The following is a 1,153,433-nucleotide window of genomic DNA, read 5'->3' on the forward strand; positions in this document are numbered from 1 at the left end:
ATCTCAGAATGGGACTCTATTTGGAGAGAGGGTCTTTAAAGAGATGATGAAGTTAAAGTGAGGTCATTAAGTGAATCCAGTAGGACTGGTGTCCTTCTAAAAGGGGAGATGAAGACACAGACATGCATAGAGATAAACCATGTGAGGACACAGGGAGAGGATGGCATCTCCAAGCCAAGGAGAGAGGTCTCAGAAGAACCAGCCCTGCCGACACCTTGACCTTGGACTTCGAGCCTCCAACATCATTGCAAGAAAATGCATTTGTGTTGTTGAAGCTGCCCATCTGTGGTATTTTGTTACTGCAGCCCAAGCAAACTAAGATGTAGGCTTTTTACATTTCACCTAGTCCAGGAGGCCTTCTTTCTCTCCATACACTTGACTTCCCTTTTTCAGCTCTTCTTTTTTTAAAAGTTTTAATTATTTGTGGGTAGATAGTAGGTGTATATATATTTATGGGGTACATGAGATGTTTTGACACAGGCTTGCAATTTGTAATGATCACATCATGGAAGATGGGGTATCCAGCTCCCCTCAAGCTTTTATCCTTCATGTTTCAAACAAGCCAATGACACTCCTTTATTTTCTTATTTTATTTTATTTTTGAGACAGAGTCTCACTCTGTCACCTAGGCTGAAGTGCAGTGGTGTGATCTTGGCTCACTGCAACCTCCGCCTCTCAGGTTCAAGCTATTCTCGTGCCTCAGCCTCCTGAGTAGCTGGGATTACAGGCATGTGCCACCAAGGCCAGCTAATTTTTGTATTTTTAGTAGACAAGGGTTTCACCATATTGTCCAGGCTGGTCTTGAACTCCTGACCTCAAGTGATCTGCCTGCCTCAGCCTCCCAAAATGCTGGGATTACAGGCATGAGCCACTGTGCCCAGCTGCTTTTAGTTATTTTTAAACATAGAATTAAATCGTTTTTGACTCTAGTTACCCTGTTGTGCTATCAAATACTAGGTCTTATTCTTTCTATTTTTCGTATCTATTAACCATCCCTACTTCCCATCCCCCACGGACTGTCCTCACTTCCTGCCCCACCTCCCACCCTTCCCAGCCTCTGAGAACCATTCTTCTACTCTGTCTCCATTGTTTTTATTTTTAGCTCCCACTGCAACACTTCGTATGTATGGAATCACTTCTTCAGTGTCTGGGTTCCTTGCAAGTCTTTGAGGTTCTGTGAAAGTAGAAACTGGTGCTAGTGCTGATGGCTGTATCTCAGTGCCTCACACATTCCTGCTGTCTGGAATCTTCCAGGCACCATATATGCGTGACTGACTGAGGAAACCAGTGGGCAGCATTGGAAACATCCAGGAAGATCCTTGAAGCCTGAAGACCGCCCACTTCGTGCAGGCTGCATTGACCACAGAACTGGAGCCCAACTGTTGAGTTCCCATGAGGGAGACGTAGGGACCAAGGAATAACTTCCCCTTCACCCTCTGAAGGTTCATTGAAAATTACTAGCAAGAGGTAGATTAATAGGAGAAAAGACATACAAATGTATGATCAGTGTGTTCACACACGAGTCTTCAGCATGAAGAGCCCAAGATACAGGGGGAAGTATCTGTTTTTATGCTTATGTTCAACAAAATATGGAGAGCCACGTGAAAGTATGATTGGATGAAAAGGGTCTGATTTAATGCTGGTAGACAGAGTGAGGACACCTAGCAAAGCCTGTCTCCCTAGATTCTTCATGGCCTCTCTGAGCTGCGTTCCTTCCTTCTGGGTGTGAGCAGGACCCTCTCTGGAATGGGGATCTTATGACCTACAGTCAGACACAGTCGCTCAGAGAATTTCTTTATGGCCTGCTTTTACAAAGAAATGCAGAGGGATAGTTAGAGTAGATTGTGAGGATTTATGGCTGGCTTTGGGGACAAGGGGTTCTGGAGTCTATGACCCACTTGTGGAAGAGAGATTCCAGGTTCTATGACTAGCTTTGGAGGAGAATGGGTCTGAGAGACAGGAGGGCAAGAGAAGGTAAAAAGAGAAAACTTTTGTGTCTGACGCTGCTTCTGAGACCTTCATTTTGGGGTGTCATTTTCTGAACCCCAACAAAGGTAATGGGAACCTTGATTCCTAGATCTTGTCTATTTCCTTTTCACTGCTGATTGTTCAGGAATAAAAGGAAGTGAAAGGAAGATTTGAAAATATCATTAAGGGGAATGGTGTGTGGATTCAGTGATCAGATCCTATGTGGCCTCTTTAATGAGGCCTATTTGGAGAAGGACAGGTAAGAGGAAGGTGTTCACGGTGGGAGGTGGAGTTTGGGGAGGTAGTAGAGGCTGTCAGGAAGGAAGGTTGTGGTGTGGAGACTGTCCTCACTCAGGGTTCATTTTCCTCCAGGGTCTCCCTAGATAAGGAGGGTCCAACAGCCTGCTCCTGTCAGTAGCTCCTGAGTGAGGCAGGGATGTGAAGGGGAGGATTCCAGAGGCTTCCACGACGCACACCTCAGTGTATGTGTGTTTAGACCATTTCTTCCTGCACTGCTTTTTCGTCTTTTCAAACTGAGGGTGCAGGAGACCCCAAGCTTCCTGATAACAGGAAGATAAAAGGCTTCTCTTCTTGCCCTTTGCTCCTTTCCACATTTTCCCTTCCCCTCTTCCTGAATCTTCTCTTACCTCATCTTCTGCGCCATCTGTAGCCCAGGCATGCTCCTCCAGGGGCGGGCTCTGGCCAGGCTGGCATCATGCGACCACTTCCTGCCGGCGTTGGATGGAGGAGGGCGTGTGGACCGACCACATTCTCGCTCTGGGACTCAGGAATGGCCAGGAGGCCCCTGCAGGCAGCTTGATGATGGGAAATGTGTGTCCAGTTCCAAGAACCCCAAGAACTGCAGGGTCTTCGTGCATAGCCACGTGGACGGAGAAGTGGAGCACTGGGCTGTCGGACAGGGAATGAGGCAGAGGTGGGGGAAGAGGGGAGGAAGAGACTGACAATGGCCTGGGTTTCTGAAGATTTTCTAGTTCCTTCTTCCAGGACTTTCTGGAGGCCTACCTGTGTGAATTTCCTGAGTTACCCCCTCTGTCTTTATCGTATGTACCTCTTTTCTCCTAAGCTAGCTTGAGTTGGTTTCTTTTAATTTTTATTTATTTATTAATTTTTTTGAGATGGAGTTTTGCTCTTGTCACCCAGACTGGAGTGCAGTGGCACGATCTTGGCTCACTGCAACCTCCGCCTCCTGGGTTCAAGTGATTCTCCTGCCTCAGCCTCCTGAGTAGCTGGGATTACAGATGCCCTCCATCATGCCCGGTTAATTTTCTGTATTTTTAGTAGAGACGTCTTTTCACCATGTTGGTCAGGCTGGTCTCGAACTCCTGACCTCAGGTAATCCACCCGCTGTGGCCTCCCAAAGTGCTGGGATTACAGGCGTGAGCCACTGCGCCCGGCCTAGTTGGTTTCTTTCAATATGACCAAAGGTCCCTGGCCGCCTCCCTTCTGTCCCTCCACCTTCTTTTTGTCTCTCTCCTGCCTTCCCTCTCTTCTCTCCTGCCTCCATTTCCTTCCCTTTCTTTCCAGTCATGAGTCTAAAGGGTCAGTGCCAGGAACAGACAGGCCCAGGCAGCAGAGATGGGCTGTCCCCTCCCGGGCTGCTTGTAGGTGCTGAGTTCCACTGCTTTCCTCTTCCGAGGTGTGGAGAGAGGCCTCCCCTGTAGGCTTGGCCAGGCCTGGTAGGTTTTTTGTTTGGTTTCCCATAAATCACCTTCCCAAACCGAGATCTACTTCTTTGAGCTGATAAATATCTTTGTCTTGTGTGCCCAAGTTCAAAACCACCACCCTAGCAACGAAAACACACACTTGTTTTTACCTGTTTCTATATGGGGTCACTTCTATGCATATTTTAGAGGCACAGCGTTTCCCCCCGTAGATCCTAACAGAGAGACTGATTCCTGCAGAAGGTCTCGCTGTCCTCCACGGGTAGAAGTGACACAGCACGCGTGTGTGTCTACATTAGATATGGAATTGAATCACGGTAGTGCAAGTTTAATGACAGAGGGAGAGAAGAAAACCCTTTAAAATACTTTGCTTGATCAAAATTTCTAGGTCCCATACTTCATATTTGTTAATCCTCCTGGGAGAAAAGTGCTACAGTAATGACTAAAGCATGCTGAGTTTAGCCTCTCTTTATTGAAAAGGAACTTTTTTTAAAGGAGTTTAATTTGAACAGCGGCTTCCGCCAGTCTTGCTGTAATTACAGCCTTCCATTTCGATTGCAAGTTGTATCGAGCTCGGCAGAGCCATAGGGTGATGTGAGGGCTGGAGAGACAGGCAGGGAAGCCTTCTTTCTGGGAGGATTTCTATTGCTTTTATATATAGATATATTCTTTTTTTCTGAGCCTTCACTTAAAATACAGGGTGAACAGTCAGACTGTCAGAGCAGGGCTTGGCGTGAAAGCCTATTATTATTAATTTTTTTTTTTCCATGACAAACTTCCTCTGGGTTTTTGTTGTGTTGGTTTCCTGCCCTCCCTGCGTCCCTGCTGGGGTATGAGAATCAAAGCTCATCCCACAAATGGAGAGAAGAGGCAGGTCACAGATCAGCGTGCTGGTGGATTCCTCCCACTGTCCCTGGGACACGCCAGTCAGTTTGTCCACCCTGCCTCTCCCAGCCCCTCCCAGCCCCTCCCAGCCCCATCCCCTCCTAAGGGGTGTCTCAGGGCCCGGCAGGCTACACTTAGCGCTGGATGATTCATGATCCATTCGCTGGAGCCACATGTCTGCCAACCCTCATCCTCTGGCCCCAGCGCCGTGGGAATATCCTCTGTCTTTATCCTGCACCTACACGGGCACAGAACTCAAAAAGCATCCCCTCCCGTGATAGCAGGAGTGAGCAATTGGTGAGAATTTACAGATCTCATAGGGGAGACAGTTACAGGGGATCACGCCACAGCAAGCTACTTCAGGATGCGTTTTAGATGTTTTGTTTCTCGGCCGGCTGCGGTGGCCTCATGCCTGTAATCTCAGCACTTTGGGAAGCTGATGGGGGGTAGATCACCTGAGGTCAGGAATTCGAGACCAGCCTGGCCGACATGGCAAAACCCCGTCTCCACTAAAAATACAAAAATTAGCCAGGTGTGGTGGTACGTGCCTGTAATCCCAGCTACTCGGGAGGCTAAGGCATTAGAATCGCTTGAACTGGGGAGGCAGAGGTTGCAGTGAGCTGAGATCACACCACTGCACTCCAGCCTGGGCGACAGGGTGAGACTCTGTCTTAAAAAAAAAAAAAGATGTTTTGTTTCTCTAAAATCTTTTCTCTGCGTGTGTTTCTACTCCCTGTCCCCGGGAAGTACCTAACCTAGGTGGCTGTCCTCTCTTCTTTCTTGCAGAGCGAAACCCTTTGTCCCAGCTCCTGGACTTGCACAAAAACCCAGTATGGACCACAGCACAACACAGAGCTGCCGGGTGAACCAGATCCACTTTCCATAAAAGGCAGTTTTATGATTATCTTTGATATAGAAATAGGTCACTCAGCATCAGGGATGGATCAAAATATTTCTCTCTTTTGCCTAAGAGCAATAATCGAATGAACAGCTCTTCTTCGTTACTGAGGTTTTGATCGGTAAAACCTGTCATTGACAAAGCATTGAGGTTTTGTCAATGTTACGTCGCATTTAACACTCATTAGATGCCCTCCCTCTGAATCCGCATCTCCCACTGTCTTTAATTAGTTCAGGAAATTCCTTGCAGTCCCCTCAATGCCAGCACTGGTCTGGTGGAGACAGAACTGGAAGGGAGACCACTCCGGGGAAGTAAGAGGAGCTGCAAAGACACAAATGGGCTTTGCCCTCCTGCCTGGCTCCACAGTCTTCCTGTTGCTTCAAGAAAAGTCCACACCTCTCAGCATGGTGTGCAAGGGCCCCCGCAGTCTGACATCCTTGAAGCTTCTGAACTTCCCCTCCTGCCCCTTTTCTCCTTTTTAGCCAGCTGGGTATGTGCTCACCCCAAACAGGGATTCCCACGTAATACTGGTCATGGGTGTTCTTCAACAGAGTTCCTTCAACTGTTATCTCTAGGGCGCTCCAGGGTCTTGTAACTGGAGACCACTCCCCTTCTCACAGCAAAAGTGAACCCACCTTTGCTGTTACCCTACTGTACATGGGAGGGTGTAACTGACATGGGTGGGTGGAATCCTGAGTTGGACCTCAGACTCCCAGTCCTGAGACGAGGGTGGAGTCCCCCTGTCCCCACCCTGTTTGGGGGAGATACTAACCCCTCTCACGTACCATTCTTGGAGGGCAAAGTGTGGGACACTGTCAGAGTCTTGTCCGCTGGGCTCTGTTCTCTGAGTTCTTCCCCACCTGCTGTGCAGAACTAGAAACTGTAGCCCTACTTGCCAGGCTCTGCGAAGGTGTGCACCAGTAGCCATAGGGACTGGCTGTTGATTCAAGCAGGTTGCTGGAAATAATGGGCTGACACCTGGAATGGGGTAGGATTTGTCCCACTAACCTGGACCACTTTGCCAGGCCCTAAGGGTGGGGCACAACTTCTTCCACCCTCATGCCACCTCAGGAATTCATGGCTCATGACAAGCACCTGAGAGAGGCTCTGTCGTCACCTTGTGTCCAAAGCCTGGCGCTGTCCGGTCCTGCAGTAGGATGTGTGTGAGACGTGGCTTGGATAGCACCAGGAAGGAGCATGAACTTACTACCTGACTGATAGGGTTTGCCTGTGTCCCCACCCAAATCTCATCTTGAATTGCAGCTCCCATTATTCCCATGTGTTGTGGGAGGGACCTGGTTGGAGATCACTGAATCATGGGGGCGGTTTCCCCCATACTGTTCTTGGGGAAGTGAATAAGTCTCACGAGATCTGATGGTTTTATAAGGGGAAATCCCTTTTGCTTGGTTTTCATTCTCTCTTCTCTGCCGCCACTTAAATGTGCCTTTTGCCTTCTACCATGATTGTGAGGTCTCCCCAGCCACGTGGAACTGTGAGTCCATGAAACCTCTTTTTCTTTACAAATTACCTGGTCTTGGGTTTATCAGCAGCATGAGAACAGACTAATGCACTGATCCCTGGCACAGCTGGGAGGGATGCCTGCCTGTCTTGAAATTGCACTTGTCTCACCTCTGACCCCACCAGTCATAGGGTGGGGGCCAAGAGCCGAGGGGCAGTTTTGGTGCTCAGTGGGGGCTGGCCCGGCGGCTCTAATCTATGACCCTAACCTATTTTCTGAATGATCCACATCTTCACCACCGAGGAATGAATATTCCACAGGACATATGCAGCCCATCTTTTCTACCATCCTGCTGGACAGTAGTAACGAACATGTGAGGGTGAAGCCTTGAGTTGGACCTCAGGCTCCCTGTCCTAGGAGGAGGTGGACCCCCCATTCCCACTCTGTTTGCGGCAGCTGCTAACCTCTCTCTCTGTAACGATTTCTTTTTTCCTCCCTAAGACTTGAGCTTGCAGTAGTATTCTCTTTCTTTAAAATTTCTATGGCCTCCCCTTTTTCCTCTTCCACTGGGGCTAATCATGAAGCTTCTGGAAGGCCCTCAGGCTGTTCACGGAGCCTGAGGTTGTTTGTGAACTGTCAGTTTTTCCAGGCAGACTTCTGGCTGTGTCGTGCTAGGTTTCCTGCCGTGTTTGCCTCCTTCTCCACTGCCTTGCCACAGCTCCCTTCAATCTCACTCCTAATCATGAATCTCTTCACCTTCTTTCCTCCAGGCACTGAGAAACTTAACTTTTCCCAAATTCTCCCAGAACTCTTTATTCCAGCAGATCTGCCTCCTCTTTCGGGAAGCTATATGATATGGACAATGTTCGTGTTCCCTCAAAGTTCATTTGTTGAAGCCTTAACCCCCAAGGTGATGGTATTTGGAGGTGGGGCCTTTGGGAGGTGATTGGGTCCTGACAGTGGAACCCTGATCAATGGGATTAGTGCCCTTACCAGAGACACAAGAGAGATGATCTCTGTCTCCATCATGTGAGGCTATAGCAAGCAGGTGGCATCTGTAAACCAGGAAGAGAGCCCTCACCAGGAACCGAATCAGCTGGTACCTTATCTTGGACTTCCCAGCCTTCAGAACCATCATATATAAATGTTGCATAAGCCACTTGTTTATGGTGTTCTGTTATAGCTCCCCAAGCTAAGACATTATCTATGTTTGAACATTTTATGCCAGAGCTGGGCACTGTGGTGCATGCCTGGAATCTCAGCACTTTGGGAGGCTGAGACAGGAGGATTGCACGAGGCCAGGAATTTGAGATCAGCCTGGACCCCTGCCTTTACAAAGAAAAAAAGAAACTATTAGCCTGGCATGATGGTATACTTGCAGTTCCAGCTATTTGAGAAACTGACGTGGGAGGATCTCTTGAGCCCAGGAATTTGAATCCAGCACGGGCAACATAGCAAGATCTCCTCTTTAAAAAAAAAGAGAAGGAAGAAAAGAAAATTCTGTGGCAGAAGAGGAGTGTTCACACCACCTCCTAAGAAGATTTCAGAGCCAAGTTCCCAGCTGCCCATTCCAAGTCCTTCTTGCTTTGAGAGGTGATTCTAATCTCCATAACCATGGCTCTGGGTGCCAAACAGCTCTGCAGTGTGGACGAACGGCTCTGACTCCGTGGGACCCTAGATGTGATTCCGGCACAGCTTTGCTTCAAGGTTTGGAGATCCAAGATGGTAGCCTTTCCTCCTTTTCTTCTATAACCCATGCAACAGGCTCCGTATCTTTTTGCCCAGGATGTGAGCTCAGAGTGGGAGAAGACAACCTAATTTTTTCAGCCATTGAAGGGGGCTCATAGCCCATGCTAAAGATGATTTTCTTGCCTGGGTTGGCTGGAGCTGGGGTTGGGGCTTAGTCTATGCCTGTAGCTGGTGACCAGCTTGGCCACTCTCCCCTTAAAGTAAACACACACATGAGCACAGGAGAGACCAGGGTGCTCACATAGATCTTAAGGTCTTTGGTGAGAAGTCTAAGCTTCCGAGGTAGGGGTGGGAAGAGGAGAAAAGTCAGGCAATAGACACTCCTCCCATGCCTTGTCGCGGTCTAGTGACCTTGTGTCCCTTTCACTATCTGAGAGCATGGCCCTCTGGGCTCAGCCTTTGGGATGGCCCCGGGGAGGACACTCCTGGTCCGGTGTGTGGTGCCCTCTCTGCCTTACTATTTCCCTCCCACCCAGTTTTTCTGCCCTTTGAACTTCTTTTTCCCCGACTCCCCTTCTCCTCTGCTCCACCTCCACCCTCAGACTACCCTGGAATTTGAGAAGTTTCTAGTTTCTTCTGCTGTTTTGTAAGCTTTCCTCACCTCTGGAGATAGTCACGAGCCAGGTACACCATCCATTCTGCTAGCTGGTGGATGACAGGGGTGGCGGTGGGGATTTTCTGCTCTCAGTTGCAATTGCCCATTTTTTTCCCTTAGTTTACTTTAAGTTCCTAACATCAGTCAGACACATCTTACATTGCAAGGGGTCATTTGTGCCAAAAGTCCTCATTGGTTTTACATTTGAGATTCAGAGCCTCCCTGCTAGCCTAACACCAACCTTATTATGCAATAGGAAGTCCTCCACAGCCCCCGCCCCCAGCACTGCCTTCTGACTGGGTTACCTCGAAGCACCTTCATCCTTCCAGTCAGCTCTCAGGGGTCCCAGGCCTAGCGTCTCTCTGGCCACAGGAGAGGGGAGAGAATGGGGGCTTGGTTGTGCTGCCACACTTGAGATTGGAGGCCAGGTATGGTGGCGCACACCTGCAATCCTAGCACTTTGGGAGGCTGAGGTGGGAGGGTCACCTGGGGCCAGGAGTTTAAGACCAGCCTGGGCAACATAGCAAGACTCTGTCTCTGTAAAGTACAAAACTTCTCTGGGCATGGCGGTGCATGCCTGTAGTCTCTCCTACTCAGGAGGCTGGGGCAGGAGGATCACTTGATCCTGGGAGGTCGAGGCTGCCGTGAGCTATGATCTCACCACTGCACTCCAGCCTGAGTGACAGAGTAAGACCCTCCCTGTCTTAAAAAAAAATTGGAGGTAACTGAGAGGTGGCCTTCTCTGAGACCTGTCACTTTACAGACAAGAAGCCTGAGGCTTCGAGAGGTTAGGTGACTTGCTGAATCCCACTGTCAACAAAGGCGTGGAAGAATTGGGGGTGGAGTTGATCTCCTCTTGGAGGTTGCAGATTGATGCACACTTCCTGGGCTGCCTTGGAGGCATGGGTTGAGGTGGAGTCCAGCCTTCAGTGGCTCTCACCGTTGGCTCCTGGCCTCCACTCCAATACTTTGCTGGGACAGATGTCATCTCCAGAGGCGGCCCACACACCTTTGCTGAACACGTCTTTCCTTCACGGAAATGCAATTAGTCTGTCTGTGGTTTCCACCCCGAGGTCCTGGTTCTTCCTGTCAGAGTCAGTACCCTCCTGCCCTGATAGCAGTGGTCCCAGGAAGTGGCCGTCTGTCTCTCTGCCTTCTCTCCTTCCTGTCCCCCTCCCGAGTGGGAAGCCTCAGGGCTCTGCACGTGTGCTCCGGGGGTGCCCCCTTCTAAATAGAAGCACACTGCTTTCTCTGTGCCTCCCACCAGATGTGTGGGAGCTTTTCCCACACCCACCCATTCTCCGACTCTCTGGACACCACCTGGGTGTCTCCAATGCAGCTATGACACTGACCCACTGGATTAGTGCGGGCCCCACAGGCAAAGGGCTCAGTGCCACGAGACTGCCCCCCACCCTGTGTCAGACGCCTGTCACAGCAGTGGGCCCCCAGGTCAGCCGCACTTCTATTTGACTTGGCTACAAATCAGGGGTTCCCACAACCCCATCCTCAGGTTGGATCATTTGCTATGATGACTGACAGAAGGCAGAAAACTTTGACTGGTTTCTTATGAAAGATATGATAGAGGATGCCAATGGGCGGCCAGATGAAGAGCGCACAGGGTGAGGTCCAGAAGGGTCCTGGACACAGGAACTTCTTCCCTGTGGAGCCGGAGTCTCCCACCTTGCTGGCTGGTAGGAATGCCCATCAACCCAGAGGCTCTCCAGACCTCATCTTCTAGGGATTTTGTGAGGCTTAGGCATGATGGATTATTCTTTTCTTGGAGGGGGACAGGATCTCTCTCTGTTGTACAGGCTGGAGTACAGTGATGCAGGCTTGACCTCTGGGGCTCAAACAATCCTCCTTCTTCAGCCTCCCCAGTATCTGGGTCTACAGGCATGTGCCATCATGCCTGGCTAAGTTTTACATTTTTTGTAGAGATGAGGTTTTACTAGGTTGCCCAGGCTGATCTCAAACTCCTGGGCTCAAGTGGGCTTCCCACGTTAGCCTCCCAAAGTGCTGGCATTACAGGCGTGAGCTGTAATGCCCCTGGCTGGCATTCTCTATTATTAACTCAATCTCCAGCCCTTCTCCCCTCCCCGAGGATGGGTGTGGAAGTTTGAAAGTTCTAATCTTCTAATCCTGGCTTTGTCTTTCTGGCGACCAGCCCCCACCCAGGAGCCCACCAAGAATTGCTCATTACAACAAAAGATGCTCCTATCCTTTCAAAGAGTTTAGGAGCTCTGTGTCAGAGACTGGGGTCAAAGACCAAATATGAGAACCAGGGATGTGCTTAGTACTTCTGTCATTCAGGAAATTTTAAGGGTTTTAGGAGCTCTGTGCCAGGAACCAGGGACAGAGACCAAAGATGGATTTTTTTGGTGACACATCTTCCCTGTCCATTTGTGGGGCTGAGATCCAGGTGTTGTCTGGCGGGCTCAGAGCACACCGGATTGCATGAGTCCCTTCGGTGGGCACATTGCCCTGCCCTCTGCTTTCAGGTGGCCACGTGTGGCTGAGCAGGAAAGAGGCCACAGCGCTGGGAGCCTGATGCAGGGAGCTGTCACCACCTGCCACCGCAGCCCTCCAAGCTGCTCCTGCCAGGCCAGGAGTGCAGCCAGCCAGGGAGTGAGGCCGGAGCCGAACAAAGATGCAGATGCTGCTGCCGGAAGCAGGAGAGGAGGCCGCGGCCAGTGCTTGGCATCCCAATTGGCATCTCGGCCAGCGGGGCTCCGGGGAGGAGTGCTGGGCAAGGGATGGCTCATGAAGCAGACAGATAAAGAGGTCGTGAGTGGATGGCTCTCCACACGGCCATTAACAAGCAAAGATGGCACCGAGCGGCTATCTCAATTGCGTGGCCAGGGCACTTTGCCATCTGGGGCTCGGGCTCCAGAGGCGGCCAGCAGCCCTGTTCCCACAAAAGGTGGAGTCGTTGGAATTTCTGGTTGGAAAGCCAGTTTTTGAAGGATGATTTCTCAGCTCCTCTCATTAATGAGAAGCAGAGATTTCAGGTTGGCAAATGGAGCTCCCTCTGGCCGGATGCACGTTTTCGTGCTCTCTTGCTGCCTGCAAGTCCTTAGAAAATGTTTGGGGGAAAAAAGCCTTTAAATGGGCTCCAATTTTCTAATTTAATGGGAATGTATTGGGCTGGATGGAGGGCCTCCAAAGAGGCCCCCACCCCCACCTTTGGGCAGCACCCAGGCTAGACTCTCTCCTCTGGTTTTCCAGCCTGCAATCATTTCAAACCCTGGGTGGATTATTTCCCTGCTCTCAAAAATCCCATAGAGCCCCCCAAATCCCAGTAGAGTAGAATCTAAATGCCCTACGCTGGTATCCAAGGTCCCGGTGGCATTCTTCTCTTCCAGGTCAAAATAATTCCAGTTTCTAAAGAGACATTTCCCAAGGGGACACAGCATGCTCTTCCTCAAACCTCTAGGGGCTGCGTGGAGGCTGTGGGGACCCCCTCCCATGCTGCCATTGTGCTGGCGTCCATCTGGGCACAGCCCCGCCCTGAACAGCTGACTCCCCTACTTGGCTTCCCTGGCTACCAGCCCTGCCTGGTTCGTTTCCCATGGGCCCAAGCGTCATGGAACATCAGAGCTTCATGTGACCTGGTCACTCTATAAAGGAGTTGCTGAGGCCCAGAGAGGGCAAGGAGCGTGGTCCAGGTCACACAGCCAGTTGCTACTGAGCACAGACTTCCCTGAATTGGGAGAGTGGGGGTCACACCCTGCCTCTCTGCGGTGGGTGACTCTTGAATCTCTGTCACTGCTGGGCACAGAGTGGCCTGTGTCACAAGTGCCACTTGGTTGATCCATTTCCTCCTGACTTTTTGTGGTTGTCTCTTTTAAGCCATTTATGTCTGAGGTTGCAATTTTTTGGATGTCTGCAATCAGACCTTGGCAATGACCTTGAGCAGTAGGATATAAATAACTCCCACATGCTCAGCGTTCCAATAATGGAACACTGGGCGTAAATGAGAAATGATTCTGGCATGAGTGAATCTTGTTGAAAGAAAAGACCCTTGGAGAATAGGGAGAGGGTTTCTCACCATCTCCCCAGTGGCCTTTCCCTCTCTTCTAGCTGATTCCAGAGACAATCCCAATACGGCCTGTCCAGAGGCCTGGCTGGTGGTGGGACCTGCTTTCTGAAGTGTCCCTGGCTGCTGCTCTGGGGATGGTGGGCGGTCGTCTCCCCCATAAGCGGGATGCCTGGCCCCTCATCAGCCAGTGAATCCAAAGCTCAGCAATCTGCGCTCATTTGCAAAAAATCCAGCTCTTCTGTGTCCTGTGGCCCCGTGGAGAGGGCTGTGCAGGGCCATGCTGGCAGTGCCGCTCTGAAAGCAGGAGGTGGCCCAGGATTCATGGCCCTCATTACTCCTCTTCCAGGGTTGATTGTGGAGGTGGCAGGGACAGTGGGTTCCCTCTTCCCTTTTATGTGCTCCCCCAGTAGGAATTCTCACAAGGAGTTGATTTTGCACTCTCATTAAAAGCAGCACGGGCTGGGCACAGTGGCTCACGCCTGTAATCCCAGCACTTTGGGAGGCTGAGGCAGGTGGATCACGATGTCAGGAGTTCAAGGCCAGCCTGGCCAACATGATGAAACCCCGTGTCTACTAAAAATACAAAAATTCGCCAGGTGTGGTGGTGCGCACCTGTAATCCCAGCGACTGGGGAGGCTGAGGCAGGAGAATTGTTTGAACCCGGGAGGCAGAGGTTGCAGTGAGCTGAGATCCCACCACTGTACTCCAACCTGGGCCATAGAAAAAGACTCCATCTCCAAAAAAAAAAAAAAAAAAAAAAAAAAAAGCAGCACATTAGAGCCAACAAGGTCTGGGGGAAGAATCTGCTGACCTGGGGTCCCCAGGGAAACTGGGCATTTGTGTGTGGGAAGCCCACAGGCCGAGTGAGAGCCCTGGGGTCTGTGTTTTAGGCCCAGGCATGTCTCTGACTTGCTGTGGGATCCTGGACAAGTGGTTTGACCTCTTTGATTCTCAGCTTATTCATTTGTGGTCATCTGTGTTTCTATCCTGGCTGTACAGGAACTGCCGGAGCGATGTGGGAGCACTTGTTCATTATAATAGATTCTACTTTGTGCTCAATTTGGGCCAGGCCCTTTAATACAGCCCTGCGAAGAGTCACCACTCTTGTCAACCCCACTTAATAAACGAGGAACCTGAAGCTCAGAGAGGTTCAGTAATTTGCCCACGGATGCACAGCTAGTGCATGCAGAGCTGGATCTGAGTCCACAGCAAGGGCTCCTAATACTGGGTTACACTGCCTTCAAGAACTTCAGCTTGCAGCTCTGCCGTTTTCCAAATCAGTACCATGGGGCAATAGTGCCGGTTTCCATCCTCCCCCACACAGATGCTCTGAGGCCTCAGTGGACTTAAAGACTCTGGCAAAAATTCAAAATATCTTCAGTTTTCCCAGCCTCGATGATGATTCCTCTGCCATTGGGTTGCCTGGTGGGGATGTAGCATGGTCCAGAGTGGAAGACAGTGACCTGGGACCTGCCACCATCTCTGAGTTGGTCCCTGCACAGCTCTCGGTGAATGGAGGAAAACCCTTTAAAAGTCCCAGGGCTGGATTTCTCATCTGTAAAATCAGGGGGTTGAACTAGATCAGGGGTTCTCAAGTCCAGCTGCACCTGACAAACATTTGGGGAAGTTTTTAAAAGACATCAATGCCCAGGCCCACCCGAGACCGATCGACTCAGCCCGAGGGGCTGCTGCCACCTTCTCACAGCTCGTGGGAGTGAGGAATGTGATGTGCACCCCAGCCTGGAACCCCCAGCCCAGGCAATCCCCAGGGACCCCTTCACCTCTGAACGTCTGTGTCATTAGAATACATTGGAGTGTCTACTCTCATTCCAGACTCCAACTAATTTGTACGATCCAACCTCACATTGAATTAAAATCAACTTTGAGGCCAGGTACAGTGGCTCACACCTGTAATTCCAGCACTTTGGGAGGCCGAGGCAGGCAGATCACTTGAGGCCGGGAGTTTGAGACCAGCCTGGCCAACATGGTGAAACTCTGTCTGTACTAAAAATACAAAAATTAGCCAGGTGTGGTGGTGGACGCCTGTAATCCCAGCTACTCGGGAGGCTGAGGTGGGAGGATTGCTTGAACCCAGCAGGTGGAGGTTGCAGTCGGTCGAGATCACACCACTGCACTCCAGCCTGGGCAACAGAGTGAGTGAGACTCCATCTCAAAAAAAAAGAAAAAAAATCAACTTTGAGAGTGGAATGGTGGAGGTGGAGTGACTATTACACGAAGGCCAGGGCTTGGGGTTGGGAGATTTTTATTCTATTCTTGGTCCTGGAGATTTTTGTTTTGTTCTTGCGCTTGGCAAATGGAGACACCAGTTTCCCTCTCACGCCTTCTCATCTGTTAGAGAGCAGGCCGCCTCCTCCACAGAGATTCGCAGCTGCACGTGCTGCGTGGGCCGGCGCTGATTTCCCCAGCCAGCCGGCGTGGAGCTGCCTCCCTTCCCCGACCCCCTACCCTCCATCTCTTTAGCAACTCATGCTACCGTTATGGCTGCAATGAATTGAAAATCTGCAAGAGATTTTTTTTTTTTTTTTTTTGGAAAAGCAATTCATGACACCTCATGAAGAAATGAGTCCTGTGGAATATTCTGTCCCGTTATTTCCAACCCTTGGGCACGTGCACCCTAGTGGGGAGGAGTATTTCACAGATTGGCAGAAATGCACACATAAGAACTCTGGAGTCCAAAGGCTTGGGTTCACATCCCACATCTGCCATTGACTAACCACAGGACCTTTGGGATGAGACTTAAACTTCTGAAGCCTCTGTCTGCTCTCCGTAGAATGGGGATGAAATGATCTACCTTGCAAGGACTTTGCGAGAAGACAGTGATGGACATGCAATGTCTCCAGCTTTGATGACTCAGGAGGAGGAGGAGATGGAACAGCTCCCCTCAAAAGCTCTCAGGGGAAGTCACAGCTGTGTCCTCATCTGGTCCCAGCATGTCCTCAGTGGGAGAATCAAGCAGGTGTAATGTCTCCAGGTGTAACGTGATGAACAATGTCTTGTTCTTGAGGCAGGTGGTAGGAATACTGGGTACAGCATTGCTGTGTGTGAACGTGTCCCCCTGAAATTCATCCACTAAAATCCTTGCCCTCAAGGTGATGGAGGTAGGAGGAGGGTTTTTTGAGAGGTAACTAGGTAATGAGAGGGCAGAGCCTTCATGATGGGACTAGTGAGTTTATAAAAGAGGACCCAGGAAGCTCCTCACCCCTGCCACCATGTGAGGACACAGTGGGATCGCTATCCATGTGAGCCCTCATCAGACCCCAGATTTGCTGGTGCCTTAATCTTGGATTTCCCAGCCACCAGAACTGGAAGAAGTAAATTTCTGCTGTTTATAAGCCACAAACCACCCAGTCTATAGCATTCTTTTTTTTTTTTTTTTTGAAGACAAGGTCTTGCATACTGCTCTGTCATCCAGGCTGGAGCTCAGTGGCAATTCACAGGTGTGATCATAGCTCACTGCAACCTCGAACTCCTGGGCTCAAGTGATCCTCCTGTCTCAGCCTCCTAAGTAGCTGGGACCAAAGGTGCATGCCACCACACCTGACTGGTATTCTGTGATAGCAGCTTGAACACACTAGGACAAGCATAATTTGAGGAGAAAAGTCTCCACATTGGTTTTCTGTGTGACTTTCAGCCATTTATACAACAAATATTTATGGAGAGCCTACTTTGTACCTGGCACTCCTCCAAGTCAGGGGTTAGCATGCTTTTTCTGTAAGGGGCCAGGTGGTGAGTATTTAGAGTGTTGGCCATATGGTACCCATCACAAAACCCTGCTGCCGTTGTAATCCACAGCAACACGACACCACGTAAACAAGTGAGTGTGGCTTCCTTCAACAAGACTTTGCTTATGAAAACAGGCTGCAAGTCTGCGCAGTGATGCATGCCTGTAGTCCCAGCTACCTGGGAGGCTCATCTGAGGAGGATCCTACCCTAGAAACTTCCCAAAGAACCACTGTGCTCCTCTTCCCGCAAGGACTGAGTTCTCATTTTGGGCCGTTTTGGCACATTTGCTCGTCACTGTCTCTGCGTCTCTCCCAGTATCTCTTCGCCAAGTCTTAGAGGGCGGGATCCGTGTCTCCTTAAACTAAAACTCTGGTCTCTTTAAACCAAAACTCTGTCTCTTTAAACCAAAACCCCCCTGAACAGGCTACAGGCCAGATTTGACCTCCAGCTGGAGTTTGCTAACTCTCGCTCTAGGTGCCTGGGACCTATCAGGGAATAAAAACCAAAAGCAAGCTCAATTAGCCAGTCTCTGTGGAGTTTATATTCAAGTGGGGGAAGGCAGACAATAAGCAATAATATAATCAATATGTAAATTCTGCATTTGTGAGAAGGTGAGATCGTGGTATAGAGAAACACAGCAGGTTCAGCAGCTGGTGCCGGCTGTGCACATCTCTTTGTGGTGAGCTCACGTTGGTCACTGGAAATCTGCCGTGATGGGTGATGGGAGTGCTTAACCCAGAGAGATCAGCTGTGGCTACCCCTCAGGGTTCCCCACTGGGAGCTGGTTGTTAAATATTCACCAGCACACCACTGCCATCAGGGGATGCAGAGTGCTGTGTTTTAATTTTTGGAAGAAGGGTCTGGTAGGTCTTCTTGAGAACATGACATCTGAACAAAGAATTGAAGGAGGGTGGGGTGAGCCCATGGCTTCCAGGGGAAAGGGTGCTCCCCGTGGAGGGAGCAGTGGTGGTGGGAGGTGTTGGACTGCTAGAGGAGCAGCAAGGACGGGGGCAGGAGACCAGGACTGTGGATGGTGCTGACCAGGTGAAGCCCTGGCAGGAGGGGAGGTGGGGATGCTGCTCAGAGGCTAGTCCAGGCGTGAAATGATGGCTACTCTGTGCACAGTGGTAACACTGGTGGCACCAGTGTGACATGGTGACGCATCAGATGGCAGCTGGGAGAAAAGGAGTCATGTGCTCAGGTGTTTGGGCTTAGTAACTAGAGGGAGGAGGTTGGCTTTTTTATTTTGAGACAGAGTCTTGCTCTGTCGCCCAGGCTGGAGTGCAGTGGCGCGAACTCGGCTCACTGCAACCTCCGCCTCCCGGGTTCAAGCAATTCTTGTGCCTCAGCCTCCTCAGTAGCTGGGATTATAGATGTGCACCACCTCACCTGGCTAATTTTTATAGTTTTAGTAGATAGGGGGTTTTGCCATGTTGGCCAGGTTGGTCTCAGACTCTTGGCTTCAAGTGATATGCCCGCCTTGGCCTCCCAAAGTGCTGGGATTACGGGTGTGAACCACCATGCCCAGCCTGTTGTTATTAACTAAAAGGAAGGATCAGATATCGAGTTTTGACAGCAGTTTGAAAGGTGGCCGAAATCCTAGTGAAGATGTTGATGAGGAGTTGGACATTCAAGTCTGGACTTCCGAAGGGAGATCTGGCTGGACATGGGGGCAGATGCCTATAATCCCAGCACTTTGGGATTATCCCACCAAGGTGGGAGAATTGCTTGAGGTCCGGAGTTCAAAACCATCCTGGCCAACTTAACAAGACCTTGTCTCTACAAAAAAATTAAAAAGTTAACAGCGTAGTGGCACATGTCTGTAGTCCCAGCTACTTGGGAGGCTGGGGTGGGAGGATCGCTTGAGGTGAAGGTTGCAATGAACTGTGATGGCACCACCATACTCCAGCTGGGCAACAGAGCAAGACCCTGTCTCAAAAAAGAAAAAAAAAAAAAAAGATAGAAAAAGGTATCAGCCAGGAGTTGTCTATTTGTGGGTGATTTTTAACTCTTCAGAGGAATGGGTACCAGTGGAGTGTGGAGGACCATTGAGGACTGAGCCCTGGGGCTGCCAGTGTTTGGAAATGGAGAAGATCAAAGGTGCCCACAAAGGGGACAGGAAATGAATGACCAGGTAAGGAAGAAAGAAATGATTTTAAAGTCTAAGTAGAAACCATTGGAAATCATAATTCAAAATCTAGGTCAGGCCAGGTGCAGTGGCTCACACCTGTAATCCCAGCACTTTGGGAGGCTGAGGCAGGTGGACCACCTGAGGTCAGGAGTTCTAGACCAGCCTGGCCAACATGGTGAAACCCCGTCTCTACTAAAAATACAAAAATTAGCTGGGCATGGTGCCAGGTACAGGTAATCCCAGCTACTGAGGAGGCTGAGGCAGGAGAATTGCTTGAACTTGGGAGGCGGAGGTTGCAGAGAGCCGAGATCGCACCACTGCACTCCAGTCCGGGCAACAAGAGTGAAATCCTGTCTAAAAAAAATAATAATAAAATAAAATAAAAAATAAAGAAGAATGTCTTTGGCTTTCTGAGGAAAGTATCAGGGAAGACCTGTAGGTTCCCCAACCCTCATCTCACCCAATACCTGAGTCACCTTATGGACAGTACCCATGGGCTCCTGGCTATGGCTCCCTGGTTGGGCAAACCATGTCCTCCCTTTGTTCCTTGGGAAATGTAGGAGGTGGTGTGTGGCTTCTTCAAGAGAACAGTAGGGACTCCAGCACTGAACCCAAGGAATGAGGCTGCGTGGTAGTCTCACCTGCTTCCCTGGGGACCCTTCCTGCAGGCTGTTCTCTCTAGCAGCCCAGGTCACCCTCACACCTTCGCAGGTAGATCCTGAGCCCCTGACCTCATTGCACACATCTGAGATCAGCCATGCACAGCGGCATTCTCCAGACTGCAGTCATGGAGAACCGCTTTTAATTCTCCCATCAAAGACCATGGCATTCACCCTCGAAGTGAACCCCAAGATGGCAGATGAGGAGTGGGGATGCTTAACAAGTTGCCTGACGCCTTCTGTCACTGAATTTTCTCTGGGCCAAGTATGCTGTTAGCTTTTGTCTTTGAGGTTCATTCACATGGCGAGAGAGCTCTAGTCTAGGCACATTTACCTTCTGTGTGGTCCCTATGGCCAGGATGTTCCCCGAGAACCACTGTTGTTTCTCTTTCCATGAGGACGTAGCCCTAATTTTTTTTTATTATTGTTGTTTTTTTGAGACAGGGTCTTGTTGTGTGGCTCAGGCTGGACTCAGGTGATCCCCGACCTCAGCCTCCCAAGTAGCTGGCACTACAAGTATAACACCACTCCTGGCTACTTTTCTGCAGTTTTTTTGTAGAGACAGGGGTTTCATCATATTGCCCAGGCTGGTCTTGAACTCCTGAACTCAAGTGATCTGCCTGCCTCCGCCTCCCAAAGTGTTGGGATTACAGGCATGAGCCACCGTGCCTGGCCTGTATTTCTGCACTAAGTCTTTGAGGGCAGGATCGATGTCCTCTATTGTTCTGCAAATCTGCTGTCCATATTGCAGCCAGAGGACTGACCCCTCTTTAAAGCTCCAAGGCCATGTGCTTTTTCTTAAAACCAGGACTCAAAACAGTGCCCTGCACACGGTTGAGCTCAATGGTGGTTTGAATGAAGGGAACCCTTTGAAAACGCTCTCTCTTTGCCTCCAGCCTCTACAAAGAGAAGACCTTTGTGGCCACGACTTTGCCATGGACTTTCTTCTACCTAGCTAGCAGAGGAGGTCTGACTCTTGCAGCCGGCTTCCCTGTGGTTTCTGCTTTCTGTTGTAAGGGCAAAAGGAAGTCCTCTCCTTCACTCTCAGAAGGTTTGCTGAAAAATCAGCTCACAAAAAGCAAGTTAATGGGAGAAAAGGCATATACATTTATTGTTAACATGTACACAGGAGCCTTCAGAATGAAGACCACCTCCAATGCAGAAGCTTGTATAGCATCTTGAAGACCATCCCCAATGCAGAAGCTTGTATACCATCTTGGAGACCACCCTCAATGCAGAAGCTTGTATACCATCTTGGAGACCACCCCCAATGCAGAAGCTTGTATACCATCTTGGAGACCATCCCCAATGCAGAGGCTTGTATACCATCTGGAAGACCACCCCCAATGCAGAAGCTCATATACCATCTTGAAGTTACAGAAGGAACGTGGGCTCAGAGCATGGTCAAAAATAGGTCATGGTGGTAAATCAGGTTATAGTGGCCAGATGGTTATGGAAGGGAGAGAAGAAAAGGCCTGGCTAGCAAAGGCGGTCTTGTTATGTAGATGAAAGCTCGCAGGTAGCAGCCGTCAGAGAGAATAGATGGGAAATGTTTCTTTTCAACGTTTAAAGATCTCAGTCTCTCAGTTCATCTTTCCTAGTTCTGGACAAGGGAAGGTCTGGCTGCGTCACTGTAGACTTTTCTACAGATGCACATTTTCCCCAAAAAAGACAGCTTTGCGGGCTGCTTCATTGAGCTGGCCCTCTGACAGCTATCTCAAAATATGTCAAAGAAATATATTTTGGAGTAGAAAATGTTTTGATTTCTTTCACTGTCATCCAGGTTTATATAATATTCAGTCATTTAGGCTGTTCCCTCCCCTTCCCCCAATTCAGACACAGACTCTGGAGAAGGCCCACAGTGAGAGAGTTGGGCAGAGCTTGGGCCATTTCCGCTGCTGTGGACACCATCCTGGGAAGGACTACATTTTAGTGACAGCACAGCGGAGTAAGGTGAGCAAGATGCTGGTGACAGACCCAGCACTTGTGTGGTCTTGGGGATTACTCAGTCTCTTCAAGCCTCAGTTTCCCTGTCGAATATTGAAGATAAGAACCATGACTCCAAGTTGATTAGGTGACATAGATAAACATCCAGTATGATGTTGCACATAGTAGGTGTAATGGGTTTGTTACCGGAAAGAGGCCCTGATCCAGACCCCAAGAGTGGATTCTTGGATTTCATGCAAGAAAGACTTGGGGGCAAGCCTATAAAGTGAAAGCTAGTTTATAAGGAAAATAAAGAAGCAAAAGGCACAGCTACTCTGTAGGCAGGGCAGTGTCATGGGCTCCTCAGTGGAGAATGCTTATGGTTGTTTCTTGATCATTTGTTGAAAAAGGGGTGAAGGAGTGAGGAAGTGAGGAAGCAGGCAGGGCTGAGAAGTCTTGAGCCCCACCTAAGATACCTGAGGCAGCTCCCGCACCTCCTGCCAGGGTAAGAGGCCCGGGCCCTGGGTACACGGTGTGGTGATGGCAGCCTGGGCTTGGGCCAGCTCCAGCATCTGCCTCCCCTCCCCAGCCTTCCTCCCTGGGGAGTCCCAACTTCACTGCAGCCTTCTATCCTTCCTGCCCTCCTGATGAAGTCAGGAGGAGCACGATGGGCAGCAAATCCCCTCTGCAGGGATTCTGAATTTTCTCCTGAAGGCAATGGTATGCTGGTGAAGAACACTAAGCAGGAGGTGGTATTAGCAGATTCGCCTCTATAAAAATCATCAGAGGCTTGCGAGGAGGACAGATGACCATGGCAGGCCAGGGGAGGGCTGGGTCAGGGGTCCAGGGGAGGCCTGGGGAGACAGCAAGCTCGATGGAGATGAGGAGAAGCTGGAGGGATTTGAGCCATTTGCAGAGGTGAGCATGAATGGGAGGCTGAGACTGGAGGTGTGGGCAGGGGAGTGGGGTTCCACACACCGAGCCCCCTGTGTGCTCTTGAATAAACCTGGCACCCTGTGGGCACTGAGTGCACGCTTGTCCCCAGCGCCTCCTACTGGCCCTCCCTGGAGGCACCGGCACTCCCGTCCATGCCTGGGGTCTGGAAAAGCTGCAGTCATCAAGGCCCCATCAGCCCATCCACCAGGATGCGCCTGGACTTTCCCTTCCATTTGGAAATCCTGCAGATGTGTCGCTGATTGGCCACACAAGAGCTGTGACTCCCTAACTCCATGTAATGTGTAATGATAGCAGCACAAGCCTGAAATTACCGAGGACAAGGAGCTGTGGAGTAATTATAGGATGCTTTGTTACTTGGAGGATTTTTTTCTTTTTAAAGCTGATTCCATTAAAAGCACCAGTTGGGTGGCTGGGTGGGGAGAGCAGGTGGCCAAGGGACGAGAGAGACTGATGGGTGAGTTCAGCTTCCTCGGGGCTCCAAGACAGGAGAAGTGGCCTAGGATGAGGGAGGGAGATCTGTGTGGCCCCCTCAGTCCCATGTTTGAATGGCCCTCTAACCCCTCTTAGCAAATAGCATCACTACAGCCTCCCAGGGTTGGGGAGGGGGTTGAAGGTGGGGCAGGAGTTGGTAGGAGAAGGGGGAGGGGAACGGCATTCCTAGGCAGCTCTGGGATCACCATGATATAGTGTATTGCAACAGCAACCATACTCCACCCAACACCACACCACGACTCAGCTCCTAATCCGTGCATGACCCTACACCACAACTCAGCTCCTAATCCATGCATGACTTTACACCACAACTCAGCTCCTAATCCATGCATGACTTTACACCACAACTCAGCTCTTAATCCATGCATGACCCTGCACCGCAACTCAGCTCCTAATCCATGCATGATCCTACACGACTCAGCTTCTAATCCATGCATGACCCTGCACCACAACTCAGCTCTTAATCCATGCATAACCCTACACCACAACTCAGCTCCTAATCCATGCATAACCCTACACCACGACTCAGCTCCTAATCCATGCATGTGACTTTACACCACAACTCAGCTCCTAATCCATGCATGATCTTACACCACACCTTCAGCTCCTAATCTATGCATGATCTTATATCACAATCCCAGCCTTAATCCATGCATGACTTTACACTACAACTCAGCTCTAATCCATGCATACCTTACATCACAACTCAGCTCCTAATCCATGCATGACTCTTACATCACAACTCAGCTCCTAATCCATGCATGACTTTACACCACAACTCAGCTCCTAATCCATGCATGATCTTACACCACAACTCAGCTCCTAATCCATGCATGACTTTACACCACAACTCAGCTCCTAATCTATGCATGATCTTACACCACAACTCAGCTCCTAATCTATGCATGATCTTACATCACAACTCAGCTCCTAATCCATGCATGACTTTACATCAACTCAGCTCCTAATTCATGCATGACTTTATACCACAACTCAGCTCCTAATCCATGCATTACCCTACACCATGACTAAGCTCCTACAAGACACACAACACTACACCACAATACAGCTCCTACCCCATACACAACACTGCACTCCTGTTATACCTTGCCCCAGTGCAATAAAACCAGATATCTACACCGAGGTTTGCAGCAGGAGAAAGGAAGCCTTTTTTTTCTGGGTGCTAAGCAAGGAGGACCAGGCAGCTCACACTTAAGTCCCAGCCTCCCAGAGGGCTTATAGGTAAGACTTTTTAAAGGCAGGGAGGCAGAGGTTATAGGCAAAGTTATAAATCAGTACAAGGAAGCTATCCATTGCACTGAACTAAAAAGTGGGGACATCTCCAGGCAGGGGAGCCTACAGCCCACGGGTGGATTTAAGGATTTTCTGATTTGGAGACAAAGTTTTGCCTAAAAATTTCAGACCAGCCAGGCGCGATGGCTCACACCTGTAATCCCAGCACTGTGTGAAGCCGAGGCGGGAGGATTACCTGAGGTCAGGAGTTAGAGACCAGCCTGGCCAACATGGTGAAATCCCCCTCTCTACTAAAAATACAAAAAATTAGCTGGGTGTGGTGGGGCACGCCTGTAATCCCAGCTACTTGGGAGGCTGAGGCAGGAGAATCGCTGGAACCTGAGAGGCAGAGGTTGCAGTGAGCCAAGATTGTGCCGCTGCACTCCAGCCTGGGAGACAGCCTGAGACTCCATTTCAAAAATAAAAATAAAATAAAAATTTCAGATCAACAGAAAAGAATGTTAGCTCCAGCTCATGGCCCCTCGGGAAGGAATTTAGAACAAAGAACAGGGATCAGAGCTGAGTCCTCTGCTCCCCTTATCTGAGGTCTGTGTGCTAGTGAGTCTGCTTGGTGGGGGTCTGGGTTTCTGTAAAACAACCCAGGGATATATGTTAAGATGTTATCTTTAGTCTCTATAGGGAACCACAAACAGTTTTTGACTCTAACTTTTTTGGCCATTGTTTTAAGCCACTATTACCTTCTTGTTTATTAAATTGTTTATTTTTTAAGGTTAGCTAGGTACCTGGAATTTTAAGTTGTTTGTTTATTTTTCAGGGCCAGCTAGATACCTGAATTTTTTCTTGAAGGAATGTAAGGTTTTTTTTTTTTTTTTTTTTTTTAGATGGAGTCTTGCGCTGTCTCCCAGGCTGGAGTGCAATGGTGCAATCTCCGCTCAATGCAACCTCTGCCTCCTGGGTTCAAGCAATTCTCCTGCCTCAGCCTCCTGAGTAGCTGGGATTACAGGCGCCCACCACCACACCCGGTGAATTTTTTGTATTTAGTAGAGACGAGGTTTCACCATGTTGGTCAGGCTGGTCTTGAACTCCTGACCTCAGGTGATCCACTTGCCTTGGCCTCCCAAAGTGCTGGGATTACAGGTGTGAGCCACCACGCCAGGCCTAAGATTTTTAAAAATGTCCATGCTTGGGTGTGGGGAGGGTGTATCCAGCAGGCCCTTAATGGGGGGTTCCTGCTCCATCTGACTACAACACAGCTCCTACACCACACTCCGCAGTCTGCCACAACTCGGCTGCTACACCATGCACAACGCTATGCATGACACATAACACACATGAGGCCACACATAACAACGCCCCAACTGTGACTCGCCTCCTGTGTTGAACTCCACCCACGCCCCAACCCTCTTCCCCACCCCATCACATGCTTCCCACGAACCCCTTGGTTCTGGCCTTGCAAAGGCCCCCAGGCCGGACATCAGAAGGGGCCCTTAGGAGCAGAGTGGAGGATGGAGGGTGCTTGCTGTGACCACCAGCCCCGGGTGGATCCGTAATCCTGAGGACGTCAAGCTGGAGAGGGCTGTCCTGAGTGCAGCCTTCCTGTGCCAGCATCCGCACTCTCCCTGGTCACGTTCTACCTGTGCTCAGCTATTGTTTGTGGCATTGTCGTTCTTCTATGCAGAGCTCCCTGGTCCTTGCAGTTGCTCTGCTGGTGACAGCTCCCCCAGGGCTGCTGCAGGGCTCAGCAGTGCCCCTTGCCTGTTTGCACAGGCACCAAGGGGCCCTCTGCATCTCCCACCTCAAGGTTTTGCACAGTAGGTAGCCAGTATAGGCTTCCTGGATGGAGTATTGGGCCGAAGTGGGACTTGGCTGTAAGATGCAGGAAATCCACTGAGACGGGACTGTGTGGTGTCCCCTCATTCTCTGGTGAGTTCCAGGCTGAGAGCGATTACCCAGAGGCTGTCCCCATGCCTCAGATTGCTGTGCAGGGGCCACCTCAGTTCTATCCTCCTTTCACAGGTCCTTGTGCTGACTTTGAAATGAAAACTTGTCTGCTCCCTCGCCTTTCTTCAACTTCTGTGCACCATTATTAATTTGCACTTCCTATGGCTGGGCATGGTGGCTCACACCTGTAATCCCAGCACTTTGGGAGCTGAGGTGGGTGGATCACCTGTTGTCAGGAGTTCGAGACCGGCCTGGCCAACATGACGAAACCCCATCTCTACTAAAAATACAAAAAATTAGCCAGGCTTCATGGCGGGTGCCTGTAATCCCAGCTACTCGGGAGGTTGAGGCAGGAGAATCGCTTGAACCCGGGAGGCAGAGGTTGCAGTGAGGTGAGATCATACCACTGCACTCCAGCCTGGGCGACAAGAGGGAAACTCTGTCTCAATAATAATAATGATAATAATAATAATAATAATGTGCACTTCCTTAACATACTGCTGCTGAAGCATTTCATTTAGCTGCAGCCATGAGTGTCTGTGTGGATCCTTTCCCCTCAATGGGACTCTGCGGTGGTCTCACCACCGTGGGACCTCACCATGCCAGCCAGGGCTCTGTGCTCAGGACCTGTGCCTTGTGAATGTCCCTGGACAGTCATTAATTGGAGCCACTTTTGAAAATGCTCTCCCTTGTGCCCACTGTGGTAAGAATTACACAGCAGTGATCCCTTCAAGCAGCTGTGTAATGCTTAGGCCATGTCCATTCGGCCCACTCATGGCATCAGGCAGACCCACACTTAGCAGGGCCCAAAAAGCCAGGCACATTCCTCCCCCCGGTCCCTTCCTGGTGCTGCGGAGAAGTGATAGGGAATATTCTTGACTTAGACTGCCCTTTCAGGAGAGGAAGAGAGAGCTGGGGTCCAAGAAAAGTTTCTCCCAACGTTATTGGTAGCAGGTTGTGTGGGCCAGGTTTGCTAGGGCGATGGAGAGTCACACACCAGAATGGGGTGAGAATGTTGGGCTGGATTTGGGGTATCATAAAAGCAGTTATTTGAATGGCTCAATTGGTTATTTGATTGAAGTGTAAGATCTCCATTTCTAGGTTTCCAGAAGGAAGGGCAGAAGCCCGGCGTTAATGGCATCAATGTGGCAGTTCAAATGGGTTCCCTGTCCACACAGGCATGGGTCTTTCTTTCTATGGTGGAAGGTGGGTGTTTGGAAGTCTGGAGTCAAAGGCACCTAGAGGATGATCTCCCAAGATGTTGTCTGCTGTTCAGGATCAGACGAAATCACTTATCAAAGGGGAGGGGAGGAAACCAACACTATGCTTTTTAATTGCTTTTCCCTCAGAACGATAGAGTTTTTCACTCTGTAGTTTTCATGAAAGCCTTCTTCACCCCAGCCCATCCCTGCTCTTCCACAATCCCAGAAATAACCATTGTTAACAGTTGGTATATATACTTCTCCTTTTATCTAGATGCATAGTTAGATGCATAGGGATATATATGTACACACATAATTTAAAAAATCACATAAGCAGGTCCCTACTATACACAGACATTCCCCAGCTTACAGTGTTTTTATTTTATGATGGTATAAAAGTGATACCCATTTCATAGAAACCATACTTCGAACATCCATTCTGCTTTCACTTTCATTACGCTGTTCAACAAATTCCATGAGATATTCAACATTTTAGTATAAAATAGGCTTTGTACGAGATGATTTTGCCCCACCATAGGCTAATGTGAATGTTCTGAGCATGTTTAAGGTAGACCAGGCTGAGATGTTCAGTAGGTTAGGCAGACTAAATGTATTTTCAACTTACAATATTTTCAACTTTCAGCATGTTTATTGGGACACAACCCCCTGTTAGTCAAGGAGCACCTGGATTGTTCTATTGACTGGTTTGTTTCACTTGACAATGTGACCCAGGGATCTTTCCATGTCACTATATATGTGTGTGTACTTCACCACTACATAGTATTTTATATTGTGGATGGCTCATAATTTATGTTACCACTTCCGTATCAATTATTTCCAAATTTTTTTTTGAGATGGAGTCCCGCTCTGTTGCCCAGGCTGGAGCACGGTGGCATGATCTCAGCTCACTGCAACCTCCGCCTCCTGGGTTCAAGCGATTCTCCTGCCTCAGCCTCCCGAGTAGCTTGGATTACAGGCACCTGACACCACATCTGGCTAATTTTTTGTATTTTTAGTAGAGATGGAGTTTTGCCACATTGGCCAGGCTGGACTCGAACTCCTGATCTCAAGTGATCTGCCTACCTTAGCCTCCCAAAGTGTTGGATTACAGGCATGAGCCACGGCACCAGTCCTCCGATTTTTTTGATATTACAAATGATCCTACAGTGTCTGGCAATGCATTTTCCTGCAAGTAATAAACAATCCAATTATAATCTTTCGACATAATTCTTCCCTCCATCCTTGGATCTTCCTTCCTTCCCGCCTCCCTTCCATCTTTCCTTCTCGTCAGGGTAACAGGACATCTGCAGGTAGACAGTCCAGGGCTGGGGCTGCCGCCACCAGACGTTAGGAAGGAAGCAGCCTCTTTCTGTTCTGCCCTCCTAGGGTATGGCTTGGTCCGCCTGGCCACAAGACAGCTGCCACATCTTGGCTGTGCCTGCATTCCAGTCAGGAAGGAAGATGCCCAAAGGTAAGAGTCAAGCCAAAAACATTCTTCTTTTGTGACATTGCATTTGTATGGGTGGGGGTGGGGGGGGGGTGGGGAGGATGGAGGAAAAGCCCCCTTTGCAGGTACTGTTTCTACTGAAATGGCCAGACCATGCACATGGCCACCCGAGACTTAAAGGAAGCTGGGTGTAGATAGGTATCATTTTATAGGCTCAGCTGTAGAGGAAGACAAGGAAGATCATGGCTGCAATGGTAGATGAACCAGCCCTGAAGTACAACTGTCACAGGACATGTGTGAATAGGGGTGTTGGAGAGATTCCTAGAACTGAATTTGTTGTCAACTCCACGCTGCTTGTCACGGTACTCAAGGCCTGAGACCTGGAGTCTTACATTCGTCTCTTTCCTACAAGTCCCTCTGACTCAGCCCAGTGTCTTCACTTCTGACCTCTCAGTTGCAGCCATGCCTGGACCACACTCTCCTAGCAGGTCCATCCTGCTTCTGTGCAGCTCTACCCTCTGAGGTTCATTCTGTCTTCCATTTTCCCTGGAGCATGTGCTGGCCAGTGTGGCTGGGCAAGTTTTTTCCAAACTTAGAGGCTGCCTGCTTTCACTCTCCTTCTCCCTACTCTCCCCTTCCCATCTTTCGTAGAATGATTCCCAAGGGTCTGTTTGGCTGAGGAACTAAGGAGGAAAAAAAGTCAACAAAGAAGAGAGAACCAAGGCCACAGGCTAGATTCAGAGCTAGTGCCTCCCACTTGGAGATGCAGGGATCTGTTCTCAATCAAGTCCTCCTGGATTTGTGCCCCCATTCTGGAGAACAGGGGCTTCAAGTAGAAAATGAAAAGGCAATTTCACTGGGAGACCCTGTGGCCCCTCAGCAGTCACTTTTCCAACGAGGGTTACTGTTGGAGCTCCTGGGAGCAGTAGGCAGAGTGGGAAGTGGGAAAGGAAGCCACTACAGAGCCCTGTGGGGTGACAAATGGGGGCTATAAGCAGCAGAGGCCTTGGCACAAACATCAGACCCTTGGTGGCAGTTGGCAGGGAGCCGAAGCAGGGGAGGCAGAGAATGGCCTGTCATGGTGTCTCAGAAGACATGCCCACACGCCCAGGTGAGCTATCCTCAGGGGCAGGGTAAGCCGCTAGTTGATGCTGAGGCCCTGGAATAGCAGATGAGAGGGAGCTAGAAAAATCCCGTTTTATGGCTGTTATGTTTGTCTTCAGCTATTTGAGCTGCTATAGCAAAATGCCACAGACTGGGTAGCTTATAAGCCACAGACCTTGATTGCCCACAGTTCTGGGGGCTGGGAAGTCCAAGATCAAGGCACCGGCAGCCTGGGCATCTGGTGAGGGCCCATTTTCTGGTTTGTACATGGTTATCTTCTCACCGTATCCTCACATGGCAGAAGGGGTGAGCCAGCTCTCTGGGGCCCCTTTTCTGAGGACACTAATCTTACTCTTGAGGGCTCTACCTTCATGACCTAATCTTCTCCAAAAGGCCCCATCTCCTAATGCTATCATCTTGGGGGTTAGAATTTCAATATATGAGTTTTGGAGGACACAGCCATTGAGACTATAGAGATGTTGGTTCTGTCTTTTTTTTTTTTTTTTTTTTTTTTTTGAGACGGAGTCTCGCTCTGTCGCCCAGGCTGGAGTGCAGTGGCCGGATCTCAGCTCACTGCAAGCTCTGCCTCCCGGGTTCACGCCATTCTCCGGCCTCAGCCTCCCGAGTAGCTGGGACTACAGGCGCCCGCCACCTCGCCCGGCTAGTTTTTTGTATTTCTTAATAGAGACGGGGTTTCACCGTGTTAGCCTGGATGGTCTCAATCTCCTGACCTCGTGATCCGCCCGTCTCGGCCTCCCAAAGTGCTGGGATTACAGGCTTGAGCCACCGCGCCCGGCCTCTGTCTTTTTTTTTAATGGGACAACTTGGATCATGTATGTAGATGTCATCTGCAGCTCTAGACGGTAGGTCCCTGGAGGTCCAGCTCTCACTGTCCTAGCTGCTTCCTTGTCATGGAAGTTACTTTCTTTGTGGCTTCAGCTACGTTTTGCAGCAAGATAATTTTGGAGAGTATACCAGGAAGCAGCAGTTCTCAAAGCTGGATATTCTCTGGGTGATTTGTTTCAACAGTCTGAGAGTATCTTTTGATTAGATATGCCTTCAACTTTTTCCAGGCTAAAATGACCGTATCCCTGCTCTCTGGAGTGGAATTTTGGAGCTTCTGTCTTACATGAGTTTCCAAATTATTTTCTATGGAGAGTTGGCTTTTCTTTTTTTTCTTTTTTGTATTCCTGTTAAATTTTCTTGAGATAACTATAGGCTTACATGCAGTTTCAGGAAATAATATGAAGAGTATACCCTTTAACCAGTTCCCCCAGTGGTAACATCTTGCAAAACAATGGTACAGGATCATACCCAGGATATTGACATTGACATAGTCAAGGAAGATACAGAACGGTTCTGTTACTACAGGGATTCCTATGTTGGCTTTTCATAACCACCGTCCAGGTGCTTCTACCCCTCTTTAACTACCAGCAACCACTAATCCGTTCTTCATTTCTGTGATGTCATTTCACCAGTGTTGTATAAATGGAATCATGCCGTATATTACCTTTTGGGATTGGCTTTTTTCAGTCTGCATAATTCCCTCTAGATCCATTAAGTGGCTGAGCATGTCAGTAGTTCACTCAGTTGCATTGGTGAGTAAGAGTGATCTCTTTCAAGTTAACATCGGATCCCATTGCTCCACGGCTTCTGTCTCTCCAGTAGCCCATGGAATGATAGCCAAGCTCCTTGCAAGGAGACTTTGACTCCTGTCTGGTTCTCCAGCCTCAATGCCATCCGTTCGCTGCTGGCTTGCTTTGTTCCAGTCACCTGGGTTTCTTGCCAGTATATAAATTCTCAGTGTTTTTCTGCTTATCCTTCCTCCCCCTAACCTAGTCTTTGACTTTACAGTTTCCTCTCCCTGGAATATAAATAAGAGCAAACATTGACAGGGTCCTCATTGCATGCCAGGCATTGCTATCACTTATTCGGGCCACCTATTTCATCCTCCAGCGCCCTATGAGGCAGATGCCATTATTATGCTGCTGTAGACATGGCAGAGAGGTTCTGTCACTTGCCCAGGGTCACACATAGGTTACACGGCAGAGCAGGATTTGGTTCCAAGTAGTCTAGCCCTGTAGCTGTGCTCTGCAGTCCCAGGGTGTACAGGGGCCTCAGCTCCTGCCCCCATCCCTGCACCCCTGGCCCTTTCCTGTCATTCAAGCATCTCCACAGAAAGCTTTCTCTAACCATCAGCCCTAGGCAAGTATGATCTCTCTTGCTGTCATATTTTATTTACTTTCCTCCGTTTTTATATATTTACTACATATTTGTGGGTCCATATGTATATTATGTGGTATTGGTTTTTTGTTTAAACAGACTTTTTAAACTTTAAGCGAAGGACAACATACTGTATGTATCACTGTGCCACTTGGTTCTTGGCTCAACACTGTTCTTGGAATTTGTGATGTTGAATAGGTGGCTCTTATTTGTTTGTTTTATTTAGAGACTTAGGGTCTTGCTCTGTCCCCCAGGCTAGAGTGCAGCGGTGCTATCATAGCTCACTGCAGCTTTGATTTCTTGGACTCAAGCGATCCTCTTGTTTTAGCTACAGGCATGCACCACCATTCTCGGCTTTTTTTTTTTTTTTTTTTGGAGACGGAGTCTCGCTCTGTCGCTCAGGCTGGAGTGCAGTGGCCAGATCTCAGCTCACTGCAAGCTTCGCCTCCCGGGTTCACGCCATTCTCCTGCCTCAGCCTCCCGAGTAGCTGGGACTACAGGGGCCCGCCACCTCGCCCGGCTAGTTTTTTTTCTATTTTTTAGTAGAGACGGGGTTTCGCCGTGTTAGCCAGGATGGTCTCGATCTCCTGACCTCGTGATCCGCCCGTCTCGGCCTCCCAAAGTGCTGGGATTACAGGCTTGAGCCACCGCGCCCGGCCTCGGCTTTTATTTTTATTTTCTTTTGTAGGGACAGGGTCTCGCTATGTTGCCCAGGTTGATCTTGAACTCCCAGCCTCAAGCGATCCTCCCACCTCAGCCTTCCAAAGCACGTACAGGCATTAGCCACCACAACTGGCCTACAATGAACAATCTTGTTTCCAGTTTTTTACTATTATAAACAGCAGTGCAGTGAACAATCTTAGACATGTTTGTTTGTTTGTTTGTTTGTTTTTAAGAAATTGGCATTAAAAAGTACCTACCTTTCTTTCTTTATTTTTTTTGAGACAGAGTCTCTCTCTGTCACCCAGGCTGGAGTGCAGTGGCACGATCTCTGCTCACTGCAACCTCTGCCTCCTGGGTTCAGGCGATTCCTTTGCTTCAGACTCCTGAGTAACTGGGACTATAGGCACCTGCCACCACAACTGGCTAATTTTGGTATTTTTAGTAGAAATGGAGTTTCTCTATGTTGGCCAGGCTGGTCTCAAACTCCTGGCCTCAAGTGACCCGCCTGCTTTGGCCTCCCAAGGTGCTGGGATTACAGGCATGAGCCACTGTACCTGGCCTAAAAGGTATCTTTAAATTATGGAAATTATATAAAAGATATAAGTAAGAGAATATCCAACTTTACTAAGTAGTGCCAAGTTTCTAACCGAGGAATATCTTACCAGTTTATTCTTCCATCCGAAGTTTAAGACTTTCTTTTTCTCCACATTAAATAATCAGATTTTTGTTTTGAAAAGGTTAGTTGCAAAGTATGCCTACCTCTCAATTTCAGCCCAGCGAGCCCTATTTTACACTTCTGACCTCCAATATTGTATCATCATAAATCTGTGTTGTCGTTAAGCTGCTAAATTGAGGGTAGTTTGTTATAGCAGCAATAAGAAGCTAATACAAGCCTGTATTCATCCGTTCTCATGTGGAGGAATGAGGGGGAATGCAGGAAGGGCCCAGGCAAATGGAGAGTTGAGAGCCGGGCCATGCAAGTTTCTTCCGCTGAAAACTTGCAGTGGAGAACTGTCCCTGCAGCACGATACCGCCTTTTGATGTTTTCCATTATATCGGCATTGTGCGGACAAGAATAGAATTATCTGCTTGTCAAGTGTTATCAATCAAATATCAAATTGTGTGGGAAGCCGAACAGCTATTCTTTGTAGAAAATTATTATTTATTTTTTATTTAACAGAACTCGAGGCTCAGAGGGTGCCCCACGCTGGCCTTCTGTGGCGCTGGTGTTTTCCGTGCTTTGGCTCAGCCCAGGCTGTTTGTTATGCAAGTGCTGTATTGCAAATGTGGAACAAATGAAGCCGAGATATCAAATTAATACTGTGATCTGTTTTTCTGTTTTGTTGCCATAACAATCTGTGGCTCTTGAAGCAAAGAGAAAATTAGAATTGTATTAAAGGTGTTTACACCATGTACGCCCCATCCTGCATGATTATTTATTGCTATAGGAAGTGTATTTCACATTTGCTTAAGGAGAGTGAACTGCTTTTTCCCTCATGACTTTTCTAATAATCCTTCCAACCTGGCCTTGCTTTTGACCTTGGCTTTATCTCATTGTTCTGAGCAGGACAGAAGAAGGAGGTTCAATCAGATGCCTTTTGACTTCATGACTCCTATTAATATATACCCCTTCCCTTCTCCCCAATCCTTGGAGCTCTTTAAAGTCAAGAGTCTTGGCTAGAAACAAAACAGGACTTGGCATACGTTTTCCTTTTTCCTTTGTCCCCTTCCTGACCTCTAAACCTGATTTGGAGGCCTGTCATCCTTTGGGAGAGATGAAAAAAGCTGAGGGGTAAAAGAAAGGATAGTTAGAATATGAGAAAGGATCATTGGAGTAATTGGAGCCCCAGAAGAAGTGCAGTGGAAATTCATATGGCCAAAGGAGAAACAGGGTGCCGGTCCCCTAAAATCTCCCTCACCTAACTCTGCTGCCAATGTCAAGTACTTAACTGCTCAGAGGCTTCTCTGACTGAGGCCTTTTCTGCCCCAAGCATCCCAGTCCGAGTCACAAGGTGGCTGCAGTGATGGGACTGATGTGGTGTGAGCCCCATGACTAAGTAGATCCATTTCCTCAGGTGGGACAGTCCGCTCAGGATTGTCCAGTGCTCTAAGGTCTTTGAAAGCAGGTGTCACTCCTGCTCCTTTTGTCAGCCTGCGGTTCCTAGAACAATTCTAGGCACATATGAGAAGCTGAAGAAGTACTTCAACCACTGATTGTTTGGGCCGTTTTGATGACATACCTAAAGAACATCCTCTTAGTGAGGGAAGATAGGCTTAAAAAGGCACAACCTTGGGTGAATATGGCCAATTTTTGAGTGTCTATGGCTCCAGAGAGAATAGAACGAAGGCTGGGCATGGTGGCTCACACCTGTTATCCCAGCACTCTGGGAGGCCAAGGTGGGCAGATCACTTGAGTCCAGGAGTTTGAGACCAGCTGGGCCAACATGGCGAAATCCCATCTCTACTAAAAGTACAAAAAGTTAGTCAGGTGTGTTGGTATGCACCTGTAGTCCCAGCTACTCGGGAGGCTGAGGCAGGAGTCTTGCTTGAACCTGGGAGGTGGAGGTTGCAGTGAGCCAAGATTATGCCACTGCACTCCAGCCTGGGCAACAGAGCAAGACTGTTGCCAAAAAAAAAAAAAAAAAAAAAAAAAGGAGTATTTTGAATCCTTCTTAGAAGAGCCTTCAGGGGATTTGTTTCTATTTTCTTTTTCTTCATCAGGAAAGAACATGGGCAGAGGGGGAGGTGTGGGGACCTGTGACCCTCTATGCAAAGAGATCAGAGCCACAGAGGCCCTAGGTGAGAACAGATTCCACAATGTCTTGCTGTTGTACTTTACTGTCCAGGGGACCTGGGCCCAGGTCTAAAGCCCAGAGCCAGATTAAGGCCCTTTTGTATATGAGCCTCTTTGTCAGCAGGAGAAACTCAAACCTGGGATTGTCCCTGGTCATTCAGTGCTACTGGAAGAAAGAGCCCACGAGGACTAAGAAAAATTCAACCTTTCTCTCAACACCAAATTAATTTACTTTCTCAAATTCTTGTACACAGGCGCACATGCACGTGCGCACACACACACTCTCTTAAGAAAGGATAAAGAGTACAAAAATGAGTTTGCAGGTCCAGGTTAGTGGGTGAGCGGTCACAGTGTTACCAAAGGGGGTAGCTGCATGTGAGTATGGCAACTTCCATCCAGAGAGAGAAGCATGAAATGGAAGGAATATTAATCAGGACGCTGGAGGGAGGATGCTGGGGAAAGGATGGGCGGGGCCGGAGGATATAAGACAGTTGGGCAAGGTTGGCTCTGAGCATATCAGGAAAAAGACAAATGATGTCTTTCAGGTCTCCCACTTCTCATTGCAGAGAATATCCTCATCGTGAGGGAAGATAGGCTTTAAAAGTCATTTTCTAGAAAGTTCTGAGCATATCAGGGGAAAGGCAAATCATATACCTTTGCTGCCACATGTGCTCTGCACACTTTCTTTCTAGAAAATGCCCTTCCGAACCTTCTAGAAAATGGGCAGTAACTTCCTGGTCACTGGCACAGAAAGGGGCGGTAACTTCCAGGTCATTGCCATGGCATTTGTAAACTGTCATGGTGCTGGTTGGAGTGTCTTATGCTAATGAGCAATGAGGGCAGCTAGGGATGCTTTCCTGCGATCTGCTGGTTCCTGCCAAAGTGCAGAACCCCACTTTTCTGTGCAGAGGCACAGTCCTAGGGCAGTGGTGCCTCTGGAACTAAGGACATGGTAGCAAAAGACAAACACGAGGCAAGCTTCGGTCTTCGCCAAACACTGATGTTTTGCTTTTATGAATAACCTGATGACATGTTCCATCTTAATTACTTTCACTGGTGGACATTTTGAGAAGGGTGAGTAACTTTAGTTAATTTCTTTTTCTCAATGGATCTAAATTGGTTATAAAGTGGCGCGTGTCCTACATCAGTGCAGTCATCCGTTCTGACTCCAAAGTTTACATTATAGTGTGTTTATTTCCACGCCAGTCCTTTCCTGAGGCATAGAGATGTGAAGTAACCCGTCTAAGTTCACACCGAGAGTAAGTTCACACCAACCAGAGTGTCGGCAGAGCATTTTGCCATTCTGCTGCTTTCAGCAAGCATCAGTGTGTGTGTGAGGAGGGACCTTGGGGGCTTCACTGCACCTCAGTTGAATCCCCTTGTATCCATATGGTCTGACTCTCTGTGACTGAAACACAGTCACGAGAGCAGGCTGAGGTTGCTGTCACTCTGAGGAAGGAGACCTGCAGGACTTATCTCCTGATCCTCAAAGGATGAAGTGAAAAAACTGGGAGGAACAGGCAGATGGAACGAAAGGGATCCCTCGCTGCCCTGACTGCTCATTAGCATAAGGCAGTCCCAACAGCACCATGACAGTTTACAAACACCATGGCAACAATCCAAAAGTGACTGCCCCTTTCCATGGCAAGGACCTGGAAGATACTGCCCATTTCCTGGAAAGTTCTGAATAACCTGTCCCTCAGTTTGCATTAACCTGGCCTTTAATTTGCACATAATTGAAAGTGGGTATAAGTGGATATAAATGCAGTTGCCAGCAGCCCACAGGTGTGGCTCTGGGGGCAGGGCACTGCCTTGGAGTTAGCTCTCCTCTACAAGCAGCAGTGCCCTTCAATAAAAGCTTGTTATCTAACAGTGCTGGCTGGCCCTTGAATTCTTTCCTGCATAAAGCCAAAAACCCTCCTGGGTTAAGCCCCAATTTGGGGGCTCACCTTCCTGCCTCATCCTGGAAACCACAGAGGGAAGAAACCAGACAGTGAGACACAGCAATGGTGACAGACAGCAAGATAGCAAAACTGTGACCTGTGGGACGGTGTGAGGTAACAGTCCATGATTGTTGAGATGGCGAGATGGCAAAAGGCAGCAGTTGGTGGTTGGTGATGTGGCAATCAAAGCTGTGGAGAGCTGCTGGCACTGCAGAGAGCTGGAACACTAGCCACATGCCTTTTGAAAGCCATGGTCTTTCCTGCAGGTGGTGGAGGCAGAACTGAGTGGATGGGTGAGTGGCCACAGCACTGCCTTGTGTGAGACCCACTACCCTGGCTGACTGGACACTGGACCGCATGCTGGTCACATCACAGCAGCCAAGTCTGCCCAAGCTGGGGAAACCTGGGGAGGAGACCTTCATGTGAGCGCCATGTTAGAGAGTGGTTGGCACCACTGTGGCTTCTGCAGACAGGTAAGTGTCCCCTTTGCATCCCCCACCCCCAACAGTATCAGGTGAGCCAGGAAATGAGGCCTTTGGCTAGGGAGTCAATTCAAAACCCCCTGCTATTTGGTTGCCCTGGACAGAGGCACATCTGACCTGCCATATCCTTGTCACCCCTTCTCTCCACTGTTTCTCCTGTAATGCCATCCACATAATTTTTCCATTGGCTGTTTCATTTTATTTTCCACCTTGAAATACTTTTTTTTTTTTTTGAGATGGAGTCTCTCTCTGCGGCCTAGGCTGGAGTGCAGTGGCGTGATCTTGGCTCACTGCATCCACCGCCTCCTGGGTTTAAGCAATTCTCATGCCTCAGCCTCCCAAGTAGCTGGGACTGCAGTAGTGTACCACTCCGCCTGGCTAATTTTTGTACTTTTGGTAGAGAGGGGGTTTCGTCATGTTGTCCAGCCTGGTCTTGAAACCCTGACCTCAAGTGTTCCGCCTGGCTCGGCCTCCCAAAGTGTTGGGATTATAGGTGTGAGCCACCATGCCCAGCCTGAAATGTGTATTTCATTTGTAGTTTTTGCTTTGGTTCCCTTCTGACTGTGTTTGGGTATTGTTTAAGGCAGGACACTTGGTTGGAGAGGTCTCCTGTTGTGTTGATTCTGGGACACTAGAATCACGTTGTTCTGTGGTCCTACCTGGCCTTTGGGGTTCACTGTTTTCTGGCTTCTTGGGTGCTCTAGGGCTTTTGGCATTTGGTGGGGGGATCCTCACTGGCTGACACTTGGGTACTCCGGGTTTTTTGACATTTGGTATTGTTGGCTGCCCCCAAGATGCTCTGGGGTTTTCCGCATTGACATTCCCTCTAGCACTGTGGGTTGGAGGCCCACCCTAGGGGAGTCTTGGTCTTGCCTTTTCTTTTTTTCTGCCCTAAAGTTATCATTTTCCATAGAAGCATTTTCTTTTCTTATTGTTACTTTATTTACACTTTCCCTTCTGTACTTTGCATAATAAAAATACTTTCGCAGTGTTTAATTCACTGGCAAACACTTATAATCTACTTTTGTAACACCTTGCTATCTATACGTACACCTTCTCTACAGGAGGTCGGAATCTGAAAGGAAGAACTGCGAGGGCCCAGTTGCTTTCCCTCTCACTAGCCTTAGAAAAACTTCTTTGTCTGGTGAAGATCCTTCTTAGACAAGGGGACAACGGCGAGCATCCTCAAAGACTTGCCAGCAGGGTGTCTTTAAGGCTTTTGGTGAAAATTGAAATTCGACTTAAAAAGAAACTCATTTTCTATTGCAGCGTCATCTGGGCCCAATAAAAATTAGAAAACCAAGAGATTTGGCTTAAACGTGGTTCATTATACCATAATGCTATTCTATAACTGGACTTACTTGGTTTTTTTAAAAAAAGGAAGGGCCAGGTGCAGTGGCTCATGCCTTTAATCCCAGCACTTTGGGAGGTCGAGGAGGGAGGATAGCTTGAGGCTAGGAGTTCAAGACCAGTCTGGGCAACATAGCAATACCCCATCTCTACAAAAAAATTAAAAAAAAATAGCTGGGCATGGTGGTATGCACCTGTAGTCCTAGCTACTCTGGGAGGTTGAGGCAGGAGGATCATTTGAGCCCAAGGGTTGGAGGCTGCAGTGAGCTGTGATTATGCCACTGCACTCCAGCCTGCGTGACAGAGCAGAGTCTCATTAAAAAAGGAACATGGGAAGAGGTCCCTTATGTACAGGCTTTTATGGCCCTTTACTGGTCTGTGCTACTTCCAGGCACCAGGAAGTCATGCCTAAGGCATTCCCTCCTAGCTGCTCCCCATAGAAGGCCTACACCCTCCCCCAGAGTCTCCTCAGCACCCCCAATTCAGGGGGAGGGTTCCCACTAGGTCTGTAACACAGGATTCCACCCTAAGGTCATCAGGTACCCCTCCCCCTTATCCATCTATCCCCAGCCTATCCCCCCGACTGCCTGAGGAAGTAAACCCAACCAGTACCACCAAAAGTGGAGTCCTGTATCAGCCCCTGAAATCAAACCTGTGTCCATTGTGGGAGGTAGCCAACAGGAATAAAGGAATAATCAGAGTACATGCACCTTTTTCTATGCCTGGCTTGGCTTTATGCAAGGAAAAATCTGGCCAGTTCTTAGAGAATCCAGGAGAGTTTATAGAAGAGTTTATTAAATTGACCATGTTCTTTGATTTAACTTGGCATGACTTGTAAGTATTGTCATCCACTTTCTGTGCTGCAGAGAAGAAGCAGAGAAAAAGGTGTGTGGTTAAGCCAGTTAATCCTAACAATGTTAACGAAGTAACTTAGAGAAAAAATGAAAATCCCATTCTGTTTCAGGGCTGTTTGGTTGAGGCACTCAGGAAATATACTAAGGTAAATCCAGACACCCCAGAAGGGGAAGCTGTCTTGGGTATGCATTTTATGACTCAGTCTGCCTCTGACATTAGAAGGAAGCTATAAAAAGCAGCAGTGGGACCCCAAACCCCGATAAGCCATCTCTTGAACTTGGTCCTTAGAGTTTACAATAGGGACAGGGCAAAGTGGGCAGAGAGACCCAAAAGAAATAGTCAAAAAGCACAATTGCTAGTGAATGCTTTAAACCATCTCAGGGTTAAAGCATTAAGATAGCCCCCTCAGGGTTACCTATCCCAAGAAAGTATCACAAGATCAGCATCTGGGATACCCAGATGAAAGCCCCTGACTGGCTGGTCCCTGGGCTGGAATCAGCATGCCTACTATAAGCAAGAGGGCCATTGTCAATGAGAATGTTCTAACCATCCTGGTGAAAGAGGGTAGGGAGAAAGCGACCCGTCAATACTAGAGCTAACCTTCCTCCATTCGTTCCCAACCAGCTGCCTTGCTCAAGTAAAATTACTGGGGGTCCTGGGCCCTTGACCTGACTGGCAGACATTTTCCCTCTGTGGTAGACAAGTGGTCAACTGAATGTTTCTCTTTGGTGTCTGCTGCTGAGTGGACTGTCTGCTGGCTCAGATCTCCCCTTGAGCAATGGGGTTTGCTCCCTCCCTTCTAGGGGATCCCCCTCCTTGACTCTCCCTGTTTTCCATACCTATCAGGGCAAACAAAATTTGGCCAGGTAGACAGGACCCAATGTTGCAAATAACTTGGATCCAGCGGTCTTGGATAGGTCACTTTGTGTGATGTGTGTTGTGTCTAGTGTGCTATCAAATTGGCTTATAAGTAAAAGATTGCTCATAAATTAAACACATAAGACTAATCTAAACTTATTAGTTTAAAGGGAATATTGCATCTTCTAAAATTTAACTTTAAAATTTTTATCTAGGTAAACCACTGATATTTGTAGGCTTTAGAATGATTAAAATGGCTTTAAATGATGAGCTTTTTGTGTGGTTTAAAGTCTTAAAATTATGGAATGGTTCCTTATCTATAAAGTCTCAATATCTGATAGACAGTTTAGGATTTCTTGCTTCCTAGGTTTATATAAAATATGCCAAAGAAGATGTATCCTTTATTGGGAAAAAGAATAGTTTTCGTCTAAGTCAGAAGTTATTAAAAAGGAAGTTCAAAATATAAAGACACCAGTAAGTAGAAAAGAGAGATGTAAAAAAAAGTTATTGGTAAGGAAGGATATTAAAGAGTAATTTTCTATAAAAAAGATCTTATATGATAAATTCTTGTCCTAGGGCAGAATGACTGATTATTTAAATAAGCAGTAGTATTAGACAAGCCAGAAAGTCCAAGCGTGTCAGCGGTGGTCTAAGTTGTGATAAGGTTCGTAAAGGGGAATTTATAAAGGAATTTTGTGTGTAATTAATTTGGCTGTCATTAAAAGAGAATTGTTTCTAATAGTCTTTCTAGAGAACGGTCCCATGTTAAAACAAGGTTTTCCTAAGGTATAGATTTGCTGTTAATAAAATTACAAAAATGTTTGCTTTTCAATTCTATAACTTGTTTCTTTGAAAAACTTCACAGATTCTGATATGTTTAGGCCATGTCCCCCATCAAATCTTGAATTGTAGCTCCCACAGTTCCCACATGTTACGGGAGGAGCCCAGTGGGAGGTAATTGAATCATGGGGGTGGGTCTTTCCTGTGCTGTTCCCGTGATAGTGAATAAGTCTCATGAGATCTGGCAGTTTTAAAAACGGGAGTTTCCCTGCACAAGCTGTCTTTTTACCTGCTGCCATCCATGTAAGGTGTGACTTGCTCCTCCTTGCCTTCCACCATGATTGTGAGGCCTCCCCAGCCACGTGGAACTGTAAGTCCATTAAACCTCTTTCTTTGGTAAATTGCCCAGTCTTGGGTATGTCTTTATTGGTAGCATGAAAACGGACTAATACAGATTCCTAACTCAAAAGTTCAACTGTTATGTCAGGCTGCTTTTGGTGCTGTCCCTGTTTGAGAAGGCCTGCAATGATAACTGTCTCCTTTAGCTTTTTCATCAGTGCCTTTAATATCGTTTCCTCTGGTTCCCACTGTTGTTATGGCCTGATGCTAAAATATTTTATCTCACTGGCCTTTAAAAGCAATGTTTTCCCCTGGTATAACTTGAATCTGTAGTCTTCGTTTTTCCTTGATGTATAAGCTTATTTTTGGCTTTTAGGTTTTGACTCTTATATTGCTTAAAAGGGTTTTAAGGGCTAATGAATGCCTACCTACCTCCATTCCTGTTTGGCCTAGAATGTTTAGTTGGCTGTAAATCCCTTGGCCAAAGAGAATCCCAAAGAAACCTGAACAACTCAGGCAATGACAGGAAATAGGGGGTTGAACATGCCTCACTGTGCCTCCCCTTGAAATTTAGGCAAGCTGCAAATGGTCTTTCAACATAATGAAAATAAAAGATAGCCCTTTCCCACCGAGGAAAAGAACAGCTTCCCCTATTCAACCAGCAGCTTTGCCTTACTGAAAATTTTTAAAAAAGGACTCCCCCACCACTGGATCAATGACCACTTATCAGGTATTGTAAAGTGTCCTCACTGCTATTAAACTTCAGGGAATCACTAGCTGGGTATACCTGTCCAGGATGAAACCTGTTTCTCTTAAGTCCCCACAGGTATAAGAGGAGGACACCATGACTCACACTTGTGAACCCCTAGAAAACTTAAAGCTGCTGTTTCACAAATGCACAAATAACATGACAAGGAAGAGTGTGTGCAATAATAAACCACATCTATTATTCTCACTTTTTTTTTTTTTTTACCTTTCCTAAGACCTCTGACAGCTATTTTATTATTACTAATTTTTGACCCTTGCTTAACTTCTTTTTTTTTTTTTTTTTCCTGAGACAGAGTTTCACTCTTGTTGCCCAGGCTGGAGTTCAATGGTGCGATCTCGGCTCATCGCAACTTGTGCCTCCTGGGTTCAAGCGATTCTCCTGCCTCAGCCTCTTGAGTAGCTGGGATTATAGGCATGCACCACCACGCCCGGCTAATTTTGTATTTTTAGTAGAGATGGGGTTTCTCCATGTTGGTCAGGCTGGTCTCGAACTGCTGACCTCAGGTGATCCATCTGTCTTGGCCTCCCAAAGTGCTGGGATTATAGGCATGAGCCACCGCTCCTGACCGCTGTTTAACTTCTTAGTAAAGTCTGTGTCTTCTAGACTACAACAATTCCACGTGAAGATGATGCTGCGCAAGGCTTCCCACCCATCCAGTCGTCTGACTCAGAGAATACAAACATCCTGCCATGGTGCCCCTTAGATCAGGTCCAGAGATTTTACTCCTCCAACACTAAGCAGGGCCTATGCCCATAAAATCAGGAAGAAGCAGTTACAGAAGAAAGACCTCTGTTCTTCTGCTGTCCCCTTAAGAGTAAGGAGCAATATCTAATCTTTGAGAGGGAAATGAGGGAGGAGACCAACAGGACCAGGACTTACCTCCCTATCCCCACAGGATGAAGTGAAAAAACCAGCAGGAACCAGCAGATGGTGACAAAACCAGGTGCCTGGCTGCCCTCATTGCTCATTCACGTAAGATACTCCCATCAGTGCCATTTCAGTTTACCAACGCCATGGCAACAACAGGAAGCTACCTACAAGGCAGTGACTCGGAAGTTATTTCCTCTTTCCTAGAAAGTTCTGAATAACCCAACCCTCAATTTGCATGTGATTGAAAATGGGCACAAGTGGATATAAATGCAGTTGCCAAGAGCCCACAAGTGCGGCTCTGGGCACACTGCCTATGAGTTAGCCTGGCAAGGAAGGAGCAGTGCGGTTCAATAATAGATTGCTAACACCAGGGGCTCACTCTTGAATTCTTTCCTGGACAAAGTCAAGCAGTTCTGGGACTTGCCTGCGCTGCATCAATGCTATTTACAGAAACATGTGCATTCTATCTTATGTAATATATGACAGCTTTATTTGTTCCAAATAAATACTTGAGAGGATAAAACTCCATGGGTTTGGCAGATAAAATGACCCTATTATGCTCCCTTTAAAAACGTTCATGGGAGGGGTGCCTTTTTTGGCATGTGAGGAGATGATCGTGAACTATCAAGGTAATTACTTACCTCCCAGGGACAAACACATGCCTTCTACTCGGTGACACTACCCTGATTGAGGATACCAGAAGTAGCCTCTGTTTCCCCAAAGTAGGGTTGCCAGATTTAGCAAGTAAAACCAGAGGATGCCTAGATAAATTTAAAAATAACAGATAAACAACCGTTTCAGTATGTCCCAAATATTGCATGGACAATATTTACGTTTATTGTTTTCCTGCGACTGAGCGTCCGGTATTTTCTCTGGCACCTCTACCCCAAAGGAGGGTGAAACCAAAAAGACCAAAAAATCCGAAGGACTAAATGCTTGGCTTCCAAGTTTAAGAATTGTGGTCTAGTGTAAAACAGGAAATAGTGGAAAGAATTCTTGCTGGGTTTTATTTTTCTGCCTGGGATGGGAAAAGTTCTGGAGTGCGTTAGAAAGTGGCTATGGTGACCGTAGCTGCTCTCTGCCCCTCTCTTTGCTCAGCTGCAGCAAGAGGGATAGAGGGCAATAGACTCCGCAGGTGCCGGCAGCCAGGGCGTGGGCGCAGGACGTGAGCGCGGCTTTGAGCGGTTCCGCCCACTCCACCTCACCTGCCTCTGGTCCCAGAGAGCTGTGCGCCAGCAACCGGATGTCCCAGAGTTCCTCGCGGCCTAGCAGGTGCTCCAGGCCGGAAGCAGGCGTGTGCTGTCCTCGAGGGGCGCCCGTAGGTGCGGTGGGACCAACTCCACCTCTGCCGGGGTCGAGGGTCAAGAGTAGGGGCTAGGGCCGACCCACCGAGAAGCAGCACGAGGACGCTGCCGTGAAGGGGAAGAGGGAGCCGGCCGCGCGGGATCCCAATCTAACGCCAGGTAAGCCACGCACCACCTGCGCCCCACTCCCCCACCTCCCGCCGACGCTTAGGGCCAGGCCTGCGGAACCTAATGTCCCAGCCCGGGGACACCGAAACCGACGGGATGTGAGTACAGAGGAGCGGTTGTGAGTGGAGAAACCATTTCTGTCCTCGCTCGTCTGAGTTCGCGGTGTGGGACGCTGGCGCCGGCCCCATTAGACAGTCACGCGCGCCCGGCTAGCGCGGGGAGGCCACAACGTGTGCATGCACTCCGCCAGGGTATCCCCGGCTCACGGGGGTTGCAGCTAGCATTTGAGGCCAAGGTCAACGAACTAATGGCTGTGACCAGCCCTGCCCCGTGTCCTGCGCCCATGGGGGAGCCTCCTTGCCAAGTGGACTGTGCCCCGGTCGCTACCAGGGCGCATCCAGTGGGAGTGGGATGACCCAGGCTGTCACCACCTGTGCGCCCAAATGGCCGTCAGGGAACTTGTGGAACGTAACGCTTATGCTATGCCGATTAGTGGCTGTTTGGCCTTAGACCGATACTTCACATCTGAACTCGTTTGCTCTCCTACGAAATGGAAATAATGCCCACTTCACTGGGTCACTCTGCTGCGTAAATGAGATAATGCACAAAGAGCCCATCCAGCGCCGTGCCTGGCACATAGCAAAGGCGCCGTATGCCAGCGGTGGTAGAAGTGATTTGTCTCTGGGCAGTCCCCGACCACATCCTCCCACTTGCCTCTTCCAGGCTCTCTGTGTCTCCTAATTCTGTTTGATTAAAATCACCTTGCCAAGAAGGGCCGTTCAAGTTTCCAGGTGGAACGGTTATTTAACTTTTTTTGGGATCATTCATTGCGTTTTAGCCTTTTATCTGATGGGGGAATGAAGCCTTTAATTTATCAGTGGAGCTTGTTAGGAAGGAAGTTTTTGGAGCAGAGAGCCCTTCCCGGTTTTGAGGATCATAGCGGATGGCAGGTGCAGCCTGAGAGAGCGAGGTGGCACAACACTGGTCTGGGCCCTGCAGCTGGCACAGGGTGGTGCTCAGGTGTCTCCAGCAGTTGACCAGGAAACGCCTGGATGCCCGGAACTGGCGGGCAAAACACTAGGTAGTAGTGTACTTCAGCGTCACACTGGCAGGTGTGTGTTCTTGGCCAGGGCAATTAGCTTCAAAGTGGAACGTCAGCAGGAAGAGAACGGGGCTTTCACACAGGGCCGGACATGACTGATGTGCTCTGGGTGTGGTTTTCAGCTGCAAGAGAGGAAAGGCAGCTAATTAGATGAGCTAATACTACCTGGAGATTTGGCTGACCCAGGTGGAGATGGAAAGAATCACAGTTTGGGGTAGGAAATTTTGTTTTGGTTTTGTTGCAGCCATCCTGACATAGGACAACAAGAAAAAAGAATTTTTTTTTTTTTTAATTTTCGTGTAATGTGTACAGTGGACTTTGCTGGCCCAAAATGCATCCCTGAACTTTATCCTTATCCCTGAGTGAAGCCCAAGGATGCGATTAGGCTGAGGATGTGATTAAGAGCGTGAGGGGCATTAGAGATAGGGTGAGAGTATTTGAGCATCATTGCTGGTAAGAAAATAAATGTTGAAAACACACTAGCCTATACATTTGGCTATGTCACTATATTCTCATGTCAAGTGGCCATGTCACAATGTAGTTTCATGGGTGCAGATGGAGCTTGGCAATTTTGTGGCCCGTGTGGAAGAGAGAGAAAGGACTAAACCGTCTCCTTTGGATGGACATCCCAGGCTTCTGTCAGCAAGTGGGGAAGAGGAGGAAGGTCTCCGGGGGGCAAAATGGGCTCCTGAAAGGGATCTGGACTCCCAAAGTTAATGGCTCAGCTCATCCAGAGTACCCCTGTGGAGTCCTTTCTGGGAGGGGAGAAATAAAACGCCATCAGCCTGGATCTTACTGGAAGTGATGCTCGGTCCAAGCCCTTTCCCACTCTGACAGTCTTGCAGGGCGAGCCCAGCATTCCTATAACTGCTTCCCGCCCAGTTACTCAAATTGCCCACATCTTAGCTGGCCCCACCTGGGAAGAAGACCAGGATGAATTTGAACCTGACATGAGCCCAAGTTATCACCCACCGCTTCCCAGGACATGCTGCTGCTACTGCTGTGTCCATCTCGAGGACCTTTGCTACAGCCGTGGTTTTCTCCATTACCCACTCCGAATGCTGCCCCATCCCCCATTTTTTTGGGGGGGGTCATATCTAAGCTTTCTCTAAATGTCACACCCAATATTTTGCTGTGTTTGAAATACCTCTCAGCCCTTTTTCCCCTTCTCTGGTCTAATTGCCTCTTTCATCTCTGCTTACCTGTACTGGTTTAATTTCCTTGAAACATGTCTCCTTGCGCCTAGTCTGTTCCTCTTCTACTCAGTTCACTTGCGACTCTGATCCTTCCTTGGTTGGCTGGTTGTTTTTGATGTTGGTGCTCCTTATTTCCTGTAGACTGAGGTCCCAAGCTCCCTAATTTGGAAGGCGGGGCCTTTAACAACCTAGCGTCAGCGTGTTTCCAGTGAATTGCGTCGTCCCGTCTTCCGGCTCCTGTCCACTCTAGTCAAATTGGGTTTCTCGCTGTCCCCAGCCATACTGTGCACCTACTTTTTATTTGCCACAGTCATCCTCTACTTTTCTGCTTGGTGAAATCCTGCTCATGTTTTGGGATTTCTGTCAATTCTGTCAATTTGGCTGTAGATTCTTTCCTGTAACCTTCCTCACCATTAGAAATGCAGTTCCTTCCCTTCTTTGGGTTCCAAAGTCCGCACATACTCCTTGGTCGTGACTTAACATGTTGAGTCATAATTACATACCCTTTCCCCTACCAGTCTGTAATCTTATGGAGAGACGACATCTCTAGAATTCTATAGGGCTTCCAATTCTCTATTAGTGTTTCCCAACGTGTGTCTTAGAACACTAGTTCTGCTGGCTGTTCATAAACACCTCTCTAGAGCTTGTTGTGTTATAAATGCTGTTAGGAATAGTTCGCACAAAGGTAGGTGTGGCTGTTGGTGTCCTGTGTTTCAAGATAAAATTGAGGAACTTGCTCAAGGTTCAAGCTAGTAAGTGGCAGAGCCACAGTCAACCCAGGCAGCCTTGTTCCAAAGTCCGCGTGCTTCCCTACCGCACCGCATCACCTCTCTGGTTAATAGGTATCATAGGATGAGAGTTTCAAGAAATGAAAGCACACCTTGCACTGGGCTGAACAAGGTGAACTAGGTAGGTCTTTGCTGCAGGGTGCAGAGCTGTCCCAGAGCTTTCCTAAGTGACTGCACATGGGCAGCTTCCAGGAGGATTGGGTTAACAGCACTCCTCACACCTTCTTGGCTGCCGAACTTATTTTTCCCATAGATTATCTTGCAGGGTAATGTCTGTAGAATAGAATTTGGAAAACATTACTTCAGATCAATGTTTCCAAATTCATACCACACTGTAAGTTTGTGAATTATTCAAATTTTAACCTGGATGGTTTTAATTGTAGAGGGGTATGACATATATTTATAATCACGTTCATGAATGACAGGTCACCAATATTTCCTTGTCTGGCCAACCTGAGGGGCTGCTTGCCTGGCCCTCTCCTCTCAGGGCCAGGGGAGTTGAGTTGGGAACCTCCCCTTCTCTGACACCTGCTCTGCAGAGCGTTGTGTGCCAGGGAAGGCAGGCAAGTGGGTACCAACATTTTATTGCTACTGGGCAGAAGTTGAGGCTGCGAATGGCGATGTGCTGACACTGTGGGAGAGGCTGAAGGGGCACCTCCGGGGGGATGCAGTCAGTAGGGGATAGAAAGCGGGCAGAGCTGGGCTGGCGGGGCATGGGGTCGTGGAGCTCCAGGTGGGTGATGACTGCAGCGTCAGCTCAGCAGAGCATTCTTCTCTTGCCAGAGCCCTGCCCCTCAGGCCCACAGAGGCCCTGTCCTCCCTTACATCTCCCCTACCCACCTACCCAGCCTCATTGTGTTCCTTGAGGGGAAGGCGCCCAGCATTTGTTTCAGTTCATAGTTTTTAAAGGTGTGAAGCTGTTGGTTGGATCCCATTTTGTAGACGGGGAAGAATGTGTCATAGTTGGGTGGTTGGGAAGCGTGACTCTGGAGCACTTGGGCCGCTTTGGTCAGCTCTGGCCTCAGTGGAGACATTGTTGTGTAGAAGCTTTAGGGAGCTTCTTGCCCTGTCTCCCACTGTCTTTCATCCTCCCCCAGGACAGCCGTTTAAGCTCCAGCAGGGCGATGGTGAGTCTGAGCAACGGTGAGCTCAGCTAAGGCAGAGAGTCCCACAGAACTGTCTCTCTGAGCACGTAATCTGTGTGGGTGCCCTGGGATGCAGTGTCTGCTGTGCAGGGAGAGAGGTTTGCCTGGACCATCCACTTGCTTACCTATTTTCCCTTATTTGGCAGAGAAGCTAATTATGGCCAAACTCTTAGAGGGAGGGGTATGACGTGTTAACTGTCTGTACCCACGGCCCTACCGGAATGCCTGCCATAGGGTAGCTCTTTAATGCGTGTTTTGGACAAATGAATGATTAGTGGCGTACACCCTCGCTCCGTGGTAGCTATTGATGTGTTGGGACACAGAACTAGGATCCAAGCCCGTGTCCTGCATGCCTGCCGCCAAATGGCATCCCTGCAGCAGCAGGGACCTTGCGCCTGTCCAAGTCTGTTTGAATGGCTCGGTTGTGCTGTGTAGGGCGGGAGCTGGTGTCCGCCCCGTCCTGCCCCAGGCATTCACTTGCCAGGCCCAACAGGAGCTGCTGCGGGAGCTGGGGGAAAGGGAGCGGATCCGCTTCTCAGGAATGCCTGAGTCAGGCCCCTGTCTCCACGGTTTCTGTTCATGTGGACTTAGTTCTAGGGCCCTTCTGATCTCTGAGATGTTAAAATTCTGTTGAGGGGCAGTCCCTAGATAGAAAATGTTCCCGAGTGGGTGCAGAAAGAGATGACGGGACATCTGAGGTTTCTTGACCTCACAGCAGGCAAGTCTTCCATTTGGGGCCTCTTAGCTGAGGAGCTTTGGGGCCACCAGGTAGAGCCTGCATAGGGGGCTCGCCGCAGTGGTTCTCCCTCGTTCCCACTCGCGCCCTCGGCCCCCTGCCACTGTGGCTCCTGACTTTCGCTAGGAGGTCTCTAGTTTCCACCCTCCTGAGCCCATCCACAATTGAATAAGGAAGGCTTGTCCCCAGCTCCGGCATGCTCACTGCTCCTTCCTGGAGTCTCCTCAACCAGCCAGCATGTTTGAACCCTGACTAGATGGCAGGTACTGTGCAAGGGACGGGGGATCCAGTGATGGATGAGACACAGTCACTTCCTTCAGAGAGCTCATGGTCTAGCTGAGGAGACAGACACATGTGACATGGAAACAGCACACCATATATAGCGAATGTTCTGCTGCATCGCAAAGAATGCGGGAAGCTAGAAAGGGGTGGAGAGAGGAGAGAAGGGGAGAATGACTCTGGAGACCGTAACAGTTTGCCACAGGGCTTAGGTAATGGCGAGTCTCTCTTAAGAGTCACCCTCTGCTAAAGCAATTACTTTTCATTTTTGTGCTTTTAGTAGCAAAATAATTTTTCTAAACTTCTGCATGGATCACCAAAGAATGAGAACAAAAGCATAGTGCCTGTGGTGAATTGGGAGCAGAGTGAGGATGGGGGGTGGGGGTCGGGTGCTCTCTGCCTGGCCGCATCTGTGTGCCTGCCCTTGTTTCAGAAGTGCGGCTTCTGCTGTCCCTGAGGTGGTCATACACCCATTCAGGTTGCTGTTGAGCACCACTTTGCCTCGGAAGGGCCTGGAACCTACAGGCTTGTTATAGACAAATCTACAGGTGACCTTGTCATTCCTGCCTTGGACTCAAACTGGACAGCTAGGCTTTTCTTTTGGGGAAGTGATGCCTAAATATAATACAGGTAGGAAGGGGTGGATTCGAGTGCGGAATCATTTCCTTTTCCTAGCGTGGGATGAGTTGGTGACTTCCTGGAGCTGTGTGGTGTGTGAGCCTGTAAGGGAAGGTGCCACTAGAGTGGCCAGTGTCTCTGAAGGGGAAAGGCCTGTTCTGGGACTTGTCAGTGCAGAGAGCTCTGCTGGAAGAACTGTACTTTCTGGTCAGACCATGCCTGTAGTTCCCCAGGGAACCCAGGGAGCTCTGTGGGGCTCTCTGCAGGTGGCTAAGCGGACACCTGCTGGGAGAAGGTGAGAGGCCAGGCCAGTAGAGGTGAGTTCAGCTGCTCTGTCTGTAGGTGTGGCTGTTCCGATTCACCTGCGGCCCGGCCTTGTGCTCACAGCGCCGTGGACCCTAAGCACATCATTTTCCGTGTATTGGCTTAGTTGATCCTCATGACAACCCCATGCGTTAGGTATTATTTTTACCCTCCTTGTGCTAATGAGGAAATTCAGGCACAGAGGTTCCCTGGGTAATTAGTGGTAGAGCTGGCATTCACATTGAGGCAGTCTGGCCTCCCAGAGAATGCACCTGAGAACTTTCTATACAGGGCACAGCAGCTTCATGAGAGAAGGATCCTCCAGTGTCTCACAACTGGGGATTCTTATGTGCGGCTTCTGCTGTAAGTGACCAGTTGGAGAACACTGTGTGTGTGTAGTTTGTATTAAACACCCTCCTGATGCAGGCACGTGGAAGCTGGTGCCAGGGTGCTTTGCTGACCAGTAGAGACAGGTTACAAGACATGGAGTGTTCCTCAGAAAGCAGCTCCTGCCCGGCAGATGACTTCCAGCTGCCTTGACCTGTCACTCTGTGCTGGTCTCCCAGGGGGCAGCCCCTGCTTAGGGAGACATGGGGGACTCTGCAATCAGGGCTGCACACCAACAGGGGAACGTGTTGGTCTTATTCCTCCTTCCCTGACTCAGTGCCCTCCTACCCATGATGCCCTCGGCTGTGTGCCCTTTACAGAAGGGGTGTGTTCTAGCTGGGTGCCTGACTGGCAAGGGAGGACTGTGAAGGGCTCCTCACAGGCAGGCAGCACCCGCGCCCAGGTCTCACGGACCGTGGGTCTCCCAATGTTAAGCGCTTCCCAGGTGGCTGTGCAGCACCAGCAGGTGTCCCCTCTCCAAGGCCCTTGGCTTTGGCTGCCTTTTCCTGCTTCTTGGCTCTTTCTCTGCTCCCTCACTTTCATTAGAAGCTTCTTTTTTTGTGAGAAATTTATGAATAGGAGGAGGTTTGTGGTGGGAGAAGGCAGAGAATGGAAGAATTATTCTGGATTATCTGTGGGTTTTCATTAGCTGCTCTTTCTGTGCCTCATTACCAGGGATGAATAAGATTTGCTTCATAAAGGATCAGGATGCTTGTGCCATTTTGCAAGTAGAAGTTCAGGAGTTTTTCTCAGAATCAAACATTAAGCTAGAAAAACAAATCCAACATAAAACCCTGAAGCAAAAAAGGAATCCAACAGAAAATGCCATTCTGTTCAAACTTATGGCCTGCAGGAAAAATTTCAAAAATATTCCTTCAAAGGGCCAAGCAGCAGGCCTCCCGTTTAAGCGCTGCAACTGTTATAGGATGTCTCTCTCTCTCACATAGCGCTTTGAAACATTACCCTTCTCATCCTGCATGATCAAATGCCTTCTCTTGCTGCCTCTCATTCTGCGGTCCTGAATAGGGTGGCTATTGTTCTCCAGCAGAGCATGCTTTCACTGCCACATCATTCTGGCAAAGTATTGACACAAACCAGCATTATTCCTGGATCTGCCTTTCTCTTTGGTCCCCTTTCTTCTGGGCCTAAAGAGATCACATCCAGGAAGGCAGTCGGGTTTTGTAGGTTGGGGCGGACTCTGGGTGCCTCCTAGTGGGCTTTTTGGCCATGAAGGGACTGCTCTGTTCTGCCCCCCCACGGTGCGTGGGTAGAGACTCGCCGTGGTCATGAGGCAGGGGGTGGACTTCCAGAGGTCTCTTGGCTCAAATGCACTCCGGAGAACTTTTGTTTCCAAAGTCAATTTATTGAATATTAAGTCATAAAGCCAGTGATATAATTTTAATGAAAAATATCCTGTATCACTCAAGACTTAAAAGAACAAAAATACCCCTTAGAAACACTGCTTTGAAAAATAATCACATTAACTTTACACACAACAAGTCCTTTCTTAAGCTTTATTTAAGAAATCGAGTACTATATAGTTCAATATATATAAGACACATCCAGTATTGTGTTCCTGATAGCAAGTGCATAGATTTTGTTAAGATATCATTTTCACTCAATAGAAACGTTTCATGGTCACATGAAGATAATATTCCCAGTGATTTGCCCAAGCATGAGAGAACAGAACACAGCAAAAATAGTGAACTACAACAGAGATGAAAAACAACAACAGCAAATTAGCAGAACAGTCGATTCCTGATAAGTGAATAAGCTGATTGTTTGGTCACAATGTTTTATTCACTTATCAGGAACGATTCACAGTACATTTATGTTCACTGTGTGTCCTAGCCTGCCAGCTAAGAGTCCGAGCCCATTGGGTGCGTGCAACTGCTGTGGGCTGGGCAGCGTGTGTGGCTTCCATCAGCAAGGCGGATGTTGATGGTGCTGCAGTATCCCAAGGTGGTCCTTGCATAGCACATGGATTCACCTTGCTCACACTGCAGCGGGGTCATACCGACTCAAAACTATGGGTATGAATTTAAGCAGGGACCAACTTGATAGTCATAAGTGCTTAAAGGAACTAGCATTTTCATCCCCTTCTTTGGAGAATTATTTGTTGCTTTAGAAAAGCAACAAAAACTGGCTTTGTCTTTCTCTTCCTTTGCTTAGCATGAGTATTTTGTCTTGTGCCAAAATGGTGGATCTATGTACTTATAGATTTGAAAAATAAACACTTGCACCTTGGAAATAATTTAATCACCCCCCCATACCTCCCAACATCCCCTCCCACCTCCCTAATAAAAAGAATTCACACCCTTAGCCATCCTTTCCCACTACATAGGCAGTGTGTTTTCAGAGGAGACTGCCGAAGGCTATGAGGAGACTGAAAGCAGAAGTGGTGGCAGGAAGTGAGCTCCATCCATGCAGGCTGGAGCTGGTGGCATCACCATCACTGAGGCGGCCAGCCCCGGGGAGGGAGCCTCCCTTCCTCCACCTCGCCAGGCCCCTCTGTTGTTGAGCAGACTAGAAAATACAATCTCGGGCCAGAGGGGCTGCTGCAACGAGAGGGTGAAGAGCCTGAGCACCTACTGGGAGAGATTTCACTGGCATCCAGAGGAAGGCTGCCAGGTGCTGGGTGGCCTGAGTCAGAGCTTGTGCGTCTGAAAATACTGGAAGGAGAGATAAGACAGAGGGAGCAAACATCGACGGAATCTTGTAAGAGCACTTTAAGAGCAATCAGATTCCTGAGCAGAGGCAGAACAGGGCCTGCGGCTTCAGTCTTTGAGGGCAGAGAAGGAACAGTTTTTGATAACTGGCCTTGGGGTGACAGTGGGGACGAGACTTAGGTTCATCCAGGAGGGAGTGTGTGGATGTGTATGGCATTATTAGCTTTTGTTTGGAAAAGGACAGTAAACTATGAAGACGACTTGAGTGTGAGAAACTTTACCTCCCCCTGGCTCCACCGGACTGAGGACAGCTTCCATTTGAGCCCTTGGAAATACTTCTTTTCTCTTCCGTTAGTGTTAATAATTAAAGCTGCTCCTGGATTCAATTAGCTTGTAGAAATAAATAATTTAAATGACTTTTCTATACATATCTTTTGACTGATGGCAACAAATAGACTTAAGTTTAACCCTTTTCACCGGCTAAGTTTATTTTTCTTCCCTGGAGAACTCACCTCTTTTAGAAAGGTGATTAGTGTCTAAGAAGAGTAGGACTGTAATGATGTGGGTTTGGCCTCGTGGGTGTAGAGAGGAAACCCCAGCAGCAGTTTGGAATGTATGTTAAGAACTGTGTGGATAGACTCATGAGGGCGGGGAGAGAAGGGGAAATTAACCTGTGTGGTCAAAAGACCGTAAAACACCTTGGCAAATCCAACCCCGAAGGCAGTTACTGAGGTGAACTGTAGGAAAAAAGTGTATAAATCTTGGAAGCAGGAGTTCACGTGGGCGGTTGTACATAAATCAAAGGTGGCTGGTGTGCAGTTTCCTCTTTACCAAATCAGATATTCACTTAAGTGGAATCGACTGTATCTTTTTACACAACATAGAGAAAAAAACAGATACGTGAAACAGTGAGGTGTGCAGATGTATCACCAACACATAATGACTACCAACAATACAACACGCAGAGAGAGAAACAAGTATTAGGAAAATGGTTTAATATTGGAGACAGAAGCAAAAAACTGCATCACACAATAACATACATTACAAAAATAAGTTTGACTGTTTCAACTACACGGTTATGTTCACAATGAGGACAGAAGAATCAGAAAAAACTTTGATCTAAACAGCAAAAAAGCAAACCCTAAAGTTTTAACTAATACATTTATCCACTTAAAGTGACTGAGTACTTCTAAATCTAATTACCTTATTGTGTAACTGCACAATACAGAATAAAAAGTGAAACTTACCGCTGTTATTTTAAGACAAAATTCTAATGCTAGGTATAAGCAAAGGGAAAAAAGAAATCAAGCCAAAGTTTTTAATTCTCAAAAGAAAAGCAACTTTCTTTCTATCAACCCGAAATCAAACTTGAAATCAGTCATTGTCAGGGGCCCACCAGAGCAAGCCACAAAAATTTCCATTTTTTTTTTAATCTCCAGTATAAAAAGTTCCACTGGTACAAAATGCATAAGTACAATCAGTTGTAGAAATAGGAAAGCCTGCGTATGTTTTTTTTGGCTCAAATTCCATCAAACAACAAAATCCAAATGCATCAATAAAACAAACAATACTCAAATGGTCTTACAGTTTCCACTAGGTTGCATTAACTTTGGCTTTTCTCAGACGATATTTAAAAACTATTTTGTAATTCTAAACAAAATGATTATTAATCTACAAACATCAATTCTCACAGCACAAAAAAACATACATTTTTTGTATGACATTATTCAAAAAGGTAATGAAACTACAGGTTTTTTTAAAATTTTATTTTTTTTTAATTAGCACTTAAGATAATAAAAACAAACAGTAAAATGATTCCAGAGTAGCACAAGCCAACTATAACCCCTATGGTGAAAGAAAGATGAACTCGTTACGCCTTTGAGGACTGCCATTGTATCACAATTCTCTAATTTAGATTAAAAATGACTATTCTCTACACTTGATTAAAAAAAGCGGTTTCCCTGTGTGTGTTTTCTTCTGGCACAGGCCCTTTGCACCCTTGCAGCTTTTTTCCTTTTGATAGTAAAAGATAAAGTGGATAGAAGGACAGTTTGTCTCTGTGAAAGGTTTGTTTTTTGGAGAAGGGCAAAAAAGGACTTTCCCACTTATGTCCTCTCTTTTGGTGACTTGTGAAGAAGGAACACTCGACTCAGAGGGCCCGTCCTGAGCCTCCTGTCCCCTGCTCAGTGTTTCCTCTGGGGGAGATGCATGCAGGTGGGTTGAGAGGGAAATGGGGAGGGGAGTCTGCTTCAGGAAAGAAATCAGAATTGTTTTTCATTGAGATTTAGGTAATTGATAAAGAGTTTCAGGATGAAATGGTCTTAGAAATTCAAGTGGCGGGCTCTTGTGTTTCCATGTATGTGTCGAGACACACCGTGTTCTCGGAGAGAGACAGGTGCAATAACGGTTGTTATTAAGCTGATTGCTGCAGGAAGTACAAAATAGCCCTCAGAGGATGAAGGAAGGCCCCAGCAGTAGTAAACACATGTGAGGATAATACAAATCATGTCACTGTAAGTGCATGTGCTATAAGAAGGAAACGTTTGTGTTGCTTTTTGTTTTTTGCATCAGTAGAGGCTAGTCCTTTCCATCCCAGGGCTATCCCATCCACACACACTGATCCTAACAGGGTGCTGAGCGGGGAAGGGGAGCTGAGGCCAAGAAGCTTCCAGGGCATGCCGAAGAGGAAGGCTGGAGCTTGTATTGGGGCTGTAGGTGTGACATTAGGATTTGTCAAGACAGCAAGGTACCTGTTCATAAAAAGTCGTATGGCACTTTAAAAAGTGGCAGCAGGAACTGGTGCTAGGTATTGGAACTGGTGCTAGGTATTTGGTCAGTACATTGTGATAAAGAACTGAGCTTTACTTAGATGGTCAGTCCCCTTTAAATGTGTTCAATTAAAAAAAACCAAAAAGGCTGGGAAAGGGCTATGGGCTTCTAACTCCAGACACCTGGTATATTCAGAGGTACCTACTGGGGTTGGAGATGCCCTAGCCTAATGGCTGATTAGAAATATTATTTAGGAGTATTTAAGAAACAGAAACAAAACCCCTCAAAAGACTGTCCTGCCACAAAGTCGTTTTACTGCAAGGTATATGAAAATGTTCTAGACTAGGACATAGCACTAAAAAGCATACAGGATTGTTAGGTGCTGAATCTACCTCTGTTTTCCCTCAGGCTTTATCCAATTACTCGTTAAAACGGAAGAAGGAATTCTAGTAGCACATTAGGAATTCTGTTCCCCAAAATGAGAAATAATCAAAAGTAGTGTAGGATTTTTTCCCTTTAGATTGGCCTCGTGGAATTGTTTTCTTTTGGATCTTAACCAAAGAACAAAGTAGTCAAACCGAAACAACTTAGAGGATAGATGCAGGGGAAAAAAATCCAAATTGGAAACACCCCAAAACAAACTCAAATCATGACGGTATAAAAAGTTATCAACATTCCAGATAGCTCTGGGTAGAAAGGGTTAAAAGTTCAAAACTTTCTCACCTTAGAGGTTTCCATAGATTATGAAGAAAATACATGGTGAGGTTGCCTTCACAGCACTGATGTGCAGAGTGGTTAAAAAAGTGGGACATGGGCACTTATACAATGTCTTACAAAAAACATCAGAGAGAAATAACAAACAATAACAATTTCAGGCAACAAGACCACAGGATAGCAAGTTAACAAACTTTTTAACCTTTTTTTGTTTTTTGTTTTTTTAAATATTAGGGATTTATACAAAACACATAATAAAATACCCATGTTATCAAATTACTTCTCACAAGAAACACACTGAAGCTCTAGGAAGGAAGTACCTTTGGAATTTGGCACTATATATTTTCACTTTTTTTCTTTAAAAGAAAAAAACAGATCACATTTTGCTGAACACAAACACATCTAAATAGTCCACAATTAAAAAAAATGACATCAATGCTTCACAAGCCAACACAAAAACTTATTCTGGAATAGGTTTTTTTTTTTTTCCCTCACATGAAATTTTTTTTAAGCAAACAACTTTTTTTTGAAATTCTTTTTTTTTTTTTTTTGTATTAAGTAAACCAATTCTAAACTTGTCTTATCAACAAAGAACATTAAGACTCATGATGAAACCACAACTTAATTCACAGAAGCACCAACATAACACAGTTTACAGTAACCTTTCTCCTGTACATTGAAACAGTATAAAATATAGGTAATTTCATGTGCATTAAACCATGGATTGTCTAACTGTGAGTTCAGCAAAAGGTGACACAAATAGGTAGCATTTGCCCCAAAACAGGGTAAATATTTTTCTTATACTAATCTACAAAAAGTGGTTCTATATATATATCTTAATGAGAAAGTGAGCCACCTAAAATGGCCTTATCAAAAAACTTTACACTGCCTGAAAAATGTAAAAACTATTACAGACCTCTAGAGACTTAAAATCAGACAGTTTTTTTCTCAAACTGTTTTTGGAAGTAGTCTGTTAGAAACCAACATTCTGTGTCCCTGGACACATATTGCTATTGTTACCAGTGACCGGGAAGAATGCCAATCCCTGTATAATACTTTCAAGTCTGTTTTAGGAAAAGAAAAAAAAAAGAAAGAAACGTTTTTGCCACAGGTTTTTTTTCTATAATGAATTTGTCTAATAATAAATTTCAGTCTTGCATGAATGCAGCAATGTTTTTCACATTGACTTCCCAGAATTCATAGCTAGATGAGGTCACATGCAAATTTCAAAGGTCAAACTAGATCAAAGGTCAGTAGGAGAACCAAATATGATGTGAGGTCAGAAAGACATCAGAAACAATGACGGGACGATGAAACTTTTTTTTGAGACGCCACAGGGACATGCTAGGCAAACGATGAACTAACGGGCATGAAGATGTCTAGGGAAAAAACAAGGAAGAGTAAAAAGTTACACAGAATCTATGCAGCAGCAACAAAATCACTTTTAAGGGTGCAGGAGAAAAACTAATGCAAATCTTAGGTCATTAGGGAGTCTCCGAGCCATTCACATAATTTGCATTTCTTACACTCTTTATCCACAGCACAATGAAACCCCAAGAGAATCCATCTGGAGAGAGTGAAAGGGGATGGATTCCGGGTGTTTTGGGGTGAGGGACAGGGGGAGAGGGTCCAGTTTCAACAAATGTGACATACGGGGAAAGTCAGACGACTGAACTGTAAACTAGATAATGGAAGTTACAAACAAAATCATCAGACAGATACAAACAACGAGAGGATAAAGCATGAACTTTAGGTCTAGGGTTCAACGGTGAAAAAAAGCCCATTCCTAGAACAATTCCTCTAGAGACTACTTCAGAAGGTTCTAGCTAGACAGAGAACTGCTCTTTAGGTACCCAATAAGTTAACAATAGGCAATAAATAACTTCCATTATTTCTGAGGCAGTAAAAATTTTGTATAAAAATAGAAATGCTTTTTTACAAATAAAATTTACAGGCCTGTGGCTTTCTTTTTTATTTATGTATTTATGTATTTATTTATTATTATTAAATTTATCTTTCAAGAAACATCAAGTATTTTCACTCATTTTTATTTTTAAACCCTGTAGCTTTAAGAAACAGATCTCTAAATCTTTTTGTACATTAATCCTTTCTAAAAACTAAAATAAAACAATAACAAAATAGACAACCAGTGTAATCATTTGACCAATAAATGTCATGTTTCTTTGAACCCTAAAATAAAATCCTACTTAGTAAAACAAGCCGATGTAGTGGAAAGACGTGTGGTTGGAGTAAGTGCTTCTCCTGGCTTCTCCCTCTCCTAGGCCACCACGTTAACCTCTAAGCACCGGGCCCTCCCTCCGGGGGCGGGCGCCGGGCAAGGAGGGGTGAATTCTCCAGGCAGTGCTCTCGGGGCACCAGTGGTTTCAGAGTTAGAATTGCACATTAGCGTTTGTTTGCCTTTTAAATTCTCAAGATGCCATTTATTTGTGTATATGCTTCTCTTTAAAAAAGCAAAAATGAAAAAAATTAAAAAGTAAAAGGAGATTCAAATTGCAAAACAAAGGAGAATACAGTGGCACAACTGGAGAAGGAATTTACTCAATAGAAACAAGGTAGCCCAAGTTTTAATTATGGCAAACTGGGTAGGGGAAGTGGGTGGGGACATGGAGGCCTTATTGTAAAAATAACCGTCTCTCTTGGTAAAAGTTGGCAATGTGGTCCTCCTCTGCCTTCCCTGTTGAGACAGGCTGGCTCGTGGGACTTACCCTAAGAAAGCTAAAATGAGAGCAGGGAGCCTCTGGGGTTAGGATCAGTAAGGTTTGCTGTCGTTTTTGGAACGCTTCAGCTGCACCTTCAAGCGTTTCATGCCGATCTGAAAGCCATTCATAGCCTGGATAGCAGCTTGTGCAGAGACTGGATTGTCGTAGCTAACAAAACCTGGAAAATACCGAGACAGGGAGTCAGGCTGGAGAGGCAGCCCAGCAGAAACCAGAAAAGGGGGCCGGGGCTCTGGGGAGGGCTGGAGAGCCAGCATGAGGCGCCAGCCCCACGGGCCCAGCACAGCTCCGCCGAACTGATGGTGAGTCCACCGTGAGTGGCTGATGGAACATGCCCACTGAGCAGCTGTGGAGCAGCTGGCTGGACTGGAACTGTGGCATCATGGAGCACACACCCCTCCCCAGAACACTGAAACCTCAGTTGTTTGGCTGAATTCAGTTCCACTTATTGAACTCGCTCAAATCATTGTGTTTCAAGTCCTTTAGTATCTCTCCAAAAGAACCCCAGGTCCATATATGCTACTCATACAAGCAGTGGTGTAAATATTTAAGGGCTGTGGGGGCCCCTAGGGGCTCACGTGTCCCAGCCAGGTGAGGCCAACAGGCAGGCTCGGGAAGGGAAGGGCTGGAGAACAGCAGATACTGCCAAGCCCCGGCCTCTCACTCCAGCTCTCCATCGTCCGTCACACAGAGCCTACACCTGTTTGGCTGGAGGATGGGTCAATTAGCAAATAAACCCTAGAATAACTCATACTTGATTTTTACCCACTTGGAGTTATTACCAAGGAGACTAGGGAAGTGCTGGGCCTTTCTCCTTATCTCACTTTCCATTTCCAAAGCTCCAGTAAATTCAGCAGAAAGGAAATTGCTCCCTGGCATCTCCCAGAGTCTCGGGGATACCCAGTCAACGGCTTAGAGCTTAATCATCTGAAGAGAGGTCCCCATTTCTTACTCTGTAGCAACAACCGCCACCAAAAACAGCAGGGAGGGCAAGCTTTTGAAAAAGAACTGCAAAGACCCAGTGACAAGAGGATCTCGGTCCCAGAGTCTGTTCCAGCACTGGGGGAGGCGGCAGCAGAGGTACGGCAAGGCTGTAAAGGGTGCTGATGCAAGTGGTGACAGGAAGCTATTGTTCTGATTTACATTACATTTAGGTCTAAACGTCAGCTGTTCAGAAGGTTCTATGCTGAGCACCTCTATCCATCTGCTATTAAAGTTAAAGAGAAAATTCCTTTACAAACTAGAGGAGGAAGAAGAGGACATGACTTTTCTGCACAGTTCTCAGCTGATAAAAATGGGCATGTGGCATAACACTGAGCAGCTTTTCAGAGGCAGGCTGGATTGCAAAGTGGCTGTTTAAATTTTTATTAAGTCTCATTCCCAATAAATGTGATCTGGGATCCAAGAGTTTTGCTCTGACTTTCCTTTCCCTCTGGGTACTTTACCAAAGAACAGCAAGATAGTTACAGAATGGAAGTGGACAAAGGTGAGATGGATAACAAACCCTGGCCAAGAACTAGGAAGGAACAGGGCACCACCTTATGACTGGCAGCCCTAAGAAATGCGGCTGGCTCACCGAGCAACCTGGGTGCTGTAGCATTTCACAAAAATGGAAACCAGTCCATCATGCTCAAGAATCATCTGCTGACACTAACAGCTATGGTTTACGTCAGTATGAGCACATGGTTAAGGAGGTTGTAGGCTGATAAACAATCTGTTTTCAAGGAAGTAAATATTTTCTCAAATCAAATCATGAAGCAGAATTCCCTTCCAAATAAACCTAGAATATTGTTTAGCTGTGAAAAACACAAAAGTCTGCCTCGAAGCCTTGTAAACCGTGTAGGGAAGCCTCCCTAAAGTAGGCTCCTGCTCAAACACCCCCCCCCATAATGATTTGATTTGCATATCCCTCTCTACTGAACTGTCACAGAGGGGTTTATACAGTTGCCACAGCAGCAGCCTAATGGGTTCCGGCTGACAGCCTTGCCGCTAGGGTAGCGTGGTGACTGTAAGTGGCTGACATGCGGAGTCCTTTAACGGTGCCTTCAGACCTTCCTGGGTGATAGCACAAATTAGACCTTATGATAATAGAGTTTTAGAAGCCAAAACATTCTCTTTGAACTGGTTCCTCATTGCCAGCCAGTGTTAAGTTTGAGAACCACCCTCCCTTTGCTATTTTCCTTTATAGCACACAATTCTGTGTGTTTCCTCCAGCCCTACCTAACTAACTGGGTTTTATGCTGTTACTATTTCCCATTGGCATGAATTATTAAATTGCAGGAGTGATTAAAGTGAATATTCTAACTCAAACTGGGCCCTGAGCTTGCCAAGTAATATATACTCTGAACATCCTGGCCTGTAAACTGCTTTGGGGGCCAATAGGGTTTGAAAAATGAAGGAAGGAATATATTTAATGAATGCTGTTGTCCTGGTGTAAAACATCCGTCCACTCTGCGAGCATCCCTTACTCCCTAAGGGAGCGAAAAACACCACAGGAGGCAGAGTCCAGACTGCTCGAGGAAAGGGGCATGGCAGCTCAGGCTTCTGATAACAGCTGCACACCTCTGGACTTCACATTCATTCCCACAGCCCCCGCCCCAGCCCCTGGACTCCACATCCATTCCACTCCCCGACTGTGGCCCTTCAGATCCCGTCATGCAGCGCGCTGCGTAACCGTGAGATCTGTCAACCGCTTATCCCGGGCACGTGGAGCTGCGATCACGCAGCAGCCTGAACACATGGGTGTGTTGGTGCTGATGAATGGCTGGCTGGCTGTGAAAATGTCTTTGTGTGTGTGTTACATCAAGGCCAATAAGCCCCCCAATATGGTGTTGCCCACCACCATGGTGTCTGAATTGCACTAAACCCAGAGGGGTAAGGAATTAGTGGGAAAGATTAGCTAAATGTGGTTTGATTCCTTAACAGTATAGTATAGAAGATTACTTAATGTATGGGCATCGACTTTAATTTCCCAGAGCCTTCCTTTCTTTGCCCAAATCTGCTTACAAGGATCCAGAAAATCAGAGCCCACCACCACGTGGGGAACGCCCTATCCTGACTGAAATTGTCTCACATTTTCCTTCCCATGACTCTTCACTTGGGAACCTACTGCAATATTCTAGCTTAGTTTCTTTTGCATACCAAAGCACTTGCTCAGATTGGTCTGTTTGTCAATGAAGACTTTAGCAGAGATAACATTTCCAAAAGGCATGAACATCTGCAGAATGTCCTGGTCTCCAAATTCCTGTGGAAGGTGGTAAATAAAGAGGTTTGCCCCCTCTGGACCTAAGGAGGAAAAAAAAAGTCAGAGTAAGGTATCCCTTGAGTCTTAGTTTCCAAAGTCCCTTCTTAGGAATACTTTAACAACAGGTAGGCTAAGCATTTAGCTTTCTTTCCTACAAAGAACAAACAGATGGATAAATGTCAAGTGCTGGAGCGCTTTTCAGGAAAGCAATCATCCTTCAGATTTTCCTGATTTCCAGAGATGCTGGCTACGAATGGCTTCCTTTTCACTGACAGTCTTCTGTGAGTCACAGCTACTACTGCCCCTTGGCATGCATTTCAGTCACCTCTTCATGGGGATGAAGGTGACAGTGGACAGAATGGGGGCAGGTAATCTTGGCATGGGTTTTTCCTGGGTGGCCAGATTTTCTCAGGTACAGACAGACTCTGAGAAGAAAAAAGGGTGGTGCTCTGTGCATTCTAAGCAAATTGTAACAATTTAGAATGGATGTAGCAGTAATGCTGCTCAGATTTCTCTATCATTTGCCTAGTTATCCAGCCAGTTTTGATTTGCCAAATCTCTTAACACACAGTCTAATAATCATCTTTATTAGAAATGACTGGCAATGAGTCAAGACAAGGAAAGAAGGTAGCCTGAGTCTCACGACTTTGAGAGGAATGACTCCCCTGGGCGTTAGCCTTGGAGATGAGTGCAGTCGATGTAAAAGCTAGGCAAAGACCAAGGAAGCCAAGCTCTGCCTGTCCACCTGTCCTTTCCCAGTAAACACAGGCAGCAAGGGCAGCATGGAGATCTTGGCCCCGCTGGCTGGAGAGGTGCGTGCTCCTAAGTTCCCCTCGCTTTTCCTCTCCTGACTCTCCCCCACCCATATGAGCACCATTTGAAAGTTAAAAGCAGCACAAAATGGGATAAATATGAGCTGAGGGACATGAGGGCTGACTGTTTCTTGGGCATTCCAGGCATGGAGTCCTCCAAGGAGGGGCGCTCACAGAACTGGTGGGGCGATTTCTGCAGTGGGTCGGGAATCCTCAACTGGCCTTCGCAGGAGAGGAATGGGCCTGCCTGCCTGCCCAACTAGGCAACCCCAGGGGATAGCTGCACTGGGGTACCTAAATGTGGGAAGGGTGTCTGTGTGTGGCATGAAGAAAACTAAAATGGGGATAAAAAGAATTTTGTAAAAATGTCAGACCAAGCTTCTTCCCCTGCCTCCACAAGATACATCACAAGAAAGTATCCTAATGATTGGGACTTTTCACAAAGAAAACTTCTTGAGGCAAACTATGGAAGCCACAGAAATGAAGTATTCCTTTCTCATTTAAAAGTGTGTCTTCATGACTACTCTAACTTTCCATACTGCTTCCATTTCCTTGGACATATCCATATTCTAGAGCATGGGAAGGAGTCTATTTTAAAGGGACACGATTGTAGGGGGGGCCTTAGGTCCCCAGATGTTTTCTGGTTTTAAGAGAATCAAAATTTAACATGAAAAGATGCAAAACCCAAATACTGGAAAGGGATGGTCTGAGTGCTGCTGTGTGTGCACATCCTCGGTGATATGTTTGCTGGTCAGATGTGGTGCTACCAGCTTTCACGTTCCTACTGCACAAAAGATCCAAATGCATGAATGAGGGTTATTGGGCCCCAGTTGGAACTGTGAAGTACGCCTCACCTCCTGAAGCCGGGGAGAAAATAAGAGTTTCAGTGCACATGACAGATGACTGGGTATGCCTGAGTAATCCTGGCTTTTAGAACGTTGCTCGTGCTGAATGTGTCTGTGGCCAACAAAGAGACCAGTAAACACACACAAGTAGGTTTTGTCCTTTTGCTTCTGATCTTCCCAAGAAAAAATGTCAGCAGCATCTCTTGAAATAGATCCCCCAATTTTTCCATCACCAAGAAACAGTTTGGTTTTGTATATGCCCTGAGTTTTTAATCTTAAAATGGGAAAAAAAATTTCATATGGAAAACCTCCCTTGTATGCAACTAAGGTGGCTGAGATGAAGAGGAAAACATAAAACACCTTTTTTAAAAATGGGATTCTACCTGTGTGTCATCGCTATTCCTTTAGAAGTGGGAAACACCTGTTCACAAGTCACCCCTTCATCAGATTTCTCCCGGTGCACGTTACTGTCACTTGTTAGATTCTCTGTTACACTCACTACTGGTCCTGGTTGTTGGGGTGTTCATGTTTTATCTTTCTCACAGGGCACTTGGTCTGGCATAAAGCACTGGGGACGTTTGTAGGAACAAAGCTGTACGAGTACACCAGCGTCCCCATTCCTCACGGGACTCGCCTCCTGCAGGTAATGGACAGAGGTGGGCCGTCAGAGGCTCACTTCCTGTCTGGGGAAAAACACACCAGGTCTTGCAACCTCGGACAGAACTGTGGAGTAGAAAATCTGGAATTCATCTTTGTTATTATTTTTTTGCTCTGCCTGACATCATTTGCTTTTAAATTTATGTTTTACTTAAAGTAATATGAAGATGGTTTAAATTTCTTGAGCACGTATTAACTGGGAGAGAAGGGGATCAGAAGAGAGGTATGAGAAGGTGGGAGATGATTCCAAAGAAACACTGAACAAATCAAAAACCCGAAAGCATGCTACTGAAAACGCACACACTTAAATCAGAGGTGGACAGTGGTTATTTTGGGCAATTTTACCTTAATCTCAGAAGGGGAATTACTGCACTAAGCAGTAACCCCTAAAACTCAAGGCGAGAAAGTTGAGGGCAGTGAGCTCAGGTGAAACCTCGGAAACATGTTGTTTCAGGGCCCAGACTTTATCCCTAAACCGCTCCATAGTTTACTGGAAGGTCCTGCTCTGTAATGGAGAGGTGGCCACCATGTGGGGAACTGGCCTTCTGGCCTCTGTGTGAGGATATCATCGTCCTACAGGGTCCTGCTCTCTGCCTTCATTTGTCACCATGGTACTCAGACCACAGACAAAGGAACACACACAGGCCTTTCCTGGGGAAGACAAGTGATGTTTTTGATGTAGGGGCTCTTTCACAAGCCTGGGGAACCACAGCTGTCTGAACACCTGTGCATGTTTCAAAAGCCTATAATAATAGTCACAGCTAAGAGTAAAGACAAAGTTGACATAATGAAAAGTAACTTGGACTTTCATATATTTTTCATTTTAAAAGTGATCTCCATGTTATTCATACAAATAAAAAACCTTTTCTTTCCTTTTTCAAAAAAAAAAAAATGTAAGTATCTTTTAAGCTGTGTTCTCTTAAAACCCACTTCAGACAAAGCAGTTTGGAACTATGGGGTGAGGGTAAAAGAGAAGGGAAAGAAACTTAAAAAAATCTCCCTTAGTGCTTCTCTATTCTGGCTTTTTATTCCATATCTAACCAAGTCAGAAAAAAAAATCATTTAGCAGATTTTGCTCTAAAGGAGCTTCAATTAAGGAAGAAGGAATCAAAAGGAAGAATGACCAATGATCCTATTTGGTCTTACTCATGAACCATTTCATAATTAGCTTTAATTTATTCTTAGCATTAACTTCCTGGAGTTTATTTTGCTTTACTGGCAGAGAAGCAAGGCAATCGATCACTTACTTGCTTTCCCTGAAGACCCCCAATTAAACAAAGACCAAGGCAATCCTAACCGTGCACTTTATCATTCACCTGAAAACCATCACCTACTGAGAGGCAGCCACACACTCACAGGATGTGTGGACTCGAAAACCCTGGCACACACAGGACAGAGAGTGCTTCAGCCTACAGAAGCCAGTGGCCATCCATCCCCTTCCACCAACAAGTAGTTTCTGTGTCGGGAAAAGGTGATGGTCTGTGCTGACTTGGGAAAGGGAAGTCGCTGGGAATTTTTTATAGGCAGCAAATATTAAGTAGTTGATGGGAAATTAATAGTTTATAGAACTTAATTATGGGAGGGGGGTGAGCAGTGAGAGGATATTTGGGGATTGCAAAAAAGGTGGTCAACTTTCCTGGACTTAGATCTGCAGAAATGCCATAACCCTTCAGAAGATGTAGCTGGGGGAAAAAATTAAAACCATTTATCTACAAAGCCAGACTGGTATATAAATATACAATGGACAAGAACTTCATCTAAAGAGATGGATGAGAAATTAAATTAGAAGGTAACTATAAGACCAAGTGAGAAAGACTGAAATAAATAGGATTTTGCTGCTGTTTGAGAGAGAGGGGTCTGTGTTCCCTGACTGGAGTGCAGTGGCTAGTCACAGGCATGACCATGGCTCACTGCAGCCTCAGCTCCTGGGCTCAAGCGATCTTCCCATCTCAACCTCCCAAGTAGCTAGGACTACAGGTGTATGCCACCATGCCCAGCTTTCAGGTTTTTTTGTTAAACACGAATAACACATACAACAGCTGCTTTCTGTTATGGCATGGGTTCAGTTTGATACCTTTTAACCGTGCTCTAGAGGCCAGTGCTGCCAGTTGGGCTGGGCCCTGCCTGGGGCCAAGGCGGCACCTACCTTCCTTCTGGCTGCCCGCAGCGCTCTGCTGCTGCAGCAGGCTCTGGCTGTACAGAGTGGGCAGCGCGGCGGCTGCGTACTGCTGAATTCCTGAGTAGGCCTGGGTGAGGGCGTCCATGGTGCCAGCCGTGCCATTCGTCAAGCCTGTGGCGCCAAGTCCTCCATTCAGAGCCGCCATACCTGAGAGCATTTGAGCAACTTTACAAAAAACCCAACAATAGAGAAGAGAAACAGCACTTATTCATTAGTGCTTTCCAAAGGAAGTTAGAGAATCATTTGACACAATACAACAGCAAGTACATGCAGCTAGCACACAATTACACCGACAGGAAACTAAAAATAAAACCATGAAGAAATAAATCATGACAATGGGGGAAAATGACCTAAGCCATGAGAACCCTCACTCCCTAGGCCAGTGATCCAAATGCACTGTGGCACGAGTGAGACGAGACAGCTCAATGCCATGCAGCGTGCTACTGGCAAGTACCGTTGTTATCTTTTGGAAGTAAAAGCCTTTTGCTTCTGGGAGCTTAGGAGCATGTTAAAAAAAAACCTTAGTAGCAGAGGCCTGTAAAATATATACACTGAAATCCATTTATTGGGCTTTTTAAGGAACTACGGGATGGCTTGCAGGGCTGAGGAGGAAAGGATGAAATAAAACTTTTTTCCTTTAGGCCGTGTGATGAGGAGATGGAGAGGACAAGTTCTGTACTCGCGGAACCAGTGGACCTGCAGTTCCAGGAGTTACAGTGTGGGAAAACGGGCTTTCTAAACAGCTGAATGATGATGCCAGGGACTACGACCTTAGGAGTCAGTAGCCTGGCTGATGAAGAATTGAGGCACAGAAGAAATGTGGACCTTTCCCACAGTCGCAGAGAGCTGAAGCTACTCATTCAGTATCAAAGTGGTTCAGTTTTCAGCAGCAAATAGTTATTCTGTGCGTGCTCCCATGCCCAAGTGGCGACGGGGGTTTCGGCCACTGAAAGAGCTCCAGGTCATGTTTTTCAGTCAGCCGGAGACAGAGGCGTGTCTACAGGCTGGACCTTGGCTATCACCTGATGGGAACGGGATGGTGGCCAGTAGACTCGATTTCTCCCCTTGTATCCTGGCTGCTCTTTGGCTCTACTGGGGTTGCTGACTGTCACATTTTCCCTGAATACTGAGTCAAAGCCAGCAACACTTTATAGAGTGCTAACTTTCATATCAACTCAGGAAATGGAGGAGGGGACATCACAATTGCCTCTGGGTCCCTTTATGATCACAATTCTTTAAGAAAAGATCTGTTTCTGAGAAGAACTTACTGAAAACATTCATGAAAATCGCAGTGAAAGTAGGGCTATAGATTGGATATACGAAAACAGCAAGAATGGCTAACTGAAAAAACAGGTAAGGAGTCTAATGACGATGGAGGACAACTAAGGTAAGGCTGCCTGGAAACACCAGGGAGTCCGGCAGCAGAGTGACCTCCACACGCCCAGCATGCTGCTGCCCTAACGGAGCAGGTGGGGAATGTTCTCTTTACGCCACTTGTGCTTCTATTTGGCCAACTTTGCCTCTTCAATTAAAAGGACACGTGTAAGATATGAATTAGGCCATGGCTTAACAGTGGAGGACTGTCGTTGTGCCTCACCTCGGGTATTCCTGTGCTTCTCAGAACAGACACCGAGCAGGGGTGGCGAGGTGAGCGTGAATGGCGTGAGAATGGAGGAGCAGCCTCCCGAGTGCAGGCTCAGCTCAGAGGTGTTGCCAGCTGAGGCCCTGCTGTGTCTACTTTTGTTTCATATTATGAAGGGGTCTATCTATTAAGAAAATCATTGAGATTTTCATTAATGTTTTCATTGGGTCATGCAAGTAAAAGCTGTCCAAAGAGCTTGGATGCAGACTGTCCTAATTACTCTAAATGATCCCTCGGACACCAGCAAATCACAGCCACCTCCTTGCCACTGTGCTTGCCCTCTGTCCCTGTTACTGTGGCCACCAGAGGACTGGAGAGTCATTTCTGTCTTCCTCCAGTGGTCTTATTTCATCCTCATCTCCCACTATTTATTTGTGTGATGCAAAGGAACTTCCGTGTTTTTGAGGTAGGTGAGAGGGGTATGTACAGTAACTCGGGAAGGGCCGGACGCCGCTGATAAATTCTGTTGGTCTCACTTTGGCCAGGCTGTTAACAGGTGCTGTGGATTATAGATGATCGAGCTCTGGGCACAGTCCTTTAGAAACGCAGATGCCTGTGTGGAGGAAATTCTGGCAGGAGAAGAGTGGCGACTCGCCGCACTGCTTGGATCTCAAGGCATGAGGTTCTGGGAGTGACTTGCAGCCTGCGAAGCCACGCGGGCGTTGCTGCCAGACGAGGACGGGCTGAAGACAGCAGCTCCTCTCTGATGGACACCTCCAGGTTCCCATGGAGGGGTGGGGAGCATTGCACCGCCATGATGCCTTGTCTGCTGAGGGTGGGAGTTTTCAGGCCCTGTCATGTGAGACCCACAGGGGCTCCTTCCTGCGATTTGCAGCCTCCATGACTTGGCTTCTCCAGAGCACCAGATACACATGAGGCATTTTATGGCAGTGGTCACTGGGACCCAACTCCCTTCTCTGTACACAGCTGGTTTTGAATTTCCAGGTCAGAAAAATTATCCAACTCTCTCTTTTGCCAAAAATGTTTTTCTCTTACAGGGCAGAAGCAGAATGCAGCTCCTGCTCTTGAAATACTGGATGGATGTTTCAGAGGGTATTGTGAGGCTTGGAGCTCCAGCCAGTGACGTTCCAGCCATATCCTTCTTTCCTGGCTCCACTTCACAAAGGCTGGCTGTGCCTCTGGACTACACCTCAGAGCTAATCTGCTTTCTGGAAGGGTCATTTTTACTTCTGCTGGTGCTGTGCATGCAGGAGACAGCTGTGGCCGGCCCTGTTTTCCTGGGGAAGGTGGGGGGTGGCAGAGGCGGTACCATGAGCAAGGGATGCAGATGCTCAAGGGGGACGAGTCAGGGGACACGGGGAGGGTTTGGCCTATTCAGCCAGGGGCTCGCCTCCTCCATGGTATAAACATCCATGTGAACAAAAAAGTTCTAATAAGTACCAGCACACTGAGAATATTTTAAACTACAACTATCATGGAAAATCTGGGAGGGTGGTTTCTAGGTCCCGGGTGGAAAAGTAGCTGAAAACATGGTAGGATTTGAAGAACAATCAGAGGCAGCATTCCACCTCTGAGAACAGTTCCTGTGAGTCACCTGATGTTATTCTAGGTTAATTCTATCACAGACAGTGTTTGTCAACCCAGCTGTGGGTACTTGATTTCCTCTAAAAGCTCTGGATAACAGAAGCAGAGCTGTGAAGAAAGTTACGTTGAATAAAATGCTTCCACTTAAAAGAATAGGGCTTTTCCTTGAAATGGCCCAATGGATCAGCCGTTTCCTCTCATTTATTATTATCATCTCCATTCCCATGCATGCTATTTAGACGAGGAAGGCTGGAAGCAAGTGACAGGTGTGGCAGTGCTCGGCAGGGAGGCCTCTGCACCTGGCCCTTCGGGAGGGCCGGCATGCAGCCTGACAACTGAGTGCCTTCTGCCTCATTCCTCTCCAGAGGCCCTCAGTCTACGGTAGAGACCCAGGAGCTGGGAGATGCTGAATTTGTTAACATGGCACAGAAGGACTAACCCATAAACATGAGCATGAATGTTTTTTGTTGGGGGGACTAAGGAGATGACACTGAAAAGGGGAATCACAAGCCAAGTGCCACAGCAGACCACACTGACTGCAAGCTGCCCTGCTAGGCTTTATTCCAAATCAAAGAAAAAGGGAGAAGGTCTTAATATTCTCACAGATTTGTAACCACTTCACTGGGGTAAGTTTTTCCTCTGTATAGATGATGGATTATCCTTCTAAGCTACAAGCTGATAAATGAGAAGCTAAATATAAAATCTCTAGAACTAGGGTAGATGAAGATGTCTCTATGTACACTGGGTGTCACTTATATACCTGCCTGTGTTATTAAGGGCACACACATTGTGTGGGGCTGTGGAAACTATAAATACTAGGAATACAGATTAAAACAGTAATTTCACAATGCAAGTAGTGCCAAGCCACAAAAATATGCCCGGAGCATCTTCTCACGGAAAATATTTTCATAGACGCTTTTCACCAGGCATCTGCAGCTGATTTTCTTAAAACAATCATAATTTTAAGCACTATATGGTAAGCCATTTGGAAACCATTCGAATTATGCAATAAAACAAGGAAAAATAAAGATGCCACTTGACATACACTGAAACACATAAAATCAGATACAGACTCTTGGGTGGAAAAAGTGTGTTCTTCACCTTAGTTCAGATGTTAATATATAAAACATGCTCAGGGAACCCTGAAAAAATCCAGAGGTGAACACTCTGATGGTGAATCACTTGTGTTCCTTCTTCTGATCTTGATGATTCTTACATTTTTAGGGTATTGTACTGTTTTTTAGCCCTTCGATTCATTAATGTATAAGGGAATAAAAAGGACATCCAACTCAAAACAGTATAATTTAGCTACTTGTCTACTGACCAAAAACTTCATTTTTTGGGAGAGGTGTTGGGCTCTTGAGCAGGAAAGAGGGTAAAACGTAGGCTCTGGTGAGTCATCTACCTGCTTTCTGGCTGGCTGCTGTGTCAGTGGGAAAGAGTTGGCTCTATTCAGAAAACCTGAATACTCTCCATATGGAAACAGATAACGGCTGCTGCAGTGGGGTGGGATTGACAGCGGTGCTAGGGAAGCTGCCGTCAACTATTTGAGAAGCTGACTCTGTCCAGGTAACCACTGCTTGACGACTTTGTTTAGGAATTATCCAGTGGAACTGGTAGCATAATCATCTCTGTTGAGAAGGAATGGTCTGAAAGAGGATACTCTGTCTTGGAAGGTTTTCTGTTGATATTTTGCGACAAGCAGCAAATATTAGCTCTAGGTCAGTGCTGGAGATTGTAAAACAGCTCTGCATTAGTAACACTTTCCAGGCACAAGGAATGTATTTTCATTTGTGCCTGGTTTTGGTTTAATTAAATATTTTCTTGGTTCATACTCTCTAGTAGGGGTTATGTGAAATGACATTCTTTCTTCATTTTCTATGAACTGTACAGACTGATATTAACCCAATAGCAAAGAATTTTAAAAAGCAAAACAATTTAAACTTGTTGTCCTTGCCAGAAGCAAAATGTGTATCACACAAGACCCCACACAAGAACGACTCATGGTTTCTCTGCCATTCAACACAGCCCTCTGCAGTCCCTGACGAGAATGATGGCACAATCTCAGCAATGCAGAGCAGAGCAGCGTGGACAGGGCGGGACACGGACGAGAGGACACACACACCAGTCATGAGCACGTGCTGAGGAGGACAACCATTCCCACTGGCCTGTTACTCTGCAGACCAAGGACAGGCAGGCGGTCAAATCAAAGTCCTTGTTTTAGGGGAACTAGGTCCTGGGGCAAGAGAAGCAGCATGAGGGGATGTGTGCGAGCACACGCGTCCTCGACCTAGGTGAAGGACAAGGTCAGAGCGAGGAGCTGTACCGGAAACAGGGGTCAAGGCAGTGAGGCTCCTACTTGGCTGCTGGAAAAGTCAAAGCTGGAGGTGGTTCTAACTGGAATAAAACATTGCGGCCGCCGCGCGGCTACCAGTTCACGGGCTCCACGCTAATCACGAGCCATCCCATTTGGGAGGTATGGTCAGCTAAAGCTCGGTCCACGCTTTTGCTTCTCCTAGAGCTTCTGCATACAAGGATGTACTAAAACCTGGAAAATGTCCTAATTCTAAAAATGATCTATTTTATCAGGATTACAAAAGTTAATTTTTATTTGGATAAATTTTAGGTTCATTTTCTACCAAGTCCAGTGCAAGGTATTCTGAGCTTTTACAGTATGAAATTACTGGGATTATATTGCTTTAAAAAATTATACTGCCTGGTCACCCTTTCAAAACAGTCCACTTACTGAACCATGGCTTAAAATAGGGCAACAACTGTCAAGGACTCCTTTATTAAAAATGAGAACGGGCAGGTGCGGGGGTGTCCGGGCTGCATGGTAGCTAACTGGGCTCCAGTATCAGCAGCTCTGTTGGCTGTCGTGGATCTGCTGGGCTTGGCTACTCTCAGGCAACCAGGGAGTCCGAAACGGAGGGACAGGGAAATTACGTGTCCCCTCTGTGGGCTGAGGATCAGTTTCCCCAGTGCAGGAACCCATACCGAGCAGGAGTCTAAAACATGACTTATCCTCTGGCCGGCACACCGTTCCCCCATCAACCGAGAATGACAGGAACGGGTGGGCTGTGGAGGACAGAACCAGGAATTCTCTGGTGAGTCCATCCGTATGTTTTGGAACCAAGTACAATTTTCTAGGTGATATGCTTCCAGCCTACTTCAACCTGCCACAGCTAAACAATGTCCCTCTGGATGGTCCCTAATGTAGAGTGACCCATACCTGTGGGTGCTTAATAAAGATTCTGATCATGTCAGTTCCGGCAGTGACTCCTCTCCCCTGTTTCATTTGCTTCTTTCCAAGGCCTAATTTTCTCCCGTATTTAATTGTCATGAATCTTTGGACTTTGGAGCTGGAGGCTACCTTTAAGAATCATCTGATCCAGAACTTTCCATTCTCAAATGGAGACTCCCGAGCCCAGAGAGGGAGCAGCATCTGCCTGACTTCCCACAGCTGCCTGGCAGCAGAGCTGGGCTCGGGCTTCCAGCCTTCCAGTCCATTAACTTTTCCCACTGTAACACCCTGCCTCGCAGGACAGAACCGACCGAAACCAAAGCAAACCAAACCAAACTTCTGGAAACCTGAAAATAGCTGCCAGCCACAGAAGCCCATGGATGAGCACACGCGCGGTGCTACACACTGAAGAGAATCTGGGGGTGGAGAGTGGTCGGGGGTTTTCTGAGGCAAAATGAGTGTAGGCAGCTTTTGCCTATCAAAGCATGTGCTCCTCCATCCCAAGTTTTAGTTCTCCCCGTGGCATATCCTTTTTCGGCTCATTTCTGGCTGACCACTTTCTGTGGAGAATTTGGGGGAAGGCTGTCCACCAGAGCAGCAAATACTCACTGTTGATGGTACCTGCTAGTGCATTAATATTATTCAGTCCAACAGTGGCTCCAGCCAGTCCTTGCAGAGTCCCAAGAGAGGTCAAGGAGTTCATGGCTGCACCAGCAGTGGAGTTTGGGGTTGAAGCAGCCACTGAAAAACAAAAGGAAGACAGAGAAGAGGGGAGAAAAGACACGAGGTGAGTGAGAGCCAAGAAGACTGGAAATCCTTCTGTCATCATCTCATTGGACGGAGCTGAGGAGCCGTGCTTGTGGCTTTGGGTGAAGGACATATGGAATTGTACTTGTGGCAATTTTGACAGATTTGGTGGTTAAAAAAAAATCATCATAGCACTGTTTTGCCAATATAGCAAATACACTCACTGCTGGATGGTGGGGAAATCTGTGAATGGGAGGCCTGCCCAGCCAGCTTTATACATAACGAAGTTGGCAATCATTCTTTGGCTTCATTATTGGACAATATCTTGCTTAGTTTTTTTTTTTTAAACCTATGTGCATGAGTAAGATGGGCCTTTATTTTTCCTTCTTGTACTGTCTTTAGTTTTGCTAACCTCATACAATGACTGGGAGAGGGTTCCTATTTCTCTGTTCTCTGGAATAGACTCTGTAATATTAAAATTAATTGTCATTTAAGTGTGCGGTAGCACTTGCCAGTTAAATATTCTGGACTTTCTATTTCTTCATGGGAGTATTTTGAAATAACGATTAAATTTCCCTAATAAATAGGATGACTGAACTTTTCGTTTCTGAATCCGTTTTATTAAGTTGCTGCTTTCTAGAAATTGCTGTATTTTGTTTTCAACTATATACTGGTATAAAGTTATTCATAGTATCTTCAATAAACTTTCAAAATGGAAAACATTTAAATGTAAGACATTTCTTGGTCTGCCTGATCTGTCAGTTACTGGAAGAAGCATGTGAACGTCTGTCACTCCAACTCCATGTAAACATGCTTATTTCTGGAAATGTATCTTGAAGGTATATTTCTATGCAAGAGGTTACTACTTGCATAGATTTGGAAATGATCCTATCTTCTGGTGAAACAAACCTTTTTGGGGCAAGCTTTTGTTTCTAATTTTTCCCTGAAGTCTGTTTTGTATGATGTTTGGTGTAAGAAAGCACCAGCTTTTTTGGGTTTTTGCACTGGATATCTTTTGCCATCTTTTTACTTACCTGTTTATATTTTGGCTACATCTCTAATATATAGACAGGTTTAAAAACAACACAGCCTTATAATTTAAGTCTTTTAGTAAGGGCATTTAGATTTTGTCCTATTTGTTCTGCTAATATTACATTTTTTTTCTCTCCTTTCTTGCTGTCCTTTGAGACAGAGGCTTGCTCTGTCTCCCAGGCTGGAGTGCAGTGGCATGATCTCGGCTCACTGCAACCTCCGCCTCCCAGGTTCAAGTGATTCTTCTGCCTCAGCCTCCCGAGTAAGTGGGACTACAGGTGCCTGCAATCATGCCTGGCTAATTTTTGTATTTTTATTAGAGATGGGGTTTCACCATGTTGGCCAGGATGGCCTTGATCTCTTGACCTCATGATCTCATGATCCACCCGCCTTGGCCTCCCAAAGTGCTGGGATTACAGGTGTGAGCCACCAAGCCAGCTAGGTTTGTCTTTCAATATCATTTCCCCTCTCTACTACTTTGGAAGTCATGCATAGTATTTCTACTCTCTTGTATATGGTCATAAAAACTAAGTGATCTTTAACTTACGAAAAGCAAAGTTACTTATCTTTGCCCTTTGCCAGAACAATTCAAGGATCTGAGCATACTTTAAGGCAGAAGAGCCCCCTCTGAACCCAGGTGCGGGATATTCATGCATTTTACTTGTAGCTTGGTTTCAGTTTTTTATTCAGCACTTATTATTCTTTACAGCACACATTTAGATTTGCCCACATATTTACCACTTCCTTTGCTTATTATTCATCTTTCATCTGGGTTATTTATCCTTTAGTTTGAAGTTATATCCAATACAGCTTTATTTTGTGAGGGTCTATTGGTGAAAAAGTCTTTTAGCTTTAGTTTGTGTGAAAATTACGTCTTTATCCTAGTTCATGAAATATTTCTTTCCTGGATATTCGAGATTGACAGGTTTTTCTAAGCACATTTTACGGCCTTCTGACTTCCATTATTACTGTTGAGATGTTAGGCACTGAGATGTTCGTGTTCCTTGGAGGTGGTTTTTCTCTCTGTTTTAAAGATCTTCTCCTTGTCTTTGGTGTTCTGCATTTATCACTGTGGTGCTTCCAAGTTTAGATTGATTTTTATTTTCCCTGCTTGGAATTCATCTGGATCCCTGAATATGTGGATTTTTGTTTCTACCTTTTATCAGTTCTGGAAAGTTCTTGGTTATTAGCTGCTCTTATATTGACTTTCCCCCATCCTCTTTCTCCTTTCCACTAGGAATTTAGCTAGACCTCAGTTAGATTTAGTCCATGTCACTTAACCTCTCATGTTCTGTTTCTCAGTTGGGCATCATCTCCAAAATCTGTGTTCCAGCTCACCACATTGTCTTTCAATTGTATGTAATGTTCTGTTGAACTTACATCTCCAAATTTTACATTTTGGTTATATTTTTTCATTTCTAGAATGTTATCAACATGCTGGATCATTTTTCATAATCAGTCACTTTTTCACTTTTCAAATTCTTTTAATATGTAAACGTATTAGCTATACTTCCTTTCTGTTGTATGCTAATAATGCTAATATCTGAGGTCTAATAATGGTGGTATCTAATAATGTCCCTGCTATTTCTCACTCTTGGTGCTTGGTTTGCTTGTATATTTTGTGGGGTTTTTTTTTGGTTGTGAACTTAACTATCTTGGAACTTTATTTCTAGGAATAATTTGAGGTCTGGGTTGAAGATGGGTTCTTTCAAGAACGACTTAACATTTGATTCTACAAGGTGCTGGAGGAAACTACAAGCTGGGGATACTTTAACTTCATGGCTTAGGATTTTTGGCCACTCAGACACAATCAGATTGGGTTGTAAACTCACGTGAGGGATGGTTTACTGCTATGAATTGTCAGAGGGAAATTCCCCCGGCCCTACCTAGCACTATGTTTTGAGATAGGCAGTTTTCCTTGTAGTTTTCTAAGGGGGGAACATTTTTTGTTCATCTTTACACTGAGAGTTTAGCCTTTTGGGGTTTCAACCTTGTATGGGGAGGGTCTCCTATTAGATACTGCACAGAAGCCTTGGACTTTCTTGTATTCTTTATGGTTGGGAAAGCTGTGCGAACAGATACTCGAATTTATTCAGTTCACCAAATATCCTTAAGGGGAAAGCCACATTCAATATGCTGCCGCTTCTCTGAGTTTCCTCTTTCACTTAGTCATTGATTTATGAGTATTTTTTGCTAATTGACTACTGATGTCATTAAATATATTTTTAAAAACCTTACTATACATTTCAGGGTTTTTCCCAGTGGGAGGGTCCTTCCAGCAATCTAGTCTGCCTAACTGCCAGAAATAGAAATCTCTCCTATTTGGGGTATTTCCTAGGGACTGCATCTGATGTCAGTCTACATGTGATGGTCCTTGCCAGATTGCTGTGCTAGTAAGTAGCGTGTTAAAGACCATCCCTAGTACATGTTTGAATTCTAAACCAGCAAAAGAGGCCTGAACATTTTCATACAATTTTAGGGGACACGAGGGAAGTACTTTTAAAATAAGGATATCCGTGGGCCCTCTTTCTAGTGAAACAACCACAACAGATAAAATGATAAAAACCAACCACTTAAGGTCTCTGGAAATTGTCCTAAGTACATACATGAATAAATAGTTTTTCTCCAGAAGATTTATCAAACATCAGCAAGAACAGCAAGAATCCGTGGCATGTGAGCTACAACCCACAACCTACTCCCTTTCCTGGTACAAATCCCCTCCTCTGAAGCTCAGCATAAAGGAAGCTCTACCCTGGGCGGTTATGGCCAAGAAGATGGGGCTCCCTCTTCCCACAGCTCCAAACACACAGGGTTATGGTTTCTCCCAGGGAGGGGGAGACTACCAACATTGACAATTCACAGCTCCCACCCCTGCCAGCTCTGTGGCAGAATTTCTATTCTAGGCCAAGAAGCAGAGGGGTCCCTTCCTCAGCCCAGCCTTTACTCATGGAGTGGAAGGTCTACACCAGGCATAGCATTCTGAGAGTACTAGGTCCCACTCAGCCCATCTCACTCACTGGGTGGAGGTTTTATGCTGGAAAAGGCAAGGAGAGAAGACCAGTTGCTCCTATGCTCACACAGCACCCTTCTTGTAGACCAGAGGTGTCATTCACAGAAAAGCAGGCCACTGTCCCTGCACCACCTCCAGAGCAGGGAGAGATAGGTCACAAGAACAAAGGGCTCTGTAACTTTCCCTAAGGATAACTAATTATTTGGAACAGAGTATGGGAAAGTTCAAGCCTAAGGCACTGTCAGAAACAAGAGAAATTTTGTTGATGAGCAATTAAGAGTAGGCAGTAGCTCCATGATGGCAAAGTAGACTAGCTGAAAGCTTAGCAGAGAGGGCAGGGAAAGGGACAGCCAGAAGGAGTCCTGCTGGGGTCAGAGCAGGCCTCAGGGACTGCCTGAAAGAGCACTCCTATGAAAGGGCCCAACCGCAATCAGAGCAGACTGTGGGGACAATTTATTCTCCAGGGCAAAAAATAATAGCGCAAACAATTGAAGATTGGTGGAGGCAGCTGGAAGTGAAAACAACAGAGACACAGCAGCCAGAAACTTAACAGAGATTAGGCAAAGAGGCAGTGAAAGGGAGCTGTCTGGAAGAATTTTGTAGTTTAACAAAGGAAAAATAGGAATGTCACTCATAGCTCAAGGCTGTGGCCTCTGAGGAGTGACAGCAGAGGTGTACCGCAGGGGAATAGACTTCACTGAATTATTCTTGCTAAATCAATAAGGAAATAAACACAAATGAGAAGCCAGGGGGGAAGGGGTGATGTGCAGTGGGTAAGGAGGATCAGCACCCAGAAGTGCTGTAACATCTACAGTGTCCTGTTGTTAAGAGAAAGCTATGATATGTGCAAGAGAACAAGAACATGGAATCCGTACACGGGAAAAAGCAGACAGCACACAACAGAAACTGTGCGTAAGAGGGCCCAGATGTTAGACTTAGTGGACAAAGACATGAAAGCAGCTATTATAAACAGGATAACAATCTAAAAAATCATGCCTAAAGGATTAAAAGTATAATTACAATGTTTCATCAAATAAAGAATGTCAACAAAAGGCTGAAAGTATTTAAAAAATTGGAAATTATTTTACAAAGTAAATTTATTTCCTTCAACATTCATAAATCAACACAGTAAGTGCCAGTAAACAGGACAGAGGCCACTGGCAATTTTAAGAAAATCATACTGCCTAGCATGTGATAGACATCTACCAGGCAAATGGCAAATGGCAGCATTTTAAAATTTAACTTTCAGTAGGAAAGTGATGGAAATAAAAATTAGCCTAGACAGTTCACCATACAAAAACAATTTTAAATGAGGGTAATTGCAGTGAAATAATCTGCAAAATACCTATAAAACTTTAATAAATAAATGTGACCTGAATTGAACTGACAAGTTTTAATGGGCTATATGTAATTTACTTGTGTCCTGATTTTAAAAATGGAAATTCTGGGGCTGAAAAGTAAAGAACCAAAATGAAAAATTCACCATAGGGCTCCACGGTTGGTTTGAGTTGGCAGAAGAATAAGTGAACTTGAAGATATATTGATAGAGATTTTACAGTCTAAAGGAGAGAAAGAAAAAAGAATGGAGAAATGAACAGAGCCTCATAGAAATATGGCACACCATTAAGCACACTAACACACATGTAAACTGTGTAATGCATGTACCAAAGATAAAGACTGGAAAAAAAAATTTCAAGACATAATGGCTGACAGTTTCCCAAATCTGATGAAAGACATTAATCTACACATGCAAGAAAATGAACAAACTCCAAGTAGGATAAAGGTAAGGAAATCTATACCCAGGCACATGACAGAAATATGTTGAAAGTTTAAGAGAAAATCTTGAATGGAGCAAGAGAAAAATGATTCATCATGGATCCCAGTAAGATTAACAGCTGACTTCTCAGCAGAAACAGTGGACCAGAAGTTAGTAAGATGGACATATTAAAAGTGCTAAAAAGAAAAAACCTATTAACTCAGAATCTTATATCCAGCAAAACACAAGACACAAAACACAAGACAGGCTGTTGCTCTTGGTCTCTGCAGCTTGCACCATGCAGAATGTCATCTTACAGCACAGACTTCACCAGTCTCCACCTTTTTGCACTGTAACTGGGGATGGTCACCTGCCTCTGTGGTGAGCAGGGGAAGGATCATGGAAGTTGGCTGGCATGGGGCATCACTGAGAAAAGCAGGAAAAAGGGTCCTAGCTCACCCCCATTGCTACTGAAAAATGAAACTATAAATTTTAATAAAGAACACAACTCTATAGTTTCATCAGCTCTTTTCACTGGAATCTTAAAAACAAAACACAAAAAAACTAGAGGCAAAATGGGGTTTCATTAAACCTGCCTTGGACTCAATCTGTTCCCTCATCTCCCCAAGCTTCTGTTTCATTGTATTTAAATGGAGGAAGAAGAAGGGTACCTAATTCACCGGGTTGCTGTAAAGATCAAATAATCTATATAATGAATTTGGCACTGTATTTGGCACCATTTTTAGATCATCATCAGTTATTAGGTAGAGGTTGAACCGAACAGACAAAATGATATAGGATCTATTTTATGAAACAACGAAAGCAGGTAACACTTTTCTCCACTTTCATCTAAACATCTCCAACTGTTGATGACTGCACAGCCACTGGTCTGGCTTCTGTTGGAGGACCTTCTTCCACCTTGCAGGAAATCACAGGGAGGACCCTGTATGCCAGGCTGTAACCTTTCTCTTCCTATGACATCCACACTGTGAATTGCTGGCCCAGAGATGCTGCCTGCTGTGCCCCCATCCAGGGGCATCCAGAGTAGGGCCCGTCAGAGCCTGCTTCTAGAGAGTGCTTCGCCTCGGGGCAAGGGAGAAGAGGTGCTGGAGGACGCCAGGCCTGGCTGATCTTGTGCTCAGGGATGACTTCTCAAATCCTCCAAGTCTCCAAGGTAGGTCTGCAAACAGGTGTGTTGATGCCATACACTGCTCTTGTGTGGATGACTCCCAGTGGTGATGGCAAACAGTGAGTTGGACAGAGAGCTCCATAGGCACAGACATGCACATAGCCTACGGGCACGGGGGAAGCCTAGCTCAGGGGGCCACAGGAGAGGTGGAGGCAGCCTAGAAACTCCCTGGGCCACTTTTGTTACCGATGACAATGAATTGATATGCAAATTAGATCTCTTTACACCCTGGCTTCCTATTTAAAAACTGGGAGGTCGGCTACAGTGAACTGGACATAATTTCTTACTTCTAACTATGCTGTTCTTAGACAGTCCCAGTAGAAAGATGGAGAGAAGGTAAAGAAAAGGAGGGAGAAGAATCAAACATGAGACTAAGAAAAATTAACTAGATGACTTGCCTTAAAGTGGAAAGATGCTCTGTGCACTCTACATCATTGGACAATACTTTGAAAATTCACCCCAACTGGCATCTCAGTTGTAAGAGGATAGTTTTATTGCACATCTAGCCACCTTTACAAACCTTTTGAATGTTAACAAATAATCTATTTAAAGCATAAGAAAAACTCCAATTTGTCACACAGCCAACCTTGATCAAGTACTTAAAGACTGACCATTCAGCAGATGCACAATCGAGGGAGGTCCTAGACAGAGACACACGTGGTGCCACCAACACCCAGACTCTCCATTTCTGTGCTGGCAGACTGGCAAGATGCTGCCTCGGACCACCATCTGCATTCTTCCCACCTCAAATTCCTTCAGTCTGTGCTGAGAACTGTACCCTACGCTTTCACACTTAAAAGTTTTACAAAATGCCAAAGGAGCAGCACCTCAGGAGAGGTGCAGTCTATAAATGTTGGCTCATAATCTCCCAGAGCACCTCTTCAAGCAGAGGCTGCACCATCCAAGCAGGAGGAGGCAGAACAAAGCCAAGAGGATCCCAAACGGAGGCTGCAAAGTGCACCTCACCTTGCTTGCACAGTGGCTGCAATAACTTGTATACGTCACATTTTAAGCCTGTTGTACCACTGGTTAAAACCTATCAATCAGGCAATGGACGTTCAGGCCAGCTGGCTTGCCAGGAAAGAAAATGGTCGAGCAGTCAAGGACGCCTTGGTTTTATCAGCTCATGTGGCAAAGTCTATGGCGTTTTGTGAAAACTGTTTGTGGGGTAGGGTGGGGTGTGGAGAAGAGGAAAAGCGAGGTGGTCCAGAGACCCTGATGGTGAGGATATGCCCACCTTGGCCCTGGCCACAGAAGTTCTTTGCTTGTTTGACCAGATAAGCTCACTTTTGGAAAACTACAAATTGAGTAATCCCAAACACTAATCCCAACTGAGCAGACAGGATGGGTTCCTTCTCCTCAGGGCTGTGCTAGGTCTCGGATGAACACTATACCCAGAAGAGATTCTTGTCTTAGGTTAACACTGTAGGTCCAAGACCGAGCGCCTAGGTCATTAGGTGCTAGAAGATCACCTGGAGTAACTCCCGTATAGTATCTCCAACAGAGCTGAGAGCCGGACCCCCCAACCAGTGCAGGGCCTTCCTTCTCTTCCTAATCCCACTGACAATAACAGGTAATAGTACATCTTTCAAACGGATCTTTTACTGCAGTGGGATGCTCCCAGGCAAACTGTGAACTAGAGTCTTTCCTGCACGTGAAAGATGAAGAAGCAGAGGCCCAGAGTGCTCAAGGGACTGGCCCCGGTGTACCCGTGAGGGATGCAGGGTGGGCGCCAGCACCCAGGTGTGGCCATGAGGACTCCACAAGGAGGCCAGTGGCCTTTGCCACTTAGGGATACAGCAGTTGTGGAGGAAGGGCTGTTTGGAAGCTCTCTCAAACCAACCCAAATACATTTCCAGAGAGGCAAGGACCTGAGTCCACTTGCCAGGAAAAAGTTCTTTTCTCTGCCATGTGGATAACCTGGACCACCTCCCCCTAGCTCCTTACCATCCTTGGATTTCCTATGGGAGGAGGGGTGACTAATCAGACTGGTAGAATCGGGAAGGACCTGCATCCACCGGGGCAGGGCTAGGGGAGGGGCACCGAGTTGAACCAGAAGATGCCAACGTGTATTTGACAAAGGTGTTCCTGTTCTCTCTTCTCTCTCTGTTCCAACAGCGCCATTCCTGGATAGGCAGATTAAGCTTATCTGGGGCCTAAGGGCTATGTTTGGAGAGGGAGCTAATAATTATTATTATGTTCTCTGTTCATCCCCCAGCCAACCCAAGACATCCATGTCCTAATTTCTGGAACCTGTGAATATGTTAGGTCACACAGCCAAGAGAAATTAAAATTGTAGATGGAATGTGCTGTGGTTTCAATGTGCATTCCCCAAATTCCATGTGTTGGAAACTTTATCCCCAATGTAGCAGGGCCTTTCAAAGGTGATTGGATTGCGAGGGCTCTGCCTTTATGAATGGATTAATCCATTCATGAATTAATGGGTTGAGGAATTCATGGGTTATGTAACAGGAGTGGAAGTGGGGCTTTCTAAGAAGAGGAAGAGCGTCCTAAGCAAACATGTTAGCACACTCAGCCCCCGGCCATGTGATGCCCCGCACTGCCTCGGGACTGCAGAGTCCCTCACCAGATGCACTGCCTTGACCTTGGACTTCTCAGTCTCCAGAGCTGTAAGAAATAATTCCTCTTTAAAATAAGTTATCTACTTTCAGGTCCTCTGTTATAAGCCACAGAAAATGGACTAGGAAGGTTGCTGATCAGCAGACCTTGAGATGGGGGAGATTACTGTGGATGGTCTGGGTGGGTTCTTGTAAATCGAAGAAGGAATGAAAAGAGAAAAAAATCAGAGATGACAGCATGAGGACTTGCTGGCTCTGAAGATGGAGGAAGGGACCATGAGCCAAGTGAAGTTGGTGGCCTGCAGAAGCTGGGGAAGGAATAGATTTACCCCGAGAGCCTCCAGAAGGAACACACCCTGCTGACACCCTGACCCCAGCCCAGTGAGTCTGCTGGGTTCCTCATCTACAGAACTGCAGCATAATAAATATGTGTTGTTTTAAGCCATGAGGTTGGTGGTAACTTGTCATCTCAGCAACAGGAAACTAACATTCTCCAGCTCCACCGTACTGGGAAGAACGCTGACAGTAAGCGCAGCGAAGGTGTGAGCGCCTGCCACCTGCTGCTCATTGCCGAATGCACGTCACGCGCCTTAGCCCATTAAGTCCTTTACAGTTACCCTGTGAAGTGAAGTGGCGTGCAGAAGGTCACACAACTCTCAGTGGCAGAGCCAGAATTTAAACCCAGGGGTCTGGCTGCAGAGTCAGCATGATGTTGATGTGGAAGTCAAGATTCTATTTTGCCTCTTACGTCTATCTAGTGGCTACTGCAGAGATTTACTTACGGAAGCAGTGAACTTGCACTCACTCAGATTTGCCTTTAATTTTTTGGCTCTGTCCCTTCCAGTCTGTGAGACCTTGGGCCATCTGCTCCATTCAGCTGAGGCTTAGCATTTATGCATGAAATGGGAGTCACGTGCGCTGCCTCTGCGGATGGGCGCGACGGTCCGAGAAGGCGGCACTGATGTGTGATACACAGCGGGTGATCAATAAACGTGTGTTCAGTCTACATCTGAGGGAGGAGAATCCGGGTATTCTGTCCTCAAAAGAGGAACTGCATCTTTTCACTTCATTTTACAGCACTTGCAATGAAGATTCAACATCTTCCTCCCCAGAGAGGCGACTGGATGGATGGTGACTAATTTTGCTGCCTTTCTCATTAGTCTGGCCATCGGGAAGGTCTGTCTGTGTGTACAGTTTTGAGAGCGTCCCGAGGAGGGTGACAAGACACGAAAACTGAGTTGAAAGAGAGTGAGCTGATAAGAGTAAAACTGAGCCTAGAGAGGTGAAGACTAAGGCAAGAAACAGTCTTAGGTCTTGACGTGAGAAAGATATTCTTCGCAGCTCAAGAGATCAAAATTAGGATCAGTGGGTGGAAGCTGTTCAAAAGCAGATTTTAGTTGGATACAGAGGGGAGCCGGCTAGTGAAGAGAAGTCTTCCGCAGCGAGCTGCGCCGCCTCTGAGGCACTCGAGTCCCTGTTTATGGGGTGAGAAAGCAGATGCCTCCGACGTGTATCAAGCGGTTCCTGCAGACCCTAAGGCTAGGCTTGATGGCCACAAGGTCCAAAAAGCCAACTTTTGAAAAGCTCTTATTGTTGTGCCAAACACACTCTGGCCTCATCTCCTGGCAGAGAAAGAGAGGACTCCGTGAAGGCAGGATTCTAATGCTTCCAGGCAGAACTCTGGTGAAGGCTCCAACTTTCAATGCCCGCAGCATAACGGAACAATGTGAAAATCCCATGTCAATTGAGAGACCCGAGAACAAAGGATCTACGTAAATACAAGCCCCATTAAGCTTCAAATGGAAACAGCTTTTACTTCCTCTCGCAGGGAAACCGATACAGCAGCTGCCACACTAAGCACACCTGACTCGATCCTAAATGACCAGATCACAGAGAAAGTCACCAAGAAAAAGCGCACAGTTGTGTGGTGTCAACTCCCTCTGGCCCAGGGCCCTGGGCTGCGGATGCTCTGCAGGCCATTTGGTCAGAGTTGTCGTCCCTTCTGCTTATGTGCCAGAGAGAATGGGAAGAGCTTCAGAAACAGAGTGGGTAAAGTCAGTTGCTGCCATGGTACGACTGGGCCAGGGCCAGAGAACCCCTCCGTTCCTCTGAGGCAGCTCAGAAGCAGGGCCGCCGAGGGCCACGCTCAGCTCCCAGGCCGCCACTCTGCGCAGGCAGGAGCAGAGGCCCAGCCCAAGCCCGTCCTGGAGAAGCCCACCTCCCTCCCCGGAGCAGGAGCGGGGTGGGCAGCGGGAGCAGGGCCTGCATAGGGGCTCCAGTGGGCGTCTTATTCTTTGTAGAAGGTGGGATGGTGAACAAGACTCTTGATTTGGGGTGAGGCTGCCTGCTGAGGAACTTGGCTATTCCTCCATCCTTCTAAAGATTCCAGATCCACCACGAAAGGAAGAAAAACGGCAATGAGGGGCTTATCCATCTCTCACACTTGCCAGTTCTTTATTTAAAAGATACTTCCCACATGAATGTTCCCCTTCCCCCTCACCTGGTATCAGCGTATCTGCAGGGCATGTCTAGCTAAGTCTGTCGCAGACACCAGCTTGCTTTCCAGGAACACATGCGTTAATGTTCCCATATTAACCCTACTTCCCACTTTTCCTGGATAGCAAAATACTTTTTTCTTTTTTAAGCTACAACAAAACATTAACAGAAGACAGCAAGAATTTGCCTTCGGTGCACTCATTAAACACTTTCCATAGAACAATTAGACAGTGAAAGCACAGTGGCTTTGTGGTTTAGAAAATAAAATCATTGTAAACACAGAGAAAATTGCCTGCATTGACCAAACATACTCAGGACACTGGAGCCCGCGGTTGCCGTTTTGCCTCAAAAGAGCGTGGATGCTGAATTCCAACTGTGCAGGAAAAGATTGTGAGGAAGTAGGATAATTAAGCCATGACACAGGCACTAGCATTATTAGCTAATCACAACCCTGGGGCATTAATACAATACGCCTCTCCTCCCATGGGGCCTAATTATTCCACAATAACCACCTTTCATTTTAATTTTAGTCCCTCAAAGATTGTTTGGACAGAGAAAATAGGGAAAGATAACAAAATAAAATCCGAAATCAACAAAATAAAATAACAAAATCGAAATAAAATAAAATCAAAAATAAAATAAAAATCAATCTTCATAAATCATCAATCAAATCATCCATCTTTCATCACATCCATCGTCATCACAAAATCGTCGCTCCGTCGTCATTCCATCTTTCAATAAAGAACAAAGATAAAGATAAATCCGGAAATCTTTCATAAAATTTCAAATAAAAAATCAAAATCACAAAATCAGATCAAATCATTTCAAAGTCGTCAAATCAGATAAATCCGGAAACAGAAATAAGAATGAAGAAATGAGGGTAAAGAATTTCGGAAACAAAGGAGTCAGAATAAAGGAAAGGAAATAAGTAAACAAAAGGTAACAAAAACAAAATGAATCGATAAAAATCAGGAAAATCAAAATAGTCAAAGTAACAAAAGTCGATGCAAAAATCAAAATAAAATCAGGTCGATAGCTGCAGTGGTGAGGTGTGACCTCACACTCCCAGCCTGGAAGAGGGCACCTTCCCCAGAGACGTTGGAGCCCCTCTCTTCTGCTGCCAGTTCTGCTTCCCAAGGAAGCTGACGCCACCTGACTTGGTGCAGTGCTGGGCAAGAGTCATCACTACTGTTCTCAGGAAGACTGGGAAGAGGAAAACTCAGCCTAGAGGGCCGGGTCTGGACTCAGAATGACTGTGGAGGTTTTACTCCCTGGTGGCGCACATGTGGAAGGCGAGGAAGTGAGGGGCCAGCACCTGCTCCTCACGTGCAGAGCAGCTGTCCTGTTTTCATTGCTTTAATGTTCATTCCCAAAGGCTTGTGGAAGCTCTCTCTAGTGGATCTAAGAAGTCTACTTCATGGGTTGTCAATAAACCAGGGTGCCTTCCTACCCGGCCTAATTTTTAGCATCTTCCCCAGTCCCGTGAAGACGGGCACTCGTAAAGGCAGTGTGGGGCCATGAGTTTGGAAGAGTCCATTCACACGCGCGGTACACAGGGATCTCCTAAGAACGGAGCAGATGCGAGGGAAAATCAAACCTCTTTTCCCTGCCAATGATATTTTGCCTATGATTTACTGAAACAAAAGCATATACTTCCCCTTTAGCTGGCCCCAGATGTTTGTTTTTACAGATGGCCACGAAGAAGGACTGAAAAAAAATGTTGGCGATCTCCTTACAAGGGTGACAATGTATAAGTGGAGAAACCCAGAAATATGGTTCTGGGATCCCAGCAGTTCCTGCTTAGAATATGGACTCTCTCGTGGTGCGGTGGAGCTGTCATTTCACCTGTCACGAACATCCCGGGCAAACCACTCACACTTGCAGGCCTCTGTTTTCCTCACGTGGATCACAAAGAGGCAGCTGGATACAGCAGCTGTACCATTTAATGATGGGACTGGGCTCGGGCCTCTGGAGAGAAAGGGCGAGGACAGGGGGCTTCTCAGGAAAGCAGGCCCGTGTCACCGTGTCACTGACAGCTCGTCTGAATCTGGCCTTCCTGTGGGGGGTTGGGGGCAGCTTGTCGATGGAGAGAACATTTCTGGGAGGCAGATTTTCCTCTGGGCAACAAGGGTGGCAGGGGGCAAGAGGTCACCCGTACAGCCCGGGGTCATCACAGCAGGGCTGCAGGCTCGCTGGGGTGCCACGTGCACTCCGTGGGACTGCTGTCCCTGCAAGGGCCTGGCGCAGAGCACACGCCGCCTGCTGTGTGGCCCGAGATACAAACCAACAAATCCCCAAGGGCCTCAGGCCTGACCCTCAGTGCGGAAATCCTGTCGGGACACAGCAGTCTTGCTCTGTTTAACCCAGTCATACCATTTTGTATTCGGTAAGGAGGGGATGTCGGTTCTAGGAACTCAAGTGGCATTTGTGGTAGGTAGAAAGTTCACTGTTCCATTTAACTGCAGAGCACAAAAGCAGAAAGGAGTGAGGAAACTGTCTTCTCCCTGTATTTACGTCCTAACTTTTAAAGGAAAGGTGGGGAAGACACTTGTTTTCCAAAGGCAAGAGATTCAGAGAAAAGTATCATCGGACCTTATTCTAGTTTTAACCCAGTTAAACATCATCGGACCCTATTCTAGTTTTAACCTAAACATCATCAGCCCTCATTCTAGTTTTAACCTAGTCTTCTGTTCTCTAGAGCTGTGGTATTTCACATCACTCCAAAATAATGAAACAATCTTTCCTATACGATACTTAAAGATCACCTTTTTAAAAAAGCACCAGTATACAGTTACAGAAATATAAGTATGTGTGTATATATAAACCTAAATGTTTCCATAAGAAAAGTGAATACTAGCAATTAATTCTATTTCACAACTGAGAAAAATAAAGAAAGATTACATAACTTGCTCCAATGACTCTTGATCAAGATGTCTACATACTCCAGAAAGACAAGTAAAATTAGAAATCCTCTATTACATCCTGTAGGTTGACCTTTTCTTAAACCTCTAGTCTGGTATGAGTTTTTGTTTCCAGCCCCAGATATATCAGTTCTTGGCCCATATGTGATATAACTACCCTTCTGTCCTGAATTGTTGGCATCCTCCCCAATCCTGACAGAGGCCAGTGTTCCCTCCCCTCAGGCTGCACCACCTGCTGACTCAGCCCTGATTTGGGTTCGTGCCTGTGGGCTTGTGTGCTAGTACCAGGTTGAGATGGCACCACAAGGCAGGGTGCTGCTGCGGGGGCTTCTCCCAGGGGGAGATGACACGTGACCCCTCAGCAGGCAGCATCCCCCTCACCACAGGAGAGGGACGCGCTGGGGGCTGAGCTCATCCCTCCAGCCAGCCCTTCGACTCCAGTCCAGCTTTCAGCTCTCATTGGCTTATTCCTGTTTCCCTTTGTTCTGGCTCTTCTCTTTGGTCTACAAATATGTTTATGTTTTCTCCATCTTAAAACAAAAACATAAAAACTTCCTCCTCCTAGTGACCCCAGTACTTTTACGGATTTTTTGTTTTCTTTTGTTTTTTGGGATGGAGCCTCGTCACCTGGGCTGGAGTGCAGTGATGTGATCTCGGTTCACTGCAACCTCCACCTCCTGGGTTCAAGTGGTTCCCCTGCCTCAGCCTCCCGAGTAGCTGGGAACTACAGGTGTGCACCGCCATGCTCAGCTAATTTTTGTAGTTTTAGTACAGACGGGGTTTCACCATGTTGGTCAGGATGGTCTCGAACTCCTGGCCTCAAGGAGTTCCTCAAGGAACTCCTGCCTCAGCCTCCCAAAGTGCTGGGATTACAGATGTGAACTGCCATGACCAGCCCCATTATGGATTTTTAAAAATATTCACATTTCATGAATGTGTCATACAGAATTGTGTCCTCTCTCACTGCCTGCAAAACTGTCAACCACTGCGGTGAAGCAGCCACTCTGGGGAGAACCCACTCCCCAAGTCGAACTTCAGTCAGCTCTTTCTGCCTTTTCTTCCTCCAGCCCCGTTGTGTTCGGCCTCTCTGACACTGCTACCCAGAAAGCTCCCTTTCCATCCCCTGGTCCCTGTGTTCCACAAGCACATCCCCCAAGGCTTTCTGCATCTGGTCCCCGCCTTGCCTTGCTGGTGATTTTGGCCTGATGACCTCATCCCTCCCTGGGCTTAGGGCAGCCCGCCTGGCCTCAGCAGGTCAGTCTCAATCCACTCTGCAGCTCAGGGCTCTGGTCAGCCTGATGGTCACACATTCGACTGCTGCTGGACACATTTCACGGAATGTCCGTTCATGTGCCCTTGAGCTCTGCATGTGTCACGTCCTATCATTTTGTATGACAGCTTCCTCCTCAACTCCCAGAACTGAGAACAGTGCTCCACTGGCCACCCAGGCCCAACACACCAACACCATCTTTCCTCCTTCCCTTTTGTTCTCCCTCACATCAAATGGGGGCCTCAGTCCAGTCTCACAAGAAGTCCATCATTCTTGGGCCTAAAGTCCTGAAATGGCTCTTCACTGCTGACAAGAAAAGTCCCAGCTCCTTCGCCCTGGCTTTCAGGGTCCTCTGTGGGCCTCCTTTTCCATGCTTGTGAAAAATGAGATGAACTTCCATTTGCTGATTAAATGCTATTTCCGCATTTTCACACATTTGATGTATCTTCCATTCTGTTTCTACTTTAAAAATCCTACCTACCCTGAACATTTTGGCTCAAATGTCAACTCTTCTACTAAAATTTCCCTTCCTCCCTTGGGGCAGAACCTCTCCTGTCACTGACCCCTGTACCTTACCGGCCTTCCTGCTCTCCACCTGTGCTTTACAGGTTGGCGCATTTTGCTTATGTCTGTAGGTGGCCACTGCATCTAGTTGATGGGGACTGGTTCTCAGGATTAAACCACATCTGAACTAAAATTTCCATTTTATTGCTTTCGAGTCTGAAGAAATGGAACTTAGTGTATACACTTCTAGGAAGTTGTGACTAGAATAAAGCTTTGCTGATTTTCCCACCTAATATAACACAATTAAGCAACACATGCTTTTCACCAGTGCTAGTAGTGATAACATGTTTATATCATACAAGATCACAGATAATTTAGTGGGAATAAAAAATCTCATTAAGTGGTTGTGTTGGACAGAAAACACAGCCTGAGCTCACACAAACAGCACAAGGGGATCTGATGTGGATTTGCCACAATACAGACGACGGTGCAAAGCAATATTTAAAAACAAATCACTAACACTTAGCACAGAGTCCAGCGCCACCAACAGCAAAAAGCAACTACCTGAAGAATTAGAGTTGATGTCTGCACATATTAAAAAGCCCACTCAAAACAAGGAACAACACGCTTGGTGAGTGGCAGCCCTACGATGCACGTGAGGATCTGTCCACCCCGGGGACGAAGGCACCTGCCAAGGACAGCTCAGGGCACAGGTGGAATCTACTTGCATAAATCCCAGCGTGGGCTCTGTGGTGAACCGTAAATATTTCTACCCCCACAGCTATGCGGCTTTAAGCTTTAAATTGGTTACAGACTATGAAGAGACCCCAGCCTGCTCCAGGTTGGGGCATCACACAAACCGCCTGGAATGTCCATCCCCTCACTGGGCAGAAGTTCACTCCAGACCCAAACTCCCCGCACACACAGGGCCCTCGAAACCCCTCTGGGTGGGAGGGGTCTCCATGCTGTCTCCTTTAGAAGCAAGATGATCAATGCCAAATAAAGGACATTTACTAGGAAGACATACTATTCCCAACTACTCTCTTCCCCAACAATATGAGTCTTACATGCCTAAGAACTTTCAAACCACTTGGTTTTCACGTCGTGCTTCTGTCGAGAAGCCACAGAGCAGCCCGAGCGGCAGGGCTGAGTGCTAAACCCTCTCGATTTCTGGTTTGGTCACTTGCAGTTCTACCCTAAGGGGGGCCCTACTCCCAGCTCTCCGTCGCACTAAACACACAGAAAGATGGTACAGCTCGAAGGAGAGGAAGAAAGGAGAGAAAAAACTTCCCTCTCCCACTCTTGGTCTCATTCACAAAATTTAATATAAGATATGCAAACTACTGGTTATGATGTTTTAAGAGTGTGGAAGTTACAATTTATACTTAAAGGCTATTCAAATTGTTTTTACCATGGTGTGAATTCAGTAAAATGACGCTTTTTTTGAAAGCTGATGCTAGAAGAGAAAGGACATGCAGGTAGGAATCTTCATCAGCTTTGTCTACTGATGTGTCTCCAGTGCTGGAACAGTCCCAGGCACACAGATGCTTGACACATATTTGTTGAATGAATGAAAAAAAAAAAAAACCTATCAAGAGGTGACAGTCACTACAGAGTCATTTTATTTACAGAACATGTTATGTAATGTGTGACTCCATTAACATTAATGAAAATAAAGTGAGCCCCATAATGTCAAGAGCAAACAAGACAATTTTCAGAAGAGCAGCGTAAAATGTTGAAACTGGCAGGAAACGAGCAAAGAACGGGAGGTCAATGCTCTTTCCACTGTAGCAATAAGAGTGTAAAGAAGTTTGACTGTCAGCACCATAGGAAAGCTAAAATAAAAAATAAAAAGACGTTTGACAGAGTTTTTGTTGTTACTGTTGTTGAGAAAGTCTCACTCTGTCGCCCAGGCTGGAGTGCAGTGGTGCAATCTTGGTCACTGCAGCCTATGCTGCCCGGGTTCAAGTGATTCTCCTGCCTCAGCCTCTCAGGTTCAAGTGATTCTCCTGCCTCAGCCTCTCAGGTTCAAGTGATTCTCCTGCCTCAGCCTCCAGAGTAGCTGGGATTACAGGCACCTGCCACTGCACCTGACTAATTTCTGTAGTTTTAGTCCAGACTGGGTTTCACCATCTTGGCCAGGCTGGTCTTGAACTCCTGACCTCTCGTGATCCACCTGCCTCGGCCTCCCAAAGTGTTGGGATTACAGGCATGAGCCACCGTGCCTGGCCGTTTGACAGATTGAAACCCACAAATGAAACAGCCCATTTTACCAACTGGCTTGACTCTGCCTGACTGAGACAGCTGCTAGTGGAGGGAAGAATGGTCTGCCTTGAGATTTCCTTCATTCTCCTAAGAATAAACAACGACAAAAGATGGGGGTAAGGAGAAAAAGAGGATGGTAAAGGCTCAGGCCATCTTCACAGGAGTAACTGGTCCCTGCACTTATAAAACGCCCTGTATTTTGAAAGTGTGGTATAAGTAAAAAATACTCTGCAAAGCTAGATGGGACCTTGCTTTATGTAAGCAGTGTGGGCAGGCACTGGAAGACGACGTGGGGTTAGCAGTGCACACAGAGTTAACGGGCCCTTTCTGAGGATGATCTGCCGTGATGTTATCTTTCAAAAGCACACATTAGAGTAGGTGGTTCTTCCGAAGATGAAATGCCCTTCTCGGATACTAGACTCATACTTATCCTATATCATGACATCAGAACATTTTGAAAGCCACTATTTGTAAAATAAGCTGCTCCTGTAATGAAAAGACTGCTTCATATGATTGTTTTGGTATAAGTTAGTATTAGATTTATTCTTCAGAAACCTGTTGGACCTGAGTATTCACCTGTAAGGTGAAACCAAATTGTAGGTTTGGTTTTTGAGGGATCCAGGCAGAGGTACGCCTTACAGGTGAACTGGGTGGGTGTGCTGACCCTGCCAACGTGCACCGTGAGGGACTCAGCTGCCTTAGAGATATGTGAGCTGTACTAGACTGAACAGATGGCCCTTAAACATTTGTCTTTGACAATTTTTGTTTCACTATTTCACTGAATTAAAAAAAACAAAAACAAAAACAAAACACTTGAGGGCCTGTGTCTGATGTGTTGTTCCAGATGCAAGGGAAATTACAAGTAAATAACACACTGTCCCTACTTTAAAAGAACTCACTGGCTGGAGGGCGAGACACAAAGCGAGTGCCCACATCACTGTCCTGCAGACAACAGGGTCAGCGTTAGTGGAGGGAGGCCGAGCATGCCCTGGGAGCACAGGCGAGGGGCGGTGTCTGCAGAACACCTGGCCAGCACCGACACTCCAGCCCTCTCTGTCCCTGGCCTCAAGGAGCCCAAGAGCTCCTCAGGAACCATCTGCACTGCCCCAGGTCTAGAATGAGCTAAGTCCTTACTCAGCAATACAGTGTGGAAGTGATCAATCCTAACTAGAAGGCTTCATGGTAGAGGTGGCATTTGCATTGATTCATAAAAGTAGTAGGTTACTGAAAACAGTTTTTACCAATTACACCAAAAATGTTACTACAGTGTAAATTACAGAAGCAGCATAAACTATACTTTTTATAATGTGCATTAGAAACGCTTTTATACCCACCCACACTATCCTTCTCAAGAACGAGCACTACAACACATTAGTGACGTATTAGATTTTTGTGGGAGGAAATGGGAGAGATGTTCTAGGTAGAGAAGCCTGCAAGAATAATGGTGTAAAGGCTGACGGCGGGGCTGGGGTACGGGGGATGGCCTGATCTGGGCAAGTGTGTGCTGCCCAGATTCTGGAGGGAAGCAGGCAGACCCCGAACACCACACTCAGGAGTTTGTTTCACTCGAGTCTACACCACGGTTGCCAATAGCATGCAAGACAGACAGAGGAAAGGGGCCGAGTTGGAGGCTGTTCTAATAGGACAAGGGGAGAGAAGATGAGGGTCTCTTCCAGGCTCCTATTGCCTGGGAGGGAAAAGATGCTTCACAGGGAGAACTGAGGGGCTGAGGAGGCGCGCAGCTGAGCCAGGGGCTGGCTGCAGCGATCAGTGACCAAGTCACATCAACCACTGGGACAATCCATTTAGCAGGGCGGGGCAGGCAGCGGGAAGGTCTGTGGGGCAAGTTGAGTTCTCCATTCTGAGGTTGTGGGACCATTGCAGCAGTCTTGGGCAGACGGCCTCTTTGTCCACCTGTCTGTCCCTTCCTCCTGCCCCCACTCTTTCCTGTCTTGTGATACTGCCTTGTGCATGTCACCACTTGGAGGGAGCAGTGCAGGCCCCAACTCATTTTTATGTATTTGCCCTGCATGAACTAGAAGGCTTACAAATGTGGGTTAAAGCGGCTTAGGCATCACATTTCTTAGCATAATGCAAGTTCTCTGATGCAAATGCAGACATATACTGAAGGTGGCGACAAAGCCTCCTGTCAATGGAAAGGCCACAGGATAACTTCAAGGGTGGTTTCTCGTTTGCCACTGCTCATTCAGCTGCTCTGGTGACACAGGGGTGCAAGAACAACAGTCACCGTCCATCAGTCATGACTATGTGAGGCAGCAGGGAATGCCTGAACAACGTCCAAACACCTCCAATCTCTGTTACCCTCAGAGAGTCAAAGAGCAGGTGTCCCCACTTCCTTGAAGCTTTGTGTTTGTCAACAGCCTTCAAGAAAGCTGGGGACGCCTTCAAGATGGGAAAATGCCACCCAGAATTCAAAGTGATAACTCTTTGAAGAGCCAACGGTGGGAATGAAAAAATGCCTCCTAGCACTTTTGAATGGCTGGTACTGCGGGAAGAACCAGTCCATGATCCTGGAATGGGTACTTGGTCAAGTCTGCACTTACAGAAGCATTTGGAGAATTTTATAGCATCCTTTTCTTTAAAAGAAGAAGACAGAAGAAGTTCAGTGGAATAACATGGTATGTGAATGCAATATACTTTAGACCAAAAAAATACCAACAAAATTCATGTGTGGTAACAGTAACAGTCTCTTCAAGCTCTCAAAATTACCAGACAAAATCAACAAATCTGCAAGCTGAACGGAAGACAAACATCTTCTTTAATACCTAGCTACACCCCTTCTAGACAATTTGCCTCTTACCTAAACAGAGTCACAGTCCTCAAAAACAGGTTAAAAACTGGGTAACAATAAATGATCCAAGAATTAATTAACTAAAAAGGAGACTGAGGTAAACAAAGGAAAAATTATCATATCAAAATAAAAGACAAGAAACATGATTAAATTAGGCTTCAAAAGACCCGTGAGAAACTCATAAAAGGTGTAATATGCACTTACCTGGTTTTTATTCTTTCATGATTTAATTTCTAATTTTATTCACTACCATCTGATAATTGCATGAAACACTTATTCTAACCATGGGCAATTTAAACTATTTTAATTTTTATCTCAAGGCCATGAGACAAAGGAACCTATTTATTGCCTAAGGGGATTTTTTTTTAAACAAAAATTAAAGCTTAATCTTTCATGTTTTAAAGCCAAGACTGTTTAAAATCATTTATAATAAAGCTGTAGGGAGACTTTTCCTGGGTATGCAAAATTGAAATGATAAATTTACAATTATTAAAAAAATTAATAGTTTGGGGGATTGAATTGTCCCTTTGCTTTCTAGATGAATTTGTCTGAAGCTTAAGAGACACGCTTAAAAACAGGGTAAACCCCAGGCCTGTGGAGGAGAAATGGGATGAGGCGTCCCTTCATCTCACGGTGCGAGTGAACTGGCTCATGGTCCAAACAGTATGCCCAGTTTATTATTACTTAAAAAGTAAATAATGGCAATGGCCTTGGGAATGGCTTTCAACCCCTTTTACTTTCTAGGAAATTGCCTTGATGAAGCGGAGATTCATGAATTCTACTAACCACATTTTCTGTGACTTTGAAAAAGTCCCTGATGGAAATTAGACAAATAATTTACTTTCACTTAAACACCAGATTTTTTAGTTACACTTAAGAAAAATAATTGAAATGTAGATTTCAATCACTGCCGCTGCTGCACTTCAGGATTCTAATAAAATACTTTCAGTTATTATGCAAAGCAGTCCTCAGTAGAGAAGAGAAAAATCGCTCTCAGTGACACCTAAGTGAGCGGCGCGTTCTGAAGGGCAGGAAGCCTCCTCCAGAGCAGTTAAGGCAAGGACGTGGCGCTCGTGTGGCTTTGACTCCAGCAGGGAGGAAGGCTCATCTCACAACACATGTTCCTTCACTGCAGTCTCAGGAAAAAACTGAGAATAGTCACCTATGTTTAAAATTCCTTTCCGACCAACACCTAGGCCGTCTGAGTAGCCCACATTTTAAGAAGGTTGCAACAAGCTCACACTCCTCCCAACGTCGGCTGGAACGGACGCGGTCTGCCCTGGAGCCCGCACTCCGCTCTCCCCCGCCCACTGGCTCTGTCCTCTGCCTCAACACACGCCATGGCTTCCATTACGGAACTCAGGTCTCTGCTCAAAGGTCGCCTTTTGAGAGAGGGGTCGCCTCCTCCAGTCCCCTGCCCCCTTTTTCAGTGGGATTCTGTCACGGATCTTTCACTCATTGCTTTGCTTCTTGTCCAAGTCTCTGATGGACTGAAGGGCTCAGGGAGGTCGGCAGCGGGTCCATCCTGCTCACACCACACAGCACTTTCGGGATATGATTTTTGAGTTACATTATCTACACTGATCAGCTGACAGCTGCTTCTGCATTTGACTTCTTAAACTGACAAGCCTCCTTCGGACTGAAGATGCACCACAATGCATTCACAGCATTCTGTGCTATTTTGGGGTAATCATAGTGCTCACAAGGGAGAAAAAAAATCCCACTTAAGAAAATACATTTTCATCTGATTTATGAAATCTAAGTTGAGAGGGTCGAATTTTCATTTTTTTAAAGGACTTATTTTTATAAAGGGGAAATCCATCATGTTAAAAATGTTTATTTCTCAAAAGGTATCATTACAGGATTTACTAAGTTGATGTGTTGCACTGAAGCTATCACTTAATTTCCTGAAATTAAGGGTGATAAAGTTGATTTTTCAGGAATAGTGTTTATTATATAAGATGAGGCCCTCATATAGTAACGGTATGTTTTTGAAGACACTGTACGCAGTGAACTCAATACACCTGCCACGAGATTTCAGCACATTATGGGGAAATCCACCAGCTTCTCCTAAACATTTCTCAGACTGCTCTCTCAAAACCGTCCTCTGGGTGAAATGTCTTAGATACATAATGTTTTACGCAGAGACGAAGGGCGACTGCTCTGTCGAGAACTGCCGGTTCTAGGAATGTGCCTCATTCCTCCCTCAAGTCAAAAGCCCTAAAACAGGCAGCGTGGAGCGGCCTGTAGCTTTCGATGTGTGTTTTTTCATTAAAGTTTTTTCAACACTTAGCTAATCTTTGGGGCACAGCTGTTAGAGGGTCACGGGATTTTGAAAGTTAGAAGGAAGCTTGGAGACTGTCCAGGCCGCCTCCTTCATGTAACAGAAAAGGAGGCGGGATCATCTATCAAGGCCTGGAAAACTCAGAGAAGGAAAGTCTGTGAAATATTCGACTTTTTTAAGTTTAAAAAGAAAAAAAAACTCAACTCATGGTATCTAAGCAATCACATTCTATCTGGCTTGTATGAAAAGACAACTGGCATCTGCTTTTGAATAAGGCAACAAAATTTGTGAAGAAAAAAAGACTTTAAATGACACAGCCCAGAGCCTGACCAGGAATGAGCCAAGATGTTCCTTGCTGGACTGTGGATTTTAAAATCAAGTGTGATGGATGGAGTTGGTGTGAAATGTAACATGAGAATGATTAGGAATTTTGAAAGAGAATTCTTACATTTTTTTTTTTTTAAAAAAGGACAGGACAAAGAAAGATTAAGAGATGGAGGCTCTTCATAGTGGTCACAACTAGTGTTGAATGGACTAGTGTTTAAAACAGAGTGAATGTGAGAGAAAGGCTTGCATGGTGGATTCTCTCACTGAAAACTTTTTTTCATATTATCCATGAAAAATGAAAGACAAATTCGAACTTTGATCATTTTAAAAAATAAAATAACCCAATGACATAATGCGGCCCAGTATAGTTTCCCGGCTCCATCCTGGACACGTCTAGCCTCGCCCTTTGCACGTGGAGGCACGCAGACCTACCTGCCACTCCTGCTGCATCACCTGCAAGAGAAGAGCACCCTTCTCACTCACCGGGACTCGTGAGGGCTCCCAGGGCGCTGCTCGTGGTAGAGAGAGGGTTTGCATTGGTGCTGGTGGCTGAGGTCTGGGCCGCAGCTGCAGCAGCAGCCAGCGTCGCCAGGTTCTGCAACTGTAAAGCATTCATGCCTGTGGAGAGAAGAGAAAGCTACTTTTAGCAACAGGCCTCACACTTCCAGTTTCCAAACAAGAGACGGCTCATCAAATCGTCAGGACACATGCTGAGAGCAGACGACCCTGTGCATGGTCACGTGCATGGTCACCTGCCTGGGTAGGAGCTGGGCTCTCCAGCCCTCTCCTCCAAGGCTACCTCTTCTTCAGTTCTCTCTGATGCAATTGCTCTTCCTAGAGACCACATACCCAGAAAGGGCTCCTGAATCCCACCCCGCAGTTCTCCCTGGCAGAGCCTGTACTTCTCCCTCGCTAACCAGTATTCTCAGCCCACGGCCCTCCTGCCATGCTGTGGAGATAAGTGGAAAAGAGGAGAGATTTTGGTGCTGACTGGCCAGAGTAGGGCCTTGTGGACTGGCAACTTCTATGACATAGCTGCCAAGACATGGTGAGATGTGGCAACAGCTGGAGGAAGGGCTTCAAGGTAAACTCAATCCCTTAAAACGAGGTATTCCAGAAGAAACTACATTTTATTGGAAGCTGAACTGGTATGGGTTCTAAGCCTGTTAATCTATTTCTTGACAGTGAGTGGCAGCATTAACTGAACCCCACCTCAAAGGGTTGTTGTGCAGATTAAGAAAGATGATCTTAAGAGCACTTTGGCACTATATAAGTGCTCAACAAATGTCACCTTTTACTTTTGTTATTGCTATTGCCACTGAACTTCTCTCTCCGGATTTAAGCATGAACCCTAAAATGTGTCCATAGGGAGCTCAAATTTCATATCTGATGAATAGAATGACTGAATAGAAATGGCTGTACCTTAATAGTTTTATTTGTAAAATATTTGTATTTACCTTTTAAAGGCATTTATTTTAAAGAGGGACTTTAAGTAGAATAAATGTGTGACTCATGAAAATAATGAAAACATAGAAATGAAAATTAGCATGAACATAAGAGTGGGATTAGCCGAGAGATTTGGGGCAACAATCTAGGGGTAGGCTCAGCCCTGGTTCCTGCACTGGATAGTTAGTTTAACTGTCTTTTCTTCCTGTAGGCCGCTTCCATCTCTCAGTCCAAAGGTTCTCTGAATGGTCAAATTATTTTTCCGTGATTCACTTCACTGGAAGACTGCACATGTGAGAAGCATGAAACAATGGTTCTGTCCCTGCATAGAGGAACTGCAGATAGAAAGATGGTGGACTTCAGCTTAATTTTACCTTCTTCTCCGGTCTTAAGTCCAGATACTTAATCAATATCCACGGAGCAAATTTAGTCTTCTTTAGGGAGAGTGCCCTGACAGCTGCTTCCGTAATGTGTGTGTAGGGGCGTTGGTGGAGGGAAAGAGAATGTTCTAGCAACATATATCTGTAAGCCCCCAGCCATGGGGGCAGCTCAGTACCTGGCTGCTGAGTGTTTTAGATAGCACCCTCTGACCCTCTGCCCTGGCCTCCTCAACCAGGGTGCATTTCCACTTAGAAAAAAGTTCCTGCTGTCTTGGTTGCTAAATGGATTTGCATTTTGTCCAAAGTGATACTCTATCTTTTTCCAGGAGACATCCAGGCCTTTTGGCTTAGGTTGAAAGCCAAGCACCTGCTTTTCAAAACTTACTTATTTCACAGGGATGCTTGAAAGCAGGACAGAAGTATCTGTGTAATCCTGTGAATTTCTGCAAGACAAGGGCAGACTTCCGGCAATCCTGCTTTATCAAGTGAACACAATCGGAAGAAAGCATTCCCTGGTTTTCTCTCATCAAGGGTCACACGGTGCCATATTCATGAGAACGTGGGTGTTGAGAGGCCCTGGTCTCATTTTTCAGTTTTACTTTGGGAAAACGGAGGAAATACGCAAGCTGCCTGGCCCTACTGCAGACCAACATGGTCCCAGCAAGGGGCTCTGTTTCCTACGAACACACGAATGCATGTTTGACTTGAATGTGAGGGAGCACCAAGGCTGTGCGAGGTCTTGCAAGGAGTGAGGTACGTTCACGCACGTCTGTCCGTGCCCTCTGGCTCTCTCACGATGCGTGCTTCCTCTAACGTGAACCACGACCAGACCACACCACCAACATATGGCTGAGCACACAAGAACAGAGCTTAGCACCAAAATCAAAGCCTACAATATGCATCTGGCACCGATTAACGACAGGCAGAGCTCCCACTGTAGGCTGAGGCCAGCGGGTCCCGTTCCAGGACATATATGTCCCTCCCAGGTGGGAGCCTCAATGATGGAGCTGTGTTGATGGCCTGGCTCAGCTGGCCCACTTGGGTCAGAGACATCAGGTCCCTGGCCAAGGCCTCACAGCCAAGGAGGGGACCCTCCTGGGCCTGGGCAGAGCCTTCTGCCCCCATCCTGTAGCCTCCTCCTAAGGAGATATGGTTTACATTTAATGCACATACTTTTTGTTAGCTGCAAGTTTCTTTATATGTTTGTTTATAACTCTTTTGTGGCTCACATCATACCCTACGTTGACATTATTTATATGTATTTCTTGCCCTCCCAACCAGATATCAAGTTCTTAGGACAAAAATTTTGTCTTACTCATTTTCAAGTCCATGTAAACACACACACGCGCGCGCACAGTTGAATATATATAGTATGTACGCGTGCACAGTTGAATATATATAGTATGTGATGAACAAATCTATATAAGACAAACAGGGTAACAGACACTTTGACATTTACATAAATTGCTCTAAAGAGTATTGTCTATGTAGAGCTAGCCAAGGTTTTAGTTTTCCCCATTCTTTATTAGTTCGTTGGTATTTACAACAGCATCAAATATTGGCTGTTTCCTCTCAATCATTAACTAATCCACTGTGCAAATACTTAATAGGGCCCATGTTTAGTCCTTCTCTCACCCACTGACATTCACTAAAGGTCCTGGAACTGAGCCGACAGCACTCAGGTTCTCTCCACTGCCCGCTCCTTTAGGATCCAGGGCTGAGGGCCTGTGTGTCCTCCTCTACATTTCTCCTCCACACACTTTACCACCCAACAGAGTTTCTGACACTCTGCTAAGCTTTTCCCTGCTGCTGCCTGGGAAGTCCAGGGCGGGTGGCTGAGTCTCTGAGGCACCACACTGAGGCATGGCTAACGCTGCTCAACAGCCAGACTGCAAGGAAAGGAAAAACTATGGGTCAAGGAATCTTAAGATGAAGAGTGGAAAGGAGGGGACACTGTGATCCCTAGCATCTGAGGGATCTGAGGACCAAAGGAGAGAAGAGTTAGTCAGAACCAATCAAGGAGGAGGATCCATATTTGCTTGTCCATCCATCCAGTCATCCATCCATCCATCCATATATCCATCATTCACCCATCCACCCACCCACCCATCCATCCAACTATCCATCCATCCACAGATCCATTATTCTCCCACCCATCCATCATCCATCTACCCCATCCATCATCCACACACCCATCCATCTCTCATCCACACACCCGTCCATCCCTCATTGTGGGATAGATGCTCCCACCCATCTATCCATCATCTACCCACCATCAATCCATCCATCCATCCACCCACATATCTACCCAACTATCCATCCATCCACCCACCTATCATCCACCCATCCATCCATCATCCATCCATCATCCATCCATCATCCATCCACATATCTACCCAACTATCCATCCATCCACCCATCATCCACCCATCCATCCATTATTCCACCATCCATCCATCCATCCATCCACCACCATATCACCTTTATCCATCCATCCTCCCCCATCCATCCATTATCCTCCCAACCATCTATCCATCATCCTCCCACCCATCCATCCATCATTCACCCATCATCCATCCACCATCCATCCATCCACCACATATCTACCCAACTATCCATCCATCCATCCATCCATCCATCCATCCATTATCCTCCCAACCATCCATCCATTATCCTCCCAACCATCCATCCATCATCCACTGCCACTCATCCTTCATCTTCCTTCATCCATCCCTCATTTATTGGTATGAATCCCTCCACCATCCATCTATCCATCATTCCTTCCATCATCCACTTCATCCACCCCATCCATCATCCACCCCCCCCTCCATCCATCATCCACCACCCATCCATCCATCATCCACCCACCACACACTCATCCATCATCCACCCACCCCTCATCCATCATCGACACACCACATCATCCCTCATCCACTCCATCCATCATCCACCCACCATCCACCCATCCACTCATCATCTACTCCACATCCATCTATAATCTGGCACTGCTTAATGACTTAATGGCCAAAGCAGAGCCACCGTTCTAGACTCAGGCCAGGGGGTCCCCCTCTAGGACATATCTGACCTACCCATCCACCCATAGTCATCAATCAGGCATCCACCCACCCACTCATCCATTATTCACCCCCATCCATCATCTACTCACCCATCCATCTACCCACCCACCCATCATCCACCCATCTATCCGTTCACCATCCATCCATCATCACCCATCCATCCATTATCCACCCACTCACCCATCATCTACTCATCCGTCCATCCATCCATCCATCCATCCATCCATCCATCCATCCAGTAGTTACTGAGTGGTCATGATGGGGCTAGACCCTGTGCAAGACACTGAGGATAAAGTAAAAAACATGATAGTCCATGTACCTGAGCAGACTGCTGGATATCAGAGCAGGAAGATGTCAGGGAGTGGGGAAGAAATCCTGCCAGTTCATCAGTTTCTTGAAATAGGCCCAGATTCAGAATGAAATCCTCCCTTAAGTCTTTGATTCGACGGGGATGGTAGAGGAGCATAGGAAAGCACAGCCCAGCTGAGGAGCTGCAGGAGATGTCATCCCTCCCAGCCTATCCCTCTCCTAGTCCTTGTGTGCTGACCCATGAGGCTTTCATGGTCCTCCCTACTCTTATTTTCAGAACGAAGTGCTTATGAGCCAGGTGTGCTAGCATGTGCCTATAGTTCCAGCTACTCAGGAGGCTGAGGCTAAAGGATCACTTGGGCCCAGTCCAGCCTGGGCAACAGTGAGACCTCATCTCCTAAAGAAAAAAGAAGTGCTTGTATACCAGAGGTGAGGCGGGCAGCTTACCTGCTCACGTTTCTTGGAACACAAGCTCTACTGGTGACACCAGGGACAACAGCAGCAATCACCACCACCTCCCGAAGGCAGTGCAGGCTGGTCAAGAAGAGCTCAGGCCCTGCTCTCACACAACCTGGGCTGAAAGCTGGCTCTGCCTCACCGACCGCCAGCCTGTTACCTGGAGCAAGCTAGTTACCTGTTTGCACCTTGGGCTTTTCAACTATAAAGTGCGACTGAAGTAGAACCCACCTCTTGAGGATTAAGAGATTAAATGGGTCAACACACAGAAAGCTCAAACAACAATGCCTAGTGTAGAGTTAAGCTCAAAAAAGAAGCTCAGACTAATAACTGCAATAATTCTGTCCTAAACGATGATGACAACAGAAGCAAGAACAAAGTGCATGCCAGGCAAGCTCCTCCGTTCTTTACCTGTGCCCTGCTACTAGGGTTCCTAACATGTCTACGTGGTGTGGGCACTGTGACTCTTGTACATGTTACAGAGGAAACGGGCATGGAGAAGTGAACACACCATGAGCCATTCTCCAAGGGTCGCTCCCTGAAAGGAGAGCCCCGCCCTTTCCCTGGGTGCCTGCCCTCTCCCTGCCAGCCTGGTCTGCCCACGAGCTACCCTTTGCCCTCTCGGTCCCCATCTGGAGCTCTTCTGAGCTCCTCTTCCTTCTCCTCCTGTGCTTTGGCATCCGTTTTATTCCTTAAACTTTGCCTCTGAGAGAAGTTTGGGAGGGATCGGGAGGGAGGGATAGGGAGGAAGGAAAGGGCTGGTCCAGCACAGGGTTTTGAAAGGCAATGTGGCAGGGGCCCAGAAGTTCACTCCACTCCCAGGTCCCCATATCTGCTGGGAGTGGCCTTGCTCGCCCCACCACAGTCTGAACAGATGCGAGAGCTGGGGCGGATTCCAGTCTAGTGCTGCTTCACCAGGCAATGCCGCGCCCTGCCCCGGGGTCCAAGAACACTGGGGCCAATACGAATTTCGTGCCTGCCGCCTGAATGCCAGAGGGCTGGGAATGAACTTGTGATCTTGTCTTCATTTGTAGCTAAGAACTAGGTTAACCACTTAACCACTAACGACTTACCTATGCACTACATTCTGCTCTCTCAATTTGGCAATTAACACACACATATATTTTTTGAGACAAGGTCTTGCTATGTCACCAGGGCAGGAGTGAAATTATGGCTCACTGCAGCCATCATCTCCCAGGTTCAAACGATTCTCCCACCTCAGCTTCCTGAGTAGCCGGGACTACAGGTGCTTGCCACCACACCCAGCTAATTTTTGTAGAGAAGGGTTTTGCTATGTTGTCCAGGCTGGTCTGGAACTCCTGGGCTCAAGAAATCCTTGCCTGCTTCTGCCTCCCAAAGTGCTGGGACTACAGGTGTGAGCCGCCACACCTGGCCTAATTTCTTAACGTGATTTTCTTCTGCATTCATCCCCAGAATCCCAGATATTACAGACCACTGGCTCTAGCTGCCTCAGTGACCAGACGGACCATCGTCCGCTGCTGCCTCAGTGCTCTTCGTGGTGTTCTTCATCTACCCCACATCAGGCCCCTGAACTTGGTGCTTCTGAGGCAGAGGTCCCTGACAGGGTTTAGGGTCTCTGCAAACTCTCTGAAATTTTATGAAAACGTATGTGTGTGATGTGCATGCAAAACGTTTTTGGTGACAGACCCTCAACAGTTGAAGAGCGTCACGTCGGACCTCTTTAGACAATCTGAAAGAGATACAAGTGGTAGTGGAAAATCACTGCATGAGAGCCCGGGGGTGCAGCAGTGACTTGGACCGCCAGGAAGAAATGAGAGCTGAGGAGTGAGGACACAGAGAAGAGGGAGGATGAAGGAGATAGTGCCTCCTCCCAGTCTGAACACACACACACACACTTGCACGCACACGCACACCAGCATAAACAGCAGCCAGGTGAGCCCGAGATCCTCTAGTCTTAGCTACCTTCCTGGGCACAGGTGACAATAGGGGAGGACCCAGTGGAGGCTGGAGCCAGGAAGCCCCAGAGAATAGCCCTTGAGACCCCTAGGACTTCCCCTGCCTCCTGGGCATCTCACTCCAACCAGGACTGAGGCTGGAGGGCAGTGAGGGCACTGTTTCCCCCGCCCAGAGCAGACTCTGTCCCCTCAGCTGGGCAGAGGCCGTGGCCCATGTGTTCTCTGTCTATCCTGTCCCATGGACATCCCCGCACCTACCGATCTTATAGGCGCTACTGACTGTCTCACACTCTGTCACACCACAGTAATAACCCGAGGTTGGAATAGCGTGGGGACTGTCTTGGCCCTGGTATTCCTGGGCCCTTCCCTGGCAACGATGCACATCCCCAGAGGCTGATGTCTTGGCTTCTCCTGCCACAGATGGATCCACAGCCACAGCGCCATCACCTGGAACGTGGTCATCTCTTCTGCCTGCCTTCCCCTCCTACGTTGGGGAGAAGCGGTTTTGGGGAAAGGCATTGGCTCCATGTGCAGACACCAGCCAGGGCAGCTGGGTGAGGACAGAGGTTCCCTCTCCCTCCGTAGCCTGACCAGGCTTCTCGGGCACAGGCGTCAGGCACAGGCCTGCTCCTGGATGGGGCGCGGGGCCTCTCCTGAAACTCCCCTTATTCCTCCCCAGAGCTAACAGGGGGCTTCACTTCTGCTCATCTGGAAGTCGTCTTTCTGGTTCCTCTCTGTTGCTCTCTCTTTTCTGAGGTATGTGGGTGCCCCGTCCTTTCCCTGTCTCAGCCCCTCTCCCAGGTGCCTCCTCAGTCTGCACCCCAAGTCACACTTTCTCCCACACGCTCATCCTGAAAGGGTACCAGACGGAGAGGCACGGGCACACACTTGACAAATAGTTCCTCTTGGAGAAGAAAAACCGCATTTGACTTTATGAAGCATGCTGCTCAGATGGGCACCTCTCGAATCAGGGGCAATAATCCAGTGACTGAACATGCAAAACATTTAAGTAAGTTTTAGAAACTCTAACAACGGGCTATGAAGATGGCAAAGAAAGTTGAGAATACAGGGATTCAACTTTTCATTCAATACTTGGGGAAAAAAATCCTCCTCGAAACGAAGAAATTATGTACCAAACAGATGCGCAATATGCCTACTTGAAATTTAAGATTAAAAAAAAAATATTTATAAGGAGAAGGGCATGAAAATTTAATTTAATGTTCACCTTAGGTAATTTTGTGTCTTATTGTTCATAGCAATTACCATAAATCTGCATATCAATAAGCATGAACAGATGTCAGTTGTTACAAGTGCTTGCCAATCAGGTCTGTTAAAAAGTGACAGATGGGTGGTTATAGAATGTTCTCATAAGGCCTATTAGCACATTCGCAGGAAGCGTCTGCAGTGCGGACTGCTGGAGACTCAGCTTGGGGAGGAACCAAGTTCTGCGTGGGTCTTTGTGGATGTACCAAGCACGCGTCACAACTCCAGGAGCGCCTCCAATTTGACATTCTCAGACCTCTGATACACTGTTTCTGCAAATGTCTTCCCTCCCCTCCACTTGTGCCAGACGCCAAGACAGTCTTCTAAGAGAACAGATCTCAAGTTGATGAAAGAAGAGCTGCTTCACGGTTTTAAGCAAATATTTGCACTCTACAATTCTATTTTTACCTTCCAAACTTAGACCAGATATTCTGGAAGGGAATTACTACTTGCTTTACTCAGAATCAGAATGGAAACAAAGGCGTTTCCTCCTGTTCATCAGAAGATACTTCCACCACACCTTCACAGCCTCTGTAATTGGTTTAGTAACAATTGTTTATCCTAGAAAAAAAAATTCCCCCTAACAAAGAAAAACTCACTCGTGATAAACTTGAGATGTTTTCCAGGATGGAGGGAGGCAGCTTTCCTGTAACCGTCTCTGAAGTGCTTCCTAACAGTGTGCGGGCCGTGAAACACACCTGAAGGGGCTGAGGCACAGAGCACGGTTTGCCAGCCTGGGTTTGCATCGGTGAACTGGACCTGAAGCTTGGTCCTGCCACCTACTAGCTTAGTGCCTTTGGACAAGTCTGCTAACCTCTTTAAGCCTCAGTTGCCCAACCGTGCAGTGGGCTAGAGTCCCTACTTCATCAGGTTGTTGTGTATTAGGGAATTCTATATCCTAATCCTTGTTAGGTCACTGACTACTGCTGTGGTCTCACATTACTCATTTAACCTTTTCATCTTCCCTTTTTCCAATTGTAATGTAGTAACAAAGTGGTAGTCATGGCCTCAGCTTGCTATGAGGATAGCTGCATGATTTGTAAAAGGAGCTTTGTTAAAAGCAAAATGGTAAAACACTACCCCTCGTTTTTCTACTATGATGCTCTTTGGAGTTGATAGTTGTTACAAACAAATTAAAGGCACAGAAGACACTTTCTCTTATTCCTTTTCTCTTTCAAGAAAAATTCAAGCTCTCAGCCCAAACTCAGACCCCAAGCTTCTGAGATTTCAGAAATTTACGGAACAAGTATCACTGCTGAGTGAGAAATGGACAAGTTTTTATTATAAATTTTAAGAGGGAAAAGAAAAACCAACCAACTCCAAGGAGGCACAAAAAGTAGATATAAAAGCCGTCAGTTTATCAAGGTATGTTCCTAATCCATTTTCTGCTTCTAAATTCCGTATTTCGTAAAGGTTGTCTTTGCTAAAAACCATAAAGCACACCTGAAGTTATTTTTAGTTTGAGGGGAAAATGGTAAGATTTTTTGGGAAAGAACGTATAGCTGACGTCTCATTCAATTTTATTGATGCAACTACTTAGGAACCAGTCGTCTCAAATTTCTCTTTTTTTTTTGGTTTTATTTTCTCCTGAAACTGCAAATGTTTTACCCATATAAATGTGGCATTTTACACTCTAGCTATAAACTTTATCTCCTTAAGGACACACCGGGATGCTCTGAGGGTTGTTCATAACAAAATATTATTCGTTTCTGAAATCGGTTTTCGCTTTTTGGTGACAGTATTCCAGGCTGGACTGCTTGAATTTTAGATGCAGAGATCATTATATATACGTCCATGTAATACAGAAAAATTACATGTGAATTGTTGATGCGCCCACTCTAAGTAGGACACAGTATCAGTCACTCAGTAAGCACTGTAACATCAGGTGGTGTCTGGGATAAATAACCTCTCGGGTTTCTTCAATCCCACTACCATATGCTTTCTATTGTATTTGTTTTGTTTTATGTTATACAAACTATCCCCAAATCCTCAACAATTCATTTGTAAAGATACTATCATTAGTTTAACATTCCTTTGGTCTATACATATTGCTGAAGTCGTATTTCTTAATTTAAAAACCGGGCATTTAACTTAGGCTCCACTGGGGATTTATGTCTGTTGAGTTAGAAATCTATTCACTCATCCACTCGAGGACACTCATGAGCAGCTCTTAGAGGGGTGAGAGCCGAGTCTGCCGGCCACTGGGTCATGCTCTCCTGGAGCACTGAAGAGTATCCACAGAGTATCCTGAAGCATTCAGGGAGGTGAGGGCAGAGGGAAGGAAACAAAGGGCTCTGGGGAATTCGGGAGAGAGGCGCCCCTCTCACATTTGGGGGAGCTGGGAAAGCTTCTCCCAGGAAGGAACCTCTATCGCCCATTCACCATGATCACTCCATAACAGGGGCACAGACTCCTGGCAAGGGCAGAGGTAAGCCCCACTTCTGGGGCAAGACAAGAGAGTAGGAGAGGCCATATAAACTTTTCTTCACTGGTGGAAAAAGTACTCCAAACCATAATACTTCAAATACGCAGGAAGAGGAGACCTGACGATCCCTATAAATGCAAGGTATTCTTCACAGAGCCAACAGCTACACCTTGAAGACTGTGAATATTCCGAAGACTCTGAATACTCCACATGACGGTAGGGAATGGCCTGTCCAGCGTTTGATTTCCTAGCCTATGTGGACTTAGTGTGCTGAATTTCACACATTGAGGATTCAAGAAATTGATAATTCGGGAGGCTCAGAGCACATACGGATTGCCTTTAAATTAGCCATCTGCTCCTCGGCACCTTGTAAGGTGACTCCCAGATACCCTCAGTTTTCAAATGAGCACGCAGAGCGTGCAGGGGCTGGCATCCTGACCTGCGGCTGGTGCGGCACAGGCACACACATCCTAATGAAAGATGACAGGGCACGCTGTGCACCCGGGACACCACACTCGGCAGCAGCCTCAGGACCCAGTGACCTTCTCTGCATAATTCTACTGTGGGAGTAGAAAAGCCTGAGGCCACCTCTAAGGAAAGCCCCTAATTTCAGATCCCGGGGAGTCCATACCATGCGAGAAAAGCAAATCTCCCATGGGCTGAAAGTGTGACAAATCTTAGCATTTATTTTCGAGCTTGCAATCAGGAGGTTTTCTCTTTTAAAACACAGAAAATCCCCTGAATATTTTACTTATCTCTCTCCAGCTCCTTTCATAGAATTAAAAATAAATTAACCATTCAATGTGATTCTTAGCTCCAAGGCCAGCTTCCCGAACCATATTCATAAAGACGCTGCTGAATGATTTAACTATCATTTCAAGTTATGTGTTATTTCTAATAATCCAAAAGCTATGTTACAACGGAACCAGGTGGCGGTGCCGATGGATTTAAAGCCCAACGATGAATTCAGTAGTGTTTTTACTGCGGGTCAAGGAAGACCGTCAGCTGATGAGTTTCCAGGAGCCGTGGGCCACAACGGCTGGGCTGCCAATCACACACCACACCCAGGGAGAGGCCCCCTTGGAAGTTTTTCCAGATTCATTCAAAGTGAAACAAGAAAAAACAAACAAACAAACAAAACCCAAGGATACATATTTAAAAAAAGAAACAGCAGTATGGAAAAAAGGAGTTTTCATGGTGACAAAGAAAAAATGCTTCGTTCTGCACATGCAGGTTTCATTGCACTGATTCAGGGCGTCCTTGGTTAAAACAAACCATGCTTGGTTCTAATATGCCAAAAACCTGTTCTTCTCCTTGCCCTCTCCCCCCACCTTTTTGGAATGAAACAAGGAAAAGGCTCTCTGACCATTCCTCACGGCAGGTTAATGGGCACCTGTGTTCTGATTTATTGCACTTGCTGCCTTCCCTGGCCTCATGTTAGGTAGGGAAATCGGCACGGAAGGTGGCACGGCAGGAGTGACCTTTCGCTAATCACCGCACCTCAGTTACTACTGGCGCAGCTCATTAGAAGAAGGAATCCTTCAACGAGCTGGCTTTCAAATGCAGTCACACTTTGATTTTCTCGAGAACAAAGATTCTACTTTCACATAAAAGCTTCTGATGCACGATTCTGTCAACTGGGGCACTACAGTAAAAAAGCCACCCTGTTAATTGTCTGTAGTTATCAAGGGGCTGCAAACCGCATCAAAGATAGGCCTGCAATCCTGGGTTTCATTACGGAGGTCAGAACATTTTTATTGACTGTCTGTTATTAAAATTTTAGAGGGGTGTCAATCATTTGGCTGCCCTAGATATAGGAATCTGGATGGAAAGCCCCCAGTAATCAATCTTATTTATAAAAACAACAAATGACTAGTCATTTGTTGATATAGATGCCAAGCAGGATTTCTCAGCCCCTTCATTCTATAGCTGTCATGCACAGTGAAGGTGGGTGGGTAATCTAAGAGGTAGCAGAGACACTTCAGAGCAGGCGGTTCTAACGTTAACACCAGACAGAAAGCTAACAAGTCTGATCACCATTCTTGGTTCTCTTCCCCTGCTTCTTCTTTGTCCTCGGAACCAACCCCAAATTCTGACAATGGCATAGTCAAAAAGAGAGGCGTGCTTCCTGACTTACCTGCCATCTGTTGAATGCCGCTGAACGCACCCAGGTTGCTGGAGGAGGTGGCTTGCTGCAGGAGCTGCGGATGAATGCACAAGGACAAAGTCAGGGCTAGGTGGAGAAGGTGAGAGCAAAGTAACTCCTTCATTAAACTGGGGACAAATTCAGTTTACTTTGCATTTACAGGGTTGGCTGCTATTGCCTATTGATGGACTGAAGGTCCCCAGAGCTGGGGCTGTAAATCCATATTCATGTCTAATCTCTATTAAGAAACACAGACACTGGGGAAACTCACTAACACTGCTGCCTTAAAACAATTAATCAATTTACTCTTTTTAACAACCAGGTGTTAAATCTATTGAAACCAACATAGCGTGACTAATTATTTCTCTCTGTAGTCTAGCAGTTACCATAACTCATCTCTGTCAATCAGGGTCCATTTCCTCCCTCTCTTCTACTTTCCAGCACCGTTCAGCTTTCTTCATCCTTCATCAGAAGCACATGGGTTCACTGACTTTATGTTGGCACATGGTGCCAACATAAAGATCATCATGGTAACTACGAACACGAATGCATCTATTCACAGCTGTACAGCTGCAGCCACCACTACATGACCAAGCAAATGGGCAGCCGTTTTAAAAGGCCTCGCTGCAGAGTGAAACATACAGCTCGTCAAAACTTAGAACTATCTGGTGCTATGTGCGTCGAAGTCACGCACTGTAAATGTCAATCTTCAAAAACATTAATATACCTGCGAGGAAGTCTGCATTTTCCACTAGTGCTTTCAGGGCTGCATTTTTCCTGCCATGTGGAATGAGTGGGTTCCATGAGATAAAGGCATGGAGCCCCTGGGGTGCTGCTGGACTTGTCCAACTCAGCTGAACCGCAGGTTAACTTAGGTGAAAGACTGAGTGTTGGGCTGAACTTACGGATCTGCTTTTTGGTAAGGTAGACCAGTACAGATACAGTTAGCAGTGGCGCCAAGCATACAGTTATCTCCTATATTCAAATGTACATGGATACCAGAAACACAGATTTACCACATTTATTACTGAAATATTGTTGTCACACTATGTACTTAGGAAGAACAAGATTAATTCACTATTTTAAAAACAGCTTTCAGAGCCAGGTGTGGTGGCACACATCTGTAATCCCAGGACTTTGGGAGGCCAAGATGGGGGGGATCACTTGAGGTTAGGAGTTCGAGACTAGCCTGGCCAACATGGCGAAACCCCCATCTCCAGTTAAATTACAAAAATTAGCCAGGTGTGGTTGCATATGCCTGTAATCTCAGCTTCTTAGGAGGCTGAGGCATGAGAATTGCTTGAGCCTGGGACACGGAGGCTGCAGTGAGCAGAGATGGTGCCACAGCACTCCAACCTGGGCAACAGAGCGAGACTCTGTCTCAAAAAAAAAAAAAAAAAAAAAAAAAAAAAAAAAGGCTTTCAGAATTGATTTGAGGCTCTGTGAAACAAGCTAGAACACTGTTCCTCTGGGGAAGTCCAGGTCTTTCCAGTTTGATATGAAAAACCCTACACATGGATATGGCTCGAAAATGGATCCTAATTGAGGTAACAGCACCAAGCAGTGTGGAATTATCAGTGGCTGATTCCAGCAGTCCCTAACCTTTTTGGCACCGGAGACAAGTTTCGTGGAAGACAATTTTCCCACAGACCAGGGGTTGAGGGGAAGGTTTTGAGATGAAACTGCTCCACCTCAGCTCATCGGGCATTAGATTCTCATAAGGAGCACGCAACCTAGACCCCTTGGCATGTGTACTTTAGAACAGGTTCGTGCTCCTAGGAGATTCTGAGGCTGCTGCTGACCTGATGGGAGGTAGGACTCAGGCAGTAATGCTCACTGGCCTGCCGCTCCCCTCCTGCTGGGCAGTCCGGTTCCTAACAGGCTGTGGACTGGTACCGGTACTCAGCCCAGGGGTTGGGGACCCTTGGCTGATTCAACTCAAGCCTCAGGTACAATGATATTACGGGACTTCATACTATCAGGTACTAAAACCAAGAAAAGTCTGTGTTGAGTCATTCCTCTCCATTCCTTGCCCACACACATACTCTCACACACACAGAAAGAGGAAGAGAGCGGGGAAGAGGGGGTGGGAAAAGCTAGGGACTGTCCACTGTAATAGTAAGGCCTTATTTTGGTTTCATCTGTTGGGTTTCTCATTCTCTTGCACTTATCAGCTCCAATGTCCTCCTCATATTCAATGTTTTGAAATTTTAAAAATTAAGCTAGCCTTGAAGATGTTTAGAGGAGTTAAAAACACTTATTGAGGTAAGTGGAAATACCTGGAGTGTCATTAAACCACCACCCAGGATTACTGCCATGGATAACCAACCTCTGGTGAGCCAGGGTCAGCATCTACCACTCAAGGTAGCTAAGGGCTCTTTGAGAGAAAGGGCTTTTCAGCTGAAAGGGAGTAGAACAAACATGGCCAAGAAAGAATCACCCGTGGCAGAGGGAAACGTAGTGAGAGCTTCTAACAACATGTTTCTATAAATGAAGCTGAGATTTACTCTCCTTCACGTACACAAACAATTTGCAGATGCGGTCCCAGAAACATGTGCCAGAGATTTCTGTGAGCTGTGGGGGCACAGGGGATGTGCTAGAAGACAGAGTGGACATGTGTCTCAGTAATGGTGGATGGGGGAAGCCGGACTCTTAGAAAGTACAGGAAGGTGAATGAGCATAATGTCAGCCTCGGACAAAAATTCTAGTACACAGAATCGTCTGTGAGCATCTGAGCAACACACATTTGTGGAAAACAAATGTCAAGCTAGACTCATTTCTTTTTTAAAAGCAATTTTTAGACTGATAAGTCAAGAAAAAAATGGCAGAGCAAATATAGATTCTGGCAAGACAGCTGACAAAATCTCTCATGGTATCTTCATGGACAAGGTAGAGAAATGGACAGAAAGTGATGGGAACTTGAGCCAATGCTTTTGCTAACAGCACAGAGGAAGACAGGAAAAGGATGCTTCTCATTCATTCATCAAATATGTACTGAAGAGTTATTATATACCAGACCCCACTGGGCACTGGGGGTGGGGCAGCTAAAAAGATGAAGGTGACCCACGGCAGCACCCAGAGTCCTCAAAGAGGCGGTATGGCCAGCCAGCGGGACACGCAGGGCTGAAGCCCCATCGGCCACTAGCAGCTGGTTGATTCTGGGTGGTGTTATGTAACGTCTTTGAGTCTCCCTTTCCTCATCTGTCCTACAAGCTGGATAATCTCACCTTCCAAGGTGGAATAGGGAGGATAATTTGACGCAATAGCACAACTTCTGCTACAAAGTAAAGCTAATGGGTGACAGAATCCCAAGAGGGATAGTTAAAATGTAAAATGACAGAATGAGGACCCAATACATGTAGGGTACACACACACACACACACACACACACAGACCCTCTGAGGCTGGAATAAAAGGCCCAAACCCATAATATGAAATTATATTAATAAATGTGAAGTCCAACACTTATGTTCCAAAGCAGAAAAATGGGGTAGAAGAGCACAATTTAGCAGTAATTCAAATAAAAATAAAATCTTTATCTACCATGGTTACTACAAATGCTGCTCTCAAGCTCCAGTCAGACGCCCTCAAGTCCACACTAGGGGTTACTACTATGTCCTGGTCAGATCTCGCTGTGGGGACTGTCTTAAATTCTGGTCACTGTGTTTCAATAAAGACACCGACAAAGTGAAACGGAGAGCATGAGTAAACAACCAGAAAGCTCAAGTTCAGACACCATGAGATGTTAGGAATGGCTGAAAGAACTGGGTCTGTTGGGACTTGAAATAATAGAATTTTGTTGGTTTCAAATAGATGAAGTAAGAAACACTTGATTTCATCAACCCAGTTCCATTGCAAAAAGCCAGGATCGTGGAACACAAGTTCTGGGAGATTTCTCCTGACGTCCTGCTGCGGCAGACCCTGACCTGACAAGGATGAGCCCGCCAGCCCAGTGGCCTCCCTCTCGTGACATCATCAGCTGCATATCTTCTAACTCAGGGCATTGGGGTACCTTTCAAACATGGGTTAGAAGTTTAACCTGTGGGACTTTGCCCAGCCTACATCAGGCAGGAATTCAAGTAGTCCTGTTCTTAACAGAATCATTCTAACTTGGAAAAATATCCTGCATAAATGCTGATTTCAGTAATTCCCCGAGATTGAAAATGTACTGAAAACGAATGCCTCAGCACAGGGAGGGGAAAAGTCAGTTTGCAGAGTTTCCGCGGGTGAGGACCACACTGGCATTGCCCAGCACTTACCGCCAGATACTGCGGGGTCAGTCCGCCCAGCCCTGTCAGGTTCCCCCAGGTGGCAGTGTTGAGCTGCTGCATCTGCTGAGCGAGCTGCTGCTGGAGGCGCCTTTGCTCTTTGTCCTTCTGAGTGTCAGCAAACTTCACCACGATAGGTGAAGAGCAGCCCTGTGGTCAGACACATTGGAAAGTGGAGAGGGGGTTACAGGCTGGCGGAATCCGCTCACGACACTCAGCACCGGAGCTACCTTTCTGCACTAGGCTGGAGCACATGGAATGGGCTGAAATGGTTTAAAATGGTTTGATATTCCTCCTTCTTCTCTGAACAGTACCATCAACAGAAAATTCCAGCTACTGCCAGTAGTTTCTTTGGGGGATCTGGTGGTCGGTGAAGTCACTTGCTTTCTTGCTCTGATTAGAAACTGCCTCTCCTTCTCTCTTCCTGTGTCTTCCTTCAACCTTGCAGGACCTCCTTACCGACAACAGACCCTTCCAAGGTTCTTTAATTGAGCTTCACGGTTTGCTCGTCTTAAAGACAGACTTGGCTTTGTGTGTCTGCCCGTGTCCACAGATGGATAGAGGACAAAGGGGACAATCTGTAATGGGAATGGCCACGTCTCTCATTCATTTATCTTTTACTCTTTCCCATTTTCAGTTATGTACCTGTGAACTTTGGGATTGTGAAAATCCTAGCGACCCAGCAATCATAGGGAGAAGGGCTTCCTTTTAGTTATGTGGATGAGGGCAGGAGATATTCAGAGAACACAGGCATTCTCCAAAGTAACCGTTCACGTTTTCAGAGAGGCCTCTTCCCTCAGCACAACTGCTCTACCCTCTACCCACCATCCCTGGAGCTGGTGCAAACCCAAAAAACAGAAGCACATTCTAGCCAAAGGAGATAGACCGTGAACAGCAGACGGAGGAGTCCACTTGGCTTCTTTCTCTAATGAACCTCACCATTCTAGCAGCTTCTTTCAGTTTTATTTTCCTTTAAAAGGCAAGGAATAGGGGTAGTGAGAAAGAAATGGCCAAAGGTCACAGAATTCACTTCTGAGCTAGATAAAATCATCAGGGATAATAAGGGCCTAACACTCCAAGCACGAAGACCTCCTTTCCAAAGCACCTTTGCAACATTTGCCACTTGGTAAGTAACTCAGCAGAAGTCTCCACCTCCTTCCCCAGCCTCTTCTTCTCCTTTGTGTGGCTTGCCTACACATTTCATCACAATTAAAGCTGTTCAATTTTGCTGAGGTATAAAGAAGTAATTCTACCCAAGTGATTAAAATAAAAACTTTTATTGAAACTCAGCATGATAATAGACCTCTCTCTCTCTCCTCTCAGAAATGCTATATTCCTATTTAAATGAGATTCTCTGTTCCATTCCCTTTGGGTCATGTTGCTCTTTTCTGGAAAACAAACGCATTTATTTTTTTCCTTATCACCTTGAGTAGTTATTGGGGTGCAGTTCTGAATACATGAGGATATCATGTCTGTTAATAAAAAAAGTGAGAAAAATGAGATGAATATGTCAGTGTTAAACTTCCAGCCTATTGGTCTTCAGCTCTGGTAGGCCGAGTCATGGTACAGAATGTTAAATGTCAGCAAATTGCACAAAAATAGTATTTCCATCATTTAAAAAAAAATTTGTAATTCATTTTTCTGTATCTGTTCCATGTTTCCGTACTTCACTTAAAAGAGAGCAACATACTTTGTAGATTACGTAGACAGGGGGTTTTGCATGGAAAAGGGTTGTCATTGGTCCATCAAATTTGTTCCATAACAAATTATAGCATCTCTCCTAACAGAACATCTATTTTTTTCTTCCTTAAATAGTAAAAAATGATATAAAAGCAGAAAATTAGGCCAATGATTATAGCTTAAAAACTAATTTTTTTAAACCATGAAACACAGGGCAGGGATAGAGTGAAGGCAAGTGGAGAAATAAAAGGCACGATATAAAATTAATTGTTTTTAAGACCTTGTTCTTTCAACATTCACGTCATTGTGAATTAGGTAATACATCTTGGTTAAAGATACATGCCAGAGTCCTGGAAATAATGTAATTAGCTAAAAAATAAACAACGTTAGTCAAACAATTATAATGTGACTGCATAATGTATAACCTCCTATTTAAATGCCAATTAAAAAAAAACTAAACAAGAAATTTAAGTGTCAGAGGGCTCCTCTGTGTAAGCATGAATGTCTGGTTTTAAAAACAAGTACACCAAATTTGGTTTTTAAATAATAGAGATATTAATAATAAAGGATCAAGGGCTTAGGAATAAATATGCCCCAGTGGTGAAACCAACGCTTTCCATGATGGGAACCTACTGTTTCTCAGCCTGGTTCATGCCCAGTTCTGCTTTATGGTCCTGAGTCCTCCTCCTACAGGAACACAGGGTTACATGGTCTCCCGTGGGTTCTCCGTGGCTCTCTGAGCATTACTGGGGGGCTCCAAGGGAAGGGATGGGGATCACAATGGTTCTAACAGAAACACTGAAGAATTGAGGTTCCAAATTATCTCAGGTAAGACCAATTTGGGTACAAATCACTAAATTACAAGAAATAAAAATAAGAATGAAACGCGTATATGGAAGATAAATACAAGACTTTTTTTTTTTTTTTTTTTTTTTGCTTCTAACAGCACTTTCATTTTAATCTTCAAACTGAATTGAAGATTAAAATGTGGCTGGAAATCAGGCTAATCCACAGGAATGGAGCAGCCTCGGTAACAGAAAGAGGGAAGCAAAACATCATCACATGTGTAACTGCGTGTCAGACAAGATTAGCCTCCTAGACATTCCAAATCCTGCTCATTATCTCCTATCATGCCCGATTTTCACCTGAGCTTGCCGTCAGGTAGGGGGTTGTGAGTGTCTTAAAAATGCATTGCACTGAAAGGAAAACACAGTGATTATATAAGATATGTTAGGAATATCAAAGTCAAGATCAATGTTCGAAAAAGACAATAGGCTTTGCAATGCTGGTATCACAAGTCAGAAAAGTACAGTAAACACTGAATGACAATGCCATGCACACTCCTTCCCCCCTCTGCACCCACCTTTCGATTCACTATAAAAGAGTTGCCACAAAACATGACGTATAATGATCACTTAGCTCCCAGCATGCTTTGGGAGAGGCAGCATTGCAAAAAAACAAACAAAAACAAACAAAAAATAAAACCCCAAGAAAATGGGGGGGGGGAAACAGAAGCTCAATCAAGAAAAAAGTTTTTTGCATATTAAATAAAATTGAAAATATTCTTTTTTCAAAATGTGAAAACATGGCTTCAGATAACACCACAAGGCCACCTCCAGAAAAGATCACCCATACACAAAGATACAGTATACATAATACAGCAGAACATGCACTCCCAAATGATTCTATCAGACAATACAGAAGAAGTAACGGCATATCACTCTTGGAATGCTTTTGTGCAAAATTCTGAAAGGCCATGACCCAAATCACAGACTAAAAGTACAGAGCCATCTATCTAGGTTCGTAGGTGTACATCCACACCAGGGTATTTACCTTCTCCTAAAGCCATGATCTCTCATTAGGAGACCACATTTGAGCCTTTATTACGTTTCTTTGTTATTGCTCTCTCTTTTTTTTTTTTTTTTTTTTTTTTTTTAGGAAGGAGACAAATCCTATTTTCCAAATTTGCATTTTCAGTGTTAAATGCAGTGGGATAAATATTAACTTTCTCCAACAATCTTGATGTAAAACCACATGGCAGTTTGACTAGATGGAAGATAACTTGACCCTGTATAAAAGAACGAACCCTGGGACTTAGCACAGGGCAAGCAGTAATTTGGGGTGGGAGGCTGTTACTGTTTCATCCACACCGACCCTGGGGTGGGGAATGTATTTGATCCTTTAGGTCCGGAATGACACTTGGCTTCAAGTGCTCACAATTTTACATCGCAGGACCCGTGCCACTGCAATAAAAGGCTCAAAAGAGATAACTGGAGAGCAAGTGGAAGGTTTTACTAAATGCATTTCAAGTCATTAGGGGAAAAATGCAGAGAGAAAGAGAGAGAGAGGAGGAGAGAATGAGAATGAATGAATGAAAACTGAGATGGTAAAAGTTTACATCTGTGATTGTCATGTGAACAATCCACACAGGAGAGAATTGCTTTACCATTCCCCATCATTTGCACAAAGAAAACAAAGAAAGGGCAGATGATACAGTACCTCCATGGTCTGAGACTGATGCATGGCTTTGATTGCATTCTGTGCCATTGCCCTTGTAGAAAATGTGACAAACGCACAGCCTGTGGGAAACAAGGGGACAGGGAGCAGGAAAGACAAAAAACAACAAGACAAAAGGGTTGGACGCTTGTTAAACCAACACAGTCTACGAGAACTGCCACAAGACGACACTGTTCTCAGTAGTACATAAAAATAAAACAACTTCTCTCTTTGGTTTTATCTTATTTTGCTTTTTATTCACAGTGCTGACTTGCTAATCTGACCAAAGCAGAAAGATTTATTTATTTATTAGTTTATTTTTTAAATGGAAACTAGGGGAGGAAGTTGGGTACTGTTTTTAGCCACAGGGTTTGAAATCAGCAAGATCTAGTTTGCATTTTCTAAAATAAAAAGTTGCTATTTTCCATTTTCTCCTTGACTGGTGATCTTTACTGAGGGCATCCACACATGAAGGCTTTGTATTTCAAATTTTATCATTGATTTTTGAAGGGGCAAATAAGAAAATCCTCACACCAAGGGCAAATTAGCAAATAAATTTCAAGAGCTCAAAATGTCAGCAAACAAATGTATCTAAATCCCTTCCAGGTAGTTAAAAAAAAAAAAAAAAAAATATATATATATATATGTATGTATAAATATAAATTGTTGCTATGCAAATACAAACATACCAAATCTGTTACAAACTATTTAGTAATTTTTAATTTTAATAAAAACAAATGCTCCATTACTCTGAAAATATTCAATACTGCTATAAAATGTAAAAAATGTGCACTGTCATTTATTTGCATAAAATCTTCAAGACTTTTGAGACTTGTCAATTTCTGAAACGTATCAAAGATTTGACCTTAAGTCTAACATACACTAGACAATGTACATTTCTCTGAATATCTGCCGGAAGACAGTGAAACTTTCTGTGCCTATTTTTTCTTGTGCTGTAAAAGAACTAGACTCTGTAGTGCCTGTTCCTGCTTCTTGTACCAGCCTTGGCCACCATGCAGGTCACTGCTTCAACTACATGGCTCATTGCCCTTTTCACTAATATAAACAGTGCCTTCTCAAATTTACATTTTATTCATCATGCACCCTTGGGCTTCTGAGAGAAAAAGACTGTGAAATTAATGCAGATTCAGGCTGATTTTATAATAAAACCACAGCACACTAAAAGGTTAGCTAAAGCAACAGACTTATTTCACTTATGATCTCTAATGACTTTAAAAGTGCATTGATTTTCAGCTTCTTCAGCCTTGCACAGTTTGAACTTAGGTATCAGAGAATAATTCAGTGTTCCACTCAATTTCCTCAAAACATTATTATTACTACTTAAAAGATTTCCAAATGAAGCAGATCTAAACACTGAGAGGCTGAAGTCTATTGTCATTTCAGAGTGAATGCATGAAAAGCAGAATTCTGGCATCAACAATGCGAGATTGTTGCCCCTGTGGCCAATAAGCAAAATAGAACATTCTGCATTCAAACAACCAGCAGATTGTTTGGTTTATGTAAATCAATTTGTGAGCCATAAAATATAGTTTCTTCTTTTGCTCTGCATGAGTACCTGGTGAGATTATCAAGTCAATACTGTAGTGGCACCTTTTAATCAAACAGCAATAAGAGAAAAAGCAATGCCTGCCTGTTATCCCCAAAGCACAACGACATCCAGTCATGAAAATAAGTCAATGCATTTTTTTTTTTGCATCATGCTATAATTTTTAATACACAAAAACTCGGAGTACATGAGAAACTCATCTCACATTCGCCTCCTGGCTAAGCTGGCTTGAAGCAGCCGGAATGAAGTCCAGCTCACGGTGAATGCCGTGCCGTCTCGTGGTTCTCTGACAGCACGGCAGCAGATGAAGCTCACTATCTGAACACTCTAGCTGTACTAAGACTGACTGTAGCTTTTGTCATCAATAAAAGCAATTTGGTGACCTTCTCTAAGGCAGCTAGATGATGTAAGTGTGGGACAGAGGACAGGACCTCCACTGGCTTCCATACTGATGCTGAGCTCTGAGATGATCCAAATTTACCATCTGTTTCCAAGTAACATCTCTTCAGAAGCATTTTCATCATCCCTGGCGTTATTAACAGAGGAAATAACACTAAGAGATTTTTATTTTTCCACTTCTTGTCTTGAAACTACAATGGAGGAAAAGGCAAATCATCTACTGGAGATAGATTTGAAACCAAGCGGAGGCTGGGCTAATTCTGCTTTTAATAGTCAGGAAGATTGCTGCATTCACTTCATTTGCTCTTATTATCCAGTACCATGTGCCAAGCTGACAGTTTCCAAATGGAGGGTAAAAATGCGTAAGAAACATGTAAAATGTCAACAAAAATCAATAAGGCACAGTTTATGCATTTGCCACAATTTCATATATGCAGAACTTTTTAAAGTGACTTAGTGAGAAAGATACAACAATAATCAGGCCTCAGAAGTATTACCAATAGAACAATACAATTCTGTTTCTATAAACTCAAATCATTGCCCTTTCCTCTAACAACCATGCAATTAAAAGCCTGACTGATGCTTCCAATGATACAATCCTTACCCCACCCAAAAAAATGGTCTGACACATCTGAGGACTTCTTTAACCTTTTAATTCTATTGGCAGTGGTGCAGTAAGAGAGAAGCTGTCTCCTTAAGGGTTTCTGTCAAGTTCTGCATTGTGTGCTGTGTTCAATTACTTGAGAAAAAAATCACGGTGTCATTTATAAAGTGGGAGTGCCTGTTGAAAAATGTCACTCTGTGTCACTCTAGATGAAGTCAAGCAACTTCAGAGTCAACTATTTCTTGCAATGGTAGCTTGTTAACCATTGCCATTTCTCTAAAACAGGAGGTCTCGGTAAGTCCTATGGATAGATTTTAGTTTTCATTTCAACATCACTAAAAACACACAGGTGGCTTTAGGATTAGGCCTCCAATGTATGGGTTTATACTAACACAGCATCACATAAGTCCCTACCATTAAGACTTTCCTCTCAAGCCAACCAGAAGGCTTTCCGTTGGACAGAACTAACTTGGGTTGTAACTATCCCCTTTCTACTAAAAATGAGCTTCTGGGTGCAGTGGTGTTCACTGGGTCTTTACAGGACAAATGCTCCGATCCTGTAGGATCAGCCCTTAACTCTTCTAGACTGGTCAATGTCAGGTCTCAGCAATCAGCTCTCTGGCTACTGACCAAAATGCCGGAAAAACAAGGCTGGGGGAAAAATACACATGTATCAAAATAATGAAGCCATACTTCTTTCTTTTTTTGGTGGGGAGGGAGTTTTGGTAAGACAACATGTATATTACTGTCTGAAAACCTCCACGTATATAGTAGCAAAAAAATCCAACTGTAAATGTGGCCAACCTGCAATTTTACCTTTGCAATTATTTATTATCTCTACTTTCAGAATGTTAGGGGTTGCTAACAGAAATGAAAGGAGCTGCATTCCTCTCATTTCAGTGAGGTTACTTTCTTGCTGCTAAAACAGATAAATGATTGACTGGGGAAAGGTTTCTCAAAGTAATTTCCTCCTACAGACAAGATCTAAGGAAAGCACGTAGCCCTGTCACAGAGAAGATTTTGGAACACATCTATTACACTTGTCATTTCAATTGAAAGGATATCTTAACTCAGGTGTTCCACCTTTTTTTCCCTCAGCTGCAAGAGAATTCAGAACTAGATGAATTCTTGCTCTGCACCAAAAAAAAAAAAAAAAAAAAAAGTACAGGCACTTTTAAAAGCATGAACAATGCCAGTGCCTTTTGCTTTTGTTACTTCTTTGAAAGAGTACGTGTAGCGCCCACTATACTTCAAGTGCAAGAAGTATAACTTAACTTGTGTAGGACGAAGGAGATTTTAACCGATGGAAAACTTCTTTAGAAGTCCCTAGTCAACCCAAGAAAGATCTTAATGCAGCCAATCTTCCTTGTATCTTTTTAGCAGTGGCAACATTAAACATACGCTATCAATATAATATTGGGGCCTAAGAATTAATACTCTGATGCGCCATCCCTGATGGTGGGTTACTTTATTTAAAACTGGCACAGAGACATCACTCATTTATGGCATGCGAGGCTGGGTACAGACTAGGACCTACTTCATAGCCGGCAAAACCTCCTCCCTGAGATAAGATAGGAAGTCTGTATTTGGAACAAGATGGCAAATGCAGTCAGGAGTCAAGGGGGCCGTGTCGCCAAAGTTCCTACACATCTGAATGTTTAGGTACTGTGTGGGCAGAGCTAAAATGTGTGAAAACGGACTCATTTCTGTGTACATGGTTGTTGTTGTTGTGAGACACCATCTCGCTGTGTTTGCCCAGGCGGGTCTTGAACTCCCAGGCTCAAGTGGTCCTCCTGCGTCAGCCTCCCAAGCACTGTGTACATGTTGTAATAGTCAAAAGCCCATCCCTGTATTCTGATCAGATATGACAAAAACAAATGAGGATTTAATAGCTAAATCCAGTCTGTACTTGCCAACATCCCTGAAAATATTGCCAATTCATTTGTCAAGGGTTTTGGCAGGGGAATGTTGGAACACCATAAACACAGCTGGAATATTCTTAAACAAGCAGAAAGTTACCTTAAATGGCAGTGAAGATTTGCCTACAGTTTGTGGGGGCTGGGGGGGGGAATGAAATAAACTCCTTTACTGTCTCTGGGTTACAGATATTCAACTGCCACAGTGCAGAAAGCCCTGTACCTAAATAGCCCAGGCTGACTGTGGGATTGTGGGTAAGTGAGAGCGTGTGTATTTTAGGAAATCAACATGCTAGGGTGATGCTGTCGCTTAAGTACATTTGGCTTAGAAACTTCAGGCTCTGCTTCTGAGAGCAAACACCTCATTTGAATTGCCACACGTGGGCCCATGGCATCCTGCTCCTTTCCTCCATGAAGGCTCTACAGCAGGCCTGGAGAGGCTGAGCAGCCGCTGCAGAAGGTGCTGAGCATCCTAACGTTGCTTGAAAGCATCTCAGTGTTTTCCAAGTTAGAGAGGATGGCGGAATGGGTTACTTCCCCAAAGGGAGAAACGCATACTGAGATACGGCCACGCTGCCTCGAGCCAGGAAGAGTCCTCGGATCTTCGAGAGGCTCCAGGTGCTTGGCAGGTGTTAGGTGCTTTCCACGTGGACAGTTGTGACAACTTCTTGAGGGTATCTGCCCTGGAACACGGGCTGGGGCCGGTGAGTAAGATGGGATTTTAAAAATATATTTTTTTCTTGCCAAAAGGTAGATCACGACTTAAAAAAAAAAAGGCAGTGATTCTAACCGGAAGTATAGCACGGCTTGATGGGCACAGCTGTGGGTCAGGGCAGTGTGCCCCTCTGACACGGCGGGGGTACTGGGTCAGCCAGCCTGGTGAAACCTCAGTGTAACGCCTTTTAGAGAGGACCTGAAACTACTGATGGGGCAGGAAGAAAAGATATCAGAAATCTGCAAGAGCCAGCTAGACTCGCTGCCTCCTTTGTCTTCATCCTCCTAGGTGAACTGGGCAAAAGCAGCGAAAGAAAAGTGAACCGCTCAGCTGCACCTCTCCTTCACCATGATCCAAGAGTTTGATTTTAAAGCTTTCTCACAGAAGAGGGTATACCCTGGTTTTGTGTTGGAAGGTACTGGGCAGAGCAGCCAAGCTTTGGTTTCACTTAATTTTTATTTATTTTTGAACAGCTGAGCCAGCAATAGACACTGAGAACAGAAATGCTGAATGCCCTTTATCTGCAGTGCCACTAATGGGAGACACTTATTCATATTTGATTGAAAACTGCAATTCTTTAATGAAAGCAAAATGGTAGCATGAAAGTGAATTGTGCTTTTAACAAATACACTGATTCAGGAGCAGGCCCCTGTAGCCAGGAGTCCCTGGGTCCTGCTAATTGAAAAACGTACTCCTGTCTGTAATTCTCAGAATAAATGGTTATAAATGAGTTTTTTTTTTTTTTTTTTTCAATAGGGAATTCTCATCAGTTCACCAGAAATTACTTTTCTGCTGTTTAAAAAAAAAAAAAATGATGGGGAGGGAAAAGTTTTCTCCTTTTTCCACTGAGCCAGCATTTGCATAAAATATTGATGAGAGCGCTCCCCGTCACCTGTTGCAGGAACAGGCTGCTTCTGGTGTCAAGTGCTGGTTAATCAACCGAATGGCAGATCAAATTAGCTAAGTTCTCTTGTTAAGTACTGTGTGTCCTGCTCTTTCCCATGGAGGTTCTGGCTGCTTTAAAACCTGATCTGCAGAAATAACTGATGTATGCTCAAGGAGCTCTGAACGCTGCAGGCGGCAATGCTGTTCATTACCGTCCCCAGTGGACAGACAGAGAAAGTGCGCCAGAGTCACTGCCTAGATCGGCCAGGCCAGCAGAGGGGGAGCAGAAATCAAGCACACATACTGCTCACCCGGGGTCTCTCCACTAACCCATGCAGATGGTATGCTCAGGCGAAAAGCCACCACACCAGTAATGAACGACCCCCTGCAAGAGAAGCAGGGCAGGTGTATTTACCGCTGTCATTTACAAATGGGGAAACCTCAGGACAGAGGTAAGAAAATAAAATGACTAAAGTTCTATTTCATTTCAGTAGAAGTTGTGGGATTGGAACTTGGGGTCATTGGCCCCTAAGCCATTATATATTTCATTATGATTAATTTAATTTGTGCCGTGTCTCCCTATCCTGGAGAATGAAAATTCCAATGGTAACACTGAAGTGTGACTGAGAATAACAACAGGAGATAATAGGGATTCTAATGACTAAATTGGCACCAGAAAAGGAATTACAAAAATATGATCACATCTTTCTACATATTTTATTCTTAATTTAGCCACACTGTCTTTTCCCACGGTATTCTATCTCCTGGTTTGTCTGCTTAAGTGGAGATACATATGATGAAGAATTGGACCACCAGGTGTGATCAGAAGGTTGGCTGGTTTGAGCCCCTAGGAGGACATGCTAGTATCCCTTCGCTGGTGAGGCTGTTTAGGAGCCAGAGGTGATGCGGTGTATCACAGCGATGGATGGCTTTGCTTGCCCCTGACGATGGCACAGGTGAAAAGCTGCAGAGGCGCCCCGGATACTGGATCTGCTATTCCAGGATCACACTCAATACAAGGACTAGTTCAGCTTTTAGAGAATCACATCTTCTAAGTGAGTGTTACATAACAAAATTTCAGAATTGTTAGAGAATGCATAAACTGTGATTTCCATGCCACCTTTTTTTTTTTTTTTAAAACCACCTTCAGAAGAAAACACATGAATCAAAAGCTTGGCGTGGTTCCACCTCCTCCTAGTTTTCCTGTAGACTACCTCCATACTGGCGCTCTGGAGGCGGCTGTAGGTGGGAACTTTTGTTCTGTCGGTCTTCCATTCTACCAGCTGACATCATTAAGCTTTATGTCTAAAAATCAAAAGAGCAAATGTTCTTCCTCACATGGTGCTGAAGTCAGGTTAAACTAGTGAGAAGGGTGAAGGCTAGTGCTTTCGTCCTCATGAGCCAATCTTTTCTTTCAACATGGGGTTTGGGGTGCCAGTGCTGGCCCAGAGCCAGAGATTGAGAATGAAATCAAGTTCCTCATTTGCCCCACAGAAACTGCACTGGTAACTTCAGTAATGAGAGAATGAAAACCTCTCCATGTTGCTAAAAATATGGATTTCTTGTAAGAAGTGAAAAACAGGCTGGGCGCGGTGGCTCATGCCTGTAATCCCAGCACTTTGGGAGGCCGAGGCGGGTGGATCACGAGGTCAGGAGATGGAGACCATCCTGGCCAACGTGGTGAAACCCCGTCTCTACTAAAATACAAAAATTAGCCTGGCGTGGTGGCGTGTGCCTGTCGTCCCAGCTCCTTGGGAGGCTGAGGCAGGGAAATAGCTCGAACCCGGAAGGCGGAGGCTGCAGTGCGCTGAGATTGCGCCGCTGCACTCTGGCCTGGCGACAGAGCAAAAAGAAGTGAAAAAACATATTGTATATATATACATTTCCACCTCGGACTGATTCAGGGAACTGCAGTCAGACGAATCTCAACCTCCAGCATCGGCCTTTATGAGTGTTTTCAGGAAGGAGATGTGCAGCATTGTCAAGGGAGAGGCAAACAGGAAAGACAACAGTGATTTCTAACTATTTGGTAAATACCGGCTTATTGTCAAGGCTCTGAGCTACAGCTTTTGTTTCTATCACAGTGGCAAAGAAGAGCCTACAATCTTCTTCAGGGTCAAGTCACTTTTCTGTCACTTAAAGAGTTCCCCTGGCTCAGGACTCCAGGAGTTTTATTCTTTGAAATAAAACTCCAATACCCCAAGACAGGCCCAGTTACCCTACGTCCCTATCTGCTCTGCACTACATGTGAACACTGACGCGCTTTTTTCCTGGTTTGTGTCACTGTACTCTTAACATACTCTTAACATTTCTTTCAGGCACAGGCAGGAAGCCCGAGGACTAAGAGGAACACAACAAATATCTTTTCTCATTTTCTACCTCTCCTTCTTGCACCTCCCCCCACCAAATCCACTTCGGTTTGAGATTGAAAAGGATGCCTAGCAGTAGGGCGGCCTGTTGGCTGCACACCTGACAGTGATAACTTGAGCTAATATGGTGGCACCAAGGCCTTCTGAATGGGAGAAATCAAAGGTGATCATTTCAGCTATGGTGAAAAGTTCAGGTTGGATAACTTTATCACACGGGATGTATTACAGGGTGACCTCTTGCCGTGTGCGGTGCCTACATCTGTCTCGACTGTGACACAGAGCTCCAATTAGCACTGAAGGGGAGAGGCTTTCCAGACAGCACACTCACCTCGACTCAGCCCATCGGGTCCCCGGAGGATCCGGCATTCTTCTATCTGGCCAAATGGAGAGAACATCACCCTGATGTCGTTTTCATTACATTTCTTCGAAACCATTCCTATGAACAATTTTCTGTCTTCCACAGCTAGGAGATAAAAGTAAGGAATGAGCAAAGGCCATTTCATCTTTTTTTCTTGTAATCAATGCTTCATTACCCCATCAAACCGGGCCCCAGCCATGTGAGACCAGGCACGTGTCCCAAGGCCAACTCTGCAGATGTCCAGCCGTCCTCCTCCCTCCATGTGCCCACCCTGCCACTCCCTCCCACCTGGCGCTTCCTGAACCCATTCCCCCGTGCGCTTGTGCTTACTAACAAAATGTTTTAATATGACATGGAATACTGTTAAGTTATTTTCTCCGATTCAGAAATTAACGGTGATGTGCTAAAATTCCAAAGTCCTTGTATAACTATTCAAAACTACCATTCCCTGGGGATACTTTTGGATACAGATTTCATTCTGGGTTTTTTGTAGATGTTCTTTTAACCTGAATGACAGGGACAGAGAAAGGCCAGGAGAGGAAAGACAACAGGGGCAGCTGGAGCGAAACAGCGCCTGAAACTTTGCACAAAGCATTCGAGGGAAGAAAACATTTTTCTGTTTCAAAAAGCTTCATTCCTGCTGATCTAGACAAGAATAAGAGATCAGAGATTCTCCCGGCTCTGGGGAGCTAGGAAAGTACCTCCTTCCCGCGACATTGGTGATGCAGTGCCAACCAGGCCCCGCACCTAGTTCTAAGCAGCCAGCTTAGTTACGGCTCAACAGGAAGCCGATTCTAGAGAGGAGAACGGCGCTGCTGCTGCTGGAGAAACACCTTGGACGGTCCTGAGCTTCCAGCCCTTCACAAATGATCAAGAAGGAAACAATACTGCGCTAACCACCGGAAGGCAAGATTCTCAGGGAATGAAAGTGCATTTGGGGATCATGAGGATGACACGCAGATTCTAACCCGGGCACCTGACGGTGGGGAAGACAAGACACGTTGTACCTCACGGGACCCGGGAGATTTTCCTCGAAATCTCCATGCTTGTGCTCAGGACGTGAACTACTTTCAGCCTGAAAGGCGAGGTTAAAACTGATTTCAAAACAGCATTTGGAGTCCTTTTTAGGAGAGGGGACTTTTTTTTTTTTTTTTTTTTAGGACATCACAGACACCCATGGGGAAAAGTCCTGCTTCTTTTCCATCGTTTCATTTCAATCTATTTCTTAGGAAAAAAAAAAAAAAATCCAGCCAGCTGCAACCAGACTGAAGGATGTCCTGGCCTAGAGGAGGGCTCTGCCTTAAGTCACTTGTGCATAAACGTTTCTTTTGAATCTGCGTTATCATTTTGTCATTCCTATTTAATTGGCTTTTATTTCTCTTTTATGCCTCCCCCGGACAGGAAGTGTCTCATTTTCATTTAACCAATGAGCAGTTATCCCAGACTGACTGGAGCCAGTTCCTTCGGGATGCTAAAGCACGCATCTATGCTGCAAAGGGGCTGGGGCAGGTGTACTGGTAACAGGTGGGTTCCTCTACTGCAGTGCTGCTGACACAGTGTGGCTGCTGAGCACTTAAAGGGACTGGTGTGATCGAGGAAGTGCTTTTCTAAAACGTACTTTTAATTAAAGAGCCACACATGATTGCTCCATGGGCCAGCACAGCCCTCAAGGGCCTAGAGGAGACAGCTAAAGGCTCCTCTTCATAGAATCCCAGAGCGGAAGGAAGAGACCTAAGGGAGCTTCTGTCTATCTCTAAAAGATCTCCCAAGGTCCAGTGTGGGAGCGACCAGCCTGGCCCACAGCCTGGAGTCCCCCTCCCAGCCCAGGATTCCTTCCCCTGCTGTGTCTCCTCCAAGTTCAGAGGAGGAGAGGAGGCTTGAAGGGGTGAACAATGGCCGTGATTAGGCGATCAAGGTTCTAAGTCCAGTGCTGCCATTAGTTTGATATGTGTCCTTGGAAAACAGGCTGACCTCTGAGGACCTCCTGTTTTGTCATATGTGGAATGAAGGCTTAAACGCTCCTCTCTCCCAGAAATGGAGAGAAGGCGGCCCGTGTCATACTTGGGCTGACCGGGGTTCCTGAGGCGGGGTCGGTGAGCGGGGGGTCAGAATCCCTTCCACCCAGCTCTCTCCCCACTGACAGCTCCTGCAACACCTCAGAAACTCTAGTGCATCAAAGAATACAAGTTGAAAAGCACAATTCCACGATACTTGTAAACTGTGAATTGTGCACCCAAGTGTTTGAGAAAGGCTCGCTGGGGGATGTGGAACTCAAGCTGGACGAAGGGTCTGGAGAGACCGGAGGTGGGAGAGAACGAGGTCCTAACCAGGCAAGGTGCGGAGTGTGGAGTAGTAGAGACCTGGTTTGGGTGGATGGAGGACAGCAGCCTGACCTCAGGATGGCATGTCCCATCTTCTCATGTGCAGAGAAGGAGCTCAGCAAGGAAAGCATTCGCTGGCCTGAGCCACTGCTTGTGTTCAGACTCAGAGGAGACACGGGCATCAGGCACCCCAGGATCTAATTCCTGGGAGGGAGACCGCTGAGGACCTGACCTCCTGTACGCCAATGGAAAACTTCCAATTCAAGTTCTTTTTCCTCCCTTCAGAGAAGGCGAAGTAGCATGGATCCGCTGTGAACTGGTGAAGCATGGTCAGTCATGGGCAGCACAGGCCCAACAACGAAGCCAGAGAGACACCAGATACCCTGGGCAAGGAGCTCACCTGCAGGCCATCCACACCACCTGCTGCAGGCTGTCTACACTGCCTGTGCTCACTAACATGTGAGGATTCTGGTGGCGGAGGCCCCGTGGAAATGTGGCATTCCCGTGAATGCGAAGGGGAGAGATCGGACAGGAAGGGGAGAGATGAGATGGAAAGGGGGTAGAATAGGGAGAAATATCACCAGGACTCCTTCCCTCTCATCTCCGAGACTCCTACCCCCAGCAAACTATGGCTGGCATTTTTGTGAGTAAAAATAAAATTCCTGTTACGTTTCTTTTTACCCTGAACAATCTGGTTTTAGTTCTTCTAAACAAAAGCAAATGAAAAATTCCCACCAAGCCCTTGGTTTCGCGGGTAAACCAATAATTATGGTATTTAGCTACAACAATTTGTAGGTTTTGAGCTTCAGGGGGATGCCACAGTAAATTAAACATGCAGCTCCTGGGTAAGCTTAAAAATGATTTTTTTCCTAAGACGAATATGAAGAAAATGGAAACTACTCATGAAGAAATGCTGACTTCCTAGCCATCACTCAGGGTCAACTCGGCCAGGCAGCAAGAAGGAAGATAACTCCCACTTCTAAAAATAGCAAGTATTAGCCAAGAAAAAAAATGGAAACCTCCGTCACTATGTTATCAAAACGTTAACTTCCATCTGTGTGTGTGGTGTGTGGGCGCGCTTGTGCATGTACACAGAAGTGCTGGGCTTTGGGAATCTCTTACCAGCCAATGTTGCTCTGTGGTTTCAACAGTTGGGCTGTGTTTGCTTTAAAGGCAAAATGGGGAATAGTGAGCATGCCCAGCTTTCTTCTGAGTTGTTATTTTTTTTTTGGTTTTCCAGGGACAAGTTAGTCATACAATTCACCCCCCAAATTCCCATTCTGAGGGTCCCTAACGGCTCTGTAAACATTCTACAAGAACACAGTTATTTTGAGTTCACTTAACTTTTTATCAACTTTTGATGACCATCTTGGTGAGTTTTTCCTGAGTATCCATGGGCACTAAGTATCTCACTTATTTTTTCAACCTACAGGAAAGTCAGTTGTTTAAATGAAATGTACTGTGTTCACAGTATTCTGCTAGGTGCTTTAAGGAATTAAAAAAACAAAAACAAAACAAAACAAAAACACTTAAAAAGGTCCCTGCCCTCTAGGGGCAAAGTCACTTTCCATGACAGACACTGAATAAACGCAGGGAAATGCTTTTACACATGAAGTGCTGGACAGGTGGGGTCCCCCCCGCCCCGATTAGTAACGATGACCACAGAATCAAAAGGGGTTCCACACCAGCAGCCATTTGAAGTCTACCTTCCATGATACGATGAGAATGGGTTAATACTTTAAATACATGGGGTGACTTTTTTAAGTTAGGGGAATAGAAACTTCATTAAAAAAAAAAAAATCCCTAATTGTAAGTCTGTGCTAACACCCGGGTGTACAATCTGTCAAAGTCGCACCTGGATTTGGGGCTGCCTGAATTAATTAACAACTTTTCAATGTGTTAGTGCTAACATATGGCATTTAATTACTGCCTCCAAATCTGTGAGTCTCTCCACTTTGAATTTCAAAATTATTTCTTCATCTTCCAGTGAATTAGAAAGTGACTGGATGGAGCCACTCCATGATCCCTATTTTTAATGGAGGCTTTGCAGGTCTGCACCCTCTGCTGACAATATTTAGTTATCTCGACTCCTGCTAGCTCTGAACTTGACACATGGACACTGGAGGTTTTGGAGGCCTTGAGAGAGAGACACACACAGCAGGCTTAAGTGACACTTCTGGGTTCGAGGCGTTAAGGACCCCCAGCAAATTGTGAGGTTGGAGGGTAAAAGCGGGATGGATGGATTTACGCTCTGTATATAGAGTAAAGACAACAAACAACTCCCCTTGTGGCAAGAGGCAAAGACATCAGAGTGAGCACAGCTCCAGCCTCTGAGACCCACAACCAGAACGAAAGCCGCTTCTGTCTGTATCACTCACTGCCAGCCTAACTTCAGCAACTGCTTGTGACTTTCAGTACTGCACAGCTGGTACCTCGTTGGGCACAGCAACAGAGGAGCAAAAGCTGGATGGCACAGAGAATGAAAGAGAGTAAGTACGTTTCTGCTTGTTTATGACGGTGCGTGCAATCCACACCTCCTCAAATGCCCTGCCTGTCCCACCATTCGACTTTCTGCAACGGAAAAACAAGAAAAAAGGCGGATTCTGTTGAAAGGTGGGTGGTTTCCTCAGTGTGCTCCTCTTAGCAGCCCCAGGAGTTTTTCCTTCTCCAGAGTGGGATTATTTTCCTTCTGGACAACCTGGCCCTGTGGGAGCACGTGGACAGGAAACACAATGCCGCGAGCTTCCATCAGTGTGCCAGAGGCTGCAGCTTAAAACAGAGCCAACTAAAGGGCAGGTTATAAGAAGCCATGGAGACTCGGGAAGTCTGCTCAGTGAAATCCCAAAGTGCGGGGCTGATCTGAGCGCAACCTAACGTTTCGGGGCTCACCCTAGAGGTTTCCTCTCTCAGAATCGCTCGATGGACAAAAGCTGCCAAGGGTGACTGCTTTTCTGGAGTTCACCTGTCCATCACGAATTAATCCATGATTAGCAGCTCCTTCTTGCTCAGCAAATACAAAGTTTTAGAAATCTGAACACAGTGATAATGAAGATAGTAAGTGTCTAACTGTGATGAGCCCTTTGTGCTATCCATAAATGTCAGCAAACTCAATAAAAGTGCAATTAGAGCTCGTTATACTTCTTTCAAAACTATAGGAGCTATTTAGAGCAACTGAGCCAAAGCAATCTTTGTGCTCTTTGAGCTTTAGAAGCTATGCTTACCTGTCAAAAATGCCATGTGGAATGAGAAAAGGCTTGCAGCTTTTATCACTCGCTTTAGAAAACTACATATTCCTCCTGATTCCTCAATCAGGTCCAAAGAGAACCTTGAAACTGTTCATGTCTGTGCAAGGTGAGGTTCCATTTGGGCCTCTAGAAAGAAAAGCCCTTTAAAAGCAGCCTTCAGCGCATTTATATTTTTGGACTTTTCTTACCGAAAATTCAGAAAATGAAGGTCAATCCACAAAGCAAAGGGAGAACTGGCTCAACTAGAAGGCTTGGGGGTTTTCATTTGTACATACAGAGCTATGCTTCGGTATGAACAGCCCAGGCCTTGACAGGCCAGCCTCTGCCGCTCAGAATGTACTGAAAAGGCTGCCTCGGTGAGTGGAATCACAGTGTTAACTTAGCAGAACTTAGCACACTGGATACTTACTATGTGCTGGGTGCTATGCTGAGCTCTTTACAGATGTTAACTTATGTAAACCTCAAATAACCTTGTAAGATGGGCCTTACAAGTGTTCAGATGACACCACTGTAGCCCCCTCTCACAACTGAAGAGACACGGATGCTGACTAAGGTTAAATAACTTGCCCGAGGACAAAACCAACAAGCGTGGAGTCAGGGGTCAAATCCAGCCTTCTCCAAACAGTTTGTAACCGCTACCCTAGGCTGATGCTTGAAAAACAGCATTTTCACATAACCGTCTCATCCTAAAATAACGGTGCCCGGTCCTCCTTGGCTTCCGTGATCATGCAACACTGGGTGTGCCCATGACAGTTTTATTATGTGCTGTGATTCTAGACCCAAAGCAAACATGATTCTCAGGGACCAGGGTGGACGCTGGACAGAAAGAGCAACAAAACACTGTGCAAACTCCTGGCAGCTGCCTGTAGAAAGGGTTCTCTGAGGCAGATGAATACCTGCACAGCAGAAAACGCAAAAGAAAAATACCCCTTTGTGTTTCAGTACTGGGATTTTTCAAGTCCAATGTTTTCAGTTCAGCTCTCTAATTTGTCAAGTTTCTATAACTACAACCAAAGGTTCAGAAGTGAGACAAAACCTTTTCCACAGCCTTTTACTCCATGGTCCTTGTCCTGACACTGTTTAGAGTATTACGGAGCCAAAGGCAGGGGACATTTCTCGGTGGCCACACTCTCTGAGATGACCGGCACCAACAGGATTCACCCCAAAATACAAGGGTCATCCCTCCTGTCTCCCACCAAGGAAGTCAGACTCCAAGCACACGCCTCTGGAGCACAAGCGCTGAAAGGAGCCCGCCCGGGGGAAGTGGTCGTCTTCCCAGGCCGGCACGCTCCGTGGAGAGCCCGCAGAGGCCAGGAGACCACCTCCGGGTGTAAACAGGAATCAGCATTTCATAGGAGCATTCAATCATTACAGAGACTGTTACAAACATCTTATTGGAGTCTTGGGCTAGGGGGAAGCCAACTTAGGTGAGACAGTTACCATTAATTCCATTTTCACAAATGTGGAGATTCGGGTTCAGTGTTTCAGTGACTTCTGGATACTAAAATCAGTAGACTGAATGTCAGTTCCACAAGGTCTGAGGCACAGTCTCTTGGGGTCTTTTATTCTTCCTTTTCCTATTCAGTGCTGCAGCCCCAGCCCCTAGCAACGTGCCTGGCACATGGTAACTGATGAATGAACGACTGGTGGCTGCAGGAGCGGCACAGCTCGCTCAAGGGGCCACAGAGCAGCAGCGGATTTGACAACTTCTGGTGCTAAGTGTCATGTTTGTAATAAAGCAGTAGAGAAAAAAAAGAATTAACCCTAAGTAAAGTGCAGGGCTGAGGAGACGACAGTAGTTAAAGCACCAAAGCCCCCTCCTAGAGAGAGAAAAGCTATTTTTAAATTTTCTTTATTTATATATCTATGTTGCCTAGGCTGGCCTTGACCTCCTGGGCTCAAGGGATCCTCCTGCCTCGGCCTCCTGAGCAGCTTCGACTACAGGTATGGGCCACTGCGTTCTGCTGAGAGCTGAGAGAAGAAAGCTCCGACAAGCCGGGTGCTGGCAGCACCATGCCATGACTTGGAATTTTCTTCAAAACTTTCTAGTCTGTGGAGAAGCCAGAAAACGGAATGCACTACAATTAGCAAAAAATACCTTGTGGAGAGATTTAGAACCCAATCATAATTTCCATTTGCAGATATGCAGATCTCTAAGTGCATGGCTTCTGCCCTGATTACTAATTAATGAGGTGCAAAACTGCCTGTTGGAAGGAAACAGTGCTGATTATGTCAGTCTTATGGGACAGAGCCGCTCTCCAGTCTAGGATGGTAGACGATTCTTTTAACATACATTTCAGTAAATTAAAAGAACAAAACAGGGACAGAAGGTTCGTAGAAATGAAACAAAAACTTAAAGAGGGAAATGTGGCTATCAACTCTCTCGTGTCTCGAAGAGGCAAAACCCAATTATTTATGGACCTCATCAAATGCAGATTTTTGCACCAAGTGTACGTTGATTTAATCAGCAGATGGAACTCTGAATTCGGATGCAAACGCATCAGTGCAATTTAGAGAAGAGTACAATAAGGCACTCTCCAAGTCCAAAAAACACATGCAAAAGGTAAAAAAAAAAAAAACCGACCCCACTCCCCACCCACAGAAAGATGGCCTAATTCTTCATGGGCAACTCCCTTCCTGCGGATGTCCTCTGGATCTCCAGGAGATGCCCCTGTATTGCTTTGTTGGATGAGACAGGAGCCAAATGCTACAGGGTCCCTATACAGGACAGGTCCCAAACAGAAGGACACAGAAAGCCACTGCTTGTAACATACATCCTTACGCCAGAGATCAACGGGACAGGAGAGAGGAGAGTGGAGAGTGCATTCCTTCAGACATCCAGGTCACAGGGAGGGTTCCTGGCGCAGCGCTCTCTGCCTTCTAGAGAGAAAAGCAGCCGGGCCAGCTTCTCCCGCCCCCAACTGACTTTGTAATTTAAAGCAGCAGATATTATTAAACAAGACAGTTGGTTACCACCTACCGTTTGACTTTTCACTATCTGCAGGTTTCATCTGAATGGGATGATGCATCTAAAAACACAAAAGTGAGAAAGTAAAGGCAGATTGAACAACTGTAAAAATACAGAAATCTGAAGCAATTCGATTACTGATACTGTTTTAAGGGCACATAAGTAATAACAAGACTTCTCCCAGGTAATATTAACTATGTTAAAAAGCAAGCCTGTGTTTTCTGTTCAGGAATCAAACCCTTTTTAGTCACGGGACCCTGTAACACAGAACGTATTTAAAAGCTTGGGCTCTGCTGTCAGACCTCAGTTTGAAACCTGGTTCTGCCACTCAATATGGTTTCTGCCTCTATGTTATAGGCAATTCTGCTTCTGCCGTTTGTTACAGCTATGCAGTCTCAAGCAAGTGTCTTAACTTCTCTGAGCTTCGGTCTCCTCATCTGTGAGATGGAGATAACACCTGAATTGTAAGGCTGTCAGAATTAAATGAGAAAATACATGTAAAGTGCTTCATAAGTAGAGGCTAAGACGTGTTGAAAATAACTTAGCTATTGTTATTGTATCATTATAAAGATTATTATAAAATTAAATCATGCAGGATTTTCTGGCCAGCCTATGTTTGTCACATAGGTTTTTCTTAGGTCTCATGAGTAATTTGAAGAGCTAGCAGTTGACTGACTTCGGTGCCAGTATATAATTTTTATTAAATGCTAATACAAATACAGAATAGGAACACAGAGCCACTGAAGAATGGAATGATGGAAGGAAGGATGGAGAGGAGGAGGGCGGAAGGGAGGGCGACGCGCACATTCCCATCATGTCCAGTACATGACCGGAGTGGAAAGGACTTGAGACAGCAGGGCCGAGGTCCTGAGCTACAGCAGACCCGGGGGTCCCATGGCTCTTCATAAAGTGCCCATCACACCCGCTGCCCCGTCTGCAGAGCGTGCTCCAAGCACAGAATGCCGCCACCATTTCCAATTAGAATCCATTCCCCAAACCACCTCCAAAGGTCCTCCTGCTTTACATTTCATTGCACTCCAAGGAACACAGAAGCCACAGGGGTGGATGGAATCACTGGCTGTGCAAATGCTTTTATTATAACGGGTCCCATTCTCTCCGAACCTTTCATTTCCCCAGTGGACTTCCATCGCTTGCAAGCCACAGCTCTGGGTTTTATCTAATTTAAATGAAAGGGAAATGGCACTTGGCTCTGCTACTTTCATCATGGGAAATTATTATCAGGCAGTCAGGATCATGTGCACCTAATGCCGGCCCGGGTCTTCAGAACAGAGGAGGAGGGAGAAGAAAGAGGCTAAGGGAGCTGCCTCTTCAAAAGCAGGACAAGTCACCTGTGGAAAGCCATGAGTTGGGCTGAGGAATGTGACCTCTATCCTACAGTAATGGAGAGAAGGACTAGTAACATGCCAGGGGGAGATGGGCAGAGTCTTTGAGCAAGTGATCCTCCCAGCATGCATCTGTCTGGTTGTCCAACAAGTATGGAGCAAACAGCTACTGTTTGTCAGGCTCTAGGCCAAACACCGGGAACAAAGGCCAGTGAAGAAGGTCCTCCCTTCAGGTGCTCAGTGTGGCGGGAGTGGGACGGTGGGCGGAGAATGGCAGGGGTGGGATGGCGGGAGAGATGCTGAGCCCTCAGCCAGTAAGCACCCTGGCAGGCGCGTGGGGAGAGGCAGGACAGAGCCCACAGGATTCCAGAGATGTGGGACTTAATCCTGCCTGGTGAGGAAAGCCAAGGCGGCATCTGGGCTGAGTCCTTGGACGTGCCAGCAGCAAAAGGGGACTGCCATGTGAAACCCATGGGGCAGCCCTGCAGTGACCCAGTAAGCGGGAGGGTGACAGTTCCCTCTCACAGGGAGCTCCCAGTGTGAGCATGGAGGACCATGGAGGACCATGGGAAGGGCTGTGAAGGTGGGCAACGCCCAGCTCTCAGAGGGTCTTGCAAGCTAAGGAACTGAAATTTTGTCTGAAAGTATGTGGTCAGGTACAGAAGAAGAAACAAAGGCAACAAGATCGAAATTCTTGAAAAGCCATTTTGGCTGCAGTGTGGAGGATGGACTATAGAAGAGAGACACAGGCAGGGAGGACAGTTAAGAGGCTGCTGCCGCAGGCCAGGGAAAACTGGTAGAGGCTGAACTCCATGGCGACTGGCTGGTCGTGGGCATGATGGAGAAGGGGAACTCCAGGTCTGTACAACCAGGTGACGGTGGGATGATTGCCTGAATGGGGAAAACACGAGCAAAGAGTTTCAGAGGCGGCTGAAGAGCGCAGGTCTGGACATGCTAAGGTTGATGTGACTGTGGGGTGCAGACAGAAGTTGTAATCATGGGGCTCAGGCTCGAGAGACGGGCCAGGGCCACACAGAATGTTCCTCAGCGTGGCAGTGAAACCACAGGTATGTGCAAAGCTGTCAGCGAGGGAAAGAAGGGTGCAAAGAGCTGAGAGCTGAGGACAGAACTGCAGAGAATACCAGGAAAGAGGAGTCCAAGGAGGGCAGAGCAAGGGGCAGGAGGAGCTGCTGGAGCAACTGGTCCCATGGCAGCCACGAGAAGAGGAGTTTCCAGAATGAGGGAGTGGCCGGCCACAGCAAACACTGTGAGAGGCCAAAGAATTTGGATTTGGCAATAAAAAATTCTTCAGGGGATTTATCAGAGTAGGTTCTGTGGAATGGCAGAGAACACCTGGTCATGGGAAGTGGAGGGGAAAGGAGGAGGATAACAGCGGATATGGTGAATGAGGTCTTCTTCTATTTTGAGATCACCTGCAAAGGGGGTTCAACAGGAAGCTCAGTGGAGGATGCGGGCCACCCATCTGTCCTTTCAAGACAGGAAAGACTTGTACAGGTTTATCTGCTGAGAAGAGTCCGATGAGATTCACAGGTTCAAGATACGGGACAGATGAGGTGAGTGCACCTACATTATGCATGGGACACAAAAATGAAATGAACATGGCTCCTGCCCGCAGGGAGCGTGCAGTCCATCATGGGCGTTGATACGCGTCCACATAAAAAACAGGGACAAACAGAAGAGGAGCGCAAATAGAGCACTGTGAGCATTCAGATGCATCTGTGAAATGTGTGGACGATGGGAGGTGGAAATTCGGGAGCAGCAAAAACAGAACCCCTGTACTCTAAAGCTGTAAAGGACCCTGGAAGTCATGCAGTCAGTGCTCTCGGCTGACAGGTATGAAGGGAATAAGTGACTGCATAGACACAGGTGGTTAACGACAGAGCTGGGATCACACAAATCTAATATCTCCACTCTTAATCTAGTGATGCCTCCCCTAAACCACACTGCTTCTCCATAAACTGTCCCATGTGGGACTTGGCCATAGGAGCCTTCGATTAAGAATGGGATGCTGCACTCACTGAAGGGGGCAGACACACACTCGTTGGAAGGCACCTGCGATATCCCCTTAGGGGGAAGTAATCTTCCCTTCCCCCTAACTCCTGTAGGACCTGATCTCTGTAGCTGCATGACTCGTATGACACCAAGATTGCACGCTTAGCATTCGTGCAGCTGCTCAGAGAATTGGCTTGTGCTGTCCTAAGACTCTGCAGAAGGCTCAGCAAAGCAGCAGCAGTAATAACTCAGCTACTGCCACTGCACACCTGAACTTTGTTTTGTTCTTTCCTGGGCTCAGCAGGGGAAAAATCAACTTTGCAGAGCTGTGGATGGTCAGACCATGGTGAATTCTGAATAGATGGTCACCCCACTTCAGGTATGTTTCTGAAGATAAACTAGATAATGTATGCAAAGCATTGTGACCTTCTTAGAGAAAGGTGTTCAATCAGGACTGTATTAATAATGGCTCATTACCATGAACAGTTCATTTGAGTTACAGATTTCTGATCACATACAAGATGTAAATGTCAAGGAAGACAAAAAAAAAAAAAAATGGGTGGGAGGAGTCATTCTCATAATACTGTTTCACTTTCTCAAAATCTTCTGACTCCTAGAACTTCGGGAGATTTCTTGAGTAGTGAAGTTATTATAAAAGAGCAGACATTCTAGTTGAAAGTTTTAAAGTATAAGGATGGAAAAAGAATTCTTCCCCTGTAACAGAAATGGTTTCAATGATTTGACCCAGTATGACTGCTCGTCTATTCACGTGTTCGTTTGCACCAGACACTCCATGTTAGATGCTGGGAAGAGGAGGATGAGAAGGGGTTCTCATGGTGATGGAGCTTGCAGTGTGGTAGAAGGGACAGATACAGCAACTACTTCCTGCAGCGTGATAAGAGGCGTGCTAAGAGCTGTAGGGTGTGAACTCGAAGAGACACCAGGCACAGATGGAGGAAGGACACGCTGGGGAAGGCGTCTCACATGAAGCTATGTCTGCATTGATTCTCAAAGGATCCTCATGTTAACCAGAAGATGTGGAGAGGACATTTCAGGGAAAAGAACAATTTATTTGGAGGCACAGAATAAGAGAAAATAGGCCCTACTGTTGATCAAGAACAATGATATGATATCCTAACCAATACAGGAAGCAACGGAAGCTGTCTTTTTTTGTTTGTTGGGACGGAGTCTCACTCTGTCGCCCAGGCTGGAGTGCAGTGGTGCAATCTCAGCTCACTGCAAGCTCCGCTTCCCGAGTTCATGCCATTCTCCTGTCTCAGCCTCCGAAGTAGCTGGGACTACAGGTGCCCGCCACCACGCCCGGCTATTTTTTTTTGTAGTTTTAGTAGAGATGGGGGTTCACCGTGTTAGCCAGGATGGTCTCAATCTCCTGACCTCGTGATCCTCCCGCCTTGGCTTCCCAAAGTACTGGGATTACAGGCGTGAGCCACGGCGCCCGGCCAATGGAAGTTGCTAAAAAGAACATTCACCGAAAACAAGACACCTAAAGCACAAGACTAACAGTGAGGAATATGTTCATGGGCTGGACAATTTCAAGTAAAAAGAAAACAATGCCCATCTACTCACTCCTTAATTAAAACCATCCTAGGTGCCGGGACAGGCAGCTGGCAGTCACACCCTCAGCACCCTTCTCAAGAGCTAATGATGAAATCGGTGGGGTCAGAACCACTGCTTCTCAACTGCTTCCCCATGACTAGGGACCCTGGCCCTCCCCGCTGCCAGAGTTAGATGGGGCTGGAGGCAGGATCTCATGTTGTGCCCTGCACATGCCTGCAGGTCCCAGCAGACAGCAGGAGACCAGGGGAAGGCCCAGGTGAGGTGCTGGTCACTAATTCAATCTACCTACTGTGTGGCTAGGGTCAGGGCTGAGGCTAGTTCCCAGGGGCTACCTCCTTCCTCCGTCTATGACAAGGGAGCACACGATCTTCCAGAATTTTCGCAAGGAGTCTCTGAAGAGATGTGTGCTAATTAAACTGAGGCTACATCTCCAGCCGCACAGAATGGGAAGTTTTAATTCAGGAGTATTTTTTAGACACAGTATGGGCTGTGTCTAAAAAAATCTTCAGTGGTCTGTGCTGTCATGAGCTGTCTATACTGTCCGATGAGTCTAACAATTTTACAGACACCAGCCTCTGACTTTACAGAGTGCTTGTCCTGAGTCATGATGAAAGAATTAATAGGTCTATTACGTCTGTTCATCTCAGTTGCACTTGCAGCAAGCTTGGAAGATAGGAGATCTCCGGTCCTCTCACGCAAGGCTGCAGCATGCTTGCAGGGAAACGGCAGGAGCATGAGTTTTGGAAATAGATCCTGTTGACGGGAGTAAATGGGACTTCACGCGTTTCTTCAAGTTCACATTGCTCTCAAGAAAGGCTTCTAAATCCACTCATTTGAAGATTTCCTTGACGGCACATGAATTTTTAGAAGTTTTTTTTTTTTTCCCCCCCAGAATAACACGTTGCCTAAAGCCGCACGTTAAGGTACTGGTTAATGTCGTGGTCTCTATTTAACCCTATTTGTTTAAAAACCAGTGAAACATAGCAAAAGGGGAAATTTCAAGGGCTCCTTCCCTTCCTTCCTCCCAGGGAGAAGGAACTAGAGTTAAGTGTGGTCCTCAGAAGGCATCTGCTGAAGCTCTGTTGCTCCTGTGTACTAAGAGTTGGCGTCCTGTGCACAGTGAAGGTGGAGCCCGCGGAGAGAAGCATCTCGGTACACGGAGGTATGGTCCTTCAGGGGTCTGCTTGGGCTTTCAGTGAGCTGGAGGTTCTTGAGGACAGGCCCCTGTCTCATTGTCCCTTCTACCCCAAAGCTAAGCTTCTGCACCCATGACTGCACACGGTGGCTCAGTTCTTACCCAGCACCAGTTGCCACCGACGCCTCCATCCCTGTCGCCCTGGTACGAGCCATCTGTTGGTGGCAGACCACACACACCCAGCATCAGGAGTCCCCCTTCGTCCCACCTCCTGGGGATAAGCGGCTCGTGGTCCTCCCACCTCTTCTCCCTCCCTACACACACAGGGTCCCGGCGTTGAGTGGTCCACGCTGGTCTTCACCCTGGCTGGCCCGTGACTGGGCCTGATGCCCCTCACTCCTGAGTAAGCTGACCTTCGATTCTCCACACAAGGGCCCAGCTGTGACTCACGAAAATGAAAACGAGAGTACGACTTTGGAGCAAAGCCATTTCTCAAGTCTGAGGGGTAAGTGCACACAGCTCTGCCAACAGCTGTCACCACCTGGTGCCGCTGCGAAGCTGGCCACGGAGCAGCCGCACTCAGCAGCCACGCTCTCCGGAGTCGCTGCTATGGACACAGTCTCATGGGGCTCTCTGAAGCCCTCTGCCTTGGTGGGTCTCTGCTGCAGAAAGGGAGGGTTCTGAGCCAGCACAGGCCTAGTCTGGAGACAGAGTCCTGGGGGAAGGAAGCGTCTGTGGGCAGGGGGCACAGCTGGTCCCTCACACATGGGAGAACTCATGTTGGAACTTGTTTAACCCCAGCCATCACCAATTGATGAGTTAACCACCTTTAACATGAGATTCAATAAAACATGCCATTTTTAACCTGAAATGGGTTTTTACAGAGTCACTGTTACGCATCTCATTATTAAACCCATCCTAACCCCTCAAGAGAGCAGCCGTGCTAGCACATATTATAAGCCTATTGCCCATAAAATATTTAAAAGTAGAGAAAGGGATGGAAAGAAGTGGATTCGCGAAAGAGCTATGTACCAAGTGAGAAAATGAAAATATTCTGGCCAGTAAAGACCCACTGGTATTTTTCTTTCATTCCATGACAACACAAAAATCATTCATGGAGAATACTCGTGTCTCGCTTGTATATTAACTATGAAATGCCAAAGGCACCTGTACTTTCTGAATTTTTCTCTAAAAAAAATTGGGAATGCTAAAAACAAGTTTTAAAAGATTTGCCACCAATGGAAGGCCCATCATCCCCTCAAATGAAAGAGAGCATGCCCCGCCACGAGACCTTCTATTACATAGGAAGGCGCCCCCAAGCCACACAGGTTTGCCTGTCTCCCTCATGAGTGACTCTAATTCCAGTCACTGTTCTATTATGCTCCTGATAGCAGAGATGGGGAATAATCAAAAATAGCTTTAGGGATGGTGACTTAGTTAACATCAATGACCACTAAACAAGAACCTTCACATTAAAAAAAGAAAAAAAAAAGTAACACTATGGTAAACTTGCTAAGATATCTTTAATAGAAGGACATCTCTGAAAGAATACAGATGACAAAAATAATCTGTCAGATCAATAACAAGCAGCTGGCCCAGCAGGGTGACTCACGCCTGTAATCCCAGCACTTTGGGAGGCCGAGGTGGGTGGATCACTTCAGGTCAGGAGGTTGAGACCAACCTGGCTAATATGGCAAAACTCCATCTCTACTAAAAATACAAAAATTAGCTGGGCATGGTGGCGCGCACCTGTAATCCCAGCTACTTGGGAGGCTGAGGCAGGAGAATCTCTTGAACCTGGGAGGAAGAGGTTGCAGTGAGCTGAAATCGGGCCACTGCACTCCAGCCTGGGTAAAAGAGCAAGACCCTGTTTCAAAAAAGAAATAACAAGCAGTTTTTATCACTGGGACAAAAACTGCATCTGGAGGTCATAACTATTACTGATAAGTGGAATGGAACCTTTAGATAATTGCTGTTAACACAGAGGATGCCTTCCCCCCTTCACCTTCATTCTTGAAGCACCTTCACTCTACAGACTCTTTATGCATGGTAATTAACTGAATTCTGACAACAGCCCCAGAAATCGGTACCTATGAGGAACCAAGGCAGAGAGAGGCTAAATAACCTGGCCGAGTCAGACAGCAAGCAGGCGGCAGAGCAGGGATTTGAACCCAGGTCTGTCTGGTGGGAGCGCAAGCCCGAGGCCTCTACCCCATGCTGCCTCTCATGTGCATCCACACGGTTGTGGTGCAAGCAAGTTTGGGGTTTCTAAGAATCTGCAACATTACCGTAATTTCCCTTTTCCACACTACACATGAAGATTGCCTCAATTTACACGCTTCTTTCCAACGAGAAACTCATACTTTATATGTGCATGTCATTAACCTGTGTGTTTTCATATACACATACAATGTTTTAACAATTGGCTCAAGAACAAAAATTATTGTTTGGGTTTTATGAAAAGGGCAGGAAAAAAAGCTTAAAAACATGCAATGAAAATAAAAAAATACATAGCTTTAGAGTCAGGCCAGGAAACTATAGCCCCGGCCACTTTGCCATTCGACTAACAAGGACGGAGTTAAATCTCTGTTCGAATCCAGAGGTTCAAAACTCAACACAGTGGATTAGACTCTGAGGTGTCTTTCACAGGGCCAGCTGTCTGAAATGTTCTACACAGATGCTGAGAAGCAAACTGAAGAGAAACAAGATTAGGATCAGTCCTTCTGTGAGAGGAAATAATAGTTGTGAATCACTGACATTAATGATCTTACATTTTGTGGTGTATTCACTAACTGACACTGCAAAAAATACACTGGAATCTATAAAACCAATCAAAGCGAAGACCACTCATTGTTGAGTGAGCCAACATTCATGTCCAAAGGCCCTACTATGTGGCTTTGTGTTAACTGCCTGGATTATGCAAGGTCTATTTATCTGATTTGGAAATTTGGGAAAACACTGTTACCCTCTGAAGATACCAATTCCATGATGGAGGCAGAATACATGGCATTTACCTAACCTCTGAGTATCAGCGCTATTTCAAGTTGTTCTTTTATGTATCACGATGAACACATTAGGCATACAGCAAACTTCTTTTTTTTTTTTTTTTTTGAGATGGAGTTTCTCTCTCAAAAACTCCATGTTGCCCAGGCTGGAGTGCAATGGCGCGATCTTGGCTCACTGCAACCTCTGCCTCTCGAGTTCTAGTGATTCTCCTGCCTCAGCCTCCTGAGTAGCTGGGATTACAGGCACCCACCGCCACACCTGGCTAAGTTTTTGTCTTTTTAGTAGAGACGGGGTTTCACCATGTTGGCCAGGTTGGTCTCGAACTCCTCACCTAAGATGATCCACCTGCCTCGGCCTCCCAAAGTGCTGGGATTACAGGCACGAGCCACTGTGCCTGGTCAGAAAACTTCCAATCACTATTTGCTGACGTGGTTTTATAAAAGTGATCTAAGCCAGAAAAAAAAAAAAAGCAGATTTGAGTTTGATAACAATAAAGAAACATAAGCGATCCTTCTCTCATATCCCCTTCTCCCAACCAGGGGAAAAAAACTACAGTGGAAATAAATTACAACTTTTTCCTGAGAGCCATGATATGTGTGACACGCTTAAAACACTGAAGGCACAGTAAATGCCCACTGCAGTTGTCATCGTCCTCGTCTTCATTATTAGTTTGCATCGCATATGAGTTTCCCTGAGGGGAAGGAGAAAAGGTCCTAACTGAAAGCTAAGAGAACACACTGGAAAGAATGGCCTTTCTTGGTCACCTGGGATATATACAGCTAGCAGTGCTCAACTCCATATGCTACTAATCCAGCGATGGAGAAAAACTACAGACCCCAGTATCTGATTTGGGCTTATCAGGCTCCAAATGAGCCTTTGTGCTGTAAAGTTACCACCTACTTACATTTCCATTGAAATCGTACACCAAACGGGGAAAACCCAGCAATATCGCCATTCAGTTCTGGCAAAAAATAAAATAAAATAAAATATTGCAGGAAAACTAGATGACTCTGGGTGGAATTCTGTGAAGGAATGTGGAGTCTGTTATGGTGATGAAGTCATCATTTCTGACAGATGACTCTAATCGGCTGTCAGACAGCATTCCACATCCCCATCAGTAACTTGGCATCCTACTCAGCCTGTGTTACCTTCTGTATATAAAAGACATACCAAACCAGAGAAGGTACAGCCTAGCATTTATTACATTCATTAGCTATGATTAGGTTCTGTGTTTTCATCCTAAATAATAACACAAGCTTTCATTTTCCTTTATTTAATCTTAAAATTAGAAGAAAAATGGATGGCTTAAAATAGGAGGCATGGACCATGAATGAAAAATAACGGCTATGATCAAAGCGTGAGTGTGCCGCCTTCAGAAGCACTGCTACTCAAAAATATGGCAATCTTTTCTTAGCTTAATTTTTCTTAGAAACATTTTCACTATATTAGTGATAAAGATGAATAAACTGATGCCGTTTTTTAACCTTCCCATTAAATGTGGCACCCAACCAGCTATTATCTCAGTAGAAGGTATTGTTGTCACTGTGTTTAGCAATGTCATTGTGAACAGGAAATTTCTTTGATAATACTGTAGTTCTTCCCTCTATGCCACTGCACCTTTGTGATATAAGAAACAATGAAGCCAGTCAGTTGAGCTCCCAAATAAATGCAAAGCAAAGCTAGCTTTATTTAAAAGTTTATACCTAGGTTTGTCTAGAGTCCTCTGCTTACATCTATATGTTTTAATAACAAAAAACTAGAGGGCATAAAACAGTTTTTGAAAATGGAGATAAATGGAAAGATTCAATGTAAGAAAAGCCTTGTAGGATTATAGTGCTGCTAAGGCTGCACGATGACAACTACAATTACAATGAAAGACCACGAGAATTGTGTGCGACACTCAGAAGATCACAATCACTACTGATTAATGAGCTCAAATTAAGAGAAAGGTAGGTAATAATTTTCCCTTATCACTAAGTGGGAAGTATACTGACATCTTCTCAGCCATGATTCCTTTCTGACATTTGTCTCTGCCCGTGATGCTGCCTGTGGCCTCAGTGCTCACTCAGCCTTCGGTGTCCTCCCCAGTGCCAGCTGTTGTCAGGTGGGGCTCACTGTGACTCAGTTCTCAACATCCTGGGAATCGGGATGAACAAAGCCCCCAAAAGCCAGTGAGTGGCTGACCCCCAGCCTCCCTTGTAATCCTCACCCAGCATGGAGATGCTTGTGGGGCTGAAGCAGCCCTTGCACCTGGGTCCCTAGTGTCCATTTTCTCCTTGAGGACCTGGTACCCGTGCTGGCCTCAAATCAGAAACAAGTCTCCTCACCTGGATCTTCTGAGCCTCTGCAGGGCTCGACTCTGTCCGGGCTGATCTCTCACACTGATTCCCAGGATGACCTACTACTCAGACTCTTCCAGCCATACCCCTGCCTCACCCCATAGGAAATGACCTGCATCTGGGTACCCCACAGAGAACCTGAGAAGCTGGACAGAGACCATGGCTTACGGGGCATCAGTCCCGGGATGGAGGCTGCTCTTCCAGCTTCTCAGACCTCTCACCTAACACTCTGGTGTGGCTCTAAATTTGCTTAATTTTCTACCCCTTGAAATCATCAGTTTAGCTCTCTCTACTAATTTCTTTCCTTCTCATAGACTTTTCTATTTCCGCGGCTACAGCCCTAGTGAGGTTTTCATTCCTGCTCACCTGGATCCCTGAAACAGCCTCCTCACCAGTTCTGGTCATTAAATGGCCTTCCATCTTCTACACCATTGACTTCTTAATCTGTCTAAAGCTGAGTCTAGAAATTTTTCTCCCCCACTCAAAAACTTTTACTTATCTGCCAAGTTAATATCCAGCTCCTTGGCATGTATGTCAGGGAATTCTATGCTTTGACCCCCAGCTCCCTTTTCAGGCTTATTTTGCATTATTCCATCACACTCTCTTCTAGTGGAATCAGGCAAACCCCCTATTCTGTGTTAACTTCTGCTGTGTGTTTATCCACACAATGGCACAATGACCCTCTTCATGCATGTACACACATATTTCCTTTGCCAATATAACTGTTCTATGTTTATTACACAGAAACATCTATACTTCTAGTTAGGCTGAGTAATTGTGAAATTGCTGTTTTTGTAGTTTTAAAACATGGGTTAATAGTGACCGTTTCATATGGTTCAACCTTATATGCTGCATACCAATGAAACCACATTCTCTTCTTTTTCAGACAACTCATTAAAAGGTCCAAAAAGTTCCATTTTTGTAGACTCTTTCTTTTTTAAGGTTTGGAGAGCTATCCAGTAATTCATCTGCAGTATTTACTAGTTTCAAGTTAATTCAGTATTTACTAGTTTCAAGTTAAACAGTGACTTGATGACTTAAAACAACACTACCCTCTAAACCAACCATGGAATTGATGAGTGTTTCGTGTACAATGCAAGGCATCCTTCATCCACTCCAGGCAGCTTCAATGCTCTGTTAATGTTATTGATGCTTATCCAGTAATCTCTAATTTTCTTTGAACTTTAAGACAATCTAAAGCCACCACAAAAATACCCCTCTAACAAGCAAATCCTTAAAATCTCTGGTTCAAAACTAACTTGGAAAATTTAAGCCGACTGTATTTTCTCTTGAACCTTCTGACAGGATACAGGCATTTCATGAAATCAATGGAAAAGCACTATTGAATTTCGTATTCTAATGATCCTCCCATAGCTTAGTTTGTGAGTCCTGAGTTGTCTGAGTTGCTTTGCCAGCCACGTTTATTAATTAGTGTCTAACATTTCCACCTCTCTGCAAGTTGCAACCTCTCATAAAAAACGTATGATTTGATTGGTTTAGGAATGACAACTTCATTTACAACAGACACATAAATACCATACCTCACTTGGCATTCTTTTCCATTCATTTACCTCCATGGCCTTTGGGAGTTGTACTGAGTGAATGAAAACAGATAACTAGCGTAATTTCCCATTCTTACTCACATTTAAGCAAAAATGATTAAATATCTGTGTTTTTTTCCTTTTAAACAAATGAGGCTGCCTCCCCAACCCCCCAAAAAAATTCTCTCCTAAAAATAAATGGCAAGTTTTACAAAATGCCTTAAGGGCTATTTCTTATTAGCCATGTTTAAAATGCGAATCCATTAAACATCTGAGCAAGACATCAGATATTGTTTTCAGCAGCTACATTTATTCATCTCATCTTCTACAGCAGTACTAACTTTGCTTGGTATTTTGCTAAAGAAAGAGCTCTCCTCCAGTGTTGCTCAGTCTTCATGAGTTTGAGTTTAATTTCACTCATTTTGATTTCTACCTTCTACTCTAATGTATGAGATCGTTCACCAACTTTGGAAATTACTGGTTGGGAGAGCTGAGGGAAATTATGACTGAGTGCAATTGTTCTATAAATATGCTTTATCCTCAAGTGCAATCTTTTAAAGAGTCAATTCAAGGCTCAGGCCTTCAGATACTACTGCATGTAACCGAAAGTGAAATGGCAAAGGTCACGCAGATGAGGAATATGTGAGACAAGCATGTGGGAGAGATTTTATGTTAAGGAGTAAAGCGAGAACCCTTTATTGCCAGCACTTGACCTGTGGTGACACAGCTTCTCCTTTCATAATTTCTAACAACTGTGGACATGTAGCATTTAATGGGGACTTGCGAAGCTTGGCTCTTTGTGTTTGCTTTGTAGTGGAAAGAACATCACAGAATCGTAAGGTCTGAGTTCGAATTCTGACTCTGCCCATTGTAAGTATGTCAGTCAAGTCACTTGACCTCGTTAAAACCTGGCAAACTCATGTCAGAAGCAGGGATTGTATCAGAAAACTCACTGCATCATTGTGAGAACTGAATCAAAATATATATGAAAATACACAGTAAACTGTAAAGTGCTCTAAGATTGTCAACTCTCTTCTTCATTCACTTAAGGATTATAATTCGAGTAAAAAGTGCCTTTTTAACTCTGCATGGCTTCCAATCTCTACTGTGTTTGTTGTGTGTGGAGGGTGGATCTACCTAATGGAAAGGATTGCGATGGGGATGAGGGGATCCAGACCTCCCTCCCTCCTCTCACCCCCCCCCACCAGTTTGTAAAAAACTTGAATTTTTTTTATGTTGAAAGAGTGTCTATGAATAAAAGCTGTTCTTGAGAGTTCATCTATTCAACAAACATATGTCCAGCACCATCTATGGTATGAGGCATTAAGCCGGGCTCTGACAATGTTCCCTCTCAAGGAGTTTGGACCTCAGAACAGGAGTGGCTGAGATGTCAGCAATGGAGGGGAATGAAGAACAGCAGGTGACAGGATAAACTGAAGCGGGTGACACAGTAGATTACAATGAAGCAATGCTCACCTCTACCTTCCCAGGATAAGACACCAAATGCGTGTGTGGTATCATACAGCTGGGACATAGCGTATGAGCAAAAATGTCCCAGAGGCTGAAGAAAAAGGTAGCGGCACAGTATAGTGTGTGAGTGTGGGGGGTGATGTAGAATTCTGGTACACCCACCTCCCCCATTCTAGAGATCTATAATACCAGCAAGCATGGTGATTACAGGGATAACCTCTCAAATCCTCTCACCCCTGCTGTGCCTCTATTATTCCTAATGACAACTGGTGAGTCCCAACTTGATAAAGAGGGAGGAATTCTAGAGGTGCCATTAAGGTAGCATCCTGGATATCTTTGCTGTTGGAAGTGGCAGGGTGGAAAGTTGAGGTGTATGTAGGAAGAAGGGATAAGGAAGACCATTTCTTGCTTTTGGCCTTGGCTGACCCACCAATTCACTCAAGATGGGCAATACAGGAGGAAGACCCGGTTAATAGTCATTTTAGTACTGGAATTTCCTGTAGACCAATTGAATGGATCTGTTCAACAGCAGACACTGGATATCTAAGTCTGGGGCTTAACAGAGAAGTCCGATTTCAGATAAACATTTGGCAGGCAGCAGCCTGTAGAGGTAGCGGAAGCCTGGAGAAGGGATCACTGGGATCTAAAGAAACCATGCGGCGTGAGAAGAAAGCAGTGAAAACAGAATCCGGGGCACGTCAGCGTTTAAAGGGCAGTATTTGATCACACCCTTTGCTTGCAATCTCTAAAAAAGTACACCCAAGTTCCTGTAGCTGAGGAGAAAGTGTTCATTTCTCCTGCGTGTGAAGGCACACGGCTTAAGGTGTCTGTTTCTCTTTTTCCCTCAGTTCTGCTCCAATCCAGGCTCTTCAACATTCTGAGCTGTAGCCCAGGCCCACTCTGCCCTTTCAAAAATCATTGTTGGGCCTGGATAGCTGGTGAATTTACTCTTTCATTACTTAGAATTTTACTGAATTCTAGGAAGGTTTTCTTTCCCGGTAAAGCTTAATGTACACTGGACATGTTTAATAGCCATATTACAATGAAACTTAAAGAGCATGCCATGTTTAGAGAACAGAGTCAAGATAAAATGCCTATGAACACATCCAAGGAGTCCAAGCTACAGCATCTATTAACCAAATGCTGTCAAGAGGCTGAAGATCAGTATTAAACAAGATGCCGGGATGCTGCTGTGGGAATTGGGAACCTGGCATAATTGACTCTGATAGCCTCACGACAGTCCCACCACATATGCAGCATGCTCTGCCATCTTTATTCTCCCATCCATGAATGTGGGCCATCTCCTATCCATGAATGTGGGCTATCTCCTATGAAGCAGATTATGTAAAAATACACAGCCCAGTGTGTCCTTGAAATCCGTACCATGCATTTCATCAACAACGTCAAGGCACATCTCAGGAGGAACTACAAAGATCACCCCAAGAACTGAAGTATCTTCAGCACTGCTCTTTTCCTTCTTTCTAAGCCATAGGAGATTTTACCATTTGTCAACTGGACTGAGTCCAGAGCTCATTTCCACTAATGAGTGGATGTTGTGATTGTGACCACTCGGTCCTGTGGCTGTGTGAGTTACTCACTTCTGATTCTATTATTTTTCCCCCAAGACCAAGGGTGAAGGAGACTCAAGTCACCTGACTCAGAGACACAGTTGTCACTGATGAAAAAACAATGAGGTTTATGAGTCTCCAAAAATGTGTCACTGAGAGACAGAAGCTATTTTTTAGCCTCAACTATATTAACTCAGCTCTAATCTGATACTGAAACAAGAGAAACGAGTACAGGAATGTGAGAATGAAAGACAGCAACCGTATACAAACTAAGTAGACAGGATTTTCTTTTTTTTTTTTTTTTCCTGAAGAGTTAAATCATTTGGTTGCAATGATTTGGAAAAATAGACACAATGTGTGTCTTCTGTAAGTCCTGCAGGAACCCTGGTCCTTTTTATCTTCCAGCTCCACATACTCCTTCCGGATCCCCTTCTCTGCTCAGGGCTGACACTCCATCAAGCTGATATGATACCCTAGCTTGTCTCCTCCTCCGGGTGTATGCTCTCTCTTGTCTTGCCCCACTCTGCTTCCGGTTCCACAAGGATCTTCTCATCACTTTGTTGCTTCTTTGGTCGACCAACTGCAGCTCACTCTCTGATGCTGGTCTAATAAGTAGCAGCTGCTGATTTAGGCAAACGCTTACCATGGCAAGTTCAGGATTTATGCAGCAACAAATGATTTTTGTCCTTACAGACTACAACCCAGGATGTTTGTTGTACCTACAATAATTAGGAATAACCCACAATGTGAAAAACTTCTCCAGATTCACAAGAAGGAAGAATGAAAAAACAGGAACTCAGAACTCATTCAAGGGGAAATCTTACACTGCTCAGGGGCAGATGACATTCTTTTTAAGCCTCCCAAATTGCAAAAACATACATAGACCCAGCATCCCTCATTATGCAATAGTATATTCCACTCTAGCATTCATGTGGTAGTTAAATTTTCTTTGTCAGCAAAAGTCTCTCAAGCTGTGGATAGCAAGAGACACAGGGTAATAAATGCTTTGTTTTCCTGGTAAGGAATTTCAGGTCTGTGAATGACGAAACAGTAGGACTCTACACTCCGATGGTTTCTGCAAGGTGGAAATGAGCTGCTGAGTATTACAGATTAACTCTTTGTGGCAGAAAATTGTTCCTCATGCTTTAGAATTAGCTTATTCTGGCCAGAAAAACTGTGCTTAAAATAGCAGCATTTCCATTCATCCCCTTACAGTCTGACACATATTAATTCTACGTAAGTCCCATTCAGAGATTTCCCACAATTTAGAGGGTGGCTGGGAGGGAAAAATCCAGTTGCTCAATTGAAGATGCTGGAAAACCCAGCACATCCTCACATCTCCGTTAACTTTCCCACTTCCTGTCCTGCAGTCAGGCTGCCCCACTCCACCCCACCTTCAGAATGTCCGGAAGGAAACAGGGAGGGCGGCAGCCTCTCCAGAGGATCTCTCTTGACCTAGGTACTCAGAGGAGGGAACACAGCAACCCATACTTGTGGGAAGTGTGCGTGCACACACCAACGGGGCCGCCCTACAGCGTACCCTGTGAGGGACTCCCGGGAAAAGAGCACGGAGAGGCCTTGTTCTCCAGAACGGCACTTCTCAAACTTTCTTGTGTACCCATGTCACTCAGGATTTAGTGTTTTCAATTTAAAAAGAAATTTTAGGCCGGGCGCGGTGGCTCAAGCCTGTAATCCCAGCACTTTGGGAGGCCGAGACGGGCGGATCACGAGGTCAGGAGATCGAGACCATCCTGGCTAACACGGTGAAACCCCGTCTCTACTAAAAAATACAAAAAAACTAGCCGGGCGAGGTGGCGGGCGCCTGTAGTCCCAGCTACTCGGGAGGCTGAGGCAGGAGAATGGCGTAAACCCGGGAGGCGGAGCTTGCAGTGAGCTGAGATCCGGCCACTGCACTCCAGCCTGGGCTACAGAGCGAGACTCCGTCTCCAAAAAAAAAAAAAAAAGAAATTTTAAATTTTAGTTTTTCAGAGTGAGGTCCTGACACACAGATGCACTGTGAAATGATGATCACAATCAAGCTAGTTAACGCATCTGTCACCTCACGTGCTTATCTCTGTGTGAACGTGTAGGACCCAGGGATCTAGTTCAAATGCAGGTCTTGGGGGAGGGCCTGCAAGGTTGCATTTCTAACACTTTCTCAGATGATGTGACTGCTGCTTGAGTACTAAGACTCTGGTGTACCTGTGTGAAGATGATCACCAGGTCAGAGTGAGTGCCTGTACATCCAGATGAACAGTGGAAGATGAAAACAAGTTATGTCACCACCACCTAGCCCTTGGGGTCAATGATGATTCATTCTCTTAACACACGTTCTAAAACTTGCCTGCACAAGGGAATCATTTGGGGAGCTGTAAAAATACTAGGCCGGCCATGGTGGCTCATGCCTGTAATCCCAGCTGTTTGGGAGGCTGAGGTGGGTGGATCACTTGAGGTTAGGAGTTCAAGACTAGCCTGGCCAACATGGCAAAACCCCATCTCTGTTAAAAATATAAAAATTAGCTGGATGTGGTGGCACGTGCCTATAATCCCAGATACCTGGGAGGCTGAGGCAGGAGAATCGTGTGAACTGGGGAGGTGGAGGTTGCAGTGAGTAGAGATTGCGCTGCTGCACTCCAGCCAACAGAACAAGACTCTGTCTCAAAAAAAAAAAAAAAAGAAAAAAGAAAAAAAAAATACTGATGCCGGACTCTCATCCCAAGCGAGTCTTATTTGGCTGTGGTGTGGCCCAGGCATACGTAGTTTTAAAAGCTCCCAAGGGATTCTATTCCTGCGCAGCTGAGGCTGCGAGTCACGGCCCCGGTTTTACATGCAAATAGACTGAAGTACTAAGGACCGCTTTCCTTGGTCTTCATCGGTTCTTTATAAATTCATCCACTTCACATATCAATTTGGGTAAATGGCCAAGAAGAATGTTATTATTAGGTTTCTGGGTCTTTCCCAGAGAATGGAAATTAGAAAAGGAAAACACCAACTTCAACAGCCTCGGGTCACGGAGTGAAATGCTATGGACAGGCTGGAAATTTGATTCCGGATTTCTGATTCTTGAAGGCGACATGCTTCGCATAATCTTGCAGAGAAATCATGGGGGCCTGGTTTGCTGAAAAGAGCAGCAGGCTTGGGGTTAGGAGATGTGATCTGCGCTCACCCCAGCACTGACTGGAGCGACCTTCAGCATCTCACCTGTCCTCCCACCTTTCTGGGCTCCAGTTTCCTCATCTACCGAGTGAGGAGCTTGGACAGGACACGCTTCTACAGTCTGTGATCTACAATTCCATCTGGCCTCCTTTCCTGCACACGTCCTTTCTTCCTCTGTTGACCCACATAACATTCAAAGAAACAGGAGCCGACTGAAATCAGCGACAGGATTTCCTGGGCTTTTGAGTCTCTCTTAAGTATTTTCCTTACTGATGACATTTAGTTTTTGTTAGAGACCTACAGAGTTTTTAAAATCTGGGTAACGCTGCCTTAGGAGTGATTTAGGTTAACTCAGTGATTGAGATTCTCAAATGATAAAATGATGGTTCCAAGTTTTTTTTTTTTTTTTGCGGGGGGTGTGGGTGGGGGTTGTGATTATAGTGCCTCTATGAGCTGCAGAAGACACCAAAGAACTAGTCAAAACCTAGGCTAATGCTCCCACACCTACTTAAATGATACCTTACAAATATTAGTAAACCCTAAGTCAGGTATTAGCAATGTCAGGAAGACCAGATGAGCTTAGCTTCCATTAACTGACAGGTCTCTTTCTTACCATACCTGTAACTAGTTAAAGTAGGTAAATTATTACTCAGAAAAGATGCTCACTGATTTATCAATAGAGACATGTTCTCTTACAGGTGTAGCCACTTTAACTCTCTTAAAAGTAGAACAGACTTCTAGTTGAAAAGGCAACCAGGTTAGGAAAACTAATTACTACCTTATTATTATTTTTTTTACATGATATCAATTATATATAAAGTTCTTGGCGTAGTTCTGAGGACACAGTAAACACTCAAGAGCTATTAACTGTTACTACTACTTTTAATACTTGAACATTTAGTGTTATTAAAATTATTTGAATTCTGAAAGCCACTGACAGATATCCATTATGTAGACAAAATATTTATAAGCCAAAATATGCTAGAAACATCCTGAGGTTCTGTGACTACTGTTCTGATATTTACTTAGCATATAACATATACGCAATGACAGCAATTCATTTTCTCTTTCCGAATCCCTGTGACTTCTTGACTACACTGAGCCCCATATGCTACTTCACGTGAACTACCTGCACAGTTTCCTGGCATGTATTTAAATACACACTCTTCTGAGGAAACGATGATACCGTCTATGTGCTGGCAAGTACACAAAGTGTGGAATGTCACTGATTAAAATACAACCGGTGGCCCACAGTCACTCAGTTAAGCCTCCAGGAGAGATGAGTTTGCAGGAGCCTATCCCTTTGTTCTCACTCAGTACCCCCATCCCTGATGCGTGACAGTGTTGCAGAAAGTGCCAGCCTAGAGATGGCAGAGAACTACCTGGTCTAACCCAAGCTGCCAGCAGCCACCGTGACATCATGAGCTCTGACTGTTGTAACTAAGATAGAGGTAGCCTGAGCTTCCGCCTCATGATACATCTATCATTTAGATTCCAGCAGAATCTAACAGCAGATAACAGCAAAAAGCACAATGTGATGGTTAGACAGGGCCAACCCAGAACTGGCCCTAATATCCCGGGTCAGTGCTCAGCCTTTGATCCTAACTGGCCTAGGAATGTCCAAGCTTCCAGCACTTCATGCAGAGGCACCCCTGGCACCTGTCCTCCTTTGCCTTGACTTTGCCATGATGGAGAGAGCAGCAGCACTGTCTCATGGGGCCATATTCATCCTGCTGTGCCATCTGTGGTGTGGGCTGCCTGGTTCTACCTCTCAGTGCCCTAGTTTGTGGTGGCGAGTCTGGCCCCTTGTCGGCAGCAGTTATGCAGACTTGACTGCTTGGACCATCACGTCCTCATTAATAAAACAATAGGGTAGAAGAGTTACTTTCTAAAGGCATCCAGGTGTTCTCAGGGCAGCAGGGTGTGACGATGGCAGGCAGGCTGAGGTTTCCGTTTGTTTCACAACCTCGGTCCCTTGTCCTGCTGCCTAATGCTTGGGATTGCAGGTAACAGAGTCCTGCTCACTCTTCCAGGGTGAGCCTCCATACTCTGCCCTTCCCCTGTCTGTGGAACATGGAAGCAAAAGCAATGGTGAGGACAGCTGGATGGAGACGGGCATTAAAATGCAGATTGTGGATTGGGACTGAAGGTCTGTGGATGCAGATAAAGAAATGCACCCTAATAACATGAATGTCAATGAGATGATGCTGGTAAAGCTACACTCCTCTGAAGAAAGATGGTACATTTATAATCACTTTCACAAAGCAGTACCTCTTACAGTAATGACTGTCTTTGATGTACTGCTTTCTCTTAGAAAGCTTCATGTTAGTAACCTCACACCCAAAAGTCTCTAGCAAACACCTTGCCTCGCTTGCTGAACGTTGTTTAGGACCTGTGCCTGTGCAAGGGAACATGGCTTCCCGTTTCGGGCAGAGCTGCAGCCAAGGGCCCTGATGCTCCTGCTGTGGCAGGGCCAGCTCGTGTGTGTGTGGGTGTGTGTGTGCGCGCGCATATGTGTGGCCACTGCCTGCCTGCTGACTTCTAGGTTCATGCTGCTGTACCCTGTCTGCAGGTCCGTGCCATCTGACACAGCCAGAACCGTCAAGGTCCTGCCTTTCCACATCCATGATGAGCTGCAGCAGTGGGGCAGGACTGAGGATTTAGATTCATCTTGTGACAGTGCCCAAGGGGCAAATGTGGTCCTTCTGAGGCTCTCCACCTGCCAGGACCACCTGCCGGGACCGGCAAGCCTGCACCCAACACACAGCAGAATGGAAAGTTCCTTGGCTTAGAGTCTAGACATATTGGTTCTCCCCAACTGCCTGTAAAGTCAGGTGCCAGGTGTATAGCCCCAAACAAGTTACTCATCTTTGAGTTTCAGCTTCCTTGTCAGTAAAACAGGGTATACAGCAAGTGTCCTGTGGAGTTGTGAAAATTAAACCACAGCCATGGAGCCTCCCCATGGCAACCCATAAAGAGGAGCTACTTCCTTGATGGTGACCATTCCTGTTGTGCTGTGCTGGCCTCTTAAGCCACGCCCATCCCGCCCTACAATGCAGCGAGCAAGACACCTAAATCCACCACCACAAGGCCAACCCAACCGGGGAGTCCTAGAAACTATGACTTCTAATTCCAGTTCCAGCACTGCTTTGCTAAGGGAGCTCAGAGAAGTTAATTTAATCTCTGGCACTTCAGAGATGTCCTCAGTATAACAAGGTGAACGCTATCGATACATCACCTGAAATATTTTTAGAAGGGATAACAAATAAACAACCCCATAAAGCCATTTACAAACACAGAGGAGTCACCTACCCATGTTAGCCGAGGACAGGAATCAAACAGACAGAAAAAATCCACCAGTAATCCTGAAACCTCATTAGGTTAAACACCCTTTCTTGTCAAACCAGGACTACAAACAAGGAAATAAACGGACTCGTCCGAGTCCATCCCCTTGCCCTCTCTTTTCTGTTTCCCGGTGGAAAAATTATGGGTACTAAGCTCCCTGTCGGTTCTCAACCACAGAATAATCCAGATTTGTTTACATAAAGTACTCTAAAATGACTAACCCATCACAGAATCAAGTCAAATCACAGTATAGAGATTTTTGTTAAACAGGACATGGAGAGCAGAGTTTTGCAAGATTGGAAAGAGCCACTCGGTTCAACCATTGTGTTTTGCAGATCAAGTACAGAAGGCATTTCAAGCACTTTTAAGGCTAGAGGAGGAGGTGATGGCAGCACAAATGTGTGTTTTGAGTGTTAACAGGAAGTAATGACAGGCAGGGACAATGAGGAGCATGAAAGAGAGCCTTTGTCACAGTGCCCCTTTCTGCGATCTCCACACGCGCTGTTTACCGTCTATCCTTTCATATCTGTGGCCAGCGGGCAGTGAGCTGTGAGGGTATGGCCCTGAAATATTCCTTCATTATCAAACCAACTTCAACAGCTTATGTCATAATACTAATGAGACTTCCCAGGCACCTGTGTGCCATGACCATTTACGGCTGAAACGAGGGACAGATGAAGCTTCTTTCCCTCCCCACACCGCCCTCCTGTAAGTGTCCAGCGCACTTCCCTGCACAAACCAGACCACATCTGGCAAAGCCCTGACTCCCTCTGATCCTGGCCTTGGCTCTCCCCAGCTCAGCCATTCTCTATTTCCTAGCGTATGGGGGGACGAACCTTGGTGTTCCTGGGAGAACTCTCTCCACACCTATCCATGCCGTACACTTTTTGTGTGGCCTAAAGTTCTATGCTCCAAACTCAGGAGCGCATTTCACCTGGATATCGTCTCCTAAGCTGCGCTCAGCTGATGTCAAAAATTAAAGATCTGTCCAGACCGATATGATATTCTCAGAGATGAGTTCTCATGGAAAACCTACATGCTAGCGACAGAATTTGGATAATTTTCTAGGTGTATTTCAAACTTTTCCTTCCATCATTTGATTATCGTAGCTCACACCTTCCTCTGTAATTCCATACAGACTTTTAATCAAATTCGTGGATCCCCCGCTTCCCTCACAATCTTCTTTTGAAATCCTATCAACCTTTGGGGAACTAAGGTCGACGTAAGTGAACTGCATATTCCCAGTTTAATCTTGTGCTGTCGTAGAGAAATGATTATCTCTGAAATCTAACTATGGCTTCATTTTGCCATTGTACCATCCTACCATCCCCTCGCGAGATAATAACGAGATACCAGTATCCCTCAAGCAATGACACGAGGCACTTTTACAAATCCGATCAGGCACCAGTGCCAGCGCGTTAACATACTCTCTCACACAAGCCCTGGCAACAGTCCTATTAATTAGGGATATAGCTGAGACTATGTTGTTTGCAGAACTAAACGTTGCCTTCCAATGGGTTCTGAGGCCAAAAATGGTGTGGCGATTCCCCGCTGTAATCCTGTGCTGGCATTTTCAACTGTGCACCACTGAAGAATCCTCAGACATTTTCTCTCATATAATTCCTTATACTGAGTAGGCCATGCTTGAAAAGTAACTCGTTTTTTTATTTTAGTCAAAGCCGTACGTAAATAACTGCCCATCAACATTACTGAATCAACAGACTGCCAGCCAAAAGCAAAACAACCCGCTATTCAGGTAGGGTGTAAAACTTTATGGCGGGTGAAATAGACAATTTGTAATGGCCTTTTATTAAGTATTAAAATATACTTTTCCATTCCCTGGGGCCTGGGCTTGCAGACTCGAACTCACTGGGCCCAGGATTTCCTTCCATCCTCCAACTTCCTCTCCTGGGTCTACACTGCTGAGCTGGGAGCCATCCTGTTGCACCTGGCCGAGCCTGACTTGGGGCTGGGCATACTGCTGTGGCTCCTGCAGGGGGAAGGGGCGTCTGTACCCCCAAGGACTCCTCCGGAGCTCCCCCTGCTACTCTCTGTCACAGTCCTTAAAACGTCATGTCCAAGAGAAACAAAATCCTTATTTCGTTTGTTTGGCTTCTATTTGTATGAGATTTGAGTATTATCTGAAAACACAGATGGCAGGGAAATGGCTCCTCCTAGGCAGTCCCATGAGGCCAAATTTCTCAGCTCAGGCCAAATTCTGCAAATGGAAATCTGAAGCATCTGCACCTAATGGATGTCCTGACTGACACATTCCACAGAATACATGTGTGGAATACATGTATGTTCCACACGTTTATATGTTGGGGCGCTCCACAAGGAGAGTTCACACCTACACAAATGATGAGGCAGACACAGTGCCTTTTGAGGCATGTTTCCTCAGGGCTCAGGAGGCTCCTCAGGCAGTGCCCCGCTCAGCCCTGACGGTGAGGATGCTGGGAAGCAGGGCTCACCATCACTGCATGGCCGTTTCTCAAGCACCCTCTCTAACACGCACCATGAATCTGCCATGATCCAGACTCAAAGCACCCATAAACAAAGAATTATAATTATACCAAGGAACTGAGATCGTTGGTGAAGCCTCAAATAAGAAAGTTCACTACAAAGTCACTGAGACTAGGCTGGGAGGCTGCACAGAGAATGGGGAGGACTTTAAGTTCCATCTTCCTGCATTTATTTGGACTGACATCCACAGGTGTACGTGTGGAAGGTATGTTTATAGGCATATAGACATATACATACATAGATCCGTGTTAACAATTTGTATCACTAAATGCACATACATGTGATCACATGTCTACATTCACTTATATTTTGGAACATTTGAAATATTTTTAGGCATAATTATCTTTTTTAAGAAAATAAAACTGTAGGCCTTTGGAAATATTTCATTATAAAAACTAACTTATTCAGGCATTCAATATGTAAGAGCTACTTACTAAACACGTACCACGTGTAAACATGGTGGCAGGCTTCGTATTTTGGTGATTTGGTTATAAAGGGCATGGCTGCTACAACAGTATTCCCTGGTATCTAGAACAGTTATCTGGCAAACAATAAACGTTCAAAACATGGTTGCTGAATAAAGAAATGCATCAATGCTCTGTGTGCCCTGCATGGCACAAGACTTCAAGGACTCAAATCTGTTCATACAGATGTTTCAGTTGCTTTCCATGATAAATTTAAACCAAAGTCATCTGAGAAAAAATACTCTAACTTGGTCCACTTAGGCTTTGATTCCAATGGGATGGTTTCAGGAGAAATTTCTCTGACACAATGAGATGAGGTTTGAGAGATTTTATGGCAAAAGTAATAATGATGATAATGATAAAATGATGATAATCATGGCTCTGACAACAAAGGCATTAATACCTCTCAGTAAGTAGGAGAGGTGGTTCAAAGAAAAAGAACACCTCAAAATGCATTAAAATGGGCGACATTTGGCCCCAGAGTCAAGCTTTTTTGCTGAAGAGAGTAACAAATGGCAGCACCCCACTAGCAAAGAACACAGGGGCCGATTCCACGGAGAGCGGAGTGAAGCCTGCCTGGGAGGAAGGTGCCTACCCACAGGGGTCCATTATCTCTTCCAGGGCAGGCCAGGAAGGGGCCCATTCACTCCACCTGGGTGAACACACTTGTCCCAGGAGGCCATTTCCCTTCCTGCCTCCTCCGATTGGATCAGGCTCATTTGTTTTTCTACCCCAGTTCTCCGGCAGTCCTCGCTCACCTTGCATGGGTTATCATAAAACATCTTTCGGCACGCTGCTGCTAAAATGGAGCACTCTAAACAAATGTTCTCTTAGGGCAGTAACTCCTTAATATAAACTGCATTTAATAAAACTGGTGGTGATTCTAAAAAGAAATGGGTAAGGCATATTCAGAGAAGATGTCTGGAAGAAATTTGCAATTAATATTTTACAAGACATTTAGATTCCACAGTTTCCTCCTTGCTGTTAAAATTTAAGAGGTTTTTCAAAACTGTATTCCTCTCCCTTATTACATCCTTAATTAAATTAATTTATACAGTGAATGCTCTAATGATACTGCTGTGGATTTCAATCCAAAAGTCTTATTACTAGAGACAATATGTGTTAAGACCTTGAAGAGAGAATGGCACCCAGCACAGTGCTGACATCATCAGCACAAGGATATTTGGCCCTGACATCTGATTATTGAAAAGATCTTGGTAGCTTTTCTGGGCCTCAGTTAAGTCTCTATTTTACTTTATTTTTTAATTGAGCTAAATTAGGTCAACAAAAACAAAATGAAAATCTTGCAAGTTGCCTTGATAAGGATGTCCCTCTGGGAAACACAATAGCAGATAATGACATTTTTACTGAAGAAACTACCAGTTAGGTTGTGTCTAGATAAAACCCTCAAGAATGGATGCTATCTTTAACCACAAGTTGACATATCTTCAAAGCAGGGGCAACCAAAATTAGTCCAAAAACTTAAATGGTCCAGCAGTGGAAAAAGTCAGCCTAACAAGGCACCAAATCCAATGGCTTCTCAGGTAGCCCAGCCTGTGCAGATACACTCACAATATTCTCTTCAGGCTATAAAGGCTCTACTTACTAGGGATTTCAAGGATGTGTGTGTGTGGTGAATGGGCATTCCGTCTGCAGCAGAAAAGCATGAAAATACGAACCATGTAAGTATTAATTACCTGTCTACTGTCCACCCTTCCAGCTAGATTAGCTAGAGGCCCCCTTGGGCTCGATCCCTGCTACTTCCTGCCAATATCTAGCTTAGAGCTAAGCACACTGTAGGTACTCCATGATCATCTGGGATTAATCTCAGGAGATGTCAGTAATTAATAAGGCACTGTACCTAAAATTTCACCTGCTGCTGAAGCATCCAGCAACCGCTCCTAGAGGAGATGCATGATCAAACCAAGGGAATGACTCCCAGACTCATCCCTTGCTCTGTGTTGAGCTGTTGAATTTGCTTCCTTTATGACTGCCATTGTATTTCTAGGGTTTATGTTGGAATTTCAGGGGACGTAAAACAGAGTGTCTTCTTTGGTTACTCAGTAAGAGGCAAGTTTGAGAAACGTGTCCTGAACGATTCTGCACTGCTCAGTAAGAGCCCTGATCTTTCACCTCAATCTGGGAGTCGTTCCCCCAGTCCCATGTAAATGGTTTCCAAAATTCATTCATGGCACGTAAAGGAGGGTGCCTTCAAATCAAAATCTTACGGCCAACACATTCGATTGCACAACAGACCGTCCTATCAACTTGTTTCTGCTTCCTGACTGACCAAGTTCTTTGTTTCCCTCAAGAAAGAAAGATGGTGCATACAGAGGAAAGCAAACTCCCAACATCAATCAAGCTTGGCTGCATAATAAAAGTTCCCTATGAAACAAAACATCAACTGCAAAAGAAAATTACATAGGAAAAAACCCTAGCATTATTTGATCTTATTTTAAATAGAAAGTTTTGGACACTTTAGAAAAAAGGCAGCAAGTGACTTTTTAATGGATTTTATCCACAGGAAAATGATTACAACCAGAAAAGCTTTAAAGTGTCAGCTGGTGATGCATTTTTTCTTTATCCCTTTTATTTTTATTCAGAAAGAAATTGAAGGCATATGGCAAAGTGCATCATTAATTTCTTATTAATTTCATAATATGAAGGCAACCAGTTAAAATAGTAGTGTACAACTTTAAATTACCGAACTCACTTGGTATTTAATGAGAGATTTAGCGCAGCAGGGTCTCTGTTAAATTAAGTTGTGCCTTCACAGCACAGTGGGAAAACAGGTGTATATTGGTTTAGAATTATGGAAATGTTGACTAATTCCAAGGCTTGTAATCAAACAGCAAGGCACCCTGTAATATTTTTTTCTTCCAAGAATATGCATTAATCTTTTATGTCTGGTCCCATTTCTTTCTGTCCACCAAAGACTCACACAGCTAAAAAGGAAACACTTTCATGTTTTTCCTATAGCTGTTAAGGGTAATGTGTACTGGACAAAGCTGTGCATAAACGCAAGATGTGAAACTCTATCCTCATTTACCATATTCGAAATGGCAAATGTAGCAAGTGTATGCACTGGAAAGGCTATCAGCCTTACAAATCAGATCTGACTTTTCAAATTTTCCTTCAACTTGCCTCAAGTAATTTGGCACATGAAACTAGATAAGGAGAAAACCAAAAATAATCCACGACCGACTTTTCTAACTCCCAAATTATTGTCCTTGACAGTGGGTCTCTAACGTCACCTCCCCTGAATTCTACATGCAGAATTTTTAGGAAGAAAAGAAGTAACATAGGTACAACATTTAAAAAATATAAAACATGTTGTTTTCTAAGAGTCAGTGTAAGAATCCCAAACAGAAGCATACTCATAAATCACTTTTACGCATTTCAACATGCCCCATTCATTATATTCACTCTGGGTTTCTTGAGCGCATCCTCGACTATGAAGTTCACACGCTGGGAGCAGTGTTTCTAGTAGAGGGATAAATACCTATCCACCAAGCTCTGCATTCATTTAAAATATGATGTGACTTGGCATCAAACTACACTATACCTTAAATGCTAAATAAACAACAGTAATTTTAAAAAACACACCTAGAAGGGATTCTGCATGCTAATTACTGGAAAGCATTTCTTTTTAAAAGAAGAAATACAAAGTGGTCTTTGGGTCTGATTAAGAGCCTGGGAAATAAAAATTATTTTCATCTATTATTGGCTGAGTCAGTAAATATTTGCCTTGGCTCTTTCATTCCATAATGTGACCCAACACTGCAATCTACTAGAATCTGTGTTAAAAAAATCCATTTACATGAAGAATGCAGATAAAATAATACTATTTTTTAAAGTCACTGAGCAAAGCACTCAATAAAAGCAGCTTTACTAAGAACCACCTTAGTGGTTTCAGAGAGAAGCAGTGAAACTGGGCGGGACCATTGTGGGCCCACACACCTGCTTTTTCGAACCTTCTATTCTTTGATTTCCTCGCATACGAAGGGGAATACCAAAGTAGTAGGATTCGAGATCAAGGTTCATAATTTATGACTTTTGGGTGATGAAGAAGCTCATGTTGTGAGAATCTTTTGCTGAGCTTTTTGCCACTACAATCTTGTATCGTGGATGAGTCTAGGATGAATCAAACAAATGCAATCTTTTCTGGGGGCCTGCGGGGGTTCAATGGTTATGTTTGCATGTGTGGATGTGTACAGACACACACGTGTTTGTGTATGCATTCAGAGACAAGTAAATGACACAAAGGTAGAATTATACCCTGAAAACATTAGGGACATTATCTTATCTTTCTCTTATTCTTATCAAACCAGGTTTCAATAAAATCATTATCCTCGCACTGGTTACCACAGGTGCTTCATTATAACAAATGCATGTCATTATGATCTTGAATGAACTCATCACTGATATGTGGGTCAATGGGGAAAACATTCAAACAGCATCAGGAAATTGCTAATAGCATGAAATACATAAAAGTGCCAGAAAATCCTTTAGAAAAACGGTATTTTGGTGTTCCTACATGCAACATCGGTTCATTTCTGGTGAACTGTGCCAACTATCAAATATTACTGGGAAGGAAATGGAGAAAAAATTGTCAGCTTTGTATTTTCTGTCCTGCATCAACATGAAGCCACAAATTGGGCATTAAAACATTGACTTTGTTAACCACCATTGACTGTTTAGAAACCATTAGGAGGCTTAATATTATGGCTGTACAGGGTACATTTTGTCCTTTCAAAAGAAAATCTAAAGACAAAATTTGAAAAGGAGCTCCTGGTGAATAAAAGCTTTTTCTTTTCCATTTGCTTCTCTTGTGTGTGTTGGGTTTTTTTTTTTTTTTTTTTTTTCCTTTTAAAATCTTAGCCCACCCAATACTCTTTGGCAGCCGCGGCTGCCCAGTGGGGTCACTCTGATTTTCTAACCAGGGGATGCACTATTGGACAATGCCTCCCGTCAGTGTTAATGCCAGCGCTCCTTTCTGGGCTGGCCAGCTGGTGTGGCTGCTGCAGGGAACCGGTGGGTCAGCACACACTCCTCAAAAGACCAAAGTCATTTTTGGCACTAAGAGCCCATGACTAGAACCTTCAGTTGAAAGGACCATTTTCAAGCAATAAAGTGATTCTGGTACAAAAGTAAACCGACTCACCCCAGGTAAAGTTTTAATATTGTGCAGTGCATTCTGGGCCTCAAGTGCAGCTTTTCTTGTATAAAATGTTACGAAACAACAACCTACAGAGAGAAATGAAAAGGTTTTAGAAATTTCTGTGAATGCTTTGCTTAGATATAATGGAGACTGTGGCGAACAAATAATCTACTTAAAAGGATGCACAATTTAAAAATAATAAAGCGTATGAGAACAGCAATAACAACATCTCAAGCATTTACACAGTACCTTTTCATCCTAAATCATATTTATTAGCTTTACCCACGTTGGAGATCAATTCCTGACTCCGTGCCTCACATCACTGGAATACAGCTATTCAGGAATGAGGGTGGGAGGTGGTGGAGGAATGGGTGAGGTGTGAAAGGGGCCTGTGTTATAGCGCCTACGTGAAAAGAAGTATTTATTCACAATAACAACAGCACAAGCTTACATTAATTATAATTTTCTTAAAGTGTATCTCCAGAACATCAGGCTTTTGAAAGACTTTCTAAACTCAAAGGTTCAGATAACTGGATTATAAGCTTCTTAAAAGCTGGGATAGTGCATTCTTCTTTATCTCTACCACATTACATGATGCAAAGTTCTGTACATATGACCCTCAATACTCGTTTGCCAACATGGAAGACTGTATTTTAACTGGTTTAGAAATTAAGCTACAATACAGATGGGTACATGCCTAAGCAGATGTTAGTGGACTCTGGCCCATGCATTACATATGGCTGTGGCATACAAACTGGCAACATCTAGATTCCTCCTTTCCAAGAGCCTGTGGGAGTCCCCGGCCCTGCCGGGCAGGCCAGCATATATCCTTTTCCAACCAACCTCCTCCACCAAAGAAAATGGTATGGAAATCCTAGACCATTCCCTCTATGTCCTGGAGGAGGGCTTGCACCTTCTTCAACTTGTAGATAAAGATACTGGCTATTTGTTCATCAATATACAGTTTCTCAACACCATCAGTTTGGGAAAAGAGGGTAGGACAAAAACTTCTGAAATTTAAGAAACAAAGATGCTAATCTTTGATCTGGGATGTCTTTGGTGAGTGGTTGAGGAAAAAAGTAAAGGGATGCACTCACCGAGACTGTAGGTATTTTATCTTGGTTTTACTAAAGGAACGTAATGCACAGAGCCAGACAGGGGTCAGAAGAGCTTTGAGAAGTGCTCCCATTCCAGGGGGAAAATAAAGTATAATCTCATTCATACAGGATTCTGAAAGACATCCAAGATTCTTCCTCATTTGGAAGAGAAATTTGGAACCTCGTCATTTTACACTTGATTTAGTTAGAGTCTACTGACGGTCAATATATACAAAACCTTTGCCTTTTGGACAGGGTAGACTATGACCATAGCATCTTGGCATTTGAAAAACTCCATGCATCCAAGGATCAAAAACCCTTCAAATGTATCACTTGAATGAAGGGAACTGAACATTATGACATTTCTTTAAAGAATCAAGCTGAAGAGACTGACCATTTTCACGAGCATCTTATTTCAGCTCCTTTGAGGTCTTTGACCAGAATCCACTTGGCTCTGCTTCTTGATGGTAGATTTTTTAGTGAACCCATCAACTTCACTAGTGAGTTCAGCTTCACTGGTGCGATGTAAGCCTCAGAAAAGCCATAGGAATTGCTTCAGGCCAAGGAGTAATTTCCAATAAGAAACTAACATCCTAGCTTCCAGTAACCATGTTTAGAAGAAAAATACCAACCATGTCTCATCAGGCTTGGTATACAAAGAAAAACAGGACAAGCCTTCCTAAACGCTTCTAGCAAACACGGTCTCAGTGAGTTTTCCTTTCCCCGTCCTGGGCTTATGGCATTAGTTTCTGGATAAGGAAGCAATGGGGAAGTTCTGAAATACCACCTCATTTAATAATCACAGTTTCAAAAAAAAAAAAAAAAAAGCAGAATCTGAGACTTTTAGGCAGGTAACTTTTGGGGCTGAGATGTTTAAAAAGAGAAGATTTAGGGATGCAGCAGTTTACTGGCTGAAATAAAGGAAATTATGAAAGAGTAAGTTCAGGAGATGAAGAACCGATGCCAGTTTGGCCACGCCAGAGCCAAGAATGAAGAGTTTAGGTTGGCCTGGAAGAACAGTGGTATGACAGGGAACATGAAAATAAAGTACTAAACAACACCAAGATAAAAGCAACAAGGAACAATGATGATGTAAACGGAGTGAATTGTGTGTACTTCTGTGTGAGCAGCTGTGGAGAGCTTTGACCAACGTACAGCGGTCTCAGGGATAAAGGGAGTGCTCCTGCCTCAGACACCCAAGCAAAATCCCTGCCATGGCCCGCTGCCTGAGAGTCCACCAGGAAAGTATAGTCCATTTGCTATTTACATATTAAAACATGACCCTTGAGGAAGGAGACATTTCATTGTTCCCAGTTATTACAGCTTAGTGTGATTTTAGCTACTTTAAAGGGTCTTCCTCTTGAACAAAGTTCTTAGTGAAAAGAAGGTGGGTGGCTTTGTTTTTCAGAAAGGGAGAGATTGAAGCTGGTATCTGAGCAGGGTGGGATGGCAGGTGAATAGGAGAAAGGAAGGATGAAAGCACTCGAACATACAGAAGAGCAGATGGGAAGATCCCCAAGATCTCAAATGCTTTCCAGTTTCGTCCAAGGTTCACTCTGCCTTTACAACTAGTACTGTGAAGTCAGCGACTTATCACTACAGATCTTCTTCCAACTACGCATAGCTCTTAAATGTTTCAGTTAAAAGTGTATACTCATCTAAACAAGTATTCTTTAAGATCATGCCAAGAGCAGCTCTAGTTCCAGTGTGACACACAGGAGGATATCCTAGGCAACACCGCTAACGTGTCTTACCGCTCATCTGTCTGACCCGAGAGGCGAGCCCCAGCACAGCTCCACAGGTGCCGTGTTTGGTAGGGAAGCCTGGAGCCTTTGTGCCGATTCCAAAAGGGGATCCCATCTCCATGATCTCCAGGTGGGCAGAGCTCCTTGCTCCAAGTCCATGGCTTGATAAGCCCATCCCAACCTGGATTTCTAACTCCATTCACAGCCTCAGCAGGGTACCCTTGCGTAATGAGCAACTTACACAAACGTGGGGTCCTGGGCAGACAAGGAGACTGGGAATATTAACCCCAGAGGCTTCTTTTGGTTTTTCACATTTAGTTCCTGAATGACTTACTGTGGGGAATATCTTACTTCCTCAGTACCTTAGTTAGTTTCCTCATTAAAACATTTATTTATTTTTGAGTCAGGATGTCACTCTGTTGTCCTGGCTGGAATGCAGTGGTGTGATCATAGCTCACTGCAGCCCTGAACTCCTTGGCTCAAGCAGTTCTCTGGCCCCTTCCCTGAGTACCTGGGACTACAGGTGTGTGCTACCATGCCTCACTACTTTTTAAATTTTTGTAGAGATGGGGGTCTCACTATGTTGCCCAGGCTGGTCTTGGACTCCTGGCCTCAAGTGGTCCTCCCACCTTGGCCTCCCAAAACCCTTAGACTATAGGCATGAGCTACTGTGCCCAGCCTAGTATGATCAGTAAGTAAACACCAGGTCTGCCTAATATCCCCCCACAAAACTATGTGGATATGAAGCCAAAGTGTTTCATTCAGGACCAAAAAAGAAAAAGGGTCAAAAGCATTCTTTACTTCTATTAGACTAAAGGAGGTCTTACGCTTCGTTCAGCATGCCATTGTAATGGTTCACTTAACAAGTACAGTGTTTGGTTTTTATTAAAATTTGCAGGATGAATACAGAGCTCCAAATTGAAACAGTCAGCTTAGATGCAGCAATTAGTGTTTTTCCCCAGCAGGACTTTAGTGTGTACCTTTCCAGATACTGGAACGTGTTTGAAAGACTTTCTATGAGTTTCTCCTAGTTAACAACCATAGTCTTTTTATCCACCTATCACTTAATATGCTCCTCTAAAATCTTAGATTACCGACCTGCGGACAATATTTCAACAAAGAGAGAAATACTATTATTTTCCCTGAAATGGCAATTATTATGGCAAAAGGTCAAAGAGCTACTACAGATCCCTGAAAACTCATGAAGGCTCAACAAGGATGAAATTTTCTTTCTTGTCAGCCCTAACCAAACATACAGCTGTTAAGGGAACCACCTGTCTCCTAGATTTCCCCACGCCAGCTGTGACTCAGGTCTGAAATGTACTGGATTCCTTTCCAGGTCAGCTGCAGCACCAGATGGCTCAGCAGTCTGAGTCAGGGGCAAGCCTCCTCCCCTGCAGGCTCTGTTTCCAATATCACATCAGTGTAAGGTGGGTACTCACACATCTACAACACCCAGGGACTCTTTGATGGTCAGTGGTTGCACCATACATCACAGGGGACAGTCCCTTGGGCTTCAGAATTCATTCCCGGAACCCCCCTTTCCCTACTGTCCATGGAGTGAAGAGAAAGGCCTCTCTCCATGTTAGGGTGACCAGCCAGGGGGCTCGGCTCTGGGGATCAGTACAGGCTGACGCAGTCTGATGAACCAGGTGCTTCTGCAGGTCTCAACCCTCCCATTGCTGCTTAATGCTGGTAAATTTCTGCTGCTTCACCTTTTTCCACTTTGCTCATTTGACACTATCTAATAAGCACCAGCACGGGACGATTCATGCCACTGCTTATCTACTCATTCAGGAGCTTCTGCCAGTGGCAGTGGCCCAGTTAGAAAAGACAAACATGGTGTTCCACGCCCAGGTGACTTCAGGATATCCCTCGTTTCAATGACCTCAACAATTCATTGTAATCATAAAAGCTCTGGTCCTTGAAGCGAAAAAGAAAAACCCCAAAACACAAAAAAATGCCATCCTCCCTCACGTGCCAGTTTATCAAGCCCCTGCCACGACTCCTCACCAGGACTTTTAAAATTCACAGGTCCATCAGGTCCAATGGAAAACCTGGGAGAGGTGATCCCAGAACCAAATATCGCAGTCTCAGGTCCATACAGAGCCTAGCAGTCCCACTAGGGATGACTTCTTCTGTTGACTACAAAAAGACTGTGCCGATTCTCTGTAACTCAGAGAGGAAATACACTAGATCTTACTGGCCACTAACACGTCACTGTGATTCTGCTGTTCACTGTCAACATCTAGCAGGGCCCCTAGGAAGGGAACGTAAGACAGAACCAGCACAGAAGAAAGGTCCAGGGGCACAGAGCCTGTGAAGGCAGGCCCAGGGGGGCCTCACAGGGAGCATCTCGGGTGACCATGAAGCAGCAAGAAGACCCTGGACACCGAGGGAAGGAGACAGGTACGGAAAGCCCTGGTTTCCCATTTCCCACCTGTCACCCTGCCTACCGCCCCAGAGGCCTGCTGCGGGAATGTGGATGCTTTTGACGCCCAGATCCCAGAAACTGGTAAGTTTAGCAATATAGTTGCCTATGTTCAGCTTGGAAAGCAATCTGTAATCAGTATTATAATTGCGAGCTATGATTATGCCATCATGGATCAGAAGTGGAGAGTGGCAATTCCCAGAGCGGCTGAGTGCGACATACTCCACACAGGGTAGCTGGTGTCTCGCTATATTTTTTCACTAATAGTTTCTGCTGTCATGAAGAGTTCCCTCAGGTATTTTGCCTGCTTAGCTGCTAGATAATTTGAGACACTGGTATGAGATTTTTGCGGTTTCCAAAGATAAAGCCCCAAACAAAGGCCAGTGGTAGCCACACACTCTCTCACACACACACTCTCTCTCACACACACACACACTCTCTCTCTCACACACACACACTCTCACTCACACACAGTAGTGCATCTAAAATCATAAACACTCAACTGTACTGAAAGACTTTAATTTTAAATGATCAAGTAGATTTATCCTCAAAGAAACCATCTGGATTATCACAGACCTTTTCAAACCACAGCTGTTTCCCTTGAAAATCTTTACTTGGAAACTCTGGGTAATAATACTCACAAGAAAAAAAAATGTACTGATATATAAAGATAACCAGTTTATATCATGGTTTGCTGTGAATCAAAGAGCAATAATGTATCAACATTTTTCAGTGTGGAGGTAACGTAGACACCACCCTAGACAATGATATCATGAGGTCAGACTTTAAAACTCATTCTGCCCTTAGGAAATTTGACACCATATTCATTAAAGAAAATTCCTCCGAGCTTTCTAAACCGAGATTTGATGCTCTGAGACACTGTTTTAAAAAAGGCAGTTTTCTTTAAATCCCTTGACTCTAATATATGGACAGGGCAATTTTTGTTTTAAGAGACAGGATCTCGCTCTGTTTCCCAGATTAGAGTGCAGTGGTGCAATCGTAGTTCACTATAACTTCGAACTCCTGAACTAAAGTCATCTTCTCCACTGTAGGCTGCTGAGTATCCAGGACTGCAGGCATGTGCCACGACGCCAGGCTCATTTTTAAGTTATTTAGTAGAGACTGGATCATGCTATGTTGCCCAGGCTGTTCTCAAACTCCTGGCCTCAAGTGGTCCTCCTGCCTTGGCCTCCCAAAGTGCTACGATTACAGGCATGAGCCACTGAGCATGGCTGATGCAGTTTTAAAAATTACATTCATGTTTTCTTTTAAAAATTGGGATTTTGTTTTTTTATTGACACATAATCTTTGTACATATTTATGGGGTACATGTGGTATTTTGATACATACATGCAAAGTACAATGATCAAATCCAAGGCAGGAGGACAGTGACTTGAGTTGTTTTTAATTATTGAAACAGTGGCTCGTCAGCTGCAGGGCAGGAACTCCAGATCACATGCCAACGAGTCACACTGCCAAAGGCAGGGGCTGACCCCGCGTAGCAAGGCTGGTTTTAGTGAGGTATTCCCCATGACTCTTCTGCAGCTACCAACCTGAAGCGAGGAGAAACTCCCCTGTGAAAGGTGTTCTCCACCATGGCAGGAGGGACCTTTCCGGAAAGTTCTAGTTCTAACTGCTAATTCTTTTTCTGATACTACCCTTCAGTAATATCTTATTACAGGGAATTGTGGAGCATTTTCTGGAATACAAAATAACTATACAACTTGAGGGCTGAAGAGAGAAAGTGAAAAATGGTTTCCTGCAATTCTGCGGCAAAAGTAGTCAAATAAAAAGTATTTCCATTTCGGAGCTTATGGGGTTGGGCATGAGAACAGCTGTCTCCCTCCCCTAAGTGGACTCTGCCCCAGGGTCAAGATGGGCCTGTCCACATCTTCAAGGCCATTCAACATCTTACATATATGAAAACCTACTGTTTTCTAAATCTAAGCACATAAACACTTGAAAACAGCCCTAGACTGATCATCTGATGACTGAACCCCGTATTTTTTTTTTATTAAACAACAAAGTAATAGCCCTAGCAGACAACTTCAACTCGAGTTATATTCGAATTCAGGACATCAAAAAAGTCATCATGTTTTAAGTAGGAAATTCCTTTACAGGCTGCCTTTGAATTCTAAGGGGCTGACAGATCAAGGGACGAAGGCCCTGGAAGGCTAAATTAGTGAATGCGCTATTTTTTTTTTCCTTTCTGTGAATGAAGCGCTCTTTTGTATGTGCATTTGCAAGCAAAGCAGGTGCCTGCTTCACACAAGTCGAATTGCAATTGGGATCTTGGCTTCTTGTCAAGTCAGTAGCATGCAAGCCAGTTTAAGTCAAAAGAGGACACACTCCTCATACTTGATTCCCATTGCCATCTATTTTCTCCCTCAACCTTAGCCACTTGGAGGAGAATTTAATACTTTTTTCTTTTTTTCATAGTCCAAAGGTTATGGATCTAAGAGGGACATTTTCTGCTCAAGCGAATCTGCCATGCGTTATGGTTTCAACTCTCAGTCACTGGCTTTGCCCCTGCCAGGACACCCTACTTTCACTTTCTACAAGGCAGTTAAAGGTTTAAAAAAAAAAAAAAAAACCATCAAAAATCCCCTGAATTAAAAATTTCAAGACAACTTAGCATTAACTTTAAAAAAAAAAAAAAAAAAAGAGGAGTCCTTTCTCCGTGGTAGAAGGTGATTTATAACCCTAGCATCTTGAGGCAAAAGGCAATGACAAAATGCCATTCTTAGAAAGTACAAGGAGGCCTCAGGACATGATATGAGACCCTAGATGGTCACCTATGTAGCCCCCCCCCTTTTTTTCTTTTAGCCCAAAATCCAACTACCAAGAAGAACTGGCACTGCTAGGAAACAGTCACATCAGGACACTATGACTGACCCTGGGCCCCATGGTGCTGGGCCCTTGGCGTGAATTCCTGTGGCTGGACCTCCACGCAGTGCCCGCTTTCTAGGAGTGCTAGATACAAGTGAACAAATGATGCCACCGATTTCACGAGCTCCATCTGAAACCCAGTCCCCTTGCCTCTCAGCTTTCTTACGTAGTCCTGCCTGTAATTTCATGATCGTGGCTCCGCTGTACTTGATGCTGAAGGCGGATGGCTGTAATGACATCACCTGAGAGATACAGGAACCAGAGGCCTGAAAAGAGTACCCATCACAGCAAAAGTTAGCTAAAGGGAGAACCTCCAGGAAGATCAGACATATCTGTGTTGTACTGCTCCTCCAGCCTTTTACGGCTTTAAACTCAACACTATAAAAAATAAAATGAGAAGAAGTCAAGGGAGCGTTGCCTTCTCATGGCTTCCATGCCTTTCCTGTAGAATCACAGAATTTTACAAGCAGCCAATGTTGGGAGTCGGGAAGCAGTACTCCAACATAAAGGCCTCACACGAAAAAGTCTCTCTCTGACCTCCTCCTGCCCTCCTGTCTCTCAGTCCCAGCCTCCCCTAAGCCCAGCCACAGAAACTGGAATCCCTCTCTTTCCCATAGCAGGCCACAGAAGCCAGAACCCCCTTTCCCCAAAGCCAGCCATAAAACTTAAAAATACTGCTCTGACTTTCCTTCTGTCGTTCTGTATAAAACTGGCCAGAAACAAATTCTCCGACCTACCTTGTTTGACTGTAGGTCATAAGACCCCCATTCCAGAAAAGGTCCTTCCCACACCCAGAAGGCAGAATCCTGCTCCGAGAGGCCAGGGAGAATGTGGACCGGCAGGCCTTGCCGAGTGTCCCTGCTCAGTCTATTAGTGTTACATCACGTCATTTTTGTCCAATCACATTACTACATGGCTGACCCTACTTTGTGGAACCTAAGCATGCAAATGAGCCTAGGCACACTTTGTTGGACCTAAGCATACTGTTTCCCCTGTATCTTTGGGTCTGCATCCTGAAGGCGCCTGTGTCACAAAAATTGTGATCTCATAAACCCACGTGCCTTTTCTCCTTCGGATCTGCCTCTTGTCAGGGATTCTTAGTGAACCTTCATAGGGCCAAGGGGAGGTTTTTCTCTTGGCCCCTACACTAGTTCTACCAGCCTAACCCCTCACACCCTCCCACTTTACAGATGGGAAAACACCAGTCCACAGGTTAGCAGGCTGCCCCCAAGTCACAGCAGGAGCCAAGAGCAAAGCCAAAACCATCCCAGCAACCACGGGTCAATGAGCACCCCTCAAAGTCTATGCCTCTCACAGGGAGAATGTCCCGGAACCGCCTCTGACGGGGTCCACCTCACTCTGAGAGATCTGCTTCACACTCTGTTCATGTCACCTAAAACGTCTCTTTATAACTGAAACCTCTCATCTGAAATGTCTCTCCAACAGTCACCTAAGATGACCCTTTTGTGCCACCTAAAAGTGGGAATTCCATAGCTAGAGTAGCAGTTACGCAAACACGAACACCTCATCCTGTACAAATCAACTTTTAAGGAAACTGTATCCAATTAGCTTAGTTTTACAGAGTTTGATATAATTGGCACCCTGATGTCAGCAGTATCACCATCTGGCCACTGCCTAGGAAGCTGACAGGCGACGCTGCCATCGGGCCTTCTGTATGTGAGTTATGTGGACTCCACGGTTTGGATTACCAAGCGCCATCCCAGGAATTCCCCTGGGAAACTTCCACTGGCAGCGTGGGACCCGCACTGCCCTCTGGCCGCCTGAGGCAGTCGTGCCATGCTCCGTCAACATCCTTCCTCACTTTCCCAGCAAGATTCCTTGCAGACAGCAAATCTGAGCCACCTTTTCAGCCCGGGAGGGAATGATGATCTCACTGGGCTCCCTGGCAACCCCACACCTTTCCTCCAACTCTCCACTTAACACACTATGACCACCTTTCTGTCAACTGGCCATGAGATCCAGGCCTCTGGCAGTCTCCTGTTGCCCTGGGGACTTCCCCTGGAGGAACCATCTTCTGTTATTTCCATGACCCTGTGAAGACTGGCAAGTTCCCTGTGTTTTCTGCGAGGAAAATGGAGTCTCTTTCTTTCCTTTTGACCTAGATTAAATCGACTGCATTTTCAAGCCTCTTGGGAAAGCAAGTGCAGCCTAATGTGCACAGCTATGTGTGTACTGTAACACTTCCTCATCCACGATTATGTAAATTCCACCAAAGCACAACACAGATAGGAAAGGCATCAAGGGCAAAATTGCTGGAATCTGCTTTTCCCCTTCTCTGGTTCTTTGAAATAAGCCACTTATGTTAAACCATTTCAATTGTCTAATAGCTATGAAAGTATTGGAAGAATTTCAGCATCATCGTTTTTTCCCTGATGGGACAATCATCGTGTTCAGCTGTTTTGCGAACTCTCCCACTCTGCTCTGAGCAGAGGTAGGGTGATGTGTGCATTTGTCGAGGCCCCCAGGGGGTGACGTGAAGAAAGCAAGCAGTCTCCTTTGTTAGAGAAAAGGTCACTTGACTATTGGAATGAAAGATAATAAGCTAGCCATAGAATTGATAATGCTTTGTATTTTTCCAATACTAATTCCAAAGTAGTGAGGAGAACTGTATTTTTCTCTGAAGGTAAGGAAGCATGAAAAATTTCAGGTTGAACATAACAAGCCAACTAGAGGGTCTGGCTTCCCTAAAGTGGGCGTAATTGGCCCAACTCCCTGGTCGGCTGGTCTCCCTGGGGTCTTCCCGGTAAGGTGGAGACCAGTGGCTCAGTGGCAGGTAGGCCTTCAGACTCACCAAACCAAGATCACATCCCATACACCAAGGAGGCATCACGGGGTTAAACATGGTCGGTATAAGGTCTTGAATCCAGCTAAAGAGGATTTAGTTTCTAAAGTACTGAGGGGCCTCATTAGAAGAAAGTTTCTAATATAAGGTTATTTCCTAGAATAGTTTCTCTAGAGGATAGGATAGCATTATAATTAGGAGGCTAGTGGCAATGAGAGGTAGGTTAGAATCACGGGTATTTTCCTACGATTCTCAATTCACAGCACACTGGGCTATTAGATGCTTCCAGGCCAGGCGGATCTCTCAAGTCTCCACTTCGCTGCCTTGCTTCGACAGTGCATCAGCTTGAATTCCCTGGACTAAGAACACAGGCCCCTTCTTGTTAGCCTGAATAAAATACAGCTCAGCTCTGTTCCTGAGCACCTATCAGTGGTATTCTAACTTATTACTCAAGTGTTCTAGGTGCCTCTGAACTCTCAAAAGGGTTATTTGCAATCCAAAGCAGAACAAAGGTATTTTTTTCTGGAAACGGAATGAGGAAGTCGTTATCTACTTCCTCACTCTGGTCTTTACGGTCAAAGTGAAATGGACAGGCAAATCCTTTGGCTCTAGAAATCCAAGGCTAGGCTGAAATAAACATTTGTACTTATGGCAGATTTTTTTTATTGTTGGATATGATGCTGGAGAACTACCATTTATGGCCATTATAACCGTCTCCACCCCACTCCGGCAATAACTGAGCCGCATTTCATGTGTACGCAGATCAGAGAGAGACATGTTTCTCCCATACTGCCTGGAACAGCGGAAATCATTTAAAAAATTCACTTCTGGGGCCAAGGTGGTGCCTGAGTTCTCATGGCAGACACCATGACAGTTTTCAAAGTGATACTGGATAGTCTTCTCATGCTCATTCATCATCTTTGTGGTGAGGCTGGTACGGTCATTCCTGATTAGCATCACAGGCTGATGACCTCACCTCCCTAAGCCTCTGGTTCTTCATAACATGGGGTTAGTGACAGCTATATTATAGATGCATCACATGAAGCCAAACAACGTATGAAAATGTTTAACACAGTTCCTGGCATGTAAATAAGAGTGCTTAGTAAATCTTAGCAGCTACTGTCCACTTTAAATTTAACATGTTTCTCCACAGAGCCCTGAGCCCTAACAGACACTATGCAGGCTCCCTTTGAGGCAAGTAAGGGATAGGGAGCTTTACCCCACTTTTATAACAAATGCAATAGGGAAATGCAGCCGTGACAGGCCTGCCGCAGGCTGCGATGCCGCTGTGCATCCCTGGGAGGAAGGGAGGGTAGTGAAGCCGCTTTTCTAAGTGATGACCACGAGCCCTTTAATAGGGCTTAGAATTGATTGTGTTGTCTTGCTTTCTGAAGTAATTACTTGGAACTAGCAGAATCCACCCATTCGCATGGCCTTTGAATACTCTGAACATCCATTTACGTGGCCTCTAAATAGTCAATCAATTTTAATGTAATCATTTTAATGAATTTCTTATTCAGGGTACAACAAAATTTTCCCCAACCGTATGCTCTATGATATGCCCCCAAGAGACAAAAAATCCCTCAGTTTGTTATTTAAAATAAAACCTATGGCTAAGGAGCACACCCAGGTTTCACTACTATACGAGTTTAACCACAGATTTGTCACTTCCCTTTATTTCAGCAACAATAGCGGAAGAAAAAACAAAAGCAGTAACACTGGGCTTCGCAAGAGGATGTGATGTCCTAAACGTCTGTGACAAGGACGGGGAGGAGGAGATGTCCGGCAGAAGCCTGGGGGCACAGACCACCACGGGTGTCGGGCACCTCTTGGCCATGGGGTTTCCAGCCGCTGGATTTCATTTTGAGAGCTCCCATCACACGGGGATCAGGTGCAGGAGATCACTCCCATCTGACTGTGGTTCTGCTGCCACGCTCCCCTTCTCCTAAGGAAGGCAGCTCTCTGCGGGCAGCTGCTACCTCTTAGGCTTCCTGGGTCCTCCCACTGGGCCCTACAAGGCACGGCGTGGTGCTAGGCACTGGAGGTTCCTACTGTATACTCAGGGGTTGACTCTCCCCGGGGCATTTTCACACTCCCTTCCCCTATAGCAACACGGTTTTCTTTTCGATTTGGAGTTCCATGAGCCTTTCTGATTCAGGTTCCTATGGGTAAAAATAGTCCATGCAACACTCTCTAGCCCATTTCCTGTGAAATGACTCTAGACTTCTAGCCTAAGAGAGATGTGGTTTAATGGCTAGGTAAAATAGATTCTGTTTGATCCATTTAGTAAAATAATGTATACACAGTGCCAAGCCCAGAATTTGGCACAAAGAAAATACCGAAGAGAGGTTAGCTTTTTGTCTTCCTTCTACTGTACAATTTTAGGGGCAGTATGAAGGGTTTCTTGATAACCAGGGTGATCAAATAATCCATTCTCCAAGTGAGGACCCTTTTGAAAGCAGAGGGGATAATGTTAATGATGATTCTGGGACAACAGAAGAACATGGGGCTGATGTGGGCAAAGCCTCCACACCCCTCCTCTACTGTCCTCTCCCCCGTCTTTTCACTCAGCCTCTGAGCTTCATCCTTTCAGTTGGGGGCTCAGATTCATATTAAAATAAAAATGCCTCAGAAGACACAACACTGCAATCCGTTTCCCAACCATTTATGCTGCAGTATCAGTGAATCTTATGGCTCCTGGGATTGATAAGAGTTTCCATAGTGAGAACGTGGGTCACGGGGCAAGAGGGAATGTCCTAAAAGAAGGATGACCCCCAAAATGGGGATGGCTGGGGAGAAAGTGACAAACTTCAGTCACATTGTAATTCTGAAAAGGGTCCATTCTGGATTTGACAGTGATCAACTTTAAATGCCAGACTGAAGAGAGAAAAAATATCTTAACAACCATCTGGTTTAAGTTCTTGCTTCCGGTTAAAGAAGCGGAGGCCTGGAGAGGGGGTGTCTTGGCAGAGTCGCCCCTCTGGTTCCTGACAAAGCCTGGCCTGATTCCAGTTAGGTGGACTCATCTTGCCAAACACTGCCCTGCTTTTTCACTGCTCCACGTCTCTAACCAAAGAGAACGTGTGGCTTTCCATTTTTCAGAAAATTAAATAACTGTACCGGATTATGGACACTCAAAAAAACATAACACATGGTCCTTGTACTTGATGTGCTTGAAATTTAGCTGCTCACTCATTAGCAGGTAGGAAGAGGATTTATCTTCTTTGCTCAAGAATCTTTCTCTGGAACACCTCAGAGGGAAAAGTAAAATATTTCCTTGATTTCAGGATAACAAAAAACTCTCCACACCATCCACTGATGAGCGGCCACTGGGTTTTGTCTGAGGAAGAGCACACCGCCCGTCAATCGTTCCCACGCTGCACGCACGATGGAGCGGTATTTGATCTAAAAACTTTCATTTTTCTCAATCATTGCCAATGACACTGATTCTTCTATTAAACCTTCAGAAAAAAGCAAAGAAACATCCTGCAGGCTCCTATTTCTTCCCTGGATGACTGGATGAGGATGGATTTCTGAGTCTTTTTAGCCCTTTCGACTGTAGGGCCACTGCCTGTTTGGATTAGACACACACACACACACAGAGACACACACACAGAGGATGGGGGTGGTGGGAAGGCAGGCATGTGGTAGACCACTCTGCAAGGAGCTAAAACGCTCTAGGCAATGAGATCGTTTACACGATAATGCCTCTGCTGCACTCTCCTACTTCCTAATTGTGCAGATAACAAATGATAATAATATTCTCCCACCACTGAGGGTCTCACCGCTAGTTCTAAATTATATTCGATAACAAGAAGATCAATAGCTCAGGCAAGTCTAAACAGCGACTCCCCCAAACACCTTTCCAACATGTGCTGGAACGCTTTCCATGTTAGTGAGAGGAAGTCTTAGCTCCCTGAATAGAACTGTCACAGGCTCATATTAAAGTCGGTTTGATTCGCTGAGCACATTCCAAACTGTGGAAAAGGACTTGGCCCAAGTGACTGACTACTGGGTAGATCAGAGACGGCAGTCTAGGAAGTCTAGGATCCAAATTTGCTGTGAAAAGCTCACCCGACAGATATTCCACATACTGTGTCCATCTCCTTGCAGCTTCAGACACCATCGGGGACAAGTTTTCCATCCTTTCTTTTTGGGATGATAAAGAATTTTTTGTCACATAGATAATTCAACTGCTGTTCATCCAATATATTTATAAGCTTTTAATTTCCAAGGTGGTAGGTTTCCCAAAGATTCAACATTATGACAGGAGGTGAAAAAAACGCCCCGAAGATTTCATTACTAGTCAACCTTATACACTGACCTATGTGTTAAACAGCTGTCATTAGATGATAAATTCCAAGTAGTTGATACAAACCATGAAATCACCATCTGTCAAAATGAGTGGTAAACTTGGTCAACTCAATGAAACAATCTGCTAATCCAAGAAAAATTCAGGTAGGAACAGATGTCTTAGTGTTACATGGTACAGTCATAATCTTTTCTATGCAGTGAGGCCAAATTAAGACTGAAGAGAGTTAAGCACGGGTGCCAGGAGTTACGTTTCACCACCGAGTCCACCACCATTCCTTACAACACAGGATTCTCAGCAGAAAACTGCACCAAAGCTACCAAATACCTTTCTACAATCTAATTACCTCTTACAGTAGCGTTTCCCAAATGTTCCTGAAGATGATAATCACCTGGGGCATTGGCAAAAACATGGATTCCTGGAACTAAGCCATGCCCTTTGGCTCAGGCTTTCCAGAGGAAAGGCCCTGGTCATCTATAGGGCAGTGTTCCCTGGGATTCTCATCCTCCAGGAAGCCTGGGAAACAACATAGCAAAGGACACTTGTTGCAGAGACTACCAGTGTCCACCGAAGTCCATCCTCTCCTTCCTCAGGGCCAACACCAGAGCATTTGCCCCTTGCCGTGTGACTAAAGGCTTCCTAAAGAAACACAAGTGGAAGTGACGTGTGCTGCTCAAGGGCCAGAGCTTTTAACAGAGCAGGTATGAGTCCTCCATACTTTCTTTCCTCTCCTTTTGAATGGACAAAAAAAGTAACAAAACAAACACACACAAAAAAACCAAAGAGATGGTAGAGCCACAAGATGGAGAAGCCTGGATCCCTGTATCATCACATAGAGGAAAGCCACACACCAATATCCATAAGGGTTCTATGTTTAAAAGTCCTAATATATTTTTGGGTCTACAAAAATACTGACAGTTAAATCTATCCTAATATAACACCTAGAGAGTAAAAAACACACACGAGGAAAATACAGATGAAACAGTAACAATTCTGCCCACATCAGTGCTGTCTCTGCCTCACACTTCAGGGGACGACCCAAAACAGCTACAAGAAAAATGTACCAGGAGGATCCAAGTGAGTATGTTTTAGAATTTCATTTCAGAAAATTAGAAGTTGGTGAAATACCATAAAGAAGTCAGGTAGATAAAGCCAACGAAGCATTGAAATCTACATTTACACTTTCTTGATGAGAACACCTTTTTGAGCAAACCGCTTGGTAAAACTGACCAGTGTGAGAAGGGAATATACTTCCCGACAAGAATATCTGACATATCATCCTCATTGATGAACAATTCTCAAATTTAATTTGCCCACAGGGAAAACAACTTGTATGGTTTGATTCAGTCCACTACAACACAGAAGTTGATTTCTGTCTTTTCTCAACCTTTTCTCCCTTCCTTTTGTTAGTAAGTTTCAAAACGCTGACCCAGTAGCTGAGGCTTATCTCCATCCCCTTAGACTGCTTCTCCAACCTACCAGCAGCATCAAATGACAGGCAGGCCTGTGCAGAGGGGCAAAGAAGTCCCTCTGGGACAAGAAGAAGGGCAAAGAAGACCTGGAAATGTCTTGCAGAGGTCTGTGCCCACTGGGCAAGGAAAAGAGGGAGACCTGCACCATGTTCCTGGGTAAGTCATGAGCCACCAAGTGGTGTTTAAATCCTCTTGGTACCCAGGCAGAACTGCCATCATTTAAAATGCATTCAAAGCATTCATGAAAATAAGCACATGTCCACATTCAGCAGAATTTAAGAAATATCAAAGGGATGTGCCATGAAAAGACAGAGAACTGGTATTCAATACATTTAACCAATTCACTTCTTCATCTCCCTTGGTTGGGATTTCATATCTTTGCTGTAAGAAGATGCTCTTAGCCTTTTAGCATTTTGGTATGGGAACAAAGAAAAATTAATAGTCAGAATGGAGGCAAAGGTGAGGCTGAATGTGAGATACCTACCTATAAATGTGAATGCAACCCCTAACAATTTCGTAGGCAGACTGAAAATTATGTGGGCAAACTGGTTCTTGAAAACTATTTGTAAAACTCTTCTAGTGGCCAAAAGAGTTAATATACTCCCCCAAACCTCTTCTCTTCTCATTAAGTTGATCTCTGGAAAGTTTGGGTGAATTTTCACATCATTCATTCTCAACCACGACTAGAAATCCAGACGGTGTGTCAAAAATATCTGTCCCTGGAAGACTAAAATCTATTCTCTGGGGCACCCTCCCATGACCCAGTTTTGTGACATCAATGCCGGGGCAAATCTGGGTGTTAACTGCTCTGGAAAACTCCCGGGTGAGAAATTCAGGCCATCCAATTAGGACACTTCCAGGTTACCTCCAGCTGAAACACTCTGATTGGTTTTATCTTATTAGTCTTATTAGTCTTCATCACATCCCTGTTCTAGGCTAAGCTTTTCCTCAGCCCTGCTGCTTTGGAGAAACAATGGATAGATTCTGCATAGAATAGAAAAAAAAATTCTGAATTTCCAGCCATCAAGGCTAACTTCTTGCCTGTCAGCAGCTTTTAAAATATTGATGGCTTTTTCCCCCTAACAGACAAGCCGAGTGGAGCCCAGTGGAGTCTGGAGAGACCGCTTTTAACTGTGACTAGAAATGAATTCCCTGGAGTTTACCACATTTTTCAAGAAAAGGCACACTCGGGGGAAGGGGTGGTGATAGAGGGAGGGCAACATCTGACCAGCCCAGACCCTTCTGACTCAGACTCTACACAGACTGTACCCAACCTGCGGGCCTTCTCTACTCACAGGCGTGACATCTACTCCCGGCACTTGTGGTCAGGTAGTGATAGCAAGGATGGCCCGGGCTCAAGGAACAACAGAGTGTCTGCCTAGAGCACTCAAGATTTGTTTGAAAGTTATTAGCTCCACGTTCAAGAGGCGGGAAAAGCAGGCCGAAGAGAGAACCGGCAACCGAATCGGGGAGTAGAACATCGCAGAAACAAGGTGATGCATCTCACACTGTCTTCTTAACCGAATGGCTTCTAACAAGTCTCCAGTTACAGATGTTGGTCCCAGGGATCATGGTCTTGGGTTACAATAAAACTGTTCATTTCTTCCTTGACAATCTCTCACCACTAGAGAATAGTCATACAATTGTATGCCATCCTCCTCTCAGGTCCTACCAACCCCTCCTCTTAAAGTATCTACGGTTACCTGGTAAGTCAACTACTGTTGGTCCATATAAGACCAGGACTGCCCTGCAATAAAATCCATTGTTTTATGTTTTCCCTATTAACTGGAAAGCTCATGTTCTACTTACAGTTTGAAGACAGACTGTGATTTAATGGGCAATCCTTTCTATACAAGATTTTGAGCCTTGGGTCTTCCTCAAAACATCACTAACAGTCTATAGATTGACAAGAACATCTTTGTAAACAAGAATAATTATCCCTAGAGACAACCTAGTCTATGAAAAAAAATCTACAATGCTTTTCTTTTGGATGAGCTTTGTATAGAATGCAGGTCTGAAGCAAACCACTTGGCCATGCCCTTCTGGGTCTCCTTCAACAGTTGGCTGTCAAAGTAGGACGCTAAGAAATGGACACTGGTCTAGACTGCTTTTTAAAACCCACATTCTGTAACTGTGGCTAGGTTCTGATTGCTTTCAAAACAAAAGAAAACTATAAGCATCAACATCCTTATTTTCAAGGGGTCTACCTATGTTCAGATGAGTACGTGAAAGTGTAGTCTAAACAAGTTTACCTACAAATGAAAAATTCAAAATATTAAACAGAAAAAGATGTTGGCAACAGATTAAGTGTTCTGCCTCCCAGGGCTTGCTCTAAGCTTCCAGGCTCCTAAGAGGTCTGACCATCACAACCCATGTTTTCCCTTCAGAAGATAACAAAACAGAACTACCCAATTTGGGAAAGGGCTTGCTGAATGCAGTTTTTATCAGTCACTGCATTCGGCTCCCATGTTAACGACAGCAGAATAATTATTTTTGAGATTGTACACTGCCACATGGTACAGAATAAGCTGGAACACCAGGAGATAATGGACTGATTACACAGCTATCCTTTTAAACATTTCATCAGTCTTAGAACAGCAGATAAAACAACTATTTCATGTGTACCAGTGGGTTCCAGATTAACCCTGCAGCGTTAAAAATCCGTGGAACCACAAATCAGCTGATTCCAATGTAAAGCAATAAATCACTGGTGAATGTTGACAGTTATATGGGGTCTGGTTACCAGGTGACAGTTACTGTAAGTTTTAATCCAACTTCTCTATTGAAAAATACACTACCTTGCAACTGCCTTGAAGTTGCCACAAAAAATACATTTTTAGAGGAGTAATAAACAAATATCAAGAAATAGCCTTCATAAAATTGTCAGTATCAAAATGCTACAGAAGAGCCTCCTAAAGAAATGATGTCAGCAGTAAATATATAGCAGCACACTAAGCATGAGGAAATGGAACAGATTTTGTGTACATGCACCCAAAATGAGATCCCCATCTGGGAATAAAGATGGAAGAGTTTCTCCCTCTTTCCTCTGCCACTGACCGTGCGAGTCAAACAGAAGTGAGATTCTGTTCAGCGGATCAGGCCGGGGAGCCCAAAGGACAGTCTGTGTTACTTCGGTGGTGGACTGTTCAACAGAAAAGTGACTCATTGAGATAGCCCATAAATGCTGCTGCTGCTCTCACTGGAGGTCTGAGGCAATCTGGACACTCAACCGCATTCTGGAGAGTACAGAAAATGATTTTTGTTCTCTTTTTCCCCTGTGACATTTAATAAGGGACCATTTGCTACCCTGGTATCTGTTTATTTTATGGGAATTGAAACTTGAGATGAAACTGGATGCTACTTAAGCCACAAAACCTTTTTTTACCCCTATGAATGGACAGGAGAGGAAGGAGTGAGCATCACAATGGGAGGTTCCTGGATTCACCAGTTCCCTGGTATCACAGACAGAGTGCACAGTCACAGAGGGCCGCTTTAGTCCCAGCTGAAGCAAGTCACTGACCACCTTCAACCAGAGATTTCTTTTCTGTGTAAAATGAAGATGCTCATCCCTACCCTGCCTACTGACTCAGCCAGCGCAGACAATGAATGCAAGAAAACAATGGGAACTTGCCTTTCTTTTTTTTGAGACGGAGTCTCACTGTCGCCCAGGTTGGAGTGCAGTGACTCGATCTTGGCTAACTGCAACCTCTGCCTCCTGGGTCCAAGTGATTCTCCTGCCTCAGCCCCACGAGTAGCTGGGACTACAGGCGCCTGCCACCACGCCCGGCTAATTTTTGTATTTTTAGTAGAGACGGGGTTTCACCCTGTCTTGAATTCCTGACCTCATGATCCACCCGCCTCAGCCTCCCAAAGTGCTGGGATTACAGGTGTGAGCCACTGTGCCCGGCTCTGTGTGGTTTTTTTGTTTTTGTTTTTTTTTAAGAGAGAGGGTCTTGCTCTATTGCCCAGGCTGGAGTGCAATATAACCACAAACTCCTGGGCTCATGCCATCCTCCCTCCTCAGTCTCCTGAGTAGCTGGGACCACAGGCAAGAACAACTATGCCTGGCTAATTCTGTTATTTTTTTGTAGAGATGGGGGTCTTGCTATAATATTGCCCAGGCTGGTCTTGAACTCCTAGGCTTAAGTGATCTTCCAGCCTTGGTCTCCCAAAGTGCTGGGATGACAGGTGTGAGCCGCCACATCTGGCCTCAAAACGCCCTGTCAGCAGATGAATTACATGCAAACGTAGGTTATTCTTGAACAGGTATCTATGTTCTTTAGTGTCAAAACCCAATCCACCACAGCAGGAGCCTAGGGCCTGCAGCAAGTTACTCCCAATCCTCATTTTCTTCCTCGAGAAAGACACTGACACTGCTCACGTGCTTCCCAGGGTTACTGTAGGACGACTGGTCTAAATGACTCCAAATTACATATTCAGGGATTTATATGATAATACAGCTGCTAGCCAATAAAAATAGCCTAATTATGAATTCAAACTATATGCAAATGCAAAGGATAAAGTAATTCTCAAGGGACCAGTTTTTTTTTTCCTCCCCCTACGAGGTGCTCTTTCACCATGGACATGGACAAAGGAGGTTTAAATGAAGACTTTGTTTTGCAATGTTCAAAAAAGAGTATTAATATTTTGTGACTGCATCTGTGAATGAAGACACTCAAAAAGCCATGTTTCCAACTTAGGTTAATAATAAGGCTATTTGTCCACCCACTCTTTGGCACTGCTGCAATATTCCTGGCCTCAAGTGGGAGGCCATGTGGAACAAGGCCTCAGAAAACAAAGGACACGCAGCTTCCCTGTGCCAGTTCCTGTGAAACACCATCAGGCGGGCCACAGCCTCAACTCAGTGGCTGCGACTCTCCTTTTCCCTTCTCCAGAAAGCATATCGTTTGTGACATCAAGGTCTGCCAAAACAGCTTGGGTCACGGTACCTAGGTTATGATAAAATAATCTTCCTTCTAATTCCAACCAGATGCCAGTCAAAACTCTGAACACAATTGTGGCCCTGTCCTGTTTTCCTCAGTGACACTGCCTTGGTGACATTGCTTTCCATAAGCATTGCTATCCACCGGGACAGATGTGGAAGGTTTGTGCCCATGATTACGAACTAGCAAGGGATAAAAGAAACGGTACCTAAACCTGGCTTCGAGGACCTCATGACCTCATGTAGCAAAAGCAGAAGTCAGGGAATACCTCATTCTACTCACTGCCTTTCAGAACAACCCACTGCACACTAAACCTCCTCTTGGTGCCTGCTGTGTTTCTGTTCTCCTTGGCGCAGAAAAATGAGCCAAATAGCAGTTAACACTCTCAGACAGCATTTGGAGGATATTCTCGGAAGAGGACAGTAAAAGTGCCAAGTGTGACATTACTCAGTTGTAACAGAAGGAGAAATATTATCACACCTAGAGGTGTGATAGGAGTTTAAGTTCATGGTCGAACACTGACGATGAATATCATAGATTTCTACAGCTTCCAAAAGGGCATTCAAAAGCCCCTTCTCCACCACAGAGGGAAAAGGCATTACTGTCTCCGCTACACTGAGATGGGACTAGTGCCACAGGATGCTTAAAAGCTGCCTGTTAAAAATTCGAATTCAGAGCAGAAGCCCCTGAGATGAAGCTCCCCTCCCCTCCCTCCTGAGATTCTGGCTTGTCCAACAAAGACTCATCGGGATTTTTGTAACCCACATGGCACTATAAAATATGACGGATTATTGCTTTCTGTGAAACAGCAAATAAAAATTGAGTTGAACTTCACACTGTTAAGTGCTACTGTGAGCATTCGCAAACAATGTCACTTTTCTTCAGATTCAGAAACTGCTATCTGACTCAATTTCTATTACAATTTACCATTAGATTCACAGTAAAACAGCCTAATATATTAACATGTCACTGATCTTTGCTGATAATAACCAAAGCGGGGAGGGCTAGCGAGAGTGCATTTGAAGGCTACAGGCCATTTTCCCTTTGCGTAGCTTGCTTTGCCTTTCCTCCTACCCTTCAGTGGTCAATGTTTGGACTCTGAATGTTCAGGACACCTTTGCAGGGAAAGGACTTACTGGTTCTACGGGACTGTATGAATGCAAAGGTGCACACATTTTCATTACTGGGCAAAGACCAATTTTTGCATTTCAAAATTTTGAGTTTTCTCATTTTTCATTTCAAAATGAAAACTCAATTTAAAAAATAACAATAGATCAGGCGTCGTGGCTCACGCCTGTAATCCCAGCACTCTGGGAGGCCGAGGCAGGTGGATCACAAGGTCAAGAGATCAAGACCATCCTGGCCAAGATGGTGAAACCCCGTCTTTACTAAAAATACAAAAATTAGCTGGGCGTGGTGGCGTGTGTCTGTGGTCCTAGCTACTCAGGAGGCTGAGGCAGGAGAATCGCTTGAACCTGGGAGGCGGAGGGTGCAGTGAGCTGAGATCATGCCACTATAGTCCAGCCTGGTGACAGAGCGAGACTCTGTCACAAAAATATATATAAAAAAACTTTTTAAACGTAAAAATAATGTGAAATATTCTAAAACATGAAATGCATCAACATGAGAGTTTTAAGATTGTAAGTCTTGTCCTTGAACTAGCAAATTCCCAGCAATGTGACCACTCTTTGAACTAAATCTCAGTCATCTCATCGGAAAATGATGACTAGACCTCCCTCAGCCTCTCTCCCAGATTATACTGAGAAACAATACTTCATAAATCCATAAGCATGAAGCATCATATGGGCACATTTTAGAGTTTCTTGGAAAAGCTATTCCATTTATAAAATACCATAACCATGCATAAGATCAAACAGTGTCTTCAAAGATCATATTCTTTTGGTCAAACCTGCGTTATTAATGTTCTTACTACCAAACCTATATTGGCCTCTCAAAGGGTACTATCCTTCTGCTATACACCTGCCCCTAGGTGGGTTTACGTCTCTCCCTCCTTCCCACACACGGGAGTCCTCAGGTGGAACGAACAGGAATTCTGGGCTTAAGATAGCCCCAGCCCCAGATGGAACAGGGAAGGCATCAGCAGGAACACAGAACTTACCCTTAATTCATGTACATCCCATTGTACAGAACCTTCTTTGTCTAACACAGTTTGTGGCGAAATTTTCTTCTGTACTCATTTAAATGTAATTTCTGCACTTGTCACGGTGGAACTTTTGAGTTATTCTCTACACATTCACAGAAACGTGTGATTTCTTACAGACTCCCAGTTCCATGGTTTTCGAGACTGCTTTTGATGGGCAAGGTGGTTAATTTCACTCTTTCTCCTCTTGCATTTGGCACCTAGGGGTTTTCCAACCAGGAAGCAATGACAGCCCTGGAGAAGCTTGGCCCAGATCCTCATGGCGCCTGAGAAAACCCCGCTCTCCAAAGGAAGGACTATGATGACATTCCATGAAGTCACCGGAAGCCCCGCGCCAGGCTGAAGGTCTGGGGGTGTTTGGGTTCAGGGCTGTGAACTACCATGACTAATTCTTGCTAAATGACCTGGGGTAGTTGTTGGAAACAATGTTAAGAAAAAAAGTCATAAATATCTTTACATGAAAAACGTTGAAATTCACAGACACTGCCAAAGTGAGTGGAGAATGTAATGACAGTAACACCAAACGAAATTTACCAGAGCACTCTCGCGATGTCCAGCTCGGTCCTTCTCAACCCCCACTGCACGTTAGAATCACCTCAATACCTTCAGGTGCCACCTGGGCCCCAGCAGGGGAATTAAATCCAAATTCCTGAGGGTGGGGTTGGGATACTGGTATTTCTGTGTTTCAGTTCCTCTAGGTGATTCTAATGCACGCAAGGGGTTAAAACCACAGCATTCCATTTGAGTCCCACGTGAACTCAGTGAAAAGAGCTCTGCGAGGGTGGGCAACTCACCCAGGTCACACAGGAGATGAATACTGTCCAGATCAGATCTCCACATCCCTGACTGCTTTCCAAAATAGCAAGGCTGGCTTGTTACTGTCATGAGGCTGCCATGGGGACAGCTGTTATGGAGAGGTGAAGGAGCAGGGTGTCCGACTTCCAAGAAAACCCAGCTCTTGCACAACCAAGTCCTTCTGTGTGAGCAGCGGACGCTGTGGTCTCCCCTTCATTGGCCAGTCCAGGGTGGGAGGGCTGGGCAGCACTGTGGTGGCACATGGTGCCTTAAGACTACTCAGCATGGGAAAAACGGCTTCCTGGAAGTCGAAACAGCTGGTGCCCTTGAATGACACTAGAATAAAGCAGGCCACGCCTTTGGTCCCTCCAACTAACCACAGTGCTGCCTCCCTCCAGCCTTGCTGGGATCAAGGGGATGCTCCCTTGGGAGGTCGAGCTTCCTCTGCGCCTCTTGAAGTATTTTGGGGCTGTGCTGGAAGATCCCCATCTTAACCATGACCAAACGCAAGCACCCTCCTCGGTAGGCATGAATCTGACAAGATCCCAGCCTGCGGGGCGGCACAGCCGAGCAGGTGGGACAGCTGGCTCCTTAAACCTGATGAGCATGCTCAGGAAGGGGCTGAATATGGAGAAGAGCAGGTGACACTCCCTCAATACTAACTGGCTATTCTGGGAAAACAGTAATAACCCATAAAATGACACTGACTTGTCAGGAAAATTCCCTGGGTTGTCAGGTTCCTAAGAAGTAGACTCGACACAGGGCAGGGGCCTCTGCATGGGAGGGCAGGGAGGGTGGAGAACAGGCTTGGGATAAACAGCATGAGCGTGCACACGGCCCCTCCCTCCTCCTTCACTGGGGATCCGTTTCTCCACAGACTTTGGATCATCGCTTTGTTCAGAAATCTAAACACCACTGAGATAACCATTACATAACTATTTTTCACTTATGAAGAAGTCCAGTCTGCCAACTGGGAACAAGCCTCATCTTCTGCAGGGAGGAGGCCAGGGTGTGTAACATCCTGGGAGGCCACAGTTAAATGAAACCCAAGGGAAGGCCAAGGGGCGCCCCAGGCTCCAACTTCCCCTGCTACTCAGTGACTTCAGATTTCAAGGTGGTATGCCTGTTGTATGACCCCTTGATGGGTCACTTTCCTGAGACCACAGGCCTGGTAGCTGACGCCCCACAGCAAGTCCTGGTCCAGAAGTCTCCTCCCCACTACAACACCAGGAAACACCTCTCTGCTGCATTGCCTGGGGTACCTCCCACATGATAGAGGAAGGGTACACGTGTGATAGAGCCCCTTTAAACACCAGGACAGAGGCATCAGCTTCAACTGGCTGAGACAAACAGAGCACTGCCCCTTCCCACGCTCCCACTCCTGCCCCTTTACTCTTCAAGCCCCATAGCTGGAGAGAACCATCTAAGTAGAAAGTCTCTCTCTAAAGCTGAAAAGGGACAGAACGAGATGAACGTCTATGAGTGTCCATTGTTACAGGCACTGAGCCAGGTGCCTTTCAATGCATCAGGCCCCATTTACAGATGAGAAAACAGATTCAGAGAGGACCAGCAGCTTGCCCAACCTCAGGGAACTGGAATTTAAACCCCAATGTACTTCTAAGTTTTCTGTACACATGGCCAGGACGTCCATGGAGGTCAGCAGCATTAAATACCTCGATGCTGTTGTGCAACTGTAAACCACTGTCCATCTCCAGAACTTTCACATCTCCCCAAACTAAACCTCCATCCCCCTTAAACTCTTACTCCCTATTCCCTCCCCCTCCAGCCCCTGGCAACCACCAACCTATTTTCTGTCTTTCGGAATTTGACTGCTCCAGATACCTCATAAGTGGAATCATTTCAATAGATTTTTTTTTTTTTTTTTTTTAAAGAAAAGAAATACAAAACCCAGCAATTGAGAGTCAGAATTTAGTTTAGAGCTTTCTCCTTTTTTGTATGCTTTCAGTATTTCAGGGAGATTTTCGAGGACAGAAGCTCTCCTTAGCACTTTCAGGGTATAGCCTACTTTGCGAATTTTTTTTTTTTTTTTTTAAAAGAACAATTCCTTTGAGAATCCTTCCTACTGGGAGTTACTGCTGTGATTAAACAGCCATTTCTTGAACCAGGTACCATGCTTGGTCGTAGGAATACAAAGAGAGCCAAATGAAAATCTCTGCCTTTAGTGTTCATTTTTTTCAAAGAGAAAAGGGCAGTTCTTGTTTGCAAACTGAGACACAGAGAAGAAAGAGGAGATAAACCTAGCTAAGTAGGGAGTAGTACTGAAACATCCTGCAAACAATTTAATTTCCCCATTGCTTTTAGTCTAAGACATTCTTTATCATTGGGCCCAAATTTCATCAATACCTAATTTGGTGTGCATTCCCAAGACTGCCAGTAAATGCGTACTGAATGGGCATGTATGGATTGCCTACTGTGTACACACTGTAAATTTCTAAGAGCATGTAAATGAGACATGAATCCCATCCTCCAGGGATTTATAAGTGGTTGGAGGAGATAAGACATGTGCATAAATAAGTTAATACAAGGTAGAAAGCGAAGGCTTGAATCAAAAAGGTGCACATAAATCTTTACAGGAGTTTGCAGAAAGAAGATAATTTCCCACTTGCACATGTGTTACAAATGTGCAGGAAATGGAGAACCTGAAGAAAGACAAGCTATCGACAAAAAGAGATGGAAGTACAGAAATTCCAGTTAACAAAATCTGTAGGAACGGAAATGAAAGTTATGAAGGGAATAAGAGGAGAACGAACAGGATGGTTTACGGAAGACCTGGAAAGCATGGCCAAGGAATCTGGGCTGTATTTCCGAGTCAACGTGTGCCACTAAAGGTTTGCATACCATCACTGGTGCTGGAATTCCTCTGGATAAATAGAAGGCACTGTGAGAAAAGAACCAGGGACAGGAAATATAATTAAGAGTTGCAGAATTCTGCCTCTGGCCTAGATGGACAGCCCTCCTGCCTGAAAATAGCTCATGGCCTGAAAGAGTTTCCAGGCCACAGCACAGGGTGCTGGATGCCAGGCAGGGCCCAGTATACTCCCTGAGCTGAGAGAGCAGGGTCCATCAGACTTCACCGGAAAGAGTAGCAAAGAGGGAGGAGCTACAAAGAGAGAACCCCAGAGATCTGCAGAGGTCCCTCTTGAGTATCCAGTGTTGATCAACGCACGTGAGTGAAGAAACTACCAGACAAAGAGCCCTCCAAAAAGATGAAAGGCTTGGAATAGTGTCTGTCCTTATCAGCCAGACTGAAAATACTCACAATTCACGGTCTTGGGTAGAGGACCAGCAGAGGCCTCACTTTAGAAGTAGAAAATAATCATATAAATGCTAGAATTAGCAGACAAGGACTTAAAAAAGTTATTTATCTCTGTATTTGGTGTGCTCTACAAGATAAGCAGAGACTTGGAAGATCTAAGAAAGATCCGAAATGGACTTCTAGAGATTAAAAAGTACAATGTCTGACATGAAGAAAACACTGGATGGGATTAACGGCAGATTAAACACTGAAGACAAGTGAACTGTGTTTCAAAATGGAATAGAGAAACAGAGACTTTAAAAAAGGAAGAAAAAAACACATTAGTGAGCTCTAAGGCAACTTCAAATGGCCAAATACACAAGTAATTTGACTCTCCAAGGAGAGTAGAGAGAAAGGGGACATTAAACATATCTGACAAAAGAAATGGATGAAAGTTTTCCAAATTTGATGAAGACTTTAAGCTCACATGTTCAAAAATCTCAATGAACTCCAAGTACAAGAAATATGAAGAAAACCAAACCAAGGCACATTATAATCAAATTACTCAAACCCAATCACACAAAGAGAAAATGTTAAAAGTAGACTGAGGGAAAAAAACAGAAGGAGAAGGATGACATCAGAAACAATACAAGTGAGAAGACAGTCAAGCAATGTCTTTAACATACTGAAAGAAAAGAAAAATCCTGTCCACCTGGAAATCTATAGCCAGTAAAAATATACTTCAGGCTGGGTGTGGTGACTGACACCTGTAATCCCAGCACTTTGGGAGGCTGAAGCGGGCGGATCACCTGAGGTTGGGAGTTCAATACCACCCTGATTAACATGGAGAAACCCTGTCTCTACTAAAAATATAAAATTAGCTGGGTGTGGTGGCACATGCCTGTAATCCCAGCTACTCGGGAGGCTGAGGCAGAAGAATTGCTTGAACCCGGGAGGTGGAGGTTGCGGTGAGCTGAGATCCCATTATTGCATGCTAGCCTGGGCAACAAGAGCAAAACTCTGTCTCAAAATATCTAGATCTAGATACATACTTCAAACAAAGGGCAAAATACAAAAGGTGAAAGACACAAAAAAGGTGAAAGGACATACCACCAGATGACCGGCTGCCCAAGAAATATTAAAAGAAGTTCTTCAGGCAGAAGGAAAATGATACCAGAAGGAAATACGGATCTATACAAAGGAACGGAGCATGGCAGTAGTAACTACGAGCATAAACAGGTGAGACAGTTTTCTTATGACTGAAATATCTACAAAAGAAATTTGGCCAATTAAACAAAATTGTAACAAGGTATTGTGGACATATTTTAACATGTAAAACAGCAACAGCATAAAGTCTGCGAAGGGAGAAATGGAAGTAGATTCTCATGCTATACCTGAAGTTGCATACTATCACTTGAGTGATAAAGATTTGTAACAAATACTCTAAAACAACAAAAAAGAGCTATATCTAATAAGCCAACAAAGGAGGTAAAATGAAAAAGTAATTTAAAGTTATAAGAAGAAACAAAAGGGAAGAACAGATGGTGGGGGGAACAGTGAGATTGGAGACCTAAACCAAACTTTATCAACAATTACATTATATGTTAATTATCTAAACACTCCAAGTAAAAGGTAGAGCTTGTCTGAGTGGATTCAAAAAAATTAAGATCCAACCACCTGCTGTGTACAATAAATGCACTTTAAATAGAAAGATACATGTACGTGAAGAGAGAGAATGTAAAAATAAGTATTATTTAATAGGAGTCAAAGAAAGCTGAAGTGCCTATGCGAGTATCATAGTAATTTCAAACCAAAGGATAAACCCAGAAATAAAGGTCATTTCAAAACAACCAAGGAGTCAATTCACAAAGAGAACACAAAAATTCTACATATCTATTCATCAAAAAACAGAACTTCAAAATACTTAAGGCAAAAAGATAGAACTCAAAGGAGAAACACACAAATATATAAGAGATTTCAATAACCTTTCTTAATAATTGATAGAACAAGTATTAATATACAGAAAATCAGTAAAGATACTGAAGATTTGCAGAACACCATTCAATCAAACTCACTTTTGTAGAATACTCAGTCCAAGAACAATAGGATACCTCTTCTTCTGAGATGCACATGGACTGTTTACCAAGATAAGTCATATTACGGGGCATCAAATAAGTCTCAATGAATTTAAGAGTTCTTAAGCCATACAAGGCATATTCCTTGACCACAAGGAAATTTAACTAGAGATCAGTAACAGAAAAAATTCCCAAACCCTGCCTCAAATACAGGTTGAGAGCCTTTATCCAAAATGCTTGGGCCTGTAAATGTTTTGGATTTTTGCTTTCAGATTTTTGAATATTTGCATTATACTTACTGGTTGAGCATCCCCAAACTGATCCAAAATGCTCTAATGAACATTTCCTTTGAACATCATGTCAGTACTGAAAAAATTTCAGGTTTTAGAGCATTTCAAAGTTTGGATTTTTGGATTAGGGATGCTCAATCTGTATTTGGAAATTAAATGACATATTTTGAATAACCCATGGGTCAAAGAAGAAATCAAAAGAGAAATTAGAAAGTATTTTCAACTGAATGAAAATGAAACCACAGCATATCAGAATTTGTGGATGTAGGTAAAATGGTACTTAGGAGGAATTATATACCAATAAACACTTTCATTTGGAAAAAAAAGAAAATTCAAATCAGTAACCTCAGCTTTCACCTTAAAAATCAGAAAAATAAAAGTTAGACCCCAAATAAGCAAAAGAACAGAAACAATAAAAATTAAAGTGAAAGCCAAAGAAATAGAGGAAAAAAAAAAAAAAAGAAAAGCAACAAAACCAAAGGCTAGTTCTTTAATAGACAAATAAAACTGAGAACTTTAAGACAAAGGGAAAAAAGAAGACAGGCACAAATTAACAGTATCAGGAATATCAGGAGAGATGACAAGTAGAACTGTCTTTATGTGTAGATTTTGCAGACATTAAAAGGATATTAAGAGATTATATACAGTTTTATGACAATAAATTTGACAACTTAGGGTAAATGGACGTATGATTTGAAAGGAGAAATGCACTCAAGGAAAAACAGAGAACTTAAATATTCTTATAGGTACTAAAGAAATTCAATTTGTAGTTTAAAAACCTTCTTACATAGGTAACTTGAAGCCTGGATGGCTTATGTGATGAATTCTACCATACAACTAAGGAAATAATACAACTTCATACACAGTTTTCCAGGAAACTGAAGAGGAAAGAACACTTCCCAATTCATTCCATGAGATCAGGATTGCCATTATACCAAAACCAGCCAAAGAAGTTATAAACGAACTACAGAAAAATATTCTTCCTGAACACAGATGTAAAAATTCTGAACAAAATTTCAGCAAACAGAATCCAACAAACTCATCATGACCAGCCAGGCGCGATGGCTCATGCTTGTAATCCCAGTACTTTGGGAGGCCGAGGCGGGCGGATCACCTGAGGTCAGGTGTTCGACACCAGCTTGACCAACATGGAGAAACCCCATCTCCACTAAAAATACAAAATCAGCCAGGTATGGTGGCCCATGGCTGTGATCCCAGCTACTCTGGAGGCTGAGAAGGAGACTCGCTTGAACCCGGGAGGTGGAGGTTGTGGGGAGCCGAGATTGTGCCATTGAACTCCAGCCTGGGCAACAAGAGCAAAACTCCATCTCAGGGAGGGGCGGGGATGGGCGAAGGGAATCATCATGACCAAGTAGGACTTATCCCAGCAATTCAAGGTTGGCTCAATATCCAAATCAGTCAATACAGCTGGGTGTGGTGAAGCACACCTGTAATCCCAGCACTTTGGGAGGCCAAGACAAGAGGATCACTTGAGCCCAGGAGTTCGAGGCTGCAGTGAGCTGTGACTGCGTCACTTCACACTAGCATGGGCAACAGAGCGAGACCCTGTCTGGGAAAAAAAAAAAAGTGATTTACCATATTTACAAACAGACAAAAAAACCTGTATGATCATCTCAATAGACTCAGAAGAGACATTAAAAAAATCTAATATCCATTCCTGATGACAATTCTCAGCAAAATAGGAAGACAAGGCAATGTCCTTGATAAAGGGCATCTGTGAAAAACCTATACATTACATCATACTTTTCAGCGTAAAAAACAGTCTTCCCCTAACATCAAGAACATGATAATAATATCTGCTCTCACTATTTCTATTCACCTCCATACTGGAAGTTTTGGCCAGTGCAAGCAGGCAAGAAAAGACAATACCTAGATGGGAAAAGAAGTGGAACTGTCTTTATGTGCAAATGATATGACCATCCACATAGAAAATCTAACAGACTCTTTAAAAAAGCTACTAGAATGAGTTCAGCAAGGTTGTAGGACACATAATCAATACACAAAAATCAATTGTATTCCTATATGATAGCAACAAACAATTGGAAATAGGAAATAGAATAAAATTATTTAGAAGACCACGGAAAATATAAAACACCTAGGGATAAATCTGATAAGGGATATGGAAAGTCCTGTTCATGGCAAACCACAAAACATTTGTGAGAGAAATCAAAGAAGACCTAAATAAGTGGAGAAATACAACACTTCATGGTTTTGAAGACTCAATTTGTCGTGACAAATTTCTCCAAATTGATGAACAGATCCAATGCATTTCCTATAAAAACTGTAGTAGGCTTTTATTGTAAAAACTGTCCAACTGATCCTAAAATTTATGGGGAGATACAAAGACTCCAGAATAGCCAAAACAACTTTGAAAATGAGGAACAAAGTTGGAAGACTAACAGTATCTGACTTCAAGACTTGTGATAAAGTTGCAGTAACTAATGCCATGTAATACTGATGCAAAGATAGACAAGTAAGATCACTGGAGCAGGTCAGACTGTCTTTAAATAAACTGACACATATACAGAAAACTGATTTTTGACACATGTACAAAAGCAATCAGTGGAGAAAGGACAAATGGTGCTGGAACAATTGAATATCCACATGCAAAAAGATGAACTTCAATAAATAACTCATGCTGAATATAAAAATTAACTCAAAATAGATCAAAGACTAAAATGTAAAGCCTAAAACTATAACACTTCCAGAAGAAAATATAGAAAAAAACTTTATGACCTTGGGTTAGGTTTTCTTTGATATAAAACCAAAAGCACACAATCAGTAAAAGAAGGAATTTATAAATAAGGCTTCATCAAAATTAGAAACTGCTTTTTAAAAAATATGAGGAGATAACAAGAAGCAAACTAGCAGTAAATATTTGTAAAACGTGTATCTAGGGAAGTACTTTGATAAAGAGCATATCCAGAAGTCTCAAAACTCAACAATAAGGCAATAACCCAAGTAAAAAATGAGCAAAAGATCTGAACTGAAGATAGATATACACGAATCAAACATATCAAAAGATGCTTAGCATCGTGAGCCATCAGGCAAAGTAAAATTAAGACCATAATGACATACCACTACACACAGATTAGAGGGGGCAAAATTAGGAATACTGATTACACCAAGTGTTGGCGAGAATGTGGAGGGAATGAAACTCTCAGATATTGCTGGTAGGCAAGTAAAATGGTACAATCCCTTTAGAAAACAGGCAATTTCTTAAGAAGTTCAATATAAACCTACTCTGTGATATAGCCATTCCACTCTTAAGGTGTCTAGCTGAGCAACAAAAGCACATGACTTTACAAATACCTGTACATGAATGTTCCCAGCAGCTTTTTGTTTAAAATATTCAGAAATTGACAACAACCCAAATGCTCATCAAGAGGAGAGGTGATGAGCTGAGCTACCTCCATTCTATGGAATGCTACTCAGCAATCAAAAGGAATCAACGAATGACATGGATGAATCAGGTTGAGCAAAGGAAGCCAGATCCAAGAAAGCACATGCTGTATGGCTGCAGTTACGTAACATTCTAGGAAATGGAAACCACATACAACAGAAAGTAGGTCAGTAATTGAGGCACGGGGCAGCCAGGACCGAAGGGATTGCCAAGGAGCGCGAAGAAGCTTTCAGGGGTGATAGATGTGTTTGTTATTTTGACTGTGGTGATGGTTTCACAGGTGTATACATATGTTAAGATGTACCGAATTGTATACTTTTAAGTAGGTGAAGTTTACCGCCTATCAATTATGTCTCCACAGAGCTGTTAAAAAAACCCTTTGATATTCTAAGTGGCACCAATGGTGATGACAATAGCAAATGGACAAAACGGCGGTATTAAAAAAACTCAAGTTCACAAGATTTGGATGTGAAAGAAAGGAAAGGCAGCAGTCAGGGATAATGCCGAAATTTTGAGACTGGGCGACAATAAGGAAGACTGTTCCGTTAACACAATAGGGCCAACCAAAGAGCAGATAATGTGTTTGGTTTTGGACAAGCTGTATGCTGGTAGAATGTCTAATTAAAAGGGGCAGCTTAAAACAGGGGGTGGTACGGGAGAGGTGAGAGACACTAGCCTTTGGAACCTCCACTCTAATTTTCTCTTCATACCTCTTCCTCGTTATTCTCGGCTCGAATTCTTCTCTGATCCCTAAAAATAAATTTTCCTCCATGTTATAATCCAAGTCCTTAAAGGAAGAAAATCTAAGTCTGGAAGAGTTCCATTCACCTACACACGACCTTCAGGGAAGCTCTAGGATCACAACTAGGGGCAAAGTATATTATTGTCTTAGAGTTCCAAACATGCACTTGGCTAAGTGGAGTTTTCGTAGCCTCATAAAAGGGTTGTATGTCTTGGCACTAAGTGAATAAAGTGATGGATGAAAACCCAAAGGCAAAGGGCAGTGTGCGCTACGGGATCTAGGAAAGTAGAGAGGGATAGGACCTATGAAGTCATCTCTGTTTGCTGCCCCGCTCCCCGGTTACATCAGCTCCTGCCAGAATGGAATTGTTCCTGTGAACTGCAGTGTGGTTCTTCACAGTGGAGCCAAAGGAAACATCTGTAAGTCTGGCGGGGTTTCAGGTGAGCACGCTGCTCAGAGGGCTCGGAGCCCTTGCTGGCAAGAGACTCCAATGACAGAGTGAACTGTTTTTCTCCTTTCTTATTTTATTTTAAATGTCAAAGCTTTTCACACTACAGTGACACCCTAAAATGATTCTCTTACTTCCATTGCTTCAGCTGAAACAATATTTTTTCATGCTCCATGGAGTGCCCACCAGCTGATTCAAAACCAGGAATGCAACGCGGTGTTCTATGTCAACGTGCCATGAAAAGGAAAAGAAGAACAAGGCAGGATACGGGCTGGTGGGAAAATAATGTCCCTTTCTCTTGAATGCTTTGCATTCTCTCTATCAGCAAATGTTCTTCACTGTTTTAAGGCACTGTAATAAGTTTGATGAGGTCCTAAAATGTATACCAATGGACTAAAATAGCCCCCAGTGCAAGAAGCTTAAGAGCTCGAGATGACAAATGCATATGCAACTGCAGAATGGCACAAAGTACTGTGCACAGTGACAGGGGTACACAGTGTCACTGGAATTTCAGCAGAGCAGGCCATGACTCTGTTGGGGCGTCCAGGAGGAAGAGCCATTATGGATGCAAAGGCACATGCACTGGATGCTGAAAGGCCAGAATGGAAACCACCAGAACCAGGAAGAAGAAATGACACCTCTAGGGAGAGGAGATGGCAAGACTCAGGCATGGGAGCAAGAAATCCAAGGAGTGTTGAAGGAATAATTCAATGTACTTCAACAAACATTAAGCACCTATTGGTTACCACACACTGTGCTAACTGGTACGAATACAGAGACATCAAGGACAACTGACAATCGAGAAGAGTATTCATTTTGAAATGAGAGAGGTAACGTCAGTGTGACGATCACAGCAGGCAGAGAGATGTGCCCAGCTCCATACTACAGAAACCCTGGAACCAGAACAAGGACAATGTCATGGCTACAAGTGGGGATGCTACCAACAAAATATTTAGGTTTAAACTCCATGTCTGGGCTGGGTACAATGGCTCACCGCTGTAATCCCAGCACTCTGGGAGGCCGAGGCAGGCTGATCACTTGAGGTCAGGAGTTCAAGACCAGCCAGGCCAACATGGCGAAACCCCGCCTCTACTAAAAACACAAAAATTAGCGGGGCGTACTGGCAGCTGCCTGTAGTCCCAGCTGTTAGGGAGGCTGAGGCAGGAGAATTGCTTGAACCCCGGAAGCAGAACTTGCAGTGAGCCGAGATCGTTCTCCAGCATGGGCAACAGAGCAAGACTTGGTCTCTAAATAAATAAATAAATAAATGCATCCATCCATCCATCCATCCCATGTCTGCCACATACCTAGATGTGTTACTTTGCTAAGTTTCAGTTTTCTTCTCTGTAAAATGGGCACCATAAGTAGTATTAATCTCACAGGATTATTGTGAGGATATATTTTAACAAGATAATGTACAGGACCTAGCCCATGACGAGTACTCCAGAGAAATACTAGTTATTACTATGATTGTCAATACTAGTGAGAACTGATCTTGCTTTCACTGAGAGGCTAATTTGTTCGGATGGCAGGCTATACCCAGAGCAGTCACTGGGAGATAGTGTCAGCCTGGAAGGGCCCCCTTCACATTTCTGGACTTGGGTTTCCTCATCAGGAGAAGCCTGAGTATGGTCTCGGTTTTACCAAGTCCTGACATCGTTGTCACTACTCTGCTTCCACGACCTCAACGGTTCTGCTCAACAGCCCTGTTCATCCTGCAGATGAGGAAGCAGAGGCGTGGGGAAGTCAATTCCTAGTCTGGGTCACAGAAGCGGTGGTGGAGGAGGGATCTGGAGAGGCACCCAGTCTCCAACGCCCTGTTCTCAACCACCACCTCACACTGCCTTTTAGGTTCACTGCCTTTCACTCCCGTTGCCGCCTTCTGGGAAGGTGGCATTTGATCTGGTAGCCAAAGGGTAGACAAAAGCTAATCAAGACATGGAGATTCACCGAAACCAGGAAACGCACAGAACCAGACATCATGGCTCAGATGGGTGTGGAGTTTTACAATTTAGAAACTCTTGCACTCTCTTTATTATGTTTTCCTCTTTGGCCCCAAGCGACTGAGGAGTACCAATAGGCTAACAGAACCTCACATTAGAAACACCTCAGCCTTATATATCTGGGTCTGCCGATAGAGAAGACTAGGGGGCTGGGAGGCCGAGTGAATATTTTTTGGTTTAGGACTATTTTGAGAACTGGAGGTGAGTGCGACTATTACCTGCGCCACGTCAGCTTCGCTACTTTAAGACCTGATTTTCAGCAGGCACCTGGCACCACGCTATACGAGCCGGACAGCTCTGACCCTCCCTTCCCCCGTTTGTACAACGCAGTTGTTCTTAACCTTGACAGGATCACAGAGCTTTCGGCAGTGAGGAAAGAAAAGACGACGGTCACAGGCTGTCTCCCCAACACAGGCACACACACACCCTCATGTTCCCCACTCCACTCCATCACGTCCCAATACTCAACTTTGTATCCCTGGGACGCTGCACACTGCGTGGCACGTAGGGCTCTCAACACATGTCCTACAAATGAATAAAAGGATGTCTCTGCTCCACAGAACAGTAACTCTGTAAAAATGGGTGAGTTAGCGGTGAATCAGAGAGAGGTAGCATTTACTTGATTCATTCAATCTGCGGCTAATTTTCAATGGCTATTCCACGCCAGGCACGAGGCTAGGCACACGAAGTTCAGAGATACAAAAGATACAGTCCTTCAGCAAGCGACGTAAACTCATAGGACTTTTGATCTTTATTTGCATAAAGATACTTAAGAAAATAAGTGTCATAAATTCTAAAAGATTTTCAAGGTGTGCATGAAGGTTTTTTTTTTTTTTTTTTGAAACAGAACAGTATTATGTGCGTATTTTTATTTGAATGAATGCCAGAAAAGAAAATGGGAGACTAAGTTGTCTTCTGAACTCCATATACAATATTAGGGCTTAGATTTAAGGTCATATGGAACACACATGGCTTAGGTAAAAGATGCGAAAGCATTAAAAATTACTCCAAAGGATGTGCTGGATTTCGAGACTCGATCAGCAATTTTCCCTGGAGTTATCAGCTTTGCTTAAAATATCACTTAATCTTTGTCTCAGGCTCCTTTTCTGTGAAATGGGGGCAATGTTCCTGGGGGTGTGGAGGAAGTGGCCAGAGGGCAAGAGAGGATGCAGTGTGGTTTAACGGCTTCCTGACTTTGAAGTGTTCTAAAAATACAGCATTTTCATCGCAAACATGTGACGGAGTATGTGTCAGCACAGCATTCTGTGTTGCTAGGGCAGCCCAACCAATGGGTTTTCATAGACTCACACAGCTCTGCGGCTAATGCAGGGGGAGAAAGCCACAGAGCGATAGGCCCACTCTTATCTCCTGAGCATTCTAGCCGTCTGGAAGACACGTGGCAGGCCCTCCAAAGACTGATTAGTCTAGGTTAAACAATCAAACTCTGCCATTTGACGAAGACTCTTCTTTTCGCCTCTTAAGCTGTCACACATATATTTGCCTTGGAGTTTAAGCTGTGGCATAAAAGCCTGACATGTCCCACTTAAAAAACTGTACTCCTAAGTACAGATTAGAGCACAATTAGGGAGAGAGGAAAGCCTAAAATATACAATCACAAAAGTGTGTCTTTAATTTATTCATTACCTTTCCCTAAGTCTTTTTCTTCCTTCACAGAGGTTAGAGCAGAGTCTTGGCTCTCGGAAGCACTTCCTTTGCAGGGAGCGGGCCTGGTGGAAGGGCTCCAGGTTTGCCACCTCTAGAGCTGAATACACCCCGTGCTGGACTTGCAGAACAGCTAAGAGCCAGCGCCACCTGGCAGCTGTATGGTGGCCTGTGTAAAAGGGACTGGTGGTCACCGTCCAGTTCCCATTAGACAGATGTCCACTTCACAAAGGGAGCATCATACTCAGCAGCCCGGTTGGCAAAGGGGAGCGAGGACTGGGCACAGAATGCGCATCTCCTCTTTGCGCCTAACCAGGTTGCCGACTCCATCATGCTGACACAGGCCAGGGCGCATGGCAGGTAGCATGGCAACAGCTGTGACCGCAGCGTTTCGTGTGTAGGGATCTGACCCCTTTGCAAACACCTTAAACCCTCCTTTCAGATGTCGTCTCCTTTCTCCTACCAGGCAGTCACGTTGTTCCAATCTAGGCTGCGGCTTACTGAGCCTCACGAGGGCTGTCTCCTAAGGCCACCACCAGGATGTGCTGGCTTCACCCAGAGAGTGACGGGCACTGCAACTGCCTACAGCCCTCTCCACAGCCTCCACCACGTGGTTAGGGAGAATGCTCTGGGTAGGGGAGGCAGAGAAAGGCCCTCCTCAGCCGTTCCTGAGTTCACAGCTTCACCCCAACTCAACAAGCAATTGTTGAATCCTAAACAGAAAGGGCAAAATGGTTCCTTATTACAAAACCTAACTTTCTACTGGACAAGCCTTGACTATCTTACAGAGGATTAAAAAACGAAGGCCCCTATTTCCTTCTTTGCTGTTGAGGTACTTCATTCCATCTGGAAAGTGAAACCACGCTGGTCTGTTTTCTCCCTGCCTCATGGGAATGCGAAGGAAAAGTTCATTTCCAGCACTGCAGGGAAGTGTACAAATTAAGCAATGGTTCTTCACTGATTTTTCTTAATTCATGCCAACATTTTGGTTCATATCCTCCTTTTAATAACCTAATATTCTTTTTTTTTTTTTAAATTCACACATGCAAACATAAGTCAACAAAATACAAACACCCAAGGTAAGCTAACCTGACTCGAAGGAGAATATTTAAGCAGCAGCACAGAAAGTAAAAAAAATAAGGACTTTTATTTCTTTCATTATGCTGCATTAACTACATGAGAAGAAACTTACTCAGAATTGCTATCAGTTTTAGCACCTCCCTACTAAACATTCTGTGTAGGGGATGCCTTAGTAATCTGAATTTTTTAGAAAGCGGTGTTTTTTTCGAGAGGAGTATTTATGAAAGCTAGTATTAACATGTTTATTTCCTTTTCTAAGTTGCGAGTCTTCTAATAACCATCTTAACAATATGTTGTCCAAATGAGCTACCCTATATAGGCTTCCGCAACCAGGGGTGATTCCAGGCAGGGTGCAGGGGTGAGAAGGAACCAGCCTCTCACTGAAATAACCTTTCTGCCAATAGTTAGCACAGGATGCTGAGAGATCCTGCATTAAAGTGAGCAAGCTTCGTCCTCCACTGGCCACAGAACACCACTCTAACGCCAACCCACCATCTTTCAAACGGAGTGTAGCTTGCAGTAAAAGAGGCTATGGAAAAGGGGATAAAGGAATGGGGATAAACGCTGAAAAAATCACACTGTCAGCTTTGAACAAAGCACACAGAAAGGTCTCTCTGCGGCAAAGAGAACATCTGAAAGTGTCTGCGTCTGTACAGTTTTCTAGTCTATCTAGTCTATACCAACTAGCAGCCTTTATTCAATTTCCACTATATGCCAGGCACCGTCCTAGGCAACTTACATTCAACATTCTATAAGCAAATGGCAAAGAAACAAATTAACTTTGGGCTATTGCAAAGTTTAAAATACACGTGAGAGTTCTACACACATACATACATGCCTCCTATGACGGTTAACACTATCGGTCACTCTCTGGTGCCAAGGGGATGTGGATCCATCAGGTAGGGGCTGGCGGCTCTTCCTCAGGACCCTACACCAAACACCATTACAAGGAAAAGGGTACGAGGACCAGCCTGATGCAATGCTGATGCCTTCATTATGCTAATAAGAGACCTGCACACTTTCTTTCCTGGCATTTAATGGAGAACCTTCAGAAAGGCTCAGTGAAACTTTAGCCTCTTCTTGTCCTAAACTCCCTATAGGGAGGGGAATCAAATGAAGAAAAAGGGGAAAGAGGAGATTCCGGCATGTCCCTGAAAGGAAAAACGTCAGACGCGTACCATCACATGGCTTTGGTTCCTCTAATGTTCTCTCACTTCATCTTTATTATATGAACAGCACAGGATGGTCATGCTCTTTAGTGCATTCTCTGCTAAACAGAAAACATACGTGCATGCATATGTGCAACGGACATGGCTAACTTGAAGCTGGTTTTACATTTTAAGGGAATTGTGGCTCTCCTCTCTTTACTACAGACAATTCTTTCTCTCCTTCTGGGGCAAAGAACATGGTCTGCTCATCTTTATGTTCTCAGCACTAAGAATGATGCCTTGCACACAGTAGGCACCCAGAAGCGTCTACTGCCCCATGACTGGTGCTTTGGTAAACACTGTGTCAGCTGCCAGCACCACATTTTTCATCGTTTCTGTTCTATATTCAGTTCAACACTAAAAGGGACCCAGGGCTTTGAAGGCTACCCTCACCTTAACTCATTGTTACAAAAGGGCTCTGCATTAAGCCTATGCGAGAGCTGGCCAGAGGCCCCCTCCTGGGGACTGCTGAGGGAGCTGCCTCACCATCTCCTTAACTTTCGTAACGTGCTCTAAGTTCACCACCTCTTCTCTGTAAAAGTTTGGCTCAAACTCTACACGTTGCCTGCCGTTCCAACGTTTTAAACATCAGCAGCAGTATCCCAGGGTTTAGCATTAATTGAAAGAGCTTATCTATATATAGCTTCACTCTGCACTTTAGCGTCTTCAAAACTTCAATCATATTCTCTCTTTTTTTTTGAGAACACAATCCCTCCTTTTAATGTCTTGCTACAGCCTTTCCCTCTTTTCATTCTCATGACTCAATGCTCTCAGGTCTTTTAAGTTAACCTCCTAGACCTTTCCATGTGGGCTCACCTTCCCGGACCTTTGCGATTCATGCTGCTCTTCTTTGGAACTCCCTCCATCTCCTTGATATCCTTCAACAACGTTTCCGAGTATCAGGCACAGTGGCCTAGTTAGGAGCTAAAAAGCTTTTTGTGAAAAGTGGCAGATTACCTGTTCCATAACACTTGGTGTCTGATGCATCATTGGGAACGTTTAGCATTGGGGGGGGGGGGTGGCAGTTCTGACCATTAGCTTGTTGAAGGCCTTGTTTCCTGTGCTCCTCCCCATCCCTGATGTTTGCATATTTCTTTACTTGACTAGGATGCAGTTCCCATTAAACTATAGTAGTTTGGGAACCATTTTTTCACCTAAAGCTAAAAAGGCAACAAAATAGCAGCAATTCATGAACTTAGTAAATGCAGACGATGCTGGAAGACTACTATGAAGAGACGGGTCTTGACCCACATGCGGGTAAAGCTGCAGAATTTGTCCTACACAAGCAATAAAGTCCACATAGCCCAACATATTTGATAATGATCAGATGCTGGGTCAGTTAAATCGTGTGGTGAGTGAATATTCTCTCGGCCCTTTGATTCTTCTCCCTAATTTCTATTTATGATCCTCCAGTAGAAATAGAGAAATTATATTCCTTTATTCTTCAAACTGATCACTGTCCACAGTGTATCTTATGGGTTTCTCCAGTGTGAATTAATGTCGGAATGTGGATACTGGATTAGAAACATGTCTGTCACTTACATAGAGAATGAAAAAAAAATGCTGATCCAAAAAACATGGCCTTGCAGTGTTTCCAAGGCCATCCTCACCATCTGACCCACTGGCTTTATCACTGCAGCACTCCCCTGTGTAGCTAACTAGCCCCTTTTTCCATTTACAGCAAAACTCACTTCTCTGCTTGCTATTTGTGTTTGTCTATGTGACTCAGGCTTTGAGAAACTCCTGTACAGCCTAATCCACCAGCTCACACATGCCTTTTTCTTCTTGCATTCCTTTCCCTGTAACAACGACTCATCAAGGCAAATGTAGAAATATTTGAAGACATATTTGAAGACCTTGATTCTTTAATATAGGTAAGAGGTCTAGTGCACTACAAATTTCCTTAGTGTTACACCTAATATACATCACTCAGATAACCTTATGGCTGACTGATTCCCCATGGAATCTCTCAGTATGGGTCGGAACATCCTCAATTCTCCTGTCTCAGAACCCAACACATTACCGTCATTATTTCTATTTTCAGAATATATAAACCCATGTCAATCTGTCGCTAAATCATCTTATTTTAGCCTAGTTTCCACTTTTTCCCTTTTGGTCAATTATCTATTTCTTCTTAGGTTCTGATGGTTTCGAAGATCATAATGATTATTCTGTACTTATTCATGGCTGCACACCCTCGCATGCCTGTGAGCTGTTCTTGCAGAAGGTTTGGCCCACCCAATATTAGATAATGAAGCAGGAGAATGGATGGCCTCAGAATCAGTGAAATTATGATGAGGTTAGAATCTGGGGTTGTATGTCCAAGGATGAAAATTCAGTCTTTTAAGAATCTACTAACATAAGATACAAAAAGCGGTACTAATTATATTAGTGGTGTTTTACATTTCACCATGGTTGGAATTATTCAAGATAATAAACTTCTTCAAAAGGTATGTCATGATTTTTTAATTAATGCTAGAATTCTGAACACTTCTAAAATATAACTTAACTATGGTTAATTTTAAACTTTCATTAGAAGTAGAGCATGAAGGAGGCAGCAAGTAAACCTTTCAACCCGAACGCCTGATTATCTGGGGTCTCTGGAGAGAAAGCGAGGAAGGGCAGGTAGGTCATGCTAAGGCAGCTCTGAGGCAATGTGTGTGTGCTTCAGAGCAACTAACAGCATCACCCTGTTGAGAGCACCTCTCCTTCTGGCCAGGAAACTGGACTTGTCCTCTCCAAAGGACTGGCTGCCCAATGTCCCACGGTATGGTAGCCAGAGTGGTACAACTGGGTGACTGATGGTAAGGCATCTCTAGTGGGGAGCTATCTTTTTCTTGCTGGGTGCAAATAAAAAGGCAAGTGAGGCTTCTAGACAGGCAACCTAGACATGCACTCAGTGGCAAATGCAAATTGTGAGATCACCTAGACTTTACTTTTTCAATCAACCTGCAATACGTGCTGGAGGGATTCAAACAGAAGCCGCGAAACCCTGGGTTTTCTTTTCATGTCACATTTCTACCAAAGAAGTCTGTTCTCCTTTCATCCAGCGCCTGTTTTCTTTATTCTTCTGCTACTTTAATTCCAGAAAAGCAAAGCTACCGGGGAAAAGATGACTGGGGACTAGCTGAAGTCTTAATGTCCCAGACAGAAGAGAAGAAAATAAAATGGTTAAAAGCAGCCATGAGTAATTTCTTTTCTTCTTTGATATTAGCTCGCTCTGTCGGTCTTTTTTTGTCTCCCTCCTTCCCCTTCTTCCTCCTCTTCTCTCCAGAGATGTAAGGATCAAAATGTACCCATGAGAGGTATTATCTGCCAGGGTAGACGCTGCCCTTTGATAGAAGTCACAGAAATTCAGCACTGTGACTGACGGGCACAGTCTCGGCATCACCAGAGTATGGGGCATTTAAAGGGAATCCTTCTTCCTATAACTTAAAGGAGGCTTATTTAACCTTTGTCCCTGGCTTTATCTCAATCAGCACAATGGCTAGAGTCAGTATCAGTCAAAATATTTTAAAATTGCATTTCATAAAATGAATTGTTATATCTTTTAATATAGATGTATGATGTAGGCAGTGAAGCCACCTTTCACAAAGATGCGATAAGGATCCTCCGCTTGCATGAATATAAAAATTCTGACTGCATTTTATGTTTGTCCCATAGGTCGGTCAGCCAACAATGAAAGGATGTCACAGTAAGTAACACAGAGCCTTCTGTTAACATAACATTAATTCAGGATGAGATGCCCTTCCTGTGGGCCATTGAGGCAGCACCAAAACCGGGGCTGTCCCAGAAAATCTAGGGCAGTGACCCTGGTTTTCGAGAAATGTAGGACAGAAATCCTATTCCCTACTTGCATGCATTAAAATGCAGTGTAGGTTCATCTTCCTGCAGTTTGTATTCTTTCTTAATTCCTGATTTCAAGATAACATTGCTTAAATAAACGGGCTCCCAGGTCCTTCTATTACTTAAGTGAAGTTTCTGACATGTTTTTAGGAAGAAAGGAAAGGCGTGAAACATGAAAATGACCCTCCCCACTCCAGTCCTCCATAAAGCGGCCAAGGGAGTTCCCTACAAACCTTTAACATTTTAAAGAAGAAACAAATGGTTTGTAAGATAATCAACCCTCTTTAGACCATGCCAGCAGCACTCACACATTTGTTATCTTAGTGAACATGTAAAGCAACTTGGGAAGTGGGTATTATTTCTACTTCATGGATAAAGAAAGCAAGGCTCATTCTCTGCACAAGTTGGCCATGATAAATACCAGTATTAAGTCCTTTTCTCCAGGGCCTACCCTCACTCTACCATCTCACAGAAGAAACTTCTGGATTTAGGGCTACCCTCGGCCCAATTCTGAAATAAGTAAAGTTAGTCTTTGGTGTCTTTATGCTTCTCCTGTTCCTGTTTCTTCTTCCTGTTCATTCCCCAGCAGTCTAGTCTGATTCTCAAGAAACTTTTCCATTGTACTGAACTAGACAGAGATTGAGACAAATTAAGACTTTACTAATGACTTCCTGAAAACTGAAGTAAAGCCTTTAAGATAGAGAGAAACAACTAATCACCCTATTCTAAGATCAGCTGGGCCAGCCCCAGTGTAACCCTCACTGCAGCCTGACCAAGACGAGGCTGAAACAGCAAGAGCATCATAATCCCCACAAAGGCTGCTCTTGTGAAACTTAAGGTAATAACCCTTCCCAAAGGAGTCATGAATGCAATTTCTGTTTTATCCAGAAAGCTCTGGTTTGCAGCACTGTTGGGCTGCAGGTGCACAGCAGTTATGCCATGACCTCCCAACACACTGCAAGAAAAAAGGAAGTTTTTCCTTTGGTACGTAGTGATAGTCAACGAAAGCCACTTCCCTTTTCTATTTCTTTTTGAGCTGAGAAGTTGCCAGAAGAGAGCCCAGTAAAATGTGATCAACAAGACATTTGGTTAGGTCTAAGGTGCTCTTCCTACCTTCTAATCTCAAATGCCAAGTGATTTAAATCTATCACTCAGTTTTCATTTCCATAAAATCAGAATGACAGTATCTAACCATTTAAGTTTAGAAAAATTTAAACAGTGTTCATTATAGAACATGCGTTCTCAGGGTGCTATGATCTCGGATTGTAACTCTGATTAACTAACACATTAAGAGAGCGATGATCCAAAGCACATAATTTATCTACTGATTCTAGGTTCCAAGTATGGTCTCGCTGGAACACAATTTCCTTATCTGCCAACTTCTCCCATTGAACCTCAACTGCCAACCCTTCAACTCCTCCTCCTCCTCCTCCTCCTCCTGGACCAGAAGCTGTCTTTCAGCATTACCAGCTTCCCTACTTCAGACCTTCGAGAGAACATTCTAGCACATCTGCTACCCTTCCTGGCCTTCTATGATGTCTGCATTGATCACCTCCAACTCCCGGTTCTCTAGAACTCTGTTTCTTTCCTCACTCAGGTATAAACAGTCCCAGAACCACAACCATCAGGGCCCACTCCAGATGGACATGATCTAAGTGTGACCGGCCTCTCCCTGTTCTTCTACAGTTCTACCACTCTCCACCCAATTTCCCAAAGCAGTCATTTTCAACCTTTTCCACTCCTTTTAAGTCTTTAATTCACTGAGACTTAAGAAATTTCCGATTTACTGAGAAGACTGAGGGCAGGTGCCTGTATGAAGTGTCTCCTACTTCTGAAACTTTGTGTTGTTGCTTCCTCCTGAATGCCCCTCTGTCTCAAATGAAGTATCTTCCCACCCTTTCACAGGCCTGAGGCAGAGTCATGGCTACCTCACATTTTCACAATCTCCTTTGCCGTACAACTTATCATTTGCTGAACAAACCAACTGCATGTCTAAGCTTCCTCTCCCTTCATGCCAGACTACTAGAAAGGCACATCTACACTCACAACCCACACATATATCCATGCATTTCCTTTCCCCACAACCTCTACCCTTCTTCTGAAATGCTCTCGGGTCCTCCCAGTCACCAAATCCCATGGCTTTTCTAGCGCTGCATCCTTGACTCTTCTGTGACACTGCAGACTCAACTCAATCAAAACTGAACGTAATGCTCCTCTCCTCCATTCCCACCACTGATGACTGTGCTCCCAATTCTCCCAGTTAAGCCAAAGCCTCCTGGTCATCACTGACCCAATTTAGTTATCAAGTCCTCTTCCTTCCACTGTCACATCTGTCCCTCAGCCTCCCCTTCCATTCCCATGACAGAAGACATCCTGACCTCAACCCAAGTCAACACACTGCACCAGCCTCTGAGCCTCTTATTGTGAAAATATTCCTAGAGCCTTGATAGTCTAACAAGGGAATTTTAAATCCTTCAGCCTGGGAATGAAGGCCTGCTAAGAGCTGCTCTAGCCTATAGCTCTAGGCTTCGTGACCTTCCCTTCCTCTATTTCATGTCATGTATTTCCCATTTCCTCTGAACTGTGGGAGAATTCACAGTTCCCAGAATTTGCCCTGCACTTCCGCACCTGCATGCCTGAAGCAGGCCAGTCCATCCATCTGTAATGTTCATCAAGACTACTTACTGAAATCCTACTATTGTTTTCAAGATTTGGTAAAGATGCCATCTTTTTCTTCTCCCATAAGCTGCGAATTATTCATTTCTTTGCTCAATTTCCATGGCTCCAGTAAGCCCATCTCTTTCTTACTCATTTACTCTTAGCTCATGTTCTTTCATATGAGAGTTACCTGTGGACATGCCTTCTTGTCCCTGTTACGAGTTTTTTTCTTAGACACATTGATGAAGATAATAACAACTATGATCATCATGACCGCCCTAACCAGCTCCTATTGTATCCTAGCACTGTGGAGAGCACATCACCTGATCACACAGCAACATTACAAGGACCGCCTCCACTTTAAGATGTGATTAAGTAACATGCCCAAGGCCCGTAGCAAGGAAGCAGCAGAGCCAGAAATTAAATTTAGGGTTCTCCAATTTCAGAAGCCATGTTCTTAACTCTCTGTGGTATTGCTCACGATCTATAGACGAAACAGATGAACCCTGAATAAAACACACTCTTCCAAAGTCCTCAAGGGGGAGAGAGTTTACTGAGCCAGAGTCCCCAGAGTTACTTAGCCTGCTTGGTCAATACATGCCCCTACAGTGAGAATATAGGTATCTCAGGCTTGAACCCTGAAAGGATGATTTCACAAGTATGACCAAGTTTTTGTGCCTCGCAACCAAACAAAAGTGAAATTGAAAGTGAGGGGGAAAATCTAGTTCACCAGGATTAGGTAACAGACTGACTGTCTCTTTGCCTGGGACCATCAACATGGGAAAGGCCATGAATCAAGGTCCCTCCAAAAGCCTCACTCACATAACCCAAACCACTTCCAGTAATTCTAGTTTTTGAGACTCTGACATCAGCCCTGTGAAAACATGATAATTGTACTCTGCTGACAAAGTCTGAATCAAAGTAAATGTGAGGTCTTATTTTACATGTAAACAGGCAAAATAATAATGGCATGCATACATATCAACACGAAGAAAGTGGGGGCTGTCGCTCTCTCTAGGTAAGTGGCTAAGGGCTGTAATCCTCGGAGAGCAATGTCATTATACAGCTCAAATCCCATCACGACAAATACCTTGACAACAGAGATGTCTGTATAACAAAAGCTCTTTCAAGCTTTGGCTGACAGCCCACATACTTTAAGCAATATTTGATGTGAGACTTGGAGTTCACAGTAATGGGAATTGACCTGTATTTCCAAAGGTAAGATTTGAATGATTTCATCTCTAACTCCTACCCCATGATATCATGAGGTGGGACTGATGTACAATCTAAACCCCTGAGTATAAAAACTAAACACAAAGACACAAATGAAATTAACTCATTCTTAAAGACTGAAATTTCTTCCTTTCACTTGGGGAACACTTAAGTAAAGGAGACTGCCCCTGACCCAGCCCTGCAACACAGCACAACACAGCTGCTCTGCAGTGTCACCTCATGGAGACACAAAATGGTGTAGTCCATGAAGACAGAAGGACCGTGTCCAAATCTCCACTCTGTCACTTCACAGCTGGGCAAACGGGGCTGTGTTTCTTAACTTCTTACGAGCCTCAGTTTCCTCATCTGTAAAATGTGACTACCACCACCTACCTTCTGGATTTTGGTAATGACAAAATGAGAACACATGTAAAGCTCCTGACAAAGGGTCTGAGATACACGGCATGTACTCAAAAAAACTTCCCTCATCGGGCCTCCCTTCTCCTTCTGCAGACCGTGGGCTTCTGTAAACTATTTTCGCCAAATTAGTAATCAGATACAGTGAATAGAAGTCAACAAAATGTATAGTCTCAGATATAGGCAGGTAGAAACTGCTGCTCATAGGAACATCTGGGCAAGAGAGAGACAACGGGAGAATAACTAGGCCACACACAGGTATGTACCTGACTGGGAAAAAGGCCTTTTTGGCCAAGGTAAGATACATGTATTCCACGGCCAAAAGTCCCAGAAGCAGGCACCGTACCAGTAAATGAGCTCTGACACTCCGTCAAACGTAATTTTAAAAAATGCTGATAAACCAACATTTGGAGTCACATTTTCCTGGTCAAGGATAAATTGTGGTTATTTCTCTAAAGTATAGTTTACTGCCTCTGGTCTAGTTTTCCCTGGGTGGCATTCTGGCTGGTGAGAGAGCCCTTATTTGGTTATTTTTAAATTTATTAATTTTTCTTAGCTCTAGTCTATTGTCTTTCCTCAATAGCATACCATGGAAGCATTAAAACAAACTCTAGTCATCTCCATTTGGCAAACATGTAGGTAACCAGTATGAGAATATGTCCAATAAAGGTATTTAATATTGCTCTCATTTGTGAAGTTTAAAAATCTGCAGATTTTCAGTTATCTGATTTTTCTATGTTTCAAATAATGGGACAATCAAGTCTGTGGTGACAACATTCTATGTGCTTTTTGTAACAACCTTGCTACTATGTTTGGAAAACTAGAGTGTTACAAACACACTCTGAAGACATGCATGTCCACCTTCCTAAAAGGAGTACTGGCCAGGGGCTCCTCAGTTCCTTAAGAGGCTTCCAAAGTCCTGCCAGACCCTGGCAACGACAGGGAACAAGAGGAGCAGCCCAGCATTTCTCGGAGTCACACAATGTCAGTCTTAAAGATTTCCTAGTTCTATCCTTTCACCCTGCCAGTAAGGAAAAGGCTTAGAGAAAAAAGTATGTGCCAATGTTCATGTACCCAACCAAAGTGTATATATAAGCCAAGTGATGCTTTCAGAGGTCTTAGGAGAAGCAACATAGAAATAAAATAACATGCCAGACAGAAACACCAAGGCACAGAGCAAAAGAAACTGTGAGGCCCACAGAACAACAGAGGACTCCTCAGCAGAGAGACTGAGAGATCAAGAACAGAGAAAGAAAAAAATTTACTAAAGCAAGAAGGTTAAAACAGCAACAGAGACCAAGTGGCAGCAGTAGAGTAGATATATTAAATTCGGTCTGCGGAGAGCTTACAAAGTAAGACTCCAGGGCACAGGAGCACCACCCCTCACAATGGTTTCTAGGTCTCTATTTCATTAACGGCACCCACTGCCCCCCATCACCGTCATCTTAAAATGGAGGCAGTTCACAACCACCAGATCCTACACCTTCATCTCAACACTGATAAGGGTGTAACCCTAAGCATTTGTGGTGTCCTAACTATGTCAGGCCGCTAGGGTGCTGCTCCCAGCTCCAAAAGGCAGATTTACCTCATGGTCCCCACCTGACCCCCAGGAATGGGTGTCCCTCCTTCAAGGGAGCCTTTTCTCCCTCGCACCAGTGGCATCATTAACTGTGTATAAGGTACTTCGAGGTCCCCACAGGCTATGGAAAAGCGAAATGCAATTGTAATGACATGGGCAATCCTGGGCACGTAAGGGTGGGAAGAGTTAGGTCCTGAAATACAAGGCTGAGAAACGCGATTCCTCGGAGAAGCAGCCACCCCGCCCAAGCAGAGGCTGCGCTGCCTAGAAAGTGACCTCCCGGGAGCGATCACGCGCCTGGACCGAGCCTCTGCGCTCCCGCCCTGCCTCGGTCCCTCCCTCCCGCCTCCAACCTGTCCCAGCGGGCGGGCGGGCGGGGGTGCGGGGAGGAGCCGGGAGCAGCCCCTGGAGCACAGAGGCCGCCAGCACCGGCTGCTTCCAGCCCTCCTGCCTGCCCGCCCGCCCTCCAGCAGGCTGGGCGCTCGGGCTGCCCCAGCGCCCCGCGACGCCCACCTGGACGCCTGGCGACCCCCGCCCCGCGCTCTGTACCTTTACTCTGCGGAGGGTTCTGACTCCGATCCCGGAGGACGTTGATCTGGTACACGGCTCCGTAAGGCTCAAAAAGTTCTTTCAGCTCCTTTTCCGACCACGACCGGGGGATCTGTCCGACAAACATCTTAATGGCATCTGGGTCTGGTTGGTCTGAGTGATCCAAAGCTCCGTTCATCTTGTTGGCTGTGCCGTTACTGTCAAAAACGGAACCGGGAGCTAGAGTTAGGGCGGCACGATGAGGGACAGGAAGAAAAAAATAGTGGGGGTTGGGGGCGGGGGGGGCGGGGAGGCGGAAGGAGGAGGAAGAAGAGCAGTGGCAAAGTGCCTAATGAGTCGTAGAAATTTGATGAACTAAAACAAAGCAGAGGCACCATGAGTTGCTCCTCGGCGGCGGCGAGGCTCTCACTGCGTGCTGCTGTCGAGCAGAGCCGGGGGAGCACAGGGCAGCGCCCCGCCGCCTGTCACCCAGGGCGTGGACATCTTGGAGGCTCGGGAGGCAGCTGCAAGTTAAGTGTAGGTCTAGCTCTGCAAGGCTGCCATCAACGCATCAGTGCATTATCAGCCCTACCCTGTCTGTGGCTGGGAAAGAAAGCAGAGCTAGATGTCTGCTGGATTTCTCGCCCTCTCCCTGCCCCGCCCCCCACCCCGCCGCCCTTTTTGGGAGGTTTTTGGAAGAGAGGAGAGAGGTGGTAATAATAAAGTCACATGGAAAGAAAATGAAACACTTGGCAGTCCGTCAGATGACTAATGCAAGATGCGGGTGATGAATTTGCAGAGTGCGCGAGGCATCCATGTGTGCATCAAATTAGTACGTTGTTGCTACTCAGAATGGAAAGCGGTCCAGCTATGCAGCTCCGCGCAGCTGATTGGCTGCCCACGCCGGAGAAAAAGGCCGGAGCTGGGAGGGGGCTCCCCTTTAAAAAGCACATTGTTTATGGGACCCAGGCACAAAGGGTTTAATTCAGAGAGGCAAAGGAGATCTCAGAATTGCCTGCTTTGTGCTGGCTTAAAAAAAAAAAAAAAAGCAGCCCCAGAAAGTTGAGTTCCCACTAAAAGACACTGAATATTTCAAATCTCTCACACTCCATAAATTGTTCTCTGTATATCTGACTTCCAGATGTTGCACTTGAGTTCTAAACAATCACACGTTTGGGAGAGAAAAAAAGAAAGTCTGCCTTTTCTTCTCCCAGCTTCAGTAAATATTTGGGGCTGACAGAGAGCACAACCATAAGCTTTTGCATATCAGTCCTCCTCAACGCTGTTTCCCAAATCCCCATTTGGAAGAGAATGCTGTATACAGCCTGCACGTCTAGTCACCATCGAGTAATACGATGATGAAGACATGTCTTTTTTTTACTTGCCCCCACCCCTTTTGAGCAGGAATAAATAGTAAAGCAAAACCACATACCCTTTTTGTGCTCCCCACCCCCGCCCCCGCCCCAAATATACCCCAAACCCAGCTACTCTGCCAAGTGACAAGGCTGAATGCCTCTCGGCAGCACTCATTTGCAGCACTGCGCGCTTGCTCCAGCTTCTCAGCCTGTGAAAATAGAAGGCGCCGAAACAAAGCAGGCAGACTCTGCCCCTACAGAGCCTCCTCCATGAGTACCCCCACCCCAAGAAGCAGAGAGGTCAGAAAGGGGACATGCTAACTAATACTAAACTGCAAGGGCCAGACATGATTTCACCGTAGCTTCCTGGTACTACTAAGAAGGTAGACAAAGATCTTACAGAGAGCTACCTACTTGGTTAAAATGAACCATCAGACAAATACACCATCAGAGCACTTTAAATCTGCTGTGGGTCTAGGATGGTCCTAAGCCTCTAAAAACAAGATACTCGTGGCTAAAAAGCCAAAACCCTATGGTAAGGAAAAATCCTGAATGAGATTGAACCTGGAGAGCAAAGTGATGTCAAATACTCTTCGCTAGGTCCTGGCTTCAATTTCTACTTCTTCACATCCCCCTATTTTACCACTTTATTTTTTATCCTTGAAATAAACAATCAGACTGTCTAACTTGAAGCACTTTCAGAGCTTGCTCTAATCAACCTTATTGTTACAAAAAATGTTCTGCTGAATAAAATATTGAGTACAAAATCTTCTCTCAACAATTTTGGTGTAATGTAATGCTTGTTTATGTTAGAGCTAGATTGTTTATCTAGTTCTTGTGCACCTATCCTTTTTAAATCGCTCTTTGAGAATTCAATCAACACTTGAACCCTGTGGGTCTGTGGCTGCGGTGGGGCGGAGGCGGAGGAGCCCCTTGCAGTACGGCATGTCATGTTCACACCCTGTCGGGGGTTGAGAGTGTGGCAAGACTTATTTCTGGGACAGGAAAGACTTGTGGTTACCGCTGTTGACAACCAGCTAGAATGAAAAGAGGAAAGTATTGCCACGGGTCTCGGCTAACAGAAAAGAGAAGCTGAAAAAATTGGGCTGCTGCGCCTCATCTGCGGAGCGCAGAAGGTAACACAATGGAGAACGGAGTGGCATTGTACTAGTTCTAGTGTCTGAACTCAGAATTCTAGAGCAAGCAGTCTTCAATGCTTCTGCAAATAAGAGGCCATTTATTCTTTCTTGAAAAATATAAACTCACCAAGATGCATCAAGTAAGGGAAATAGAGGAGTCAGCCAATGCCTCATGCCTCTGGCCTGTATGTGGCTAGTGTACATATGTCTTTCCTCCCATGAGCCATGCTTCACTGATGCCTGGAGACCTCTCATCTAGAGGCAGTGTGGCACAGGGGCTCTGAGTTCTGGCAGCACCCCCTCCTAAATGTGCTACTTTGGGCTTCAGACTCTTCATCAGTTAAACGGGGATAGCCGACTCCACCTCTTAGACTCGTGTGCTTAACACAAGACACGGCACAAAATAAGGGGCTCTGTCACTGTCAGCGTTTCCTACTGTTAATTCCTTCTTTGCATCTGTGAAGCATCTGAAATGCATGACCATCAAAAATCTACTTTTCAATTTAAAAATTTTTATAGTATAGAATCAAACACAATTCCTATCCTAAATAATAATAATGTGTGTATTTTAGTCATCACTTACATAGCAAATATTGTGATAGGTACTTTATATTTTTTTCAACCCCCCCCGCCGCCTTTACTCAGTCACATTTACTCAGTCACATAGTGTGTCTCCATCTCTGCAGATTCCCTTCTTCTCCAGTCCTACAGAGCCACCCATGAGCACCTCTCATCTCTCTCTACATCCTTGCCAGACTACCTGCCCTTTTGGAAGTAACTTTTCCACAGATTTGCATCAAGTTCTAAGGGCAGAACAATCCCTTCCTTAAGTAAATCCAGTGATGTCCACTTGTTGTACAAGTTAAAATATTACCACCCCCACACCTTCCCGATCGAAAGCAAAATAGGTGGTCTTGTCCCATCAACCACTCTCCTGGCGCTGCTGAAATAGGTGGTCCTGTCCCACCAACCTCTCTCCTGGCACTGCCGAAATAGGTGATCCTGTCCCATTGACCACTCTTCTGGCGCTGCCGAAATAGGTGATCCTGTCCCATTGACCACTCTCCTGGCGCTGCCAAAATGGGTGGTCCTGTCCCACTGACCACTCTCCTGGCGCTGCTGAATCACGTGCCATGAACCTCGACAGTGCTGCAGGAGCTTGGTTTACTCCCTTCTCATTCACCCAACCGAATCCTGCTCTGGACTCCCAACTCTCTCCCTGGCTGCTGCTCCTTTTTAGTGGAGACTCACTGAATTCTTTCATCCTCATGGGGCTGTAGCACTGACACTTCTAAGCAAGCCAGAAATTATGTGTTCAACAGTTAAACCTTTGGAGGGACCTGCTCGAAACTATGGAAAGCCAATGTGCTTTTCAAAGAGAATTAATTACAGGAATAGACACCCCAAATCTCAGCAAGACCCTTGAGAAGATCTCATATTTACAAGAACCTCATCTCGGGCTTAGAAAATCAGACTAGCTTGCTTCTCTTCACTCCCTAGCCATTCTCAACACCCAGTACGGTGCCTCTTACAGTCCAAGAATTTACATCCAAATTCAAATAATATTTATTGAGGGGCTCCTCTTTGCCAGAAACCTTTGCCAAGTACTCGATATACAATGCTCTTCAATGGTTCCCATTGGCATCATGATCTGTTTTGGAGATGAACCCAGTGAGAGTCACAGAGATACACTGACTTTTCCAATGTCACACAAAAGGTGCCTAGAGAATGTGGATGCAGTGAGAGGTGACGGTCAGCTGTCTTTGCTTCACGTTCTGTGAGTTGGGTTTCTCCAGGTTGACGTTTCCCAACCCGGTGACCACTTGTAGTCCCCGGACACATGTGCACACATCTCTGCTGGCACCTTGCCTACAAACTGCAATGAGATCCTGAGTGCCAGTTCTGCTAGTACCCTTGGCAAGGAGCCAGCTAGAAGGCTCCTCTAAGACAGATGCCATACGGAATAAGACCGCAAGTCTGCAAGCACTACGCCAGTGGGCAGTGGTATTCTCAGTGTCAGACAAGATGAAAATGAAATCATGTTCAGAAAAACGATGAGTGCTTACTTTTTAGTTTTAACCCAGGCACTGACCTACTTCCCTGTTTTAGAGGAAAAAGAACTAGATCAACAGAGCATATGCAAAATCTTCTGAGGTTCCTCTAAGCAGTAGACTATTATAATAATTGATTCAACATATTATTATCTTTACTAGTTTTAGGACAACAAGCTTTTATAAGGACCAGTGATTTGCAGGCTTCCTTTGGAAGAATGCAAACAAAAGAATGGAAATTTCTATTCTTTTATCTTGTTCTGTGGGCGGCTTTCTGTGTTGTGTTTCCTTCATTTATATAAAAAGAACAAACTTACAAAATGGCTACGAGAATTGCCAAATGGCTATAAACTATTATACTAATGCTAAAAGACATAAACTGTCATCTTCAGAATGCATACGAAATCAAGAAGTACACAAAAAATGCCTTGTCTTAGAAAAATTGTGTGTAAAGATAGAAAATCGTCCTGGTAGTTATTATTACTCTAACACTTTTTTTTTTTTTTTTGATCCTTGGGGTAATCCACATCAGTGCTACCCAACCTGGTGTCATGATGGAAATGTTCTGTATTTGCACAGACCAATATGGTGGCCACTAGCTTCATGTGGCTAATGCGACTAAGGAACTGAATTTTTATTTAACTTCAGTTTACCTAAATAGTTGTAGATGCAAATATACTTGTCCTTTGCTTGGTTTTTACTGATTAGAGTTGAGATTTATCTAAACATCATTGCATGGGAGGTTTGCTTTGGAAATGCAAGAATATGGGGCCAGGAAAGCCCCATCAGTGCTTGAGGCCCTCAACAGTAGGTCAGGGAACAGTGGGCCAGCAGGCCTGAGTTCTTATCCTGGCTCAGCAACCACTTAATTCTGGGATCTGAGGCTAATCATATAACCACTCTGTTGTGCCTCAGTTTTCTCACTTGTAAAACAAATCAAGAGGATAGGCCCCATTTGGCTCTTCATTTCTATAATCCTATGGCTATGGTCTGGACCCAGAGAGATTCATGGAAAAGATAATTTAGATAATATAACCAGCTGCCTGAAATCTTGTTGTGATTCCTTGCCTGTGTCCAATTCAGTCCCTCTGGCTCACAGGTGACACAGGCTGCAGGCTGGAGAGCTGACAAGGTGTCACTGGCACTGTGGAGAGCAGCCTGGAGGCTCCGACAGGCCACTGAGTGGCCGGTTAATTGGGGTGCTGCCAGAGCCCTATCTCTCTCCAGGTATGCTACCGTTCTTCCTAATGTCCTAACTTCAGTCCCATCATTTCTGTAGCTCACAAGCCACTCTTTCAGAGGGCTCAGGAATCATTTTGAAATATCACTTGTACTTAAGTAATAGCACACGAAGAAACAGGCTTTGTTTGGTTATTACAGGAAACTGTCCAAGACTCAGCTGCTTAAGGCAAAAGCAGAAAGAACCTGGCGATGGGCCTGGTGCCTCTGGCGGGTAACAGGACAGACATGCAATTCATTAATATTAACAATCTCTACATTGTCCATTTTGGTGTGGCCATTATTTAAGAAGAGAAATCTCTTCCCAACAGACTGGCAGTGGGGCAACTAAGGTCTAAGCATCAGCTCCTTCCCACACTGCAGGCTGGAGAACACATCAGAAACTCAGGCTCCACCCCCGGGAGGCTCCCTGTCCATGCTAAACTTAGTGCAGCCTTTCGATTTAGGAAGAGGAGTCAGTGGTCATCCAACCTGCAGCTCTGGGAATTGCAACTCCCTTTTAAAATGCACTGCTTCACAGTCATCATGAAAAAAGCGTCTGCCTTCCGTGACTGCTTTTCGGCAGGGCAGAGTTTGCCCCCATTCTGACACAGCTATGTCTTAACTGTAGTGGCATCTGGGGTTGCTGGAAACTTTGGGTAAATTTAACAAAATGTTTTATCAGTTACACCACCAAAAAGATGTGAAAATAATGACACTCCCCTATTTACGTGGAAGGTATTGTTACTATTTATCATGTGCAGCAAAACCTTTTGAGTCAATGCCACATACATGATGGAATGAGGCCCCAAGTCATCTCTGAGATGGCCACACATCGGCTAGTGAATTCACACGGAAAATTAACCAGGGCAAATACCCTCAACATTACAAAGTCAAAGCCCTTCTCCAAACGGTCAGATTGTCATTAAATAGCTTGAGCTCCTCTGAAGAAAAGGTTCAGGCTTCCCATATATCCATATATATGTATACCTTATGATCAATCCTGCACTTCGACAAAATTAAAAACATAGTTTCTTAAGAATGTACAGGACATCATTGTTATTCACAGACAACTAAGAAATAATACATTTGTGTTCTTGGGGACAGGCATTCTGCTGGATTACCAAAGGTACTGCTGAACTGTGTTCGGTCGGGGGTCTCAAATGCTTGCCAGAGTAAAAGGCATCCAAGACTTGGAGAGAACTATTCCTGCAGAAAAGGTCACACAACATAGGCATTTGGACTCACCAAGTAAAAGGCAAACCTTATTACCTTATCTCAATGTGACTGCTAGTAAAAGGCAGAAAGCTGAAAAACCCCCACAAAGAAGTAAATTTGGAGACATCTAGGGGGTACCTGATGGCTGAACAGACAATAACCCTCCCTGCGAAGGGAGCAAGGCGGCAGTTTAAAGACAGCCCTCACCCAGGCAACTCATTTCCTTCTGTGATTTACCAGAAATAGTTCAGTGGACTTCAGGGCCAAGTAGGAGGCATTTGCACAGGGAGAGGTAGGTGTTTTAGATGAACTTTTAGAAATGGCAACAGGGAAATAATCACCACAAGGAAGATTTATTGAGGGCTTCACATTCCCAAAGTGCTTTAGGGGCACACACCAATGAATCCTCTCTCCTGCGGCTGAGCTCCGTGTAACTGCCCCTCACTTTACAGACAGGAAATTCCTCCAGGAGCCCCTGCTTCTGTGGCAGGTCTAGGGTATCCTTCCAGTCTGACTTACCTGCCAATGGCTTGATGCTGCTGAAGCCACCTGTTGGCTATGGGCAACTAATTGAAAGTGACTCTTTGGATGTTTGACAGCAGACTGGTTTGGCCACCAGTGAACCACAAAGAGAATCCTTGTAAAATGATAAGATGAAAACAAATGTAGGGGGAAACTCAACAGGGGCCGGCGCTTCCCAAGATGAAGAATGATTTTTAACACAAATGTCCCCCCTGCATCCACAGTCCAACAACAAATGATTAAAGGACCCACATCAAGAGGGACAAACCAAAGAGACACGACATCTGATTCCCTGCAGACTAGGTTGCGGTGACTGTGCTTCTCCAGGCAGGCAACTTCTGTTTTTACCACTGAAGATACTTTGCCTGGACTTACTTATGCAAGAGAACATGGTCAGTGCGGATTCACAACCCTCTCCACATGCTTCAGAAATGTGGGTGGCGAAGGCCAATTATTCCCCTTTGCAGAATCTTAAACACAACTGAGGTTTACCCTGAGTCCTTTTCTTTCTTTCTCATTCTCAGTTACTGAATATTTGTTTTATATCAGGCACAGTGCTAGGTTTGAAGGTGAGAGAGCTGAAAAATAGGTCGTTGATGTCCTGCTGCTGCTCACGGCCAATTAGAAGAGACAGATATGGACACAACAAAAAACCAAAACCAGTGTGATAAGGCCTGTAATAGAGCAATAAATAAAGGCCTGGAGTAAGGTAGAAACAAGTGACTCATTAAGCCAAGGGGACTGGGCATTCAGCATTCTAAACCACGCTGCATCCCTGTGAGCAGTGTTTCAGTGAAATTTTGCAGGGGGCGGCGGTGGGTGGCGGGTATCAAAGCCAAAAGACAACGGGCTGTACCATTTCACTTAGTTGGCAATGGGATTGAAACAAAACAAAAAATTGGGGAGAAAAAACTGGCTCTAACAAGGAAGGGAGCTGGGAAGGTGGGAAACGCAGCCCCAGGGCACAGCTCCTCTCCAACCACACGTGTGAGAGGCGGAAGCACCAGCAAAGAGCCTGGCGCCCACGGCAGTCAGGTGCATGGCTCACCTTGCACAGAGGACACAGCCTTATCCCCCAACCTGCACTTGAAATGTCACCCCCGGAGCCTGTCCCGCAAAGGCCCTTCCATTTCCACCCTTCACTCTCACACGCAGTGGGAATCCTGTGAAGAGGTCACTTATTCTCAAGTATTTGAAAATAACTGCCCGCATCCTGACCATTAAACTCTAATCTAACAGCACACTCTGGTACCACCTCAAATTCAGGATACCTAAAGTTGATCTCTTCCTGTCTTCTTTTCCTCCAATTAGCTTTTAGGCTCATTCTTCTCTGTCTTTTCATACTGGCTCAAACTCCCTTCCCAACCAACAATCCATGACCGAAAATGGTGCTGCACACAGAACATACGCATGATGCAGACTGGCTGCTTGCTCTGGCCTTGCTCTTCTCTGACCGCGGAACCTCAGAAGCAGCGATTCACGGAACCCCCATCAAAGGCATGGTGGAAGCGTGAAATCCTGAAGACAGGGATGTCTCATTCAATCATTCACTTAATCAATATTTATGAAGCGACTCTGACAAATTCAAGGAGCTGGGGATACCACAGTGACTAAAGTGGGGGTAAAACAGTCTTTATGGAGTTATATTCTAGAGTGGGCATGAAATAGGCAAATATGTCAGTCTTATAGATCTAAAAAGGCCATTTTGACAAAGAAAAATAAAGCCTGCAGGGGAGGGGGGTTGCTGGGTATTAAATAAGAGGGTTGCAATATTAAATAAGGTGGTCAGGGAAGGCCTCATCTGGAAGGTAAGGATAGTCTCAGTACATCCTCAACACACGTTTACTGAATGAATAGATTTAATACAGCAAGCCAGAAGTCTTCAAAGTTGTAAAATTAAATCACATGTCATGTGATCCGTCGCCACTATTATTAAGAGCCACGTTATCCCATCCAGTGCTGTCCTGTTAAATCCGAGAGTCAATACACCTATTACTAGTCAGTTACTGAGTCATGCCTATTTTTCTCCAAATCCCTGCTGGGTCCACTTGTCCCTGCACAGCCACTGTCCTGATTCTGGCTATCCTCTTGTTCTCACTACATTATTATTCATATAAAACTGTTTGGTGGGCTTTCCTAATTTGGACTAAAGGACAAAGGTGTCACTGACCTTTGTGCTTGCCCGGCATCCAGAACTCCACCTACTTTTCTGTTAAATGTTGATTATCTGCCCATTCATTATTCATTTTATCATCTCTCAATGGCAGAATTTAATCTAAGGCTGGTCTCTCCTCAACCTGCTTTTGGCCTACCTGTCTTGGTCGTAAATGATGTGTAATCAAGGAATACAACTAGAATGAAATGCCAGGCTAAGGAAGGCAGCCAGCAGCGTGAGGTTTGATGTGAATGCACTGGAGATTACGGACGCCACTGTCTCCTTCCACTGATCTGGAAAATCAAAAGCTGACAGTCCATGGGATATAATTACGTCATATTAATGGCAGTAGTTTAGAAAGAAAACAGAACCCACTTGTGAAGATGGGTATGTATTTATTACATTCAAGTGTATTTTCTTTTTCCCAAAAATGCCTTCAAACTCCAATATTTGTGAACAGTCAGCATAAAGAAAAAAAATGATCTCAGAGCAGCCAGAAACGTTATGTCACAAAGTTCCCATCCGGATGCTCTGCACTTTGAGGTCTTTGGAGAACTCTTCAACCCACTCCTCCAAGATCTCTCACGTTGGTTTTCCACAGCCTGATCACCTGCATTTCAAACCCACAGAAGACAAGGAGCACATGAAAGGGAGGCTCTGTAACAGGCAGGCCCAGGTCCTGGTGGGGACAGACACCAGGGTCTGAAATCGCCTCAGGGTGAAAAGCCCACCCGTAGCAGGGACTCAGATGTGTTCCCTAGCCACTCTCAAGGACAGCAGCACAGCGGAATTATTAATTTGTATAATGACAAGCTTGTTTCATCTAAGGGGTCACATTAAGCTCAATAAATTCTGCTTAAGGAGGCCGGGAAATATATAATTTATTGTAAGAAGCGTTCCTTCAAAATGAGACAACAAGGAGAATTGGTGCCTTAAAGGAGAAGCTTTCAACTATACTGCAAAGTTAGTTAATCAGACTGACTCATTCCTCAGGGATGAGTTGAGATGTTACTCTGGTTTTCACATGTCAAGATTTGTGTACCACCTAATTTTCTGTCATTAAATGCAACAACTGACTCTGCCTAAACTCTTCGGCTTTGTTTGGGTTAATACTGCTAAGTATTCTGCTGAGTTTTTCCCTACCTGTGATTGTTTTTGTCGTTTTTGTCCAGGAGAAATAAGGGCGATAGGTGGAGTACATGGGAGCAGTAAGTTGTTCCCTTTTGGGAGTTTGTTTTTTCAGTCAATAATGTATCGTGAATCCAGAAGTAAACTTTAGTTCTTTCTCTTCAACACATCACAAAAGATGATTGGTGAGGTTTAAAAATTGGATATAAAATGCCCCCAAGAGATGACTGATACCACTAAAGGGACAAGCATACCTTTCCTACAATTTTCCTGTCCAGACACAACAAAAAGCAATCAGATGCACTACAGTGACTGCACTGAATTCCTCGACAGCAGTTCAAAACATGCGCCTCTCTGACAGTCTCAAAGCAATTTGCAAGAAGACTTCCAGAGTTCTCTGCAGGCCACCTCATCCTGCACGTTTCCCTTCCATGCAAATATGCTGGTCTGTCATGCTACAAAACCACATCTCAAAAGGCAAAGTCCAAATGACATTTTACTTTGCTGGTTTTTAAATCCCTAAATTGTATCTTAAGATGAAATCAGTACCAAATACTACATTTTGATTTGGAAATCTACAGGTCCTGTCTCTTTGCTGCTTCTCTCTCTCAGCAAGTCATAAATTCCATTTATCATCTTAAATCACCAATTAAAATAGGTTTTGACACTTAATTTGCTTATTTCTTAAAACACACACCATCAGATATAACCCCCTAAACAAATAAGAGTAAAAGTAGAATTACGTGCTAAATTAGAATGGCTGTTATACTAAGAAGCTGAATATCATTACATCAAAATTCCCCATAGTCGATTTTTTTAAAGCCATTTCTTCATTTTTTGACACTACATCTGGCACAATGAATACAGATGATCATGTGTTTATATGTCTGTCTAACTGCCTTTCCCAAACACAGCCAGATGGAGGCTTTCAGAATCAAATTAATTTCAGATTAATTCACTCTGGACCCACTCCAGTTTCATGACTCTTTGCTTTGAGGCAGCAACCAAATTGATGTGAAGTCATCAACTTGAAAGAGCACAGGTTCCTCGATCTCAAGGGAAAAAAAACTGTACAATTCTGCGGTTGCTCCCCCTACCCCAAAAGAAATCCATTCAGGTACCACAAGATGCCAGTTCAGGGACTGATCAACATTTCACGGTGTCAGAATCATCCAGGAAGAATGTTTCTTCATGGATCCAAATATGATCACGGTTAATTGTACATCCAATATTCATAATGCCTTTAGATGAGATAATTCCAGGGAAAATTAGCATCTCCATTAGCAACAACAGAACCAAGGGCGTTAGGGTAAAGTTGCCACATAAGCAGAGTCAGGTACGACCTGTGACACAAGAGAGTTAATTCTAAAGGCACAAAGCGCGTGTTCTCTGTCTCTAGCTGTAGCTACTGAAGGAACTATAAACAAATGTAGCTGGGCTTTGCATGCTGTCAATCTTGGTGGATGCCTTTATTATCCTACTTGTTTCAATTGCAATTTGGGTTTCCATGGAGACCCAACAGTCAGCTCTAGAAAATTATAAGATAAATGTCAGACGGTGATAACGGTGTTAATGAAGCTTCGGTGACAAGCAGCTCTGTGCTTCAAATAATAAGCCTATTTTCTATTAGCATATGTATAACCTGTCAAAAAAAATACCTGGAAGAGAATATTCAAAAATATCTATCTATATTTAAGAGGGGACAGGTGAAAGGCCCCTCTAGAATGGCTTAAATGTGGTGGGTCAACCTAAGCAACGACAAAAAAAATTAAATTGCCAGTTTCTTGGGAAAATTAGGCATGGGCCAATGGCTCTGAATGAGGCTTTAGCTGACATTCAGAAATACCTGACTTCACTTGGTCATAAAAGTTGTTCTTGTAATGTGGTCCAGGGAATCTGTTTTTGTTTCTGGAAGCTAAGAGCTCTACTCGCTAAGTCTGACCGTGGATGATGATGAGCTTTAGAGAAATCAATGCCACAGCCAACCTCATGGTACCTGTATTAATGGAGCCCACCACCTCCCTCGGGGCTAGGTTGCTGGATAACTCTAATGGGATTGCCAGAGTCCACAGTCATCCTTGCCTATTCCACAGCCAAACAGGTGCTACTGAAATTTTAGCAGGTCAGAGAAACTGACAACTGTGACAAGAGTTATATAAGTTTGATATATTCTGAAGACACAAGATGAGACTATGGAATTGCGAACTACAGCACAGTTCAAGGAAAGATGCTACAGAAAGTAACTGAAGGAAAAATTTCCTTTTTTGGGAGAAAAGATTACTAAGGAATACAGCAGATTTTTATCTTTTGTTCAAGTACATCCTTTAGGATTCTGAGTTAAAAGGTTAAAAAGTGACAATTAAAAGGGTGGGAAGTTAAAAGGATAATTTTCCAAGTCACAGTCTCTCCAGAAAGACAACACAGACTTGCATAGTTAATGCTATTTGACATCTTGCTATAGTCCCATTATTTAATCCTTCCCACCGACTTTTTCTTTATTTAACAACTGTTTCCTGAGAACCTACTTGGTGTCACGTACTGTGTTCAGAACACAATGACGAACAACGCGTTGTCACTGCTCTTATATTCCTCATTGTTTAGTAGCTTGTACAACCTAATGTTCAAGGTCTTGAATGAGGTGTCACAAAGTTCTTTTCTCTCTGTCCAAGCTTGGTCTAGTTTTGCAGTGACTACATGAGTATGTTTTCACCAGGCATGGCAACTCTTTTGGCTGCACCCCTGCATGTGGAACAGCCCCAGTCTTCTCCCATCCACTCACTCCTACCTGACTCCCCGCCAAGCCCATTCTTCAAGAGGAAAATTCACAGGAGTCAAACCCAAGGTCTAGGATTTAACTGGGCCGTGGTGCTACGGACAGGACTTTCAGTGTAGCTTTTGAAGAAACTACAGAAATTCTTGTTCCCTGGACAGCATTTCTTTTTCTCTTTAGAAAGCTCTCTTCTAACTCTGTAAGGCTTGTGTAGACTGTCCCAGGCCTGCCTCCTACTCAGAGAGGGGGCTACTTCTCCCAAGTTGCAAGATGGAGCATGACCACAGTGAGACTCAGGGCAGAGTGGGAAAAGAACAAATGGCTTAAACCAGACACCTTTGTTTTTAGGAGAAAGAATATTCTGTTTCCTAAAAGCCCTGACTTACATATTTTTTTTTTCCTTGACTCAATTCACCATGAGACGTAAAGATCCAGGGACTCAAGCTAGGGTTTGGTCCAGAAAAAACAACCTCATTTCTCCTTTTAGTTCAAGACTAAAATGATCTTTTGCTCTCTGTGGCCAGCTGGCTCTCTGGAGCCACAGGTTCTACACCAAGGCTCGTGGCCATACATAGGGTCCCCTGTGTATACGGTACTGATACATCTCCAGGAATAAGGTGATGGAAGAGTCCAGAGTTCAAAACTCTATCCGCCTCACTCAACTGGAACGAACATAGCCTTGCCAAAAGACAAAGTAAAAACAATACAAAACAAATAATCCATAAACTGTCGACAACAGCAAAATCCTACAGTATCGTCACTGACTCTCACACTCCCTGGTCTCTTTCCCGGTTATCCCATCCATGGAAAAGATACAGAAGAAAAAACCATTCAAGCACACACAAAGCCTGGGATACTGGCAACATGATTCTTTCATAGGGGCCAAAGTGGTAATCTGAATCCAGGGAATATACAGGAAAAGCCATAAGGTTTAAATTTAATAACTTGATTTGAACTATGGGACCGGAGATGGAAATCTTTCAGTTGTAAATTAAGGCTTAATATTATACTACTAAAAACTGGGTGGGGAAACAGCTGTGGTCATGGAAACAGACTACAAACAGCATGCCTTTCTCACCAACAAGTCTAACCAGTTAAATAGCCTCATTCTTCCTTAACTAATATTCTTTATTTTGCTCCTGAAATTTTTATGATCTCACAATATTCTTGAAAGGTGTTAGGGAGTTGAATATTTAAGCCAAAAAGTCACCTGTAATCATTGTTGATGTTTTTACACTACTGAAATAATTACTGTTCTTTTTAATAACCACACAAAAGATCTAACTGTAGTTCTTCAGTGTTAAAATGACAGGTCTAGAGTGGGGCCCCAAAATTAATCATAATTTTCCTGAATTCCTAATATTTGCTAAATGAACTCCTTGGAGAGACAGGAGTTACATATGTGAGAGAAATAAACAGATTATGATATAAGCGTTGCACAGCACACTTCAAAAGCAAATGCAAAAGCGAAAGCTGAAAACAAATGGCTGCCCAGGTGTTTTGTTTTCTTCCTGCTGGCTGACATGGGGAGGTTTGGGTACACAAAGGCAGCTCAACTGCTGATCTGAAACCCGGAGCTCAGTGCAGCCGCTGTTGGTTCAACCATAATCTCCACTTTGAATGGTGTCAAAAGTATCTTTCAGATTTTAGGTTTGTATATTTGTTCTTGCAGACCATTTTATAAGGTCAATCAAACGAAAGAAACTGAATGGGAATTCCCAAATCAGTGAAGTCATTCAAGTATGACTATGAAGGAAGTCTTTCCAAAACAAGGTGGATCTCAAGCTCCTCTAAGATATGGCACGCAGGGTTCATGTTTAGATAGCAATGCACACACTTACTATGCTGGGAGGGGCGTCACGAAGTAACTAGGTCAAAATAAAGATTATAAACCACAAAAAACGTGATACCTGTGCTCTTTCCTTCAGCTCTATGTTTTCTTTGAAAATCACAATGTGCGTGTGTATTTTCCAGATGACTGATTTAGGGAAAACAGAACTACTTGGAAAGATTTGTGTCTTACGTTGGTAAAGACAACAATGAAACAGAGATCACTGATGTTGAAAGTTAAAAACTCACCAAGGACAGGATGATACAGAAATATTAAAAACAACCCATATTACCACAAAAACAATTTTAATTCCCCTCCCAGGGTCATATGGTATCAATTTCGGAAACCACATTTCCCCTGGGAAATTTAACTGTGAGCTTTTCTGTGTCCGTATTATCAGGGATGTATTTAACATGGGAAAGGCATTAGGGTTTTTTTGGAGATCAGCTGACAAGTGCTGAATATCTGAAGACAGTATATTTCCATCGGGGCAGATGCAAGATGATGAGGTAGCTTCCTAATTATGGGCTTATAATGACACACACACTTAGCGATCAGCTTGTTTTGGAGGCTTCCATTCAGAGGTTTCATTAGCAACCCAAAGAATCGTGATCTCTGTGGACAGCTTGGAAACGTTCTACCTCAGCACACAGGAACATGAGAAGCCAAAGAAAGTCAGTGAGAGCAGAGCACGGGAGAGGCAGCAGTAAGAGGAACACTAAATGCTTCCCAAAGCCCCCCTCACAAAGCGCAAAGCCTCGGGTTTATTTAGTACGCTGCTTCTGGAAATCCCACCTCCTCTGGCCACAGGGCTCATACTTACTTTATAGAAAAGATTTCTTCTTGAGGAATTTTCACCTAGATTACACGAAACCCACAGATCTGGGCATTCAGCTGTGTGGGAAGTAAAACTGCATCAGCTGATGAGGATGCGGACATTTCCTTAACATACGCGTCAATAGGTCAGACGTGGTGGCTCATGCCTGTTATCCCAGCACTTTGAGAGGCTGAGGCAGGTGGCTCACCTGAGGTTAGAATTCAAGACCAGTTTGGCCAACATGGCAAAACCCTGTCTCCACTAAAAACACAAACATTAGCTGGGTGTGGTGGCGCACACCTGTAGTCCCAGCCACTCAGGAGGCTGAGGCATGAGAATCGCTTGAACACAGGAGGTGGTGGTTGTAGTGACCAAAGATCGCACCACCGCACTCCAGCCTGGGTGACAGAAGGAGACTCTGACTTGGGAAAGAAAAAAAAAAAAAAAACAAAAAAACCTGTCAATAATGCCAGTGTGGTGGCAGGGACTGGGGAGCACTCACAAGGGGGTTATTCTCCTAAATGGGTTATAACTCAGGACAAATGCGTTCCAGCTCAGAGCCAGGTCCCTAGTGATACCAGAGCGATGAGGTTTATTGAGGCAATTTTTAATATACTAAGTGACCTTTATTGACAGGTTATTTTGTGTGTGTGTGGTTTTTTTTTTTTTTTTGGTTTGTTTTTAAGACAATAATCGATAACAACAGGGGCAACGAGCTTGGCTGGCTGGAGGCAGATACTGCTCTTTCCCCCCTTAATTAACAAAAACATTCCAGAACCCTGACAGAGAAGAATAATGGTGAAATAAATTATGGAACCACTTATGTATGAAACCATACATTATTAAAACTACTCTAAATGGGTCCTTAATCTAAATAAAGATGGTCATTTTAGGAAGCCAGGCATCTCAAGAATGAGAAAGGACACAATGTTATTGTGACCCAAGATATAAAAGGTGGATCGCTTTGCCAGCAGACAGCGAGGGTATCAAACTGCCCTTGACTATGATTAAAATTCATATATGTCTCTAACACTGGATGAGTCTCAGCTTCAATTATTTACAGCCCTATATTTCTGTTGGTCAAAGATAGGAGAAAGAAGCATATTGGGCAAAACTCACTACTAATATTTACACTTGGCCTATTCCAGACCAGTCAGCAAAAGCAATGCCTTCCATTCTGTGCTGTGTGAAGGCAGCCACAGGCCTCCGCTGGCAAAATCTGAACAATGAGCAATGCCCACAGCTTAGGGTTCTCACTGTTGCCCACAATACCAATTTAGTATGGCTGAAATAACTTTTACTCTCTCAATTGTAATACAAGGAACCTTAATCCACACATTTAGAAAAAAACAGAGGAGCCCCTTCCTCATCAAGCCCCGTTCTTCTTGCCATCCTGGGGTCACTTCCATGGCTGTTCATTTATGCAAATAAACCAGCAGCGCTCTCGTACTCTTTTAATGTAAAATCTATCTGGCATACGGATACTATTTCACATACCTTCCTCGTTCTGCCCTGTGGCCCTCTAAGGGACAGAGAAGCCTCTTTGCTGCCACTGTGCCATGCCTCCTGCTGGGAGGAAGGAAATCTTGCCTTGTGTGTGAGCCCAGGCAAGGCTCTGCTTGGCAGTTTTACAGACCTGTGGTCAGGTGTTCACAAAAATGGATTTGCAAGTGATACAGTAATATGAAATCTCAACTCTCTGCCGTGGAGATAATTATAATCGGGACAATTTCCTCCTAACAAAATCGGCAAACCGTGATTATGTGTGTTTCTGTAACTTAAATTCTGCACTAAATACAAGAGGAATCCACTTGCCTTGCATACACTGCCATGTGATTATGAAACACAGAACCAAATCACTTTAAAAGACTCACCCTACTTAACAAAGGCATCCTGGTTTATATGCATAAAAGCCACACTCCAAAAAGCTTATGGGGACAAGCTTTGCACAACCATTTTATTTTTTAATGACTACAGAAGCTCCTGGGGTTCACGGTATTAAAAGAAACAAAAAAGGAGGGAAATAGTGTTGGTTTTTAATTACTTCTACCTCTAAATCTAACAATCTTAAAATAAGTGTTCTTTAAATATTTAGAAACAAACTAAAATGCGACCCATTTGACTTGTCCAGACACTGCTTTTGTGCCAGTACCACTACCGCTGGCATCACAATTTCTCACCAAGAGTGCAAAGCCAAAGCAAATGAAAAGCTATGATTCTTCTTCCCAAAGTACCGTCCTTCACAAAAACAAAAACCTGAGAATACCAAGCAGCAGCTTCTCTTGAATCCATCATCCCTTTTTCATTCGCTGTGTGTCCTGGCACCCAAGCAGAGAGCCTGGCATGTTCCAGGGAGTGGGTGGGTGGACGGATCACAGATTGATCAGATAAATAAACAGGACATAGTAATGTGTCTCTTAGTTCAGGCACTGATCTCATTCTAATGACTTCCAGTAATTTTTATTAAGGCATCATGCAATCCGAATGTCAATTTAGAGAACTACGTTGACCAAATCAGCTCCATCTTCTTCTTTCAAATAAACACAACCTTTCTGATGTCACACGCCATGGCTACAGGTTGGCCGCTGAGCTGCCTTACTTTTCACCCATGCTATCAGGACGTCCAGGCAAAGATAACACTATGTGGATAAACACACTTGGGGATGTGGCTATGGGTTGCAAATGCAAGATGGGCTTATCTGATGACAGGGAAAGTCAAGGTGCCTCTGGCCTCATATGGAAAGAATCCTGAAAAGTCCTCTTAGATTATGAGAGATTCCATTATTTAGCAATGGTATATAGTAACAAATCACCGACAGAGCACATGAGTGTGTCGCCACTGGGGAATGATGGAATGTGGCTTAGTGACCCCACGATATTCTTCTCCAATAGTTCCCTTCCACCAGCTAAGCATGACCACACACAGGCCACACAAGGAGTAATAAAATGGAAAGGCAAAACAAAGTTGCTTGTTTAGATTATAACAAAAATATTTCTTCATTACAGAAGTTGGATTGTTTGGACCTGAAACACAGCTATGCTTACACATTATTTTATCCATTTTTTAGGATACGTGTAGAGATACAGATATATTCCGTGTGTTCGACAAGATACCCTGGTAGAAAGCTCGATTAATGACACTTTGGGTCCTTTTGGAAAACCCTCACATGAATGTGCGGAAAATGCTGCTAATAAGTGTCATTATTTGAATCATTCATTCATTCATTAAAATGAATCTCTGTAAAATATTACAAAATATTTGTAGGAAGTGTAGTAAATGGAAAAGAGGGAGGGTTTTGATGCTTCAGACCCAAGTTCAAATCCCAGCTCTTGAAGCTTTCTTGCTGTGCAATCCTGGGATGGGATCAGAGTGCCAGATCCTCCAGCAACAGAACGAGTACGAGGAGGCCCACGTCTCTGTGCTGTTGTAAGGATTCCGTGGAATGTTTTACACCTCTAGCAGTACCAGAGGAGAGTACAGGTAGGTATTCTCACAATGTTCTTGGATTTTAAGTAGTAGTTAGAAAAAGAAAAAAGTATACATAAGGAATAATTGTTTCTCATACAATGTAAACAACATATATAAAATCCACATTTTAAACAGAAGCTACCTGGTCTAACCTGATCCCCAGCACCCAGCACGCTACAGTAGCGCAGCCAGTACTGGTAATGACAGTAAAAAAAGAAAAATAAATGAAGCAACTTCGTATCTACCACAGAGGCCTGGCTGGATTTTCTAAAGCACGTCTGGTTTATGTGCAGTGGTTCTACACTCAGCTTGAAGGGAGCCCTGCACAGAGTGTTAAAATCTCTCTGCAGTCACCCACAGCTCACTTCCGCTCTCCACTTCCTGCCTTCAGCGTCCCCACCCTCTTTCAGTAGCTGATTTGAGAATATAGATTTCCCAGAACAATTCTATCCTTTACTATCTCCACCCCACCAACTGGTTCTGTGCGGACAATTTTACCTGATTCCCATATTAAATGCAATCACTCACCAGGCAGTCATGTTTTCAAACGTGGGAGTCCTGCATACAACCTGCTCTTTGCTTGGTCAGCACAAAGCACATTTCAGAGACGCTCCTGAATCCTGACGCTCCTGCAAACCCATGTGAAGCTCAGCCAGCTCTTTCAACAACACATAAAAGTATCTCCGCCACACAGATGCCTGAGACTCACTTATAGAGCAATTACAAACCTTGAGCAGCAGTAGTGTTTTACATTTGTTCTGTTCTGTATTTTTAGCCCAGGCTTTTTCCTTTCATGGATTATGGTAAATATAACATTTGCTTCCAGAATGTGGGACTTGCTGGGATCATAAAAGAAAGTGCATCACAAGCAGATTACCTTTGGCTACTGCATTACAGGGAGGAACATAGTTACGCTAAGTGGATGGATTTAGTTATATTCAAATTCTATTAAGCTGCCTTGCCTTCGACATAGAAATAAACAAGGAAGTCTTACTGCTTCGTGTATTTTCAACTCCCCACTCCCCAATCAGGGCTTGGCGAGGGGTGCTTTTTTTTTTTTTTTTTTTTTTTTTTTCTGTTTCCTGAGATAGGATCTCCCTTTGTTACCCAGGCTGCAGTGCAGTGACACAGTCATGGCTCACTGCAGCCTCAACCTCCTGGGCTCAAGTGATTCCCCCACTTCGGCCTCCTGGGTAGCTGGTACTACAGGCATGCACCACCACGCGTGGCTGATTTTTTATGTTTTGAAGGGATGGGGTCTCCTCATGTTGCCCAGAGTGGTCTTGAACTCCTGGGCTCAAGTGATCCTCCGGCCTTGGCCTCCCAAAGTGCTGAGATTACAGGCATGAGCCACTGCGCCTGTCCTTGGGTGTGCTTTTTTTTTTTTCTTTGCTTGAATAATACAGTCTATGTTTTTGGAAGTTTGTTCCTGAAGTTTCTTTCCTTCACTTAACATTTTCTAACTTGCTTTCTCAACACCAATTCAACACAGGAGCATTGGAGAGCCAAGTTAAATAAGCACTATAATTCTGCTGGAAACTACATACAGTCTGTTGTGTAGAAGCATACAGTACATTCTGCACCTAGCACTGTGTTTTGCCCCCAGCAGATGACATTCCCTATGACTTTACATCCCATGGCTAAATCAGTTAATATAATATGGAGCTACTATTTGTGTATTTTGCCTAATTGCTCAACTACCTAAATCAATATGAGCAAGAGGGATGGCTTTTTCTTCTTACTCACAAGCCTGCTACTTTTCTGACCTTGCCATGCATTAGCGAGAGAGTAAGTTGTAAATGCAGAGCTGCAAATGTCTTTCAAAGGCAATTACTGTGAAACTTTGTTCTAACATTATGAAATGTGGCATTTTCACTAGATAATGTCCATATTAAGCACACCAACCAGAGGCCTAGAGAGTGAACCCAAAAATGACGAGAAAACGTACAACTAGCAAAGCATTAACTGCAGAAATGCCAAGCAGCTTTCTCAGCCAATTGAGTGGCAGCACTGAAACACAGCAGTGCTGGGAATATACAATATTTAAAGAGGTGTCTCCTTCAGGTCTGTGCATTTTATTTGTTTCCTTTTTGAAGAATAAAGTGAAGACATTTACCACTCTGAAAAACAATTTAAGTCAGGCATAAACTTTGAAAAGAAATGTATTTTAATAAAAGATGAGAATAAATGCAAATATATGTCTGGAGACTTTCTAACGTAGATGCTCGGCAGAGCATTGAAAAGGTTAATGCAAGGTCTATACTAAGACTGGTGCCTTTGGTAGGGATTTTGAAATAGTGAAATGAGCATAAAATATTGCAGGGCATGTTAAACTGCGCGGGGGCCTGAAGTTCTCAATGTGAGATATGCAAGAAACTACAAATAAGGTAAGAGGAAAGCAATGGTATGCATAGTAGAAAACGTCCAACTAATTCTTCTGGGGTGAAAATCATTCCAAATGCAGATGGCGTCAGGAAGGCAGGAATGGCAAGAACTATCTGGCCTGGAAGGGTCAGTCAGACAAAACCGGAACTTGAAGTGAGAGGAAGCACACGCATGGTGATCTTAAGCTGCAATGATGGAGTCCGTAGGGCCTGAAACAAGGTGAATTTGTTTTTCTACAAGTCTCTAGCATTTCAACGGTTTGCTGATTTCCAACAAACCAGAATCATGATGATTAAAGAACAACACGATATTTCATTAAACTGGATATTAGAACTGTGAAAAGGTGACAGAAGCTTATTAAGAATTGGTGGGCTAAGGAAGAACATTTTTACCATCTCCAAAACCCAAGAGATGCGGAATGGAAAAGTGTCCATTACAGGCACACAAAGGAAAAAGAGGACAACAGGAAGAGAGGAAGAAGCATGAGGGGAGTGACATTCCCCAGTGGAGGAAGAACAGAAGAATCACTAGGGGAGTGAGTCCCCCAGTGGAGGGAGGACAGATCTTGGCTCTACAAGAATCTCTTCCTAACTACCTGATGTCTTACCTTCCCATTCATTCCATGCACAACTGCAGAGTTCTTTTTCCTAACTACATGTGTGTATTTCTTGGATCCTGTGGTCACTAATCTCTTTACGACAGGCCACCCTGTTTTTTATATTTTTATTTTTTTGAGACAGAGTCTCGCTCTGTCACCCAGGCTGGAGTGCAGTGGCCTGATCTCGGCTCACTGCAAGCTCCGCCTCCCGGGTTCACGCCATTCTCCTGCCTCAGCCTCCCGAGTAGCTGGCACTACAGGTGTCCTCCACCACGCCCGGCTATTTTTTGTATTTTTAGTAGAGACGGGGATTCACCGTGTTAGCCAGGATGGTCTCGATCTCCTGACCTCGTGATCTACCTGCCTTGGCCTCTCAAAGTGCTGGGATTACAGGTGTGAGTCACTGTGCCCGGCCCAGCCCATCCACTTCTAATTGTCATTCTAAAGTTCTTCACCATTGGATCCAACTGATAGTTCCAGTTCTTACCCTATTCCCCCCCCCCCCCCCCAAGGACCCTAGGGCACCAACTCTTCGACCCTGTTGTCTGTCTCTGGACACTTCATTCACTTTTGCACCCTAGAATTAGTTTCTAAATCAGAATTTGCTCCCATCAAGAAACAAATTATCATTCAAGATACAGTGATCAATTCTTCTCCAACGTACCACATTGTTGTCTATGTAAGCCATCTGATGGGCAGTCACATTTTATGCAATCTCACATGTTTTCATCTTGGGCAGCTACCTAGTTATGGTATTATTATTTAACAAGTGGGAAAGTATGATGTAGTGGCAAGACCTCTTGCCCGGGAGTCCAAAGACCTTGTTTGCAGTTGTATCTTCATTACTCATAAAGAGGGCTACAGGACATGGCTTCATCTAAGCTACAGTCTCTCATTAATAATATGTCAGCCGCAATAACGTGATAGATTACAGCTGTTTCAACGATTAAAACAGATACTGTATGTGAAACTACTGTGCATGCAATTGAAACGCTACATACCATACATTATGTTTTTATCTTTCCTCCCAACTAGACTAAATGTCTTGAGGGCAGGAACCAGGTCTAACAGTTCTCTGAATTTTCAACCTTATCTATCAAGGCACATCACCATGAAACAGGAACTAAATAAACACGCAATGATTGATTAGTCCGCACTTCAAAGTCAACAGTGAAGGGCCCGAGGAACCAAGGACTATTGCTTTTGTATTCTTCCCCAGCCCAGGTTGTCTAGTCTAGACCACACAAATGCGTTTTCCACTGTCTCCCCCAGAAAAAATCTTCCAAGAATGTCAATCTGCTTCTGTTGCACCAGGTGCTTAAAATCTTTTAAAGCTCCTGTAGGTACTCTTCAAGCCTTTCAGAATAAGGAAGGCTTTTCAGGAGCTGTCTTGTGGGTTATTTTATAGCCTCACTCTTCCCACACTACCCCTCCGAGTCTCTGCTCCTGACTGCTCTGCCCACTGGTCCTCGAATGTGCTGAACTCATTCTTCCAATGTCCTCCATTGTGGGGACTGCCCCTTGCCTTTATTCATTTTGCCAAATCCTATTTAACTTCACAGCACTTCTCAGGGAACTATTCTGCTCCATCCAGTAACCCCAGCATAGGTTAGAAGGCACCGTGCTAGGAACCTTAGCTCCCCATAATGACTTAGAAAGAGCTTCCCAAAAAGGAGTCAAGCGTTCAGTTTCATTCCCACTTAGCACAGCGCCCGGCATGTGGTGAGTGTTCAAAAAATTATATTCAATGAATGACTCTATGAATAAACGAAGAAAAGTTGGCAACCATGCTTTAATTTTTTAAGATAGGGTGTCTCCCTCTGGAGAGCAGTGGTGTGGTTGGCTCACTGTAGCCTCGACCGCCTCTCCCCGGCTCAAACGACCTTCCCATGTCAGTCTCCTAAGTAGCTGGAACCACAGGTACACTCCATCATGCCTGGCTAATTTTTTAAATTTTTTGTAGAGATGGCTTCTCACTGTGTTGCCCAGGCTGGTCTTGAACTCTTGGGCTCAAGCAGTCCTCCCACCTTGGTCTCCCAAAGTGCTGGGATTACAGGAGTGAGTCACTGTGCCTAGCCCTTATTTTTAATACAAATAAGTGATTGGCACTATCCTAAATATTATTATAATTTAACAAATGTGAGGGTATTAAATGCCGAAATTTATAAGTGACAAAGCAAAGCAAATACAGGATTTTGAACTTTTTTCCAACATACCAAAACTTTTTCATAATTAAAAATTTACATGCTCATAAAATGCAGTAAGTCTTGTCTACACAAATATAAACACAGAAGAGCTACATGACACTAAAGGTGGATGGATGGGAGACTATTGCACACCTACAGTATTTCACAGAGAAGCATACCGGATCGTTGAAATGGGGTACTTAAATGTCTAAAGATGGAGTTGGGCACAGTGACTCACTCCTGTAATCCCAGCTACTTGGGAGGGTGAGATGGAAGGATCACCGGAGCCCAGGAGTTCAAGGCTGCAATGAGCTATGATTGCGCCACTGCACCGAACCTGGGCGATAGATTGAGAGCCCATTTCCTAAACAAAACAAAAACAAAAACCAACATCAAAAGATGAAATCTAACATAATTCTTGCCCTTTTGGGTACCTATAATTGGGGAAGAGTAAAAACATACCAACCAGATTTCTTTTAAGGCAAATTTAGTTACTGTTAGGTACTTCAGACTATTTGATTAAGCAGAAGCAGTTTCTCAAAAGATAAAAGTTGGCTCACCATCTCTCAAAAACTAAAAAGGTGTATTTTACTCTAAATGAAATCCCATGAAACTGTTTCTGGTTTGCACCTCCTGGAAAATAATGCAGGTAAGAAACTGAAGATGGCTTACTCTATCATATAACAGTGGAGACGAAGAGAAAGAAATGAGCCAATGAGAGAGGCAGAATTGAGAGGTTTGTTGAGATGACTTGCTGAATAAAAAAACAAAACAAACAACTGAATGATGTGGTCTACTTTAGGGTACTGGGAAAGGAAACGGGGAGGGGTAAAGAATGGGTATTTGTGCAACTAAAATTAAGAAGAAGGACAAGGCAAGTCATCAGATAGCAGGGGGTAGGTAAGAAGGAAGAGTTAAAATCTTTAAAGGTTTTACCTAAAATAGACGAATAAAGGAAAGATATATACATTAATTGCACTCAACTTACAAGCTTGAGCGATAACCTCCCTTGTAGGTTACATTTTTACATAAAAAGCACATAATCTATATGGAAGTTTTATCCCCAAAAATAACTAAAATATTTATAAGAAAACATTGATATGGCCCCTTTTATTTAGCACATAATACCATATAAATATTAATGCAAAGCTTTCCAGTCAGTTTAAAATGTTCCTCAAAAGTCAATCAACGGCTCAAAAATAATCCTGAATTTTAACAGAATTTATTTCCTCACTCTTTTAAACTACTTATAACTGTTTTGCAAAGACAAAGTTTATTGAAATTTCATTTAAAATTCTAAATTTACAATGAAAGTGTGATGATTCATGCAATATAAAAAAGGATTTAAAGATAGTAGCAAGCTATAAAATTCTGAGTTTTCTTCATTGCTTAAAACTACTCATTTCAGCATAAACTCCACATTTATTTATTTCAGTTTCCTTATAAGTAACATTCTCCAGAGCATTACTGTTTCTATAGATATTCTTTATACAGTGGCTGAAAAATTCTCAATATGATTATGGTAATTTACTTTCATGACTTAAGTAATTGAGCCTATCTTTGCAGTTATTAATTATAATTACATTATATGTACTTTCCAAAAAAAATAGAATAAATATAATCGCCATAACTGTACTGTAAAAAACAGTAATTACATATTAACTCCCATCAGTTCAGTCACATACCACTGCACTTAATGCCTTCGTTATGTTCCAGGCTCAAGTTAAATGGTAAGCACCAACTTTCCCACTTACACTTGATAATTTATGGCCGTTTTCAGTCACAGCACCCAAGGTTCCGTCTTACACCATTATAAATTGTTTAGGAGGGAGAACACTGCTCTGTTCAATACACTCAAGAGATGATTTCCTCCTGAACACATGCCATTCATTTTAGCACCTTGGTTTCTTTAAAGAAAAGAAGGTTTGAAATACAATAAACAAAGCCAGTTCATGACACCTGCCCCCAATCTTCTAAAAATAAAAATATGGCAGTATGTCTTCAGGCTAATCTTTACTGTTCAATGATAAATTCTTTGAGAGTCTGCACCATAGCACCCAGCAGAGGACTGCAATCCTATGTGTGTCATAGCTATGTGTGTCAATCCTATGTGTGTCATTCGTTATGTGTGTAAACACAGAACGAATAAAATAAGTCTGTCAAGGAAGAGACCCAGGACAAGCAGAAAAACTGTACCATCTTGAAGAGCAACGGCCACTCAGCAGCTCTCTGTGCTGCAACCAAAGGCCGGGACAGTTGAGAGCTACAGAGAAAATGCCCAGGAAATGTCACACTCTGGGACTTTAGTCTGAGCCTGAGGATAAAAAATAATTCCATTTACGTGTCTCAGTTTATTTTTTAGAAATGATCTAATATTTAATATGTAAACATCTCTAAGAAACAGCAGCTGCTGGGAAATGAAAATTCCCTAATCATTACTGTCAGTATTTCAAAGTCTCTTATGGAAATTGCTATATTCTGTTTCCATATAGTTTCACATTGTGCTAATTTTGTTTATTATTTTAATGTGCTAGAAATAACTTTAAATTTGTGTCTAAAAAATATAATTAATTAGGTCTACATTCCAAGCCAAAATTCATCTACCATCTAAATCTGTTTTCCCCCATTTTTATTGGGGTACAATTAACAAACCGTTCAAATTATTTTTACCATCCTAAATTGAACAAACACTGGTTGGTATACATGCTATGAATGACTAAACAATGTACAGTCAGATTCTCCCCTTTGGGTACACATTACAAGGGAACACTTGAAGCTTGGCTCCAAATTCTATAATTTTGAATCACTGAAAGAAGATGGATAATTCTGTTTTTAAACGTTTACACAATTGCTGAGATACACACAGAAATGGTATTTAAAAAGGACAGTAAGTTATTTTGTGGAGCTGAATTTGTCTTACTTTTTAGGGAAAGGCAAATTAATATACACACAGTAGGATCTTTGAACTGAGAAAATGATGATGGTATAAGGAGAGTCAATATTGGAGTGTTTATTGTATGCCAGACTTTGGGTAAGTGCTCAACATCTATTTAACATTTTCTATATCCCTATCAAATAAGTACTATTACTCAGGCCATTTTATAGAAGAGAAAACTGAGTCTAAGAAATTTAAGTCCTGTGGCCACACAATATAGTCAGAGTATAGACAAGAACACAAAACCATCTGACTCTAAAACCAAAGCTCTTACCTACAGCGTTGTACTAACATGGCTCCACCCTCTGGAATTCATATGCATCCAGCTCCCAAAGAATATAGACAGGCCTTAATTTCCAAGTATTTTAGTCACAGAGTGCTAACTCCAGAAGAGCTACTGAAAAGTATTAAGTAGAACATTTCTAACTCTATTGACTCCAGAATTCCCAAGCAAGGATCTCTGGTCTACTTTGGAAAGCCAACCTACAGCAATCTCTAACAACTCAAATGATCCAAAAAGCTCTTATACTGTAACTTTTCCTTGCTTTATTCTGATGTCACATTGTATTTTCCAAGTTACACACTTTTCACAGGTACATGTGGTACATACCTAAGTATATACATATATACTCTTACATATATGACCCAGTCACATATACACATATATGTATGTATTCAAATTAGACAGCATTTTGATAAAGAAAAAAAGTTTATTTTAACTGAATATATTTCTATGTAATTAGAAATTCACCTTTGCTTTATGGCTGGGATAACATTAAGTCAGCAGAAAGATATACCATCTGAAGCAGAGGTGGTCTGTGTTTCAAAAATTCCAAATACCTTATGGTAGCAAATTGTAACATCCTAACGGCGATGTTTAAATTATAAATATTAAAATAACAAAATACTAGAAGTAGGATGGAATCAGGATGCAGGAAAACTGAGGTGGAAGGAGATGTTCGGTAAAGAGCTAGTAACACCCAGAACACTGACAGTTATTGTTAGCCTTTTCACTTGGCAATTAACCAGATTTGTCTGCTATCGTTTAATTTTTTTTGTATTTATTTATTTATTTATTTATTTATTTATTTATTTGATGGAGTTTCGCTCTTGTTGCCCAGGCTGGAATACAGTGGAGTGATCTCAGCTCACTGTAACCTCCGCCTCCCAAGTTCAAGCAATTCTCTTGTCTCAGCCTCTTGAGTTGGGATTACAGGTGCCTGCCACCCTGCCTGGCTAATTTTTTTAATTTTTAGTAGAGATGGGGTTTTGCCACATTGGGCAGGCCGATCTCAACTCCTGACCTCAAGTGATCCGCCCCCTTCAGCCTCCCAAAGTGCTGGGATTACAGGCATGAGCCACCAGGCCCGGTCAAGTTTAACTTTTCAAATGCTGTCTTCCCAGCCAGAATATAAGATCCTCAGAGCCCAGAAACCATGCTATATTGTCTACCATCTCAAGTACTCAGCATAGTCTCTTTCTAAGAACTGAATAAATATCTGCTCTTTGGCTAGTTGACTGGAAATGTCAGTCCCAGGTTTTCAGTCATCTTTCAGCATATTCAGGTTCCACATCTATTTTTGTACATCCCTATATTGCCACCATCAAGCCAAGTGCCTGTCTATTATAGTCCATCAATAAATATGTGCTGAATGGACGTAACTATTCTCAAAGGGTCACGAGTTACTCAGGAGCGTGGTCCAAGTGCCAATCCTAGGCTGCACCCCACAGAGTCTGAGTCAGCAGGCCTAGAGTGAGACGTTAGAATCTGTACCCTCCCCCACCACCGACCAGGCAATACAGATACTTACAGACCTCAGACCACACTTTGACAAGTGCTAGCCCTATCCCTTTGCCTCTAGGACAGGAAACATTCATTGGTCAGGGCTGCCATGCAATTTGCCCAAAATGTGGGGGAGCAGTAATGATGGATTTCATAAAGAGAAGATGAGAAAAGGACGAAGTGTAGCTCAGAGTACCCCTCACTCTAGGACTCAAAACTGACATCCCTCTCTTGAGCGGAAGGCACAAATGACGGTGGCTACTCAGAAGACAGTATTTCACAGAAAGGCAAGGGTCTTTCTTATAGTATACTTCATAGGCATTGGTACAACTGCTTTAGTGTTTAGAAAATCTGTTTGCTAAGTGTTGAACTAGCGGGGAGTTTAGAGAAAATGCACGTTTCACAGACGTTCAATGGTTTTTTGACAAACCGAAAGAAACATAACGCAGGAGCCATGCACTTGGCCTGGGCCTCTGCCCTCCACTATTTCATGTCATGTGTGAAAAAAGACTTGTCAGGGAAGGGAGAAATTGCTAAAAAGAGGTGTGCAGGTTAATACAGAGGCTGCATATAAATTATTATAAAACAAGTACTGAGACATCAATGGCACTGCTGGAGAATCCCACGGCAATATTTTAAGTTAAGAGCGAGCATAAAACAGCATCGGCACATGATGCCAGGGCTGGTCAGGACCAGAGACTTCTCAGGAGGAAAAACACAGGGAGTTGGGACCAAAGTAGCATCTTTTTCCTCAGGGTGTTGCTCAGCCTCTCAGAGCATCAAGTCAACGTAACACTCATCGACAAGACTAACCTTTAAGGATTTTGTGAAGGTGAAGACGCTGGTATTTGAGGGCCATGCGAAGACCTACAATTTCAAACAGCATTGATGCAGTGCATTGACGCACTGCAAGGTAGTGGATATTTTCTCAAGCCAGTGGCCACAGCTATTTCAATTATAGAAAAGAAAGTGTTTCAATCAGAATTACAGACAGGTGCCCCTCCTTAGGTTCACTGCGTTTCCCCGCCACTTCCTACCAGGAGGAACTCTAAAATGGTAGAGGCTGAGGGAGGGTAGGATCCCGGGTGTTTCTGGCTCTCTCCTCTTGCCCTGCTTTTCAAATCCCACTGCCAACAGAAGCACTAAGCCTTACAAACAAGTGTGTGTTCATTCACAAGGCAGGAACTTACCGAAGGTCAGTAAGCAGCAGACGCACCCTTCAAGGTGCTGGAGACAGAGCTCACGGAGAGGCACACAGTCTGTGGCTTCACATAACAGCCCTGGTATGGAAGACAGTCACCTATGGGCACTTCTGAGGACACGCAGCACTGGAAGGACAAGCACAAGATGCCCAGGGAGAGCACAGTGGCCACGTCCAATCACCCAGCAGTTCCAAGGCTTTGATCAGGGAAGACCTAATTCTATTCAAGCCTTCTCTGTCGCTACTGAAGGTTCCGAGGGGGATGAGTCTTCTGAGGCCACACTCCATCTGCCCTTAGCAAATCCGCCACTTTTTACCGTGAAGATGTGCAACCATGGGATCCACACTCACCTCTCTAAGTAGTAACGTTAGATTCACAAAAAAAGGGGAGAGGCCAGTGTCCCTCCTGCAGGGCGCCCCTGTGCACCCTCAGGCAGATGCTGCCACTGTGTTATTTATCTCCTCTAATCCCTTAGCTTTGCTGCAACAGGTCTTTGCTGGGGATTCATTCAGGCACAAGGAAGGGAATGACGGCAATACTTGTCTCTTTAGAAGAGTATAATTACATTATTAGTTAAATATGTAAATATCGCTATGCTAGGTATTTACAGTCTACGCAAAGTGCAGAATAATATAGAATTCCAGCCAAAAATACAAAGAGAACCTATTTGTGACAGAGGAAAGACAACTGTAAAAAAATACAACCAAATTTGCTGGCTAAGGGTCGACAGTTTCAGCCTCTGCTTAGCATCTGCTAAGCTGGGGAGGGGGCAGTCTTCAAAGAGTTCAAAGTCCTTTGCAGGTTCATTCCAAAGGAATTACCTTCTTCTGTAAGAAGCTGTACCTTTTACTAGAACACCAGGGAAGAGAGTCTGGGTGAGCAGAGACCCCAAAGTCAGGCCAAGGTCATAGGTGTGCAAGGTTGGGAAGGGCCTCGGCAGGAATTTACTCAGCTGTTTTCAGATTCAGATTTCCTCTACAAAGCAGAGTGATACTGACTTGTAGTGAGGATTAAACGAGATTATATGTATCAGATTAGGCTTAATGTGTATTATTTCCCCTTAGTATTGACGTTTGTGATTTTGTTCAGACATTAGTAACACATTCTCTATCTTGTATACATATGTACAACTTTGCCTTTACAGTGATCACAGTTATTACCACCATTAGTCGCAGGAGCATTGCACAGGCCTCTAAACTGTGAAAAGTAATAAACCACCTCGAATGTTTTGGACGTGCTGTTGGATCAAAAAGATCAGTAATTCAACAGGAGAGAGAGCAGTATTTGAATGTCTCTAGCTTTCAGGATTCTAACTGTTTGAAGAATTCCATTCTAAAGTAAGAAACCTAGGTTCTGGACATCTTCAACTCAAGACTCTAACAATTTGTTACTTTAGCTGGCTGTCCTCTTTTTTAATGGTTCCTTGAAGATTCAAAGATCTCTTCGGGAGAAATTAGATGTGTTTGTCTTCTTTCCTAGACTTTTATGTCTTCTGCTTTCCCATTTTATGACGGAATGATGCTAGCATTCTAAAGTAGAGGACACATGTACTACAGCTGTCTTTAAGCTCTTTATAGTTTCATATTTTCAAACATAACAGCAGTATTTAATCAAAGGAATTTTCATGATTCAATGTGACCAAACACTGCTGCCATCCCTGCTCATATTAGTGTAGCTTCTGATACAGATCACCACCCACCATCACCTCTTAGATTATCCTGAATCCTTATTTATCCTGTTTCGAGGTCAAGAACTCTACTGGTGCCTAAAACAAAGCAATTTCACTGCATGAATGACTAATATTTTGGGTGCATCATGAGCAAAGGCCTAAGGGTCCATTTGGTGGCCCTGTTTTGCTTTCTATGACACCCTTTGGACGTGTGATTATGTAACACTGTGTCACTTTTTCTCCTAGGCAGGCATTTAGCATTGCTTTTCATTTAAGTCTTTTGTCGGTGGAGTGATTTTGCTGCTGTCAGACTGCATTATGGATATTAGGTCTTGAATGAGCTGTAACTTTCTGCAATTGAAAATTTACAACACAAAGACAATTTCATTGGGCCCTGTCTTGTTTAATACACAATCCCCTGAGTATTCAGGATCAGGCTGATTTCTAGGATTCTACTTTTATTGCCCACATTTGCTGAATTATGAAGGTTCTTAATTTGTATCCCTTGGTTGTGCTCTTGAGCTAATTTAGCCGTCGCTGTGATGAAAACATGTCCGTATTTCCTTCCCTTGATATTCTACTCTCTTACATGCTAGGCTTTTGCCCTCCTGAAAAGACAACCTACTTTGTAAAAACTGGGACAAACAGAGAAATAACAATAATTAAAACCCACCTAGAAACTCATTTTAAGTATGAGATCTTTAGCAAAAAGTAAGTATTTTGCAAGAAATAACGCTAATGATCTTTGTTTTATCTTCTTTGCTCTTGACGACACACTGGTAGACATGTTTAATTGGCAGCAAAATTCTTACAAACAATGCATAAGGGAAGGAAGTAAGGGATCTGGGTGACGTGAGGGGATAACCCGAGGAGAGAGTTAAATTGGGCATACATGTGCACAGATATAAAGTGTACTTTCTGTCAAAAATGCTTGAATATTCACAAGTCTTCCACTTTTATAAAATTAAGAATTTTATTGATGAATGCAGGACTTAATATCCACTCAAAGTATCACTCCAAGTCTGCTATGAGTTTTCTCTATGAATTAACAGAAACTCAACTCTTTCATTACATGTTATAACTCACGAATGCCGGCTTTTATGTCTAACCAGCTGCAATACTAGACCCCTGGGTCAACCTTTTAATGATGTTTCTTATACCACCGAACCCTCTCTTTGCCCAAAAAAAGTCACCAAAGCCAATTTATATTGTGAGCTGCAACTAGCTGCAAAGTATATCCTACGGATCACAGTTTATACTTCCCAGTCATTGCAACAGCAGCCCATGGCTACTGCCACAACATAGATGAGAGCATGACACCTTCCTCCATGGATCCATACTAACGTAGCACATAAATATGAGAGGGGAGGTGGCCCACGATTGATAGATGTGAAAGATCCTTAGCGCACAAAACGTGTGCTGGCTGTTTAGTGTCTTTGGACCTTACAAACCAGTTATGAAGACTGAGGTCAAAGTCAGCTTTCATAACAGGTTTATCAAGTCCAGGATAACCCCAACAACTAACATGACTCTTCAGCTAGGATGATGAATCCCAGATCTTACAACTGGGCAGAAGTCCTACAAAAACGTCATGGCACCTTTCCTCGAGGGACTAAGTACACAGTGAGTCCCAGGAGTCCTCGTGCTTCTTGCTCCAGTGTATTCTCCCCGAAGCTAAACACATGACAGCCAGTTTCATGCATGACACTCTTAAGGCCACTATCATCCTGGAAAATGCCTTCTCCTTGTTAGGCTTTTAAACAATCAAAACCACCCCCAATTCAATTACTGTCTGCCAAGTGTTTTGAAGAAATCAAATATTCAAACTTTGAGATGTATACTTTCAAGTATTTTCAGTGGAACTGCAATGTAATGCCAGTTATTTGAATTTATTTTACACGATTTTGTGGTTAACAACTACAATGTATGTGACAATGGTTGGATGTTGGATTCATCTTGGATGTTTCGATGAGCATCTCTTTGTTAATATGCAAATACACTAACATCTACTTTCAGGGGATTCTCATATCTCTAACTTTGAAGGGGACTGGCTTTCTCTTCATCTAACTGTGTTATAAACTAGTAGTGAAGTTCCCACATCTGTTGTGTATAAACTGGTAATGAAAAGTGGAGCAGAAAAAGGAATTCTCACATTTAGTGGGCTAATAACAGACTATGTTTCAATAATCTTCATTTACCCAACAATTATTGGCTTAGCATATACTATTTTTTTACTATACATTTTTAAGTGTATTTTTTAATTCCCCACAACATTACTAGCTGTCGGTAATAAATCAGATAGATTGTGCTTTCAAAAATATGTCATCTAGTTAGAAATGGGAAAAACATTTACACTTTAGAACTCGAAGCCATTAATACAAATGTGTATTACATACACACATCACAAATACTCTTCAGATCTCAACAGAGCACTTTTAGTGCAAAGCAAAGAGTGATAAATGCCTTATAAGAATAAAGTGCTATGGGGCATCCCAGCAAGAAAACCAAACTTCCACCCTGGGGTGCAAGCAGGGGCAACATGTGAAGACTTGGTGGAGGCCGGCCCCTACCTGCTCAGGGAGCTTGTGAGACAGTTTTGGGACTCTAAGGGTTTAGCATTAGGAAAATGGTGAATTATAACAATGCTGGCACAAAGTAAGTGCCTGCTGAATGAACGGTTTAAACAGAAATCACAACAAACTGCTTCTCAGACCACAATGCAATCAAACTAGAACTCAGGATTAAGAAACTCACTCAAAACCGCACAACTACCTAGAAACTGAACAACCTGCTCCTGAATGACCACTGGGTAAATAAAGAAATAATGAAATGAAGTTCTTAGAAATAAAGATGTTCTTTGAAACTGGTGAGAACCAAGACACAATGTACCAGAATCTCTGGAACACATTTAAAGCAGTGTGTCGAGGGAAATTTACAGCATTAAATGCCCACAAGAGAAAGCAGGAAAGATCTAAAATCAACATCCCAACATCACAATTAAAAGAACTAGAAAAGCTAGAGCAAACAAATTCAAAAGCTAGCAGAAGGCAAGAAATAACTAAGATCAGAGCAGAACTGAAGGAGATAGAGACATATAAAACTCTTCCAAAAATCAATGAATCCAGGAGCTGGTTTTTTGAAAAGATCAACAAAATTGGTAAACCTCTAGCAAGACTAATAAAGAAGAAAAGAGAGAAGAATCAAATAGACGCAATAAAAAATGATAACGGGGATATCACCACCGACCCCACAGAAATACAAACTACCATCAGAGAATACTATAAACACCTCTATGCAAATAAGCTAGAAAATCTAGAAGAAATGGATAAATTTCTGGACACATACACCCTCGCAAGATTAAACCAGGAAGAAGCTGAATCTCTGAAAAGACCAATAACAGGCTCTGAAATTGAGGCAATAATAGTCTACCAACCAAAAAAAGGCCAGGACCAGATGGATTCACAGCCGAATTCTACAAGAGGTACAAAGAAGAGCTGGTACCATTCTTTCTGAAACTATTTCAATCAACAGAAAAAGAAGGAATCCTCCCTAACTCATTTTATGAGGCCAGCATCATCCTGATACCAAAGCCTGGCAGAGACACAACAAAAAAAGAGAATTTGAGACCAATATCCCTGATGAACATCGATGCAAAAATCCTCAACAAACTACTGGCAAACCGAATCCAGCAGCACATCAAAAAGCTTATCCACCACGATCAAGTCAGCTTCATCCCTGTATGCAACATATGCATCCCTGGTTCAACATACGCAAATCAATAAATGTAATCCATCACATAAACAGAACCAATGACAAAAATCACAAGATTATCTCAATAGACGCAGAAAAGGCCTTCAACAATATTCAACAGCCCTTCACGCTAAAAACTCCCAATAAGCTAGGTATCGATGGAACATATCTCAAAATAATAAGAGCTATTTATGACAAACCCACAGCCAATATCATACTGAATGGGCAAAAACTGGAAGCATTCCCTTTGAAAACTGGCACAAGACAGGGATGCCCTCTCTCACCACTCCTATTCAACATAGTGTTGGAAGTTCTGGCCAGGGCAATCAGGCGAGAGAAAGCAATAAAGAGTATTCAATTAGGAAAAGAGGAAGTCAAATTGTCCCTGTTCGCAGATGACATGATTGTATATTTAGAAAACCCCATCATCTCAGCCCAAAATCTCCTTAAGCTGATAACTTCAGCAAAGTCTCAGGATACAAAATCAATGTGCAAAAATTACAAGCGTTCCTATACACCAGTAACAGACAAACAGAGCACCAAATCATGAGTGAACTCCTATTCACAATTGCTTCAAAGAGAATAAAATACCTAGGAATCCAACTTACAAGGGATGTGAAGGACCTCTTTAGGGAGAACTACAAACCACTGTTCAGTGAAATAAAAGAGGACACAAACAAATAGAAGAACATTCCATGCTCATGGATAGGAAGGATCAATATCGTGAAAATGGCCATACTGCCCAAGGTAATTTACAGATTCAATGCCATCCCCATCAAGCTACCAATGACTTTCTTCACAGAACTGGAAAAAAAACTACTTTAAAGTTCACACGGAACCAAAAAAGAGCCCGCATTGCCAAGACAATCCTAAACAAAAAGAACAAAGCTGGAGGCATCATGCTACCTGACTTCAAGCTATACTACAAGGCTACAGTAACCAAAACAGTATGGTACTGGTACCAAAACAGAGATATAGACCAATGGAACAGAACAGAGCCCACAGAAATAACATCATACATCTACAACCATCCGATGTTTGACAAACCTGACAAAAACAAGAAATGGAGAAAGGATTCCCTATTTAATAAACGGTGCTGGGAAAACTGGCTAGCCATATGTAGAAAGTTGAAACTGCATCCCTTCCTTATACTTTGTACAAAAATTAATTCAAGATGAATTGAAGACTTAAATGTAGGACCTAAAACCATAAAAACCCTAGAAGAAAACCTAGGCAATACCATTCAAAACATAGTCACGAGCAAAGACTTCATGACTAAAACACCAAAAGCAATGGCAACAAAAGCCAAAATAGACAAATGGGATCTAATTAAACTAAAGAGCCTCTGCACAGCAAAAGAAACTACCATCAGAGTGAACAGACAGACAACCTACAGAATGGGAGAAAATTTTTGCAACCTACAAAGATTGCAAAGATACCCCAAAATGGGCATCTGACAAAGGGCTAATATCCAGAATCTACAAAGAACTTAAATAAATTTCCAAGACAAAAAAACCCCATCAAAAAGTGGGCAAAGGATATGAACAGACAATTCTCAAAAGAACACATTTATGCAGCCAGCAGACATGAAAAAGTACTCATTACTAGTCATCAGAAAAACGCAAATCAAAACCGCAATGATATACCATCTCACACCCCAGTCAGAATGGCAATCATTAAAAAGTCAGTAAACAACAGAATGCTGGAGAGGATGTGAAAAAATAGGAACGCTTTTACACTGTTGGTGGGAGTGTAAACTAGTTCAACCATTGTGGAAGACAGTGTGGCGATTCCTCAAGGATCTAGAACTAGAAATGCCATTTGACCCAGCCATCCCATTACTGGGTATATACCCAAAGGATTATAAATCATGCTACTATGAAGGCACATGCACACGTATGTTTACTGCGGCACTATTCACAACAGTAAAGACTTGGAACCAACCCAGATGTCCATTAATGATAGACTGGATAAGGAAAATATGGCACATATACACCATGGAGTATTATGCAGCCATAAAAAAGGATGAATTTATGTCCTTTGCAGGGACATGGATGCAGCTGGAAACCAGCATTCTGAGCAAACTATCATGAGGACAGAAAACCAAACACCACATGTTCTCACTCACAGGTGGGAAACGAACAATGACAATACACTGACACAGGGCGGGGAACATCACATACTGGGGCCTGTCATGGGGTGGGGGGCTGGTGGACGGATGGCATTAGAAGAGATACCTAATACAGATGACGAGTTTATGGGTGCAGCAAACCAACATGGCACATGTATACCTATGTAACAAACCTGCACATTGTGCATATGTACCCTAGAACTTAAAGTATTAAAAAAAAAAAAAAAAGACAATAAAGAGGCTGAAAATGAACTAAGAAAAAAAAGTATGAATGATCACAGATGGTTGAAGAGCAACTATATCCCCTGGGGCATGTAATAAACCATGAAGGCAAATGCTCTGATTATTACAAGGCAGTAGGAAATATAAAATGCTAAACTACCAGAAATGCATATATTATGAAATTAATGAAATATCAAAGACTTACTCTGTATCCACAGATATGATTGTTTTATTCTATATTCTTGAACACATTGTATTTTTGGACACAGCTCTGTATATTAATTAGCTGCAGCCAGAGTGAACCACGGGAAAGGCAATTTTTACCTACATCAACAATGTCTGCATTTTGGGGGAATTATTGAAAATATAATCGCTGTATTCTGATGTAACTATAAATACACACACACATATATATATATGTATACTTGTATGTATGATAAATGCCATCTTGGAAATGTCTAGAGATTTGTCAAACCTCTCTCTTATTCCTAGTTTGCTTAATAGTATAGTCCACCTTGCAAGGGTTGTGTTTATATTTTTGTAGGTATACGGGTCCACTTTTGACACCTTGAAATGTGAGTAGACATATGTGAGAGAAAAGGCAAGAAATGGTTAGCAGGTAACAGAAGCGAAAAATGGTTCTGAAACGATTCAGGATTCCTTGGTTATTGCCGAAAGTGCTGCGAAAGGCGGAAAATTAAAAATAAAAACACAGAGAACTGGAAACTCAGGAAAACATTAATCATCAAAAATGAACTGTCCTTACTTGGTCATTTTTTCCCAGACAGCACATCTTGACTACTTAAAGGAGGTGTAAAGTAGCTCAAGTCACCATAGTTGCAGGACATAGTATTTCATGTCAAGTGGACAGAAAGACCTTATTTTGACAGATGGGAAGAAAATTTGAGGAAATACACTGAAAATTATAAGTGTGTGTGTTGACAGAAAAATGAGATGAGTGGTTTACATTGGTAGAAGCCACATAAACCCAAAAGCTGTGGTTTTAAAAACACAAAATTTAGAGTAAGCGCAGAGTATTACTCCGTTTGAAAAACAGCAGACATATAAATTAAGTTGCCAAGGAAGATATCAAGAACAAACAGTATAAATGAGTTTTAGGAGACAAGTAGACACTTTAATGGGGGCAGTAGGGATTTAAGGCTGTAGTGACAAAGTAAGTGGGCAGGACAGCAAAACTGAGAGGTGACAGCAGTGAGGCAAAATGCTACCATCACCGCTCTAACAGCATAAACCCTGGACCACTGCACCATTGTGAAGTGAATTAAAATGAAGAAAGCACGTTATAATAGATCATTGGTTTATTTATTTTTTTTTTAAAGGGAGTAAATTGAGAGACTTAATCCCCTCAAGAGAGAAGTATTTTCAAAATTTAGTTGTTATGGTTGAGCTCTCCCCTCTGAGCCACTGGTTGCTTGTGTGAAACTCATTTTTTTATCCAATTACCACCTTAAACCTGCCTCTCTTTATCAATGAAGCATATCCAAGGGCTTTCACCCTATGGCCACATTACAAATAACAAAGGCCATTGAATAATCCAGATTCCTAGCTTTAAAAAGTTTCGATTTACATCCAAATTAACAACCAACAAGAGAACTGACTATTCTTTCACTCCCTGAGCCCTGGGCATAAGACCGCTCGAGAGTTTGGTTTGGGCGGCCCCTGCTGTTGAATGATCTGCACTCAACTGGGCCCAGAGGTCCTCACACTCCATCTGTGTAAGTTCTTGGCCATTTCCACCACTGATTGGGTCAATTTCAAAAGAGAGCCTGTTGAACCTGAAACCATCATACTTAATGGTCCAGCTAAGCGGTTCCCATTAGAAAGGAAGTCATATAGATTGAAGTAATGAGTAAAACAATGTCACACAATATGGGGGCAAATTCTACCTTATGCCTGTTTGTAATCTACCTGTTGCTCCAGGAAAGAAAATCTCAGTCAGCATGTTTTCTCTCCCATCCTGGTCTGTAAGAAAAAAACCTCACACTTTATATAAAAAACAAAACAAAACAAAACAAAAAAAACCATAAGCACGCACGAATCAAAGTGAAATATGCTGTCCATAAGCCATAGAAAGTATCAGAAGAATTTATGAGTATGTACCAAAGGAATTTTCAATCTTTTCAGCACCTTTGGAAATTTCACGTATGACAGACTATAAGCTCCATAAGATCAGGGGCCATGAAAGCTGTGGGTACCAATGTATACTCTGAACTTATTGCAGTGCCTGGCACATGGTAGGTACTCAACAGATGCATGTGGGGCAGATGACTGAATAACAGAATGATAATGCCTTGCTGAACTTCCCATTCACCTGACACAAATGATCTCCAATTTTTGAAAAATTTAAAACATTGCCATTTCACGTTACATTTTAAAATGCTGAATCAGTTTGTTTTAGATCTAAAAAACGTCAAGTTTATTACATTCATCTTTGTATTGCAATTTATTTTCAATGGAGCAACCTTTATCCCATCCTATGTCCATCTTTATTAGGAATTAAGAAGCTAAGGGATATTGTCCTTTTCTCAAAAAAGGCTCATGAACAGGTGGAATCAATCTCATTTCATAGGAAGGTCATCAAGAATAATAAGAGCGACTACATTGAGTGTGTAGGTACGTATATGTACACTGATCTCTAATCTTTCATTATCAAGAGAGACAGAGGGAGAGCGATATGGTTTGGCTGTGTCTCCACCCAAATCTCACCTTGAATCGTAATGATTCCCATGTGTCAAGGGCAGCACCAGGTGGCGATAAATGAATCATGTGGCAGTTCTCCCATACTGTTCTCATGATAGTGAATAAGTCTCATGAGATCTGATGGTTTTATACATGGGAATTCCCCTGCACAAGCTCTCCTGCCTGCCGCCATGTAAGACGTGACTTTGCTCCTCATTCACTTTCAGCCATGATTGTGAGGCCTCTGCAGCCATGTGGAACTATGAGTCCACTGAACCTCTCTTTTTCTTTATAAATTACCCAGTCGAGGGTATGTCTTTGTGAGCAGCATGAGAACTGACCAATACAAAGAGACAGGGACATAAGAAACAAGAGACAGTAAGAAAAACAAAAGGTCCAGGTCTTCACGTTTCCGTACATATTAGCCTAATATTTTTTCCTTGTCTTTCATCTTAGCAGGACTTCACTGGATTGTGCCTTATCAATGTGCTCATCACTAGAGAAGTGATGGCCACTGCGCAGCAGGATGGGGGTAGCAGGCTCTTTTCTGCGAAGAGCAAATGTCTCACGCTAAGGAACTGTCCCAACATGGTGTTCAGCCTCAGAGACTCACTAATATCACAGAGGATTATCACCCAACTCTTAGCCCTCACCACTTATCAAAACCTTGCCTCAGCCAGGCATGGTGGCTCACACCTATAATCCCAGCACTTTGGAAGGCTGAGGTGGGAGGGTCTCTTGAGCCCAGGAGTTTGAGACCAGCCTGGGGGAACACAGCTAGATCCTGTATCTACAAAAAATAAAATAAAATAATTAGCCAGGGGTGGTGGCGTGTGCCTGTAGTCTCAGCAACTCAGGAGGCTGAGGCAGGAGGATCTCTTGAGTCCAGAAGTTTGCGGCTGCAGTGAGCTATGATTGTGTCATGGTATTCCAGCCTGGGTGACAGAACAAGCTTCTGTCTCTAAAAAAAAATAAAAATAAAAAATAAAACAAAAAACATACCCTGCCTCAGAATTGGGATCTCCAAACAGTGTCCTTGTAAACGAGGACTTCAGAAATCACAAATCTTCATGATTGTGAAAAGTGCCTCATCCCATCACATCTAGGATTTTACTCCAGACACACAACTGGAGAGCTAGGAGACTGAGGGAATGGGAGGAACTGGAAAACTCTGGATGTACAATGCTTTTGCCCTTATTTTTCTTCTTTCTGCTACTTTCGGGGACTTATATTCCAGACTGTAAACTGTACTCCCAGATACTGCAACTGCATGACTAGATCTTCAGAGAGAGGCTCTCCCGCCTCCTCCAGGGAGCTTCCCTCAAGCCCTGGACCCACTCTATAGTAGACCTGGTGCCCAACACATATTCCCAACAGATCTGCTGTTGATCTCCACAACAGCAACTGCAAACTTGAACATAATTTCCTAGGTTTCTGTCCAAGAAGGTAATTTTCCTGAGGAGAAAAACTGAGCGTGGCTATGATTTAAATACTTGATATGCATCAATAAAACTTTAAAGTTACGCATAAGAATTTCTTTCACGACTGCTTGTTGTAAGAGGCCTGTATCTCCTAGTGTTAAAGGAACAAATCTAAAAGGCGGGAGAAAGGACCTCAAATCCTAATCACTGTTTATCAAGTGAGGAAGGCTTTTGGAATATGCTCTACGAAGGGCTTACTTTCTCAAGACGTTTTGAATCAACACAAATAGGTGGCTCTCTACAGTCACTGTTTGAAGGGTAAAGCTGTTTGAAAAGCAGCACAAAGAATCAACTGATTTTACCATTAGGTTTTTTTAACTTTGACAATTTCTGAACATCATAAAAGCCTTTTTAATATGGCTCTGTATTATGTAAAGCGGATGTCCTTGGTTACTAAACTGATTAGTAAGTGGTTTCTATCATTTTAATGGTTGTCATCATTATTGCGAATTTTTAAAAAGTGCATGAGTGAGGTTGCAGAGCAAGGCTGTTCTGCACAGTTTGGGGGGATGACAGGCTGTCATATTAAGAAAGGATCCAGGGATAGAGCCAAGGCCTTGCTGCAGAGATCCATTTTCAAAAAAACACTGTTCCAAATCATGAATAGTGCTATGCATTAGAAAAAGAATGTTCCATTCAACAGCTTCTTAAAAACACAATGGAAGGCAGGATAGAAACTGAGATTTGCCAGAGACGCCTTAATTATCTAGTGTACCTGACCTGGGTGTGGAACATTCCAGATTCTTTAAGATGAACTAATAATCTGCCATCATTCTGGGCTATGCAGTTATCTGGCACACACGGACAAAATAAAGCCCCTCGTGAGTCTACACTGAGCGCTTTCTTGAGGAGCACATTTCCTCAGTTAAATGTACATCATCTCTACTCTCCTCTGTCATCAGAGCATTTCTTTGAGCATGCTGGGCTCCGTGTATTGAGAATAAGACCTCCTGAAAGACAGTTTCTGCAAGAAACACTATGGGGCATCCTTCATTAAGAAACAGACAGAGCAAAACCATTTTTTTCCCCACAAATGAAAGTCAAAGACAGTAAAAAAAACATACTAGCCTCTTAGCACTAGACAAACTTACTTGATTGCACTAACCAGAATATTAACTTACATTTATTTTTGCGTTTCATTAACGTCTGCGTCGCTATTTGACCAGGAGCTCCTGAGGTGCATCAACCATTTGTTTTGCTCATCACTGTGTCCCCAGCACAACATGGTACCAACAAGGTACCAACCACATAGCAAAGGCCACAGGGCCTCAAATATTTGTTAAGCGATGAGAAGAAAGGAAAGAAGGAAGGGGCAGCAAGGACACAGGGAGACAGGAATGAAGGCAAAAACAAAGGGTACTGCACAACAGAAAATGCTGCTTAATGGCTTGGCATCAGAAGAATTTGCCTAATTTCTTTCAAGCAAACAGTCCAGACCTACAAAGACTCCAGCATCTTACGTGTGCTATTTATTCACAAGGCCACAGAGACTGGCTAGCCTCTGAAAACACTAAGATAGGTCTTAAAATTTTATATCAACCATGCAATTGGACCCATCAAGGAAGAAATTGGTTTTCTATGCCTGGAAATTGGTGGGAATTTTATTATTTCTGAATTTGCAAAATAGTATGTAGTTGAAAAGTCCAATTGCACAGACTTATAAACGTCACAGGCAAGATATAGGTCTAAGGTGGTGATTTCTGTCCCCGACAATAACATGCCTTGGGGTCTAAATAATGGAAACTGTAGACACTGGGCTCATTTACAGGCTACACACCTCCTTTCAAGCTCTTGGCACGTCTGCAAATGGACACGCTTAAAAGCTGTTGATTTGAGAGCTATAGGGTGGCCAATCCGTGCACTGTTTGAGCTGACTGCAGTAATTCTGCACTTCAAGGACTCCAAGCTTCAGGCAGGAGCACTCAAAAAGTATTTGTAAGAGCCTCAGCGCTATCTGTAGTGCTGCGGTAAGTCTCACTATGGCCCTTTTCTGCTTTCAGGTAGTAATCTAGGAAATCAAGGGCCCAAACCAGCCACAGCATGGATGGGCTGCGAGAGTTGGTGAGGGGTGGGGAAGCTGGAGGAGAAATTAAGCACTCCCTAGATGCAGCAAAGGTGACAGCAAAGGCTCTTTCAGGGTTTCACAGCTGAATGCAGCTGTCCTAGATTCTCCTTGGGATTTCTGAAGGGCAACAATGCTCCCTGAGTGGCAGCTGGTACTTCTGGCGGGGAGGGGAAAGGGGTTTTGGAGATGCAGAAATTTCAATTGCATAGATGGTGTGGGTTGTTAGCATATCTCTAAATAACAAGAAGTAAGCTTGAAATCGGATGCTCTCTTGGTTCATTTTCTGTTATTCAACAATGATAGAAACAGGTGAAATGCAACCCTGTTAGAACATTAAAAACTAAGGAGCGAAACACAGCAAAGCTTTTCTCTTTGCTTCTAGGGGGAGGGAGCACAGGGAATGGCACAGTTTTGCTATTTGCTACCAACTATTTGGGGAATATTTGCTCCTTTGGACTATTAAGTAGGGTATCCTTTCCCACACCAATGTGTAAATCAAGAGCTAAATATGCATACACTTGTGAGCAAATGTCTATCCTTCTGGTACATGAACTCTGAAGACAGTATCCCCCCACACCTGGCGAAGGTGCTTGACACACACGACACGCTCAAAGGATGCTTGCTGACTCAAATGAACCTCTCCTTTCACCTGGAGAATTAGCACTGATCCGACCAAATTCTGCTTATGTCAGGAAAATTAACAGCTGGGAAATGGAAGCATAAACAAGTAACTAAATGGGTTGTGGCGGAAGTTGCACAATTATTTACGATTATCAAAATTCAAAGTGTACCCATGAAACGATGAATTCTATTATACGCAAATAATATGTCAATAAACCAAAAAGAGGGGGAAAAATCAAGCAGCCAGGCAAATCAGCAGTGCCCTTAGGATTTGAACCCAGATATCCCCATTGTCTTCGTCACTGCGGTGTTCCAGTCCCTTGATCATTACGGGGGAGGAGAATAAAGGCTTTTTCACGTGTACATTTACAACTTCTATTTCTTTTTCTGTGAAAAGCCTATTTGTACGTTTGTATCCCTCACCCATTTTTTTCCCTAGGGTTTTTGATTTTTTAAAGTAATTTGTGAAAGTTTAAATATTAAAAATAGTCAATTTGTTGGTAAAAAGGAACTAAAGATTTATAGTACAAACATGACATTTCTGAATGACACACTTCTTCTGGAATTGATTAAATAAGTTATTAACGGATAAGCCTATGCTAGAGAAAACCATAAATTTGATTACTATAAGACATTATTTTTCTGTTTACAATTTTGTTTAAAGTGCTATGAAAGAAGTTAGGTCTGCCATCCTGAATCCCAGGCAACTCCCCAGCTTCTTCCGAGGTATTGATAGTAGACATCTACTGTCCTTAGGACACAGGATTATACCAAAGTAACATCTTTTAGGATGCCTATCTACTGAATTTCACCAACTAAATTTATTGCTCTATTTTATCAACCTCTCTTAAATATGCTCAAGTTTACGCGAGAAGTCTCAAGTTTCAGGGGAAAAAAATATGCCTTCGGACTCTCCTGCCTTTGCTACTACAGCGACACAGAAGGTGACATGGTGGCACTGCCTTTCTGGTGCATCTTCTTGTTGAAGAATCATCATTCCTGATCTAGTTTCAGCCTTGTTCATGTATCTGGTCAACTGGATGGTGGCTTGAAAAAGTGCCATAAGTAGGCCATTCTGTCCGAGCATCTCCACTCACCTTTCCTGATGAAGTCACCATTGGAGACAGGCAGGGGAGCAGGGCTCCTCCATCCTCGTTTCACAGAGAGTGACACAGGAGTTAAGTGACTTGCAAAAGGTCATACAAGCAGTCATCGGTCAGGACCAAAATAGAACTGGGGGTTGCTGACCTCTTCGTCTCCTGCTCAAATGACTCAAGGACAAGAGAAGTGACTCTTGAGCTGTAAAACAACACTACAGGCTTTTGATTTTCTCATCCTTGCACAGGATGAGCTAAGACGTTTACTTGCTTTAACATTTCTCTCCAACATACAAATAAGAAGCTGTTGAACTGGTGGGGAAAATCCAAGGCCAAGAACCCCAAAGTCAGTAACTTCAGCTTCTCTACTGACTAGTTACAACCTTATGCAAAAATCTGAAGTCACTGTACCTCAGTTCTTCTCTCTACAAAATGGAGACATTAGAAACTACTTACTGAATATACTAATCTTTTTCTTTTCTTGCTTTTTCTTTTTTGAAATGGAGTCTCACTCTGTCGCCCAGGCTGGAGTACAGTGGCATGATCTTGGCTCACTGCAAGCTGCGCCTCACAGGTTCAAGCGATTCTCCTGCCTCAGCCTCCCGAGTAGCTGGGACTACAGGCACCCACCACCACACCCAGCTAATTTAAAAAAAAAAAATTTTTATTTTTATTTTTTTTAGTAGAGACAGGGTTTCACCATGTTAGCCAGGATGGTCTTGATCTCCTGACCTCGTGATCCGTCCGCCTCAGCCTCCCAAAGTGCTGGGATTACTGGTGTGAGCCACCGTGCCCGACCAGAACATACTAATCTTTTCACAGAAGTGACATATTTTTGAGTATTGTTACTCAAAGTTTTGGGGGCAAGGTGCATGGGGGCTCACACTTTGGGCTCACACTCCCAAAGCACTTCGGGAGGCTGAGGCCTGAGGATCACTTGAGGCCAGGAGTTCAAGACCAGCCTGGGCAACATGGAGAGACTCCCCATCTCTCTCACATTCATATGAATATGGTTTTTCAGCATGCCACTTAAGAGGAAAACAAAGATCAAGTGGAGGCGACCTACTGAAAACAGTACACTGAGCCTTGAGTTCAGACTCCAGAGAACCAGGTTGACAGTACACTGAGCCTTGAGTTCAGACTACAGAGAACCAGGATGACAGTACACTGAGCCTTGAGTTCGGACTACAGAGAATCAGGATGAAGAATCAACACCCATTCAAATGGGGTTTGCTTATCAAATGGGGTTTGCTTATCAAATGGGGTTTGCTTATCATGCAACTGGGCAATGAGCCCTCAGTTGGCACTACTAAAATATATCACCTTCGCTGTGCAAATCAGGCTTGACACAGGGCCTTATTCAATTCACAGACATGCTTATACTTCTGCAAAACTAAAAAAAAAAAAAATAGCTTTTAATTACTATTTGTTGAGCATCTAAGACAATTAAATGCTTCTGATTACCCTTTTGTTTTTAAAAACATAGAAGCAGAGAATAAACATTTCCACACAGCCATTAGAGCAAAATGCCTTTTGAGGCAGAATGCTTTGAATGCATTCTGCCTTATAAAAAATGTATAAAAGGATAGCGCAGAAAAAGGCTGTGAGGCGTGACATGGCCTATCATGTTGTGCATGCATGAGTTAGCTTTTACAAGATCAGAACCAGAAGCTCAGATGAATCCTATTCGACCTAAGCCTGATGCTTTGGAAGTTCTGGGGTCAGTGGAAGAGCCACTCAAAGGTACCCTCTCCGAAAAGTCACACATTTTAAAAACACTTGGGTGATCTTGTTATTCTTCACCTAGGAATGCAGACCACCTGCTCCATTTTAATGTCAGCAAGGCTCATGTTCATGTCATGATACCATCACACATATGGTTTTTTATTTTATCATAAATATTATGTAACAACACCTCAAGGCGGACCCAGGTCTAAAGGAGTGGCCTCTAGAGCTGCTGCAGAGAATCGGAAAGCTGGAAGCACAGGTAGACAGCAAGACCTCGTTAAGCATCCTCATCCCTGGAGAGCCACTGGCTTTTTCGAATGATACCTAACGAATTTCTAGAGGGCAAAACATTTTGACTTTTGTGAAATCAGCAGGATTGATATTGTCACACCCATTGAATGAAGAAAGCAACTCAGAAAAGAGACTCTTCCAAAGCCACACAGCCAACGTCAGAACTCAAAGCCAGTTCTCCTAAGTCCACACATTTGGCATTCAACTAAATCCTTTAATGAACCTAAAAGAGGTGAGTAGAACAGGATGATACAAAGGAATAAAATAGGTTATCACTGTGATTTACAAATCATTGCCTCGTATTACTCAGAAGCAGCGCAGCATAGTGGGTTGAACGTGCATTCTGAAACCAGACCTCTCAGGTTCACATACAGGTTCTGCCGTTACCAGCTGTGTGATCCTGGGCCCAAGACTTAACCATGCCCAGGTTTCCTATCTCTAAAAAGAGTGTGATCATACCACTTAAATCATATGACTGTCATGTGGATTAAATATAATAATATCTGTAAGCCATTCAAAATAGCATCTGCCTTAGTTTAAGTGCTGTGTACGTGTTGGTTAACAATGAATAAATTATTCTACTATGATGTTGAGTGTACTTCTCCAACTGACATAAACAACTTACTGATGAATTTTTCATAGACACCACCCTAATACCCTGGTTCCAAATTTCTTTTGACAAATTCTGATAATTTTCTCGGCTGTGTCATTGCACAGGGTCTCATTTTCTTCATTGAATTTAACAAGTGAAGCTACCACCACTGGACATCCAACTTACTTCGCTGAACTCACCAGGCACTCTTCTCTCCACAGCTTGAAAACCACCAACTGATTTTGCCAAATAATCAGCACACCCAGCTGCAGCACTAGCGCTTAAGACCTGAGACCTGAAGCCTTGCTGGTCAGTTTCTGCTTAGCCTCCAGGCCTCATGTGTATGTTAGTGAACATGCGCTGACTTCTTATACGTTTAAGTTAGTGAACACGCAGACTTCTCCTATGTGTTAAGTGTGTGAACATGCACTGGCTTCTTGAACATGTAAGTTTGTGAACATGCACAGATTTTTCGTTGAACTAAGTCAACAGACTCAGGCATCTCTGGTGATTAGGTTTCAAAAATTAAGTCTAAGAATAGATTGCTGAAAAGGCTCCACTGTGGATAAGTCTTGGCCATTCACTGACAGTTACAACTGCAGATGGCTTAGTCTTTTACTCTTCTGAAGGATGGTTTGTACATTTCTGCGATCTAGTGTTCTTGTAGAGAAGCAATTCAAAATATTAATTTAGAATATTAAATTAAAAGGATTTTATCTAGAAATTAGGAATACTGTTCTGCAGGATTAAGGCCATTTTTTAAACTGTTTGCTGTTTTCCTGCATTTATCATTTGGAAACCAAGATACAGCACCATGCTGGCTGCTACAGGGAAAAAGGTCCTTCGTGTTTCTTCTTCACATACCAATTGTCAAAGCATAAATGTCAGATATATTTCAAAGGAAGGTGGTATAAGATGTGAAAAAATCAGCCTATTTTTCACTCTATGATAGGGCTAAGAGACATGCATAAAATCGATTCCTGTGAAAATTATATTTTTAATACCACTGACAACCAGCAGCACCAAACTGGATTAACAGTGGTGATGAGTAACTTCAATCTCTCTCTGTTTTCATCATGCATTTCAGTATTTTGCTTCTTAGGTCTATTGTTTTTCCTCTGTAATTCTGTCAAGCGTCAGCTGTGACTTTTTGAATAGCTTTGAGTAATGGGATCAGCCAATGTTCTGTACATGAAGAAATTCCGTATCATTCGCTTCTCTAAAAATACTGCTGCCTGCCACTGGCACCGATCAACAGTGATGAACAGCTAAAGGGACAAGCAGGTCTCTAAATTTACTTCGTATCTGACAGCCCCTCAGCAGATATGGATAATGGATCCCTATGACTCACAAATACAACTCCCTCCTACTACAAGCAAGCCCTTTCTTTTCCCCACAAGAAAGGGCAAGAATTCCTAATGACCCCCTTCTTCCTTTCCCCTTTTCAACAATCCAAGGAGAGTATGTTAAACGCCTGTAGCATCAGGTTCTTTGCAGCTGCCAGGCCGGATATAAAATGCTGGTGAAAACACACATTCCTTTTTATCTCTTAAAAGAGCCATTGGTGTGAGTCTTACAACTACATTTGAATCAATGTTACCAATCAAATGAAGCTGAAAAAATCAGTTTGTGTAGAGGTGTACATCTCACTACTGTACCTTGCTGACTTCCAGATATTCACGTGCGTACTGCATATTAATCTGCATCCTGGACCGTTTGCAACAAGTAGATCCCCACACATTCATGTGGGGCCAATTTTTATTGTTCCAGTATTTATTCTTCAAATTCAATTTGAATTCATTCTTGCAAAAATGTTTATTGAGGCCCTACTGTGTGCCAGAAGGTATATACACTACATGTTGGGAAGCCAATGGGGATACTAAAGGGACAGAATTACATACAGAAAATCAGCTATCTACTGAACTGATGACCTTTAAAAATGAAAACACAATTGTGACGTTTTGGCTGATCAGAACTCAAAATCGTGTGATACATTTTCGCATCTTCTGTAGTGGGTGTTGAAAAAAAGGCACTGATCTTTTCAGAGTATAAACATCTTTGTGAAGTTTAATATGTTAGGATACATTTCAATTTCTCAAGTCAAAAAATTAAAGGGCTTGGCCAACCCATTGCAACGCAACAATCACTTAGTAAGAACCCTTTCTTTCTCAAATTCACCATCATCACCCACTCACTCAACCGCAAACAGAGACCAGATATTTGACTGCACTGAAATTCCAACCATGGGCCTTAACTTCAAATCCTCTTTTGATTTACGACTTGACGAGAGTGTAAGTAAGAACATTAGCAACTTTTAAAGGGTCATTAAGTGGCTTGTGACAAATCCGTATTTGGTGTTATAAAAAGACATGACACAGCATCCAGAACTGTCAAGTTTTCTTTGATATATTATGTATTTACTGTTATACCAGTTTCATTCATTAATGCTCCTTCACATTTGTTTTGTACTGGCATTGTACATAAATACTATTGACCTATTACGCTTGTGCATATTAAGAAATTATTATTTCTATGTTCAAAACATTTCTTAAAGTATTTTTGATCATTACTCATTTCATTGATTGTTTTTACTCTATGTTGAGCACCAGGCCCTTTCTTAGGTTTTAAAATGAGAGAGACAAATGAGAATGAGGAAACCCTAAAATGAGCTATTATATCAAACTTTAAAAAGGTAAGCAGAGGGAGAAATAGGGAGGAACATAATAATCAAAGCACAGATGCGTTTCCCAGAATTGGATTTGTTATGAGCTGTTTTTGCCCAATTACTACTTTAATTGAACCAGCTATAATTCCTTCTGCTGATATTTGTAGTCTACAGGAAGCTAGACACAAATCATATATGAAGCCAGAAGCCAGCACATTTTCTGACAGTAGAGACTCCCTAAAGTCTATCAAAATGAACAGAAGAAAGAAAAAATCAAGAAGTGATGGTCCTCGAAAATGACACCTGTCAAATCAAGAACCTTGCTTTTGTTTCTTATGTTCCTAGGCTGGCTGCACAGAGGAGACCAGCCAGGACCCCAACTCATGCAAATCCATACAGGCAGACCTGCTGGGAACCCAGGTCTAGGCAGACTGTCGTATTTAATAAGGGATTCTCAAGAACCTAGCCCCACCAGAACACCAGAGGGCTTTCTCCAATTTAAGGAATGCTTGCTTCTGATACAGGGCATTTATAAAATTCTACTTTCATATCCCATGTATATTTAAAGGGGCAAACACAGAAGACCTTCTCTCCAGCCAGACCTATTTCCACCACCATATCTCCAGCATAGTTTTAATTAGTGAGAAAAGTCCATCACATTTTATCGTCCCCTTTCCTCCACCCTCCGATATGTTTCTATATTCCCTTAACAACCAATTAGTGATAGCATAGAGAAGAACGCCTCCTATAACATTCGGTGCCCCCAATTCCCCATACACCATCTAGTGGTGATAATAATGACATTAATAGCAATGATGATGCTGATGATGCTATCCTCAGTGAATTTAAAACATCTAAAAAGGCCAGTTTAACAGTGAATAAAACACAATCTTGATTTTCCTGTTGGAAACATAAAAAACGAAGTGCTTATATATTATCTTGGCAAGAATCACTGCGACCTCCAGGTTAGAACGCAAGTGAAAGCCATCTATGTTTTAAAATAAGAAGATATTGATTCACTCAGTAATTGAAAACTGTGTTTCCCTGTTCATTGGCTTTCCCAATACTGGTAGTAAGACAAAGTGTTTCTGAAGTCAGGACACAAGCTTTGGATATGAGCTACGCGTGTGGAAATGCATTACGTTTACTCACGGTTCCGTTTCAAAGATAGCTCCCTTCATAAATTAGTTTGCACTTGCCATACCCTTGTCTAAAAATCATTTGTGCTGCCCCAACTTCTCGTCTCACAAATGCTTGCATTAAAATTGATCATTACTATTGCTTTTCCCGTAAATATCGTTGTCTACATTTTATTGCCACTTGAATTTCTTCTCCTAAATAAACATCAAGACATCTTTCGCTATCCACCACATCTACTTCTTCCTTTGCTACCAGAAAACACAGCAATGAAAAAGCGATAAATACAGCCAGCTATCAACCCTTCACTTTCATTACCAGTTGGAAAGCTGAAGCACCACTCCGAGCCTGACCAACGGTTCTAGTCCCTCTCGCGTGAATGTGCGTGTGTAATAAGAGGTGACACACACTTGCATACCATGTGTATGTGTACATATCCATCACTAGGAATGTCAACGTGTCCTCGTCTTTCTCCAACTCCTGCAGTTTCTGACTCCCTTTCCTGCATTGCATAACACATCATCTCAAATTCTTCAAGTGTCCTAGTAAATGTGATCTTGATGGTGCTTTCTACTCCCGAGATACATCTTAAAGAAAGGAAAAAGCTCACTATTCCCAAGGCTGAGATGAAGTATAATATGCAAGAGCCTATAAAGCAGGACTTTCTTGAAAGACATTTGTACCTAGTAAAATGTGGTACGTACAAGAGCATCAGTTCGGGGTCTGCACAGAAACAGACCATTGATAAAAGTTCTGCTGTACTATTCCATGTATACGTAAAGGTACAAATATCAAAGAGGTCTCCTCAAAAGCCAAAACTGGAGACCAGAAATAAGCCAGTAAGTAGATTTGAAAAGTTACTCTGAGTTGTCCGTCAAATATGCAGTCTGTTTTCCATACAAAAATCAGGCTGAGCACACAGGTTGCACTGTCAAAAGAATAGGTCTCTCCTCCTCCAAACATTTGATTATTGTAAGTCAACCAAATTCAAAAGATCAAACTTCCACTGCTTATATGAGAAATCTCTAAGACATATTACTGTCTGAGGTATTGACTTGTTCTCAAATTGCCTGTGGAAACACACTGAGTTTCAGCGCATCCAACATGAACTTGGGGCACTTTGCCTGTAGGACAGACACAGCACAGGAAGACGCATCCACATGATTTCAATCATATTTCATCTCTAACCTCTATGACATAGGGCACATTGCCTATGTGAAAAGAGAGACTGGCTTTGTACCAGACAGACAAGCATTTAGAATCCTCTTCAATCCATAACCAACAACGGTTACCCATTAAGGAAAAAAAAAGAAACATAAATCCTCTTTGTGACTGACAATAGGCTTCCTCTAGAACTGGCAGGCTATGCTGGGAGGAAAGAAAATTTCTCGGTCTATGAGACAGATTTTATTGAATGCAGATCAAAGAAAAACTAAGCTTTTTCTTACGAATCATTTTTAACTACATCTGACAAACACTGATCAGTAACAAAGGCCTGGCAAAAGAATCCACTCTATGAAGCTACTTTACTTTAAAATATCACTAGATGACCTACCCAGTGAATAGGGAGGTTGTTACACAGTTTTGTTTGGTTGATTTGCCTATCTTAATCACAGAAGTTTTTAAAAATAAGTAAAACCATCTAGTGGGAAGAAGATGGAGATTAACACATTAGAAAGCCCAAAAAGTCTCTGAGCCCCTGATTTAAAAAGTACTCCATTAACAAATGCTACATATTATCTCATCCAAGTATTCCAAATCCCTTCTAAATGACAGCTCCCATTTCAGAGGCAGGTAGCAGCATGGAAAAGGGTAGAGTACATCCTAACTGAATGGTACTCAGAGTGGGAGAGGCTGAGCTGATTATCTTCCAACCTTACAACCCTTCTCCCCAAAGGGCCTTGCTAGACGTTCTGTAGTTTCCACAGTTTTGAAAGAACTCAATAAAATGCTCATTGCAGTGCTGCGTTTCCAAGGGCCTTGCTCCTTGTTAGTGGGGTCTAGGCTTCTAAGCTCTCAGGCATGAAATGAGGTGGTGGTTAAGGTCAGGCTTGCAGTTCCTTGACAAGCAGAAACTGCCCCCGGATGAGGCCTCCCGTGGGCACACTGTAATCTGGAATTCCAGAAGAAAGGGGCCTTTGTTGGTGCACTGCTGAGAATGCCAACGACCCCGGAGAACACTCTCAACATTACACTGGCTGTCTCACTGCCTTCTCCCCACTCACCAAACAGCAAACAAAATGCCACTCAGGCCTCCTCCTCTCTGACGCTCTGCCCAGGGACATGATCTCCATTAAAGCCCCTCTGTTTCTACTCCATGTGTTAATGTATTTCGTCAACCTAGCGGTGTACACCAAACAGAATAATAAGCAGAAGCCTGGTCCCGACTTAGGTAGTAGGAGATGGGAAAAGAAGTACTAAGCATTGGATGGCTTCCTACAACTTCATCATTTGCTTCACATTTTTTCTGTTCCACTCAATGACGGGGATGAATACTCACACAGAAAAACATACTCTAGGTAATGCATCTAAAGATGTAATGTACCTAGAAAAGAACAAAGAGTAGATTAACTTTTTTAAGACATGGTCTTGCTCTGTTGCCCAGGCTGGAGTGCAGTAGCACGTTCAGGGTTTCCTGCAGCCTTGACCTCTCAGGCTCAAGTGATCCTCCCACCTCAGTAGTTGCCCTCCTCTCCTCAAAGTAGCTGGGACTACAGGAACTTGCCACCATGCCCAGCTAATTTTAAAAAATTTTTAGTAGCGATGAGGTCTTGCTGTGTTGCCCAAGCTGGTCTCAAACTCCTGAGCTCAAGCCATCCTCCTGCCTCAGCCTCTCAAAGTGCTGGGATTACAAGCATGAGCCACCGCTCCCAGCCCAGGTTCATTTTTTGAGACACAGATTAAAATACGAATCATCAAGAGTCCACTCCTGTCACACTGCTCTCTTACCTGACTCGACTCCCACCACTGACTAAACTGCTGCAAATAAATTTCCTTTTGCTACAAAGTCAGGGGGCGGGGAGGAAGTAAGGGAAAACATAAAACATATGCATGCAGGAGTTAAATAACCGGCCTGCAGAGCACAAGCGTTGCTCCCTCAACAAGGTTAAAGAGAAGTAAGGAGAAACTCACAAAACTTTCATAGGCGGGAATAGATTGTGAGGGGTAGAAAGACTGAAAAAATCACTTGCTCTAACCTGGGAAAGGAAAGAAGCAGCACAGGGCAACGAATTCAGAGAGCGCCTAGCTGTGTCGGAGGAAACCTGGGTCACAGTCCTTTGTCTGTCACTGGTATGTGGCTACGGGCACTGTGATCTCTCTTTAACTTTCAGACTATTTGTGTGAAAATGACAACATGGGGCAGGCATGATTTAGAGGCTCTTTCTTGCAGCTTTCGAATTCTAGATAGAAACTCAAGTCCATTCACCACGTACATGAGACTCCAGTGAGTCCTGGTATCACTGCTTTCTTGGAGGCCTTTACCCATGATGCCCAAGTCTGTTTGCTATTCCAGAAACAAAATCAGGGTCCTAAAACAGATTCATGGATATGTGCCAATTTGTTAAATATATAAAGGTAGCAATACACATTAGAGGAAAGCAGACGGAATACTTAGGATATGGTACCGTAAAAACCAGCTTACTATTGAGAGAAAATGCTGGATCCGTAACTTATTGCCACAAAAGCAACAACAGAAACACAAAAATCCTTCCCTTCTGAGGGCTGTAAACGTTTACATATGAGGCATACCTACGCAGCTAACAGAATTAACTGCTGGAGAAAATATCCGTGATGGCTTCGGATGAGGAATAATTTCTTAAACATGATTTAAGTCATCAAGGAGTACACATTGACAGAGCCACCTACAAAGGACAGAGTAGACAAAATTGGAAGATGTGTGCCACATCTAAAAGTGAACAGAGGATTAATAACCAGACTATAGGAGAGATCAACGAAAAAGACAAGAAACCCAATAGAAAAATGTGCGATATGAACAGGTAATTGAGAAAAGGGAAAGGAATCCAAACGGCTAAGAAGTTTATAAAGAAAAGCTCAATCTAACCAGTAATCAGAGAAATGTAAATGAAAATGACAATGATACAGCTATCAGATTAGAATGAGAAAGTCAACACCAAGTGGAGACGTGGGGAAATAGGAAACTTCATGCACAGCTCCTGGGAGTATGAATGGGTCCAGTCATCCCAGAAAGGATCTCCCACACTTGGTGAAGTTAAGTGTGCTTGTGCCCTGCGGCCTGAGAACAGAACCAGACAAACCCTCCTGCCAAGCCCTAAGAGGATATGTGAGTTCACTGCAGCACTATGGGAAGTATCTGGGACTGGGAGGCAGCTGAGGGTGCTATTACCAGGGGAAGGAACAGGTAACGTGTGGGTGATCTATGTTATAGGACCCACGCAGCAGTCACAAGCAAGGAGTAAGATGCACACCTAGCAACACAGGCAGTTCTGAAGACAGTATAGGCCGAAAAAATAAAAAAAAAAATCAAACAGTGAGCCAGAATCTACAATCCCATTCATGTAGGTTATAAAACTAATTCATGCGAGTATCTAATTTTCCAGGATACATACACGGCAAGGGTTGGCCTGCAGCCTAATGGTAACCTGTAGAGGGAATAGGCAGGATCAAACATTCAGATCAAAATTCGATCAAAATCAATCAAAGTGCGGATCGTTCGTTTGGAGATCGAACAGGCAGGCATCAGGTCAGACAAATCAGGATCAGATGCCGGATAAACAGGCGGATCACGCCGATCCTGCTTCTTTTCAGAAGTGACACGTGGACTGGATTAAGGGTTCAGAAGCCAAACATTAGAGTACAAGACTTTAAAATTGAAGTGAGATATCTTAACTTCTAGAAATACGTTTGATTAAAATATAGCATGGTATTCAATCCCCAAGTATTTGTCAAATACTAGGGACTGCATAAGTGTGAATTCAAACTACAACTAATCATCCTGTGGACAATGCTGCATTCCTCCAGTCTTCTGAAGGGTAGCACCTAAGTGGCCACACTCTACAGACTGCACTCCAAAACATGGAGGTGGCTATTGGTGGATGATAGGATTCCTTCCCAGAAGCTCACAAGTGTGTGGTGTCCATATCAACACACACACCCCCCTGGAATCCACTTCTCTGGGAAAACCAAACAATTCGGGGCCCACATGCCAGTTTAGCCTGGAGCTGCCCCGCTAGGAGAGGCAGGTGCGGCAGGTTTGCCACAGCCCCCCAAGTCCTCTCCCCAAAACCAGCACTGCTCACCAGGCCTCAGGGACACCTGAGTTGGCCACCTTGCTCCTGCCGCCAAACACTCATTGCTGGCTGGGGACAGCTAGCTAGGCAGCCTCCTGTGCCGCTGAGGAAACCGGTATCCACACAGCTCCCTGAGTACAAATCACGTTAAGTTTTCTTTCTTTGTTTTTGTTGTAATATCAGCCATAAGCCCAGTTCAAGTGGGAGGTCTGGAAGGGCTGGGCTCCCTCTGCAATCTGCTGGGTGCCGGCAGGGGATAACGAGGCAGGGAAGGGAAGCCCTGGGCTCTCCTCTGCAGGCACAGGAGGTGCCCTGACAGCCTTTCTGTAGGGAGGTTTAGACAGTAAGCCTGAGCTGAGAAGCAGCCTGCACACTGAAGCATCACTGTCCCCAAGGACTACACTGCTCAAAATCCCATGCTGTGTGTGCAAACAGAACCACGACTGCAATGCCCGTTTCATCCTCGGGTGTTAGCTCCTTCCATAAAGGCCACCAAGTCCAAGTGATGACTGTTTACTCCATGGAGTATTCATGGTTCTCTTTATGTTAATTTTCCATCCTTGCTTAAAATATCTCCTTCAAATGCTCAGGGAATTCCACCCTGGAGGGTGCTGGGTCCTTGTCCCCATTTCGTAGTTCTGCAGAAATGAACATATTGTTCCCGTTTCAAGGCTAATATTAAAAGTGCCAAGATGGGCCGGGTGCAGTGGCTCACACCGATAATCCCAGCACTTTGGGAGGCTGAGGCGGGCAGATCACTTGAGGTCAGGAGTTTGAGACCAGCCTGGCCAACATGGCAAAACCTTGTCTCTACTAAAAATACAAGAATAAGCTGGGTGTGGTGGTGCATGCCTGTAATCCCAGCTACCTGGGAGACCGAGGCAGGAGAATGGCTTGAACCCCGGAGGCAGAGGCTGCAGTGAGTAGAGATCATGCCACTGCACTGTTCAGCCTAGGTGACAGAGCGAGACTCCATCGCAAAAATAAATAAATAAATATAATAAAAGTGCCAAGATGAGCAAGGTCTGGGTTTGGATGTTTTCTGGCTTAAGCTTGTCTGTAAAGTGCGTAATACCTTCGAAAAATGATCAAGGTATAGCTGATAACAAGTCCGTGTGGGAACGATACAAACTCTTCATCATTTCTCTGCAATATGAAGCCCTGGTACCCAGTAGCCACATTCTATCAAAAGAGCCAAGTAAATACTTGCATAGCTTTGATTTTTTGTTCTCATTACAAAGAATCTGTAAGTGAACCACACACTATATACAGGCAGATAAGTGCTATGAAGAAATCTAAAGAAGGGTATGAGGTGGAGTGTGACTGGGCAGTAGTGGATACTGGAGCAGAATCTCCGTCAGGCGGGGGAGCCTCCAAGCTCTGTGGACATGCAGCGGGGAAAAGCACAGGGAGGATCCCAGAGCAGAGATGTCTGAAGGTGTCTGAGGAGCAGCCAGGGTGCCAGAGCAGAAAGCTGCAGAATGACCTGGCTAAGAGAACATGAGATGGAGAGAACATTTACAGTGAGCTGGGGGAATCAGAGAAGGAATTAGGTTAGGTATACGCAACCCCAAATGAAAACCCAGTGACCACCTCTAGTGGGCAACTGAAAAATTCAAATGATGTCACAAAAGGCAGGGGCTGCAGACACATCCAGGAGTCACCGTTGCCTTGGAGATGATCAAGTTATGGCCAACTCTTCTGGAAGGGTAAGAGCAAGAGCAGTGGGTATGTCTTATTCTGCTCCGGGATCTGTTCTATGATTTTACAAACAAAACCTCCCTTAGTCTCCGTAACACCACTTTGGGATAGGTAACTTAATTATTCCATTTTACGGACGAGGAAACTAAACAAACTGATGAATTTAAAGCACAGAAAGCAAACTGATGAATTCAAAACCACAGAACCAGGAAGTGAGGTAGATTCCAACCCAGCCAGGCTGGCTCCAGAATCATTACTTTCAATCAGGACTGCAGGTGGTAAAAAAGCACTACTATATTTGTTTTTTCGCTTAGTGAAAAATCAGGAGATATTCTGTTTAATCTGGACTTAAAGTTTTATTTCCCATCGGATAACCCAACTGGTATGTTCTGAATCACTGTTTCAGTTTTGCTAATCAGGAAGTCACAGGGTTGGGAAAAAAAGATGCTTGGCCAAAACTACGTCGCAGCTGAACCAGGGTTTTCATTCTGTGACAGTGGACCAGCTTCAGAGAAGGTGATTACACAACTGTAATTGGGAGCTGCTCCTGCAGCTCACTTTTCACACTCAAGAGGTCACCCTCTGCCTGCTACATGCTATATGGAGCCAAATTATGTACTACCTATACGCATTGATGCCGAGTCTCTGAACATGCCCTTGTTTTCCCAGATGATTCCTATTCTTATCAACTCCAAAGAGTATTATTAGAAAATGAATTGTATCTTGCTTTCAATAATGTTTTACTTCAGTGCATTTAGTGAACATTTTTTTTTTTTTTTTTTTGAGACGGAGTCTCGCTGTGTCGCCCAGGCTGGAGTACAGTGGTGCGATCTCGGCTCACTGCAAGCTCCGCCTCCTGGGTTCACGCCATTCTCCCGCCTCAGCCTCCAAGTAGCTGGGACTACAGGCGTCCGCCACCTCGCCCGGCTATTTTTTTGTATTTTTAGTAGAGACGGGGTTTCACCATGTTAGCCAGGATGGTCTCGATCTCCTGACCTCGTGATCCACCCGCCTCGGCCTCCCAAAGTGCTGGGATTACAGGCTTGAGCCACCGCGCCCGGCCGCGTGAACATTTTTCTTAGTTCAAGAGTATTTTGTTTTTTTGGAGACAGGGTCTCAGCCTGTCACCTAGGCTGGATTGCAGTGGCATGATCACGTCTTAGTGCAGTCTCAACCTCCCAGGCTCAATCCATCCTCCCACCTCAGCCTCCCTGGTAGCTGGGTCTATAGGCACACACCACACACCTGGCTCATTTTTGTGTTTTTTGTAGGGACAAGCTATTACCCAGGCTGGTCTTGAGCTCCTGGCCTCATGCGATCCTCCTGCCTTGGCCTTCCAAAGTGTTAGGATCACAGGTGTAAGCCACTGTGGTTGGCTCAAGGGTATTTTTTATGGCCCAGTAACCCTGGGAAATACTTAGGTTCGTAAAGTCAATTTCATCAGAGTATTTTGTATGTTATTTGCTGGAAGTTGAAACTCATATTTTTAAAATCTCATTATAGAGTTTGATCACCTGATAGACGATTATAATAGATTCTAGCACATAAAAAAATGCAAGTAAATAAATCAGAATGCAAGTAAATAAATCTGGCTAACATTCTTTAAAAATCACCTTCCTCCAGCCAGGCACAATGGCTCACGCCTGTAACCCCAGCACTTTGGGAAGCCAAGGCGGGTGGATCATGAGGTTAGGAGATCGAGACCATCCTGTCTAACACACTGAAACCCCATCTCTACTAAAAATACAAAAATTAGCCAGGCATGGTGGTGGGCGCCTGTAGTCCCAGCTACTCCAGGAGGCTGCGGCAGAAGAATGGCGTGAACCCGGGAGGCGGAGCTTGCAGTGAGCCGAGATCGCGCCAAGGCACTCCAGCCTGGGCTAAAAGTGAGACTCCGTCTCCAAAAAAAAAAAAGAAAAAATTACCTTCCTCCAAATATACAGACTTGTATAATTTGACATAATTTGTGGTATATTAAACATGGTTTAATAGGAACAGCAGTCAATATCAGTGATAATCAGATTAATGCTGGAGACCAAACGCTAAGAGCAAAAGGGTAGTGTCAGTCTATTTCGTTAAATGAATAGTTTTCATGTTTTGCGCTGAATAAAAACAGAACAACTGACCATAAAATTATTACCTGCATTTCTCCCATTTCAAGAAAGGGTAAATTTAGGAGTCAGTAAATTCTACTCTTCCAAATTGTAAAATATGCATAATTTTAGCCTTCCCATCCCAATAACAGTATCATGTCTCAGAAGAGTTTTTACTTTAATCTTTTGGGCTACCTAACTACATCTATATATGAATTCACCCACTTGTTAGCTATTTATTCAGTATTTACTGGGCTTCTACAAGGAACCAGTAATCAGAACTCAATCTTGAGGGAAAGACAAATATAACCAATACCACCCGTGCAACAATAAATCAAACATGAGCCAGGCACAATGTTTAATTGAATGTGTCGAGAGTTGCGCGTGGTTTATCTCAGATAATCATGACAACCCTTTGAGAAAGGTACTGTTCCAACTCCCCCCTTTACATATGAGAAAACGGAGGTTCAGAGAAGTCAAGTAACTTGGTTTCATAGTTCACAGTGAAAAAAAAAAATCAGGCTACAAACACAGGTTTATTGGATTCAGAAGCCTATGCTTTTAAAAAAGAGCACTAGGCCACGCAGCCTCTTGTAAAATGTTAATAAAAATGTAAATGAAAATATAAGCTTCTATAACGTTATGGGAATAAAAAAAGCAAAAAAGAAAAATCCATAATGTACAAGAAAGCATCAGGGCAAAAATTACACCTGAGTTGAATCTAGAATGATGAAAAGAAGCTCTTTCAAGTTGAATCTTGAGAGATGTAAGCATGGTGCGGGGTTGGCTGTGGCAAAGTGTGGATTTTTTTCAAATACTGATAAATGGGTGACTAGCTGGGGTGAAGAGTGTACAGGAATCACTCGACAAGAGGTTGGAAAAGGCAGATGGCAGCTACATTGTGGGGCACCCTTAGCACTTGCTGAGAACTTGACGCATCACCCGTTAGGCAAAAGAGAGGCACTGGAGAATTCTGAATAGGGAGTAACACGATGAGACTCGGGTTTTACAAAAAACAGTAACTTTCGTGTAGAGGTAGGTGGTGGCTGAAGAGGTTGTTCCAACTGTGCAAGGGAGAGGTGGTCTGTTCACAAACGATGAAGAGAAGGGAAAATTTTTAAACTGAGGAAGAAAAAACTGACAGGGCTGAGGTTTCATGAGCTGCGGGGAGAGAGGAAAAGGAGTGAGGCATGATTCCGAGGCACGCTTGGGTGGGTTTTATAAGACTTCCATGGAGAAACAAAATTACTTAAAGGGGGAAATGAGTTCTATTTTACATTGAATTTGGTTGCCTAGGAGGAGATTTCCAATCCAAAATTACTGGCATTCAAGAAAAATGTAGGGCTTGAGATAAGGATGTAAAAGTCAAGAGTCCTAAGGATGGTGTCTGAAGCCACCAGCATGGCTGAACTTGGTAGTGGGAGAACAGGGCCCCGAGTTTCAAGGACAAATCACATACATCTCCACGGAAGCTGCAGACAATGGTCTGCTTGCGATGCCTGAAGAGAAGTCCAAGTTTGGAGACACGTAACTTGCTAAAAGAATCAATAGCATATGCATTTGTTCTATCTTCAGCTATAGCAGAAACTGTTTATACAGGAAAAGTAAAGTTACCTTATGAACTGAGAATTGCTTAGATGTTTAAATTTGTTTCTTACACAAAGAAGAACCAGCTAATGCCTTTTTCTTTTAATTGATTACTTTAGAATTGGCACAGTCAGGCAAGTATCTTGAAATTCACTGAAGTCCTATTTTTGCCATGGACTGGAAGGAAGGCTTAAGTAAAAGCTACTGCTACTTCTATGAACTTATTTTTGCTTAGGTAATGGATTTCACTGCATTACAGTCTGGTCTAAGAGTGTCAAATTCAGAAACTGTGCACCTGTCAATGTGTTAAGTAAAATTGACAGGGACACTATTATACTGGTCAACCACAGTGGCTTATCAAGAGCTCTACCATGCTAATTAGTTCAGTAAAGGCCCATGATGCTTCTATATGAAAGAAAAAAAAAAAAAACTCTTAAAAACACATTTTTACAATTTGGACTATAACTTTATTATGGGAGTTTGATGCTTTCTCCCAGGAAATTGCTTTAAACCAGGATACCTCAGCAATAATGATATTTTCCTGTCATTGTCGAAATTGTCAACAAAAGCGCAGATCATTATAATTCCATATAAGATACAAAGAATGGAGCAGTAAACTGGATACATTTCCCACAGGATGATATTAAAGGAAAATTATTCCAGGCAAGGGAGAAATGATGCTTGGTATGCAGAGGTTACAAGTGCTTCCATTGTGCTACAGTGGTAAAAACCTACCAGTCAGCCAGTTAGTAAGGGTGGATCCTTGTGTGTAGAAAGCACAGTCAATTTTCTACAAAGCAGTTTTAGATCATGATGTTGCCAACACCTGACTGGACCTGAATTAGTGGACAAAGTCATTTATGGTATTACCCAGGCTGTCAACTTCTCTGACCTCGAAACCCTCTCATGTCTTGGGTTCTTTGACATTAACACTCTCCTGGTGCTCTATGTCCTGAGAGCTATTCCTCTCTAACTTCTTCACAGTCTCATCTTCCTCTACCCAGCTCAAGAATCGCTAAGCAATCTCATTCACACCCATGCCTGAAATTACACCTATATACGGTCACAATTTACATGTTCAACCAAGACCTTTCTTATGACTTAGGGATCTGTACGTCCTGTTTTCTATTCGATACTTCCATTTGGATGTCTCAAAAGTATTGTAACTCACTCCACATATCTGAAGCCTAATATTGCTGATCATTTCCTCCAAACCTGATTCCCTTTCAGCAACTAGCCCTTTGCCACCACCATTCATTCAAGTACACCAGTAAGAAATCCAAGAGTCATCATTTATACCATCATCTCTCACCCTCCATATCCAATCCATCACGATATCCTATTGATTTCCCCTTCTAAATCTCTCTCAAACACCCAATAAAAGAAACAGGATTCAGAAACAAAATATTTTAGAAACAGTCAAGTCTCAAAATCTAACTAGATAGCCTCAAAGGTGTTTAGTGGAATAAACACCTTTAGTGGAATAAACACCTGTGGATTTTGTTTCACTGAATGAAACCTTCCAATTCACGGAAGTAAGAGAAGAAAACCAGACAGCTGGTATGTGAGACCTCCCTTGACAACAAACACGGAAAGAGAGTTACTTTGCTTTTCTTACCTCCAAGGTACCTGTTCATTGGGTTTGCAATGTTAAACATTTTTCTGTGCTTTAAAAACACCTCATATTATAAAATGCTATGGGAACTCTTTGTGGATAGGAAAAACCCTGCACATTATTTCATTCATGGACTTAATGTTTGAATGGTGGGAAGTGGTATGAAGCGTGCCAGATGGGTTGAGTATTATCTTTTCTTTCCAATATAAGAATGAATTGCACAGACTTCTAAAAGTTCCCTTTTCATTTCCTAGAGGGTATAATCCATTCATATTTATTAGGAACTCACATGTGGTCCTGAATGAAGGTGTCCTTCACTTATGAATAACGTATGTTAAGGACTTATCCATGTAACCAAAACAACCTGTACCCCAAAAACTACTGGAGTAAAAATCTAAAAATTAAAAAAAAAAGTATGTGGACTTCCTAGGAATGGAAAAGGGCCAAGAGGATTTTCTACAATTAGCATCTCCCTTAACTGACATTCCACAGCATCAACTTGTTTGCCTTGGGTGACTATGCATTATAAACTTTATTTATTTATTTATTTATTTATTTATTTATTTATTTAGAGACAGAATCTTGCTCTGTCACCCAGGCTGGAGTGCAGTGGCACCATCTCGGCTCACTGCAACCTCCGTCTCCTGGGTCCAAGCGATTCTTCTGCCTCAGCCTCCTAAGCAACTGGGATTTTAGAGAAGCCCGCCACCACGCCCAGGTATTTTTTGTATTTTTCAGTAGGGACGGGGTTTCGCCATGTTGGCTAGGCTGATCTCAAACTCCTGACCTCAGGTGATCTGCCCATCTCAGCCTCCCAAAGTGCTGGGATTACGGGCATGAGCCACCGCACCTAGCTTAAGCTGTTTTTTCTGTTATGCAGAAACAAGAGTTTCCAATAATAGGGATCACTATGTAATGTACAATAAATTCAGAGTTTTACCAATAAAAATAGTAGCAATCTACCATTTTACAAGAAAGATTCTGCAATTTACACAGTAATGTATAGAAATAAAATATTCCACAAAGAAAAGCCAAATATGTAAGGGTAACAAAGAAATTTGTTGAGGAATAATTCTACCTGATTGTGAGTAGCACCACCTACAAAATTTCTGTGCAATTAAGTTACATTGGTGTTAATGGTGTCGCAACTCATCAGAAGTGGAAACAGAAAGAAATCTGGAATTCTATGCTCAGGAGCTAGTCTCCTTTTTAATCCATCTCTAAAATATATTTGTCTAAGGCAAAGACCTAGTAAAGAGCCAATGAACAGAAGAAGAAAAAAATCGAGCCCAAGGTAATTTTAAATGAGAAATAAAATCTGGAGGGAAACCATGCCAGAATTTATTGAAAAACAGATTTTTCTCCTTCAAAAATGTTATTAAAAAATACGAATGTTTTTGTGACTTATTGCCAAGTATATTTTATAAGCTCTCTGCTACTCAGATGTACCATACTGTACAATGTGATGGATGGGGGCTATTAATCACTTTTACTGAAGAGCAGAACAGCCCATGCAACACACACTGGTATTAAAAAAAGGTGAAGGTATTCTAGGAGTACATTCATTTCCTCATAAAATCACATTTCATGTATCCCTTGGTTTTTCAAATAGTTCCTTCCAACTGACTCATGTATTTTGCTGGTCCTGAAAGATGGGATGCTGTGTGGGGCAAAGGGTTGTCTCATGGTCCCCAGGATGACAGTCCTAATTCATTCTCTGGCCAAACTTTTATCTGAAGTCATCTGTGCATTTATGGCAAAGCTTATTTGCATTTGTCTGTTATCTGCATTTTAAACCAAACCCAGTTTTAAATATTCTCCTGCTGGACTGTGCCCAAAACTGAGGGAATGAGAGAGGTTCGGGGAAGCTGCTCTCACGCGTGGCCTGCTGCCCAGGTAGAATTATCACCCGGTGCAGAGCCAAGCCTCGGTCAAATCAGCTGTCCAGCAGTTCACAGAAATTAACCACACAGATACAGGACAAAGTGGCAGCAGTTTACAGAAAAGTATGGCCAGAGATTCTATTGTATCCAGGGCCTTTGTTATTTCTACAGAGAAAACGGTGTGCTCATGACACATTTATACTTATCATGTATTATTTGTCTAAAACGGAAAAAAAAAGAGCGTGCTCACTGTGGCTTTCTAAAGGAATATGTGATGATTTCAGTGTCTGTTACCTCTTTTTGGGTCCTCTTCCTTATCCATTTTTTCCCTTATTTCTTCCCTAAGTGCCCCTTCCTCTGTGATCCCTTTTTCAAGGCTGAAGAATTGTTATCCCTCTGCAGTACATGGGGGTTTGAGCTCATGTCAACACTCCTGACCTAAGGGCAAATGGAGCTGAGCAGGAGGGAGAATTAGACATCTGCCTCTACTTGCCACAGCTCGGAGACAGGGTCTATTGCTCTCGGCTGAACCAGAGGAAAGAACACACTGGCTCCTGAATCTTTACAGGAACACAAGACGAGGGCTGCCGAGTGCCCGTCGCTGCTCACGGCCCAGAACATCTTACTCCTCAGTCTCTTTGTCCCCGTCGTAAGACTGTCCTTCACTTGGTCCATCCAATCCAAAATACGGGCATATAAAACACATCTCATCCTTCACACACACAACATGCTCAACCTTCGTTAGTCACGTGACTTTCTTTCCAACATCATCCTGAATTTGCTTTTCTGGTGAGTACTTAGGGACAGCCCTGGTTCGGTGATGAGGTCTCACAGCCTGTGGTGAGTGCTCACTGTTAGTCTGGCTGTGACTGGAACACAGTCCCCGCAGGGCAGCATCCAGTGCTCCCTGATGCCATGTGTGAGATGGCATGTGGTCAGTGGTTACATGGGTTAAACCCCAGGAGGCCAGGCCTGGAGGAGAGACCCAGCTCCAGCCCAACTGGGAAGTCCCTGATCAGGGGAGACGACGATGACAGAGGTTGGTTGACCAGAGAGATCTACCATTTGGGGATGTCCCTATCAGACTGAGCACAGTGTGAGGAAAACCCCATAGAAACTCAGGTACCAAGGAGGATCCCAAAACCAGGAAGGGAAGAACAGAATATGCCATACAAGGACACTTAGTGACAAGGAATAGAGACAAAAACTTGGTTTTCAGAAGTACAAGGTCAAAGATAGTTAGTGATGGTGCCCAGCTACCTACTACTATACTGGAGCACTCAATTCCCTGGTCCCAGAGTCAGGGTAGACCAGAATCTTATTATAACCCAAGTGGCTCAAGGCAGAGATAGCACCGAAAGGTCCTCTCATTGGGTATTTCATTTTCCCAGACCGCGGTTCCATCTCTCATGCATATCTCTTCTCCTAAATCCTCCCAACTCAGAAATTCACCTTTCAATCTTCATAACAAGATTGGACAAAGGGCTTGAAAAGCAAATGGAAACATTTTATGATTAACTACTCAAAGGGAAGACTATATAAATATTTTTAAAGGAAAGTTTTTAATGTGAACGGTTCAATGAAAAACCTCTCCTCTGTTTTCTTAATTATTGCTACAAACATACCATGAAAATGAATGTGATGGGCGGTTCTACTTTTGTTGAGATACTTATGGGAAATACAATAAATCACTAAATTGCATTAACTAAAAAACGATTTGGAAATTGCCCAGGGAAAACCTGATCAGGAGAACTTTGTGAGGAAGAGCACTACTCTTCCAGCCACATTTTCTGAATCAGTGATAAAAACTCTTCGTTTCCTATTGTTTTTAACTTCCATTAGACTGGCACACATTTAAAGACGTAAGGAACTAGGAATATATAAAGGAAGGAGGGAGAGGAGGAGGAGGAGTGAGTTAGTAAGAAGCTTCAGTCAGACCTCATCAGATTAAGGTCAAGTATAGAAGTCTCATGAGTTTCCAGTTCATTTAAATTGGGGCTCCGGTGATTTGAAGATAACCACCATCATCCTAAGTAGACAGAGGACTAGTGAGCAGGTCCGCAGGGCCACACAGAGAGCGACCTGTTGCTTCCTAAGTTACAACCAAAAGGTACTCAGAATTGCTTCCAAGCCAAGGTTCTTGTTTGGTTTGGTTTTGTCATTTTGGTCAAACTCTTTGAAGAGGGGTTCCATGGAGAAAAGCTTTGCCCATGCCCAGTCTGGCCGCACATCCCAACACAGGCTGCTTTCAGTTAGCTCCGCACAACAGACTTGAGAGATTGCAGCGGTTTCCTCGATTCTTAATTGCTTTTATTTTCTATTTTTATTTAAGATACTTAATTTGTTTTTAGTGATTTACTCTTCTTTGTAGTTAGATATAGTGATTAGCGATTATCTTGTCCTTGGCAATGCAGTTTCCCTTCCACAGAAACGAGCTTAAGTCAACATTACAGTTGCCGCTAAGTGTAAGGATTCGTGAAGGGGAAACAGGGGACTCCATTCCCTCTGTTCTGCTCAAGTCATGCAAATTAGAGGTAAGACAAAGAAAGAAGTAATTAGCAGGAGGGAGGCAACAAAATGGATATTTTAAATGCAGAATCCATTCATAACATGGCACTTCTCAAGAGGGCTGTTCTAATAGATTACCTTCCTGAAATGCATTACTTAAGCTCTAGTTGCTCAGAGGTAGAAGTAAATGCATTTCCTCTGCATTGGTGCATAATGCGTTTCAAATAAATGCAGGTCAACATGAGGTTACTTGTTTGTTTTTGCAAAATCAGATGCCAGTACAAAGGTTGAAGGAGGTAGAAGGAGCTGGTAATACCTACGGATACGAAGTAGGTGTCCAGACATACTTTCATGATAATGTACAATAAATATGGCAAAATGTTACACCATAAATTCTAAGGATATGTTTTTTTTAAAAGATAGCTTTGCTTTAAAAATCAGCTAAAATAAATGCATCCTTTTTCACAAGGGAGTTTCACAAGTGGTTTCATCACTTTCTTCCTGATTCTAAGTGTTGGCCTCATAATTTGTGAGAATTTCATTTCGAAGTGTCTCCTGTCATGATGATGAATGCCAACGCCAGCTTCTCCTAGTGGGGAGCGCGGCGTGCCTGCCTCCATCAGTCTCTTTTTCTGGTCGCCAAACAAAAATTCTACCACAACCTCTTTCAAGTTGAAAGGCAACAGGCCTTCTCCCAAGCTGGGACGCTGTTTCCCAGTGACAACTCCATTGTTAGAGTTAAAAATGTGGGCAAAAGATATGCAAGCTTACATGCCTATTAAATCTCAGCTGCCCTCCCCCTGCAGGTCGTGGATTTAAAAACATCTCTTAGCTTCATCTTAGCTCCGGGTAAACTCACGAGCCACTGCAGAAAACATGCTGAATGCAGGGGCACTGAGACGGCTACATACAGTCATGGATGGGACTCTGCCACGGTCCTCAGTCACGTCCACCCAAATGACACATTCTGGGATGATGCAGCACACAACCGCCAGCTATCGTGCTACTTCCACCCAAATGCAAGGATACTCATTCTAATGAAGTTACAAACTCTGCTTAGTAGCCTGCTGATGTGTGTTACATGTGCATGCTTCTCTCAGAAAAAGAGAATCTCAAAGCATTTTGCTAACAATCACAGGAAGAAACTTTGTTTTGTAAACTTCCTGCCCAAAGTATCACGGGGGCCACGCATCAAGGCCAGTGCTGATCTGGGTGCCTCGTTAAAAATAAAAACCGACAACGAACATAAATATAATTAAAAGGGATGAATGACTGACAGGAATGATAAACAACTTTCAAGATCAAAAGCAAATCGAATCCAGTTATTACTCTACCAAAAATATCAAAATGTAATTATACTGTTTTCACACATCATTATTTGCCATTTTGGGAAATGAGAATGGACACATTAATTAATGTAGAAAATGATATGCAATTAAAACAAGTACAGTGTATCCTTCAAGGTTTTGCACTAGATTTCTCGTCAATGTCCCCTACTGAGGGGATTACACCAAGCAGTCTCATATGTTCCCATCCGATGGCTAAGGTAGTGTGTATGTCAGGGACATATTCTTCTTCGTGAAGATTCAGAAACCAAATGACAGACACTCTGACATGCACACATGATGGGCAGCCTTTTTCCCAGAGTGCTTAAAACACTCTATTCTACCTTTAAAAATAAATCAGCAGATGTATTTAACATATAGACACGGCTCTCACTTCCTTTTTGCTTTTTTTCCCCCTTCCAAAGAAATTGTTGTCAGGAAAAAGCTGGTTGCTATGGAAGTTTTATTGTCGACCACTTCAGTACCAGCAGGTTGGAAAACATTCAACTATTTTAAGTCACCTGATTTACTAAACATTCCCAAGTTCATTGTAATAAGAATGAGGAAGAAGAGACAGACAAGATAGTTTCAGAAAAACAATGCAGCGCTTTGCCCATAAGTGGACTGCATATCCTAGTGACCAGAACCTCTATAACCACGGCTAATTTGGACAAACTTTTCTTCCAACGCCATGCTTATAAATGATGGCATTTTAGAAAAACAGCAGATTCTTTTGTCTCTAAAATAATACACGGTTCTTGTCACTGTTGTGTGCTTAGTATAAAGTTAATGTTCTGCAATTCAATTCGGTCGGGCAGCTAGGTTGCCAGCAAGTTAATCTGCCACAAAGACACGTTTCATAAACACCAGGGCAAATAAAGCACTGCAATACACAGAAAGCGGCTTTATAAACTGTCCTGAAAAATGGAATGGCTTCCAGTACCATGTGGACATCCAATCTCTGAGAATTCATGTCGACTGTCCTGTGGTTGGTCTGATTTCATCTGTAATGCCATTAGCAGAAACGAACTGTAACCAATTGTAAGTGGCTACTAATTGTCCATGACAATGATGGAAAACACTGACTCAACCTTAGAAGAGTTAATTTCATCTGAGTGGTAGAGATACAATCTGAAGCCATCATAATTAGATCACAGGTTGACCTTCTTAGTCAGCCATTCTGGGGTTCTAACTGTAAAACAGAGATTGAAAAATAAGTGGTAGGCTGCGATTACATAGACAATTCAGGCCATGTTAACGGACTTGACTGGCTGATTCAGTTGTAAAAAGGGCCTGAAGAAGGCAAATAAAAAAAAACGCTCCCTGATGAATCAAAATTGGTGAACTGTTTTATAGTTGTAGATTATATCAAGTTTATTTAAAGTTTTGCTTGACATATAGGAACAGTTTCACTATGACACTCAATTTGATGACTTGAAGGTAGTGATTTGCTGAAATGATGGAGCTGGGATATGCACAGTGTTATTGATTTGATTTGGTAACACCTTTCTTACTCTTCTTCCTCCTCTTTTCCATCCTTCTCCACATCCCTAGTTTGCATGCCATAGATTTACTTACATAAATAAATTAATATTATTACTTTAAATTTCACAATACCCTTTGTGAAGACAGAAACACCCTGAGGTGTAGCTACAATAATGTTGGGTGTTAGGACTTTCAAGACTCAGCCTGAACCCTGGGAAGAGTCCACTGGAATTTTCACATTAATTCCCAAACATCAAACTGTGGCCCGAAAAGCACTGTCTGAAGAGGGAACAGACCAAATGTCCCACAAATGATTGACAGCAGCATGAACTTCTTCTTCTTCTGTAGAAGTCAACTTAACAGCGGATGCAAAAAAGCTGGGGGAGACAATTACAAGTAACCGCATCACTTTGCATCTATCGGCATGCTAAGTGCCTGACAGAGTAAGAAATTAAGACTGATGCCAATCAAGACGCACAGCCTATTACAGTGGAGTGGACGGAATTGCCCTGGATAGCATCTGAAACGCCAGGAAAGTCATCTCCCAACAGAGAAGAGCAAAGAAACGTTGGGCTGCAAATTTAGAGGTGATAAAGTAAGATATCTGGCTCCTGCGGGTGGATGGATTCACTCAGCTATGGACTGAGTGTTCATTTATCAGTCCAGAATGCTGATGGGGTTCAGGCCACGCTATCCCCAACTGTGGCATCTCGGCATTCGTGAACACGGCACCAGTAAGAGGGCCACTCTCACCTTCTTCCCTGAAGCGATCACAAAACCTGGAAATAATTTTCTGGCCTGGTAAAAGAACCTCCTTATCTCTGAAGAAACAGGAACACAGAAGAATTTGAACAAACAAGCCTTGTTAAGTCTCCTTAGTTCAAAACCATGAGATCTACCCTTCTTTCCTCCAATCATACTTCTGCACGACTGTTAGAAACACAGTTCTCCCTGTTTCTTTGGCTCTTCATTTCCTTCTGAAGGAGCCCATATAACATTAAGTAAATCTGTCTGCTTCTCTCTTCTTAATCTTTTGTTATGAGGGTCTGAGCTATGAACCTTGCAATGGGTGAGAAATGTTTTCTCCCCTACAATGCCTGGAATAAGGGGGCCAAGGCCTGAGATCAAGGCTAAAGTGGTGTTCGCAAAGAATCTCTCATTTGTGTTTTGATCAGCATCATTATTCTAATAAAGGAAGCTGGAAGTTGTATTATATTTCCTAAAACGTGTTTAAAAGTTGACGGGGAAAAGCAAAAACTGTGTGATGTTAAGAATAAGTAACACCTATGGATAAGGTAAGGTGGCAGTGGTAGACGGTACTCTTCCACTGTCATACTGGGGCCCTTCAGAGGCCTGTACAGGGATTATTTCATTCTCTCAGAAGGAGGATCTATCTCTGATTTTGCTATTTGGCCTTGGATCAGAAATTACAGATTAAATTCTAGATGTATGTCTAGTTGAAATGATCATCCCAATGGTTATAGTTTTATGACTTTCTAAGATATTGATAGCATTATATATAATTGAGAAATTTTATTCTGCTCTTCTAAACGCCTATAAATACCAGGTTCTGCAAATGCTCTTTAAGCCAACATTACCATCTTACTGGTTTCCTTGTGAATGAGTTACATCTGTGACAACTGTCCATTCTGTATTTGATTGAGAGTCATGTTCTTAACTTGGAGAAGATTTAGACAGTGGTGAGTTCATTTTTAGTCATTCAGGGCAATTTTATTGCTTGCCTTTCCCCATTTTTCTGTGAGTTAAATTCTTCTCCCAGTTTCATTTCACAAAATGAGTTCAGAAGCTACTAGGCTGGTAGGGGAAAAAATTCGGGTTCGCCTCCATCTTCGATGTAACCTTTCCTTGTATTGCTGTTAATCAGCAGAGAACATTCTCATTTGACCGAGGAAGCCTGCAATGTAGTATTTTCTCACAAGTCTAGTTTACCCTGTCTTTAAAAAATGAGGAAAGGCATTGAAAGAAAAGGCAAAGCACGTGAACTTTCTTTAAGGGATGTGCCATGTACTCAAGGTCTCATCTCTTTTAGGTCCTAGGCATGGAGGTCAGTATTTTCTCAAGCCCCAAACAGGTTGATTAACTTCTATAAAGGTGGCCATGTTTCTCACAAAAATTTTCATTCCTTTGCTGAACGGTTCCCCAGGGAGAACAGCCTTACCTCCCCTGTCCTGGGAGACCAGCAATTTCACTTAATGCCTTCTACTGAGCTGACTCAATGGCTATTTATGAAAATGATGAAACCTGAATGTGGTGTTTGTCGAGGACTGGGAGGAGCAGCTGTGCCCTAACATGTTATGTTAGGAAGCTGGTTAGACAAAAAAGGAGAATCAAACATTCATACCATAGGCTTACTGCTTTACATCTTTTTTCTTGAAATCATCCTATTCAAAAGGAATTTCAGAAGTAACTCATAATTGATGTTTTAGTCTACACATGATCTTGAGCACATTAAGGATTATAAAAGTATGATATTCAATACAATGATTACCTGTTTTTAAAAAATAACATCATTTAGGTGACAGAACAAAACATACAGATTTATTCTTCCAATATAACCATCAGTTATTTCTAGCCTGTATTTTTATTAAAAAGTTGTTTACATATGCACATATGATTTTTAACTTAGGTATCAATTTTCACCTAAACATTGATGACAGTATGATCTAACCCTCTTAAAACTCTTCAGGAATTACATTAGATCACTTCTGTCCCAGCCCAGCGCTAGAGAATAGAAAATAATCAGTAAATATTAGCCTTTTTCCTTATCATTCTAATGTTAAATCCCTACAAAGTATTCTATTGTGTAGATATACCATAGTATCTTTACCTATTCTCTTATTGCTGGATATTTAGGCTGCCTCTAATTTTTCAAGATTATATATAATACTATAATTTCAATATGTACATTTCCAAATTACAAATCAATCTTTCAGTGTTCTCTCAAGTGAGTCTGTTAAAATGCCTGAGTATTCTAAACTATAAAATCCTTTTCCAATGATTAAACACTAAAAAACAAATTCATTTGATTTTTTTTTATTAATTGGGAGGGGAGAAAGAAATACGTAAAAGAGGCATATCCAGACTCAGACACGATGTACTCCATATTTTCTGAAGGTCAAAAATAAGAAGTCCTTCATTCTGGGAGGAAAAAACTACCATTTATTCTTTTAAATACACACATATACAAAAATTCTCTCTTTTCCTAAGTCTTCCACAGCTACTTCTTTTATCCCTTGTCTCCCTTCATAGTGTTCAAGGTGCTCCCTAGGCCTACTATTGAGCTGATGGGCACCTGGGCTGACTCCATGTCTTCGCTATTGTGAACAGTGCTGTGATGAACATATGGGGGCATGTATCTTTTTGGTGGGATGACTTCTTCTCCTCTGGATATACTTCTCATGGCTTCTGTCTTCTCTCTACCTCGTTATTCCTTAAGCACTTGCCATCTGGCTTCTGCTTCTACCAGTCACTGAAACCCCTTTCAAAGACCAGACACTGACACTCCTTTCTTCGCACCCTTCATTCATCTAGCCACTGTGGCTCCAGTTCTCCTCAGCCTGTCCCTCCCTTTCTTGGGTTCCTCATCCTGGTCTTCTAAATGTCGAGATGCCTGCAGCAGTTACGCTTATCTCTGGCCACCTTGTTTGCTTTTATCTCCTTTCTTAAGTCTTCCATGTCTCTAGACTGGTGTGTAACTCCTGTATCTTCAGTTACTACGTCTTTTTCACCTTCAAAATCCTATGCGCACCTCAAACTCAGCAAGTGTTAACTGAATTAGTCATCTTTGCTGCCATCAGCTGCCAACCTCCACTGTGGCCTACTGTGTGTTTCAAAGACGGCTCCGGAAATTATTCCCATCCCACATGCTCTTCTGCAATGTGACCCTGCCATCCCCACTGACAGTGGGAGTCCAATCCTCTCCTCTTGAATCTGGGCTGGCTCTTAGGACTCTTGTCACCAACAGTATGTGGCAGAAGTGGCACTGTTCAACTTTTGAGGCTAGGCTGAAAAGGACTATACAGCTTTCTCCTGGTTCCACTAGAAGGCTCCCCACTACAGAAGCTCGCCTCTCTCAAGGATCATACAGCTTTCTCCTGGTTCTACTGGAAGACTCCCTGCTACAGAAGCTTGCCTCTCTCCAACCCAGCAGCTGTGCCAATGGCAGCCCAACGCGCAGGAGAAGCTCGCATGTGCTTCAGTCAACAGCTCCAGATGAGCCCAGCTTTCCAGTAACACCTCCCACGTGTCAGATGTGCTAGCGAGGACACCTCCAGATGACTCCAGTCCTCAGCCAGCTGAGTCACCTGCCATTTGAATCCTTCCAGCTGAGGCTCCCAGACACTGTCAGACAGAGACAGGCCATCCACCACCTCTGTGCCCTGTCCAAACTCCTAATCCACAGAGTTCATAAGGAAGAGGTTCTGTACCACTAAGTTTGGGATGATGTGTTATACTGCAGTACCCGCCACACCCAACAAAACCACCAGTTCTTCCTGGCTCCCTCTGCCTAAGACATGTGTTTCTGCACATCCATTCACACGGCCGAGAAGCATCATCATTTGAGAAATCAAGGTGAGCAGGGTATGCACGCTGGCTCTGCTAGGCTCTTCCTCCTCTAGTCCACTCTGTAGATTACTGAATTCATCTTCTTAAACCACAGGTCTAACCATGCCATGCCCTGCTATAAACCCTTTACTAGATCCCTACTGTCTAGAGAACAATTCCAACCCCTTAGCCCAGCGTGCAAAGTCCTCTAAAATTCAGCCTATCACATTCTCTGCCTTATCTCTTTTTCCACTGATGATGTTCCCATCTGGCTGGATTGGTCACTGCCCCTAAAGATGTCCAAAGTGTTTCTATGCATATGCCTCACTCATGCTGTTCACTCTGCCTCTCACGTCTTTTCCTCTCACAGTGATGGGTACAAACTCGTGCCTCCTTTAGTGCATAGCCCTGCCTCACCTGAACGTCCTCAGCACTGCTCTCGCCTCCTTTCTGGCACACCTCACCTTTGCTCGCGTGTGGACATTTGCTTCTGCATCTTACCTCCTCTACCGAACCACAACGTTCATTAAAGGCTCAAATCATATCTTAACACTTGTGTTCCCAACGCCTAACACGCTGCCTTCCACCTAAAGGGCATTCAGTGATTCTGCCATGGTGGAGAATGTATCAGAAGAACAGACTTCATGGGCAGGAAAAAAGTTAATCATCTTCCACTCCAATATTTCAGAAACGTGTATAGTATGCAAGGCCCTGAGAAGCAAACCAGCCCTCCTTCTCCTTTGGAAGTTCTGATAAAGCCTAACTACTTCACCGCAGGTAAAAAGAGAAGCCTGAAGTGAAATTTTGACTTTAGGTGCCTGGAGAAGAGGCTATAGAAGAACAGACACTTGCAGTACCATCCAGCAATGCAGGGGGTTCAAAGGCGCGTGTTATGAGACGATGTTTCTGTGGGTATGTGTTGTTGTGATAGGCCGATTATTCCGACTGACTGAATAATATGGAGTCAAATCCCGTCATAAATGTGATGCATCTCATTCTAGGCCTTACTTTAAGGCACTGGCATTTTGAGAAGAAAATGACAGACAGCTGCAGCTCGCTGCTGTGTGATAACAGCACCATGTTCTACGTCAGTCGAGGTGCCATCAGAAGGGCATAATTTAAAAGCAGAAGCCAGTTGCTACTTCCCTTCACCTGGGCAATTTCAGTTAGAAGTCTTTCAGGCACTCCACAGACACAGGTTTTTGCCCCTTGAAAAAGACCCGGGAGTCCTAGGACTCTTTAGGTTTACTCTCGTCTAGTGTCACCTGCTTACAACACCAAAGTTTTACCATCCACGCCCCATCCCAATGTGTACGAAACACATCTCTCGTCACCTATTCATCTTTTTTCATTGTTCATTCAGTTTGGGAGCTGGTATATGAAGAGCATTCCTGGGGTCATCCATAAACCCTGGGAAGGTAACGGAATTCAAACTCAGCAAACATTCCCAACACCAATGCCATCCTTGGAAGATGTAAGACAGCGCTGACGTCACAGTGCTTTGTATTTTGGGAGGAGCGGTCTTCCCAAACACCATCTAGAGACTGGAACTGCACAGTTCTGTAGCCTCCTGTGGCCCCCAGTCTCTCAAAACCACCTGACAGCGACAGGGTGGCACACAAGCCAGTGAATGTCTCCAAGAAAATCAGAGAGACCTAATTCTTCCTTCAAACCTAAGCCTCAAGGATCAATTTTGCCCTCAGTGGTTGCTCCCCCATCTCCTCCTGCCCCTTTAAGAAAGCAAGAAAACACCTTTCGTTGGAATTTGTAGAAATACATTTTTACATGAAATTTTATTTTGGTCTAACCATGCAGGAAGCTATTACCCATCCATTATCTTTATGTGCGTGATTAGGAATAATAGCTGATTTGTGAAGTTATCTATTACGGGAAATAATCAAGATTAATGAGCCCTGTGGCACTTGCTGAATGCCTCGAGAGATTTATTGCTCAGGCTGTGCATCTCTCTTGTTGTGTTGTTGGTGCTGTCAGGAGTTTTTTCTTTTTTTTAAACAAATGCAAATGGAGACATGGATTCATCGTGGAAGAGGAAAAACGCTGTTTCAGTGTTATCAAATATTTTGGACGGCTCAGCCCCACCTCTCTGAATGATGCCATTTTCCTTTACATAATGATGTTGGAATGTTGGAGTCTAATCCCCATTCCCTATCAGAACCGGGTAGGGAGCGTGCAGCTCACACCCTCCACGGTGCAGGGAGCAGACACAAAGACGCAGCTCACTTTGGACTCCTGTCCAAAGTCAAGACACAGGCCAGGCAGAGGGAAAAATACGGCTGTTATCGCTGCTAACGCCAGAGGAGTGTAAATCACCTGCTCAACTGGGGAGATTCCGCTCTCTCCTCAGTGGAGCTGCCCTACAGCTGTAAGGCTCTTCCAGATGGTACTGCATAATCCTGTTCGTTGAAAAACAGTGGGTACCTACAGATTTGAGTCGTGGATTAGAACACCGGGAATGAAGGGTCCAGGAGATTGTCAAACACATTTTGACTGCAAATTGTTATTTGGCAATAACAATAGCTAACCTTTACGAAGTTCTCCTAAACACTTTCACGTGTATTAATTCATTAAATCCATCACAATGGCATTGTTATTGGTACTATTTCCCCAGTTTACAGATGGGCCGTTGAGGCACAGAGAGTTGACAGAAAAGGTCTGGATTGTTGTGAAGGTCTGGATTAATGCAGGACAGTGCTATGCTCTATGCATTTCTGGAAATGGAGCAGCGACCCAGGATTCAAATGGTGGTATGGTCTATTTTATTAACTGTGTGGTTAATATGACATTATAAAAACTGCTTCTGACACAAGGCAGATGGGGAGGTGGCGACAAAAAACTCCCAATGACTAGATCCCATCTTGGGGAAGCAGATGCAGGCCCTGAACTAGACTGCCTGCTTTTGAATCTCCAATATGTAACTTTAGGTACTTTCTGTCAACTCTCTGTGCCTCAGTGGCCCAACTGTAAGCTGGGGAAAGCAACAGTACCAATAACAAGGTCATTGTGATGGATTTAACGAATTAATACATGTGAAAGTGCTTAGGAGATCTTCGTAAATGTTAGCTATTGTTATTGCCAAATAACAATTTGCCAATCAAAATGTATTTGACAATCTTCTGGACTCTTCATTCCTGGTGTTCTAATACGCACGCTCAAATATATAGGTACTCAATGTTTTTCAATGAACAGGATTATGGTACAAAAAGGTGAACATCAAATTAGGAGTCAAAAGGTCTGGCTTCTAGACCCAGACCAGTCACTGAGCAATGGTGTGCTGCTGACCACGGCACTTTATTACTTTGGGTCTAGTTTTCTCGTCTATAAAGAACGGAAAATGATTTCCAATGTCTTCAATGACAGTATCTACTAAACCTTAAGGTTATACTTCTTCTTTTTGTTAACTTAGGGGGAAGAACAACATGATGATTAAATATAAAATCACTGCCATATTCTCAACATTTTACGTAAATGAAAGGAAAGCCAAACGAGTAAATTCGAATACTGAGAATATCATTGTATTATCAACTAATAAGGCCACAGAGTATTTGTAAACATTTTCAGAAACCAAAGCCTTTGAAAAATACAGTAATAGCACAACATCCCAATAGGATACTTTTAATATGTTAGCGCCTAGAATTTCCATAATGATATTAAGAGGATCATTGGGTTTATTTAAAAGCATATATACTGATGACCTTAGCAGTTTGACGATAATGACCTCTTCGTTGTGGGGTTTGTATTCTCTAGATGGTAATTTTCACATTCTCTTGGCAGACCTTAGAAAATAATATCGTGGGGTTTTTTTTTTCTTTTATTCTCTTTCCTAGGGACTTGTTGCTAGTCAGGTAGAATCTTAGATTTCTTTATCAATAGCAAATTGACTAGTTTTTTAAAGCAGTATTTTCATTTTCAATTTAAAAGCAGAAATGAGTCTTTGGGAATTATACCAATCATGCATTTAAGTGCATGACTATCATTTTTCTCGCTCAACTCCACCCTTGACTCTGCCTGTTAATGTACTATCTATCTTTCTTTAAGCCCAAGTGAAATTCTAAGACATCATCTTTAGCCTTTCCAAATGATATTAACCACTCGGCACCCCAAAGTCTATCTATCTCAAATGTAGCATTTTGTACACCACACTTAACTGTGCACTGATGCACACCTTCTTTCAACCCACTAAGGACCTAAGCACAGCATCTACCTCTAATCCACATTTGTTCGAAACTATAGCCAATCTCGTGTCCATGGATTCCTTTGGCTGCCAACAGGACCCTGAACACAAGAACTACATTTTCACTCGCGTTTGTTTCCACTACCATATCCGGCATACACTATCAACAAAGGTGTTACTCAACCTAAGCTGTGGAACTGAGTTATTTTCCTTCTTGGGGTTACATCCAACCAGAAAACAAGAAAGGAAATTCTTCTGGAGGAAAATGCATCTTCCAAGCAACAGTTTCCTCTCCTTGCCAAAACATTACTTGGTCAGACCACTGGCAACCAGTGTGGACTGGATCTTCACAGTGGGCTGGTAACGGCTGTGAATCTTCGATAGTGGGGACCCCCGGATTGAGGGAGCAGTAAATCGTGTCTGAAACAGTCCATGCTGTGGTTGCTGCGACTGGCAACGGGGAGCACAGAGCAAAGACGTGGTCAGTACACGTCAGCCTTGGTTTCAAGGCCCTCTCCGTGCACTTTCTGATCTAATTCTCCCTTATCACTAAATGAAAATGGCATCACCATCCCCTTTCTGATGATGAAGACACTGGGGTATGGAGAGCTCTACTGGCTTGCCCAAGTCAGTGGTGGAACCCAGAGTCCAATTCAAGCTGTCAGACTCCCGAGTCCTTGGCTCTCAACCAGTCAGCTCTGTGAGATGGGGCAGCAATTAACTACATGAATCACCCATTGAAGGAAAAGGGGAAATATGGAATATGCAAAGGAGAAAGCAGGTCAAAGCAGAGGGTTGAACTGAGGTTCCAGAGAGGGTGCCTAACACTACCTTAGTAAAAACTTCCATGGAAGACCCAAGCTATTTTCCATCCTTGATAAGCTTGTCATTTGGGGCCCTGACACCCCTCCATGACAGGAATAGATACCACCATCACCACACTACTCCTAGGCCAGCTGGCTGTGGCCTCTTCCCATCCCTGTTAAACTCAATTACATTTACATTTAAGGGTTCCTTCCTAGAAGCCCCTTTCACAGAGCAGTCAAGAAGCTGAAAAATATACATTTGTTTCCTGTTATTAGGAATTCACCAGTTGGCATGGTCTCCAATCATGGGCATCTGTCAAAGTGATAATGGTCCTTTCACTCCTTTCCCCAGTTCATTTTTACTTTCCCAACAGAGGTGTCAGCTGTCAACAGATTCCGTGGTATGAACAGAAGGGTCACCCTGACCCCTCACCTCACTGCCAGTCAGGATAAGATAACAATCACAGCCGAAGGATGCACTGTGTCCTGGGATGGGACCCAGGGTTACGATCCATCCTCATGGCTGACTCCTTCATGAAGGGAGAGGAGGTACACTATTCTTATACGAATGGAATTTTTTATCTGACATCTATTTCTTCAGCTTAGAGATATTAGGAAAAAGTAACTTCACCTCATTCCATTCTAAATGTAAGACACTAGTGATATTACAGCTAGTCTTTGCATGCCAAGGGGCTGTTTCACACACACCATCTGAAGGACAACAAGCTCGGACCAATTTGCTCAAAGGTGGCTTCTTTCTCCATCTACAAGAAGTATCTTAAAGTCAACAGATTGTTTCTACCACAGATGAAGCAAGCAGGCCACAAAGCACGGCTTATTCACAGACAGCATGTACTTCATGCCAAGAGCTCAAAGAATGTGGTTTTCATCTTAAATTTGGAAATGTGAAACACTGACTCCAGAGATCTGTAATCTGAAAATCATAGCATTTTTAGGACTGGAAGGGATCGCAGAACTCATCTAAGTAATCCCCTCATTTTACAGATCAGAGAATTGAGAGCCACAGAAGAGGAGTGATTTACATAGTTACTCTCCACTCAGAGCAAAGCAGGATCTGGAACCAATTTTATGTCTCCTAAGGACTCAGTTTCTGCCCTGCAGGGTGACCTAGCACAGTGCCTTGCCCAGGCCAGCCATCAGTACGTTTCTGTTGAACAAACAGCTGAGTCATCTGGAAATATAGAAAAACTAGTGGCAAGAGAGTTTGGAGATAGATATCGGCACCTGGGCAGGTCATACAGCTCATCCTTATCACTGCAACGAAGCAAAGTTCACCCGTTGGCTGCAACTAAACAGACTCTCTTTAGGGTCCTCTGTTGGAAGGAGCTAGAAGCAGGATATCATTTTTTTGCTATGTTTTCTTGGAGTTTTAACAGATTTGGATTCTGAGAGAGCCCCTAGAGGTAGAGCAGAGATGGGGCTGTGTGAGGGTGGACAGGGGGTGTCACCTTCTTCACTCCTGCCCTCCACAGGACTCTGGGTCCAAACAGAAGCAAGGGATGCAGCCCCCAGCCCCAGGCCATAGGAACACGGGCCACTCTGTGATAAACTGGCCAAAGTGACAGGCAAATCCGCAAGTCTCTCCAGGGAATGAAAACTAGGCCAGGGTGATGTGTTATCAGACCCAGAATAAAGCTTGTTTTATTTGATTCTCCATGACTTAAAAATGCATGGAAGACAGCACCAATATAATGCGGACATCAGAGTCTGGGGAAAATGCATCCCTAAGTGACGAATGTGTCCTGAAAATCTTTCTTTCTTAAGGGAAGGAATATTAAGGAAGCCCAGCTGATGCACACTAGCAACCCTTTGCCAATACTTATTTACAAGAGTGGGCAAAAGAATGTGTCAAGTATGCCAGAGAAAAAACAAATCGGTCAAAACCTCCTTGTACAAATTTTCATCTATTTCTAAATCCATCTCCCATGAGAACCCTTCCAGAGGTTCCAACACGTCAATTTAATGAAATCTCCTATTTTTTATTTTTTTCTATCTCAGTTCTTCCAGGTTCTGGCTGGTATCTGATCCCTCAGTGCCAAAACAGTGAAGCAGGCTCCTCAAGTAGAATTTCCATCTTTCCTGGGAAAAATATTCTATCAGGAACAGGAATGCTCTTTCCCTGGTTGTTTAGTCAGTTTTTTCAAACCTGAATTGTCCCAGGTATGACTTAGAGAACTTGGATGTTAAACTTGAGTTTTCAAGAAGCACCCTTTCAATTATGAGACTGGGATTTAGACACCAACTCCTGAAGGCTTCTTTTTTCCTTCCCCCTAGGCTGGTCTTTTTGCCAACCTGGGTAACAGAAAATCCCTTTGTAAAAGCCTCTTCAAAAAAATCTTACTTTCTAGCTGATGCTATTAACTTAAGAACACGTCCTATTTTATAAGAGTCCTTATCTGTTAGAAACAATGTCCATGAGTGAGTCTTCACTAATGAATTTATTATAAGGCTGGAATTGCCCCCATCCCCCAATAAGCACCATTTAAAGAATATTTTTTTCTAAGTTTGATTTCTATGAAATGGATGCTAGAAGCAACATCTGAGAAATTCAACCCACACCTGCTTTTCAAAGGAACACCAGGCTAATTCATCTCACTGGGCCTACTCAGAAAGTAAAAACGGGAGGAGGCTGAGACAGACAGCCCTAGCCTGCCTCCAGAAACTGGCAGCTGGCTCAACTTAATTCTAATGCCAACAGACTTGGATCAACTTGTAGTTCATACAATTTTCTTTTCATTAAGTGACTATTAGGACTGACTGAAATTAAAGACTGTCCCTGCAAAGCCTGTCCAGCATCCTCCTCCACCTCCGGAAGAGGGGCTTATCACAGAAGTCTTAAATTAACCACCCCGATGAGGTTCTCTCTACAATACACAACGAAAATGCCCTTCAATATCCAAGTCAGGGTCATGCACCAGTTATATTCTCACAGAATGAGTGTCTGGTAGAGATGAAGGTAATGGTTAATGTAGACAGAAACCTTCATGTCTAACACTGGCTTTGCCTGAAATTTACAAAGTCTACTGATTTTTATAGATGTCCAGGTAGTCAGTGAATCCATTTTCTGAGCAATCACAGGTAAACTGTAAACTGCATGTTCCTAGTCTTAATAAAGGGACTAATAATAGCCACATCCCACTAAACATATGTACTCGCCCATCTGCTCATTCCATGAATGTTTACTGAGAACCTAGCATGGTCCAGGAACTAGACGCTTACTAAAAAATTATCCACTCATGACTTTAAAAGACTTGTAAAAATACAGTTCATTTAAACAAAGAAAAAGCAAGGGGAACTAACATTAATGGGGTCTCTACTTGGATCTTTTATATGACCTCACTTAATTCTCACAATAAACCTCTGTTATTTCCCTTTTTAAAATGAAGAAATTGAGGTTGTGAGAGGTTAAATGATTTGCTCAAGGTGACCCTCAGTAGCAAAATCAGCATTTGAACTAGTATCTGTTAAGTGCAAAGCTCTTTCCCCACTACCTTACTGACTCTCATAAATATGGCTAAAATATACACAAACTGGAGAGCAATTCACAACAGTTTATAATCTGGATGGTTCAGTTTCATTTTTTCTTAGCGCTATAAGTAGTAAAAATGGTCAGCAGCTAACAAATCCCAAAGTCATCTTGCTTTTTTATTACTAAATGCTATTGCTGTTTGCACTGTACTGTGGTAACTCTGATCATATGTGATGACACTGCCAGGTGATGGCAGAAGCTGACGCAAGAGGAAAAGTTGAGTGACAACTTCTCTTTCCATCTTGAATTGCTAGATTCCATGGCCTAAAAACAGGCGGCGGGGGGGTGGTGGGGGTGGGAGCTGTATTCGTTCATTCTCACACTGCTATGAAGAAATACCCAAGACTGAGTAATTTATAAAGAAAAGAGGTTTAATTGACTTACAGTTCTGCATCACTGCGGAAGCCTCAGGAAACTTACAATCATGGTGGAAGGAACCTCTTCATAGGGAGGCAGGAGTGAGAATGAGTGCCACGTGAAGGAGGAAGCCCCTTATAAAACCATCACATCTCCTGAGAACTATCTCAACAGCAGCATGGGGGAAATCCCCGATCCCCCATAATTCAATCATCTTCACCTGGTCCCACCCTTGACACGCAGGGATTATTACAATTCAAGGCAAGATTTGGGTGGGGACACAGAGCCAAACCATACCAAGGGCCATATGCGTTTTCTGCACGTTTTTGTTGAGGTGACAGCTGTACTTCAACCTAAAAGCTGAGTATCTGCTAAAATCAAGGTCTACAGATGGGAACATAGAGTTATTTTTGAATAAGAGTTCATTTAGGTGAGAGGACTTTAGTTCAGGTTAAGTACTAAAAACATACGAAATTTAGTCATTTTCGAAGATACCCCTCTCTTGTCACTCTCAGCAAGTTTGAGAATGTTTTCAGTTTTACTTCCAGGCCAAATAAATGTAAGGAGTCCCCTTAAAACTCCAGACAGGGTAGGGAGTAAGAGTAAAACAGAGGAGTAAGTACGTTTATACTTTCAGTACATGAAGAAGATACACCCCAACACACCCCAACTGTACACACCAACTCCAAATAGCAATAGAAAATGTGAGCTGCTCAAGTGACTTATCAATTGTAAAACAAATCTGAGTCCAACAGCATTTGCTTAATTCTTTAATCACATCACATTATGCTGAAGAAGGGAGCAGCATGATTCTCCAAAACAAAGCAATGGACGTACCCAACAGCGCCATCACTCCCAGACAGCATCCCCTGGGCAGCCAAAGGTTTAGAGTCTTTTCTTGCACAGGCCAAGAATACATAATAGGTAAGAGAATACAGAGTGGCAGCCTCGGATTCTTTTATATTTTCTGCAAGCCGTGCATGAAGAGAAAGAACCGCCCACCTTTTTGTAATCTGACATAATTATTCATTCACCCATTACGCTTTTAAATAAGTCCAGTGTTACATCCCTACCTAGCTTTTCTGAGTAGTTAGTTTGTAGGGAGTATGGATAGATTTTGGAAGGTAGAGAATTTGGAGATGAACAAGGTTCTGGATGAATGAAACCAGTGACTCTAGAAATGGGTCAGGCAGTAAAATGAGGCCAAGGAAAAACACATTTAAGGACTATTTTGACTTGGGATTGTGTTATTCTCTATGGGCACCTGTTATTATAGGTAGAACTCGTTCAGCTCTGGAAAAGCAGTGAATTCATTCCCTTCCCTTGGTAATCATTTTCTCTGAGCAAAGCATAAGTTTATGAAAGGTGAAATCTGTAGCACCCAAGAGAGAAATGTTGAACTCGATTTCCCATCGCATTGCATACATTACCCCCAACACTTCCTTCAGGATAATACAAAGAAGAACAATTACATAGCAACTGGAAGAGGATTTATTTTTTTAAAAATAGAGTGAATGTCTTAAGGAAGCTCTCAAGTATCTGTATATATTAGACTATGGAATTGTCCTCCAAGGGAAAGCATTCAAAACGAAATGGATGAAACACGAACAGTCGGAGGGAATTATCTCAAACCAGCAGCAAATGGTCTGCTGCAGCCTACCTACGCAGGTCACTTCCCAGCTCTCATTTCTATTTTGCATTCCCTTTGGTATGCTTTTCTCAAGGATTACTCTGGGCTTTAGTTGCAAAACTCCTAATATGCTTTTACAGGTGTTACCGTATGTCTAAATCCTGATGTAGCAGTTTGAAAGTCAGACTACCGTCTTTGTCCTACATATTTTTCTTCTACTCGCATAACAATTTCTCAAGCTGTGGGACTAGAGTCCATAAAAGTGAAATTAATTTTATGTTTATGTGCACTGTATGGTTTTGATTATAGGTGAATTGTTCATAATTCATCTGTCAAGAGGCTCACCCCCGTACTTCAATGTATCTCACTTACAGGGCAATGAAATGTTTCACACAATGATAAACGCTAAGTTTCAACCTAATTGCTTTCTGGTTTCAACTTTAAATTTTGCTGATAAAACTAATAATAGGTATTTTTACAAGGCTCAGAGGATTTGCATCATTTTCCAGAAGACAAAAGCATACATATTCAAGGCTCAGTATTTGGAAGACAGAAGTTTCTAACGCCAACACATTGACCTCATGACTTCTGGTATTTTGATCACACTTAGGGCATCAAGTCTCCGGTTATAAAAGCCTTACAATACCTTCACAGCACAGGACTCATCAGAACTGACCCACTTGGGATTATTTCAGATGTTTCCAGAGTCGTGTTTCCTCACTTTCCCTGTACTTGGCTTTGAGAGAGAAATGACTGGCAACAGTAGTCATTATAAAAGCACGCACACTCAAAGCCTTTCGCTGGGGTTTGTTCCGGCGTTGGCACACATTCCTCCCAAAGTACACACTTTGTTCTTACAACCCCTCTGTACACTGAAAATCTGGTATTGATAATGATAACCCTCGGCACTATGTGAACTACTATCACCATGGAGACATTAACTTGTCTCAGAGTTAATGGTTTCCCAAACGGCAAAGGACTTGGGAAATCACCATTTTATAGGGGAGGAAATTGAAGCCCAGAAAAATAAAGTGACTTGCCTAAGGTTACTAAGCAGTCGATGACAGAGCAAGAACTCAAAGCCAGGTATTATCGACAAGTCCAATACTTCGTTCATAACCTCTCTAGTTTATTGTAACCTGCTTTTTTCAAAAGTTACGTGTTATCAATAACCAAGTTACATCTGCAAGACAAGTTCCCCTACAGTCAATCCCTCGTAAGCCTAAAATTATACTACTGACTACCAAAGCCTTGATGTGCAGAGCTCAAACCAGGAGATTTAAATTTTCCTAAGGCTAAGGAAGCTAAAAACACACCTAAGTCCATAGATCCACCCAACGCTTCTTCGACTAACTTTTACTTAATGAATCCACATCATTTTAGGATGCACCAAAGGAGAGGTTAAACATACAATTTCACCTACAGCCATCATTGTTTTAAAAAGGCAATGCTAGGTGCTATGTGTTACAGTGGTAACAAGGGGAATTTGAGTTAGCAATCAGTACTTAATTCTGGGCTGTAAAGCATTCTTAGAGGCTTTTACCTGAACAAACATTCGAGCACTGACAAGTAGCCCTGGATCTGGATCTGTCCACAGATATTAAAGTTAGCAGTGCGCATTTAAAGCCCTCAGGCCACATTTATCCAGCTCTTGTGGTATAACATATCAAGACTACGTCCTTGCAATGCTAATGCACCCCCATAGCAAATGTCTTTTCTTTTTACTCTGTCCCTTTTTGCTTGCTGCTTAATTTGGGCTCTTTGACTATTACTTACAATTCTAAGACAAAGTTCCATATCGTATCCTCCTTATCCTCCCATAATCTTTCTTGAGCAAGAGTAAAGTTGACCTGAGTTAAGCTGGGCATCTGTCCACCAGGCCAGTGCTGTTAACAAGCTTCCCCCGTGTATGATCATCAATATTCCATCTGCTCTTTTAACTTCTGCTTGTTCATGTCTACCTGGACTTTAAAAAACAAACAACAAAAAAACTCACAATGGATCTGACTTGTTCTTCCTTCTGAATAATTCGAGAGAGACTTAAACTAATGTTCTTAATTGGTATTTTCTCACACTAAAAAAGTATGCTGATGTATCATTTTTCAAAAAACTTCTAACAAAAACAGGAAGAAAAAGGAAAGCTTTTTATTTCACTCATTCTGAGATACTGATGTTGGCAGTTTATTAAACATTTTAGTTAATTGAGATTAATCAGATTACCAGTATTTTGCCCTAATACTGATGGTTTTTTCTTGCCTAAAACGTTTCCAACCATCATTCCATAGTACCTGCTTGCCTGGATCCCTTAGGAATCACTCTTCCTTCCTAAGAACCCTGATGGCTGATCACCCCCATTTCATTCTCAACATCACCTGCTTTGCTGCAAGCATTTTATCCCCCAAAGACAAGTCTCTAAGTGAATGCTAAACCAACATTCACTGTAGACCTTGGACATTTAAGTCCATACATATGTTCATAGCATTAATCCACTTAATTTACACAGCAGCCTTCTTTTGAGTTTCTTAGCGCTCTTTGCAGATAGAATAAAACACCTTCAACATACCGGTTTTGGGAATCAATTAGCATCTCACAAACTTTATCACATCGTACATGATCTATATATATATCAGGACTGCTATCCACACCTTACTGAATAAACAAGGTTGTAAAATAGAATATAATCTTTTTACTGGGCAGTCCTCACATTAACCTTCATTTTCGTTTTTCTGTTTTAGAAGAGACGGGGGCAGGGAGAGAAGAGGGATGCTGAAAGGGCAGGGAAGAGTGCATTATGCTTTTGCTATTGGTAAAAGAAATACCAACATGCCTTCTGATGACTCCTGAACATCCCTTACAAATGAACGAGCCACACAGTGGGGCAACTCCATGCCTTTCCCACTCAGCCAGCCAAGGAAGAAGACGACAATCAAGCCACACTTGACAAGCGACAAGACCATTCACTTTCAGGGCCAAGGGGATTAGGACAGAGCAGCATCTTCCCATAGTGACAAGAGGAAACAAGAGAATCAAAAGCATCTTTCAATTCCATTCTGAGTCAAAGAGGTTGTTCTTGCAGCCCAACGGGGAACCTACATGCAAACCAGGTCTATGAGAAAATATGTCCCCACATTCCAGTGAGTGGCTGAAAGTGAACTTTTGACTAATTTGTTATTTGGAGACCAAATTCATTTGCTTTAGCTATTTCAACATAAGAATAACACATAGTTCCTATGGCTGGGCAAGACCAGGGAGTACATACAAAGGAAATGGATATTTTCCCAGGTAGAGGTTGGAATACAGCTGTGTGTCCATGTGCTCAGAGCTGCGATACATGACTTACACCTTTTGTGACACTCAGAATTGCCACCATGCTCTCAGCTGCACTGGATGTAGTTTTTGCACCATACCTACTCTGTCTCTGCTCACACAAGTGCTGCCAATAATACCAGTCCACACATAGTGGCAGACATGAATGAAGGGCATCTTTTAGCAAATTTCAAAGAATAGCAGGTAATTGATCCCATAGTGAATATTAATTAGGCAAACCAATGGCAATCAGGCATGGGCTATAAATCTTTCCCTTTTACTCCACGGTACTTCTAAGGCAGTACTAAGATATTTGGAAAACGGAAGGGTTCAATGCAGTGATGAAATTTTTCTTTAGGATAAGCTGACACATTTTCTAAGAATAGACCTAGGCTGGAAGCGACAGTCACTAAGTAACTTCCAATCTTGGGCTGTTTTAAAAAAATGCCTTGAGCAGCAGAACAGTCATTCCCAACCCTAATGAATATATTTTTTAAAAAATGTTTTAGCCCCCTCATGGGATGATAGTTGAACTTCTGGTATCCGATGACTGAGAAAAATACAAAAGGATATAAACTCAAAGCTAGTTTGAATTTGGTAATGTGCTTTGAAATTGATATTTTGCTGATCAAAAAAGCAACGAAATAGGTTGAACAGATGTTGTAAGACACACAGACTCACATATGCTTTAGCCTGTAGACAGAACTTGATGTGTTCAAGGATTTAGAACTTCTGACAACTACAGCCCCTCGAGGGCCGTGGCACCGAGGCTAGAAACCACTTATCTAAGGTAGGTTTTCAAATTCCAAGCTTCCAAGTTCTATGGCCATTACAAGAATATTCGCAATTATTTTACATTTGATAACAGTATGAAAACTATTTAAAAATGTATAACCAAAATCATGAACATAAGGAAACTGCGAATTAAACCCTCACTCTGCTTCACAGCACTAGGTAAAACACGAAGGACATTTGTGGGTTTCCCAGCCACCAGCCTGCAGCCATCACCTTACGTTATCAGCACCCCAGGGAGACCTGGCTTCTCCTCAGTCGGCGTTAGTAAGATCAGCACTCTGTGATGCCATGGTCACTGCTAACCAGTGAAGCACTGTCGAGTGAAATATAAAAACCATTCCACTTGAAACCAAAGAGTCCACACAAAGTCTTTAGGCACAGTGCCTGACATATAGTAGGTGCCAGCAAATTTGGCTATTTTTATAACTTTCACAAGCCAGTAATTCATTAAGCCTGGATAGGAACTAAATTCCAGACTCTCATACCACTGTATGTTGCGGTGACTATTGCTAAAGATGCCGGCGTGTTTCAGTCCCTGCTGCTACTGCCATTCCTCTACTTTAAATAAATGTGTTGATATTCCTAGAAATCGTTAACTGAAAAGACGAAACCATTAGGGTAAGGGGTGTTGCAACTGGAGGGCTTAAGTGCCACCAAAATGTAATAAAAAGTCTTCCTAGAGGAAAATGCTACATAATTTGAAAGTGAATTGTCAAAGCTTAAGGGATAGTTTCTTCTACAATGAGGGCAGTACAGGAGGTCCACTGAGTCACTAGCCAATGTTACACTCTGTTCTGTCCAGATTTGTCAATGTTTCATAATTCAAGTATTATTGCTAAGATCTGACAAGTTAATATTTTGGTATAATAATATTAACAGTACTTATATTTATCATAATTCTATTTCTAAAATATGTAACTTGTATTAGTATGCTGTATAATAAGAGTATGATTTGTGTAATAACTTACATAATGTAATAGGATTTAATATAGTTATCAGTATAATATTAACATTTTAATATAGTTATTAAAAATGTTTTCTGCTTTAAAAACCAATTTTATTATATCTCAGGGATATCTGCTTCCCATCCTCAGTTAGCACACCTCTGTTTTATAATGTAAAAAGAAAGGGAAATCAGGATTCACCTAAATGAGTAACAAATGGATATTCCACAACTCAAGTGATACCTGCGAACCCGAGGTGTTAGCAAACTTAAGCGTCACCATCTACAGACTCCATAGGGGTGGGAGATACTCTTGTGCTCCTACGGTATCTTTTTGTTTTAAAATTCAGACGGAGTGAAATCAGCTCAGGCAATAATGCTGGTTTGTCCCAGAGCCCAGAATCTGGTATGTTACCCGGAGTCCCTTATGCTCACAGAGGCTGTCGAAGAACGGGGTGTGGCTGCTGTGGCCTCCCAGGGGCCAGTGGTCACACTCCAGCCTCACAAAGTGAGCACAGACTGTAGAGGCTCCACTATGTCATGGTCTTAGCAACATGCAGGAAACATTTTCCAACCATTCATTGTCATCTGGGTAAGATACAATTAAACATCAAAGACTTGAGTCTCACATAGTGACATCAAAATCTTTCCCTCAAGGCAAAAAAACAACTTGTCACATGCACTTAAAAGAGGTTCTATAAGTTAACATTAGAGAGATGCAGAGAAGGAACAAAACCCTAGGAGAGAAAAATACATAATTCTCTCAAATTAGGGTCTTCCATGGTCTGAAAACATCTATTAAATGGGGACTTTGATCCTAAAGAAAAAAACGACAAAAGAATATTGCTTGACCTCACCTCCATCAACTTTCCTCTGTTTCACTTGGAATGTGCAACTCAGCTGTCTACATCTTTTTTTTTTTTTTTTTTTCCAGATAGAGTTTCTCTCTTGTTGCCCAGGCTGGAGTGCAATGGCGTGATCTTGGCTCATTGCAACCTCCGCCTACCGGGTTCAAGCGCTTCTCCTGCCTCAGCCTCCCAAGTAGCTGGGATTATAGGCATGTGCCACCACGCCAGGCTGATTTTGTATTTTTAGTAGAGATGGGGTTTCATCACGTTGGTCAGGCTGGTCTCAACCTCAGATGATCCACCCACCTCGGCCTCCCAAAGTGCTGGGATTACAGGCATGAGCCACTGAGCCCATCCAGCTGTCCACATCTTGGACCCCTTGACCACGCTGTGAAATCCTACGGACATAACCCAAAAGGCAACCCTCCAAATCCATGCTGTCGCCGCCAATTCAACATATCTATTTTAACGTGGGATCAACTTGTCATGGTCACAATGCTGATGACGACTTCCATCCATTCAGTTTTCCTTCTATACATGTCCAAACATGCCACCAACTCGACCTCATTGACTCAGGACTTAATAGGGGTGAGATATGAAAGGATTCAGATCTGTTTTGTTCCTGCATGGGGTCCCAGGTAAGAACTGAGATTACAATCAGTGGGTTTAAGAAGCACCAGAAACAAAATCCTGTACGTGTTTCCAAAGCCTCTGGGAAATAAACTGGTTTTATTATTTTCATTTCTCAGAACTACTTCCAGCAGCAAGACAGTTAAGAGACACGCTGGATGAGGCAACAGTGGGGAAGAAAGGGAGCTGATCTTGAATTGGCTGTGTACTGACAGATTGTATAAATAAAAGCAATAAAAATAAGCCCCCAAATCTGGGTTTTGAGTTGAAAAATCTCTTGTGAAAGGCAGTTTATTTCAACCATGATGTTATCTTTGTGTCGAAGATAAATCAGGAAATGTGTAGCCTGAGTCACCTGGGTTTGAATTCCAGTTCTCCCTCTTCCTAGATGTTTGACTATGGCAGGGAAGTAGCCTCCTCTGAATCTTAGTTTTATCATCTGTAAAATGGAGGTAATGAAACCAACCTCATACAGTTGTTGTGAAGAATAAGCTGAGATAAGACATGTTGGATGCCTGGTGCAATAAAATGTCACGCCCCTGAGCTTGCTCACAAGAACCGGTGCATGTCCCAGCTGGAGGCTTGCTACAAAACGCAGGCCAAGTGGAACTAAAGGAAGCACAACAATTCAAACAGATCAGCAGCTCTTAAGTCGTTCATGAAGGTAGAAAACTGATTTAAATTACAGCAGAATTAGCCTCGATAAATAAAACATAAACAAGATTAAAATAAACAGGTTCACTGCTGTATTTATCTGGCCATTTGATATTACTATGTCTTTACTCTCTGCCACCTTTAAATAGCCAAATTTCTCAAAATAGTCATCTACATACTATCCCCTTTTTCCTTACCTTCCATTCCATAGCTGGCTGGTTCCAATCCATCATTTTACTGGAGTATTTCCCATTAAGGTTACCGGATATCTTTATGTTGCTAAATTCAAAAACTTTTGTTCTTTAGTCTTCCTCTTATTAGACTCCTTAGCAGCAACTGATGCTATACACCCTTCCCGGAACATTCGCCTCCTCTGTCTTCCTTCACACGATACCATGTTTTCTTCTATGCTACTCTTCTTCCTCCATCTCCTTCACAAGTTCATTGTCTCTTTAGGCCCCAAAGTATTATTGGTCCCAGACACTGGGACTTAGATGTTCTTACCTTATACCCCTCCCCCTAGATGATTTCATCTTTGCTCAAGATATTCATGGCTCAAGATGTTCACCTGAACTACACGCAGATGAACCTCAACTCCATACCTCCAGCCGGAAATCTCTTGCCAGGCCCAGTCCTGTATGGACAAGTGCCTGGCTCAAAATCACCTCAAATGCCATCATCATTTTTTAAAAACCAAGTGTGACAATGCCTGTCCTCTGCTTAATTCCCTCAGACGGCCTCCCTTGCTCTTAGGACCAGGGCAGAAATCCTCCTCATGTGTACAGGTCCCTGGACCACGGGTGCCCGTGTCCTCTCCAGCCTCACCCCACTGTTGGTGCTCTCTGCATTCCCACCACCTGAGCCTACACTTAGTTCAAGCAAATCCTCTCTCTCCTACTCTGAGTCCTTTGCATGTGCTGTTCCCTCTACCTGAAATTCTCTTCCCTCCTTTTGCCTGCTAAACCCACTGTATACTAAGAAAAAGGGCCATCACCAATGGACCTCTTTTATTTATTTTTTAACTTTTTGAATGAACTTAAAGAATGATTTAGAGAATAAAACAAGAGGACAAACATAACTGGATACATTAGTGATAACTTAAACAGCAAACCCAAATTTTTACACCAATTTTCCTGGCTTTGAAGCTACAGACACTCAGAATAGGTAACATCCTTTGAATGCAACTAACTGCTCTTTGACTGTCCTGAATGAAGCTGGAATATATCCACCTTACAAATGCTAACCAGGTTTGAAAGTAGCTCTAATAGGTTCTAGCTCATCATTACTTCTGGTCCTTTTCTGTAGTTGCACCATCAAAACGCAGTATCTTAACATGTGACGGCTCATAATTTTGCTGATGGAAGGACAGTCATGTTCTTGGCTTAATAATTACAAAACACTTTCATTTCTGGATTTAGTGTAATCAATTAGAGTGACAAGCCAATAATTCTTTTCATTTCTACATCATATATTCCTTTGAACCACCTTTGTACACACACCTGCATTTGTCCACTTATAAATCACATGAAGTACACTTTCAGTACACAAACATCTTAAAAGATGAAAGAATTTGTCACATGTCCTTCTAGCAAAAACAGAATGCTCCAGGTTTTTGCTGCAAAATGTTGTATGATGAAGTACTTCCTGATGAATGACAAACTGGATATGAATACTGTATTTCCTTTTCATCCTTTGAAATGCATTACTGACTCACATGATTCCTGAGTTGAGGAAAATTCATCTGGAATATCTTCATCTGAAGAATCTGAGATTTCACTTACACAATCAATTTCACCATCATCATTAGAGTCTAGAGAGCTTCTGTCTTTTGGCATTTATCTTCTGAATCATGAAATAATCGTGAGAGGTCCTCATCAGTTTCCTTTTCTTTGCTATCATGGCAGAAAATTCTCAATTCTCAACTCTGTTCAACTAGAGATTTTTAATTTAGATAAAAGTATTTCCTGACTTATACCTGCTTGAAAGATACAAAAAACTGTGGGCTCCTGCAGTAAGAAAACTCAAGGAAAATATAATAACACTTCACTATTGCATCAGCCTTAGAGTTGATTCCATCACTCATTGCTTTTCTAACGTTTATTTTAGTATGGTTCCGAATAATTAATAAGCATGGATGAACAAATTCCTCAGATGATGAAATAGGAAAATGTTTCAAGATACAGAAAAGACCACTAAGATGTCACCATGTGTCTTAGGTGTACAAGAGGTCCAACAGAGCTAGTGGTAATGCTAAGACAGAATGAGGTTTTTTTTTTTTTTTTGTTTTTTTTTTTTTTTTTGTTTTTGCCTTTAAACAAATAATGTTCTGTTTGTTCCCTGAAAGACCTCTAGGAAAGATTAAATTTATGCAACAGCAATCCATTAAAGCCCTTAAGGCATCTCATAAAAGAAACTCCAAAATTAAAATGGGGTCCAAGGGACCCTGATGGTATACTGAGGGTTGCAGGCACCTCCCCACCTTTAAGATACTGGCGTTGTAGCCATCCTTTTCAGGGAAGATTTTCTGGATCTCCCTGATTAGGTCAAACTTGCCTATTATGCCATGTTGTAACATCATTTTCTTCTCTCTCATAGCACTAACACAGTTGCAATCTGACATTTATTGGTCTGATTAGTGTGAGTATTTGGTCAATGTCTGCTCTCCCAATAAACTTTCAATTAGTATACAGACTGTGTTTCCTCAGCATCTGGAATCGGACATGGCACACAGTAGGTTCTCAACAACAGCCTTGGGGAAACGAGTCTAAATTTGGTTCTGTCTCCACACTATGTGAAATAACTGTCATAATGGGTAAGAATTGCCCACTATTGCTTCAGAATTTTTTCCTAAGAGATTGTTAACATATTTTAATCCTCCCCCCATTCCCTACTGTGTGATCCTTGTCAACAGTGAAGGAAATATTTACTAAGTACCTACTGGGATCAGGTGGCCTATGTTCAATGTTCTGTTTGAATTCTCAAAAATCTTGCAAACTGAATATTCCCATTTTCACTTTACAGATGGGAAAGTGGGATTTAGAAGGTTAAATAACTTGCCCAAGGTCTCAGAACAAACAAACAGGAAAAGAGATTTAAATTCATGCCTGATCTGACTCCAACCTGTGTTCTTTCTACTTCATCCACTGAAACACACAAGGGAAGCATGTTCTATTTCTTTTACAACTATCCAGAACACAGAGTTTCTTGCTTGGGCAACAGTGGGCACTAAGAGGTGTTGTCTAAAGAGCTATGATCCAATTTAAATCAATATTTAGATTTGCTCTGTCTTGCATGGGTTTTGCTTTTTTTTCTAAAGGGCTTGCACTGTCCTTGCCTTGTGTGCGGAATCTTATTTAAAAGTAGAATATATGCCACACAGGCACTTAGAAGCATTCTCATTTTCACTGGACAACAGGAAGCCAGCTCCAATGTATTAATAAGAGCAGCGTGCTACAGATATTACACATTTGCAGGCAAGTTTTACTTAGCAAATTCAGAAATAAAGTTCCCTAATGGAGGATCTGCCTTTTACCAGCACTTCAAAAATATATTTCCACTGGCTATCAGAATGCTTGTTGCCATACAAAATCATGACTTAACGTAAGCTCAGTGTTTTTAATCTGTCAAATATGTACACATTTACGTACTCTTTTAAGAAGTTATAATGGCTTTCTCCTTAGAACTCATTTCACTTCATACATTTCTATTACAAGCTGAGGTTCCTCCTTTCAAAATCCAACAGCAAAATCATGAGATGACATCATTAAAAGACATAAAAAAGCTAGAGTGACATTAAAGGACTAGTAACTGGATGATGGAGGGAATTGAGAGTGAAGTCCAAGTTGCAAATTCAGGTCCCTCATCATAATTTCTACCTGTAGGCAAGAGTTCTATCATGCCACATGACAGTAACTACAGAGTCAAGCAGTGTCACCCTGACAGCACCTACACCAGCGGTCTCACGGGGGAGGGAGGAGATGCAGCAGGAGCTGGGGTTCTTGCTTCGATATACACATGCAAGTCTCTTAGCTCCCCCCACATCCTGGCACATAGGAAACCATGCTGTAATTGGGAGATGGTAATTGGTAAGTCCTACAGATGAGTCCCCAACAAGCAGCAACCACTTCTCTTCCTTATCCCCGACAGACACACCTCAATCCACACAGTGCAACCCATATGCACACCCCAGCTGACACAGTATCATCCTTTGGGCAACTACATATGTGAAGTGGAAGAGTTAAAGGGCCTGAGGTTGATGAGTGAGATGCTCATGGGGGTCTGGGAAAGTCTTAGGGTGGGACAGCATGAGTGTTTCACTACTGTGGTTAAAGAGTTAAGAGCCCACTGCCTCGGCTCAAATACTGACTCTGCCCTTGAGTGACCCAAGGTCCTCAGGTGAGTCATTTATGCTCTCCGAGTCTCCATGTCCTCGCCTATAAAACGAAGGTGATAACATGTACTGTTTAAAGCGGCTGTGAAGGCTCACGGGGTTAATCAATGCACAGTGATTGGCAGCATACCCAACATAGCAAGTATGAGCTATTGCTGTTACAATTTTCAGAGAAGGAAAAAAAAAAGGTGTGGTTCCAGAAAAGATGTGAAATTTAAGGAAAAAAAAGGAGTTATCAAATACCTGATGAATGTCAAGACACATAATGAAGCCAGCTCATTCTGCTCAAATTCCTTCAGAGCTTTACTCCCAGTGTCATGGAAAACCTAACTGCTGACAAGGCCCTGTGTGGCCGGGACTGCACTTCCTGTGGCCTGATCTCCTTTTTCCTCCTCTCCAAGCCCTCTTAGCAGCCACAATGGCCGTAGGGTTCCACCAACATGTCAGGTGCACTCCAGCTTTATGGGGCACTTCCAGTGCAACTGTCTTCTGCCTGGACTGCTCTACCCTGCATAAGCATGTGGCCAAATCCCGCAGCGGCTTCCTGCTTTTCTTTCAATTGCTCCTTCTGGATAAAGCCCACCCTGATGTCCTATTTAAAACTGCAACCTTCCCTGGGGCCCTCCAAATCTGGAGCTCCTAGTTCTCTTTGCCCTGCTCTATTCCTATCCCCGACCCTGACCATAGCACCTTCTAAGTAAGTTGTTTTATTTATAGCATCTGCATGCCTCACTAGAGTGCACACCCACAAGGGTGGGGGCCAGGTCTGTCTGTCTTGTTCACTGAAGCTTTATAAACATGCTTTGAAGGAATAAAGTCTGAACTTCATATTTTAGATTTAAGTTTTTACCCCTATTAGTTCAAAGAGGAAAACCACATCCTTGTGGGTTTTTTTCCCCGCCTCATTCTGACATGGATAAATCAAAAACAGTGACTGGAGCTCCTTATGATGCCAATGATCCAAGAAACCTCTAACCATTATACTAGATGGTTCAGTGGATAGCAAACTAATTTGTGTATTGTACTTATTTCTACCCTTCTCTTTCCAAAAAGAATCTGAGATCATTTCAGTAGTAAGGAATTTCCCTTTAGCAGTTCAAGAATTTACCATCAGATCTACTGAAAGAAATCTGAGGAAACAAGATGATAATCTCACATTTTTGAATATGCATCACTGTAAGACAAATACTTGCATACACAACACTATGCAATCATTTCTAGAACAGGTATTAATGTTTTGATCATGGCAATCATTGTCAAACTTGTGGCCACCAGAAAATCCCAAGATACATTGACCACCTCTCCAAAGAGGAGACCTTGTTTAACAGAAGGTGAGCTCCTTAAGTTATCAAAGGAAACTCACCCTTAAGATACATAAATTGCTTAACTGCTTGAACTTCTTGATTCCTTTGATAGCAAGGAACTTCAGTTCGATAGCAAGCACTTCACACTAATAGAGATGTGCATTACAGGATTACCAGGGATAGTCTAGGTGACAAATGACACACATATCTTGAGAAAGAAACATTCCTGAAATGGAGACTGGGCCTGCAAAGCTTGTGCAGTATTTTTCTACCTGGTCTAATTTTAGATGATTCCCTGACAACCGGAGGGTTTGTACTATGCCAGGTTTATCCCAGCTCAAGCAACAGATTTTTCTCTCTGACTGCAGGTCACATTATCTCATGAATGAACTGTTATTTAGGTCAGTAAAGAGTCTCTCCCTAATTGAATGTGCCTTTTATTCCTGATGCTCGTGCTCTATATATCAAGATTTTAAATCATATTTAGGGGGTGGGGAAGGGACTGGTATGAAGAAGCAAAAGGGGATTGTGACATTTATACTCTATTTGAAGCAGAACAGGTCAAAATACCTGAATATTTTTAAATCTTTCATTCTTAAATGATGGGTTCACTATGGTTTAATTGATACTAATTGCTTAGCTATTACTTCTTTCACAGTGTTAAACACTTTTCCTCCCTTAACAAGAAATGCTGTTTGATTTTAAATTTGAAGGTTACTGTTCTAGAAAAAAGAAAAGCAATGTATTGTTTCTTTCATCATAATAGGCAAACAAACAAAAATAATTCCTTGGTTGAATAACCACAGACCACTCTGAAGGGAGTGCTGGTAGGACTTGCCTGCTGAAAACAGTCAACTAATCTAAATGTGGAATGTAGTTAAAGAGAAACCAAATCCACAAATCAGAAAAAGCATCAAGCACTGTGAAAACCTAGCCCAGATCTAAGAATCAGGTTAAATCTCTCAATGAAATGAGATGATCCTGTTAATGGTGCATTTAGACTTTGAGAAGACTCAATCTTTTGCCCAAAACAAAAAGCATAAACTCCAGAAGGAGGGGATCAAGTCTCTCCCCAGTAGATGCTGGGAATCATGCCTGATACACAGCAGACCCTTAAAGTATCTGCTGAAGGCACTCAGGAATTAGTTTCCTGTAGTTCAACTGAGTGAATGTAACTCCACCGATAAACAGCACACTCCAGGAGCTATGAAACATGAAACTACCCATGCAGAACGCAAAAGGCATGAATCCACTCCCCTCTGGAAGCAAAAACCAAAGATGCTCATGGTCTCCCTTTAGAGAGTTCGACTTAACAGGTCAGAGACAGACCTAGGCACAAGTGTCTCTAAAGAATTATTCAGGTGATTCTAATGTGTGGAATAACAACAACAACCAAAAACACTGATCTATCAATACAATACTGAGTTGTTAAATCTACACATTTTAATATGTCTTACCTATATTACTAATAAAAGCAAAAAAAAAAAAAAAGTTTTGAAGACAACGGCCACACTTCTATAACAATTCAAAAGGATCTGATATTTAAATCTCACATTTAAAATCTGTAACTACATTCTAAGACATTTTATTGAGTATGAAGAAATAAACCTTTTATTTATGATGCTTTAACTTAAAATGTGACTCCAGATTACTTTGAAATAAAAAATGCTACGCACAGCGCTTAGCACACAGCGATGCTTTCAAATAAAAATTGGCAAGTAAAATTCTCTCATTTCAATATTGACATGTACATGCTTCCATGTGGAGATTTTATAGACAAGTCATGAACGTTTGGTAGTAGTCGCCTGACCATCTTAAATCAGCATCTTTCAGCGATTTCAAATCACTTCAGATATCAAATGGGGAGTAAGTATTTCACAGGTAGCCCTCTTTTGTATGTGCCATGTTCCTAAATATAGGCATACCTTGAGGATACTGCAGGTTTGGTTCCCGACCCTCAAAATAAAGCTAGTATTTTTCAATGAAGCAAGTCACACGAATTGTTTTGTTTCCCAGGGCATACAGAAATCATGTTTACACCACACTGTAGTAAACCTATTAAGTGCGCCACATCGTATCTTCAAAAAACTTCGTATCTTAAAAATTTTTCTGCAGGATGCCATGCTGTTTGAGAGCATGTTGCCCACGTGAGAACTTCTTCTAAAATTGGAGTCAATCCTCACAAACCCTGCCGCTACTTGATTAATAAAGTTTATGGAATATTATGAATCCTTTGTCATTTCAACAATGTACACAACATCTTCACCAGGTGTCCATCTCCAGAAACCGATTTCTGTGCTCATCCATAAGAAGCAACTGCTCATCTGTCAGGTTTGATCATGACACTGCAGCAATTCAGTACCATCTCCAGGCTCCACCTTGAACTCTCATTCTTTGCTCTCTCCACCCTACCTGCAGTGACTTCCTCCAATGAATCCTTGAACCCCTCAAAGTTATCCATGAGGACTGAAATCCACTTCTTCCAAATTCCTGTTAATATTGATATTGTGACCTTCTACGAATCATGAGCATTCTTAATTATCTCTAATATGGTAAATCCTTTCCAGAAGGTTTTCAATTTGCTTTGCACAGATCCATTAAAGGAATCACAATCTATAGCACCCATAGCTTTACAAAATATGCTTCTTTTTATTTATTTTTTTTGAGTTGGAATCTTGCTCTGTCACCCAGGCTGGAGTGCAGTGGCACGATCTCCACTCACTGCAAGCTCTGCCCCCTGGGTTCACGCCATTTTCCTGCCTCAGCCTCCCAAGTAGCTGGGACTACAGGCTCCCGCCACCACGTCCGGCTAATTTTTTTTTGTATTTTTAGTAGAGACGGGGTTTCACCTTGTTCGCCAGGATGATCTCAATCTCCCGACCTTGTGATCCGCCTGCCCTGACCTCCCAAAGTGCAGGGATTACAGGCGTGAGCCACCGTGCCCGGTCAATGTTTCTTAAATAAGTCTTCAATGTGGAACTTACTTCTCCATGGGCTGCAGAATGGATGCTGCATTAGCAGGCATGAAAACAACATTAATCTCTTTGTACATCTCATGAAAAGTTTTTGGATGACAAGGTACATTGTCAATGAGCACTAATATCTGGAAAGGAATTTTTTTTTTTTTTTTTTTTTTTCTGTGCAGTAGGTCTCAACAGTGGGCATAAAAAATTCAGTAAACTGGCCAGGCATGGTGGCTCACGCCTGTAATCCCAGCACTTTGGGAGGCCGAGGAAGGCAGATCACCTGAGGTCAGGAGTTGGAGACCATCCTGGCCAACACAGTGAAACCCCATCGCTACTAAAAATACAAAACTTACCTGGGCTTGGTGGCAGATGCCTATAGTCCCAGCTACTCAGAAGGCCGAGGCAGGAGAACTGCTTGAGCCCAGGAGGCAAAGGTTGCAGTGAGCCGAGATCATGCCACTGGCACTCCAGCCTGGGTGACAGAGTGAGACTCCGTCTCAATTAAAAAAAAAAAAATTCAGTAAACCATGCTGTAAACAGATGTGCTGTCATCCAGGCTTTGTTGTTCCATTTACAGATCACTGGAAGAGTAAGTTTAGTATAATTCTTGAGGGCCCAAGGATTTTTGGAGTAGTAAATGAGTAATGGCTTAACTGAAATTCACCAGTTGTATTAGCTCCTAATAAGATAATCAATCTGTCCTTTGAAGCCAGGCACTGACTTCTCTTTGGCTATGAGACTTCTCGATGGCATCTTCCAGTACAAGGCTGTTTCATCTACCTTGAAAAATCTGTTGTTTAGTGTTGCCACCTTTATCAATGATCTCACTAGGTCTTCTGGATAACTTCCTGCAGCTTCTCCATTAGCACTTCTGCTTCGCCTTGTACTTTTATGTTACAGAGACGGCTTCTTTCCTTCAACCTCACCAACCACCCTCTGCTAGCTTCAAACTTCTCTTTTGCAGCTTCCTCACCAATCTCATCCTTCACAGATTTGAAGAGTTAGGGCTTTGCTCTGGATTAAGCTTTGGCTTAAGGAATCGTTGTGGCTGGTTTGATTTTCTATCCAGACCACTTCAATTTTCTCCACATCAGCAATAAGGCCATTCCACTTTATCACTTGTATGTTCATGGGAACAGCACTTTCAATCTCCTTCAAGAACTTTTCCTTTGCATTTACAGCTTGGATACCTGCTTGGTGCAAGAGACCCAGCTTTCAGCCTTTCTCAGCTTTTGACAAGCCTTTCTCACTGAGCTTTAATTAATCATTTCAAGCTTTTGATTCTTTACTCTTTCATTCACTTGAACAGTTACAGGCCATTGTATGGTTATTAACTGACCTGACTTCAGTTAATTTCAGTTAAAATTTGGGGTACAGAAAAGTCCAAGTGGAGGGAGAGAGACGGGGAATGGCAGAACTTCACACGCAACTTTGATTAAGCTGTCTTCTCTGGGTACCGTTCCATGCACCCCGAAACAATTACAAGAGTAACACCAAAGGTCATGGATCACAGATCACCGTTAACAGTTATAATAAAGCTTGAAATATTGTAAAAATTACCTACGTGTGAAACAGAGATGCAAACTGAGCAAGTTATTGGGAAAATGCTATTGGGAAATGGCACCGACAGTTTCAGACAGACACAGGGTGGCCACGAACCTTCAATTTGTTAAAAAGGGGAAAAACGGGCAGTATCTGAGAAGCACACTCAGGTGAAGTGCAATTAAACAAGGTGTACCTGTATTCTATCTCCAAGCACATCAAAGGCTGATGACACTGTACTTCTAAGAGCAGCCAAGGAGAGTTAAAGGCAGGAGCACTGAGGGTACGCAATGCAGGAACATCGTTAACATTAAGAAACTCCACGATATAAAATATTTCACATACCCCAATTACACTTTTCCTGTAATTAATGATTTCATTGTAATGAGAGAATCTGGCATACCTGTACCTTACTCTTCAGAAGTATAAAATGCCCCTGAATCATGAAGGCACCACTGACTATGCCAGGAATGGTGCACGTAGAGCTGTCCTATCCAGGCAGAGTTTTGAGTGTTCACCCATTTCCTAGGGTGAACACTAGGAAATGTATTAAATGACAAAGTGTATTCCATGTTCTTTCAGGTACGAGAATGCAGTAAAACTGCTGCTGGTACCTCCGAGATCATGGGACTGTTCAGTGACTTGGTGAGACAAACTAGACTTCAACTCTTCAAATACTGTGATCTCCACTCCCAAGGGAGTCAAAAGCACCAGCAACTCTCTTACTAGACTTCTCTTCCTCTTGCATTTTGAGCACAAGCCTCTGATTTCAAAGATGAGTGTTTCTGATACACTTTTATCCAAGAAAAAGAACTATGACCAATTCAACGGCTTTTGAGCATCTACTCTGTGCTAAGCTTAAGCGTGGGAAAGTTGAAACCTATCCTAATCAGATAAACTCCAGCAATTTAAATGCAAAGGCTCTATTCCCTCCTTCAGGTGCACTGTTAGGAGATGAAAACTTGCGCCTTCCAGGGACTTCAGATATTCAACAAAATGAGTGTGGGGGAGTCCTTCAAGAGTTCAGTTTCCTTAAGTGAAAGCACTACTCTTCACTCTTCCAGTGCCTGAGGCTGCGTTTCCCTCTGGCTGATACAAATCACCGCATTTTCCATCCTCTGTCCTGACAGCTGCTGTCTCGGAGTCTGCAAGGCTATGGGCTTATTGCAATAGCACAACTCTTTCTTTGGACTCCAAGCCTTCTCTGCAAGGTTTAATATCTTTGATGCACAGAAACAAGAGCAGTCACATGGGATATGTTTTCACCATCTCACCAGAATTCTCCTTCAATCGGCCTTAGCCTTAAAAAAAGACCACGCTAGGTAAACAAAACACTTTCCTCATGGTGAGAAAGGGGTCCATTTTTCCTGAGAACCAGTTTAGTAAATGGTCCTAAGTTTGCTCCCCACCTTAGTAAAATGGCTCAAACCCTCCCAAATTACCAGGCCAAATTTTTAGGTACAGTATAAAGACAAATATATTCAAGCACAGGCTTTCCACCCTAAAACAGACAATGCAAGTCTAGTCAAATCGAGGCAAAAAGCCAGGGATGAAGGAATAGAATATGTCAGCTGACTGATGAAAACGGCAGCATTATGTGGTGAGCCATGGTGAAGTGAGTCAGAGAGCCTGCGTTCTAGCGGTGGTTCTGTTTACTAGTGGAGGGCACTGAAGGAGTGGTTTGTTAACCTTGTCTGTAGCTTGACTCGTACATAAAATAGAAGGACACAGGCAATGGCTCACGGCTATAATCCCGGCATTTTGTGAGGCCAAGACAGAAGCATTGCTTGAGCTCAGGAGTTTGAGACCAGCCTGCACAAGATGGCGAAACCCCCCGTCTCAACAGAAAAAATTAAAAATCAGCCAGACATGGTGATAAATGCTTGTTATCCCAGCTACTCGGGAGACTGTGGCAGAAGGATCGTTTGAGGCCAGGAACTCAAGGTGGCAGTCAGCTATAATTGTGCTACTGCACCCCAGCGTGGGCAACAAAGTGGCATACTATCTCAAAAAAAAAACAAAAAACAAAAAAAACACCACCCCGGGCATGGTGGGTCACGCCTGTAATCCCAGCATTTTGGGAGGCCAAGGTCGGTGGATCTCCTGAGGTCAGAGGTTCGAGACCAGCCTGGCCAAAATGGCAAAACCCTTTCTCTACTAAAAATACAAAAATTAGCCAGGTGTGGTGGCACATGCCTGTAATCCCAGCTACTCGGGAGGCTGAGACAGGAGAATCACTTGAACCCGGAAGGCAGAGGTTGCAGTGAGTTGAGATCACACCACTGCACTCTAGCCTGGGTGACAGAGCAAGACTCCATCTTAAAAAAAAAAAAAAAAAAAAAAAAAGTAAACAGTACCTCACCTAATTTGCTTTCATAGGTTGCTGAAAAATACTTTATACTTTAACACAGTAAGTTAAAATAAAGCACTTAAAGCCAGTAGAAGTGAAGTGGGAAGCAAATATAGTGTAACTCCTTAAAATTACTCTTTTCCATTAGAAGCATACACCAGAGCAATGACAACTGTATACAGGCAGCCTACAGGACAACAATTCACAGACAGTACTTAACATGTCACTACATGGCTGAGCTCAAGTTAAACTGGTTTAGTATTTTATGCCTACTTGTTTGCATTAAATACTACAACTCAACTGGAACATGCCAGATTCTCCACTGGTTCCAGAAGAGGGGGTTTTAACATTAGATTGCATTTTTCTTTTCCTCTTCAGATAATCCGTTCCCATTTGGTTGAGAGTAAAGTATTTCCATTTTGCTTAGCCTCTTTTCTTCTTTTCAGGCAATCTAAAAGCTAGACTAAAAAAAAATTAAGAGAAACAAGAAAAGGCTTCTATTTAATTTAACATGTCCTGCTAACAGTAAAAAGTAGAACTTCTCTTGCTAAATGTAATTGTTCTTTGTGGTAGACCACTAGCAAATGTCAGAATCTTGTTGGATGCAATATCTTAAAATGCATCTTTTTCTGGTAATATGGGTTAAAGGGATGATGCTGGGGTTTGGGGAAACAGGCTGTTAACCAAAAACATTTTGTAACTCCTGCATGCCCAAAGTCATAATCTGACAATCACCATCCCTACATTATATCCTCATGCTTAAAAAGCCAGCTTCAAGTACTTCATCGGGGGAAAAGAGAGAAAACATACTATGTCAGTGGCTTTGGGCATATAATCAGTGTTTGTATCCATAAAGGCCAAACATTCTCTTTGGATCAACACTTATTCAAATGGTATCCTCCCCCACAAGGCCATAGCTGAGGCTCCTTTGTGAGAGTTCCATGGTGAGAAGTTGTTTATATCAGGCCACGAACTTGTTTTCCTTTTTTCTCCTGTTTTCTCTAGAGATTAACATTTAGCAGAATGAAAATCGCCTCCAGGTGTTTACCTGGCTGTATTTCAAGGCATTCTTAAAATCACTGTTTCCTCTGGCAAGGGTCATGCTAGTTGAGCAAAAGCATGTGTTAGTTGGGCTGGACCACGCCCCACCCCATACATCCCCTACCCCTCTAGAGGCCCAGGCATTGCTGTCACAACCAGGCGCACTTTGTATGACCGACACCGGCTCATTAGCTTCTGTGGCATCTCATGGAAGTCGGGTCTGGGACTTCTTGTTCTTTCAGGGGTTGTCGCTGCCTCTGGAGATTGATTTTTCATCAGGGCAAACTGTTTCTCTGTTATACAGATGGTACAAAGGCCTCCAGGCACAGCTGCTCACTAATTGCCCCAGCACAGCCTCCCTCTACAGCCCACCAATCTGGAATTCATTTGAGAGCAGGTGACTGGACACCTCACTCAGCTGTTCTTACACACCCGTCCCCCAGAAGCATGTGGTTAGCAGGTTGAACGTGGGGTCGGATTTTCCTCCTGTGGGCCCTGCCCTTCCCTGCACAGACTTCCCCCAGTACTATGACTTCTTTTTCTGGCCTAAGTTTGCAGAGTTATTGCTACTGGACACCTTTTCAGACTTTGATTAGAATGCCTGATCAATCAGATATGCTTCTAACACTGGCTCTTAGTATCTTCTTCACCTCTTCTAAGATAAGTGGTCCTACTATCTTCATGAAAATGCATCCGTCAATCCTGCTTCATTTTAGATGTTTCACAAGGCTTCTTTCTACCAAGAAATAAGACAATATTCTTTGTAAACATTTCATTCCTACTCTTAAAATTTATAATTCTTGACTCCCTTACACAATTCAAATACCTTCCCTTCCTGCACAAGAATTCCTTCAAGATCCAACCACATCCATCTTTCTTGCTCTCTGCCTCAGTGCATTTTATGGAAAGTATGCTTATAATTGCATCTTACAATTCTCTTTATCTTATAGTGAAACTATCAGTGTTGAAAAGCTCATGCAGGTGTAATAAGTTATTACCTGATTGATTACCAACTACAGAGCAAGCTATTAGGCACCTATTCCTAGCTCTGCATCTTAGAAAAGGCAGAAGTGACTTATAAAAACATCTAACCACTCATTTCCTGCAGGAACAACAAAGCCCCATTTGAGGAATAACCCCACAAATATGACTGAGTGTGAGAGGGCATATTCTATATGCAGAATGAATTATTTGAACAATTACACATGCATTTTAAACAGCTTCATAGAACTGTGGAATATAGGGTCCCACAATGCACAGACAGTTCTACCTGTAACAAAAATCTCCAGTTTCCATCAGAGGGTTTATCTATACATGGGCTCAGTATTCCCATTTTCAACCAACAAACAGGCTGAAACCAATTCTGCTTAAAACAAACAAATGTACTTTCTAAATCCACTTCTTGGATTTAGGCCATTGTCACAAAATCACTGCTCTTCTCTGTGGCTCCCCTAGCTGCTTTTAAAGCTTTGTTTTCAAATACAAAAGCAGATTTAAGCATTGCTTGTAGTGAGTGCTGTAGATGGGATTTAAATAATACAGCAGTTGGGACTGAAAAGGAACCTTTAGAAATGGCTAGATGGGGGATACTCCAGATGGGGAGAGGGAAAGGAAGAAAAGATTCACATGTAAGAGCTTTCAAGATGGCGGCCACAGCACTTGCACTCTGCCTACAGAATAGTCTGCCATGCCTTCCAGATGCTATCAAGAGTTTGGGGGAGCAATCGGGATCAAAATTAGGTCACATTTAGCAAAGAACGTCTACTTCAGAAACCCCTGCACAGAATATCAGGTTTAGAACGAATCTTAAAAACCATCTAAGCCAAGCACATCTACCCCAGTCACTCACAAGTACATGCAGCATGAGGGCACAGGGATGAGGAAACATTCTGAAAGGAGAAATGCACCTGTGAGCGCCTATGGCACCTGCATCTCCATTAAAACTATTTCTGGGAAAATGATACTCGGTCAGCCAAACAGTTCCCTTTATTATTCTTTCTCTCAGTTATTCTGACTCAAACACAAACAGGAATCTGATCTTGTTCATAAAACGCAGATTCTGAGGAAACTGTAGTACTAGATACAGAATAAAGGGTATCAATGTGGACTTGTAAAGGCATTCTACAAAGGTACAGTCTACCTATCTGCTTTGGGTTAATGTGTATTTGTCTTTCACCTAGTGAAGTACACCAGGAGAAAATACATGTGAAGTCTCAGTTAATATCTGTCCCATCAACTTGTTTTCTAGTTATTCTGGACAACTGGAAATGTGCATGAATGATATATTAACACACGAAACACAGGTTATAAGCATTACAGTAATGTCTATAGTTCAATCAGTTTTCAAAATCTACAACAGCTCAAAACTTTCTCTAAAAGAATACACTAGAAGCCGGGTGCAGTGGTTCAAATCTGTAATCCCAGCTCTTTGGGAGGCCGAGTCAGGTGGATCATCTGAGGTCAGGAGTTCAAGACCAGCCTGACCAACATGAAGAAATCCCATTTCCATTAAAAACACAAAAAGTAGTTGGGCTTGGTGGCGGGTGCCTGTAATTGCAGCTGCGCTGGAGGCAGGCAGGAGAATGCAGCAGACCCAGGGGAGATGTTGCAGTGAGCGTCGCTTTTCACTCAGTGCCAGTGACAGAGTGAGACTCCAAAAAAAAAAAAAACAAAAACAAAAACAAAACAAAAACAAAACACTGAAACTTTTAAATGGCTCATTTTTTTTTTTTTTTCCTCTAATAATCTTTCAAATCTATCTCTGTCCTGACTTTGTTTGCGTGCTGTGTTTCCATAAGTCAAGTGCCAATCAGACTATAGGTCCACCAGAGTGTCCTGGAGCAGGCCACCATGAAATGAGATAAAGACAAGGTCGATTCTTCATAAATTGACATCTAGTTAAGAGACAGTCCTATTAACACACACACACACATGCACACACACACACACACACAGTTGTCTTCTACGTCTTTAAAAAAATTACGATGAAAGCTGATGATAGATTTTTAAAAATGTCCTTGCCAAAATAAAATCTTAGCACCTTATATATGTTCTCCAAGTCTAGGAACCATTGCCCTAAATATCAACCGCCTCTTCCTCATGAGACCACAGTAACTATGGGATGATACAATAAGGGAAAGATGAAAGATCAAAGCTTTGGTGAAGCAAAGATAATGGAAAAAAAGACACGGCTATGTATCCTGTAACTACCACTATACAAATAGGCATCAGCTTTGTAGTAATAATAGAGCATTTATTCTGCACTTTGTATATGCCAGGCTTTTTACTGTTTTATGAACACCATCTCCCTTGCCACAGCTTGAGGCTGTAAATTGAATTATTTGTTGCTTACTAAAGATACTGGAAATCATACATCAAAATTCATTTTGGCTATATTTAGATAGTATCAAAATGGGGTATTTTCCAAAATAAGCAAATAATAGTTTTATTAATGGTAATAATATCCTTAATAAAAACTACAAACAGAACTGACAAAGGTACATTCAAGAAATATCAGAGTATGCCTACGAATGCCCCAATAAATTCAATATTTTTTTAAAAATGTGTTTCTTGGAACAATAAAAAATTTGTTGATGCAAAAAATTCTTTTAGCCTAAAAATGGAAGAGTTAAAGAGAAAAAGATATTTCCTCCTAACCCATTCCCAACACATACTTGAAATTGATTATGACTGTGTTTGAATGCATTCTGATTCCTTAGATATGTCTCTCAGGTGAAAGGACCAATGGCAAGAGGAAGCAGAGGATTCATGCACTAGAAAACACCGCGAGAGACCAAAGTATTCTGTCTACTTCACTGAAGATATGGTCTATTGAGGGAAAACTAATTAACAGTTGATTCAAGGAACAAAAGAATGCTGCTATGTGACATTTTGTTGGGAAAGTGACTGTAATAATAATAAAACAAATGTCCAGAGAATGTGTCACATAATTACAGTGTTTATGGTTGATAATTTAAAGGCATAGAAGAATTGGATTCTTCTGAAGGTCTCCTTTACCCTGTGAGAATACAACTTACTTTGCTATAACCTTGGTTTTCTAGAAAATAAATTTTAAAGTAATGAACCAATACTACAAGATTAAAGAAGAAAACATTAAAAAAAAAAACCCCTCAGGCTCTAATCAAGAGGGAAGTTAAACAGAATAACATGACATTTCACTCTAAGGACAAGAAGCTCTGAAAAGTTAGTATGGACCAGTTGTGTGATACTGTGGGAAAAACACCACATTTTTGTCCTGAGAAGCCCTCTACTACATGATTTACTGGTTCCAGCGCCTGAATCCACTTCCTTCCTCTTCCCAGGATATGGTATCATCCTGTACATTCCACCCTAATAATGGGGCCATCTACTTGCAGAGTTACTGCTTGGATCAAACAAGATAATGAACAAAAAAGAGCTTTCGTTGTAAAGGATAAAATCATACAAGGTTACTGTCAGAGAAATGTGTTAAGGATCCACAGAAGTGCCAACTGAACACAAAACTATTGAAGGATGTAAAGAAAAGTAGAGTTTACCTAACTGCAGTTAGCTTTTCATTTTTCAATATGGAACTGCTTGGTTCTGAACAGGACAAAAGTTCATCTTGCAACCCACAGGACATCACCCAAGGACCGTGCAACAATCATCATCTAAGGAAACAAGCATCAGCATCTGAGCCCAAACAACCTACAGGTCAGTAACAGGATAAAGCAGCTTCAATCTCAGGTGTCTGCATCAAGCAACATTGAATCAGAGTAACTAAAAAGTGGGTTATCTGAACTAACTTTGGCAATGTCTTTGAAAAAAGGTAATGATCTCTACTGGTTGTTCTCTCAGACTTCCCCTAAATGTTCTCTACAGACACAATTTAGCAAAAGAAGGTAATAACAACAACACCCTAGAATGGTGGCTCATGCCTGTCATCTCCACAGTTTGGGAGGCTGAGATGAGCAGATCGCTTGAGCCCAGGAATTCAAGACTAGCCTAGACAACATGGCTAACACCATACCCAGCTAATTAGACATTTTAGGGTCCATGACAAGACTGTAAAATACCTAATTAGCTGGACATGGTGTTGCGTACCTGTGGCCCCAGCCACTTGGGAGGCTGAGGTGGGAGGATATGCTTGAGCCTGGTAGGTGGAGGTTGCAGTGAGCCAAGATCGCGCCACTGCACTCCAGCCTGGGCCACAGAGACCCTGTCTCAGAAAAAAAAAAAAAAAAAAAAAAAGGTATTAACAACAAATACATACAAAAAACCAAAAACTGCCAAAGTTTAGGAAGCAGTTAAGATCATTAGACTGTGTGGTTAATCCCACATAGTGGGCAATATGAAAGTATTTTACATGAAGCTCAAACATTTCATCTTCAGTGAAGCCTTCCTTGACCAGCTCCACCACCAGTCAAATCAAGTCCCATGTGCATACATTTTAAACTAGCTTATAATTGTATCTTTGTGTGATTATGTGATTAACATCTGTCTCCCTCTCAAATTGGAGTTCCATGGAGGCAGTCACCATATCTGTTAGGAAACCTTAGTACAGTGTGGTGCCTGGCACTTAGGTGTTCAACATACTCTAAATGAATAAATCCAATGCAACACTTGACTGGGGAGGCATTGGGCTGAGTTTTATAAACATGGGCTGTTTAGGTTGTTGTTACATTTTACGTAAGCCAGACCAGCAAGACAGGCAAACTCAAAGGAATATAGGCTAAGGATACTGCCAGATTTAAAATATTTTCCATAAATACATAGGTGGATAATCAAAAGAGAACTGTCTATGTTTCAGCTGTTTTCAGTATTTAACATGTAAGGAAGCATTTCACGTGAAATGCAGTAAAAGATGTTTTCAAGATAGCATCCGTATCACTGTCTGGCTCCAATACAACTTTTCTTCCAAGAAAGAACTAAAAAGCTAACCTTTTCAAGAAAGGTTATCTAAGAAAACCTAGAAACCAAAGACTATAGAGATTGAGCTCACAATCCTTACCCCTCCCAGACCTGGCCCCTCCCACAGGGAAGAAGTGTCCCCATGCTTTCAAGAAGGCAACATTAGATCTGTCAGCTTTCATACGTCTTGATCTGGCTACTAAACATAGAACTAGTCTTGGAAAATAGGCGAGGTTCTCTCAGGGTTTGGGGTTTTATTATCGCTCTTTTCTTCACAGTGGAAGCGTGATGGAGGAGGATTCAGGAGGAAAGCAGGGAGGCAGGTAAACAAGAGGCCCATTGGGTGAGTGAAGGGTAGGGGAGGAGAACGCCTGTGCACAAGCATAGTCTGCAGAGCTCTGCATTTCAGGCAGGGAAGGGCAGCCTCTGGGTATTGAGAAGAGGCACAACCCCATCAGACAGGCCTTAAGATCTGTCTGGCAATGCAGGGTGGAAGGGATTGGTGACAGAGACAGGAGGCTGTATGATCATCTGGAGACAGAGTAGTGATGTTGGAATGGAAAGGCAAGGACTGATGGGAGATCATGGAAACAGGCTCTACAGAACTATGTGCTCAACCCAATATGAAAGGAGTAAGAATGTACAGAAAGCGTCTGCATGTAGCTGCGAATCCAAGAGGACTGGCTCCCCACCAGCAGCAGGAGCTGCTACAGTCCAGCAGAACCAAATTAGAACCAACACTCCAAGTTCAAGCGGGGCCAGGTTCCAGGAATACGAATGTCTTCCTCTCTCCATGACTTCTGCCTCTTAGCGGTGTCGCTCATCTCATGCACGTCTCAGAAGTATCTGAAACCCAAGCCCAAATAATGTCCAGACAATGTAGTTTAATGATTTTTAAATGTTGCATTTTCCTTTACCATTTAAAAGAGATCAGTGCAAGCAGGATGTTTTTAAGCCCATTACACTGGATTTCTCTCTGAACACTTCAGGGACAAAGAGTTCAGGGGACTAACACTGTTCTCTTCTTAGAATGCCACATTTTCTGTGGCTCATTAATTCTTCTCAGTGCCGTTCAGTTCCCTGCCCTTAGCAGGAGGCCAGTTTGTCAGGAAACCCAGAGGGAGCAAGAAAGTTGGAGCTGCCCAGCTGAGCCGCACATCCTGATGAAACTATTTATTATAAACACTGCCTGCCCCCAGAGGCCCTCTGAGCACCTGACAGGCCACAGGTGGCACGTGGAACCAGCAGCAAGTGTTCATGGTGCCTCTGAGAATGCACATGGGCAACGGGGGCCCCGAAGGACACTGCCAGACCTCCACAGTGGCAATGTTCTGAGGATGCATGAATGACACCGTGTTCTCCTCCTCCCAACTGTGAAGGTATGTTTTGTAAGCACTGTCACATTTAGCACTCCCCGCCCCACAATACCCAGAGTACACACACAACCCATTTAAAAATAATCATAAGAACCACTCTAAGGAGGCCGGCAAGTCATCATGAGTAACTGTATCTCTACGGCCCTTTGTAGTCCAAATTCTCCAAGTATGTACTGGAAGCATGAGGTAGCACAGAAAAGGGGAGACACAGAAACAAAGTAACATTTTGAGAAAAAAATAATTAGTACCTTCTTTTTGTTTTAACTAAAGAAAGAGCTAGGAACAAATAAGTTGGGAGAAAAAGGGAACGGGAATGAAGATCAGAGGTCCGGGTTCACACCGTTTTCACAGACTATGTCCTTGACCTCTTCCCCATCTATTTTCGACATAAAATGATTAGACACAAATAGGGCATCTAAACTAGCACAATCCTGTTGACATTAGAATACAAGAGTAAAATGACTATGGGATTCACCACACTGGACCACACTGTAATCATCCCAGTAATTAAAATATTACTAAAAGCCAATTTGCTGAGATTCTCACTTGAGGGTTAACTTAGGAAGTTGGAAGGAGAAAGCAAGCAGAGAGGCAGTTAAATAAAAAAGACAGCATACTAACAAGTGCAGCTATCAAAAATATCTGGAAAGCTAAACTCATTTTTTTAAGCAAGGAAAAAGTAAAGCCTTTTTTTTTTTTTTATTAAACAGAACAGTTTGTTCAAGGTTACATAAGAACATGCAGAAAACAAATGATTTCCTTCTTGCCAATTTCTCATGGTAATAGGTTACACCCAAGATCCCACTCAATTCTGTACATATTTTGAAGCTCCTCTGGCTTCTAATACATGAAGGCAGCATCCAGAGACAAAGATGGGACTGTAAAACACCTAATTTCTGTTTCCCCGACAATTCCAACGATGTTGTGCTCCCTGTCACTCATTTAAATTAGGTATTCTGCACTCAGAGTAGTTACATGTAATGCACTTATATACACACACACTTTGGGAGGTTTTAACCAACTAATTCATACACCTACATTTGTAATTACAGTCAGCGAATAAGAACCAGATTGGCTGAAACGGAAAATGACAGTGCTCTGTAATGTATCAAGTTTATAAGTTTGGATTGCCTCTCAAGAAAAGAGGAAGACTATGTTCTTAGATTCTACCTTAGGTGTTTTATGAATGCGTTTTCACAGCTTAGTGGATCTTACCCAGTGTAATGGTGCTGTCAAAATGAGGGTGGATCTAACTCTTCCCAGGTGTCAATATATTCCTTACATGGGAAGTAGAGGTGGGATAAAACAGAAAACAAGGATTGGTGGCACGGAAACATTTACTGTCACAAAAACAACCACCCTGGAATTGAAAGTTAAACTACAATACCCTAGGTTCAGTAACCCAACAATTGAATTATCAAGTATATGCCTGGTTCATCTCTCACTACTTTTACAACGCATATTCTGTTCACTGCCAGTTTCTAAAGCAGAGGCAAGAGCCTAAATGCAAAGGGGGAAAAAAGGTCAACTTTTCTATTGTCAAGAGTGTTAATAACCTGCAGCTATAAAACTCTCCCTCTTTCCTTTGACAGTGTCGTAGAGATTAATAACCTCCACAGTTCAGACTATACTTTCTTGACATTTTCTAGTGACTGAGAAAAGCTACATTGCAGGCAGAGTATGGCTAACTGGAATACAGCCTTGGGGAGTGTTGAGGGGACGAGGTGTGGGCCAAACAATGAACTTGAGGAGAGAACAAACTGGCAGGGAACAATTCCTACATTTGGAGACAGGGCTTCAGGGGCTTGTTTAAATTATGAAGGAGTGAATCTTTAAACTGGTATTTGGTTGATTTTTCCATAATTCTGAAAGTTGACATCTAGAAGGGAAAAAAACTTCAGGTTTGTCCCAAAGTATTTCACTTTAGAAGTGCATGTGGCCACAGTAAGGTGCTGGATGAATTAGACAAATAAAATTTTGTCTAAATATAGGCAATATAAGAACGAAAATGTCTATATCCCAGAAAAATCTAGCCTGGAATCAGTATTCAGGAAAGGCACTGAGGTCTTCAGTGGTGAAAGAACTACCGAATAAACAAGATCTCATCACTTTAAATCTTCTAAAAATAAATTTTTTGCTTCAAAAAGGAGCTGAAATTTTGCCTATTGAATCTACACAGAAAAGAGCAGCTTTAATACCTCTGAGGCTTCTTTAGGAATAAATGATGATGCTGTAACATAAGGGATTTTCACACGGTACTTCTCAAAATCTGTTCTGCAGAACAGCAGCATTCGAAGATTCCACGGTCAGAGACTCTGGAAATCTCTCTCTTTCATATCCACAATGCGCAACCGCCATATTGAAGATTCTGACAGTCCTGAATCAATGATACCTGTTTATGTGGCTGAAACCCGGCCTCACTAAGCTTGCGTTCTTTTTGCCAGAGAGTACTTTTCATCCACAGAACGCCCTCTTAGTGTCCTCCAGGGACTCTACTTTGAAAAACACTCATCTCAAAACTGAACTCATGGCTTGGCTGTGAGTAAAGCACTAAAATTATACTCAGAAATTTAGTGGAAAAGATATTTACAGGTCTTTAATCTCTTTTTATAGGACTCTATTCCCTGCTAAGTAGCAAGAACTCAGTGGAAATGGAAACTCAGAGATTGTTTTTATCTGTTTTCATGAAGGAAAACATCATTTTCCTCTAAAATGCTTAAATAGGAAGAGTTTAAAGGATGTGCAAAACAACCTCCCACCCCTCCAAAATTCTTTTCCGGTGAAGAAATACCCCAGAGCTCAGACCTAGGAAAATGTGAGGGAAATAAACAACGGGTCTGACAATATAATAATTCCAAACAATCCTTCCTCTACAAGCCCAATTTGTTTTCTATCACGTCTCTGGAAATTTTCTTCTCCCCAGTGATTCAATCAAACGTTAGCTTAGTGGAGGCAGTTTCGATCAAATTTAAAATTTTAGAAAATAAAGCAACAAGCCAAGGGCTTAAGCTTTGTGTTAACGGGGTGTTGAGAAAGAGTGAAATGAGATTAAAGACATGGGATTTACACAAACTCTTTGGGAGGGATGAGAATCCTCATTCCCGTATGAGTCCTGAGGGTTCTGCAGGCTCTTATTAAGCGTCTGTCTGAAATGAGTTAGGAAAAGAAAGGGTAAATGAGGAGAACCTTGGAGTCTATGAAAAAGCTCCTACTTCAGGGACCACAGAAGCCATGAAAATTAGCACTGAGCCCACATGCGCAGGACATAAAAGAAATCAGGACAGTCTTAATGAGAATCAGGCAGTGTGCCTAATGAGAACCTTGATATACTTTATCTTTCCTTTGTATTTCATTTCGGTGTCATCAGAGGCAGTGAAAAAACAAGTATTTATTGAGTGCATACTCTGTGCCCAACTCTGGGCCAAGTCCTCTAGGGAGATCCAAATGGCACCCAGCAGCGGTTGGCAATCTGTGATTTTCTGACCGGCACATGGACACAGGCATCATAATCACCTGGGAACTCGTTAGAAATGCAAATTCCCAGCCCCACCTTGGACCCGCTGAATCGGAACGTCTGGGGATGGGCCCAGCGTTCGGCGTTGTTAGACAAGCTGTGCCGTGATTTTGAGAACCACTGGCATGCAGCCTTGTTGGAGAGGCAGGAAAACATTCAACAGCAGCAAATAAAAAGGAGCTGGAAGGTGTAGACAGCTCAATGTCAGCTGATCTCCCTGGATGTTCAAACTCTTCATGAGCCAGTTGTTGCCTTTAAAAACAAACCCTGAGCGTTTTAAATTTTGTTTCCTTTCTTTCACCTCTACCCCTAGAGGCTTCAGTGAAAAAAGCAGAGAACATAAGTGAACTCCCATTATTGTAACAATGAAATGAGCACACATTCTAACCGGTACTGTGAGTGTCCTGGCCAGATTAAGTGCCACAGAAAGATCTATTTTTGTTCTTTAAATGGGCTATAAACAGATATGGCACCTTAAGGGGGTCTCTGTGTTATATTTGTTATATTGAGTTCAGCAGTAGGCTCCGTTCTCTTTTTCAACAAATGGAATGATCTATAGCTCTGGGGAAGGAAGCAGAGGTCACATATTTGCATTTTATTGCTCTACTTATAGCCCTTTTACTACTCTTTACCTGAGAGTCATTCCAGCCTCCCTTTGCCAAAGAATATTTCATCACGCATAGTGTTCAAATGTTTTAATAGTAATAATAAGTGCAGTTAACATTTATTGAGCATTTCATTAGGTAGCAGGTACTTTATAGGAATCACCTCACTGAATTCTCACACAAACTTAGAGGGTAGCTACACTTTTTCATCCCATTTTACAGGTGAGGACGTTGAAGATTGGAAGGTAAAGTCTCACAGTGACATGTTATGTTAAGGTATAAAGTTAATGGCTGAGTACAGTGGCTCACTCCTGTAATCCTAGTGCTTTAGGAGCTTGAAGCGGGAGGACTGCTTGAGGCCAGGAGTTCGAGACCAGCATGAGCAACCTAATGAGACCTCTGTCTCCACAGAAAAACATAAAAAACTAATCCAGCTCTTAGCCTGAGCTCAGGAGCTTGAGGCTGCAGTGAGCCATTATCATGCCAATGCACTCCAGCCTGGGCAACAGAGTGAGATCCTACCTCCAAAATAAAAATAAAGTTAAGACTCAGCCTTAGGTAATCCTGACTGCAGAACCCAAGTTCTTAGTCACTGCATCATATCCTCCTGAATTATTTAGGGTACTGGAAGGCAATGGAACATTATCTTCACCAAAGTTAATATTAGCCTTACTTATTTTTGGCTCTTCTATTAAATGGAATAAACAGGCGAGTAGAGGCCTGGAAGGCACTTGAACAATCTGGAATTTCAGGTAACAACGTGCTGCACAGTAAGAATAAATTAAACTATGAAGGTGCAATTCTAATACATGGACATATTTTGTCAATATCCCTTTTGGTATTGTGGTATCATGGTTTAGGTAAGATTCTCAACACCAGAGTCTCATCCTTGAATATTATAAAACTACAAGAGCTGTATGTGTATATAAGTGAGATCCTCATTAGAACCACAATAATAAGATATTATAACATTACAGTATTATATCCTAGGGTATTGTAATAAAAGACTATTATCGTGTACTTGGCTAATAGGGTCCATACTGTTATAATGTATTAAAACCAGATTGAGTAATAAAAATGACAATATTACTATCATAATCTCGGGTACGTGGTGGGGGGAAACATTTTTCAAATGAGGTCTCAAAGCACCTGCCCAGAATTATTGCAAATTTATATATGAAGAAACTGTACTACAGAGATTCACACAAATTGGTACATATAGATAGAAGTCTTTTGCAAGATGTAAAAAAAAAAATTTAAAGCTCACCCAAAATAGGTTGACAGCAAAAAGACTGAGTGATGCCAAAAGGAAGAATAAAATAACCTGTTCATTTAACAGTAATTTATTGACTTCCTGTTTTGTGCTAAGAACAGCTCCAGGCTATGCAGATGTAACAGTAGGCTCAAGAGACCAAGCCCCTGCTGTTTCGGGGCTCCCATCCCAGTAGACAATATGGAAAAGCAACACATAAACAAATAAGTATGGAACATTTTGTTAAACGGTAAAAAATGCCATGAAGGGGATAAAGTAAGGTAAGAGGACAGAAAGTGATGGGACACTCTATTTGAGACGGTGGTCAGGGACCACCTTCGGAAGAGGTGACCTAAGCAGAATCTTGAAGTGAGGATGTAAGGCTGTACCAACAACTGAGGGAAGAGGGTTCACAGCAGAGGGAAGAGCGAGCACGGACAACCTCAAGAGGACGTGCTGGCAACATCACAGGACAGTGAAGAAGCCCATGTGGGTGGAGCAGAGCAAGCAGAAGATGCTGGAACTGCAAGCGGCAGGCAGTCAGAGGCTGTGGGATATTTTAAGGATGCTGGCTTGCTTTCTAGGTATGCGAGGAAGCCACTGGGGGATCTGAGCACAATTGCAAGTCCAGGTGAGAGATGATGGCTGGGTGACCAGCCCAGATGGGAAACATGTGTGCTCAGTCTGGGGCGTGAGAAAGCAGTGACCAGAGCAGGAGCGACTGCGGGTGGAATGTGGAACCCACAAGGTTGTGGATGTCCTGGATGTGGAGAATGTGGGAGAAGCAAAGCCTCTGGGGGTCTGCCTGGAGCAGCTGGCTACCATTTAGTGAGATGGAGAAAGGAAGGAGGCGGGATGAGGAACTTGATTCGGGATATGGAAGTCTGCAATGCAACCATGTAGGCATCCAAGTAGAGAGTCCAGCCAGGAGCGGGATATTCAAGTCTGGTGTTCCGGGCAAGGTTGAGGCTAGAGACACACAACTGGACTGCATCAGAGATCATGGAAACCAACTGCTCCATTCCTTCTAATGAGAAAAATGAAAATAAGTAATTCCAGAACAATTATTATTTCCTCATGTGTTTTTTCTTCAACCAGCTTTCCTGAAATGCAATGCTGCAGTGAATGGTGAGGGTGAGTCAGGAGACATGAATTCTACTAGCCCTGGCCCTGCCTAAGACCCTCCAGGCTTTGTTCGTACTTTCTGTGTCCTACCCTTCTCATTACAAAGCAAATGTAACTGACCGTATCCTGGGACAGGCAGTAACAAGTGTTGCTGAGGATGCAGTGAGGTTGGAACCTTATACAATGCTGGTGGGAAGGTAAAATGCTGCAGCCACTTTAGACAAACAGTTTGACAGTTCCTCAAAAATCATCGCATGACCAAGCAACTTCACTCCTAGGCATATATACAAGAGGATTAAAAATAAGTTTTCACACAAAAACTTGTACTTGAATGTTCATAGCAGCATTATTTCTAACCATCAAACCATCTTAAATGTCCATCAACTGAGGAATAAATTGTGGCACTTATACATAATGAAATATTCAGCCATAAAAATGAGGTCCTGAGATACATTGCAACATGGATAAACCTCTGAAAACATCATAAGTTTAACAAAAGCCAGACACAAGAGGCCACATATTATATGATTACATTTCTGTGAAAGGTACACATAACAGGCAAATCCAGTCAACACAGAAAGGAGTTCAAGAGTTGCTTGAGGCTAGGGGAAATTGGGGTGGGGGAGGTGACCCTTAAGGTGTATGGGTTTCTTTTTTGGGTGATGAAATTGTCCTGAAAAAGACAGTGGTGATGGCTGCACAACTTTGGGCATATGATAAAAACCACTGAACTGAACATTTTAGAAGGGTAGCTGGCTTTCATGGTATGTGACAGACAGCCACAGCCAGGCACAGCTTCTCAGATAAAAAGAAGAGATACACCAGGTTAAAATCTTACGATGTCAGAATAAACATCAATGAGAGTCTATGCTGTTAAAAGAAACATCAATGTGAGTCTTCAAAGGCAAGAGAGACTGTTCAATCATCTGTATGCAGGGATAACCAAGATGTCCACCAATTGTATTCTCACTTCCACCTTTACTCTGACCTCCGCTTCCAAAGAACTCTAACCTTTGACTGCCCGGTTTAAAGTTACTCAACATAAAACAGCAGTGCTGCCAGGCTTTAAAAAGCTCTGGATTAAATATACTATCTACTGTCAAATAATAACAAATTTGAAAGGGAAGGAGATAAATGTAAGTTTCCTTCTATCACAAGAGAAAACCAACCTCTTGGTAATCTCCTGACAAACCAATACAGTGCTAAGCCCCCAGCTTTCCTTTTCATGTTATTACTGAAATTTTCATCATGCAAAAATAGTTCAACACCAATGTTCTAGTCTATCCATCTAAGTCTGCCCATAGCTATGTACCCATAATTATGCCCCCAAATGGGCAGATCGTATCATTTTAGTACAATTCACATACATGACAATGGAACTAATCACAGTTATCTAGAAAGAAGTATGCATCAAATATATGAAAATCCCAATAATCCTGACAATTCTTTCTTATATATAGTAACAGGGTCTGTGAGGACATCCAACTATATCAGCTTACAGATTGTAAACTCTCCAGGATACATTTAATTCCACAAGGATTAATGTTATGTCCTGATGGAAGGGTTAGAGATCCCACTGGGTTCACAGCATGACAATGGACCCATCTCTTTATATAACTGTCACAGGAAAATGGTCTGAAAACACAATGAGAAAAGCTCATGTAACCTGACTCATCAGAAATTACAAATGAGTTGAGAACTAAGAAATAGAAATCATACTGTTAATATGAAGTCTTATCACCCTGATACCATCTATATCTGCACCTTATTTTTTCAGCCTCATTACAAAAGACAGCTTGAGAACTTCCCCTGGTACGACTTTGAGTGAACCTGCTCAGAGTTTAAAAGAGGAATCCTGAGGCATGTGTGTTTAGACACCAACACCATTATTCATAGCTAGTGGGTTTCGATACTGTACTACCATTTCCCTAAGTCTTGCCTTAGGTAGTGCCTCCGTCTCTCTCTCGGGATCTTATTCTACATCTTGATACCACCACTGTTTGTCATGGACTGTGTCCCCCTAAAATGCGTATGTTAAAGTTCTAACCCCCAACGTGAACGTGTTAGGAGGTGGGGCCTTCGGGAAGTAGTTAGATTGAGTTGTAGTCACAAGGGCAGAGCCCCCGTGATGGGATTAGTGCTCTTGTAAGAAGAAAAAAGGACACTACAACTTTTTTCAACCATGTAAGGGTACAGCTAGTGGGCAGCCCTCTCCAAGCCAGGAAGGGAGCCCTCCCCAAGAACCAAATGTGCCAGCACCTTGATCTTGGACTTCCTAGTCTCCAAAACCTTGAGAAATATACATCAGTTGCTTAAGTCATCCAGTCTATGGCATTTTGCTGTAGCAGCCCAACCAAAGTAAGATATTTGTGGCAGGAGGCCATAGAACAGCAGCTGGCCAGAGAACAACCTATCACAGAGGTGGAGCTTAACAGAGACTTAATGCAGCCCTGAGTAATGGAAAACCCTGAAAGGAAGGTGAAATCAGGTGGAAGAGGAGAACTTACAAAATCAAAGGGAAATAAAAAATGATCATTTCCATGAATGGGGATATAACTTGGAGGATGCAGAGTTTTCCCTGCACCTAGGATGGTCACGGGCTTGGCATAAGCAGGCATTTAAAAGGATTTGCTGAAGCAAGGAACAACAAAAACCATTACATAGGGAAAACGGAGTGACCAACCAGACCAGAACAACAAGGAACTGCTAGGAAGTGAGTCGCTACATAGAAAATACAACATTAAATAGGTTTCTCCTGGTGGCTCAGAGTTCTAGACTCCATAATTAAAAGTCCATACAAATTATACCTTTAAAGTTTTCATAAACTATTGTTACTTTTATTATATGATGCAGTTTAACAGCTGTGGAGATGTTATTACAGCAGATTAAGAACTTATTAAGCATTAAACATAAGACAGCGTGTTTACAAAACAGAGACCTTGTTTCTTCTCCAAAACACTGTCTATATCTTATTAATGCTTGTTTTGAATTATCTCCTTATGGTTGGAGGCAATTTAGAGAACACGGTGAAGACGGCAGTCACACACACAAATGAAAGGCCACCCTTTCCTTCTGCTTTGGACTGCCCTGAGAATTCTTGAACTTCCTCCTGTCCTACCTTCCCTTACCATCAATCATGTAGTCGATTAGTGGCATGAAATTTTAAAGTTTTTCAAAATTTACTATTTTCCTACCAGACACTGAACTCCCTGAAAATAGGAAGTCTCAATTAAAAAATCAATTTATCACAGTCCACATAAAGATAATCAATACATTTTGCTCCTTCAGTCCTTGGGATGGTTTCTGTAAATAATATTAGCTTGACGAAAACAAACAGGAAGATCCCATCCCCAACACATACCAATTCCAATGTTACCTGGAATTAAAATATATACCAACATGCTCCTTTAGGTTACTCTGGCCCATGGTTTCCTCCAGTGGCAATGGAATTTACAAAAATGTAAGATGTAATAGATATATAATTATCTTTTTTTCCTAAATGAAACTAGCCTTAAAAACTGGTACATAATGTTCCTGGTTCAATGACCAAAATTATGAAGCACACTTAACCTATCTTCCATTGAGTGGCTTTAAATGGAACTTTAAACTGTGACTCAAGAACTTGTCTTCAATAACAGGCATTAGAAGCTTGTAAAGTTTACAAAAGGAATAAAATGTGTACGTGGGCAAATACGCAAATACGGAACAAGCAGTGTCTTGTGAAGTAAATAATTAACTCTGAACCCATTTTAAGGTACTTTGAGTACACACACTGTGACCGTGACTACAAAGCTCACCACCCTAATAGTATGAATTCACAAAACCAGCTTAAGAAGTAGGCTGGAGGAATAATCCAAAAAGTACTGTTATTTAATAGCTTTGATGGGCTACATTCGGGATGAGTTTACATTCCAAATTCTGGCATGGGAGGTGTCCTTTGAGAATTGGCTCAGTTCACCTCAGCACCAGCAAAGTGCATTCTCCACTTTTCTTCCGATCTCATTTGATGTGTTTGACCCACTCTGGAAAGCATGAAGGGTTGTGGACAGAATGCTCCCTGCATCATGGTTTCTGCTCTCAGTGTCCTCCAGGCTAACGGGAGAGCTGACAGAGGACTCGGCTGACGTCGCTGTTACATGGTCAATGCCACAAGAGTGGTGTGGATCCAGCATGCGTGCACACATGTCTGGGATACTGTGGAAGCTCAGATGCACTTGGCTTAGGGTGGTGGACGGTTGGGGGGATGAAACAAGACTACTGGCTTTCTACAGGAGGCTCTGCCCCTGTACAATCTGTAAAACTTTCCATTTTTAACTCCAAAAGCAAGTTTTAGTAACTTGTCATTGATGCCAGAAGGGTTTTAATAAAAATGAATCCAATCGGTATAACTCAAAATAATTATCATAGTTTTAAGCCCATCTATGGGGTTCCACATATTTAAATGGTTTTATGTGAGATATTTATACTAATGTTACAGCACCACTTAAAATAATAATCCTTGAGTTTTATCCTACCTTCTTTTGTAACATAGGTATGATTTATAAATATATATGTGTAATGTGTATGAAACCAGTGCTGAAATGGATATTCAAATTTTCCTTCCAGAATTTATTTTTATAGTGGTGTACTGCATAGTAGTTGATTAATAGAAATCCTGTCAGAATTCCTACTGTCCCAGTACCATAACTTCTACTCTTTTGATGTATTTTGGTAGAAGAGTAATCACTTTCTAATAGGATTAACTTCACACCTTGCCTAAGTCAACAACCAACCTGTTATCAATTAACTTAATAAGCACTACCATTTGAAATACCATTCAATTTCACACACCACATACCTCTACCAGTACAACTTGGTGATTTAATGCAGCGCAAACCACTTTAGATGCATTCTTAGAAGCATTTTTTTCTCTTAAGAATATAGGCCAGAGGCTAGGCAAGAGGACTGCACAAAGGGAAGCCAGGCTACAGATGGAAAAAAAGTAAGTCATTTCTCAAATGAGGCTACAACGTTCACCCCTGGAACACTGACCTCAGCTCCTCATTGCTGGTGTGGCTGGGTCCTCTGAGGCAGCCACCTCCAGGGAACAGTGGGACACACAGCATTTCCCATGCTAGCTTCCGCTCCTCTGCCTGTTATCCGCAGCAGCAACGACAGGTTTATAACTTAACATGGCTACCTACTAGAGTTCCAGGCAGTAAAGAGCATTTCTACAAAGTCTTACAGAAACTATATACTAAAACCACTGGTTTTTTCCATAAACCTTTTCTTCCCCAAAACAAAGAAATCTCAAGCTTTTCACTTTGCCACTGCTCATCAATTCAACCTATAACCCAATTCTATCTTGCTCTCTACCTTTATACATGTTTTAAAACTTAAATTTAAAATCGTAGGACCATGAACTAGGAGCATATCATGACACAGAAGTATCATGGAAAATCTATTTCAAAGTGGAGACTGAAGTGTCAGTAAGAAACTCAACAGCCCAAGCTAGGCCACGAGGAACCTTCATCTTGTACAATACTGAGTCTAATAAATGGATGAATAAACAACTCTCACTGTCCTTTCAGTAAATTACAGAAACATTAGTGGGGTTTGTTACACTCTTAATAAATGGTTGAAATGGGGCTGTGGCCAACTTGAGCATTCAGCACATGTCCATTACCAAGCAGATAGACTCCACTATCTGCCATGGTTGACTCAAAGCCCAGGCTACTGAGACTGAGAAAGAGCTCACCAGGAAACATCCAGATAAAAATCAAAGATCACAAGTTGAAAAACAGCTTCCCCCTACCTCCACCCCAATCAGCTGAGATACGGTGGTCGATATGGCTTTGCTGTGTCCCCACACAAATCTCACCTTGAATTGTAATGACTCCCGCATCTCATGGGAGGGACCCGGTGGGAGGTAACTGAATCGTGGGGGTGGGTTTTCCCCACGCTGTTCTTACGACAGTAAGTCTCACAAGATCTGATGGTTTTATAAAAGAGGGCTCCCCTGCACATGCTATCTTACTTGCACCATGTAAGATAACCCTTTGCTCCTCCTTCATCTTCCACGATGATTGAGGTCTCCCCAGCCATGTGGAACTGTGAGTCCATTAAACCTCTTTCCCTTATAAATTACTCAGTCTGGGGTACGTCTTTCTTAGCAGTGTGAGAAAGGACTAATACAGCGGGTGAAGATAGAAACTTTCTAAAAAGGAAAGGATGAGAAGGACGAGGTGAGAGCAAAAGAGTGAGAAGGGCAAGGCGCCCACAGTCAGGAGGCTGGAAGAAAGGAGGCATGGAGGGGTAATGAAGGATAATCAGAAAAAACATCAGATGTCACACAGGCCAACAGAGGAATTTTAAGGAGACAAATTGCCAGATACATCAAAGGCATGGAATAAATACTTTAATGACATTAAAAAAACAACCAACACCAGGCCATACTGATGCTTCCTCCCCCAGTAACCCATGAGGAACAAGGCTGTCTGTAAACCTTCAGCGGGCTCTCAGAGTAAAACTAGCAATCGAACAGTAGATCCAGGGATATCATCTTCCCATAGGGGACTGGTCTGAGGAGGCTCAAAGAGATCAAGACACCACCAGGTGGCAACCCAGAGCCAAGTATGATTCCCATTTATCTAGGATCTGTAACAACATTGGCTCATAGGAATGCCCAGTATGTCAATGAAGTGTCTACTTTTATGTTCAGCAAAAGATAAGATTAGAGAAGTAATCAGTCCCCATAGAAAGGTAAACATTGAGACTGAAGGAGCCTGTTGCCATTGTATAGAACATACCCTCCATTAGTAACTGTACCTTTACTGAGTAAATGGCTGAAGAAAGTAATTAACGATTAATAGAAGCTGCCCTCAATTTAAAGCCTCGAAGCAAAGTAATTAAATTCAGTAGAAGCTGTAGCCGCTAAACAAAGTTAAATCATACAAATACAAAAGGAAACACAGATTTGAATAATAAATGCAAATTAGAAACAAGGTTTGTCTATAAGCTGAAAAGAAATGATCCTAAAGTTATCCTTCCTAAGAAATTCTCTATTCAAGAGTCAGTTTATGGACCTGTTTTAATCTTGGCAAAGGTCTGACTTGAATCCTGGTTGATGTTTAAGTACAACCTGGCTTTCAGAGTATTTATGCATGCAGATCAGACAGCTTCCTGCAGTCTGAATTAGCTGTACAAGTACCTCTCATATCAGTGCAGATATACTTGATAGATACAGTGTCAACATTACTACCAGGGATGGAGATCACAAACATTGCTTTGCTTGTTGGTCATGAAATAAAATTGCCAGGCAGAATTTGTGTAGCTCCAGAGGGTATATTAATGCAGGCAAAACGGTTATCAGCAGTCTTTAGCCTGCCTCTCTAAGCTTCTAACAGAAACATTTAGGGAGAGGAAGCATTACATCTGGCTACAGCTGCACATTACATGGTCCATTGAGACTCAGAGGCTGATGGCTGAACGGAATAACAAACAGCTGGGTATAAATGTAAAAATCAGGAAACCAATTTCAAACACACATAATTCAAAAATCCTCTGAACTTCCAGCACTGTAGGAGAAAGAGCAATTAGCCTTACAGAGTGAAAAAGTATCTCAGATTAAAATTCAAAAATATACCTGGGCACCCTGGGGCCATTAAATCTGGGCTGAGCTCTCCCGTGACTCTTTCACAAAGGGCAGTGTGAGAACAAACAAAGGCAGTATCATCAGATCATTTTCTGGCTGTGGTCACGCTTCGGCTGAGTCATCTGAAGCATCTGAGCTGCCTCTCCGAGCTTTCTAGAATGGGGAAAAGTTATTAACAGCACTGAATGGGAAGGTTTCCCCAAATGCCTCATCTCAGGGTCCTCCACATTAAACCCAGGCACCAGGAAAGGGTGTAGACAGGCATCTCCCCAGTAGGCCGCTACTGCATTAAAAGCACCAAATAAACTTGTATTAAATTTTAAATACCTTTTCTATGTAAAAGGATTTAGGTAAGAAGATGGCTTGGAGAAAGAGAGGTTAGACTTTTTTCCCTTAAGGTTTTAAAGTCTTAACCATTTCGGTGGAAAAGTTTGGGTTAATCCTATGCAGAGACTTTTAAACATTGCCACACATTTGTATTTAAGAAAGGCAGTGATAAGGACCAGACAAGAGAAACGGGACCCCATAATTTATTATCCAAACTTGGACACTCTTAATTCAAAGGAGGATACTATTAATGATGATGCTAGGACAACAGATGGAAGCTGGGAGTATCCCAGCAAACCAGGTCAGCACCCTCTTGAGTACCAAGGGCACAAAACAGAGCCTCAGGTTGGATCTAGAATGTCAATTAAGTGGCTGCAATCCCATCCTCTTAATTTCACTGATCCTCATCTACTTTTTCTCAAGATTCCCAATCCAGGGTAAACTACAGAGCTCTGCTACAGAAGTTTAGGGAGCAAAAGGATAGGCTCGATAAAAATCTAGATGCCACTGCTTACACAATTAATTCCATGGATCATACCAGATTCAGTCTGACCTAATGGAGCAATGCCCCACCACCACTGCAGCTTTTTTGAATGGGAAAGAACTGCCACATTGCCAGTTTTGATTAATGCTGATTTTCCTCCATCACAAGCTAACTGGATGCTACAGTCCAAATGGCCAAGATCACAGAAGCCCTAATAGTACTAAAGTATATGCACGTTTCCACCAATCAACGGTGTCTTCCAGTGTTCTTAGTAATAAAGAACACTTGAAATATTTTTAATGCATCTCGGAGGGATCTAGATGCAGCAAAAAAAATAAAAAATGAAGATGAGGCCCTATTATAATATTTACCTCACCTGATCTACAGAATAAGGAATGAAGGTCTTAGGATGTTACACTGATTAATTTCTTGTATCTCAACAAGAAATTCCTTTATTAATTCAACATAGCCCCCAAAACAACACAAAACTACAGCTCTTTCTTCATTTTAAACTTGTGTTTCCTTTAAGAAAATACAGGCAAAGTTAACAGGACAAAAGCCCAGAGTCATCAAATATTTAAGCTTGTAATCTAAGAACTATTGTTATATTTCATAAAATTTTTGTGACACCTAGAACTTACGCCGGCAGCCACCTAGCACATTATATGAGACTTAGAGACTAAATATTTGTGTTAACAATGCAAGACTGCAACTCTTGTTCACTGGCAGACATTTCAGACTTAGAAAAAGGGAAGAGATAGATGGTACAGAAATGTTGAGGTTGTTTCCAAGTGACAACAAAACAACTCATCAGTTCAGTCCAACAATAATGGGTCGCTTGTGACTTATACGTCCTCAGTTCCTCAGCTGTACAACTTAATTTCAAGTTATTATTAACTACTCGATCTGCTGTACAGATTGTACAATTGCAATGTATTTTCTGACTTACATTGTATTTACACCACCACAGTGGAATCAATATGCTACTGTAGGGGCTCACAAGAAACCCTGAGAATTAGATAACTTTAAAAGCTAAATTTACTTTGGTTCTAGGCTAATTACCTTTCTTAAAATAAGTTTTGCTGATTGGCGAAGAATCCATGCTATCAAAAGCCCAGGCAGTTAGTCAGATGCATCAACAAATAACCCATCAACTAAGTACTGAGGCTGGGCGTGGTGACTCACGCCTGTAATCCCAGCACTTTGGGAGGCTGAAGGGGGCAGATCACCTGAGGTCAGGAGGTCGAGATCAGCCTGACCAACATGGAGAAACCCCAACTCTACTAAAAACACAAAAGTAGCCAGGTGTGGTGGCGCATGCCTGTAATCCCAGCTACTTGGGAGGCTGAGGCTGGAGAATCGCTTGAACCTGGGAAGTGGAGGTTGCCCACTGCACTCCAGCCTGGGCAACAAGAGCAAAACTCTTAAAAAAAAAAATGCCCTGAACATTGAGACAGCATTTGTGATTCACAGAAAGAATTCATGAAATGTACAAATTGAGTTGCCCTCACACCTCACCATTAGACAGTGATATTTGATGAGGAATGTCTATGCCTCTGAATTTTCAATGTAGAGGTTTTGCTTCAAAAGCTGTAACAATCATTGACATAAACAATGAAAAAACCCTTGTCCATGCACTGTATTACTCAGGAAGCTTTTCACTTGGACCCCAAAGCTATTTTAACTCCAAGAATGTTAACAATACCTAATTGGTAACCTTCATATTACAGTACAAAATAATCTGTCCAAAACTCAACATATATTTGAGTTTATCATTTATGTTAGAAAAGGTAACACAAAACATACATTTTGGGGAACATCTAATTCACTATATATACATTAACTGTTCACAATTTAATTATGACCCAATAAACATTTCTTTGGTGACATATTGTCCTGTCAGACACAGACACCAGAGAATCAGGAATGGTCTATAGGTTTTCAGAGCAACCTTCATCAATTATTTATTCTGCTTCTATTTTGGATAAAGCCATCACGATAATTTTTCTCTAAATTTTCCAAGAGTTTGGACTCTACTGGGGCCTGGAAAGTGAGTTATAACATTGTGAGATACCACATAGATTATAAATTTCATGTTTTAAAAACAAAACAACGATGCCATCATAAATTCTTCCTCTCATTAGTTTTCCACCCAAAACCAAAGAACATCTATTTCATTAAACAGTTCCCTAGATTTTATATGCGACTCAACAATGAACAAAACACTAAGCTATTACATGTCAGATTCTTTTTTATTTATTTTTGTAGGGACAGGCTGGCCTCAAACTCCTGGCCTCAAGCAATCACCCCACCTCAGCCTCCTGAGTAGCTGGGATTAAAGGCACTGAGCCATCCCATCCAGCTAGATCCTCTTTAAAAATTTCAAGGGTTTTAAGCTCTTGCTGAAATTAGAAATTGGGTCTCACCTTGTGTCTACAGAGTAAAATTGACCAGGATGGTTTTCTGGTACCACAGCCAGGTTCTAAGGACAAAGAAAGAGCCCATGATGTAGTGGGTGCCCCCAGAAGCATTTTTTTTTTTTTGGATGAGCCCTATGTGGAGTTGGGGGATGTAAAGATGATACACATAATGTCCCAGGGATGCAATCATACCTGCCCCAAGAAGGCATGCACCTTGTTCAACCAACTTTCTCAACTTTGCCTATCATAATGCTTCGATCTAAATCTAATTGTATTTGTTTCACAGGGTGGAAATAGAGGACTTGTGTGAGGAGGTGCCACTGTGATTGAGTCAACAATGGAGCAAATGAAGCGCTAAAAGAGTAATAGCATTTTCCTCAAATTATATGATCATCATTGGAAACCCAGCATTTTGACAAAGTGTTCAAACATCCGAGAATGGAGTTAGTATCATGTAGTTGAGAGCCACAGTATTGAGCCTTATAGTCTGATTTCTGAAAGCCTTATAATGAGGGTGGAGTGGATATACATTCCATTCTTTGGCTGTATTTTTGTTCCACAAAGCCTGCAATTTTCAGTCACTTGAAAATGTAATTATAGATAATGTTTGCATCAGTAGCAAGAATACAATAAGCACACAGGGCATGAAAACTCCACTCAAATCACATCCTCTTAGGTTATGGCGCTTGTGTCCTGCCAAGAGTAAAGGCATTTTGACAAGCTAATGTTCGGTCTGAAATGGTTTGTGGGTTAGACCAACCCATGCATGAATTCTACTCTAACTTTTCTATTATCCCTTCCTTTACATTGGGTGTCTAGAAGTAGACAGAAATTTATGATTTGCTGAAAACACAGAATCCCATCAAATGTTTATGCACTTGAACACAAAGCTGTGGAGTAGCTGAAAGTGTAATGATCCTTGAAATGGACCAGGTACCACATGTCCGCTGGCCACAGCTGTCCATCATTGAAACTCCATCGTTATCTTGCATAGAGGCTCATTTATTCTATTGCCTACTTATGAGGCCCACTTAAGAAGGAGGGGGTAAAAACGGATGTTACTGTAGAAAGGATACTGCATAAGTTCATCAACTGAGGTGGGCTGTGGTGACATAATGCCACCTGAGAACCATTTTCTAATTCACAAGAAGGCATAGCGACACCTGAGAAGGCCAAACATTCATCTAAGTCATATGCAAAAATTTTAAAGTCAGAAGTTAATGGGGGAAAATGCCAGGTGTCTAATGAAATCCTCCAAAGAAACCTCTTCATAAAATATACCATTATTATAAATGAAGAACAAGTGTCCATCTTAGCATTCAATGTTAATTGCTTCCTTATCTCGGCAGTAAGTGAGGATCTGCCTCAGGCATTAAGAGATCTTGACACCAGTTGGGTGTCCCCATCCACTGACACGTCTCTTACAATGCTCTTGCCTTCCAGCCTCAGAAATTGCTCTATAAAATACAATCAAGAAAAAGCAGTTTATGTGGAAGAGCACATAAAAAGCAGAAGATTGTTGGGTCATAGCTAAGAACCTGTATTTCACACTCAAAACCCACATATTCAACAGTCCATGTGCCCACCTATCTAGAACCTCAACCTGTTTACATAAAAAAATCCTCAAGAGACTTGCAGGCAACCTCAGGCTTCCGAAACGAGAAACAGAGGTGCAACCTCAGGCTTCGGAAACAAGAAACAGAGCTGCAACCTCAGGCTATGGAAACGAGAAACAGAGCTGCAACCTCAGGCTTTGGAAACGAGGAACAGAGGTGCATTTTGGGGTTTTCAGTACCACCACCTTTCAGAACCTCAATATCCTCATTTGTGAGATGGAAATGACACAAATTACAGAAAATTTTTCTGAGGATTGATAAAATATAAACTCCTTAGCCTGATGGCTGGCCCATGGTATATCCTAAATCAAGAACAACTAATCTCATAAAAGAGTTCAGAAAATGTAACCACAGGAAGGCAGCATCCCTTAAAGTGTCAGTAATCAGAATTAAAAGAAACACACACCAAAAAGTAGCATATGATTGGCAAGGAATTAGTTTGGTTGACATTAGAAAACATTTTCTGGCTTCTGGGGTCTGCACGATTATTACTTGAGCAGGGATCTGGAAACGAATCTGGATCAAAAGTAGCACGTCCTTAGGAGACCTGAAAAACGAGACTGAGAGAGGGGCAAGATATAAGTGTGGCCAATCACGTGGCTTCTGAGGTGACAAAAGTCCAATCTTGGTCACTTTTTACAACAGGCAGATTTAAAACCGTTGGCCCAACAGAAAGTCTGCCTATAAAGTTAATCAGACTTCTTTGACATTGATAAGAGAAAAAGTGCTAATTACAAAGTGCCAATTAATTTGTACAGAAACATTTGTAGTATCTGTGTGGCTGGCCCCCTTCTCCAAAGATTTTGCCAGCTTTCACCTGCAGACCTACTTTTCCCTTCCCAACAATCTCAGCAACAACAGTCATCTTTGATAGTACCAAAGGCCCCCCTGCCTCCAGCGAAGTCCCCTGGTTCACCCTAATGCAAAGTGCTGTGTGACGAGAGGCAAGAGTCTGCATTTTGGAGGTCACATTCACAGCCTGGAGAATTTCTCCACAGTCAATATCACACTCTCAGCTAGAGCAGGTGCCAAATATTCCCCTGGCCCGTCATGGAGGATATTCCTCAACAATGGCTTCACACACCGAGGCGTTAGGCTTCCAAACAGAATCTGTGCTGTCTGATCTAGGACATCAAGTCATTGCAGCACTGGGAGCAAACTGTTACATTCTGTGGAGGCTCTTATCTCTTAGCACTCCAAAGACCCTATCATGGACATCAGAAGAAAGAAGTGCCTGTTTGTTAACCACCAAAATAACTAGGACACACCCTGCAGCTGGATACCACATAGATGCTGCAGATAACCCACACACCAAACCCCTTGTCTTAACCCTACACCACCACCAAAGGCAAAAAATCACCAATTCCTTGTCTAGGTCATTTCCCCAAGGACTCTCTCCATCGGTATCCTCCAGGCATTCTGTGACCTGAGCACTTAATGAGGCCACCCAAGGCTGCAGGATCTACAGTCCTCCCTGCTCCATATTCATATCATCAAAATCGTGTCCTTGGCCAGGCGCAGTGGCTCACGCCTATAATCCCAACACTTTGGAAGGCCAAGGTGGACTCATCACGTGAGGTCAGGAGTTCGAGACTAGCTTGGCCAATATGGTGAAACCCCGTCACTACTAAAAGTTCAGAACAATTAGCCAGGTGGGGGCCTGTAATCTCAGCTACTCCAAAGACTGAGGCAGGAGAATCACTTGAACCCAGGAGGCGGAGGTTGCAGTGAGCCAAGATTGTACCACTGCACTCTAGCCTGGGCAACAGAGAAAGATTCCATCTCCAAAAAAAAAAAAAAAAAAAGGCCAGGTACGGTGGCTCACACCTGTAATACCAGCACTTTGGGAGGCCAAGGCAGGCGGATCACGAGGTCAGGAGTTTGAGACCATCCTGGCCAACATGGTGAAAACCCGTCTTTACTAAAAATAGAAAAAATTAGCCGGGCATGGTGGCGGGCACCTGTAATCCCAGCTACTTGGGAGGCTGAGGCAAGAGAATCGCTTGAACCTGGGAGGCAGAGGTTGCAGTGAGCTGAGATCGAGCCACTGCACTCCAGCCTGGGTGACAATGCAAAACTCCATCTAAAAAAAAAAAAAAAAAAGAAAAAAAGGAAAAAATCATTTCCTTAACGGCTGGGTTTCTGCAAGGGTTGTGATTCCCATTATGTCAGAACCAGCCTTCATATTGTGTGGCTGATTCTCTTTCCATAAGAAAATCAAAATCTATTTCAGCTGGTGTAGAGAAGGGCTTTTCAGAGGGATCACGTGGAGATATTGCCTTTGCTTCACCCCATTCCAGAATGGAAAGGTCTGACCACTAGTTCACGGAGAGAACATGAACTTCATTCTACTTCTCAATCATCATGCAGAAAGGCGAGGGGAAGAAAAAAATCAGTCTTCATGATGTTGTCCTGGGGACTGTGCGTTTTCTGAAAGTTCATTTGGGAGCAATAATGCTTTATGGGTCTTTGCCTGAGACTTAAAAGCACGAAAGTTCTGAAGAAGAAAACATTCACTCTTCGGTTGTAATGAAGTTCCATTAGAGTTGATTCTCCTGGGAAATGCAGGGGAACTTGTGCCCAGTTTTAAAGTGCCAGGAAGCTATAAAATATTTAGGTTGTCATTTCTTTCCCAACATTAGTCTGACAGTAATACTGTGGGACAGGTAAGCAGCATATTTTATTGTCCTTCTTTTCTAGACGAGGAATCTTGACAAGTCAACTGAGACTTGAAGTAGGCATGGAACAGATTAGAAGGCAGGCCAGGCATTCTCACAAGACGGTGGCAAAGGACGCCTAGCCTTGAAGGACACCCTTCCACTCTGGTGCTGGGAAAGGCCCTGATGCCATGTCCCCAGCGGTTCCATTCTATGACATACAGGGCAAGTCGAACAATCCAAGAGGAAGTTACTTCCATGAAAAATTAAAAGCTACACATAGCCAATGGAATTCAAATGGTCTTTGTAGTAAGAAAAAGTACTTCCTCAATTCCTCCCGAGAGAAAGGTAAATTCTGTAACAAGTACTCAACCAAGGGGAAGAAAAAAAAGTGCTTGCCTTTCAGTCTCCTCTCCAACAAAGGAAGGAGGCCCTTATGTAAGAGGACTCTAAGACATCAGAAGTAAAAACACATTCCCAAGTGCTCTAGGTACCCAGAAGAGGAAGAAACACCATCCATTTGATGCTGGCGGCAGCTTTTGGACATCAAAGCGTAAAAGAAAAGGGGGAAAAAGGAGACAGGAAAACACGAGCTTGTGGTGAAAAGAAGGAAGAATCCCAAATGCATGAGGAGGCAATGTAAGGACGGCTTAATATTAAGAAACTGCTTTGAGACAGAGCTGCCAGCAGCATTTAGCAGCATCCGGGCTTCTCAAACCATTCCTGCGTTCTCTCTCAATCCTGATACCAAGAAAAGATGGCTGGCTGGACAATGGGAGTCACGAGCAAAGATGTTACCAGCATGGACTGAAGTGAGTAATTGCAGTTGGAGGCCTCCTGGTGACAATTTTGAGAGGCAAACACAGCTGCAGCATAGCCAAATATAGCTGGTCCAGACAAAGACATTCATAAAGTTAATCATTCCGAAACACGCCACCCTTATGCTCAACCCGAAAACTCAACACTCCTCCTATAATGTAGGAAGTCAAAATACAGTTCAATGCGCAGAAACAAGCAGCTGCTCCAGTGGAATTTACAAGTGATGAGCTAGGTATTTGGATACTGCTCTCCTCCCAAGGCTCCAACCCTCAGAACTAAGTACCGGACGGATGTGGCCCCTTCTCTTGAAACTTAGGAAGCCGCTCAGGAAAAGGATAATAAAACAGGCATTAGAGGAGATTTTTTAAAAAATATACACAAATCAGGAAAACATAAGAAAGGCAACAAGAAAACTTCGGAAAAAGCTGTACTGTTTGTGACCACACTGAATCTAGGCCAGGGTACAGAGACTCAGGAGTGAAGAGCAAAACAATGAAGTAAATCCACATTAGTCCTCTATCAAACGCTTTCTGTCTTCATGCTTTTGGGTATCATCTTTCCATTATTCCCCTAAGAGTTTTCAAGGACCAAATGATTTCGATGCTGTTTCACTTGATATCCAGTGTCTTCCCCCGAGTTCCAAAGAGAAAACACCTGGGTGCGTGCGTGGAGAGGGGGATATTTAAGTTGGTTTACACTAATTTACCCCCTTCCAGGCTTGTAAATCTGCTGTAACGTTCACCTTTTTTAAGTGTTCACTTTATGTGCTGGACTCCCACTAGACAATAAAAATTTCAAGGACCCCTTTCAGCAGCAACAGGCGGCCATGGGATCATGACATGGATCATATAAAATGGCAGCAGCAGCCAAGAGGCATGACGTAGGGGGTGTGGTCCGTGGAGGACCGTATGTATCTGTGCAATAAGACAACATCCGCAAAGGCCCAGCTGTCCAGATTTCCCTGTGAAGAGTCCGTTTTTCTTCCTACTCTCACTCTGAAAAGACCTCAGGAGTAGCAACATCTCAATTGCCACTGAGAAAGAGAAGCAGCGCCCAGATCCAAGGACTCAGCAGTGAGGAGAAAAGAGGCCCTCAAAAGGGAAAGAGTCTCAGCGTTTCACCCAGTAACACGGCAGGATTGCCAGAGTGAGGTTGTCTTCACCCTTCATGGGAGTTAATCCAAAGTTCTGGGCAGAAGAGTCGAAATACAGTCCCGAGACTTTTTTCTAGCAGTATCACTAATTGGCAGTACATCTCTGGTCACAATATGAAACTTTTCTGAACATAAAATCTTTCAGTTACAATGATAATAATCCAAATACACAAGTATCATGACTTTTGTAACCAAAGACCATTTCATGGCAAATATCTTAAGAAAGCGAAGAACTATGCTATATTAGTCCATTTTCATACTGCTATTAAGAACTGCCTGAGACTGGGTAATTTATAAAGAAAATAGTTTTAATTGACTCACAGTTCAGCATGGCTGGGGAGACTTCAGGAAACTTACAGTCATGGCAGAAAGGTAAGGTGAAGCAAGGCACCTTCGTCACAAAGTGGCAAGAAGGGAAAGCATTGAACAAAGGGGGAAGCGCCCCTTATAAAACCATCAGATCTTGTGAGAACTCACTACCACGAGAACAGCACGTGGGAAACCCTGTAATTCAATTACCTTCACCTGCTCTCTCCCTTGACACGTGGGGATTATGGTGACTACAATTCGAGATAAGATCTGGGTGAGGACACAAAGCCTAACCATATGTCCAATAAGATGACTTTCCAGATATATAGTCACATATATATACATATGCCCCCCGCACATATTTTAGGCCTACTGACCACATTCAAGTAAGTAACAAATTATTCTACTATTTTAGCCTGAAGGACGTGATGGTCTTTGTGTCAAATAAATGAGATTCAACTCTCCTGCTACTAGGAGAAAGGAAGACATGATTTGGGGAAAAGGATATAAAACACCACCTTAAAATTTAATGAGTTCTAGTCAAGCTGTGAACTTTAGAAAAAGCATAAAATCAAGACTTTCATCATAAAAGCACAGAATTTTAGACTTAGTATGTAAATTGAAGTACTTAGGAGTATACTGCTATGGCACCAAAAACAATTTAAGCTGTCCAAAAGCTATGTCAAGATGTCAAACAAATCAGCTGACCTGAATTTCATTCTCCCTGAGTAGTGAGTCACCACCTTCATCTGTGAAAGCAGGAAATCTTCAGTCCTATTGGAGCTTGTAAGTGTGACAAAGCAGCTGTGGTGCTGGGGGGACTGGATTTCCGTGGTTATGACAGATAGCACCACACAGTCTCACTGAAGAGACAAACTTCTGGAACTTCTTCGTTATTATTATTATTAGAAGACGACGACGGAGTCTTGCTCTGTCGCCCACGCTGGAGTGTAATGCTGCGATCTCAGCTCACTGCAACCTCCACCTCCCAGGTTCAGGCGATTCTCCTCCCTCAGCCTCCCAAGTAAGTGGGACTACAGGCATGTGAAACCACAGCAAACTAATTTTTGTATTTTTAGTAGACACAGGTTTTGCCATGTTGGCCAGGCTGGTCTCGAACTCCTGACCTCAAGTGATCCGCTTGCCTCGGCCTCCCAAAGTGCTGGGATTACAGGCGTGAGCAACCGTGCCTGGCTGACTTCTTTAATTATTGAGATTTAAAATCAAAATATTATATGTAACTCCTACCTTTAAAGCACTATTACTATGAGAGGAATCCTGGTAAATTGGTCAACTACCTAGCTTACTCGTGGGCTGCTGATCTGGAAGACGCAGACTGTTTAAACGAAGAACTCTTCAGCACAGATTTCTTCATTTAAAACCCCACCTTAAGTAAAAGGCCACATAGCCTGACAGAAAAATACAGAATAATAAAGCCGACCTGATAGTTTAAATACAGCTTAAACTTAATTTACATAAATCTTTAGGAGGAAAAAAAATGGGTCTAATAATTTGCTGGTTAAATTGGCTCTGAGGCATTCATTCAAATGGAGTAAATAAAATGTAACCAAAATCTGAATTTGTACTCATACATCATTTTGAAAGCCACAGGATTACACACTTACTAGCATTACATTTTAAATTATCAGCTGATTTTAAACCATCACTCTTAGTATCTGAATATAACATACAATCTGTAGTTCATAAAAGAGACCGTTCATAAAACTCCAGGTTGGCACGGCAAATGCGTAAATCTCAAATACGCTCACAAGGCATTTCGGCCACATAACTGGAATTGTATTTCTATAAAAACAGTTGGAGTAATCACTTTCTGTCATGATTTAGAACAAATGGGGAGAGTGAAGCTGTTCAAAATCTCCCTCAATGTCTCCCCCTTTCTTTTAAAAGTCCTTTAGGAGGAGTCTAAAGCTCTCGCTAAATGAAAAAGACATTCCCAGGAGGAGGAGGTGGTTTCCATCCCTTCACATCTGGATTCAGAGCATGAGGATATTGGATGGAACAATTACACGGTGATGATGCTAAAGGGGAATAATTATTTTACAATTACCTGAGAGCATCACATTTGCTGCTCTAATTAGTTTTTGTTTCCCACATAGGTTTTTCCCAGGAATGTGCAGCTCCATTTCTCTTAGGTTTAGCAAGAGATGTTTCTTAAGGAAAAATAAAAATACATTTTCTGCACTGCTACACAAGTAGCACACCACTGATACTGGCTTCATTATATGACTCGGCACCTCCCTGGTGGAGGAAACAAACAGGATGCATGAGAACTTGTAGGTGCTAATGAACTGGAAGTCATTAGTAGTTTCCAAACCCTCTCTTCTGTGGTTCTATAAAACAAATATTACACGGACAAACATCTAACTCTTTGTGATGGCCTAATCTGAAAACAAAAAGCAAAAATGTGACCCTCCCCTGAAGAAACAAAATCTCCCAAACAGTAATATTCTAAAGTGGAAATAAGGACCTATTAAGTTTGGGTAAAGTGCAGCATTGAACATAAACAACATTGATGACTTATTAATTTTGCTCCTTGAATCATGTTGAAAATATAACATTTTCCATTTAAATGCAAATTAGATACGGAATGCTTATAGTATTGCTTAACATTTATGAGAGTTTGTTTTCATTTTTGTTGGTTTCTACAAAAAAATTCAACAATGACATCATATTCCTGTTATAATCTACATATAAGCCTCAACAATGATCGCTACCCTGATTTTTTTGCCCAAGAGCTGGGTCATATTGGGTGCTGGTTGTGTTACACTCAACTGTATCAGATCACTTTGCATGCCAAACATAACCTGTCTTTTTATGCTAAGTAAACGAGTGTTATAAAAGCAAGGAAGGCGTAAAGAGAAATGAAGTTTGGGGATTTCTGTAAAAAAGGAAAGGATATTGCAGTCTTTTACCAGAGGCCAAATATAGTGTTGTTATAGCTGTTAGGGGAGAAAAAAAAAACAACACTGAGAGGTGGAAAACACTCTAAATGATCCCATGAAATCTTAATTACTAGGTTCATATCTAAAAATCCCATCACCTTTTTATCTTGTCTTTCAAGGGTCTTGTTTCCCCAGCTCACTGCATCTCATCAACAGATGCCAAAGTTATCTCAACCCAGCAAATTACAATTAAACAGCAAGATTTAACAATTAAAATAATACTTCTGCCCAGATCAAAGATAACATCAGTGTTCTAAAAAGCCAATGTGGGATGAATTCTTTGTCTCGGAAAGCCACTGATAATATGTGCTGTTAACTGAGCAATCTCAACTGAAAAAAATACTTTAAAAATTTTCCTTAAAGAACCATATGCAAAGCCTTTTCTGTAGACTTTTCTCATTTTAATTTCCTTTCATGAGCATCACGGTATCAGGTGATAAATGCCAGTCATCTCCGTATTATTTATAACTGTATTTTCTAAATAGACTTTAAATGCCCATGGAGAAGAAAAACAGAACCCCACTGCTTTTGATCTTCATCTTGCTGGAACCTTGTAAACCAAAAAGATTTTTAATTAAAATGTATTCTGCTTAGTTAATAGATATATGGAATAACCGAATTAGAATCAAATTAGAAAGTATAAAATGATGCTTCACATACATCAATCCTGATCAGGTGACATACTTATTTCTTATGTTCATTCTCACGTGGCACAGTTTTGATTTTGATAAAACGGTATGTTATATCCTTCAATTCAGTGTTCTTCTCTGCATCAACCCATGAATATGACATGCCACCCCACATGTGTTCGCTTACTTGAAAACCACGGCTTTGCCATTTACTGCCTATGCGGCAGGGGCAAGCAGGTCACCTCTTTAAGCCTCATCTGTAAAACGTGGGCAATGTCCACCCTGCAGATTAGAGACAGTGTGAATCAACTATCCTGGGGCACGGCAGGCACTCAACCAACAACTCACGTTTCCTTATTTTGCGGGGAGGCAGTAATTACTTCTTGGACTAGTCACACTGCCCCTCTAACAGTTTCTTAATCTATAAAATGAGGTCTGACGAGATGGTCTCTAAAGCCCTTTTCAGCTTTAACAATGATGTCCTTAGAACCACCTTTCAGTTTAATTATACACTGATAGGTACTTTGCCAGTTATCCTAACTTGAAAGGACTTAACAAAAAGCTAGTTCATTAAGCTGATGAATTTACAATCAACATAAGTTTTCTCATTTTCAATAAGGTGACCTACCAACTGTAAAAAAAAAATTAAGATTTATTTTTAATTTATTGGTAGACTCTTCTCAGTGTCTTATTCTAACACCTAATGCTTTTTAAGCTGTGTTTGTCAGTCTTTCTAACTGTAATTTCTCATTTCTGAGACATCATTTATTAGTTTATGTTTAAAAATTCAAGACCACTTACAAACCCTAAATGCATGTATATGGTCATTAAAAAGGCGAATCAAAGGAGGAAACACTCCCCCCCATCTTAATCGAAAACCAACCGTCAGTTTAAAATCAAATTTTTAAAAAATCAGTGCCTGTTTTCATTATGCTGTGTTGCTAATATTGTAGATGATATTCTATAGTAACACAATGAAACTTTAATAGCCACGATTATTTAAAATGTCCATTTCCATTTATAGTTTTGATGCTGAATGTTTAAAACCCTAAAACTTTTAAGCATATATTGCAGCAATTCTACACCACTACAGAGCCTTAAATGATCTGGGCTCTTTAAACAGTGGATAGCTCGTGGGGCCATCAAGCGTAATAATTCATCTCAAAAGCTATTTGTTCATCTGCCTTGAGGACTCAAACATATTACATCTTGCAAACTTATCTAATATATTCTTGTGGGAAAACGCCACTGAAAATATTCCACTGCTTTGGAAAAATCAACAGCAGAAAAGCCCCTATGCTTTAAGTTCCTTTTAGGAATAGGCCAATATCTAGCTGACTGCAATTTAGTCCAAATGGCAATATACCACACATGACAACCAGTCCCCAAAACAATAAATCCGCGTGGCTATCTTCTCAACTGTGTGAATATGGCAATAAAACTTATAACTTAGGCGGATTTCAGGCATTCTCAACTTGTCATATTCCCCCACACACACCTCTGCCCCCAGATACAGTATCTAATGTGAGTTAATTATCAACAATATGTAAAAGCATGCTATAATGTTCTCAGGGCTATGGAGACACACAATAGCTATTTTGGAAACAAATAATAAAACTATCATTTACAAATCCTCTTTTCTTCCTTTAGTTCAATTAAGCAACAGCTGACAAACGCTGAGAACAATTTGGGTTTGATTCCAAAGGCTATCATTTGGAAATAACTAACATTTGGAAGAGAAGTGAGGTAGAAGTCACGTTAGGAGAGACTCCATGGCTAAGGCACAAGGGCTCAATTCGGAGCAAATCGCTTGAACAGGCCACATTCATCCACCAAATGAAAAAGATAAATTAAATTTTCATAATTCATAATTTAATTGACAAGAAACTGCATCTTTCTGAGGCCATTAACACTTTAAATTCATACAGAATTCACCAGCTTAGCTATATTATGGTCACTTAAGTAGTAGGTGACCATAAATTCAAAATCACGATTAGGCGAATTCTTCAGTTCAGCCTGGACCCTCTAGCCTCTAGAGGAGAAAACGCATAAAACTTTCACACTAGCTCATGTGCAAACACGTATTATGTGTCTACACAGATATCTATTTTACGATGGGGGACACGAGAGAGGTCTCTTAAAACAAATGTCGTGGAAATGTTACTAATCATGATTCATATCTAGGAGAAAACTACCAAAAAGGAATATTGAAAAGATGAACCTGATCATGTATAAGCAAGTTGACACTCTTAATATTCACTCAAAAGACAATTTGCATAAGAGATTCTATCATCCCCCTCCTCCGCTCTCCCCCCCCTTTTTTTGGTTCTTGCAGCTCAAATAATTGGCTATTGCAGAGTTTCTCAAGAATCTCTTAACTCATAACACTTAACATGCTAGAAAAAGAATCTAGCATGGCAGGGGAAAGTTAGTTGCCAGGGAAATGGATCATAAAGCCTGGAATAACCTCAATACTGCAGAGTACCATAAGGTGCCAGAAAGAATATGGATGTTAAGTCCTACAGTGGGTAGAACAGGAAACATTTTACATGCACTCTTACCATAGAAATCCTTTTTCCCCCCACTAGATTAGATTAATTGCAGCTTAGATCCGCTATCCAATTTCTCGCCTGATCAGAGAGAATTTAAAATGTCTAAAAAGGACACAGACCTTTTGGTCCCGCTCTGGCAATCCTTTCTCTCTTTTTAGGTTTCCTTTTCCTAACATGCCTGAAATACAAATAGATCCTACTGACCTTCCCTGAGCTAATAAAAACTTTCCTATCAAGCCAGCTAAAAATTAGACATACTTTCCTTTCTTCAGGAATCCCAGCTCTCTACTTCTTCCAATAAACGCTCTACCCTAGTTTGACGACATGTAAAACAACCAGAATCACATTAATTATTAAATTACAGACTGCATATCAGACAAACCATGATTACGTAAAAATTACCTCTAATTTCTGCAATAAAGTACACCTGGCTAGTTTCAAGCTTTATAATTATACCCCCGCCCTTCCTTGTCTCCGCTTCCCCTCTCCCACCTTAGGAAAGGATCTTTGCAAATACCAAGTCAGATGAGCGGGTAATTTGGTAAGAAAGCTCTTTCCCCGGGCCACGAGAGCTCCGTCAGCCCCGCATTTCAAATGACACGAGCGTGCACACTCGCACGCGCGCACCTCGCCCGGACCCCGTGCCCGCTTCGCCGGTCCCCGTCACGCCGCGCCCCGCTCAGTCCTCACCCGGACCCCCGGACCCCACCCGGTCCGCGTCCGCCCCACCGGACCCCGGGACTCCGTGCCCGGCTCGCCAGTCCCCACTCGGACCCTGGGACCCCGCCCGGACCCCGGGACGTCGCGCCCCGCTCACCCCGCTCGCGGGTCCTCGCCCCGGCCCGTGGACCCCGCCCGTCCCCCACTCACCCCGCGGGGACCCGGGACGCCGCGCCCCGCTCACCCCGCTCGCGGGTCCTCGCCCCGGCCCGTGGACCCCGCCCGTCCCCCACTCACCCCGCGGGGACCCGGGACGCCGCGCCCCGCCCGCTGGACCTCACCCGGACTCGCGGACCCCGCCCGGTCTCCGGGACGCCGCGCCCCGCTCGCCCCTCCGGCAAGCCCCGCGCCCCGCTCCGCCGGCGCCGCTCGTCCGCACCCGCTCCCTCCTCCCGCGTCCCGCGCCGGCCTCCGAAGGCCGAGGGAGGCGGCGGCTCCGAAGCGGCCAAGTCGCGCCCGGGAGCCGCGGGCGCCGCCCGTCCCCTTCGCGCCGCCGACTGTGAGGGGAGGACGCCCGCTCGCCCGGCCTCGGGACGCGGCGCCACTCACATTCTGTCAGGAACGAGCAGGCGGCTCTCGACCATCATGTCCGGGAGGAAATCCAGCTTGAAGGCAGAAGTCATGTTCGCGGGCGCACGCGGCGGCGGCGGGGGGCGGCTCTGCGCGCGTCCGAGCGGCCGCGGGCGGCGCGAGACGGGCAGGGACAGGTGCGCGCGGCCTCCCCCGGCGGCCGCCGAGCCGGCACTTGTCACATTCTCTCCTCGCGCTCCGCCAATCCCCTCCGAAATCCAGCGCCGGGGCGGCCGGCTGCCGAGCGCCAGGTGCGGCGGGCGGGGGCGGAGCTCGCGGGGCGCCCGCCGCCGCTTAACCCCTGCGGGCCCGCCGGCCCAGAGCGCGGCCCCGAACCCGGCCCCGCCCCGCGGGGACCCAGGGCGGGCCGCCGCCGCCGCCGCCGCGCTCACCGCCGGGGCACAGCCAGACTTCTCAGGGTCCCCCAGGCCCCCGAAGGCAAACCCGCTCCCCGCCTGGCTCTGCTCCCCCGCCCGGGGGTCCCTGGCAAGAGGCCGCCGTGGCCGCTCGCAGTAGGTTTAGGGCCACCCGGGCGCCAAAGCCCGCTCCACTTCCAGACCCGAGCCGCGCTCCCAGAGCCCAGCGGCGGGAGGCGAGCAGCCCGAGGGTTCGCTTAGATGCTCCTCGGTGTGGTGTGCCTGCCCGGGCAGGAACTAACGGCGATCACCGAAAGGGTATAGGAGGTTTAGGCGAAGTAAAGATCAGATATATGACCCAAGTGACATTTAGGGACATATCGCAGTGCCCTAAGGAAGACAAACCTGCCTCTGCACGATGGCACTGCCTCTTCTGTCATCTTGCAAACACTAAGAAGGATAAGCGGCTGAAGATAAAGTCATAAATCACGTTTTCTACACAAACGATAAATCATGAATCTGCCATTTCCTAGTATTTAACACAATAATTAGAAACCAGCTGAGTGAATTCACGAGTGTTAGGTCTGTAATGTAAGGGTCATGAAGCTTAAATACCCACTTAAGATTTGTGACTGATTTACTAACAAGAATTGAGAAAAATGGCCAAACTCTTAGAAAAAAACAGAGAAGCTGGCGAGTTTAATTTTTAAGTGATTTGCATAAATTCTGGAAAATTAATTCGTTTCTAAGGTGACATTCTAATTGATCGTTCTCATTGTTTAGTTGATTATTTGGGTAGCAAACTTTTCACAGTGTAGTCAGAAGTATGTAAGACTTCGTGGCGTATTTCACATTCTGAATCATCATAAATTGCACACGAAAAGTTTAGTTTACTTCTTAGGGAAACCATGACTTGATTGTGTAATGACATCTTCAACTTTAAGGGCAATGTATGTGTCTATACAGCTATATGCTATATACCTAGACAAACATGCATGCACACGCACATTATGGTTTTGTTTGAAATATGTAATTTTCAGTCTTTGTTTTTCTAAAAATCAGAACTGTGCTAGGAAGCTGGGCTTTCTCCTCACAAATTATGCCTGAGGATACCATCACACAAACCAGAGGGTTAAACAACCAAGTCACAAGTAGTTAAATGTATCAGACATGACATAGAGAAAATATGATTTTAATTTTTTTCTCACCAGTTTCTTGTGTGATGACAGCTAACTATCTTTAGAGGTTATGAAGGCAAATGGATACTTACATACTAATTTTAAATCCAGGTTTGATGCATTGAGCAATATAAAGTATCAGACCTGGGATATTCAATTAAGTCCACACGTGCTTATTGGACTTGGTTGCCTTCTTCAGCTGAACAATATATCTGGCTTTTGACCTTCAATTTCCAAGATCGTTAGATGTAGGGCTAAACTAACCTTAATTTTTTAAATACTACCTTACTGGAGGAACCAGGTCTAGGCTCCTAAGGAACTGAGAAATGGTTGCAATCGAGTGAATTCTTTTACTCCCAAAGGGCCAAACTTGACCTCAGACTACTAAGCTACATTTATTCCCCAGCTACTGTTCTGCCTTTGAAATTACAGGATTTTAGTTGGTCTTTCAATTATCTTAATAATTAGCTGGATAAATGAAGACAAACCTTGACAGTTCTTGGTTTTCCATATGTTATTTGCATAAATAATGTATACATATAATATATAATGAGCTGACTATATAAAAATTATTTTAAGAAAGGAGCAGAATTGGCCTCCAAAACGGAAGCAAAACACAACTGCATTAATCAAAATGAAAAATATTTTCTAATCAGCCATAGCATAAAGTTCCATATATATCTACATTCTATAAGGTAGAACATGTTTCATTAACATGTACGCTTCTGAAATACTTATTTTCTCTTTAATTGCATGTGAATTAGTTGGAAGAAGCTGTAAGGAAGCCCTCTTACTGACTTAAACCTTCTCAGCAGTTTGTTAAATTCTAGCCTCAAATCCCTTGAGGCAATAGTGGATTCAAAGCAGCTTTTAATCATACTGTGAGGAGGGTGAAGTAGTATGTAAGTAGGTCATAGAGAGAGAATTCCAAGTGCATAGGTTACTGCCTTATTTAACTACTGTGTAACATAGTTTTCAAAGCACATTTGCTTTTGCAATTTAAAGATATAAGCAAAATCAGGGTCAAATATAAAAGAAAACTCACTCTACATGGGATATGGTGATGTGAACCGAGAAGAGCTTATGGGGTGTATCTGAGTTTAAATACTTTGGCTGCCAAATACATAAATAATGTAGTGATTGCATAGGCACTTGAGGTAGGTACCAGAGGGAAACAAAATACTCACACACATCACCCCCCACCATAGGTTATTCACAACAGTCTTCCATTTGTAGCTTTCATTTCTAATATCGAGTCGGTTTCCATGATCACAGCACATACACAAAAGCCATTTGTAAAAATACAAATTTGAAAAGCTCTTGAGAAAACAAAACAAGAACACCCAACCAAATACCACCCGATGAAAAGCTTCAATTTCTCATTTCACTGCTTTGGTAGGGAGAAAAAAAAATCTAAAAGCAACTCAACAGGGCCCCTTTTTTAATTTTCATGCAGTAACGAGCCATCAGGTATCATGTTTTGGCAGGTGGAGTTATTTGGCAGACAGCTCTATGGGGTCGCTGTTGAACGCTCAGGTTCAATGAAGCTATTTTATAGCCAAGGATCTTATCGACAGCAGTGGAGGGGACGACGCCATCAGCTGGCCCCACCTGTGGATGTGAACCGGTTGGTGACACCACCCTGTGTTGCCATCACTGGGGACCAGGCTGTCCTGAACAATGACGTTTCCTCATAGTTTTAGCTGCATTGTAGAAAAACCTTGAGCTCTTCTCTCGCCCCATCCCCCTACCTTCCCTAATTGTCTCCTTTTTTTAATCAACTTGCTATTCATTTCCCAAACAAAAGGCAATTCAAGAATTGGAAGCACTTCAAGGGAAAGTTTCTGAATGACCTCATTTTATATGAGGCCTTCCCAGGCAAGGGAAAGCACTGTGCCGTTTCAGCTCCACTTCCCTCTTGGAACCTCATCTCATACAGAGTTTTGTCCACAGGTTATTGTCTGAACACTGAATTATCACTGGCATTAAAAAAAAAAAAAAAAAAAACCTCAATAGAAACAGTGCTAATAAATGCATTTGTACACAGAGTACAAACTGCTTGAATTGGAATACAAACCCTTTTTCTGCCACCTCACTCAATGAATGAACCAGAATACAGTCCACTGACTAGAGATCTTTCAACATTTTTGTACAAAGTTGCTACTATAATTTAGGGACTGGTACTCGATATATCGTGACCCATGTTTATAACCCAATAGTTAATTTTCTGCTCCTGCAGACAACCCTGTATATCTTGTGACATTTCCATTTTTTATTATTCCTATACACAGCTTACCATGGTAGCATCACTTAAAAGACAGTAGCTATCAGCCCTGCAACTACAGAACAAAGATGTACTAGCCTTGTTCAGTCAACTCAAAAAGCCACCTTTACTGAAGGATTTCTTTTTCCTTCTCATTTCTGGCTCATCATGACAAACCAGGATGCAAAACATCTTTCCTCTATCACATTTGCAAATTCAAATTTTATTAGCATAGCTGTTTTAGTTAACAGCAACAGCAAAGAAACAAAAAACAAGTCCAGTGTGCTCACAGCCATTTGGAGCAAGCAGTACAGGCCCTGTGAGGGGATTTCCCATCATTGCCAGGCAATACATTTGAAATCCACATGAATTTTAAGTACCTGAGAGAGTATCTGACTTTGTGACCACATGTTTGTTCTTGGCTTACTGCAGTTTCATTAGCAACTTGCAAAAATAAACATTTTTTTAATGTGTTAACAAAAACCCCATACATATTCTTAAGTGATATATTGTAAGCCTATCTCTTGTTGGTTCCACAATGATATCACTTAAACAATAAATATTTATATCGCCAATTATAAGTTTTAAATGATCACTTATTTTCCCTCTATCTTGAGAACTTCTGGAACGGTGACATTATCACATTTCTAAGGCGATTTAAGTAAAAGTAAATGCCAATAAAGATGAAATCATTATTAAGCTCATTTTACATTTTTTCAGGGAATAGTAAGTAGTCACCGTTGCTTGAGAATAGCTTCTACTGGTTTCTATTTATTTTTATTTTTTGCAATCTTGTGTTTTTCTGAAGCTGTTTTTCATAGAGCCAAAGTACATCATGGTGAATTTATCTCCCTTGTGAAGGGACCTTCAAGCTGAAGATGGTTCCTTGGATACATACCTTCTCACTCATGAGGAGGGGCCCTTCCTTCCTCCACCCTTCTCCATTCCTCTTTCTTTCTTTCTTTCTTTCTTTCTTTCTTTCTTTCTTTCTTTCTTTCTTTCTTTCTTTCTTTCTTTCTTTCTTTCCTTCCTTCCTTCCTTCCTTCCTTCCTTCCTTCCCTTCCTTCCCTTCCTTCCTTCCTTCCTTCCTTCCTTCTCTCTCTCTCTCTCTTTCCTCTTTCCTCTTTCTTTCTTTCTTTCTTTCTTTCTTTCTTTCTTTTTCTTTCTTTCTTTTTCTTTCTGTCTCTCTCTCTCTCTTTCTTTCTTTCTCTTTCTCCCTTTTCTCCTCCTCTCTCTCAAATGGGAGCCAGACAATGTGAACACTTCCTCTCAGCCTGAAGTGTCACAGAGAAGGTGATGGCTACAAGAAGAGGAGCCTTGGAGGTACTCGTCTGCCAGAGAAATCACGTTTGACTTGCCTTGACCAAGGCTGATTTCTGAACTAGGAACAGCTGTCTTCGCAGTGAGCCCTGGGATTCCTTTCCAGACATTACCAGGAAGAGGAGGGGGGAGGATGGAAGACTGTTCACTGTGAAGGGAGTCAATAGGATGTGAAAATTGGGAAGGAGACGTCTGGGGAAGGGGTGGGGGGAAGAAAAAGGTTTCCTTGTCTAGCACTGTGATTTGCACATGGCAGGCACTCAGAGAAAAAAAAAAAAATCCTTTGAAGAAATGTCCCAGTGCCCTCTTGAAGATGCCGAGATTTGTCAAACTATACCAAGTGCCCTTATCTGGTGCCAGCCTGGCGGCAGGAACAAAATTTACACTTATCAGAATGAGGTTTTCATTCCTTCCCAGTCTGCCCCTCACCACCCCCACCCTGACAACATGTTTTCCCCAATTGGCCAGAAGTTCTTATCTTACTGTCACATGGTGTTAAATTTTAGAAAAAGGAGAAATTACCGCTTGACAAATTACAACAGCTGAACAGCAACAGCTGGGAGGACACAGTTGCGGGCGTAACATTCGGTCCCAGAGAAGGCAGCAACAGGTGGGGTGAAAGGAAGAGAAATGGACATGGTAAGCTTGAGGGTGGGGTTGTCTGAGACGGATCTTGGCAGGAATCAAATTCTCCACTTCAGAGGGAATCTCTCTGGGCATGACAGCCCCATGTGCCTGAATGTCTGTCCTTTTTCTGAACAAATACATCTTGAAAAAAGAGTGAGGATTAAGAGACCCAAAGCTTTGGTTTCTGTTAAAATGAAGCACATGAATCTACTTGACTCACTATGGTAACTGATCCCTCCCTAAGAGCTCGTGGTCACTGGGATGAGAAGATATCTGATCCAGTACATGCAGATCAGAATCTTCAGGGCAAGTGCTACTTTCAGACTGAGTGAAGACATGGTGAGGCTTAAGAACCAGACCTGTTGGATTCAGCATTTCATTCTGTCAAAGAGTTGACTGACACCGGGAATGAGTCATTTAATTTTCTGATTCATCAGCTAGACCTTTCTCTTAAATGTGGCCATTCCGTACTTCCTAATAGAGATGAATGGCTGAAAAATCAAAGCCTACCGTGATCCTCAGATAAGAAGCACAATGTGTTAACCTAATTATCACTACAGCAATTATATAACCAAGCTATTAAAGTGACATGTAGGTTGAAAATACATTAAGGTTTTGAGCCCAGGAAATTTATTTTTTTCCTATAATATGGTTCAAATCTCCAGCCATTTTTAGCCAAGGATAGAGGTTTTTGAAAATCCCAGATGACTTTCTATTTAACTTTACTTTTGATGCTAATTCCCATGAAGTCCATTAGGGGAATTTTTTTTCTTTCTCTTAAAAGAACTACCCAAAAAGAACTTTCAGGCAAAAGTGGTATGGCTATCTAGTCAAGCTGAGTGGAGTATGTTCTATCTTGTCCTTCCACTATCGCTGAGTACAAAGTGTCATGTGACCTAATCACTTCACCTCTCAATTTCCTCTGTATATGAATAGCTACATATTTGCCCCGTTTCATAGGAATAGGGCAGGTAAGAGAAGAGGAGAGATGTAAATGACTTTAGGGTCTGAGGAAGAAAGGGGATGAAGCTAAGGATTGTATTTTGCTGTCTTTCATAATAAAAATGAATTCAGGGTGTCCTAATGACATCTTCCCTCTCCCCCTCACCCACCTCCATCTGCCCATCTTTCAGGGCCCAACTCAACTCCCCTGTCTCTGCGTTGCGCCACTTGATCCCTCCTCATCCACTGTCTACTCTTTCTTCCATGACTGTTATGAGCTCCTTGAGGCCCCAGACGATGTCTTTCATTGAGCACTCCATGTATGTTTATTGCTTGATTGGTTTTCATTGCAGTGTGACCTATTTTGGTCCCCTAGATGCATAAAAATTCACTTTTTAATTTCATAATGCTTTAAAATTGTCTATTGTTCCTTCTGACATCTGTTCCCATTACACAGATTCAAGCCCAAGAGAAGTGAGGCATGGGATGCTTTAATTCAAAGATCTCCTCAATTGTAAGGTGAACAAATGAGGGTATAGAAGAGAGAGTTATTAGAATCTACATTGCTACTTTCAAAAATGTTTCCTTCCTTACTTGCTAGATGCTTTCTGCATTAGCACCATGCTCCATTTCTTCAGTCCTATGCCATTCCCAAAATTGGCACTGGAAGGTAAGTTTAAAAGAGCTGTAATTTAGGAAGGGCTGAGCAGCTGAAACTATAAACAGTGACCAGAGATTTGACCTCAGATCCTATGTGACGGTTCCTCGCTGAATTGTACAACTTCCCCACTAGTTAAAGCCAGGAGACACAAATCAACGTCTACAGTGGAACCACAGCACGAGAGAAAGAAATGTCTTTAAAATGTCAACTATTAAGTAGTTATACTGTCAAGGTGGCTCATGTGAGGTGTTTGGCTGAATACAGAGTCACAGTTCCTCCCACTGTGTCTACAGGCCTGTTACTTTACCTCTCTCTCTTGGGCTCAGTTTTCCCATCTTTGAAATGGGAATAACAACTACCGTTAACTCTTGTATATCTGAGGATTAAATTGTACAAGATAAAAGTAACCAGTTAGTGTAGTGCTAGGTATACAGTAGATTGTTAATAAATTTCATTTTTACTCCTTATTTCTATTATAACACCCCCACCCCTATCTTTGTTAAAACCTACAATGGGCAGTTGGAAAGGAAGAGAGAAGGCCAATCCTGACTCGATTGTTCTTTTAGTACTGAGGTTTTCACTGATACTTCTAAGGCCTGTAGCCAGACCCACAGGGAAGAGGGAGGTTATCGTTTCTGGAGAGCAAGCACCAAACATCCTGAGGCTTGGAATGAGGTCTCCATTCCTTTTTATCAAATCGGTTTTCAAAAACAAGGTCAACATGAGTTTTCATTTACAGACATGATACCTTAAAGGCATCGCTGAATGAGCAGGTCAGCCTTCTCATCGAGCCCAGAGGAGAGCTGGACTCTCAGCCCAGGTTGTTCACAAAGCAAGGCATGAGCAACATCGCAGGGCCTGTTGTCCTGGTGGGACTGAGATGGAGAGCCCTACCGGAAGGATGAAAAGCAACTCATCAATTTCCACATAAAGGCACAACTGTGCCCAAGCTAGTCAGTTCACAGACCTGCTAGAAGCCCGTGATGCTGCCAGTAAGCTTCAACACAGAGTTTTCTACTGATTGCAGCTGCAGGCCTTCTGAAGAAGGGGATGAAAACAGCCATGCATATCGAAGGTGTATCAGCATCATAACTTGAAACCTCAAGCTTTTCCTTTCCATAACAACCAACTTTGTGGAACTAAATAGTCTTGCAGGGAAACTCTAGTTTTTATCTTTTTCTGAGGGCATGCTGCCAATCCTGCTCCCTAAACTCTAGTGATGCATCACGATCCTAAACAGCCAATCATGGGCGGGTCAACCTGGAATGGGCTAAAGTAGCAGGAGTTCAATCTGCCCTCGTAATACATGTCACTCAGGGCTGGTGTCACCCTCTCTCCACAGATGCCATTTCCTATTAACTTTGATGGTCTTGACATACAAGAAAATGTGCCGGATCGGTCACACAGAAGAAAGCTGTGTGTGTGGGGTGGGGAGATAAACACACCTGTACATGATAATTGCTGACGACATTCCGTGAAGCAGAATGGTGTGTTTCGGAACAAAGTGTACCTCATCGAAAATCAGGGTTAACCAGCAACATCTCTGAGTTGAATGGAGGTTCCGACACACACACACACACACACACACACACACACACACACACACACAACTTCCATCTTAGTCCGATCTCTATGAATTGGTGCCATTTAATCAGAAAGGTGCTTCAGCTCTAGGACACTTCATTTCAATTCTGAATGGGCTACAACATTAAAACCTCATGCATCCTGTCCCTCCTTGGACACTCTCTTTCCAATGTCAGCCAAGAAGTCAAATGCTACGAATTTTAATCCTCTCCAAACCACTGCCTCATCTTTCCTACCGAACAAAAGTCACTGTTAGTTCAGAAAAAGACTCCTATATCCAGTAACAATTACAGAAGCATTCAATAGTTTTATGAATCAGGAATGCTCCTCACCCCAGATTCCCCAGGAATTATCAAAATATGCAAAGAAATTCAGTGAAGGCTAATAAAGGTGACCCGAAAAGGCATTATTGACACTGAATGGACTTGTGATCCTTGCTGTTCCAGGAAGTACAGATCAATGCCATGAAGAAGATGATGCCACAAAACAAACTGCATTCTGTTAACGACTGTTACAGAAATCTCTATACAAAGAAATCGAAGTGGGATATTTCTAATACCCACTAATTACTCACTACCATGATGACAAAATCAAGGTATGCTTTTCGTCTACGAATTTGGACACCTTAAATACAAAATGATCATCCCCACGTAACACTCTTCCTTGTGCATTTTACTTTCTTTCCATCAACCTGTGTGTTTCCATGGCTGTGCTCAATGAACTTTTTATCAGCCACGTTTTCACCTAATTAACCCCCCTAATTACAATAATTAGTATTGATTCACTCTTTGAATGACTTCCTCGGTCTTCTAGCACAATCTGCATTTGCTACAAAGTTCTAGATATGAATATTAATCAAATGCTCGCATTTGTTTTTCAGCCCCAAAAGGAGATTTTTGCAACTGTATATCCTCTTATTTTTAAAAAAGCAAAACTGTCGGGTTTCATTTTAACAAATCAAGGAATATTCATACACAGGGGTTAGAGATCTCAGTACACATCTATATGAATATTCCCAAAGCTCATGGCAGAAGGGCTTAGGGTACAATATTTACTTTCTATGGAAAGATGTCATTTTCCCAGTTCGAATCTTTTGCTATTCATTTTTCTGCATGTCTGGGCTTAGAATTAAATTTTCCTTCAACATTTGTTGAAGTCACTACCTTGGGGAATTATTACATGTAGAGGCTTATGGAAGGATACAGATTACGTATCCTGTTCCTGTTGTGGAAATAGATGTAGACAAGTTTGCCAGCTTCGGGCAACCTCACACCATCCCCATCAGGTGAAAGGAAAAGGCATACGTATGTCGGATGCTGGAATGGGGGCAGCCTCCAAATTCTGGGAGCTGGTAATAATCCAGCCACCGGAAAAGCAAACAAAGTGAGAAGAGAGTTCCCTCATTCCTGGACCTAACTGTGACTACCCAGGAATTACAGTGACTAGATCACAGACAAATAATTGGTAATTTAGTCAAAAATTCAACGTGGGGGTTTCCAAGTCGTTTCTTTAAGCAGACCACGGACAAGCAGCTAGGGAGCACAGAAGGCTACTCTCCTCCCAACCCACACAAAATTGACTTGCAACCTTTGTTTTGGATTAAACATTTCCCATGGAAGCAGAATCTGAGTGTGCCGGAAACAGTGTGCCAGCTTCAGATATAAAGCTTCACCAATTACCTTTTATGAGCTCTTCTTGAAAGCAGTTATTGGTATACCTGATGGAATGAGCAGTTCGAATCTCATTGCAAATAAGACAACATCACAAGCATGCATTTAAAATCCACTCTATTCACAACCAATAACTTAAAAAATATTATGCTGCACATATGCTTTGAGTGTCCCCACTCTGAAAATATTGTCCATAGAAAAATCTCTACTTCAGAAGGCAATTCTATTTATCCGGTAACATTTATTTTAATAATTCTGTATTAAAATTTTTTAAAAACATTTCAACTTAAATTGAAAAGATTGAAATTCATATCCAAATTCTAAAAAATAGCTCGTTTCATAACTGTTTTCCTAAGTAATACATCTTGTTTCTTATTGACTGAGAACATCACTAATTTAAACCAAAATATAATCCAATAGGGAATATTTACAACTAAACTTTTAAAAATTACCCTTTAAAATGATTTCCCTTCTGTTTTTTAAAATGAGGTCCTTAAACTCTCTCTATAAATGTACTAATACATTCTGATATATTGCTGTGGCACAAACAACTAATTAAGCAACACATTAGAATGTTAGATAAGATATATTCTTCACAGAAGTCAACCTTAGTAAAATGATTTTCATGTAAATCAATTATAATTCACTACTGTAGGGTCAATTCTTTTATTTCTTATGTGGCAATATAAGTGGTTTCATTATTTGAGAAGTTTGAAACAGATTTTTCCATTTTCTCTGTCGAAAGCTTCACTGTTCTTACCTTAGAAACCAATGCTTATCTGGTAAAATGAAAGATATTTGAAGATGTGAGAAATGTTTGCCCTGCATAGAAAGGCATTTTATGAGGACATAAGCATAAATCAAAAATCAATATATTCCACAGAGACCTTGAACTTCACAACTTAATAGGCTATGTAATAATAGTTTGTGACCAAAATTGTAAGGGCAAAAGTTCTCACTTGTCCTTGAATTTCTAAATTGTTTATGTACATAGATGCCAAAGGGAGAAGCAGAGACTAAAAACTGTAATTTACATAAACATCAAAAATATTCCTCTTAACTCTTTTTCATGCTATGTTTCATAAGTTCACCAAATGAGCAAATTAAAAATCCCCAAGCTTTAAATACCATAGAGGCAGGTCTGATCACAAGGCATTTGCCAGACTGATAATGGTATTACAAGCATTCTCAATCAATAAGTTTTCTTTCAGTAGTTAACAGAGAGGTAAGCAATAAATCTCTAACTTAATCCAACCAACATAGCGGCAGAATGCAAAAAGCTCTATGAACGGTAGATACTAAATTTTTTAAAAGCACAAAACCACAAACAAGCAGTTGCAAAAGCTCTTCATTCTGATAGTCTATACAAACAAGATTATAGGAGATAAAAAGAGTGTTGAAAAAGAAAAAAATAAAGCCCCAGACATGCATTAAGCTAGTTTGACAGCTCCATTGTTCAACCGGTCCCATTGTCAGATCCAAAGAGGTATTCAGTGCTACAATGTCTGCTAGCAAATAAACAAAAGACTACATTTTTCAAAGCAGGATGCCAATTCTATCATAATTCTCCCTCTGCTTCCCAAAAGGTCAGTGGTGCCTCCTTCCTGGTATGTGATAGAACCCCCAACACAGAGGCAGGAAACAAATATTTGCTTTCAATATATGGGGACCCAGGACGCCATGCATGAAAGAGGTCTCCAAACGGGTACACATTTTGGCAAACAGGATAAAGTGATCCAAACCTGGTAACACACGAGGACTATTTAGGTAGGCTAAGTCCAGATTAGAGCGGTATTTGGAACGCAAGTCTAATATGGAGTCTCCTCAGCTCCTTTTTCGGTGATTATTCCATGCAGAGTGCATAAAAATGAAAGAGCCTTAGACATTGCAAAGGAAAAGATGAACCAAGAGCCAGATTCAGAGCCCTTAAAATTATCCACTGGCCACTCACAAATAGCAGTGAGCAAATACATGATATGCTTTCAAAAGGCAACTAGTACAAATAGAACTCACGGCAGTCCTCCGCCTTTCTCTCGCTGGCTCTCTCTTTCTCCCAATCTCTGGGTCTCGATTTCATCTCCCTCTCTCTCTTTAGATTCTTTTTCCCCCCTTCTCTTCTAAGGTAAGGAAGCTACTTGATTCAGAGCATAATTATTGTCTCAGCCAGCTCTAGAAACTAGAAAAGCGTGCATTAAAAACAAAGGACACAACAACATACCTTAAAAGCAGCTCTTCATTTCTCATAGTAACAGCGGATTTGGGACAGCGCATGCTTCTATACTGATAGTCTCAACAAAAGCCAGTTCAGAAGTACGCTCAAACATCAATGCCACAGTCGCTGCTCACTAACGCGCCCTCTCCTCCCTCTCTCTCTCTCTCTCTCTCCCTCTCTCTCTCTCTCTCTTCCCACTCTCTTCCCTAGTCAAATGCTGAATAGTAGAGCAAAGGGGCTCCTGCCGATTCACTAAGTAGAAATAATCCTCTCTGACAAGTTATGTTGTCTATGCATATTATTACACTAATACACTCTGCTGCCTATAGGGGTCTTGTCTGCATTCACTCAAGCCTGGCTGGTGTTAGTTCTCCTAGTTACCATCTTTAAAAATTTGAAAACAAAAACAAAAACAAAAATACCAAGGAACTCATTTACCTTTTTCTTTTAATAGCAAAATCAATTTCCCAGTTGCATTCTGCTATCAAAACTACAAGCAAGCATCGCAGATGACTAACCACAGATTGGGACGGGTCAGTGTGCTAAAAAGGATTTTTGCCTCTCTTTTCTGGGACACTGCATTCACAGTTGGATTCATCTGCTCCTCTTGTCTTGTCCTCAGGAAGAGTGACAAGGTTAAGACCCTTAGCCCCACCCTGGGTCATAGATGCATAGGATAGAGATCGAGGATTTGGAAATATTTTAACTCTGTGCACACCAGAGTTCTCATAAATCAGAGCGTCATTCACCTGGAGGAGGGTATCTAAAGAAGGCAGGCGATGCAAAGATTGTTTGGTGGCACTGGAGTCCTCATCAACACAGGAGCATCATCTGCAAAAGACCAATGAGTTGCTCTTTTCTAAAATAAGAAAAATCTGCTTCCCTACCAGGCTTCGCATGTACAGTTAACCAGGGAAATACACATTGTACTTCTGTTTATTGGAATTAGAAAAATTCTATGCAGATTAGCCAAGTAAAATAACAAGTTAAACACATACACACACACACAGGAAAGAAGAGATGCTAAGGACTGAGCAATCCGTCATCAAAAGTGCAAGCTAAGGCAGCGTTCCAGGAGGTGTGTGCTGACCTGAAGCCAAGAATGCGCTCAGCTTGTATGGAACAACATAGAACAGCCTCAAACAGACGTGGGTCACTGAATCCTGGTCCCACTCCCATTCTCCATCAGTACCAACATGCACCTCAGTATAATCTGGACTCCAAGCATCGGTGGGGAGAATAACAGAGGAGGAAAGGAATGGTGGACTCTGTTCCCCACCTATTTGAAGATCTGGAACACACTCCAATTTCTTGCTAGGTCTCTGACCTCTGAACTTGGTCTTGATCCACAGCTAGAAAAATGAACATGTTCTCTGGGCAGGGGGAGATGAAGGTTTTTAAATCTCCACTGCACAGCAATCTTGCATGATGTATCGGCTGGACTATGGCAAGTAAGAGAAGGATAGCACTCACCATCCCTATTTCTAGAGGGCAACAAGAAGGCGTGATGAGTCACTTGACAAAAATCAGATCATGAAATGAGAGCCTTGTCCCTAAAACAACCCCATTTTTTTTTGTACATATTCTTGCTTCATTCTAACATATGAAAGTTACAGTGAATATATAAAAATGAACAACCTTGCCAGCAAATGATATCATATAAAATCTAAGATGTTCTTTTGAAGTAAGAAAAGCATCATGTAAATGAGCCTGGAACCAGAGAGATCTTAGGGAGAAAGAGTTTGAGCCTATTTGCCTTGTGACTTGTGCTCGGTGCTGGGGCAGAAGTCTCTTCTCCCCTCTGTGGCTCTCTTTACTCCAGCGGTTAAATGGGGGCAACAAATGCTAATTTATTTTAAAGCATGTGAAGAGCCTGTAGTGAAACTGGGTGTCCAAATATTAATAAAAGTGGGATAACTGGACTGATACCAGCCACGGGTTTTGTCCATTAGAGAAAAATAAAAATACACTGCTCAGACACGAAGCCCTTCTCTGCATATTTCCATACAGTTTCTAATCGGGGCTAAACTATGAGGCAAGCACTAACACACAACAGTAATGCAGTTGCTTATCCAAAGGTAAATTCTTAGCATTGGAAGCCCATGTTGTAATATATGGGGCTGTTCCTACAGTGAAATAAATTGTGGATCCATGGTAGTAAGGACTGGAACTGCACCAAGCCATTAAATATTTTGTACTCTCTCCACTTCCTTTTTAGTCTACGGATGTAAATAATGAGAACGCTATTGAGGTAGAGTTGAGTACCTGTCTAAATGCCACTAAGATGACAGATTGAGGGCTTTACATCCACCATGTGCTAAACCTGGGTTATAAAGATGAGTAAATAGTAAGAAAGGATGTGGTTTATACCATGTACATAGTATATAGTAAGTCTTTGGCCTTCCCAACTCCACATTAAATTAATCTTTGCACTTCGTAACGCACCCAATAGAATATTTTTCCCTTATCTGGTAATTAATACATATTTGTTAAATAAAGGAATGAATTTATTTTTAACCACTGGAAATGTGAGAACTATTTTATTTTCAAAAAATTTTTAAATGCCATTTCTTTAACAACTATGTGAAAAAAAATTAACCTCGATATTTTGTATTCTAATTCAGGCACTGGTCAGCATAGATGACTACACTGAGATATTCCTTTCATGCTATTATGTTTTACATTTCAAGACCTTTTCACATTTAGCAATTCATTTAATCCCCACGACAACATAGTGGGCAGGCAGAGCTGGTTCCTTAACCCCCTTAGCTGCAGAAATTCAAGTGTAGGAAGTGACTGGAGTGACTTACCCAGAGAAGATGAAATAATGACAGAGCTTAGGAGCTCATTCTACCGACTGCTGGGCCTGCGCCTTTCTAGGGCACCACATGCAACTCAGTGCCCCCACTGTGCACAGAGATCCAAATATGCACCCCAGCAAAGCAGAGTTTTTAGGGAGTGCTTAGTGTAATGAATCTTATACTTCCCTAATGTGATAGTAATAAACTTAGATGATAGTGATACGGTTTGGCTTTGTGTCCTCACCCAAATTTCATCTTGAATTGTAGCTCCCAAAATTCCCACGTGTTGTAGGAGGGACCTGGTGGGAGATAGCTGAATCATGCGGGCGGTTTCCTCCATACTGTTCTCGTGGTAGTGAATAAGTCTTATGGGATCTGTTGGTTTTATAAGGGCATTCCTCTTTCACTTGGCTCTCATTTTCTCTCTTGCCTGTTGCCATGTAAGATGTGACTTTCGTCTTCCGCCATGATTGTGAGTCCTGCCCAGCCATGTGGCACTGTGAGTCCATTAAACCTCTTTTTCTTTATAAATTCCCCAGTCTTGGGTATGTCTTTATTAGCAGTGTGAAAACGGACTAATACAGATAGATAGTAAATTAATGAAAAATTGAGTAAGAGGTTCTGACTTGGATACTAGATCAAAGCAATTCCTTTCAAACTTTACTCCAAATGAAGGTTGAGTTGAGCCTAGACAGACGAACAACTTTTGGGGGCAAATTATTCATATTTTTTGAGGTCATCTGCAGTAGGAGCCAATTTTTAACAATCCTGATTATTACTATATTTGGCGGGTAGGGAATTTTTTTTCCCAAAAAAAAAAAAAAAAAGCAGTAATTAACAAAGAACAACAATAAGAAAATCTTAGATTGTTCTCATGCCCTCTATATCCAAAAAGATGTTTTTGCTATATAAATTACATTTTTAGCTAATAATGCAAACTTGATGAAGAAAAAAACTAGAAAAGTACTGCAATGTGAGAATATTGGCAGTGAGCTAAGAATCAGCCAGCTTCTTGGCCTTTCCAGATTTGAGCTTTCTAAAAAATTTTAAAAGGTGAAATTATAGGTGCATTTATTTCTGTTATAGGTAATTTCCAGAAGAAAGAGCTAAATTTCCAGATACAACTTAATGACGGTAAGTTTTTTCTGCTTTCTGTGCCTTCTCTGCATTTTGGCATCTACATTGCAAAAGTAATAGAAAGTATCATTTCAATGGAAGTGTTAATATGAAATATGCTAGAGCCTGACAGAACAGATTCCCTCTTTGATAAGAATGGGACAGCACACAAATCTAGCCTGCCTCTCAGATCCTAAAAGAACAATCCAGGAATGTGGAGGCACCGAGGACATTAAATCTATTTAGCTGCTAGTTTCAGATACTGAGAACTGCCAAGTTTAATTAAGAAACATCCCATATTGCTCTGGAAGATGGAAAGAATACATAGAAAATTTGTTAAGTAAATATGAAGCAATGATCAAGGTCTAAAAGAAATGGATTTTCAGTGTACCAAGTGTGTGATACATAGTAGGAGCTCAGTGAAGTTGATAAATACACATGCAAATGGATGAACGTTCTTCTATTCCGCTGATGTCACACTGAAGACACAAAGCTCCTCTGACCCCAATTTATCAACTTCAGAAGAAGGGTCTTTCTCTATGGGTGCAATAGAGGCAAACCGGTGACATCTGCAAATAGTGGGGGAGCCCAGAGCAGTACTGGGGACAGAAGCCAGAAACTGATGGAATATGGTGCAATCCTTCTTTCAGACCCCAGTTCCCCGCTCTGCTTTGCGGGGGAAAAATACTTCCAAAGCATAAAAGACCCAAGTATCACAATTCACTGCCTGAAAAATAAAACTGACAGTGGGTTTAAAGTAAGACCCCAGGAGCATTGCTAAATAAAGGGTTTGATAGTATCTTGGGAACTTGTTCACATGAGTTGCTTTCACTTGAGCAACTCAAAAATGACCTGTCAGTCACACTGTGGAAGCAGGAGGTGGCCATCCCAGTGACAAATCCAAGGGCCCTAAATTCCAAATGGAAATTCCTTCCATAAAGACTCTGCTCATTTTCAAAATGGACCTGTTTGCCAGGATGAGCAGGGCACAGGAATGATTAACGAGCAAGACTAATTGTAAAGCCCCTGATCATGATAAAGTGTCATAGTTATCAATACATATGTATAAATAATAAACCATAAAGTACTTGGAATTCCAAGAAGCCACTTGAAAATAGATACTAGGTAAATTTAAGAGGTATTGTTCTAAAGAGTAATCATGACTCTCTGCTGTAAATGAAAGCAGACACCAAGAACTGGCTTCAGAGAATGTCTGTGTAGGTAAAGAAAGGTCCATCGAAGACAAGAAGAAGAAAGGTAAAGATTTCCCATTAAAATAAGCTATCATGGATAGCATAGTTGATAAAAAACAAACAAACAAAAATTAGCTTTGGTTTTGAAATCTTACAACTTAGCAGACAACATGTTCACAATGGAGCGGTCATTTTTGGCCTAATGTTTTGCCAAGCACCACTTTCAGGCAGGTGGGAAATCTTAAGAAGGCCACAGGTGAATATTCATCAGTTAGACATTTAACATTTATGTGGAAAATGGACCAAGTTTATTCTTGGTATTTTTAGAGGAGGCAAAGGCACAAGCAACTCCCTTTCTTCCTTCTCAAAGTACCAGGTCAGATAAACTATGTAACTCGACCATTATCCAGGCATCCAAACATGAATATGACCTTTGGTGCACTCGGGGATCTTCCTTTCCTGGTGGTTTTGATTCCAGGGAATCCTAAGAAGTAAATCGCACAAGCTTAATAAAGACCACGGTGGCGTGGATCAGCCTTCCTTCCTGGAAGGTGACACCAATATGGTGATTCATATGATCACATGACGGAAATGCAAGAGAAACCCAGATGGTCTGGGGAAGATGAGTTTGAAACTATCATAACACATCCACAGCTCTTTTTAATTTTTTAAACTTTTTCAGAGATAGTGTCTTGCTCTGTTGCCCAGGCTGGAGTGCAGTGGCAGAATCATAGCTCCCTGTGGCCTTGAACTCCCGGGCTCAAGTGTTCCTCCCACCTCAGCCTCCCAAGTAGGTAGGACTACAGTGCATGCTTCCACGCGCCACGCATAGCTCTCATATAATACTCAGGTGCTTTCAATGTTACCTTTCTTTCTATATCACCCTCTGAAATTAAGTTATTTACTTATTAACTTGTTTTTTATCTGTTTCCTCCATGTGAACCTAAGTTCCATCAAAACAGGGAGTTTCTCCATTTTATCCCCACTTTAGAACAACGTGTGGTATGTGGTAGACACTTAGGAAACATTTGTTCAGAGGATGGATTTCTTCGTGAAGCATTCTTCTTGTGCGTTACCTAGTCTCGGTGGCTTGCAGCTATATCACACAATTTGTGAAATACCACACTTTATGAGGAGGAGTCATTAAGTTATTCAGCTAGAACGGAAAGAGACAAAAAGATTAGGAAGGGCCTGTTTGTAACTTTAAGGATTTGATACATTCTTTGAGATGGAAGGATAAACTTGATGTTTTCATAATTGTTTTTGAATTTTAAAGCACCATTTATATGGGTACATTGAAAATGAAATGATAAAACTGTATATTTCCTTCATTACTTTCCATAAATGCTAAAGTTTGGGAGTTCATAAACTGCAGGCAGGTAGAACTGGGTGTTGAAGATGAGATTGGAAGATGAGACTTTCAGAATTAAGGGCAATGGGAGCAGGAGGGAGATTTTTGTGGTGGCTTGGCAAAAGCAAGTGTCCTCGGGCAAAGAACAAGAATCAGAAGTCAGTGTAATTTTTGCTTCATTCATTTTCAGGAGTAGGCCTACTTTTTGTATTTAATGTTTCAGTTGACTGTGCCACAGCCCCAGGAGCTGGTGTTACCTCATTTCTTCCCAGGTCAGCCTGCGCCCTGCTGACCTCCCACCTCACTGAGATCCCCCAGAGATCAACAACAGCAAGTTACTCTTATGAGTTCTATCCTCTGCCTGCTATTAAAAACAAATCACTGGAAGCTATTAAAGGCCCACACATTTCCTTAAATCAGTTCCTAATGAGATATAGCCTCACTTTTTAAAGTGCATTAAATTTTATTTTACATTGCAGTGGTAGAAAGTAAACATTACTTTCACTTTCCTATTCCTTGTAAATATGACAAATGCTCTAAGCACATAACTAAGTTATGAGCTCCAAAAGAAGTCCCTGGCAGGTTTCTAGAGGCCAAAGGGACAGTGAACACAAGGCAGAAAGTAGCCTAGGGCTGAGTGAGGAAGGACATTGCATTTTACACTGAAGACTCTGCCAATAGGAAGCCATGAAAGGTTTGAGGCTCTAGAAAGATAACTCAGCATTGTATTAGCCTGTTCTCACACTGCTAATGAAGACATACCTGAGATTAGGTACTTTATAAAGGAAAGAGGCTTAATTGACTCACAGTTTCACATGGCTGGGGAGGCCTCACAATCTCATGGTGGAAGGTGAATAAGGAGCAAAGTCACATCTTACATGGCAGCAGGTAAGAGAGCATGTGCAGAGGAACTCCCCTTTATAAAACCATCAGATCTCATGAGACTTAGTCACTATCACAAGAACAGCATGAGAAAATCCAGCCCCCATGATTCAATTACCCACCACCTGGTCCCTCTCATGACATGTGGGGATTATTACAATTCAAGGTGAGATTTGGGTGGTGATACAGAGCCAAACCATATCAAGCACGAAGCATGGACTCAGAACTTGGAAGAATCTAGAGACAGGAAGGAAGGGCAGTGGGAAGACCACCGTACAAGTGAGAGACTATGAGGCCTGTGAGGGAGGTTCTTCTCTTCATCAACCACTGCCTACTTGTCCAGCTTGTGCAAGATGCATATAACATTTATGTGGAAGAGGGACCAAGTTTACTCTTGCAATATTTAGAAGCGGCAAAGGCACAAGCAACTCCCTTTCTTCTTGCTCAAAGTGCCAGGTCAGAGAAACTACGTAACTCAACCATTATCCAGGCATCCAAAATGTAAATGTGGTGTTTGGTACACTTGGGGATCTTCCTTTCCTGGTGGTTTTGATTCCAGGGAATCCTAAGAAGTAAATCGCACAAGCCTTCCTTCCTGGAAGGTGACACCAATATGGTGATTCATATGATCACATGATGGAAATGCAAGAGAAACCCAGATGGTCTAGGGAAGATGAGTTTGAAACTATCATAACCACAGCTCTTTTTCATTTTTTTTTTTTTTTTTTTTTTGAGACGGAGTCTCGCTCTGTCGCCCAGGCTGGAGTGCAGTGGCGCGATCTCGGCTCACTGCAAGCTCCACCTCCCGGGCTCACGCCATTCTCCCGCCTCAGCCTCCGAGTAGCTGGGACTACAGGCGCCCGCCACCACGCCCGGCTAGTTTTTTGTATTTTTAGTAGAGACGGGGTTTCACCATGTTAGCCAGGATGGTCTCGATCTCCTGACCTCGTGATCCACCCGCCTCGGCCTCCCAAAGTGCTGGGATTACAGGCTTGAGCCACCGCGCCCGGCCTCTTTTTCATTTTTTATACTTTTTCAGAGATGGTGTCTTGCTCTGTTGCCCAGGCCAGAGTGCAGTGGCACAAAGGCTTGCATCACTCAGCTATCAGAGCCATCCCGTAAATCTGCATTATCACCCACATGACACAAATGAGGAAACGCAAGGGCCTGGGAGATTAAGAACGGCCAAAGCTGACACACGCAGTACGCGGAAGAGATGGGCATCACTATTCCATGTTGCCAGGCAGCAGCTGTAGAGAGCGGAGAGGGGCCAAAGCATATTTTAGCAGTCGAATCACAATGTGAACAACTGAGTGGGTGGAATGAAGAAAACCAAGGATTTGAAGATAATTCTGATGTTTCCAACATGGACAATTTGGCAAATGATGGTACTGTTGACCAAAGGCAACCAAAAAAGGTAAAACAGGGTCATTGGGGAAGATAAGTTACTCTGCTGAGAATATGCTGAGCTTGAGAAGCCTGTGGGCAGCACCTCCCAGGGGAGGAGGAAGTTAGAAATACTGCAGTGGAAGAGACCAGCCCTGAAGAAAGTTGAGGGGGAAAAAAAAAGGGGGGGGGATGTAGAGGAGGACTAGAACCCCGGGACAAATCCAAACTTGACAACGGGGACAAAGGAGGATGTTCCAGCAAACATTACAAAAGGGTTGAAACCTAGTTGGAGTGAGAAAACATACACATACAAAGTTATGAGTTACCTTGCCATTGATGAGATCATGAATTATTTATTTGGATGCTAAATGAAAAAAACAAGGCAGTACAAATAAGAGGCAGGAACGTGCAGAAAGTTTCAGAAATCAGTTGGGAACTGGGGCAGTAACCCACGAAGGCAGCCTACTTTTAAAAGAAAGCAGGCTACTTCTGGGCCTGCACATGCCCTGAGAAAGGAGGCGAGGACAGAGGTAGACCCTAGAGGTCAGATAAAATCCTTGCCTTCACTGACTCTAGTCAAACCTTCAGCTCCTTGCCCTGATTTCTGAAATAGAATCATAAGTGCTCTGCTATTCATCACCATCTCCTCTAACGTATAACTAAAAAATAACAGGGCTGCGGGACTGGGCTAGGGGCACTGCACCCCACTTTCTGAATAGACAAGCAATGGAGCAGAACAAGCTCTTATGCTTCCAGTAGGCCAGTTGGGTCCAATATTTCCAGAAAAGCAACAGCACAAGTTGATTTTGAAGATGTCTTTGAATTTGGCAAGATAAGGACTCCAAAAAATTATAAAAAATTAGAAACTCTAGACTTGCATAAAATGTCCTGGGCCAATTGTTTTATACTTTAAACTTTTTAAGTAAAAAGTATTATATACTTACAGGAAAGTTCACATAAGTGTTTAGCTCATGGAATATTCACAGACTGAACATATCCATGCAATTAGCACCCAGATCAAAAGAGCCTTATGTTCATTTTTAATTCCAGAACCAATGCATAATTTGATGAACATAAATATATAGAAACTAGAATGCCCATGAGTTTACATTGTCAGAGACACAACGAGAATCCGTTGATCAATACTTTCTCTAGAAGCACTTACTTCCTCCCATTTCTACTACGTTAGTTGAGGCCATCAGACCTCTTTAGGAATCTCCCTGTCCCTAGTCTCTCTGGCTCTGATCCATGCTACACATTTCAGCCAGAGTTATTTAATACTGAAATATGGTCATAGCTGTTTCCTGTTTAGAACACTTTGAAGGTGTCCCCTGCCCTAAGATGAAGTCCAACCTGTGAGACCCACCTATGTCTCCAACTCATCTCTGAGGTATGCTCACTTGGCACACCTGAACTTCTTCCAATTCCTCAAATACACAGTTTCTCTTGTGTCTGTGCTTTCATTGGTGCTGTTTTCTACCAATGCAAAACTCTCCAGTGATCCCCACCCTGTGACTGGGTTTATTTCCGTGTATCCTTCAGGGCTGAGCTTAAATATCAAAGCACCAAGCATAAAAATAGGCGCTCAAAAATACTAGCTGGCTGAATATATGATTAATTCAATGACATCATCTCAGGAGAAAAGGAGATACAAAGATGTCATAATATGGTCCCAGTTTCAAAAAATAAAAATAAAAAAACTGACGAGCTACGTGAGCCACACGTTTCTTTTTCTGAAGGACTACAGTGTTAGTTATCTAAAGTTGAATTCCTCTAAGGAGGATTCAAAAGAGGCACGGGGCATGGCTCCTGCCCTCAAGGAACTTATAACCAAGTTAGAAAGACACAGCTTAATTTGGGAAACAAAGAAGAATGCAGTGTCTACTGCTGTGGGATTTTATGGGCCACAAGAGCTCCAAGGAAGGGCAGGTGCTAAGAGTGTGCTGGAGTCACCAGGGAGACTTTTGCAGAGAGACAATACTTGGGAGACTCTTGAAGGGTGTGCCTTCACTGGGGTAGGACATGGAGGGAAAGTGTGAGATAGCCCTGCAGAGAAGACTAGCCTGAGGCAGATTACATGAGGGATGGTAAAAGCAAGCCTGAATAGAAGAGCTTGCTTGCATTGACAAAGGTGGAGAAACAGACACTAGGAAGAATGAGGCTGAACTGTGAATCTTATACATCAGCAGTCCCCAACCTTTTTGGCACCTGGGAGGGTGGGGTGTGGGGGTGGGAGGGGGGATGATGGTTTTGGGATGAAACTGTTCCACCTCAGATCATCAGGCATTAGATTCTCATAAGGAGCACATAACCTAGATCCCTCGTATGTGATGTTCACAATAGGGTTTGTGCTCCTTTGAGAATAGAATGCCACTGCTGATCTGATGGGAGGCAGAGCTTAGGTGGCAATGCAAGCAATGAGGAGTGGCTGTAAATACAGATGCAGCTTAGCTGGCTCACCCGCCACTCACCTCCTGCTGTGTGGCCCTGTTCCTAACAGGGCTGGGGACCCCTATTGTAAATCAGGCAAAGGAATCTGCACTCAACATAGTAAGCAATGGAGATTCCATGTAATTTCTGGATCAGTAAATGAGAATCCTCTCTGAATATGTCAATGAGAAGGTGAAAGACAGTTTTGGTGGTGAGCAGTTGACAGGTAGATCATGATGTTCCCAACTAAACATTAACAGCACTCACATAATATAAAAACAATCAGAATTTGAGATCATGGTGGAACAAGAGAAAGAAACAGCCACTCTGCAAACATAAAAATAATGAAATATCCCCTTCTTCCAATTGCTTCTTTACCAATGACAACTCTAGTCCTTCTTTAATCTTCCTGTTGTCTACATAAAAACTACCAAGATATTTGTGTTAGTCAGCTAGGGCTGCTGTGATAATATATCACAAACTGAGTGGCTTAAGCAACAGAAATTTATTTCTCACAGTTCTGGAGGCTGGAAGTCAAGATCAAGGTGACAGCAGGTTTGGTTTCTCATGAGGCTCATCTCCTTCCTTGGCTTGCCAACAGCCTTCTCCCTATGCCTGCACATATCTAGTGTCTTTTTTTTTTTCCTGATAAGGATACCAGTCCTATTAGTTTGGGGCCCCACACCTATGACTCTAATTACTTCCTTAAAGGTTCTATCTCCAAATACGATCACATTCCCAGGTACCAGGGTTAGGATTTCAACATACAAATTTTAGGGAGAAAACAGTTGAGTCCATAATGATATCCAATGCTTTCTGAAAACATCCAATCCAGGACTGTTCTCCAGTTCCTGAAAACCCCATTAGAATCATGCAGCACAAGCCCTATGTCTACAATAAGCTCCTTCCAACTCTCTTTTTCCAAGTTGTCCTGTCATACTCTTGGCATGCATTCTCTTTTGCTGCCACAATTATGTAAATGCAGCTTTGACTACAAGTGTGTTCCCAGTGGCTTAGGCTGTCAGACTTCTATACCAGGATCTTCCATATTCCCGAGGCTTGCCTTTCTCATGCTTGGTGTCTGCCTAAATTGGCATTTCCCCTTCCCAGTTAACTCCTGCTCATCCTTACAGTTGCAGTTCAAATATTACCTACCCTGAAAGTGTTTCCTAATTTACTTTTTCTAGTAGTTTCAATTAGATGCCTCTCATGATGGCTTTGAAATGAGTCAAAGCCTTTGTAACGAGTCAAATGTAGTTTGGCCAGGCCAAACTACATCTCCCAAAATTCATTTAAAAATATTTCTAGTTAGGGTGAGACACAAGATTTTTGGGAGATCTGCAGGACAGAAGGGAAGCAACAGTTATTTTGTAGCTCATACACCTTGTTACTGATCTGCTGACTTGCCTCTTTGGTGGGAAGCAGCAACTGGTCCTGCAATTGTTCTGCCTTGCCCTGCATCCTCCACCCTCAGTTTCTCTGAATTCTGGGCCAGGCATGTCTCACCAAGGTCAATGAACCTTACTGAGACAGAGACAACAAGAACATATAAGTGTTTCAGCACATCCTCAAGTAGTTCAAGCTGTGATTGTGGGCTTTAGCCTGCCCTTGATCTCCTCCACTTTACCATCTTTCCTTGTTAACTATTTGGTCTACAGTCTTCAAGTTCCAGCACTGGATGTAGAGAAAAAATCCTTACAGAGACTGTTTAACCTACTGCCGCAACTGTGTTGTCAAATCCCTGTAACAAACATCCGTTTATCACCTATCATTGAATTACCTATTCATCCATTCATTACCTTTCTATTTAACTATCAGATCATCTGCCTACCTATATATCCATCATCTATTGATCCTGCTAGTTCTGTTTCTTCTGCTGAACCCTGACTAATACACCCCTCTTCTGAAATATTTCTCTGTACTTCATCTAAACCTCGAATATACTTCTCTTGTACCATTTATTGTACTTCATTGTCACAAATTTTGTGTTAGATTGGATTATTTTGTCAATTCTTAGTGCCCTCCTTCGATCATACGACCTTATAGTATGATAGAGTGAGTGGAATATATGTCCCCACTCCGTTGACATTGGGCTTGATAATGCAACTTGCTTTCATCATTAACATGTTGCCCAACATTAGGTTAAATGTGCTTGTGTGTTTGGGTTTTTCTCTGACATGAGAAAAGCATGCCTGGGGATTCTACTGTTCCTTCCACCTGGGTCCCAGAACAAACACACATGGAGATTTGAGCCCAGCTTACAGTTGAAAGCCAACCTCAGCTGACTCACAGTTTGAAAGAGAGCCACCTAGCCTAGATCTGCCAAACCATTGTTGATCTGTAGATTCATTAGTGTAAGAATAAACGTTTATTGCTGCAAACCACTGCACTGTGGGATAATTTGTATGTGGCCTTATTGCAGCAAGTGACAAGGAAATTTGTCTTCTTGTCTGGGCCCCCATTAGAGTGTTGGCTCCTTGAGGTCAGGTACCATGATGAGAATTTCCATATTTCCCAATGCCTATTAAGATACCTGACACACAGTAGGTACTCAATAAATGTTGGTTGCATAATAGAGTAAAAAATGACCGAATGATTGAAGAACTATAGTGGAGAAAGGCATGGCACAGGGGTGTTTTACAAAAGAGAAACTGATATATGTGTGTAGGATGGAAATAGGGAGTAAGTCTGGAATCAAGTAATAAACATAATGGGATCTGTGCACAATTATGGGATAAAATGTTGTCTACTTTTTTCAAGAGGCCACAGGGGTTCCATGTGATTCCAGTAATCTTTGAAGAGCATTTCCTTCCCTCTTTCAAGTCTTTGGGGGCAGCTGCAGTGCCTTTCTGTAGCAATATTAGAGAAATTGATGAAAGATGAAAAGCCTCAAACTCCTCCGAAAAAAATTGAGAAAACAAAATCACTGAGAAGTAAAACTTTCCTATTTTTCTTCAGATAACCTTGTCTTGGTGTAACAGTCTAATTTGATATGGGCAGTTTATCACCCCATGGATGCACTGGTGGATTTGTTGGGGACAGGCAGGTGCGACACCACATCTGAAGCTCTCCCAGCTCTTAGCCTGGTTACCAGAGGTCTCTGAAGCGCATTTGTCTCAGTCTTCTCAGCAGGATCATCCCCACTGAGACTCTTGTCACATCCCCTTAGTGTGTGCCTCATAGGCCTGTCATCAGAATTGCTTCTTAGGAGACAGCTTGAAGGATGCCAAATTCATTAGCTGTTGTCAGCTGAACTTTGCAAACCTCTTTCTTACCTTGAACAAACAACACACACACATACAAGTGTGCACACATGCACACCCAACACCACAAATACCTGCAAGGATTCCACTGCGTTTTGGAGAACAAAGAGAGAGTCTGCATTTTGTTTGGTGTCAATCATAACCTGAGATTAAAGCTGCTGTTTTATGCATCCAAAAGTTACACCCGCCAAACTCAGCCTTTCTCTGCCTAAGCTCTGAACTTCAAAAGGAATACTTTATGGTGGGGAGAAAAACTCACACAAACAAAACAACACACACGCGCGCGCGCACACACACATGCAGAAGAAACTCAAAAAGATGCTGCAAGCACTGGAATGCATTTCATTTTCATTCTTTAAATGAAGGCTCAATGCCAAAATGCCTGCAAAATTATTCTTAGGGGTGTGCAAAGCCACTGAGAACAGATCTTGCCCCAAATGATACCAAAACCATGTTGACTTAATAAAATGTCAGTTGGCGCATTTCTGAGCATCTTATTGAATCCTCTTTCTAGGCTATCTCAGGCAGAAACAGGACTTGTTTTATAACAATTATTCATCTACAAATCTCTGGAAGATCATTCCATTTTTTAGCCTATATTTAGCATCCTGCTACAAATGAAACTTATCTATGAAGTATACTGAATTCCCACTGAGCGTATATTATGCTATTATACTACTAAAACTTTACCATTGAAAGACTCTTAATTTAGATGCCATTAACTCAGATTTAGTGATAATTTGGACATAGAATGTGATTCTCTTTAAAATAACATTTCTTGTTTTTAATGATTACAAAAGCAATTCATGCTCATAGTAATGCTCAGAAACACAGATAAGTATAAAGAAGAAAAATTATCTACACCTCAATCTCACTAGATACAAAATTGTTTAACTTTTGGTAATATTTCCTTTTAGTCATTTTCAATCCATATACTTTATCTCTTTATATAAAACTGTGGTTGTATTGATCAGAATTTTTAATCCTTTCTATACAACATGATATATTTTTCTCGCAAAAGTAATTACTGTTGAAAATATTTTCAAAGGATTATATATTATTTCATTTTATAAATATCCCATAATTTATTTAACGATTCCTCTAAGATTAGATATTAAGGGCATTTGTAAATTTTTACTTTTATATATAGCATTGAGATGAAAATTCTTATGAATGTGTGTGGGTAATTCCGATTTTCTTCAGAGAGAAGATAACTGTTTTACATCTTAACATAAATTACTAAATTGCTTTGCAGATTTGCAATGGACATTCCCCCATATAAAAGAGTGGCTTGCTATTCTCAAGTGCACCGTTAATTTTAACTTTGTACATATGATGAGTGATGACCTGTTACTTCACTGTTTTATTTGCATATCTCTGAATACTAGTGAAGATAAATATTCCTCCCAATGTTTATTGTCATTTGTCTACTTTTATCGTCAGTTTATGTGCTTTACTCATAAATTGTTTTTTTAATCAAGTTGAAACCGTTCTATATTTATTTACGTATTTTAATTCCTAAAAAAAGAATTTTTTCCCCCAAATCATCATTTACTTTTAATGATTAAAAATGTTTTGGTACTGAATTTACAAATTTTCATATAGCCAGAGATTTCAATAATTTGCTTATTCTATTTAACATAAAAAGTCTTACCTACCCTGAGAGTAGATTTTTACCTTTGTGGTTTTTTGGTTTTCCTTTTTTGCTATTTGATCCATTCAGGATTTATTTTGGTGCACGGTGGAAGGTGAAGATGCAATGTGAATTATTTCTTTTTTTCACTTGGGAAGTTTAACCAATATCATTTATGACACAATCCTCTTCCCTGGGGTTTTGGGGTAAGATGTGCATGTCTACATATCAGATTTCATGCTACTGAATCCGTCTGTCATTTGTTAGGTTGGTACCATGTTGCTTTAATGGTGAAAAACTGGTAGCTATGCTTTCTAACACCTGTTATGGCAAGTTACTCTTAGCAGTATGCTTCCTTTTCAAAGGGAACTTCAAGCTGAGATTTAGAATAAATTCAAATCAATTAAAAAATTCCACTGAAATTTTTATTGGTATTTGTTCTAAACCCTTGGATTTATCTGGGAAAAATTTAATGTATTTAGAGCACTAGCTCTTTCCATCTAGAAGTATAGGCTAACTCTAAATTTATTGAAATCCTAACATTTTCTCTCTGAGAGGACTTAATGTTTTCTTCAGACAGTTCCCACGTGTTAACTACTGATTTAAGGTAAAGCTGTTGCTTAAAAGTTTTCTTCAGTACCCTGTCCTTAAATTCACACAGATCTTAAATTCATACAGATTTTTAGGTTTTTCACTTTTTATGTTTATATTTATCTTTCTTGCAAATGATGAAATGTGGATCTTTTGTGTTTCTAATGAATGTATCTGTTTATTTGGGTTCCATGATTTATTGCTATGCTCAGAACTTCCAGTACATTATATTGTGAATGTTGACAAATTGTGCCCTTGCTCATCTCTTACCCAATTGTTGGTTTAAGATAGCTGTCTTTTATGAAATTTTAAAAGTTCCTTTGTATTCCTCATTTTCTAAGAGTTTCTTTAGTCCCTTAGGAATAAGGGCTTAATATTTTTTATATTTTTACTTCAATAGTTTTTGGGGTACAGGTGGGTTTTGGTTACTTGGATAAGTTATTTAGTGGTGATTTCTGAGATTTGAGTATACCCATCACCCAAGCAGTCTACACTGTGCCTAGTATGTGGTCTTTTATCCCTCACCCCACTCCCAACTCTCCCCACCAAGTCTCCAAAGTCCTTTATATCATTCTTATGCCTTTGTATCCTCATAGCTTAGCTCCTACTTATAAGTGAGAATGTATGATACTTGGTTTTCCATTCCTGAGTTACTTCACTTAGAATAATGGCTTCCAGCTCCACCCAAGTTGCTGTAAAAGACATTATTTTGTTCCTTTTTAAGGCTGAGTAGTATTCCATGATATAAAAATATATATGTGTATGTATATGTATGTGTGTGTGTGTATATATATCTCACATTTTCTTTATCCATTCATTGGTTGATGGGCACTTAGGTTGGTTCCATGTCTTGGCAATTGCGAATTGTGCTGCTGTAAACATGTGTGTGCAAGTGTCTTTTTCACATGACTTCCTTTCCTCTGGGATTGCTGGATCGAATGGTAGATCCACTTTTAATTCTTTAAGGAATCCCCATACTTTTCCATAGTGATTGTACTAATTTACATTCCTACCAGCCCGTGTAAAGTGTTCCGTTTTCACCACATCCATGCCAACATCTACTGTTTTTTGACTTTTTAATTATGGCCATTCTTGCAGCAGTAAGGTGGTATCTCAGTGTAGTTTTAATTTGTATTTCCCTGATAATCAGTGATGCTGAGCATGTTTTCATACATTTGTTGGCTGTTTGTATATGTTCTTTTGAGAATTGTCTATTCATGTTCTTTGCATACTTTTTGATGGGATTTTTTTTTTCTTGCTGATTTGTTTGAGTTCCTTATAGATTCTGGCTGTCATTATTGAGTTCCTATTGAGATTTTTTAAATTGCTCTAATGAGGTGATATGTTATAGTATATTAATATTATAAACTAGAACATCTTTTTATTTTCAAACAAACTACAATTAATTGTGGAGTATAATTCTTTTAATGTGCTCTATCTCTGAACTACATCAAGGGCCCTAAGTTAAAACAAAATCTTAACTAGAAGTCCCAAAGAATATGCACCTTTTTTTTTTTTGAGTAAAACGTTAAAAAGCAAATAATATATCCTGATATTTTAAAGTTTAGGAAACATTTAATACAGCCCTGTTGTGCCATATTTATTTTCATTCAACTAAGCAGTATATGCGTGTGTGTGTGTGTATATATATACACACACACATATATATATGCCTTAGTTTATGATAATATTTACAAAAATAGCTTACATTTGGGAAATTCTCCAATTTTAGGAAAAACTGTTCCGAATTAGTGAGGTTTTAGAGCAATGCCAGAAATGAAAAAAAAAAGATCTCTGGAGAGCTGTCACAATGTTTTCACTACTGACTTACAAGGTATTCTAAAATGATCAATCCTTTTGCTGTTGGAGTTTTGGAATTGAGAGTCTCTGCTGTCTCACCAGTCTTAATTTCTTCCATTAAGACCTTGTGACATGATTCAGGCAGTAGGATGCAATGGAGACAGCAGGACTGAAGGTCAAGACGACTCCTGCCAGACAGTCTATCCGTGCCTGACTTTCGGAAAAATCTCTTGATGACTTTTCTTCCCATAAAATAAACAATTTATACACTTGTACAGCAGACTCCACATTTTCATCAGTTACTGCTTGGACTGGGCCTTCCTCCTGCCACTGAAAGTCCTCAGGGCCGCGGGCCTTCTTCCCTCCTTTTATATAGTCATACCAACCCATTATGTTTGGCAGTGAGAACTCATGACCTTGTAGTGCTGATGCTAATGTTTATCTCACGCATTCCTCCCTGTGAGCCTGGCCACACTGCAGTGTGGCAGACATTGCCCTGTAGAGGGATCCGTGAAAATGCCCATTACAGCTGTGCCATCATCACTTTAAGTGTGGTTTGATTCCCTTGAATTGATCAATTCAATTTAATTTTAAAAACATCACCAAGCAGCAGTCATGCGAATGGAACTATATTCCAACGTAAAGATACTTCATCATCTGATTATACGATACTCCTTTCTTCTTCCCAGATTACAAGTTTAATTTCTACTAATTGGGTATCAATACCTAAGTAACTTCCACACTTTACAAGCTACTTAAAAACACCTATCACACATTTTCACCTTTAATGTAATGCATTTTTCTCATATGCAAACCCACAAAATCAGTGTTAAAGAATAGAATGAAGATGTAGTAAAGGAGATAATTCTTTATGAGATTAATCAGACTCACAGGAAACTTGATTATGTCCATGTTATAAAACAGTGTTCTTAGATATTGGAGGGAAAAAAAACTCTATTGGTATTTTGATTTATCCCAGATTCTAGCAAATTATATGAAAATCAATCATTTGAATTTTTTGCAATTTTAATAGTTTGAAATACAGAGAATACACTTTTTTTAAAAAAAGGTTTACACTACATAGATAAGTGCTATTGTTAGTGTAGGATGTAGGGAAGTGGACAAAACTGGAAATTAATCTAATCAACTACGGAATTTTCAGAAGCTGCTTGGGAGACAGATAAATGAATGGTTAGAATTCTCTCTCAAATTCAGTGTTTCTCTATTTTGATCTCAACATATAACTATTTTAACTGGCATTTCTATACAGTAAGTCTACAGATTTCCTAGGGATGAGAAAAGAGTCCAGATTTTACAAACATAGCCCACATGCCTATTCTATGGTTGGACAGGTGTCTCCAACGCCCATCAGCTGCCCAGGAATGGGGTCATCATCGGTGTGACTGTCATCAGGCCCACGTGCAGACCCAGCTTTGTGAGCACACATTCATGGGTCTTTAGCGAGAAGAAGAAACAAGAAGGGGAAGGAGAGAATGAGAAACCTGGGCTTTCAAAGTGAAAAGCTTTAACTCTATTTTTTATATTAGGACCACGGCAAGGTCAATCATTTAAGTATGGCTGTGGCTAGTCCCACATTTCAACTAAGGACAGTGTTTCTAGCGTGAACCAGACTACCACAGGCAGCATCTAAATCTTCAACAAAAGGAAACTTGTAAAAGATGATTACCAAGCACTTACACGGAGACAATGTGTGCTTTGTGGTCAATTAAAATGCGAGAATAGTCTGCAGTGGGTGTCTTACAAAAGGGCCCTTTCTTCTCAGGATTTTAAGAAAGGCAGATCTATCAAACTGATGATAATGCATTGCCGTGCTGATTTAATTGTCAATTACAAATTACTTCAGTGTAGTTTAAGGATCTATATAAAACCTTATTTTTTTTTTTTTAACTTCTAATAGCTATTAATGGATGTTAAGAAAATGAAACCACTTTACTAAAATGTAATGTGGGGATCTATTAAGAATAAGTTTTCAAAATGATAAAATATTATCACAAAAATGTGAACCCCTGTACATTTTAATATTCCCGAGTAGGTCAGTCTTCACTGTACCGAAAGAACATTTCCTTGAAATGACAAGCAATTACAGTTTAAACATCTTCATAGATGTTATACATAGAACGAAGTGTTCCTAATTCCCAGCCAAAATGTTCCTTTGGAAATTGGAAAGGAAGTTGGGGCGACATATTTTTACATTTCCTCGAAAAATTTGAGAAAATGTGAAACATTCGTCAATAGAATAGACTCCACTGACCACACTCACACGCCTATTTCTCTTCTTCACCGCTCCGGTCCCTGTTTGCTTTTACAAATATTGAAAGACTGAATGAGAAAGAAGCATTTTGTACTCTGTATAAGGACAAACGTTTAATCAATTCAAGGTATGAATATGCTTCACTTAACAGACATATCTCCAAAAACAGGTATAATTCATATTCATATATTAAAATAATATTTTAAATATGCTAGTGAGTCTTGCTAAGGAGACAAAAATGGTGGTGAATCCCCTTAAAAGAGAGTCATTCTGTAATGAAACCATGATGTACTAGTACATCTATTTGTCAGCCTGACTTTCCTGCACCGAGTTTCTTCAAAGGGAGGGCACGTGTGCTACCTGAAGACCACTTGAGTACACGCAACTGAGGTCATCCTCAAAGTGTACCTTTCCCCATCCTGTAGGATACTCACTAGACAAGGAGCTATTAGGAATAAGAAATCAAATATTATTAGAGTCAGAATCAAACAGCGCCAGGCTTATGTCCACATAACCTAAAGTAATTGAGAGGCTGTACAATTATCCATCTAGCTAGTAACTGTAGATAGTTAAATAAGCCAAGTAGTCAAAGCAAAATAGCTATTTCAGAGTCTTAATTGTTCTACTTGGCTGCCTGCATTGCTCGCATTAAACAACCATCAACACTTCATTTAGTTTTATATTTTATGATGGGATGGGAAATAAAAAGAAGATGGCTTTTAGAGTAAGATAGGGCTTGGAGTGGATCTCTGACTCGACCATCTGTGTGTCCTTCAGCAAGTTTCTTTTACAAACCTATTTCCTCATCTGTGAAGTGGGGATAACGCATACCTTTCCTGAATATCACAAAGTTAAAATAAATTAACAGATACCGGGAACCTGGCACATAATAGACACTTAATAAGTACTAGCTATTGTTCCATATGATCTTTTCAACACCGAGGTCCTTAAAAAATTGGCAGATTCACATGTGTGGTTATAAGTCTTCCATTCGCAACTTAATAGTTCAGTGGTTGAACTTAGAGGTTACATGCAAATTACAATGCTGTCATTTAAATCCTTGAGGGCAAGCATCAAAACCTACATTAATAACAGATATATCAGCTGGGAGTGGTGGCTCATGTCTGTAATCCCAGCACTTTGGGAGGTTGAGGTGGGCAGATCACCTGTCAGGAGTTCAAGACCAGCCTGGCCAACATGGTGAAATCCCATTTCTACTAAAATACAAAAATTAGCCAGGTGTGGTGGCAGGTACCTATAATCCCAGTTACCTGTGAGGCCGAGGCAGGAGAATCGCTTGAACCTGGGAGGTGGAAATTACAGTGAGTCAAGATTGTGCCACTGCACTCCAGCCTGGGCAAGAGAGTGAGGCTGTCTCAAAAAAATAAAAACAAAAAACAACAACAAAAAAACTCCAGATATATCTTCAGTAGCACCCATCACAGCACAAGGCCTTTATCAGGACTCAGTAAAAATTACAGACTGAATTGAGTCCAGTACAAGAAATAGAACTATGTTATATATGTGTTTACTCTTTGCTTCTCAGGGATAATTTTATTTTTTAATAGTCCCTAATCAATTCAATCAAGTAAACAGGTTAAAGAAGATGTGTCAACTTAGATACAGGTCACTAACTGAATACCGTACCGCCAAATGCCCTCAGCCTGTTTTACCAAAATGTGTGTAAATATTGCTATGTGGACATGTGTGGTATTTAAGTAAAAATGTTTAAAATACATAATTCAGATGTATCACAATTTTTATCTAATATTTTCGTCTTGTATAAAGTATGTGTCTGAACTTGCCTTCTGAAAAACTGAAAAAAATATAATGAAAGAAGAGCTTAAATTATTTTTAAAAATGTAGCACTTCAGCTAATTACTGGATTGAGAAGATGCAAGCTTCAAGTCAGTAAAGGGCTAATATCCAACTATTATGGCAACATTTCTGCAGGAAGAGGCTCCTTCAGTACATCTTGACAACATCCTTTTTGACAATTTAAATGAATACAAAAGCACAGTAGTCTTAGAAAAATCAAACATGAAAAAAAATACCAGAAAATTTCTAGTAGACCATAAGAAATGCAAGTAACTTCAAAACCAACTTCACTTTAAAAGTAGAAGATTTGAGGGTAGTTATGGGCAAGAATGGGAAAACTGACAAGTGCTTGATAAATTAATTAGACTTGACATGGGTGGGAGAAAAATGTCATACTCACGTTGCCCAAATGAACATGCCTTAGGTCATAAAACAAACCTAGGTTAGAAGGGAAGCAACTTCTTCCCTTCAGATCAAAGCTGGAACTACAGGGTAATAGGAAGAAAACACTCAGCAGACTTTCTTTAAAATCCTGGGATCTGAGGAGGAGCTCTTTCCTGGACCTCATTCCTGCTTGCTCTGCCCTCATCTCCTTCCTCTGGGGCCTGTAGCCTGGGCTGGGAATCAGATGCTGCTTCGTTAACCTCATCTGTGTCCCCAAGATCTCCAGATTCCTAAATTTTTGTAGCAGCTAATTCATTTTCCACATTATTCCGAAAGCTAGTTTTCTTTTGTCGGTTTAAAAATGTATTATTAAGGACATGCCTCTGTGGGTTTTGGGGTAATTGTGAGACTTCTACACCTCTACCTATCATTTCTACCTGGCTCCGGGTGCCAGAGGATTTTGATTGTATGGGTGCCAGGGAGTAGAAGAGAGGGTCAGCTGAGCATGGTGGCTCACACCTGTAATCCCAGCAGTTTGGGAGGCTAAGGTGGGTGGATCACCTGAGGTGAGGAGTTCGAGACTAGCCTGGCCAACATGGTGAAAACCTGTCTCTACTAAAAATACAAAAATTAGCCAGCCATGGTGGTGGGCACCCATAATCCCAGCTACTTGGGAGGCTGAGGCAGGAGAATTGCCTGAACCCGGCAGGTGGAGGCTGCGGTGGGCCGAGATCATGCCATTGCACTCCAACCTGGGTCCCTAGAGTGAGACTCCATCTAAAATAATAATAATAATAATAATAATTAAAAAAAACAAAAAACGAAAAGGAAGTAGAAGAGAGGGTCTACCAGGCAGTTAGCAGTGGAAGCTTGGAAATCGGACAGACCTGGGTTTATATCCTGACTGTGTAGCCTTTCTAAACCTCATCTTTAAAATGAGGATTATATCATTTCACCTGCCTAATCAAGTAGAGGAATTAAATGAGGAAATGCATGAAAAGGGCTTGGCGCAAAGCCTGGCACATAGAAAGTGCACAACACATGTTACTTACTTGCATTACTTCTATAGGTTCTCAACAGAAAAGGATGAGTGTGAAATGTAATAAAATGAGCAGAGCCCTAGAAAAGGGTGTAACTATGGCAAACACTGTTGGAAAGACCTATTTCCTCTGAGTTGCACTGAAAATAAAGCCTGCATGGATGATGGAACACTAAGTATATATTTTTGTTGTTTCTAAACTAGGTATAAAAACTGTGTATTTTAAAAAATACAGACAATCTAGGAAGTACTTATTGACTTGTACAAATTACTGTCGCTGCAGATTCTTCAACCTTGAATCCGTTAGACCATATACACTGGCCACTTCTTCTGGCTTATTAGTTTTTAGTGCTCTCAAAATGCAGCATCAATAAGACCTCACTAAGCGTGTGGTAAAAGCCAATAAATGTTTTGACAAGGAGGTACGGTTTAGTAAGCTCATTCCCTACTCAGCCTTTCAACAAATCACATAGTTCAAACTGAAAAGAAAGCCCTTTGATTACAGGTACTGAATAGAAGTCTCTATAATGAAGCGGAATCCAAGTGCAAAGAAAGGAATGAAATAAGCGAGAAACCTTCATTCATTCAGTAATATTTATTGGGCACCTACTCTACACAGACCCTGGGACTTCAGTGGGCATGGCACAAGGGCAAAAGAGCTCCCTCTGGAGCCCCTAATGCATAGCCCCTTAGGCTAGCAGTTTAGGATTTTGTGATACCTTCATTATAAAAAGTGTAGATGTACACAAATTAATACGTGCTCTCGTGCCAGGTAATGAGTGGTGCTATCAAAAGAAATAAAAGGGGCTATGTGTGGTGGTTCATGCCTGTAATCCCAGCACAATGGGAGGCCAAGGTGGGAGGATTGCTGGAGACCAGGAGTTCAAGAGCAGCCAGGGCAACATAGCAAGACCCCATCTTCAGGGGAAAAAAGAAAGAAAAAAAAGGAGGGGAAAGAAGGTAGAGGGGATGGAGCTGGATTAAGGGATATTTTATAGATGTTGGTCAAAGAAGGCCTTTCTGATAAGGTGACATCTGAGCAGATACTCGAATAACCTGTGCAGGTGAGAGAGACCATTAGGAGACTATGTGAGTCCTCAGAAAGGCATCCCAGTTAGTGGGAAGAGCAGGTGCAAGGACTCCCAAGACAGAATCTATTAGGTTGATGCAAAAGTGATTGCCATCAAATGTAAGAAACAGGAGGTTTTTAAGAAATAGCAAGAAGGCCAACCCAGCAGAAGCACAGTGAGCTGAGCAGAGTGTGGAAAGCAAGAGAAGGAGGCCATGAGAACGTGGACTTTTGCATCTTAAAACAGAGGCACGGCAGAGTCTAAGAGGTGAGAAGGGCTTCGAAGATAACATTCCTGCTACGATAAGGTGGGTACCATCTTGGGAGGGAAAAGAAAAGTGACATAACTTCTTTTAAATAAACAGGAACATCTGTAAAGATGAAACTGTGTGATCTGGGAAGAAAAACTGTACATGACAAAGTGGAGCACCAGGAGAGACGCTGAAGACGGGAGAAAAGAAATTGAAGAAATGAAGCCAAGGCTGGCTGCCGGAATGATCTGCTCCTGTGTGTTTATTATTCTTTGACATTTAAAGCTCTGGTAGTTTTTCTTTCTTGTTCCTTGCATTCTTCCTTCTTCCTCTGTTTTCAGCAACTTTTTAGGGAAAAAATGAAGTCTGATGACTCTGAATTGAATTATGTGTGCCGACCTCATGCTGCCTTCTTCCTCACCTTTCATTTTGCTTCTGCAAGTGCTGTCAACATTCTCCCTAAAAACTATGCCCTTGACTTTCGTAAAATAAACATGCTACCAAAAGAGAATCTGTCCCTATCAAAAACGGACAGGAGAAACAGTTACCACAATCCTTGCAATTACATAGTTTTCCTCTTTCACTTGACTGTGATCAGCATTTCATTCCCCACCATCTCCGATGTTTTACCAGCTATGTTCTGACTGAGGTCTGCTCTTATGGGCATTGTCAACTTTGATTTGCTCCTTAGCTAGAATCCTTTGTAAATTGTGAGGTTATAAGTCAATGGGTTTTTTTTTTTTTTTTTTTTTTTGGAGACAAGGTCTGGCTCTATCGCCCAGGATGGAGTGCAGTGGAACGATCTTGGCTTACTGCAACCTCCACCTCCCAGGCTCAAACCATCCTCCCACCTCAGCCCCCTGCATAGCTGAGACTACAGGTATGCACCACCATGCCCAGCTAATTTTTGTATTTTTTGTAGAGACAGGGTTTCACCATGTTGCCCAGGCTGCTCTTGAACTCCTGGACTCCAGGCATCCACCGGCCTAGGCCTCCCAAAGTGCTGGGATTACAGGCATGAGGCGTGGCGTCAGGCTTCTGATGTAATTTTTATTAGAATTATTATCACTCATCATTATTGAAGAAGTTTCCACCGCTCTCCCCTGTCATTCCTTCTTAGATTTACAATCTGAGGTTTGCCAATCAGTGACTCTTGCGGCCTCCCAGCTGTGTGGTTAGAAGGCACAGGCCTGGCATCAAGAGAACAGAAATGTTACCACTCATGACACAAAAACTTGGGTATGCGGGAGGGGCCCCAGATACCCTTCCTCTTTCCTTGTTCTCGGGCTTCCTTTCTATCACTTTCTCTCCTGGAAAATGGTGGCCAAACCTGGGCTCAGAGAGTGAGAGGCAGGGGTGGAATTCTCCAAGAGCAGAGAACTGGCCCTGAAACTGGAGGCTTGGGGAACACTTCTCAGAATTTTAGAAATAAGAAGTCTGAAATCCTGCAAATGGGCTACAAGGTCAACACAGAACTGAGACCTGCCAAGGACCCAAAACTCACTCACTATTAACTTCCAAAAAGGCATGGGATATGCTTCCATCAAGCGATCCCTTGCTTATGAGTATTTTTGTGAATTTTCCTAATATTCATCAGTAATACTGACATTGTTTTGACACTAGGTGTTCAAAAATCTCCTGTTTTCTTCCCTCTTCATATTCAGTCTTGCAACTGAGGGTACTAGCCTACTAGTATAATCGGTAGTGGTTGATTCTCGCCAATTGAGTTTTCTCCCTACACTTTCCTTAGTGACTGTGAGATATGGCTTCAGTATCCCCCTACAATAGTTCAAGTTGTTTTTATTACTTTCTTGGCATGTGCAGTACAACTTTTGCGTGTTCATTACCAATTATTCTGGACACTGATTAACATGTAGTTGCCAATCTCCTATTACCTTAATGTCTTTAAAAGACACAAACCACATTAGAGACCTAAGTACTACGAAGGATTTGTCTGTTCTTGCCATCTTAATGGGTTACCAATCAAAGACATCAGTAAAAGCATAAATGTAAATGAAAACTCTTGAGCTAGCCCTAGCTCTTAACACCACTTTTTTAATGATGGATTCACAGTTGAATAGTTTTCCTTTCTCCACCAAGACTTCCATTATTAGAACTGTAAGGGGCAGCGAAAGTGTTAAACAGAGATGGATTGTACAAAGCATTAGGCTAAAATTGGATATTCATTTTCTGCGTAACTGAACAATAGCATAAAACCAGTGTCTTGGGAAGTCTAGAAGAGCAGTCGCTTTGCTTTGATTTTTGAATCACATAATTTCAGGATGAGTCAAGTACAGTAATTTATAGACACATTCCTGTAAATCTGTGATCGACTTCTGAAAAGAATTGCCTAATGTTAACCACCTTTCTCTGAAAAAAAAAAAAAAAACCCAAACCCAAAACACATATAATACTTTTCTTCTTCCTATATTAACTTCTACGTAATAACACAAGAGCAGCTAACATTTACTGTGCCAGGCACTGGTTTCAACTTCCTGTGGATATTATGCTTATTCCTCAAAACAATCCTAGGAGATGGGGACAGTCAAGATGCCCTTTTACTGTGAGCCCCAAATTGTTAAACACACTGCTCAGAACCACACAGCTGTGAATCCAGAATTTGAGCCTAATCCAATTCCGGGGCACATGACAGTGAACTGCCAGCAAGGCAGTTATGTACCAGAATGAGTCCAGTGAAGAGAATGTACAAAATGTACCAAATTCTTCCATTTTCCTTTAAAGAAACTGCAAAGATTTCCCCATAATTTTAGAAGGGGATGACATTCAGAAAAATGCTTTCTTTCTCTTTCTGTGTTTCAGAATATCTAAATTGACTCATTCCTAATCTTTAAAATTTGTACATTTCACACCAGGAAAGACAGTCAAAGAAGGGAACATTTTATTCCCAACTGACATTCCGGGTTTAAATATCCTTTGCAACAGTTTTGTTTTGAAAGATCTCAGTGGCTGCATATGAACCTGCCAGATGTCAACAATGTGTCTGCCATGTACAGTATCCCCCAAAGACTAAAGATACTTATTGCTGATATAGTATTTGGAAATAACTGGCAAACATCATGGACCTGCAGCATCGCTAAGTGTCTGTGTAAACACCTCTGAAACAACAGATGTTCTGAATTCTTGTTCCCTCGGAATAACAAAATGACTTGCAGGGAACTGATGTTCCCCTCACTTTTCCAAAGCAATTTCAGGAAGAATCCATGAGCTCTCAAACTCTGATCAGCTTCAGGTTCTGGAATCCACCTGTGGCTACTGGCAGTTTTTTTTGCAGGTGTTTGCCCTTGGGAAGCTGTCAAGAATTGGTCTAAATCAGGGCAGAGCTCCTGACAGAAAGCTATTAACCAGCAGGAACTGTTTTAGGTTTCAGAATTTCTTTCTGGGCCACAGTCATATAGGTGGAATCTGTAAAATAAGTCAGTGGTGGGGACCGCAGAAAAGTCTGTGCTTGGGCCATTTAGGCAGAAGAAGGGTTATCTGGAAATGCACAATGATAGAAACGACACATGACAGGGGCCAAGAGAGATGCCCCGTGGTGCAAGTGAGTCACATTTTGAGTTACTTGGAGGGAAGAGAGGGGAAATGTCAGGAAGTCAGACCCTAAAAGGTGAAGGAAATGACACTGAATATGAACAAATATGAAGAATTATGGTTTGAATTGCGAGCTTAGTCATAATAATGAACATCAATACTTTATAAGCATTTTGCAATTTCCAAAGCCTTTTTAGGTGCATTGTATCATTTTAACCGATTAGGAACCTGAGACTCAGAAGTGGAACCAGATCTCGAACCCAGAAAAGGGAAGACAAGAAAAAGGAGCAAAATGAAAGGTGATCTTAAGGTCTCCTCTCTGAAACTAAAGGCATGAAAAAAAGAGTAGGGTAAAATGGCTTACCATAAAAAAAAAATGACCAAGCCTGACATGAGATAAGACATACTAATTTCATGAAGATATACATAGATAGCAACTCTGTCTACAAGAGCCCTGTGGTTCTGAGAACAAGCATGTGATGCAGTCAAAAGACCCACATTCTAGACTTGGCTCAACAAGTCGCCCAGGGTGTAACTTTGACAATGTCATTGAATATATCCAAGCTCCAGTTTCCTGATCTGCAGAATTGGAGCGATAGTGAGGTAGGAGATGTGCAGGATCTGTTTTCTGGTCACGACCCTGCTGACCAAAACAGTATCTGGATAAAATGGGATGAAGCTGAGAAACTAGTGGGAAGCAGCAGATGTGACAAAAGGCATCCCTAGATGCTCTCATTGCTTATTAGCGTAAGACACTCCCACCAGCACCATGACAGTTTACAAATGTCAAGGCAAAGACCCAGAAGTTACCAACCCTTTCCAGGGCAACAACCTGGAAGTTACCGCCCCTTTCCCAGAAAGCCCTAAACAACCTGCCCCTCAATTTGCATTGACCCACCCCTTAATTTGCATGTAATTGAAAGTGGGTTTACATGAGTATAAATACAGTTGCCAAGTAGGACTTGGTGTGTCGCCTATGAATTAGCCGTGCTCTGCGAGGAGCAGCACTGTTCAATAAAAGATTGCTCTCTCACACCACAGGCTTGCCCTTGATTTCTTTCCTGAATGAAGCCAAGAACCTTCCTGGCTTAAGCCCAGTTTTGGGGTTCACAGTCCTGCATCATCAGCATCGGCGTTCCGCCATATATGTGAATGTGCTTAGCACTTAGAGGCTAGGCAAAAATATTAGCTTAAAATGATAATCAGATTCCTCTTAATCAACCACCTACAAGTGTCTGTGAATATTACAAATGCAAGAACTAAGATCTCCATGAATTAGATGGTCCCATTGTAGAAGTAAGGAAGATTAAAACTGAGTGGTCAGTTTGTGGACTTGACAGTGGAAATTAAGTATTTGAACTTCTGATCCCTGGATCTTTCATCAAGGAAAATCAATCATTTAAACAATATGTTGGCCAGGCGCAGTGGCTCATCCCTGTAATCCCAACACTCTGAGGGAGACCAAGGCGGGAGGATTGAGGCAGGAGGACCACTTGAGCACAGGAGTTTGACACTAGCCTAAGCAACACAGTAAGACCCCGTCTCTACTAAAAATTAAAAGTTAGCAGGGCACAGTGGCTCATGCCTGTGGTCCCAGCGACTCTAGAGGCTGCTGCAGGAGGACTGCTTGAATCTGGGAGGTGAAAGCTGCAGTATGCCATGATTGCACCATTGCACTGCAGACTGGGTGACAGAGCAAGACCGTGCCTCAGGAGGAAAAAATGTGTTCCAAGTTACAATGCCACAAAGGAGGTGAGAGACAGCATTTGACACCAGGACTATCCAAATCTAAAACCTGGGCTTCTGAGGCTACATCCCTGAAAACTAAGAATTGATGCCATTCTTCTTCAGCCTTTATCTACTGTTGATTACAAGGGACCATTCGTTTGCAGATAAATATCACCATGCTGGTCTGCCAATATGGGAAGATACGTTTTTGAGTCAAAACACTATAAAATCACTCTATGGTTTGCCTTCCTTTGTGGTAAAAACAGAAGTTCACCTCTGCATTGTGTACTGAAAATTAATTTCAGTCTTGGTTCACGAGAATTTGACCAGGCAGGGCTCAAAGTGCCTAAGACAGTATATACTTAATTTTGTTACCATAGTTGAGAGGTGGGGCTGGGAAAAACAGCAATACAGCCAGCAAGCATTTCTTCTCCTTTCATTGATAGTAAATTGCTGTACATAATCACATAGCCAGAGGGGATAGCTTAGTGAAGTAAGCTTCAGGTTTGCTAGCCTAGGCTGTTTAAAACCTCAAGTTCTAATCCCGGCAGAGTCAGTGCATGACTCTTCATCTCCTTGAGTTTGATCAATTACATTTCATAGATTTTTTATTATGTAAGAGACTCAAATGAGGCTTTAGAACCCAAATCCAGTCTACCTTATGGAGACACTAAATACCTTGTCCTTTTTATTTATCTAAGTATTGAATTTCAGGCTTACTGTTTCTAACACCTCTCTCTAACTACAGTTAGAGAGAAAATTATGTGAAAACTTTTAATTAAGATGGGAATCTTTTGGTGGGATAATTCACTGTATCTTTTATATATGTTGATCCGCTAATACTAGTGAAGGAATGGGTCTAGGAAACAGAGGAATCTAACATAAAAAATGACATTAACCACCATTTATTGAATAACTACTGTGTGTTCGGCACACATCATAAATTATCTCATTCGATCTTCCCAGCTCCCTTATAAGGTAGATATTCCTAGACTCAGTGTACAGAGGATTCTAAATGCCAGGTCCAAAGTCACCCTAGCTAAAGTGGGAGAGCTGAGATCCTGGTATACATGTGTCTGACCCCAACGTCCATGTTCCATTTATCTATGCTTCCCTGAAGTTACTGCATATCTAATTAGAAAAATTAGAATGATGTGGGAGAAAGGTACCAAAAAATGGAGGTTGGAAAATAAAACCCCAAATCAGGAAGGCAGCAGGACCCTGGGGCTCAAAGGAAAGCCCGAGTCATGTTGGCAAGGCAGGGTGGCTAATGCCTGTAATCCCGGCACTTTGGGAGACTGAGTGGGGGAGGGTAGTTGGGGGGCAGGAGTTCGAGAGCAGCCCAGGCAACGTAGTGAGATGTCATCTCCACAAAACATAAAAAAATTAGCCAGGTGTGGTGGCACATGCCTGTTACTACTCAGGAGGCTGAGGCGGGAGGATGGCTTAAACCTGGGAGGGAGAGGCTGCAGTGAGCTATGATTGAGCTACTGCAGTCCAGCCTGGGCAAGTGCGTGAGACTTTCTGGGTCATGCTGTCATATATTACATCAAGGCTATCTTTAAAGAGCTGGCAACTGGTCCTCCCACTCACACCCTGCCTCTTCCACATGGTGAGTAGGCAGGCTTTTAAGCGTGGTCTGCACAAGAACCTGGCATGGGCGGGCGTGAGGGGTATAACGCTCTAAAAATGTCAGAAAGCTCTTACACTTAGTGGAATCTTCTCTCTGCTGAGGTGGGATGTCAGGCATGGGGGGCTGGGACCCAGGAGTTATATCCACCAAGAGTATGTGCTGCTGCCCTCTGCTTTCTTTTTTTGTTTGTTTTTTTGAAACAGAGTCTCCCTCTGTCCCCCAAGCTGGAGTGCAGTGGTGTGCTCTCGGCTCACTGCAACCTCTGCCTCCCGGGCTCAAGCGATTCTCCTGCCTCAGCCTCCCAGACTACAGGCGCATGCCACCAAGCCTGGCTACTTTTTGTATTTTTAGTAGAGATGAGGTTTTGACATGTTGGCCAGGCTGGTCTCAAATTCCTGACTGCGAGTGATCCGCCCACCTCGGCCTCCCAAAGTGCTGAGATTACAGGCGTGAGCCACCGTGTCCGGCCGCCTTCTGCTTTCTTTAATTATCTCCTCAGGGTTCCACATTCTTTGCCATTAAAAACATCTCCACACTCCCTTCACATCTTTCCATCTATCATGTAAGCATTCCATTGTGCCTTCGTTGCAGTGCTGATGATGCAGGGAGGGAAGACACAGGCAAAATCTACCATGTCCTCATGCTTTCTGGGGAAGGTGGCTCTCTGAGGACCACTCATGGATATTGTGTATTTTGGAATAGAAACAGATCAAAAAGGAGGGGTGTGAGTGGACATGACCTTGTGAGTTGGAGGCTCGTTGAGTTTGAAGTGCCCCAGGAGCAGCCAGGTGAGGAGGCAGAGGAGAAAACTAGATATGTGCACCTGAAGGATGCAGCAAGGTCAGGCATGGAGACCGGGACTGAGAATCATCAATATGTAGGAGATGGCTGAACCCATAACAGAGATGAGCTCACCCAGGGAGCGAATATATGGAAAGAAGAGCAGTGGGTCAAAGCAGAAAGCTGAGCAATACCAAGAGAAAGGAGAATTACAAGGACAGATGTAGAGGGAGAACCAGGAGATGAGAGGGATGGGAAAATCAAGTTGGAAGAGCAGCATTTCCCAGAGGGTATTCCTAGTTTTAGATAAGTTTTCCAGGTTAAAGCAAAACAGCTTGCTAATTTCTATTGTGAATTTTTATAGGGGATGATCATATGTAGAGCTTCCTAAAATCATTTAACAACGGAACTCTTCATTTTCTATAAAATCTATTCATATCCTTCAAAAGTTGTGTTCTTTGGTGCGTACTTTGGGATAACCTAGGTAGTGAGTTTCCCTGAATAAGAAATTGTCTGTGAGATCAGTGCCACAGAGAAATCCAGTATATGAGGACTCCATAAAGGTTAAAGTTTGACAATTGCCAAGACGCTGAATTACCTCTATCAACCAGTACTGTTTCAGTGGAGTAGTAAAGACCAACGGACTGAAGAAGAGCAACAGTTCACTAAGAAGAAATGAGGATGATATGTGTGTCAAAACATCATGTCATACAGCTTAATTATATACCGATTTTATTTTTCAATTATATCTCAATAAAAAACAAAAAGAAAAGAAGATGTAAAAGCCATGCATGGGTTGGGCATGGTGGCTCACGCCTGTAATCCCAGCACTTTGGGAGATCGAGGTGGGTGGATCACCTGAGGTCAGGAGTTCAAGACCAGCCTGACCAACACGGTGAAACGCCATCTTTACTAAAAACACAAAAATTAGCTGGGTATGGTGGTGGGTGCCTGTAGTCCCAGCTACTTGGGAGGCTGAGGCAGGAGAATGGCATGAACCCGGGAGGCACAGGTTGTAGTGAACTGAAATCATATCACTGCACTCCAATCTGGGTGACAGAGCGAGACTCCATCTCAAAACAAAACAAAAACAAACAAACAACAACAACAACAAAACTATACATGTGGATGACTCTTTCCAGAAACTTGGGTTACCAGGCACATAGGCTGGTAACTAAGGTGGGTGCACCATGAATTGGACATCTCAGGATTGGCAGAGCATTGTGCACATTTATATGCTAGATAGGAAAAGCAAGTGAGCGAGCAAGAGAAAGAAAAGCCAAAAATATATAAGGTGAGGGGGGATGAGGTGGAAGGGTAGGTGCTCAAGAGAGGCACTGAAGCTATGGAGAGGAACCAAGAGTAAGACAGAACATGGGGTGTGCGTGTATAAAAATAGAGTGGCTGTCTATGAGAACTCAGAGGAGCAAGGGCTTCACCCTAGTTGAGAGGACAGGACAGAGCTCCTTCCAAAAGGCAGCCTTTGACTTGGACCACGAAGGAGCAGCCAGAGAGGCAGAGATGAGAAGTAGGCAGGGAACGAAAGCCACTCCAAAGGGATGGGAGCCCGAAGAAAAGGAGTTGAGAGGCTAAAAAAGAGTACACCCCAAAAAGAGTATTTAGGATTGGAATTCTAGCACTTTTCACTTTTAGCTATTATAATTCTCCCTTCATTGAGTGTCATCAGTTCCATGGGAGAGGATATCTAATTGACTATGAGATTTTTTTTTTTTTAATTTTAAAATTACTTGACTCTCTATATCTAAACTTACACAAACAAAAGAAAACAAAGTTTTCTTTTTCTATTAAAAAAAGAAAAGGAGACTAATGAAACACATAGTCTACTTTTGGTGAATTGAAGAGTGTAATTAGACAAGCCAGAACAAACCCAAATCTTGTAGATAAAAAAAATTACATGTTCATTTTGCTAATTTGGAATGAAGAATTGAGTCAAGGATTTCTACAAGACCAGAATCTGGAAAGAAAATGAGAATTGTTATCAGTGATTACTGTTTATCATTTAAAGATGTGAAATAATCAGTGCTTTGGGTAATATTTTAGAAACAATTATTTTAAAGGTTTTGCATGACTGTGCAATTCAAAGCAAGAACTCACTAGCCATCTCTTGGTTTTGGAACAAGTGTGAATACTAGGATTTAGATGCATCCAAAGGACATTTCTACAGAACATTTCTGTTCTAAGCAGGCTGCATCAACACAAGCTTTTCAGTGGTTTTCCTCTTTAACATTCCACTTTAATCCTTCAGCCAATCATATTAAAAAAAAAATCACACTGGCTGGGCATGGTGGCTTACACCTGTAATCCCAGCACTTTGGGAGGCCAAGGTGGGTGCATCCCTTGAGGCCAAAAGTTCAAGACCAGCTTGGCCAACATGGTGAAACCCTGTATCTCTTAAAAGCAAAAATTAGCCAGGCAAGGTGGTGCACACCTGTAATCCCAGCTACTCGGGAGACTGGGGCAAAAGAATTGCTTCACCCTGCAACAAGGAGGTTGTAGTGAGCCGAAATTAAACCACTGCACTCCAGCCTGGGTGACACAGTAAGACCCTGTCTCAAGGAAAAATAAAAACACACAAATGGAAATTACCCAGTTCTAAAGATGTCACTGTAGTTGTTTCCATTAGAAGCCGGACCCCTCCATGGCTTGGTGAAGCATCCCTGTCTACCCCACCAGAAAGAGAAAGTTCCTCGCCATCCCAAATTAAGTGTTTAAACAAGTACTAGGTAGTACATTGGTAACCTATGACACCAGCACCAGCCAACTTCCTATAGATGGAGCAGGACCATTAAATCTACATCTCTTTAATTGCCACAGACATGAGAGATAACCACCTTCATTTATGTGGGAAAGGCTCGTATGGAAATAGAGCTCAAGTAACCACACATGACTTTAGATCTATTCTTTTAGGGAATGCATCTGTATTGGATATATATTCTGAGGCAAAGAAATATCAAGACCATTCCTTCCTTTATGTGTAGTGCATGAATAAATAAGTGTGCACAATGACAGAGAATGGGGAAAGGGAGAGGGAAGGGAAGGAAAAGGAGATAGAGAGAAAGAGGGAGAGGGAATGCAGTATTGTGTGTATCTTTGTATGTGTAGTACAACGGGAATGTTTATAGTTTATTTGCTATTGGTATGTAAACTAAAGAGACTAATCTACAATTAATCTTCTTAAGGGCTAAGTCTCCATTTCATGTGATAAAATATGCCTTCTCCATCTACTGGAAGCCCCTCTTAGTCAGAATTCTTAGAGATCACTCACCCCTGCTGTTTCTCTTTAATGCCTACCCCCAATGTGTGACTTAGTGGAATTCATTCCATACTTTTTGGGGTTTGCCTAAGTCCCACTTTTTTTTTCAGACTGTTTAAAGTCTTACTCTGTTGCCCAGGCTGGAGTGCAATGGCACAATCTTGGCTCATTGCAACCGCCGTCTCCCAGGTTCAAGTGATTCTCTTGCCTCAGACTCCTGAGTAGCTGGGACTACAGGCACATGCCACCACACCCAGCTAATTTTTGTATTCCAAGTCCCACATTTTGAAGTTGTCCCCAGATACTCTTATCATAATCATCATTGCCATCATAATCTTAGCTCTTATCCCTATCAGAAAAAGCAAGGTCTTTGTTCATACCATTTGCACATTATTAGAACTAGTTAATGCATTTTCATTTTGAACAAGAAAAAAGGGCTTTTTATTCTTAGAGTCATTATATCTTATTATTCATTTTTGCTCTTGTCATTAGAAATGTATCTCCTTAAACATCATGAATAACAACTTTATCAGTAACCATAATGGTTTGACCTTTAGTCTATGGATTCTTTACCAGGAAAAATAATATTGAGCATGAAGCAATGGTCCCACCCCTGATAAATGAATGTTTTTTTTTTTCTTTTCACCACTTTTAGTAAAATCCATTAATATACTCTCATCTTTGTTATACACTAGTTTAAGCCCAGAAGAACACAGAGTGAAGTGCAATACAATTAGAATACAACGCACATACGTCCTCACTGGAATCTTTACATTAGTTATGCTTTTCAAAAGTCATCTAAAAGAAACCCTGCTCCCTGTACACTCCCACCTCTCATAGACAGCAATAAAATATACAATACTCATTGGGTTTTAGAAACAATAAGTGCTCATTTCTCCATTTTGACATCAGAAGAAACAGAAAGCAAATTATTTACATAATTGAAAATACAGCATGATATATGCATACTTAACTTTGGGAACATGGCTAGGTGGCAGCTGGTATTCTAAACATCATCACACATTCCACCCAGTGGAATGGAATACAGATTGTCTATAGAAAATGAAAAACTAGGTGCTCCAAATTTACAAGCCAAGAATTTTTTTCTGGGTCAAAACAACAAACCTTATGACAATCATGAACAACAACAACAAAAAGATGTGCTGTCCATATACACCACGGAATACTATGCAGCCATAAAAAAGGATGAGTTGGTGTCCTCTGTAGGGACATGGATGCAGCTGGAAACCATTATTCTCAGCAAACTATCTCAAGAACAGAAAACCAAACACCACATGTTCTCACTCATAGGTGGGAACTGAACAATGAGATCACTTGGACTCGGGAAGGGGAACATCACACACCGGGGCCTATTATGGGGAGTGGGAAGCGGGGAGGGATTGTATTGGGAGTTATACCTGATGTAAATGACAAGTTGATGGGTGCTGACGAGTTGATGGGTGCAGCACAGCAACATGGCACAAGTATACATATGTAACAAACCTGCACGTTGTGCACATGTACCCTAGAACTTAAAGTATAATAATAATAATAAAAAAAGAAAATTCTCATGAATCCGAAAAAGTAAAAACAAAAAACAAAAACAAAAACAAAAACAAAAAAAACCCCAAAAAGATGTGTGGTCAATTCTTGACGATTCAGCAGTGATGATTAAGTTGGAGCTCTTTCCCAGCCCTCCCTTATCAACTCTGGTGGCCAACTCTGTGGCATTTTGTTGACCTTTCTATAACCTCGGAGAAAAAAGTGAGGACTAGACATATTGTTCCTGTTGCTCCTTCACCGTCCTTAAAACCAATCTAGAGGGGCTGGGTTGAAATTGTAGGCTTAAAGTACAGCTTTCAGGTCCTGTTGGATTTTAATGACTTACACTTTCTTCTCGCTAAGTACTAGAGATAATAAAATGGTGTGTGTGTGTGTGTGTGTGTGTGTGTGTGTGTGTGTTTACTTTAATAACTCATATTACAGCATCCCCATTGCAAAGCACAACTGTTCAGTTTACATTTGTCCCAAGACACTTCAGCTCTCTGTCTGTGTGGAGGACATACCCTTGGCCGAACTCCAGCTACTGGAGGCATGGCTGACCCAGGGCCCCAGCTGCTGGGCTCTGAAATCCATCAGTGCATTAGCTCCCAGGCCTTGCTTCCTATCGGGAGCTCCCAGCCATTGATTACAGGTGGCAGGAACACTAAGGCAGGACTGTTCAGCCCGAGGCCCCTCCAGCAGCCTTGCTGTACGTTTCTTAGACTGCACTGCAAACTAGGAGGCTGGCGCCCACCTTCCTGCACTCAGGGTCACAACATGTATTGTGGTCTGACCACTCTCCCTGCCTTTTCTGGCTCCCAACCCATTTTCTCACATAGGCATCTCCCCTGAATGAAATCCTTGCATGTTTATTTCCCTCTCGATGCCTACTTCTCAAAGTACCAGGACTAACACACTCTGTAATTCTATGTGAAAATCAGGAGTAGGAAGGTGTTCAGTCAAGCCTAGCCTAAAGTGGCCTCCTTATATATTTTAAGTTCAGCTTAAAGGTCTCTCCTATATAGTGACCTCTAACCTAACCAGATGTGTAAACAGACTGGAACCTACTCTTGTACCGACCATTGAGTTTCAGCCAATCCCAGGCAGCCACCTGTTCAGTGTTCAAATAAAGCAAATGCCCAGCTGTCTCTGTGCCTCCCTTCCATGTTCTGTAGGTCATTTTCCTTTTTCTGTCCATAAACACCCTCTGACCACGTAGCGGCACTGGAGTCTCCATGAACCTACTTTGGTTCGTGGGGCTACCCAGTTCTCGAATTGTTCTTTGCTCAATTAAACTCTGTTAAATTTAATTGGTCTAGAATTTTTCTTTTAACAATGGTATGAATTGGTAATCAATGAAATCCATTCAGGCATATCACTTCGAATAGCTCTCCTGGTTCATCCCAAACTATTCCAGTCAAGCGGCTACAGGAATTAGTTTTACGTTCTGATTTGCCGGTAATGATTGCTTTCTTTGCCTTTCCCTTACCCCACAATGGTAGAGACCTTACTGGCGACCTGGGCTCTGGGTTAGCCCTGGCTGGTTCCTGTGGTCATGGGGATACAGGACTGCTGGGAACTCACTGACTTACTGCAGTGATTCAGGCCAGCCTCTAGTTTCCTTGTCATGGTCCTCTCATCATGTAATGCCCTATCCCCAGATATTCTTCTCTTTCTCAACATGGAACACCTGCTCAGCTCCAGGCATTTAGATTTTCCCCACAAAGGTAGGAAAATGGGTGTCCCAAGTACCATCTTTAACAGCTACGAATACTTTGCAAATCTTCATAAAAGAGGAAAATGGTAGGGTTGGAGTGTAGTAGGAAGCCCAGAGGAGAAGGTGGGAGAGGGAGCAAAGCTGTAGTTGCCGAAAGTTAAAATATCCAAGCAGGCCTGCTCATGCCTGGAACTCCAGAAGCAAGAAAAGGGATTAATAGAGAAAGAGATCAAAAATATCCTCAGCCATTTATATCGCAGGGCACACAGCTGTCCCCAAGCTCTTCAGCTCCACTGTACCACACTCATTGACCCAACTCTGGAAGAAAAGCAGCATTGGAGTCTCCCCAGTCACTGGCTAATGAAGGGAGAGGGCAAAGGGAATGTCTGACTGGGCTTTGTAGGAGGCAGGAGTATGCAAGATACACATCCTCAGAGTGCTGCACATGGACGCTGCCTGGATGTGCAAAGGAAACCCAAATGTAAGGTGTGCAAACCCAACTCACCATCTTCTCCATCCCAGCTTTCCTCTCTGGGTACCCCACCTTACTGGGTGGTGCTGGATAGCAGTAAATCCTAGTTTTCCCTTTGGAAGCACAGCAAGTAGGGCCTGTGGCACTATTAGAAGTATTTTGTGTTAGGAAGACACTTGTGATCATTGCTTGTCACAATCTTTCTATGTATGGCAAAACACACTTGAGTTCCAAACATCAGATTCCAAATATACTGTGGAATATGATCCATTCATAAGTTAGGTAATAACTGTGCTAATGATGTGGGATACAGCCTCATTTAGAAAATTATTAGTATTCTCATTAATCAGTTAGAGTTATTCACTCATAGCCTGATATATTTGGAGCTCAGCTTGGGTTCTTTTAGGTCTTTTAACTTGTGGGTTTAGCGTTGAGTTCCTTGACTGTATTTGGTTCTATGAATAATATTTTGTGCTCTTATGCCCCAGTTTAAAATGGATAGAAATCTTAAATATCATCAAATAAAATTTGGAGGGTACTAAATATTTATTTGTTCTAATGATTCTCAAAGTGTATTAGCATCACCTGGGAATCATTAGCAATGCAGATTTCAGGCTCATCCCATATTACTACATCAGAAACTCCGGGGTTCAGGCCCAGAATTGAATTTCAACAAGCCGTCTAGGTGATTCTAACCCATGCTCAAGTTTGGGATCGAATGTATCTACTATATTTAGACCAGGAATTATGTCAATTACGGATCAATTAAAGCTGTTTTAAGTGTCCTATATGTAATAGCCCCTGGGGAGAATCCAAAAATAGCTTCAAGAATGAGTTTCGTCTTTAAGAATTTTCAAGCACTTTGGGGAAGCTGATGCGCATGAAATTAACAGAAAACTGACAGGACATAAGTAATTAACTTTGTACCAATCAAACCGTACCATAGGATATTCAAGACAGAGGGCTATATTCATCGGCCTCTATCAATTCAGACATGATTCAACATTTGCCTAACAAATAAATAATATTGATGGAAAGGCAAGATATTCTTCTAGCAAATGAGAAACGAGAGGGAAAAGCTTCTTTTCCCTGGGCTCTAAGAATTGGGTTGGAGTAAATTGAATTGTATATGTAAATATGCTGTTTTAAACATCAGAGACAATGACTGCATGGTTTTTCTCATTAAGCCATGCTAGTATTACTACTGTGAGAGCTAAGAGTTTTTTTCATATCCAGCTGAAATCTTTTCCCATTGACCAGAAGAAAGCTCTTCATAGCTAATTCATAATTGGCACCATAAGATCGTGGGATGTGAAAGCATTTTCCATCTTCCAAGTTAAAAATGTTATATAAAAGTTAGATGTTTACTATTATTATTATTGCTTGGTTTAAAGAGCTGCACTGCTTCTGCATGAGAGGTTTCAGGATTTTGTTCGTTCTAAAGTGGCACTATGAGAAGGTTCATATCCAATTTAAAATTTTAGAAAATGTGTTTTCTTATTTCTTCTGTGGAAGTATCTGGAAATGTACAACAGAAAATCAAAAGCCCCAGGCTTTCTTCTGCTCTTAAAATGATATTTTTTAAGTTGCTAAGAGGACATAAAATAAAATCCCTTTGAAAGGTGGATGGCCTCACTTACAATTCCATAGGCCTGACCTTAAAGTGAAAAAGAAAATAATTTGCTCACTTTGGGTGGTCATTAATTCTTCTAAGTTACAAAAGTACCATTTAGCAAATTACCTTTTTGAAGGCATGAAATGATATCTTAAAGGTCTGAAAGTGTTAAAACACCTTCAAAAAGTGGCCAGTTTACCCCCTTAATCACTCATCACATCAGTCCAAATAGCTTCAATTTCTTGAGTGCTAGAGTCTGATAAACATAAACACTTTTAGAGGCATGATCAAATTCACCCTTAACACCATGCTGAGGGTGAAAAAAGGGAGCTTGAGAAAAAGATTCTAGAACTTCTCTTGTAAGGTAAAGGAACCCCATGGCTTTCAAAGGAGGTTTTAACTACAAACTTGTCCAATAATTGCAAAATAATATTATCTGAATAGTGCTCTGCTCTTCCTTTTTTATTGACCATGCTTTATCATGCTACTATTGTACTAATATAATATCTACTCTAATGTCTCTCCGATTCAGATTTACGTTTTCAGGCTGAGTGGGAGCACACGGTATTAGATTTAGATTCAAGTTTATGAAAGAATCCTTCCGAATCTTTTTAGACAGCTGTGAATATGGAGAGAACTCAGGAAATGTGTTCCTGAGGCATCTCCATTGAGGACATAGATAGATACACTGGAATGGGAACGGGTAGAAAATCCATTGCTACATCTAGATTTGGATCAACATGGCCACACTGACCATTTCAGGAGGATAAGCCCCTTCTTCACCTTACATAGGTGGCTTTAACTATGAAGGACCTTAACTCTGACTTCAATTTGGTACTTTTGCTCAAAAGCCGTAAATTAAATCCAGTTAATGCGCTGCTTTTTCATTTTATAGATATCAAATATACAGCAGGATGGACAGATAAATACAGGCTCATGCATAGGGGAGCTATGGAAAGACTTCACACTGTCAGGCGAAAGCAGGGCAGCGTGCATTCTCCTCCAATTCTTCACGTACATTTCTCTAGTTTTTAGCCATGTGGATTGTTTGTACATGCACTTCTGACAAATTTCCAGGAAAAGCTCTAACCGTCAGTGGTGAGAGACGTTAAAAGCCCCATTAAGAAGACAGAGTTAAAGATGACAGCCTCAAGTGTGAAAGAGAAGAGAATTTTTTTTCAGTGTTGAATAAAACAATGTCCTGGCTGGGTACAGTGGCTCATGCCTGTAATCCCAGCACTTTGGGAGGCCAAGGTGGGTGGATCACTTGAAGTCAGGAGTTCAAGACCAGCCTGGCCAACATGGTGAAACCTCATCTCTACTAAAAAATACAAAAACTAGTTAAGCGTGGTGGCATATGCCTGTAATCCCAGCTTCTCAGGAGGCTGAGGCAGGAGGCTGAGGCAGGAGAGTTGCTTGAACCCAGGAGCCGAAGGGTACAGGGAGTCGCGATTGTGCCACTGCACTCCAGCCTGGGCAACAGAGTGAGACCGCATTTCAAAACAAAACAACAAAACAAAACAGAATTTCCTTATAGGGAAGTACAACCCATTTGACTTACCAAGATGGTGTTGCACGTTTGATGAAAACATGACCCCTAAAGCATAAGCAATAAATGGCCACGTAGCAAAATGCAATCGACTTCAGCATCGGCTGAGGGTTTGAGTGACCATTGGAAGGCTGGGAAGAAATATCACATTTTTTTCTCCTAGTTTTTCCCTATCACCTCCCTTCTTCCTTCATTTCCTCTCTTTAGTTGTTGAAAAAGACATTTAATTTTTTTAGAGACAGTGTCTTGCTCTATCACCCAGGCTGGAACGAAGCAGCCCAGTCATGGCTCACTGAAGCTTCAGACTCCCGGGCTCAGACCATCTTCCCACCTCAGCCTCCCAAGTAGCTGGGACTACAGGTGTGTCCACCACCATGCCTGGTTAATATTTTTTATTTGCAGAGATGGGGTCTTGCTCTGCTGCTGAGGCTGGTCTTGAACTCCTGGCCTCAAGCAATTATCTGGCCTTGGCCTCCCAAAGTGCTGGGATTATGTGTGTGAGTCACTATGCCTAGCTGAAGAGGAAATTTCTTGTGACGGTATACTTTGTTTGATACTTCAAGCACGAAAGCCCCTTAGGGCAGAATTCTGGTCTTATCCTAAAACAAATACTGGTTCTAAGAGACCCTCAAGGCTTTGTGAGTGGCCACAGAAAGCAGAGGAGACAGGGCAGGGAGATGGTGTTGTACCCAGAATCCCATTTGGTTTTGTCTGAAACCTCTGCCATGCGGTGCTATGGCACCTGTGGGTTAGAAATGAGAGAGGAGAGCCTCCGTCTTTTTTCTTTTCTTTTCTCTTCTTCTTCCTCCTCTCCCTCCCCCTCTCCTCCCTTCTCTTCTTTCCATCCTTCCCTCCCTCCCTTCGTTCCCTCCCTCCCTCCCTCCTTCCCTCCTTCCCTCCTTCCCCCTGCTTTTCTTTTTTGGTAGAGATGGGCTCTCCTATAATGTTGCCCAGGCTGGTCCTGAACTCCTGGCCTCGTGATCCTCCTGCCTCGGCCTCCCAAAGTGCTGCATTACAAGCGTGAGTCACCGCACCTGGCCGTAAGAGGACAGCCTTTGTTAACTTGAGATTAGTTTTTTGGTTTTCATTCATACTTAGGTGGGAAAAAAAGATCTGAGGGAAGGAAAAGGAAAATGTATACCCAGGAAGGCAATGAAAGATTAACTTCAGAAGCCAAAATTAAATAATGTGGGAAAGATTTCAAACTTTCTTTTCTTATTTTTATTTTTTGACACACAGTCTCGCTCTGTTGCTCAGGGTGCAGTGCAGTGGTGCCATCTTGGCTCACTGCAAGCTCTGCCCTGTCTCTTGGGTTCAAGCCATTCTCATGTCTCAGCCTCCTGAGTAGCTGGGATTATAGGTGCCCACTACCACGCTCAGCTAATTTTGTATTTTTTGTAAAGATGGAGTTTTGCCATGTTGCCCAGGCTGGTATTTTACTCCTGACCTCAAGTGATCTGCTCAACTTAGCCTCCCAAAGGGCTGGGATTACAGGCATGAGCCACTGCACCTGGCCTACAAACATTTTTAAAACAAATTCTTTCATGTTACTGAGACCATTGTTTAAATTTGTCAAACAAAGAAATTCACCTGGACGAGAATATCACCCACTCCTTACTTTAATATGGTAACATTCACAATACATTTTTAGTTTTTCTCTTCAGGAAGTCAATATCACAAACTATAAATACACAGTGTAATCTTCTGCCAATAAAATGAGGTCAGCTTTCCTTTGGGTCTCCTATAAACTTGAAATCATTACTGCATCTTCCTACTCCAAATCCCCTCACCTACTTAAAGAACTTAACCATTTCTCTTTTTTTTAGGAAAAGGAACAACAGATGCCTTCCAATTTCAAATTAATTCTTTGGCCTTTTCTGACCTAAAAAATATTACTTGTAAGAAGACCATATCGGAATTCAAAGTGCATTGGGCAGCTGGGGGCTGTGCTAACAAAATAGGCAGAAATATTAGAGCAATGACAGCCGTCTCATCCTCATGTCCTCTTTAACCTTTTAGCCAAAGAGAATGCCAGACTTTGAGAAATTTAGGAGCAGAGAGGCATCTGTCTAGGGGCACGACTAGTTACAATGTGCCTCTAAATGTGCCTATTACGTTGAAATGTACAAAGCTAATGCCCAATTAAAAAGGAAAAAGGAGGCAGATACTAACGTATACCTATTAGGTTCACCATAACATATAAGAATCACCCAACTCTGCCTTGAGCTGAACAACCAGCCAGCTCTAATAAGAAGTCTCTGCTGTTCTGCTCTGTTAGGAAATGGGATGTCGTGTCAGATCAAATACTCTGTTTAATACAGTATTATCAAACATACTGGGTATGCATTACCAATTTGCCAGGTATGCAACACAACAAAATACATGTAACACTAAAACAACACTGAACATATTTTAATCTTTCTCTGATGAGTCAAGACATTTCAGAATTTTTTATGGGCTCCAGGTCACCCTTATGAACCTCAATTTTCACTATGCCCAGTGAAGCATGGTTATATCAATTAATAAAGGTTTCTATTTGACAGAATGTTCTAAAAATTAGCTTTAACAGTATAATGTTTCTATAGGAGGGGTACTGGACCAAAAATGTGAATACCGGTCAGTTGGGAGTTTTCGCCCTAGGATGGCAGCACATTCAGTTCAATTCCTGAAGAAGAGTGCTGTCTTCAAATGGTTTGAATGATCAAGAAGGACTTTTCCTGCCACAAGGGTGGGTTGTGATGAAGAGAGAAGCACAAGTTGCTTCAATGCCTCCACCTTTGTTCTTGCAGCACCGTTAATAGAAAGCTCACCAGCTGTAATGAGCGGATCCCTTTTGAGTTCCAGTGTCCCCAGGGAGGGGTCTACCACCCAGGAATGGTCGCCTAGGAAGCATACTATCCGGCTGTAACATCCCGGTTGCAATGTAATGCCATCCTGAGTGGCTGGAGAGTTTGAAAGCCTGTAGCAGGAACCCTGAAACTTCATGCTTATGTTGATAACCACAGTGCTGGAATAAAAGCATGTTGATGCAAATCTTTTTTCAGTGTTGGTCACACAAGGTGGCGGTGACTGGTGCTAATTGAAAAGGAAAACGATAATACAATGTTGTAACAGTTCACACCTACCCCATGCTTTCTCATCCAGAAGACATTTTCAGGCAGACACATTTGCCACAAAGGGAAATAATCTAAAGTCATTTCCTCTGGGGTATGGGGCATTACGTGTCTCCGAAGAGGCCAGGCAATACTTACATGACGACAGCACCTTCTGCGGATGGACTAGAAAGATGCAAGGAGGAAAAATACAATATGCTTTCTGAAAGCATATTACATGCTTCGGAAGTAGGGCTGCACTAACCAACAGGGGCTGGAGATTCAAGAACATCCCCGCCATCCATGTTTGGTTTTCCATGTTGGACAAGTCGTCCAGTTGAAACCTTATCTTTCTCCCTTGGAAAATGCATGGAACACTTTTTTTTTAAAAAAATTGTTTTCTTCTGAGCGGAACTCAAAGTGTTTAAAATGCTGAGTAAACACTTGTGGAAGATGATCAGTCTTTCATTAAAGGGACTACACCATATATTGAAGCTAGTGGGTCATAATAAAGTCTTCCTTACTTTGATAACTGATAAGCACAGATTCCTCATGTGAAGTGCCACAAAAGGTATTAAAATGGATCCAAGACTTTTTTTTTTCCTCTGAGATGGAGTCTCGCTCTGTTGCCCAGGCTGAAGTACAGTGGTGCGATGTCACCTCACTGCAACCTCTGCCTCCCAGGTTCAAGTGATTCTCCTGTCTCAGCCTCCCAGGTAGTTGAGACTACGGGTGCCCGTGACCACGCTCGGCTAATTTTTTTGTATTTTTAGTAGAACAGGGTTTCATCATGTTGGTCAGGCTAGTCTCGAACTCCTGACCTCAAATGATCTGCCCACCTCGGCCTCCCAAAGTGCTGGGATTACAGGTGTGAGCCACTGTGCCCAGCCTGGATCCAAGACTTCTTGAGACTGAAAAAATGTTTTGCCTTGTCTGGTAAATGTCAACCAAAGCACTATACATACATACCTTGCGGTGTTGTTGTGGCCCTATTCTTCGTTTTGTCTTTTTTTTTTTTTAGAGACTAGGTCTTGCTGTGTTACCCAGGCTGGAGTGCAGTGGTGTGATCATAGCTCACTGCAGCCTCAAACTCCTGGGCTCAAGCTATTCTTCTGCCTAAGCCTCCTGAGTAGCTGGGACTGACAGGCACATACCACCATGCCTGGCTAATTTTTAAATTTTTTCTAGAGATGAGGTCTTGCTCTGTTGCCCAGGCTGGTCTTGAATGCCTGGGCTCAAGTGATCCTCTTGCCTTGGCCTCTCAAAGCTCTGAGCCACCATGCCTAGCCATCTTTGTTGGTTTTCTAACACAGTTGAGAGGCAGAACACGAGAGGATGCCTCCAAATGAGGGCAGAGCAGCAGCTCTCCAACTTAAAGGCCCTCTGTCACCGTTTCTCCATAATGCTCCACATTCCATGTGCTAGCTCTGGAGAATCCCAAGTTGGGGTGCAAAATATCTTGGGCAGATGGCTGGGTTTCTCACTTCCATCTCCCTGACTCCACCGTTTGTTCTATTTTCCCCTTTTAAAATGTGGTTCATTCTAAAAGCAGATGAATTGGGACACACAGGACTTCTGAGGATAGATCCCAGAGAATTCAGCTGCAAAGCCCAGGAAAAGTGATATTTCTGGGAAAAAGCCAAGCACAGATTTCAGCAAAACCTCTCCCTCATGCTTGAGCAAGTTTTTCTTTCTTGTTGAAACTTGTCAAATTCCCTTTATCCACCCTTCTCTCTAGACAGATGGACAGAGAAGAGACCAATACACGCTTTTTTGAGTCTAAACATTTCTTTGATGAAATACAGCTTTCCGCTAGACTCAGTGACTCCTAAAGAATCACTCACATTTAATCTGCTTACTTCACCCCCAACCTGGTGAAGACTTCATACGCATTCCTTAAGTCATAGCGCTCCCCTGAAACACATAACAAAAATGGTGACATAAAATGACTTTCTTCATAACAACTTGAAGTGATTCAAGTGCTTAGTTTCGTATCATCTCACCATGGGGTGGTGAGAAGATGTAGCAGAGAATGTGATCCCAATTAGGAAGATGGGGAAAACTGAAGAAAAAGGTGGTTTGTGAGCTAAAGGGCCCGTGTTTGTCCTGACTTTCAAACCAGTTTCTGTTCACCAGCTACCAACTCTTTTGAAGACATGTGAGCAAGGAGAAGCTGGAGACTTTCGCCAATTATTAGTCATTTTACTATGTCAGGAGCGCAGAAGTGATCCTGAACGTGTTCTTCACATAAGAGGTCGCCCACTGACTTTGACCTCTCTGCCCTCTATCTAGGGAGAGAGGAGGGATGGGGAGAAAGAAGGACTGAAGCAATCAATGGAACAAATGCCTGGCGGCCTAATGGTTGTTTAAAGTAGACCCTAGTTAATTCCAGTAGGGTTTCTTCTGGCCTTAACTCACATTGCCTCACAGGTGAATCAATTCATCCTCTTACATTCAAACAGAAGGCATCCGGGATCATCCTTCAGCGAGAGTGAATGAATCCCAGAGGAGACACAGGCACAAAAAGAATGTTAATTCGATCACAGCGCTAATGTACCATTACCTGTAATGTACTTCTTTCAATAACTTTACTGGCACCTGAGGTCATATCTAAATACATAAATCAGTTTGAGTGAATTAGTGGGAAACTGGTTAAATGGTAAAGAGACTAAGACTTATTTGTGGAAATGTCAGGAACTCCTGAGAGGCACAGCAAAGAGAGGATTAGGGGAGAAGGTAGATGTCTCTAAATACTTCCAGAGCTGCCTTGTGCAAGAGTCTACACGTGATCCTGAAGTGCTTAGATGGCAGAGGTGGGGCCACTCATGGAGGTTATAGGAAGGCAGAGTTAGGCTCATTCTAAGAGGACCTGAAATCAAGGGCAACACACTTTAAGTATATCTCCTTCCTTCCTTCCTTCCTTCCTTCCTTCCTTCCTTCCTTCCTTCCTTCCTTCCTTCCTTCCTTCCTTCCCTTCCTCCTGCCTGCCCGCCCGCCCGCCCACCTGATCTGCCCCGTCCTGCTTTGCCCGCCCTCCTGCCCGCCCGCCCGCCCGCCGCCCGCCCACCGCCCGCCCACCCGCCCACCCGCCCGCCCGCCCGCCCGCCCTGATCTGATCGAGAGGCTGCAGTGCAATCAAAGCTCACTGCAGCCTTGACCTCCTGGGCTCAAGTGATCCTCTAGCCTCAGCCTCCCAAATAGCTGGGACTACAGGTGCACACCACTACACCCAGCTAATTAATTATTTTTTTTTCTTTTTGTAGAGACAGAGATCTTGCTATGTTGCCCAAGCTGGTTTTGAACTCCTGGCTTCAAGCAATCCTCCGACGGCCTCCTAAAGCACTGGGATTACAAGCTTTAACCACTGTGCCCGACCAGCAACCCACTTTCATGGGTCCTTTTGCATTTGGTTCCCTGAATCACCTCAAAGACCTGTCTAGCAGATATTATTTAACACTATGGTAGAGAAGTTAACAGTGAGGTTCAGAAAAGGTAAGAAAGTGCTTTGGGTCACACTGCTTAAAAGCAGCAGAAACAGGATTAGATCCAAGTCTGGACTGCTTCCAAAATTGTGGCCATCTGATGGCCTCCATCCAGGATAAAATAACTGCTAAAAAGGGAGACAAATATGCAAGTCAATAAAGCACCTGGAACACTTCCCACTCGTGACAGGAAAGCATTTTCTCCAGAAAAGTGTTTTAAATCCCTTACATTTTGATTATGGCGCTCTCTTGAAGAAACAGAGCAGAGACGCTGTAAGCTTCCATTCTTCTTTCTTTCACTTCTTATTAAGGGTAGTTTTGTGGCAGCAATGAAGGAAAATAACTCAGTATCGACGCTCAGTAAGCTCCCCATCAAACTTAGAGGAGAAACAGAAGAAGGATGTTGCTATAAAAATATCTGTAAACAGACCCATCCATATCAGACGAATTTAAAAGCCAGGGCAAATGGATTCTCGGTTGCCCTTTCTTCTCCATTTCTTTGTAACAAGTGTAATCTTTCCTAACTTAGGTCTGAACGATTCCCAATGATGACTTGATTTGCAGTGATGGACCTAGCGGGAACCGGGGAGACTCGGGCGAGTGTTTAAACTATTGGGGTCGGGCATGGGATGCTAGCAAGTCGCTTTGCCTCTTGGAGCTTCCGTTTCCTCCTGAGTGACTTGAAGGGACCCCTGTGATGCCTTTGACCTCAACCTGCATGAACACAGAATCTTCCCACGACAATATCCTAGTGTCTGGTTCTTGTCTTATTATTGAAATTGCTGTATATGCGCAGAGTAGTTGGCTAAAAATACAGTATGATGAATCACGGTCCTAGGGGGCAGACTATCTGGGCTTAAATTTCAGCCCCAGCTCACTTTAATTGCTGTGTGACCTGGGCACAGTATTCAAACTCTCTAAGCCTGAGCTCCTGCATCCATGAAATGGTTATAGTAACAGTACCTACTCCACACAGGTGGCTGACGGTTGAATGAGTTCGCATGTCGAGTGTATGTGCTGTTATGGCTTCACTGGGTAGCAGTGGTTCTGAACTGTGTTTCAGGCTCTCTCAAAGAGCTCTGAGAAAGCCACGTGCAAAAGCTCTATTTCATGGGGTCAGATTCAAGAGACTGGGTTGAGCCTCAGGAAGCTGCAAAGTCCCTGATGCACAACCAGAGGTGAAAATGCCAGTTATCAGTTCACATGAGGCCCCCAAAGGCAGGCGAGGCATACTCACACTGTGTGGTTGAGCGGGAAGCACACACACTTTAGTTCCAGAAAGACATGAGTTCAAATACTGGCTTTGCAATTTCTTAGCCATGTGGCCTTGAGCAAGTTACTTACTACCTCTGAGTTTGTTTTCTCATCAATAACATGGAGAGAACACCATCTTTCTGGCAGTTGTTGTGAGGTTTAAAGAGAGGTGAATGACAAATTTAAAGCCCTAGCAGGCAATCAATAAATGATACTTTAAAAAATATATATTTAACCTTACACAGATTGCTCAAACCAGAAGGAAAGATCACAGAAATAAAACTGCTAAGCTATTTGGAACCTTTGAAATAGGCAGCTGATCTTCTAAGAACTGTGGATTATGATTTATCTTTTTAAAACAACAAATGCATGAGTATATTTTCTTTATCCCTTTGGAACAAAAGATATAGCATATTTATGTATTCTTTGCTATATGCTGCTTTTTAAAAAATCTCAGTCACATATCTTGTGGAATTTTTTCAAATCAGTAAAGAACATCATTATTTTCACTTTACTGAATCATAGTATTCCACTGAATTGATGGTTCATAATTTAACAAGTTCCTTATTGACAGGTGTTGAAGATGTTTTCTACCATTTGCTTCTACAAACAGGGCAGGAATAGATAACTTTTAAATAACTCTTTTTGAACAACTGCGTCTGTAAGATAAATTCCTAGAAGTGTAACTGCTGGATCAGGAGAATGGTACATTTGACATTTAGTTAGAAATTCCCAAATTGACCAGGTGCGGTGGCTCACGCCTGTAATCCCAGCACTTTGGGAGGCTGAGACAGGAGGATCACAAGGTCAGGAGTTCGGGACCTGCCTGACCAACATGGTGAAATCTCGCCTCTACTAAAAAAATACAAATGTTAGCTGGGTATGGTGGCATGCGCCTGTAATTCCAGCTATTCAGGAGGCTGAAGCAGGACAATTCCTTGAACCAGGAAGGCGGAGGGTGCAGTGAGCCAAGATCGTGCCACTGCACTCCAGCTTGGGTGACAGAGCAAGACTCCATCTCAAAATAAATAAATAAATAAATAGCCAAATTGCCCTCTATAGATTTTGTGCCAATTTATGCTCCTATCCACAATGGGAGAGGGGAGGCTGTTTCTTACCCCATCATTGACACAATCTGTTGTCAAATTTTCTGACTTTGGCCAATCTGATCATCAAAAAGCGGTATCATGATGGAGTTTAATTTGCATTTGCTTTATTAGGAGTGTGCAATGCATCTTTTCACATGTTTTAAAATAATTTCAATACCTTTTCCAGTAAAATGATTATTCATACCCTTTGCCCGTTTCTCTATTGGTCTACTAGTCTTTGTCATTTTGATTTATAGCAACTCTTGATATATATTTTCAATAGCAGGCTTATGAAATGAACTACAAATGTTTTTTTCTAGTTTGTCATTTATTTTTTTACTTTGCTTATGGTGTTTTTGTTCTGTATGTTAGTTTGCCAAGCAGAATTTTTCAAAATGTAGTTGAATTTATCTACTTTTTCTCTTACGGCTTTTGGGTTTTGTCTGATGGTTTCAAAAAGTCTTCCCCGCTCTGATATCATAAAAGAATTCTCCCATGGTTCCTTCTGATAAATTTATTATTTTGTATTTTTCATTTAAAGTGTTTGATCCATTTGAAATTAATCCTGGTGGAAGGTATGGCTCTAACTTCTTTTTAACTGGATGAACTGTATTTTTTTACACTTAGAGAAGAACAATATACAAGGAAGTGTAGGTGGGATTTATAACAGCAGTCTTGAAGATTTCAAGCAAAGAGAAAATGAACAATTATTCTTGTTAGATAACTTCAACAGCTAAATTTCTTTCGGGTGTGAAGGCACACTCAATATTCTTCTCCCTCTCCTTACCAGTTGTCACTCATTAACCAAAAATATTAATCTGAAGAGTGAACTGAGATAAAAATTATAGATGGTAATTATAGATGGTATACAGTGAAAGTTTCTGAAGATGACATGAGTGATGGACTGTATTTTCCTCCCTTGCCACAGAATTCTCTTCTGTGGGCATCCTATCTCCTTGATTTCCAATGCTTTAAAAGCCTCAATGCAATAACAATATAATCATAAAAGCTAATTAGTAAAGATTTTGTGTCTTTTTAATGATGTACAATTGATTGTGGCTCGAGGACAGAACGAGAGTAACCATTCATCCGTGATGAGCATTGCATTTTATCTTCTCACAATGTGAAGGTGATGGCATTTTTACGACTGTGTTTCCATTATGGAGACATCTGAACCAACTCACCAATCTGTTCTGAAGCATCATCTTTTACTAGTAGCAAACCTGAGCCCTTTAAAAATGTAGAGATAATTCTGGATGCCTGATTATGGGAGGAATGAGGAAAATTAATTACATACGGACCAAATGGTGAAAAAACAGTCAGGCATCATTTATCTGTTCTATCTTTGCTTAATTTCCTTTTTCAACTGCACTTTTCTCCTATAAGCTCATTGGCCATAATTACATTATACAAATGCCTGATTAAAAATAACCTTAAAGCAGCTACTTAAATAACTACAATCCCCCGTCTCTCTTTTTTTTTTTTTTTTTTCTGGACCATCTCATACTCATTAATTCTCTGTAAATAAATATATGTAGATAGACATAGACACGCACAGATGTTAAAGTGTCTATTTGTGTAGAGAAGGAAACACCCTGTGGAGACTCTGGGACTTCCCAGGAAAAGCCACTCTCCAGGAATCTATTCTGCGCTAACTTCCTCTCCTGAGTCCAGTGGCTGGAAGCCTTTATTCCTGACTTCCTTCCCCGCTCACTGCCTTTCTTCTCTTTTCATAATTCCCTCCTCCACCTCAAGAGGCTCCCACGCTGAAGCCACGCACAACTGTAGCTCCTGTCTTTGGAGTCTGGTCCAATACCCCATTTTTCAAAGGCATAGGAGTTCGGCTCTTTTCAGAGTTGGTCTGGATCACAGAGCTGTGATGAGAAAAGCGCATCGTGGGTGTGGAACTTCAGCGAGGAAGGGTAATGAGTTTGTTGTGATGTGGTTCTTTTTTTTTGGGAGGGGACGGAGTCTCGCTGTGCTCCCAGGCTGGAGTGCAGTGGCCGGATCTCAGCTCACTGCAAGCTCCGCCTCCCGGGTTCCCGCCATTCTCCTGCCTCAGCCTCCCGAGTGGCTGGGACTACAGGCGCCGCCACCACACCCGGCTAATTTTTTGTATTTTTAGTAGAGACGGGGTTTCACTGTGTTAGCAGGATGGTCTCGATCTCCTGACCTCATGATCCGCCCATTTTGGCCTCCCGAAGTGCTGGGATTACAAGCGTGAGCCACCGTGCCCGGCCGTGACGTGATTCTTTTCTTAGATCGTACAACCAAGGTGCTGATACTGGCATAGTAATTCCCGGTTGCCATTTTCTGACATTTGAAAAGAGCTAAAGATACGCCCCTTGGATGCCTGCAGAGCAGCTCTGGGGCTTCAGCTGATGACTCAGGGTAGCCACTGAACATGGCGCTCATAGAGGGTGCCACCTGGACTCCACTCTCCTCTCTCTCTGGGATCATAGCTTCCAAGGTGTTCTGTGGCCTGTCGGCCAATTCCAGCAGCTCAGCATGCAGAAGACCGAGGAGCCATTGGTCAGTGTAGGAGGTACCTGGCATTTTGGAGATGGGATCCAGAGGTCTCTTCACACCTAATGCCCCTTCCCCTCTTGTGCCAGCTTGATGCTGACTTCATTGTGTTTGGATTGGTGGGCCCATAGGAGGAGAAAGGCTGGGCCTGGGTTGGGTAGGTGGATGGAACCCAAGGTATCTCTTTATTTCTTCTCCTGTCTTTCTAGGAGAGTAGAGTTTGATTTAAATGGAAAAGCATGAACTTTTTCTTTCCTCGTTGCTCAAGGGCTGGCTCTAAGGGGCAGATACTAGGTGAAGTGGAAAGACTGAACACCGAGTGAAATGGGAGGGCTGTGGTTTTCAACCTTTAAAACTAGTGTCCTTGGAGGAGTAAAATGGCATGGAGCCACCCTCAGCCACTCAATCACCCTTCCCCTTTGCTGGTGTCTGTTTACCAAACAGAAACTTTTTGCAATGAAGGGCTTGAATATTTGATACTATAACAATCTTTTTTTTGTGTTGGAGAAGGGCCAGGTACAGTAACTCATGACTGTAATCCCAGTGCTTCAGGAGGCCGAAGCAGGTGGATCACTTGAGTCCAGGAGTTCAAGACTAGCCTGGGCAACGTGGCAAGAAGCCTCTCTCTACAAAAATATAGTTGGGTGTGGTGGTGTGTGCCTATGGTCCCAGCTACTCAGAAAGCCAAGGTGGGAAGATGGCTTGAGCCCAAAAGATCAAGGCTGCTGAGAACTATGATCATACCTCCAACCTGGGCAACAGAGTGAGACCCCATCTCTAAAAAGAAAAAAAAAAAAAAAAAAAAAAAAAGGAGGATGGTGCTGAAGTTGAGTTCCCAGTGGTTTGAATAATTTGTTCTGATGGCTTTGGTAGCTGGTTTTTATAGACACCAAGTGTCTAGCTAAATAACAGATCATGAAATAGAGGGGTTTGAAATTGGAACAGGAGCTATTTTCATGAGTTACCACAATCCTATCATGAGAGAATAACCGCTGCAACATACACACACCACAATGCTCAAATCTGACTGTTCTCACCTTTGACTGCCAAGGTGTTTTCCACGGAAATTCTCCTTTGGCTTGGCACAGGCCTAGATTTCCGGATGCCACGCATGACACACTTTTTTGCAGTAGAGGCATATTTAATACGTGCTGATAGTCGCTGCTGTTCTGTCTTAGACACTTTAACTGAACTTTAATATTTTGTACTTGTGCCCTGAGGCAATTTAATTAGGAAAGTTGCAATGTGATGTGCAAAAATGATAAATAAGTAAATGATATCTAATTTCCAAAAGAGGGCAGCAGCAATGGGGACTCACGGTCCCCAGAGTCCCTCTTCATGTGACCCTCATGAAATCCTTGCAATTCTGCCATTCTTCTGTACGTCCCTGAGTGAGGCAGTCCCATGGTAAGGTGCTATTAAAGAAATCATACGTATTCCCTCACACACACAGAATAAAATGAACATTAAGAACGGTATCACTTCTTCCTGCAGTTATCACTGTTTATGAGACCATCACACATTTCCTTTGTTTTTATCCGGGTCCCCATGTGAAATCCTGACTCTTTGGAGCCTTTTGCCCCATTTGTTTGTTCAGACCCAGCCCTTGCTGGGACCACAGAGAGAAGCCTATGAGAGTGGCCAGTCTCTCACCTGCACCTCCCGTCCTCAAACACACATACTGCACTGGGTTCTTCTTCTTCTTCTTCTTTTTTTTTTTTTGACAGAGTTTTGCTCTGTCGCCCAGGCTGGAGCGCAGTGGCGTGATCTCGGCTCACTGCAAGCTCCACCTCCTGGGTTCATGTCATTCTGCCTCAGCCTCCCGAGTAGCTGGGACTACAGGTGCCCACCACCAAGCCCGGCTAATTTTTTGTATTTTTAGTAGAGACGGGGTTTCATCGTGTTAACCAGGATGCCCTCGTCTCGATCTCCTGACCTCATGATCCACCTGCCTCGGCCTCCCAAAGTGCTGGGATTACAGGCGTGAGCCACTGCGCCCGGCCTGGGTTCTTCTTAGTAATGACCTCTGGGGTTCTAGCAACTCCAAGATTCAGAAATGCTCAGAACCACGGTTTCAGGCCCTGGCCCTTTCCCAGTGCAAACTTCCTGCCTCTCTTCAAGAAGACAAGGTCAAGGTAGAGAAACCCAGGGAAGCTGCACACCCTCAACTCGCCTCCTGCAGCCAGGGGATAAACTCAGGAAGCAGGAGAGGGAGGCGTGATGATATATGGCCCCAGACATTGCCAAGGTAATCAGAGAAGACTGTCAAGCAACCAAGTGTTAGAAAAGGGATGCTGTGCCCTTTTAGCATTGAAAAAGGCAAAGCCCCATCAACCTGAAAAGAATGTGAATGTCTCAGGTAGGCAAAATAAGGGTTTTCAGTCAAAACTGATCCAAGTCATGTAAAGTGAGTCTGAATTTGTGAGCTTGTGTGTGTATGTGTGTGTGTGTTTTGTTTTGTTTTGAGACAGTCTCACTCTGTCACCCAGGTTGGAATGCAGTGGTGTGATCTTGGCTCAATGCAACTTCTGCCTCGCAGCTTCAAGTGGTTCTCATGCCTCAGCCTCCCGAGCAGCTGGGACTACAGGTGCCTGCCACCAAGCCTGGATAATTTTTGTTTGTTTGTTTTGGTATTTTTAGTAGAGATGGGGTTTTGCTGTGTTGGCCAGGCTGGTCTTAAACTCCTGGCCCCAAATGATCCATCTGCCTCAGCCTCCAAAAGTGCTGAGATTTCAGGCATGAGCCACCGTGCCTGGCCTTTGGGTGAGGTTTTTAAAAGACAAAACAAAACTTAATGCATCCCTGCTTGAGAAGTTTCTGCCACCCTCCTCTGTGGCATGATGGCCTCCATTATGGCACTGGATGTCCCATCTCTCTTATCCACAGTGGTGATGCCAGGCCTGGGGAGATCGCCTAGAGGCGTGTCATCCACATGACATGAGTGGGGTTTGGGGACTGATACATTGCTCTAGAAAGTGCAGGGGCTTTGGGAGTGGCACAGGGATGAAAGGAGAGAGAATATGGGAAGGGGATGCGATGGAGAAAGCTGAGAGGAGGTGGCCCTGGAGAATGAGGGAACACATGTATAGAGGACCCCCTCAAACTCCATGAAGTGAGACTTCACATGCAAATATTTTCACCCTGAATTTCCCTTCTCTCCCTCAGAGATGGTCCCCTCACCTCCTCCAATTCTCTCTGGGTAAATACTGCTGTCACCTGCTGTTTGTGTGTGCATGTTCATTTAGGGGAACCTAGGTCCAGGCAGTGTCTGGAACACGTGAAGGAGTTGCTCCTCCTCCTCCACAGTCAGGAGCAGGAAACTCACCTTTTAGATGGGTACAGAGACAGGTAAGCATTTTTGCAGAAAGCCAGAGCCAGCCAATGCCAGCAGCGGAGGAATTCAGACGGGGGTTTGATCATGCTAAGAAGGACCATGGAGAGTTTGAAAGACCCTAAGATTTAGAACGTAAAAACATGACAGCCCCTGTGCAGGAGGGTCTGCCCGTCCTAGGGATGTGGATAGGTAGAGAATGAAGAGGAAGTGCTCAGAGGTTCTGACTACTGTGCAGAAAGGAAGCTATGGAGCTTCATGCAGAGAAGCATCCCCCACCCTAGGGAGGCTTCATGTAGCCTTGGCTTCCTGAACATTCTCGAATCCTTCTAAAATGTCCAGAAAACAACCAATTTAGCCAAAGGTTAAATTGAAGACCATAAATTTATTTAAAGCTTGATCAAACAGCAGAACATCAAGTCTTAGGCCCAACACAGAAGGTGTCATCGCAAGACAGGGTGTGGTTTGGACAGCAGCCCCCAAATTTAGAAGCCATCCAAACCTTTCCTTCCGGGGCAGGGCGCTCTGGGCCTAGCTCACAGGGCATGCTCCTAAGGCTAGCTATTTTTCTGCTACTACCCTGGCTAAGAGAGACATATAAGGGCTGGATGTAAACTCCCAGAGGGCATCTCCTGGGCTGCAGGAGGTGCAGCATGAGGTCAGGTGGGAAGCAAGGTTTGTACTGAGATATTGAATAGAGGACCAAGAATACAGAACTGGAGGACTATGGGTGAAGAAGGTGCAGACCAGGCTGTATTATGGAAGTGGTTTCCATCCATCTCTCCATCCATGTGAACTTGCCCACTGTCCAGCTGTGTGATCTGATGAACCCAGGTTTCTGGCAAAATACAGAGGCCCAGACCCTCTGGAATGTTTGAATTTCTGAATTGAGAAAAGTGGGCACCCATACAATGTGTCCAACCCTACATCCAGCTTTCTCATTGCCTTGCATGATCTGTACATATCTCACACCCCAAGGGCAATTCTTTGTGATTTTTCTCCCATACTTGGACGTTCTTGCCTCAAACTCCTACAGGGTCCCACCTCTCCTCTGCTGGCTTGCTCCAATACACTCTTCATGAAAACTTTCCTATGGCCCCAAACTGGAAGCATTTTTCTCTCTCCTCAAATGCCGTATTTTTCTTTTGTGGTGAAGATGTGTGTATTTGTCTTCTTACGCTACTCATGACCTTGAAAGCAGAAAGCTGAAGGTATGCGGGTGTCTAGCGGAGACTACACAGTAGGTGCTCACTCCCTCATACATTTCTTGATTCTATAAACTTGAAAGCCAGGGAGTGTTCTAGGCACTGAGGACACGAGGTAATAGGACACCATTTCCCTCTTTCGTATGCTTGTTAGGAATTCAACACAACATGAAATAATCGACAAATTCGGGAAATGGTAATCTGACCATCCCCAGTTACAAATGATGTTTCATGCTACCTTCTATTCCTGCCCTCATAAATCAAGGTAATTACTTAGCAATCTGGCTATGCCTTGTAAGGCAAAAGAGCTGTTCATTTCTTGTGTCAAATGGTGAACAGGGAGGGTGAGGAAAATGGTAAATAACCCTGCCTCCCATCTGTGCCCAATCAGTTCTAAATCTTCAGGAAAAAATGCACTCAGGATCGCCAGAGAAGTGTCCTTCCAACCGTGCATGGAAAGGTAGGATTTTTTGCAGCAGGTAAGGGGCTGGCTAGAGTTAAGTGTGTGCTGAGCTTTTGTGTTTGAAAGTGAGCCTGTGCGCTTCTAACGGACTGAAAGGTTTCCTTGCCTTCTCCGATCCTACAGCAAGGACAGCAAAGCCTTCCAGGCCTGCCTGTGACATGCTCTGCACATTCTAAAGATGCCTGTGCAATGGAAAACACCACTGTCTGCTCCAGCACAGCTGCCATCCTTCCATCTTATCGACCTTAATGCAACAACTCCTCATGGGCAGAGATCTTAAAATGTGTTCTTGCCAGAAGAGAGACTCAAAGATGGGACAAACGGATCATTTAAATGCCTGTTAAAATGGAAACGGACGCAGTATAGTCAGAGGACTGTGACAGCTAAGAACATAGTCTCTGGAGCAAATCTGCATAGGTGGCAACCCCAAGCGCATGAAGTCCTAGTTGTATGAACTTACGTAAGTACAGAGGGTTTGTACTTCTCTATACCTCCTCTCTAAATGGAGTCAATAAAATAACTTACCTTAGAAGTATTATTGTATTAAATGAATTAACATTTGTCAGGGGCTTAGAATAGTGCCTGGCAGTCACCACGTGAGTATTTATTAAATTAAAAACAAAAACAAAAACAAAAACCATAAAACTTTATCTCGTTAGGAAAAGAAAAAGAGAACATATATCCCCCTACCTTTTGATTTCCAACAGTCTACTGAGAGGCCAACATTATTTGCGGGGAAAGAAAAGGGGTAAGTTTTATCATATACAGTACATTTTTATGCTTACTACTCTCTTAAACTGAAGGAAAACATCCGAAGAGGGAAAAAGGAGTCTTCCCCGAAGGCTACTTAAATAAAACCCGAATAAATGAAAGCTCTGTAGGTAATTTAACCCTCTGGATAGAATGGCACAATTTCTACACCCTTAATGAGTATCACGTGCGTTCCTGTGGGGAGAGAAATTCCCCAAATTGGTCCTCTTTATGTCTTGTTTCCTTCTTGATGTGCAATTTCATCTTTCTGGGGCCTATATAAATCTCTCCCAGCCTGTATTATCTTCCCATTATGAGCCAGAGGCCATAATGACAGCCACCTGTTTTAATGACAGAGCCAGGATGGCATGGTTTTCAGTGGAGTGTTGTTAATCTGGGTAACCTTTCCCTTCAGGAATGCCATCCCCACCCTCTCACAGCTACGTGCCAGTTCCAGAGCACCTGTTCCCCTCTACTTTGAAAAGGTAAATGCCTCCCCAAGGGGGCTCCCCTGCCTACAGCCCAATCCCCTGCTACACAATTTGTATAAATCTTGCACTTTTGGTCGCTATGGTTTTCTCAATCAAAGCAGCAGGGGGAAAACGTGGGAGGTGGAAATGTATTGTTTGAGGGTATGCATTAACATCCCATAATAGCCCAGCCAGAAATTTGTCAACATCATTAACAGCCCCTTTCCCGGGGCTTCTATCCTGGAGCGGCTGCTGATGGGCCCTCGCTGTGACTCCTCCAGGACATTAGGTATGTGGGATCAACGGCACCACAGGGTTCATGCCAGTGACTGCCAGTGACACCATTCACTGCTCAAATACACCCAGAGAGGCGCTCCCGGAGTTCTGGCTGCCTCCACTGAGCCCCAGTGACATTCCCAGGCTCCCTGATACTGACTAGGTGGCTAAACATGGATTTCACCTTCAAAGCGGTGCTAGCAAGCCCACCTAAGTCAGGCCCAGGTAGCTCTTGGCTTGTCTCCGGTCCTGGGCACACAGCGTGGTGTAAACTGGAAATCAGATGGGCCTTGGTGCAGAGCTGGCTCTTCGTCTTACAAGCTGGAAGACCGCAGGTAGGGCTTGTCACTTCCCTAACAAAATGCTATGATGCCTATAGGTGACATATGCTGGGGTCTGGTCAAGAGCAGGTACTCAGGGCAAGTTACCTGCTTTCCTCCCTCCCGTGATACCTAAGACCTGCTTATCCGCCGAGGCCCAAGGCTACTGCATGAGGCCGAAGGAGGGAAATGCTGTCAGCTTACCCCTCCACCAAATAACCTTGTTCCCCCTGCCTCTATGCTGGGTCCCCTGGCAGCGTCCCCACTCCTGGGTTAGCATCTACTGCTCCCATCCATTCTTTTTTTTTTTTTTTTTTTTGAGACGGAGTTCAGCCAGTCGCCTTCAGGCTGGGGTGCAGTGGCGCGATCTCGGCTCACTGCAAGCTCCACCTCCCAGGTTCACATCATTCTCCCGCCTCAGCCTCCGAGTAGTTGGGACTACAGGCGCCCGCCACCTCGCCCGGCTAGTTTTTTTTTTTTTTTGTATTTTTAGTAGAGACGGGGTTTCACCGTGTTCGCCAGGATGGTCTCGATCTCCTGACCTCGTGATCCACCCACCTCGGCCTCCCAAAGTGCTGGGATTACAGGCTTGAGCCACCGCGTCCGGCCTGTTCCCATCCATTCTTAGGCTGAATGTCTAAAACTCCCTGAGGCCCCAGTCCCACACACTGCTCTGAATCCACACACCTCTTTCCTGCTTCCATCCTTGTTCAGATGGAAGCCTGGGCTCTCCTCTCAGGCTGATCCCGTCTGTGCCCTGGATCCCATGCCCTCTTGCCTTCTCAGGGACTCTGCCCCCTTCCCCCCTCTCCTGGTGCCTTCTATGCATTTAGATAAGTAAGTTTATCCTCTCTTTAAGAAACATCTGGCTGGGTGCAGGGACTCATGCCTATAATTCCAGCAGTTTGGGAGGCCGAGGCAGGTGGCTCACCTGAGGTCAGCTGTTTGAGACCAGCCTGGCCAACATGGAAAAACCCCCTTTTCTACTAAAAATACAAAAAAGTACTCAGGCGTGGTGGTGCACACCTGTAATCCCAGCTGCTCGGGGGGCTGAGGCAGGAGAATCACTTGAACCTGGGAAGTAGAGGTTGCAGTGAGCTGAGGTCATGCCACTGCACTCCAGTCTGGGTGACAGAGTGAGACTGTCTCAAAAAAAAAAAAAAAAAAAAAAAAGAAAAAAAAAAGAAAAGAAAAGAGCAATGTTGGGTAGCTGATATAGCTAGTTCTTCAAGAACAGTGTTTTGCCTCAGGCTCCAGAGTCCTTCTAGAGCATCTCAATCTTTCCTAGCACATGCCTAGATCGTAAGACTGATTCCCTATCCTAATCTGCTCGTCCTTGTAAGAAATATGCACTTGGGTTCTACTCCTCCCATTGTATGTAGCTCTCGGGTCCACGTGACTTTTTCCTTTCAGAGCTCAACTAACTCACTCTTCCTTCGGCCCCATGTGGGATTTCTGCCCCTCACAGGTAGCAACTTGATAGGGATACTCTTACCAAATGCTAGAGGTTCAGTCTAGGTTTCATTGCTGGCAGCACAGAAAGCCAATCACTGAGACAAGTATTGCCAGGAAGAAGACCTTATTCAGGTGACATCAGTTGGAGAGATGGGAGACAAACCCCAAATCTGTCCCCTCACCAGTGACAAAGTTAATGGTTTATATAGCCAGGAAGGACAATAGGAAGGACAAGCAAGAGGAGCTGGTTAACAGGCAGCAGGTGCATTTCATTGTACAAATATAAGTTTCTGAAGCTTCAGTTCTATTGGCATCCCACCTTGTTGGAAAATGGTTCAATACTTGTGGATCCTGCCCTGAGCTTCCACTTGGCTTGAACTCTGGTTTGTTTTTGACCACAATGGGACAGTTTCCAATTATCAAGAAATAGTTAATCTGATCATATTTTCTTGACCCTATGATTTAGTCTTCATTCTCAAGGTATTAGTCCACATCACCACAAATAATTAAGAATTTGTCCTAGAACATAGCGTGTATTGCATCAAAATAACTCTCCATCATATAGCAATTTCAGAATCAAATCTACGTATGAAGCATTTAAAATGGTCCCCAGTGATCCCTACCTCTTGGTATTCATGTCCTTGGATAATCTCTCCTTTGAGTATGGGCTGAACCTCATGACTCATTTATAATGAAGAGAGTACAGTAACAGGGATGGCATGTCAGTAGACCAGGTTGTAAAATGACTGTGACTTCCATCTTGTGGCCGGATCTTATTCTCTCTCTTGTTTGCTACAATAGAAGCCAGCTTTCCTATGGAAAGACCCACATGGCAAAGAAGTGATGGTGGTTCCAGGCAACAGAAAGGCAGGGACTAAGGCCCTCAGTCCAACAGCCCATAAGAAATGGAATCCTTCCAATAACCATACAAGTGAGCCTGAAAGCAGATCCATCCACAATCAAGTTTTCATATGAGATTGCAGCCCCCTTGACTGCAGCTTTGTGAGAGGCACAAATGCCCACCAAAGCTGTGCCCAATTTCCTGACCCCAAGAAACCGAGATAACAAATGTCTGTTGTTTCAAGCAGCTAACTTTTGGAATCATTTTAATACATAAACAGATAACCAATATTGCATCTAAGCTAACCCTTTTGCATGATCCAAGAGTAAAGAATCACATCCAAGAGATTTTTTTTTCCTGAGGCCCAAATCAAAATGAAGACAGAAAACTATGTTGTTCAAATTCAAGCATGATACATGATAAGGATCATGATGTTATGCAGATTATTGACTTTTGACTTTTTTTTTTTTTTTTTTTTTTTTGAGACAGAGTCTCACTCTGTCACCCAGGCTGGAGTGAAGTGGTGTGATTGTGGCTCACCACAACCTCTACTTCCTGGGTTCAATCAACCCTTCTGCCCTAGCCTCCCCAGTGGCTGGGATTACTGGCACCTGCCACCACACCTGGCTAATTTTTGTTTTGTTTTGTTTTTTGTTTTTGAGATGGAGTCTCTGTTGCTCAGGCTGGAGTACAGTGGCACGATCTCCGCTCACTGCAAGCTCCGCCTCCCGGGTTCAGGCCATTCTCCTGCCTCAGCCTCCTGAGTAGCTGGGACTACAGGTGCCCGCCACCACGCCCAGCTAATTTTTTGTATTTTTTAGTAGAGATAGGGTTTCACCGTGTTAGCCAGGTTGGTCTCGATCTCCTGACCTTGTGATCCACCCACCTCAGCCTCCCAATTTTTGTATTTTTAGTAGGAAAGGGAGTTTCACTATGTTGGCCAGCCTGGTCTCAAACTCCTGACCTCAAGTGATCCACCCTCATAGGCCTCCCAAAGGGCTGGGATTGTAGGTGTGAGCCACTGCGCCTGGTCGACTTTTGATTTCTAAGGTTAACTATTAAGGGGAAAGTAACACACATATCCTTCTATTACTACCATCCCAACTGAATAAATGGAAGAAACAAGTCTTTGTTGCTTGCTGGGTGTCACTTGGCTGTTGTTTTCTCTAGCTGATTTGGGCAGATGCAAAGTGGCTCTAGGATCCAAGTGCAGTGTTAGCATTAGTGAATTCCCAAAATATCTTGTTTTCCTAGGGTAAATTTACTTTATAACTACTACCATTGCCAACCAGAAATTAAATCAATAAATCAGTATGAGGAAATTGTCAAGAGGAGCTGGGAGTCCTGCTAGAAGAAACCAAGGGTTTATGGACTGAATTCCCACACTCCTCTGTAGCTGGCCTGCCACCCAGTTCCAGGGTCATGGGAGGCCTTGAGAGGGGGATGGCATCAAGACACTGGGGGCAGGAAAACACTCCAGCACTCTCGGTCCAAGTTGGCTATGGTGTCTCCGTAGTGCATTTCTTAACTCCTCCAGAAAAAAAGAGAAAGAAATCATTGCCAAGCTCCCTCTGCTCTTGTTTCTTGCAGGGAATACGTATTTCTAACTTATTAACCCTTTGCAGATACTTTCCATGTCTGCATGCTCAATGCTGCTTTTCTGTGAGCCCCTTTTCCCTCTGGTGTTGTTTCTCTAGAACGACATCACTCAGGACCCCATGAAGAAGACAAAAGATCACCCTGACTATGAGTCCTGAAGTTAACACAGTTGGCATACTTAGATGTTTGCTAGAGAAATGGCCTTTTTGAGGTTTTACATGAGTACTATAGGGTCATTCACTGAATCATGTAGAAATCGTCATTGCCACAAAAGTTACAGATGATCAAAACCAGTAAATAAGCCAAAAATATACATATTTTTGGAAGGAACAGCTCTCTGCAACCCTTCTTCTCCCTACCCTTCATGCCACACATACATACACTTCACATACAAACACATTGAGATTTATGCTTGGCCAGACAGGCACACTCTCAGGTTACAACTACTATCTACACAATGAGAACTACCAGAATAATAAATGAAAGCAATCCGATGCTATTCCTAGATATTTCTATGTTTAGTGCCATGCATTTAAAATATCCATGAGTTACTGAATTTTGTATACTTCATTCAAATATGTTAGTAGAATATAAACAGAGCCATTTGTATGACATGGAACCTCTTGATACCTGTACATGTCCAAGTGACTAAAGCAATTTGTTCATTTTTGTCTGGATGCCGGACATCGTCCTTACCTCAAACCTGCACTCCTCAGTCCACACTACTCCTTTCCCCGCATGACAAAGGAGCAAGTGAGCTGCCTTTGTGGGACTTAGCAGGGATTATCTACAGTTCTTCAATGATTCATTGAGAACTGTGAACTGCCCAGAACACTGGGAACTGATTTATCTTGAATAATCAAAGATAAACATACTGCTAATCTTGTAAAAAACAAACAGAACAGAACAAAACAAAAAATCCAGGTATAACTATTGATGTCAAAAGTGTAATTCCCCCAAGTGCCACCCTTTAGAGTTAAGGTAGTTGATATATAGGGCTATGTGCTCTCTCATGCCAACCCTTTTGTTTATTTTCCCACCTCTGCATGCATAATAAATCTGGCAAGCATAAAATTTAGATATTAGGTTGGGGACCTAAATCAGAAGTAAAATGCTATTTTCAAAAACTATCTCTAATTATTGATCTGTCTATGGATGCTGCCTGACATGTTGCCAATGCTGGCTTTTCTGATTCTGTTTGAGTCATTCATTTTTCTCCCTCCCTCCCTTCATTGAATAAACACTTATAAAGAATTTGCTAATTATCAGCTGAGTAGCGTGGCTCACACCTGTAATCCCAGCAGTTTGGGAGGCCAAGGTGGGTGGATCACCTAAAATCAGGAGTTTGAGATCAGCCTGGCCAACATGGTGAAACCCCAACTCTTCTAAAAATATGAAAAATAGCTAGGCCTGGTGGCTCATACCTGTAATCCCAGCTACTCGGGAGGCTGAGGCAGGAGAATCGCTTGAACCCGGGAGGGAGAGGTTGCAGTGAGCCGAGATCACACCACTGCACTCCAGCCTGGGTGACAGGCGAGATTCTGTCTCAAAAAGAACACCACCACTACCACCACCACCATCATCACCACCACTACCACCACCACCACCACCACCATCACCACCATCACCACCATCACTCACCATCATCACCACCTCACACCACCACACCACCATCACCACCATCACCACCATCACCACCACCATCACCTCACACCACCACTCACCACCACCACCATCACCACCACCACCACCTCACAATCACCACCATCATCACACCACCACCACCACCACCCATCACCACCACCACCACCACACCACCATCATCACCACACCACCACCACCACCACACCACCACCACACCACCACCACCATCATCACCGCACCACCATCACCACACCACCACCACCACCACCGCCCACCACCACACCACCACCACCTTCACCACAAAAGAACTTGCTAATTATCAAGCGCTACAGCCCAGGTGAGGGGGTTACAATAGTGGCCACACTGATAAGGTGGAGACTGTCAGGGCCCTGCCTGTATGACCTCAGCCTGCCCTGAAAGTCGCCTGCAGAACCCTCCCCAAGCCTGTGGATCTCAGGCTTTCTGACTTTCAGAGAGGGCTTTTCCTGCTGCAGGAGTGCTTGGCGTAGGCATGGAGAAAGACAGACGTACACAAGAGCAAACACCCCTGGGGTGACTTCAACTAGCGAGAGGCAGGACAGATGGAAAAAGACAGCAGCTTCTTTATCCCTCGGTGGGACAATGCTTCACAGGGTCCCCGGTGGGCTCAAACCCGAGTTGCCCAGGCACTAACCCACCTACACTCAGGCTTTGCTGACTTCCCCCATTCCTGTCTCACATCCTCCTCCCTCATGTCCTTAGACTCAAATTCTTGTCTTAGGATCTTCTTTGGGGAAATTCAGTGAACCTACAAACTCACTTGGGAGACAAAGAAAAGGACCTCCAAATTTTCATCAACTCCTGTTTTCCCCCAAGTAATTCAAATAGTAGAATGCTAAAATAATTCAAGTTGAGAATCCTCTAAACCCAAGTTGCCTGACATGTTTGCAGTGGTATTTTAACATATCCCTCAGCGTCACAAAAATCCATAAAGTGTTCATTCAAATGAAATGTGAAGGACACGGAAAACCCAGGCATATTCTCTGAAATAATTATTATCTGATGCCCAAAATACAATGCTCTCGCATTTCTCATTCTCTAAACTTAAAGATAATCCTTTGGTATTTGGGTCTTTGGACTGGCTGCTCCGTTCAGCTCTTTGTTAAATCTAAATAATATTTCCTATACTGCAAAATAATATAATACCTTGAATCAAACCAATTGTACTTGGTAAACTTTACTTGAATGCTATTTTTCATCAACATCACATGCCCATTAGAAAACAAAGAACAGCTGGCTTTTCACTAAAGTGATTAGTTTTCTATGATTGAATTCTGCATATTCAGTATTACCTATCTCCCCTCTATCTATCTTGAATTATTCCAAATTAGATTTCTATATCTAAGACACCTCAGTTTACTTTAGTGGAGGGGATAGACTGAATGCGAATAGAGTCAAAAGTAGAGAAGAATTTTGCTTCTTTAATACTTTTCAGTTCATATGGGGTAAATAAAACAAGGACAATTTTAACACCCATGCAGTCAATAAATGTCAGTTTCCAGGAATCAATGTCAAAACTATGGTTAATTCATAGTCCCTCTTTCTCTTCCTCTCTCTATATATCCATTCACACACTATCATGCTACCTAGACTTACACTGTCTGCAGCCACTGATACAGAATGAGAACATCTAGGAACTCAATTACTTGACACAAATAACACTTCACATTGGTAAAATAAACACTTTCTAATACAAAAACTACTTTCATTCCGTCAATTATAGCTACTTATCACAAACTCAGAATTGAAAGTCAGATCTTGATTGATATTATATCTGAAGCTCATAGGATACTGTATCCTAAGCTCAATAACAGAATATTACCTTTCTCAAGTTCTTTTCAATCCACAGGCTTCCACAGCTGTTTTATGGTAATCCAGAGTGTGAAGAGAAATTACTCCTGCAGTACCAGTTTCCAAAATGCTTTGTAGCATCTTCTTAAAAAGCAAATGGGAAGAAGCCAATCAGAAATAAGGTAGAATTGGCCAAGCATGGTGGCTCACACCTGTAATCCAGGACTTTGGGAGGCCAAGGTGGGCGGATCACCTGAGGTCAGGGGTTTGAGACCAGCCTGGTCAACATGGGAAACTAAAAATATAAAAATCAGCCAGGCATGGTGGCACTTGCCTATAATCCCAGCTACTTGGAAGGCTGAGGCAAAAGAATCGCTTGAACTTGGGAGGTAGAGGTTGCAGTGAGCCAAGACTGCACCACTGCAGTCCAGCCTGGGTAACAGAGAGAGACTCCGTCTCAAAAAAAAAAAAAAGAAAGAAAGAAAGAGAAAGAAGGTAGAATAAATAAAAACATCACATTCATTCATTAATTTTTATTGAGATGTAATTAAAGCCTAAGCATTATATTCTTAAAGCTCTGGATGAGAGACTTGGCAAGTGTCGGTTACTTCTTTCCAAGATGAAACTGGTGGCTGTGTAGTCGTTTGCTCCTTAAAGAATGGTCTGAGGACCAGAATCCTCAGAAACCCTGTGGGAGCTTGTCAGAAATGCAGAATTTCAGGTTTCACCCCAGACCAGCTGAATCAGAACATGCCTTTAAATGCAATCCTCAGGTCACTTCCATGGGCCACCTAAATTTGAGGAGCAGCTTTCTACGCTGTGATATGCCAGCATCGACACTTGTTTCAGCACTTTCCTTTTGCTTGTTTCAGCACCAGAACAAGGTTATGGTGGAAAACCACCAGAAATGAAGATTCTGTCCCCAGGGTTGGGGGATGCAAGTTACCAAAGAAGTGGCAAGAAAAGGTACAGACAACCAGAATGTAGTTAAAAGGGTTCCTGACTCTTCTGCCCCCAAGAACAGGCCCTGCAATGATAACTGGACTCCATCCAACCCAACAAATGTTATCTTGTCCAGTGATCCCACATAGTGTGGTCATGAGGACTTGCTTTTCATTGTCCGATCTTCAGCCTATTCAGCTGTAGAACAAGGAGATAGCGCAAAACAGGTTCCATGGAGCTCTAAGGTTCTACTAGGATTCTAGATAAAAAAAAAAAAATGAATAGGCTGACTATATACTGCAGGGAGAAGAGTCACGTAACATGAGGATTTTTGCACAATTATGCAGATTACTTTGTGATCTTGGACAATCTTTATGTCAAAATGTGATTATTGCTCCATTGAAAGTAACCATTTCTTTACCTTCTTTCTAACCTCTGCAGGTCTTATTGTTTCTTTCTTCTCTCTCTCTTTTATTTATTTATTTTTTTGTGTGAGATGGAGTCTCACTCTGTCACTCAGGCTGGAGGGCAGTGGCACAATCTTGTTCACTGCAACCTCTGCCTCCTGGGTTTAAGCGATTATCTCGCCTCAGCCTCCTGAGTAGCTGGGACTACAGGTATGTGCCACCACACCTGGCTAATTTTTTTTTTTTTTTTGTATTTTTAGTAGAGACGGGGTTTCACCATGTTGGCCAGGCTGATCTTGACCTCCTGACCTCAGGTGATCCACCTGCCTCGGCCTCCCAAAGTGCTGGGATTACAGGCGTGATCCAAGAACTTAATATTTCTTTCCACTTTACAAAAGTCAACTAGAAGGCGCATGCATATCAGAGAAGGGAAAAAAATCTATGAGAGAGTGGAAGAGAGAAAGGATGAAGAACATAAGAAATATTTGCAGAAACACTGGAGTATGAGAATTCCTAAAAACCAATATGACCCCATCTTGCTCTCCAGGGCTTAATTTCTTTTGCAGCGTTTCATTTCCCAATTATAAAGTAGGATTGTTCTTTATTACTGCTAGAAATGGGAACATATCTTTGTTAACCTCCCAGGCATCCCTGTATGATGTTTGAGTGGCCACACACATTAACAAACAAAATGTGAAATCCTTGTGGCTCAACAACCCTTGGGACAATATACCATATTAGCTTCCAGCCACTGTATGACCTATTTTCCCTTACCTGTTGTGCCTAAGTTTCTCTCAAAGCACTGTCTCAAACTCATCTCTGCTCTTTTATAGGAAATTCTAATTTAGGATACTTAGGCCATACTGAAGAAAGGTGACAAAATGAATAGCTACAATGTCTCATGAATCTTGGGTTTCCATTCACCCTGGTAGTCAAGAGAAATTCTTGCATTATGGAAGTTGAAGTTGGATAGGACTTTCTCAGCTGAACACTGTCATCTGCCAGAGCTTCAGGCAAGAACCCAGAAAAGATGAAACTCCAGACATGACAAAATAAGCCAAGGAATACTAGGCCAAGATGTGAAAGGCCAGATGAGAACAAGCAGCGTACACGATTCTATTGCCGACAGATCTCCCCTAACAGTGTCACGCACCAAATTTTCACAGTGAATGTCAGCAAAAAATGCCAGTTGAAGTGGGTGGTCAAAAGAGAAGCACAGTCTATGACAAAGTCACCCCAGAGAAGTCCTTTTTCCTTTTACTCCCAAGAAATTACCAGAAGAAATTAAAATCCTTTTGAGTATTGCATTTATCTTTGCAGTAACATTATTTGTTCTTAAGGAATCTCTATCAGATTTGCATCTTGTCTAATTTAGCAGGGAATGTCACCAGGATAAGACAACAGCAAAACCCTTTAGGGTGTGCAAAATGGCTTCAACTGAACCTCCGTGCAAACAACGTACAAGATGCTTTCTTACTAAACACCCAAACATCAAGTTCTATGTGCATAACTGCCCTTCAACCCTCACCTTCTCAAACTCAGTACAAAACAACCCTCGTTCTAGCTCTGCATTTCCAATGAATGCCTCTTCCTCCAGACATCCCTCGTTTTTGTTCATGATACTATGACATTCCTAAACTGGAAACGTGAGAATCATGTGGACTGCTCGCTCTCTCCTTCGTTGCCTGAGTTTAAGCAAATAATATTGATCAGTTTTCCCCAATATTTTCTGTAATCAACTATTTCGTTTTTGTTTCTACAATGATCAGTCTAGTTCATGCACCTGTTATCCTCACTTCCACCATTCAGAAAGATTCTTAGCTCCCATTTACTCATGAGTTCATCTGATGCATATTTGAACACCTATTGTGTGCTGGAGGCACTATGCTAGGTGTTGAGGATAGAAAGGTGAGCACAGTAGACTTGGGGCCACTCCTCGAGGAGTTTACAAGCTGCTGGCTCTTCCCACTATGATAGATTTTACAGATTACCATCAGATTAACCCTGCTAACATGCTCTTTGAATTATATTTTTAACCCTGTTCCAATACCCCTACTGGTACTGAAAACAAAACAAAGCAAATCACAATGAGGTATCACCTCACGCCAATTAAAATGGCAATTATCAAAAAGACACAAAATAAGAAATGCTGGCACTCACTGGAGAAAGGGAACCCTTATACACTGTTTGTGGGAATTTACATTAGCATAGCCATTACGGAAATCAGTATGGAAGTTCCTCAAAAATCTAAAAATAGAACTGCCATATGATGTAGCAATCCCACTATTGGGTATACATGCAAAGGAATTAAAATCAATATGTCAGGACATATCTGTACTCCCGTGTTTATGGCACCATTATCCACAATAGCCAAAATATGGAATCAACCTAAGCGTCCATCCACAGATGAACAGATAAAGAAAATGTGGCATATGTACACAATAGAATACTCTTTGGCCACAAAAAAGTCAAAATCTGTCATTTTCAACAATATGGATGAACTTGGAGAACATTATGTCAAGTGAGATAAGCTAGGCACAGAAAGACAAATACTGTATCACCTTACTCATATGTGGAATCTAAAGAAGTTGATATGATAGAAGTAGAGAGTAGAATAGTGGTTACCAGGGGATGGGGTGGGGTGGGGATGAGAGGAGGGCACTGGGAGAGAAGGTCAATGGGTATAAAGTTACCGTTAGATACTAAGCTCTGTTGCTCTATTGTATAATAGGGTGACTGTGGTTATAAAAATATAAAATTATAATATATGTTTCAAAACAGGTAATTTTAAATGCTCTCACAACGAAGAAATGATAATTGTATGAGATGACAGATATGCTAAATACCCTGATTTGATTTTTGCACAATGTATTCAGGTGTAGAAATATCATGCTGTACCACATAAATACGTATAACTATTATGTATCAAAATTTTTTTTATATACGGTTATAATCTGTCACCTAGGCTGGAGTGCAGTGGTGCCATCATGACTCACTGCAGCCTCAACCTCCCAGGCTCAAGCGATCCTCCCACCTCAGCCTCCTGAGTAGCTGGGACTACAGTTGTGTGCACCATGCCTGGCTAACTTTTGTACTTTTTGTTTTTTTTTATAGAGACTTGGTTTTGCCATGTTGCCCAGGCTGATCTTGAATTCCTGGGCTCAAGCATTCCTCCTGCCTCAGCCTCCCAAAGTGCTGGGATTATAGGCATGAGCCACTGCACCCGGCCTTGGGTCAATTTTTTTTAAAAAAAGTAAACCACTTCTATAATTCTAAAGCTTTGCAATCTGGCTTCTATCTACTTCTCTAATTCATATTTCATTATTCTCTTAACAAACCATCTGGGTGAAACCAGCTGGCTGGGTCTCCATCTCAAGACACTCTACGTTCCTTGCACTCTGCTTTATTTTTGACCTTTCTGGCTGCAGAAAGAATATTCCCTCTAATGATATTCTTTCAATTGCCATATGAAAAATGTTCTCTCTTCTCTGCACTTAATTGTTTGGTCCAGTATATGTTACTTAATGTATTTTATACATATATATATATATATGTACTTTATCGTGTAAGACATTTTGCTAAGAAAGAACATGCTTTCTCCTACTAAAATTGATTCCTACTTTTAGAACCATTTGGTTCTTTTATTTAATTAACTAATTTATTAGTTTAATTTTTAATTGACAAGGTAAAACTTTCCCATATTTATGGGGTACATTGTGATGTCGTGATGTTCATATACATACACTGTAGAATGTTTAAATCAAATAATTACATATCTATCACTTCACATATTGATCTTTTTTTTGTGATGAGAACATTTAAAATCTACCTTCATAGCAATTTTCCAGTATATATACATTAATTATAGTCACCATGCTGTACAATAGACCTCCCAAAGTTATTCCTCCTGTCCAGTGAAATTCTGTACCCTTTGACCAACATCTCCCCACTCCCAACCGCATCCTTTGTCCAGCCCCCATGCTACTCTGCTTCTATGAGTTTGATTTTTTTTTTAGTAGAATCTTTTGGTTCTTAAGGGCAGGGATCATTGTACCTTGCATCCCACATAGGACCTCATATATTTCCTTGATCAAAGATGTCATTAGTAATGATACTGCCTGATATGTTTTGGCTGTGTCCCCACTCAAATCTCATCTTGAACTCTCACACATTGTGGGAGGGACCTGGTGGGAGGTAATTGAATCATGGGGGCAGGCCTTTCCCATGCTGTTTTCATGATAGTGAATAAGATTCATGAGATGTGATGGTTTTATAAAGGGCAGTTCCCCTGCGCAAGTTCTCTTGCTGGCCACCATGTAAGACGTGACTTTGATTCTCATTCACCTTCTGCCATAGTTGTGAGGCCTCCCCAGCCATGTGGAACTGTGAGTCCATTAAACCTCTTTTCTTTATAAATTACTCAGTTGTGGGTATGCCTTTATTAGCAGCATGAGAAAAGACTAATGTACTGCTATTATCGAGAGATTCATTTTAAGATTTCATTGTGTTGTCCATAAGCATCTACATTATTAATTAGGTGTATATTTTAAAAACTTGTAAACCATATGTAGAAACCTATTACTTTGAAAGCCTAATTTGGAAATAAATTTTCTTTACTTTGGAAGGGGTGCCGTGGTGCCCAATGATGAATTAGGGGCCACCAGGTGTCACTATGTCGATGCTAGCCTGAGTTCCACAGGTTGGGATCTGGGTGAGGGAGGGTCTCAAATTCTGTACTGTGGTGGTAAACAGCGTTTCCACTTACTCACTAGATAATCATGTTTCCAATATGAGTTTCTCTTCAGAATCCTTTATGGAGCCTTTATTCCTTAAAGCTACACTCCCCACCCCCAGCCAGCATGACAAGCAGAGGTTTAAGGATGAATAGTCAGGTCTAATGGGGAATTTATTTTCTCTGTTGGCTCATGTCACTGCCTCAGCTTGGTTTTATGTAGTGTTTTGTGAGTCTAATGTTGCTTATTTGAAAAATGAACACAATATAGGATGCTTGAGTGGTTTGAGTCCAAAAGGAAAACTGCGTATTTGCCAGAAAGAAGGAAAAGGAAAATACATAATAGAAACATTTACAAAATCTAATCTGAAAAGAAAGGTTTACAAGGTTTAAAACTATCTATGTATACACACGAATACATTTTATTAATTTATATGTTCTCGGTAGCTTGACAATCCCAAACATCAGTGGAAGCCAATATTTAAGAAGGTATAAAAAGCAAATCAACCTTGGGCAGGCACAGAAACTCTTCAACCTGTTTTGTTTTTGTCAAAGCTCATTGGACAGCAAAATCTGAAATCCTTTAGAGGAAAAAGAAAGGCTTTTTAACTAACATGGGTGTGCTTTATATTACAAAAGTTATTAAAGATGAGAATATTGTATTTAATATAGAATGTTATTATATCTTGGAAATGCCCCCTTAAATACAGAAGAAAATGAATGGCAAAAGGTTATGGGAAAAAATTACTCACCCAAGGGACAAATAACTTTTAGGTAGCAAATGACGAATTCTAACTGCAAAACTGTATCTTACATGGAAACCATTTTCTACCCCTTTGCTCTATAAACTCTGAAGATATGAAGGCTTCCACAAACAGAATGAATAAATCTCCAATCCTCTATGGTGACAAATCCAGAAAATGGCAGGTTTTATCTTAAAGAAGCTCCACTGCTGCACAAAAGCTCTCATGCACAAATAATGGAATTCTCAAATTGGGATAAAGGTGCTTTTAAGAATTTTTATTTTGATCATTTATTTCAGGAAACACTTGTGGATCATGCAACATAGCTTTGAATTACAGAGCAGATAAGGAAAAATCTAAAAGGAAAAAAAAATTAGGGCAGGCCTTTATTAATTTTTAAAGTATGTCTTTGCTATACTCTTATAAAGAGCCAAATAGGGTATCAGAATCTCTGGAGATCACCAGTATAATTTCTTTATCAGGTTCCATTTAAAATTTAATTATGCAGTCTACCACAAGAAGAATCTGAGAAGTCTAAATAGGTCACACAGTGAGTAACTTAACAATATTCTAAAGTTTTCCTCGTAAAGATCATTCCTTTGACAGTCTGTTACATATCGGAACACTATATTACAAAACAAGTGTAATTTAATTCAGTCACTATGGATTCTTATACGCATCTATAAAGAATTTGGAGAATTAACGAACAGCACATTTGTGAAGGAACTGCCCGTGATAGGTGGGCAGTATTTGCATATATACTTCCTTTAAGCGATTGTTATTTTCATGTTTTACAGCAAGGTCAGGGGACTTTTACATTTAATGCTTTGGGTATTCTCTTTTAAATCATCAACAATAACTCATAGCAAGGCAACAATCTAGGCACTGCATAATTAAAATCTGAATTACAGGGTTATATGCCCGATGGCTTGTTGCACTCTCATCTCCACCTCAAATTTCAACTAACAGGTAACTTTAATTTCCTTATAAAAAGATAAACAGCAAACACTGTTTTAAGCACTTTACATGTATCATGTCACTTACTTCTCAGAACAGCTGACCCTATGATTACCCATTTTACAGATGAAGAAACTGAGGCAGACAGAGGTGAAGAAACTTGCACAAGGTCAAAGACCAAGTAAGTGGCTGAACTGGGATTTTAACACAAGCCGGAGTTTGGCTCTAGATCATATGCACTGCATCACTTCGCTGGGCTGCTCCTTATAATGTAATACAGTATCCTCTCTTAGATTTGAACACACCTAAGCACTGGTAAAATAATTAGCATAATCCTCTCTTTCAGTGAACTGAGATAACAGCTACCATGTATTGATTGCTGTGTGGCAGGCATTGAGCTAAATCCTTTACATGGGTTATCTCCACACAGTGATACTATGAGATGGGTATTATAATTCTTCCAATGTTATAAATGAAAAACTGAGGCAGAGAGAATAACTATAATAACTTGTTTAAGTTCACATGATTAAGAAATGGCAGACACACGATTCAAGCATTTCTGAGCCCAAAGCCTGACCTCTTAGCCTCCATGTTAACATGGCCTCGAAAGCAACAGCTCTGTGCATCTTGGCAACAACCGGATTTAGGTTAATAACTTTCCAGCCAATTAGATGAATTTTTCCACGTGTAAAAATCTATGGAGCCGTAAGAAGAGTGAGAAGGGTGAGAGAAGGCAGAAATCATACATCTTGTCTACCCCTGGTTCTTTAGGAGAAGGTTTCCTCAATCCTTCCTCCCTCCTTTCCTAATTCAAACATTTATTCATTGATTCAAACATTTATTAATCCACTCAAACACTTATTAATTCATTTAAACATCTATTCAGATGGTCAAACACTTATGCAAATATTTATTCAGTGCCTACTATGTTCCAGGCACTGCTAGGCACTAGGGACAAACAATGAATAGTAATAAGATTTTAGTGTGTTTCCTACTTAGTGGAGAAGGTGTAAAAGTCCTCTAGTCAATTATGTTATTGGGTGACACAGATGTTAGGATAGGGGCTAAAACTGGGGTCTTTGGGAACCAACAGAAGGAACATAAAACTCTTCAGGGCAGAGAAGGTATCAAAGAAACCTAGGATGTGTCTAGAACAGTGGTCAGCAAACCTTTCTATAAAAGTAAACAGTAAATATTTTCAGTTTGGGGGCTATACACATCTCTGCCACAACCACTCAACTGTGATGTTGTAGCACAAAAATGGTACAGACAACACATAAATAGATATTATGGCTGTGTTCCAAAAAACAACATTTATAAGCACAGGCCACCACCTAGATTTCGTCTATAGGCTGTAGTTTGCAAATCTGGATCTAGAAGAACAAGTGGTAGAGAATTTGGTAGGGGAGAAAAAGAGCAGAGAGATGAACACAGGGTTTCCAAATAGAAGGAAGAACACGTGCAAAGTCTAGCAGACCAGATGTCAGTTTTCTTATCTCTGGAATGGGGGCTCATACAGTCATTCAACAAACATTTATTGACTGCCAGTTCTGTTCAGGGGCCTACAAATACAGGAATAAACCAGACAGGCAAGGGAAACATTGTTCTGGAGCTAAGGGGAAGGGAACAGATCATATATAAATCAACGAATAAAAACAGATGACAATAAATATGACAAGAAGTGTGTTGAGGGGTTACTTAATAGGGTGGTGAAAGGAGAACTTTCTGTGGAAGTAAGTGGGGAGAAAGGCCAGTGTGTCGGAAGCAAGGTAAATGAGAAAGAAAGTAGCAGGCGATGAGGCTGCAGAGGTAGACAAAAGCAGCCCTTGGAACCAAAGTACATTGTGCTGATTTTATTCTAAGCAATAGGAAACTCTTACATGATTTTATGAAAAAAACAATATTTTGATGGATGACTTTTCAGAGATCATTTGGACTTCTACGTAGAGAATGAATTGCAAAAGAGGAAGTAGGAAGGACCATTTGGAAGGCCATTTAACAGTTCAGGTGGGAGTTTACAGTGGCTTGGAAAGAGATAGAGAAAGTAGACAAATTGAAGATAAATTTTAGGCTGGGCATGGTACCCCATGCCTGTAATCCCAGCATTTTAGGAGGCCAAGGTGGGAGAGCTGCTTGAGGCCCGGAGTTTGAGACCAGCTTGGGTAACATACCAAGACTGCATCTCCACAAAAAATGTCCAAAATTAGCCCAGTGTGGTGATGTGCACCTGTGGTCTCAGCTACTTGGGAGTCTGAGGCAGGATGATCACTTGAGCCTAGGAGTTGGAGGCTGCAGTGTGCTATGATCATGCTACTGAACTTTCATCTGGGCAGCAGAGTGAGACCCATTTCAAACAAAAGAAATAAATAAAGATACATTTTGGAAGTTGAGCTAACAAGTTATCTGCTAAGTCTGAAAACAGAAAAAGGTGTTTTTTTTTTTTTTTTTTTTGTTTGTTTTTTAAATGTCCCTAGGTTCTCCTCTGAGTGTTGGGTATATGATGATAAGGTGGGCTGAGGTAGGGTTCAAGAGTTATTTTCCAGCCACATCAAGTTTAAGGTTACGCTTCCAAGTAGAGAGTCACATTGGCAGCTGGATATTCAGCTTTGAAGCTCAAGGAAGAAGTCAGGGCTAGAGATCTACAAATGAGAACCATCTGCATAAAGACGATCTTTAAAATCATGGAGCTAGATGAAATCTCTCTCCATTCCCTTCCCACAGCGGAACAGAGCAATGCCCAGGGCACCCTGGGACACCTCAACCTGCAGAGGCCAGTCAAGCTGGCAAGGAATAACAGAAGACTGATGAAGAATGGCCAGTGAGAGAGGAGGGAAACCTGGAGGGCTTGATGTCTCTACAATGAAGAGAGCACTTCATGGAGGAGGAAGTCGTCTCTAGGTTGAATGTGGCTGAAGGGCTAAATAAGATCACAGCTAAATGGCCATTGGGTTTACCCAGATGGAGAAGAAGAGCACCTACCTGACATGGATGCCATTCTTTAAGTACTTACAGTCGATTCTCCCCTTACCCTGACTCCTACCTTTCTCCTTGCTGACAGAACAGGCCTTCCATTACAAAGGCTGAGAATGCCAGAAATCCAATGTCCCCTTCCTAAGGGATCAGGCATGGAAAAGGGATTCCTCCCCTAAAAAACAGTCCCATGGAAGAAGTTGGACGTGGTCCCCATGTGATGGCTGGAGTTGCTGTGAGCATGAGGTGCACGTTGTTAACATGATGAAGATGGCAGATGGTATACCAGGGTGCTGGCTGTAGTCCATTTTGTGCTGTTATAACAGAATCACACAGACTGAGTAATTGACAAAGAACACAGATTCATTTCTCACAGTTCTGGAGGCTGGGAAGTCCAAGCTCAAAGCATCAACATTGGTGTGAGCCTTCTTACGGTGTCCTCACATGGCAGATGGCAGAAGAGCAAGAGAAGACAAACATTGGGTCCTCACGTGGCAGAAGAGTGAGAAAGGGAGTGAATCTGCCCCCACAAGCCCTTTTTACAGTGGCATTGATCCGCTCATGACGTCAGAACCCTCATGACCTCACTACCTCCCATTCAGAACCCTCATGACCTCACCACCTCCCATTCATTCCCACCACCCCAGAGTTACATTGAGGATTAGGCTTTCAGCACATGAATTCTGGGGGACACACTCAGACCAATGAGGCTCTGAATTCGCCCTGGGCCTTCTCTGACCTCTTGAACCACAGCTACAAACTCAACCTGCATTTTTAGCCTGCTATAACTACAGAGTCTTTTCAATGGATTCAACCTGAGAAAAATAATAAAGAAGGACATTGTAAGAGAAAGGTTTGTGCAGCACAGACTATGAGTGGTAGATGCATTAGAAAAGGTGAGGAGGTAGGGGCTGGGGCAGGGAGGAAGAGAGAGCACACCTCACCACCTGCAGCTGTGATCGCAGAGTCTGGGTACTATGTGATGGTTGGGCACTGGAAGGAGAAAGTTGGGTTGTGAAAAGTATGGAAACCAGTCACTTAAGCCAGTGGGTTTGTTTCATATTGTGAGCCCCGTAGTGAATCTGAAAGAAGAGGGTTTGGAGGGTGGCAAGGTCTGGGGACTCCGTGGGCTATCCCCTGGCCTGTGCTCACCCACTCTGACCCACCCACTCCAGTCCTGCTCAGAAGGTTGGTTCAGGATGCTGTCCTTACTGCCTCTGATCAGAACTAGCCCATCTCGCTGCTGAAATCCTTTGGGTTTTTTGTTTGCTTTGATGTTTTCCTAGTTCTTTATGGGTTAAACACTTCCCCATAGCACTGGGATGATCGGTACCTTCTTCATGCCACTGAACCACTTCAGAGAAGAGATGGTGTCCTGTCTGTTTTCTCCCACAACCAAGGTACAGCACGTACTAAGTATATGCTAAGCCTACAACCATGCTTGACATATACTTAGTGCATGCTGTACCTTGGTTGAATTAGCGATAGAGGATGAACTATGTCAATACTGAACAGTGCCAGGCATGGGCCCCAGGAGAGCTGGGGGAGCTGCTATTTCTTAGGGATTATAAAGAAGACAGGAAATATCCATCCATCGACTCTAGATGACTCTAGAGGTTGGCCTGGAAGTACCAGCATATTTATCTCCCAATTTCTGAAAGTCTTTCAGAAGATGGCACTGTGTCCTGAGGACAGTGAGAAATAGGAGGTCTTGTTACCTATCAAAGCCCTCCATGTAGAAAGGTGAGCTCTCAGAGATGATCTGAATTCTCTTTGCTTCCACTGTTTCTGCCTATTGCTCCCTGATCTGTCACATCCATGACTGAGAAATATATGGTCAACTGGAGAGGTAAGTCTCGCCCGTCCATTAAACGGAATCTGTTTAGCTCAAATTTCAGATAACAAAGATCTATGACTTAAGACCAGAATTTCACACGCAAAACGGCAGTATAATGGCTTTTGTCTCTGACAGTCATGCAAACCAGACAGTTCTGTCTTCCTGATAGAGGCTCTCAAACAATAATCCTATGGTATACGCCAGTGTTCTAGGTATTGGGGGTTCCCCAATTGCTAAGATTGAATTGTTTCCTAATCCCCTCACAGAAGGCAAAAAAAAGAGATCAAGTTACTGGATTAATATACAAGGGAAAAGTCTAAATTTTTCTTTCATAACTTTACTTTAACTTTTGGCCCCTGCTTTCACTGGTTTATACTAAAATCTAGTACAAGATGACATCTGATTTATATTCCGAATTATTTTAAGCTTCATTGACGAATACTTCATGGTCCTCAGAGAACATCCTGACTTTTTGGTGTTGTGTATAAGAATCAGCATGTGAATCTCTACTGCAGTACTTAAGATACTTCTATTAAGGTCTGTTATATCCCTTCATTTTCTAAACTGTTTATGCTGAATAACAGTGGACTCTGTTAACAAGGAATTAAAATGCTCCCTTTTTATCAAAAACAGCAGCTCACAGTAAAACAGTAAAACCTCTGTTATATCAACCTCTGTTGATATAAACCTTGTTTATATATTTACTCAGCTATCCAAAATAAAATTTTCTCTCTTTATAGGCATTTATATTGAAACCTCATTCCATTTGAACAAGTTGGGTTTCACCATGATTTAATTAAAACACATCTACTGAAACGCAACTCCCTTCATCCTAAAAACCAGATCTTGAAAAACATGATTGTAATGGGGAAAACAATTGCTCAGATTGCTAAATTGTCCTTTGCTACAAGCAAAAATAAAAGGAAGGAGTCATTTATAAGATTGAAAATGATTGTTTTCACAGTTCAAGAAATGGTTCCATACATCCCGTTTCTGGGACACTTCAAGATAAAGAGATCGGTATGAATAGTACATGTAGCCAGTTTAAATATTTGTTTTAATCCTGACAAGATCATTGGTTTTAATATTTATAATATAATTACAATGCTTAGTGCATGTTGCTCATATAATCTAATTTTTTTCTGGTGACTTATTACTACCAGGCTTTAATTTTAGCAATGGCAAGAATTCAAAAACACATTTAGGTTATCATTAGTAATGAAAAACAAACCTAGTGCCTGTTCAAGCACCTTGGGCACATATCTCATTTAGACTTCAAAGCATTTTTAACTACCCAGACGCAATCCACTGCTACAGGATGTGCACATTTTCACAGAATATTATCCACCAGTGGCCAGGGTACTTTAAATTAGTGCCATGTAAGGTAATGACAGTGGAAATACTCTACCCTTATGCAACCACTGTAAATGGCCTTTCGGAACATTTCAAGACAGTCATGGCCAATGAAAACCAAACCATAAAACTGCTCTCAAATGCCACCGTCTTCCTTCCCAGCCACATATCACTAGTTAGCCGTTGCCTGAGTTGCAATTTTCCATTTTTCCTAGACGTCACAGAGTAAGCGCACTTTTATGACTAAATGCAGAAAAAACTCAAAGTGTCATGTTCCACTAATCATTAGCCTACAAACACACAAAATAACTACAGGTGCCTTGTTTTCCACAGCACCGAGGTATTTCGGGGCTAATTTGTACTTTCCTTGTGACAGGCTGAAGAAATCTGAAAAAAGGCTGAAAGCTGAAACAACTGATGGAATTCTACGAGACTGTACAAACAAACAAACACTAGCAAAAGAAACAATCTGGATGCAAGGGAAGGATTCATCATCAAATAATCGCATTATTTCATGTTAATGTGGGGAAGGGAAATACCTATCAATGGCTACATCTAAACTGCCCCTGGAGAAGTCAAAAGAATACCTGAAGCTATATATTAGAAGCACGATTGCGAAATCACTGATGTATATTTCCCACTCCTTTATTGCCAGGCAGTGCAGTGACTGCAAATTGCAGTTAGAATGGGAATGTTGGCATGTTGTTTATTTTCTACATGACTCGACATTAGAATAACAAAAATTCCTGAAGAAAAATAAGTAGGCTCATTACCAAAATACCACCCACCAAACTTAAGGAGAGAGCAGCCTCTCCCTTGGGTAATAAACCAGCTACAAAAGATCGTTCCTGGGGAATAAACGCACTGCTGCTTGGTATTCAAAACACAGTGCTACTTAATAGAATTCTGGGTGTTGACGGTGATTTCTCAGACATCTGAGTAATTTTCATCTGTGTGATTACAGCACGGAGTGGGTCTCTTCTGACAACACAGAGGTGGTCCACTCCTTAGCTGCTCTGCAAAAGTTTGGAAGTCATTCCTCATTCCATTATTTCAGGATTAACTTCCTCAGCACAAACGTGGGTAGACACACAACAGTCTCTCTCCCCACACACGATGGGATACTCAGGTCTTCAGGGTAGACTTTTTCCAGAGTGAAAGCACAAAGACAAACAAACTCGGCAGGGAGACACAGACCAGAACACTCGGACAGTTTTAACCCTGAAAACTGGCACACGATGGAAATGTTTCTTTGGGATGTTATCCAAAGAATGAAGACATACAGTAATTTAAATATTTGGATCACAGTAAACAGTTTTTTTTTTGGCAATATTAATCATGATCCTATAAGCAAAGATTTTCTTTACATAAAAAAAGCAACCAAATGTGCTTATCTCCGGTAACAGATGGCGACAATTTGTACTTTCCCCTGTTCTCCGGCGCTGTTCATGACAACACTGTGCTCACTCTGCTTTTCGTGTTCTTGAGAGTCTCTCGATTTCTACTTCCAACAGTTTCTAGGCAATATCCTAGGACATATTAATACATTCACGCATGATTATCGAGTACCTTCAAAAACTAAAGCACGAGACAGGCGCGGGGGCTCACGCCTGTAATCCCATCCATGCTTAGGCTGAATGTCTGAGACTTCCTGAGGCCCCAGTCCCACACACTGCTCTGAATCCATGCAGCCCTTTCCTGCTTCCATCCTTGTTCAGATGGAAGCCTGGGCTCTCCTCTCAGGCTGATCCCGTCTGTGCCCTGGATCCCGTGCCCTATTGTCTTCTCAAGGACTCCGCCTCCTTCCCCCCTCTCCTGATGTCTTCTGCGCATGTAGATGAGTAAGTTTCTCCTCTCTTTAAGAAACATCCGACCTGGCTGGGCACAGTGGCTCACACCTGTAATCCCAGCACTTTGGGAGGCTGAGGCAGGCGGATCACCTGAGGTCAGGAGTTCGAGACCAGCTGGCCAACATGGTGAAACTCCATCTCTACTAAAAATACAAAAATTAGCCAAGCGTGGTGGTGCACGCCTGTAATCCCAGCTATTCGGGAGGCTAAGGCAGGAGAATCGCTTGAACCCAGCGGTGGAATTTGCAGTGAGCCGAGATCATGCCACTGGGCTCCAGCCTGGGTGACAGAAGGAGACTCCAGCTAAAACAAACAAACAAAAACAAACAAAAAACCAAAGAAAGACCTGGCTGGGCACAGTGGTTCATGCCTGTAATCCTAGCATTTTGGGAGGCTAAGACAGGTGAATCACCTGAGGTCAGGAATGAGACCAGCCTGGCCAACATGGCAAAACCCCATCTCTACTAAAAATACAAAAATTAGCCAGGTGCGGTGGCAGTCTCCTGTAATCCCAGCCTCCCAGAAGGCTGAGGCAGGAGAATCGCTTGAACCTGGGAGGCGGGGGTTGCAGTGAGTTGAGACTGCACCACTGCATGCCAGCCTGGGTGACAGAGCGAGATTCTGTCTCAAAAAATAACAACAACAACAACAACAACAATAACAAACAAAGGCATGATCCTTGGTGCTCAGGAGAGATTCTAGATACATGCAATGCCCAGTAAAATACCTCTTAAATTATTGCCCCTTCCTCTCTCCCTCCCTCCCTTTCTTCCTTCCTTCTTCCCTCCCCAGTCTTCCCTCCCCCATCCCCTCTCCTTCCCTTCCTCTCTTCCTTCTTCCTTCCTTTCTTCCTGTCTTCCTAGTCTTATCCCCATCTCCTCTCCTGTCCTCCTTTCCTCCTTCCTTCCTTCTTTTCTCCATTTCTCCCTCCCTTCCATTAAATGCTGGTAATCATCCTTGATGGCTAGTTATCTAGAGCTTGCATTCTGTTAATCATGTCTTATTTAATTATTGACATAAATATCAAAAACATATAAACCACATTAATACATTACATATAAAACACATTGATCAATTACATATTAATTTCTTTCTATGATATAATATTACTAAGTATTTATTTCGATGACAATGAGAATTCCACCGCACTTATGCCATCAATACTATGATGTGAGCTCTTCAGGGGAAGATCAGGATTCTCTCATAAATCTCGAAGTCCCCGAACACAGTAACAGTAATGAATATATTGAAGAAAAAACCAATTCAATATGTTTTTCGATTGCCAATTCCTGTGAGCATAATAAAGGAGGCAGCATGTTTATGATTTCTATGGCATATCTAGCTCATATATACATCTCCAAATATACCATACGACTTCAAAGGAATGTGAATAATCTCTCTAAGTCATTTATGAACATAAGCCTCATTACTTCTTGGTTACATCATGTATTCGTGACTCATGCATAATTTTTGGCATTTACATAGTGATGTATGAAGTATCAAAATCTGACACAAGGAAGACAAAATGAGAAGACCTCTTACAGAGGACATGGCACAGCACTTCTCTTTGTGGCTATAAGAAATCAGGCATAGAATAAGCAAAGCCAGCGTGCTCACCTTGGTAGACTCCCAGCTAACTCTGTGGCCGTCTCTCTGCAGGAAGGAGAAAAAGAAGATTAAGCGTGATTCAGTTCATTTTGGTGAATTACAAAAATGTATTTAATCACATAATAAGTATTATGGTAGCAGGTATAAAGAAGATACCGTACATGCAGGTGGTTAGAAAGTTAAAACCGACTAATTGCATTTCTGGTTAATTCCCATTAATCATTCTAATGGTTACTTTCAATGGAAATTTTATACATGTGCAAAGTATCTGCCTCTACTTTCTGGTGGTTGAATGCAACTGAGTTCAAAACATTAAAATGTAAAAATGTACAACATCCAAAAGGATAATAGAAGGAGAAACAAATCCCAAACCACCTTGTAGACATTTACATGTTAAACAAAGCACCCATGATCTCTCTCCAAGAATCTCTGAGAAACGTATTCCTTTTGGGATGTTGCTTCATGTTGACCTCTGTCACCCAAAGCTTATGAAGGAACACGGACAGCACAAAATGGAATTCTTTTAGTAGCAAATTGCTGTTTTTCATTTCTTTGTTATAAAGTTCTACCATTGGGGACTGTTGAAGGTAGATACTGTAATTCAAATGGCGCAAAAGAAAAGTCACTAAAGAAAGGCTCTCTAGCATATTAATAAAAATGACCAGGGACAAATTTCAGAACTAACTTTGTCCTAATTGCCGTCTCTTGTCTTTCGTTTTCTCTTTTTATTTTCCAGACAGTGTCTCTCTCTGTTGCCCAGGCTGCAGTACACTGGCGCGATCTCGGCTCACTGCAACCTCTGCCTCCTGGGTTCCAGCGATTCTCGTGCCTCAGCCTCCTGAGTAGCTGAGATTACAGGTGTGTGCCACCATGTCCAGCTAACTTTTGTATTTTTAGTGGAGATGGAGTTTCTCCATGTTGGCCAGGCTAGTCTTGAGCTCCTGACCTCAAGTGATCTGACAGCCTACCAAAGTGCTGGGATTTGAACCACTGCACCCAGCCCATCTCTTGTCTTTCAATCAGAAATGTATTTTTGGAAAGAGAAGGGAACAATGAGTAGAAGGAGGAAATAGAGGCTTTATGTTGAACTCCTTTAAAAGGAGAGAAGGGCTCAACTTTAGACCAAGGGATTAAAGGTGTAATTCTTAGCAACAATGGTGTAAAATCTCCTTAGTGTCATATAACCCCTTTAAGAATCTCATGAAAGATACAAACACCTTATATAGAGAAAATAACAATATATACATACACACACACTGTGGTACACACTTGTAGATGGTTCATCGGCCTCCTGAATCTAATGTGTCAATCCTGGTTAAGAGCCTCAGCTTTAAATGAACATTTTCTTTTCCTACTGTGTCAATTCAAACAAAGGACTTCCTTCTCAATAACGGACATTCCCTGACCCTCCCAGCTATTCGAACTCGCTCTTCCTATTTCCTCCCTGTGAAAATACCTGGGCACTTTGGAGAAGTGGTGGTTCCCACAGAGCCATACTTCCTTAAAAAATGGATAAGTTTAGTTTCTATAAAAATATTATTTCCTAAGTAATCATATAATATTAAACAATCAGATTTTATTGCTATAAAAATTGGCTTTGGGGAGAAAGTTTTCATTCTTTCAGCAAAACCAGAGTTGAAGGCATTGTCCACTATGCCACTGAAAGGTCACACACGTTCATCTCTTTGAAGAATTTAGCGTCTACATAAAAAATTTTTCTTTCCAAACAGAATCCGGAATTGTGGATACCCCAGCTAAGAAACACCCCTCCCTTTAGCCTTCCCTTAGGACATTTATTACAATAGAAGTATCTTTTAAATGTTTGTTTTACCCTTTATCTTTCTGTCATTTGAGACCAACATATATGCTCAATAAATATTTATTAATCCTATCAGGAATGAATGAACTTTTCTGGCCTCCTTGACCTTGAGGGTGAGATTTATGTTTGCAGCTTGATCATAGTAACACTAACAGCACAGAGTTGAGATACAACTTAGTCTAATCTTTTAACTTTTTAGTTTTGCTTTCCAGACTACACATATTTTAATATGATGAGTCCCCTGGTATGTTTTAAAACGATGTTGTTCATACATTATAATAAATCCATTTAAATCACAGTGGAGCAGCATTTCTCAACCTTGACATTATTTTGAGCTAGATAATCTTTTGTTTTGGACATTGCTTTACCTTGGACATTGAGAAATGTTTAATAGCACCCCTGTCATCTACCCACTGATGCTGGTAGTACTGCTCCCCACCCGCCCCATTGTAACTCCCAAACATGTCCTCAGACGATGCTGAATGTCCTCTGGTGACAAAGCTGTCATCAACTGAGACCACCGCAGTAAGGTCAAGCACAGCGGCTTAGACCTGTGATCCTAGCACTTTGGGAGGCTGAGGCAGGAGGATGGCTTGAGCCCAGGAGTTTGAGACCAGCCAGGGCAACACAGTGAGACCCTGTCTCTACCAAACATTTTAAAAATTAGCTGGGTATCATGGTGCCTGCTTGTAAACCTAGCTACTTGGGAGGCTGAGGTGGGAGGACTGCTTGAGCCCAGGAGGTCAAGGCTATAGTGAGTCATGATTGTGCCACACCACTCCACTCCATCTGGGCAACAGAGTGACATTCTCTCTTAAAAACAAAACAAAACAAAACAACAATCCACTGCAATAGAAATGTCCACAATTGACCTCTGTTTCAAAAGCTTGCTTGATTGACCAACATCCTTTACTTGCATGGGAAAACACAGAGGCTGAAGCCTCCTAAGAGCACCTGCTTTGCTTTGGCTCCAGCTGCTTAAGTCTCCACGCTTAGCAAGAGTATGTTGTGTTCATTCCCCAACCCGCTCATGGTACTGGTAATCACTGTAATTTTTAAATTTAATTAAGCATGATGTAAAATTGATGAAATACAAGTGTGGAAAAATTCTTGTTTCCGTAAAAACTAAGTTGGAAACTTTGAAAAGATAAAACATGACAAGTCACTTAAGAAAAACTAATGTTGAATTAGATACAAATGTCTCGAAGTTCTTTTTCCTTTATTTAAAAAAAAAAAAAAAAAGAAGAAGGAAACTCCAGTCCGGGTGCAGTGGCTCATGACTATAATCCCAGCACTTTGGGAGGTCGAGGCAGGTGGATCACTTGAGGCCAGGAGTCCAAGACACGCCTGACCAGTATGGTCAAACCCCATCTCTACTAAAAATACAAAAATTAGCCAGGTGTGGTGGCAGGCGCCTGGAATCCCAGCTATTTGGGAGGCTGAGGTAGGAGAATTGCTTGAACCAGGGAGGCAGAGGTTGCAGTAAGCAGTGATCGTGCTACTGCACTCCACTCTGGGCAACTGAGCAAAACTGTGTCTCTAAACAACAACAACAACAACAAAAAGAAATTCCAAATAGTGGAGTATGGGTGGATTTATGCACAAAAGACAATGCAGAACTTTATTCAGTGAAGCACACATTCAGAGAAAAAGGTGTTGGCCCTACCTTGAAAGCAAAAGACAGACACTAGGGGAAAGTCATGTTCATCACGTATTAAGTTCCAGCAGGAGAAAACTATGCTTTACACAGTCATGTGCTAAAAACTTACATGAGAGTTACAGATACTACTTGATGTCCGTGACTACTGAAAACCTGATGACTTCATTGGCGCATGTAGCTCCAAGAATTAACAAGACAAAACAAAGAAAAAACCCCACTGTATTTGTCTGCAGTAATGTAGCTAGGACTCGTCATCCAGTCACCATTCTTTAGATCAGCAAATCGACAAACACTGGAGCTCTTCAGGTGACCATTTATTTATTTTTATCTGTTTACTACTGTTAAACAGTCATCTGAATTAGTCACGTTTTCATGAATTTATACCTTTTGTAAAGAAACCCTTGAGCGAAATAAATTGAGCAGAATATCCCATGCTTCTTCTAGATTATGCTCTGTCATAAGTCAGTTGAGGGGATTTAAAGCAGGTGACGTAAAGACCATGCATTTTTCATTGAACTTTTACAGGCACAATGTCCATTATTAGCATTGCTTCCTAAGTGTAAATCATCTTTATTTGCTGACTAATGTTTATTCATGCAACATATTCATTTGCACTTAATCTACGTTCAGCCCAGGCAATGCTGGATGTTTTGAGAGGCACTAAGATGAAGTTAGATCCTGATCCTTCTTGCCAAGTGTTTACATTCCAGTGAAAGAAACTGTATAAGGTACCAAGTAATGAATACGTTTCATTTTTCTACTATTGAAAAGTCCCCTAAGGGCCGGGTGCTGTGGCTTACACCTATAATCCCAGCACTATGGGAGGCTGAGGTAGGAGGATCGCTTGAGGCCAGGAGTACAAAACCAGTCTAGGCCACACAGCAAGACCCCATTCCTACAAACAAACAAACAAAAAACAAAACAGATGAGGTGTGCATGGTAACATGCACCTATAATCTTAGCTACGTTGGAGGCTGAGGTGGGAGAAGTGCTGCAGCCCCGGGGCTCAAGGTTGCAGTGAGCTATGTTCCTACTACTGCTCTCCAGCCTGGGTGACAGAGCAAGATCTTATGTCAAAAACAACAACAAAAAAGGCTACTCTAAGTCAAAGATCACATCTCGTATACAATTTTGAATACTCAGTGCCTAGCACACACCAAACACTCAATAAATATGAGTGTAATAGTCATTTCTACTGGCTGGTAATTCTACTCTCTTAAGTTCATTTTTTAAAAATGCCTGATATAGTTATAGCAGTATTTGGAGTTTCATTGTACTAATTTCCTTTCCTTAGTGATCATTACGAAGATAATCTGATTTCAAGTGAAAAGCAGAACACGAAAAAGTCTTTTATTTATTTATTTATTTTTTAAAGGAAGCTTCACCCTGTCACCCAGGCTGGAGTGCAATGGCGTGATCTTGGCTCACTGCAACCTCCGCCTCCTGGGATCAAGCATTTCTCTTGCCTCAGTCTTCCGAGTAGCTGGGATTACAGGCATGTGCCACCACACTCTGCTAATTTTTTTTTGTATTTTTTCGTAGAGACGCGGTTTCACCATGTTGGTCAGGCTGGTCTCCAACTCTTGACCTGAGGTGATCCACTTGCCTCAGCCTCCCAAAGTGCTGGGATGAGAGGTGTGAGCCATCACGCCTGGCCCAGATCACTAAAAATTGAATGAAAACAAGGATGCAAAAAACTACAAAGTGCAATTATATGTTCAGAGGAAAAGAACTGTCTCAGCAACTAAGAAGCAGACTGAGGTGATGGGAGGTGCTGGTTCTGATAAGTTGTGTATCCTTGGGCAAGTCGTTTTACCCCTTCAGGGTCTCTGTGTCCCAGATGTCAAAGTAACACCACACCATTGTTGGTGTGATCATCAGCCTGAACCAACAGGAAAGCTCTCCGCAAATTTGAAGTTGCAGCATAAATTGAGTGTTATTGAAGGGAAAAATTCCCAAAAAAGATAGCAGACAAGTGTCCCCTGTGTCTGACACAGTTTCGGTAGATTATTTAGCATTCCTTAAAAAAATCGTTTAATTTTAAATATGTAGAGTATTCATCAGTGCATAGCGTGATGCCAGCTTTTATCAGCTGTCTGCAGTAACATTCCCTCGTCATCTCCTGTCCTTCCCCGTTCCTGAACTATGCGAACAGTTCTTTTTTTAGGAAGTGTTGAAGCAAGAGCACACCATCTATTTCTGTGCAGCTGCCAGTTTCCAAAATTAGCTGACAACTGTAAAACAGAAGACATGAGCCCCCATGCTAATTGTGTGTCAGCAAGATAAATATTTTTAAGACCTGGAATGTTTTTCTCCAATGATATCTTTAATTTTTTCCCCCAAAAGTACAGAGACCTTTTTTTTAAAAAAAAGGTAAAATAGATTTTATTTTTATTGTCTGTCCTACAAATGATTTAAGGTTCCAGTTGTAGGTGTGAGGTTTTCTTTATTGTAATTAAGAGTGAAAGTATTACAACCAAGCAGATTTTTCCCCTCCTCTCCCTTCCCCTTCCCTTTTTCCTTCCAGCCTCCCTCCGTCCCTTCCTTCCTTCCCTCCCTACCTCCCTCCTTCTTCCCCTCCCTCCCTCCCTCTCTTTCTCTCTTTATCTCTCTCTTTCTCTCCTTCTCTCTTTCTCTCTTTTGTCAGCTTGAGGCAAACAGTGGGCATTTTTAATTTGGATCCATTTTCAAATAAAACATAAACAAGAACTTAGCTTAAAGACATCATTACAGGCTGGGTGCAGTGGCTCACACCTGTAATCACAACACTTTGGTAGCCTGAGGCGGGTGGATCACCTGAGGTCAGGAGTTTGAGACCAGCCTGGCCAACATGGTGAAAAACCCATCTCTACCAAAAATACAAAAATTAGCTGGATGTAGTGGTGCATGCCTGTAATCCCAGCCATTTGGGGGGCTAAGGCAGGAGAATCGCTTGAACCTGGGAGGCAGAGGTTGCAGTAAGCCAAGATCGCGCCACTGCTCTCCAGCCTGGGCAAAAAGAGCGAGACTCCATCTCCAAAAAAAAAAAAAAAAAAAAAAAACATCATTACAAAGGCATATATTAATTCAGGACAGTTAATTTTTTTCTTGTGTGGTAAACCTTAGCACTGGAAAATTCCAAACACCTTAGAGATGAAAGTTTCTTCTCTGTTAAACAAAATCTAAAGACACTGTTCTTTCCCCTCACTCTGATTTTCCCTCCTGTCATTCATCGCTGTTTTCATGCTTTTTGGCCTTTATGTCTTCTCTCCTACTTTTATTCCTTCTCGATTTTCACTCACATGATTAAAACATCAAAATGTGTGTGTGTATCTGTATACAAACACAAGTCATTATTCTTACATGGTGACATCTACAATTGCACACATTCATGTAACTGTTCACACCAACCAGAATCTTCTTTAACACAAGCCACTATTCCAGGCAATTTACAGGCATCCACTCACTTAATCCTTATAAAAGCCTCACGAAGTAGTTATTGTCACTAAACCATGGTTAGGACGAGAAAAATGAGACAAAAAAATGTTATGTAACTTCCCAAGGCCATGCAGGCAATGACAGATAGAGTCAGGATTTGAACACAGCCGAAGCATCCCGGCTCTGGAGCCCATGTTCATTAGGATGTGAACAACAGAGGAATATGCATAAGCCACAGATACATTATCTATGCCGTATACTCATGCACCCCTTCTGGCTTCTGCTATAGCAAATGAATCACAGCAACAAAAAAAAGCCCCATTGGCCAGGTGCAGTGGTGCACGCCTATAATCCCAGCACTTTCGGAGGCCGAGGCAGGCAGATCACGAGGTCAAGAGATCGAGACCCTCCTGGCCAATATGGTGAAACCCCATCTCTACTAAAAATACAAAAATTAGCTCGACATGGTGGTGCACACCTGTAGTCCCAGCTACTTGAGAGGCTGAAACAGGAGAATCGCTTGAACCCAGGAGGTGGAGGTTGCAGTGAGCTGATATCATGCCACTGCACTCCAGCCTGGCAACAGGGCATCCCAAAAAAAAAAAAAAAAAAAAAAAAAAGCCCTATTGTTAGGAACTTCACATTCTAGAAGTGGGAGACAGACAAAAACCAACAAGCAAATGAATATTGATTCCTACATTACATAGTATACTTTACAAAGGATAAAGCAAGGTAGCGGGGTAGAAAGTAAAAGCAGGGGTGGTAGAGGCTGTAATTTTATACAGGGTGGTCCTGGAAGACCTCTCTGATGAGGTGACTCTGTGAATACGTGATTGCATTAAATGCAACTGCTTCCATCCCCACCTCCCTTTCTTATGCTCATTGCTTTCTTTTGCACTACTCTATTTCTTTCTTCTTCTCAAGATTTATGGGGTACCTGCTGTATGAGGCAGGTGATATTAGCTATTGTTGTAATTTAAGAGAAAATATGGGCATCCCATGTTTGTACATTCAAAATGCCTTCAACAGGCTCACCACATCACTTAGAAAACCGTAGGGTTCGACAAGAGATACTTTACATCACTACAGAGGCCAGCCTCTCAGATCTACTCCTGGGTGGAAATGATTGCAATATGAGCCAGCTACATTCGCAGATGTGGTTCTGCTTTCACAACAGCTTCCCAAGAGTGCTCCTCTAAGTTCCTTCTGCCTAGCCTGCGTTCATAGGAACGAACCTTTCTCTACCTCTCAGGTTCCAAGATAAAGTCCAGGAGGCGGAGTTTCGCTTTAAATCACTCCATACACTTTTGGGATTTCACTGCCTGGATGGAGGTCTGGACAGGCCCCAGGGCCAGGCTTGCGGAGAGGCGCTGCCACGGGGAAACCGGTCTTCCACGCACAAATCCCTTAGTCAACACTCAGGAATGCACTGCGCGGTGCTCAAAACAAGCCACTTCCATCCGATAGTAGGCAGGTCTGCAGTCTGAGTTGTCAGAGGCATCGCTGCAGTTGAGATTCATTGAATCTAATCACTGACACATACAGCCTCTTCCTGATCATCTTTCATTTTCCCTTGGGGAGTCCTGTTCAGAGTCCTTGCTATGATTTTATGTGGCTCACAATTTACTCGTATTATTGTAGTATTCTTTCTATAAAAGAGCCACAAGTGTGTGCCTTTGTCCCTGCCCTTGTGCTCAAATGCCTTGAAAATCAAACTGCCAAAGGTTTCTCTTAATCACCTCCGCAGAGGAGCCCATCTGGTCCTGGCTGGCGTCTGCAAGGGAAGCCAGTGTGCACATGGCACTGGTGTCCCTTCCATCATTTCGTGATAGTGTGAAGGGCTTCTGTTTGCTTTTCTTTCAGAAATGTGCTCTTCAGACACAGCTTAGAAATCCACCCAAGAAGTGGAGGCCTGTCTTGGACACTACTAGTAGCATTATGAGGATGTTCCCCATGCAGGCTTGGGTTTGCATGTTAATTATCACACACTTTATGCTCTGTAATTCTACCACAGTTAAATAACGTGAGCCACTGACTTGGCTGTTAGTAACAATTCCTGCTCATTGAAAGTCACTCATTCAGACTTTAGCAGTTGCAAATGTAACCAGCTCTTGAAGACAGTCTCAGAGCCTAGAAATGTCACATGAAGTTTCATTTACCAACTTGTACTCCCAGAAATGAAAAGCAAATTCAAAGCAAAAATCAAAAAAAACAGACAATGCCCATGCGAGATATACACTTGCGTTTCTTTTTCTTTTTTTCTTTTTTCTTTTTTTTTTGAGACAGATTCTCACTCTGTAGCCCAGGCTAGAGTGCAGTGGTGCGATCTCAGCTCACTACAATTTCTGCCTCCCGGGTTCAAGCGATTCGCTTGCCTCGGCCTCCCAGGTAGCTAGCTGAGATTACAAATGCATGCCACCATGCCTGGCTAATTTTTGTATTTTTTAGTAGAGACGGGGTTTCACTATGTTGGCCAGGCTGGTCTCAAACGCATGAACTCAAATTATCTGCCCACCTTGGTCTCTCAAAGTGTTGGGATTACAGGCATGAACCACTGCACTGGCCTGTGTTTCTTTAAAGCTTTGTGAACAAAATGATATCTCTCCAAAACAAACCAAAAAAGTGTATTTTTTTCAAGTCCTATGCTTATACAAGTGGGAGAAGATCAGTTTATTAAAGAACTCTGCAGTTAATATTGCTGAATTATCGTACTCTAAACTGCACTGCAATTCACACATGGCTTCTTAAGGAAAAACACACCAAAATAATTATTAATCAAAAGTAAAAATTTTATATAAGTTTGTTTAAAAGGATGCCTATTTTGCAATAATGCCTAATTTTTCTCTATTAGTTCCCAGGGGCATAATATCACTAATAAGTCCCCTTAATTAGAGAAAATCTTCTCTACTCTTGATAATTTCTGGATCAAAGAGGGATCTGCAAATACCAGCCTGAAGTGTGATGTTTGACTAATGGCCTAATCCATCAACCAACAAGTATTGGTATTGAATTCATTAGCATTTATTCATTTGTTCAACACAGATTTCTGTACCTCCTACTGTGTGTCCATCTCTACATGCTGGAAATTAGACAGGAAACTTTATAAACACGAGCCCCCTCTTTTATGAGGCTGTCTGTCTCCTGGGGAAGACACGGCCACAAATACTTACACAAATGAATACATAATGATAAGTCATGGGAGGAGATTTTATCTACCTCATCCCACTGATTCCCTTTCGGGGAGGTAAGAAAGGGAGAGTTTTTGCTGAAACAAATATCAAGGGACTTCATTCACCTCACAGCCAATGCCAGTATTGGTGACTGAAAAAGGAGATAACATGGACAAGAGGAAGAAGATTTTTGTCTCAGAGATGCTCCTTCTGTTTCTGAGAATGGAAAATGCCAAAGCCATGGCCTTCAAAGAAGAGTCTGTGTGAGAGCTACCAGGACAGAAGGAACATGGGAGGTTCTGGTGGAGAGAGAAACCAGGGAGAAGAACAAGCACCTCTGTGATAGCCACAGAAAGACTCCATCCAGGATGAAGTGGTTTGATGGATACAATGAAGAGATAAGCTACCCTAGCCCCTGGATTTCTGCTGCCTGTGATGAAGTAGGGGCCACATTATTTCCTCCTACCAGGTACTATGAAGACTTTGAGGGACACAAGCCATTTCTAAGGACACAGCCTCTCTTGCCTCCCCCAGATACCCTGAAGTAAGGAACAGATTTGCTCCCATTTAGGAAGCAGTGTGGCTGCAGTGACCTTGGTCAAAAGCACAGCCCCTCAGAGGACCTCCCTCTCCCTGGGCCTACCTCCAACCTGCAGTCAGAACATGGGGCTTCCCTCAGTTAAATGTATTATTTTTCTCTTTAAAAAATGCACCAGTGGCGAGGCATGGTGGCTCTTGCCTGTAATTCTAGCACTTTGGGAGGCTGAGGCAGGAGAATCAACTGAATCTGGGAGGTGGAGGGTGAAGTGAGCCAAGATGGCGCCACTGCACTCCAGCCTGGGTGACAGAGCGAGACTCCATCTCAAAAAAAAAAAAAAAAAAAAAGTACCCGCCATTGCATCAAAGCTGTCTCTGGCTATGAGGTTGAAAACTCTTAGCAGCCACTTATGGAAATAGCAAAGAAATAAAGGTTGTTCTGATATGATTTGAAAGAATCTTTTTGTTGTTGTTGTTAATGTTGGTTTTTATTTTTTAATTTTCTGAACAATGGCTATAAACACATAATAAAATGCTTCTTTCTCCTGAAGCTAAAGAACCTATTTCCTTTCTCCAACAGTGTATTTATTTATGTTTAAAAATATCCCCTCATACAGTCTTTGACAAGGAACAGGGTAGTGTTATCAGTCCTCATTTTGCAAAGTAGCAAAGTGAGGTTCCCTGAGGGTCAGAAGGCAACTCCAGAGCCAAACATCCATCCTCTGACTGTATGGGCAGGCTGGGCAGCAGCAGTATGGGCAGAAACAGAACTTGATTTGAGTCCTGAGCATAAAAGAGAGAGAGCGAGATGAACATTTTTCCATTCATGGGGCATTTTACCCATTTGAAGTAACACTACTCTGAGAGCTTTCTGCAGAGAGGTAGCTCATGCTATTTTAGATCCTTCAAATTTTCCAGGTTGCTTCTTGGACCATGCTGGGCAAATTAAATGTGGTATTCATCCTTACCTCTGAAAATGCAAATCTGGGTATTCAATGTATTCAACCATGATGGGGTCACGTCCAAATCTCTCATTTTAACAATCTCCAATATATCTTTTCTCTGTAGCAATGGGAATTTTGAACCAACCCCAGATGAAATTTACAACCTTCAATACATTCATAGATGACAATTATATCTCTATAATCACTAAAAAATTAAAATAAAACCAACAGAAGTGGAATCAACAGCAAAAGAGCTAAATTATAGATAACAGAATATTCATAAAACGATACCTCATCTCATGAGTGTGGGTGCACTGCCTGCATGCCAGGATTTCTTTAGCCATGGGTGATATTCAGCATATTGCAATTGAGTGCAATTACAGTTAGCTATAATTAAGAACAATTACAGCTTTTATTTCTCTACTTGTTCTTTAAAAGCACATTTGTAATAAAACTTTTTTTAAAAGGTGAAGAATATAATTATACATCCTTATAACGTCTCAAATAATTAGTTTGACTAAAGTTTCTTCTGGAACAATTTTCATTTTAACTGTCAAATCTGCCATTTATAGTCAATGAAACATACTTAAAAAAATTCCATCATTAACCTTTTTCACCCCATATAGCTGTATATGAATTATCGGTACAAATTAAAGGTTTCGGTATTTAAATCTCTAGGGCCTGCTGCAAGCTGTATGAATTTTTTCCCTTCTAGTTATGTGTGTGCATGCATGTGTGTGCGTGTGTGTGTGTGTGTATGTGTGTCTTTGAACAAAAAGGAAATGCTATATTTGTAGAGTATGTTTTCTTGATCAAGATTTTGGGAAAAGATTTCTTATGTTAGAAAGGTATGTTCTCGTGGCTCACGCCTGTAATCCCAGCACTTTGGGAGGCTGAGGAGGGTGGATCACAAGGTCAAGAAATCTAGACTATCCTGGCCAACATGGTGAAACCCCATCTCTACTAAAAATACAAAAATTAGCTGGGTATGGTGTCATGTGCCTGTAGTCCCAGCTACTCAGAAGGCTGAGGCAGGAGAATCACCTGAACCCGGGAGGCGGAGGTTGCAGTGAGCCGAGATTGCGCCACTGCACTCCAGCCTGACGACAGAGTGAGACTCCATTTCAAAAAAAAAAAAAAAAAGAAAAAGAAAAAGAAAAGGAAAAAGAAAGGTATATTCTGGTATGTTCTCTGCTTTGCCTATTACAAAACACTCTCCCCTCTTTGTTTATTTACTGTATATTTTTATAGCATCAAAACTAAGAAGTCCCTGGATTGTGACAGGTCTGCTTCTCAGTTTAGTAATTTATGGAGCACATGGTCAATATCAGCTTACTTAGGACTAGTGAAATGCTACCTTCTCATAATCTGGATTCGGACTCAATGCTACTTCATTCCTGCTTGTCTCCTGTGCTGGACTGTAGATTCCACGAGGGCAGCAGCTTGGGTGCTTTTGTAACATCTCCATCAAGAACACTTAGGACAGTGAGTGGCTGGTGCAAAGTGCTGGGTAAATCGAACACACTGCATCAGCAAAGACGGCCTTTTTTCAGTTCTTTCCCAGTTATGTTGGGGATAATTAAAAATTTTATCACCTGAACGACTTTGAAGATAGAAGAAAATTAGGTAGTACAACTCTGGAAATTAAGAATATTTTCACCATGTATCCTGTTGAATTAGCAGACCTGGGAAATAAATGGTGAGACAGCCTACGCATGTTGGGAATGAGGAGTTGGGACAGATCATCTTTTAAGATCTTTTACAACTTTCATCTTTTTTGAGACAGTCTGGCTCTATCGCCCAGGCTGGAGTGCAGTGGCACCATCTGAGCTCACTGCAACTTCCGCCTCTTGAGTTGAAGCAATTCTCCTGCCTCAGGTGCCCCAATAGCTGGGACTACAGGTGCATGCCACCACACCCAGCTAAGTTTCTTTTTTTTCTTCTTTTTTTAGTAGGGATGGGGTTTCGCTATGTTGGCAAGGCTGGTCTCGAACTCCTGGCCTCAAGTGATCCTCCCATGTTGGCCTCCCTAAATGCTGGGATTACGGGCGTGAGCCACCATGCCCAGCCTCAAATTGTAGATTACTAGTAATTTATCAAACTTAGACCAAACTCTAATGGCAATTTAACGTAAAGTTAAAATGGGTATGTGTAATTGTGTGGCAGTGAATAAATAGTAATTTCATTCCTAGGAAAGATAATGAGTGACAAAGATACGAATATACCAAAAAAAAAGCTGTTACTAAAAATACCCTCAATATTCAAAATACTGAAATTACTGGATATACTTTATTTTGTAAACTTTACCATTTATTCCGTAACAGCCACCAATTATTACATACTATGTTTTAATCATTTTGCTTAGCACTTCACATACATTCCATAGGTCGACAACACTGTTAGTTATTAATTGTCATGTCCATTCTTCAGATACAGAAACTTGAGGCTCAGGAAGTCAAATCAGTTTGAACCCAGGCCTGTCCAAGTCTAATGTGAACAGTTAAAACAAGTAAACGAAACAAAACATAGCTAATCATGATCAAGAGACATCCAAACAGGATGATAATCTGGGTGGATCCTTATCTGAAGGCTGAAATGAGAGAAACAGGGATCTAAGAAAACAGTCCCACTCCCCAATTTTACTTATTGATCCTGAAGTGTTTTTCCAACTGCTTCTCAGGAATTGATACTTTCTATGACAAAGGTGTATATATACATATTAGAAGTTTTGAAAGCAGTTATGAGGTAAAATGGTATTTATCAAGGTCATAGGGGTAAAACTGTATTTCTTAGGAGTATGGGGTTAAAGTTCAGTTTAAACCCTTCCCAAGTGTACCAAAGGCAGGTGCATGGACATTAATCACAGCGATGTCTGCAACAGAAACAACCTAAATGCCCACGAATAAGCACATGGCTATGTAAACTGTGCTATGGATGTTGTGTGCAATCTAGGGAGTGGTTAGAAAGAATGAGGTAGACTTCTATATTCTAATATAGAGCGGGTTGGACACAGTGGCTCATACCCATAATCCCAACACTTTGGGAGGCTGAGGTGGGAGGATGGCTTGAGGCCAGGAGTTCATGACCAGCCGGGCAACATATTGAGACTCTGTCTTTACAAAAAATAAAAATAAAAATATTATCCAGGCATGGTGACACATGCCGGTAGTCCCACCTACTTGGGAGGTAGAGGATTGCTTAAGCCCAGGAGATGCAGGCTTCAGGGAGCTATGATCACACCACTGCATTCTAGCCTGGGTGACAGTAGGGGACTCTGTCTCTAAACAAAAATAATTAAAATAGATAGAATTACAAGGCATGTTGATTGACAGAAATAATAAGATACAGAATAATATGGTTCAGTTTAAGGATGTTTGTGTTTAAAAATAAAAGACACAGATGAATAAAATATTCCATGGGTACATTTAAGTCTGGACATGGATGGCAACCGTCCTGGAAGGGAACACAGCAGCGTGATCCATGGTGGACTCTGTAGAAAGGAGATGGCAGGTGGCTGGCACAGAGTGCTGGGTGCCTCCTATCCCAGGCACTAGCACCAGGGACACCCTTAACTCATCACACCCATAGCTGGGCCAGGTCCAGCCACATCAGTGAGTCTTTTATGCTATGCAGGCATGCATGACCTGGGGATCAGCTGGCTTCCCCAATGACTGCATGTGGGCCTCCTGTCCTCTAGGGGCACTACAGAAAAGCCTGAGGCCCCTGGGAAGGTGGCTCTGCATCATTCCTAAGCACAGCTGCCCTCCACTATGCCTGACGCCCTTCACTCACCACCAGGAGGAAATGGGGGTTTAGTACAGGGTGGATACTCAGCACCATGGAGGCCCTTCTGAAAACAAGGGCAGTTTATAAAACTCATTTCACTTGGTCAGGTTGGCCTAATAGCATGTAGTTAGATTCCTGAAATATGTACAGTCAGTGTTTATACATTGACTCATCTTTAGACTCCCTATAGAAGCTTTCTTACTTCAAGTGGCCCTTTTGGACTCTTTTTGTAAGAAATGTGATCCATTTCTTCTTTATCTGTTTTATACATTTGTATTTTCATCAATGGGGTTTGCTTATTGGAAAGTTCCATCATTAATAGAATTCTCCACAGTGAGGGGTAAGTAGAAAGTAAGGAGGTATGTGTACTAACAAAAACTCAGTCCTAGATGACAAATGTGGCTGAGTTGTATATAGCCATCACCATTTTCATCTGACATCTGGGAGCAGATAGGTCAGATTTTTCTGGGATGGTGGACTGGTAGAACCCTCATGTCCCACAGATATCGCAGGGACATTATACAAAATAAATGGAAATGGAATAATGTGAGCCAGTATTCTGGTGGAACATGTCACTTAGCTGATATGCATAGTCAGGGCCAGTCTTACTGAGATTAGGAAGTGGTATTGAGGAGCTCCAAAGAAATCTCACTTTCCTCTCACTAACTTAAGCTCCTAGACCAGTTCTCTGATAGCTGAAATTTCTCTTCTTTCGCATTCTCTCCTTTCTTTCTTCCTCTCTTTCCTCTCCTTTCTCCCTCCCTTCTTCTCCTTATTTCCCTCCCTCCCTTCCTTCCTTCTTCCCTCCTTCTCTCCCTCTTCTCCCTCCCTACCTCTTTTCCCTCCCTCCCTTCTTCCCTCTCTCTCCTGTCCATATTCACTTCCTCTTCTTCTTTCCTCTCCTCCTTCCCTTTCTTTCTCTCTCTCCTCTCCATCTTCCCTTCCTCTCCTTCCTTTCTCACTTCCTCTCTTCCCCTCCCCACCCTCCCTCCTTTCCTGAGCTTTACTAAGATATAACTGACAGATGATCAACTACACCCACTTAAAGTACAGGATTTCATAAATTTACACCCGTGAAGCTATTGCCATAATCAACATAGTAAACACACCTAACAACTCCAAAGGTTTCCTTCTGCCCCTTTGTAATCCTTTCCTCCCATCCCTTCCCTGTCCCCAAGTAACCACTGATCTGCCTTCCTTCACTCTAAGTAAGTTTCCATTTCCTGGAATTGTATATAAATAGAATCCTATGGTACGTACCCATTTTTTGGCCTGGCTTCTTTTACTCAGCACAGTTATTACAGGATTCACGCATGGTGTTGCCTGTATAAATAGCTCATTACCTTTCATTGCTGAGTAGCATTCAATTGTATGAGTAGACCATGGGGCTTATGTGTCGATATTTTTCTTGACGAACGTGTGGGTTGTTTCCATTTTGTTGACTCTTACAAACAGTTGCTATGAACATTCATGTACACATTTATCAAAACTGTATTATTTCCTTGCTTTTGAGTAAACATCTAGGAGTAGAATAGCTGTATCAAATGGTAGGTGTGTATTTAACTTTTTAAGAAACAGCTAAACTGTTTTCTAAAGCGAAAGTGAGAGTGGACTATTTTACATTCCTACCAGCAGTGTGTGAGAGTATATGAGAATTCTAGTACTTCTGCTCTCACTATGACTTGGTATTTTTAATTTTAGTCATTCAAAACTGTGGATAGTGGTAGCTCACTGTACATTTAATCTACATTTTACTAATAACTAATGATGTTGAGAATCTTTCTGTGTGCTTATTTGACATTTGTGTATCTTCTTTGGTGAAACGCCTATTCAAATCTTTTGCCCAATTACAAAAAAATGGGTTGCTTGTTTTCTTATTGTTGAATTGTCAGGGATTCTTTATAGTTGAAAGTATTCTTTATACATTGAAAGTAATGGCAAAAATCCTTATACATATAGTTAAAAGGATTCTTTATACATTGAAAGTAAAGGCAAAAACTGCAATTATTTTAGCACAAACCTAATATGTTCTGGACACAATTCCTTCATTGGATATATAAATGTAATAATATTTTCTCCTAGTCTGTAACTTCTCTTTTCATTCTCTTATTGATGTCTCTCAAATAAAATGAGTTTTAAAAAACTTTAGTGAAGTCCAATGTACTAGCTGTTGAATCAGGCTTTTAGAGCTGTATCTAAGAAGTCTTTGCGTACTCAAAGTCACATAAATTTTTCTCCAATGTTTTCTTCTAAATGTTTTATAATGTGAAGCCTTATATTAGGTCTGTGGCCCTATTGAGTTAATATTAAAGTGATGCAAGGATTAAAGTTTATTTGTATGTGGATGTCTAATTGGTTCACTGTCATATGTTGAAAAATTCATTCTTTTCCCACTTCATTGGCTTTGCACCTTTGTGGGAAATCAGTTGTCCAGAAATGTAAGGTCTCTTTGCTTGATATATGTAGGTTTTCTATTCTGTTGCCTTGATTAATCTATCTTTGTGTCAAGACCACACTGTCCTGATCACTGCAACTTGATAAAACATCTTGAAATCATACAGTGTTAGGCTCCCAACTTTGTTCTTCTCTGTCAAAGCTATTTGATTATTTTAGGTCCTGTGTCCACATGAATTTTATCAGAAAATCCTACCAAAAAGTCCTTGGGGTGTTGACCGGTATTGCATTCAATCTATAGATCCTTTTTTGGGGAGAATTCCTGTGTTAACACTATTGAGTCTTCTGACCCATAAATTCAGTGTGTCCATTTATTTAGGTCTTCTCTAATTTCTCTCCACAATGTTTTGTGTTTTCAGTGTACAGATTTTCACCTCTTTTGTCAGATTTATCCCCCAATACTTAATACTTTTGAAGGAATAACAGGTACAGTATACAGAAATACTATTTACTTCCATTTATATATCTTGTACCTTGCCAACTTGTGAAACTTAACTTATTAGTTCTAGTAGCTTTTTTATTAAGATTTTTTTTTCAATTTTCTACATCGACAATCATGCTGTCTGCAGAAAGACAGTTTAATTTCTTTCTTTTCAATGTAAGTGTCTTTTATGTCGTATTTTATATTGCATTCTTTCTGACCGTGCTGGCTACAACCTGCAATAGAATGTTGTATGGGAGTGGAGAGGGCAGACTCATTGTCTTGTTCCTGATCTTGAAGAAAAAAGACTAAGTCTTTCCTTATTAAACGCTGTAGCAGCAGGGAATTTTCTGCTACTAGATTAAGGAAGTTTCAGGTTGAGAACTTTCCCTTCTATTCCTAGTTTGCTGTGAATTTTTATCAAGAATGAATGTAGAGTTTTGTCAAATCCTTTTCTCCATCTATTGAGATAATTATGTGGTTTTTCTCCTTTAGCTTATTAATGTCATAAATTATATAAATTGCTTTTGGAATGTTATACAAATCAGACCCCAAATGATTATGATGAATGTCACTTTCTATAAATTGTTGGATTCAATTTGCTAAACTTTTGTTTAGAATTTTACATCTATGTTCATCAGGGATACTGATCTTTAGCTTTCTTTTCTTGTAGCACCTTTGCTTGTGCTAACAGGGTGACGCTTATCTCATAGAATGAATTGGAAAGCATTCCCTCTTTTAATTTTCTGGAGGAGTTTGTGTAGAATTGGTATCATTTCTTTTTTTAAATATTTGCAGAATTTATCAGTGAAATACTCTGGTTTGTAGTTTCCTTTGTGAGAAAATTTAAAATTCAATTTCTTATTAGATATGGAAAGTCAGGTTATCTATTTTTTGTTGAGTGAGTTCTGAAAACTTGTATCTTACAAGGAATTTGTCTATTTCATTTAAGACGGGTTGGCTCTTAGTCCATGACATGGTTTGGGTCTCTGTCCCCACCCAAATCTCACGTCAAATTGTAATCCCCAATGTTGGAGGTAGAGCCTGGTGGGAGGTGACTGGATCACAGGGGCAGATTTCCCTTTAGTGCTGTTCTCGTGATAGTGAGTGGGTTATTGTGAGATTTGGTTCTTTAAAAGTGCGTAGCACCTCCTCACCTCCTCTTCCTCCTGCTCTAGCTTCCCGGTCACTTTCTACCATAACCGTAAGTTACCTGGGGCCTCCCCAGCTATGCTTCCTGTACAGCCTGCAGAACCATGACCCAATTAAACCTCTTTTCTTTCTAAATTACCCAGTCTCAGGTATTTCTTTACAGCAGTGTGAGAAAGGACTAGTACAGTCTGTAAGCCAGCAATGTTTTTTTACATTTTTAAAGGTTGGGAGAAAAAAACACGACATAGACCATTTGTGGTCCTAAAAGCCAAAAATACTTACTGTCTAGTCCTCTACAGACAAAGCTTGCTCGCCCCTGATCTAGGCTGTCAAATCTATTGGCATAAAGTTGTTATAATACCCGTGATTATCTTTTTAATGCCTGTATAATCTCTAATGATATCACCTCTTTCATTTTCTATATTCATAAACTGTGCTTTTTTTTCCCCACCCCACCCCATAAATCTGTTTGGCAATTTTATCAGTCTTCTCAAAGAATCAGCATTTAGTTTCATCAATTTTCTTTGTTGGTTTTCTGTTTTCTGTTCCACTTTGACTTTCATTATATCCTTTCTTTCACTTATTTTGTGTTTCATTAGCTCTTCTTTTTGTAGTTTCTTAATGTGGAAGCTGAAGTAATTGATTTGAGACTTTTTTTGTTTCTAACCATAGAGGTTTAGAGCTAACAGGTCTCCCACAATACTGCTTTAGGGGCATTCTTTGGCTGTGCTGTATTTCTTTATCTATTCAGTTAAAATACTTTCTAATGACCATTTGATGTATTTGACCCATTCATTGTGCAGAAATGTTTTATTTTAGCTTCAAATATTTGGAGACGTCCTACTGATTTATAATTCAATATTTTTATCATTTACATATCTTGCATCACTTGAATATTTTTAAATTCATTGAGACTTGTGTTATGGGCCAGGGTATGAACTATTCTGCTAAATGTTCTATGTGCACTTAAAAAGAATGTGAATTCTGTTGTTGGGTGTGATGCTTTATAAATGTCAATTAGGTCAGATTGTTTCATGGGTTGTTCAAATCTTTTATATCCTTACTGATTTCCTGTCTATTTGTTCTATCCATTATTGAAGAGGAATGTTGAAAACTCTGACTATTGTGGATTTGTCTGTTTCTCCTATCAGTGTTTGTTTCATGTATTTTGAAAATATGTTATTAGAGGCACTATAATTTGGAATGATGATATATTCTTGATTAGCTGATGAACTGACCATTTTATCATTATCAGATGACCCTCTTTATCCCTGGAAATAGTCTTTGCTCTGAAATTGACTTTGTCTACTACTAATAGAGCCACTCAAGCTTACTTTTGATTTGGGTATTAGTTTCTTAAGACTGATATAAGAAATTATCAGAAAATAGGTGGCTTAAGCAATGTAAATTTATTCTCTCAAATTTCTGGAGGCCAGAAGTCCAAAATCAAGCTATTGGCCTACGCATGCTCCCTCTGAGGAGCATCAGCTCAAAAGGTTCCAAATAGCATCATATAGTTCACATAAATTAGGTTTGGTGAGACACTGGGTATGACCCAAAGTGGGAAAATTCTTGTCTGTCTGTGGACCTGTGATACTAGAAAACAAGTTATCTGCTTCCAACGTACAATGGTGGGTCAGGCATACAGTAGACTTACCCATTCTAAAAGGGAGAAAATTGAAGAAATAAGGGGTTACTGGTCTAAAGTAGGTTTGAAACCCAACAGAGAAGGTTCCATTAATCTTTAGGGCCAGATAATATTCTTTGCGGCTTGATCCACCCTCTAAGCCCATGAAGACTGAACCAGTCACTGTTTCTGGACCTACAGAGACCACATTGGCCTCTCCTCTATGTCCACTTTTCTGGCCTCTGCCTCTGGATGTCTTTCTTTTCTTTTTCTAGAAAGGTAGAACATGTTTGTAGTTGAGCAGTTCTATCAGCCTGTTTTCTGCCTGTAGAAGCCTAGAAGTTCAACCTCCTTCTTTCATTTCATTCTGTCTCTATTCCCTTCAGTCAAGCAGTCAGTGTTTCTGCTGATAGAATGTTCTCAGAAAGCTTGTTGCTCTCCTGTGCCTGCTGTAAGATCCATACCATTACGCAAGAAGATTCTGCACAGATCCTTCCTGGATGACCCATCTCTATTGCTGGCCTCTGCTGAGATGGTTGCTTGGGTCCATGAGTCATAGGCCTCATCTCCTCAGCAAAGGTTTGTCCAGCCACACCCTTGGCCACATTGTCTGGAGCATATTTTCTGGATAGGTTGAGAATTTTCCAAATCAAGTGCTGTCCTTTTTTGTTTAATAGTTACTCCCTCAATATTTTTTTCCTTTCTCTCTCATTCTGCCATAAGCAATAAGGAGAAAACAGCCCACATTTTCTACATTTTTCGTGGAAATCTCTTCAGCTAAATTCCCAAGTTTGTTGCTACAATTTCTACTTTCCACCAGACCCTAGAAGGCAATTCAGCTACATTTTCTACCACTTTCTAAAAAGCATCTCCTTTCCTCTCATGCCTGATAACATATTTCTTTTGAGACCTCACCAGAAGCACCTGAAATATTCTAATTTCTACCAACAATCTGTTCATGATGATATAGGTATTCTCTAAAATGATAGATGCTTTCTCTACCATGGTCTTCACTTCTTACTGAGCCTTCACCAGAAACATCTTTAGTGCCTGTATTTCTACCAATAATCTCTTCAAGGAATTCTGGTCTTCTTCTGTCATGGTATCTTAAAATTCTTCCAGCCTTTACCCATTACCCAATTTCACAGCCACTTTCACATTATTAGGTACTTGCACAATAGTACCCCATTTCCCAGTACAAAAATCAACATTAGTTTCCTAAGACTATCATTACTAATAACAGATGGTCCCAGTCTGACGGTGGTTCAACTTACAATTGTCCAGCTTCAGAATGGGTTGATCAGGATGGAACCCTCTCCTAAGTCAAGGGGCATCTGTACCAGAAACAAAGTGCCTTCAAACAACAGAAATTTATTCTCTCACAATTCTAGAAGCTTGAAGTTTGAGACTGAAGTGCTGGTAGGGTCATCCTCTGGTCTGAAGATTCCAGGGAATAACATCTTGCCTCTTCCTACCTTCTGGTGTTTGCTGAGAACCCTTGGTATTCCTTGGCTGGCAGCTTCATCTCTAGAGTTTCTGCCTCTGTTGTCACCTGTCCTTTTATGTGTGTTGTCTGTGCCTCTGTGCCTCTTCTTTTCTTCTTATAAGAATACCAGCCATATTGGATTTAGGGCCCATCCTAATCTAGTGTGCCCCTATCCTAACTAATTATATCTCCAAAGACCCTATTTCCAAATAAGGTCATATTCGAGATTCTGGGTGGACATGAATTCTTCACAGACACTATTCAACCCAGTACACATATGTGTCTTTTTTTATCCTTTCCCTTGTAACCTGTTTATATTGGCAGTGCATTTCTTGCAAGCAGCATATAATTGGATCTTGCTTAATTAATGGCTGATGACCTCCATTGTGGAGGCAAGTCCCTTCTATGTGCTGTACCTACTGCCCTGTGGTACTGAGGTGTTCCTGTCTGACTGATGGGAATGGGCACTATTTTCAGCCCTGTGTGACTAGCAGTCACTGTTAACTCTAATCCTTTCAAGTGGTTATCTCCCCAGCTTCCAGTAGTTTCTTTACATGCATACATCAGTCAGTACTAAGCTAAGTCCTAAAAGGGGACTTTCTACAGATCTCTGAAGTTTTCACACTACATAGCTCTCAGCTCTCTAGTAGTCTCCTGTGAATTCTAGCCACCTTAATCTTCTTGGACTCTCTGCTTTGTTTCCTTAACTAACAGAGTCTACCAGCCTCCTTCTTCCCCTTCCAAATACCTTAAGCCATGGCCCGGAAACTCTCCCAAAGCAGCAAGTCTGGGGAGCTTAGAGTTCATCCCATTTGTTTCCCATCGCTGAAAGATCACTGCCCTTCATTGCCTGTCGTTCAGTGCCTCGCAAACGATTTTTTTCCCAAAAGTATAACTTTTAATATATGTTAAAATGTATTTAATATATTTTGCCCATGTTTTTGGTTTTTCATCAGACAGGAGAATAAATCTAGTCCATGATACTACATCTAGGTCAGAAGCAGATACCCTGCAGTTAAATTTTTTGGGACTGGAAAATAAATTGTGAAATTGAAATTTTCTTGAACTGGAAAAGATTTGTCCAGCCACACCCTTGGCCATATTGTCTGGAGCATATTATCTGAATAGGTTGAACATTTTCCAAATCAACTACTGGTCCTTCTTTGTTTCATAGTTCTTCCTCATTTTTTCTGTTTCTGCTCTCATTTTGCTGTAAGCAACAAGGTGAAAACAGGCCATACTTTCTACATTTTTTCTTGGAAATCTCTTCAGCTAGATTCTCAAGTTTGTTGCTCACAATTTCTACTTTCCACCAAACCCTAGAACGCAATTAAGCTACATCTTCTGCTTAATTCCAGGTAAGGTCAAAAATGTATAGGGTGGATAATACAGTCAAATTCACATCAGGATGGTGAATATTTCTTTCTTGGGGAAATATCTTTATGGGGTAAGTCCATAAAGGACATCAGGAGGCAGCTGGGCTCAGGGGTCTGATATCCTGGGTTCAAATCTTGGTTCTCTAACATATCAATCAGCTATGCGGCTTCAGCCAGGTTATGTGTCCTTTGCATCTCAGTATATCCTCTGTGAAATGCAGATAAATCTGGGCTCTTGTAAGGATTTAATGTGATATCACTCAGTACAGTGCCAGGCATATAGTAGCTAGCACATTTGATTCTCATTGAATATGGACTCATATTATTATAAGTTTCACTTCATAATGTTACCTGGAGACCACAAGTGGAGCAATGTAAGAGAAAGTATTTGCAAACACAGTACTGGGAGTTTTAAAAGGACATTTTCCAGTTTATAAACAGAGTATGAAATCATATTAGATTTCTGGTGTGCCCATCAACAGAGTGAATTCACCACAAGGTAGAAACCTACTGCCCTGCACTCTAAGTTTGTGAATGGGATTAGCACCATTTATAAATATGATGCCTGACAGGCTGCCTGTGCTCAATTCATTTTTTTTTTCTTTCAGGTGGCACATTTTATAGTCAATCATAGTAGACCCCTCTTTCCAGTTAATTGTACATTTCCTAAGTTCAGACAAATTTTATTATCAACTGCCTAAAATTCCATCCTACTGGTGTGATTGAAACCAGGGCCTGGAATGTCTGTGTGCTAAAGGAATTTTCACATTATCTTTTCAACTGTGCCATGTATCTGTGGCTTTGATAAAGTGGATCCACTTCAGAACAATGCCAGACCAATCAAGTTACTCAGAATCTCATCTCACGATGTGGTCAGGCTACTTACAATATCAAAGCTTAGTCATTTTATACATTAAAACCATCAAGTTGGTGACCTTGAGCTGGTGAGAGGATTCATCACTGGAAATCCAGTAACATGTTACCAACTCCCAGACCCCAATTTTATTCTATTTGACTCTTTATAATCCATTTTTAAGTTCACATTGTATCTCCTCTCTGCACTTCAAATGTTGGCCTCTCGCCCAAAGTGGTAAACTTCTGAGATTACTTCCAACTCTTTTTTTGCCCAAAATGAAAAATCTATCACTTGGCTTTTTTTTTTTTAATTTATTTTTTTGGCCTATAAGAATGAGGTTAAAAACTTTTTTTGTTGTTGTAATTGTCAGTTGTCGTTAAAAATGTCTCACGTTCATTTCTGTTGTGGTTAACACAGTCATTCTGCCCCAAGAACTCTCTCTAATTCCAGAAACCATGAAAAGCACCCAGTGCTTGCCTTCTGATATGGTCTGGATCCGTGTCCCCACCCAAATCTCATGTTCAATTGTAATCCCCAGTGTTGGAGGTGGGGCCTGGTGGGAGGTGATTAGATTATGGGGGAGGTTTCTCATGGATGGTTTAGCACCATCCCCTTGGTGCTGTTCTTGTGATAGTGAGTGAGCTCTCATGGGATCTGGTTGTCTAAATGTGTATACCACCTCCCTCATCTATCTCTTGCTCCTGCTTCCACCTTGTGAGGTGTCCCGCTCCCTTTTTGCCTTCTGCCATGATTGAAAGCTTCCTAAGTTCTTCTTGGAAGCAGAAGCCACTATGTTTCCCATACAGCCTGGAGAACCATGAGCCAATTATACCACTTTTCTTTATAAATTACCCAGTCCCAGGTATTTCTTTATAGCAATGTGGGTACGGATGAATACACCTTCCTAGACTGGGTTTGCTCTGGGAACCCTGTACAGTAGACAAGGCCATAGTTTTAGGTCCTGCAGCCCCACACAAGTCGACAGTGGTGACTTGTAAATCTTGCATCCTACTCCTGCCTGACTCCTGGGTTTAAGCTGTTGACCTCATGAGAGTTGATCTGGAAACCACTTGGATGGCAAAGGAACTGTTGGAAGCCTCGTGTATAATGGCACTTCGATAATCTTAGGGCTCAGATAATTAAGTTCTTTCTCTATGTGTAATTACAGTCAAGCTGCTTAGTAACTTGCTGTGTGGCCTTGAGTGAGTAATCCACCCTCTCTTGTGTCTCTGTGTGAAATGCCCTGCCTCTGCAAAATAAGAAGAATTTTATTGACCGCCCTCATTGGGATTTGGGCTGGATTAATTTCTTGCTGTATTTTAAAGGGCAGTTAATTCCAATTCTCGCTTCAAAGCAAAGTGTTAGAACGTTCTGCTCTAAAGTTATCCAGGGAGTCCACAAGGAGCCAGTGTTAGGAAGGATACAATGAAGAGAAAACAACCGTAAGAAAAGAAGGATAACAAAAAAAATGATATCAACATTTTCCTCTTTCTTTGTTTGACTTTCAAGTCCTATCACCTCCACCCAAATGTAAGGAATAACCAAGCTCCATACTCCTTGACAAACACATTTTCCTGAGTTAGCGTTACACAATAACAACAAAAATCATCTCTATGTGCTTTTTCTCCTCTGTGTCAATACCCAATGTCTTCCTCCATGGTAGATTTACAAAACTTAGGAGTGAGGCTGGAAGTTTCCCAGTGAATTGGAACAACATGTCGAGCCTGGCAGTAGACCTGACACATTGTCCAAGTTCACTGCATGTCCCAGATAGTTCAAATCACAATGGGAACTTATTTTCCATTACTATAGAAGGCAAATAACAACAATGAAAGCTTCACTAATGAGAATGAATGCAGAATGGAACATTTTGATAAACGGAGATTTCTTTTTTTTTTTTTTTTAGGTTGTTGCATAATCCTGGAGTGAGATCATGCTTTTTTATTTTTTTATTTTTTTATTTTTATTTTTTATTATACTTTAAGTTCTAGGGTACATGTGCATAACATGCAGGTTTGTTACATATGTATACTTGTGCCATGTTGGGTATATACCCAAAGGATTATAAATCATGCTGCTATAAAGACACATGCACACGTATGTTTATTGCGGCACTACTCACAATAGCAAAGACTTGGAATCAACCCAAATGTCCATCAGTGACAGACTGGATTAAGAAAATATGGCACATATACACCATGGAGATTTCTATTTGTAGACTTTGTGGTTGAAACTCTTAAGTGTGAAGCAATTCACTGTGAGTCGGCTCAGTCTGCAGGAACAAAAAAGGGTGCCTTCCGTTTGTGGATGGAGGCAATCTGAAGAACTCTCTTGCTGAACATGAATGTGTGCTCCAGATCAGGCCAAGGAGATGAGGAGCTCTGGGGGATGAGGCAGAAAGACCAACCACAGGGTAGAGCATCGGAACCTGGACCCGGGTGGGTGAGTGACCTTGGCTAAGTAACTGGACATTTCTAGTCTCTAAGGAAGCTTCCTGCCTAAACCTGATTGTGACCCTAAAATATTCTAGACGTTGTTTGGGTTTTTAGCAAATCTATGCTTACCCCTATGCTTCTTTTCTTACTTGTGTCTTACTTGCTTAATTATTTCTTGCTCTCAAAAGTGGAGTTCAAGAAAGCAACCTGAAACAAGAGATTCTATTTATGTGGGCTCTAATTATATAAAGGCTTTTTTTGCATATCATTGCTTGTGCTACTTGATGAATGTCTATATCTTGAAATAATAGAAAATCATTAAGGCAAACATATTTTAAAGAATAAGCCTTGCAAGCAGTGCCGCTCAAGAGGGAATGGTTGTCAGATGTTAGATTTTTCTAGCACTCAATATATACTGTGTCATTTGCTCCTCCCAATGATCCTGCAAGGATTGACGGCCCAATTTAACACTTTACAGATGAGACAACAGACTTAGAGTGATTAACAGACTCTTCCAAGATCACAGAGGTAATAAGTGACAGAATTGAGACCAGAAGCCAGAGGTGATCTGACCTTGAGGCCTGTTGCTCTGTAAATCCATCCTGTCTGCCCGTGCAGCTAATAAACAGTGAAGCAGCCACATCGAGTCATGGAATGAACCGAGGCCTGAAGTCAAGTCTGGGTTGAAGTCCAGCTCTGCCTCTTAAAAGCTCATGTCTGAGTCATGTCAACATCTGAGCAGCTGTTTGTTCATTTGGAAAATGAGAAATATGACACATACCTCTCAGGGTTGTTGCAAGGATGAAATTATAAGCTCTAATGTTTGTAAGTATCTAGTGTTGCATGTGGCACAGAGAGGAAATTCAGTAAAAGGTGCTGCTACTGATGATGACAATAATGATGATGATGACAGAGAAATCTTTGAGATTTTGGCATGTACAATAATAAGAGCTATTCTTTCAACTTTGTCTTGGAGGAAGGAACAGCATTTCTTCCATGGAGTTTGCACATCAGGGTAAGTTAGTGTTGCTTGCTCCCCAGATGCCCTTATTTGGCTAAGGATTTATATGAGAGAGAGTGAACAGCAGTCTATTCCCAGTTGCTTACATTAATATATGGGAAGGCAGTACAAATAATCCTAAACAGATAATCCAAAAGTTACTTACATTTGTTCTCACCTAGAGTCTATATGTCTAATCTTCTGGAAATAACTTTAAACATATGAAAAATATTACACTGAATACGATGCTGTTTTTTTTGAGATGAAGTCTCCCTCTTGTCTCCCAGGCTGGAGCGCAATGCCGCAATTTCGTCTCACTGCAATCTCTACCTCCCAGGTTCAAGCGATTCTCTTGCCTCAGCCTCCTGAGTAACTGGAATTATAGGCACCTGCCATCATGCCCAGCTAATTTTTGTATTTTTAGTAGAGAAGGGGTTTCACCATGTTGGTCAAGCTGGTCTTGAACTCCTGACCTCAGGCAATCCGCCCGCTTTGGCCTCCCAAAGTGCTGGGATTACAGGTGTGAGCCACAGTGCCCAGCCTATGCTGGTCTCTTTAATCACTTTCCTGTCTCTTCTCTGTTGTGGAAATGGAAGAAACACTTTGCACACAGATATGGAGAACAACTAAAACCAGCTTCACCTCTCAGCAAAAGTGCTACCTTCCAAGGCAGAGAGGTGCTTAGTGCTTCAAACGAAGTTTACTTTCAAGAAATGGGCAAATCCTAAACAACCCTAAATTTCATCCATGTCCATCAGACTATGGGGAAAATCAGTAAAATTATAAAGTAATCATTTCAATAATTGTAATAACACATAGCTGAATTTTATACTATGCTTTGTAGTTGACAAAGCATTTTTTTGCCATGACATTTTGCAAAGCTCAGCCACTCTTGTAAGTTGGTCTAGACCAGCGACTGGTGAGGGGTGGAGGGGGCATGCATTACCACGTCCTTAATTCCGAGTCTGTGGGCCTTCCTTTCTACCTTACTGTCCATGATGTAGACCATTCACCCTTGAGCAATCCATGCCTAGATATAAAGCTATATGGAAATGCCCCTGATTTCCAGAAAGCTGGCCAATACCTGTGTAGATCATCTTCAAACTTGACAGGTCATTATTTCTCCTTCTCTTTGGCTGTTCATTTTACTCTTACTTTGAACTAAAGAGAAAAAAGTCATGAGAACTCACCATATCCACATGCCACTAAAATTCTATCAGTTGCAGTTTGGGGGCAAAAACCCCGCCTCATTGTGACCCTGACCCCATTGTTTCTATCTCAGGAAACTGTATACTGTTGATTTTGGCATAGAAGATAAAGATGAATGGTGATCCACGTTGGTATAGGACTCTCCTAGTGTACTTTCCCCACGATTATCATGCACAGGAAAGACTGGACACTCTTCCAGGAAGAGAAATGGTCCCTGAAGACTCCAGATGGGCTATGACTTTTCTTGGAATCAGAGTGCTACTTTGGAAGACTCTCCTATGCAATACTCTTGTGTTATGCTCCCCTCTTAGGGCCGGGGCAGGAGGAAGGATACTTTATGTTTTCTTGACCAGCAGGTATATGCTTGGAGGTGGCAGAATTAAGTTCTGAATATCAGTGCCCAAGCCAGGCTAGATCTGCACATTTGCTCATGAGTTTTATTACAAAGCAAAAGTCAGACTGGCATGGGCCAGAGACCGCTAGAGGTCTTTTGAGAGAAAATGCATCACCTGAATCTTGCATGTTTCTGGTGATCAGACATTCTCCAGTTCTGATAGAGTATGTGCAAAACCTCTGATTTTAATGAAGAAACTACTCACAATAATATATACTTGCTTAGGGACAGCAAAAAAGTTTTATTTTAAAAGGTATTACCTGCAGTGATAAACATCAGCCTATTTATCACTGTTTTGTATCCTGCTGCCTAGAATAGAAAAACCTCAGAGCCCCAGAAGTGGAGTACAGTATATGATTTCTTTGAAACTTCATTAGGTGTAGGTTAACCCCTGTGAAATGCCTCCATCACATGGCATTACTGGGAAGAGGTGAAAACAACAAGAAAGCAAATCCATGGATTTCAGAGTGAAAATCCCTTAGGCTTAGTTTCTTCTCTGTTGGATCTACCCACATGAACATTTTATATTACAGGATTTTAAGTTTCACAACCTCTTCTGCTTTCTTCATCACAGAAGATTTTACATTAAGAGTTTTGCATGTTTGACAAGAGAGGAAATAAAAGGAGGGTGATGGGGTGTCTCTTGGACTGGTTGGTGTCCCTTCTCTGGGCACAAATTCATTCAATTATTTAATAGGCACTAAGAGTCTATGATTTGCTTGGGTAGGGCAGGAAGACAAAGATGAGAGTGACATGGTCCCCACTCCAAGAAGACTATCATCTACTGGGGGAGACAGCCCACGTTGTAGATAAATAACGAATCAGTTATAAAAGATACATGTACAACGTGCCGAAAGGTTTCAGAAAGGAATTATCTCACTAATTTTGGTGAGAGATGGTAACAACTGTTTGCTCTGGGTCTTGAAGGGCAAGCCCGAGGTTACTAGAAAAAAAGAGTGTTTGAGGCAGAGAGAATAGATCAGGCGAAGGCATGGAGGTGTGAAAACATTGCTCAAGCCTGGGGCATGCAGACTTTCCAAGAAGGCTTCAGCCCTAGGCTCACAGAACACAGAAGAGTTTCTGAATGAGGCTGGACAAGGTATGTCTTGCTTTTTTCTTTACCCACAAACAATCTTTTATGTAAAACAGAGTCTCTGTTTTCCATTTGTTAGTCTCAGAAATATCCAAATTCACTGATCTAACGGGTCCTTATAATTGAATACTGCTCTATAACCACATGGTAATTTTTAGCTATGCTTAAAGTTATGGTATGAGATGAAACTGTTCCCCCAACTCATCCCCCAAGAGAATTCAGTCTACAGGGGTGCCTGCGCCATGCTCTTCCCACCCTGCGTACACATTTAAATTTCCTTCGGAATGTGTCCAGTAAGCAAGTCATACCTGTAAGGAATGTCTACGTTCTTTCTGCTCCCATCTAACCCAAGGTGATTTTTCACCATTTACATCTCCTGTCATTTAGAAATTCAGTAATGTAAATCATTTGCTATGTTATCCATAAATTTTATGCACATGTACATCTTGACATCCTAAACCATCCCCCACATACAGTTTGTGCATCAAAAGTCTACAAAGGCTGGGTGTGGTGGCTCATGCCTATAATCCCAGCACAACACTTTAAAAAGCCAAGGTGACCAGATCACTTGAGGTCAGGGGTTTGAGACCAGCCTCGCCAACATGGTGAAACCCCATCTCTACTAAAAATATAAAAAATTAGCCAGATGTGGTGGCATATGCCAGTAATTCCAGCTACTCAGGAGATTGAGGCAGGAGAATCGCTTGAACTTGGGAGGCGGAGGTTGCAGTGAGCCAAGATTGTGGCATTGCACTCCAGCCTGGTGACAGAGCGAGAATCTGTCTCAAAAAAAAAGAAAAAAGAAAAAAGGTCTACATGGAACCATTGCATTTTCCTCTTCCCTCTTCAAAGTTTCCCAGACAATTTTAAATGTTTTCTTTCAGTGTTCCACCAGAAGCTTCGATGTATGAATTTCTAAGGAAAAAAAAGACAACTAGAACATTTTTTTCCAAGTGTGCATAATATTCTAAAAGTGGTTATAAAAAATAGACCAACAACCAAACAGATAATCTCTATCAGGCAAACATGGGTTTTGGTACTATTAGTATTTGTTTTCCCCACTCAACAGAAGCAAAATCAATTGGACAAGCGGCCAGGTCGATTCAAATGAACTTTGCAAACTATCACCCTGTCATAATAATATGCACTGAAACGCCTGCCCGAACTGCTTACATAACACGGTTCTTATCACATGAGATTTATCAGCAACCGCATTTTTCTTAGTAGGCTGGAGCCCAGTGAAGTCAATGGTGAAAGAGTCCTATTAATCATAGTTGAACTTCGCGTGCTATCTGTGATACCTTGTAAAAAGGAGGGTGATAAAAAAGATGCATAGTGACACTGACTGTCAGAAATGCTTACGGGATGATATGCCTGTATCAGATGGCTTTGCAAGTTGGATTGGCATTCAACATTCTACAAGTGGAGCTTAGGAAAAAAAAAATAACAATGCTACAAATCTGGGAAGGAATAGCTCCAGGCTTCTGCCAGTCCCTGGTTATTTTAGACCTGGCGACAGGGAGTGAATGTATGAGAGACTGCCAAGGCAGCCATTTGAAACTGCAAATTCAGGAGGCTGTGACACCCAGGCAAAAATCTGTCTCCCCCTCCCACCCTACTCCCCAAACCTCACCGCATCTAGAAATGCAATTTCTGTGAGAGTCCCTTGCTTGGCATACCAAAAACAGCTTATAAATGTCAGCACCTCGCTCATTAATTTTGTTTTTTGCTTTTTTCTGAGACATGGTCTCACTCTGTCATCCAGGCTGGAGTGCAGTGGTGTGATCACAGCTCCCTGCCACCTTGACCTCCCAGACTCAAGAAATCTTCTTACCTCAGCTTTCCAGGTAGCTGGGACCACAGGCGTGCACCCACATGCTTGGCTAATTTTTTATTTTTTGCACAGATGGTGTCTCACTATATTGTCTAGGCTGGTCTTGAACTTCTGGGCTCAAGTCATCCTCCTGCCTTGGCCTCCTAAAGGGCTGCGATTACAGGCATGAGTCACCATGCCCAGCTTCATTCCTTTTTTAATGCACATACACGTTCAGGCTGTTGTTCAGTTGTCAGACTCTTCTTCGTGTATCTGTGCAACAGTCTCATCTGTCAAAAACGTAAATATCAGGAGGGCAGCCCCTCTGTTGGCACGTTGCCTATATTCTGCATGTCTCAGTGTTCGGTGAGAGTTCTAAAATAATGAGGCTCAAACTTGTTTATGAAACGCTGTTATATTATATTATTTTATCATTTTGGGTGACGATTTTCTCCCAATAGTTTTGTCTTGAAGCAACAGTTAAAGGGGTAATAGATGGTCAAGTGAGTTATGCTGGTATAACTAACTTGGGCTAAAAACAGTGCCTGATACACAGACTCAGTAAAAACTTACAAAAAGAGAGGAAGGAAGGAAGGAAGGAAGGAGGGAAGGGTAGGAATGAAGGAAGGCAAGAATGAAGCAAGGAAAGAAAATGACCCTGGATAGAACACTAATTTAAAATATAAAAGACCACCCATCCAGATTATTAGAATATCTGGGAAAGATGAGTTCTTTCTGCTCTCATGAGATGTGGTAGGCAGACTCATGTTCTTCCAAAAACATCCACAGTTTAATCCCTGGAACTTGTGAAAATATTATTTTATATGGCAAAAGGGGTTTGCAGATGTGATTAAATTAAGGATCTTAAACTGGAGAGAATATCCTGCATTATCCAGGCGAACTCAATGTATGCACAAAAATCTTTATAAGAGAAAGGGGGGGCAGGAGAATGAGGGTCAGTGGAGGAGACTGGGAGACAGGAGATGGGAAGCAGAGGTCAAAAAGAAGAGATCTGAATGTTACACTGCTGACTTTGAAGATGGAACAAGAGGCCGGGAGCCAAGGAGTACAGGTGACATGTGGAAGCTGGGAAAGGCACATCAATGAATTCTTTCTAGGACCTCTGGAAGAAATCCTGAACCATAAGATAATAAATTTATGTTGTTTCATGCCACTACATTTGCAGCAATTGGTTACAGCAGCAACAGGAAAGTATTACATAAGATTTCCATTTTGTTTACCAGGGGCTTATGGAGACATTTTTGTGTAATTAAAAAAAAAAACTGTTCTGTGAGCTTGCTTCCTTTATGTAAGCATTTTTATAAACTTCAGGAAGTCAGAGGAGGCTTGTTATACAGTTCATCACAATAAAATTCTTGTCTTCTGCTTGTTTCCCGCTAATCTACAAGCCTAGATTCTAGATTTAGACTAGAACTGCACTTATATTTCTCATGTAATTTTTAAGAACAACCATCTACCATTTGATAACTTTTCTTCTAGAAAGCATATTTCCCCAGCATATACACTAGTGTGAAGCACATACCTACATATAGTCTGTAAAGACTTATCATTTTAACCTTTTTTTTTTTTTTTTTTTTTTTGAGACAGAGTCTCACCCTGTCACCCAGGTTGGAGTACAATGGCACAATCTTGGCTCACTGCAACCTCCACCTACCAGGTTCAAGCAATTCTCCTGCCTCAGCCTCCCAAGTAGCTGGAATTACAGGCAAACACCACCAAGCCCAGCTAATTTTTTGTATCTTTAGTAGAGACAGGGTTTCACCATGTTGGCCAGGCTAGTCTCAAACTCCTGACCTCACGATCCACCCCCCTCAGCTTCCCAAAGTGCTGGGATTGCAGGCGTGAGCCACCATGCCCAGCCAACCTATCATTTAATCTTAAAAATCACTTACTAAGTGCTTAGCATGTGCTAGATAAGTGCCATTGCAGAGGAGGCCACAATAAGCATGCCACAATGAGCATGCATGTACACAGAATAATCACTCAACACAAAAAGACCAAGTGACCCAAAGTCATACACAGTGGCACTGTATAGAAGTGCAAAGGCTTGGACAGTTGATATTGAGAAATCCTTCTCAATAAATAAAACAGAATTTCATCTGGGCCCTAGTTTGTTCAGATTTCCTCAAGTTCAGGAAAACAGTATGAGTAAGGAGTTGTGGTCATGTAAGTATAAGACATATTCTAGAAATAGCAAGAAGTCAAGGATGGTTCAAGCACAGTGTATGAGTGTGTCTGGGTCTTGAATGTATGGGTAGGCAAAAGAGTAGTACACATGAAACACATAAAGGGTAGGATAAGTTCTGTTCATAGTATTAAAAGTCCTGTTAAAGAATGTGGACTTTCTTTTGTATATAATGAAATAAAAAATTAGGGAAATCTGGGAGTGCAGTGTCATTCAGGTTTGTGTGAACTCATACTTTGACTTTTGACATTTAAAAGCAGGTTTAGCAATGGGCAATGGTTAAGTTCAAAATTGGGGTGAGAAACATCACACAATACCTTCCAGATTGTCCAAACCACTTCTGACAGTGGCTGGCAGGCACAGGTTCTACTTTCCCAAAGCCAGGCTCTAGAAAATACACAGCTCCCTCATTTAGGAAAATCCCATTTAGTTACAGCTGTTCTTCAAAGAGTCACTGTTACAGAGCTTTGAAACTGGAAAAAGACCTTTTTATTCACTCTTGGCTGTTTTTATTTAGTGGTGGTAGTTTTCTTTTTTCTTTCCATTTAAATGCAAACAAAAGGAGAGCAAGAAAGAAGATTGTGAGGTTCCTTGTAGATTCCTAAATCATATTCCCAAACAGCTCCTGACAAGGAGGAGGAAGACAAAGAGGAAGAGTAGGAGGGAGGGGAGGAGAAGGAAGAGGTGTAGAGAGAGGAGGACAAGAGTAAGAAGGAGGAGATAAAGAGGATGAGGATGAGGAGGAGGAGGAGGAGGAGGAGGAAGAGGAGGAGGAGGAAGAAAAAAATTATGAGAATGCCTAGCCCTCATCATCTGTTCAATACTAGTAGCAGGAGGGAAACGTATTAGGCAAAACCATATGAAACCGCCGTTTCTGTGGGTAAATATGGTCAAATATCAGCAAGTGGCCTTAGCTGTACCCGTCATTCTCCCCCTCTTTCCACCCTTGAGATGAGTTTCTCCTCACTACTGCAGGACTCCACACCATCTCAGTACAGCAGATGAGTCCAACAAGAGCACTGGTCGTGGATCCTGTCCCCTTCACAACATCACTCTGGCCAGGGACAGCATGAGGAGCACACAACTACACTCCCCATAACCTAAAAATGCCATTCTGGTGGCAGCATCCATGATGACTGTTTGGATCATACAGTGAAAAAATCAAGAGGGCCAGTTTCTGTAGAGAACACACATTTAAATGAAGAATCTGCTAGAGCTGCTATTGGATTGCAACATGACTGCTTGAATAAAACATTCTTTTCCTTACACAGGATAGAAAATTTTGGAACATGAAAAACGCTATACTTCTCAAATGTTATTGCTTAAATGCTCAATTTATGTAAGGAATTTTAAAGCTAAAAGTAAATACAATGTAGCTCAATTAACATTTAGCCTCATTATTTTTCTGTAGGTTTTTAAACATGTACATATTTGCTCCTCTAGTCAATGTGTTAATTTGCCAAGATCTATAAAGATATTTCTCTTGAAAAGTAAAATGGATAAACATGCGTCTGTTACTAGATTAGCAGAATGACAGAGTATTGTTGAGTATTGTGTAATGGCCTGTTAAAATACAATAACAATGAAAGTAAACTATTAGTCTTGCTCTTGGTGCTACCTTATCTTAATTAATAAGTGTGGAACTAACATTTCAAGAGACAGGAAGAATGACAATAAGCCCCTTTGCCATCTTATCATGCCCAGAGCTTACAAACCAGGGGAAAGTGAACTTTACTATTTAGTCATGACAAGATCATATTATTATAACAGAAGATTCCTGGTCTGAGGGTGCTTTATGGGGACAGGCAAAGAGGTCAAAGGTTACCAATGTACCCAGAAGTTGATTTTTTTTAATTTGATATTTAAATTTTAGAATAATAGAATAAAATAATAGGAGTAAAATAATAAAATACACTTTATTTATCAAGGGCCCAAATCACAAGAAAATCTTAAGGGAGAAAATTCACATGAGGCAAATTGTCATTAAGTATGATATTTTCCCTCTCTTAATATATTATAGAGTTTCTCTCATCAATGAAGGAATTGCTTTTTAGAGCAATAAAACCCCATGGAATAATTCAATTTGTTCATGTTAGCAGAGGGATTTTCCAATAATGAATTGAGTTTCATGAGAAAGACAGGACACATTTTCATAGCTATGAATAAGGATTAAACCAATAGAAACTTCCTTCCCTGTTCAGACAAGCAATATAGTGACAACGGAACACTTTCCCTTTGTGGTCAAGTCATGACAGAATGGAGATACATTTAAGAAAACAAACTATGAGGGAAACCACATTTCGGTTCTGCTCTTGGATGGCAATTTAAGCCAGAGGAGGCCACTCCGGGGATTCCCTGCCTGCTTTCTTCTTCCCTTACTTCCTTTCTTCATTGAGGTCTTTCGACTTCACTTTTCTTGTCAATTGCATCATGTTATAAGAATGAAATCATGAGTCACAAGATGCAAGCCAATAGCAATCTAAACAATGTTGATAAGCATTCTGTGGGAAATGGGAAAACCAGCCAAATAAATGGATATGGTAATGATGGCATTTTCAGAGTTACGGTGGCAATCCCCTGGCTTTGCCAGATTCACTTTCCGCCCATTTCTCCTGAAGTGTCCTTAAAAACATGTTAAAAGATGCCAAAGGGCAGTAATACTACATAAGAAAGTGTCAACTGAAATATTACTAATATTTGGGAGAAATTGCCCCAATCTCAAAACAAGATGTATCATATTGAAGACGGAATAATATCCAGTCATGCCTAGACTTTGGAAACTTGATAAAGTGGAATGATGTTGGGTGAATGACAGTTAGGCAGCAGCAGTTTTGTCTGGCATCTGCATAACAACTTGCTCTTAAGTTCCACATCTGTAAAAAGGGATTCTAGCAGCACCGGGTGGACTCTGAGAGATGACTCTTTCAGTATAAGACACATACCTATACACGTATCAAGACTTTAAAAACATCAAGACTAAAGCAAAATATTCTCATCAAAAGTCAGATTGGGAATTTAGCTGACTTGTAACATTTCATTTCTTAGAAAAAAAAAAGAGATCTGAGTTACATATGAAAAATGTTTCATGATGCTAAATCTGGATGGTGGGTTTACCTTTGTCTAACGCTCCCAATCTTTGGACAGAGGCATTAAGTTTGAGATATCTTATATTTTACTAACAGCTGGTTTCCCTAGCCAGACTCTCTTTCACAGCTTTAAACTTCAGAAAAAAATGAAGTTAAAAATTTCTTTTTATTCTGAAGGAAATAGGTAGTTACTCATGAATTCTGTACGCAGCCAGATGGCTTTCAGATTTTAAGGCAACTGTAAGTCTTGCTTGGACATGCGAGGTCTCTCAAAATATACCATCCATGCGCCAGTTCTGAAAATGTATGTAAATATATTCCAGTGATAAGTGAGATGAATCAAAGGCAAGAACTTACGCATGGCAGGCAAGTCCAAGGACAAAAGGACAGTGGTGAGCAACTGACCAAGGTGAGCCCATAGAATCACATCCTAGTAACAGTTATAAGTGAAGTTGCAAAGTTAAACATGCATGTTAAACAATAGTTTTTGGAAGAATCTATTTACGGTAGCAATCATCAGGGTCTGGAATTCTATGTGGCACAAAGATTAGTCAGAAGGTGGGTGGGGAAAAATGAAATGCCCTAAATTCATCACTAAAAATAAGGAAGAATAAAAAATGGTGGCCCTTGAATTAGGTCATTCGAGTACACAAGACTACTTTTCTACCTTCCAGAAATATACCTTCCTCATCACTGGGAAAAATAAAAGCAGAAAATAAGACAAAGAATTCTGGAAAAAGGCACAAACATAGAATGTACAAAATATGGCAGAAATTAGCCCAACTATTTTGGTTAAGACAAAAAACGTCCTCTTTCAAGAAATTTGCTTCCACTCCACTCTATCTAAACAGAGACGCTTATTCTACTTCTGCTGGCTTTGGCCTAGTTGCTCGGTCTTTCCTTTTTGTGTTTCCCAGTCTGTTCGCTTCTTAGCTTCAGAAATTATGTCTTCCTGTAAAATCCATATGCTCAACATATTTTAGTCATAGAGGCTGAAGCCAGTATCCTTAACACCCCAAATCTCACTTGAAGGATTCTCAGGTGAGAGTCAGTCCTAAAAGGATGTGGTTAAGGCTCCTTAGCACCCTTCCCTATTTGACCATCCTAAGGAATGAAGTCAGAGAATTTCCAGAGCACACTGATCACCCCTATTTTCTTTCTGTTCAGAATATTCAGACCTCCAAATCTTGGTACATTTATCTTTTCAGCCACTTGTAAGTTCAAAGACAGTAGAAACTATAACATGGGCCTCATAACAGCAGGCATGGGAGAAAATCTAAGTCTTCCCAAACCCAAATTTCATGTTTCTCCTCCCTGGTAGACCCAGCCCCTCACAGTTTCTGTAGGACTTGCAGGAACCAATCTTTTGTCAAGAAACAAGGAACAGTCTCCTCTTGTGCTATCTCTCAAATCATGGCCATGTTCTTTTACTTAGTTATTTCCAGAGTTAAGATTTATGCTCCTTGAAGACAGAAACCGTTTCTTACCCTTCCTGATTCCCATTAGATTGGGCACATTTTCTTCTACTTAGAAGGTTAAATACATATTTGCTAAATGGATTTAAACTTGAAAATTGAACTGCTTGAGTTCACCCTGTGTTAGATTACTCAAGAGGTTAGATGTCAGGTTTTATAATTAGGAAGATGGTCACCTCCGTGATGCCATTACTGTCAGACTAGACAAGAAGATTCAGAAAGTGTATGTGGTGAGTGGCAGGTGTGGAGTTGGGGGAGCAGCGAAACGATTTGAAAATGCTGGAATTATTCCACCCAAGGAAGAGAAGGATTAAGAACAGGATGGCAGGATAGCAAGGTGCGCTGGAGAGAGAAAGCATTTATTTCACGTGGAAGGCACAATCATACTAGGTAACAATTACATTTGATTGGGCCGAAGGAAGGATTTCTTAACTCAGTGTTAAACGATTTAGACAGGTGCCCTGTAGACTCTTTTTCTAGAGAGCTTTCAAAATGGAATTGCCATCTATCCCTTCCAAATGTTTTAATCACAGGGCTTTCTGGGAAGGTATGCGTAAATTCAACACTGTATTTTATTTGTAATTCTGAGAATGTGTGGTATGAACAACATCAAACGTGAGCTTTGCAACAACTAAACTCTGAACAATTTGATTTTCTTTTTTGGTGCTTATTTGTATTTAAAAATACTGGCTGGAGTCGGGGTTCTGAAATCGAATCTTTGAGTCAATGGATTTAACCAGGTTGCGTTTGAAAATACTAGGCAGTGCGTGGCACTGCACATTGCATACGTTGTGGCACTGCACATTGTATACGTTGTGGCACTGCATTGTATCGTTGGCGCTGCATTGTATCGTTGGAGGAAATGACCGAGGGATAGGCTCCTGGGAACACAGGGCAGCCAGAATTTTCTGTCTTTGTCAAATGCAATGAATTGCATTCACCAGGCACCTTGTTTAAATGTGTTATGAAAGTGACACAGTGTTTACTTTCCATTATGAGAAAGTACATTGCCGTGCAGGCTTGGAATTAACTGTTTTCATTTGATTACCTAAGTATAACTCCCTGGGATGTGAGTACAGTCATCCCAGTTATTCTCCTGGATACAAAGAGACAGGTAATTAATGGCCCCTTGTGCATCCCGGCAAAGACAAAAAAGGAACAGGAACGGCCCTGGGAGTGAGGAGTGTGAAAAGTAAAGGATAAAATCTTAGTTTAATTTTCTAGACAATGCATCTGAGGGAGGTGGGAGAGAATTAACGGCAAAGCAGTCATAGTTCTTCATTTCCCCTGACCCTGATCTTCACCCAGAGCGTGGCGGAGATAAGAAGATGCTGGAACAACGCTGTCATGAGGACAGCTGCTTTCTTCTGTGTGTTTGTGGAAAAGAAAATCATGTTTCCGTCGCAAACAATTATGTGATCTCAATTTGAATTGGAAACAAACGCTCTCTCCTTCACAAGCAGTGATGCATTGTCACTTAGAAAACCCTCCACTCACAAAGATGAGGAGAGATTTCTCAGCACAAACGACCAACTTGAGAGGACTGGGGCTGAAGTGGAGGGCATTTGTATGACCCCTTGTCTAGGCCTGCCCACTTGGACATGCGTATACAAGATCTTTACCTACTGTCTTATTCAAAGAGCAGACAGAAGCCCTCCAGTCTCAGGCTTGAGGAAGTGAGCAGACAGTGGCATCGTGGCACAGAAGCGCAGGTTAAACCCAAGGTTTCATGGAAGGAAACGGGTTCACACACAAAGCAAGTGTTTGTTCTGTGTCTTGTCCGGGAAAGTAACCCTCTGTGCTCAGAAACTCACAGAAAGGCCTGTTTGTTTTTTCCCATCTGAGGTTGGTCACCAGATTCGCTCAGGGAGATGGCCCCTCAACCGAGCAAAGGAAAGAGTGGCCCTTGGGTCCAAGCTAGTTGACATTGGAATCAATACCCTTCCTTCTAGTGGAGAGTGAATGATTCTATTAGAGTCATACTGTGGCCTCTGGGAGCCTCACATTGGAAGGTATAGCGGGTGGTGCTCATTTCTGGGTCTAGCTGGGAAATTCCTGCTGGCAGGTGAGCAATCCCAAGCTTTTTAATTGCCTCAGCTGCTGGTAGAGGCAGGGAGGTCCACTTGCCCCCTCCATTGGTCTTTTGTCTATCAGCCATCCCCCACTTGGTTTATTAATTTTCTTTTTTGGAAGAGTTGGAAGAGTGCGTCTTCATTGGCTTGTTCTGGGTTAGGCTGCTAGAAAATTAGATCCTATCTGGATGAATGAATAACAGAGATGTATGCTGTCAACTAGAGGAGGTCAGAGGCTACGCCAGGCCTGCTGAATATAATACGCAAGAAGTAGAACTATTGAATAAATAAATGAAGGAAGAAAGGAAGGAAAGAAGGAACGTATTCAGCCTCCTCTAAGGATGGCAGTAAAATGGTTTCCTCCTACCCAACTCGTCCGACTCACTCATTATCTTGCAGCCTTATCAATTCTTTCTCCAAATTTCAGGTTGCTGAGAAAAATCTTCCATCCATTCAATTGTGAAAGGAAAATAAATCTTGGGGTCCCCAAATCACTAAGCTAAAGAAAAAAGTCAAGCAGGGAACTGCTCAGGGCAAAACTGCCTTTCATTCTACTCAAAGTCACTCCCCTGCTCACTGGCATAAATTCATATCTGATTGCCTCCTTTGGAGAGGCTCATCAGAAACAAAAGAATGCAACCATTTGTCTTGAATCTGCCTATGACCTGGAAGCACTCTCCCCATTTCTAGTTGTCCTGCCTTTCCGGGCTGAACCAATGTTCATCTTACCTATGATGATTGATGTCTCATGCCTCCCTAAAATGTATAAAACCAAACTGTGCTCTGACCACCTTCGGCACGTGTCATCGGGGCCTCCTGAGGCTGTGTCACGGGTGTGTGTCTTCGACTTTGGCAAAATAAATTGTCTAAATTAACTGAGAGCTGTCTCAGATATTTGGGGTTCACACAGGAAACTGTCAGTCATAATGCCCTGATGATTAAGTTGAAGGAAAGTTGAATTACTGCTTGCCCAGATCACCACAGTGGCCTCTACTTGTTTAAGGCAAGTCTACATTAGTTGCTTACTTTATTGAGCCACATCTTTAGATGCCTCCTGCAATGGGACTCTTGTAGAAGGAAGCTAACACTGCCAGTACTCTAGAGGAGTACAAACAAGCTTTCTGGGTGGCATTCAGCTGAGGAAATGTGAGCTAAGGAATTTCAGGTATGGATCTGAATCTCCATCCTACATACATGCAACCATGTGTGCACGCACACACACACACACACACAGACCACACACACATCGCATGTGCACAAACGTTGCTCCATTTAAACAAGCATCTCTTAATTTATATCTGAAATGTCACTCTCATCTGAAGGAGAGCATGATGATGCTTTCTTGGTTTTAAAGACAGGAGAAAGGAGAACGTAAGAGACGTAATCCCGTAAGTGGAGAGGCATTCTGGAGAGTAGGAAAACCAGCACATATAGGGAGAGTAGGGGTCAGTGAAGAGGCATTTCCACATTGCACATCTTTGTCCTGCAGACATCAAAAAATCAGAGTCGTCACACTGCATTAAAAGTAATCGGCCTCCTAAAATGCAGCACTGTTCACTACATCTCATTAGAAGACACACTTGTCCAAGTGTGTGAGAGTCTCTGGCAGGTGAGAGTAAAGAGGCAAAGAGGGCGTATATTATGTACATAATTCTGATCAGTGGCAGGACATTTTTGGATTCTTTGTGTCTGAGAAGACAACGGCAGTTTAGCACAGAAGTGCAGGTTAAACATAAGGTTAACCCAAACTTAACTGTGAGGTTGGAATGCTCCCTTACCAGAGCATAGCACAATGGGAATGCTCTCTTCCCCCTAAACGTAACTCTGCTTCTTCCCGCCTCCCATTTTCCTAACATATTTACAGGAGAAGGTATTTCCCCCGTTGGTATTCAAATGGAAGCTGACATTGGGTTTGTAGCGTTTTTATGTGGTCCTTTGCACAAACCCAGGGATTAGAATAAGCCTCAACATAAGCCATAGGGAAGGAGCATAAAAAATGATTCTAAACTTCATCTCTGCCCAGCTGACACCTGTAAGGCACAATTGTGTTTTAAAGATAATACTTTGGAATGGCTCAGGTACATATAACGCCATATGCAAGGCTTTCAGATGGTGGCGAATGCCATCAGTACTTACGATCCCTGTAGGCAGGTTTTCTCTTGCTGTGTTCAAGTTTGAATGGAATATAAATGCACCATTAAGGCTGCCCTAGAAGTACAGAGAGCAGTTGTTGCATAGTTAAGCAAAAAGGCAGCATTTTATGTCTGATAGAGCAGTCATCTTGCAAACAGCAAATTGGTAGAGAGAGGCAGGGGGAAGAGATGTATGGAGAGTAACCTCAACAGGAGAGCTAGATGGAAGTTGCAAGTTCCTTTGAAATAACATACTGTACCTTATCAAGCTTTTAGAGAAAAAAAAAATGCAGATTCTTTTCTAGGCTTAGAAGTAAGGTGCTTATCCCTCATCCTCCCACCCCAGCACAGGCAGGAAAGCCACTGTGATCACCATCACCATTGTTAGTAAGAAAGGGGGAAGAGGAGAAACAACCCTCCTTCACTACAGTAAACAAAGCGAGTTTAGCCCGTCACAGTGAATGATGAATGGCTACCCATCACTTTCCTAGGGAGAGAGAAACCCAAGATTGTGTATCAATTTTTATAATTTTAAGGCTGAAAGATAATAACTCTGCAGAAATGGAGCAGACTATATAAAATCCCCTCTGAAAATGTGATTACACGTAAAAATCCATAAAAATGTACAAAGTGATAGATGAACCAAAACTAAACAAATGCAGTTTTTTATCCTTTTGGAACTGAGCAGAAATAGCATATGTAGAGAGAATGATTTTATTTTGTATTTTTAAAAGAAATATTTGGAACTTAATTGAATTACCCTTCTGGTGGGAGTTGAAATTTTCAGATGGAATATCGGATTGTATTTTAAATTGAATTCCATATTGGGGAGATGAAGAACGGACCATCAGCGAAATATTAACAATAAAGTTGACACATTTCAATAAACAACTAAAAGAAGCTGAGCATAATATAAGCTAGCACAGCTTCTTCCTACATTCTCCTAAACCCCCAAAGGGTCTATATTAACTATTCTTGATAATTTGGATAAGGAAATCATCTTTGGTCAATTTTAATTAAATCTAGTTTACATTTATATTTATTTCTAGAGATTCTTAAAACAGATAAAAATTAAATCCTTTTCCTGTGGTCGCCCTGCTGAATGGACTGTTTCCCTTATACCTTCAACTTCATACTATTAGTGAATCTAGAACAGGTATTGAAATGCTTGTGTCATTCTGCATATTCCTCAGAAGTGACCAACTTAATCCTGGATTCTACATACTCCATCTTTCCAATATATATTATTTTTATTAAATTATTTTGTTTGAGTTGAGACTTCAGGAATTTCACGACTCCCCATTAGGTAAATTTAACCAGCATCAGTATATATAATGAAATGTGCTTGCATTTTTTACATTTACGAATCACACTAACAATTTGTTTGATAATTAGGGTTGATGAGAAAAATGGCTTTCTTCTCTTAACTTTGAAAATCTTGCAACAGAAATCCTTAGAGATCTATTTATAAATTTTTAACTTATAGTTATCAGCTAGTATGGACACCCCTGTACAGTATAATCAATGTTTTTCTTTTTTACCATTTTCCCTGGAATCTGGGTAAACTGTTTTGTAAATACAGTGGGTTCTCTTCTTTCCCTTCCCTTCCCTTCCCTTCCCTTCCCTTCCCTTCCCTTCCCTTCCCTTCCCTTCCCTTCCCTTCCCTTCCCTTTCCTTCCCTTCCCTTCCCTGCCCTGCCCTGCCCTTCCCTTTCTTCCTTGAGACAGAGTCTCTTTGTCACTACTCTTTCTTTTAAGAGACAGAGTCACTTTGTCACTACTCAGGTCACTCAGGCTGAAGTGCAGTGGTGCAATCATGGCTCACTGCAACCTTGAACTCCTGGGCTCAAGCAATTCTCCTGCCTCAGCCTCCCAAGTAGTTAGGATTAAGGCATGTGCTGCCATGTCTGGCTAATTTACAAAAACATTTTTTTTTTTGAGAGAGACAGGGTCTTGCTACATTGCCCTGGCTGGTGTCAAACTCCTGGGCTCAAGTGAGCCTGGCTGCCTCTGCCTCCTGAAGTGCCGGGATTATAGGCATGAGCTGCTGCACCTGGCCAGAATCATTTTAATACACAATTTTAGCACATTATTTACATCAACTAGATTTAGGGCAAATACAGAGACTAAGTTAGCAGCATCCCAGTCAAAGCTGTATTTTAAAATGGCTGTAAGGAAGAGCAATGTGCCACCTGTTCACATCACCTTTGCTTACAGGAAGCTGTTTCCTCCACACCCCCAGAAAGAAGTCTGGACAAAGGGGTGAAGGTCTGGAAACCGACAAGGAGGACTCAGAGAAGGAACAGGGAGAACCGGATGGTGAGGACGGGTTGGAAAAATAAATTCCAGAGCGAAGACGAGTTGGAGAGATGAACAGACCTTCGATTTATTGCTAATTTCGTTAATATAGGATGACTCTGCAACCTTGGTTAAAAACTCATTCAAGTTGTATAAACTTCCACCCTTCAACGGCCCCAATTTCGAATAGGAGAGCCTTGGTAGGAGCTAACGATATGCTCGGGGCACTGATGTGCCTGTTATCAACAGTATGAACCGCAATTCATCTTACTAAACACCTTGGACAGAATCCAGCTTGAGACTCAGAAAGCTCTTTGGGATAAAAGATGTTGTCACTAAAGAAACCCTGTTTGCTTATCAAAACAAAGGCAACCAATTAATAGTTTTATCACTAATACTATTACCCCGAGGGCTAAAATTAGGTTTATTTATTTATTTTAAGTTCAACATTCTAAATTCCACCCTAATGCACAACAAGGTACAGCTCGTGTTACAAATGAATAACTTAATTAAAAAACATTGATTTTGCTCATTGACTGCTGCAAATTTTATTAAATATTAATGATAACATTTTGTATTTTTTATACTAGTCATGAAAGTTTTATGCACTCTTTCCCCTACAGCAGCCTTAGATTTCATGACAAAATCTTAGGCAGCTCAAAGTACAAACATAAATATTGCATTGGCCAGCTTGGTACAATATATGTGTGTACATAAGCCGATAAAAGGATGTGTGTACATTTACCCAAATGTGAGTGAGTGAGGAAAGCTGACATAAGGCATGCAAGGGAGAAACTTGAATGGAGAAAGTTCATGTTTTATTTTAACCACCAAGAAAGGTCACCCAGAAAGGAAGTCCTGGAACCAGCGTCCCATGAGACAAGACCTCAGAACCTCTCACCACGTGTGTCCTTTCCCCAGATTCTGCATATGGAATTCAAGGCAAAAACACTGCTCCATAAACCAGATGATTTTACAGGTTTCAAGTCTGTGGCAAGAGGTTTCACCAGAAGGACAAAATTCTCCTCTTCCTCACACCATGGGTGCAAAAAAAAAAAAAAAAAGAAAAAAAAAAGAAAAAAATTCAATAAAAGCCACCAGGCTATGGGAGAGCCTTTAACATTTTTGCAGTTTTTTTTTGTTTTGTTTTGCTTCTGTGGGTTTATTTTACATGTTTATATTACAGTCTGCGTAGCCTTGCGTTGTTATCTATCTAGATGGACTAGAAGTCACCCTTATCTGGTTTTCTCCAAGCTTTTAATGGGAAGCATAAATGTTTGGGATCAGCTAACAGCTGTGTGCAGTGAATCAGGCAACACCATGATTTGGAATGTTTTTCTATTATTTGGAAAATTGTACTTAAAAGAATCCGTAAAGCACTCAGTAGAATGTCGTTTCTTTGAACTTCAGCAGTGACTGATTTTTTTTCCTCCTTTGTATCTCAAAGTCATTTAGAAACAAGTGAGAAGTTAATTTGTTGAGGTCATTTCCTCACATCACCTCCCAGGTCAGAAAGAGAGCTCTGGCCTCTGCGTTACATAGTCTTTCCAAAACGTAACCAACTCCCTTAGGGATACAATCATAGCAACCTAAACTTGAAAACAAAGCTGGAGTCTGATTAAGTACTTGCCAAAGAGATTCCAGCCATAGTCTACATAGTTTGCAAATACCCATGTAGGGAAAATTGAGGGAGAGAGGAAGGGAAGGAGAGGAGCTTTCCAAAGGAAATATTTCACATGGAAAACATCAAGCATTTTGTAAAATGAGTAATTAAAAGACAGAATAGAATATTTTTAAGATATAAGCTTCTTTGAAATGCAAAATAGAAATTTTTGTCAAATAGACAATGGAAGAGAATACGTGAAAATCAATGTACTCAATATCAAAGCTCCTATAATAGGAGACGTAGGGACCCGAGTATATGTTTGCGTGTTTCAGCACTGTAGTGGTTTGGGCTGAGTTATCAAGTTCCTGGCGATGTTTGCCTCTTTTCACTACTTCCTCTCTCCTTCAGCTCCCAGTGGCCCCTGGAAAGCCCATTTCTCCCCTTGCTCCTGGATCCTCGTGCTGCTGGTGGTCTCAGGTTCTTTTACATCCCCTGGTTCCACCCGGAAAGTTCTTCCTAGAAGTCTTTTGAAACACCCGATTTGGGATTTCTTTCTTTTCTTTCTTCCTTCCCTCCTCCTTTTCCTCCTTCCCCTTTTTCCATTCTGTTTCCCTGCTAGGTTTCTAACACAAGCCAAGAAGTGGTAGCTTCTACGAGGTGTCCTTTACAGACTGTGTTATGTAAAACAACTCCAGACATCAAGTCACAGGTGGCTTTAACAAAGAAATCTTCTAAAGAAAATAAACAAGGTAGGAACCATGACATTAGATTTGGCACATAGATTTTTAGTGAATTTAGAGATACGCAAAATGCCAGCGAGTTACATCAGTATCATTTCTCTTTCTGTTGTGGAATGAAATTTCTTTTCGTAATGAGGAATGCTCAGGGAAACAGAAGAAAGCTAAAAAGGAAAGAATCCTTCTTGGCAATGGCATTTGACACTGGACCCCCGGGCATGCGCTCTGTAAGTTTGACACATTTTGAAAGTACCAGTGTCCCCAGCTCAGCTTGACTGTGAACCGGGTCTACATAGCCACCTTTAGTCCTCCCAGGGAATAAATTAAATCTGCATCTTGACTGTGTTGCCTGGAAGAGACTATTCAATTATTTATGGCGCAATAGCAGGGAGTTGCTCTTCTCTGCAAGTTGGGGGGTGGGGGTGGGAGTGTACACTGCCTCTTGTCTACTTCAGGCCACTGCGTTAGTGAGTCCGGTAATGTCTAGAGAAAATAACAAGGCTGGAGGCAACCAAGATATATTAACGAAAAAGAGGCAGTAAATCACTTTTTACTGTTTGGAGACTGTGCTCAGGCCAGTGCGACTGCCACCGTGCTCTGGTACTGCCTGGAACGTGGCAGATGTGCACTGATGCCTGACCGCAGAAGGCTGGGCGGGTGGTGGGTTAAAGACCACACGGATTTTAAGGTTGAGGTTTTAAAAATGGAAATAGGAAGAAACTCAAGAATGTGTAACTAGGGATTTTACTAATTGGAGACTTCTGCTTCCCATTTTTGGTCCTAATTCACAGACTCAGTGTCATAATAGCTTCATGTGAGAATCAGAAGACCCAACTCTGGGTCTCAGAGGGCTGACTTCCTGAAAGTTTTTGCTGTTTACTGGCATTTCGGAAACCACTGGAGCACACAGTCACTTGGAGAGCCACACCGGTATTTCCATGAGGGTGAGCCTTTGCTCTGGAAACTTAGCCCCTGGTCCCTGCTGTCCAAATTGTTTCAACATGGAAAAAAATAAAGAAAACTACTGTATAATTATTGAGACGATTTAAATACATATACCCTGAGATACGCAATACATTTACATGTCAAAGTGAAATAATCTCAATGACTTATGGCCTTTTTTTTTTTTTTAATATACCAAATGTCCCTAAATTTAATGTACATACCTTTTAAAGTATATTTATTAAATTCTATTCCTTTTCTTGAAGTAATCTTTAACAAAAATGTTAAAGATGGATGTTATTCCTGATTTTTCTTAAGAATTCATAAAAATACATGAATATTGTGGCTTCTTGGTTAACATTATGTTAACCACCTCCTATTTCTTGGCAAGTAAGTTCTTAAATTTTAGATTTTAATGTAGTAGATAGGGCTGAGGTCTGGCATAATAGAAGATATAGGTAATCACAATGGCAATATAATAAACCATTTACAATTGGGCATTACTTTTTTTTGAGATAAGGTCTCACTGTTGCTGTGACTGATCCTCACACTCCTGGGCTCAAGCAATCCTCTCAGCCACTAGAGTAGCTGGGACCAAAGAAGCACGCCACTGCACTCAGCTATTTAATTTTTGTAATGACTCATGGCCGATTTTCTAAATGACTCCTTATGTTGATAAGGCGTGAGGAGAGAATGCAACATGGCAGAGGGGTACAGAGGAAGTAGACACCATACAAAAGTGAAGTTGGAGGATCCCAAAGGCTGCCTATTTTGTAATTTTTCATAAAACCAGGGATTAGAAAATGTTGTGTCTTAGTTGTTGGGACAGAGCAGAAATCTTATCCTAAAATATATATGCAGGACTTTCGTTGTCTCCATTTTTTTTTTTTTTTTTCCCCAAATGAGGTCTCACTCTGTCACCCAGGCTGGAGTGTGGTGGCGTGGTGATCTTGGTTCACTGTAATCTCCGCCTTCTGGGTTCAAGGGATTCTCCTGCATCAGCCTCCCAAGTAGCTGGGATTACAGGCATGCGCCACCACGCCCAGCTAATTTTTGTATTTTTAGTAGAGATGGGATTTTACCATGTTGGCCAGGCTGGTCTCGAACTCCTGACCTTGTGATCTGCCCGCCTTGGCCTCCCAAAGTGCTGGGATTACAGACGTGAACCACTGCGCCCTGCCTATTATTTTAGTTTCTAAGAGACATTATTTAACCTAACTTCATTGGAAGGATAATAGAAATCAAATACGTGATATTTACATGGACTTTTTCTCTTCTGACAACTCAAGACTTTTTTTAGACCTATCTAATCCCTCCAATATCCAAGTTAAGAGCCCAGTTTATTACATCATTTTGCTATTTAAAAAAGTAAGGCATGAAAAAAAAAAGTTTTTGCTTTCTAGACAGATAGATAGAAATAGATATATGCATTAGTTTGGTTTGTCCTGATATTAGCACATGTTACTATAACATTCTTTTACATGTGTGGTACACATTAATTAGTTCTCTAGTCGAGAAAGAAATGTGCTAGGATTGGGGACATACCTACCATTGAAATTAGCATCAAAAATAAATTCTATGAAGACCTACATATTTGGTAGCCATGAGCCACAAATTCTTCTCTTTTTCTACCACGTTTAAACTTTTTATTGAACTATAATATACATAGAAAAAAGTATACATATCACAAATGATACATCCACTGATTTCTATACCTTTTTCTTTTAACAACATAGTGATAAGAACATGCTCACAGGTTAAAGCAGGAGAGCAGCCAGTAGGAAGGAAGGAGACGAAAACTAGGAGAGTTTCCGTAGGTTGGTGGCAGACGGTAGATCTCAAAGACAGCAGCAATATCTCCCATCCCATCTGCTCTTCTGCCATGTGACCTTTCTACTCCCCCATCCAGGGCTAGAGTTTATTTCTTTACCCACTGGCACCTGGTTAGGCTCTGTAATTGCTTTGACCAATAGAATATAGCAGACATGAGACCTTGCCATTTCTTGGCACAGATCTTTAACTGGCTTGGGACCTTCTTCCTGCCTCTTGGAGTATTTGTTCTCAGTATGCCCTTTAATAAACCCAAGCCACACCAAGGGGCCTTGTGTAGGTATTCTAGTCACACCCACTTGAGCTCCCAGCCAGCGTCAACTTCCAACCTTGCGTGTGAGCCATCTTGTATCTCTGGTCCACTCAAGGCCATAACTGCAGCCCTAGCCAACATCTGACTTCAAGTGCTCAAGAGAGCCCAGTAAGAAATGTCCACATGAGCCCAGTCAAAGCACAGAACCAGGAGAGATCATCAATTATCATTTTACAGCCACTGATTCTGGGGGTGGTACGCTAAACAGGAACAGATAACTGGGACAGGTACCAAAACAGAGATCTAGGAATGTGACTTTTAGATATAGGAGGAAGGCAGAAAAGACACAAGAATAAGCAAGATAGTAGCTATATTTTTAGATTGTATGGGTGGGAAATTATAGGTGAGAATCTGGATACAATATCATTTGGTAAGAAAGAAAGAAGGATGGGAGAGTGGGTTTAAGAAAGGGACAAATATTTGTACTATCAGATATGTGGAAATGAAGACAGAATCCAGTAAAGGTCACTACATACTTGAAGGCCATGCTGATGCTTAAGCTGTAAATCGGAAGAATACCATCTGCCTGGGGCTGGGATTTTCTCCATCTGTGCTCAGCTATCCAGGTCAGGAGAAGACAAAGAATATGAATGGATTGATCTTGCATTGCAGGTTTAAAGAGTAGATGAGGAAGGAAGAGAGAATGAGATAGCTGTGGGTTCTGGTAGGCTGGAGTTGAAGGCATGGCCCATGGGTTTTGGTCTGTGCAGGGAAAGAAAGTAAAGCTGGGAGAGGTGTGATAATAGAAATGAAAGAAACGAAGAAAAAATAGATGCAGAAGTTTGAGGCCAATAAGATTAGCAGTATGAAAAAAGAGAATGAGAAAGCTGGGGAGCTAGGCTGTGCTCCAAAAACAGAATATTACAGAATCCGTTGATGTGTTTGCATCTTTTTATGACATCGCTAGTAATTAAGAGTTTTACCTAGAAAATATTTAAAACCTAATTTAATAAATCAGTTAATATTTCCACTTGTCAGTAATTTGTGAAATCTCTGGTTGGGAAGATGGTTCACAATGAGGGTGAGACTGAATATTTGTCCACACTCATTGGTGTGTTGGAGTTGGCTCACGCCCACCTGAGGGAGCCCACTGTGTGCACCTTTTTCCGTATCTGCACTCAGTGACATTATGTTGGTAACTGGAAATTGGCCATGGTAGAAATACTTACGCCACAGAAATATGCAGACAGTGTAAATCAGAGCTTTTGTTTCCCAGAGAGTAGGTTGTTGAACATTTATCAGCACACCACCACCCACAATCTCCCTATACTCTATTTACAATCAGTAAGATAATTTAATTTTGTCTATTTCTTATCAATATAGATGTATTTACTTATGCCTTAATCTGCATAATTACATCCAAAGGACACAAAAGAAGAGTATTTTACCACACTTTTTTTTTTTTTTTTTTTTTTTTGAGAAGGAGTTTCGCTCTTGTCAACCAGGTTGGAGTACAATGGTGCGATCTCAGCTCACTGCAAACTCTGCCTCACGGGTTCAAGCGATTCTCCTGCTTCAACCTCCCGGATAGCTGGGATTACAGGTGCTTGCCACCACGCCCAGCTAATTTTTTGTATTTTTAGTAGAGATGGGGTTTTACCATGTTGGCCAGGCTGGTCTCAAACTCCTGACCTCAGGTGATCTGCCCACCTTGGCCTCCCAAAGTGTTGGAATTACAGGCATGAGCCACCATGCCCAGCCCTCACCACACTTATTAGCTGCATGAAACCTGATTGCTGGATTCACAGTAAGTGATTTCTTTTCTTTTTTTCTTTTCTTTTCTTTTTTTTTTGAGACGAAAGAGCCTTGCTCTGTCGCCCAGGCTGGAGTGCAGTGGCATGATTTTGGCTCACTGCAACCTCCACCTCCCGGGTTCAAGCGATTCTGCTCCCTCAGTGTCCAGCATAATTGGGACTACAGGCATGTGTCACTACGCCTGGCTAATTTTTGTATTTTTAGTAGAGATGGGGTTTCACCATGTTGGCCAGGCTAGTCTCGAACTCCTGGCCTCAAGAGGTCCGCCTGCCTCAGCCTCCCAAAGTGCTGAGATTACAGGCATGAGCCATTGCACCTGGCACAGTAAGTGATTTCTTCCTTGTAAAGACTCACAGCTCCCCTTTCCCTACACCAGGGCATTCCAAGACGGAAGGAAAAAGGCAACAAAACAAGCTGAAGTCAGTGGTGTGAAGATGTAGGCCTTGTCCGACGTATGGAATGGAAGAAAGGAGTAACTGTGAATTGATTATTCTGAGAGGGAAAAGCGGGTGCACTTTGACCTCGCTTCTTGGTGAGCTTGAGGGAAAGAGAAATGGAAGACAGGCCGCAGCTCTTCCTGGACCAGTGTGAATATGCCTACCAACAACGCATGAAAGCCCAAGGACCAGGAATCTACCCCAAAACACACACCTCCCTTCTGCTGTTATTTTACAAACAGTATAACACTGTCACTGGAAATGGTGCTAAATAGTCGATCACTTAGAACAAAATTATTTAACCTCCCCAATTTGCCCAATGATGTAACTGCTTTATTAATGATCTAGGGCTCAGACACGTTTATCTTCCCACTTCAAGAAAAAAAATCTTTTTTTTTTTTCCAGTTAAGTTTTCACATAGTGCCTGCATTCTTCTTTCTCTCTCATTTTGCTTTGAATAGTAACAAAAATGGATGAACGGCACAATAGAAAGGGAAGGTTACTGGGAATATGAATGAAAATCTAATCCTCAGAGGATTTCAACCTAGTGGGTTTGAAATAAGACACACAATTTTTACCTGCTAGGCAGAGCAAATCTGAGAATTTGAAGCTGTTACTTAGTATAATGAACTATATTAATTTTTTTTCCATTCAGGCAATAAAAACTGAGAATGACTTAGATGTGACTATAAGGCTAATAAAACTTGTGACTCACTCTCAGAATTACAACATAGACTTAAAAGACTTCATTATAATTAGAAGCATATTAGCTTGGTCTGTTTTTATTAAACAGGAGCACATTCATGTATTTTATTTTGGGGAAAATTCTAAAAGATGAATATGTAATATCTAGTGTTGAAACACAGGTTGATATTTTTGCGAGAAGAAAAAGCACTAACAAAACCTCCACACAACTTGAACTCTGTTTTGTGACATTTTTTATCCTGATGGCTTCAGAGAGAACCCCATTAGGCATTTGCAGGTGTTATGGTAGTCACTAGATGGTTTCCTTCCATACTTTTCCTTAAATATAATAGGAAGCAGACCATTTCCTACTGAGAGCAGGAGAAAAGTGACGTGAGTGGTGAATTCTGTTTAACGGTGATTCTGTTTAGTGAATGAAACTTATCTAACAGGAAAAAATAATTTTCCTCATTTTTCCTTCCAAGAGCACTAAGATAGGTTTTTAAATGAATATACAGTGATACAGCAAATTAAGTCTGCTGTATCCAAACAACAACACACCACAAGATTTTGAAAATACCCAAGGTTCTTTTATTTCATATGAGGGGATATGTATGTATCCCCTCATATGGATATTATAATCCTTATATTATGGATATGTATGTATATATTTTTCATTACCTCTAGATGATAGTATTTGGGGACAAGAAGGGGTTTTACAATTTCAACAAGCCTTTCCTGAGGGAAAAATGACACATGAAGTAGTGTGAATATGGGGATGAAAGCTGGTCAGTTATGAACTGAATGTTTGTGTCTCTCTAAAATTCATATCTTGGAGCTCTAACATCTAAGCCAATTATATTTGGAGATGGATCCTTTGAGAGATGATTAGGTTTAGAAGAGGTAAGGAGAGTGGAGTTCTTACGATGGAATCAGTGCCCTTATAAGAAGAGAGATCTGAGCCAGAATGCTTCCCCCACCCACCCCATGTAAGGACACAGCCAGAAGGTGGCCTTCTGCAAACCAGGAAGAGAGCCCTCACCTGGAACTGAATCAATAGGTACCTTGATCTTGGACTTCCACCGTCCAGAACTGTGAGAGATAACTGTCTGCTGTTTAAGCCACTTAGCCTGTGGTATTTTGTTATGGCAGCCTGAGCTGATTAATACATAGTCCCTGCCTTCAAAGAGCTCAGTCAAGAGTGGCAAAGAAATATACTGAAGATTTTGGTAAGATAAGTACTATCACAGGGATATGCCCAGGTTGCTAATGGCACGCACTGGAGAAATAATGTAGTTTTTTTCCTGAGACTTAATAGGTGAAGAAATGAAAATAAAAATGGCCTGATGTAAAAGTGATTTGCTTAGGGTCAAAAGTTGGTTGGTGGCAGAGTTGGGATATTAACCGACATTTTATGTGTGTATGTCCGTATATGTATATTTTTAAGCCATTCACTCAGTGCATTTTTACTAAGCCCCTATTGTATGCTAATTATAATAAGCATGTTAAAACCATAAACTGAGGCACAATAAATTTTAAGAAGTTTGTTCGAACAAGCAGCACTTCATGAATTGGGAAGCTCCAAACTAGAAGTGGTTTGGGGTTCTATCAAAGCAGCTTAAGGGACAAGCTTTTATAGAGCTAATGTGAAAGTAATACAAACAAAGTATTTGACTGGTTACAGTTATAAATTTGCCTTATTTGGTTTGTCCTGCTGGAAAGTCCTAGTTAAATAAGTTAGTTGGCTGCTTTCGACCAGAGGGTAAGTCCTGTTTTTCTTTAATACAGGCACTTATAAGAAATGGCTCAAGCTAAGTTTCACTTATGTTTGCATATAACGAAAGGTTTAAGGCACTTATGAGGACTAATTGGCTTTGTCTACAGGGAATATTCAGGCCTGGTCTCCGCGTTAATCTATTAGGTTGGTGCAAAAGTAATTGCGGTTTTTGCCATTAAAAGTAACAGCAAAAAACTGCAATTACTTTTGCATCAACCTAATACTTTGAAAGTGTTTCTATGAATTATTTTATCCTTACAACCCCCTAGTCCCATTTGATAGATGAGACAACCAAGGTTTGGAGAGATTTGGTGCAAAAGTAACTGTGGTTTTTGCCATTAGAAGTAACAGCAAAAACTGCAATTTCTTTTGCATCAACCTAATACTTTAAAAGGGTTTCCATGAATTATTTTATCCTTTCAACACCCTAGCCCCATTTGATAGATAAGACAACCAAGGTTTAGAGAGATTGGCTAACTTTGCCCAAGGTCACATAGCTCGTCAACAGCAGAGCTGGGTTTTGAACCCAGAAACTTGAAACAATGTTTTTGATAGATAACAAATGTAAAAGCACTTGGAAGAAATTAAATAGTAAATGAGTGTTGATCGGTAGGATCTCTAGTGCCTTCTCACGTGCTACACACACATATGAAAACATACACCTTGTATAATTTTAATGATACCTTCCTCATAGGGTTAATTTGAGGATTAAGGTGATAATGGAATTAATACTCCTAGGGACTCTAATAAAGAAAATTATCTCTCTTAACCTGGGCAGCGTGGCTGGGAGGAGGACTAGGGGTCTTTCCTGTTCGTCCCTGCTTCCTCCAGACCACTGTAAGGTTTTTGCTTCCTTGAGGCTCACAGCCTCTAGCTACACCAGCCTCTTAGCACAGCGGGTGGAATCATGTTTTGGTTCTTCAACTGTTGCCATCATTTTAAGGAAATGTGAAGTCTATGTAAATGACACATCCAACCCCCTGGCTCTGCAGATCTTGTCTGATCACCTCCTTTCCTCCATGTTGCCACTCACTCTGCCCTTATTCCTGTTCCCACAGAGAGCAGAACACTACTGAGAGAATTAAGAGAAGAATTTTGAATATAAACTGTTTTTGTGTCATCATGAATATTTTTCATTAGAATAGAGATATAATGAATTTTACTGATATTCCATAGTCTTCATGGGAAACAATTTTTCTGCATTTGAAAATATAAAAGCAGGTATTCTCAACATTACACGGTATGTTGATTTTAAGGCATGTCTGCAAATGATTGAACACGGCTCCTGTTGAAAGGCACGTCCCATGTGCCTTCCTCTTGAATCTGGGCTGACCGTAATGACACACTTGTAACCATTAGATTACAATGGAAGTGATGTTGAATAACTTCTGAGGCCAGCTCAAAAATGGCCAAGTAGCTTCTGCCTAACTCTGCTACAATGTTTATTCTGGGGTGGGCAAATCAGGTGCCACCTAAGAAGCTTGAAGTGGTCATATTGGAAAGTCCACATAGAGGCATTATGATTGACAGCCCAATTGAGTTCCAGCTGACAACCAGCATCAACCACCAACCCGGAGAGTGAGCCAACTTGAAAATACACCCCAGTAGAGCCTTCAGATCATTGCAGCCCAGCCCACATGTGACTGCAGCTACCTGAGAGACCCTAAGTGACAACTGCCCAGCCACGTCCTTATTGAATGCTTGACCTACAAAAGTGTAAGCAAAATAAAAGGACTGTTTTAAGCCACTGGGCTTGGTGATAATTGGTTACACAGCCGGTAACCACGACACATGAACATTGGGGCCTCTACATACTTTAATGTCTTCTATTCATTACCATCTGGTTTAACTTGCAGCCTTGCAAATGATACATTAATATTTCTAAAGAAGTTTACTTTCACAGGTAACAGTCATATGTTAATACAAAGAGTTAGATTCATTTCCATTTAAATGCCCCCAAGAACCTTGTCTGTAAGCATTCTGGAGAGCTGGACACAATGGGAATAAAAAAGAAAATAGGTTGACTCTGCCATTGCCTTTTATTAGACCTATTGTTTTTAAAAGATTATTTCTAATTATATAATGGTTAGAAAGTCAAGGGCCTTTGTCTAACTTTGAGCATATTAATTATCTTCTGTCTTAGTTTCACAAACTCAAGGATGTGAATAATTTTTATCTGCCTTAATCATATCATCTAGGGGAATCAGAATTTTTAAGAGATAAACTTTGAACACTTTTACTTGAAAAATTTTAAAATGATTTCTAAAACAGGAATATCCAATTCTTGAAAGACATTTAAAATGTACAATTTAGGAGTGGGGTTAGAAAGGCATAGAGTTGTTGGGTGGTGGTTAAAATGGCTGGAAGTTAACTCCTGTGGTGGATTTACCTAAAGCCCCTTTCACAGCTGAGAAATTGTTTAGGGATCATTAATTTTTATAAAACAATGTAAATATATTTTTACTTAAAAGAAATGTGTTGTTAAACTAATTTGTCTGAGGCTGCCTCCATCCTACGAGTTTCCATGTAGCAAAATGCAACCTAACTTAGTACGTAAATCCACTGCAACCTAATTTAGGAATACATTCTTGGCCAGGCACAGTGGTCATGCCTATAATCTTACTGCTTTGGGAAGTTGAGGCAGGAGGATCACTTGAGCCCAGGAGTTTGAGACAAGCCTGGGCAATATAGTGAGAGTCCATCTCTACAAGAAGTTAAAAAAATTAGCTGAGTGCACTGGGATGCACCTGTAGTCCAAGCTACTTGGGATACTGAGATGGGAGGATCACTTGAGCCTGAGGCAGAGGTTGCAGTGAGCTGAGATTTGTGCTATCCAGCCTGGGTGACAGAGTGAGATCTTGTCTCAAACAAACAACCATTCTTAGCTGGGTATGGTAGGGTACACCTGGAGTCCCATCTTCTCAGGGGGCTGAGGCAGGAAGACTGCTTGAGCCCAGGAGTTCAAGGCTGCAGTGTGCAATGAAGAGCCACTGTCCTCCAGTCTGGGTAACATAGTGAGATTACAGTCATATATATATGTGTGTGTGTGTATATATATACACACACATATATATACACACATATATATATACACACATATATACACATATATATATATACACATATATATAATACATTCTTGTAACAAGTAGCTGAGTCTCAGCCAATCACAGCAGCCAAGCTTTTAGCAAATCACAGGCTGTCAATGAATCAGACCATGATCATATACGGCAAATACCTCATCACACCCTACCCAAATAAGGCAAACTCATAGCTGTAACCAATCAAGCTGTCTCTGTACGTCACTTCCTTTTCTTGTCTATAAATACTGCCTGCCATGTTGTTGGGTGAAGCCCTGTCAACCTCTCCTGGTTCTGAGTGCTGCTCAATTCATAAATTGTTCTTTGCTCAAACAAACTCTGCGAAATTTAATTTGTCTAAAGTTTTCCTTTTAGCAGCATCAACTATCATTGTATAAAAAGTTATCGACTGAATTAAAATTGAGTTTTGCCATGGGAAGAAATGAAATGAAATTGACTTTTTTCTCTTATACTTTTGATAACTTTGCATTTTAATGAGTCATAGAATTTCCATCAGATGACTCTAGTCAGAGAGAGTTATTGAAACAAGTTAGGACAGGCATTCTGACCCACAGGTGGCCTGAGGACATCTGGGACACATTGGTGGCCTGGGGACACCTGTGAGTCCCAGAGACCCTTTCAGGAGGTCTGTGAAGTCAAAACTATTTTCAAATGACGTTATGACATTATTCACCATTTTTAATCCTGTTCTCTCAAATGCACTGTGGAGTTTTCTAGAGGCTGGATGGTGTGAGATATTGCACAGATCCAATGCACAAGTATACGTGAGAACCCAGCTCTCCCATTATATGAGATATATGAGATATTAAAATGATTTACAAAAGTATAAACTAATGACACTTCTCTATTTTTTGGTTCTATATAGCTATCTTATAAAATTATTAATAAATGATACACTTTCATAAAAAGGTACGTCAACATGTAATGGATTTATTATATTTAGTGAATTAATATGTATTTTTCCCAGTTTTATTTTCTAAGGCAAATATTGATAGATATAAAACATATAAACAAACACTCTTTGATATCCCCAATTTTTTAAAAAAATGTAAAAGAAGACCAACACCAAAACATTGGAGAACTGCCAGGCTAGGAATTTATCTGAGGAAATAAACTTTATTTTACTGATGATAACTGTATCATTTATATTGATATAAGTAGGTGTTCCTAGGTACACTGAAAACTAAAGCTTCTAAATCTACATTTTGCTTCAAATCTAAAAAATTCTAGTAAGAGTCAGAAAACCTAGTGGCATAATGTGTGTGGCCTGACTGCTATATCTTCGAATAAACCAGTTATTTGAAACTCTTTGAATCAAAACTCCAGCTACTATAAAAAGGTTTGTGTGTATGTGTGTGTGTGAATATTTAATATGATGACAGATTAACAGGAAAACTTTTTTCTATGTGAAATACTATTAATTGAAAATTCAGTTGTGTTCTGTCTAAATCTCTCTTCTCCTCTCTTTTCACCAGCTAACGGTCATACTGTGGTGGCTATGTCTCATTACTTTGTTTGCTTAGGAAAATAAGCAATACAAGAAAAATCAGATCTTTCTGTTCCAAAGGATTGTTAAGACTCACTTCATTTAGCCTCTTCTTAACCAACAAAATGGGGCTAATGAATCACTTTTGATTAAGAAGTCCTGAAATTAGATTCTAATTAGGATAATAAAAATTAACTATCTTGATCAACCTGAGCCCTCAACCAAGCCTTGGTCTGATTAAGTTTTGAGGGAATGAGCAATTCATTTTTTTTTTTTATTGTTTAATGACTTGTTTTCAGGTCTTTACAATTACATCATTAGCCAAAAACAAGTGAATAAGAATGCAAGAAAGGAAAACAAAAACAAAAATCATTAATACGAATACTTGAAAAAAGTTTAGTTCTTACAGCAGCTACTAATCATTTTGAATTTGTCCTCTGAAAGTCAGTCCTTCAAAGAAAAATATTTTCTTATTATCATCTGCTAGTTGTTGAACCAATTGTGGGTATCTAAAAATTGTACAAAAGATAAAGAGATCACATTGTCCTAGTGTTAATTTATACCTGTGTACATAGTGCTTTATCAAGAGTTGTGAGAAAAGTTATAATCCTCCTTACTTTTCAAACTCTTCTGGCTTTCTGAATCTTCTGAATACACTAAAGGAATAATGTGCTATTTAATTGTTCTACTGAAAATGTTCATTTTTCCCAGATTTTTCTTTTTTTTTTTTTTTAAGGAAATTCATCTATTCCTGGATACTTTCATTCATTCAACAACGTACTTTCATTCATTCAACAATTTATTGATCAAGTACTATGTGCTGGCACTGAATAATGAATGGACTGCAAAAGGGAGAATTTCATGAATTTCATATTCTAATGGAGTAGATACATTAACATTTAATAGAACTCAAGTACTTATTGAAGGTAGGAAGAAAAATAAAGCAAGAATATAAAGTGTGATGGGATGTGGAAAGGGGTATTTAGATAGGATGATCAAGAAGACTTCTCTGATGGGTAGGTTACAAATGGTCACACATCCTTTCTATCTCATTATGCCTGTCTCTCTGAAGCTGGCCTAGGTCATGTGACGTGCTATGCCACTGGAACATTAGAAAACAGGACAGAAGCAGTCATGAAAAGCAGTTAGACATTGGGGTATTCTCTCTCGGTACTCCTTTTAACATGTAAATAAAGCAGGACTACTCCACTGGGTGATGAGAGGCCACAGAGAGGCCTCAGGCACCCCTCAGGCAACATTTTCCATCTCTGTTTGGTGTTTGTGAAATTCTTGGACCTGTGGGTTTGTAGTTTTCATCATATTTTGATAAATTTTGGTCATTATTTCAGTAACATTTATTCTGTCCTCAAACCTTTCTGGGACTCTAACTGACGTTTAAAGCCACTAAAATTTAGCCTATTGCTTATTGGAGCTGTGTTCATTTCTTTTTCCACCTTTATTATCTCTGAATTTCTGACTTCAGATAATTTAGATAATTTCTATTCATTGATATTCACGCTGCAGTTTCTAAACTGTTGTTAAGCCCATCTAGTGACTAAAATTTAGTGTATGTACAAATTTTACAAATTCCCTGTGGTTTTATTTTATATTTCTATTACTTCATTGTGTGTTCATGTTTACCTTTAAATGCTTGTGTATATTTCTAATTGCTGTTTTAAAGTCATTTTTTTACTAGTTTCATCATGACTCATTACTGGGTCTTTTTCTATTGACTGATTTTTCTTTTGGATATGGATTACATTTTCCTGCTTCTTTGTACATCTAGCATTTTGTTTTTTGTTTTATTGAAGTAAATACATATATAAACACACACACACACTACATACATGTAGTTTACCATATATATAGTTCACTATCTTTACAATTTTAAAATGTACAGTTCAGTACATCCAGTAATGTTTGACTGAGTATTTGACATTTTAAATATCACACCGTTGTCTTCCTTTAAAGAGTGCTTTGGCAGGCAGTTAAGTTACTTGTGGGGCAGCTTGAGCCTTCTGAGATTTATTTTTAAGCTTTGTTGGGGTGATTCTACATTAGCCTTTACTCCAAGGCTAGTTTAGTCCCACTTCTGAGAAGTAACTATTTTGCGGTCTCTACTGACTGGTCTGCTGTTCGACAAGGTCTTTTCACTGCATCTGGTTGGAACTGAATCTTCTCCCACCTCTCTGAAAGCTCTGGAAGCGTTTTAGCTTGTAGAATCCCTGGTTGTTCTTTTCCCACACTTGTGAAGATTCCCCTAGTGCGTGAGAAGCTAAGCAGTCAGTCAACGACCAAGGCAATGTCATACATTTCTGGAGCTCTTTCTCTGCAAAGCTTACTCCAGCTTCTCCAAACTCAAATCTTGGTCTACTCAACTCATTAGCAAACTATTTGTCTCTGCTTGGGTTTCCCCTTCCTTTGCTATTGTCCAGAAAGTATCAGAAAGCTGGGACGATTATGGAACTTACCTCATTTATTTCCTTTCTCTAAAAGATCAGAATTCTATGCTTCCTTGTTGTCCAATGTCCCAACAAACTTGTTTCATGCATTTTGTCCAATTGCCTAGTTGTTAATGGTGGGAGAGCAAGTCTGGTACTAATTTCCCTATCAACTATGAAAGTGAAAGTTCAGAAGATTAATTTTTGTTTGTTTGAAGATGGAAGATACTACAGCGATGTTACAAAGCCAATGGGAATCACCCAGTCAATTAGATAAGTCTGGTGATGCTTATGAGAAATGATATTTCAGAAGTAAATCCTTTGAGAAAGTGAGAACGGATGTAAATTAATGCATGAGTAGAAGGCTTGGCATTATTTAGGAGAATGGGAATTGTGTCTAGTGACTCAGCATTTGACAAAGATGCTAATGAAGACAGAATAATAAAGTAAAAACTATTATGCAATGGGAAGACTATTTCTTCCATTGTTTATTATCTGATCAAATGATTTCAGTAAGCAGAAGAATATGATAAAGCATTTGTTCCTTACCTTTGGCCAAAATGCAGTCATTTTTTTCCTCCAAAATTACAAGTCTTTAAATATTTGATCTCTCTGTTCTACTTTGCAGAGGTTTAATTTGAGGATTTCCATATCCAGAGAGATCAAACATTTTAAAAAATATTACATGTGAGTGAGTCATTGTGGATGAATTCTGGGTTTTGGTGCTGGTCAAGTTTTTTAAAACAAAACATTTGCATTATATTGTTTTCCACTCAGGAAAACAATGCAATCTTGTGTGAAAATGCAATTAGTAACTACATAACAGAGTTAGTGTCAGGATTAAAGTAAAATATAGTTAATATGCCAGCCACGGTTGTGACTGAAATACCAACTTCCTTATTTTCTCCTTCCAAGGAAGTAGAAGCTCTGGCTCACTCAGTCTTCCACTTATAAATTTTTAAGTTCTCTGGAAAGATCAACTAGGAAGAAAACATAAGACACCATCCATGAAAAGTATAATAAATTTAGTTCTTTTTTTTCCCAAATACCTTTCCTAGATCTTAGATCTAGTTTCCCCAAACTGACATCTCTTTGCTGCCTTTCTTGCTTTTTATTTCTTTTGTCATTGTGGGGTCTCTCGGGCCTAGAATCATAGCACATAGTCGATACCGAGTATCTACTATGTTACATACCTAATATCCACTATGTGCTGGAAGGTTGCAAAACCAGTGCTGGTTTTACTGGCACATAGTAGATACCCAATAAATATTACTTATGTTGGAATTAATGCTGACTATGAGTACCTATGAATACCTCCAAGGATCCTCGTATTCCATAGCACACATTTTGGGAACTGCTGTCATGGAGAAAAAATTGGTTTAAGTTAACCACCCTGATCCTCTTCTTCACTGTTGAGACCTTCTGCAGCAGAATGAATGGGAAACTCTTTCTTTGTAGATGTCAGAAACAGGCTGTAAAATAAGTCTGGTAGCTAAGCCTTTTAAAGTCACAATCTGTGTAGGATTTATGTGCCAGTGATATGAAAGGATTAAATCTGTCAATGCTCCACTAGCCTTTGGTGACAGGGCACTGTATTTCTGTTATCAGAGCCTCTGTCCTTGGTTTTCACACCAGTGCCAATGGATTTAGACATGCAGGCTGGGCCTCACTGTTGTGTGTACACATGTCAGCTGCAGGAAGCCCATCCTAGGTGACAGCAGTGTCACTTTGGTACCACATCCTCTTTTACACCTGATCACACTTGCGGATGGGAATGCCAGAAGCACCTCTGAGTTGCAAGACTGGAGGGAGTGACAGCAGGACGAGGTGCCAGATGGACATCTTGACATGCAGAGGAGCCTGTAGACCCCCAGTGTGAGCACTGAGAAAACTGACCAAGCTTGTGTGTCCCATGCAGATTCTCAATGGGACTGGAACCCAGGGACACAAAGTGGTGACAATCCAGGAACCAGAGAGAGGCAGGTGGACCCAGTGCTTGGCAGTGACCCAAAGATGAAGTTCTCAGCAGGTGAAGATTGACTTTGACTGACTTCTGTGTGTTGGGCAGAGGTACACCCTCATCCTGTTGGAAATCTGAACTTGCTCATCCAAGCTTGACAGGTGGATGCTGGCTCAGATTTTCCTCCCCTGGAGCCCACTTTCTGCCCGCTTGGGTGGATTCAATCCTGGTATGACTCAATCAGCTAGGGGGTTAGAACAGGGGGTGGGAGAATGATGGCGACTTGGAGAGGGGGCCCTGCATTCAGATATTTTAATATTTATACATATAAGTGAAAACAATTAGTTTACCACAAGACAGGGGTGGGAATTTTGGATTGCGAGTTGGAATTTGGAGGAAGACAGAGGGAGCTTACAGTTTTGCTGTGTGCTGGAGAGGCAGTAAGCAGACAAATGGGGAAAGAGAGACTTGGGGGAATGCTGTGGGTTGTCAATTGAACACAGTTCAGTTAATCCTGTTTTGGGAAATACCAATAAAGCTGGAATCATTTTTGCCAGAAATTATTTTTGGATCCTGGACTGGGTTCCTTGGGTCAGGTCATGGCGGAATAGAATCACTGTCTTATCTGTGACCATTTTGCTGATGGACGCCTGTAAACTCACTTTGAGAATAAACGGCCATTCAGAAGGAGCCCTTTGTAGGTTTGGCGAAACCTCTTGTTTGTGGTCACACCACATACATAACTTGACTTCTCATTCTGCCTGCCTTTGCCACTTTTCACAGCTTGGGGCCGACAACAACTGCAATAAACACCCTACCCCCAAATCGTTCCTTAGGTTGGTTCAGCTCTAGGAAAAACTAGAGCAGACACAGACTCTTTTGACACTTCGATATTCCAGGTTCGATTCTTATGTTGACACAGAGTCCTCATGAGTGTCCTCCAGACATATCTGATATTCATATTTAGGTATTCATGACTTGGCATTTTGCAAGTAATGTGTAAAATACATATTTACACCAGGAAAATGTGCATTTTAAATGGACTCTCAAATGAGAGTTCATGTTTAACAGGAAAATATTTCTAGACGATGGAATTGGAGAAACTACACAAAGAAGGTATATGGGGGGTAGAAAAGTTGAGTCCGGAGCACTCTTTAAACACCACACTCCTTGACTTTTGTACTTGCAAAGTCTTGCTCTCCCTTTTAATTTCCTTGTTTAGGTGGACATTCATCGTCACCTGGCCAGCCAACATCCACTGCCCCTTTCTAGTGGCTTCATGATTTTCTCGGAGGAGCCCACCCCTCCTACACTGCATGTAGTTCAGTGTGATGCTCAAATCTGGCATCTGCCTCACGCCGAGAAGAACCAAGAGGCCAGCTCCTCGCTCTCAAGATCTCCATGTGGCCAGGGGGAAGGCAGGTGACCTAAGTCTAGCAATGAGAGGGCTTTTTTTTTTTTTCTATTGGACTTTCACTCATGAGCAAGTGACATTAACACCAAAAAATGGTTGGTGTACATTATTCCCAGGCACCATGTTTCCCCAGCCTCCTGTTCCTACCAGGAGACCATTCTGCTAGTGTTTCCTAGACCTCGAGAGATGCTCTTCTTTATGCTCATTTCCAAAACTGGTTTGTAACCTTCCAGAGGATTCTCTGAATTCCCTAGATCTTTTCACCAAATGCACCACTCCTCCCCAACCGCCCCCAACCTTTTTTTTTTTTTTTCTTATAGTAGCCTGCTAATTAAGCCAGTTATTATAGCAACCAAGAATCCTGGACAGACAAACTTGGAAAAGACAAAGTTAAAATAATGATTAATAGGCCGGGTGCAGTGGCTCACACCTATAATCCCAGCACTTTCAGAGGCCAAGGTGGGCAGGTTGCCTCAGGTCAGGAGTTCAGGACCAGCCTGGCCAACATGGTGAAACCCCATCTCTAATAAAAATACAAAAAAATTAGCCGGGCATGGTGGTGTGCACCTGTAATTCCAGTTACTCAGGAGGCAGAGGCAGGAGAATCACTTAAACCCAGGAGGTGGAGGCTGTAGTGAGCCGAGACTGCACCACTGCACTCCAGCCTAAGTGACAGAGCGAGACTCTGTGTCAATAATAATAATAATAATAATGATTAATAGTTGAATAATATATACAGAAACCCTACCACGCTCAAGGAAGATTGAATGTTAATCCTGTGTTCTAAAAGGCACACATAAAAATAAATTATGATTCTCCTGTTCTGCCTCCAAATTCAGCTTCTGAAAATTAATAAGGGCATCTTATCTCACACTGTTGTCTTGGTGTGTGTGTGTTTAAAGTTATCTTTTTGAGACAACTGTAGATACACATTCAATTAAAGGAGATAACACAGACAGATCATGTGAATGCTTTGCCCATCTTCCCCAAGGGTAACATCTTGCAAAAGTGTTCCAGTATGATATCACAACCATGATGTTAACATTGATTCAATTCATGGATCTTATTCAGATCTCCCCAGTTTTGTATGCTTTCAGTGGTGTCTGTGTGTGTTTATGTCCATGCAATTTTATCACATGTGTAGGGTTGCGTATCTACCACCCAGTCAAGATACACAACAATTCTACCACCACAAGCATTCCTCATGCTGTCCTTGTGTAACCACACACCTTTCTCCCATGCCCCTTCCATCCCCAACTCCAGCAACTACTGATCCATTCTCTGTTTTAATAAACAATTTTGTCATTTCAACAATTTTCTACGAATGAAGTCATATAGCACTTAAGCTTTTGGAATTGGCTTTTCTTCATTCGGTATAATCCCCCTGAGATCCATCCAAGTTGTTGCACAAATCAGTAGTTTGTTTCCTTGTTGCTGAGTAGTAGTCCATTGTATGGATGTACCACATTGGTGTAACCATCCACCTGCTGAAGGCCATCTGGGTTGCTTCCAGTTTGGGCTAATACAGATAAAGCTCTATGGACATACTATACACATATTTGTATAGAAATATAAATTCTTCTGTCTTGAGTAGACACCAAGGAGTTAAATGGTTACATCATATGATAGATACCTATTTATCTTTTTGAGAAACTGTAAAACAGTTTTCTAAAGTAACTGCAGCATTTTACATTCCTACCAGCAGTGTATGGGCTTTCCAGTCCCTCCTCATGCTTGTCAACACTTGATATAGTCAGTTGTTTAATTTTAGCCATTGTAATAGGTGTGCAGGAATAGCTCGCTATAGTTTCCATTTTCATTTCTGTAATGACTGATGCTGTTAGGAATCTCTTTATATGCTTATTGGTCATCTAGATGCCTTCTTTGGTAATAAGCCTGCTCAAATCTGTTGCCCACTTAAAAAAAATTGGCTTGTTTGCTTTCCTATTATTGAGTTATGAGAGTTCTTTGTATGTATTCTGGATACAATTCATTGATCACAGATAGGATTTATAACTATTTTCTCCCAGTCTGTGGTTCGTCTTTTCATTCTTTTAATGATGTCTTTCACAGAGAAAACACATTTTTTTTGTTTGATGTTTTGTTTCCACGAGGTCCAATTTACCAACTTTTGGATCACAGTATTAGCTTCATAGCTATGAAATCTTTGCCTACACAAGGTCACAAACATTTTCTCTGATGATTTCTTCTAAAAGTTTTATAGTTTTAAGTTTTATATTTAGGTCTGTAATCTTGCTGAGTTAATTTTTAAAAGATGGTGTGAGAATCGAGGTTAATGTTTTTGCAGATGGATGTCTAATTGTTCCATCATCATTTGTTGTTTATGGTGGGAGGGCAAGTCTAGTACCAAAAAGCTGCTCCGAACATTTGTTGTGAGAAATGAAGTGTTCATTTCTCTGGGATAAATGCCCAAGAATGTAATTGCTTAATTTCATAAGAAATGGCCAAACTATTTTCCAGCATGTGTTTTGAAAAAGAAAGACGTAAGAGTTAAGAACTCACATGGATTCTGCCTCTGCTTCTTCCTTGTTAGTCATCGTGGACAACTTACAAAATATCTATGTCTCAGTTTCTTGCTGGGCACAGTGGTTCACACCTGTAATCCCAGCACTTTGGGAGGCCAAGGCAGGTGGATCACTTGAAGTCAGTAGTTTGAGACCAGCCTGGCCAACATGGCGAAACCTCGTCTCTACTAAAAATACAAAAATTAGCCAGGCATGGTGGTGGGCACCTGTAATCCCAGCTATTCAGGAGGATGAGGCAGCAGAATCACTTGAACCCAGGAGGCAGAGGTAGCAGTGAGCCGAGATCACGCCACTGCACTCTAGCTTGGGTGACAGAGCGGAAACTCCGTCTCAAAAACTAAAACTAAAACTAAATAAATAAATATCTATGTCTCAGTTTCCTTATTGGTAAACTAGAGACAACAATATTGTGCACCCCATTAGGTTATTGTGAAGATTAAAAGCATTAATAAAAGTATTTAAAAGAATGCCTAACGTGTAAGGCGTGATCAATAAATGTTATCTGTTACTTTTGCAACTGATGTTGCTACTATTATGTTTTGTGGCTCTCCAACATATTCAAACAGCCTTCCTACAGTCTGATAATTTCTCGTATTATGAGATCCAAGGAGGAAGCTGGAACACTTGCATTTCCAGATTCTTTTGTAGTTAAAGTAGAGGCATGTGTGACCTAGGTTCCCAATCAGCATAGCTCTGAAAGCCTTGGATTCAGAAATGAGCAATACTTGAGGGCCATGTCTCGGCAATTCATTCTTCCAAAGAACTGTGAGAATCAGCAGTGGTCGAGTGTTAGGATTCGGTCCCAACTGACATAGGTACCACGCAGTGATAACAATCACCTTCTTACTGGAGAAAATCCTGCCACATGTTTGGGCATTTTTTCTAGTTGTGTAGCTTCAGAGTGTTGTGTTGCTGTCTAGCCTTTCTGAAGATTATTAAACTACCAAATATAATTTTTAATAACTTCCTGTGCCACTTATTTTGGTGAATTTATTTTTTATTTTGAGACTGAGTCTCCCACTGTCGCCTGGTTGGAGTGCAGTGGCATGATTTCAGCTCACTGCAACCTCCGTCTCCCAGGTTCAAGCAATACTCCTTGCTTCAGCCTCCCAAGTAGCTGAGATTACAGGTACTCGCCACCATTCCTGGCTAATTTTTTTTTTTGTATTTTTAATAGAGATGGGGTTTTACTATTTTAGTCAGGCTGGTCTCGAATTCCTGACCTTGTGATCCGTTCACCTTGGCCTCCCAAAGTGCTGGGATTACAGGCATGAGCCACCACACCTGGCCGGCTAATTGTTTTTAAAAGCAATTGCTTGTGTATATCCTAACTGAATAAATTTTTATCCATATACATATACACATGCACACATATAGAAACTATTTTGTCATGATATACACACACACAAGTATGATAAAATACATTATCAAGACAATTGGAGAGTGAGCCAGATTGTGTCATAATACCATAACATGTTAATTTCCTGATTTTGATAATTGTACTGTCGTTATGTAAGGGAATATCCTTGTTTTTAGCAAACATACACCTAAGAACTTAGGCATAAATAAAGGGGCATCAGATCTGTAACTTAGACTCAAATGATTCAGAAGGTAATATGTATGGAAAGAATGATGAAGCAAATATGGCAAAATGTTGAGAACAGGAAATCTGGGGAAAGAGTATATAGTATTCTTTTCTTTGCATTGCTCTTACAGTTTCCTTTTCTTTTCTTTTCTTTTTTTTTTCTTTGGATACGGAGTCTTGCTCTGTCACCCAGTCTGGAGTGCAGTGGCTTGATCTCTGCTCACTGAAACCTCCACCTCCTGGTTCGTGATTCTTCTGCCTCATCCTCCAAAGTAGCTGGGACTACAGGTGCCTGCTGCCATGCCCAGCTAAATTTTTTTTTTTTTTTTTTGTATTTTTAGTAGTACAGATGGGGTTTCACCATTTTGGCCAGGCTGGTCTCGAACTCCTGACCTCAAGTGATCTGCCTGCCACAGCCTTCCAAAGTGCTAGAATTACAGATGTGAGCTACCATGCCCAGCCTGTTCTTACAGTTTTTCTACAAGTTTGAAATAAATAAAAAAAAGAAAGATAAAGAAAATTAGCCAAAATGGATTTTATTGTTTGTAATTAAGAAGCTTATGATTTCAGAAGAAGGATGGGGGAGTCCAGGATAGTGAGAGAGGCTGTTGTCTGATTTTTTTCCCATTCACCCTGGTACCTGGACCATGTGAGAACAGCCAATAGTCATGGGCTTTAGAAGGGCGGTGTTCCTTCAACATGGGACTCCAATCCTACCTAAAACATGGCAGCATCCCCAGCAGACTCCTCTTACAACCCTGTGCTCTAATATCGGTTTTCTAGATAGTTGAAGAAACGTTACCGTATTTCATGGTTAGAGGCAGCAATCGGAACCCCTTCTGTTGATGTCCCTTCTTCATCTCCCACGCTGACCTGGGAGAAAGATCCAGGGCCCCACAACAGCCAAAACAAACATTTCCCCTCTGAAGCTGAAAGGGAAGATATCAGCACAACTCCACAAAATCGTGAGAGCCCTCCAGGGGCACGAGCCTTCTGTGATGGGTGGCTCTGAACTACTTTAAAGATTTCTGTCTTAATTCCATTCATAAACATAAACCCATCTTTAATTTCCCAAGAAGTGGTCTTCTGGTCAAAAGCAACGTTCCTAAGCTTTAGCAGTTTTTAAGTTTCACGGGTCATGCTTTTAAAGAGTGGGATCCATAAAATGATGCCACGCCCATATTCGAGGCACTGTTGCCATTTTTCAAGGCTAAAGTACAGACAGGGGAAAGCAGCCAGCATAAACTTTAGATGGCTAAAACAGCTCTACTCCCTAAGTCAAGAGCATTCAAACTTATTCAAGACCACATGATTTTTATTGCGATAAAGGGGTACTGAACACATCAACTAGAAGAGCTTTTACCTAAAATGTACTTGTTTAAAAGGCCAATTTCTTATAGGAAAAGGAAATGAAATTTCCTCCAGAGGATTTAGTCTGAACTGATATGCACAATATAGCGGGAAATTGTCATCTCCAGTTATCTGATGGACTTGTAGACCTTGAGGGGAAGAGAAAGGAGAGAGGGAGAGAGGGAGGGGAAAAAAAGAGAAGGGAGACCATCTTCTATATGTGCTTTGATAATCTCCTGTATGGTGACATTAAATGTACTTTAACTCACAGTATGTTCTTGGATGTCGTCATTTAAATACAGTCATTTTTGCTGTGTGTGCAGCCAATGTTGTATCCTCACATTTACAGATAATGTTATAAAATCTGGCTGTCCATTAGAATCTCCAGGGAGCTTAAAACTAAAACCGCAGCTAAGCCTCATCTCAGACCCAATGAATCAGAAGCTCTGGGGTAGGGCCCAGGTGATTCTGCAGAACAATGGGAGCTGAGAGCCACTGCTTTAAAACAGACACTCTGCTCTGCACAATAAACATGTTCTTGCAAACAGAAACCTTTTAAAATACACTAGAACTTGCTATTGAAAGTCATTCTGTGATGATGCTTTTCAGGCAAGAAAGCCACCTTTCCTCATGGGAGGACATGAATCTGAATTGTTATGCATTGTGCTGGCCTCCAATCGTGTGAATGTTTACAGAGTGAGGAGGTCTGATGCAGAACGAGCATGCATTTTTTCATGCATGTGCATTGCACGGGAGCCACCCGGACTTTACATTTAAATTTTTCTTCCTATAGCATTTTCTCATTTGAGGCTATAAAGGAAGTAGGTCAGATGATATCATCACTGTTTTACAGATTGACAAAGAAACAGGGAGAATGGAAATGACATTCTAAAATTATCTTTGATACAGGACGAGAATACAGGTTTCTTTGCACCTAATGTAGGCCAGTTCATCCTCCACTTTTGTTTATAGATGTGTGTGTATATATATGCATACATATAAAAACTTACATATTATACATGACCTATTTTATATATATATACCTAATATAAATAGATGTTACTATATCCTCTAATTTTATGTGTGTTTCCTGCAAATAAAAATATTAAGCTACTGCTTAACTTATTTTACAGTACCCTCTTCAAGGTTAATAATGGGCTTAGCTCTATCAAAATTACATATCAAGTCTGTAAGTAATAAAAGACATCACATCAGAGACATCTATCTTTCTTAACCTTAGGCTGGCAGGTATGAGAAAATTGCAAGAAGGAATTACAAACAGAAAACCAAAACCTGCAATCACATGAAAGTGTTCAAATCTTATTTAAACAGCATGTACAATAGATTGGTACCAAACTCAATTTTTATTTTTGGAAAACATAACTTTTCCTTAGATGGTTTTCTGACCTCATTTCAGCAAAATGGAGCTCGATTTCCAGATTCAGATGTGCTGCACTTTGCTTGCAGGCATACCTGCAAGGGCATCGTTCCACTCAGCGTTAAATGTGAACTCTAGGTAGAAAGCATCCCTTGCAGATCTGAGCCATTCCATGCTTCACATTGGCTTTGCATGGTATGCTCAACTCAAAAGGCAATTACTGTTTTCTCTTGCAATTTATGGAACCCTTCTAAATCTTTATCCCTGGTGATAAAAACATCAAAATGAAGACAAGTTCTTGAAAAGAAAGTGACAGGGAAAGGATCACATACATAGATTCTTCTGGGATTTTTTTTGAAAGTTATTTGCTTATTTCAATATTATTTGTCAAGATGAAAAGACACCAGTGGATTCCTCAGGCTCTCAGTGTCCAGGCAGCAGCTGCTGCTCTGTTGATAGAGGGAACATCTGTGAAAGATTCTGGGCAGTGAGGGGGAAGATTTCATTGTCAGCAAAAATAAAGCTTTAGGAAAAACCAGGCCCTGGGAAGCATGAAGGAGCTTGGAAAATACACTGAAACCTAGCATATGAGAAGGCCATATCGTATATAATTAATCACAAAAATGCCAAGTCTTGACAGAAGGGGAGGAAGGAATGGATTCCTTATTGTGAATAGTTAGGTTCCCAAATATCATCAAAGGAAATGCTTGCTCCCATTTGAACTCTGGGAGTACAGAAGGATCTGATCAAATCACAAAAGTCTACAATGAAAGGGGGTTCACAGGTTAATGAGTCATTTTATAGATGCCAAAGCTGAGACACACAGACGCACTTACGTCTTGATGTAATTGAATTAATAATGTGCTCATTATGTATTAATAATTTGTAATTGAATTAATAATTTGCTCACTATGGAACCAAATAGTTACATAATACTGAGTTTTTTTCTTGGTTTCCTTTTGTTTTTCAGCTTTAATAAAAGAAATCATGTCAGATATATCTATCTTTCTTAATCTTAATCCAGCAGGTATGGGGAATTGAAAGAGGGCATTCCAGACAGAAAACCGAAACCTGCTGTCACATGAAAGTGCTCAGATCTTATTTAACAGCATGGACAACAGTTTGGTAATGAATCTTGTTTTTTTGTATAACTGATACATAAAAATTGTAGATGCATGTGATATACATATGATATTCTGAGACATGTATGCATTGTGAAATGATTAAATATAAGCTAATTATCCTAACCAGATCATACTGAATTTTATCTTCTGCTTTTAGAATCTCTCTTTGATATCTTTGCACAGATACTGTCTTTTTCTTGGAAGAGATAGCTCAGAAATGCCTTGCGGACTTCTAGCTATGACTCCTTGGACAGAGAGTATGTGTATGGGTTTTGTTTTGCTTTATTGTTTTATTACATTTTCTGTTTCATTGTAAAGTTTTAGGGAGTTTCCACGGATACTATCCCAAGAACAGAGGGACATAGGGTTATTTGCCAAAACAGCTCCCAGTTTTTTTTTTTTTTTTTTTGGAACAATGAACTGAAGGCTAACGGACAGGAAACTGAGACTGTATTTTCTTTATTTCTCCCTTTAAGAAATTTGCCTTTGGAAACATGCTTAATACAGATCTCCCATTTGAAGCCCTTAAAGAATAAGCCTACCATCTCAGAGACACTGATTACTCAGGCAAGAAAATGGCCACAGCAATTTCTCATCTATGATGGCAAAAGCCATTCATCATTAAATACAACATTTAAGCAGTAATTTAAATATTACAGGCTGTGAAACTGCTCAGGCAGTGAATAGGAACTGGAATTAGAAGCCCATTCCTGTCCTTGAGCAAATAATTAAAACTTTGCTGTTTCTCACACTTTTCTACAAAAATGGAATGAAAATGCTGGTCATTCATCCATCTCACATGAAGCTCTGAGAGCTCATGAATAGTTACAAGGTTCTTTCTCAAAGGGAGATCCTTGTGGAAGAGGTGAGGAATAAACAGCAGATATTCTTTCCTGAGTTTTCCCTGATAATTCTGATTTTGAATTTTCTGTTCCTTTCCCAGGGCATATGTCAATCTTTTTGCCAGGTTTCTCTGCTAATCCCAATCAAAACCCCTTTCTCATGGTCCTCAGACACAGTCAAAACCTCCCGAAGTCAGAGAATCCCAAGAAAACTCAAAGGCTCACTAGAGAGAAAAGGCTTAAGTAATTTCTTTAGTATTAGCATAAGGCATTTGTTAATTTGCATGACGGATTTACAAACGTCAGAAAAGAGCCCTTTGTTAGTTTCCCCACACTCTTCATTTTTCTGGGATAAGACAGCAAATAGCAGTAGAGCAAGCCCTTCCTGGACTCTCTCTCCCCGCTTAGAGGAATCTTCTGTACTATCCAAGTTCATGTGTCTTAAAGAGTTCATTATTATTATTTTTTTCCTTACGATTTTATTCCAGGGGAAGGCAGCAAAAGAATCACTGTTCTGGCCAGAAGTATTAATAAATACTCCTTATTTTTCTCCAGCTTTTTCAGACTCAATACTTTATCTGGCTCACATAGCGGTAGAGATTGCTTTCCCCTTGGTCTGAATGTTTTGAGAAAGGAACTTCATGGGACACGATGATTTCAGGAAAGACATTTGACACAATAGGTTCCCCATTAAGTCTACTCTTATATATTGGTCAGAGGTCACAAATTATTTAACAGATAAGCTCTACTTGTGAGGACAAAAATAGCAGGACTGTGAGGCGGTAACAAAGATAGGAGCAAGGAAGTAAAAAAGTCAAGTAAAAAATATCACCAATAGAATTCAGAAGCACCCGAGGTAGCACAGATTCCCAGAGGTCAAAGGATCTTAGGAATCATTTAACTCATTTTTCCCTTATTCATTGTTCCCTTCCACAATATCTTACATAAGTGGTTTCTCAATCTTCTTCATACCACTAATGAAAAAAAACTCTTAGTAATTCTAAGACATTTACTACCATAAGTTTTCAAGGATACCCACTTTCATAATTTGCAAAAGGACAGCTGGGGCAGATCCAGAACGTATTCGGTGTTGGGGGGTGATTTTGTTTCAAAGGTCAAAATGTCGCCACTGCTTTAATACCCTTCTATCAGTAGATCAAGTAGGCAGAACATCAGTAAGGATATCAATGATCTGAACAGCATGGCCAACTTTATGTAACTGAATATATAGAATACTTCACCCAAACACAGCAGAATATACATTTTTCTCAAAATCCCATGGAACACTCACCAAGATAGACCCCATTATGAGCCATAAAACACACCTCAAAAATTTCGACAAATAGAGACCATACAAAGTATGTTTTCAGGCCATAAAATAATTGTAGGCCAATAACAGAAAGATAGCTGGAAAAATCTGTGACATGCAGCAAAAGCAGTGCTTAGAGGGAAATATGTAGCATTATCTGCATATATTAGAAAAGAAGAAAAGTCAATAATCTGATTGTAGCTTATGAAATTAAACTTAAAAAAGAACAATTTCAACCTGATACATGTAGAAGAAAAGAAATAAAGAATTAGAGGAGAAGCCAATGATTGGAAACAGAAAAACAACAAAGAAAGTCAATAAAACAAAAAGCCGATTATTTGAAAACATTAATAACCACCTTTTTGTTGTATTGATTTTCTTTGTTGTTTTCCTGTTGTTTTTCTTTGTGGAGACATAAATTGCTGATATCAGATATGAAACCTGGGTCACTATTACTAATCCTACGGACATTGAAAGGACACGAACAACCATATAACTACAAACTGGATTACTTAGATGAAATGGACTGACTCCTTAAAAAACACAAACTATCAAACCTTACAGGAGAAACAGACAATCTGAATAGCCCTATATTTATTATATAAATTAATAATTAACCTTTCTCCCCCTACCTCCCAGAGAAGCGTACCAGGCTGAGATGGTACCGCTGGTGAATCCACCAACAATTTACTAAAGGAATAATGCCAGTTCTCCACATTTTCTTCCAGAAAATAGAAGCCAAAGGAGTGCTTCCTAAATCATTCTATGAGGCCAGCATTATTCTAATATCAAAGCCAAATGAACACATTATAAGAAAGGAAAATAACAGTATAATATCTCTCGTGAACATATATGTAAAAATCCTCAACAAAATATTAGCAAATACAATTCAATAATCTGTTAAAAAAATTATACACTATGATCAAGTAGGATTTATTCCAAGTATGCAAGGCTGGTTTGACATTAAAAAATGAATTAATGTAATCTACCACATCAACAGGCTAAAGCAGGAAATTCATATGACCGTATCAATTGATGCAGAAAAGGTATTTGAAAAATTCTAACACCCATTCATAAGAAAAAAAAAAACTCTCAAAAAAGGAATGCACAGAAACTTCCTCAATTTGATAAAGAGCATATATTTTAAAATCTATTGCTATTATCATTCTTATTAGTGATATCCTGAACACTTTCCCCCAAAGATCACGAATAAGGCAAAGATGTCCTTTCTTATCACTCTGATTCAGCATCATACTGGAAGTCCTACTTAATAGAAAAAAATACAAGAAAAAGAAGTAAAAGCTGCACAGATTGGAACAAAAGAAATACAACTGTCTTTATTTTAGATGACATAATTGGCAATGTAGAAATAATAAAGAATCTACAAAAATATGCTGGAACTAATCAGTAACTTTAGCAAGATTACAAGATACAAGGTCAATATACAAGTTAATTTTTCACCATATACAGCAATGAACAATTAGAATCTTCCAATTTGAAATGAAAAATACCATTTACAATCGTATCAGAAAAAATGAGAAATATTTAGATATAAATCTAACAAAATATTTATAGGACCCATATACAGAAAACTTCACAACACTGGTGTGAGAAATCAAAGAGAATTTAAATAAATGGGAAATAGTCTGGGCTCATTTTGAAAGTCTCAACATTGTTAAGATGTCAGTTGTTCCCAATTTGATTTATAGATTCAATGCAATCTCAGTAAGAATCCCAGTAAGTTATTTTGTGGGTATCAGCAAAGTTATTTTGTGGATATCAGCAAACTGATTCTAAAGTTTAAATGTAAACACAAGAGACCAAGAAGAGCCAAAACAATACTGAAGAGGAAAAACAAATGTGGAGGATTCACACTACCCAAATTCAAGACTTACTATTAAGCTATACTCATAATAATCAAGACAGTCAAAGAATAGACATAAAGATCAATGTATCAGAATACAAAACACAAATATGGAGAAACACAAATAGAGGCCATAGATTTAAAAAAAAAAAAAAAAAGATGCAAAGGCAATTCAATGGGAAAAGAATGGTCTTTTCAACAAATGGTGCTCTCACAATTGGATATCCATATACGTAAAAATGAACCTAGACACAGACCTACACCTTCTATAAAATTAACTCAAATATAAAACTATGAAACTTCCAAAAGAAAATCTATATATAACTTTGGGTTTGGTGATGAAGAGGATTTTTATACTGTATCAAATGCATGATATATGAAAGAAAAAAATTGACAAGTTGGACCTTTTAGAATTAAAAGCTTGGCTTTGAGAAAGACACTTTTAAGAGAATCAGAACCAGAAATACCATTTGACCCAGCAATCCCATTACTGGATGTATATCCAAAGGATTATAAATCATGCTACTAGAAAGACACATGCACATGTATGTTTATTGCAGCACTATTTACAGTATCAAAGACTTGGAACCAACCCAAATGCCCATCAATGATAGACTGGATAAAGAAAATGTGGCACATATACAACATGGAATACTATGCAGTCATAAAAATGAATGAGTTCATGTCCTTTGCAGGGACATGGATGAAGCCGGAAGCCATCATTCTCAGCAAACTAACACAGGAACAGAAAACCAAACTCAGCATGTTCCCACTCATAAGTGGGGGCTGAACAATGAGAACATATGGACACAGGGAGGGGAACATCACACACCAGGGCCTGTTGGGGGGTGAGGGACAAGGGGAGGGAGAAAATTAGGACAAATACCTAACGCATACAGGGCTTAAAACCTATATGACAGGTTGATAGGTGCAGCAAACCACCATGGCACATGTATACCTATGTAACAAATCTCCATGTTCTGCATATGTATTCCAGAACTTAAAGTAAAATTTTAAAAAAGAGAGAGAGAATCAAAAAAGACAAGCCACAGTCTGGAAAAAAATACATTTGCAAAATATGTATCTGATAAAGAACTTGTATCCAAAATATACAAAGAACTCTTACAACTCAGCAATAAAACAAACAAGCCAATTAAAAAATAGGCAAAATATCTGAATGATATAAAAGAAGATACATGCATGGCAAGTAAGTATATAAAAAGATATCCAATATCATTTATCACTTGGGAAATGACTATTTAAATAACAATGAGATACCACTAAATATCTACTAGATGACTTACATTAAAAAATTGGCAATGCCAATTGCTGGTGAGGATGCAGAGCAACAAAAATTCTCATTCACTGCTGGTGAACCACAAAATAATATACCCATTTGGAAGACAGTTTGCCAGTTTCTCACAAAGCTAAACAGAGTCTTAAATTATGCTGCAGCAATCAGGCTTCTAGGTTATTTACCCAACTGATTTGAAAACTTATGGCCACACAAAAACCTGTGCATGAATATTTATAGCAGATTTATTCATAATTGCCAAAACTGGAAGCAACCAAGATGTCCTTCAATAAGTAAATGAAGGAACCAACAAACTAGTACATCCAGACAAAGGAACACTATTCAGTGGTAGAAAGGAATGAACTATCTAGCCATGCAAATACATAGATGAAACTCTGGGAAGTAGAAGCCACTCTGAAAAGGCTACATACTATATGATTCCACATATATGACATTCTGCATAAACCAAAATTACAACAACAGTTAAATATATCAGTGGTTGCCAGAGTTTAGGGTGAAGAGCTTGAATAGGGAAAGCACAGAGGAATTTTTAGGGCAGTGAAACTATTCTCTATGATAATATAATGGTGGATATGTGCCATTGCATTTGTCATTCAAATCCTTAGAGCCTTATAGCACAAAGAGTGAACCTTAATTTGTGCAAATTTCAAAAAACATAATTCATAAGGTCTAGGAATCCCAGGGTGGATTTCAGAATGTCAAAAGAAAAGTCTGACTCTATTACAAACATTTGAAACAACCTCACCAAAGGGTATGAAGGAAAAAATACTCTTACTTAAGTAACTTTTGAAACAAGTGAAACATGTAAGACCAAGGACAAAAGATGCTGTACATAGCACTGCACTCTAGTTGATAAAGTTGTTTCTCAATGGGGTGTAGGTATGACTTAACATTCTGAAACCACTATACATGTGAAATTGAATGTCTACGTAAACGGATGGCATAAAGTGAGAGCCAGGTGTCTCACTGTTAGAGCGGGAGTTTCCAGATAAACAGGGAGAGAAGGTAATGGAATAGAGCTGAAGACATCAGTATGAACTTATGTTAGCTTACTATTGATACAGACGGTTACATGTAGAGATATTTAGGGATACATGTATATGCATGGGTTAATATATACAAATATTTCCTTGCTCTGTCAGCTGAGAGGGCCTAGATGCAATGACAACCGAGTAGTAATGAGCACACCTCGTGTCCAGGTCTTGGTTTCTAATATAATTTTTGTTTTTTGAGACAAGTCTTGTTCTGTCGCCCATGCTGGAGTGCAGTGGCATGACGTCGGCTCACTGCAACATCTGCCTCCCGGTTTAAGCAATTATCCTGCCTCAGCCTACTGAGTAGCTGGGACTACAGGCACCCACCACCACACCCGGCTAGTATTTTTGTATTTTTGTGTTTTTCTTTTTTTTTTTTTTTTAGTAGAGACGAGTTTTCACTGTGTTAGCCAGGATGATTTCAATCTCCTGACCTTGTGATCCGCCCGCCTTGGCCTCCCAAAGTGCTGGGATTACAGGCATGAGCCACCACGCCCGGCCTATTTTCTAATAAATAGAACCAGGACTCCCTAGAGAAATGGCTGATTCTAGGACAGGGGAAAGAAAAATACAAGATGTGCATCAAACATCTTGTTTTTGAGCAGGTAAGTAGTCAAAATATAACAAAACAAATAAAATCCACGTGAGAATGCGTCAAAGGACATACACATAGGAGACAACTGAACGAGAGCATCCCATGGCCAAGGACAGAACAATTCAAGCAACATAATTACGGAATGAATTACAATCCAAACTATGAAATTAATATAAATTTGTGAGTCCATCTGATATAAATAAATAATTTAATACCGAAATAAATGGGAAATAAGAGACAAATCTTCCATGCAGAAGAATTCCAAATACTTCTTATAGATATCCTGCCTTTAAGTAGGTGGAGCATAATTCCCTATTCCTTAATGTTGGCTGCACATTGTGACTTCTTCCCAAAAAGTGCAGTATGGGAAGAGGTGGGAGAAAGAATAACTTTGCAGTGGAGAAATGCGATCAACACCAGATGTCCAAGGTGGATGTCAACCATGAGAAGCCATGTTGATAGTATGTACACTCAATATAATGGGATGGGAATGGTGGTCCTTCACCTCTGTGCTCTTCCTCCCCCAAACCCATAATCCCAGTCTAGTCATGAGAGAAACATCAGACAAATCCCAATTGAGGAGCATTTGACAACATATCTAAGCAGTCCTGCTCAAAACTATCAAGGTCATCAAAAGCAAGGGAGGTCTAAGCAACTGTCCCAACCAAGAAGAACCCAAGAAAACGTGACACTAAATGTAGTGTGACATCCTGGATGGGATCGGGAATGGAAAAAGGACATTAGGTAAAAAGTAAGGAAAACAGAATACTATATAGATATTGGGTAATTAATATTGTATCAATATTGGTTCATTAATTGTGATAAATATACTATACTAACGTAAGATATTAGCAATAGGAGAAATTGGATGTGGGGTAGATAGAAATTCTCTCTGCTATCTTTTCCACTTTTCTGTAAATCTACAACTATTCTAAAGTGGAAAAAAAAAGTCTACTAAAAGCAAAACAAAACATGGGCATTGGGTCAAGATCTTGCACTTTGCCAGTACTTTTCCTGGGGATGGCATTTAGGGAGGTGTCTGAGGGGTCTGTTTTCCTTGACAATGACTCCAAAGCTGGGAATAATTGAGCAGAGAATGTCACCACCAGTCAGACCGTTAATACTTTGAACTAATATGCATAAGATTTCGTGTTGGGAAAATGCCACGTATAAGGTCCATTATAGTCTACGCTTCATTGAGACATGAAAGATACATGAATAAAAGCAGTATCTCATAAATGCCACTACAGGGGTGATGGAAGGTGCAATAAAAATTCTGAGGATGAAAAGATCACAGCAGTTGTATTAGTCTGTTTTCACACTGCCGATAAAGACACACCTGAGACTGGGTCATTTATAAAGAAAAAGAGGTTTAATGGACTCATGGTTCCACGAGGCTGGGGAGGGCTCACAATCATGTGGAAGGTGAAAGGCATGTCTTACATGGCAACAGGCAAGAGAGAAAATGAGAGCCAAGTGAAAGGGGAAACCCTGTAAAAATATCATTTGATCTCATGAGACTTGTTCACTACCACCAAAACAGTACGGGGGAAACCACACCCATGATTCAATTATCTCCCACCAGGTCCCTCCCACAACACGTGGGAATGATGGGAGCTATAATTCAAAATGAGATTTGGGTGGGGACACAGCCAAGCCATATCAACAGTCATGAATGACAACGCAGGAGTGGGGCACAAACGAGTGAGCGGGGAATTCCTAGTGTAACGGTTTTTGTAGGCAAAAGTGCAGAGGTAAGAAATATTTAGGATTAGTTCAATTTAACCAAACCAGTGTATTCATATGGTCAAGTTAAAATTGAGGCTACAGGTCAGATGTGGTGGCTGAAGCCTGTAATATCAGCACTTTGGGAGGACAAGGCAGGTGGATCACGAGGTCAGGAGGTCGAGACCATCCTAACACGGTGAAACCCATCTCTATTAAAAATACAAAAAAATTAGCCAAGCATGGTGGCACACGCCTGTAATCCCAGTTACTCGGGAAGCTGAGGCAGGAGATCAATTGAACCTGGGAGGCGGAGGCTGCAGTGAGCCAAGATCGTGTCATTGCACTCCAGCCTGGGCGACAGAAAGACTCCATCTCAAATAAATAAATAAATAAATAAATAAAAAATGAAAATAAGGCTAGATTCTATGTGACAGGCAAAAGGGAGTCTTCTATAATTTCTCAGTAAGAAAATCACAGAATTAAATAAAAATTTCAAGTAGTGATTTGCCTGCATACATTGCCTCTCTCCCTTTCAGTCCAATCCAGAAAGGCTTCATCAGCCTGGCCACCAATGCATTGGTTGTTATTGTTATCTACTTCAGTGTTGTCATATCTAACAGATACACTTGTAGTTTTATCTCTAGTCTCTCAGCTGAATTTGACACTGCTATTGATTGCTTTCCCTTGAAACAATGTTTTCTATCAGTGTCTGTAACACGACCCTTCCTGGATTTTCCCCTTCTCTCTCTGGCTACTCTTCTTTTGGCTGGTTCTTCTTTCTCTCTCCACCCTCTAGGTGATGTGGTTCTTCAGGTCCCCTCTCCTCCTTTCTCCTTTTCTTTTCCTATGTTTCTCCCTAGTTGACCTCATTTATCCCCATGGCTTGGTCTATTTCCATCAGTTTGATTTTTTATTCCACAATTCGTATGTCAAGCCCAGAATTCTTCTCTAACTTCCACTCTTATAGTTACAGCTGTCTATGGGACACCTATTCTTGGATGTCTAAGAATTATGGAAGAACTATCTCAACTTTGACATGTCCAAAATTGGACTTTCAACCTCCCCTCCCTCCACTTCGAATCATCCCCTAATCTTTCACATTTTTCCTAAATGGTGCTACCATCGCTTAGTTCCATACAGAAAACTAAAAGTCATCCTTGATTCTGCCCTTGGCCTCACTGTCCCCACACCCCACCATCCAATCCAGCTCTATGGTCTTACAATTATGCATTTCTTCACACATTTTCGTCTATGTCCCCCATGAGATCATAAACTCCAGAAGGATACGCTATGCCTCTTTTCCTACTGTGGCACACGAACTGAGGGGCTGATATACAATAACCATGTGGACATTTAAAAATCAATCTGCTGGGCTGGGCATGGTGGCTCACACCTGTAATCCCAGCATTATAGGAGGCTGAAGGGGGTGGCTCACCTGAGGTCAGGAGTTTGAGACCAATCTGGCCAACATGGTGAAACCCCATGTCTGCTAAAAATACAAAAATTAGCTGGGTGTGGTGATGGGCATCTGTAGCCCCAGCTACTGAGGAGGCTGAGGGAGGAGAATCACTCGAACCTGGGAGGAGAGGTTGTAGTGAGCTGAGATCACACCACTGCACTCTAGCCCAGGTGACAGAGTAAAACTTCGTATCAGGAAAAAAAAAAAAAAATCAATCTGCTGGAGCCTGTAATCCCAGCTACTCGGGAGACTGAGGCCATAGGGCTACCTGAGGCCAGGAGTTCGAGGTCAGTCAGTGCAACATGGCAAGACCACATCTTTACAAAAATAATAATAATAAAAAGTGATTAGCCGAGCACAGAGGCTGCAGTGAGCTAGGATTGCACTACCACACTCTGTCCTGTAAGACAGAGGGAGATCCTTGTCTCTAAAAATAACAATACATTAAAAAAATCCATCTGGCCACAAGGTGTACTGGCAGTTTCAAGATGCAAAGCTTAGTGAGGAGGCTAATGTTCCAGTCAGGCACCGTGTCCCTAATTTATACTCCAGCCTCCTATGTAAGAAAAATGGGAGGTAGAAAGGGCACAAATGTGAGAGACATTAAGAAGGTAGGAGAGACAGTATTTTGTTACCACTTTGATAAGAAAAGAGAGGGGAGAGGAGAGGGAACAAAGATGGTTCAAAGGTGTGGAGCTCGGGGAAACAGATCCACAAACCACTGAGAAAGGTGAGCCGGGAGAGGCAGCATGGGACAAGCACCATGAAGGCTGCCTGCTGGGAGCCTGTGCCATACGTGTGTCTGGCTTCCTCTCGTGCTGTTAATGACTTTTATAATTTTATTATCTATCACATCAAACCAAAGTTTTGTCTGAAGCGGGATGCTGAAGTATTCTGGTGAGCTTCCTCATTGTTATGCAGAGGAAAGGCTTTTGCGGTCAGGTGAAAAATTGGGTTTGACTTGCAGGATGGTCCCTACTAGGCATCTCTCGTAACAATGGTCATTAACCTCTGCAATCTTGGAATCTTCTGTAAAATGGGAATAACGACTTCATGCAGTTGTGAGAATTCTAGGGAATACACATGGTCTAGTCTGGGCTGGCACCTGTCCTGTGTTTTTGAGCCCAGCTCAACTATCATTCTTTTTTTTTAAGTTCAGGGGTACATGTGCAAGTTTGCTATATAGGTAAACTTGTGTCTTGGGGGTTTATTGTACAGATTATTTCATTATCCAGGTGTTAAGCCTAGTACCCATTAGTTATTTTTCCCAAGCCTCTCCCTCCTCCCACCTTCTACCCTCCGACAGGCCCCAGTGTGTGCTGTTCCCCTCTATGTGTCCCTGTGTTCTCATCATTTAGCTCCCACTTACACATGAGAACATGCAGTATTTGGTTTTCTGTTCCTGAGTTAGTTCACTAAGGATGATGGCCTCCAGCTCCACCTATGTCCCTGCAAAGGACACCATCTCATTTTTTATGGCTGCATAGTATTCCACGGTGTATACGTACCACATTTTCTTTATCCAGTCCACCACTGATGGACATTTAGGTTGATTCCATGTCTTTGCTATTGTGAATAGTGCTGTGATGAACATACACGTGCAAGTGTCTTTATGGTAGAATGATTTACATTCTTTCGGGCATATACCCAGGAATGGGATTGCTGGGTTGAATGGTAGTTCTGTTTTTAAGTCTTTTAGGAATTTCCACACTGTTTTCCACAATAACTGAGCTAATTTATACTTCCACCAACAGTGTATGGACATTCCCTTTTCTCTGCAACCTCACCAGCATCTGTTATTTTTTGACTTTTTAATAATAGCCATTCTGACTGGTGCAAGATGGTATCTCACTGTGATTTTGATTTGCATTTCTCTAGTGATCAGCGATGCTGAGCTTTTTTTTTCATATGCTTGTTGGCTGCATGTATGTCTTCTTTTGAAAAGCTCATGTTCATGTCCACTTTTAAATTCCTCATCATTTCTAACATGGGGCTGTGCACACACTGTTCTTATCATCACGATTCACAATCCTTGATTATATTCCTACCTAGTTTCAAGGCACAGTGTGGGAATAAATGAGATAATGCTGTCTGCCGCTAATTATCTACTTTCTAGATGATTTGTGGCAAGGTCTTACTCTTGGCCTGGCCTCACCCTGACCCAAGGAGATACTGGACAGCTTCTCTGTACTGTCAATTAGTGCGTGCTATAGAAAAGGAGTTCACCTTGAGCATCAGTTTAATGAACACAATTGGTAAGGAAAAATACCAGGTACATTCCCAAATCAAGCATAAGTGCCTTTGAACATTACCTGTGGTTTTGAACTGAATCTGCTATTGCTCCGTTTACATTAACTAGGTTGATGAGAATGGGCTATGTGCTATAATGCTAACAGCCCATAATGCTAACAGGGCTTAAAGCTCTTTGGAGAGACGATAAGCCATAAACACAAGGCGTTGTCACAAAAGTTTTATGCATGAGAATGAATCCTCAAAAGCATGAAAGGTAAGAAATGACCTCCTTTCTCTGTGCTACATATTTTTCTTCATAGAGCTCACTTTAAAAATATACAGACATACACATGTGCGCACATGCACACGCGCGCGCACACACACACAAACACACACGCACACACACACACGCACACACATACACGCACAGAGTCTTCTGTGTCTGTAGGAGGCTCAAAAAACTTCAAAAATTGCCGGTTAGTACACCTGGCATTCAGAGCTCTAAAACGCTGTCCTAGGGTGATTCCTGGATATCTGAGAAAGCCGGTTTTCATAACAGAAGCATCTTATTCTTTACTGTTTGTAGTGATAGGCCAATTTTGCATTTTATCTTCTCTCCCCTCCGATTCCAGTGTAATGAATGCATGTTCTCAGGGGTTAGTTATGCAAGTATTTCCATTTTAAAAACAAGACACTGGGGAAGAGAGAAGCAACTTTGAGACTACCACTAAGGACCCTAGGGAAAAGGTCCTGTAAATGGATCCAGGATGGGATTTCCACCCTGAATCATGACTGTTTAGTCAATTGATTTGATCGTCAATGTTTTATTGAACCAACTCACCTGCACACCCTTCGCAAAGCTATAATCAGTCTTCAAAAGGGTTATTCTCTCCTTTGTGCTACTATAAACATGGCACTTGTCCAGAAGTTGAGGTCCAGTGTGAAATGCAGAAGAACCTGGGCTATTTCCTGGTTTTTAAAAGTGATTCTTGTACTGTGGGTGATCCTACTTGTTTCTATATCTGGGATCTTCAGAAAGGCCCTGAGGATATTCAGTTCTACCTGTGAGTAGCTCTAGAATATCTGTATTAAGACCATTTCCACAAAGTTCTCCAAATTGTTCTCTTGGCAAATATTTACTTATTTATTTATTTTTATTTTTATTTTTTTGAGATGGAGTCTCACTCTGTTGCTCAGGCTGGAGTGCAGTGGCATGATCTTGGCTCACTGGAACCTCTGCCTCCTGGGTCCAAGGGATTCTCCTGCCTCAGCCTCCTGATTGGCTGGGACTACAAGCACCCGCCACCACTCTCAGCTAATTTTTGTATTTTTAATAGATATAGGGTTTTACCACATTGGCCAGGATAGTCTCGAACTCCTGAGCTCAGGTAATCCGCCTGCCTCAGCCTCTCAAAGTGCTGAAATTATAGGTGTGAGCCACCACGCCTGTCCTTATTTACTTTTTTGAGATGGAGTCTCGCTCTGTCGCCCAGGCTGGAGTGCACTAGTGCAATCTCAGTTCACTGCAACCTCCGCCTCCTGGGTTCAAGCGATTCTTGTGCCTCAGCCTCCCCAGTAGCTGGGATTACAGGTGCACACCACCACACCTGGCTAATTTTTGTATTTTTAGTAGAGACAGGGTTTCACCATGTTGGCCAGGCTGGTCTGAAACTCCTGACCTCAAGTGATCCACCCGTCTTGGCCTCCCAAAGTGCTGGGTTTATAGGCATGAGCCACCTTGCCCGACCGTAGTAAATATGTATTAAATGCCTACCATGTACCAGGCATTGTACTGGTTTCCCTTAGGGGAACATTAAGTTGGGAACAGGTTGATCAGGTAGAGGTAAGGCTGAAAGTTGATGTCAGGGGCCCCCTTGTCCATAGTGGAATGATGGCTGTCTTATATCCCTGGGGACAAGTCCAGAAACATTGATCTTGCCATCACATTCTCATCCCTGTTCTCAACACGTTCCCTGAGGATTTATTGGCTCACCTGTTTAGGTTGAGGGCCTTCATAGGAAGCTGATACACAACAGTCTGATGTAGGAAGGGCAGCGTGGCTTTGGAAACCTTGTTCCAGAAGTGTTCTAGCTGCCCTTAGTGTGAGTCACAACCTTCAGCCAACCCTGAGGGAGTAAACACCAGGGAATCTGGGGTCATATTCAAGTGTCTCAGAACGCTCAAGACACCATCCGAAGTCAACACTGGGTGACTCGTGGTTATTTAATGCTAACATACTTGAAATGCCCAACTGGAAATCCAATTCACTTCAGAATGTAAGAACACTCCTTTCTTTGTTCTACAGGCTTCAGGAAGAAAATAAAAAGTTCTAGGATTCCACCATTTCCCATTTCTAGCACTTTTTGGTTTAATGTAGGCAATTCTCTCTCTTCCAGCCTCACACAAACCCAACATTCAAGCTAGTTTGAATATCAAATGCAGAGTTAAGCAAGGCTGAAGTAATCAGAAACGGGGAATTGGATATGGTGACATCTATTGTTTTTAATGCACTGGACAAAAAGTTACAAGAGAGGATTCATTGACAGATGTGTACCACTGTGATAAAAACACAGTTTTGCAATATATTTGTGTTTTGCAGCTAGGCAACCAAAAATGACTAACACACAGGAAGTATGCAGTTGTGTGCTTCTTCCAGCCAAATTATGGAAATTATAAATCTCTTATTTTCTTTACACGAATGCTCTCTGTGTAAAAGAAAAAAAAAATAAAGAAATACAGCCCCTTGAATTTCGTGGGCTTGTTTTTGACTGACTTCTCTCCCACAGCCCTTTCATTTTCTTTCCTTAGTCTTTCCCACAGGGTAAGGAGTAGGAAGTTTTGCAAAAAGAAGAGAAGGGAGTGAATTGTAAGTTACTGATTTTTTTAAAAATCCTCCAAGGACCTAAGGAAGAGCAACACAAAAAGATGAATCAAACTTGGCTTCATTATGAGGTGACATATTATACGAACTATGTTATATTTTTTAAGCTTTTAGAAAATAGACTGGTATTAAGGTAAAGACTATTGCTATAAAATAGCTATGATTACATTGCAACTCAGATTCTAACAATCTGCTATAAATACTGTTTGAATTGTTACTATAATTCTACAGTATCCTTCTGTTGGCTTCTTCTTCTTTTTTTTTTTTTTAAAGGAACTCCATGGCATTCAATAGCTCACGGTTTGTATTGCCCTTTGGAAATCTTTTCCCAGCCTAAACAATTGCTTATAGAGAGCTAAGTGGGGAAACTTTCATTACAGTACACCAGCCAGGCATTTTCAAAGAGGAGTCTTACAAAACTTTTCAACAGAAATTTCTGCCTCTTGACCCTTGACTGGCTATAGTTTAACCTTTCTACACAGATACAGTCATGCTAGGTAGGCAAAGAGGTAAATATCACAGAGGATTGAAGAAATGGTGATGGTGGGGTTGGTGGGGGAACTTGGCCAGGGGGGTACAGGTTGCTTCTGCCTGGATTTTAGAAAAGGTAGTTGTGTGTTAAAAATGAGATGACATGAGTTCCAAAAATTAGCAAACTGCTGAAACATTGAGAAGCTCCATTAGAACATATGCACCCTGTAACACAGAAGTCAACCCCTGGATGAGCTGAGAGTCACCATCTCAGTTCGGCCAGGCCACTGGGTGTGTCCCAGTCAACCCATCCTCTCTGTTTTGCTTCTTATCTCTGGGGATGTTGGCTGGCTGGAGGCCTAGAGGGAGAAGAACATGCTAAAGCTTTCACTAGAAAGGAACTCAGAAAGAAAACCTTGCACCTTATGTCCCAAAGCCTGCTGTGCCTACAAATCTGATAGAGCAATTCCCTTGGAATAATGCCTGGGGAAGGAATAAAGATATTTAAGTCCAAATTCCATAGAATGATTCGATAAAATTGTGGCACAAATTGATTGATCAGAATCTCAAATTCATAAATTTATAGGAAGTCATCCTTGGAAAGACCCTTCTCTGAAGTCTAGATACATAATAGATCATGAGTCTTAGATAGAGATATAGCCAATCAAGCTTGTTAACAATTTAGGTTGGGTTGGAAGAAAGATGCAGGGTTCCTAACTCCTGGATTATGGATTGATTTCTAATCAAAAGTACTTTTAAGCTATTCTGTTTTTAATGTATGAATAATTGTGCCTGTTTTCCTGTATCATATTATGCTTTGTTTTCCTATTTCAACTTTCACCAGAAAGGGACCAAAAGTGGACAAGAGGGACAGGTGTGCAAGTCAATATTCAAGATAAATATCAGTCCATAGGACACTGACAAGGTAACAATGGTGAGAAGACAAGATTGATGATAATAAACCATTCCTCAACACAGGAGATCATCTTTGTGGGCTTATTCGCGTATTATAACTTCTAAATCCATATTACATATTTTCTCTTTTCCATTTGATGCCCTCTTCTAAACTCTGATCTTGGACACATGTGCTGTTTTTCATTTTGTGTTTTGGTGGACAATTTTGGAAGGTCAATTTGCAGCAAGTGTCGCTACTTCTCCTTTTGCCTGTGACAGAAATGACCAACCAGCCTCAGCGTCACTTTCAGTGGGATCATGCATTCCTTCACCCATTCCTTATTCAATTCATTCCTGTCCTTCCACGAATGTTTTTTGAATGCTTACTAAAGTATTTCAGAATATCAATCTTAGCCCTGGACATTCTTGGTGTAACATACTCTTTGGAACATAAATATTGGTTTTATAAATGAGTGATCAAATAAATTTTATCTGTTGATTTATTTGTAATTATGATAATAAACATAACATAAAAATGACCATTGAAACCATTTTAAGTGCATAGTTCATTAAGTACATTCACAATGCTGTGTAACTAATCTTCAGAACTCTTTTCATCCCAAACTGAAATTCTGTCCCCATTAAACAGCTCCCCATTCTCCCCACACACAGTGCCTGACCGTCACCACTCTACTTTCTGTCTTTACAAATCTGACTATCCTGGGTACCTCACATAAGTGGAATGATACAGTGTTTGTCTTTTTATTGACTGGCTCCTTTCACTTACCATAATGCTCACAAGGTCCATCCATGTTGTGGCATGAGTGAGAATTCTCCTTTTTTTTGAGGTTGAATAATATTCCATTATACGTATATTCCCCATTTTGTTTATCTATTCACCTGTTGATGGCTACTTGGGTTGCCTCTGACTTTTGGCTGTCGTGAATAATGCTGCTGTGAACACTGGGGTACAAACACCTCTTTGAGACCCAGCTTTTAATTCCTTTGGGTACATACCCAGAAGTAGAATTGCTGGATCACGTGGTAATTCTGTTCGCAGTTTTTTGAGAAACCATCATACTGTTTTCTATAGCAACTGTGCTGTTTCACATTCCCACCAACACTGTACCAAAACTTGTTATTTTCTGCTTTTTTTTTCTTTCCTTCTTTCTTTTTTTTGTTTTTTTAAGACTAGCCATCCTGATGGGTGTGAGGTGGTATCTTGCAGTTTTGATTTGCATTCATTTGTGGTTTTGATTGATTCCCTAATCCAAATTAGTTTCATTTTCAAAGAAGGTGTTTTATTCTACTCTCTAGTGAAAAATGAGATTTATAACTTACACTTCTCCACTCAAGATTTGCATTATTTGCTATATTTTATTTTTGTAATGAAACACACATGCTTTCTCTCTCCTACATACACATTTCTGTCTAACAATATTCTTTGCATAGAGAAAAATCAAGTCAATGCCAGATATGACACACAAGTACTTTTAAGAAGTGTCGTAAGGAGTAACTATCCTGGATACCTGAATCACAAGCATAATTCAGCTCCCTGGTGACACCTTAGGGAATATGAATACTTTCCATGGCTAGAGGAGGGACTAATATAATTAGTCTACTCTAGGTCATCCTTGGTAGCTAGGGTGAAGTATATGATCAATTACTGAAAGTCGATGGATGAACCCTGTTTCGCTATGTCTTTACACTCTTTTTTCTTCTCTGATGCTTTTCCAAAGTAGTCTGTTCTCAGGTTGCAAAGATAAATTATTTATATTTTATATTTTTCCTATTTTTCCTACCTATCCTCAGAAGGAGACATGATGGAGAGGTGAGAGTGTTAGCAGTGAAATAATTCTTAACAGAGTTAATAAAATGAAAGAGGACAGACAAAAATCCCCGAGTAACCCATTATTGAGATGTTCACCTTCTGCATACTCTGGGGTGGAGACTATCATGTGCTCATGGGGATATGAAAATATTTGTAAAATACAGAAGAATAAGTCCTTCAGTACCCCAGCAATCTGGGTCAAAATATCAGAATTTCCTTCTTAACTACTGCAGAAAAAAAAAAAAAAACCTCTTTGATCTCAATAAAATTTCCAGGATTACTTAGTCCTACCTGATTAATTCTATCCTATCTAGAGCATTCCTTCACACCTCATTCCCTGAAAGATCCCAGGGAAGGAAGTCACATCACTGAATTTTAGTCCCAACCAATCATGACTCTGTGCAGAGTTCACGTCCTCATCTCCTCATCTGTACTTTAAGACATCCACATCTCTAGATTCTAAAGTCCACCCACTGCCCTACATGGAAATTCCATAATTCTGCTTCTCTTGATTACTTTGCACAAACAGCAATGCAAATTCTGGACCCCAGAGACAAAAATGCAAAATAGAGCCCCTAGAACAAAGCATTCTTTATCTTCAAAGGCGACTCAGGCGTTCTCATGAGTACTTCCATTTTCACTGTATCTACTGTTTCAATTTCATCATCTGGATTTCAAACTTCTCAGAGATAGGACCTTCTGCCCACTCACGGTATTTAGTAAGGCACAGAGATGCAGCTTCTATCACGGGGTTCTGTCATAGACAGTATTGTCAGACAAAAATACAGGATGCCCAGTTACATTTGAGTTTCAGATAACTGACAAGTGATTTTTTTTTTTTTTTTTTAGTATAAGCCTGGCCCATGCAATATTTGAGACACACTTACACTCAATAATTATTCATTGCTTATCTGAAATTCAAATTTAACTGGATGTCCTGTATTTTTATTTGATAAATCCCAGAACCCTAGTCATAGACCAATGTGTCTGAGACTACGAGTCATGGACACTGGTATATGTGAATTTGAAGTCCGTCTTGACCACAGCTAGATGAATAACAGCAGGTTACACAGCCTCCATGATCCTTGATTTCCTCATCAGCTGAATGCGAATAATATTCAAAGGAGAGCCATATCAAGAGAAATGGGCATCCTGGAAAAACTAAGGATTTTTTTTTTTTTTTTTGCCCCATCCAATCATTATTAGCTAAATATTGGCATGATATTTATTTAGTGAAAATAGGAATAATACATTAGAATTCAACCCTCTGATGGTTTGATTACCCTGGCATTGGTTTGGCTCTATAGCCCCTTTATTTGACTCTGTTCCTAGTCCTGCTATAAGGATTAATATCAGAGATTTAAAGTCTCAGTACAGCTCCTGGCAGAGAGTATATACTCATTGGATACAGATACTATTATTGTTATTCTTTAAAGATCTATGTCTGAGTAACCCACTCATAAAGATAATCTTTGGAGATGGCTTCACAAGCATCTTTTAATCACAGCTTCAGTCCTGAGAGATAATCTGGTCTAATTGTATCATTTTACAGATAAGGAAACTGAGGCCTTGGGAGAGAAAGGAATTTACTCAGAGTCCTCTAGGCAGGTGGGGACACAGCCTGGGAGGCTCAGGGCTCTTTGCTGCCATATTACTTTGCAGAGAAGTCTGCCAACACTCCAGATACCTAGATGGCTGCTGACCCAATCCAGAAAAGACTGACCCCAACAAAGCAAAAATGCCAGGCACATTTAAGCACACATGCAAATATTAGCTTTACCACTATAAAAGTTTATGGGAACACAGGAATCTTGCTATCACTGTTGGACACTTAAAATACCGGTATCCAGTTAGGTGCAGTGGCTCATGCCTGTAATCCCAGCACTTTGGGAGGATGAGGTAGGTGGATCACAAGGTCAGGAGATCAAGACCATCCTGGATAACACGGTGAAACCCCGTCTCTACTAAAAAATACAAAAAATGAGCCAGGTGTGGTTGTGGGCGCCTGTATTCCCAGCTACTCAGGAGGCTGAAGCAGGAGAATGGCATGAACCTGGGAGGTGGAGCTTGCAGTGAGCTGAGATCGCACCACTGCACTCCAGCCTGGGTGATAGAGCGAGACTCCGTCCAAATAAAAATAAAAAAATTGGTATCCTTCCCTCCAAAACCACACTCAAATCAGACAGGGAGGCTGGAGCCCAGCATCCTACTATAGTCATCTCCAAATAAACAACAATTTCCCATTGTGAAACAGCCCCAATGAGTCTCCAAATATCTTTGGAAACTATTAAGATGCTTGTGTAGATTATAATTACAAACGCTTATTAAAACAGTATGCCCCGGGAAACAGAGAGGACAAACAATGACAAACACAAAGGTCACTGCCTGATGAAACATTTCCATTAGGTGGCCCAGGTCCATGTTATTTCCCTGATTTTCCTTCTTAATCAGAGGCTAAAAGAGGTGTCAATGAGTGCTGGAGAGTTAACGTTCCATGAGAGTTGAAAGCTTCAACTTAACAATTCATTGTTCTAAATATGTTCTTACGTTTTTTGGCAGCTTGAACGTGCAAGCACATATCTGAGCTGACCTCTGGCTGCAATTCATGCACAGTCTGTGCGGCAACAGAGACTAAATATTTCTGACATTGCTTAAGAAAGGAGTCACTTTAAGTGGGTTTACACTTTGCATTCTTACCAAAAGTATGGCTCAACACTGATAGGGTTAAAGCTCCAGTTAGAGAATGTGCATAATTATGATCCAAGAGCCATGGGGGTAAGGAAAGGGGAAAATCTCATATGGGCACTGAAGGATGGTTTGACAAAGATCTCAAACATCGTCAAGTTTTATTTCATTTTATTCTTTTTCTCTGCAGAGTCTTGGTTGAAGATGTCAGGTTCCAGATATGCATTTGAATTTGGGGGGATTTTTTTGGATAAAACTGAGAGGCAAGAGGTACTGTGAGATGAGACAAATGGAAAATTCTAGGAAACTCTGTCTTTGCTGGCCAAATAAATAAATAAATTTTAAAAATCACACACTATTAATAGCATTCTTGGGTATGGTTGGCTCAGACAACACAGCTCATTATTTGGAAGAGAAAACAAAGGGCTTTCATAAAGTTCTTGCATAGATTTTAATATACCAGACTTTCTATTCTTAAACTTTAATGGCTAAAATTTGTTGTATAATAGAAACAAATTCCAAATGGTATTAGAATGGGAAAATGAACTTTTATCTCTCAGTTGTGTTTAGCTTTGATTCTACCTTCTGTAAAACAAACATCTCTCTCTCTCATATCTATCATCTATCTCGCTCTCTCTCTCTCTCTCTATCATCTGCTAGATCTATCCATTCATCCATTCAGCTATCTACCCATCTATCTACACACACACACACACACACACACGATCTGAAACAAGCATACATAAACATTAATGGTGTGTTTAAACAAGTTTTGTGCTTTTTCTCATACATAAAATGGGTATAAGCATAATACTTGCTTTACAGGGTTATTGCAAGAATTAAATAAGCTCATGGATGTCAAATGTTTAGAACATTGCTTGGCTTGCAATGATTATTTAAATAGCAGGTGAGATCATACTTATAAAAATTTATTAATACTATTATCTCTGTCACATTTAGCTTAGTATTTTAAATGAATAAAAATTATTTTGATGGTTTTTACATTTAACATAATTCAGCCATTCCATTTTTTTTTTGTCTGTAGGAAAACATGCATACACAGATACACATACAGATACAGCTCAGATAACAAAAGCCCTTATGTTTTTTCTCTCTGCTACAGTTTAAAAAGCATTGTATGCCAATTTGAGGGAATCCTTGAACTTGAAAGGTCACACAGTGTGTAAGGAATTGCCATTCCTACAGCCAGATCCCAATTTCCATTCCCGCGAGTGCCCAGATCTTTACTCTCAGCTCATCCCATAACCCTGGGAACGCCTGCAAATGCAGAGTCAGCAACCAAGATGCTGTGAGACAGTGTTCAGATACTGAATTTTTACTTAATTAACATGTGATATTCAACTACAGATTCACTATGCATTTATATGTATAACTAGAGCACTAGAAGGTACAGGCCATACCTATATTTTTTTCTCTGTTTCTTTCTATGCACATAAAAAAGCTTTTTAAAAAGTCCTTTCTAATTGTGAATTTTTTCAAAAAGAAAACTACAGAAGAATTAAATTACACGTGCCATTTTAAGGGTCTTTTTTGCTCCATTTCAAGAAAATATTGTATTCTCAATAACCCACATATATCCAAACACTTAATAAAATAAGTAAACTATTTCTACAAAATCGATTTTGGACTTATCTGATCAATTTAACCTTGCCTCACAAGTGAAAATTTTAGATCTGTACAGAAATGGTCTTTATAAGTAGATTCTTTGGAATGCATTAGTCCTGGGTAAGCTATTAGGGACAGCCAGCTGCTTTCCAATCAAGACAAGAAGTATAAAATCTATAATAAGTAAATAATCCAATTTTCTTTACTCCAAATGTCTAGGTTTTGAAATTTGTTCAAAAACATGTTCTCTCTCTCCTTTTCCCCCCTCCTCTTTCTCTCTCTTTCTGACATATGAAAAGAAAGTAAGCAAAGAACCTAAGTAGGAGAAAATAGTAAAACAGTAAATCAGGTCTATATATTAAAAGTGCAGGTAGTTAATTGCTTAAAAAGACATCTTCTCCCCGGAGGTTCTTCAAACTGAAGGTTGAACTTCTGGCTGAACACATATAATTAATCTGTGGAATGCAATCCAAGGGGTTTTGAGGGCATTTTATTTTGAGTAAAAATAATATCATGCCTCAACTAGTGAAGCAGCTTTGCCGACTTATAAACACATGACTGCATATGCATTACTATTATTTCTTCTAAGCACTGTTTACGTAACTCCTCTCCTTGGGGCAGGGAAATCTCTCCCTTTACTGCAGAAACTCTGAGATAGCCAAGAGGCGATGACTTTCTGTCTATGAATACATTTGTACAGAAGCAAAGGAAGGCAGAAACAAACAGCCAGATAGCAGCTGAGGTCACAGGGCGGCATGGCCCCTGCAGACCGGTCCCCTTCCAGGCTTTGGGGATGCAGAGGTGGCAACATCCAGACCACAGCACGCTGCGTCGCAGCTGCAGAGGAAACACAGGCTCTAGAACAAGCAGCCACAGCACAACGTGGTACCTGCCAGGCGGCCACATCAGCCGGTAGTTGTGAGAGCACAGAAAGGGAAGGAGTGGCTGTATTATGTGTAGTCTGTGTGCCAGCTCAAACTGTCCACTTCCCACTGGCCACAGATGCCTCAAGTCTTCTCAGTAGGGGAGAAACAAAATTATCTTTGCCTTTTAATAAAGTAATCCCTAGCAGGGCATGGTGGCTCCTAGCACGTCGGGAGGCCAAGGCAGGAGGATTGCTTGAGCCCCGGAATTTGAGATCAGCCTGGTCCACAAAGCAAGACCTCATTTCTACAAAAAAAAAAATAAATAAAAAATTAGCTGGGCATGGTGCATCACCACATAGTCCCACCTACTCAGGAGGCTGAGGCAAGAGGATTGCTTGAGTCTGGGAGCTTCAGGCTGCAGTGAGCTATGATTGTGCCACTCCAGCCTGGGCGACAGAGCAAGACCCAATCCTTAAAAAAACAAAACAAAACAAAAAACCAAGGAAACCCCTGCAGCAACTGTGGTAAGCTCTGGAGCTGGAAGAGAGGGTCAGGAAGCCCTGTTAGAGGCTTTCAGGACATTTCAGTGGAATGATGGAGGCCTCAAGCCAGGCGTAAGCAGGAAGACAAGACGGACTTTAACCCTGGAGGGGTTTCCAAGAAGAACATGAAATAACTGAATGATAATTAAATACCCATGGCAGGGAGAGGGGCTGACCCACTGGTGACTTCAAACCTCTGTCCCTGGTACTCTGCCCTTTTCCATGCCAAGAACCAATGGCTCGGCTCTGTGCCCGCCCACACACATGCACCCAGCTTCCACGCGTGCCTTCAGCGGCCTCCTCTACACACGTGAGGTCTAGAAAGATTTCTCCAGCCATTCCCTTGGAATTCCAGAGCCAGACAGTCACCTGGAAGCTCTCTCTTTGACATATTCGAGGTAGCCTGGACACAAGACGTCCAAAGTCAACCCCAAACCTGGTTGCCTGGCAGGATTCAATCCTAGTAAATGATACCGTCCCCCCTGCCCCCCGCTATGCCAGAAACCTCAGCAGCCTCCTGGACACTTTCTTTCCCCGCAGCCCCACAACCAATGCCACTCCAATCCCTTAGGTTTGCCTTCCTTGATATCATTTGAATCTGTCCACTTTTCTCTAGCCTTATTGCTCTTGTCGCAACCCAAACTACTGTCATCTCTGGGCAGGACATCTTCAATAACCCCCAGAATGCTCCCCCACATTCACTCTGCTTCCCTTCAAAGGCATCCTCCCCACTGTTGTCAGAATGAACTTCCAGAAATGCAGATCTCTTAGTGGTGCTCTGTCTCCAGAAATGGGTCTCAGTGGTGCTCTGTCTCCAGAAATGCAGATCTCTTAGTGGTGCTCCTTCTGATTGAAGGTATAAACAGTTTCCATTGCTCTTACAATGAGAGAACCAAATCTTCAATGCAGCCTTGAATGTGGCTTAATCCTCTTTCCTGTCCTCACTGGTTGACTCCCATATGGTGTTCTGATCTCAGTGTGACCAACGATTCCTCAGGAGCTCCTTTCTTGATTTCCCTGAATGAGAGATCTGTGTGTCGCCCTCACAGCACTCTGTACTTCTCTGTCCACCACTTAGCACAGGTGTGATTTTGTATTTATTTTTGTGTTATTTCACTAATGTTTTTCTGACTAGGCAGTAAATTCCATGAGGCAGGGGCCTTGCCTGTTTATACTCACCAATGAATTCTCCTCCTGGCACATATTAGATAATAAATATTTGAATAAAAACAGATGGAATAAGTCCATGGTTTCTAATATGGAAGAACGGGGAGATGGAGGAAGTCACTGATCAAAGTTGAGAAGAGTTGGACGATGCAGAGAGTTGGAGCAATGAACTCTGTTCAGGACAAGTTACAGATTTTTCCCCTTTTAAATGATTTCTACAGGATATCCATAGAAAAGTGTACTGTATTAGTTCATTTTAATGCTGCTGATAAAGACATACCCAAAACTGGGAACAAAAAGAAGTTTAATTGAACTTAGAGTTCCACATGGCTGGAGAGGCCTCAGAATCACGGCAGGAGGCGAAAGGCACTTCTTACATGGTGGTGGCAAGAGAAAAATGAGGAAGAAGCAAAAGCGGAACCCCCCTATAAACCCATCAGATTCCATGAGACTTATTTGCTATCACAAGAATAGCACAGGAAGGACTGGCCCCCATGATTCAATTACTGCCCTCCCCTGGGTCCCTCCCACAATACATGGGAATTCTGGGAGATACAATTCAAGTTGAGATTTGGTGGGGACAAAGCCAAACAGTATCAGGTACAGAGAAGGGATGCAAGCTCAAATGCCTATAGGGACCACCCAGATAAGGTACAATAAGGGAGGCCGTGAAATGGTAAAGTCTGAGGCAGTTGACAATGGGTGGGAACTGAAGATGCATGCAAAATCAGACCCAACCCAAGACATTCTATTAGCAAAACAAAACACTTCCGCAAGCTCCAGTCAGCCCTGGAGGAGAGCTGCTTGACATCTTGGAGAGCAGAGGAAAAGAAGGTCAAAGATAAAGGCCTAGGTATGCAGAGGGGGAGGTGGCAGAGGGGAAGGAGAAGTGAGCACAGATGTAGGAGAGAACCGGTGGACATTCTCTCTCCAGTCTCATGAGAGCTATGAGAGGAAACTTCTCAAAGAGAAAGGGGTGAGTCAACAATGTCAATGCTTTGAGAGTTCCAGAACAATGAGGGTTAAAAGTCGGCCACTGGATCTGGTTATTAAGATTTGGCACTGGTAAACTTGGCAAAAGCAGTTTCACACTAAACTCATGTGAAAATTCATAGTTTCTGGCTCTAAAACCAGGTTGATTTCAGCACTTCCTTTTCAAATAGGGTTATCCCAGAGCACTGTGTCCGACCTTAGTTGACTCAGGTTCCCTTTCGATCAACATCAGTATCTCACATTCCCCTTAACTGTTATCTTTTTGATTAAAATAAAATTAAAATGTAGCTAAAACTACATTAAAGCAAGGATAACTTGGCATATGCTTTATAGTTTCATAATTCAAATACCCAACACTGAGAGGTATACTGAACAGCTATCATTCCCATTATAGAGCTGAGACTACAGAAACTCAGGCAGGTCAAGAATTGACCCAGAATTAATAACCAGGTAAATGCAATTACAATCAGCCCAAGTCTGGGCTCATCCCATGTCTGTGCCAAGTGCTTCCTGGTTAGTCTACTTGGTGAGATACTATTAGGTTTCAGCTGACCATACCTCTGCTACAGGACACACACACCCAAGAAGCCCAGTTAAGAGTGGCTCAGACATTCAACTTTCTGTAGGAAATATGCCATGCTGTCTGGGCATGGTGACTCACACCTGTAATCCGACCACTTTGGGAGGCCGAGGCAGGCAGATTATTTGAGGTAAGGAGTTTGAGACCAGCCTGGCCAATATGGTGAAACCCCATCTCTACTAAAAAATACAAAAATTGGCCAGGCATGATGGCATGCACCTGTAATCCCAGCTACTCAGGAGGCTGAGGCATGACAATCACTTGAACCTGGGAGGTGGAGGCTGCAGTGAGCTGAGACTACACCACTGCACTCCAGCCTGGGTGACAGAGAGTGAGACTCTGTCTCAAGAAAAAAAAAAAAAAAAGGAAATATTTAATGCTGCTTGTTGGAACCACTGAAGGCTGAGACCTTTGGCCCCCAGAAATGAGGCTGTATGCTTTTTCCTTATCAGCTTCTGTAAGTGAGGTCATACAACCGGGATCTGTAATTATGATCACTTCTCTAATGGAAGCAAAACGTCAGCTAATGAAAAAAACCTTTCTTTTGGATTCTACTACTTCAATGGCTAGATAGCTGGATCTGCTTGGGTCCTCTGCTTTTGGAGTTTGGTGCACGTGACTGATACACTCATGCCAGCCACAGAGCTATCTTGTCCTGGCAGAACAGATGGGTAGATCACCAAAGGAGTTCCTGGAGGTCTCGTGAACGTGTACTGACACAAAAACCAACGGCGTATAGTACCTCTTAGAGATTATAGCCCCAAAATATAGTTTCTGAATAGATGCTGCCTAGATAATTTTATTGACCCCAATTAAATACCCTCGGGGATCAGAAATATTTGGCTTTATGTACAAGTGATATTAGCAGGAACATCAGTTTGTTTAATGAGTGGGTGGGTGAGTACTATGTGCTAGGTGCTTTGTAAGGTCGGCTACCTCAGAGATCCAATACTTACCTGAGGTCCTACAGTTATGAAGTGGCAGACTGGATTTGAATTCAGGTCTATTTTGCACAAAAGCCAACTGTCTTACTATTCACTGGGCCTCAAACACAAATTAGATCAAGCAATGGTAGTAAGGGAGCGAGTTCCCTTATTTTACCACATTACTTTATTACTTTACCACATAATAATGTTATTGCCTTTGTGTTTATTGCAGCACTGTTTACAATAGCTAAGATTTGGAAGCTACCTAACTGTTCATTAACAGGTGAATGGATAAAGAAAATGTGGTACGTATACACAATGGAGTACTATTCAGCCATAAAAAATGAGATCCAGTTGTTTGCAACAACATGGATGGAACTGGAGATCATTATGTTAAGTGAGTAAGCCAGGCACAGGAAGACAAACACCATATATTCTCGCTTACTGGTGGGATCTAAAAATCATAACAATTGAACTCATGGACAAAGAGAGTAGAAGGATGGTTACCAGAGACTGAGAAGCATAATAGGGGGGATAGGGGGAAGGTGGGGATGTTTAATGTCCCCCAAAAATAGAAAGAATGAGTAAGACCTACTACTTGGTAGCACAGCGAGAATGACTATAGTCAACAATAACTTAATTGTACATTTTTAAATAATTTAAAGAGAACTATTGGCTTGTTTGTAACTCAAAGGGTAAATGTTTGAGGGGATGTGATTACCCATTGCATGCCTGTATCAAATCATCTCATGTACCTTATAAATATGTACACCTACTATGTACCCACAAAATTAAAAAAGAAAAAAAAAGTTAATGCCCTAAACTTAGGACAACAGAAGCCTAATATAGACAGATGTGTCTATTCCTTTTTCTCACTTTGATTCCATGTAAAGCATCAACTCTCTCGCACACTCTCTCATCCTCCACTGCCTGCCATGTTGGTTGTGTACCATCTAGAAACTTCCAGGCTCAGCTTCCAAGTCAGCTGTTGGAATCACTGACACTACATCATCTGACCTGTAGGTTCCTAATTTTCTTTTCCAACTTCCAGTAATTTTCTTTCTTAAGGAAGGATCAGAGTAGTGCATATTTGCATATTTTATCTTTCATATACACGAAGTTTTCATGTTGAAGACTCCAGTACAGCCTACGGTTACAAGCTGTCTTTTAAAAAGCGTATCTGCTTAACTTTAATCCATTACCTGAACCTGGACCATACTAAACCAAATTGTTAGTTGGAATCACCTGTGGAGAATTTAATGGAAACGCAAGGAAGCAAATTAGTACTATACGATTAGCTTGAGTAATACTAAATTTGTTTATCCTCTGAAGAATGGATTGTATTTTTAAGATATGACTTGTTTTCCGTATCTGCACAGAAGCATGTCTCCAGTTAACTGGACATTTAATTTTCCACGTATTCATCTTTCTTCTTACAGCTCTATGGCTATTCAGTATGTACATAATACAGATAAAAATAATTATAGGAAAAAGGACACAGAGAGTGTCACAATTAAACTATGCATTAGCAAAATACACTCAATATACCCAAAACATCTTGACTGCTGTAATCAGGTAGATTAGATTTTCAGCAAATACTTTTTTACACAGAGGTTTATCTAAAGTCAGAAGCAGAAGGCAGCTCCTAGAATCACCCTATAACACAAATTTAACTGAATGTGCCTGTATTTTTTAAAAATCAGATATAAAGAGAAATAAAAATGTAAATCAACGTATTTATGAAACACAGGGTCTCTTCAGCCACTTTCCAGGACTAGCTGATTTGACTGTTGTCTGAACTCTCTTTACTAAAATGTTCTGTGCTTACCAACGACAAATATAGAAACTTATGGTCTCAAGATGTGATTTAAACTTACATGTTACAGGTTGGAGATTAAAGTTTAGACCAAATACAATTGCAAGGGTCAATAAAAGTAAAAGGTCTATGTGGGAGGATGGTGTTCCCACAAGTTACAAAACATTCACTGTTCTCACAGAGAAAACATTGTCTGCCAAAAAATAAGAAATGATGATCAAAAGGGATTTAGGCCAATTTATGGGGGGAAAAAACACCAAACCCCACGCTATGAAATATAGTGTCAAGTAAAGTCAAGGACTGCAAATCCTCTTACTCTCACTTTCTCTGTGGTGTTTGAAGTTTATATGCAAAATGTTTAGCTCTGTTCTCCATCTAACAGGCTGACTGAGGGTGTTCTGGCTCTGCTCATTTACTGAATGGTGATCCACAGAGAGTATGCAAAAGACAAGGAAGCTAATTTCATGGCTACCAAAAAAATTAACTAGAGAATTACAGCTTAATATCGTTTTATCCTCTGGAGAGAGCTGCTTGATTGCAGACAGAGCTTAAAACCAGGATTGCAAAGCACAACAAACTAGTTTTGTTAGAAGGGCTCTGCCCAAGATACGTTCAATAAATGGAAAACCACATTTGCTGACTGTCTTCTGTAATGAGGGAAGTAGCAGAACAGGGCTAGTGTGGGAACCAGGCAAACAGGTTTTATTCTCTAACTCAGTTACTAGTTTTTAGGAAACAAAACCCAAGTTCTCAGGAGCTGATGTTCTTAAACACTCCCCTCTTTCAATTATATAAACAATACCCTTTCCTCCTTTCCTGCAGAAATATTAATGGAGCAAGTTATGCCTTAAGCAGCACTGTTCTTTCCTGCCACCATCGGCATGAGGCCAGTTGCCCAAAGGTAAAATCTACCTCCTGCTCTACACGGGGAGAGAGGAGCAAAGAAGAGCACACCAGTGACACGCTGGGAGGAAACCCGATTAGAATCTGGGCCAGGGCAGGGGCTCCAGAGCGTTTTACACCCACCAGGAAGAAGTCATAAATGCAATTAAATCTTTATGAGAAATTCTGCCTCAAACTGCTTCCCTCTCCAGTGATCTTCTGAAAGCCCCATTCTTGTATAATTCTCGCTCTTTGACAAGGCAGACTGACACTTTCAATCTAGTAATTGAAGGGCAATTGATTATGAAGTGGTAACTTATTAAGGAAGAGGGGAGAGAGCTATCCTAACCAGGAAGGAACTCAACCCAACTCAGGTCTCCAAGCCCCAGGTGCTCTAGACGGAACCTATGGTGTTTGATTTCAGGGATGCTGAAAGCCTCACCAAACTTCGAATTCCTGAGTTCTTCTGTTCCCACCTCCCATCTCACGTTGCATAATTGGAGATAGTTCCTAAAATGCAAATCCCCTGACATCATAATACCTCGATTTAACTTCAAGGTAAGCTGTAACTGATTGAGCTCTCCGAAGAGCCTCACGACAGGAGGAAACTGGAGGGCCATGTTACCTCATTTGGCCCAGGACCAGCTCAAAATCTTAAATCTCTTCAGAGACAGTGTTCTCATTCTCTAGTGTTGGAGATGCATGGCCTGTCCTGGAGGGGCCCAAGAGGCACGTGTTGGAAGTGGGAAATGTGGGCTTCTCTGGGATGCTACGGTGCTGCTGTGCTTGCCTGAAGGCCTGATCATGCATGCATTCAATCTAGCATCCAAGCCATGAGTGAACTTTATTTTTGTTTAAAAATAAAACACGGGTGGCCACATCCAAAAGAAGAGGTTGGGTTTTGTGGCGATAAAGACAGCAATCGTGGACACAGACCAAGGCAAAGAGAGTCAAGTTCTCTTTCTTCTGAAGTCATCTTCTGGCTCTTTTGGGCAATAAATGATCCCAGCTGCCTTTCTTCCCAGAGTCCTACAGTCCCTTTAGGGCAACTTTTGTTTTTGTTTTTGTTTTTAAAGGAATCTTCTTTCCCTTTCTTCCTTCTCTTGGTCCCATTTCATGATCTGTCCTCCTTCTCCAAAGGGATAAGTGCCTGCTATGGAAGGATGTGGCTCCAGGTTAATTGAAATGTGTATTTGCTAGAGAGTAGAGGTGCTGAGCCTTCCTTAAAAGACAAAGTGTGCACTGCTGTTTTGCCTCAATATAGCCAAACTGAAAGGAGATCCTGGGTCTGAAAAAACCCAGCTCACTCTCTCTCATCTCTTGTACACTCTTTTTCCCAGGAGTTAAAGCCCAGGACAGCTTAGCTCACCACACAGTACCAAGGGAAGCATATTCTCTCTTGATCCTTCTTGTGGTTCAGTCTCCCTGTTGCTGTCCAAGTTACCATGGATCTCAAAGTTTCTAAAACTCAATGGAGTTAGTAAACCAAGGCCCATGGCCCAAATCCAGCCCAATGCCTGTTTTTATAAAACTGTAAGTTTTATTGGAATACAGCCATTTGGAATAAACTGTTTAAATAGAGTTTAAAGGAAGTTTTACTGGAATAAACCTTTTAAATAAAGACCATGTGCTATGATGGAGAAAGGGAAAAGCATCCCAGGTTTGGAGAACTTGATAATGTATGTTATGTTCAATAACGACAATAATAATGGCAGCCAAGGAAGGACACGTGTGAAGTCTCAAAGCCGTCATTACATGCTATTTACAAATAACAAACCTCAGTGAGGGCCACATCTTTCCAGTTCACAAAATCTTTCACTGTAGCCACCAGGAAATATGATCAAATGTATAAAACTGCCATTTCCACAGTCCTCTAACAATTCTTTCTGGCTTGGACATTTGTGTCTATAAGAATGAAAAACTAGTACAATGCAAAATCAAAATGGAGTTCTACAGCATGGTTAACTGAAACACCTGCACCCTGGATGGATTGCAATCTTCAGCCCTGCAGGACCAGTCACACGATTGCTAATGTCAGTCTGTGTCAGCAGAACTCATCCCTGAACAGCTGATTTACATTAGGGCTCCAGCTCAGAGACAGCACATCTGAAAACAGATTTGTAGTTTCGTCCATCAGCTCTACAGAAGGAGTGGGAATAAAGAGGCTTGAAAGAAAATGAGGATCAATATAAAGAGAATTGCTTTGCTGTGAGAAAAACTCGGCAGTGTCGGAGATGGATTCATGGTACCACTCAGAGGTGGGATTCGGGATCCGATGGGAAGGTACTTCCCTGTTCTATCTTACATCGATCACACAGTTTTATAGGTGGGCAATCCTGGTTCAATATCTCATCATAGAAATGAGGCATATGTGGGTTTCCATCCAAACACTCAGATAAACGCAGTGCCTGATGATATAAGGGATACAAGAGGACCTCAGGTTTAATCAGACAGTGACCCTACCTATCTTCCAGACATTGACACCCTTTTAATGGAATTACTACACAAACACTACAAGGTAGAAAATATGCATTTGTGGATCTGAAGTTTAGATTCAGTGCTATGAACATTCAGAAGAAGAAAACCTTATTTCCACTTGAGGGTGGACAGGCAGGGAGGGGGCTTAGTGAGAAGCTCTCAGGTGAAATTAGAAAGCATGAAACCTGGGTTCTGAATACAGGACCAGGCACTGCTGAGGACACAGTGCTGAACAGACAGTCCCTATCCTCCTAAATAATATGGTGTTTGGGGAGTGGAGACTTATTTTTACATAGACATGAAGAGATCACCAAAAAACTGATCTCTCAGGTGCCCTCTAACTCTGTTGCACTAAAGTCGAGAGTGGTGGTGATATGATTTGGTTGTGTCCTCACCCAAATCTCATCTTCATTTGTAGCTCCCATAATTCCCACACGTTGTGGGAAGGACTCAGTGGGAGGTAATTGAAACATGGGGGCAGTTTCACCCACACTGTTCTCCTGGTAGTGTTTAAGTCTCATAAGATCTGATGGTTTTATAAGGAGATTCCCCTTTTGCTTGGCTCTCATTCTCTCTTGCCTGCCACCATGTAAGACATGCTTTTGCCTTCCGCCATGATTGTAAGGCCTCCTCAGCCCCGTGGAACTGTGAGTTCATTAAACCTATTTTTCTTTATAACTCACCCAGTCTCAGGTACGTCTTGGTCAGCAGCATGAGAATGGACTAATATAGGTGGGAAATACAGCAGCTCTGCATGAGAACAGACAGGACCCTGCCTGTGGATTATTCTCTTTACTGTGGACTGGACAGCATAGGATCCTAGGATCCTGGGACTTTTAGCCAAAACACATTATTTGGGGACAGGAGGGGAGATGAGCGGCACATGGTGATTTTCTGTTTCCTAACAACACTCTCTCTGAGACCAAACTCCTTGCAGCCCTCTTCTCAACTAGGCCTCCACCTTGAGCTATAAAAACCACAGACTTAACACAAATGATTTCATCAGTCCCCCATGACACATTTGAAGACATAGTTTCTAACAGCTCAAGGCCACATCCCCAGGGTGATGCCATTCCCCTTAAAGTGCCTGCCTCGGAAAGCTCCAGGCTGCCAAAAGAATTGACCCCGTGTTCCAGCCAACACCTGACACAGGCCCCTGCCCTCACTTTCTCAGGTCATTGAATACATAGGGCTTATAATGGTGATCCCTTCCTCCATCCCTTTGAGATGTGCATGTAACCTCTGCAGCTCAGGAGGGTCTTTCTCAAGGACCTGAAAGCTGTTTCTTTACAATGTAACCACGAGGAAGACCAGGGCCCCTGTCCCCCCATCTCTGTGGGAGAACTGAGTCCTAACATCTACAGCTGGTAGTGTACACACCCAGCTGCCTAATCACATTGCCCGCATTTGCAATGTTTCACTTCCTGACTCTATGGCGCCCCTGCTTTCTGGCCCTCCACCCCATTCTCCCTTTAAAAAACCTGGTCATCTCTATAAAGCTGAGCCCTGTTGATGCTGGAAGTGCATCCCTACTGCAATAATTTATTGGTAATTAAAATCTGTCCTGACCACTTAATTTATAAAAAAAGAAAACTTTATATTTGACCACTATCTGGTGCTGTGACTCAGATCTGGATCTGCTGCCATGAGACCCTTGAACAGGACAACTCTGCGGCCAGAGACTTTTGTGTCCTCTGGGTCTTTGGTGTGAGCCTGACTCTCCTGATCCAAGGCTCCGAACGCATGTCGGTGGGAGCACAGCGAGGAGACAATTTGATACTGATGGCTCTGCGCACGCTCTCTGAAGCTGGAAGAGAGTCCCAGGCTTCTTTCAAAGGGGACCTTCTGGGCTGCAAGTGTTTCTTCTGAGTGCTGATCCACTCACATCCTTATTCTGAGTGGGGATTCACTCCCTGATGCCTGAGTTGGAAGTCATTTTTCTTCCTGCCCATCCCATAGGAACTTCTCAGTCATCTGAAAGCCCCTTTTTGGACTCCTGCTGACTGTGAGTTCCACCATGATGGCGCTCACTCTGCCCACTTCTTGTTGGCATGACTTGATGAAGGATGATTGGGAACTTCAGTGGTTTCTTTGGGAAACAGGGTCTCCCTAAACTGGCTCCTCTAAGACCTCTCCCCTCCATTACCTCCTTCCTCCTTCCACCAGTCTCCATCTTCCCTTCCACTCCCCTGCATTCTTTGATATAAGCCCCTTTCAGCCCCCAGCTCCTCCTCTTCTCTCTTCACCTCTGCTGAAACCTTCCCTTCCCATTCTAGCCCCTCAATTACTGACAGTTACTGAAACCTGAGGCCAGCTGCCCCTGCTGGGGGACTCTTAAGGGACTTAGGGATCCCAAAAGCAGCTACCTGAGGCTGAAAAGAAAAACTAATTGGAAACAGATATTCAGTTCACCTCCCCCATGAGATGATCTATCTAGGTAAAAAATTCTCAAAGGCCTCGTCCACAAATATTAGTGGTAAATTTTAGCTTTCACATTCAGCAGGTAAATGTTGGCTGCTCCATCTGCCAGAAACACAAATTGGATTAAAAAAACAAATGGAGTAAAGATGAGAACTAACTCTTCTATACACGATTGAATTTTGTATTATTGTATTTATGCCTGACTCATGGCTAATATTAAAAATGAAAGCCATAGGTTTCTATTTATGTCTATCTGTGTGTTTATGTATGTGTGTTAGGTACCCTCCCTCCAGATGGCATTGCCAAATTAATTTACAAAATCCTTTAAAAGGGTTCTATCCTAATTGGCTTAGAGAGAAATATGCACTTATGTAAATTAAATCTTTCTAAAACTGTCAGAAATATAGAAACCAACTCAAATGTTTATGTAATTTGAGCAAATTCTTGGTAAGATTAGTTTAATATTGTTGGTTTAATAAAAAAGGTATGTTTTCAGAGTTGTCAACATTAAATATAATGTGAGAATAAATTTTTGTTTTTCTTGAGTTTACTAGTCACATAAACTAATATTTTCTAGATAATTTAAGATTATAAAAATGATAATTTGATTTGAAGTAAATTAAATCATTATTTTGACAAACTTTAGTTCAACAGTAATTGTTTCATAATGTTTGCCTAAGAAGAGTTTCCAAAATCTTTTCAGTTACTTGCAGACTTAGAAGTATGCTAAATTAAATAATGGATATTCATTAAATATCTAAATAGTTTTCAAATAAGGTAAAGTACTAAAACATTAATTATTAAACGTTAGCTTAAGTTTATATACGTTTGACTTATTGTCATATGGTGCAGAGTGGTTGAAGATTGTTAGGGTCTGCTAAGGAAAAGAGAAGAGTAATTTTGCCCTAAAGTGACTGGTTGTTCCAGAATGAGAAAGATGGAAAGTATAAGATGAAACCTGAATGGAAGTAGAAAGTCATAGAAAGTTTAAGGAAAGGAATATTATGTTGTGATTAGTCTGCTCAGACCACCATAATGAAATACCATAGACTGAGTGCCTTAAACAGTAGAAATGTATTTGCTCACAATTCTGGAAGCTAGAAATCTGAGATCAAAGTCCCAGCATGGTTCTAATGAGGGCTTTCTTCCTGGCTTGCAGTGAGCACCTTCTTGCTGTGCCCTTACATGATAGAGACAGAGACAGAGAGACAGAGAGAAAGAGAGTGAGGCAGAGAGGGAGAGAAAGAGAATGCACAAGCATGAGTGAGCTATAGCATCTCTTCTTTTTAAGGACACTAATCCCATCATGTTGGTCTCACTTCCATAAACTCATCTAAACCTAATTATTTCCCCACAGCCTCATCTCCAAATACCACCACATTGGGGGTTAGGGCCTCAACATGTGAATTTTGGGGAGACACATTTCAGTTCACAGTAAATGTCAAGACTTGCTAAGATTAAATGGATTTATGGATAAAATTTTTAAAAATGAGTTTCAATATCAATAGTGTATTGATTCAAAACTAGTTTGGTTTGGTTTTCTCTTTCTGAAAATGAGAATGTCTCTTGAATTAGCGGTATGCTCTTGATAAGAGACTGTAAAAGGTTTTTCTCTACTTTTTAGTAATCTTCCTAGCAGAGAAAGATTCTGCATCTCATAAAAATAATTTTCTGTGTTTCATGTTGCCTTTACCATGTCTCTGATTAGTCAAGAGAACCACGTCTTCTCACTTTAAAAAGAACTAAGGTTTTTAAAACAATGATCTTACCTCCTATATTTACTTTTAAATTCTTTCATTGTCACATTGGTTAGATACTTAACTAAGGATTGTTTCACAGTGACCTGTGATCCTATTTTGTCAAGTAATCAAACCTTTTGACATATTTGACAGCGTTGCCTTCCTAAAATCAAACTCTAAATGAAGCCTTCATGATCTCAAACTGACTTTGAGATTTCCCAAGGGCCTCTGAAAAATCTCGAAGGGTTTGTTCTTTCACCTGGATAAAAAAAGAGATGTTAAAATCACTGAATTTACTTGTGAGGTGGAAATTCATGAAAAGCATTATTTAATAAAAAGAAATGTTGAACCTTCCCCAGGTTATATTTGTACAGGTAAATGCGGTATTTCAAAAGTTACAGAAGTTCCTAGAAATTTGTCAATGCCCTTGGTGTCCAGGATCTATCTCAATGCTGCTTTGCCTGATACTAGACAACAATAGTGTAATGTTGTCAGTCATAATTCCAGCAATTATTTTAAAATGTTTTATGTCACAGAAACAACCACATTTTCTTGTCAATGGTGTTATTTTTATAATGAACGCCCATCAGATCGTTAACCACGGCCATCTTCAGTATTTTGTCATCCAGAAATAGTGACTGTTTTACTCTGCTCATGCAAACAGCTCAGGCCAAAGAACTTTGTCTTTAACAAAAAGAAACTGTCTCAGAGACCTATGGAAATAACTGTCTGTGACAAGTACTCTGGGGTGCAAGCTTCTGATGTCGTTGCTTACATAACCTTGATATCGTCCTAATGAACTGAGTCAGGTTCTCCACAACTCTAGCAGAGAAGCTGACAGCTTCACAAAACTGCTAACTCAAGATCAAGCAGAACAAAATTAATTATTTAATATATTGGACTTGGTAAAGTGATAAGGAATGATTATTATGTTTTCTGGCTTTTGTTTGGAATATTGCTGGCTCTTTAATACTCTATTTTCTGGATAGCGGGAAATTCCTTTTCCTTTCATCTTAAGCTATCTATCATCCAAAAAAACTACTAAATTATACTTTTGTAAACAAAACAGAAACATTTATCTTTTTTTCCCTACCTGATCTCTTGAGAATTCAGAATTTGTTCTTGGGTATTCTTATTTGCATGACAATAGTTATTTGCACAGGTGCAAAAAAATTCTGTCTCCATTATAATGAACATAATTGGAAACACTGGTTTATATGTTCAAGGCTTTGAATGGAATGGCTTATTTGAGAATGACACATAAAATCAGATATGACCAGACATATTTAAGGATCCAAGGTGGACATTATGGAGCGAATGTGTACAAATCCCTCTTGGAAGAACTAGGCTGATATCTGGCTTACAGGATTTCCAGACATATAGGTGAGTAAGAATGGTCATGTCCTGGCAAGCCTAAGAACATTAAAATATTTTGGAGACCTCAAAAGAAAAGGAATTTACCCAAACCTACAGGTATTGAAGGTGAAGTCTGACGGCAAGTTCTTGGCTTGGCTTGCTAGAAATGCAGAGGCTTTTAAAAGTCCAACAGGAGATTCTTCATTTTCTAGCAAAGCAAACTTAAAAACGTCTATGTGCTCAATTATTATTTTTGCTGTACTTATATAAATATCATCTGGCCCAGTTTAATGAGACAAGAAACATTTTATAAATAAGAATAGTCTTTGATCAAAAAGTTTGATCAAAAATGGGGGTAACTGCGGACAGAAATCTTATGTTTCAATAGAAAACTGTAACATATCCTTGTGGGTGATCAGATTCTAGTCCTGTTGCTTGTTTTGGGGGATTTATATTATTTACCTGTAAACTGGACTGGATCCTTCTATCTTACACATATGGTCACCCCTTACCAAATACTATTCTAGTTTTCCTCAATGGGTGACTGTAACTCTCCAAGTTAACATGTTCATTTTTTTCTCCCTTCCACCTGGCTTGTCATCAGTGAGAACTAAAACCTGATGGCCAAGATCCTTATTGTGACTCAGTGTTGTCTTGTAGCTGCTGTTTGGCCCCATGATCTGATACAGTCCTGCACAGTGAAGCCAGGCAAGTGGATCTAAACGTCCAGAAAGTCCTTACCACAGTAAATCATGTAAGAGCAACCATTACACCCAGAGCTGCTGCTATCAGGGCCACTCAGAAAGTCCACTGGAGGCTGGGCGTGGTGGCTCACGCCTGTAATCCCAAAACTTTGGGGGGCCAAGGCAGGCGGATCACGAGGTCAGAGAGATGGAGACCATCCTGGCCAACGTGGTGAAGCCTGTTTCTACTAAAAATACAAAAATTAGCTGGGTGTGGTGGTATATGCCTGTAATCCCAGCTACTTGGGAAGCTGAGGCAGGAGAATCGCTTGAACCAGGGAGTCAGAGGTTGCAGTGAACCAAGATCACGCCACTGCACTCCAGCCTAGCGACAGAGCGAGACTCCATCTGAAGGAGGAGAAGGAGAAGGAGAAGGAGAAGGAGAAGGAGAAGAAGAAGAAGGAGGAGGAGGAGGAGGAGGAGGAGAAGGAGAAGAAGAAAAAAGAACACTTGAAACCGTGTGTCTCCCATGCTCTCCTCCAGGAAATACTCTTGGTGGTGACATTAATGTCTATACCATCATAACAAAAATCCAGACCATAAACCAGGAAATCTGTCTGACTGCCATTGCCCTTCTCACTTCACCATCTAAAGATGCTTAGAGCTCAGTGTCCAGAGATCTCAAGTGACTGTCCTCTGGCCTCAGACACTGAGTTTATAGTCAGCTCCAACCATTACTTTTGATTTTTCTTTTTGTTTCCATAGAAAGGCCCCTCATTAAATGCCTGATGGCTCCCCCATCCAGCACATGTCCTCGACTTCCAAGTTTCAACAGATGGTTTAGCTGGTCCTTAATGAACACAAGGTGATCAAATGGAAAATGGACTTAGATTGTTCAAAGCAATGTACACTGTCTCTTTTCTCCTTGAGCAAGAAGAGGACTCATAAAGACTCTATGATCAAACTCCAGCCGGCTCCTCTGAGCTCTTCTCAACTAGGCCTCCACCTTGAGCTATAAAACTTACAAACTCAACACAAATGATTTCATCCATCCATCTCCCCCCTCATTAAAAAACTTGAAGAAACACTGACATAGTTTCTAACAGCTCAAGGCCACATCCCTAGGGTGACCCCATTCCATTCCCCTTCAAGTGCCTGTTTCAGAAAGCTCCAGGCTGCCAAAAAAATTGACAATGCATTCCAGCCAACACCTCTTCCTGCTGCTTTGCAAAAAAAAAAAATTTTAAGTACTGAGTAGTAACTGAGTCATGATTCTTCAAACATTCCTAAGGGAAAAGGAAAAACTGGTGGTGCAAATTTTTCCTCTCAGAGGTGTAGTAAAGATAACACACTTTGTGATGCTTATCAATTTATCAAGGAAAAGTAGTAACTAGATCAGAGAAGTACGTGGCGTCACTGTTTAATTGCTCTAGCTCAGGGTTAGCAACACCCAAGTCCACACTGGGTTCCACACCTACTTTATGTGTGTGTTTGGATAAGTGACTGGAACTTTTTAAGTATCACTTTCTTCTAAATAAGAGCGAAAGAACCACTACCTACTTCACAGGGCTATTATAAAGATAAAATGAGAAATTATATGAAAAACACTTGGCATAATGCATGGCCTGTAGAAAGCACTAATAATTCTTCTATATTATCATCTAAGAATATAAATTCCTGATCTTCAGATGGCCAGCCTGCCCACAAGAAATACCAGCAGAGCATCCATGCAACCTTTCCGGCCCTATACATCTTTAAGATGTCGTGTGACATGAACCGAAGGGTATCTACACATGACATTCCTCCAAACTTACATAGCATGCTCTCCTCTGTGAATTTAGGATGTGTCTTAGGAGACGTCCCAGGCATGTGAAAGAGAAATGTACACTAAATGAGCTAGAGACAGAAATGAAAAAGAAAGAACCAAGGCCAAGCAGTGACTTACATTTCAAGGTCTGTTCTATGTTTCCCGTCAACGTGTGCTGTTTTAATTAATGGGAGGTTCTCACATACTTCATAAGGGAACAGGCAAACGTGTAGTTTGTTATAGCTTTAAGGCTCATTCAAACATTTAAGGGATGCAGTAAACCATACATTTTCCCCAGACATTCATCATCTTTGTGAGATCAAGTGCTCATAACCTAAAACATCTCTGACCTTTGAAATATCACCAAGGCTCCTCTGAAGTTTTATCCTAATAGCAAGACTAGTTTTTGATATTTGCCTTGTCGTACGAGATTTGAAAGCATCCCTCTGACTATCTGTGAAAGCCACTTCTATTTTCCTGCTGCTCAGATCATTAGTCGAGATCATGGACCACGTTAGACTATGGGCCCTTGGCCATATCCAGCCCACTGTTTAAAGAAAGTCTGTTTAAATAAAGTCTTATTTTGTCACAGCCAAGCTGTTCACATACCATCTATGGCTGCTCTCAGGCTAACATAGCAAAGTTGTATAGTTGTGACAGAAACTGTATGGTCAGCAAAACCTGAAATATTCCTCATCTGGCCCTTGATGAAGAAATTTGTCAACATCTGTTCCAGATCATTCTCTTGTTTGGAAAGAATAAATTCCACCTGAATACTACATATAGATCAGATTCTCAGAGAAGATTTTGGAATTTTCTATGTTACCATATTAGACACTTTTCTGATTGGCACAGAAATAAGCAACTGAAGATAGAATTACTCAACTAGGTGTTAGGAGTCATTAATTCATCAGTTAATTCATTCATTCCACATAATAACATAGTATCACAGTGGTAAATACTAGAGGTGGGATGTGAATGAAATATACAATGCCCCTGGCCCCATGGAGTGAGGATAAAGTAGGATAAGAGAGACAAAGAGTGACTCCTTCACTCACTCATTCATTCATTCATTCATTCATTCATTCATTGTCATGTGCTAGGAAATCTTTTAGATACTGGGTATATAACAGTCAAATACACAAACCATGCATTCTAATATGAGAGAGAGATAATCAGTAAACAAATGTATATGCAGATGGCAGATATTAGCAATGCTGTGACGAGAATATTAGCTGAACCATATGAAGTGAACGTTTTTATAAGTCAAACATAGTTGAATACTGGCTGTTGCCTATGATTCAGTCTATCAGGGAGATGTGCTAGAGATTGATTTTTGGCTTTAAACTGGGAGGTCAAGGGAAGGGCTCACTGAGGAGATGACATGGGAGCTAAGGCTTGAATGAGGAGCAGCCTCTGCCCCGCCAATAGCTAAGGAAAGATTGCCAGGCAGGGAGAGGGAGTAGCTAATGAAAATCAAGCCAAAATAGCCTGGCTGCATAACTGAGAAAGAGAAAGACCAGCAGGACTGGAGCAATGTGAGCTGTGGGGAGAGAGGGAGGAGATTCAGGCGGAGAGGTTCATAAGGGTCAGGCCAGATGGGGCCTTGCAGGTTAAAATAAGGATACTGGCTTTGACTCTGAGAGTAAAGGGGAAGTTTTAGTAGGGAAGTCACAGGATCTGATTTATGGCGTTTGTAATGCTTTCATTCCTCTATGTGCAAAATTGTTTAAGAGAGCAAGAGTGAAGCAGGCAGACTGGTTAGGGGGTAGCAATCTTAGCAAAACGAGATGTTATCAATGGAAGGTGGAAAAAAGCGGAGAGAGAGTCCCTAGGTGCTTAGGAGTCGAACTCAGTAGGAGCTGGCAATAGTTTGGATGTAAATTAAGAGGGAAAATGGGGGATTAGGGAGACGGCCTATCTTTCCAGTTTGAGTACCTGGCTAGATCGCTGTAATTCATAAACCTACTAGAGCTGGAAACCAATGAGTTCTTGGGGGGACATTACAGATAGAGTTTATAACCTGTTGAGCTTTTGACATCTTTAAGGCTTGTAACTGGGCTGAGCTGTCTGAAAGCTGAAGGAGAAAGGGAAACAGAAGTGGAGGTGGGGAAGGACATTCCTCAGGAGAGAGGATGGAGTTGGAAGAGTTGGCAACAGCTTGCACGGCTAATGAGTTCTGTGACTTCTTTTAGTCAATTCATCGATTCTCTTACCTCTAAATGGAAGAGTTAAACTCGATTTGGGGGTTTTTAATCCTTCCCCAGAGGTGACTTAGGGCTTATGCATGGGTAAAGGGGACAACAGATATTCTGGGTCCCACTCCTTGCTTAATCTTCCTATCAACTTTTTTACTCTCAAGTCATATCTATAAACATCTCATCTTGCACTCAGCGTATTTTCAAGTTTATTTTATTCTTGTTTTGTTTTGTTTTGTTTTGTGAGATGGAGTCTCACTGTGTCACCCAGGCTGGAGTGCAGTGACACAATCTCAGCTCACTGCAACCTCTGCCTCCCAGGTTCAAGCAATTCTCCTACCTTAGCCTCCCAAGTAGCTGGGACTACAGGCGCGTGCCACCACACCCAGCTAACTTTTGCATTTTTAGTAGAGACAGGGTTTCCCCCATATTAGCCAGGATGGCCTCGATCTCTGGACCTCATGATCCGCCCGCCTCGGCCTCCCAAAGTGCTGGGATTAAGGCATGAGCCACCGCACTCGGCCTATTTTATTCTTTTAGTCATAGGCCTAAAACAGTGTCAACTTTTTTCTTCTGTGTACCAAGAATACTTTATTTAACTTTTGCATTTTTTTCTTTGAATGCAGCTGGAGTGTTTGTACTTTCTCAGGGGTCATATGGGAGAATGTGGAAAATTATTGGCATGTCTTTTGGTGAAAATTAGGTTTCTTTTATGTCCCTTGGGTTAGACAGTCATTAAAACACAGGCAGTAGCACTACGACCACCCTTGGTTTCTCCATGTAACAAAATGGAATAAGGATGGAGCGATTTCAAATAAACAGTTCTTGAAAAATGCTTATAACCTGAAATTGTGCCCTGCAAACAGACCATCTCCTAAAACACTAGATTGTGGTGTAAGCAGGTTTTAAAATTGTGCCTTGTGATGACTTTTTAAGAGCAACAAGTTTGGCAGAACTCTAGGCTGAGCTCCTGGACCAAACACATGAAGATATTCCAGGTTATGCAGGTTTAAAGGCCTTTTTGCCTCATAATATGCTTTACATATCAAATGTTCTTCTCATTTGTTAATCAGATGAGGACAGTAACTGCTCTTTCTCTTTACCAGAACGTGGTCTCTCACTTCATTCTCTGGATTTCTAAAGCATTTTATTGACATAACTCAGATCACAGACAATCCTGCTATGTGGCATTAGAGTACACACCTCATTCTCCTGCTAGATCACCCATTTATCAGGTTGTGTTTTATTTTTGCATCTTCCACGTATTATAGGCAGAGACTTATTGGTGGCGAGTAAACCGTTCGGTGAAGCAAAATTAGCCAAATGGATGACTTGTTGTAAACAATTAAGGAATTTAAAATGCAATTTATAAATTCTATCCCTTTATGGTTCCTGACTTTAGAAAAGGATTACACACAGTTAAAAAGCCAGTGGGATAATGCTTGCCAAGAAGAGGTGTGGACAGAATGAACTTGGTATAGCCAAAAGAGTCAATGTAAAAATGTTTCTCTTTCCCAGGTCTCGCCAGTCCAAGTTTCTGAAACTTCACTTACTCTAGCAAAACTAAGCTTCACTTAAATTTGGGGCATGTTTAGGGGAAAGACAACATTCTCACTGATTTTTAAAAAATGAGTTAAGACTTGAGATCATTATCTAAAAAGGCCTTTGGGGGGATACATGTTTCAAAATCTATAACCATAGTCATATACATTCTTAGAGCTAGAGCCTGCCTTATCCACTGGTGTAATAATATTCAGTTAATCGCCTGAGAAAAATTGTTTGAAAGCACTTGTAGGAAGTGTTTCAGTTTTAGAGACAGGTTAGTAATCCAGTTAAAAAAAAAAAAGGAAAGCATAATTTATTCTAATAGATGTATCCTAAGAACATTTACAGAAGTACTTTACCATTTTTCAATAATTAAAGTTTAAACATGCAAACAGAAAAAAAATCACTGAAGGACTCATGAAAAGGTAACTTTCATCAAGAAATCCTGGCAATTATTTAATGAAAGTAAAAAGCTAGGTACACAAAGATGTTCATTATGTTGTTGTTAGTACAAATTAAGGAGTGGAAACAATCTAAATTTTCAACAAAGAGGGTGTATCACCTGAGGTCAGGAGTTTGAGACCAGCCTGGGAAACATGGTGAAACCCCATCTCTACTAAAAATACAAAAAATTAGCCAGGTGTGATGGTGGGCACCCGTAATCCCAGCTACTTGGGAGGCTGAGGTAGAAGAATTGCTTGAACCTGGGAGGTGGAGGTTGCAGTGAGCAGAGATCATGCCATTGCACTCCAGCCTGGGCAACAGAGTGGGATTGCATCTCAAAAAAAAAAAATTTACATTAATATTATGGTAGTTTATTTAGCCATTAAAATGGTGGTTATGAAAGTTAGGTGGAAACATGAAAACATGTCTGATATGTTAGCTGGAAACAGCAGATTATAAAATAGCACATACTACCTGATGTGCAAAAAGCATCCGTGGAAAGTTCTGGAAAATGACATACAGTACTTTTTAAAAACAGAATAATTAAGATGGATATTGGCAATTTTAAATTTGCTCTTTTCTATAATCTTATTCTTAAAAATAACAGAATCAGACAAACATGAAGACAGAAGTCATGAATAGGAAATAAAAGCTTAGCAAATTAATACAACATAAATGTCAGGAAAAAGAAGTTCCAGTAACATCCGCACATTTCTCCTCATTTGTATTTCTTATTTGGGTTCTGGTCTAGCTCCTATGAAGCCATGTTTTGGGGTAGGTATTTGGAAGACATGACACTGAGCAGAACCACTTTTTAAAAAATCCCTCAATTGAACATTTTCATATTTCAAAAATTGCCAAAAATGCTTTTGCTAGGAAATACCATTTAGAGTCAGTGAAGCCCAAGAATTAACTCTGCCAAGGGAGTCAGCTTAGAGAAGGTGCATGAACTTTGCCCTTTCTAGCTCCTTGTGTTCTAATTTTTCTGGGCCTCTGAGAGATGAGGAGGTCAGAGTTCACTTTTTTAGGAGCATTCAGAAAAAGACTTTATGTCACACATTCTGCCCATTCAGTTTCACCATCAGGTGAGGCCTGGGGGTGGGGATGGGGGTAGGGGAGAGGTCAGAGGAGGAGACCAAGTTTCCCTTGACCCTTCAAGGACCCTAATAAGGCCTTCTGGAAAAGTTTTCTTTTCTTTTTTTCTTTTTCTTTTTTTTTTAATTTTTTGAGATGGAGTCTTACTCTGTTGCCCAGGCTGGAGTTCACTGGTGTGATCTCTGCTCATTGCAACCTCCACTTCCCAGGTTCAAGCGATTCTCCTGACTCAGCCTCCCAAGCAGCTGGGACTTTAGGCACCCACCACCATGCCTGGCTAATTTCTGTATTCTTAGTAAAGACAGGGTTTTTTGCCATGTTGGCCAGGCTGGTCTCAAACTCCTGACCTTAAAGGGATCCATCCACCTTGGCCTCCCAAAGTGCTGGGATTATAGATGTGAGCCACCGCACCTGGCCAAATTTCGCTTTTCTACCTGAAGTCCCAGAAAGTTGACCACATTCCATCTCACACCTTTAATGCCCCTCTGAAGCCCCAAAATTCAATATGAGGACTCCTTCCAGCGAGTTGGCTGGTGTCATTTAAATAAGATTGTCCTCCCTCATTGCCAAGGCAGCCCCACCTCCCTCCTGGGGTGAAACTGGAGGACCTCACGTTCACAGGCCACTCCTTACACAACTGCCTCCGAACAGTCTTCCCACTAGCAGATCTGCTCATGCCTGAACCCCACAAGGTGCATTTCAAGCAACCCCAACCCCTTCTGCACAGGGGTGGGGCGGGGGCAGGGCCTTGGCTGTGAACTCAAACCAGGATGCGAGAGAAAGCAAAGCAGGCCTACCTTAAAACTTTCCAGTTTTTCAGAGGATCCAAGTCAGAGACCAAGGAAACCATTGTCTAGGAGCCGGCTGAGGGCGAGTCCGGAGAGGAGGAGGCGGGGATGGGGTGCTGGGGAACAGACGGAGGATTCTGGACCCAGGCCGGGCCCTGGCGCCCCGCGGCTCCCTCCTTCCCGGGCTGACACGCACTTTTCCTGACTTCTCTCCACCCCGCAAATCAATCCTGCGCTCTCCTCCGTCCCACACCCGACTCCCAGCTCCACACCCCAGCTCCACACCACCTTTTAAAGCCCCGGTAATCTGCTCCAACTGATCAAATTTGACCTTTTTGTAGCCCACTTTATTCCAAGCACAGCTCTCACTTAAATCTCTCTTTATTAACACCGTCCTCCTCGGCTTTCTCTGGGAACAAACACAGATCAAGCCTGAAGCCTCTGGACTTTACCAGCAATCATTCACAGATTACTGCAAGCTGCAGCCTTCGCCTCCTTGGGGGGTATTTCTCCTGCCTCGGAGATTTTGCTTTTCTTATTCCTGGCAGGAGACTGGTTAGCTTTCTTTCCTCCTTGTTTCGTGGCTTAGGCTCTGGGACTCTGACACTGGGCTTAGAGCTACCCTCAGAGGCTGTAACTACGTTACTGTTAGGATTTGTTTTTTAAAAATAATTTGGAACAGGGCTGCTAACAAGCTAGACTTTACTGTGTGCTTTCTGGCAGAGATTTTTTGCTACACTGCTCCCCCACCCTTTGCTGGCTTTCTTGTGTTTTTAAATAACATGAAGGAGGAAATGCAGAATCTCTTTAAACATGAAGAGAAAAGGGTATGGGCTCCCCCCAACCCACCCCTCACCACCTTGTGTATCTTTTGTCATTTATCGAAAACCAAACATCCTTCCAATAATTATTTGAAACTGTGCATGAGAGATGTTTTAAAATATCTGGGCAGTATTGCTTTCCTGTACTGTTTGTTCATAGTTTGTCTCCTTATCCCTCTCCCCCTCTATGGGTTCTTTGGGACTGTACTGATTTCTTGTTTTCATACATACTGCCTCTTAAGCAGAGGCTTCTAGGCTTGGAGGGTCCTGGTTGGAACTAAGACCTCTGCAGCTGAAGCTCTTCCTCCTGTCCTCAGGATCCTGGAAGGAGCCGACCTTGAAATCATCTGGTCCAGTGGCTTCCGGACCTTGGCTGGCCAGTCCGTCAAGATTTCTAGTGCAGCTGCCTGCAACACGAGCTTTACTTGATAGTCTTTCTTTATATTAAATTCTTCTTTTTCTTACACTTATTTTAAAAGGGATTTTTAGAGTCATTCCCATAAATGGAAAATCAGCTTCACTGGTCTTTGGTAGAAGGCAAATGCAGGGAATAAGTAAAATAAAACAATTATTATTACGCCCAGACACTGAGACCAGCTAAAGGCTCTGATTTAGGTCTTTTTTTTCCCTCTGTGTTGCAAAGAGAGTTTCTGCAATGTTAAGAGTGTTAAGAACATACCTGCACCAGCCAGACACTTCCCTAAGAAGGAAGAGGGAAGAATACAAGGAAACATGTTGTGGTTCAGTGCTTTGTCCTGTCCTTATTACTTGAAAGCATCAGCCCGGAGGAAGGGTCCCAACTTCTTCCCTTCAAGCAGAGCCTTCTAAGAAAGGGAGTCTCTGTTCTTTCCTGAGGGGAAGATGCTCCCACAGCTTTTGGAAGCAGGTTGCTTTTACTGTCAGAAAGTTTTTGCCACTCCAAACGCCTATCCCAGCGTTTTAAATCCCTTTCTTACCACCCTGTTCTCCATGGACCCGTGGATCTTAAGATAGGCAGCTAACCTTCTGTTTAGATTTGTTTTCTCTTTAGCAGTCATGGATACTTTCCTTAATGGCTGTGAATGACTTTCTTGAGAAGTGCAACTGTCTTTAGACTAAAATTAAAAGAGCATTTCATACCTTGTACAAAAATCATTGCCTTTCTGGAACTTCAAGCTTCTTCCTGGGCTGTCTATGTTGTCCCACCATGAATCTTAGACCACAGCGTAATCATGTGTAAACATTTACATAACACTTTTAATCCCCAAATACTTCACCAAATGTGGGTGATAATAATAGTTTTATATGGAGTTGTACCTCCCAAAGGGTTCCGGGTGCTTTGATAATTAATGAAATGTTTTTCCCTTTAGAAAGTTAGCAAGAGAGTAACAAAAGATTATAATGAAATAGTTTCTACAACTATAATGACATCATCCTCATCCTTATCCCATGGCACCATGGAGATTCAGGTCTGGGGAAGGGAGGGAAATGAGTTCTTAACGCTTAGAGTTCAGGGTTAATGGAGGAAAGGGGGTGGGATTTGACTTCTGGCCAAAGGACAAAAGGAGAAACCCATTTTCGTAGATTATGAAATACCGTTTTAAATCAGTTGTCTTTTCAAAAACTTTTTAAAGGTAGTCAGTAGAATGTTCACTGAAATAAAATCTTGTACCAAGCCCAGGTACAGAAACAGATACAGTAGTAGCTGAAGTTCATTATTAGGGACTAGGAACAGTTCTAATTTCATTAGGCGTGTTGGCTCATTCACTCCTCATAACCAACTTGTTTATGAGGTAAGTTATGAGTTGTACTCCCCATTTGTTAATGTAAATGAAGACATTTAGGTGTGGAGAAATTAAGGAAATGGTCTGAGCTTTCATGGCACTGAACTTACAAGGGATGCCTGTGGATCTGGCGAGTAACCGCCACACAGCACTTCTTTCTTAAAAGGGATTTTTAAAGTCATTTCCATAAATGGAAAATCAGCTTCACTGGTCTTTGGTAAAAGGCAACTGCAGGGAACAACTAAAATAAAACAATTATTGTTATGTCCAGACACTGGCGTGGGGATGGGATTGGGGTTAGAATCAGGATAGGGATGGGTAAGAGGAATCCCCTGAGTCTCACAGATTCACTCCTAAGACCCTATAGAGAAACCCTAGAGTTTAGGAGGATAACATTTGAAACCCACTTCCCAAAAGTATTTAAAGAGGAAGGAGAGAAATTAACTTTTAAAGGATGCGTTGAGTCCAAGAAGGGCAGAATATTTTGCCTTTTTCTTTTTCTTAATTTCAAGGTCCAAGTGTGTGTTTATGTTTACATATACTGGAGATTAATTCCATGCTATCACATGCTGCACATTTCTTTTTTCCTTTTCCCTAAGTATTTCATTCCTGATTTCAATGGATCACACACCTAATGGATCTGTTTCCTACTAAGAAATAGGCCATCAAGATGATTAATTCATCTTCAACAATGAGGGTGCTTCCTAAAAACAAACAAACAAACAGAAATGTTGCCTTGCTCAAAACTGGGCCAACTATTTATCTGTAATACAAAAAGGCAACAGTAAATTTTCTATTTATAAAAATTAGAGTTAGGTTCAGCGTTAATAAACTTCGGCCCTGAATTATAGTTTTCCACCATGTCAGTCTATAAACTGTAAGAGTTCATTCTCTTTGTCTTCTTTCTTACAATTTTGATACAGATACTCCTTTACATCAAAAAAATTTTTTTTGCATTTGTAATGATTCTTAAAGAGTCACCTCTCCTGAGAGTTCCCTGTCTGTTTAAAAAAAAAAAGTTTAATCCATGTAACGCAACATTCATGATTGTCCTGATAGTACCAGCAACAAGGCTCGTCACTTTCCTTTTCATAGAGCTAACATTTCTGTGATCTCCTTCCCCCTTCCTTTGGTTTCTTCAGTAGAGAAGCCAAAACCACAACCCAATTCCAAACAAAAATAAAGCCCACTGTTTGTACCTCCTCCATCCAAGCAAGCCCAACCCTCCGAGCCTGTGGTTTCCACATGTACTGGGGTTAGAGTCATGAGGGAAGTGTGGGATAATGTGGAGTATCAGTCAGGAGGCAACACTAGGAGCCGAGGAATCTGCATTTCTATCAGACCTTGGCAGAGAGTGCCCTGGGAAATGCAGATATAGAAGGTCAGGAGAACGTCTCTCCTGGTTATACAGTATCCCAGGTGGGTTTTCATGTGGTTGAGGATAATATCATTAGCACCAAAGGTGAAAAACCATGGAAGCTCATCTTATTTTAGCAGAAGAGTAGGATGGGCCTCGTGGCATGAGTAAGCCAAACAAGGAAAAAGGCTTTCACCATCAACTGTAGGTAAAGCCAACCATTTAATCAGGCTCCAGAAAGACAGATGTGGTGTCTTAGTAAGTTGCTGCCCCACAAAATGTCTAACTTCCTGATAGGGACTTAAAAAAAAAAAAAAACTGGTTTGTTGTGGAAGAAATACAACATTTTCTTTGTCATTTTTTTCATTTGTCTTTCTATGGGTGTCTCTGTTTCTTGTAAACTATAGTTTGCTTGCTAAGGATCTGATTATCCTAAACATTTTTTGTTTTTGTTGTTGTTTTGGAGAGGCTTGCTTTAAACTTATTTATTCCTAATTATGTTACGTCCTGGTTAAAATTCTTTTCCTTTCTGGTTTTCCTAGTTTTTTTTTTTTTTTCTTCTTATTTTTGCTGGCTCTTACCTTCTTCTCAGGTGGGTAAGCTCTCTCTCTCCTCTGAAGAAAGTGAAATGCCTAATAAATGCATTCTACTGCTGCAAAAGAAGATTTCCCAATCTTGTTAACGTGCCAAAATTTTAAGGTTAGCAGATGGAGTGAGCTAAGAAACCCCAGCACTTGCCCTGGACCCCAGAAATAGGACCCGGCTTTCCACGCTTTTCATAGCAAACCACAGTGTGGCAACAATCATAGGCAAGGGTTCCAAGATAAAATACAGCTCACCCAGTGTACATCAGATTTCAGAGAAACGACAAATAATTTTTTAGTATAAGTATGGCCCTAACCATTGCATGGGATATACTTATAAAAAAAATAAAATAAAATAAATAAAAAATCATTGTATTTTTATCTGCAATTCTACTTTGTGTTCCTCTGTTTTTATTTTCTAAATCTGGCAACCCTCTGCTAAATGGACTTTTAAATAAAAATTACTAACATCACTGTGGTGATTATTTTTTATTTATGGAGGTGGGTAATGGTACCTTTGACTTTATTAACTAGACATCAGAATAAATTTATTTGTTCTTCAAGCTTTATATTGTTTTGGTTATTATAAGCCAAACATAAAAAAGGTCTTTTTGAGGTTGCTTTTTGAACAAAGCAGTGATAGGATCAAAATATGCCTATTTCTTCAAATACTGAAAATTAGGGAATTCCACAGTCTTCTTGTCCTAAGATTGGCTAGTTGAATGCATTTTTAAGTGTTGGTAATATTGATGTGTTGAGAAGCATTGAAACTGATGTTTTGTAAAACATGGGGGCACGTCTATATTATATTTATTTTATGCACAGTAACTTGGCAGTTAATGTAGTGGCTATGTTTTCTTATTTTTTTTCCCCAAGCATCAGCTCCCACTGTAAAAAATCTGCACCTGAATAGTTAGCCATTAATCTTGAGTTACGTAAGATGTGTTTTGTACATATCCTCACTTTAATGATGTCTGTAGAGACAAACTTCCAAAGATGGCTTTTTTCTTTCTCTTTTTTAGATAAATGAATGTAACTTTAATGGAATTTCAAGTGCTTTCGTGTTTTGCTCACAAAACCTGATACAATGAAAAGTCTATGAACAAAGATATGTGTTTTGGTCCTTCATCAATGACTTAGGAATTGCTATTATGTATCACTTGATAAGCTAAAAAAAAAAAAAAATTCTGAAGGGCCTCTAAAGAGACAGCTTCAAAACCCGCTACATACATGCGAAAGACCCAATGCATTATTCGGGGTCCACATACGTGTCTGACATTCTGCTGGTGCTGAGGCTCTCCTAACAATTGGGAAGGAATGCTTTTTTCATTTGGAATCTTGGTCAGCTGAACAGGAGGGTAAAATGGATTAAAGCCAGGGAAAGGGGAATGTTGGATCTCTGCCAGGCATATTTTAAAGTGAGAAAGGAAGAGAGGAAGGAGACTCACACCCAGCCAGCTGCTTTTCATACCATTCAAAGGAATCACAGGCCAAATTTGGTACATACAGTCGGGGGGCGGGGAGGGGGAAGAGCTTTAACTCCTATACTGCCATGGGAGATGAGATTTTCAAAGCTGCGTCATGTTCATCTTTTAATTTCCAGTCTGCCTTTGTTAGCACACAGGGCTCACACCCATAGGGACAAAGGAAATGCCCAGAGGAAAAATGTGTGGCTCAGATAGTCTCCATATCATAGGCCAGGGAATCAAACCTGAAACATTGATCTTACAGTCTTTTTCGGTTTTGTTTTTCTTTGAATGGCAGCTTTAGAATGTTCTGGTTTTTGTGTGCTTACAAACAAGACTCCTCATCTGTTTTTAAGAGGGAAATCTGAGTTTTCAAGGAAAGCCAAATACAGTTGCCAAGTTGCCAGTCAAAGAAACAATGTCAACACCTGCTCATAGAGAAGGAATTCCTAACCCGGAATATTGCCCTTGAATTACTATGAGAAAAATGTAAGCCTTCCCTTATTACCCACTCCCCACTCCCCCGCAAAAACTCCAGCAGACCTAAGTAAAGTTAAAATGTACCACAAATTCACTTGAAGACAGATCTAAAAACTAACTTGTTAATTTAATTCATGGTGGTAACGGCTGCACACAAATATTGATTGATTATTGATTGATTACATAAAGCATTTGTTGAGCAATCAAATGATCCGTTTAGCATGTCAAAACATTTTCCGATTTGGCTACAGGTAAGGCAGTACTTCCCACTGTGGTGAGGAACCTCTCTCCCCCGCCCCCCCTCCCTCCCTCCCTTCCTTCCTTTCTTCCTTCCTTTCTTCCTTCCTTCTTCCCTCCCTCCCTCCTTCCTCCCTCCCTCCCTTCCTTCATTCCTTCTTCCCTCCCTCCCTCCCTTCCTTTCTTCCTTCCTTCTTCCCTCCCTCCCTCCCTCCTTCCTTCCTCCCTCCTTCCTCCTTTTCCCTCCTTCCTTCTCCCTTCCTCCTTTCCTTCTCCCTTCCTTCTCCTTTCCTTCTCCCTTCCCTTCCCTTCCTCCTTCTCTCCTTCCTTTTTTCCTTCAAAGTTTTTGATTCATTGTAGACCAGTACTTTTGTTAAATACAAATAAAATCGAGCTATTAGAAAAACAATATAAATCCCATTAAGAAAAGTATTAGATTAACAGCCATAAAATTACTCTGTCGAATTGCTATGCATTTCCAAATTCTTACTCCTAATCATCGTAAACTGTAATAAACAATCCACAGACCGGTGCTGGTCCACTTTCGACACCCTGGGGAGCCCTGATAAAACATATTCCCCAACAATAAGAAAACAATCCACAGAGATGTTTAAAGAGTCATTTTAGGATCTATACTGAACTAGAAGCTTTATAATCTAAGGTGAATAGAAACTATATCCATTTATACTATTGATGAAAAGAAAAAAATACATTATTCTAGTAAAAAATGAAAAGTTTACCTCAATGATCTCAGTAGTTACTTGATACCAAACATTTCTAAAGTCATAATTTAATGAGAAATTTAAAACTCATTTATAATTACATGAATGATTTAAAAGTTGGGACATGAGTCCATTGAAAATACATCTTTGTTTACCGGCAAAGTTGGAAATTGGTAGCTGTGCTCTGGCTCCAACTGGTTTCCTGAATTCCTATTATTATTATTATTTTTTTGCCACATTAAAGAGAGGAAAACAAAGCTCACCTGCTAGTTAACCACACTTTAAGGTATCTCAATCTGTAAAAATCTCAGTGACCTCCCCCAGAAAGCTATGTAGACTATAAAATATTTCAGAGTGTTTCTAACATAATTTCTGCTATTGTGCTTCAACATTTTTTTAGATCACTAAACAATTGAGATGGAGTTGTAAGTCTAAGGATCTAAAATGAAAATAGAGAATTATATTAAATGAACACATAAAATTTAGTATGTATCAGGGAGTGTTCTAAAGGCTTTACAAACACTAGCCCACTAAATACTCATAACAATCTCTGAGGTATGGTCTATTTTAATCTTCATTTTATAGGTGAGGAAACTAAGCACAGAGAGGGTAAAGGATGATTATAGTTTGTGGATGTCAGAGGCCAAATTTGAAGGCAGGAGATCTAGCTTGAGAGTCCTACTTAATTCCTTACAGAAACGGCATCTTCTAACTGACATCAGAAAGAAGGATAAATAAAGCATCTTTAGAATCATACGGATCATTCAGTTGGACAATTGAATGAACACTGTGATTTAAATAAATACTTTCCATGAACATATTTAATTCATAGAACATAGTAGACGGCAGAAACTATAGGTTTAACCTTAGATCACTGAAGATTCATTGGTAATCCTTTCACCATTCACCCCTCCTTTTAAAAACCAAATCTCTGTCCTTTGAGCAAGACAGCTATAGTAATATCATGACCACTTGCTTGCCATCATACTTTGCTTTGTAAACATCCATCCCTAATTTGTCCTTTATAAAGGAAAATAATTCCCACTTTAGCTCTCATATATGTATTATGTAATATACTCTATCAGAATTTATAAAAGGATCAATGGTTTTTCAGGTGTAGGCAACAGAAACTATGCAAGCATTTCCAGAATCCAGAGAAGGATTAGTATTGTCATATATAAATCAAAGCCTACATACATATAAGTACTATTATGAGGGAGACATTCCCAAGGGGTAAAGGACAGAGCTAGACAACAATAATTGTAGTAGGGTTCTGTTAGCATAAACTTTAACAAATACATAACGGGAATACAAAAACTTGAATATAAAATATATTCTTGAATATAAAATCTAATAGATAATTTTAAAAAACTCAGAGAAACTGGAATAATTAGTCAACTAATGTCATATGAAATATTATGAGAATGCTGTGGAGGTAAAACGATTAGATCTTCAATTCATATTCAAAACCAAAATAAATAACAGACAGAAAAATTAAATATACAAAGTGAAGCCATAGAAAATTAGAGAAAAACATAAGGAAGGCAAATTTTTGTCTTGATAATTTCTTTTCTTGCTTTTATGTGAAAGCATTTATAAATTACAATTTTAAATAAAATGCAATTATTAAAAATATAAAGAAAAGTTCACGTTTGAGTTCATAAAAATCCGTTTATCAAAAACATCATATATAACAGTAAAAATGAAAGACAAATTAAGAAATATATATGGATCTGTTAACGAGCAAAACCCTGTGGATACAATAATAGATAATATGTATGCAAAAGCCCAAATCAGAAAATGTATGGAGGAAGAAATTAAAATGAAACAATGCATATAAAAACTATCTCTGTAAGAATCAAGAAATATAAGTTAAAACAAAATGCAATATAGCGTTTTACCCATCAAACTGGTAAATGCCTTTAATTGATTATATGTAATGACACAATGAGGTACAATGAAATAGGCCCACTCATATGTGGCTGGTGTGTGTTTCAATTGCTGTCCAGAAAGCAATTTGGTAGCATGTATCAAAAATTAAAGGCAACGTTATATTTGACACAGGATTTTTATTTCTAAAAGTTTTCTTCTTAAAGGTTTATGTGCAGGATATTCATAGTAGTATTAATTATATTAATAAGCTATCAGAAGCAACTTAATGTCTAATAATTTAATGTGGGTTAAATATATATGCATATGACATATCTATAAAACTGGATACTATGGAACAATCAAAAACATGTTTTGGTGGAAGGACTTTAAAAGACTTTTGAAATGAAATAACTGATCAAAGGGCACAAAACGGTACACAGAATATGATATCAATATTTTGTATTGCTACCAGGACTGTAAACTCAACTGCCCATAGTCCCCAGAGAGGAACCGTAGAGGTACTGTGGACACGGAAGTTGTCTATTAAAATGCAACAGTATTTTTTTCTCTTGCTTTTCTAGAAACATTCAGCCGTCTTGGTCTAGCTTTCTCTTTTGCAATGATCTTTCCTCCCCACACCCATATTTCTTTCCTCTCACTCTAATTGAAGACCAGCCACAGGAAAATCTCTAGGGTAAGACAGCGTAATAACTGGCAAGACAACTCAGTACCAACAAAGGGCAAGTAGGGGCGGGTGTGGCAAGAGGAGAGAGGAGCTCTCTGAAGACAGGGGCCCTAACCCAGCTCCAATTTTCCCATGCCACCGCAGACCGGAGCCCAGACAAAATGCACTGAGGTGCTTCCAGTTTTTGACTTCCAACATTCATACTTATATGTGCAAATGGAAAAAAATACTGGAAAGAGGCTGGGCGGCATGGTTCATGCCTGTAATCCTAGCACTTGGGAGGCTAAGGCTGACAGATCACCTGAGGTCAGGAGTTCGAGATCAGCCTGGCCAACGTGGTGAAACCCCATCTGTACTAAAAATACAAAAATTAGCCGGGCGTGGTGGCGCGTGCCTGTGATCCCAGCTACTCGGGAAGGTGAGGCACGAGAATCGCTTAAATCTGAGAGGCAGAGGTTGCAGTGAGCCAAGACTGCAGCATTGCACTCCAGCCTGGGTGACAAAGCGAGAATCTGTCTTAAAAAAAAAAAAAAAAAGATGGAAAGAAATATACAAAAGTGATACAATTATTGGTACAATGTCAATCATTGAATTTTATTTTCTTTATACCTTTCCTTATTTACTAAGTTCTTTCCATGTATTTCTTTCTATAATCAGAAAACCAGGACTATTCTCATATTCTATTTAGTCACCCTTTTAGGGGGTACAAAGTAGTTTTAGAAAAAAAAAAAGGTCCTATTTTGAAGTTTGCCTCTGACCTTCTATTTTGAAATATATCCACACAGCTACATTCTTATAGACTGTTGTTATTTGTACAAACATTTCTTACTCATCTGAAGCTTCTTTGAAAAGCAGGGCTTCAAAAATGTGTCTAATTTTTCTCCCTTATGGTTGCACTAATCATTTTTGGCCTCGTTTTCAGCAAATCATATCTACTGTCTTCAAGTATTTCTAGGTGATGTTAAGCAATTTTCTAATCTAGTGGTAGAGTTTATTGATGATACGATTTTGACAGTTCACTGGCCAAAGTGTCTTTTATTATATAAAATATTAGGACATTCCATAATGATTTGAACCAGCACGGCTTTGGAAGCAGAAAAGAAGGCTTTAAGGTTTACGCTAGCACTGCCATGCCATCTCTGGGACACATGCTCCTCTGGATAGTCACCTTACAAATGGGGATTAAAAAAAGAAAGGGGAATATAGAATGTAGCCAACCAGTGCAGCACTCGATCTAGGAAAAAAGAATGTAACAAGCTCAGCTGATTGAGGGTAATGATAAAATAACTGGGAAAAACTACAGAGCCCTGTCTTTATGTAGGGACAAAGAATGCTTTTCACAAAGCTCAAAATGAATTAATTACAGAAGCACTGCTGTACACGGACAATAATCTTTATATACCTCTGCCTCCGGGTATCTTCTATTTAAAGGCTAAGGTTTCCTGAAAAACAAGCTTGTTCTGACCATTTCTCTCCTGTTTATAAAGCTTGCGTTTTATGAAAATTGGGAAACCAGAGAGAAAAAGCTTGAGTTCACTTTTAACCAGCCGTTGTTTTTTTCTAATTTCTCTGTTTTACTCTAAGCATGTTCTGTTTTTAAAAGTATTAAATGAAAAATGAAAATTGATGATAGCATAAAAACAACTATATCCTAGCTATTAGGCCAGCATTACTGGACCAGAAAACATTATAATTCAGTTTCAAAAAAGGCTTGATATAACCTTTAAAATAAGAGTTTGTGTGTGTGTGTGTGTGTGTGTGTGTGTCTGTGTGTTATATCAAACCTTAAGGGCTTTCTTCCCACTGAAGCATTAAAAAGTGAGAATTCTGATTTCTAGTTGACAATGTTTCAATGAATATGTCACTTTATAATTACAAATGCAAGGGAGGAACTTTTTGTAACTGAATATTTAACACATATTAAAGTTCTAACTCACACCACATGATTTTTGTCTGAGATTGTCTCTGAAGTGGGTATCTCAAATCATTCATGTGAAAACTCAAAATAATTTTCTGAGATGAGTTCACTATGAAAACAGGGATATGACCCGCTGCCCTGTAGCTTTTCCTTCCCTGCACTCCTGTGTGTATGTGTGTGTGTGTGTGTGTCTACGTGTGTGTTTTCATAACATAATCCTTATAGGCAAATAAAGATTAAAAGGAGTAGACGGTAAATATTTCCTGTAGAGGCAGGAGGTAGAGAATGGTTAAATTCACTGTCTTTCAAATTTTCACTTTGCTTAATTCTAGAACACTTCTTATTCCTGTGGCAGCTCTTCCAGTGAGATGGTAGACCACCTCAGGATGGAAATGTATTTCTTCACCCCTTTCTCTACTTCCCTGTGACCTCCTGCAAATAAGGTGAGGCTGTTTATTTTCTCACTTGATTTCCCTTCTTTGAGTTGAATCACAGAATGTAGCAAACTTGTAATAGCAGATTGAGAAATATGGAACTATTTCAAGGGTTTCTGGTTTATAACTTCCTTTTACAAGAATTAACCCCTTCTAGGAATTCTTTTTTTTTTTTTTCAAATGGATCACAAGGTGATCCTGATCTGTATTATGATTGGCCTATTGGGTGCCTTCCTGATATGGTAGCCCAGGGTCATTTTTTATTGCCTCCTGTAGATACCCAAGACCAGAAATCTATAGGTATAGAGAGTCCAAAGGAGATTTCTCTTCATGATAACCCTTAACGTGGGCATTATCTCATGTAATGCTCACAGAAGCACGATGAGGCATGTATTGTCTCTGTGTCACTGAGGAAATGAACACATAGCTAAAGTAGCCCTGCCGGTAGGCGGTGGCACAATTGTGAACAATTCCAGCTCCTGTGTGGCTCACTCCAGAGCCAGTGCTTTACCAGAGGTTTTCAATCTTGGTCTACAGCTTTTGTTTTATTTATTTATTTTTCCAGTTTTGGAGGTTCCACTTGCAGAAAACATTTCTTTTTACATTAGTTTTTTTTTTTTTTTCTAATGGACAAATAAACATGATATATATTTATGACATACATCCTGATGTTTTGATATATGTATGCATTGTGGAATGGCTAAATCAAGCCCATTAACATATCTATTGCCTCACATGCTTTGTATTCTTTTGTGGTGAGAACACTTAAATCCTACACTCTCAGCAATTTTCAAGTGTAAGAGACATTGAATACATTTACTATAGTCACCACGTTGTGCAATGAACCTCTTGAACTTCTTTCTCCTAACTGAAGTTTTGTGTCCTTTGATGAACTTCTCTCCAATTTCTTCCCCCATCCCTCCCATTCTCTAGTAACCACCCTTCTACTCTCCGCTTCTATGAGATGGTTTTCTGTGGATTCCACATATAAGGGAGACCATGCAGTGTCTTTCTGTGCCTGGCTTACTTCACTTAACATAATGTCCTCCAGGTTCATCCATGTTGTCACAAAGGACAGGATCTCCTTCTTTTTTTAAGGTTAAATATTATTCCCGTGTGTGTGTGTGTGTGTGTGTGTGTGTGTGTATGCTACATTTTAAAAATCCATTTATCTGTTGTTTGACACTGAGGTGGACTCCGTATCTTGGTTATTGTGAATTGAGCTGAAATGAACATGGGAGAGCAGATCTCTCTTCAACATATTGATTTTATTTCCTTTGGATATATACCCAGTAGTGGGATGGCTGGATCATATCATAATTCTGTCTGGGCTGGGAGCTTTTAAAATTCCAATGTCCATGGCACACTCCAGACAATATTGGGAACCTCAGAGGCTGGCACCCAGGCATCAGTGTTATTTAAAACTTCCAGGTGATGCTGATGTAAAGGGTGGGTTGAGTGCCACCGCATTACATGGATTCCTTATTTCTTATTGATCACCATGAAGAATCAAGATGAGGATTGGCTGTAACTCAAACTTGGGTGAAATGCATATGGATGGAATTTTATACATATTCATCTTACATTTGACAGTAATCTTTCATAATGCAAATGTAGTGGAATTTGACTTGTAAAAGGTAAAACTATATAATTAGGCACTTTCAACTGTAGCATTTGCTATTGTAACTGAGCACTTTGGTTGTAGATATTCATGGATCCAAGCCTACCTATGTGAGGTCTGGCAGTAGAGGTGAGGCCATGTGGAAGGTAGGTTGCAAACCCTGTCAGCCTCCTGTACAGGTGATGATATGGACAGGAGATAGGGAAATACCAGGTAGAAGAGGGCAGTTACCCAGCAAAGGCCCCACCCTCAAAACAGGAATCCTGTGGCCCTAAATGGGAACAGGCATTCCTGTTTTTGTGCCCAAAAGTTGCCTTTTGACCCACCACACCTCCGTATCCTGTACTCATATAAACCCCAAATTGCTGGTTCCACAAGGAGACACCAACAGAAGAGCAGAATAACAGCACAATGGTGTGGCAGAGAGAAGAGAAGGAGTGTCTGAATGTTGACAAGAGTTTGGCTGCGGATGGGCAGAGAGGAGATTAGCTGCTAGATGGTCACACTGTAGGGGAAGATGGTTTTCCCACTCCATCCCCCTTCCAGCTCCCCATCCATCTCACCAAGAGCCAACTCCACCACTCAATAAAACCCTATATTCATTTTTCATCAAGTCTGTGTGTGACCTGATTCTTCCTGGATGCTGGACAAGGACTTGAGTATCAAGAGGGCATTGAGCTGGTTAACACTTAAGCTGTTCATGGACAACAAGGCTAGCACTGTAACACACCCACTGGGGCTTCGGGAGTCATAGACACCCACCCCTAGATGCTGCCATGGGGCTGGAACCAGGGGTGCTCATCCCGGCTCTTACACCTGCCCATCTGTGTGCTCCCCAACCTGTAAGGAGTTTAAGCACACACAGCGCCAGAACAAATGAGCCACATCCACTGCTCATCCTGCAAGAGGGTCCAGGGAACTCTCCCATTTCAGTGAGATGGGTTGAAATGTGTTTAGTTGAATCTATCTGGAGCCATCTAAACCTCAGAAATAAAACCCCAATTGACTCAAAGTCAGCAAGTTAGAGGTCATGACCTCCAGTTCTTTTTTTTTTTTTGAGATGGAGTCTTGCTCTATTGCCGGGCTGGAGTGCAGTGGCATGATCTCGGCATACTGCAAGCTCTGCCTCCTGGGTTTAAGCGATTCTCCTGCCTCAGCCTCCTGAGTAGCTGGGACTAGAGGTGTGTGCCACCACGCCCAGCTACTTTTTTTCGTATTTTTTAGTGGAGACAGGGTTTCACCATGTTGCCAGGATGGTCTCAATCTCTTGACGCCGTGATCCGCCCACCTCGGCCTCCAAAAGTGCTGGGATTACAGGCGTGACCCACTGCGCCCAGCCCCATGACCTGCAGTTCTTATTTTGTTTGAGAGCACCCCTGCTTGGAGCCTGAAGATGGTTGCTTAGAACTTCAACTGCAGAGCATTCAGGACTTCTGGAAATAATATTGCATTCATTTCCTGGGGCTGCTGTCACAAAATCCCATAAACTGATTGCCTTGAAAACAGAATTTTACTGTCTCATAGTTCTGGAGGCTGGAAGTCTGAGATCAAGGTGTCAGTATTGGCAGGATTGGTTCCTTCCAAGGCTGTGAGGGAGAATCTGTTCTGCCATTCTCTGAGCTTCCGGTAGCCTCAGGCATCCCTTGGTTTGTAGATGGTCATCTCCTTTGTGGGTTCTCCCTCTGCACTTTCCCTTTGTATCTTCCTGTGCCTGTACCTGCCTCTGTGTTCAAATTCTCCCTTTTGCTAAGGACACAGTCATATTGGATTAGGGCTCATCCTAATAACCTCAACTCCTGCATCTGCAAAGACTCTATTTCAAATAAGATCACATTCACAGATACTGTGAGTCAGGACTTCAGTAGCATCCTGGGGTACTCATTTCAGCCCATAACAAATCTTTTCTGCCACTCGAAAGAATTCAGGACTAACCAGGAAGAGTGAAAACCCTTCATGAGAGGAAATTTCTTAAGGTTTCTGATAAAAGAGATACATCCTACCTTAAACCTATATAGGATTTTACAGACTATAAAACACATTCATGATCCTCATAGTAGCCTTTCAAATCTACTAAATACATTTATAGTCAGAACGTTTAATTGAACACTTTGAGGTCACATTCATAAGGGAGGGTCCATGGCTGAACTTTAGTCATACAATCCCATTCATGTTTACTGCTCTCCCCAAATAAATGAGCAGCCCAGTCTGACTCATCACAGACCAGGGGGCACGGTGGCTGAGAAACCTGACTAACCTAGCTGACATCACAAAGAACCTGAAAGGTCTGCTCACAAGAAAGCAAAGGAAGGTGAATAAATCCTCCTTCAGAAAGTCGTGCATTCAGGATGAGATGCTGAGGAAGAAAGGAAAACGCAATGCTACCACTTGGTGGGCTTCCCATAAAGATTGTTTATTGGCAAGTAGGGGAAGGACACTGTGATGGTTAATTTTGTGTTAACTAGACTGGGCTATGGGGTGCCCAGATTAAACATTGTTTTGGGTACATTTGTGAAGGTGTTTCCAGATGAGCTTAGCATTTGAATGAGTGAACTTGATTCAAAGCAGATGGCCCTCCCCAATGTATATGGTCATCATCCAGTCCATTGAAGGCCCAACTAGAACAAAAAGGCAGAGGAAGGAGGAATTTGCCCCCTTTCTTTCTGCCTCACTGATTGAGCTGGGACATCTCATCTCCTCTTCTGCCACACACTGGGATTTATACCAACAGCTCTCCCAGGTTTTCTGTCCTCGAACTGAATTTAACATTCCTCAAAACCACCGGCTTTCCTGGGATGCCAGCTCACTGCTGGCAGATCTTGGGACTTTTCTGTCTTTATAATTGCATGAACCAATTTCTCATAATAAATCTCTTCCTATATACAGTTGTCCCTTGGGATCCACGGGGGATTAGTTCCAGGACCCCCATGAATACCAAAACTGGAGGATGCTGAAATTCCTTCCGTAAAATGGCATAATATTTTCATATAAGTTACGTAATCCTCCCTTTTACTTTAAATCATCTCTCAATTACTTAAAATACCGAATACAATGTAAATGCTATGTAAATAGTTGTTAAATTATTGCTTTTAAAATGCATATTATTTTTATTGCTGTATTATTACTTTTTATTTTAATCATTTTAGAATGTTTTTGATTCATGGTTGGTTGAATCCACAGTTGTAGTATGGATACAGAGAGGTGACTGTATACAGGCATGTGTCACTTAACGATGGGGATATGTTCTGAGAAGTGTGTCTGTACGTGATTTCATCATTGTGGGACCAGCACAGAGTATACTTACACAAAGCTAGATGGTAGAGCCTAATACATACCTAGGCTACTGATATGGTTTGGTTGTGTTCCCACCCAAATCTCATCTTGAATTGTAGTTCCCATAATCCCCATGTGTCATGGGAGGGGCCTGGTAGGAGGTAACTGAATGATGGAGGCAGGTTTTTCTTGTGCTGTTCTCATGATAGTGAGTAAGTCTCACGAAATCTGATGGTTTTATAAAGGGCAGTTCCCCTGCACACACTCTCCAGCCTCCATGCCTCCATGTAAGATGTGCCTTTGCTCCTCCTTCACCTTCTGCCATGATTGTGAGGCCTCTCCAGCCATGTGGAACTGTGAGTTCATTAAACATTCTTTCCTTTATAAATTACCCAGTCTTGGGTATGTCTTTATTTGCAGCATGAGAACAGACGAATACAGCTACAACCTGTATAAAATGTTACCGTACCAAATACTATAGGCAATTGTAACACAATGCTAAGTATTTGTGTATCTAAATGTATTTAAACATAGAAAAGGTAAAAACATGGCATTATAATCTGATGGGGTCACTCATTTATGTGGTCTGTTGTTGACCAAAATGCTATTATGTGGTGCATGACTGTATGTACTATTGGTTCTCTTTCACTGGAGATCACTGATTAATACAGACGCTGAAGACTACTGCTTTGTTGGTAAGTGGGTTCATTTTTACAACGTGCTTTCTTTGTGCAATTATTTGCTTTCTTAGCATTTCTGTGATGACTTAAAAACAGTAGAATGTTTTATCAACAAGGCATGTTGCTTTTTGAAACCCACCGAGCCCCAAGTGAAGTAGTTGCTCAGTCTGTAATAAACCCAACTTAATACTCATTGGCATGTTAATTAGAGTTGTGCTGATGTGTAGGATTCTAGACAATGATGTCAAATACAAACCCCTGCAAATACCAGAGGCTGTAACTATACAAGCCCCTTGGCTTTAGAAGTGGTTCCCTCTGTTTGCCAGGCGCGGTGGCTCACGCCTGTAATCCCAGCACTTTGGGAGGCCAAGGCAGGTGGATCACAAGGTCAAGCAATCGAGACCATCCTGGACAACATGGTGAAACCCCGTCTCTACTAAAAACACAACAATTAGCTGGGCATGGTGGTAGGTGCCTGTAATCCCAGCTACTCGGGAGGCTGAGGCAGGAGAATCGCTTGAACCCAGGAGGTGGAGGTTGCAGTGAGCTGAGATAGTGCCACTGCACTCCAGCCCGACGACAGAGCGAGGCTCCGTCTCAAAACAAACAAACAAACAAACAAGCAAAGAAGTGTTTCCCTCTGTTATCACTGTCACAGATTAGGATGGAAAGAAGTCTCTTGAATTTACCAGGATGTACTGCTAATCTGGCAACACCAAGAAGCACTGAGCACCTATCTTCTTCTTTAAAATGCCTAGAGTAAGTGCCTCCAGGAATCCTTCATTCTTATTCTTGCCAAATAGTCATATGCACAGAATTGAGGGAGATTGGTAAGCTCTATAAAATGGTTATTTGGCTCTGACTCCATATTAAAACAATACAAAACAACAGAGAATTCGAATCATATCAGATATCCAAGTATATGATTGAAAATGTACTTTTTTCAAAGAAAGTGTGGGCTATTCCTGTTAGGAAAAACACAGTAATACACAACACAAAACCCTCTACTGTCAGAAATATCAGAACTTAAAGTGAACAGAAAAGTTATTAGAACCCACTAGTCTATCTCTCCCTTTCCATGTTACCTGCAATACATCCCTAACCCCCATCACTGAACTCCCAGTCCCACCCAAAACTTTCTGCAGTGATCCATCCACTGATCTGATACGTCTTTAGGTCTCTGGGAGATATTTCATACCTAGAAAGTTTTTTTTTTTTTTAAATAGCTTTCAGATCAATGAGTTCATTTTATAGAAAAAGAAATTAAGATATGGAGGGAAAATTTAGATCTGTGATTCTCAATACTGACTGCACTTTAGAATTTCTTGGGGAAGCATTTTAAAAATACCAGTGCCTGGGCTGCATCCCAGAATATTTGATTTCAGATCTCTTGAGATGAGGCCATGAGCATCTCCTTTAAAAAATATCTCCTCAGATGAATATGATGCAGATCGAGGCAGAAAAACCCTTCGCTGGATGTTCCTGGTCATCAGAACTAGAGCTAATGCTCGATAGCTAGAAAGTTTTCCACAGCCACAGGGAGTGAGGGAGACGGAGCCAGGAGAAAGGAGAAAAGGAAAAGAAAAGATAAAGAGGAAGGAGAACGAATGGTGGAGAATCAGGAAGGTTTGTCAAGGTGCAATCAATGGGGCCCAAGAAAGAAGACATTTGCTGCTCCTCTGATCGGGCCCTGACTTGAGTAAGGTTTTTACGTGTGCAAAGTGCAGGGTCCCCATATTTAGTCCTTACACCACACCAACCATATGTTGCATTAAGTGACGGTGCACAACAAGCCTGTGTTAGGGAAAGTAGGGCAAAGCTAGCTTGAAATTTCTGGCTCCTGAGTTTTGAAACTATTCTTTAAACCTTGGAGATATGCTGTCACATAAGAGGGTCAAATGAACACAGTGTGTGAGCTGTAATACATTCTGCAAACGTAAGTCATGGAGAGATGATAAGGAGGCGGGAAAGGGTGAATAGAAAAAGACCAACTCACACTTGGTCAAATGCCCACTACCTGTTAAGTTCTTTGTAAATACCTTCTCCTAAGGCCCCCATCTTTGTTCTTTTTCTGTTGGCCTTCAGCGGAGATAGTGTATCAATTCATTAGTTAGGTCTGATTGCAGGATCCAAATGGGTGTCAAGACCGGCTGTCTACCTCCACATCTAAGCTCAAATGCCACATCCTCCATGCCTTCCTGGACTCCCACCACAAATTTTAGTTGTTTCTTCCTGCAGTCCTGTTGCACCATATATGTACCTGGACTACAACCCACTGTTTCCTAGTTACCTGTGCCCAGCAGACAGATTCTCAGAGTTCTTAATTATGGCAAATTTTTGGTCTTAAAAATTTATTCATTTTTTACATATATATATATATATATATATATTTTTTTTTTTTTTGAGACGAAGTCTCGCTCTGTCGCCCGGGCTGGAGTGCAGTGGCCGGATCTCGGCTCACTGCAAGCTCCGCCTCCTGGGTTCACGCCATTCTCCCGCCTCAGCCTCCCGAGTAGCTGGGACTACAGGCGCCCGCCACCTCGCCCGGCTAGTTTTTTGTATTTTTTAGTAGAGACGGGGTTTCACCGTTTTAGCCAGGATGGTCTTGATCTCCTGACCTCGTGATCTGCCCGTCTCGGCCTCCCAAAGTGCTGGGATTACAGGCTTGAGCCACCGCGCCCGGCCCATTTTTTACATATATTTATCGATCATTCATTATTAATGAGAATCAATGCTATTAGCCAGCAGAAGGTATACCACCATAAGGCACTTAGAGAGTCTCCTTAGAGGCAAACAGGTAAACAGGTGATGACTCTTCAGGGTAATAAGCAGAGCAATATAAATCTCAGTTCACAACTCTGAACTCTAAGTAATACATCTCTATTTTTCTTCAATTTGACTTTATTTAGCTCCCATGTCACCAGGAAAGCTCAGTTATTTCTCAGTTAAGTCATCATTTTTCTCTCTTTTCCATGGCTTTGCCTAAGTTCTGGGAACATATCAATTTACCAAGGTTTTGTAGGCAGGAGAGTCAATGGATATTTGAGCCCTCTGCACAATGCATGCATCTGCTTAGACGTCCATGCAGAAAGGCATTGAGATGCTTCATATCCTTGCTAATCTGGCCCTTCCAGGTTATAAAGGCCCCTCTCTTGGGTCATCAGATCTGTGTTAAGATCCCTGTCAAATCTTCCCCACCTTCACTACGCCCAAGAAAGTGGGCCCTCCAACATCCCTCGTTCCGTTTCTGGACTTATAAATTCAATTACAGTTTTGTTGTCACGACACTGCATTCTTTCCAAAATATGGCGTACAGGTCCCCCATCTTCTGAACCTAACTGCGCCAGTGTCTGTACTTCACAGGAGACATGATTTGTTTGTTTGTTTTTAAGAATTCTTACAGGAGGTAACTCTAAGATGAGACCTGAAGTTGTCAAGTAGAAAAGGGGTGCATCTGAAGAACTGCTGTAGAGGCAGAGAGAACAGCTCTGCAGGAAGTGAGAGCAAGGTGGGTAAGAAGCTGCTGAGAGTTTATTAGGGTTGGGTTTAGGGTAAGGGCCAGGGAGTGATAAGAAATCCATTTGGAGAGAGAGGTAGGTAAGGGCCAGATCATGAAGAGCTATGGAGTCAGGTTTGGGATTTCAGTTCATCCTCAGAGCAAAGGGGGCTAGCGTAGAGGACCACATACAGATTTCAGCAGAGGGGCAAATAATCATTTGCAGTGCAGAAACATCACCCTGGCTGCACTGGAAACATGGACTAGAATGAAGAAAGACTGGAGGTGGGGAGACAAGTTGACCAAGGCTTTGACCCAGCAGCAGAGGAGAAAGATCTGAGTCAAGGCAGGGGCAGGAGAAGAGGAGAGAAGAGTGAACAGAAAGATGTCCCAAAGCCTGGACTGAGTGGCTGATGGGATGTTGAGGATGAAGAAGAGAGATGGGTGAGGTATGTTAGCTAGGATTCCAGCTTGGATAGCTTGTAACGTGATTACATCATTCAAAACAGAAAGCAGATAAGGGGAAGCTGCTTTGACAAGATGATTATGAATTCAGTCTGGAAAGTATTTGTTGAATTTGTAGCACCTGGGACATGCGTGTGAGGATGCACCAGGGCCAAGGTTATACATAGGCCCAGAGCACGGGACAGAGATCTGGATGGAGGCGACAACGTGGGGATCAATCGGGCAGAAGTGTATCTAAAGCCAGTGGAGTGGAAGAGGTTTCCCTGGTGTGGTCAGAGTGTAAAGTCAGAAGTTAGCTCCAAGAACACAATGCTGAGAGATACACTGACCACAGGGGGTGCATGGACAAGAAAGGCCACACAAGAGATGCTGCAATCAGGAAGCAGGTGGGGCATGTGAATGAAAACCTGGAGAGATGGAGACCATGGAACTCCAGGAAAGAGAATTTATAAAAGAAGGGAGTGAGCGATTGGGCCGCATGGCATAGATGAGGTGTGAAGAGAATGCAGAGGGCGTGGCCTCTCAGAGGATGTGTTGACCTTTGTAGGTCAAGAGTGACAGCAGGAAGCCAGGTGGCTGCTGGCGAAGGGGGAAAATAAGGCCTGAAAAAGCTGCCTTCAGATCATTTAGTGTCCCTGCTTAAAACTCCTCCCTGCGCTTCCACAAGCTGAGGGCTAGAAGGCCAAGGGCATGAGGCGATGGAAGCTGTTGCTGCCAGCCTGGTCTTGCTCTATGCATGCAGCTGGGAGTGGGGACGTGGAGCAAACGTGAATGCTGGGGTGGCCTGCAGTGAAGTGAATCCAAACACCCATGTAGTAGACAGCCAGAGCCTGTGGGCTGACACATGCATTGGGCTCCTATTGTCTTACTCAGCATTCCTTCTTCCGCGTTCTCATTGCTTAGACCTTAACAAATATTATACGTAATCTGGGGATGAATGGATTTTTCCATGCTTGAAAGGAACGCCTTTGGAAACCCCTGACCAGGGTAAAGCAAGGCTCCTAACGCACTGAGAACAACTGGGTGAGGGAGTACCATTTACATCTTCACGGAAGTTTTTCACCATTTCTCCAATCATTCTGCATTTTCCAGCAAGTTTCTATAGAAGTATGCTCCAACTCACTCCATTGTAAGCACAGCTTCTCTCCTGAGTATGCTAAACTCCCCAAATGCCACAACGACACGGTGCTCCGATCTTTGGAATTAATAAGCAGTGAAATGTTTGACACTGAACAAAAATTTTTATAGCTACTGAATTTCCTGTAAGGAAGTCATGGTTAGTAAACTGCACTCTTTCTGTAATACTGTGAAATAGGAGGTATTTACACTGGAGGGACGATTGCTGGTTCTTCGTATGAAGAATGTTTCTTCAAAATATTCGTATGATGTTTTGAAGTGCAGGTTTCTATTAATGATGCCTCTGTCGAGCACATCTGGTATATTTCTGAAGAGACGCTTTGGAAACACATTGAGCAGGCCAAGCTTGTAAGTGACAAGGAAACACAATGAGGGCACAGTGGAGAAATCCAAGGAAATAAGGGATTTGTAAGAAACTAGGACTAGTTTAAGTTATAATGAATGGGTATCATGTTAGAAAAAGAACATTTCCATCCTTCAGTCACCATCAGTTAAAGCAGATGTACATGGAAACCAGAATGGTCTCTTTACAAGGTTATTAAAGATTGTTTTTGTTAGCATAAAAACACTCCTCATTGGTCTCCTATCTCCGATTTGATGTTTAGAATCTAATTAGGAATTCTTACCTTGCCCTAGGAGGCCCCCGATACTCTGCCCCCGGTCTGTTTCTATGTCTCTGTCCCCTCCTTTTTTTTTTTTTTTTTTTTTTTTAGACACAGTCTCTCCCTGTCATGCAGTGGCACCATCTCAGCTCACTGCAGCTTCTGCCTGCTGGGTTCAAGTGATTCTCCTGTCTCAGCCTTCCAAGTAGCTGGGATTACAGGCGTGCACATGCCCAGCTAATTTTTGTATTTTTAGTAGAGACTGGGTTTTACCATCTTGGCCAGGCTGGTTGCAAATTCCTAATCTCCAGTGATCACCTGCCTTAGCCTCCTGAACTATTGGGATTAGAGGTGTGAGCCACTGCACCTGGCCTCCATCTCCTACTTTCTCTCTGTACCATCCCAGAGCCCCAGTGCCTTCTTGCTGTGCCTCAGACAGGCCAAGGTTGTTCCTCTGTCAGGGACTTTGCAGTGGCCCTTCCTTTCCCCAGATATTTCCAAGACCCTCTCCTCATATTCCAGGTCTTAACTAAAAAATGACCTCCTTTGGGAGGCCGAGGCAGGCGGATCATGAGGTCCGGAGATCAAGACCATCCTGTCTAACATGGTGAAACCCCGTCTCTACTAAAAATACAAAAAATAGCCGGGTGTGGTGGTGAGTGCCTGTAGTCCCAGCTACTTGGGAGGCTGAGGCAGGAAAATGGCGTGAACCTGGGAGGTGGAGCTTGCAGTGAGCTGAGATTGTGCCACTGCACTCCAGCCTGGGTGACAGAGCGAGACTCCGTCTCAAAAAACAAAAAACAAAAAAAACAAACAAAAACCTCACACTGGGCACAGTGGCTCACGCCTGCAATCCCAGTACTTCGGGAGGCCGAGGCAGGTGGGTCACCTGAGATCTGGAGACCAAGACCAGCCTAGCCTAGCCAACATGGTTTAAACCTGTCTCTACTAAAAATACAAAAATTAGCTGGCATGGTGGTGCACACCTGTGATCCCAGCTACTCGGAAGGCTGAGGCAGGAGAATTGCTTGAACCTGGTAGGTGGAGGTTGTGGTGAGCCAAGATGGCACCACTGCACTCCAGCCTGGGTAACAGAGTGAGACTCTGACTCAAAAAAAAAAAAATTAAATTAAAATTAATAAAATAAATAAATAAATATCACCTCTTCTGAGAGGCCTCCCCTGGGCATTCTAGAGAAAATGTCACCAGTGCCCTAAACCTGCTGGTCCCTTCTCACCACACCATCCTATTTGTATTAGTTCATTCTCACACTTCCATAAAGAAATACCTGAGGCTGCGCCATTTATAAAGAAAAGAAGTTTAATTGGCTCAGGGTTCCTCAGGCTGCGCAGGAAGCACTGTGCCATCTGCTTGGCTTCTGGGGAGGCCACGGGAAACTTACAGTTATCGCGGAAGGCAAGGGGAAGCCAGTACATCTCACATGGCAGGAGCGAGCGGGGCAGGGAGGAAGGAAGGTGCCACATACTTTTAAACAACCAGATCTCATGAGAACTCTATCATGAGAATGGCACCGAAGGGATGGTGCTAAACCATTCATGAAGGATCCACCCCCATGATCCATTCACCTCCCACCAGGTCCCACCTCCAACATTGGGGATTACAACTGAACATGAAGTTTGGGTGGACACACAGATCCAAACCATATCCCCCATAGCACCCTGTTTTAGCTTCTTCATAGTGCATGGCTGCCCCTACATGGGCACATTCACTGATTTGTCTCTGTTTGCCGTGTGCTTCCCTCTATCCATGAAGGCTCCTTGAAGTCAGAGGCCCCATCTCTCGTGTTTAGAATTGTATTTCCAGTACCTAGAACACTGATGAGTGAATGCTCAATACATGTTTCTCTGCTGATGGAAAGAAATCCTTTACAGAAATCTCTTAAGGACGTCACCAGGCAGCATAAAGGGCCTGATTCAGATTTGGGACGAGTCTCTAGCAGCAGCAATCCTGGCCTTTTCTCTCCATGACAGTAGAAAATATCAAGTATGGAAGTGGTGGGGAATGGTTTTGCTGTGAATATTGGGAAGATAATGATGGGAGGATAATGACGAACCTCTCACTCATTGACTCAGACCCTAACTTGCAAATATTCACATTGCAACTAGGCAGCAGTGTTTATCGCAAAGGTGTGCTTAGCAAATTAAAAGGAAGGAGCAGTGGGTCTGGGCCACGGGAAGAAGGAAGGGAAGGGAGAACCTTCAGAGACGGGGAAAAGGTCAAGGTTGAGAGATTAAAAAATCCCAGAACTGTGGGGCATGGAGGACTGGGCTTTGAAAAATACCCCCAGAGTTTCCAGTTTATCTGGTCTAAAGGATTTGCATTTTTAGAAAAGTCCCGCAGGTAATTCTAACATACAGCCAGGGTTGAAATACCACTCAAATCAAAGAACAAATGTAGTCAGATATACCCAGTTAAAGCTCAGCATGTGTGTCAAATAGTCAGTCTTATATTTTTTTCCAGTGGCTTATTTTTACCCATACAACATGCTAAGCTTTAAATCAAAGGACCGTGCTAATATATGTATAAATGCCTATAGGAATTTTGGATGTTATAATTAAATCAAACCACTGCACATAATGTTGGAGCCTAAACCACAACGAAGCAAAAGGATTTCAGTTGACGTGTTTGGGTTTGAAAAGTTACAGAAGAATTTCCCATTTTCCGTTTTCAAAGCTTTTTGTTTGTGTCTATATCAATGCCTACAGTGATGGGCTATTTAGACAGTCATGCTCTGGCACATGTAACACAATAATCCCCTTGAAAAATCTTAAAAGGTGGGTCAATATAAAAGGTGAGGGGTTATTTTTCCCTCCCCTGTTTCATACCCTTCCTTAGAAATCAACACCGTATTTGTGTTTAAAGAGATGTCCTATATATTTTTACTCCAAGTGGCAGATCCTGTTTACTGAATAAGTGCTAAATCAGCGTGTCAGGGAGTTGAAATTACCTTATGCTCTCCCCCCAATTCAAATGTGACAATATACATCTTTAAAGGTATACATTTAAATGAAATGTTATTCATGCACTAAATTTTCTTCTACTGTATAGAAATTAAAAGCAACATTTCTCTGGCCTAGAGCTAAGATTTTATGACTCCCATGGTATTCTCTTTTTTATCTTGATTTTTAAAGATGTTCAAATAAGTGAGTTTTCTTTTTACTTGACACATTTTCACATATGTTGCCTTGATCTTTCACATCTTTTACCCATATGGGAGCCTTCCTAGGAAATAAAGGATCTGTATTTAATTATCTCATGGGGACAATTTAAAGGGAAATCTTGAGTTTCTCCTCTATGGCTCTGCCTTAAGGAGGAATAAGAAGAAATGGTGAACCTACAGCTTTTGGCTGTTGATGGAGCTTTCTCACCGTTCCCTCTGTGATAACACCAAGCCCACCTGTTCACTTGGGCACATCCCAAGCTCAATGACTCAGACCCTAATTTGCAAATATTCACATTGCAACTAGGCAGCAGTGTTTATTGAAAAGGTTTGCTTAGCAAATTAAAAATTATGAAAAAGACACAGCATTTAAATTGAAACCAACAAACTTTATGTAACTTGAAACATTTGAAAAAGTATACATTTACGCTGAACAATTGAAAGTTGATTTTTAAAAATCTAGAGTCACAAAATCTACACTTTACAGTTGAAACTAGGCTTAGAGAGCTCAAAAGATTCACCTCAAGATCATATAGCTGAACAGTGGCAAGACCACGATTAGACTGCAAGTCCAAATTCCCTCCCGTGTGACTCTAACTTCTGAACTCTAGTAAAAACAAGTCCTTGGTCGGGCATGGTGGCTCACACCTGTAATCCCAGCCCTTTGGGAGGCCGAGGAGGGTGGATCACAAGGTCAGGAGATCGAGACCATCCTGGCAGACATGGTGAAACCCTGTCTCTACTAAAAATACAAAAAATTAGCTGGGCGTGGTGGCGGGCGCCTGTAGTCCCAGCTACTCGGGAGACTGTGGCAGGAGAATGGTGTGAACCTGGGAGGTGGAGCTTGCAGTGAACTGAGATTGTGCCACTGTACTCCAGCCTGGGCGAGAGAGTGAGACTCTGAATCAAAAAAAAAAAAAAAAGGAAAGAAAACCAAAAAAACAGGTCCTCAGAACAGTCTTAAGCCAGTTTGTTTTTTTTTCCTTGAATATAATACTTCTGGTAAGGTACATTCTACAATCTATATTTTTTCTCTAAATCAAACTGGTCTTTCTGTACCATAGGCACGGTAATGAAGTTCTACTCCATTCTACTATAGTCTAAGGCATGGAATTGTCTAAGGTTTTCATATACATTCAGATGAATGAACCTAGAGAAATGAATAGCAGGTTGATGTACTCAGGAAAAACTTGCCTGATGTCTATACATTAATCAGAACTTTTTCAGTTGTGACTGAAATCTATGTTGTTGCCTCTGATCGCTGGAAAGGATACTGGGACAGTGTGCAGGTGTATTAGTCCGTTTTCACACTGCTGATAAAGACGTACCCAAGACCTGGCAATTTACAAAAGAAAGAGTTTAATTGGACTTATAGTTTCCATGTGGCTGGAGAAGCCTCACAGTCATGGTGGAAGGCAAGGAGGAGCAAGTCCCTTCTTATGTGGAAGGCAGCAGGCAAGGAGAGAATGAGGAAGACACAAAAGCAGAAACCCCTGATAAAACCTTCAAATCTTGCGAGACTTATTCACTACCACGAGAACAGTGTGGGAGAAACTGCCCCAATGATTCAATTATCTCTCACCAGGTCCCTCCCACAATACATAGGAATTATGGGAGCACAATTCAAGATTTGGGTGGGGACACAGCCAAACTGTATCAGCAGGATTGAAGGAAGAACTTCAGAAACCAGAATCAGAGACAGGGACTCAACCAGGCACTTACGTCATGCTTGCTTACCTCTGCTTGGCTTTGTTCTGCAGAGAGGCTTCTACCAGCATCTGGGACGATGGCACCACTAACCTGAGGTTTACATCACACTGGCAGTATCACCATAAACTATGGCTTCCAGATCTATTTCTCAATCTCAGAGAAAGTCTCCAGTTGACTCTGCTTAGGTCATGTCTCCCACAGGGTCCAGAGGGAAAGGTCACCTTAGCTGCCTAGGGATATTGCAAGTTGGGTCGGGGATGGATGCAAAATCAAAATATGGGGAATAGAAAAGCTTCAGGGACAGGCAAAAGCAGTAATTGCCAATGTCAATTACATATGGAAGTTATTGATTTGAGCAACTGGAAGAACACTCATCTACTCCCTCATCTCTTTCCCATGGAGCTGTCTCTTTAACAGAAGAATCTGCAAAAATATGAATGCCCAGTGCTCATTCCAGGGCGTCTGAATCAGGATTTCATAAGGTGAAGCCCAGAGAGGCTTAGTATTTAAACAGCACCACAGGTGACTCTGACACATCCCTAGATAAGAAAACTGTTTTAAGTAATTATCATTAGGAGTCTATTTTCTGGGATGGATAACATATCAAGCATTCATCAGTCATCAACATCTTGTGAATTAAACAGATTAGCCGAATTCACTTAGCAGGATTTTAAAATTATGAGATATAGAATGAATACAATTTGATGAGGAAGAAAAGAGGAATTGGGGCTGGTACTAAATGGGGTCTAGGGTAGGGAGTCGGGGGTGGGGTGGCATTGCAGTGAGGGCTCTGTGCAGTTAAGAATAATCTGAACCTCATATTTTACTTTCTGGCCACAATCTATGATTCTGGCTCTCTCAGATTCCTCCTTCCTATTTAATAATTTCCCTTCAGTCTCATACTCCTAGTTCATGATTCCTGAGTTTGCTCTAATTTTCTGCTGGCCTGAACCCTCTCCCCCAGCTGCTTCAAATACCCTGCAACCTTATTCTCCCAGTGCCTCCACCCCAGCAGACCTCAGCCTAGGTCAGTCCTACAGTTGGCCTTCTCCCCTCCTGCTTGCTGGCTGTTCGATTGATTGATTGATTGAGATGGAGTCTCGTCTTAAATATTAGACCTAAAACCATAAAAACCCTAGAAGAAAACCTAGGTAATACCATTCAGGACATAGGCATGGGCAAGGACTTCATGTCTAAAACATCAAAAGCAATGGCAACAAAAGCCAAAATTGACAAATGGGATCTAATGAAAGAGCTTCTGCACAGCAAAAGAAACTACCATCAGAGTGAACAGGCAACCTACAGAATGGGAGAAAATTTTTGCAATCTACTCATCTGACAAAGGGCTAATATCCAGAACCTATAAAGAACTCAGTCAAATTTATAAGAAAAAAAAAACAACCCCATCAAAAAGTGGGCAAAGGATATGAACAGACACTTCTTAAAAGAAGACATTCATACAGCCAACAGACACATGAAAAAATGCTCATCATCACTCGGCATCAGAGAAATGCAAATCAAAACCACAGTGAGATACCATCTCACACCAGTTAGAATGGCAATCACTAAAAAATCAGGAAACAACAGGTGCTGGAGAGGATGTGGAGAAATAGGAACACTTTTACCCTGTTAGTGGGACTGTAAACTAGTTCAACCATTGTGGAAAACACTGTGGCGATTCCTCAAGGATCTAGAACTAGAAATACCATTTGACCCAGCCATCCCGTTACTGGGGATATACCCAAAGGATTATAAGCTATGCTGCTATAAAGACACATGCACACGTACGTTTATTGTGGCACTATTCACAATAGCAAAGACTTGGAATCAACCCAAATGTCTATCAGTGACAGACTGGATTAAGAAAATGTGGCACATACACACTATGGAATACTATGCAGCCATAAAAAGGAGGAGTTCGTGTCCTTTGTAGGGACATGGATGCAGCTGGAAACCATCATTCTCAGCAAACTATCACAAGAACAGAAAACCAAATATCGCATGTTCTCACTCATAGGTGGGAACTGAACAATGAGATCACTTGAACACAGGAAGGGGATCATCACACACCAGGTCCTATTGTGGGGAAGGGCGGGGAGGGATAGCATTAGGAGATATACTTAATGTAAATGATGAGTTAATGGGTACAGCACACCAACATGTCACATATATACATATGTAACAAACCTGCACATTGTGCACATGTGCCCTAGAACTTAAAGTATAATAATAATCATCATTAAAAAAAAAACAAAATTGAGGCAAAAAAAAAAAAAAAAAAAAAGAGATGGAGTCTCGCTCTGTCGCCCAGCCTGGAGTGGCAGTGGCACAACCTTGGCTCACTGCAACCTCCGCCTTCCAGGTCCACTTGAATGTTCTATGATATGTCAATATTAACATATCCAAAACTACTAATGCAATCTTTTCTGCCAAGCCTCTATACCTCTTCTTGTATCCTCAATGCCAGCTAATCACACCACATCCACCTAGAAGCTCTCATCAGAAACCTTCCAGTTTTCTAATAAACTCCTGTTGACATCAATCTTTATATCCAATTGACTACGAAATCCTACTTATGTCCCCATGTACTTACAATATCTCTAAACTATTTCTTTCTACCCCTCATCACCATGTAACTTGTTCAGACCTTCATCATCCTTTGGTTGGACAACTCCAATGGTACAGCAATTAAGTCTAGTCTCCCTACTGCTATAAACTGATCTACTTTTCAGCCAGAGTCATTTATTTAGGAGGTAATTCTAAGTTATCCTCTCTGTTTAAAATTTTAAAGTGAGTTAGCATCACCTACTGAATAAAGAGATTTTTTTTTTTTTTTTGAGTTGGAGTCTTGCTTTGTTGCCCAGCTGGAGTGCAGTGGTGTGATCTCAGCTCACTGCAACCTCCGCCTCCTGGGTTCAAGTGATTCTCCTGCCTCAGCCCCCCAAGTATCTGGCATGCACCACTATGCCTGGCTAGTTTTTGTATTTTTTAGTAGAGATGGGGTTTCACCATGTTGGCCAGGCTGGTCTTGAACTCCTGACCTCAGGTGGCCTCAGGTGGCCCACCTCAGCCTCCCAAAGTGCTGGGATTATAGGCATGAGTCACCATGCCTGGCCGACAGAGCTGATTTCTTATTATGATATGAAAAATCCCATGTGATCTACCAGCCACTAACCTCTCACTGCAGCACGTTTTATGCCAGTAACCCAGAACTGACTGCAGTTCTCTCCATTCACTGCTCTAGCCCCTGTCCCTCCATCAAGTGATTCTCTCTACTTGGAAGGCCTTTCCCATCATTCATTGATGGACCAATCTCTACTCATTCTTTAAGACAGGAAAACCTGGATGGGAGAAATGCCCACTTTTGTTTTCTCTCTCCTGATAGACTTTGAGTTTATCAGGAAAAGGGCCACATCTTTAATCTCTGCAGTCTTATTCTGTAGCACCAAGTTCATAAAAAGCATATAATAAATATCTGTTGTACTGAGCTGAGACCTATCTTGGGAAGACAATCTCAAAATGACGAAGAGAAGAAAGAAAAATAGGAAATGAGAAGAGGACAAAAACTCTCTTTGCTTATAATTTTGTTTTTGGTAGATAATATATTTGGCAGGTAGAAGGAAGGACAGAGGGAGCATGCATTACCAGCACTGCAAATGATAGCTACTAGCTACATACTCTAGTAGAAAAATAAAAATTAAGAAAGAAGCCTGGGTGTGGTGGCTCACGCCTGTAATCCCAGAACTTTGGGAGGCCTAGGTGGGTGGACCACTTGAGGTCAGGAGTTCGAGACCAGCCTTGAAAACATGGTGAAACCTCGTATCTACAAAAAATACAAAAATTAGCCAGGCATGGTGGTGGGCACCTGCATGCCCTGGTACTTGGGAGCCTGAAGCAGGAGAGTCGCTTGAACCCAGCAGGAGGAAGTTGCAGTGAGTTGAGATCACATCACTGCACTCTAGTCTGGGCAACAGAGTGATGCTCCATCTCAAAAAAGAAGAAAAAAAAAAATAGAAAAAGAAAGAAAAAGTGGGATCTGGAGAAGCAAAGTGACAGAGGTGGAAAGCCTGTTTCAGATAGTCACCTTCTTCAAATCTTCTTGACCTTAGCTCTTTCCAGGGCCTTGGAATACTTATTTCTGCCCAGTAGCTACTGTAGAAACCAATTCTGCATGGGCTCCGACCAAACTCATGGAGCTGTAACCTGTGAACACTTTGCCTTGTGCCCCTGCCACATTACCACTCATCCCACACTAGGCTTTGCTCGTGACGCTGAGGTCTGAGATGCTATTTAGATACATTCAAGGACTCACATCTATGCAACTCAGAAAGATAGGTGAGTAACCACGGCATGGGGCAAATCTTTGACCAATTGGATGCAGGGGCTGGCAAATATATTTTTACTGCCTACTTTCCACAGTTGGCTTGTCTGAAGATGAAGTGATTCATATGGCCCCTTGGGAGATAATCCCGTGAGACTGAGTAATGAACCCCATTGTATACCAAGCATTGGTCTGTTTACCAACACCCTCTGCAAACTCTCCCTCTCTCTCTGCTCACACCCTTTCCCTCACCCTGCTTCTCTTCTAACGGACTCCCTAATACAGTAGTAACATATAGATTTTATTCATTTTATTATTTTTTAAGTTCCAGGCTCCATTTCCTGAGGGACTTAGGCTGACACCATTGGTATCAGGCTCTTGAAAACATACTCTCAGGATGACATGCTGGAGGCACCTAGTTTGACTCAGGCCTCAGCAGATCTGGAAGACATAAATCAGCACATGAACAGGAAGTCCGGTGTACCTTGTCATCTACTTTGGAGGTGGTGAAAACTGTCCTTGAGCTCACAGTTATGGCATCATGGCAGTGGTGGTGGCGGTGGTGGTACTGTTAGTGTTGGGGTGATTTATGATCAACTGAATGACTTGGGACTGGTTTATGGTTCAAAGACTGGTCAGCATGATATACAGGTACTAGCAGAAATTGGGTTATTGCTGCATTTCAGCTCCAGGATAGCCCCAAAAGATGGTGATGAAGGAAAATATCCTAACTCCACAGAACTTCCAGTCACACATTCACCTGTTCCTGTTCCGTGGACAGAGAAGTAGCTTGAGATATGAATAGATATGGACTGTTGGCAGTGGGAAATGAATTGGTGCTCCATTAGGGGCTTAGAAGGAGAAAGATTGGAAGATCAGGGACAAGTTCGTCCAAGGAAGACATGTGTGAGCGGGTGCAAAGCATGCAGACTTCCGTGTCTTATGGCCGTGCCCACCGAGGAATCACCATTGAAGTAGCAGCTTCAAAACCCCACAGGGGCAGGGGTCACATTCTGTGCATGTCACTCAGCCTCTGCTTTGGGCAACCCCAGTGCAGACATAGCAGGCTCATGAATAGAGTGGCCATGGCGGCAGGGGTGAAAGTTAAACCTGAGCCCAATAGCATAGGTTCCCTCTCCCCAAGGCTCATCTAGACCCTGCTGCTGCTGAATACCCAGCCTCCAGCAGTGGAGACCAAGGCTGAGACCTCCCCTGGCTCCATTTCCCAGGGTCCACTCAGACACTTGTGGCAGCTCCCTGACACCAGACCCCTTCCCTCCCGATGGAGGCAGCAACGTGTCTTTCCCGGAACACACATCTTCTCCAAATATGGCTCTCCTTTCCTTGTCTGCGGGTCTCTACCTACTGATCTCCTCCATATAAAGTCATCTCAGACACATTTTATGACAAAGGAAGTGCAACAGTGGCAGGCAGATAGCAACGTAATTTCCTCATTATTCCATGTGCCTCATCACCCAGAACAGCTGGCCTGTGAAGGATTCAGCTAAGGCACAGCTCAGGGAAAACCTCAGCCAGGATGTCCGAGTCTAGGAACCAAGGGGAGAGAATTAGGAATGGCTCCTCTCACCATCCATCACCCAATAACCAAATAATGGCATTTGCACTTCCTGTCTGTGCAATCTTAGTTTTCACCAAGTTAGAAGTTCTGGTTTCCAGGCTGGGTGGGTGGGACACTTCTACTTTGCAGGGGCCTTTGAAAACAGTATGCTGAGAATAGATAAGGCTCAAGGACAGTATCTCCAACTGAACTTTTAATGAACTCCTGTAGGCGCCAACAAGGCGGGTAGATAAGAAAGAATATAGAAACAAGGTACTGAGTAGAAGGTTACATGTGGGAAAAGAAAGTTTGTTTTGCGTTGCATTCTTTCTGCTGACGTGAGGTTTATGGAGTATAAATAAAGTGAGGCGGAGGCTCTGAGTGTGGCCGCCATGTTCTCTGTGTGTCTTTGTCTTTGTGTGTGTTCTTTCATTCTCCACCACCCCCGGTGCGGCCCCCAACACTACTTGGTTTCTCAGGTTGGAGCACCAGAGGCCAAGACAGCAGCTTTTGTAAATTGGTAGCTTGGTCCTGACTCTCCCAAGGAGCTGGGAGGGCAGCCCGGTGCGCTCGTGTGTGGGCCAGTGTGCTTGTGTCTGGGCCAGTGCACTTGTGTCTGGGCCAGTGCGCTTGTGTCTGGGCCAGTGCGCTTGTGTCTGGGCCAGTGTGCTTGTGTCTGGGCCAGTGTGCTTGTGTCTGGGATCCAGGGCATTTCCTCTGCAGTCTCTTGGTGCTTCTGAGTTGAGTGATGATGATGAGAAATGGGAAATTGCACCAACTGCAGCCCAATAAAGACAAGACACTCAGTCCTCATGGAGAGAGGTCTGGATCCGCCCTTCAAATAAGCAATGGGCAAGCCAGGGTGCTGGCTGAGCATGATCGAACTCTAGAACAGGTAGTGGAGGATGTGCTTCCATCCTGACCTCAAGACCAGCTGCAGTTGGTTGTTTCCCCAACCCTTTAACTTAAGGCTTTCTCAGAGATTAAGGCTGGCCGTCCCTTTGAAGGGGGCACTCTGCGACTGATTGGTTTCATATTTCCTCTTAGGGCATGTTGTTCTCACAACAGTAAAGCCCAATTGTGCTCAGGGAGTCAATACAATGCAAGGGCACAGGTAAGGGCGGTAGATAGGTCTTCAGGTCCTCTCGGCCTCATCCACTTCCTGGTCCAGGGCTCCTTGCTCTGGCCTGGCCCCTGCTGTAGGGCCGGCTCTGCTTGGATTCTGGCCAGCTTCCTGCAGGCAGAACTCAACAGCGTCTAATGCCGTCACACCAAACATCTCTCACCTCGTGCCCTGCGCCTTCTACTTTTGTAAGAATTGAAGCAAGAGGTACCTCGGGACTGGTTCAAGGCCACCCTTGTGCAATTCAGAAGCGTGGGGCAATTTTTCCACAAAGTGAAAAATGGGACCAGTGGGAAATGGGAGCTGGCAGATAAGGTCTTCCTGCCCTGGACACACTGTCTGAAGTTCACAGTCATTTGTCTGGATCCTTGGACGTCAGCCCCCACAAGATCAAGCCATGGGTGACCCCCTACCCCCAAAGGTGGTACTAGTAGCCTGCTCTTGTGTTGGCTCTAGCTTCTCTCTCTTTTCATTCCTCTTTTCCCTTAATCCTGCTTTCCTGGGAGTGCACTCCCTAATAAAATACTGCACATGAGTTTTGCCTCAGGCTTTGCTTTCTGGGGAGCCTGGCCAAGGCAGAATTCATGTAAGAATGCAGAGATGTGAAGTGGAGAGCCTTAACTGCTGCAGAAGATGTACAGGCAGATGCTTAGCAGAGAGTGGAGGTGGGGTACGAGAGCCTGGAAAGTGGGGGAGACTTCTTTTCATCTTCATTCTGTTACTTCCAATTGTCAAAGTATTGGCTTCCAATTGTCAAAGTAAAGTATTGGCAGGATGATTTATAAGATTATTAAAAAGGCATTAGAAGGAATGGGAAATTAAGATTCTGAGACATGACAGGGTCAAAGGGTGACCCTTTAAATGTGTTTTATATGTGACATTAACACCTGCCTTGGAGCTTACTCTTCCAGACACACTGATCCTCCAGGCCCATTCCTCTTGGAGAACTTGGCTCTGTCTCTTCTCAGAAGACACCTTGTGTGGCGTTCAGAGCCTCTCTGTTGTCTGATTCGGTTTGCGTGAGCGGTCGTGTAGAACTCTGAAGTGCTCCATCGTATTTGTTTATACCTCTTTTGCACGTGGAAACTCAGGTTAGGCAGATAAAAATGGCTAAGGGTGAAGGCATAGGATGAGATCGGCGCCAGGTTCCCAAATGGAATTTTTGTGGAAACTATGCTTTTGTGAAAACAATTTCATTCACAGCAGCTTTGATCTGAAAATTTTAAAGGACATATGATTTCCCTTTCAAATATGAATTATTGGGGTTTTCTCAATGCACACAATAAAGTGTATCATAAACGGCCTCACAGAAAAACACATTAGTCTCCCCAAAGTATCCCAACTGACATCTCCTTTCCTTTTCTTCCCGTCTGAATTTTTGCGTGACCCCAGAGTGGCTCTGTTACTAAGAAGAACAAAAGGCTGAATGAACACCAAAAGCATGGCACGCTGCTAGTCTGTGGGTTACCATTTAAAACTCTTTCAGACAGCCACACAGCGTGAAATACTAATTCACTCCATCTACAATACCATATCCATTAGCACTTTCTCATCCTGGAATTTAAATAGTCCAAAGCTCAGAGAGTCAGTAAAGAGAGTAATTAATACAATAGCACAATTCTCCACGGTTCAGGTGATACGATGAACGGCTTTACCTGTCACAAACAAATACTACAGGAGACAGGCTCTTCTGGTTTTGCATTTTGAATCTTCCCCCTCCCTCTCCGTGTTCTGACATTCTCTTTCCAGGTGGATGTTGTGTTTTCGTCTAGTGAAAATACATGGACCCTCCGTTCCCGCGTTCGTGCCTCATTCTGTTTCAAACAGCACTGTTTGAATAACCACGCGATGGCAAAAACAAGCCACAAAAGAGACGTGGTTTATAAGTTGGTTTTACCTGCCATTTTCCACGTTTTTGCATCTTCCTCCTCTTACGTACTCAGGGCAGCTCTGCAGAAGGTACAGACCCTTTATCAATGGGCTGGTTAGTTCCATGACCATCCAGGGTGGGTTTTCCTGACCCGGGCAGTGTTTCCAGGTTGTGTGAGTTGGAGGGCCTCCGTCTCGTAATTACAGACTTAGGGATCTCAATTTCCAAGTCCATTATCAAATGGATGTCACAAGCCACATCACAAGGCTCATGACAAGGGATATAGTTGTTCTTGTGTGCAGTGAGTCGGAGGTGAAAAAGCTTCCGCCTAATGTTGGAACGGCTCAAATGACCTCTTTTGCATAAAGGAAAAACAGGTGCTCCATCTATACAAATTGGGCCAGCATTTTGCACTTTGTGATACTTTTCACACATGTTATCTCATTTATTCCCACAGCTACTGTCCAAGTTCCAAAAGTTAAACATCATCATGTATGTTTTGTAAAATGAGCAAATTGAAGCTCAGAGAGGCTAAGCAGGGATCGCATGTAGAAATCTTGGATTACAACCTAGGACTGCTAACATGAACTTTCTAGTACTAACTAGAGGCTACTGCTCTAAACATGTGGTTGGCTTTTCTCAAATCTTTTACAATGTATTTTACTTTATGAACAGAGTCTTGCTCTGTCACCCAGGCTGGAGTGCAGTGGGCCATTTTAAAATATTTTGTAGAGACGGGGTCTTGCTATGTTTCCCAGGCTGGTCTCGAACTCCTGGGCTGAAGCAATCCACCTGCCTTGGCCTCTCAATGTGCTGGGATTACAGGCATGAGCCACCACAGCTGGCCTCGTTTTTTTTCAAATCTTTCTTTGCTGTATCCTTCTAGAACTGCTCGCCATAGAGGGTAAGTGCTTGTACTCATATTAAAGCCCAATGGCATAGATATTGGGTGTGAGTCCCAGAAGCCTGACACCTGAGAACTACCCCCAAATGGTGGGGGTTATGTTTGCCTAGTGAATTCTGGAATGTCGTCTCAGTTCCTGAGCATTAGTTTGAATTCAATCTACATGTAAACATCTGGCATAGGTGACTCCCCTTCCAGGACCACGGGTGTCTCTGTAATCTACTCTTTTTCCCTCTTCCACCAAATTCTCAGATGATTTTCCTACTCAGATCTCTACTTCACCTCCAAGTCATGCCTCAAATGACTTCCATTTAGCTTCTGCCAGCACAATCCATAATTAAATGCTGTTATAGCACTGACTTTGCTATTACTCAGGCCCCTGAGTACTGCCCTGTCCTCTCCTTACATTTCCCAGAGTGGACATCCATTCTTCCTGCAGCACTCTCCTCCTACCAAAGTCTCCTGGGTTGCCTCCTACCTCTCTGGTCATTTCTTGTCTGTCTTGTTTGTTGGGTCGTCCTTCTCTCCTTCATCTCTGATGTTGGAATGCATAAGGGCTCAGTTTTAGGATCTCTTCTCTGTCTCTCTCCCGAGTTTAGAACATCTCATCTGTTCTAATGAATTCATTTGCCACGTATATGCTCAGGGTTTTCAAATTCATGTTATCAATTAAATACTTTTCGTCTAAGTCAGGGCTCTCCAGAGAAACAGAACCAACAGCAGATCATCTACCTATCTGTCTACACACACACACACACACACACACACACACACACACACACACACAGAGTTTATTATAAGGAATTGTCTCATGTAATTAGAGAAGCTGAGAAGTCCCAAGATCTGTAGGTGGCAAGCTGGAGACCCAGGAGCCCGTGGTTTACCTCCAGTCCAAGTCTGAAGGCCTGAAAACCAGGAGAGCTGATGGTGTGAGTTCTAGTCTGGAAGCCAGCAGGTTTAAGACCCAGAGCTAATGTTTCAGTTTGCATCTGAAGCTGGGAAAAGACCAGTGTCCCAGCCCAATCAGTCAGGCAGGAGGTTCTCTCTTGTGTTGGGGGAGGTTGGCCTTTGTGTTGTATTCGGGCCTTCAACCGATTGGGTGACGCCCACCCACATTTGAGAGAGCGACTGCTTTATTCAGTCTACTGATTCAGACATTAATCTCTTTCCAAAACACCCTCACAGGAACACCCAGAATAATATTTGACCAAATATCTGGGTACCCTGTGGCCCAGTGGAGTTGACACATAAACTTAATCAACATACATTTTTCATGCACTTACACCTCTACCAACCTATTCAACCATGTCTACCTTGATTTCTCACAGGTCCCTCAAATTTAACCTGTCACAAACTCATTGTATAATCTTTTTCTTCAAATTTATTTCTTCCTCAGGTATTCCTGAAAACTATAAAATGACACAACCCATTCAACTTCTTATATGAGAACCTGAGAGATGTCTTTTATACTTCTCCTCCTACCTCCCCTCAAGTCATCAATTCCAGCCAACACCCATTTTGAGGTATTTGCTGAAGCTGTTGACTTCCTTTGATTTCTGTTACTTAATTCAAGTCATTACGATTTTTTTTTTTTCCTGGAATTATTGACCACAATAATCTGTAGACTTCTATGTTCCGTAGATGTCCATGGAACAATACCATATCTATGCGCCAAAAAGCACTGAGTGACCTTTTAACATACACTTAGACCATGTCACCACCCAGCTTAAAATTCTTCTGTGACTTCCCATCGCTGCTAAGATAAAGTCCAAACTCCTTAATGAGGCCTACAAAGCCTTGCGTGATGTGACCTTTGCTGACATCATTAGCCTTGTCGATCTCTCTCCTTCCCTGAGCCCTGCCAGGAGTTTTTTTCTCAGTTCCTCCCACTCCTAGAGCGCTCTCTTTCCACAACACTTTTACAAATCCTGTTCTTTCTGCGAGACACACTGTTGGCCTTTTTTCCTCGTTTGCTTGGACATGTTCTCTTTGGCCTCTGGGCTTCAGCGGACATGTCATTTCACTGGGAAATCTTCCCAAGTCTCCTGCTTAGGCACATGTGTCCTCCTTGCATGCTGATCTCCTTCCTCCCCTCCATCACATCTCTCATCATACACATCACCCATTCACTGCTTCTGGAATTCTATTTAATGCCCGTCTCCCACACAAGATGGTAAACTGTATCCATGCGACTTGCTTGCATCTTCCGAGTTAAGTAAATACACGAATAATAATTCAGAGACTAAATGAATGAATGCCATCAAAGAACTGCTGAGATAGCTGGCTATTGCTACAACCAAGTCACAGTAGCAGAGTCTCTCTTCCTTCCAGGTGCCAGTCTGGGTCACATGGAGCATTCGAGAGCAACAGAAGAACACTGCTAGAGTCAGGCATTCTCAGGATAAAGAGGGGGACTGGGGTAGGACAGAGAGGTCTAGGTGTACCAGGGCAGGAAAGGTAAGAGTCAAGACAACAGTGGTAAAAATGATTTCAGCTGGGCACGGTGGCTCACGTCTATAATCCCAGCACTTTGGGAGCCTGAGGTGGGTGGATGACCTGAGGTCAGGAGTTTGAGACCAGCCTGGCCAACATGATGAAACCCTGACTCTACTAAAAATTAGCCAGGCATGGAGGCACATGACTATATTCCCAGCTACGCAGGAGACTGAGGCAGGAGAATCGCTTGAACCTGGGAGGTGGAAGTTGGAGTGAGCCAAGTTCATATCACTGCACTCCAGCCTGGGAAACAAGAGCGAAAATCTGTCTTAAAAAAAAAAAAAAAAAAAAAAAAAAGAAAAAAAAAAAGATTTTAAGAACCTGGCTATCTTAACTACTATTTCTGTGTAGGAATAGCACCATCTTTTCAAGAATATAATTTGTCTTCTCTGTATGATTTTGCAGCAAGCCTACATATTCAGGAACTACTTGGAGTCTGGTTCTCTTATCTCCTGGCAGGGAGAGGAGGATGAGAATTCAGACTTATAAAACTGCTGGAAGAAACTTCTATGACAATGGTGATTCTTCTATGTGTTGTTCGGGCCACGAAGCCTCAAGCATTGGGCCCAAAGTGAGCCATGGTTGGCTGATTTGAGAAATGGGCACTAGGCTGGGCGCGGTAGCTTACACCTGTAATCCCAGCACTTTGGGAGGCCAAGGTGGGCGATCACCTGAGATTAGGAGTTCGAGACCAGCCTGGCCAACATGGTGAAACCCCGTCTCTAGTAAAAATAGAAAAATACGCCTGCCACCATGTCTGGCGCCTGTAATCCCAGCTACTCGGGAGGCTGAGGTAGGAGAATCGCTTGAACTCAGGAGGTGGAGTTTGCAGTGAGCCAAGATCGCGCCACTGTGCTCCAGCCTGGGGGACAAGAGTAAGACTTCATCTCAAAAAAAAAAAAAAAAAAAAAAAAAGAAAGAAAGAAAAATGGGCACTGAACTTCTAGTGAATCCAGCCAATACTCACAGATGCCTCCTTTATGTAGGGTGGATGAGTTAGGCCTGGCATCTCCAGCTACGTGTTCCTATTTTACCTTCCTTTCACACAGTCTTATGCCTTCGGGATTTGTTCAATGATGAATTTGCATGCTATGCTCAGGGCCACGGAATGGATGGCAAACCGTGTTACAAAGCAATCATTGATTCGATATCTCATATCTCTGTGAAGCAAGGATCTGTGCCAATGAAGCTGAACGTCAGCTTTTGGCAAGGTTAAAAATATTGAGAGGAGTCTCTGACAATTAGGGGATAGGGAAGCTCTCCTAGCAGCTTCGTTCAACAGGCAGTTTTAATCAAAAGAGAAATGAAGTTAGAAGTCACATAGTATTGATCTTAAAGAAACACAGTGAGGCATATGTCAGGCAAACAAGAAATGTATGGAACTAAGAAAAAAGAAAGGCATTTGTTTTTGCCAGGATGGCTTATTTCATTGCACGCTATTAAATGCACTCAAATCTGTCAATTATGCACTGGATGCTACCTATAATTCTTTGTTTATAGCCATGTAATGTCTGAACCATATTTTCCCATTAAGGCACCAAGGTCAATGATACAGATAATTAACCAACTGATTGAGTACATTCATTTTCCCTGAAGTTCCAGGAAGGCTCTCAGTATCCAGCCTTGAGATTTCTACTCCGTGTAGACACTGGGACAGCGTGGGCTCTGTAATGGGACAGCGATGGGATCCATGGCTGGCATTTTGCCTAGCAGCATCGTGCATCTGCCTAAATGATGATGAGTGCTGTCTTTGAACCAGGCAGGAAGATGTCAGTTCACTGGCCCGTATTCCTGACCTCCCAGGGTTTCCCACTAAGACTGCCAAAGAGTTGTAGTGCTGATAATTCCTTCTAGAATGCTGAAGGGTGTAAAGGTGACAGGTAAACCCGATGAAAAGAGCCCAAGACGCACTGAAGCTTAATCTGTTATACCAAGCAGCACGGAGAATAGCTGGACGCCTTTCTGTCCTCTTGTTTTGCCCTTCCACAATGGCAGCCATCAGTCCAGGTGTTATTTCTGCCCTCTCCAGGCATGTTTCACTTAGTTATATCTAGTGCTGTAGTTCACCTATCAATAAAAAGAATTTGAAATCTCTCAATACAGAGATGTTATTTCTGCTTCAACTTATTTCAGGATGCCACCGTTCAAAATGAACATCTGCAGATTGCTGATAGCTCTGTCAATATCATTCAGCTGCTAACATTTTATTTGTGATACCTGTAGACAGAGCGTAGGCCCCTGAACCCAACCATAAACAGAGAGAAGGTCCCGGGGCTCAAGTAATGTGGTTCTGTAGGGGCCTAGTTTACAAATTCTGCTTCTTCATTATTGAAAGATTCTTTACAAGTTTTAAACTATCAAATTTAACCCTCTCGTAACAAATTCCGCAGGAGGATAACAAGGGCAGAAACTGTATCTTCCTTTTTCCCCCTCTCTCTCTATATTGCTAAAGAAAGGGAAGTTTTTCCCATAATGCTTTATTAAGTCACAGGTGTAGATCCAACTTCTTCAAACTATGTATTTAAAGACAAGTAGTTTATTCTTATATTTTTGGGAAAAAGTCTATAGTTGATTTCATTTGTATCTCTTTTTATATTTAGGCTGGTATCTTTTCATATGTTTCTTAAAAGTTTCTTTTTTAGTAATTTGCCTTTTAGATTGTATACATACATACATACGTGTGTGTGCATGTGTGTCATTGTCATTGTTGAATTCCAAGAATTCACAGAATTAGTCTATTTTATTCTATTTTATTTTATTTTACTGTTTTAGGAGACAGAGACAGTGCAATATTGTGATAATTCCCATTGCAGCCTCTAAGTCCTGGGCTCAAGTGATCCTCCTATCTCAGCCTCCCAAGTAGCTGGGACTACAGGTGCACACCACCACACCCATTGAATTATTTTATTTTTTGTAGAGAAGGGTTCTTGCTTTGTTGCCCAGGCTGGTCTTGGAATCCTGGCCTCAAGTGATCTTCCTACCTCGACCTCCCAAAGTACTGAGATTACAGATGTGAGCCATTGCATCTGGCCCATAGTTTTTTGTTTGTTTTGTTTTTGAGACAGAGTCCTCCTCTGTCACCCAGGCTGGAATGCAGTGGTGTGATCTTGGCTTATGCAACCTCTGCCTCCAGGGTTCGAGCAATTCTCCTGCCTCAGCCTCCTGAGTAGCTGGGACTACAGGCACCAGCCACCATGCCCAGCTAATTTTTGCATTTTTAGTAGAGACAGGGTTTCACCATATTGGTCAGGCTGGTCTTGAACTCCTGACCTCATGATCCACCTGCCTCAGCCTCGCAAAGTGCTGAGATTACAGGTGTGAGCCACTGCGCCTGGCCCCCATAGTTATTTTTAAATGGATATTGCCATTTTTTTCCAGTAAATAGCAAAAATGACTGCTTCTTTAAGTCAATCTGATTTTTAATCTTTATATTTGCACTGTTCTAAGACAACGGTTCCTAGAAAATTACTGATCACAAATGAATGGAATAGAATGGTAGTTCAAGAAAAGAAAAATAAAGGAATCAATAAAATTATTATCAAGAGTTAATTTAAATACAACTGCATCATTAAAAGTCAACATATCAGAGACCTAGTCAATGGGAATCTAAGGGGTCCCTGATGTTCAGTGAAAAATTACTCAACAAATATGAAATAAAATAAACAATATGGCATAGATTTTATAAATTAACATTTAATGCAGCTTTACTTTAGAAAAAGTAAAAATAAAAATGCCAGTTGAAAACTATGAGACTGTTTTATTTTCAAGTAAAAATCCCAACTCTATCCCAAACAGAATGACTATCCAAATATTTATTAGTTTGGTGCAAAAGTAATTGTGGTTTTTATCATTACTTTTAATAATCAGCTATATAAATTTTCTTAAACACATTTAAATACAGACAGAACTATTGAAAGGTCTGCTGCATGAGAATATTAAATGTCCTGAAAAGTGTAATAGTCATCTGCCAAAGGAAAATATATAGAAATGGAAATAAATCATATCAGTATTTTTGGCACGCCACCATGATTCCTGTACTATTTCAGGTGTGCAGAATACAGAAGAAAATGAATCTTGGTGTTACATGAAATGGATTCTTCCAAAATAAATAATTATTTGCATTTCCCCTAACACTATGTCTATGAAATTATTGTGAAAAACACGGATTCCTCGACCAGGCAGTATTTCATATTTAATAAAACCAACATGAGTAAATACTGAACAACAGAGCGATGGTCATTAGGATGGTACGCTTTGGCTCTATTTGGGTAAAAAGCAATTTTTGGCAAGTTGTAATGTGGGTTGTTTTTGGTTGTGTGTCTGACATCTATTCTCTCATTTCTTCTTCCCAAGAAAACGCCAGTCGTATTAACGAACTGGATGATTTTCCACTCAGTTCAGGCGTCCTGTGAATCTGATCTCACCTGTGGTTGAAGAGTGAACGTGCTAAGATCCAGCATAGGAAGGATCACGTGATATAACGTGGTACGAGGGGGCATGGCCATCACATGCAGGGTCTTTTTAGGAAAGATGTTCCTCACTCTTCTGAGAAAGGTTACAAAGACGTCTCTTCCTCTTTTCCCTTTGGACTATTTGTCCTGTGCACCTGTCGTAGAGCAACTGGTGCTGTGTCAAAACCAATCTGAGGTTGAAGCAGCAGACGCAGGAGGTCAGAGCCACAGGGACTGTGTGAAAATGGGGCAGAGCCAGTAGATGAAGGCAACCTTGAAGCCTGTCCCAGCCCTGAATTTCCCGTGTTTGGCAAGTAAATGCCCTTATTGTTGAAGTCAGTTTGAGCTGGGTTTTCTATTACTTGCCACCCAAACTGCCCAGAACAATATGATTAGAATTTTAATGCACTGTAAAGAAGAGCCAATAGAAGATAAATATGAATATGAGAGAGGAAGAAACTCATGCTCTCACTCTGTCATTCCCAATAGCTGGTGTAAAATGATATGAGGTTATGTCAATTATCTGTTAATTACCTAGGAATTCTTTGTATCTAACTAAGATAGAGATTTTTATGACATTCTGAGATTACAAGCCTGCATTTTACCACCTCTTATTTTTTCTCCCTTTCCCTTTTAAGTTTCATCCTGGCATTTGTCTTTGGTAAGCATAACCTTGGAATATATTTAAAGTTACCAATATGTATCATCTTGGAAGCCAGTGAAGATGGTTTCTGCCCACAGGAAGCAAACAATCTACTTATTGAGGGAAACAAAACATCTAAGTTTTAAAAAGCACTAATAATTCACAAAGTATATTCTCATTGTCTATTGAGGGATGCTGATGGCTCGCGGCTGAGGAATTCATGCAGGTGTTATCATAAGAAGGAGTTACTACTTAAGGCTTGGTAATTAGGAGAGGCCTTGGAGCATGGAGACTTGTTCTGGGCTTCAGAGAACATGTAGAATTCAAACCTAAAAAAAGAGCTGAGGCTAGACAGCTAGCAGTCAAGTTATCGGTATTTTTGGTACCATGTTACTGGTGTTTTAAGTTTGGCCAAATGGTTGAAGCCTAATCAAAGAGATCTAAATAATCTAGACTTAAACTGTGAACAACAAACATAGACCTGGGGCTAAACACCCTTATATCATCAAATTCTATGACAGCAGAGTTCACTTCGAAGCCACTTCTCCCTGATCGTGCTTCCTTGCATTCATCATTTGAAGCTGTCTAGTGTCTCCTCTAGTTTCTTAAATAACATGATTAGGAGTGTTTCTGTTTGGTCAGTGTGGTGGCTCATGCCTGGAATCCCAGCACTTTGGAAGGTGAGGCGGGAGGATTGCTCGAATCCAGGAGTTTGAGACAAGCCTGGGAAACCTGGCAAAAATCCATTGCTACAAAAAGTAAAATAAAAAAATACTGGCCAGGCATCGAGGCACGTGCTTACGGTGCCAGCAACTTGGGAGGCAGAGGTGGGAGGATCACTTTAACCTAAGAATTGGAGGCTGCAGTGAGCCATGATTGTGCTACTACACTGTAGCCTGGGTAACAGAGCAAGACCTTGTCTCAAAAAAAAAAAAAAAAAAAAAAAGAAAGAAAAAGAAAATAAATGTGCTCTGCTTCATCACTTAAGTAATTTCAAATGCTTTTCTAATCAAATTCTTAAAAAAAAAAAAAACCCTCCTCAGCATGTACAAATCTCCAAACAACCTTTATTTATATTTACTTTTAATAAGAGCTATAAAACATGTCTCCACAAGCAGCAACCTAATTGCATCAATGCATTTGATCTGTTGAACATCCTGTTCCTAATAAACCCTCAACTATGAACACACATTGAAAATACAAATTAAAAGCATCCACATTAAGCAATGTGGCCTGTTTTCTAGATGTTGTGGGTTTTGCTCTGGAATTACCTGTATAACCTCAAGAAGGGGTCATGTTTGCTGTATAGTTCAATGCATAAACTTTAGTTTTAGTTGGCAAAGTCAGGCGCATGTGACCAAATCCCTAAGGTAGGAAAATTAGGAAGAATTTTACTGTTTCAAAAGTCAACTGTTCATCTTATAAATTCTCTCAAAAGACTCGTGATTTTTTTTTTAAATAAGAAAGAGAAATGCTATTTTAGTTAAGTTGTCCAAGAAGAAAGCTATATAATCAACTGATGAACATAGTAGTGTGTTTTCCGATCCTTGGAAACTTTTCTTGTCTGGGACTGGGCTCACTTTTCATGACACCATTCATATCCATAATGACACCAGTGAGCACGACAAGAGGATGTTCTCTTTTTAGGTGGATCGGATTGGAAGTGATGGAAGAATGCATTGCAACTTTGAGCTAAAGTATATACTTTTTTGTGAATCACTCTGTTGCAGAGTTACACACACGCACAAATAGATAAGTAAAATCCCATACACACTCTTGATCTTACACACACACACACACAGAGCTTTGGAAATTGGAGTTCATTTTTAGAGAATAATTTTTAAAAAATGTGACCCTTGATAATTAAAGAGACATAAATTTCCTGTGATATTGGCCTTAAATTCTGTTTCACTGTGTGAGTTAAGATGTATACCCACCAAATACACACAAACTAAAACAAACATTTCACTAAGCAATGCTTACCTTTTTAATATTCAATGCACTCAGAGAATTATTTATTCTATGTCTTTCATTTAAAAATTAAAAAGGGAAGTTGCAACCCACAACGTGGATTTTACAATTCACCAAGGGGTCACATCAGTTGAAAAACACTGTCTTTAAGTACGTTATGTGATGTTTGGAAACAAAGGTAATGTATGTAAACATGCACAATATTGGTTTGTGAATATTTGAACTAGGATTCTCCTGAACCAGGGATCAGAAAGAGAATAAATCTGAGACTCAGAATCCCACTTTTAATGCCTAACATGGTAGAATTTTTTTTTCTTTTTTTAATTACCAGTGTTTTGCTCCCATGTGTAATACCAGTAAATTATTTTGCCTGAATTCTGGAATGCCTTTTTTTTTTCTTTTGAGACGGAGTCTTGCTCTGTCACCAGGCTGGAGTGCAGTGGTGCAATCTCGGCTCACTGCAACCTCCACCTCCTGGATTCAACAGATTCCCCTGCCTCAGCCTCCCGAGTAGCTGGGATTACAGGCATGCACCACCACACCCGGCTAATTTTTTTGTATTTTAGTAGAGACGGGGTTTCACCATGTTGGTCAGGATGGTCTCGATCTCCTGACCTCATGATCTGCCTGCCTCGGTCCTCCAAAGTGCTGGGATTACAGGCGTGAGCCACCGCGCCCGGCCTGGAATATCTTGAAATGTAACAAAACGTCAGTCATGTCCTGCCAAGTCACAGTGCTCTGTCATGTTTCTAGAGCCAGCTTTATTTAAAAGCCACAGCTATCTACTTGCTCCTAGTGGCATCTTAGATATAAGGAGGGTTCTGCAATGTGATGGGTACTTTAGCCATGGTTAATAGTGACAATGACAGAAACCCTCCAGGTACTGTCCACGGGCCAGATCCCAGGCCTGACTCTCTCCTGGGAGAAGTACAAGCCAAATGGAACCACCCTCTGAGTTTGGCCCCATGCCCTGCTGTGAATGCTGAGAAACAACCTTCGTCTGTGACCTCTTGCATGTTTTCAGTGAGAACACCAGTGGATTAGGTAAAACCTCCCCTTCATCAATTCAGTGACCGAAGCAGGTCATAATTTGTTCTTACTAACACATCTTTTCTCAGCAAGAATATTTGAGTTCATGGGTCTATTATATCTGTGGATGTATTTTAAACTTTAATCAAAGAGCCAGGTCAGGAGAGCTATGCAACACGAGAATCCATTAGTACAAGAAACCACACTTGATTGTTTAATTTCTTAATGTAAAAAACTTCCATTTGTAAATTGGAAATATGATGTATTTCAGAAACACACCTAATTTAACTACTCATTAAATCATAATATTAATCTTATTTTTTCCCAAAGCAGTACGAGATTTGTACTGATCCACCTCTATCATCAACTTAATCTTTTGTGACCAGGGGTTAGCAATGAACAAAGTTTAGTCATTGAATTTACAGCCATAGAAGGAAGGTAACATGACTGGTCAATATTGAGACTCAATGCAATGCCCTACCTCATCAGCATGAAGTTCTACTTAAGGGAACTATGAGAAAAAAGGCAAAAAACACCATCTGGGTGAAATTAATGGAATCACAATATGGCTGGCATAGATAACAACTATCTATGGCAGTCTATTTTGCCCCTTAAGGAGTTATCATTCTGTGCCCTTCAGATACAGACGTGATTCTTTGTCAGACTTGGAATTACAGCTGAATTGGAACTACGTTCTTTTACTTTCCAGGACATTTATGTCTCTACTTCCAGACTACAGTCAGCTGACTGTTTGGAAAGCAAACTTCCTCATGGAACACAGCGAGTTCTCTCTCCATTTGGCATAAATGCTTGTAGGGCAGTGATACTTATTTTTCACAAAAGGACAAAGAGATACCAGAAAATATGATTTATAAATGCACCCCCAAACCAAGATCATGGAAAGATTTTGTTCCTACAGGCTCAACACTCCAATATTTCTCAGAAGAGGAGCTATTGTTAGCACACTGTGATCTCCTTAAGCCTGCTGGATTCTAAAAAGAGCACAGGAATATTCAGGGGTTTCTAGACCTTGCTGAAACACGCTCAAAATCCTCAAACAATTATTTTGAGAAGGAATGTTTGTTATTTCTGTAAGTCTTTATGCCATCTTTAACAAAGGGATTTGGATTTCATAGACGCTAGTGTCTAAGTTGGAATAAGAATGGAATACATTTAGTGACTCCAGGGACCTCAATCTGCACCCACAGCAACTACATTTCAGCAGGGTCTCACCACTTGAGTTTCCAGGATGCCTTCGTCAGCTGGGATTTAATTAATGAGAAATCAACAGGTGACAATCGTTCTATTCTTCCACCTTATCACTAGGGCTAAACTAGTGACCAAAGTTTTAATTGAACTTTAACTTTCTCTTGTTTAATTAACTTTAAGATGGAACACACATATACACACATATGTATTTGCATGAATAAATTTATTTGTTAAATTTTTTCAATTCCTGTTTTTATATCAGAGCATCTGACAGGGAAATGGACAGTATTTAACCCAAATTAATCTGGTGCGAATTTCACATGCTTCAGTTGTCTTTCTTAAATGTTAAAATACTTAAAAGAGTGCCTGACCCTATCAGTACACAATAAATGTTAGTTAACCATAACAATTTCACTTCTTTCATTTGCCTTCGCTGGTTGAGAATCTTTCTCTGATTTTTTGCATTTTCCCCAAGAGCCCTAACCAAATGCTACACTAGCTATAAAAAATAGTAGTACTGATCCTTTCAGTGATAGAGAATTAGCGGCATTGCTGTTCATAAATCCATTCTATACATTTGAATTGAGGGTAGGGGTCCTATCTACTTGTTCCTCTTATTTCCCCTAGGCTCTTACCAAGGTGCCCTTTTCTCTTTGCTAATTACCACTAGCCTCGATTTAGAACAGTCAGATTGATTCATTATAAAACATTCTGAAAATGCTTAAAAGCAAAGAGAAATATGAAAATTATCTTAAATCATGTCATTTATCAATAACAATCATGAACACTTTTACTAAGTTGCTTCCAGTCTTTTTGTCTTGACAAACATTACTCACAGTCTTCAAATAAAGTTGGGATCACACTATAAATGCATCTGAGTAGTCTTCTTTTCATGTATACATTTAAAATAGTATCTTATGCCATTAAATATTTAAAAAATATAATTTGCAATGGTGCTTAACATTCCATTCTATGACTCTATACTATTCACCCTTCCTCCTGTGTGAGACATTCAGATTGTATCAGTATTTTGTTATTTTAAATAAATAATAATGTTTGCACATTGATGCTTAGTAAACATTGTTGGCAGATTTCTGTCACTCAGGTGCCATTTAATCCACAATTTTGATGGCTAGCACATAAAGCTGTAATTTAGATCTCTAGACACACTTAGTACCTCTCAGCTTGTTTCCCATGCCGTGGCCTATTATAGAGGAAATAGAAGGTGATACGCCTTCTGTAATGAAGCCCATGCTCATAGCAGCTTTAAGTTGATTTTATATCCAGCCCAAATATCCCCTACTCCAGAACCATGAGTCTTCTATAACAGCACAACAATATGTGACACATGGTAGACATTAAATAAGCATTTCTACATGAATAATACAAGTATCCAGTTGACATTTCACTCTGTTGTCTTGCAAGCATTTCAAACTCAACACTTTTGTACGGTGAACTCTTAATTCCTGCTATGAATCTCCCATAAAGCAAAAAAAAAACTACCTGACTCTGTCCCTTCTCCCCATCTCAGTAAACTGAACAATTCATACTGGTTTGGCAAACTGGAAGGATGAATCATCCTTGACATTCTCATGTCCCTCACCGAACACAGCAAACCCTATTGCTTCCTTTACAGACTCTGCTTCCAATTCGCCCACATCTATTTATCACCACAACCACCACCTGATCCAAGTCACCACCAGCTCATTCTTATCCTTTTCCCTGGACTCCCCTGTCCTGCCATTGACCTCTTCCAGAGAGAATTCTTTATTTTTTAATTTTTTTTTATTTTTTGAGATGGAGTCTCACTCTGTCACCCAGGATGGAGTGCAGTGGCATGATCTCGGCTCACTGCCAGCTCTGCCTCCCGGGTTCACGCCATTCTCCTGCCTCAGCCTCCTGAGCAGCTGGGACTACAGGTACTCGCCACCACGCCCAGCTAATTTTTTGTATTTTCAGTAGAAACAGGGTTTCACTGTGCTAGCCCAGATGGTCTCGATATCCTGACCTTGTGATCTGCCAGCCTTGGCCTCCCAAAGTGCTGGGATTACAGGCGTGAGCCACTGCGCCCAGCCCCAGAGAGTTGTTGAATATATACATGGGATCCTGTCCCTCCTCTCTTGAAAGCAACATAATTTGCACTTAGCACTTTTAAATTTTATTTAGAGACAAATCATATTTGTGCATATTTTGAGGGTACACATGATATTTTGTTCCACGCGTAGACTGTGCAATGATCCAGTCAGGGTATTTAAGGTATCCATGACCTCAACTATTTATCATTTCTTCGTGTTGGGAACACTTCAAGTCCTCTGTTTTAGCTGTTTTGAAATATACAACCCGTTGTTAATTATAGTCACCCTACTCTGCTATTGAACATTGGAACTTATTTCTTCTATTTCACTATAGGTTCATACCCATTAACCAACCTCTGTTTATTCCCCCCACCCCACACAGCCAGCCTTCCCAGCCTCTGGTATCATTCTACACTCTTCCTGCATGAGACCACATTTTAAGCTCCCACCTATGGGTGAGAACATGCAGTATTTGTCTTTCCACGCATTTGGCACTTCTAATAAAATGCAAACCCGGCTGGGTGCAGTGACTCATGCCTGTAATCCCAGAACTTTGGGAGGCCGAGGCAGGTGGATCATGAGGTCAGGACATCGAGATTATCCTGGCTAACATGGTGAAACCCTATCTCTACTAAAAAAAAAATTTAAAAAAAAATTAGCCGGATGTGGTGGTGGACACCTGTAGTCCCAGCTACTTGGGAGGGTGAGGCAGGAGAATGGCGTGAATCTGGGAGGTGGAGCTTGCAGTGAGCTGAGATTGTGCCACTGCACTCCAGCCTGGGCGACAGAACGAGACTCTGTCTCAAAACAAACAAACAAAACAAAACAAAAAAAAACAGACTGTTAGCATGGCTTAAAAGGTTCTCCCTGGCTGTCCCCTGCCACTAGCCCTTTTTTACACCCTGCAATTTTGCCAGTATTTTCCATTCTCAGAGCATCCTCTGAGGCTGTCCTTTTTAGCTCTGTATCCCTGATGATCCCCCCTTTCCCTCAGCTGCTCTTCTGAAACAGAATCTTTCTTACACTCCAGGTTCAAGTGCCTGCCGCCTTCCATCAGCCTCCAGACACCATCTAGCAATGCACCCTTCCCCTTTCCTTCATTGCACTTGACACAATTTGCAAGTGCATTTCTTTATTGGCTTATTATTTGTCTCCTTCACTAGACTGAAAACTCCAAGAAAGCAATGGCCATCCTACCTATTTAATTTTTTGTGGGTTTTACCACAGTGTCTAGGACAATGCTTCGCACACAAGAAACCTTGGAGAAATATTTATTGAAAGAGTCTTTAGATTCTATCGACCCAGGGTGGGAAGGGATGATTTTTTTTTTAGAACAGTCTCCATTTCCAGCTCCACCAACTTGCAGACTTTTAAAGGATGGACCTCTTACCTAGACAGGCTCTATTTTAATATTTTTCTAAACTCCCCAAGAGAATCCTATCCTTGAACAAATCTTGATGGCTGTTTAATAAATTCAACCAATATTTCCTAAGGACTTACTTCAAGGAAGCCAGAGCCTAGGTAGATGCTTTTCTCAGATACCATCCAGCTCTCAGTTAGAAATTAAGGTAACAGTTTCTATCTCCCATACTTCTCTGTCTAAGACATGGTGATACCAGGCAGCAAAGGTGATGCTTTGGAAAACTGTTAAGGCATATGATTTAGCAGTGATGTGGTATTAGGTTGGTGCAAAACCAACCTAAACAGTTATCTATTTTTGGTACATTCAAGATATTTACATTTCTAATTTAATAATTTAAAAGTATAATGATTTTATTATATTAATAGTTATTAAGAATAGCAACTCTAAAATCAGTACCACCAAAATCTCCAATTTGAGGTCTATGAGACTAGTAACAGGTTTCCATAAAATCAAGAAACTGCTTCACAGTGTTGGTTTCTGTTCAGTCTTAAGCAGAGGGAGGTCAGAAGGATAATGAGAATTCTTTCACAACATGCATTAGAACTCAATTTTCAGGCTTGGCCTCCTTCAGAAGTTAAAGTTAAAATGATTTCCTTAAGCTTCTAAAAATTTTGAATTCAAACTCTGTATAAAATGGCTAATCAATCTGAAATCCGGGTCTCTTTTTCGTTTAAGCTCATTTGACATAGCATCTCTCCAAGAGGCTGACAGCACTAATCAAATTCTTACATTCCCTGTAAGCAAACGGGATGACTGTAACAAATTTTGGCGAATGAATGCATAATTGAATATTAAATATCTGACTTTTAATGTCTGTGTCAATATTGTCTATGTTGTCTGTTATCCCGGTTTTCTGCAGATATTACTTGTTGCTGTCAAAGAATGCAGACTATTCCATCTTCATAATAACAAATCCTGCTACAAGATTTAAAAGCAGAAAGCAGTGAAAGCAAGCTGTGAAAAGCAAGGAGGTGAGGCAGCTGATCTGTGTTAGATGAATGGTTAAGATTCAGGGGACTGGAGAATTCACGCCCTAGACTGGCCACCTAATTAAAATGAGAAATGACAAAGGCAGAAGCTAAGCAGTTGGAGATATTAATAACCAGGCAAAAATGCAAAATAAGGACACTTAGTGTTCATTTCCATCCCTATGCCATCAAAACCAAATGACAGGCAGGAAATAATATCAACATGATCCAGGTAGCATCGAAAGTGTTTTGCCCGCACATTGCATAACGCAGATGGGAAGAGCCGATTATCATCCCTGCTCAAGTACAGAGGTACTGAGAAATTCCCAACAGTGATACGACTTACCCAAAGATACCTACGTTAAGGTTAAAGATAGGGAGGCTTGATGGTCAGCTGGTTCCATGGTCATTTTAGAGGGGTCACCCTCCATTAGGCAGAGACCGGCAGGAAAAAATCCATCACTAGGGAGGCAGAACGAAGATAGGCGGTCTTTGTAGGGATGGTTGTACCCAATGGAGGGAAATGGAACTGGTTTAAAATTATACTAACTCTTGGCAAGCAGGCCAGTTAGGAGGAGGTTAAACACAACACACAACTCGAAGCCCCAGGAGGAGACAGGCTGCTCTGTTGGGAAGGATCTGCCAAGCTCTCGACTTCAAAGAGAGCTCACCAGGGGTGTGGAAGAAGAGAAGAATTTGGATGAATATGTGAAAATGTTTACATGAATCTAGGAGGAGAGATGGAACAAATTCACATGGACTAGAAAATTGCCTTGAAAACTATAAAAGGAGATACGAGTAATGAAAGGAAAATAATTTAGTAAGAAATCAAGGTGATGAAGCAGCAGCTGTGACCAATAAATGTTATTTTGCACGAGGTCTGACCCCAGTTCTGTAACTTTTCTGCTTGCTTGCCGAGCGATGATGGAAGAAGCAGAAAATCACAAGTAGGCCATGTCCATGAAACAGGCCTCTTTTCAAATGTCTCTTCAGTTTTTATTTATAGTTTATTTATTTATTTTTTATATATATATACACACATTTATTTTTAATTTTTTTAACGTGGCATGGTTTTGATGGATTTGATGGCAGCCACATTCTGCCTGTCTTTCACGGAAGAAACGTTTCTGGCAGGAACAAACTCATATTCATGCCTTCGAGTCAGGCTTCCTGAGCCTTAAAGCTCTGGTTATATACTGGAAGGCTGGCTATGTGTGCTGTTTTGAGAACTCCATATACAAATCCCATCCACCAGAAAAGATTGGTAAAACGGAGAGTTGGTAATTGGCTTCCATTTTCGGTGTAGAGGGGATCTGGGTAGGAAAATCTCCCTCTTCCTGGAGAACCTCTTTCTGACTTGCAAATTTTGATCCTGTAGTCAGAGTCTGAGGGTAAAATAAAATTAGTAACAACCGACCAATTAAATGTCACACTAGAAGGGGCTCATCTCATAGTACATACTCAATGGATGCTTGCTGAAAACAAAAAAAGTAGAATCATTTTTGCTAGTATAAGAATCACAGATATAAATGCATATTTAAGACAAAAAGCAACGTATTCTAATTGCTTTGAATGTTGGGATTTGCCATATAGGGCAGGACACACTAGGCTGGATGGGATGAGGTTTGTGTACTACCCAGAGTAGCTGGAAGTGGTTGGCATGGCATAGAAACCATCACTGGAGCTAACTTATTCTTACTGGGGAATAATTAGATGTCATAGAAAATTGCTTATAAAAGCACTCTTTAAACACTTTGGAAATGTATTAAATACAAATAAGTGCTAAATTACATGTACCATTACTGTTAATTTATGACCTAAAGATTTCTTCTTGCTTCTTGTGAATGTGAATAATTACACCTAATATCTCCAGGCACTGAAATTATATGCATTTGAGTGATTTAGGATGCAAAATAACACTGGTATTTTTTTAAACTCAGAGAGGAGAAATTCTGTGTAACAGAGAGTGTGGCTTCTAATGTCATTCCCAACATATAGGTGGGCTGATAATATTTGCACTCGTATATATGGGCTTGAGACTTCAGAGCTTCTTTGGGCAACTTTGGATTAACTTCACCATTTTAGATCTTCATAAAAACAGTCTTATCTGAGTGTTTGGAGGAAAAAATTAGCTTAAAAACAATTCAATATTTAGCATATCCAGGTAGAACACAGTTAACATAAAGAAGAAAAAGAAGTTACTAAGAACATTTTATGTTTACATACCATATCCAGGAGTTATCAAAGATGAGCAAGGTGGCTGGACTAGAGTGGCCTACAAGAATCATTTTACTTGTATCAATATGTGTTTCCAGAAGTCTATTTTTGGATTTTGGATTTCTATTTTGTTTAGGAACAATTACCTAAAGTAGCACCTTTAAGAGTTCATACGGTCTGAATGGTAGCCTCTAAAGGTAATCATCCTTGCTGTGTGATATTCTAATAATTTGCATAGCAACCACTTATGAAGATGTCACGAAGAGGATTATGACATCGAGTGTGGAATAAACAACAGAAACAGAACATCACTAAAATGAAGATGCTGCCCATGCGTTAAATAAATGAGTGGGAAATAGACAAAATGGAACATTGTCTTTTCCAATTAAAATGTTCTTGCACTCAGAAGTTGCCTATCAGTGAGGGAATCCTCAAATGTGAGTTTGGCCAGATGGTATCTTCTCATCAGGGATGATCATGGCCCAATTCTAAATGCAGCCATTTAGAGATTAGAGCTATTCTCAGTTTCTCAAAGGGCAATCCTTGATCTAGCTGCATAACATGAAACACTTTTCAGAAAACTGTATTATTGTGTGTATCTGTAACTTGTCATTTCTGCTTCTTGTCAAAACTGCTATGACGTCTTTCAGTCCAGAGAAACTTGCTTCGCTTCTAAAGACCACCTCTCATTTCAATAGAGACCACCGGCTATATTTCACACACTAAATCATAGTGAGCATCCATGGATGATTGAACACACTATGAGATCAGAGGAGTATCTGCAGTGGGGAAATAACTTTGGTACAACGAAGTAAACTCTGTGGGATCTAATATCATTTTCTTCATCATTTACCCACAAATGGGAACAGTCTTAGGCACATAGCAGATGCTCAGAAAGTGTTAAGTCAATGAATAAATGAATATAGCAATGAGGAAATATACCAGGAAATCAAAGACAGAAATACCTGTATGCAACTTACAAAAGGTTTCTCCATAAACTTGAGAATCCAACCTCAGTTCAAAGAACTTGAATTTCTCCATCTCATGGAGATGCCACTCTCTTCTTCTGTTAATAGAAATCGTAAATCCTCCCTTAATGCACATTTCCAGTGAGGTACAAGGTCCTAGCTAGGGTGGAGAAAATTGCCCTGATTGTCAAAAGGTGAGGCTAGCCAGCCAGGCAGAGACCAAGCCATGCTGTAAGCCACAGTAAGCACTGGCACTGGCCTTACCTCTAACAATTTCAAGTTGAAAACTTTTATCACCTTTCTTCTAATTTGATTTATTCCAAGTTAATTTCACCTGAGTCAAAATGTTTTTTTTTTTTTTTTTTTTGAAACAAGGTCTTGCTCTGTTGCCCAGCTGTAGTGTTGTGGTGCTATCTTAGATCACCTCACCTTAACCTCCTGAGCAGCTGGGACCACCAGCGTGTATCACCATGCCTGGCCAACTTTTGTATTTTTTGTAAAGACGAGGTTTTGCCATGTTGCTAAGGCTGTTCTTGAACTCCTGAGCTCAAGCAGTCTGCCCACCTAAGCCTCCCAAAATACTGGGATTATAGGCATGAACCACAGCACTCACCTAAAAGAGTCTTGTAAGGATATGGTGGAGAAAAGGGTGTGTGGACAAATTTGACTATACAGTAAGTCCTCATTTAACCTTGTTAATGGGTTCTTGGAAACTATGACTTTATGTGAAACATTGTATAACAAAACCAATTTTTTTTCTCATTAACAGTATAATGAAATGACATTGAATGAAACTAAGTTATGGTCTAAGGACCTGACATTTCACTTCAAGTTGCCATACCCAAGAACCTATCAATTACCTTAAATGAGGAAATTGTTCAGGGGAAGGCTGGAATAATTTCAGCAATAAAATAAATAATGGTAGTATTAGATAATACACAGAACAGCATGGGTTCATACTGTTATAAATGCATTGAAAAGGGAGAAGGAACATCTCTTAAGAATTTCAATTAATAACTATAGAAAGAATGAAATAGAAAAATCACCATTAGACAACACAGTAACAATCGTTGTGGACAGGAGCCACCAAATGGTTGCTAAAATTAGATGGCAAAGCTGTGAGGAGGAATCAGGATACTTGCAGAGTCTATTTTCCCTATGACAAGTAATTTCAAGAGAAAAATAGTAACTTTCTAAGTGGAGATACTGAGTGGACAAGGCCTTAGCCAAGTGACCAAAGTTAACCTCACTAATAATAAGGCATATGGGCCTCTTAAACAGTGATTTGAAGCACTGAGAAGGCAGCATCCTTTCTATGCTATTCTTGCCAAAACACATAGCTTTCTTCTAATCAGGAGAGCACATCAGACAAACTCTAAATTAGGGTCATACTACAAAACAACTGATGAGTATTCTCCAAAAATATCAAGTTCTTTTTTTTTTTTTATTTTTGAGGTGGAGTCTCGCTCTGTTGCCAGGCTGGAGTGCAGTGGTGCACCTCTGCCTCCCAGGTTCAAGCGATTCTCCTTCCTCAGCATCCTGAGTAGCTGGGACTACAGGTGCCTGCTACTACGTCTGGCTAATTTTTGTATTTTTAGTAGAGATGTGGTTTCACCATGTTGGCCAGGATGGTCTCGATCTCTTGACCTCATGATCTACCTGCTTTGGCCTTCCAAAGTGCTGGGGTGACAGGTGTGAGCCACCGCACCTGGCCTCTTTTTTTACATAATTGATTTTATTGTGTGTATTTAAGGTGTACAACATGATGTTCTTATATACATATGCACAGTGAAATGTTCCTACAGGTAAACAAATGAACATATCTGTTACTTTTTATAGCTAACTTTTTTTAGTGGTAAGAGCACCTAAAATCTAGTTTCTTATCAAATTATTAGTATGCAATACAGTATTCTTAGCAAAAATTATTAGTATACAATACAGTATTCTTAGCAAAAATTATTAGTATGCAATACAGTATTATTAACTATAGCCCTCCTGCTATGTATTAGATCTCTAGAATTATTAGTTCTACCTTAGTAAACCTTTGCACCTGGTGACCAATGTCCCTTCATTACCTGCCTTCTCCAACCCTGGTCATCAGTGTTCTACTCTGTTTCTATGTAATTGACTTAAAAAAAAATCCTGCATATTTAAGTGAGATCATGTAGTAATTTTCTTTCTGTGGCTTATTCCATTTAGCATAATGTCTTCCAGTTTCATCTATGTTCTCACAAATGGCAGTATCTCTTTTTAAAGGTTGATGAATACTCCATTGTGTGTATATGATATATACATACATGTATTTCTTTATCCATCTATTCAACAATGGGCCTCTGGGTTGTTGCCACATCTTGACTATTGTAAATCATGTAACAAAGAACACAGGAGTACATATATCTCTGCAAGATGCTGACTTCTTTTGTTTGGGAGGGCAGGTGCATGGAGTGGGGATGTGCCCAGAAGTGGTATTGCTGGATGACCATGACAGTTCTGTTTTCAATTTTTTGAGGAACCTCCATATCATTTTCTATAATGGCTATACCAATTTACACTCCTACCAACTGCGTATGAGGGGCCCCTTTATCTACACCCTGGTCAACACTTGTTATTTCTTTTCTTCTGTTCAGTAAGTGGTGTTGGGAAAACTGGATAGCCATATGCAAAAGAATGAAACTGGACCTTTATCTTATATCTTATGCAAAAATCATTTGGAAATAAATTAAAGACCTAAAGATAAGACTTGAAATTGCAGAACTACTAGAAGAAAACACAGGGGAAGAGTTCCTTGATATTGGCCTTGGCAATGATTTTTTGGATAGGCAAAAACAAAAAGAAAAAACAAACAAAAAAACCCCACACAGGCAACAAAAGCAAAAAGAAACAAATGGGAACACATTAAACTAAAGAAACTTCTGCAGAGCAAAGGAAACAATCAACACAATGAAAAGACAGCCTATGGGTTGAGAGAAAATATTTGCAAACCATGTATCTGATAAGGGCTTAATATCCAAAATACGTCAGGAACTCACACAGCTAAATAGCAAATAAACAAACAACAAATAAAAAGTAACAAAAACAAATAACCTGATTAAAAAGGGGGCAAAGGACCTAAATAGACATACTTCCAAAGAAGACATAAAAATGACCAACAGTCTAGAAAAGGTGCTCAACATTGCTAATCATCATGGAAATGCAACTGAAAACCACAATGAGATACCATCTCACAACGGTTAGGGTGGCTATGATTGAAATTGTCAAGTTCTTAAAAGACAAGGAAAGGCTAAGGAACTGTTACAAAAATTGGGGAAACTAAGGAGATATAAGAGCTAAATGTAGTGTGGGATCCTGGATTGCTTTCTGGAGGAGAAAAGGTCAACAGTGGAAAAACTGGTGAAATACGAATATTTTTTTTGGATGATAGTTTGAATGATAGCATTTTATCAATGCTAATTTTCCAGCTTTGATCATTTCACTATGATTATGTAAGATACTAACATTATGGGAAGCTGGATGATGGGTATATGGGAACTCTACCATTTTTTGCAACTTTTCTGTAAGTCTAAAATTATTTCAACATTAAAATGCCAAAAAATGGTATATATGGTGCAATAATGTCTGTTGCAATTTCCATGTCTCCAACTGATCCTTGATTAGCACTCATATATTTAAACGTTTGGAAGATTTCAATGAAACATCAAACAAAAACCAATTAAACAAATTTTATTATGTAAATAATCATTGTCAAACGTTATAAAATAAGCATAAAAACCTTATAATCTCACTGTTTTGTTAATATTCATTTGTCCTGAGTTTTCTATAGACATACATATGCATCTATTAATATGTAACATGAATACATATAAACATATATCATTTTTGTTATTGTCAGATTCTATTTGGTGATGTGTTTCACTTAAAAATAAGTTGGTAACATATTTTGTATAAATACATATACACCTATAGTCTTGATTCTGTGCTTTTAAATAGACTTTAACTTTTAGAAGAGTTGTAGATTTACAGAAAAGTTGACAGTATAGCACACAGAATTCCCATATACCCCACGCCCAGTCTCTCCTGTTACAATCTTACATTAGTATGGTACATTTGTTATAATTAGTGAATAAATGTTGATACTTTATTATTAACTAAAGTACACAGTTTGTTCAGATTTCCTTAGTTTTCACCACATGTCCTTTTTCCCTTCCAGGATCCCATCCAAGATGTCACATTTAGTCATCATGTCTCCCTAAACTCCTCTAGACTTTGACAGTTTCTTGGACTTTGCCTATGTTTGATGACCTTGACGATTTTAAGAAGAACTAGTCAGGCATTTTGTAGGATGGTCATCTATTGGAATTTGTCTGATGTCTTTCTCAAGGTAAGACTAAGAGAATGGCTCAAAACCTGAGGTTGTATGTCTTAAATATATACAACTTTTATTGGTCAATAAAACTGGAAAGAAAAGACTGGGGTGGTGAGGCTTGCAGAGGGAGAGCGCAAAGATAAAGTGGCATTCTCATCATGTGTTACCAAGGGTACATGCCCTGGCATGACTCATTAGTGCTGATACTGATGTTGATCACCTGCCAAGGGAGTGTTTGTCAGGCTTCTCTGTTGTAAAGTCACTCTTTCGCCATTTTGTTCATACCATAATCCTGCATTTAAAGACGCTATTTTAACGGCTACAGAAATATGAATGTATGGCAGTGTATTTAACCAATTTCTTTTTTGTTAAACATCTAGAGGGTTTTAAACTGGTAGATGGTTTTAAACTGATAGGTGAACCTAGTTCATCTATCTCTTCACAAACCACTGATTATTTCTTTAGGATAAAAAGCAAAAGTGAAACCTTTGAGTCACAGTATACGTAAAGCAGGGAATTTGACCTGTAGTGTCAAATGGACCCCCAGGAACTCCATGCAAACCCAGTCCCACCTGTGGCAGACCTGGATGAGAGCATTCTATTTCTTTATAACCCCTGTGTGTGGTTGGAGCAGTTGAGCATGATGTCATATGATGTTGCAGTGATGGGCAGAGAGCCAGGTGTGCAAAGAGTTTGCCTTTTCTTCTCAGTATAGTGGGAGGCCATTGGAAGTCCATTAACTGGGGAGAGATCTGACCTACTTTCTGGGATTTGCACTGTGTCTTCACTTCTTAAAATAATCCCTTAGATCATAGCTGGGTGTTTCTTTTGACCTTGACTCAGAGGTTGTCAAAATAAGAAGGCAGTATGGCAAGGAAACTGCCAAGCTTTCTTATGCCAATCTAGCATGCCATCAAGTGAGGAAACCCAGAAGGTGGGGCTGGAAACAGAAGAGGAAGAGACAAGATGATTTATTCAGAGCAAAGGGGTTTCAGGCAGGGGATGGAACAAGGAAGAAAATAGGAAAAGCTTCCCCACTTGCTGAAGGCTTTCCAAATGACTTTGCAAATGAATTCCATCTTGCCTGCTGTCTATAGTATGGGCATTGAGAAGCAACCAGGAGAGGAAAGTCATAACTCCCAGGCAATTTTCTGCTAGTTTTGAATCTTGGCAGAAAAAATGTATTACCCAAGATAAGGAGAACATAAGGTAGCCCAGGAAAGAGCTGTTTAGAGATTATTCTCTATGAGATACTAGATATATCTTCTGGTATGACTTAGTAATTCCTCATGCAAAGATGTTGATCACACTTGGGATGATAAAAGGCTGATATAAAGTACTAGAATCCCCTAAATCTTCATAGCTTTTCAAAAATAAGAATTAAAGAGAATTATAGGGACAGTATACGAACCATTAAACAGACCTACCAGATAACATTTCAAACATTTAACGGATAGTTAGACGAGACCAACAAACACATTAAAGTAGAAATTGCCAAGACTTACACTTTTTTCCTCTTGCCATTGATTAGGACATATAAGTACCAAGGTTCCTGAAATGTCTCAGAAACTACCAGATGGCTCATCCGTCATAGGGCCTGCTGAGATTTAGAATTAATCTTTAATTACTTATTTATAATTTACAATTATACAGATAGGGCCAGCTCATCCTGCTTGAGTAATTTTCTGTGAGATTAAGTTGTGCCATTTGGGAGGCATATTGACTCTTTCAATCCCTACGGTATTAGGAACTTGTATGTCAGGGTACCAATCATCATGATCCAAACAATCAATATTTATATGAAACTTCTTAAACAGATTGGCATTGGCGCTCTCATTTCTGTGTGTTATTTGTAAAAGCTCTTGGTATCTGAGTCCTGCAAAATTGATGGTCAACACATTTTAGCCACTAGGAAGGCTAAAAACATTAGCTCTGACTTTTTTTTTTCTTTATTTTCCTCTTAACTCAATCATCTTGCCATATAAGAACTGTTTTGTGAATCAAAACAACCAACCCAGCAAGCAAACAAGTATGTCAACAAACAAACAAGCAAACAAACAAAAATTCCCAACATACTTCTCTTAAGTTGTCTTATTCATTCATAACAATATAAAGGGTATTTTAGGAGACGTTGATCTACAAATATCCAATATTTTGCCTATTTGACATGTGTGATACCTCTCTGTAATCAAGTATACAAACCAACTAGGAAATGGGCTAAAAAAAAAAAAAAGAAAGAAAGAATAGAAATAAGTTTTGCAGAAAAACAAACAAACCCTACAAGCCAAAAACAAACCGAAACCAAAACACCTAAGCTAGAGAGTTGGCCACATTCCTAGCATCTTCGTTTTAAAAGCGAGAAGACTTTAATGAGCAATTGTAAGACAATAACAAAAGACATGAGAATATATCAGACCAAGCTCTTTTCAGGGTTTGTATCTTGTTTTGGCTGCCCAGAAAGAATCTAGGGTAAAGAATGAAAAATAAGTTCTAATTTGAGAGAATTTTCAGAACTAGACTGGGTACTCAATAAAATCTAGTCCCATTTCCTTATTTTAAAGATGGAAAGAATTAAATCCATTGAGGTTTGGTGACTTATCCAAATTCATATATCGAGTTAGTGCAGGGTGATTCACTGAGCAGGTGTTCACTGGCTATATACTGAGTGTTCCTGAATTTTAGGTGCAGAAGATACAGTAGCTAGTAATCTGTCATGGTGCTCATATTCAGAATGTCCCCTTGCTGCTCTAATAAATGCTGAAAATACAGAATGTTGTTTAACTTACTCTAGGAAGGGTTAGGGGGAATAATTGCTCACAAATATATTAAATATCCTAGGAAGATCCTGACCATTTATTATCACCATAGCTATGCAAACACGAACAAATGGGTCTCTTTTACAGAAAAATAGAATTCAGTCAAAAATAAGAAGCTACTCCTTTAATGTCATGGGGATGATGCATTCAAATTATTGAGGAAATTCATTGGCAGTATACATTGAAATAGATATTCATCTGTCTTCAACTCTAGTTTTTCCCCAAATTTATTCCTTTTGTTTCTCAACGTCCTGTTTTAAACAAGTAATTCTAAGAGTTTTAGTTCCAAAGTTGCTTTTGGTATGAAGCATATCATTGCTACTGTCTCTGAGGTGCTAAAATTAATAAAAACTTAATTTAGCTGTTGTGCTTCTGTGTTTATGCTGAAATTTTTTTCACAACATACTGATGCCTAGAAATAGCCCATGAAATATGGCACGGATGAGATTCTTAAAAGTTGACTGCAAAGTGAAATTCAGAATTTAACTTCTTAAAAGTTGACTGTAGAATTAAATTCTGAATTTAGCTTTTAAAAATTTTTGTCACTAACTTCGCATTAAAATATTGAAGCAAGGTACCTGAGGAAATCATTTGGGTCCTGATGTTAATAATGGCCTATAACAATAATTCCTCAGGGTTGCATTCTCATTTGGCGCAAGACATTTTATAGTTACAAATCTGTATAATCCTTTCAAGTAACCCTATTTTATATCTGTAAAAGGAGAAGGAAACTCAGAAGATAAATTTCCCAAAATATCACCCTAACAACTGGCAGGAAAAGGTTTGGAACTAGAGTTTGACTTGGCAAGAACCTGGAGAAGTCTGAGCTTCAGGACTCTTCATCCACAGAATCCCCTTCTAAGGCCCTGGGAAATGCCCTTGAAATGTGTTTACAAGGGAACCCAGTTGTCCCAGTTTGCCAGCCACTTAGAGGTTTATCAGGATGCAGGGCTTTCAGTGCTGAAACTGGGACTGTCCTGGGCAAACTGGGATAAGTAGCCAGCCTATTAGACAGGGTCATATGCTTATAAAAAAATTTAAAGTGAAGTCTTATGACCACAATAGATTAAGACAGCCGCCTCTCTCCACTCTTATTTCCTTCCCTTTTGTCTTACCTCCTCTAGGGTTACTGGAATAACCCGACACATTCTTGGGTTCCAGCCTAGGCAAGCTTGAGTTGCAATTAGTTGTTTCACAGCTACTTCTGTGCACAGATGAGTGTTTGCCAGCTGTCCTGGGTTAGAGAGGATATCCAGGCTTCTGCCTACGCCTACAGGGTCAACCCCTCTAGCACTGTGACAGGAAGATGTGGGGGCAGGGGTCCAATCAGGACACACATACGTCCTAACAGAACTCAGCACCAGATGTGTGTGGACAGTGGAGAGAAAACAAGATATGAAATATGTGAATTGAGGAGTTCTACTGCAGAAAAATCTTCCAAATCTCACAGCCCATAAATGAAACTTGCAAAGGTTTTCCCAAATTTAACAACAATCCTCAATATATATGCTATTACCAACAGCAAGTTGTGAAGTTGGAAGAACTCATAATAATAATATTTATAACTGTCAGTTTCTGGTCAACCATTCTGGAAGGCAGAATTACCTTTCCATTTTCCACATAAAAATGAAGAGAATGTTGTTGTATTAAAAGGTGATCAAAGACTATGCAGCCAAAATATAAGAACATGTAGAAGTAAGGGTCCTATTGAGGTTTGTTGAACAATTAGTAATCGATATATGTATGCTATTTCAGGATTATTGAGGTTTTATAAAAAGCTTAATTTCCTGTTATTTCCCATTTTAAATAGGTGTTCACTTTTAATCTGATTTCATTTTTGTAAACTTGTATTATGTTCTTAAAGAGGGTCTGCTAAATTTAAGTTTTAGGCCCTGATATGGTTTCGCTTTGGCCGTGTCCCCACCCAAATCTCATCTTGAATTGTAGTTCCCATAATTCCCTCATGTTGTGGGAGGGACCCAGTGGGAGATGATTGCATCATGGGGGTGGTTCCCTCATACTGTTCTCATGGTAGTGAATACATCTCACAAGATCTAATGGTTTTATAAGGGGAAACTCCTTCCACTTGGTTCTCATTCTCTCGTCTGCCACCATGTAAGATGTGCCTTTCACCTTCCACCATGATTGTGAGGCTTCCCCAGCCACGCTGAATTATGAGTCCATTAAACCTCTTTCTTTGGTAAATTGTTCAGTCTCGCGTATGTCTTCATCAGCAGCGTGAAAACAGACTGATAAAGGCCCCGTGAAACTTGAACCTGTCCCTGGATGGCCTTAAGGTCTCAGCTGAGGCTGGTTCCTTAGCATTTTTTTTTCACTACCTCCTCCTGGCACACTTGCCATTTCCCACATACTTAAAGCTTGTTTCTTTGATGACTGCAGTGGGAACGTTTATCGCTGCTGGTAGGTAGAAAGAGGGAAAGTTTGAAGAATAAAATGTAATTTTCTACACCTTCATACAATGTGATTATGGGTCTGAGCTATGTGATTCAAACAAGAATAGCACATCTCTTAGAGAAACTGACAAGTAGAGGAAGGCACTTCAATGGCCAGGTGTAGACTCTACTTGTCTACACAAGTAGAATGTGGGGGCCGAAGTTAGTTGCAGGTACACTCCTTCTCCCTGAAAAGTGTGGTCTTCATTGCTTGATTGACTGTTAGTAGATTGTGCCCTGATGTTATTTTTAAAAATATGGTCCTGCAGTTACTCCCAGGAAACAGGTACTCCGTGCTAAGCCCATTCCTCACTGCTTGATGATTTCGTCTTAAGTTCCCATCAGCAGCTGTTAGTAGTGAGGTTCATCTTCCTGGGAAGTTTCAGGGTAGGCTCCTCAGTCCCAGCCTGCCTGCTGAAACCTGGCTCCTTGTGTGTTGGTGAACAGGTTCAGATTCCTGACTTTTCCACAAAAAAGAATTGGAGGCTGGGCGCAGTGGCTCAGGCCTGTAATCCCAGCACTTTGGGAGGCCAAGGCAGGCAGGTCACTTGAGGTCAGGAGTTCAAGACCAGCCTGGTCAGCATGGTGAAACCCCGTCTCTACTAAAAATACAAAAACTAGCCAGGTGTGGTGGTGGGTGCCTGTAATCCCAGTTACTCGGGAGGCTGAGGCAGGAGAAGTGCTTGAACCCAGGAGACAGAGGTTGCAGTGAGTCGAGAATGTACCACTGCACTCTGGCCTGGGCAACAGAGTGAGACTTCAACTCAAAAAAAAAAAAAAAAAAAAAAAATGGAGAGTGAGTCCAAAGAAAGAATGGGCAAAAAACTTTATTGCAAAGTGAACATCCACTCTGAGAGTCAAAGTGGGTTGCTCAGAGGGAGAAGCAGCTCCTAGAGCTTTAAGGGGAATTCCCTTTACGGAAACTGCACAAACATATTCATAAAATACTGCTGAGGTCAAAGATGCAACATGGACCTGCAATGAGCTTGTGTGCTCAGTGTCCACATGCTCTAACACGCATTGTATGTATCATTAGCATATACAATCTCCGTCTAGGGTTGTGTTTTTTTACTATTAAAATGAGAAAAGGGTCACGATAAGCTAAACCTTGAGCCTAACTGTGCATGCGGGACCACAGAGAAGTCCCCAGCCCTCCCTGCCAAGTCAAGAGTTTGTAGCTAACAGCTTCTTGGGTTTTTGGTGCTGACTGGCTGGGGATTGGGGAAGCTACATCATGAGTTAGGGGTTTTTGTTCCCTTTTCCAGGCCAGGACATATGGGGTATCAGGAACTTGTAACCATCTGGTGGTCTGCTAGTATCTTGTAGGGTTGCTTATCTTGCAAAAGAGTCAGGTGTTGACTCAAGAGGGTGCAAAGGATAAGGAGCCTGGTGAGAAAGAAGCACGCAGGGCTTAGCACAGGGGGGCAAGTCAATACGGCCTCCTCACCTTACTTATCTTGCCTCGCTTTTCCACAGACTGGAGGTTACCTGTTTGTTTGCTATAGGCCTTCCCAATCTCAAACTGAACAGAACATTCCTTCTTCTGTTCCTACTGGGTGCTCTTAGGGTTGTAGGGTTGTGGTGTTGAAGGTTGTATGGATACTAAATATGCTATTGATTGAAAGTAGCAGTATTCTGAGGGGTACCCTTTCAAAATGATTTTCTTTCTAGAAGTGTTATTTTGACAGGCAAGGCTCCTCAAATATGGACTAACCACATTTTGTCTCTTATTTTACATTTCACACTGCATTTAAAAATACCAGTTTCCATATTTCCATAACAGATGCTGGAGAAGTTTTCTATCTACAACTTTCAGAAAGGAATGTCATTTCATTTAGATTCTTGTTTCTTTCCATTTTATACAATTGTCATTTCTTTTTGTTAATTATGTTGTGTGCAATACGATGGAATTATCAATTCAATAATATTAGACGTGGAAATTCAAGAAAAAATACTCTACCTGAATGACCATGGTAATCCAGCTACTTATAGCAAGCCATGTTTTTTCTATATTGGCTCAATGGGCAATGAATAAAATTACTTTGTGTGTGTGTGTGTGTGTGTTTTCTGTGGGATCTTTGCTTCCTTAACATATAAGTCCAATTTGGAAAAAGTGATTTGACTGGAGGAAAAGCTTCAGATGTGGACTACTGTAATATTTAATGTTCAATCAAACTTGCCTCTTTGGGAAAGGGATGGTGATTGGGAGAGAGGTTAAGATGGTTGTGAAGGTTAAGATCATTGGGTATAACATGTGGTATTGTAACAGGCAAAGCAAGGCTCCCTGGGAAATATTAGTAGCCACTCTATCTGCTCCTATAGCACCCCTCAGGACAATATCAATAGGTTATTTCTCTCATGTGCATTTTTATCACAAGCTCCCAGTAGACTCTGCTCATTATGATCAGCCTGGAAGTGAGACCGACTGGGCAGCTGGCGTTGACACTGAGAGAGGGATGGACACTCTGCTGGATCTCCCACTAGCAGTGAGCTGGCCCAGCGTGGAAGTGACCTGGGTGCCTCTCCTCACAACTCCTCAGTAGAAATACCGTGTGTCCCCCCTCATCCACAAAAGGGCCAGGATGACACCCCTCCCATGCTCCTGGAAGGCGTGAAGGCAGAGTTAGTTTCTGAACAGGATGCATGGTTTCCACATGGCGAATATTTTAGCTTTCCTTCTTTCATCTCTGCATCTATCCATCTGTGCAATGTTCCCACATGGGTGTTTTCAGTTACTAGTAGGTGCAAGTGACTGTGCTACATGCTAGAAGACACAGTGATGAAAAGACCCACTTTTTTTTTTTTTGAGACAGAGTCTTGCTCTGTCACCCAGGGTGGAGTGTAGTGGCGTGATCTTGGCTCACTGCAACCTCTGCCTCCCGGGTTCAGGCGATTCTCCTGCCTCAGCCTCCCGAGTAGCTGGGATTACAGGTGTGCAGCACCATACCCAGCTAATTTTTGTATTTTTAGTAGAGACAGGGTTTCACCATCTTGGCCAGAATGGTCTCAAACTCCTGGTCTCAAGTGATCCACCCACTCGGCCTCCCAAAGAGCTGGGATTACAGGCGTGAGTCACCGTGCCCAGCCAAAAGACCCACTTTTTATTCCCAATGTTGGTAAGCATAGTGGAGGAAAAAAAAAATTAGAGGATTTACAAGAGATTGGAAAAGTCCCCTAGTAAATTTTGTTGATGTTGAGATTTTCCAGAACTTCTGTAATCTTGGGATAGTGTCATTTTCTCTATATTAATCTACAGATACTGAAGATTTATAAAGTAAATTAAAAACTGAAGAGAATTCACTACTTCACCAGTTATTCCTGAAACCCACTAAGAATACCTGGTAGAGTTAAAGTACAGAACAAGATTAATTTTCATTTATTTTATATCTTAGGAGTCATACACAGGTTTCATTGTAAGAGTAATACGCATATAATCAATAATTTTGTTGTGCAAGTGACTGTGCCACATGCTAGGAGGCACAGTGATGAAAAGACCTACTTTTTTTTTCTTTTTTTGAGACAGAGTCTCCCTCTGTTACCCAGGGTGGAGTGCAGTGGCACGATCTCGGCTCACGGCAACCTCCACCTCCCAGGTTCAAGCAATTCTTGTGCCTCAGCCTCCCAAGTAGCTGGGACTATAGGTGTACACCACCAGGCCCGGCTAATTTTTTTTGTTTGTTTTGGAGATGGAGTCTTGCTGTGTTGCCCAGGCTGGAGTGTAGTGGCGCGATCTTTGTCTTATCTTACCTTTGTCGCATGTAATGCCATGATGTTATTATTAGGAATAATTAACCACAATTAGGAATATCTTGGAATTTGTGGCTTTTTGGCATGTTGCCTTCTGAGAAACATAATACAAATTCTCCTTGAAGCAGCCCTTGCGAGGAAAAACATGTCTTTACCAATTCTCACCTCATCCACTATACTCTTTCCAATAAAAGACATGAATTAATATTTGATTGGCTGTATTTCTCTTACCATGACTAACCTACTTTGTTTGGATTTTGAAAAGTTAGAAACTTGTTAGCGCATTTGCCTGTTTAATAAAGGGCACAGCTAAGGTCTGAGAACATCTGGTCAAAAGACTGAATCTTCCTCTCCCGTGAAGACTGGTATTTTTATCTGGTCCTCTCAGTTTGTCTGCATAATTTTTTTCCCCCACAAATTGGTATTTAAACCTCAAAACCTTTAGCTAACTACATCTGTCATTGATATTTTATTGTTTAATTTTCTTTTTATGGAGCCAAATTACATCTCTCCCACATACAGCCGGCACTTTACATGTCTAATTTGTCGACATGTTCTATAATGATAATTTCATTGATTTAGAAAGTGACATTATGAGCAACATATGTTCAGTTTAGCAGTAGACCTTGTTAAGGCAATCAATTCTTTTCCCTTCCAGAACTCAAGTATATTCCACATTTAGAGGCGGTAAAATCATTTAACCAGTTCATGTTCTTGTGGCTTAAAAAGAGAGAGAGAGACCGAAACCTACCTTTAGGATACTTTCCTCAAAGAATACATTCTCACTCTGTAGTTTACAATGTGCCTACATTACCACTGTGTACCAGAGACAGGTGAAAAGAAACAAAACAGAACACACATTCAATAAAAGAGCAAATGACACAGAAGAAATGCTTTACAAAAGTCCTCCTGCTGTCCCCCACCCTCTCCTATTCACCGTGTAATCATAATCATCAGCTCTGCAAATTTATCTTCTGAGAACCTCCAGAGCAGCCGGCACAGTGCCAAAAGCCAGGCTTTCCTGGGTGCCTTCCTGTCCCTGTTTCCTTGCTTGCATTTTCTCTCTTTCTCTCTCTTTTTTTTTTTTTTTTTTTTTGAGATAGAGTCTCACTCTGTCACCCAGGCTGGAGGGCAGTGGCATGATCTTGGCTCACTGCAACCTCTGCCTCCTGGGTTCAGGCAATTCTCCTGCCTCAACCTCCCGAGTAGCTGGGATTACAGGCAATCACCACCACACCTGGCTAATTTTTGTATTTTTTTTTTAAATTTTAATAGAGATGGGGTTTTGCCATGTTGGTCAGGCTGGTCTCAAACTCCTGACATTGTGACCCACCCGCCTCAGTCTCCTAAAGTGCTGGCATTACAGGCGTGAGCCACCGTGCCCAGCCACATTTTTTTTTTTTCTCTCTACTCCATACTTATCAGAAAAAAAAAAAAAAAAAAAGTCCTTCTCATTTTCCAAGGTCCAGCTCAAAGGTCATCTCTAGGCAGAGACTTCCCCAGCCGTCTTCTCCCAACCCAGGTCAGCGTGAGTCATGACACCTCTGTGTGGCTAGTGTATGTGGCCACCTCTTCACTCTTCTGTAAGCAACACGGGGAGAATCTTATTCATCTTTGTGTCCCCAGCAGCTCCGAGCCAGGCTTATTGTAGCACTCAATAAAAATGAATTGGATTAAAGATAAAATATTTTCTATTTGACAAAGTTATTGTATACCATAAAGGAATCTTTAAGATGGCACCCTGTCTTTCTTTATAATGCAGTCAAGGGCAGATGTTCTGTGTTGTGGATGATGATGATACATAAAGCCAGTCTGGAGTTTAGTTCAGTATCAATACAAGGTGGAGTGGTTTAGAAATGATGTGGGAAATATTGGGAGGAACTTAAAAAATATCTAAGAAAGTTAGGACAGATGGCTTCATAAAGAAAGTGGCATAGGAAAATGGAAGCAAACAGATGAAACTCTTAGAGGGATCTTATTTTTCCCTGAAAGGGATTGCTAGAATTTGACTCATGATGGGAAATCATCCCCAATAGCATTTACACCTCCTGATAGGGTTTGGATCTGTGTCCCTGCACAAATCTCATGTTCCACTGTAATCCCCAGTATTGGAGGTGAGGCCTGGCGGGAGGTGACCGGATGATGATGGGTGATTTCTAATGGTTTAGCACCGTCCCCCTAGTGCTGTCCTCATGACAGAGTTCTCACGAGATCTGGTTGTTTAAAAGCGCGTGCTGCCTTCCCCCTCTCTTCCTCCTACTCCAGCCCTGAGAAGGCACCTGCTTCAGCTTTGCCTTCCGCCATGAGTCAAAGTTTCCTGAGGCCTTCCCAGCCACGCTTTCTGTACAGCCTGCAGAACCGTGAGCCAATTACACCCCTTTTCTCTATAAATTAGCCAGTCTCACGCATTTCTTGATAGCAATATGAGAACGAACTAACACACTTACTATACTACACAGGAATCATGCTACATATAGCATCATTCTTAATTCTAAAGGATTAAATTGAGGTAGGTGCTTATAAAGGTAGGAAACTAGGACAATATTTAAACATTTTCCCCCCAAAGTAAACATTACTACAGAAAATCTGAGTCCCAGCTCATGACGAAGGTGGAGCCAACACAGTTCTCCCAGTTCCTCCTGTTCAGTGCAGCCAAACACCCTGAGCGTTACACAGTGAAACAAACACAGAAAGATTCTAAAAGTGGGAGAGACAAAGCCAGGTCGGCGAGGTACCTTGGGACTCAATGAACGATATGGTGGGTTTTCCTTTTGACTTAAGTAAATTGCCCTGATTGGGAACTCTAGAAGCTGATAACCCAGAAACTCCAATGAGAGCAGACAAAACATGTCAGCAGAAACGGCTGCACAGCGTAGCCAGAGGACCAAGAGAAGCACAATCTAGAAAGGCAGAAAACACGTGGACAATGACCCTGGACACCAGTCAAACACAGTGGAAAAAACTGTGCCCTCCTCTTAGCCCTGGATGCCAACCCTCTACTTCACCCCTAGGCATGGAGTAAATTCTGAATCCGTAGCCATTAAGATGGACCTGGAGGAAAACCCTAAGAAGCCAATTGAGGGTGTGTTGGTGTCCTCAGTGGGGCGCTGTGTCCCCAGGAGGAGGGACAGCGATTCTGAGGGTGACCGAGGCTGCAGCTGCTATAACATGCTGAACTTTCTTGTGACAAATGGTCTAGATTTTTTTTTTTTTTTAAAGGAAAAAGCCAGAATGAATCCTTCTGGCTTTTAGTTTTGTATACATTACGTTTCCAATCTTTACATTTCAGAAATAATCATTGCTGGAAATTCTGTTAAATGTTTTGGAACTCTTTTTTTAAATTATAGTATTTCCCTAAAAAAAAAACTAAAACCAGCTATTGGTATGGCAAAATAAATAATAAATAAAGGAAGGAAGGAAGGAAGCGAAGTGGAGCACTGAATGGTATACCAGGCCACCCAAATATTGTTCTTCATTTAGTGATGATAACATCTCACCAAAACAGTCATCATTACAGCCTGTATTTACCACACCTAGAAAATGCTGCTTACAAAGCTGGTGTTATTGGCCCAAGCTGACAAGCTACCATGAGGAAGAAATGGGGTTAGAAAACAAGTCCATCTGGCTCTCAGCCTCTGCTTGTTCCATTTCCACACGTGGCTTGAAGGCTGCATCCAAGGTAGAAACTCAAGTTACTAGAGTTGAAATGTATTACAAGGAAGTTGGGATTCTCTCTGACAGTCTAAGGACGACCACCAGCCATGGATATATATCACATCAGGCAATAAATGAAGAAATCCTTCTTGTTCTTCACCCGTCACAGTGCCGTACTGCTGCGGACTATTTAATAGCTACTACATTTCACCCCAGGTGATGGAATCGACGACCTGGATTCAGTTTGTTTATCACCCTGTCCAACTAGAGAGGTGCTCTCTCCTCCTTTGACAGAAAGAATACCCTGTATAGAGGTCAACATTTACTGATGTAGTTATATTATTACTATTAGCTAATTAGAGTCACTTTTCAATTCGTATCCAAAAACAAACAAAAAAAATTGATTTGTCAGTAATACAGAAAGCAAGCCACCCTTAGGGAAATTAGAGTCAAGAATGGAGCTAAGAACTGGAATACTGGTAAAAAGTTAAAGTAAATTCCAAAGTAATTCACAAAAGTTAGTGCTAACATTGAACACATTTTCAAAACAGAATAAAAGAGGTGTTGAAAAGTGGTTATACTAATCAGAATGAAGTGTTTTACGTAGCTGCCACCTTCTAGGTTCTACGACTCAACTAAAAATCATGCCCCCTTCAGAGCTTTCTGAATTTATGTAAAATTCGCCATCACTTATAAATATCTCAACAGATACAATCATTAAATCAATTCGACAAAGCCTTTTTGAGCCATTTTTAAAGAAATGTAGGAGCTAGAATCATTTACAGGAGGTAAAGACTTGAGAGAAAGGAACTATTAGTGCCTTTTCAGTTTGAAGCCCTATGAGTGTGACTGACCACACCCACATACTTAGTTTGCAGAATAATCTCGCACTTCTTTTTTTTTTTTTTTTTTGAGATGGAGTCTTGCTCTGTTGCCCAGGCTAGAGAGCAATAGCATGGTCTTGGCGCACTGCAGCCTCTGCCTCCTGGGTTCAAGTGATTCTTCTGTCTCGGCCTCCCAAGTAGCTGGGATTACAGGCACCTGCCAACATGCCTGGCTAATTTTTTGTATTTTTAGTAGAGATGGGGTTTCATCATGTTGGCCAGGCTGGTCTTGAACTCCTGACCTCATGATCCGCCCACCTCTGCCTCTGAAAATGCTGGAATTACAGGCATGAGCCACCATACTGGGATTACAGGCATGAGCCACTGCACCCCACCTAATCTTGTGCTTTTAAAGCAAAAAGATTCTAACAGCCCAGGAGGCCTTCACTTTATCAATGAGGAAATTGAGACCAAGGGAGGTGAAATGAATACCCCAAATTTGTCCATCCTAGAAGAGAAGGCTCCAGGACAAAAATGCGACACAGTTAATATGCAAAAGTTTTATTTATTTATTTTTTTTGGTTTTCACTTAAAATAAAAGAATGAAATTTTTATGGAAGATGTACAGAGATGAGATGATTTACAATGGTTACAGAGTTCGAGAGGGGGGCCTCTCTTTCTGCTTCTTGAAGTCAGCTAGGCTTGATACATAAATGTGAAGAATTCAACTTTTCATTATTGAATATATCAGTGTATTGATTCTAAAGTGCTTTAACAGATTGATATGAAAGATTACTGGTCCATTGGAGATCAAATAATCATAGTTGCATTTAAAAAAAAAAACAGTCTTCTTACTATGCTTATAGTAATATTTGGGGCACCCATCCATCGAAGAGGTGAAGAATGTTGTCAGTGAGATATGACTTCAAATAAAGCTCACAAATCATTTTCAAAATGCATTGGCTGTTCATGGAACACATATTGTGCTTTAAATTTTCACCTCCTCTAAAATCCTCTTCCTCCCAGAATGGCTCAAGGATACTTCCAGAAATTCTCTATGCTTCAGTCCTTTGTTCTCAAACATCACCAACTCCCTTTTCCATACAAGTAGTGGAGTTTTATGCTTTAGAAAATGAGGAACTGTGTACACTGGGTACCTTGGAAGTCTTGGTCAAGATTCAAAAAATGGATTCACATTTTAAGGCAAAAGCTAATTGGTAAAGCATTTGGAATTTTTGGAAGAACCTCTCAAACACTGTTCAAATTAACTAAGAACTGAAGATGCATTTGCAAAACACTCATGAGTCCTTACTAGTCTTCAATAGGGTAGCTCTCTGTTAATGCATCTGTTTTAGAAGACCCTGAGAATTTCCTCTCCGGGATGCTGGAGACATTGCTTAGAAACAATTCAGACCAAAAGAATTTCCATTTCAGATGATGAAAAGTCAAGAAATAGTTGACCTTTACTTTACACAGCTTGACTCATTTTTATATACTTACAACACAATGCTTTCCATTAAAACGACGACGACACCACCACCTGTTCTGAGGAAACTCCAGCCATGTAAATAAAAAAGATGAATTTAGGGAACATTTCATGTTTCTGATTGACTACAACTGGGTCAAAAATCCTTGTTTCTCATAGACACCAATGAATTAAAACTCAGAGAAAAGATAAAACACATGAATATTATAGTACCTAATGATGGATGGGGGGGAATCAATTTTGCAGATGTTAACACTTCCTTTTAATCGAATAAGATTAATATCAACATCCAAAATGAAGGAAGAGAGGAACCATTTCCTTGTCATAAAAGGGAGGACCTTGCTCTATTTTCTCTTAGTCTGCCCATTTCCCAAATCTCAGTATTGCTGTCACTCCGTCCCTGTCAACATAATCAAGGTGGTTATTTTAAAAAGAAATGCTAAAGTCAGCTTCTGGAAATACAGTGAGAACTTTCAGATCACTCACAGGAGTCATTCTTAATTTTTCCCCTCACCCCTGGCTGGCTGGTCATAGGAAATCAAGTGTCTTTGCTGGTTCATACACAGCAGTCTCTTTCTCTGTGGAAAGTCACATGTTGCTGCTTTTTAAGCAATAAGCCGTAACATTCTATTCTTAAAAAGAGCAGAAGTTTTTAATTATAAAAATAATGTTATAAGGGCTTGGCTCTCAGACAAAGAGTTGAGAGGAGAAAAGAAAAAAGGACATAGTTGTGTTTTCAATTTTTCAATTCAGGCTCTAAGGAGACTGCCCTTATTTAATTTATTTTAGGGAACAAGCCTATTTAAGCAGTGCAAACTCTTATGGGTCTACAGGTATTTCTTACCTCTGAAATTCTTTCAAATATTTTTTAACATGCAGTATTCAAAGGCATGTTAATTTTAATAAGAGTGTATTTTTTAAGTTTTAAGTTTGTTTTTAGAAAGAGGGTTTTGCTCTGTTGCCCAGACTGGAGTTCTATGACTATTCACAGGTACAATCATAGCTCTCTACAGCCTCCAACCCCTTGGCTCAAGCAATCCTCCTGCCTTGGCCTCCAAGTAGCTGGGACTACAGGTTTGTGCCACCAGGCCTGGCTATTTTTTGTAGAGTTGGGATCTTACTTTGTTGCCCAGGCTGGTCCCACTCCTGGCCTCAAGCAATCCTCCTGCCTTTGCCTCCCAAAGTGCTGGGATTACAGGCATGAGCCACCATGTCTGGCCAGTACTTTATGTTTATATACCATTTTACTATATTTAAAAAGCTTTCCTGAGCTATGCCTTGTTTAATCATTCAAACAACCTGTTAAGTGGGCATAATAGACTTCATGACCCTCAATTTACAGATGAAGATGCTCATTAATTCATTCCCCAAACCCAGAACCCATTGCACATGCTAGGCTCTGGGATCTACCCAGAGATGAAAGCATTCCTCTGGAGTAATGTGATCAGAAGGAGCCGAGATGGGGAGAAATGCTGCTCCATAGACCTCCTGTGTGCTGTAACTGACTGTGGTTAGTGATTCTGAAGAGAAGCCACATGTGGGATGGGAAGTGCATATACCAGTGGTTTACCTAGAGGGAACTTTTAAGAGGTGATATGTCTATAGTCCAGGGGAAATGCAAATCCTTCCTAAAAATTAAAATTTAATTCAAGAAAATATTCCTTGCACTCTACTTTCAAAAGACAATAGGAAAGAGCATAAGAAAGGGCTGAGGTGTTGATGAGGAAAGGAAGCATTAGTAGGTATTGAACACTAAAGTATTATTTTGTTCCAAAACTTCACTCGGTAAACATTAATCAAAGAGAACAAATAGTAGCTTTGCATTTTACCAATTACTTTTCCTAAAGAGACACTCAATATTTGATGGTTGGGTATAGATTGCTTCTAAATTCCAAGTGGTATCTCCGTGTAGATTAACAGGGGTAAAATGCATTAAGTATGTGTAAACAAATGATTAATATTTCAAGCTAGATCTATTTGGCTACTTTTAAAGATTGACCTCAGTCCACTTCAAAACCTCTGCCCAAACCCAGCATTTGGCTTCTCTCCCCAAATAGTGCAGGAATAACTTTTCATCAAAAGCAGTTGCACGTGACATTAAGGTTTTGAATTTAAAATAAGATATGCTTTTTAAAACTCCTAAAATGCAAGTGTTTACAGTTTCTGAGCAGAAGCTGCAATCTGTGTGAGAGTGCTTTACCCACATTAAATTGACTAAAACATCACCTGTCTAACATGGCTTAATTATTTTATTAATCTGTGTTACTAGGCAGAACATTTTGTTTCACATCCAGTGGGGTTTTAAATGATAGTTCTAGGATTTGCATTCATATTTTTCCCCCAACTGGCTTTCCTAAGATTTTATTTCTGCTTACTTTATTGTGCTTTATAGGCTGAATTCAATTGCGGAAGGAGAGGGCAAAAATAGGCTTGCGACCTGACCTCAGGCAAAAGCCCAGCCAAGCCCAGCCAGGTTACATGCAACCGTTGCTCATCAAGATGACTTGGATCCAAACCAAGAAACTGGACTCATGATTAACTAGGGTTGATTTGGATAAAGAGGATTAAATAGGCAGACCTAAATGATACTTTGTAGAGTACCATATTATCTTAAAATTTCTCTCATTTTTTTAAACAGAGAATATCTAGTCAGCGTTCACTGTAGGCTGTGATGATATAATCTTTGGCATGACAGCTTTCTTCTAAAAATCCTTGCTCCCCAGATTCTGTACCATTGGGTCTCCCAACATAAGGCAACAGATAAAGGTGGAGAAATGAGTTAGGGAGGGGGTCTCACGTCTGAAGAAACTGTCCTGTTGTTTGTAGCTGCTTTTCGTAAGTGATCGCACATAATCATTTACACGATCACCCAAAGGGGGTGCTGGCAGTGAGAGCCACCTAAGGGCAGCTTCAAGAACAAGGAGAAAGGAAGCAGATCAATGGTAGGTAGGAAACACGCTATTGAAGATGACAGCAGTCATTTACCTTTGCCTGGTATTCTATAGTAAATGTTATCATATTTTAAAAACTTATTTAATTCAATGAGCCTATGAGATAAGTAGATTTAATATCCCTATTTACAGATAAGTTGCCTGCCATGTATTCTGCCCAGCCAAGGGCAGAGCCCCAGAGCTTCTGATGATAACTCAGTTCCCACCACCCCACTGTCCGTCCTTCCTCTCCTCATGATACGCAGCCCAAGTGGATCCACAAGATAGGGCTAAGTTATGTTCACTTAGGACCAAATTAGGAAGAAATCATATTCAGAAAGATGAAATGGTTACTAACAAGTCTGTAACCTGTCACTTCATGGATGGCTGTCATTGAACTGAAAACAGCTGCTTTTGTCTCTTTCAGACTAGGTTATGGATTGCTCTAAACCCCACCACCAAAATCAGAATCAATAGGTAACATTTGCTGAGTGCTTACTATGTGCTGAAGGCTTTGCTAATGGTTTCACCTTTCTCAAGCTTTACAATAACTCCATTGGGTAGACAGGTCCCATTTTTATTCCTACTCTACAGATTAGATGAGGCACAGAGTGGTTAGGGTCACACAGCAAGGTGATAAGTAGAAGGGTCAGGAATGGAGCGAAGAGTAATCGGCTCTAGTGTGATTATGCAGTTCAGGAAACTGAGGAGAGTGCTTGGCTAGGCTATCATGCAACATACAAAAGCAGTCAATACAGGCTGGGTGCACAGTGGCTGACTCTTACAATGACAGTGCTTTGGGGGGCCTAGGTGGGAAGATGGCTTGAGGCCAGGAGTTAGAGACCAGCCTGTGCAGTATACCAAGACTCCACCTTTACAAAAAACACCACCAAAATAATTAGCCAGGCCTGGTGGAACATTCTTGTAGTCCCAGCTACTTGGGAGGCCGATGTGAGAGAATCACTTCAGCCCAGAACTTTGAGACTGCAGTGAGCTATGATTGCACCACTTTACTCCAGCCTGGGCCACAGAGTGAGACCCTGTTTCATTAAAAAGAACAGTAATAGGCCGGGCGCGGTGGTGCACGCCTGTAATCCCAGCTACTGAGGAAGCTGAGGCAGAAGAATTGCTTGAACCTGGGATTGTGCCACTGTACTCCAGCCTGGGTGACAGAGTGAGACTCTGTCTTAAAAAAATAACAAATAAATGAAAAAAAGAGAGAATAATAAAGCAATATAAAGCTTCCAGTAACTATTTTGGAAAAATAGTCTGGCTTTCTTACACTCAATGGAAATAGTTGAATATTTATTTATTTTTGCTGCTTAAAATATCTGGGCTCAAGAACTCTGGGGAATTGGTGTAGAGGATAATCAGGTTTCCTATCAGCAGGTGACAAGTTCACTCACCATTTATAGGAAACCTGCTGGTTCTTCTCTTTCCCTGGGTGTGATGAGGATGCAGCAGCAACAACTGCACAGAGCATGGTGTCTGGTAGCTTAACTCGGGTCGGTTTCCTGGAGGAGACACCACAGTGACACCTAGGTTTCAGCCAAACATTTTTTCGAGATGGAGTCTCACTCTGTCACTCAGGCTGGAGTGCAGTGGCGCAATCTCGGTTCACTGCAACCACTGTCTCCCGGGGTCAAGCAATGCTCCTGTCTCAGTCTCCCGAGTAGCTGGAATCACAGGCACCTGCCACCACACCTGGCTAATTTTTGTATTTTTAGTAGAGAGGGGATTTCGCCGTGTTGGCCAGGTTGGTCTTGAACTCCTGACCTCAGGTGATCCACCCGCCTTGGCCTCCCAAAGTGCTGGGAATACGGGCATGAGCCACCGTGCCTGGCCAAGAAATCATAGATTTGTATGTGGGGAATTGAGGAATTCTATGAAAGGGTAAAGGAATGCATAGAATAGAAGCCTTGTTGGTTCAAACTTACTAGTGGTCTTTGCTTTCCTGTTAAGACTAAGATAGCACTCACTTTGAAATAAGGCTCTAAGATGTGTTTATTCAAAATTTTAGAAGTTTAAAGAAAACTGAATTGGTTTGTTGGGCAAGACAGCCTTTATAGGTAGCTTCATTCTTTCAAGATTTCACGTTCCATATTCCAGAGATAATAATTATCTTCTTTGTTTTTAACACCAAAGATGAAGTTATATAATCTACATGAATGCCTCTTGTCATTGGAGTGAAACAATTATAGATCATGAATATGACAGTATATGCTCACTAGAAAACAGAATTCGGTCATTATTTTAATTATTTATAATAATTTAAGAACCCTGGGGAAAAGGTAGGAACAAAGACAATTTTCCCAGAAAATTAATACCCACAAGGACACTAACAGAAGCCTAGAGGATAGCATCCTCCTTTGAAAGAAGTAGGGAGAAGTATTCCGGACAGAATACACTTTTCTGGATCAATTAGAACATCACATAATTCCTTCCGTCTTCCTCCAAAGGACCCCAATTCTTTTTTCTTTGCTTTTGATTTGTTGTTCATTTATATTACCACATACAATGGTGAAACATTCTTCCTGCATTTTACTTCCTATAGGCCAACATGTGACTTAAAAGATAGTGAAAAGCTATAACTCATTTGGGAGGCATGAGGTTAACTATTTTAAACATAAAATGTTTCGTTTCCATTTACGTGAGAAGAGAGAACTAAATATAAATTAATTTTTTCACATAATGGGCTGAAATTTTCTTTCATGAAAAAAAGTAATGGCCTATAAAGTAGTTTAAAAAGACATTCAAGAGACTGTTTTGATTAGTTGTCTGTATTTGACTAAGATACATCATTTTTAAAATAAGTTTCATTGCCTTTGGTGACTCCTCAAAGGAAAGAAAAAACTAGTAAATTAAAGGTACATGCTAGCACATTAAAAAAAGTTCCAAAGCCAGGGTACAAATTATTTTATTACCACACCAACTGAGCCACTGCTACTTCACAATTCATGAACAAATTTTCCATTACTATAGAGTCATGCTTTTATTGACTGTTATAAAATCACCATTTGTATCTTTTTTATCCTGCTGTGTTTCTATTTTATTGGAAAAGTCCTGTAACAGGTATAACATCAGCTCAGATTACCAAGAAATCTATAAAATAGCTTCCTGCTACTACCTTTGGTACAGATTGAAAGAATACATTATGATCCCACTGAGTCCCTGATAAAAACTGATTCACATGCCCACATGCTTTATCCTTAACTGTTAGATATCTGGGCTTTATCTGCTCTATTAAATTACAGGAGCATTTCACTGGTATTGATTAGTTATGTTAGGCTTAATTAAAGCATCTGGGTCATGAAATTTAGGCACAAACTTTGGCCATGGAAATAAAAGCAGAAAAAAAAAAAACCAAACAAACTGAAAATGTTGCAGTGAAAGTGTTGGAATGTTCCAACAGCAGGTTATCTTTGCTTTGGTGGAAAGTTTGGTCGCCAGTGCTTGTGTTGAAACTGATCACCTTGGTCTCTGATACTTAGACGTGGTGTGCACCCGCGGTTGGCATGAAAACAAAGGAAGGAGCATGACCATAAACTGATAGTAGCATTAACTAACTCAATTTTATATCTACACTTCCAAAAAGCCAAAGTAACAAAAAAGGATATAGGTTTAAACGTTCAGTCTCAATGATTGTTTTTTTTTCCTTTTTGAGACTGAGTTTTGCTTTGTCACCCAGGCTGGAGTACAATGGTGTGATCTCAGCTCACTGCAGCCTCGACTTCTTGGGCTCAAGCTATCCTCCCACCTCAGCCTCCCCAGTAGCGGGGACTATGGCGTGTGCCCCCGTGCCTGGCTAATTTTTATAGTTTTAGTAGGGGCGGGGTTTCGCCATGTTGCCTGGGCTGGTCTCGAACTCCTGGGCTCATCTGCTGGCTTCTGCCTCCCAAAGTATTGGGATTATGGGCATGAGCCATTGTGCCCAGACTCAATGATTTTAACAAACAATAAGTATGTATTATATGTTAGAAGTTTCATGAACTATTGACTCGTATGTTTAGGATATTAACAGAAGAGTATCATTGATCAAAATGGCTCTCAATTGCTGATGGTATCAGGATTTACATGGATGACTGTATATCCAGGGGCCACCTAGGAAAGCCAGTTGGATTCATCCGTTCTTCTCTCCTACACTGTTTCCGTTGATGTTCAAATAGAATTTTTCTAACTAATGAGGAATGAAGTTTGTTTTTAAAATGCAGAGAGAACTGTATTGGGACTACTTCAACTCAGGTGATGTCAAAAGAACAAGTCACCCCAAATGAGGGCATATGCAGAAAGGTTCAATATTTCACGGATGCCAGGAACTAACTTCCTAGTCATGTGTTCCTTATAAATGCAAAGGATATACCAGTTTAAATATCACTATTTCTAGCAACTTTGTGCATAGCTATTTATGCTTCCCGGAGAGTTTTCCGATAACTTATCCTTACAGCAACCCTATATGGCAGGCAGAGAGAGGAGTTATTTTAGTCTCTGGGAAAATGATGGTTGTGTAAGGGGAATAAAACTAAATCCTTGGTCACCAACTCTTCTACCAAAGAGGTTTTGGATAATGCCTCAGGAATGCCTTATTTCGTAGAACAATCCTACAATGATTCTATCTGTGTTATTTGAGCCCACAATATTATGTAAAATAAATCAATACAAGGAATCATAATTTACGTTTTTTCTTTTAATTATAAAGGTAGTAAGCAGTAAATATGGAAAAAGATGCTCTCATGAAAGAATAGGAAATAACTTTTGACCAAGAACAAAGATTCAGCAACTTGAAAGCAGAAGGACATACTGAATGCTAAACAAAGGAACTATAATTAAAACATTTCATTTATACAATTTGATTGTCTAGCTTAGGAGTAGGAAGATGGACTGTTGAAAATTCTATGGAGCTAGTAAGAAACACAAATTTTTTTCCCCAGTTACTGAAAAAGCAAAGGGTGCATTTTCTCTCCTTCATGGCCTTTGATTAACTATATTAACTACTAACGCCTTATTTTATATCATGGTTTTGTGCTTTAAAATGATCCATGAAGTTCTTAAAATGTTAACATACTTTGCTATTGACTCACGTAATGATTTCAGAAATGCTTTATTTTTATTTCTGGGAGCTCTTCAGTTGGTTATGGCTGCTAGAATTTGAACTTTAAATCTCCTTCTTTCTGTCACCCAGGTCTGATAATAATCTCTAAGCAAACACTTAAAAACACAGGAGAACTCTTTAATAAAGTCACCCTGTGATGAATCTTTTGTATGGTGGAAATAAAATGCCTTTGTAATAACAACTATTTCTAATAAGTGAGATTATTATTATTATTTTTTAAATAGGGCTTCTTAAATGTGTCAAGTTTGTTTGGGGCATGGATGAGAAGACAGAGGATACATTCTTCGAACTTAGCTAACATAATTATTTGTCAATTCAGCTATAAGCATGTGGATGCCAAAAGATGCATGCCCATTTTTACAATTTGGAGAAGTTATTTTCCCTATGATGAAAAGGTATCCTTTATAAAGAACTCATCAAAAATCCCCCATACCTCTTAACACTGAGATGATTGTAATTCTGTCAACATGTCGTAGGGGCATATATAACCTTCTTTTGTTATGTCAGCCTGCAGGCACTCTTGATCTCAATTGGTGTGAATCTCATTTAATTGCTGAACTGTGGAAAGATGCAAGATAGTCTGTGATTTTTCCCCCCCTAGTTCACACTTTCTTTTCCTCTTGAAGCTGAACATGTCTAGCCGGCAGAGCTCCCTAATTCTGATGGCTAGCCTCTAATTAGTTATAATTCAGCTACCATCCTGTTTTATATTCCAGGTCAATACTAGTAATTGCACTGCATTCTTTCTTTACTTTTTCAGACGAAAATTTCTTTTACCAAAGAAAAGGCTGATGATGTTGGCAACAACCATGCAATTACCGACAAAATAACAGTGGTATAGATGCAAAAAATGAGCTTCAGAAAGTTGCCAAAATTGAAAGGCTTTTCTTGAGGGAAATTTCACATTTTCTAGTGGCCAAAAGATGTTTGATATTTTGGGGGGGCTATGTTTTTAATCACCATCTAAAGACTACCCGAAAGTAGGGTCTTCGTGTTGATCTTATTGTTGATCTTATCTCTCAAAAGAGAGATATCTTATCTTATCTATATTGTTATATATATCTTATCTTATATATATCTTATCTATATTGTTGATCTTATCTCTCAAAGCCCACCTATACCCATCTTTTCTTTTTCTTTTCTTTTTTTGAGATGGAGTCTCACTCTGTTGCCCAGGTTGGAGCACAGTGATGCAATCTCCGCTCACTGGAATCTTCACCTCCCAGGTTCAAGCTATTCTCCTGCCTCAGTCTCCTGAGAAGCTAGGAGTACACACACATGCCACCACACCCAGCTAATTTTCATATTTTTAGTAGAGATGGGGTTTCTCTATGTTGGCCAGGCTGGTCATGAACTCCTGATCTCAAGTGATCCACCTGCCTCAGCCTCCTAAAGTGCTGGGAATACAGGCATGAACCACCGGGCCCGGCCTATCCGCATATTTTCTTTTGTTGCTAGTTCGTCATTCACAACAGTTTACCCTGTCCTTGACTCAATTGCATATGAATAGGTCTTAGAGGTAATCAAAAATGTGAAAGCAGAATTGCATGACATACCAGAATTTGAAGCTGTCTCAAAACAGTAGTTCACCTGAATAGTTAATGTATCAAAATCACTGAAGGGTTGTAGGTGATTATCTGCAAATCTTAAGATGGATAAATGCACTCTGCAGGTAGACAGGCACATGATACAATCAGGCAATTGGCTTACTCAGCGACATATAACTTGTAATGGGTTCTTCCATTGTTTAGATGACATTTAGATAATCAGTCCCAAGTGTTTACTGAAGTTCTCTGTGTCAGGCACTGTTCTAGGCTCTGGGGACACAGCAATGAACACCGTAGAGTCACTACTGACCAGGGACATGCCTTCCAGTGATGAGAACAAGCAATGCATACATAACAAATAAGATAATTTCAGGAACAGACATTATGAGTAAGGGAAAGGTTAATGTTCTACTAGAGTGACAGGAGGTGCGGCTGCTCTAGCAGGTTACGAAGGCCTCTTGAGGAAAGACCATTGGGGATAGGGGAAGGATTTAGGAAAGGGTGTCACAAACAAAAGGAACAGTAGGCAAAGACTTTCCAATGGAAGCAAACTTAATGTATTGAAGAACAGAAGTAAGGTCCATTGGGACCGTTGTGTTGGGAGGGACAGGAAGGATGGTGGAGGTGAGGGCCAGGTTTTGGAGGCCTTGCCTATTTTACCAAGGGCTGGAGCTCAGCTCAAGTATCATGGGAGCAGATGATTTCAAGCTTTTGAAAGATTGCTTAGTTGACAGATCAACACTTGGAAGACAATTGGATTCATCCAGTAGAGAGATACTGGTGGTGTGCACTAGGGTGTAACTAACAGTGGAGAAGGTGAGTGGTGGTGGAAGTTGGAATATATTTTGGAGAGCAAAGCGAAGAAAGGATGACTTATAGCCTGAGAGATGATGGGGTCATGAGTGAACTAATGGGTAGAAGTGAATATGGAGAATCAAAAGTCTGTACTTTGGCCATGTTAAGTTTGAAATACCCATTTCAGATGAAGATGCCAGGTAGGAGTTGGATGTCTGAATACAGGTCTCAGTAGAATGGTCTGGGCTGTGAAAATATTTCGTTGCTGGTTGTATTTGAAGTCACAGGGCTAGATGCCATCACTCAGAAGAGGGTAGGAAAGGAGGGCCTATAAACCTTGCAATATTTAGAGCTTTGGTTAAAAACAGAGGGTCCATAGCTTAGAAAAAAATGGCCTACAACCCATGATGTAGTAGGGAAACTAGGCAAATATAAATCATGGAAGTCAACAGAATAAAGTGATTAGAAAAGCATGTAGTCAACCGTGACAAGTGCTACTGAAATGCTAAGTAAGGACTGCACATGCTGAACGTTCCTGTGTCTTGTGAGGAGCCAAAGCTTCTCTGATGGATGGACGTGGGTGGTGATCTATCTTGTAAGCCTCAGATGACCTGCCATTCAAAGGCCATGAACTTGCCCTATTCTGATAGATTCTAGTTTTTTTTGTCTCTATCCTACCAATTTCCAAGGGACTGTATAGTGAATCTGCGGAAACATGCTAAAATCTTCTGAGATGAGGAAAGTCAGGGAAAAAGGGGCCCCCAAACTGTTCTATAAACAGGAAAATGATGGCCTTGGGATGTTGAGAACTGCTCAGCCTTTTCCTTGTACATTCAGACATAAACAGCCATCCTCCCAATAGGTGAACTGGTAGTGAAACAAATACATTTGCTTCTGCACACTATTTTCTCTTTTTTCTTTTTTTGAGATGGAGTCTTACTCTGTGGCCCAGGCTGGAGTGCAGTGGCATGATCTCGGCTCACTGCAACCTCCACCTTCCAGGTTCAAGTGATTCTCCTGCCTCAGCCTCCCGAGTCCCTGGGACTACAGGGATGCACCACCACACCTGACTAATTTTTGTATTTTTAGCAGAGACAGAGTTTCACCATATTGGCCAAGCTGGTCTTAAACTCTTGACCTCAAGTGATCTGCCTGCCTCGGCCTCCCAAAATGCTAGGATTACAGGTGTGAGCCTCCGTGCCTGCTCACCCCCGCCTCCATTTTCATAGTGCACATGGTTAGTTTTTATAACTAACCTCCAGATGTACAAACTGGGGCAATTGCTCTAGGTCACCTCTGCTCTGTGCAGGTCAGGAATGGACTTTGGAGACTGGACAATGAACACAGTATCCCAGGGACTCAAATGCAACCAGTATCCTTGTGACTCAGATATGCAAGCCTGACACCAGCCAATCACAAAGCCTGTCGTTTTTTCTTAAGAAAGGAAACCCATAAGAAACACAATACAAATATTAATTCTATAATGTCATAGCTCCTGGCCTATGTGATTTTTTGGTTTAACTGACAGCAACTGTCATACACTGAATTCCAAATGTACTCTTATGGCCAATAGCAAGTCACACAACTGACTTTGTTTTAGGCATCAATATAAAGCAATGGCTGTCTATACTGAGGGGGTGATTTGGCAACGTCTAGAGACAGAGATTTGCTTTTAACATTGGGAGAATGCTGCTGTTGCATCCAGAATGTAGAGGTCAGGACCACTGCAACCCTTCCCAGACACTCAGGACAGCCCCGCAAATAATTCTCTGGGCCAAAATATCAACAGTGTCAATCAAGGTTAAGAAACTCTGATTAAGAAGAAAGGAAAAACTAAAGAAAAACTCTGAAAACCATAGTTAATTCTTAGCACTTACCTTAATTTTAAAATGGGCTGAGAGTACAATCTTGTTAGTTTATTTTTCTGTTAGGTCATTTCTCTAACCAGTATCAACGTCTCAGTTGTATGCCATTTGTTTCACTTTTAAAAAAGAAAATGAGGAGGGTATTACATTTTAAGTACATAAAAATGCCCATAGCTTTCTACTGATTCCATTAATGCATTTTAGTATTTCTCGTGAAGTTTTTATGTGTCACTGAATTGCAGATGGGACCCCCACTGCTTCTGAGACAAAATCTGACATTTTAAAGTCATTCTAAGAGACAAACAACAGTTGAAAAAAAAAAATCAGATTTCAAGCTCACCAGGTAGTGGATAGCCAGGGCAATTGATTTTCAACCAAACTATTTGTTCCTTAATCATATTACTGGATCAAAACCTACTTCTGCCGTACTTCGTTATGCTTATAAAATAGTACCATTCATGGAGCATGTGCTTAATATATGTTTCTTGAAAAAGCGATGCCCACTGATTAAACTGCTTCTAGTTTCCCTGTAATTATTCCTACTTCGAGATATGAAGTTCTGGTCAGGAAATTTTTGCCTGGACACTAATTATCCCCAGAAATGGAGTCTCAAATCTACTTCTTTACCCTACTTTATGATGGTAACAACTTTATGATGGCAACAGCCTGCCTATTTTGAGAAATGCATCTTTCTCCCTTTATTTTGTTTCAAGCATACTATCAGTGTGCCCCATGCTCTAGTGGGGAAAATTGGGCTTTGTTTGCTATTTAAAGCGTTCCTTTAGTGCCATAGGAGTTTGAGTCCTTGCAAAGTGGCAGTCAGGGTTCTGTGAGTTTTCATGACTGTATTGTGGACTCCTGAGTCAAAACATCTTTTTAGGGGTCCTGGAATCCAGGCAGATCCAGGAGCCACCAGGGAAAGAATGAAGCATATATTCTTCACCGTGTTAGTCGCACAAGCACCAAGCCATCAGCTCCCCTGGGGGAGATACTGCCCTTTCTACAACAGTGTTACTTGGTGGGGAGATTTAGGTTGGTCCAACACATGCTACGATTTCACATACCAAGCCAGTAAAAGAAGTAAGAGATCGTGCATGGATGCCAGCCGAGGGAAATCAAAGACACCTGAGTGCTGGATTTTAAAAATCGATCATAATTGCCATTATTCATCTGTTAATGGACGTAACTGAGACAAGTTGTCTTTTTTGGACATGTTAGACCACTGCCTCGCCCTTTTCCTGTTAAACAATGATCAGAAATAACAAAAAGGAAACATTTAGATTTCCCCTTGGATCCTGAGTAGCTCGGAAAATCAATGTTATTTGAAAAATTCTGTGTCTTATCCAAATTCACATATTCTCCTCATCAGGACTTCCATTCTTGCTGGCTGGTTTACTTCCTAGTCCCTAATCTTTCATAGAAAAGAAGTGCTATTTTAAAAACACACGAATTTTGCTAGCTTCAAAGTTGGGAACAACAGTTAAAAGCAGGGTGGGGGTGGGGAGGAAGGATGGAGATAAAAAACCAACAACGAAAACAATTTTGAAATAAAAGAATGCTAAGAAGCTAGGAAGAGGTTTGAAAGAAGCAAAGAAGAAACTGGAGATTTCTTTTGAAAGAAGTCCCCATTCTCCGGGCCTCCATTCCTTCTGCATGTTAATTACAGTCTTTACCTTGGCATTTTGCTCTCATATCAGGGAAGCAATTACTGGCCTAATTCAAATTCATAGCAGCCATTAACAATGAACAAACAGATACATTATTTTAATTCCATTTGTTGCTTCCTTTCTGCTGATGTATTGACCCATGAAGCATTGACTGGATGTCCTGTAATTGGCATTTGGCAAAGGTTGTTATCATCATCATCCTTCCCATATATGAGTATTTATTAAGCATATATTGCATACATAACACCTTGCAAGGGCAGGCAGCTTAAAGACCACAGGCCAGAAATAGCATTTGCCTTTATGTAGGTTATATAATGATGCATTCATTTTTCTAGATACAAATTTAGTCTATTTGGAGGTATGTGCATGTTCCTGTATGGGGTGTGTGTGTGTGTGTGTGTGTGTGTACTTGGAAGGGTCAAGGTGATTAACAACACGCTCGGAGGGTTATTATTTTTTTTCTTTTTTTTTTGAGACAGAGTCTTGCTCTGTTACCCAGGCTGGAGTGCAGTGGCACGATCTCAGCTCACTGCAAGCTCTGCCTCCCAGGTTCACGTCATTCTCCTGCCTCAGCTTCCCGAGTAGCTGGGACCACAGGTGCCCACCACCACGCCCGGCTAATTTTTTATGTTTTTAGTAGAGATGGGGTTTCACCTTGTTAGCCAGGATGGTCTCTATCTCCTGACCTCGTGATCCATCCGCCTTGGCCTCCCAAAGTGTTGGGATTACAGGCGTGAGCCACCGCGCCTGGCCAGGTTATTATTTCTTACATATAATCTTCAACCATTCACAGTATATTATTTCAATCACATATGTAGACTTTGTCTACTGCTATTTCCATCAGATTCCAAGGCAAGATCTTACCATGAGCTATTGTTAATAAAAAGACAGGAAGAGAAGAGAAATAGCTCTAAAATATAAAAATCTATAACCCTTTTCCTATGATTTCCTCTTCTTTCTTGAGTCACTGACTTTTCTCATCATGAAGCACTGTAATATTATCTTGCTTTCCATTCATTTTGCACACTGATGTTTATTTGTTAAATTTTAATTTGGAGGTATTTTATACATGCCAAGCCAATTTTTTTGCTTTTGTTTTTTCAGGGTCATTTAATGTCATTGTCCTGTGTCCCAAGGTACCAGCCATACATAAATTAATTACTTTGACCAGAAAGAGTACGAATGTCTCTCAGCTCTGTGGAATCTCAGGAACTACAGGGAAGCCATTCACCTTCTTGGGTCTCAACTTCCTTGTCTGTAAAGCCAGACAGTAGCATTCTAGAGTGTCTTCTGGTTGTGAGCTTACAGTTTCTAAACATGATCCTGAGTTTCTGAGCTTGTGGACTAGGCCAGTGCAATGAAATATTGTGCAATGGGAAACACTAATTTAACAATGTATTCATGTTTTTCTTTTATGCCCTTTGAATTTGCTCCCTGCCTCAAATATTTGGTGTTTTTATGGCTATTCTCTCCCAAATCAGCTCCTAAAGCCTTTGTTTATATGAAGATAATAACTGCCAATAATTGGTGAAATGTCACTCTTCTCTGAAGTTGTTCAACTTGCATTAATAATATATGTTAAAGAAGTATCTAATGCGTAAAATTATATTTATTCCTTTTTTTTTTTCTGCTTGTATTTCACCTTGTAGGGATTAGGCCAATGTCCCTGAAGTCCTCTCTACATTAAAATTTAGCAAAGGGTGAATTTAGATGCTTAGTAATAGTTGATTTAAAAGAATAATCCAAACCTTATTAAAATCAGTTTATAGGATCTCAGTAGTGCAATGCCTGCTGTAAGAAGTAAATTATCAAAAAGGAGATTATCTTGTTGAGCCTGCCACCCAATGCAGGAATCCTGTCTTCAGCATCCTTGACAGATGGTCATCTCATCTGCTTCTGCTTCAGCACTGACAAGTTGATCACAGATCCTTGTGGCAGGTTCTTTTACTGTTGACCACCTCTGATAGGGAAGGATGGTTTCCTTCATGTGAACCAAATTTCTGTCTTCGTATACTTCATCCAATTTTTCTAGTTTTGCCATCTAGATTAGTAAGGAAGGCATCTAACACCATCACCATTCAAATATTTAGTGACAACTATCATTTCACCATGACCTGACATTTACTTCATTTGGGTGCACAATTTTTCCTACCCCAAACTAAATATATATATATATATTACCCTGCTTGACATAATAAAAAGTTCCTCAGAGCATCAGATGTCCAGGATTTTGCTGATATTTAAGAAATTATCTGGAGATTGAGGATATAGTCCCAACTGGAGAATTTCTAAGTCAAACTGTGTGATTGTAAAATCTGGCATCTGAAAATAGCACCCTAAAATTGACTTGTTATTTATAGTTTTACTAGAGTACTCACACTCAAAGAGCCAGCATTCCAAATGAATTTGAATATTTAACCCAGATTGATACATTGAAGGAAAACCAGTAACCCCCAAATGCCAGAGCTCGGACTTCAGCACTGACCCCCTAGGATTGAAAAACTCCTGAGTCACAATGGCATTGGGAAGATGAAATCTGAGTCGTAGGCTAGTCTTGTTGGAATAGTTACGTTCATGCTTGTAACATTAAAGGCCTTCTGAGCTTTGTTTGATATTTTCATTGGCTTTATCTTCTCTTCTTCAAAGCAGCAGCAGGAGCACAGAGATGGTAATATCTTTGCATGGCTTGTAAATCGATCTGCCTAAGGTTTTGGTAAAATGGAAGAGTTTGAAGTTGTAAAATCTAGGCAAAGAAAGGTCATTGGACCTTGTGTCTGGAAATCTGAGTATTTTTCTTGACTCTGCCACTAACCACTCTGTAACTTTTGACAATTCACTTGAGTTCTTCAAGTCTTCGTTTTCTAATACCATATGCTGCTCATAGCTGGCTTTTTGGAAAACTTGGGCCCTTGCTGTCCATTTTATGGGGTGAAACCTCATGAATTCTACCATGTTTTCCTATTTGGAGGATTTCACTTCTTTTCACCCCTTTTCTTCCCATCCTTGAGTGGCCTGAGGGTCACAGACCTTTCTTTCCTCTGGAGACACTCTGGCTTAAGATACCATAAGTGGACGATGTTGATGGAGGATGCTCACGGTTCTGCGCTGGAGGAACATTCAGGCCAGGAGTAGTCATATGAACAGGGAGATGAATTAATGCAAACTTCCCCTGCACTACTGACATCCATTCACTCATTTATTCACCCACTCACTCAAGAAATGCAAGTTTTGGTGAGTGTCTACTTAGTGCCCAGTGCTGTCCTTGGTGCTAGATGAATAAGGATCTATCCTTTGAGGATCTCATCAAAGCAACATGATGTTTCAAGTACTATTGAGAAAAGTACATGTAGAAGGGACTCCTGGCTAGTCTTGGCTTCCTGAAAGAAGCGTCATATACTCTGAAACTTGAAAGATGAGACTAAAATAGTGAGGGATGGAGTGGGAAGGGAGGGAGGAAGGGGAGACACCACTGCAGACTGACAGAACACCTTGTGTAATTGGCAAGTTAAAGACATTTTAAATAGTTCAAAGTTAGCTCAGTCTGGCTGGGATGTAGAGTGTGGCACCAGTGAGTGAAGGAAGACCAGGGTGGAGGCTGGGCCTGACCGTGAAGGACATCATAAGTAGGTGACCATCTGATTTATCATCTGGTGCATTCTAGAGAGCAATGGGCAACACAAGGACTGATTACACTGGCCGAGTGGAGTAATTTAGAATTGTTCATGGCGAACTGGGCCACACAGGCTTCTACAGGTGAATGGGCCTCCTGTGTTGCGAGGTTGCCAAACGTTATACATGAACTAGGACCTGGGGACATTCAATCATCTAAGTGGGTTATAAAGAATCTGGACTCCATCGTGATTTTAGCAGCGCAGTGACAGGGGACATTCAAGAAGCTTTTGGGGGGAAAGATACAAACCCAAACTCATTATGCTCTTTTCTGATCTTCTAAGTGCTAAATGAGTAGATACCAAGTTGTAGGCTCCACTCTAGATTTTTGCGTATAATTTTAGGTGGAGTTTCTTTACCCTGCACTTCCACCACTCCCTCTCTCTCCCTGTAGTTCAATCACAGCCTTTCATCCCATCATAGGAAATTAAATATTTAAACGCAAATACTTTGAGAGTTACTCCATGGCTAAGGAAAAGTCTCACCCTGAGGTTTTTTGTTTGTTTGTTTGTTTGTTTGTTTGTTTGTTTTTTCAGTAAGAAAGGAGGCTGACTTCTGAGAGAGGGGGAAGAAAGAAGAAAATGGGACTCATGTACAGAATTTGAGAGCTTCACACATTTATTTTGTGACTACGTTCATGTGTGGAATAGTCTAGAAGAAAAGTAGGGTAGGATGAATAGGAGGGAAGAAAATTCCTTATTTTTTTCTTTTAGAGTTAAGGTCTAGCGCTGTTGCCCAGGCTGGAGTGCAGTGGCACGATCACAGGTCACTGCAGCCTCACACACCTGGGCTCAAGCGATCTTCCAACCTCAGACTCCCGAGTAGCCAGGATTACAGGTTTGTGCCACCACTGCTAGCTACTTTTAAAATTTTCTGCAAAGAGCAGGTCTCGCCATGTTGCCCAGGCCGATCTTGAATTCCTGGCCTCAAGGGATCCTTCCACCTTGGCTTCTCAACTCGTTTGGATTACAGGCATGAGCCAACATGCCCGACCCAAAAAATAAAGAAAAAAAAATTCTTATATAAGCTCCTGCATTCCTGCTTGGCTGATCTGGGGCTGGGGTGGGTGAGCATTTTAACAGGGATGGCATTCTCTTGCTATTAAATACTATGAATGTAATTAAAACTTCTACTTCCATGGTTGAAGCATGTGCTAGGACTGAACAGATATGATGCGGGAGACAGATGTTCAGACAGCGTGATGAGGGAGGAAGCAGTGTGGCTGCCTGTGAGTTAACTAGGCCCTAACTACCCAGCTAATGTGTCTCCTAGCGAAACGGGAGACTCCACTCCACTGCCAGGGATGCTGATCACCAGCCTTTTAATTTTTTAGTTTGAAATGAAGTACCCCTTGATGTATGTTTGATTATTAATTATTATATTACTGTTCATTATTTCTGGAAAGCAGTAACATATTTAATAAAAATCTGAGCTACAATAATGAAAATCATTTAGATAATTTCGAGCATTTCAGCCTCCTGAGGTCTTCAATTTGATTTCCAAAATGCAGTAGAAACTTCCTAATTCAGACTAATGACAGAGAGCCCCATTGTGACTTACAGTCTTGCAGATGAGTGGGTATGCAAACAGACAGGGAAAAAAAATCAAGGAAGGTAAATCACACAATATGCTTCCTCTATTTGTTTTGACAATGGTCGTTCAGACTTAACAGTCTATGATAAAACTTCCCTGCACATCAGTCAGTGTACTGTCGCTTGTTTCATAAAGATAATGAAGTCTTGGTAATCAGAAATCTCACTCTAGGACTCAGACATTAAATCTTTGCTCAGACATGGCACTGGGACTGCAGGGGTTTCAAATAATTATCTGGCTTACAGAGTACTGAAGTGAGAATGACAGAAGTTCCACCGTCAGTGCAAAGTGAAAAAACAGAGGTAAAAGGATATTTTAATCCATTGTATGACTGCCATTCAGCGATATTGGAATATTTTGTCTATAAAATCACAGATCTTTCAAGGCAGAAGAGATTGTTATAAGTTAGCATCCCAGCCTACTACACTGCTGTATTGATTAGGGTTCTGTGATTCTACCTTCGGGAAACAAGGAGGTCTAACTTAGTTGCATGCAATTCTCCCTTGTCTGAGAAAATGCTACACATTTTTGCGTGCTGAATGGGATTCATACTCAGGGGTAATGTTGGGATTCAGAATGTAATGTACCTCGATTTTTATTATTACCCATCATTTTATATTCTCTTCTCCTCCTCTCCCTTCTATTCATGTTGATGGATGGTTCTCAACCCTAGCTGTACATTAGAACCATCTAGGGAGCTATTTAAAAACATCATTCCGCATCTCTAGACGTTCTGCTTTAATTGATGATTGAGAGCCAGTGCGAGACCATTGATAGTTGAAAGGGTTATGTTTTCAGGTTCAATCTTCAGTATTATATCCTGTATCCTTCGTAGAGCCCCAGTGGGGAGGATCTATCCGGATCCTGGGCAGGATAGAAAGACAGTCTCACTGTTGGTTAAGTCAGGCCTGCACCATTTAGAGGGAGGTGTGGAGTAGAAACCTGTGCCCTGGAATCGGCATGCCTGGCTGCGAATTCCCACATGAACACGGACTAGCTGAGTCATGTTCTGAAATTTATTTAATATCTCCCTACTCGGGTTTCCTCATCTGTAAAAAGCAGACAATTACAACTCTCTATAGAGTTGTAACTAAAGGAATTAATACATATGAAGTGCTTAGAAGAACAGTTCACCGCACATGGTAAGAACTATAAATGTCAGTTGTTATTTTATAGAATCTGTAGGTCAAAGACAGAGCAATAGAAGGTGCTGCTTTCCAACGCCTGCAGGTTCTGAAGAGGTCGGGTTGGGTCTGGAGGAGATAACGGAATTGCTGATGCTGTCAAGGAGAACGGGATGACCCTTTGGGTAAACCCTGTAAATGGTTTTAAAAGAGTCAATTCTGCAGGATCTCTGCTTTCATAGCTATTTTGGGGGAAAAAACGTAAATAAAGGGCCAGAGAAATAAAACTGTTATATTTTTAAAAAGGGGTTGGCACGGTGGCTTATGCCTGTAATCCCAGCACTTTGGGAGGCCTAGGTGGGTGAACCACAAGGTCAGGAGTTCGAGACCAGCATGGCCAACATGGCAAAAACCCATCTCTACTAAAAATACAAAAAATTAGCTGGGCCTAGTGGCGGGCACCTGTAATCCCAGCTACTCAGGAGACTGAGGCAGGAGAATCACTTAAACCTGGGAGGCGGAGGTTGCAGTGAGCCAAGATTGTGCCACGGCACTCCAGCCCAAGCAACAGACCGAGACTCCGTCTCAAAAGTCCACCTGAGTTCTAATAAAATTTTGTTACCCAAAATGGGTCTTCAATGGTTTTTAGAGAGACAGTGAATTCTTAAAATCCTTGTTTATTTGTGGGAGGAATTACTGTAGAGATGTGAAAAGCTTGGTTAAGATGGCCCAAACGTTGACACAACTACAGTGATTTATTTGGACTGGCGGGCTGGGAGGAGTTCTTTAGCAAGGTTAAATTTCAAAGCTCATAGGTCAGAGACATAAAGGGGCCAGTCAAGTGAAAAGGAAATCTCTAGCCAAAAGAAAGAAGGTACGCGTATCACCAGAAGTTCAGCATACCTTCCTCTCTCTAAAGTTAAATCTAGATTGGTTGAGATTTTGTAAATCATTTGTTCTGTGACTGTTTCCCCCTTCTCCCCATTTTTAGTGGTAACATTTACATTTTGGCCCTCTCCTTCCTGTTCCTCCTCTTTTTGTTTCAAGCCAGGCAGGGCTCATGGAATGGAATAGAATATAAGTTTAATACCAGCTTAAGCTAAAACTAATTAGGGAAGCAAATCCGCTGCTCCCCTCCAAAATCAGACACTGCATACCAGAATCAAGTCAAAATGACTTTTAGATTGTCTGTTATTTGGGAATATTGGTACCGCTGCTCCTTCAATTACCAAGTCTAATTTGGAGTTGACTGCAAATTTAAGCACTTTTTGCAAGAGAAGTTCATGAGACATTCAGACTAAATCTAATTCATTTGTACAGTATTTCTTGGGCAAAGGTGGGTAGCTAGGGATTCGTCTCACTACAAGGAAGAGGAAAACTGCAGCACGAGGGACTTTCTCATGGTCTCTAAGCGAGGTAACAGCAGAAATGGAAAATGGGATGTGGTTCTCCCCAGCCGCACCCTGCACTGCCTCTTGGTTACCCATCTCGCTTATGGGCAATTTGTCACTTGGTCTCTGCTTCCATCCTGTCTCTGTCTTTGCACAAACATACAGAGGCATTTGAAAAACAACAACAACGACAGCCTGGTTATAGTAATGCTTACACATATTATGTTCATGAGCCTCTCCATGCACTTCCTGTGAAACCTGGAGCCCGGGGTATTTGGATAAAGTGGAAAGGATGTGTGCTAATTTGGACCCAGTGACAGCAATGTAACCAAGACTTACAGTTGCAAATGGTTGACAACTCAGCTATTGGGTGATAAGAGAGTGATGGAAATCTGATGTGATGGGATGACCCTTTCTGACAAGTGAACAAAAAAACCTGCATATCTATTTTTAACCAGGCTCTGGAGACTTCTAGTAATTGACATTTGGAGCTGAGCTCATACTTGTCCTAGTTCCTGGAGATATTTGCATCTCTTTCTGTGTTTTGTCTGTCTAATCCTTGGGAGCAGGTTGGGAAAACATTAGCCTCTGCCTAGGCTCAGGACTCAGGGAAGATGTTCTCCTTTCTCCCAGCTCCCTGCAGCCTCCTGCCATTGTCTCTGGCTGGGCATGCATGATGTTTTATTCCAGCAGAAATGCAAATGCCACCTTGAGTTGTTGTGAGTTGCCATACCTGAGGGCCACTGATAAATCAGGTTTTATTGTTCATACTTATTATAGTGGGACAGAGAGAGACATCAAGGTTGGGTCCTTGAGTTGAAGTGCAGCAGAATAAAAGATAAAGCCAGAACTTGGTAGGTGGAGGTGTAGGAGAGTCAGAGGTCACCTCCAATCTCCCTGAAACTCTTACGTGAGCCTTTTGGCTGAAACTAGCAACCAAAGTGACACCAGGCTGATGAACGAGAAAGAAGCATATAAATTGTATTAGCTTTACACATACATAGAGATCTCGAGAGAGAGAGAGATGAAGAAGTAGCCAAAGGAAGTTGCTTTTATACTTTTTAGGCAAAGAATGATCAATTTGAGTGGAAATTATGGGACAAAGAATATGTGGCTAGGGGCAGTCAATTTCTACAGGAGTCACTAGGAGATATATGGGAGCAGGGAGTGTGAAGGTAATAGAAGTAAGCGTTATTTTGAGAAGTCTATTAATTCAGGTGCATTGGAGGCCCCAGTGCTCAGTCTCTGGTGATGAGGGTTGTGTTCTTGCCTTGGCACAGGTATGATGCCCCTCCCAGAGGAATCTTTATGCTATACTGCATGCAGGAAGAGATGGGTCCTTCCTGCATATCTACAACTTCTAGAAGGCAGTCAACTCAAAATAATCAATATAACAATCTGGTGTATTTTGGGATGGCACATCCTTCACTCCTTCAGAGGCTGCATGCGAACAGTTCTCCCAAAAGGAAGTGACTGGAATGAACTGCAGAGTCTGTGAACCCAGCCTCGGGCCTCCCTTTCTTCTTTTCCCTCTTCCCTGGGGTTGCTCATGTTCCTGATCAGCCTTCCTGCATTGGGTCTCTCATTCCTCCTCTGCCTGAATAAAACCTCTTCCCAGGCAACGATTCAATGATTTAGCCATATTGAGGTGCAATGCACGCACAGTTTCTGTGTTCCTTCTCAGCATGTTTTTAGCATTTGAACGAGGACAAGGCTGAAATCCAAAGGGGTAAACCTTTTGTCTGGGAATTCCAGATACCTAGTGGGGGTGAAATTCTCAGCTTAAGGTGGAGGCGAGGCTTTTTCCGGAAATCCTGAAATACCAGCATTTCAGTATCTGGGCCTCTGCGGCTGCTACACAGATCAGAGCAGTCTCCATGAAGATGGAGGGAAAAGGCTGTGAGAACTGGAAACTACGACGATGCTGTTCTATTCTTCCCAACAGGCCACCAGAGACACCATTCAGGAAACACAAACCCCTTCACTCCAACTGAAAAGCCAGAAGTAGTTTCATGGCTCTGAAAGACCAAAATCTTTACAATGATCAGCAAGGCCCCAACGAAGTCCAGCCTTCTCTGGCAATCCTGGCCTCTCTCACTTTTCCAGTCTTCTTTCAGTTCCTCAAATGTACAAGCCATCTGCAGTCAGGCAACCCCCTCTGTCTGGGAGGTGCTTCCTCACCAGTCACCTCCTCCCGATTCCCCCGCACTATCTGTCTACCTAGATAACTGCAAATCACCATGCAGACAGATCAAATGTCACTTCCTCCTGGAATGCTTTCATGAGAGCTTATTTGCTCTGTTCTTATCCATACAGTGGTGAGACAATTTGCAATAATTTGCTAACTGTCTAAGTATCCATCTCTACAAGGACAAAAACTGCATATGAGTTCCTCACCATTGATATCCCCATCTCTACCACCTGCCAGACCCAGGAAGCACAAAAAGAAGTCCTTATGGGACCCACAGATTATATTGAAATCCTGATTGAATAATTACTGTCATGATTGTTACTTTACTATCAGAAAGAAAGTAACTTAGAGGTGTCCTCAAAAACATGTATTATTTTCTTTTGTAAATTTGATATGTATGTGTATATATACAGATATGAATTCACAGAATTAGGGAAATATTTCATTTTTTAAAGCATCTTTTGCATCTACTATTATACTTGTTCATCAAAAAAATTCTGTGAGGAAGCTGAGGTATTTTATTGTGAGAAAATTCAAATATATATGTTATATAAATATACATAGGTAACATACACTAGTATATGGATACTATATATTATACAAGTATTTTTATATACACTAATTTACTAGTATATTATATAATTGTGTATTATATGTACACATTTACGAGTATATTATATATTTACCTAAAGCCACACTGCAAGCTAGTTTCAAAGACAGAATTCATTACTGAATTTTATAATCAAGAGTGATGATTAAGATGGTGATGACAGTGTGTGGGTGTTTTTGAAAAGACTGCCTCTAGACACCCTTCCTTTTGTGTTGGCATGTAAAGATGGGTCTTTAATTTTTGTACTGTCTTTCACGATTTGTTTGTGATGACAAATCGATGACCGCTATGAGAAGCCTTTCATTGCTGACTTTTCTGTAAAGTGAGAGAGCATAAAGCAGAAGTCAGCCGGGAAGTAGCTGAGACCAAAACATGTTGGTTGCACAAGCAAGCTATTAAATGCACACCTCACCCAGACCCGCAGTTTCCTGAGAAGGCAGCTGGTCTGTGGCTTGGATGAATTATTCTGAAAACACATGGGTATGTAATTTTGTAGATGAAATTAGGAAGAGCAAAGAAAAGAATGTTACGTATGTATATCAAATACTTTGCTAAGCACTTTCCTAGGTTTTGTCTTTCTTATTAATCCTCCCTGCATCCCGAGAGATGTTGGTTTTGTTATTTGCTTGTTCCAGATGAAGGAATCAAAGCGGAGATCAAAGTCAGTTCGTCTGCATAAAGTCACCGGAGCCACCTGATTTATGGGACTGTTCTACCAATCTGAGCTCAATTAATCAATTCCATTGGCTTCAGATCTTTTCCTGGAGCCATTTTATAGTGAAATTGAATATTCTGTCATAGATTTACTGTCATATTGGACACGTTTTTAGGATCTATGAAACAAACTGACTGCTATTTAGATAGGGCTTGATGTTATCATACACCAACTGCTAAGGTCTGAAGGTGTGTGCCCCACCCCCCAATTTATATGTTAAAACATATTCTTCTTTGGGAGGCTGAAGTAGGTGGATCACCTGAGGTCAGGAGTTCGAGACCAGCCTGGCCAAACATGGTGAAACTCCGTCTCTACTAAAAATACAAAAATTAGCTGGGCATGGTGGCACGCGCCTGTAATCCCAGCTACCCAGAAGGCTGAGGTGGGAGAATTCCCTGAAGCCAGGAGATGCAGGCTGCAGTGAGCCAAAATCCGATTGTACCACTGGACTCCAGCCTGGGTGACAGATCAAGATCCTGTCTCAAACCAAACCAAACAAAACCAAAAACCTAATATCCAAGGTGATGGTATTGGGGGGTGGATCCTTTGGAATGTGATGAGGTCATGAGGGTGAGGCCCTCAAGAATGAGATTCATGTCTTTATAACAGAAACCTGAGAGAGCTAGCATCCTTTTGCCAAGTGAGGATGCAGCTACTGATTGGGGGTCTGCAACCTGAAAGAGGTTCCTCACCAGGTGCCGCATCTGCTAGTGTCTTGACCTCAGACTTCCCAGCCTCAAGAACTGTGAGCAATCAATTTCTGTTGCTTAGGAGACCCTGAGTCTAGCGTATTTTGTTATAGCAGCCTGAACAGACTAAGGTATCAACCGTACCAATGCCCACAGACTGGTCTCCGTCCAGCTTCCAATTTACACACTGGCCTTAAGCAATGCTTTGGTGCCTACTTCATGAGCTGGGTTTTCTGGGGCCCTCCTTATTGACAATGGACAGTTTGTCCTTCAAGAACTGCTTTGGTAATGTATCACTAATTCTCCATTCATCTGTCCCATTGCAAATGTCCAGCCTTGTTAATGTCTCCATCTTCTCATTTATTACCCTCTGTATTCAGGCTTTATGCTCAACATGCCCCAAACTCAGGTCAGATGTTTGCTATGGGTGGACACCCACTTTTTTTTTGTCTGTCTCCTTCTAAGGCAGGACATCATCATAATAACATGTGCTAATTAGGATACCAAACATCTTACACGTATATTTTTTTCTAATCCTTAAACATGTACCTTAAAAATCATCATAATCCTAGAAATATGGTGATTTCCCATTTCTCTGAAAAGAAAACTGAGACAATGAAAGAAAAATAAGTTCCTCAAGGACATACAGCTTGAAGGAGGTTGAGCTGGTATTTGTTTGTTTTTGTGAGACAAAGTCTCACTGTCGCCCAGGCTGGAGTGCAGTGGCATGATCTTGGCTCACTGTAACCTCTGCCTCCCTGGTTCAAGTGATTCTCCTGCCTCAGCCTCCTGAGTAGCTGGCATTATAGGCATGCACCACCACACTCGGTTAATTTTTGTATTTTTAGTAGAGATGGGATTTCACCACCATGGCCACGCTGTTCTTGAACCCCTGACCTCAAGTGATCTGCCCACCTCAGTCTCCCAAAGTGCCGAGATTATAGGCGTGCACCATGAGCTGGTATTTTGCATGCAGGTGGTCTGTCTTCTGGTCCTGCATGTTGTCAACCATTGTGTACTGATGGGATGCTTGATGGGAGTGGTAGGCATTTTGCCTTCATTCTCTACTTTTATTTTAGCACTCACTGTATCATACACAGTGTATTATTTTAATCTATGTTTGTGCATACACACACATACACAAGATAACGCTTAGTAAGATGTACAGATAATCTTAATCATCTAGGCTGACAGACTAGGAAACATGCTTGATTTGCTCAAGCAAACTCAATCCTTTAACTCAAGGAAGCTAAAGTCTGGAGAACATCATACGACAGAGGGTAACACCTGCAATTCAGGCATCATAATGAACCAGTCACAAAGAGAAAGGTGCAAAGTTCTGGGAACTTCTAATGTGAGGTAGAGAATCTTCTGGCAAGGAGGAAACCTATATAGTCTTGGAAGCCAATGAAGAAGAGGAGAGGGGTCAGAATTCAGAAAAGTGATACAAAGAGAAACAGTATTACTGGAGACTATAGCTCCTAGCACCCATATATGGACATTACAGCTTATGTTCCACAGAGATGGTCATCATTTTAACCTCATTCTCAATCTTGTATATCCTGAAACCTGCCACTGGAGTCTCTGCATGTAGATCTGACTGGCGCTTGGAATGTCCTCCACCTATACTTGTTGAATGAAATACCTTCTACAGGATTTCATGTTTTATTGCTACTGAAATCCAGTAGGAACATGTTATGTACAGATATAGAATTTTGTTCACATGTATATATTTCATTAAATTTGTTGCATAATGTGGAATGAACTTTCAATTCTGTTGAAATTCCTTGGCTGAATAGAGGGCTTTGTTTGAGGAGGTTGATGTACACTCTCAGTTATTTGCTAATCCAGGTTCTTCAGTGGATCTGTTTTGGTTCATGTGATTTGAATGCCTTTTCTGGTGTTAGCTTAGGAGTAAATTCATTGTCATAAACTATCCATGAGTAACTCCTGTTCATGTCTTTAGCCTGCAGGTTGAAAGTATTTCACAGTGCTATGAAGTATATTCAAATATTAGTTTTCATTTTTCATGTTATGATTTTGTGAAACGTGCTTTTTAATCTGATACACTGCAAAGGTGATATGGTATGGCTCTGTGTCCCCACCCAAATCTCATGTTGATTTGTAATCCTCAGTATTGGAGGAGGGACCTGGTGGAGGTGATTGGATCATGGGGGCAGATTTTCCCCCTTGCCGTTCTCATGATAGTGAGTGAGTCCTCACAAGATCTGATGGTTTAGAAGTGTGTGGCACTTCCCTCTTCACTCTTTCTCTCTTCTGCCACCATGTGAAGAAGGTCCTTGCTTCCCTTTCCCCCTCCACCACGATTGTCAGTTTCCTGAGGTCTCCCGGTAATGCTTCCTGTTAAGCCTGTGCAGCTGTGAGCCAATTAAACCTCTTTTCTTCACAAGTTACCCAGTCTCAGGTAGTTCTTTATAGCAGTGTGAGGATGGACTAATATAAAAGGTAACAAAAATTATGGTACTCAGAAATGGTACCTTTTTTCTTCTTTAAAATTTAAATTTAACTACTTTTTTATTTTTATTTTTTAAGAGAGAGATAGGGTCTTGTTCTGTTGCCCAGCCTGGGGTGCAGTGGTGTGAGCATCGTTCACTGAAGCCTCGAATTCCTGGGCTCAAGCAGTTCTCCTGCCTTAGCCTCCCAGGTAGCTGGGACTACAGGCATGCATCACTACACGCAACTAATTAATTAATTTTTTTTTAGTATGCACAGGGTTTGGTTTTGTTGTTCAGGCTGGCCTCAAACTCCTGCCTTCAAGTGACACTCTCATCTCAAAGTTACAGGCGTGAGCCACTGAGCCCAGCCAAAAAAACAAGTGGCTGGTACAATTTATTTTCATACAACCAATCATATCATCACGAATTGGTTTACAGTATTGGTTCAATTCTTAGGGATGCTAAATACTGTAAATATTATAAAGGTGCCATGAATAACCAGTGATCAAGGAGTAACACATGGAGGTCCCTCTGTTGTACCCCGGACTGTCTCTGTACTGGACATGCATCAGCTATTCAATTGGCTTACTCTGTTGTGCATAATGATACCTATGAATTTGGGAGTCTAGTTAAACAAACAAACTGGAGGAGGCTGGGTCGGGTCTGGGAAGCACTGGAAGGCAGTGGTTATAATTTGTTAGCATCTTTCTTTCTGACTGTGGTCAAGGCAGTGGCATCTTGGAAATGTCATAGCATTGCTTCACTATCCCCTATGTGGAAAAGCAGTCCAGATCTGTTTATAAACAAGCACTGTATCTCCTACCTTAAAGTGTCCTGCAATGTGAGATATACTGATAGTTTCAAGCTGCAGTTACAGGACCTACAGTTCTTGCTTTGATAAGAGAGAACTTAGTCCATCTGCTGTCATGTTCAAAAGAAAGAAATGCAGGTAAAATCCTAAATTCAAAAATAAAAACTCCAGACTGACTATAACAAAACAGATTTCTTGTAACTTGGGGAATTGTTTAACCATGGTGATAAACTTGTTCACGAATACCATAAATGTAGCAGCAGTAGTAGCCCTTGCTGCGAGTCTGTACTGTAGAAAGAACAATGGTAAGGCTTTGTATGTTTGAATCACAAGTTAGACTAGGAGACATCATTTTGCTATCTGCTCTTTTGAGAAGATTCATTGTTCCTATTTGCAGAAATTCCCAGACATTCTGGCTGTTCTGATCATTTTTCTTTCTCGTGCCTCAGGTAGCAAATTGACAGTGGGTAGGAGAGTGTAAACGTCGGGGCAATAGAAATTATGTAAATGTTGCATCTCGGCAAGAAAACTTTCAACCCCTTGAGGTCTTTTAAACAGCATTAATTCTAGAAATTAGATACAAAATTTAACTTTTTCACGCTAATAATGATTTCATAAAGAAAAACTCGTTAGTAAAGGTGACAAATATGAAGTTCTATTGAACATTTAAATTCAGGAATCTCAGTGAGTGCCCCAGGGAAATATTTACCCAGCCAATGACTCTCTGATGTTATTAAGAAGTAATTTATTCAAGGAAGTCTCCATTCATGAGTTTACATAAGAACAATACCCACTTTTCAAAGGCTTGTGTTCTCAGCATAGAACATACCTAATTTACGATGACTTTTGGTTAAAATTTTCATTAGGTTGGTTCAATAGTATTTGATAATTTTAATTCAGTTTTATGAGATCCCAGGTTCCCATTTACAGGAAGAGAAAATGCATAGGAAATAAATTTTTAAAGAGCAAATTCATCTCTCAAGTGAGTTCTGTTAATGTCAGTAGCAAATCTGAGGTGGAGGAAAGTTAACCTTTAGTATTTCTATGGCAGTCCTTTTGGGCAGAGGTGACCGGTATCCATTAAAAACAATGCAGGTCCACTGTATCAGCACTTTGCATGTGCCCATCTGTGTAGCACTTCCACAAGGGACTCCTTGGTGAAATACTGAAATAAAAAACCAGCCCCACAGTTTAAGTGTAGGGTGTTTTCATGGGCATAGAAAAGCAGAATCGAAACAGGTAACGAACGTGTGCTGCTGGTTCCTGAAATGAGGGTTAGGGAGCACACAATGGCCAGAGATCAGGAATTTAGGTAGGAAAACCACTATGCAAGACTTCATCAAGAAGGTGGGACCAGGGCAGACTCAGAGTTCCACATATAACAAGGTAAGACTGGGCATGAGACCAGTCAACCCAGTAGAGTGGAATGAGTCTTTTGTAGCAGAAATCTGACTTCCTGCTTGTAGCAGTCTATTTTCATGCTGCTGTGAAGACACGTCTGAGACTGGGTAATTTATAAAGAAAAGATGTTTAATTTACTCACAGTTCCACGTGACTAGGGAGGCCTCAGGAAACTTACAATCATGGCGGAAGGTGAAACAGGCATGTCATACATGGCGGCAGGTAAGAGAAGCAAGAAGCAAGTAAAGAGGGGAGCCCTTTACAAAACCATAAGATCTCATGAAAACTCACTCACTATCACAAGGACAGTATAGGGGAAACTACCCTGTGATTCAGTTATGTCCACCTGGTCCCACCCTTGACACCTGGGGATTATTACAACTCAAGGTGAGATTTGGGTGGGGACACAAAGCCAAACAATATCACTGCTCCAGAAGGGAAGATCTCAGGGATGCGGTGATCACAACCCTGCCAATGTAATGGGGACTTTGCCCAGTTTGACTGGAAAAAAAAACAAGTTAAAAAGAGATTGCCAAAAAAACAAAGCAAAACAAAAACAAAAACAAAAAAACAACACAACCCCCCAAAAAAATGTCCAAAAACCCAAACCCACAGAAAATTAAAGATTTTAGCAGTTAAGTTTCCAGATAAAGCTACCTGGTTTAGACTTCCAAGGTTATAACTTCAAACATTTTTCCCAGGTAATCTGCAATCCTATCAACACTCTCCCAATTTTATCAACCAATTGAAAGGATCTATTTGCCAACAATGAAATCATCTTCTCACATTATTACCACCATGTTGACACTGTTGAATTGTAAATAAAATGTCATGTCACGTTAAGCAGCATGGTCCTGAAAAATTAGCTGCAGTTTGTGTAGCTGTGATTACCCTCAATGAAAGATCAAGGAGGGCAAGCCACTCCCAGGCCACCACGACCATTCTGAACTGGGCTTTTTCCCCTGGCTCTTCAGATAAAGGAAGAGGATTAGGAAACAGTTATTTGGTGAATTTGATCAATGCAGAAAACCAAACTAGATTAGACACCTTCTAAATGTCAGTTTCCCCCCACTAACAGTCTTATGTGTGTTTCTTCTCTTTATTTAGCTCATGAAAGTGGCTGTGGTCTACTTAGAAAACAGACTCTTTCACGCTTGTCTCAACCCACAGCAAAGAAGGAACTGGCTTCTTTCTCAGTAGAAGCCCTGGGCTATAAAATCAGCCTCATATTAAGGTGGAATTCAAAAGAACATCTCCTGAATTTTTAGGGCTTGACCTTTGAGACACCGTATAAAACCTCCGAAACCAAAGTCAAAAGCCCTGTGTTAGTTGTGTATGGACTTTGCAATCTGTCTAAAATACATTCTGGTAGTATTAGAAGTGAATCTACGGAATTGCCATTGTCATTATAGGTTATGGCTCTGTATTTTATAGTATATAATAAAATGAAATGATAAAAGTGACATTAAACTTTGAATTTCAGTGTTTAAATCACACATTTGATTCATCATTTGGCAGCTAAATGTCTCTTAAGTACCGTGGAAAGTTTTATGATTTAATGTTTGCCTAAAGAACGGAAAGAAATGGGTAAAGCTGTGTCACTAAGTACAGTTGAATGTTGCTGCATAAAACCACTAGAAAGCAGATTGACGGTCTAGTTCCTTTTGGCCTCCAAGAAGAGAAAGACCAAAATCTGAGCCACTCTGTATACCTCTGGCCTCCTGGTTCCTAGAGGATCATCAAAACCACACCATGCACAGAATAAGCATAGGGTTTACCTGCTTTCTTTCCACTGCACTTAACTTGCCCTGACAACCCTTTGAAGCCCTTCATTACGCCTAAGAAATTGGTATTTTGGTCTCCAGTGATTGCTTGCACTTAGCCTCCTGTCTTTGTTGGTTTTGCTCCAACCAAAGAGAATCCACTGAGATGTGGGAAATCTTAACTCTCTATGCTTAAAGGCTCAATGAACTAGCTCCTAGTGCTGTGAATAGGATGTGCTTGCAGGGTTTTCTGAAACCTTGTTGACTGTGCACCTGTTTTTCAGATTTAGGAGCTTCAAAATAGGATGTTCTATTCTTAGGATGGGAGCTGTCCTAATTTGACAAACCTCTTTTTGCTATTTGTTTGTTTGTTTGTTTGTTTTGAGACAGGGTCTTGCTCTGTCACCCAGGTTGGAGTGCAGTCGTGTAATCTCAGCTCACTGCAGGCTCAACCTCCTGGACTCAGGCGATCCTCCCACCTCAGCCTCCTGAGTAGCTGGGACCACAAGAACATGCCTTATGCCCAGGTAATTTTATGTTTTGTAAACATAGGGGTCACATAATGTTGCCTAGGCTAGGTCTTGAATTCCTGGACTCAAGCTATTCACCCGCCTTGACCTCTCAAAGTCCTGGGATTACAGGCATGAGCCACTGTGCCTGGCTCATTATTTATTACTTTTTAAACTTTGTTTTACTGAACCTTCTGGCAATGGAAATCATTTTCCATATCCTGACCCCTCCCCCAAAGTCATTGCTCAAATGCCTGGTAAGAAGGCGGGATGTAGAACAGCAATATCTGGTTTCCAAACTCACTTTGTTTGGGCTCTGACTACGATTAGATAATCGTACGTCAACTTGCACACTGATAGAGGAACAATGCAATTCATGGTGCAATCTGATGATGATTCTAGAGGATTTGTGAAGGTCCTATTACTCCCTAGAATGTCTGCCCATCTGTTGACTCCTACTGAAATAACCACGGTCCTCCATCATCCATGCTTCATCCCTTCATCTGGAGGTAGGAATCCCTGTGATATGTAAAAGTTGTAACATAGGTAATTCCCTAAGGCGTTATTAATAATAACTAAAGGTACAGGAAGTATGTGTGATTGTTTTGTGTGTTGGGGGGAGTAGGGGTCGCTAAAGGTAGAAATTCTGAAAAGGAGTGGAATGAAAGAGAATCAGTAAAGAGGAAAAGGAGAAGAAATAGAAAATCCAGAGATCCTGGGGACCCTCTTACCTGACGACTTTTGCCTTTGGTCCTCCTGTTGACAAACTCTAGGGTTTTAAAGAATCTAAATTGCTTTTTGTCACCTTCTCAGTTAGAGAGGCTAATCCTAATATTAATGAACACTCTTAAGCAATGAAATTGTAAGGTTTTTTTTCTTTCATAACCAAGCCCATTGTATATGATCTACATTACAACTGCTATCCACGCAATGCATATGCGTTTTAGGATTAAGTAACTTTTTCTTTCCCATCTGTGCTCTAAAACTGTGCCATATGTCACCTAACAAGGTATTTTCCATTATTCTTTTATTCAGTTCACTGCATGTTATTCCTCTTGCCCCTTGAAAATGAGCCTGTCTGTAATCAGAAATCACTTCCTCACAGCTCAGTGCACCTACTGTAGATGTGGCAAATACGTGTTTATGGGGCTGGTAATTGGATTAAAACGTTGAAAAGAAAAAGAAAGATGGACTGTACTGAAAAGAATGGAAAACACAAGCATGAAAATCAACAAAACCAAAATGAATTAAAAGCTCCAATGAATGAAATCGCTATTAATAGGAGTTATTTATCAGTAACAATGCCCTGGATTTTGCAGTGCTCAACATTCAATTGCAATGACATTTAAAAACCGAAGTGGAGGAGGAAAATAACTTTTGAACAGACTTTCTGTGAGAATGTTTTGAAAATGGATGATCAGTTTCCGTGTATCTTCTGAGTGCCTTTATGCTGTTCATAAGTCTTCTTGCCCCTGGGTATTTAAATACTGTAGTAGGGAAAATGTCCTGTGTTAAATTATTTAAGAGGGCAAATTAATTATTCTCTTAAATTTGGGTGCTATTTTGATACTCAAAATTAGAGAAAAGACAAAGCAAGTGTGATCTCTTTTCACAGGGTCTTGCTGCATGCTGTGAGTGTGGCACTGGGGGCTTGCTGGGCCATGTTGTCAATCCAGGAGTGATGGAGTTCATATGGAGCAGACTGCTTCCATTCTCAAAATAGATCCATAGAATTCAGTTTCTGAACAGTCTCCTGATAACTGTTATTCAAAAGACTTTTTACAAAGAAGCCGACGTTTTGGGGGAAACACAAGAAAACACCTAGCAATAGAACAAAAGCAATCGTAATACAGAAATGTGCAATCAAACAGTCATCCAGGAATGCTGATATCCAACCACAGGTAGGCTGTTATGTAAATGTGATCCAAAGAGACAATGGATCCTATTCAACGGTAAACTGAATCCAGAAGAAAAAAAAATGCAAAGAGAAACAACAGAAATGTTTATATTCCAGGAACGACAAAAAGCAGAAAATTAAAGCCAAGCAAATCAACCAACCTCAGTACTTGTCTAGCAGGTACTCTCCAAACGGAACACCTTATGTCTGTGCAAGAAGCAAGCTCTTACCTGATGGGCCGGATCACTCCTTTGTGTAGCTCTGTAGACCTAAATATGAAGAAAATAGAAGTTGTGAAGCAAAGTCCTCTAATTTGTGAAACATGCTCTATGCTAACATGTAATTTAAAAAAAATTGTTCTTTAAGAAAAATGGTGAAGCAATGTGTAACAACTAGCTGAGATTAATTTTGTGTCATTTGCTCTTGTAAATTTCTCATTGTGGTCACTGACCTACAGTGAATGCAGAAGTGAAATTTACTTGTGGAAAACTTGCTGTTCCCCATCAGAGTAAAATAATATTGCTGCATTAATTGATTTTTGATTTCTACTACATCTACACAAATAAGATTTTACTTGGTTTGGTCCATATTACCTTGAGGATTCTGAAACCTGTTGGCTACCTTCTATTTTACCATATGAACTGAATGAGAGATAAAGAAGAAAATTCTAGCCCTTCTTCTGTCACAGAAATTCTGTCTACAGACTTAATGTCAGAGGATTATTATGGAAATATCTTAATCTGTTTTACTTTGATGGTAAGATCTAGAACATTAGCCAGTTGTTTGGGTCAGATGTTTACTGAAATCCATTTACTACATGTAACTTGTTTTTATTTTTTAGCTAAGCAATACAAACAAACTTGGTTCCAAAATGGGTTTTAAATGAGTTACAATTCATTTTCATGGTTGTCAGTGGTGTAAGACTGATTAATTAGGAGCTGTGAGGAATATTCTATTATAAATGAAAAACCCGAACTTCATTCCAGAATCCTTGAATTCATGAACCTAGACCAGGGCTTGGCAAACTGTAGCCCATGGGCCAAATCTAGCCTGTTAGCGTATGACTTGTGAGCTAAGAATTGTTTTTACTTTTTTAAATGGTTAAAAAAATCAAAAGACTTTGGGAGGCTGAGGCGGGCGGATCATGAGGTCAGGAGATCAAGACCATCCTAGCTAACACAGTGAAACCCCGTCTCTACTAAAAATACAAAAAAATTAGCCAGGTGTGGTAGCGGGTGCCTGTAGTCCCAGCTACTTGGGAGACTGAGGCAGGAGAATGGCGTGAACCCGGGAGGCGGAGCTTGCAGTGAGCCGAGATCGTGCCACTGCACTCCAGCCTGGGGGACAAAGCAAGACTCTGTCTCAAAAAAAAAAAAAAAAAAATCAAAAGAACAGCACGATTTCATGGCATGTGCAAATTATATGAAATTAAAATTTCATTGTGCACCAATGAAGGTTTTCTGGAGCACAGCCATATGCACTTATTTATATATAGTCTGTGGCTCCTTCCATGCTATGAGGGCAGCAGGTGAGTACTTGGAATGGAGAGGGTATGACCTGCACATCTTAAAATATTTACAACCTGGTCCCTTTAGAAAAGTGTACTAACCCCTGACCTGGGCAGTCATTGATTTCATCTCGGTTGGAGGTTTGGGGCAGATAATGTGATGAGATCCTAACAACTGATGCTGATCGATAAGATAGGTGAATGTTAACTCTTCAGACCATTAAAATATAAAGAACCATATTTTGTCCCGGGGCCCGTAGGTCACTCACAGCAGACTACGAGGAGTATAAACATGAATAAATGGAGTCCTTAGCTGTCTGTGCTGGAAGACCTAGGCTGAATTAATTGCTGTACTTTAGATAATCATCAATTCTACTCTTCACCTGATAATAAGATTTTATTCTTAATATTTGATAAGAATATCTAGATCATTAATTCAATACAGAATAAATAAAAACTCTTGAGAGAAGCAAATCAAAATATTTAAGCACATATCTAATTATTATTTACATGAGGAATTTACATGAAGCTAAAAAGGTCTACATATTTGTGTGACTTATACAAATGATACTTAAGCATTTATATGAAGTTGAAAAATTGACACAACCAAACTGTATTTTTAACAAAAAGATATAAACACATAAACATACCTATTCATATATATGTAGTAAACAATTAACCTTGCTAAAAGAGAGCTCTGGCCTTTTCCCTCGGCCCTGGGAAATCATGGCTAAGTCCTTGGAATGTCCTTTTTGATATGAGTGTCACTGTTTACCCAGGTCCCTTGGACCGCACCAGATAGGCTATGCTAACACTGTGATTTGTGTTAGGGGCCTTGGGCCATGCACTATCCAATTGATTTTTTGTGAAGCTGGAGACAAAGGTCAGCCTTGCATATGGTCAACCGTGTTTATGTAACTGAGCCCCAATAAGAACTCTGGACAACAAGCTTGGTGGGCTTCTGTGGTTGGCCCACAGCATACAAATTGTCATACATCATGTTTCTAGGAGAAGAAAGCACTGTCTGCAAAACTCCAGTGGGAGAGGATTACTAGAAGCCTGGCACTTAGAACAGTCCTGGATCTTGCCCCATGTGCCCCTCCCCTTGGCTCATTTTAATCTGCGTCCTTTCACTTTGATAAACCAAAACTGTTGAGTATGAACCCTTTTGTGAGTTTTGTCATCTTTCTAGAAAATTGTCAAACCTGAAGGTAGTCTTGGGGATCCCTAAACTTGCAACTGATGTCAGAAGTGGGGGTGGTCTTGGAGACCCCCAAACTCTGCAGTATATATACATTTTTTGATTTGTTTACACACACACATACATACAAATCATGATACTGGGGTTTTGCGTATGTTTTCGGGGGGTTGGATAGCATGTGGATCCTAGAATGCTAACGATTTGTGATCTGGTGGTGGTTAAATGAGTATTAATGTATCATTATTCTTTAACCGTAAATATACATTTTATATACTCTTCTGTATATATAATATGTCAGTATTTTAATAAAGAGGGAAAAACTCTGCATGGAACAAGATATTCACACACATTCACACAACGTTCAGTGCAGCAACTAAAGCATTCAACTATACCAGAGATTACCATTCTAAGATGAAGGAGAAAATAATGTAACATTCATGTATTTATCCTGTATTTTTCAATGGACAGTAATGTGTATCACCATGTGCCGTGTATCTGCTGAATACATTTAAAAGAGTAATATAAGTAACAGTTTTATTTTGAAATGTCAATATTGTGCTGATAATTGTGGAAACTAAATGATGGATGTATGAGGGTTCATTATCCTGGTGTGCTTTTGGATATGTTCAAATTTTTTCATGATAAAAAACTTTTTAAAAGTAACACATAGGGCCAGGCATGGTGGCTCACACCTGTAATCCCAGCACTTTGGGAAGCTGAGACGGGTGGATCACCTGAGGCCAGGAGTTTGAGATCAGTCTGACCATCATGGTGAAACCTCATCTCTTTTAAGAATACAAAAATTAGCTGGGCATGGTGGCAGGTGCCTATAGTCCCAGCTACTCGGGAGGCTGAGGCGGGAGAATGGCTTGAACCCGGGAGGCGGATGTTGCAGTGAGCCGAGATCACATGACTTCACTCCAGCCTGGGAGACAGATCGAGACTTTGTCACAAAAACAAAAACAAAAAACAAAACATAAAAAAATTTACCATTTTGTCCTTAGTCTCATTACTCAGGGGCTACTGACTATTTTTTGTGAAGAGAGCAGTCAGTAAGATGTATTCAAGTTGGAGATATATCATCCTGCACCATCTCCCACCATTCTCGATAAATCATAGCCATCAGTTTATAAATAAACAAGTATTATTTTAGCTGTTTACGACAACATGCTAAAGTAGGGGGTGGAGATAAACAAAACTCTCCTGAAATCCCTTTATTTTAGCTTAGTTGTTCCAGGACCATAATCACAATTCCCCTGGTCATGTGAGGGAATATTGGTTTTGATTTATTTGCTCTTTGCTAGGTACTTAGAAATTCTGTTCTACTGCTTATATGTGTATCCTGGAATGGAGTAATTGATTCATCTTATTTTGACCTCATTATAGCAGCATAAACCCCATCTGTGCAGGTTAAACGACTTCAAATGCTCAGATCCCTGGTAGATCCCAAAAGGATCCTAACAGAGACCTGCACCTTCCTCCGTCAACAGGAACTGGGATCTCTCCCCATATTTAATCACCTATCCAAGGTCTGGGAATACTGTGTGCTTAGGTAAACAGTTTTTAATGGATTGATCACAAGCAAAATTCAACGCTATCGACAGTCAGTCTCCTTCACTTACAGAGATGCATTTGGTGCAGTTTCTGGCCTTTTGGCTGCCACTGAATATCTACATTGTGGGAACCTTGGATTATGCACTAACACATCGACTTCGGTGGGGCTGGAATCAAAGATCAACCCTGCAGATGGTCAACCACGTTTATGTAACCTCCTATGTGTACTATGTGCAGTGCTGTTCCATGGAAATACCACCATCATCTTTCAGGCAGGAAAGACCAGCTGCAAAATAGCATAATTCTTTAGAGCCAGATCATTGAACTTTAGCAGTCACCAGTGCTTACTGTCTGACAAATCTGATTACAGCCTGAAATATAGATGCTGTAATATGGTCACAGTAAGGCAAAAACAATTTTAAATGTTCGTTTTACTTCTTAAAATATCAGACATAATTTCTTGACCTTAAAACAATCAAACAAGCCTAAAACACAATTTGGAAACAATTTTTGCTAGATGTTGGGATCCATAAGTACCTCCTATAAAGTAATTTTACAGGCAATAAAGAGAAAAAGATTATAAAGATGGCTAGATAGCTAACTGATTAGAGTAGTCAGAATATGCCAAAGAAGCAGAAAGTTTTGCCACAGGCTTGCACCAGTAGTCTGCTCAGACAGAGTCATACATATACACTAAAGATGGTAACTTACTAGGTCATGTTATAAAGTGACTGTCTTTTAAAAGTCACCCAGATTGACTGTCACAAGTCAATTCCTGGCAATTGCATTACCTGCCTTCATCTGATTCCATTGTTCATATGGCCCTAAATAATCAGGCTAGTCTCATTGATTAGTGGCTTGTTCTGGCCAACTGAACAACTCAATCAAATTGACCCTGTGCCAACTTGTTTCATTGCTTAGCAGATAACAGCTAGGATTCCCCCAAAGCCTGAGTCAGCCATCTTTGAGCACGTAAAAGCAATAACATGAGGCTGCTTCCAAGCAAAGAGCACAGTTGTAGAGAACAAACCACTGGGTGGCACTACCGCATGTTGTTTCAAGGAGAGCTTGACTACACTAATGGAGGATCTCAAATCTTAACGTGTGTTGACAATCATTCAGTGGAATTTGCAGGTATTCTGATTTCTGGGTTCCACGCCAGAGATACTGGTTCAATATTCTGTGTTGGGGCCCCAGGGATGTGCATTTTTCAATAAATGCCCAAATAATTTTGATTGTGATAGTCTCAGAGAATCTTAGAGAAATACAAAGCTTTAGTTGCCCTGTAGTCCAAACCTCAACAGTCAGAACTGCTTTTACGTTTCCAAAAGAGTCCGTTGGTTTTTACTATCACCATTCAATTCATGGGCTTCTGGCAGGACCTTTTACCAGCCATAAATTCTATGACCCAGTAGAAAAGGTTGCAGCCAAAGGCTCTGTCCACAAGCCGTAAGACCCACTCGGCCAGTGTATCAATGGTACTTACTTGGTTTCTATGTAAATGATGTGAACCTCCAAAGTATTTTATTAACATCCTGTAACTATATAGTCTAATGTCCCCAGAGAGTAATCTTGGCTGATTTCTCTCTGCAGACTATACATTGCTATAGCCCTCATTATTTTACAGCTGTTAAGTAAAACCATGAGCAGCTGGGCTGAACTGGTCTGCTTTTTTGGACCATATTAAAAGACTTTATATTGTTAATAAATGGAGGCAATTAAAGGTTAAGTATTTAGTTCATCTAGCCCTTAGAATAATGAATGATTGTAAAGACAGGTTTAATTTAATTCCCCAAATTTAAATTTGGCATTTCTAGTTATTAAAAGTCTAAGAGTACTTTCTGTTTCTGGTTCCATACTTAGGCAACTTGCAAGCTGCCACTGCATCCTAATAACAAGTAAAACAATGCAGGACAACAGCTCTTCTTAGATCTGTAAAAGAAGTTAAGTTCACAGGACAAACCTCTGCCCTCCTAATTGGAAACACGTCATAGGCAGACACACAAAAAAATCAGAATATACAGGAGCAGAAACTTCCATGGGAACCAGTGCTGGGGTAGGAAAACTGGAAATGTAATTGGCAACGCTCTGGAGGCTTGGTGTGAACAAGCCTGAGAACCAAAAGCTCTAGGAGAACCTCATCACACTTTTGTGAATTTTACCTGCAGGAGCTTGACCAGGTCCTCACAGTGCATATAAGAGAAAAATCTCTTAGTGCTTCTGGCATGCAGAGGGGCCAAGGAACCATTTTTGAAATACACCAGATCACTCTGTTCTTTTAAACAAAGTCTACCCTTAGGAAAAGCTAGTTAACCACGATCTAACATGCTGGAGTTTTATCAGAGCCTCACTGACCAAGGAAAAGGGAAAGAGTTCAACTCTATCCAGCTGTGTGGCCTTCCCCATGGGACTGGGAAATACCCAGTTCCAGCCCACTCTGGCATTCCGGTGGGAGCAGGGAAAAACTCAACTCTAGCCCACTCCAGTCATCCTGTCTCACCTAAGGAAGGAGAAATAAAATGAGAAACACTTGGAAAGTTCACAGTCCAGAGGCACAAACTCACTGAAAGACTGAGACCTAATTATAAGGCCACGGAATGCTTCTGCTTCCCCCACACCTTACCACTACATTATTAAAGGCCTACCAATAGCAGTTCCTCTTCCCAGTACATCATCTCTAGCTACCAAGAAAAGATTACAAGTCATACTAAAAGGCAAAATCACAGTTTGAAGAGATACAGTAAGCATTAGAACCAAACATGCTGGGAAGTTGGAATTATCGGAGAGAGAATTTAAAACAACTGTGATTAATATGCTAAGGAATCTATGTAAGAAAGTAGATAGCATGCCAGGACAGATGGAAAATGTAAGAAAAGAGATGGAAATCCTAAGAAGGAAGCTGAAAGACATGCCACAGATCAAAAACACAGTAACAGAAATGGAAGAAAGCTTTTAATGGGCTTATTGGTGGACATGACATGGCTGAGGAAACAGTCTCTGAGTTTGAGGATATCTTAATAAAAACCTCCAAAACTGAAAAGCAAAGAGAATGAAGACTGATAAAAACAGAATATTCAAGAACTCTAGGAAAACTAAAAATAAAAGACATAAAATGTGTAACGAGAATATAAGAAGGGGAAGAAAGAGAAAAAGAAATACTTGAAACAATAGCTGAAAAATTCCCTAAATTAATGTCAGACACCAAACCACAGATCCAGGAAGCTTGGAGAACACTAAACAACAAAAATGCCAGGAGAACTACACCTAGGCCTTTCATTTTCAAACAAAAGAAAATCAAAGATAAAGAAGAAAATTCTGAAAGTCAAAGGGGGGAAAAAAACCCCAGCTTATCTATGGAAGGAAAAAGACTCACCTCTAACTTCTCAGAAACCGTGCAAGCAAAAAAAGAGGGGAGTGAAATAGTTACGGTGTTGAGAGAAAGAAACCAGCAACCTAGACTCCTATACCCTATGAAGTTATTTTTCAGTAGTGAGGGAGAAATAAGGACTTTCTCAGGAAAGTAAAAATTAAGGGAATGTGTTGCTAGTAGATCTCTCCTGCAAGGGATATTAAAAGAACTACTTTAGAAAGAAAGAAAATAACGTAAGTCAGAACTCAGATCTACATAAATAAAGGGAGCACATCAGAAAAGAATAAGGTAAAATAAAAACATTTATACTTTTTTTTTTTATCTAACAGGTAACAGTATGTTCAAAATCACAGCAACAATGATTTCAGCTATGTATGCTTGTATGTGCGTTTGTGTGTATATATGTACCTCTGTGTGTGTATGCTTCTATATACATATAAGTGAAATAAATGACAGCAATGGTACAAGGAATGGGAGAAAGGAATTAGAATTATTTTGTTATTATAAGGTAATCTCACTGCCTTTGAAGTGGCATAGTGTTATTTGAAAATGGGCTTGAATTAGTTGTTCTTTTTGAAATTAATGACTCTAAGGCAACCACTAAGAAAATAAGAAAAAAAGTATAATATTCTAAGAAAGGAGAGAAAATAGAGTCATATCAAATCCTCAATTAAACCCACAAAATACAGAAAAGAAGTGGAAGAAAAAGTAGGAACAAAGAACAACAGCAACAAATAGGAAATAGTAACAAATATGGTAGACAGAAATCCAATTATATTGATAATGATTTTGAATGCCAGTGATCCAAATGCAGCGATGAAAACACAGACTGTTACAGTGGATCAAAAAACAAGACTCAATTTCATGTTTTCTACAAGAATCTCACTTTAAACATAAAGATATATACAGATTAAAAGTAAGCAGATAAAGAACAATATACCATGCTAACACTAATCAAAAGAAAGCAGGAGTTGCTATATTAATTTCGAAAAGAACAGACTTCAAAGGAAAATGATCAAGGATAATGAAGGACATTAACTAATAGAAAAGGGATCAATTCTCTAAGAAGACAATTGTTCTTAATGTGTAGGTGCCTAAAATCAGGGCATGAAAATACACCAGGCAAAACCAATAGCACTGCAAGGAGAAATACATTAATCCATGATTATAGTTAAAGACTTTAATACCCCTCTATCAGCAATTCACAGATCCAGCAGGCATACAATCAGTAAGGACAAGCTGAATTCAACAACACTGTCGATCAGCTGGATATAATGGACATCTATAAATTTCTTGATCCAAGGGCAGCAGAATACACATTCTTCTCAAGCTGACATGGAAGACTCATGAAGACACACAATATTCTGAGTGATAAAACACTGCTTAGCAATTATCCAAAGACAGAAATCACATAATGTCTACTGTCAGGCCACAGTGGAGTTAAATTAGTAATCAATGATAAAAGAGAGCTGGAAAATCACGAGCTACGTGGAGATTAAACAATAGACTTCTGTAAAACACATAGGTCCAAGAGAAATTTAAAAAATATTTTGAGCCAAATGAAAATGGAAACACAGCTTATCAAAATGTGTGGGATGCAGTGAAATCAACTCTTTGATGAGGGGAATTTATAGTATAGAATGCATATGTTAGAGAGGAAGAAAGATCTAAAATCAATTATCTCAGCTTCTACTGTAGGAAACTAAGAAAACAAGAGGAAATTAAATCCAAAGTAACTAGAATAAAAGAAATAATAAAAATTAGAGCAGAAGTCAATGAAATTGAAAACAGAAACTCAATAAAGAAAATCAGCAAAACCAAAAGCTGGTTCTCTGAAGAGATAATAAAATTGGTAAGGCCCTAGTAAGCCCACCTGAGGAAAAAAAGACAGAAAACACAAATTACTGTATCAGAAATGAAAAAGGGTTTATTACTGCAGATCTCACTAAGATCACGAACAAGGCAAGGATATTCCCCGTCATCACTGCTTTTCAACATTGTACTGGAAATATCAGCTAGTGCAATAAGAAAAGAAAATATATTCAGATTGAGAAAGGAGAAACAAAGACAACTTTGTTTGGACATTACATGGTAGTCTATGTACAAAATCTGAAAAATTAACAAAAACAGAACCCCAAACTCCTGAAACTAGTGATTATTATGTCAAGATTATATAAAGTGAATAGAGAGGAGTCAATCATTTTCCTATATATTGGCAATGAATAAGTGGAATTTTAAATTAGAAACACAATACCATTTACATTAGGGCCCTCAAAAAAACATGCTTAGGAATAAATTGAACAAAATACATACAAGATCTATATGAGGAAAACTACAAAACTCTGTTGAAAGAAATCAAATAATAATTAAATACATGAAGAGATATTCCATATTCATAGATAGGAAGACTCAATATTGGCAAGTCAGTTATTCCCAACTTGATTTATAGGTTCTATGCAAACACAATGAAAATCTCAGAAAGTTATTTTGTAGATGTTGACAAACTGATTCTGAAGTTTATACACGTAGCAAAAAGGCCCAGAATTGCCAACACATTATTGAAGAATGAGAACGAAGTTTGTAGACTGACACTACAAACTTCAAGACTTACTATAAAGCTACAATAAAGAAGATTATGGTATTGGTAAAATAATAAACAAAGAGATCAATAGACCAGAAGACAGATTCCATAAATAGACCTACATAAACATCGCCAACTGATTTTTGACAATGGAGCAAAGGCAATGTGGTGGAGAAGACATAATCTTTTTAACAAATTGTGCCGGACCAACTAGACATCTATATGCAATTAAAAAAAAAAAAAAAAAAAAGAGGAACCTAGATACAAGCCTTATACCCTTCACAGAAAAAAACTCAAAATGAATCAAAGACCTAAATACAAAATGCAAAATTATAAAACTCCTAGAAGATAATATAGAAGAAAATTTAGATGACTATAAAACTCCTAGAAGATAACAAAGGAGAAAATCTAGGTAACTGTGGATTTGACAATGACTTTTTGAGTATGACACAAATGGCAGGAATCATGAAATAATACTAGATGAACTGGACTTCTTTGAAATTAAATATTTCTGCTTTGTAAATGACACTGTCAAGAGAATAAAAAGGAAAGTCACAGAACACAATAAATATTTGTGAAAGACACATCTGATAAGCGATTACTGTATAAAATATATAAAGACCTCTTAAAACTAACCAGTAAGAAAACAATCCAATTAAAAAGCAGGCCAAATGCCTGAACAGACACCTCACTTAAGAAGACATACAGGCCGGGAGCAGTGGCTCATGCCTGTAATCCCAGTACTGCGGGAGGCCGAGGTGGGTGGATTATTTGAGGTCAGGAGTTCAAGACCAGCCTGGCCAACATGGGGAAAGCCCGTCTCTACTAAAAATACAAAAATTAGCTGAGTGTGGCAGCGCATGCCTGTAATCCCAGCTACTCAGGAGGCTGAGGTAGGAGAATCACTGGAACCCAGGAGGCAGAGGTTGCAGTGAGCTGAGATTGCATCATTGCACTCCAGCCTGGGCAACAGAGCGAGACTCTGTCTCAATTAAAAAAAAAAAAAAAAAAAAGACATACAGATGGCAAATAAGCATTTGAAAAGATTCACCACATCATAAGTCATCAGAAAAGTGTAAATTAAACCAACAAGGAGATTCGACTGTACACCTATTAGAATGGCCAAAATCCGGAATACCGACCACACCAAATGCTGGTGAGGATGTGAATAACAGGAACTCTCATTCACTGCCGGTGGGAAAGCGGCATAATATAGCTTTTTTGGGAAGATATTTTGATGGTTTCCTGCAAAACTACACACATTTTTTTCTGTGTGATCCAGCTATCATAGTCCTTGGAATTTACTCAAAGGAGCTGAAAACTTGTCTACACAGAAACTTGCACACAAATGTTTATAGTAGTTTTATTCACAATTGTCATAAGCAACAAGATGTCCTTCAGTAGGTGAATGGATAAATAAACTGTGAGACATCCAGATAATTATTTAGAACTATTTAGTACTAAAATGAGCTATCAAGTCATGGAAGGAGATGGAGAAAACCTAAGTGCATAATTCTTTTTTTTGTTTTTTTGAGACAAATAATTCTTTTCTTTTCTTTTCCTTTTCTTTTGAGACAGGGTCTCACTGTACCACCCAGGCTGGAGTGCAGTGGTGCAATCACAGCTCATTGCGGCCTCAATCTCCTAGGCTCAGGTAATCCTCCCACCTTACTCCCCCAAGTGCCTGGGCCCGCAGGTACATGCCACCGTGCCTGGCTAATGTTTCTATTTTTTGTCGAGATGGGATTTTGCCATGTTGCCTAGGCTGGTCTCAAATTCTGAGCTCAAGTGATCCACCTGCCTCAGCCTCCGACAGTGTTGGGGTTACAGGCATGAGCCATTGCACTGGTGTAAGTGTATAATTCTAAGTGAAAGGAGCCAATTTGAAGAGGCTACAGACTGCATGATTTCAACTATGACATTCTGCAAAAGGCAAAACTATGGATACAGTAAAAAGATTAGTGTGCTTGTCAAGGGTTAGAGGGGAGGGACAGATGAATAGGCAGATCACAGATTTTTAGGGCAGTGAAACCACTCATATTATAATGATGAATACATGTCATTATACATGTGTCCACATCCATAGAATGTACAGTACCAAGAGTGAGTCCTTATGTAAACTACGAACTCTGGGTGATAATGATGTGTCAATCTAGGTTCACTGAGTGTAATTAATGTCCCACTTGGGTTGGGGATGCTGATAATGTGAGAGGCTATGCAAATGTGGGGGGCAGGAATATATGAGAACTGTTTGTACCTTTGTGTCAATTTCGTTGTGAATCTAAAACCGGTCTAAAAATAAAATCTCAAAAAAGTCTAATTGTTAAGTACAAATAACCTTATTTTCATTTTGTCAATTTTTTAACAGAACTTGATCAACTGTTAAGTGTTACGTTTTGTTTGATGTTTGCACCTGGACTGGACCATCAATAAAGGTGTTATGACTCTTGTTGGAAACTCAGATTAGGGCTGAAAGTCAGTTTAATTTAATTCAACAAATATATGTTGAGCATATGCTATGTTTAAAGCATGTAAGAGGCCAGGCGCAATGGCTCACACCTGTAATGTTGGCACTTGGGGAGGCCAAGGTGGTTGGTGGGTCACCTGAGGTCAGGAGTTTGAGCCCAGCCAGACCAACATGGTGAAACCCTGTCTCTACTAAAAATACAAAAATTAGCCAGGCATGGTGGTGCTTGCCTGTAATCCCAGCTACTTGGGAGGCTGAGGCAGGAGAATCACTTGAACCTGTGAGGCAGACATTGCAGTGAGCCAAGATTGTGCCATTGCACTCCAGCCTGAGTGACAAGAGCAAAACTCCGTCTCAAAATAAATAAATAAATAAATATTAAAAAATAAAAATAAAAAACAGGCATATAAGAGACTCAGTCCCTTCCTACAAGAAGCATGCAATAAAACACAAGAAGAATAATGCTATGAAAAGTATGTAAGCTCTTTAAGAAATTAAAATTCTCCAGGATTCAGAGGGATAGGGAATAATATCTTGTGAATATAAACGAAGATGTCGTGAAGAGGGAGCATAAGCAGTGTCAGTAAAGCACAGGATGTTTTGTGAAAATGACTAATCCACCTGGGGTGGTCTGTAGGTTGCATTTAGGGAGTGATAGCAGATGGTAGACCTGTAGGCTTTTATCCCCTTATGCATTTGGGTCCTGGCTCCCAGGAAGTCATGGCAAATTACATATTAGAATCCGAATCTGCACATCTTCTTTAGAAAGAATGCGCTATGAATAGTTTGGGAATAAAATGATGCCAGTTAGCGTTTGACAATGCAGTCAGGTGGGAACCAAGCTGATGATCTGCTCTCCAGTTCTGTAGTGTCACCTGGTCTCTCTCTGCCTCAATTCTTCCACCTGTGCAGTATAATTCTAGGATTCTTTCTTATCTCAAAAAACATCAGCGTAATAAAACGTTTTATTTGACTAGGACTTTACTCTTCATAAAATATCAACCCATATATTCTCTCTTTGATTTATACAACCAACCTTTCAGATGTTTTGGCTGACATTTTTTTTTTTTTTTTATATTATTCTCTGTGTTTGATGTGGCCGATTCTACTCCACTGTAAGCTCCTGGTTCACATTCCTCCTGCCTCAGCCTCCCAAGTGCATGGACTATAGGAGTCTCACGAGACGCCTCGTGCTGGGGTTTTTGTATTTTGGAGACGTGGGTTTCACCCTCCAGCCAGGATGGTCTCTGACTTCTGACCTCAGATCCACCTGGCCTCTGCCTCCTCCTGCTGGGATTATAGGTTTTGAGCACCAGCCTCCCGCCATTGACATTTTAACTCTGCCTCTGTAGGGCACAGAAAAGTTCTGTGCCCTAGAGAAGAACAGTCAATTAGCTAGGGCCACATTGCTTTCAACCTGAGAATCTCACCTGCCACCAAACCACTACTGAGCTGCCTCTCTCCACAGCAAGGTGTGAATAAGGGTGGGTATAAAAATATTTTGTGATAAAGTTAAAACCCCCTTAAGGACAAACCAACTGATATTCACAGTCGTGTAACTAGATTATTTTTTTTTTATATGTAACTTTTTGTTTGTTTGTTTTTGTGTCAGGGTCTTACTCTGTTGCCCAGGCTGGAGTGTAGTGGCATGATCTCAGCTCAATGCAACCTCTGTCTCTTGGGTTCAAGCGATTTTCCTGCCTCAGCCTCCTGAGTAGGTGGGATTACAGGTACACACCACCATGCCTGACTAATTTTTGTATTTTTGGTAGAGACAAGGTTTCACCATGTTGGCTAGGCTGGTCTCGAACTCCTGACCTCAAATGATTCCCCCATCTTGGCCTCCCAAAGTGCTGGGATTACAGGCATGAGCCACTGCACTTGGCCTACATGTAACTTTTAAGAACAAAATAAATCAAAAGCAAAGAATAACAAAACAACAAATAAAACCTAGTGTCAGAGAGAGTAAAAACAGAAATAGTTGGGTCAATAAGATATTAAATGTCTTTGACATGATGCAGTGTGAAATAGGTATGCTGTATTTAGCCCAAAGTGCTTACCATGAATCCATCAGAAATTCGTATCATGGAAATGTACCTTTCATGGAAACATGCAAGACAGAGGAATAAGCTAACAGGGTCCATGAAGCAGCAGCCAGTCAAATCCGTAAGGTGGGGCATCTGGCAGAACAACTTGCTTGGCCTGCTTTACAGATCAATGTCCTAAATTATAGGATGGGGTCGGGAATGCAGAGCAGTGGGAGGGAAGATTAAAAGGGGACCTGAGGAGAATTTGGGGTGATAACTTGTGATGATTTCATAGATGATTACACATGATAAGAAGAACTGAATTATACACTGTAAATGTGTACAGTTTATTGTATGTCAATTATATTGCCATAAAACTGTTAAAAAATGTCAATGGTGAAAGCAATTCGTAGAACTACAGGGATGCTCATTGTAAATTTCTAGATATCTACGTCTCTCCCTCTAGGCTGGTGTTTTGCCTGATTTTTCCATTTCATACTCTCTAATGGTAGAGAAGACTACAGGGCTGGCACGGGTGCTTGTTGGAATCTGTGCCTCTTTGGGGCACATAATTTGAGCAGTCAATTTAGTCAAAGGAATTTTGCTAGTGATGAGGATGTGCAAAGAATCATGGGGTTTGTTTTCATGGTAAAAAGCTACAATGCACTGCCATTCTGAGAAGCTCAGGATAATACTGGCTGGAAAATGGCATGGACTATGCCCCTGGTGAGTGGAAAGGCTCGGTTTATTTCTATCTGACCTTCTTCTGATTCCAAATTGTGCTTTTATTCCCTGTGTTCCAGCAGATTGGGGACTGGTATTTGTGTGAGCAGAGAGGCACCTTTGCAAAATCTCATTTGCATAAGCCCACACACGGGAGAACGTTTCCAAGATCCAAAAGTGGGAATAATATTGCTCCTGCAGATAAAAATAAAGGAGCTCCTTGCAATTTGGGAGACCAATTCAGCAACTCCAGTTTACATACTCTTCAAGTTATAGGAAATATTTCAACACCGATTTATAGTCGTGATCAGCCTGGCAGCTATTCCTGTGGCCTTTTGTGCTTAAAAACATCTCCATTTCCATGTGTTGACACCTGAGAGCACTCTCGCACAGTCATATACATGCTTTCTTTTATTTGGAAAGAGCTAAATGCAGGAATGCATTTTGAATAGATTATTTTTTCCAAAACAAACGCATGGTCGATTTTCACAGCATCGACTGACATGGGCAGTCACTAAAATAGAAAGTTGACCCCAAACATTTTTCCAGTTTCTATTGCATAATTAAAACAAAAAGTCAGCTGTTTGAGTAGTAATCACTATAGCTTCCATAGACACAACGCCAGGAGACCAATTCATTTATTCAAAGAGCATGGTGCCTTTCAGCCCTGACATCTTAAAACATTTTCAAATGAACAGGGACCTTTTGGATTGCCCGGGATGCATATTCATTTTTTCTTCTATTATTCACATCTCCATCATGATTCCCAACTGACTTATTTTGGAGGGCCTTTGACTTGTAAATGTATGCTGTGGTATGTGCATGAACGTATGTGTATGTGTGTGTGAATGTGCATGCAAAACCAAGCCAAACCCTGAAAATAGGCTAAATGTTAAACCAGCTTCTTTCTTACAGGCACACAACCATCTTCCTTAGATAAGAATCTTGCTGGTTTCTGAGATAGGTGATTTCAGGGCCTTCTCTCCTTCCTTGTTTGCTACTTCCCCTACCAATTTGAGACTCATCTTTGATTCTTCAACTAAGCTTAAGGGCAGAAATGGTGTGAAGTGCTTGAGATCATTAATAGGTTGGAGCTGGAGCAGCATGTGGTCACCTGATGCTATGCTGGGCACTGACCCACAACCTGCCCCCACGGACTTACTTCCTCTTGAGAGACACAGAGCCAACACAGCCCCCCCGACCTGAACTGAGCTGACTAGTGGAATCTGACAAATGCTGCACATTCGGTAGCTGTTTCTTGACTGAGACTTTTCATCTGGAACAGGGAGAGGTTAAAGTTGTTGGGGCAATGAATGGAAAGAATGAAATTTGCACTCTCAGGTTGAGTAGGTTTGGAAACCCAGTAAATGAATATGAAAGAAAGAAGAGCGAAGACACCTGGAAACCCAGCCAGGGCTGCCACAGAGCCAATAGAAGGATTTTCTCTGCTTTGCAGGCAGTGAGAATGATGAAACCTGCTGAGAAAGTCTCTGACTTTTCATATTCACTGGGCCCTGGCACGGCAGGTGAAACCCTATTATAAGCTTCAGGGACCTTGGCTTCATTCCTGGACCTTCCACTTCTGACGATTGTATGGGATAGGCTTGCATAGTAGTTTTTGTGGAACATTTTCTTAGAACATTATGCCCTTCTTCTACCAAATGAGTTTTTTGTGGACCTTAACATTTAAGAATACCCAGAATCTGGTGTTTCTAATTCCATCTCCTGGAGCATTCCTACATCCTAGCGTTTATTAATAAGTGACTTGTAATACTATAGCATCACCCTTCTTTTAAAACTAATTTGTGATGCATGGAAATCAGGATTCAATAAACAGAATATTTTCTTTATTATATTAGGACTCTGTTAACTTTATTTTCAACTACAAAATGGGTGCTCACGAAATAGCAACATTTTAATACCTGCCGGTAGGTTTCTATGTCCAGGGTGGACAACGAGTCTCTGAGGCAGCCTACCCTGCACGATCGTGAGAAGAGATAATTGAATAGGTAATTCAAGATGTTTAGATTGCAAGAAAAAAATAAATAAATTCTGGCTTATAAATACATTTACATATATTCATAATATTCTTTATGCATATCATGGATTTGTAATGCAGAACCATTGGAAACTCAATTTGCAGACAACTTTGCTACTTCTACAAATTTGCGGGCATAAGCACTGTATTGGATTTTGATTTCCATGGTCTTCTCCACCTGTGGGCATATTCTTTGACCCTAGGAACACAATTTGACCTTTTCAGCTCCTTTATTCAGTTTGACATTAATTTTTCTTCTTTATTCTCAACTGGTTTTCATTGTACTTAGTGAACAATGAAGGGGCTCTGGGGTCCAAATAGACCTGTAAAGTGCCCACAAATTTTAAACCAAAGAAGGCAACACTACATGATTAAAAGCTTTACATTCTCAAAGAGCAACATGATTAATCCAGTAGCACAGTGTTGAGTGGCTTCACACTGCCTTCATTTGTTGGTATTGTTATTTTTCTTGGTTATATTTGATTCGTTGCAATGATAATTTTCGTTCGAACAGTAAATGTGAATCTCTCTCTGCGATTGCAAAAATGTCTTAACTATTTCAGTAATCTTTTAAACTTCCCATTTCTGTCTTTGTGAGGAAAAGGAATGGAAGTGGAAGATCTGCCCACAAAGATAGATTCCCTTAAACCACACGCTGGGGCTACTAATGTAAAGGCAAATACAAAAACTCTCTTACTTTTTTTTTTGTATGTTTAGCAGAACTGAAGGAAGATGGTTCAAATGGTTTTCTATCCAGCTTGATTTCGACCTACCCATTTTTAAAGATCTCTAGGATCCCACCCTCTTCCTTGATAGCCCACCCTAGTCGTTGAAATTAAAAAGTATATGCATAATTTCTACCCAAACTCTGCTTTCACATTTTCTCTTTTGTTTGTTTCTTTGCAAGTAGACAGGAAATTCACGTGGTGTCTTCTTTGTGATAGTGCTTCAAATATCCAAGGGTGGTTAGGAGGGCATTTTTCTAGCTTCACTTTTCCAGGTGAAAACACCTCTATCATCATTAATCTTTCCACACAGAGGTTTCTAAAAATATCACTTTGTGTTTATATTTCTCTATTCATTTTTAAAAACTGGAGCCCTGAACTGGTTGCGGTAAAGGAATGATACAAAGAATATTTGAACTGAGTAGTGGTTTTGCTTCTTGCATCATCCCACATTATTCTGAAGAGATAAATATTGTTGTAACCATTATTATATTGATATGCCCATTATTTTTAGTTGCTGAAAAAAATCTAGCTTCAGCTTATGATGTGCCAGAACCACCAAAACTGTATTTTTGTGTTCCTGCCTACCTACCTTTCACCCAGGTTTTGAAGAGGCTTATAGTTTTTTGACTCTGAGGATGTTAACATGCATCTATCCTCCGTGGTTTATATTCTTAAACTAATTTGTTTTGGGAGTTCAAAGTTCTTGAAGATAAGCTCTAGCAGGCTAAATAAATCTGTTTTCAAAGTAAATTTCTCTTTCAAAATGTCACTTACAACAAAATGGATTTCTTTTGTTGCAATAGGTTAACTACCGGTAGTAAACTGACGATGACACACTGAAGAATCTATCTGGGCTTTAATTACATAACATGTGGCTACTGATGAGTCAGAAATGTAATAATATTTCTGTTGCATGCTGTGATTCATCTTGCAGGGAATGGGTGGATATTCAGGGCCAGGGATATGAAAGCCTGATACCAGTGATAAATAACTATAAACAAAAAATCAGCCTTAACACGTTTTTCAATGGGTCAGCCAACGGAAGCATTTCTTATCATCTTACCCTGTATTTTCCAGCATCCACAAACAGTTTTACTCTCTTTTCTGAGCATTATGTGAGAAATAGTGAACTTTCAGTATTTCTCCCTGTTTTCACCTTAGTTTAGCTACTGACATAAACATTCTTTGAACCTGTTTTCAAATGGATTGAATAGCTTTTATAGCCAAAATCAATGCCATAGTAGTTTGAGAATGGTCAAAATTTAACGAGTGAAGAGTTCTTGAAACTCGTTCTCTATCGGTGTATGAATACCCTGGATTTTTCTTGTGCTTTTATTCTTTGGGGGAAACTAGGGAGGAACTGCAACTTACGAGGTGATTCCCCTTGAACGATCCTAAATATTAACTTGTAGCGCCTTGCTTCTGAACAACCACAGAGAAATAACCAGAGATTAATAAATGTTGCTCAATTTCATGGTTGTTCTTGGGCAAGTTCCTCCTCATAATATTTTGAGTGTACACAGCAGCTGCTGCACGCTTAAAATGAAAGGTTTTTCACGTTCACCTCTTAGCCCCTGTAATATTTCAGCTAAGCCTGCCTGAGGACTTCCTCTCTTCCTTTGATGGAAATAATAAACTATGATGAGTTTGCAATAACAGCTCTCCATTCCACCACCATCTTATTTCTTAGAAGTGGAACAATAGCTCCTTGTACTGCTGTGAATAAGACCCTTCAGAACAGTGGAGTTCAGACCAAGAAGCTGGAATGGGGCTTTGTTCGTGCCAAGTGCTGCAGGGGTCATGGAAAGACATCTTGACATTGAGTTGCCATGGAAGCATTTGATGTTGTAGTGACACTTCTCTTTTTCGGCAAGTGGTTAATATGCTCTCCAATTAACACATCAGAAAGCAAAGCTGCTATGTCAAAAGATCATCTGGTAGATTCCAAGTCTCTTGCCTATTTCTCCCTTCGCCATTGCTGGTTTGTCTGCATTTTTTTTTTTTTTTTTTTGGTCAATTTAGCATTAAAATGTTCCTCAAAAAAAGACATTGCTTGCTCCAAAGACCAGGGTCATGGAGAAGGGGATCAGTTTTACTACAAAATGAGACTCATTAGGCACATAAATTTCTCTTTTGTCATGTGCTTCCTCATCTGCCTACCATGCCTGCAAATCTCTGTATTCAGTAGTGACTGACCTGCCAGGATACAGGGTGAGAAGCCATTACAGGGAACCAGGTCAGTGCTGGAGGATCTCAGCTTGCATTGTCTCTGCGGTGCAGAGTCACTGGGCAGACGTTCAATGGTGGCAGTTACTGCTGGGTTTTTAACTTTACTGAGAAGTCATGCAAGTTTTAGTCTTATCTTAAGCCTGGGCAAATGTCTAACTGTCTACTGGAGTCACTGGATCTGGGCCCTGAAGGGTGAAACTTTACGCGTGAAGTCTGAGTGCGTTTCTTTGCATGGATTGTTCTACCTTGGACATATGCAGGTAAATTGTGATATGAAGAAAATTTATGTCTCCTAGTGGCTGAGCTGGTACAGTGGACGCGGTTGGAGGCCACTCAGACCCTTTTACCAAGCGAATGCTCCCATGTACCTTGTGCTGCGTGCTGGCTGTTAATGGCTCACAGCTGTTCTCCTCTCCAGGGACTTTCCCTGGACCTCCACCCCCAAGTCTCCAGGAGCCTCCTCATCTCAGAGGTACCTGGGAGGTTACTTCTTACTTGCGAACCCCACAGCCCTGGAGCAGGGCTATCCTCAACAAATGATTGACTGATGTTTAGATACAAAGGCCTGGATCTCTTACCTGAGATGAGATGCTCTAGAACTTTCTGTGGGATGAGAATGAGGCTGAAATTCACCTGAAACCACATCTTTACATAACTATTCCTTGCTTTACTTGCTTCCCTTTCTGCCTAACATGTTCCTGCTGGGGCACGCCCTCAATTCACTGCTTGCATAAGAATTCATGTCTCAGCCTCTGCTTCAAGGGAACTTGACCCTAGAAACGTGGTAACTAAATCTACTATGACGACATTCTAACTTTCACAGTACAGTTATCATCACTTATATATCTATTTAACTTTCGAAAATTTAAAAGTATATACCTCATCTGTTAAAAATGCAGACAGGTGTTTAAAACATTTGCCAGCAATTCCACTCCTAGGCATATATCATCCAAGATAAATGAACTCAAAAGGCCTTGGACATATATCCTCAAAAGGCCTTGGACAAGAATGTTCATAGCACCTTTATTCATACAAGCCAGAACCTGGAAACCACGTAGATGTGTCTATCAGCAGAAGAATGTAAACATAAACTGTGGTGTGTTTATAAAACCAAATCCAACTCAGCAATAAAAAGCATGAGCTATGAATACATGCAACCATAGTTGAATCTCAATGATATCTTGCTGAGAGAGACCAGATGCAAAAAGGAGACACTATATGATTCAATTTAAATGAAAGTCTACCATAGACGAGTAATCCACGGTGATAAAAATCAAATCAGTGATTACTTTGCAAGAGGATGTGGAAATGGCTGGAAAGGGGCAGGAAGGAGTTTCTGGGACTCGAGAAATATTCTGTCTTGATTTGCATTCATCAGAACTTATTGAAGAACACATTTAAAATCTGATCATCTCACTGTATGTAAATTATACCTTAATTTTAAAAAAGCAGATGTAAAAAAATATCTTTTTCTGAGTTTTGTTTATTTTGATCACACACTTGTGTTGAACAGGGACTATGACTAAGTTTTCTCAGAGTCCCAGACACAGATGACAGTGACTGGTGGCAATATGTTAGCCTCCCTGCGTGTTCGTTCTGTAGACTTTTCCATTTGGGTTCAATTTACTTTAAGTTTACTTTGGATTAGAGAAAGGGATAGAGAAAAATTGTTGACTCTCCAGGTTCCTTTATAAAATGAATGTCATATAGGTCATGCTTTTGGATGACACTTTGCAAAAACGTAAAACGTTCTATCATTCGTTTTTCTTCTAGCACACATTTTAGTCTGCTTATGGCATTGCAGGTACTGAATTAGAGGCTAGGGAATATAAAGAAAAAATAAATGCTGTCTCAGCCTTGAAGAATGAGGTGAAGGAATTGGTTGTAACTATTACAGCAATAAAATACTGGGAGTGCCTAACAGAAGTACTGTACTGGGCACAGCAGCTGCTGAATGGAGCGGGTGAAGAAATCCATCTGGGGGTGCTGGGAAAAGCTTCCTAAAGGAAGTGGTGGTTGGAATAAACACCCACAGCATCAGTAAGCCACAGATACAGCATGGTTTTGCTGAAAGACGAACACTCTAGACTTAGGTAAACCAAAATGAAGACCTTTGCTCCAACACACACTATCACTTGGGCAATCTGCTTATCCTTTTTGTGCCTCTACTTTACTGTTTCTAATCTGGGATAAAACATACCTTGCAATGTTGCTATGACATCATACATAGCTATTGTTGTTGTTATTGTATCTGTGAAAGGTGACATATTTAAGTCATGATCATCCATGAACAGTTTATCAATTAGCCACCTAATTTAATAGCAAGAAAAGGTTCCTGATGAAATTCATTTGGGGGAATTAAAGGTATATTCCATTTTATTGCCATTTCCTGCTTCTAGAGGTTGCCTGGCTTCCTTGGCTCATGGCCCCTTCCTCTGTCTTCAAAGCCAGCAGCATATTCGGCTCTCTCAGAACTTCTACTGTCACATTTCCTACTTACTCTCTGCTTTTGTCATCACACCACCTCTCTCTCTCTGACCCTTGTGCCTCTCTCAACAACCCTGTGATCACAGTGAGGGCACCTAGATAATCCCAGAAAATCTCCCCGTCTCAAGATTCTTAATCAACCCTGCTAAGTCTCTTTTAATATGGAGAGTAATGCATTCCAAGTTCTGGGGATTAGATATGAACATTTTTTGGGGAGGGAGCATAATTCAGCCTACAACAGAATGTAAGCCAGGTGTGATGGCATGCCTGTAATCCCAGCGGCTCAGGAGGCTCAGGAGGGAGGATCACTTGAGACCAGGAGTTCAAGACCAGACTTGGCAAAATTGTGAGATCCCATTTCTTAAAAAAAAAAAAAAAAGGAATCCCCTCTCCCCCACCAAAAAAAAATAGCATATGCAAACAAAAACAAAAACAAAACCCAGAATATATATATGTATTATCTTGAAGCCATTCTGGTGGATCTGAGTAGCTGAAGGGTACAGTTATTGAATGAAGGAGAGGCCAGGTAGGGCTGGGGAAATGCCTTGCCTATCACTAAGGGAGCTGGAACCAAAGGTACTAAAGGGTCCTCATGCTGACAACCTGAGATCTGTGCATCTGGAAGTCAATTCTGCTTAGGGTAGGCAGCGTGGTTTGAAGGGTCTGGGAAATGGAGGTGAGGCCAGGGAACCTTGCACGCCATTGCAATAGGACAGGTAAGGTATGAACTAGAAAATTCACCAATGCCCAAGATGGATTCCATCCTCTGTCACCATAATGAGAGAAGAGATTTGAAGCAAGAAGATGAGGAGGGGAGGGAGAAGCATGAGATTCTTGCTTTCAGAGAGTTTTGACAGAATAGGTAATTGCTAAAGGAAAATAACCTACATGGCACTCACTGGCAATTACTCACTTAGAAATTCCTTTAAATATTGCAATACTGAGGGCATTTTAGACTTGATAACATAAATATTTTATTAAAGAGCAAACAATTCACTGACTAACCTTATTGGAAGAAGATTCCCTCATTATGGAAACAGTGACAAATTATTTGTATACAGGTCACGAGCTCTTTATGCTCCTGTTTCTTTATGAAATTGAGGGATTAGTTGGATCAAGAAAAACAAAGGAGCAAAAACCATTATTATCAGGCTTTTGAGGTCACTAGTATTATATAAAGTAATTTGAACAGCATTTCTACAAGGGCCTAGGTAGCTTCTGTTTGATTCTTCCAATAATCAGAAGTCAAACAATTATGAAACATTTTTCTGGTGAACATTTATTATTTTAACCACCCCAGTTATGCAAATCTGTTTATGAGTTCAACCCTGGGTAAGTGGTGATAAATGCCCTTCACACCAAAGAGAAAGCTCTTTCGTCACACTTGGAGTTTCCGTAATTCTCAAAAAGACCTAGGCATTTTCTCTGTGTTATCCAGGCAAGATGTCCACAGTCTTAGAAGATAAATTCCGGTTAATAACCACCAAGACCGTGAAGATCAAATTCTATCAGGCCAATTAAAATGTTAAATACTTGACTCAAAAAACAAGAGACAAGAGCTACATAGAACAGACTCACACATTCAGTTTAACAATATAGAATGTATTTTATTAGGTAAAGAAGATGTCTTTCTGTATGCCAGAAAATTAGGAAAAATGTGCAGAAAAACAGGCTTAAAATACTTTGATGATAAAACACGTTTATAAAAGTTAGCAAATTGGCCAAGATTTTGGTTTCCTAGAAGATGGATGCAGGAGGTTGTTTAGAAATTCTGCAGATCTGGTTTTAGATCCAGCATGTATAGATTTATGTTGACTTATCTTAATGTAGACAAAGCATACTCATTACATTGCTTAATGGATGATAATACCCATAAAAGTGTCAATATTATCTTTGGATTTCAGATATGAAATGTCAGGTAATCTACAAAAGTGGAAATGTGGTTAGAACAGAAATGATGAAGTGATTATATGACAGTTTAAGACAGAACAAATATTTCAACACTCACAAGGCCGTGAACAGCAGGGGACTGGGACAAATAAATGGGCAAAAAGGGACCACAATAATCCTAATGGTCCACAAGCTAACCAATGTATTAGGGTTTTTTTAAGACTCGATATTTGGATTTTAGAAAAGACTACATCAGACAGGAATTTTAAAGTAACCATTCTCAACAGGGGAATAGTGACAATAGCTTCACGCTTTGATGTTTTATGGGCCAAGTGTGGAATTATGTTTGCTACTTTCCTCTCTGTTTTATAGAGGGATATTAAGGTTGCAACCAAAAATCATAGGGACTGTAACTTTTCTTTCATTTTACAACTCGGCATAAACCTGAATAAAAGTAAAAGTTAATAACAGGGCAAAGCAAGCCTTAATAAAATTCAACAGATCCTTCTGGATACATGTACTTCTTGGTGATTATTATTTGATTATGAAATAGCTCAACATATTAAAAAGACATAAAGCATATTATAATGAACGTCTTGTATCCCTAACTGAACTTAAGAAATAAAATATCATGAATACAATGGAAAACCCTGTGGGATGGTCCTGGAGTACACTCTCCTTCCCATATCCTTGGGCCCCTCCTTAATAACATATGTATATAGATCCTTAATGACATATGTATGTAGATCCTTAATACATATGTATGTAGATCCTTAATGCATGTGTAGTATTGTTTGGTATATACTTAAACTTTATATAATTGGATTCATATTACATGTATTCTTTTTTTCTCATTCAACATTATGTTGTAGGAATTAGTCATGTAGCTAACTTTGCCTCTACTTCATTTTGTTATTTTGTAACTTAAAAAAAGCTTTATTGAGATACAATTCATGTACCATATAATTCACCCATTTAAAGTATTGGGTTGGTGCAAAAGCAATTGTGGCTTTTGCCATTACTTTTAATGGCAAAAATATATATATATACTTTTAAAAATATATACTTTTACTGTATGCATAAGGTTACACAGCCATCACCACAATTTAATTTTAGAACATCTTCATTACTCCCCAAAAGAAAACAGGTACCCAGCAACAATTACTGTCACTGTCCCTTTCCTCCAGCAAATCATAAGCAACCAGCCACTCATCCACTTTTTGTCTGTGTCGTATGTGTATTGAGAACATTTCAAATAAATGGACATATGCATTATCTGGCCTTTTGTGTCTGACTTCTTCTTTAACTTAACCAAGTTTTTTCAAGGTTCAACCATGCTGTAGCCTCTATCAATCTGCTGAATAATATTCTACCATATGAGTACATAACATTTAATTTATCCATTCATCCACTGATGAATATTTGGATGGTTTCCACTTGCTGGTCATTATGAACAATGCTGCTATTAACATTCATGTATAAGTTGTTTTGTGTGGACACATGTTTTCATTTCTCTTAGGTATATACTTAGGAGTGGACTGGCTGGGTCAGATGGTGACTCTGTGTTAAATATTTTGAGGAATGCCAAAACTTTTTCCAAAGTGGTTGGATCATTTTACTTTTTTTTAATAAGCAATGTATGACAGTTCTATCTTCCCCACATTCTTGCACACATTTCTTATTTTCTGTCTTTTTCATGATAGCCATCCTAGAGAGTATGAAGTTGGATCTCATTGTGTTGCTATTTCATTTTTTCATGCTGTGTATTATTTCATTTTGTGAAAAATTCATTCTCTTATTAATAAATGCTTAGGCTGTTTCCTTTTTTTGCTCTTATAAATAATTCAAGATATATACTTTTACATGGGTCTCTCTAAATACAGAATTAGAATTGGAATTTCTGGGTTATAGAGTATGCATATCTTTAATTTTATGAAAAATTATGGAAAATATTTTTTAACTAACATTTTAAGTAAAATGGGAAGATTTACTACTTTGGAAGCAAGATGAAGAACAAAAGTTTAAATGTGCTTCATTGAAATAACTTTGATTCTTTTATTAAGATGTCTTATGCTTTGCATGCCATTTCTATCCAAGTCAATCCTCATGATACTTTCAACTGGGGCCTTTTTGTTCTGCTTTGTTTTCTTTTTCTTTTTAATTTTCCTCGATTGTCTCAAATGGGGCTGTAATGAAATACTACAAAGGGACAGGTCGAACTTTGCCCTGTCCTCTATCATTCCCCGGATGTGAGACCGGCATTCACGGAGCATCAGATAGTCTGAACGTTTTCTGGTGGTTGCAATGTGATTGGCATTCCTGGAGCAAAGCCCTAGTCTGTCCATATAGAATGAGCAGATTATGGCGGGTGGATATCTTGGCTGCGCTGTCTTGGGAATAGATCTAAATGGCCACTGAAATCATTCCCCTGCAGAGATCGATGTGAAGGTGGCAGAAGTGAGCAGAGGAACAGCCGCACTCCAGGGGAATCCGAATGCAGCCTCTCAGGCATCACTCTGTCCTCGAAAGCAAGTGGGCACAATTGGATGTTTTCAGTCTACCTACAGTGCACGTGCGTCCTTCCGCAGTGTTGGGACATCTGTCTCAAGGAACCAGTATTTTGGGAACTCCAGAGATATCTGGGGTCATGGGAATTCACTTGCCTCTTCTAGATGCATGAGGGAATCATTACACCTCTAGATTCAACTTAAAATCTACTGTGCAAGTCTACTGTGACACAGAGGTAATGTCAGTGAATTTAAGCCGTTGTCTAAGATAAGCTGTGTTGTTTCTGGTACCACATCCCTTTCTATGAGATGTATCCCTAAGATATATCTGTGTGTAAAACATATAACAACAGTTTTGGGAATGATCCAACCCATTTTTTTTTCCCCAGAGGAAACAGTTGGCAATATTAACTTGAGTATTGTAATACTGACCTGAGTATGGTAATGTTGACCTGAGTTGGTAATATTGACCTGCATATATATAAAAAAGAAAACATAGCCCACTATCTAAGCACCACTTCTGACCTCTGCAACAGAATAACAGACCTATGTTTTTACCCTGAGATGGTCAAGGCAAACGCATTCAGAAAGTGTAGTTGCCTTTTCTTTATTAGATCGTTTAGATAACAAAAACCATACCATTTCTGGCTACGAAGAGTATGTAAATGTCTGCTGGGTAATCTATGAGAATCGCGACTTTTACCAGCATGAAAAAATGAGAGGATAATGGTTTCTTTAGACACAGTACCTGTTTCAAAAGGGAATAGATGGGAAATCAGTTTTCTTCTAGCAGCTGAAAATCCAGGACTGAAATCTTCAGCCTTGTGAAGTTACAATATATCATAAGGAAAGGTGAGCAACACATAACATTTCAATGCAGTGGCTCTCAGGAGGGGAGAAGAGCAGTAATAGCCAACAGCATGGTCTGTAAACGGTGCGCCCCTCCCCGTCATTTCACTTATTGAACCCAATGGAATGCAGCTATAGTAATACTTTTGAGAAGATCAAATTTCAAGTAAGCTTGCTCTAATATTTTGGGATAATTATGACATTTAAGGATGTCTTCCTTTGGGCTGCTGGGTACCACAGTCAATCATCTTGGATATCAAGAAACAAAATTACCAAACCGTAAAATATTCTTCAACAAGCAGTAAGAGAAAATCAAAATATACACCTGACCCATTTAAGCTACAGACCATTGCTTCCAGAACACGATCTATCTTGGCATAGAGCCGAGAGGAAAGGCTATAAACTCACACGGTTCAATGTGATGCCATGTAATAGTTGTTGTTGTTATTCTTTCGCTTTGTCTGATGGAGAAATTGTACTTTCTTTTATCTACTGCAACCCTTCCTGTCCACTTTTAGGAAACCAGTGAGTGATAAGTATGTATGAAAGAGTATTTTTGATACCAGACGCTGAGCTGAGTCTGGCATATGGACTGGGATGTATCAAAGATGATCTTCCACTTCGAGGACTTTATAGCCTGCTAAAGACAGACAGACATATGATGAAAGGAAGTGCTTCAGGGAGCTAGGTTTATGACTATCTAGGGATACTGATATAGGTTCCCTGGGGTTTTTAGGATGGATGCTAGAGGTTGATATAGAAGAGGCCACATCCAAGAGCTGAGTCCTGGGCTTCAGGTAGATGAAGTCAACATGGGGATGAGGTGCTACTGTGCCTGGGCAGTGGGTTTTTGCTTTACATTGCTGTAAGGTGGTGGGTAGTAGATAAAATCTTATACTTTCATATATCCTGAGGATAGCACAGCTGGAAATTTCTTGAAGGGTAAAAAAATGTGTACATGAAGTTTGGAGTTAAACATACCCGTAGCTGAATCCTAACCCCATCACTAATTCAGTGTCTGAAGGAAGTGGATCAAGATGCAGGTATCTTGATACCATAACGATGGATTGGTCCTAAGCAGTTCACAGAGCAGTGACTAGGATTCAGTTAAATGGCAAACTAGTGTTTTCTAAACTGCAATGACAGGCCCATGGAATCTTTTTGGAATAGCAGGTTTATTTAGTGGTAAGCCCATTAAAACATTTTAAAACTGTAAATGATGATGTTTATCATGGAAGACAAAAATACACATGAAGTTTTAAAAGAAAGCAAGACTTAAAATATTTTTTGCTTGCCTGATGTTGGGGACTATTTCTCCAAGGCCCAGGGATATGCTCCATCACGTCACAAAGGAAAAGTCTGAAAAGTGCTGTCCACGGAGGCACCGTATAAAATGCAGAGTGCTGTCCAAATGGTGCTCTTAATGATCTGTCCTCATCATTTATTGATAAATCATCTAAGTTCTTATTAAGCAAGAGCTGCCCTTTGGCTGTGGAACAATGGCTCTTTAATTTGGTGACTATATGTTATCTGCGTTGATGTTTGCATTTGCAAATTGTCTTTCATTTGTCAGAAAGACCCGGGAGAGTTGAGATCAAATCTAAAATGGCTTTTACGTAAAGGCAGGGAGGGTGTGCATACACACATGTGGAACAGGTGGGCAGTGGGTTCAAAGGACAGGAAATCGCAAGGATCAGAAAGTTTTCTTGCAGCAGGCAATGCTTCAGCAAAGTCCTGAAGCCGGTGTAGGGTTGAGACTGGAGGAGGAATGGGGAAACAGGAGTTTGACATAAAGAGAGTCAAGGAAACGGGAACCAGGAGGACAGGGGCAAGGGCCAGGCTGTGAGTTATGTAAGGCAGAGCAGTTAACTTAGACCCTGGTTATCATGCTCAGAATTCAGAATTAAGTCCAAGGAAAGGAGGAGTATGTGACCCTATTTATAATGTCACAGAGATATTAGATGGCAGGAAATGCAATGTATCCTTCAGTTCATCATCCACTCATGTCAATGAGTAGGCTTGCAGGGGAGTGGCATGGCCAGGCTGTGTGGTCCAATGCTCATCAAAGGGCAGGGAGAGATCTTTTAGCATGAGGCACATTGTTCACCCTTCTGGGCTTCATTTCTTCACTCTTAGCACAAAATTGTGGAGCTGACAAAGTTAGTGCCAAGCCAAGCTGAAGTATTAGAGAAAGGCTCTTGGCAAATAAAATGCCATGCAAGTTCCACAGAATGATGTGGCACCTCAGTGGCACCTGTTCTTAGTCAGAACATCCTGGGTCAGTATTTCTTCACAGCTTGTCATAAATATTCCATGAAACAAAACTCAGGAAGTAATACTAGATTTGGATAAATATTCCAGCCTCAGAAATCTTTGCGGTCATTTTCAAAACATGTAATCCATTTCTTAATTATGCCTGAAGGTGGATGTAACTGCCATCATATTTAACACTACCAAGTGTTGTAGCAATGGAACAGAATGAGACTTGGTTAACCAGTGAGGGGGCAAAGTGAGGGGCTGAGAAATGACGTGCAAAAAACCAAGCAAAGCTTGATGGATGTGACAATTGATGAACTAATGTTTAATGAGAGATTTGTGGATGAGCATCAATGAGCCACGGCTTTCATTGAAATGGATTTGTTGATTTCCATTTTTCCCGGACATATAACTCTGCCATTGTTCATGGATGTTTACTGATTGGTCCTTGAGGAAACTGTGAAGTAGGTGAACTTTGGTTTTGATGGTTTTCTACCTTCCTTTCTATCCCCATTCCACACTCCACTCTTTGTAGCTTCTTATCTGTAGGTGCTCAGAGCACTTAGATGATCTCAGATGCCCTGTCTCATAGGGGAAAAACAGACCAACACATGCCTAGTAACTGCCTAGCATCTGCCCATATTAAACCTTATCTGAAAACTTCAATGGAGAAGGAGATGTCAAGTTCTCCAGCGTCCTAGCCCAAAATATTAGGATTAGTGCATCTGGAAAGGTCTTAGTTAATACTCTTCAGCATTTCAGAGTAAACTGAGGCCACAGGAAGTTAGCATCCTGATGTCAGTCTCAGCCAGCCAGGCACAAAACCAGAACCAGTTACCCTATGTCATGCTTTCATAGAATCACAAACTGGAGTTGCTTCTATGCAGGGAATCGGGTTTTAGACAGGAATATCTTATTTGCATTCAATCATTTGTCAATATGAAAAGAAACTTATTGAGTGCCTGTTCCCCACGAGGTACTTTGTAGGCACAGGAGATAGGACACTCTCGGTGAACAGGATACTCGGTGAACAGGACACTCTCCCTGCACTCTGGAAGCTTATTATCCATCCACTAACCAAGCGAATTTATTTTTTATGTTTATTTTTTTTGAGACAAAGTCTTGCTCTGTCACCTGGGCTGAAGTGCAGTGGTGCAATGATGGCTCACTGCAGCCTTGAACTTCTGGGCTCAAGTGATTTTCCTGCCTCAGCCTGCTGAGTAGCTGGGACTACAGGTGCGTGCTACCATACCTGGCTAGTTTTTCTAGTTTTTGGTAGAGACTAGGTCTTACTATGTTGCCAAGGCCGGTCGCAAACTTCTAGGCTCAAATGATCTTCCCACCTCAGCCTCGCAAAGTGCTGGGATTACAGGCATGAGTCCCTGTGCCCAGCCACCAATGCTTTCTTAATCACAATAGCGACAGGGGTTTAAAAGTACATCATGAGCAGTGGCTCTCTTTTAAGGTTGGTCTATGTGAGCAGGGTGGAGTACGGAATTGCCAACAACCCAGCCAACCGCTAAAAGTGAAGGGTACTTCTCCCTGAAACGTGTATTCTACAAGGGGGATTCCACAGAACTCAACAAGGCGGGGATTCAATCTTGCCAACCGATGGCATCTCATCTCCCCTGAACAAGCAAGCTACATGGCGCCCTACTGTCCTGAAAGCATCCATGTTCTTTTAAAAGAGGCCAATATCCCCAGGAGACCATTCAGAACCCTGGCAGGATATTTTTGTTTTTGGTTTGTTTTCACAGCTGCCGGGAGAGAGGCGCTTTCTCTCACTGTAGCAGCGAAATTTTCCACACAGTGCCCTGACGTATAGTTGTCCCACTTCATCCGCCTGTCACTGAGATTTTCAAGATGATGTGGAAAAGTTGAACCCCATCTGACATTTTCTAAGTCACCGCTGATTTGCTGACATTCTCCCAGTTGTCTGGGTGGCAACTGTGAACTTCTCCAAAGTGCATTTGCCAGAAGAGCCTGCTGTGTGCAAGGAAGCCCAGGATGTGGGGGCAGACACTTTAGACACGAGTGGGGCGAAAATAGGGCTTTTGTTTCATTTTTGAAGCAAACCACCTCAGAAAAGAGATCCACGGACATCCCTTGCTACACAGATGCCTGGCAGCTTCTCATACTTCGCCCAGACTGATCCTGTCTCAGACAAAATCATGGAAGCAGACGAAGATGAGTCTATCACCTGCCTTTGTGCCAGAGGATATTGAGTCACAGGGCTTGGTTCACTGTGATGTGGCTGCTGGGCTCAACTATGGCAAAAACTAGACCTGTAAGAATTGAGCTGACACTATTCTGTCTCCAGGAAGAAGCTCTGAAGTGCAAACACACACACACACATGCGCAAACACACACACACACACACACATGGAAGAACACACACTATGCAGTTTCCTAATTGCATCTAAAATGTAAGTGCTTTGCTGTTTAAAAGGACCTTGCTATCTTGATAAGAAAAACTAATGAGATGCCCTTTCCAGAGCCGGTCACACAATAGTCCTAGTGACAAGGACCCCTATCAAGAAATAAAGCAGAAGATAAATGAGATTTTTCTAATATCCATTTCACCCATTGTTCACCAGTGTCAGGCAGTACAGATTCTATTTATCACGTGGTAGCAGACAGGCGACATGATTCTGTAAAGAAAGATTCAACTGCAGCCTCATATTTTCAGCCACAGGTAAACTTCTTTTGTCAACTGGTAGAAAACAAAGGCAAGGTCAGGGTTTGGGGGCTGCTCGGGATCCGGGATAGGATGATGTCCTTAATCTTGCATTTTTACCTTAGGGCTATGATAACATCCAAGAAATTAACTTTTGGAAGACGGGGAGAAAGAGATTATTTCTGACTGACTAATTTAATGGGTTACAATTTATAACCCATTCAATTGTAACTGTGTCAAAGGTTCAACATGCAAATGGGTGTTAAGAAATTGTCACTTAAGACTGACACAATTTAAAATTTTCAGAGGCTATGTTAAGACATAAAGTAAAATAGTGGTGTTCACTTTCAGGTTGAGGAGAAGGCTGGGTAGATTTAGAGGAAACTCCTGTTGTCCTCTTACCTAGAAGGAACTCTATAGAGGTCAATATTTAGATGTTGTTCGATAACATCCATTGTAAATGAAACAGTGTTAGACAAAATAATAAGATCTAAACCTGGGAAATATTTACAATTCTGTGGTCCAACTTTTCAGAAATTTACCTGTATTAATCCATTCTCACACTGCTATAAGGATATACCTGATACTGGGTAATTTAGAAAGGAAAGAGACTTAACGGACTCACAGTTCCACAAGGCTGGGGAGGCCTCACAATCATGGTGGAAGGCAAAGGTGGAGCAAAGCCATGTCTTACATGGTGGCAGGCAAGAGAGCCTGTGTAGGGGAACTGCCCTTTATAAAGATCTCATGAGACACATTCACTGCCAAGAGAACAGCTTGAGAAAAACATGTCTCAATAACTCAACTACCTCCCATTGGGTCCCTCCCATGATATGTGGGGGTTATAGGAGCTACAATTCAAGATGAGATTTGGGTGGGGACACAGCCAAACCCTATCACTACCTTTACAAGAACTACATCATTGCCAGAAACCTGACCCTGCCAAGGGCTCACTCCAGCAAAATGTTTAAATGCGTATTTGTCCTCTCCTGGCTCTGTTCAGCGTGATGGGGAGTGTAGCCATGTGACAGTTAAAACATTTAAAAATATTTCACATTTCAACAGAACTTTCTTATCTGCAGAACTCAAAGGGCTGAGCCAGCTGCAATTCTCCCAACTGCTGTTTACCACGGACACAGATGAGGAATGTCCTTGTTCTCTGAGAAGAGGCTAGCTGAGAGGCAATCCATGTGGAGTGGCAACATCAGGATCAGATGGCAGGCCAGGCCTGCAGATATCAACACACAGCCTCCACCACTGGCTGCTGGTGCAACCCAAGGAGCGGGCAGGGCTCCACCTGCACCCACTGCTGTCCACAGATCCATTGGGAAAAAGAATCATTTTGAGCCAATGTCAATGTACTCTTCTGGGAACTTTTACTATTCATTCCTTTTGCTATTTTTAGGGGAAGCATGCACTTTTAAAATAAGTGTTTTCTCTCCAAAATTCCTCCATATTTTCATATTATGAGTGCCCTGTAACATTTGCAGAGATAAGCAAGGAGGGAAGGGGGCAAGGAAAATGCAGCTATCTTCTTACAGATTTTCTGTTTCAAAAGAGCTAAAGCACATGCATGGAAGATTCATTTGCATTTCAATAAACATTTTCTCTCTGGAGTTGCTTTATTTTTCCTCTTGCTCCTTGCTAAAAAGACATCCTCCTCGTCAGGCTGTGACATCACTATTTAACGCAGGCGACCATACCACACTCTGTGCCTGCTGGGTAATACGAACCTTAAGCTAACCAGCCTGGCTTTGGGACTCTGCTGGAGAAGTGATTCAGAGAGAGCATGATGGTTGATGTGACCTGTCTGGAATCCCTTTTGATTTACCACTCCAGTGACAAACTACTGGGCGGGCAATAAATGTGTAAAGTGGGGAAGAATTTGCCTCAGATAACAGAAAATCCAGCAGTCTTGGTACTGTTATAAATATTCTTGCAAAAGCAAAAGGACCTGGCCCTTTCTGCTCTTCATGCTGTATCCAGCAAGCTTCCTGTCTTCCTTTCCCCCGGGATGGCCTTGTTTTTTGAATAAGTGAATGAATCCATTTCTTGATTAGCTTCCACCAGGTCTTCACTCACTAGGCACTCAGAATCAGGAATAGAAGCAGTGCCCTTCATCTCAAGGGTCCATGATCTAGTTTGGAAGCTTACTAAACTCAGCATAAGAATGATATAATAGCAAAAGATGAAGAGTGCATGGAGAGGAAAAGGAGGGGGAATTAATGCAATCTAAGAGTTACCCAGTTGAATTTTCATGTTTATTTTTGTCCATTTTTAATGTAAACATGATGGGGTGTGGGATGAGAAACACAAGAGCAAACTGAGTTAATCAATGATAAATTTGTTTTAAAACCTCTGTAGGCCGGGCACAGTGGATCACGCCTGTAATCCCAGCACTTTGCGAGGCTGAGGCAGGCAGATTGCTTGAGGCCAGGAGTTCAAGACCAGCCTGGCCAACATGGTGAAACCCCGTTTCTACTAAAAACACAAAAATTAGCTGGGTGTGGTGGCGGGTGCCTGTAATCCCAGCTACTCGGGAGGCTGAGACAGGAGAATCACTTGAACCCACGAGGTGGAAATTGCAGTGAGCAGAGACCCCGCCATTGCACTCCAGCCTGGACAAGAAGAACAAAACCTCGTCTCAAAATAAATATATAAACAAACAAAACAAAACAACCTGTGTAGCAATACACCTATAAGGGGAAGAAAAACAATACTTAGTACATTCTAGACACCTTGCCGAGTAAAGAGATACATTATGAAGTTTACTTCCTGATCACAGCCAGACAAAGTACTGCGTGATTTCCACTTTACAGATACAGAAGCAGAGACTAAGTGAAGTGCCGAAGGTTGCATTAGGAAGTGGAGCCACAGAATGTAAACCGTGGTTTGCCTGTACATGTCCATAATTATTCCCACAACCATTTGCTGCCTTCTAAATAAAAATATGGTTATTGTTGTTGACAAGTTCAGACTGTGGGAAGCTGATGAAATTTTAGAGTCATCCAGAATGGTCAGTAAGATAGGACTGACTGACACGCCACACGTTCTCAACAGCATAGGTTATGCTGTTCAGAGATTTGTCAACTTTTCTTCTTCCTTAAAGAGAGTTTAACATACTCATTTCATTGGCTTATAGCCGGTAGGGATCTCTTAGGCCCTCAAAGCCAAGCAGATGAGATGAGGTGACAGGCAATGCGGAGGAAAACAAAGATGGCCAATGGAGTTTCCATCCATTGTCGTAACTGGGCCAGTGCAGCCATGTGATGAAGAGCAGTGGACGATGAGAAATAAAACCAAGGATTTTGTCATGTTAAGTCACAGAAATATTTTTTCTTTCTTTGTTCTTTTTTGAAAATACTATGAGAATGCTAACAAGGTGCACAGATTTAGGTGTCAAATTTCATTTTAACATCCATCCCTCCATCCAACAAATATTTACTGAGTGCCTACATGCTGGTCTTAGAAATTCAGAGATACAAGAAATGATTTCTGTCCTCAAGAAACTCGCAAGACTACAGAGTAGGACCACTGTGCCAACAAACCATCAGAGAATCAGACCATTATTGAAGAAGATAAAGATTTCAAAGGAAGGGCAGAGCAAAGACCCACATCTCACCTGGTGGTGGGAGGAGGAGAAAGAGGATATTGGAGAAGGCTCATAAGGAGGGCATAACAATTGGGAAAGTCTTGATGCATGATTAAGAGATTTGAGTAGAGAAGGGAGTAGTGCTTGGGGGAAGGACCCCAGACAGCAGGAACGACAACATGAAAAAGGCAGAGGAGAAGGAGAATAATGTTTTCACAGCATTGCAAAACTGAATGAAGCCAAGTCTTTACTCAACATCCAATTTTGTCAAAACATTATTAGAGGCTCACAGATGCAAAGACAGACCAGGGTTTTCATCCTTGGTGTGTTTAATAGATCACTGGTGAGACAGATATATACATAATTAAAGACATAAAGAAAATAGTGTTAAGTAGGACTGGATGTAGCACACTGAGAGTCTTGAAGAAAGGGGAATTCATTAAGGGATTGGGAAAGGCTTCTTGGAGGAGGTGACGTTTGAAATGGAGCTTGAACCGTGTGCCAGCTTTTGTCAACAGGTAGTATTAGAGGAAGGCATTGTGGGTAGCAAGGGGACACACAAGGACAGGAAGGTGTGACCTCCTCCAGGAGTGGAGACTGTTTCTGTGGGTTGGAGCATAGCATGTAGAGAAAGAGTAATAATGAATGGTGCTGGCCATGTGAATTGCATCTCCTCCTTCAGTCTCTCTTTCATTGACGGTCCCTAGTGAGTCTTGTTTGCTTGGTAAGATGACAGGCAGGGCGTCACAATGAAATATAATTCTTGGAAAATTAACTGCCAAAATAAAACAGAATTATTTTAAAGTTTGGTGATTATCTGCCCCAATAAGAGCCCACACAAGACATAAAAAAGACGTTATTAGATGTTGATCAGGGACTTCCCAGAGCTCTTTCATCATTTCAGTAATGTTTTCGAAGGATTTTAAAGATATATATCGGGGCAATTAAAATTTACTTATTCCAAAGTCATTTAGGAAGTATAGTTGGAACAAAGTCCAAGTAGAGATGGTTAAAACAAGTGAATTTAATATTTGCATCAGTGCCTTGTGAGGACAGATATCTCCTCCAACATTTATAAAATTTCCTTGTTAATTCTTATACTTAATATTTTAAAAGATAGAAACATTTTCAAAGAGGCATAAGTCCTGCAAATTGCAACTACTATTTTAATATTCAAAGAGGAAAATCTCAAGGGCTCCAGTGCAGTTTGCAGCATAATCCAGATTGGAAAATAGTTTCTTTTGTCATAATTGATAGCACCATAAGCCATAAGCTGACAATAATACTAGCTATTAAAAATACTCAAGACACTTAGGATATTTAATTACTTAGAAAAAATTTCACCATGTCAATGCCAATCACACAATGCAGAACAATTGCACGTATTTCTAGGACATATTTTATTTTCTTATGATTATAAAGTGGTTGCCAGAATCTTATATTAAAAGCTCTCTTCTGGGTTTTTTTTTTTTTTTTTTTTTAAAGAAAGAACAAAACCAGTAATAACATTGAGTCACAGAGGAAGAAATATTAATTAAACGAATGTGACAATTGGGTAGTGATTGAACAGAGAGTGTGGTCTGTGCAGGGCTCCTCTGACTGGGGATCTACTGCAGCTCTGTTTCATTGACTTTTAGAATGAGATTTCTGCTTTGCCAGTCAGGGTGAGGTGGAAAAGTTTGATAGGAAACTGACATTTCATTTCAATCCACATAGGAATCCACTCTTCGTGGTCTGGAAGAGAGTTCCGCATTTGGAGAAGACTTTTGGTCTAAAAAGAGTAGAAAACTTAAGTCCTTTGCCAACAGTTATGGCCTTGCCCTGAGTCAGATTTCATGATTTAGGCACCTGTGGCTAACGACCTGTGCTCCTTATACACTTAGAATAGCACGTCCTTTAGTAAGCACCCACGTCTAAAACAAGATGTTTCATGCTACTAGGGGGTGCCCTCCAAAATAAATTAGACAACAGGATTTGTCTCCACATAAGTGTTTCTTTACAATGTTTCCTTTTCATTCATGTCTCAAAAAAAGAATCTGCAACTCATTTATTCATGAGAGCTGTGATCTTCCAGTAGATACTGTATGGACTAGTTCATAGTTCCACACTCCTATTATCCCACAATGTGACGATTTCCCCACTGTTCATGAATGAATGAATGAATGAATGGACGGATGGATGGATGGATAAGTGAATGAATGGGTTCATGTAGGAATTCACTAAAAAATGACATGTTTGTTGGTGAGGATAAGCATGAGCTTGGAGCAAGGTGAGGATACTTCAGCAGAACTCGGGATACAAAAAACAAAAGGACTCATGAATTTTTTTAAACCCATGCCTTTTAGTATTGTCAAGGATGCTCACCTAGGGACGTTAACGTATATGCACAAATGACAGCATGGTGGGTGCTGTTTTATTTCCTGTACCAAAGAGACACTGGCAGCATTGTTCACAATATGAAATGATGCTTCACTTTGTCCACGTCAGTATCCCCAACTGAAGTGAGTGTTTCTCAAGATTCTTTTTTGATGAACTATTCATCCACTGAACTCAAGGAGAGATATATATCCATATATAATAACCTTATGATTTTTCTTCTGTTAAAGAAGTACAATTTTAAACTATCACTGAACATTGTAAATGTAATGCTTGTTTTTAAGGACCTCAGAAATTCTACTTAAACCCTATTCGGATGTGGAATTTAGTGCAGCTGCAACAAGTTAGATTTTGATGAGAAGAACCAAACAGGGCTGACAATGCTCAATTCATGTTAACTTGAGCAGAGCACAGATCCTACAGCAAGTTCAAATCACCTGCGACCCAGTGTCCCATTGAAAGGTGAGTTCAGAATTTTTCAGGTGACCAGTGGGATCCTGTGCCTGCCAAGGAAGAATATGGTTTTAGCACAGTCACATTTGCTGGGAATTCCCCATTTTGAGGTATGGAAGTGATGACGTATCAGAGTTTGAAAAGCATCATTTCTCTAATTTTTGAATGCTGGCTACCCGGCTCTTTCCTCATCTCCTGTTACCAGAGCCAGTGCCAATGTGAAAAGTTTCCCCTGCCTCTGAGCAAGACACAAGCTCAAATACGATGGCTGCATGATGCCGTTCTGCCTGGGAGGCTAAGGAAGACAGTACAGTGCAGAGCAAATTGCAGTGGCCTGAGGGTCTAGAGAGGTGGAGGTTCGAGTTCTAATCTTGTTACTAGATAAATGTGTTGCTTTTAGCTGAACATCTCTGTGCCTGGGAGTCTGGGACACTAAGGTATGTTTTGTGGGGGACACAGTAAATCTCTTCAGGATGTAGATTGCAAAATATTTGGGGATTTTACTCCAACACTTTTGCTCTCCCTTAATAATGTACCAGAATCAATTACTCACATGATGTAATGGAAAACAAGTCTAGCTGGGTTGGAAGACTAGTTACTGAGGCAAGCACAATCACCTAAGAGCTGTGTGACCATTAGATTTCTCTGAATTCAAGGTCCCTCATATATATAATTACCATGAAATCTAAATATCTAAAGTACTTTCTACCTGGAAAATCTGGCTTGCTGATTTTATTTATGTGTTTCATTCACATAATCCTTAGGAAGAGATACATTTAAAAACTTGTATCTTAATATGAAAATAGTTTTTGTTTCTGTTAATCCTAACAACTTCATTATCACACTTGCAAATGTCTCATAATTCTAGGTTTCCAGAATTTGGTGAACCCCTCTCCTTCATAATCTCCCTTGCAGATCATCTTCACATGGAAGGGTCTCATTGACAGCGGAAATACTTACATTATTGACTCCATGATGTTAGGGTAAAACTGGTAAGCGATAAGGATTTCCATGTTCTCAGAAATTAGAGAGAAACTGACTATTAGGGCATGCATGGGAGGGATTCTTGCTGGTCTACCTGGATGACTTCTATGTTTGTACCTGGAGATGGCTGGGGAAATTGAAGATGCCGTGTATTTCCATAGTATTTTCCCCATTTCAATTGCACAATGCAGTCAACATACAATTATTGTGATGTAGCTCACTGACTTCTTCTGAAATGATATATTCTGCTCTAGCACAGAGCATTAACATAACAGAAATGTGAATCTGATTTTATTGCTGAACTCCAGGCTACTTTACAAGTAGGAAGAAAAATGTTAATACATGCAGCAGAAGGTATTTTAAATAAAGAGCTGTCATATATAGTTAAACTCACGTTAATTACAGCACAATCAGAAGAGAACAGAGAGGAAGGTATTTATTGTGGGTTGAAAAGCCAAATATTAGCTTTGTTACAAAGTAAGTCAAATGAAGTAGCAATTACATATTGTTTTGATCACGCAGAGAATTCTTTAAAAGAGATAATTTCTTGTGTATGTATTATTGATCAGAAGGGAATAATTCAAATAAAAACTTTTGACTACATGGCTATTAAAATGGCATTTTGGAAGAGTTCAAAATTCATTCCTTAAGTTATTTGATATATTTCATTTCTGCTCAATAATCTTTTCTTTATGATATTTATCACATGTATTTCTGTTTAGATAGAACCAAATAGGTTCAGGGAAAGAAGGAAAGATTTTTGTAAATGGGTAACAGGCATTCTTTAGAAAACATGGGTTGTCAGTAATTATCACAGTTGCCACACCAAGCACTAAGGAAATTGCATTTGGAGATCACAGGAACAGTGTCTCTTTAATAATTAAGTAACTACCTTGTTTTGGAGAGAATTTGAAATAATGCCTAAAAATCTTTTCATAGGCATGCAGGATCACTTCCCTTACAGCCATTATTTTAAATTCTGCTAATTATTTAGAGACAACTTGAACATGCTTATTTCTGATGTTGTTACTTGAGGAGCGCTGATGGAAAAAGTAAAGAAACATGTATTTATATACATGAATTTACATACATTCCTTCCCCTTCTACACATATTTTTTAAACCCACAGATTTTACATAACCTTTGGGGCTTAATTAAAGATAGCCACCCCCTATCCAAGAGGCGTAGAATTAATCTAAAGTCATAAAACATGAAAGAGAAATTCAAGGAGGTAACCCCACAATGAGACATGATCAGAAAGTGGAATGACCTCCTAGAAAAATAACTGCTAAACCGGTGCATGGAACCTTCCACACAAAAAGGAAAGTGGGCTTGTAACAATTTATCTGATATGTTCGAGAACTGGACTTTATTAGGGATTTCTTTTTGCCAAGAAGTGAGATGATTTTTAAATTGTTTATATGTAAGTTGCTAAAAATTTACAGGATAATAAATGAATTAAAGAGCTAATTTTTTAGGGGGCAACTGGACAAATGATGTGCTAACTCAGTCATGGGCTGAATCATCCCTACTTCCAGGGATGCAGTAGAATTGTCTGTCCCTGCCCCTTGAGTTTGAGGGTGGCTCCGTCACTTGCTTTGAGAAATGAAATGTAAGCAGAGGTGATGCATAGCACTTGTGGGATTTAATTGCTGTTTTGCCACCCTTTGTCCATCTCTTCTGCTGTGTGGCCTCCAGGGAGTCTATGCTGTATGGGTCATGTATCTTGGAGGGCTGAGCCAACACAGGGAGGACCGCTGCCCCGCAGAATCACCGTGACCTGCAGCAGACTTTGGCTGATAAGAAATGAATTTCCGGCCATCCTGGTGAACATGGTGAGATCCCATCTCTACTAAATACACAAAAAATTAGCCAGGCATGGTGGCACGTGCCTGTAGTCCCAGCTACTCGGGAGGCTGAGACAGGAGAATCGGTTGAACCCGGGAGGCGGAGCTTGCAGTGAGCCGAGATCACGCCACTGCACTCCAGCCTGGGAGACAGAGCGAGACTCCATTTCTTTTTTCTCTCTCTTTTTTTTTTTTTTTTTTGGAGACGGAGTCTCGCTCTGTCGCCCAGGCTGGAGTGCAGTAGGTGATCTCGGCTCACTGCAAGCTCCGCCTCCCGGGTTCAACTGATTCTCCTGCTCAGCCTCCCGAGTAGCTGGGACTACAGGTGCCCACCACCTCGCCCAGCTAATTTTTGTATTTTTTTAGTAGAGACAGGGTTTCACCACGTAGGCCAGGATGGTCTCCATCTCTTGACCTCGTGATCCGCCCACTTTGGCCTCCCAAAGGGCTGGGATTACAGGTGTGAGCCACCGCGCCCAGCCACTAGACTCCATTTCAAAAAAAAAAAGAAAAGAAATGAACTTCTATTGTGTTAAACCTCTAAGAATTTGGGGATGTTTAGCATTATTGCATAACCTAGCTTACCCTGATTAGAAAGCAAAATACAAAGGAATATTGCATTGTACACCAAAAATATATACAATATTTATTTGCCAACTGTATATAAGCTAATTTAAATAAAGGCATATCTGCAACTGATGTGTTAGCTACTTGCAAAACATGAGAATCAGCTGAAACACTACTAAAAATGGTGTAAGATGCCTAGTGGGAAATTAATATACAAAATAAATTTCATATATATATATAACCAACAATTAGTATGAAGGTGTGATAGAAGAGAAGGACCTATTTCTAGGCATACCCCCAATTTAGAATATACCCAGGAAAAAGATTAATGAGATATATGCATAATATATATAAAGAAAATTTTAAAGCATGAATAAAGAAAACTTGAAGGAATAAAAAATGTACTATGTTCATGGATAGAAAAACATAGCATCATATAGATTTAAGAATCTTAAATGAATTTGTAAATTTCATGTAACTCAAAGTATCAAGACAAGCTTATTCTAGAGCACATATGGTAAAGTAAAAGTAATAATTCCAGGAAAATCTAGGAAAGCAGACTACTTGGAAACAAGTAAGCTCTAACACTTAATAAAATATATAATAAAACTATAATAATTTAACATAAGTAATTCCAGTGGTTGAATAGGCAGGATATAATTACAACAGGTTAGAAATTTAGACATAAACCCAAATAAAAACAAAGATTTAATATACATTAATTTGAAAAGATTCTATAAATAATAATTATCACAAAAAATATATCTGTACCTCACTCATTACAGGAATATAAATTGTAGAAGGGTCTTATTTTTTAAGGTTAAAGTAAAATCATTAAAATACTATAATAAACAGATATACTCAATAATCTCAAAGTATAAAGGGTCTTTCTAAGGTGATACAAAGCTCAGGAGATTTAAAAGATATTTTATTCACATAAAAATATTCATTTTCTATGTGACAACAAAGTGACAAAATAAAAAAGTCAATGACAAACTATAAAAATATTTGCAACTCATGTCAGTTACATTTAACATAAAAATCTGTATAAATCAATATAAACACCAACAATCCAATAGGCACATGAGCAATGGATACAAACAGTTGGAAATGGAAACACCCAAAAAGATACCACACAAGAGAAATGCAAACAAACACCATACTGAGATATTACTTCCACAGACTAGCAGAGATCAGAACCATAGCCTGTAAGCAGTGTTGATGAGAATGCAGGGAAAGAAGGACTTGTTTGAATTTCTGACGGTGCAACTGATGAAACCTTTGTGGAGACAATTTGGCAATGTCCACGTTTAAGAAAGTGTCCATATTTTTTGAACTATTCGTTTAACTTTTATAAATTTGTCTTACAGATACATTCACAGGACGGTGAAATGAGTTAGGTCTAAGTGTAGTCCAAAAACCCATTTCCACAATAATGAATAATAATGATGATGATAATGATCATAGTAATAATATTGAAAAATAACTTCAATGCCCATCAAGAGAATGCTGGTTTAAGGAAAGGTATGGACATTCATACAATGGAATTCTATGCAGTCTTCATAGAAAATGAGGCATCTCTGTATTTACTGATAGGAAGTGAGCTACGAGATATAATGTTAACTGTGAAATGTAAATCCCAGATTCAGAACAGTTGCCACCTTATGCTAATATTGATGTATATATTCGAAGCTGTGTGTGTGTGCACTTATTTTGGAAACTTATCCTACAGCCTTGGTGATCACCATTGCCTCCAGGCATAGGAATTGGAATACTAGGTTCAGAGAAAAGAAGAGGACATACCTTTCTACCTTCTGAATTTTATACTACGTGTTTTTATCATTTACTAAAATAACTTAAATATTTTCTAAAAGAAAGACTAGCAAACACGGACAAACCGAAAGAAGATTTTGAGATGTTATGAAGAGGGCTGGTTTCCTAAGTGTGTTAACAATTCTAACAGAATTCTAACCAAAAAAAAAATTGGACCTTGAGGGTTTATTGTTCACAATGATCTAATTGTCAGATGACAGAGCACTCCTCTGCTTTCACCTTTCCTAGTAGGTCTAGATTATCTACTCTTTCATGTAGAAGCTTATACGTGTGTGTGTGTGTGTGTGTGTGTGTGTGTGTGTGTGTCTGTACGAAGTTAGACACAGAGTTATGCTTGCATAGTATCGGCAATATGAGGCTTCTAGAAATAGTCAGCTGTGAACATCAAAGGAATCACCGCATGACTCAAGTGACTACATACGAGGTGAGGCAATGGATTTAAAACCAGTGCCACCCTTCTGGCTCCCCAACCCTTTGCATCTGTGTCTCTATGAGGGATTCCTTACTCCAGTGTGTGAAAGTTTTAGATCAGATTTACATCTAGAAATGAATTCAGAAATCACAACTTCTCTAGTTTTAGTGATCAGACTACAGCCTAAAGCACTTTGGCATTTGAGAATAAAGTGGAAGAGGAGGCTTGGGATGGAGAGGGGTCACTTTGTGGGAGCAAAGAGAGCAAATAGGGACACCTGCTGTGTGCTGGACATTGGGCTAAGCCTTTCACAGGCCTCACGTTTATTTTTCACAACACTAATTAATATGCATTATTCATACCACTTTACGCTTGAAGAAACTGCAACTCCAAAAAATATAGCCTTGCAGCTGGTTAGAGGTGAACCAAGTTCCCAGCCTACCTCTTATAAATTGCCCTGCACCAGAGGTTTGGTCATTAACTGGTATCTCCACTCAATACTTTTCCCATTGTCTTACCTCACATTTTTTAGAATATTATTTTTCCATTGTGAGTATAATCTCATCTATGCTAGGGATTTTCCTGCTAAGAACTCAGAAAAGGAGCTCAAAGTCAAATGTGGACACTTTTCCAAAGAAGAAAATGTCCAGTGGGTGGGCCGCTAAAATCACCGCTCGTTCACATTTTAGGAATTAACAGCTTCCCCATCTTTTCCTCAAATACAATAAGGTTTTATGTTTCCTATTTATTAAATACCGGAAGTAGTGTTACTGTCAAGTTTTAAGTCATTTCTCAACACAATGGCTGGTGGTGGGATGAAATGTTCTTTATCCCTGCTCTTTGAGAACTTCTAGAAATTTCTCAAGCTAATATTTTTCAAACTGTCATGGCCTCTAAAGACAGCTTTGAAGTGTAGTTTCTGGGTTGGAGATGGAAAGCTAGTTCCAAGCCCTTGAGGTCACCTCATGCATGCAGAGAAGAGTTTGAGGTCCAAATGACAATTTCCAAATACATGTGCATGGTTTTGAACTAGCGTTTTCTTTAGCCCTGGTTTAGTTTGTTCAGACTCACCATGAGTTTGGCTTTGTTTCTAATGAGGAAAGGTGCCTCTGTTAATTCTAAAGTCTTCCATTTAGAAACAGAGTTCCAAATGTCAGGCTGAGTCTGGAAGTGATTACTCATAGGAATAAAACATGATCGGTACGTTTGAATGAATGTTCACAGCTGTGTTTTTTATTAAAGAAATTCAGTGCGAAGAGTTTTAACGCCACACTATAGTTGAGAATCTTAAGGTGTATAACATTGGCAATTCCAAATTAGAGCTCCCCTGGCAACTGTCACTCTGTGACATCACATTTTATCTAATGAGGCATAAAAATGTACATTGTGCACTCTGCAGCTCCTTCATGTGCATGGGGAATGAGAGTTAAGGGGAGATTGGGAGCCATCTCTTTGAATTCTTAGCTGTAATGTTTCGCCTATGGAGTTTTCTTAATTTGCAGCTATATTTTCCGCTTCTCATAATTCAGTAATTCTAAGGCATTTGCAGACCCTATAAGGACCATACAGATAATTGGTTAATTCCTCCTCCTATTCCATCCATCCCACTGCCGTTAATTTCTGTTCCAATTGCTAAGATCTTCTGGGGCTATTAATAGTAACTATGTTTATGCTTGTCCAAAATGCACTCATTTTATGAGCTGTTGGTTTAGTGGCTACAAAATGTTTTATAGCATCTAGTGACAATCTCTACCCAGTAGGTCTGGTTTCAACTGTAGTCACCATATTCCTGTTAATCTAATGAGGAAAGGTGCTTCATGATTTCGCCTCCTTTCTGCAGCGAGGGGACTAGAGATAGAGATTAGATAGAGATCCCAGTGGCCTCCGATCCAGATGGTGGGTGTAAGGATTACCTCTCTGCTCAGATGACACAGCATTCTTTGCCTAAGACTTAACACAACCCCCACTGTAAAAAAGAAAAAGTCGGTAAAGATTGTGGACTGTTGGACGGTCTTCACAATTGCTAACTCTGAGTTTCAGAAAGTAGCTCTGTGCTTGCAAATGCCCTTCCATTCTAAATGTGAACTGAACAAACATTCGTTCCTTAATCCCTTCCCTCAGACAAAGCCACACAGATGGGCTGATTAAAATCATAGGTCTGTGTTAAAGGAAAATTATTGCATTAGAAGAAGCATTTGGGGAAAGTGGGCGATGGGTTGAGGAAAAAAAATAACAAACAAAAGCAGATGGAGTGTCTTGCTTGGCAAGATATTACTCCATTATTCTTTTATTATCTAACTTCTGAAGTGGGAGAACACAGAATAATAGGAGGTACAGACTTTTCTGTAATAAAACATCAGGTAAAACTCCTTTAGGAGCAAGGCATCTAATAGGCTATTGTTTAATAGCTTCACAAAAGCAGCTTCTTTTTTTTTTTTTGGTCTTCAGCTGTGCTTTGCATGGTTTGCTTAGGCATAAACTACTACATAACATGACATCATGTGCAATGTGTCCAGATTCCTAAAACAAATGCCTCCAATTAGTATTTTGAAATGGAGTACACTGGGCCCTCCAACATTCTTGCCGGAAAACAGTTCACTGGAAGAGTTCCGCTATCTTTAAGCACACTGGGTCTTTTGTCAGAGACACTGTTATTCCCGAAGTATCTCAGTTTATGTAATCCAAAAAGAATGTAGCTCAAGTAATAATGATTTTGCAGTTTATGTTGAAGAAAGCATGATAGACTTTATCTAAGATGATGTAAAGGGAGGCTTAATAAAATTTAAGCAAGTGAAAATTTTTAAAATAGGTTAAATATAGTTTGCAATTTTTCTACAGAATATAAGACCCCAACACAACAAAGCAAATGGAACTACTCATCCAGTAAGCTGGGCTTCAAGAATAGGGGTGCATTTTGTGAGCACAATTTTCCTCCAAACTATGGGAAAAAAATTATTAACTTGAAGCTGTTTTCAGGGGATAGGAAAATGAACCTGGGGAACAGGACAGATAAGTACAGCAGGGAATGTGCAGGGCAGAGGCCCAAAGTTGGGGTACAGAAGTTTGGGTCTATTCCTAACTTTATACTCAGGATGAGTAAGTTTTACCTGATGTTTTATTATGGAAAAATCTGTACCTCCTAGAAGTACAGCACCAAGGAGTATTCAGGGCAGAGGCCCAAAGTTAAGGCACAGAAGTTTGGGAATCTCCTGGTCCAGGAACCAGGAGATTCTACATGAATGAACTCTCTATGGAGAATGGAATACCCTGTCTTTCTATCACAGTCTATTAATGCAATTGGATTAACAATGTGGGTCCTCTCTGCTCTTCAGAAGCTTTGAGGTGTTAAAATTAGAAAGTGCCCCTTATTTATAGTCAGGATCCTTTTCTTTCTAGCCACAAATTGATGGGAAGGCAGCCTGATAAACAGGAACGTCTTTTTAAAATGTATTTGTTTTTTAATTTTTTTAATTTTTAATTTTTTTTTTATTATACTTTAAGTTTTAGGGTACATGTGCACAACATGCAGGTTTGTTACATATGTATACATGTGCCATGTTGGTGTGCTGCGTTTATTGCGGCGCTATTCACAATAGCAAAGACTTGGAACCAACCCAAATGTCCATCAATGATAGACTGGAAAGAAAATGTGGCACATATACACCATGGAATACTCTGCAGCCATAAAAAAGGATGAGTTAATATCCTTTGTGGGGACATGGATGAAGCAGGAAAGTCTCATAATCAGACAGGTAAGTATACCTGCAGCTGCTTTTGACTCCGTGGCAGCAGATAGGATACTTCATGTTTCATGGAATTGATTCATTCATCCCCCAAATGGAGATCCTGCTCCCTACGTCATACATTTTGGGGGAGAATCAGGGAACACACACACAGGAAGGATCTAGTAGCGCGACTGGCATATGGTCGGTGTTCCATAAATGAGTTCTTTCTCTCCCTTCCTTCTGTCTCCTTTTTCTTGAATGGGAGAAGCTTAGTTTGTATGATAATAAAATGTTTGGTTCTAGAGACGAGAGGATGCTGATAACATTTTTTAAACTCTGTCTTTCAGGGTTTACTGTTTTTAAGAAGGTTAGATAAGAATTAAGCACCTGGGCCAGGCATGGTGGCTCATGTCTGTAACCTCAGCACTTTGGGAGGCCAAGGCAGGTGGATCACCTGAGGCCAGGAGTTCGAAACCAGCCTGGCCAACATGGCAAATCCCCATCTCTACTAAAAATACAAAAATTAGCCGGGTGCGGTGGCAGGCACTTGTAATCCCAGATACTTGCGAGGCTGAGGCAGGAGAACTGCCTGAACCCAGGAGGCAGAGGCTGCAGTGAGCTGAGATCACGCCACTGCACTGCACTGCAGCCTGGGCGACAGAGCAAGACTCCATCTCAAAAAAAAAAAAAAAAAAAAAAAAAAGAATTAGGCATCTGCATGGTTCCAAATAACATGTTAAACACTGGGAATATAACAAACGACATGTGCATGTTTCTCCTCCCATGGAGCTTATCTTCTGGTAGAAAGTGAAAAAAAGTTTCATTTTTAAGAGGCTATGTAGAAAGTTTAATGAAAAGTGTAGAAGCCTCAGTGTTCAATGTGCTCAAAAGAGCCAGGAGGGTCTGCTGGTTTCAAGGTGGTGTCTTCAGTTGACCCCGTAGATTCTTTCCCTCCTCGTGTTCTGCAGTGTCTGCAAGGTGCTGGAAAGAAATGGGACACCTAGTTCTTAGGGCTTTGCCTCAGCCCTCTGCATTCGAGAGAGGTGACCTCCTAAAGTCTTTCTTCTTGCCCTGATCTCAGATGTAAACTGACCTGGTACAGGAGGACTCCAGGAGGCAGTTCTGAGACCACTTGGTATTTAATATTAGCCGACAAGTAGCTAAAAATGTCATTAATGTTGAAACATAGCCACCTTAATTCTAATCATTCCTAGAGAGCCAAAAATTCTACACCTTACCCCTTCCCTCTTAAAGGTATATCTGTTTATTCAGAGGTCTTACTGGAAATTTTGAGGGTCTGAGATATAAACTCTTATGAACCTCTCTGACGTTTGTTCACCACCTTTTAGGAATAAATACAATGAGGGTATTTTGGGGGGCTACACAATGCAAGAGCCTCACTATACATTTTTAATCACATGGCCCACAAACTTTGATTTCTTTGGCAAATTTCTTCTTTTTTTATGGCAGCCACTTAGAAGTGGCATCTTAAGTGCCAGAGACATCGAGTTTGGAATTGGAGACATTCTCCAACAATGTGTTCTTATTTCACAAAGCTTCATGGCCTGCCTGATGCTAGGATTTAAGGAATGCTGGAAACAAAAATCCTCTGAGCCCTGTAACACTTGAAATGTTGTCAGTGTCGCTAAGGTGCTAACAGAGGAAAAAACTCAGCATCGTAAAATTCTACTGTAAACACGTGATTAAGGATTGATTTTCAGGATTTGAGGACTCCAAAATTAATACACAGAAGAAAGCACGTTGAATAAGGTGTCAATGAAGTACACCAAATAGACAATACACTGCAACCTGTGATCAGGGTCAGCCAACTGAAGAATAATTCTGTTTCAATTCAATAATATAGGAACACTTAAAAGTATTAAATATCAAGCTCTAAAATGAGGGGAAAAATTAGAAAAAAGCCTATAGCAAAAAGACTAGAGCCTAGAGGGAGAATTCAAGCTCTGCTTATTTGTAATCTTTTTTTCTCTTTCCCCTTACGAAAGCTTTATCAGTAGCTGATAGGTTTCACATGCAAGAAACTGTTAATCACGTTTAGGAAATGTACATGCTGTTAACTGCATATGAAACTCATTTAGGATGGGCGGATTTACCCCCCTAGATCCATCTTATCTCATTTACTCCATACCTAGCACTAACACAAATTAATTCTAACATGAATACATGGGGAGGTCTTGACATGAAAATAACTCCTTCCTTTCAAAGGTGTAGTTCCCCAGTTGTTTGGAAAATGTGTGATTCTACAGCTCCCGACCTGCCATGTACTAAAAATCAGTAAAGCATGGAATGTGCTTCAGCCTTGGATGTAGGCCCTCAAGAATACCAACTTAACGAAAATAAGTTCAAGGTGAAAAAGGCCACGTTCGCTTTTTATTTTGATGCAAGTTGGGAGCAAATCCCAAAATGTCTTTCTCTTTCTAGGTCAGAGCAGAATTCTTCACATCGCAAGTCCACAAGTGGCAGGAGAAACCGGCTGTGGGGTTGTTACACGCCACTGCACCGCACCAGGTTTTTTGACTGTTGTTAGCAGACAACTTGGTATTTTTAGGGAAAAAAAAAAAAAAAAATCACATGAAATAGATGCAATGACCACAGCATTCAAAGGAACGTACTGAAGATAATGAAGCAATCATGCTGGTGCAGAGAGACCCAAACATTCAGATCGACCCTGTCCCTTTGGGGCTTTGGATCATGTGATGGGGTCCTTGTGCCCTCTGCCCCTCTTCAATGAGGAATGGATAAGAAGCGTGAATGGAGAGCTGCAGCTAAGGATTGAAGGGAAAGGATGCAGTGAAGAAAGAGAAGTTCAAGGAAGCTGGCCCTACAAGGTTCCTTTCTAAACCCAGTCTGAGTTATAAATGATCAAGTAAGAAGTTTTCACTTTGGCTCTGAGGCTATTTCATTATGGGGAAAACCTTGCTGTTCAGGGCTTCGAGATTTGAAGTTTTGAAACTTCTCTGCATTCCCAGCTGATCCAGCAGGGCATGAGACTTTTGTTCCACGAAAATAGAAGGCATTATGACTGTGCTTCAGAGATACACAATGTTGCCTTCCGTGCAAAATGGGATTAATATTAGTACCCACTAAAGCACCTTATAAAAGGTTGCCGTGAGCATCAAATGCATTAATACATAATGGCAGCTGCCCGTAGTACAAGGTCAGTGACTGTTGCTACTGCTGTCCTTGTGGTTATGATTGCTGTATTTCCAAAGTTAGAATTGTCCTCAGATAATAGAGTGAGTGGATTAAGAGCCAAATGGGGGTTATCTTTAATTTGTCTTTTTTATCAACACCATACCTACAGGGTTAGGGAAAATTTCCCACCTTCCCTACGTTTTTACACAGTTCCTATCTAATTAAACTGAGAACGAGTCAGGGAAAACTTTAAGGGAAAAATAAGTCACAAAAGGGCAGTGTGAAGACTGAGTTTTTCATTTTTTTTTTGCATGTAATTGTGTTGGTAAACATGAAGAAAGGTTCCCGCCCACTTAGGCTTGGCAGTGACACCGGTGATAAAAGGTGTGAGCCGCGCAGCTTCATGTGACATCTTATTTTATTGTTAACAGCAAAAGTGGCAGCACGAGGACCTTTCCTCCTGCCATCTGCCTCTTTGTGCCCCTGTGAATCTGTTCCTTGTCCCCTCATTCCCTGGAGAGAGATGATTATCCATGAGTTATTTCAGCAGTGCAGAATTTCTCTCAAAAATCTTGGAACCTGGGACGACCGTCTTAATTTGTCAAATCCCAGGAAAACATCTGAATAGAGTGTGCTATTTATAGATTTTTAGATCTGTTGGTATCTGAGACTGTATCTCCCAGGGTTTTCTGCAATCAACATATATAATAGCATCAGGACTAGGTTTCTGTGCGGAAAACATGATGCTGGGCGTGGTGGCTCACGCCTGTAATGATGCAGCACTCATTTCGGTCATTTTTACAATCCATGATGCATCAGTGAGCCAAATTGGCCAAATGTGATGTGAACTGTGAACAGATGAAGGTAGCTAGATTTACTGATTGTACTGAAAGCCTGATTCATTTTGACTGTGTAGATGCAGACCAAATTTTTTTGTTTGTTTGTTTTTTAAGTGACTCAGATTATGCCATGGAAGCATGATTGTGACTTGTTAGTATGGCTCACGTGTTCTGGAACAAAGGCAAAAGGCTAAATATACTGGAAGCCATTTCTAGTTGAGGATTGTAAAAATTGATACAGACCAGATTTCTGGCGTGGATTGTAGAAATTTGTACATAAGCTCAGCTATGATCCATGTCAACTGTCACTAAAGCAGGGGGGATGATAAGAATGAAGCGGAGGCCATGGAGACAAGGATCTGTTTGTCACCCTTGGGAATAGTCTTCCTAATGTACACTGCCTGGTACATCCTGTTCTTTCTCATTCCAAGCCACAGAGATAAATTTTTTAAAAAAATTGGAAATGGGCCGGGCGCGGTGGCTCACTCCTGTAATCCCAGCACTTTGGGAGGCCGAGGCGGGTGGATCACCTGAGGTCGGGAGTTCAAGACCAGCCTGACCAACAAGGAGAAACCCCGTCTCTACTAAAAATACAAAAAATTATCCAGGCGTGGTGGCACATGCCTGTAATCCCAGCTACTCAGGAGGCTGAGGCAGGAGAATCGCTTGAACCCAGGAGGCGGAGGTTGCAGTGAGCCAAGATCATGCCATTGCACTCCAACCTGGGCAAAAAGAGTGAAACTCTGTCTCAAAAAAAAAAAAAAAAAAATTGGAAATGCAGAGACAAGAGCACTACCTGGGTTCTGGGCCAGGCTCACCAATTTAACTCATTGGTTGGCAGTTCACTTCTACATCTCAACTTCTTGATCTGTAAATTGGGTATAATAAACTCTACTTCAAAGATTTGTGGTAAGAATTAAATGAGATAAGATTATATAAAGCACTGAGAACAGTGAATGGCACCTTATCAATGTTCAGTGAATGTGAGCTCTTTTTAACATCCTCATCACGGTCATTACTTCAGTGTGTCTTCCCCCTCCACTGTCTCTTGACCATCGTGGGGCCGTCTGCTGCTTCTTAATGCCTAGGCTCAGACATACTTCCTGGATCCTTTTCCCTAAGTACTGGAAGCTACTAATGCAGGTACCTTGTTTCCCCACAGTAGCTCCTGCTGCAGTGGCTTTGGGGACTGCTGTAACTGGGGAAAATGGAGTGACAGTCCACTCTGCCTAAGGGAAAGAGACTTCACGCCATTCAAATACTGCCAGCGTGATATAATTCCCACTGTTAAGATTAGCATCTTTGCAGAATCAGAATGTAGTATGAAGAGAGATAATTTGGAGTAAATTAAATGATTATTCTGCAGTTCTGCAATCAACTTGCCAACTGCTCTTTCACTTTTAGTAAACTATGGAGCACTTTTTGGATGTGTGTTTATTACACAGATGACCCACATTTGCTGCTCTCTGGAGAATAAGAAGAGCCTCCTTTGGGAACTCTCTGCAGACAGGTTTCAAATTCTAGCAAAGAGAGGCAGCTGCACTGCCATTCCCAAGCACAGATTCCACAGGCTGCCTGTCCTGTGTGATTGACAGCATTTTATCCAATTGTGTGGTTTAAGGCAAACATCTTGCGGCCTCAAGGAGGCCTCCACATCACCTGCTTCCAAAACCAGGTCCACAAACACACATCCTGTCTGCACTCCTCTCCTTCACCTCATTACTAATATTTATCTCAGTTCTTTTTCCAATTGATCAGTTGATGACAATAACCTCGGTGGTTTTTGTTTTTTTTTTTTTTTGGACACAGGGTCTCATTCTGTCACCCAGGCTGGAGTGCAATGGTATAATCATGGCTCACTGCTGCCTCGACCTCCTGGGCTCAAGCAATCCTGCCACCTCAGTCTCCTGAGTAGCTGGGACTATGGGTACACACCACAGCTCCTGACCTATTTTATTTTCTATATATATACACATACATACATATATACACACTACATATATACATATATATATTATACGTATATATATACACTATAAATACACTATACATACATATATTTATATATATATAGTGATGGGGTCTCACTGTGTTACCCAGGCTGGTCTTGAACTCCTGGGCTCACGTGATCCACTCATCTTGGCCTCCAAAAGTTCTGAGATGACAGGCATGAGCCACCACACCTGGCCTAACCTTGGCATCTTACAAGAATCACTCCACCCTTGCAAGTGATGAATCCTCCACTGACTTACATAAACGGTCCGTCTCAAAACCAAAGCACTCATTTGAGATCTGCTTCTAAAATTACCTAAAACATTGACTGCACAGGCCTTGCAGTGCTTTTACCCTGACAGCACCTCAGAATCACCAGCAATCTTTTTACAGGGTCCCAAGGGTTCAGCCCTAGTGACCGCCAGGACGAGAGGACAAGGCTTAGGTGTGGCTACTTTTGAAAACCCATACAGGTTTGACAGAGTGTCATTGGGCTGTGAATTACTTCGTTTTTCATCTTGCCAATCCAAACATTCTCAAGGCCCTATGTGAGAAACTCCTTTTAGAACTTAGGGCTGAAGGAAACATTTTTTTCTAATATGGAATGCATTTGCTTTCATCTCCTAGAGAAACTTATGCAATATTCCTTATTTTTCATGATACCTGGCAGAAGGGCGCTCACATGTAAGGTTCAGCCATAGAAGCCATTTTACCTCTTAGGGCAAGTATCTTCTAGCCTCTCTTTTTTGATTTGAGTTTGCTATCTCTTAATAAATATATTTGTTCTAGATCTCCTTGTTTCTTCAAATTATTGGCAGAGTTGCTTCTTGTCTCTGCTCCTTCGTTTTCCCAACTCTAAAAGGAAGAGTGAAAAGGAGAATAACAATAATTCCTGTTTCCTGAATGTCTTATGTGCTAGGCACCGTGGTAGGCGACTTACATGGGTACTCTTCAGAAAGGGGGTAAATTTGGATTCAGCTCCCCCCGCCAAGGTGTAGAGCCTCATCAATTCCTCTCAGGGATTTCTGTGCCTGCTGAGGCTCTCACGGCGGTCTCAACTCTAGTTCGGTGGGTGGGGACCTGTGCTATGCTTCTTTGTCCTGGATGTAATTCAACTGTTCTTCAAATGTGCCATAGGGAATGTTCTCCAAAAAAGCTTCATGAACAAACTAGCTCTCCCCAAAGAATTAAGGAGGCTCTGATGTTTACACTGCATATTGAATTGCACATTAGGTTTTTGGATCGGAATCATTCTACTGAGCCATTCTTTTTTTTTTTCTTTTTTTCTTTTTTTCTTTTTTGAGACGGAGTCTCACTCTGTCGCCCAGGCTGGAGTGCAGTGGCCGGATCTCAGCTCACTGCAAGCTCCGCCTCCCGGGTTCACGCCATTCTCCTGCCTCAGCCTCCAGAGTAGCTGGGACTATGGGCGCCCGCCACCTCGCCCGGCTAATTTTTTGTATTTTTAGTAGAGACGGGGTTTCACCGTGTTAGCCAGGATGGGCTCGATCTCCTGACCTTGTGATCCGCCCACCTTGGCCTCCCAAAGTGCTGGGATTACAGGCCTGAGCCACCGCACCCAGCCTCGACTCAGGAGTCAGCAAACTTTTTCTGTATAGGGCCAGATGGTAACTATTTTACACTTTGTGGGCTATATGGTTTCTGGTAAATGTATTAATCTTTCCTTTTTTTTTTTTTTTTTTTTGCTTTATTGTTTTTTTGTTTTGTTTTGAGATGGAGCCTTGCTCTGTCGCCCAGGCTGGAGTGCACTGATGCCACCTAGGCTCACTGCAACCTCCGCCTCCTGGGTTCAAGCGATTCTCCTGCCTTAGCCTCAGGTGCTCTTTTTAACTGAGGTGGTGATCCCTCTACCTCAGCCTCCTGTGTAGCTGGGATTCCAGGCATGAGCCACCACACCTGGCTGAACTCTGCTGTTGTGAAAGCCGCCTTAGATTGTATGTAAACAAATGAGTATGGCTATATTCCAAAAAAACTTTATTAACAAAAACAGGTAGTGGGCCAAATTCAGCCTGTGGGTCCAAGATAGGTAACCTTGTCTTAGAGAAAACTATCTGATAGGAAGTATTAGAAACATTTTTTTTTTCTAATATGGAATTCATTTGCTTTCATCTCCTAGAGAAGCTTATGCAATATACCTTATTTTTCATGATACCTGGCTAAAGGGTGCTTACATATAAGGTTCAGCCATAGAAGCCGTTTTACCTCTTAGGGCAAGTGGGTTCTTTCTCTTTGGTTTGTCTCTTCTTCAACCCTGTACCCCATCCCTGTCGTTACCAACAAGCCAAAACCCCCTTCTTCCTATGTAAAGCAATTCTTCTTCTCCAGAACCTTGGCACCAAATGTACATAAGCCTACGGGGTCTCAGTTTCTACCCTCAAACCCATAGGAAGATGTTTTTCCAAACAAGGTTCTCCTATCTTCAGGATTCTGGCACCAGCTGTGTTGACAACACAATGTTTTCTGCCTCACTAAATTCCTATCACCACACAGCCCTGTCACGCAGTGGTCATAAATGCTAATGCCTTCCTGGGCAGGCAAGGACCAGGTGGGTAAGACCATAGGGAATATGGAAGCCTGAGGGGGTTGAAGAGAAGAGCTCTACCCAAAGACCATCACGTCTATCTTTGGAAACAATGGTGTGTTTGCCAACGCAACAAACCTGTGGACTAAAGTCAGCCCAACGACTACCAACGTGTGAGCTGTTCTGTAAAGATTTCTATGTTCTATTTCTACACATTTAAACTAAGACTCAAGGTCCAAGTGGTTTTTCCATAGCCTCTAAGTGGGAGAGCACTTTAACAAATACCTGCCACTACCTACTATATGCCTGTGGTAGTGATACCAGAGCTAAAAAGAAATTATCTAGGCCGCTAGTGAGGGTAAGAGAGTCCTTGGTAAGGTCTCCCTTTTAATGAAAACAGCCCCCAAATCCTTTCTTTTTCTAACAAAGAGCAGCCTGAATATCAAGCTGCAGACATAAATAAGCAAGCTGGAAGCTCGCATAAGTAAATGCTGGCAGCTGTGCCAATAGGAAAAGGCTACAGGCATGTTCAATACGGAGGGTCCCCCTTCCTTCTTTGTTGCCGCATGTGCAGTAAAAAGGCAGGCAACATGGTGCCAGCCAGGGAGAGACCCCATCTGCATAATAAAAGTTTAGGGTGAAATGGCCAGCTTCTTCACGTGCTATGCAAATAGCACACCTGGTTCAACGAATCTCTAGTGCCCTATGTAAATCAGACACTATCTCCTCAAGCTCAGCTATAGAACCCCATGCATTTCACCATGGATCCAGAAGACCCATTTGGGAACCACTCTATCTCCGCAAGAGAGAGAGCTTTTCTCTCTCTCTCACCTATTAAACCTCTACTTTTAAACTCACTCTTTGTATGTGTCCATGTCCTTGATTTCCTTGGCACGAGGCAATGACCTCCAGGTATTTACTCCAGACAACGATGCTGCTTCAGTAGGACTTGGTCATCCTATGACAGACAAGGCACAGTTCCTGCCCTCAGGGAACTTACTCTCATGAGGCCAAGAGACAAGTGAGAGGCCATTTCAGTGCCCCACGGTTAGAGTTGCCATGAGAAGTGGTTGGGGTGCTTTGAGTTGCAGTATGATCACTGAACTCAATTATATGGGCTGGAGTTGGCCTCCTGGATGACATGATGACTTTGATGCTCTGAAGAAAAGTGTGATTTCATCAGAAAAAATTTCATAGTGAAGCCAGTATGAGGATCTGGCAAGTGCAAAGGCCCTGAGGTATAAAGGAGCAAGGCTCTTTCAAGGAGAGGCATGGAGGATTGAGATGAAGGGGGAGAATAGGGAAGTGGCTGGGTGGGAAGAAGCAGCCAAGTCCCTGTGCACCTTGAAATGGGCTCATTCCTATGATGTCAGGGAACCAACAACTGATTTTAAGCAGGGGAGTGACGGTCTCAAATTCAGACTTTGAAAAGATCCTTCAGGCTAGATTCCACATACTGGATTGGAAAGAGGCAGGCTTGAAAGCAAAAGCTGTCTGGCTGTCTGTGTTGGCAATCCAGGCATGAGATGATGGAAGGCTAAGTGAAGGTCACAGCCCTTGGGGTGGAGAGAGCTGCTCGGAGTCGAGAAGTATTAAGCCGATAAGAGTTCAAGATTGCTCTGATTTAGGGAAGGAATGAGGGAAGGGAAGAAGTCAAGAGTGATGGCCGGGGGCTTTTCAGAACCTTGTGCTTTCCGGTTCCAGCATAAAAATGTTGTACCGATTAGGAAAATAAATAGGGTGCTATAGAATTGGAATGTTAATGTAAATTAGATGTGCATCCTTTCTGGCAATGCCTCTGTACTCTGGTGCATGGTTACTTACTTCCAGTAAAGCTTTATGCTTTGGTTCTCTCTGGCTTCACTTTCCTGTACTTTCTTCTCTCTCTTTTGGACTTACTTCCCCCCTTTTCAAAGCCTAAGGCCCTTTAGAGTCTCTGCCATGTTCATTCTCCCCAAGAGGAAAGTCAGGGGGCTGCTGTATCCAGGTGTTATAGCCAAGAATCTGCAGTCAGATGACCTGGGTTCAGAGCCCAGGGTAAGCAGGGGAGTGACGATGTATTGATCCCTCACAATGGGCTAGGCACCCTCTCTAAGCCTCCTCTTTCCAATCCAGTATCTAGAATCCAGCTTGAAGGATCTTTTCAAAGTCTACATTTGATACTGTCACTCCTCTGCTGAACCTGAGCTGTGAACCTCAGGTTAGCACTTAATAGCCACGTAGCCTTTGGAAGTTACCTAACCTCTTGTGCCCGGCTGGCTTCACTTTAAAATGGGGTTCTCAATGTGGTATTGTGAATATTACATGACTCACCCCAAGAAGGGTGTCTAGCCCCCGGTGAGGGATCAATACGTGTTAGCTATTATTTTGGTATTCCACACAAGCCTGACTTTCCCTTGTCCCTATTTTGCGAACTCATATTCCCAAAGTTGTCATTTCATTCTGTTACAACTCTCATTCTTTGAGATGTAACTGTCAGGGATCTGAGAAACTATTTGCTATATGTAAAATGGATATTAGCCAATCCAGGAATTTTTTTCAGTTTAGAAAGAGAATTTGGGGATCAGGTTCAGTGGCTCATGCCTGTAAACCCAGCACTTTGGGAGGCTGAGGTGGGAGAATTGCTTGAGCCTAGGAGTTTGAGACCAGCCTGGGCAACATAGTGAGACTCCATCTCTACAAAAAATAAAAGATTTAGCTGGGCGTAATGGTGCATGCCTGTGGTCCTAGTTACATGGGAGGCTTAGGTGGGAGGATTGCTTGAGCCCAGGAGTTTGAGGCTGCAGTGAGCTATGATTATTATGCCACTGCACTCCAGCCTGAGTGACAGAGTAAGATTTTCTCTCTCTCTCTCTCTCTCTCTCTCTCACACACACACACACACACGCGCGCACTAATTTGGGCAAGGAGGAGGCACTGTTTTGCCCTCAATCTCTTGAGGCAGTGAGTAGGTAACAGCCCATCTCTGCCTAAATGAAAGTGTCTTGAGTGCATAATGCCAAGACCCACACGGCAGTATTTCTTGTGTTACAATTTCTATAGATCCCATTTATACATCCAGCGGTTATTTGTTAAGCATTTTATACAGAACCTGAAACCTGTCTTCATATAACCCCTTGATTCTCTACACAAAGCAATACCCAGGAAAATTGAGAGGATTTTTTCTATAACAGGAGGCCACTTCCTCCAACCAACAGGTTCTGAATTTGCTTTGTAAAACTTTTAGATAATGAAACACAAACACACACACACACACACACACACACACCCCAAACAAAACCTTGGAGAGTACTAGTGCTTTCATTTTCCAAAATATAGTCAATTATTGTTACTTGTGGTAGCTGTAATCTGTAAAAGTCACTACAAACACTGAACTAGGGAACATTGAACCACTTCTCCTAGGCAAGATACAAACTTAGGTTCCTGTGAGCCTCTGGTCACACATCAACCAGCCAATACATCAATCATCTTATACGCCAATCTCCTTATCTTATGTTTCTGTTTAAATACACTTCATTAAACATGTAATGTTGATTTATTAACACTGAACTCCAGCCAACAGCATCCTAACACATGCTTGCAAGAGGTTTATGTAATACACAGATTTTCTTGATAATGCATACCATAGCTTTCTTGTTCTTAGGAACATTAGACTTCCTTCACTAGTTATATTAGTTCATGCTTGCACTGCTATAAATACATACTTGGGACTGGGTAATTTTTAAAGAAAAGAGGTTTAATTGGGCTCATGCTTCTGCCTGGCTGTACAGGCTTCTGGGGAGGCCTCAGGAAACTTACAATCATGGAAGGTGGAAGGTGAAGGGGAAGCAAGCACATCTTACGTGGTGGGAGCAGGAGGAAGAGAGAGAGTGGGGAGGTGTCATACTTTAAACAACCAGATCTTATGAGAACTGATTCACTGTCATGAGAACAGCAAACCGGAAATCCAACCCCGTGATCCAATCACCTGCCACCAGGTCCCTCCTCCAACATTGGGGATTACAATTCGACATGATATTTGGGTAGGAACACAAATTCAAACCATATCAACATGACACTTAGGGACCATTTTAAATAGCAACTTCACTAACATAAAGTGCAGAAATGTGGAAAACATGGCAGTAAATAATCTGCGAAGAGGATACTTGCTCACAGCCTGACAGCTGGAACAGGAAGGCAGAGTGTGGCCTCTTGGACCTCAGCGGGGATACGTCCATCTGATGACCCAAATTTTTTGCTGCTTTGTGCATGTCCATAAATGATAGCAAATGGGTTGCAACTATTGATTTTGCAGTGACAAATTTTAAACAGTAGGTGAATTGGCAAATATGGAAGACACAAATAATGAAGATGAACTGGATTTTCATACGTATCTTATCTCCCTGCTAGTTTAAGTATTTGTGCCTTACTTCATGGCTTTATAAATTAGAGACCAGTGAGTAGGTTGCTCAGTTATGTATCAGGGACTAGAATTTAGTAGGCCTCCTTGGTTGATGGGAAGACAGCTCCCGGGAACTGGGAGATGGGAGCCAGGCCGACCAAACTGTACCTTTACTAAACTAAGCCCAAGGACACCATCATGCTCTTCAGAGTTTGCCTCTTGGTCAATTCCCATGACTTGATTGCTTCCCACCATTGTAAAAGAGTTATGTGTAGAGAAGCTGTGTCTTGGTACCTAACTGCTTTGCTCCTTCCTATGTCTGTTTCCTGAAGAACAGATTTTTCATTTATCAACTCACCTTTGCCTGGGCTTTGGACAGTACTTGCAGAGAAAAAAAGTCCTGAATTCACTATCCAACCTCCAATCAGTGGCTTGTAAACCTGGATAACCTGCTTTATCTTAATCGTGTGATAACAACTGGCAAGGGCAGTGACATGAAGATAAGGCTGGGCCCATCTCTCTCCCTGTCAACAGGCCTAGCACCTTGTTCATTTTTATTTGTGAATAAGAGACTCCATCAATTCTCTCTTGCCGAGTTCCTGGTGGCAGCCTCTGCGGAGTGGTAGGCAATGTGAATCACTCACTATCAGGTCTGAAGACAGTGGAATTTTATAACTTTTGTTTAGTTTTGTTTTGTTTAAATGGAGCCATTTGCCATAAGATAAATCTACCTTTAAAGTCAGAAAAACAACTCCTTTAGAGAACTGCCTTCTGGATGTGGCTGCTGGGTGAGAGGCGGCCTTACAGGGATTGGGAGAATTGCTTGCGTGGAGGAAAATGAGGTGAAAGTGGGGAGAGGGAGACAGTCTTCCACCACTCTGGTAGAGCGGGAATGCTAGCAGACATCTAATGGTGTTCAATGTAAGAGTGTAATAAAAATGGCTAAAATTACCAGAGGGAAAATGGGGGAGGAAGGAGACATCTGGTCAACCTAATCAACCTTCTAGATTGGCTAATCTAGATCCTGGAATCCAAATTATTCGAGAAACACAAGCCCAGTCTCCTTTGCACAAACATTACTTGGGTTATTGCCCACTCTCATGAATTCTCCACTAGCTGGGGAGAGGGCCAAAGCATTTGTTTATTTCCTCATTCTGACTCATCCTCTTTATTCTACACTTGCTAGTCCAAATAACGCCATTTAAAAATTATAGACATTGAGGGCAATAAAAAGAAACCCAACCGTTGTTTCCAAAATGCTTATCACCTTCCAGGAAGGAGCAATAAATCCAAGGGACATCAGTAAGATGAATAATAATTTTGGGGAGGTTATGGTACTCCAAAGTACCATTTCTATTTTGCACTGTGATTATCTCACCATAATCATACCCCTGTGTTACATTATTGCTCATAAAAAAAGTCCACATATTGGAGACAAAAAGCTTTTTCTTTTAAAGCATTTTTCAGGGAGGATTAGAAGTTATTTCAAATACAAGCCATGGCAACCCTAACAGAGGACCAACTGATGATACATGTTTGCATTCAACAATTTGAGAGGAAGTTAATTGTAACGAAGGGGGAAAAGTCAGGAATCTGTTACATTCTGCCATCTCCATAATTAAACAATAAAACTACTATATCATTTCACACAGACATTGTAAATACTAAATTAAGAAGCCCCGATAAAATGTCAGAAGCATTCTCTTATGAGTTTATATCAGCCATACGATCATCACATTGATTCCGCATGCCAATGAGATAACATTCCACTGTGTTTATTTTTCTCCCAATTGCCTTCCGGAAAGTAATAAAATTAAATCCAATATGATATTAAATGTAAACATGCATGGATATTATATGTAAATACCCATTTTAAACTCTCTCTGCTTTTTGGTATTTTCTGGGCATAATGTTGTCAAGCAACAGTAATATTCCGTTCCCCCACATGGCTTACCCTTACTTTGAGGACGAAGAGATAAAACTCCCTTTGTAATTCCACTTGACATTTATTTCATGATTTGTGGGAAAGAAAATACTGGAAAAAAAAAACCCTCCACTTTTAAAAGTTACTGAGCTAAGAGTTTCGAAGCCATTAAAGTTTGATTTCCAATGCTCACACCTTGAATGGGTGTCTGCTGAGCATTCCTTCAGACTGCTTGACTTCTTCTAATGCTAGCTTTATTTTCTTTTTTTAAAATCTGGCACTTCATGCTAACTGGATGAATAAAACAATTGCACTCATCTAACCATGGGTTGAAATGTCCAGCTAAGACTCTATTCTTACAATTCAGACACCAAGTAAGATCTTTCTTACCATGTGGAATGCTTTAATTTGGAGAAAACTCGGCTTCTCATCAGGATGAAGTGACCAGTCATCTTCACTAAATTAGGTGGGTCTAATATTCAAGAATCTGGCTCTGAAGGGACATGCAAATTGGTCAGATGTGGTGGCTCCAAATGGGAGCACAGGAGCTCCCAAAGGAATACAGCAAAGGGCATCACAGGATTAGCAGAAAGAAGGGTATCCAGTACAAACCCATTACTTTGAAGATGTGATGGAGGCCTGGAGGAATTGAGAGGCATACTGTCATGACTCAACCTCCTTCTACCTCCCTGTAACATCTTCTGCTAAAGAACATCTATATCTTTGCACATATTATTCAATCCATCCAGAATGTGTCTCTGCTAATCAGAATGGTTCATTTTCTCTGGCCTGTATGTTTCTGTATCTAGCAGAATTCTTGACACACAGAATTCTTAACAATTATTTGGTGAAGGGATGCTTAAGCTCATAGTTAATGAGTAACAGATCTAAGATTTATCTGTGTGTGTGGTTTTTCCACTTTTATACTTCAGGCTTCTTCCTTTTCACACAATCTATAGTGAAGCTTATAATTTCACCGTTGCCTGGGGAAATTGACCAAAAGCCAAAGATGGAATGTATGATTGGATTTGGTTTTCCCATAAAGCAAACTGGCTTTTCTCTTTTTCCTCAATGAGATTTTTTCATAGTTCCCCCACCCAGTGGAAATACGACTGACCATTGTTTGGATAAAAGCCACTGTCATACTTCTATGGGTGGGTCTACCAAATATTTCAATAAGTAGACTTGAAGGGAAATGTTCCTTTTGCCAAGTGATTGTGTGAGCCACATAATACCATAACCAGTAGAGAGGGTGATCCTCTTTCTCCTAAATTTAACTACATATTAGGCTGAAATCATGGATCTCCTTGGAGTCTTGTTAAATGTTTAGACAATGGTATGGATCGATATGAATCACTGCCTCCTCCCTCTCCCTAGTAATAATGGACCCTGCTAAGTTCTTGCCTCTTTTGCTTTTTGACAAATAGCTTACCTGAGCACGTTATAAAATAAAAAGATAAAATGAGATTCTATACATCAATATCGATACCTGTATCTATCTGTCTATCCATATAGAGAGAGGTGTGTGTGCGTATTTGAGTGTATGTATGTAATTAACAGGCCTCATATGTCTCTGCCTCACTCATTAATCTCTAGCTAAACCAGGACATCAAATCAGACAAGGACAGAGATGACATTGACTTTTCAGGGAAGGGCATTTTCAATCACATTGGATTTGTAGGGTTGTTAGCAGTAATTTGAAGTGATCTCAGTTATGTTTTGTTACAAATATGGCATATTACGACTGTGTAGTCATTTCAACATGTTGGTGGCCTATGGGTTCTAAAAGTCATAACTAATACAAAAAGGAGGCCACCTTTTCAAGTGCTTTGCCAACGTAAATTTATCTGAGGTGGCAGGTTTGCAGCTTGAAAATGAAAAAGCCAAATAGAATGATGAAGAAGTATACAAAATTTTTGTAAAGTAAGATAGGGAAGAAAGTTAGAGTAAATCCAGTGCTTGCTGTGTTGGGTCTCAATGGCTCTTTATGACCTGTGACATGGTGGCCCTGAGAGGAGCTTACCTGCTGCAGAGCTCCTCTCCAAGTCACTCTATACAGTCAGTTGCCGGCTTGGTTCCGGCCACATCTGCATGAGGTCAGCAGTTCTTTCACACCCACACATTAACTCAGGAGATACAGAGGAATATACGTGACTTGGCCCACTACAGGGTTGTTCTCCAATCTGTCCCTTCCAACTCACATCATAGTTGGGTCATAGTAAACCATACCGAACACGTGCTCCAAGCTCGTCACCCTCATCCCCATTTTCCAATCCTAAAAGACAGAAAGTCATGCAGTCCTCAGGCCACATGGGGTCATTTTACTTCCAACTGTCTTTATTTGGACAATAATGATTTGCAAAGTATGCCTTTTGACTGTCATCAGATTTATCTGTCTTTTCTCAACTCAGAATTCTGTCATTTTCTCCCTCTAACCACTATTACTGGTCTAAAAGTGAGACAATGAGCCAATTAAGTTGTTTGCTTTATACCTAGTCAATAACAAGTTTGACTATTTTTATTGACTGTGCTGAATCCACTGTCGACTTTCTGGGCATCATAGAGACAAAAGCATTTATTAGCGTGGAAGGACAGTTTCCTGTGAGTTAACTGCAGTTGAATTAAAGAAAATCTGCTTTCTTTAAACTTCTGACTTCCCATCTCCAAGAGTTTCTAACTCTGTCTAAAGATAAATGTAAGATTTTAAAGTTCTCTCACATTAGCAAAAACAACTTGGAGCAATAATCATTTTAAATGAACCGTCAAACATGTCACTTCTAAAAAAAATACCAGCCTCAAATTATAACTTACATAAACTTTCTAAAGTAACTCACGGAATAAAATGATATTCACACATGTTCTAAAATTCAGAATGAAAAATTTTATTTTTTGAGTTGGCATCATTTTAAGGAAGTAGTGAGGGAGAGAGCATGTGAAGATGGCTCTCTGCTTGTGTAGGAAGAGGATTTTAATTCTTCAAACCATGAATATCTTAAGGATACAGCTCTAATTAGTAATGCTGGAGGTTGGGGCACATTCCATCAAGCTGGTAGCATATTCATTTTGATAGATCTTACTTAACTGACTGAAGAAAAGCAAGGCTCAATGTGTTGCTGTCTGTTAAGTTTGATCAAAATATCAAAGGGTATTTCAGCCTGAACTAGTTATCTTAATTGATACGATGCACAGCAAAATATATTGATCCACATAAATAGGTTCCAGATCAATTTTCCTTTTGAAAATAATGTTTACATTTAGAATGGGCCTCAGAAATTCATTGAATACAAAAGTTAAAATTAATTTCTCCTTAACCACAGTGATTAGTGGATTTCTTGTACCTTGAGCAGTTCTGAATCAACACAAAATATCTTTGAGGGTTTGTATATTGCTCTTCCAAGCATATCTGTGAGGCAAGTAGATGCAGACGACGGTGCAGCCCATTATTTTAGCACATTAGCAGATGGAGAGAACTGAGTCACAAGCCAGTTGGGTGAGTTGGCTAAAACCATAGCATCTAATGTGATTACAGCAATCCCCAAATAGAGTTCTCAACTCCTACATCCCATCTGCTCCTTAAAGAGACTTAGGAAGCCAATTATCTGTTCCTTTGTAAGAAGAATCTATTGATTCTATTAGGAGGAATAGAGTTGGCCTCAGCAAAGTTTGCCTTGACTTTTCCACCCCTGCACTTCTTATTCTCAGCACCTCCCCTCCCTCTTATCCTTCACATTTGCTTCCGTCCATGACATTCTCATCAGCTGTTCAAAACCTTTTGCTGTGCAGCTCCTAAGGAGATGTGTGTTGTGCGCGCATGGTGGCATTAGGGAAATCTTGATGAAAGAAACATTTATTAACTATTTTCTATGTTGCAAGCATAACTCTCGGTACTTTGCACACATTTTCTTATTCCGGCCTCACTACGACGTATTGGGTGGGAGGCTATTTCATAATGTACTTGCTATCAGATGCCAAATAAGCAAATTGATGATGGTAGTGCTTGTGGCGACAAAGCAGAATGTTTATTGAGTCAGAAATAAAATAACTGCATTCTAGCTTTAGACTTGGCCAGCAAACCCATGTGGCCTTGGCTAACATACAATTTTTCTCTCTGAACTTAGTTCTGTCACCTGGAATATAGGCATGACACAGTCTACTAGATGAACACTAAGACTGCTTACACTAAAAGGATAAAATAATGTTATTGACATGACAATCAAGGCAGGAAAGAGCAATGGTTCTCCCAGAGAAGATTACGTTTGCAAGGAAGCTGCTTTTCATTCTGGCCCACGGAGGCCAGTGTTCTCAACCCTGGCCACAAATCACAGTCACCTGCCCCCATTTCTGGGGCATTTATAATTTCCAATAGTACGCCTACAGATTCATGGGGTCCCTGTGCCATATTTTTACAAGTACTTCTCATTCTAGGTAGTTCTAGTTAAGATATCTAGTTCTCATTAAGAATCACTACTCTTTACAGAGGAATTCCAGACAATACAGAAAGATAAGTGGTGGAGTAGAAGCTTCCCTCAGACTCCTTGAATAACATATCTGTTTGGTCTCAGTGTCTGGGCTGGGGAGAACCTGGGAGAGCTGGGAATGTATTGATTATAGGACACAAGTGGAATGCTGTCTGTGAGCTCTGGCCTCATTTGCTTTCATTTCATCCATATCTTTGTCCCTTGCCTCTCATTCAACCTGGATCGAGTTTTAAATCTTTCCTTAAAGAACAGCCATTAAAGACAATAAAACAGGCTGGCTCCCGGAGCTGTCCAAGCCCACAGGTTCTAAGAGGAAACAACAGAGACATCCGCGGCATCCGATCTTGTCTTTGGAGCTAATTAAGGATCCTGTGGGATGCGCTCAGTCCAGGATGTTATTTCGCCTAAAGGAATGGACAGTCACTAAGGATCAATGAGTTTGGGTCCTCAGGCCAGTATTAATCCGGTTGTCTTCAGGTAAACACTTCTGATGTTCAAAAATGCTTTCTCTCTTCTCAATCGAGCAGCTCCTTGAAGCTGGAAACCCCAAACCAAGTATCTTCTGGGTAATTCCATTGCTTTCCAGGATGATATAACCAAGGTTGCAACACGTGATTGGCCTCACTCAATTGATATTTAGAAGGTTTTTTTTTTTTTTTTTTTTTTTTCTTGTTCTTTCTTTCTTTCTGGTTTTTTTTTGACAGTTTTGCTCTTATTTGCCCAGGCTGGAGTGCAATAGCATGATCTCAGCTCACTGCAACCTCCACCTCCTGGGTTCAAGTGATTCTCCTGCCTCAGCCTCCCAAATAGCTGGGATTACAGGTGCCCACCATTACACCAGGCTAATTTTTGTAGTTTTAGAAGAGAGGGTTTTACTATGCTGGTCAGGCTGGTCTCAAATTCCTAACCTCAGGTGATCCACCTGCCACCTCCCGGGTTCAAGTGATTCTCCTGCCTCTGTCTCCCAAAGTGCTGGGATTACAGGCCTGAGCTACAATGCCTGGCCTCATATTTACAAGTTTTGCTTGGAGACATCCCCCCAAAACACAGTCGTGTATTGCTTTAATACCTGGATTCTCATTTTTAGTGATCTTGGGCAAACACTGAATCTAATTGAAAACGATTCACTCACTAGTTTTGAAGGATTTTACATTTTATATTTCTCTCCTGAAGTCTTGCATTTGAAGAAGAATATTTATCTAATGCCCTTGTTCCAAAATTCACAGAGAAAAAGTGACTTATCCCCTCCCATCCCTTTCTTACAGTATTTTTCTTTTGATACCATTGTGTTTTGGGGGAAATCAGGATGAATGAAAAATACCTGCTGCTTTTTTAGAATGGGTTTCTATGTACACTTGGCTTTGAGATCCATCAAAGAATAAACCTGTAATTTAAACTACTTGTAGTTTGAACCTACAAGTAACAAATGGGAGTCACAATTCCGATGGCAGGCGTTTTGTTAGGCTGTCAGGTAGCTCATTTAGTTGCTGTTTCCTATTTTTTTAAACATTTTCTTTACATAAATAAAATGTAACACTGTGAAAAATGAAATTCCTGAACGAAAATCACATGATGAGGTGCACCAAAGAGCACTCGCATTATTTATTTCAAGGGGTTGATGTGGAATCTTCGTTGAATATTTCAGTGTTAGGAGTATTACTGAGGTTATAAACTGAGTAAGGAAACAAACTTGTTCTTGGTCAAGGATCAGCTTTTAGCATTAAATAGCTTTGGAATATTTATGGAGAGCACATAATACCACAATGATGTTTAAATGTCTCAGTAACATTTTTCTTTGATTTTTCCCTTTAATTATAATAGCCATGGAATTGTAAAGTTCTAGAAAGAACTTCAGAACAAGGTGAGGGTAACCTTACCCCAGGGTACACAGGGTACACAGTCTGTTCTTAACATACCTAGTCTAAGTCCTAATCTGCCATCTTTGAGTCGTTCCATCTTTCTGGAAAACCACACTTTTCAAGATAAATGAGACAGCAGACTTTCCCAGACCTTTTAAGAAATTGCTTTTTCTGTAGTTGGCCCATCCAATTTCATACAGTCAATTATTATTTTAATATTCTAATTTTACTCTAGTGACTCCAGAGAACTTTACGGTACAACTCATCAAGGGACCAACATAATTAGTTTCGCAAAACTCTCAGTTGGTTAGAACATGTTCCAAGGATCCAAGTTTGTTGATTTGAATCCCACACAATGCTAGTTAATTTTCTAGTTTTGTGACCATAACAGCTACTGGTAACTGGTGAAAATATGTGCTAAGGGCCTCGAGAGTGGCAGTGGTGCCTGCCTCTCCTCAGTTTATCACTACTAAGCCATATTCAATTTAAAGCTCAGCCTCGACTAACCATGAGTCAGCCCCACCACTTTAATTAATTAAATTTAAGTTAATTCTCAAGGAATTTATGTAATTGTCTTTAGTTTCAGGACTGCGATTAAGATTTAGGTGCTTTATTCTCTGTCCAGTGAATTTTCCATTACAGCCTAAATCCTTCTAAGGACTCCTGGAGGAGTGAAATTGGCCAAGTCTCCTCAATCACGTTTTTCTGAGTAAAACACAGATATCTTCGTGCTGCAGATATTGCATTAAATGTGTTTCTAACTTGCAGTAGGACTTACAGGAGGCAGTCACTGAATCCTTCTAGCCCCTTTGTTTACCCCTGAAAACCAAGGCCATATTTACTTGGATTAATGGAGACAGAAGGGTTGGGACTGAAAGGAATGGGGAGGAACACAGAACAAAACAAAACACCAGTGCTTTCCGACGTTCTGAGTCACATTCAGGGTTGTAAAATGACTTACCGCCCTGAAAATGTTGGCAGAACATTCAGCATAGATCATGCATTACAGGCACATGATGCAAATGCTTTTTGGCTCGTGATTACAGACTAGCAATTTCCTAGGCCCTATCACAGTTCCAAGTAATTCATTGTATTTGCTTTCCAAATTAAGTTTTTTGGACTGATTAAACGAAGCCTCCCAAAAGCATGCCTGCCACTGGGCATATATGACTTCACTGTTTCTCACAGGACGGATGTGACCCTCTGTTCTTGCCTAGGGTTTCGCAGAATATTTGTGCAAACACACATGATCTTCATTTCCTGGACTCTTCTCGGCTTAAGCATGCATATACAATGCGATCAAAGTGGCCAGGGCGAGGCCCAGTCAACGCTCTAAGCTGATTTCATGTTTGACTCTGCGGTAAACCACAGGTTCAACCATGCACTCTGATTTGCCCAATAAGTCAACCAAAAGAGTAATCGTATTTGTGGTGATTCAGCTGTAACAACAGAGGTTTTCTCGACAGTATGGAAAATCTACAGCCTTATTCGATAGTAGGAGCTATGTATTTTTTTTCTTTTATCATTTCCTATTTTTAAGTTTCAGGGTACACGTGCAGGATGTGCAGGTTTGTTACATATGTAAACGTGTGCCATAGTGCTTTGCTGCACAGATCAACCCATCACCTAGGTATTAACCCCAGCATCCATTAGCTCTTTTCCCTAATGCTCTTCCTCCCCCAACCCCACTCCCCGACAAGCCCCAGCGTGTGTTGTTCCCTTCCCTGTGTCCATGTGTTCTCATTGTTCAGGTCCCACTTACAAGTGAGAACATGCAGTGTTTGGTTTTCTTTTCCTGCAGTAGCTTGATGAGGATAATGCCTTCCAGCTTCATCCATATCCTTGCAAAGGACATGATCTAGTTCCTTTTTATGGCTGCATAGTATTCCATGGTGTACATGTACCACATTTTCTTTATCCAGTCAATCGCTGATGGGCATTTGGGTTGATTCCATGTCTTTGCTATTGTGAACAGGGCTACAATGAACATACACATGCATCTATCTTTATAATAGAATGATTCACATTCCTTAGAGTATATACCCAGTAATGGGACTGTTTGGTCAGAGCTATGCATTTTTATTTGAAACTATTTTTTAAGAAGATAGAAATAAAATAGTGATATGGAATGTACTTATTCAAAGGATAGACATCAAAAATATTTCAATTTTTATATAAGGGCAAAGTTATTCACATGAAGAATTAACATGGACAAAATGTTTGTATTAATAATGAAGAAGCAAGACTTGCTTATTTGACTATTTTTTCCCATTATCTGATTGAGACTCTGGGCTGCTCACTGATTAGATGCTGGCTAGAACAGGTAGGTAAGTCTAGCAAAATCTATGGGAATAGCTCCTTGTAGGAAAAACAACTGAGTAAATTCAATACATTTTGTTTTCCTAAGTACTCATGTTGAACAACATATTTTAACAAACTCATGTTTGTTTCTTGCTTATTCACCATAGCCTATACGATGATTCTGAGAATTATTACTTCTACTACCATGAGGAATCTTAGAGATTCATTTTATTCCATATCCAGGAGACAAACCATGGAACCTAATGACTTCAACAGGTTTTATCCTTTTGGTCAATACTTTGTAAATACCAAACTTCTTTTTGACTCGAACCTGTGATTCATTAATTCCCAGTGAACCGCAGCAACAATGCAAAATCTATCATACCTTAAGCTAATTTGTGTTCCCTTATGAGAATGAGTTATTATTTGTAAATCTTTTTTTTGTTTTTGAGACACAGTTTCACTCTGTCGCCCAGGTTGGAGCACAGTAGTGCCATCTTGTCTCACTGCAACTTCCACCTTCCAGGTTCAAGCGATTCTTGTGCCTCAGCCTCCCTAGTAGCTGGGACGACAGGCATCCATCACTACATCTGGCAATTTTTTGCATTATTAGTAGAGAATGGGTTTCGTCAGTGTTGGCCAGGCTGGTCTTGAACTCCTGACCTCAAGTGATCCTCCAACCTTGGCCTCCCAAAGTGCTGGGATTACAGGCATGAGCCACCATGCCTGGCTATTATTTGTAAATCTTCTAACCAGCGTTTTAGTTATATCTCTGAAGAATTCCAACCTTTATCATTTATATTATGAATAGTATGAATTTTATAAGTTAAAGTTTACTTTTCAAGTACTGGGGGTGTGTGTGTGTAAATATCCTAGACTTTGCTTCCCTACTCTGTCTCTGTTTAGAGATCTCACTACTTACCGTAATAATACTAGAGACCTACAGATTCAATAGCTGACTAATAGAGAAAATGCATTTATCCTTATTTTATTCAGAGAGAGAATGAGTTTCTTCATGTAAAATATTCCAAATTCTTGTTTAAGTTAGTGGTGCAGTTCTGGTGATAAGATTAGTGATAAAGTCTACTTCTGTGATCATTAGCCCCCTTTTCTCTCCACTGTCCTAAAACAAGAAGAGAGTTTAGATTGAAATGCTTCCCAAGAGGCAGAAGACAGTGGCCTCAAGGTAAAAGCAATTTGAGCCTTCATCTCAGGCTGCTTCCTCAGCTGTTCATTCATTTTGTGGTTTGAATGAGGAATGCATTGCCTAGAAATGCAAAATATATGGAAAATAATTCTACCTCCAGTTCATTGTCCTTTTGGCTATTTTTCTCATTTTGAAGCTGCATGGAGCTATTTTGGGCCTTCTCGGTGCACTTAGCGTTGCTTTAAAACAGATTTAAGTCTCCCTACACGAATGAATTTCCAACTCTCGATCCGACAGAGCAGTATACTATTAAAGCTCTACCAGGTGTTTCAATATGCACACGTTTATCTGACTCTTCTTTTCCTTAGAAATAATAGAAAATGAAATTGAAGATTTACGGTTGCAGGGTGATTTGCTGAAAATACTGGTCTAAGAACAGGTTTATGACTACTTGGTAAAGATATAAATGAAATCCAAAATATTTCTAAACATAATGTAGTTTCCCTCTTTGTGCTTTCCTTGGGCCTTGCTACGCACAGTCATGTGTTTTAGAGACAACTCCAAATACCCCAACGAATGCCAGTTAGGAAAAGACAGACAAAGGGATCTGTGAATTAGACACCCATGATTTACTCATTTTGTGGCTCATCCGTGACAAGTTGTTGAAAACAGAAGACCGGCTCCTGTTGCTCTCAAGATCTGTGGCACTTGGTAAGCGTACATGCATTTCTAAAAACCTGCTCGCTTTTTACAAATGCATGTATGCCCATCAAGTCTCGATCACTTAAAAAGTAGATAAAAAATAGGTAATACGATAAAAATATCTCCCTCTAGCTTTGGAGTGGGAGACTCACTGCCAAAAGTTTAATAAATTTATTAATCTTAAAAAATCTGATCACCACGTCTGAGTTTGGTACACAGTTGACACTCAGTGAGTATCTGTGAAATGAAAATGACTTTGCCTAAATATAAAGGATTGTCACATCACAGAATCTGCTTTCATTAGCTTATCTAGAACATGCTACTACTCTAGGCAATTCAGTTCTATTCTATTTAAAAGTGATCTAGCCCCTACTGTTTGCAGAAATTTGATGGTTTTGGGAGACTACACATGAGTAAGAGTGAACCCCAGTATTTCAGGATCCCAGACTTGAAACCAGGGTTCAAAGACTTTGCAAAATTGCACAAGGTCAGCAAGGGTCTGAGACATTCAAGGAAGGCCCAGGTACATAGCCTATCTCAGTAGGTGCAACTGTCACTCATAGGAAGAAAGAACCCAAATGCTATTAAAATGATACAAGCACACATATGTTCACTTCAGCACTATTCAAATAGCAAAGACATGGAATCAACCCACATGCCCATCAATGACAGACTAGATAAAGAAAATGTGGTACATTTACACCATGGAATACTATACAGCCATACAAAAGAACGAGATCATGTTGTTTGCAGGGACATGGATGAAGCTGGAAGCCATTATCCTCAGCAAACTAACACTGGAACAAAAAAACCAAACACCACATGTTCTCACTTACAAGTGGGAGCTGAACAACGAGAACACATGGACACAGGGAAGGGAATAACACACACTGGGGCCTGCTGAGGGGTGGAGTCGGGGGAGGGAGGGAGAGCATTAGGAAAAATAGCTAATGGAAGCTAGGCTTAATACCTAGGTGATGGGTTGATAGGTGCAGCAGATCACCATGGCACACGTTTAACTGTGTAACAAACCTTCACATCCTGCACATGTACTCTGGAACTTAACATTAAAAAAAAAAAAAAAAAGACCCCAAATGCTTATGCTAAACTGCGATTGAGGGAATGCAAATATAGGTGCTACATTTGTTTTTGTTTGTTTTAAGACAGAACAGAACACAGATGGGCCATTCTCTAAATTTATAATGCAGTCAATTAGCCATTTAAAAGGTTAAAGGTGGGATGTTTTGAAGTAAAATCAACTGCAGTTTAAATGTGCCCCATTTCAGAAGGAGCTTTCCTGGCCCAAAGTTATAGGGACGGCATCTCTTTTCCACTTAACCACATTTTGTGCTGCTCTAGGTTTAAGTTATCAAAAGTACTTTAGGTCTCCGGATTGAATCCTGAAAACCTCACTGGAGATCCATTACAATGTTTACAACACCATTAAAATCTTCCTCTAATCTCCTCTTGCTGCTGTCCCCATCCGTGTTCTCTCTGCTACTGCAACAATGACTTTCAGTGACTTTCTCTCTATTTCCCTTCCATTTCCCCTTAAGGCTTTTGATATCCGTGTTGAAGCAGTATGGAGGGGCTGAGATAATCTTTCTCAGGATTTTAGCAGGGAAGTTAAAACCCCATTCAGTCCTGCAGAATGAACAAGGGGAGTTCTAAGAGCTAGGATGTTAGTCGAGCTGTCTGGAGCCAACAGATCTCTTTATGGAAAAGCTATGGTTCTGCTTTCTTCTGGTCTGGCTGTTGCTCTCACCTGTGGAAGGCCTATTCTTCCTGCTCTAGGATGTCTTCCTTAGACCTTGCTAACTCTGGAATCAGACGTTCTGGATGCAAATGTTGGTTACATCCCTGCTGGCTATGTGGCATGGGCAGATGACGGCACCTCTCTGTGCCTCAGTTTGCTCATCTGTAAAACGGGATGAGTAAATAGTGCCTATTTCACAGGGTTGAACAAGATTTAAATGAGCAACTATAAATAGATTGCTCACCGTGTGCCGTCTAGTATGTTCCACTCATCTGCTCATTAGTTTATGTATTGAGCTTGGCATAAAATTCTTTGGAAAAGGATGATCTGTGTTTTTAAAAACTGAAAAACTTCTCAACTTTTGTCCTCCCCACTCCTTGCTTCACATGTTAAATACATGTATCGGTTTCTCTACATTTCAGATTATTACATTTGTCTTCTCTTCCTATATCCATCATCTGAATAAAAGCTTTTTCCCAAAGTTCTACACTCAGATTTTGTGCTTCCTCTGCCACTCTGAGCTTCTGTTTCCATGGCTACAAATATCACCACCATGCAGGTAACTTCCGTGTCTCTGTTTTGATCCAAATTGTATCTTTAAAAAACACTATAAGTGAAAATCATTTTTGTCCTTCCAATCAAAAGAATAAAAAGCAGAATGGCAATTCACATGTTACAAGCAGTCCTGTGGTCTCCAAAACAACTTCAGAGGTGGATCGGACTCATATGGAGAAGTTTTAAAAATAGACTTTGGTAGTTGACTCAAAGGCCGGATAAGAAAACAACTCTTTTCCATGAAACCTTACTTTGCAAAAGCCCACACTGTCCAATCATACGCCAGCTTCCTCTTTCGGAGCATCCCCTCCTGGGGTGCATGAATTACTCTGCACTTGCCTGATTGGACAGAGTTGTAAGTGTTCATTAGCTCCCACCCTATTAGCTGGTAATAACTGGTAAGGGTATAGTGGTGCATTTGTGTAGAAGGTCAGCAGTAAGACATACAAAGAAAGAGGACAGAGGCCAGGCACGGTCCCAGCACTCTGGGAGGCTGAGGCAGGCGTATCACGAGGTCAGGAGATCAAGACCATCCTGGCTAACATGGTAAAACCCCGTCTCTACTAAAAATATAACAAATTAGCCGGGTGTGGTGGCTGGCACCTATAGTCCCAGCTACTCAGAAGGCTGAGGCAGGAGAATGGCATGAACCCAGGAGGTTGCAGTAAGCCGAGATCACGCCACTGCACTCCAGCCTGGGTGACAGAGCGAGATTCCCTCTTAAAAAAAAAAAAAAAAAAAAAAAAAGAAGAAAGAAAGAAAGGGGGCAGAGATGAAACAATAAAGACAACAGAAAAAAAATAAAAACCACGTCACAGGTGGTTTGGCAGCAAAGAGCACAGTGATAACCTTTTCACCCTTTTAAGGCGTATTTTTCCATTATCTCTTTTGTAGGCTCATCAGCTTCAAAGCTAATGTTTCTCTGACTGTCAACTCCCTGTACTTTTACAGTCTTGATGGGCACATTTTATGCCATCAGCTAGAATTCAGGAAGAGAATAAATTCTTTTTAATATGACTTTGCCTACTGCTAGTAAGTATAAAAATTGTTAATATTTACCAAGTACCTATTCTGAGCCAAGCATTTTGCTGGTTCCTTTTAATGCATCCCCTCATTTAGTCTTCTCAGTAAATCTAGAGGAGTATAGTTCTTTTAATCTTCATTTTACAGGCAAGGAACTTGAATCTCAAGGCAATTAAGTGACAGGCTCTAGTTACAGTTTATAAGAAGCAGAGCCAAAATTTCAATTTAAGTCTCATTCAAAGTCATTGCTCTCAATGACTTCTCTATAGTATTCTTTCAATTTATGCTAATTAATAATACTCATCAATATACCAGGAAGCTTAAAAATCTGTCCCCAAATTGGGCATGAGGGAAGAAAGAGAAACAAAATGCTGAATTATTAAAAAATTAGAAAATCAGCCCTGGTTGGGCACGGTAGCTTACGTCTGTAATCCCAGCACTTTGGGAGGCTGAGGCAGGTGAATCATGAGGTCAGGAGTTTGAGCCAGCCTGGTCAACATGGTGAAACCCCATCTCTATTAAAAATACAAAAATTAGCCAGGCGTGGTGGTGCATGCCTGTAATCCCAGCTAGTCAGGAGACTGAGGCAGAGAATTGCTTGAACCTGGGAGGTGCAAGTTGCAGTGAGCCAAGATCCCGAAATCCAGCCTGGGGACAGAGGGAGACTCTGTCTCAAAAAAAAAAAAGAAGAAGAAAATCAGCCCTTGATTTTTTTTCAAATGTTGGTGAAATCCCATAGATTGCTCAGTAGGTCTGAATTCTTTAGTTTCAGTTATCAAATCTAAATAGTGTTCCCTGAATACGCACACAATAATTTGCACAGATATGCGTAGCTTCATAACTACATGCATGTGTGTTGTGTCTCTGTAACCGTAACAAGGTGGCTCTTAACCAATGCACGACGTGTTCAGAAACCCAGGTCGCTTCGCCACGCCCCGTTGCAGGATGTGAGACTTCTGCCGCAGTGGCCGGGCTTCTGTGTTTCCATGCTGATTAACACGGCTGCCCAGCATGGATCACGGCCCTTGTACAGAACCCCCTGCCCATTCCCTGAACAACTGTGGTAAAAGAAAAAAAAACAAAGACCCTCTAGAAGAAGGATGACTGACATACGTCTATCAAGAGCCTTTTCTGAGGAGGAAATGAGTCCCCATGTAATAAACATGTTCGTACTTTATTCATGCCTACCTGAGTTTCCAGAACACAATCTTTGGCCATCACAGCATCTCATCCGAAATATTTTGGTGAAACATAAGATTTGAAATGAAATATTTTCTAAGCGTTCTATCTCCTTAGGAAAGACCCCAACTCTTTCGGGACACCAATTCATATAAATATAGGAGAAAGTATTATTTCAAATGCTTTTGAACCCAGTTACCAAAGGGTTCCTTTTTAACTAGAAAACACTGAATTGATAAATGATATCCCTTTTGCACAAAGAGGTAGTATCCTTAGACTCGATTCATTAAACTAAAGGGCTCATGCCTAGGTCTTATTGAAAAGTAGTATTTATGTATTAATCCTAGATACCATTTTGTTTTGGGATGCACTGGGGAATATTTAAGAGAAAATATTTAATTGGACAAATGTGTTGCTTTATCTACAGTCAAGTGTTAGGGTCATTAGAAAAAGCACTTGAGAAAGATTGCAAAACCTTGAGCAGCGGCAGGAGAGGCCAAGGGATCAAGGCACTTGAAACATGATTTTGTTAAAGTTGCTGTACTTTACTGCGTTCATTTGTCCAATCTTACCGTTAACTTGGAATCAACTATAAGGATTTTTTACGGGACTATGTATCAGATGCCGGTCCTTTAAAGTTAATTATAATTCCTATGTGATATCAAAAGGTCATTTATTCAAAATGTTCTTAGTCATTAGAGTTGATTTTTTTTTTCATGCCACATTTGTGCTTGCCTGGAAATGACTTGGAAGGGTGGCTTGTCATTGTTATTCAAGAAACACAAAACTTTGAGGACTCTGTCCACAGCATGCTGAAATGTGCTACTTGAATTTACTGTCTGAGAAGTTGTGGTATATGAGACATAAAAACAAGCAAACAATATTCTCAATATTCTCAAGGCGGATTGTATTCTCATTGCTCATAATGGCATTTCTAATGTACTATCAATCAGTTTAATGTGGCTGATTCCAAGATGCTTAATTTACACGAGTGAATTCTCTAACTCATTGGGCGTCTTGGGTTGAGTCATCTGTCTCCTTCCAAAATGTAAGTATCTGGAGACAGATCTCCTTCTATCCCTGATGAACACACTTAGAAAACTCATATTTGGCTTGAGGTTGGGAGCACGGAGTTTTATTTTTAAGACTCCCATCTGAATAGAGGATGTCCTGTGGGTAAGCACACAGGCGACTGTCACAAGGAAGGCTCATGTGTCACTCTGGTGTTTTGGTAGTGGTTGGCAGATGAGAGAAGTTGGTCTCTTGAGTGATCCTTGAGGAACCACCATAGCTTTCTGGGTGGAGGAGGAAGAAATGTCAGAAAGAAGAGTCTGAGGAGAAGTGGGAGTTAGTACAGGAAGAATCTATCTCCATTCACAGCAAGGGTGAAAACCCACATCCCCAAATTCCATGCCACCCCCACAGATTTCAGAGCTGTGTTTCAACTCTGAAAGAGAAAAAGGTGGAAAACACTCAAGAAGAGGAAGAAAGGACAGCTGAGGCCATGACTTTCCTTCTTTCTGAGAACTGGGTGAAGGAGAAGAGGACAAATGCCTGGGCCCAGAGGTGCCCTGCAGGCAGTCACCCCAGACGACTTCCAGGTGTTTAAAGCAGGAGGTTGCTCTATGTTCCTGCATGCTCTGTAATCCAGAATTGTCTGCTACTCCTAGGCCACCTATGGTTTTTGCAGTAGCAACTGGGTCTCCTCCTGCACAGATTGCTACCCACCCACCATGGCAAAGCAGATCCAAGCCCCACGCACTTAGTGTTCTCTGAAAGGGCACCAAGCCACATGTGCAATTCTGAGACAAAGTGGAGAGTGGGTGGATGGCTCTGCAACCATATTCTAAACCCAGGAAAGTGAAAATTAACTTTCTTAAATCCCTTTTTCAAAGCAAACATTATAATGGAGACTTGAATGTGGTACTGCTATGCTATTTTTTTTATTTACAGGTAGAAGTTAGAATCCTTTTTCAAATTCCAAAAGCCTTGCTTTCTCACCATGTTCAACCCTCTTCATCTCAGTACCCACTACACCAAAATGGAGCAGTAATGATCATTTTTCTGAACTACTTTTGATACAGGACAGGTGAGTCCCAAACTGGGGCTCAGCCCACAAGGGTTCTTGGCTTTCCCAGGAAAGAATTCAAGGGTGAGCTAGCCAGTGGCAGGGTAGAAGAAAACAGCTTTATTGAAGCAGTAGTGTTACAGCTCCATGACTGCTTCTGCAGATCAGAGTGACCCCATAGGCAGAGCATAACAGCTCAGGGCTGTTCTGCAGTAATATGTATACCATCTTTTTTTTTTTTTCAACCTTTTTGTAAAGATGGAATCTCACTGTGTCGCCCAGGCTGGAGTGCAGTGGCGCCATCTCACCTCACTGCAACCTCCGCCCCCTGGGCTCAAGCACTTTGCCTACCTCAGCCTCCTGAGTAGCTGGGACTATAGGTACATGCTACCATACCTGGCTAATTTTTGTATTTTTTTGTAGAGATGGGGGTTTCACCATTATGCCTACTTTTAATTGCATGAAGATTAAGAGTCACTTTATGTAGGTATTTGTAGGGAAAGTGTAGTCACTTCTGGGTCCTTGGGTCACTGCCATGGAAAGGAACAGTAACCCCCAGGTGTTGCTGTGGCAGTAGTAAACCGACATGGCACACCAGTAGTCCTGTCTTACAGAAAGCTGTTTCCACCCCATCCTTGTTTCAATATGTCCTCAATTTGGTCCACTGTTTAAGCCCTACCTCTGGAGTGGAGTCCTGCCTCCTCACTTTCAGTGTGTCCTTATCAAATCTGAGTCACTCTGGCTACCACCATGGTTACATTGTGTGTACCTTGTATATCCTTGCCCTGACCTGGTCCCAGCACAGCCTTACAGAGTGAGGATTCTATTACCTAGTGACTGTGGTACTCCTTCCTACTCCCTTTGTATATCAAATTCTTAGCTTTGAGTCTTTAGGCCTTTAGATTTTCCATGGATCACCTCTAAGAGGCCTGTGCATGTCCTGAAATTGTACAGATAATTTTACGTAACACACATTTTCATGGCAAGATGGTCTGTGGTATCAGTTTAAGAATTAATGACCTAGTTGGTCATTATTTCAAGATCCTTTGCCCTGTACACTAGTGTGTCTACAAACTATTCTATATGGGCTAAGGTCAAAGTCAGAGGTTGCAGCTACGTTTATGTTGTCTTGGGGCAGTCCCTCAAATGTCCTAGCATGAGCAACCAGCCCACCCTCTGGAATCTCTTCTGCCTGGAAGACTTTCTGACCTCTTCTAAGGAGAGCGATGAACTCTTCTAGTGACCCCAGAGTCCTGAGAATTAAGGGTTGAGAGAACTCCTGAAAGAACTGACTTAGAACCCAACCAGCCCACCCTTTGGAAACTCGTCTGCCTGGAAGACTTTCTGACCTCTTCTAAGGAGAGAGATGAATTCTTTTAGTGACCCCAGAGTCCTAAGAATTAAGAGTTGAGAGAATTCCTAAAAGCACTGACTTAGTACCCAACACTCCCCCAGTCATAGTTCTATGGCTCTTGAGCAAATTCTTGGTTCTGTTTTCTTCCTACCTGATGACCTTTGATTCTTGTAATGATTGGGATTCTGACATATCCTTGTGTGGATCAGTCTTGAATTGCTGCTTCTTCCTAGAGGAAGCAGAATTCTGTTCTTCTTTCCCTTGTTTGGCTGATTTTGGTTTTCTCTGCTTCTGAGCACTTCTCTGAGCTTAGCCCCTTCTAATAGAGGCCTCTTATGGGATGGCCAGAGTTTTGCACTGTGCAAGTTCATGCCTGGGCACAGGCTGGCTCAAACTGAATGCACAGTATCTGTCCAATGGTTGCCCATAAGCCTGTATTCCTATAGGTATCTCAAACTTACCTCTCATAGAAATAATCATTTTTTCCTTCCAAATGAGCTTTTCCTCCTGCATTAACTGTACCAGTTGAAAGCAAATAGTTCACCCAGTCACCTAAGCTAGAAAATCTGGAGATTTCTCTTGCATCTCTTTTGTTCTTAGTTCCACATACAATCAGTTTTCCTGTTTTGCCAATGCTAACCTCAAAATATTTCTCAAACCTATCGCCTCTTCTCTGCCTCCATGGTTATTGCCCATTTCAGGTCTTTATCATCTCTCATTTGGATTTCTTTATCTGGATCCTAACTGCCCCCAGCCCATCATCTGCAAATCCATAGTAATGATCACAATGAGGTCATGATGGCTAATGCATCCTGGGTGCTCATCACAGCTCTATACTATGTGTAAGTGTTCTATGTGCCTCCTCGTATGTAATTCTCACTATAACCCTAGGGGGTATGCATTTGGTGTTATTGTATACACTTGACAGATGGGAAAACTGAGGCTTGCAGAGGTCAAAGAACTTGCTCGAAGTCTCATGTGTGGAATGTGGTGAAGCCAAGATTCAAATCCAGCTCTGTCCATCTCCAGAGCTTTCATTATGGAATCAACGATTTATTTGAAAATCAGAGTTGCCTAGGTGGTCCATTTAAAATACAAATCTTCATGTTTAAAAGCCCTAAATAGTGTCCTATTTCCTTAGCGTATTGCTCAGGGCCCTCAGTGGTCTTCCCTTTTGTGGTAGATTACTAGAATACTGGCCTGTGGTATTATCACACCTCCCTGTGCCCACCCCCTTGAGGTCTTCTCTCATATTGAGTGTGGGCTTGGCCTGGTGACTTGCTGTGGCTAATGGGACATTTGGAAGTATAAAGCAAGAAAAGACTTGAGAGATGCTTGGGCATTGGGGTTTGCACTCTCATGGCTCTCTGAGAACCTTTGATCTCCATATGATGAATCCAAGGTGAACTTTCCTGAGGATGAGAGACCAAGTGAAGTCACTCAAGTCATTCTACCAGAGACCTTGGATGCATGAGCAAAGCCATTCTAGATCTTCCATCTCTGGCCAACCTGGCCCAGACCAAAAAAGATGCCCCCGATCACTCATATTATCATAAGTAAATAAAATGGTTATGTGAAGCCACTAAGTTTTGTGGTGATTTGTTACACAGCAAAATCCAACTGATATATCAGCTGACCCTCCTACCATCACATCTCTCCACTCCTTGCTCACCACTTCAGTTCCTAACAATAGCACTCCGCTTGTTGGCTGTGGATCTGGCTTCTTTGCTTTTGCTCACGTTGAGCCCTCCACTGGGAATGCCCTTTATCTCAGCCTGGTTAACATGAACTCATCCTTTGCTACTTGGTTTAGATTTTGTCTTATATTTCTTCTTTGACACTTCTCTTCTAACCTTTCCCTATGGCCCTTCAGGTTGGGTTAGGTAGGTATCCTTTCTAAATATTTTCAAAATCCCTATCACCACGCTTCCAAATGGCTTGTTCATGGGTCTACTCCCCTGGTAGGATCTGGGGATTTTGAGGACACCACAGCACCCTCCTGCTTTCTTCCCTTTTACCCCCAACCTCTAGCAGAGTGGCTGGCACTTAGCAGTAGCCAATGAAATGTGCCAAGTGACTGAGGAAATGAATGAGTGAATGAATGAAATCAGGAGGAGGTTGTCTGTAACTAGCTAAGGAAAAGCCCCCCCAAATCAGCAGATATTAGTTGGTTTTGACACTCTTTAATTCAACTTTTATGTATATTTGTCTTATAAGATATGAACTCTGAAAGACACAAGCAGATGAGTTTTAGTCAAAGGAAGTCGTGAGTAGCCAGCAAAGCAGTATGTCAGAGACTTTAACATTTTGGGTTGGCTGACAGTGTGGAGTGGAAGGTGCTAAATGAAAACCACAGAAAGTAAAGTCTGAGGGCGATTATTTTACTTGTTCAAGCGTTCAAAATAGAAATCGGAATCCATTTTCGAACAGGTTTCCTGTAACTGGGTAGAAAAAAGAAAAAGAGATTTTTCTCTTTCCTTTTTCCATCCTAAACCTCCTAGCGCCATCGTAAAACTCACCCTGAGACAGAGTTGATAAACTGACAGATAGTATCAAATGTCAGCCAGGGCTTCGTTTCCATCCTGAGGCTCTTGGGAACAGCATATGAACAGATTGTTCCTGCCAGAGTATCTCATTATTTTAAGCAAATTGAATTTCTCATTGACTATGTTGAAAGGTTGTACGCTAGTTATAATTACCGGTTTTACTTAATTTCCTTTTATAAATAGGTCGGTACTCCGTACTTGAAAGTAGTATGTTGATTACGGATTTTTTTTTTGTCTCTTGGCCTCAGGGACTGTTTAGTGTAGAAACTGCTGACTGAGTGAGTTTAATGAAACAAATGCATATCCAATTACAAGACGGGGTGTGTGTGTGTGTGTGTGTGTGTGCGCGCGCGCGTCAGAACACACACAGACTCCCAGGTAGCAAACACACACTATGCCAGGATAATGTGCCTTACAGTGAGTGCAGGAGAGACTTTGGGTTCTAAATACACAGGAAATGGGGCACAGCGGAGCTACTGGTGACAAAGCCACTCCTGGCAGTGGGCGCTGAGTGGCTGGGAACTTAACTGCCACAGATTCCCATTCATTGAAAACCTTTGTTCTAATCAAAGTCAGGTTCCTGAAAAAGTGCAAACGTCTTATTAGGGAAGGGAAACAGATCAAACCTCCATTTCCACAGTAATTTTTAATAAAATATATGTTGGATTTTCCTGATTATAAAAGTAACACCATTTGTCACAACACTTACAAATTAAAGAAATCTAAAGTAGAAAAGAATAAACATTGCCTTTAATCCCACCACCAAGCGATAAACATTCAATATTTCACATTTTCTTTAAATGTATCTATCTATATTTATGTATCTGTGTATATATATGTACTTACTATATGCCCAACGTTGTGTTTTTTCTCACTAATATTAATGTGTTGAAAGCTTATACCCATGTTATCTACATTTGTAAATGTAACTTCTGATATTATTCCATAGAGTGGTTAGACTGTTATATCTTTAACCATCCCATTATTAAATATTTCATTAAAAAATCTTTTTTCATATTATAAATAATGCAACATTGTGTGTTCCCATAATTAATTTTCTATATATCTTTTATTTCCTTTGAATGAATTAAATGAAATTTCTAGGTTATGGGGTTTGAGCTCTTTTATGTCTTAACATAGATGACGAAATCACCTTTTTGGATATATTCTATCAGTTTACGATCACTCAGTGGTAATAGAACTATATGTTTTATAGTCTTGTGAACACCAGGAATTAAATAGTTTAAAATATCATCAATGTGATAAGTGAAAAGGTCTGCTTTATTGTTTTAATTTGCACTTATTTTGTGCTTAGTAGGGATAGACAATTTTATTTATCTACCATAGCAATTTAACACATGCATTTTGCCCTGGAGGAATGGGGTTTAAAAGAATGAGACAGAGACAAATAAGTTTTGATGGACCAAGGGCAGAATAAAAGAAATGCCCAGAGCCTAGATTGTAGCAAAAGCATCAGCTGAGGAATTTATAAAGTTTCTGACTTAACTGATGAGGGAGGGGCCAGTCCTTGGTATTTTCTATAAGCTTTGCAGGTAGGTCTAACGTGAAACTGAGCTGAGAACACCTGAGACAGAGCTTGGCCTGTTGGGCTGCCAAGGTGGGCTGTCCAGAGCTGTTGAGGGTGGAACACAGAGGCACCGGGTACCTTTGTAGCTGGTGGTAGTAAAAGGCAGGAAAGTTATCAGAAGGGAATTAGAGATAAAATAGCCCGTGTGATTCCACCTTTGATTACACCACTTACTCTCAATTTGGGACTGAAAATTGTGCCTTTTATTATACAACTTAGTCTCCAGTTGGGGCTGATAATTCAGTTTGTGAGTTGTTCTGGCTCCTGTTTTTCTGGCTTCAGGGTGTATTTTACACATTTCCTTGCTCATAAGCACCTCTGTGAAATGTTAAAAAATAATGGCTAAAATGGAGGGCTGGGGATTATCCGTGGATTTCAAATAGCCAATCTGTTCTTGACCCCATTGCCACAGAAAATAACAAATTAACTTTAAGAAGATGTTTCTTCCCATCTCTGCACCCCAAATAGAGGGAGATTATAAAAGCCTGTGTGTTTGTGTGTGTGGGGGTGTGTGTGTGTGTGCGCGCGCGTGCGCATGCGTGTATACTCACGTGCCTGCTATGTCATACCTTAGGGAAGCACATGTTTCTATAGCCCTGGAGGCAAATAAAACTCCCAGACAGTGGCCTCACCTTTACAAAGCCATGGAAGGATTCCTGAGCTCCCCAGGCAGACATTTGCATCTACCTTTCCCAGATTTCGTGCCAGGACTGAAAAATGGGCTACGCAGAGGTAGGTACCCCAGAATCACTACTTTAGGGTTGTTTTAAGGACACTGCTCCTGGTATCTGAGGAAGTCTAGGACCTTAGCCAGGGTTTTAGAAGCAGCATGATGTATAAGAAAGATTATAAACCTCCGAGTCAGATAACCTGGATCCTAGCCGGCCTTTCTGCAACTCACTGTCTGAATGACGTGTGAGAATCGCCTAATTTCTCTGGGTCTTGTGACTTTCTCATGCCAACAGTGAAGACAGTGACTTGTGTCTTTTCTTGTCGGGGGAAAGGATGCATTTCCATGACCCCCAGCTTGGCCAGGCACTCGCTTGGTGGACTAGAATGAATCACTAAGCCCCTGCAAGTCTCATTTTCATATTGTCTCAAGTGGGGTTAACAGCACCAGCCACAGCTACCTAGCACAGACTGGGGAAAGGTGTAGGAATTGTAAACAAAATTAAAATTCTAAGCCCCCCAGCCATCTGAATGGATGTCTCCTCTCTGCCCAGGGCATTCCAAAGTTAACCTGAAAATCTAGTTGAGGCCACAATGGAAAGGGAGAGTTGGATATGCCTCACTACCATTAACATCAACACAGACCTTAAGAATGGTAGAACAGATCCTTTAACTCTGATAAGAAACATTTGCCATCTATTCTCTCTTAAGTAGGAAGCTTCATCTGCATGATACAGCCTTGGTCTCCATAACCCTGGTCTCCATAAACCCGCATCTTAATCCAGACATTCCTTTCTATTGATTCCAGTTCTTTAGCTAATAACTCAACAAATTGCCCATCAGAAAATCTTTGAATCTGCTTATGACCCCCACTTCCAATTGTCCTGCCTTTCTGGACCAAACCAATGTACATCTTACATCTATTAATTGATGTCTCACATCTCCCTAAAATGTATAAAACCAAGTTGCTGCCTGACCACCTTGGGCAGATGTCATTAGTACTCCCTGGGACTGTGTCACAGGTATGTTGGGAAAATAAACTTCTAAGTGAATTGAGATTTGTCCCAGATACTCTTTGGTTTATAGGACTGAGTAAGTTGATGTGCATGAAAACATCACAGAGAGTTTAAACTGGCATTTCAACATAAGTGGGTGGTACTCTGTGAATACTGGCATCCACACCAGAATAGGATAGAGGAGTCTGTTTCTGAATCAAGTGCTCCAAGTCTGGAATACCTTGAGAATAGCTCTAGAGTTCATTGTTCTATTAACAGCTTTGCTGTAACATTGTTTAGCCTTTTAAACCCATGACCTATTTTGGTAAAAATGGAAATCTCATATGCTTCTTTAATGCTACTTGAAATATCAGAGTACATTAACTATCAGGAACAAACTTGAGTCATCTACAATCCCTCAAAGAGGGATTCCTTGCTAGTCTGACCCACCCCACCATCATATTGAGCATGGCTGCTCTGAGGTAAATCCTGAGGTGACAGCCAGAGTGCCCCCATAGGCTTCTGGGTATCCCAGGGTGGAACAATCCCAACATGCCTTTTAACAGCCCTTTGGACTAACCTCAAGTTCACAGAATGCCAGAGCTGCCAGGTTCATCTGAGGCTTAGGGGAGTAAGTGACAGCTTTAGGGTCTCTCAGCCAGTGTGAGACAAGGTTGGAGCTGGGGTCACTGGTCTCATTGACCTGTTTCTTCCTGTTAGGGAATAGTTTTCTTCAAGCTGGAAGCAGTTTCTCTCCTGTGGCTCCAAATTCCAAATTCCAATCCCCTGAAGACACCACGGTGTCTCAAGCTGCCCTGGGATTTGGGGTAATGGGTCACAGGGCCATCAGCATCTGAGAGACTGCCATTTGCCAAACATGCACAATTTTAGGCCTGCTGGCTCAGTTGGTGGAAACATTTATGCTTCTTTAACACATATTCTGTTAGAAGGGATCATGTCTTCATCTTCAAGACAGCTAAAATGTAATGTAAAAAAAAAAATTACATCTTCACCTTTTCTGCCACTTCCTCCTTCTCGGTGAGTGAGCGGAGGGGGAGCAGTTAACATGTGCTTGGGCCGGAAAGTCTTGTAAACCTTTTCCCAAATCTGCAGGTATCTATTTATAACATGCCCTGGGATCTTCCTCACAAAGCCCACAGAGTCATAAGCTAGTTTTACATAGTAGTCAAGCCCTCATTTCTCCTCTTGAATTTGGCTAAGTGAGGTTCTTTAGTAGTAAAATCACCAGGGGAATTCAAACAAAGAACAAGGAAAGAGTTGAGCTGGAATTCTCAGAATGCAACCCTAGGGCTAACCTGGATAGTTCTGGTATTTCTAGCTCCTAGGACTTAACTTGAAAAGGGACAAGGATAGATAAATCTCTACAATTTACTAACTAAAAAAAAAAAGTATTTTTATGTTTATTGTTATGTTAAAGATGTTTTATTTTATGTTATTCTATTTTTATGCTTGTTGCTATGTGAAAGATGTTTATTTTGCCACGACAGATGAGTAAAAATAATTGGGAAGGCTTCTGAACACTTTAATTGTGTAGCAAGGACTCACCTCTTCTGTTCACCTGAAGTTGTGAGTTCACCTGAAGAGTGATTTCAAATGCAAATGCGTTTGGGGTCAAGCAGGAAAATATATAGGAGTGAAATAAGTGAAGCAGGATGGTTATCATTCAACGGAGCAAGTGGATTACGCATGTCCTATCGACATTTTGTTGCATGGAATTTTTAATAAATCCCCATGCGGGCTACACAATATGTGGACTTTGCCCAAGGGTGGTCTGTTGCTTCCTCTTCTACTTGGTGATGTGAACTCCCTTTCTTTCCTTTTTCTCTCCCTTCGCCAAATAGTAGCATGACGAAGTGGTTAAAGGCACGGAGACCAGGACAAACCCTCTCTGGGCCTCAGTTTTGATCCTTTGTAAAGGGGCACCTCTGGTTCTGCTCGTCTTGTGCTTTGTTTGTAGAAACCAGCCGAGCAGCCCCTTTCTTCCAAAGGCCTCCTCCCTACACCCTGCATCAATCCACTGGCACGTTTAGATCTTAGACACTTCAGAGCAGGAAGAAACGGTAAAGGCTATTATGTGTACTAGCTGCCATATACAATCCACTTGGTTCCTCCTGACTATGAGAACCACCAGGAAAACGTGTTCAAAATGCACATTCATTGGCCCCGCTCCTTAGAAATTCTGATTTAGTCATGCTGGAGAGGGGTCCTGAGATCTGTATTTTAGCAAATTCTAATGTATATTCAGGTTAGGAACCCAATGATCAAACTGATCGTTCTAATATCAAGGAAAAAGAAATTATGTGGTGTGCCCAGGTTCACCCAGGTAGTGAGCATAATCAGATTAGAACTCAGCATTGCCGGCTTCCAGTAGCATTCCCACTACACGGCCTAGCTTCCCTTGAACCTTCCAAAATGACAAGCTTGAAAGGGGAAAATGACACACTTTTTCATGAACATCTTTTTAATTTGTAAATGACATTAATTGTAGGATATAAGTCTCAGATTTAAGGACTAGAGTATGTGTTTAAAATCAATGCATACAGAAGAGCACACACATACAAACATTTTGATTTCACCCAAGCAATCTCTGCAACATGTAAGTTTCATTTTGGCCTGAATTGGAACAGTCTCCTAGAGGGTCAAACATGGCCTTTGTGTTATTCCAGGATATTCCAGAGAAAAAAGAAAAAAATTAAAAACTAGATGGTAACCAGATTTTAAGAATAGAAACCTATTTTCCCTGTTGCAAGTTCCCGTCTCAAGGGAGAAAGAGAATAAGTGTAAAGCAAGCCTATTTCAGGAAAAGATTAAACAAAGACAGGCCCTGCCTCAGAGTTGTGAGAGTAAAAACATTTGCAGTGGAGCAGCTTAAAAGCACGCCTTATTTTATTAGCATCCACTTCTCTTCTGAAAGGCTAATTGTAAAATTTATAGAGCTAATTATCTCTCCAGATTAATATTTATGAACATACAATAGTAAATGTGAGTTCCAAGTGTTGTATTAAGCATTGGCTTTTCTTTTCTCTCTTCACACATACAGGCAAACAACAGATATCTCAAGGTGACGTTAATATTCTCTCTACAATGTATGTAAACAGTCGTGCTAAATTTTTCTTCCCAGTTGCTGCAAATTGGTATTTACCCAGCAACTGAAAACTGTTTTTAACAGTTAATACTCTTGAAACGTATTGGGATCCTTGTGCAAAATGACTGAGAGCTTGGAAAATCAATTGCCTGAAAGATCCCCTAATCAGACGGCAAAGAGAGAGACTTCTCTTTATCGACTCATTTAAACGACATTTTATTCTTATATGACAAAGGAAGGGTGATCCAAAACACTTCGCTGTTCTTCCTGCACTTGGAATATGGAGCCTTTATTTCCAAAAACAGAGCAAGGTTAAATGTTGCACGAATACTGCACTTCCAAACAAATCCAAGTGTGTTCATTCCAACACACTCAGCTGAAACCCCAACTTTTGTGTATAAATCTTAGTGCTTAGCTGGTTCTCCTCTCCATATACATCACGAAGTTTCCTTTCTCCATAACCCGAGGTAGAGAAAGGTGTACAGAGGACAGGAGGGGAAGATAACGGAAGCCAAGTTTGATGACAAATGAATGGCTGTGGGCCAATCCTGAAACTCTGTGTTTTATTTTTCTCATCCACACACTTAGGAGTATTTTGCTCTATTGAGAATTCCCAGTCAGGGATTTGTGGTTTGGCAAGACGGCCATGGATGGGTTTTGGGAATTCTCTAACCCTCCACCACTAAAACCTCATATGAATTGATTATATACGAATTAGTAGGAGCATCTTACTGAGAATATTCATTTGCTTCCAGCCATTCTCAAAGGGTTCCACAACCTCAGAGAGGTTAATGGCTATTTTACTAGATGACCTCCAAGATCCCTTCCTTGTTAAAATTCTCTTTAATTCTTGCTCTATCCTTGCTGTAATTTTGCTTTAGCGAACTACCCTTTCTCCTGTGCAAATCAAACTTACTTCTCCCAAAGTTTCCTCCTTCTCAGATTTTAGAACTGCCCTGGTTCAACATCGCAGCCTCCAGCCACCTGGGGCTATGTAAATTTAACACTAAAACTTAAAAATTCATTTCCTTAGTCTCGCGAGTCACATTTCAAATGATCAACAGGCTCCTGTGGCTTTCTTGTGGCTGCTGCATTGGACAGCACAGACAGGGAATATTTTCATCATCTCACAAAGTTCTATTAGAAAACATGGTGTTAAAGACAGTGGGTCCAATGCTCTCCTTACAAGAATCGATATTTTCAGCAAGCTCCTCAAGTGATTCAGATGCAGTGTCTATGCATTAAACTTGGAGAAACAGGGCTGTTAAAGCATGTTTGCTTTAACAAATATGTCCTGAGGAGGACTCTGTACTTCTATATTTGAGTCCTTGTGGATGAACTGTAACCAGCTTAATAGGCAGACAAAACTGAAAATCTAACTTAGTAGTATGCACCTGTAACAACAGGTAAGTCTTGGCCAATTCCAGCAGCCACACTTCAAAAATTCATACAATGCTGAGTGTTTAAACTGTGTGCAAATAAGGCACACGCCAAGCTGTAACCAATCCAGCAGTTCTGTACCTCACTTCAATTTCCATATGTCATTTCCCCCTTTATTGTCTGTAAATCTTCTTCCACTATGCAGCTGTGCTGGAGTCTCTATGGATCTGCTATGATTCTGGGGACTCCCTGATTCGCAAATCGTTCATTGCTCAACTAAACTCCTTTAAATGTAATTCAGCCAAAGGTTTTCTTTTATCAGGGCAAAGTCTACATAGAGAAGAGGAGCTAAAGACATCCTGACCTCTTATTTCCCGCTTGTTTTTAGGTATGTGGTGATAAGTGTGTTTTCACAGACCTGCTGATCGCTCTATCAACATCCTAAGTCTCTATCCAGGGGAGTAGATAGCCTTAGACTCCTATGGTCTTGGGGTTGGAAGGAATCTTTGAGGTTATATAGTCCACTCATTTGCTGCTTGGACCCTTTCTAGACACCTTTCCAACCTAGGGCTCTTGGACTACATACTCTAACAGGAACAGTGATGGAGACAAAACTCAAGGTTGCACATTTGATCTTATAAAAGCCCCAGTCAGGTCCTCATCTTTCCTTATGTTGAAACATCTTCTGGTATCTTCCACTCCTGGATTCTAGTTTTGTGTGATCACAACTCAATTCTGACTTTGGGTGTGTGAGGATAGTGCCAGTCTCGGTCTTTCTTCCCTAGATGTCATGTTCTCTAAGTATATTCTACAGAAGGAAAGGGCTTTTGGAAAAGAATGAACTTTGGTGAGCTGCCTTGGGTGTGATGGGAGATAAACTGGTCTCCAGTCCTGCCCTGGCAAACTGGTCTTAAGCCTTACTGGGAGAAAGGATTGTCTCCCCAGCTAGAGCAAAATACAGGCAGTAACTTCAGGCTAACCCTAGAGGACCCATAGATTTTTGCATTAAAATGGTTTTGAAGTTTTGGGGCATTGAGACCACTTCCTTGGTAGAAAATAATGTTTTTGCCAACAGCACAGGTAAGCCTGAATTACTTTCCCCATGGGGCTCATGGACAATGTAGGTGAGAACAGAAAAAAATGTGAGGGATAAATCATGAGTAACTAGAAAATGCCCTGAGGACACACAGACATAAACAAGGATAAACCTGATAAAGTGTCAAATCCAAATCCTACAGTTATAAAAGTGGGGAAGAGCAGATAAATAAATTCCAGGTATTGATGGGACCTCATTGGTACCCTTGGTTTGGTCATTCTAGAGACAAACCATTATATATCAATCATAATCCTCTTTCAATGCGAGGCCTTTGAATATTTGAAGACAGATTTCATTATCCCTTATGTCCTTTCTTCTTTAGGTTTAAGTCTATACTATTTCTTCCATCTTTCTTTATGCTACGTGGTCTTGAAATTGTTCATTATCTACTGCACAGACTTCAGCTTATCCAACTCCTCTTAAATTGAGAAGTCCAAGACTGAATGTTTTATTCCAGATGTGAGTTGACTGCCCTTGAAAAGAAACCACCACTTCCTTCTTTCTGAATTCCATATAGTATTTGTATTGATGCAAATTTGAGATTTTACCATTTTTTTCCATTGAAAGCAGAGACTGACAGAATACAGAAGAAGGTCATGACCTGGGAGCTCCCATTCTTCCCTTTATTTCACCTTATTTTTATATTATTTTTATGCTTTTAGGGAAAAACACCATGAAATAAGAGCAGCTCCCTAGACCAGCTAGTATAGCTCAGAGAATATGAAGAGTACTCAAAAATGCTTATTGATTGCTTGAAAGTCTAAGAAAGAATACGCAGGACTGGGGAAATTACACATTACATGCAATAACAAGGTTGTTAACTGGAATTGGAAAGGATTGGGAGAACTGGTTGGTAAGAATAAAATATCTAGATAATGAACAATTTGTTCAACTATAAAGTAAGAAGCCTTGACTCTATAATCGCTAAGTTTCCTTCTTATTCTTAACTCACATATTTCTACGAAAAAATATAATCTCAGAAAACTACCTCAGGCATTAGCCTTTCTGATATCCCAGCCATCTCGGAATACGAGATCCTCACGAAGGACCCATATCCAAAACGTATCTAACAATGCATTTCGTCAATGCATTCAAATTTTGAAAAAGAACATTTAAAATGTAAGGGGCTTGCTATAGAAATAGCGACATAAACTAGTTAAAATCTCCCTGAGCAGGGATTCACAAGTGTGGGCCAGTATACAGGAAAATTGGGTCAAGTGGAAAGGAAGTATGATAGGAAAAGGTCCTTAGTGAGATTATACATAGTCAGACAAATTTTTACAGGAACAAGGACATCCTGGAAATCTTGCTTATGCTAGACAGAATATGTGACCTCCCCCCCTTTTTTTTTAGATGGAGTCTTGCTCTGTCACCCAGACTGGAGTGCAGTGGCATGATCTCAGCTCACTGCAACCTGTGCCTCCCGGGTTCAAGCAATTCTCCTGCCTCAGCTTCCTGAGTAGCTGGGATTACAGGCACCCACCACCACACGCAGCTAATTTTCATATTTGTAGTAGACATGGGGTTTTACCATGTTGGCCAGGATGGTCTCAAACACCTGACCTCGTGATTAGCCTATCTTGGCCTCCCAAAGTGCTGGGATTACAGGCATGAACCACTGTGCCTGGCCTACGTGACCCTTTTAACCTTAATGTAAGTATTTGTGGCTATCTTAATGGTTACCAAATCATCACATTAGTTATTCGATTTTCAAAATAATTTGGAGCTGGCTTTATAGAATGAGTATCTGGATTAATTTGTTTTCTGCTCAATCTTTCTTCTTGTTGGAGCCTCATGTGACTACCCTGGTTTGCCTGAATGTGAGTGGAAGAGGCTGTGCTGTTTTTCTGTTACTTGTGTCGGTGTGTCAGCTTTCCTGAGTGCTACTGACACAATCTCCACCCTGCCAGAGAGTTCTCCTCATCTCTCATTTGGACTGTCATCTCCTATTTGCAATGGTCAGTCCAAGTTCTAGCACTCCAGACTTCCCCATAAAGATACCCTCTTGACAGTAAAATGGATCGAAATCGGCAGCTTTCATAGATTGCTCCTTGACTCAAATAATCAGCTATTTCTAAAATTAAATATGCAAATTATAGCTAAAGGTTGTATTTAAACTAATATCTGGGGAGCAACTAGTAGCAAATTGAATGAATAGGGCCACATCTTTTGTTCAGTTGTGAATACTACTCATTTGTTAGCTTGTAAACAACACATATATTTCACATCAATTATTATGTGCAAACACTGACATCCTATCTTTGTCAGGAGATTCCGCAAATGTGCAATTCACCAACATTTAAAACATAAAAACACATTATCTCTGACATACAGGCAATAATGACTACACAACACTTCCACTACAGAGTGGAATTGTGATCCAAATAGATCTATTTTTCTACAATTGTAACCTTTTCATGGACAAGAAAGAGAAATTTATAAATGTAAATCATTCCTTACCACTCACACTTTATTTTCAGATAATTCTATTAGCTTCTTTAGGGTTTTTACAGTCACTAAGAGATCAATTCACCCATTGACTCAATCATATAGTAAATACTTATTGATCCAATGTAATACAGTTTGTTAAGCCACTTTGATTCCCTTTTCTCTGATTCTCAGGAGACAGAACTGCCAAGAGGAGAAAGCTTGACACAGAAATACAATGATCTAGATTCTATTTTCTCTAATGTTTCATAATCTATGTCATGTATTAGTTTCTTAAAATCATAATTAAAGAACTGCCAGGAACTTTAAAAAATGTGGGTTTCAATCATTCTGTTTTAAATATGAAGAAACTGAGGCCCAGAAAAATTAAGGAGCTTGCCGAAGGTCACACAGTTGGTTAGTATGGGGTCAGAATGCTTAGCCCAGTGGTCTTGGTAAACCATACTACCATTTAAGGGTGCAAACAGGAATAGGTTGTGAGCTTAGAAGAGTAAAAAAAGGATTTCTTAGAGTCATTCCTGGGTCAATCTATGGAAGAAATAGGATCTGGAGTCTTCTTTTCAGTGAACAATTCTAGATGCCAGCATGGTTAAGAGATTAATAGCAAAGTTTAATAAACTCTCTCTTGCAAAGTGCACGTATGAATTGGGGGAGAGAATAGATCCCCTACCCTAGCTTCTCTTTTCTTCTAAAGGTTGTACTTTAGAAGGTTGCCCCCATCTTGATTAATCCAAGAGTCATTATAAGCTTTTTGAATGGTCTGACCTTTCCAACTCATGGTCTCATTTTAGTGTTCATATGAAAACATATTTTGTAAAATATTATTTTAAGGGGAAAACTTTCTTTAAATACATTTTCCTTGCATCATCACTATTATTGTTGTGCAGAAGGCAAAGATAATTTATGGTAATCTTTTTTGATGTGTTCTTGAATTCCCACCAGTCCAGATCTCACACTTTTTGTTATTGGTTCCTGTAAGTCAAATCTCATTTTTTCCCCATCAGCATTCTATTTATAAACTATTACATCAATACCTCATTGTGTTTCGGGAGTGTGTGTGTGTGTGTGTGTGTGTGTGTGTGTGTATTTATTTTTGCTCTGCAGCTCCTACTCAAAAACAATTTTGTTTCTTTCTCAGATATTTGGAAATTTTATGCATTCTATAATATCAGATAGCTAATGTTTCCTAGAGGAGATTAAACATTTCTTCAAAGCGTTTTGAAGTAACAATATGGTATCAAAAGATGAATATTCTTACTATTCTGGGGTAACATTGCCTCTATTATGAGACTGTCTATGTTTATCCTCTTGCTGTATTTTCAAGGTGGAGGGAAGACTTTATTTTAGGCCACAAATATACATTTATACATCTGTATCTATCTATATCCTAACTCCAATGGTGTATAACAGCCTGAGGGTCTAAGACCAATAACAAATGCAACTCAGTGAAAAATGTGTCTTAAACAATAAGTTAACAACCTATACTAATCCTTGAGGAACTACCCAGACCAAGCCAAAGTGAGGCATCCAGTTCCTATTTATCACAGAACCTCCAACCCCTGGAGAAAGGCAATGAGTACCATGAAGACCATCTAAAGACAGTAAGATGCTCATACATACATGTTTCTCCATTAACGTAAATCCTGCATTTTCAGCCTTTGTAAACCCCAAGATGCAAATCCATAACACTCCCCTGAAGCAGTTCATTGGGATTTGAATTTTACTATGTCTCCATTTGGAAATTCCAAGAAAGCAGAACTTGAAAGGAACTTGTTATTCCTTTACAGCACTTACTTGTTCTTTTATACCCTTTTTTCTTCAATCATTAATTAAACAAAAACGTGTTCTTGTGTAGAGAACAAAAACATGTTTTGTTACTAAACAAAAACAGACACTATGTGTAGAGAACTATCAGGCTTTGGAAGATTTTAAAAGCAGGAAATAGAGTTCCTATGTCTTAGATCAGGAGATTATGATGTAGTTGAAGAGTCCCAACATGCATGAGCTAAGAAGCTAATAGACGTGAAAGTTAATATTAGCATCAAAAACCTAAAGCGTATCAAGCATTGGGATGATTGGTGCAAAAGGAAATTAGTCTTAGCTCTTATAGGAAGAATTAATGTCAAGATGTGAATGCCTAGAGAGGGTGTGGACCCGTGGAAGGACTGAATCTACCCATGAAACACAAGCAACTAAGTCATCCTGTTGAAAAGTCCCAATGTAATGAAAGTAGAATATCCTGAGAAATGCAAGTTTGGGTAAGATAATTAGATTGTGGGGCTGGGGTATGCTTGCATGGTCCTTTTCCCACTTTGGAAATCAGTATTCCAATATGTTCTTCCTTTAGATTATTCCTCTGATATACAATAACTGAGGACCTCATGAAAGCTGATAAAAAGATTTGTTGAGAACAACTGGGCCCAAATTCCACAATAAGAATATACAGATTTTCAGTCCTATCAGGAACTGAAGAGGTGATCAAGTGATTTACCAACCTTTGATTTCTCCCTACTAAGGCACAAATAACCCATGGCCATGGAAGCTCTGTCAACAGCTCTTGTCCGGTCTAGATTTATTTCTGTGTGTCCTGAGATTTTCTCATCATTTACTCTGGACCCAGTGCAGTTTGCTTCTTGCTTCAGGGTCCCTATCTTAGTCTTTGCTCATGGACTTTCTCAAGATACAGATTCTGCCTGTCAGTTTCTCTGCTGTGCTCTGAGCCCACTATTTTGACGACTGCATTCCCTTTTGTGTAATTAGTGTTTTCCTTCTTGCTGCGGTAATGGGAGTGGATATGTAAACCCCTCTGGGGGTAGAATAGCCTCTTCCTCTTTGGTTTCCTAAATGAAAGCAAATCTCTCACTCACATAGGCCTCAGCAGCACCATATTTCTGGTACAACACAATTAAACGTCACACTGGTAAGAGTAACTCCGTTGTTAGTTTATTTACTTTATGCTAGTTACTCTGGATAGTGTACCACACACTGTACAAGTGAACAGGAAGTGGATGAAGAATGAAAGAAGATCAGAATGGATAGAATTGGGGGAGGTAGAGAAAGCACCCTGAAAGAGGTGAATTTTGTGCTAGGTTTTATAGTTTGGTAAAGAGATGGTTAACAGATATTTGAAATAAGAGAAATAGCATGGGTAAAGGTACAATGGTGGGAATATCCAAGTCATCCAAGAAAAATTAAGGCAATTGCACAAAAGTAGACTTATTGTTGCAAAACCATTGGCTTCTTAATGCAAGTTAAAGTAGGCTCCTCTTTCTTTACCTATCCACCGGGAAGTCTTCCTATATTAACTAAGTTAGAAGCATTGCAAGCCTTCTCCGGGGTTGATTTCTTCTTTCTTGAGCTCATCACATGTCAAAACATGTGCCTCAGAAAGCAAGTATTTATGCTCATTGGACTGCATCTTATTTAAAAAAAAGGACTCCAAAATTAATCTAGGCAGACTTTTATTTCATATTAACTACTAACTTTAGATAGGGGTAATGGGTAGGAAGCTCTCAGCTTTTTGCACTTCTTTGACCTTTAGTCCTTTAACTTCTCTTACACCTGTACCCCCCAGTTTGGTCTCTAGCTCTCTAGAGGGATGAGGCAGAACTCTTGTAGTCCTGGCCATACGAGAAACAGAAAAGCTCCGGAGCTAAAGGCCCAGCCAGATAAAGCAGCAGCCAGATGCCTGAAATGTTCTGTTTTACAGCTTCTGCAAAAGATTCTGAATGCAAAACCTTTTATGTTAGTCCATGAGACTGCTAAAATGTCTACTTTGATTTGATTTAAAATCTACTTTGATATGATTTCCTCCTCCAAATCCAGAGATAATGTCTGCTCATGATTCGGGACCTTGCCAGGGGTCAAGGATTCCTCTAATGCGATCTTTAAAAATGTTTTTTTCAGTTGTTGAATTTCACCTAGAGTGTCCAACACTCTGAGCATGAACCAATAGTACATCTCCATGTTTCCCCTAATTTATATGTTACGTGAGTGAATATCTTGTTCTTTGTAACACTTCTACCTTTTATAGTCTATTCTGCACCAAACCTGTTTTAATTGGATGTGTTGACCTAAAAATTTAAACACATGACCTCAGTAGCCAGAGGGAAGCTAAGCTTTCAATTCTTGGAACAGACTGCACATATTTGATGTGAGGTCAGACAGAGAAGCCACATGGTGAGAGAGTCGTCTTTTTACGTGGTGGTGGAAAAGGTTATGAATTGGAAAAACAAAAACTCAAACCCTGACATGTTGCATAAAACACACTCAACAACAAAAAAAAACCTGTCTGGATTAGGTATTTTGCAAATGAAAATTTCTTACATTTCTAGGAGAATAAATGTGCAAGATAGAGCAAGTTTTGTGGTACTTTATATAAAACATCAATTGACAAAGGACAACTTCAGTTGATAAAGGAAAACGGGTATAACTTAAATGCAAAGCATGGATTAGCTCAGGCTCCTTCCATGAGTTAGACCTTATTCTACATCTAACACCCTTCAAGAACGGGTTCATAAGTAATGTGTTCTCTTGTATTCTTTCATTCATGTTTTGGTTGCTATTATTAGGAGCAACAGGCTCAGTGAAACACCATATGTATGGGATGGTGATCAATTGTGCTTATATTACATTGTGAAGGCTGGGTTATTTTTCTTGAAGTTATTAGGTATACCCAGCATTTTTAATAAGAAAAACTAGATAAAAAGTCATTTGCTTGAATTAAAACATTAACATAGGTCAGACACGGTGGCTCATGGCTGTAATGCCAGCACTTTCAGAGGACAAGGCAGGTCGATCACCTGAGGTCAGGAGTTCAAGACCAGCCTGGCCAACATGATGAAACCCCGTCTCTACTAAAAATACAAAGAGAAAAAAAAATTAGCTGGGCATGGTGGCGGGCATCTGTAATCCTAGTCGGGAGGCTGAGGCAGAAGAATTGCTTGAACCCGGGAGGCGGAGGTTGCAGTGAGCCGAGATTGCGCCATTGCACTCCAGCCTGGGTAACAAGAGCAAAACTCCATCTCAAAAACAAAAACAAACAAACAAAAAACATTAACGTACATACTGCCAGCTACAATGTTTGGGCTGTTTGAACATATTATAATTCACAAATACAAGAATACTTATTTTGAATGAAAGCAGCTTTCTCTCCTATTTGCCACTATTTTCATGAGAAGACCTATAATTTGTAAATGAAATGGAACTCTTGTTAAACCTCTTTGAATTCCTGATTTATCCCTTGTTGCCAACTCACCACTAATCATTCGTAACAAGTTGGTTGGTTGATCATAACACGTTTCTCATTTAGCTTTTTCTTCTTCGCTTTTTTCCTTAACCTGTGGAGTAGACATTTATCTTTTCCTGCCCAGCATGGCATGGCCCCCACTAGCAGAATTTCATGTCTTCAGTGTGCTTCTTGCACAATACTTCTTCCACTTCGTCATCAGTCGGTCCTACTGTTGACAGTCCTGCTGCCTTCACTGTATCATTTACCTGCTCAAAAGCCTATTGGTCTGCAGTGCCTGTGGGATAATGTCCTTGGCTTTCAAAGTTCTTTACCATCTACTCTTTATTTCCCATGATTCCCATAGAACCCTCCTTTATATAAGAGAGTGGATTTTATGAAATATGTCTTCCGAGTCCCAAATTTGTATTCAGGCCATTTTTAACTTCCCGGCTTCTCTTTAAAATACAAAATTTCTGAGGTCCTTTGTGACCAGATCAGATCACATTGATCCTCCTTGACTGTGAACATGCAGAACATCTTTTTTTTTTTTTTTTTTTTTTTTAATTAGAAGAATACTTCTCTTTGGCATTTAATACTTATTGGCTTTCACAGAATAATATATAAATAAAAATATGCAAATGAAAACTCTGGAAAGTAGGGGCTTGGTCTTATACTTCTTTGCACCACCTGTGACACTGAAATCATCACTTTAAATGTGTGAGGATCTCAATGAATATTTTTGCTTGACTATTTTTAATCACATAAAAGCTGAAACACTTGACTATGTTGAAACTTGATCAAATAAAATATTCTATTTCTCATTTAATCTGAGCTTTATTTACAGATTTTAATTTACAGAAAAATAGATATAAGATGTAAGATGTTTGCATATTTTATTTATAACCAATGCATAATCAATAAAAGCAATAAAAATGTGAGTACATGTACTCACAGGATCTATTTCCTGCTCTTATTTCATCGAACTGGAAACTTCTTGAGAAAAAGAATTCTGCATCTCTTTGGTACAGATTACCACCCCAAAGAAAAATATACAGTCCCACTCAACCCTTGGACACAGAATGGAATTGTAAGTCAGTGAAGTCAAGGTATAAAAACTCTTCTATAAGGGCAAAGATTTCATGATGACATCACCAGAAGCAATTGCAACAAAAGCAAAGACTGACAAACAGGATCTAATTAAAGAGCTTCTGCACTCAGAATGAATAGGCAACCACCAGAATGGGAAAAAAATTTTTACTATCTATCCATCTGACAAAGGTTTAATATCCAGAATCTATAAGGAACTTAAACACAGTTACAATAAATAAAAACAAACAACCCCATTAGAAAGTGGGCAAAGGACATGAACCTATACTTCTAAAAAGACATTCATGCAGCCAACAAACACATTTAAAAAACTGAGCAACACTGATTATTGGAGAAATTCAAATCAAAATCACAATGAGCTATACCAGTCAGAATGGTGATTAAAAAGAAACAACAGATCCTGGCAAGGTTGTGGGGAAATAGGAATGCTTTTACACTGCTGGTGGGAATGTAAATTAGTTCAACCATTGTGGAAGATGGTGTGGCGATTCCTCGAAGACCTAAAACCAGAAATACCATTTGACCCAGCAATCCCATTACTGGTAATCCCATTCTACTACCCAAAAGAATATAGACCATTCTATTACAAAGATACATGCACGTGTATGTTCACTGCAGCACTATTCACAATAGCAAAGACATGGAATCAACCCAAATGCCCATCGATGATAGACTGGATAAAGATAATATGGTACATATATACCATGGAATACTATGCAGCCATAAAAAGGAATGATATCATGTTCTTTGCAGGGACATAGATGGAGCCGGATGGCATTATCCTTATCAAACTAATGCAGGAAGAGAAAACCAAACACCACATGTTCTCACTTATAAGTGGGAGCTGAACAATGAGAACACATAGACACAGGGAGGGGAACACCACACATTGGGGCTTGTCAGGAGAGGTGGGATGGGGGAAGGAGAGCATTAGGGAAAATAGCTAATGCATGCTGGTTTCATACCTAGGTGATGGGTTGATAGGTGCAGCAAACCACCATGGCACACGTTTACCTATGTAACAAACCTGCATCTCCTGTACATGTGCCCCAGAACTTAAAATAAAAAGAAAAATAGAAAAATAAAAAAAAATTAAAAAACCAACCAAACAAAAACTCTTTCCTGAATCCTAAGATTAAGTCAGAAGATTTAATACAGAGATATCCAGAAAGAACAAGGGACCTCAATAGACAATACACTGCTCTTAATGATTAAAAAAAGTCTGAATTCCCTTTATATTTAATTTAAACCTTGCAAATGGGACTTCTTAAAGAACCATTCTGCAGTGCAGGTCATGGACCCAGACTCTCTCTGAGGGACTAATACCACACGTGTTGCCATTAATTAAGTGTGGAAAAGAACATTACACTTTCTAAAGCTATTCTCCACGGCCACGGCCACATTCTTACAAGATGCTCTGCCCCACTGAGGTGAATCCCATCAGCTGGTTCTACCTCCCTCTCCTCTTATTTCTGTCACTGATGGACTATGTCCTCCCTCACTTTATTTATTAAAGTCTTGAGTTCCAGACCCTCTGTCCTCTCCTCCATTCCTATTCTCATTTCATCCTGAGAAATGATAGAATTCTACCCGTGTCTATACTTCACTTCTAAATTTTTATGCTCTGGCTTATCTCATGACCCACGGTCACTCCATCAGATACCCCTAAAATCTACTGCAAGAATCTGCTGTCTGACTCAGCCTTACAAGCATCCTGATAGCAACCTTTCCTTGATCTCATAAGACCTCCTAATGATGCCCCATGTACTCTTCCAGTCATTTTCACAGTATTAACAACTGCTCAGATGCCTTCACTTTCTTTATAACTCAATTTACAACCCATGGTTGCTTATATTATTACTGCTTGGTACAAACTGTCGCCAAACTTGACTTTCTCTCCTGCTCCTGAATTCATGTGGTGAAAGCCTACTTGCCAATACTTCAGCAGCTTAATATCCATAGGTTCTGGAGAAATATTATATTATCTGGGTGACTGGATACACTTTATTATTTTATTACTGTCAACAGTCCATAATATTTACCATTTTAATCAATATCTTTCTTGCAGTGCCTTCCTTTATCCCAGGCCAGCCAACCAACCAAATGTGTCTGCTTTTTACTGACTGGAGTACATTCTTTACTAATAGGTTTAGTAAATGTCTGTGGGTGGTAAATGCTCTAATGTCTTCGACTGTCTGAATATTTTGCTTTTCTGTCATTTAGCAAAATTCCAGTCAATCTAATTCTCGCATTTTTTAATGTTTTTCCAGTCCTCTGATGCTAGCTTGCCATTTGCTTCTGAAAGTATTAAATTATGGCTGATGAAAAGGCTGATGGTTATGTAATTGTTTCTTTCAAGTCACCTTTCTTTTCTCTCTAGAAGCTCTTAAGATTTTAATATTAACCTTGATGTACTTTTATTTAATTACAACTCATCTCAGTGAGGCTTTGATTTTATTTAACCAGCTTAGTATTCAGAGTGCACTTTCAATCTCAAAAAACCTACTCATCTTTTTTTTTTCCTGCAAAAATCTCAGAAATATGTCTTCAAATATTGTTTTCCAATCATTTCCTGCATGCTCTTCTTCTGAAACTCTCTTTAGACATATGCTGAAGCTTCTTGAGCTATCTTCCACATCTCCTAACTTCTCATTCATGCTTTTAATATCTATATCAATGTTCCAGGTAAATTTCTCAATACTATCTTCCCACTTACTAATTCTTTCCTTAACTATGCTACTCTTATATCGTGGCATCTTATGTTGTGGCAAATATACACATATTTGTGTGTTTTATACAGATATTTTTAATTTTAGTATTTTTAATTACTAGGTTTCTAAGTAGGTCTCTTTCATATACACCCATTTTAGCCTTTTTCTTTACGTTTTAGTAATCTTTTAAAGTTGATATTATTCTTTCATTTATCTCTTTGAACATCTTAAACATTTACATAAAATTCCTTTCACCTGGGGTGAATTTGTGTTTTGCTTGTTGACTTAGATGCTAGCTTCTTGAGAATCAATATTGGTTGTTAGGATCATCTTGAGCTGAGGTTTTCTGTTTTCTCTGTCTCTCACTTGTGTTTTGTTAATCTCAACTCATTCCTTGCCTCCACCCTGCTCCTGGGATGCACAGTGTGGAACCACATCTTACAATTGTGCTTCAGGGCTCTTCAGGCCATTGACTGATCCAGGAGGTGTGTTTGACTTGGCTTCTTACCCTGAGGCATTGCTGCTCTGCTCCTCTCAATGCCCTTATAGACCCTTAGCTCTCTATATGCAAGACCCCAGGTCTCAGGTGAGCAACTGCCTCATGTTGTGATCCTGCAATGTAGGAGGCACTAGATTGGTTTCTCAACTACCTTTTCTTCTTCCTGTTATCTAGAGAGGTTGGGAAGCCAATGCACTCTCTTTCAGTTATAATTTACATTCTGCCAATGAGGTACATCCATATTAGATTTGGGAGCAAGTAAGACAGAGGCAATCTTCCTGAAGATTCTGTTTGTTTCTGCTTGGTAGCAAGGTCATAGTTCTCCTGAAGTAGTTTCTGGTGAACATTCTCCTGATGTCCAGAGTTTGCCATGACTGTGGCAGCAGCTATTAGTCTAAGACAGCATAACTCCCAAAGCCACTGAGGTTGTGGCTCCCCAGTGTCTGGTTCATGATGCTTCAGGAGTCATTCCAAGAAGTCAACCTGGAACCGGCTTCTTCAGTCTTCCCAGTGATTTCTGCAAGCACCTGATTCTTTGCATTGAATTCCTCGCTCTTTAAAATGTATAGGATGCTTTTTGTTTCTTCTGCACAACCCAACTGATACACACATCTTAACCCTAGCTTCACAAATGAGCCTGGGATAAAATATATTTTATCCTTTACTGATACGGTTTGGCTGTGTCTCCACCCAAACCTCATCTTGAATTGTAGCTCCCATAATTCCCATGTGTTGTGGGAGGGACCCAGTTGGAGATAATTAAATTATGAGGATGGTTTCCTCCACACTTTTCTCGTGGTAGTGAGTAAGTGTCATGAGATCTTATGGTGGAATAAGGGAAAATCCCTTTCTCTTGGTTCTTATTTTCTCTCTTTGCCTCCTGCCAGGTTAGACATGCCTTTGTCCTTCCCTTGCCTTCCCCCATGATGACGAGGCCTCCCCAGCCAGGTGGAACTGTGAGTCCATTAAACCTCTTTTTCTTTATAAATTACCCAGTCTCAGATATGCCTTTATCAGCAGCAGGAAAATGGATTAATAAACTTACCAAATCCCAGAAAATTCTCAGTTATGAAGCCTGATTTTTGAACTGGTATTTAGCAGCTCCCTTTCTTCCACTGCCGTAGTTTTCTGCTCTGTTTCAAGTAAATGACAGTGATACCTTCTAATACCGATCTAGCCTTTTTTTCTATTTTATTTCTCCTTGCTACAGGTTGGAGGAGAAGGAATGGCATGAAAGCATAAATTTATTACAACATCATAACTAGTAGTTGCTTCTTTAAATTGAATGTAGTTCAGATTTATGGGCATAGGCTCCGATAGGTACTCAAGACCACCTCTTTCAATTCCACTATACTTCCCTAGTAAATCAGCTTTTTCTTTCTCCAAGTTGAGAACTTCAAAACCTTTCCCTTCTTTTGAAACCCTCCCTAGTCCTCCTCCTCACTCGCATTTGTCAGTAAGAAAAGAAAAGGCAATAAAATGAAACTCCTTTCTTTCTCTCTCATCACATCCACAAACTCCTCTGCCTCTGTGCAGATCTTCTTTGCTTGCCTTCCTGTTACATCCAAGAAGGGTACCAGTATCGCTGTAGGCAAAGACAACTTCAGATCTGCACCAGATTCCATTATATCTTGGCTCCTCTAAACGAAGGGTGAGCAAACTCTTTTGGTAAAGGTCCAGATAGTAACAAAAATGTTAGGCTCTTCGTCACAACGACTCAAGTCTGCAGATGTGGCATGAAAGTAGCCATAGGCAATAAGCAACCAAGAGGTTATGCTTTTGTAAACTTCATTTACAAAACAGATGCTCCCTCGAATTGCGGGCAGTAATTTGCTGATCCCTGATCTGGGACCTTTCCTCTTCACTTACCTTTTTTATCCCCTGACTCATCCTCCCCTTCCTCTCTAATCACCTGCCTTGTAAATAATCTTACACCCATATCAAGTATCTTTTTGGAATCATGTCTGCCTGTAGTTACCATCCCATGCTTTCAAATGAGTTGTTTGCTCTCATTCTCTCAATTTCTTCATTTATTCTTTAATCCTTTCTACTTGAAAGGACTCTATTTAAAGCAGCTTTGCCTTCTTTTAATTCCTATCTTATCACTCTTTTTGCTTTATAGTACTTACACCCTGTAATTATTTTGTTTTTTTCTTTTTTGTATACCCTCTACCTTATTCCCCAGAGTGAGAGTTCCAGGACGGTAAGGATGTGGTCAGCTTTGTTCATTGCTTAATCACTGGGTACCCTAATATGGATTGTAGGAGTTTTGTAAATACCTGTTGAATGAATGAAGGAATCCAAAATGCTGTTTTAGACACTGTGGTATGCTGCCTAGATCTACTCTCCAGGATTTATTTCCCCAGCTGCTGGGAGTCCTGCCAGAAGGTAGACTTTTTTGGAAGTATCTCTGCTCAAGGGGTCCACATCACCCAAAGTCATGGCCCCTTCCTGGGGAGGCCTCCATCCAGCGAAAGATCAGTGTAGGAGGTTGCTAATTACGGGTCAAGACTCAGGCATCGATGCCTGAGCATTTTCTGGGATTTTGGTATCAGTGTAGGAGATATACAGGCCTGACCCCCTTTGCCTTATCTCAGGCCAATTCTGAAGGGTCACTCCACCTTCAGAGCTCCTAGTAGCCTGGTGAAACTTCTGTTCACTGCATAAAAGCTTGGCTTATTTTCCTGCCCAATTCTGCTTCTCTCCCTTCCTTCCCTGCCTTTCCCTTGGGTATTGATCCCAAGAGCACTCCCAGATAAACCTCCTATACTTGAATCTCTAGTTTAGAGCTAGCTTCCCCAAGGACTCCAACCTGTGACACTTGCTGAAGTTTAATTGATCTATAAATGGCAACATAGGATTCAAACTAACCTCTACTTGAATTTCAGAGTCAAAGCACTTTTCCTGATCTGTTTGTTGGAAGTGTAACACGATTCTCTCGTTTTAAAATAAACTCCCTTTATTTCTATTCCTTCTTCAGGTGTCTCTACCATTAAAACTGACTTAACAATAGAGGAAATGTTTAGTCACCGAATCTATTTATATCTATTATTTAAAAGAAGTCTATCTGGAAATTTTGCTCTTATTTTATTCAGACTGTCTTTTCTTAAATGAACACTGTCCTTTTCTGCATAACCATCCACTTCACTTTCATCTTCACAGATGTGACCAATACTTAAATACGTATATTTATGCATATGTGGAGGTAAATATGTGTGTCTCTAAAAGCCAAATGCCAAGCATGTTCTTTGGCTACAGTTTGTATAATCTGAGTAAATATAAAAATTTAAGTAGAGATTGGTGGAAGAGGCCCATTCTAGGATAGTTACTTATTTTCAAGAAGCCAAAACAATCCCTAGCAGTGTTTTGATAAGATCGCAATATAATAGCCTTGAAAAATCTGAAGTCTTTTGGACTCAACATAGAATTCAGCTCTAATCTATTTACATATGTTGTGAACAAAAGATGGCAACCTGAGGGTTTATAAAAGGTGGCTGTTTCATCTTTTTCTCAAAGTTAAAATCCCTAAGTGCCTTTCTGTTATGCTATTGTGGAAGGTCCTTGCAAGAACCTAGAGCAGCACAATCACTGGCAACTGGGACACTATTATTTTTTTTTCCTGCATGTTTGCCGTATAAGTGAATGGGAAGCCCTGCAAAGTGCTGAGGTCCTTGGACCTCAGTTTGATCCCATCTAGAGAGATTATGGTTCACATTTTCCCTGGAGCCTTCTTTTAAAATGACATCTATTAAAGTCTAATATGCTTATCCCTGGACTCTGAGTTCCTTGAGGGTAAAGACCATGCATGGTTCTGTTTTGTGTCCTCACGTGTTGGATAAAAGCCACATAAATACACATATAGGTTAGAATGGGTTGGGATAGAGTTCCATGTAATTTCCAAAGTTCTCTTTTATATAGCTTCTGAAGTGCAAGAAAAGGAGAAAATGATGCAAAGTTAGAAGCAGATTTAATTTCTGCTAACTAAAGCATAAAGTCAAGTACGGTAACCTCCACTGCCTCATTAATTGCTGACCCTTAATTAAAGGTATCATACATCATTAAGGACTGAGCCTAAATAAAGTAAATGCAAAATTAGATAAGCATAGCTATTACCTTAATATGAAGCTAATGTAGCTCCTTATTTAATGATTATACAAATAGGCTCTCAGGCTGAAGATAATAGATATTTGCATTACCGTGCTTATTAAAAGGAAGACTGTAAGTCCAAAATTCTTCCTTGCAGAGAAATTAATGAACACACACAAAGTCTTCCAAAGTCTTATGTATTCTTACACCAGAAGCACCCAGGAATGACCCAGAGAATCTTCTCATGGAGGCCTTTTGACCCTCTAGAGCCAGGTCTTAACATAAGTTAGAATAAGGAGCTGCATTGCTCATCCAACACATCTGCTTAGGGCTAGACACGTTAAGGATAATGAGAGTTTCCAGTCATTCTCTTTTGGGGAAGCCCCTCTTCCTATTCATTTGAAAGCATTTTTATTCTGCATGTTTCCTCTCTACCTCCCCTTTGCAGGGGTCTATCCCTGTGGGTTTATGAGAGCCATCATCATTGGTTGGCATTTCAGAACTCTGACTTATTATTTCAGTCACTTGTTACATAACCAGGAAAGCAGGTCAACATTGCTCTTAACATTTTCTGGAAAAATTAAGGAGAAAAGGCTGCAAGGGACTTGTTCAGTGTTGTCCCAGCCAGTGTACAGGGACTTCAAGTGCTCAGATAATAGCCTGGGCCACTTGACTGAATGCCTCTCCTCACTCTACCTTCTCTCGAACCTGAGTGAGAAAATAAGCCCCTTTATCAATTAATTAAAGAACATGGGCTCTGGAGCCAGGCCAATTTGGGTTAAAAATTCCATTTCTGACACACTTGGCTGTATAATCCTGGACACTTTTCTTTGAGCATGCATTTCTTCATTTGTACAAAGGTGAAAATCCTGATTTCATGGAGACATAATGAAATGATTTATGCAGAGCTCTTACCACAGTGCCTGGCACATTGTAGGTTGCTTATTAACGGGGACCCTTTTTATCCGTGTATTTATTTGACTAGTGATTTCTTGTGGAGGTGGTTTAAGTGTGCCTTCCATTTGCTTTTCTTGGTGGAGGTAGGAAGAGCAGATTGTTTAGAGCAGTGTGGAACCCCAGCCTGGGCTTGCATTTTGGCACTTGGCTGCCTTTCTTCGTGGAGAAAATGAGTATGCGTGTATGTGTGTGTGTGTGTGTGTGTGTGTATTCTATTAACAAGATATACTGGTCTTAGAAGAGGAAAGGGCAAGGTGTAATGAGTCAGAAACAGATGAAAAGGGCAACGAAGTGATGAAAATGGTCATCAACACTTTTGTCTCTGTCCCTGGTCACTTTTACATAGTCACAATTCCAGGGATTTGCTGTAAAACGTATCTTCACAGGTGTGATGGGTTGAAATAAAAGGAGGAGAAAAATCAATTGTGCACCAAGAAATCAAAATGTTTGCTTTCTAAAAAATACAAATTAATTCCTTATGCCAAGTCCCAGTAAGGACTCCACCCAGCTCTTCCGGGCAAATGTGTTGATGTGTCGCCATTTCTGCTGGTGCATTTCTGAGCTGAGCTGCAGGGGATGTCATGTGTTGCGGTAATTGCCATGGAAACCATTGTCGTCGAATGAATAGAGAGGTTTTAAATCCTTGGTAATGAGCCTGAGAACCTAAGTAGGTCTTCAAGTTTAACTTGCTTGGAAGTGTTGGAAGTGGTTTACACTTCACACAGAGGCATTGGAGGCAAAAGGTAGGGAGCAAAGGACGGGAGAGAGGAAGTTTTTTTTTTTTATGCAAATAAAATAACCTAATACATTATGCTTCTACTTGCACTTTTTAATGAGAAAAGAAACACCAAAGATGCATAGCATCAAGCCCCAAACTCTGAACCACACTCTTGCCTGTTGAACCAAGTGTCACTTTGATACATTTCACTTAAATCAACACTTCTCAATTCATCTCTCACAAATCTCAACAAATGTGAGTGTTTACTATTTTTAAGGTAATTTATTCTGAGGCTTATTTAGATGGCGAGATCCCTGCAGGCGAGGCTCCGTTTTGTTCTTTGTGTTTCTGCAGGTCCATGGAAAACACATTATGTAGAATGAACCTTCACAGAAGACACAGCCTCAGGTTTCTTCCATTTGAAGCGTGATGAGAAATGACCAGTGAGTACAGGAATCCCACTCTGCCATCAGCAGTTTCTTAGAATCTCTATCCTCCCCTCTTCCCCTTTTTTTTGAGACACAGTCTCCCTATGTTCCCCAGGCTGGAGTGCAGTGGCACAGTCTCGGCTCACTGCAACCTCTGTCTCCCGGGTTCAAGTGATTCTCCTGCCTCAACCTTCCAATTCTGGGATTACAGGCATGCACCACCACGCCTGGCCAATTTTTGTAGTTTCAGTAGAGACGGGGTTTTGCCATGTTGGCCAGGCTGGTCTTGAACTCCTGACCTCAAGTGATCCACTCACCTTGGCCTCCCAAAGTGCTGGGATTTGAGGTGGGAGCCACTGTACCCAGTCTCTATCCTCCCTTTCCTTCGTACACATCTGAGATCCTCCCACCCTACCCCTTGCCCAGGATCCTTCCAGGCTGGGTGTCTTCTAGGCAGGACAGTGGTGGCAGCAGCATTACGAGAGACAGAGAACAAGGGGTGAAATTTGGGAAGGCAAGCCTTTCTTTCTCCCCCAGTGGCTTCCCTCTCCTCCAGAGATCCCACGGCATTCACGGGCCTAGGATGGAAGCTGCTTCCTGAACATTTACGTGGCAGCCATGTCATTCTCCAGAGGTTTTAATAAAAGAAGGGAGAAAGCGGGGAGGAGGAAGGACCTGAGGACCAGCTCTTCGTATTCTGTCCCTTTATCTTTGTTCCTAGTTTTTTGTTTTATTTTATTTATTTTTTTTAATGCCTCAGACTTCCTGAAGTTTCTGTGCTGCCTTAGAAATAGGTACTGCCCCATGGCAAGCCTGAGAAAGACTGTCCTTGGCTGGACGGAGCATGTGGCTGTAGAGGGCAGGGAGGTGGGCTCTGTATCTGACCCGGAAGTGAAAGGAAGTAAAAGGGAAGGAATCAGAAGAGGACGGGAAGACAGAGGAGGGAAAGGACCAGTGCAGTAGGAACTGTGAGGGGTCAGAGCTTGTGTGGGTAACTTCAGGAATGAGAACCTTCCCTTCTAAGTCCTTTCATTCCTGTTTTCCAGGGGAGACACAGTGAGGTGGCTAGAAAGGACAGCATAAACGCTCCAGAGCCGGGCTGCTCAGTCTGCCACTACTCTCTGCAAATTACTTAACCTCTTCATGCTTCACTCTTATCCTGTTTAAAAAGTGGATAATTATAGCACATATGCTGTAGAACGAGTGGGAAGATTAATACGACAATATACATACATTTCTTAGATATCGTAGTAAATGATCAATATACGTAAGCGATTAGGATTATTCATCGGTAATTGTGCATAACTATCCCTTTGGCTCTTCATTGAGCTGGAAACCCAGCCTGTCTGCAGAAGTCATAATTCACAGTTTTATGTGGAGAATCTGCCCTCCCTCTCATCTCCACAAGGAGATTAGTGGAGATGGAGAGAAAAGTGATGCCAGAGGGTGAGTGTGTTGTTTTCATGCTATTTTGGCGTGATTACAGCTGGAAATCCAGCAATTCTAAAATCTTGTCGTAATAACCTCTCCACTGGGGGACGTTCTTAAGAGAAGTCTAGGCAACCAACAGCAGTGTTGATTGGTCACACTGGTAGGGTTGGAGCCCTCTGGTAAGGGATGCAATTGAAGCTCAAAGCTTACATTTTCCTTGCAGAATTTAATCCTGGTATTGCACCACTCTCTAGCCAGTCTTATGAAGAAATGAAGTCAAGGAGAAGGTGGGAGCAGGGGGGCTGAACCTGCATCTAGACCCTGGGGGAAAAAGACAGGCTTACCTTCCCAAATTTCACCCCTTGTTCTCTGTCTCTACTGATGCTGCTGCCACCACTGTCCTGCCTAGAAGACATCCAGCCTGGAAGGATCCTGGGCAAGGGGTAGGGTGGGAGGATCTCAGATGTGCACAAAGGAAAGGGAGGATTGAGACTGGGCACAGTGGCTCCCACCTCTAACCCCAGCACCTTGGGAGGCTGAGTGAGTGGCCATAATGCCACCTTCTCAGTGATGTTGTCCCCATCTGTCCCACCTTAAAATACAACACCTACAATTCCCCATTCCATTTCTCTTCCTTATTTTTCTCCTTAGCACTCATCAAAATCCGAGATACTTAATGTCTTAATTCTCTTGTTTATTGAGGATCACTCAGGACTAAAATGTAAGCTCCATGAAGAAAGGGATTTTGTTCTATTTTGTTTAATGCTCTATCTCAGCAACTGAAGTACTTAACACGTATTTGTTGAATGAAGGGAGTGGAAGAAAGGACATGGAGCATGACTGTGTACTTCCCAACGCATAGGAGCTTAGGCAACTAGTAAGCCCAGCCCAGTCAATGTCCTGGAGGGTTCAGCAGTCATATCCACTAGTCTTCTCCTGGGGCTGGGTCAGAGTGTGGCTAGAAAGGGGAGAGGGTAAATAGTCATGGGTCTGGCAGAGCGAGATGAGGCTGAAAAATTCTTTTTGTGTTTTTTCAATAGATGAGGAAAATTTTAAAATTTTATTTTTCCATAAGTTATTGGGGTACAGGTAGTATTTGGTTATATAAGTACTTTAGTGGATGTTTTTGAGAGCCTGGTGTACCTGTCACCCTAACAGTATACCCTGCACCATATTTATTGTTTTTTTTATCTGTCATCCCCCTCCCATTCTTGGCCCCCAGGTTCCCAAAGTCCATTGTATCATTCTTGTGACTTTGCATCCTCATAGTTTAGCTCCCACATATCAAGGAGAACATATGATGTTTAGTTGTCCATTCTTGAGTTACTTCCCTTAGAATAATAGTATCTAATCTCATACGGGTCATTGAAAATGCTGTTAATTCATTCCTTTCTATGGCTGAGTAGTATTCCATCATATATATATACCAGAGTTTCTTTATCCACTCATTGACTGATGGGCATTTGGGTTGGTTCCACGATTTTGCAATCGTGACTTATGCTACTATAAACATGCGTGTACAAGTATCTTTTTCAAATAATGACTTTTTTTTCCCCTCTGGGTAGATACCCAGTAGTGAGATTGCTGGATCAAATGGTAGTTCTACTTTTATTTCTTTAAGGAATCTCCATACTGTTTTCCATAGTGGCTGTACTAGTTTACATTCACACCAGCAGTATAGAAGTGCTCTCTGATCAGCACATCCTTATAAGTGGAGGGAACAGGTGGGTGAATCAAATACAGGGTAGGATGGGTCTGAGAATATTACCCCTCACCCTACTAGGGTAGAAAGCTGTACTAAAGTCACATTCTGGACTTATTTTCCCATGGAAACATTAGATGGTTAGGTAATCTGTTAGTAATAGTTCATTATATTTCAGGGGCCATCCATAATACTGTCACAAGATGAAAACTTACATTCTACATTTCAAACAAATGTTTTCATATGCCTGCATTTGATCTATGCTTACCTGTATTTCCTTTTGGGAAAGAAAAGTGAAGAGGAGGAGTATACACCTTAGAAAGAATGAATTCAGAGTCAAGTTCCCTTTTCAACTTGGCTGTAGGCTACTATTAAGGGGCAGCTATACTTGGGAAACTGATCTATGTTTGGGAAGCCTGTCCAGAGCCGTAATAGATTTAAACCAGACTGAGGATTTTGAGACGTTGGGCCCTCATTCCAAATTTCCTCTTTTACTGAGTCTAAGTGGTTGGTAAGCCAGCCTCAAGCCCTGCACAGTCAGCTTTGCCATATATGCTACAGAAGTACAGGGAGTCATCAGGGACTTCCAAATCTTCATCAAATGGTAAATTTGCATTCAATAACGATTTCAGTGCCAACTTTTATACTCCTAGGGCTGCTTAGTAAAAATCATGGCTAAGGTTGTGGAGGCCACAGTCACATGGGGAGAATGCAGCAGGCGGTGCACAGCAGCCCACATGTGTGTGAAGGGAATTGGGCTTTGCTCATTTTCTTGTTATTTGCTATGAACACTACCTTACAATTCTCAGATAGGCCATTTAAATGCACTGGAGATGCAGATGACTTACAATTGTCAAAGGGTCAAGAAGGCCCTTTCCAAATAGTAATGTCCTCTCTTCTGTCTGTTTCAGTGTATTATTTCTACCATGTATTAGGATCATCGCTGGTGCCTAAGTCAATATGGTGACACTCACAGCAACATCAGCACTATCTTACCCACCTGTGCCCATACATGCACGATTAAAAGAAAACCTTTGGTGGTGTTTTGAACAGCTAGTGTATGTCAAACGCTGTGCTAGGCACTTTACATCGATTATCCAGAACCCTTGTAACATTCTGTGGGATGTTAAACTAATGAGGAAATTAAGATTAAGAGAGTTTAATAACTTGCCTATGATCACATGGCTAGTGAGTACGAGATTCAAAACTAGAAGGCTACCAAACTCATTTTATTTTGCAACACTTTATGATTCTGGAGAAAACATTGAATTCTTCACATCACCAGTGACATAGGTCAGACATACTTAATACTGATGATGGAAGGAGATTTGAATTTTATGACACTTAGTACAGTTTGTTGTAAGACAGGTGGTTATTTAAATTTGCTCACTCTGTGCCCTCAATAAAAACTACAAATGCCAGCAACACATGTATTTTTAAATCTTCTAGTAGCCACATAAAACTTTTAAAAGAAATAGTTAAAATTAATTCTAAAGTATATTTAATATATCTAAAATATGATCACTTTAACGTTAATATAAAAATTATTAATGAGATCTTCTTATATTATTCTTATGCTATGTCTTGGAAATCCAGTGTATATTTTATAATTTTAGCACATCTCTGTTCAGACTAGCCGCATTTAACATACTCAGTCACATGTGCCCAGTGACAAAAGTCTTAGCACAGGATAGACTTTGTTATGAAGTGAGGATTTGCACCTAGCAAAATGACATGGTAGTTTCTCAATATTTGGCATATGAATACTTTCTGTATGAATGAGTAAATGAAAACTTAAAAACTGAAAAAGAATGAAGATTTGAAAATTTGCATTATTAATGATATGATCTATGAAAAAAATTATAGTTTTAAGATTATTTACCATAGTATTTAATTTAGTACATTTAAGGACTAACTAAAGTACAGACTATTACCCACAGCTAGTGTCTTACTGAATGGGGAAAAATTGAAAACCTTTCCTTTAAGATCTGGAATAAGACAAGGATGGCCACTTTTACCAATTTTATTCAACACAGTACTGGAAGTCCTAGCTAAAGCAATTAGATGAGAGAAAAAATTCCCTTCCAAATTGGAAAGGAAGAAGTCAAATTATCCTTGTTTGCAGACAATATGGTCTTGTATTGATAAAAATCTAAAGATTGCACCAAAAAAGCTATTTAACCAGTAAAGTTGCAGGATACAAAAGCAACATACAAAAATCAGTAGCATTTCTATATGCCAACAGCAAACAACCTGAAAAAGAGAAAGTAATTTCATTTACAACAGCTGTGAATAAAGTAAAATACCTAGGAATAGATTTAATCAAAGAAGTGGAAGATCTTTACATGGAAAACTATGAAACATTGATGAAAAAATTGAAGAGGACACAAAAAATAAAAACATTATTACATGTTCATGGATTGGAAGAATATTGCTAAAAATGTTCTTACTGCTCAAAGCAATCCCATCAAAATGCCAATGACATTTTTCACAGAAATTTTAAAAACATCCTAAAATTTATATGGAACTACAAAAGACCCAGGATAGCCAAAACCATTCTCAGCAAAAAGAACAAAGCTGGAGGCATCACACTATCTGACTTCAAATTATACTACAAATCTATAGTAACCAAAACAGCATGGTACTGGCATAAAAACAGACACATAGACCAATGGAACAGAATAGATCCCAGAAATAAATCCACACATTTACTGACAAAGGTGGCAAGAACATATTTTGGGGGAGCAACAATCTCTCTAATAAATGGTGTTGAGAAAATTGGATGTTCATATGCAGAAGACTGAAACTAGATCCCTCTCTTTCACCATATTAAAAAAATCAAATCAAAGTAGATTAAAGACTTAAATCTAAGATCCAAACCTGTGAAAATACAAGAAGAAAACTTTAGGGAAACTCTTCAGGACATTGTGTGGGCAAAGATTTCTTGTGTAAGACCTCAAAAGCGCAAGCAACCAAAGCAAAAATGGACAAATGGGATTCTATCAAGCCAAAAAGTGTCTGCACAGAGAAATAAACAAACAGCAAAATGAAGAGACAACCCACAGAATGGAAGAAAATATTTTCAAACCACACATATGACAAAAGATTAATAACCAGAATATATAAGGAGCTCAAAGAACTCACAAGGAAAAAAAAAAAAAAAAACCTGATTAAAAAGTAGGCAACAGATCTAAACAAAAATTTCTCAAAAGACACACAAGGCCAACAGGTATATTTAAAAAAAAAAAGAAAAAAGAAAAAAAAAAAGGCCCAAATCACTAATCATCAGAGAAATCCAAGTCACAATTATACAGAGATGTCACGTCACCCTAGTTAAAATGGCTTTTATAAAACAAGACAGGCAACGAGGAATACTGGTGAGGAGGTGGTGAGGGGAACCCTCATATGCTGCTGGTGGGAATATAAATTAGTGCAGCCACTATGGAAATCATTATGGAAGTTCCTCAAAAAACTAAAAGTATAACTGACATATGCTCCAGCAATCCCACTGCTGGGTATATATCCAACAGAAAGGAAATCAGTATATCAAAGACTTATCTGCATTCCTATTTTTATTGCACCACTATTCGAAATAACCAAGATATAGAATCAACCTATGTGTCCATCAACGGATGAATAAGAAAATGTATACACAATGGAATATTATTCAGCCATCAAAAAGAATGCATTCCTGTCATTTGCCACAACATGGATGGAACTGGAAGACATTATGTTTAAAGAAATAAATCTGGCATGGAAAGAAAAACATCACATGTCCTCATTCATATATGAAAGTTAAAAAAGAATTAAACTCATAGAAATAGAGAGTCGAATGATGGTTACCAGAGACTGGGAAGGGTAGTGGGATGAGGGGGATAAAGAGGGGATGGTTAACAAGTACAAAAATACAGTCATATAGAATAAATAAGATCTAATGTTCAATAGCACAATAGGACAACAATAATTAACAATAATTTGTTGTACACCTAAAAATAACTAAAAGAGGCTGGATGTGGTGGCTCGCACCTGTAATCCCAGCATTTTGGGAGGCCGAGGTCGGCAGATCACAAGGTCAAGAGATTGAGACCATCCTGGCCAATGTGGTGAAACTCTGTCTCTACTAAAAATACAAAAATTAGCTGGGCGTGATGGTGAACACCCATAATCCCAGCTACTTGGGAGGCTGAGGCAGGAGAATCGCTTGAACCCAGGAAGTGGAGGTTGCAGTGAGCTGAGATCTTGCCACTGCACTCCAGCCTGGTGACAGAGTGAGACTCTGTCTCAAAACAAACAAACAAACAACAACAACAACAAAACTAAACTAAAAGAGTGGAATTGGAATGCTCCTAACACAAAGAAATGACAAATACTTGAGGCCATGGATATCCCAGTTACCCTGAATTGATCATTACATATTGCATGCTTGTATCAAAATATCACATGTATCCCACAAATAGGTAACTATTATGTATCCATAATAATTAAAATGTTTTAAAATGTGGAAAAAATCCAGGCTATTATTGAAGTTCAGTAAAGTATTATATATACATATAGGAAAATACATATATATATATGTGTAACATACATATCTATCCAGAGAAAAGATTGCGTACAGTCACCTAAATCCTGGCAAGTCTGAAAAAGAAACAATTAGGGCCTGGGCAACTGTGAAGAGCCCGATGAGACTCTTCTGATGTGCAGGACATTCTTCATAGTTTACTGAACTTTACTTTAAAATCTTAAGAGTGTTTGCAAGAGGGATGCAGGAGTTTGTGAGTGTGAGTGCACATGTGTGTATGCATGCGTTGTACACATAAGAGAAAGTGAAGGGGCTGTAGATTTCAACTTCTTCAATGTCCTAAATGGTACAGGGTATGCAATATGTATGGTATGCAATACCAAAAAATGTAACTGTTTACCAAAGCCACAATCTGGGTCATTCACAGCACAAAATGTTAATGTATAGGTTAGGTTTATAACAGAGCAAATTCAATTTTGTTTTACATGAGAATTATCCTCACGAGCATAAAAAGGGTCCCAGTTCTGAAAAAGAAACATAACTTGGGTTTGCCAATATCTTATTTACTGCCTTAGTACACCAGGCATGTTTTTACCAACAATATGTAGATTATACAGACACAGTTTCTTCTTGTAAATGGTATTCAATACAGAACAGAGACTGAATAGCCATCACGCCTTACCATAGACTTTAGGTGGACATTATTTTAACTTTACCATGGATAAAGTTAAAACAAACAAACAAAGAAAAGACTTTCTGACCTCACAGGTTTCTCTCTGCTAATGCAGCTTTACAGTGATTCCTCTTAAGATTCTCCTCTTGGTTGCCTAATTGTTCATAATCCTTTGGGGTGACTCACCTCTATCTTTTGGGTGGCATTCTTTCATGTGTCTGTAAAAAACCACGGTGTCACCCTATGGCTTGCCCTTGGCAAGTTTTTGAAGTTGATCTTTAGTATATTTCCCTTTCTTTTTCTAACCCCTTCGTGACTTGACTTTCTCTTTGTAACTCTTTTTAGTGCCCCTGGAACTCCACCCCACAGCATCATGCTTCTTCTCCTGTACCAAATATAGACACTCTGCTTTCTAGAGGAAAAACCATGTTCTATGTATAATGCAATTTGTAACATCTCTAGGATTATTTGCATCTTACACCTTATATTTCACTGTAGAGGGAAAGAAATGAGTTTCAGGCATTGCAATGTGGTTGGAAGGGATACATTTCTGGAGTTAATGAATTTGAAAACTGTATGAGACAAGGTCAATCCAGGCAAACACAGTGAACTTAATTCAGGGAAATATTTACATAGACGATGGAAGAGCTGAAAAGCCAAACAGGGTAGAGTGAGATAACTCAGAAGGATGGAGGGACCACTGGGAGAAGTAATGCACCTGGGACCAGCAGCCAGGGTCACCAGAGGGAGGCTGGAAGCAAAGATTGACCTGTGCAGGAGGAGCTGGAGTCACAGAGGACAGAGCTCCTGCTGCAAACTGAAACACAAAGAAAGAGACGGTTCCTCTCTTCTCTCTGCCCTGTACTCGCTTGACAGTGCCTCCCCATGGTCAAACACAGCTGGAAGTAGGCCTGGGAAACAGAGATGGCAGGGGTCAACTTCTGTCATTACAAGAGAACACAAGGACATGATCAGATCTGAGTGCAAACAGGCCAAGGACCCACCAAGGCCACAGGAATGCATGCTCTCTGCTGATACAGGAGGCACACTTGGGTGGCTTGGGTGAAGGGCGAGGAGTATAAGATTGGAAATGTGCTATGCATACATCTGGGCCGGATGCTTCTTCGAGGTGTTGATGATAATGGAAGTCACAAATTCCCTCTTCTTTGTCCCCAGTATCTAACCTATTGCTGAATCCTGTTGACTTTCCCCCCTCACCACCTCAAATCAGCTCACACATGTTCATTCCTACATCACCAATTAGTCCAAGCCATGGCCTTTCCTGCTGGGATCACACAGTGGCTCCCAATTCTCCATTTGCATCTATTCCTGCCACTTTCTAGTCTATCCTTCACCCCAGGGCCAAGACAGTCTTCTCAAATTGTCACTATGATCATGCTGCCACTTTGTGTAAATCCTTTCTGAGGGTTCACTTGGCATTGGGTGTGACCACAGCTCCTCCCAGGGCTGGCGAGACCCTGTCTGGTCTGACCCACCCTGACCATTGAGCTTCCCCAAGCTCTTTCTGCTCCAGCAGTGACCTCCTTCATAGTGACCTCCTTGAACTTGTCCGCGTCCTGCTGTAGGGCCTCTGCTCAGTGTTCGCAGCCGCGCATCCTCTTTCACAGTTGACTTCAGCTCATCACTCAGACCCTGGCTCAGTCATCACTTCTGCAGAGAAAGACCTCTTTGCCTTCCCTGACTAGGTCACCCCTCTCTCATCTTGATCCTGGAAAGCAGAGACCAGATCTCCTCTCTCTGTGTGAGACTCTGTCTCCCTTTGTCTCTTTGTCTGTCTCTGGCATAGGAGGTGCTGTGGAATGAGTTGTGCATCCTCAAATATATATGTTAAAACCCTAACTCCCCATGCAATGATATTTGGAGATGGGGCCTTTGAGCGGTGATTAGGTTTTAATTGAGGTCAGGAAGAGGGAGCCTTCATAATGAGATAGTGCCCTTATAAGAAGAGGCTTTATATGGTTTGGCTGTGTCTCCAAATCTCATCTTGAATTGCAGCCCCTGTAATTCCCATGTGTTGTGGGAGGGACTTGCTGGCAGGTAATTGAATCCAGGTCTTCCTGTGCTGTTCTTGTGATAGTAAGTCTCACGAGATCTGATGGTCTTATAAAGGGGAGTTCCCCTGAACCAAGCTGTCTTGCCTGTCACCATGTAAGGCATGTTTGCTTCCCTTTTCACCATGATTTTAAGTTTGCCGAGGCCTACCGAGCCCTGCAGAACTGAGAATCAATTAAACCTCTTTCCCTTATAAATTACCCCGTCTTTGGTATGTCTTTATTAGCAGCATGAGAACATACTGATACAAGGCACCAGAGAGCTTCCTCTCCCTCTCTCCTCATCTCCGCATGCCCCCATGCTAAGAGAACACAGCAAGAAGGCAGCCTTCTATAAGCCAGGAAGGGAGCCCTCATCAGGAATCTGACTGTCCGGGACCCTGCCCTCCCAGCATTCCAACCTCCAGAACAATGAGAAATAAATGTCTGTTTAAGCCACCCCGTCCGCAGTGTTTTGTTGTAGCAGCCAAAGTTAAGATAGAAGGCACTCAGTAAACGAAGAATTAAAGAATGAACAACATCAGAAAGGAAACAGCAGCTCAATACCAAATGCTCCCCATGGGATTTCTCTGATCTCTGACCCACTTTCTATGGAATACCTTTTCTCCTCTCTAGCCGTGATGCAGACTATGAACCTGTTTCACACCGCCCCCCACAAAAACACTCAGAAGGTTCTCTTGAGGTCAGAATGAATGGTTTCATTTCATGGCCGGAAACATTTAGCTTTTTTTATCCTTCCTGGCCTGGTGGATGTGAGTTTATACCTGGAGATAGGATCCACCCACAGGAGGTACTGAAGGACAAGCCACAGGAGGTTTTGTCCTTGGGAGAACAAATATACCAGGCAAATTTCCATTTATTTTCTGCTAGTCTCCATTAGGAAAAGCTGCAGACAAGACAGATAGTATGTGTTTTTTCACCTCCACACACTGCCTGTCTTTACTTAAAATTCTTTCTTTCTGCCGATCCATTCATTGCTAGGTTACAATTTTCTGTAACAATGGGCTGCCATTTAATTTCTCTCCTGTAAGCCTAACTGTTCCTCAACCCAAGGACTCACTGCCATGAAGCATTATTTTACAGTGTGGAGAAGCACCTGGCTCTCCTAAATGGACTTTCATTTGCGCTGATCAACAAGAACAACAGAAGCCTCGTGTCAGAGGTACAAGGTAACCACTTTGTCTGAAACCACCCACTCCTCTTTTGTTTTCTTCCCCAGCACACTGTGCATTCTGTTCCACGTGCTCCTCTCCGGGGCTCTGCAGATGTGAAACTTTAAATGCAGGGTATTTAAAAATAATAAAGAATATAGGGGGAAAAAAAGCACCCTGAAAATTACAGAGCTTTGTAGGGAAGCAGCATGCGGCTCCCGAAAGAGCTCTGTTTATCAAGAGTTCAGATGGTTTTGGTATTGCTGATCAGAGTGAGCTGGACGACAGAGGAAGGGGTCAGAGGGCAGGGAAGTTAAATATCAACATTGGAAAGCACCTGAAAACCCGTGCGCCTGGACCCTGCTCCTTTTCAGAGGAAATACATTAAGCGGAAATACAGTTGTCGGGGAGCCCTGGATCACTGACTAAGGACCACGCTGTAACGAAGGCCTTAGTGGACATGCGCAGAGTGGGGCTGTGCAAGGGAATTAAAATCAGTAGAGCTCCCACTACATCCCAGCTCCTAAGTATTAGTACATTTGCTTCTCTCAGCCAGTCCTTATAAAAATCCTATGAAATCGTGAAATTGACATTCACTTTTCCGGTGGAGACTGGGGGTAGGGGGTCCAGCTCTGCTTGGTTTTCCCTTCAAGACAGGGCACTTAACTCCCCAGCTGCCAGGCCAAAGGCTCACAGCAGAGCCATTACGTAGGAGTCTCCTTCAGCTGCACAGTCTCCTGGCCCAAGGATATGCTTCCTTCTCTCTCCGGGGTACGCCTGGTTAGTGTTGAGCTGCACTGATCCAGTCCCTCTTGCCTCAATCAGGGGCAACTCTAAAAAGCCATCCTAGCTCCAGGGGTCTCTGTGGGGTCACAGAGGCCTCTTAAGACTACCGTTAACCCTTGAAGAATGCTGGTTTGAGCTGCATAAGTAACAGCACCAGACTAATCTGGTTCAAATTTAATGTAACTAAGTTGTGAGCTGTTTTTCCACTGTCACAGATCTCCACATTGACAGTCACATAACCTGAGCATGCCCAGATCAATGAAGCCTGCAACCATGGGTGGAAATAAAAGGCTCAGACCCAGGAATTCAGACTGAATTAAGAAGTAGATGGCTGGGCGTGGTGACTCATGCCTATAATCCCAGCACTTTGAGAGACAAAGGCAGGTGGATCACCTGAGGTTGGGAGTTAGAGACCAGGCTGACTTACATGGAGAAACCTCATCTCTACTAAAAATACAAAATTAGCCAGGCGTGGTGGTGCATGCCTGTAATCCCAGCCACTCGGGAGGCTGAGGCACAAGAATCACTTGAACCCAGGAGGCGGAGGTTGCAGTGAGCTGAGATGGCACCATTGCACTCCAGCCTGGCCAAGAGCGAAACTCCATCTCGGAAAAAAAAAAAAAAAAAAAAAAATAGGTATCACATGACAGAATACAGGATCCAATCAGATGGAGTCCTGGCATCACCATATGGCAGGATCCAGCCAGATCATGCTTTCCAGCATCACCTCACTGCAAGATCCAATCAGAGATCATGCCTCATTACCCTGTGCTTATAAAACCTAACCCAAACCTCAGCTCTGGGAGACAGATGTGAGCATTTCTTCGTCTCCTTGCCAGTCAACTTGCAATAACGCTTATATTTTCTCAAAAGCCTGTGCTATCCGTGGTAGTGGTTTCTAGGCACACTGGACAGCGAGCCCATTGATGACTCTGTAACATGTGGGTCCACTTATACATAGATTTTCTTCCTTCTCTACCATCCCAGAAACAGCAGGACCAACCCCTCTCTTCCTCCTCCGCATCCTCAGTCTACTCAATGTGAAGATGATGAGGATGAAGACCTTTATGATGATCTGCTTCCACTTAAAGATGACTGAATATATTTTTCCCTTCCTTAGGATTTGTTCAGTAACATTTTCTTTTCTCTAGCTGACTTTATTGTTAGAATATACTAGATAATACATAAAACCTAAAATATGTGTTAATCCACTGTTTATATTATTGGTAAGACTTCTGGTCAATAGTAAGCTATTAATAGACTTTGGAGCGTCAAGTTATACATGGATTTTCAATCATGCAGGGAGTCAGTGACCTTAACCCCCACATTGTTCAAAGGTCAAATGTGTATGGCGTTTCAAGTTCTCCCGTGACAAATCCTACCTCCCTCACCCCTTTATTGGTTTTGCGCTGAGATGTTCCTTTCCCCACACAATAAGTCTTCCGCGTGCAAATAGTCATCTCAGACTGTTTCCTGTGGAAACTACCTTTTATGAGCTGGATTGTGTCACCTCAAAATTCATAGGTTGAAGTCTTAACCCTCAGTACCTCAGAATGTAATGTATTTAGAAATACATTCTTCTGGGAGGTCATTAAAGTGAGGTCTTTAGGGTGGGCCCTAATCTAGTTTGATCGGCGCCATCTTAAGAGTCGATGAGAACATAGACAAGCACAGAGGGAAGAATATTTGAAGACATAGGGAGAAGGCAACCATTTGCAGGCCAAGAAAAGAGGCCACAGAAGAGACCAACCGGGGCCGGGCTTGGTGGCTCATGCATGTAATCCCAGCGCTTTGTGAGGCCAAGACAAGCAGATCATCTGAGGTCAGGAACTCGAGACCAACCTGGCCAACATGGCAAAACCCTGTCTCTACTAAAAATACAAAAATTAGCTGGGTGTGGTGCTGGGTGCCTGTAGTCTCAGCTACTTGGGAGACTTTAAGGCAGGAGAATCGCTTGAGCACAGGAGGTGGAGGTTGCAGTGAGCCAAGATTGCATGACTGCACTCCAGCCTGGGTGACAGAGCAAGACTCTGTCTCAAAAAAACAACAACAACAAAAAGAAGAAGCCAACCCTACTGACACCTTGATCTCAGACTTCCTGCCTCCAGAATGGTGAGGCAATTAATCTCTATGGTTTAAGCCATCCAGTCGGTGGTATTTTATTATGGCAGCCCAAGCAAACTAGTTTACCACAAAGATGTCTTATCTAGCTACCTGTGTCTCTGCATTTCATAAATGAGAACATGAGAACCAGAGAGGTTAAGTAATCTGCATAAGATCAGAGAGCCAGCAAGAAAAAGAATTGTGATCTAAAGCTGATTTTTCTGTTACATGAGATTAAATCTAAACTTGATTTTGCTGCCTGATCGGCCTTTTGCAGCCACTATTAACCCTCACTCCAGATACTAAGAACTGAATTCATATTCAATATAATTTAACCCTTGTCTAGAACGAGGGCTCCTTTTAATTGGGGTTGGTCAAGAGGAGCTAGCCACACATTGCTATTTATTGCTCCACCAATAATTAAACATAGCATATTCTTCTCACCTCAAACATTCCTTTAAAATCCAAGGCAAAATACTTATGAAAAATAATTATGGGATATAAAATACACATTTATTTATGAAAACTATTATATAACTTAAAACAAAGCTCAAAAGAGAGATTAAGAAAACCTTGAAGCATTTTATAAAAAAAAAAAAAAAAAAAAAAAAAAAAAAACCATAAAATCATGATCTAATCTCAGCCAAGGGAAAATTATTGATCTACCTTGGAAGATTTTTATTTCTATTTAATTTTGTAAAATACTGTGATTCCTATAACCACAAACTAGTTTGAGTCTTCAGAGTTCAAAAATGTCAAACATACTAAATGATTCCTGCTATTAGAATATTTAGTTGAATATAGTCATAATTAAAATAAAAACTAAACCCTTATAGAGTAGCTTAAAGATCCGTCTCTCTAGATTCATTCCTCTCTACACAGTACGGGTATCTTTGGGTTTAGGGAGCATAAGGTTGAATTTAAAGCTGAGACTGTGACAAATGCCCTCCAGGAAGAAACAACACAACAATAAAATACATGCTTGCTGTAGTAATTATAAGTTGGGAGCTTGACAATGAATGATTTAGGATTGGTAGAGCTGGGAGGGACCACAGGGCATCCCTAGTGCACCTCCTTCATTTAAGAGACAAGGGAACTGGGGCCAAGAAAGATTAAACGATGTATTCATAGTCATATTCTCATTAGTGCCAGAGCCAGGACTGAAACCAATGGTCCCTGGCTGTTAATTCAGGGCTCTTTCCCCTTTGTCTTGCTGCCTTGTCTCTCTCTAAAAGCTGAGCTTATAAAAAGGTAACCAAATAACATGAAATCTAAAAATCATTTTGAAAGAGCCACACCTTTTATGAATGGCATGCCTCTCCACATGACATGATGGTGTTCACCTGTGCATTGGACTCGTATTCCATATCAAAGGAAAACATTAGCTCTCGGAAGGTAGGATGATTGATGTTTGATACAGAACAGAGCAAATCTTGCTCAGCAATGGAAGTTAGAGAATAAAAACCAGCCCAATGCTTTTACCCATTTGATGAGTCACGTCTTCAGAAAAATGGATATTTACAAGTTCATTGCTGATACACATAGACACACGCACTCTTTGGTGTTGTAAGAACAAGACCGTGACTTTTAGTGGAGGAGAGAATGGGTAGTGGTGATGTTGCCACACAGACCAAGTGGCTCACATGTGGGTAGGTGACACCTGGTGATCCTGGAGGCAACTGGACTACGTAAGAATGATCAAATGTACATTAAGGCAGCACTGAGATACGAGGCTCAGAAATTCTTGTTTCTGTGCTTTGCTTTCTATGTCCTGTGCTATCTATTTGAGAGGCATTCCAACATTTATCTCTTGTTCACTGTGTCACAGGAAAAGTCAGTGGAAATAAAATCCTGTTGTTCCAAACATATTTCTGACAGGTGTAGAACCAATTAAGGCCATTACCGTGTGGTGTGGGAATGAGGCGTTCAGCACCGCAGGTCAGGTGGCTGGCTAGTGGGGGCTGCAGCTTGGGCACAATAGTGAGGAATTTGTCATGGATATTTCTTGATAAGCAAGTCTTTGGGTAGGGCCAGGATTCAAAACAGTTGTCTCCCCAAGATGCTGACCTCCCTACATAGTCATTTTTATTAATAGACAGTTCCTTGAATAACAATTTCTTCTTCTTTTTTTTTTTTTTTTTTAAGACAGAGTCTCACTCTGTTGCACAGGCTAGAGTGCAGTGGTGTGATCTTGACTCACTGCAACCTCCGCCTCCCAGGTTCAAGCGATTGTCCTGCCTCATCCTCCCCAAACAGTTGGGATTACATGTGCATGCCACCATGCGCAGCTAATTTTTGTATTTTTAGTAGAGATGGGGTTTCGCCATGTTGGTCAGGCTGGTCTTGAATTCCAGACCTTAGGTGATCCTCCTGCCTCATTCTCTCAAAGTGCTGGGATAACAGGCATGAGCCACTGCACCTGGCCAAATATGAAGTTTTAAGAAATCATTGAGAAAACAAAAAATGTCTATCAGGTATTTTTCTCTCCCTTTCCCTGACTTTTTTGGGAGAATTGTGTCAAGTGTCCTTTCATGACCAAAGTCATGAAAATAATTCATCCACAACATATAAAACCCATTCTAAAGTATTGTGTTCTTGACCAGAGAGTAAGTATGATCTGTAATTGTCCAAATGAGCTGGCTCATTACACTTAATACAAGTCCACGCAGAGTAGAAGTGGCCTGTGCTTTGACTCAGGAAAGCAGTTACAGCCAGTTTCCTTATAATACAGTTGGTTTATGTGAAAGACACAGGGTAAATCTACCTGACTGCCCTAGACTTAAACTCACCAATGACCATGAAAACTGTCTCCTGGAAACCCGCACTAACTAGTTCCAGTTAACCAAAATCAGAATCAGCTTTATTTTTTGGAAAAGGAGATCAACCTGAACTCTAAACAAAAGCATCTGTGAAGATATTTATAGATGCCTTATCAAAATTCAGTGGGTTTAATGAGCAACATAGAGATTATTTGGTGATGACTGCCACATTATCCTGCACTGTGAATTAACATCACACCCACAGTATGGTTATCGGCAGGAAGGGTTTCAGTGTTGATTGCAGATAACTGAGGGATATGTAACCCCAGCGCTTCTAAACCTCTTTTGAACGGGTTACTGGTGCCAGGTGTTTCAGATAGGAATAATTTTTTTTAAGTGCTTGTCACATTTCTTTTCCTGATTGTTGTCAGTGTCGTCCTATATCCTGAGGGGTTTTAGCACAAGGCTGTTCTCTGAACCTCTCTCCTGATTGTTCTCTTTCTCCAGGAACATAGCCAAAATTAAACACCTCTGAGGAGGAGCTATCCCCACGTGTCTTAGTGCTTTTAAGCACAGACGTGGCCTTATTTTGATATGCTCTTTATCTAAAGGCTGCTTCTGCCAGAACTCACGTGGCTGCTATTATTTTTCAGTTCACTGCAAAATATTTCTGAGTGGCTTTGCTCCCTCGTTCATCCTGAAAGTGTTGAACTTCTTTGTTCTTAAAAATAATCTCCTATTTGAAGGTTAACTCTTTCTTCACATAAAAAGATTTGTGTATGTGTGTGTATAGTATATTTTAGTATGTGTGTGCCTATAGGTATTTTAGATATTTATTCTGAGGATAATGGCAACCCAATAAGATATTATGATAGACTATGAGAAGTCAGGAAATGGAATAAAGCACCATTTTATGTGTGGCCTTGTGGCTGCATTTTCCAGAATAATGTGGTAGGTAATTAACTGACTGTTAACGTAAGGGGCATCTTTTTCAGTAATTAAAACATCCTTTTCCTTGCTTAGAGAAATGTACATGGTGTCCTTTCTTTTGAAGCAGGCCTTGTTTGGGTTTCTTTTGATTGTAGGCAGAAATCCAGTTAATCCAGTGATGGGATTATTAGCCATACTAGGTTAAATAGAATGTTGATGTCTCGGGGCAACTGTTGGAAACCAAGTGGGGATGTGAATTATACTTCCTGATAACATACCAGCACACATACATACAACTGCCTTCACGCATCTCTATAGAGCATGTCTTGCTTTCAAAATAAATCACAAAAGAATACTTTAAGGTAAAAATGGGCATCTTTACATTAAAAATAGAAAGCGTAATCTTACAGGTTTTATTGTGGTCCCTCGTCTTACTCATCAGTGTTCTGTAAGAGCTGAGGAGTTGCGTGGGCTGATTGCTCAGTCCTATGCGTGTATCAAAGTGAAACAGAAAACCCACTGAGAGGTGTGTATTACAGTGATTAGGAATTCAGGCACTTCAGGCTTAAGAATCTTAACGACGACTTTGGAAAAAATATTTTCTTTTAGATGTAGAAACCCAGACATTCCTTCAAGGGTCCCGGAAAGACTACTGAGTTTATTTTGCCAATAGAATATCAAATTAGGGAGTGATTTTTACATATGCTATTGGAGGGTTATTCGGATCGCTTTTCAGTTCTCGTCAGCGGGCAATCTCTTACACTTCCTTCTCTGTTACGTTTGTGGCTTCCTGGAGGAAAATGCTATCCTCTCTCATCTCTCTCTCCACACTCTGCAGTGGGAAGTTGGTAATAGTGGTAAGAATGTTTCTTGATAATAATGATGTCTCACAAAATTTTAGGCTTATTCTTTTCTTAATCTTCCACTCACTTTTTCTTATATCCAGCCATCGTTTTAATGGATAATGCTAGTAGTAGTATACTCATAGCTTTATACATGGAATATTTTTACTTGAAAACACTTGTATATGGCTATAGACAAATTTATACAAAAATATCACATATAATACCTATGTAGATATGCAGGTATTATTTCCCCTGAAGCGCAGAGAGAAAAGCTGTTCGTTCAAAGTCACTTCTCTCAGTAGTAACTGAGGCTAGAACCCAGGTTCACCCAAATGCACCCTTACTCTTGCTGTGTGGTGCATGACAAAATATTCTTCCAATCTAGCAGCCCTCCCATAACTCTCTCTGGTCTTCAATTGCTCCCTGCCAGGAGGAGTAAGATCAAGTCCTTGGCCAATCACTCTATGCGTTTCACCTGGATGGCCAACAGGGAATTTGCCTCTCTGTTTGTGCCCACCTGGTGGCCAAAAGGAGACACTGTTTCATTTTACGTTAGATTCCAATTTCAACACTGGTCACCAGCATTTGTTACAACAGAACGTTCATAGGTAGAATGCTGGCATCCCTCTAATTCTGTGTTCTACTCCCTTAACATCTTTAGAACATATGCCTTTAGTTGTTTTAGGGACGTAATTGATTCAGGTCCCCCAAAGCAAGCACTTTCATATTAACTGCGTGTTAGAAAGAGGCAATACAATCACAATTTCAGCCATATCTCATTAGGGGCGCATGCATTTCTCAAGGCAAGACTCACTGGACACTTAGCACTGAATTTGTTTATCATCCTCCAGAGTCAATGCAAGATGGTACCTGACACAGAAGACTATAGGACCCTCTGAAGGGCGAGAGGGGGCATTATAGTCTTCTACTTTTTTTTTTTTTTTTTTTTTTGTGAGAAGGAGTTTCACTCTTGTTGTCCAGGCTGGTGTGCAGTGGCGTGATCTCGGCTCACTGCACAGGTTCAAGGATGCTCCAGCTTCAGCCTCCTGAGTATCTGGGACTACAGGCGCCCGCCACCACGCCCAGCTAATTTTTGTATTTTTAGTAGAGATGGGGTTTCTCCATGTTGGCCAGGCTGGTCTCGAACTCCTGACCTCAGGTGTCCACCAACCTCAACCACCCAAAATGCTGGGATTACAGGTGTGACCCACCACACCCAGCCTATTCTACTGCTTCTATCATAATGTGCACAGAGCTGGTGCACAGCCAGCTGTGTTGTTTATATCTGAGTTTCTCTGTGATGTACCTGGTCCTCTTAAACACAGAAACTTCTGTTAGCTTAATCAAAGTTGACAGGCCCCTGTGCAGGTCGCTAGCTCCTGTGAAGGACCTCAGTCTATGGGATCAAGCAGGTTGACCAGGTAGGTTAACTTTCAGCTCACTTAGGAGGGAATTTTGAGACTTGGGTTTTTTAGCTTAGACAGAGAAATGGAAAGAGAACATTCTCCACTTCTTTAGCAGCTGTGACCTTGGCCAATCTTTGAAGTTAATCTGGGGGCACAATGAGGAATGAGACCAACCATTTCTCTACCCCTTTCCCCCCACCACCACCAGGCAAATATTAAGTAGTATAGGAGAGATAAGCACCAGGGGACCCAACAGACATCTGTTTGCTAGAAGCCAAGTCTTCAACCTAATTCACAAACCTGCTGGAACCCAGTAAAAGAATCCACGGTCAGCTGGGAGGACTCTTCTCCAGAGGGATGCCTTTGAACATACAGGGGTAGCTGAATGATTCCAAAAGACTCTTTTGCCTGAGAGACTGAAAATACAGACTGATAATGGCCAGGCCATATATTAACATAAAAATAGAACTCTGACCCACAGTCTGTAGCGCCCAGCCCAGGAGACCAACACACTCTCTAGAGAAGCCAGCTATCCATAACTCAGACTCATCTCACTGGGAAGAAGTCAGACTACTATCTTGCATTATTATCCAGGAAGTCAAATCATAACCCCTGTAACAATTGGACTAAAATGGCTAGGGCTTGATCAATGACTCACAGCTTCCCTAATTTTTTTCCCCTGCTTCCCACTTAGGAAGAAACCAGAGAAACAGAGGAGAGAAAGCCAAATACAGTACCTCTAACTAATCATCCAGGAAGTACCCCTTCTAGTTAGCTGGTGTGGCTTCTCTATTCCAATAGCCTCCAATCAGGACACATCTGATACCTTCCCTTTTTTATGTGTTAGAGTGGAAAAGCTGTCGCTCTCCTCTGCTCGTCTTTGAGTCTCTGCCAAAAAGCAAGAGATGGTGGCTGCCTTCCTTGCAGTTTCAAACTCTGAATGAGTAACCGTTGTCTGTCTTCATTTTGGTGGTTTTCATGTATTTCTACTTGCCCTGGTGGTTTTTTTTTTCTTTCCTTATCATGTGGTATGGGGGTTAATTATGTGGGCTCCAGAAGCATGCTAACTTGTGTTTGAATACAAGCATCAATGCTTGTGTGGCCTTTGGTGAGTTACTCAACCCTCTATCTCTCAGTTTCCTCATTTGTAAAACTGGATAACTGGATTTGACTCACAAGAGCTATGTGAGAGTTAGGTGACGTGATACCCATCAAAGCATTTAGAACACTGGCATGCTGATGGTAGCTATTTATATCAGCTTTTTCACAATGAAGCTCATTGTTCCATTACCCTCTCTGCTGACCTGCATCATCAGGTGTATATCCTATTAAGATGCAAATTCTGTCTGGGAGAGGCAGTACATGAAACTCTTGGCATTTACTCACAAATGAACTTCAATTAGCAAGTAAAATTTCTTAGCCTAGGAAGATTCATGGAACTATTATCATAGGTGTTTGAACCAGAGCAAGTCCATCTTGAATAGGAGTTGGGTCAAAGAAGGCTGAGACCTACTGAGCTGCATTCCCAGGAGGTTAGGTATTCTAAGTAATAGGATGAGATAGGTTGGCACAAGATACAGGTCACCAAGACCTTGCTGATAAAACAGGATGCAGGAAAGAAACCGGCCAAAACCCATCAAAACCAAGATGGCAATGAAAGTGACCTCTGGTTGTTCTCACTGCTCATTATACACTAATTATAATGCATTAGCATTCTAAAAGACACTCCCGTCAGCACCATGCCAGTTTACAGACACCGTGGCAACATTAGGAAGTGGCCCTATATGGTCTAAAAGTGGGAGGAACCCTCAGTTCTGGGAATTGCCTACCCCTTTCCTGGAACGCTTATGAATAACCCACCCCTTGTTTAGCATGTAATCAAGAAACAGCCATAAAATAGTCAACCAAGAGCCCTTGGGGCTGCTCTGCCTATGGAGTATCCATTCTTTTTTCCTTTACTTTCTTAATAAACTTGCTTTCACATTACTCTATGGATTGGCCTTGAATTCTTTCTTGCATGAGGTCCAAGAACCCTCTCTTGAAGCCTGGATGTGGAGCCCCTTTCCAGTAACCATATGACAACTGCAATCTTTCAGAAAGGCTTTATGTGTGGGTGGGTCTTTTTTTTTTTTTTTTTTTTTTTTTTTTGAGGCGGGGTCTCCCTCTGTCGCCCAAGCTGAAGTGCAGTGGTGGGATCTCTGCTCACTGCAAGCTCTGCCTCCTGGGTTCTTGGCATTCTCTTGCCTCAGTCTCCTGAGTAGCTGGGACTACAGGTGCCCGCCACCATGCCTGGCTAATTTTTTGTATTTTTAGTAGAGACGGGGTTTCACCGTGTTGGCCAGGATGGTCTCGATCTCCTGACCTCGTGATCCGCCCTCCTCGGCCTCCCAAAGTGCTGGGATTACAGGCGTTAAGCCACCGCGCCGGGCGTATGTGGGTCTTTCTGGGGGTTGACAGTCAGGATACTGAATTCCTTTGGATTGGCATGCGGTTGTGGAGAATGCATGAGTGTAGAGAACACAGCCGTCACAAAATCCATCCTCTTAAAGAACCTGGAATGTTCACAGTGGACACGGTTTGGGTAGCCTTATATGTTTTAATTACTGGTAGAAGTAGATGGGACCTCGCTTTCCCTGAACAACCCAGGGCTCCCTGCACAGATGTTTTTGTTTCGGATCATCAGAAAGTTATCTGATGATCTCATCACTTACAACAGTCACCGGTTTGGCCTGGGAAAGTGAACCTTTCACTCCCCGCTGTTCCACAACCTCCTGTTTAGTCATGAACCACCGCGTGGGGAGCTAGGTCATCTGGAGCTTAAAAATTTAAAAAGCCCCTTTGCTCTGTGAAAAGGCAGACCCAGCTTAGATGTTCCTACTGGAAAGCAGGCTAGCCAGGAGATTTCTCTCGCCGACTGCTGCAACAGCCTCCAAAGCAAAAGGTTCCTGAGAGGATCTTCATTTTGGAGCCTGGAGCCCAGGACTGCGCAGGAGATGAGGATAATGAGGGTGCTAGGAGCCAGGGAGCTGTGTTTCATGCTCAATCGAATCTAGTCCTTGAGTTTTTAGTTTGTGACTGGATGGATGATGCTGTGTGCTGACGCGCATCCTTCCAAACTTTGCGATAAAACAACTTGGAGTGTGACAGTGTTAAAACTTCATCTTGAAGTCCCTTTTCATCTGAAGAAGGCTGTCCCTAGCAAGAGGGGGTGCAAGGTTCTTCCTACCAACTCAAAATCAAGACACTGGAGTGAGAGGAGTTATTAACTGCCTCAAGTATTTTCTTGGAAAGAGGTGGGGTTTAAAAAATAAGGGAGCCAGCAAAGTCCAATTCTCCCTTTACCTCGATGGAAATAATTTGTTCCCGAATATTCGCTAGAACTACCCCTGGCAGTCTTCCCTGAGCACCCAAGAAAAAAAGAAATAAAAATCTAGAAAAGATGCCCTATGTCGCCTGGCTTATTTTCTTACTTTCTGCTTCAAGTAGCCAAGTCATTTACTTTGAAAGCCTCTGTAACTGAACATGTGTATTTCCTGTGCTATTTCAAATGTGTTCTATTATGCCTCGGCCTTTTTCAGTGATGGACTTTGCACATAGTCCTAATACCTGGTGGTACGATTTCTAAGTGGGAGGCATTCTCAATGCAAGCTGAGTAAAAGCAGTGGCAATACCGTTTAGGAATAAATGTAATCTCAAGAGTTGGAGTTTTAGAGTTTTCTGTTTAGCTTCAGCAGCCAAGTATCACGGGACCCTGGTTCAGGCAACATGGCCTTCTGTGCCTTACTTTTGCCATCTGTAGGGTGGGGTGAGCTGCCTCAGCGATGGGTGAAAACCTAATGGGCAAATAAACTCCTAAAGCAGCACAGAGGTGGGGGCAGGGGCAGGGGTTGAGGGCTGGTTCTTTGGAAACCTTTGAGAGTCTCCCTAAGTTTAATTAAGCAAAGGGCCAATCCCCAAAAGTCCAAGGGCAAAAACGAAACAGTTGTCTCTAATGGTGACAGACAAAGATTGTGCAAAGTCCTCCCACCTAAATTATCCCTTTTGCTTACTGAAAGCCCATAGAATATGTACTGCTACTTTTTCTTTGTACAGCTAAGAAAATAAGTCTCAGATGACAAAACCTTCTCTAAATCTCATAGCTACTCGATAACTCTTAAGATTGATAGGAACATCCAATACACCTAACAAATAATAGATGGTTAATGTAGACTTAGTTCTCCTTCAGGATATGGAAAAACATTCAATTATTAATTTTTAAATGACATTCAAGAAATTGTTTTAGGTTTAACCAGTGACTCTTAAAAGACCTATTGTTAAAGACTATATTGTTTTCTAACATGTTTCTCTATACGTGTTTCAAATAACTTGTGATACGCTCCTACCTCTACATTTGGGGTCTCCCAAAGTCTAGCACTAGCCATCTCAGAGACTACATCTTCCATGTCCCTTGCAATGATTTCATCCTGTAAATTTTGGACTTCAGATATTGTAAGCATTTTGGTGTAATATGTATATTTTTATATTGGGCATCTTTGCATTTTGTATTGTCTGAAAATTGAATGCCTTACTTCTCTAGAAATTTTAATATTAATAAAAAGTTTCTAATTTGCAAAAAAAAAAAAAAAAAAAAAAGATCTGTACTCTTAACCAGTTCATCAGTGATTCTCAAGAATTTCTTTAGGGCTGACCCAGAAGCCTAGATTGTGGATCAGAAATCGGCATTTCATAAAGCATCTGGATGTTTCTGCTGTCGGTGGCCATCTAACCACTGAGAATTGAGCTGTATTACTTTTGAGCTGTATTACTTTTCACTTTCCCACTCTTTACTACATATATTTATGTCCTACTTCCTTCTTAAGAGAATTGGGGGAAGATTAAACAAAGGATGCCACTCAAACAAAAAGATAAAGAAAAAAATACTAATCAAAATCAGAACTAGTAAGGAGGGCAAGAGAAAAACGTGGTTCCTTCCAGCTGATAAGACCATATGGGTGTAACAAAGAACAGTCACATATGGTCAGTACGGTGGCCTCCTTTCCTTGACATTTCTTCTTTCCTTCAGTAATTTCTCCATGCTTAGCATTCATCATGGTTCCAATGTTATTCCAGTCTCAATACCAAACTGCTACCCATCTCACATTCTGTAGTATGTTTGCGGCTGGAAATTTGATAGCTGACCATACTAACAGGGTTGTTGTTTGGGCAGGGGGTAGGGGTGGGAGGACACATGAGGCTGACACCAGGAGACTATAGGGACAGATGATGGCTTAAAGCCAGGAGGGCAGACAGAGAAGGAGCTGCAGGAGATTTAACCAGAGACACTTGAGATGAAGCATAGGGAGTGGCAAAGATTCAAGAGTTTGGTCAGCAGGTGCACTGTGTAGCCTCTAATTGGCCCTTTCAATCCACTGTCCACCCTTCTCCATCTCTCTCTGAGACCAGGAGGCTGAGTTCCATTGAATGCAGCACTGGGGCTCTCTTGCCCTTTGGTTTCCAGTTGAGTTCAGCCAATAGCAGATGCTGGCAGACCAGAGAGAGGGAGGAAGGAGACGGGGGGGCTGTCATTGTCAGCTCATCTCCCAACTTGGCAAATGGGGACTGGCAGTGGTAGTACTCCGCTACTGAAGGCCATGGCGTCTGTCAGGGCACCCCTCCTGCAGCGACTCTCAGGATGCTGTGATGACCACTGCCTTCCCCTTTATGCCTGAGGGTGACAGTGGCTGCTGCAGTGACTTTAGGGCTTGTGCTTTGGTGGGCTCTGCTTTCCCCCTTTTGCCCATAACCCTCCTCATTCCATGAAGAGTCCTTGGGGACAAGGGCTCATCACACTTGGACTGTATGCACTGCCTCCTTCCTAATCAGGCTCCGAGGGCCATGGATCCCCCAGTCTTCTGTCCAAATGGCTCCAAGCCTACTTGCAGCTTCTATTAGGTCTGTCTTTTCGCTGGGTCAATTATGCACCTATAATATCTTCAGTCATAGGCTCAAGGGGTAAGAAAATGTCAGCTGTTTATGGGGGTTGGGATCTGAGTTAGGATACATGAGCTGGGTTATCTAGACTCACGTGAGACCCACTCATGGGGTGGTACAGAGCTGGAGGTGGGAACAGACGTGAGGGTGTGGGCCAGTGGCTGAGTGGCAAGGAGGGCTGGCTCTCCTGACACCAAAGACTTCCAGGATCACCCCAAGGAGTCCTAGTATTCCAAATTCAAAGCAAGCCTCTAGGTCGTTATGAAATATTTGTTAAGGTAAGTGGATGGAATGTACTTCATTTCACAGTTTTACTTATAACTTTAAAATAGATGGACCGTGGTAGGTGGTTCTCCATTTGGGCTCCTGCCCTGGGCCCCAACAAATGGTAGAAACAGGCCTGAGGATGCTTTCCCATCCTCTACCCCATGGTTGATATCCCTGGATTCTTCACATTGTTTCTTCAAGTTTCCCTTAATGCTGTCTCCAACTTTCTAAATATTCCTGGGCTGATTATAAAGCTACTGACTGTCAGTTTCAAAACTCACCTCTTATCCATCTCTCTGTGTTTCTGGGGCTGGTTTCTATCTTTGCATGGCCAACGAGCTCTTAGTTAAGAGCTAAGTCTTAAGTCTCTTAAGAGCTAAGTCTTAAGTCTCCTTCCATGCTAGAAGGAGACTTCAAGGCTGGAGGAAGAGGAAGCTTTCTTCCTCTTGTTTGCCTCTTGTTCCTATGTGTATCATGGCAGCTTACCATTTAACTCCAGCAGTGGCATTTTGTTCAAGCAGCAGCAGCAGGTGAATCCAGCTTGTCCAAATTGCTGTTTGTTTTCCAAAACTTTCAAAACAAGTCTCCTCATGCACCAGCAGCACCAGCCAGTGGAGTCCCCTCCTCAGAGGTCTGCTTCTTGTCCACGAGGTCCTGTCTGTCATCTTCTGCATTTTAATAATCCTGACTGATGCCTATAGTTCCTCCAGCCCGAGCTGCTTCATGCAGCTCATTTGTCCCCTGCGATTATTAAGAATTCATCTTTATCTTTTCGGTTACCCAATAAATACTTCCTTGTATTAAATTCTCTCTGTTAAAATAACTGGTGTTTTTCTGTCCCTCTCTGCATGCTCATCAAGCTCTTTTCACAGACTCTGCTTCATGGTGACATCTGTTACCTGTTGGGACACTTGCTGGTATTCTGGACCAAGAGTCACACCAGAAACCCTGTTTGGGGTCGCAATTAAATACAACTATAAGGTCTAGAGTTGCCAGCCACGAAATGGACATACTTTATCAGTGTCTTGAGATTTGTTCAATTCTCCTCCATGAGAAACACTTCACTTAGGGAAGAAATATTTGCTGACAGAGCACATGCCATTTCAAAATAGACCAAAAGCACTAGGGATATTTATGGGACCAGTGTTTTCATTTACATCAAACTGTGTTTGCGGAAAGTACATCAAGTAACAATGCGAATTACTCCAATAAGATTCCAAAAGCTGTCTGGGCACGGTGGCTCACGCCTGTAATCCCAACACTTTTGGAGGCCGAGGTGGGCAGATCACAAGCTCAGGAGATTGAGACCATCCTGGCCAACACGGCAAAACCCCTTCTCTACTAAAAATACAAAAATTAGCCGGGTGTGGTAGCAGGTGCCTGTAGTCCCAGCTACTCAGGAGGCTGAGGCAGTAGAATCGCTTGAAGTCGGGAGGTGGAGACTGTAATGAGCCGAGGTCACACCACTGCACTCCAGCCTGGTGACAGAGCAAGATTCCGTCTCAAAAAAAAAAAAAAAACCAAACAAAACAAAAACCAAAAAACAAAAAGCAAAAAACAAAAAAAAAAAATTCCAAAAGCTTTCTTGAGGCCCCCGCCCTTATGAACACTGGCAAAATGCTTATGCTACCACTAGTTACAGCCCAGTCCCATCGAATCATGGCTATTTATCCCACAGGTTTGCTCATTTTGTGTGGTGTAAAGTCTAAAATTATGGCTCATCATTATGTGCCATCTTGATATTTAGTAAAGTGGGAGGGCCTCTAATGTTCTAACCACCTCCCCATTCTGCTCCTGTGGATAAAGTCCCCCCAGCCAAACCTTCATTTTTGTTCTTGTTGTTGTTTGTTTTTGGAGACAAAGAGTCTTGCTCTGTTGCCCAGGTTAGAGTGCAGTGGTGCTATCTCGGCTCACTGCAGCCTCCGCCTCCTGGGTTCAAGTGATTCTCTGCCTCAACCTCCTGAGTTGCTGGGATTACAGGTGCCTGCCACAATGCCCTGCTAACTTTTTTGTATTTTTAGTAGAGATGGGGTTTCACCATCTTGGCCAGGGTGGTCTTGAACTCCTGACCTCATGATCCACCCACCTTGGCCTCCCAAAGTACTGGGATTACAGGTGTGAGCCACTGTGCCCAGAACAAACCTTCCTAATCGAAGGGACAAGCTACAGTTCCTGCTCACCCAAGTGGTGGGTTTCAGTTCTCTGCTGAACTGTGGGATTATCCCAACAAGCCAATCACAGCCTGCTATGGGAACCAGAGGGCATCTCACCCTTTTGATACTACATGTTCTGACTTCCACAGCTGTAGGTGTTCATCCTGTTCCCAAGTGCAATCTTACTGTGTGGTCCTGTGTATTTTGACATGCTCTCCTCTCCCAGGCTCTGAGTCCATGTGACTCATCAAGTGGTGTTGATTTCGTCCGCCAGTATTGCGTATTGTGCGCTTCGACTTCTCTAACACTCCGGGGAAGGGGTTCCTGTCTTTCCAATGGGGTAAATAGAGATGATTAAAACAAGAGGTAAAATAAGATCCCTCCATGTATATACTAAGGCTGATGTAATGGGATTTTAATGACAGAAAATTCATTTTTTTTCTTTACTTGAAGTAAAGTTACGTGGTATTAATCTAATTAGTTCATTATATTTACAAAGACAGATTTAACATTATCCTGTTTGTAAAGAAGATCCTTAAAGGTCTCTTCAAGTATTAAGTAGTCTACTTTATGCTTAATCCTACTAGGGAAAAGGATTAAGCTGCTCCCTTTTTCAAAGTGCATCAATTCTTTTAGACCATAAGAATATATCAGGATGACCTCTTGATTCATTCTAAGAAATACCTCAGTGGCCTCAAGTCAACTATTTCTTAAAAATGAATCCATCCTTTTCTTCTCCAAGATAGGATTTTACTTGATATCTCATAAGTGGGGGAAGGCAGGAGTAGAACTACAGATAAGTGAGGAAAGAGAAATTGAGTTGGAGCATGAGGTCCATATTTTCAATTTAGTAAGCCATCATAAGATTTATCTGTATCTCCCTTTATCCTTTCTCCCTCTGGCTCAGAGGAAGAAGATTCTCTCTTTTTCAAGGTTAACCCAACTCTGTGTGTTCCTCATCTTATTCCTCCTAGGTTCCTTGGAAACTCACTTGATCAATTTCTTTCTCTCTCTGCCCTCTTTGTCCCTATCAACAAACATACTCTGGTCTTCCCACTTTCAAAGCCGTTCTCTGAGTTGCCTCAAATTATTTTGCTATTTTCACCTCTCCTTTTACCCTAAACTTCTTTTAAGTGTTTTTTCTTTACTTAATGCCTGCTTTCTCTCTCTCTCTTTTTTTTTTTTTTTTTTTACTACTCCTCACCTCTTTGAATCTGGCTTCTGTCTCTACCATTTTACTGAGAATGCCCGTGAAGAATCAAATACAGTTGCCTTTTATTTTTTTCTATTCCTTATCTTTTTTGATTCCTCTCAAACTTTTGATCTTGTGGTCTATTTTCTCCTATTCAAAATACCCTGTGACAGGGTAGTATCTTAATTTTCTTCCTATTTCCAGGTTTTCCTTTCTTGGTTTCTTTTATTGCTGATTGATCTTTAAGTTTTTCAATAATTTACTTAGAGGTATTTTGTTTTCTTCCTACTCTCTTCTTCAGTGATGTCATTTAATTTCAGAAATTCAAATATTATCCGCCAGTGACTTCCAAGTAGATATCTGTGTGCCCCAGCTCTCTCCTGGACTCCAGGTCTCTACTACTTACCTTCGATCTTTTCCTGGATGGCCCATTAGCATCTCAGATTCAACATACTTTGACCTTAACTTATTGTTTCCCCAAAGAGATCTCCTTGTCTGGACAAAGCCTTTGTCCATTTTCTCTTATTCTTTCTCCCTCATGTTCGAGGATTCCCTCTCTGTCAAAGTGATTAAGCCATTCGCCCAAGGGCATACAGACAGCTGCAAAGTCCAGATTCAAACTGGAGTTTCTCTGACTCTCATACACTGGGCTATTTCCTCTGCAAGTTACTCTGAGGTAAAGAGATTAAACAAGACCTAGTTTTAGCTCTTGAAAGTCCTACCATAAAGTTCAGGAGGCACTTTTGTAAAAACTTAGTGACCCAGAGTAGGTATTTAAAAATTATTAGTGTACCTTCCTATGTCCCCATAACGATCATTAAAAGTTTGTATTACAATTTTAAGAAAATTGTACACTCGTTCTTCTAAAATGTATGTGCTCTGAATATTGGGCTCTGCTCCTCCCCTTGACCCTTCAAAATCATCTTCATTAAAAGACAAAACAAAGTCTGTTTGATCAACATTTATAGGTAAAATAAGAAGTGATGACTTGAAATCAAAATACATCTCTGTATTTAAGCCCGTACTGTAAATCATACTCTCCACATTTAAATGTACTCTAATTAATTTCAGGTGTTTACAGCTATATTATGGTAAGTTGTCATGGTTTTGAACAAGTGAGCATAATTTAGCCATCTGCACTATTTCTTCTCAGTTACAAACCCAGCATTCTGAAATAAGATGGATTTAAATTTGCAGAGACAGCACTCAGAGAAAGCATGAAGCCAGAAATGCTAAGTTCATGAAAATTCCCATCAACCCAACTCTCCCGCCAATATTTGCAAGGTGTCTTCTTGAGCGGGGCTGCTCTACATTTTTGCTTTATTTTCATTTGTCTTTTTTTGAGAAGATGATAGCTTCATCTTTAATTTTTTTTCTTGTATTATTTTACATCTAATCTTCCAATGATAAACCAAGGTAGCTTAGAAGGCTCCCTGGTCTCTAGTGAATAAATTAGCATTCCTTTTGAAATACAAAGACATAATACCTAAAAGAGATACAAAATTCGCAAGCAGGCAATGATCCTTATTTAACAAGTGATATCTAAGATTGACCTTAGAGTCCGCTGTATCCTGTTTAGATATTAAGACTATAGGAACTGGAGCAAGGCTGTGATATTATTTAACTAATGTTCTCCTGCTCTCAATATTAGATTATATAATCACAGAAAACTTTATCACAATACACTGTGCCTTCCTCCCTTAACTTGTGACTTCCACTTAAACTGTTAGGGTTCCAACTGTGCAAAGGAAAGTGCTGCTTTGGTAACAGCTTGTTGAGAGAACTCCATGTTTCCCCAGAATGTATTTGAAGAAGATTAATGAGTTCTACATATATGCCAACTCAATCTGTTCCTCCCTGTCAATCATCATCCCAGGAACAAGCATCTGAATCTCTGCCGATATGTTTTTAAACAGATGTGTGGCTTAAATTTTAATTAAATCTTGGGAACAAATGATTACTAAAAACTTTCCAAATTTGTGACCAAGGAGTTTTACAGTAGCACCAAATGAATTTTATTGAGTAGACTTGTCCACTTGAGCACTTCTCAAACCTAATGGTGACAGAAAGGGTTGCAAAGATGTTGCCTGTCTTTTGAAAGATCTTGAGTACCTTTCACTGCATTGCCATTAGTCAAATATGGAATACTTTAGGCTTAAAATGATGTGTACTTTTCTCACTCTCAGCCACCTTTGTTTAAGTCCGTCTGAGCACCCAGTCAATCCTCTACTTATTGTTTTTCTTATAAAGTAGAGTCAATATAGCCATTCATGCACCTGCAATACCATGAGGGGGACTGGAGCACCAGGGCAGGCCAGAGCCTCCTCCCAATACCATTTGCTCCTGTCTGTGGGACCACAGAGTGCTAACTATCATCAGGACTGATATTGCCTTTTCTTTCTAAAAATGAGTTTCCAATTAAACAATGTCTAAAAGGTAACTTTAGTAAAGATGATTAATTCTGGTTCAAAATTTATAAAATAGAAGTGAGAAGAGAAACTGAACTTGTGGACTTTACCACCCACCTCTTCCTCCTGCAGAATTCACACACAGATCAGGATGCTAAGTGAAGAGTGCACCTGGCTTAGGAAGTACCTCGTGACCTGGGCAGAGCGGCTCAGTGCGGGAGACACAAGAGGGGCTGATGTTGGAGTCCAAAGAGGGCGATTCAGAATGGGATGTGAAGTCAGGAACTGGAGGATATGGTCAGGTATCCGAGTCTCATAACGTTATTTTCCTTTCATAGAACTGTTTGTCCTATGAATGGTTTAATAAAATCATTGGTTATTTTATTATCATAAGGATACTACAAGACCTTGGTCAAGTTACTCAATTTTGTTTTAGAACATGATTAAAATCACCTGGGGAATGCTGTTACACTATAGACCTCTCGAACCTAACTCAGTACATCCAGAGTTCAGTCAAGTTATCTGTACCTTAAAAAAATGTCAGAACTTGTTTCCAACACAGGTGTTCCCCAGGGCCCACCTGAGAAACTGTGGTTTTAAAGGAATATCAGTTTAGATTGCAATGATGTGTGACCACAAGCGAATGCCAATTCAAATATATTTCTTTAGAAGATGTGGCTAGTTTATTTTGGAAAGATCTAGTGTTGACATCAAGCATTGGTTTTTAGCTTGCTGGTACTGTAACAGGGTGAAAACACAGAGAGACACAACCATGATTTTCTGTGCTAATATCAGCAGAAAACTACCACTTGACCATCATCTTAATTTGCTGTTTTGCATTATGAATACTACAAGCAGTCACCAGCTGCAGGTGGAGGTCCACCCTCTGGTTTACTCCTATGTAATTTGAAGACACAGCATTAAAAAGACCATTCTATTGTGCATCTAAAATTTAACAAGTACCGATTTGACACTGAAAATAATTTTTAAGAAGAATTAGTGAAGAGCATGCCATATTGGCCGCTTCAGAAACCTTTCTTCTTTCAATGGACCCATCTCTGCACTCACTGTTTTCAAACACCTTTGTAGGTAACCAGGTATCAATATGTGATAGTTTTATGTTAACTCAGAATAATTTCCTCTTTCTCTCCCCTCTCCTTCCCTGAATTCTTAATCTCCAGAGCAAAGAGGGCTTCCAGACACCCAGAGGAAGAGTCCTCCTGGATTGCATGTGTGTATTTGTGTCGGAGGCATTCAAACCAGAGCAACTCCATCTTGGGTGAGGGCTGTGAAAATGAGGCTGAGACTTGCTGAGCTGTATTCCCAGAAAGTTAGGCATTCCTATCTTCCAGATGTTTATAGTTAAGGGAACAGATTGATACTATTTACTAAACAGACCCAGACTTGGGAGTGTCCTAATATTTCAGTATCTTGACAACAAAAGCATTCCTAAGTTTGCTTAAAAAATAATATTGATTCTTGCAAACTATAGTAATTAAGAAATTAATCCTTTATCACAAACCCTTGTAGCAGAGCACATCTCCCCATGATCTTTTTATCCTGTATAAAAACAAGCATTGTACCTAGGGTGGGCTCGTTCCTCCTCTTACTTTTGGGAACGTTCTACTCTGTCTATGGAGTGGCTGTTCTTTCACCACTTTACTTGCTTAATAACCTTCCTTTTGCTTTGCACTGCAGACTCACCCTAAATTCTTTCTTGCATGAGATCCAGAACCCTCTTTTGGGGTCTGGGTTGTAACTCCTTTCCTGTAACATTGGTGTGTGGAGGGGAATGGTGAACGGGGAAAGGCAATGAACACCCCTCTCATCTCCCATCTGGGCATCAGAGCAACTGCAGAATCTTCATCTTCTGCAAGCCATGGGCATTCTCTTGAGAACCAAGCAATGTTCTTAAATTCTTGCTAAGCCACAGCCTGGAGACATTGGCACTGCCTTGGAGTCTGTTCAGAGCCACTGATGTGGATTCTGGGGTAGAACCATCTTTGTCATCCTTATACCAAAATTATTTAGTGTTCTGACTGAGACAGGGTAGGTTTCATCTTCCTTTAGCAAATAATTGACTAATCTTATCTTTAAGAGTGCTTCACACTCGCTTTCTTTCTTTTTTTTTTTTTTTTTTTTTTTTGAGATGGAGTCTTGCTCTCTCACCCAGGCTAGAGTGCAGTGGCACAATCTCGGCTCACTGCAATCTCTACCTCTTGGGTTCAAGCAATTGTCCTGCCTCAGCCTCCCCAGTAGCTGGGATTACAGGCATGCCACCACGCCCAGCTAATTTTTGTAATGTTAGTAGAGATGGGGTTCACCATGTTGACCAGGTTTGTCTTCAGCTCCTAATCTCGTGATCTGCCCACCTCAGCCTCCCAAAGTGCTGAGATTATAGGTGTGAGCCACTGCGCCTGGCCAACACATTCACCTTCTTTCTGCCCTGGCAATCTGTGTATTTCATTCTTTATGTCTTCTTGCTTATTATCTCTACTCCCAGAAAGCTTGGAGGATATTTTCATTCCTTCCTGCTGCACGACAGCTGCTTAAGAGTTTATTAGCCAAATGCTGGTGTGGTAAGAGTGACAGAATCTCCATTGACCAAAAACAACACACTAGGCTCCTCTGAATTTTACAGAGCAGAAATACAGGCCATGTCTGCATTGCTAGACTCTGCCCAGGAGAGCGATATAAACTACATTTGCTATAATGCTAATTTAAATTGCCATTAATAATCATACACATTTAAATTGTAGACAAGGAAGTGCTATTGCACATCTAGCTTATTTCTATCCCGCTCAGGCTAAGACATTCTCCAGACAACTGTAATTATCCGTCATTTGTAAAAAATCATAAGAACTGCTTTTATATAGCTGAAATAAAAATCAATTCTTCATTCAATTACCATTCTTGGCTATGCTATGATAGCTACTCCTGGTAAATACTCATGTCAAAATAAAACTAATATTAATAATAGTAAAGTTTTAGAGGACAAATTCTTCCTTTGAAGATCAAAATAAACTCTTTTTTCTTTAAGTACTTTCCATAACAATGAGTCATGAGTGAATTATCTGCATTCTCCTTTCACTTACTTGGTGATAAAAGATCTTAAAGAAGTATTGCTGCACACAATGACACAACACCACTTCCAGAGGATGAGCAGTCCTAGAAATGATCACCACTCAGTAAATGCAAGAGGAAGAACCACAAAGTGTGGGCTGGGGATCTGTTGAGCAAAGAGGCAGGTCAGCACTGCAGGTAGACTCTTAAGTGGGGTACATGCTCACCCCTGTGGTCTTCAGCTAATTTAGGGGGAGTAGATTAACATATTAATGTCTTAGGTTCAAGAGGCAGTTCTCTAAGCTTGAGACTTCCCTCTTGTTATGTAGATGTTGTTTGTTTTGCAGGAAACCTTCCACAATAGCATTAAATGTCAACAGCAACCAGCCCCCAGGGTGATGTTGAAGAAGGCCAAGTTGTCTGCAGCAACAAGATCCCCTTTCTCTGCCTTCACACTCACCTTCTTTCTGCCCTCCCAGCAATCTGTCCCTTTTGTTCTTCCTGTGTTCCAGACTTATTATCATCTACTCCCAGAAAGCTTGGAGAATTTACTTACTTCTTTCTGCTGTATTAACTTTATGACAATTACAAAAAAAAAAAAAGAAAAAGAAAAGCAGGAATCTATCTTCAACTGTGGAAATTCAGGCATCTGTAAATTGAAAGCACGTCTGGTGAGCTGGTTTGGTTAAGAATGCTGCAGGATGAGTTAGACATCTGTAGGCTTGGGCTCTAATCTGAGGGCATCCAGTTACTAACTGTGCGATCTTGGGTAGGTCATTTCAATGCTCTGAGGACTGAATGAGATAATGTGTGGAAAAGCCCTTTCAAAATGAAATGAAAAGCTCTGTGTAAATGTCAATGAATCTGCTAGTTTCCCTGAGATGAAAGCTTTCTTGAGTTAGAATTACACACAAGTGTCAGTCTCTTAGTACTGCATCTAGAGAGTCCCTCACTGAAGCATGGCCCTGTCTATGTGCTTTCTTCCAAAGGTGTCAAAGCCCCAGAGGAGAACAACTATGTAAGCAACAGTATTTTCTTCCATGTAAAGAACTATTGTCACCTATTGAAGTCAATGACTGGTTCTTCAATCGCTGCTAGAGATGGCTTGGAGTCTCCAGTGTATCCTCTAATGTCCAAGCCATATTATAATAAGGTAAAGACCTCTAACCGGAATTCAAACATTACTTAGAAAAACTCAAGTACTGGATTGATTTGGAAGAGTCAAATATATTCCATGGCGTATATTATCTTTAAATGGAACACCATGATTAATACTTTTAAACTCTGTAGCCTGGGTAATTTTTTTTTTTCTTTTTTTTTTGGAGACACAGTTTTGCTCTGTCATCTAGGCTGGAGTGCTGTGGCACGATCTTAGCTCACTGCAACCTCGACCTCCCAGGTTGAAGCATGATTCTCCTGCCTCAGCCTCCCGAGTAGCTTGGATTACAGGTGCATGCCACCATGCCCGATTAATTTTTCTGTATTTTCACTAGAGATGGGGTTTCGTCGTGTTGGCCATACTGGTCTTGAACTCCTGGCCTCAAGTGATCTACCTGCCTCGGCCTCCCAAAGTGCTGGGATAACAGACGTGAGCCACTGCGCACAGGCAGCCTGGCTAATTAAGAGCAGGTCAACTCCTCGGCCTCAAACAGGGTGTGACATCATTGGAGTACTGCAGTGGTGAAAGAAGATCGACCGAATATTAACCCTCTTTCATATGTTTATGCAAAAAAACCCAAAAAACCAACAACAACAAAAAATCTGGATTGTTTTCACTTGTAATAAAACCATAACATTTTGCTTGAGTAGCTCAAAATGCTGCTGCTGATTTATAAACAACTGTGGTGCAACTTTAATGCAGCCTCCTGTGGTCCAAGGGTAGGACTTCCTTCTTTGCTTAAGTGTCCAGAAGTCCAGCTCTGAGTGGTTGTTCAGCCTGTGACCTCCAGGAAGAGAAGGATCAACATTCTATAGAAAGGACCCATCCTCTTTAGGTGCCATTAGATACAGAGATCAATGCTGTCTTCTACATGACATTCGTTTCGTAGCACTTTTTGAAGATCATCTATTTGTGTATTCAACAAACATTTGTTGAGTGAAAAAGAGTTGGAAGTGGCAGAGGGTGGAGTTGGTGGGTGATGAGCTCAGAAGGGGCATGAGGTGGACTTTGAGATGCCTGTTGGCTGATGACTTGGAGAAGTCCAGCAGGGAGTTGAATTTACGTGTCTGGACCCAAGGGCTGGTTTACAGCCATCAGTACCTGATGCGTATAAGGTCACCCAGGTAGGTTATGGGGGGTGGCAAAGGAAGACAGAGGGCAGCCTATTAAATGACAACAATCAAAGGTGTCTGGAAGAAGCTGAGTAGTCGCCAGAAAGGTGAGAAAGCCAGTCCCTCTCACTCTTTTGTAACATCCCTTGTGATGTTACTCCATGTGACTTTATCTGAAGTTTTAATTCTAGAAAAGAGATCTTCAGGGAAATGTTTATGCAATAAATCCATAATTTTTTATTAGAACATTGTTTTTCATGTGACAGCCTATTATTTCTGATTCTATAATATCTTCGCAGTGATAGTTTGAGCAGAAAAGCATAGACACTTGGTTGAAAACCAGAATAAAAATCTAACAGGTCTACTGAGCTAGTGTTTTTAACTTTCTAAAAGTGCTAAGCAACTTAAAAATACATCATCATCTGTATGTGAAAAAAAAACATGCCAGCATCACTAATCATCAGGGAGATGCAAATTAAAACCACAATGAGCTATCACCTCGCACCCGTTAGAATGGCTTTAATCAAAAAGACAACACACGTTGGCAGAATGTAGAATAAAGAGAACCATTGTATATTGTTGGTGGGGATGTAAACTAGTACAGCCATTATGGAAAACAGGATGGAAGTTTGTCAAAAAATTAAAAATAGAGCTATCATATGATCCAGTATGATCCACCACTGAGTATATATCCAAAGAAAATGCAATCAGTATGTGGAAGAGCTCTATCTGCATTCTCGTGTTTACTGCATCATTTTAGACAACAGGCAAGATATGGAATCCATCAACCTAAGTGACCACCAGAGGATGCATAAAGAAAATGTTGTCTATATGCAAAATCCAATAATATTCAGCCTCAAAGAAGAGGGAAATTCTTCCATTTGTGACAACACGGGGGAACTTGGAGGACATTAAGTAAAATAAGCCAGGCACAGAAGGACAAATTTTGCACGGTCTCACTTACAAGCAGAATCTAAAAAAAGTTGAAACCATAGAAGCAGAGGGTAGAATGGTGGTTACAAGGGGTCAGAAGGAGAGGGGATTAGAAAGATGTTGGTCTAGGGCAGGGGTGTTCAATCTTTTGGCTTCCCTGAGCCACAATGGAAGAAGAATTGTCTCGGGCAACACATTAAATACACTGACTATAGATGATGAGCTAAAAAAATTGCAAACAAATCTCATCAGGTTTTAAGACAGTTAATGAATTTGTGTCAGCTGCCTTCAAAGCTGTTCTGTGCTTTCTGTGGGTCATGGGTTGGATGAGCTTGGGGTACAATGTTTCAGTCAGGCAGGAGAAATGAGCTGCCGAGCTCTACTGTATGGCATGGTGACTATAGTTAATGATAACGTATGATATACTCGAAATTGCTAAGAGCATAGATTTTAATTGTTCACACCGAAAAAACTGATACCTTTGTGAGGTGATGCCAATTAGATTGATTTAATCATTCCACAATGTATGCAATATCAAAAATTGCATTGTATCCCAAAAGTACCTACATTAAAATGAAAGATGACAGTGTATGCCTATATATACACACCTGTATACACTATCATCTAAGAACCCTCTACATTAGGGCCAGAGCAGTATTATCGGAAACATATATACATACATGCATATTTACTTAATTGCTATCTCTGTGAGACTTTTCTTGGCTTCCAGGCATGAAATAAATGGTGAATAGGGCCCCTCTCCTCCAGAAATACACATGCTATATTTCTAAACAAAAACTCATTTCATCCAAAGTTTGAAAATGACCTTGGTAATTTATCCGCTCAAAAGAACATGCTCAATCAGAGTGTGAGGCATCATTTGAATACTGCTGTGATAAAAAAAATAGAAGATAGTGCTTAAAACCTTTAAAAAGTGCTTACCCATTCTTGAAGGTATTGGAGAGAGAAATTCCATCAATTCTAAAGCCTATCTTCTAAATTTTCATTTATGAAAGTGAACTCTCCTTTCAAGCAACTTAAAATTAAGGTCATGGAATGCTTTCAATGCACTTGGCCGTTTTCATGTGGCAATAGCATACAAATGGCCACAGTCCCCATAACTCAATCCTATGTTAATAATGATCGTATGCTTATTCAGAGGCCGGTGCACCTGTGTTCATACTAGATAGGGCCTAACTATAGCCTTAAGATCTATCAGTCTCCTAGATTCTTCTGTGAAACGTATGCACACAAATATGAAGAGATACGTGCACATGTGCATAAACCCAGAAGGAACATAATCTTTTAAACTTCTATGAAATTTTCCCTCTTAGAAACGTTTACTTCAAGAGAAAATGTCTCTTGATGCTACCCACTAGACATTGCCACCCTAGTTTTCTTTCTTACTCTTTCCATTTGCTATGATTTTTATCTTTCCCTATTTCTTATTATTTTATGTACCACCTGTCTATAGAAGACTTCATTCATTGAAAATCTTTCCTACTAAGTGGGAGCACACAGGTTACATATCTCTGTGTGCAACTTCTATTCTTCTGTGCTCAATTGACGTTAAATCTGCCTAAATCATTAACACATACAGTTTATCCATAGAAATTTGAGGTTGTAGCAATGTTGCTGGCTGAAGAACTTGAACAGGAAGGTGGATGGTGCCATTCACAGGCATAAGATGCTCTCGTTGTTTTGAGTGATCAAGCAGACTAAAGTATGAGGTCTTCCATTTAATAAATGAACCCTCTTGTTAACTCTTCAGCTGCAACATGGAAGGCTCTCCCCACCCCCGCAACCTCTGACGTTGCACTTCATCATGAGCTCTGTGAGGGCAGGAACCATGCTCTGTTTTTGTTGTTGCATCCCTAGTTGTAAAATGTGTTCAATAAGTATTTATTAAGGGAAGGAGTGCTGAATGGAGTTTGAAAAGTTTCATGACATCCCCAGCCCCGTTGCAAGGATCAACTTCTAATTTAGATTCTGGGAAATTTCAGCCTCAGTGAGAGTCTAATGGGTCCTTCTGTGCTGGTTTTATAGTAAGCTTACAAGATTTCACCACCTCCCCAGTCATAATGTCCATAAGTGTATACGGCACTACAGTAAGATACTTCCAAATTCTGGTGACAGGTCACCTCCTGACTGTTAATACAATAAAAGTTGAAGTACAATGAATGTAAACATCTATCTGTATAATATCCCATTTAAAAAATCATTTAAATAAATTTAGCTGAAGTATCTACATCTGTTGAAAGATATAGGTATAGTCAAGCCTAGAGTGTTGCTAAAGAAACTCGCAACCTCCTAACTTACATTGAAACTCGATGGCTTGAAGTCACTGTGTGGAGCTTATCAAGAGAAATTGAGAGAAATTCAATTCAGGTCGTAAGAATCTGGTAGGTTGATCTGTAGGGTCATCTTAGACTGCCAGCTCTTCCCTGACTCATCTCTCCAGAGGTAGGCACATCTGACAGTCTACAGGTGGGCTCCATTCTGCCCAAGTCCCAGTATCAAACCTTACTTGTAGCAGGGGAAACTGGGAGAGTTCCAATTCTGTGGTCTGGACCTCAACTCTGAATACCTTTTCTGTTTGCTTGGCTTTGTCCTGAACTTAATCCAGGGCTGACCACGTGCTAAATGCCTTCCAATGAAACACGTTACATATGATTAATAGTAACTTTCTTGTGGCCAGACACAGTGATTCATGCCTGTAATCCCAGCACTTTGGGAGGCTGAGGCAGGTGGATCACTTAAGGTCAGGAGTTTGAGGCCAGCCTGAGCAATATGATGAAACCCAATCTCTACTAAAAATACAAAAATTAGCCAGGCATGGTGGCATGTGCCTGTAATCCCAGCTACTCAGGAGGCTGAGACAGGAGAATTGCTTGAACCCAGGATGTAGAGGTCTCGGTGAGCCAAGATTGTGCCATTGTATTCCAGCCTGGGCAATAAGAGTGAAACTCCATCTCAAATCACCACCACCACCACCACCACCACCACCACCATCACATTCTGGTTTCTTAACCAGAAACGTGCTCTTGACTTTTCAAAAATATGTACCTTGGAGTGCCCTGTAGGTGGCACGTGCTCTGTGAGAATACGGTTCCAGTGATTCCTACATTTGGAAAATATTGTATATGAAATCCATGTTCATGTATACTTCATGTATTCATGAACACGATTCCAATCGGCATGCCAAAGATTCGGAAGAGATGGCAGAGACATCTCGTTTGTCTGTTTAGGTTCAACATTTCCTCATGTTGGTTGGATGAATGGATATAAACATTTAAAACAGGAAGGTCAATCGGCTGCTATTTTAGATACTTTGATAACAGGAAGAATTACTCCATAGAATACTTCTAAGTATTTTTGCAAACAAAATGTGGAGAAGGGCTCTTGGGTCCCATTTTGGCCCCAAGTGAAAGATTACTGGGATTATTGAGAAATACTTGCCATGGGTACAGTAAAAGTGAGGAAGTTGCAAGGTTTTGTCATCCCTGCCCCAGATAAAGGTGACTTCACCAGGAGATGCCACCTCTTGAAACCCCAGCTGGACTATGACCATCCCTGCTCATAAGCTGCAGCCAGGTGTGGCCCAGCAGAGCCCCGCTACCCCTGTTCATTCCGTCCTCATTATCTGGTAGTTAGAAAAGGATGTGGTGAGTATGTAGAGCTCCCCGTTTTTTAGTTGTTAAAGTAACACATCTGCTTATGGCTTTAAAAAAAGTAGCACAGACATTTTGACAGAATCCTTGGAGTTACACATTGGTGAAAAGAATCAAATAATAAATTAACTGTCACGTCCCTTGCTTTAGCTAACAACTCAAGGAAGTTGTATCAATTTTTACAGCTCAGCATTAGCAAGTGAACAAGCAGATCGACGCAGTCTCTCCCCTTTCTTTCACCATTTTGGCTCTGCCTCTTCAGACCAGTTACATGAAGGATCTGAGGCTTAAGGGAGTTAAAAGCTTAAAAAACACAGGTAATAATAGGATCTAGCAGTTTACCGAGAAAATTAAATCAAACATGCATTAAAAGTACTTAGCCTAGTGCATGACATGGGGGAGGGATGAAAATTGTTTTAGCTATTAATCTGAAATACTATTAATAAAGAATAATTGCTATGATTAATCTGAAAACTGAAGGCACAGAACCTTGACTTAGCTTTCCAAGACTGTGCCTCAATAGCTTCCCAGGCATTTTGAGGTTCCCAATTCTGCCCTCTTTGGTCAAGTGCCTGACATATTTACTGAGACATGGTAGCTCTGTTTTGGAATATGGTAGTTCCAGGATGTCATACCCTTGTCGGTCTGCGGTACCCTTGCTCACTGAGTCATCATAGCTCTGGTTTTAGTCTGGGACAAACGACTTGCTCTCTTTAATTCACCTTTACTATCACACAGCAGGGGATACCTGTGCTTCTCCTCTGATGGTCAACACTTGTTTCGAGCCACTTTTCTGTTTCCTCTTGCTCAGTGCTGACCCTGCTTGTCTCAGATTCAGCAACCTGAAATCTTTCCACTCCTTTAACAGAAATTTTAACAGGGACTTGCATTTCATAAGCTAGTTTGGTTACCATAGCACTGTGACTCTTCTCAGGACCTGATTTGAAACCATCCAGCTTGACTAAGTAGTTACTAATCTGTTTGGTTTCCATTTAAACTTCCCCCTTTCTTCCCCCCATATGCTCATTACTGTGGTTTCTATTCAGCTTCTGATGATAGCTAACCATTTCTGTGAAGCCTAGAGCATAATAGGTATTAAAAGCTCAAGCCTTCTGATGCATCTGCTATTTGTTTTCCCTCCCTACTAATTAGTGGGTCTACATTCTCCTTTGTCTTGTTCCTAATGTATTTGTGAAATATCGTCTGGCTGCCCTTTGTTTCTCTCGCTGGTTGCATCTCATATTGTGCTTTGGCTTTCCGGCTGCTGTTCCCCTATTACGCCTGCCCTATTCTCTTGCCCTTGCCTTCAGCAGCGTGCCCTCATTTCCCTTTACATGTCACTTCATTCTGGCAGCTCAAAGCTCAGCGTGGATTTTGCTCTCCATTGAATCACTAGCTGAGTAGAAGCTCGAGGACACGCTCTTAAATGTTGGGAGAACAGGAATATTTGGCTCTTCTGGTATCCAATGCTTAGCCCAGAATTTAAAACATGACAGTATTTTCTGGAAAGTCTACCTACCCCTAACCCAGGAGGCTGGACAGCTTGCCATGGTGTCCTCTTGCTCTGGATACCGTTGGGTCTTTAGTGGTATCCTTTGTTGACATCATTGAATGTTGAACCAGGGTCAGGTGTAAAAGGGTCTTTCATAGCAGCTCTTCTTGTCCTTTCTTGCAGCCATAAAAATTTATAGAATTTCGGGTTTCTCCATAGGTCTTTTAACAAATCTTTATACAATGTTCTGGGAGACAATCTAATGTTTCACTTAAAAAATGCAAAGCAGGTTTTATTCTTCCATGGTAGTCTACTATCTGGCCAGATACATTGCAAGATTTAGTAGACCCCATTATGAAGAGGAAGATGGAACACTGAGGTCAGGAACCATGGCACAGATTTCCTTGGCTGGCAATAAGGGAGGCTGGGCAGGAGGACAGCCATCCTCTCCGTAGCTGAACCTTACAACATGGAATAAACATCCAGAGGTCTGGGGCTTATCTAAACAGAGAGATTTCTTAGTCTCCTAAAACTGTGAGACCACCTCTGGCACTCTTTGAATAACCAGGGAGACAGACAGCCTCACCACTTCCCCATGTCATGTGCCTTTTGAATTGAGTGTTTGCTGATTTAATGGCAAACGCAGGTAAAGGCAACCTTCACGGGGTCCAACTCACCATTTTCATTTGTCTTTCAACCCATGACCAGTCTTGTGGTTTGGCCTCGCTCAGCATCTCGGAGGTGGTTTTCATAAACATAACAACCTGAAACTGTTTACTTCTAAGAAAGCTTTGAGGAGAATGGTACCCGACAGGAATGTTGCAGGCATTCTTTAATTTTCAGCATTTGGCTTTCACAGGATACATCTGTCAGGACTATTTTTCTTTTCTTTTTCTACCACTAGGAAGTCCAGTTAGTTGTTGACTTGTGAGGTTCCAAAGCTTCCGTAATGTTATCTTTAATGTTAGTAGCACAGGCACATCTTCCATGCCATCACAAAAACTGTCAAGAACAATGTCATGGGTCATGTCATTTTTTAAAATTCTGGATTCTTTCTTTGATTTAGCCTAATATTAGGCATATCATTTGCATAAAGGATTGATTCAAAGTATTTATAGGTCACTGTTGTAATGGAACTTCCCAAGACCGGCCCTTTGAAAAGCAATCATTTCCAGAGATCGGCCTGGACTCCCCTCCGTGAACACACAGAACCTGGCCCCACACAGGCAAGCATCTTGCCCGACTCCTGTTCTGACACTGTAGCACATTCCATTTTGCTAAATTCTGTTCCTAGCTTACGGCTTGGATCACCTCCCCGAAAATCCATACTGGTCTGTCCTCAGATTGTTATTCATATGGAGACTCAGATCATCCTACATTATTTTTTGATTGACTTCCTAGTATTGTTTATTCTTCCTAAAACTTGGCTCTTACTCAGTCCCTTCCTGATTCTTTTTGGTCTGAGGTCCTGACAAATTGTTGTCTGCTTAGAAAGCTCCACTGGGCTCACCTCAGCTCCTAGCAATGTGCTGCCCCAATTATATGAATAAACTGATTTTCTTAGATGGTGGTCTCAGCCAACTTGTCCTCCTCTGCACTTTTGGAAGCTGGTCCACCAATAGGATGTCCTCACAAGTGGCCCCTTTGTATTTCTTTGACTATGAAGCCATTTAAAAAAAAAAAAAATTTTGTGGTATGTTGTGTCTACTCTGATGTCCACCATTTAAAAATTGGTGCCACTATTAGCTGAGAACATTAGCTTCTTTCAGATTTGGTGCATCGGCACTTAGTATTCAATTAAGAATTTTACTGCATGTTGGTTAATACTTTACAGCTAAGATGATCAGAGAGAATTCCTACTCTTGTAGTGTTTGAGATTACAGAACCATAATACTGAAGAGTCCATTCCACTCTCCATGAGGAACCCAGAACCCAGACAGGTTAAGCAGCTTGTTAACAGTGGCAAATCAGGAAGGTAAAATACAATCTCTGGCCATCTACTATCTATTTCCTTTATCACCATTTCAGCGTCTCACACAAAATGCAGACACGCAACTGTGTGGAGCTTGGGCTGAAGAAAGCTCAGTATTTGTCTCAAGTCCATTTTCAGGTAGAGTGCAGGGCTTAGGAGAGTTGAACTCAGAAGAGCTTCAATTACATTGGGGAAATAAACAAAAATTAAGAAGCTACAGCAAAGGCCAATATCACTGGTGGGTTGACGGTAGAAGTTGGGCTGGGGGTTATTGTTGAGGAAGCCGCCTGGTGACTTGGTGCCACGCAGGAAATGCTAAGCCTGACTGAGGCGTCCAGACAGCTGGGTGGGTTTCAAAAAGATGGTGGGTGGTTGTAACGTGGCTTGTCACCTTTTCAATGGAAATGAAATCCAGCAGTGCCAGGGAGGCCGTTGTATTTATATAAGAAACTGGCAAGCCCCAGGTGTGGGAGACCGGAAAGCCGGAAAAGGAAGTGCCATTTTATAAAGGATTTTCTAGCACATTAACCACATAATTCCTCAGCAGGATCGCTAGCTCTTTGCAAAGAGCAAACCTCTCCCACATAATTGCCATACAGGGATTGCTTTTGGACAAGCTTCAGAGCTCCTGTTGAGAGTTATGGCAGCATCTGGGCACCTAGTGAGGCTACACCCGGATCGCTACTGTCTCTGCCTACCTTTCCCATATGCTGCAGGAAAATCGCCTCCTAAGACCCGGTATCAGTCTGGGCAGATGTCTTCAGTGAGCTTCCCTAAGGGATCCAAGCTTCAGTTATAGAACACGGGCCCTGAGTGTCACCCTGAACTCCAGGAGACAGATACATGTCAAAACATCCTATTTGTGATGATGTTATTTGTTACGAACGGAGCTGACCAGGGTCAGGGCGGTGAAGGGTTTGCAAACTCCGTTTTCCTTTCCTCCCTTGTACTGAGAATTCTTACACCAGGAAGGGGAACATAAGGACGCTGATTAGAAGTGTGGGCTCCAGGATCAGACTGCCTGGGTTTGGTTGGAAACTGAGGCCACCTCTTACCACTTCAGGCCAGTTCCCCTCAGCCTGGGAAGCCTCCTGTCAAAGTTCAGTCCTCCTCAAGCTATAGCGATTGAATTCAGAATAACCCTAATCATGCCTGTCTATGATTCCAGTAATTGTAAGGGGCCTCAATGAGATAAATTGCATAAAGTAATAATAATAAATGTTAGATATTATGTTGTTGGTCCTTCTTTCATGGGAAAAATTTAATAAATTCAAGCACTGCTATTTCCACACGGCTCTTCTAGTAGCTGCAACATCCAGTAATGAGTGAGGGTGATGTGTGGGTTCTCTTGAAGAGGGTACATGCTGTGCTGTGGAAGGAGAAAAAAGAGGTGAGTGCCACCCTCTAAGGCCAGGCTGGTTGGCCCATGGAGAATGAAGATACCAGGCTGAGAGGGATTGTCTGAGAAGAGTAAGTTTCCAGAAGAACTGAAAGGGACTTGTCTCCCCCTTCCAGACTTCCCCGGTGGCAAGGGGTGGGGAGAGAACTCAAACTCAGCCAAGGTGATTTTTGCTTTTTTTTTTTTTTTTATAATGATGCTGAATATTTATTTTCTGCCATCTTCTCTCTCCAGATCTATGGACATAATTTACACAGGACCCCCGAGGGTAATTAAGCCAGCAATTCTTTTGCCAGTAAAATGAGAAAAACCAGCTCTCAGTAAATTCTGAATTTCACTATGGATGTTGCAGAAACAGAACTAAAAACAGCTGCAGTTTATCTGTGCTGCCGAATTGACGATAATTTGCTGCTATCCTCACCCTTACCACATAGCAATCAGTGTACAGAAGTGCAGAATTTTAAGATGATGAATGTTTTATTTCTTAAAATAAACAGTAGCAATTTAGCAACATAGTTATGTATTTTACATTTTTTTTTATATAGTAAAAGTGTATTGGAAACTTCCTTAGTGTCAAAAATCCTTACATGCACTTGTCAAAAATATGAAGATGACAAGCTAATATGGATTTCAGATTTAAAGACTAGACTTCTCAGATGCATTCCACAAACCTTCTGGTTGTTTTGTTTGCACTGACCAAGCGATGCCTCCTGCCTATCCCTAGTCTGGGATTTTAAGATTGTCAGAAATGCCAAAAGTTAGGACTAGGTGTTTTTTTGTTTTTTTTTTGTTGTTGTTGTTGTTTTTTAAACAAGTTAACTTTTAGCGATGCCTATTGCCTACCCCTAGTCTGGGATTTTAAGATTGTCATGCATTCCAAAAGTTAGGACTAGGGTTCTTTTGTTTGTTTGTTTGTTTTTTGTTTTTAACAAGTTAACTTTTTATCAGCCTAGCAAATGCCAGTCACCAAATGAGTTTCTTTGCTTGGAATCATTTCCTCAGTCCAGCGTCTGCTTTCCATGACTGGAGTACGCTGACATCCTCTCACCTGAGCTGTTTATTACTCCTGTCTCTTATCAAATCCAAAATCGGTGAATTTTAAGTGCACCATTATTTCATTTATGACTAAGCAAGAAAAATCCTGCCAATTAAATGACATTATCCATCATTAAGGTGTTTCCACATTTCAGAGATGTTCAATGCAAAAAATAATGTGCATCTTAGGATCCATAAAATGTGGCATCTCGACTTCTCAGAGAGGGAAACTGGTTTAGCGACTGACCCAAGGTTGCATGCCTACTAAATGGCGATACAGGAGGCAATCTCTTATTTCTGACTCCTGATCTTTCCAACTTGGCTTGTCTTCCATTGTGACCTTGAGTCATGGATTCCCTCTGGGCTACACTTTTTTCCTTCTTTGTTTCAAGTGACGTTAATGGGACTAATAACAGAGTATCAGTGAGTCGCAGTGGGACACTGAGCTAAAAAGGATTCTTTTGAGTTCAAATGATCCCTTTTGCTCTCTCAGGATCACTCGGTCTTTTACCAGACTGCATCTTGTTTGTTCTTCCTTATTATTAAATGTAAATATTCAACTACTATATACCAGTGCTTGAAAACTATATAGTAATGAAAGAGAGATTTCAGCTCCAATGGATGAGCTTTAGTCCACATGATTAAGATACGTGATATGACTCCAATGGTGGATTTGGGAAGATGTCATTGTATGAACATGATTAGTTTTAGCACATAACTGAATTGTGTGATTTCATGAGTTTACACAGCTAGTGTCTTCTGGCTTCGTTACACATACAGAATTGATTGTGAGAACTTGGCACAAAGTTGATAAAAGGTGATCAGGTGCCATTGTAGAGTTCAGTGTTCCCAGAGTTAGCTCTGAGGGTGTGTCACCTGCTCAGGACCCTCTGTCCCTGTAGCTCTTTGCCGATTTGGTGGAGCTTTATTCTTGTATTTGGAGATCTCCTTTCAAATCCAAATGCCACAGGCAAAACATTTCAGTCCTTGCTGCTATTATGCATTTACATAACCTGTTATATAACTCCTTACTTGTCATAAATGTTAATTAGCTGTGCTTTGCAAGGCATCCAGAGGTTATTCCAATTTTGCTGATGAGGAGATGAACGGTAAGATTGATCTGGGAGCAATAATTTGAATCATGCCACACGGAGACACAATAGCGGTTTTAGGAATTAAAACTCACGCTCTTGATTTGTTCGTTCTCTGTTTAACCCATGGATTAAACAATCTCTGGCTATTCATTTTCTTCAGAAGAGGCCCCTAAAAGCACCTCTGTTGTCAATGCCTTAAAATCTCTTAAATCTTTAGAGATTTAAGATACACCCCCATCCACCACCGACTATTTCCAACCACACCAGCCACTATAACAAAATCATTCCTCTTGCCACATCTGAATCCACGTCCTCATCTCACTCTCTCCCAGGCTTATCCTGTAGGCTTCTGCTCTTGGCCAGGGCTCAAAGCCCTCCCTCAGGAAGTGCCAGGAAGCTTCCAGCACTTCATCACATTCTGCTGTGTGCTTGCTGTTTCACGTGTTAACATCCTTCAAGTAAGTTCCTGCTGATCAGGGACCGTGCTTTCATTTTCTTTACTCTGTACCTCACCTCAATTATGCTGAGTCCACAGATGTTCCCTAATAACTATTAATGCATATCAAAAGGAATATTCGCCTAAGTGGATTTATCAGTAGGTCAGTTACATACTTGGCCAACTGATTTAAAAAAGAAAAAACCTCCATGAATCAATCAGTTAGGATAACTAGCTACATTCCACAACCAATTCTCTCTGCAAACTTCTCCACTTATAATATTCTAAACCGAGTTATACCATCTCTCATTCTACAGTATTTGAAATCAAGAACTTCATATTAGCATATATTCCCTGAGGGTCTGCGAATAACATCTTGGAAAGCTCCCAGGAGTTCTGTGTGCTTAGCAAAGAATGTGAACAAACCTGTCAGCGATCTATCCAGAGTGGACAGCTCCAGGGTGTTGAGTAAGAAAGAGCAAGTGGAAGGCTCTCTTCCACTGCTGGCAAGAGGAAGGGTCTAGGCTTTGCTCAGAGAGTGATCTAGGCTTTGCTTAGAGAGGGATCTAGGCTTAGCTTAGAGAGATACCTAGGTTTTGCTTAGACAGGGACCTAGGCTTTGCTTAGAGAGGGATCTAGACTCTGCTTAGAGAGGGAACCAGGCTTTGCTAACATATATTGCTTTTGTCCCTTCTTTGGGTCTAATGCAGAATGCGGCATGGTCTGTAAGTGAAATCTGCGAGTTTATATTTTTAAAAGTTAAAAGTCTTAAAAAAAAAGTCAATGCTTTATAATTTAGAGATTGAAGATACAGCTTTTGGATTATTTCATCATCTTGGATATTTTACTGTAATTTGAACTTTCTACTATATGTGGGCAACCCTGCTAAAAAATATATATATTGAAGCCCTGGGATAAAATGAGGTTTCCTTGTTACTCTTATTTTTGGTATTTATGTTATTTTTTCTCTTCCCCAGTTTATATTGGATGAAGAAGGAGGGTTATATTTAACTGGACAGAAGTAGTTACTCTCATGGATTCATAGCCTTCATTTTCCTTTTTAAAAAGCCTTAAAATAGAAAATCAAAGAAGGAAATCTTCTGATCCTAGTAAGCTGATCATATCAGGATAAAAGAAGTGCTGCTCTTTCAACAAATCAGGTCTAGCCGGACCAGATGGGAGGAGGCTGTGGCTGTGACAGCTGTCACCCTTTGATTACTAGATTTGATAGGGTTAGATGACTTCTTAAGTATGTCACAGCATGTTCATAACAATGAAAAAACAACAAAAAAGGGACAAAAATCTCCAGTGTCCTGTGACCTACTGAGATACACAGAAGTTGGTCCATTATTAACACTTACGTTGAATCCTTTAATGACACTGATTATGATCATTGTGCATAACCAAGAACATTAAATGAAAGAGCGGGTGATCCGAACAGCCTTATGCGTCACCAGCAAACGCCACCATGGCACCCTTTTCATGGTACTGGATGAATCAGTGAACTGTGGACCTTGACCTGGGGACAGGCAGCTTCTTATAAAGCAGTGGGTTAAAATCATCACAAGAGCATTTCTTTTAAGCCTGGAGTGGAGGCCAGGGTATTGATTTGACCACCCACTAGGTCTAATAGCTAATCTTTCAATCTGATGATGCCAAAGGAAATTCAGTACAGAAACTAAAGAGACAACTGTGGCTTAACAGGACGGGAGGAACTGACCAAACAGCAGAAACCAAAAAGTCTTTAACTGATCCTGTTAAGAGTTCTAGACCAGGAGCGGTGGCTCACACCTGTAATCCCAGCACTTTGGGAGGCTAAGGCGGGCAGATCATTTGAGGTCAGGAGTTACAGACCGGCCTGGCCAAAACGGTGAAACTCCACCCCTACTAAAAATACAAAAAAAAAAAAGTTAGCCGGGCTTGGTGGCACATGCCTATAATCTCAGGAGGCTGAGGCAGGAGGCTGAGGCAGGAAAATCACTTGACCTGGAAGGCGGAGGTTGCGGTGAGCAGTCATCATGCCACTGCACTCCAGCCTAGTGGACAGAGCAAGACTGCGTCAAAAAAAAAAAAAAAAAAAAAAAAAGGGTTCCAAAGGTACCTAGACTGGGCTTCTCAGAAGCAAGGTCTTGTGTTCAATGTACGTCCGCAGTAGAGAATTCATTCTTTTCTGTTGTGATGGTATGGTACTGTTGACATGTGGTGCCATGCCTTCCAAATCCTGTCTCAACAGATGCCGCCACTAGCAGCACAGATATCGACTGAGTTCCCGCTCTAGGCTTCAGAGTGAAGAGGAGACATGCTATTTCACCCACAGCAAACTCTTCACTTGCTTGTTTCCTTTATACCCTGGAGCAAGGAGCTGATTAGTTGATAAAAAATTAAATACCCAGAGAGAAAAATAAGGATACTTTGCCCGATTCTCATAGTCCTTCTGGAGTAGACTGATTTTGACATCCCTGTGTTCCGGGGTTACAATAATTCAGTTCAACAGATATCAGTTGAAGGTCTGACATGTGCAATCTTGTGTTGGCTCTTTAACTACTAAGAAGAAACAGATGTCGTTCTTGCATTTCAAAATCTTTTAATCAATTTGAAAAGGGGGACTATGAGTGCAAATGTTTAGCCTCAATAAAGAAAACAAGAGTAGCAGGGCTTGATATGGTTCTTACTGTGCTGCCCGTGGTGTGAAGTGGCTTGTGTGTATTTATTCATCTGATTCTTACAACAGCTTCTGAAGTAGGTAATATTATTCACATTTGACAGTTGAGGAAACTGAGATGCAGATAGATTGAAACAATTTATCCGAGATCTCACAGTAGAAGTGACGTTCAAACTGTGGGCAGCTGTGAAGCTGTACTGATACCCACTACATATACTGCCTTCAAGGCAAAAGCTCCTGATACCCACTACATATACTGCCTTCAAGACAAAAGCTCCCAGGGTCTCTGCTGAGGTTATTTACTTAACTATCATTGTCTGTTCTTATTTTTGCTTTTTTCCTTTACAGTTTATTCACCAAATAGCAGTCAATATAATCCACATACACACATATATAAATATATATACACATTAAAAATATATTTATACACACACACATATATATACACATACATATATACAGTATTTATTTATTTATTTACTTTTAAGATGGAGTCCTGCTCTGTCACCCAGGATGGAATGCAGCGGCATGATCTCAGCTCACTGAAACCTCTACCTCCCAGGCTCAAGCAATTCTCCCTGCCTCAGCCTCCCCATTGGCTGGGATTACAGGTGCCCGCCACCATGCCTAGCTAATTTTTATATTTTTTAGTAGAGGTGGGGTCTTGCCGTGTTGGTCAGACTGGTCTTGAACTCCTGACCTCAGGTGATCCATCCCCCTCGGCCTCCCAAAGTGCTGGGATTACAGGTGTGAGCCACCACGACCAGCCTGTATACATCTATTTTAAAGTAAAAGAGATCATATAACTCTCTAGTTCAAAACCCTGGCACTCATTCCATCTCATGCAGAACCAAATGTGAGCTCCAGGCAGGCCTCTGGGGCCCACACAGCCTGCTGTTGCCACCTCTCTGAGCTCCCCTCTCACCTTACTCCGTTATCCTTTTCCCTTTAGTGCCACTGGTCTCAGTATTCTGGGACCATCCCTTGCTCCTTCTCCCTTCAAGCCTTTTGCATTTGCTATGGCCTCTATCTAGAAGACTCTTACCCCAGATCTTTGTAAGTCTCATTCCATTTTAAATTTAGATTTCTGCTCAGAGATCACCTTTGTGGATATGTGGATATCATCCAGAAGGGTCCATCCACTGTCCAGCACTCGTCTTCCCTGAGTTATTTTCTTCGTGACACTTATCACTATCTGACACCAAATTATCTATGTGCTGGTTTTCACTACAGCTATTAGAATATAAGCTCCAAGAGGACAGGGGCATTACCCATTTTGTTCACTGCCAGCACCCCAGTGATAAGAACATAGCCTGAAGCACACTGTCAATGCCAATAAGTATTTAATGAATGAATAAATGAATGAGAGAACAACTATATTGATGAAATATTACCTGGGGGGAGATTAAACTTTTGGCAAGACAAGGATAAATGCAAGAAGATATTGCTATTTTATGCCATCTCTCCTCTCATTCTCCCACTGTTCAGTTTTTGACTTACTAGATCGGACCACACAAACAGCGCAACCTAAAAGAAGTATTATGAAATGCTTCTATTACTAGGAAGCTAGTAGTACAGGGGGCTAAAAGCCACTCACATTCTGAATCAAGTATTACAGAGATGACTTTTCATTAGTGAAAATATCTAATTTTCATTCAGGATAATAGCACTTAGAGGTTTGTGAATAGGAAGTGAATCTAATGATAAAATGTCCATCCAGAGGGATCATCACTAAAATGAAGCCTCAACCAAGAGAGATGTAATAAATTAATATTAAAGCCAATTATGGGTTGGATAAGTATAATTTGTTTCCAAGGAAAAAGGAGCAGGGCTAGCAATGCAATGCACAGGCAAGAACAGATAGGTTCAGAAGCCAGAATCCCTCCCAGCCATGGAGAAGTGCCTTTGCAGGTACTGGGCCTTGGTTGTAGAAACAGCACAATTCAATTCATTGGCAAGGTCAATGTAGGGTCACTGGTGGCCCCTCTACCCCTGACTCATGCTTGTGCTTGTTGATGGGGAAAATGAAAATACCTAATCCTTTGAGTTCTCTAGGAATTCACCCTCAAGGTATTGTAGGGGCTTTTCTGCAAAGTGACTACAGTGGTCACTTTTTCAGTTTTCCAAAACTGCACCAAAGCCGAAGCAGTGAGTTTGCGGTAGGTGTGGCTAATCTCAAAGGGCCTCTTTGACAAGGGATGGCAGCAGAGACACAGATTATTTTCTAGAGTCATAGGTTTTCTTCCTTGGGCAGGCTGGGATTTATTCTGTAGAATAATGTCTTGGTCCATTGTGGCTGATATTACAAAATACGATAGATTAGGTGGCTTACAGACAATAAAAAATTAAATCTCATGGTTCTGAAGGCTGGGAATTTTAAGATTCAGAAGCTGACAGATTTGCTGCCTGATGAGGTCAGATTCCTATGTTCTCACTGTAGTCTCATTTGGTGGAAAGGGCAAATGGACTGTCTGGGGATTGGGGCACTAATCTCATTCATAAGGGTCCCATCTTTATGACCCTGTCACCTCCTGAAGTTCCCACTTCCTAATATTGTTACATTGGGAGTGAGGATTTTCACATAAATATTGTGGGGAGACAAACATTCAGTCTACATCTACATCACAAGCAGGCATAACAGAGCTAGGACAGTTTACTCAAAGACAACAGAGTAATATCCAGTACTTTGAAACTCTTTACATCCACATTCTGATTCTTCCAGTACTGGAAGGAAAATTCAGCATGCAAGCAAAACAATGGGAAATAAAGTTAAACAGAACCTCCAATCCTAGATTGCATCAGATTCTTAGGAATTACACATTTCTCAATAAAAGTATGTTTCAGCTTTAGCCAACCATATAGCTACCTTGGGATTCAAGATGTTTGATCATTATTATTGCATTAATTGAAAATACATATCTGGGCTGGGCACGGTGGCTCACACCTGTAATCTCAGCACTTTGGGAGGCCAAGGCGAGTGGATCATGAGGTCAGGAGTTCAAGACCAGCCTGGCCAAGATGGTGAAATCCTGTCTCTACTAAAACTACGAAAATTAGCTGGGCATGGTGGTGGGTGCCTGTAATCCCAGTTACTCGAAAGGCTGAGGCAGAGAATTGCTTGAACCTGGGAGGTGGAGGTTGCAGTGAGCCAAGATCACACTACTGCACTACAGCCTTGGTGAGAGAGTGAGACTCCATCTCAAAAAAATACACACACACACACACACACACGCACGCACGCACGCACACACATCTGTTTAAGAAATCTGGGTGAGGGAAGTATTGAAAAATCTAATCAATAAGACATACCCACAACCAATATGCCTAACTGACATTTATCCCTGTGAACTATCGGGAAAAGTCCCTGAATAATTCCTAACTGGAGTCAGGATTTAGATAAATCCGACAGGATATTTCAGATGGCTTGGGCCATTCAAGAGCATGCTGACACTCTGTGATCTAGGTTGTTTGGCTTAAGGATTTGAGGATGCAAATAGAAGCAGCTGCACTAAGGATTTTCTGCAATTAGATTCATGCAGATTCTGGAAGTTGCTTATTAGGTCTGTCACTTTCAATCCATCTGGTATTTCCACGTTCAAGTAGTACTGGGAGTTGGTCAGTGGGGTCAGTGGTTTTCCTTTTACCTGCAAGACAGCATGGTACAACCATGAAGGCTTATCTGTGGGAGGCAGGATGCACAATTTGACTGCCTATTGCAAGGAGCATGAATTTTTTTTTTTGTCTATGAGAGACAGCACAGACACCTACCAGGAGTTCCAGTATAAACCAGCCCAAGTTGTTCTGGGCTTACTCATTTTTGGTTTTATTTTTAGCAAATGCTCTTTCCTCTGGTCCCTTAGGTAGCACACAGAAAATAAAGGTAAATGCTATGGAAAGCTAGTTTATCTACTTTATTTCATCACTTTTTTTGGTATTGATTCAGGAAGCTGTAAACTAATTAGATGCTAGCTCTGGAACAGGGCTTGACTCTTTGCAATGACTAAATTTGAGGGCTCTCAATATTAAAGATCACATCTGATCTCTTGGAATGTGCTAATATTTTTAGCATGATTCCTCCCTCTACCTTCCTCCCTAAAGTGCTATTTTATAAAGTCAGCTTTCATTTGGATGGAGAAAAACTGAATTCAAAGACATTCAGAAGAATTTCACATCCATATAACACACCCTCCATCTTCCCACAAATTCCTCTCCTTTCCACCCTGGTCTCTCAGTTGACCATAATTTTTCCATGCATGTTTGAGGATGTGTGCGTACTGGGAAATTTTGTATCTCCCCTTTCTACCTTCTAGGTAGCTAGTGGGATCATGCTAATCCCTACTATCCTCTGGACTATATATACAGTTATTAGAGCTTCTAACTCCCAGCCCCAATCCTTAGTATTTTGTAGATTTTTTGCATTTGTATCTGACCTGTTGAGACTCTGAAACAATCTTCTCCAAGTAGCTCATTTACTTCCAGGGCTGCTTGGAAAGAAAAAAAAATCTAAAACAAATAATCCTGTGACACTGGTGGTAGTATCAGCGAAAAGCTGGTGGACATTTTGTTTCGCAAAATGTAGGTACTGTGAGTATTTCCGGATGTTAGTATGAAATATGCTTAGATGCTGTCTTTCATGCTTTTGACTTAGAGTTCCATAGAATCAGGAAGTAACAACAGCCAGTTTTTCAGTAAAACTGGCTATTTATTAAAAATGAAAAAGAAAGACAAGGAAGGGCTCATGCCAACGTTACACTGAAGTGCCTGAAACCTAAGACAGTGATAGCTGAAATGACGAAGTGAATTGGTTTCTGGCCATTCCTATGAACTGAGAAGTAAACGCCCAAATCTCCATCATGTGGTCTACGAAGTACACCCTTTGCCTGGATCTCCACTGTGGAGCGTGACTTTAATATGCACAGGAGGTAGCCAGGCACAGTGGCTCACACCTGTAATCCCAGCACTATGGGAGGCTGAGGCAGGTAGATCACTTCAGGTCAGGAGTTTGAGATTAGCCTGGCCAACATGGGGAAACCCCATCTTTACTAAAAATACAAAAATTAGCTGGGTGTGGTGGTACCTGCTTGTAATCCCAGCTACTCAGGAGGCTTAGGCAGAATCCAGGAAGAAGAGGTTGCAGTGAGTCAAGATTGCACCACTGCACTCCAGCCTGGACAAAAGAGACTCCGTCTCAAAAAAAAAAAAAAAAAAAGCAAAAAACAAAAAACAAAAAACAAAAAATTCACAGGAGGTGGGACAACTTTGGTAGATAGTAGCTGCATTGTTTGTACATTCTTCCAGAGCCCAGGATTGTAACTCCTGCTTTTCAAGCTTATATTCCTATAAGTTCTAGAGCCTCTTCTCTTTCTTCATGGAAAACAGATTGGGGTAGGCAATGGGTGGAATGGGACAGGTGGATATGGTGGTTGTCTCTTGACAGTGAAGACTGATTTCCATCAATCTTTCTGGTGGTCATTTGATAATACTTGATTATTAAATATTAGCCTTTGTAGGACCCTCACTCATTCCAGAATCAGCTGGTAACAGAAATTCAGAATCAGTTGGAATAATTTATCAGCACATACATATAGAGACACAGACACAGACACACACACAGACACACACACACACACACACACGAGGAGCATCTTAAGGATTTGATGAGAACTGATGAAAACAAACAAACAAACAAACAAAAGCATGAGACTCAAGAGATAAGCTCCAATGATTTTTTTTTTTTTTTTTTTTACTTTCAGTAGGAAACAGGACAATCTGAGGAAATTTTTTTTCTTCATTTTGTTGTTGCAGGAGAGAGAACAATTTGCGGATAAGTAAAACTTTCAAAAAGTAATGAGAGAATACCGACTTCTGCTTCTGGGCAAATGGAGTAGACGCACTTTTCCTTATTCCTTTGTCTACATACAACTCAAATCTCTGGACATTACATATAAACTAAACACAAAACTTTGAAAGGTGGAAAGAAGGTGGTAGACCATCTAGGGAACTTGAGATCTGAAAATAACATGGTGATAAGTTCCCAAATATAGAGCTGAAGTATTTGCCAATTCAGAAATACCAACAGGCACATTTTAAAAAGCCCGACAAAAGTTTGTCCTCTTTATCCTACCCAAATGACCAGAAAAGCAGGAGCCTAGCAAGACATAAAACTATCTTCTAGGCAGTGTTCTAACAGGTACTATCTGCTGTACTTCTGAGGATCATGACAGATGAGTTCATGACTTCAGTCATAGTCACAGAAGCAGAGGCTGAGTGGGGAACCTAGAACTTTACCTTCACCAAGCTGTAACAAGGTATTCCAAGACCCCAGCAGGGTGGCGTCAAAGAAGGCCAAGTAGAGAGCTAGAACTTTAATCCCCACCGACCAGTAATGAGGTCCGCCTTTCCCTTTGCCTCTTCTCTTTGGTGTTAGTGGTCTCTATGTTGGGGAACCTGAACTTCTAAGTGTACTTGCATTAATAAGGTATCTTTTCTCATCTCTGCTGGGCTGGGATCAGAAGTAGCCTGGTGGAGAGTCAGAACTTTCATCCAGTGGTAACAAAGTCACCCTCACCATGGTGTCAGTGGAGGTTACCTGAGGATGCAGAAATCATATCCTAGCCCTATAATAAAAAAGGAGCCCTCTCCCAATTTATGTGTTAAAGAAGGCTAAGTGGTTAACCTGGACCTCTATCTCTACCTGGCAGTAATGAGGCAGTACCCCCATTAGGAAATCTGTTTCCTTGACATAGGCATGTCAGAGAAAGCCAGTGAAACCAAAGTTTTAATTAAGGTTCATAGTCTCATCATAAGACAAAAACATCTAGGCTTTAATTTAAAAAAACAAGTCATCATAAAAAGAATCAGGAAGATCTCAAAATGAAGGAAAAAAATCAATAGATGCCAGCACCTTGATGACAGACATGTTTGATTTATCTGACAAAGGTTTTAAAAGCAGCCATGATAAAAATACTTCAACAAGCAATTACAAACATACTTGAAACAAATGGAAGAAAAATAAAGCTTCAGCAAGGAAATAGAAGTTATAGAGAAGAAGCAAATGGTAACTTTAGAAATGAGAAATATGATAACGAAAATAAAAAGCTCAGTGGATGTGTTCAGCAGAATGAAGGAATCAGAAGAAAAATCAGTGAACTGAAATATAGAACGACAGAAATGACATATTCTGAACAATAGAAATACACTGATAAAAGAAACAAAAACATGGACTCAGAAATGTATCAGGGCCATATGGGGCTATAATAAAAAAATCTAACTCTCATGTCATTTGAATTTCAGATGGAAAGAAGGAGATGGGTAGTGGTAAAAAAGTACTCAAAGATATAATGCTGGAAAATACCCCAAATCTATTAAGAGACATAAACCTACAGGATAAATCCAAACAAATTTCTGCCAAGGCACATAATTAAGCTTCTGAAAATGAAAGATAAACATCTTGAAAGCAGCCAGAGTAAAAATGATGCTTTACCTATAGTGAAAACAATTAGAATGACTATCAATTTCTCATCAGCAACTATGGAAGCCAGAAGGAAGTGACAAAATATTTTTCAGATGCTGAAAACAACTGTCAACAAGAATCCTATATCCAATGAAAATATTCTTCAGGAATGAAGGGGAAAATGAGAACAGTCTTAACTGAAGGAAAACTAAGAGAATTTGTCACATGCAGACTTACCCTAAAAGAATGGCTAAAGGAGGTTTTCTAAACGGAAAAAAAAACATAAAAGAATAAGCATCAGGACATCAAGAAGGAACAACTACATAGTAAGCAATAATACAGCTGGATTTCCTTAAGTTTTAAAAATTATGTTGGACAGTTGAAGCGAAAATTATGTGTTATGTGTGTCTAAACATATATATAGGAAAATATTTAAGACAATTATATTATAAACAGGGGTGTTGTAAGAGGACATAGAGGAAGATAAAGTTTCTATACTTCACCTAAACTGGTAAAATGACGATATCAGCAGATTGTGATAAGCTTTTAATACATAATGTAATACTTAGAGTGACTACTATAAATGCTATGCACAGAGATACACTTGAAAATGCTATAGATAAACCAAAAGGGAAATCTAACAATTGTTCAAGTAATCCACAGGAAGAAAAGAAAAAGAAAACAGAAATGCAAAACAGAGTATAAACATACAATAAAAAATGAAATGTTAAACTTAAGCCATAACATATTATTACATTAAATGTAAATTAAATTAAATGTAAATGATCTAAATATTCCAGTAACAAACAGAGATTGGCAGAGTGAATTTAAAACTATTCCAATTATATTCTATCCATAATAAAATCACTTAAAACATAATGACATAAGCAGCTTGAAAGTAAAATAATGGAAAAAGATATATCATACAAACATTAATCAAGGGAAAGCTGGAGTGGCCATGTTAATATCTGATTTCCAAGCAAATAAATACATCAGAGGCAGAGATGGAGGTTACACAATGACAAAAGGTCAATCTACCAAGAAGATATAACAATCCTAAGTGTGTATACATCAAGCACAGAGTTGCAAAATATGTAAAGCAAAAATTAGAACTGGAAAAAAAGTAGAAAAATTCACAATTAGAGTTATAGACTTTAACATTCTGCTTTCTGCAATTAATAGAATAACTAGACAGAAAATTAGCAAGAATACACAAGAACTCAACACTACCACCATCAAACAACAGGATCTAACAAATATTTATAGAATATCCCACTCAGCAAGAGCAGAATATGAATTACTGTCAAGTGCCCATAAAACACATACCAAGATAGTTAATATCCTATGGATAAAACAAATCTCAATAAATGTAAAAAACTGAAATCATGCATAGTGTGTTCTCTAATCACAATGCAATCAAACTAAAATCAATTCAGAATGATAGGGAAATATTCTAACCTATTGAAACTAAACAGTCCACTTCTACATAATCTTTGGGTTAAAATGCAAGTCTCAAGGGAAATAGAAAACATTAAACTGAATGATAAGGAATAAATAATGTAATACAATTTTGGGGGATACAGATAATGCCATTCTGAAGGAAACTGAAAGCACTAAATGCATTAGAAACAAAGAAATGTCTCAAATCAATAATGTAACTTCTCATCTCAACAACCTCAAAATAGCAGAGCAAAATAAAGTCAAAGCAAGCAAAAGGAAAGAAATCATAAAGAGTAGAAATCATTAAAATTGGAAATTGAAAAACTATTTCCAATAATAAGCAAGGTCAAATAAGCAGGTCAAATAATAATAAGCAGGTCAAATAAGCACTTGAAAAAAAAAATTTAAAATTCAATAAAACTGACAAGCATCTAGCAAGACTGACAAAGAAAAAAAGAATATGCAAATTTCCATTATTGGGAATAAAATTAAGTATATTATTACAGACCCTAGATACCAAAAGTGCAATAAGGAAATAACGTACTATGAAAATTCATATACACATATATTTGACATATTTGATGAAATGAATCACTTCCTCAAAAAACACCAATTCACTCAATATGAAATAAATGGTTTGAATAGCTCTGTAACCATTCAGAAAATAAATTCATAATTTAAAAGCTCAAAAGAAATATCCAGGCCCAGATGGTTTCACTGGGGAATTTGGGACCCTAATACCAAGACTAAATATCTAGTAAGAACTAACACCAATTCTACACAATCTCTTGCAAAAAGAGGCACAGGAGAAAACACCTACCAATACTTTTTTATGAAGCTAATATTACCATGATATCAAAACCAAACAAGCACATTGACAGCAAAAAACTGCAAATCAACATCCCTCAGGGAAACAGACACAAAAATCCTTAATAAAACATTACAAATAGAATTCAGTAATATATATGAATAATTTATATCAAGACTAAACAGGGTTTATTCCAAGGATGCCAACCTGGTTCAATACTGGAAAATCAATTAATGCAACCTCCCGTATTAGCAGAATAAAAAAGAAAAATCAAATGATAATACCAGTTTGATACAGAAAAAGCATTTGCCTATCACTTATGATAAAAATTCTTGATAAAAACAGAAATAGGGGACAATTTCTTTGCTTGCTGAAAGCATTACAGAAAACCTACAGCAAACATTGTATTTCATCATGAAAGTCTGAATGCTTTCACTCGAATATCAAGGACAAGGTAAAAATGTCTGCTCTCACCACTCTTATTCAACATAGTACTCAAAGTTCTAGCCAGTTCATTAAGTAAAGGAAGTAAAGTCTTGCAAATCAGAATGAAAGAAATAAAACTGTTCTATTTGTCAGTGATATGACTGCCTACATACAAACCCTATGGAAAATTCCTAGAATTAGTGAGTTCAGCAAAGCTGCAGGATACAAGATAAACATATAAAAATCAATTGTACTTGTATATACTAACAATGAACACATGGAAATTAAAATTAAAAATACAATACCATTTTCAATTGCTAAAAAAACTCTTTAAATACTACTCAGATACATCTAAAAAGCATATTCAAAACTCTCAAAACATAACAGGAAAAACACAAAAGAAACAAAATCTAATTATAAAGAGGGCAAAAGACACAAGATATTTAATGAAAGAGGATACACAGGTGGCAAGTAAGCACCTGAAAATACTTGCAACATCATTAGCAAATAGCAAAGCGCAAATTAAAACCACAAAGAATTACCACTACACACACTATCAGAAAAATTAAAGTAAAACGCAGTGACAAATTCAAATGCTGGTAAGGATTCAAAGAAACTAGATCACTCATACATTGCTGTGGGAATGTAAAACGGTACAGCCAGTCTGAAAAACTAAACTGTTTCGTTAAAAACGAAACACGCAAACACCCTGTAACTCAACAACTGCACTCCAGAGACATGAAAACTATGTTCATACAAAAAACTGCACAGGAATGCTGACAGCAGCTTAATTCATCATAGCTCCAACCCAGAAACCACTCAAATGTTTGTCCACGCATAAATGGTTAAACCAACTATGGCATATCCGTAACATGGAATACTACACAGCAACAAATAATAACTATTGAAACACACTACAACCTAGAAGAATCTCCAGAGAATTATGTTTCTTGAAAGGTTACACACTCTGTGATTGCATTTATAAAAGACTCTAAAAAGGACAAAATTATAGAAATGGAGAACAGATTGCTGACTGCCATGGCTTAAGGAGCAGGCCGGAGCAGGAGGCAAGTGGGTAGGATAATAAAAGGTAACATAAGGGGTCTTGTTGATGATGGAAATGTACATCTTGACAGTATCAATGTCAGTATCACAGTTGCGGTGATGTACTCTAGTGTATTAGTCCATTTTCATGCTGCTGATAAAGACGTACCTGATACCAGGCAATTTATAAGGAAAAAGAATTTAGAAGGAAATTTATAAGGAAAAAAATGGATTCACAGTTCCACGTGGCTGGGGAGGCCTCACATCATGTTGGAAGGCAAAAGGCATGTCTTACATGGCTGCAGACAAGAGAGAATTTGTGCAGGGAAATTCCCCTTTATGAAACCATCAGATCTTGTGAGACTTATTCACAATCATGAGAACAGCACAGGAAACACCCTCCCCCATGATTCAATTACCTCCCACCAGGTCCCTCCCACAATACATGAGAATTGTAGGAGCTATGACTGAGGATGAGATTTGGGTGGAAACACAGCCAAACCATATCATATAGTTTTGAAACGATATGATAGTTTTGAAAGATGTTACTATTAGGGGAAATTTAGTAGGAATATATGGCATCTCTATTATTTCTTGTAACTATCTGTGAATCTACAATGATCTCTAAATAAAAAGTTTAACTTAAAAAATGGGAATACTGTAAGTAATAATTCTCCAAAGAAAAAAGTAAAATGGATCCTACCTCAAAATGCCACATCATTTTTATTTAGTGCCCAAATGAGACTTAAGACAGTTAGAAGCTTCGATATACAGGGTGTAGTTACTATGACTCACTTAAATGTTATTGAAATGCTGTTCCCTGTTCTAGTTTACGTGGTGAGGCTCTAATGGAGCTTATACTTAGCAAAAGTGAAAAGACTGACTTTGCTTTATATATGTCTCTCTGTTGTCCTAGGCCATGGTTTTCAGACTTTTTTTTTCTCCCCAAGATGGAGTCTTGCTCTGTTGCCCAGGCTGGAGTGCAGTAGCATGATCTCAGCTCACTGCAACCTCCACCTCCTGGGTTCAAGCGATTCTCCTGCCTCAGACTCCTGAGTAGCTGGGATTACAGGCACGCACCACTACGCCCGGCTAATTTTGGTATTCTTAGTAGCGACAGGGTTTCACCATGTTGGCCAGGCTGGTCTTGAACTCTTGACCTTGTGATTTGCCCTCCTCGGCCTCCCAAAGTGCTGGGATTATAGGCCTGAGCCACTGCGCCCGGCCAGGAATTCTTATTTCTGCACATCACCCCAGCTTGTTTCCCATTAAAAGCTCCACATGGCCATTCTTTCCCTCCTCTGCCCCAACTTAAACTGCACTCCTAACTCCTAAGCAAACTTAACATAGCAGTGTATAATCCCATAATCACATGTGGATTACCAGTAAGTTTAGCCCTCCTTTTGAATGTCTTGTATTCAATAAAAACAAAAATAATTCACACATAATTAGTCTCCTGTTGGTAGAATGGCTGGGCATGGTGGCCTGTAATCCAGCACTTTGGGAGGCTGAGACAGAAGAATCACTTGAAGCCAGGAGTTTGAGACCAGCCTGGCCAACATGGTGAAACCTCATCTCTAGTAGAAATACAAAAATTAGCCAGGCAGGTGGCAAATGTCTGTATTCCCAGCTACTTGGGAGGCTGAGGCACGAGAATCGCCTGAACCCAGGAGGCAGAGGTTGCAGTGAGCCAAGATCATGCCATTGTACTCTAGCCTGGGCAACACGGTGAGACTCTGTCTCAAAAAAAAAAAAAAAAAAAAAAAAAAAGAATGCTTGGGAAAGATCTAGTATTTCATAAGCAGTGGATGACTGTAGTTGTAAATGAGCCAGGCAGGGACCATGCAGACTCTTTGACTTCTCCCATCTGGGTTTTACAGAAGGAGAATGAGACAGAGCTGGAAAAATGCCCAAGTGTATGCTTGTCCTCCCCTTTTTCCTGTCTCCAACTCTCCCCAACCTCCCTGTGGTCCTTCTCTAATTTGTAAAGATCTTAATGAGACCATTAATTGTTTTCCATTATTTTGCATGTCAATGTCCTTTTCAATGAAATGAGTTAATCAAATTTTCGCTGCAAATCCCTACTTTCTCATTTTCTGTGGATTTAATGCACACACTTGCTTGGCTTGTTACATTGTGTTTGTCAGCAATGTGACTGTGTTAGCTCCATGATGGGGAAGAGGCTAGAGGAAGGCGAAGCTTGACTGTACCTGCAAGATAACACTTGCTGAAAAGGCACCATGTCGTGATCTCAGAAGGCATGATGCGCTCTATTTACCTGGTCCCATTTATTTAACCAGTCTCCTTACACTATGCTTTCCACCTCATCTCTTACTGTCCTCTTAACCACTGGCAGAGTTCTGCCTCCAGGAGCCAAGTTCAAAATGCTGTCTCTTAATCAAACCCAAGAGACTTGACCAACTTTCACCACTGTTAGCCATTCTGCAGGTTTTGTCCCGATCACCTACTTCCTTCCTTGTATAACTCTCCTCCCCCAGTATCTCTGAGCCTCCCCTTCCTAGTTCTCCTTACTTTGAGTCTGCATAATGTCTAATTTGTCATCTGCCTCTGCGTAGGGCACTGGCTTTTCAGATGGTACGTTGAGCTGACATTCTGCTGAAATGGGCTCCTGCCTCTTTCCTCTCCACAATTCATGGCCATCCTCATCTCCTTCTTGTTCAGGTCAGATGCTTTGGTGTAGTCCTTGACTCTTCTTTCTCTCCCTCTTCACAACTGGTCTGTAAGTACCCTGCTTGCTCTTCCACAAAATAGATCCAGAATTAGAGCACTTCTTACCACCTCTCATCACCACTCTCTGGGGACCCTCCTTCACCTCTGGCCTGAGTTGCTACAATAGTCTCCTTTCTGGTCTGTTTCTACTCATCAATTTCTCCTTTCGCTCCTCGTCTATTTATTCTCAAAAGAAAATCCAGAGTGAAGATGTTAAATTATAAGGCGGTCCAGTCATGTCCTTGCTCAAAACCCTCCCACAGCTTCCTGTCTCACTGAAGTAAAAGCCAGCTCTTAGGATGCTTATAGCATCGGTGCCCTCTGGTCATGATTCATCGTCCTTTTCTCTGACCCAGCCACACCAGCCTCCTTGCTCTTGTGGAACATGCCCAGCAGACCCCTGTTCCATGGCCTTGCACTTGCTTCCCGCTGGCTGAAACGCTCTCTCGCAGACAGCCATGTGGCCGGCTCCTCCTCCCCTGGCCATGCATCTAGACACGAAAAACCCTCACCCCCGACCCTTCATCTCTCCCTTTCCTGTTTTCTTTTTAACCCATAGCACTTTTCACTGCTGTCTATGGGATAGCGTATATGGTATACATTGGGTAGTGCCTTTCTCTTCCACTAGGCTGTGAGTTCAGTAGGCAGATAATCATGTCTTTCCTGTTGTTCTATTGCTGTATTTTCGGCACCTAGTGCCTGGCACATAATCGACATGCAGTAAATATTTTTGCTGTTCCTCTGTTCCTCTGTTGTGTCCTCTCCTTTCTTGGATCTTTTTTCTTCCTTGGCTTCATGAATATAGATATCTCCCTAAAGTTTCACCTTGGTGCTGTCTTTTTTTTTTTTTAGACGGAGTCTCGTTCAGTCGCTCTGCCACCCAAGCTGGAGTGCAGTTAAGCAATCTCAGCTCAATGCAACCTCTGCCTCCTGAGTTCAAGTGATTCTCCTGCCTCAGCCTCCCCTGGGATTATAGGCGTGTGCCACCTCGCCCAGCTATTTTTTTTTTTTTTAATTTTTTAGTAGAGAAAGAGTTTCGCCATGTTGTCCAGGTGATCTCAAACTCCTGGCTTGAAATAATCTGCCCGCCTTGGCCTCCCAAAGTGCTGGGATTACAGGCATGAACCACTTCGCCCAGCTGATCATCTTGTTTTTACATACCTTTCCTCCATCCTTTCTTCCACCACCTTCCTTCCCTTCATTATTGACCCTGCCTCCAATGAACCTCCCCAGCCCTAAACTTGGCATGGGTTTCCGAGACTGTAGTTAGGAGTGTTAAGCACCCCAGGTCCTGTAGGGCAAGAGATGCAAGGGTACAGTGTATATTCACACAGAGACAATTTCAATACAGTTTATCATAAGGACTTCAGGTTCTAGCTTATGTTATAGGACTGTGTGTATGTCTTCTTTTCTTCTGTCTGGTGACCTCCTCAGGGGAAAGAACTATGCATTATTTATTTGTATTCATCTGCCCCTCCATCTTTTCATTCATGCATGCGTTTACCAACAGGTATCTGTCAAGCACCTATTGTGTGCCAGGTTCCATGCTAGGACTCTGCGAATGTGGAGGTTAGATAAGAACAGAGAGGTTTTAAGAGCAATCAGAAGATTTGGTCATTTCCAGTTCTGAAGATCAGGCATGCAGCAAGAAAAGGAGACTACTATGGTAGTACAGGCAAGAAATTAAGGTAGCTTCTAAAGGAGGTGTTTATGATAGATACGAGTAGAAAAATGTGAGCGATATCTAAAAGAAGGCTTAGATGTAATGGTCTTTCAACAGTATTTACTGAATGAAGCAACTTGACTTGTCATAGAAAGAAAGGGTGGCTTATAAGAGTTCAGGATTGTATCTCATTGTGGTTTTGAAGAGGATGTGGAGAAATAGGAACACTTTTACACTGTTGGTGGGATTGTAAACTGGTTCAACCATTGTGGAAAACAGTATGGCGATTCCTCAAGGATCTAGAACTAGAAATACCATGTGACCCAGCCATCCCATTACTGGGTATATACCCAAAGGATTATAAATCATGCTACTATAAAGACACATGCACACGTATGTTTATTGTGGCACTATTCGCAATAGCAAAGACTTGGAATCAACCCAAATGTCCATCAGTGACAGACTGGATTAAGAAAATGTGGCACATATACACCATGGAATACTATGCAGCCATAAAAAAGGACGAGTTTGTGTCATTTGTAGGGGCATGGATGCAGCTGGAAACCATCATTCTCAGCAAACTATCACAAGAACAGAAAACCAAACACTGCATGTTCTCACTCATAGGTGGGAACTGATGAATGAGATCACTTGGACTCTGGAAGGGGAACATCACACACAGGGGCCTATTATGGGGAGTGGGGAGAAGGGAGGGATGGCATTGGGAGTTATACCTGATGTAAATGACGAGTTGATGGGTGCTGACGAGTTGATGGGTGCAGCACACCAACATGGCACAAGTATACATATGTAACAAACCTGCACGTTGTGCACATGTACCCTCAAACTTAATTAAAAAAAAAAAAGTTCAGGATTGTACAGATCTGAGTCTGTCTCCTTCAAGCTCTTCTGCTTAAGACCTGCATGACTTTAGGCAATTTACTTAACCTCTCTAAGCTTTACTTTCCTTAGCCGTCAAACGGGGACATGAGCAAAATTGGGATAGAGTTTCCATGGACAGAATGAATCAATGCCTGTAAAGCGATCAGCATGAAGTCTGGCACTAACTGACTCTAAAATGCTACTACTTACATTATAATCAAGGTTAAACGCCACTCTTTAAAGAGTGGCAAATGGATATTTCCACACAGGTTGGAGTATCACTCTATTAAGTGGAAATACATTTTTAAATTAAATTACACTCATGTTTTCTGGTACATGTGGATATAGAGTGAAAATGCCTACAGCCCTCAGAGAGTATGACCACCAGTGAGTTCACGCTGCTGGAACAGAAGGGATCATTGTAGAACAAAGCAAGAGAAATGCTCAGGTCTCCCTGGGCACAGTCCATGGTGCATTACATGTTGGACAAAATGGTCAATTAGAGTCACGTTAATTGCAGTGCTGATGGATGGCAGCAGGTAACTATTTATTCTGCCAGATATTTTTATCTTTTGAGGAAGGGAAAAAGCAAGAGACATTCAGGGGAGCATTCTGGTTGTCTGCGGACCCTGTGGCTGCTCAGGTACAGAGGACAGGGATGAAAGTGTGGATGATGTTTAAGGCACCCTTGAGGTCCTCTACATGAGTCTTCTTTAGTAACCTTAAGCTCTCCATTAGTTCTTAGTAAAGGGGCAATGTCAAATAGCGATTCTCCTGTCCACATACACCATGGTAAGGCCAGAGAACTCCTCAAAGATATGGCTCACAGCTGTTTAATGTTCCATACATAATATGAACTCTTCTTGATGTTCTTGTTTACAAAGGGGTCCTTTTTTTTTTTTTTTTTTTTTTTTTGAGATGGAGTCTCGCTCTGTTGCCCAGGCTGAAGTGCAGTGACACCGTCTTGGCTCACTGCAAGCTCCGCCTCCCGGGTTCACGCCATTCTCCTGCCGCAGCCTCCTGAGTAGCTGGGACTACAGGTGCCCACCACCACACCTGGCTAGATTTTTGTATTTTTTTTAGTAGAGACGGCGTTTCACCGTGTTAGCCAGGATGGTCTTGATCTCCTGACCTCATGAGCCGCCTGCCTCGGTCTCCCAAAGTGCTGGGATTACAGGTGTGAGCCACCGCGCCTGGTCACAAAGAGGTAAATTTTTGATGGGACACAGTGGACTTTCAATTCAGTCTTTAAATTGCTTATAGGTTAATATTAACTTAAAATAGCCCAAGCAGTGGTATCCCAATCCACCGTAGCTTGATTTTCTCTACTGTCGTTTAGCTTAATTTGGATCTTTTGTTGGATTCATATTAATTTTTATCTGAGACATCAAATCCCCGAGTCTAATCATATTATTTTTTATAGAGGCCTCTGATAGTGAATATGGCATTTAGATGAGAAACTCTAAGATCAGGTACAGTGAGGAACACAGAACAGATATTCAAAAAAACCCTCTGTGATTGGTTTAAGAGCTTCACCATAGAAGATTATGCTGAGGGTGTCTGACATGTGTATAAAATAATGATCTGAGGAAGAAAATGTCAAATCTCTCTATCATATACTTATTGCTTTCCTTTTTGTTAATTAGAACAAATCAATCAGTCTTCCTATGTCTTGTTCTTCCCATGTGTAAAATACAATTTATTGGAAAGCAACTGGCTATAATATTAAGGGAACTTGTAATGTGCTCTGGTATTTCTCGGAATGCCCATTTCTCTGAGTGGGAATAGTCAAAGATGTTGAGTAACCCTTCATATTCTATCATTCAGTAACAAAGCTTGCTAAAAGAAAATGTCCATGTGTTATTAGAAATTCAACTTTACAGGAAAACATTCTGAATTCCAGTATTTGAAAATCCTGCTCCATTGATCTTGAGGCTGCTACCTTTTCATCCCTTCCTTTGAAAGGCAACATCGTAAACTGGAGAGAGAGTGATTCCTGCGGCATGGTCTACATGGTTCAGGCTGAAATTTATTCATTAATTCAATGTTTGTGAAGCATTCATTCCGTGCCAGGCAAGGACTGCTGTGCTTTGGAGGCAGTCAACCTCTCTTGGGAGAGACATTAGTGTAAACTTCTCAGGGATTTTACCCTGGAAACACTTCAGGGCCCTGAGAACAAAGAACCATGGGGTCTCCAGGGAGACAGCACATCTTCTGCTTTGGATGGTTAGGGGAAGGTTAGAGGCAGGTTGGCAAAGTGGTACTTTCTAGGCAGAGAACAACATTATGATCCAGACTCAAAGGGATGGGCACAGAGCAGCCTACGGCTTGTTAAACAACTTGGGCTTTTGCAGCTGGGCATGGTGGCTCAGGCCTGTAATCCAAGCACTTTGGGAGGCCGAGGCGGGTGGATCACTTGAGGTCAGGAGTTTGAGACCAGCCTGGCCAACATGGTGAAACCCCTGTCTGTACTAAAAATACAAAAATCAGCTGTATGTGGTGTCAGGCACCTGTAATCCCAGCTACTCAGGAGGCTGAGGTGGGAGAATTGTTTGAATCCGGGAAGTGGAGGCTGCAGTGAGTCTAGATCATGCCACTGCACTCCAGCCTGGGCAACAGAGTGAGACTCCGTCTCAAATAAAAGATAAACAGAAAACCCCCAAAAACCCAAACAAACAGAAAAAGAATTTGGGCTTTTGCTAAAGGCTGTGAAACTTATTTATTTATTTATTTTTGGGTAAAGTATACATAAAATTTACCATTTTAATCATTTTTAGGTATACAGTTTAGTGACATGAAGTGCACTCACACTTTTGAGGAACGGCCTCCACCATCCATCTCCAGAACTTTTTCCATCTTGCAAAACTGAAACTCTGCACCTATTTGCCCATAACCATCCATTCTCCCTCTCCCCAGGCCCTGGCAATCACCATTCTACTTTTCTGTTTCTATGAATTTGACCACTCTAGTACCTCATTTAAGAAAAATCATACAGTATTTGTTATTTTGTAATTGGCTTATTCCACTTAGCATAATATCCTCAAGGTTCATCCATGTTGTAACATGAGTCAGAATGCCATTCCTTTAGAGGGTGACCGTATCAGTTCGTTCTCATGATGCTGATAAAAACATGCCTGAGACTGGCTAATTTAAAAAGAAAAAGAGGAGATATACCTAATGTAAATGAGTTAATGGGTGCAGCACACCAACATGGCACATGTATACATATATAACAAACCTGCACATTGTGCACATGTACCCTAGAACTTAAAGTATAATAAAAAAAAAAAGACAAAAGAAAAGGAAAAGAAAAAGAGGTTTCATGGACTCGCAGTTCCACGTGGCTGGGGAGGCCTCAATCACGGCAGAAGGTGAAAGGCATGTCTTACATGGCGGCAGGCAAGAGACAGAATGAGCGCCAAGCAAAAGAAGTTTCCCCTGATAAAACCATCAGATCTTGTGAGACTTATTCACTACCATGAGAACAATATGAGGGAAACTGTCCCTAAGATTCAATTGTCTCCCACTGGGTCCCTCCCACAACACGTGGGAATTATGGGAGCTATAATTCAAGATGAGATTTGGGTGGGGACACAGCCAAACCATATCAGTAACTAACACTTCATTGTATTGATAAATCACAATTTGTTTATGGTGGTCACTTGGGTTGCTTCCACTTTTTGTTATTGTGAATAACGCTGCTGTAAACACAGGTGGACAAATCTCTCTTCACTTTCTTGCTTTCGATTCCTTTAGCTATGTATCCAGAAGTGAAACTGCTAGATCATGTGGTAGTTCCACGGTTTATTTTTTTGGAGGAACTGCCATACTTTTGTCTGCTTTCCAACTGCAGCTTGCTTTTTAAAGAGTTTTAAGAAGAGACAGACTAATCAGCTTGGTTTAGAGAACTCATTTCCTGCTCTGAGGAGAATGGAAAAGAGGGGCAAGGCTGGATTTGAGCTGTTGTGCAAACAGATTAGAGATGAAGATGTGATCAGAGGATGTCTGTTGTGGAAGAGGAAAGAGGATGAATTGCAGAGATTTTTAGAGAAGTACAGTCAAGTGCTTAATGATGTTGGTGATATGTCATCACCAATAACTAGTCTCTGACATGGAGGAAAATTAAAAATAGAATGAATCCTAAATTATCGCATTAACTGGGAAGGGATGGAGAATGGAATAGCACAAGAAGTGAGAGGAAGTGAGAGGAAGGGAGGGAGAGGGAGTAAGAAGAGTATTGGGAAAGAGAAGCATGGGGGATTCAAGAAGAAAGGAAAAAAAGACCTGGCAAAAAATGATCTCATGTATACGAAAAGACTGTGTTTATGAAAAGATCGTGTTTATGAAAAGATGATCATTTGGGTTTGCATGTAACAACAAATGCATTTAAAAAGGCGTTCTTTAGATGTGGTGGAGAAAGTAAGGACAAGAAAGACATAGACAACTAACTGGTTACTAGCACCAGCTAGTTGAACCACTTTTGTCAATGTGGCTTAACTGAATTGGCTATTTAAGCAAGCACAAAGATTTCACTGGTTTTGGGTGTGAATGCAACACAAACTTTTTTTTTTTTTTAAATGAAATGCAGCACTAGACCAATGGTGGGGTGTGAGATCTGTTTCTTCCCTCTTCCCTCCCTCATTTGCTTTGCCGGTGGGGGTAAGCAATGGAGGGGCAAAGTCTTTTTTTTTTTTTAATTTTTTAAAATTATACTTTAAGTTCTAGGGTACATGTGCACAATGGCAACACAAACTTTTTGTTTCAGAGATTAGAGATAGGAATTCCCATTCTAAAAGGATTCATGAATGCTCCATCATGAATGTAAGAAAATCAATACCAACAGTTTGGAACAATGGACTTCATGCAGTTGAGCTGAGGAAACCCTAAGATTAGCTATACAGTCCAGGAGTCACCCATATTTAGGAAAACACAAGGCTGTCAGCTTATGTTTGTAAGAGAGTTAGAATGAAGATTATCTTCCTAAAGATACTGAAGAGCAAGAGGCAAAGAGCACCAAATGAATTCAAAACTATTTCTAGTGCACACGCGGCAGGAAACCTCATTTAGTCATATTTTAGAATGGATATGCTATGCAAACAAGTATAATTTCTGTGCAAGACAATTCTGCATCTATTCAGTGTGTCTGGATGAAGTTTTTGAAACACACTGAATAAAATATATTGAATAGATTTTAATGTCAGTGAAAGGGGCAGGATTGAAGTACCTAGACTCATTTGTGTGCTTTGCTAGGGAAACCTCTTTGCCAAGTACGTTCCTCTAACCTTGACCTTGAGGGAGCTAAGCTGCTTCAGAGGAGGAGGAATCAGTGGTTTTCTAGGTGTGATCAGATTTAAGTTTTCTTTAGCCCTTTCCCTACAGACATTTAAATAGTAGTGGTTTTCTTACAACAGTCACTGGGAAACAGTAACTAATTTTGTGAAAACTTCATACCATTTGCTCCTCTAATGCTGTATTTTTTATGTGACCTTCTCATTTGTAGTTTGACAGATCATCTTTTGGAGATGAAATATCTCTGGCTATAAAACTCTTCCATTTGTATAGAAGCTTGTCTTTAATCCCAAGTAGTTGTTATTAATTCCCTTGGGCAATTTGGGTCAACGTTTTGTATCTTGGTATTCATGTGGGAATAAGGCTGTTTACTTAACAGTTTTTAGACATGGAGAAAGAAATGACCACTCCCAGTCTAGGGCTTTATGCTAATTTGTAACCTATTCACATATCCCTATGTTCTTCCCTTTTTTTCCTACTCTATTTTATGTAATGTGTGTGTACCTGTGTTTACATTAGTATCTGTGAATGATTTCCAGCCTACTGTGCACATGCTCCACCCCCCATCCGCCAGATAGATTAGATTATAAATGATAATCTCTGGGATGACAGAGAGGGCACTTTTGTTTCTTTAAAAACACCCCTTTTCCTCCAAAATCATCACAGACAGGTTTGACTCTGCAATGAATACCCATTAGTACATCTGGCTGAATGAAGTCCAAAAAAGTAACCACAGTAAGACATTCCTGTGCAGACAAAGGCATTTTCCACAGGATCACATTAGGGAGACTTGGCAGATGTGATGTGATAAAGGAAAACAGTGATTTCTGCTCATGACAATTTTGCAAGTCCTAAAACCAAATTTCCAGCTGTAGTTTTTCATTTCCCATCTCTTTGAATAATAGGATTGTTTCTAATTTAGGCAAAATTGGCCTACTCTATCATCTGGTAATTAGGTAAGCCTAAAGAGTCCTGTTACTGTTACAAATGGACATCAGTCTCAGAACTGATAAACAACTCAAAGTATTTCAGTAGCCTTTAGTTTATGACATGATAGGAGTGATTTTTCCCCATGACATCCCAGATAATTTTATTGGAAGAATAATCAAATATGATGTTTCGGATAAATAATAAAGGTTTAGGTTAGTCATGCCATGAAGTACTCTGGATCTTTCCCTCTGACATCTGAATCTCTGTAAGTTACACAAATAGGTGTTCCTTCTGCATGATGCATATAAATCCACCCACCGTCCTGCTAAACCTGTAAAAATCCTGTAGATTTTTAATTTAAAAACGCGAATGGAAAAGTTACTTTTCTGAAATTCTAGAGTGCATGAGGTTGTTTGCTTGAAATTGTCAACTCTACCTGAAATCTTACCATTTTGCTGACTTTCCTCATGTTTTGTTTTAAGGACAGGCCATGCAGGATATATGGGCACACATCATTCTCAAAAATTAAAGAACTACTTTATGAAAAAATTGCTCCACAATATTAAAAATCCAAAGCATTGCCCCAAAGTATAGGTCTCTCATGCCTAAGCAATCATCTTTAGCTGCAGTTGCTATTTTTGACATTTAAAAATCAAAATTGAATTCATTTCTAATATACACTGTATACTCATTGAGTTATGTGAACAAATGGGAGAGCTAATTGAAATGATTAAATAACACTAAGAAATGAAGAAACATGAAAAATACAATATGATCAGACACTGCCAAAACAATCAATACTAGACTGAGCTGACACTGAAAAATGTGGTCTAGTTTTAAAATTATCAGTGATGAAGACTCTCATTATGCTACAAATATACCTGCACTCTTCCAGTTACAATTTGGAAATCCCAGAGCTGTTTGTCATTCTGGATGAAGATGATGACAGGACTAACATATCTGGACTAAGAAAAATCCTTTAGAGAAGTGAGGTTTCATTTTTGATAGGTTGAATCATTATTATCCTTCAGTATTAAGTTCTGTAGGGTATGGGTTATGGGAAGTGATTTTTTTTGGTAGAAAAGCTGTTGTGAAAACATTCATCAGTGAGATGCCTGGAGCTTCTTGATGGCACTTTACAGGGCTGGGTGTTTGAGATGCATATCAGAACCCCGTTCCCTGAGATTACATTGATATTTGATGGAAGATTTTCCATAGCCTTGCTTGGGGGAAATTTAGCTGACCACTGTCACCATTCCCTACCCTAGATTTGGCCACTTTCAGTAGAGGAGGGCGTTTAGATATGTTGTCTTTGTGTCTCTGTTGGGGATTTTGGAGTCAGGATTTTGATCCCAAGCTCTTTCTTGCTTTGGTTATATGGTTTTTCAAACCTTGAAGGAAAAGAATGGAAAGATTTGATAATGAATGTACTTCAGTTTAACATCTACGTTAATTTGCTATGTCAAATTAATATTATCAGTTTTTAAGGATATACCTGTTATGGTTCTTAATATTATCATTATATAAACAAATCTCCATTGAGAAAGAGTAGAAAAGAGAATAAAAGTATAGAAATGCAGTACTAATAATACCTGCCATTTCTAGAGTCATTAGCCTCCTTGTGCATTAGTTTCTTGTCCATAAAATGAGGAAGATATTAGTAACTATATGACTAAGTGAGCAAACACACATAAAGTGTTTATGTAGCTTAAACGCTATAGCTAATACTCAGTAAAGATTCAATACATCTAGGTACCAGGTATGCTAAGCATTCTCCACAAATCAACTCATCTGTCCCTGAACACAAGTCTATCAGGCAAGTATTTTCAGTTTATTTGTTGCACATGAGGAAACTGACACATGGGGAAATTAAATAATCTGATGAGGTCACAGAACAAGTAACTTTCCTAGAATTTGAAGTTTGATTTTTCTGACTCATGTTTTCAACTCTTTCACTAGTTCAGTCCTTTGTTTACATTGCTATACTGATTTCCAAATAAGGATTGGGATTACTACCTCCATTAGATGGCACTGAAAAGACAATATGATAAGGATGTACCCTTAACTAATACTTCAAAATAAATTATAAATCAAGTTGATTACATTTGATTTATCAAAATTAATGTTTTATGGTGATAGAACATGACAGGTTTATTTTTACTTTGGGGATTTGTGTTTTCTCACAGACTTGAAATTAGCTCATTCAATGGGTAATATATTGGCTTTCATTGTTACGTTTTTATGTAACAATCATGTAATGATCACATAATGATTATGTAATGACTATGCATTATTAAACAAAAGAACCCTAAAATGATAAAGTTTGCAATCTTTGTATTACAAATATCGCTTACTAACTTCAATTTGTCATTCTTATGTTCTACTATTTGATACAGATATAGTTTTATACCATTTAAAGGGTTAAGCATAAAGACCACTCTGACTAATTCATTTGGTATTCATTTTAAGACCGTTAATCATGATGCATTAATTTGGTCTAAATGTGGATATATTATTTCTTTACAATTCCATTGGAATTTACCAGTTACATTGTCTAGTATTATTTCACAATCTTCTCAAATATGCATCAAAGTATAAGGTTTTGGTTATGAAACTTCCAAAGGCGAGTGAAGAGCCAAAACATTTCTTTCTTTTCACAGGGGATATTGTAATACCCAGTGGAAGGATGGGGTCATGGAAGTCATGAAAAAGCCACGGTAAAACTATCCACAGTTAACAACGCAGAAAAACATACTGCAGTGTGTTCGATTTAAAATTCCTGGGTTTTAAAGTACAAAGCTTTAGAACCAGTCCAATCCACGCAAGACGAAATCAACCAGGCTGCATTGGCTTTGTAAATGACTGAGACGTAAATTCCGTTAACAGAGGGAAGCTTTTGATTGTAAATAACCTCCCAGCCTTCATGCTGCTCTGACCTCTGACATGGCCACTTGGCCATTCTATAATTTAAATTTTACATCTGTGCTATAAGTAAAACATTGGCAACTAATATCTAATAATAATAGTAACAAAGTAGAATATACAATCCAAGAAGAGCCATCTTGAAAGGACAAAAGAAGACATCACAGCATCCCCATTTGCTGAGAGCCATCACAGAAATCATGGGAAGCCAGCAAGATGTCTATTCTGAAATCTGCCTACTTGTCCTGATGCCTTTCAGCATAAAATGCTTTTACATTCTCTATGCAAATGAAACACACCTCTGGGCATATACAATGAACAGGGACATTTAATTTTATACTAGGGGAATGAAGAGATGGGATAGGAAGATAAATATCAAATTGTTGCTTTGAGCTTTTTATAGTAATTCCTCTCTGCTCCCTTTTTGCCTTTCCTGGCCTTTAGTGGACTGAGTCTTCTCCATCATCGTTAGATCCTTTTGCTTTTAATCCATGTCAATGGCTTCCTAAGTTAGGGTACAAACTCCAGAACAACAAACCCCAGAATGTTTATCTAGATTACGTTTCAAAATGCAATACAGGTTGAGCATTCCAAATCTGAAAATCCTAAATGCTCCACAATTCAAAATGTTTTGATCACCACTGACATGATGCTCAAAGGAAATGCCCATTGGAGCTTTTCAGATTTCAAATTTTCAGGTTTGGGGCGCTCAATCAGGAAAGTATAATGCAATTATGCCAAAATTTCCCCCACAATAAAAGGCCAAAAATCTGAAGCACATTGGGTCCCAAGCTTTTCAGATAAGGAATACTCAACCTGCCGTAAAACGAAGAGGAAATAGCATGCAATAGTGTAAAATGTAAAAGTTACTTTTGTATGAAGACAAAAAGATACAAGTTATTAGAGAAGACTCATTTGAGCTCTGATATTTAGCAGTTGCTGTCTCTAGATCACAAATTAAATCACGGTATTAAAATCATTACGGGGCCAGTTTCTAAGCCTTTCTGTGTGCACTCGCGTTCCTGTGTGGGTTTAATTAACCAATGAGAAAAGGAAAAGGTTGGAGTTCTTTACTGGTGTTTGTATTATCTGTTGATTGTTTTCCTGAGTGCTTTTTCCAGTCCAGATTTAGAAGCTCGAGAATGAGGACCACCACTTCCAGGTCTATCACAGGCTCTTGGAGCCTTGTTGACATTTCCAGGAGAATAAAAAGCATACTACTGGAGAGGCTGTAGCATTTCTTCAACATCTGAATGCCATTATTCTGTGTTTCCATGATTCTAATTCTACTCCATGTTCTGATGCATGCAATTAACTCATTGGAAAATGGTCTTTCTTGACCTGACTGCTAAGGATAGAATGTAAAAGTTTCTGATCACAAACTTTGATGAATACAGGGATGATTTCACTTCCTCTCCTGTATTTCTCCACATTGCAATTGTCAGTTATTATTTTTAACACAAGTAAGCTTCCTATTTATCCTGATTATGATGATGTTATAGGGCTCTGTTTTGCACTTTCATGCCTATTTTAGGAACGGATAGGATAGACAGTTAAACCCAGTGACAATCACTGTAATCCTCCCGGGAGTGTTCTGGGAAGAGGTGCTATATAAACACAAAGCATTCTGCAAAAATGGTTGTATTCACCCTCATAACATCTCATGAGGTGGATGCACTGTGAACATTGTTAATATAAAGCTGCTAGTGCCACAAATAGAACAGAGATGATTTTCTCTCCCTGCATGAGAAATGACACCACTTTCCTCACATTTCTTAAGAGGAATTATCCATTGGATTGCTTTGTGAATGCCAGCCTTGCATGTATTTGTCTGATTGTTCACACATGTTACCTAAAGACTTGTTTGAGACAAAAAGCAATATCCTGGGCTTAAAAGTCTATACATGTACAGGTGCTTCCCACTGCAAACCAAATTGGAAAAGGTTAACATGGGATGCCAAAATAAAAATGGGTAAAACTGTTTATTAGAGAAGAAGAGCATCTGTTGAACAATGCTATGAACACCTGTTACCTCCGGACGATCACACCTTCTAATTGCGGGTCCTTGGCATTACTCATCACTGCCTTAAACATTTTAATCAAGATTATACTGTAACAACATGAATTTTATCTTAGCAATAATGATCAGAAATGGTAGGCAATGTCATTGAACCTATGATCAATCAATGAATGAGGAGTTGACTCTTCTGTAAGGCCAATCCCCTTGGCAGATCATGTAAAAAATATTACTGGGCTGCCCCGGTGAAATGTCAGAGCATCCCTAGAGGGCTATTCCTGGTAGCATCAGAAAGAGTACATAAAGAGATATAAAGTACAGGCTGCTCATAAAGTGTTATCAAGAAGCCATCTGAAAAGAGAAATTCAACAAAAGGGATATTTTCATTGGAAAATGCCCTCTTCTTCAGGGCTGATATGGAATGCAGGATTTTAAAATAAAGTCCATATCCAGGAAGGTGGAGATGCTGGCTAATTATCAGATGTGCTAATTAAGAATGTCATTGTGTGATTTGATAGTATTTTATTTGGTATGTTTAATTTTTAGGTTCATCATCTATTGAAAGCCACATCAACATTTTTGGTTATTAAAATGTGCACTCATGACCAGCTGCACACAGACTGGGGCTAGGCTTGTATTCCTCACCCACTACTTGTGAAAAGTCACAAGTACATTAGTTGAAAAGCTCTCTGGCTGGGCATGGTGGCTCATGCCTATAATCCCAGCACTTTGGGAGACTGAGGAAGGTGGATCACTTAAGGCCAGGAGTTGAAGACTAGCCTGGCCAACATGGTGAAACCCCATCTCCACTAAAAATACAAAAATTGACTAGGCATGGTGGCATGTGCCTGTAGTCCCAGCTACTTGGGGCACTGGGGCAGGAGAATAGCTTGAACCCAGGGGGCAGAGGTTGCAGTGAGCCAAGATCGCACCACTGCACTCCAGCCTGGGCGACAGAGCAAGGCAAGAGTGAGACGAGAGTGAGACGAGAGAGCAAGGAGAGAGAGAGACGGGAGAGAGAGAGAGATGAGAGGAAGGGAGAAGAGAGAGAGGAGAGAGGAGAGAGCAAAAGAGAGAGATGAGAGAGAGAGATGAGAGAGAGAAATGAGAGAGAGAGATGAGAGGGAGAGACGAGAGGGAGAGAAAGAAAGAGAGAGAGAGACGAGGGGGGAGAGAGAGATGTGAGAGAGAGGAGAGAGAGAGATGTGAGAGAGAGAAGAGAGAGAAGAGAGAGAGACAAGAGAGAGATGAGAGAGAGAGACGAGAGAGAGAGATGAGAAAGGGAGAGAGAGAGAGAGAGAGAGACGGGAGAGGGAGGGAGCTGGGAGAGAGAGAGATGTGAGAGAGGAGAGAGAGATGAGAGAGAGAGACGAGAGAGATGAGATAGAAAGACGACACAGAGAGAAAGAGAGACAAGACAGACGAGAGAGAGACCGGAGAGGGAGAGAGGGGGAGAAAGAGAGACGGGAGAGGGAGGAAGGGAGGGGGGAGAGAGAGAGAGAGATGAGAGAGAGACAAGAGAGATGACAGAGAGACGAGAGAGAGAGAGAAATAAGAGAGGAAGGGAGGAAGGAAGGAAGGAAGGAAGGAAGGAAGGAAGGAAGGAAGGAAGGAAAACTTTCTGCAAGAGGAGTACAATTTTTTAACTTGTAGTGTTAAGAGTAAACTGATTGTCTTTACAGAATATTTTGCATTATTCAATTTGCTGCATTTTCAGAGTCCTCCTTTCAGTCTCTCACTGGACTGGACACCAGCCTGGTTGACAGAAAGTTTAGAAAATAAAATTGATCATAGAGAGATGTGTCTTTATTTCACTGCTAAATTAAGGTTAAGCGAAACTAAAGACACAGACAGCAATCTTAAAATTGTCTTAAATAAACTAGTTAATTTTATATTATAGGCAAAGAAAGGGGACATTTTCAGATCTTGGGGATAATATTGGGCTAACAGAACATTTCACCCACACTTAGTTTGTGCATTCCTCAATTTGTAGACTAAACATGTGTTTACATACACAGTGGACTCGTATGTGCTACCAGGAGCTGTGTTATGCTTAGCCCAACTTACTATTAAATCTTCAAAGTGCTTTCAGAGGAATTGTTTTTCTCTCCATTTTATAAATGAGGACATAGATACTTGGAGAGGTCATCCCAAGATATTTTAGGTCCTAAGTAACAGAGTTCGATTTGAACCCAAGTTTATGCTTTTTTTTTTTTTTTTTTTTTTTTTTTGGTATTCTATCAGTGTGGGCTGAACTGTTTACCAAATATTTGTTTAGATTGTACGTGTGAGACTGTAACTTGTAAAGGTGACAGAGGCAACATGGAGAAGCAAAAGCCCTTGAGCGAAGTTTTTACCACTTATGGTTTCCAAGAGAAGGGGACATACCAGCCACATGAGGAAGCACCAGGCTCGTTAAGGAGGCAGAAAAAGGGAGGAGAAAGCAAGGTCCAGAGGCTTTATTGTGTTTTCTTGGGAAGGAAGGGACCAGGCAGGTGAAGCAGCTGAGCAGGTTTAAAACTGGCTGGTTTGAATAATTTCAGTGAGCTCTGAACTGTCAAACAGTGACAGGCGAGGCGTCCTTGTCATCCAGTACCTGGCACTGGAGCGATTTAGGGCAGGGAAATATTGCCTTGCTGTGTGAGTTAGATGAAGGAAGTGGCTGGTGGTGTGAGCTTGGGAGTGGTTGGTTTGTATAATGCAGGTGTGTTCACAGGCGAGTTGTTTACTATCTGTAGGAATTAGCTCTGGGAGGGACAGTCTCTCCAGGATTAGTAAGATGATCCAAAATGTCAAAGCCTCATAAAATACAGAAAATACAAAGCATAATCAATACACTGTTGTTTGAAAAAGAAAATTATCTTTGGTTTAAGTTTGATAAATGTTGGAAACTTTGTACTTGGCTTGAATATTTACAATACCTATTAGCATAGTTAAGGTTGCATGAAAGTCTTACAGTGGAGGAAACTTTTTAACACTTTAACCCAGAGTTTCTTATCTTGATTTGACCATTTGCAGCCAGCTCCTATTAACGTTAGCAGAACATTCATGTTATAAAAGCCTAGATTGGTAAATAGCTTCCTTAACCAACTTTTCACATATTTTAAATTAGTGATTTATATAAATCTGTGATTGAACATTAAGCAAAACATACACCCTATACATTTTATGCATTGAAAATAATCTATAATGTTGCAAAAATCACACCACATGTATTGGGATATTTCTGAACCATTCTAATAGAATCTTTCCCCATGCAATGAAATGCATGAATACATAATCAACAATTTCCAAAATGGAATCTTCTGGAAGACATTTACGATGCAAACCACTCTTTCTCACAGACACAGAGTATGTGCACATCAGTATTGTTCACCTACTTATAGCAATTTCTATCATGCTAACTCCTATATCTGCTTAAAGAGATAGGAAAATGATTCTTAAGTTTAAGAACATCCAAAATATGACCACTGAGGATTCACAATCGTGCACTGCTAGAAATAACTTTTGCCTAAATTGGACCTTCTACATATGCAATGAGACCTGATTCTGTATTATTTCATGTACTGCTAAGCCTGTGTTTCTGCCAATGAATAATTATTTTGAGTTATTAGTGGGAAAATGAAGCGTAACATTTGCATGATTTCCCTCAAACTACAGAACTGAGTCGACAATTTACAATTAAAAAGGAAAAAAGTCATCACACACAATATTGAGATCTGAAGACAAAGAAATGATATTGTTTCCTTTTCTCTTCTTCCCAAGTCTTGCTGACCCAATTACTAATTTTCCAATAGTGTCATATGTCATTCAAATGGCAAGGTACTGGCACAACTTTTAGTTCTTTCAGAGTATCAGGGAGTGGGATGCCATCTTCAAATCTAAAATTATCCAGCTTCAAGGGGGAAATGGAGTGTGGGGAAGTTGATTACCTGAGATTTGGAGTTAAATTGGAGTTGAGAGAACTTTCTTCCTGTCATGCCTTTCCCCAAAGAAGTCTCTTTATGGTAGATAAAAGTGAGGGCTCACTTAATTAGCTCATGTACTCATTCAACAAATATTTATTATGGGCCAACATATACTAGGTCCATGATAGAAGACAAAGAAATTCCCTGTGCTATGGGATAAATTTTGAAGTGGAGACAAGTAATAAACAAATAATTAAGCATGCAAATAAACATGAAAACATATAGGAATAAATGGCACACAGAAAGCACTTCGATGTGATGGCAAGTGACTTGTTAGTTAGTCTAGTTTCAGCGGTTGAGGAAAGTCTCTATAAGGATATGATTACTTAGACTGAACGATAAGAAGGAACTGGGAAGAACAGTCCACTCGAATCTTTTCTCGAAGTACAAACACTGGGCAAGATTCTTTTTTTTTTCCTGAGATGAAGTCTCACTGTTGTCAACTAAGCTGGAGTGTAATGGTGCGATCTCAGCTCAATGCAACCTCTGCCTCCCAGGTTCAAGTGATTCTCCTGCCTCAGCCTCCCGAGTAGCTAGGATTACAGGTGCCTGCCACCACTGGGCAAGATTCTTTATCATGTGAATGATACTGAGGTGCAAACAACAATTAAATTAAAATTTATGGTGTTTGGAGATGAAAACCAAGCTAATATGATGTTTAGAAAACAGTCCCCACAAGAACAATTTATTGGGATGTTGATGATTCTCTTTGCACTTTGAGTTTTCTGTATAACATAGTTTTTAGTTATCCTTTTTCATTCTCACTTTCAAAGGTAGTTGTTACATACCCATCTTCAAATGCTTAAGAGTGAGTTTGTTTCCTTCAATTTGGGAGTTTAGGAATCTGTGACCATCTATGTCCTTTATAGCAATGATTCTCAAATTAGGTAGCATCTTGCTCACTTAGGAAATTTGAGGCAATATGAATAGCTCATGTGAACCCCCACGATTCTACTAAGGACTGTATTTCAGTGCATAGGACTCCAGGCTTTTACTAAGAGATTGTTTGCTATGTTTCTCTGAATTACCCTCAAATTGAGAGAGCTGCACAGTGGGTCAGGAGAGCTTGGGCTATGGGTAGCTGTGTGCAGAGAAAGGGGTTCTGTTAGATAGGGGGAGCTGACTCTCAAATAAACCTGGTTATTGTGCTAAGTTAAGGGGGATCCACTGCTTCAGTCCTCCTCTAGAGGGATTAATGGAGGTTATAGGTCCTTCAGACATGATTCAGAGGCCTGTTGGATGAGGCTTTGGGCTCCCATGTTTTCATAGGAACACTCTTCTTTTGACTGTTTTATATTTTGTGGTTACATATATGACTTAACCAAGTTAAAGATTCTGCTTCTAAATAGATTAAACACCATTGAGCTATGTGGTGAAGAAAGAACCAGGAACGATTATTTCCAAAGACCCAGTGAGGTCCACATTCATAAATAAGATTCTAGGTACCAGAAATCATAGGTGAGATCCCGGGATCCAGGCTAAATCTCCACTTGATCTTAGCCAAAAGGCGGAGGAGTGATCAGGCTAAATCTCTAGGTCAGGCTTGATGCTGCTTGGTTAAGACACTGAATGCACAGTTACGTTTTCTTTGCACAGAAAAAGGTAAAAAGGGTACAATTGTGACTAATAGTAATAGTAATTCCCATTTATTAAGAAACCATCACGTTTCAGGATTGCACACTTTATGCAATTTATTCCACATAACGAATCATTGAGGAAGATACTAATATTTTCACTTTCCTAGAGTATAAACTTGAGTTTTAAAATATTAAATGACTTGTTCAAAGTCTCCTGGTAGATCTAGAACCTAAACTGAGGTCTGTGTGATTTCGGAGCTCATATTCTTAATCACAGCTTTCAATCAGACCCTACCTTAGAAAAAACAGAGCTCTTTGCCTGTTTTCAGTGGTGAAAATTATAGAAAAGGTGATGAAACCGTCATGATACTTATCTCATTTCCATCATAACTTCTGTGTATTTTGAAAATTAGTCTAGATGGGCTGGGCACGGTGGCTCACGCCTGTAATCCCAGCACTCTGGGAGGTCGAGGCTGGTGGATCACGAGGTCAAGAGATCGGGACCATCCAGGCCAACATGGTGAAACCCCGTCTCTACTAAAAATACACAAATTAACCAGGCATGGTAGTGTACAGCTGTAGTCCCAGTTACTCAGGAGGCTCAGGCAGGAGAATCACTTGAACCTGAGAGGCGGAGGTTGCAGTGACCTGAGATTGTGCCTCTGTACTCCATCCTGGGCGACAGAGCAAGACTTTGTCTCAAAAAACAACAACAAAAAAATTAGTTTAGATGAATAAAAAATTAGTAAAGATGAGAAGGTGGAGAAAGAGGGTACTTCTTTATTCTCCATCTATCTCAGATTCTAAGAGGCAGTCCTTACTTGAGGAAAAAAGAAGCAATGTAAAAAAATCAGAGCAGACAAGTGACCTGTTAGCAAGATAATGCCAGGAGAAGAGTGGGGATGGGCACACTGAAGCATGAACAAGTCAAAGATTTAGAAGTCCTTCCAATTGTACCAAGCCATACCAAACCAAACCAAACCAATTAATTTAACCTATTCTTTGTGCTTTTACCTTGTCATTGCTCCTAAACCAGAAAAAATATTCAGTTGCTTCCGGTGATTTAGACTTTGCTGTGAATTATTTTAAAATTGAAACTTTCCTAGCCAGAAATGATGGAGGTCTGCTTCCAAAAATGTCTGGGGCCAAATAAAGACCCATTCAAGGGTGTCCACGAGTTTCTGACTTCTTACAGCCACAATCCCTGCAAAGGTAGCTTCATCTGTCATTCTGATTCAATAATTTATTTAGGAAGATCTCATATACTATAGTCATGGTGAGTCCAAATACAACCAAAACATCATTTTCCTCTAATGACTATATCACTATATTTTTAGATTTAGGCACATTTAGAGAGAGTTTTATCATGTATTACTGATTTTTTTCTCCAATCCAAAATTAAATGTAATAATTCCCTAACTGCATCAGATGCTATCAAGAGGAACGTGTACATTATCTTCTTCCTTTGGAAACAGGAATTTTCTGGTACATGTTTGTTTAAATTTCAATTGGCACAAATGAAATATCCAAAATGTGTAATATACTTAATGATAAAAATACCTAACTGGGGTTGTGAGCTTCAGCAAATAAATATAGCTTTTCATTGGCCAGATTCCAGCCTTCAGTGGGTGGACACTCGTAACTGAGAACTAAATAGCATTGGAATCTATGGTTTTTTCCCGTTCAAGTCTTGGCTTTCCCGCTGACAGTCAATTTTTGTGCCACATAGCCTAATTTTTCTCAGACAAAGACAGCAAATCTGATGGCTAACTTTTTTCCTGGAAGGGTATGTAAGAAAACTGTTTATATAGAATCTGGTGTCTGGCAACGTTTTCAACTGATGCTTGTCAATGACTCAACAGTAAGAAGTGAGACTCAAAACAGCCTCAGGGATAATCTCATGCCTAGAGCACTAAATTGTATTACAGATATTCCAAGGACAGAAATAATAAACTGCCCCATTATATGAGGGATCCATTTTCCTTGGGGAACATCAGGAATGAAAAGATTCCTATGCTACATTGTTTTAAACGTCAGTTTCTATGTCATTTATGAACTGGCAAATTCTTTTTATAAAGGGCCAGATGATGACTTTTTTTTTTTTTTTTGGTGTTTCAGGCCACATACAGTTTTTATCTGATCTTTCTCTCTTTTTCTCCTTTCCTTCCTTTCTTCCCTCTTAAAAATGTGAAATCATTCTAACTCAAGGGTCATATAAAAACAGTCTGTGGAGCTCTTAATCCTATTTATTTTTTAGGAGTACTAGGTCATAACAGCACTCGGCCTAGAAAACTGCTCAGTCAAAAAACTAAGACAGGGTGAGGATGCAAATGTGATTGATGAGGTTTATAATTAAGAGGGGATTAGCTTCAAAATTCTGGGTGACTGAATGCCCACCAGATGTTTCTATTTTCTCTACCTACTTAGCTGTGACTATGACTTAGGCAAACCAGAGAGATGAAACACTTCTGGGCCCACCCATTGTATTTTTGCTGTCATGCAAAAACTCTCTGAATCAAAGGCAACACCAGTATTGGAGTGGGCAGAATGGTATTCTCAGTTCTCCATTCTTTCCAATAACCTTAATTTAAAAATATGATACATTTATGCCTCCCCCGCAACCCCATCTTACGGAATGTGCTACAGACATGTAGCTGAAACTTCTAATCAGAGGCCAGGCTAAGAATGTGGACTGGCCACTGTTCTCAGCCTCATGGTTTTATTCATGATACATTTGTCCATTTTGAAGAACAACAGAAATGATGTGTAGGTTAACTAGTTTGAATTATCTGTCTCCTTCTGCATTTGTACAGATATCTGAATTGGCTGTGATAGAAATAAAGAAATAATATCTTTAAGTTACCTATATTTCTGGAATTTTTTTACATAAGAATAATTTCAATTATATTACCTGTCCTTATAATACTTGACTTACCAAAGGATCACTTTTTAAAACAGTATTAGTCACTAAATGAACCATTTGCAAAATGAAGAACAGTTAAGTTCCTTGAAGCTAAACATTAAAGGCCAGAACGGGGCCAACACTGAGAGTTTGCTAACTCTGTAGGAAAGAACACAAGGAATATAGAAAAATCATAGTATTGAAAAAAAAAAAAAAGTATGATTGAAGAATATGCAAAGGTTCTCATTTAAAAAATATTATATATTCAGAAAATGCCATAAGAAATAAATTTACATTTTCCTACCAAGAAGTTGGATATCTGTTAGGGCAGATGCTTTTTTTTTTTTTTTTTTTTTTTTTTTTTTTTTTTTTAACTTGCATGCCAACAAGTATATTTAGTGCAGATTTTAACTTACCATGAATATCTTTGGGTTAAAGATATTGGAGAGTAGGATAAGGGCATAACTACCATCCAAATACAGATGTTAGGGTCCCAGCCAGATGGCATTACTTTGATACCTCCTTTCCTGATTTTTGGATTAAATCCCCCTTTCCCAACAGATGTGAATAGACATCACAATACTGTTAAGATTCTCAGCTTGGTAATAAAAGACAGCCTTGAAATTCAAGTAGCCCTTTGCCTCTGCAAACTTACCTCTCAAATATCTTCTCGACAGTAAACATAATGTTGAATAATTCATACCATGTGACTGAACCTACTTGTTCAGAGGGGAAGAGCCGTATGATTAAAGTTAAATCAGAAATTAGAGATATAAAATGATAATCTTTCCTTGTAAACACAAATGGCATTGCACTGAAACACGTTGAAATTATGTGGTATTTGCCCAGAATGTTCTTGAGTTTGAGGAAATTTCCCAGAATATCTGTCAATTACTCCTAACTAAGCTGTGCTAACCAACTCTTCGCCTTGGAATGTGTATTCAAGAGAACAAAAACCCAGCAGTCTCTGCGGTGGAAAGCAGCAGTCTCCAGTTAACTTTAGCAGAACCAGGTGCCAAAATGGCTCAGAAGCGATGGTATACAAAATAAAAAGGTGTTGTCGATAACCATTATAAAATAAAGAGCTACACAGCTTAAAAGTGGAGTACAGAAAATAAGAAAAGGAAGAAAATGTCTGCCCACTCAAAGAAAAATGCACTCCATGATCTTAATTGTTTACAATTGAGAGCTTAAGAGTTCATTATTTAAAAGTTAAGCCTTTTATGCGTAAAAAATACAGAGAAGGCCTGAGCAAAGTGTTAACAAGTAACTAGAAGCACTTCTTAGCCTCAAATTACCTATGAGGATAATGTATATTGAACACAATTGGGGGAAACTGTTTTAATTACGGCATGACGTGTTCTTTGTCTTCCTACTGATGGATTGATTACATTTGTTTTCCAGAAAGAGGCCCTCGAATTATATAATTGAATATCCCTGTCTTCCCAAATAATGATGCTACCCTGAAAACTTGATCTGGCAGTAGAAAATTACTTTTTTTTTTTTTTTTTGAGTGTCCAACACATGAGCTCAAACAATTCCGCCAATAATTGTGACCTTGGTAAGTCAATACCTTCACCAATTTTACATATCTCCTTCCATATGAGTGAGACATGGGCAAATTGGTGTGTTAGAAAGGGTCCTGGGTCAAAGTTTCAGGGGACATGAGATATAAGACTAGACCATCAGGAACCCACTGAAATGCTACTGAGAAAATTCTGTAATCTCTTTCCATCTATCTGCTTCGTTTTGAGCGAGCATATAACAACTGCCCTCCCAAAATCAGAGACATATAGGATAATGTACCTGGACATCATCAAATGTGTTCACAAAAAAAGTGTTCTAGAAATATAAAAGTAGGGAATTGTTCCACATATGACTTATAAGAATCTTTTCCAATAAAAACAATTCCTGAAATGTTCCTTGGAATACTACTTCGGGCGTTCTGAACTTGACATCTTCTCAGTCGGCCTGCTCTCCATCTTTTCCAAAGAAAGCATTATCCTATTGACCTGTGTGTTAAAAACATCATTCCCAATTTACCAGTGAACCTTTCAGATCTACTACTAAAGTATGCCCTAAATCTGTCCTCTTCCAATTATTTCCACGGCTAAAGTCTTAGTCCTGACCTCATCACATCTGATAGGAGTCACCTGACTGTTCTCCTTGCTGCCACATGTTTCTTCCCTACAGTCTACTCTCCGTAGAACAGTCACAACGATCCTTTTTTTTTTAAATAGAAAAAAGTCTTCAGTTCAAACCCTGACTGGTGACTTCCTCTCCTGCAGATAATTGCATCCTATGTACTAATAACCCCCACAGCAGGGGGTGACAAATTACCTTTTCTGTATGGCCTGCAGGTTAGGAATAATTTTTCCAATTTTACAGTGTTGTCACACAAAAATTATATTGGATTCAAATTTCAGTGTGCATAAATAAGTTTTACTGCCAAACTGTCGTGTTTACTTATTTATATATTGTGTATTGCTGCTTTCATTCACATTAAAACACAGAATTGAGTTGTTGATCCACAGACATTATGGTCTGCAAAGTCTATAGTATGTTTAACTTTTCGGCTTTTTACAGTTTGTCAACTTCTGCTCAGAAGGTGTGACTTCTCTCTTTCTACCATTCTCATTGTTACTCTGCTCCCACCATGCTAACTTACTGTGTTAAGCTTGTTCGTGCTACGGTATTATTTTGTCCTTTTTCCCCCCTTTTTGTGGAGAACGGGGTCTTGCCATATTGCCTAGGCAAGTCTCGAACTACTGGGCTCAAGCTATTCTCCTACCTCTGCCTCCTTAAGAACTGGGATTACAAGCATGAGCCACTGCACTTGGCCTACGGTACTATTTTATATGTTGTTTCCTTTTGCCCCTGGATACTATTTCCCTGAATATCCCAGGACTTCTTTCCTCACATTACTCTAGAATTTAATTGTTACCTTTCTGAGGGAGGGCTTCCTTGACTACCTATAGGAAATAGCACTGTTATAAAAATAAGAACAGGACACAAGTAGCTTGTTTCTAAAATATAATCCCTGGTTTGTCTGAATTCAAACCATTCCTATTTAGATGCTGAACTTTTTCATTGTTAAGAATCAGTGTTAAGTATCAGATATTTAATAGTCAATAGCTCAGATGTAGTTTAGAGGATGAACTAGGAGTGGAAAATGACATGATTCTCTTTTTCCCAGTTCTTCCAAGAGCTTAGTATGTGACTCTGGACCAACAAGTTAGCATAATTAAGCCTCACTTTTTCTTTCAATGATTGAATAATTATTTACTTTCATTTTCATAGTAAATATGATGGTTAACCATAGGCATAACCATTACATGAAACAAATGACTCAATGAAAATAGCAAGAACAACCAAACATCCCCAGAACATTTTAAGCATGTATCATTCTCATCAGGATTTCATTTTACATTCTTAAATCCCAGACTTTTTAAAAGGCACGACTGTCTTTACAACAAACCTGCTAAGGGTATATGTAACAATAGTACTTATATTAGTTTCCTAGGGCTGCTGAAAAAAGTACCACAAATTGGATGGCTTAAAACAACAAATATATCACAGCACATCACAATATATTATAGGCCAGAAGTTCAAAATAAGGGGCTTAGCAGGGCACATTTCTTTTGAAGCCTGTAAAGGAACTCTTTCTTACCTTTTCCTAGATATTGGTGGTTTCCTGGAAATCTTTGTCTTTCCTTGACTTGCAGTGGCATGTAACTCTGGTCTCTGCCTTCACTGTCACAATGCATCTCCCTGTGTGTCTCTGTCTTCACATGGCTATCATCTTTAAAACACCAGTCTGATTGGATTAGGGGCCCAGCTTACTCCTGTATGATCTAATCTTAACTAACTGCATCAGCAATGACCTTATTTTCAAATAAGCTCACATTGCTAGACAATGGAAATTATGACTTCAACGTTTTTTTTGAGGGGAGGCACAATTCAATCCACAACAGTACTCATAACTTTAGGCAGCACAAAGCTGAAGCTTCAGGAGTTTGCAGTGTCAGAAGTGAGATCCTGCAAATATGTCCATAGCATCTGGATATAGAAGAAAATTCATAGAAGAACCCATAGAAAGGGAGAACCCCAAAATAGGAGTAAACTCGTGCCTAAATTCTCAGTTGCCAAATTACATGGGCGTAGGGGAAACCTCTAGGAGGCCAGACTAATAAAAGCAGCATTTGTGAGTTGTATGAACAGACCAGATATATTAGCAGCTGCACACCAATGAGAAGACAAACATTGCATTAATGTCCAGGCAAATTAATTAAATACTGTAATAACAGAGCAATAATTCTCAGATGATTACAGAATTCAGTGTCATGACAATGGATTATCTTCAATGTCTAGTTTACAACCCAAAATTACTAGACATGCAGAGAAACAGGATAGTATAGGCCATATACAGGAGTAAACAATAAATAGAAACTGATTCACAATGGTCACAGATGTTGGATTTAGCAGACAACACCTTAACAGCAGCAATGATAAGTGTGTTCAAACAATTTTAAAAAGTAATATGTAATCAATACAAAGAGAACCTCCAGAGAAATAAATTTATAGAAAAATTATAAATTTGAGAACAAAAAATTTGATAAATTTTAATAATTTACCAGAGCAACTCAGCAGATTGGAGATGGCAGAGTAAAGTTGAGTAAACTTGAAGATAAATCAATACAAATTACCCAATTTGAAGAATAAAGAGGATACACATTGATAGAAAAATAACACAGCCTGAGAGGCCTGTGGAAGAGCATCATTCAGGCTATCCAATATGCAATTGCAATTCCCAAAGGAAAAGAGACAGAAACAAGCATGAAAATGTTTTGAAAAAAATAGTTCCAGAATTTCCCCCAAATTTGGCATATAACATTTAATTCAGAATCAGAAAACTTAATGAATGTCAAACAGAACTAAAACAAAACTATTCCTAAGCACATTGTAATTAAACTGCTGAAAGCCAAAGAAAAAAAATCTTGAACTCAGCTAGAGAAAACATACACATTAATTGGAGAAGAAGGCTTTGATCGACTTCTAACTTCTTAGAAATTATGGAGCCTGGATAATATTGGAATGACAAAGCAAATGGCTAAACATTTAAACAATTGGTCAATAATTAACTCTATGCTTAGTGAAGCTATCCAAAAAAGGAAGATGAAATCAAAACATTTTTAGATAAATATAAAGTGAGAAAATTTATTACCAGGAGGATTGCATTCCAAGTAATGAAAAAGATGTTCAGGGTATATAAGTATATTTTCTTCTCTTAAATTCTTTAAAAGAGAAATGATTACTTAAAGCAAAAACAACTTATTTGTGTTTACATTGTGGATACAAATAATATATATTATTATATATATAGCTCAAAAGCCAGAAAGTAAATGGAAATATACTTTTGGAATGTTAATGGCATTAACTCTGAGTACATTGGGTTAAGTTTAAAACAAATATTTAATCTCTACAATATTCTACTCAAGAAAAGAGGGATACTTTATAATTTAAAATGGTCAACACAGCAGTATAATGTAACAATTATAAATGTATACACACCTAATAACAGAGCTTCAAAATACATGGAACAAAATCTGAGAGAACTTAAGGGAGAAACAGACAAATATTTAATAATAAAGATATTATAATACTCTCAGTAACTGATAGAACAGATAGTGCCCCCCCTCAAAAAAGAAAAAAAAAAGGTAGGAAAATGGATCATAAGGACAGTACCAACCTAAATGGAAATAAAATACTACATCAGATAACTGTGGAATACTCATTCTTTTTATGTACATCTGGAGTTTTCATCAAGATAAGCCATATGTTGAGACATAAATGAAAATATATTCTTGATTATTGGGCATATTGCCTGATAAATGGGATTAAATTAAAAATCAGCAATAATGAAACATCTAGAAAGGTCCTAAGTATCTGGCAATTAAATAATACTCTTCTCAAAAATCAATGAAAAAAAAAAGCAATTGCAAAAGAAATTAGACATTATTTTAGAAAATAAAAATGAAATAAAATTTAGAGATAAAGCTGACGTTGTGGTTGGGTGAAAATTTATAACTCTAAAGGTATATATTAGAAAAAGAGAAAAGGACTAAATTGATTATATAGGTTTCTACCAGAGAAGGTAGAAGAATGGATTTCCAAAGCTGTCCATGCTTTAATCCCTGAAATCTTTAAATATGCAATACTAGATGGCAAAAGAAACTTTGCAGATGTGATTAGTGGCATGAACTTTGAGATAGGGAGATTATTCTGGAGTATTTGGGCGGGTCCAGTATCATCACATGGGGCCTTAAAAGTGGAGAACCTTTCACAGTTGAATTAAAGGTATGAGATAGAAGAATGAAGAAGGGAAATGTGAAGAGTAAGAAGTATTTGACTCAGTATTCCTGCCTTTGAAGATTGAGGAGGAAGTCTACAGGTCGTGGGATATGTGTGACTTGCAGAAGGTGAGAATGGCCCTCAGCTGATAAGCAGCCAAGAAACAGGGATCTGAGTTCTACAACCCTAAGAAAATGGATCCTTCTCTAGTGTCTTCTGAAAGGACTACAGGCCCGGTGACACTTTGATTTTTGTCTGGTGAGATCTGTATCAGACTCCTGATCTACAGAACTCAAAAAGAAGAAACTTGTATAGTTTAAGCCACTAAGATTTTGGCAATTTGTTATGGCAGAAGTGTAAAACTAATAGACTCATTTAAAAAAAAAAGGGAGGGTAGAACACACAAACTATCAATGCTAGGGATGATAGTGGAGATACTACTAGAGATCCTATAATAAACAGGGGATAAGGGAATATGAATATTTTATGGCCATGAAGGTTGAGTATCCCTTACCTAACATGCTTGAGACCAGAATGGTCTTGGATTTTCTATTTTGAAAAGATTTTGGAATACAATGTTTGCATTGTACCTATGTACTAGTTCAGAATCCCTAATCTGAAAATCTGAAACCCAAAATTCTCCAGTGAGCATTTTCTTTGAGCATCATGCTGGGTGCTCAAAAAGTTTTGAATTTTAGAGCATTTTGGATTTCAGATTTTCAGATTAGGGATGCTCAACCTGTACTTGGGATTACTCAGATGAATTATATAAGTTCTTTGAATAACATAAATGACCAAAACGAGCATAAGGAAAAATGAAAAATTTAAGTAACCCTATATCTACTAATAAAATTGAATATTTAATTAAAAGTCTCCCCACAATGAAAAGGCCAGGCATGGGTAGCTTACTGGTAAATTCCATCAAACACTTAAGGAAGAAAAAAATACCAATTCTACACAAAACATTGCATAAAATGGAGAAGGAAGGAGTACTTCCCAACCAATTTTATGACACTAGTATTACTCCAATACCACACCAAAGACATTACAAGAAGGCAAGGTGACAACTGGTATCCTTCATGAAAAAAGACACCAAATTCTTAATAAAAGTATTAGCAAATCAAATCCTCAGTACATAGAAGGACAATGCTCTTTCATTACAAAAACTCTCAGCAAACCAGGCATAGAAGGGGACTTCACCTCCTTTATGTGGTAAAGGCTCTGCATAAAAATACTTCATTCTTTACAGTGAGAGACTAAATGTGTTTCCCTTAAGACTGGGAACATGTCAAGGATGTTCACTTTCATTATTTCTACTTAACATTTCACTCGAAGTCCTAGATATTTCAAACAGCTAAGAAAAAGGATAAAAGACATACAGTTGGAAAGAATGAAGTGTTTTGATCAAAAAGTTCACGGTGTATTTAGAAAATCCTAATATGAATTTAAAAATATTCACAATAACAAGGAAATTTGTTAAGATAGCAGTATAAGAGGTCAGTAAACAAACATCAATAGTATTTGTATATTATAGCCACAAACACTTGGAAAAATTTTTTCACTTATTAAGAAACTAAAACGTTCTGCAAGGGGTCTTCAAAGTATTCATGAAAAATGCATATTATGAAAAAATTATGCATGGATTTCCATTTATTTTGCACTGTAATACATTCATACTAACTTTTAATAAAATGCCTGAACAGGATCTAGTTTGAGTCACTACGAAAGACACAAGATGAGTTTGAAAACAGCCCCTACTAGATCAACATGAATTCTATGAAAACTGAAGCAAGAACGAACATCAAATTTAGAATGAAGCTTGGGTGGAAGAATGGTGAAATCACTGATGCTTTGCGTAAAGTTTATGGGGATAGTTACCCAAATAAATTCACAAGTTACAAATGGATAACTTGTTTAAAGAAGGGATGAGAACAGTGTTGAGGATGAAACCCACAGCAGCAGACGGTCCACATCGATTTGTGAGGAAAATATTTTTCTTGTTCCTGCCCTAGTTGAAGAGGTCCAACAATTCACAGCAGGAACAATAACCAACACCACAGACATCTCAAATAGTTCACCTTATACAATTCCGACTAAGAAATGAAAGTTGAGCAAACTTTCCACTCAATGGGTGCCAAAACCATTGTAAACAGATCAACAGCAGACAAGAGCAGAGCTTTCAATAGAATGTTTAAACAAGTAGGATGAAGATTCTGAAGGATTTCTTTGAGGAATTGTAACAGGAGATGGAACATGGCTTTACCAGTATGATTCTAAAGACAAAGTACAACCAAAGCAATGGCTACCAAGAGGTGAAAGTGGTCCGATTAAAGCAAAAGCAGACCACTCAAGAGCAAAGGTCATGGCAACAGTGTTTTGGGGATGCTCAAGGCATTTTGCTTGTTGACTTTGTGGAGGACCAAAGAAAGATAGTATCTGTTTATTGTATAAGAGTGTTTTGAGAATGCCAAACCTTTATCATAGAGTCCTTCACCAAAACAATGCTCCTGCTTACGTAAGCCTCTCAAACAAGGGCAATTTTGCAAGAGTTTCGTTGGAAAATCATTAGGCATCTGCCTTACATTCCTGATTTGTCTCTTTCTGCCTTTTTGTTTTCTAATCCTAAAAATTATTTAAAGGATACCATTTTTTTTCTTCAGTTAATAGTGTAAAAAATGTTGCATTGCCATAAGTTAAATTCTCAGGATTCCCAGTTCTTTAGAGATAAACTAAGTGGCTGGTATCATTGCTTATAAAAGTCTCTTGACTTTGATGGCGCTTATGTTGAGAAATAAAGTTTACATTTTTTTATTTTTAACTTTTAATTCCATTTTCCATGACCTTCTTGAAGTCCCCTTGAACATTTAGGAATACATTTCACAACAATAGTGAAATACATGTGTACCAAAAACTACAATCCATTGCTTAGAGAAATTAAAGAACTACATAAATGAAGAACAACTGAATAATTGTTTATAGATGGAAGACTCAATAGAGTTAAAACGTCAATTTTACAAATTGAATTTATATTCAATGCAATTCTAATAAAAATTTCACCAGAATTTTTACTGGGGTAAATATTTACAAGCAAATTCTAAAATTTATATAAAAATGAGAACTTAGAAGAGCCAAAGCAATTTTTAAAAAGAGCAAATTGGAGAATATACAGTATCTGTTTCCAAGACTTACTATAAAGCTAATCAATATGGTGTGGAATTAGTGAAAGAATAAATGTATAAATCCATGGGACGGATCCCAGAAAATGACCAACACATCTACTGTCAAGTGATTTTTGACAAATAAACTAAGGTAATTAAATGAGGGTAAAGAATAGTCTTTTTAGTAATGGTGCTGAAGCAACTGGCTCTCCATATGACAAAAAAAAATTGAACCCTGGTTTTTATTTCATACTAAACATAAACATTAGCTCAAAATGCACCATAGAACTGTGAGTGAACACAGAAATTATAAAATTTATAGAGAAGCACTTAGGAGAAAAATCTTAGCATTTCCACTTTGTCCACACAAAAAGTATGAACCATGAAATAAATTTTTATGCTGGTATGTGGTATATTGGTAATTTGGATTAATTCAAATGAAAAAATGTTGTGCTTTGAAAAGACACCATTAAAAATAATAGGAAAGTCACGTACTGGGAGGAAAGATTTTCCACACACATATCTGAAAAGAGGTGTCTATCCAGGAGAAAATAAAACTCCTACAACTCAATATTAAGATGACACATGGAACCCAATAAAAATTGGACAAAATATTAGAACAGATACTTTACCATAAGCCAATGTGTACATGAAAAGATGCCCCCCATCATTCAATTTCAGGGAAGATTTATTAAAACCACAGTGAGTTAATACTACATACCCACTGGAATGGCTAACATTGAAAAGACTGGCAATACACAAAATGTTGGCGAAGATATCCAGCAACTGGAATTCTCCAACATTGCAGGAGAAAGCATCAAATGTTACAGCCACTTTGGAAAACTGTGGGGTTTTTTCTTATACAACATACCTCTACCATATGATCCAGCACTTTGAGCCGTTTACCTGAGAGAAACACCTATGCCTACATTAAGGCTTGCACATGAATGTTCATACAGCTTTACTTATAATGGTTCCCAAATGGAAAGTACCCAAGTATTCATCCACAGGTGAACAGATGAACAAACTTTTGCTTATTTATATAGTGAAATACGACACAGCAATAAAAAATCTACTGATGTATGCAACAGCATGTATGAATCAGAAAGTCAGTATGCAAAATGAAAAAGCCAGACATAAAATCCATACTGCATAATTCCATTTATATGACATTTTATAAAATGTAAATTAACCTATAGTGACAGAATGCACCTCTGAAGGCCTGTGTGAAGGCCAGGTGTGGAGGCAAGAGTCACAGTGACACAAGAAACTTTTGTATGAATGGAAATTCTCTGCAGCTTGATTCTTGTGACTTCACAGGTGTATAAATCAATGAAAGCTCATCAGATTGCTCAAGTGCTACTTTAAAAGGTACACAGAAATATCAGATTATGCAATGTTGTTTAAGGGGAAAGACATTCTCTTTTTTTTTCTTGGATCACATGTAAGAAGCATTTGAACAGCTGCTAGAACAGCATTCTCAACGTACATGTACTATTCTGTTGCAATTTTCCTCTACAGTCTTGGGGGCATTAACATAATGAAGAAAGCCGAAGGTATAAAATCATGGGGCAGGTATAACCAAACATCGATTCAACACGAATGCAGAGGTTAAGACTTAGAGCTTGTTAGCTGGTAATTGTCTTTTATTTCATTTAAACCGCAGGTGGACAAGCCCGCCATAACCATACCTTTTCCTTAAAAGCTACCCATCTTCTACTAGGATGGAATAAAAGAATTATAGTGTTGGATGAGGTCATTTCCTCTGTGTAAAGATGAGGAGGACAGAGGTCTAGGTAGATTACGAGTGACAAAGGCAGTGGGTGATGAGAAATGGGACTTGATACCTCTTGATACCTCTTCAGCACTTCCTGCCCATTTTTATTTTACAGTAAAAACACACAAAAATTACAGATGTTAAGACTACTTATATCAATAAGATTTCTTTTTTAAAAAAAAACACAGGAAATGGAAAACATGTGTGGCTATAGGTAAAGAATTGAAGCAAATGAGAGAAGCAAACATTATGCCAGCTCCAGATACTCAGAAATAAAGTTACAACTTTTTTTGATCCCAATAGCCTGACACAATGCTAAGGTCATCATAGACTAATCAATCAAATTACATTTTCTAGTCTACCTGCTGCATTTCTTACTACATTGTAATTCCCCTGATGACCAAGACATGGCTTTTTTTGTTTTTCTTGTTCCCTACAGATTCTGACATACTTCCTGTCACATAGTTGATCCTCAGTAAACATTTATAATAAATTGAGCAAATGTCAAATGGCATATTTTTAGGGAGTAATCCATATACTTTCATGTTGCCTTTAATGTTTATTCTGGCATCATATATATTTTTGTCCATATGTCTGTGTGTAAAATAACAATGTGTATTCTCGTCATAAGGTATTTTCTATTTCAACACCTGTGCAAGTAGAAGGTGAAAATCCTTCCCAAATGCCGCAAGAGCTCATGGCAAATGCAGAACTATTGTTAAGGAAAATTTCTCCTGAGACTGTAATGTCATAGCACTTCAGTGAGGAAAGAAGAAAAGACATACTGATATTATGTACACTTAGGTAAAAGGATCTGGGGGTATTCCTGACTCTATCTATTGAAAAAACAGGGTAAAATCTAACTAACATAATTTCAGTGTTATTCAATATTTTATTGCTTTTATTCCCCATTAGGGGAAGCATCATTTTAACTTTAGCAATATATAGTATTATGGACTGATTACTATTTCAAATGACAGAGTCCTACAGTGAAACCCCTAATTTTACATTGCGCTCTGCAAAAGATGATGGCAGTTCTTCACATTTAATGGTGTTGCTGGCTCGGAATCTTGTTAACACTCATAGTCTGAGAGGTTGTGCCTATCCTTTCTTATGTTAAGCCAGAAAGAAAAATTTTCAAAGATCTGTTGGCCTTTATTTTTCATGTACGGGATTTTGGTCAATTAGAAAATTACAAAGAAGAGGCACCCCAATTTGGAAATTTGAGAATTTAATAGAATGGTAAAATTATAAAGAAATAATTTTTTCCCATAATAAAAAAACACAAGTGCTGTGGTTTGACTTGCATTTAGCTCTTTGTAGCTATTTCTAGTCACTGATTCTATGGAAAGTCGCTAAGGAGTTAGTTGCTTGTTACTGGGCAACAATTTATTCCAATTATAACGGAAATGTTGCTAATAGACAGTTACTGGTGGATAAGAACAGACTTTAAAAATGAACTATTAAATCCACAGCATTTTCTCTTGTTGTAAAGAGGCAGAAATTATTCTAACAATTGACACTTTGTAATGTTCTAAGGTCTTTTTAGACATTTCAAGAGCTCTGGGGGCACCGGTGAGGACCCAGGGGCATGGCATGTTCAGAGCTGTTAAATGTAGAGTGACACTATTAGATAGAATAGCTACAGAGACCGGAGACCAAATGTTACCAGCGTATGGAATGCCACTTTCTCTATAAGATGCAAATGGCATACAACCTTCAAAATCCATAGGAGTTTTTTTGTTTTTGATTTTGTTTTTTTTTTTTAGAAAAAGGTTTTAATGGACATTCGGTAACTACATTCTGTTTTTGACCACTTTCCCATTACATTTCTAGTGATCTATTCAAAATCAAAAGACAAAAAATAAAAAAATAAAAACTACACCAGTTTACAAAGAACAATGGTGGGACAGCGAAATCTATTCCTTGCTGTTTCACATGTGGTTTTAAAGAAAACAAACAACCGAACAAACAGAGAAAATTGTAGTTCCTAAGTTTCTTGACCCAAATCCAAGCAGACTCATTGACAAGCCTAAACCTCTCCATGTGTCTTCCTCCTTCTGAGGCTAAAATATGGATAAGCTCAAAGTTTGACACATGGATCTATTTTCAAATGACATGTTTGGTGTACGAAAAAAGAGATGTCTATGTGTTTTTTCCTTCTTTATAATATTAAGATGTGATATAAAATATACTAGCCAGAGCTGCATTTTTCACATGAGCAAAAGTTACAAGCAGAGAAGGAACGGAAGTTCGTCTATTGTAGGATATATAACCTTGAGAACTTCATCTTATAGCCAACAGTCACACACTCTGAAATGTCTTAAGTGATCTGGTCAGTGCTAAAGGTAGTAAGAAAATCTGGTTGCTGCAAATTTACGCTATCTAATTTCAATTATTCCCCCACCACAGAGTAACAGGCAAGCACATTCTCAGGAGCAGTTCCAGGCAGAGTATACACAGAAATACTTGTTGAATTTAATTGGGTTGAATTAAAATTTGTCCTTTTGAAGAATAAAGTTGGCACCGCAAGTACAAGGTCTGCAAATGATGTAGGTTCTTCTTAGTTGGCCGTCTAATGAACTCCTGACTAGTTACACATGAAAGGGATTCAAATGACTTTACTGAGCACTCATTTTAGTCTGTTTCATTATCTGAACTAAGGAAGTCTAGGACAATTAGCGTTCCTTAAAAAAAAAAGTTTCATCATTGCACTTCCTGTTTGATGAGTAAACAGCAAATCCCTTATGGTCTGCAAGGTACCTATTAAAACCTGTCACATCCCTGGAAGGGAGTAACTTGGAGAAAGTCAAGAAATCTTTCTGACAGGACACTGCAACTCCAAACAATCAACAACTCATTGTCATAGTGCGACAATCTCAGCCCTGTTGCAACTGGGCAAATAGTCCCTTTGCAGAGAGAAGCATCATCGGGGTAGACAGGAATGCTGTTATTAACCATTAGAAGTATGACACGAAGGTCGTACATCAGGCTATTACACCTTTTCATTACATGCTAACCCCTCACGGCAGGGAAGCCACGCTTATGACTGCATTAGACAGACAAAGCCTTCAGCTCTTTAAAAAAAGAAAAAGCAAAAAAAAAAAAAAAAAAAAAAAAAAAAAGATGAAAAAAATTAAACTCGTTTTCTTACCAGCACGTTGCAGCACCAACTCGCTCACAGGAATGTTGCCTTTTACAGGTTTCTCTTTTAATTATCCTAGAAGCAGGGAGAAAAAAAAAAAATCAAAAAAAAAAAAAAAAAAAAAAGGCAAAGAAGAAGCAGGGTGGTTAAATTAGCGTGCTGGAATCTTTTCAGTTTGTCGCAGAGTAGAAAAATAAAAAAAGGAAAAAAAAGGCTCAGTAATTTAAATTTGCTCTCAGTTCAGGCTGCAATGCTGGGTCCCGCCCCTTCTTCCGGCTGGGTTCCACTACCTGTAAGGCTGGAACTGACAGCCACTGTGCAAACAAAAAAAGGCAACAAGCATGCTGGGACCATTCTGTCTGCTGTTTGGGTCTCACTTGCCCTGACAACTAAAAATCATCAGTGGAAAGGTATTCTACATTTCTTATTTGAGGTATCTTATTTGAGGCATTTGCATGTAATTCCCATTCATTTTAATTGATACACCATAGTACATGATATTGTGGTTTGATTACTGCTTGGGGTGTTATTTTTCTTTTTCTAAACGTCTATAATAATAATTATTAATAGTATTTTTACTATGACTGTTTAGTGACATCTTGTGCATTTCTTACCGTTCCTGTCTCCTGCTCCAAAACACATTCCCTCCTGTCTTTTCCTTTAATTTCTAAACATTGAAATTTCTAGGAATATAGAGATGGAAATACTAAGATTACTAAGGTTTCCACTTCTCCTCTGACTCTTTTTTTGGGGATGGTGGGAGGGCTACAGGGAGGTGCATCATACTAAGAATAATTTAAGGGACAGAGGGCCCAGGATGAAGGTCCCATCAACCCCAGAAACTTCTAGGAAGGATGAAATATTCAAATTAAAAAGTCTCCACAACTAAATGCAAGAAGTTTATTTTCTTATTTATGTCCTGTGCAAATAATTAAAAATAATGGAAATAAATTTGGTCTCCATTGACAATTTTATCTAAGGTGTCTCCTATAGAAAACCACTTTAATTTTAGCAACAAAAACCTGTTACTTAATGTGCAGCATATTGCAAGCGTGTAACAGAGGATTATGAAAGAGAATAAACCCCATCCTTCTTCTGTCAGGATGTAAATTGCTTATGCAGAATTTTCAACAATTTGTGTGTGTGTGTGTGTGTGTGTGTGTGTGTGTGTGTGTGTTGTTCTTTTCTAAATGCTCTTTTCAGACAAGGGTGTTAGCGACTACTTCGGTATTAAAGCTATCGGAAGACTGCATGTAGTAGGGAACCTCTATATATTTCCCTCTTGATCTGAAGCACTGCTTTTATAAGGGTTTATGGTACTGGTGCTCCTATTCAAGTCTGGATTTTTCTCTGATCATCCTACTACCCTAACTTGAGAGTACCCTGCTGACTGATCTGTCATGTCCCATAGCTGGGGGTGGGTTGCTAAAGAGTAAAATATATAATTGTACACAGCTCTTCACCGGTGGCCAAAGACACAGAAGAGGGTTACTCTTGACAACGTGACTGTGCTTAATCTACTTTTTAAAAAAAAACTATTATTTACCTCTTATCCCTACCTCAAGCCGTTTAAATGGATTTCACCATTTCTGCACAACTTGTAGACTCTCTTAAATTCAAGGACACACTGCTTTAATGCATTACACTTTTAAAAATCAGACTTTCAAAAGATAAATGATTAACAATGTAAGTTAAATAAATATGAGTTCACTTTTTAAATTGGTAAAAATTTAGCTGTCAAATATTTGTTCTGTCATTTGAGGTCTCATCAGAAAACCAAACCAATTAAAAATGGAAAGGTCTGAGGATGCACAGAGTGAAACTCCATCTTTGTCTTGTATGATAACCTTTACCAAGATGATTTCTATGACTGTCAGCAATGAATGCCTTTGCTCACTTCCTACTAACAGCTGTAGCATAGAAAAAAAAGGGCAGGTCAAGTACTCAAGTAGCCATGTTAACTTCCCAAATAGTTAGGCAATCAGCTTTAATGAAACAGTGGTAAATTACATCAATGTGCTAATTATAGGACTTTGTCACAGCATAAGATGCAATGAAACAACCCATGCCTTGGCTTGGAAAGTGCTATGCATAGATTATTTCAAAGGATTTAATTGAAGAGAGATTTTATTTTCCTGAAGCATTCTACAGTTAAGTGGCATTCTTTCAATCCTTTCTCTTTTAAGACTAGTTCTAGACAAAAAAAAGAAAAAAAGAAAAAAAAACTGAAAATAATGACTTAAAAAGTATCTTATTACAAATATGACTAATTTACCAATATTAGTTACTTTGGTATAATTTTGAACATAACATATTTAGAACACGTTAGAGAATATCAAAATATCCAGAGTGGCATATGCTGGTTTAAATTCTGAATGTCTATTTTAAATGAAGAAATAATACTTTTACGTTCTTCAATGCTTATTGAGTTAGGTTAGAAAAATACTAATTTTTTAAGAGACAGAGTCTCATTCTGTTGCCCAGGCTGGACTGCAGTGACATGATAAGGGCTCACCGCAGCCTCAAAATCCTGGGCTCAGGCCTTCTGAGTAGCTGGGGCTACAGGTGAACATCACCATGCTTGCTAATTCTTTATTTCGTTTTTTTTTGTTGAGATAGGCGCCTATGTTGCCCAGGAAGGTCTCAAACTACTGGTCGCAAGATAACTTCCTGTCTCAGCTTCCCATAGTGCTGGGATTATGGGAGAATGTCAATTGTAATTAAAATAAAATAATCCTGACATTAAATTTCAGAGAAGGAACATTTTTGTTTGGCTAATGTCAACTAGGTTTTAGAAAATGTGTGAGACACGTGATTCCACTAGATAATCAACCTATCATTTCAGAGAATTTTACTTGGTGCTGGATTAATATATTGCATATCTCACAGTCATACTGGAAAAAAAAATCCACTTCAAAAATAAATATCCCATTAAATTGTTAGGGAATTCTGTGTAGTGATACACAGTTAGGTGGCTTTCCAATCATGGAAATGTGTTTTAAAGAAATACACTGAACAAGTTTCCTGGAGATATATTTTAAAGAACTTCTTGGAATTGGCATACCGCCATATACTATTGAAATGTTCACGCTCAGAGAAAATGTGAAGGTGGGAAATGCTAATTCATCTTTTAAAAGCTGTATCAAATTAATACATTTTAATCTTTCCAGTTATAACTGACAATTAAATATCATTTTCAAACTTCTTGCATATATTAAAATTATTACTTTTTGGTAAATGTATTCCTCATTCTGAGTCAACTGTCTTCAGTGTAATTTTACTGTTTTGTCTTTTGGGCAGTATAATACTGTCTAATAAATCATATGTTGTGGCCGTGATGTCTTATTGACAATAACTAATGTGTAGTTTTCCATTTTAATGGAATTTGGGAAGATTGTTTGCTTATGTTGTACCACTTAGCTATCATAATTAACCCCTTTATATCTGAATATTCAGAAAGTATTTTCTCAGTGCTGCCATAAAAGTGGTCTTCTACTCATGTTTGGAACCATGTCCTCATCATTGAATCATCTGAAGTTTATGAAAAGAAGTTTAATTTGACTTTTAAAACATACACAGACACAGAATTCATTATTTTAAGGAGATGTTCACAATAATTTCTTTGTGCCCACATAGGCATAGAATGGTGGATGATTTCATCTGGATATTTAGATCACAAAGAGATCAAGACAGACACTGATATTTGACCCAGGATAGAAGAAAGGCCATGAGGAGGCCTTAGACCTCAGCAAACCGTTTCCATCTTACTGCCATATTCTTACATGAACAGGAAAGCATACCGCAGATGAACCATGCTTTTCGACGGAATTCAACTCCGAAATACACGGTAGCTCATGTGCGAACGGCCCACACGGAGAATCAATGTTCCTGTACCTTTGGTGCTGGGTCTATGTGATACCTGAAGTTTCATGGCGTTTTATTAATTTCTATTTGAAAACTAAAAGTGCACCCTGCTCTGCTAAAAGGCACAGAAAACATACAGAATGTAAACTGAGAACATGGCATGCCACAGAAAATATAAACAGAAAACCCTGACTTAGACAGACATGTAAAAACTAGAGCATTTTACAGACATGTCCACTACCTGGCCAAACTGGATTCAAGAATTTGGAAGCGCATATTGGAAATAAGCGAGGTTTCCTTACAAGTCAGTTGATGAGCGATCTGACTTCGAGAATGTTTAAGCAAATATGAAAGCTCAAGGAATGGCAATATTAAGGTAAGAAAAGCACAGCACAGGGGTGATGAGATGGGATCAGTAGAACACATTCAGCGTTCAGAGAAGGGGGTGATTTCTCACTTGGATAACAAAGTGGAGAGCAGTACACTCTCTGTGGGAGATGGGAAGGGGGTTGCCGATTGGGAGTAGTGCGTGATGAGGTCAGTTTGTAACAAATCCATTGGACAACTCTGTTGGACAAAGTGGAGGAGATGGGGGTATCTGGGTCCAGCATTCAGAGAAGTTATCCGTGGAGAAGCAATGATGATCAGTCATGGGTGTACAACAGAAACCACAGAATAATGAGCTCTTCAAGAGAGCATCAAGAAACAGAAAGAGCAGAATGCCAGGAACAGCAAAAGGAAGCTCAAGTGAGAGATTGACTTAAGAGGTAAGAAGACATGTGGAACAAAGTGAGATCAAAGAATTCAAGCAAAAATGATCTGGGCTAGACCAGGGCATTAAATGCTGCACAGTTTTCAAATATGTATGATCTGGCCTGGAATAGAATGGAAAATATCATTAGGAATTAACTAGTAGGAAGCTATTACTGAAGTGATTTTTATTGGAATGGTAGGGGCAGTTGCCAGATAGCACTGGTGAAAATGTGAATTGTGAAAGGCAAAATGTCATGGCATTAATCACCACACAATTAAATGTAATAAGGACTTATTAACGATATTATTGTGGTCCTATCCAGCCATGTAGTTTAATTTAGGTTTTACATAGGTAGTAAGAGATTCAGAACAGATTTCTAGGTTCCTATCTTAAAAGCGTTGACAATCTGTTTGGAAAGTGTACAATTGCATTGTAGATTTCATATGACAAACCATTCTATTTCATACAGAGAACACTGTGATATGATAGATAAGACAACATGCATACCTGTGCATAATACATAAGTATCTCTTACCAGTGTATGGCATTCAGCTTGGCAGGGACTATGTATGCATATAATTTTAAAGGAGATTTAATGGCATACCTAATAAATAGGCTGAGGAAATGCTTGCTGGATCACTAAGTAAAACAATATACATGACACTATAATGTACTTTAAACTTTCCAGGAATCAGACACATGTACATGCATGTCATCACTTCGAATGGTGACCTACGTAAATGTCAATACCGGTCTGAACTGGTAATATTCTGTCCTCATTTCAGGACTTTACTTTTAGTAGGTGCTTCTGAGTTTTCTCAAATTTGAATCTTTATGAAATGATTTATAAGGAAGTATAGCCCTCCTAGCCCACATATGCTCTGCAAAATGCTCATTGACATAGCTTCTGTTTTCTGATATTGTTAGTAAGGCAGAATTAAATGACTTGCTATTCTGGCATTTTAGCAAAGAAGTAGCATTTCATTCCAAAACTCAGAACTTCTTTTTATGCCATTGGTGAGAAAGTCCTTTTTAGGGCAGTTTTTTTGGTCCTAAATCATGATTTTCTGCACTTACCAGAATTTATTGAATTTCTCTCTTTTAGATCTAGAAAGAAAGTCAAGAGGAGATGATAGGTGGGGAGATATTATATTTGAATCCTGAAAATAATCTTCCAATATTTTTCTGAAACAATGTACCACTTTCATTTAACCTAAAGCCACTTCAAACATGGGATTTGCGGGTACAGTTTTCCTGGGCACTGAGTTAATTTTATTATCCATTCAGGGGCTATATACCAGTTTGTTACACAGTTTATTTAGACAAAGGTTCAACAGTTGATAGAATATCCTGCTAGTCCCCCTTTTGTTCTCCTTCCACTTTCTACAACATTACATAAACTTTCTAACATTACCATTTTTTGCTAGAGTTCAATATACACTACTGTGGGAAAAACAGAAACAAAATAGAAACAAAACTAACTTTTTGCAAGCTTGTGATTGTGAAAATACTTCACTCAGGCAGCCGGGCACGGTGGCACACGCCTGTAATCTCAGTACTTTGGGAGGCCGAGATGGGCGGATCACGAGGTCAGCAGATCGAAACTATCCTGGCTAACATAGTGAAACCCCTTCTCTACTAAAAAGAAAAGAAAATGCTTCACTCTAGAATTTTGATGAAAAGGTAAACCGGTATATTATCACAAAAAAAAATTGTTTCATTTTCCAAGTGGTTTAGTCAAAATGTGTAGTTGATGTGTTTAAATGAACTTTTCAATTCTGCACTCAGAAAAGTACCAGGAAGACTCACGTGCAGCTTCCTGAGGAGTCTGTGTTTCGCCCTAGAAGCAACAGGAGGCCACTAAGGTATTTTAAGCAGAAGCACGACATCATTATTCATATTGTTGAAAGACAAACCTTCCAGCAGCATTTAAAATAGATTGAAGTGGTGAGATTATTTCAATAACATATTACCCTGAAAATATTTTTACCTTGCTTGGTGGCAAAAGGATTTAGGGTAGTGTGTAGGGAAATATGATTTAACAACAGAAAATATAATTTTGGGGAAAGAGGGAAAAAATAAGAATATAAAAGCAGAAGACAAGCAGGAATTAAATTAATATACAACATGATACTCTAATGTTGAATACCCTTGATAGAAGTAAGCTAAGCTTTGCTTCTAAAGCTTCCCAAACAATATGAAATAGAAAATATCATTAGCCGCATGCATCAAAATATCTAGAAGATGAAAACAAACCACTTGTTTAGGAGAATTACAGCTCTTTGACATGAGAAATTACAAAGGAATTTCTCTACCTTTTCACAGAGAGGTACCAGAATGGTTTATGAAACAATGTTTGGCACAAACATTTATATTTTATATACAATGGGTCTGATTTTGGTCATAAAAAGACCCAATTTCTTATATCAAAGCTCAAGGTGATCACAATTTTAGCCTGAAAGATAATCAAACATGGCTGGGCATGGTGGCTCACGCCTGTAATCGCAGAACTTTGGGAGGCCAAGGCAGGTGGATCATCTGAGGTCAGGAGTTTGAGACCAGCCTGGTCAACACGGCAAAACCCCAACTCCACTAAAAATACAAAAATTAGCCCAGTGTGGTGGTGGGCGCCTGTAATCCCAGCGACTCGGTAGCTTGAGGCAGGAGAATCGCTTAAATCTGGGAGGCGGAGGTTGCAGTGAGCCGAGATCTTGCCATTGCACTCCAGCCTGGGCAACAAGAGTGAAACTCCATCTCAAAAAAGAAAATAAATAAATAATAAATAAATACATACATAAATAAAATCAAACGCTCCCCTACAGACCTAAAAATAAACAAAAGGCATAGTAAGCAATTAACTAATCAATTAGGCAATATTAAGCAGTCAATTTCAGTTAGGCACTGTCCTTGTCACTAGAGATAAAACTGGCAACAGGACTTACTGTTGCTCTCAGACTACTGGGGACACAGACAAGTTAACAGACAACTGCAATAGTGCATGATGAATAGAAGGAGAGGGAAAGCATTGCATGAGATGTGAAGGCAAAGCACAGTCTCAAATGAGGCTTGAGGGATGGTTTCCAAGGGGAAGTGACATCTGTGTAGCAGCCTGGAAGGGAGAAGGAACTCCTGAGGAAGAGACTAGGAAAACGGGAATAGATGAAACAGCCGCGCTTGAAGGATCAAAGAAGTGAACACCTTTCCTCCAGTGAGTTAACGGTTGTATCTCTAGTCCCTAGAACAGAGTTATTTAAACAAATTTTTAACTAACTCATAATTTTTTTTTTTTATTTTTTATTTTTTTTTTGAGACGGAGTCTTGCTCTGTGGCCCAGGCTGGAGTGCAGTGGCCGGATCTTGGCTCACTACAAGCTCCGCCTCCTGGGTTTATGCCATTCTCCTGCCTCAGCCTCCCGAGTAACTGGGACTACAGGTGCCCGCCACCTCGCCCGGCGAGTTTTTTGCATTTTTTTTTAGTAGAGATGGGGTTTCACCGTGTTAGCCAGGATGATCTCGATCTCCTGACCTCGCGATCCGCCCGTCTCGGCCTCCCAAAGTGCTGGGATTACAGGCTTGAGCCACCGCGCCCAGCCACTCATAATTTCTTAAATGTTGATAGAATAACATTGCTTAATATGGTCAATGTCATCTACCTAGAACTTATGAAGGGCATCATATTTAACGTTGAAACTCAGAAGCATTCTCATTACAATCAGAAACAAGGTAAGAGTGATTTCTGTTATCTTTGTTATCCAACATTGCTTTGGAGACAAGAGTTAACAATAAACAATATATATTTTGAGACAGTAGAGGCAAACTCATTCATTTGTCTTTTTTGGATGATATACTTATCTATATAGAATACTCAAGACACTACATATAGGTCACAGGAGATCAAAGTTACTGATACAAAATAAATATATAAAAATCAGGAATATTCTTATACCTCAGCAATACCCATAAAATGTAATAGAAAACAAAAGACTCTATATACCAGTAATCAAACTATGAAAAATAAATTTAATAAAAGATGTGCAACATCTTTTTAGAAAAAATTATAAAATGTTAACAAAATATATATAGAGAATGGAATATATGAGTTATACAATGTTATAGAGAACTAATCTATAAATGCAAAGTAATTTTAATCAAATTATTATACATTAGAACTCATGGAGTCCACATCTAAAATTTATTGCTTGAACTGTACAGTAAGCATCCTTTACAAAATATAATATTTGGGGGAATAGTATGTAAAAGGTTTTCAGCTATTTCTTGATAAGAAATATGAAGCCACAGCTTTAGGAAGCATAGCATACTTTAAAGCTAATCAACAAAAATAATTTTACAATGAAACATAATGAAGACAGAAAAAGGAAAGCAGGCTTCTTCTTCTAGCCATGACCCAGTAATGTAGTGTGGGACTTACCTTCCTGACGTGAACAATTAAACCAGGTGAAATTGATGGGTGCAGCAGACTAACATGGCACAAGTATACATATGTAACAAACCTGCATGTTATGCACATGTACCCTACAACTTAAAGTATAATAATAATAAATAAATTTAAAAAAAAAATACTAATCAACCGTGTACAAGCCTTGGATCATAAGCAGCTGAGAACTCTCATCCCTGAGAGAGGGGAAACACATGAAATGACCCCATACTCACCATAGCTCTCCAGGGAGAGGTCCTGAAATGCAGCAGAGGGAAGCAAAGCTAAAGCAGAGCTTTACGGAGTCACTAATGAGGAGGCAGAGAGTTTGAGGCTACTGAAACAGTTGAACTTTGCATGACAGATTACCGGAAAGGAGATCATAATGGAGAGAGGGACTCCTAAGTATGTGTTTGTGTTCCTCAAAAATCCTTAAGGCCAAGGTGGGATTCTGCATTGCCTAGCACAAAGTGCCAGGTTCAGAGTGGAGCTGCTATTGCATAGCTGTGGTAGATGTAGTATTGTGGCCCAGTTAGAATGGAAGGGCGTTGTTAAGTTTATACCTGGGCATTCAGCTGATACACTAGCAAGGTCACACCTTAGGAGCAAAAACCGTATCTGAAAGTTATGTAACCTTCCTTAAGGAAACTTAAAACAAAGCCTCAACAAAATACGGTAGAGATGCTAGCAAATTTGCATCCCATTAAAACAAAATTCAACCCTCCAAAATAGACATTAATCCAGACTTAACAACAATTGATCATTCACAATAACCAGCATTCTTGCTTATTCCCTAGACATGAGAATAGGCCAGAAGAGAAATACCTATTTATTTAATCCAAAAAGAAGACTGAAAAAGATAAACAATATGACAAGAGATAGGATAGAAAACAAGTAGAGATATGGTATACATAAACCCAAATATATCAGTAACTGCAACAAATGTAAATACACCAAACACTCCAATTGAAATGCAGATTATCAGACTGTGTATTAAAGTAAGACCCAACAAAAGGCAATCCACAGAGATTCACTTTAAAATATGAAGATACTACCATACGATCCAGCAATTCCACTACTGTGTATGTGTGTATAGGTGTATAGGCAGACAGACAGATAGACAGACAAACAGAAAATAACTCAATGTATTGGAGAGCTATCTGTACTCCAAGATTTATTGCAGCACTATTCACAACATATAGAATCAACCTAAGTGACCATTAATGGATGAATGGATAAAGAAAACGTGGTATCTGTATATACAATGAAATATTATTCAGATACAACAAATAAAATCCTGTCATCTGCAGCAACATGGATGGAAACAGAGGTCATTACGTTAAGCGAAATAAGCCAAGCACAGATATTGCATGTTCTCACTCGTATACGGGAGTTAAAAGAGGGGATTTCATTTCATGAAAACAAAGAGTAGACTGGTGGTCACCAGAGGCTGGGAAGGGTAATGGGGAAGGAGGTTGAAGAGGGGTTGATTCATAGACACAAATAGTTAGAAAGAGGAAGACCTAGCGTTTGATAAATCAGCAAGGTGACTATCGTTAACATTAATCTATTGTACATTTCAAAGTAACCGTAAAAGAATAATTCAAATGTTCCTAGTATAAAGAAAAGGTAAATACTGACAGTGATGGATTCTTAAATATCCAAACTCAGTCTTTACATAGTATATACATGTACCAAATTATCTTGTGTATCCCAAAATATGTACATTAATTATATATCAAAAAATAAAACTGTTAGAGGAAAACAAAAATAAAATATAAAGACACAACTAGATTTAAAGTAAAAGTATGACAAAAGTACACCATGTATACATTAAGCACATGGAAGTCATAAAAGGATAAATGTATACCAGACTAAGTGGATTTCAAGATAAGAAGCATTAGAGATGAAAAAGAACATTTCATGCTAAAAGAGCAAAATCAACAGAGAAATGTAACAATCCTCAACGTGTCTGTGGCTAATAACTGTCTTGAAAAATATGAGCAAAACTGGCAGAACTAAAGAGAGAAATAGAAGAAATTCCAACTTGGAGTTGTAGATTTTGACTCTTCTCTCAGAAACGAATTGAAAAAGGAGACAAGAAATCAATAAGGATATAGAAAACCTGATCTCGGAACATTATACCCAGCAACTGCAGAAAACACATTTTCTTCCCAAGTGCATATGAAATTGTCCCAGATATACCATATTCTGGGCAATAAAATGAGTGTTAATACATTTCAAGACTAATGAGCAAAAAAAGAAAAAAATTACATTGTCAGGAAAAAAAAAGAGGCTACATGACTACATATCCTCTTGTCATGTAAGAATAAGGAAATATTATCTACAAGTCAATGATGGCAACAAATTAAATGAAAATACACATTTCTTAAAAACCCAGTTTACCAAAATCAACACCAGAAGATATAGAATACCAGAAAACTATTTACTTATTAAACAGATTTGTGATAATACAACTTCCTGCAAACAAAAGCCCAGACAGATACACTGGTGCATCCTAACAAATGAATCATGTCCATTTTCACACAAACGGTTTTCAAAATAGCAGAGGACACTTCCCTAAATTAACGTTATGAAGCTATCTGTAATGACACCATGTTGACTGTAATAAAGACTGGCATGATCTTTATAAGAAAAAAAATGGACAGCATTAAGTTTTCTTATAAACAAAGATATCTACCCTATTTCTCCTCAATTCAACTCCCAGGAATTTACTCAAGAGAAATGAAAACACATATTACCCAAATAATCATAGTTGACACTCATAACTAGCGTATCCACAATAGCCAAGAACTAGAAATAAGAATATGTTAACAAGTGGATGAATAAAAAATTTGGTGATTCATACAATGGAGTAAGTATGTAGCAGTAAAAATAATCAAACTGATGATATATGCAAGAGCAGAGATATTTTTATAGGTATTATATTTAATAAAAGGAGCCAGATATAAAATACAACATAGAGCTTATTTGTGTTAGTATGATGCTCTGTAACAGGTGAAACTAATCTAAGATAATAGAGATTAGAGCAATGGTAAGGAGAGTTGGGGTGAGGAGACTGGACCATGCCAAAGTGAAAAGGAAACTTTCAGGGGAGAAAGAAGCACTGGGGCTGCTTGTTACATGGCTGTGTGTATTTGTCAGCACTCAATGAACTTCATACTGAAGTCTATGCACATCATTTTATATTTTGTATGTAAAGTTTATAATAGAAGTGAAAAAAAACAGAGAAATCAGAACACCTACAAAAGAAGGACAATTGAAATAACTACATATATACTAAATACAACAATGTAAGCTGGAAGAAAATGGAGTATTAACACAAAAACACAAAGGATGTACTAAACAAGTATGTACATTTAAATTTTGCCTCTGTAAAATGTTATAAATGTCTAATTTGTGAAATTTTCATTAAAAAACAGAACTGAAATGTTAGACAACAATAGCATGTATGGCAGGGGAAAGATGATCTGAGTTGAAGTCTTCTTTGGGTCTTGTTTTCTAGAAAAGCTGTCCTATGATTCCCACCCTTGTGAGGTTACACGTTTACGGAAAAATTTCAAGAGTAGTCACTAACAGAAAAGAAGAAGCTTAAATATCAAATCAGGAGAGAGAAAAATATTAAAAATAAAACAGATAAAATGAAAAGATAATAAAATAGAAAGAATTGTAGTTGTTAGGGACATTCATATAGTGATTCTTACAACCCGCTACAGGTTAATCGCCTCATACATACAATGACTTGAATCCTTCCCACAGCTTCATGGCTTCACTATTACCTTCATTTTATAGAGAAGGAAAGTGGGACACAAAATGTCAAAAACTACTCTACTTAGTGGGAGATTCAAACTTAGGCAGTTTGGTTACAAAATCCATTTTGGAACCAATATCTTATTCTTCCTTGAAAGGCAGAACAAAGATAAACTTAAAAGAGATATAATGAAAGGAATTCCAAAATGACAATAATTTCAATAAATGTGAAAGAAGTTACTGGTAAAATATTTCTCAAGGGAATTTCAAAAGTTACAGCCCTGCACCACTGGAAATGGTAAATGTAAAACACGGCAAAATTGAATGGAAAAAGAGATAAATGCAAACCAAAATAAAGATTAGGTAGCCATGTTTATACAGAAATATAGTTTAAGATAAAAAATATATTGAGGGTAAAGAGAATCATTAGACAATAAAAATATTCTATTCACTGGGAACTTACAGCTTTACAAACTTGTATGCAACTTATAAAACAGGCACCAAAGTTCACATCAAAAATGAAGAGAACTACTGTGGGGTTCAACCCATGCTCACAGTGAACGAATGATGAAATTATTCAAAGAGGACCTCGAGCCCGAGCGTGGAGAATTCTTATCTGTTATTGTTTTAAATAATGATTAGACATAAGTATATACACCATAATCCTTTTAAATATATTAATAGATATTTTTGCTAATAAAGTCTTTGCTACTTGCTATTATTTGTCTCAAAAGTAAAATTTATAAGGAGGAATTACTGATTTAGAAATTATATAATTTTCAAGGTTTGATATTTATTATGTATATTATTGAGTTTACTTCCTGAAAAATTAAACTTACACTTAAAATATAGATATAGTTTTCAATATTTTAAGAAGGCTTTATCAATTTGAATAGATAAAATATAGTGAATGTAGATTATTTTAATTTTGAACTTCAGATATAAATAATGTGGGTTTCTTTCATACAAATGATGCATACTTGCGTGTGAGTTTTTCAGGTTTTACACAATTTTCTATTAGCATGTTTATGTTATTTTTGACTCATAAGAGTTTTCATGTATTAAAGATGTAGAACTTCAATATGTAAATACCATTTCAAGTTTTAATATAAACAAGTTTTTTTTTTTTTTTTTTTTTTTGAGACGGAGTCTCGCGCTGTGTCACCCAGGCTGGAGTGCAGTGGCGCGATCTCGGCTCACTGCAAGCTCCGCCTCCCAGGTTCACGCCATTCTCCTGCCTCAGCCTCCGAGTAGCTGGGACTACAGTCGCCCGCCACCACGCCCGGCTAGTTTTTTGTATTTTTAGTAGAGACGGGGTTTCACCATGTTAGCCAGGATGGTCTCGATCTCCTGACCTCGTGATCCACCCGCCTCGGCCTCCCAAAGTGCTGGGATTACAGGCTTGAGCCACCGCGCCCGGCTTATAAACAAGTTTTTTATTAAGAAGCTTAAAGGTTTAATGTACTCAAATGTGTTTCCTTTATGTTTTTCTTTATTGTATTGAGAAAATATTTTATTACTTCAAGATTAATGATTTCCACATATTTACTATTCTTGTAAATTCAATGTACATATAATTATTATTTTAGCAAAAAATAATAAAAACATAGTTGAGTGAATTACAATTAGAATTGAGTAAAAATGAAATAAATCAAGACAGTGTAAAGTATTGATAGTGGCACATAAATTGAGAAAAATTTAGAGTCATGAATGTTTATAGGTTAGTCAACCAGAAGAAGTAGAAAAAGGCAATAAAAGTTAGAAACCGATGAAACAGAAAATAAAGATACCACAGATATACTAAAAAATTAATAGTTTTCTTAAAAAGTAGAAAAACAGGCCAAGCGTGGTGGCTCACACTTGTAATCCCAGTGCTTTGGGAGGCTGAGGAGAGCAGATCACCTGTGGTCAGGAGTTTGAGACCAGCCTGGTCTCAAACTGTGAAGACACCCCGTCTCTACTAAAAATACAAAATTAGCCGGGTGTGGTGGCTCATTCCTGTAATCCCAGCTACTCAGGAGGCTGAGGCAGGAGAATCGCTTGAACCTGGGACGCAGAGGTTGTGGTGAGATGAGTTCGCACCACTGTACTCCAGCCTGGGCAACAATAGCAAAACTCCGTCTCAACAACAACAAGAAAAAGTAAAAAAAAGACAAAAACAAACACACACACACCCCTCTCGTAAATGAAAAATATTAGCAACACGAGGGGACATCATTAGAAGAGAAGAGATTTAACATATTATTGGAGAATCCCATAAATAACTTGAAGACAGTAAGTCAGAAACCTTGGACCAAACAAATTCTTAGAAAAATATTATGATAGAATGCTGTAGAAGAAATAGCAAGCTTGTGTAGCCTAATAACCATAGAAATAAAATTAGTGTTAAAATTATCACAAAAAATATACCATCCCAAATGATTTTGTCAGCAAATTCTATGTAACTTCGAAGGAAAGGATTCCCATTATTTTGCATTTTCCAGGATATGGTAAAAAATAGAAATACCCTAATTCCACAAGACCAGGAGAAGCTTGAAGCCAATCTCAGCTGTTATTAATTATTGTGAATAAGAATGGAAATTAGCTGGTTATGGGATTGACACATAAAATTCTATTTCTTTACATGAACAAATGAGAAACAAAAGTTGCAAAAATATGTATGCCATTTACAATGACAATAAAATTACAAGAAAACTCTAACAAAATTTGTGCAAAACAAGACTGGAGAAAACCAGCTAATTTTGTTGAAAGCTTTAAAAAATGATGTAACTAAAAATAGTTATCATGTTCATGAATTTAAGGCTCATACTATAAATATTTCTTACTCAAACATATTTATAGATTCAATGACTTGTCAATAAAATTCCAAAAAGACTTTGTAAGTTGATTCTCATTCTTATACGGAATACACTAGACCAAAATTTGCCAAAAACATTTCAAGAACACAAGGTGTTTATGTGCACGAGTTGCTCTGCCAGGTGTCAAAACCGATTATTAGGCAAAGGGTAGTGTGTGATTGGCCAAAGGATAAAGAAATTGATCAGTGGAACAAAACAGAACTCTTAAAAACAGATCCATCCATGAAATCTGGCATCCATTGTCATTGCAAGTGTGCAGTCATTTAATTCAAAGTTATGTTCTGTGTCATTTTCTGTCAGTAAATTGAGCATTCTGTCATTCATCTGAGGTGGTGCTTGCAGGGGAACAGGGTGCAGTAAGGCAGACTCATATCCTGAGTGTTAGTTCCGACATGAATGAATCGCTGCCCCTACGGGATCGAAGACACTGGATGTATTAGATTTTCCATGAAGTGACTGACTGTCCTCTTTGCATAATGTTATGTATTGAGACCTCAAGTTTGGGCTCTGCTACTGACAGGGCTGAACATTCAGGAGCAGGAATGGGTAGCTGAGTCTTGGCATGAAGAAACCGAGGGTACCTGGCTTATTCATAACCACCACTTCTCTCATCATAACTACTCCATTTATGGGGCCACTGTGGAAGACAGAATCGAGTCTGCCTGCTATTTGCCCCTAAATGCATCCTGTCTACTTAGCTGTTGAAGGCTTCCTTTACTGATACGTATTGATTATGCCTACACTCTTGGGTCTTCCCTCTATTTTCCTCCTCTTCATTTCCAATCTTTCAGTGTGGGTACTACTAGGCCCTTATTAATCAGTAAAGCAAATCATTGCTACTGCCAAGAAATGCATACATCTTCTTATCTTAGGTTATTTTTCTCTCCCTACAAAAAACATGACCGAGTATGTCTACTGCCTGTGGCTCTACAAATTGATTTTCTTCTCATTGTTCTTTGAGGTCATTTCTGAGCAGGCCTGTAGTACAGTATCAGACCAATTCTGTCTTTGCCAACATGTTGAGCTAACCTACTTCTGGAGGAAGACTTTTATTTTTTGGTTCATTGTTAGGCAGCTTTAGAGAATGGCTAAGAAGGCTCTGCTTGTGGGTGGGACACCCATCAACACAAAAAATGTTGGCAATATGGAGATCTGAGGCTTCTGTTCTTGTAATTTTGAGGGCCATCTGGAAATGCTCAGGACAAATTCTGAATGTAAAACTCACGTTGTATGATGGATTGTGACTGCACCTGTCCAACTTTGTAACTTGGTGAGTCTGACAATACTCAACTCATTAGGTAGTTCCAGTGGTTAGCACTCTCTGTCTGCTAGGGCTGGGTAGTGTGCCAGAAGTTGCTTTTCAAACACCAGACAGTAACTTGCTTCAGAACTCTTGTGTTCTATGCAGTGACTCATTTACTGGGGATGACCAGAGGCTTTATATTAGTACATTATCCACCACAGATCCCTCTAGCCCCATTGGATCTGCCAGGTCATATAGTCTGGACCTGTGACAAAGTTCTCTCTCATTCTATGCACTTAAAACTGGCAGCCTCTGAGTCACTTCATAAATGATCAGAGCACTTTGTGCAAAAATGGTTTATGCTACCACCAAAATACAGAGAAAACTACTAAGCCTGTGGCCTTGTTTCTCTTGGTGATAAAGAATGTATGGTTCAATAACTAACCCTTCTCCTTAGATAGAATACCACAGCATGCTCCAGATTAATGAAATCTTGTGAACAGTAAGAAAGTGGCAGGTGCCTGAATTTTAATTTTGTAGAGTATGTAGTGCCCTCTGGCATGTTATGTACCTTTTCGGGGATCAAGAATACTTGCCACTTTCTGCTCACCAGAGCAATCGTTAATATATCATTAACATAGTGGCCAAGCATGGTAGTTTTCAGAATGACAAGATGACCTAAGTCTTTATAGAATATGTTGTGACAAAGAACAGGAGAACTGACACAGCCTAGAGGAAAGACAGTACCTGTGAACTGCTACTGTTCCCATGTAAAAACATATGGCTTTGATCCCCTTTACCCATGAATTTTAACAATAATTTACTGTATCAATTATAGTAACCATATCAATAATTGTATACCACAAATCCGTGATGATCTATTACATTAGCAGACACGCAGTGTGGAGGCTTCTCAGGGTACCTGACCACATATCATCCAGACACAGCATCAGCTATAGTTATAAGTACGTTCACCAATATTCTAGATCTCCTCTCCATCTAGGCACAGAAAAGGATTCCATTTCCCTGCCCTTTTCGAAATGAGGCTAAGTGTATTTGACATGCTTTGACCAGCAAAATGGCAAAGTCACATGCATCACTTCTTGGTGGTAACTGTTAGCCAGCGTGTTAGCATCTACATTTGCATCCCATTGCCATGGTGATTATCAAAGTGTTGATGTGTGTCTATTCCTGCCCCAAATAACCTGTGTTGGTCATGCCCATGTGAGCAAGAAGTAAAACTTTAGTTGTGTTAAACTACCAAGATTTTGGGGTCATGTACAACTTTAATATACACAGAGGCTGGCAAAATATGGCCCACTGCCTGTTTCGATCATACTATGTTGTTGAACCCTGGTATAACCTATGCTATCATGATAAAAAAAAATGAACAAAAATACCTTAAATCTGAAATGCAGCCCCATACTGAGCATAAGTAGGAATAATTATTTTCCTAAGCCACTCAATTTTGGCATGACTTATTATGCAGTATTATTGTGGCAGTACCTAATGGATACACTATTAATTGTATAGTTTTCTTTTATTTATTTATTTTTATTTTTGGAGACGGAGTCATGCTTTGTCGCCCAGGCTGGAGTGCAGTGGCATGATCTCGGCTCACTGCAAGCTCCGCCTCCTGGGTTCACGCCATTCTCCTGCCTCAGAGCTGGGACTACAGGCACCTGCCACCACGTCCAACTAATTATTTGTATTTTTAGTAGAGGCGGGGTTTCACCGTGTTTGCCAGGATGGTCTCGATCTCCTGACCTTGTGATCCGCCTGCCTCGGCCTCCCAAAGTGCTGGGATTACAGGTGTAAGCCACCGTGCCCGGCCAATTCTATAGAGTTTTAACACATACAAACTTCAGGGAAGGTATTTGAAGTCACAGTGGCAATCACCCCTTGTGAGTGGTGACTGGAGGAAACCCCAAGAGGGTGGCTGAGTTGCTGTGATGTTCTGGTTCTTGATTTATGTGGTAGATACACAGGAATATTCAGTTTCTGAAAGTTCATCAGGTTTAAACAACTTGATGAACTTCTGATTTTAGTTTTCCTTATGCCAGGACGTTTTCCATATTTTCTTTGTGTGTCAAGAAGACAGAGGAATAAACAATACCTATGTGTCTTTATATTGAATGTTTTATGAGGCATACCGTTAAGAGTGAGAGGCAATCACAGAATAGCCAGTATGAATAGTATGCCACCATTCGTATGAAATTCAAAAGGTGGATATGAATACATACATTCTGGTATATAAAAAATACCTCTAGAATGATAAATTTAATTGCCTCTAGAAAGGATAACTGAAAAGTCAGAGTAGAAATTAAATAAACTTTTAATTGAGAACCCCCCCCCCTTTTAAAGACTGAATTTTTTACCATGTGTATATAACTGAAATTTTAAACACCAAAATTAGATTTATAATGTATATACTATACTATTAACTCTAACTTCCATTACATCTGTTTCTGATTGCTACTATTACTTAGATAACAGTGTGATAACATCCTTAATTTTGTTTCACTATTTAACATAGATTTCTGAAAATATGATTGGATCCAGAAATGGGTGAGAGATTGCCTTGAAGATTAAGTGATTTAATCACAGGTATTTACATTTTATCTCTTACTATATCTTTTTGTTATAGGTGAAATTATGTTTCATATTCTTGGACAAAATTTACAAATTTTTAGGATGAGAACTTGTAAAACTAGAGTTCTTTGGATGATTTATGAAAATTTGATTTGTATTATTACATACATATTTTAATTCATATGTGGTCCAGGCTCAAAACACTGGGCTGAAACAATCTTCCTGCCTCAGTCTCCCAAGGTTGTTTGAATAACAGGCATGTACCTCAGTACCCAGCTAAAATTCTTTATTGATTTTTCACCTTGCTATTTAAAGAGTATTATTCTAAAAATTTATTTATTTTATATATTTAAGGTATACAATATATTTTGATATATTCATAGTGAAATTATGGAAGTCAAATAACCCAATCCATCACCTTCTGTAGTTACCTTTTGTGATAAGAGAACCTACAATCATAGCAAATTTTCAATATACAATATTATCAACTATAGTCTTCATGTTTTGGGTTGAATCTCTAGATTTATTCATTCTCACAACTGCAGATTTGTACCCTTTGACCTACATCTCATTTCCTTCCCCTCCTTCCCAGTATCCACAATTCTACTGTTTCTATTTATTCAACTTGCTTTAGATTCTGCATACAAATGAGATCACGCAGTACTTTTTCCCCCTATGTCTGGCTTACTTCACTTAGCATAATGTCCTCCAAGTTCATCCGCATTGTGGCAAATGGCAGCATCTCCTCTTTTAAGGCTGAATACTATTTCATTGCATTTTTCTATGTGCAATCCTAAAGGGTGATTTTTAGGATGGAGCATATGTTTTATTATCCAGCCACTTCTTAGCCTGTATTAAGAATCACAGCACATAATCACACATACACAGAGCTCTACACATTTTTGGTGTACAGTGGTTTCATCTACCTTGAACTCTATGGTTAAGGGGCTCATTTTTCTCATAGGTCATTTGGCTTCCACAGTGGGCAGTGTGAATTAATCATTCCTTTTGTCTAAATGTCTTCTTTGTTCCTTTATTTGTATAGAGAAGGAAGACTTGTGTCTTTTGTCATTTCCATTTCTGAGAGTTTCCTCTCCGTTCTGCCCACTGGTCTCCTATTTTCACCATTTCTCCTGGCAGAGAAAGACACTCCAGTCATTTTAGTAATCAATAGCAGATCACAAGTCTTCGTGCTTTTCCCAGTATTTTTCCAGGGGAGGAAGTTCTGCCATGTATGTGGTTACGTCCTAAGAGGTGTCATGCAATGACACAATCAAAATATATTTATAGCTATATCTATAAAACATCTAGACATAAAATATCTATATGCATACAATCAAAATATCTAGCATATGATTCACTGATTTTACTTCAAATATAAAAATTCTCCAGGTATGAATGCATTAGCGTCATGGTCATTTTTGTTTAATCTTGATTAAAAATGATTGAAAAAGCCATTTGGATGAAGACACAATTCTTAGTTTTCCTTGTGTCATGTTAGTAACTTGATATATTTTACTTCAAGTTTAAGAACTTGAATTAACCATTAAATAAAGTAACTATTGGTTATTTTTTCCCTAAAACTATGAGCCTTTAATGGAAAAGATGACATTATCAATTCTCAAACATACTCTTATTTGAAGAACAATCTACTGAATGATATTACATTGCAAGTACCTAGAATCTCTTAATTCTAAGAAACTAAGTCAAGGGCAAGAATTCTGTTGTGAATATCAATTCTACCTTTGGAGAATTATCTTGTGCAAATCACTTCATATCTCAGTGTGTATTAGAAGGAATGGGCAGAAGTTCCTCCAACATTTGTGTTACCTTTGATTTTTTTCATGGTTAGAATATGGTTAATAAAGTCATGTTGTTGTGCTATTGAAAGGGATATTTGGTGGTAAGTACTTCCCTATAATAGCTTTCATGATTATGAGATGTTAACATTGCTATATGAATCTCATATCCTTAGAACAAGTTCCCTGTGTACCTAAGTCAATTGATGATACAGTTTAAGACAAAAAGAAAAGAGATCACTAAAAAGAAGTTTGGGCTTGTGATGAATCCAAATTGGATCTAGTGTTTCTTAGTGAAAAACCTCTAAGTCAGGAGTCTCAGAATGTAAGTCATTTGTTCTGAGTGACATTAAAAAGTAAAGCCAATCTTATGTAAATTGAAGGAATGGAGCATGATTATTGGATGCTTATTAGGGCATCCTCTCCTGATATGATATTCTGTGTACCTTTTACTATATGAATACCCCTTGAGGCTGTCATCCACTTGTTGGGCTGTTTCAGTATCTTGGTAATCTTTGAGATTTTCTTGTTAGCATGAACAAATTAGGATGCATTGGCCCTAAAGACAATGGTTAGAGAAGTATGTCAGAAATAGCAGCTTATGCAATTGGCAGCAGTTCTTTGGAAATCTCTCTCATACTATTCTTTGAGTCAAGTCATGGAATCAAATTATAAGTCACAATTTTCGTATACAACTTTGTCTTCTGATATGCAAAGAGACAGCGCAAAGAGACTGAAGTTCTGAAGCAATGCTGGAGGAACTATAATAGATGCTCAGGCTGGTAATTTCTATGTATTATGCATTTCTAACAGATCTTCTTCACTTAAACATATTCCTTTGGGAGCATGGTCTATTATCATGGATGTTCAGACACCCCCAACATGGAGCCTACATGGATACAAGGAAATAGTCTATTAATTAGGCTCATTAGTTGCTTTAACGAATTAACTCCCAAACTTTCAGGACTTCAACCTCAGTGAGTTCTATTTCTTCCTCAAGTAAGCTGGATGTTCCTGAACTTTGGAAATCTTTCCTCCTGTGGTGTAGGGACCTGTGTTCCTTCCCACTTGTGGCTCTCTCATTCATCAACAAGATCTGAGAATCCTCTGCTTCCAGGCAACAGACAGTGGGGAAAGAACATGGAGAATGCACTGTCTCTTAAGCACCCTGGGTTGCAAGCACCACATGTATCACTTCTATTGTCATTCTGGACCTAGCGCAAGGACTACTGGGGAACACAGACTCTGGCTAGGCAGGTGCTTTCTAGGGCAACTCTATACTATTCAAGAAGAAAGCATGATTCCCACAGTTATCCCTGCCCCATCTCATGTATCAGTTAGCATTAGGAGATATGTGTTAGATCTGTCCTTTAATACCAAGTTCGCTGTTTCTTATTAAGCGGCTACCCACACATGGGTTTTTACCAAGATCATTAAACCATAAATTGAATTTTTGGCCGAGTCCTATCCCAGGATTGACAACCCACACTTCCCTGTTGATGACTCTTGAATGACTCCCATTACATTCATTACTAAAACAGAATGGATGCCAGAAACAAGCTGTTATTAGACAAAGCAGTCCTGGTTACATTTATTTGGAGGTAGTATTCCCCAGTAGATTATTTTTCTTTAGATTATTAACTCGAAGTTCTTGTTTAATGAGGAATAGAACAGCACTCTTTTCCAGCATCAGGAGACCTGGTACTAAATGCTTACCTCTTTTGACCTCAGTTTTCTCACCTGCAAAATGAATTTAGATGGACCAAGCTCCAAAAGCTCTTCATGCTCAAAAGTCTCTACAGAGTCTAATGGAAACCTATTATGTTGCTTGTATAACTTAGGCCCTTTGAAGTTCTGTTTTCTTGTCTTGTGGTCATGCATATTGATGTGTTATCCACACCGACTATACTCATGTCTGAACGCTTTTGCCAGTGTGATCTGTCAACTTGTCACTGCTTCCTAGACCTCAGCAGCTCTGCTGTAATTTCTGATCATGCTTGAGTGTCTTCTGGAAGCACCCTTTCCCTCCATCACTTCAATATCTGGAATGTGGCCTATATGCTCAAATTCCTAATCAACTTTTTGAAGCATTAAGCCTTAGCTTATGATAACTGAGATATCTAACCTTTGAAAACATATTCCCCAGGTAGACACTACTTTCTTCTCTTTAAATCTAATTTAGTACCCATGAAACGTGATCCATTTGATGGAACCATCTGTTTTTTTTCTTCTGCCAAAGACACGCTGCACATTTTGGCAGCTTCCCTAAGTGTACTCAATAACTCATGCCAAATACAGTTGGAATGCACCATGAATCCCAGCTCTGAAAACAACTGAACCAGGCAGTGTTCATCTTAAACTGACTGATGTGTGGTGAGTCAAGCAACACTGGCTTATATACCTTAAGGTGAGGTGGGGAAAGGAGACTAAGTTAGCGTGATAACTTCTACGCTGTAAACTGGGGACAGTGATTTGGATTCATAGGATAGTGACAATTTGGGGATTTTTCTTCCCTGAAATCTACTCCCCAGTTTTGGGATTACAATCTCTATTCGGATAAATACCACTGTGATAATCCCTTTTATACACATGACCCTGTATATGTCTATACCCAGTTGATTGGTTCAGAAGCAACATGTAAGTATGAAGGAAGCTACATTTAGGACTCAGATTTCCAACATGGTATTTCTTAAGTCACTGTAGCTATACGAGCAACAGCTTGGGTGTTATAGGTCATGAGTCTTCCCACATAGACCAGAAAAAGAAAGACTGCATGTCTTCAATGAGAGAAGAGGCAGGGCGAGAGGGAGGATATGAGGAAGAAAAAAAAAGAGTAGAAACGTTCAGATGAAGACAGAGTTCTGTTATTATTTGTGCACTTGTGTCTGTTTTTCCCAGAGCCCAGTCATATTTTGTTTCTTAGATTCTAAGAGGTAGAGCATTTAAAAAATAAATTCTTTTTGCTTAAGCAAGTTATGCTATTTGCAAGCTAAATTTTGACTTATACATACAAGGGAAGAAAGTAAGATTTAATATCTTTCCGATCAATACAAGACTTGGCTTGTATTGGTTAATTTCATTACTTGATTAAAGAATCTAGACTAAAGTTTGAACCATTTGGAGGTGTGATCTCATTTTAGAATCATTTACTCCACAGATGGTAGCTTTTACAGTTTATCTGTCACAGTGTCCACGCTTTCTGTATGTCCAGATTCTGAAGGGTTAATCATATAAAATATTTATACCCTTAAACCAGACTTAACATTTCATTAGATAAAATATTAGGATGCTATAGTTTTTTTCTGCTTTCATACTAAACTTTAAGAGATGCTTTATAAGACTATCATAGTTCTCATTTGTATAACAGAAAAGCCAAACACAAAATATAGAAGCACAAAGCATGTATTGCTTACATACCCTACTAGCTATTTCCCCAATTCATTACACTTTTTTTTTCTTTCTGGTTTTACGTGTACAATTTTAAGTCATGGTTCTTTGTTGTTTTATTTTTGAACCTAGTCTTCCTCCACAATTTAAAATAAAGCTTGGTGATTTTGAATGTCTGTATTCAATTTGTTCAGACTGTGGTGAAGAATAACAATCAAAGAGGCAGGTATCATTCCTGATTTTTATCAAAAATTCACATCCTGTCACCGATAACATTTTTTAAAACTTTATAAATATCTCTTTAAAAAGTTAAATGAAATATTCAGTGTCTTTGTGTCAGTGTCTAGAGAAAGTAAACTTCAAACTAGATGCAAATGTCTTACCTTTTTTTTTTTTAAATTAACTCTTGAGAGTGATTTTTAAAACATTGGTTTTATGTATGCTTTAGGAAACCTGTTATTATATTTTTCTTCTGGTGTTTGATTGAATTTGCTTTGCTTTACATTGTGGAGTCATTTTAGGGAACACGACCTTTTCCAAACCCAGGATCCCATTCACTGAGTAGGAAATGAAGAGTCCTCATCTTTTTAGATGGAGTTCTTTGTTAGAATCCTGGCTTCGGAAGTTGCTATTTTTCACAGGGCATATCCTTTAACCTCTCTGAGTCCTGTTTTGCTCATCTCTAGTATGATAATAAAGTCTGACTTAAGGGGTGATTGCAGAATTAAAGACATAGTAGACATATAGCAGGCAAGAAATAAATAGTTGCCATTGTTGTCCACGCCAATGTCCTCAGCCAAAATAGAAATTCTATTTGGCTCCCATAAAAGTTTTCATGAATGAGTTGGCTTATTCTATTCTTGACAACTCAGACCATTACTCCCTCTGCAAATGGAAGAGGGCAGAAAGACGAGGACTCTGCTTACTGCTATGATGCTGAAGAAGGTTCAACCAAAGAAGCTTCACATCATTTGTTCTCTTCGCTGAAAACCAGGTATTGGGTGGTTTTCTTTTAACAACATTCTTTGTCAGCTGGGTTGAATCCCCCAGTTGATTACGTGTATTTGACGTTCTTTTACCACACAGATATTAATAAAGAAGGAAATAATATAGAAGTAGTCACCTTCCCTCTCCCCAAAGAATAAAAGGCATAAAACCATCATATTTTCATTTGGTCAAACAATCAGAAAGTAGACAAATACATATGCAAAAAGATTTTTCTATTTTTTCTTACAGAAAGAAGAGCCATGTTAAAAAAAAAAAAAAAAGTACGTTTCAAATTGATGAATGAAAACAGCCTTTGAATGATGGATTAGAAAATGTATTTGTTCCATAAAAAAATACCTCACGGTAGAAAATAAATGTTCTCAATATCAAGGTTTTCAATTATTATCAAATAAACCATTTGAGTCATGTCTTTTACTATTAAAGTCAAGGAAAGCATTGGCGTCCCATTTGCTGTGATTCATAGTAAGTTTAGCAGATTCACGATGGTTGGGTTTATTCAAATTTGTAATTGAACATTCGCAATTCTCTAAATACAGTTTCTATTTCTTATCATATAAGTCAGTGCAAACAAATTTCCATGATGTTTAAGGGCTTAAATATTCAAAGTGTTCATTCTGAATGTTTTAGTTTTACTATTCCTTGGAGCGTCAACCTTTATTTTGCTTACTAAGAGTATACTAGTGTAGGTGAGTTACTGGTAGGGACACAGCAAGCACTCAGAACTCTTAAATTTATTTTTATATTAGAAATATATATTTTGGCTTTCATATTTGAAAATGTGTGTCTTCTGTTTACATAGCATATCGATTGGTTCGGTTGTAATTACTTACTTGCCTATTTCAGTAAGTTCTAAACAAAAGGATGCACAAAAGTTAGATGCAACCAAAGGAGGAGAAGTATGAATGGGTTTGCATATCATTTCTCAAGCAATATGCACCAGTGACAAAACACCATGAAACTTTACTTTTTTCCAATCATTTACTGTTGCAGCTTTTATATCAGGTGCATTATTTAATTTATAAAATTCAACTCAACCAAGTCACATGATGGTAGAATTCATAAAACCACTCATTTCAGCCTGGCGTGGTGGCTCACGCCTGTAATCCCAGCACTTTGGGAGGCCGAGGCGAGCAGATCATGAGGTTAGGAGATTGAGACCATCCTGGCTAACATGGTGAAACCCTGTCTCTACTAAAAATACAAAAAAAATTAGCTGGGCGTGGTGGCCGGCACCTGTAGTCCCAGGTACTTGGGAGGCTAAGGCAGGAGAATGGCATGAACCTGGGAGGCAGAGCTTGTAGTGAGCTGAGATCGTGCCACTGCACTCCAGCCTGGGTGACAGAGATTCCGTCTCAAAAAACAAAACAAAACAAACAACACACACACACACACACAACAACAAAAACCACTCATTTCATCCTTACATACCCTACTAGCTATTTCCCCAATTCATTACACTTTTTTTTTCTTTCTGGTTTTACGTGTACAATTTTAAGTCATGGTTCTTTGTTGTTTTATTTTTGAACCTAGTCTTCCTCCACAATCTAAAGAGCTTGTGGATATCAACAGGCTGAATGAAACCTTACCAGGAGTTGACTTATCTGCTATGAGTAATTCAACAATGTGTTATTAAGACAACGTGAAGGCATAAAAAGGCAAAACATTTTTCTTTCCAACTTTTATTTTAGGTTCAAAGGGTACATGTGTGGGTTTGTTACGTGGTTAAATTTCATGTTGTGGGGGTTTTGTGTACAACAGTTTTGTCTGCCAGGTAAATAGCATAATACCTGATAGGTAGTTTTTCAATCTTTACTTTTCTCCCACCCTCCACCCTCAAGTAGGTCTGGTATCTATTGTTGTTCTTTTTGTCCATGTGTATTCCATGTTTATGTCCCACTTGTAAGTGAGAACATGCAGAATTTGGTTTTATATGTTGCTGTGTTAATTAGCTTAGGATAATGGTTTCCAGCTGCATCCATGTTGCTGCAAAAAACATGATTCTGTCCTTTTTCATGGCTGTGTAGTATTTCATGGTGTATATGTACCACATTTTCTTTATCCAGTTCACTGATGTGCATGTAGACTGATTCCATGTCTTTGAGATTGTGAATAATACCACAAAGAACACACACATGGCATGTGTCTTTATGGTAGAATGACTTATAGTCTTTTGGGTATATACCCAGTAATGGGATTGCTAAGTCAAGTGGTACTTCTACCTTGAGTTCTTTGAGAAATCTCCAGACTGCTTTCCACACTGGCTGAATTAACTTACATTCCCACTAACAGTGTGTAAATGTTCTCTTTTCTCTGCAACCTGTCCAGCATCTTTCATTTTTCTGAGTTTTTACTAACAGCCATTCTGACTAGTGCAAGATGGTATCTCATTGTGGTTTTGATATGCCTTTCCATAATTGTTAGTAATATTCAGCAGGAAAGACAATTTTTGTTATGAAAGCTTTGCAAATGCATATTCTCATGACCTTTTTTTATCCTTTGCCCCATTGCATAGAGGTTGGAGCATTTGAAAAATATCAAAAACACAGCAGAGACAAGTTTAGGTGGTTTCCAGGGGAGAGGCACTGAAAGTGATTGATTCCTATCAAAAGCACAAGGACAGGGTAAGTGATTCTTTCTAGTAAATGACAGTAGAGATACAGCTGAACTGTGAGAATGTAATAATGGTTATGTCAAGGAAGGCTGATGAGTTCTAGGAAAAGCACATTGCTCGTGACCGGAGCAGTGGTTCTTGACTTTTACAGGTCTGATATCAGGCCATCACCATATCAAAGAATCTAGATACCACCACGGTAGAAGCCAAATTTTTACTTTTTGTCTTTATGATTAGCCACAAAACACCTATTTATGTGTTTTTTGTCAACGCTCAATAACGGCAACGTAAGCTCTGTCATACCTAGTTTATGTAAGTGTACTATCACCACGTCATGCTCCACAATGACAGCATCACTGTCAAGGGACACACTGGGTCCTAAGTACTGATGTCCTAAATTCCACTTTGCTAAGGCCAACTGATCAAACAGCAAGCAAATACGAGAAAGGAGATTGAAACTGAATCACAAGAAATGTGCGTTCTATGTGCGGAAGTGGGATCCATTACAATCTGATGCACTGCACCAAAAGCATAGTGTGAAAGATTAAAAGAATAATCTAGGATTTCCTAACTAGAGATCATTGTCTTCTCATCAGCAGTTCAAGTACAAAGAGACAGAGATAGATAAAGCACGGACATTGGTAGCAATAAAATAGCAGTGACTAATATCAACTATTACAGCAGGAAGCCCTAGGCATTGGGAAGCCGGCACAGAGGTTCTGGGTATGTCCTACAGTCAGTACCTTCTTGGAAACCTCTGGGAAGAAAACAGCTGATGGGATCAGGAAAGGTAGGACCCTACCAGACGGGATCAAAGACAAAACCATCTCCTTCACTCAGAGTGACAGATTCTATCAACCGTCAGAATGCATAACAGGTAGTTCAAAGAGATTCATTTCCATGAATTTCCTTTGAGTCCAAATTCACTTTTTAGTAAGATAATGCATTCCTCCATTGTATTATTTTTTTCTTGTCTATGTTTGCCAAGTAATGCCATAAAGATCTCCATTTATGAGTTTAAACATAAAGAACTGAACTCAGATGAATTCTGCTGGTCACATGGTGATGATCTAAGAACTTGGCAGGAATTGCTGTGATTGGATCTTCAGGCTGCTAGTCATAGACACCTGTTATCACTGGAAAAAGGACTTTTCAGTCACAGCCCTTAATGTTTCCTGTCTTATGCTGGCAGAGACACCTGCACACAGAAGCTTTGTTAGTCCAATTTTGGTTTTTTTTTGCACAAATTTGTTATTTTGTGGAAGATTCCCAGTAAACACACACATGTGGGTGCACACACAAGAACTTGTCTACATCACTACTCATGGGAAACATTTATTTTCTCTTCATTTCTGCTCCTCTTCAGAGAAAAACGTTCATGCAGGATAAGGTACCATTGCTTGTCAATCTCTTTCTAAATTTGGAATCAGTCCAGAAAACCCAGGAGGAAGCTCAACTCAGCCACAGTTAATCTTCAGAAAATCCATCCCACGTGACTCCCCCCACACCCCCCGCCATCAGTGCTGATCTTTTCATGTATTCTTTATAAGGAATCCGTTGAACTTTAATTAATATGAAAAATTCAGGTTTTCATCTGATTTAAATGTGACTGACATCACGCTGCAGCTAAAAGCGGAACAAAGTACATGCATGGTGAAAATAAAACTTAAAACCTGGTGCCTATTTTTTCACCGCCAAATCATCTCTAGCACTTTCAAGAGGCAGGAGAGAAATGTACCCAGAGCATTTTCTAGGAGTCTTCATGTCCATATGTACGAACAGGGACATGCTTGAAAAATGTCTGTACACAGGCAGGAACACGATTCGCTCTGTCACATCAATCAGCAATCTTTAGCTCTAAACGTTCCAGTTAAAAAGGACTAGAGTGACACAGTTAAAGGTACAGATTCCAAAGAGGTTAACATAGTAGTAAGGAGGAAGAATTCTTTTGAAAGGAAAACACACACTCATCTGCCATTCGTACACACGCACCATCTCCTAGCATTCACTGGATTGTTCAAAACAGGCACAAATGTGCTCCTGGAAGGCGTTAGGGTTCTGCTTGCTACAGATCAGGCTGCTCTCATGTTTATGGATTCTACTTATCCATAAGTGAAGTAGAGGATGTGTGTCCTGATGTTGAGACAGCTTTGTTACAAGGACTATCATTCTGTCTTCTCCATAGAACCTAGTCTACTATCATAGCAACACATGAAAGCCTAAGAAGTGACTACGAGAGCACAATTAACACATTTTTGAAACATACAATACATTGTTAACTGTAGCTGAGTTGATAAACAACCTAAATCCACTGACTTCATCAATACCCATTCTATGCAAGAAAATGTGTTCTCTGTAAATATGTGCAAGTGTTATATATCAATATAAATAGCACATTTCTCTCTGCAATAAAATATATCAATCATTGAGCTTTATCTTTTTCTGAGATAGGGTCTTGCTGGAGCGCTATGTTCGACCATAGCTCACTGCAGCCTCAAACTCCTGGGCTCAAGTAATCCTCTTGAGTAGCTCGGGCTAAAGGTATGGGCCACCATGCCTGGCTTTTTTTTTTTTTTTTTTTTTCATACAGTCAAGGTCTCACTGTGTTGCCCTTGCTGGTCTTGAACTCCTGGGCACAAACAATCCTCTCACCTAAGCCTCTCAAAGCACTGGGATTCCAGGTGTGAGTCACTGTGCTACGCCCCTGATAAAACTTTATAGTTCTTGGTTAAAAAAAAAAAAAATCCTTCTCCACCATGATGGTGTATGTGGTTGGCTTTCCTCCTCAATGTTCTCAGAAGACTTTCAGGATCCAGTAATTCCAGGCCAAGAATCAAACAGCACTCATTCTCCAGGAGATTAGAATACGAACTGGTTGTAAAGTCAGGTACAGTTCCACAAGCAGACGCTGGAGAAGAGCCAAGTTGGGCCTGTGAGGTCTTGCATGTGAAATGGCTCATATATTCATGGCATCCATTCACAAGGTCCTTAGCATCTTACCATATCAAACCGAAAGTCAGCACGATCTGGATAGTTGGACAGGTTTTATTGATAAAATAATGACATTTTTCTTTGTATTTATACTTCTCTAGTAGGTTCGTTCAGTAATAAATATGTGAGCTCTTAGGCTTGGGAAAAAAAAGATTTTAAATTAGGACTTTGTTCTAACTCTGCCTAGTGGCCTTGATCAAATCACTCTGTCCATTTAGCACGACTTCCCACTGTTACGTATGGGGAGAACGTGGGTCATCTCTTACCATACACATGTGAGTAAAGCTAATGTGAATTTTTGGAAAGTCATTTAAATTAAATTCTGAAAGGGTTAATCTCATTAAATGATTCTGAAATTCTGGCAAGCATATTTAAAACATGAAGCATCTCAACTTCTTTTCAGTTCTGTACAAATGTTTTCCTCTTTTCTTTAACCTGTAACCTCTGATAAGTATACAAGCTACCCTTTTCCAAACATGTACAAACAGGTACACACAGATATCGGAGACTTTAAAAAATTATAGTATAAATAAGCAGCTTTGAGATAGTTTTATTTTAATGTGATTGTGTTTCAAAGAATATGTATCCGAAGATGAGAGCCACAGGTTGGAGTTGAGTCAATGCTCATCTTAGTTGTTGAGTAGCTAGGGTCTCGAATTAAATAGATACAGAGTGCCTCTGCCATTTTCTGATGAGTTTTGTTAATGTTTTGGTAAATTCAGTGGGCATTTAAGTATAATTGTCTCAACCCGGTATTTCTACCAAAGCTTTCAAAACCTACAGGAATATGACTATAGTTTGGGAGGCTGGGGTTGGTAAACAACTTTCTGTGAGTTTCTGGTATTTCTGTGCATCTTGCAGGTAGAGGCACTATCAGCCTTTAGTCTAGATTCTCTAGTCAAGGATGTGTGTTTGGCAAACAGTCTCAGCAAATAGAGATGGTTGCTGTCTACCTCTAGAGCAAAGGGCAGACATGCTTGCTGTCCAGTGTAATGAAGTTAGCATCTCTCTCTGGGGTCATGCATATTTATTGCTAATTATAGAAGATCTCTGTTTTCTAAACTCAGGCTTCTTTTCCTAAAATCCAATGAACTGTATGTGGTTATTCCTTGGCTCTCTGTTGCCCTGTGGGAACTAGGGCTTGAGGACCCGGCACAAGAAATGCTGATGCTCTGACTCTGCTCTTACCATGGGTAATAAGTTGTGCTTTTTCTCTGACCCAGGAGTCTGTGTCATTAGCTAGAGCATCCACGAAACTGTCAGGCTAACGAGTGCACTTGCTAGTAGGGTAAAATCTCATATTCTTTACTGTTCTTGACAGGTAAGTGTGTGGCCCAGTAGGAATGATGATTTCCTACTTGTTACAGTACCATTTTTAATGGATATTAAAGATCAGAAATATTTTCTTTGGACTGATACAGTAAGCCGATAGTATGCACCAGAGATTAGGAAATTGCCCTCTGTACGCTGAATCTGGCCTGGTCCCTACAAACTTTGTTTTTACAAAAACAAAGTTTTATTTGAACAGAGCCACGTACATCATTGATACACTGGCTATGGCTACTTTCACGTTACAACAGTAGAGTGGAGGAAATCCTGTGGCCCTTACAGCCAGAAATATTTATTACCTGGCTCTTTAGAGAGAATGCTTGCCAACGTTTATTAGAGATCAGAGGCAGCAATCAAAAATTCAAGCCATCACGAGCTGCCTTAGGAATATATTAGGTAGAAATGAAAGTAAAATAACAATTGCATGACAGGGTAAGGGTTTAACAAAATTAGCAAGAAAAAAACAAACAATCTTATTGAAAAGTGGGCTAAGGACAAACAATTCTCAAAAGAAGATATACAAATGGCCAAGAAACATACAAAAACATGCTCAACATCACTACTGATCAGGGAAATGCAAATCAAAACCACAATGTGATACCACCTTACTCCTGCAAGAATGGCCATAATCAAAAAATCAAAAAACAATAGAAGTTGGCATAGATGCAGTGGACATGGAACACTTCTACACTGCTGGTGGTTATACGATAGAATACTACTTAGCCATAAAAAGGAATGGATTAATGGCATTCACAGCAACCTGGATGAGATTGGAGACTATTATTCTAAGTAAAGTAACCCAGTAATGGAAAACCAAACATCGCATGCTCTCACTCATAAGCAGGAGCTAAGCTATGAAGATGCAAAGGCATAAGAATGACACAATGGACTTTGGGGACTCAAGGAAAAGAGTGGGAAGGGGGAGAGAGATCAAAGAATACAAACTAGGTGCAGTGTACACTGCTCGGGTGACGGGTGCACCAAAATCTCATAAATCACCACTAAAGAACTTATTCATGTAACCAAATACCACCTGTTCCCCAATAATCTAAGGAAATAAATTTAAAAAATGAGTAGGAGTTTAACAGCAAAGTACAGATAAACATATTGACTATATGTACTACATTTCTACAGTGTGTTCAACAAATATTTGTTGAACTATAGTTGCCCATTCAGATCTTGCAAGACTCAGCTCATCTCTCTCAAAGAAGCTGACTCTAATTCTGTAGTAATTTTTTCTCCTCAGAGCTTCCATAGCACCTTATCTGAACATCTTTTATAACCAATGTTCTACTTTACATTACAGTGTTTATGTACATTGATTTCTCCTGCTAGACTTAAGGTAAAATATATAACTGTAAATGGATTCACAAACTTATTTCCATGATCCAACTTTCAGGATAATGATCAACTTTTAGAAAATTTAGAAATTAATTTGAGCCACTTTTTTTTTAACAGTAGGAATCATTAAAATTGGATTTTTATAAGATTAAAATAGCAAATTATGCCCATACATTAAAACATTAAATGTGCTCTAATACATTGTCTTTGTAGAATATTTCTCTTCTAATTATATTTCTTAAAGTCTAATTGCATTTCCTTAGCTGATTTCAATTTAATAAAGGAGGAATGTAACAGAATGGAATTATATCTATTGGCAAGGGAAAAGATACATACAAATCGATTCTTCTTGAGAAGGTGGTGATGGAGAAGATACAAAAAAAGATATCACTAACTCTTGGGCTGGGCATGGTGGCTCATGCCTGTAATCACAGCACTTTGGGAGGCCAAGGCAGGTGGATCACAAAGTCAGGAGATCAAAACCATCCTGGCCAACATGGTGAAACCCCATCTCTACTAAAAATACAAAAATTAGCTGGGCGTGGTGGCAGGTGCTGAAATCCCAGCTACTCGGGAGGCTGAGGCAGGAGAATCGCTTGAACCCAGGTGGCAGAGGTTGCAGTGAGCTGAGATCGTGCCACTGTACTCCAGCCTGGCAACAGAGTGAGACTCCATCTCAAAAAAAAAAAAAAAAAAAAAAGGAATAAGGAGAGGCAAACCTTGCTCTGTTTAAGATGTGTTAATAATTTTTCAGGCAAATCTCATTATTGCATGATGCCCTCAAATTAATCTCACTCTAAAGTAATCATGACATATTCCAGCTGCTGGTCCAGAGCTCTGGGGCTTCAAACAAAGGCTGGAACCTCTTCACAGAGGCCAGTGGCTTGGAGGAAGACAAAAGGCACGGTGGGAGGAGAGTTCTCAGTAACTGACATACACTCTGGTTTTATCTTTTCATTTTCCATCATTTAGTTTCACTCTGTCCTTAAAACTAACAAAAGTTAAACTTTCACAGCCAACAGGATAGAAAAGTGCAAAAGTTTCTGTGAACAAAGAATGATATGAAGTAAGGTAGAAATTCAAGAATATTAAAGATGTCAGCCTCTCATATGGGACAGAAATTAGAGAGTTTAAGGGCAAGTGAACTTGTCAGGTCTCATGTGTTTGTACAAACACAGAGCTAAGAACAATCAGATGCTAGAAGAGATAATACTGAATTACTGTTGATATCCTAAGGCCAAAACTTGGCTTACCGCTCTGGCAGTCAAAGACTAGTATCATCTTCATGTCAAATGAACTACAAAAGCGGAGGGAACACGTTTTCACGTATGGTTTTCATATCCTATGGAGACAAGGTTTGTTTTTGAGTTTTTGGTTAATTCTTACCAGCCTCCAAATTCTAACAGAGTAAAACTATTTTTAAGGGAAAAGCAAATGGGATGTGCTTATTTTACAAGGCTTCTAGCATGTTAGGATTAAGCAACGTGGTGTTGAGAAAGAAGTGATTGTATTTATGTTTGACAACTCTACTAACCCTGTCAGTTACTTCAAGTTCGAAACTATTTACTTTTGCCCACATCCCCCAACAAATTTACCTGTAATCATTACTCATATATCACAGGAGCTGATGAAATGCATATGTATTGAGTCGGTAGCATTGATTAATATGGCTATAGTAATAAATGTTCATAAACCTATGGGCAAAATAAAAGTTATTCTAATTTTTTTCTATCTACTTTCATATATAAAGGCCAGAGAGACTCAATTGTGGTTTTTGTTTGTTTGTTTTTTGCTTGCATGTAGTGTGCGTGAACCAGTATGAAGTCGGTACCAGACCAGTAAATGGATATCGGCTCAGATTGTAAAACTGTCATTGGACTGATGTTCAGTTCTCTTTGAAAACTAACTGTAGAGCCATCAATTTTGTAAGGAAGTTGGCAATTCTCTGTTAATCAAACTATCCATATCCCAAATTAAAATATTACCTTCCTCCTGAAACTGGTACCTATTTCAGCAACATCTTCCCAGTTTCCATGACTTTAAATCTGTGAGTTGTCTTTGACACCTGCCTCTCTTCACTGTTCCTACCTATTCCATTCTGAATCCTGTAACTTTTACCTTTAATAAGGTTTTTGAATACATTACAGGTTGATTATTCCCAGTTCAAAATTGTCATGTGAAATTCTCCAAAATCTGAACCCTTTCTGAGCACTGACATGACACTCAAAATATTAATTGGAACATTTTGTATTTTGGATATCAGATTCTGGGTTTGGAATGTTCAATGGATGAGAAAGTATAATGCAAGTATTCCAAGAATCCTAAAACTTCTGGTCTTAAGCATTTTAGATAAGAAATTCTCAACCTGTGTCTCACCTTCATTTCCTCTACCACCATTTCTGATTTAGACCATCATTAATTCTGCTTTGAGTCATTGTAATGAATTCCAATTGGCCTTTAGACTCTTCCCTCTCCAATCTAATGAACAGTTCTTCCAGGCAGATCTTTTATACATGCTCCTTGTACAAAATGATTTAATGACTCCCTACTGCCTAGTAAATAAACTCCATTCTTCACACATTTTAAAGAAAGGCTCTCTAAAACTTAGCCTTATCTAGTTAGCTTTATGTAGTAATGAGCTCAGCGGTTATAGTCAAGACCCCTCACTTCCCGGAGTCCCTTTTTCTCATTTTCAAAATGCAGAGGTTAAAATTATTTCCTTTTGTTTACTATTTGATGATTTTATACCTTAATTGTTTTTAGGGTAAAATGCATATTACATATTAAACAACCTGCATTTCTTGTCACTCCCAGAACATGATCTACAGCAGAGGATTTCGCAGCATTTGGGGGATGTAGAGTCTTTTTGAACATTTGGTGAAAGCTGGGGACTTTCCCCACAGAAAAATTCCATACAGAATTTCATGGGGGTAGTTATGCAGACTGTGAGGACCTGTGCCATTCTATGTATCTACATTTTCCCAATATACCCCAGGTAACAGTTAAAACCTTATTCAAATGCGATATCCTGAGTCCTATTTAGTTTCACTTATTAGCTATGAATGACTTATCCTCTAAAACCTGTAGCATTATTTTGTGTGCCTTTCTCAATACCTATGGCATTCTGACTCATATGTCATTCTTCGTGTGTTTCTCTCTAATTGCATCTGTGTTGCAAGAGGCTTGCAAGCAGGGCCTTTTTGCTTATCCTATACTCTTTACACCACCCCATCACCCTGATGTCAACCTTGAGCATTAAAGATATTCCATGAGCATCTATTAAATCAATAAATGAAGGGCCAGAGGAACACTTTTAAAAACTAACTTTATATTTACTTGTGTATTTAAATTTAATTATATATTCATTTGTATTTAGAAAAATGACACAATGCTACTATTATTGCCTCCAACTTGTTAAAATATCCTAATAATAAAGAACTGGAAATAAAAAGTGAAGATGGGCTATCTGCTATGGAATCAGCTATGGAAGATGGGCTATCAGCTATGGAATTTCATGAAACATTTCTGAGAAAGGCGAGATTTTTGTCCAGATTCTGTGGCAAAATAGTGTTACTGCCTATGATGAGGTCAACTTTCACAAACATGCTCTGTGTTACATGTTGTACATTACATTCACAATTCAAAATGGTTAACTTTGGAAACTTTTTTCTAACCTTGGGGAAAATAAAACTTGTATCCTTGTGTCCTCTATTCTTCAAAGTGGTACCTTAAGGATCGGAAAGAGTTCATCGAGTATTTTGCAAAAGCATCATTTGCTTTCCAAAGTGGTGTTCTTGGTTTGTATTGAGGACTAAGCAAATAACCCTTTTTGCCACAGAATCTGGACAAAAATCTAGCCTTTCCCAGAAATGTTCCATGAAATTCTATAGCTGATCCATTTCCAGATAGCCCATCTTCACTTTCTATTTCCAGTTCTTTATTATTAGGATATTTTAACAAGTTGGAGGTAATAATAGTGGCATTGTGTCATTTTTCTAAATACAAATGAATATATAATTAAATTTAAATATGTAAGTAAAGGTAAAGTTAGTTTTTAACACTTTCATGCTATGCATTTCTTCCAAGGAAAATAGCTGCAACCCATTTCCTACTATTACGTTACACTCTTATCCCCACTAGTCAAGGATTTATGTTTTTAAATTAAATGACAGTAATTACTCTGATTTCCTGTTGGTCTTGAGATCAACGTTTTCCTGGGCAATTGGATCCATCCCAGCTTACAGAGACTTTATCCTGAGCTCTTCTATATTAGCTTGTTCATGTCTGTGACTATGTACATTAAATGTCCCCTCCTAAGGAGGAATCTTAGCCAAAATCCCCAGTCCTACATGGCTTTTAGCAGAAAGTTTTGCACTTGTTCCATGGTTTATGCAGTGATCTCAGATCTATTCACTCCTTCAACACATTCTTTAGACACATCTATTAGAAATTTCTGAAGAATCTATTTTGTACTAAATTAACATGGTAGAATAACCTAAACTTTTTTTTCTCTTTTTAACTGGGAATGGGTGGGAATGGAAGTGATATGCTTTGGATCTGTGTTCCCCACCCAAACCTGTTAAATCATAATCCCCAGTGTTGGAGGTGGGGCCTGGTAGAGGTAATGAGTTCATGCTAGTGGTCTTTCATGAATGGCTTAGCACCATCCCCTTGGTGCTATTTTTCATGATGGCGAGTTCTCACAAGATCTGGTTGTTTAAAAATGTGTAGCACCAGCTGGGCACAGTAGCTGGGAGGCCAAGGTGGGCAGATTGGCCAAGGTCAGGAGTTCGAGACCAGCCTGGCCAACATGGTGAAACCCCATCTCTAGTAAAAATATGAAAATGAGCTGGGCATGGTGGCACAAACCTGTAGTCCTAGCTACTCAGGAGGCTGCGGCAGGAGAATGGTGTAAACCTGGGAGGCGGAGCTTGCAGTGAGCCAAGATCCCGCCACTGCACTCCAGCCTGGGCGACAGAGTAAGACTCCATCTCAAAAAAAAAAAAAAATACACACACACACACACACACACACACATGCAGCACCTCCTGTCTTGCTCTCTCTTGCTCCTGTTCCTGCCATGTAAGAAGCTCACTCCCCTTTGCCTTCTGCCTTTATTGGAAGCTCCCCAAAGCCTCCCCAGAAGATACCACTATGCTTTCTTTATAGCCTACAGAATGGTGAGCCAAATAAGCCTTTAAAAATAACTAAATAAATAAATTACCTAGTCTCCAGTATTTCTTTACAGCAACATGAGAAGGGACTGATACAGGAGGTAAGCCGTATGTGGCACAAAAACAACCTCATCCGAGCTCATGCTTGCAAGTGAAGGATGAGGAAGACGTGGATAGTCACGTGATGGTTCATTTCAAGGTAAGACAGGCCCAGAAAAGAATCAGTATTCCTTAAAACAACACTGTTATGGTTTTTGTTTTCAGAAGCTGGAGTCATCCTAACAAGAGTTATCGTCTTTCCCCAAGTGAGACCAGGCCGTGCTATCTGGGGAAAAGCATCGCTGGCCTTGCTGAGGTGTACCGACGCCTCAGCTCAGCTAAGGACTTAACCAGTACAGGCCTGGCTGCAGCGGAACCTGAGCTGGATATGGAAAGCAAAAGGGAGCCCCTGAACTCTGAAACACAGGCCTGAGGGGCGGAGGGAGGCAGAATCTTGCGGGAGAGGAGGAACATTTATAAACACTCTTCTTTGGATCTAGAAAGGGAACACCTTTCATAGAATGCCTAACTCTACATGGTCCCTTTCTGATGCTTAGGAATAAATAAGCTAAATACAAGTTTAGGTAGCTAGGAAATATAACTATATATCCATTAAGATTATATAAATTATATATTTCTTACCCTGTATATTTTCAAAACACAGTCAAGTATCCCTAATTTACTTATTTGTTGAGACAGGGTCTCACTCTGTTGCCCAGGCTGGAGTGCAGTGGTGTAATCCTAGCTCACTGAGATCATGAACTCCTGGGCTGAAGTGACCCTCCTGCCTTAGCCTAGTGAGTGGCTGGGACTCCAGTCACGCACAACCCTACCAAACTATTTTATTTTTTTAACTTTTTGTAGAGCTGGGGACTTGCTATCTTGCCCAGGCTGCTCTCGAACTCCTGGGCTCCTTGACTGTTGCATAGAAAACTATGTCCGTCTATTGGATGTTTTGTGTTTGGTGAGCAAGACTGGAACAGCGGGATATTTTTGGGTAAAGGAGGGTGGCATTTCTTTTCTTGGTCATCTTGTATGGTTCTCACAGAAAGGAAAATCCACTGCCCCTACTCCTAGAGAATGAAAAATTACGAGTGGAGTCACGGCAGATGATGGCAGTGGTCAACAAGCCTCCATCCCCCCAGTGGAGGACTATGAAACCAAGTTACCTGGCAGAAAAGAGGACTTCCCAAGTCCATGTTACACTGGCAGCTTTGAGGAATTATGTAAGGAGGCTTTTCAGACAGGAGGAACTATCCTTAGTAAAACTGTCTACAAAGAGCCCATTACTTCTTTTACACAACTCACGACTTCCTACAATAGGTATCAGTGCTCCTAAGCAACCTTTCTTCAGGAGAATTTAGTTATGAGGGTTCATGAAAGGAATGAATATTCAGACTTTCTAATGAGGCTCTGCATGAGAGAAGTGGTTTCTGGAAGGAAAATCTGAATTCAGTCAAGATAACAGTGGGGTTTTTGCCAGTGTAGGTGTTATGGCTGCTGGCAGTTCTGGAAGGCCAAAACTGGGATGCTAGGGGACAATGTGTGTGGGCCACCAAGCCTTCATTCTGCTTTCCTGATGTGTAACAACCCCTAATTCAAACCTCTGGGGATTAGGGGCTGGAGTGTGCTGAATCAGACGTAAGCTTTCTTTCTATGGTTTTCTCATGATCAGAAGCAATCTCTCCTCCTTGTTAAAAGTTCACATCCTCCCACTTCCTCTCCCTGCTGAAGTCAAGCACAGATCTGCAGTGGAGCCATAAAAACAGTTGGGGAACTTCATCCAGGCAGTCAAAAGTTTGTTCAAAAGGATTGACAGGGTCTGGCAATTATGACCCCAACCCACCGTGGAGTGACTGAGAATGACGGACATCTTTCCCCATCCTATTTCAGGAATTAGTGGGCTTCCTGCCATATGTATAAAGCTTAGAAGTTATGAGATGTGAGAAGGGCATTGGATCAGTTTAAAATGTTCAGAACCTCTAGTTTCCTGAAATAACTGGGAGTAGCCTGCTGGCCTGGCTGACATCTATGATATTTTCACGTGACTGAAAGAGAGACATAGTTGAGAGAGAGAGAGTCCCCGAAGGAATCATCATTATGGGTTGATAGGTATCAAAATTTGCACGAAGTAGTACAGTAACTCCTAGAAGAAAACACTGGGGCCAAGCTCCATGATAGTGCTCTGGGCAATTATTTTTTTAAAAAGGGAACCCAAGAGCATAGGCAATAAAAGCAAACATAGACAAATGGGGTTACATCAAACTAAAAGTTTCTACACAGCAAAAGAGACAGTCAACAGAGTGAAGAGACAACCTGCAGAATGGGAGAAAATATTTGGAAACCATACATTTGATAATGGGTTAACATCTAAAATAAAGAACTGAAGAGTAAGAAAACAGCCCAATTAAAATGGGCAAATGATCTGAATAGGCATTTCTCAGAAGAATATGTACGAATGGCCAACAGGCATATGAAAAAGTGTTTAATATCACTAATCATTGGGGAAATGCAAATTAAAGTCACAATAAGATATTACCTCACCCCAGTTAGAAAGACTATTATCAAGAAGACAACAGATATTGAGTGTTGGCAAGAACGCAGAGAACAGAACTCTTCCACGCTGTTGGTTTAAATGTCCATTAATACAGTCATTATGGCAAACACTGTGGGGGTTTCCCAAGATATTAAGAATGGAACTATCTGCAATCCCATTATCCAAAGGAACCAAAATCCATGTGTCAAAGGGGTGTCTGCACTCACAGATAATAGTAGCACTATTTACAATAGCCAAGACAGGGAATCAACCTGTGTCCATTGACAGATGAAGTGTGCTATATACACATGATGGTATACTACTTACACGCCTTCCTTTGAAAAAAAAAGAAGGAATTTTTTTTTGAGACAGGGTCTTAACTCTGTCACTCAGGCTAGAGTGCAGTGGTGTGATCAAAGCTCACTGCAACCTTAACCTCCCAGGCACAAGTGATCCTCCTGCCTCAGCTTCCCAAGTAGCTGGGACTACGGGCACGAACCACCATGCCCAGCTAATTTTTTTGTTTTTTATTTTTTATAGAAACACGACCTCCCTATGTTGCAAAGGTTGGTCTGGAACTCCTGAACTCAAGTGATCCTCCTGCCTCGGCTTCCCAAAATGTTGGGATAATTGATGTTAGCCACTGCACCTGGTCAATTCTGTCATTCTTGACAACATGGATGAACCTGGGAGATACTGTGCTGAGTAGAATAAACCAAACACAAAAACACAAATGCCTCATGATCTCACTTATATGTAGAATCTATAACAGTTGAACTCATCAGAGAGTAGAATAATGGTTACCAGGGACTAGCAGTAGGCTGGAGGGAGAGGTGGGGAGGTGTTGGTCAAATAAAATTTCAGTTAGGAGAAGTAAGATTTAAGAGATCTATTACATAACACGGTGACTATAGTTAATAACAACGTATTATGTTCTTGTAAATCGCTAAGATTTTAATATTCTCACCACAAAAAATAGGCATGTGAGGTAATGCATACGTTAGTGGCTCAATTTAGCCATTCCACAATGATTATATATTTGAAAGCAGTTATATACCGTAAATGTGTACCTTTCTTCCTAATTAAAAATTATTTTTTTTAGCAGGAAGCTCTGAAATTGGAGCTTAGCATTATTTAAACCTTGAAGTCTGGAAACAGGGACACAGTGCTTTTCCAAAACTGCCAGAAAGGTATCTCTTAATGCTCTATGGATAGAAGTGGCCACCTGTCTCACAGGCTGACGCTGGAGCCTGGCAGCAGTTATTTTGGTAGACCCTTATGGTTTAACAGTGCAAAAAGAGAACCTACTTTCTTTCTTTAGATTAACTCTGGATACTGATAAACTACAGAAAAATACCCTGGTCAGGGATATTAATTATTTTGTTTATTCACATAAAAGCCTGTTCCATGCTTGACTTTGCACGTGCTTTAAGAGACACACTACGCACCAGAAGAGAGGCCTGCTGTTCCCATCCTGAAACTTTCAAATCAGCCACTTCCCCCACTTACTGTAGCTCTGTGAAGACTGAAAGGAACATAAAAGCCCGTGCAACACATTGCTGATTCTATCGAATGTTCTGCCTCATCCAACCCCTCCCTAGCCCAGAGTAATTGTTCTCTCTTTTGAGTCACTGTAAGCTCTCATTTGGCACTTTGCATTTGAATCTTTTTGTTTCATGCACTGCCTCAACAACCGGATTGTCTTTCGCTTCAACCCCACTCAGCCTAAAATATTTACTCTGCACCTATCACAGGTCAGGGACTGCGAGGCACTAGTGATAAACAGAAGACAAGTTGGTCCCTGGCTTCTAGTAAACAACTTCATACACAGATGAAGAGACTGGCACACAATCCAAGCACAGCAGACTATGTGCAACAAGAAAGAATGACCAAGTTAACAGGTAGCAAGGCAAGAAGATACAGGGTTTGGGGCATCCCTTAGCGGGCTGTCACCTGTGCTAGGCTCAGGGTTGAGTTGAAGTTCCTTAGACAGGGGTAGGGGAAGCAAAAGGGAGGGAAATTATATTTCAAGTGGAAGGAAAGCAAGTAAAAAGAAAGGACTGGAATATGTACTATTTGATCCATGTAGGGAAATGAAAGTAGCACCAAGAAAGCATAAAAGATAAAATAGTGAAGATTAGCAGGAAGTAATGCTTAGACTCAGATGATGGACTTGAGCTTATTTGATTAGAGGGTCTGGATTTTATCCTAGGGCCAATGGGAAGTTATGCGATGGTTTGGGTAAGTTAGCAACAGAAATTATTATGAGTTAAAATGTGGAAAATGAATTAGAGGATGACTAAGACATGACTAAGGTGGAGGCAGCTGGGAATCGAAGAGATATTTAGCTAACACAGCCTGAAGAACCTGGTAAGTATTTACAGACCCGAGGGTGGGGACAGGGAGGCATCTAGAGCCATTCTCAAGTCCTACCTTGATGAATGTTGGTGCCACTAACAAGGACAGGAATGAAATAAGAGGTTAAGGGCCTCTTTGTAGGTGAAAAAGTTTTAGATCTTTTCAGTTAAAAGTTTACACCTTCGCACTCCAGGGACAATCTGAGACAACCTCCCAGCAGGCAATCAGAGGCACAGATCTGGGCTGCCGGGAGGAAGGCTTGGTGTGCGTCTTCCTGCTTCTCCTCTGAGCCGGCCACTGGGGCCTAGCTCTGCAGCTATCCACTCCGGGCTTTTGATGATGTAGGAATTACGGTGATAATGATGAATCTTTAATCAGATGTATACTTTATCCACTTATGGCATTGTTTAGGTAAGGTTGAATTTTTTTTTTCCCAAGGCCTTGGGCCTAAAGTAATTTGGATGTCTCCATGAATTCATTCACCCTCTGTGTTCTGTCATTTCCTTTGATGTTTCCTTTGTTTGCAGCAAGAGGCTCTAACTAGTCTCTCCTGGGACCCACAGGGTCCAGGAAGTGATGTGGTGGAGACACAGGGTACCATATTTCTAGCTGCTACCATGATGAAACAGGTGTCTCTAGAGCATGGGACAAAGGATTCTCCCAAGATTGAGGGGAAAGATATTGCTTAAAGCATCACCCACAATCACCCTTTTGCCTTAGGGACTCCACCAGGTGCTATGGTTTTTAAGCATTTTCTGTATTCTAGCAGACCAGTGATCTATCCAGTTCAAATTCTAAAGTCTCCGAAACTCTATTTATTGATATATGTATGCCTAATATTAAAGTGTTAATCTATGGGGATAAGCAGAAGAAATTTGACTCTGATTGCTCTGAATGTCCAATTATTTTTACAGAGATTGATCTCAGAAGTAAATAATGAACTGACTTTTCCAAGTTAGACCTATTTTTGTCAGGTAGTGATGTGGTACCTAGAATTGTTTTTCAATTGGCTGTCAAAATTAAAAAGAAAGGCTGCCTCCTTGAAGGTAGTCAGAACATTTCTGTTGTCTCTGAGCACACTGGTGGGGTACTTTGGAGTTAGTGTTGCACTAAGTTTCTTGGCAGGGGGCAAGTGATAAAAGCTGGGAAAGCCAGAGGTCCAGCTACTGCTGTGATAAGGATGAGCTCTAGTCTGGTGTCAGCCCAAACCAGCTGGGTGGTAAGGGGTAGGGAAAGCTGATTTTGGTAGACAGAGTGAAAGGCGAAAACCAAACAAGGAAACACTAGAAACATAGGTGGGATGGGAAGAACTGAATGTGGAAGTAAAGGGACTTTTCTTTACCTGATCACACATGGTCTTTAAGTGTTTTTGATAGTTTTGCTTTACGTATTTTCTTCTGCTGGAGTTTTGTTTTTATCCTACTTATTCTCTATTTTCTTTTGGTTATTTTTCATTCTCTAGAGAATGATGATTAAAACTGATTTTATAGAGCAAGTATTTGTTGTATTAGTCAATTTTCATACTGCTACGAAGAAATACCTGAGACTGGGTAATTTATAAAGAAAAAGAGGCTCAATGGACTCACAGTTCCACATGTCTGGGGAGGCCTCACAATCATGGTAGGAGGTAAAGGAGGAGCAAAACCACATCTTACATGGCAGCAGGTAAGAGAGTCTGTGCAGGGGACCTGCCTTTTGTAAAACCTTCAGATCGCATCAGACTTATTCACTATCATGAGAACAGCATTGGAAAGACCCGCCCCCATGTTTCAGTTACCTCCTACCAGGTCCCTCCCATGACACGTGGGGACTATGGGAGCTCCAATTCAAGATGAGATTGGGTGGGGACACTGTCAACACAGATCAGATGTTCTTTAAGCATTTATTAAACACAGCTCAACTTTGAAGTCACTTTGAGAGGTAGGTACCAAGAGGATTTAAATAGGTAGTCCGCATTGTTTGTACCTTGGGCAGAATTTGTAATCTAGTGTGGAAGATAGAATAAACATAAATGAATACATAGCACAGCAGAAAGGGCTGAAAGTCTGGACAGTACGGTGGGAGCTCAGAAGCAAAAGAGATTACTCCTAGAGGAGAAACCAGAACAAACTTCAAAGGAGTGGCAATACTTTTAGCTTAGCAGAAATAATGGTCAGTATTGCAGTGGGTAGTAGCATGCAAGTAAACACATGAGCAAAGCCACAGCGGTGGAAGACAAATAGCAGATCCAAAGAGACCCTAACAAACGTTGTCTGAGTGGAATCAGATAATATTAAAATCTTTCAGCTTATTTTTTCTGCAAGAGTTTATCATTAACATTTTCTCAGAAAACACCAACACCATCTATTAAAACCCCACACATCTAGTTATTATGTATATCCCGAACATTACTCTCAAACTTTTTTATAGCTTGATAACTAAAATATGGCCTTGTGATATTTAACTTTGGATAACTGTAGCTGTATGTTTATTCTATCATAACAGTTGATACTTTATCAGACATAGCCTCTCCCTTGTTTGTAGAGGAAACTACTACAAGAATATATTTGCATGGGGAGCTTGCCAGATTGAAAGTTAAATGTATCTTATCCAAATTGTAGATTACGATTTTTGTGAGTGACATTGAGGGACAGGACAGAGATGAGACACATATCAAAGTGTGCCATCCCATCAGTTCACTGGCTATTTGGATTTTCCTTTCCATGAAGTACCTGTTTAGTCTTTTGCCCATGTTTATATGTGATTGTCTCATTTTCTCATTGTTTCATAAGAGTTCTTCATAAATTCTGGATATGAGTCCCCTATAAAGTGTATGTATTGCAAGTATGGTTGATTGTCATGATGTGCGGTAGTTACAGTCCGTAAAGTTACTGTGAACACTGGCAAATACAGAACCATTTTTCTGCATGGAAATACAGGGTTAGGTTACTGTAAGCCTCTGGTAACCTTTTTTGTCAACTGATCAATGCATAGCCTTGTTTTCTGTTTCAAGGCACCTAACTTGATATGCATTATTGATTCATTAATATTGAAATCACTGCTAATGACACAACTCATGCCTGAAGGAAGTTTATCCAAAACGTGTACTTTCTCTGTAAGTCACATCACAACCCTGTAGAGCTTAGGAACCCTAGACAGTTCTACACTTGGTCATTGACAACAGCAAAATATCCAATAAAAAGCCCCAGAATACAAAAGATGTAACACTAAATATATTACACAAAGGGCACTTGCTTACAGAACAAGAGCCGAGAGAAGGAGGAGCATATGATGCCCTGTTCAGCCTCACATGGAAACATATGTGTTGGGCCACTCAAATATTTCGCTGCTCTGCATAAGTCTGTGAATGACTGAAAGTGCTCTACTGATTGTGGGATTACAAATAAATTTTAGCAAGTAGGTGAATTCACAAGTTCAGAATATGCAATGAGGATAGACTGTGCCTCACTCTAGTTGGCCATCTTACACACTCTGTTGTCTTTTGATGGACAGAAGCTCTTTTTTTTTTTTTGAGACAGAGTCTCGCTCTGTCGCCCAGACTGGAGTGCAGTGGCCAGATCTCAGTTCACTGCAAGCTCCACTTCCCGGGTTCATGCCCTTCTCCTGCCTCAGCCTCCCGAGTAACTGGGACCACAGGCGCCCGCCACCTTGCCCGGCTAGTTTTTTGTATTTTTTAGTAGAGATGGGGTTTCACCGGGTTAGCCGGGATGGTTTCGATCTCCTGACCTCGTGATCCGCCCATCTTGGCCTCCCAAAGTGCTGGGATTACAGGCTTGAGCCACTGTGCCTGGCCGAAGCTCTTAATTTTAATAAAGCTCAATTTCCCCAATGTTTTCCTCCAGGGCTAATGCTGTGTGTGACTTGGTTGCGAAATATTTGCTTGTATCAGGATCATGACGAGGTTCTCCTTGATTTTCTTCTGGAATGTAAATGTCTCACTTAGATGCACCTCCATCTAATTGATATTTTTGCATAGTAGGATGTAGGGTTCATGATTTTTCCTTGATAAAGATATTTGGCTAACCCATAACCACTTATTGCAAAGATTATCCTTTTTCTACTACATTGTGGCGCAAACTCTGCCATAGGTCAGTTGACTCTGTGTGTGTGTGTGTGTGTGTGTGTGTGTGTGTGTGTATGTATATGTCATCTTACGAATTCTGTTTTGTTCCATTTGTTAGGTATCTGAACTTGCACCAGTAGTAGACTGTCTTATTGACTGAAGTTTGAAGGTAACTACTGGTAAGTGTTAGTAAGGAACTTTTGGATTTATCTTTTGAGATTATCTTAGCTATTCTTAGCCCTGTGTACATCTACATAAATTTTAGAGTAAGCTTATCAATTTCTGCATAAAGAGAGATTAGTATAATGTAGGACTGATTAGAATTGCCTAGAATCTATAGATCAATTTGAAAAGAAATTGAGATATCGAGACTTCCAATCCACAAACATTTACTCGAGACTATTTAGATCTTTAACTGTTCTTAGTAATGCTTTGTAATTTTAGTGGAAAATTCTTGCAACTATTTCGTGCTTGTTTGATTTTTCTGGAGCTATTATACATAGTATCCTTAAAAAGTTTTGTGTTGTTGGTATATAAAACTACAGTTAGTTTTTACATATTGGCCTTATATCTAATAACCTTGCCAATTTTACTCATTAATCCTAATATTTCATTTGTAGTTTTTACATGTAAAACTTATAATCTGCAAAATGTGTGCATATATATTAGCATAGGCATAAATAGAAAAAAAATGACAGAGAACTCAAGCATATACAGGGATTTCATATGAGAGTGAATATTGTATATTACTAGGAAAAAGTCACTTAATGTATTTACATATATTTATATGTATAGTTAGAGACAGGGTCTCCCTGTGTTGCCCAGGCTAGTCTGGAATTCCTGGGCTCAAGAGATCCTCCCACCTCAGCCTCCCAAAGTGCCGGAATTACAGGTGTGTGAGTCACCATGCCTGGCTGCTAAACATACTATATCCCCTCCCTTTTACCCCTCTTTTATTTCTCTTATCGTCTTGTACTTGCTTGGACCTAGGGGATAAAAATGAATAAAACTAGGATAAACATCTTTTTCTCATTAACAAACAGGGAAATTTCTTCAATATTCCACTACTAATACTATGTTTGCTACAGAACTTTACAGATTCTCTCCATCAGATTAATGACTTCAGGTTGTTTGCTGGTTTGCCAACAGGTTTTGTCCTAACTGAATGTTAAATTTTAATCAGTGTCTTTTCTTATACATTGAAATGATATTTTTGTGTTTGAATGTGATAAATTACATGGATTGATTTTCAAACATTAAATAAATTGCTTGAAATAAGCCTACGTGGATCAAGATGGGTTATCCCCATTATGTATTGCCAGAATATATTTTCTGTCTTGTTAGGATTTTTGTACTCATACCCATGAGAGATAATGACTTGTGATACTTTTTGTAATGTCATTTTCAGGCTTTGGTATCAAGATTGCTTTAGATTAGGTTTCCTGAGAAACAGACAGACAGATTTGCTTGCAGGCAAACAGCTTCTCTAGGGGAGTGAAGACAGTTTCATTATATTGTAGCACAACAGAGGCCACGGATGATCTGAAGGAGTCTGAGAGCCTGGATGACCCCTCAGCATTGTTTGTAAGGCCAGAGGGATGGGCATTTATACCCTCAAGATACCAGCCTTTGTACAAGGTTGCCCTGGGTTGGTATGACCTTGGAGAGATTGTAGCTCTCTTAGGCCACTAGAAATTCCCATAGAGGGACCCAGCTGAAAACTTAGCTGCCAACACTCAAGTCAAGGAGGCAATCAATGACTAGTCAGGAAGGCAGTGTGCTATACCATCTAGGATAGTTACATGGCCTCATAAAATTAAATGGATCAAAAATGGTAGAAATAGAACTATATCTGTATACTGATGGGAATCTGACACATGAAAATTGAGAATTGAACAGAAACTGAAAATAAGGTGGTTCTTTGAAAAGAAAGGAAGACAAAACATAATGGAAAGAATCCTTGTCTATCACCCCCACTCCCCTCAAAAAAACTCCCAAAAGTACAAGATGGAAACCAAAGGCATAATCATTTCCTCTACATGTTAAAAACACTGAGAAGGCTGTAAGATTATATAATACTTAATTATATACCAATAACTTTGAAAATGAGGTGGATTGGATCATTTCCCAGAGAAACAAACCTGCAATTTGGTTTTTCAATGTGGAGGTCATTGGTCATATTGACAAGAGCAGTATTAGTGAAGTGTTGTGAAAAGCTGATTCAAGGGCATTTAGAGATGATTAGAAGGAGAGGAAGTGGAGTAAAAACAATGCTTCAGATACTTTTGTGGGCCTAGGGAACTAGATAGAGAACTGGAATGGTAGCTGGAAAAATAGAGTCAAGAGAAGTATATTTTAAGATGGCAGAAATAGCGTCATATTTGTGTGCTGATGGGAATAGTCTGATAGAAGTTAAACACGGATGCGAAAGAACAGTACAGAAATTGTTAGAGAAATGTTCTTATTTTCTCTTTTAAAAATCAGCTTAGGTTGAATAGAAAGATGTTCCTGTCAAGGTGAAAATAGATGGCAACTGAGTGCAGGAAGCCCAAGACTGGCTTCAGATGGGAGCATGAAGAGTCATCAACACCAAGAGTATTCTGGTGCAAACACCGGCAGCTGAGGAAACGTGCTGTTTAGTCTTTGGAAATTTTCTTCTGATTCTGTATTAATAGATGAGACAACTAAAGATGTAAATTCTCTCCAAGTTGTTCTATAATTTAAATGTATTTTAAGTTAAAATTAACAGTTTCAGTAGGATTAAACACCTGATCTCAAATTTGCTTGACAAAGCAAATACAAGCCAATTTTGAAAAAGAGAAAGGTGTGCGCGAGGGTTACTACCATAGAGCAATGTTTTCTTTTTATCTGTAGCAACTAAGGTAGCTCGGTATTAACATAGGCATAGGTAAACAGAAAAAAAAAATGACACTCATTAGAGAACCCAAGCATAGGCAGGGACTTATGTGAGACTGAATATTGTATATTAGGGAAAAGTCATTTAATAAGCATTTGGGATAAATGAGTATCCACATAAATAAAATTAAACTAGATTCCTATGCCAAAGTGTCCACAAGAATGCCACATAATCCAATACCTAAATGGGAAGAGTTAATAATTAGGACTTATAGAGGAAAGATATGTTTATTCTCCAAAGTCTTCTTGTGAATACGTATTACCCCCGCCCCCAGGAAAGTAAGTCTTTCAATGCTCTTCTTATGCTCTAAATGGATTTGGATAATGAGGTATCTCTCACTATGGTCTCTGTGATGAAAAATAATTATCGGTGTTTTTTTCTGATAAGAAAAACCCATTTTAAAATGGATTTATGGTTGCATTCACTAATTTCCTGCTTCTACATGTTTTCCTCAGTTTAAATATTTCATGAAAAATGCCCGTCTTGTCTATGCTACATAATCATATATATCCATCTTATATGACATAGCATGTCTGACAAACATGTTTCATAAATATGTTGGATGCTTCTGTCAGCTGCATTAGCACTCCTGTGGGCATGAAGAATGGAGTGCTCCATTTACCTATGTAACACACTTGCACATCTTACATATGCATCCTGGAACATAAAGTAAAACAAAATTAAAAATAAAATAAATGTTTCTTCCATCAAAGAGGAATACAATTTTGAAATCATTACTTGAAGGATTTAATGATCTTACCCACAGAATTCTATCAGCTGTCTATTTATGATTGTCTGATAATTCACTTAAAATCTCTGGTTATTTCTAATTTTGGTACTGTCCTATTATCACTAAAACTATTATCTTAAAGAAAGGAGTGCTCTTTCGTCCTAAAATTCTTCCATAGAACTTTGTTTTCTCATTGAGCCCTTCTCTCTTCATGTGTCTGGTCCATTCCTCATCCGGCTGATCCATGCTCCCACAGAGCTGATCCAAGCCTGGAATGTCTTTGAAACCAATGGGAGTTCTGCAGGGGGCTTGGCAGGTGAAGCTGCGAAATGGGACCTTTGTAATTCTTGCCTCTGCACCTTGCAGGATTTGTCAGAATTTTTTGACTAGATATCCAAACGCTTTACTTTGAATTTTGTGAGCTCCTTAGATCTCTGCCACAGACATTCTTCTCAAAGCACATCCAGCCAGATAATGATCTCCTGAGACTCCTACCTGCTTCAGGTCCACGCATTCCTCAGTGGGACTTGTTGGGAAGTGGTGTGTCTTGATCTTTATTTCTGAAACTGAAGTTCCAGCTAAGAAATATTGAGGGCATCTAATTAGCATGAGAAGCACACATCACCTTCCATATACACCACTTTTTTCTTCTACATAATTCCAATTGAAAGTTTGCTCACTTAAGGAGAAAATTTAATTGAAAGCAGTGAGAGTAGGCTGTCCACCGTCATTCATCTTTGGCCACGGCTCATGTAGCTGATTTCACCCTTCTATGCCTCTTGTTGCCCCCCAAATGGGCTGAATATTTCCTTGAAGCTGTACTCTGTATCCACAGCCATTAATAGATTACATGTATAAATAGATAATAAAAGGTTTTGAGTTTCTCATGCAGAATCAGGAGTTGGACCAATGAAAGCAAAGACACGTTGGAGTGTCAAGAATCGCAAATTTTAATCTTGAAGTAAGAACAAATCCAAAAATGAGGTTATGCCACCAAACTGAGGGCAAGGATGTGGGGTGAGGCAATTCAGTTATCTATAAAGTGGTGGAAAATAATAATCAAGCATTTAGGGTCAAATACATGATATTTAAGGTTGAAAGTATTGGAATTTAAGCATGAACCCTTGAAATAGGGTAGAAAGGGAAGTGCCTACTGGTTTTAATAATGGGGGTGGTTATCACTACATTACCTTTCTGGACCAGACACAGAGGTTAACCTCTGTTGATACAGCTTATGTTCTCCCATACACATTTACTCTACATGTACAAGTAAGTTAATATGTGTTTTTTTGAGAGATGAGGTCTCGCTCTATCACCCAGGCTGGAGTGCCGTGGTGCAATCATAGCTTACTACATCCTTGACCTCCTGGGCTCAAGCATCCTCTCTCATCTTGGCCTCCTAAGCATTGGCATTGCAGGCATGAGCCATGGTGCCTAGCTTAAATCATTCTTATTATTTTAATAGATTATTTTATTTGTGCTATAAGAGTACATTGCAAAGAAATATGTTAAAATTTAAATATTTAAACTCTACAGGATGTCTAAAATCTGAAGCTGTCAAATCATAAAATGCACAACCTCATCAGGTGGTGAGGCCCCATCACTGAAGGTAAGTGCAAGCTGGAAGGCTAGTTGCCCTTTTTGCATTGGGTGCAAATTGAGCCAGATACTATCAGTCACCATTTCTGTGAGGCAACTCTGTGTGAGATACTATAGTTGTTAAAACTGTCAGAGAGGAATTGCTCTGCAATTCCATTAGTTCAACTAGTTGCTAATTAAACAGCCTGCATTGACCTGAAATTACATGCAGAATGAACTTGGTGCCTCTGAATACTAGAGTGAAACAAACTAACACAGAACATAGCTAAAGTTAATATTGTGTAAAATGGATTTCTAAACAGGTACAATATTTCATTCGGAATATATAACAATTTTATGTTTGAACTTGAAATGCTCCTGATATCTAAAATAAAGCAAAGTAGATGTAGTTAATGCTAAGTTATAGTCTAAATAGTATACACACTAAAAATAATGAGCATAGGCTTAGTGAACTTGCAAGGGATATGTAGTAAGAACAACACCAAAGCATTTATTTTCTGCTACTAGTGTTTATATATATACTGGTCACTGGGTTCCAGTAATATGCATTTTTATCTGTAAGTTACTATACAGGCTGTGAGTTCATTCACATAGTATGACTTAATATTGGAGAATTGTTGTTAGTGATTGCACACACAGAACGACAATTTACTCTAGAATTTCAGATAGGCTTTAATTCAACTATCCAATCTTATTATTCCATTGAAGATTGAGACATCACAAAACTCCAACATGTTGGTGTATACATTGACTTTGTTAGACTATCTCTAGGCAGCCTTAAATGGAAGAAAATATCATTATCAGGTCATATGTTCTAACAGAGGGGTTAGAAAATATGATCTTGATATCAGTGATTGCATTGTATTTTCAAGAAAGGAATAAAGAGGCCAATGCGTAAACTGTCTTGGCATTCAAGTTAGGCTCCTTAAGATGGGACCTAGAGTGAAAGTTAAGGCTTTATCATTGGTCCTGATTAGCAAAAATACCCATATATAATTCAGTTAATTTGTTGTGATACAAATAAAAACAGATAAAATGGTTTTGTTGAGTTGGCAGTGACTCAATCATTTTTCCTATAAGAACAATCTCAGTTACTCGGGAGGCTGAGGCAGGAGAATCACTTGAACCCAGGAGATGGAGGTCACAGTGAGCCAAGAATACACCACTGCACTCCAGCCCAGGTGACAGAGCAAGACTCTGTCACAAAAGAAAAAAAAAATGTCACCATTAGTTTATTAAGGGACGAAGTACAACCTTACATTTCCATTGAGCCTCAGATCACAGATTCTAAGGAGGTGGGGGAGGAAACACATACTCAAATTGATTTGTTAATTCTCTCACTCAACAGCAATCTACACAGATACCTTCTGTGACCTAACGTGTCGAACTTTGTCCCTACCAGTAAGCAAGCAATTGGCTCGGCAGCGGGCACCAGCTGGGTGTCCACCAATCCAATTCCATTCTGACACCCTCTACCTGGAGATAGAGTCAGATCCCATAGGTTGAGAGCTCAGTCCCAAGACTGCCCTCCACCTCCAATGCCTATCTCAAGCCTATCTCAAGCCCTAAGGTTTTTACCTGTGCTTCTGACCAACCGTCTATGAAACCCCATACTCTGGGGCTCTGAAACCCTACACCGGTAGTCTTCCCCATCCCGCACATTCAGAGCCTGGTCAGGTTCCAACACTCTGCTCTATGCCACTACAGCTCCCCAACTTTGGCATGGATGCCTACCTTGCTTGGGCTCACCGAATGGCTAAATTGGGGATCCCATAACTCCCTCCTTGGGTTTGATGAATTTGCTAGAGTGACTCTCAGAACTCAGGAAAACAAACATACTGATCTATTATGAAGGACACAGAAGAGATGCATAGGGTGAGATTTTGGAAGGGGCATGGAGCTCCCATGCTCTCCTTGTGTGCCACCTTCTGCAACCTCCACATGTTCAGCTATCCCGAGTCTCCCTGAACACCGTCCTTTTGAGTTTTCATGGAGGCTTCATTCTGTTGGCATGTCTGATTAAACTCTTGGTCATTGGTAATAACCGTCATTACCTTCAGCCCTTCTTGCCTCCCCAGAGGTTGGGGAGTGGGGCTGAAATTCCCAAACCTCTAACCCTGCCTTGGTATTCTCAGTGGCCAGCACCCATCCTGAAGCCACCTAGGGAACCCAACCACCAGTCATCTCATTCGTGCACAAAAGACATCACTATGGATATTCCAAGGATTTTAGGAGGTGTATACCAGGAAACAGGGCTGAGGACCAAATATGTATTTCACAATATCACACAGATGGAGGGTGCTGGAGTAGATGACTGTAAAATTTCCCAGGGGTACAGGAACAAGTAAAGTGATCCTGACAATAATGTTCTTAGGCAGAGATTGGGAGGATTTGCCCCCTTGCTCTTTCCTTGCTATGAATTCTAGGAAACGGGGAGAGATGTGGCAGAGAACAGTTTGGAGTTAAACCAGGTAGCACTGACCTTTACAAGTCTTGTTCTTTAGGGTAATAACTCTTATTTTTCTTTTTACTTGTGTCTGGAAACATATTACATGTAGACTTTGTCTTTCTCTTTCTTGCCTTTCTCTCTTTCCCTCTCTCTCTCCCCATGTCCCGCCCTTTCCCTCTCTCTTTCCATGTCCCCCCATCTCTTTCTCCTTCTCTTTCTCCCTCCTTCTCTCTGTCTCAAAAATCACTCTGCTAGGCACTACAGGAGATACAGAAGCACGTAATGGTTTGTAGAAACATTTCTGTTTCAGGCACTACTCTAAAGACTTGTTATTGCATTTTATCTTCACAGGAACTGTGAGGTCAGTACTATTTTGATTTCATTTTACAACTGAAAAATAAACTGAGGCACAAAATTGTTCTAACCCCAGTTTGTACCAATGTTAAAAACAATCTTACCCCAGTTTGTATAACCAGTGAACAGAAGAGCTGTGTTTTGGGTGTAGGGTCTATGTGCTAACTACTTATTATTCTATTGTAGAAGACATGAATGTATTGTGTATAACACAATATAATTACAAGTAGTTACCATAAATATTCATGTTAATGGTAGAATTGTGTAACAGTTGCATTTTACAGTTGTACCACTATTAATCAGGGCTAGTGAGCTAAATGCTTATAACTACAGGATATTCCTCCTTAACACATACAGACAGACCTGGGAGCTCTCTTCTGAGCCCTTAGACTATGTTTATAATTGCTTACAGGGCCAGTCTATTGCACACCCCACGGGAATCAGTTTCACCACATTCTAAACCTCCCAGGTCCAAACTCACTCTTCTTCCTGTGACCCTGTTTTGATGACTTGAAGTAACATCCAAGCAGAAAGCCAGTGTTGTCTTTGAATCATCCTTATTTTATGCCCAGCCAATAAACATTCCTGTGAATTTTGTCTTGTAATTATTCTTAAATACTCTGTGGCAAGTGCATTTCCCAGGAAGCAGAGATTCAGGAAGTAGAGATTCAGATGGAGACGTGAGTACAAGCAGTTTATTCAGGGGCAATGCTTGTGAAAGAGAGCAGAGAAGCAGTAGCACTGGGCAGGAAGAGTGTTCAGATTGTGTTACAGATCTGACATCTGAGAGGGGAAAGGGAGGAGGAGGAGGAAATAGGATCAGGCAGGACGTTTCAGACAACCAGACACCCACAAAAGTCTAGCTCAACTCAGTAGGAAACTTAAGCCTCAGGACTGGCCACTAGAAGAGAACAAAGTTGGAGAAGAATGGCCAAATCCCAGAGTTGTGGCTATATTCAGCCATTGCCTTAGGGCTACATAGGTTGAGTGGGAACTCAATTCAGATGCAATGGCAGATGCCCAGAACACTGCTGCTTGAGGAGGTTGGGTAGCCGTACTCCTTGGCATTGAACAAGTCCTTTCTTGAAGCCAAACCCAAGTGCACCTCTCCAGCTACCACATGCCCCTCTTCTTTCCATTCCTCCTGTTACTGAGTCAGAGCCTCAGAATTTTCACTTGCATTACTGCATGTTATCCTAACTGGTCCTCTTGACTCTATTGCTTACCTCAGATTCATTCTATTCTAATGGACAAAAGTAGAAAAGTAATGCTCTTCTTAAAATAGGTCAAATTTTGATAATCTCACAACGGAACATACAAGGTCCTTTTTTATTGCTTATGTGCCTGGCCATACCCAAGCTCCCTCAATTGTTCTTCTATCATCTCTTCCCAAGAGATGTCCCCTGATTCCTTCAGCTGGGATTGCTGACATTTGCCTCTTTTATTTTTCCTTCCCCCAATGGAATATAGGCTCATCTAAGGGAGAAAGCACATCTTTCATCTGTGTAGACCCATGCTGTGCTCACTGCCTGGAATATAGTATTTTAATAATATGCATATTGAATGAATTACATAAAATGCATTAGTATGATATTTAATTGAAGATTGTCTCAAGAGAATCTGCAAACTCTAATTTTAGGTTTATGATTAGAAAGAAAAATTATTTGATCTACCTCATAACTGCATTTGTTAAAAACTTGCATTAAATAACTGAAGCTATAAAACATGTTTGTTTACATGTAAGGTGGGCAATATATTTAGGAATCCAAAAATGCTGGGTTTAATTATCCATGCTTTTGAAAATACATAATTCATTTAAGTTTGATTCTATAACCACTATTCAATTGTAAGTGACCTAATCTGTCAGCATCATGCCTGAGAGATTAATAGCACTAGATTTCCTAAGCGATGTGTCATAAGATTCAATAAAACGTATATTTAATCAATGTGTTTATAATCTCGTCATTAAGCAGACGAGATTCCCCTTTCCTATATTTCTATACATAAACTTACATTTATATATTCTTAGTTATGAGATATAAAACATTCTTTAGGTTTTTCCAAAACTTGTGTCTTTTAGAAGGAAGGGGATTAAAAATCTCTCTCCCGTCTTTTCTTCCTTTTCTCCTTTTGAACAAGAGACCTTCCCATAGAAAGAGTGATTCACAGGCTGATATCTGCATTAGTATTTCAGTTTTCACTTGACTATTATCTTATGTGAGAGTTCTGCGGTCTTAGGAGAACACTGGGTAGAAACATGTGAATGGGAGAAAGTAAATGAGGGAGACTGAGTCTTGGGCATCTGCAGTACTCACGGTAATGTTTTTACAGTGCATACGGATGGGACTGTTGGGTCTGAGGAGAAATGGAATTATGGAGACTAGCTCTAGAGGAAAATTAAATATTAGAGAAATTCTGGGAGAAAGAGGTCCCAATCCTTCCTATGCCCTCTCCCTGGTGTACATGACAGCCCCGTCACAGAGAGTACCTTGTTAAGAATATCACTCCACTTGGGAGCTTTCCTGATCCAAGATTCTCTATCCAAAGCCCACTGTTACATTCCCTTATTCTTTTCCCTTCTACCAACATTCTTGCTTTCAAGTGTTGACTTTGACCTTGCAACTCTATCAGATTTTTTTGTTTTCCTGCTAAATAGCTCTGGCATTTGGCCTTACATGGATACTAAATAAGACATCTTCCTGCCCTTACAAAGCTCACAACCTACAGCCAAATATAAAAACCATGCTTTAGATGAATACATTCAAATAATGGAAACATTTTAAAAGGACATCTATTGCCAAGTGTACAAGTTAAATAACATTACAGTTCATTAAGAATCTCATACTAAATTCAAATATATATGGAGAAAGTTAGATTCATATAGATGCAAATATATTTTTACTCCTAGAAACAGGTTTAAAGTTCAGAATGTGTCCCTCTTAATGTAACAATGCCAAAGAGAGGTGGAGAGGTATTATCTGTAAAGTAGGCATACATTAATCATCTGCTTTATGTAAACAAGACCTAGTAGACTATTACTATTATTGATAGGGTTTCCCCTCTGTATGCCTTAAATATAAACTTTTATTTTGATGAATGACTATGCCATGGCAGTTCTGATATCTAACAAAGCTTAGCAAGATTGGATTTTTATCCGAAATGGATCTCAAACTAATTTGGTTATTATGCTATGTCTAATATAGTATGTTCTTCTCTTACATGTAACACATAAGACAGCAGGATTTTCACAGAAGTGGGGTAATATGCTCATAGTTCATAATACTCTGTGATTACATGAATGTACATGCACACGTCTTAACGACTAATTTTTTTTATTATACTTTTAAGTTTTAGGGTACAAGTACACAAGGTGCAGGTTTGATACATAGGTATACACGTGTCATGTTGGTTTGCTGCACTCATCATTTGTTTTTGGTATAAGAATGGTGCTACCTCAATGACATAAGATGAGCAAGACTGAAATTACAATGCAGAAAACAATAATTTTGGTTAAATCATAAGGGCTATTTCAGTATAGGACTGCTCTGGGTTTCTTACACTCTGATGACAGAAATGTTACCATTTATATCACAGAGACAGTGATTTGTTAGGGTAAGGGAAATGGCAATTACACGTCTTGTGAACTTTTGGTTTTACAACTTAATACGATGAATGGCAGCGTGATATCCCATCACTGACCCTGGAGAGTGCCACCTGCATGCGCGTCTTTTGAGATGTGCACATCTGAATGTGAGATTATCTATGAATTTAAGTCCAGAGTTATTAAATAACAATCTGTAGTAGGCAGTGTGGGTGATATAACAATACTACTACCCTGGGCATGTAGAATCTCATAACAAATAGGTAGAGACAGGTTATCAGTTTCTGTTTTTCAAAGGTTACACATTTCTCTCCTTCCAGTCGCTTGTTTTTACGCTACTTTTACTTTTACTTGTTTTTACCTGTAGACTTGGGTCACCCTTATTTTGTGATGGTTTTTGTCTTAACAGGAGACATATCAGAAGTCCTTTTCTGAGTAGGGTTCTTGTCTCTGTTTTGTGCTCACCCCATGGACTTCGGGATGCTAATATTGACAGGAACTCAACTACCTTCCCTTCTGCCCTGACACTGGTTATTTAGGGGGATCATAACTCCCGCCGTGTCTATCAGGGCCTCTCATGGACCACGTTGTCATGGTCTCTGATAATAACATGCTCCTTATCTGCCGTTATTTCTGCTATTACAGTTCCTTTCCAATTTGGGTCTTGATTTCTGCCAAGAAGGACCGTAAGCCAAGAGGGGCGCTCCCTAGAAGAGGCCTGGGTAGGTTTGGTGTGTCAGGCGAGACACAACGAGGAGGTGAAGCCAAAATGCATAAAACAGAAAAAAAATGTTTTACTTACAGATTCCAGGGAGGCCAGGGTGCTGTCGACAGGAGGTCTGGAGGCAGCAGGTATCTCAGCCAGGGAGTGGAAGCCAAAGAGACAGAGCTTCTGGAACTGGGGCTTTACTAGGGCTTACAGGCATGCTCCCTCAGGGGAGGTTGTGCATTGATTGGTTTAGAGAAAACACATGCAAAGAGGGAAGTTATTGACAGGACTCTGGTGTTGATCATTAGGTTCAATCATGGCCAGCAGCTGTGGGGTGTGTTGGGGTTTGCGTTAGTGAGATGAGAAACACCTGGGCTGTAGAGCCAACACCACACAGGGCAGGACAGTTTTCACCAGGCCAAAGGTGATGGGACACCACGGGGTTTCAGACAACTTATATCAGGCCTAAAAGTGGATGCCGGCCAGAGCGGTGGCCCACGCCTGTAATCCCAGCACTTTGGGAGGTCGAGGTGGGAGGATCACCTGAGGTCAGGAGGTCAAGACCAGCCTGGCCAACATGGTGAAATCCTGTCTCTACTAAACAATACAAAAATTAGCAGTGCGTGATGGCAGGTGCCTGTAATCCCAGCTACTCGGGAGGCTAAGGCAGGAGAATTGCTTGAACCTGGGCAGTGGAGGTTGCAGTGAGCCAAGATCATGCCGTTGCACTCAAGCCTGGGCAACAGGACAAGACTCCATCTCACAAAAAAAAAAAAAACCAAAAAAAAAAACCAAAAAAAAACACAAGTGGCTGCCGAGGCAGCAACTCTATGAAATCAATGTATGGCATTATATTTACTTGCTGACGGAGTAAGCATGGGCAATATTAGTATTAATGTACCAAATAGTTCCAAATTCCTCTTAGACTGAAAATTATTTGTTTTCAACAAATAAAACAGAAAACTCAATGAACTTCTTTAGATGTGAAAGTTCGAGGTATGTGACATGTTTTGGAAGGGGACTGGGGCAAGTTCTGACTCCTATTTCTTGTATAATGAAGAAACAGGATTTTTTAAGTCAAGAAGAAACAGGAAGAAAAAAGAAGGCGTGGCCACCGAATCAAAGAGAAGCTCTGTGGAGACAGGTGGTCAGAAAGAAATCCCAGGGGTCAGGGTGGGCACGTAGCTTTCAAAAATGAAGGTAGTCCAATACTCAGTTTTCAGTTGTGGAATGTATCTAATATAAAACATTGCATCCTCCCACCTGTAAATGCCTATTACATAGCATTGTGCCAGTTATATGTCAAAGAATAAAGAATTTAGTGTTCAGAATAAGCACTGAGTGGAGCTACCAAGGGACAGTGGGCATGGCATGATGAAAGAATTCAAAATTCACAGTGATTGAAGAAAAAGAGGACTTCAAAGACGGAGATGAGGAAGAGCCTGCATCCAACTCCCGGTTGTGTGCTGGAGGGAGCTTCTGCTTGCCCACGAATATTCTCAGGAATTTTGTAAGTCTGTTGTTAAACACAGCTATTATTAAAACTGCAATGAGATATGGTCTCAGGCTGGGCACAGTGGCTCACACCGGTAATCCCAGCACTTTGGGAGTCCAAAGCGGGTGGATCACGTGAGGTCAGGAGTTCAAGACCAGCCTGGCCAACATGGTGAAACCCCATCTCTACAAAAATACAAAAATTAGCTGGGCAGGATGGTGGGTGCCGGTAATCCCAGTTGCTCTGGAGGCTGAGGCAGGACAATTCCTTGATCCCAGGATGCAGAGGTTGCAGTGAGCTGAGATTGTGCCATTGCATTCCAGCCTGGGAAACTGAGACTCCACCTAAAAAAAAAAAAAAGAGAGAGAGAGAGACATCATCTCACACCAGTTAAAGTGGTTTATATCCAAAAGACAGGCAATAACAAAAGCTGGTGAGGATGTGGAGAAAGGGGAATCCTCGTACACTTTTGGTAGGAATGTAAATTAGTGCAACCACTGTGGAGAACAATTTGGAGGTCCCCTAAAAAGCTAAAAACAGAGCTACTATATGACCCAGCAATCCCACTGCTGGGTATATACCCTAAAGAAAGGCAATTGGTATATCGAAGAGGTATCTGCAGTGTTGTAGCACGGTTCACAATAGCCAGGATTTGGAAGCAACCTAGGAATGGATAAAGAAAATGTGGTCCATATACGTAAGGGAGTACTATTCAGCCACTAAAAAGAGTGAGATCCCGTCATTCACCACAACACAAAGGAAACTGGAGATCATATGTTAAGTGAATAACCCAGGCACAGAAAGACAAACATTCCACAAATAAATGAGAACATTACTTGTCACTTTAGATCTCACTTATTTGTGGGATCTAAAAATAAAATCAAGGGCAGGAGTGGTGGCTCATGCCTGTAATCATAGCCCTTTGGGAGGCCAAGACAGGCAGATCTTGAGGTCAGGAGTTCGAGACCAGCCAGGCCAACATAGTGAAACTGCTTCTCTACTAAAAATACAAAAATTAGCCGGGCATGATGCTGTGTTCTTGTAATCTCAGCTACTCGAGAGGCTGAGGCAAGAGAACTGTTTGAACCCGGGAGGCGGAGGTTGCAGTGATCTGAGATCGCACCACTGCACTCCAGCCTGGGTGACAGAGTGAGACTGTGTCTCAAAAACAAACAAACAAACAGAAACTCCCAAAACAATTGAACTCACGGATATAAAGAGTAAAAAAATGGTTACCAGAGTCTGGGAAGGATAGGGGTGGGGAGGCGGGGAGGTAGGGGTGGTTAATGGATACAAAAAAATAGTTATAAATAATGAATAAGAGCTGTTATTTCATAGCACAACAGGGTGACTGTAGTCAATAATAACTGTACATTTTAAAACAACTAAAGGGTATAATTGTTATACACAAGCACCTTAGTGTTACAACAAAAACCCTTAGTTGTTTGTAACACTGAGGATAAATGCTGAGGGGATGGAGACCCCATTCTCTATGATGTGATTATTATGAATTGCATGTCTGTACCAAAACATCTTGCATGCCCCATAAACATAGGCACCTACTATGTACCCACAAACATTACAAACGATGTAAGCATAATTAAATAAGTTGTATTAAATAACAGAAGTAACAAATACTCAGACTATCAGTTTCTGATTATTTTACTCGGTTTTACCATTATATGTGCTCTGAGGTTATTCAGGCATAGTGTATCTGTATGGTGGCAACAGTAATGTAATGGTGGGTGGTGGTTCGGCAATGGCATTTGGGTAGCGTGAATTTACCATGATGGGAGTATTTACACCAGAGGCATTGGCAAACACTGCCAATGGGCTTTCTGGTTGTAGGGAGCCAGGCTGTTAAACAGTTACCAGTAACCAGTGGCCACTCCCCAACTCAGCCACATGAATATCAAAAGATAAGGAGGTAGATTATGTGGCCCAGGACATGATGAAGAAGGAATTAGAGAAAAAGAAAGTGTCTCAAGGGAGCAGATGGCCTCTAAAGAGAGCTGAGTTACATATGAGGTTCACGACTTCCCTCTGCACTTCCTTGCAGGGCCCCTGAATCCTCACACAGAGCTTGATACCTGTGCCGTTCACGCCCCATAAATCCAAGTCCATCTGTTTCAGTTCTGGTATAACATCTTATTTCTAATCTTGACTTCTATTTTGGATGCAGAAGTGACGTACATATTTTTATCCTTTCCTGAGTCTATTCAGTAACATTGAGATAAACTGTATTTCTGACAAAGGAGATGGTAAATCTGTATCATCAGACTATTTTTGTTGTTTTTTAAAATGTTATATTGGATTCATAGTTTTATCATTATCTGGCTTTAGATTACATCCCAAACATCATGCTTATTAATTTAAATCTTCTTTGATTATGTAATGCGGATAGGATAATAAGAGAGCTCCTAACAGATGTTTCATTCTTGGAGCAGTAGTGTTCCCGCCTGCATCATTTCTTCGTCTTTTATTTTCTCAGTTTCTTGGCTAATGTCACTAACAGCTTGCAAGTTCCAGTCTGTGTTGTTTTCTGGCCATGATGAAAGCAGGGAGGCAGCTCCAGCTTCCTTACAGCGTGAGATGATACATTGAGTAATTCTCCTGCTTTGTGAATCGATGATCTAGTTAGCACAGGGCTTGAGGGTGTGGGTTCTGGACCCAGACTGCGTGAATTCTTTCCAGTCTGTGTCCTGCCGCTTTTTAGCTGGATAACCTTGGGCGTCTCTCTCAACCTGAGGTTTTGTTTCCTTGTCTATAAAAAGTGAATAAGGATGGTACCTACCTCATGGGTCGATTAGATTTCTGTGACTGCCAGAACAAATGATGAGAAACCTGTTGCTTAATGCAATGGAAATGTATTCTCTCAGAGTTCTGAAGGCCAGAAGTCCAAACTGCAGGGGTCAACAAGGCCACCCTCCCTCCAGAGGCTCTAGGGGAAATCCTCTTTCATTCCTTGCCTCCTCCAGCTAATGGTGGTGGCTGGCATTCCTTAGCTTGTGGCCGCATCACTCCAATCTCTGCCTTCTTAGTTACACTGCTTCTTTCTCTTCTGTTGGCCTCCTCTGTGAGTCTCTTAAAAGGACAATTGCCATTGGCTTTAGGGCCCACGCTATTCCAGGATGATCTCAAGATCCTTAATGATACCTGCAAAGATTTTTTTTTTCCAACAGTGTAAAATGAACAGGTAATTAGAATGTTATATATCTCTTTGGGGCACCATTCCACTCACTAAAATGGGGTTGTAAAAATTCAATGAGTGAATACAAGTAGAATAGCTGGAACAATTTCTTGCCTATAATAAAGAATTATTAAATATTTCTCCTTCTGTTTCTCTTCCCCTCCTCCCACTCTCCCTCCTTTTCTCTTCCTTCTCCCTTCTACTTTTTTTCCCTTGGTTTTCTTTTCAACTTATTTTTTGAAGTTTTATCGTTTTCTTTAAGTTGCCATATTGGGTCCCAAGTTTCAGGATTCAGTTTCTACTGGGGTCTTTCATTGTTTCCCAACCAAAGGTAACCTCTATTTTGATGTTGGAGTTTCTGGAGCAGGATTCTTCAAGTTGTACCAGTTGAGTTTGAGGGAGCATCTCTCCTGTCCCTGTTCCAGAGCCTCTCTCTGATGGCCTGCCTGAGAATGCCTGTCTCCTTGGCTGTCTCACTTTTCCAGTCTATTTTCCAGGTCCTGGGCTACAGTCACTTGGACCATACTTGTGGAGACCTCCAGCTATGATTTGAAATAACTGTATACTTTGCATTCCACATTCTGACTGTTCTTTTTCTTTTGGCCAGAACCAAGCCTCCAGATGTTTCTGCTTGTCTGCCTTATCAGGGAGACACCAGTGGTAGTCAGGATCTGAGTCAACTCTACCCCACACATGATGTATTTTTCCCTTCTGACCTCTCTGCTGTCAGTTCCAAAAGCTGCACCTGCTAATTTAGTTCCTGACTTATCCTAGTAGATGAGTCTTGGAAACCCTGGCTTCTTTGTCCATTCAAGGGGCATCACACTGAGTGGGCCCGGACGATCTTGAGATCCATCCAACTGCATAGCTAGGCTAATTTACAAACAGAAGAACATTTTGAATAGAATACTTCAAGATTTTCTTAACATTTTGGGGGGTTGTTATTGATAGATGAGAAAGAAGAAAGAAATCATCCACAACTGAGACCATTTGAATTTTACAGTTATTCAGAAAGTCACACATGGATGAAATTGACAAGCATGCCACTCTGAGAGGCAAGTTAAATTCAACAACTCCAGACTTCAAAGAATCAAATGAACTCCCCACCTCAAAACAAAAATCTTAAGAGCTGATCTCTCCTTTTGTTTCCTTGTCTGTAAAATGTGAATAAAGATGGTATCTACTTCAAGGGTGTCATGGGTAGATTAGATTTCTGTGACTGCCGGAACAGATGATGACAAACCTGTTGCTGAATGCAAGAGAAATGTATTCCCTCAGAGTTCTGGAGTCCAGAAGTCCAAACTGCAGGGGTCAGCAGGGGCACCCTCCCTCCAGAGGCTCTAGGGGAAACTGTCTTTCATTCCTTGCCTCCTCCAGCTAATGGTGGTGGCTGGCATTCCTCAGCTCATGGCTACATCACTCCAATCTCTGCCTCCATAGTTACACTGCTTCTTTCTCTTCTGTTGGCCTCCTCTGTGAGTCTCTTAAAAGGATACATGACGTTGGATTTAAGGCCCATTGACTATTACAGGATGATCTCGAGATCCAACTCCCAAATTCAAAGAATAAAAAGAACTCCCCTCCCCACTAAAGGAAATCTTAAAAGCTGATCTCTCTTTCCCAAAGCCATGGGAAAAACATACGCTCCTGTGCTCCAGAATGGTCCTAGTGCTAACATTGCATAACCTATGCACGATTTACTGATCTGAAAACAATCCTGCTGTTTTTGCTATTTCATGCATTTACTAATTTATTTTACATAGCAATTATTCACGGTGCATGAGTTCTGAGTTTTTAAGGGGTTATCTAGACACTTTACCTGATATTCATTTTGCTTTAAATAAAAAAAAAAAAAAGACTTGAGATCAAATTTCCTCAAGGGATCACTCCCTGCTGCACGGAAATGACTGCCTTAAAATAAAAGTACATTACCTGAGGACTATAATGTTTTAAGGGGGATTGCAATAACAAGAAACAAATCTGGTAGGATTCACTCAGTATAATGCCATATTGCACAATATTTCCAAGTTTAGTCACATTATACTACATTGAACTTTTCAGTTTATTGATTTTCTGTACATTCTTGTTAAGATGGTGTAATAGCTGTTCAGAAAAGTTCCAAACTGAAAAACTAGCTAGGAAAGTAACTCTTATAGATCTACTAATTAAATGTCCTTTCACTGGGAGGTAGGATCCTCTATTCTGTATTAATTTTCCGGTCTTCTAGGAAGTTAATGCAACCTGTTTAATGAACGGAGAAGTGTGATTCACTTCCTACATTCTGGAAGACAGCTTCAAAAGAAGCCTTTTCAACTTCTCCTGTCATGATATCAGCAGGATATTAGTTTTCTGTAAACAGTGATAGAAGCCTCAGAGTCCTGCTAGGACTTCAGAAATTACGACAGAGAATTTCTCTTCTCTTTCCAAAGTCATATGCTAGTTGTGATATTCTTACTGCATTTACGTTTATCCTGCCAATATCCTAGGAATGAATGTTTGAAATAGAGGCCTGATTCTTTGCCATTGTAACTTTTAGAGTATGGCTCAGCTTAGAGTAGCCCACAGTTTTAAATAACAGTAGCAGAAAGCAATTGAAGTTCATTTCTCTCTCTTGTTCTGGAAGTCCGGATTCAGGAAAAGCTATGCAGGCATGGCACTGTGTGCTGTTAGGAGTCCAAAGTCGCTTGATATATTTTTTTAAACTCCTCCATCCTCAACATGTGGCTTTTGCTTCATGGCCCCAGTTAGTTGCCCACGCTCCAGCCATCCAGTCTGCATTCCTGGGAAAAGGAAGGCGCAAAAAAGACATGCTTTGTCCCTTCAAATATATTCAGTGGACGGCACACCGGACACATCTGCTGATACTTCATTGACAGGAACATGGTCACATGATAGTGATTCTTTGTGAAGGGGAAATGGAGTCTTTGCTTCTGGAAATTATGTTCTCAGTTTGTCATTAACCTTTATTTAAATCATTTTAAACTGTACTTTTAAAAGTTGTCTTTGTTATTTTTGAAATGGAAAAGAAGTTACGTACTAAACAATGCAATAATTGCAAAATATAAAAAACAGAAACTAAATTTTTCCTAAAATTCAAAGAAGCATTGGCAGTAGTTTAGGGTAAATACTTTCAGTTTAATTTCTTTATAATAATTTCAATGTAATATATAATATATTTGCTAACGTAACAAAATATCTTGAATTTATTTCCATGTTGGTATCTACATGTCTATGACATTCTTCTTTAAGACAATATAGTGTTCCATTGTTGGGCTGTACCATAATTTCTTTAACAACACAGCCCCTATTTGTAGTTTGCTTTTTTTCCCTACTTTTCTTCTGTTACGACATAGTCACATTAAGCACGCATGCACAGATGTTGCTTTGGTATTTGTTAACACAGTCAAAGGTCTGCAATTTTATCTTACTTTAAGCCAATGAGTTAGCCTGACACAGCTTCCTTGATGTCAGCAGAAGGCTCCAAACTCCTGCATCAAACAGAAAGGGTTTTATCACTCATGACACCGTAGCCAGTAGAGCTCCATGCTCACATCAGTTCCCCTTCCTTTGGACATCATTTTGACTGCAGGACCAGTCAGCTTCTGCTCATGCACTGGGTTTGTATCAGAGTTGAGGAACCCCAAGCTTAGAAAACCCCAATCTTTTAAAAGGGCCACCATCAAGCCTCTCCCATCTTTGCCACAGAGGGAGCCATTATCTTTATCATATTGGTGGGCAAATAAATCTGCCTTCTCCTAGAAATAGACAATCTGTTTTCACTACACAAACATCCCTGAAAAAAAAGTCTGAAGCAGAAATTGCCAGTGTCTCTGTTTACAAGATGTGCAGAAGTACAGAGGCCCATGGAGAACTGTCTCCCAACAGTATGGATTCCCTCACAGCGAAGAGTTCTGTGCCTGTCTTGTTTTGTTGTCCCCTCCCTATAGGTAGACTCTGTCAGGTTGTCCTCCCTGAGATTCTGGCTTTCCTGATGAACATCAATGACACCGTGGACCAGGTGACAAAGAAGGCAAGTCTAGGAAGTCTTCCTTTGAGTACCAGTTTAGAGTTCCCTAGACTAAATCACATCATATTCATACATAAGATGTGCCAGAAAACCAACTAACCAACCAACCAACCAATGAACCAACCAACCAACCAATGAACCTCAAAGTTCAAAATGAAAACATCTATTCCCATACACAGCTGTCTATCCATCCATCAGCATGTGCTTAATGGCTCTTTTCCCCGGGTTTACTTTGTGGCAGGCATCACACTGATAATGCTATCCAATCTTGGTATTAGCATAGTGATATGGTTTGGCTGTGTCCCCACCCAAATCTCATCTTGAATTATAGCTCCCATAATTCCCATATGTGGTGGGAGGGAAGAGGTGGGAGATCATTGAATCATAGGCGCAGTTTCCCCCATACTGTTTTTGTGATAGTGAACAAGTCTTGTGAAATTTGATGGTTTCATAACGGGAAACCCCTTTTGCTTGGTTCTCCATTCTCCCTTGTCTGCCACCATGTAAGACATACCTTTTGCCTTTTGCCATGATTGTGAGGCCTCCCTAGACACGTGGAACTATGAGTCCATTAAACCTCTTTTTCTTTATAAATTACCCAGTCTTGAGTATGTCTTTAATCACAGCATGAAAACAGACTAATCCACATAGAGCAGAACAATACATAAAACAGATTCCCCTTCTGTTTGAGGCTTAGTTATATGATATGCAATATTTCAGACTTACAGAACATTTTACATTTACAGAACATGAAAACACAAGAAGTCAAATATAGCTTGTGAAATATATTCCAAGACCAATTTAAATTTATCATCATCATCATTATTATTAGAGGCATATTTGCTAGTTTGTTTTGTTCCACTAATGCTCATAATAGAAGCCACTTATAAAATTGTTCCTGAGAGTGCCTACTTAATTAAGATTTAGATTTTCCTTCTTTTCTTATTTGATTAAAATATTATAAATCAGAATCTGTTATTCTCTCCTTTCCAGGCACACATTCATATTTAAATTCTCATGCTTGTTGAATTTTTCCTTCTATAGGACTTCGGTTTTCTACAACTGGAACATTTATTTATTTAGACTAGCTTATCTTTCTACAGAACTCACATATAGATGATTAGCTTTGTTTTGTTTTCCCATAGAATTGCTGAGAAGCATGTTTTATGTTTCTTATATGACCACATTGATCGCAGTCCCTCAGGATTTACTTCCTCTCCGAGGTTTACTGGATTCTTCTAAAATAATTGTTCTCAAAGTATGGTCCCTGGACTAGCAGCAAGAACATCACCTGAGGATGCCACCATTCTAGGGGTGGGATCAAGTAATCTGAGTTTAAACAAACCCTCCAGCTGCATTGAAGGCCACCAACCCTGTGAGAACCACTCTCTAAATCAGAGGATCTCAACCTTGCTTGTGCAGTAGAATTACCTGGGGAGCTTTAAAGAAATATTGATGCCTGGGTCTTCACCCCAGAAATTCTGAATTAATTAGTCTCAGGTGAGGCCAGAGAATTGGGGATTTTACTAGCTCCCCGGGCGATTATAAAGTTCAGTCAAGGTTGCGAACCACTGCTCTAAATCATTCATAACTTCACATTGTACTTGCCAACTCCAGGTTCTTTGAGTTTTTTCCTTCCCTAAGGGGCTATGCCATATGAGCAGATAGTGAGGCTATGGTGAATTCAATATTACCTTGTTGTGAGTGGATTTAGATATTAAATGAAATGTGACACTGCATCTTATCATTTCCTTTCATTTTGTTTATCATACATGATGAGCCTTTGAACTTGAAGCTGAATTAATTTAATGCAATGTTTCCTTTTGAATCTGTTGGATTTTGTGTGTTTCAGGGTGACATGCAAAAGGAACATCTAAATGCTCTTCCTGTGATCTTTGGGGTAAGCGCCCAAGTAGAAAGAGTGTCCACGGTACATTACCCATGTAAAGTGAGTTTAATCAGACGGAATTGATTTGTTTAAGTTACACTTACATGTACAAAAAGAAATGTTCTGGACTAAATAAACTCAGTATTAAAATTGCCTTCACACTCCATACCTAACCAATTTTTATCACCGTAAATGCTACCAGTTAGATGCTACCTGGGAAAGAAAATGTGATCCTTCAGCTAGCAAATTAGGAGAGACAGTAAGCAGCAACTTCTTCTTGGTTTCAGTGGAGAGGAATATCTTAGGAACCTTTCCAGACATAGATTAGAAACACTCCCAACTCACTTTATAATAGCCAATGAATCATTTTCTCCACACTCAGCAAGGTGTTTAAATCGTACCTTTGTCACACAAATATTAACCAGTGACATACTTCTTTTCATCTTCAATCTTATTTTATATATGGCGAGAGCTTGGGAGTGACGGTCTTTTGTGAGTCCGGTTTGATACTGGGAGATCCCTAGATGTCCTTTGAAACTGGGCATCCCTGCATGTCATTTGAATGAGAAGATTCTAAAATATTCAAGGCCAAGTGAAAGCCTTTCACCACCAGAAGCTAGATGGACATATTCACTGTCACACGCAGCAAAGCCAGAATGGCTCCTGGGGTCTTGACTCGCAAAGCTCTGTGGTGATGGCTAACTGACCACGGTGTTCCAAGGTGTGAGACTGGTGGACCAGCAGCAAGGGCACCACTTGATTTTATAACAGAAACAAGAAATCAAGGACAAGGAAGAAGAAGGCAGATATCAACTGTTACAGTTGGACAATCATGAGCTCTTCCTCTGTTTCTAGACCTGAGCAAATTCTCAAACCCAGAGCCCTTCTGTTGAAAGAGAATTTGAGGCCCCAAAGGAAGAGCCCTGATATGTGACAGAAAGCATATAGAGTACAACTTAATTTCCCCAGTCCTTCCCTAAGGCTACTTAGCAGACTATCCCAGGGAGAACGTTGATAGAAGACCTAAGAGTTCTTCCGCATAGATTATGTAGCCTGATAAATGCAAAGGTTTTATAGCTATAAATAGTTTATATATAAATAAATTATTTATAGCTATAAATAATTTCAGGTCAACTTGGCAAGGGTATGGTGCCCAGTTGTTTGGTCAAACACTAGTCGAAATGTTGCTGTGAACGTATTTTCTGTATTAAATTTCCACATTTACTATCCGTTGACTTGAAGTAAAACATGTTACTTCCCATAATTTGAGAAGGCCTCATCTAATCAACTGAACACCTTAAGAACAAAAACTGGGCTTCCTGAGGAAGCGGAAATTCTGCCTCAATGATGCAACATAGAAATTCTACTTGAATTTTGGGGCTGCCCTACACATTTTGACTTGCCAGGTCCACCATTGCCTGTGTGTGTCAGTTCCTTAAAATTTATTTCTCCTCTTATCTATCTTTTATCTGTCTGTTCATCTACCCACCCATCCTTCAGTCCATTCATCCATCCATCCATCCATCCACACTATTGGTTCTTGACAATTTTGGCCAATACAGTAGATAAAAATCTAGATAGGAGAGTGGTGGTAGAGAACTACAGGATTCTGAAGCTGGGCCACATACTTTTTTTTTTTTTTGAGATGGACTCTTGCTCTCTCACCCAGTTTGTAGTGCAGTGGCACAATCTTAACTCATTGTAACCTCCGCCTCCTGGGTTCAAGTGATTCGCCTGCCTCAACCACCCAAGTAGCTGGCACTACAGGTGCCCATCACCATGCCCGGCTAATTTTTGTATTTTTAATAGGGAGGGGGTTTCACTATGTTGACCAGGCTGGTCTTGAACTCCTGATCTTGTGTTCCACATGCCTCAGCCTCCCAAACAGCTAGGATTACAGGTGTGAGCCACTGCGCCTGCCCCTGGCCATGTAATTTAATAGGCAACTACTAACATGCTACTGGTCCCTAAGAGATAATGAAGACTTAACCAGGCAACATGAGTCAATGATGGTACGTGAGCTATTCATCATGAGCTGGTATTGGCATAACCCTAAGTCATATGGTGAAGTAGGCACAATAGTGATCCACTATGCAGTGGAAATGATTCATTCAGAACTGGCTCCAAGCAGGTCCTGAGAGTACACATAAGTTACAGAAACAAGTGGTTCAGATTCCACATCTGTCACATTAATGCCTTACCTCACTTTACACCATTGCCAGCTGATAGGCAGGTGAGCTTGTTTGTTAATGCAAGGGAATAAATAACTGTTATTGCACTAATGACCTATCAGGGGTGCCCTTGAAATATGGTGATTGGGAGAAATCATCTCAGTAGCAGTGCTTTGAGTAGTACATCTGACCACGTGCTTTGTTTGGAAGGAGAAGTTGTCTGAGGTAGGAATACACATGGACTCCTAGGCAGTCGTGAGTGGCTTGAAGAGGAGAGCTGAGGAGAGGTATGTGGATGGAACTATGAAATGGACACAAAGTGTGTAAAACTCTGTATGGCATGTCAGTGGCCACCAAAGAACACCCATTTCCAAGAAGAGGCTGGAAACTGGGTGAACAAGATGTCTCATTTGGGTGCCTCTGCTCTCACTGCCCCTGTGTTTGTCCATAAACAGAGGAGTCATACTGGCAAGGATGGAAGCATGCATAGCCCAACTGCCATCAGCTGCATCTCACCAAGCTTATTCTAGCTGCCATTGCTGCTGAAAATCCCGCCCCTACAATCCCTCACACAGACCATCTGAGTACTTGGTGACAAGCTGCTAACATTAGACACCTTCTAGCTTTCTATGATTCATCCTTACTAAGAATGATCCATATCTTAAGTATGGCTTTGTCTCCCTTGACTGCAGTGACTGAACCACGTTGTCAGACAGCTCAAGGCATCCACTGTACAGCAAAAGAGGTATGGCAGTGGACATATGACTGTGAGTTCCATTGGTCTTCCCATAAATGGCTCACCGGAAGCTGACATCCTAATAGAGCAACAAACGAATCTTCTTAAGGGCAGAGCTAAGCCACAGTATGGAGAGGACACCCTGTGAGCTGGAGTGCTGTCCCCCAAGATGCTGTTATATGGTGCTGTGTCACTGACAGTTAAAAACCTGCATCTGGGAACCAAGAAAGGAAATAGAAGTTGATCCTCTCTCTATTAATTCTAATCAAGTCACTTGGAGACTGTGCCATCCATACAACTCTAGGTGTTTCTGGATTAGAGACCCTGTTCCTGATGGGAGGGGTATACTTCCTTCAGAGTACACAAAAAGGATTCTAGTAAACCTAAGTCAATTACCACAGGGCCATTTGGGGTCTTCATGCCAGTAGTCCAGGGACAAAAAAAAAAAGAATTACTATATTGACAGGAGGAATTGATGCTGATTATCACGAAGATAGAGGGTCACTCCTACAGGATAGGGGCAGAGAGAAGAAAGTCCAGAATCCATGGGAGTTACTGGAACACCTCCTGATGCTTTCATGCCTGGTGATAGCTGTGAGTGGTCAGTTGAAACAACCACAGCCAAGAAGCACACGATGGCCAGGGGATCAGATTCCTCCGAAATAAAAGTCTGGATCCTCTCACCAGACAGGTAACCTAGACCAACAGGAGCAGAGCTGAAGGTTGGAGGGAATTGGAATGAGTAGTAGGGGAGGAAGATGATGAATATCATGTGTTGCCTCTTAATGCCACAGCTTATCCCATGAAACCTCCTCCAGCTGTAAAAGTTAATGGTTTTACTTTTGTGTGTTTGTCTATTTTTTAGAAGTTGTATCTGGCTACTCCCTTGAACCAGCAGAGACAGATATCAGGACAACATGAACTTAACATGGAGCATAGGATTGCAAATCAATAAACTAACACTCTGGAAAATGAACAATAAAATTATTATATAATTACATATAAAATTGAAATGCTATATAAAAATATAAATTTAAGTAAAATGAAAAAGTAATAAAATTTGTCTTAAAAATATGTAATTCATTTCCTTTTCATTTCACCATTCAGAAAAGTCTAAGTGTCAAACATCCTGATATATAAGAAGCTATGACCCCTATCATGACTATATCCGACTGCTTAATAATGCTGATTAAAAGTTCATAAAGTTTCATTGAATCTTCAATCTTAGACTCTATCTAAATTCTTCCTCTTATGAGCTATAGCAGCTTAACAATTGACTAGTATTCATTTTATTTTCATTCTGTGTTTGTACACTATTATTAAACTGTCTTCTGTCATCTCCAGTAAGTAATCTTAATTATTAAGCAAAAGTGAAAAGACAGTAGATTTTTGTTCTGGGATTTTCATTATTAAAAGTTGTTCCAAGTCCATGTTTCTATTTCTTATGTAGACTGTTTTAGGTGCTGAGAACCTATGATTTATTTTAAATACTTCTTAAAATCTTGCAGATACTTCTTTCTGCGTCCACTGCTCTTGGTATATCCTCTCTCCTGAATTATGATAGCAACCCAGTAGCTGGTTTTGTTGTCCAGAGTTGTCTCTGTCTCAAACCCAGCCTTCGTACTGCTACCAGAGTATGCTCTTATATAAAAAGAAATCTGAAGGCACTGGTTTTGTGCCATAAACTTTCAGGGACTCCCACCATCCTGTAAATTCCTCTGTATTTTGACCCTAAAATACCTTGTCACCTTCATCTGCTACCATAAATTACTTCTCGTTTTTATGTCTAAAAATGTTCTCAATATCACAAACGATTGTTTCAGTACCATATCCAGACACACCAACTATTTCATAACTGTCTACCTATCTTCCTTGTTTGCTTTTACAACGGCAGTTTCTCTATTTCCTTTATGAACAACAATTGTGCACTGGATTGAGCCATATCTTGGAAAGATGTCAGTATGCCAGTAGACATTCTTGATATTTAAAGCCTTGGATAAGAGGCAGTCAACTTACAATTGGGAAGAATGGACCTGTGACCAAAGGAGTAGCCAGATAGTATAGTAGTGTGTTTAATTAATCAGCAGTCAAGAAGATCCAACGTGAGTTTATTAACTGGGTGATATGACGATCCAAGCAATCATGGGTTAGAATGGGAGATGGAAAAAGGGCATGCAGAAATCCACTCCTGAGAAAGGAGCTGCCATTCTTTATCCTCTTGATTCAGGTAACAAGGTTCAAGATCTTGCCCCAGTGGTCAGGCAAGACTAGGAAAAGGAGCAATGAGAGAGGGAATCATGTGAGGCTGAGATGCCTGAAGCTGTTCCAACTGGACCAAGTCACATTTTCAAAGGCAAGGCTTTTCAACAAAATCCTCTAAATGATCCTCAAAGACCAATGAGCTCATTAGGCGATGGAAGTAAAGATGGTATTTTGGAGTTTGGTATATTAGATTAAAAACCCAGCCAATATTTGTAACCTGTTTATATGGCCATTGGTTTTGATTTTTTGTTAAGAGATAAAATTGCTGAGATCACCAGCTGCTCTTTGGCCAAAGACGCTGTGTGGTTCAAGCTCAGTAGCAAATGACCAACATCCCAGATGGGCTCAGTCACCTGCAGCCTGTCATGTCAGCACAATTGGCCATTTACAAACCAGTGGGGGTTTCTTAGGAGTTTGTTTATCTTTTAAGAGAACCAACTGCCTGGAGCTGAATTGTCTGGGCTATAAATAGAGAGATAGTGCACAGGATAGTTTCACCATTAAAGAGGAGAAGACCATTAGATGGAAAAAAAGAAGCACATTTTTATATTACTGCTTTATAGGAACCTGGGTAGAGCCTTTGGAATTTTTACCCAGTGAGCTTTGCAACTGAAAAAGAAAATAATAGTTAACAGTACCAACATGTTCCAAATATCTAAAATCTGCTGAATGTCATTTTATAATCTCTGGAGGTCAGAAAAAGAAACCACGGTGGGATATTACCCTTGTCAACCCTAATGGTAGTACAACAGACTGATAATCTATAAAGCAAAACACTGTAGTAACCTCCTGAGGTTACTAGCAGGTGGAGCACACTCTGTTCTGCAGAAACCAGCTGGGTACAGTTCAAAGCATTCACAAATTCTTTATAAGGATGCCTTGTGTTATCAGTAGGGCCAAAAATGTCTCAATCAGTGCACATTTATATAACAATGACCAAACTCTGGGCTAATATGTTTCTGAAATGTGCAGTAGACTATCCTCACAATTTTATGAATTAGCTGATATGAAAGATGAGGAATTTTTCATTTAAATCTATCTACCAGTGATATGTGTCCAAATGACCGGGTCAAACCAGATTCATTTTGTTTTTCCGACACTGCATACATTCTCACAGGCTTATTTTTGAAGAAAATTGCAGTCACATGTTATTCCTATCAAATTGTCTCTTTGTATATTTGCAGTATTTACTTTTTGTGTTAAAATTTAAACACTGATAAATTATGATGCTCTGAGCAATACTGCCCTCACACACGGACACTATTTTAATTATATATTTACATAATACAAATTATTTACTTGTATAATTTGTATAACCTTTTAATTTCTTGACCAATAGGAAAAATTTTAAAAAATTATATACCTGGAGTAAAATTCACTCTTTCTGGTGTTCAATTCTAAAGGTTTTGATAAATGCATAGTCATGTAATGATCACTATATTTCCATACAGAACAATCTCTCACCCGAACATTGCTTTTGTGATGCCCCTATGTGGTTAGTCCTTTCATCCACCTGCTCACCCCTCACCAAATCCAGGCAACCACCACAGTAGGTTTGCCTTTACCAGAATGTCATGCATAATAAATCATAGGCTATTTCACCTTTGGCATCATGCTTCTTTCACTGAGCAAAGTGCATTTAAGATTTATTCATGTTGCTGCATGAATCAACAGCTCATTCATTTTTACGGCTGCATAGTATTCCATTGTATGCATGGAAAACATTCATTTCCTATTCATAATATTTTCCTTGATTTAAGGACATTTGGCTTGTTTCCAATCAGCGGTAATTATAAATAAAGTTTCAATAAACACTTGTGCCCAGATGTCTGTGTGAAAGTAAATTTTCACTTGGCTAGGGTAAGTATCGAAGACTGGAATAGGTGGGTCATATCGTAAGTGTGAGTGTAGCTTTGTAAGAAACTGCCCAAATGTTTTTTACTATTGCTCTACCATTTTGCATTCCCACCAGTAGTGTAAGAGAATTTCATTTGCTCCAAATCTTTGTCAGAATTTGGTATCATCAGTGTTTTTTGGTTTTTGTTTTATGAAATGTGTATTTCATTGTCGTTTTAATTTGCATTTCCCTAATGGCTAATAATTTTCAGCATCTGTTTATGTGCCCATTTTCCATCTGTATGTCTTCTTTGGTGAAGTGTCTGTACAAATATTTTGCCCGTTTTCAAAACTTTTGTTTGTTTGATGTTTTCTTGTTGAGTTTTGAGCATTCCTTATGTATTCTGGATACAAGCTCTTTTTCAGAAATTATTTTCTCAATTCTAATTCCTTTGACTTTCTATATACAGTTTAGAATTGCTGGTGATATTTACAAGAAAATCTGATGGGATTTTGCCTGGGATTGCATTTAACCAATTGTTCAGTTTGGGAAGATTGACATCTTAACAGTACCGACTCTTCTGTTCCTCAAACAAAGTTTGTATCTCCATTTATTTGGATCTTCTTTGATTTATTTAACTGGTGTTTTGCAGTTTTTAGCATAGAAATCCTACACGTTTTTAGATTTTCTTATACCTAAGTATTGTTGTGTTTTGGTGTTATTATACATAAAGTTTAACTAAAAATTTTAGATTTCCAATTTTTCACCACTGCCATATGCAAATATTTATTTTTGTGTATTATCCTTGTATTCTGTGACTTTTCTAAAATTCACTTAATAGTTCTCAGAGTACTTTTATAGATTTTTTTGAGAAGTTTTTAATATGGCTTATTACACTGTCTAATGCTCCCAGTATGATGAATAGGAGCGGTAAGAGAACATTTTTGCCTTACCCATGATCTTAAGAAAAATTATTCAGGTTTTCCTCATTAAGCATATGCTATCTATAGATATAAACAGGTGCTCTTTATCAGGTATACTTCTGATAGGTAAACTTTATCAGGTAAACTTCTATTCCCAGTTTGCTAATTTTTTAAAAAATCATGAATCCGGCCGGGCGCGGTGGCTCAAGCCTGTAATCCCAGCACCTTTGGGAGACAGGCGGATCGAGGGTCAGGAGATGAGACCATGCAAGCTAGCTGCTGAGGTGAAACCCGTCTCTACTAAAATACAAGCTAGCCGGGCGAGGTGGCGGGTACTGTAGTCCAAAGCTACTCAGGAGGCTGAGGGCAGGAGAATAAAGTAAAGCTTGGGGCCCAGGCTGCAGTGAACTGAGATTAGGCCACTGCACTCCCAGCCCGGTGACAGAGCAAGACTCCGTCTCAAAAAAAAAAAAAAAAAAAATCATGAATCCATGTTTCTGGAACCTCCATTGAGGTGACATTTTTTCTTAAGTATATTAAATTACATTGACTGAATTTTAAATATTGAACCAGTCTTATATTCCCAATGGGACAATTTTAATTCATAAAAATTATTTGCTCTTATCATCACTAACTTTATTTACTTTCCTAAAATTGAAATATATCTGTATATATGTATATATATACACACATATATATATTATATATATATAATGCACATATATTTAGGGTTTATTAAAGGCAGTTCAGTTCCTTAAATTAAGTTAAAAATTAATTTAATTTGAACATCCTTAAAAATATCTAGTCTACCTCTCATCTACTTAATCAATTTTATTTTTTAAATTTATTTTTTAATTGACACATAATAATCATATGTATGAGGTATATAATGATGTTCTGATATACACAATGTATGGTGATTCAATCAGGGTAATTAGCATATCCATGACCTCAAACATAGTGTTTTTTTGTATTAGAAACATTCGAACTCCTCTCTTATAGCTAAATGAAAATATGTAATAAATTATTCTTAACTATTGTCATTCTACAGTGCTAAACAGCATTTAAACTTATTTCTCCTATCCAGCTGTAATTGTATACCCTTCAACCAATAGCTATCTTCTGCTCCCTCCATCCTTCCCAGACTCTAGTAACCACTCTTTTACTCCTCTCTTCTATGTGATCAACTTTCTGTCTTCCACATGTGAGTGACAACATACAATGTTTATCTTTCTGTTCTTATTTCACTTAGCATAATGTCCTCCTGGCTCATCTAAGTTGCTGGGAATGACAGGATTTCATTCTTTTTATGGCTGAATAGTATTCCATTGTGTATATATACCACATGTTCTTTATTCATTCACCTGTTGACGGACAGTGAAGTTGATTCCACGTCTTGGCTATTGTCAATAGTGCTGCAATAAACATGAGGTTTACTGCAGATGTCCCTTGGACATACTGATTTCATTTTCTTTGGATATATACCCAGCAGTGTGTTGCTCAATCATATGGTAGTTCTACATTTAGTTTTTTGAGGACCCTTCATATTGTTCTCCATAAGGACTGAACTAGTTTACATTCCCACCAACAATGCCTAAGAGTTCCCTTTTCTTTGCACCCTCACCAGCATTTATTATTTTTTGGGTTTTTGATAATAGCTGTCCTAACTTGGGTGAGGTGATACCTCATTGTGGTTTTTGGTTTGCATTTCCCTGGTGATGAGCGATGTGGAATATTTTTTCATATACCTTTTGAATTTTGCCTGTGTTTGACCCCACAATGGCTTGTTATTCATTTTATACTAATTAACTCTTTTAATTCAGTGTTTATTAAACACATAATACGTTGAAAATATGGAATAGATCCAAGTGATAAAGGGGAAACTTTATCATTAGTGAACTTATTCAGGCTTGAGGTATAACCAACATGCTCCGGGCGTGCCGAGAAAGGGCATGAGAATCAGTGTGTGTGGTGAGTGAAGGCTTCTTGGAGGAGGTGGCTGGAGCTGAGGCTTGAAGGAAAGGTCTACATAAATGTAGACCACCTTCTCCCCTTACCTAACATTACTTACCCAGTTTAAGGCCCTAGGGAGTGAGAAGGAACTCTGTAACTCACCCAGCCCACCACAGCTGACTAGATCGGACAATCTATCCACTGCCTGGGATAAGGCATCTCATCCTCTTCCCGTCAATATGGGGAGTGGTCCAGTCCTTGGCATTGGACTCGAAAGCAGGAGTTTATGGTAGACACAGTGAACTGGCTTCCACCTGTTGCTACATGAAAGTTGAACAATCAACAGGAAAATCCTATCTTTAATGAGAGGAGGAAGAGAAGAAAGACGCAGGACCCCAAGGGAAGGGAATGGAGAAGCTAAGAAACTGGGCTCCTTACAACCTGGTACTTTTCTAGTTCCTAGTTCTTATAAGGTCTACTTGAACTTCACTTTCTTTTTTTTTTTAGATAGAGTCTTGCACTGTCACCTGGGCCGGAGTGCAGTGGTGTGATCTCGGCTCACTGCAACCTCTGCCTCCTAGGTTCAAGCGATTCTCCTGCCTCAGCCTCCTGAGTAGCTGGGATTACAGGTGCCTGCTACCATGCCCAGCTAATTTGTGTGTGTGTGTGTGTGTGTGTGTGTGTGTGTTTAGTAGAGATGAGGTTTTACCATGTTGGCTAGGCTGGTCTCAAGTTCCTGACCTTGTGATTCACCCACCTCGGCCTCCCAAAGTACTGAAATTACAGGCGTGAGCCACCGCACACAGCCTGAACTTCACTTTCTTAAGTTCGCTGTATGACTTTATCACAAATGTAACTTTTTATTTGGGCCAATTAGGGAGAATTTCTGAGCCTTGAAAGCAAAAGAACCTCGATTATACTTGACATTTAATACCAGGGTTTGGACGAACAGATCCTCGAGACAATGTGGGACTGATTGCGGCAACAGGATGGAATGGAGCTGGTGGGAGACTCTTAAGTTGGTGGGGAAGCCAGCAATAGTAGTTTGCTCAGACAACATAGAGCACATCCCTCTGAATGCAGAGTTAAAGCCAAATGTAAGCAGAGTGGGTGTGTTGGATATTGGACACTTTGCAGCTATAAGCAAAGTGGAAGAGCTCTGTCAGTGAGTACTATTTGCCCCTGGATAAAACACACAGCTTACTTCAAGTTCATATCCATAAAAGTACAATCCATGACATTAACTACACGCCTATAATAAAGAATGATGATAATAATAATAGCTATAATTTTTGAGAACTTGTTTTATGTTCGTGATTGTGCCAAGAGCTTTACTCGTTCTACCTCATTTAATCCTTACGAATTTCTTATGAAGTAGATATAGTCACTTTTCCATTTTATAATCGAGGACACTGAAGTTGAAGCGATCAGGCAATGTGCCCAAGGTCACAAAACTAGTGGGTGATAGGGTTGAGTTTGGAACAAGGTTCTCATCTGATGTAGTTTGGATATTTGTCCTTGCCCAAATTTCCAATACCGGAGGTGGGACCTGGCGGGAGGTGTTTGGATCACAAATGGCTTGGGCCATCACCTTGGCTCTGAGCTCTTGTGAGATTTGGTCGGTTAAAAATGTATAGCGCCTGCCCCTACCTCTCTCTCTGTCTCTCTCTCTCTCTTACTTTCTCTCTTGCCCCTGCTTTCACCATGTGATATGTCTGCTCCCCTTTGCCTTCCACCATGAATGTAAGCTTACAGAGGCCTCGTCAGAAGGTGAGCAGATGCCCGATGCCACGCCTTCTGTAGAGCCCACAGAACCGTGAGCCAATTAAACCTCTTTTCTTATAAATTACCCAGCTTCAGGTATTTCTTTATAGCAATGCGAGAACTGCCTAATATGTCTTCCACATCTTCCGAAGCATGAATAATAGTTATTTTAGTATTTGGAATCTCTTGTACTCTAGATTTCATGTGGGCAATCCTTATGTAATATCTTACCTAAAGATTTGCCTGTTTCTTAATGTCTCCTTTAGACTTTAGACTTGGGCAGGAGGAGGGGTGCCAGAAAACTCTGTAGAGAACCAGATAGTAAATATTTTAAGTTTTCTGGGATATGTGTTGCAACCAACAGCACTCAACTCTGTTTTGTGGGCCTAAAGCAGCCATGGCAACATAAAATGAGCATGGCAGTATTCCAATAAAACTTCATTTATTGACTGTGGGATCTGAATCTCATATAGCTTTATCATTTCAAGAAATATTATTCTTTTAATTTTTAAAAAACCATTTAAAAATTCTTAACTCACAGGTTATACAGAAACAGGACTGTCATCATTTGCCAACCCTTGTTCTAAGGCTCCTAAAACATTCTATTTTTTCTCCCTCAGAAAGTCTTGTTCCTGCCTTCCCCGGACTCCACCTTTGTTCTTCAGATACGGTTTTCTATCTTATGACTGACTTTCCAACCCAGAAGCCTAGATTAATCATCAGTGTTATTCTTGATCTTTATCTCCTGTCCTTTGCCTACTCCTGCCATGTTTTGTTATGCAAAGTTCTTCTTGTTCTTTACCTGAAACTTATTTCCAACTCCTGCTTTTCTTTACTTGTTCTATACCAATCTCTTCCAAGTGGAATTCTCCTCTTCCAGAGGACTCTTAAACTATTGATAAATCGCTTTTCACCATTGTGTCTCTTGTTCCATTTTTGAGACTCTTTTTCTCCATGTCTTTGGCCTCTAAAGTACAATTCAGTTTTAGATACAAAATACATTTTAAAATGCAATATAAGCAGTCAATGATGGTTGTTTCAGAATAGCAGATAATTCAAGAAATCCAAAAATACAGGCCCATTTATACCTATTATTCTATGTATTGGCATATTATACCTATGTTCTATGTAGTGGCTTGGCCACTAATTTTTTTGATAAAAATATTTCCATGAAAATCAATATTATCAATAATTAATAGATATATAATAAAATTTTTAGTCCATAACAACATATGTAAAGCTGTATATGATCATTTATTGACTCAATCATCTATTTTTGGCTATTTTGGGTAATGGTGTTTTTTTCATTCTTACTAATAGCACTTGGTTGAAAATCCCTGTGACTGCTTCCTTGTACACATTGATGTTTAGTTATTTCCTTAAAATATGTTCCTCAAGCTGGGAATGCTTCACTGACATTTTTGCATTTTGCAAGGACTATTTATTGATATTCCAAAATTATCCTACAAAAAGTTTTATTGATTTTTACCTCTATGAGTAATGTATTAAGTATTTTTTTCTCAGGCAAGCCAATGCTGGGTATTAGTAATTTTAAAAACTTAAACTTCTAAATAAATAGGTAAAAAATAATATGCATTAAGAATTATTAAGGACATTAGATTTTTTCCTAACATATCCTTTCTAATTATTTTCTCAGTTTGTGGAATCTCTTTAAATTTTATGACATCTTCTGTCACAGAAGTTTTAAAAAGATTTATAGACTCAAGTATTCTATTTGTTTTTTTGGGGTTTTTTTCCATGTTAGTTTTCTGGTGTAGATATCATTTTAGGACATCTATCGGCTGGGCATGGTGGCTCATGCCTATAATTCCAGCATTTAGGAGGCTGAGGCAGAAGGATCATCTGAGGTCAGGAGTTTGAAATTTAGCCTGGCTAACATGGTGAAACCCCTTCTCTACCAAAATACAAAAATTAGGTGGGCTTGGTGGTAGGCACCTGTAATCCCAGCTACTCAGGAGGCTGCAGCAGGAGAATCACTTGAACCCAGGAGGTGGAGGTTGCAGTGAGCCGAGATAGCTGCGCCACTGCACTCCAGCCTGGATGATAGAGCGAGACTCTGTTTCAAAAAAAAAAAAAAAGAACATCTTTCACATTATTTTTACATTTATGGAATTGTTCTTCATGTTAATATTTAAATATTTCATTCAGATTAGTTGCCATGAAGTTGGTTAACAATATTTTTTAAATAAGATTTCATTTTCTTATTGATTTGAAGTGCTAGCTTTAACTTATAATAAAAGTACTATTTGGGGAACATTTTATACTTTCAATTTGTTCTGTTGATGTTTCTGCATATTCCCTCCACAGCCTTTAAAATATTGTAAATATATAAGAGTCACTTTTCATATAATTCTACTTTAAAAATGTCTGACTTTGTACCTCATTCTGTAATGAGTCGGTAAGTTTCAGATGAAATGACCACATTGCTCATATGGCCTTATCTGGCATAAAGAAATGGAGTCATAGAATGGCTGGTTTTAGGTTCCTTTCTCTCTGTTCCACAGTAACCTCATTGCTCTATTGACTCTTCTATTATGTCTACCATAGACTCTATGTGTCCCAAGGTCAAGCACCACCCCCATTCTTGATTCCTCTGTGCCTAGCTCAGATGTAGTACCTTATCCAAGCCTCTGATTTTATGGGGTGTCTTAATCAGTCCAGGCTGATATAACAGAATACATTGGCCTGGGTGATTTATATGCACCATAAATTTATTATTTATAGTTCTAGAGCCTGTGAAGTACAATGTTAAGGCATCAGCAGATTCAGTGTCTGGTGAGGGCTGTCGTCTGCTTCTAAATGGTGCCTTCTTGCTGCCTCCTCCTGTCAGGGAAGAGGCAGGAACCGTCTTTAAGTCACTTTTTTAAAGGCAATCTCATTCATGAGGGTGGAGGCCTCATGCCCAAATCATCCCCTAAAGTCACCATGTCTTACTATGTCAACAATGGGGATGAGCTTTCAACATGAGTTTTGGAGAGACACAAATATTCAGATCATAGCACGAGGTGAGGGCATTGCCCAAGTTGTACTGCAAATGAATAAATAGCAGAGGTAGAAATAGTTCTCATATCTTTTAAATTCTAGTCCATTGGTTCTCACTTTTAATTTGTTTTTCAGATCATTTGAATTTCTCATTTACCTGTGTAGACATTGTGGTTTTTGTTGTCTTCAACAACAACAACAACAACAACAGCAAAGAAAGAAAGATAAAGGAAAAAAAGAGAGACAGTTATTTCCTCAGGTTGATTACCAACGTAATTGCTCTGTTTTCTGATTTTTCTCACCCATCCCTGTTTTTAAGGAAAAGATTTAAATAACATAAATGTTCTGAATATTTACATTTATTCACCATAAGTTTTTAGTGAAATTCTACTTAAATAGAGCTGTATTTAAGGAGTTCTATTGTAGGGTAGGGTTATAACTCCTTTCTAAGCTTGTTTAAGTTTCATACAAGGTGAACACCTTGGGAGCCACCTTTGTTTCTGTGTCATGTCTGGCAATAATACAAGCTCAATAAACTGAACTGAACTCTCATTACCTAATCATGCATCTCCCTTGATTTTTTTGCTTCATGAACAAAGAGCTGCTTTTGTGGGTACATAAAGGGTGTTTTCCGGTAGTTGTTAAATATTAGTATTTAATATTAGTTGTTGTCTATGTAAGTATTCATTTTTATTTAGACAAAAATATCCTACAGGGTGAGCCTCATTCATTAAGAATTAATTCAGGCATCATCTCTCTCTCTCTCTTTCCTCTCCCTACTCTTCTTGCTACCAAAATTTTCCTGATGCCTTCAGGCTAAGTTGAATGACCTTTCTCTATGTTCCAATGATACCTGTTTATATTTCCTTCCTGGCACATACCATTTTGCATATTTTGTATAACGATCCGCTTGTGACGGTTACCTCCTCCAGATTATAAATCTAGCAGAGATCCTAAATGTAGTTGTCATAAACATTTCTTAATAAATGAATCTATGTCCAACATATTTGATTTAGAGCTGACCAAGGCTAAGGATCAGGCAGACACATGATTTATCTACCGATGAATTTCAAATTTGAAATGCCTTGAAAAAACAGTTTTAATAAACAGTTAAAGCAAAAACTAAACAGATTTAATAAACAGTTAAAGCATAAATATTCTGTTAGGGATAATTTCCAATCTTACTTTAAAATAACAGCAATCAATTTTCTTCTTGGACTATGTGTAAAATATATATATATTTTACATATATTTCCATATATATATATATACACACACACACACACACACACCAACAAATTACCAAGACCCAGGTCTGATGGCATCTGTCTCTGCAGGAAAGTTAATATGAAATATCTAAAAGAAGGCATCTCCTAGTCTCCTAGACTTAAAGTCACCCAAAGTATATGGTCTTGTCTATACAGAGACATATGTCATAAGGATAAAAATGCATTTAGAAATTTCCATGTTCTTTCTCAATATAGAAATATGTGAGTTGCCATAGCAACAAGTGTTATAGATTCATTTATTCTCTTTTTGTTATTAAAAAAATGCAGAAGCTGAAATATTTTATAATAAACTTTGCCATTGATGTCTAGGAGAATATTTTTGTGATCATCTAAGATACTTGAAAGAATATGTTAAAATGGGAATAGAAGAATCTTTCTTAATAAAACGTCATTGAACTATCACACACACACAAAAAACCATCAAGTCACATATATTTCCAAATAACATGAAACCTTCCAGGGTAGGGCAAATAATATTTTGTTTTTGCTATTGGGATATGAAATGGAGTCAGATTTATTTTAAGAGAACAATATCAGAAACTTGAAATATAAATAATCACCCCTTAAATGATGAATGCTTTCCTTTTTTATATGTAACTTCCGATCACAAATGAGCATGTTTTATGCTTTTTAAATAAACAATACATTAATGACCAAATGTACCTCATTAAAAGAAATTAACCCTTGACGAAATTAAGAAAGACTCTGAAGGAAATAGAAGACTTACAGATGTTGAAATGATAAGCATACTATTATCATACTGGTGAAGATGGAGAATTTAAGTTGGTTTTAAAAACATTGAATTGAAACATTCAGATACTCAATTAGGAGAGTCGTCAAGCAATAGTGTGTTTTTCTAAAAGTCCCACAATTATATCCTATGCTTTCCCTTGTAGCTTTGGACTTAAAGCTTCATCTGAGTGCTCAGGTCTGCTTGGATGTTTCGCAAGTTCTGCAGCCAGGAGCTGAAGTTATGATCTCCAAAACTCCCTACCTATTCTCCCTCCCGGCTTTTCCATCTCCATAAATGGCAGCACATCTGTCCATGGGCCTAAGAAACACCAGGACCCTCTTATAGGGTGTCTTACAGTATCCTTAGAGACTCTCTCCTCCGGGTGGATCACGAGGTCAAGAGATCGAGACCAGCCTGGCCAACGTGGTGAAACCCCGTCTCTACTAAAAATACAAAAATTAGACGGGCGTGGTGCTGCGTGCCTGTAGTCCCAGCTACCCGCCCTGCCCGGGAGGCTGAGAAGGAGAAGGGCGTGAACCCGGGAGGCAGAGCTTGCAGTGAGCCGTGATCGTGCCACTGCACTCCAGCCTGGGCGACAGCGCGAGACTCTGTCTCAAAAAAAAAAAAAAAAAAAGAAAAAGAAAAAGACTCCCTCTGCACCCCTTCAACACCACTCAATAACCTGCCAATTATTTGCCTCCTAATTATTTTCTGAATTGGTTGCCTCGTCTTTTTGCTGACTTCAGCTTTCTAAAATGAACCCCTCTGGCCAGACGCGGTGGCTCACGCCTGTAATCTCAGGACTCTGGAAGGCCAAGGTGGGCAGATCGCCTGACGTCAGGAGTTCGAGACCAGCCTGGCCAAAAAGGCGAAACACTGTCTCTATTGAAAATGCAAAAATTAGCCCGGCGTGGTGGCGGGCACCTGTAATCCCAGCTACTCGGGAAGCTGAGGCAGGAGAATCGCTTGAACCCGGGAGGTGGAGGTTGCAGAGAGCTGAGATCAGGCCACTGCACTCCAGCCTGGGCAACAGGAGGGAAATTCCGTCTCAAAACAAAACAAAACAAAATGAACCCCTCCTTCCCTCCTACCTGGGTGACTACAGTAGTTTCCCCAGTGGTCTCTTTCTCTGTCTTCTGGTCTTGGCCCCCATCTGTGTCCTCCACAGAGTAATGGCAGAGCACTAATGTCAACAACAAACTCTCATTTTCTCACCCAATCCCCTTCCATCGTTCCCACTGACTAAACACAATCAAAACTGTTTCACGTGACACTGACCCGGCCTCTGCCCTCCTCTCCACCCTCACTTTCCTTCATACTCCAAAGAGATGCCTATGTCTAGTAACAGATCTTTCCCATCTTTGAATCCTCAGTGCCTGGCATCAAGCTTCTCTGAGGCGGCTGGGTGTGGCGGCTTCTGCCTGTAATCCCAGCACTTTGGGAGGTTGAGGTGGGCGGATCACTTGAGGCCAGAAGTTTAAGACCAGCCTGGGCAACACGGCAAAACCCACCCTCTATTAAAAACGTCAAAAATTAACTGAGTGTGGTGGTGTGCACCTATTATCTCAGCTACTTGGGAGGCTGAGGCACGAGAATTGCTTTAACCCAGGAGGGAGAGGTTGCAGTGAGCTGGGATCGTGCTACCACACTCCAGCCTGGGCAACAGAGTGAGACCCTGTCTCAAAGCAAAACAAAACAAAACAAAGCAAATAAACAAACAAGAACTTCTCTGAGAAGGCCAACCTTTTAACAGGATTAAATATTAGGTAATATAATTTAAGGTTATTGACATGATGCTATTACTTCTGGTGTAGTTGTCTGCTAACTCTTTTTCAATTAAGAAATTTTTTTATTAAAAAGTTCTTACTAGACATCTCATTTTGAATCAAACTTAAAAGCAAAAAAGAAGAATACTGAAAAGAAGGCAGTGTCAAGTTTTAAAAAATAAGACACTATTGCCTGCTCCTTGCAGAACAGATTTGAGCAGTTTCTGGATATTGTTCCTGTGGGCACATGGAGGGTAACATGCTGCATAGGAACACAGAGTTCTAGACCACATGGTACCCAGGAGGAAACAGTACTCCTGGGTATCAAGCAAAGAGAAAAAATAAACCCCAAATCTTTGGGTTCTGTGATCTCCAGCGATGAATCCACTGCTTGCTAGCCTGAGCTCCCAGCTCTGGGTGGTGCATTCCACACTCCTTCACTGGCACCACTGAGTGTTTGAGCAGACATGGCCAGATGTGCTGGTTACACTGCATTCCAGAGGCAGGATGGCATAAATTGGATTCTAATGGCTCAGACAAGTAAGTGTGCCCCACCAAACACCTCGCTTACCAGAAGGAAATGAGTTCTGCAGTAGGGACCACTCTTCATTAACCAAGATGAGTTAAAGGGTTGTGTGGGCACCTGCAGGTTGCGATGTTCAGCAGCTATTCAGACAACAGCTTCCCAAATGGCACACATCTTACTAAACCTTTGCAAACGGAGGGCCAGCCAGACTTTGAATCTGAGGAGGAGCTAAGGTTATCCATTACAGCCATCCGTGAGCTTTCTTGGAAAATATATTGGTGTGTGTGCAGGGAAGGACTGCCTGACTGGGTATTTAATGTGACAACCATTCGTGCTTTGCAAGGGCAACACAAAAAGAAGCTTTTTAGAAGGTTTGCTGGTCTCTGATGGTTTCACAAATATCAAGAATGACATTTCCATTAAAAATGGCCCAAATACTTTCATTGCATTTTAAGAACCTCAGACTTCAGAAAGAAGCCAGGATGTCTCTGTCTGTTCCGGTTCACCAGCAGTCACTGTCAAAGGCAACATCTAAATGGTTACAAGATGTGATCTGATTCCATACACTTCAATTGGCGATTCTAGAAATGTAACACCAAAAATACTAATAACTATTTTATGCCTCAAAATGAATATATACATTTATATTCTCCTGTGTATTAATAAACTGTTGAATTTTTAGGAGTATTAATACTGTGCTGTCCTTACTAGAAATAGCAATTACGATAATGGGCATCTGCATAGCACATCATGTTTTAGAGTGTACTTCTTCACATTCTTGTTTGATCTTTATGAAGCCTCTGTGAAATAGAGAGGCAGTCCATTATCTTCCATTTATTCTACAGATTGGGAAACTGTGGACAGGAGAAGGTAAAGTTAAGAATCTGCACTGAATTTCTGATCATTGATGATTGTCTAGTTTTGAGGGTCATGGACGTCTGAGTTAGGCAAAAACTTGGTACAACTTTGATTTAAAAAATTTTGAAATATTAAACTCTCATACATCTATTCTGCTATGAGTTAGTTAGCTAAGAAAGTCACAATATGACCTCTAGGATCTACGACAAGGGGAATACCTTGTGGTTGATCAAGAGGGCCGACTGGGCTATTTTGTAACTTACATATTTCATTGTAGATACTGGTCATGGATAATGAACACAACTAGCTGCTGACAGCAAGAAGGCTCAGTGGTGTCCTGGTGCAAGAGCCACAGGGGGTTCTAGAGTTTTGTGGTGGGGTCCCAGTGACCTTGGCACTGTGAAAAGCTGTGCTCAGAGTGATGACTCAAGAGCCCAGAAGAGAATTCACAGGTGAATGCTATTGTGAAGCAACGGCAAGCTGGGATCTGGGCTTGGTTTTGCAAAGCTCTGCTTCTCTCAATTTCATGTACTTAGGAAGCACACTTGGATCTTGTTAAAAGTCAGATTTGAATTCAGTGGATCTGCAGGGAGTCCTAAGCGTCTGTATTTTTTTTTTTTTTTTTTTTTTCAGGCTCCTAGGTAACACTTGCTGCTGGTCCACAGACCATCTTTGACTAGCAAGATTATAAAGAACCACACCAGGAACCTTGCTTCCCTCTAACCCCAGTTCAGCCACTTCTACCTTTTGGCTTACAAATCCCAAGAGCTAGCTTATGGGATGGGAATGGACTAATTTCCATTGTTTTATTTTACCAGTCATTTATCTTCTCCCTAGAGAAAATACGATTTAGTATCTGCTACTGAGATGCCATTCCAATCCACTGCAGAGAACGAGAAACATAAGTCATAGGCATAGAGACTGTGTATCCACAAGCGAAAACATGTTTCTAAAATCCGAAAAGAGCAGTCAAGATATACAAGTATTTCTGAGAGATAAAGCCTCATCCATCATGCAAAGAGGTGAGCAAAATATTTCCTTTTCTGTTTTGTTTTTTTTTTCGGTCAGAAAAACAATAGAATAGAACCGTACCTCTCCAAGTAGGAGAGCCCCTGCCTCTACTATGCTCCCCTCAACTCCAACTCCTAGTTCAACATAGGCTTTTACTCACAATGGCTCTGTTTACAAGTGGCAGAGCTGAGTTACAGTGATCTCTGTGGCCACACGATGCATCCGTCTATGCATGTGGATATTCTAATGTATTCTGTAATGAAGAATATCTTGTTTCAAGATCTTCTGAGATGTTTTCCCCTCATTATTATGTACAGTTGATTTTTATTATCCACAGATTCCATATCTGTGAATTCACCTACTCACTGAAATGTATTTGTAACACCCCAAATCAATACTCACTGTTGCTTCTGCAGTTGTTTGCAAACAAATGCAGGACAACCAAAAAAATCTGAAGTTGCCCACCTGCCTTCCCAGGTGAGGTTGAATAAGGCTCGTGGTAAGGCTGTACCTGTGTCTCAGCTCTCATACTGTAAACAAGTCTCCTTCTCGTGGTCTATTTAATGTTACATTTTTCATGGTTTTGTGCCTTTTGTTACTGATTTTTCGGTTTAAAATGGCCCCCAAGAGTAATGCTGGAGTCTTATCTAGTGTCCCTAAGGGCAAGAAGGCTGCGGCGTGCCTTTTGGAGAAAATCTGTATGTTATATAAGCTTTCTTCAGGCCTGAGTTTTGGTGCTGTGGGCCATGAGTTCAACGTTAATGCATCAACGATGTATATTAAACGGCTTTAAACAAGAACATACACAAAACAAGGTCACGTATTGATTAGTTGATGAAAATGTTGTAATCACACACTCGTGGGCCCCTAGCCCTGTATTTCTCCAGCAGCAAGGGTTCAGTATTTGCTTTCAGTGTTTGCAGTGACTTTATACACTCTAACTACTGTGAATAATGAGAATTGATTGTAGTTGCATATATTACAACCTGCAAATTCAAAGAAATCAGAGTATTAGGATTAAGCATATAGGCTCTGAGTGCAAATTCCAGCTATTTACTGCCTGGGAGCACTTGTGCTTCCATTTCCTCCTCTGCAATAATATCTCATTTGTAAGACTGTGGTGAAGCGTAAAGGAACTGGTGCATCCCCAGAAACTCACACATAGGACACACTTAGAATAAGGTCTGGGCAGACAGAAAGCACTCAATAATATGAGCTGTCACTATTGTTTATTATTTTATAGAGCATGAAACCCAGGAAAGCTCCAGAAAAGTGTGTAATGTCACACAATAAGCAGCTGAGCTGAGCTGGGAACACAGTCCTGAGTTTAACACCAAATTCACAGGGGAAGCCATCCAAGAGAGGAGTGAGACGTGTCTGGAACATGTATACAGCATATGGCCAGCCACTGCCCTAAATATAGAGTTATGGGCTGTGTGTTGAAAGGCAGGATGGGATGGGTCAATCAACAAGGGACGTGAAAAGGGGTGCCTTTGTGTGATTGCAGCCATTTCAGGTGTCAGATCTCAGACCCCTTGGTTTTGCAGCTTTTTATAGAAATGCCTGTGGAAACATAATGGTAGACAGGGGTGACCATAGTTCAGCATTTCAGACATATCATCTTTTCTCTCTAGTGCTGCAGGGGTTATGCTACAAATTGAAAGATCTAGCTACATGAAACAGAGCTGACACATTGAGCCAGGAAGTCTTTTCTTCTGCGGAAAGCTCTGATCTTCAAGTCAGCCAATCTGGAAGGGGTAGATTTGACAAGAATCATTCCACATTTTGCACTTGCAGGGATTGCAGCCATAACAAGGGAATGAGGACCACATCTGGGATGGAGGAGCTAAATGAATGTGAAATCCAAATGTGAAACTGGGCTAGAGATAGGAGAAATTGGACATAAGATACCCCGGGCACTTCCCGCCTCTGCCAGTGGAGTAGCTTCATGCTTAGAGTTGGGAGTGGGTTCCTTGGGGCTAGGGGTGCTTGGAAGGCATCCCTCTTAGTCACTACTCTCTGCACTGTGCTAACACATGCCCTCGTTCTGATGTGGCATCCTATCCCAGTGAAGGGAGTCACTACGTTGCTTTTAGAGGCAGCCTCTTAAAAATACTCATCCAGGCTGGGCGTGGTAGCTCACACCTATAATCCCAGCACTTTGGGAGGCCGAGGAGGGTGGATCACCTGAGGTCAGGAGTTCGAGACCAGCCTGGCCAACATGGAGAAACCGCATTTCTACGAAAACTACAAAATTAGCTGGGCGTGGTGGTGCGTGCCTGTCATCCCAGCTACTCAGGAGGCTGAGGTAGGAGAATCGCTTGAACCCGGGAGGCAGAGCTTGCAGTGAGCTGAGATCATGCCATTCCAGTCCAGCCTGGGCAACAAGAGGGAAACTCCGTCTCAAAAACAATCAAACAAACGAACAAAAAGAAAAAAAACCACACACACACACAAAAACAAAACAAAGAAAAACAAAAAACTCACCCAGCTTTGCAAGCAGGAAGGCACTGAAAGGCGGATCACTTGCCTTCCGGTATTCTAAGAGGGGTGGCATGGATAGAGCAGAGGTTTTGCTTAGGATCAAAGAGGAAAGGGAAATGATTTCCAAGAAGAGAGCTAGTAAGATGGAGGAAGATTACGAGTAAGTGTTTTAGGCACCCAATGGGGAGCTAAAGATAAAAAAGAATACTAAATAAGAGTTTTAAAAAAACAACCAGCTGAAGGAGAAAAAACAGTTATTACTGTGGGAAGGATGGGAACTGCTTTTCTAGAAAACACAAAGGCCTCCTTTCATTTAATGCCCTTAGCAGTCCTAGGAAGCAGGTCTGAATTCCCTCATTTTACTAGAAGGAAAACAGGCTCAGCAAAATTTTAAAACGTACTCAAAATTATACAGGCAGTCAGTGGCAGAGGACAGATTCAAACACATATCTGTAGGATTTGAAAGCTTAGGCTCTTTGCAAACAAAAACCCCACAAACAACAACAATAAAAGCTAATGTTTATCAAGCACTTTCTAAGTGCCAACCACTTCTTTATAGATTTTATATGCATCAATTAATTCAGTCTTCACAGCAATATGATTTATACACAATTAAACCTACTTCATGAATTCAGAACCTGAGGCTTAGAAAAGGTAAGTAACTTGCTAATAATCATTACAGCTCTGAAAAGAGACATTTGAGGGACAACTACCAGGGGTAAAGATAGATTTTTACCAACATTTGAATTGGTATTTACATAAAGTCTTGATGTGTGGGTACTGGGGAGTGGCAGGAAGAGGTGGTGATCCTAACTGCAGGGAGCGGACACTTGACTCCTGACCCTGCCATGTTGTTACCGGGAAAATGAAGAATGAGCTAAGCCAGAGCAGAGGGACTGGAGGAAACAGCCTTACATAAAGAAAGAGAAAAATCAGGCCAGCGTACTGGGAGTGAAGGTGGGGAAGTGGAAGGAAGAGAGGACCTTAGCGTCTTTGCAGCTCAGCTCAGTGGCACTAAGCAGGATGTCTGCCATGAGCCAGATGCAGGACAGGAGCTGGGTAGGTGGGGGGCATAGTCCATGGAAAGTCATCTCACTGCAAAGCCAAAAACGTGGGTCTGAGGCCCACTAAGAAGAGGTCTCCATTTTCTCAGGAACTAAAGTCTGGAAGAAGAGAGCTTAGGGCAGCCTGGAGGCTGGGAGTGCATGGAGTAGGTACCATAGCCTCACAGACTGGGCATAAGGCCTGGAAGCCAAGGGCACAGAGAGGGCCCCAAAGGTCACCTTTTCTGAATTAAAGCTGCACTGAGCTAAGGAGTAGCATGGGGCAGTGGCCCCCTCAATGGTTTGTCCCCCATCCCCTGAGTGGCCATGGGGACAGCTCAGGGACAGCCTGACCACATACTGGACCAAAGCTACTGGAGGAGGCAGAGGCATTTGCCTGGATGGAGGAGCAGGTGGAGGAGGGGAGAGCTCTGACCCAACATTTAGATGCTGACAGCAAGGAAGGCCTGATGTTTGCCTCCGACGGGTGGCGGCCAACATCTGTCTTTCTGTTTCCCCAAAGCAAGAGGCTTCCACCACATGCTTTTACTAAGGATGGCTCTGTTTACAAGTGGTAGAGCCCAGTCCCAGTGATGTCTGTGGTCAAACGATACCCTGTCCATGCTTGTGGATATTCTAGTGTATGCCGTCACCAAGCAAGTCTGTTTCCTGGCCGTCTCTCCAGATTTCAGCAGAACATTCCCTTTCTTTGACTCTCAGTTCCTGGGCATAGATGCATCTTGTGCTGACTGAGCCACGTAACTCCAAATACGATTTATTTTAAGAGAAAATTGCCCACCTTTTAGAGTAAACAAAGTTGAGAGCAGAACCGAGCAACTTCATTTCCACTTCCTAGTATAGCAACTGAAGAGTGAGCTTCCTTCAGCTTCAATTGCTCTTCTCAGAAAGTTTTTACTTAGCTTAATGGAAGAAAGCACAGTTTTTAGACCAAAGAGGAAGAAAATGAGACAAGGCAAGGCAAGTAAGTAAAGGACATTTCAGCTCTGACTTTTGTAATCTCCCTCCCTCTCTCTCTTTCTCAGTTTTATTTGTATTCCTGTCAGCAATCAATTACTATATATCTTATGAAGGGTCATTGTAGTAGGTAAAGGCATGGAATACAAATGATAAAGGAGGAATGCAACAAAATGAACTAAAATATGCATATAAAGCCATTGTTGTAAATAATATATCTTATAATAAATATCCACAGGGGAGCTGGGAGATAAAAATAGCACCACTGTGTGAAATAAGGACTGTGACTTATTTTCTGTAGAAGCTGCTGTTTCTCTGCCAGTGAGAAATGATGCTAACAAAAGAATGCACTGAGCACGGTCCCTTAGATATCTTCCCTTTGTGTGGCATGTGTTGCATGTTATGTAAAGAGTTCACTTTGCCCACCTACATGCTTGATTTTTTTTTTTTTTTTTTTTTTTTTTTTTTTGATTAAAGGAGACTGTCCTACATGGAGCTGTCAGGCATCAGTCAATGTGGGTTGAAATTAACCATAGTGAGTGACACCCAAGTGGGTTTAATCTGAAGGGAAAATGAAGACAATAGACTCCTAAGAAGTTTAAATGGTGGCATATACATGATTTATTTTCCCAAGCTTTAGTTCAAATAACCAACAGCACAGGAAAAATGAAAGAATAAAAGGTTGTACATCATATTTGCTGCAATATAGGTGTCTCAACCTAATGAGGCTCCTGGATCCTAGTTTGCTTCTGAATATCACCAGGGGTGATTATAGCTTGCAGAAGTATACCAGAAAAAGGCATGCCTTCCTATGTCTTGGGCTGTAATTAAAGCCACAAGCCATCAGATAGCGAAGAGGCCAGCTGCAGTCCTTCAAACCTTTAGTACCCTGCCATTAAAAATAGATTACAGCACAAAATATGTACCAAAAATAATCCCAATAAAAAATTTGCACATTTGATTACTATAATTGATTTTTTTTCTTCTAGATATGAATAAATGACCCAGGCTAAATGCCAGTTCCTTGCAAAGAATTTCATTTAAGCTTCACTGAATTGAAAAGGCTCAACCAGACTCAACATTTCCAACTTCCTAGCAAGCAGCAGAAAATCTACCTGACAGTTGCTATGGAAACACGAACAGGAAGAGTGAACCACCAGCCTATAAATCCACAGAGAAACCTTTCTTAATTGGAAGGCCTTTAACCCACACATTTTTCTCATAGCTGCAGAGCTTATTTCTAAAGAGATTATTAAATTCCTCAATTGACTTATGAAGGATGCTTCCCACTATATTACTGTGCTTTGGGTTGCGATTCTTTATATCTGTTTCCAAAATTACAAAACAGACCAGGGATAATAAAAGTTAACACAGATGTTTCAATGAAAAATCCATATGATGTTCCGAAAATAACTTCAGCGGCAACACGGAACAAAAAGGATTCCAATACAAGAACCAAGATGGTGTAGACCTGTTTGTTTCAAAGCTGTATATAAGTCACCAAACTTCTTCACTCCCCCTGATTTTGACATATTAATGCAGATGGAAAATCCTGACAATATTTCCCAATGTTTAAGAAGGCTAACCAAGTCAGAAATATGAATAAGTGAGGTGTTGGGATATGTTAATTTTATGCTCGCCCTTGATTTTTAAAAATGTTCTTTGCTATTTGTTAGCAAATACTAACTAGTATGTGGCTGGCTGAACAAGAAACAGACATAACTAAACATCTCAGTGAATCTCAATTACATTAGGGTACTTTTGGTTAACGAATCCATTCTAGTAAGCCCTCAGTGTCATCTATAGGTTTCTGAAAACTACAACTGTAAACTAAACTTGTGTAGAGTGAAACCAATTTTACCATAGACTATTTGATATAAACAAGTTACGTTCCTGTGGCATATTTCTGGCCACAAAAACAATGCCAAACGTCTATACAAAGACCAAAACCCTTCTAATATTAAACATTAAACTAAATGTGAGCTACACTTATATTTTTAAAAGATTCATAAAAACAAGTCAGAGAATTGTTTACCCAATTATTACAGTTCAGAGTTAACCTGAACAGGACACCACCCCACCACAGGGCTCACTCACACACACACCCCCATGCTCACACAGATGGGGACAGTTTAGACACATCAGGTCACCTAACATGCATATCTTGGGGACGCGGGAGCAAACTGGACTCCCCAGAGAAAACCTACACAGATATGGGGATAATGTGCAAACTCCACACAGATAGTGGCCCAAGCAAAGAATTATTATTATTATTATTTTTCATCAATGTTGTAATGAAACTCTGTGCAATGAAATGACCGCATTGGAGGACCTGCTGTATGGGATTGAATTTTGTCAAACAATCTACGTGAGGAGTGAGGGTTATGGCAGAGAGAACCGAATAGAGCTATCTACCCATGTCCACATTGCAGCCTTCTCTCCTTCCTTTCGGCTGTATTAAAGAATCGTTCCTCCTCCTCCCAGCCTAAGCCAAAGCCCTGCTTGCATCCGGTTCCCACCCGCTAGGGCTCCCTGAGATGCCTTCCTATAGGTACCTCCACTTTCTCCCCTTTTCCTTCTTTAACCTTTCCTTCACTCCTGCCGTTCTCGTCCTCAGTATGTAAACATGCTTTGGTCTCTTCCAACCTAAAAAACACAAACCAGCAAAACCTCTCAATCCTGTGCTCCACTTTCGTACTGCCCTCTCTTTCTTCTCTCCTTTCAGCCTGGTATTTATTGAGAGGAAAGTTGCTCTCCTTCCTGTCTCTCCTTCCTTACTTTCTGCCCTCCCTTCAGTTCCCTGGAAGATGTTCTGACTTCTGACAACCACACTCCGCCCTCAGAGTGACTGTCTTCTCATCCAGCAGGGTGGATGATGACATCTGCTTTCTTGATGCCAACTCTTTTCTCGATTCCATGATAGGGCATTGTCCTGGCTTGTCTTCCATCCAATCACTTGTTCAGCCTCTGTCTCCTGGGTGATCTTCCTCAGGACCTTCCATGATTCTCTTCTTCATTCACGTTGTGCCTCCCTTGGGCACCCTCACGCCCTCCCATTGGTTCCATTACAGTCAATATGCGAATGACTCACAAACATTTATTTCAACCTTGTAAAAAGCAGGATAAAAAAATCTACCTCCTCAGGTTGTTGAGAGCATTGGAGACAACATTTAAAACTTGTCTGACACATTCCCAGAACTCAGCAGAAATATGAGCTATTATTAGTATGTATTTGAGACACCTTCAAGACAGTGTGTGCAAAGTGGAACTAACTTCTCCTCACAGTGTTCCTTCCCATGGAATCCTTCTCTGTAAATCTCCTACTTACTCTTTTTTTTTTTTTTCTTTTTTTCGAGATGGAGTCTAGAGTCTTGCTCTATCACCCAGGCTTGTGTGCAGTGGCATGATCTTAGCTCACTGCAAACTCCACCTCCCAGATTCAAGCAATTCTCCTGCCTCAGCCTCCTGAGTAGCTGGGATTACAGGTGCCCGCCACCATACCCAACTAATTTTTGTATTTTTAGTAGAGAAGGGGTTTCGCCATGTTGGCCAGGCTGGTCTCGAACTGCTGACCCCGTGATCTGCCTGCCTTGGCCCCTAGTTATTCTTTAAACACATTTTAATCACTAATTCCACCAAGAAAGCCTCCTTATCCTTCTTGATTCAGGGTCCCCTCTTAAAGGCTATCACTTCATGCTGTATTATTAAAGTTCATATCCTACTGCATTGTAATTGTCTATTTACTTGTCTCTTCATTTTAAGAGGGCAAAACTGTACAGTTTTATTCATTATTTTATCTCCAGCAAATATGTATTGAAACACAAATGAATAAAAGTAGACCTGCACATAAAATAAACCATTAAATAGAAATATCTTTATTCCTGCATGGTTATCCTGACAAGTTTTTGGTAACTTCTCATTTCGTCCTTCCTTTTATGATAACCTAGTTTGTGCCAATTAACCTTACGGAGGTGTCCAGTACTACTTTTGTTTTAAACCATTACATTGGAGAACATGAAATTTTCAAGTAATACAGGGGGTTGCAAAGTATGCTGCAAGGTTAAAGTTCTGATGCTTGCAAACATACAGACATCTACACAGACAATATTTTCTTAGCATTCAGACTGAAATCTCTCTTCTGAGAAACTTATCTGGTGTCTATTCTGATCACTAATCATCTGTAGAAAAATAGTCTTTCTCTGAAACCATATGTTTAATGATGAATCTGTGTCCAGATGTTCTCAGACCATGTTCTTTAAGGACCCACATGCTGCTGCCACTGGAGCTCTGGGCACAGACTCAGAGTTTTTAGTCAATGAGTTCAAGTTGCATTCGAGGCGGAAGAAGTCAAGGGAAAGGGTAGTAGGTAACCACCATCTAACTGTCGCTACAGAAACAAAAACACCTGAGGTCAGTATACACATGCAATTATCTTACAACCAACGAGCATGGGCAAAGTACAGTGTCTGGAAGCCCTCCCGACTTGCAGGGAGAAGCACGTATATTCACAAAGCCTCGTACACTCACACACTCCTGAGGCTGTCCGCTGGCAGCCAGCTTTCTCATTCAGACACTCCATTTGTGTTTAGTTGCACATACCTCCAACTTATAATACTTTGAAAGAGCCAAGGTAAAACGGGGGGGGGAAAAAAACCCCAGCATGTGTTAGTCTGATCTCTTCACCCAATAGACAGAAACCACAGAAATTTCCTTGACAGTCCTCTTAGGGAAGGTATATGCCACTGTGGAGTTCTGATGGGCAAGTGGTCTGATTTTGAATCTGGCTTCACCTCTTGCTGGTGGTGTGACTTTGGGAAACTTTACTGAGCCTCAGCTGCCTCCCCTGTCAACAAGGAACAAGCCTTAGGGGATTATTGACAGCATTCTATAAAGTTATATAGAAAAGATCCTTAAGGTCAATAAATGTTCAGTAAAATGGAGCTACAGTAGGGATGAACCAAGCACATCCCATCTATATGAGGTCATCTGCAGTGAACATTGCTGCTAAACCTTCCATTGCATTGATCAAAGGGATGGGTGGATGAACTGGGTCATGTATTGTTTTACCACCTGGAACATCATTTAGGATTTGAACACTAATAACTGTTAGTTATCTCTTTAGCTCTGATCCTTGTCTGAACACATAATTTCAAAAATATCTTTCACGGCAGCTTGTTTTCAGTCTCCTCTTTAACATTTAGAAATAAAAATGTTAACTTTTTTATTGAAAAAACATAAAATGCTAAAGCAACTTTAGTGACATATCTGTATATTGCAGAATAATTACGTATTGGACAAAAAGTAATGCTTCTGTATAAACTGCGGAGTCAGATTTTTTGTTTGTCTGTTTTGTTTTTCTCTGAAAAAAAAAAAGTGCCAAAAGCATATGTCTAAGTAAGAGTGAATGTGGAAGTCTGGTTGACTGATTTGATCACTCCTCTGCAATTTACCTATGGACATTCGCCATATGATATTGTGGCACATATTCTCACATCATAGTTAATTTAATCTTCATCATAACATTGAAACACATGTGGGTGTTGGATATTATTTCCATGTCTACAGATGAGGACTAAAACTCAGAGAATTTTCATAATTTCACCAAGAATTAGGCAGAATTAAGATTCAAACCCAGCGGACCGATCATTAAGAGTATTCTTTTCTATGACATGACCTAGTCTCGTGATGTAATACTACTTCACCTTCTTAATATTACAGTAGTTTTATAATCTCATGTTCTTTATTCTTCCTCCTTCCCTCCCTTCCTGTCTTCTTCCTTCCCCTTTTTGCATATGCATATTGTTGCTCCCTGAAATACCTGCGTTTCTGCCTAATTTAGTAAATTTAGTATGTCTTCTATCTGCAACGACTTTTGAAAAGTATCATTGCTGAAGAGTGCAGTGTTCTTACTCCAAAACCACTGTCTTAGCCTCCTCACCCCTTTCTGCCCAAACTTAAGCACAAATCCTAAGTATAGGTAAGAAAATGTGAAGTCTTTATTCCCATTTTCCTTTTCAATTTTGGTTTCATGTCTACATTGTGTAAAGTCACATATATGTATATATGTATATGTATATATGTGGATGTATAAATATATATATATATATTTGTGTATATATATACAAAATCATGGACTAGGAGGCTTCAAAACTTTAAGAATATAGACCTTATCACAAATCCAAATCTGGTTTATACGTTTCAATATCCAACATTTCACAACTAGAATTTTCTCCTAGTAGTAAATAAGATCCACATATATGAATATTTTAAAAACTATTTTTCAATGGTTGACTACACAGATAACACAAGAAACAAAATTAGAGAGAGCTAGAAAGTACCACAATCTATAGGTTGGAAAACAAACTGTTTTGAGCAAAAGAGGGGTCACATGACATGCTTACTAGCTTCAATCAACCTAAGGACCCATCTCTAAGATGTATCTGAAATAGAAAAATAATTACCCTTTTTTTTCCTTAAAAAAAGCCTCTTGCTGTCATTTTTATGTGTGTGTGACCTATGCTTCTAAAGAACCTATACATTTCTATTCTTTAACTTGTTTCTCAAAGAGGACTTAATGAAAATGAGAGAAGATATACTAGTATCATCACCTTTATTCATTAAAAATTATTTGGAAAAGTAAATTTGTCTTGACATTCTTTCCTTCCCTCCCTGTTCCCAAAAAAGAAGCTACGCCAAGTGCAAGGATGCAGTGTTATTTATAGAACTGAACGAATCATATTCTTACAGTACATAAGCCTCTCAGTTGCTTTAGCAACCTGGGGAGCTATATTAACTCTGAGAGGTTCCGTCTCCTCTGCAGTGTTCAAATTGCTTCAAAATGTTAAACTCAATCTTCTTCAGTTGCCCTTAACAATGGGATGGGGTAAGGAATTAATATTTTTTGAGACTCACAATATTCCTGGGAAAATGGCTACCTTAGAAATGAGATCTACAGATGAAGTAACTTTCCTGCAATCACAGAAGTTAGGATTCAGAGCCAGATCTATTCATGGTATTATTTGATCCTTGTGTTCTTTTATAGACATAATTAATTGTTTTAGATCAAAAGCATTTATATTTTAGAATATATCATTGGTTCCGATTTTCAGTGATTGCAGAGTAGCTTGCACTGGAGAGTTTCCTACTAATAACAATTATATTTAAAAAGTTGTTTGAAGGCACTGGAGAATGACCCAATTCAGATAGAAGCTGGAGAGGATTTAACCCTTGAAAGAAGGAAAACATAATGGGTAGAATCTGGGCAACACAGCTTTCCCCTGAAGACAATCCCCAATTCCCCCTACCAGGGATGGATACATTAGTATTACAGTAGTTTTATAATCTCATGTTCTTTATTCTTCCTCCTTCCCTCCCTTCCTGTCTTCTTCCTTCCTCTTTTTGCAATAAATTTGTGGAATAAAATTTGTGGAATAAAATAAAATTGTGGAAACACAATTTTGTTAGCCTGATGAGGCAGAGGATAAAGTCAGGGGATGCAAGGTGGCTGGAAATTGAGAGAGGTAGAAGGAATCCCAGAAAGAATAGAATCACAGAAGGAAGAACCCCCAAATTGGCCTATAAATTCCCTTCAAATACTTTAAACGTTGAACAGTGTATTTGTGAGATGAGGCACCAAGGGGCTCAGGAGAAAGCTGAGACAGCGGAAAGAGATTTTAGTAGCTCCCCACCTGATAAGAAATCAGGTCCCGTTGGGTTACAGGGCTTGGAAAATGTTTTGAGCTTTACACTGAACTCTCAAAAAAGTTAGGAGTACCACATACAAAACGAAAGGATTCACACAAGAATTAAGTGAAAAAACAAAATAGACCTAGACCTACCTTAACAAAACTTGAAACAAAGTATCTACCAGTTCAAGTTGATTTGTGGTAATTTAACTCCTACTAGAATGAAACTCTTCATTCCTTTGAAAAAGATAATAGAATTCAGAGTCTCACCAATATAAAATCCATAATATAATTGTTTTAGTGAGAAGATATGCAAAAAGTAAAATCAGTCTGCAAAAATAGACCTACAGATGAACCAGATATAGAAATTAGCAGTTGGGATTAAAAAAAAAAAAAAAAAAAAAAAAAAAAAAAAAACTATGAGAAATTCAATAAATCATCTGTAGAAGTAATGAACTTAAATATGTAAGTAGAAAAACATGATAACAAGAGTATGGAGGAAAGAAGGAGGTGTAAAATTCCTATATTAATTAATCATTAAGTGATATAATATTAATGCCAAGATAGATTTTGCTAATGTGGATATATGTACTACAATCCTAGAGAAAAAATGTTCAAAAAAAAAAAAAAAAAAAAAAAAAAACAAAGCAATTTGGGTAAGAAACAAGTAGAGGAAATGTAATAGAAAAGCAAAGTATTTTGATTAACCAAAATAAGACAGGTAAGGAGAATCAAGGAACAAATAACAGAGAGGAATATGAGAAAATAATAATTATCACATTAATAATTTCATTAAATGTAGACATAATATACCTTTTACCTATACTGAGCTCTTCCTCCAAAGGTTTCCAGGCATATTAGCAACAGTTATCACAGGTTTGACATTTTTAGCAACTACTTATAGTAAAGATCTGCTTATCAAATTTATGAATGACTGAAAGCTGAGAAGTTTACCAATTTCATTTGCTAATAAAGTCACTGTAAAGAGGCACCAACCAACCCTCTTCATCAGCCTGGATCAGAAAGATGGGCTAAACCCAACAAAATGAAATAAGTTATAGCATAGGGGAGACCTAGATTAACAATAATTTGTACGAAAAAGACTGTAAGGTCAATACGGTCTAATATGACATGCATCAGGTAATAAAAGTAAATACTCACTTGGGCAGCAAAAAGAGAACAGGGTAAGGGAGTCAATGAATAGTCAGCTTTCTGGGCATCACATAGACCAATGCTTGCAGTATTGTGCTCAATTCTGGGTTATGTGAAGGCGAACGTTATCAATTAGAATACATGAAGAAGAGAATGCATAGGAAAGTGAAAAATGAGGCATTAATGTCCATCAAGGGTAAATCTATATGACAAGAGAACAATTCAGCTGGTTCTAAAAGGCGGCATGGAGATATACTATTTGAAGGACAATCATGAGAAAAATATATTAGTTTATAGTTTTCTGTGTAGCTTTAAAAGCTCCTGCCTCATCTCTGTTTCTATAACAACACATATACACAGTATGACACATGGTGTTATAAAGTGTGCAGACCAGGTAGGAAGAGAGATTTGGTGCAAGTGTTATTTAATGAGGTGCTGCTTACTTAGCCTGTGTCCTCTGGGCACCATAATCCTGGGTGCTATTATGTAACTACCATTGTTTTTTCACTCTGACCTTTCTCATGGCTATTAGTTGACTAACGTGAGATATTCAATACATGTGTTTCAAAACAATGGATGGAACCTCTCCATATATCTTGGGTGTGTGTTAGATATACATGCATATGCATCCAACTTTGTCTCCAGCCGTCAACTGACATGACCATTTGGTGGATGTGACTATGAGAATTGTCTCCGACCTTGGGCTGTCTACAGTTCCTTATTTCCTCGGTAGATTCAGCTTTAGTTCATCTTCTGTGTGACCTTAAATGGAGGATGGTGTTAATATGGTTACTCTCTTCAGTCAAGTCTCAGCTGTAAATTCCAGACAATGTTTGGCTTCCAACAATTATTCAACTTCCAACATATCAACACATAGAATCTACATTTATTTAATTCTAGATATTGTTCTTTTTTTTTTTTTTTTTTTTTTTTTTTGAGACACAGCCTCACTCTGTCACTCAGGCTGGAGTACAGTGGCGTGATCTTGGCTCATGCAACCTCTGCATCCCAGGTTCAAGCAATTCTTCTGCCTCAGCTTCCTGAGTAGTTGGGACTTACAGGTGCCCACTACCACACCCGGCTAATTTTTTTTTTCTTTTTAGTAGAGATGCGGTTTCACTATATTGGCCAGGCTGGTCTTAAACTCCTGGTCTCAAGTGGTTGGCCTGCCTCAGCCTCCCAAAGCGCTAGATATTGCTCTTTCTACTTTGCTTTTGCCTCAGTACTAATAGAATATGTGCATTTATATTTACATTGACATTGAAAGAAAATGAAGCTCCCATAGAAATGACTTCTCTCTTGCAGCATGACAAGGTGACTAAGAGTGCAAACTTAAAGAGTCAGACTGCCACCATGGAAATCCGGACCTTGCTGCATATTGGCGGCAGAAACTTGGACGTGTTATTAACCTCTTTTGGTTCCAGTTCTGACCTCAAAGTGTTGTGGTAGTAACAAAATGATTTAATAATATAAAGTGCTTAGAACACTGTCTAGCATATAATAAGCAGTTATTATTTTTATTCCTCTCTGAATAAATACATCTGGAATGCCATCTGGTATGAGTTTTTACATAATGTACTGGTCATCAGTCAATGTGCCTCTGGAAGCAATACATTTAGGCAAACCCTTGGTTTTACTGCACAGACTACAGGAGCTCACCACCACACCCGGCTAATTTTCTTGTATATTTAGTAGCGACGGGGTTTCACCATGTTAGCCAGGATGGTCTCGATCTCCTGACCTCATGATCCACCCACCTCGGCCTCCCAAAGTGCTGGGATTACAGGCGTGAGCCACCGCGCCCGGCCCTGTTTTTCTTTTAGTCGGGAAGTTATTCCTAAATGCCCTTGATGTAGTTGATTGATTTTATTTAACATTGAAATGGCTAATCACATGTTATAATGCTCATCCTTGATGTCCCCCCCACAATATCCCCTCCTCCTGTGCCTAAATGTGCTTTCCTGCAAATATCTCCAAAATAACTCCTTGTAAAGACCACTTTCTGTATATTGCCACGTCAAGAAAGACATTACTGGGAAGAATGGCAGGTAATTTCATTCTTCTCAACCATGACAAACACCCAAATGCCATTATGAAATTGTTTATAGGAGAAACTTCAAGAGAAGCTCCATGTAAGACCTCCACGAAGCAGCCAGGGAAAAACAGAAAGGGCCACTCCTGCACTCCTGTAGCAATCCACATTTGGAAACACACCTTCCCCTCATATGTGGATAGCTTTATTTGCCTCCCACAGTCCACTCTTTCCTCAAGAAACATCGGTTTTATACCCTTACTTATTCCTTTCTTTGAAACGTACTCCCCAAGGTCACGGCTAGCTGGGATTTTCAATGACACTTTGGTAAATTCTATAAACTTGCTCATTTAATATATATGGGGAGTGTATCTAGTACACAGAGCCTGAAGAGCTGTAACACTTTCTATAGGACAGTCTCTGGCAGCTGGGGTTCCTAGGTATGCTGTAGCTATTGTCAATAAGATTCTTTCGTTGGAATCTTGCATCTGAAGGAGTCAAACGAGAGAGGCAGGACTTGGGCATGCATTTAGAGGGGACTGTGGCAGGATCAGGGTTCTGCAGATCCAGCAGCTTGGCTGGTACTTCCCTGGTTCCACAGCTGTCTGATCATGGCAGAGGCACGTGATAGCTTTTGATGCCTCAGATCTGCAACATGGTTTTGGGAATCATTCCTGGGAATGAAGCTGCCCTCACAGGGTTAATGAGAATTACAAGCTGGGTTTTAGGCAGAATTCTAGTTAGGCATTGAACCCGGTGCACTAGTTCATTTTGACTTGCTTCCCCGCTGGGGCTAACGAACCGGGAGTCACATGGCATTCTGACCACCTGCTTTCCCATTGTTCTCACAGACAGAATCTCTGACACTGAACCTTGTTACCTAAAAATTGTTTAAGGTGTTTTTCAGATCCTGAATTCTAGCAAAACAAATGACAACAACCGATCTAAAGACCCACCCCCCAACCCCCAGGAGTCAACTCAGCACAGGAATGCCATCTCTTCATCTCCCTGCCTGTGACTTCACTCCTCATTTCTTGACCAATCAGTGATCCCCACACTTTAGGTTCTAAGTCATTTCATACCATTTATGCTCAAACTTCATTCAATAATAAATGTCTTACTGCTTAAACTATCTAAGGCACATTCTTTTCTCAGAAATGGAGCCCTTCCCCACCTACTCCAAGAGGGAGATGACATCCATACAATCCCCAAACTGAGAATTCCTGAAGTAGCAGGGTTTTCAGGCTTTTCTGTGTTCTTCGTAGATTTAGCACACGCTCCTCTGCTTGGTTGAGTCCTGGACAGTTTCATATGCAAATGTGGTGATAAGATATCAGTGAAAGGACATTTCACTGTGCCTCATGGGGAAAGCGCTGACTTTTCCAGCAACACATAACTCTTCTCTAGTCCTGTAGAAGAGGGCCACCCCACAAGGCTAGAGCGGAAGGATGATGCAAAGTGGCAGGAAACATCCACCCCACAGGGTCAGGTTGGCCCACAGGACTGGAGAAGAGTTATGTTGTTGGAGAAGCCAATGCTTTCACTACTTTCCCTTCCTGTGAGGCACAGTGAAATGTCCTTTCACTGACATCTCTAGTCACCAAATTTGCAAGTTTTAGGGTAGAATGGTGCCCTTTGACCCTCAAGACTGGCGTTAAAGAAGCCAATTATCCTCTTCTGATCAAGCCCACAGCTTGTCAAGCTCAGTTTCATTGCTCAATATTCAGAAAGGCTTCTTCCTCACATATACCGTGCAGATGCTCTACACATTAGCAGGTGAATGTATTTTTTAAAGCATTTGAAGGTGTAAAATATTATCTTAAAAATCGCTCCATAGCTTCCCTTTGCAATTTACCTCATTATTCTTTTAGTTGGGCAGTTATTCCTAAATACCCTTGATGCCATTTTATGTTCATTCTTTCTTATCTAGGGCTCGTTAGTATAACCTAAGGTGATTTGGGTTATGTATAAGTCATTTTAATTTGCATAATGAGCCCCAGCGCCTCTCTAGCGTGAACTAAGAACTAAGGAAAAAAATTGACGGCTTCAAGAGAGCCAAAAAATTGGTTGTTTTTTTTTTTTGGTTGGGGAGGGGATCCCTTTATAATCTTCTAATCAGGGCTTGAGGACAATGCAAAGTGGCAGAAAAGACCAAGCCAATGACACTAGATTAGGAATTGCACAAAAGTTCACTCCAGGAGGGACAAGATGCCACCTTTGTAGTGAAAACAGGTTTCCCTTTTACACATGACCTTTGAGAAGCCTACAAGGTACTCCCAGATAGAGCTTTAAGGAACAGCTATTTCTATTTGTAGAAAGCTGATCTGAAACAAAGGGCATAAACCTAAAGAAGAGAACATCCCTGAACAGGTGAATTGCTACAGAAATGTGGGGCTCAGATGGACTAGCAGTAGTAATATACAATTCATACTTTTTTCCTCCATAGCAAACACATAATTTTCAAAGTGTCCTATATAAATTATGTTCATAACCCCATTTGATGCTAAAACAAACCTATGGGGTTGATGCTGTTATTACCAGTACTTTAGAGATTAGGAAATGAAGGCTTAGAAATAGTTCATAATTTACCCAGGGCACACAGCTCGTGAGTAGTTGAACCAGAATTACAACCTAGGCAGACAGACTCCAGTGCATGAACTTCTAAGTAGTACACCATACTACTTACTATACTTAAGTCTTACCATCTAGGGTGCTCACAGAGCTCTACATGGATAACCTGGACCATGGAGAACAGACTTGCCAGACACCAGATCGACACACCAACATGACACCATGGCAAACTGCGCTAGGCCATGAGTGACAGAAGCAGCAACCATGTAAGAATATATTGTAGGTGGCCAGGCGCGGTGGCTCATGCCTATAATTCCAGTACTTTGGGAGGCCAAGGTGGGCGGATCACGAGGTCAGGAGATCGAGATCATCCTGGCTAACATGGTGAAACCCCATCTCTACTGAAAATACAAAACATTAATCAGGCGTGGTGGCTGGCGCTTGCAGTCCCATCTACTTGGGAGGCTGAGGCAGGAGAATGGCGTAAACCTGGGAGGTGGAGCTTGCAGTGAGCGGAGATCACGCCACTGCACTCCAGCCTGGGCAACAGAGAGAGACTCCGTCTCAAAAAAAAAAAGAAAAAGAAAAAATTATATATATAGTAGGTGGGCCATTTCAAAAGGGCAATGGTACATGCTTTTGGTGTAGACCCAAAGATCTATTCAGGAATAACTTTGCCACTTATTTGGTTTTTTTTTTTTTTTTTGGAGACAGAGTCTCCCTCTATGCCCTAGGCTGGAGTGCAGTGGTGCGATCTCAGCTCACCGTGATCTCTGCCTCCCAGGTTCAAGTGATTCTCCTGCCTCAGCCTCCTGAGTAGCTGGGACTACAGGCACGTGCCACCATGCCCAACCAATGTTTGTGTTTTTAGTAGAGATGGGGTTTCACCATGTTAGCTAGGATGGTCTTGATCTCTTGACCTTGTGATCCGCCCACCTTGACCTCCCAAAGTGCTAGGATTACAGGCGTGAGCCACTGTGCCTGGTCTGCCACTTCTTAAGAGATGTTGAGAAACTTATTTTAGAACAAAGAAAAGTTATTTTTTTCCTTTTGATTATACTACCATCTAATAGATTATGGTCAGATTGCTTTAAATGAAGCCTGTATAAACCTGTGAGGATGTATTTCCAAGCTTCTAACTGTGAATTTCAGTCAAAAGGAATCTGAAAGAATGACATTTGAAGTGACCTGAGACTTTCTGCCACAGATACATCTGCATCAGATGTTACATTGAAAGGATGATGGGTGTGGTGGTGAATCATGTACATCAACTTGACTGGGCCACAGGATGCCCAGACACTGGGTCACAGGATGCCCAGACACTTGTTCAACATGGCTTCTGGGAGTGCCCCAAGAATGTTTCTGGATGAGATTAGCATTGGAATTGGTGGACTGAGTAAAGCAGATGGTCCTCCCAAATGTATGTGGGCCTCATCCAACCCACTGAGGGCCTGAATAGAACAAAAATCAAAAAGGCAGAGGAAGATTGAATTCTCTCGCTACCTGACTGCTTGAGCTGAACCATCAGTCTAATACTCTTGGACTCAGACTCATGCTATTGGCACTCTTGGTTCTCAGGCCTCTGTGATACTGATAGGCTAGGAGAGGTCCCCAAATGCCAGTAGGATCTTAATCCCAGTTGGTGCCCAAGTTCTTGACACCATTACAATAAGGAAATCAAGAATGAGTCAGAAAATGGGCAAAGTAGGGAGATTTATTGCAAAGCAAAAAGTATACACTTTTTTAACACTTTTTTTTTATAATCAGGAGAAAGAATCACACCATGAAGTTTGGGGCTTCTACTTTTAGGGGTTTCTTTAACTAAGGGGTGGAATATTCATGAAGATTCCTGGAAAAAGATAAAGATTTCTCATAGCTGTGGTGTCACCTATTTTTACACAAAATACAGGTGTTCCCATGTATTAGTCTACTCTCATGCTGCTAATAAAAACATACTTGAGACTGAGTACTTTATAAAGGAAAGAAGTTTAGCTGACTCACAGTTCAGCATGTCTAGGGGGCCCTCAGGAAACTTACAATCATGGCAGAAGGGGAAGCAAATACGTCCTTTTTTCACATGGTGGCAGCAAGGAGAAGTGCTGAGCAAAGGAGAGAAAAGCCTCTTATGAAACTATCAGATCTCTTGAGAGCTCACTTACTATCATGAAAACAGCATGAGGGTAACTGCCCCTGTGATTAAGTGACCTCCCACCAGGTCCCTCCCATGACGTGTGGGGATTATGGGAACTACAATTCAAGATGAGATTTGGGCGGGGAAACAGCCAAACCATATTATCCTGAAACTGTCATGTCACTAACGGGTGTGTGCTTTAGTGTGTTAATGAGCATAGAATGAAGTCCTAGGTGAAACCTAGGTCAAATCCAGTACCGTGTTGAGTCCAGTTTGTCTTAGTCGGCTTGGCCCACACTGTGGTTGTCAGGATCTTACTGGCCCCTAACCGATGCAGCTATTTCAACAGTTTCCTTTTTACAAGTATGTGAAACTGCTGTTTGGAATGTTGTATCTTCCTGTAACCATCTTGTACTATTTCTGTCTCATTTGAACTCAAACTAGAATTTACAGCATGGATTTTCCTGGTTCTTAATGCTTATTGATGATAGATCATGGGACTTTCCACCTACCATAATGCTTAAGCCAATTACTTGTAATAAATTTCATTACATATTCATTACATCATATATATTCTTTATATATCTAATATGTTATATTAGATATATTAGCCACATATAAAATATATGTATAATAGATATGTAATTATATATGTCAAATATATTATTCATTTTATATATATATCCTATTGGTTAAGTTTCTCTGGAAAACACTGACTAGTACAGTGGTCATCATAATTCTATGATTGGAGTATAGCATAATGTAATTGAAAGAATGCCATTTTTCGGATTAGACAGTCCTGAGTTTAAATTCTTTCTCCATCATTTACTAGCTTAGTGAACTTGAATAAATCACTAAATCTTTCTAAACGTTAATTTCCTCAACTTTAATATCCTTAGAAAAAGAACACTACAAGGAAGTTTGATAAAAATATCAAAGAGGTAACATATTAAAATGTACTCACATACAGGTAGATTACCACTCTCTATGTGTGGGATATATGGAAGCTAAACATTAAACCAACTGAACACAGAGAGAGTGGAATGATGGTTGACAGAGAATGGTAAGGGTAACAGAGAGTGTGGGATAAAGTGGAGGGTGGTTAATGGGTACAAAATACAGTTGGACAGAATGAATAAGATCTAATATTCAGTAGCAAATAGGGTGACTATAGTTAACAAAAATTTATAGTATATTTAAAAATAACTAAAAGAATGGAATTGAAATATTCCTGATACAAAGAACTGATCAACGCTTGAGATGATGGCTACTCCAATTCCCCTGATTTGATCATTACATATTATATGCCTGTGTCAAAATATTACATGCACACATGTACCCCATAAGCATATATAATTATTATGTATGCATAATTAATTTTACAATGTCCAAGAAAAAGAAGTGATGAGAAAAGTATCAGCTCACATGTTGAGAGATTAATGTATGTATCATCTCCTTGCTTAAGAGCTTAGAAGGACTTGGAGGAGATGAAGTTGGTTTTCCTCTCCCAACCCCCAAAATGTAGTTGTGTTTAGTTTTTTGAGTTATGAGGTCTTGGCCTCAAATCGTTGTGATCAACTCGTGTAGGAGGTAAATGCAAGCCAAACCTAGGTAGAGAGAATTTGGAAGGCATCTCACCACGCCAAGACGTAGTTAATACTGATTGTAGCAGGGATTGTGAGTGCCCCGGGTGCTCAGGGCTTCAGGCACGGATCAAACACTGAGACCTTAAGAGAAGAAAGGGGAGCTTCTGCGACTCTTACTCAGAGTACCAATGCCTGCCAGACAGTGGGGGCCCATGCCTCATGCCGCAATAATGAGAATGTAGGACTCCAACCCTGCTCTGCCTATAGAAGTCCAGGATTCTTGCCTTATACTGTGGAAGAGATGGAGGTGACTTGATAGTGATGGAGACTGAAGTTTTTCTTCAACCAGGGGAAGTAGAGGCTTATAGTAGATTAAATTTGGCAGAAAAGAAAAAAAATACAATTATTTCAATGGGTATACGGTGAAATAATTTTACAGCAGATTAAATTTGGCAGAAAACAAAGAAAAAGAACATTATTTCATTGTGTATATGATGAAATAACTTTTAGAATTATTATAGCATCCTTTTCATAGTTTTAAAAGGCATAGACTATTTTAAAATGTTTTAACGGGGAGCACTCATTCTCTTGCAGTGGTGAAAGTTTCCATGCTCCCATCGCCAAAAGCAATGAATAAAGGGTTAATTTAAAAAAATTAAGAGGGAGGAGAACATAAGGAACTGAATTATGAGTAGCTTAGATATGCTTTCTGTCAATAGGAATGAAAGCTACCACTCCTAGGTATTAAGGCAGGAAGAACAGTAGCAAATAAGAAAGAGAAGTGACGATGGAAAACCCTAGTATGTGTCCGGCACTCCCCTAAGTGTAAGGGACAGTGACATATGACCTCCATTATTGTAGATATGAAGACCCACATAGGGTTTTGAAAATTTGTCTCTCTTGTACAACTCATAAGCAGCAAAGGTGGGATTTATGGCAGTATGTTTTCTTGCAAACTCGTGCTTTTTTTTTTTTTTTTTTTCTGTCATCCCATAATTGTCTAAGGTGCCTGGTGCTCCCCTGGGGGAGAAAGTTATGAGGAAACACTAAGATACTTAAAGTGAGCTTACTGAAATTTTATGTCACCTGGCTGTTAGCAGGGAAATTCTAAATTTGAAAAGGGCTGAAAGAATCTTTCTAAACTTACACACGTTTAGCTATGAGACTTGAATTTTAGGGACAGGAGACATGAGTGATTGGAACAAAGCATCACCCAGAAGAGGCTCTGTGGTCCTGACAGCAACTCCATGGCCAGGGGTGAGCTGTCTTGGGAAGAGTCCCACAGGGTTTCCAGCTCTCAGCTCGGGGCGCAGGCATTCATGCTGCTCACACATGTGGCTCCTTGCCTTCATTTGGATGATAGAAAAGGCTTTAATTTGTTGGGGCAAGGATAAATTACAGGGAGACAATTCAGCTGTTGTAAATTATACACATTCTTTCTATGTTGTCTCTTAAGACACTTACATGGGAATAGGAAGTTCTATTATCCCTGTCAACCCAAAGTTTCCTTTGTTTTCTCTGAAAAAAGAGTCTTGGCCAAATCAGCCACCATACATGCCTTTCCCTGTTAGGAAATTTAACCAAAGATCAAACTGAAGCTGGACGTCTCACCAGCGCATCGGGAAACACAGGCCACATTTATTCTTTTTCCCTTTTTCGTCTTGATTCCTTTCTCATAACATTTAACACATTAAGAAAAAAAAAAAAAGCAGGAAAGATGCAAATGTGAAAAATGCTGGCAAAGTAATTAGAGTAGTTCTGGAAATACCCAGAGAGGCTGGGTAAAAATGTAGAATGCTTATATATGAAGAAGCCAGGCAGCATTGCTAATTTTAGAACAGAACGTCTCTTTTTCTTGTTCTACTCCCTCAACCACAATAAGCAATATTTCCAGCAAGCAAGTCAGACGCAAACAATACATAAGCAGGTGAAATAAATAGAATGAAATGACATCAATGGTTTGGGCTTCGGAGGGCAGCAATATCCCTCTTCTAAATGTCCAAATATTCCGTGTTGCATCCACAGTGTAAACCCGTGACTAACAAGATACTTCAGCAAACAAGAATCTGGTACTTCCATAAATAGGGAAGGATGCTGGAGAGGCATAGCTGTAATTGTCCTTCGGAAAGTCATATACCCCTCCTCTTTGTTCTTAAGTGTGTATTTTTCCTCAAAATCATTAAAAAGCTAAAGAATATTTCATGGCATAAGATATCGTCTTTTGTTTGAGACATATCCATTTTTTCTTTTTTCTCTCTGCTTCTCTCTCTTTTTCCATAAAACATTGGACATCAGGGGCACTGAGCTGAGTAAATAATTTTTCAGATCTCAGCTTGTTTTCATCATTATTTGGTTTCCTTCCACTTTATTTCCCAATTCCTTTTATTTTCCTACCCTTCAAATGTATTCACTGTGTTCACTCTAATGCTTTAAATATATATGTGGCTTTAAAACAATCCTTCAAAATATGTGAGGTTTTTGTTTTTTGTTTGTTTGTTTGTTTTGGTTTGGTTTTTATGTTGGTGTGCTTTGCATTCATTTAAGTAGGAATGCACCATGACTCTCTCTTTTTTCTAATTTTTTTCAGTCCAAAAAAATTTTTTTTAAATAAACAAACAACACAAAGGCCCATGTGTGTTATGTTTTAGTTCAGGTTGTCCGGAAAGAGAGCCTGAGACAAAAGCTTCTGTGCAGATGCGTATCTGGGAATGATCCCAGGGTGCTGGTGGGAGGAACAGAAAGAGTAAGCAGAGGAAGAGGCAAGGCTGGTCCATGAGCCTGTTACCCAAAGTGATGGGCCCTATCTGTGACGGGACCTTGATTCCTCTGGACTTTCTTAGGAGTTGTATGAAATGCATCTCAGGGTCTTCTGCCCATGCGATCAAAGCGGAAGTATTTATTTATCTATGGTTCTCCTTTGGCCAAGAGGGGTCCTTCAGGCACTAATCTCTCGGTACTTTGGGGATGCACCTGCATCATGCTGGGAGTTATTCTGTAGAGACTTCCTACCACAGCTTCAGAGAAGCCCCAGGGAGCAAACAGTTTTTGTTTTGTTTTGTTTGTATGGGCCAAGATTAGGAACTGCCAAGTAGCACCTGGGAACATTTCCTTGATGTGTATGTGAAAGTGGTTGCCACGGCAGTGACTAAAGTTTTTCTTGGGATGGATCAAAAAAAAAAAAAAAAAAAAAAAACCATGGCAGTGATACTCAATGGGTGTCTGATACACTAGGCTACTGAATGTGAATCTGTTACTATTTGGGCCACTTTATATTTCATTGTTTGCATATACCACATTTTGCTTACAAAGTCTCCTTAGACTGCTTGTAGCCCTGTGAACCCGTAACTGTGGTGAGGGTCCTCCCACACAGTAATGCCCTTAGATACAGGTCCAGGAGTTCCTGTCCTGGCATCCAGACTCCAGAACGTCCTATGTCCTCCTATGGTGCCTGGGACCAACCAGGTCAGCAGCATATCAAGGTTGGTGACTTGAGACTGGACCATGACTCGTGTGGATCCCAGTTCCCCTTTCTTCCTTTTGAGGCTCTTTCTGACTCTCTATTTTGCCTGTGAGTTTGACCAGTTGCCCTTAAGAGCTCCTGTACTCATTCTTCCTGGGGCATGTGAACCCAGATGCCTCTCCCCACTGCTGGCACCCAGAACGGTCTCTCCATCCGCTGTGGGCTCTGCATATCAGGTAGTGCTCCATGGTTGGCAATTCCAATCTCCTCCGAGGGCATTTGAGACCTTTATAAACTGTTGATACAGAATTCTAACAGGCTTTTTCTGTCTATATTTCCTCTTGCCTACAATCAATAGGTTGACATCCTGCTCTCTGTGTCTGGTCTTAAGCAGTGACTGATGAAGGACAGACATACCTTGAGAAAAAGATACTGGTCTTCTCTCTCAGCCCATGGGCCACTGGCCTCCTTCCACTGTGGGCAGTGTGTGGAAGACTGAGGTGTAGTCAACATTGAAAGAAATCACATCGCAGGAACGCAGTGATTAGACACAAAAAGATGAGGAGAAGTAATGACGTGTCATTCCATGCTTTCGTTCAACAACATTAACGTAACTTGAACATGAAAAGAGAACTAATTATCATTCATGTTGTCCTGCATAATCTAAGACTGGAATTTGTGGACATTATCAATCCAGTAGAGGAAAACCTCTGATATAGCTATTGGATATCAGTATTCTTGGATGAATGAATGCAAAACTAATGACATAGTGTTCTGAGTCATGATGTAACCAGCATTAAATAATTGAAATTATGTAACTGCACAGGCAAGAAGATCTATATCTTCTGTTCTATTCCCTCAACCACAACAAGCAATATTTCCAGCAAGCAAATCATACACAACAATACATAAGCAGGTGAAATAAACAGAATGAAATGACATCAATGGTTTGGGCTTTGGAGGGCAGCAATATCCCTCTTCTAAATTTCTATATTATATTATACATATAATATATATGATCTATATATCACATATATTATATACCATATAATATAATATAATCATAATATATAATATATATCATATAATCATTTGATTACATATGATTATATGACATACTATATAATATATAGTATGTCATATACTATATAATATACAATATATAATATATAGTATATCATATAATATATAATATATAATATAATATATAACATGATATATATTACATAATATATAATATATTTAATATAATATATAATATAATTAATATATATTATATATTATTATCTAAAGATCTATCTTATTTCAAAAAAACAGTGATTTCAATAAAATTACTTTTAAGTGATTAAGAGTCATGGAATTATAAATAATATCAATCTTCTTTTTCTCATAGCAGATGTGAAATAGACTGAAATAGCATGTTTGACAATAATGAACATGAAGATAATTATTGGATCTGAACTAGAAGAGATGGTACCTAGACAGTATGACAAATGTTCACATGCAGTAATTAGACAAACAAGAAATATTTGAGAACCTCTTCTGTACTTATCATTCCAAACTATCATTAATAAGCCACTGTTCTCATGTAGACACCTGAGGTTTTAAATGTATTTTCTGATCGGATTGTATACATAGATCCGAATTCTGCCAAAAATATTTGCGAGAGTCCCACATACCCTAAGAATAGTCTTGTTCATACACAGCTCTTTATGAAATCGTGAGAGATTTGCTCTGGTCCCTATTCAAGAAGAGGGAGTGCTAAAGAGTATCATATACACAAATGTATTTAATTTACCTAAGCACCAGTCTTTCTAGAAGGCTGCATCCTTTTTATCCCATCAACACTGCTTGTGGTTCTAGTTTCTCCATGTCTGCACCATTTTTATATTCTGATTTTCAAATTTTTATCAATCTAATGGGCTTAAAGTGATAGTTGATTGTTTTCGGTTGAATGTTGTTGATCATTACTTCAGTAGAGCTTCTCTTTTAATATTTCTAAGCCATTACATTTCTCCTTCTGTAAATTGTATTATCATAACTTTTCCTGTGTGTCTATTGGTTAGCTTACCTTTTCTTGCTGCTCTGAGAAGTTATATTAACCCCCTCTTCACTGCAGATATTGGAAATATTTTCTACCAGTTGATCACCCATTTGGTAACCTTTATTAAATATAAACCCTTAATTTAGATGCAGTAAAATCCATTCATTGATTACAGGCGGTCTTCCATCAAAATGTGTGCTCTTAACCACTAGCACTGCACTATACAACTCAACAGGTATTCATTTCCAGCATGATGCAGGTGCATCCCACAAGTACTGAGAGATTAGTGCCTGAAGGTCCCCACTTGGCCAAAGGAGGACAAAAGCCCATAGATAAATAAACACTTCCACTTTGATCCCATGGGCAGAAGATCCTGAGATGCATTTCATACAACTTCTAAGGAAGTCTGGAGGAATCAAGGGCCCATCACAGGTAGATGTGGAGGTAACAGGCTCATGGACCAGCCTTGCTTCTTCCTCTGCTTACTCTTTCTCTTCCTCCCACCAGCACCCTGGGATCATTCCCAGATACACATCTGCACAGAAGCCTTTGTCTCAGGCTCTCTTTCCAGACAACCCAGGCTAAGACACAAGACACAGAGGCCTCTGTGTTGTTTGTTTATTTAAAAAATATTTTTGACTGAAAAAAATCAGAAAAAGAGTGAGAGTCATAGTGCATTCCTACTTAAATGAATGCAAAGCACACCAAAAAAAAAAAAAAAAAAAAAAACCCTCACATATTTTGAAGAATTGTTTTCACTTCCAGAAAGCAGTCATTGATATTTTCACTATAGCTGACAATCCCTGTGAACAAACAGAAACTAAATTACTTGAGTGAACATTCTAATTGGGGGAACTTCTATTAGATATTCTGGATGTCTGAATTCTATTAAGCCCAAGTATCCACAAACCTTTAGCATACTATCAAGATGAAACGATCTGTAAGCCTGTTTTACTATGCCAATGATCCATTTCTTGGACTTCCTTTATTGGGAGACTATTCTCGACCGTCTTTCGTGTTTCTGAATGTCTTGTGAACAGAGCTTTTTGTTGCAGACTATCTTTCCAAAGATGGTTGTTTAGCGAATAATCTTGGACGATAGAGATAGCCTCTCACTTCAGAGCAAAGAACAAACATGCTTACTGTCCACTGAAATTTGGGTAATCCAAACTCAGGACTCTTTTCCTATAACAAAATTCACCATGGCAGTGGTGTCACCCAGCCCTTATCTCATTGACCTGTGGGAATTGGGGCTTGGGGAATTGATGCAATTGTGGGGATAATCATGGTGTCTAGCTTTGCCTAAGAGTTTCATGTCTTCTGCTGGCATCCATGAAACTGTTGGAGGTAAACTTGTTGGTGCACATGTAAGATACAATGTCACCTTTAAAGTTCTTGGCGCTGCTAGTAGCAGTTACTTATCCAATTCTCAACTGGTAATTGTCTGTACTTCTGCTCTCACAACCTAATCCTTTTCCCAAAAACCTTTCTTTGGGTTTTCTAAGACTCATATTCTTATACCACTTTCTTCCTTCCTATTTATGGCATCACATACCCTTGGAGCTTTCCTTGATCTCCATGGCTTTTGCTCTTTAAGCATCTATGAAATTCCTCTCTCACTAAACTTCTAAATGATTAGGCTCCCAGGGGATAGATAGTAAACCATTTTTTTTCCCTTTTTACTCTGCATTCTCCCTATGGGAGGCATCCTCATCCATAATCTTTTCTGCCATTCTCATCAGTGCTTGATTTTACCAACTCTGTACCCCCAGAGATCTCTTTTGGGTTCCACACCCAAATAGCCTACTGTCTGCTCAACATTTTCATCTAAATATCTCAGAGGAACTAAAACTCAATACATCCAAAATAGAAGTAATAATTATTCCCCCTAAACCTACTTCTGCAGGTTTTCTGTCTTGGTAATGGACATTATCGTCCACCTAGTGATTTAAGCCAGAGGTTGGTATACCCACATTTAATCAAACATAATGCTCTGTTGATTCTCTCTCTTAAATATCTTTGGAAGCAGAATGATTTCCTCCATTGCTACGTCCCCACCTGATTCCAAGTAACCCCGCCTGTATCCCACAGTGTGACAGCAGCGTACTCAATGATCTTTCCACCTCCACTTCTGCTCCCTGCCAAACCACTTTCTATTCTAACCAGCATGACCTGTCAAAAGTGAAAAATCTATTCATTTAATCTCCCTATCTAAAATCACTGGATGGCCTCTTTCCATATCATTTATAATGAAGTCCCACTGCCTCAGTGAGGCTTGCAAAACCATGTATTTTTCTGGGCTAGCCTCAACTCATACGATTCTTTTCTGTCCACTCCCCGCATCTCTCCTCATAAACACGATGTGCGTCTTTCCTGCCTAAATGTTGTTTGTTCTACCTTGAATGCCTTTCTCCCTGTGGTAGATTAAAGATGTCATTTTTTGTTTTTGTTTCTTGCTTTTTACTCCCTTTTAGAGGCACGGTTTATTTTTCCTTTTCCTACAACTATGCTGGCCGTGTAATTACTTTAAACAAACTGAAGTAGTTCTGTATCTAAACCTCAAGAAAACCTGGTAACCTTTTTCTTTTTGTCTTGATCTGTCATCTAAGCAATCTGGCTACCTTTGTGGAGAGACTGCGTGGAAAGGCCAGATGATGAGGCAATAATTTGATCCAACTTGGACAGAAACGCCCAGCCTGAGAGCAGACCCCAGCTTTCAAGATATCTACCACCTGTAAGTGGTATACATCTTAGATATTCCAGCCTTGTTGAGATGCCCAATGACAAAAGTATTAAGTGACAGTACATGGAACAGAAGTATTACCCACTGGAGCAGTCAACCACACAATCATGAAAGATAATAAAATGACTGTTTTGTTAAGCCACTAAGTTTTGAAGTGGTTTCTTAAGTAGCCACAGAGTTAAAAGTCTAGCAGGTGAGGCAAATCCATAACTAGAGTAAATGACTACACTAGTGAGAGTAAAGAATTTTGCTTTCATGATGGAAGTGGTCCAGAACAATCATCCTGCCCTAGGTGGCTGGCTGGTGACCTCAGGGTATGGCACCATATTGGAGGCTGACTTTTAGTCCTTGTGGTTGGCAAGTTATAGACACTCAGAAGAGTAACCATTTCACTTTTTTTTTTTTTTTTTTTTTTTTTGAGGTGGAGTTTTGCTCGTGTTGCCCAGGCTGGAGTGCAATGGCGTAATCTCAGATCAATGCAATCTCTGTCTCCTGGGTTCAAGCAACTCTCCTGCCTCAGTCTCCTGACTAGCTGGGATTACAGGTGCCCACCATCACACCAGGCTAATTTTTGCATTTTTACTAGAAATGGCATTTCACCGTGTTGGCCAGGCTTGTCTCAAACTCCTGACCTCAGGTGATCCACCTGCCTCGGCCTCCCAAATTGCTGGGATTACAGGCGGGAGCCACCACGCCCGGCCCCATAACACTTTTGATGTGTCAAAATCTGTTTGCTGGGTTTCCCTGCCACCAGCACCACTTTGTTCATGAGCTCAGTGGGCACAGACACAGGAGGCTGGGAAAAGGTTGGATTTTAGGAAGTACTGACCTGCTGCCACACAATGGGGACAAGAAAGTCTAGAATTCAGAAATTGTCTACGGGGCCTAAATTATTTCAAATCCATATGGTTTCAGAATATGTGGAAATGCACTAGTCCTATTGCCCAACAGTCTATTTTTAAAAACAAGATTAAGTTATACTTTCATGAAGAATGATGCATATGGCTAGACTCCAATGGACTAATATCTCCAGAGAACCTCTGTTTTGAGAGGGGAATTAAACTTGAAAAGTGAGTCCTGGAGCAACAACTTAGTAGCTGTGTTGGGTATAATTTATGGTGTTGATTAATTTTTAGTGGTTAAAGGAAAAAGTATATAGAGCATTAAATGGGAAGGAACTGGAATATGATTATAAAATAAAAAGGCATATGAACTGATGGGAATCTTTGTAGTAAAAAAAAAAAAAAAAAGCAAAGATAAACAATGCAAATTGACCATAAATCAAGCACAGCTATACAATAGGGGGTCTTACTGCCAAAATGTGTGCAAGATCTAGGGACGTGGCTGTAACACACGTTCCTTTCCCCACAATTCCTTTTTCCATTGGCTCTTAATCTCCTCTTCCATGAGTATGATGGAGTCATTGAGGGTATACAATTAACATGCGATAATAAGCAATATGCTATTAATAATAAGGAAGGAGACCTTAGAAAGTCTGATCCAATTTCAAGGAAAGAAGATGTTGAGCCTGTGTCACCTTCTTTGGTTTTGCAAGTCCAAAAGATAAAATAGCTGAAATACTCGTAAAATATCTCAATTTCTGTGTTCCACTTGTAATTCTAAGAAGGTCATGGCTCCCTAAATAAGACAATCCTGGAAGTAAAAAATGAGCAACTTAATTTTTCAAGTCTGAGTTTCATCACACAAAATGTTAGGTTTATAATGGGTTTCTAGTGGTGTTGATGAAGATGAAATGAGATAACACCTGAAGAGCATCTACCAGTGTCCAAGTGTTTTCTTAAAGGAAAGTAGTAAAGAGAGCAATTCAAAACAAGTATTTATTGAACATTTGGTGTGTGACTCTATGATAATAAAGACATTAAACAGATTCCAATTTCATTACATTTTAAAAACTACTTATTATAAAAAAGTCATCTGTGGATTAATCAACTTGATAAATAATAATCGTATCCTGCTAACAAAGATCCTGTGAGTTGATTAAGGTTTTCCCTCTACAAACATGTTGGCTGAGTCTGAGTATCTGTTGTACAATAAGAAAAATAAACATCTGAGGTGGTAGTTTAGTTAAATCTAGTAGATTTTTCTAAAGCCAGAACATCTCATTTAAATAAAGCAAACATTTAACCTCCACATTAGACTTTTAAACAGGGCCCTAATCAATAAATTAAATTCCTAATTTGTTTTGAACATCATTAAAATGTTCCGCTATAATCTGGAATACATACATTTGGGATGACTGGTTATAGAGAATCCTTAAGATAGATGATAAATAAGAGATAAATAAGAGGGTTAGCTCATAGTCTAAATTCAAGCTTTCAATTTTTTTTTTTTATTTTTATTTTCGGAGCTTTGCCTGGGCAGGAAATGCTCCTACCCCTTTCATATGGAAATTATTTCTACAACATGCACCATCAATATTCATCAACTATCACACCAATTAACAAACCGTGAATAATCTGGAACAAAAATTTAATGCATGAAAACCCACAAACATCTAGGTGGCTGTTAATAAGGCTATGTTTGAGGTAATCACACAAATTTAATTTTAAATATGCTTCCCTTAAGGAAGGGGTATCAATGTTAATTTAAGAATTTAATGTGTATGTTTTAACAAAATGTCTTTCAAGGAATCTTTGCAAAAACATCACACCAGTAACCTGATTACCAACCAAACATTTATATTTCTTTTACGGAATGGAAACAGACTATTCCCTTTATACTGATATAACTTTATGGACCTCCTTCATGGAATTAATATAACCCTATACCATCTTGGTAAAAAAAAAAAAAATTGTCAAAGAAATTCTTTGAATGCATAGTTTATAAAACATATACTTTTGAAATGAGTACTAAAAGAACATTTTTCAGCTTTAAGCAATATTAAAGTTTAGACCAGGGGCTTAGAGGTTGGTCATTTCTGTAAATGAGCTCATACTGTGATTTAAAAATTTACACAGACTCTAATTGACCTTCCAAACTAGTGTTTTAAACTGGCGACTTTTCATCCCAGATAAATTTATAATATTTTTTGGTTTTGTTTTCTCTAAATTTGATGACAGAGAAAAAAAGGATGTCAACTGCTTCTGCATACACCACAAGATCACCAAGTTCTGGAAGAAGCACACAACTTTCTCTGCAGCAAGTAAGCAGCAGAATGGCAGAACTCCGACCTGCCTGCTTCCTACCCTTAATAAGAATCCCCCGCCTTGGTAAAAGATTAAGGTAAAGCCAATAAAAGTTGAGGAGAGGGAATTATAAGGATATAAGCTAAAATTAATTACACTGAAAATAAAGATATAATAGAAAGGATCAACAAGGAGGAAGCTGATCCCTGCAAAGACTAATAAAGTAGATAAATCTCTGGCATGACAAATCAAAGATCAAAAGACAGCATAGATAAAGAATATTAGAAATGTAAAGGAGGATTAATTATAGCTGGGGTAGAAGTTTTAAATGTTACAAGAGAAAATTTATAAGACCCATATGGCAATACATTTTAAAATAGAACAAAAATGGTAATTTCCAAGAAAATATAATTGACCGAAGCATATTGAAAAAGAAATAAAAACCTGAACAGATGTATCAAGGTTCAAGAGATTCAATTAATAGTTAAATATTACCCTCCCCAAAAGGAAACCATTCAATAAACATTTCAGGCCCATATGACTTTTTAGGTATTTTCTATCAAGCATTTAAGGAAGGTATTATTCCAATAATATGCAAACTCTCTAGAGTGAAAAAAAAGAACTACATTTTACAAATCTAACATAATTTTGTTAGCAAAATCAGGTAGCTAGAGTTTGAAAAATGAAAATTACAGTTCAGTGATATCATTCATGAGCATACAATTTAAAAACCCCAAATCAAAAAATATTAGTAATTCAAATCCAACAGTGTATATTTTGAAATTTCAATTAGTTATTTTTAAATCTTACCAGAGAATGTCTTTTATCTAGGACATTTAATCCATTTCATTTTATTTGACTTCTGTAATTCATTAAATGGTTTCTTATTTTTCTTTTTTTCTTTTTGTTCTTCCTTTCCTGAATTCTCTTCTGATTGAATATTTTGTCATTATCATTCTGTTTTACTTTTTTTTTTTTTTTTGAGATGGAATCTCGCTGTGATGCTCGGGCTGGAGTGCAGTGGTGCAATGTTGGCTCACTGCAACCTCCGCCTCCTGAGTTCAAGTGATTCTTGTGTCTCAACCTCCCAAAATGCTGGGATTACAGGCATGAGCCATCAAACCTGGCCTGTTTTTCTTTATTTGTCTGGCTTTTCTTGTTCCTTTTGTTCATCTTTTGTTTTTTAACTTTTATTCTATTTTTAATTGACACACAATGATTGCACATACTTATGAGGTATGATGTGATGTTTCAATACAAGTATGTATTGTGTAATGATGAAATCAATGTAACTAGGAAATTCATCACCTAATTTCCAGTGAGATCATTCAAAATCTTCTGTTTAAGCTTTTTTGAAATATAAAATACATTATTGTTATTTCTACTCACCTTATTTGTGCAATAGTTTCACTTTTTTGTAACTTTCATATTGATTATACAAATATTCTTGTTTCACTTCTTTTTATGTATTTGGAAGTTAGAGACCACAATTTTGTACAATTTTTAACAAAGTCTAAGTTTTATCAATAGTATCATTAGTTCAGTCCCAACTAGTACAAAAAGGCCTTAGAAAGCTTTGCCTCCAACCAATTCTCTTCAGTTCATATGTTATTGCAGTCTAGGATTTTAGTTCTCTCCTGTTTCTCTTTTTCTAAGTTTTTATTGTTTGATAGAGTCAATGTACATTTTGATTTCTCTACAAATTTTCCAACATCTTTGTTGATTTTTCTTTTTGCATCTTAGACTTTCCATCTGAAATAATTTTCTTTGTGCCTGAAATTTTTTTTATGATTCCTTTGCTGAAGTTGAAGGTTTACTAGTAGAAAATATCTTTCGGTCTTTGTTTGAAATTACCTTTGTTTCACCTTCATAATTGAAAGACACTTTTGATGTATGTAGAAATAAAATTTCATGGTTATTTTCTCTTCCTCCATGGAAGATACTATTCCATTGTCTTCTATCTTCTACTGTTGCTGCTGTGTAGTCACTTGTTAGTCTGACGTTGCTCCATTGTAGGTAACTTGTTCTATCTCTGTGGCTGTTTAACATTCTTCATCAGTGCCCTGCAGCTTCACTGACATCGTTAGGGATGAGTATTTGGATTGCCTTCTTTTCTTCCTTCTTCTTCCTTCTTCTTCCTCGTCATCGTCCTCCTCCTCCTCCTCTTCCTCCTCCTTCTTTCTTCTTCTTCTTCTTTCTTCTTTCTTTTTCTTTTTTCTTTAGACTCTGCTTGAGGGCTAGGTGTACCTGTAATCCCAGCATTTGGGGAAGCTGAGGTGGGAGGATCACTTGAGCCCAGGAGTTCAAGACAAGCCTGGATAAAATAGCAAGATCTCCCCATCTCAAAACAAACAAACAAACAAACAAACACCTTTCCCACCCCAAAACAAAACAAAAAAAAATTCTGCTTGGGTTTTGATGAGATTTCAGGATTTGAAGATTGGTAAACATCACAATTCTAGGTAAATTATTAGCTACTATTTTTAATATATTGCTCTGTCCCCATTCTCTTTTAAATTTCCATCTGGAACCCTGATTAGATATTCATTACTTTTATTTCATCCTGACTTTTCTGTTCTTTAACCTCTTTTGAACATATTTCTAGCTCTGTGTTTCCTTTGACTTTTATAGGCTTACTCTTTTGGGTTATAACCTTCAGTTTACTAACTCTTTTGGCCTATGTATTTATCTGCTATTTAATCCAGCCACTGGGGCTTTATATTTTACTTTTGTAAAATTCCTGAAAGCTTCATTTGGTTCTTTTAAAATATTTGCATAATCTTCTAAAGATTTAACTTTTTTCAAAGTCTTATTTCCAGCCTCTGTTACGTCTTTAACTGTATAAATGTTGTTTTTCACAATATTCTGTTTCTGAAGGGTTCGTTGGAATTTCTGGATACATTCTATGTATCTCTTTAGATTTCTTTTATACTTTATGTTTAATTTATGGAAAATATGCTACATGATGGGAAAATGTTTTAGTTGATATTCTAGTTCATTAATTGGTTTTATTGCTGTTCCTTTTCAGCAATTCAACTCAACTGAGATGTTTGTTTTGAAAACATGTTTAATTTCCCATATTTTACACAAATCTCAGAAGAATATTAGCTAAATTTATTTTGAAATATTTAGTTTGCAATAAAAACATAGTTTCCTTGGGTGCCCATTTGTTACCTTTCTTTAATGTGTTTGAGTTTTTGATTCTTGGTTACCAGGTTGTGTGTGTGAGAATCTGCCTCACCAGATTCTCACCAGCAGCGGTTGGTTCTGACTACAAGAGCCTGTATATGGTGATGGGGGTGAAAGGCCTGTGTTGGATTTTGATATGGTTTGGCTCTGTGTCCCCACCCAAATCTCATCTGAAATTGTAATCCCCAAGAGCCAAGGGAGGGACCTGGTGGGAAGTGATTGGATCATGGGGGCAGTTTCCCCCATTCTATTCTCATGATAGTGAGGAAGTTCTCACAAGACCTGATGGTTTTAAAAGTGGCAGTTTTCACTTGTGCCCTGTCACCTGCCACCATGCAACACATGTGTCGCTTCCGTTTTGCCTTCCACCATGATTGTAAGTGTCCTAAGGCCTCCCCAGCTATGTGGAACTGAGTCAATTAAAACTCTTTTCTGGCCGGGTGCGGTGGCTCATGACTGTAATCCCAGCACTTTGGGAGGCCGAGGCGGGCGGATCACGAGGTCAGGAGATGGAGAGCCTCCTGGACAACATGGTGAAACCCCATCTCTACTAAAAATACAAAAAATTAGCTGGGCATGGTGGCACGTACCTGTAATCCCAGCTACTAGGGATGCTGAGGTAGAAGAATCGCTTGAACCAGGGAGTTGGAGGTTGCAGTGAGCCAAGATCGTGCCACTGCACTCCAGTCTGGCAATAGAGTGAGACTCCATCTCAAAAAAAAAAAAAAGAAAAAAGAAAACAAACAAAAAAACCCCTCTTTTCTTTATAAATTACCCTGTCTAATGTGATATCTTTATAGCAGTGTGAGAACGGACTAATACAGACTTAATGGCTTCTCTTCCTTATTGGGCTCCTGAGTGATCTCAGAGCACAGCTTGTCCTTTTGTCCTTGGTCATGTGTGGACACTCTGGCATTGCCCCGTGATCAGTCCAAATATGTCGAGGTGGGATAAATCAATAGCTTATTGTCCAACGCCATTTCTCCTTTTCATTTCCACATGACTCCCTCCTGCCCCTGCCCTAGATCTGAGCTTTGAGCTTCCCTGAAATGGCTCGTAATCCACCGAGTGCTCTTCCTAAATGAGTTTTGGATTTTGGTTTTCTTCCTTTTTTCTTCTCTGTGATTCTGATCTCATTTCATTTCTACATCTTAGGAAGTTCTCAGAATTTTTTTTCCACTGATATCTTCCCTTGGTTTCCAGTGAAGTTATGAGATTCTTTTCTAAGATTAACCTGACATTAAACTGAATTTGTGGTGGGAGGGGAAGTAAGACGCCTGTGTTCACTTTAGTTTCTTTTTCTGATCTCATCCTCTGATGTTTTTCTATTTCTATTCTCTTGTGTGTTTAAATAAAATTATTGCTTTTATGACTCCCTAACATTTTTTTGAAATATGGCTACCCCATGGTTTAAACATTCCCTCCAATGTGACACTTCAAAAGTTTTACTAATGTAAGTAACAACAGAGTGAACATACTCGGAGATATACATTTTCACATATCAATAATATTTCCATAGAAGCTTGCTGGGAGCAAAATTACTATATAACACCTTTTTGAATAAGTAAATTGTGACTGAATTTTAGAAAGAGTTGCTGTAACAGTGTCCAGTAGATGTCAAAGCTTAAGATAAATCTGTCTGGTGTGCTCTGTCTCCCTTGAAGAGACACAAGAGGCTCAGTTTGGGGCGTTTCTGCTGTCAGCCTGTCTGCAATGCTGATTAGGAGCAACTGACTGATTTCACCATGTTAAGCTTCACACAAAGAAGAAAAAGTAACACTTCTGCCAGCTGTTTCAAAAACAGTCATGTGCTATATATAAGTAAAGAGTAAAAGGAGATGACATCACCTCTATTTTTATATCTGATTCTAAAGCTATTTTTGCATGTATAACTAGGAAAATATGTAATTATTATGGATTATATATATGTTATATCTATACATATACACCTCTATCAAGCTTTATCCAACAACACTGTATATATGTGTGTGTGTGTGTGTGTGTGTGTATACTGAATGTTTGTGCTCACCCAAAATACATATGCTGAACTCCTACCCCACCATGTGATGGTATTGGGAGATGGGGTCTTTGGGAAGTGATTAGGACTAGACAAGGTCACCAGGTGAGGACCTCAGCCTGAAGAGATTTATATCCTTATAAAAAGAATCACTATAGACCTCACCTTCTCTATCTGAGCCTATGAGCACACACTAGGAAGAAGGTGGTCATCTACAAGCCAGGAAGAAAGCCCTCTTCAGAACCCAACCACTCTGCACCCTGACCTTGGATGTCTGGCCTTCAGATATGTAAGAAATACCTTTCTGTTGTTTACGCCCTATAATCTATAATATTTTGTCATGGCATCCTGAGAAGGCTAACACAGTGTGTGTACACACAAATACATACATTTTTTTTTTCTATGAACCAAAATGAAAAGCTTCACAGATGCAACCTAAGAATTTTTCATCCAAACATTTAACATTACAGCTCAAGGATTCTCTTCTTCAGATCTCTAAGAAAGCTTCAGAAAAACAGTCTCTCTCTCCTTGATTCAGATTTTGACCCTTTATAGCACCAGTTTCTCCAGGTTACCACCAAATAATTTAGGCTGCTTGCTACTCTTCATATTGAATCCTGATTTCTGATGGGGCCCCTAAGGATAACTTCACATTTCTTTTGTTCTATTTTCTGGTAGCATTACAAGAAGTCTCAGGATTTTGGTCAGGTAATATCATAGTTTTTGTCCTTGTCCAATGAGTATCCTATCAAGAGATTTTTGGCTTATATGGAAGGTTTCCACACCTGTGGCCAGCCTTTCTCCACTATTTTCAAAAAGCCTTTTTTCTTAACTGCAAATAATGAAATAAATAGGTCTGTAGATATAATGACACCTCCAATGATTGTGTTATATAAATGCCATGCTAAACTAGGTTTTAAAAAAATATTCCATGAGGATAATTTTCTAAGATAAAAATCACAAGTACAGAAGTATAGCTGACAATGGGGCAGAAGATTAAGTATAGATTTTGGAGCCCAGCTGGACTCCTGTATTTGAAACGTACTAGTTGTATGACTTTGAGAGAGATACCTGATTTTCCTGACTTTAATTGTGAGGTCTTAGAATGGCATAATAATACCATTCCTTAGGATGGTTAGGAAGATAAATATACTTTATGTAAAGTCCCTGTTTGATTCTTGGCCCATAATTGTCCTAAATGGCAATATTCTAGTGGTTATTTTTATTGTTATTGCTTCTGTTAATATTTTCACCTTTGTTTCCTTCTCTACCTTCAGCCCTTGCAAAATATTGCACTAAATCTTCTTTCTACTGCTCACTGCTCTGAGCATCATGAATTGCATAAGGTTTTCAGTCATACAGAAATAAACCACTTTCTTGAATCTTTCACACTCTGACCATGTGATTATGAAAAAACTCTCTAGCCTCTCTGTACCCCAGTTTCTTCATCTGTAAAAAGAGAACAGTAACACTTATTTTATAAGTGTTTAATCCATGAGGATTAAATATAATTATGTACATAAATGTATATAAAGCACTGGGGATAGTACTTTTACTTTCAAAGTAAAAGATTATAACAAATTTTGGTTTCTATTAGTATTACTGAATATTACTAATTCTTTGATACATTTCCCCACCCCCTAATCCCCCAAAAAATGCCAAGGAAGAGTCTCCGGGGAAACCCATCGAATATACTTAAAATTTCACTTGGTTTCTTCCATAACCATTCATATCACAAGATTCCCTTTCCTATACCCAAACCCCAAATTATTTCCTTTGCTTGCTTTACAGGAAGAGATGTTATAGAGAACAAGTTGAACAAATACTGCAACTAGAAAAGGCAGTTTAAATGAGTACCCCTCAACTGATTTATTTTAAATGATGCTAAATAACCCATTGTACCCCAAAAGAGAAAAGCAAACAGGTAAAATCACAACCTACACCATGAAAAATATCCCAAAGTGAAAAAGTAGTTTTTTAAACAGTTAGTGAAAAACATAAGTACTACAAGTACATACATAATTTCATCATCCACTGTTTCACCGTTAGATGTATTCTCTTTCAGGCATCTGTTCAAGACAAAGCCACAGTGAGTCTCTTAAATTACTTACAGCTCTTAAAAACACACACTTTGGGTTGCAGTTTTTAAAGTATTTAAATTTTATGTAAATGTGTTTAAAGACAGTTTTATGCCCCTGGATTTGGAAGGAGCTAGCATATTTCCCGTTACCATACCACTCTTCGACGGTTAAGGACTGTACTGAACGCTAATTAAACCCAGAAAATATGTCGGAAAAAATTGAAATTCTCAGCTCATTTAAACCACACCTTGTAAGGTATTCTAAGAGATAATGAAGGTCTGGCAGTGAAAAATTAACTGATGGGGATATTTATTTTTGATTCATTTTCAACATTTTGTTTCTAAGGACTCTGTGTTTATGAATATGCCCAGGAAGTTTTATGATTTCATCTCTAAGACTAGATTACATAAGTTTTGATTGAACCATCATACTTTAGATCATGGGATCTTAGAAACTGTTCCTTATAATTCAAGAAGATACTCCAGTAATAACCCATATATACAGCAAACCTGTTTTATGTTTTCCTTGATACAATCTGACCTCAATTCTTTGCATATTTTTCATTTGCAATAAAGCAATTTTATAACTTGTCTATATGTTCTTTTATTTTTAATTGCTTAAAACATATCCAAGGGAGTAAATTGGTATTGTCTTTTGGCCAGAAACCTGGTAGATAGAATAAAACTATTTGGAGATAGCAGACTGCATGTTATATTTTCTTCAGTCATCTATGTAAAAGTGACATCAATGAGAATCATGTGTTACCAAGAACGGCCTCCTTAGACTTGTTTACCAAAAGAATTCTCTCCTGATTGCAGTAGATCACCATGAGGAAATCAAGTCCACAGGCGCAGTTGTACATTTTTTCTACTTTTCAGCTGGAAACAAGGGATGCAATTACTTTTTTTTTTTCTCATCAGGGAATGGAAAGAAAGCAGAAATGGAATACAAGAGAAGGGTACAAGAAGCAGGAAACTGAACATACATCCCTTGTTAAATGCAAACGCAGAATGACTCCAGAGATAACTAGAAATGCCAAGGATGCAAAGTAATGTCTTTTTTCCTCTTGAAATGCACTCTTTATAATCTTTAGAAGCCTTAAATTGGTCAGAAAAAGAATGAACCTGGTAGAGTAAGACAAAGGGTACATGGTCAGCAAGCTCAGAGCCTTCGAGAACATCATAAGGAAGTCTCTGATGATCCTAGAGGATGGTAATAAAGACACAAATTGTATTTGCTTAACCTCCCATTTTCTGCTCAGCAACTGTGACTTTGCTTTTTACATGACAGCACATTTTAATTAATGCATTATAATCAGTATACAAGAAATTTGGGCTTTCTCTGATATTCACACTTAGTCAAACACTTTACATTGTGCCTCTTCAAAGCCAAAGCCTCACTTCCTGGTGGTAAAATTCTGATTGCAAGCAGAGTATCTAAGTCAAAAGATAAATTGCCTACAAAACTCAACACACTGAGATATGTCACTTCTGGGTAGAGATGATGAATTGAATACTGGCATTTACTTAAAATAATTTCATTATTCACTAATACCTACCATAGTATCCACAATGAGAACTTTTTTTGGGTAAGTCTTAAGCCGCAAATGGTCCCTGGACTTATGTGGCTGTCAAATAGAAAACTTTGGGAAACCAGGAAACCAAGTAGCTTCTTCAAAAGACTCATGGTGGGAATATTGCTATTGGCACTATGGAGCATGTTACCTATTCTGATTACATTAGAGAAGTGGTAGAATACAAATACATACCTCCAGTACAGTTATGAGCAGATAAGAAAGGGAATTCTGTGATTACCATAAAATAATATGTTTATTTTATGAATCAATTTGATTTCTCATCCTTGTCAATTTCTTATGCGAGTGTTAGGTCATTAATAGAAAATGAATGATTCCCTGAGAATTGGAATGAAAAAATTTGGGTGGATTCAGATGAATCTGAGTATCTGAACCTCCCCATAAATTTCTTTAGGACTTCCTCACTAGCAAATACTTCTCCTCAATCCCTCTCTGAGGAAGCTAGCTTCTCCTAGCTTGAGGATACTGTAATAACCTTACATTACAAGCGATGCTTATTTGCAAAAGATCCACCCATTCTCCAGACCCATAGTACCATCTGGTCCAACCTAATCAAGGGAAATGAGTACTAAGTCTGACATGAGAGGGGTCAGTTTATACTCTGAAATAATTGCAAAATGTAGTTAGCTTATACCAGCAGAAATTAAGATATATGAGCAGAAATGGAATATAAGTGTATTTGTCCATGGTGGAAGGAAAATAACTTTGGAATGGCCAAATGTATCAATATAGGTGTACTCATGGGAGATTCTGAATTCCATATGTTAGCTTGAGCAAATGGGAAATGTTGCATAATTTGCTCATGAAAGCTGGACTCCATATTAGTCTACATCAAAGGAAGCTGAGATGTCAGCTTTTACTTGTTATAATGTAGAAGGATAAATCTGAAGGCTTAGGGGAACAGGAATGTTGGAGTAGATTTATAATGTGTGAGTGACTCACCCATCTCCTCATTGTGTGTCCTAGGAGAGCTCAGAGGACATTCTTTTCAAAGAAGCATGAAGGAGTATTTTGGTGAGGGAAGCATCATCACCTTGGAGACACCCTCTGCAGGATGGAATGATAGTGGGTTCTCTTGGGGAAATACCCTGCTATGCTGTCATGAATGTGTACTCTTAATCCTCCTTCTTTCCTTTCTGAAAGGGAGCTGGAGTCATCAGGTAGAGAAACTGTGCCTTTCAGAAAAGGAGGTAGGCTATTTGTGATGACGGAATCCTGATTCTGAGCCGACACAAATCTTGAGAGAGTCAAGTTGCCTTGAAATCCAGCAGTCACAGTGGGGACGTAGCAGAACTGGGTAATAAATAGATTTCTGGCCTGACTCTGTTGCCTGGTGTATCCAGTGGGTCCACACATGTATCTGGATTTCATTTCCCACTTTTGCATATGCCATTAGGAGAGACAGACTTGGCAAGTGGCAGAATGCCCTCATTAGTTAATAGACCAATATCCTTTCGTAAAACTGCCTGGAAATGTTCACAATCTGTGTTCAACTGAGTTCACCATAACCTTTCTTCTCTTCAAAAGGAAACCATACCTTTCACCCATTCCAAATGTGATTAGAGCATACTTAACTGGATTACAAAATTGTGAGCACCCAAAAAGTTATATCTGCGGACATCATTTAGGTGGGGAAAAGCTTCAGTATCCTCTAGGTCTTTTTGTCTTCCTCCGTCTTGCAAATATTTCTAATGGGAGTGAACGTAAGCACATGTTAAATATTCTGAATTTGGAACAACTAAAGCAGTAGAGTGACACTGATTTTTCTAAATATAATTAAAAGGCTCTCATGGGCTATAGGGTTCCCCCCTCCCCGCCCAGTTTCTCTTCATATTGCAGAAAAACAATAAACAAAGTTTAATGTAATTTCTTTCAAATAGAGTGTGCATGATTCAATAAACACTAAGACCTAGTTAACACATTGTGTCACAAAATATTCCAATTATGAATCCATCCTTCTATACTATCTCTTAAGAAGAAAATAACTTGTAACGCTATATTTGAAAAAATTTAAAGATGTGTGAAAACATATATAGTTTTCTAGAATTCCAGGACTGAGTAAGCAAGCGGAACTTTTGCTACTTCAGATCATATGGCATGGAGTATCAGTACACGGTAGATTGAAATGCACACAGGACAGGATACCAAATTCAAAATTCACTCCCCAATCTGGTCATTATGGATGCAGTGATTTCAGTACACTGCCTGCACTGATATCAAAGGCAACGATGTGTTAAAATATTAAGTTTTTTAAATAAAAAATTTAACCTTTTCACCTCTACCTAATTATAAATGAGATGATTCAGAGCACATGGGAAGAGCTGGGAGTGGGGAAAGTGAGGTGGAGAACCTGGGGGGAGTGTGAGTGCAAGGGTTGAGTGGCCATGCCCCACGTATGGATGGAATTGACCGAAGGACATAGTGCCCAGTCACAGTTTTGGGACAGGTAACTTTTTCAGGTTTTTTTTCCAAAGCACAGAGAAAGGGTAAAGATTAGTCAGAGGATTACAAGGAGTTGACATTTGTTCATGTTTTCTGAGATAATTTAAGTCAAAAGGGCATAAAACTGTTATGTGTCCGGCACTGAGATATGCTCTGAATACGCATAGTTTCAATTTATGCTCAGATCAGCCCACTAAGTTTCATTCTCTTTTAATTTTTTAACCGGAGAAGCTGAGATCTGAGACATCCACACATAGCCAATTAGCAAATGGTTGAGCTGGGACTCAAGGCCAGGTGGTCCTGCCTCTAAATCTCAGGGCTTCCCTCCATCCACTTGGCTGTATTCCAAATATAATTCTTAGAAAAATGTGACACACATCTGATATAAAACCACAGTTTACATTAGTCCCTACAGAGATGAGTGTAGAGCTCACTTTTTATCTAGTGACATCAACTTAAAAGGAAGTTCCAAAATGGCAAAAAACTAAAGCCTGACTTTTCACATTAAGTGAACTGTCTTTTATCTGGTCATTATGTATACACAGAGAATCAGAACTAATATGTCTCTTTTTAAAACCTGATATTAACGTAGCAAAATAGAATATATCAAACCATATTCATAATCTGCTGAATAAAACCTAGCTCCTGCAAAAGCAATAATCAGGGATCATATGTATAAAAAGAAAACATCCTTTTTGACCAATATATTAGAAGCAAAGCACATTGGGAACAATGGAAATTTTTACTTAATTTTGAGCCTGACAGTATACAAACTTATTTTCATAGGCTCTTGAACTGGAAATAATAAACGAAAAAATACCTCAGTAGAACAGGTGCATCTGACTGTTTGGAAATTGCCATCCCTAAAGAGAGGAAAGCCACTGTCAGAAGATGCTGAGGTTAACAATAGATTCACAATTGTGGTCCCATTTTGCATTTTGTCAACAAGTGCATATGTATACTACTGGTAGTGCTGAGGGGTTTTTAGCTGTTAGATGCCAATATTTCAAACACTGAACTTTCAGATTGTCCACTTAGGTAAACAAATGGAAGAGGTGAGATGGAGGCGAGACTTACAAATTGACTAACGCAGGTTTCAGATTTGTAGAGAGAGACAACTTGCATATTTTCTTGCCAGGTTAGGTTAATTTATAGATAAAATTTTGATGGCTTTTATGAATTTAAGAATTGACCTGTTTTTAAAGTAACAATTTTTCTTAAAAGTACTTCGGCTGACTCAAAGAGAACTCCTCCCCATCAGATTCAGGAGAAAAAAAATATAGAATTGCCTTGGATGATTTCAAAAATTTTAGGTTATTTCCCACCACATGTTCACAACATGAATAAAAGAAAGCTTTAGAATGTGAAAAATGAACCATATATAGTTATTGTATCTTCCTATGGAGTATATCTTCCTTTCCAGCTTCATTGGAAAGTTTGTGAATAGTTTTAGATTGACAGGAAAAAGAAGACAGTACAGAGAGTTTCCAAACACTGCACACAGTTATTCCCGTTACTAATGGAGAAAGGAAAGTATCCTGGGTCCCCAGATCACTAAGCTAAAGGGAAAAGTCAAGCTGGGAACTGCTTAGGGAAAACCTGCCTCCCATTCTTTTCAAACTCATCCCTCTGCTCGCTGAGATCAATGAATATCTGATTACCTCCTTTGGAAAAGCTGATCAGAAACTCAGAAGAATGCAACCATTTGTCTCTCACCCATCTGTGACCTGGAAGCTGCCTCCTCCCTTCCAGTTGTCCTACTTTTGCTTCTAGTTGTTCTGCCTTTCCAGACCGAACCAATGTTCATTTTACATATGTGGACTGATGTCTCACATCTCCTTAAAATGTATAAAACCAAGCTGGGTGCTCTGACCACCTTGGTCGCATGTCATCAGGTCCTCCTGAGGTTGTGTCCTGGGTGCATGTCCTCAACCTTGGCAAAATAAACTTTCTAAATTAACTGAGACCTGTCTCAAATTTTCGGGGTTTACACTAACATCCTACATCAGTATGGTTCATTTGTTATAATTAACAAACCAATATCGATACATTGTTATTAACCAAAGTTCTTACTTTATTCAGATTCCCTTAGTTTTTACCTTAAGTTTTCTTCTCTTCCAGGATCCCCTCCAGAAGATCAAGTTACATGTCGTGTCTCCTTAGGGCTTTTCTGGGCTGTGACAGTTTCTCAGACTTTTCTTGTATTTGATGACTTAGAAGTTTTGAGGCATTCTGGACAAATATTTTGTAAGATGTTCTTCTATTGGAATCTGATATTTTCTCATAATTAGAGTGGGATATGGGTTATTGGGAGAAAGATCTCAAAGATAAAGTTGTCACTTTCATCCTATCACATCAAAGCTACATACCACCACCATCACATATAATTGTTGAGGCTGACCTTGATCACCCAGCTGAGGTTGTGTCTGTCAGATTTTCTTCGCTGGAAAGTTACTTGATGTTCCCCTTCTCTATTCTATACATTTTGGAAGGAAGTCACTGTACACAACCCACACCTGAAGAGTGAGGACTTCGTCTAGGGCTATACCACCCGGAATGCGCCCAATCTCGTCTGAAGAATGAGGATATACATGTCCATCCTTACATGAAGGTAAGGGTGTCTACATTAATTATTTGAAATTCTTCTGCATATGAGATTTTCGCTTCTCCTAAACTTCTTATTTAATCACTTATGTATATCAGTGTGGACTCTTGTATATGTATTTTATATTTTGGGTTATAGTCTAATGGTACTTGATTTATTTTGTTCGAATTGTCTCAACTTTGGCCATTGGGAGGTCTTTCTATTGACTTCTGGGTCCTTTGATGAACTCCCAATCACTCAGTGTGTGTATATGTGTCTGTCTGTGTATGTGTCTATCTGTGTATGTGTGAGAGTGTGTGTGTGTGTGTGTGAGATAAAACATTTCCTTACTTTCTGGCAGTACAACATGTTCAACGGTCATCTTGTATAGTTTCAGGGCTAGCCATTTCTCTAAGGAGCACTGGTTCACTTAACTGGAGAATGAGAATTAGGAATCCGGGTTTGGGTGCTAAGACTTGGTTGTTACTGGGGTGCCGTTTCTAATGAGCTCTCTCAGCTGACAGCAAGAAAATACATGTGTGTATATTAATCCATGAACACCCAGAATCTATAAATATGTCTATCTGTAACCATCTGCATCTAAATTAAGCAAAACCTGAGCACATCCTGAAGTCTCCAAGTCTAATCCGTTCCAATATGGATCATTCTAGCCTTGTTCCATTGTCTTTCTCTAAATCCCCACTCCCAAAGTAAGCAACTTGCCTCCCACCATCCACCATCTACTTAACGTTTCAATTCCAGAATACATGTATGGCAGTGTCAGAATTGTTAACCAATGCCCCAGTACTGCCTTGGAAAACTACTTTATCAACTACCTATAATGGAGTGCTTACCTGCAGTTCTTTTGGCTTTAGTCTTACAGGTTACTTAGGTTGATCCTTTTCTCTCATGTCCCCTTAACTCATGTTATTTCATACATTTGAAATACAATTAGATTCTCTTATGACAGTCTGCATTCCTTCTTGGAATGCTCAAACCTCCTATTTTTAAAATGTGCATATATTAAGGTTTACTCTTTGTGCTAGAAAGTTCTATTGATTTTGACAATGTATAATGTCATGTATTTACCATTTCATTATCTCACCAAATAGTTTTACTGCTCTAAAAATTCCTTGTGCAGTCCTTACCTCTTTTCTCCAAAGCCCTGAAAACCATTGATTTTATATTGTCTATATAGTTTTCTCTTTCCCAGAGTGCCATGTCCTTGGAAATACACAGTATGTAGCCTTTTCAAACTGACTTTTTTTTTTTTTTTACAACTTAGCAATATGCATTTAAGACTAATTCTGGGCCGGGCGCGGTGGCTCGTGCCTGTAATTCCAGCACTTTGGGAGGCCAAGGTGGGCAGATCACGAGGTCAGGAGATCGAGACCATCCTGGCTAACACGGTGAAACCCCGTCTCTACTAAAAATACAAAAAATTAGCCGGGCGAGGTGGCGGCGCCTGTAGTCCCAGCTACTCGGGAGGCTGAGGCAGGAGAATGGCGGGAACCCGGGAGGCGGAGGTTGCGGTGAGCCGAGATAGCGCCACCGCACTCCAGCCTGGGGAGACAGAGCGAGACTCCGCCTCAAAAAAAAAAAAAAGACTAATTCTGTTCTTCTGTGGAATTGTAACTCATTTCTTTTGTTACTGCAGAATAGTATTTTATTGTAGAAGTGTACTCTATTTTGTGTCTCCATTCACCTATTGAAGACAATCACGTTTGCTTCCGGTTTTGTCAATTATGACTAAGAATGCCATAAGCATTCATTTTTAGAGTTTTGATGTGGAAGTAAGTTTCCCACTGAATCGTATAAATACCTAGAAATGTGATTGCTGAATTGTTTGATAAGACTATGCTTACCTTTGTAAGAAATGAACAAAACAAACAATTGTCTTTCAAAGCTGTTGCATCATTTTGCATTTCCACCAGCAATGAGAGTTCTTGCTCCATCTTCTCATCACAAATCCATACTGTCAGTTTATTTTATTTTATTCATTCTAATCATTGCAGAGGTATCTCGTTTTTCTTTTAATTTGCAATTCCCTAATGTCAAATGATGCTGAACATATTTTATATGCTAATTTGCTCTCTGTGTGTCGTCTTTGGTGGGGTGGTTTCTGCTCAGAACATTATCCACGTCTTGTCATTTGTTTTCTTATCGTTTAGTTTTCTATTTTTTTGTGGTTAAAAAAATATATATATAAAACTACTCTCTTAACCATTCTAAGTGTAAAGTTTAGTAGGATTAAGTTTATTCACACTGCTGTGCCATCAGTCTCTGGAAACCTTTTCACTGCGTAAAACTCAAACTCTATCTTGTTTCAGTTGTTCTCATTAAACAATATAGTTGTTCTCTATATAGATGTTCTCATTGAAGAACAACTTCCTACTTCTCCTTACCTGACCCCTGGCAACACCATTCTACTGTTCCAATGAATCTGACTACTTTAGATACTTCACATAAGTGGGTTCATATCATATTTTGTCTTTTTGTAATTGGTTTATTATACTTAACATAATGCCCTTCACATTCACACTTGCACGTGTCAGAATGTCCTTCCTGTATAAGGCTGCGTAACATTCCATTGCGTGTACAGGCCACATTTTCTTTATCCGTTCTACTCTTGATGGATGCTTGGGTTACTTCCACCTTTTGGCTACCGTGAATAAGGCTTCGATGAACATGAGAGTGCAAGTATCTCTTCAAGTCCCTGTTTTCAGTTATTTAGGGTATGTACTCAGAAGTGGATTTGCTGGATCATATGGTGATTCTGTTTTTAAATTTTGAAGAATCAGCATACTCTTTTCCATAATAGCTGCATAATTTTACATCCCCACCAACAATGCAGAAAGGTTCCTATTTCTCCACATTCTTGCCAACACTTATTTTCTGTTTTTCGTTTGGTTGTAATAGTCAACCAAATGGGTGTGAAGTGACACCTCATTGTGGTTTGACTTGCATTTTTGTAATGATTGGTAATGTGAGCATTTTTTATTTGCTAATTATCCATTTGTATATCATCTTTGAAGAAAGGTCTGTTCAAGTACTTTACCCATTTTGTGATTGTGTTATTTGATTTTTTTTCTTGTTAAAGCATAGGAGTTCTTTATATATTCTAAACATTAGCACCTTAGTAGATATGTGATTTGTAAATATTTTCTTCCATTCTATATGTTGTTTTTTCACTCCATTGATTGTGTCCTTTGATGCAATTAAACTTTGATGAAGTCCAATTTGTTTACTTTTATTGCCTGTGCTTTTGGTGTCATATTCAAGAAATCTCTGTCAAATCCAATATCATGAAGCTTTTTCCTCATGTTTTCTTCCAAGGATTTTGTAGCTTTAGGTGTCTAGGTTTTTATCCATTTTGAGTTAACTTTTAAAAAGAATGTATTGTGCATATCTAAGGCATACAACATGATGGTATTGTTGATACGTAAGATGAACAGGTATAAAGATCAAGTGTACAACACAAGGATCTATAGCCAATAATAATGTATTGCATTCAGTATGTTTTGATAAATGAGTAGATTTTAGCTGCTCTTGCCACACACAAAAAAAAATCAGTTAATTTTTATATGTGGTATAAGGTGAGGGTCTAACTTCATTATTTTTAATATGAATATTTACTTTTCCCAGCACCGTTCATTGAGACACTGTTCCTTCCCCATTGAATGGTCTTGGCTCCCTTGTCAAAAGTTATTTAACTATATGTGAGAGTTTATTTCTGGGCTACTTTTAATTTATTTATTTACTTATTTATTTTTGAGATGGGTTCTCACTTTGTCACCCAGGCTGGTGTGCAGTGGTGCAATCTCAGCACACTGCAACTTCCGCCTCCCAGGTTCAAGCGATTTCCCCATTTCAGCCTCCCAAGTAGTTGGGACTATACCAGCTCTCTATTTTATTCCATCCATCTATATGTGTGTTGTTATGCCCATACTACAATATTTCAATTGCAGTAATCTTATAATAAGTTTTTAAATCAGAAAGTGCAAATCCTCCAAGTTTGTTCTTCATTTTCAAGATTGTTTTCACAATTTGGGGTTCCTTGAGTTCCATATAAACTTTAGAATTTTTTTTTTTATTTCTGCAAGAAACATGCTGTTAGAATTTTGATGAAAACTGTATTAAATTTATAGATGGTTTTGAGTAGTATTGACTTATTAAAAATATTGTCTTCCAGTCCATGAACATGAACAATCTCTCCATTAGTTTATCTCTTTCGGAAATGTTTTGTAGTTTTCAGTGTACAAGTCTTGAAACTCCCTGCTTAAGTTTATTCCTAAATATGGTGCTTTGTTCTTTCTAATGCTATTGTAAATTAAAATGTTTAATTTTATTTTTAGATTGTTCATTGTCAGTATATAGAAATACTAATTTTTGGGTGTTTAGTTTATATAGTACAAATTTATTACATTTTATTAATAGTTTTTCCTTTTGGTGAATCATTAGAGCTTTCTACATAAGGTCATGTTACTTGTGAACAGAGATAATCTTCCTTCTTTATTATTTATTTTGGTGACTTTTATTTCTTTTTCTTGCCTAATTGTTCCAGCTATTTTTGAGTTTTATGAGTGGTTTGTATATTTTGGACACAAGTCCTTTTTCAGATTTTTTTTTTCTACAAATATTTTCTCCTGGTCTGTGGTTTGTATTTTCATTTTCCTCACAGTTTATTTTTTAGAAGTCTTAGTTAAGCCCAACTTACAAATATTTTCTTCCATGGATCATGTTTTTGGTATTCTATTACAGAACTCATTGCCAAAGCCAAATTCAGCTAGATTTTCTCTTGTTTTCTTATAGAACTTTTACAATTTTGCATTTTGCTCTTAGGTCTATGATTCATTTTGAGTTAATTCTTGTGACGAATGTCAGATCTATTTCTAGAATTCGTGCTTTTTGCATATGAATGTTCAATTGTCCCAGCATCACTTGTTGAAAAGACTACATTTTCTCCATTGAATTACCTTTGCTCGTGTGTCAAAGATCAGTTGATTACATTTGATAGGATTTATTTCTGGACTATTACTACATACTATTGTTCTATACATCTATTCTTTTACTGGTCTTACACTATCTTGATTACTGTGAGTATCTAGTAAGTCTGAAAGTTGGGTAGTATCAATTCTCTACCTTTTTCTTGAGTATTGTGTAGTCTATTCTGGGTCTTTTGCCATATGATCGAAAGTTTATAATCAGTTTGTCATTTTCTATGATATAACTTACTGGGATTTTTATTAGCTTTGCTTTGAATCTACTATGCATGTAATTTTAAGGTTAAAATGTTCCTAATATGCCTTTCCTATGAAGCATTCTCATTCTACAAATGACTAAACCAAAAATTAGAGAGGTTAAGTGATTTGCCCAAAGTTACGCAATTGATTCAAGTCAGATTTTTGGTTTCTGATTTCCAGTCCATTCTTTTTCACATTATCCCACCTCTTTTCCCCTTCTGTGGAATCTGTGTTAATCTCTATGCATAAAATAATATTTCTGCAGACTGTAGGACACAACACATAGAACACAGAATTATCCATTGATTTTATGCTGTGAAATCTAGCAAAATTTTAGTAAATTTTGTAAATCTAGTAAAATTTTATGCAGTTTTTAAAAAAATGCAATGCATTATTTAGCTAAGTTATGCTGTCATAACAAATATCCTTTACATTTTAGTGGCTTGAAACAAAGAATTATTTTGTTTTCTAACATTAGAAGTTTATCATAAGTTATCTTTGACTTTTTATTCTGGGACCCAATCTAGGTGAAGGAACAATTTCTCTTTAAGGCATTGCTTGTATCCAAGAAGAAGAAAAACACACTTTTAGAAACAAAATGATGGTTTTTAAGTTATCAGAAGTATCACATATTGCTTCCATTTATATTTAATTGGCCAAAGCAAGTCATATGGCCAGTGTGACTTCAATGAAGTGAGAAATATGATGATGTTATAGGAATAGACCTAGTAGGAAAGGACAGGGAACATTTTGACAACAACAAAATCACCCAGATATCATTGCCCAGTGGTTAAGACCACAGACTGAAGGAACTGCCTAGTTTTAAATCTTGATTCCACTAATAACCAGCTTTAAATCTTATTTCTACCAATAATCACATTACTGAGCCTCTCTCTATATCAGTTTCCTCATAGGATAATTATATTCACTTGTTCTTACGATTGCTCTAAAGATTATTGAGATTTACATAGAAAACACTTAACAATGCTTCTGCCGTGTGGTATAGTATAGAAGCATTCATCATTATTTTTAGTCATAGTTGCCAAGTGAAGCCAATAACTTTTGTTCAGCTATTCATTCCTTAAACATTTGCTTAGAGCCCACTAATGGGCAGATGGCCCTCCTTCGTTCTGTTATCTAAAATATTTTCCTCTCTCTCTTTAAAGTTATTAAGTTCACTTTAACAAATAGGATTTATTCTTAGGTGCAGATGTATGGAATATTATTTAAAATACAGGGATGACTTGGCAACTGAGTCATATTGTTTTACTGTCGAACTTTCATAGATTTGTTTCACTGTTTATTAACTCAGAGTTTTCCTAAGTCAACAATGGAAAGATTCGTTCGTTGAATGCCTACTCTTTGATAAACTGGATATCAAGAAATATCAACACCTTTGATGTGTTTATTGTTTATTGAGAGAGACAGACTATTCAAATGAAATGCAAAACATTTTAGGTGTGGCTAGGGGAGGAGCAGGGATAAAGTCGATGTAGAGAGCTCTATATGAGTATGATTCAGAGTGAAGCTTGATGTCTCATTGCAACCTGGAGAGACCTTCTTTTATTTAACAGATGGAACTAACTGATGCATTGAATACATGAGTTTGAGGCTACATAGTTAGCAAAAACTCACATGGAATCAAAAACAACAAATAATTTTAAATGCGCTTGGTATAGTAAAAGTAAAACTTGCATTCACTTCTTTTCTTGTTTACAATGATTATTAATTCACTCTGCATATTTCATATTAGCTCCATTAATTACTGGTGGGTTCCAATATGAGGTTGCTGAGTTGGTGGCTTGACATGCTAAGGATCCCAGCAGGGAGTGATACTGTACTCACTAATGGTAGAACTTAAAGAAATCCCATATCGTGGGGTCCCTGGAAACCATTTGTGTCTGTATATCTAGGCCTTGCCAATTCCAAATGCAAGGCAGATATTAGTCCCTTCTTTCTCTTTGAGGTTGGAACTACCAAAGGTGAAGTGAGCTTGATACAGGACCTATTAAACCTCAGGTTCCCTATCCTTTTTGGAGCAGACAATAATTTGCTTCCTTATATCAAAATGAAGCCACCATCCCTGGAAACAGAGACAGAGATCTGTCAAAGATGTGAGCATGTCTTGTATGCCATAGAAAATGCACTGCCAATGATTGCAAAGTACTGCTCCAAATCAGGACCAGCTACGTAATTTTTGGATCCTAGTGCAAACTGAAAATACACATCCTCTTGTAAATGAGAACTTCAAAATGGTTACAGCAGAGCATTTAGCCATTCGTGAGCCTCTTCTAGGTGGACCCTGTGTGTTTGTAAAGGTGCCACCCCTGTAACAATGGCCCTGCTCATGCTATTCCCATCTCTACCTGAAGGTGGGATTCTTCAGTGTCTACAAGGTCCTTGGGAATGGAGGTGAATGGTAGAATGTTCCAGCAGTCCCTACAGTTCTGTGCAGGAAGCCACTATTTGAAACTTGGGTTTTAAGGAGTCACTGGGGACCTCTCCACAGAATCATGAAGAAGCAAGAAAGCATAATTTCCAAAAGAGAGAGAGAGAATTAATTGGAAAGTTTCTAGCGCATTCATCTTTTCTTCCCTTGTTTAAAGCTTCTTGAAGGGGACAATAAAATAATCGCATGCCTAATACAAGTAATTAAAATCTGCTGATTTCATCTTCTAATGAAAAGAAAAAAGTAGTTTAGTGGTGAAGTATTGGTCAGTATAGGCAGAACTATGCTATAGAAACAGAAATCCCTACATTTCAACACTAGATACAGCAAAGACTTATTTCTCATTTACTCACTGTAGTTACAGGTGGCACTCCAGGACGACTACCATTTATGTGGTGACTAGATTAGCTACTTATTTCAAAACAGTATACAAAGGAAACCCATAATCTCTGCTCCTTATTAGAACACAGAGTAGGCACATGAGTGTCTTGCAGTTAAACACATTTTCATTGTCTCCATAGTGGTAAACTAGGTCCAGTGTACAATATTTGCTAACAGATTTGGTGAATATTATTGTGTATTTATTTTTATAACTGTGCCTTTTATAATTGTGTCTTCTCATTCCAGATGCAAGAAGGCTACTCTACTTTTTACAGGAAAGGATACTTTCATATCTTAAGGCAAAAGGCAATGAAATTTTGCATTAGAAAAACGCAAGTATATCTCACATATTTTTTGCATTCTGGAGAATCTACTCACTCTCTTTCTTTGCTCAAGTACAATCAACACAGAAGCCAGATGATACATTTCATTTTAATCAAAAGTTTTATAGAGTCTCAGAGATACAAACAAGATTTATGGCTCTTTAGAAGCTATAGTGTATAGAAACAGAATTACTTCAAAAACTGTATTTTCTTGAAGTTAAATGCAAATCAAATAGGCCCTAATGTACTAAGCATTTATCTGGTGGCACTTGCCACAGCATCTTCAAATTTGATAAGATTATTCAGCATTATATGGCACTTTCTACTTGCTGTTTCTAAAAGTCACTCCGGCAGACATTTTTAATCTACTCCATGAACTTTGACAGACCAATTGAATCTATTTTACAGTTAAGGATACTGTTAAGATTTGACGTTCCTGTAGAGTCATATGGAACCTAGTACTTAGTCTAGTAAATTCAGTGTTCTGAGATACACAGCCCCTGCATTTCCCACTAATGCTTATAAATAGATTTGGGCAGAAACCCAAGATTTGGACAAACCTAATCCTCAGCACTTATTCAGTTTAGCCAACTACTAGCAGCACCTTATCTGACACCACCTCATCTTCTTCACTTGATGCCAACTTGAAAAAAAAAATCATATCTGCTGAGAAACGTGCACCCATTCATTGTGGTAGATTAGAAGTTTGGGAGTAGATAAAATAATTTGCAAATTATGCATAATTCACAAAGACCTGGCTCTCTCTTCACTCCTAATGGTTGTGGCCTGTGTGACTTGGCACCCTAGTATAGCCAGATTCCATGGTTCATTGAGGTCAAGGCCATATTGATCCCAGCATGGGACCATCGCATCCTTACATTTCTTACAGTTTGCACACATTACTATGGATATTCCATTGATAAATGTGTGATCTTTCACAGTTGATCCTGGACACATACAGATCAGAACAATTTATCACCAGGATTATCCTGTCACTATGGTCGAGAAAACAATTCAATGTGAATGAGAATAGAAATCCTCACTTCCTCCAAGAAACGTTTAAGTTCTCCTTCGTAGAATTCTCTCTCTTCTCATTACCAGATTATAGTTCTTTTGTGCCTACATGTAACTATTCTCACAGACTACTTTAGATACAGACTTTATTCCTGGGCGTCTATGTCTTCCTTACTCACATGTAAAGCACACAGGAGTCAGAGTCTCTGTGCCTTTATATACATTCACAAGTCCTAATATAAGACTTCCACACAGAAACTTCCAATTTAGGTGTGTCAAATATAATGCATACAAATGTAATGCTTTTCAAGATGCCTCCATTCTCTGTTATTGGTAGACCTCTGTCTAGGTTATTTATATTAAAAATGGTTTTAATAATATATTATGCAATGATTTATATGAAAATGCTTTTAGAGTAATTTTCTGACCTTTTTTTTTCAAAAAAATACTCTGAATAAGGATTTTTACCAGTGCACAAGAGAAACAAGAAAATCCAATATGTACTTAGAATTGGAGACTAAAAAATCATACTTCACTCAAGTTCCGTAGGACTCAATTTATGTCATCTCATTTAAGAAGCTGCTGCAATTATTCCCAAATAAAGTCAGACATTTCCTGCTTTGTTTCTCTCCTGGAGTACTTTGAACCCTGCTGGAATTATAGCATGTGGTACACTGTGTGACATTTATTTATTTACATAACTGCTTCTAATAACAGAATGTAAATTCTTTGACAGGGAAACACTGCATATTTTATCTCTGTAACCCTAGAGCCTTGTATAAAGCAGTGTTTACAATAATGTTGAATATATTTTATTGAGCATAAGTCATTTAAACTTTAGATATAAGAGATTGACACAGATGTCTTCTAAAGCTGCTTAAAGTCTATGACAGAGCCATCATACTGGAGAAACTACCACAGATTTTATGTAAGGCAACCCTAAAACTTGCCAGTTTCCAAGTATTTAGAATCCGATGAGGAAACCTGATTAGGTTAAGAGACTAAAATTATGATATCTACCCCACAATTCCCAGTGGACTTCAAAGGAAGGTTTCTGTCCTGAATATATACCAATTCCAATACTACCCTTTTACACTGAGTTCTCTTAGCAAGAATGCTTTGCATTTCTAATAGATGCATGGTTGAATGACATGGAATTTCCTGAAAACTTCGGGGTTATGTTGTAGGTATTAGTGGAGTGGGTGGTGACAGTACAAATATCATTGATGCAATTTCAAAAATGCCCCCAGTGAATCTTAAGGGAACTCCTCTTTATCTCTTTTTCATCATCTTCTAATTTGGGCTGCAAGTGATACATCAAAAATTGAGCAAAGTTGCTTCTTAATGTTTTTCCCTCATCTTGCTTAGTTTTGTTCCATTTATTGAGAACTCTGAAAGACTGGATTGATGTTTAAGTCTTAATTTAATTAAGATTTAAATGGCAATCTGCTTACTTCATCTTCCATTCCATTTACGTCAATAAGCACCTGCCAAAAGAATATTCAGATGCATTTTGATTGAAAGTTTTAGTAATTATCATGTCAACCTCAGGCTTTTTGGTTTGTCTTTTTTTATAACTTCTTCACCACTACCATACTTCCTGTATGGTAAAGTGCCTTTAAGAGGAAACATAAATATAAAAACCAATTTTGGAAAAGAAAAAAAGAAACATTATTTTTATCATACGACACATTTTGATTCAGAAAAGTAAAAATATGAAACAAAAGTACATCTACAACAACAGTCAGGGTGATCTGAATTATTCAAGCTTATCTCTGAGTACTCTAGATTTTATTGTCTTATCCTTAAAAAAAAATCTGCCTTTTTTATGATTTAAGACACGAGATCAATTTTCAACCATCTATTTTTTTGTTTTGTTTTGTTTTGTTTTGTTTTTTTGGTTCTGCTTCAGGGATGCTAAATTCCAATCCTAAAAAAACAAAACAAAACAAAACAAAAAACATGTGGTACTTGTTGCCTCTCTGTTGTCCCCTCCAGATCTACTCCACCCATCTCTGCCGTGCTGGAGACAGTCTCCATGGATTGCATCACCCAGGCCCACTTGTCCTCTGAATTCTCTTTGGAGTCAGCCAATATGAGGCATCAGCAGTAGATGAGAGGGTAGGAGGAGAAATCACTCAGAATACTTATATCCTCAGCTCATCTCTCCAGAGGCATGGGTCAGCAATGGCTGCATCACTACCAGTGGCCAAGGCTCCTGTTGAATGACCCTCTCTAAAGCTATGGGTCTTACAAGTTTCTTGAAAGCTCTCCCCTACTCCCTCAGGCCTCTCACTCATCCCAACCTGTAACGAGCCTTGGATAATTCACCAATGTTTCTTGGTTACTCTATCAGTATGGTTATAAATGGACACTTTCTTAGACTCTCCTCAATCACCACATTTGAGTGATATGCCATCTTCTCCCTGCCAGGACCCTGGGTAAATCTACCGGACCACCTTTATATAAATTTTTTTAAAAACAGCATATTAGTATACACTCATTCATATATACAAAGTGATAGATACAGATAGATAAATAGATACATTAAGATATAAGATCATTTATCTTTAGTTGGTAGTACTGTGGTTAACACTCTCCTTTGTATTATAATCTTTTCCATATTTTCATGAACATGTTTTACTTTAAAAAAAAAAATATGGATAACAAAATACAAGGCCATCATGTGATTTCACATCAGCTATGAGCTAGATGCTATTTGCCACTATCATTTTAAATCCCCAGTTAATTCCCTTGCCCATTCCACTGTCTATTTTTATTTATTTATTTATTTATTTATTTATTTATTTATTTACTTATTTTGTGTATGTGTCTGTGAGAGAGAGAGAGAGAGAGAAAGAGAGGGAAAGAGAGACAGAGAGAGAGAGACTTACTCTGTTGCACAGACTGGAGTACAATGGCGCAATATCGGCTCACTGCAGCCTCCGCCTCCCAGGTTCAAGCAATTCCCCTGCCTCAGCCTCCTGAGGAGCTGGGATTACAGGCATGCCAACACATTCGGCTAATTTTTGTATTTTTAGTAGAGATGGGGTTTCATCATGTTGGTCCGGCTGGTCTCGAACTCCTGACCTTGTGATCCGCCTGCGTTGGCTTCCCAAAGTGCTGGGATTACAGGTGTGAGCCACTGTGCCCGGCCCACTGTCGGAGTATTTTCTAATCATCTTGTCATGCCCAAACTACCCTTCTTGCATCATTTCCTACCAATTAGCTCTCATTTTAAAGAAGAAAAGCAAGCACCACTGATGCAAATTCCTTCAATTTCCTTTGTCATTACTTCAAAACTCAACAGTTTTAATACCAATGTATTTTTGTCTAACACCAAGAAATTTGAAGCAATTTTTCTTTCCACATGCACATGTACCAGAACACGTAAAACCAGCTGCTCTTACTTTCTGAAGGACTCGTCTTTACAAACCATCTCTTTGATCTCTTAGCTCTCTTCAATCCTTAGTCCTACCCTCTCCTCTGATTTTCTTTCTTTATCCTCGGTACATATCCTCCATTCTCTGAACTTGGTTTTAAGAGGAAAATGCCTGCTCTCCACAGTGCTTATCATGCAATCCTGTACTATTTTCTCTGCTCCATGCCATCCATTTTGTCCTGTCTTTGTCTCCTCTGAAACTGTGCTTTCAAAGGTCATAAATGTTTCTATGTTTATCAAATACAAATGGCCTAAGCCTCACTGGATTCAGACTCTGTGGTATCTGACAGTTTCCAAAAAAATATCGTTTTTTTCCTATATGTTTTTTTCCTTGGCATCAGTAACATTCCAGGCACCTTGTGCTTTTAATTTTCCCCTAAAGATTTTTGTCTTGGATTCTTTCACTGACTCTCCCTCTTTACCTCCCGTTTGTTAATACGTGTTTTTGGTGTGTTCTCAACCCTTATTCCTGTGATTCCCTATACTTCTTAAACAATATTCTTAATTTTAATGACCACAAGTTATCTGTTTAGCTCTTTTATATCTATACAGATATATTCTCAATTATTTCTCAGTTTCATACTATAGGAAATAAAAAATTCAGTTATTATTATTAAAGACAGGGTCTCACTCTGTTGCCCAGACTGGAGTGCCATGGTATGAATAGGGCTTACTGCCACCTCAACCTCCTGGGCTCAAATGATCGTCCCGCCTCATTTTTCTAAGTAGCTAGGACTGCAAGTGCATGTCACCATACCTAGCCAAGTAATACTCCTGCCTCATTTTTCTAAGTAGTTGGGACTACAGGTGCATGCCACCATGCCTAGCTAATTTTTATTTTTATTTTTGCAGAGATGGGGTCTCACTTGGTCACCCAGGCTGGTCTCGAATTCATGAGCTCAAGTGATCCTCGCCCCTCAGCATCTCAAAGTGTTGAGATTACAGGCATGAGCCACTACACTCTACGTGTCATTATTTTGATGAATGGCTTCATATTAGGGTTTCTTTAATTTAGCCTCAAAACTCGATCAACTAAGTGTGCCACAGATATTCTTGCTGCTTTCCCTGACCTAACCCTAACTCGACATCTCTATGTTTGAGATCATTCTCAAGTCTCATTCTGAAGCTTTTCCAAAATCACAAGTCTCATTATAGAATACTTTTTCTTAAATATATCCAAATATTCTTGATCTCTTCCAAATAAATTTTAAACTCCATGACATGGCACTGAAAGATGGATCCATGTCATGCTCTGTGGTTTTCAAAGTTGTCTCTTATTGTTTATTTGTTTTTTGTTTTGTTTTGTTTTGTATCTTACTATCCAGCAGAGTTGAGCTGTTTGGCAGTTTCTGAAAACATCATGTTCTTAGAAGCTTTCTTTTCATGCTTTCCTACAAAACTGCTCCTTTCCCATCACTGCTACTAAAACTTTACTCATTTATAAAGCTCAACTCAAATGTTATTTGTGAGGATTAAATGCTCTTTGTTCTCTATGACCATCACATGTTTTACAACAATAGTCATTGCATGTTTATAGGTATCCATCCTTCATTAAAATGTGAGCCAAGATTCCTTTGCACTCAGTGAAAAACAAAAATATAATTGTCAGGTTATATTGTAGGCAAGTTCTAAAATGGAGATGGGGAAAAGGGATGAAAAAAACCCTAATAAGTATATAGGGCTAATATGATAGGTTATTGAATTTATTTAATATAAATTGTTATCTTTTTAAGGTATGGTTGTGCCAGTACATCTCCCACTTCTTATTTTAAGTAATTACTCATGAGCTTTTAATTACATATATTTGATGTAAACATGCTTCTAAAATTTATCCTTTCAATTTACTTAGCAGACTACTTCTTCACATATAGTACAAATGTAAACTTCAATAGTGTATCTTTCTGTTCTGCATCAAATTCTGAATTAAAATTGTCTAGATGAATGAGGATTTATTACCATATAATACATTTTTTTCATTTTTATGATACTGCAATGCTTCTAAGGTCTTCATAACCATTAATTCCTTTTTTTTTTTTTTTAAGATGGAGTCTCATTCCATCACCAGGTTGGAGTGCGATGGCACCGTCTTGGCTCACTGCAACCTCTGCCTTCCAAGCAATTCTCCTGCCTCAGCCTCCCGAGTAGCTGGGACTACAGGCATGCACCACCATGCCCAGGTAATTTTTGTATTTTTGGTAGAGACAGGGTTTCACCATGTTGTCCTGGATTGTCTCAATCTTGTGACCTTGTGATCTGCCTGCCTCGGCCTCCTAAAGTTCTGGGATTACAGCCATGAGCCACCTCACCCGGCCAATTACTTTTATGCTTATGATTTTGCCATCAGCTAGGGAGGAGAGAAATATTACTTTCCCTGGTTTAAGTACAAATAAAGAGATAGGCAGTTTGAGTAACTTGTTAAGACTGCTCATGAGATAGGGACAAGTCATGAGCCAAGTTTCAACTTGGATTTTTATATTTGGCCTCCAAAGGTTACCTTGATGCTGTGCTTCTATCTACCAAACAGCTTTGAGATGTTAAAATATTCCAATTTCACCATTAATTGTACTGATCTTTGCCAATATTTTCAAAGAGAAAATTAAGCCATGGTAGAAAAGTGCTGTACTCATGTAGTTTCTGGGTTATATGAGGTTCATTTTTCCCAGGTGGTACATTTTTATAAAACAGGCTTACCAAAAGTGAAAGACTTTGGTTTTCCAAGGTTGTTTTTTTGACTTAAAGTGGAAAGCATACGTGACTCAAGACAACCTAAAAGAGTGTGAGTGGCACACACCAACTGGAGGCTATGTCGACAGGCCTGAGTATCTGTTAAGAGTATTCTGAAACCTGGAAAACCCTGTGCTAAATCCTAATTCCACTCTTCAGCATGGATTTATAGTTTGTTTTCCCCAGGAAATGGAGAGCAGCCCATTCATCACTCCCTGTTGTTCAGATGATGCTGAATCTCATTTGCCTTGCTGGCCTGACTTTTAGGATAAGAATAAATCCCTTAAAGTGGACGGTTCACTAGAGCAAGCTGATGGGGAGAGCCAAGTTAAAATTTCAGTGCTCTGGGGATAGAGGGAAAAAATGCCAAGAAAACATAATCCCCTGTAGATCCTCCTACCTGAAAGGCCGGCCCAAGATTTGAAATCCACCCAGTTGGTGGCAATATGCCCAGAATAGTGAGGCACCTGCCTCCCTTAAGCCAAGAATCTCTGGAATGGGAAAGACAGGTAAGTGATGAAAAAAAAGCCTCATTCTAGCAGCACAGATGGCCACCGCCATTGCCTCCAAATTGCTCCCTAGGTCTGACAAAGGGGACAGGCGATCAAAGAGACAAAGCCTGAAATGATGGCTCTAAACAGTACTGGAAAGTGTGAAAGGGATAGGGGGCAGGGGGGCAGACAGAAGCAGACATAGTCAATCTATGGAAAAATTACTGCCATCTCTGCCTGGCAGCATGTTCCTTCGACATCTGTCTTCCTGGGGCTCTTGGATTTTCTCAGCCCTGGAAAGTGAAGATCAGGTGCCTGGGCAGATGATACGCTTAGCTCCTGCTGGGGTAGGGGCTGAGTCACTGTGCTTTGTCAGTTACTCCACCCCAGCGATGGATGGGGTAGTGGGAAAGTCACCGCTTCATTGGCCAGACACAGTTCCCTCCCTCTGAACACAGAGCCAGTCCCACAAACAAAAGTGGAAGGCATTCAAAAGTTACAAAGGGGCTGGGAAAAGAAGAGTAGCTACTGAAAATATAGGCAATAGTCTGCAACGTGGAGCCTTCCCGTGAAATGTGATCAATACGTGTTAATTCTCTCTGCTTTCATCTTCAATCAGACCCTCTCTACCTGAGCAAGTTTACTTACCAAGGTCGTTTCTGTACTCACCGTTTTCCCCACCTCATCCTGACATTCTTCACATTTCTACATACAGGAAATGTATCAGGGTAGGTGTGTTTAGAAATAGAAGCATGAAATATGACCTCTGCTTCATTTAATATAACCCCTAAAACAACTGAGAAACTTCACATAGCATTGATTACTTCAACATCCCAAGTTTATCTTATTGAACTAGCTAAAACTTTTACAGGCTATTTACTTTTCTTTTTCCAAAGCCTTCCCTGAGAGAGGGTTAAAATCAATGGTCCTGCTCAAATGCTACTCTTGAGGTGTCAATGGACACAATCATTTCTGGAAGTCCTTTCACCATAGGTGAAACATCCTTCCATGTATATACACTCTTGGATCCAGGAATTCGTTAGAAATTTTCCATAAAAGGATCATCAGAGACACACTCAATGGTTTATCTATTAACATATTCATGGAAATATTAGACACGATGCCAAATCCAGTAGGACAGTCATTAAATTAACTATAATGTAGTTTATATGGAAGAAAAGACACAGCCATTTAAAAGTAAAATGGTAGAAAAATATTAAATTGTACCATTCCTGGTCTGTATGTACCAAGTTATTCTGTGGTAACAATAACACCAAAAACAACCTCCCAAATCCTAGTGGCTTATAGAAATACAGGTTTATCTAGTGCTCACGTCACACATCCATGTTGGGCTGATGGGAATTCTGTTCCACTTCTCCTCACTGTGGGATGCAGGCTGCAGTAGGGTGAATTATGACCCCCCGATGATAACCAGGTCCAAATCCCTGAAACCTGGAAATATTACCTTACATAGAAAAGGGTTTTTGCCGATGTGACTACATTAAGGATCTTGAGATGAGGAGATTACCCTTGGGTTATCTAGGTGGGTCCTAAAAATAACTAAAAATATTGTTATAAGAGAGAGTAAAGAGAGAATTTAACTACAGGCAGAAGAGAAGAAGCCCATGCGACAGAAGCAGAGATTGGCAGTATCTTAGAGAGAAGGTATTTTGATGGTAGTTTTGAAGATGGAGGAAGAGACCATGATTGTAAGGATTCACCCTGCAAAAGTAAGGATTTAAAGGAATGAAATTCTAGATGTTGTAAAAGGGAACACATTCTTCCCTGGGCCCTCCAGAGGGAGCACAGCTCTGCCAACATCTTAGTTTTAGCCCTGTAATACTCATTTTGAACTTCTGGCCTCCAGACTGTAAGAGAATGCATGTGTGTTGTTTAAAGCCACCAGGTTTATGGTGGTTCATTATAGCAGCCATGAGAAATTAACACAGAGACTAAGAGAAAAGGCACTACCTTGATCATCGCTAGTTCCATGGCAGAAAGGAAAACAGCTTTGGTGGATTTGATGCCGGTCATAAGTGCTCTTGCCCAGAAATGACACAAATTATTTTCACGGACACTTCGTCCACCAAAATAAACCTACAGCCCCACCCAAACCCTGGGGGACCAGGTATCTTATCATGCACGTGAATTTGGGAGAACTAGCAATATTTGGTTAGTTGTCCTAATCACTACTCAACAGATGGAAAATATGAGTGATACAATATCCAGTGATACTCAGGGCATAAAACAATTATGATACCAATATAGGAAAATAAAACAGAAACGTGCACCTACTACAACAGAGAAAACAGCCCCAAATACCATAGTATTTTCTTTTCTTTTTTTTTTTTTCCAGAAAGTGGTAATATTTTCTTTTTCTCCCTTTTAATGATTTTCAACCTTACGCCAATATGTATTTTTGCAAGTTGCAGGAAAATATACTCTGCCAGTCAGCTAGCAGGTGAGCAGTGGTGGAAGAGTGTACCAACCCAACCATAATATTCCTAACAATATTCATTTGTGAAAGTGGAAAGGCAGAAGCTAGAGACAATCACTACTTGAAGGGTCTGAGAGAAAATCGAAGCCCAAAAGATGATAAAATGGATCTAAAACATGGCAAGTAGATAATGCTAGAGTCTGGGCAAAACATCAGCTTTTCAGATTAGAAAGTTGGTGATTTTTCAACTATAATGCAAAATTCAGTCTTTTGTTTACCAGTAAAACTGATAGTTTCTTATTCTTTTTCATTTCCCTTCTTATCCCACAATTGTAGTAATGAATGTTTTCGGAACAATGGGCTCTTAAGTACATTTGTTTAATGGATTTTCCCCCTTTGGGAGGGAGACAGCAGACTCTTTTAACCTGCTAACATCCCGGCTACAGGGCATTATCTTTCCGCTTGTGCACCCACACACCTTCCTGTGTGTCTAACACAGAAGAATCTTTCAAATAATGACAATAATTTCAACCAGAATTACACAATTGTAGCTTCAGAGGCAGGATCCTTCTCTGGAATTCAGGCGTATTCGTTTGCGAGGGCTGCCGTAACAATGTCCCATGGACTGAATAGCTAAAACAACAGAAGACTTATTTTCTCATAGTTCAGAGGTCCAGGATCAAGCTGTTGACAAGACTGGCTTTTTTCTGAGCCCTCCCTCCTTGGCTTGTGGACGGCCGCCTGCTTCCTTTGTCTTCACGTGGTCTTTCCTCTGTGCATCTCCGTGGCCTAATCTCTTCTTAGAAAGACACCAGTCCTATTTGATTGGGGCCTACTCTCAGTCCCTCATTTCAACTTAATTACCTCTTTAAATCAATTGTCTCCAAATATAGTCACATTCTGAGGTCCTGCGGATTTCAGACTTTAGCATAAGAATTCTGACAGTACACACACAGCCATTAACATCAGGTTTCTGAGAAACACTGTTTACTGACATCGAAGGAACTTCTATTTTTTGAAATAGATAAAATACCACACTGAGTGAAAAGATGCTGTCCGGAACAGCTGAGTATTATTTGGCGTAGCCTTTAAATGTCATCCTGTAAAGACCAAAATCTCTTTGGAAGAGTGCAAGAACAGGTATATATGTATACTTAAATTTGTGAACACGTTCTGCAGACCTTGTCTTTCTGGTAAGAGACCTACTTGTGAGCACATTGACCTTCCCTGTGCCTCTCCTTCAGAGCAGGATTTGTAGAAACCAGAAGCCTCCAAGAGAATGGCAATTTACCTTGTTCCCCGCTATAACACACAGCAGGTGTTAATTACTTTGTTATTTTAATTGATCAAAATGCCCCTAATGCCACAATGATTCTGGGCACACTTACCAACTGCTATTCCCCCCATTTATTTAAAAAGCCTGCCCTGAGTGTCTCTTTGTTTAGCCAAAATTCTGTGTTCCAAATTGTTACTGGCTCATTCTTACTAGAATATGAAATCAATTCTCAAAGTTGACCCTTAGACATACATACATACATATATATATACACACACACACACACACACATATATTTGACACTAACTGCAATGAAAATATAAGGAGTTCATAATTTTAATAATTATCCTATTATAGGGCAAAAAACTATATCATATGAACCTGTAGAACTTTACCCCCCTCCCCCAATATAAATTTGTGCCATTCTCCTAGTAACTGGGAAAATAATGCAAGGTCTTCAATTTCCTAAATTGTGTGTGCATGTTGTGTTTGCAAGTCTTGTTTGAGTATTTACCAAACAGAGCTCAGTTGAGCACTCTTGAGATTTCTGTGATTTAAATGCACAAGCAATGGTTCCTGGAGCCAGCCCCTCACTACAATATCAGGGGAGGCTGCCGTTTCTGTCTCTTTTATCCACCGAACAAAATGATTCTGGATTGACATTTTACCTACTTTAATCATGGGAAAGATCAAAAGAAACCAAAAATTCTGTTCAAGTCTTTTGTATATGGAGCAGTTAAAGTTGATGTCAAAAAGGGTGGCCCTGGAAGTAAAGAATCTAAGTTTCCAAGGCCTCCTCCCTGACTCTGTGACACCGAGGAAGTCCTTTTCACCATCCTGAGCCTCAGTCGTCTCCTCTGTTAAATGGTGATCAAGCATCATGTGATATATACCGTGCATACTGCTTTATAGTTTAGAAAACACAACATATGATGCTTATCGCTATCAGCACAGAAGGTAGGGAGGGTGTATTAGAACTACCATTTAGCATATGCAGATTCTGAGGCTTAGAAAAGTGAGTGGCTCCTGGTAACATGGCTAGTGAATAGGAAAACACCACTCATTTCCTGAGGATAGAGGGGTAAACCAGATGTCCTTTTGATATCTCTTCTTGTTCTAAGATCTAAGGTTTTATTTAAAAATACAGCAAAATTTTGGAAAGTTTGCAATAACCTGCAAAAACACAAAGCCAAATATCATTTATTCATACTAAAGAGATCCAAGGATAACATAAATAATTTATATCTTCAGACAATACAAATCCTATTTTGCTTCTATGTAATTGCATTTGAACAAACAAAATAATATGTGTGAAATCATCTGCAGTGTCTAGTGTCTATTAGGTACTCAATATACGTTGGCTAAATCTAAAACTATTAAACCTATTTTTTTCTTAGTCCATAAGTATTTTTTTCTTTTTTCCTCCAGAACTGTTCTTCTTTAAGCATGCTCCATGAATCACTGCTTGAGAATATATCAAATCCCAGGAATTGAATCAGTTTTTTGTGGAATCTGTGTTTAGGAACAGGACAAGAAATAGCTTTCAGAACTATGTTTAGAATATTTTCTATTTCCAAGAAAGCTGATTGAAAACTGAGATAGAAAGCTCAGGTTTTGGACTAAGTAAATAGTATATGTGTGGTAGCCTTAGATGAATTATCCTACCAAATCTCATTGCTTTTGGCCTTTTAATATATTACGCTATATTTGTCTCTATGCTGTTCTGTAATTCTCAGTAGCTTTATTTGTGTGCTTTCTTGTAAGCAACATTAAGGCAGGATTCATAAATTCCCGTGTTTTTTTCTTTCTTTCCCATTAAGACACGCAGCAAAGGGAAGTACACAGGGCAACATAAAGAAAGAAAATGGGCTTTGAAGTTAGGAGACTTGAAGCTGAATCCTAGCTCCCCAAATTATCAGGTATGTGATGATGGGAAACTGACATAACCACTGGACCTCTGTTTCTTTTTGCTGAAATAAGGATGAAGACTAAAATAATTCACAGGGTGGTTTATAATCCAATGAGTCAAAGCAGATGAAAGAGATTTATAATGGTACAAGAACTTTACAAATGTAAGGTCCTGGGTCAAACAGAGTCAGGTAGTTCATCTTCAGAAATGTTCATTTTCCTTTTAAGTGTACAAATATGGTACATTTCAAAGTATCCTTTGCAGTTTGGTGTAGCCATCTGACTGATCTATGACCAACGGAATGGGCAGAAAGTAAAAGATAGTACTTCCAGGTCTAACTCATAAAAATGTCCCATATATGTGTCTCTGTCAGCTGATTAGATATTGATTCCCAGAGTAATTGTGGAAGCTTGTACTGAAAAATGGTAGAGGCTTCAGCAGCCTGAGTACCTGAATGGCTGCGTGGAATACAGTCCTCATTCCATCCTGCTGCCAAATGGACTTTACATAAGTGGGAACTAAACCACTGTTGTGTTAATGCATCGATATTTTTAGTTTATTTGGACCAGCACCTAGCATAATCCTAACTAATGCAAGTGATATTATTCAGTGTTAGACAATGTAATTTTCTTCCAATATCTGTGGGGATTTACTGTCTCTCTGTGCTGGCAGCTTTCAAATACAAAAATGTCAGTATCACACTTGAAAAATTTAAAAACCTGAAAAAGGTACAAATCAGCAATAATTATAGTACAATCACACCTGTGGTTTAACAGGATCCCAGCATCCCTAAATCATGCAGTGATTTGGTTGGCACTGTTCAGCTGGCCACCCTTGAACACTGTGTAGTTATTTGTGTAGTCTGGGCTACTTCCCTCATTTTGTTTTCATATTTGTTCATGAGACAAATTATCACACATTCTAATAACCATATGAACTTTTCCTTAGTTCATATGCAAAGCAAGTTGTGCCCACACATCACAATGTCATATAACCTCTGCAAACCAATGGATGTTTTAAAATACGTTGCTACTCATATAAGAAGTCTCAGTTACAGCAAAAGTATGGCTTTCAAATTAATCATAAGTTGGCATCATGGTTTCCCTCGTGATTCTCCCTGATGGTTCAGGGTCTGGGCTCTTTAAAGTAACCCTTAACCTTATGAAACGCAAGGTCTATACACAAAGAATTCAGTGTGGGGTTGGGAGCTCCAACAGAGTTGGGTACTTCAAGGCATGGCCCACAGACTGCTGCAGAACTGATTGGCGAGGCACTCCTCTAATTCATTTCACATTCTGCTAATCAAAAGATTATCTCTAACACCCTTTCAGCTCTGCCAGGTTTTGGTTTGTGATTGCTTTCATATGTTCCTTGAAGCTCTATCTTTTATCTTTTATCATATTTTCATGGTTGTTTCTTTTATCTTCAACATTTAACTTCTGGATCCTAACTCATGTGTATTACTCCATAGTGCCTTGTCCATAACCGCGACAAATTGTGCGCTCAGCCATGGTTCATCTAGTACGGTCTGATGAGAGTATAACAAAGATTGCCACTCCTTGGCACCTGAGCCCTGGTTTTGAAAGCACATTCATACTTTACCCATTGTAACTCTATAAAATTAGAAGAGCAAGATTCTCAATTACAGATTAGGGTACACAAGCCAAGAGAGATAAATTATTTTTTGGTGTTTCTGTGACAAAGAAATGGCAGATCTGAAACTAGTTCCATCTTTCCTATTATGAGTTATGGTGATGAGGTGCTGACCAAAGAGAAGCAGAGAATCCTTAACCTGAAAGGGCCATAGTCATACTGCCACCTTGCGAAATACCCTCATGAATAAAAATCGTAATTAAAAAAGAAAGAGAAGGCTTTTGCCCCTAATAGTCTATTCTGAACATTTCAAAAGGAAGGTTATTTCTGAATAAACCAGATTTTCTGGGGTAGAGCAGCAATGGTCTTAATAAGAGTCATGACTTTTAAGGCCAGGTGCAGTGGCTCATGCCTATAGTCGTAGCACTTTGGGAGGCTGAGCAGGCAGATCACCTGAGGTTGGGAGTTCGAGACCAGCCTGACCAACATGGAGAAACCCTGCCTCTTCTAAAAATACAAAATTAGCTGGGCATGGTGGCGCATACCTGTAATCCCAGCTACTTGGGACACTGAGGCAGGAGAATCTCTTGAAACCTGACGGCGGAGGCTGCAGTTAGCCGAGATTGCACCATTGCACTCCAGCCTGGGCAACAAGAGTGAAACTCTGTCTCAAAAAAACAAAGTCATGACTTTTTAACCAGATATTTAAGTGAGGCTTCATATATGTGCCAAAGGACCTTTAGAACCTGCCTAACAGTGAGAAGATTAAGATGAAAAGGAATCTTAATTTAGAGAATTTGGAGTACTGATGAGAAGAATATTCCATACGACTTGGCAGAGACTCCTAGCTAGCTAGCCAAAACTTGTTGACACTTCCTTTGCGCCTAAAGCTAGACTGTATTTCTAAGTCTTCCATGCAGTTTTTTGTGGCCATATAAATTAAGATGGAAGCAAAAATGCCATGTTCCACCTCTAGATCTGGTCCATAAAAACTCCTAATTGTGGAACACAATGTTTTTGTTTTGTTTTGTTTTGTTTTGCTTTTTCTATAGGAGTTGCCATAGTCACAAGATATAAGGAGCTCTGATAATCACATGCAGGAGCACATTTCTGTACACCTGTCTCCTTTCATACCCGGGTTTCTTTGTTACTTCATCTTACCTTATTCTAACTAACGCAAGCGCTCAACAGAAGCATATAATGTAGTAATGAAGCCAGAAAACAACAACTACCCACACAAAAAACCCTCAGGCAATTATTGGTACTCCTGAAGCATCATTCCACACACAAAAAAAGAATTTTCAATAGAAAATTGGTTGATAAAAGCATAGCTCCATTTCAGGAGATTCTTATGTTATTCATGTATTTGAAAATGAGAAGTTACTATTTATCCTATAGGCAAGTGCTGACTTTAAATACAAAAAAAGAGAGAAGAGATTGAAGTTTTTTGTTCTTCTCAAATGTGTCATCATTTGGTATAAAACTCAAGCACTCTCCAAAGTAATAACCATGACTTTGTATGACAAATTTGGGGAATTAAGAATGATTTATGACATTTATAAAAGAAATAGAATCAAATTTTGAATTTAATATTTGCATATTACATACACTATATATATTTTATTTTTACATATTCCTCTCATCTATCTCTATCCACCTATCTACTTACTTACCTACCTGTTATGGGCTCTGAAATAAGACGGCCTGTGCTAAAATCTAGTTATGTCACTCATCTGTGGCATGCCTTTGGGAAAGTTGCATAAACTCTCTGGTTTTTATATGTTGTGAAATAAAGTGAGTGCATGCATATGGTGGCCATGAAAATGTAGCTCCCGGCCGGGCACAGTGGCTCACGCCTGTAATCCCAGCACTTTGGGAGGCCCAGGAGGGTGGATCATGAGGTCAGGAGATCGAGACCATCCTGGCTAACATGGTGAAAACCCGTCTCTACCAAAAATACAAAAAAAAAAAAAAAAAAATTAGCCAGGCGTGGTGGTGGGCACCTGCAGTTCTAGCTACTAGGGAGGCTGAGGCAGGAGAATGGCATGAACCCAGGAGGCGGAGCTTGCAGTGAGCCGAGATCGCACCACTGCTCTACTGTGCTCCAGCCTGAGGGACTGAGCAAGACCCTGTCTCAAAAAAAAAAGAAAGAAAATGCAGCTCCCAGATCTCCCACAACAGCAAACATATTTGACGGGTGGCTCCAGTGGCTGACTTCCTGGATCTTCCCCCATGTTCAGCAAAGGTCTTATGCAGGCCCGATTTCTGCAAGAAGAGGAACAATTTTAAGGAGCACCTTGGCTTGAAGTCTCCCCTCATCCTGGTTGGAAGTTTCTTAGAACAGTCCCACAGGTTGAAACTCTTCCTATCCAACCTGTATCACTGTCTAAAGGCTCTTTCTCTTTGATTTGCTTTCCTTCTTTCTGTCCCTCACAGCTGTTTGGTTGTTTTCAGTAAAACTTGTGCATGTCTAATCCCATCTTGGAGACCCAAAGTAACGCGATGCCTGTCAAGAGTTAGCACAGGGTAAGTGCTTAATGCCTACTATTTTTATTTGTATTATTTTCATTCATAAAAGAGTAGATCCCATAACCACAATGGTAAAGTGGCAGCCTTAGGGGTCAGGTGAACATAGAGTAGACTTTCAAGACTAGGAAAAACATATACAACTTAAGAAAATCTCATATCTTAGTGAATATGATATCACTTAAAATGAATATGAATACAGAAAGCAATAAAAACAACATATAAGGGCTGACTTATAATTCATGGTTAGATATATTTTTAGTTTTATTTTTAAAGTCCCCTCACCTTTATTCTAATTTTAGAGATGTGATGAAAAAACATTGAAGGAGTAAAGAAAAATGGAGTGTGGCTGAATTTAGGATTAAATGCTTGAATTTTATAGCATATACACAGATAAGCTCTTTCCCATAATTGGTGTAGTCTTTAAAATAAAGGAGATAAAATAAAAATAGGAGGGGCAAAATAACTCTTCTCTAATACGGAAAGTAATAGAGTATGATTTTCTATTTGTGAATTCTTAGTACCAGTCAGACATGCATTACAATACGTATTGGATGTTGCCTCTGAGTAGAGTTGAATGCTAAGTGATTTGGGAACAAAGTCAAAGGATATAGATGCATGATCGCTGATTTCTGTCACTGGGTTGCTTAAGGCTTACACGGATCTCCACATGTAAACAATTTATTAACAAATGATAACAAACTACAACCCATGCTCAGAGATGCTGTAAAAATATGTAAGTAGACAATAAGAAGTTATCTCACATCAGTCAGAATGGCTATTATTAAAAAGTCAAAAATTGACTGGGCACGGTGGCTCACGCCTGAAATCCCAGCACTTTGGGAGGCCAAGGCAGGCGGATCACCAGGTCAGGAGACCACCCTGGCTAACATAGTGAAACCCCATCTCTACTAAATATACAAAAAAATTAGCCAGGCGTGGTGGCGGGCGCCTGTAGTCCCAGCTCTAAGGCAGGAGAATGGCATGAACCCGGGAGGTGGAGTTTGCAGTGAGCCGAGATTGCCCCAGTGCACTCCAGCCTGGGCGACAGAGCAAGACTCCATCTCAAAAAAAAAAAAAAAAAGTCAAAAATTAACAGGTGGTAAGGCCATGTAGAAAAGGGAAGATTCATATACCATTGGTGGGAATGTAAATTATTTCAGCCACTATGGAAAGCAGTTTGGAGGTTTCTCAAAGAACATAGAACTATCATTCAGTCCAGCAATCTCATTACTAAGTGTATATCCAAAGGAAAAGAAATTGTTATAACAAAAAGACACATGCACTCATATATTCATTGCGGTACTATTTGCTATAGCAAAGAGATGAAGTCAACCTAGGTGCCCATCAATGGTGGATTTGGTAAAGAAAATGTGGTATATATACACCATGGAATAATATACAGCCATAAAAGAGAATAAAATAGGCCGGGCACAGTGGCTCACGCCTGTAATTTCAGCACGTTGGGAGGCTGAGGCAGGTGGATCACCTGAGGTCAGGAGTTCAAGACAAGCCTGGCCAACATGGCAAAGCCCTGTCTCTACTAAAAATACAGAAAACATTAGCTGGACATGGTGGTGCGCACCTGTAGTCCCAACTACTCAGGAGGCTGAGGCATAAGAATCACTTGAACCCAGGAGGCAGAGGTTGCAGTGAGTTGAAATCATGCCACTGCACTCCAGCCTGGGTGACAGAGTGAGACTCCATCTCAAAAAAAAAAGAAAAAAAAAAAAGAGAGAACAAAATAATATCCTTTGCAGCAACATGGATGCAGCAGCCAGAGGTCATGATCCTAAGCAAATAAACACAAGAACAGAAAACCAAATACCTCTTATTCTCATTTATACATGAAAGTGAATCATCGGGTACTCATGGAGGGAGAAATGGGAAGAACAGACACTAGGGGCCCCTAGATGGGTGAAGGAGGGAGAAGGGCAAGGGCTGAGAACTACCTACTGAGTATCATGCTCACTATCTGGGTGATAGGATCATTTGCACCCACAAACCTTCGTGTCATGCAGTATATCCATGGGACAAACCTGCACCTGGACCCTTGGAATCTCAAATAAAAGTTGAAATCATTAAAAAACAAATGAAAACATTTCTTAATTGCCCACCACGTGTCAGGCATGGTATTCATGATATCCCATGAAATCCTGTTGAGAGGTACTGTGAATCTTCTCTATATTCTGAGTAAGAAAGCTGAGATACAGACTAGAACACAGACCCAGGATTTTTTTTTCTTTTGGTGAGATGGAGTCTAGCTCTGCCACCCCGGCTGGAGAGCAGTGGTGTGATCTCGGCTGACTGCAACCTTCGTCTCCTGCAGACCCAGGATTCTAACCTGGTTTTACCCGAGGCCAGGGCTTTTCTTTTTAGCCTCTGAGGCACTGAGAGTCTACAAGGTTCCAGTCCACAATCTAAACAAAATGACTGTCAGGAAAGATGATTTTAACGGAGACAAATCTTGAGTAGATAGTGCATCTCGTAGCTTTTACAGAAGGTAATAGAGAATATTCCAAGGATAGAATAGAGAAACCAGGGCAAAGGTACAAAATGGAAAAAAAGCAAACTATAGGTCCAAGAGAGAAAGACAGCCCCGCCTATCAGCACTAGAAGCTCTGTTTGGGGAATTACTGAGAGATGAGACAGGGTGGTGGAGGGGAGCTGGTCATTGCTGGACAGCCTGAAGCGCAGGTCACGGCAGAACTGACACCTGCTGTCGAAGGCACTTTGTTCTGGCAGCTGTATGTTCTGGGCCTGGAATCCTGGCATGAGGGTGTGGGGAGCCAGCTTAGGGGTGTAACTCTGGAAATGGAAAGCAGGGTGTGACTCACAAACACAAAAACACAACCAAACCCCAACTGTTTACAGAGCAAGCACTGGGGATTGGTGACATCGCGTAAAGGAAACAAGAGGAGGAAAGCCAGCCTTGGTCCGCAGCTGGGCACTGGTACCACGCGGGACCGGGTTAGAACACGAGGGGGAGGCAGGAAATATTGTCAGCAGTAACAGCAAAGCTCCACAGCCCTGCTTTCCACGATCATCACACACTGTGCGCAGCCTATATATACAGGAACAGGAGGCTGGCCTCTCGGGCTCGCGGGACCCACGCAGGTGTAGAATCACCCGCTGTGGGGAGTGCAGCAGACAAAAGGGTCTCACTCAGGTCGGAGTCAGAGCTGGCCAGAATGTCACCCTTGGGCGTCTGCCAGGCCTCACAGGGGAATTCTGCCATTGATCTCACCTCACCCTTCCCCAGAGCCAGAGCTAATCCCCTGTGAAAAGATTTGGAGCTGCAGCCACCATCTCCCCAGGCACCATTGTGTGTTTCTGCAGCTCAAGTGGGCCCCAGCGCGGGCAGCTAACAGTCTTCGGCGCACACGCTGCTGCCACACCACACGGCTGCCTAATCAGCGCCTATTATGTTGTATAAAGCTGCACTGATGTGCCTCTTAAAACCGTACCACGGACACACCTACCATCTGACACCGTACAATTAGCCCTGCGCTCTCGGAGCCCACGGTAGCGGCGGCCTTGCCACATTAGAGGAATGGTTGCTAGAGATCCCGCACAGCCTGTATTGCCTGCGGAGAGCCTTCTCCCTTCTAGGGCAAAGGATGGGGGGTCGTGTTCTGTGTATCACCGAAAAGTGTTAATTTTCCAGAGCATTTCCTCCTAAGGAAACCACTGTGCTATCTCGTCATGTGATCCATTACGATTTACCCCGCTGGGAAATGTTCCCCCTTCCCTAGACTGAGAAAATAGGACTTCACTGAGCAATTGATGTGTTTGGCTGGAGAAGTATATTTGTTTCGGGAGCTCTGTGACATTTCACTTCACCAGATAATCTTATAGAAAACCCCTGTGACATCTCCATGTATTATATTCTATCATGTTTCACCTCCAGTCCAAGCTCCCTTACTCCCTGCTACATACACACACACAGACACACACACACAAACATGCACTCTCTCGTACACACAATCGTCTATTATTCACACATACATACACACAGACATCCACTCACACACAGACACATGCATATACATATCCACCCACTTATATACATGCGCATCTACTGTTCACCACACACACACTCACCCACCCACTCACATATATATACACACACAGACATGCACCCATTCACCATATACACACACACACAGACACGCACCTGTTCACCACACATAAACAAACACACACAAACAGAATTGCACCCATTCATGATACACACACACATGCACTTACAGACACACAGACATGCACTTGCACACACACAGACACACACACACTCACCCACCCACTCACTCACATACATATACACACACAGACATGCACCCATTCACCATAGACACAGACACGCACCTATTCACCACATATAAACACATACACACACATACACAGACACCCACTCACAGACACACACAGACTTGCACCCATTCATGATACACACACACACACACCCCTACTCACATACACAGACATGCACCTACTTATATATAGACACACACACAGGCATGCACTCACACACACACAGACACACACACACAGAGGTCAGGCTCAAATCTACTTCCAAATGCAAAGACAGGACAATACTGCAAAGGCAAACTTACAGAGTACAATGCTACTTGAAGGTTTCTCAAGCATCCGAAAGAGGCAAGGAGCTGGGTCTAATAAATACTGGGATTGGGATTCTAGCGTACAAAGTAACCATCAGGGCTTGTGCTATATATACCATGTACAAATGCAGTTTTGAACAAGGAAAACAGAGCATGGGAAACCTGGATTCTTCTTAGAAAATCCAGCTACGGGCTCTAATTGTCAGAGCAAGGAGAACAGCCAGCGGTCAAGGAGGCTGGGAGGAGAGTTTTTGTGAGCTGTAAAGGAAGTCAGTGTGCTTTCTCCAGCAGGACACTTTGTGGGAGAAGAGGAAATGTGTTTGGGGAGGCCTGTTCACACACCAAGGGGCAATGCAAATGCACTGGTGAGGGCCTTCCAGGGACACAGGGGCAGGGAATTTAAGGTTTTAGGATAATGGAAAATGTTCCCTCTGGTGCTGGTTTTTCTAACCAGGAAGTAAGAAAGTTTCCACCTTTCTCAAAATCTGTTTTTATCCATCTGTAGGCTCAGGAACTGAGACAGCTCTCCAGCTGCAACTTAAAAAATAAAATACAATAAAAGCTGAACCTTTGATAGTCAAACATCTCAATAGCTGTTTTTTGTTACTGTCATTTTAGTGGTGGTGGTGGTGGTGGTGTACCCCCAATCTTTATTCTGATTCACCTTCTGCTCCGAAACTGCAACGTTTCTTGGGAAGTGCCAAGAGAACAGTTTTTGCTGAATTTCCAGCTGGAAGTTTTAAGAATTAAAATGTCCCAGTATGTCAGCACTCATGCTATTTCTAGTCATGCTTTGAATCAGATGTGACTAAAAATATGGATTTTCAGATTCTGACCAAAAAAAAAAAAAAAAAAACAAAACCCAAAAAACAAAAAACACTTTAACTTGACATACTTTGAGAATACCCAGGTACTTACCTATTTATTTGGAGTTGGAGATGGTAGCTTCTGGTCAAGGGGAAAGGTCTATTGAATATTTTGCAACAAAGAAATGTTTAAAATAGACTTGTCTTCCATTCAAGTTCAGCTTGAGAAGTCATGCCATCTCCTATCCCTGAGCCACTTGTGGTGATTTACGTTTTTGTATCAGAGTCTCTTAAAGCACATGAGATTTTGTTTTCTTTTTTTGTACCCCAGATTCCCTCAATGTATAAGACGAGGAGCCTCAAGAAAAGAATTGAATTTTGGGGGCCGGTAGTCAATGTCAGCACATTCTCTAATGAGCTCTAGCCACAGTGAACTGCCATACCGATGAGACCACATGTTCCAGGCAGACAGATGGAGGCCCTCAGGGGGCCACAACCCCCCTTGTAAGGAAAGCTGGAGTCACATACGTGCACAATTTCGGTGAAAAAAAATACCAAGACATTGACACTTCACAGAAGATACTAGCAACTTTGTTACACAGACCTTAACCCTCTCAGCTTCCCGACTCTATTTTCTGATTTGCTTAAGGGTTGGGCAGCTACATTCTTCCTTGAGCACATTTTGCTAAGAAGAATAAGATGGAAAATTAGCATTCTCGGAGGCTCCAGCAATCATGCAGATGCAATAAGCTGAATACGTCGTGCAACAAAAATAAGACACGGAGCATGCTTCTATTTGGATCTGCGCTCTCCTAATAGCAACCACACATGCGTGTTAGATTTGGGATTATTGAAGATAGCACAGAAGTGGGGGAAGTGAGAGAGAGAGAGAGAGGTTAAATGGGAAAGGGAGGGGCACACTAGATCAGATTTATTCCTCGGACATTATATGTGTGCGAGATACTATGAGGAGATCCTTGGAGAGGTACGGTGAAAGGAGATAATTTGTATTTTTAGTTGATTAAAAATATGATGTGTTTCAGTAAACAAATAAACATTTATGTTAAAATGGGACTACAGAAGATGGCAAAGTAGATCACCTTTTTGGTCCATACAACGTGTGGCTTTATTTTTTTTTTTTTTTAATACCTTAAGTTCTGGAGTACATGTGCAGAACATGCAGGTTTGTTACATAGGTATACACGTGCCATGTGGTTGTTCCACCCATCAACCCATCATCTACATTAGGTATTTTTCCTAATGCTATCCCTCCTCTATCCTCCCCACCCCCTGACAAGCCCTGGTGCATGATGTTCCCCTCCCTGTGTCCACGTGTTCTCATTGTTCAACTCCCACTTATGAGTGAGAACATGCAGTGTTTGTGACAGGTGAAGCCAGCTGGACTTCCTGGCTTGAGTGGGGACTTGGAGAACTTTTCTGTCTAGCTAGAGGATTGTAAACGCACCAATCAGCATTCTGTGTCTATCTAAAGGATTGTAAATGCAGCAATCAGCACTCTGTAAATATGCACCAATCAGCACTCTGTAAAAATGCACCCATCAGTGCTCTGTGTCTAGCTAAAGGATTGTAAACACACCAATTAGCACCCTGTAAAATGGACCAATCAGCAGGACGTGGGTGGGGACAAATAAGGGAATAAAAGCTGGCCACCTCACCCAGCAGTGGCAACTTGCTCAGGTCCCCTTCCACACTGTGGAAGCTTTGTTCTTTCACTCTTCACAATAAATCTTGCTGCTGCTCACTCTTTGGGTCCGTGCCACCTTTAAGAGCTGTAACACTCACTGCAAAGGTCTTGGCTTCATTCTTGAAGTCAATGAGACGAGGAACCCACTGGAAGAAACCAACTTCGGACACATCTTGGTGACCACAAAGGAACCATCACCAAGCAGTGAGTACCACTGGACCCCTTTCACTTACTATTCTGTCCTATTTTTCCTTAAAATTCAGGGGCTAAATACCAGCCACCTGTCGGCCTGTTAAAAGTGACTAGTGCGGCCACCAGACTAAAGACACAGGTGTCAGGCTTTCTGGGAAAGGGCTAACAACCCCTGACTCTTTGGAGTTCAGAGCATTGGTTTGCCTGGAACCAGCTTGCACTTTTCCTGTACTTCTGGGCTGAGTCGAGGGTGGACAGAGAGGAAAGCCATTCAGCTCCGGGATCCCGACAAAAAGTTGGTTGACTCTATAGCTATGAGTAGAACTCTCAAAGTTACATCGCCCAAGTGAGACTCGCCCATCTATCCCATCTATCCTGACCCTTGCCTCCTGGGTCCTAATGCCTGTCAGACAAACTTCCTCCTGCCTCTATTCTCTGACGCTACTCCTGCTTCTAAAAACCACTCGCTGTCTCTGGTGCTTTTCTACATTCTCCTAAAGAATGATTTCTAGTATAAACCTCAGGACTCTGTTCCCTTCTTTAGGCACCCGGGCTTACCAATCAGAAAGACATAATTTTTGCCCAAAGCCCCATTGCGGTGGGGGACTATCTGGAATTTTAGGATCCCTCCTCAGACTAGCAGGCCTGAAGCTAGGATATGGGAAGCCTCAGAAATGATATCCTTCCTATTCATATGATGAGAAGTGAGGACAAAAGGTGTCACTCTTCTAACCCTGGAGATCTCTTGCCTCCCTCAGGGTATGACCCTCCACTTCATTTTGGGGCATAACATCTTTATAGGACAGTGGAAAGGTCCCAGTACTAACAGGAGAATGCTTAGGACTCTAACAGGTTTTTGAGAATGTGTCTGTAAGGGCCACTAAATCCGATTTTTCTCGGTCCTCTCTGTGGTCTAGGAGAACAGGCAAGGGTGCAGGTTTTCAAGAATGAGTTGGTAAGGGCCACTAAATCCAACCTTCCTAGGTCTTCCTTGTGGTCTGGGAGGAAAACTAGTATTTCTGCCTCTGTGTTGGTGAGTGCAACTATTCCAATCAGCAGGGTCCAGGGACCATTGAGGGTTCCTGGGCAACAGAGGTTTCTGCTGCTGCGCCGGTGAGCACAACTATTCCGATCAGCAGGGTCCAGGGACCATTACAGGTTCTTGGGCAGGGGATGGGAAACAAACAAACCAAAACTGCAGGCGGTTTTTTCTTTCAGATGGGAAACACTCAGGCATCAACAGGCTCACCCTTAAAATGCATCCTAAGCCAGTGGGACCAATTCGACCCACAAACTCTGAAAAAGGGGCAGCTCATTTTTTCTGTACTATGGCCTGGTCCCAATATTCTCTCTCTGATGGGGAAAAATGGCCACCTGAGGGAAGTATAAATTACAATACTATCTTGCAGCTTGACCTTTTCTGTACGAGGGAAGGCAAATGGAGTGAAATACCTTACGTACAAGTTTTCTTTTCATTGAAGGAGAATCCACACCTATGCAAAGCTGCAATTTACATCCCACGAGAGGACCTCTCAGCCACATCCATATCCTAGCTTCCCTATAGCTCCCCTTCCTATTAATGATAAGCCTCCTCTAATCTTCCCCACCCAGAAGGAAACAAGCAAAGAAATCTCCAAGGGACCACAACCCCCTCCCCTGGCTATTGGTTGTGTCCCCTTCAAGCTGTAGGGGGAGGGGAATTTGGCCCAACTCAGGTACGTATCCCCTTCTCCCTCTCTGATTTAAAGCAGATTAAGGCAAACCTGGAGAAGTTTTCAGATAATCCTGATAGATATACAGATGTCTTACAGGTCTAGGGAAAACCTTTGATGTCATTTAGAGAGATGTCATGCTAGTAGGTCAAATCCTGGCCTTTAATGAAAAGACTGCGGCTTTAGCTGCAGCCTGAGAGTTTGGAGATACCTGGTACCTTAGTCAAGTAAATGACAGAATGACAGCCGAAGAAAGGGACAAATTTCCTACCGGTCAGCAAGCCGTTCCCAGTATGGATCCCCACTGGGACCTCGACTCAGATCATGGGGACTGGAGTCACAAACATCTGTTGACCTGTGTTCTAGAAGGACTAAGGATAATTAAGAAAAAGCCCATGAAGTATTCAATGGTGTCCACCATAACTCAGAGAAAGGAAGAAACTCCAGACACATCGGAAGGAACAAACTCCGTACACACCATCTTTAAGAGCTGTAACACTCACCGCGAAGGTCCGCGGCTTCATTCTTAAAGTCAGCAAGACCAAGAACGCACTGGGAAGAACTAACTCCAGACACATTTGGTTTTCTGTTCTTGTGTTTGCTGAAAATGATGGTTTCCAGCTTCACTCATGTCCCTACAAAGGACATGAACTCATCCTTTTTAAAGTCTGTATAGTATCCCATGGTGTATATGTGCCACATTTTCTTTATCCAGTCTATCATTGATGGTCAACTGGGTTGGTTCCAAGTCTTTGCTATTGTGATCTGTGCTGCAATAAACGTATGTGTACAAGTGTCTTTATAGCAGAATGATTTTTAATCCTTTGGGAATATACCCAGTAATGGGAATGCTGGGTGAAATGGTATTTCTAGTTCTAGATCCTTGAGAAATGGCCACACTGTCTTCCACAATGGTCAAACTAACTTACACTCCCACTAACAGTGTAAAAGTGTTCCTATTTCTCTACATCCTCTCCAGCATTGTTTGTTTCCTGACTTTTTAATAATCGCCATTCTAACTGGCATGAGATGGTATCTCATTGTGGTTTTTATTCGCACTTCTCTAATAACCAGTGATGATGAGCTTTTTTTTCATGTTTATTGGCTACATAAATGTCTTCTTTTGAGAAGTATCTGTTCATATCCTTCACCCACTTTTTAATGAGGTTATTTGTTTTTTCTTGTAAATTTGTTTAAGTTCTTTGTGGATTCTGGATATTAGCCCTTTGTCAGATGGACAGATTACAAAAATTTTCTCCCATTCACAGATAAATTCTACCAGAGGCTTTTATACTTTTATATTAAATATTTGAGTTTTGAAAACTTTAAAGTATCTTTTTATTTGTTCTGGAAACCACATTATCTGTCATCAGAAAGATTTTGATTCGGCCGGGCGCGGTGGCTCAAGCCTGTAATCCCAGCACTTTGGGAGGCCGAGGCGGGTGGATCACAAGGTCAGGAGATCGAGACTATCCTGGCTAACATGGTGAAACCCCGTCTCTACTAAAAATACAAAAAACTAGCCGGGCGCGGTAGCGGGCGCCTTTAGTCCCAGCTACTTGGGAGGCTGAGGCGGGAGAATGGCGTGAACCCGGGGGTCGGAGCTTGCAGTGAGCCGAGATCGCGCCACTGCACTCTAGCCTGGGAGACACAGTGAGACTCCGTCTCAAAAAAAAAAAAAAAAAAAAAAGATTTTGATTACATTTATTATAGAAACAATGGAAAAAATCATTCATTCACTCATTCATCCACTTATTTCTTCACCGTGAGGCACTCCCTTGCAGGGCATTTAGAGTAATTGGTCCCCACCAATCAAATGCCTTGAGCATTCCCCAATCATTGTGACAACCAAAAAGAAAACTAAAAGCCTCTAACTTATTTCCAAACACTCTCCAGAGGAAGGGGTACAATCCCTCATTCTCCCCCCTTCTCTGCCACTTTTACAGGCTGAAAAGTCTTGAAAGACCTCATGGATTTACAGCAACAATATGGTGCCCAACAATAAAGCATGAACAGTCTGGTGGGGAAATAGACAGGCAAGTGTAATCATTTCATTAAAGGATAACCACTTTCAGTCCCATTCAGTTTTAAAACTTCTACGTAATTATCAATTCAAAACTTAACTCTTCTCTTCCCTGAGTTCATACCAGAGCTGGGCCTTCAGAACCATGGTGTGAAGGATGGTGTATGTGCCAGAGGGCTGGAGAAGTAAAGCCCTCCTTCTCCTATCATTGACCCCTCTCATATCTTGCATGATACATGTTATGATTTTGTAAACAATTCCAGCTATCTATAGGATATCAGCAGGATACCTACTATCTGTAGGAATTGTTGGAGGAAGAAAGTACTTTGGCCTGGTTTTATAAATAGAGTATTACAAACCTGATCCATCAGAAACCATGGAACCTAATTTTTACTGAGCACTTATTGGCTCTATTTCAATGTATGCCTTTACTGAGTAGTTTCTTCACTATTAATTTGATGAAATTTAGAGTGTTGAAATAACACATCAAGCATGAAGAAGAAAAAATAATGTATGATTACAGACATTAGTCAGCAAAACACTGTAAAATTTGCACACAATCTGAAAAAGGCATTTGATATTTAAATAACTTATTCTAAAGATTTTAGAGAAATACAGAGGAAAATACACATCTCCTTTGGGGAAGACCCTAACCCCCCAATTTAAATTAATATTAAATAAACAGCCCAACAGTTTTAATTTTGCAATAGTACAGTTTTTATCACAAATTTCTGATCCTTCTTTCTTAATTGCATCCAGTTCCTTCTACTAAACCAATACTTACTTTTCAACTATTTAAAAAATCTTCCAGGTGCTAATCAAACAAGAAGGAGGCCAATGCTTCTGCAAATTCCATCTCTGTATACTTGTATGGTGTCTTTTAGTCATTGGGACAGCCCTGACTTTTACTTTTGTATCCATGACCCAATGATAAATGCCACCTGAGCAATAACAAAAAAGGAAAGAATAAATGGAACCCAATATTAAAGAAGCATTTTAAAGGTATCTAAAAAGCCCAAGCAACATTTTTTGCTCTCCTTTTTAAATATAACATTCGAACTCACAGTCCTTGATCTTCAAGCCTGTTATTTCAAACCACTGAGCCATGTTGCCTTTCTGAATAAGTGGACAAAGACTTCGTGATGCCTTTGCAGTATGGGATTACTTTGGAAGATATATTGTGTCTAGAACAAAGATGCAATGGTGCCTTTCTAATTGATCTTGTCACCACTACTCCTTCAATCTCACCACGCTGCTTTCACATCATTGAAAGCCTATGCAACCACTCACTGCTAATGCTGGCAGAGCATAAAGATAGAGCTGGTTTCAAAACAAAATGTGAAATCTGATCTGATTTGTACACATACCCTGAGCGCATAAGAAAGTTTCATTTTGAAATAAACGCACCAATGATTCAGATTTTCATATGCTTGAGAATGAATGTAATTTGTGAATATGAAGAAAGAAGAGATTAGCATAAAAACAATATGCTAGTCTATATAATTATTTTAATGTATTAAAATTTATTTGGCAAATATAAGGAGGGTTCAACTCTTCTGACGTTCTAGAAATACAGATTTCATTAATGGAGTGAAGAATAAAGACTACTGGCAATCAGGCATTGTGGCTTTCCTGCGTTTGCAATTGGAATCAACTCCAGCATCAGTATTTTCAAAAGGACACAGTTAGCCTTCTAGACCCATGAACTCAGTGGGTAAATCAGGGCATCATCTCTTAGTTTCAATTCTCTCACCTGGGGTGGATTTAATGCTCTACTATTCTCTGAGCATCCCTCATCACACAGTGTTAGTTGGTGATTAAGAAAATTGACACTGTGCTTATATTTGATTTTATGGGAAAGAAGACCATATCTGGTCGCTTTTAGTCCATTCTTGCACTGCTGTAAAGAAATACCTTTATTTGACTATAAAATACTAAATACTTGTTATCATTCTCAAGTATTATGTACTATACATAATTGTGTGTGCTTTGCTTTTATATAACTGGTGGTGTATTCATTGTGTTCCCACCAACGTCACCACAAACACATGAATAATGTGATACACTACAATATTCCAATGGGTACGACATCACCAGGCAATAGGAATTTTCCAGTTCCATTATCATCTTTGAGGCCATCATCGTATAAAGTTATAAACAAGAAGTACCTTTATTTGACTAGAAAATACCTTTAATGACTAGGTTAATTATAAATAAAAGAGGTTTATTTGACTCACAGTTCTGCAGGCATTACAGGAAGCATGTTGCTGCCTTCTTGTCAGCTTCTAGGGAGGCCACTGGAACCTACTAATTCTAGTAGAAGGTGAAGGGGGAGCAGGGAAGAGAGAGTGAGAGTGGGGTGGTTGGTACCACACACTTTTAAATGACCAGATCTGACAAGAACTCACTCACTATCATGAAGACAGCACCAGGCCATGAGGGTTCCACCCCCATGATCCAAATAACTCACCAGGTCCCACCTCCACATTGGGGATTACAATTCAACATGAGATTTGAGCAAGGACAAATATCCAGACTATATCACAGTCCATGCAGGCACTGATGCTATACTCTCTGTAGACAAATGTATACTTCAATTAATCAGATTTAAATTTTCTTTTAAAGTCTATATACATATAGACTAGAAAGTTAAACAGGCACAAGGAGATAATCTTGTTATGACTTCAAATGTATATATTAATGCAAACAAGACTATTGAGAGGTGACAACATGCTAGCAGCCCTCCCTCTCGGTGCCTCCTCATCCTCGGCGTCCACCCTGAAGGCGCTTGAGGAGCCCTTCAGTGCGCCAAGGCACTGTGGGAGACCCCCTCTGGGCTGGCTGAGGCAGGAGCTGGCTCCCTCTGCTTGCCGAGAGGTGTGGAGGGAGAGGTGCAGGTGGAAACTGGGGCTGCACACCACCCTTGTGGGCCAGCGGGAGAGTTCCGGGTGGGCGTGGGCTCGGCGGGCCTGGCACTCGGAGTGGCCGGTCGCTGCTGGCCCCAGGCAGTGAGGGGCTTAGCACCTGGGCCAGAAGCTGCAGAGGGTGCGCAGGGTACCCCAGCAGTGCCGGCCGCCAGCACTGTGCTCAAATTCTTGCTGGGCCTCAGCTGCCTCCCCACGGGCCAGAGCTTGGGACCTGCAGCCCGCCATGCCCGAGCTTCTCCTGCAGCTGCCGGCTTCTGTGCAACCCAAGCCTCCTCGACAAGCGCCGCCCCCTGAGCCTTGGCACGCGGTCCCATCTGCCGCCCAAGGGATGAGGAGTGTGGGTGTGTGGCCCAGGACTGGCAGGCAGCTCCGCCTGCAGCCCCTGTGTGGGATCCACTAGGTGAAGCCAGCTGGGCTCCTGGGTCTAGTGGGGATTTGGAGAACCTTTAAGTCTCAGCTAAGGGATTGTAAATACACCAATCAGCACTCTGTGTCTAGCTCAGGGTTTATAAATACACCCATGAGTACTCTGTATCTAGCTAACCTAGTGGGGACTTGGAGAACTTTTCTGTCTAGCACTCTGTGCCAAGCTCAGAGTTTGTAAATACACCAATCAGTACTCTGTATCTAGCTAACCTAGTGGGGACTTGGAGAATTTTTCTGTCTAGCACTCTGTGTCTAGATAAAGGATTATAAATGCACCAATCAACACTCTGTCAAAATAGACCAATCAGCTCTCTGTAAAATGGACCAATCAGCTGTCTCTAAAATAGACCAATCAGCTCTCTGCAAAATGGACCAATCAGCTCTCTCTAAAATAGACCAATCAGCTCTCTGCAAAATGTACCAATCAGCAAGATGTGGGTGGGGCCAGATATGGGAATAAAAGCAGGCTGCCCCAGCCAGCCTCAACCTGCTGAGACTGCGTTCCAGACGGTGGAAGCTTTAGGCTTTGGATCTTTACAATAAATATTGGTGTTGCTCACTCTTTGGGTCCATGCTACCTTGTGAGCTGTAACACTCACCACGAAGATCTGCAGCTTAACTCCTAAGGCCGGTGAGACCATGAACCCACTGGGAGAAATGAATACCTCTGGACAGCAGGAACAAAGAACTCCAGATGTGCCGCTTTAAGAGCTGTAAAACTCAGCGTGAAGGTCTGTGGCTTCACCCCTGAAGCCAGCGAGACCACGAACCCACCAGAAGGAAGAAACTCTGAACATATCTGAACATCTGAAGGAACAGACTCCAGACACACCATCTTTGAAAACTGTAACACTCACTGCGAGGTTCCGCAGCTTCATTCTTGAAGTCAGCGAGCCCAAGAACCCACTAATTCTGGACACACTGTGATTTACTTTCTTCTGCTTTCTGCACAATGATATTGTAAATAATTTACTAAAAAACCACAGTCTACATGTCAGAAAATCTTATCTACATTGGATTCCTGTCAATTGAATTGACCTCTACACGTTTTTGTAAAATTATTCATAAAGTGTGAGATTTTTTGTTTTTTGTTTTTTTTTTTTGTTGGTTGGTTTGAGATGGAGTCTTGCTCTGTCGCCCAGGCTGGAGTTCAGTGGCGGGATCTCTGCTCACTGCAAGCTGCACCTCCTGGGTTCACACCATTCTCCAGCCTCAGCCTCCCGAGTAGCTGGGACTACAGGCGCCTGCCACCACGCCTGGCTAATTTTTGTATTTTTAGTAGAGATGGGTTTCACCATGTTAGCCAGGATGGTCTCAATCTCCTGACCTCATGATCTGCTCACCTTGGTCTCCCAAAGTGCTGGGTTTATAGGCGTGAGCCACTGGCCGAGATTATTTTTATCACTGTCCAAACAATAAAATATCCTACAATTAGAATACACTTTGTTGATTTTTGATGTTTAATAACTGAACTGTCATGTCAATGAGTGGTGAACAATGAACATTACGGGGAATTTTCTGTTTTATCACCAGAACAAATATCCACTGTACTCTCTCTGTGTGTGTTACATTCCATAGGTACTATCTGCTGTTTTGATTTGAAACTGAATAGTACACAAGCATGAAACAAAAATGGTAAGAATTATAGTTAGAATCATTCAACTGGAATTAATGAAATGTAAAGATTTCATTCACAAGCCCTCCAACCAAAAGTAAGTCACAGTGTTCAGAAATTACTGGAGGATGAAAAAAAAATTCCTTTAATTGAAATAGGGAACAGTGATATTTTATCACACGGAGATAAAGTGTTAAATACAATCATTCGATGATATACGGACTGCATATATAATGATGGCCTCATTAGATTATAATGGAACTGGAAAATTCCTATTGCCTGGTGTTATCATACCTATTAGAATGTGGTAGTGTATCACACTATGGAAAACAGTATAGAAAGTTCTCAAAGAACTGAAAGCAGACCTACTTGATCCAGCAATCCTACTACTGGGTATCTGCCTAAGGAAAAAAAGTAATTTCATTAAAAAGACAGCTGCATACATGTATTTATTGAAGCACAATTCACAATCGCAAAGATATGGAATCAACGTAAGTACCCATCATCCAATAAGCAAAGAAAATGTGGTGTATTCGTACCATACCACATATGGAATACTACTCAGCCATAAAAAAGAATGAAATAATATCTTTTGCAGCGACTTGGATGAAACTGGAGGCCATTATCCTAAGAGATGTAACTCAGGAATAGAAAACCAAATATGGTATGTTTTCATTTATAAGAGGAAACTAAGCCATGTGTACACAGGCACATACAGAGTAATATAATGGGCTGCAGAGACTCAGGAGGGGAAGTGGGGAGGGAGGTAAGGGATGAAAAATTGCCTGTTGGGTACAATGTACAGAATTCAGGTTATGGATACAATAAAAGTTCTACACAATTCATTCAGGTAACTAAAAACCACTTATTCCCCTAAAGATACTGAAATATACATATTTAAAAAGCTATATTAAGCTAAGGTGAATTTATTATTAAAGAAAAAAATGTTTTTAAAATAAATGTAGTGTAACCTAAGCATACAGTGTTTATAAAGTCTACAGTAGTATATGGGAATGTCTTAGGCCTACCGATTCACTCACCCACTGACTCACCCAGGGCAACTTCCCCTCCTGCAAGCTCCATTCATAGTGGGTGCCCTGTACAGGTGTACCATTTTTTATCTTTTATATTTTTTTACTAACCTCTTTTCTGTGTCTAGATACAGATATAGTTACCATTGTGTTACAGTTGCCCACAGTATTCAGTGGCTCGTGGACACACGTGATTGCCCTTCCCTGATCCCTTGAGATTAAGTGTTCTGTGACTCATATTCACCATGAAATGTGGGAGCTGGCGAGTTAGTCTCTTTCTTTCTCTTCTACTTTGGAGATTGTGCCTGCACTTGTTCATAAGGAGAATGACTGGGAGCCACCATGTAGAATCTCCTTGTCCTAGAACCTATGCATGGGAAAGAAGAGCAAGAGCAAGAAAGCAAATTTTGCTGCTGTGAGCTGCGGCGACTTTGTGCCTTGCCTTAACGCAGCATGCCTCACTATTCTGATGGACACATCACCTCCGCTTTGCATAAACAGCTTAAAAATAAACAGGCTTGGAAATTCTCTCTCATGCAGATCCAGCAAATCCCTCCGATGTCAACCTATGTAGTCAGTTCTCAAGAGGAAATGGGACCTCTATTTATCTGCTACAATATGGCCAAAGATTATTCATCATGGCCCTGATAACAACAGAGAAGTGGGGCTCTCTCTGCTTTATGGAGGCCACAAAAAAATTTATTGTTATTGTGTCACTAATTTACCTGTTTCCTGCCTTGCTCTCTTCCTTTTACTCTTCTCTCAAGAGTTTGGAAGAGCCTAAAGCTATCTTGGATGCAACACTGTAACTTTGAAATAGTATGTATGTGATCCTAATACCCACTGAAGGAATATTAGGAAGAGACAAAACACAAGAAAAATGGACAGATTTGCCACATGATAGAGATCTACATAGGGCCGGTTGCGGTGGCTCACGCCTGTAATCCCAGCACTTTGGGAGGCCGAGGCGGGTGGATCCCATGAGGTCAGGAGTTCGAGACCAACCTGGCCAACATGGTGAAACCCTGTCTTTACCAAAACTACAAAAATTAACTGGGCAGCATGGTGGCATACACCATAATCCCAGCTAATTGGGAGGCTGAGTCGGGAGAATCACTTGAACCCAGGAGGCAGAGGCTTCAATGAGCTGAGATCAGCAACAAGAGCAAAAGTCCATCTCAAAAAAAAAAAAAAAAAAAAGACAAAAGACAAAAAAAAAAACACGACAGATCTACATAGATGAATGTCATTTTAGAACCAGAAAGACAGCTTTTTCAATTACAAATAAAAGTTTGTAGAAGTCCTATAAAATAACACAGGGAATATATTTCACTTATTTTAAAGCTTTGCCTGTACTGTTGTATTTAATCTATATAGTACATGAACCTAGAAAAATATTTCGTGGCCGGGTGTGGTGGCTCATGCCTGTAATCCCAGCACTTTGGGATTCCAAGGCAGGTGGTTGGCTAAACCCAAGAGTTTGTGAGACCAACCTGGGGAACACAGATAAACCCCTTCTCTTAAAACAAAAGAATTAGCCGGGCATAGTGGGCAATGCCTGTAGTCCCAGCTACTCAGGAGGCTGGGGTAGGAAGATCACTTGAGACCGAGAGGTCAAGGCTGCAGTGAGCTGAGATCACACCACTGCACTCTAGCCTTGGTAAAAATAAATTAAATAATAATATAATAAAAATATTTTGTGCATTTTTGCAGATAATGATACTGTGACATAGTTTTCTAAATGGTTCATCCTGGTAATAAACAGCAGAGTTGGACTTCAAACTCGAGTCTAACCCCAAGCCTCCAAGTTACATAAATAGAAGTGATCTACTTGATCCCTACTCACTGCTCACAAAATATGGCTACAGTGTGGGCTTCATGGAACCCCTGGGGATTTCTACACAACTTTTGAAAATTAATGATACAAACTCTTATTTTGACAATTAATATAGAAGCTAGAGCTCATTCCACTATGCCTCATGAGTTACGTTTTAGGTTAATGAATCTAAATATACTAGCATCAATGGGTCAAATAATTGCACAGATGACTCATGGGAAAATCTATCAAGTGACTGCCATTTCCCATATTATTTATAGCAACACAAATAGAAGTCTTTCCTGTAGTCAAAAGAAAGTCATTGCATGATGTGATGTGTCATCATTTAAAATAAGCAGTAGTGTGTTGTAACACTAAGTGCCCTATTCCCTGGAAAACATTTTTTCATGTAACACCAGCCCAGGCCAATGTGTAGATCCAGCAATTGCTCTATTATTTACACGGGCTTCATCAAAGTCAGGGGGTGAAATAATAAATATTGTCCTCAAGAAGATAATGAGCATGCAGGTATCATTTAATTCTTTCATTATGAATCCTAATTTTTCCCTTATAATCTCAACTATCTGCAGAACAACCATCCCTTCCTCCAAAAACCTAACCAAACACCTCCTCCCAAGATCTTTTCTTAAGATAGAGATATCAGTACAGGTTCAGCCAGAGAAGCAGCATTTTATACACACACACACCCGAACACACATGTATATACATATGCATACATATATGATACCAGTTAGTACATACACATATATATGTATGTATATTCTGACAGGTGCATAACTTGATTTTATATATACAAAATAAATCTACATATAAAATGTATACCAAGTATAGCAGATACATACACATATATGCACACACATATATAAAAGAGAGAAACAGAGACACACATACACAGATATTATAGCAAGAAATTTGCTTCCAGAACAATTGTGAGCATCTGAAATTCACAGAGAATGCCATCAGGAGAATACTTGTGCAGACTGAAACTCATGGCCATGTGTATAAGCTACTGTCCACACGCAGAATGTTTTCTTCTTGGAAAAACTTGAGCCTTGCTTTTAAGGTATATAAGTGATTGAAGCCCACTTAGAGTATCCTGGATAATCTCACTTAAAGTTAATTGATTAGGGGTTTTAATTGTACCAGCAGTAACACCTAGATTAGTGTTTGATTAAATAACTGGAGACTGTAGCTCAGCCAAGTTGACACATACAAAAATTAAAATCCCAAAGGAGCTCTAGATAACACAACTGTTCAGTCACTTATTACTGTCTACTTTATTTACATTTTCCTTTTCTATTTGCCTGATCATAATCATTGCTTGGCTATTGCAATACTTAAAGTGTTAGGAGCTCCAATTGTCAAGGCAACAGAAAGGAGTGTACACTGAACAACTTCAGCTGGAACTTTTCTTCCATTTGTTTAAATGCCAGGTCTACTTCTTGTAATGGGAGACATTCTCTATTTCAAGTTACTTTGTATTGTGTCTGCTGCATAATAACCTGTATATTTTTGTTAACTTTGTTATATTTATTATATTTATATTGCCTTTAAATTTTCACTTCTCTTATACAGCAAGGTCCCTATCTGCTTAGAACTAACTATGTAGCTGACGGTAGGTAAAATATAGACATGAAAAGTCATCAGGTTGAAATGAAGAAGGAGATGAAAGTATGCCTGATGAAATCAAAAGGTCAATAGTAGAATGAAGATCTATGTGGAAGATAGTCACAAACAAGACTCACTCATTAAACACAGAATCAGAATGCACGGAAAACACTCAGAGAACTCATAGTTATGAAGGACAAAACTTGAAGAACCAGCATATAAAAATATGCCATGGGTTTAAACTATATAAAGAAAAACATCTGAGAAAAAGCGACAGTCAAAGATTTAAAGGATTCAGTATTATCTAAGTAAAAGGGAGATTGGTATATGAAGGGTGATAAGATTTATCATCTGTCAAAAAATTAATACAGACGTATATGCCTAGACTCTTTAAAAACAAATGTTAAGTGGCAAAGAAAGAATCCTATAAACGGCCAGACATCAAAAATAGGTACTATGTAAGAAAACAAAATTAGGCAGGTTTCTCAAACATTTATACATAATTAAATCAAGGTGAGCAATATCTATAGATTTTGACCAAAATAAATTGGAAACGAAATTGTGTACACCTTTGAAGCCCTTTTCTATGGATGCATAGAAAATAATACTCTTGATAAAATACCATAAATGTTTCTTATTAAAATAATAATTAGAGTCATCTAGTGGACTATAGCAGAGACTAACCAGAGTACAGAATCTCTCTTCTCTTAAACTAGTAAAATTACAAAAAAGGAGAAATTTGCAAAAATGGACACCAGCAGGAATGGAGCCAAAGGAGGGTTAGAATCCAGTGTCACATTTCTGTAGCCAGACTTGACGAAGTAACTGATACTGGACTTTCTCTCAGCCTGGACAAGATATACGAAGTCACAGTTTTCCTGTGCAGTGGGATGGTGATTCCGGGGAGAAGGAAACTGTGTGAGGTGCATCTCCCATTTGGCTTGGCTTTGTGGCTGGGATGCTGTCCTGACTGCAGCAGAGGATGGCAGAGCCTATCAAGGTCATGGCACCCTCCCTGAGCTGAGGAGGCATTTATGTGGGTACAGAGTTTGGGCTGTCAGCGAAGTTAGAATGTATGAGGTAGGACCCTTGAGAGAGGGTGCTCCACAAAAGAGGAGTGACAGTGTTCTCAGTGTAGATTTCCCATTGGTGACCGAAGACATGCACATGGTAAGACTCTGTGAGGCCAGGGATGATCAACCGCAGCAGGCCTGGGAGCTGACTGGAGACACTAGAGGCCACATGATGCTGAGTGCCACTGCAGTTCTGGTGCAGCTATGTGGAGTGGAAAGACAGCGCAGGGCACTGTGGACCTTTCTGTAGAGACCAGATAGAGGCCACAGTGTAAGATTAGGACTGCATTCATTAGTTCAGGTTGCTGGAAAAAAAAAATCACCTACTGGGAGATTTAAACCCCGACATTTATATCTCACAGTTCTGAAGGCTGGGAAGTCCAAGATCAATTTCTCTTCTTCTTTCTTCTTTCTTCTTTCTTCTTCCTTCTTCCTCCTTTTTCTTCCTCCTTCTTCTTCTTTGTTCTTCTTCTTTTTTTTTTTTTTTTTGTGAGACAGTTGCTCTTGCCACCCAGCTCACCCAGGCTGCAGTGTAGTGATGCAATCGCAGGCTCAAGCGATCCTCCCACCTCAGCCCTCCAAGGAGCTGAGGATATAGGTGCATGCCATCACGCCCAGCAAATTTTTGTGTGTGTGTGTGTTTTTTTTTTTTTGTATTTTTGTAGAGATGGGTTTTTGCCATGTTGTCCAAGCTGGTCTTGAACTTCTGAGCTCAAGTGAACCATCTGCTTCGGCCTCCCAAAGCTCTGGGATTACAGGCATGAGCCACTGTGCCAGACACACTTCTTGCTTTTCTATTTTGACTTCTTTTGTTGCTTTCTCTTGCCTAATTGCTCTGACAAGGGCTTTTAGTACTGTGTTGAATAGAACTGGTAAGAGTGGGTATCCTTGTCTTATTTATCATCTTAGAGGAAAAGCTTCCAGCTTTTCAGCATTGCATATAATATTAGTTGTAAGCTTGTTATTTATGGCCTTTATTGCATTGCAGTACATTTCTTTACACCTGATTTGATGACAGTTTTCTTTTTCATAAAAAGTTGTTGGATTTTGCCAAATGTTTCTTCTGCATCTAATGAGACGCAATTTTGTCTTTCATGCTGTTATTATTGTATACCACATTTTTGTTAATGTGGTACATTATATTTTTGTTCAAGAAATTAAAGAAAACATAAATAAATGAAAGGATATGTCATATTCATGGATTGGAAGAATTAATACTGTTATAATTTTCCATACTATTCAAAGCAATCTACAGAATCAATGCAATCCCTATCAAAACTGCATTGTGTCATTTTTCATGGAAATAGCGAAAACAATCCTAAAATTCATATAGAATCACTAAAATCCCTGAGTAGCCAAGGGCATCTTTAGCAAAAAGCACAAAGCTATAGGCATCCCACTACCTATATTTCAAAAATATAGTAATTAAAACAGTATGTTACTGGCATAAAAACAGACATAATGCCCAATGGAACTCAATGGAGAGTCCAGAAATAAGTCCACCAATATATGGTCAATTGATTTTTGACAAAGGTGGCAAGAAGACACAACAGGAAAAAGCCAGTGTCTACAATAAAGAGTGCTAGGAAAACTGGCACTCACCTACAGAAGAATAAAATTGAGCCCTTATCTCATGCAGTGTATAAAATTCAACTCAAAACAAATCAGAGACTTAAATGTAAGATCTAAAACTCAAAAGCAACTAGAAGAACCCAGGAGAAAACTACATGACATTCGGCAAGACAGTTTTTGGTGGGGGAGGGTGTTTACTCTAAAATTGCAGGCAACAAAAAGGAAAAATAGACAAACTGGATTACATAAAATTAAAACGTTTCTGCATAGTAAAGGAAACAATTAACAGAGTCAAATGACAACTCACAGATTGTAAGAAAATATTTGCTACCACATATCTGAGATGGAGCAAATGTCTAAAATATATAAAAAACTCAAATAACCCAATTAATATATGGGCCAAGGACCTGAATAGACATTTCTCCAAAGAAGACATATGAATGTCCAAGCACAGAGCAACAGATCTATGCTCTAGATCTGTAATCATCAGGGAAATGCAAATGAAAACCACTATACATGTCAGAATGGCTATTATCAAAAAGATGAAAGAGGCCGGGCGCGGTGGCTCATGCCTATAATCCCAGCACTTTGCGAGGCCGAGGCAGGTGGATCATCTGAGGTCAGGAACTCGAGACCAGCCTGACCAACATGGAGAAACCCCATCCCTACTAAAAGTACAAGACTAGCTGGACATGGTGGGACATGCTTGTAATCCCAGCTACTTGTGAGGCTGAGGCAGGAGAATCGCTTGAACCCAGGAGGCAGAGGTTGTGGTGAGCCAAGATCACACCATTGGACTCCGGCCTGGGCAACAGGAGCAAAACTCCATCTCAAAAAAAATAAAATAAAAAAAATAGAGATGAAAGGTAAATTAGTGAGGATGTGGAGAAAGGGAAACCCTGGTACAGTCTTGGTGGGGATGTAAATTAGTATAGCTATTGTAGAAAATTGACTTTAAGGAGGTTCCTTAAGAAACTAAAAATAAAACTACTGTATGGTGCTGCAATCCCACCTGTGGGTATATCCAAGGGATTTGAAACTAGTATATCAAAGAGATATCTTCATTCTCACGTTCATTACAGCATTGCAGCACTATTCACAATAGCCAAGATATGGAATGAACCTAAATGTTCCTACACAGATGAATGGATAAAGAGCATTTGGTATGTGAAAAATAGAATACTCTTCAGGCTTAAAAAAGGAAATTCTGTCACTTATGATAACATGGGTAAACCTGGAGAACATTATGTTAAGTGAAATATGCCAGGAACAGAAAGACAAATACCACATATTCTCACTTTTATGTGTAGTCTACAACAATAAAAACCATAGAAGCAGAGAGGAGAATGAAGGTTACCAGAGTGTGGCGAGTCGAAGGTATGAAGACATATTGTCAAAGGGTGCAAAGTTTTAGTTAGATAGGATAAATAACTTTGAGTTGCACTTCCCAGTGTGGTGACTGTAGTTAATAATTGTGTATTGTATCTTTTAAAACGGTAAGTATATGAGATGACAGAATGCTGGTTAGCTTGATTTAATCATTTCACATTGTATACATATATTGTAACATCACTTTCTGTCCCATAAATATATGGTATACTGTCAATTTACGATGAAAAATAAAAAGTTGTGAGCTTAAAAAAAGTGTGAGAATTTAGCATTTAATACACAGAGGGAAGAAAAAGTAAAACAAGAACAAGGGGAAGGGGGAAGGTCTATAAGATGGTAGAAGTCCTTTAATTCCTCTCTAGGGGAAGAGGGTAGAGGCATCAATGAGTTTTATACTAAGTGGCAATGAAGGATATTGAAAGATAGCTTGTTATCAGAGAATGATATGCATGATTTCATGATTTCAGAGATGATGAGATGCAGTGCTTTGATTTAGGAGAGAGTATCTGAAATAAAGTAGGGGAGAGCTTCTCTAGAATCACTGGATGGAAGTAGAAATTGTTGATGCAAGTGCGGAGAAAGCAAAAAGCCTAAGTGTTGAAGTCTCCCTCTGTGATAGCTATACACCAGTGAAAATACATACGGCAATTCAAGGTTTTCAGTGAGGCAGTATGTAGATGATCAAGCTGGACAGGTAGAGAGGCCTTGAAGCTTCAAGGAGTCAAGATTTGTATAGAAATACTAGAGAGTAATTCCTGGGATGCCACAGTCTCACTGGATATTAAGATTCTGAGTCCATGGAAGAAAGGTCAGCTTCCACTAGAGTGGGCTCTGGAGAAGAGTGCTGGGCTTCAAAGGCCAGGGAAGGTAACCAGCCTCCAGTGAGGTGGAAGAGCTGGGAAGTCAGTGATGAGATTAAAGCAAGGTATGATGAAACCATCTGGGGATAACAAAGTGGAGGCTTTGTATGTTGTATATTACCTCTGCTTCTCCAGTGGAAATGACTGCCTGGGAAAGAAGGACTGACCTTGGTGAAGTCTTCTCTTTTTCACACTGACTGAGAGGATTAATAATATGAGTCACGGTCAGAGTTAGCTGACCACAAGATAATACATGTACATCGGTGGTCCTCAAAGGGTGATTGTCAGGACAGCGGCATTGGATCAACTGTGAACTTGTTAGAGATATAAAACTGGGGCCCCTGTGCCACATCTACTAAATCAGAAGTTCTAGGATTGAAGCCCTGAAATCATGTGTTTTAATAAGCCTTTCAGGTGATTCTGATATATATGCAAGTTTGAGAGTCACTGGGCTTGGCAATCCCAGGGTGACTGGCAAGGAGGACGCTGAGATCTCTCGATTTACTTGTGATTGTGAAAGAAACTTGAGGGATATGCTAGGAGATGGCAGCTGTTGGCAGCAAGTAAAGGGATGAGACAGTGGATTCCCTTATGATCTTCAAGCATAAGATATTAAAAGTTATTTTAAAGTATCACCTATGTTAAAACATTTACTGATACCTACAATTTTGTTCAGCAGCATATCTGCACACTCACCTAATTAAAATGTTACTGTTTCAGATTGAAGGGCTAATAGCAGTGGCAAACAAAACACTTCAGGTTGACACAGAACATTCATTTGTTCAAAACATGTTTTAGTATATACTACATATCTGATATTATAGGTAGTGCGCACTGGACTGGAAATGTAACAGTATGTCAATAATAAAAAAAGAAAACTTACATTCTAAAGGAGAAAACAAACATACACTAATTATTACAATGCAATCTCAGGGTTAACTTCCACTTTGTGAAAGAGAATGTAGTGTATGTAATAACAAAAGAACAATGCAAGATAATCAGTGGAGTCCCATTTTCATATGGTAGTCACTATCAAGTTGGATTTTTAATGAGCAAAAAGTTTCCCAAGTGAAAAAGTTGAGGAAAATTAGGTAAAACTGCATGATCAAAGCCAAAGAGACAGTATAAGATATGCAATATGGGATTGAGAGTAGGATGTGCATGTTTAAAGTAAGTTTAAAAAAGTAAATTGGGTCAGCGTGTGCGTCTAACACACATGCTTTATTTAGAGTCACTGAAACCATCTTTTTTGGAAAACTTCTGGATACTTTAGTTGCATTTTCTACAAACAAGGATATTCCCCTGCAAATGCCACCAGAAAAACCAGGAAATTAGCATTCATACATTACTACCAACCAATCCTCGAACCCCATTTAAATTTTGCCAATGCCCTTTAGAGCAAAAGGACCATGTCTAGCATCACCTGCTGCACTGAGTTACCATTTCCCTTCCAACACCTTTAGTCTGGTTCCCTAGACTCTCCTTCTTTACCTTGACTTGAATGCTTCTGAAGGGCATGGGCTGCTTACCATATAGAATGCTCCTCAGTTGGTTCTTCCTGGCATCTCTTCATGATTATGGTCCAGTGATGCATCTTTGATAAGAATTTTACTGAAGTTACTAATATTAGGTTGGTTCAAAAATTATTGTGGTTTTTGACACTAAAAGTGATCACAGGGCAGGCTCAGTGGCTCACGCCTGTAATCCCAGCACTTTAGGAGGCCAAGGTGGGCAGATCACAAGGTCAAGAGATCAAGATCATCCTGGCCAACATGGGGAAACCCTGTCTCTATTAAAAACAGAAAAATTAGCTGGGTGTGGGTAGGTGCACCTGTAGTCCCAGCTACTCAGGAGGCTGAGGCAGGAGAATTGCTTAAACCCCGGAAGTGGAGGTTGCAGTGAGCTGATATTGCACCACTGCACTCCAGCCTGGCAACAGAGCAAGACTCCATCTCAAAAAAAAAAAAAAAAGAAAAAGAAAGAAAAAAGAAAAAAAAAGTGATGGCAAAACTGTAATTACATTTGCACCCACCTAATATGTGGGTTCTTCTCATTCCATCTTATAAAGTTTTGATTTGTCCCCAAACTCTTGATGTTAATGTCAATCCCTTTATTAAGGTGGGATCTGCCAGGCTTTGTTACTGTAAAGTTACTCTTCAACTTCTATGCAATTAGTAATTATTTTGTAGGAAGGCATGTTTGTAGATGTGTATTTCCTATTCCTTATTGAATTTTAACTCATTTCTGGAGTCCTATTTTATGCAGTCTTATTCAGTGAGTTATAATGTATCATTAGTATTAATTTAGATGCCCAAACTGTCTTACAGTTGACCAGTGGGAACCCCTTCACAAAGGCCCCTGTGCCCTTTTATGCCTTACTACCATTTTGTGAGCACACACCTTCTTGGTCTTAGAAACAAGATATATTATATTGAGACCATCTCACAATTTCCCTGCCCCATCCCTAGAATCAATCTGGTTCCTCTTAGAGCTCAATGTTATTTATTAACCAAGACCTGAGTACTAGGTCTTCTCATTGCTGCTGGGGTATCTCTTCCCCCAGGCCTTTTCAATAGACAGAGCTAGGGAGCATATGTGTGACTATATCTGTGTATATACACACATACATACATATATGCACACATGCACACATACTCACACACATTTCCATCTGTTCTTATCTACCTATATATACTGAGTTCATACCAACCTCTCCAACTCCAATTCAGTAACACAGGGCTTCTTTTTCTACCCTGTGTCTATTTGCAGTTCTCTTCTCTGATATTAATAAATATGATTCCCATTCCCTTACTTACACATTCAATCCATCTATAGGTATCAATTTTTTGCCACCATCAAGCTTGCCTCCACCAATCCCAGCAGCACCCTCCTCTGGCTCCCACACCCTGCATGGTCCACCTTCATTCCTCCTGAACTTGAAAGCCCTCCTCACCCTACCTAGGCTCAGAAATTCCTGGGGAAAGAAGCCTCCATTTTCCTCTTGGGTTTCAATGCTGCTGTGCACAGCCTTCCACAGGGTGGCCTTTCTCACCTTGTTCCAACCCTTGTGTGGGACTGCCTCACACACCAGCCCTACACAGAGACTTCTCACTTAGCTTGGGCTCCCACACATTACCTGGCCCACACCCTTTTCACCCCTGTGTGGTCACCTGCCTTATCCCGCTTGTGCTCTGTCATCCGCAGCCAGCTGCCCCACAGAGTCAGCACAGTCCTCACCTGCAAGCCTCCAACAGCCCTGTGGGGCCCTGGGGCCCTCTCACATTCTCTCTTCATTGCGCTCTCCTCCCCCACGGAAACCGCACCTTGCCTGGTTCCACCCAATGGGTTTGGAGTTAATTTTCAAAAAGGGAACTGACATGGTTTGACTGTGTCCCCACATAAATCTCACCCTGAATTATAGCTCCCATAAGCCCCACATGTCGTGGGAAGGACCTGTTGGGAGATAACTGAATCATGGGGGCAGTTTTCCCCATACTGTTCTCGTGGTAGTGAATCTGTCTCATGAGATCTGATGGTTTGATCAGGGGTTTCCCTTTCCCTTCATTCTCATTCACTCTTGTTGCCATGTAAGACGTGCCTTTCGCCTTCCACCATGATTGTGAGGCCTCCCCAGCCACATGGAACTGTGAGTCCATTAAACCTCTCTTTCTTTATAAATTACCCAGTCTTGGGTATATCTTCATCAGGAATGTGAAAACAGACTAATACAGAACAGTGGGCAAATGGGAAGGTGAAGGAGAAGATAAAAAGGAAGAGAAAAAGCCATCAGTATTTTTAAACAGAGCAAAGCATATACTGGATTTGAGTTTTAGAGAAACGCATTTGGAAGCGATAAGGGGGCTAGTTGAGAAGACATGAGTCTGGAGGGGTCAGTTATGAGAGAATTTCTCATTACTATAATGCACCAGATGCTGCATTGCTGATAGATGTCTGCTAGGTGACAGTACAGCATGATTTTTTTAAAAGAGGGAAAAAAACGCGTTTTAAACCTTGAAAAAATTGATGATTAAGTAACCTGTAGGTAAAGGAAATGAAGGGCTCGACGCTGATATGGAGTTTTAGCTCCAGTTTGGGATTTGGCAGAGGTGATATTTAAATATTTGGGGATCTTCTTCCTTTAAATCATCCTTTCTCTGGCCTCTCCCCAGTGCTTAGTATGGTTTCTAACCTTCCTAACACCATTCTTTTAGGTCCGTACTCGGTTTTAGACTTACATCGTCATGCATGCCTCTCAAGTTTTAGTGTTTTCCTTTAAATTTCTCATAAAAGAACTCTCCAAATATTCCCCAAATATCTATCTTTCCAAATGATGTAAGCTTATAGAGCTAGTCAAATATTTCATTTTGTTCTTAGGAACCTTATCTTTTGTGATATTTATTCTTCAATATCATATTAAATGTTAAAACATATATTGTAACAATCTTAATAAACCACGTGGCTGACTTTTAGTCAGATATGAAATATGAATCTCCAGCAGATCACAATAGCATTAGAAAACAAGGAATGTAACATCACTAGAGTTATTTAAATTGCAGCAGAGTCAGCAACCATGAACTTGAATGTTATTCAAGCTACTTAACTAAGCATTTCTCTGCGAGGAAATGGCTTTTATCCAATTAAAAAATGGCTGGAGTAAACATCAAATAATAACATAGAAAACAAAAAGTAGACACTGTTTTGTAATCAGTTTTGAAACCCATAAAGAAGGGCAACCTTTCTCAATTTCTGGAAGCTAAAGACTGTATCCCCCATTTCTTTTTCAGTTTTTGTTCCCGCTCCAATATCCATACGTTATTATCAGCACAGGCACAGCAAAAGCCTCTCTGTCATGGACGGCTCCTCCTCACTGGAAGTAATAAGACACACTCAATTCCTTCCCCAGTGATGGTACTATGAAAAAAAAAAAATCTGTTAATACATTTTGGACGGGGTTATCTATAGAACGCTTGGGAAAAAGAAATTGAGTATTTGGAACTTTTTGGGTTGTAACTTTGGCCTGAAATAGTATGGTCATCTTTTAAAATTACTTCATTGTACCTTATCCTAATTTCAGTTTTCTCCTATTTAATTTTGGTTTCCTAAATCCAAGTGCAGTACCGGACATACATGAAGGGCTCATTAAGTGTTTGCTTCTTAAACCAATTTGGCATTGTTTGTGCCTTTTCCATAGTCATCACAAAGGCAGTATATAAACATTCTGACGATAAGATAGAAGGTTCTGGTATGTCTGGTGTGCTGAGCAACTATAACGGAGTTGTTTATTCATTTAGAGAACTTATTGTGAGTCTGCTACTGTCAAAGCACTGAGCATAAGTCTGGAAGAGAATTAAATGATAATTAAGGGCTGTATCTTAAAAGAGCATTTAATATTAGAGCAGTGCTAAGATATAGAAATATTTAACTACAATCAACTTGTGCATTAGAACTATATACATGTTAGAAATTTCTGTTAGGATGTAGAGAAGGAAAAGGGACATCATTATATCTAAGTTGGATTTTGGCTATATTAGGCAAAGTTAAGATATTTAGATTATAGTACAACTGGATTTCTGCTTGTACAAATTATTAGAATCTTTTCTAAAGCTTCTACCTATAACAAAAAGAGCGACATAAGACCAGACCTAACAGAGTGCTTGAGGATAAATGAGAGATATGGAAACTGAAACCATCGCTGGAGAGCTACCACCATAAAGACTGATGGAGAATCTGAATCCAATCACAGAGACCCACAAATGCCAAGAAGTCTGAATGTTTATGTCCCGCAAAATTCATGTATTATAGTTCTAATCCTCCAAAGTGATGATATTAGGAGGTGGGGCCTTTGGGAGGTGATTAGGTAATAAGGGCGGTCCTCGTGATGGGATTAGTACCCTTATAACAGGAGTTCATCCCGGGAGGCAGAGCTTGCAGTGAGCCAAGATTGTGCGCCACTGCACTCTAGCCTGGGTGACAGAGCGAGAGTCCGTCTCAAAAAAAAAAAAAAAAAAAAAAATGGTGGGGGGAGGATCATGAGAGACCCCTCATCCCTTCCACCATGTGAAGATACAATGAAAGGTTGGCAGTCTACAACCCAAAAGAGGGCCATCACTAGATCCTGATAGTGCTGAACCCTAATCTCAGACTGCCAGCCTCCAGAACGTTGAGAAATCAATCTCTATTGTTTATGAGCTACTCAGTCTATAGTATTTTTTAATAACATTCCTAATGGACTAAGACAAGAATATTACATTATCTAAATTCTAGCACTCTGGATGGGTAAAGCTGTAGTTGCCAATACTAAAAAAGTGGAATTTAAAAATAACTTTTAAGGGAGAAAAAATTTTCTGTTAGATTCCTTTTTTACTTAATAAATGTATGTGTCACTTTTAGCAAACTCTTTCTGTTAGGTAAATCCTTGGTTCTGCCCTTAGATTCTTGCCCTAAAGAGCCTAATCTGCCACTTAGTTATTGATTTCTTGCTGACAGAGCTTCAAACGAGATACATGTACATTTCTGACCCATGCCCATATGACCATCTCCTTGTTTAGCATCTATTATTCAGTAATTTGTCCTGATAATCTCACTTGATTTTTCTCCTGGATAATTTTTCTCCTTGATTAATCCAATTCTATTTCTCAATTAAATTCTTCTGAGGGAATATATTGCTTTGTAATTGACCTCTCAACTAGAAAAAATGATACTTAAATATATTGGATATTGGCGTTTTGAAACAAGGATAATTCAATCTCTTGTAACTAGAGCAATGGGTGGAATACCCTGCATTCTCTTCTGTTTCCCCTACAACCTCAAACACAGAAGGAAGACAAATGTCTGAGATAACAAATGCATCATGGTGCACAGGTAAGTTTCTGAATACCTGGAATGCTATCCTGTTCCTCACTCGATATCTGCCATTTATGTACTTGGAATACCAGCGTCGTGAATACTAGGGTCCTGAACACCAGCGTCATGAGCACCAGGGACATGAACACCCGGGTCATGAACAACAGGCATCATGAGAGACCCAGGAGGGATTTTTACCATATATAATTTACTTCCTTTTATTTCTTAGTGCCAAGATCCCCCAAAAGCTTCCTTTGGTTAGTAAAAAATACTCTATGCCTAGCTAGAATTTTATACTCTGAATAAAATACCAGAAAAATATAACTTATTGCCTAAAAACACAGATTCTGAAGACAGGTATGAGTTAGAATTGAGACTTGTCCACTTTCTGTAGCAACTTGATCAAGTTACTGTGCATCTGTTGGTAAGTTGTTTAATTTGTCAGAGGATATTTTCTCAGCCATCATTGTGAAAAATGACAGTATCTTTCTCTCCAGTTACTATAAGGATTGAAATTGGTTAACAGAATGTCTACTTCTGGCTATGATGTAGAATTTTGTAAAACAACAATCCCCTTAAGAGCTACTCGAAAAGTCAGATGAAAGACAATAATTCTCTATGTAAAGCCATCAGAAATCCTTGTAAGTAATGAGGACTAGAGGGATGGTCTCATTCTGTTCTGGTTGCTATAACAAAATACTAAAAACTGAGAAGCTTATGAGCTGTGGAAGTTTATTTCTCACATTTCTGGGGGCTAGGAAGTCCAAGGTCACAGCAGATTCAGTGTCTGGTGAGGGCTCGCTTCCTGGTTCACAGACAGTGCCTCCTAGCTCTGTTATCATGTGTTGGATGGGACAGGGTGTCTCTCCGGGGCCTCTTTGTTTATAGGCACTAATTCTATTTATGAGGGCTCTATCCCCATGACCTAATCACCTCCCAAAGGCCCCACTTCCCAGCACCATCACATGGCAGGTGAGGATTTCAACATATGAATTTAGGGAAGACCCAGGCATTTTGACTACAGCAAGGCGACAAAGCTATGGAGTGGAGAGAACCTCTGTATTAGTTCATTCTTGCATTGCTATAAAGGAGTACGTGAGAAAAGAGGTTTAGTTGGTTCACAGTTCTGCAGACTGTACAGGAAGCAGAGTGGCTTCTGCCTCTGGGGAGGCCTCAGGAAACTTATAATCATTGCTGAAGGCAAAGAGAAAGCAGGCAAGAGGTGGGGGGTGGGTAGGTGCTATACATTTCTGAGCAACCAGATCTTGTGAGAACTCACTCACTATACAGTACCAAGGGGTATGGTTCTCATTCATGAGCAATCTGCCCCCATGATCCAATTGTCTCTCACCAGGCCTCTTCCTCAACACTGGGGATTACAATTCCACATGAGATTTGGGTGGGGACTCAGAGCCAAACCATATCAACCTCTGAAGAGCAAGCTAAGGGTATACAGCTGATTTTCTCCGGGAGGCACTTTGTGATTCTTGATGTGGACTACCAACTGGGAATCTAGGCTTGGCCAAGGAACAAGGCCATTGATAAGTTAGTAAACCCAGATGAACTTTTGACTGACACTTGAAAATACCAACACACAGACCATTTCTTTCTCATTTTCAGAAGCCTAAATTTATGTAGAATGGAAGGGTAAGAACTGTGGAGGGCTGCGCCTTACAAACAGGTTTGAACTAGAGAAAACAGTTTAATAAATCTGCAATCTAATCTTAACACAGCCCATTCTTTCACTTAAAAAATGTACCTAGTCCTCTTCTCTATTCTCTGGTAAAGACTGACTCTTTTCTGGTGAAATATAACATTACAATGAACCTCTATATTTCCTCTTACATAATGCGCAATATTTAATAGCTATAAGGAATTCCAAATGTTCCAGTTATTTATTGGTATGTAGCAAACTACACCAGACCTTAGTGGTTTAAAATCATTCAAGAATCATGTATTGTTTCTATTATCTGCAGTATGAGCAATGTAACCACACAGCTTCAGCTTGGGCAGATCAACTTAGGCTGGAGGATGTGCATCAAAGGTGACTCTCATATGTACACCAAATAGTGCTGGTTGTTGCTTGGGAACTCAATAGTAGTAGTTTAATGGGAGTCTTTGTTTCTCTACACATGGGCTTCTCCAGGGGGCTGCTTGGGATTCCTCACAAAATATCGCTAGCTTACAAGTGTTAGAAGAGATTGAGGAAGATGAAATATTTCTTATGACCTAATCTTGAATGTCCAGAATATCACTTTCACCACCTTCTGTTGGTCAAGCAGATAACTAGGGTGAGTGTGACTTCAAGGACAAAGGAATTAGACTTCCTTGGTCAGTGGGACTAACATATGTGATATCTTTAATCTATGATATTAAGAAACAATACCATAGGGCTTAAAACCAAGGGGAGAAAACAAAGAATGGGAAAAAGCTAATAGGTGATACAAACATTGAAGTAATAAGAATTTTAAAATAACTATTATTAATATGTTAAAGACAATAGAGGAAAAGATAGAAAAATAGAACAAATGATTAGACTTGTCCAAGAGAATCTAAATATTTTTTAAAAATCAAATGGAAATCCTAGACCTTACAAGTACAAAATCAGAAATTAAGAAAGTAATGGACAGATGTAATTGCACAGCACACACCAGAACACAAAACTGGGAAACAGAAAAACAGGTATGGAAGATACTCAAACTAAGTGCGTAGTGAACTGTGAATGAAGAACGGAGAACCACCCTTAGGCATATTTTAGTAAAACTGATGAGAACAAAGACTAAAATAAAATCTTAAAAATAGCCGGAGGGATAAAAAAGTTACCTTAAATAGAACAATTCCTGACTTTCCAAGAAAATTATGAGAATCCAGAAGAAAGTGGATATAGTTTACACAGTGAAATAAAATAACTGAAAATTATTTTTCAAACATCTACACCAAAGAAAAATAGTCTCCAAAAATAAAGGTAAAATAAAGATGTTTTAAAGCAAGTAAAAACTCAGAGATATCATCACTGGTGTGCTTGCACTTGAAGAAATACTAATGTAGTTATTTGGGCTAAACTATAGAAAAGGAACAGTAATAGATAGGACAAATATCCAAGTAAAATATAAGTTAATTTTGACTTTACAAAATAATATGGTTAATTCATATGATATTTAAAATTATATAAAATTTTCCTGACAAAAGCAATGCAAGAAACTGGAAGAATTAAATGAAGTTGAAGTTTTCTAAGCTTCTAATATTCATAAGAAAGTGAAAAAAAAATTATAATGTAATATATTAAGAACACATGTAATCTCAAGAAAGCACTAATAGAATGATCCAAAAATATATAATAAACATAGGGAAAATAAAATAATTTAAAAAGTTTTATTAGTCCCCAAACAGCAAGGAAAGAAATTGAAACACATGTCTACCTACTGGTTCAAAGTTTTTAAAAAATATAGTAAGATGGTACATAAAACTCAACTATGCTATCATTACATTAAATAAACTAAACTATTCAAGAAAAAGATCAATATTTTTAGACTAGATTGAAAAAGCAAAACCAAATTATTTGTTTCTCACAATAAACAAAAATTGCATACAAAACACAGAAATATTGGAAGTAAAAGGATAGAAATAGATATGCCATGCAAAGCTAACCAAAACAAAGCTGATATAAATTCGCAGTAATACTATAAACATAGTAGATGTTCCCGCCAAAAAAAAAAAAAAAAAAAACCTACGAGATGTAAAGAAAAATATATAAACGAATATATTTAACATTTCAAAATCAACATTCACAAAAACATTGTTTCAAAACATATTAAACAAAAGTTTGATGCTTTAAATGGAGAAACAGATGAATTCACAATCAAACAAAGCTTCAGATTATGGAGATTTGAATATATCTCCTTCAATAGCTATCAGAACAAAGAGAAAAGCAGAAGAAGGAAGAGAGAATATCTAACAAATACAATCTAAAGAGTTTATCTAATTATAAAAGATTAATATAATTATGAAATATCTGTTTATGGAACATTGCACCTAACAATAGAGAATTTACCTATTTTTAACATATGGGGTTTTTGCTAAAATGGATGATATGCTGGGTCATAAAACAAACTTCAACAAATATTAAAAACACAAAATTCCAGCTAGGAGCAGTTGCTCACACCTGTAATCCCAGCACTTTGGGAGGTCAAGGCAGGTGGATCATGAGGTCAGGAGTTCGAGACCAGCCTGAGCAACATGGTGAAACCCCATCTCTACTAAAAGTACAAAAATTGGCAAGCATAGTGGCACACGCCTGAATCCCAGCTACTTGGAAGGCTGAGCCAGGAGAATCGCTTGAACCCAGGAGGCAGAGTTTACAGTGAGCTGAGATCGCGCCACTGCACTCCAGCCTGGGCGACAGAGTGAGAATCCATGTCAAAACAAAACAACAACAAAAACAAAACAAAAAAAAATCCACAAAATTCCAGATTATATTCTCTAGCTTTAGTGGAACTGAGTCGGAAATTATTAACAAAAGAAAGAAGAGCGTATAAGTAAATATTAGGATATTCTTAATCTCTAGGAAATTAAGCAATATACTTCTAAATAACTCACAATTTAAGGAAAAAATAGAAGGGAAATTCAAAAACATTTTTAATTGAATAGGAAAAAATACATTAATACTCAGAAGGGGATTCATAATCTAATATTGTTAGAAAATGAAAGTCTGAAAAATGAACTAAGTTTCTACTGCACAAATAAAGCTAAATACAAGAACAGCAAATTCACAACAATGAAAGTAGAAGAAAGGAAATATAAGGAGAAGTTAATGAAATAGAAAATAAATGTATAATAGAGAAAATTAGCAAAATCAAAAGTTAATTATTGAAAAATATAAAGAAAAACTTCTATAGCACTCTTGCAATAATTACCAATGGGCAAGGGGAATGCACAGATTATTGCTGGCTGGAAAAAGGAGCAAACAAGAAAGAAAAACTGTGCATCACTTCATCAGGTATTAAACACATAAAGCTATAAACAACTTCATGTCAATTTGAAACTTTTTATAAATTTAAAACATTGTCTCAGGAAATACAACTTTCCATACTTGAAAGAGGAAGAAATTGAAAATCTGAACACTACAAAAGCTATTAGAGAAATGGAATCTACTATGCAAAAAAATTTCCATAATGAGAATCTCAAGAATAACTGACTTCATCTGTCAATAAGGTAATTCCAGACTTACCCAATTCTTCCACAGAATAGATGTGTTGGTTTAGGTCCCATGAAAAGCAAATGGTAAGGCAGTATTAGATTTATAAGAACTTTATTTGAAAAACATGTTTGTTAAGAATGGAGGGAGAGGGAACAGAAATAGGCTGGGAGAGCCTTCAGACTGACTGGGATATGGGTCTTATCCCTGTGGAAGGAGAGCAGGAAGGAAGGAGAATTAGGCAAAAAGAACTTCAGGACTGCAGAGAAATTCTGAGAAAGTCTTGGACAGGTGGATGGGGATTCTCTAAGCAACATTAGAGAAGACCTACCTCATACAGGAATGGCCTAGCCATAGTACCCTTCCTGTAGTCACTTGCTGGAAGCAGATAAGGGATAATTTTTTTTTTTTGGCAGAAATGCATGATATTTTTAATGGTGTGAAAGCCAAAAGTTATCATTCAACTATGCGCCACACAGTGGATTCACTAAAAGGAAAATTTAAGTGGTACTCTTTCATGGCTGCTGACATAGAATTTAAGAGAATATATTTAAATCATTTACAAAGACAACATAACATATTGATAATAAAAATCAGACAAGTGCATTACAAGAAAGGAAAATTAAAGAGCATTCACTCTCATGAAAAATCAAAATCCTAAATAAAAATTAACAAGTAATTTCAGTAATATAAAAAATTGTTTATACACCATGACCAAGTTGTTTTGTTTTTTGGAATACAAGTTGAAATTACTTTTGCAATTAAATCAATGAACCCACTGAATAGAAACAGTTTATGACCATCTCAATAGATGCAAAAAGATAATTTAATAATATTCAACACCCATTTGTGACTAGAAGTCTTAGCACACCAGGAACTGGTGATGTCCTTAAGTTCATAAAGCAAATCTCAGAGGTAATGTTCAAGTATACAAAGCTTTAGCTCTACAATCAGAAATAAGACCAAAAAATTTCACAGTCATGATTTTATTTCCACATTCAGTGTTATACTGGAAATTCTAGCCAATGAAATAAGGCAAGAAAAAAATAAATAAAAAAGAATAGGAAAAGAATAAATAAAACTATTTGCTGACAACATCCTTGTTTAAGATAGAGAATCCTAAGTCACCTACAGAAAAAACTAGTGGCATTAATAGGAGAACTTAACATGATCCACCTGCCACTGCTCAGCTTGTTACACTAGAACATTTTCCCCTTTTTGGTGGGCATGGTATTAAGCTTTGTCTATAGAGGGCTCTGAATGGATTCTGAAGGATGAAAAGGTTGTTTTCGTGTGTGTTTTGTTTGTTTGTTTGTTTGAACCTTTTTGAATCTAGTGTGGTTTTTTGGGCAGACATGTGTTGGCCAGCAGCATGTGGCCCTCACCCTGTGCAACTTTTCCCAGCACCTGAGAGTGGTTCCTAGGAGGGTTTAGTGGAAAGAGGCACAGCCTCTCCCTATAGATGGCTTATTCCCAAGCCCCTTTCAGGTTGCTTTGCAGTCAGTTCTGAGACATTGAACCTCCCCATCCACAACCAGGGGACGCTCCTCCTGGCACAAAGAGAATTTTTTCCATTGAGTCGCACCAGTAAGGCATTGACTAGGTTATCTTCCTTCAGCACAGTACCTCCTGGAGGATGGTCTCCCTTATACTCAGAGGTTGGTGTTGCAATGAGTCCCATTGATGTAGCCCCTCAGTGGACTTCTCAAACATCTAGTGAGACAAGGACACACCATCAAATGAGGTCCGGATCTCAGCCCTTTTTGTAAGGAGTGACTTTCTCAGATCTGTTCTTCCTTTGAGTGCTCTGCCTCAGTCATCCTAGGCCTACTGTATTCTCCCTATATGTGATCTTTCTATATATATTTTTTTTTTTGGAAATCTCTTTAGCCCATTATTGTAATCCCATATTTGGTTAATAATTCTATTATAGTTAATAATTTATATATATATATATTCCTACATATATGTGTATATATAAATATATGTGCATATTTGTGTGTGTGTATGTGTGTGTGTGTGTGTGTGTGTGTATATATATATATATATATATATATATATAAACTTTTTCTGTTCAAATTATTGTGTGGTTTCTATCTCCTGATTTCACCCTGGTAGACACAAATAATATGTCAGATCACACAGACTTGAGAAAAATGTAAAAAATGTCTTGAAAAAAATTAAAGGACACTTAAATTAAAAGAGGGAAATATCTTGGATTTCAAGATAAATATTTTGCATATATGATTTTTTTCTCAAACTTATCTGTAGATTCAATGCAATCACAGTCAATATCACCACATAGTTTTTATGGTAACTGACCTACCGATTTCAAAATATAGATGCAAAAACAAAAGACCAAGAAGAATGAGTAAGGCAATAGTAAAGAATTAGTAAAGACTATAGGACATAATATTAGATATAAAGACCTTTAATAGAGTATAATTGCTCATTATAATATTGTTGTAAGAGTAGACAACTAGGTTCATGGAACAGGATAAAAAGTCTAGAAAGAGGCTGGGTGCAGTGGCTCACACCTGTAATCCCAGCACTTTGGGAGGCCCAGGCAGGAGGATCAGGAGGTCAGGAGATAGAGATCATCCTGGCTAACATGGTGAAACCCCATCTCTACTAAAAATACAAAAAATTAGCTGGGTGTGGTGGCGGGCACCTGCAGTCCTAGCTACTCGGGAGGCTGAGGCTGGAGAATGGTGTGAACCTGGGAGGCAGAGCTTGTAGTGAGCCAAAATGGCACCACTGCATTCCAGCCTGAGTGACAGAGCGAGACTCTGTCTCAAAAAAAAGAAGGTCTAGAAAGAAATATATACATATAAAGCTAGGTAATTTATGTACAGGTAGTCCTTCAGTAAAGTAGGGAATGTTCTTTTCAATAATTATTGCTGAGGCCATTGACTATCCATTTGCAAAAGAATGAGTCTTGGTCTCTATCTTGAACTGTACACAAAATCAAATCCAAATGGAATACAGAGCTAAGTATACAGATAAAATATTAAAACTTTTATACAAAAAGATAAAAGAACTCCTTCAAGGACATGGGGTAGGCAGTATTCTTAAGTTACAATACAAAAGCACATAACCATATTGAAAAAGAAAATAAGTAAACTTAACTATATTCAAATAAAATATCTCTGTCCATCAAAAGATATGATTATAGGTGTGAATAGGCAAACCATAGAGCAAGATGAAGGACACACATTTTAATACCTGTATTCAACAAAGACTGGTTTCCAGGATATGTAAAGAACTCTTGGGGCCTATCAGCTGTTTTATTAGTAAAACATGTGATATCTGGCTGGCTGAGTAGGGAGGAGATGTATCCTTTGGCTGCCTGGAAAAATAGAAGTTGGAAGGTCATGGAGGGTCACAGTGAGCCTGATAGCAGGAGGTCTGCAGAGCCAAACCAGAGTGACCTCATTGGGACAGTGGTCTCTAGACTGTTGAACAGAAAAGGAGCTTAATTCCATCCCTACCGAGCTGTCTGTGCAGCAAGAAGAGGGTGAACATTCTCATAAACATTAAATTAAACTCTGCCAGGAATCTAAGAAAAATGTACCTGAGAAAATCAGAGAGATAGATAGTGCCTCTTGTATTAAAAAGCTTCTAAGCCAAGGGCAATCTGCTATTATTTCGTTGTGAGGTCCTGGGCCGCAAATAACAAAACAAAACAAAACAAAAACAAAACAGAAAGACAACGAATAATGTTGGGAATGTGTTTTCATGGCTTTGCGGTGTTTTTTCCCTTTGTTTTTGTTTTGGTTTTGGTTTTTCTCAATTGAGGTTCCCATCTACTAGCTCCTGGTCCCATGAGGGACGCTCAGCACACAAGGTTTCTCTGGCAGCCGATCCCTCTGCCCAGCCTGAAGACAGGCATTGAGCTGTTTGGTAGAGTATCACTTTCTCAGCTGCTTCCTTGCTTGGTGGTGTGGACTTCCCTTAGCCTCTTAGAACCCTTAGAGCTTCCCTTAGCCTCTTAGAACCTCAATTTTCCCTGTCTGTTAAATGAGAATAAAGACACTCCACACCGTTTTTTCCCCCTACATTTCCATAGGAAAAAAAGGCAACTGAATAGGAAAGTGGGCAAAAGAGGATATCCAAATGTATAAGGTGCATCTAAAAACACTACTCGACTTTGTCAAATAAAATATCATACTACTGAACTAATAGTGTAAAATGAAAAAGACACATAATGCCTAATTTTGAGAGGATACACCATGGCTGGACATCTCATTTACTTCCAATGGGAGTATAAACAGATGAAAGTACTTTGGAGGCAGCTCAGAAGTGTTTACTAACGCTGAATCTATGCATATTCTATAACTCCAGATTCTAGTCCCAGGTATATATCAAAAAATGTTTACATATATTCACAAAATGTCTATTCCCCAAAGGACAAAGTATGTTCATAACACTAATTGCAATAATCCTAAACTGGAAATAGCTATAATTTCCTTCAACAGTAGAATAAATTATGTATTATAGTATATTTATACTGTGGAATACTCTAAAGTAATAAGAATGAATAAAATACACACATAAAGTATTGATGAAACTTATGAACATAATATTGATTTAAAAAGCCTGACATGAAAGAGTACATAAAATTCCATGTATATGAGATTCACAAAACATAACCAAGTCCCAAAAGCCTAATCTATCTTCCTAGAAGTTTTATGTAATGATAAGTAGTTGGAGGACTAGGGACAAGAATGACAAAAAAAAAAAGGGGGAATTTGGGTGCTGGTAATGTTCTGTTTCTTGATGTGGTGATGATGGCAGAATTCTGTTGATTTTGTGAAGGCTTATCTAACTGTGTACACATAGGATTTGTAAACTTTTCTAGGTGTCCGTTATAGTCTATAACATTTTTAAAAGGAAACAAACAAAATAATGCATGTGAAACAATTATCACAGTGACAGTGTAAAACAAATTGTAAGCATTTAGTCCTTGATACGGTTTGGCTCTGTTCCTACCCAAATCTCATCTTCAACTGTAGCTCCCATAATTCCCACATGTTGTGGGAGGGACCTTGTGGCAGATAATTGAATCATGGGGGCAATTTCCCCATACTGTTCTTGTGGTAGTGAATAAGTCTCATGAGATCTGATGGTTTGATAAGGGGTTTCCCCTTTTGCTTGACTCTCATTCTCTCTTGTCTGCTACCATGTAAGACGTGCCTTTCACCTTCTGCCATGATTGTGAGGCCTCCCCACTCCCGTGGAACTGTGAGTCCATTAAACCTTTTTTTCTTTATAAATTACCCAGTCTTAGGTATGTCTTTATCAGTGGCATAAAAATGAACTAATACAGTCCTAGCATTAAAATAATTTTTCAGTGGAGTGACTATTGTTGATTTGAGACGGAGAGTGTAAGCGACAGAGGGCTGCCACTTTGACTTGTCAGTCTCAAGGAGGAAGTAAGGTTGCCTTTCAATTCCTGCACTTTGGTGATTCCTGTAGCTTTAAATCTTGTCTTGATGACTTTTCTTGCCTCTGGAAACAAGGACAATAAGGATACTCACCCTCAGAGTCTACAGGAGAGAAGGCTATGAATAGGCCAGACCTGACGTTCTATTCAGTATTATTACATTTTATTTTTGTTTATTTAATAGACTTTGGTTTTTAGAGCAGTTTTGGGTTTGTGGAAAAACTGAATATGAAGTACAGAGTTTTCATATACTCACCCTATAGATTTTGGACTTGCCAGTCCTGTCAACTGCAGAAAGTGTGAGAGGATTTTTCTATCTGCATCATCTTCATCTGACAACCTGTCTAGGTTTCTGGAGGTAAATGTCATCAAAGTGTGGAGGCCTCCCTAAAGCTGGGTCCCCAGAAATTTTTAATCTCTCAAGCGAGTCCATGCTCAGTCTCCAGGAATTAGTCAGTTACCCTGAATATGTTCTCACTAAGGTCTACGAGCGGCTTCTGTTTCCAGAGAGCTGTGATTTCTGTGTTCAACTGTCTTTCTAGATTTGGGGGTGGTGGTCTGCCTTGTGACCTAAGTTATTTAATGGATTTAAGGAGGGTTGTTGGTTTTCAGTTTAGCTTTTTTCTTGTTATGAGGATGGGAGTAACACCTTCCAAGCTCTCTACATGCTAGATTTGAAACTGGAAGGTGCTAGATTTTAACTATGTAATCATATACGTAATATATACACATAGGCGCAGACATGGAAAATGTGTATGTAATAAAACAAAGACTTCCTTTAAAAAATGTGAACCTGTACATACACTAGGCATAAGTGAGTATCAGCATGTCTTTTACTTTAGATATGTGCAGTCAAATAAATTCCACTTTTTAGTCATGTTTACATGATGAATGTTTTTTCCTAACACTAAATTACCTGTCCATGTTTAAAATCAAAGCCTTCAACTGCCAACTGTATTTTTTATGCCAGAATGTTAATATGATTTCATGTCCTTTGTTCTTCCTAAATCTATTCTTCTTCTTTCCCTGAAACCACTAGCTAAGTGCTCTAGATTGCTAACCTTTCCTACCATAAAATAAAGTTAGATGCCTGCTGGCTAGACCCTCCCCTACAAGTAGAAGTCATACACTTTTCTTGCAAGATCTTCTGCCAACTCTGAAATCAGTGTCTAGCAGCAACTTTACAGCTACTTTCATTCATATCAAGATCCTTGTGGTGTCTAGGAAGTCACTTCCTTCTGATTATAATTCAAAACTCAAAAAAAAAAAAAAAATACTGCCTCTGACCTTTTAGCCCCAGAAAAATGTCTTTATTTTGGGCATCTCAGGTAATTTTGCCTGTCCTGTTGTTTGTACTGTTAAAAATATTTCATTTGTCATTCTGCATTCATACAGATACAGATATTTTTGTGTTGTGTAGCGACAATGAGGGTACCTTTTAATCTAATTGCATTGGCATGCCTCTGATCAAATAAATTAGCACCATCATCCCAACTGATTCATTTGACAGAAATGAAATACAACGTACCAGTGTGGGGTTGACTCCCATAACCCCATTCTCTTAATGTGAGGAAGTATTCAATGTGTTTTGGTGTTCACAATACTTAAGAAAGAGATTACAAATTTTCTATATTTTTATTTTTGGTGCCCCAAGTAATTTTCTTAGGTCTGTTGTCTATAATATAGCTCTGAAATACAAGTGTCTTTAAAAGGGCAATAGTAGAAAAAGTCACCTGATATTTAACTAGTCTACAGGATATTATGCAAAATTATTAGCAAATGGAATCCTACGACTCTAAACAAGTGACACAGCTGAGCTCGGAATGTCGATTTTAGCATATGTGTGGGATTCTGAATAGACGTATCATTTTCAAAAAAGGTCAGGGATATAATGTGATTGTCACAAGATCTACGTGTAAATGACTGTGCTTTATTTACATCAATTTAAATCCTTCTCACATTGAAAAATTTCAGTTATCACAAATTCCAAAAGAAAAACAAACTTTGTTTTTATTTACTGGGAAAAACGACAACTAGAACACTATTGTTTTCTTGTTGTCATCTTAATGTTTACAAATTCAAAACAGAAATAAGGTCGTAGCTAGGCATGGTGGCGTGCCCCTCCAGTTCCAGCTACTCAGGAGGCTGAGGCAGGAGGATGGCTTAAGCCCAAGAGTTAGAGGCTGCAGTGAGCTGTGATTGTGCTACTGCACTCCAGCCTGGGTGACTAGAGTGATAACCTGACTCTTAAAAAAAGAAAATAAAAAAAAGAAAAGAAATAATACAAGAAGAATAAAAGGGTGTGGAAGTTTTTTTTTTAATTTTTCAGGTTTTGTACTGATTGTGAGATCTTTTAAGAAAGAGATTATGGTTTATTCATCTTTGGAATGCCTGCCCCACAGTCCAGTTATAGCAGATAAAAAGCTGTTAACATGTGTGCTAGCTTAATCACTGCATTTGTGTACTTCCTCTGGTCTTACTGAGGGCAAACACAGCAGCCAATTAATGTTCTATTTATACATAGCAGCTATGTGACTGACTTACGTAGAAGTTTAAACTTAAGGCAAGGAGTAAGCACATCCTCTCTCCTCTGTAACCTTTCCCATATCAGCACTTTATTCTGCCTGAGAGGCAGTGAGGATGGGGTTGAAAGTAGGAGCTCTGGAACCATTATCTGGGATCAAGCCACAGCTCTATTATTTATCAGCTCTGTGACCTTGGGTTCATTGCCAATCATTTTTGTGCCTTTATTTCCGCATCTGTAAAACTAGAGCTTTAGGCCAGGTGCAGCGGCTCATGCCTGTAATCCCAGCACTTTGGGAGGCCGAGGCAGGTGGATCACATGAGGTCAGGAGTTCGAGACCAGCCTGGCCAATATGACGAAACCCTGTCTCTACTAAAAATACAAAAACATTAGCTGAGTGTAGTGGCGGGTGCCTGTAATCTCACCTACTTGGGAGGTTGAAGCAGGAGAATCGCTTGAACCTGGGAGGCAGAGGTTGCAGTGAGCCGAGACTGCGCCATTGCACTCCAGCCTGGGTGACAAGAGTGAAACTCCATCTCAAAAAATAAAACAAAACTAAACTAGAACTTTAATAAAATGACCTGCCTTATGTGGTAGTTGTAAAACAATAAATGTTTGCATAGGAATCATTTAGTACTCTGCCTGGCACATCAAAGTACCCATGAACAATTAGCAATTGTAAATTCTCATGATGTTAATATGATAATGAATCTTCCAGTTAGCCAAGAACCAAACCTGCATTAACAGTTTATCAACTGAGTATCAGTCATATATAAGTAATTTTACCAGACGTCAGAAGAATGAAAAATGCAATTGAACAATAAAAGTGTGAGAAATCTTATGGTATGGAAAATAATAGGAAGCTATGGAAACAGAGCAGGGGTGCCTAATTTGCTACAAAAGTCAGGAAGCAATGTCCTCTGAGAATTGCTACCATTAATAAACGCTGAATTTAGTCAAATTATTTTTTGCATTTATTAAAGTGATCATATTTTTGTTATGCTTTTGATATGGTGAATTATAGCAATTGAATTTTAGTGTTGAGCCAACATGAATTCTCAGAATAAACTAAACTTAGTCAAAGTGTATTGCCCTTTATATTTGTGTATGTGTGTGTGTGTGTGTAGCTAAATTTGCTAAAATTTTAAGAAAGTCGTGAAGTAGGTTAGTTCGTTTATTTTTCTCAAATGTCTTCATATGGTTTTGGTATCATGGTAATGCTGGCCTCATAGAATGAGTTGGGAAGTGTTCTTTTTCAGTTTCTTGAAGTGTTGATACAGAATTACTATTATTTTCTCTTTTAATATTTAATTTTTTTTTTTTTTTTTTTTTTGAGATGGAATCTCACTCTATCACCCAGGCTAGAGTGCAGTGGCACAATCTCAGCTCACTGCAGCCTCTGCCTCCCGAGTTCAAGCAATTCTTCTGCCTCAGCCTCCCAAGTAGCTGGGATTACAAGTGCCTGCCACCACTCCCGGCTGATATTTGTATTTTTAGTAGAGGCGGGGTTTCACTGTGCTGGCCAGGCTAGTCTCAAACTCCTGACCTCGGGTGATCTGCCAGCTTCGGCCTCACAAAGTGCTGGGATTACAGGCATGACCCATCGAGCCTGGCCTAATATTTAAATACTTGATAGAATTAATCAATTAAGTCACCTGGTTCTGAGTCCTTCTTGTGGGAAGGTTTTAAACTATAAATTTCATTTGTTTCGCAGACACAAAGTTCTTCTAATTTGGGTCTTTCAAGGAATTTGTACATTTCATCTAAGTTGTTGAGTTTATGGATACAAAGTTATTCATTATATTTCCTTACTAATATTTGTACAATGAATAAGGGTATTACTTTTCTCACTCCTGGGACTGGTAATTTGTGCCTTCTTTTTGTCCTACAAATCTCACTAGACATTTATCAATTTTATTGATCTTCTCAAAAAATAATAGTTGGTTTCATTAACTTTTGTATTAGTTTTCTATTTATTTTTCTGAACTTATTTCCTTTTATTCTACTTATATAGGGTTTAATTTGCTCTTCTTTTTGTAGTTTCTTAGGATGGACAGTTAAGCCACTGATTTAAGATCTTTCTTCTTTTCTAGCGTAAGTATGTAGCCATATACATTTCCAAGTACTACCTCAGCTTCATCCTCAAAATATTGACATACTGTATTTTCAATTTATAGCTATTCAAAACATATTTTACTTGCCATTTTGATTTTCTTCTTTAACCTATATGTTATATAATAGTATGCTAGTTTTCAAACATTTAAGTAGTTTCAAGATATTTTTCTGCTATTTGTTTCTAATTTAACTTTATTGTAGTCATAGCGCACACTTATAGGGCTGAATTATTTTAAATTTATTGAGACTTTATTGATGGCCCAGAATATGTATTACTTTCAAAAGTTCTTTGTATGCTTTAAAAGAAAGTATATTTTGCTGTTGTTGAGTGGGCTGTACTAAAAATATTTATTCCATTTAGTTTACTTGTAGTGTTGTTCAGGTCTTCTATATGCTTACTGATTTTTTTTTTTTCCTTCTTCTTTAATCAGTTAATGAGAAAGAGGTATTGTAGTCACACAAACAGTAATTGAGAATTCGTCTATTTGTGCTGTCAGTTCTATCAGCTTGTGCTTCATGTGTTTGAATTTCTATTATTAGGTACATAAACACTTAGGATTATTATGCCTCTTGATGAATTGATTTTTGAATCATGAAAAATTCCTTTTACCCTAATAATGTATTTTCGCTGATATATACATTTTCTGATTAAGTTATTTGGTTTTTATATTTGTGGTAAATCTCTTGTAGACAGTATATAGTTGGGACTTGCTTTAAAAAAATCCAGTTTGAGGATCACTGCCTTTTAACTGGAATATTTAGACCTTCAACATTTAATGTTATTTTTAATATGGTTTGGCTTAAGTCTATTATTTTATTATTTGTTATTTTTTCACTAGTCTTTTGGTGCCTTTATTCCTTTTTATGATCTTATTTAATCTCCTTGGTTTATTAGCTATATTTTTTGATGGTTATTTTTATGCATAGTAAAAGAACTATACACAATGCACATTTCTCATCTCTTGATCATTGTGCCATTTTAGTCATACATGCTACTATGACATTTATTATAAACTAAAATATATTGTTATTGCCTTTAGAACAATTATTCTATACTTATTTTAAGAATGAGAATCATTATAAAAATGTTTACTGACATTAATCTTTCTTCATGTGCATAATCATATTTCTATCAGGTATTATTTTCCTTATGCTAAAGGAATTATTGTATCTTTTTTTTTTTGGCAGTCCAAACCTAATAATTATAAAATTTCAGCTTTTGTGTGTTTGACAGCCTTTATTTCAAATTCATTATTGAAAAATAATTTCATGAATAGAAAATTTTAAGTTGACAGCTTTTTTGTTGTTGTTCAGTAAAGGTGTTATTTTATTCTATTCTGGTTGCTTGGTTCCTAATAGAAACATAATAAAAACCACCATATTGCTTTTTATCACTTGTACATAATATGCCTTTCTTCATTGGCTGCTTTCATGATTTTTTCTTTAAAACTTGTTTTAAGCAATTTCATAACCTTGGTATTGTTTTCTTCATGTTTCTTTGCTTAGGGCTTATTGACCATCTTGGATCTGTGTGTTGGTAGTTTTAATTAAACTTTTAAACAATTATTGGGCATTTATTCAATTTTTTTCTCCCTTATATTTTTTGATACTCAATTTACATATATTGTAGCCAGTGAAGATGTTCCACAGCTAAGTGATGCTTCATTCATTTTTTAAAAATTTTTCTGTTCCATTTAATCTTGGATAGTCTTTCTATTTTGTCTTCCAATTCACTAATCTTTTATTTTCCAATGTTAAATTTCCTATTAATTCCATGTACTATATTTGTTCATCCCGTGCATTGCATTTATTCTACAGCAGTTATAGTTAATTATTTTTATAAAGTCTGTGTTTCTACTTAACACAATCAATCTTTCTCTACCTTCCAGAACATATAAAATATAATTACAAAAATCTGTTTAGATATTTTTGTCTACTAAGTGTTGTCAGTAATATTTTGGGTCAATTTTCTAAACAAAAATTCAAGAACTCTATTTTTGAAAAATTTTAAATGTATAGAAAACTGAGCAGAAAGTACAGAGATTTTCCATATACCTCCACTCCCCCCACATACATTCCCCTATTAGTAACATCTTGCATTGGTGTGATATGTTTAATGCAATTGATGAGCAAATATTGATGCACTGTTATTAGTCCTATTAGCCCATACATTCTATTAGGGTTCACTTTGTGTTGTACATTCTATGGGTTTGAACAAATGTATAATGGAATGTATCCACCATTAGAGTGTCATGTAAGAATAGTTGTATAGTCCTAAAAACCCACCGTGCTCCGGATATTGATCCCTCCCTCCCCCCAAACCACTGGCATCCACTAAACTATTTAAGGTCTCTATAGTTTAGTGGGGTATTTTTTTTGCAGGGGTAGACTATTATATTGTTGGAATCATACAGTAAGTAGCCTTTAAGACTGGCTTGTTTCACTTAGCAATATACACTTGTTTCCTTCATGTCTTTTCATAGCCTGAGAGCTCATTCCTTGTTAACACTGAGTAATATCACATTGTTTAGATGGGCCACAGTTTGTTTATCCATTTACCAACTGAAAGACCTGGGTTGCTTCCAGGTTTTGGCAATTATGAATAAAGCTGCAATAAACATTTGTATGCATCCTTGTGTTCTCAACTCATTTGGACAAATACCAATGAGCATGAGACTGGATTGTATGGAAACCATGTTTAGTGTAACAAACTTTCAAAATGTCTTCCAATGTGGTTTATCATTCTGCATTCTCACCAGTGATGAATGAGCTTCTATTGCTTCACATCTTCACGAGCATTGGATATTGTCTGTCTTTTAGATTTTAACCATTCTAATATGTATGTAGTCATATTTTATTGTTGTATTAATTTGTATTCATGATGACATATATTGAGGATCTTTTCAAATGCGTGTTTGCCATCTGTGTATCTTCTCTGGAGTGGTGTCTGGGCAGACATTTTGCAAATTTTTTCAGTTGGGTTACTTGGTTTCATATTGTTGAATTTTGTGAGTTCTTTGGGTATTTTGAATACCAGTCCTTTAAGAGATATGTTTTTCAAAGATTTTTAGTGAGTGATTTGTCTTTTCATTCTCTTATCAGTTTTTTTTTCATATAGCAGAACTTTTAAATTCTAATAAGGTTTAACTTCTCATTTTTTAAATTCATGGATTATGTTTTCAGTATTACATCTAAAAAGTCATTGCCTGGGAATGACCTATTCAATAAATGGTACTGGGACAACTGGCTAGCCATAGGCAGAAGATTGAATCTAGACCCCTTCTTCACACCATATATAAAAATTAACTCAATATGTATTAAAGACTGAAATGTAAAGCCCAACATTATAAAAAGCATGGAAGACAAACCAGACAATATCATTCTGGACATAGGAATGGGCAAAGATTTCATGACGAGGGCACACAAATGCGATCTGATTAAATAAAGAGCTTCTGTACAGCAAAAGGAATTATCAACAGAGTAAACAGACAACCTACAGAATGGGAGAAAATTTTTGCAAAATATGCATCTGACAAAGGTCTAATATCCAGCAACTATAAGGACCTTAAACAAATTTATAAGAAAAAAAATTAAAAAGTAGGCAAAGGACATGAACACTTCTAAAAAAAGACATATTTCGCCAAAAGCATATGAAAAAAAGCTCAATATCACTGATCATCAGAGTAATACAAATCAAAAACACAATGGGATACCATCTCACACCAGTCAGAATGGCTATTACTAAAAAGTGAAAAAATAATATGCTGGCAAGGTTGCGGAGAAAAAGGAATGCTTATACACTGTTGATAGGAGTAGAAATAGTTTAACCATTGTGGAAAACAGTGTGGCGATTCCTCAAAGACCTCAAAACAGAACTACCTTTCCACCCAGCAATCCCATTACTGGATACATACCCAAAGGAATTTAAATTATTGTAACATAAAGTCACATGCATGCACATGTTCACTGCAGCACCATTTACAATAGCAATGACATGGAATCAACCTAAATGTTCATCAGTGGTAGACTGGATAAAGCAAATGTGCTACATATACATCATGGAATACTGTGCAGCCATAAAAAAAGAGTAAGATCATGTCCTTGGCAGGAACATGGATGGAGCTGGAGGCCATTATCCTTAGCAAACTCAGGAACAGAAAACCAAATCTCACATGTTCTCACTTATAAAGTGGGAGCTAAATAATGAGAACACATGGACACATACAGGGGAATCTCAGACACTGGAACCTATTGGAAGGTGGATGTTGGGAGGAGGGATAAGATCGGGAAAAATTACTAATGGGTACTACTAGCCTTAATACTAGGGTGATGAAATAATATTTACAACAAACCCCTCATGACACAAATTGACCTATGTAACAAACATGTACATGTACCCCTGAACTTAAAAGTTAAAAAAAAAGAGAAGTAATCCAAATAGGAAGTTGGAACTGTAATAGAAAAAAAAGACAAACAAACAAAAACACACACACACACACAAATTTTGGGGCTCTCAATAGGTTTCATGTGTAATTGTTAGAAATAATTGTAGAAGTTTATTTTTGTGTTATATTTTCCAGTAATTATTCATCATAAATAAATATTTAAAATAAGAAGTAATGACTTTTATTTCCTTTAACATGCCTAGAAATATTTTTCAGTCCATAACAGAGGACTAAATGTTAATGTTAAAGGGCTTCCTTAATTTATATAACTATATCATTAAGTTTAATATAAATAAGTAAAATATATTTAGTAACTTTAAGTTTAATACAAATAAGCAAAATATATTTTATAACTTTATTTTAAAAATAAATAATTTCCAAATATAATGTTACCTATATTTTTTCCTGTTATCTTCTAGGCATTTTATTGTTTTGCGTTTTCATTTATATCTATGATCCATTTTCAATTAATTTTTGTGAAAGGTGTAAAGTCTGTATTTTGCGTGGGTTCCGTTTGTTCCATTATCTGTTGAAAATACTATCCTTTATTAAATTGTCTTTTCCTCTTTGTTCAAGATAAGTTGACTATAGTTGTTCAGGTCTGTATTGGTTTTATTAATATATTTGTCTATTCTTTTGCCATACCACTCTGTCTTGAATACTGCATATAGTAAGTTTTAAAGTATAGTAGTGTCAGTTTTCAGACTTTTTTCTTCAATATTGTCTTCACTATTCTAGGACAATTGCTTTCCATAAAAACTTTAGAATCAGTTTTTCAGTCCACAAAATAACTTGTAGAGATTTTACTGGGGTTGCATTGAATCTATAGCGTAAGTAGTAAAGAAGTGATGTCTTATCAATATCAAGTCTTATCCATGGACATGGAATATATTTGTGTATTTAGCCCTTTAGTTGCTTTTGTGAGAGTTTTGTTGTTTTCCTCATATAGGTCTTGTACATATTTTGTTAGATTTGTACATAAATATTTCAATTTTGGTATTAAAGTAAATGATGCTGCTTTTCTATTTCTAAAATCCAATTTTTATTACTGGTATATAGAAAATGAATTGACTTGTATTTTAATCTCATAGTCTGCAATGTTGTTGAATTGCTTTTTGGTTCCAGCAAGATTTTTTGTTTTTGTTTTTGTTTTTTATTGCAATTCTTTGAGATTTTCTATTTAGGCAGACATTTTTGTTTTGTTTTGTTCTGTTTTTATGAGACAGAGTCTTACTCTTGTCACCCAGGCTGGAGTGTAGTGGCATGATCTTCAGGTAGACATTTTATCTGTACACAAAGATTTATATTCTTCTTTCTCAATATATACAATTTTTACATCCTTTTCTCATTACATTACCTGAAACTTCTAGCATAATTTTCACTAGGATAGGTGAGAAGGGACATCCTTGCCTTGTACGTGGTATTAGTGGAAGAGTATCTACTTTCTCATCATTAAGTTTGATGTTAACTATAGGCTTTTTGTAGATGTTCTTTATTAAGTAAGTTACTCTTCATTCCTAGTTTACTGAAAAGTTTTATCATAAATGAGTGAATTTTGTCAAATGCGTTTTCTGCACCTTTTATGTAATCATATGCTTTTTCTTTTTCCTTCTGTTGATATGATTAATTAATTTTTGAATGTTAAACTGCCTTTATGTACTTAGAATGAATTCCTCTCTGTCATGGTGCATAATTCTTTTTATATATTGTTGAATTTAATTTAATAATATGTTATTGAAAATTTTGCATAGGTTTATGAGAGAAATTGATCTCCAGTTTTCCTTTCTTTAATAACATTATCTGGTTTTGGTATTAGGATAATGTCAGTCTTATACAAGGAATTAGGACACATTTTCTCTGCCTCTATTTTCTGTAACATATTGTAAAGGATTGATAAAGCCTCTTCCTTAAATGTATTATAGAATTATCCAGTGAATCCATCTAAAACTGGTGCTGTTTTGGAAGATTATTAATTATTCATTCAATTTTTAAAATAGATAAGGATGTGTTCAGATTATCAGTTTCATTTTGTGTGAGTTTTGGCAGATTGTGTCTTTTGACAAATTGGTCCATTTTATCTAGGTTGTCAAATTATGGCCATAGAGTTGTTAATAATATTTTTAACTATCTTGTTAATGTCCATTGTATCAGTAGCGACAGTTGCTTTTTATTTTGAAATTAGTCGTTTGTGTCTTCTCTCTTTTATCCTTTCTTTCCCAGCAAGAAGTTTGTCAATTTTATTGATTTTTTAAAGTGTTAGTTTTAAGTTTGTCCATTACCTGTTTTCAATTTTATTGATTTCTGCTCTTTTTTTATCTTTTCTTTTTTCTGCTTACTTTAATAAGCATTAGGATTAAAATTAAATTTGGTTTTAATTTTTTCTTCTTATGGTTTCCTAAGGTACAAAATAAGATTATTGATTTTAGATCTTTCTTCTGATATATGCCTTCAATGCTATATAATTCCCCTAAGTATTGCTTTTGATGCATCATACAAATTTGATGTTTTATTTTCAGTTTCATTTAGTTCAAAATATTTTAAAATTACTCTTGAGATGTATTTGACCTACGTGTTAATTAAAAGTAAGTTGTTTAACCTGCAAATGTTTTGGAATTTTTAAACTATCTTTCAGGCATCTATTTCTAGCTTAATTGCATCATGGTTTGGGAGAATACTTTTATGATTTCTATTCTTTTTAACTTCTTAAAATGTGTTTTGTGTCTCCGAATGTAGGCTATTTTGGTGAACGTTCCATGGAAGCTTGAGAAGAATGTGTATCCTGCTCTGCTGTTGGGTGAAGTATTCTCTAAATGTCAATTATATCCAGTTGATTTACGGTGCTGTCGAGTTCAACTTTGTCCTTACTGAATTTCTGTCTGTTGCATTTGTCAGTTACTGACAGAGGGGTATTGAAGGCTCCAAATACAATAGTGGTTATCTCTTTCTCCTTGCAGTGCTATCAGTTTTTGCCTTACATATTTTGACACTCCATTAGATGCATATACATTAAAGGTTGTTAAGGTTTTGGAGAGTTGAACCTTTGTCATCATTTAATGCCCCTGTTTTCCTCACAAGCAATTATCCTTGCTCTGAAGTTGGCTTTGCCTAAAATTAAGATAGCTACTCTAACTTTCCTTTGATTAATGTTAGCATGGTGTATGTTTCTCCATCCCTTTTAAAAAATCAAATGGTTCCTTTTTATTTAAAGTGTGTCTTTTGTAGACAACGCATAGTTGTGTATTTTTTTTTTTTACCTACTCTGATAGTTTTTGTTTTTTAATTAGTTGATTTAGACTATTCACATCTAAAGCACTTATTGATATAGCTGGATTTATATGTACCATATTTGTTACTGTTTTCTCTTTGTTGCTCTTATTCTCTGTTCCTAATTTTTGTCTTTCACCTTTTTCTTACCTTTCAAAATTTTACTTGAGCATTTTATATGATTTCATTTATTCTCCCCTGCTAGCATATCAACTATGCTTCTTTAAAAAGAGCTTTAGTGGCTACCTTAGAGTTTGCAATATACATTTATAACTAATATAAACCCACTTTGAAATTACTATACATGTCATAGGTACTGCAAGTACTTTTTTGACAGAGTATTTCCAAGTTCTCTCCTTTCTTTCATACCATTACTGTCATTCATGTTACTTACCCATGAACTGGAGGAGAGTAGAGTGAGATGGCAATTTAGGAATCTGCAGCAATCATCCCTCAACATCAATTTGAACAACTATCCACGCATAAAAACATCTTCAAAATAGCCAAGGAAACTAAGTAGAATGCTACCATACATGGTTATAACATAATAATAAGAAAAGATTTGTTGATGAGGGTTGAAAGGTCAGTTTCATGCAACCCCTATCATTCCTCTCCCAAGACCAAGCAGCACAGTGAAGAGAGAGATACTATCCATTTGGGAGAAAGAGAAGGACATAAACATAATACTTTGTCTTGGACACTAACACTGCTACACCAGGCAGACTACTTTGGCCCCTGACTCTAAACTGATATCTGTGGATTGAGTCTCCAAACCTCCCTTGGCACCGAGTGGGAAAGCACAGCCCCTATGAAGTGGACTGCATCTGCAGTCTGCAGTGGCCTTGGGCTCTGAACGAATCTCAACAAACAGGCAGACATCATTGGATATGGGGCTTTGGGCATGCCTCATCACAATGATGGGATGGCCTCAGGACCTATAGGATTATAGCCTGGCACCATGCCGACTGAAGTAATCCTAGGCTTAAAGTGTTCAAATGGCCTAGTGCTGTAATGGCCACCATGGTGCTGGGCATAAGGAACAGGCCCACTGGCCTACCCAGACCCTCTAAACAGGCTTAACATTGAAGTGTTTCCAGATAAAACTAGTCTATAAAGACTGGAGTAAGTACCTACTTCTTCAAATGCACAGGCACTGATGCATGGCAATGAAGATCAAGGACAATTAGGGAAATATGACATCACCAGACAGATAAAATAAAGCACCAGTTACCAGCCCTAAAGAGATGGAGATATATCAACTGCCTGAAAAGTAACTCAAAATAACTGTTTTAAGAAAGATTTGTGTACTTCAATAAAATACAGAGAAATAATTAAAAGGAATTAGGAAAACAATAACTGAACACAATGAGAAATTCAACAGAAACATTACAACAGCAACAGCAACAATAATGATGAACAGAAATCCTGGAACTAAATAAACAAAATAAAAAATGCAATAGAAAGCATCAACAGCAGAATTCATCAAACAGAAGAATCTGTGAACCCAGAAAGGTTATTGGAAAATATACCATCAGAAGAGGAAAAAAAAAGAAACAATAAGAATAAAGAGAAATTAAGAAACTTTCAGGACTTATGGGAAAGTACCCAAAAATCAAATGTTCAAGTCATCACAGGTAAATCAAGAGAAGAAAAGGATAAAAAGATAGAAACCTTATCTAAAAAAAAAATGCAGAAACTTTCTAAACCTAGAGAAAGAAAGAAATATCCAGGTAGAGGAAGGCCGAAAGTTTCCAACTGGATTAAATCTAAATAAGACTATCCTAAGACATATTACAGTCCAACTTCTACATCCACAGATTTCACTTTTGTTGATTCAACCAACTGCAGATTAAAAATACTGTTTAAAACACCAATATAAATTATTACAGAAATAATACAAATATAAAACATGGTATAAAACTAATTATATAACGTTTATATTTTATTAGGTATTATAAGTAATGTTGAGATTATTTAATGTATACGGGAGGAATGTTCACAGGTTATATGCAAATATTACCTAATTTTATATGAGGGACTTGAGCATCCATAGATTTTGGTATTCAAGGGAGCATACTAGAAATGACCGTCATGGATACCAAGGGATGACTATATAATAAAACTGTCCAAATTCAAAGACAAAGAAAGGGTCTTGAAAGCAGAAAGAAAAAAGAAGCAAATAACATAGAGGAATTCTAGTGCACCCAGTAGCAGACTTCTCAGCAGAAACTTTACAGCCCAGGAGAGAACGGGGAAATATATTCAAAGTGCTAAAGAAAAAACTGCCAACCAGAAAAACTGTACTCAGCAGAAGTGTTCTTGAGAAACGGAGAGATAAAGACATTTCAGACAAACAAGAGCTGAGGATGTTTATCACTACCAGTCCTGTCTTAAAAAAAATGCTAAAGGGAGCTATTCAAGCCAAAAGAAAAAGATGCTAATGAGTAATACTTGTCCATAAGCTATAATCACTGAATATATTATTTCTGTTATTATTTTGAAAAAACCTTTTAGCTCAATAAGAATAAAATATTTTATCTTACTTTCATTTATTCCTTTTCTAATGATCTTTTTTTCTTTATGCAGATTTGAGTTTCTAACATAGCTTATGTTCTTCTCCCTAAAAAAATTTAATAGTTCTTGAAAAGTAAGTCTATTGTTGACAATTTTTAAATTTTTGTTTGGTTCAGAAGGTCTCCTTCTCTCTAAATAATTTAACAGTTCTTGAAAAGTAAGTCTATTGGTGACAAATTTCTTATTTTTGTTTGGTTCAGAAAGAAATCACCAGATACCAAATTTCAGGTTGTTGGATTTTTCTGTAAAACTAAATATTTTCACTGCATTCTCTTTTTGCCTTCATGGTTTCTGAAAAAGCCAATGCAATTTTTATCCTTGGTCTTCTATAGGTAGTATTCCCCACCCTACTTGGCTTCCTTAAAGATTTTCTCTTTATTTTGGATGTCCAAAATTTAAAGATAATATGCCCAGTTATGTATTTTTCGCATTTATCCTGAGTGGTCATCTCTGAATGTTTTCAGTTGCAGTGTGGTGTTTGTCATTAATATTAGAAAACTTTCAGCCATTGTTCCTTCAAATATTTCTTCCGTTTTCACTCTGTTTCTTCTTTTTCTGGTATTCCTATTCAACATATACTTAATCAGAATTGTCTCAGAGTTCTTGTATGTTTTATTAAATCTATTTTTTTCTCTTTGCCTTTCAGTTATGAAGTTCCTGTTGACCTCTTTCAAGTTCACTCATTCTGTCTCTCACTCTTTTCAGTTTATTGATGTGACCAACAAAGGCATTATTTCTGTTGTTATGGTTTTTATGGAATTTTCCTTGTTTATTGAGTCTTTATCGGATTATGTTACCCATATGTTCTTATATAATGTCTACTTTTTCCATTGTACACCTTAGCACACTGATTATAGTTATTTTAAAATCTCAGTGTGATAATGCCAAGATATCTGTCATATCTGGGCCTGGTTCTCATGCTTTTTTTGTCCCTTTACATGTTGTTTTTGTCTTTAATATGCCCTGTACTTTTTTGTGGAAAGCTGAACATAATTTCCCAGGTAAAAGGAATCCAGTACTGGCTTTAGTGGTGGCCTTTGTTCCTGGACTTCTGCTCCAGAAGTCAGTAAATCTTTGTATTTACCTGTGTCTCCAATGTGAGGGCTAAAGTTTGCCTAGTGATTTTAGTCTTCTGCTGAATATAAGGGTTGTTGATTTTCATTTTATTCAGGTTTTTCTTTTTGTGAGTATTAGAGTGACTTCTAAGCTTATTACATGTTAGACCACTAAAGTTCTGGGTCAGTTCTGATTATTTTTCTCTCCATTATGTGTCATTTTTTTTTACTTCTTTGCATGCTTATTGATTTTTGAAATGATGGCATACATTGTGTATTTTTAAATTATTGGGTCCTGCATTATCTCATATTTAAAAAACTATTCTTGAACTTTTTTGTGTAATACCACCAAGTTTCTTGGAAACAGCTTGATAGTTGTCTTAGTCTGTTTTGTGTTGCTATGAAGGAATACCTGTGGCAGGGTAATTAATAACGAAAAGAGGTTTATTTGGCTCACAATTCTGCAGACCGTACAAGAAGTATGGCACTGGCATACGCACCTGGTGAAGGTTTCAGGCTGCTACCACTCATAGTAGTGAAGGAGAGGAAGAGTGTGCAGAGGTCACATAGTGAGAGAGTAAGCAAGGTAGTCAGGGAGTGCCAGACTCTTTTTAACAATCAGCCCTCAAGGGAACTAACAGAGTGAGAATTTACACACCCTTAAGGCAGGGCATTCATGTATTCATGAGAGATTCACCCATGACCCAAACACCTCCCATTGAACTTCACAACCAACACTGGGGTCAAATTGCAACATGAAGATTGAGGGAGAAAACTTCCAAAAATATAGCCACCCTTTTGATATTTGCTTTTAAGCTTTGTTAGATGAACCTTAGCAGACGTGAGTTTAGGGCTAATTCTGTCCTACTACTGAGTCACTATTTTACAGTACAATACCTGATATCCTGGGTAAGCTCTTTGTTGAAAGACGACTGCTTTCAGGTGGTTCTTATTCCATCTTAAAATGGTTTCCTTGAACACACGCACTGATTGGTCCTTAGCAGTACACTTGAGGCTGACCCTTAGTCGATCTCTAGAATTCCTTCAACGATCTTTCCTCTCTGTGAACACGTCTCGCAATCTCCAGCTGTCTTGGTCTCCAGGAACTCTTGTTTTATCTTCTCAACAGTGGTGAAAGCAGACATCTTTGTCTTACCTAGTTTTTTGTTTGTTTGTTTGTTTGTTTGAGACAGAATCCCACTCTGTCGCCCAGGCTGGAGTGCAGTGATGCGATTTCGGTTCACTGCAAGCTCTGCCTCCCGGGTTCATGCCATTCTCCTGCCTCAGCCTCCCGAGTAGCTGGAACTACAGGCACTCGCCACCTTGCCTGGCTAATCTTTTGTATTTTTAGTAGAGATGGGGTTTCACAGTGTTAGCCAGGAGTCTTACCCAGTTTTTAAAAAGAATGCTTTTATGTTTCACTGATAAACAGGATGTTTGCTGTATATTTTGGGTAGTGATCATGACCTATTCATATGATTCCTTTCCATTTTGTATTTGTTAAGAAATGTTAGGCTGGGTGCAATGGCTCATGACTGTAATCCCAGCACTTGGGAGGCCGAGGCGGGTGGATCACCTGAGGTCAGGAGTTTGAGACCAGCCTGGCCAACATGGGAAAATCTTGTCTCTATTACAAATACAAAAATCAGCTGGGTATGGTGCTGCGTGACTCTAATCCTGCTTCTCGAGGGGCTGAGGCAGGAGAATTGCTTGAACTGGGAGGCAGACATTGCAGTAAGCTGAGATTGCACCACTGTACTCCAACCTGGGCGACAGAGTGAGACTCTGTCTCAAAAAAAAAAAAAAAAAAAGAAAAAGAAAAAGAAAAAAAAAAAGAAAAGAAATTTTTAATATATATACTGATTTATTTTACTTTAAGTTCTGATACATGTGCAGAATGTGCAGGTTTGTTACACAGGTATACATGTCATGTAGTGGTTTGCCATGGTGGTTTGCTGCACCTATCAACCCATCACCTAGGTTTTAAGCCCCGCATGCATTAGGTATTTGTCCTAATGCTCTTCCTCCCCTTGCCTCCTACCCCTTGACAGGCCCCAGTGTGTGTTGTTCCCCTCCCTGTGTCCATGTGTTCTCACTGAAAAAAAACAAATTTTAACTAATTGTGTTTTATTTGCCTGTTTCAATATGATTATATAATTTTACTTCTGAAGTCTCTTAACATTAAACCCTTCCAGTCATCCTTTGATAAACCCTATCTAGTTATGATACACTCTTTTTATTATTTTTACATTGGTTAATATAAGAATTTCATCATTTTCTCTGCATACCCCATGGTACCTCTGAGAATACCTTGCAAATAATGAATGCCAAAGTAATTTAATGAATTAAATCTATTTGAATTCAAATTATTTAAATATCTGAAATAGCACATAAATTTCAAAATTATTCCTCAAACTCTCCTAGTTCCTATTCATTTTGTATAATTATAGAGTATCTGCTATATGTCAGATAGGAAAAAATAATATTTTGAATGAATGAAGCTAAAGAGAAGTAAATATTGTGCATGGAATGACTGAGGCATATACAAGATGGCATCCCAGCTGCTAAGTTTTGGTTCAGCAAATGTAATTTTAATGGGTGAGTTGATTGGGCCTTACTAGAAACTTGCCACTGTGGAATATTTCATCAGTTTTATTGGTGCACATGTGTGGGAATACATGATGAAGCTTTAAGCACTTAACTTTTATATAATGGTGTTATTTCTTTCAGAAGAGCTTAAATATCCCATAAGTTTTAAAGAATGAGTAATTCATTGTGGCACAATATCTTACACATCGACTCTGAAAGCCAAACGTTTTCCTTATTAATCTCTTTCTGTTCCACTGGTTTGTTGACTTCGTATCCTAGATCCTTCTATTCTAGAAGATGGGTTTTGTCTTGACACAATCAACCCCACCTTGTTATTGAATAGTAAAATCTGTCTGAGTTCTTGACTAATTCGTGGAAGTGCTGGGAGGTGGTGTAGAGGTGTAGAGGTCCTGTTGCAGGGGTGAATAAAAGGATTTGCATGAAATGGCATAGATCGCGAAAGAAACCAGGCCTTTAAATTTGCGTGGGGTCTATTCTCTGAGCTTGAGCTGAGCTCAAGTCATGGAGTAAATCAGTTGGACTGAAGCCTATTTAACAAATTAATGGGCATGTGTATATCTATGTAACAAAACTGCACATTCTGTACCTGTAACTCAGAGTTTAAAGTATAATAAAAAATAAATTAAAATAAATTAACACATAGTTATATACTTAAAAACTCTCTATATAAAGCAGGAGTTAAAACTTTTAATTGCAAAGCACTATAAGGTATAATAGAGCTAATTGAAGGCTTGTTTCTTGACCAGATCTGTACACAACGCTGCCTCATTCACTTCACTGACTCTTCAAGAACTTCACCACCACCAAGCAGAGAGTATTGCTTCTATGTTGCCAGCAAAAACCATCAAAATAGAAAAGTGTCGGCATTTGCCCACAATCACAAAACTAAGCATTGACTGAGCTGTGGCTGAAGCAAAGATTAGTCTGGTTCTAATATACAAATGTAAATATATAATTGTAAAAATAAATTTTAATTACATTTTTGGGCAATACAAAACTTAATAAAAAACCTTGTATTTGACATACGTATTTTTTGGTTTCCAGCAGCCTTGAAGAATTTTCATGATGGAGACGAATGTAATTTTAGCCATTTTACAAATCATGCCCAGGATTTTGTTTTCCTAGTGCCGTGTTTCTTGTCTTTTTAAAGCAGTTTTTGCACAATAGTAGCTTAAAGCTATGGCTCTTACGTTCTCTTGGCCTCCTTTTGTGCTGCCGGGAATGCCCTGTTGGCATTCCATATTTGTTCTTCAATTTACCAAGGTCAACACACTGAGATGACTCCTACAGATCTGAGGCTCACCCTTCATTCCTCAATGAGTCATTTTCTATGTGTGATTTGTATACATTTTTATTAAAGAAACTTTTTAAAAACTGGATAGGCATTTTTTCTCCTTTCATTTCTTTGTATTTAAAATGTTTTACTGTAAAATTGCACATTTATCCCACTCCATTGATGTAGTTTTCTCTTGGGATCATTCCACTTGAATCCACTTGCTTTCTATATAAACATTCAAGTTTCTTGAGTCTACCCTTAATAATTAACTTCAGTTAGTAATTGATTTATATGAACTCATTTTTTCCTGTTTTCCTCATGTCAATCACTCAGTGCTTTCATAATTTCCCCCCTAGCCAAATTTCTTCTTATGTCTCTTTCTTCATGTAATATGGTCATTGACACAATATATTCTAAATTCTACCCCCAAAACATTAATAAAGTCCTAATTAGACCAAAATCTAAAACAAAGATAGTTTTCCTCCCTGTATTTTCTTGTTTAGTGTCAGAGATAACAAAAAAGTAAAATTTATTGCCCAATAATGCATATCCTTGTATCTAAACTACAGTTTAACACTATATATATGCATATATGTGTACATATGCATAACACATACTTTTCTAATTTCTCTTTAATGTTTAATTCTGCTTTAAAAATATCTTGTGGCTATAACCAACACAACTCAAATGCTAACTCATACTGTATATGACATAATAGATTCTGTTCATATTGACTCAAGGGTCTTCTTTGAGAAATAAGAAACCAGATGCAGTGAGTTTTACTAGGAAATATCAAGATAATTAGATGTTGTCTATACTCTAAGATACCTTTGATTTCAGAAGACAACTATGAAAATAAATACAATACTTGGTAGCATACAAGTGTCCTAAAGAACTGAGTGAATACATACAAGTGTTTAGGAGAGGAAAGAATCTCAAACAGCAGCGGGTGTCCGGAAAGATTTTATGTAATGGTAAATTTTGGGCTGTACCAAAATGATGCTCTGATTTTGACAAGGAGAAAAAGCATGAGATGTGCAAGAAAGACAAAGGTACCATGTCTGAAAAATATGGAGTATGTTTAAAGGACAGGGACTGGAGCCCTATTTAATTGGTACATATAAGGTAGGGTGGGAGTTAAGTACAAAAAAGTAAGAAAAAATGATCAGAGAAAGCACCTGGAATGAGAGACCCAATTTCTCCTTTTAATTGCTAAATTATAGCTGTGGAGTTTAAAAAAACTGTTAGAAAATTTGAATGAAGGTTGTTGCTGCATCTTTCCTCCTGACATTGAAAGACAGGAAGGTTAGTTTTAACCAGAACCAAGAAAGTGACTGTCAGTAATTTTTAACTGAGAGGGAAAATGGAGGCCAACATTGTTGACACATTCAGGTCTCCCTGAGAGCTGAGAAATCAGAGAAACTGACACATATATGAATGGTGAACCTTAATCTTGGAGTTCAGTATCTTTCTTTTCCCCTGAGCCAGGGAAAAACATATACAAAAGTGGATATCTGTGAATAGAAAAGAGTCTGTCTTTAAACCTGAGTTTAGAATCTCTTGTGTATTTCCAGAATTTAGAACAGAAGGTAACTAAAGAAGAATCTGAAATTACATGTATATAAGATTGTGTAACATTATTATGCATTAGACGTGTTTATGATTTATCATTTCATATTGCTCAAACTATGTACCACTGTGACTTTGTCACCACCTGGTGACAGATTGCTAAAACTTTAGATTTGTTGAATAAGCACTAATTTACAAAACTGTAAGTAACACTGTGAAACAGCATCACAGATATGACAATGGAAATTAAAATCTGTGGACAAGATATTTCTGTTACCAAGGAAATATGAAAGAAGATGGAGCATAATTTTACACGACATCTTTTCTGCCCTCTTGGATTCTACTTTTTGTTGTTAAATTATCTTCTACTGTGATAAATTGCAAGACAAAAGTTGGGGTTACAGAGAAGGAGACGCAGGACTTTTTCTTGTATGTAATTAATACTCCATCTATAAAGATAGAGTCTATCCATCAAAGATGGAAGGCAGAACAGAGTAATACCAAAAACAATTTAGTTTTGTGGAAAAGGGGAAGAGATCACTATGACTGAGATGAAGAAGCAAATCTTAGCTGAGAAAGTGAGATTTGACCTGGTGCTTGAAGGAGCAGAACATATTTAGGCCATTTCAAGGGAGCATGAAGGAGAGATGCATGGGTGTGAAGCTGAGTATGTGTAATTTGACAAATTGTGAGATAACTGAATAAGTTGAGTAAGCAAGCCTGTTTTTCATATATGTATGTGTGTGTGTATATATATTTTTTCTCACCACAAGAATATAAATTATAAGACTTCTGCTTTTTTATGTTTGTTGTTATATTACCTTTAATGTCAATATATTTCATTTCTCTACTTTTATTTTTTAGGTTAGTCAAGTGAAGCAATGGAAATGGAAAAGGAACAAAGAAATCTGTAACTGGTTGTGATCAATTAGTTGTAAACACCACTGCACTCAGACCAGCTGTGTCTTATATTTATTAGCTACGTGAGCAATATTTGCTAAATTCTAGAAAGAAAGGTAGCAAGGGAAAGAAGAATAAGCAAGAGAGGTCATATTGTAGAGGATCTGGAATAGCAAAATGAAAAATGTTAACTTGTCTATCCTTTTCAAAGATGAAAAATTTTGGTTTTGGTAATACAGACAGATAGATGTGATCATTACACCTTTCTTCAAGTTTTTAATAGTTACTCATCAGCCCTAAATAGATAATGTCAATTTGATGGTTATAAGTCACGTTCTCCACTATTTATATGTTCATTAATATATGTGATTTTGCCAATAATTACATGCAGAAATGTCTTAAATTTCCCATGGATAGATGGAAGTTTACTAGAAGAAAGTTATTCATAAAGAGAAGGAGAATCTTGATAAATTACAGTGTCTGTGCATAAAAACTTTAGGACCAAGGGTGAATAAAAATGTTTCCACTCAATAACCCAGCAAGTCAGAATGAAAGTAGCTCTTTCCTTCCTCACCTCTTGAAGTTTCACGCTGTAATAAGGTTATGCTGGGTGAAGCTGGGAATAGCAAAAAAAAACTTTGCAAGCATTCTCACAGAAGGTCTGTATTCTCATCCTAAGGTTCCAAACAGTTAAGTCTCACTTTTATAGTTTGCATTTTATTAAAGAGTAGTACTTATTGTATTTTATTAATAAGTAGTACTTATTAATATTAGAGATGACTCTCAAATATCATTCCTTTGTGAGTAGGGCTTTTATTTATTTTTATGAAGACTGAAAAGTTACTAAAACATCTCTAAGCAGTCAACCTTAAACCTCATCAGAGGAAGATTCTACCAGATCTGCTAAATAGACTGTTCCAGGAAGACGTGATTGCATTGGATTCTGCTCACCTACCCCTTCCTTCTTAGAGGTGGAGAGGATGAGGAAGGTAATTCGTACATTTGATACACACTCCATAAGGGCATGTGACATTTTTGAAGTAGAAGAGCTGATTGGCTGCCAATCAGCCCTGAGGTTTCTAAAACACCAGTCTCCCAAGCTAAACACACGAATTCTTTCTGGCATTTTTCTTTTCTCCAAAACAATTGAAATAGAATTCAAATCACAAAGGGAAGAAAATTGTGTTGCTCCCAACATAAACTTCCCCTTCACCAGAATGTTCTTATGTACCCATTACTTACACATTGAGCATGTGGCAGCCTTTCATAAGCTTACTTCACTATGCCTCAAACCATTCAGTTGAAGCATAGTAGCTTGTATTAAAGCCCAGAGACAGTTCAATCCTTATTCTTTTAGAAGTGTTCTTCCACAGTGATATAAAGTAGGAAAAGCTGATCTTTTGTCTTACAAAGTTGGATTCTTAAACTGATTTGGGACATCGGCTTCAAATTAGAGCAAATTGTCTCATGAAAACAAAATAAAAATCCAACAAACACTTTGTGAACTGTGACTAAGTTTTTAGGTTAGCATTATTTAATAGCAGAATTACTAGCACAAACATTAAAACAGGAAAACAAGAGGACAGAGGATAAAGGCCGAAATCTCTCTATTTAAAATCTGCAAAATGTTCACCAGATATATCTTAATTCTCCCCTTACTCAGCCTCGTGCCCTCCAAATGACCTGAGAAAACGTGTACCTTTACCCTTAAAGATAATAAAGAAAATAATACCCTTTAGGGGATGGGGTAGGTAGAAGAGTCTATTCTTTCATAATGCTTTGCAATTCTTTTTTATATTTGGATCCAGGCTAAAAGAGCTATCAGTATCAAGGAGAGAAAGATAAGTGGCCAAGCCCACGGTGTCCCTCCTCGCTCCCAAATAAAGTCCTAAGTCTGCCTTGCATTACTTCCAGTCATATGCAGTTGGGCAAAGCAAGTCATGGCGAAGTCTGATGACAGTCAAGTTAGGAAGTATTCTCCGGCATGGAGGCATTGCAAGTTACATGGCCATGGCTAGTGACATGCATTTCTTTCATAAAAATATAATTAGGAAGAACAATACAATCATGTATTATTGTCTTTTGATCATGAAACCAGCAAATAATATGCTACAAAACTAAATAGAAATACCACGTGAGACACTTGATTTGACATTTCCTAGAGATCTATAATTGCTAGCAAATGTGAAAATAGTTAATATTTGTATTAGATATGGAGTATGTGACGTTGAAATCACATATCATAAAGAAGGTGGTTTTTTTAGGTCTAAATGTTCTTAGTGTGAGTCAGAGTCATTTGCCAAGAGAGAACAGTAATACATTTGAATGGACGGGAAAAAGGCTAGCTGGCAGCCTTTTCAAACATTTTTTTGACGCTTGCCATGTACAGACCAAGTCAAAAGAAGATTCGGAGGATTTCCATGCCCAAGTTTTGAACAATTCATAGATCTGCCTCTCCTAGCAAGAAACATTTTAATTAAAAAATTAGCTCCTGACTATTAATATAAATGGCAATATCTTCCTAGATTATTATTAAAATTCATATGCTAATTTTAACTCACAATTAATGGAAAAAAGGAAAAAAGAGTGAAACAATGGTTTGTGCAGATAAGGAGATTTCTGTTTCCCATTGAGATTGACACAATGCAAAAAAAACCTGTTATTCAAACTGATGTAGAGCCGATACCTTCATTTCTTTTAGAATTTGATTATTAATTTGCTATGACTTTATGTCCATGCCAAAACTCATCTTGTAATTTAATTGCTATTGTAATGGTATTAAGAGATGATTAGATGATGAGGAATCCATCTTGATGAATGAATTAATGCCTTTATTGAGAAAGTGACTTAGTTATCATGAGAGTTTGGCTTCCTTTTCCTCTCTTGCTCTTTTGCTTGCTCTCTTGCCCTTCTACCATGTTACGAAATGGTAAAAAGACCCTCACCAGATGCCAAGCAGATGCTAGCACTGTGCTCTTGGACTTACTAGCCTCTAGAACCATGAACCAAATCAGCTTCTGTTTTTCACAAGTCACCTAGTGTGTGGTGTGCTCTTATAACAGCAGAAAATGGACTATGACATAATTGTTTACATACCACTGTGAGATAGAAGGCTTTCTAAAAAGCTGTGGGTATAACTTTTCAAACTGAGTTTCCATTGTAAAACTTTACCTTCATATATTAATTTAAAACAATTACAAGTAGCAAAGATAATTGGGGAAGAATCCTGAAAAGCATAAATTGTGTAATATGTTGAGGAAAAAATGGACCTCTTATAACAATAGTGTGTAAAACATAAAGCCCACCTTTATAAATAGGTACTAATTTAAAAAATTCAGGAATTGTTCATGAAAATACATTCCATTTATTGAGTCTATATTATCTAATATATCCTAACTATATCTTTCTTTAGTATTTAAGAACTAGCCATGGCCATTTTCAAATGAACATTTTACTCTATAAAAACATTCATCTACAGTTTATGCTATGTCACAATTATCATGAAAATAGATTAGTAAAAATTTCCTTTTCTAACAGTAAGTGAAAGGAAATTGAATGCGCTGACATGAATTGAAATGTCCATTATGATTATGGGTAAATCCAACAATAATATGAAAACCTGCTAACCTAGAAGTTTGTCTGATTAACTTCCTCCAAGTTAATCCTCCAACAGTTCTTCTAAGACATTAATCTGTTATCTATATAGCTCTGCCCTTTGTCCTTCCTCTCTCCACTTCTGTTGGAAAACACCTAACTATCCAGATTTGTCTTAGTTTTTGTTATCAGTTTGGTCCCTGACCAAGGGAATACAAAAAGAATCTTACAGCAGGAAACTGTCCACCAAAATATTCAGTCAGGTTCTTGCCCAGATTGAACTCTAAGTACCTGGTTCATTGTGTTTTGACCTTTATTACATACTTCTTTGATTTCTTCGCCAGTGATAACCACGACCTAGAAGTAATGTCACTCTTCGTTACTCATTTCCATATTCTTTTCAAAATCTGAAATCTGAGTTAGATCTCTACTACAAAATTGTAACTCTCTGATTGGCTTTGGCTGCACAATGCAAGGACAGTTAATTATTGCCAATATTATTAAACTCTAACACAGATATGCTCACTAAATTTCCACCTGTTATCCATTGTCACCTTCCTCTCACACTACTCTGCCCTCCTCTTTGCTACTAATACTAATTTTACAGCATGGCACGTTTGGTGCATTTCAGTGGGTTCTTCTTATATCTGAGTCTAAATAACCCTTAACTTGGCACATCTAACTTAAATCAAATAGCTGTGGTAATAGTTATAGTCATGAAATATGGCCAGAAATTGAAAATAATCTTCTAACAATCTCTGAATATATTATTTGACCAATTTAGATTCAACAGCAATTATGAAAAATAGCCTGTGTCATATTATTTAAACACCAGCATCTTGATATTCAACATATTCTTAACCTTTCTTTCAGCAACAATATACTTAACATTAATAATTCGAGTGGCATATCTAAAAAATGTCAAGAGACATATTGAATCATTACCCAGAAGTTGTGTTATGTGTGCTCTTAAAAATTTCAGATGAAGAAAGTAAAAGGTTTTAAATTAGGCAGCATTAAAAATTTTAACCATTCTAATGTATAATAGTATGTTAATGAATAAGGCCAATTTTCATTATATGTGTATCAAAATAATGGTTTTTGTTGCATCTATGGATGCAGCTATGATTTCCATGAATGCTACACTTTTAGTAGACCAGAGATTAACTGAGGGAAAAATAGGGAAAAAATTCCACACCATAGAATAATAGTATATATATTTCTTGGAGCCAGAAAGAAGATGTTTTAGGAGATGAGATGATTAATGATGATACCAGACTATGAGAAGTAAATATAAAGAAATGAAATCAAGAACGTTCTTAATAAAGAATATATATTTGTTTATGATAATGTAATATACTGGAAAATTTGATGAAGCTCCAATACAAAGCAAAGAGCAATTCTGAATAAATTATAACAAACATTTATTAAGATGCAGATTTAAGCTTATAAAATTACGGGAATAATATTCTGGGATGAAAACATAAACAGAGTAGCAAAATGAGTTAAGAAAGAGGTTTTAATGGAAACACTGCATGTCTTGATAACCAAGGAATTAGCATTTTAATGGCCATGGGGAATAGGAGGTAAGGATTTGGTCCTAGATGAGATGACTAGTTGACATTTAGACTTTCTACAAAAAGCCAGGATTTTGAGGCTACATCCTCAATGAGCAGGTAGACTAGAAAAGCTGCCCACCTGTCCAGCAGATAAAGACAACAGGGATACTTGAGTATCTTGACTTGCTTTCTAGGTGGAAACCATGTGGTCTGTCATGAGAATGTGTGGTCTTAGATGTGCTACTAAAAAGGTTTCAGGTTCCAGTGTGTACTATTTGCGAGTCACAGAAAACTCTGGGCTGGAAATTAACATTAAAAAGTGGTGCCAGCCTTACAATTCTCAGAATTAATTAGCAGAAGCAAATAAAAACTTTTCATAAGGGAAAAACATTCAAGCTAGGCTTCACAGTCACTTAAAATTGATCTCGGCCGGGCGCGGTGGCTCAAGCCTGTAATCCCAGCACTTTGGGAGGCCGAGGCGGGAGGATCACGAGGTCAGGAGATCGAGACCATCCTGGCTAACATGGTGAAACCCCGTCTCTACTAAAAATACAAAAAACTAGCCGGGCGTGGTGGCGGGCGCCTGTAGTCCCAGCTACACGAATAAACATAGAAAATACATATGTTCTTATTTATCATAAGGGCAGTAATGTTGAAGTAGCAAATTTCACATTGCTACTTATAATATATTTTAAAGGAAGAAAATAAAACCAAAAAAACCTTACTGTTTACCTCGATGGCATAAATTACAAATTCCCTGAGGTGAAGCCTCACAGCCCTGTGGAATTAAAAGAGGATTTAAGGTATTTGTTATGCATCTGTGGTAAACTTGGGGGTTTTTTGGCATTTATTTGCTAAGCCACACATGGGTATACAATTCTCTACTTTAACTTATTTCATTAGACTAGAGTAAGCATTTCCCAAAAAATACTGACCAAAAGCTCATAGTTTTTCTTAGGGAATTCAAGACTTTCATGGCAAGAATTTAAATTGAGTCGAGTTTCTGAGGAAGATTTTAGTTAAAAGGAAACATCCTAACTGACCTCCCCAACCAACCAACGACGTAACCAGAGTTATAATGTGTTCCGCAGTACTTTGCACAAGCAAACCATTCATTATATTGATAGTACCATGTTATTTCAGGAACTCAGAGCAATGAATCAATGATATGATGATGAACTTTGTGAATTATATCAGTGTAAGTGCAAAAACAATTGTAGGGATATTAGATGTCTTGCTACAAAACACTCTTCTTGGTAAATGTAATAGAATATAAATGACTCCTATGAAGTGTCGAAAGCTTTACTCTTTCCTCTGCCCTCCCCAGACTGAACTCTGATTGAGTGTGGTTCCTTCTCTTCTCTCACAAGTCACCTTCTCTAGGCTTGTGTGCTATAGTAGAGAAAAAAGGGAAAGTATTTGAGGAAAAGTAGTATATTGGACAGGCCTGGGGAAGGAGGATTTCAATCAGAAGGAGCTGAAATATACAAAGAGGAATTTTAGGATGATTGCTCTAGTCACATAATATCTTCTGAGTGTTTGAAAAACATGGTGAAGGCATTCACTGAATTTCATCAAATCCAAGGGGCTATTAATTAAAAGAAATCACATTATATGTCACTAAAAAAAGCAAAGGCTGCCCTTTAAACTTTTAAAACACACTATTAATAGATTTTAAGAGATGTCTAAATGTGGAAAATGTCCATGAAATTCAGGAAGTTCATTCAAATTTGCTTTTTGATTATCCCATCGTCTTTCTTTCACAAGGCTGCCAGTTTGAAAGTGTGCCACATGGGAACAGGGTCTATTTTCCACATCCCATAATCCTTGGGAAATCCATTCTCCTCAGAAGATGCAGAACTACAACGGGGAGTAACAGGATGAACACAGACACCCAGGAGTGCTCAGAAGGAACAGGAAGGCACAGAAAGGGGAATATCCCCTCAGAAGGGACAATCAGGACTCTGAAAGAGCCTGATGGGTGGTGGATTTTGTGCCTGAGGATGCAGTGGTAAGGAGCCAGAGGTGATTGGGAGGAACACTTTGAGGATCTGGTGAGTGGGCAGACACAGATGAGAGAAGTATCGTTAGGGTTTATGACTTGGAATCCTTTAATATCATTCAAGAAAAGGGAGAATGAATTGGGGAATTCATTTACATTATTTTGTATATGTTGAATCATGCCTTTTAAAAGAAGATCTACCTGAATTGGCATTCTGAGATCAGATTACTGCAAAAACATAACCTATTTCCTAGACACGTACACACACACACCCCTATATATATGGGATAAAGTCAGAGAAAACAGAGAAACCTGGAAATCAAACATAATTTTATAGTAAATTGTTTAAATTACAGTTTATAAAATACAAATTATACACAGCCCATTTTTTTTTAAATTAAATGTCCCTTTTTCTATCTCATCAACTTCTCTTTTGTACTACAGCTATTTTGAAAAATGGCCACATTTGCAATACAACCCTGTTGGTTTCAGATTCAGCCATGCTGTCACAGTTTAGAATAAAAATATCATTGCACAAGATTATAAAATACAGTGGCAATGAAGCATGACTTATAGGTTATTGTTGGATAATACTGAGTATTTCCACAAAATGAGAAGAAAAAAATGGGAGACTGTATTTTATTAGAGCTATATGATATCTGTGTGTTCCATCATGAACTTGGTTGCACTTTAAAATGACATCAAATTAAAAAGCAAGAAGAAGGAGGTAGTAATTAGTTGTATTGTGAATGCAAATACAGTGAAAAGTTTAATTTCCTATTTGATCTTGGACAATACAATAGAAGAAAATTTCATTCACATACAACAAATCTTCATTAAATGGCCACAGAATACACCCTTAATTCTGGTCAGTCGTCTTGCAAATTTGCAAATACCGTTCCAGCTACAAACAAAACAAAAACTGGGTTAATTAGCATTAAAATCAGGCTAGTGGGCCACAACGAATTTATTTTTTAAGTAATTTTAAAGGCAAACTTGGAAAAGGGTTTGGGAGAATGCCATGGCAGAAAACAGAAAGTGAGATAAGAAATGTTGATTGCCAGAGTTAGGTTTTCCAGCCTCAGCCAAACATCAGGACCAAGAGGAGTAAATGAATGATTAAGTTCATGGACTCACAGCCTCCAAGTCAGAAACACACAGTGCTAGCAGAGGAAAGAATGCACTGTTTACATTGCTCATCTGTGCTTGTGTCAGAGGTATGATGAACCAGAACAAACTCCATCTTGAGTAGTGGCTGGGTAAAATTAGGCTGATACCTACTGGGCTGCATTCCCAGATGGTTAAGGCACTCTAAGTCACAGGATGAGACAGGAGGTCAGCACAAGATGCAGGTCATAAAGACCTTGCTTATAAAACAGCTT

At 41.0% G+C, this 1,153,433-nt stretch overlaps 1 protein-coding gene, 3 long non-coding RNA genes and 2 pseudogenes across 43 annotated transcripts; 4 read left to right on the forward strand and 2 right to left on the reverse strand.

Moving 5' to 3' along the window:
- The first annotated feature begins 914 nt into the window (after positions 1–914).
- LOC110744076 lies at positions 915–39,542 on the forward strand. 3 transcript variants are annotated; one of them, XR_004177165.1, is made up of 5 exons: positions 915–2,054; positions 20,939–22,240; positions 28,968–29,052; positions 38,022–38,228; positions 39,302–39,542. It is a non-coding gene; the product is annotated as an uncharacterized LOC110744076 (long non-coding RNA). The 3 variants fall into 3 exon arrangements; XR_004177167.1 differs by having other exon boundaries at positions 20,939–21,762; XR_004177166.1 differs by having other exon boundaries at positions 21,646–22,240.
- Positions 39,543–53,584: 14,042 nt separating this feature from the next.
- On the reverse strand, positions 53,585–915,021 carry CELF2 (CUGBP Elav-like family member 2). Of its 38 annotated transcripts, none has more exons than XM_017944501.3 (15): positions 914,983–915,021; positions 700,631–700,669; positions 467,132–467,167; positions 221,304–221,500; positions 170,210–170,292; positions 139,577–139,625; positions 131,001–131,135; positions 122,221–122,300; positions 118,033–118,191; positions 113,765–113,828; positions 100,818–100,952; positions 75,752–75,883; positions 68,679–68,876; positions 64,116–64,259; positions 53,585–61,134 (listed from the first exon to the last, which is right to left on the reverse strand). In XM_017944501.3, the coding sequence occupies exons 4-15, from the start codon at positions 221,479–221,481 to the stop codon at positions 61,007–61,009; spliced, it is 1,485 nt and encodes a 494-aa protein (XP_017799990.1). In that variant the 5' UTR covers positions 221,482–221,500; positions 467,132–467,167; positions 700,631–700,669; positions 914,983–915,021; the 3' UTR covers positions 53,585–61,006. The 38 variants fall into 38 exon arrangements, with proteins under 38 accessions (XP_017799990.1, XP_017799972.1, XP_017799973.1 ...); XM_017944483.3 differs by lacking the exons at positions 700,631–700,669; positions 914,983–915,021 and adding an exon at positions 588,607–588,827 and having other exon boundaries at positions 53,585–59,615; positions 60,963–61,134; positions 75,764–75,883; XM_017944484.3 differs by lacking the exons at positions 700,631–700,669; positions 914,983–915,021 and adding an exon at positions 588,607–588,819 and having other exon boundaries at positions 53,585–59,615; positions 60,963–61,134; positions 68,679–68,858; positions 75,764–75,883.
- LOC116269537 lies at positions 70,188–71,616 on the forward strand (annotated as a pseudogene).
- Positions 176,774–193,201, reverse strand: LOC116269538. Its single transcript, XR_004177168.1, has 2 exons — positions 179,106–193,201; positions 176,774–178,634 (listed from the first exon to the last, which is right to left on the reverse strand). It is a non-coding gene; the product is annotated as an uncharacterized LOC116269538 (long non-coding RNA).
- Positions 611,167–611,685, forward strand: LOC116269391 (annotated as a pseudogene).
- Positions 915,022–915,216: 195 nt separating the features above from the next.
- On the forward strand, positions 915,217–954,837 carry LOC110744201. The gene is made up of 4 exons (XR_002524533.2): positions 915,217–915,383; positions 918,610–919,213; positions 934,434–934,504; positions 954,394–954,837. It is a non-coding gene; the product is annotated as an uncharacterized LOC110744201 (long non-coding RNA).
- The last annotated feature ends 198,596 nt before the right edge of the window (positions 954,838–1,153,433 follow it).

The sequence above is a fragment of the Papio anubis genome, chromosome 11 (genome assembly GCF_008728515.1).
Source record: "Papio anubis isolate 15944 chromosome 11, Panubis1.0, whole genome shotgun sequence".
Lineage (NCBI taxonomy): Eukaryota > Metazoa > Chordata > Mammalia > Primates > Cercopithecidae > Papio > Papio anubis.

What these genes read in the sequence shown, in the direction of transcription:
- CELF2 (XM_009213961.4), bottom strand. Translation starts at nt 588,659, where the DNA reads ATGGTTTCCTTGGTCTCTGACTTGGATCCTCTGAAAAACTGGAAAGTT. An exon ending in AGATAGTGAAAAGTCAAACG is followed by an intron (nt 131,136 to 139,576) that starts GTAGGTGGTAAC and finishes TTTATCTCCTAG; the next exon opens with CTGTGGAAGACAGAAAATTG. An exon ending in CAATCTGAGCAAGTGCTTTG is followed by an intron (nt 61,135 to 64,115) that starts GTATGCAAAAGA and finishes GGTATTTTCCAG; the next exon opens with GTTTTGTTAGCTACGACAAT.